The sequence below is a fragment of the Homo sapiens genome, chromosome 10, assembly GCF_000001405.40.
Source record: "Homo sapiens chromosome 10, GRCh38.p14 Primary Assembly".
NCBI classification, from domain to species: domain Eukaryota; kingdom Metazoa; phylum Chordata; class Mammalia; order Primates; family Hominidae; genus Homo; species Homo sapiens.
The window spans coordinates 72,999,157-73,974,331 of record NC_000010.11 but is presented as its reverse complement, the minus strand read 5'-3'; the positions used below and the strand labels follow the sequence as shown (position 1 = coordinate 73,974,331).

General features: G+C 43.1%; 21 protein-coding genes, 11 long non-coding RNA genes, 2 other non-coding genes and 11 pseudogenes across 269 annotated transcripts, besides 112 other annotated features; 28 read left to right on the top strand and 17 right to left on the bottom strand.

Moving 5' to 3' along the window:
- Window positions 5,747-6,041: a silencer, noted in NCBI's record as "tiled region #295; HepG2 Repressive non-DNase unmatched - State 23:Low, and K562 Repressive DNase unmatched - State 5:Enh". NCBI's record gives its function as "represses a minimal TATA promoter and a strong SV40 promoter by Sharpr-MPRA in HepG2 and K562 cells {active_cell/tissue: HepG2 | K562}" and the evidence as "EXISTENCE:reporter gene assay evidence [ECO:0000049][PMID:27701403]".
- Window positions 6,363-10,233: an enhancer, noted in NCBI's record as "VISTA enhancer hs2142". NCBI's record gives its function as "enhancer in: hindbrain (rhombencephalon)[7/8] | somite[8/8] | midbrain (mesencephalon)[7/8] | forebrain[6/8] | heart[7/8]" and the evidence as "EXISTENCE:transgenic organism evidence [ECO:0001131][PMID:17130149]".
- Window positions 6,586-7,170: an enhancer, noted in NCBI's record as "OCT4-NANOG-H3K27ac-H3K4me1 hESC enhancer chr10:75726920-75727504 (GRCh37/hg19 assembly coordinates)". NCBI's record gives its function as "activates a minimal SCP1, AML or CMV promoter by ChIP-STARR-seq in primed H9 embryonic stem cells {active_cell/tissue: H9 hESC(primed)}" and the evidence as "EXISTENCE:reporter gene assay evidence [ECO:0000049][PMID:30033119]".
- Window positions 7,171-7,756: an enhancer, noted in NCBI's record as "OCT4-NANOG-H3K27ac-H3K4me1 hESC enhancer chr10:75726334-75726919 (GRCh37/hg19 assembly coordinates)". NCBI's record gives its function as "activates a minimal SCP1, AML or CMV promoter by ChIP-STARR-seq in primed H9 embryonic stem cells {active_cell/tissue: H9 hESC(primed)}" and the evidence as "EXISTENCE:reporter gene assay evidence [ECO:0000049][PMID:30033119]".
- Window positions 7,757-8,341: an enhancer, noted in NCBI's record as "OCT4-NANOG-H3K27ac-H3K4me1 hESC enhancer chr10:75725749-75726333 (GRCh37/hg19 assembly coordinates)". NCBI's record gives its function as "activates a minimal SCP1, AML or CMV promoter by ChIP-STARR-seq in naive and primed H9 embryonic stem cells {active_cell/tissue: H9 hESC(naive and primed)}" and the evidence as "EXISTENCE:reporter gene assay evidence [ECO:0000049][PMID:30033119]".
- Window positions 7,927-8,221: a silencer, noted in NCBI's record as "tiled region #8411; K562 Repressive DNase unmatched - State 5:Enh". NCBI's record gives its function as "represses a minimal TATA promoter and a strong SV40 promoter by Sharpr-MPRA in K562 cells {active_cell/tissue: K562}" and the evidence as "EXISTENCE:reporter gene assay evidence [ECO:0000049][PMID:27701403]".
- Window positions 14,147-14,441: a silencer, noted in NCBI's record as "tiled region #4338; HepG2 Repressive non-DNase unmatched - State 3:PromF, and K562 Repressive DNase matched - State 5:Enh". NCBI's record gives its function as "represses a minimal TATA promoter and a strong SV40 promoter by Sharpr-MPRA in HepG2 and K562 cells {active_cell/tissue: HepG2 | K562}" and the evidence as "EXISTENCE:reporter gene assay evidence [ECO:0000049][PMID:27701403]".
- Window positions 15,217-15,366: an enhancer, noted in NCBI's record as "active region_3586". NCBI's record gives its function as "activates an Ori minimal core promoter by ATAC-STARR-seq in GM12878 lymphoblastoid cells {active_cell/tissue: GM12878}" and the evidence as "EXISTENCE:reporter gene assay evidence [ECO:0000049][PMID:35858748]".
- Window positions 16,917-17,424: an enhancer, noted in NCBI's record as "H3K27ac-H3K4me1 hESC enhancer chr10:75716666-75717173 (GRCh37/hg19 assembly coordinates)". NCBI's record gives its function as "activates a minimal SCP1, AML or CMV promoter by ChIP-STARR-seq in naive H9 embryonic stem cells {active_cell/tissue: H9 hESC(naive)}" and the evidence as "EXISTENCE:reporter gene assay evidence [ECO:0000049][PMID:30033119]".
- Window positions 17,612-17,711: an enhancer, noted in NCBI's record as "active region_3585". NCBI's record gives its function as "activates an Ori minimal core promoter by ATAC-STARR-seq in GM12878 lymphoblastoid cells {active_cell/tissue: GM12878}" and the evidence as "EXISTENCE:reporter gene assay evidence [ECO:0000049][PMID:35858748]".
- Window positions 33,468-33,627: an enhancer, noted in NCBI's record as "active region_3584". NCBI's record gives its function as "activates an Ori minimal core promoter by ATAC-STARR-seq in GM12878 lymphoblastoid cells {active_cell/tissue: GM12878}" and the evidence as "EXISTENCE:reporter gene assay evidence [ECO:0000049][PMID:35858748]".
- Window positions 41,182-42,381: an enhancer, noted in NCBI's record as "P300/CBP strongly-dependent group 1 enhancer chr10:75691709-75692908 (GRCh37/hg19 assembly coordinates)". NCBI's record gives its function as "activates an origin of replication core promoter dependent on BRD2, BRD4, P300/CBP, MED14 and CDK7 cofactors, with strong dependence on P300/CBP, by STARR-seq in HCT116 cells {active_cell/tissue: HCT116}" and the evidence as "EXISTENCE:reporter gene assay evidence [ECO:0000049][PMID:35650434]".
- Window positions 41,898-41,947: an enhancer, noted in NCBI's record as "active region_3583". NCBI's record gives its function as "activates an Ori minimal core promoter by ATAC-STARR-seq in GM12878 lymphoblastoid cells {active_cell/tissue: GM12878}" and the evidence as "EXISTENCE:reporter gene assay evidence [ECO:0000049][PMID:35858748]".
- Window positions 42,088-42,137: a silencer, noted in NCBI's record as "silent region_2497". NCBI's record gives its function as "represses an Ori minimal core promoter by ATAC-STARR-seq in GM12878 lymphoblastoid cells {active_cell/tissue: GM12878}" and the evidence as "EXISTENCE:reporter gene assay evidence [ECO:0000049][PMID:35858748]".
- Window positions 42,258-42,317: a silencer, noted in NCBI's record as "silent region_2496". NCBI's record gives its function as "represses an Ori minimal core promoter by ATAC-STARR-seq in GM12878 lymphoblastoid cells {active_cell/tissue: GM12878}" and the evidence as "EXISTENCE:reporter gene assay evidence [ECO:0000049][PMID:35858748]".
- C10orf55 (chromosome 10 putative open reading frame 55) lies at window positions 51,555-64,363 on the top strand. Of its 2 annotated transcripts, NR_160937.1 has the most exons (6): window positions 51,555-51,699; window positions 57,691-57,813; window positions 58,711-58,761; window positions 61,257-61,367; window positions 62,048-62,132; window positions 62,237-64,363. It is a non-coding gene; the product is annotated as a chromosome 10 putative open reading frame 55 (long non-coding RNA). The 2 variants fall into 2 exon arrangements; NR_160938.1 differs by lacking the exon at window positions 58,711-58,761 and having other exon boundaries at window positions 61,257-61,289.
- Window positions 52,865-53,511: an enhancer, noted in NCBI's record as "H3K4me1 hESC enhancer chr10:75680579-75681225 (GRCh37/hg19 assembly coordinates)". NCBI's record gives its function as "activates a minimal SCP1, AML or CMV promoter by ChIP-STARR-seq in primed H9 embryonic stem cells {active_cell/tissue: H9 hESC(primed)}" and the evidence as "EXISTENCE:reporter gene assay evidence [ECO:0000049][PMID:30033119]".
- Window positions 53,512-54,160: an enhancer, noted in NCBI's record as "H3K4me1 hESC enhancer chr10:75679930-75680578 (GRCh37/hg19 assembly coordinates)". NCBI's record gives its function as "activates a minimal SCP1, AML or CMV promoter by ChIP-STARR-seq in primed H9 embryonic stem cells {active_cell/tissue: H9 hESC(primed)}" and the evidence as "EXISTENCE:reporter gene assay evidence [ECO:0000049][PMID:30033119]".
- Window positions 56,838-65,500, bottom strand: PLAU (plasminogen activator, urokinase). Of its 11 annotated transcripts, NM_001441154.1 has the most exons (12): window positions 65,265-65,500; window positions 65,038-65,179; window positions 62,720-62,807; window positions 62,264-62,291; window positions 62,010-62,117; window positions 61,234-61,408; window positions 60,951-61,042; window positions 60,574-60,793; window positions 60,204-60,352; window positions 59,416-59,556; window positions 58,933-59,081; window positions 56,838-57,943 (listed from the first exon to the last, which is right to left on the bottom strand). In NM_001441154.1, exons 3-12 carry the CDS (start codon window positions 62,774-62,776, stop codon window positions 57,767-57,769), a joined length of 1,296 nt encoding a protein of 431 aa, NP_001428083.1. In that variant the 5' UTR covers window positions 62,777-62,807; window positions 65,038-65,179; window positions 65,265-65,500; the 3' UTR covers window positions 56,838-57,766. The 11 variants fall into 11 exon arrangements, with proteins under 11 accessions (NP_001428083.1, NP_001428086.1, NP_001428084.1 ...); NM_001441157.1 differs by lacking the exons at window positions 65,038-65,179; window positions 65,265-65,500 and adding an exon at window positions 63,330-63,722; NM_001441155.1 differs by lacking the exons at window positions 65,038-65,179; window positions 65,265-65,500 and adding an exon at window positions 63,507-63,722.
- Window positions 59,938-60,491: an enhancer, noted in NCBI's record as "H3K4me1 hESC enhancer chr10:75673599-75674152 (GRCh37/hg19 assembly coordinates)". NCBI's record gives its function as "activates a minimal SCP1, AML or CMV promoter by ChIP-STARR-seq in naive H9 embryonic stem cells {active_cell/tissue: H9 hESC(naive)}" and the evidence as "EXISTENCE:reporter gene assay evidence [ECO:0000049][PMID:30033119]".
- Window positions 59,938-61,301: a biological region, named in NCBI's record as "BRD4-independent group 4 enhancer GRCh37_chr10:75672789-75673988".
- Window positions 60,102-61,301: an enhancer, noted in NCBI's record as "BRD4-independent group 4 enhancer chr10:75672789-75673988 (GRCh37/hg19 assembly coordinates)". NCBI's record gives its function as "activates an origin of replication core promoter dependent on BRD2, P300/CBP, MED14 and CDK7 cofactors, and independent of BRD4, by STARR-seq in HCT116 cells {active_cell/tissue: HCT116}" and the evidence as "EXISTENCE:reporter gene assay evidence [ECO:0000049][PMID:35650434]".
- Window positions 62,654-63,253: a silencer, noted in NCBI's record as "silent region_2495". NCBI's record gives its function as "represses an Ori minimal core promoter by ATAC-STARR-seq in GM12878 lymphoblastoid cells {active_cell/tissue: GM12878}" and the evidence as "EXISTENCE:reporter gene assay evidence [ECO:0000049][PMID:35858748]".
- Window positions 64,219-65,169: an enhancer, noted in NCBI's record as "H3K27ac-H3K4me1 hESC enhancer chr10:75668921-75669871 (GRCh37/hg19 assembly coordinates)". NCBI's record gives its function as "activates a minimal SCP1, AML or CMV promoter by ChIP-STARR-seq in naive H9 embryonic stem cells {active_cell/tissue: H9 hESC(naive)}" and the evidence as "EXISTENCE:reporter gene assay evidence [ECO:0000049][PMID:30033119]".
- Window positions 64,219-65,724: a biological region, named in NCBI's record as "CDK7 strongly-dependent group 2 enhancer GRCh37_chr10:75668366-75669565".
- Window positions 64,525-65,724: an enhancer, noted in NCBI's record as "CDK7 strongly-dependent group 2 enhancer chr10:75668366-75669565 (GRCh37/hg19 assembly coordinates)". NCBI's record gives its function as "activates an origin of replication core promoter dependent on BRD2, BRD4, P300/CBP, MED14 and CDK7 cofactors, with strong dependence on CDK7, by STARR-seq in HCT116 cells {active_cell/tissue: HCT116}" and the evidence as "EXISTENCE:reporter gene assay evidence [ECO:0000049][PMID:35650434]".
- Window positions 64,920-64,969: an enhancer, noted in NCBI's record as "active region_3582". NCBI's record gives its function as "activates an Ori minimal core promoter by ATAC-STARR-seq in GM12878 lymphoblastoid cells {active_cell/tissue: GM12878}" and the evidence as "EXISTENCE:reporter gene assay evidence [ECO:0000049][PMID:35858748]".
- LOC124902454 (uncharacterized) lies at window positions 84,869-85,870 on the top strand. The gene is made up of 2 exons (XR_007062196.1): window positions 84,869-85,105; window positions 85,663-85,870. It is a non-coding gene; the product is annotated as an uncharacterized LOC124902454 (long non-coding RNA).
- Window positions 84,960-85,918: an enhancer, noted in NCBI's record as "H3K27ac-H3K4me1 hESC enhancer chr10:75648172-75649130 (GRCh37/hg19 assembly coordinates)". NCBI's record gives its function as "activates a minimal SCP1, AML or CMV promoter by ChIP-STARR-seq in primed H9 embryonic stem cells {active_cell/tissue: H9 hESC(primed)}" and the evidence as "EXISTENCE:reporter gene assay evidence [ECO:0000049][PMID:30033119]".
- Window positions 85,424-85,503: an enhancer, noted in NCBI's record as "active region_3581". NCBI's record gives its function as "activates an Ori minimal core promoter by ATAC-STARR-seq in GM12878 lymphoblastoid cells {active_cell/tissue: GM12878}" and the evidence as "EXISTENCE:reporter gene assay evidence [ECO:0000049][PMID:35858748]".
- Window positions 85,947-87,146: an enhancer, noted in NCBI's record as "CDK7 strongly-dependent group 2 enhancer chr10:75646944-75648143 (GRCh37/hg19 assembly coordinates)". NCBI's record gives its function as "activates an origin of replication core promoter dependent on BRD2, BRD4, P300/CBP, MED14 and CDK7 cofactors, with strong dependence on CDK7, by STARR-seq in HCT116 cells {active_cell/tissue: HCT116}" and the evidence as "EXISTENCE:reporter gene assay evidence [ECO:0000049][PMID:35650434]".
- Window positions 86,065-86,783: an enhancer, noted in NCBI's record as "H3K27ac-H3K4me1 hESC enhancer chr10:75647307-75648025 (GRCh37/hg19 assembly coordinates)". NCBI's record gives its function as "activates a minimal SCP1, AML or CMV promoter by ChIP-STARR-seq in naive H9 embryonic stem cells {active_cell/tissue: H9 hESC(naive)}" and the evidence as "EXISTENCE:reporter gene assay evidence [ECO:0000049][PMID:30033119]".
- Window positions 88,078-88,187: an enhancer, noted in NCBI's record as "active region_3580". NCBI's record gives its function as "activates an Ori minimal core promoter by ATAC-STARR-seq in GM12878 lymphoblastoid cells {active_cell/tissue: GM12878}" and the evidence as "EXISTENCE:reporter gene assay evidence [ECO:0000049][PMID:35858748]".
- Window positions 94,600-94,649: an enhancer, noted in NCBI's record as "active region_3579". NCBI's record gives its function as "activates an Ori minimal core promoter by ATAC-STARR-seq in GM12878 lymphoblastoid cells {active_cell/tissue: GM12878}" and the evidence as "EXISTENCE:reporter gene assay evidence [ECO:0000049][PMID:35858748]".
- Window positions 99,055-99,164: an enhancer, noted in NCBI's record as "active region_3578". NCBI's record gives its function as "activates an Ori minimal core promoter by ATAC-STARR-seq in GM12878 lymphoblastoid cells {active_cell/tissue: GM12878}" and the evidence as "EXISTENCE:reporter gene assay evidence [ECO:0000049][PMID:35858748]".
- Window positions 99,385-99,664: a silencer, noted in NCBI's record as "silent region_2494". NCBI's record gives its function as "represses an Ori minimal core promoter by ATAC-STARR-seq in GM12878 lymphoblastoid cells {active_cell/tissue: GM12878}" and the evidence as "EXISTENCE:reporter gene assay evidence [ECO:0000049][PMID:35858748]".
- Window positions 99,675-99,834: a silencer, noted in NCBI's record as "silent region_2493". NCBI's record gives its function as "represses an Ori minimal core promoter by ATAC-STARR-seq in GM12878 lymphoblastoid cells {active_cell/tissue: GM12878}" and the evidence as "EXISTENCE:reporter gene assay evidence [ECO:0000049][PMID:35858748]".
- CAMK2G (calcium/calmodulin dependent protein kinase II gamma) lies at window positions 99,777-161,831 on the top strand. Of its 78 annotated transcripts, none has more exons than XR_945821.2 (23): window positions 99,777-99,935; window positions 101,249-101,343; window positions 113,443-113,502; window positions 121,086-121,140; window positions 122,013-122,078; window positions 124,999-125,071; window positions 125,217-125,319; window positions 125,723-125,806; window positions 126,250-126,344; window positions 126,985-127,107; window positions 131,791-131,874; window positions 132,121-132,163; window positions 134,731-134,793; window positions 136,821-136,864; window positions 146,211-146,243; window positions 148,985-149,053; window positions 150,248-150,292; window positions 152,602-152,650; window positions 154,687-154,800; window positions 156,778-156,853; window positions 157,215-157,317; window positions 159,085-159,329; window positions 159,827-161,831. XR_945821.2 is itself a non-coding variant. In XM_047425797.1 (23 exons), exons 1-22 carry the CDS (start codon window positions 99,871-99,873, stop codon window positions 159,315-159,317), a joined length of 1,743 nt encoding a protein of 580 aa, XP_047281753.1. In that variant the 5' UTR covers window positions 99,777-99,870; the 3' UTR covers window positions 159,318-159,329; window positions 159,827-161,831. The 78 variants fall into 78 exon arrangements, 56 of the variants coding, with proteins under 56 accessions (XP_047281753.1, NP_001354477.1, NP_001354463.1 ...); XM_047425797.1 differs by having other exon boundaries at window positions 101,273-101,343; window positions 157,215-157,309; NM_001367548.1 differs by having other exon boundaries at window positions 148,985-149,011; window positions 157,215-157,309.
- Window positions 99,895-100,064: a silencer, noted in NCBI's record as "silent region_2492". NCBI's record gives its function as "represses an Ori minimal core promoter by ATAC-STARR-seq in GM12878 lymphoblastoid cells {active_cell/tissue: GM12878}" and the evidence as "EXISTENCE:reporter gene assay evidence [ECO:0000049][PMID:35858748]".
- Window positions 100,325-100,384: a silencer, noted in NCBI's record as "silent region_2491". NCBI's record gives its function as "represses an Ori minimal core promoter by ATAC-STARR-seq in GM12878 lymphoblastoid cells {active_cell/tissue: GM12878}" and the evidence as "EXISTENCE:reporter gene assay evidence [ECO:0000049][PMID:35858748]".
- Window positions 114,810-114,859: an enhancer, noted in NCBI's record as "active region_3577". NCBI's record gives its function as "activates an Ori minimal core promoter by ATAC-STARR-seq in GM12878 lymphoblastoid cells {active_cell/tissue: GM12878}" and the evidence as "EXISTENCE:reporter gene assay evidence [ECO:0000049][PMID:35858748]".
- Window positions 115,271-115,771: an enhancer, noted in NCBI's record as "H3K27ac hESC enhancer chr10:75618319-75618819 (GRCh37/hg19 assembly coordinates)". NCBI's record gives its function as "activates a minimal SCP1, AML or CMV promoter by ChIP-STARR-seq in primed H9 embryonic stem cells {active_cell/tissue: H9 hESC(primed)}" and the evidence as "EXISTENCE:reporter gene assay evidence [ECO:0000049][PMID:30033119]".
- Window positions 115,772-116,272: an enhancer, noted in NCBI's record as "H3K27ac hESC enhancer chr10:75617818-75618318 (GRCh37/hg19 assembly coordinates)". NCBI's record gives its function as "activates a minimal SCP1, AML or CMV promoter by ChIP-STARR-seq in primed H9 embryonic stem cells {active_cell/tissue: H9 hESC(primed)}" and the evidence as "EXISTENCE:reporter gene assay evidence [ECO:0000049][PMID:30033119]".
- Window positions 144,255-144,455: a silencer, noted in NCBI's record as "peak1013 fragment used in MPRA reporter construct". NCBI's record gives its function as "represses an SCP1 promoter by STARR-seq MPRAs in K562 erythroleukemia cells {active_cell/tissue: K562}" and the evidence as "EXISTENCE:reporter gene assay evidence [ECO:0000049][PMID:32103011]".
- Window positions 153,987-154,487: an enhancer, noted in NCBI's record as "H3K4me1 hESC enhancer chr10:75579603-75580103 (GRCh37/hg19 assembly coordinates)". NCBI's record gives its function as "activates a minimal SCP1, AML or CMV promoter by ChIP-STARR-seq in naive H9 embryonic stem cells {active_cell/tissue: H9 hESC(naive)}" and the evidence as "EXISTENCE:reporter gene assay evidence [ECO:0000049][PMID:30033119]".
- Window positions 154,488-154,988: an enhancer, noted in NCBI's record as "H3K4me1 hESC enhancer chr10:75579102-75579602 (GRCh37/hg19 assembly coordinates)". NCBI's record gives its function as "activates a minimal SCP1, AML or CMV promoter by ChIP-STARR-seq in naive H9 embryonic stem cells {active_cell/tissue: H9 hESC(naive)}" and the evidence as "EXISTENCE:reporter gene assay evidence [ECO:0000049][PMID:30033119]".
- Window positions 159,388-159,641: a silencer, noted in NCBI's record as "fragment chr10:75574449-75574702 (GRCh37/hg19 assembly coordinates)". NCBI's record gives its function as "represses an EF-1alpha promoter that drives an FKBP-Casp9 reporter gene in an ReSE screen in HepG2 liver carcinoma cells {active_cell/tissue: HepG2}" and the evidence as "EXISTENCE:reporter gene assay evidence [ECO:0000049][PMID:32094911]".
- Window positions 162,220-162,929: a silencer, noted in NCBI's record as "silent region_2490". NCBI's record gives its function as "represses an Ori minimal core promoter by ATAC-STARR-seq in GM12878 lymphoblastoid cells {active_cell/tissue: GM12878}" and the evidence as "EXISTENCE:reporter gene assay evidence [ECO:0000049][PMID:35858748]".
- On the top strand, window positions 162,512-172,416 carry NDST2 (N-deacetylase and N-sulfotransferase 2). Of its 5 annotated transcripts, none has more exons than NR_160744.1 (15): window positions 162,512-162,858; window positions 163,429-163,533; window positions 165,603-166,948; window positions 167,137-167,224; window positions 167,521-167,675; window positions 167,829-168,043; window positions 168,304-168,432; window positions 168,563-168,745; window positions 169,463-169,559; window positions 170,316-170,439; window positions 170,584-170,758; window positions 170,973-171,143; window positions 171,251-171,323; window positions 171,556-171,658; window positions 171,756-172,416. NR_160744.1 is itself a non-coding variant. In NM_001330107.2 (15 exons), the coding sequence occupies exons 3-14, from the start codon at window positions 165,944-165,946 to the stop codon at window positions 171,615-171,617; spliced, it is 2,448 nt and encodes an 815-aa protein (NP_001317036.1). In that variant the 5' UTR covers window positions 162,734-162,858; window positions 163,429-163,533; window positions 165,603-165,943; the 3' UTR covers window positions 171,618-171,658; window positions 171,756-172,416. The 5 variants fall into 5 exon arrangements, 2 of the variants coding, with proteins under 2 accessions (NP_001317036.1, NP_003626.1); NR_160743.1 differs by having other exon boundaries at window positions 171,251-171,360; NM_001330107.2 differs by having other exon boundaries at window positions 162,734-162,858; window positions 167,858-168,043.
- Window positions 162,512-177,818, top strand: NDST2-ZSWIM8-AS1 (NDST2-ZSWIM8-AS1 readthrough). Of its 3 annotated transcripts, NR_182658.1 has the most exons (18): window positions 162,512-162,858; window positions 163,429-163,533; window positions 165,603-166,948; window positions 167,137-167,224; window positions 167,521-167,675; window positions 167,858-168,043; window positions 168,304-168,432; window positions 168,563-168,745; window positions 169,463-169,559; window positions 170,316-170,439; window positions 170,584-170,758; window positions 170,973-171,143; window positions 171,251-171,360; window positions 171,556-171,658; window positions 171,756-172,992; window positions 173,773-173,829; window positions 176,273-176,510; window positions 176,743-177,818. It is a non-coding gene; the product is annotated as an NDST2-ZSWIM8-AS1 readthrough (long non-coding RNA). The 3 variants fall into 3 exon arrangements; NR_182656.1 differs by lacking the exons at window positions 171,756-172,992; window positions 173,773-173,829; NR_182657.1 differs by having other exon boundaries at window positions 171,556-176,510.
- Window positions 163,230-163,299: a silencer, noted in NCBI's record as "silent region_2489". NCBI's record gives its function as "represses an Ori minimal core promoter by ATAC-STARR-seq in GM12878 lymphoblastoid cells {active_cell/tissue: GM12878}" and the evidence as "EXISTENCE:reporter gene assay evidence [ECO:0000049][PMID:35858748]".
- ZSWIM8 (zinc finger SWIM-type containing 8) lies at window positions 172,539-188,726 on the bottom strand. 25 transcript variants are annotated; one of them, NR_160292.1, is made up of 27 exons: window positions 188,246-188,726; window positions 185,509-185,662; window positions 185,142-185,236; window positions 184,793-184,965; window positions 184,508-184,615; window positions 184,295-184,376; window positions 184,040-184,160; window positions 183,156-183,357; window positions 182,833-183,008; window positions 181,480-182,473; window positions 180,613-180,744; window positions 180,288-180,467; window positions 180,002-180,185; window positions 179,693-179,791; window positions 178,669-178,793; window positions 177,929-178,011; window positions 177,318-177,558; window positions 177,061-177,219; window positions 176,727-176,955; window positions 176,262-176,551; window positions 175,879-176,102; window positions 174,842-175,330; window positions 174,162-174,321; window positions 173,860-174,036; window positions 173,573-173,692; window positions 173,137-173,315; window positions 172,539-173,016 (listed from the first exon to the last, which is right to left on the bottom strand). NR_160292.1 is itself a non-coding variant. In XM_047424870.1 (27 exons), the coding sequence occupies exons 1-27, from the start codon at window positions 188,451-188,453 to the stop codon at window positions 172,813-172,815; spliced, it is 5,427 nt and encodes a 1,808-aa protein (XP_047280826.1). In that variant the 5' UTR covers window positions 188,454-188,726; the 3' UTR covers window positions 172,539-172,812. The 25 variants fall into 25 exon arrangements, 24 of the variants coding, with proteins under 24 accessions (XP_047280826.1, XP_047280818.1, XP_005269712.1 ...); XM_047424870.1 differs by lacking the exon at window positions 177,929-178,011 and having other exon boundaries at window positions 174,138-174,321; window positions 181,480-181,676; window positions 181,779-182,473; XM_047424862.1 differs by lacking the exon at window positions 177,929-178,011 and having other exon boundaries at window positions 173,137-173,247; window positions 174,138-174,321; window positions 181,480-181,676; window positions 181,779-182,473.
- ZSWIM8-AS1 (ZSWIM8 antisense RNA 1) lies at window positions 172,933-177,818 on the top strand. Its single transcript, NR_038357.1, has 4 exons — window positions 172,933-172,992; window positions 173,773-173,829; window positions 176,244-176,510; window positions 176,743-177,818. It is a non-coding gene; the product is annotated as a ZSWIM8 antisense RNA 1 (long non-coding RNA).
- Window positions 184,575-185,774: an enhancer, noted in NCBI's record as "CDK7 strongly-dependent group 2 enhancer chr10:75548316-75549515 (GRCh37/hg19 assembly coordinates)". NCBI's record gives its function as "activates an origin of replication core promoter dependent on BRD2, BRD4, P300/CBP, MED14 and CDK7 cofactors, with strong dependence on CDK7, by STARR-seq in HCT116 cells {active_cell/tissue: HCT116}" and the evidence as "EXISTENCE:reporter gene assay evidence [ECO:0000049][PMID:35650434]".
- Window positions 188,407-188,626: a silencer, noted in NCBI's record as "silent region_2488". NCBI's record gives its function as "represses an Ori minimal core promoter by ATAC-STARR-seq in GM12878 lymphoblastoid cells {active_cell/tissue: GM12878}" and the evidence as "EXISTENCE:reporter gene assay evidence [ECO:0000049][PMID:35858748]".
- Window positions 188,747-188,966: an enhancer, noted in NCBI's record as "active region_3576". NCBI's record gives its function as "activates an Ori minimal core promoter by ATAC-STARR-seq in GM12878 lymphoblastoid cells {active_cell/tissue: GM12878}" and the evidence as "EXISTENCE:reporter gene assay evidence [ECO:0000049][PMID:35858748]".
- Window positions 190,210-190,384: a silencer, noted in NCBI's record as "fragment chr10:75543706-75543880 (GRCh37/hg19 assembly coordinates)". NCBI's record gives its function as "represses an EF-1alpha promoter that drives an FKBP-Casp9 reporter gene in an ReSE screen in K562 erythroleukemia cells {active_cell/tissue: K562}" and the evidence as "EXISTENCE:reporter gene assay evidence [ECO:0000049][PMID:32094911]".
- On the bottom strand, window positions 190,680-192,284 carry CHCHD1 (coiled-coil-helix-coiled-coil-helix domain containing 1). The gene is made up of 3 exons (NM_203298.3): window positions 192,133-192,284; window positions 191,891-192,009; window positions 190,680-191,258 (listed from the first exon to the last, which is right to left on the bottom strand). The coding sequence occupies exons 1-3, from the start codon at window positions 192,254-192,256 to the stop codon at window positions 191,145-191,147; spliced, it is 357 nt and encodes a 118-aa protein (NP_976043.1). The 5' UTR covers window positions 192,257-192,284; the 3' UTR covers window positions 190,680-191,144.
- Window positions 192,074-192,213: an enhancer, noted in NCBI's record as "active region_3575". NCBI's record gives its function as "activates an Ori minimal core promoter by ATAC-STARR-seq in GM12878 lymphoblastoid cells {active_cell/tissue: GM12878}" and the evidence as "EXISTENCE:reporter gene assay evidence [ECO:0000049][PMID:35858748]".
- Window positions 192,334-192,643: an enhancer, noted in NCBI's record as "active region_3574". NCBI's record gives its function as "activates an Ori minimal core promoter by ATAC-STARR-seq in GM12878 lymphoblastoid cells {active_cell/tissue: GM12878}" and the evidence as "EXISTENCE:reporter gene assay evidence [ECO:0000049][PMID:35858748]".
- On the top strand, window positions 192,379-193,703 carry LOC107984243 (uncharacterized). The gene is made up of 2 exons (XR_001747500.3): window positions 192,379-192,555; window positions 192,730-193,703. It is a non-coding gene; the product is annotated as an uncharacterized LOC107984243 (long non-coding RNA).
- Window positions 193,704-194,077: 374 nt separating this feature from the next.
- Window positions 194,078-202,056, bottom strand: POFUT4 (protein O-fucosyltransferase 4). 5 transcript variants are annotated; one of them, XM_006717656.5, is made up of 3 exons: window positions 201,291-202,056; window positions 200,517-201,142; window positions 194,078-195,504 (listed from the first exon to the last, which is right to left on the bottom strand). In XM_006717656.5, exons 1-3 carry the CDS (start codon window positions 201,996-201,998, stop codon window positions 195,408-195,410), a joined length of 1,431 nt encoding a protein of 476 aa, XP_006717719.1. In that variant the 5' UTR covers window positions 201,999-202,056; the 3' UTR covers window positions 194,078-195,407. The 5 variants fall into 5 exon arrangements, with proteins under 5 accessions (XP_006717719.1, NP_001271123.1, NP_775811.2 ...); NM_001284194.2 differs by lacking the exon at window positions 194,078-195,504 and adding an exon at window positions 198,113-198,913; NM_173540.3 differs by lacking the exon at window positions 194,078-195,504 and adding an exon at window positions 198,113-198,791.
- Window positions 200,639-201,169: an enhancer, noted in NCBI's record as "H3K4me1 hESC enhancer chr10:75532921-75533451 (GRCh37/hg19 assembly coordinates)". NCBI's record gives its function as "activates a minimal SCP1, AML or CMV promoter by ChIP-STARR-seq in primed H9 embryonic stem cells {active_cell/tissue: H9 hESC(primed)}" and the evidence as "EXISTENCE:reporter gene assay evidence [ECO:0000049][PMID:30033119]".
- Window positions 200,745-200,794: an enhancer, noted in NCBI's record as "active region_3573". NCBI's record gives its function as "activates an Ori minimal core promoter by ATAC-STARR-seq in GM12878 lymphoblastoid cells {active_cell/tissue: GM12878}" and the evidence as "EXISTENCE:reporter gene assay evidence [ECO:0000049][PMID:35858748]".
- Window positions 201,455-201,564: an enhancer, noted in NCBI's record as "active region_3572". NCBI's record gives its function as "activates an Ori minimal core promoter by ATAC-STARR-seq in GM12878 lymphoblastoid cells {active_cell/tissue: GM12878}" and the evidence as "EXISTENCE:reporter gene assay evidence [ECO:0000049][PMID:35858748]".
- Window positions 201,775-201,824: a silencer, noted in NCBI's record as "silent region_2487". NCBI's record gives its function as "represses an Ori minimal core promoter by ATAC-STARR-seq in GM12878 lymphoblastoid cells {active_cell/tissue: GM12878}" and the evidence as "EXISTENCE:reporter gene assay evidence [ECO:0000049][PMID:35858748]".
- Window positions 202,155-202,334: an enhancer, noted in NCBI's record as "active region_3571". NCBI's record gives its function as "activates an Ori minimal core promoter by ATAC-STARR-seq in GM12878 lymphoblastoid cells {active_cell/tissue: GM12878}" and the evidence as "EXISTENCE:reporter gene assay evidence [ECO:0000049][PMID:35858748]".
- Window positions 202,171-229,960, bottom strand: SEC24C (SEC24 homolog C, COPII component). Of its 9 annotated transcripts, XM_047426032.1 has the most exons (26): window positions 229,867-229,960; window positions 228,925-229,151; window positions 227,616-227,702; window positions 227,328-227,527; window positions 223,089-223,224; window positions 214,538-214,710; window positions 213,946-214,314; window positions 213,483-213,619; window positions 212,166-212,234; window positions 210,731-210,842; window positions 210,349-210,476; window positions 208,743-208,881; window positions 208,417-208,532; window positions 208,122-208,246; window positions 207,791-207,982; window positions 207,479-207,572; window positions 207,162-207,278; window positions 206,325-206,495; window positions 205,426-205,522; window positions 205,180-205,325; window positions 204,847-204,985; window positions 204,599-204,717; window positions 204,317-204,496; window positions 203,861-204,052; window positions 203,534-203,623; window positions 202,171-203,377 (listed from the first exon to the last, which is right to left on the bottom strand). In XM_047426032.1, exons 4-26 carry the CDS (start codon window positions 227,497-227,499, stop codon window positions 203,237-203,239), a joined length of 3,354 nt encoding a protein of 1,117 aa, XP_047281988.1. In that variant the 5' UTR covers window positions 227,500-227,527; window positions 227,616-227,702; window positions 228,925-229,151; window positions 229,867-229,960; the 3' UTR covers window positions 202,171-203,236. The 9 variants fall into 9 exon arrangements, with proteins under 9 accessions (XP_047281988.1, XP_047281989.1, XP_047281987.1 ...); XM_047426033.1 differs by lacking the exon at window positions 212,166-212,234; XM_047426031.1 differs by lacking the exon at window positions 228,925-229,151.
- Window positions 214,458-214,557: an enhancer, noted in NCBI's record as "active region_3570". NCBI's record gives its function as "activates an Ori minimal core promoter by ATAC-STARR-seq in GM12878 lymphoblastoid cells {active_cell/tissue: GM12878}" and the evidence as "EXISTENCE:reporter gene assay evidence [ECO:0000049][PMID:35858748]".
- Window positions 229,419-230,618: an enhancer, noted in NCBI's record as "MED14-independent group 3 enhancer chr10:75503472-75504671 (GRCh37/hg19 assembly coordinates)". NCBI's record gives its function as "activates an origin of replication core promoter dependent on BRD2, BRD4, P300/CBP and CDK7 cofactors, and independent of MED14, by STARR-seq in HCT116 cells {active_cell/tissue: HCT116}" and the evidence as "EXISTENCE:reporter gene assay evidence [ECO:0000049][PMID:35650434]".
- Window positions 229,445-230,011: an enhancer, noted in NCBI's record as "H3K27ac hESC enhancer chr10:75504079-75504645 (GRCh37/hg19 assembly coordinates)". NCBI's record gives its function as "activates a minimal SCP1, AML or CMV promoter by ChIP-STARR-seq in primed H9 embryonic stem cells {active_cell/tissue: H9 hESC(primed)}" and the evidence as "EXISTENCE:reporter gene assay evidence [ECO:0000049][PMID:30033119]".
- Window positions 229,912-230,341: an enhancer, noted in NCBI's record as "active region_3569". NCBI's record gives its function as "activates an Ori minimal core promoter by ATAC-STARR-seq in GM12878 lymphoblastoid cells {active_cell/tissue: GM12878}" and the evidence as "EXISTENCE:reporter gene assay evidence [ECO:0000049][PMID:35858748]".
- Window positions 230,012-230,579: an enhancer, noted in NCBI's record as "H3K27ac hESC enhancer chr10:75503511-75504078 (GRCh37/hg19 assembly coordinates)". NCBI's record gives its function as "activates a minimal SCP1, AML or CMV promoter by ChIP-STARR-seq in primed H9 embryonic stem cells {active_cell/tissue: H9 hESC(primed)}" and the evidence as "EXISTENCE:reporter gene assay evidence [ECO:0000049][PMID:30033119]".
- LOC124902453 (uncharacterized) lies at window positions 230,067-231,368 on the top strand. The gene is made up of 2 exons (XR_007062195.1): window positions 230,067-230,115; window positions 231,121-231,368. It is a non-coding gene; the product is annotated as an uncharacterized LOC124902453 (long non-coding RNA).
- Window positions 232,284-232,851: an enhancer, noted in NCBI's record as "NANOG-H3K27ac hESC enhancer chr10:75501239-75501806 (GRCh37/hg19 assembly coordinates)". NCBI's record gives its function as "activates a minimal SCP1, AML or CMV promoter by ChIP-STARR-seq in primed H9 embryonic stem cells {active_cell/tissue: H9 hESC(primed)}" and the evidence as "EXISTENCE:reporter gene assay evidence [ECO:0000049][PMID:30033119]".
- Window positions 232,852-233,419: an enhancer, noted in NCBI's record as "H3K27ac-H3K4me1 hESC enhancer chr10:75500671-75501238 (GRCh37/hg19 assembly coordinates)". NCBI's record gives its function as "activates a minimal SCP1, AML or CMV promoter by ChIP-STARR-seq in primed H9 embryonic stem cells {active_cell/tissue: H9 hESC(primed)}" and the evidence as "EXISTENCE:reporter gene assay evidence [ECO:0000049][PMID:30033119]".
- Window positions 238,992-242,732, bottom strand: DUSP8P5 (dual specificity phosphatase 8 pseudogene 5; annotated as a pseudogene).
- Window positions 241,679-242,399: an enhancer, noted in NCBI's record as "H3K4me1 hESC enhancer chr10:75491691-75492411 (GRCh37/hg19 assembly coordinates)". NCBI's record gives its function as "activates a minimal SCP1, AML or CMV promoter by ChIP-STARR-seq in naive H9 embryonic stem cells {active_cell/tissue: H9 hESC(naive)}" and the evidence as "EXISTENCE:reporter gene assay evidence [ECO:0000049][PMID:30033119]".
- On the bottom strand, window positions 242,561-243,770 carry GLUD1P3 (glutamate dehydrogenase 1 pseudogene 3; annotated as a pseudogene). Its single transcript, NR_048575.2, has 2 exons — window positions 243,459-243,770; window positions 242,561-243,144 (listed from the first exon to the last, which is right to left on the bottom strand). The product of NR_048575.2 is annotated as a glutamate dehydrogenase 1 pseudogene 3 (transcript).
- Window positions 243,780-244,029: an enhancer, noted in NCBI's record as "active region_3568". NCBI's record gives its function as "activates an Ori minimal core promoter by ATAC-STARR-seq in GM12878 lymphoblastoid cells {active_cell/tissue: GM12878}" and the evidence as "EXISTENCE:reporter gene assay evidence [ECO:0000049][PMID:35858748]".
- On the top strand, window positions 243,818-275,181 carry BMS1P4 (BMS1 pseudogene 4; annotated as a pseudogene). Its single transcript, NR_026592.2, has 12 exons — window positions 243,818-243,893; window positions 245,745-245,953; window positions 246,850-247,039; window positions 248,292-248,371; window positions 251,755-251,943; window positions 252,828-252,970; window positions 253,673-253,794; window positions 255,033-255,172; window positions 256,167-256,317; window positions 261,000-261,128; window positions 269,254-269,346; window positions 274,744-275,181. The product of NR_026592.2 is annotated as a BMS1 pseudogene 4 (transcript).
- On the top strand, window positions 243,826-300,057 carry BMS1P4-AGAP5 (BMS1P4-AGAP5 readthrough; annotated as a pseudogene). 3 transcript variants are annotated; one of them, NR_160426.1, is made up of 20 exons: window positions 243,826-243,873; window positions 245,745-245,953; window positions 246,850-247,039; window positions 248,292-248,371; window positions 251,755-251,943; window positions 252,828-252,970; window positions 253,673-253,794; window positions 255,033-255,172; window positions 256,167-256,317; window positions 261,000-261,128; window positions 269,254-269,346; window positions 269,668-270,475; window positions 276,612-276,799; window positions 277,169-277,237; window positions 279,528-279,596; window positions 282,255-282,289; window positions 291,538-291,638; window positions 294,226-294,261; window positions 297,562-297,613; window positions 298,258-300,057. The product of NR_160426.1 is annotated as a BMS1P4-AGAP5 readthrough, transcript variant 2 (transcript). The 3 variants fall into 3 exon arrangements; NR_160425.1 differs by lacking the exon at window positions 269,668-270,475 and having other exon boundaries at window positions 243,826-243,893; NR_160427.1 differs by lacking the exons at window positions 251,755-251,943; window positions 269,668-270,475 and having other exon boundaries at window positions 243,826-244,014.
- Window positions 265,817-266,070: a silencer, noted in NCBI's record as "fragment chr10:75468020-75468273 (GRCh37/hg19 assembly coordinates)". NCBI's record gives its function as "represses an EF-1alpha promoter that drives an FKBP-Casp9 reporter gene in an ReSE screen in phorbol 12-myristate 13-acetate-treated (for megakaryocytic differentiation) K562 erythroleukemia cells {active_cell/tissue: K562(+PMA)}" and the evidence as "EXISTENCE:reporter gene assay evidence [ECO:0000049][PMID:32094911]".
- On the bottom strand, window positions 267,719-267,842 carry RNA5SP320 (RNA, 5S ribosomal pseudogene 320; annotated as a pseudogene).
- AGAP5 (ArfGAP with GTPase domain, ankyrin repeat and PH domain 5) lies at window positions 276,223-300,037 on the top strand. The gene is made up of 8 exons (NM_001144000.4): window positions 276,223-276,799; window positions 277,169-277,237; window positions 279,528-279,596; window positions 282,255-282,289; window positions 291,538-291,638; window positions 294,226-294,261; window positions 297,562-297,613; window positions 298,258-300,037. Exons 1-8 carry the CDS (start codon window positions 276,577-276,579, stop codon window positions 299,731-299,733), a joined length of 2,061 nt encoding a protein of 686 aa, NP_001137472.1. The 5' UTR covers window positions 276,223-276,576; the 3' UTR covers window positions 299,734-300,037.
- Window positions 298,884-320,293, bottom strand: SYNPO2L-AS1 (SYNPO2L antisense RNA 1). 2 transcript variants are annotated; one of them, NR_187519.1, is made up of 3 exons: window positions 320,026-320,293; window positions 305,971-306,606; window positions 298,884-299,759 (listed from the first exon to the last, which is right to left on the bottom strand). It is a non-coding gene; the product is annotated as an SYNPO2L antisense RNA 1 (long non-coding RNA). The 2 variants fall into 2 exon arrangements; NR_187518.1 differs by having other exon boundaries at window positions 305,971-306,057.
- Window positions 318,067-318,361: a silencer, noted in NCBI's record as "tiled region #4994; HepG2 Repressive non-DNase unmatched - State 23:Low". NCBI's record gives its function as "represses a minimal TATA promoter and a strong SV40 promoter by Sharpr-MPRA in HepG2 cells {active_cell/tissue: HepG2}" and the evidence as "EXISTENCE:reporter gene assay evidence [ECO:0000049][PMID:27701403]".
- Window positions 318,303-329,446, top strand: SYNPO2L (synaptopodin 2 like). Of its 2 annotated transcripts, NM_001114133.3 has the most exons (4): window positions 318,303-318,514; window positions 320,052-320,203; window positions 320,679-321,193; window positions 325,453-329,446. In NM_001114133.3, the coding sequence occupies exons 1-4, from the start codon at window positions 318,410-318,412 to the stop codon at window positions 327,612-327,614; spliced, it is 2,934 nt and encodes a 977-aa protein (NP_001107605.1). In that variant the 5' UTR covers window positions 318,303-318,409; the 3' UTR covers window positions 327,615-329,446. The 2 variants fall into 2 exon arrangements, with proteins under 2 accessions (NP_001107605.1, NP_079151.2); NM_024875.5 differs by lacking the exons at window positions 318,303-318,514; window positions 320,052-320,203; window positions 320,679-321,193 and adding an exon at window positions 323,292-323,424.
- Window positions 323,716-323,785: an enhancer, noted in NCBI's record as "active region_3567". NCBI's record gives its function as "activates an Ori minimal core promoter by ATAC-STARR-seq in GM12878 lymphoblastoid cells {active_cell/tissue: GM12878}" and the evidence as "EXISTENCE:reporter gene assay evidence [ECO:0000049][PMID:35858748]".
- Window positions 325,918-326,621: an enhancer, noted in NCBI's record as "H3K4me1 hESC enhancer chr10:75407469-75408172 (GRCh37/hg19 assembly coordinates)". NCBI's record gives its function as "activates a minimal SCP1, AML or CMV promoter by ChIP-STARR-seq in naive H9 embryonic stem cells {active_cell/tissue: H9 hESC(naive)}" and the evidence as "EXISTENCE:reporter gene assay evidence [ECO:0000049][PMID:30033119]".
- Window positions 330,185-330,234: an enhancer, noted in NCBI's record as "active region_3566". NCBI's record gives its function as "activates an Ori minimal core promoter by ATAC-STARR-seq in GM12878 lymphoblastoid cells {active_cell/tissue: GM12878}" and the evidence as "EXISTENCE:reporter gene assay evidence [ECO:0000049][PMID:35858748]".
- MYOZ1 (myozenin 1) lies at window positions 332,858-342,720 on the top strand. The gene is made up of 6 exons (NM_021245.4): window positions 332,858-332,921; window positions 334,297-334,387; window positions 336,410-336,588; window positions 339,599-339,848; window positions 340,267-340,432; window positions 342,171-342,720. Exons 2-6 carry the CDS (start codon window positions 334,315-334,317, stop codon window positions 342,400-342,402), a joined length of 900 nt encoding a protein of 299 aa, NP_067068.1. The 5' UTR covers window positions 332,858-332,921; window positions 334,297-334,314; the 3' UTR covers window positions 342,403-342,720.
- Window positions 348,114-348,223: an enhancer, noted in NCBI's record as "active region_3565". NCBI's record gives its function as "activates an Ori minimal core promoter by ATAC-STARR-seq in GM12878 lymphoblastoid cells {active_cell/tissue: GM12878}" and the evidence as "EXISTENCE:reporter gene assay evidence [ECO:0000049][PMID:35858748]".
- Window positions 348,351-476,794, top strand: USP54 (ubiquitin specific peptidase 54). Of its 27 annotated transcripts, none has more exons than NM_001391941.1 (24): window positions 348,351-348,395; window positions 397,971-398,820; window positions 402,819-402,911; window positions 428,660-428,794; window positions 431,201-431,314; window positions 431,447-431,529; window positions 432,363-432,428; window positions 432,594-432,699; window positions 432,811-432,957; window positions 434,739-434,888; window positions 437,895-438,063; window positions 439,562-439,732; window positions 443,497-443,628; window positions 443,809-444,189; window positions 444,421-444,652; window positions 447,552-447,685; window positions 450,582-450,749; window positions 453,305-453,424; window positions 454,340-454,535; window positions 456,585-457,957; window positions 468,906-469,024; window positions 469,342-469,482; window positions 473,494-473,677; window positions 475,144-476,794. In NM_001391941.1, exons 2-24 carry the CDS (start codon window positions 398,674-398,676, stop codon window positions 475,701-475,703), a joined length of 5,121 nt encoding a protein of 1,706 aa, NP_001378870.1. In that variant the 5' UTR covers window positions 348,351-348,395; window positions 397,971-398,673; the 3' UTR covers window positions 475,704-476,794. The 27 variants fall into 27 exon arrangements, 21 of the variants coding, with proteins under 21 accessions (NP_001378870.1, NP_689799.3, NP_001378875.1 ...); NM_001391953.1 differs by lacking the exons at window positions 348,351-348,395; window positions 432,363-432,428 and adding an exon at window positions 348,691-348,765 and having other exon boundaries at window positions 397,971-398,196; window positions 398,657-398,820; NM_001391956.1 differs by lacking the exons at window positions 348,351-348,395; window positions 432,363-432,428 and adding an exon at window positions 382,990-383,054 and having other exon boundaries at window positions 397,971-398,534; window positions 398,657-398,820.
- Window positions 348,394-348,643: a silencer, noted in NCBI's record as "silent region_2486". NCBI's record gives its function as "represses an Ori minimal core promoter by ATAC-STARR-seq in GM12878 lymphoblastoid cells {active_cell/tissue: GM12878}" and the evidence as "EXISTENCE:reporter gene assay evidence [ECO:0000049][PMID:35858748]".
- Window positions 381,957-382,707: an enhancer, noted in NCBI's record as "NANOG-H3K27ac hESC enhancer chr10:75351383-75352133 (GRCh37/hg19 assembly coordinates)". NCBI's record gives its function as "activates a minimal SCP1, AML or CMV promoter by ChIP-STARR-seq in primed H9 embryonic stem cells {active_cell/tissue: H9 hESC(primed)}" and the evidence as "EXISTENCE:reporter gene assay evidence [ECO:0000049][PMID:30033119]".
- Window positions 425,094-425,294: a silencer, noted in NCBI's record as "peak1012 fragment used in MPRA reporter construct". NCBI's record gives its function as "represses an SCP1 promoter by STARR-seq MPRAs in K562 erythroleukemia cells {active_cell/tissue: K562}" and the evidence as "EXISTENCE:reporter gene assay evidence [ECO:0000049][PMID:32103011]".
- Window positions 430,564-430,772: a silencer, noted in NCBI's record as "fragment chr10:75303318-75303526 (GRCh37/hg19 assembly coordinates)". NCBI's record gives its function as "represses an EF-1alpha promoter that drives an FKBP-Casp9 reporter gene in an ReSE screen in phorbol 12-myristate 13-acetate-treated (for megakaryocytic differentiation) K562 erythroleukemia cells {active_cell/tissue: K562(+PMA)}" and the evidence as "EXISTENCE:reporter gene assay evidence [ECO:0000049][PMID:32094911]".
- RPS26P41 (ribosomal protein S26 pseudogene 41) lies at window positions 435,879-436,139 on the bottom strand (annotated as a pseudogene).
- Window positions 444,607-444,901: an enhancer, noted in NCBI's record as "tiled region #13746; K562 Activating DNase matched - State 25:Art". NCBI's record gives its function as "activates a minimal TATA promoter and a strong SV40 promoter by Sharpr-MPRA in K562 cells {active_cell/tissue: K562}" and the evidence as "EXISTENCE:reporter gene assay evidence [ECO:0000049][PMID:27701403]".
- Window positions 444,651-444,750: a silencer, noted in NCBI's record as "silent region_2485". NCBI's record gives its function as "represses an Ori minimal core promoter by ATAC-STARR-seq in GM12878 lymphoblastoid cells {active_cell/tissue: GM12878}" and the evidence as "EXISTENCE:reporter gene assay evidence [ECO:0000049][PMID:35858748]".
- RNU6-883P (RNA, U6 small nuclear 883, pseudogene) lies at window positions 445,175-445,281 on the top strand (annotated as a pseudogene).
- PPP3CB-AS1 (PPP3CB antisense RNA 1) lies at window positions 467,023-478,580 on the bottom strand. Of its 2 annotated transcripts, none has more exons than NR_132103.1 (5): window positions 478,515-478,580; window positions 477,849-478,190; window positions 474,645-474,737; window positions 470,060-470,148; window positions 467,023-469,527 (listed from the first exon to the last, which is right to left on the bottom strand). It is a non-coding gene; the product is annotated as a PPP3CB antisense RNA 1 (long non-coding RNA). The 2 variants fall into 2 exon arrangements; NR_132104.1 differs by having other exon boundaries at window positions 467,023-469,054.
- Window positions 478,102-478,291: an enhancer, noted in NCBI's record as "active region_3564". NCBI's record gives its function as "activates an Ori minimal core promoter by ATAC-STARR-seq in GM12878 lymphoblastoid cells {active_cell/tissue: GM12878}" and the evidence as "EXISTENCE:reporter gene assay evidence [ECO:0000049][PMID:35858748]".
- PPP3CB (protein phosphatase 3 catalytic subunit beta) lies at window positions 478,308-537,899 on the top strand. Of its 15 annotated transcripts, XM_047425430.1 has the most exons (16): window positions 478,308-478,527; window positions 494,364-494,482; window positions 494,815-495,015; window positions 495,709-495,833; window positions 499,302-499,413; window positions 502,719-502,864; window positions 503,123-503,262; window positions 503,368-503,445; window positions 503,551-503,645; window positions 506,654-506,779; window positions 519,843-519,920; window positions 525,642-525,668; window positions 527,756-527,840; window positions 529,510-529,607; window positions 534,431-534,460; window positions 535,912-537,899. In XM_047425430.1, exons 3-16 carry the CDS (start codon window positions 494,988-494,990, stop codon window positions 536,088-536,090), a joined length of 1,347 nt encoding a protein of 448 aa, XP_047281386.1. In that variant the 5' UTR covers window positions 478,308-478,527; window positions 494,364-494,482; window positions 494,815-494,987; the 3' UTR covers window positions 536,091-537,899. The 15 variants fall into 15 exon arrangements, with proteins under 15 accessions (XP_047281386.1, XP_047281382.1, NP_066955.1 ...); XM_047425426.1 differs by lacking the exon at window positions 494,364-494,482; XM_047425428.1 differs by lacking the exons at window positions 478,308-478,527; window positions 494,364-494,482 and adding an exon at window positions 478,690-478,774.
- Window positions 478,372-478,721: a silencer, noted in NCBI's record as "silent region_2484". NCBI's record gives its function as "represses an Ori minimal core promoter by ATAC-STARR-seq in GM12878 lymphoblastoid cells {active_cell/tissue: GM12878}" and the evidence as "EXISTENCE:reporter gene assay evidence [ECO:0000049][PMID:35858748]".
- Window positions 478,782-479,241: an enhancer, noted in NCBI's record as "active region_3563". NCBI's record gives its function as "activates an Ori minimal core promoter by ATAC-STARR-seq in GM12878 lymphoblastoid cells {active_cell/tissue: GM12878}" and the evidence as "EXISTENCE:reporter gene assay evidence [ECO:0000049][PMID:35858748]".
- Window positions 493,915-494,115: a silencer, noted in NCBI's record as "peak1011 fragment used in MPRA reporter construct". NCBI's record gives its function as "represses an SCP1 promoter by STARR-seq MPRAs in K562 erythroleukemia cells {active_cell/tissue: K562}" and the evidence as "EXISTENCE:reporter gene assay evidence [ECO:0000049][PMID:32103011]".
- Window positions 495,475-495,675: a silencer, noted in NCBI's record as "peak1010 fragment used in MPRA reporter construct". NCBI's record gives its function as "represses an SCP1 promoter by STARR-seq MPRAs in K562 erythroleukemia cells {active_cell/tissue: K562}" and the evidence as "EXISTENCE:reporter gene assay evidence [ECO:0000049][PMID:32103011]".
- A 2,871-nt stretch (window positions 537,900-540,770) lies between the features above and the next one.
- On the top strand, window positions 540,771-550,753 carry MSS51 (MSS51 mitochondrial translational activator). 2 transcript variants are annotated; one of them, NM_001024593.2, is made up of 7 exons: window positions 540,771-540,819; window positions 546,031-546,268; window positions 546,564-546,719; window positions 547,601-547,725; window positions 547,955-548,521; window positions 549,141-549,234; window positions 549,560-550,753. In NM_001024593.2, the coding sequence occupies exons 2-7, from the start codon at window positions 546,048-546,050 to the stop codon at window positions 549,777-549,779; spliced, it is 1,383 nt and encodes a 460-aa protein (NP_001019764.1). In that variant the 5' UTR covers window positions 540,771-540,819; window positions 546,031-546,047; the 3' UTR covers window positions 549,780-550,753. The 2 variants fall into 2 exon arrangements, with proteins under 2 accessions (NP_001019764.1, XP_047280506.1); XM_047424550.1 differs by having other exon boundaries at window positions 540,771-546,268.
- Window positions 551,594-552,116, top strand: RPL26P6 (ribosomal protein L26 pseudogene 6; annotated as a pseudogene).
- Window positions 560,091-560,650: a silencer, noted in NCBI's record as "silent region_2483". NCBI's record gives its function as "represses an Ori minimal core promoter by ATAC-STARR-seq in GM12878 lymphoblastoid cells {active_cell/tissue: GM12878}" and the evidence as "EXISTENCE:reporter gene assay evidence [ECO:0000049][PMID:35858748]".
- On the top strand, window positions 560,274-599,231 carry ANXA7 (annexin A7). Of its 5 annotated transcripts, none has more exons than NM_004034.4 (14): window positions 560,274-560,320; window positions 573,475-573,529; window positions 575,947-576,151; window positions 577,058-577,168; window positions 577,749-577,813; window positions 578,223-578,288; window positions 585,918-586,020; window positions 586,549-586,643; window positions 590,642-590,755; window positions 590,987-591,157; window positions 594,131-594,301; window positions 594,378-594,453; window positions 595,309-595,421; window positions 598,115-599,231. In NM_004034.4, the coding sequence occupies exons 2-14, from the start codon at window positions 573,476-573,478 to the stop codon at window positions 598,235-598,237; spliced, it is 1,467 nt and encodes a 488-aa protein (NP_004025.1). In that variant the 5' UTR covers window positions 560,274-560,320; window position 573,475; the 3' UTR covers window positions 598,238-599,231. The 5 variants fall into 5 exon arrangements, with proteins under 5 accessions (NP_004025.1, NP_001307809.1, NP_001147.1 ...); XM_017016162.3 differs by lacking the exon at window positions 560,274-560,320 and adding an exon at window positions 566,014-566,156; NM_001320880.2 differs by lacking the exon at window positions 573,475-573,529.
- Window positions 561,051-561,130: an enhancer, noted in NCBI's record as "active region_3562". NCBI's record gives its function as "activates an Ori minimal core promoter by ATAC-STARR-seq in GM12878 lymphoblastoid cells {active_cell/tissue: GM12878}" and the evidence as "EXISTENCE:reporter gene assay evidence [ECO:0000049][PMID:35858748]".
- Window positions 561,141-561,260: an enhancer, noted in NCBI's record as "active region_3561". NCBI's record gives its function as "activates an Ori minimal core promoter by ATAC-STARR-seq in GM12878 lymphoblastoid cells {active_cell/tissue: GM12878}" and the evidence as "EXISTENCE:reporter gene assay evidence [ECO:0000049][PMID:35858748]".
- Window positions 563,594-563,801: a silencer, noted in NCBI's record as "fragment chr10:75170289-75170496 (GRCh37/hg19 assembly coordinates)". NCBI's record gives its function as "represses an EF-1alpha promoter that drives an FKBP-Casp9 reporter gene in an ReSE screen in K562 erythroleukemia cells {active_cell/tissue: K562}" and the evidence as "EXISTENCE:reporter gene assay evidence [ECO:0000049][PMID:32094911]".
- Window positions 568,116-568,616: an enhancer, noted in NCBI's record as "H3K4me1 hESC enhancer chr10:75165474-75165974 (GRCh37/hg19 assembly coordinates)". NCBI's record gives its function as "activates a minimal SCP1, AML or CMV promoter by ChIP-STARR-seq in primed H9 embryonic stem cells {active_cell/tissue: H9 hESC(primed)}" and the evidence as "EXISTENCE:reporter gene assay evidence [ECO:0000049][PMID:30033119]".
- A 12,121-nt stretch (window positions 599,232-611,352) lies between the features above and the next one.
- CFAP70 (cilia and flagella associated protein 70) lies at window positions 611,353-720,570 on the top strand. Of its 22 annotated transcripts, none has more exons than XM_047424551.1 (29): window positions 611,353-614,387; window positions 615,322-615,400; window positions 619,497-619,598; window positions 620,590-620,776; window positions 625,811-625,909; window positions 626,097-626,176; window positions 629,088-629,267; window positions 632,751-632,933; window positions 638,808-638,902; window positions 643,056-643,155; window positions 651,235-651,369; window positions 661,689-661,859; window positions 662,418-662,498; window positions 664,083-664,174; window positions 674,667-674,727; window positions 675,231-675,425; window positions 677,159-677,290; window positions 680,944-681,069; window positions 682,318-682,451; window positions 682,577-682,692; window positions 682,888-683,106; window positions 695,995-696,153; window positions 696,971-697,092; window positions 698,734-698,886; window positions 699,738-699,899; window positions 701,315-701,404; window positions 704,617-704,718; window positions 717,916-717,963; window positions 720,277-720,570. In XM_047424551.1, exons 2-29 carry the CDS (start codon window positions 615,374-615,376, stop codon window positions 720,355-720,357), a joined length of 3,432 nt encoding a protein of 1,143 aa, XP_047280507.1. In that variant the 5' UTR covers window positions 611,353-614,387; window positions 615,322-615,373; the 3' UTR covers window positions 720,358-720,570. The 22 variants fall into 22 exon arrangements, with proteins under 22 accessions (XP_047280507.1, XP_016871110.1, XP_016871111.1 ...); XM_017015621.2 differs by having other exon boundaries at window positions 611,353-614,677; window positions 629,091-629,267; XM_017015622.2 differs by having other exon boundaries at window positions 611,353-614,677; window positions 662,421-662,498.
- Window positions 615,274-615,799: an enhancer, noted in NCBI's record as "H3K27ac hESC enhancer chr10:75118291-75118816 (GRCh37/hg19 assembly coordinates)". NCBI's record gives its function as "activates a minimal SCP1, AML or CMV promoter by ChIP-STARR-seq in primed H9 embryonic stem cells {active_cell/tissue: H9 hESC(primed)}" and the evidence as "EXISTENCE:reporter gene assay evidence [ECO:0000049][PMID:30033119]".
- Window positions 615,274-615,863: a biological region, named in NCBI's record as "H3K27ac hESC enhancer GRCh37_chr10:75118291-75118816".
- Window positions 615,644-615,863: an enhancer, noted in NCBI's record as "active region_3560". NCBI's record gives its function as "activates an Ori minimal core promoter by ATAC-STARR-seq in GM12878 lymphoblastoid cells {active_cell/tissue: GM12878}" and the evidence as "EXISTENCE:reporter gene assay evidence [ECO:0000049][PMID:35858748]".
- Window positions 615,800-616,325: an enhancer, noted in NCBI's record as "H3K27ac hESC enhancer chr10:75117765-75118290 (GRCh37/hg19 assembly coordinates)". NCBI's record gives its function as "activates a minimal SCP1, AML or CMV promoter by ChIP-STARR-seq in primed H9 embryonic stem cells {active_cell/tissue: H9 hESC(primed)}" and the evidence as "EXISTENCE:reporter gene assay evidence [ECO:0000049][PMID:30033119]".
- Window positions 634,527-634,821: a silencer, noted in NCBI's record as "tiled region #9775; K562 Repressive non-DNase unmatched - State 16:ElonW". NCBI's record gives its function as "represses a minimal TATA promoter and a strong SV40 promoter by Sharpr-MPRA in K562 cells {active_cell/tissue: K562}" and the evidence as "EXISTENCE:reporter gene assay evidence [ECO:0000049][PMID:27701403]".
- LOC124902577 (small nucleolar RNA U13) lies at window positions 672,448-672,551 on the top strand. The gene has a single exon (XR_007062410.1). It is a non-coding gene; the product is annotated as a small nucleolar RNA U13 (small nucleolar RNA).
- RNU6-833P (RNA, U6 small nuclear 833, pseudogene) lies at window positions 695,164-695,270 on the bottom strand (annotated as a pseudogene).
- On the bottom strand, window positions 697,348-726,965 carry DNAJC9-AS1 (DNAJC9 and MRPS16 antisense RNA 1). 4 transcript variants are annotated; one of them, NR_038373.1, is made up of 4 exons: window positions 726,949-726,965; window positions 725,882-726,039; window positions 701,374-701,519; window positions 697,348-699,884 (listed from the first exon to the last, which is right to left on the bottom strand). It is a non-coding gene; the product is annotated as a DNAJC9 and MRPS16 antisense RNA 1 (long non-coding RNA). The 4 variants fall into 4 exon arrangements; NR_134458.1 differs by lacking the exons at window positions 725,882-726,039; window positions 726,949-726,965 and adding an exon at window positions 721,237-721,591; NR_134460.1 differs by lacking the exons at window positions 697,348-699,884; window positions 701,374-701,519; window positions 725,882-726,039; window positions 726,949-726,965 and adding exons at window positions 719,983-720,439; window positions 721,078-721,141; window positions 721,269-721,591.
- Window positions 718,431-718,606: a silencer, noted in NCBI's record as "fragment chr10:75015484-75015659 (GRCh37/hg19 assembly coordinates)". NCBI's record gives its function as "represses an EF-1alpha promoter that drives an FKBP-Casp9 reporter gene in an ReSE screen in phorbol 12-myristate 13-acetate-treated (for megakaryocytic differentiation) K562 erythroleukemia cells {active_cell/tissue: K562(+PMA)}" and the evidence as "EXISTENCE:reporter gene assay evidence [ECO:0000049][PMID:32094911]".
- Window positions 721,293-721,552: an enhancer, noted in NCBI's record as "active region_3559". NCBI's record gives its function as "activates an Ori minimal core promoter by ATAC-STARR-seq in GM12878 lymphoblastoid cells {active_cell/tissue: GM12878}" and the evidence as "EXISTENCE:reporter gene assay evidence [ECO:0000049][PMID:35858748]".
- Window positions 721,293-721,969: a biological region, named in NCBI's record as "OCT4-NANOG-H3K27ac hESC enhancer GRCh37_chr10:75012121-75012688".
- Window positions 721,402-721,969: an enhancer, noted in NCBI's record as "OCT4-NANOG-H3K27ac hESC enhancer chr10:75012121-75012688 (GRCh37/hg19 assembly coordinates)". NCBI's record gives its function as "activates a minimal SCP1, AML or CMV promoter by ChIP-STARR-seq in naive H9 embryonic stem cells {active_cell/tissue: H9 hESC(naive)}" and the evidence as "EXISTENCE:reporter gene assay evidence [ECO:0000049][PMID:30033119]".
- Window positions 721,673-721,962: an enhancer, noted in NCBI's record as "active region_3558". NCBI's record gives its function as "activates an Ori minimal core promoter by ATAC-STARR-seq in GM12878 lymphoblastoid cells {active_cell/tissue: GM12878}" and the evidence as "EXISTENCE:reporter gene assay evidence [ECO:0000049][PMID:35858748]".
- On the top strand, window positions 721,688-725,483 carry MRPS16 (mitochondrial ribosomal protein S16). 3 transcript variants are annotated; one of them, NM_001410935.1, is made up of 3 exons: window positions 721,688-721,862; window positions 722,309-722,569; window positions 725,014-725,483. In NM_001410935.1, exons 1-3 carry the CDS (start codon window positions 721,850-721,852, stop codon window positions 725,037-725,039), a joined length of 300 nt encoding a protein of 99 aa, NP_001397864.1. In that variant the 5' UTR covers window positions 721,688-721,849; the 3' UTR covers window positions 725,040-725,483. The 3 variants fall into 3 exon arrangements, with proteins under 3 accessions (NP_001397864.1, NP_057149.1, XP_047281219.1); NM_016065.4 differs by having other exon boundaries at window positions 723,341-725,483; XM_047425263.1 differs by having other exon boundaries at window positions 721,688-722,108; window positions 723,341-725,483.
- Window positions 726,436-727,635: an enhancer, noted in NCBI's record as "CDK7 strongly-dependent group 2 enhancer chr10:75006455-75007654 (GRCh37/hg19 assembly coordinates)". NCBI's record gives its function as "activates an origin of replication core promoter dependent on BRD2, BRD4, P300/CBP, MED14 and CDK7 cofactors, with strong dependence on CDK7, by STARR-seq in HCT116 cells {active_cell/tissue: HCT116}" and the evidence as "EXISTENCE:reporter gene assay evidence [ECO:0000049][PMID:35650434]".
- Window positions 726,831-727,170: an enhancer, noted in NCBI's record as "active region_3557". NCBI's record gives its function as "activates an Ori minimal core promoter by ATAC-STARR-seq in GM12878 lymphoblastoid cells {active_cell/tissue: GM12878}" and the evidence as "EXISTENCE:reporter gene assay evidence [ECO:0000049][PMID:35858748]".
- On the top strand, window positions 727,077-742,060 carry DNAJC9 (DnaJ heat shock protein family (Hsp40) member C9). Of its 4 annotated transcripts, XR_007061950.1 has the most exons (7): window positions 727,077-727,322; window positions 727,504-727,644; window positions 728,156-728,410; window positions 730,403-730,489; window positions 732,572-732,670; window positions 739,415-739,542; window positions 739,717-739,789. XR_007061950.1 is itself a non-coding variant. In XM_047424909.1 (6 exons), the coding sequence occupies exons 1-5, from the start codon at window positions 727,143-727,145 to the stop codon at window positions 732,623-732,625; spliced, it is 717 nt and encodes a 238-aa protein (XP_047280865.1). In that variant the 5' UTR covers window positions 727,077-727,142; the 3' UTR covers window positions 732,626-732,670; window positions 739,415-742,060. The 4 variants fall into 4 exon arrangements, 3 of the variants coding, with proteins under 3 accessions (XP_047280865.1, XP_047280864.1, NP_056005.1); XM_047424909.1 differs by having other exon boundaries at window positions 739,415-742,060; XM_047424908.1 differs by having other exon boundaries at window positions 732,572-739,789.
- Window positions 727,371-727,520: a silencer, noted in NCBI's record as "silent region_2482". NCBI's record gives its function as "represses an Ori minimal core promoter by ATAC-STARR-seq in GM12878 lymphoblastoid cells {active_cell/tissue: GM12878}" and the evidence as "EXISTENCE:reporter gene assay evidence [ECO:0000049][PMID:35858748]".
- Window positions 729,828-806,213, bottom strand: FAM149B1 (family with sequence similarity 149 member B1). Of its 8 annotated transcripts, NM_173348.2 has the most exons (14): window positions 805,946-806,213; window positions 799,541-799,645; window positions 796,357-796,486; window positions 781,634-781,776; window positions 780,739-780,855; window positions 765,546-765,713; window positions 763,894-764,081; window positions 746,148-746,272; window positions 743,807-743,910; window positions 741,169-741,393; window positions 739,392-739,515; window positions 739,014-739,139; window positions 734,948-735,020; window positions 729,828-733,386 (listed from the first exon to the last, which is right to left on the bottom strand). In NM_173348.2, exons 1-14 carry the CDS (start codon window positions 805,990-805,992, stop codon window positions 733,313-733,315), a joined length of 1,749 nt encoding a protein of 582 aa, NP_775483.1. In that variant the 5' UTR covers window positions 805,993-806,213; the 3' UTR covers window positions 729,828-733,312. The 8 variants fall into 8 exon arrangements, with proteins under 8 accessions (NP_775483.1, XP_005269801.2, XP_047281098.1 ...); XM_005269744.3 differs by lacking the exons at window positions 729,828-733,386; window positions 734,948-735,020 and having other exon boundaries at window positions 738,880-739,139; window positions 746,172-746,272; XM_047425142.1 differs by lacking the exons at window positions 729,828-733,386; window positions 734,948-735,020; window positions 805,946-806,213 and having other exon boundaries at window positions 738,880-739,139; window positions 746,172-746,272; window positions 796,359-796,486.
- Window positions 767,588-768,123: an enhancer, noted in NCBI's record as "NANOG hESC enhancer chr10:74965967-74966502 (GRCh37/hg19 assembly coordinates)". NCBI's record gives its function as "activates a minimal SCP1, AML or CMV promoter by ChIP-STARR-seq in primed H9 embryonic stem cells {active_cell/tissue: H9 hESC(primed)}" and the evidence as "EXISTENCE:reporter gene assay evidence [ECO:0000049][PMID:30033119]".
- Window positions 772,907-773,977, bottom strand: EIF4A2P2 (eukaryotic translation initiation factor 4A2 pseudogene 2; annotated as a pseudogene).
- On the top strand, window positions 787,578-791,882 carry LOC105378358 (uncharacterized). Of its 2 annotated transcripts, XR_007062193.1 has the most exons (4): window positions 787,578-787,923; window positions 788,179-788,252; window positions 790,756-790,897; window positions 791,231-791,882. It is a non-coding gene; the product is annotated as an uncharacterized LOC105378358 (long non-coding RNA). The 2 variants fall into 2 exon arrangements; XR_001747499.3 differs by having other exon boundaries at window positions 787,578-788,252.
- Window positions 804,707-805,305: an enhancer, noted in NCBI's record as "H3K27ac-H3K4me1 hESC enhancer chr10:74928785-74929383 (GRCh37/hg19 assembly coordinates)". NCBI's record gives its function as "activates a minimal SCP1, AML or CMV promoter by ChIP-STARR-seq in primed H9 embryonic stem cells {active_cell/tissue: H9 hESC(primed)}" and the evidence as "EXISTENCE:reporter gene assay evidence [ECO:0000049][PMID:30033119]".
- Window positions 805,906-806,505: an enhancer, noted in NCBI's record as "NANOG-H3K27ac-H3K4me1 hESC enhancer chr10:74927585-74928184 (GRCh37/hg19 assembly coordinates)". NCBI's record gives its function as "activates a minimal SCP1, AML or CMV promoter by ChIP-STARR-seq in primed H9 embryonic stem cells {active_cell/tissue: H9 hESC(primed)}" and the evidence as "EXISTENCE:reporter gene assay evidence [ECO:0000049][PMID:30033119]".
- Window positions 805,960-806,149: a silencer, noted in NCBI's record as "silent region_2481". NCBI's record gives its function as "represses an Ori minimal core promoter by ATAC-STARR-seq in GM12878 lymphoblastoid cells {active_cell/tissue: GM12878}" and the evidence as "EXISTENCE:reporter gene assay evidence [ECO:0000049][PMID:35858748]".
- Window positions 806,200-806,399: an enhancer, noted in NCBI's record as "active region_3556". NCBI's record gives its function as "activates an Ori minimal core promoter by ATAC-STARR-seq in GM12878 lymphoblastoid cells {active_cell/tissue: GM12878}" and the evidence as "EXISTENCE:reporter gene assay evidence [ECO:0000049][PMID:35858748]".
- Window positions 806,237-840,664, top strand: ECD (ecdysoneless cell cycle regulator). 4 transcript variants are annotated; one of them, NM_001135752.1, is made up of 15 exons: window positions 806,237-806,466; window positions 810,382-810,599; window positions 813,781-813,898; window positions 817,677-817,764; window positions 817,879-818,057; window positions 819,884-820,076; window positions 821,911-822,039; window positions 825,928-826,056; window positions 827,971-828,056; window positions 832,847-832,945; window positions 834,595-834,701; window positions 834,837-835,023; window positions 836,262-836,329; window positions 837,414-837,628; window positions 839,519-839,808. In NM_001135752.1, the coding sequence occupies exons 2-15, from the start codon at window positions 810,395-810,397 to the stop codon at window positions 839,747-839,749; spliced, it is 2,034 nt and encodes a 677-aa protein (NP_001129224.1). In that variant the 5' UTR covers window positions 806,237-806,466; window positions 810,382-810,394; the 3' UTR covers window positions 839,750-839,808. The 4 variants fall into 4 exon arrangements, 3 of the variants coding, with proteins under 3 accessions (NP_001129224.1, NP_001129225.1, NP_009196.1); NM_007265.3 differs by lacking the exon at window positions 832,847-832,945 and having other exon boundaries at window positions 806,324-806,466; window positions 839,519-840,664; NM_001135753.1 differs by lacking the exons at window positions 821,911-822,039; window positions 832,847-832,945.
- LOC124902452 (uncharacterized) lies at window positions 822,627-825,862 on the bottom strand. Its single transcript, XR_007062194.1, has 2 exons — window positions 824,721-825,862; window positions 822,627-824,613 (listed from the first exon to the last, which is right to left on the bottom strand). It is a non-coding gene; the product is annotated as an uncharacterized LOC124902452 (long non-coding RNA).
- A 1,844-nt stretch (window positions 840,665-842,508) lies between the features above and the next one.
- NUDT13 (nudix hydrolase 13) lies at window positions 842,509-863,877 on the bottom strand. Of its 10 annotated transcripts, NM_001283016.2 has the most exons (10): window positions 863,765-863,877; window positions 859,884-859,975; window positions 854,810-854,881; window positions 854,175-854,314; window positions 852,023-852,157; window positions 850,012-850,118; window positions 849,089-849,214; window positions 848,823-848,934; window positions 847,505-847,659; window positions 842,509-843,629 (listed from the first exon to the last, which is right to left on the bottom strand). In NM_001283016.2, the coding sequence occupies exons 6-10, from the start codon at window positions 850,096-850,098 to the stop codon at window positions 843,429-843,431; spliced, it is 681 nt and encodes a 226-aa protein (NP_001269945.1). In that variant the 5' UTR covers window positions 850,099-850,118; window positions 852,023-852,157; window positions 854,175-854,314; window positions 854,810-854,881; window positions 859,884-859,975; window positions 863,765-863,877; the 3' UTR covers window positions 842,509-843,428. The 10 variants fall into 10 exon arrangements, 9 of the variants coding, with proteins under 9 accessions (NP_001269945.1, NP_001269946.1, NP_056985.3 ...); NR_104264.2 differs by lacking the exon at window positions 854,810-854,881 and having other exon boundaries at window positions 847,505-847,697; NM_001283017.2 differs by lacking the exon at window positions 850,012-850,118.
- On the top strand, window positions 848,125-848,252 carry SNORA11F (small nucleolar RNA, H/ACA box 11F). Its single transcript, NR_145776.1, has one exon. It is a non-coding gene; the product is annotated as a small nucleolar RNA, H/ACA box 11F (small nucleolar RNA).
- Window positions 866,905-867,145: a silencer, noted in NCBI's record as "fragment chr10:74866945-74867185 (GRCh37/hg19 assembly coordinates)". NCBI's record gives its function as "represses an EF-1alpha promoter that drives an FKBP-Casp9 reporter gene in an ReSE screen in K562 erythroleukemia cells {active_cell/tissue: K562}" and the evidence as "EXISTENCE:reporter gene assay evidence [ECO:0000049][PMID:32094911]".
- Window positions 877,016-877,085: an enhancer, noted in NCBI's record as "active region_3555". NCBI's record gives its function as "activates an Ori minimal core promoter by ATAC-STARR-seq in GM12878 lymphoblastoid cells {active_cell/tissue: GM12878}" and the evidence as "EXISTENCE:reporter gene assay evidence [ECO:0000049][PMID:35858748]".
- Window positions 877,116-877,445: a silencer, noted in NCBI's record as "silent region_2480". NCBI's record gives its function as "represses an Ori minimal core promoter by ATAC-STARR-seq in GM12878 lymphoblastoid cells {active_cell/tissue: GM12878}" and the evidence as "EXISTENCE:reporter gene assay evidence [ECO:0000049][PMID:35858748]".
- Window positions 877,116-878,085: a biological region, named in NCBI's record as "H3K27ac hESC enhancer GRCh37_chr10:74856005-74856760".
- Window positions 877,330-878,085: an enhancer, noted in NCBI's record as "H3K27ac hESC enhancer chr10:74856005-74856760 (GRCh37/hg19 assembly coordinates)". NCBI's record gives its function as "activates a minimal SCP1, AML or CMV promoter by ChIP-STARR-seq in naive H9 embryonic stem cells {active_cell/tissue: H9 hESC(naive)}" and the evidence as "EXISTENCE:reporter gene assay evidence [ECO:0000049][PMID:30033119]".
- P4HA1 (prolyl 4-hydroxylase subunit alpha 1) lies at window positions 877,466-967,115 on the top strand. Of its 4 annotated transcripts, NM_001142595.2 has the most exons (16): window positions 877,466-877,566; window positions 896,519-896,611; window positions 899,417-899,524; window positions 900,505-900,601; window positions 902,152-902,303; window positions 905,349-905,486; window positions 920,742-920,981; window positions 923,083-923,279; window positions 927,231-927,407; window positions 929,281-929,351; window positions 943,962-944,061; window positions 957,433-957,486; window positions 960,043-960,108; window positions 963,295-963,363; window positions 964,429-964,525; window positions 966,040-967,115. In NM_001142595.2, exons 3-16 carry the CDS (start codon window positions 899,449-899,451, stop codon window positions 966,108-966,110), a joined length of 1,605 nt encoding a protein of 534 aa, NP_001136067.1. In that variant the 5' UTR covers window positions 877,466-877,566; window positions 896,519-896,611; window positions 899,417-899,448; the 3' UTR covers window positions 966,111-967,115. The 4 variants fall into 4 exon arrangements, with proteins under 4 accessions (NP_001136067.1, NP_000908.2, NP_001017962.1 ...); NM_000917.4 differs by lacking the exons at window positions 896,519-896,611; window positions 929,281-929,351 and adding an exon at window positions 930,375-930,445; NM_001017962.3 differs by lacking the exon at window positions 896,519-896,611.
- Window positions 897,191-897,260: an enhancer, noted in NCBI's record as "active region_3554". NCBI's record gives its function as "activates an Ori minimal core promoter by ATAC-STARR-seq in GM12878 lymphoblastoid cells {active_cell/tissue: GM12878}" and the evidence as "EXISTENCE:reporter gene assay evidence [ECO:0000049][PMID:35858748]".
- Window positions 955,454-956,013: an enhancer, noted in NCBI's record as "H3K27ac-H3K4me1 hESC enhancer chr10:74778077-74778636 (GRCh37/hg19 assembly coordinates)". NCBI's record gives its function as "activates a minimal SCP1, AML or CMV promoter by ChIP-STARR-seq in naive H9 embryonic stem cells {active_cell/tissue: H9 hESC(naive)}" and the evidence as "EXISTENCE:reporter gene assay evidence [ECO:0000049][PMID:30033119]".
- On the top strand, window positions 967,719-968,539 carry RPL17P50 (ribosomal protein L17 pseudogene 50; annotated as a pseudogene).

The following is a 975,175-nucleotide window of genomic DNA, read 5'->3' as shown; positions in this document are numbered from 1 at the left end:
ATTGAGATATAATTTATACACTATAAAATGTATACATTTAAAGTATAAGATTCAGTGATTTTTAGTATGTTTACAGAGTTTTGCAACCATCACCACAATCAATTTGGGAATTTTTTTTTTTTTTTTTGAGACAGGGTCTCACTCTGTTAGACAGGCTGGAGTGCAGTGGTGCAATCATGGCTCACTGCAACCTCTGCATCCTGGGCTCAAGCAATCCTCCTACCTCAGCCTCCTGAGTAGCTGGGACTACAGGACTGCGTCACCACACCACAGTAATTTTTTGTATTTTTTCTAGAGTTGGGGTTTCACCATGTTATCCAGGCTGGCCTTGAATGCCTGGCTTCAAGCAATCTGCCCACCTCAGCCTCCCAAAGTGCTGGGATTACAGGCATGAGTCACCTGTAATGCCCAGCCAATTTTGGAATATTTTTATCACCCCAAAAGAAACCTCCTACTCATTTGCAGTCCTCCTACTCATTTGCACCATCCCTACCCCTTGTCCTAGGTACCACTAATCTACTTTCTGTGACAATAGATTTGCATACTCTGGACATTTCATATAAATGGAATCATGCACTATGTGGTCCTTTGTGACCAGCTTCTTTCACTTAGCAAAATGTTTTCAAGGTTATTAATGTTGTAGCATGTATCAGTACTTCATTCCTTTTTATGACCAAATAATATTCCATATCTGACTATATTGCATTTTGCTGATTCATCACCAGTTAATGGGGCATTTGGATGGTTTCTACTTTTTGGCTATTATGAAAAATGTTATCATGAAAATTCATGTTTTTTGTTTGTTTTTTGAGACAGACTCTCACTCTGTGGCCCAGGCTGGAGTGCATGGCTCGATCTCGGCTCACTGCAACCTCCACTTCCCAGGTTCAAGCAATTCATGTGCCTCAGCCTCCTGAGTAACTGGGATTACAGGCATGTGCCATCACACCCAGCTAATTTTTGTATTTTTAGTAGAGATGGGGTTTCACCGTGTTGGCCAGGATGGTCTCAATCTCCTGACTTTGTGATCCACCCACCTCGCCCTCCCAAAGTGCTGGGATTACAGGCGTGAGCCACCACACCTGGCCATTCATGTACACGTTTTTGTATGGACATGTGTTTTCATTCCTCTTGGGTATGTACATAGGTCCATGAATTGATTTTTTTTTTTTTTTTTTGAGACGGAATTTCATTCTTGTTGCCCAGGCTGGAGTGCAATGGCGCGATCTCGGCTCACCGCAACCTCCACCTCCCGGGTTCAAGAGATTATCCTGCCTCAGCTTCCTGGGTAGCTGGGATTACGGGCATGTGCCACCACGCCCTGCTAATTTTGTATTTTTAGTAGAGATGGGGTTCCTCCATATTGGACAGGCTAGTCTCCAACTTCTGACCTCAGGTGATCTGCCTGCCTAGGCCTCCCAAAGTGCTGGGATTACAGGCGTAAGCCACTGCGACCAGCCAAATTGATATTTTTATGAGAAAGTCAATGATTATTTTCCAATCATTAAACTTTTATCTTTCTGATATATGGAGAACAGTAAGTGATAGTTAATGTGGGGCGAGGAAAGTGGAGAAGAAGTTAATAGGAACTTTCACTCAAGGTATAAAGGAATTTAAGAGCTTAGATGGTGAAGTGAAACTGCATAGTTTAAAATCCTGATTCTACTTTGGGAGGCCGAGGCGGGTGGATCACAAGGTCAGGAGTTCAAGACCAGCCTGGCCAATATGGTGAAACCCCGTCTCTACTAAAAATACAAAAATTTGCCGGTGTGGTGGCACGCACCTGTAGTCCCAGCTACTTGGGAGGCAGAGACAGGAGAATCGCTTGAACCCGGGAGGCAGAGGTTGCAGTGAGCTGAGATTGTGCCACTGCACTACAGCCTGGGTGACAGAGTAAGACTCTGTCTCAAACAAAACAAAACAAAACAAAACAAATCCTGATTCTACCTCTTACAAGATGTTTGCCTTAGGCAATTTATTTAACTCTCTGAGCTTCAGTTTCTTTGTCTATAAAATGGAGAAAAATATAACTACCTCATAAGATTGTTGTGAGGATTGAATCAGATAGCACTAAACCCAGTGACCAGCACATTGTAATGTTCACTAATAGTAATTATTGGCCAGCCACAGTGGCTCATGCCTGTAATCCCAACACTGAGAGGCTGAGGTGGGAGAACTGCTTGAGTCCAAGAGTTCAAGGCTGCCGTGAGACATGATTGCACCACTGCACTTCAGCATGGGCAACAGAGCAAGACCTTGTCTCAAAAAAAAAAAGTAATTATTATTAATAATTTACACACTGCTGCATTTTTATAATGAGCATGCATTGCTTTTGTAATTTAAAAAATAATTTTAAGATGCATGAAATCAACCTTAATTCTGTGTATTTACTAATGTAAATGCATTCTTACGTTACCAAATTGTGCTTTAAGCTGGAAAATAGTGCTTTGACCCTGTTTCCTTGCTGTCTGTGTTTTAGATTTACTGAGGAAATGGAGACTGCTTACTTAAAGCCTGTATCATGCTTTAGTTATTCTTTTCCATTTTACAAATCAGGAGGGAGAATTTCCTGGGCAAAAAATAATTCATGAAGTAGTGGTGCCATTTTTCACAAAAATTGATCCTGAGATGAATATTAATTGTGTAGTCTACAAAGAGTTAATTTTATTTCTCCATTGATAGTTTGGACCTTTGAAGTGAAGAAATTCTAACCGAACTCCTTTCTGACCCTTAAGCCTTTTTGTTTCCATGCAAAAGAAATCTGTTAATAATCTAGCATCTTGCCAAAGATTCTGTCTCATTTCTCTATAGCTGATTTGAGTATTCCATTTTAATTCACTGCCTGTGGAATTAGTAATTATATGATTTTTGTAGTGACTCCAATCTTAAATAATGATATCCTTCTAATAAGGCTTGTTCTATTTATAGGGCTTAAAGAGAAATTAGATTGTTAAGAAGAAACAACAGAAATACTAGAAATAACTATTAAAATATACTCAAATCTATTTTGTGGCCTGTTTTCTCATGCTTTATTTATATTTCTGGCCAAAAGAACAGGAGTACAAATGATGAGCATGTGAGGCCCTTGCCCTGGCTCCTCCCACCCATGCTTAGCCCCAGCAGTGGCCACTCACCAGGAGCTCCAAACGGGGTACCAGGGCCATTTTCCATTCCTAGGGAGACCTGCAGCCTTTTAACCAATCAACTTGTAAGTACCTACAAGGTAATAAGTACTATGTTCCAGATTTTCTTTGTGTGTTATATGTGTGTGTAACAGCTTTATTGAGATATAGTTTATATGCCCTACAATTCATTCATTTAAAGTATACAGTTTAATGATTTTTAGTATATTCACAGAGTTGTGCAACCAACATCACAATTTTAAAATATTTTCACTACCCAGCAACGGAAATTTCATACTCATTAGCAATAATTCCCCTTTTCTTCCCAGCCCCTACAGTCACTAATCTATTTTCTGTGTCTTTGAATTTACCTATTCTGGACATTTCGTATACATGGCATTATATGCTAAGTGGCTTTTTGTGCCAGACTTCTTTCACTTAGCATGAAGTTTTCAAGGATTGTCCATGTTGTAGCATGTAATCAGTACTCATCCATCTTAAGACTGAATAAAGGCTAGGCGTAGTGGCTCACGCCTGTAATCCCAGCACTTTGGGAGGCCAAAGTGGGCAGATCATGAGGTCAGGAGTTCGAGACCAGCCTAACCAACATGGTGAAACCCCATCTCTACTAAAAATACAAAAATTAGCCGGGCATGGTGGCACGTGCCTGTAATCCCAACTACTCAGGAGGCTCAGGCAGGAGAATCACTTGAACCCAGGAGGCGGAGGTTGCAATGAGCCAAGATCGCACCATTGCACCTAGGCAACAGAGTGAGACTCCATCTCAAAAAGAAAAAAAAAAAGACTGAATAATATTCCATTGTAGGGATGGATCACATTTTGTTTATCTGTTCATCAGTTGATGGGCATTTAGTTGGATGTTTCCATTTTTTGGCTATTGTTAATAAGGCTGGTATAAACATTTGTGTGAAAATTTTCGTGTGGACATGTTTTCATTTCCTTTGGGTATATATGTAGGAGTAGAATTGTTGAGTTACATGGTAACTCTACATTTAACCTTTTGAAGAACTGTCAGACTGTTTTCAAAAATGGCTGCACCATTTTACATCAAGGCTACTTATAACATTTACTTGGTCTGGGGTTAATTGATGTTCCATTTGGCTATGGACTTGGGAACAGGCTTTTGCTGTTCAGGTAAGAAACTTCTGTCAAAGTCAAAGTTTCTCTCTATATCACAATCCAAATTTAGCAATCTAAAAGAGTATGTGTTTTTCCACAGTTTTAAAAAATAAGACTATTAGTATTCTGTCTAGAAAGAAAAAGAGTAATTCTGCTTATCAAGTTTCCAGATTCCTTTAGCCTCTTATGGCACACTTGCCTCTTCTCACCGTAAGTGACTGTGTAGGCCTCAGGGGTAGATGGACTTAGGCACAGTGGTATAAATGAAAGGAGACTGCAATATGTCCTCTCGTCGTAGACCTATGCAGTCCCTGGCTGCCTGCCATAACACAATACCAAAGACTGGGTGGCTTAAGCAATAGGAACTTATTTATCATACTTCTAGAGGTGGGGAACTCCACCATCAAGGTGTTGGCTAATTCAGTTCCCCGGTGAGGGCTCTCTTCCTTGCCTCTTACAGACATCCACCTTCTCGATGTATCCTCACATGTTGTGGGCTGGAGGGAGCGACTGCCAGGGAGCAAGCTCTGTTCTCTGTTCCTCTTCTTATAAGGACACTAATCTCATCATGGGAGCCCTATCTTCATGACCTCATCTAAACCTAATTACCACCAAAAAGCCTCATCTCCAACCAAATACCATCACAATGGGGGTTAGGGCTTTGACAGATGAATTGTGAGGAAACATAAACATTTAGTCCATTACCCCTCCATGTTGCAACAAAGTTTTCCATTTCACTTGAAACAGCATCCCTGTTCACAGCAGTTACAAGTGCAGATGGGCCAATAAATGTCTTATTTTAGTCACTCACACCTAAGCATAAATTAGTTTTCTTTTCTTTTTTTTTTTTCTTTTTTTGAGATGGAGTTTCACTCTTGTTGCCCAGGCTAGAGTGCAACGGCTTGATCTTGGTTCACTGCAACCTCCGCCTCCCAGGTTCAAGTGATTCTCCTGCTTCAGCCTCCCAAGTAGCTGGGATTACAGGCACCCGCCACCACGACCAGCTAATTTTTTGTATTTTTAGTAAAGACGGGGTTTCACCATGTTGGCCCGGCTGGTCTTGAACTCTTGACCTCAGGTGATCCGCCCGCCTCAGCCTCCCAAAGTGCTGGAATTACAGGCGTGGGCCACTGCACCTGGCCTCTGAGCATAAATTAATACAAGCTTTCCTGTTCCTCTTAATCTCTGTTTAAGTACAATCAGCACAAACTAAGGGGTTCTGATAGTGGAGAAGGTACTGAAAAAGGATAGGAAAGGAGTAATTTTAGGGTCAATCTAGAATGTGCTACATGCATTACTTTGATTAGGTTATTTACTCCTCATAACAACTACATGAGCTAAGCACTATTATTTTTACTCAGAAAGAAAGGAAAAGGCTCAAAAAGTAACTTACTGAAGGCCATTTAGCAGATTGTATGTGTAGTGCTGGGATTTTACCCTAAATTTACTTAATTCTAGAGAATCAGAGCATCCTCCTTCTATCCTGAGTTGAGAGCCAACTCGGGCTGGGAAGGAGGTAGAGAGGGTAGGGGTGTATGCAAAAGCCAAACTTTGTCTTTTCTACACATTTTTTTCATGTCCCTGGTTGTCACAACCACTTGCTGGCAGCACCCCCGCCCCTCAGTGGTTTGGCTGTGCAGAAGTGCTAATAAGTCCCTAAATGCTTTCCAGCTTAGTGGAGCTACTGTACTCCCCTAAGTGAGGACGGCGGCAACAGTTGCTAACTGGGCCACACACACTCTGGCAAAACTTCCTTATTTGGAAAAGTCTTTTCCATCCTATTTGGGCAGAAAGAATACAATCTCACATTTAAGATAAACAAAATGCCTTGACCTACATCAGAAGGGGCACTCGAAAACACTAAAACCCAGCCAAACACCAAAAAGATCCGGTATATTCCTAGCTACTTCCCTTCAAGTGGAAGGTGGTGGGGGCAGGGCAATGCTCAGAGAGTTAAAAGAACATTCACGAATTCCTTTTTCTTTAACCCCAGAAGCTGTTCTAGTTAGCAATAAGCTTTGAATCTCAGTTATATGGAATTTAGCACACTTTTTACTAGAGTTAAGAAAATACACATTTTTAGATTGTTCATATCATTGAAGTTGGAAGAGGCCTGAGTGGCAGGACAGTATACTTCCTTGGGTATGATTTAGCATTGCTTTTAATACCCTGAGGAGAGGTTACATTTGAAAATACAAGACCAAGTAGGTATTTGCAGGGTGGGCCAGTGGGATCGACCTGAGTGTCCGCTCCTGTCACTCTTGGAAACTGTGACCAGCAGCAGCTTGTTAGAAAGATGAAAAGAGAAAACTTAAGTCTCAACTCTCCCCTTGCAGGGTGAACTTGGGCAAATGACTTAACCTCTCTGGGCCTCAGTGTGCTGGTGTCTGAAGAGGAGTTGACTAAATGACCTCCAACGGCCTTCCCTGTATTGGGGCATTCTTTTTATTTTTGAAACGGAGTCTCACCCAGGCTGGAGTGTAGTGGTGCAATCTCGGCTTACTCCAACCTCTGCCTCCTAGGTTCATGCGATTCTCCTGCCTCAGCCTCCGAGGAGCTGGGATTCAAGCGTGCACCACCATACTTGCCTAATTTTTGTATTTTTTTTTTTTTTTTTAGTAGAGATGGGGTTTCACCATGTTGCCCAGGCTGGTCTCAAACCCTGAGCTCAGGCAACCCGCCTGCCTTGGCCTCCCAAAATGCTGGGATTACAGGTATGAGTCACCACGCCTGGCCCCTTCCCAGTATGGGCATTCTATTTTGTGATTTCCATGATTGTGGAAAGGGCTTCTCTAGGCTTGGGTATGCAAAAGAACACATGGGTTTCCAGTGCCCTCTAGACCCACCCTGACTTCCCTCTTGGTCCTTTTGCTCCCTCAGCCCTTCCAGAGCTCAGCCCTTCCTGGGTCCTGGAGCGAACCCCTAAAAGCCCCATTGGTATGCAAAGCATAAGAAGCCTAATACCCTCCATACCTGAAGTCTGCTGTCACCACCTGGCCCCGGGTGATGATGATGAATTAAATCAGATAAAATAACTCTTATTGATATTAGCTAACATGTAACCCCCTTCCCCACAAAAATACCTTAAGAATAATTTGAATATATGTGCTTCCCCGTGAAAGGTCCTAAAATCTGCATTCCTCATTTCTTTTTTCTTTTTTTTTGAGATGGGGTCTCCCTCTGTCACCCAGGCTGGAGTGTAGTGGTGCGATCTCGGCTCACTGAAACGTATGCCTCCTGGGTTCAAACGATTCTCCCACCTCAGCCTCCTGAGTACCACCACAGCCCAGCGAATTTTTGTATTTTTAGTAGAGATGGGATTTCACCATATTGGTCAGGCTGATCTCGAACTCCCGACCTCAGGAGATCCACCCGCCTCGGCTTCCCAAAGTGCTGGGATTACAGGCATGAGCTACTGCGCCCGGCCTGCATTCTTCATTTCTGTGGGAAGGAGAGTGTTGATTGAATGGGCTTCCTGTGCCCCTCAAATTGCTTGAAAGTTAGGCTGCTTTCTCTGATCAGGGAAACTTGGAGAAGTTGTGTTATCTTGGCAGGAATATTGCAAAATCAAGATGGATATTTTGTTTTCTTCTGCATTAATCTGCAGCTAATGCCAGTGAACATTATCTGTGTTTAATTACATTCGCTAACCAACTGACACAACTTCCCCTGGGAAGAAGCTTATCCGACTCTGACTCATGCTTTACAACATGTTGGATTTGAGGAAATGGATAATATACGCCCTGCTGGCTTTGGAATTTTAAACAGAAACCCACATGCCGCCGAGTCTCCGGCTTACTCCCAAATATGGGAGAATCTGTGCCCCAGCAAGGGTGCAGGAGGCATGCTCAGTGTGACAAAAGGCAAAACCTGTGGTGTGTGCGGGGAGGGCCAGAGCCAGCAGCCACTTAAAGGAGAAGGAACAACTGCAGGGAAGGGAAGGGAGGCCAACATCCCAAGGCACTTTTCTAGAGTTAGCTTGATTATGTCATGGTAGTGAATGTCTGATTGAAAGTAAAACGTATCCCCAGCATCAGGGGCCAAAGAGGGACTGACCTTTAGAGGCGTTTAGAGCAGTACTCACAGGCACAGCACTTCTGAATTGGACGAGATGATACAAGCCTTGTGCTGGGCTAGCTGGGTCACCCTGAACCAGGTGAGAAACCTCCTGGTAGCCAGGGTGCCCCAGGATTCTCTAAGAAATAGAGCTGTCCCAGAACACAGCGATTGGGGTCATTTTTCTTGTGTCTGAACCAGGAGGGAGGGGGCAGTATTCCACCTCCCCCTCCTGCTATGGCTGAGCCCCTCCACCCCCGCAAACTCTCTTCCCTTCTGTGCCGTCCTTGTGCTTCTTCTCCTTAAAAAACCTTTATTGGGGCTGGGCACAGTGGCTCATGTCTGTAATCCCAGCACTTTGGGAGGCTGAGGCCGGTGGATCACCTGAGGTCAGGAGTTCGAGACTAGCCTGGCCAACATGGTGAAACCCCGTGTCTACTAAAAATAAAAAAATTAGCTGGGCATGGTGGTGCAGTTGCCTATAATCCCAGCTACTCTGGAGGGTGGGGCAGGAAGAACTGCTTGAACCCAGGAGGCAGAGGTTGCAGTGAGTCACGATTGTCCCACTGCACTCCAGCCTGGGCCACAGAGTGAGACTCTGTCTCAAATAAAAATAAAAAAAAAAGGCTGGGCTCAGTGGCTCATGCCTGTAATCCCAGCACTTTAGGAGGCCAAGGCGGCGGATCACCTGAGTTCGGGAGTTCGAGACCAGCCTGACCAACATGGAGAAACCCCGTCCCTACTAAAAATACAAAATTAGCAGGGCGTGATGGCGCATGTCCGTAATCCCAGCTACTTGGGAGGCAAGGCAGGAGAATCACTTGAATCCCAGAGGTGGAGGTTGCGTTGAGCCGAGATTGCTCCATTGCACTCCAGCCTGAGCAACAAGAACAAAACTCCATCTCAAAAAGAAAAGAAAAGAAAAACAACCCAATGATATAAAAATATAATAATAATCATTCCCATTTAAAGCATTTTCTTTGCATCAGACACCATACTAAAGCACTTAATGTGCATCATTTTGGCCAGGGGCCATGGCATATGTCTATAATCCCAAAGCTTTGGCAGGCCAAGGCAAGAGGATGGCTTTAGGCTAGAAGGTTGAGACAAGTCTGGGCGACATAGTGAGACCCCATCCCTACAAAAAGCAGAAAAAATTTGCCAGGCATAGTGGCACATGTCTATAGTCCCAGCTACTGAAGAGGATGAAGCAGGAGGATTGCTTGAACCCAGGAATTCAAGACTGCAGTGAGCTATGACGGGGCACACCACTCAAGCCTGGGTGACAGAGCCAGACCCTAACTCTTAAAAAAAAATGCATAGTTTAATTCAAACTTCTCAATATCCCTATGAAGTAAGTATATTATCATCCTTATTTACAGGTAAGAACATTAAAATTCATACAAGTGAAGTAAGTTGCCCAAGACCACACAGCTAGTACATGCAAAGCTGAGATTTAAACCCAGGTGGTAGGCTGGGCGCCGTGGCTCACGCCTGTAATCCCAGCACTTTGGGAGGCCAAGGCGGGCAGATCACTCGAGGTCAGGAGTTTAAGACCAACCTGGCCAACATGGTGAAACCCTGTCTCTACTAAAAATACAAAAAAATTAGCCAGGCGGGTCGTGGGCGCCTGTAATCTCCGCTACTCAGGAGGCTGAGGTGGGAGAGTTGCTTGAACCCAGGAGGTGGAGGTTGCAGTGAGCTGAAATCATGCCACTGTACTCCAGCCTGGGTGACAGAGCAAGACTGCATCTCAATAAAAAATAAAAATAAAAAATAAACCCAGGTGGTTGCTCTCCAAAGGTTGTGTGCGTCAGCTACATGTGCTGCCTTGAGAGGTACAAGAAATAGAAAAATATCAACTGCAACCCACTACTTAAAGATAATCATTGTTATCATGCTTCCAGACCTCTCTTTATACACATATGCCTGGTTTTATCCTGATTTCAGTAGAATAAAATCTAGGGTTGGTTAAACCTCCAGAAAGAGAGTGAATGAATTGTCCAGTGCAATTTATCCGATTTCTCCTCTCCTTTAAAAGCTCTAGCTCAAGGAATCTGCACTTGGGACTGAGTCCACTCTCCTGGTCTCCAAGAGGCTCAGGTGTTTTGCTGGATGCACCATCCCAAGCACACAGTAAGCACTCAATAAATTCTCTCCAATTGCATTGTGAGGGACAGGTTCTTCTGTCAGGGAGCATAGCTTCTGCTCCCACGAGCATATTTAAGAGTTGCAAGGCTGGACACGATGGCTCACAGTACTCTGGGAGTATTGTGGGAGGCCAAGGTGGGCGGATCACCTGAGGTCGGGAATTCGAAACCAGCCTGGCCAACATGGCGAAACCCCAACTCTACTAAAAATACAAAAATTGGTTGGGCGCAGTGGCTCACACCTGTAATCCCATCACTTTGGGAGGCCGAGGCGGGCGGATCGCCTGAGGTCGGGAATTCCAGACCAGCCTGACCAACATGGAGAAACCCTGTCTCTACTAAAAATACAAAATTAGCAGGGCGTGGTGGCACATGCCTGTAATCCCAGCTACTTGGCAGATCGAGGCAGGAGAATCGCTTGAACCTGGGAGGCGGAGGTTGCAGTGAGCCAAGATCGCACCATTGCACTCCAGCCTGGGCGACAAGAGTGAAACACCATCTCAAAAAAGCAAAACAAAACAAAACAAACAAACAAAAAACAAAAATTAGCCAGGTGTGGTGGCACATGCCTGTAATCCCAGCTACTTGGGAGGCTGAGGCATGAGAATCGCTTGAACCCGGGAGGTGGAGGTTGCAATGAGCCCAAATGGTGTCACTGCACTCCAGCCTGGGCAACAAAGTGAGACTCTGTCTCAAAAAAAAAAAAAAAAAAAAAAAAAAAAAAAGCCGGGCGCGGTGGCTCATGCCTGTAATCCCAGCACTTTGGGAGGCCGAGGCGGGCGGATCACGAGGTCAGGAGATCGAGACCATCCTGGTTAACACGGTGAAACCCCGTCTCTACTAAAAATACAAAAAATTAGCCGGGCGAGGTGGTGGGCGCCTGTAGTCCCAGCTACTTGGGAGGCTGAGGCAGGAGAATGGCGTGAACCCGGGAGGCGGAGCTTGCAGTGAGCCGAGATCACGCCACTGCACTCTGGCCTGGGCGAAAGAGCGAGACTCCGTCTCAAAAAAAAAAAAATAAAAAAAAGCGTTGTGGGTTCTTTTGCCCCTCCAGATGGTGCTGGTGCTGGAGCCAAGTAAAGAACCACTTGCCCCAGTGAGCCTAGAAGACACAGGCATGCCATCACTCAGAGAGCAAAACTGATCCTACTACTGTAGTCCCATTTAAAGCCCTTGGTGCATTTATAATCCTGTCTTTCTCATGGCTGCTGATGAGGAGGGAAGCTTTGGGGACAAAGATGGACACAGGCCAGGTTGTATATGTGTATTCTGGGAGTTGGGGGAGCGAAGTTACTGTAGCAAAACCTGGATTCAATGGCACTTCTGGACCTCACAGGAGCTCCTGTCATCTGGGCCAGCCTAGCTTCAGGGGGATGGAGAACCACCCTTAGCTAATGGAGGGGCTCACTTTAAAGGGCAGTGGCATTTCCCTGCCTGGTCATGAAACCTTAGCTGAGCAAGCAGAGCGAATGCTTGTCACATCAAGGCAGGCCATGACAGAAGCTAGTTAGGGACTCAGGGAAACCCATCTTTCCTTCCCACTTCCCACTAACCAGCACTTCCCTGCCACACACACACAAGCACATACTTTCTCTGGAAAAAAAAAAAGATATCACAAAATGCTAAATTTTGTTATGTGTATTTTACTACAATTTGTAAAAACCAGGTTCAAGGTAGGCTGCAGTGGCTCACGCCTGTAATCACAGCACTTTGGGAGGCCGAGGTGGGCAGACCATGAGGTCAGGAGTTCGAGACCAGCCTGGGCAATGTGGTGAAACCCTGTCTGTACTAAAAAATACAAAAAAATTAGCCAGGCATGGTGGCACACGCCTGTAGTCCCAGCTACTCAGGAGGCTGAGGCAGGAGAATTACTTGAACCCAGGAGGCGGAAGTTGCAGTGAGCTGAGATCATGCCACGGCACTCCAGCCTAGGCGACAGAGCAAGACTCTGTCTCAAAAAAAAAAAAAACTCAAAAAACCAGGTTCAATACCAAACCAGGTTCAACATTCTATTCTCTTTCCTTGTCCCTACATCTATGTATTCCCCAGTTGTTTCTCCAAACACTGTAATACACATTTTTGTATTTGATCCCCTCAACTTGTGGTATAATGAGTAGTTATTGTTAGTTACCAGAACCAGGGACTACTAATTTTTTCTTTTAATTAACTTTTTGTTGGTATAACATATATACAGAAAAGTGCACAAACCATATACAAATTACATAAATATCTATAAATTTGCAAAAGGCAAAACACTCCCGAGTGACTAATACCTAAAGGAAGGAACAGAACATCGCGAGCACCCCAAAAGCCCCCTCTTGACACCTTCTAGTCACTAATCTCCCAAGGGTAATTCTTATCCATGGGTGAACAGCATAGATTAATTTTACCTATTTTTGAACTTGACATAAATGGAACCATCAGTATATGCTCTTCTGTGTCTGATATCTTCCATGTAATATTATGGTTGTGATAGTCATCCATGTGGTTGTGCTTAGTGATACATTATTTATTCCCGTTGCTGTGTAGCACTCCATTGTATGAATTCACCATGATTTATTTATCCATTCTATTGTTGGTGGACATTTGAATTGTTTCTGTTCTTAGCTTTTACATATAGTGCCACTATGAACATTGTTTTTTCGTGTTTTTTTTGGTGACAGAATCCCGCTCTGTCGCCCAGGCTGGAGTGCAGTGGCGCGATCTCGGCTCGGCTCACTGCAAGCCCTGCCTCCTGGGTTCACGCCATTCTCTCGCCTCAGCCTCCTGAGTAGCTGGGACTACAGGCGTCTGCAACCACGCCTGGCTAATTTTTTGTATTTTTAGTAGAGACAGGGTTTCACCATGTTAGCCAGGATGGTCTCGATCTCCTGACCTCGTGATCCACCCGCCTCGGCCTCCCAAAGTGCTTGGATTACAGGCGTGAGCCACCACACCCAGCCAAACATTCGTATAGATGTTTTTATGTATATGAACATGCATTTTTTTAGAAACGTAATTGCTTATCACACCTTTTGCATATGTTCCACTTTGATAGTTGTCAAATGGTTTTCTAAACTGGCAATTTACATTCTCACTAGCCACATGTGAAAGTTCCAGTTGCTCTATGTCCTCACCAATACTGTGTTGTCTGTCTTTTTCATTTTAGCCATTCTGGTGAATGTACAAGGATATCTTATTGTATTTTAACTTGCATTTTCTTGCCAATTAATGAATTGGTGTCTTTTTGTATATTTATTAGCCATTTGGGTATTTTGAGATGTTTTAAAGGGTGTTCTTTCTCCTGGTTATGAAAATAATACATGCTGAGGTGGGTGAATCACTTGAGGTCAGGAGTTTGAGACGAGCCTGGCCCACATGGTGAAACCCTATCTCTACTAAAAAATACAAAAATTAGCCAGGTGTGGTGGCATGCACCTGTAATCCCAGATACCCAGGAGACTGAGGCAGGAGAATCACTGGAACCCGGGAGGTGGAGGTTGCAGGGAGCCCAGATAGTGCCACTGCACTCCAGCCTGGGTGACAGAGTGAGATTCTGTCTCAAACAAACAAACAAACAAAACCATGCTAATTGAAGAAGGTTTGGCAAATACATAGTGGCTTTGTACTATGTCAGTTTAGCTAAACTGAAACTATGTTTTTCAGAATTTCTTTCTCTGTATGGTTCTGGGCTAGGGTTGGCCACAGAAAATTTGCACAAGATTGGAGGGCAGAGGTGAAGCAAACATGCTTATGCTCAGAAGGTCAGTGTAGAGGCAGGTGCCGTTCTAACTTATGGTATCTCAGATCTGCTAGCTCACCCTGTGGCCATGGGATAGACTTGAGCCTACATCTCCTTCAGCTCCCATGACAGATCTTCCTTCAGCATTTTCAGTCCCTGAGTCAGGTCTGTGTTCAGCTTTATGATGAAGGTTCAGCAATTCCTGCAGGTCGCCCACATAATTGAAGTAGGAAGTTTTAGAGGCAGTGAGACATTGATACAGGCTCTATTTCATCCTGTGGGTGCCCTCTGGTTCTTTTGGACTCCCACTGGTCCTTACTGTCCCATACTTCATGTCTACCTGTTATTTCTGACTTCAGTCCCAGCACCAGAAACAGAAGCAACTGTTGTATACAAACTGCTTAACCAGTTCCCACATTGCATAACACCAAAACCCCACAAGAAACATCTTACTCTATGCCGTGCCTGATAATTCTGCTTCTCTAATTAAGCCTTGACCAATAATAGGCATTAAGAAGTAAACCATGGCCAAGCACAGTGACTCACGGCTGGAATCCCAGCACTTTGGGAGACCAAGGCGGGTGGATCGCCTGAGGTCAGGAGTTTGAGACCAGCCTGACCAACATGGTGAAACCCCATCTCTACTAAAAATACAAAAATTAGCCAGGTGTGATGGTACACGCCTGTAGTCCCAGCTACTCAAGAGGCTGAGGCAGGAGAATGGCTTGAACCCAGGAGGCAGAGGCTGCAGTGAGCTGAGATCACACCACTGCACTCCCGTCTGGGGTGACAGAGTCAGGATCCGTCTCAAAAAAAAAGGAAACCAGGCCAGGCACAGTGGCTCACATCTGTAATCCCAGCACTCTGGGAGGCCGAGGAGGGAGGATAACCTGAGCCTATGAGTTCAAGACCAGCCTGGGCAATATAGCAAGACCCTATCTCTACAAAAAGTTAAAAAATTAGCCAGGCATAGTGGCATATGCCTATAGTCCCAGCCACTTGGAAGGCTGAGGTGGAAGGATCACTTGAGCCCAGGAGATCAAGGCTGCAGTGAGCTGTGATCACGCCGCTGCACTCCAGCCTGGACAACAGAGCAAGACCCTGTCTCCCACTCCAAAAAAAGTAAACCAAACTCGCCTGTAATTCTATACCCAGAGAGGACCACTATCGACATCTTAGTGTGATTCTTCCTGCCTGCGGTATTTTAAGTGAAGAGAATGAGCCTGAGACAGGTTAGATGACTGCTCAGCTTTCAACTAGCTGGTGGCAGAGCTGTGCCTTCAGAAGTCTGGTTTCATCTCTGCTCAACTAGCATCACTTCCACTGTGCCTCAGAATCCCTAAGTGACCCTTTACTCCTCTGACCTTCCTGGGAGGCCTTCTTGCTCTGAGCACAAGCTCTGGGGCATGTGAAAGCAGCCATTATCCGTATCTTCCCGAGCTCTGCAGCCACCTGCTTTGACAGCTTCCCCATTTTGTTCTAACCAAACTGCAGGAGTTTCACCTTCCTGTTCCTCTTCAGAAAACAAACAAAAAACTATCTCTTTTTTTTTTTTTTTTTGAGACAGAGTCTCACTCTGTTGCCCAGGCTGAAGGTGCAGTGGCACAATGGCTCACTGCAGCCTCCGTGCCCCACCCCGGGTTCAAGCTAGTCTCCTGCCTCAGCCTCCTGAGTAGCTGGGATTACAGGCGCCCACCGCCACGCTCAGCTAAATTTTGTATTTTTAGTAGAGATGGGGTTTCACCATATTGGCTAGGCTGGTCTCGAACTCCTGACCTCAGGTGATCCACCCACCTTGGCCTCCCAAAGTGCTGGGATTACAGGTATGAGCCACCGCTCCCAGACACAAAAAAAAAGATCTTTACAAGATCTTTTAGGTGGGCGCAGTGGCTCACATCTGTAATCCCAGCATTTTGGGAGGCTGAGATAGGCAAATTGCTTGAGCCCAGGAGTTCAAGACCAGCCTAGGCAACATACGGAGACCCTGTCTCTACAAAACATACAAAAAAAAAATCAGCCAGTGTGTGTGTGTGCCTGTAGTCCCAGCTACTTGGGAGGCTGAGGCAGGAGGATCACCTGAGCCCTAGAGGTTGAGGCTGCAGTGAGCCGTGATGGTGCTACTGCACTCGAGCCTGGCCAATAGAGTAAGAGTGAGATCTTGTCTCAAAAAAACAAAAAGGAAATTAAAAAAAAAAAACTCTAGCCAGCCATGGTGGCTCATGCCTGTAATCCCAGCACTTTGGGAGGCCGAGGTGAGCAGATCACGAGGTCAGGAGTTCGAGACCAGCCTGGCCAACATGGAGAAACCTCGTCTCTACTAAAAATACAAAAATCAGCCAGGCATGGTGGTGTACCTGTAGTCCCAGCTACTGGGGAGGCTGAGGCGGGAGAATCACTTGAACCCGGTAGGTGGAGGTTGCAGTGAGCCAAGATCACACCACTGTACTCCAGCCTGGGCAACAGAGCGAGACTCCGTCTCAGAAAAAAAAAAAAAAAAGAAAAATATATATATATATTTTAAAAGTCATGCCATGTCATCCGCATATCTCCATCTGGAGCACTAACAGAGAAGTGGTGGCCACCAGGGGGCCAGAGAGAGCCCAAAGCCCTCCCCTCCCTACCAAACACAGGTGTCAGAGACATGGTCCTCTAAGTAAGCATTACTATCTCAAGGTTTCTCTTAACATATAAGTACTCCTGAGAGGGGGAACACAAGAAATCCTGAATTCTTCAGAATGAATAATTCAGAAGATGTAGTGATAAGTGATACGGTGTCATCAAAGCTTTGGTAGACAACAGTGAGCAGGGCTTGGCTGGGGAAGAGAAGGCAAAAACAAACTTTGCCTACTTTGCCTATTGTCTGGGAGCCTCTTGGACTCTGGGTTTTACAATAACAAGAGGTAACGGCTTTTCTGCCAAACCTGTGTCCTGGGCCTGGGCTCAGCTCCTCATTTGGAGGTGGAGGAACTAGGAGGGCAGATTTGCTTTCCTGAGAACAGAACCAGAGAGAAGCAATTGGGAATGGAGCGTAATTTAGAAACCAGTGATGGTGAGAAGCAGCTGGTGGCTCACTCCCGGCATGTCAGTCCTGCCTGGCTGGTTTCTTGAAGAGGAACAAGAATGCTGTATTTAAGGTTTCTTGCTTTTCCCCCCCACTTCCAATGGCTGCAGATACTGGCGGCCTCTTTCCTGGTCTGCTCCTGTCACTGCCCTCTGAGTGGAAGGGACGGTTGCCCCACAGATTGGCTGAAGAGCTGGAGCCTCAGGCTGGCAGGGAGGCCACAGCCCAAAGCACAGGGGCACCCAGGGGTAACATTATCCTGCCAAAGCCAAACAAGGAACTGAGTGTTTAGAATAACTTTAAGAAAGTTGTGGGCGTTTTCTCTGTCAGGGAAACCAGAAACCACAGTGAGATAATGGATAGCTATATTCAGGTCACAGATTATCAGCTGCCACTGCTGCTTCCTGTTCAAATTTGATGAAACTTCTTTCTAGTCACTGGAGCCTCCTGGATTCTGCGGGCATGTCAGCATTTAGTGATGTGGGACTCAGAGTTCCACCTAAGGACCTGACATAACCCGGGGGCAGAAACCGTTCTTTTGGGGTGAGGCTTCAGGGGCCAGCTCCTGGTGGAGGAGATGGTAGGTAAGGGGCCAACAGTAAGAATACAGTTTCCCGAACTTTTAGGGTGCTTCAGGCTCTTGGGCTAGGAGATTTTTGTGCATTATCTCATTTGACTCTCAAACCACCCTATGAGAGAGGTACTATTAGGATCCCTTATTTATTTATTTTATTTTATTTTAGAGACAGGGACTTGCTCTGTTGCCCAGACTGGGGTCCAACGAGGCAATCAGGGCTCACTGCAGCCTCCACCTCCTGGGCTTAAGGGATCCTCCCACCCCAGCCTCCTGAGTAGCTAGGACTATAGGCTCATGCCACCACACCTGGCTAATTTAAAAATTTTTTTATTTTGTTGAGACAGGCCTCACTTTGTTGCCCAGGCTGGTCTCAAACTCCTGGCTTTGAGCAATCCTCCCGCCTTGGCCTCCCAAATTGCTGAGATTATAGGTGTGAGCCACCTAGCCTGGCCTGTGATCCTCATTTTATGGGTGAGGAAAGGGGCTCAGAAATGTTGTCAATTGTCCAAGGGTCACAGGGGCAGAACTGGAAACCAAAATCAAAATCAGGATTTTTTTTTTACTTTCTTTCTTTCCCTCTCTTTCTTTCTTCCTTTCTTTCTTTTCTTTCTTTCTCCTCTTCCTCCTCCTCCTTTCTCTCTCACATAGTACTTTATTGAACTATAACTTACATATACCTACTATGTAATATATTAGGCCATGTCCACATAATTGTCCACATAATATGTGGTATACACTTATACCATTATGTCCATGTAGCCACCACCCGGATCAAAATGAGACTATTTCTATCACACTCCAGAGTTCCTTCATGCCCCTTTCCAGCAAATACTCACTCCCCCTAGCCTCCAATGTAACCAATATTCTGACCTCTATTCTCATAGATTAATTTTACCTATTCTCGAACTTCGTGTAAATAGAATCATATTCTTGTCCAGGAGTGATGGCTCACACCTGTAATCCTAACACTTTGGGAAGCCGAGGCAGGCAGATTGCCTGAGGTCAGGAGTTCGAGACCAGCCTGGCCAACATGGTGAAACCCCATCTCTACCAAAAATACAAAAAGTTAGCTGGGCATGGTGGCACACACCTGTAGTGCCAGCTACTCAGGAGGCTAAGGCATGAGAATCACTTGAACCCAGGAGACAGAGGTTGCAGTGAGCTGAGATTGCACCACTGCACTCCAGCCTGGGCAACAGAGCTAGACTCTGTCTCCCAAAAAAAAGAAAAAGAAAAAATAGAATCATATTCTTGTATGTGGTTTCTTCTGTTCCATATAGTATGTCTGTGGATTTTCCCACATTGCTGTACCAGCAGTATGTTCCTTTTTTATGCTGAATTGTATTCCGTTTTATGAATCTACCACCCAATTTATTTATCCATCCTCCTGTTGAATACTTAGATTTTTCTTTCCAGTTTCAGGCTATTTTGAATAACACTGCCATGAACATTCTTATTAGGGGGAAATATGTTTAACTTTATTAAGTACACCAAACAATTTTCCAAAGAGATTGGGCCATTTTATATTCCCAACAGCCCTGTACGAGAGTTCTAGTTGTTCTACATCCTTGTTAACACATGGAATTGTCAGTCTTTTCATTTTAGCCATTAGAGTGAGGGTGAGAAATCAGGTCTTTCTTATTCCAAAGCCTATGCAGCATCATAAAACACTCAATCTGGCTGGGCATGGTGGCTCATGTCCGTAATCCCAGTACTTTGTGAGGCCAAGTGGGGGTGAATCACCTGAGGTCAGGAGTTCAAGACCAGCCTGGCCAACATGGTGAAGCCCTGTCTCTACTAAAAATACCAAAAAAAAAAAAAAAAAAGCCATGCATGGTGGTGCACACCTGCAATCCCCACTGAGGCAGAAGAATCGCTTGAACCTGGGAGGTGAGGTTGCAGTAAGCCAAGATTGCACCACTGCACTCCAGCCTGGGCAACAGAGCGAGACTCTGTCTCAAACAAGTAAATAAGGCTGGACGTAGTGGCTCATGCTTGTAATCCCAACACTTTGGGAGGCTGAGGTGGGTGGATCACCTGAGGTCAGGAGTGACCAGCCCGGCCAACATGGTGAAACCTCGTCTCTATTAAAAATACAAAAATTAATCGGGCGTGGTGGCAGGCGCCTGTAATCCCAGCTACTCAGGAGGCTGAGATAGGAGAAATGCCTGAACCCAGGAGGCGAAGGTTGCAGTGAGCCGAGATCGAGCCACGGCACTGCAGCCTGGGTGACAGAGCAAGACTCTGTCTCAATAAATAAATAAATAAATAAAATAATAAATAAATCACTCAATCTGAGCTCCTGCCACATCCATGACTCCCTGTCCTGAGGAATAACAGGCCTAAATGCCACTTAATCCTGGCAGCAAGGATGGGAAGCAGCTCCCCAGCACGGCAGGATGCCGTGGAAATCCACCTCCTTCATCATTTCTGAAGGGTACCCACCAACTTCAAGGTTGGATGTGTACATGCCATTTTCTGGGAAAGACTCTCAGAAAATGCTCTCTTGTGGCTTTGGATACAAGGGTGCTCCAAGTGTGTGGCCAGTGTGGTCAGAGCCTAGTGGCGTAAGCCTTCTTCTTCTTTCCTAACAGCTTTGAAGTGGTTCAAGCCAGAACATCAGAGGGATCTTGAGGACAGGGCCTGGCCCAGCACTGTGGTTGGAAGCATAAAAACCCTCAAGTTACATTCCAGCTTGGCCTCATCTCCTAACATGACCTTAGGCAAGTCATTTAACCTGTGACTCAGTTTTCTCAACTCTTAAATGGGGCAACAATGCCTGCACTCCATTCCATACAAGGTCTCTCAAAGGCTCCTTACTGTTTCTAGAGTGTCTGTTTCTCAGCTCATCTTCCCCCCATGTCCACTGTGCTTCTGCCTCATTGACCAACTGAATGTTCATGAAAAGGATGTCCTCTTTCACTCCTCTGTATTGTTATAAAAGGTACTTTATGCAAGATGGTCTCTTTTTTCTGCAATGCCCTTTCTCACCCAGTCCAACTGGCAAACTCCTCCTCATTCCTCAAAACTCAGCTTAAGCAGCACCTCCTCTGTGAAGCCTTCCCTGGTCATCCCTGGACCCTCCTGGCAGATGGATGACCCCATAGTATTTGGTATTATACATCCTCACAAACTACATTATTTTCTTGTGAGTCTTCCCACCAGACTATGAGCTTAAGAAGAAGCACCATCTCAGGCACATAGCAGATGCTCAATGAACATTTATTGAAGCATGAGTGAATATTAAATAAAAAGAAATATGGAAATAGTCAAAAAGGAAAATTAAACCATCATTATTGTCTCTGATAATTAAAGAAATGTATACATATTGTAGGGCCGGGCGTGGTAGCTCACACTTGTAATCCCAGCATTTTGGGAGGCCAAGATGGGCGGATCACTTGAGGCTAGGAGTTCGAGACCAGCCTGGCTAGTATGGTGAAACACTATTTCTGCTAAAAACACAAAAATTAGCCAGGCGTGATGTGGCGTGCCTGTAGTATCAGCTACTTGGGAGGCTGAGGCAGGTGAATTGCTCGAACACGGGAGGTGGAGGTTGCAGTGAGCCAAGCCAAGATCCTGCCACTGTACTCCAGCCTGAGCAATAGAGTGAAACTCTATCTCAAAAAAAAGTGTGTGTGTGTGTATGTGTGTGTGTGTATATATATATATGTATATATATATATACACACACACATATTTTTCCCCAAAATAAAAATATGTATACATTTTTCCCATAACTGGGGTTATACTGTTCTGAATCTATTTTTTTATTATATCATAAACATCTTTTCAAAAATAAATTGAGGTCTGGCATGGTGGATTATTCCTATAATCCCAGTACTTTGGGAGGCCAAGGCAGGAAGATTGCTTGAGATCAGGTATTCTAGACTAGCCTGGGCAACATAGCAAGACCCCGTCTCTACAAAAATAAAAAAATTAGCTGGGCATGGTGGTGCATGCCTGTAATTCTAACTACTTGGGAGGCTGAGAAAGGAGGATTGCTTGAGCCCAAGAATTCAAGGCTGCAGTGAGCTCTGATTGCACCACTGCACTCCAGCCTGGGTGACAGAGCAAGACCCTGTCTCAAAATAAAATAAAATATGACCAGCCTGGGCAACACAACAAAACCCCATCTTTACTAAAAATATAAAAATTAACAGCATGTGGTGGCATGTGCCTGTAGTCCCAGCTACTTGGGGGACTGAGGCAGGAACATTGCTTGAACCTGGGAGGTAGAGGCTGCAGTGAGCCGAGATGGTGCCACTGCACTCCAGCCTGGGCAACAGAGGGAGACCCTGTCTCAAAAAGAAAAATAAAATAAAAAGTTGAAAGAACAGGTCCAAAACTTGGTAAATAGGTTGGAGTGAAAAACTTAAGGACTGAATTTTCTTTTCAATTCACCATTCTGAGAAACCTAAAAAAAAATCCCCTTATTTATTTATTAATTCATTCACTCATTTATTCTTTTTAATTACAGAGGTTATGCCTGTGTACTGTGACAAATTCAAATACCACAGAAATGTGTAAATAAAAAAGTAGATGTCTCTCATATATGCATATGCGTGTGTGTGTGTGTATATTTTATATATATATATATATATACATACATACTTTTTTGTTTTTTGAGATGGAGTCTTGCCCTGTTGCCCAGGCTGGAGTTCAATGGTGTGATCTCGGCTCACTGCAACCTCTGCCTCCCAGGTTCAAGCGATTCTCCTGCCTCAGCCTCCCGAGTAGCTGGGATTACAGGCACCCACCACCACACCCGGTTAATTTTTTTTTGTATCTTTAGTAGAGATGGGGTTTTACCATGTTGGCCAGGCTGGTCTTGAACACCTGACCTTGTGATCCGCCCACCTTAGCCTCCCAAAGTGCTGGGATTACAAGCGTGAGCCACCGTGCCTGGCCATATACATACTTTTAAAAAAGAAAAATAATACTGTACTATATATGTTCTATAACTTTCTTTTTTTACTTAATAGCTCATGGACATTTTTCTTTCTTTTTTAGAGTTGGAGTCTCACTCTGTCGCCCAGGCTGGAGTGCAGTGGCATCATCATAGCTCACTGCATCCTCGAACTCTTGGGTTCAAACAACCCTCCCACCTCAGCCTTCTGAGTATCTAGGACAACAGGCATGCACCACCAGGCCTGGCTGATTTTTTTATTTTTTACTTTTTGTAGAGACGGAGTCTCACTATATTGCTCAGACTGGTCTCAAATTCCTGGGCTCAAGCAATCCTCCTATTTCAGCCTCCCGAAGGGCTGGAATTACAGGCATGAGCCACCATGCCTGGCCCTCATGGGCATCTTTCTATATCTGCAAATATTTATCAATTATAATTATATATCAAATATATATCAAAAGAACAATATACATTGTTCTTTTTATGGTTGCCTAGTATTTCACTGAATAATGTACTATAATTTAGATGTCATCTAACCCTGTGCTAATACAATATATCCATTAAATAAGTACTTATTGAGCATCAATAGGAGAAATCAAATGACACTATGGGGCTTGCAATAACAGGTTTACCCCAGGATGCTATGGGAGCCCAGAGGAGACACAGACTGGGGGGCCTGTGTTTGGCAGCATCTGCAGCACTGCAAACAGAACTGGGAAGCATGGCTGGAAAGACCAGCTGCCCAGCCCAGCGCTCTGCCTCCCACCAGGACTTGCATTTCATTGGCCAGAACAAGGCAGGATCCAGGACCCCCAGAGGGAGCATCCAGGAACGCAAGCTGAACAGAGCAAGCACAGTTTGCTTTACAAGAACAAACTAGTTTTGCAGAAGCAGGAAATTTCTCTCATACTTTAGGTCCTAAAATAGAAGAAATATGCTGGGATGCACAGGGATCTGGGGAATTTGGTTAACATCGTAAAGTAAATTTGATGTGCATTTCGAATCTGATCATCTTAATGTGAGTTGTTACACTCTTCTCAAAAAAGGCTTTCATCGAAAATCAAGGAGTGTTCACACAGTGATAAAATGGAACAAAGAAAACACCTCTAAATATTGCTGGTCCCAAAGGTGCAGGTCCCTTCGTTCGCTGTTGGGGAAACTAAATCCGCAGCTTACAGGGCTGAGCTTGGCCTGACCCAGCCTTCCTCTTCAGTCTGGCTTCCCAGATTCTCTCCCCGCACACTGGTCCCAATACTCCTCCGCCTCAGCACACTCTGTCCCACCTCAGGGCCTCCACACAGACCTACCCTTTGTCTGGAAGGCTCTCTCCCCCTCAGTCTTCCCCCCAGTCCCCCAGTCTTCCTTGTCTAGACCACGCACGACTAATTTTATTTTGTATTTAGTAGAGACGGGGTTTCACCATGTTGGTCATGCTGGTCTCAAACTCCTGACCTCAAACGATCCATCTGCCTCCCAAAGTGTTGGGATTACAGGTGTGAGCCACCACGCTGGGCCCATTACTTTTGTAATTAAGAAATACTAGGCTGGGGCTGGGCGCAGTGGCTCACACCTGTAATCCCAGCACTTTGGGAGGCCGAGGCAGGTGGATTACCTGAGGTCAGGAGTTCAAGACCAGCCTGGCCAACATGGCGAAACCCTGTCTCTACTAAAAATACAAAAATTAGTCAGGCTTGGTGGCATGCGCCTGTAGTCCCAGCTACTCGGGAGACTGAGGCAGGAGAATCGCTTGAACTCTGGAAGCGGAGGTTGCAGTGAGCCTAGATGGGACCACTGCACTCCAGCCTGGGAGACAGAGTGAGACTCCATCTCAAAAAGAAAAAAAAGGAAATACTAGGCTGGGTGCAGTGGCTTTTACCGGTAATCCCAGCACTTTAGGAGGCTGAGGCAGGTGGATCACATGAGCCCAGGAATTCGAGATCAGCCTGGGTAACATGGTGAAACCTTGTCTCTACAAAAAATACAAAATATTAGCCAGGCATGGTGGTGCGCACCTGTAGTCTCAGCTGCCCAGAATGCTGAAATGCAAGGATCACCTGAGTCTGGGAGGTCGAGGCTACAGTGAGCCATGATTATGCCATTGTACTTCAGCCTGGGTGGCAGAGTGAGACCCTGTCTTAAAATAAATAAATAAATAAATAAATAAATAAATAAATAAATAAATAAATAAAAGGTGCAGTGGTTCACGTCTATAGTCCCAGCTATTCGAGAGGCTGAGGCATGAGAATCGCTTGAACCCGGGAGGCAGAGGTTGCAGTGAGCTGAGATCGTGCCACTGCACTCCACCAGCATGGGCGACAGAGCAAGACTGTCTCAACAACACCAACAACAAAAAAAAAAAAAAAAGAGAGAGAGAAAAATACTAAAGACCGAAAAGAAAGGAAGAATAAATAAGAATAAATACAAATACTGTTGGACCACACATAAAGTTCATACTGTACATCTGAATACATGCACAGTAACAGGCAGACATGTAAACATGTTCATAGCTCTCTGACCAACAATAAGAGCACACACACTCTCCCCTGAACACCCCTACTTTTCCTTTGACTTGTGGATCTTGCCGAAGGAGAAGAAAGTTGCTTGTCTCCAAGAAATTTGCTCAAACCTGACCTTGGGAGAAGGTGAGCCTAGGACCAAGTGGGTGTCAGAATCTTTGCAAGACATCCAGAGAAGTCTCTTCTGAGCATGACACTCTATTTTTTCAGGCAAGCCCAAATGAGTTTTTTCTTTTTTTCTTTTTTCTTTCTTTTTTTTTTTTTTAGATTAAGTCTCGCTCGATGGCCCAGGCTGGAGTGCAGTGGTGGGATCTCGGCTCACTGCAACCTCCGCCTCCTGGGTTCAGGCGATTCTCCTGCCTCAGCCTCCCGAGTAGCTGGGATTATAGGCGCCCGCCACCACGCCTGGCTAATTTTTGTATTTTTACTAGAGACTGGGTTTCACCATGTTGGCCAGGCTGGTCTTGAACCCCTGACCTCAAATGATCCTCCTGCCTCGGCCTTCCAAAGTGCTGGGATTACAGGTGTGAGCCACTGTGCCAGGACAGTTTTTTTTCTTCTAATCAAAAAAATTTACACATTTTTATAGTGAATATTCAAACAACACAGAAAAGCACAAAGAAGAGAATCAATCACCTATAGTTCTATATCCTAGTAATAATATGATCTAGAGATAATAGTACTTTGGTATAAGTTCTTTCAAACTTTAAAATTCACATACATATAAACACATATGTACACACACATCTATGTTAATATATGAGATGCCTGACTGACATATTTGCCTATTTTCATTTATTTTATACACTTTTCAGCTGGAGCTTTTACTTTCTTTTTTTTTCTTTTGAGACGGAGTCTTGCTCTGTCACCAGGCTGGAGTGCAGTGGCATGATCTCGGTTCACTGCAGTCTCCATCTTCCGGGTTCAAGCGAGTCCCCTGCCTCAGCCTCCTGAGTAGCCGGGACTACAGGCCGGCTAATTTTTTGTATTTTAATAGAGACGAGGTTTCACCATGTTGGCCAGTATGGTCTTGATCTCCTAACCTCCTGATCCGCCCTCCTCGCCCTCCCAAAGTGCTAGGATTACAGGCATGAGCCACCACGCTTGGCCTTTTTTTTTTTTTCTTTTGGAATAAGTTTAAGTTTACAGAAAAGTTGCAGAGATAGTAGAGAGAGTTATTGTATACCTTTCACTCAGCTTGCCTTAATATTAACACATGACATACTATAGCACATTTGTCAAAACTAAGAAATTAACGGTGTTACAGTACTATTAACTAAACTACAGACATTATTCAGATTCTACCAGTTTTCCACTTATCTCCTGTTTATTTTTTCTTTTCTTTTTTTTTTTTTTTTTTTGTTTTTTTTTGTTTTTTTTGTTTTTTGGAGACGGAGTCTCATTCTGTCTCCCAGGCTGGAGTGCAGTGGCATGATCTCGGCTCACTGCAACCTCCGCCTCCCAGGTTCAAGCAATTCTCCTGCCTCAGCCTCCCAGGTAGCTGAGATTACAGGCACCCACCAATATGCCTGGCTAACTTTTTGTATTTTTAGTAGAGATGGGTTTTCGCCATGTTGTCCAGGCTGGTCTCAAACTTCTGACCTCAGGTAATCCACCTGCCTTGGCCTCCCAAAGTGCTGGGATTATGGGTGTAAGCCACTGCACCTGGTCTATGTCCTGTTTCTGTTCCAGGATACCACACATTGTGTTTAGACACATACTTTTGTTTTGTTTTGTGTTTTGAGACAGAGTCTCACTCTGTCACCTAGGCTGGAGGGCAGTGGCGTGATCTTGGCTCACTGCAAACTCCGCCTCCCGAGTTCAAGCAATTCTCTGCCTCAGCCTCCCGAGTAGCTGATTACAGGCGCCTGCCACCATGCCCCGCTAATTTTTTTGTATTTTTAGTAGAGACAGGGTTTCACCATCTTGGCCAGGCTGGTCTTGAACTCCTGACCTCAGACGATGCGCCCAACTCGGCCTCCCAAAGTGCTGGCATTACAGGCATGAGCCACCGCGCCCAGCCTAGACACACACATTTTTACAAATTTCAACTGTTTCTTTGTTTCTTTTCTTTCCCCACCACATGCATCAGAGTGCCTTCCTACATTTTTCCATCTCCTTGCCTTCAGGCCAAATGTTTGCTCTCCTGGCATGTTTCTCCATATACTGCTTTTGGGACCCATCAGTGTCAAGTCTCGCTAAAGACTCCTTTGATCAAACGAACCCTGCTCCCAGTCCCCTCTCCGGGTGGGGTCATTCTAGTCAGGAGGTTTGACCATCATGGGACACTTCCCCTAGGACTGGATAGGATCCACTGCATTCTGCTTCCTTTCAGTGTGGGTCTGCCCTGTACTTGCCACTGTAATTCCAGCCCCACAATGCCCGGACCTGTCCTCTGGGAGCCTAAGCCTTTACCTGTTATCTCATCCACATAATTTCCTGTGCCACCTTGAAATTCCCCTAAGTTGCCTGAAGCATCTTTGTGGTCCTTCCTTTGAAATGGCTACCCAAGTTTTATATAGCCACCAACTATTCCAGTCATTAAGGGGACTCTCCTGATGTCCTTATATTGACCATCTGTGTGAAACTTTTCAAGGGCAATTTTCCTTCCCTCCAGTAGAGAGAGCTGGAGAAATATCTTCAGCTCAGGTATACCATTTTTCATCTCTGGTAAAGAAGTATCCTCTTTTATTTTTTTACCCCATTCATGCCCTGTCTATTCATCCTTCTCCTTATCCCATAAGAGACTCACTATAATGTGTTTAATGCATGTCCTTGGGTATATAGACATTACTGAAAGATATACAGTGCTCTTTTATGGGTAGGTGTGACTTTAGTCTACATAAATGGTGTTATACCCTAGATCTTATTGTATTTCTTTTTTATGTGACACCTGTTTTTAAGCTTGTTGTGGGGGTCTAAGCACTTTTAGTTCACTGTGGCTGACTGCTGCACAGTACAGCAAAGTATGCGTTTACATTTTGCTTCCACGTTTCTGTAGTGATGTCCCCCTAGGTTGTCTCCACGTATAATCCTCTGATGAATCTGCTTGTTTATGTTCCTCTGGGGACATGAGATTGCTGGCTCATTGGCTGTATGCATATTTAAATTCATGAAATTGTGTCCAGAATTGGTGAGTTCTCTGTCTCACTGACTTCAAGAATGAAGCCATAGACCCTCGCGGTAAGTGTTACAGTTCTTAAAGGCAGCGTGTCCAGAGTTTTTTCCTTCTGATGTTTGGAGACATCTAGAGTTTCTTCCTTCTGGTGGGCTCGTGGTTTCGCTGGCTCAGGAGTGAAGCTGCAAACCTTCCCTGTGAGCCTTAACAGCTCATAAAAACAGTGCGGACCCAAAGACCGAACACAACAAGATTTATTGCAAACAGCGAAAAAACAAACCTTCCAACAAGGAAATCCAAGCGGGTTGCCACTGCTGGGTCCAGCAGCCTGCTTTTATTCCCTTATCTGGCCCCACCCACATCCTGCTGATTGGTCCATTTTACAAAGAACTGATAGGTCTGTTTTACAGAGAGCTGATTGGTCCGTTTTGACAGGGTGCTGATTGGTGCATTTACAATCCCTGAGCTAGACACAAAAGTTCACCAAGTCCCCACTAGATTAACTAGACACAGAGCACTGATTGGTGCATTTACAAACCTTGAGCTAGATGCAGGGTGCTGATTGGTGTATTTACAATCCCTTAGCTAGACATAAAGGTTCTCCCAGTCCCCACTAGATTAGCTAGACACAGAGCAGTGATTGGTGCATTTACAAACCTTGAGCTAGACACAGGGTGCTGATTGGTGTGTTTACAAACCTTGAGCTAGACACAGGGTGCTGATTGGTGTATTTACAATCCCTTAGCTAGACATAAAGGTTCTCGAAGTCCCTACCAGATTAGCTAGATAGAGTGCTGATTGGTGCATTTACAAACCTTGAGCTAGACACAGAGTGCTGATTGGTGTATCTACAATCCCTTAACTAGACATAAAGTTTCTCCAAGTCTTCACTAGACTCAGGAGCCCACCTGGCTTCACCTAGTGGATCCTGTACGGGTGCCGCTGTCAGAGCTGCCTGCCAGTCCCGCGCCATGGGCCTGTACCCCTCAGCCCTTGGGCGGTCTATGGCACCAGGTGCCGCAGAGCAGGGGGCAGTGCTCATCAGGGAGGCTTGGGCTGCCCAGGAGCCCACGGCCGCGGGGTAAGGCTCGGGCATGGCAGGCTGCAGGTCCCGAGCCCTGCCCCGCGGGGAGACAGCTAAGGCCTGGCGAGAATTCGAGCACAGCACCCGCGGGCCGGCACCACTAGGGGACCCGGTACACCCTCTGCAGCTGCTGGCCCGGGTGCTAAGCCCCTCACTGCCCAGGGCCGGTGGCACCAGCCGGCCACTCAGAGTGCGGGGCCACCGAGCCCACGCCCACTCAGAACTTGTGCTGGCCCCGGTTCCCTCCCACTCTCCCTCCACACCTCACTGCAAGCAGAGGGAGCCGGCTCTGACCTCAGCCAGCCCAGAGAGGGGCTCCCATAGTGCAGCGGCAGGCTGAAGGGCTCCTCAAGCACGGCCAGAGTGGGCGCCAAGGCCGAGGAGGCGCCGAGAGCAAGCGAGGGCTGCCAGCACGCTGTCACCTCTCAAAATAGAGTCAGATGGCTTCCAGAATAGCCCTACAAGTTTATAATCCCACCAACAGTTGTCCCCTTTTCCCCACATCCTTTCCAACACTTGAAAGGCATTATCTGACTTGCCTAACTTTCGACAATTGAGGTGACACCAAGTGATATCATGTTTTAATTTGCATTGCTCAGGGTACTTCTAAGATTGAGCTTTCTTTTTTTGAGATAGGGTCTCACTCTGTCACCCAGGCTGGAGTGCAGCCTTCACCTCCCAGGCTCAAGCAAGCCTCCCACCTCAGCCTTCTGAGTAGCTGAGACTGCATGTGCACATCACCACGCTTGGCTTTATTTATTTATTTATTTATTTATTTTGTAGACACGGGGTCTTGTTATGTAGTTGAGGCTGGTCTGGATGTCCTGGGCTCAAGCAATCCTGCCTCAGCCTCCCAAAATGCTGGGATTACAGGTGTGAGCCACTGTGCCCAGCCAAGGTTGGGCATCTCTTCACACACTTGCCAGCCATTCTAATTTCCCTTCTGTGATTTCTGACTTTATTCTTTGCTCACTTTTCCATTGGATTTCTGGCCTTTTTCTTGTTGATCCCCAGGAGTTTCTTGAGCATTCCAGATATTAATCTTGTGTAGCTTTAGACATTGCAAATCTCTTCTTCTGAATGGAAGAAATCTGCTTGGAGGGGGTTTGAGCTCACTATCAGGAAATTAATATAATTCATTTGCTGAGATCCAGCCTCTCCTGCTAAATCTCTTGAGTCCCAATCACCCTCCCTAATCTAAGAACAATTAAGCTATTCCCCATTTTTCTAACCCATTTATGGAAAGTAGTGTTTGGGGCCAGTGTGGTGGCTCACACCTGTAATCCCAGCACTTTGGGAGGCTGAGGCAGGGAGATCTCCTGAGGTCAGGAATTCGAGACCAGCCTGGCCAACATGGTGAAACCCCATCTCTACTAAAAGTACAAAAATTAGCCAGGCATGGTGGCACACACCTGTAATCCCAGCTACTTTGGCAGGCTGAGGCAGGAGAATTGCTTGAACCCGGGAGATGGAGGTTGCAGTGAGTTGAGATTGGACCACCACACTCCAGCCTGGGTGACAGAATGAGACTCAGTCTAAAAAATAAAATAAAATAAAAGTAGTTAGTTTGGGTTTATATGTCTAAGCTGTCCTCCAAAATATCCATTTTGATTGCTGTATTACTCAGGATAGTGATGGTTTGTGGGAGGAGGGAGGGTTGTGATTTGAACAGTGCACACAGAAGGTTTTCTGGGGAGGCTGGAAAATTTTTTTATTTTTTTCTTCTTTGAGACAGGATCTCACTCCAGTTGCCCAAGCTGGAGTGCAATGGCACAATCTCGGCTCACCACGGCCTCAACCTCCCGAGCTCAGATGATTCTCCTACCTCAGCCTCCTGAGTAGCTGGGACTACAGGTGCACACCACCACGCTTGGCTAGTTTTTTATATTTTTAGTAGAGATGGGGTTTCGCCATGTTTCCCAGGCTGGTCTCAAACTCCTGGACTCAAGTGATCCACCTGCCTCGGCTTCCCAAAGTGCTGGGATTAGAGCCATGAGCCACCACGCCTGGCCTTATTTCTTAATCTGGGTGGTTTTACCTTATAATAATAAATTAAGCTATACATTTGATTTGTGTGGTTTTCTTTTCTATGCCATGTTTTACAATAAAAGATTAAAATATATGTCCCTCAGTTACCTTTCATTTTCCACTGCTCTTCAGTTTGCAAGACTAAAATTCATTTTTCTTTTTGAGACAGAGTCTTGCTGTGTTGCCCAGGCTGGAGTGCAGTGGTGCGATCTCGGCTCACTGCAACCTCTGACTCCCGGGTTCAAGTGATTCTCCTGCCTCAGCCTCCCAAGTACCTGGGATTACAGGCGCGCACCACCACACCCGCCTAATTTTTGTATTTTTAGTAGAGATGGGGTTTCACCATGTTGGTCAGGCTGGTCTTGAACACCTGACCTCGTGAACCACCTACCTCAGCCTCCCAAAGTGCTAGGATTACAGGCGTGAGCCACTGCGCCCGGTCCTAAAATTCATTTTTCAAAACAATCTAGTTTCTCCCCGAGTCAAAGCAAACCTGATTCCCAGACATAGACTGCTCTGAAAATGGGCTTTTTCAATTACTACAAATCGGATATTCCCCTTTATTGTCCACCAGTAAAACTGACCACCCTCTGGTGGCTGAATCCACAGCCATGGCAAGGGTCTGGGCAGTCAACCTGTCAGGCCAATGCCGGGCCTGAGAGTGGAGGAGGGTAGGACTCAGGGACCTCTGAACCTGCTTCGTGAGCCTAAGGGCTTAGCTTGGCCACGGTTCCCTATTAATAGGCTCTGGGTCATGTACAAAACAAGAGAAAGATGACAGAATCTGGGAAGGCTGCTACCACTAGCGACCTAAGGACTCAAAACTTCACACACAAATATGAAGAACCATATATAAAGAAGTGGCTATGGCTGGGAGTGGTGGCTCACACCTATAATCCCAGCACTTTGGGAGGCTGAGGTGGGTAAATCACTTGAGCCCAGGAGTTCAGGACCAGCCTGGGCAACATGGTGAAACTCCACCTCTGCTAAAAGTAGCAAATATTAGCCAGGCGTGGTGGCACACACCTGTAATCCCAGCTACTCGGGAGGCTGAGGTGGGAGGATCACCTGTGCCCAGGAGGCGGAGGTTGAAGTGAGCCGAGATGGTACCACGGCACTCCAGACTGGGTGACAGAGGAAGACCCTGTCTCAAAAAAGAATTTAAAAAAAAGTGGTCATATATAAAAAGCTGCTTTTTCCAGTTTAAAGTTTCCATTTGCAATACATTGGATGAGAATGGGTGAAGGGGCGCCAGCAAGCTGTGGTGGCATAAACTGCTTGACTCACAGTGACTAAAACCTCTGTCTATTTGAAGTGAGCCTTTGCCAGACCCAAAAGGCTCTATTTTCCAAATCACCTGATACCACCTTTGGTCAAGGCACTAGCCATGGCAGCTGCACTAAGCCACAGGCTCCCATAAGCTATTTTTATCTCAAATACTCACTAGGACCCACTGGGTAACCAGTATGCTCAGGGAAAGGTTTGGGGCCCTGAATCCTACCTTCCACCCCAGAGGGATAAAGACCATGAGGACGGTGAGGAAGCATTTTTATTAAATGGTTGATTGAGGCTCCTGTATGCCCTCAGAACAAGGCTTTTCAGTAAAAGCAGGTCAGAGAATTTGACTTCGGCCAGGAGGTCTTAGCAAGAAATCCTGCTCCCTCTTTCTGAATCAGAGTTCATGACCCCAACCAGCTGCACGGAGGAGGATGGCTGCCCTGCTCAGAGAGGCCAGGCCCTTTATGGTCACCACGTGGAGCCGGGAAGGAGAAGAGAAGAAATAGGGTCATGAATTCCCACCCAGCAATCGGACATTTCCCTCCCTGGGCTCAGCAGTCTTGCCCTCAGACCTGGACTTGCCCCCTTCCTCAGCAGCACTTTCAGAACAATCCCTTAGCCCACAGCGTGGCAATAAACAACCGTGCGGTAAACAGAGCTTGTCTTCTTTGAGTCCCCTTGAGCCCAACGTCTTCGTGCTGCCCACCAGGCCACCCCCACGCAGTGTCTCCTACTCCAGCCAGAGCTCGGGGCACCGCCCCATCCCGGGTCGCCTTTCACCGCCAGCCCAGCAGGGGCCGCCAGAGCGATGCAGATGAAGCCAGAACCGCGCCCGGGCCGCGGAAGGAAGACTCCCACGGGCCGCCCTCGGTTCTTGACGCTCAGTCCAAGTGCCCAGTGGGGACAGGCGCTCTCAGGCTCCGGTTTGGAGCTCTCCTTACCCTTCTCAGAGGTGAAGACTGAGCCAGACTCCTTCCGTTTTATTTTTATTTTGTATTTTTTGTAGAGACAAAGTCTCACTTTGTTGCCCAGGCTGGTCTCAAACTCCTGGGCTCAAGCAATCTTCCCGCGTCGGCCTCCCAAAGTGCTGGGATTACAGGCGTGAGCCACCGCACCTGGCCCCGTTTTATTATTTTAAAAAATGTTGGCCGGGCGCAGTGGCTCACGCCTGTAATCCCAGCACTTTGGGAGGCCGAGGCGGGCGGATCACGAGGTCAGAAGATCGAGACCATCCTGGCTAACATGGTGAAACCTCGTATCTACTAAAAAATACAAAGAAAATTAGCCGGGCGTGGTGGCGAGCACCTGTAGTTCCAGCTACTCGGGAGGCTGAGGCAGGAGAATGGCGTGAACCCAGAAGGCGGAGCTTGCAGTGAGCCCAGATCTAGCCACTGCACTCCAGCCTGGGCGACAGAGCAAGACTCTGTCTCAAAAAAAAAAAAAATGTTTATTACTTCCCTTTCAAAGCTCTAGATATAGATAGATACAGATTTTTAATGCCAAAACAAAGTTACTGAAAGTGTGGTATATCTCAAATGTGTATACTTAGCAAGTCAAAGCTGTGACCCCCACACCCAAATAAATAAATAAATGAGTAAAAGAAAGCCAGGCATGGTGGCTCACGCCTATAATCTCAGCACTTGGGGAGGCTGAGGCAGGAGGATCACTTGAGTTCGGGGGTTCGAGACCAACCTGGGCAACAAAATGAGACACCATCTCCACAAAAAATACAAAAATTAGCTGGGCATGGTGGCGCATGCCTGTAGTCTCAGCTACTTGGGAGGCTGAGGTGGGAGGATCACTTCAGCCCAGTAGGTCCAGGCTGCAGTGAGTGGTGATGACCCACTGCACTCCAGCCTGGGTGACAAAGCCAGGCCCTATCTCAAAAAAAGAAAAAATGCCCAAAGCTGTATTTTGTATTTTTTGTAGAGAGAAAGTCTCACTTTGTTGCCTAGGCTGGTCTCGAACTCCTGGGCTTAAGCGATCTTCCTGCGTCCGCCTCCCAAATTGCTGGGATTACAGGCGTGAGCCACCGCGCCTGGCCCCGTTTTATTATTTTATTATTTTTTTTATTTATTATTATTTTTAAAAATGTTGGCCGGGTGTGGTGGCACACACACACACACACACACACACACACACACGCAGAGAGAGAGAGAGAGTTGACGAAAAGAGTCAAACTGTGTAAAATATTTGAAGAGATTTATTCTGAGCCAAATATGGGTGACCATAGCTTGTGATACAGCCCTCAGGAGACCCTGAGAACATGTGCCCAAGGTGGTAGGGGCACAGCTTGGTTTTATACATTTTAGGGAGGCATGAGACATCAGTCAACACATTTAAGATGTACATTGGTTAGATCCAGAAAGGGGGGACAACTCAAAATGGGGAATGGGGTACAGAGCCTTCAAGATTATAGGTAGATTAAAAAATTTTCTAGGCCGGGTGCAGTGGCTCATGCCTGTAATCCCAGCACTTCGGTAGGCTGAGGTGGGCAGATCATCTGAGGTCAGGAGTTTGAGACCAGCCTGGCCAACATGGCAAAACCCTGTCTCTACTAAAAAATACAAAAATTAGCCGGGCGTAGTGGCAGGCACCTGTAATCCTAGCTACTCAGGAGGCTGAGGCAGGAGAATCATTTGAAGCTGGGAGGCGGAGGTTGCAGTGAGCCAAGATTGCACCACTGCATTCCAGCCTGCACTCAAGACTCCATCTCAAACAAACAAACAAAATTCTCATTGGCAATGGTTAAAAGAGTTATCACTAGAATGAAATATCTAGGTTATGATAAGAGGTTATGGAGACCAAAGTTTTATCATGCAAATGAAGCCTCCAGATAGCAGGCTTCAGGAGAGAATAGATTGTAAAGGTTATTTATCAGACTTAAGGTCTATGTTGTTGTTAATGCTGGTCAGCTTTTCCTGAATTCCAAAAGGCAGGAGGGCATTATGAGGCAGGTCCAACCCCCACTTCCCCTCATGGCCTGAAAACAGTTGTTCAGGTTAACTTTGGAGTGGCCTGGCCAAGAGGAGGGAGTCTCTTCAGATGGTGGGGGTAGCCTTAGATTTTTATTTTTGGTTTACAACAAACACACACACAGAGTCCCATACACACATATGTGTATATATACATATATAATGCAACATAACAGAGCAATTCACAAGCCATATGAAGATAATGAGTTTACAGCACACCATAGGGCTGGTAATGGTAGCAAGTTTAGGATGCATGTCTTCACCTGATCCCGCACAGTGAGGCTGAATGTAGCTCTGACAGGTGTGTGACCCCACACATTTAAGGTCTGTATCTGAGGCCCTACATAATCTGAGGCCTTAGCCAAATGCCCCCCCGCAGTCCACTGCCTACTCTCCACCCCCATCCTCATGGTCCAGGCCACCAAGAAATATTATACTCAATGAAAAGTGGAGAAGAAGCCAGGGAGTCCAAAGTTACTGGGCCTCTTCCTCCAGTTCCCAACTTGCCACCACAGTAGAGAAAGACTCTCAGCTGGCTTGGGGAACACAGTTGGACAGCGAGGAGGCAGCTTCTCTGTTCCTGGGCTGCTCTCTGTATCAGCCTCCACCCCAAAAGTCTCCACCTTGGTCCATTATCCCCTCTCCTTAGGCCCCAGAGCCTCTTCCTGTGTTTGTGTTGTTTTTGTCAGAGCAGGAAGTCTTCCTGGAAATCCACCAGAAATCCAACATCCTCCTCCTTCCCCAGGGGACCCTGGCCTTAGGCATACACCCCACCCCACCTCAGCTCTGGCTGAGGCACAAGGCCAGAATCACAGGAATCCATCTTCCCAGGAACCCTGCCTTGCCCTCAGGCTCTGCGTCAGCCCCATCCTACCTCCCCACACTGCAACACTAAGAGCAGCAACTCCCTGCAGTAGAAAACAGCAATAAGGGAGAAAAAGCTCGTCATTTCTAAAGGAAATGTGAAAAACACAGAAGTGTACACAGAAGAAAACCACCATAACCTGGATGTCCACTATGCCGCTCTTTTTGGTATCCCTTTTCCACCAGAAGCTGACAGCTGAACCATGACTCCCCAACCACATCTGCACACATGCACAGGCTCTCCAGCTTCTCCTCCTTGTTTGGCTGTCAGAATCCTCACCTCATCTAGTTGGTGTGGGAGAGGATAAGGCTAAAGTGAGAATGACCGACTGTGTTCACTCTCCTGTGTTATAGACTAACAGCTGAGGGTATCCTTGGAGTCCATGAAATACCTGTCCTGCTAGATGCTCCTGGAAGAGGGAGTTCTGAGATCATCTATGTTGGGAACACCATCTACACGGCCCCATCCTGTATCCATCAGGTTGAAGTCCAAAAAGTGCTAAAAACTAAGTTTTAAAAAATAACAGGCTGGGTGCTATGGCTCATGCCTGTAATCCCAGTACTTTGGGAGGCCGATGTGGATGGATCACTTGAGGTCAGAAGTTTGAGACCAGCCTGGCCAACATAGTGAAATGCCATGTCTACTAAAAATACAAAAATTAGCCCAGTGTGGTGGTGTGTGTCTATAATCCCAGTCACTAGGGGGGCTGAAACAGGAGAATCGCTTGAACCCAGGAGGTGAAGGTTGCAGTGAGCCGAGATCACACCACTGCACTCCAGCCTGGGCAACAGAGCAAGACTCCGTCTCAAAAAACAAAACAAGACTTAGGGGTAAAACCTGACCTAAAATGATGTTGTGGCTTTTCAGATTTTTTACTTAGCCTACTTAGTATGAAGATGCATATGTTTTGCTGCAGAAGTATGTGCTTGATTACAGGGCCTGCCAGCTCTTCTGGGTGCAATGGAATAAATAGTGGAATAAATAGCATATTCACCATTTACCTTATTAAAACCTGAAATATTCTGAAATCCAAATATATCTGGTTCCAAGGGTTTTGGGTACTGGATTGTGAGCTGACTAAGTTCATTGTATGGATGTTTAACCTGTTCAAAGCATATTAAGCCTTGTTGTAGACAAGAAACTAACCTCACATAACATTCTCCAAATTTATTTGGCTACAAACCCCTTTGTTCCACTTGCTACCTATAAATATATCACAAAATTGCCATGTGGACCCTTGGGAAACATGGAATGTTTCGAAGACTTTAACTCTCTAATAGTGAGTTTTCAGATGTAGAAAAAGGGTAGATCTTCCAGAGGGCTCTTAGATCCCAGGCCCTAAGACTGGGCAAGGTGAGAAGCTGGTATAGGGATGACTGAGGCAAGCCTTTGATGGTTTACATGGGCCCGGGACAGGGCCATGACCTGCTGGAAAACCTAATTAAGACAGACACATATGTCAAACCAGAGAATCAAATCAGAAAGCCAAACAAAAATCAGGAGGAAAACAGTTAAAAGTTGAGCTAAAGATCAGAAACTAGAAGATTTTCAGGACTTAAAGCGCTCAGGGCTCTACGTTCCCAACAACAATGAATCTCTGAGACTAAGCCAACTTTCGCCTCACCCTGTGAGCTTTTATAAGCTTCCTGGAAAGATCTGCACCCATTCTGTAGTTTGCAGGTAGAAAGACAAGTGAGAGCTCCTGGTTAGCCTGTTAAATCCCTGAAGAGGCAGCTGGGACCCACCTAATGTCCTCTCTTGATGCAGGAGAAGGTATTATATTCAGGTACAATATTGAGGGACTTGTGAGAAGAGCAGATTCAGGCAACAAGCATTTGAATCCATTCTTTGGGTCTCCAGTTTCTCTGCTGCTGATGTTACAATTCTTTGAAATCATGCATTGACCAAACGTGTTGGACTTGGGTCCCATGTCTCAGCATGATCAGAGCAGGGTGCCCTGGTCTGGCAGAATATGCTGGTGAGGAGTTGGACATCTTGGCTGGTACCCCTTAACAGTCCCGGACCTGAGAGGTGGCAGGAAACCCCTCAGAATTAGTTCTGGGTAACTCTAGGGAAATTCATTAGCAGTTTCCTCTGGGCTCTTAAGGCTGGTGCTTGGAAGCAGCAGGAACGTCAGGAAAGGATGTGCTGTGTCCATCCCAGGCTTTACTGGAGCTGACTCCTGTCTCTTGCTGCTATAAGTACAGTATTTACAAGGCCTTTAAAAAATGTCTCTTCCTGCCCGGGCATGGCAGCTCACACCTGTAATCCCAGCACTCTTTTTGGGAGGCCAAGGTGGGTAGATCACTTGAGCCTAGGAGTTTGAGACCAGCCTGGGCAACATAGTGAGACCCTGTTGTCTCTATTAAAAATATAAAAATTAGCCAGGCATGGTGGCACACACCTGTCAGCTACTCAAGAGGCTGACATGGGATGATTGCTCCAGCCCAGGAGTTCAAGGCTGCAGTGAGCTATGATTGCAGCACTGCACTCCAGCCTGGGCAACAAGCAGGCAAGACCCCATCTCAAAAAAAAAAAGAAAGAAAAAAGAAAAAACTCCCTTCCAAAATTCTCACGCTCACCCCTTGACTACCTCTCTGTGCCTGCCCTCTACAACTTATTCTCTAGGATTTCTCAGTTGTGACGTTGATATTTTGAGCATCCTACATTGTAGGATGTTAGTTACCTATGAGATGCCAGTAGCATCTTCCCAGTTGTGACAACCAAAAATGTTTCCAGACACTTTCAAATGTCTCCTGAGGGCAAAATCACCACCCTTATTGACAACAACCACTGCTCTATCTGAATGGGGAGGTCGCATGGCAGACAGTGCATGTCTGGGTGAGATCCCCACTCTCCCTGGGCTAGCTGTGCCCCTAGACATTTATATTATTCCATTTGTGACCCTGTAAGATTTTCTACTAAATTTAACCTCTTTGAGCCTCAGTTTCCTCACTTACTTACAAAACATTAAATAGAAAAAAATGATAGTAGGCCAAGCACGGTGGCTCACGCCTGTAATCCTAGCACTTTGGGAGGCCGAGGCAGGTGGATTACCTGAGGTCGGGAGTTCAAGACTAGCCTGGCCAACATGGCGAAACCCTGTCTCTACTAAATAAACAAAACATTAGCCGGGTGCAGTGGCACGCACCTATAATCCCAGCTGCTCTGGAGGCTGAGGCAGGAGAATCGCTTGAACCCGGGAGGCAGAGGTTGTTGTGAGCCGAGATAACGCCACTGCACGCCAGCCTGGGCTACAGAGTCAGACTTCGTCTAAACAACAACAACAACAACAAAAACAAAAAACAAAAAGAAAAAAGAAAAGAAAAAAATGATGGTAAAAATCTCAGGCGCTTTTTGGAAGTGTTAAATGAGCTAATGCATAAAAAGATTACAGTGCTTGGCAAAACAGCATTCCAATACAGGTAGATTATTAACCCCTGTCCCCCAGGGCTTCACACCTGTTCAAGGTGACCACTAACTGACCTTACATTAGCTTATAAAATACTCTATGATCTGACCTTACCTCTGTGGCTTCATTCTTCCACACACCCTCTCCAAACTCAATACTCCAGACATGTTGACTGCTTGCAGTTCCAAGGAAGCAGTCAAGTTTTATACGGCTCCTGCAGTCTTTGCGTATGTTGTGCTGTTCCCTGTGCCTGGAGCTCTCTTCCCCTCCGACTAACTCCTGGTCTCAGCTTGGATATCACTGGGTCCAGAAAGGTCTTTTCTCCCCAGGTCTGGGCAGAGGAGCCTCCTTTGCAATTCCCTGGTGTCTGCACTTCTCATCATCACGCTTCTGACACTGCGTGTTCATTGCCTTGCTGTCTGTCTGAATTGCTCTCCCAACTGGGATCGCTGTGAGGCAAGGGATGCTGTTTTGTAGACGCTGAGTCTCCAGAATCCAGCACAGCTCCTGACATCATCCTATAGAGATTCCGTAATTCTTGTCCAGTTAAGGACGAACTGTACGAAGTGCTTAGCACTAATATGGAAAAGGACTCTCTTTTTATCTTCCTTCCCAGGTAACCATGTTTTATTCTTTCCATTTGAGTAGGTAGTACTTGCAAATGGAACACAATTTAAAAGTGATCAAAGGATATGTGGAAAAGAGTAGTAGCAATTTTCCTTCCTGGAGGTCACTACATTTCTGGTTCGCCCGCAACCTTCCAGAGACAGTCCAACTGTGCATTTTATTTTTATTTTTATTTATTTATTTGAGATGGAGTCTCACTCTGTCACCCAGGCCGGAGTGCAGTGGTACGATCTCAGCTCCCTGCAAACTCTGCCTCTTAAGTTCAAGTGATTCTCGTGCCTCAGCCTCCTGAGTAGCTGGGATTACAGGTGCATGCCACCACGCCCAGCTAATTTTTGTGTTTTTAGTAGAGACGGGGTTTTGCCATGTTGGCCAGGCTGGTCTCTAACTCCTGGCCTCAAGGGATCCATCGCCTAGGCCTCCCAGAATCCTGGGATTACAGGCGTGAGCCACCATGCCTAGCCCCAACTATGCATTTTAAATGGAGCTTTCGTGATCTAGCGACTGGACTCTCCTAAGCACTACCCCACTGTCAGGTCTCCAGTCTGGGCAATCAGCAAAAGTCCTCCCTATTGCCCAAATCCCACCTTCGCTAGTCAAAAATAATAATAATTCACTGGGGCAGGAAATAAACTTTCAACTCTCCCTAAAGGGCAGCAGGGTAGGAAGTGGCAGGCAACAGAGATGAAGGCAAGGGGGAAGTCTTGTAGATCCCAGCACGCCCACCCTCAAGTGTCCTAGACTGTCTACACATACACACACACAGAGAGAGAGAGAGTGTGTGTGTAAAAGCAGAAGCTGTAGGAAGAAGATGCTCTAGGGGGACACCCCACCCCAACTTTCTTCTTTTTGAGAGGGAGTCTCACTCTGTCACCCAGGCTGGAGTGGTGCAATGGCACAATCTCGGCTCATTGCAACCTCCACCTCCTGGGTCAAGTGATTCTCCTGCCTCAGCCTCCTGAGTAGCTGGGATTACAGGCGCCCGCCACCACGCCCAGCAAGTGTTTATATTTTTAGTAGAGACAGGGTTTCACCATGTTGGCCAGGCAAAACTCCCCTGCAAAGCTCCCCTTCCCCCGTCACTACCTTGAGAAATCAAAGGGGAGCGTCAGGCCCAGCTTCGGGCTTCCTGCTCCCTCCCCAATGAGGGGAAGAGAACTTCAATGCTGAGTCATTTCCCATCGGGTTGGGCTTTACCTGGGAGTTTGAGTCACCATGCAGGTGTCGGGAGGGAGAGGTGCTGCCCAGCATGACACATCTGCCTGTTCAGGAAGGAGGTTAGCCACTTGGGGTAAGGCACTGAGGGTTCCAGGGACCACTCCATGTCTGACCCTGGGGCTAAGAACCCCTACTGCTCTGTGAGGGGTTTTACAGTCCCAGGCCAAAACCAAGGACTTAGGGGTGAAAATTAAGAGCCAGGGCTCCTTTGCTTGTCTAACACCTCTTCCCTTCGCTCTGCTTTCTCCCCTCCAACCCGCAGGCACCCAGCCATCCTGGGTGCATCTCCCAGCATCTCAGCTGGCGAAAACACAACCTTCCTGACAGGGCTTAGGTAAAGGCCCCACAGCTCCAGACACAATAAACAACGTCATTTCCCTTCTCCCCTCTGAGTTGGGAAGAAAATCCTAGACCTGAGGAGCACCAATGAGAGTCTGATCCCAAGGCAGCTTCAGGGGCTGCCCAAACCTTTTAGCCACACCAGGGGCTTCCTGGAGCTGAACAGCCCAACCCCAGGAGGCTGGACTCTAGATGGGGGATCCCCACCCGACTTTCTTTCTTTTTTTTGAGACAGAGTCTCGCTCTGTCACCCAGGCTGGAGTGGTGCAATGGCACAATCTCTGCTAACTGCAACCTCCACCTCCTGGTTCAAGCGATTCTCTTGCCTCAGCCTCCCAGGTAGCTGGGACTACAGGTGCCTGCCACCACGCCAAGCAAATTTTTGTATTTTTAGTAGAGACGGGGTTTCATCATGTTGGCCAGGCTGATCTCAAACTCCTGAGCTCAAGTGATCTACCCACCTTGGCTGCCCAAAGTGCTGGGATTACAGGTGTGGGCGAAAGATTACCTAGGTGCTGAGGCAAGAGACTGAAGGCACAAACTGTTTCAGTATAATAAAGAAAATAGTTAGAATAAGAATAGTCATAATACAAATTAGATATAGAGATGATCATGGACAATTATCAATCATTATTATAAACATTATTAATCATCAGCTTTTACTATTACTCTTTGTTGCATTACTAATATAACCTAGGAATAACCGGTGGGTATAGGGTCAGGTGCTGAAGGGACATTGTGAGAAGTGGCCTAGAAGGCAAGAGGTGAGCCTTCTGTCACGCCCGCATAAGGGCTGCTTGAGGGCTCGTTGTTCAAGTGGTAACACCAGTGTCTGGGAAGGCACCCGTTACTTAGCAGACTGCAAAAGGGAGTCTCCTTTCCTTGGAGGAGTCAGGGAACACTCTGCTCCACCAGCTTCTTGTGGAAGGCTGGATATTATCCAGGCCTGCCTTCAGTCATCCGGAGGCCTAAACCCCTCCCTGTGGTGCTGTGCTTCAATGGTCACACTCCTTGTCCACTTTCATGCTCCTCCCGTACTCCTGGTTCCTCTTTGAAGTTCCTAGTAGATAGTGGTAGAAGAAATAGTGAAAATCTTAAAGTCTTTGATCTTTCTTATAAGTGCAGAGAAGAAAATGCTGACGTATACTGCCTTCTCTCTCTGCTTCGGCTACCTAAAAGGGAAGGGCCCCCTATCTTGTAATCACGTGACTTGCTTCACCTTGTCAATCACTTAGAAGGTTCACCCTCCTTACCCTGCCCCCTTGTCCTGTATGCAATAAATATCAGCAAGCCCAGCCGTTCGGGGCCACTACCGGTCTCCACGTCTTGATGGTAGTTGTCCCCAGGGCCCAGCTGCTTTCTCTTTATCTCTTTGTCTTGTGTCTTTATTACAATTTTTCGTCTCCGCACATGGGGAGAACACCCTCTAAGCCCCGTAGGGCTGGACCCTACATACAGGCATAAGCCACCTGGCCTTGTAGCTTTATTTTTAATTGACAAAAAATAAATGTATATATTTATGGGGTACAATGTCATATTTCAATAATGCATATGTTGTGGAATGATTATATCAGCCTGATTAGCATACTGTCACCTCACCTCAAATATTTATTATTTCTTTATGGCAATAACATTTAAAATCCTGTTTTAGCTATTTTGAAATATACAATACCTTCTTATGAACTCTAGTCACTGTGCTGTGCAGTAGAACACAAGAGCTTTTCTTCCTATCTAACTGTAACTTTGACCTATTGACTGCCTCCCCTTTATCCTTCCACCCCTACTGCTTGACTTTCATGGTCCCTCCAGCCACTGTTTCCATTCTCATTAGTTAAACCATGCTAACTGTGGAAGGCTAAATAATATCCTCCCAAAGATGTACACATCCTAATCCCTGGGGCCAACGATTCTGCTCCCTTACATGGCAAAGATGACTTTGCAGATGTGATTAAGGACTTTTTTTTTTTTTTTTTGAGACAGAGTCTCTGTCACCCAGGCTGGAGTGCAGTGGCATGATCTCGGCTGACTGCAATCTCCACTTCCCAGTTTCAAGTGATTCTTCTGCCTCAGCCTCCCAAGTAGTTGGGACTACAGGTATGCGCCACCACACCCGGCTAATTTTTTTTGTATTTTTAGTAGAGACGAGGTTTCACCTTGTTGTCCAGGCTGGTTTCAAACTCCTGACCTCACGCCCACCTTGGCCTCCCAAAGTGCTGGGATTACAGGCTTAAGTCACCAGACCTGGCCTAATTTAAGGATCTTGAGATGGGAAGATTATCCTGATGGACCCAATGCAATCCTCAGGGTCCTTCTGAGAGGGAAACAGAGGACCAGAGTGGGTGAAGAGGATGTCATGACGGAAGCAGAGGTCACCGTGATGTGGGGTCATGAGCCAAGAAATGCAGGCAGCCTCTAGACTAGAAAAGCAGGGAAATGGATTCTTCCCTGGAGCCTTCGGAAGGAACCCAGCCCTGCTGACCCATTTTACATTTCTGACCCAGAGAATTGTAAAATAATACATATGTTATTTTAAGCCGTTAAGTTTGTTACAGTAGCAGCAGGAAATTAATACATTAACCTCTTTCTACAGTGAGCTTCACGCCACCCAAGCCACCCTGCCCACTTTCCAACCTGAGGCCCCTTCCACCTTCCCAATCAATCTCCCCTGGATTTCCCACATGGAAACCATAACTAGCCTTGCCCTCAGGCTTCCACCAAATTGTTTCCTTGGCATTCCTTCACCTTCTCCTGTTTCCTGACCCTTCCCAGATCTGCATCTCCCTTTAACCTGATAGGTTTTTTTGTTTTTTTTTATTTTGTTTTGAGACAGAGTCTTGCTCTGTTGCCCAGGCTGGAGTGCAGTGGCGCAATTTCAGCACACTACAACCTCCACTTCCCACATTCAAGTGACTCTCGTGCCTCTACCTCCCGAGTAGCTGGGACTACAGGTGTGCACCACCACGCCCAGCCTAACCTGATAGGTTTTTTTGTTTCATTTTGTTTTTTAAGAGCTCAGGCTGGAGTGGTCACAGCTCACTGCAACCTTGACCTCCTGGCCTCAATAGTCCTCCTACCTTAGCCTCCCAAGTAGCTGGGACTACTGGCGTGCATCACCGTGCTCAGCTAATTTTTAAAACAATTTAATTTTGTAGAAATGGGGGTCTCATTCTGTTGCCCAGGCTGGTCTCGACCTCCTGGGCTCAAGTGATCCTCCCACCTCAGCTTCTCAAAGCCATGGGATTAAGGCATGACCCCCATATCCAACCAAACCTGATAGTCTTTAACTCTATCTATTAAAATAATCCGGTGTGAGACATTTAAAAAACATCAAGGTCCCAGCCCAGACCAATGAAGTCAGACTCTGTGGAGGTGGAGCTCAGGTTATCACATAATTTTATAAAGCTCCTCAGGTGATTCTAATGTGCATCCAGCATTGAGAACACCTGCCAACTTGTTGCTCCTCAGTAATCACACTTTAGTATGCGCAAGAATCACCTGGAGAACTCTGAATGTAGATGCCAGGGCCCCACGCCCAGAAAGTCTGGGTCAATACCTCTGATGGGGGCTCAAGATCCTGCTTTTCTAACAAGCTCTCCAGAGGTTCAGATGCAGGTAGCATTTGGAATATTAAGAGACACTTCCATTGCCCTTCTGTCTGCTCCCTTCCCAGGAGACTCAGCTAATTAGATGAGTTCCTTAGATCAATGATCCTCAATCTTTGATGAATATAAGAATCATCTAGGGAGCTTACTAAAAATACAGTTGCCCAGACACCAGTCCAGTTTGTTTAACCAGATCCTACATAACCAGCTGCCCCAGGTGTTAGGATGCATCCTGAAGTTTGAGAATCAACACCTAGAAGAGTGGTCCTCAAACCTGAGCAGGCAATGTAATCCCCTGGGGAGCTTGTTAAAACACAGATTGCTAGGCCCCACCTCTAGAATTTCTGATTCAGTCTATCTGGGGTGGGGCCTGAGAATTTGCAACTCCTAACAAGTGCCAGGTAATACAGAATTGCTAATTTGGGGACCCTAATTGCTTTAGATTGATGTTCTAGGCCAGGTGCGGTGGCTCACACCTATAATCCCAGCACTTTGGGAGGCCAAGGTGGGCAGATCACTTGAGGTCAGGAGTTCGAGACCAGCCTGGCCAACATGGCAAAACCCCCGTCTGTACTAAAAATACAAAAATTTAGCTGGGCATGGTGGTGCACACCTGTAATCCCAGCTACTTGGGCGGCTAAGGCAGAAGAATCGCTTGAACTAGGAGGCAGAGGTTGCAGCGAACCAAGATCGTGCCACTGCACTCCAGCCTGGGTGACAGAGCAAGACTCTGTCTCAAAAAAACAAAGATTGATGTTCTAAGCAAAGTGTTTATCCCACTCTGTCTCCAGTTCATCATTTCTCCTCATTCCCTCAGCCAGCACAGAATTCAGTTGAGGAGACAGAAAGGGCAGAGGGAAGCACTCAAAGAGGTCTTGACTTGAAGGGACTTTCAGAGAAGGACTTCTGGTGAGCTCACCACTAGGGAAACTGGCAAAATTCTAGTAACTCTCTACAGCCAAAGATGGTGGCCAAATTCCAGTGGGAAATAGAAGTAACCTGATCAATAGCTGTTAACTTCACAGATACGTCCAGTTCCAATGGGACTCAAGAGCTTAGAGCTTCCCTGGCAGAATCTCTCAGCCTGTGGTGGTGAGGAGTGTGTAGGTATAGTGAGAAATCAGAGAAAGTTTGAGGCTGGGGGGCCGGGCACGGTGGCTTATGCCTGTAATCCCAGCACTTTGGGAGGCCGAGGCGGGCAGAACACGAGATCAGGAGTTTGAGACCAGCCTGGCCAATATGGTGAAACCCCGTCTCTACTAAAAATACAAAAATTGTCTGGGCGTGGTGGCGTGCGCCTGTAGTCCCAGCTACTCGGGAGGCTGAGGCAGAAGAATCGCTTGAACCCGGGAGGCGGAGGTTGCGGTGAGCCGAGATCATGCCACTGCACTCTAGCCTGGGTGACACAGCAAGACTCCATCTCAAAAAAGAAAAGAAAAGGAAAAGGGGCTGACACTTGTTACATTCGTTCATTCATTCATTCATTTAGAAATAAGGTCTCACTATGTTGCCCAGGCTGGTCTTGAACTCCTGGCCTCTAGCAATCCTCACCCCTGAGCCTCCCAAGTAGGTGGGATTACAGGCATGCACCACCATGGCTGGCTTCACCAAGACAATTAAATGGAAAAACCAAGCTGGAGCTAGAGAGTCCTCCCTCCAATGGCATTAACCCCAGCTTGTACAATACTCTGGAGAGAGAGCTAAAAAGACAGTAGGGTGAGGATGGGAAGAGCCAGGTGAGGGAGAAAGTCATTTTCTTCCCTTTATATGAAAAGAGAATGAGAAATTAAGGGCAACTGGAGAACCACCAAAAAGAGGGAAGGAGAGACTGGGCTAGGAAGCCCACCAGCTGGAGTCCTTACAAAATCTGCTCCATCTCCACAACCTCGTGCCAGAACTTGGTGATGTGCTAAGGGCATGTGATCTGTTGAAACACCAGAAGTCACATTTTTAGGAAGTCAGAAGGCAGACGGCTAGATCCAGCATCTGCTGATTTCCTTATACATGCCACCGACCTATCCACTAACTCATTGCCAGTGCATCACATGACCAGCAGGTTCAGGAGAAATTCCAGGTGTTAGAACCACAGTCACAGGGCTGAACAGGCCTGGGGTATTTCAGAAACAAGCATCACCCTATGCAGGCTTGGATATCAGCACTGCGTGGTGATTATGGTGATAGGGAAGTTCTCCAGTTGGGTGGACAGAGTTAAGGAGGTAATTAGCAGAACTAGCTGCCCTGAGGTATTGATCCCCAAGGTTCTACAAGTGGTAACTCTAGCTTGGTCAGCTACCTACTATAAATCACTTACAGCCTCAGTTTCTCACCTGTAAAATTATGCTGTTGCCTTATCTACCCGAAGGCAGGAGACTAAACCAAGTGATATCTCCTTTTCTTCCCGCCCCCAGCCAGGCACCAAGTCTATTCTATCCCCACCAATCTCCCATATTTGTATCCTCTGCTCACATCCCATTGCCATAGCCCTGGCTCAGACACTTTTCAGCTCCTACCTCGCTGATTGCAATAGTCTCCAAACTGGTTTTCCCTGCTGGTAGTCTCACCCAGGCCCAAGAATCTTCCTTTGATCAATTTTTCACACTGCTCCAAAATCTTTAACAATTCCACATCACAAGAAAGTTCAAAGTCCTTCATGTGTCAGGCAGAGTCCTCTAGGCCCGTAGGTTCCAGCTCTTGCCAATCCCTCCAGTCAAATCACTTCAATGCCAGCCCCTACCCCAGCGGCTGGAACCACCTGCAGTCCCTCCGGTGCCCTGGGCTTCCTCCCTCCTCTTCACGTTTGCATGTGCTGTTTCCTCTGCTCAGAGAAGCATTTCTTCCTCCTGTATTTGCCCTTCAAGATTCTCCCCAAGGTCACCTCCTCCACCTTGCTGTCTTAGCCATCCCTGCCCATCTTGTAAATCTTCCTCACCCTGTACTCTATTCATTTGCAATGTGTCTCTTCCCCAACTTGACCCTTATCTCACTGGGGTTGAGACTGGGGCTCTCATCTTTATACCCAATACACAGCACAATGCCAGGCCCATGGCCGACTCCCAATAAGTGTTTGCTATATTAATGAGTGAAGGATGAATCAGTGAATAAATGAAACTTTTGGGTTCTCTTCTAGCCCCTAATCCTCACCAACCTGTGCTAAGAATGCCCTTCTTAGGCCAGCCATGGTGGCTTATGCCTATAATCTCAGCACACTGGAAGGCCAAGGCAGGAGGATCACTTGAGCCCAGGAGTTTGAGACCAGCCAGCCTGGGCAACATGGTAAGACCCTGTCTCTACAAAAGAATTAAAAAAAAAAATTAGCCAGGTGTGGTGGCACATACCTGTGGTTCCAGTTACTTGGAAGGCTGAGGCAGGAGGATCATTTAAACCCAGGAGGTCAAGGCTGCAGTGAACTAGGATTGTGCCACTGCACTCCAGCCTGGGCAACAGAGCAAGACCCTGCTTCAAAAAAGAAAAAAAGAGTGCTCTTCTTTTAGTGGTCCTTTGGTCCTTTTTTTTTTTTTTTTTCTGAGACTGAGTTTTGCTCTTGTCGCCCAGGCTGTAGTGCAGTGGCACCAAACTGGGAAGCTATTGTAGGGTAGACTGGGCTCAACTAATGGTGATGGTGGGGAGGGAGAGAAATGGACGACTTCAAGAGATATCAGTCAAATCCCCAGGATTTGGTGATGGAGGGGATGAAGGAAACCAGGAGAGAAGCATCAGGATGGCCCCAGGTTTCTGGCTTTCATAATTGAATGGATGTGGTGCTATCATCTGAGACAGAAAGTGATGGGAGATGTCTCCACACTGGGGCATGAAGACTCGGCCAGTTTGGGGCAGGTTGACTTTGAGGTCCCCTGTGAGTGACAACCAAAAGGGGTGTCAAGTAGACAACAGAAAATAAGAGTCTGGAGTGCAGAAGAGAGGTCTGGCTAGAGATCAGCTTTGTAAGCCATCTGTTTATTGGTGGTCATTTAAGCCTGGGTGCTAACAAGATCCTAAGGGAGAAAGCTTAGGGTGGGAATAGGAAGTTTAAGATCAGGCTTTAGGAATCCTAACATTTAAGACCGAGTAAAAGAGGTTGAGATTACAAAGGAACCCAAGAAGCCAGAGATGTTAACAATGGCTGTGGAATGCTATGAAAGTATTTTACATTTGTAGCTACTTTTACAATTGAATAAAAATGTTTAGTTTAAAAAGCCAATTTTTTTATGGCTTCTAGAACTTAATTCACTTTCTGGATTTTGAAAAATAGTGCCTGAGGGCAAGAGGTGATAGTCAAAATATTTAACTATCAAGATACCCCAGTAGGACACTTTCGCCTGAGCCAGCTGGAGGAGGGAGGATCTCAGAGGCCTTTGCTGTGCCACAGGCATTAACCCTGTGGTTGCTGGATCATGAAGAAGTGGAGAGAGGCTGATGGCAGGGGCCACGCGGAGAGGATCTCAGGACAGCATCTGTTTAGTCACTGAGCAGAACCAGTGCCTGCTGCTGAGAATCAGTCCTGCAGCAGGGTCATCACCAGCTGGATCCCACCAGATCCTTCCCCACCATCTCCACCTACTCATTGCCCCCCAGAGTTCTCCACCACAATGGACTATTCCTCATTTCCTTAGAACACCTCACCTTTTCATGCCTCCATGAACTTCCCTACGCCTACAATGCCTTTCTTCTAGTTTGGCAAATTTCTGTGTGTATTTGAATGTCCAGGTAAAATATCACCTCTTCTGTAAAGTCGTCATTGACTTCACCAGGCAGAATCAATTGCTTCTTCATTATTTTTCCATGCATTTTATGCAGACTTAGTATAGCACTTTGCAAAGTGGTGAGCTCCTTGAGGACTAGGACTGCCTCATTTGTATCTAAAATAATGTCCTGTGTATGGGTACTTTAAAAAAATGACAAAGGGCCGGGCGCAGTGGCTCATGCCTGTAATCCCAGCACTTTGGGAGGCCGAAGCAGGTGGATCATGAGGTCAGGAATTTAAGATCGGCCTGGCCAAGACGGTGAAACCTCGTCTCTACTAAAAATAGAAAAAAATTAGTGGGGCATGGTGGCAGGCACCTGTAATCCCAGCTACTCGGGAGGCTGAGGCAGAGAATTGCTTGAACCTGGGAGGCAGAGATTGCAGTAAGCCGAGATTGCGCCACTGCACTCCAGCCTGGGCGACAGAGCGAGATTCCATCTCAAAAAAAAAAAGAAAGAAAGAAAGAAATGACAAAGATTGTTGAATGAATCTCAATGTGACTGAAACCTCAAAAAGAGACCTAGAACATCCTTTTTTTTTTTTTTTTTTTTTTGAGATGGGGCCTCTTTATGTTGCCCAGGCTGTTCTGGAACTCCTGAACTCAAGGGATCCTCCCACTTTGGTATCCCAAAGTGCTGGAATTTACAGATGTGAGCCACTGCACCTCGCCTAGACCATCTTTTCCCTCAATTTGTTATTAAAACTCAGCAACCTCACTGACACATGCTATGCCATGGATAAAACTTGAAAACATCATGTTAAGAGTGAAAGAGGCCAGTCACAAAGAACCACATATTATAGGATTCTATTGATATGAAATGCCCAGAATTGGCAAACCCACAGAGAGGACAGAAAGTAGTAAATTAGTGATTGCCTAGGGCTGAGGGGGTTGGGGAGAAAAACGGAGTGATTGTGAGTGGGTACAGGATTTCTTTGTGAGGTGATGAAGTGTTCTAAAATTGATTGTGATGTCTCACAATTCTGTGAATCTACTAAAAACCATTGCATTGTACACTTCAAATGGTGCCAGACGTGGTGGTATGAGCCTGTAATTCCAGCCACTCAGGAGGCTGAGGTGGGAGGATCACTCTGGCCTAGGAGTTTGAGATCAGCCTGGGTGACAGAGCAAGACCCTGTCTCTAGAAAAGAGAAAGAATAAATGGGTAAGTTGTATGATATATGAATTATATCTCAATAAAACTGATTTTTTTTCTTTAGAGACAGGGTCTTGCTCTGTCACCCAGGCTGGAGTGCAGTAGTGCAATCATAGCTCACTGCAGCCTCGAGCTCCTGGGCTCAAGCAATCCTCCCGTCTAGGCCTCCCACAGTATTAGGATTACAGGTGTGAGCCATTGCACCTAGCCCAGAATTGATTTTTAAAAAACACCTCAGCAACTCCTCTTACTTCATCTAATTCAAAGGGAGGGCTTAAATGTTTCCTTCTTGGAAGGAAGGTGGACCCAATGGGAGTGAGTATGGAGGGGTATAGGCAGGGGTGCTGCTGTGGTCAGCTTGGGAAAGATAGGGCATACGTGGAAAGCAGGCTGAGTGCTGTTAATATAATGGGCTGAGAATACTTCAGAAAGAGGGGTTCTGGTGAAAACGGAAACCACTTCAATGAAACCAGATTGCAGCAGAAAGGCTGAGGTTACTGTGAGAACAGTGAAGTTTTACTTTGAAACCAATGGCTGAGTGTGGTCTCCTCATCTGGCCTGGGAATCTTCTAGGAGGAAAGAATTGTTATCTAGGAGAGGATTAAAATTCTGATAGATGAGGCTGGGCGCAGTGGCTCACGCCTGTAATCCCAGCACTTTGGGAGGCCGAGGTGGGTGAACCACGAGGTCAGGAGTTTGAGACCAGCCTGGCCAACATGGTGAAACCCCCGTCTCTACTAAAAATACAAAAATTAGCCGGGTGTGGTGGTGCACGCCTGTAATCCCAGCTACTCAGGAGGCTGAGGCAGGATAATAGCTTGAACCTGGGAAGCAGAGGTTGCAGTGAGCCGAGATGGGCCACTGCACTCCAACCTGGGCGACAGAGCAAGACTGTGTATGGAAAAAAAAAAAAAAATTCTGGGCTGGGCGGGTGGCTTACAACTGTAATCCCAGCACTTTGGGAGCCCAAAGCGGGTGGATCACAAGGTCAAGAGACCGAGACCATCCTGGCCAACATGGTGAAACCCCGTCTCTACTAAAAATACAAAAATTAGCCGGGCGTGGTGGCATGTGCCTGTAATCTCAGCTACTCAGGAGGCTGAGGCAGGAGGATCACTTGAACCCGGGAGGCGGAGGTTGCAGTGAGCCAGGATTACGCCACTGCACTCCAGCCTGGCAACAGAGTGAGACTCCGTCTCAAAAAAAAAAAAAAAATTCTGATAGCTGTTGCCTAGAAACCCAGCAACCATAAAGTAGAAAGCTTGAAAGGGGGGCTGCTCTCCTTTTGCCCTAGTTGGACTCTCCTGAGAGGTGATAAATCCTAGTACCGCGCATGAGGACTCTGGAGATGGCTGCCTGGGTTCGAACCCTGACTCTTTGCATTTGGAGCTGCATTGCCTCGTGCAAGTCACTCAATCTGTCTGTGCCTCCATTTTCTCTACTGTTAAATGGGGCTAGTGATACTACCTTCCTCATAGGATTCTTGGGAGGATTAACTCAGACAACACATGAATAATTTAGCACAGTGTTGGTCTGGCATGGTGGCTCATGCTTGTAATCCCAGCACTTTGGGAGGCTGAGGCGGGTTGATCACTTGAGGTTAGGAGTTTGAGACCAACCCGGCCAACATGGTGAAACCCCATCTCTATTGAAAGTACAAAAAATTAGCCAGGCGTAGTGGCGGGCGCCTGTAATCTCAGCTACTCGGGAGGCTGAGGCAGGAGAACTGCTTGAACCCGGGAGGCAAAGGTTGCACAGTGAGCTGAGATTGAGCCACTACACTCCAAACTGGGGGACAGAGCAAGACTCCATCTCAAACAAAAAAAAAAAAGGCCGGGCACGGTGGCTCACGCCTGTAATCCCAACATTCTGGGAGGCCGAGGCAGGCGGATCACGAAGTCAGGAAATCAAGACCATCCTGGCCAACATGGTGAAACCCCATCTCTACTAAAAACAATACAAAAAGTAGCCGGGCGTGGTGGTGGGCGCCTGTAATCCCAGCTACTCGGGAGGCTGAGGCAGGAGAATCGCTTGAACCTGGGAGGCGGAGGTTGCAGTGAGCCGAGATCACACCACTGCACTCCAGCCTGGGCGACAGAGCGATACTCCATCTCAAAAAAAAAAAAAACAAAAGCAAAAACAGAAAAAGCACAGTGCTTGATCGTGGAGGCACTAATAGGAGGCAGTCTCTGGAGTGAGAATCTGGAACTGTGAAACTGGTTGCTGGAGAAGCGGCTGATGCCTGCTAGCCTGGGGTGAGATCTAATATTAGGCAAAGAGACAGCAGCTGGCTGGGGGTCAGGGTGTTGGCTGGGAAATGGCCTGAAAATTGTTAACAGCCTCCTGGCTTAACCCTGCCAGTAGGGCTCATACTTCCTGTTTTCAGTGTCTCTGAGCCCTGATGCTGGAGCTGCTCAAGTTTGAACAAGATCTTTCTTGGCCCCTGAGGGGAAGGCAGAAACTGAACAGCCACTCGGCTTGGGCAGCTTCCTAGCAGGTTTCCACTCCCGCAAAATAGTGCAGTTCTGAGGTGGGAGAGGGCAGAGGGTTCCCATCTGATCTGATGCTACAATAATTTACTTAGCTTTGTAATAATAACCACCGTTTTTATGCTTTTATTAGGTGCCAGTATTATGCTAAAGGACTTATGAACTCATGAATCCTTTCTGTTGTTGTTGTTGTTGTTGAGACGAAGTCTTGCTCTCTGTTGCCCAGGATAGAGTGCAGTGGTGTGATCTCGGCTCACTGCAAATTCCACCTCCCAGTTTCAAGCAATTCTCGTGCCTCAGACTCCCGAGTAGCTGGGATTACAGGCATATGCCACCACGCCTGGCTAATTTTTGTATTTTTTTTTTTTTAGTGGAGACAGGGTTTCACCTTGTTGGTCAGGCTGGTCTCGAATTCCTGGCCTCAGGTGATCCGCCCACCTTGGCCTCCCGAAGCACTGGGATTACAGGCTGAGCCACTGTGTCTGGCCTTCATGAATCCTTATAACAACCCAGGGAGGTAGATTGTATCATCTCTTTTGTACAGATGAGGAAACTGAGGTGCAGAGAGGCTAATAACCTTTCTCAAGTCACACAGCTGGTGTTAGATTCTAGTTCAGGCCACCGGACTCGAAAATCCATGCTCTAAACCACTGCATCAACCTGTGTAAAACAGCACACTAGATGATGGGGATCAAAAGCCGAATACTAATCCCAGTACTTTGGGAGACCAAGGGAGGCAGATCACCTGAGGTCGGGAGTTCGAGACCAGCCTGGCCAACAGGGTGAAACCCCATCTCTACCAAAAACACAAAAATGAGCCGGGTAGTGGTAGTGCATGCTTGTAATCCCAGCTACTTGGGAGGCTGAGGCAGGAGAATCGCTTGAACCTGGGAGGCAGAAGCTGCAGTGAGCTAAGATTGCGCCACTGCACTCCAGCCTGGGTGACAGAGTGAGACCCTGCCTCAAAAAAAAGAAAAAGCCAAATACTTGGAGTTCTTGCCCTCTAGGGAAGCACGGTCCAGAAAGCCTTTAACCAGGAAATCCAGGAGACCTTGTGCCACCAAACCCCACTCAGAAAACTGGCTGTTCATGCAGAGAACTCATGCTGACCATATCTTGAATTTTTCTGGGCACTTCATATATTCTGACCAATTGTCCCCAAAGGCTGTCAATCAGTGGTGCATGTTAGTAACACCGAGGGAGCTTTTCTAAAACCACGAGACCTGGAGCCAGCCCTGACCTGAATCACAATCTCTACAGGTGGAGTGTAGGTGTGCATATTTTAAAAGGTCCTCAGATGACTCGATTAAGAAACACTGCCCCAACCCATTAACACAGCTTGGCAATTCTAATTTTTGATACCCAATTATCTCCCAACCTGCCTTCTACACCCCAGCTTTTCAGAACTTGATGTTTTGTTCAAAATATATAGTCACCCCCATTAGGACATCATCCAGCTTTGAGATTCTGGGCCCCCTAATCATAGGCATAGCAATGGCTGGTCACAAGCTCTGTTAACACACTGAGAAAATTCCAGCATCAGTCCCACACACAGATGATGGGAAATTATGTTTTTTGTTTCCTGAATGCCACAGAGTCAAGCTGGCATTCTGGATAAGCAATTTTCTTTCTTTATTTATTTTTTTATTTATTTGAGGCGAAGTCTTCCCTCTGTCGCCCAGGCTGGAGTGCAGTGGTGCGATCTCGGCTCACTGCAACCTCTGCCTCCCGGGTTCAAATGATTCTCCTGCCTCAGCCTCCCGAGTAGCTGGGATTACAGGCACCCACCCCCACACCCGGCTAATTTTTTTGTATTTTTAGTAGAGATGGGGTTTCACTATGTTGGTCAGGCTGGTCTCAAACTCCTGACCTCAGGTGATCCACACACCTCGGCTTCCCAAAGTGCTGGATTACAGGCGTGAGCCACTGAGCCTGGCCAGCAATTTTCACTTACAGGTCTTCTTCTTCTTTTTTTTTTTTTTTTTTTTTTGAGACAGGGTCTTGCTCTGTCACCTAGGCTGGAGTGCAGTGGCACAATCAGCTGACTGTAAACTTGAACTCCTTGGCTTAGGATCCTCCTGCCTCAGCCTCCCAAGTAGCTAGGACTACAGACATGTGCTACCACACCTGGCTAATTTTTTTATTTTTTGCAGAGACAGGGTCTCACTAAGTTTCCCAGGCTGGTCTCAAACTCCTGGGCTCAAGCGATTCTCCCACCTCAGCCTCTCAAAATGTTAGGATTACAGGCATGAGCCACTACACCTGGCCACAGGTGTTCTTCTTGGTTGAGGTCAGCTCAAGGATTGTTGGGGGCAGAGTGAAGAGACTGTTGTGGAGTTAACCCTAAAGAAGACCACCATGTACAGCTGTACAAGATGTGCACTGCACAAAGGCATCAGGTTAAGGAGGCAATTGGGAGCTGACACTAAGCCTGTACACTACTTACACAGCCATGGGATTGTGGTTTGGGGAAACTTTGTATACATTAAGTGCTGTGGTGGCCCTGCCCTACAGCTCTCCTAACCTCTACCTCCCAAAGCTCCATTAAGTCCAGAGATGCAGTCCCATAAGAAACTCTAGGGTGCAGTCCACCTTTGTTATTTTCTCCTTTTTATGTACTCCAACTCCTTCCCATACAAGCACCAGGGAGATTTGTCATCAGAAAAATCACATTTTATTGATCACTTTTATTTAAAATTACAAAAATATAAATAAAAATAGTGAAATATAAATATTCAGTGTACAGGAGTGGTCCTCACCCCACCCAGTGAGGATTGGATGAACTAGGCTAAAAGGAAGGGATAACTGGCCAAGAAAGGGACATCTATGTGAAAGTGAAACTGAGACAGTGCTGGTCACAGGTCATGCTGCAGAATAATACATTCCCAGGCACTGTCACGTGGGGGACCCAAGAGGCCCCAGGAGTGACCTATAACCTCTCCAGAAAGACCACTCTGTGTGGCATCACAGTCCACACAGTTTAAGGAAATATTTAGACTTAACAATCAGACACCAGCTCTTACTCACACTTACACTCACAGCCCACACACAAGTGTGCAAACATACACACACATATATATTTCCTGATACATTCATGGAATATCAGAGCCCTGCCCTGAAGTCGTTAGTGTCTCTGCTCCCCAAACCGCTGCTCCCACATTGGCTAAGCTCCCTCAAGAGACCTCAGCTGTTACACTTCCTAATTGGGAAATTATTCATTTCTCAACCATGGGCCTCACAAATGCCCACCGTCGGGGGAGCTGGCTCTCCCTTCACCCATGCACAGGAGATGCCCTGCCCTTTTTAACTCCTGCAGGCTTCAGTCCAGAAAAAGACAAGTTGCTGGTCAGTAACATGTTGAGTCAGGACCACCCCTCCATCCTGGCCAGAGGGGTCTGGGCAGCCAGCACCCAGGCCTATGCCTGAGGGTAAAGCTATTGTCGTTCGCCCTGGTGGGTGGCACAGGCAAATCCATCTGTGCAGAGCCTATCTTCCCAGTCTCTTCTTACAGCTGATGGAGATGACTCTACTGCAAAAATGACAACCAGCAAGAAAGCGGGTGGTGCCCGTTTCCTCCCTGGGGACCCTCAGAGGGCCAGGCCATTCTCTTCCTTGGTGTGACTGCGGATCCAGGGTAAGAAGTGTGAGACTCTCGTGTAGACGCCTGGCTTGTCCTTCAGGGCACATCCACGGCCCCAGCTCACAATTCCAGTCAAAGTCATGCGGCCTTGGAGGGAACAGACGAGGGGTCCCCCTGAGTCTCCCTGTGACGCCAAAGATACAAAAGATGAGCCCTAGAGAAGTGAGGAGGGGATTTCTGATCCCATCACCCAACCATACCAGAGAGAGGGAAGAGTTTCCCAGTCAAAGTCCTTAGCGACTTCCCATTTTCTTTCTTTTTTTCGGGGGGAGGACAGAATCTCGCTCTGTCGCCCAGGCTGGCGTGCAATGACGTGATCTCAGCTCACTGCAAACTTGCCTCCTGTGCTCAAGCGATTCCCATGTCTCAGCCTCCTGATTAGCTGGGATTACAGGCAGGCACCACCACACCTGGCTAATTTTTTTTTGCATTTTTAGTAGACACAGGGTTTCACCATGTTGGCCAGGCCGGTCTCAAACTCCTGGCCTCAAGTGATCCATCCACCTCGGCCTCCCAAAGTGCTGGGATTACAGGCATGAGCCACTGTGCCTGACGCAGCCCCATTTTCTACCACATCAAGTTTAAAATCCCCTGCTTGGCTTTAAAAGCCCTGTCATCTGCCACTATTCCATCCACACTCCCAGACCCTAGTTCTCCTCCCCACCCGGAATATGCCAGCCTCCTTCTCAGTTTTGTATCTTTCAACTGAAACACCTTCCTTTCTTCCCTCTGCCTCTTCAAATGCCTATCAAGTCACATTTCCTTTAAAGCCTCCCCTCCCTGACCCTCAGGTTGGCACTCACCTCCCTCTCCTGAACACCTGATCATTTATAGTTCACAACACACCCTGGGCACTGAGTTACATTGTCTTTTACTGTTTCCTCTTTCTAGGATCTCGTGCCCCCAGTCTGAAGTGACTAGCGCAGAGCTGGGATTTTTTTGGTAATGTCTGGCAAACACATAAGGACTGGTTTAAACCCTCAAAGACCTGAGCTCCTGATTCTGGCTACTTAGGGCTTTGGCTAGAGAGAGACACCCTTAAGCTGGCTGGAACAAGCCCAGGAGCTCTGGGGAGATATGGAAGAGGTGGAGAGAGATGCTTGGAACACTCACCTGGCAGGAATCTGTTTTCCACTGTGGGTCAGCAGCACACAGCATTTTGGTGGTGACTTCAGAGCCGTAGTAGTGGGGCTGCTGACACTCCCGGTGGGAAATCAGCTTCACAACAGTCATTTTCAGCTGCTCCGGATAGAGATAGTCGGCTAGGTGGAGAAAACAGGGAGGCGTTTGCATCAAGATTTATCTGTCCACTGGGAGTCTGCCAGAGAGGGGAACCATAAAGTATCTCTACCAGGGAAGGCCCTTATTCTCTTCCATGCAAATCTGAGCCTTTACTCCACCTATAGCCCCTACCATCTATTTACCTTTGCAGCCCATCGCTCCCTAAACAACACTCTTCATCCATCCCTGGACCCATCTGCCACCGCCTCAGTGCTCCCACCTCTAACTCTGCAGTCTTCCCTTGATCACGCTGGGCTCATTTTCAGGTCAAAACACTCCTCAGGACCTTCTAAGTCAGTCGCAATTGTCACTTACTAGAATTCTCTTTTCCAAAGCCAGTGATCTCACAGCTTGTGCCAAACTGGGGATCGTTATACATCGAGGGCAGGCAGATGGTCTGTATAGTCCGGGATGGCTGCGCACACCTGCCCTCCTTGGAACGGATCTTCAGCAAGGCTGGGGGAGGACAGAGGGTCAGAGGAGAAAGATCACTACTGGTTAGGCGGTCCCCATCTGTCCCCTCCAAGTGCCGAGGAAGTAGCTATGCCTATCCCTAGGTCAGTCATCCAGGGAGGTCTGCTGGTCGCTTATCACCTGGAAACCTCCCCTGCCCCATGCCCCAAGGGCTTTGTTCCAGGTGTTGAAAAAGGCTTGGATGGCCAGAGCCACTGCATACAGCTGTACAGGTCGTTTCTGCAAAAACTCCCAGCTGAGGTAGTTAGGCTGGAATCCATCCCAAGGCTCCATTCTCCAAGTTCTATATCCTAGCACAGACAGAGGCTGCATCCCACAAAGGAAGGTGTGTCTTTTTCTAATTCATATAAACAGGGCCTTCCCAGCCCAAGCCATATACCCACAGGGCTGTTTCCACTCGCAAGAGGCTACTTGTTGGGGAAATTCAGGGTCTCTCCAGAGGAGCACCAGGCCCCTCAGACTTCATGGAACTCTTCCCTGCCACTCCCTTTGTCATGTATATCGAGGCTTCAAGGTCCCTCGCCCCACCCCTGCCCCACCGGGCAGCTTCAACCTCAGCTCCAGTCTCTCCCTGGGTCCCACTCTCCCCAAGCCATTATGGCCACAGTAGTCGCGGGGTTCCCCCTCACCAATGTCGTTGTGGTGAGCAAGCGTGTCAGCGCTGTAGTCCTTGTGTAGGATGAGGTTTTCCACCTCAAACTTCATCTCCCCTTGCGTGTTGGAGTTAAGCCTTGAGCGACCCAGGTAGACGATGTAGTCCTCCTTCTTTGGGTAATCACTGTGGGAGAAGATACCCATCAAACAGCTTAGTCCCATGAAATCTGCCACTTCTTCCTTCCCTCCCTAGAGGCCTCAAAGCACGACTTGTCCCCAAGGCCATGGGCTGCATGGACAGGGGCAGATGAGGGAGAAATGAGGCGGAACACTTTGCTGGGAAGGAGAAAGGGATGTGCTTGGGGTGGGGCAGAAGAGTCGAAGAGGAGAAACCCAGGGCCGTACATGAAGCAGTGTGTGGCGCTGATCACCCAGCAAGGGCTGATGAGGCTGCCTCCACACACGTAGGTGACAGAGCCCCCCCGGTGCCTCCTGTAGATGGCCGCAAACCAGGGCTGGTTCTCGATGGTGGTGAATTCTCCCCCAATAATCTTAAAGCGGGGCCTCAGAGTCTTTTGGCCACACTGAAATTTTAATTCTTCTGGAGGAGAGGAGGGCTTTTTTCCTGGAGGACAAACAGAGGGATGTCTTAGGGAGGCAGGTAGGAGAAAGCATCCCTCTCGGGCACCCCCCACCTCCTCAGTCCTCCTGTGATGGAATAAGGGGACATGTAAGTTTGTCCCCTTCCACCCCACTGTCATCAGCAGGTCAGTGATGCTCACCATCTGCGCAGTCATGCACCATGCACTCTTGGACAAGCAGCTTTAGGCCCACCTGCACATAGCACCAGGGTCGCCTCCGGTTGTCTGGGTTCCTGGCAACACAGAAAGATAGGGGATGTCATTCCAACCCAGAGGGCCTTCCCTGCCTCCTCCCCTCAGGGAAGACTCAACCAGAGGCCGCACTTCTCTTGTGCTATGGCCAGCCCTCTGGGAGAAGGGGATGGTAACAAGGTTTCTGGGAAGCTGTAGGGAGGGCTTTTGGTCCTTGTTGCCCCCACCTCACCTGCAGTAATTATGTTTCCCCAGGCCCAGCTGAAGAGCATCAGATCTGTGGGCATGGTACGTTTGCTGAAGGACAGTGGCAGAGTTCCAGGGCAGGCAGGGCCGGCCCATGGTGTCAGTGCTGGCCTTTCCTCGGTAAAAGTGACCATTCCCCTCATAGCAGGTTTTTGACTTATCTACAAGGGGACAGGAGGATGAGAGAATATGAGAAAGAGAAGAACATTCCAACTAACTTTTATTTTTTTTTTTTGAGATGGAGTCTTGCTCTGTCGCCCAGTTGGAGTGCAGTGGTGTGATCTCAGCTCACTGAGATCTCTGCCTCCCAGGTTCAAGCAATTCTCCTGCCTCAGCCTCCCAAGTAGCTGGGACTACAGGCATCCACTACCATGCCAGGCTGATTTTTGCATTTTTAGTAGAGGCAGGGTTACACCATGTTGTCCAGGCTGGTCTTGAACTCCTGACCTCAAATGATCCACTCACCTTGACCTCTCAAAATGCTGGGATTACAAGCGTGAGCCACCATGCCCGGCTGCCAACGGACATTTTAAAGATGTCGTTTCAGACCTGCCAGAAGACTGGACAGGGTCTCCTTCCAACCCCACCTCACATTTGTGTGGCCACTGTTTCGTGAGCGTGTGTGTGTGTTTATGCTTGTCACATAGGGATGAAGATGTCACCCACCCTACCTCCAGCTCCTAACTCCTGCCTGCTCTTGCCTCCCACCCATCCCTCCCTGTCCCCAAATTTCTCTCCCAGTTGCAGTGGAGATCCCCATACCTATTTCACAGTGCTGCCCTCCGAATTTCTTTGGGCAGTTGCACCAGTGAATGTTGGAGAAGTACTTGTTGGACACACATGTTCCTCCATTTAGACAGTCACAGTTCGCTGGAGAGAACAAAGGTGGGGTAAGCGAGGGGGAGTGGAAGTGGTAAGGGGTGGCGCAGCCCTGCAGCAGAGGGCAGGGAGGGGATGTCCCCTGAAGCCTTCCCAACTTGTCTGTGCAGCCAACTGTTGTAGGGGTGGATACTCACATGGAACTTGATGAAGTTCATTGCTGCCCTGGAAGAGATTCGGGAGGAGGCTTCATCAAAGGTCCCATGCTCCAGGGACTCCAGGGTGAGGGTAAACTGGCCCCAATCCCAAAACCCACTCTTCCCTCTCCCTCTCGCCTCACCCTGTTCGTATCTAGTTCTCAAATGGAAGACCATGGGTTTCCAGCCAGGAGAAATGGATTGACCCAAGCAAGCTTCATCTACCAGATGCCCGCAGGCTGGGGCAGTCCCGGCGGCCTCTTCCTCCCTTGCCAGCCAGTGCCAACCCCCGTGGTTCTCAAGCCTCCGCTGCCACCCTGTCCCATTTCCTGGGGAGAGTCTGGCCCTGCTGTGGATGGAATCCGGAGGACCCCAGCTCCCTGAGCAGCCCCTCCTCTCCCCTGGTGCTGATCAGAGGTCCTTGGGCAGCATCAGTCAAAGCAAGAGCGCACTCACTTTGGAGTCGCTCACGACCAGGACGCAGAGAAGCAGGCGCGCCAGCAGGGCTCTCATGGTGGCGAGGTCGGGGCGCTAGACGGCGGCTCTGCAAAGGAAGGAGAAGTCAGGGCAAGAGGCGGAGGAACGGGAAGGCAGGCCAGGCGGGCGACTGCAGCGCAGGGGAGATGCCCGCGGTGACCAGGCTCCCCAGCTGTCTCTCTCCTCTCTGGGCTCCGGACTCCGGGCAGCCTGGATCGGCACCCGCGGGGGACGCCCGGGACGGGGCGCCTTGACTCCGTGCAGCCGCCGGGGAGCCCAGGGAGCCCGGGCAGCCCAGGGCGGGGGAGGCAGACGCTCGGGAGCTGGGGCCGCCGCGCATCCGGCCCGGGGATCTCAGGACCGCGGCACTCACCGGTGGCTGCGGCAGGAGGGCGCGAGCCGGCGCTGCGGGGACAGGTGGACCCTGGCCCGGGCTCCGGGGCTGCGGTCTCCGCACTGTGCTGCGACCCGCGGCGCCTGCTCTATATCAGGGCCCGCCCCGGCGCCGCCCCTCCCTCTCCCGCCCGGCTCCCTCCCCTGTCTTGCAGCGCTCAGCGACCCGGACCCCGCGTGCTTCCGCAACGCTCACAAAGATTTGGGGGAAGCGCGATCTCCAGCGGAGGGGACCCAACAGCGTCTGGACTGAGGAATCGAGAGGCTTGTAAATTCTCCGTGCTTCCTCCCATGCACCTGGCCGGGGGCCTGCCCCAGTGCAAGGAGTCCCCGAATTGCAGAGAGGAGAGAAGGCGCACAGGAGACTCTCTACCTCGCCCAGCTCTGAAGCCTCCTGGGGTCCTCTAATCAGTTCTTCTGCAACTTCTCCCCGCTGGGCCCCAACTTGCCTAAGACTGCCTCAGACCCCCTTGCCCGCAGCTGATGGAGCTGTGAAGTCTTCATCAACGCGACAAATGTACGAGACATACTCTCCCAGAAGCACAGACAGAAAAACCCCTGCCTGTAGGGGCTCCCTCTGTGCGTCTGTTCAGTGGCAGTCCCCAGATATCACCAACACAACCAGTGGATGGAACAAAGCCGGGCTTATTGCTTTCGGCAGTAAGGGGGTTTGTTTGATGGTGCTATCAGAGGGGGAAAGGCAAGGCCAGATTACTGAAAATTTGCAGCTTGGTTTAAAGTCCGTTTTTGACAGGGCTTGATAAGGATTGGGTTAGGTGTCGTGATATGATGTTACAGGATTGTGGGAACAAAGTCCTAGGGCATAAACTGTTGGTGCTTCCTATTGAAGTGTTAACGGGTCTTTTGGGAAGTTTCCATAATGAGCAATTCATTTATTTGTGCAGGCAAGAATAAAAGTAAAGACAATGGAAACATGTAGACAGTTCTAACTGTGGAGGTTCTGGAGGGTGTGGAAGTTCTGTTCTCACCTCTGAGTAGAGGAATTGGGAGACTGGAGGACAAAATAAGAGGAAGATTTATTTTTCACTGTTTGTCCTTTTACACTCTTAACATTTTAAAAAGCACATCTCTGTATAGCCCATTCCAAAAAGATAATTATGCATTTTTTAATGCATGTGTATTTAGTGTTTTACTTCATCATAGAGCCTTGTTTATTCTATTCAGATAGAAACAATTGTTTATCAAATAAAATTGTCCTCCAGAAAAACAGACCATGTGTAAATGACTGCATCCACCCTTCCTGCCTGAGGATAAGCAGACATTTGTGTATACACACACACACACACACGCATCTCTGGGCACACTTGGAGGAACATAGCAGGGATTCTGTGATTCTGTCACCCCCATCTCTTTCCCCTAGTGTCAGGAACCAGGGCTTGGGGTCATTTTGAACCCAGTAGGACTCGCTCTCTTAGTGGGAAGGAGGAGGCTGAGTCCCAGCAATCCACTAGCGGCTTTGGGCCCTTTCCCAGCCTAGGCCTGCAGCATTTTCCTGCCTTGCAAATCTGGACCTTGGGTCTGGGTCCACCTGAGAGTGACAGAAGGAAGGCAGGGAGAGTGCCAGGAAGGTAGGAAGGAGGAAGGCTCCTTTGCTCTGCCCCAGCCGAGGGCTCAGGGTGCCAGCTGCCTGCTGGGGAAAGTACAAGTTAGCCTTTCAGCTTTTGGGAGGCAGGTGACCCACTGTCTTCTGGAGAGACTTCTGTGCTTGCTGAGCTGCCAGCCTTCCAGGGGACAGACTGAGTCAGCGATGCTATAGGCTTCAGAGCCAACCTTGCTACTTCCTCTAGAAGACTGTGGTCAGTTTTGTTTGGATTTGAGAACCCATTAATTGTAAATAAACGTGACCAGAACATAAACAGAGATGCTGCAGCCTGAGGACTTACCCCGAAACTCCCAGGTTAGTTATCAGGAAATTCCCAGGGACCGTCATGATTCATGTTGCTCCCCTAGCAGCTCTCATGACTCCAGATTACTTGGCTGGAGGCTGTCATGCTGATTGCTGAGAGCAGATGACTTCATTTCCTCCTGGACAAAGAGGTTTGGAGACCGTTATGAAGCGTGACACCCTTTCTCCCCTTCCGCCCCCTCCTCCCCCGTGCCACCTCTTCACCTAGCACTTCAACTCTTCACAGAACTTCCTTATCCATGCGCTAATCTTTAGCACTCTCTGAAATCTTTGTGCACAGTTCTTTTTTTTTTTTAAAGACAAGGTTTTGCTGGGCTTCTGGGTTCAAGGGGTCCTCCCACCTCATCCTTCCAAAGTGCTGGGATTACAGGCATGAGCCACCACGCCCAGCCATATTTTTTTTTTTTTTTTTTTGAGACGGAGTCTCGGTCTGTCACCCAGGCTGGAGTGCAGTGGCACAATCTCGGCTCACTGCAAGCTCCGCCTCCCGGGTTCACGCCATTCTCCTGCCTCAGCCTACCGACTAGCTGGGACTACAGGCGCCTGCCACCACACCCGGCTAATTTTTTGTATTTTTAGTAGAGATGGGGTTTCACCGTGTTAGCCAGGATGGTCTCGATCTCCTGACCTTGTGATCCGCCCACCTCGGCCTCCCAAAGTGCTGGGATTACAGGCGTGAGCCACCGTGCCCGGCCCCAGCCATATTTTTTATATTGTATTTCTGTCTTGTGCTTCAAGGCACATTAATGTAAACCATTTCTCTTTAAACTCATAACTGCCTTATGATATAGACTGGTATTGTTGTTCCCATTTTGCAGATATGGAAAATGAAGTGGAGAGAAGATACACAGTTGATGAGCAGCAAAGCCAGCACTAAAACCCAGCGTCTTCTGATCCTTGTTCCTATGCGCTATACCTCACTGTCTCCATAAAAGACAGAACGCTGTGAAGGGAGGGGCCAGTGAGCTAAGATGATCCAGCTCAGGGGAGCCCTCCTCCTGACTTTGGAGACCTCCTTCCAGAAAGACTGCTCGGACTATGGACTCTGAGCTCTTAAGTTGCACCCGCTGTAATACAAATTAGTTGTTTGCCTGAATTCCAAGAACTGTCTCTGTGGTCTAGGCTGTCTGAAATTTCTGTTGAGGGTAAGAGAATAAGGAACTGAATGTGTATGATTTCATTCTTTTCCTGACTCCTAGGGTGAAGCCACCAACCCCTGCCTCTGTGTCTCAAGGGTACAGAGCTCCTGAGTCAGATGTGGCAACACAGACTGCTGGAGAAGCCCTTTCCAGGAGATTCTCATAAAAGGGAAGGCAGATGCCAGATGCGCAGGGAGGGGCAGGGTATCCAAACCTGGCCCTGAGACTAAGTCCAGGAAACTCAGCCCCTAAGGACTATTTTCTGACCCAAAAGGAAGTTCCCATGGAGTCATAGGATGCAATTCTGTGTTGTATATGAAGAATGCTCAGCATGGCACTATAGAAAGACCACAGTGCCTAGCCTTCAGTCTGCTACATCAAAGTTGAATGATCTTAGGCAAGTTGCTTAACTCTTTTTTTTTTTTTTTTTTTTTTTGACGTGGAGTCTCGCTCTTGTCACCCAGGCTGGAGTGCAATGGTACAATCTTGGCTCTCTGCACCCTCCACCTTCTGGGTTCAAGCAATTCTCCTGCCTCAGCCTCCCAAGTAGCTGGGATTACAGGTGTCTGCCACCATGCCGGTCTAATTTTATATTTTTAGTAGAGATGGGGTTTCACCATGTTGTCCAGGCTGGTCTTGAACCCCTGACCTCAGGTGATCCACCTGTCCAGCCTGTGCCTCACTCTGCAGATTGGCTGAGATCATGCTTGCATGTAAAAGTATTCATTCATTCCATATTTATCATGGACCTACTGTGTGCTGGGCGCAGTTCTGGATGCTAGAGATAGGAAGAGGAACTGTGTAAACTGTAATTCCTACATCGAGTGCCTGCCTCCCCTTTTTGACTGTGGCTGGATTGACTCAGAAGACCAAGTCAGGCTGGAGTCCATTCCAGGATTCCAGGCCAATGGGGATGCTGTATCCTTGGCCAGCAGTTCCCAGCAATCAGGCAGCTGGACCCACAGCTGCATGTGCTGTTCACTCCCACATTGCCTATGCTTACTCCCTCTCCCTCTTGTCTGTGTCCCTGTGTGGCCTGAAGCGCCTCTTTCCCTCCTACACATGGGGCAGACGGACTCTTCAACAGTTCTGGGAAGGAGGTACGGAATGCTGGTCACATAGCTTCCTTGAGTCTAAGGACCCCTTCTTCCTGAGTGTCTAGTGTGAAGGGTGAAGCCAGCTGGCAACGGCAGGCACTGAAAGCCGCTTCTGGGCATGTAACATGATAGGGGGATTGCTGGAGCTGCAGGCCCCCAGCAGGCTGTGGAAGGGGTGGAGGGAGGCAGCATTCTTGCTTCCTTACTCATGGAAAGCAAAGAGCCCAGGGGCTGAACCCTGAGGTTACACTGTCGTCAGTAGCACCATGAAAGGGGAACTAAAGCTGGTCCCTCCAGCATCAGGCTATGACCCCCCTAACCTTCCTCACTCTTTTTCTGCCTTACCAGCTCTGGCCTGCTTCCTAGGCCTACCCAGGCCACTCAGCTCAGACTTCTGCATGTATGTCATGAGTCTTGGCCAAATTTTTCTTTGTCCCTCCCTGACCCAAACCCAGTTATTACCTAAGTCAGGAACTTACTGCTTTAAAGTAGTTTGCCAGGTGTGGTGGCTCACGCCTGTAATCCCAGCACTTTGGGATGCTGAGGCGGCTGGATCACTTGAGGTCAGGAGTTCGAGACTGGCCTGGCCAACATGGTGAAACCCCGTCTCTACTAAAAATACAAACATTAGCCAGTGTGGTGTCACACGCCTGTAATCCCAGCTCCTCAGGAGGCTGAGGCAGAAGACTCGCTTGAACCCGGGAGGCAGAGGGTGCAGTGAGCCGAGATCGGGCCACTGCACTCCAGCCTGGGTGACAAAGCGAGACTCCATTAAAAAAAAAAAAAAAGTAGTGTTGGTCATGGCTTACCAGACCTTCTGGATTCTGAGCCCCTCACCAGGAACCAAAGTTAGGCCCTGGTCCTAAAACTTCTGCTCAGAGTTCTGGTTACCATGTTGGGTGGCAATAGATGCTTAACTAGAAGCAAAGGGGCATGCCCAGGAACAAAGGACTGGGATGACTAACCAGCAAATGGTGGGCTTGCTGAAGACTGCCAAAAAATCAATAATATTTAGGGATATATGTTCAGCCAGAAGCTGAAATACTGAAAAAATCCTATTCAGAAGAAAACTAACATAATATTCATAACCCATATGATGTCTAATTCCACATGCTCATGGCTCTCCCAAGCTGGATTCTATGTGCTGGATTCTATATGCATCTCTGTCTTCAAAGCAAGCACTTCCCCTTCCATTACACAGAGAGGAAAATAGAGGCTAATGAAGGGAAGTGAATCATCTGAGTTCATTCACTAAAAATGATGAGATTCAGGATTCACAGATTTTGAGGAACTTCATGACACATTTCCACCCTCTCCTTTCTTATTCTGAATCCTCAGCTCCTCCCTTTTCCCGATCACCATCCATCCCCATCCTCAATCTATCTTGCCCACCCTCCTGCAGAAGGTGCTTCTTTTCTCTGGTTTGCTGAGCCTCTGAGGAGGGTTTGGAGGCAGCCACGTCCTGCAGAGGGGACAGTCTCCTTTGAGAAGGCTGCTAGAGGACTAAATGTATGAATATCTGTGGGAAGAGGGAGCAGGGATCCCTGGAGGCAGGTGTGTGTGCAGAGTGAATGGGAGGAACAGTATGTGGGTAATCTACATGGGCGTTCTTTGTTTACTCTGGAGACAGTGATGGTGGGGAATGTGGCAGGGACTAAAGAAAAGGAAGAGTGCCAGATGCAGTGGCTCACACCTGTAATCCCAACATTTTGGGAGGCCGAGGCAGGAGGATGGCTTGAGCCCAGGAGTATCAGACCAGTTTGGGCAACATAGTGAGACCTCGTCTCTATAATATATTTTTTAAAAATTAGCCAGAAGTGGTGGCACACACCTGTGGTCCCAACTACTCAGGAGGCTGAGGTGGGAGGATTGCTTGAGCTTGGGAGGTTGAGGTGGCGATGAACCTTGATCACACCACTGCACTCCAGCCTGGGCAATGAGACTCTGTCTCAAAAAATAAAAATAAAAAAGAAGTCTGTTGTCTCCAAGGGGACAATACAATCTTACAATTTATCCCTTGTTAAAGATAGATAATAATAATAATAACCAACTTTTATTTGCATTACATTCATTTTCTTTTTACATCTTAACACCTTTAAGGAAGGTACTATTAATGTCACCATTTTATGGATGAGAAAATGAAGGTTCACTGGGCTTAAGCAATTTCCACAAGGTTAAACTCCAGGGAAATGGAAGCACCAAGACTCACATGCAGACCTGGTTGACTCCAGGTTTGGAGAACTATCTCTGAGGCAGTATCAAATTCAATCAGGCTAGTGGAGGTGCTTGTCCTTCTAACTGGGAATCTTCCTACTTCTAACCCATGGTGACATCCCAGGATAGCTCCAGCTGTCCATCCAAGTCATGTCTGCCTTGATTCCTGCCTGCCCACCTTGAACCAGACTGATTAAAGTGTTCTTCCATTTGTCTAATGTAGCCAGCCACAGTTGTGTCTGCTGGGTCTAGTCAGAGAAGTGATCACTGGGCCTTCTGGCTGTGCTTATATATCTGTGTGGACTCCTGGAACCACCCATAGCCAGTCTTCCTTTTCCACAACTATTCACCCATATTTATATGATGGGGATACTCTAGGGTTCTTCTATGGGGAAATAACAATAGCATCTATTTATTGACAATGGCTTTTATTTAGCAGGCACTGGACTAACAGTTCTGTATGCATTATTTCATTTGATCCTCAGTGAAGGAGATGCAATATCATCCCCACTTTATGGATAAAGAAACTGAGGCACTGAGAGGTTAAATAACTTGTCCAAGATCACACAGCCAATACCTGGCAAATCAAACCCAGGTTTCCTGCTCCCAAGCCTGTGTTGATAATCATCACTAAGATGGCATTGTCTCTTTATCCTTCCCTGAAGGGGGAAAAAAAAAAAGACGAAAAAAAGCCCTGTTGAGTAGATGCCCAGGTATCTGAAATAATAAATATTCAGTAATGTTATCTTTGCCACACTTGTCTGATGATAAGAGTCACTTGGCTTGAAAGTTGAAGAAGTACAGATTTTCAGGTTACCCATTTGTAAATTCTGATTCTTTAGATGGGGCCTAGAAATCTGATTTTTTTTAAAGAGAGACAGCGTGTCAGTCTGTTACCCAGACTAGAGTGCAGTGATGCAATCATACCTTACTGCAGCCTTAAACCCCTTGGCTCAAGCAGTCCTCCTACCTCAGCCTCCCTAGTAGCTGGGACCACAGGTATGCACCATTATGCCCTGTTATTTTTTTAATTTTTGTAGAGATGAGGTCTCTCTATGTTGTCCAGGCTGGTCTTGAACTCCTGGCCTCAAGTGAAGGAATCTGATAGGAGGGAATCTGAAGGAACCTTAATAGGTGACCCAGAGGATTCTCATCACCAAACAAGTGGGGAAAATGTCAGCCAATGCATCATATATCTAGGGAGTGTTGTTTTATTTTTTTCACCCAACTAAACTACAAACTATCTATCTACTGGGGCTTCTACTTCAACCCCATCCTTTGAGATGGGGGCCGGAGGAGAACACAGAGGTGGGGATGGCCCGGGACTACAAGGCAGGTCTTTGGGCAGCATTCCCCAGACAGGGATGAATCAAGGAAAGGGATGTATACCTGAGAGCCTTGTGCCAACCAAACCACCTCGAGGCGACTTTTCTAGAGAATCTGTTCTCAGAAAGTTAATTGCTTCAGCACTTTTGTACTTGTTCTTTTTTTAGATTCCTAGTGATAGTTTTATTTTTTAAATGCCAAACAAATGGCTAAGTGGAGGGACTTTTCCATATAGACTAAAAGAGCTTGGAGGCCAGGTGCAGTGGCTCAACTGTAATCCTAGCACTTTGGGAGGCCAAGGCAGGTGGATTGCATGAGCTCAGGAGTTCAAGACCGCCTGGGCAACATGGTGAAACCCTGTCTCTACTAAAATTTAAAAAAAAAAAAAATCAGCTGGACATGGTAGCATGCGTCTGTGGTCCCAGCTACTCAGGAGGCTGAGGCACAAGAATTGCTTGAACCCGGGAGGCAGAGGTTGCAGTGAGCCAAGAGCATGCCACTGCACTCTAGCCTGGGTGACATAGTGAGACTCTGTCTCCAAAAAAAAAAAAAAAAAAGAGCTTGGAGACCCAGAGGAACCCTCAAAGTCATAGCAGTGAATAAAAAATTGGCTCCCCAAGACCTCAGGAAAATGAAGGGAAATTAAGTAGCGGTTAGAACAAAGCAGAGTTGAGAATAGCTGTACCTACTAGTACCTGTCTATCTGTGATGTTTCCTCTCAGTTCCCGTACTGGCCCTCCTCTGAGCTTCTCAAGGTCAGTTTTTGGTTTTGTTTTTATTTCTAAGGTCTTCTGATTCTACCTGCATAGAATTGGGTTTCCAGAGCATTATGCTTTGCAGGGAGAGTAGACCCAGCAGCTTGTGTGATGACCACAATATTGCATCTTCAGTCAAAGAGGAAGCGACAGTGACACTGTCCCCATGCAGACTTTGCTCCACAGTGCAGCAGTGTCCTGAAGATTCATTCAGTCTGTATCATAGCAGTCAGCTTGTTCTGTTTGTAAAGGGAATTCTACCCTAAGTTCTCAAAAGGACTAAGCTCAACTCAAACTGTTCATTTCATCCAATCAACCAAAAAGGACCTTCAGACACCTAAGGACATGCCTCATGCGGTGCTAGGCACTGAGGGTACACAGGAGAACAGGGCAAGATTCCTGCCCTGAAGACACATGAAATCTGTTAGGAAGACAAAATGAATTTACATGAAACAATGAAAAAGTCTTTAAACAGGATGGCAACTATAAAGAAAAAATAAACAGAAAATAACAAGTGTTGGTGATCATGTGGAGAGAGTGGAATCCTTGTGCACTGTTGGTGGGATTGTAAAATTGTGCAGCTGATATATGGCAGTTCCTCAAAAAATCAGAACTACCAGATGATCCAGCAACTCCACTTCTAGATATAGAAGTAAAAGCAGGGTCTTGATGAGAGATTTGCATACCTTTGTTCATAGCAGCACTGTTCACAATAGCCAAGAGGGGGAAGCAACCCAAATGTCCACGCAGATAAATGGATAAACAAAATGCAGCATATCTACACATGGAATATTAGTCTTAAAAAGGAACGAAATCCCATCACATGCTAAAACTTCAATAAACCCTGAAGACAGCATAGTAAGTGAAATAAGCTGGTCACAAAAAGGCAAATACTGTATAATTCCACTTAAATCTACTTATATTTTATATAATAGTCAAATTCATACAAACAGAAAGTAGAATGGTGGTTGCCAGAGGCTGAGGAAGGGGGAAATGATGAGTTATTGTTCAATGGGTGGGTATACAGCTTCAGTTTTACAAAATGTAAAAGTTCTGGACCAGACGCGGTGGCTCATGCCTGTAATCCCAGCACTTTGGGAGGCAGAGTGAGACCCCGTCTTGAAAAAAAAAGGTTCTGGAGATTGGTTGCACAACAAGCGAAATGTACTAAACACTACTGAACTGCACACATAAAAAATTATAAAGATGGTAAATATTATGTAATTTTTACCAAGATTTTTGTAAAAGTTGTTAATCATTAAGCAGCCTATCAGCCACAAACGCAGCAGAAGTTCAGAGACTGGAGACACTAAAGTTAGAGATTTCCCGGACTAATCTTTTTTTTGGGCGGGGAGGGGAACAGGGTCTCACACTGTCACCCAGGTTGGTGTGCAATGGCGCTGTCTTGGCTCATTGCAACCTCTGCCTCCCAGGATCAAGCAATTCTCCTGCTTAGCCTCTTGAGTAGCTGGGACTACAGGCACCCGCCACCACACCTGGCTAGTTTTTCTATTTTTGGTAGAGAACAAGGGGTTTCACCATGTTGCCCAAGCTGGTCTTGAACTCCTGAGCTCAAGCAATCTGCCCACCTTGGCCTCTCAAAGTGCTGGGATTACAGGCATGAACCACCATGCCTGGCTTCCTGAACAAATCTTTTTTTTTTTTTTTTTTTGAGACAGAGTCTTGCTCTGTCACCCAGGCTGGAGTGCAGTAGCATGATCTCAGCTCACTGCAGCCTCCATCTCCAGGTTCAAGCATTTCTCCTGCCTCAGCCTCCATCTCCAGGTTCAAGCATTTCTCCTGCCTCAGCCTCCTGAGTAGCTAGAATTACAGGCTTACACCACCACATCCAGCCACTTTTTGTATTTTTAGTAGAGACGGGATTCACCATGTTGGCCAGGCTGGTCTCAAACTCCTGACCTCAAGTAATCCACCCACCTCAGCCTCCCAAAGTGCTGGGATTACAGGTGTGAGCCACCGCGCTCACCCATGAACAAATCTTAAAAGATGGGTGAGGTTGGGATTGGCAGAGGGCAGGAAACAAGAATTCCAGGTAAGACCCCTGGAAAGAGACAGGAGCTAGGAATAAACATTTTTACGTGTTGTGGAGAATAAACCTGTATGTATTTAAGTCTCTCTCTGTGTGTGTGTGTGTGTGTGTGTAGATGTATGCACAAGCAGTGAGAAGTCTGGCTTGATTAGGGAAGGTTTACATTGCATGAGAGCTAAGTTCAACTAGAGTGAGGTCAGATTATAAAAGATCTTACTGCAGCTAGAAGTGTGCACTTGATTCCATAGACTCCAGAAAGGTACTGCAGGTTCTTGAGCAAGGGTGTGCTTAAGTTTAGTAAAACTGAAAATCTCCATCAATCTCAGTTGAAATATAGGAAGCAAAAGACAGTGATTTGAAATTTGTCTGTGCTTGGGCTGTGGGGAGCATGAACCCCAGAATCTTGGTGCAGTAATGGAATTGGGAATTGAAATGAGAGGACTCCGAGAGAGGAAGTGAGAGTGCAACGGAAGGCATGAGGACTTGTACAGCTGTCATCTTTCCTATCTTTAGGGGCTTTTGATTTTCCAAACTTGGAAAGTCATGTGCTTTGCTTTAGAAAGAGTCTTCGAGGCCTGGCACGGTGGCTCACGCCTATAATCCCAGCACTGTGGGAGGCCAAGGCAGGCAGATCACCTGAGGTCAGGAGCTCGAGACCAGCCTGACCAACATGGTGAAACCCCATCTCTACTAAAAATACAAAAAATTAGCCGGCCGTGGTGGCAGGTGGCTGTATTCCCAGCTACTTGGGAGGCTGAGACATGAGAATCACTTGAAACGGGGAGGCAGAGGTTGCAGTGAGCTGAGATGGTGCCACTGCACTTCAGCCTGGGAAACAGCAAAACTGTGTCTAAAAAAAAAAAAAAAAAAAAAAAAAGGAAGTCTTAGAAAGTTCCTTTAAAGTGCTGTACCATGAAATCCATATTTGAAGGCCAGTAGTCTCCTGGATTGGAGTGGGAAGAACCGGGGGTAGAAAGCCCCACTGCCCAATGCCAGTAGCACCTGTTGAGTCCAAAGGCCATATCTGCGAGCATGAGCTGAAGCTTCCTCTTGAGGAAAGGAGTGACTGCCGTGGTGAAGGCTGTGGTTTCAGAGTCAGAGGATAGAGCTCCATTCCTGGCTTGGTGGCTGACTCCATCCATGAACCTGGCTGAGTCACTTCCCTCCATATGCCTGTTTTCCCTTCTGTGGAATGCAGCAGAACGTCTTTTCCACCTGCTTTCACAGAAGACAGAATCAGCTAAAAGAAAAAGAAATTTTCATCAGGTACTTGTAAGCAAAGGGGGTGAGGCCTGGGCTGAAGCAAAGCCTGGGACGTCTGTAGCCCATAGGGGCCAGCTTTGACATGAACATGGGGGCCAGGTTTGACGTGGCCTGCTCTTGACATCAGAAGGCCATGGAGAGGATGTAACTATTAAACAACATAAACAAATGTTACCCCAGAGAGCCTGGGTTCTGGGAATATGAACAGGGACTCCTGACCAAAATTCCAGGTCTCCAAGTTCCCCTTGAGGAGTCATGAGGATTAGACAGGGTGAATCACCACACCCAGTGTCTGTCTTGGAGACCTAAACCCAGATATGAACTTCAGCAAAGGAAGGGGCTGATTCAAATAGCATGGGGGTTGTAGCCAGAGCAATATAAGATGTTCCCCTGGGTCCTTATGGGACCAAGAAACAGTTTTGCCCAAGACTTTGGATGCTGTTCTAGTTCTGAGGTCAGTGGCAGGTCAAAGCCATAGCTGGCCTCCATGGAGTCAGCACAGTAGCCTCTGGTCTGGAAGACTATGTGGAAAAAGAAGTTCAGAAGAGTGTGGGCTCAGAAATAGAGTCAGTATTCTCCCTAGAGCCTGTATTATTTCTCAGTCCAACCCTACATAAGTGGAAGGCAGAGAGATAGCCAGCTCTTCAGAGCTTGGAAGAAACCAGAGGGTGCAGGAGAAAGAACCATGTTGGCTGCTCAGCTGCAAGGGTGATTTTGCCACCACAGGGAAACACCAGCTCTCAGAGCTGGGAGAGGTGGGGTCTCAGGGGGAGAAGCAGACCCTGGAGCCTGAAACACTCAGGCATCTGGAGTATTGTGTTCAAAAACGATCTCACCTATGACCTCTCACCCATTAGGATGGCTATTATCAAAAGTAAAAAGAAAAGAAAAAGTGTTGGTGGTCGGGCTTAGTGGCTCACACCTGTAATCCCAGTACTTTATTTTCTTTTTGAGATGGAGTCTCGCTGTGTCACCGAGGCTGGAGTGCAGTGACAAAATCTCAGCTAATCGGAACCTCCACCTCCCAGGTTCAATTGATTCTCATGCCTCAGCCTCCCAAGTAGCTGGGATTACAGATGCACACCACCACACCCAGCTAATTTTTGGATTTTTAATAGAGACGGGGTTTCACCATGTTGGCCAGGCTGGTCTTGAGCTCCTGACCTCAAGTGATCCGCCCACCTTGGTCTCCCAAAGTGCTGGGATTACAGGTGTGCGCCACCGTGCCTGGCCTCAATCCCAGTACTTGAGGAGGCCAAGGTGGGAGGATCACTTGAGCCTAGGAGTTTGAAGCTGCGGTGAACTATGATCATGCCACTGCACTCTGGCTTGGGTGACAGAGTAAGACCCCGTCTCAAAAAAAAAAAAAAAAAAAAGGGCACTGGTGGGAATATGGAGAAATTGGAACTCTTGTGCATTGCTGGTGGGAATGTAAAATGATGCAGCCACTGTTGAAAACATTTTGGTAGTTCCTAAAAAAGTTAAACATAGAATTACCATATGATCAAGCAATTCTGCTCCTAGGTATCTACCCAAAAGAATTGAAAGCAGGAACTCAAACAGATATTTTTATACCCATGTTCATAGCAGCATTATTCACAACAGCCAAAAGGTGGAAGCAACCCAAGTGTCCATCAATGGATGAATGGATAAACAAAGCTTGGCATATACATATATGACATATTATTTAGTCTTAAAAAGGAAGGAAATTCTGGGCTGGGCACAGTGCTTCATGCCTGTAATCCCAGCACTTTGGGAAGCCAAGGCAGGCGGATCACTTGAGGTCAGGAATTCAAGACCAGCCTGGCCAACATGGTAAAACCCTGTCTCTACTAAAAATACAAAAATTAGCTGGCCATGGTGGTACACACCTGTAATCCCAGCTACTCAGGAGGCTGAGGCAGGAGAACGGCTTGAACCTGGGAGGCAGAAGTTGCAGTGAGCCAAGATCACGCCACGGCACTTCAGTCTGGGTGACAGAGCAAGACTCTGTCTCAAAAAAAAAAAAAAAAAAAAAAAAAACCAGGAAATTCTGATACCTGCTACAACATGGATGACCCTTGAAAACATTATGCTAAGTGCAATAAGCCAGACACAGAAGGCCACATATTGTATAATTCCACTTACATGAGGTACTTAACATAGGCAAATTTATAGAGACAGAAAATAGAATGGTGGTTAGAGGGGGTGAGGATGAAGGGGAATGGAAGTTATTATTTACAGGTGGAGGTTCTGTCTGGGATAATGAAAAAGTTCTGGAATGTGTATCAGTGATTTTTACACAACAATGTGAATGTATTTAATGTCACTGAAATATACATTTTAAAATAGTTAAAAAGGTAAATTTTGGCTAGGTGTGGTGGCTTACACATGTAATCCCAGCACTTTGGGAGGCTGAGGTGGGAGGATTGCTTGAGGCCAGGAGCTCAAAACCAGCCTGGGCAACATAGTGAGCAAAACCCTGTCTTTACAAAAAATTTAAAAAATTAGCCAGATGTGGAGGATTGTTTGAGCCTGGGAGTTTTCTTTGTTTGTTTGTTTGGTTGGTTTTTGTTTTGTTTTGTTTTGTTTCTGTTTTTGAGACAGAGTCTCATTCTGTAGCCCAAGCTGGACTGCAGTGGCACGATCTCGTCTCACTGCAATGTCCACCTCCTGGGCTCAAGCAATTCTTATGCCTCAGCCTCCCGAGTAGCTGGGACTACAGACGCATGCCACCATGCCCAGCTAATTTTTTGTATTTTAGTAGAGAAATACATGTTTCACCATGTTGCCCAGGGTGGTCTCGAACTCCTGTGCTCAGGCGATCCACCCACCTTGGCCTCCCAAAGTGCTGGGATTACAGGTGTGAGCCACTGTGCCCGGCCAAGCCCAGGAGTTTGAGGCTTGATTGCGCCACTGCATTCCAGCCTAGGCAACAGAGTGAGACTCTGTCTAAAAAATAATAATAATAATAAATAATAATAAATAAATAAAAAGTAGGGCAGGGTAGGTGGCAGGCACGGTGGCTCACCCCTGTAATCCCAGCACTTTGGGAGGCTGAGGTAGGTGGGTTGCTTGAGCCCAGGAGCTCGAGACCAGCCTGGGCAACATAGTGAAACTCCATTTCTACAAAAAATTAGCCAGGCATGGTGGCACATACCTGTGGTCCCAGCTACCCAGGAGACAGAAGTGGGAGGATCACTTGACCCCCAGAGGTTGAGGCTTCAGTGAGCCATGATCATGCCATTGCACTCCAGCCTGGGTGACAGAGTGAGAATCTGTCTCAAAAAAAAGTAAATTTTATGTTATGTATAATTTACCACAATAAAATAAATAATAATTTTTAAAATGGTAAATTTTGGCTGGGTACAGTGGCTCATGCCTGTAATCCCAGCACTTTGGGAGGCCGAGGTGGGTGGATCACCTAAGGTCAGGAGTTCAAGACTAGCCTGGCCAACATGGTGAAAACCCTGTATCTACTAAAAATACAAAAATTAGCCAAGCATGGTGGTGGATGCCTGTAATTCCAGCTACTTGGGAGGCTGAGGCAGGAGAATCTCTTGAACCTGGGAGGCAGACGTTGCAGTGAGTCAAGATGGTGCCACTATGCTCCAGCCTGGGCAACAGTGCCTGAGACTTCATCTCAAAAAATAAAAATAAAATAAAATAAAATAAAATGGTAAATTTTATGTTGATATATTTTGCTACAAAAAAAGTTACCCAAAACAAAAGGATCCCACAACAGAAGGATCTAGCAGACTCTGAGACTGAGACTCAGAGACGTGAGAAGACAGCAGCAACGACATTCAGTGATGTGAACTGAGATGGGGGTGGGGACTGGGATGGAGATAAAGAACCTGCTGGCAAGGGACAAGGATCAAGTGTGAGTGTTAGAGATGAAAGAGAAGTTGACCCAGCTGGGCACTATGGCTCACACCTGTAATCCTAGCACTTTGGGAGGCCAAGGCGGGTGGATCACGAGGTCAGGAGATCGAGACTATCCTGGCTAACACGGTGAAACCCTGTCTCTACTAAAAATGCAAAATATTAGCCGGGCGTGGTGGCGGGCGCCTGTAGTCCCAGCTACTTGGGAGGCTGAGCCAGGAGAATGGCGTGAACCCGGGAGGTGGAGCTTGCAGTGAGCCGAGATTGCACCACTGCATTCCAGTCTGGGGGACAGAGTGAGACTCCGTCTCAAAAAAAAAAAAAAAGAAAGAAAGAGAAGTTGACTCAAATGGAGTTCTGCTACGGATAGGGCTGACAATTTTCACCTTTCTTCATAATTGCCTTCTCTGTCTCCTGCCCCCTCCACACGGGGTGGCCATGTGTATGCACCTCATTTTAATTATTTTTTCTTTAGCAATTTGAAAGCAAGACATTGAGACACTTCACCCCAAACACTTCAGTTTATATCTGTTAAGAACAAAAATTTTCTCATAAATAACCACAATAATATCACATCTAATACAATTTAACATTGAGTATGGAGAAAGAAATGGGGACTGGCAGGTCTAATTTTAAAAATGAACTTTGAGTCTGAGTCTTTTTTTCTTTGGCAGGCACATGGATTTCTGTGTTTATCACCCACAGGGTTTGCGGTAGGATGCTTCTGAGACCTTCTTCCACTGGCCACTGGTCAGTCCGCAGTTGCCCTCTGAGGCTTCCTGTCTCCTTTTAGAGCTGACAGACACCACAGTGAGTCAGTTCTGCCAAGGCTTGACTCATTTTTAACCCAGTTTTGGTGATCAAACACAATACCCTGGAATTTGGCACTACAGCTCAAAAGGTATGGCGGGCCCATGGTTAGAAGACTGGGCTCCAGCTGCTTCCTGTTGCCCCATCTCATTTCTTTATAAAGATTGGAGTGAACTGCAATTAAAGTCAGAGAGACTTGGGTTGAAACTCTGGCTCAAACTCTTGTTAGCTGTGCTACCTTAAACACATAAGCCGTTAACCTCCATAAGCCATGGTTTCCTCTGTGAGATGGGGCTATCAAGCTCCATAGCATTGCTGTGGGGATAAGATAGCTGGTGCATGAAGAGCTTCTTGGCACTCTGCTTGTCATGAGGGAATTCCCCAGTAAGCTAAGGTTATTGTTATCACCACTACTATTAGAACCCCGAGATCCTTTGTTTTGCTCACTCTGTTACCCATGCTGGTTTTGAACTCATGGCTTCACAAGGGCAACGGAGACCTATATGGGGAGCTTCAGCCACCCAGGCTCCTGTAGTGCTGGATTTAAAGCTGGAAGACCTGAATCTGATCTAGTTTCCCCCATTTACTAGCTGTGTGGCCTTAGGCATTTTTCACAAGTCTCAGTTTTCTCGTGTGTAAGATAGGATGATTATGTAAAGTTGTAAATGTCAAATGAAATAATGTGTGCAAAAGCTTTATAAATAGCCAAAACTAATAATAAAAAAAGGCATAGATGCACAGATGTACAAGGTACTCAGGATCAGAAGCAAAGACATACCTGGGCCAAGGTTAGGGTCAAGATGGGAATCAAAGCCAGGCATGGTGGCACATCTGTAGTCCCAGCTACTCAGGAGGTTGAGGCAGGAGGATCACTTGAGGACAGGAGTTTGAAACTGGCCTGGGCAACATAGCAAGATCCAGTCTCCAAACATTTTTTTAAAATATGTATATATGGGAATCAAGGTTGGGATTGCTGGGATCGGCACCAGGGCTGTAAAAGCAATTGTGATCAAGATCAGGGTTGGCACTGGGGTCAAACAAAGCTTTGGGCGAGGACAGGGAAAGTATAAGGAGCAAGGTCACAGCAGGGAGTTGGGTGGGGTTTTTGGGTCAGGATAGGAATCCAAACTGGGAGGTGCCCACTGTCTGAGCCCCGAGGGGGTACAGTAGGACTGTGTAGTGACTCAGCGGCGGCTACACTGCCTTGGTTAAGGCTCTAATCCGATGATCTTAGTTTGGGGGAAAGTAGAGCGTGGGATTTAAAAAATCCTTGGAGATCTGCAAAAGTACAGGCCTTTGGCAAGTCCGTTCCATTGGAGTAGTGCAACCATCTCATTTCCTTCATCCTTCTTCCCCACCCCCAGTAGTTAAGTCGGATCAAGTATTAGCCTATCTCCAGGGACATCCTGCACTGTGCTGGTCCTCATGGCTCTGACCATCCCTCTTCCATCCATCATCCATTATCCGTCATCCACCTAGCATCATTTATCCATCAACCCAAGATGTACTGAGTACTTACTATGTGTCCAGCACTGTGCTAGACTCTGGGGATCCAGCAATGATAAAGGCAAGCCCATAACCTGTCCTCGTGGAGCTTCAATTCAGAGGGGAGCCAGATAATACAATGGATTTCCACCTTCTGCATTTATGGGAATAGTGGCAGATTCTAAAATCAGTCTGGGACATAAAGATAGCCAACTTATTCCTGCAAATCCCTTACATTACCAGGACCTAGGCATTCAGAAGCACAAAAGCCGAGAAATAACATCTATTTCTCTTTGTACTTTGGTTGTGACCCTGGGGCAGTAGCTGTCAAGATCTGGCTTTAACGGTGGCATGTGACTCTAAATAAAGGAATTTCTTTGTTTTGGGCTTTTTCAGCTGAGTGTGTGGTCGGGTTTGAGTAAGTAAACTGCATTCATGATGCAACCACAGTGTAAATACAAATTCAACCAATATGTAAGGAATGATAGTGAATATGCTAAGAAGGAATACAATGGCCTGTGCGAATGTACAGCAGAGGGACATAACCTGGTGAGGGGCGGAGGAGCGGATGAAGTGGAATATCCCACTGAGGAGGTGACATTGACACTGAATCCTGAAGAATGGCCACGAGGGAGCCTGTCGTAAGGGGAAAAAGAACTTCCCAGGCAGAGGAGTTGACATGAGGCAGAAAGGAACTCAGAGCACTGTAGGAACTGAAAGCCAGTCAGGTACAAGACGTCAAAGAGATAACGAAGGGCCTCCTCTCATCAGTCCTCAAAGTGAGGCTCTATTTCACATGCTCTGACACAGTGCACTTAACTGCATAGAGGGAAGGCAGTCTGAGATTCAGGGAGCTAAATAATTCAGTTGCAGGGCTAGAGAAACAAAAATAATCAGTCAACATTTTTTCTTTTTTTCTTTTTTTTTTTTCTGGAGACAGGGTCTCACTGTGTCACCCAGGCTAGAGTATAATCTCAGCTCACTGCAGCCTCGACCTCCCAGACGGGTGATCCTCCCACTTCAGCCTCCAGAGTAGCTGGGACTACAGGAACGCACCACTATGACTGGCTAGTTTTGTACTCTTTTCTTCTTCTTCTTTTTGAAGAGATGGTTTCACCACATTGCGCAGGCTGGTCTTGAACTTCTGGACTCAAGCAATCCTCCGAATTAGCCTCCCAAAGTGCTGGGATTATAGGCATGAGCCACTGTGCCCAGCAAGTCAACATATTTTGGAATCACTGGGCTAGCTGTATCATGTAATGCATAGAAGAATAGGAAACAAACTATTGGAAACAGAGACAGTGGGATTCAGAGCTGTAGTGGAGTAGACTACACACAGACATAAACCAGGAGTCGTGAACGTGAGCACCCACGAAGCTGTACAGGTAATATAAAGAGGGAAGCAGGCTGAGTGCAGTTCTTGACTTTCCTAAAGGAGCAACTGCTGCTCAGCTTTCACTGATTATTGCCACGTGGGAGCTGAAGACCAGTTTTGCTAGGTCTTCTGTATTGTAGCAGATCCTGTCAGTGCCAGCTTCCTCTGGCCTCTGGAGCCCACTCTTCCCTCCTGCACAGTAGGCTGGAAGTTCCCCAGGAGTTACCACTGCCATTACCCTTCCTCCCCTACACCACATCAGCGCCCAACCAGTGACTGATGAGTTTGGTGGATAAATACCCTAATGCCCTTGCCTCTCAGGTGAGAAAACTTTGAGATACATGTTGGACACTTTTCCCAGAGTTCTCCAGGAAAATTAAGCTCCAGCTGCCCATATACTCCTTCCTTGAAACCTCACCCTTATTGACTGTCTCAATTCCTTTCTGTAATTTTTTTTTTCTTCAGACGGAGTCTTGCTCTGTCATCCAGACTGGAGTGCAGTGGCGTGATCTCAGCTCGCTGCCACCTCCGTCTCCCAGATTCGAGCGATTCTCCTGTCTCAGCCTCCGAAGTAGCTGGGATTACAGGTGCCCGTCACCAGGCCTGGCTAATTTTTGTATTTTTTGTAGACACAGTGTTTTGCCATGTTGGCCGGGCTGCTCTCAAACTCCTGACCTCAAATGATCTGCCCACCTTGGTCTCCCAAAGTGCTGGGATTACAGGAGTGAGCCACTGCACTTGGCCTTTTTTTTTTTTTTTTTTTTTTGAGGCACATTCTCACTCTGTTGCCCAGGCTGGAGTGCAGTGGTGCAATCACAGCTCCCAGGCTCAAGCAATTCTCCTACCTCAGCCTCCCAAGTAGCTGGAACTACAAGCATGTGCTACCACGCCCAGCTAATTTTTAAATGTTTTTGTAGAGACAGGGTCTCACTATGTTGCCCAGCTTGTCTCAAACTTCTGGGCTCAAGCGAGCCTCCTGCCTTGGCCTCTCAAAGTGCTCGAATTACAGGCATGAACCTCTGCACCCAGCTCCCACTTTCTTTCTCTGTCTCACTTCCCCACTCCCTTACTGCAGTTTCCTGGAATTAACTCCCAAATAAACTACTTGGTACTGAACCCCCCTCCCAAATAAACTACTTGGTACTGAAGCCTTGTAGCAGGGTCTGCTTCTGAGAAAAATCAACCTAAGGACACCAAATGTTAAGATATTTGAAATCTGGGTTTGTTTTGTTTTGATTTTGGTTTTGTTAGAGACAGGGTCTCATTCTGTCACGAAGGCTGGAGTGTAGTGGCACAATCACAGCTCACTGCAGCCTCGACTTCCTGGCTCAAGGGATGCTCCTCCCAAGTAGCTAGAATTATAGGCACGCACTACTGCACTTGGCTAATTTTTTTTTTTTTGGTAGAGGTGGGGTCTTGCTATGTTGCCCAGGCTGGTCTTGAACTCCTCACCTCAAGCGATATTTCTGCCTCGGCCTCCCAAAGTGCTGGAAGTGCAGGTATGAGCCACTATGCCCAGCTGAAACCTGGATTTTTTAATGTTAAATTTTCCCAATTAAAACAGTACATGTTAACAAAATCAGGTCTGGGGTCTACATTTGACCAACAGACCATCAGTTTGGGATTCTGACATAAGCTAATACTTCATCTGTCTTTCTTATAGTAACCACCCAGCAAAGGAACACACGTACTAAAGAAGGTGTTTTAGAAAAAGCTGGAGGATGGCCAGGTGCGGTGGCTCACACCAGTAATCCCAGCAATTTGGGAGCCCGAGGTGGGTGGATCATCTGAGGTCAGGAGTTCAAGACCAGCCTGGCCGCTTTTACCAAAAAATACAAATATTAGCTGGGTGTGGTGGTAGGCACCTGTAGTCCTAGCTACTCAAGAGGCTGAAGCATGAGAATCGCTTGAGCCTGGGAGAAGGAGATTGCAGTGAGCCAAGATCATCAGGCCACTGCACTCCAGCCTGGGCAACAGAGTGAGACTCTGTCTCAAAAAAAAAAAAAAAAAAAAGAAAGAGCTGGATGAGGCCAGGCGTGGTGGCTCACATCTGTAATCCCAGCACTTTGGGAGGACAAAGCAGGAGGATCATTTGAGGTCAGGAGTTCAAGACCAGCCTGGCCAACATGGTGAAACCCTGTCTCTACTAAAAATACAAAAAATTAGTCAGGCATGGTGGCGTGTGCCTGTAATCCCAGCTCCTCAGGAGGCTGAGGAGAATCACAAGAATCACTTGGGCCTGGGAAGTGGAGGTTGCAGTGAGCCAAGATCACGCCACTGCATTCCAGTTGGGGCGACAGAGGGAGATGATGAGACAAAGAAAAGGGAAGGGAAGGGAAGGGAAGGGAAGGGGAGGAGAAGGGAGGGAAGGGGAGGAGAAGGGAGGGGAGGGGAGGGGAAGGGAAGGGGAGGGAAGGGAAGGGAAGGAAAGGAAAAGAAAAGAAAAAGAGAAAGAAAGAAGGAAAGAAAAGAAAACAAAAGAGCTGGATGAGAAAGTTCTAAAGGTAGAGACTCGTGCCACATGCAAATGGCGACTTAACATCGGGTCAATTAGAGAAGGACTAGGCAATGATGAGTGTTCTGCTAGAGCGGCAAGAAATGCCCGTGGCTCCCTGCTGCAAGCTTCCTCATTTGAATCAGGCCTTGGCAGCCACCACACCCACCAGGGTAAGTCATATGAAGGCCCCATGGGAAATCCCAGAGCCTAGCTAGGCCCAGTGGCCCACAGGCAGGCACTCCAGCAGCTGCACACTAAACTGGTTCTGTAGTCACAATGACAAGCCAGGGCCTGCTCGTCACAGGGTCCTCAGAATCAGGGTTTTCCGGTACCCAGTCCACAACCTTCCCTGGGGCCACAGTTGCAGCTGCTGTTCCCTGTGATATTAGCTCAGCTCACCTGGCCTCTTGGCACGAGGGAAGTTCCCAAGAGCGCAGGGGTGAGGACCTGGTCGAGGGAGCAGTAAGCCCCCTCCTCTGGCACCTCTAGCCAAGCCAGCTTTCTAGGTAGTCATCCAATTCAGCCACACAAAGTGCTGACAGGAGGAACTGTCATCCTGGGGCTGCATAAAGGAAGATAGGCCAGACCCTGGAGGGCAGAGGGCTGCACCTGGCTGGGATGCCCAGACGGGCCCATGGGTGACAGACAGCACCTTATGCCCCAAGCTCAGTTTCTAGCAGTGTTTGCAGAGCCTGTGCTATTTTAGGTTTCTTTGTCATCATTGCAGGCAAACTGGACTGGAGGAGTCTGATTAGAAGAGAAAGAACCGGTTTAACAGAGCTAGGGTGATGGGGGTTGCTTCCCGGAGCTGGCACCATAGCACCAGGCAGAAGAGCGGGTGTCAATGCTTCCGAGGCTCAAGACTGGTTTAAGATTATGGCATTGGGTTTCAGAGCAACTTGTCAGAATAAAGGAGGCAAAGAGGAGGACTTTGAGCTTCAGGAGCCAGAGGCTATAATTTCTGTCTCAGGAATAATGATGACAACAATAATACCCTTATTATAAATGTGCTTTATAATATACAAGATACCTTCATAGACATTATCTCATTTGATCCTTACTGCAGCCCTATGAGGCAAGCAGATATTCTTCATCGCATCTTAAATATAAGGAATCTAAGTCTCACCCAGGTAAGTGACTTGCCCAAGGTCACAGTCTTAAGAAAGTGGCAATGGCAGGGCCTGCATCAATGTAGAAAGGGGTTTGGGGAACCTAGACCTGCATAGCTAGAGGTCTTTGCAGGAAGAAAGGAACTCAGAGAATGAATGGGGAGCCCTGGCCTTCTGCTGATGGCCCCAGGAAATATGGGGCTTCATGGCTCTGTGGCCTGAGAAGTGACCCCATACACAGCCTGCTAGTGGTCTGGGCATGCAGGGCCATCACAGCGGGCCCCCAGGCAGCTTCATCTCCTCTCTTGGCTGGCGGGTGGGAAGGGTTTTTCTGTTCCCCTAATGCCGCCCCCTGAGTCAGCTCTCTGGCATTGCCCTGGCATGTCCTGGGCCCCACGCCCAGGCAGTGAGGAGGTGCTGGCAGATTGCCCAGGGAATGCTGCTGTCTTAACTTAAGCCAAATCCTAATTACGACCCCCTTCCCGGAGGCAACCCAATAATAGCTGCATTGGGGGCTGTAACTTGTAGGCACAGGGTGAGTCTCCCCTGCCCCTTGGGCTTTCTGGCACAGGTGTCACTGGGCACCCACCTTTACCTGACGGCTGCAGCCCTGGAGGGAATGCAGGGAACAAATCCATTTTATAGACTTTGGCTGAGCCAGGCTCCCACCCCAGGGCCCTGCTTGGGTTTCTGGTCACATCCAAATAGCTACGGAGGGAGTTGCTTTTGGACAGAATGGAGGAAAACAGAGCCAAGACTCCAGCCTGAAGCCGCCTCAGCTGTTTCTGGGGCTCTGACTCAGAAGCTGCTTCTCAGGAATGTGGAGCACTGGGGCCTCTGAGACCCTTGTCCAGGCACAGCGGAATGAACAACTGGGTGGAGGGGATGTTTCACTCTTCTCTGTCTTTTCTGAAAACACCCGCACACAGAAACTCACCACTGGGCAGGCTGAGAGCTCCTCCAGGAAGGAAGCCTTCCCGGACTCCCTCAGACCCCAGGGATCTATCCCTGGAAATGGCCACGGGCAGCCACAACTTGCACTTAGAAAAATGCGGCACTGCACGGGAGTCTGTCTCTATCCCTCTGTATCTTATCTCCCCAACTCTGTTGTGACTTCCTTGACCTCATGCTTCTGAGTGAAAAAGAGTGCCCTGAATATCACATTCATTTGACAAACATGTTGACTGACAGATAATCTGAGAAAAAGGAAGAAATAAATAAACAAAAAGAGGCAAAGATAAATCAGTGAGAAAGTAAGCAGGCAGATCACAACCCAAAGTCTGGGGAATCTGCTTCACTTCCCAAGCAAAGCTCCCAGGCCACCTGGAGAAGGAAGAGCAGGAAGGCTGTGTCGAGGTGGCCTGGTACTTCCTTGTCCCCAGCACCCACTCCAGCCCCAGATGCCCTCAGATCTACCAGAAGACACTGGAGATCCTTATACCTCCTGAAAGGAGGGGTTCTGCAGTGATTCTCCAAATGTGGATGATTTTCTTTTCTCTGCTTCTGGCCTTACTTCCTTGCCCTAAAGCAAGTAGGTGTCTCATGGGATAATTCACAGTGAAATGAGACATAGAGAGAACTAACCCTGGAGGAGAAATCATGTCAGCAGTTTATCACACAATGCATTGATTTTAGATTTGTCTGTGTACCTCATTAGATCATAAGAGCTGGGAGAGTAGAGAAGGGAGGTCTTGTTCACCAAACTAGTCCCAGAGTATAGCACCCTGCCTAGTACACAGAAGGTGCTCAGTTGGGTGCCCCATATACATTTGTTGATTTGGCTCATTGAGGGGCACCTGGAACCTGCCAGAACACTCCTGTTATCTAGCTGGCATCAGCAACTTTTATTCTGGAGCTCATTCCATGTCTGAGATCTAGTGATCTACTGGAAGAAACCATAGCTGGAGGCACCAATAATGGACTGTGGGGCCTTGGGTTCTAAGACAGACTTGGTGCTGGAAATGACCCCTGGGGTGGAGTGGGCTGAGTAATCTGGTAGCTCTCCGGCTCTCTAAAACTGGGTCTAAGGCGGCCTCTAGTGGACAAGCAGAATCACTGCCCGTTTGGGGTGGAGACCTAGCCTCCTCACTTCTGTGGCCCGCACCATCTCCAGGTTCTCCATCCTTGGGCCCAGAGTGGAAAGCATTCAAGATGGCACCACCACCAATATAAGCGGCCCATATCAGAACAGGATCCATCCAACGGACAGACCCGTTAAAAAGCACTCACTGTGTATAGCACACAGTGCTTGGCCACAAGATATGAGGAGAAGGAGATATAAGGAGGAGAAGACTAGGGCTCTGCTTTTAAGGGACCTATGATCTAAATGAGAAGTTAAAACCAAAATTTTAAGAAAGCAAACAGCAAGCCCATAATTAGGTGCCAACCATTTCAAGGGGTGAGTTCAGAGAATCAGCGCAATCTCATCTGTAAAATGAGAATACCAAAACTTACCCTTAGGGTTGTTATGATGATTAAAATGAGATAGTAGGGAGAAAATATGGCATTATTGTTGTTGTTGTTCAAGCAATCTATGTTCAACATAAGAAATTTATTATTTGTGGCCGGGCGCAGTGGCTCACGCCTGTAATCCCAGCACTTTGGGAGGCCGAGGTGGGGCGATCAAGAGGTCAGGAGATAGAGACCATTCTGGCTAACACAGTGAAACCCCATCTCTACTAAAAATACAAAAAAATTAGCCGGGCGTGGTGGTGGGCGCCTGCAGTCCCAGCTACTCAGGAGGCTGAGGCAGGAAAATGGCATGAACCCGGGAGGCAGAGCTTGCAGTGAGCCGAGATCACGCCGCTGCACTCCAGCCTGGGCGACAGAGTGAGACTCCGTCTCAAAAAAAAAAAAAAGAAGAAATTTATTATTTGTGTTTGTTTGTTTGTGTTTGTTGTTGTTGTTTTTTGGGACGGAGTCTGGCTCTGTTGCCCAGGCTGGAGTGCATTGTTGCAATCTCGGCTCACTGCAACCTCCGCCTCTCGGGTTCAAGTGATTCTCCTGCCTCAGCCTCCTAAGTAACTGGGATTACAGGCATGCGCTACCATGCCCGGCTAATTTTTGTATTTTTAGTAGAGATGAGGTTTCACCATGTTGGCCAGGATGGTCTCGATCTCTTGGCCTCGTGATCCTTCCACCTTGGCCTCCCAAAGTGCTGGGATTATAGGCGTAAGCCACTGTGCCCAGCTGCTAATTTTCGTATCTTTAGTAGAGATGGGGTTTCACCATGTTGGCAAGGCTGCTCTCAAACTCCTGACCTCAAGTGCTGGGACCTCAAGTGCCTCCCAAAGTGGCTTCCTGAGGGCAGGGACATCACCTCTTTTGTTCACTCCTTTTTTTTTTTGAGACAGAGTATTGCTTTGTCACCCAGGCTGGAGTGCACTGGCGTGATCTCTGCTCACTGCAACCTCCACCTCCTGGGTTCAATCAATTCTCCTGTCTCAGTCAAATAGCTAAGACTGCAGGCGCACGCCACCATACCCGGCTAATTTTTGTATTTTTAATAGAGACGGGGTTTCACCATATTGGTCAGGGTGGTCTCGAACTCCTGACCTCAGGTGATCCACCTGCCTCAGCCTCCTAAAGTGCTGGAATTACAGGCGTGAGCCACCGCGACCAGCCTTGTTCACTACTATATCCCCAGCACTGAGACAATGTCCCATTAATATTTCTTTTTTTTTTTTTAAGACGGAGTTTTGCTCTTCTTGCCCAAGCTGGAATGCAATGGCGCAATCTCGACTCACTGCAACCTCCGCCTCCCGCGTTCAAGCAATTCTCCTGCCTCAGCCTCCTGAGTAACTGGGATTACAGGCATGCACTACCATGCCCGGCTAATTTTGTATTTTTAGTAGACATAGGTTTTCTCCGTGTTGGTCAGGCTGGTCTTGAACTCCCGACCTCAGGTGATCCACCCACCTCGGCCTCTCAAAGTGCTGGGATTACAGGTGTGAGCCACTGCACTTGGCCAATATTTCTTAAAAAGGAAGAAAAAGAGATAGGGAAGGAAGGAAGGGAGGGAAGGAAGGGAAGAAAGGGAAAGAAAGGAAGGAAAGGAAGGAAAGGAGGGAGGGAGGGAGGAAATAAAAAAAAGGTAGAGAAAGAAAGAGAAAAAGAAAGAGGAAAATGAATAAAATGGGTCAGCAAAGTTAGAAGGAGGGCTACTGCAGAAACTCGGGAGGCTGAGGAAGGCCTAGTCCAGGATGGTGGGAGGGAAATAAAAAAGAAGAGATGGATACAAGGACATGTAAAGGGAAAAATATATAGGTGTCAGTTCCTAATGATATACAGGATGATAATGATAACAAGTACCATTTATTTAGCATCAGGCATCGAACCATTCACCTACAAATACTATCATTAAATTATTATAACAACCCTACAGTGAAAGTTACAACATCTTTATTTTACCAATGAGGAACATGAAGCTCAGGGAGCTTAGTTACCTTGCCCAGGTCGCACAAGTATTAATAGTAAGCAGCAGTCCCAGAATTCAAACCCAGCTCTGCCCTCTAAGCGAGATAAGGGATGAGTCAAGATTGACTCCAAGATTCTGAACCTAGGTCATCAGCAACTAGTCACGTCACTGTCAGAGCCAAGGGAACCTGAGAAGAAAACTGGTCAAGGTTGGCAAGGGGTATAGTTACAATGGCTAATATTTATTGAGCCCTGACTATTCCAGGCACTGTTTTGCCCTTCACTTATACTGATAATTTATTCCTCATAAAATCCTATCAATAGATAGGAGGAATAAGTTCAAGAGATCTATCAGGAGATACAGCACAGTGATTGGCTGGGTGCAGTGGCCTGTAATCCCAGCACTTTGGGAGGCTGGGGTGGGTGGATCACTTGAGGTCAGGAGTTTGAGACCAGCCTGGCCAACATGGCAAAACTCTGTCTCCACTAAAATTACAATAAATAAATAAATAAATAAATAAATAAATAAATAAATAAATAAAAATTAGCTGAGTCTGGTGGCACGTACCTGTAATACCAACTTAAGCATGGGAGGCAGAGGTTGCAGTGAGCCAGGATCATGCTGCTGCACCCCAGCCTGGGCGACAGAGCGAGACCTTGTCTCAAAAAAAAATAAGTTAGCATGGTGACTATAGTTAATAACAATGTACTGTATTCTTGAAAATAACTAAGAAAGTCGATTCTAAAGTGTTCTCAATACAAAAAACAGTATGTGAGGTATGCATATGTTAATCAGCTGCATTTAGCCATTCCATAATGTATACATATTTCAAAACAACATGTTGTATATGATAAATATATACATTTTTTTGCCAGTGAAAATAAATTAGATGCTAATTAAAAAAAAAAGTCTATGAAGTGAGTACTACTATTCCTATTTTGCCAGTAAGAAAACTGAGGCGCAGACAAGTCATAAAACACAGGCCAGGCACAGTGGTTCATGCCTGTAATCCCAGCACTTTGGGAGGCCAAGGCGGACAGATCACTGAGGTCAGGAGTTTGAGACCAGCCTGGGCAACATGGTGAAACCCCGTCTCTACAAAAAATACAAAAAGAAAATAGCTGGGTATGGTGGCACACACCTGTAGAACCAGTTACTCAGGAGGCCGAGGTAGGTGGATAGATTGAGCTTGGGAAGTCTAGGCTGCAGTGAGCTGTGATTGCACCACTACACTCCAGCCTGGGCAACAGAACGAGACCATGTCTCAAAAACAAAAAACAAAAGAAATGCTCACAGGCTCCCATGGCTAGTGTGTTCTTAACCACCATGTTATCCAGCTTCTCAATGTGGTTAATTTGGATGGGGATCATGTTGAATTTGGGTGGATAGTGGGACATTCAAGTGGGAATGTCTGGAAGGGGATCATTTGTAGCTCAGGTCTGGGACCTAGCAGCCTCTGGACCTTGCCTGGAGTCCAGAGAGTTGGACATGGGTCTTTCTTTTTTTTTTTTTTTTTTCTTTTGAGATGGAGTCTCGCTCTGTCACCCAGGCTAAAGGGCACTGGCACGATCTTGGCCCACTGCAACCTCCGCCTTCCAGGTTCAAGTGATTCTCCTGTCTCAGCCTCCCAAATAGCTGGGATTACAGGCGAACACCCGCACACCTGGCTAATTTTTGTATTTTTAGTACAGACAGGGTTTCGCCATATTGGCCAGGCTGGTCTCGAACTCCTGACCTCTCAGGTGATCCTCTTGCCTGGGCCTCCCAAAGTGCTGGGATTACAGGCGTGAGCCACCATGCCCGGCCTGACATGGGTCCTTCCTGAGGCAAGTCCCTGCCTGGCCTGTTAGCCCACCCACAGCCAGGCACGATTTCCACATGGCTGGTCCCAGCTTTATGGCCTGTTTCTCCCCTCTTCACCCCCTCCCCTCCATTTCTCCTGACCACCCCATGTCCCAAACACCTGCCAAGCCCTCAGCACCTCAACACTGTGTTTTCCACTGGCATTGCCACCTCAACTCCACCTCTATCCACCAACATCCTTCCTCTCCTTCCTCTCTGTTAAGTCACTTCTGATGGTTCCAACTGATTCCATTACTCCCATTTACATCATACTTTGCTTTTACTTTCCAAGCATTTATTGAGTACCTACTACAGCCGAGGCACTTTAGATCCTGGGGATGCCAGGATGAACATAAACAGGAATAGACCCTACCCTCATTATGCCTGTAGTCATAGAAACACCTGTATACACTTGGGACGAGTGCTTTGAAGAAGTGGCAGGTGGTAGTTTTGGGGCTGTCAAGATACAAATTTGATCTGATCAAGAGGCCAGGGAAAGTTACCCTGAGAAAATGCTGCTTGGGCAGAGACCTGGAGGACAGACAGGCAAAGAGGGAAGGGAAGAGTGAGTCAGGCAGCCACTTGTGCAAAGATCCAGAGGCTGCCTGTGGTATTAATCTTGGGGCTTGTATCCTTGTTTTATTATCATGTTTATCTTCTTGTCCCCAGTGAGTAAAGCTCTTTAAGGCAGGGCCTATTTCTGGCCTGTTGCTGTCCGCTGGAGGGGTTAAGAATAAAGCTTGCCCAGGGCAGGGAGACAGTTGTTTGAATGGACTAAGGGGAAACTGCCTGTTTCTGCAGAGACCCCCAGTGCATCACCCCCAGAGTCCCTGGAGTGCAGACAGGTCATCCTGTGGCCATCTCTACCACCCTTCTTTGTGGTGGCCAGGGGCCAAGGAACAGCATCACTTCTAGCTCCAGACCCAGATTTATGTCTGTCCTTGATGAAGGTGTCTTCTTGCACTGAGCTGGGATTTCAGGTCTCCTTTGTTTGTGAGCATGGAGGTAGCCTGTCCTTGTGGGCTCCCTGCGAGTTACAGAGTTTGGGGCCACAGAAGGAACATCAGGGTGGTTGTACCAGGATGTGGGGTTTATTACGACCTCTGGGCCCTATTCTCCTCCTGCTGCCCCCTGGCCCACTCTGGCCACACCAGTCTTCTTTCCACCCCTCAAATATGCCATGACCTTTTTTTTTTTTTTTTTGAGACAGGGTCTCACTTTGTTGTACAGGCTGGAGTGCAGTGGCATGATCACGGCTTACTGCATCCTCTGCCTCCCAGGCTTAAGTGATCCTCAGGCCTCAGCCTCCCGAGTAGCTGGGACCATGACCATTTTTTATCTCAGGACTTTGTCACTGCCCCTTCCACCAGGAATGCTCTTGTTTGGATCTTCAAACAACTACCTCCTTATCATCATTTCTAAATGTTATTCCTAAATGTCTCCCTTAAAAGTTGCGTTCAGAGAGCCCCCAGGTCTGAGCACCTCGGTTAAAGGCGCCCTCTATGTTCCCTACCCCGTCACTCTCTATCCCCATTACTTGATTTTACTTTCTCTGTAGTAGGACCTAACTCCAGTCCAAAATGACCTCTTTCCAGTTACACTGCCTGCCTACAGGGATGTAAGCTACAAGAGGCAGAGTTTTGCTGGATTCTCCTCTTCTGTTTCCTAAATGACTGTAACAGAGGAGCTACTCAGTAAAATAAATGAATGAATGAATGAATGAACAAATGTCCCCTGTGGGTACATGCCTGGATTCAGGAGGCTGGGACTAGATTGAGATAAATCCACACTGAGTTTAAGATTCCAATCTAGATGGTATTGGTGGTGTCAGCCTATCTGGATTGCTCCCCATACAATTTACTGACCCCCCTATCTCTTTCTATTCACTGCCCTTCAATCATATTCTCGCAGCTCCACCATAAATTGTGTTAGCTATTTGCCCTGGGACATGCTACTTCACCTTTCTAAACTTCAGTTTCCTCCTCTGTAAAACTCCCACACTTGCAGGGTGATGGTGAGGGTTAAATAGAGTAGCTTATTTAGAGTGCTTAGTGCATGTGCCTTGTAAGTAGCAAGCTTTCTCTAGACGTTAGCTACGCTGGTGAGTTTTGTCATCCTCACCACACCTCCCTTTGTCATTTTTTTTTGACGCTCCCCTTCCTGTACCTCCCTGTGCCCCTCACGTTTGCCCACCAGGGGGCCCCACATGCCGCTCTTCCTGCCCAGGTCGTCCACGCTGACGCATGCCGCCCGCCTGTCGTCACATCAGTACCTCCCTTGTGCCTCTGATGACAGCTCTGTCACTGTCTCTGATGACAGATTTGTCCACTGGTTCTGCCTCTTCACTGCAAATATCTCAGCCCCTTGCACCCAATACTTCATTCATTCCATAAATGACAGCACCTACTATGTGCCAGGCTTCAATGGTAGGTGTTGGGGATACAAAGAGAAAGATCAGCAATGCCCTGCCTTCAAGAAGCTCACAGTCTATAGGAGGATGGCAGAGGGGTCAAGAGGCAGAGGGGGCCATGCCCTGGACTTGATGGATGAGAAGGCCAGGATCACATTGCTCTTTGGAACTAACCCGCTGGCTGGAAAATGTAAGGAAGTTCCCCCCTATCAGGCCCTCAGCTCCTCACGTTACATATTTCTACACTTACCTGAATTTCTCAGCTCAGCTCTTCATCCCTAGTGCCTCAAACTCTATTCCAGACACCTCAGTTCCTTACACCAGATGCTGCAGCCCTCGCCCCAAACTCTCATTCCAAAATCTCCTACGTCCCAAACTTTAGGAGCTCAGCCACTCACCTCAAATATCTCAGCCCCTCCTCTAAGAAATACTGCAGTCAGGCCAAGTGCTGTGGCTCATGTCTGTAACCCCAGCACTTAGGGAGGCTGAGGCAGGAGGACTGCTTGAGTTCAGGAGTTCAAGACCAGCCCAGGCAACACAGCAAGACCTCGTCTCTACTAAAAATAAAAAAAGAAATTAGTAGGACATGGTGGCTTGTGCCTGTAGTCCCAGCTACTCAGGAGACTGAGGTGGGAGGATCACTTGAGCCCAGGAGATAGAAGCTGCAGTGAGCTAGGATCATGCCACTGAACAGTCTAGGCGACATGGTGAGACTTTATCTTAAAAAAAAAAAGAAAAGAAAAAAAAAAATGCTGCACTCATTGACATAATCTGTGGTTTCAGTCTTTTTTTTTTTTTTTTTTTCCAGCTTTTAGACTCAGGAAGGATGGGAAAAAGTAGTGATTTGGAGAAGCCCACTGGTAGGCTTTTTCTGATGTACCTTCCAGGGCAAAGAGGGGCATCCTTCACTCCCTCCCAGTGTGAGGATTGCTTATTTAAATACTGTGTTTACAGTGGCTCATGCCTGTAATCACAGCACTTTGAGAGGCCAAAGCAGGAGGACAGCCTGAGGCCAGGAGTTCAAGACCAGCCTGGGCAACATAGCAAGACCCTCATTTCTACCAAAAAAAATTTAATTAAGCTCGGTATAGTGGCATGGACCTATAGTCCCAGCCATTCAGGAGGCTGAGGCAGGAGAATGGCTTGAGCCCAGGAGTTAGAGGCTGCAGTAAGTTAGGATCACACCACTGCACCACAGCCTGGGTGACAGAGTGAGACACTGTCTCAAAACAAAACAAATGTTGTATTTGCTTTCTCACTCTTTCCTATCTCCATGATCACATCTTCTCTCCAGTTTTAAATGCCGCACCATTAATAATTCTCTCAGAGTTCCTTGGAGAGAGGTCATGATCTCATCACTCCTAATTCTCCAAAACTAATCATAGAATCTCAGAGTTGGAAAGGACCCAGAAGTCCAATGGGTTCCAAACTTCTTTTTAGTCAGGGACTCTTAACTGCAACCAAATCTTATGTGGAACGTCAATATATATATGTTGACTAGCTGTTGCGGCCTGGCCTCGTAACCCCATGGATTCTGCTTAGAATATGGATTGAAAACCCCTCATGGACGTGAGACTTTGCAGGCTTCAAAGAGAAAGATGGTCCCACCCAGTGGGGTGCCTCTGGTGCTTATCAGGGTACTGATATCTTTGTCATTCCCTGTTCTCTGAGCTCTGAGCACAGCCTGAGTGCTGGTGCTGCCCAGGGGACTGGCTGCAACCAGAGCAACCCAGCCCAAAGACCCCAGGAGGTTGCCATAGACACTGAAGTGGAGGGAGCTGGTGAGCTTGTTATTATTTGTGTGTATCTTCCCTCTAATTGCTGTAGGGTAGCTGGAGGTTGTGTGGGCGCTACAGCAGTGGGGATAGAGGAGGGTGTATGTGCGAGGGTGTGTGTTTGTGTGTGCACACAGAAGTGTCTATAGGCTCCAAACCACCACCGTGGATGCGTCAGAGGCTGCGCTGTTGAGAGAAGTAGTGAGGGAGGAAGGGAAAAGTGAAGTAGAGATACAAAGGAAAAAGGAGGCTGGACAAGGTGGCTCATGCCTGTAATCCTAGCACTTTTGGAGGCCAAGACAGGATGATTGCTTGAGTCTACGAGTTTGAGACCAGCCTGGTCAAAATTGTGAGACCTCATCTCTATAAAAAAATGTAAAACTAGCTGAGTGTGGTGGCACATGCCTGTAGTCCTAGCTACTTGGGAGGGTGAAGCTGCAGTGAGCCGTGACAGCACCACTGTACTCCAGCCTGGGGGACAGAGCGAGACCCTGTCTGAGGGGTTAAAAAAAAAAGACGATGGATTGAGTTTTCTTCTAATTGTGTGAATTCTAATTTTCTACTTTATTTGAATGTTTCAAAAAGTAAAAGGCAGTGACAAACCTATGGTAGGGAGTCATATTTGTTGAAAGGCAGCTAGCTCCACTTATATAGTACTATGAGTCACCCCTGAGGCTTCACTCCAATATTTTTCTCATCACTCTTCCTTTTACCTAGAGACACAATGCAAAATGCTTTACGTGGTTACCCCAAAACACCTAGTGTTGAACCCTCCCCTCAGTCGGGATGATGTTCCTCTCACAGCAGGCACATGAGACTGGTCAGGGTTGTAGTCCTGTTTTACATTTGCCCCAGGATACTCCTAGGGGACTCCATGGCAGCCCTCCTCTGTGCTTGTTCTGACCTCTCAGGGTCTCCTCCACTCCACCTTCCATTCATGAATAGAAAGTTTCAAGTATCAGCCTGGAGGTCAGGAAGCAAGTTGCCTTGAGCACTTAGGAAGGGCACATTGATGATCAACTGATATTCAAAGTTGCTTCTGCTTTGGAGATGGATGACAGAAACTCAACACTTACTGGCATCCCCATGTATGCAATCTCATTGCCCTACCCCACACTGGGACTTGGGACCTGGCTCTCACCCAGGTGCTTTGAGATAGGAAGTGGCCTTACTCTCCACTTTACCTCCTGTTGCCCTGGGGAGGGGTAGGGCATGGTGCTCTGGCACTGCTACCCTTTCCCTTGGCCCTCTCTACCCTTCTCCCAAGAGAACTGCTAATGCTTTTCCTTTAGGGCTTCATGCCCTCCCATTCCCTAATCACCCCTACTGGGCAGTCTGGTTCCCAAAGCAGCTCTCAGGGCTGTTGGGTCAGGACAGGAGGGGAGCACTCCTGGAGAGCTCTGCCCCACCCACCCCTCAGGGAGGCAGCTTGGGAGGCTGGGACACCTCTCAGCCCCCTCCTCTGGCAGAGCGAGCCTGCTGGCGAGGGAGACCCGACTCCCAGTGGGCGTCCTGCTGTAATCAAGACTGAGTGGCAGCCTCTGGCTGAGCTCCACCCTGCCCAGTTGGGGCTGGCCTCAGCCTCAGGGGACAGCTGCCCAGGCAGGTCAGGAACCTGCCCAGCCTGTTTGTCCCCCATCAAGACAGTTATGTGCCTCTGTCCCACCAACTTGTGATGGTGGGGACAGGAGAAGGGATGGTATCTCCCTCTGCCATCCCACAAATATTTACTGAGGGTCAGGGGCTGAGTGTACAATGGTGAACAAAAGGTGCAGAGGCCCCGCTTTATTGGAGCCTACAATTCAGCGGGAAGCTAGTTTTTGTATTTTTAGTAGAGACAGGATTTCACCATGTTGGCCAGGCTGGTCTCGAACTCCTGACCTCATGATCCACCCGCCTCAGCCTCCCAAAGTGCTGGGATTACAGGTATGAGCCACCACGCCCGGCCCAGCAAATGTAGTTCTAATTAGGCACCAAGTACTATTCTAAGTGCCTTAGACCATTTAATGCTGACAGGCCTATGAGGTAGGTAATATTATTGTTCCCAGCCGGGCGAGGTGGCTCATGAAGCCACCTCTGTACTACATACATACTTCATTACTTCATGTATGTACTACATACATACTTCATTACTACAACATAATGAAGCCCCGTCTGTACTAAAAATACAAAAAAATTAGCCGAGCGTGGTGGCGCGCGCCCATAATCCCAGCTACTCGGGAGGCTGAGGCAGGAGAATCGCTTGAACCCAGGAGGTGGAGGCTGCAGTGAGCCAAGATCGCACCACTGCACTCCAGCCCGGGCAACAGCGCAAGACTCCGTCTCAAAAAAAAGATTCAGTGACTTACCCCAGGTCACAGAGCTGATCAGTGAGTTGCCTAGAAATCCAATCCAGGCAGTTTGATGCAAGTTCACGCTTAGACAGCTATGAGATAGCTCTACTGCCCCTTATACCAGTCAATGCATCACTACAAAATGTGGTAGGTGCCAGAAAATAAAAGTACGAGGGTGCCTTGCAAGAAAATGGGGATTTCCCCTTTCTTCCACTTTCTCTTCTAGCCCCCACTGCACAAAGCCTTTTCAAGTCTTCCTACTTCACCCCTTTCATTTCTGGCCGGATAGAGAATACTCTTTCATCTCTGCAGTTATGGTGCAGGAAGGCAGAGTCCTACCTGTATCCTTGCCCCTGGCCTGGTCTCCCTGATCAACCCGCGCCTGAAGGGTTTCTTTCTAATAATGGCCCTGGTGCTTGCGCAAGTCTAGACTGTCAGCTCCCAGAGGGAAGGCGGCTGGCAGCTGGCTCTGCGCAGGCTGGGGGCGCCTCCCGGGCGTGCAGCCTGGCACAGGCTCCTTGACCTTGGCTCTCTCCCCACGTGCTAGGAGCCCGGTTGGGGGCTCGGGACCCGCGTGTAGGACCCGTCCAGAGAGGTCAGTGGTCCAGACTCCTACACTCCTAACACATGCACCCTCGCATGCACGTTCCCGAGCCCGCGCGGGGTCCGCCCCGGGACAAGCCCATAAGTCGCGAACCTTCCAGCTCCGTCTGCCCAGACAGGTGGCCCGGAGCGGGGACCCCCTCCCCTCGGCTGCCCCGCGCGCCTGGCCCAGCGAGGGCGGCTCCGGGGCGGGGCGGGGCCGGCGGCGGGAGGCCCCTCCCCGGGGGCGGGCCGGGGGCCGGGCGGGGGGGGGGACTGGCGGGGCCTGGGGGCGGGGCGGGGCGGGCGGCGCGGGGGTGTCCCTCCCTCCCTCGCTCTCCCCGGTAAAGTCTCGCGGTGCTGCCGGGCTCAGCCCCGTCTCCTCCTCTTGCTCCCTCGGCCGGGCGGCGGTGACTGTGCACCGACGTCGGCGCGGGCTGCACCGCCGCGTCCGCCCGCCCGCCAGCATGGCCACCACCGCCACCTGCACCCGTTTCACCGACGACTACCAGCTCTTCGAGGAGCTTGGCAAGTACGGCCCGCCCGCCGCGGTCCCCTGCCTGCCCTGCCGCCCGGGAGCTATGCGGCTTCTCGCCCCGCCCCCCGGCCCTGCACCGGCCGCTGCGGCTCCCCCTCGGCCGCCCCACCCCCGCCTTTCCCGCCCGCCGCCTTCGGTCCCCGCGCCCCCCGCGCACTGCCCCGCATCCCCCTCCGCGCCCTGCAGCAACTGGCGGGGCCGCTGCTCCCCACGCGCCGCCGCGGACACCGCAGACCCCGGACCGCTCCCGGGTGCCCTCCAGCCCCGCCCCTCCGCACCCTTCAGGCGCCCCCCTCCCGACCACCTCCCAACGCTGCCCGGTTGCTCACTCCGCACCCTGAACCCAGGTCCCACGCGCCTCGCACTCAGGACCCTCCCCAGCCCTGCAGCCCTAGCTCTGCTGCGGAGCCCGGGCGTGGGGGGGCTGTTTGGCGCCCGGCCCCGCCCCCCGCGGGTGCCGCTCCAGGCTCCCAGCCCCGCGGCTGGGCAGTGCTGCGGCACCCCCGTCCCCTCCCCCCACCCCTGCAGTGGTCCCGGGAGCCGCGCCGCAGCCTCAGCATCCCCCTCCCCTCCGCACTGAGCTGGCCGCTGCAGCAGCCCCGGCCCCCCACCCCCACCCGCGGCGCCGAGCCCGGCCACTGCAGCCCCCGCCCCGCCCGCCCCCCCAGACGTTTCCAGAGCTCAGAGTGCGAGCTCCCGTTTGACGGGGACGTCAAGGAAAATAGCATGGGAAGGGGAGTTCTTGATGTCTGACTGTGTCCTCTCTTCCCTTGCTGTCAGTTGAGCCGGGATGCAGTGAGATGAAACCGGCTGTGGGGGGGTTTGAGCCTCACTTTGCCCCATGGTTGAGGGAGATTTCTCTTTCAGGGGATGATACCCTCTTTTTAATCTTTCCTTCCCCGACCTTCAACTGTTCCTGCTGAGAGAAGGGCAGGGTCTCTCTGCTCCCTTCTGCCCTGGTTCTCTTGGCCGGGACCGCAGGGCTGTCTGAGATGCAGCAGGTGTGTGTTTTCAGCATCGCCCACCCGCTCCTGATGTGCAGCCTGAGGTGGAGGCTGTTGCCTTGCCCAGGGACTGGATGAGGGGGTGGGAGCGCGGCACGCCACCCACATCTGTTCAGTGTCCTGCGGTGGCCGCGTCCTTTTGCCTCATGTTGGATGGTGGTGGTCACAGCGCCGGTGTGTGTGCATGTACGTGAGTGTGACTAGAGGTCTGGTGGTGGGAGCATCATCGTCCCCAGACTTGAAGTGTGTCTGTGTCACTCTGCCCTGCTCCGTGTCCCAGTTCTTTTCCCCTTCTCCCTCCAGGGGTGCTTTCTCTGTGGTCCGCAGGTGTGTGAAGAAAACCTCCACGCAGGAGTACGCAGCAAAAATCATCAATACCAAGAAGTTGTCTGCCCGGGGTGAGTGTTCCCTGTCTTGACCTCTTCCTGAGGGTGCCTCCAGGGGCCATGGTTTCTTTTGAGGAAGCCCCAGGAATTGGGGGTTGTGCGTTTTAGCACTTGGAGAGGAGTTGGAATTTCAGACTGGTTGGACTTTGTGTCAGGCTGAAGCCAGAAAAGGAGTTGCATGGGGGACTGGAAGCGCCCAGGTACAAAAGAATGAAGGAAGAGATGCAAGTAGCTGCAGTGGCCCCCAAAGGCTCAAGGGAGTTCGGTCTTCAGGGAGGTGGAGGATATGGGGGTAGTGGGTGGTACAGAATGGGGAGCTCTTAATTTGGGGCATTTGGAGCCTCTCCCTTTGGGGCAGTGGTGGCTACTGCAGGCCTTTCCTGGTCCCTGTGCCCCAGTGGTGACTTAGGATGGAAATGCAGTAAGTGAGCAGCTCTGACAAAGCCAGCCTCCCCTGCCCACCAGGCGGCAGAACAGACTCCCAAGGGAAGGGAATCTGTAAACATCAGGGGAGGCTGCTACTGGCGAGGGCTTCTCAGGAACAAATTCTGCCAGATGAACTTGATTGCTTTTTTGATCAAATTACAAAGTTGGTGGTGCAGCAGCAGATGTAGTCTGTCCTGGGTGGAGGGTGATGCCTCATGGTCTAGAAATCCCAAAGGCCCGGTTTGGGCAGGAACTGCACTGCCTCCGAGTCTGAGGAGCATAAAGGCCAAGGCCTTGGGGCCTCACTTGCGAGATCCTCCCAAGTACCTGAGGCTTGGAGGGTCAGGGCCTGTCTTTCACACCTTGAACCTACACTCTCTGAACTTCCTATTGGGTACTTGCCAAACTCACCTCATCTGATAGGTGTAGACCCAGCAATGTGTGAAGTGCTCTGGGAACAGGTCTGGTGAGTACAGAGGTCAGATCTCGGAGGGCTGCAGGGTGCAGCTGGGGGACAAAGGTTGTGAAACTCAGAGAAAGGAATTAGGGCTGGGCAGTAGGATGCCATAAATATATTAGGAGCCAGGACACATGCCCTGGGGAAGACATGGGCTTTGGCCAATAATGACACGGGTTTCTCTGGGATAAGAGACATAATAGATGTCCCAAATGCTTAGAGAAGCTCTACAATTCCACGGGCTTCTGTCGTGTTGGCAGTTGTTCTGGGACCTGTTTAGCAGGGCCGTGTCCACTCCCTGACTGGGGACTCTCTCTCCATCCCTCTAGTAGGGCACTAATTGCTGACTCCCATCCAGCTCCATCTCTTGCTGTTCGTGTACATTGCCTATAAAGTTGGACTTGTTTGTTTTCTTTCTCTCTGGGTACCTTGAGTCTGAGGATGGTTGCCATAGAGATATGTGGGCAGTCAGATACCCTGGAGTGGGGGTGGGGGGGACAACAGGGGCTGGGCTCTCTGGCAGACATCCTCTGGCCAAGGATGGAAGGTGCAGGCAGGAACAATGGCTTGAGGCTGGATACCTCTCTTGCCCACACAGCAGAGCCCTGGTGCATCAGAAACAGGGCTGGCATCTGGTGTCTCCAGTTGATGATGCAATGCTTTGCTCTCTTCATCTCACCAGTGTCCTCTGACCCATGGGTAAGAGAAGGAGAGATGGCTGGGAGCCGAATTCTGGGATGTGAGGATAGGTGATGTGGTGACTTCCTGCAGCTGCCTGACTGGGGCTTTCATTTCCTACTCCTTCCCTACCTGCGTAAATTTCCATGACCTGTGTGATAGCCTCCCTTTCCCTTCCTCACCTCCTTTTAACCTTGTCCCATCTTTCCCAATGGATATCTTTCCCTGGCCAAACTGGATGAGACTTGATTTCTCGTTGATTTTTTTTTTTTTCCCCTCAAGAAGAGGATTCTTGTGTAAAAGTATATGCTTCAGACAGCAACTCCCCCTCTCCCAAGATGGATATGCCAAGACTGGGCTCTGTTGTGTGGCCTCATGTGCCAGGTTGACTTTGGGACAGAGGCACAGATGATAGGCACAGATGCCAGCCAGAGGGGTCAGAATGTGTAAGTGCCAGCCAGTACTGTGTGGAGGTGGGAAAGTGGAAAGGGGCTGTCTTGGAGATGGAGGGAACAAGGTGGGGCTGGACTATAGGTGTGGGCATGGGAGATGTGAACTCCTGGAGAGATCTGGGCCAGGGTAGCCATGGGCTGGTTCCCATGGGGTTAGGGAGTGAGGGCCATGGCTTCCCTGCAGACTCTCAGTTTACACTATATATTTTATAAAGGTGCAGCCACTGGAGCTGGGTTTCACTCATCGCTGTCTGCCTAGGTCTCCGCAGGTGTTGGATTTCTGTGTCTGGGAATGTCGTGGGCCCACCAGGGTCATCTGTGAAGGTCTGAAGGGGCTTGCTGTGTTCACTGGGTCTTCCTGCCTCCTGTCTTTCTTGTTTGTGATTCTCTGGGCTACAAACTGAAAAGATAAAAAGAGGGTATAGAGCTGTTTCTCCTTGGCATCCCTGGTGAGGTGGCTAGGAGTCAGGGAGAGGGATCACCTGTTCTTCTGGGGGGGTCCAATCGAGACAGGAAGCCTTCTTTTGGGCTGTTGTGTCTTGTCACTGTGGCCTCAGAGGCCCACATTGGCGGCTAGGTTGCAAGGTGGGGAGTTCATGCGGATATGCGTTGAGCACTGTCTTTGTCTGCGGGCCTGTCTACATAAAGTCACTGAAAGTCACATAACGTCACTCCGTTTGCTTCAGAACCGTGATAGGAGTGGAGCTGGGCTCTTAAGGGAGCCCATGGTTCCAAGCTTAGCTCCACTAGGCCGAAGGAGGCATTTAAAATAGGCTTGGATGCAGGAGCTAGTGGGCCAGGTGATGGCAATGATAAGTCGTTATTTTAAGATTTAAGAGCACCCCCCTCAAGGAGCCTGAGCCCTTATGTCTTTTTTTATTTTTAAATCTTCATATTCCCTTCTTATCTTTATTCATATGCATACAGATTTTCACCTCGTGGAGCATAACATTTTATATCCTGCTCTCTTTGCTTATATCCAAAGCATTTCCCCCATATTACTACAGTTGAAGGGCAAATGGTCCTTTCTTCTACGTCGTTTAGGATTTATCCCTAAAACAATCAGCATCACAAGAAACTTCTGTATATGTACCATTTATCTGGATTCCAGTTGCTTTTACCAAGATAGATACTGGGGTAATGCCCTTGGCCTTACTAAGAGATGCTACCGGAAACAGTGTTTTGAAATCTGTTATAATACTTTAACATATTTATTTAATCTGTACATTCCGTGTGAAGAAATTTCTTTTGAAGCTAAATGTAAGCAAAAGCTTTCCTCTTTGTGAGGACCTGAGAGGTGAGGGAAGGGTCCTTATGTGTTTCTATACTTCTGCATGGGCAGGCCCTAGCGAAGTGCCTGACGTATGCCAGCCACATACACATTAAATGAATGGGTCAAGAGGACTATGTAACCAATCATGGTTGCCTTTTGGCTTTGGCTCCTAGGAAACTCAGAGTCAAGTTGCCAGAGCCCTTGTACCCTGCTACAGACTTGGGTCCTCCCTTTCTGATCCAGGGAGCCAAGCTGCAGACCTGATACGGCTGCTGGAAGAGAGGACAGATGAGGATAAAGACCTGTGCTTGGGGCATAAGGCAGAGTGGGAGATGTAGGCAGACATTTAGCTGATGATTCCTCCTTCCCTGTCACTAAATGGCACTATAGGGCCACTGTTGGGATCTCTTCCAGGTAGTGATTTTCAATTTTAGTGTGCGTAAGGATCACCCTGAGTACTAGTTTAAAAAATACAGACTTCTGGGCTTTAGCCACAGAGATTCTGCTTTAGGAGGTCTAGGGTGGAGCTGCAGAATCTGCATTTTTAACACATGCTCCAGTGAATTTCATGCAGGTGAGGCATGAGCCACTCTTTAAGAGATGCCACCTAAAATCTGCAACAACAGTTGCTCTTGCCATGCCCTCTGGAATTCAACAGACACACCTTGGCCCATCCTTCTCCAGATTGTGTGTCTGCCACTATGTGGCCATCTGTGCACATGGGCTGTTCTGTGATTAGGGGCCTCGTTCTGGGCCTCGGGATTGGGGTGTCTGTGTCTGAGGCTGCGGCAAGCTGGGTGGCTCGGGTTGTGGCATGTTGGCCACCAGAAGGGTAAAGGCTGTCCCTTTCTGGGTCCAGCTGGCCCTGGGGACTGAAATGGGATCCCCTGGATGGTGCCAGCTGAGAGTCCCCGCCCCCTTAGTGTTGGCCTGAGTAGCCCCCATGACATTTGTGTCCCCTGTGGTATCTCCAAGTGAGACTTTCCTGTTAAGGATCTGGGTGAAGTGAGGGAAAGAGAAGGGAGGGGGAAGCAGTAATGCAGGGAGTGGGAGAAGGAAGAGAAATCCACACAGCACTGGAACACAGGCCTCGAGGAAGCATTTAAGGAGGCTGTGTGCGAAACCATGCTTTCCTCCTGAGGATAAAACAGGCCAATTTCTGTAAACAGAGAAATGGGCATCCTGCATATCAGTGATGGAGCGCCTCTACTTTCTCTCCTGAAGGGATGGAAGCCGACTGCAGGTCCCTCTGTGCAAAGGCTTCTGCCAGGCGGCTTTTGTCACGCGGTCACGTTGAGCTGTGGGCCTTAGCACACACAACACTGGCCTGTCCCCCTCCCCTCCCACCTGTCTTCCTAGAGTGACTTGGGGTGCTGCATCATGGTGTGGGGATGGAGGTGGGAAGGTTGCCCTGTCCTGTCAGGGAGGCCCCTGCCTTCTTCCTGCTGCTTCCTCTGGTCCCTTGTCACCATACCCTTGTTCGAAGCTGTGCTGAAACCCTAGAGGTGAGTGGCTGACCCCATTCTCTGCTGAGACTGGAGATAGGGAAGGGGAGGCTGGGTGTGACCATTCCTGCTCCCATCTGTATGCTTGCTGCTCTCTGAACAGCTTTGGCAGACCAACAAGGGCCTGATCCCATGGGTGCCAAAAGGGTGGTGACAGGAGGAGATGGGCACTTTGCACCTCTTGAATGCCTCTCTGCAGAGCCCCTTTGTCACCTACCCATGGCCAGACAGATCTGCCGCAGGACCGCTGGGGAAATCAAAGCACAAAAGCTTTGTCTGGGGTCTTTTTTTTCTTTTTTGGTTTTGTGCTGCAGGTGCCCATGACTTTGCCAGGGCTCAGACCCAGCGTCCTCAGGCCGTGTGGCCTCCACCCACTCCTTGGCGCCTTTCTTTAAAACACAGGTTCTGGATACTTTGTTCCTGTGATGAATCTTGGCATATCACCTCACACCTCTCCATCTAGGCCCCAAGCTCCAAGCCTGGTGGAGCAAATCCCTCCTCGTTGCTGGCTGAGGCCCCATTCCCGTCTGTACCCACCTCTCTGGGCTGTGCGGTGGGGAGATTTCCAGCCACTCCTCCCCAACACCATCTCCGCTTCCTGGGCCCTATCAGCAGCAGCCGCAGCTTCCCATCTGCTCCCCTCTTTTCTCCTCCCTTTCTTTCCCTTCCCCCCTGCTTGCTGCTGCCCTGGGAGGAGCTATTTTTAGGGGCTGCTTCCTGGGATGTTTTACTTGGGGCTGGTTACCATGAAGGAAATGTCACCAAAACAGTGGGCAAAGGCTGCAGGCACCGGGAGCCCTGCCGGGGGGCATGGAGAACAGACGGCTGACCCTTTTCTGGCCCTTGAGAGCAGCCAGAGTGCCCCCAGGCAGAGCCTTGCCTTCTTGGGGCTTGCTAGTGACCCCTTGGGGATTTTCTCTGTCAAAGCTGATTGAGGGCCTTTTCGCTATAGGGCATTTCTTGGAGCCTCTCGCTTCCCTTGCCTTGAGATCCAGAGGCCAAAGTGGGGCTCAGGTCTTTGTGTCACCAAGTTAAAACTGCTTGAGTGAGGGTTGAAGATAAGGGGAGGATGCTGGGTACATGCACAGAGCCTTGGGGGTTCACATGGGACCATTTCAGGCCCCGTCCCTCTGTATCACAGCCCCCAGCTAGTCACCAGGTGTACATGTGTGAGGGCATTAGAAACCATGGTCCTGCTCTTGTGTGTCGGATGGACTTTGCTTTTAATTGGAGACTCTTTGCATCTTTAGAGTGAGATTCAAAGAGGAAGGGATGTGGCATCACAGTGTCAGGGTGAGGTCGGTGGGATCGTGGCTTGGGATTCCCACTGGTCAGTGTCCCAGGCCCAGGGCTGTGCATAAGCAGCTGGGGAAGGTGGATTATGACATCAAATCCCTGCGATGTCCTTGTTTCTGCTCCTCAGAGTGCCAAGGGGACCAGACGGCGGCCTCTGCTGCTTGGGAAGAAGATGAAAGGCACTCAGGAGGGCAGCAAGTGAGGCCGCCTCCCATGGAGCCCTGAAATCAGTGGGGTTGCAGGAAGTTTCTCACATCCATGTTTAGGGTCATAGGCACAGACCTGCAAAATACCCTTTACAAAGTTAAGAATGTCTTTGAGATTGGAACTTGGGAGAGTCCTCAGTCAGAGTAGGAATGTGCATCCTTTCCCACGTACAGAGGATTGTATGTTTACGTGGCAGCAGGATCTTATTTGAAGCTAGTGCTGGCATTTGTGTTTTTTTTTTAGGAAAATGTCACTAAGTCAAGCAGGCCCATCCCTGAGAGGGCCATGGAGAATCTGTGGCCAGCCCTCCCTGGCCCCCTGACCTGGCAGAGGAAGGAAAGGGCATTGGAGTAGGCTTCTGTCTTCAGGCCAGAGGGGGAGGTGGTTCAGGGGCAGGCTTGGTGCACCCCTTGGCTGCAAGCTATCACCTCCCTATCTGCTTCCTCTTTTCTGCCTCCCCTGGTGCATCTGGTCACTTCTTGCTGCCCTTCCTGTGAAATCGTGGCACCTTGGACCAAGTCCTGAAGCACTTGGGCAGAAGGCGGGAGAGGTTGGGTTTCTAGGATCCTTGTTTCCCAGGGCCTGGCTCTGGCCTGGGCTCAGACCACTCTGGTCTAGGCAGGCTGCTGGGGAAAGGCTGGAGCTGCTTCTGCTTTCTGCTCCTGTTGCCACCTCTGCTAATGATGGGGAAAACCTGCAGAGGGCTGTGGTTGGAGCTGGGCTGAAGGCCGGCAGGGGTGGGTCTCTCCATGGCAGTAGCACACAGGCAGGCAGGAAGTGGCCCTGTGCAAAAGCGGGAAGTGGCAGTTGTCAAACAGGAAGGGGGGGGCTGGGCTGTGGGAGGGGCGGGGATGAGCCTGGTAGAAAGGTGCGTGGAGGAGGGTCCACCTTGGAAGGTCTGAGCCTCTCCCTAGTGGTTACTGGAAGGAGGGGTGTCTCAAGGGGAGACACCTTTGCAGCACCTTGAGATGCCGAGCCAGGGCCCTCCCACTGTGGACCAAGCCCATTCAGTGGCCTCGCCCTTTTTGGGGTTGGAGATGCTGCGTCCAGCTGGGATGCCCTTGCTTTTGGGAAAGATGCTCTAGAAACCACTACTCCATCCTGGAACCCCTCTGCTGCCACTGCTGCTGGGATGGACCCTCTGCTTTTTTGCAGCCGTGGGCCAGCCCTGGATGTGACTACAGGACAGGAAGTGTCAGGGGAAGAGACAGGAGACAACAGCTGGAGAGGCTGGGTGGTGGCCGGGCAGTATGTGGCAGCAGGAACGGGGAGAGCGGGGCAGGTAGAAACTGCTCTGTTCATTGAGGAGAGCTTGTGGATGGCAGGGTGCCACGGCTGCGAGGAAGAGGAGGGAAGCGGACAGTGGCACTTCCTGCGGCGTTCCCCTCTCTCTGAGGAGCCCCTGTTGCTGCCCATCACCTGCAGACTGTAGACACAGGTGGGCCCCGCCAAAACAGGGAGGGACACTCCACCTCCAGGACTGCAATGGAGGACCATGTGGGGAGCCCAGAAGCCAGGCAGGAGGGCTTAGTTGCTGTGTTGCAGACCCTGCATCTGCCTGGGCTGAGGGGACAGTGGGTCCCATTCACAGTGTCTCTGGTGATAGCTGTGGCCACAAGCCCAGCCCAGGAGACCCTGTCAAGCTTCTCACTGGGCCCTTGGAAAGGAGCTATATGCCAGACCTTATGCAAAACTCTTGACCTGTACCACCTCAGTTAAACCTCAGATCTTGCTGTCTCTATTTTAGAAGTGAGGAACCTCTTGGCCGGGTGCCGTGGCTCACGCCTGTAATCCCAGCACTTTGGGAGGCCGAGGCAGGCGGATCATAAGGTCAGGAGATCGAGACCATCCTGGCTAACACAGTGAAACCCCGTCTCTACTGAAAAATACAAAAAAATTAGCCGGGCATGGTGATGGGCGCCTGCAGTCCCAGCTACTCGGGAGGCTGAGGCAGGAGAAGGGCGTGAACCTGGGAGGCGGAGCTTGCAGTGAGCCGAGATCATGCCACTGCACTCCAGCCTGGGCAACAGAGTAAGACTCCATCTCAAAAAAAAGCAAAAAAAACAAACAAAAGAAGTGAGGAACCTCTTTCCCAAGATAATGTGCCTGGCTCACTGTCTCACCTACTTTGGGTCCTAATCAAATGTCACCTCCTTACTGAGGCTTTCTTGGACTGCCCTACTCAAATCTGCACTCCCCACTTTCTCTGCTTTTTCTACGCAGCACTTGCCGTGACATCTAACGTGCTGTTGAGTTTTCTTACTGTCCATCCCTCCCCCATACACAACCCACTAGAGTGTCAGCTCCATGAGGGCAGGGATTTTTGTCTGTTTTGTTCGCCACTGTCTTCCTAGCATCTTGAATACTGTCTGTCACATAGTAGGCCTCAGTAAATATTTCTTTTTTTTTTTTGACTTGCTCTGTCACCCCAAGCTGGAGTGTAGTGGCCCAATCTTGGCTCACTGCAGCCTCCACCTCCTGGGTTCTAGTGAGCACATTTGGCTAAATTTTGTATTTTTAGTAGAGATGGGGTTTTGCCATGTTGGCCAGGCTGGTCTTGAACTCCTGACCTCAAGTGATCCACCCACCTTGGCCTCCCAAAGTACTGGACTGGGATTACAGGCGTGACCCACCGCGCCCAGCCACGATAAATATTTCTTGAAGGAATGAATGAAGCTCGGGTGGGTTTAATAGCTTGCTGGATGTGGCAGTGTTGGGCTCAATCCAGGGCTGTCTGACTTCAAAACCGATGTGTTGTTAATTGCCATACTCCACAGCTTAGAATCAGAATGAGGATCAAGGTATAGTCCTGGGGTTCAGAGAAGACCTGGGCCTTGCCGGGAACACAGGGCTCAGCTCCTTGGAGTTAAGGCTGAACTAAGAGGCTAACAAGGACCCTCTGGATGCTGGGCAGCTCCTTTGAGGAGCTGGGAGCCTGAGTCTGTGTATCTTCTCTCCACTCAAAGTCACTGGTAAAGCAGAGTGCCCTTATTTTTAGTGCTGTTGCTGTTGTGGGACTGTAACCATTAGCTAGTAAGAGACTTAAGGAAGGAGATAAACATTAATCTTCTGGGCCTTCCCTCAGCTGCCACCTCCGCATTGCAAGATGCTGTTCTCCTGCACCTGCCCAGGCAACCAAGCCTGAGAGTTATGGGCTGGAGGGTGGTGAGGTTTGTGCCCAGAGAGAGGGCCGTGGGTCTGTAGCTTTGGGGCTGGCTGGCTTGGTACCTCCATCTCAAGTCCAGGGATGGAAGGAAGGTGGGGTCATGTCAACATCCTGCCAGATCTGGAAGAAGCAAGCCCCCCAGCCACCAGGCAAGGCTGTTACAGCCTCCTTGAGTGCCTCGCTTCTGGAGGTCACTGGCCACATCCCTGTGCCTGGGACCAAGGGATGCCAGGTGATCTGGGAGTTGGGAGTTACTTGGGGTTCTCCTGGCTGCATCCTGGTCGGTGGTCATGCTGAACCCAGGCACAGGAAGGAAGGCCTGACCCAGATCTTTGGGCAGCTGGGACGGATTAGCTGGGCAGCAGGAACTAATCTCTGTCTGTCCCCACCTCCTTCCACAAAGTAGAGCTGTTGCTAGAGGGAAAGTTTAGGACAAAGCTGGGTTTGGTTAGTGAAACAATAAATGTGAATTTCTTCTAGTCCATAATCCCTACATTATCTCACACTGACAGTCCTGAGTTTGAATCCCCCTTTTATCCCTTTCCTGCTGTGGGATCTTGGGCAAGTTACTTAACTTCCCTGGGCCTCCGTTTCTTCCATCATCTGGAAATGTGGACAATCATAGCATTTACCTAATGGGATCATTGTGAGGGCTGTGGGAAGATTTACAGAAGCTTTTTGCTGTTTAGGGTAGAGGCAGGGAGACAGGAATAGCTTGGCAGCTATGGATGTGAAGGCCCCTGCCCGGGCCTGGATAATTCAGGGTGAACTGGACTCTCTTCCTTTTGCACCCCCTCCAAAGCCTAGAGTCTTAACTCAACTCTCACCATTCTTTATCTGGCCATAATAGCACAGGGGTGGAGAAAGAGGGCTCTAGGCTCAGACCACCTGCATCACTGCCTGTTCGTGTTACCTTAGGCAGATTACTCTATCTTTTTAAACCTGTTTCCTCGGTAATATAATAGAGCTAATCAGATCCCTACTTCACAGAGTTTCTGTAGGTATGAAATATGGTAATCCATGCCTCTGCCTGACATGTAGTCAGTGCATAGTAAGCGATTGTTATGGCGACTACTGTTATTAGTAAACCCTTATTAAGCCCCTGTTTACAGAAAGAACTCTAGAAAGCACTACCTGGAAAGGTACCCCCGCCCTTCGAAGAGCTTGCAACTGAAAGATAACTGATGTAATATATGATGTGAGAATCGTGAGAAGTGCATTGGGAAATCGGGGGGGGGGGGGGTGGAGTAGGAGGGAGAAGTCACAGTCTACCGAGAGGAGCAGGGAAGACTTCATGAAGGAGGTGACTTTTGGCAGGATTTCAGCAAGTAGAAAGAGGGAAGGACAGTGGGGGAGGGCTGTGAGGCCTCCGTGCTGTGAGTAGCATCCTCTCTTCCCACGTACTGGAGCTCTGCCTTCCTGTGGAAGGAATTGACCCACGCAGCTCACTTGGATCTGGGGACTTGTGGATTTCTGGTTATTCCACCAAAACCAAGTAATCCTGGAGTCTGAATTTGAAGAGGTCAAAGCTTACAGCCATGGTGGCCAAGAGGACTCCGGGGAGAAGCAGGATTTGTGTCCTGGTTTCTCTTTCTATAAAATGGGCATCATACTAATGCCAACCTCCTAGAGTTGTTATGAGGATAAATTAAAAGAGGCAGCTGCCTGGTGTAGAAGTAAGCTCTCAATAAATGTTAGCTATTATTATTTTAAGTCATCATTATCTTGATCATCAACCTCTTTATTATCAGCATCATTATGTTTCAGGCTTGCCATCAGGACTATGTAGAGAATATATGCAAAACCCCTAGCCAGTGCCGAGTATATATTAGGTGCTCAGTATAACTTAGCTATTATTAGTGTTCCTAACAAGAAAGAGATTCTGGGCCAGGCGCGGTGGCTCACGCCTATAATCCCAGCATTTTGGGAGGCCGAGGCGGGTGGATCACCTGAGGTCAGGAGTTCGAGACCAACCTGGCCAACGTGGTGAAACCCCGTCTCTACTAAAAATACAAAAATTAGCCAGGCGTGGTGGTGTGTGCCTGTAATCCCAGCTACTCGGGAGGCTGAGGCAGGAGAATTGCTTGAACCCAGGAGGCGAAGGTTGCAGTGAGCTGAGATCACACCACTGCACCCCAGCCTGGGCAACAGAACGAGACTCCGTCTCAGAAAGAAAAAAAGAGATTCTGGACACCCTGGACCACTGAAACCCTGTTGTGGTGGAAAGAGCACCAGAGTTTTAGTTGAATACCTGGATTCAAATCCCAGCTCTGCTGCTCACTGGCTCGAAGTGTGCAAACCCTCAAGTCATTTCCTCATCTGGAAAAGGTGGTCATAACTATCTATCTGGCCCAGGCCTGGTGGCTGGTGCCTATAGTTCCAGCTATTCAGGAGGCTGAGGTGGGAGGATTGCTTGAGCCCAGGAGTTTGAGGCTGCGATCATGCCACTGCACTCCTGCCTGAGGGACAAAGTGAGACCCTAAAATGAAAGGAAAACAAGTTGTCTCCAGGATTGCCATGACTTGCTGCATTACTTCAGCAAATCATCACAAATGCATAGTTAGTACCTGAACTGAAGGAATATGAATAACAAGGTGACCACAAGGAGAATGGATGGTTGATGGCTTTTGTTTTTTCTCTTCTGCTTTTAGATCACCAGAAACTAGAACGTGAGGCTCGGATATGTCGACTTCTGAAACATCCAAACATCGGTGAGTGCCTGGGCATGGAGCATTTTGTGGGTATTTTGTAGAAGCAGGGATAACAGATATCCACTGCTTTTGTGTGTGGGATCACCTCTGTCTGTGGACCTTCACCTGGTGTCTGTTTTTACATGAGCAGGATAGCAACTGTGTCTCAGAATTCTGGGGCATTCTAGTTTAGAGACCTGAGTATCTGCATCACTGCGGCACCTTCTCAGGGCTGGGGTGTGAGGCATCAGAATAGGTTTCAGATGCTATTTCTTCCCTTTCTCCTTCTGTCTTTGGGCTGAGGTCCAGGGTCCTCAGCGTGTGAGGTTCCGGGCTCCTAGCCTGCCAGCGTCCCTCACCAGGGGCCATCCACAGCCCTCATGCAAGGGTCAGGATTTTGTTTGTGGACCTGAAAGAGTTTTGTTCCTGCTGCGGTGTCCTGCACACTCTGGGGGTTTCCATGGTGCTCCCATTTGTATTCCCCAGAGCCAGGAAAGCAAGCTGCCCCCCTGCCTGGCTCCTCTGGAGAAGGGATGGCAGGAACCACTCAGATGGGGAAGGAGAAAAAAGAGGATTTCTCCCTGCTCCCACCCTGACTGGGGGGACAAGAGCACATTGTTGGTTGTGCTAAAGCCTGAGGAGGTTTGCCTGCCTCAACCCACTCTGGCTCAGTTTTACTTTGTTCAGCTGAAATGGTCTTTGCCAAAAGCGTTGGCCCTGATTTGGTGCTCCTTGCAGAAGGGACAGAAACTGGGCTGGCTGCAGTGTCTGAGCAGAAGCCCCAGTGTTGACTTGAGGCAGAGCAAGGAGCATCTCCTAGGTTTTCCCTGAAAGCCCTGAGTCATCACAAAAGACAACACGTGTTCTGTGCTCCTCAGGCATGGCCTAAATCTCAGGGCTCCCACCGTGCCCCAGAGGTCGCCTGCTCTGCTCTGTTGGCGGCCAGGGCTGTGAGGTGACTTGCTGAAGCCTAATGCTTCCTTCAGAGCTACCCAGCCCCTGGCTTCCCAGGTCTCGGGCTAGAACAGTCAAAGTGAGCTCTGTCATGGAAGGGCTGAGGTCCTGCTCTAGCCCTCTGGGAGAGGAGCAGCTCTGAGGTAGTCAGAACGTCAGCTGTGCAGGGCTTTCTAGATGGCAATCAGCAGCTTGGATTACACCCGAAGCAGATTGGTGTGGCCAGTGGTGATCGGCTTTGCCTGATGCAGTGTGTTCTGCAGAGCCAGCACCTCTCAGCTGGTGGGTTCCTGGCCGCAGAACTACTGGAGCTCCTAGGTGGTTTCTGAGGTTAGGCCTTCACCTGAAAACAGCGCAGTGGGGACTGACATGTTGCCTTTGGTAGGAGAGGGCCCACAGAGGGAAACACCTAGAACAGCAGTCACAGATTAGGCATGTTTTGCTTGGCTGACTCAGTGGTCTAAAAATATTTTTATTATTTGCCAATATTTAAAAATGAGATTTCACATTTTGAAAAAAGAAAAAATCTATTCCCCCGCCTTTCCAGTCAGAAGGCTTGGCTCTGCTGAGCCCCCACCTTGCATGGCCAGAAGGAGCTGTGAGGAGCGGTGGCTGCCCCTGCAGCCCGCTGGCCACTGTCCTTGTCACCCACTATGAGCTCACATTTGCATTACCCACCTGGGCCCCTGTAGGCCTTGCAAGCTTGTGACCTCTAACCTAGAAGTTCCAGAACAGGAAGAAAAAACATGTGCGTGACTAAAGCCACCCATAAGCACAGAAGCATTTTGATGTTCCAGACCCGGGTCTCAATATCTGAGGAGGGTAACTTCCTTTCCTTTATGCTCCTTGTGACCAACTGGTACAGCAGTGATAATTTGTCCTCATGTAGGCAGGAGAACAGCAGCTAGGGGTCAGTGATGCAGGAAGCAGAACCATGTCCACATCACCCGCGATGCGGGCGGGTTGACCATGGGCGGGTTGACCACGGATGGGTTGGCCACGGACGGGTCAGGGTATAATGAAGACAATTGAGAAATGAGCAGGAAGGACAAAAATAGAATTCTAGGTGAAAAAAGCCCTAGGTGTCTTTTTATTTATTTCTAGAATTAAATACATACTTTTTTACCCCATAGACTTCACTCTGTTTGGTAGCCCTTTACTTTTACCATCTGCCCTCGGCTCAGAATGGAGGCAGGCGGAGGGACCATATATCCTGGCCGTCTGCTCAGAGGCCAGGTGGGGCACAGTCACTCTTTTGGCCTCTGATTTCCTAGAACTGTGCTTCCATTTCATGACTGCTCCCAGGTCCTAAGGAGGTTGGTCCGAGGACCGATTCTGGGGTTGAGGGTGGGCAGAGGGAAGGGGGAGTCAAGACTGTGTCCTGGGAGCTCCAGCATCCGGTGGGAACCAGGGCTGTTGGAGATGTGGCGGAGCTGCAGGTCCAGGCGGCTGTGGTTGCCATGGATCTGGACCTGGCTTGTGGCAGGAGAGGAGGCAATTTTGTGCCCCTAATTCACTATTCCTCTTCTCTCTCCACTGCGCTGTCCTTCAGAACTGTGACCCTTTTGGCTCTGGCCTCTTGAACTCCATCCCAAAGGGAAACAAACGGGCCAGCCCAAGAACAGTGCACAGTCGAGGAAGCTAGAGCAAAGAGCATGTGGTCAGCCCTGCCTGTGGTCAGACTCGGAGGCACTGAATTCAGATGGAGCATTTGGTGCTAGGGGCCAGTCATGCCCAGTTTCCCCTTAATAGCTAGATATTCTGTCCCAGGAGTTAAAAGCCTGTTGGAAGAGTGAACCCTGATATAAACTCTGGACTTTGGGTAATGATGATGAGTCAATGTGGGTTCATAGACGGTAACAAATCCACCACTCTAGTGGGAGATGTTGATGGTGGAGGAGACTGTGCATGTGGGGGACGTGGGGTATTTGGGAATGTTCTCGGGTATTTGGGAACACCCTGTACTTTCCGCTCAATTTTGGTGTGAACCTAAAACTGCTCTGAAAATAAAGTTTATTAATTAAAAACAAACAAACAAACAACAAAATGCCTGTTTGGGTGTAAGGCACACTGCCGAACTCCAAACAGCGCTGGGAGTGTGGCCAGTGGTGGGGAGTTGAGAGGAGGAGACGCTGGTGTGAGGTCTGAGGTCTGAATGAAGTCCGTTCTACCTGTGATCTGCCTGCTCCCTGCTCTCAAGTCCTCTAATGAATAGACTCTGTCTTCCTTCGTGCTGAGCTGCCCCAGCAGTTTCGATCATAGTCTAGCATTGTGGTTTAGAGCAGCACTTCTCAAACTTTTATGTGCTTATGACTCACGCAGGGATCATGTTAAAATTCAGATTCTGATTCAGGGGGTCTGGGGTAGGACCTGAGTCTCCAGCTGATGCTCATGCTACTGGTCCGCATGCCTGTCAATACTTGGAGAAGCCAAGTTTTGCGGCTTCGGAGTCGCATCCAGATTTGGGGTTTGAATCTGGGATTTGCTAATTAGTAACTGTGACCTCTGGCAAGTTATTTAACTCCTCTATGCCTGCCTCTGTTTTGTTATCTGGGTCCCTTCGTGGAGTTGTTATGAAAGGGTTCAGCCAGGAAAGGGGGCTAGGAGGGAGATGATGAAAATGGAGATTCCAGCCCCTAGAAGTGATCTCTTCAAGACCCCCAGCCTCGACTCAGTTCACAAGTTATTCAAGCCTGACCATTTACCCTTGAGCCCAGTACCCATTCAGCTAACAGTAAGTGTAGCAAAGAAACGGTTGCAAATAAAAAGAAACATTGAATCATGACTGAGCAGTTCCTACATCCCTGCCCCCATGGTGGGGGTGGGGGGAGCCCTGCCACAGTAAGCTCTTGGGGGGCAGCTCAGTCCCCCACAAGCCCCCATGGCAACAGGACCTCCTTCCCACTGTGTTATTGCTGCAGATATTTTTAACAGCAACACTTTTTCAGTGCTTTTTGGAGAAAGATTTGTTAGTTAAAATGTGGCATATTGTTGGGTGGTTTTTAAAGAATTGGAAATAGCCACAACATTTGGGTTGTGGCTATCTCAGTCCTTGAAGACATGAAATATCAAGTAAAGGTTTGTAGGTGTTTTGGCCTGTTCTGTCTTCCACGGTTTTTAAAGAACAGCAATTAGGTTTGTTGCTGAAATGCAGTAAATGCTTTATACTCCTTTCCCCAGATCTTCCTGTCTATGGACATGGCCTGGCCCTTGTTGGCCTTCATGCCCTGTCTTTACTCTGGAATGGGCTGGGTGTCAGATTATTTTATTCCACGCATCCATAGTCCCTCTGCTCCTGCCTCACAGCATGACACAGTTGTGCTTAGTTAACGCATTTGTGTAATTGCTGGTTTAAAGCCTGTCTTCCCTCTTCGCCTGGCAGCTCCAGGTGGCAGGGCCGGCTCCTCTTCTTCACAGCCACATCCATGGCATGTACAGCCTCGCCTGCTCCGGGGTAGCTGCCCAGTGGACATTGTCGAGCCAGTCAGAATGGCCACAGGTAGTGGGGACAGATTGGAGCTCCTTTGCCTAAGAATTTGAGAAGGTGACTCCCAAGCAACTCTGCAATATCAGGAATCTTGATGTTGGTTTGTCTTGGCTTCAAGTCCCGGTTCTGCCACTTAGTGTGATTTTGGGCAGGTTTCTTATGGAGCCTCAGTTTCCTCTCCTGTCAGATGGGGTTATTTATATGTAAGTAGCTACCCTGCAGAGCTGGTGTGAGGGTTCAATACAGTAATGCACGTGGAGCCCATGGAACGATGCCGGCACACGGACAGCTCAACTAAGTGTTAGTTGTTAGATTTAGATTGTTATTATCAGAATCTGATGGGGTGCGGTGGCTCACAGCTGTGGTCCCAGCCTCTCAGGAGGCTGAGACAGGAGATGGCTCAAGACCAGGATCTCCAGCCCAGCCTGGGCAACATAGTGAGACCCTGTCTCTTAAAAAAAAAAAGAAATAATGAATCTGCTGTTGCTAAATAGGCACTTAGAATGGCACAGTCATTTCTCCTCTTGTCTTCAGTGTCCTGTTAATTTCTTTACAAATTAAAAAAATGTCGATAGCAGTCTTATTCAGATACAGCTTCCTCCATCCCTCCTTGTCTTGGCAGGTGCCTTGCTCTGGGGCACACATCAAAGCTGTTCTCTCTGCTGGGTGGCCTAGAAGGATTAGTCTTCCTTTGCTGCTCCTTTCTTCTAATTCCCTTCCCCGGCTTCCTCCCACCTGGGCTCTGTGTGTGGCCTTCCTGGAGAAGGGCAGACGCCAATGACTCCATGTCTAGGCAGAGGCCTGGGTGCCTGCACTTCTTGCCCTGTTCTTGGCCTTGCTGTGCTGGGCGGGGGCAGGGTGGTGTGGGGCATGGGGTGGTGTTGGGCATGGGGTGGGGTTCTGGCTGAGGCAGGGCTCAGTGCCAGGCCCAGGCAGAGCTGAGTGGCTCCACTTCTCTGAGATGGTTGTCAGCATCATACCTGCTGCTGTCCCGTTAATTCCCCATGCTGCTGCTGTTAGTCACCTCCCTAATGGAGCTGGTCTGTAGCTTCTGGGACAGCTGATTTCCAGGGGATTATTTGTATTACACACTTTAATGCTTTTTAATAGCAAATTTTTAATTAAATGGAAAGTCCTTTTGGAAGCGAGGGAGCAGCAGCTGCAGCAAGACTCAGCGTGAGGCACCGACTTAGACCAGAGGTGCGCAAGTGAGTGGGGCGGAGGCAATGGCAGGACTTCGAGAGGACTTGATTGAGTGTATATGGAGTGTGCCCAGGCTAATTTTTATGGGAGGAAGGCAGGGGCCTGGCGCTGGCTCCTTCCTCCTGTCCTAAAAGCCCCCTCTGTCATCTGCAGGCCTAGGGAAGCATCTTCTTTGCCCAGGAGAGAATGTATATTGGATATATACATTATATCCAATAATGGGAGGGATATTGGAAGTATCACCTGCCTTTGATCCCGTTCCCAGAAATACTGAGATTGGGATGGGATTTTTGGGGTTGAGTCACTAGATTAGATCAAATAGTGTAGGTAATGGGATGCGGAAACAGTCTTGAGGCCCTGGCTCCGGCCCTGGCAGGCTTCGGAGTCCTCAGTCATCAAGGGAGGAGAACAAGGGGGCTATAGTGGTGGTTCAGTGCCTCGGGACTGTGCCGGCTGGGTTGTATACTTTGCTTTCTGAATGATCTTGCTTCGTGGGGAGGGGACATAGGGAAGCACCTCAGCCCTGAGGAAACGTGTGACACTGGAAATGGAAGCAGCCAGGGCCCACCCAGGAAGAGACATGGCCATTTCTTTGTCTCCTAGCACTGAACTGGTTAGTTTGGTGTCAGGCCATTCCTGAAGTGCTCCATGAGGTGCACCTGTAACTGCCAAGGCTTGGAGCAAAGGTCAAACCGAGGGAGGCCTTTGGAACAGAAGTTCCCCATCAAGAGAGTTCACGTGAGGGGAGGGACAGGACAGTCAGCCAAAGCGGAGTCGTTTCTGCATTAGAATGATGCTCAGGGGTTGGCATTTAACCCAGAGGTGGCTTTGTGGGCAGAAACTTGAAGAGGAGACCTCAGAAGACTTCAGGTTGGTTTTTTACCCAAGAGCTTTGGAGGCGGGGAGCAGGGAGGGATTCCGCCTGCCAGCTTTTTCTCGCAGCTGGTGCATCGCCCGAGTCTTCTTCCAGTGGCACCCTCCCGGACCTGTCTGCGATGCTGCTTTAGGGACATTTGTAAGTGGTCTTTCTTTTGGATGCCAGGGCTTTGTTGCCTGAATATGGGGGCTGCCCCACATTTCTTAAGGGAAGCAGTGGTGTAGACCACAGTCTTTGGAGTCAGGTAGCACTGGATTCACATCTTGACCCACCACTTAGAAGCTCTTTGGCCTTTGTTAAGAGACTTTGTGTCCCTGAGCCTCTGGTGCCCTCATCTGTAGAATGGGAATAACATTCATCTCAGGTGGTCGAAAGGAATAATAAACTCCTCAAAGGCAGGCACTCTGTCTGTTCCTCCTGAATCCCGCTGCCTAGCGTGGGGTCCAGCACATAGTAGGTGCTTGATAAATGCTTGCAGAATCAGTAATGTATGCAAGAGCCTAGCACAAGGCCTGGCATAGTAAGCACTTAATAAGCTGTTATTGTTGTCATTGCCTGAATGTGTGCGTGGCCTTCCAGGCTCACCATCCATTATCCTGCACCACGTGCCTTCCTGCTGAGCTCTGCCTTTCCACCTTCTTCCCCACCCCTTAGTTCTGCTCCCATTTACTGCTCTGGAAGAGCTCTCTGGCTTTCCCATCTGGTCATTGTTGTCCCCTGCCGTCAACATTGCTAGGTGCTGCTCACGCTGCATCTCACCATCGTGCATCATATCCCAGGACCACCTTCTCGGAGACCAGCCCTCTGGGAAGGTTCCGGCTTTTCTCCATCTTGACTTCTTAGCCATGAAGCTTTTCTCTCTTGCCTGAGTCTGAGGTGGCAACCAGAGCGCCAGGCTCTGGCTCCCAGGCTGCATAGCCTTGCACTGGGGGGCACTGGGCACGTCGCCACTTCCCCCCACTGCTCCTTCTGGAGAGCCCTGTGAGCCCGACAGGATGGGGCAGGGGTGGGGCTGCTGAGGAGAAGCCTAGGATTTCCAAGTTTTCTCTCTGTTAATCTCTGTCCCCATCTCCTCTCTTGCAGTGCGCCTCCATGACAGTATTTCTGAAGAAGGGTTTCACTACCTCGTGTTTGACCTGTAAGTGCCACTTTCTGAGGGTGTGGGGGCCTTTCCCTCTAGCTGACTCAAAATGAAGGCTCAGGAAGAGGCCTAAACAGGCTCTCCAGCCTCCGCCCAGGGCCCCCTCCTTTGTCCGAGGGAAAGGATTTGACTGGGGCAGATTGCTGCCCCCACCAAGGGGGTCTCCATGTTCCCCCAGCGTCCCCCCAGGGCTCTGAACCCCAGGACAGCATTCCTCTCGCACTTCTGTTCAGCAGCACGCCTTGCACAGATGCCTTTGTCTTGTTTCTCAGTGTGCTGTCCTTAGTGAAGAAATAAAAGACAGCTCTTTGCATGACCTTAAAAATCCTGAGAAATCAGAGGTAGCTTTCATTAGTCGGAAACCAGGCTCCATTGGATTGGGTCTCTCCTCCACGTTGGTTGTGGTTTAATGTCTTAAAAGTGGCTCTTACCTCCTGGACACTCCTCTCCAGGATTCTCAGGGTTGGGTCTCTGTGTCATTGGTCTCATTACTCTTCAACTTCAGTAGTAGCTCTGTCCTTCCTGGGCAGCGATATTTTAGTGTTTATGTTGGTCTCAAAGCTGTGACTTTTGGGGTAGGTTGACTGTTTTCTCTTAGATCCCTGTATCTTCATCTCTGCCTGACTATTAGTGAATCTGTGCATTTTGGAAAAAGAAATGTCCGGAAGGAAGGGACGGCCCATGATACCTCAAGGAGAATCCGGGTGTCACTGAAGGATCGAGTGTGTTCTGAGCTCTCAGATGAAATGCATGGGGAGTTGGGATTTCTCTGAAAGCCATTCTACAGGGTGACCCTGTTTCTTCTTGGACATTGGGGTTGGACAAAGGACCCTTTCTGCCTCTGACCCTCTTCTTCCCGTTGGTTGCAGTGTTACCGGCGGGGAGCTGTTTGAAGACATTGTGGCCAGAGAGTACTACAGTGAAGCAGATGCCAGGTAGGATGAGGGCCCGAGAGTTCAAATGTAGCTCTGGAGTTTAGGACTGAAGGAAGTCTTGGCCACCTTCGGGGTCCAGCATTGTACCTGTTTGAATAGTCTTTGGGGAAGATCAGAATAGCTCTTGTCTGGAGAAAGATTCTGTTGAGCTGGGCTAGGGCTTGCATACTGTGGGTGATATTAGAAGTTAAAAATTCAGCACTTCCTAACCAGGCGCAGTGGCTCATGCCTGTAATCCCAGCACTTTGGGAGGCTGAGGCAGTTGGATCACCTGAGGTCAGAAGTTGGAGCCCAGCCTGGCCAACATAGTGAAACCCTGTCTCTACTAAAAATACAAAAAAATTAGCCGGGTGTGGTGGTGTGTGCCTGTAATCCCAGCTACTTAGGCGGCTGAGGCAGGAGAATCACTTAAACCTGTAAGCGAAGGTTGCAGTGAGCCAAGATCATGCCACTGCACTCCAGCCTGCGTAACAGAGCGAGACTATGTCCCCCTCCCCCCCCCCACAAAAAAAATCACTTCCAAATGAATGTTTTACAAAGCTTTTCCAAGTCTCCTTTACCCTGTGACCCCAGAAATACTTTTTTTTTGCACTACCATGTACTCGCCACCATGCCCAATGTCCCCCTCTGCCCTTTTCTTTCCTTTGACAAATTCTGGTGTGCTCAAGCCACTGTGCTGAGGCTCTGGCATGATCCAGAGGTGCAGAAGACATGGTTTCTGTCCTGAGGGAGTGGAGAGTTCTGGGCTGATAATCCAACCATAGAGCCCCGGGAGCTTTCAGCCTCTGTCACCTTGTCCCTAGACCACCATGACCAGCCTTGCCGTGGGGCTCCTCCAACTTGAGGACCGTTCCCCGGCCACATGCCTCAGCCTCTGCCCTCCCTGGAATCCCTGGTGCCTCCCTCACCCACGCTCTCAGGCGCCTGTTCAGCCTGCCTTTCCCGCCTTGGCTCTTCCCCCAGCCTTGCTTTTCTCGAGGGTGATGTCCCTACAACCTGGTTTTGATCATCCTGCCTGCAGCTTATCTGGCTTATGTGGCAGCTCTGGCTGCTTCTGGAGAGTGGGGGAGTGCAGCTTCCTCACGAATTTCTCAACCTTGAGAGGCCAATGTTTGCTGATCAACTTCAGATGCTTCAGCCTCGGGAAGAATTCTCAAGTGGGGAGATGAATTCCAGTGCCAGCAGGGGAGGACGAGGCTCTGGGACGGAGGAGGCAGTGATGGCTCAGGGAGCCTGCGGGGAGGAGGGAGAGCTATAGGGAGGGGGCCCTGAGGGGGGGTGACTGTACCAGTGGGCTTGGCCTGGCTCTGCTGGGACACTTCGCACTTTTGCCATTTTTGGCCAGAAGGCGCTCCCTGCTAGCCCGGCTCTGTTCTAATTATACATCTCTGTGGAGACTCGCCTCTATAGCTCAGTCTTAAAGTTTCTGTGGCCCACTCTTGGGCTGTGTCCTATGGGGAGGCCCGAGTTTCAGCCCCCAGGGACCCAGTACGACCCCTTGGTTCTTGTGGCATCCCCAGCATCAGATTTTAGGAATAGTAAGTCCAGGCCACCCAGCCCCATACACTGGGATGCTCTGCAGATGTGCTTAATATACCAGATAGTGCCTGATGACGGGGGTCTATATTCTAGGCCAAGTTCCTCAGCCTTGGTGCTACTAACGTTTTAGGCCAGGTACTTCCTTGTTGTGAGGCCTCTCCTGTGCATTGTGGCAGACATTTAGAAGCATCCTTGGCCTCTGCCCACCAAATGCTGGGAGCACCCCTCCTCCAGTTGTGACAACCAGAAATTTCTCTAGGCATTGCCAAATGTCCCCTGCGGTGGGGGGGGGCGGGCGGCAAATTCATTCCCAGTTGAAAACCACTGCTCTAGACTGCCCCCGCTCCCTGTCAGGAGTTTGATGACAGGGATGGCAGGATGGTTTGCTATGTGGACAGTCTGATTTACGTGTGTGACTGTGGCTGGGCGCAGTGGCTCACGCCTGTAATCCCAACACTGAGAGGCCAAGGTGGGTGGATCACTTGAGCTCAGGAGTTCAAGACCAGCCTGGGCAACATGGTGAGACCTTGTCTCCACAAAAAAATACAAAAATTAGCTGGGCACGGTGGCTCATGCTTGTGGTCCCAGCTACTGGGGAGGCTGAAGTGGGAGGATTGCTTGAGCCCAGGAGGTCAAGGCTGCGGTGAGCTGTGTTCACGACATTGCACTCTAACCCAGGCAACAGAGTGAGACCCTGTCTCAAAAATAAAATAATAAAATAACTTTGGGTTTTTTTCTCTACGCAAAATCATCAGAAGTGCTCCTTAAATGCCCTGTTTGGAAGCTCTTAAGTACATTGTTTCTTAAAGGTATCTTTGTACTTGTTTTAGCTGCCTTACTGGATGCCAGACCTCAGGGCAGCTATTGGGTCTTGTCCATCTTCATTATCCTAGGCACTCAATAAACATTTAGGGAAATGAATGAGTGCACCCACCGCCAAAGTAGCTTAGGTTGTTTAGTTGGACTCTCCTTCCTAAGTTGCCAGCACAAGCTTCTTCTCCAAGAACAAAGTTACTGTATGGAGAAAGAGAAAGAAGGAAGGGATTGGATGCTCTCTTCTTCCTCAGGATTCTGGGCTGTCTCCTGATCTCTTGGAAATGAGTTGGTTGTGTTAGACCTTTCCAGTCAAAAGGGGGTGAGAGGAACCCGTTCTAGCGGTGATCCTAGAAAAACCATTGCATCTGCCTGGGCCTCGGTTTCCTCTTTCTTTAAATAGGTTGAACAAGATGATGTGCAGAGTCTAAGGTTCCAGTGGCCGTTAAGTGATTCTCTGTGAATCCGTGGCCCCTTGTCACATGCCTTAGTCTGCAGCATGTGGTTGTGGATGTGGATGAGGTGGTTTAACCCTGCGCTAACATTTCTTTTCCTTCTGCTTTTTTAGCCACTGTATACATCAGATTCTGGAGAGTGTTAACCACATCCACCAGCATGACATCGTCCACAGGGACCTGAAGGTACTACCCAGGCTCCCCTCCGTGCCTCTGCTCATGAAGTGTTGGCGCCACCTGGTGCCAGATAGTGGTACTGCGTAGGCCCAAACTAGGCTTCCTCTGGGCTGCAGGGTGGGTGCTCACAAGGTTCTCTGTGTTTCTTCTGCAGCCTGAGAACCTGCTGCTGGCGAGTAAATGCAAGGGTGCCGCCGTCAAGCTGGCTGATTTTGGCCTAGCCATCGAAGTACAGGGAGAGCAGCAGGCTTGGTTTGGTAAGGGTGATCCTGTCTTCCCGGAATGCAGCCCCCGCCCTTCCTCCTCTTCCTGATCTGCCTTCCTCTATTAGAACTAGAAGCCAGACCCTTAATGGTCCTGGCCTCCGAGATCTCTCTTGGCCGTACGCGACTCAGTACAGTAAGTCTAGCTGTTGTCAGCACTGCTTTCTTGCTGCCTGTGGGAAGGAGCTGGAGTTCCTGGTAGGCATACGGCTTTGCCGTCTGGTTCAGATTCCAGGCGCTACAAGAAGCCCAGCCTGTCAGCTCTTGCTGCCCATGTGCTGAGAGTTTATGTAGCAAAAGCAGCAGGAATAAGATGGGACTTGGGGGAAATGGCTGGTGTGGATTTAACGAGAGAGAAAGTGGGTTCAGTATGCCTCTGCCCTCTCTTTTGCTACAGGTTTTGCTGGCACCCCAGGTTACTTGTCCCCTGAGGTCTTGAGGAAAGATCCCTATGGAAAACCTGTGGATATCTGGGCCTGCGGTAAGCCCATTCCACGCTCTCAGCTTTTCGCTGTTAAGGGCCCTCAACTTCCGATGATGGCAAGAAAGAGGCATCGCTATTCCTTGCAGGTCACACACGTGCCTGGTGTATGTGAAATTATGGTGTTTGCCCCTGGGATGGCTGTTCCCATCACACCCTCCTCCCTGCGTACTTCTGGGATGACATTGTATCCTTCTTGGAGAGGGATTTGCCCACGCCTTAGAGGATGGGTTGTGCCTAAAGAAATCCCTGGTGTGACTTGGTGACGTGAAGTGTGAGGCATAGCAGGAGGGGCTGGTAGCATAGCATTATCGGCTGGCATCCACTTCTGACTCTGGTATGGCCCCTGCCTTTCTAGGTGGCTCTGAGCCCTGCATGGTTTTTCTTGGTTCCTCAGGGAAGTAGGCGACTGACCCCCATGACCTGTGTGTTCTGTCTCGTAGGGGTCATCCTGTATATCCTCCTGGTGGGCTATCCTCCCTTCTGGGATGAGGATCAGCACAAGCTGTATCAGCAGATCAAGGCTGGAGCCTATGATGTAAGGACCAGAGAGCCGGGCAGCCAGGCCAGGAAGGGCAGATGTCCTTGCTCCTCGGGCTCTGTCCAAGGGAGCAGGCTTGTTTAGTGTGTCACGTGATACGGGGGTGTCAGGGGACTTTGAGGACCCAGGAATGGGCATCCAGGGCCCAATTCTTGCCACTCTATGTCCCAGGGAGCAACTTTCTTTTGCACAGCCTTCTTCATAACTAAAATTGAGGAGTCCACTGAAGTCCTTTGATCTTTACTTGCAAAGAATGGAGCGGCCTCATTGGTGTGCTGTGTAACACAGGGACAAAAGGCCTGGAGACTCCCTCCACTGCAGTGGCACCTTGGACACATTGCTGAGCCTCTGTTCCCTCCTAAGTATAGAGCTGGGCTTAAACCAGAGAATGTTGGAGTCCCCTTCCCGCTCTAATCTGATGTTCTGGCATTCTAAACATGACTGTTCTGTCTGTCTTTCCAAGTCTTTAAGTTGACACAGGTTCTGGAATAGCCGCAGGGCTTCTCCAACTCTGCCAGTCACAGCTTTAGGTACCACAGAGTATCCCAATTACAGGAGTTGAGTTGAAGACAGAACCAGTGTTGCAGGGTATGAAGCTCACCAATACCACATTCTTCTCCCTATTCCTGCTCCTTAGTTCCCATCACCAGAATGGGACACGGTAACTCCTGAAGCCAAGAACTTGATCAACCAGATGCTGACCATAAACCCAGCAAAGCGCATCACGGCTGACCAGGCTCTCAAGCACCCGTGGGTCTGTGTAAGTGTCTTTGCTAGTGGCCAAGGAGCTCAGGGGTGTCAGCCTTCTGTGTGCCCTCGGCACCACCCCCTCCTTCTTACCAGCAGAGATTCATTCTGGGCCCCAAGCAATAACTGAGCAGGCGGGCAGAGGACTGTTGAGGGCCAGGGTCAATAAATGTCACCAGGGAGACTCGGGAGGCTGATGGGGCTGGTGGGCCACTGCTCCTCTCTCCCCCACTCATGGCTGTCAGGCTGGGATTGGTTCTGTTCTTGGATGAGGGCTCAGGTTGACCCTTGTGGACTCCAGGTAGCCGGTGATAGAAAGCAGCTGGCAAAACCCAAAGTGAATTCCCAAGCTGGGGTTCATACTCAGATCTCAACTCCACTGGAGTGGTGACCAAGATCCAACAAATCAACAGAAGGGGTTTCTGAGTCATTAAAAGCATAAAAGCTGAGGCATAAAGCTTCTGCGCTAAAGTCCTAGGAGAGTCCTCTAGGCTATCAGTGTGGGTTGACGTACTCTGTTTTTATACACAATTCTTTCAAGCTGAAATATCAACTTTCAGACAAAGAAGAGGATTTGGTAGAGTTAGGCATCTTGACAACCACGAGGCATTATTTATCTGTCCATTCTGTGTTTATTAAATACCTCTTTGGTGCTGGTTACCGTCTGGGTGCTGGAGATACAAAGATGAATGAGGCATGGTCCCTGCCCCAAAAGATCATCTAGGGAGACAGGCACTCAAACAGGCAGTCATGTTACAATGTGACAAGTAGGTACAAGAATCTAATGAGAGTACAGGAGCTCCTACTGTTCCTGGTGGGTGGTGGGGTTACTGAAGGCTGCACGGAGGAGGTGACACCCCTGTGCTTGTTCTTGGCAAATAACGAGGTCCTCAGAACGTTAACCTGCAGACAGAGTTTAGCACAGTGAGAGGTTATGGGAAACTATGGTGAGTTGAAGGAATGTTGAGTTGTTTGGTTGTCGATGAGGCTGCAAATATCAGAATGCAAGAGAATGGGGCAAAAGATTCCCTGACATACAAGTTTCTGCCTCAGGAGTTTGGATTTTATTCTGAAAACATAGGGAATCATTTAAGGGTTTTAAAGAAGAATGAAATTTGCATTTAAGAACACTTTGGAAGTTGTGAGGAAATGAATTGCCAGGCATGGTGGCATGTGCCTGTAGTCTCAGCTGCTGGGGATGCTGAGGCAGGAGGATCATAAGCCCAGGAGTTTGAGGCTGCAGCGAGCTATGATTGCACCTGTGAATAGTCATTGTACTCCAGCCTGGGAAAGATGGTCAGACCCCACCTCTTTAAAAAAAAAAAAAAAAAAAGAAGGGAATTGAAAATTTTTAAAAGAAAAGGGCTGGAGACAGAGAGCTCAGGAAGCTTTTTTAATAGTTGGAATAGTCTAAGCAAGACCAGGTGAGGTCTCAGCAGAGGGTAAGGATGGGGGAATGTGCAGTGTGTTGAAATTCAAGAGATATTTGAGAGAACCTAAAGGATTTAATTCTCTCCAGTTGGATTTGGGGGGAGCAAAGAAGAGAGAGGCCAGGTTTCAAGTTGAGCGGAGAGTTGTACCCTCACTGACCCAGAAGAAAACCAGAGGAGGAGCTTGTTTGTGAGACAAGACGATGGTTTTCTCTTTTTTTTTTTTTTTTTGAGATGGAGTCTCGCTCTGTCGCCCAGGCTGGAGTGCAGTGGCGCGGTCTCACTGCAAGCTCTGCCTCCCGGGTTCATGCCATTCTCCTGCCTCAGCCTCCCGAGTAGCTGGGACTACAGGTGCCCGCCACCACGCCCGGCTAATTTTTTGTATTTTTAGTAGAGATGGGGTTTCACCGTGTTAGTCAGGATGGTTTCGATCTCCTGATCTCATGATCCACCCGCCTCGGCTTCCCAAAGTGCTGAGATTACAGGCATGAGCCACTGCGCCCGGCCAAGATGATGGTTTTCATTTTGTGCCTGCTGAGTCTGGCAACCTCCAGCCAGACACATTCAGTGGGTGGTTAGAAATATGGTCCTAGAGATTAGAAAAGAAGCTAAAAATTGGAAATCCACATTGTAGTCATTTCTGTGTAGTTGGTAGTGAGGCTGTAGAAATAGCCTCTTCCTATGCTGTAGATGGGCCTGTTCCTATGCTGGTTGAGTTCTTACGGTGAGCTTCTATTGGCTGTAGTAGAGAAGAGACGGCCACTACACACCAGCATTTAATGATAGGGAGAGTTAGGGGGCCCAGCAAAGAGCACTGAGAGTGAGACCTTCCAGAAGACCCAGAAGCTAAGAAACAGGGGGTCTCAGTAAGGGAGCGTCAGGAATCAGATGCAGAAGAGTCCCTGATTAAGTTGGGGAAGAATCCCCTGGCTCTGACCATTAGATGCCATTGTTTCATCATTTCACTGAGACAGTGGAGAGAAAGATGAAACCCTGTTTTCAGTGAGACGAAGAGGGAGTGAGGGTGAGGAGGGGCATGGGGAGCTAGGCATTGAGGTGGGAAATAAATGGTGATACTTAGATTAAGATGGGCCAGGGGAGCTTTTAATGTAAGGCTCACACCTGTAATCCCAGCACTTTGGGAGACCAAGGCAGGCGATCACTTGAGGCCACGAGTTCAAGACCAGCCTGGCCAACATAGTGAAACTCCATCTCTACTAAAAATACAAAAAATTAGCTGGGTATGTTGGTACACACCTATAATCCCAGCTACTTGGGAGGCTGAGGCATGAGAATCACTAGAACCCAGGAGGTGGAGGTTGCAGTGAGCCAAGATAATGACACTGCATTCCAGCCTGGGTGACAGAGGGAGACTCTGCCTCTAAAGAAGAAAAAATTTCTTTTTAAAGATTATATTGGTCAGGAGCGGTGGCTCACACCTGTAGTCCCAGCACTTTGGGAGACCAGGGTAGGTAGATCACTTGAGCCCGGAAGTTTGAGACCAGCCTGGGCAACATGGCAAAACCCCATCTCTACAAAAAAAAAAACTTTAAAAATTAGCTGGTTGTGGTAACGTGCCTTAGCTACTTGGGAGGCTGAGATGAGAGGATCACCTGAGCCTAGAGAGGTGGAGGTTGCAGTAAGCCATTATTGTGCTACTGCACTCCAGCCTGGGCAACAGAGTGAGATGCTGTTTCAAAAAAAAAAAAAAATTTTTTTGTTTAAGGAGAGGCTTAACTATAATCTATAGAGAAGAATCTAGTCCAGAGGAAAGAGTTGAAGATCCTTGCTAATTGAGGAAGCAAAGGTTTGGACAGCAGAAAAAGAGAGGGGGCTCCTGAGCCAAGGGCAGGGGGTCCATCCCGGGGATGACCATGATCCCCCTGAGACTTCTATTAGTGTGGAGGCAGGTGAAGATCGGCTTGTGAGTGGAAGTCTGAGCTGAAAGGGGTTCTTGCTGATGACCTCTCATTTTGCTTTTGGAGAAATTTACACCGAGGAGGAGGTAAAATGAGAGACTTGGGGAAGGTAGAGAAGGTGGGGAGAGTTGCCTCCGGACCTGGAAAGAGTGGGCCAAGGGTGAGGGAAAGGATGCGAGGAGGCCCCGTAGTGTTGGTGGGCACCTGGCTGCAGGTGCCAGGATTTGTTTTTCTGACAGGCTGGTGAAGACAGCAACAGCAAGGGGAGAGGGCAAGCAACCTGAAACAGGCACCCAAGAATGGGGGAAATATTCTGTTCTGGGGTCATTTTTGCAGGCCCTACCCTCTGCAGTCCCGTGTGTCTCGAGCCCCTGAGGACATCACTATATTCTGAAATTACATAATGATGCTGGTATTGACAGCTGAGTCATTGAGGAAGTGTAGACTGTGTCCCATGGACTCTGTTTAAGGAGGCCAGGAAGTTAGCAGTAAATACATTGAAGACAAATTTCCATCCAAAAAAGGCGGGGCACAGTGGCTCACACCTGTTATCCCAGGACTCTGGGAGGCCGAAGTGAGCAGATCACTTGAGGTCAGGAGTTCGAGACCACCAGCCTGGCCAACATGGCCAACCCTGTCTCTACTAAAAATACAAAAATTAGCTGGGTGTGGTGGGATGTGCCTGTAGTCCCAGCTACTCGGGAGGCCAAGACAGGAGAACCTGAGAGGCGGAGGCTACGGTGAGCCGAGATTGCACCACTGCACTCCAGCCTGACTGACAAAGCGAGACTCCATTGCAAAAAAAAAAAAAAATTACATCCAGAATGATGAAAAGAATTGATGCTTCAAGGTGACGATCCTTAGCTTCTGGGATCATGGCTTCATTCAGGACCTTGCTGGGGGTGTGTGGAGAGGGGCTCTTGGAAGGAAGGAATGTCCTCTGTAGAGAGCAGGAACCCTGCCGTTCTCTCGCTGCTGAGCATCTGGAACGCAGTAGGTGCTCAGTAAACAGCTGCCTAAGGAGTGACTGAATGAGGATCACAGCCCCCAGGGTACTCTCCTGTTCGGTAGCCTCTGTTTCCCAAGGAAGAATAGGACGGTCTCTCAGCAGCCCGTCTAGCATCCGTTATGGTGTTCTCACGTTCATGTTGTCCTTATGTAACCTTGAGTTTCGGGTAGTGCTTTTATTCTAAAAGCGTTTTCACATCTGTGACCTCATTTCATCTTCAGAGCAACTCTGGGGTGGCTGAGTGCATGACCCTGTCCTGGGCATGGTATCGGTGCCAGGACTGTGGGAGGCGCAGAGGATCTGGGCTGGGGCTCATAGCCTGTCTGTTTGGTTTCTAGCAACGATCCACGGTGGCATCCATGATGCATCGTCAGGAGACTGTGGAGTGTTTGCGCAAGTTCAATGCCCGGAGAAAACTGAAGGTGAGTGTCGTTTCTAGGCTGCCAGCCTCCTTGACATCATGCCTTGCACCAGTGTGGCTCCTGCCCCATTTCAGAAGGAAGCTCCCCTCCTGGCTGGAGCTGGGCTCTGAAGGTTGTACATGTCACAGGGGAGGGGGCCCAGAGGCCTGATGTCTTCAGGCTCTAGCCAGGACCTGCCTTTGCCTGAGACCAGCCTGCCCTTTTCTAGGGTCTCAGTGAATTCACAGGACCTTCCTCTTTCCCCAGGGTGCCATCCTCACGACCATGCTTGTCTCCAGGAACTTCTCAGGTATGTTTTCCCAGCTGTGTACTTTGATTATGCCGAGGTGAGTGGATCAGGAATGGGCTGTTGCCATCCCGGGCACCGCTGGGTTTCCTCGGCGTCCTGGGCCACACCTTGACCAGGGCGAGTGAGGATCCTGTTTTGAGGGGCTGCTGCTGCTGCTGAGTCCTGCTCCTGAGATTCAGGGGGCTGGACTCACATTTGTGAATTGTTTCCTAGAACTTCCCAAGGAGTAGCCTGCCCAACTTGCTATGTACCTTGTTTCTCTGGATTCTTATTTAACTCTCTGAAGACTCTCAGCACTTTACAGATTTTAGCCATTCTAGGATCTTGGAGGATGTGCTGGGGGAAGAAAAGAGAGATGAGGTACAGTGAGTCTTCTCAATTGCCAAATTGCCACCATTCATTTGCCTGCTGGGACGATCTCTTACTTCATTTTGTCCAAGTGGAGATGACTAATAGAAATTATTCCAGATGTTTAAACCTTTTGTGGCGACTTGTGCTTAAAATAGTCCCTGAGATACTAGCTATAACAGTGAAGAAATAAAGACCAGCAGGAGAGAGGGAAAGGAACTTGCTTAAATTTGCATAAAGAATTGGGAGAGGTGGGACCAATAATTTGTAAATCATACTTGACATTTATTTTTAAGATGCAAGACACTCCACTCCCCTCTTGCCCCCACCCTCACCCCAACCCCTATTATTGTTTGCCTTCAATTGGGAAGCACAGTGGCTTTTTTGTGAGGAAAAGATTAATGTCGAGACTGAAGACAGAGAGGGCTCTGCCCAGCTTGCCATCTCCCCCGGTCCTCCCTCCCTCTAACCCCTTGCCTCACTGTTTTGGTTCAAGACCCCCCCTTCTCCTTCCCATAATAAGACTCCCTCCCTTGCTTCCCCTCTGCACCACCATGGAAAGGGGGTTGTGTGGGAGCCTAAGCCACCACTCAGTGGGAGCCACTTCTGAATACCCGTCCTGCTGGGCTCGCCTGCGCTGGCTCCAGGTAACGCCAGGGCCTTGGCTGTGAGGATGCTGCAGGCAGGGAGCCTAGGGCTTCGTGGTGTAGCCTGAGAGCCATGGAGCTCCGGAAGGCCAGGGCTGGATAGTGAGCCCGGGGCTGGTGGTGCCCTGCCCTAGGCCTTCTCCTTTGACCCTGGTTTGGGGCTTGATCTTGTGTCATGGGTACCCACGACGGGCATACTGTGGTGTGGCTCCACCTCTCGCAGATGGGAACAGGGAAGCGTGGCTGGCTGCCTCCGGTGGAGTTGCAACTGTAGTCCCACACTTGCTTCTTGTGCTTTAATGACGCAGCTTCTACTTTTTGGGTCTACGAGCCTTTCCAGAGGACATTGAAGGGCGTTTCGGTGTTGCCCCTAGAGCGAAGCTCTGTCCTCTCTCCCCTCTGAGTTGAAGAAATGTGAAGACAGTCTGCTGCTTCTCTTTTAGCCCAGCCAGTCAATAGCAAGGGCCCTGTCTTGCAGCCCCGGGCCTCCACATCAGCCTCCCCCTCCATTTCAGGAAACTGGCATCCTGGTTTCAGGAAATCGGGTGTTAGGACAAAGCATTTTATTCATCCCTGTAGAGCCTCCTGTTCTTATTGGCCAGACCTAGACTGGCCTTTGAGCTCACTTTGCCTTGGGTCAGAGGAGACAAACAATGTTGCAAGCATTCCAGGATGGCCTCTTCTGCCCTGACTCTGGGACAGGTGAGGACAGAGTCTGTCCGGAAGCTTCTGCAGAAAGAGGTGTCTATGGATGCAATCAAGAAGGAAGGGCACCTGTGTGTTTCTCTAGGGCTGTTTTTTGAGTTGACCTCCAATAGGAGATGTGGCTTATCCTGGACTCTAGCAGTTTGGCTAACAGCGAATCGGGGCCTCCAGAGTGTATTGCTTCAGCAGCCTTTGTTTTCTTTCTCAGGGTTTATTTCTTGGGCACCTTTCACCTCAGCACACTGTGACACACAGACTGAGAATGCTGCCTCTCTCGGCTACCTCCCTTAAGACAGGGACCTGTGTCTCTGAGGGGTTGGGGGGCATGGAGCTGGGGCCCACCAGTAAACTTAGCTGCACAAGGGCCACAGACCCTCCCTGGGACCCCCACGCCAGTCCCTCTAGTGTGTGGGATGTAGAGAGGGGAGAGGGCTGCTCTGCGCCCCCGGCACTCTCATCGTGGGCTCATTTAGCTTCTAGGGAGGGAAGGACTAGAAGGGAGGGCGTTTCATCACAGCCTTAAGCTAGGGCCGGGCTACCTCAGAAGGGGCACCTGCCTCTCACCGGCTCAGGCATTTCGCTGTGGACCCTCCTCCGGAGGGGGTCATGAGACAGGCACTGCAGCCCTCTCCATCTGGTGGGGACGCAGTGTTCCCTATGCCCTGGCCCAGCCCGGTCTTCCCAGGCCCCCAGACTGCTGCAGGGCTGGCTGCGCCTACCTCCTCAGCCTGCCCCTGGCGCTCCGCTCCCCCAGCTCGGCTGGCTTGGCCACGCCGCCTGGGCTGCGCCTCGCGCTGGGGCATGCTCGCTGCTGACGGCCCCGTGGCTTTGCGGGGCTCTGTGCACTGAGAGACTGTATCCCCTCAGTTGGCAGGCAGAGCTCCGCCCCCGCCTCGCCTGCCGCGAGCGCCGCCGGCCTGGCCGGGCAAGGTACGTGGCATGAGTCCTCCCCGACCGCCTGCCTCGGCCCCCTGCCACCCCACCAGGAGGGCCAGCATGCCGGGCCCACTCACCAGGGAGGCGAGTCCCATGCTTGCGGGCTGAGATGGGCATGCCAGACAGACTACCTAACTTGGCATCTGCAAGCGCATCGTTGTTATGGAGCCCCCTAACCAGCCATGCATGCTGGGCGCTTGCCAACTTTCAGGGGGCAGTAGCCTGGGGGCATGGAGCTGGGCAGCGGGAGCCTTGCCAAGAGCCCGATGCCCTGGGAGGGCTGCAGCCAACAGTGGGCCCTCAGAGACAGTGCTGGGCATTGCCCTGAGCTGCCCGGTGCTAGGACTAGATTTCCGCAGCACTGTTTAAGACCCCACAGAGGAGCCGCGCTCCTCAAAATTGTGAAGTCTGGCGCTTGCTGGCCTCCAGGTCTGAAAGGCTCCAGAGTGCAGAAGCCTCAGAGCCAGCTGTTTCTGGGTTCACATCCTAGCCCTGCCACACCCTGAGCGAGTCACACCAGCTCTCCCAGCCTTAATTCCTCACCTCTCCAATGGGGATGATAAATAACATGGTGGTGCTTAAGATCACCCTGTCGAAGGCTCTCAGCCCTGCCTGTGCAGTACAGCTGTTACCTGGGAGCTCGTAAGAAGTCCTAATGCCAGGACCCCACCCCAGACAATAAAATCAGACCCTTAGGGATAAGATAGGTAGTACGCTTTTTTTAAGCTCCCAGGTGATCCTAGTGGGCAACCAGCGTTGAGAGCTGGCTGGTGAATGGAAAGCACTTAGACAGTAGGCGGTCAGGCACAGGAGTCAGCACATTTAAAAAACAACATTCAAACCCAGCACGACAAGATAAGATCAAAGGTCTTTTTCTGGAGTCAGAATTCTCGTAATGGAAGGACCCCTGTTCTCACTGGAGAGAGATGGAACACAGCTTGGGGAGGAATGGCTACCCAAAGGGCAGGAGGGTGGCAGCAATAGTGACAACGATGGTGGACACTTACTCAGTACTTGCTATATGCCAGGCACTCTAAGTGCTTTTCATGCATAATCCCACTGGATTCCCACCACTGTTTTGTGATGTCAGCCCTACTTTATCCCATTTTATAGATAAAGAAATTGAGGCTCAGAGAGGTTAAGTAACTCACCAAAGGTCACACAGCTGGCAAGTGGTGGAACCAAGATACAGACCCAGGGCAGGCAGTCCAGGTGTATCAGACAGTTGGGCTGATTCCATCTCCCTGTGCCTCCCAGACTCTCCTCCCCACTGTCTGCTACCTTCCTGTGGCCTTTTGTGGCCAGCTGGTGTCACCAGCCTTCTGGCACAGAGCTCATCAGCCTGGAGCGTCACCCTATGCCTGGCTAGAATCTGTTTGACAGCTCATTATTCTGCCGAGTCCTTCCTGCTCACAGGTCCAGAGAGTGGACACTGGGGAAAGGGTGGCAGCTAGGACCCAGTGAACCTGGTGAGGACCTGCTCAGTGAAGGCTTCAACCCCCTGGCAAAACCCTCCTGTAGGTGGTCCTGGTTTCTGTGTCTGTGTCTGTCTGTCCTCTGGTCTCCTGTGTGAACTGTGACACTCTGCTTCTTGAGAACACTCAGGAGATGTCTTGCATCCTTGCAGTTTGGCCATCCAGAGAACTTCCATGGCACCTAGGGATGGAGCCCTCACTCTTTCACCCTGGCACTCTGCTTCCAGGCCTGGGTGGAAGCTGTCAAAGGCAGAGTCCCCAGTGCCCCAGGCGGCTCCAGTACTGAGCATGGTTTCTCCTCTAAGTGTCGTGCATCCATGCCCTCCTCCACGCAGAGGAGATCCTGAGGTGCCACCCTGAGGGCTCTGACGCCACTCAAGATCCCCTTCTTGCTGAGAGGCTATAGGAAGTGCCTCTTTTGGGGGTTTCGGGAGACCCTTGGCCCCCTTGTCAGACACAGCACTCTCTTGTGGATCTGGCTGCCGGACTTCAGGTTGGGGAGAGGGTACAATGCAGGAGACTTGATATTCCTCTTTGTTTTCACAGCTGCCAAAAGCCTATTGAACAAGAAGTCGGATGGCGGTGTCAAGGTAAGTGTCTCCAGCCTCTGAACAGACTGGCCTCTTTCTCCCCGCAGTCACTATGGGAATTCTTGGCACCTGGTTCCCCCTTTCCCAGGGAATCTTCCTATCCTTGCTAGTCTGCTTTAAACCAGATGCCTTTGTGCTCAGAACAGAAGGTTCTGCTGGCCTGAGAGGGAAGTAGGGAGGTATTTTTCCTGGCCCTAGCTGGATGGGAATGACTCAGGGGAAGTGATCCAAATCATAGTTTATACCAGAGCTGAATCCGGAACCTGACTTCTACACGGATGCTTCATCTCCAGGGCTTGACTCTGGGTTTTTTAGGTCATTTGGTTATCTTTCTTTTTTTCCTTTTTAGAGCACAAATCCTTTTAATCAAATGAAAGCCAAATTTGCCTGAGTGATTCAGGCAGGGTATAGGGCTTGGAACCTGAAACCACTCTCCTTTTGGTCTTTTTCCTTCTCTCTACAACACTTTCAGATCCCACTGAGTGCAACAGCCTCGAGCTTTCTTGACGCATAGGCTCCTCAGAAAAAGGCAAAGGCCATGGTGGATCACGGCTTGTTCCCACTGGGTGAGGGAGCTTTTCCCATGGGACTGGGGCAAGAGGAGGGACCTGGGACCCACCAGGAGCCCTGCTGGGAATGGCTGCTTGGCCAAGGTAGAGGAGAGGTGACTGGGGCTACCCACAGGGCCCAAGACATTCTGTAGATGCTTTGGGGGCAGAAAGGATCCTGGGGCTAGGGCATTGGGTAGGAGCTCATGCTATCTTGAAGCCTCCCAGCTTACACTCTAGACTAGATTTTCACTGGGCCTTTTCCCAAGATCTTGTGTCAACAGCTGAGATACACACACAAGCCCCGTTCCCTCCCCGTTCCCTCCCCACTCCCTCCTCTTTCCCTCATTCTCTGCATGCCTGCTTCTGTGTTCTTCCGCCCCTCGCAGGGGAGCCTGGGCTCCGCGCACACCCTCTGACATGGAGCTGGGGGCATCGTGCGGTCCCCAAGCTCTGCCCCTGAGCTACATGGATGGAGCCAGGTGAGGAAAAGGGGCAGGTTTAGTTGGAGAGAGTGTTTAATAAGTACCTGTCAGTCAGATGTCCACGCAGCATTCTGTTCTGAGGGGTACACAACAGAGGTGTAAGAGGGGGTGTGGCTTTCAGTCGCCATAGGAAGGGGGCCGCACCTGGAGTCAGCTGAGCGCTGCTAGTGGACCCACGCGAGATGGTTTAGTCCAGGAAGCTCATAGGAGAGAGCGTACTGGAGAAAGCTGCAGGGACATAGGTGAGACTCACTTTGCAGTTTTACTTTCTGCTATATGTTTTCTTTAAATTGAAAATATGGGTCAGGCTTGGTGGCTCACTCCTGTAATCCCAGCACTTTGGGAGGCTAAGGCGGGTGGATCACCTGGGGTCAGGAATTCAAGACCAGCCTGGCCAACCTGGTGAAACTCCGTCTCTACAAAAATACAAAAATTAGCCAGTCATAATGACCGGTGCCTGTAATCCCAGCCACTCGGGAGTCTGAGGCAGGAGAATGGCTTGAACCTGGGAGGCGGAGGTTGCAGTGAGCCAAGATTGCGCCATTGCACTCCAGCCTGGGCGACAGAGCAAGACTCCGTCTGAAAATAAAGAAAAGAGAAAAGAAAACAACATGACATTTCTATAACTTAAAAACAACAAATTATATTTGTATGGGTTCTCTTATACATATTGATGTTCTCTGCCCAGTGAGAACACAGGGTGTGTGGTAGATTGATGTCAAAAATATGGTTGGATCAGTCTTATCAGGCAGAATTGGAAGTTTCTGTGTCAGACCATGGGAAATACCATAGGCCATTGAGCAGGGAAGCTATGGTGAGAGTGCTGATAGAAATGATTTGGCAAGCCGGGTGCGGTGGCTTCACTCCTGTAATCCCAGCATTTTGGGATGCTGAGGCAAGAAGATTGCTTGAGTCCAGGAGTTTGAGACCAGCCTGGGCAAAACCTTGTCTGTGAAAAAAAAAAAAAAAAATTAACTGGGCATAGTGGTGTGCATCTGTAGTCACAGCTACTTGGGAGGCTGAGGTAAGAGAATTGCCTAAGCCCAGGGAGTTTGAGCCTGAGGTGAGCCAAGATCAAGCCACTGCACTCTCCAGCCTGGGTGACAGTGAAACCCTGCCTCAAAAAAAAAAAAAAGATACCTGCTGTGCCCCTAGAAGTTGGGAAGGCAAAACTTAATCTACCTTTTAAGGTGTTTACAGTGGGAGAGACACAAGGCAGCTACTGTTTCTATGGAGTCTGCTAAGGTCTCAGGGAGGTGTGCACCTGGCAGGTGCTGGGGGAGCAGACAGATAAACATCCAAACCAGGACAGGAATCTTCTGGAAGGAGATGGCCAGGAATTGAGCTTGAGGGAGTAGCTGGATTTTGCTGGGTTAAGGAGGAGACAGGAGGGGAGGGATATTCCAGGCAGAGGGAAGAGCGCATGTGAAGATACACGAGGTTGAAACAGCATGATGATTCTGGGAACTTCAGTATCTTCTTTATGGCTGAAGGGAAGAGCAATTGCATAAAATGAGACCTGAAATAAAGCAGTGACTGTTGAGGTGGAGGGGAGAGGATGGAAAAGGCACCATTACAGAACAGGTTTCTAGCCAAACTTTCTAGATACTACTGGTGTCAAAGATGAAGGTCATGTGCAGCCATGTAAGATTAGCCCAAGGAGCCAGCTCAAACCATGCACATCCAGGGCCCAGCTTGGAATTCATGTTCTGGAGGCCTTGGCTGGGAGGCAGAATCTGTGAATTTTAAAAACACTTTCATGAATCCAAAGCACATGAAGGTTTAAGAGTCTGGTAAAGGCAAAATTTTGGGGTTATGTGTTAAGAAAGGGCTGGAACAAGAGTCGGCAAAGGAAACAGAGGAAGGACAGAGAGGTAGGGGGAAAAGAGAAATGTGCAGCAGCTGCAGCTCTTCCAGGAACCCTGAGGATGAGGGCTGGGCAGACACATCATTAGGTAAAGGCTTTAAATGAGGACGTGCGTGGGGAACCTAGCCCTGCAATGTGTTGTGTGTCTGACCCTGATATGTGCTCAGTAAATGAGTTTTATGCCACATTCTTTTGAGAAAAGAGCTTCAATATCATGGTGGGAACCAGAGGCCAATGATCACCCAAAATTAAAAGGCCAACCGCGTATTCGCAGCCGTTGTGATGGGAGGGGTTAATATTTTTATTGAAAGAGTTTCTGTGACAAATAATCCCTCTTAAAACCCAGTAGAAGCTGGGCGTGGTGGCTCACGCCTGTAATCCCAGCACTTTGGGAGGCCGAGGCGGGTGGATCACGAGGTCAGGAGATCGAGACCATCCTGGCTAACACGGTGAAACCCCATCTCTACTGAAAATACAAAAAATTAGCCGGGCGTGGTGGCAGGCGCCTGTAGTCCCAGCTACTTGGGAGGTTGAGGCAGGAGAATGGCGTGAACCCGGGAGGCGGAGCTTGCAGTGAGCTGAGATTGTGCCACTGCACTCCATCCTGGGTGACAGAGCAAGACTCCGTCTCAAAAAAAAAAAAAAAAAAAAAAAAAAACCCAGTAGATAGGCTAGGTGTGGTGGCTCACATCTGTAATCCCAGCACTTTGGGATGCTGAGGTGGGCTGATCACTTGAGGCCAGGAGTTCGAGACCAGCCTGGCCAACATGGTGAAACCCCCTCTCTACTAAAAATACAAAAAGTAGCCAGTAGTGGTGGTGCACGCCTGTAGTCCCAGCTACTCGGGAGGCTGAGATAGGAGAATCACTTGAACCTTGCGGGGGGCAGAGGTTGCCGTGAGCTGGGATTACACCACTGCACTCCAGCCTGGGGGACAGAGCAAGACTCTGTCTCAAAAAAAAAAAAAGGAAGATAGATGATCAAAGAAAATAAACTGACAACCTGAAAACAAGGAAGTAGAACTGGATAACAAATGTGGAAAAATTTCTAGCCTCACTAGTATCAGAGAAATGCAAATTGAAACAAGGTGCCATTTTTGGACTCTAGTTAGTGATGGTAGTGAAAACCAGAATGGTCCTTTCTAAAACAGCCTGTGTGTCAAAACCATAAAAATGCTTCTACCTCTTTTTACCCTGTTAATTCTACTTCTGAGAGTTTTTCCTAAAGAAATAATTCAAAATAGGAAAAAGCTAAAAGCAGAAAAATGTTGAACATGACATTATTTATAGCTGTGGAAAGATTGGAGGCTGGGCACAGTGGCTTATGCTTGTAATCTCAGCACTTTGTGAGGCCAAGTTGGGAGGATTGCTTGAACCCAAGAGCTTGAGACCAGCCTGGGAAACGTAGTGAGACCCCATCTCTTAAAAAAAAAAAAAAAAATTAGCTGAGTGTGGTGGAACGTGCCTGTAGTCCCAGCTACTTGGGAGGCTGAGGTGGGAGGATTGCTTGAGCCCAGGAGGCTGAGGTTACAGCCAGGATCACACCACTGCGCTCCAGCCTGGGTGACAGAGTGAGGCTCTGTTTAAAAAAAAAAAAAAAAGAGAGAGAAGAAAAAAAAGATTGGAGACAATTTGAAAAGCCAGTAAGGAGCCAGACACAGTGGTGCGTACCTATAGTCCCAGCTACTCAGGAGGCTGTCGCAGGACAGAATTGCTTGAGCCCAGGAATTCGAGGCCAGCTGGGCAACATAGTGAGACCCCCAACTCTTAAAAATGTTTTTAAATTTAAAAATAAAAAGATTTTTTAAAAGCCAGTAAATGACTAAATAATTATGGGAAATCTACTTAATAAACTATTCAAAAGTTATTAATTTTCATGACCGTAGGGATATTTTAAGTGAAAAATAAAGTGCAGAAATGTTTTATATTAAGTGAAGGAAGTGGTATATAAAGGAGTACAGACAAGCCAGGCACGGTGGCTCACGCCTGTAATCCCAGCACTTTGGGAGCCCGAGGCAGACAGATCACGAGGTCAGGAGATCGAGACCAGCCTGGCCAACATGGTGAAACCCCGTCTTTACTAAAAATACAAAAATTAGCTGGGCGTGGTGGTGCGTGCCTGTAATCCCAGCCACTTGGAAGGCTGAGGCAGGAGAATCGTTTGAACTAGGGAGTCGGAGGTTGCGGTGAGCCAAGTGCGCCACTGCACTCCAGCCTGGTGACAGAGCAAGATTCTGTCTCAAAAAATAAAAAAAAAAAGGAGTACATACACTATCATTCTAAATTTGGTTTGAAGAAACGTGTTTGTAGATATTTATTCAGTATATAATATGTGGATAAAAAAGGGACTGGAAGAAAGCCCACTGAAGTGTCAACAGTAACTTCACCAGGTGATGGGAATTTGAGAAACTTTTTTTCTTACACATTTTTCTGTATTCTATATTTTTCATCTAGATTGTGCACTACTGTTATCAGAATTTTTTTTAAATACTATTTTTTTTTTAAAGTAAAGCATAATACCAGGTGTGGCAACTCATGCCTGGTAATCCCAGCTACTTGGGAGGCTGAGGTGGGAGGATTGCTTGAGCCCAGGAGGTTCAGCCTGGGCAACATAAGCAAGACTCCATCTCAATTAAAAAAAAAAGAAAAGAGGTAAGACATGTGCTTGTATTATTATATCTTATAATGATATCTTTTTTTTTGTTTTTTGAGACAGGGTCTCACTCTGTCCCCCTGGCTGGAGTGTAGTGGTGTGATCTTGGCTCACTGCAACCTCCGCCTCCCGGGCTCAAGTGATTCTTCCACCTCAGCCTCCTGAGTAGCTGGGAATACGGGCATGTGCCACCACGCCCGGCTGATTTTTGTATTTTTAGTAGAGACGGGGTTGCCCAGGCTAGTCTTGAACTCCTGAGCTCAGGTGATCTGCCCGCCTCAACCTCCTGAAGTGCGGGGGTTACAGGCATGAGCCACCACGCCTGGCCTATAATGATATCTTAAAAGATTGCTTTCTTTTTTTTTTTTTTTTTTTTTTTTTAGACGGAGTCTCACTCTCACCCAGGCTGGAGTGCAATGGCATGGTCTTGGCTCACTGCAACCTCCGCCTCCCGGGTTCAAACAATTCTCCAACCTCAGCCTCCCAAGTAGCTGGGACTACAGGCGCGTGCCACCACACCCAGCTAATTTTTATATTTTTAGTAGAGACGGGGTTTTGCTATGTTGGCCAGGCTGGTCTCGATCTCCTGACCTTGTGATCCACCCGCCTCAGCCTCCCAAAGTGCTGGGATTACAGGCATGAACCACCGTGCCCGGCCAATTGCATTTTTTAAAAAGACTGGAAGATTGCTAGGAGTATTAGTGGTTTTCCCATGCCCCTTCTCTGTTTTCCAAATTGCTTGTATTGTGGCTGCAGTCCTTTTATAATATGAAACAGGTAAATAACAACTTATGTTGTGGCTGCATCAAAGGGGTGAGAAACGAAAAGGAGAGGACAAAGCAAGATGTGCAGAGTTCGACCTTTCCAGGCTCTCTCAAAGTCAAGGTTTTGATCAATGTTATGAGGGAGGCCTGTGAAGTAGCTCAGATGGTCTTGAGCTTTCAGCATCATGGATTCTTCTTTTAGATCCCATCTTCCCTTCCCAACTCCCCCTTCCTCAATTCCTACTGCTTAAGTGTCCATAGGGCGATTTCTTTTTCACTGTTCAGAAGCTTTCTGCAAGATGTTCAAAATACTAGCATTGGTTTGAGCAGCTAGTCTGTCTTGTGTTCTTGATTTGGGGGACTTAGCTTCTATTTAGATTTCTTTGAAGCTGGATGCCAGTGACCCAGGGTCTATGGAAGAGTAAGAGCCACTTGTGAGGATGACTGAAGAGGCCACAAACTCTCAGATCCTGAGAGTGTAGGACAACTTGTGCCTTCTGCTAGTCCCAGGCCAGAATGGCCATCCTATCTTTAAAAAAGAAAGCAAGCAAGAAAAACGAAAGGTTATAGTTATTTCCCTAAGTACTATTTGAATTATTTTGTTAAATTAAGTATGAGAAAGAGGTTTGAACGCTTTTCCAGCTTAAAATTTAAAATAAATATACAGTTTTTAAGTAAAAGTGAGATATGATTCTTTAGAAATCATCTGGCATTTAGCCAGGCATGGTGGTGTGCACCTGTAGTCCTAGCTACTCAGGTGGCTGAGGCAGGAAGATCCCTTGAGCCCAGGAGGTTGAGGCTGCAGTGAGCCATGATCATGCCAGTACTTCAGCCCGGGCAATAGAGCAAGACCTTATCTCTAAAAAAATAATAAAAAGACCTCACATTTAGACAATGTGGTAGTGTGCTGGTTCAGAAGGAGCCCAGCTATGCATGGCTAAGGGCAAATCCCTGAATGGAGAAGGAAATTGAAAAATGTTGACTAACCTGAGAAACAGTCTTTGGAAAAGGGTGATCTCAGGTTCTCATGCAGGACAATTTAGGAAAAAGAGAGCAAGCCAGGAGAAGGCTGAGAACTTATTCCCCATTAGTCAAAAATCTGCTTTAAGTCAAGATCCTGCAATGGCCTTTCACAACAAGCCCCTGAAAATCAGCAGAACAAAGACTGGGCCTGGTGAGTGAGTGCCTACGCAGAGTTCTTGCTGCCGTGATTCAGTGCAAGTTAGAAACCTGTGCTCTTCTTTAGCCTGGGGAAAAACCAAAGTCAGCAAACCCAGCTCAACTCAGCAAACTTTCGTCGCCTGTATGCTAACTATAAGGCATGTTGCTAGGTACTGTGGAAATTGTAAAGACACATAAGATAGGAACCTTCCTGAAAGCAGTAACACTTTAGTTGGGTAAAGGGATAAGGAGATATACACACACACACACACACACACACACACACACACCCCACTACTTATATATATGAATATAAGGGAACTCCTTCTTTTTGAGGGATGATTTTCGAAGTAAAATATCATATTTGAGCATATTTAAAAGGCCACTGTAAGGCTGTGTGCGGTGGCTCACGCTTGTAATCCCAGCACTTTGGGAGGCCGAGGTAGGTGGATCACCTGAGGTCAGGAATTCGAGACCAGCCTGGCCAACATGGCGAAACCAGTCTCTCTACTAAAAATACAAAAAAAAATCAGTGGGGCGTGGTGGCGGGCGCCTGTAATCCCAGCCACTCAGGAGGCTAAGGCAGGAGAATTGCTTGAACCAGGGAGGCGGAGGTTGCAGTGAGCCGAGATGGTGCCACTGCACTCCAGCCTGGGCAACAGAGTGAGACTCCCTAAAAATAAATAAATAAATAAATAAATAAATAAATAAATAAATAAATAAAAGGCCAATGTAAAAGAGGCCTAACTATATTTAGGTTTTTCTTTTCCTTTAAATCTAATTCTAAATTATGGACCATTGTCAATATTTGTAGCCTCTTTCGTTGATTATAATAATAATCCCTGAAAATGCCTTCTAAAGAATGCTGGCCGCTTGAGGGCAGGAGCAGTTTATCAGCTGTGTTTACCTGAAACAGCCCTCAGTGTTTGCTGGGCATTGTTAAATGAATGTGCAAAAGTTGAACGACAGACGGACATATTACAGGGGGACCTTACCCCCAGTGAGCTAATGATGACATTGATAATTACCCTTCATTTTTTAGACACAGTCTTCTGGGATATATTTTCAGTGTTCCACGTGGTCTTCATCTTGATGCGTCTGTTTCACATGTGAACGTAAAGTTCGTGAGCATCTAGTTGAGGCTGAGGAATCACTGCTTTCAACATTCCCTGTGGCTTACATCCCTGCATTTTTATGATCACTGTAGTTTTAATCACTGGCACTCCTGTGTTTCTATTTTCCACGAATTGCAAAATGCAATAAAAAATTCAAATATTGTAAACAAGCATGGCTATACTGACAAAGGAAGGCCAACATTTAACTGCTAGGTGATTTTCAAAAGCTCAGCATCTTTATGTAAAAAGCATAGTAGGGATGCAGCGAAGTCAGAAGTCAAATTTTATTAGAGCTGAGGAGAGCCTGTAGTAGCTTTTGCTTTTTCCCTGGTGGCTGCTCACTTGAATTTCAGACAGTTCTAGTAATGAGAGAAAATAAATAACATTACAGGGTGAGCTAACCCTATGAACCCAGACCTGTAAATTTGTAGCAAAATGATACTTAACCTCACAGACTTGTGTCTTAATCTCCTTAAGAGGCTTTTTTTGAGCAAGGCTGAGACATCTCAGAAGATACTAAATCTGTGTCTATGAACCTGACCACAAAAGAGTTCTTCCCTCCCAGGGTCTGGAGGGTGTGAGTGCCTGTCGGTCCGTGTGCTGTTTAACCCTCTGGTGCTGGACTCCGGGTCTCCCTCCGCTCTTTTCTCCCTGATGCAGAGCCCACACTGGTGCGCTAACCTGCAGCGTCTCTGTGCTTCTCTTCTTACCTCCTCTTTCCCCTTCTCTTTCCCTCTTGCTGTGGTGTGTCCAGAAAAGGAAGTCGAGTTCCAGCGTGCACCTAATGGTGAGCCTTGCCTGCCCACCCATCGCCCACTCCATGCTGCCTGTGCCCGCCTGCCAGCCACGCAAACCTGTTCTGCCACGTGCGTGTGCCTCACTCATCCTCACTGCATGTCTGTGCTGTGTGGGCAGGTGTGGCCTGTCCTGCCAGGCGGGGGCCATTGCCCAAGGTCACCCAGTAGCCTAAAAAGTGGACATTGGAAGGGGTGGTACGGCACCCCCTGCTGTGGAGCTTGGACAGACCCCAGCGACCCAGGGTAGGATGTGAAGCTGGTAGGGACTTGGGGCAAGCAAGGGAGAGACCCTCACTCTCTTGTCACCCAGAAGGAGAGGCCCTGCTTCCCAGGCATGAGGAGCTGCTTCCTACAGACTGGCAGCTGGAGGGCAACTGTGTGGTGGGCAGAGGAGCTGGTTGCAGGCTCCCACTTGTGAGTCTCGCTCTCCTGGCTCTGCCCCCGTGCAAATCCCATTCTCTCTAGCTGTGCCCAGTGGTTTATTCTGCCCACCCAGCCCTCGGGGGACAGCTAACTCATCTTTCTCACGGGACACTGGGCACCAAGGGCAACACAGCAGCCTGAGTCATTATGAAACCATCCATTAAAACCAGAGGTGGGGGCCGGGCGCGATGGCTCACGCCTGTAATCCTAGCACTTTGGGAGGCCGAGGCGGGTGGATCACAAGGTCAGGAGATCAAGACCATAACACGGTGAAACCCTGTCTCTACTAAAAATGCAAAAAATTAGCCAGGTGTGGTGGTGGGCGCCTGTAGTCCCAGCTACTCAGGAGGCTGAGGCAGGAGAATGGCGTGAACCCAGGAGGCGGAGCTTGCAGTGAGCCGAGATCGCGCCACTGCGCTCCAGCCTGGGCGACAGAGCTAGACTCCGTCTCAAAAAATAAATAAACCAGAGGTGGGGCCACTTGGGTGACATCCCAGCCCTCTGCAGGTTTTGTGGGCACCCTGGAGTCCTTGCCCCCTGTGAGGGTCTTGGCCTCAGCTGGGATTTACAGGTAGGGCAGCCCTCTCTAACCAACCCCGAACAGGTCAGCATCATTCACTGAGCTAGGTGGGCTTTGCTTCTTGGTGGGAATGAGAGACAGCAGAGCTCCCGTGAGTTTAGACCCACCGTCTCACTACTCCTGGGCCCCCTCTTCTCTAGCCTGTCGCAGTCTGTGGAGTCTTGTTCAGTGGAGTCACTTGGTGCCTGGCTTGAGGTTCCATGCCTAGCCCTGGGTTTGGGGATGTCTGAGCCATTGACAGCAAGCTGGCGGTGGACGGCTTCAGGTCTGGTCCAAGAGGCCTCCAGGCAAGAAGTAGGACAGTCAGGATGCTTTCTGTGTATGTCCTAGGAGAGAAGACACACATTCTAGCTGTCGATGTATCATCTGTGCCCTGTGCAGGGATGGTAGCCACACATTTGTCTCACTGCCTATTGAAGAACTTGCAGGCATCAGGCTGCTCCTCAGTGGCCCCCAACCCCACTGGAACTCAGTGAGATGGAGTACGCTGGTTAGGGAACTATCAGAGGCAAAGAACATCACATGGATATGGCTCCCTGCCCTGGAGATCAGCCTTCTTCCTTTCTTCCATCTTCCCCTTGCCCCTCCCTTGCTGTGCCCCTCCGTGTAATGTTTTTGTTTGTTCGTTTGCTTTTGGTTTTTTGAGATGGAGTCTTGCTCTGTTGCCCAGGCTGGAGTGCAGTGGTGCAATCTTGGCTCACTGCAATCTCTGCCTCCCAGGTTCAAGCAATTCTCTTGTCTCAGCCTCCCGAGTAGCTGGGATTACAGGCATGTGCCACCATGCCCGGCTAATTTTTGTATTTTTAGTAGAGACGGGGTTTCACCATGTTGGCCAGGCTGGTCTTGAACTCCTGACCTCAGGTGATCCACCCGCCTTGGCCTCCCAAAGTGCTGAGATTACAGGTGTGAGCCACCGTGCCCACCCACCACCATGTAGTTTTGAAAGGCAAGGAGATATCCCTGGTGGTCATGGTGCTGTTGGGAATGTTGGCCTGTGTGTGGCCTACTCTGTCCTGGGGGCTGGATTCTGGGACTACAGCTACAGCCCCGCTGGGTTTCACCTGCCCCTCCCCGGAACACTGCCCTTCTAGCTGATCAGGCCTAAGATTTGTCAGACAAAAAGGTGAACAGCACAGTCCTGACTCTGCTCCCTGAGGTCAGTGAATGCATTTTGTGTCTGAAAGGGACTTCCACCCCCATCCTCTGGACACCATCTCTTAGGCCAGGCATACTTTTCTTTTCTCCTTCCTCTTTGTTTCAGGCTTCGAGCTGGTGTTGTAAGAAGGAAATACAGGTGCTGGGTTGAAAGTGCAGCAGGAGACTGCCCACAGATAGGGGACCAGAGTTTCTGAATTTTGTTCTGCTTTCTTATAAACTACCCCCCTTTTTCCTGTACAGTGGGAAGAAGATCTTGAACTTCTTTGGGTCAGGTGTGGATTTTGCAATGACCTGGCACCTGGCATAAGCAGAGATTTCTGGAGGGATGCTTTAAAACAAGGCTTTGGGCTGGTCCCACCTTGAGGGTGCCCCCAGAGCTAGGTCTCTGGGCCCCACAAATACTTCCTCTGATCATCTCTCTAGCCATCGCTCCCATCTACACAGCGTTATGGAGGCCACCTCAGGCCTACCTCCTCCAGGCCAGACCAGGGGGCAAGGGAGGTCTGGGAGTTGAACCTGAGTGGCCTTGGGGACTCTGGAGGAACTAAACCATCTGTTTTCTTGTCTCAGCCACAGAGCAACAACAAAAACAGTCTCGTAAGCCCAGCCCAAGAGCCCGCGCCCTTGCAGACGGCCATGGTACCTCCTGACTACAGCTTCTCCGCCTCTGACCCTGGCTGCCTCCTGCCCCTTCCCTCTTCCTCCTCTTGTGCCCCCTCCCTGGCCTCCTGGCCTGTTCCTTTCTTGGTCCCCATAGAACTGACTGCTTTGTGTGCCGCCCTGTATGCCCCTTCCCCTTCATTGTCCCGCCTGGCCGCGCTCCATCCCGCATGGCAGAAGTGCTGCTCCTGCTCCTGCTCCTTTCGCTGGTGGGGGGAAGAGTGATCAGGGCTCTCAGCTGAACCTCCCAGGCCCAGCCCAGGACCCCTAGTGGGTCTGCTGTGGGGGCTGGGAAGGTGAGTTGCTTAGGAAAGGAGAGGGTAGGAGCTTTCTTGGGACCTGAACATCAGTTCTTGGAGGCCCCCTTGTAAAACCTGCCTCAGCCTCTCCTTTGCAAAGCCAGAAACAGGAAAGAGGGCTGGGGTCCCCACCTCTGGATGGTGCTGAGGTCTCCAGGCTCCTGGAGTGCCTCATGCTGGCTAAGTTCTCTCTGGGCTCCTCCAGGGGTTCTGTGTGCTCTTGGAGGTCCCTCTGCTAGTGGTGGCTAACTAGAGAGTCAGCAGGGGGGTGACTGGGAAAGAGGGAGAGGTGATGTTGCCTGCTACTCCCCTCCTTGCGGACCCTCATACCACATGACGTGGCGGCGTGGGGCCAGGAACTAGGGAAGGCAGAAGGCGGGCGCAGTGGGCAGCTCTCTGGGCTCAGCTTGCTGAGGGGGCCTCCTGTCCTGGCTCTTTCTGGGAGACCTCATTCTTCTGCCCATGTTCCTGCCTCACACATTCCCCGTGATGAACGCTGTGGGCGGGGCCCGGCCTGTGCCCTCAGTCCCACAGCTCCTCTAGTGTACCTGCCCCGTGGGAACCCCATGTGGAAAGAGCCCTCAGAACTGACAGGAATCAGGGACAGAGGCCCTTGCTGTCAGCCTCCTGGGCACCTGCACCTGCCAGGCCTCTCTTTCTTACCAGCCCAGTGCTGCTGCCAAAATCCAGGGCTATCCCAGCTGCCCGGGACCCCAGTTGAGCCGGGATATTTTGTCTTCTGGAGATGGCTGGTGGGCAGGCCTCAGTGGTCATCATAGGGTCTGCGGGGGTCCTGGGGTGCAGGTGGGGCTCCTCAGGGAAGAGCCATAGTCTGTCCCCAAGTCGGAAGGGTAATCTTCATCTTCTCTCACAGGAGCCACAAACCACTGTGGTACACAACGCTACAGATGGGATCAAGGTGAGTGGCTCCTGAGCCTGCCTCCTGCTTTCCAGGTCAGCAGGAGACAGGTGGGCTGGGTCCCAGGGGTCTACAGGCTGCACCCTGAGGCCAAGGTGTTTGCAGAGGCTCAGCTGAAGGTAGCCTGTGCCCACAGTTGCTCCATGCTGAGGAAGGGCATTATACCTTACAGAGCTCAGGCTTTGCAGTCAGACAGACCTGGTCTGAATCCTGGCCCTGCACCTTAGTATCCTTTATCTGCAAATTGGGGATGATAATAATAGAATCTTCCTCCATATGTCGGAAGTTTAAATGAGAGTAAACGTTCACTGAAAAAATAGGCAAGAGTATCTCCAGACCCTGGAGCGTTCTCCATGGCCTGACCCCTTTGTGCCCTTGATGTTTTCACCAGCATTCCTGAACATCTGTTAAGCCCAGATACCATCCATGGCTCTGGCTTACAGAGGTGACAAGACAAATTATCTGTTCAAACGGTGGGTGGGATGGGAGGCAGATAAAAAACCAATAAGCAAACAGATAAGATAAGCTGGGCACCGTGGCTCACACCTGTAATCCTCACACTTTGGGAGGCCAAGGTGCGCAGATCGCCTGAGCTCAGGAGTTAGAGACCACCTTGGGCAACATGGTGAAACCCTGTCTCTACTAAAATACAAAAAAGTAGGCAGGTGTGGTGGCGCGTGCCTGTAGTCCCAGCTACTTGGGAGGCTGAGGCACGATAATTGCTTGAGCCTGGGAGGTGGAGGTTGCAGTGAGCTGAGATCACGCCACTGCACTCCAGCTTGGGCTACGCAGTGAGACTTAATCTCTCAAAAAAAATAAATAAGATAAAATCTAATGTCAATAGGTAATCTGAAGAAAATGGCAGAAAGTAGAGAGAGGGCCAGGTGCGGTGGCTCATGCCTGTAATCCTAGCACTTTGGGAGGCCAAGGCGGGCGGATCACTTGAGGTCAGGAGTTCAAAACCAGCCTGGCCAACATGGCAAAACCCCATCTCTACTAAAGATACAGAAATTACCTGGGGATGGTGGCACATGCCTGTAATCCCAGCTACCTGGGAGGCTGAGGCAGGAGAATCGCTTGAACCTGGGAGGCGGAGGTTGCAGTGAGCTGAAATCGTGCCACTGCACTTCAGCCTGGGCGACAGAGCAAGACTCCATCTAAAAAATGAAAAACAGAAAAACCTCACCAAACTAGACAGAGAGAACAGGGCCTTGAATTAAGTAGTCAGGAGAGGGCTTCTTTCAGGAGGTGATATCTGAGCTAGAAACTGAATGGTGGGTGGGAAGGAGGCAGCCAGGCCAGCTCTGAGGCTGAGTGCCCTAAGCAGAAGGAACTGAAGCTCAGATGTGGCCTTTGTAATCAAGCAGAGGGAAGAGCAAAGTGAGACGGGGAGAACCATAGGAGAGTGATGAGGTTGGAGAAGCAGCAGGGCCTGCTACAGAGGCCCTTGTAGGAGTTTGCATTTTCTTCCAGCAGCAAGGAGAAGCTATTGGGAGTTCTTAGCAGGAGTAACAGAATCTAGTTGACACTTTAAAACACCACTCTGGCCTCATGATCAAGAACTCTAGGGAGGCCCGGGCGTGGTGGCTCACGCCCGTAATCCCTGCACTTTGGAAGGCCGAGGCGAGTGGATCAGCAAAGGTCAGGAGCTCGAGACCAGCCTGGCCAACATGATGAAACCCCATCTCTAATAAAAATACAAAAATTAGCCAGGCATGGTGGCAGGCACCTGTAATCCCAGCTACTCAGGAGGCTGAGACAGGAGAATCACTTGAACCCGGGAGGCAGAGGTTGCAGTGAGCCGAGATCATGCCATTGCACTCCAGCCTGTGCAACAAGAGCAAAACTCTGTTTCAAAAAAGAAAAACTCTAGGGAGGAGGTAAGTGTGGAAGTTAGGGAGACCATGAAGCTGTTATCATGGTTCAGGTGTGAGATGCTGGTGGCCTGGAGTCAGGTTGTAGCTGTGCATTGGAAGTGAAGAGGTAAGACATGGGGTTTACTTTGGAGGCAGAACCAGAAGATTTTATTTTAGATTGGGCGATCTGAATATAAGGGAAAAAGAGAAAGAGAAGGATTGAGGATGACTCCAGGTTTTAGCCTGAGTAACTGGGTAGATGGTGGCATTTACCAACTGGGGGAAGACTAGGGAGGGGATTTGGGAAGAGTCAGACAGCCAGGGTGGAAGCAGAACCTTCCACAATTCCTCCTTGCACCTCTTGTAGGAGCAGAAACTCTGCTTTTGTTCTGCTTTGCTCCTCTGGCTTCCAAGGGATGGAGCATATAGAAACATGTTCTTTTTGGCCTACAGGGCTCCACAGAGAGCTGCAACACCACCACAGAAGATGAGGACCTCAAAGGTAGGTGCTGGCCCTTGGAGGGGGAAGGACTCCAGCAGTGACCCAGGTACCTGGGCTCCAATGGGGCACCTGCCTTTTCTGTCCCCAGAACTGGGAATGCTGGCTCCTATGCCCCTAGGAGAGGGCTTGGTATAAAAGCTACTTTCCACGAGCCAAGATATGAGGCCCCTGTCTGGTGTTGCTGAGTTGGGCAAGAGGCTTCTCTTCTTTGACCCCAAGTCTAAAATAGCTAAGCTAGAGATTCTCCAGGGGCCAGGGCTCAGAGAACTGTTCCTGTTGCTGATAATGATGTGCCATCCAAGAACAGGGGTACCCCAAGTCCCTGCCGAAGTAGCCTGTAAGTGCTATGAGTCATAAATAGAGTGACCAATCACTCCTGGTTTTCCTCGGACACAGAACTTTTGGTTTTAAGACTGTGATGGGCCAGGAGTGCTGGCTCACACCTGTAATACCCAGAACTTTGGGAGGGCCAGGGCAGAAGGATTGCTTGAGACCAGGAGTTTGAGACAAGCTTGGGCAACATAGCAAGACCTTGTCTCTATTAAAAAAAAAAAATTAGGAACAAATAAATAGGCCAGGTGCGGTGACTCACACCTGTAATCCCCACACTTTGGGAGGCCGAGGCAAGTGGATCACTTGAGGTCAGGAGTTCAAAACCAGCCTGGCCAACATGATGAAACCCCGTCTCTACTAAAAATACAAAAAAAGGCCGGGCGTAGTGGCTCACGCCTGTAATCCCAACACTTTGGGAGGCCAAGGTGGGTGGATCACCTGAAGGTCAGAAGTTCAAGACCAGCCTGGCCAACATGGTGAAACTCCATCTCTACTAAAAATATAAAAAATTAGCCAGGTGTGGTGGCAGGTGCCTGTAATCGTAGCTACTCGGGAGGCGGAGGTGGGAGAATCGCTTGAACCTGGGAGGTGGAGGTTGCAGTGAGCCGAGATCACCCCATTGCACTCCAGCCTGGGCAACAAGAGCGAAACTTCTTCTCAAAAAAAAAAAAAAAAAAAAAAAAAATTAGCCGGGTGTGGTGGCGGGGTCCTGTAATCCCAGCTACTCGGGAGACTGAGGCATGAAAATGGCTTGAACCCGGGAGGTGGAGGTTGCAGTGAGCTGAGATTGCACCACTGCACTCCAGCCTGGGTGACAGAGCGAGACTCTGTCTCAAGAAAAAAAAAAAAAAAAAAATATATATATATATATATATATATATATAAATATAAAACCCAGATAGTCCTGGGAACACTGGGATGAGTTGGTCACTCTAGTCCTAAGATTTTGGCCTGAATGATGGAGTTGGAACTAATCTGACAACCGTGAGGCCACATTTGGTCATGTCCTGGTGGGCCCGTAAGGACCACTAGCCTAAGCTTGGGCCTGGCTAGAGTGCCAGGGCGGTGGGAGGGCATGGCAGGCTGGACCCCCGGGAATCTCTGTCCTGCTCTTTGATTGGGCCTCCTGGAATTGCTCCCTTTGCCTGAATTCAGTAAGTGACCTTGGGCCAGGACATCAGAAAAGACAGAGGAACACTCTAGGACAGAGCTGGGAGAGCATGCCCTGGGTGGCAAGGGGGCACCAAACCTTTTGGAACCAAAAAAAATAGCAGAAAGCTGCGAGGAAGTGAATCATAGTAGCTCCAGGCCCCTGTGAGTGAGGTCAGATCAGTTTTGATTCCGGCACTGCTGGCAACATAGGAGGCGCTGTCACTGCTGGGCTCTGGACCCTGTGGCCTGGCCCCCTGGAACATCTTCCCCGGGATCAGGGGTCCTTGGACAGGCTGTTGTAAGGCTCGTCTGGAAGCCACAGCCCAGGTCTGGGCACCTGCCTGGTGCCCTCAGCTGGGAGGCCTCTCTGGCAGAGGCGGCGGCGTGGGATGTCGTCCAGTGTCCACAGCAGCCTGAGGCGAGGCGTCCCCTTGCCCCGGCTCTGCAGCGCCATGGGCTCGGGGCCTGTCTGGCTTGCTCGCTCACCTGCCTTGTTCTGTTTGTTTTGGCTGCTCTGCCTTGCCCTGCCCTGCCCTGCCCTGGCTGGCTAGCTGCCCCGCTCCGCACTGGGAATGGCAGCTCGGTGCCTGAAGGACGGAGCTCCCGGGACAGAACAGCCCCCTCTGCAGGCATGCAGCCCCAGCCTTCTCTCTGCTCCTCAGCCAGTAAGTGTGAGGGAGGCACATTCTGGCTTCCGTCTCCCTGGCTCGTCCTGAAGCCCCTCAGGGACCCCCACCACAGCTGTCAGTCCCACCCACCTGCCCGTGGTAGTAAGCTCTGGGAGCATGGCCTCTGCTGGGGGTGGGGGGTAGACTGGAGGTGCTGTTGAGACCAGGCAGGGGCCCCTGAGTCTGGGGCCCAAAGAAATATGAGAAGTGTGGGTGGAAAAACATGGCCTGGGATGAGGGGAGTAGAAAGCCCCCAGGATGTGCAGTGGGCCTTGCCTCAGCGCTGAGCCAGGAAGAAGGGCAGAGTCGGAAGTCAGGTCTGTGGGGGTGGGAGTGGGATGATGGGGAAATCGTGACAGCGAGGAACTGTGTTGGGGATGTAGTGCTTCCTGAGTCTCAGCATAACAGTATTAAGAGCATGGGGTCAGAGGCAAGATAGATCTGAGTTTAAATCCCAGCTACACTGCCTTCAAGAGTGTGAAGTTTAACCTCCCAGAGCTGCAGGTTCCTTATCTGTAATGTGGAAATAAAATGGCACGCACCTCAGAGCCTTGTTAGATAAAAGACAAGGCAGTAGGAAGTCTTGATACGGTGCCTCGATGGGTTATCAGTAGCTCATCCTCATATTTCTAGTTACGTCTGTGCTGGAGGATGCCTTTGTCTGCTGCTTTTCCTCCCACCATCTATCCTTGCAGAGTTTCTAAGCACAACCCTCTTCGCCCGTGGGGCCCCAGTCAGGTCATCCAGATGGGTCTGGTGGGGTTGGAGAGGGTGTGTGTGTTGTGGGTGCACACCTGCCTGCTGCTTTTGGAAGCCGATCGAACTCCTTGCTTCCCTTAACCTGCTGCTTGCTCACCTGGAGCTGTGGCCTAGCGGGGCTGACGGCTGTGGGGCCCCCTCCTGGATGTGCCTTTGGCTGCGCTGCCCTGTCCCAACTGTGCTGCTTGGCTGTGCTGGCCCGGCTGGGCCGTGGTGGTGCTGTTCTAACGCTTGCAGTTGTCTTGCAGCCTTTTGCTCCTGTGAGGAAAGGGTTGTGGCCTGGCCCCGCCCAGGGCTCGGGTTAGGATGAGCCCAAGCTCAACCCAAGCTCTCCCTTACCCTGGTGGCAGCCCCTGCTGGTAGTGGCATTCCCTATAAGAGAAGCCCATGCCGGCAGGACATCACCAGCTGTCCCTTGGCTTTGGATGGGTTGGGGAGGAGGCCTCTGGAGGGCACCACCTCTGCCTGCCTGTCAGTCTGAGCCCTGTCTGGTTTTCCTGAGGAACACGTCCTGGCAATGAGAGCTGGTGTGAAATGTGCAGCTTTCCCAAGCCTCGAGAGGTAAATGGAGCAGCCTCTCTGGTACAGGCTGTCCCAAGTTTTTACAGTTCTGGGATCATTTCTCCCAGAAAAGCCCTGTGGAGTTGAGCAGTGGGAAGCATCCATCCTAGGGTTCTGATGGTCCTTTGGCACCCCAGCCCTAGCTGGATTCTGCTGTCAGGCTACCTGTCACCCAGGGCTGGGTCCTGGCCACTGAATGAGGGCTACGAGTGGGGGTGGTGATTGAGACCTGACTGAGCCCCTTCAGGTGAGAGAAGTAAATTGGGGGTGGAAGCGGCCTTATTGGGAGATGCTTGTGAGAGAGGCTGCTCATACAGGGGAGGGGCTCACAGCATTCACGATGTACCAGGCTCCTCACCTGTTAAAGGCAAGCGTGTTTTCTGCAACCTGGTTGTTGATGGAAAGGGAGGCAAAGGCCAAAGAACCATAACTAATGGCTGGGCTTCAGGAGAAAGTGGTCATTGTCTCTGCAGACTGCAGAGAGGGAGACGGGAGGGAAGGTGTGTTCGCTCTTCCTGCCAAGGGCCCTAGAGACAGAGAAGAGGGATGTCTTTGTCATAAGCGATCACAGGGGACTCCTGAGGACTGGGGAGGGCTCTCTGTAACTTGGGAGGTTCCCCAGTAGGTAAATTGATGGATTTTTCTCCCCCACAGTGCGAAAACAGGAGATCATTAAGATTACAGAACAGCTGATTGAAGCCATCAACAATGGGGACTTTGAGGCCTACACGTAAGTAGAGACCCATTTTTTTTTGTGACCTAAGTCATCTCCCAAGGCCTTCCCTGCTTCCAGACAACAATTAGGACCCTGGGGAAAGGGAGGTTGGACCTTGGGCAAAGTATCTGAGTTAAGCCCTCTCCTAAACTGGGAGCCCTTCCAGGTAGATTCCCTGAGCTCACCCATGGTATCCTGGCAGTGGGCCGAAAGCACAGGGCTGAGTGGCTCAGCAGGCAGGCCTGGAAGATCTTTGCTGTCTTGTCTGGCATGGCCACAGGTAGCCTGCTGCTACTGGATAGACACCGCTGATAAGGAAGGAAGACAAGTCACTCCATAGAAGCCTGATAGGCTGCTTTTTTTTTTCTCCCTGTAGGAAGATTTGTGATCCAGGCCTCACTTCCTTTGAGCCTGAGGCCCTTGGTAACCTCGTGGAGGGGATGGATTTCCATAAGTTTTACTTTGAGAATCGTGAGTGGGTTCGTGCTGCTGATATACTCCTGCCTGCCCCTTTACCCCTTTGTCTCTGTCTCCTGCTCACCTTCTCATCCCAGTTGCCCACTTTTCCCTTATTTGACCTTCGTGCTGCACTCCTACTCTGTATGCTTGTCCCCTTGTGCCCCGATGGTTGTAGACAGGCACCTTTGAAGGCCCTGCTCCTGAGCTCCAAGTGCCATTCATTCTGCAGCTGCTTTGTGGCAGTGCCAGTCACCACAATCAAGCTCACTTATTTCTTGCCGGGCGCGGTGGCTTACGCCTGTAATCCCAACACTTTGGGAGGCTGAGGCTGGCGGATCACGAGGTCAGGAGATCGAGGCCATCCTGGCTAACACGGTGAAACCCCATCTCTACTAAAAATACAAAAAATTAGCCGGGCGTGGTGGCGGTGCCTGTAGTCCCAGCTACTCGGGTGGCTGAGGCAGGAGAATGATGTGAACCTGGGAGGCAGAGCTTGCAGTGAGCCAAGATCAGGCCACTGCACTCCAGCCTGGGCAACAGAGCAAGACTCCATCTCAAAAAAAAAGAAAAAATTATTTAAGCCTCACCTCTTTCCAAGACGGATTGGAAGGAAACCCTTTGAGATTAGGTTGAGATGATCTCAGCACATAAGAACTAAGCTCTGTGTCTGCAGGTTTCACAATAGAGGAAATTAAAACCAGGATAAGAATGTGCAAACCAGGGCACTGTTGGTGATTTGCGAGATCGGAAGTTGTGGCTAGAATCTTCCTGACTATGGAGGAAGGCAGACGTCTTGTATAGGGGGTGGGGTGTACATTCTGGACAGTTCATGGAAAATAAGGGGATAAGAAGCTGAATCATCACCCCCTCCCATCTTTCTCTCTGCTCTATGAGACCCTCCCCTTCCTTATTTTTATCTCTTCCCACTTTATGCTGGGCCTTCCCTATCCTGCCCTGAGTTATAGTTAGTCACTAACTTCTCCGCTGGCTCCCACCCTTATCACATCTCAGCTACATATATAAACTCTCTGTTATCTAAGTAATTCTATTAGCCAGAAGCAATTCCAGAGTTTATATTAGTACTAGGAAGGTGTCATGTAGCCCCTGTCTAACATTTGAATTGAACTAAAATGTGAATCTCAATAAAAGCAACACAGTTTTCACAGCATATGCTGATAATGGCAATCCAACTTCTTTTGCCTTTTCCCCAGAGAATCCTGGGAATATCCTGAGCTTGGTGCTTTGATGATTCTATTTCAGCTTTGGTGCCTTAAAAAAAATTACAAATCAATTTTGAATGGTTTAAGTTCATGATTTTGTTCTGCAGCCCTAGCTAGGGGTGAGCCAAGCCTTATGAAATCTAAACTCAGCCTAACAGAATAGAAAATCTATAGGCTTTAGTTAAGAGTCACATGGTCCTGAGTTCAGGTGTGTGATTTGAGCAAATTATTCCTTGAGCCTATTTCCTCATCTTATAATGAAGAAAATATTATCCACCAAGAAATACAGCTCGGGCATGTAAAACCCCAGCACAATGCCTGATTAAAAGCGCAGCAGGTACTGTCACTGTTACCCATCTTTCTGTTCCTTTTGGATAAAGGAGACTAATGTAATGTGGCATCCTGGCCTCTGGAGGGCGTTCAGGGGTTCGGGGGTGGGGGGGGGCGGTACTTGGAGATTCTGGGAGTGGTTGCTTGGGAGATGGTAAGACTTGGAAGTGCAGGCTGGGAGGAAAATGCAGGTGCCCAGGCCTGATGTCCTCTTACCTACCCCACCCTGCCCTGCAGTCCTGTCCAAGAACAGCAAGCCTATCCATACCACCATCCTAAACCCACACGTCCACGTGATTGGGGAGGACGCAGCGTGCATCGCCTACATCCGCCTCACCCAGTACATCGACGGGCAGGGTCGGCCTCGCACCAGCCAGTCAGAAGAGACCCGGGTCTGGCACCGTCGGGATGGCAAGTGGCTCAATGTCCACTATCACTGCTCAGGGGCCCCTGCCGCACCGCTGCAGTGAGCTCAGCCACAGGTGCACCTGGTTGACGGGGGAGAGGGGCTGGAAGGGCCTGGGATAGGTGGGGTCAGAGGAAGAAGAGAAGGCTGGGAGGTGGTCCTGGGAGAGGAGGTGTGGGCCGTCCCAGAGGACTGGCAAAGCCTGGCAGAATGGTTGCAATAAGTTATGCTTGGAAATCAGACAGACTAGGGTCTGGCTCCGTGACTCCAAATTGGATGACCTCAGACAGGTTACTTCCCCTCCCTAAACTGTTTCCTTAGCTGTCAAAGAAAGGCAGAGAGTGGTGCCTACCTCATTTAATCATTGTGAGGATTAAGTAAGATACTATAAGTAAAGCACTTAGTTAGTGCTTAGCAAATGGGAGGCAGTTTTGTATTTAAGCATTAGCTTCACCCACTTTCCCCACCTTCTCAGGCCGACTTGGCCATGTGTTTAGCGTGCTAAAGTCGCTGGAACTCATCTGTGTGCTCATTGTCCTCTGTTCTGTTACCACATTCTGTCCTGTTTGACAGGGGCTTTAGGAGATTCCAGCCGGAGGTCCAACCTTCGCAGCCAGTGGCTCTGGAGGGCCTGAGTGACAGCGGCAGTCCTGTTTGTTTGAGGTTTAAAACAATTCAATTACAAAAGCGGCAGCAGCCAATGCACGCCCCTGCATGCAGCCCTCCCGCCCGCCCTTCGTGTCTGTCTCTGCTGTACCGAGGTGTTTTTTACATTTAAGAAAAAAAAAAAAGAAAAAAAGATTGTTTAAAAAAAAAAGGAATCCATACCATGATGCGTTTTAAAACCACCGACAGCCCTTGGGTTGGCAAGAAGGCAGGAGTATGTATGAGGTCCATCCTGGCATGAGCAGTGGCTCACCCACCGGCCTTGAAGAGGTGAGCTTGGCCTCTCTGGTCCCCATGGACTTAGGGGGACCAGGCAAGAACTCTGACAGAGCTTTGGGGGCCGTGATGTGATTGCAGCTCCTGAGGTGGCCTGCTTACCCCAGGTCTAGGAATGAACTTCTTTGGAACTTGCATAGGCGCCTAGAATGGGGCTGATGAGAACATCGTGACCATCAGACCTACTTGGGAGAGAACGCAGAGCTCCCAGCCTGCTGTGGAGGCAGCTGAGAAGTGGTGGCCTCAGGACTGAGAGCCCGGACGTTGCTGTACTGTCTTGTTTAGTGTAGAAGGGAAGAGAATTGGTGCTGCAGAAGTGTACCCGCCATGAAGCCGATGAGAAACCTCGTGTTAGTCTGACATGCACTCACTCATCCATTTCTATAGGATGCACAATGCATGTGGGCCCTAATATTGAGGCCTTATCCCTGCAGCTAGGAGGGGGAGGGGTTGTTGCTGCTTTGCTTCGTGTTTTCTTCTAACCTGGCAAGGAGAGAGCCAGGCCCTGGTCAGGGCTCCCGTGCCGCCTTTGGCGGTTCTGTTTCTGTGCTGATCTGGACCATCTTTGTCTTGCCTTTTCACGGTAGTGGTCCCCATGCTGACCCTCATCTGGGCCTGGGCCCTCTGCCAAGTGCCCCTGTGGGATGGGAGGAGTGAGGCAGTGGGAGAAGAGGTGGTGGTCGTTTCTATGCATTCAGGCTGCCTTTGGGGCTGCCTCCCTTCTTATTCTTCCTTGCTGCACGTCCATCTCTTTTCCTGTCTTTGAGATTGACCTGACTGCTCTGGCAAGAAGAAGAGGTGTCCTTACAGAGGCCTCTTTACTGACCAACTGAAGTATAGACTTACTGCTGGACAATCTGCATGGGCATCACCCCTCCCCGCATGTAACCCAAAAGAGGTGTCCAGAGCCAAGGCTTCTACCTTCATTGTCCCTCTCTGTGCTCAAGGAGTTCCATTCCAGGAGGAAGAGATCTATACCCTAAGCAGATAGCAAAGAAGATAATGGAGGAGCAATTGGTCATGGCCTTGGTTTCCCTCAAAACAACGCTGCAGATTTATCTGCACAAACATCTCCACTTTTGGGGGAAAGGTGGGTAGATTCCAGTTCCCTGGACTACCTTCAGGAGGCACGAGAGCTGGGAGAAGAGGCAAAGCTACAGGTTTACTTGGGAGCCAGCTGAGAAGAGAGCAGACTCACAGGTGCTGGTGCTTGGATTTAGCCAGGCTCCTCCGAGCACCTCATGCATGTCCCAGCCCCTGGGCCCTAGCCCTTTCCTGCCCTGCAGTCTGCAGTGCCAGCACGCAAATCCCTTCACCACAGGGTTTCGTTTTGCTGGCTTGAAGACAAATGGTCTTAGAATTCATTGAGACCCATAGCTTCATATGGCTGCTCCAGCCCCACTTCTTAGCATTCTTACTCCTCTTCTGGGGCTAATGTCAGCATCTATAGACAATAGACTATTAAAAAATCACCTTTTAAACAAGAAACGGAAGGCATTTGATGCAGAATTTTTGCATGACAACATAGAAATAATTTAAAAATAGTGTTTGTTCTGAATGTTGGTAGACCCTTCATAGCTTTGTTACAATGAAACCTTGAACTGAAAATATTTAATAAAATAACCTTTAAACAGTCCATTGTGTTACTGCTGTTGGAGGTTTACGGCCAGAGGCGTAGATTTTAGCAGCCTGGCTTACCAGGTTGGAGAGAGTACCTCCTCCTACTCCCTTTGGGTACTTTTGAGAATAAAACTTCCTCATGCCTGTAATCCCAGTACTTTGGGAGGCCGACGCGGGCGAATCACGAGGTCAGGAGTTCGAGACCAGCCTGGCTAATATGGTGAAACCCCGTCTCTACTAAAAAATACAAAAAATTTAGCTGGGCATAGTGGCGGGCGCCTGTAATCCCAGCTGCTCGGAAGGCTGAGGCAGGAGAATCGCTTGAACCTGGGAGGGGGAGGTTGCAGTGAGCCGAGGTCGCGCCACTGCACTCCAGCCCAGGCGACAGAGTGAGACTCCGTCTCAAAAAAAAAAAAAAAAAAAAAAAAAAAAAAAAAAAACTTCTCATAAACAGCCTCCAAACAGCGCTCGGTGCTGCGCAGGCGACGCGGGGCGGGGAGGGAGGGTGAGTGCCCTGGGAGCCGGCTGAGGGCCTCGCCCCGCCCCTGGTCCCGCCTCCGGTTAGGCCGCTCCGCCTCTTACTCCTCCCCTCCCCCGAGTGGGCCGGCCCGGCTCCCCCTCCGCGGGGCTGAGTGGATGAGCCCAGGCCTGAGCCCGCCCCTGCTCCGAAGTCGTGGTCCCCGACGCTCGGCCGGCAGTGCCATCGCGCGGAGAGGAGGGGGTGCGCTTCCGCGGGCGGGGCGCGGAGCCCGCCGTCTCGGAGGCCGCGGCTCGGCCCGGCACTGCGGAGGGCCGCTTGATTTCCCGGAACCCAGGTCGCGCGGCTGCTAGGGCCGGAGCCGGTGGATCCGAGCGGGTGCCACCAGCGGCGGCGCGCCGCCTCCCCCGGTGGGAGCGGTGGTTGGGCCAGGCTGCGGCAGAGCGTTCGCTCGGAGATGGCGGAGCAGCCGCGACGCGGCCCGTGGCCCCGAAAGCAGGGAAGCCGGGCAGCCCCGGGACGCGGCGGAGCCCGGGGACAGCGGGGACGCCGCCCAGTCCTCCGGGTGAGCCGCCCCTGAGGAGACCCCCCCGCCCACGGTCGCGCTCAGGCCCCCCCAACAGACTCCCTTGGATGTTGCCACCATCACCACCCGCAGGGTCGTCCCGGGCGGCCCAGCGTGCGCCGCGCCCCGGGTCCTTTCCGCCGGCCTCCCTCAGAACCGCCTCGCTCCCCTCCGGACCGGGCGGGCTCCCTTCTTCCCGCAGGGCTCTCCCAGCCCAGAGGCTGTCTCGATGTCACCCCGGAGTCGCCGCCGCGCGCCTGTGGCCCCTTCCCCTTTGGTGTCCCACATCCGGTGCGCTCTTCGCATCCACCTGTGCCCCCGTCTCCTCTCGGCGGGGCCCCTCCACCCGCCAGCCCCGGGCCCCCTCGGCGCCCGCAGCCTCCGCGCCGCTGCTCCGGCCGTCCCGGCCTCCCCAAGCCCGGGCCCGGCCCCGGCCCCCGTCTGGCTTCGCCGTCCTCAGAGATCTCCCGCACACACCCACCCCGCCCAGCCCTGCTGGCCCTCAGTGTTCACTGGCCCGGCCTGCGGCGCTCCCGGCGCCCCTTCCCTAAACCTTGCTGCTTCTTCCAGGTATGAAGCTAAAATGCAGCGGCTAAGAACGCGGCTCTGGAGCTTGACAGGCCTGACGTCGAATCCCAGCCCTCCCACCAACTGAGCTGTGTGATCCTGGGCAAGGTTCTAAGCTTCTCTGAGTTACTCATATGTGAAATGGGGATAATGGAGCATGTACCTTTTCCCTACCTCTTAGGGCTGGTGTGAAGATTAAATATATGTGAAGCTCTTAGAAGAATGGCTGGCAAGTTGTAATTTCTCAAATACGGGATGATACACCCTGAGTATCAACTTCCCGTCAGTGACCTCCTCACTACAATGTTTTCTCTAAAGTTGCATCACATTCTTAGCATTCACCCCTTCCCGTCACCATTTTGATCCTCTCCCCCAGCTGTCTTCTCGTGTCGTTTTACCTAGGCCAAAGCTGAACTGTTTTATTTTTATTTTTATTTTTATTTTTTTTTGAGCTGGAGTCTAGCTCTGTCACCCAGGCTGGAGTACAGTGGCACAATCTCAGCTCACTGCAATTTCCGCCTCCCACGTTCAAGTGATTCTCCTGCCTCAGCCTCCTGAGTAGCTGGGACTACAGGCGCCCACCACCATGCCCATCTAATTTTTGTATTTTTAGTAGAGACGGGGCTTCACCATGTTGGCCAGGCTGGTCTCGAACTCCTGACCTCAAGTGATCACCCGCTTCGGCCTTTCACAGTGCTGGAATTACAGGCGTGAGGCACCACGCCTGTCCTGAACTGTTTTTAAATCATCTCTGTCAATTCTGAAGGACCTCAGCTCTGCCTTATCACCCCTGAGATGTGTGTTTGGGGGTGGGTGGTAGAGAGGGATTGCCAGCCTTACAAGGAGGCTGAGTGGGGATAGTGACAATAAAGCTTACAGAAGCAGTCGATTTAAGAAAAAGAACAGACTCAGGAGGCTGAGGCCGGAGGATTGTCTGTCTGACCCCAGGAGTTCAAGACCAGCCTGGGCAACGTAACAAGACCCCCATCTCTAAAAAAAATTAAAAATTAGTAGGGTGTGGTGGTGCAAAGCTGTAGTCCCAGCTACATGGGAGGCTGAGGTGGGAGGATCACTTGAGCCCAGGAGTTTGAAGCTGCAGTAGGCTATGATCACACTAGCACACTGTATCCTGGGTGACAGAGCAAGACTCCATCTAAAAATAATAAAAGAGATCCCCAAAATTAGACCTCCTTAAAACTGTTTTCTGATCACACTGTCCTTTTTCCTTCTGTCATTGGTTGGATGTGACTTAAGCTCCTGTTGCTCTCTGTCATCCAGTCCTTACTCAAGTTGTTCTGTTTGTGTAACTGGACTCAATACCTCATGTCTCTCCAGACTAGCTCAGGGACTCTTCTGAGCTGTTTAGGAATAGGGTTGTAGAACTACTTAGGCTAAGTTAGGAAGGAGAAGTAGAGTGGACTCAGCTGTATGGCTTTTCTCAGCACCCAGTGTGTGGCCTGCTCAGGGGTTACATTTTTATCTCCTGACTGGCAAAGTTGAGGTGAAGGTCAGGGGCAGGTAATGTTTCACAAGCAACGGGTAAGGGAGTCCCTAATTTCTGGGTTTGGAAACTGGTAGAATGATTACCTATCATGAGGATTGCTCTTTCCTTTTGAACTCCCCCACCATAGTGTCCACCTGACTGCAAGTTCGTTAAAGCTGTTGGCTGTGATATTGGGTTTGATTGATGAGAAGATTAACAGACTCATGAGTTCCTTATCTGATATTTTGTTGGAGCATGGGACTTCTGAAGACTTCCGGGGCTTTCCGTCCCTTCCTCACAGAAAGATCAGAGCTGTTGCTGGCTGCCAGCTGCTCGGTCATGGGCTAGGAACTCCTTTCAGAGCAGGCCTGTTTTTAGCCTTCTAGGATATTTAGCCTCTTGTTGATGGGAGATTTGTTCCTATCATTTGCATATACTGCTCCATCTCTGAGCTTTGCTTAGAGAGGAGAATTTGGACATTCATTTGGGTATTCTAAGAAAGGGAAAGGGAACAAGCTGTGAAGCTAAGGTATAGGACTCAGCTTGTAGATTCTCCTAGAGGAAACTTTTTTTTTTTTTTTTTTGAGAACAGATTATCCAGTAAGCAGGAGGTAAGAGAGATGGGATGGGGAGGAGAATGGATTAATGACAATTTCAGAGGGAGGAGTAACCCACTGATTTCTCTGTCTTACAGGTAGAGGGGAAGAGATTGAACTTTGCTGACCTTTGATGTGAGGCGCTCAGCCAGGGCCAAGGGGAGAGCCTGGCAAGATTTGCAGCCTGAAGCCATGGGCCAGGGGGCCATGGTGACCTGAGACAAGTGGACTCTGTATAGTTGCCCCCTGCTTCCCCTTCTACCTCCCCTACCCTATGCTAAGGGGACTCGTCTCCACCTCGTAAAGGAAACTCCCCAAGGGAATCCCTGTCCCCTATTTTCCTATCCTTCTACCCTTCCAAGACAGTCCTAGCCTATAGAACTCCTACCTCCCATCCCCTGAGGTGGTCCCCATTCCTCCCTCCCTTCCTCCCCCCGCCATGCTCCAGTTGTGGAAGGTGGTACGCCCAGCTCGGCAGCTGGAACTGCACCGCCTCATACTGCTGCTGATCGCTTTCAGCCTGGGCTCCATGGGCTTCCTGGCTTATTATGTGTCCACCAGCCCTAAGGCCAAGGAACCCTTGCCCCTGCCCTTGGGAGACTGCAGCAGCGGTGGGGCAGCTGGTCCTGGCCCTGCACGGCCTCCAGTTCCACCTCGGCCCCCCAGGCCTCCAGAGACAGCTCGAACTGAACCCGTGGTCCTTGTGTTTGTGGAGAGTGCATACTCACAGCTGGGGCAGGAAATTGTGGCCATCCTGGAGTCTAGTCGTTTTCGTTATAGCACTGAGTTGGCACCTGGCCGAGGGGACATGCCCACATTGACTGATAATACCCATGGCCGCTATGTCTTGGTCATTTATGAGAACCTGCTCAAGTATGTCAACCTGGATGCCTGGAGTCGGGAACTGCTAGACCGGTACTGCGTGGAGTATGGTGTGGGCATCATTGGCTTTTTCCGAGCCCACGAGCACAGCCTACTGAGCGCCCAGCTCAAGGGCTTTCCCCTTTTTTTACACTCAAACTTGGGGCTCCGGGACTACCAAGTGAATCCTTCTGCCCCGCTACTGCATCTCACACGCCCCAGCCGCCTAGAACCAGGGCCACTGCCTGGTGATGACTGGACCATCTTCCAATCCAATCATAGTACATATGAACCAGTGCTTCTTGCCAGCCTTCGGCCAGCTGAGCCCGCAGTGCCAGGACCAGTTCTTCGTCGGGCCCGGCTTCCCACTGTGGTACAGGACCTGGGGCTTCATGATGGCATCCAGCGGGTGCTCTTTGGACATGGCCTTTCCTTCTGGCTCCACAAACTTATCTTCGTTGATGCTGTTGCATACCTCACTGGCAAGCGCCTCTGCCTGGACCTTGACCGCTACATCTTGGTAGACATCGATGACATCTTTGTGGGCAAGGAAGGGACCCGCATGAAGGTGGCTGATGTTGAGGTCAGTCTTGTTACTTAAATTTTTTTCTTAGAAGCTATTCACACTCTGGCCTGTCAGACTCCCTTCCTTGATTCTGAGCTTGTCATAGGTACACTCCCTGCCTTTCCAGGCAGGAAGAATGCTACTTCTCATGTATTTCCTGTTCAGTCTGCTCTCCTGATTTCTCTTGTCCCTGCTACTCTTCCCAGGCTCTGTTGACCACCCAGAACAAACTCAGGACCTTAGTTCCCAACTTCACCTTCAACTTGGGCTTCTCGGGCAAGTTCTATCATACTGGTGAGCTTATACCCCTACTCCTTTGGCATATCATAGTTTGACCTGTCCCTTCACTGTCCACCTCCCTGGGCAGACAAGTTGAAGAAAAGGGTCAAGGTTTGGGGTCAGACTGCTGTGAGGAGCTAGTGGTGGGCATGAATTTAGGTTCGCATGGGTGGCTGGATGGCAAGTTGGCAGTGGGGCAAATAGAAAGTCTTAGGCAAGGATCAGGGATGGAAGGTGGTCAGTGTTGTTACAAAATAAAGGAGGGAACAGGGGCTGACTGGCTGTGGTCAGTGGTCAGCGTGTGGTCATAGGGACAGAGGAGGAGGATGCAGGGGACGACATGCTGCTGAAGCACCGCAAAGAGTTCTGGTGGTTCCCCCACATGTGGAGCCACATGCAGCCACACCTGTTCCACAATCGCTCCGTGCTGGCTGACCAGATGAGGCTCAACAAACAGTTTGCTCTGGTGAGACCCTTGGATCTCTTCCCCATAATTTCTCCCAGCCATGCTTCCTTTTCTACCTTCCCCTAATGGGCTACCCTTTTCCTATCCTTTGCGTTTTTCTTTATTTGGAGGCTTCCCCACCCTCTTTACCCTCTACTCCCCAAACCTCACCAGGTCCTGGTGAGAGTCTATGCCATTCCCAGGAGCATGGGATTCCCACGGACCTGGGGTATGCTGTGGCCCCCCACCACTCGGGTGTGTACCCCATCCACACGCAGCTCTATGAGGCCTGGAAATCCGTGTGGGGCATCCAGGTGACCAGCACTGAGGAGTATCCCCATCTCCGCCCTGCCCGCTACCGCCGTGGCTTCATTCACAATGGCATTATGGTGAGGGACTCCCAATACAGGCTTGAATCAAACTCTAACATTTAGACAGCTTTCAACATGCATTGACCTATGTTCTCTATCAACTGCCAGTCCAAGTATGGGGGTACATAATTGGGGGTAGAAAGGTGAAAAAATTTTAACACCCTCAGTAAGAGCTTTATTGCTATAACTTCAGACTCAGTCCTCTATAAATCCCAGTGTCCTCCATCTACTTCTCATTCTATCTTTCAAATCTCATCTGTTTTTTCTTTTCCCTCCAGGTGCTGCCCCGGCAGACATGTGGCCTCTTCACTCACACAATCTTCTATAATGAGTATCCTGGAGGCTCTCGTGAACTAGACCGGAGCATCCGAGGTGGAGAGCTCTTTCTGACAGTGCTGCTTAATCCGGTAAGGTGCTGAGAGGAACGGCTAGAAGATTGGAGAGCCAAGGTGTTTGCAGGCTGGGACCTTTATTCACCAAGGCTAATTCAGAGGTGGGGTAGGCTCTCCAAATCTGACATGCAGGTACCCCTTACAGATCAGCATCTTTATGACCCATCTGTCCAATTATGGAAATGACCGGCTGGGCCTATACACCTTTGAGAGCTTGGTGCGCTTCCTCCAGTGTTGGACACGGCTGCGCCTACAGACCCTTCCTCCTGTCCCACTTGCACAGAAGTACTTTGAACTTTTCCCTCAGGAGCGAAGCCCCCTTTGGCAGGTAAAGGTGGAGCTCAGTCTGATGAGAGACATGATAGGGGTGGGGTGTTTTTTGTTGTTGTTGTTGTTGTTTTGAGACAGAATCTCGCTCTGTCACCCAGGCTAGAGTACAATGGCACAATCTCTGCTCATTGCAACCTCCACCTCCCAGGTTCAAGCGATTCTCCTGCCTCAGCCTCCCTAGTAGCTGGGATTACACGCACCCGCCACCACGCCCGGCTAATTTTTTGTATTTTTAGTAGAGACGGGGTTTCACCATGTTGGTCAGGCTGGTCTCGAACTCCTGACTGCAGGTGATCCGCCCGCCTCAGCCTCCCAAAGTGCTGGGATTACATATGTAAGCCACTGCGCCCAGCCGGGGTGGGGGTTTAAGAGAAGACTAGGCCAGGCCGGGCACGGTGGCTCATGCCTGTAATCCCAGCACTTTGGGAGGCCGAGGCAGGCAGATCACCTGAGGTCAGGAGTCTGAGACTAACCTGACCAACTTGGAGAAACCCTGTCTCTACTAAAAACACAAAATTAGCCGGACATGGTGGCACATTGCCTATAATCCCAGCTACTCAGAAGGCTGAGGCAAGAGAATTGCTTGAACCCAGGAGGCGGAGGTTGCAGTGAGCCGAGATCATGCATTGCACTCCAGCCTGGGCAACAAGAACGAAACTCCGTCTCAAAAAAAAAAAAAAAATAGGCCTTATCTGATTATTGGCCCTGGCTTCAGAATCCCTGTGATGACAAGAGGCACAAAGATATCTGGTCCAAGGAGAAAACCTGTGATCGTCTCCCGAAGTTCCTCATTGTGGGACCCCAGAAAACAGGTGAAGTATCCTTAGCTAACTTCTCTTGCCCTGCCTTAAACCCAAAGGATCCTTTTGTCAAGGAACTCTCTTCTCTCTCCAGGTAATCACAGGAGTGAAAAAAGTATTTTTAATTTTAATAATTTTTTTTTTTTTGAGATAAGAGTCTCACTTCTTTGCCCAGGCTGGAGCGCAGTGGCACGATCTCAGCTCACTACAACCTCCACCTCCCAGGTTCAGGCAATTCTGCTCAGCTTCCCTAGTAGCTGGGATTACAGGCAGGTGCCACCACACCTGGCTAATTTTTGTATTTTTAGTAGAGACGGGGTTTCACCATGTTGGCCAGGCTGGTCTCGAACTCTTGACCTCAAGTGATCCGCCTGCCTTGGCCTCCCAAAGTGCTGGGATTACAGGCATGAGCCACCGCACCCGGCCTTAATTTGAATTTTTAAGAGAGAAAAAAAGGAACTCCTTTTATACCCACCCCTCATTGATCCAGTCTCTTGAGGCAGTGATTCCTAACCCTGGTTGTATATCAGAATCATCTGTGGTGTTTTTACAAGATCACAAGTCATTCTGGTGCACAGTTAAAGCAGAGAACCACTGTTTTAGCCCTTCCCTGGGCCTCTCTCAGACTTGCCTCCTATCATTGTAGTTTGGCCATAGGGGATTTTCCTACCCAGAGTGGTTATTTTTTCACTTCCTTCAAGCTTATGCTGTTGAGCTGGCTTCCCTCCCACAATGGCTGCCTGAAGCTGGTCTTTCTCTCCCATTTAGGGACTACAGCTATTCACTTCTTCCTGAGCCTGCACCCAGCTGTAACTAGCAGCTTCCCTAGCCCCAGCACATTTGAGGAGATTCAGTTCTTCAACAGCCCTAATTACCACAAGGGTATTGACTGGTGAGACTGGGCCCCATTTGAATGTTTCTCAGAGGAACACTCCCTTCCCCCAAAATACCCCATTCCAGCTTCCCTCAGCACAGACTTCTGGCCACTTCACTCTGCATATTTTTCTGCTTCTCTCTCTTCTGTGCTACTTCCTAGGTACATGGATTTCTTCCCTGTTCCTTCCAATGCCAGCACTGATTTCCTATTTGAAAAAAGTGCCACCTACTTTGACTCTGAAGTTGTACCACGGCGGGGGGCTGCCCTCCTGCCACGAGCCAAGATCATCACAGTGCTCACCAACCCTGCTGACAGGGCCTACTCCTGGTACCAGGTCTGCCTGAAGCTAGGGACACACAGGCTAAAGGTTGGGGGGAGGGGGGAGGGGACAGTGACTGCTAGAGAGGGAGAAAGGAGTGAGGTTTGAGAAACTTAACTAGTGCCTTGGGGACGGGTACCCGTGCTGTGCTGTCTGTCTCCAGACCAAGCGTAAGGGCAGAATACTGTCAAATCACCAGTCCTTCACCTTCCTTCTCTTTGTCCTTCAGCATCAGCGAGCCCATGGAGACCCAGTTGCTCTGAACTATACCTTCTATCAGGTGATTTCAGCCTCCTCCCAGACCCCTCTGGCACTACGCTCCCTGCAGAACCGCTGTCTTGTCCCTGGCTACTATTCTACCCATCTACAACGCTGGCTGACTTACTACCCCTCTGGACAGGTATAATCCCCACAAGAGCCCTCAGTGGGGTTCCCCTTCCCCTCTTCTTCCCTTCAGCCCAGAGGCTTCTTAGGAATATAGAGGGAACCACATCCCTGTCCTTTTAGTTGCTGATTGTGGATGGGCAAGAGCTGCGTACCAACCCAGCAGCCTCAATGGAGAGCATCCAGAAGTTCCTGGGTATCACACCCTTTCTGAACTACACACGGACCCTCAGGTGGGAGAGCATGACCCAGGGGAGGAGTACTGTATGGGAAATGGGGAAGCAGGTTGACCATGTCTGTTAGAGACATAGATTTACTCTGTCTCACAAGGAGAGACATGTCCCTGTGGGCAGGGAAGGGCATTGTGCATTTATGGAACTTGAGTTTCTCTTTTCCCTGCCACCTCATGGCCTCTTCCTGTTGAGCAGGTTTGATGATGATAAGGGATTTTGGTGCCAGGGACTTGAAGGTGGTAAGACTCGCTGTCTAGGCCGGAGCAAAGGCCGGAGGTATCCAGATATGGACACTGAGGTAAGTAAAGCCAGGGGCAGGGGAATCCCTCTCCACTTCCAGGATCTGATTCTGTGTCCCACTTCTTACCATTTCTGCCTTCATTTTCTCCTGTCAGTCCCGTCTTTTCCTTACGGATTTTTTCCGGAACCATAATTTGGAGTTGTCGAAGCTGCTGAGCCGGCTTGGACAGCCAGTGCCCTCGTGGCTTCGGGAAGAACTGCAGCATTCCAGTCTGGGCTGATGTCCCAGCCTCCCATACCAGCAAAATGCCCCCTGCTTCCCTAAGGGGCAGGTCCAGAGCAGGGCCCACAAGGGGGATTAGAGTGGCCTGGCCCCTCCCCCTCTACCTCAGTAGCCCCCAGGCCTGAGATGGCTGAGAAGGGAAGGGTATCCTTTTCCCACAGTTCTGGGACAAATAAAGGGGCTTCCTTTGGTACCCCACATAATAGTGCTAGGTACCTTTGACCCATCATCTTGGGAGGTGGGGAGGAATGAGAGGGTCCAGGCAGGGTGTAGGGGAATGTATTAGTCCAATGAGATTTCCCTCTTCATCCGCAGCAGTGTATCTATTCTATACCTGGCTATGGGAGAGACCCCTTGCATGGGAGGGACCCCTTGCTATGGCCCCTTTAGCCAGGCAGTGGGATCTACCTGTGGCCCGGCCTCCCTAATGTCATTCACATTGAATGGGGATGAGGTCGGACAGTGGCTCATAGAGCCGAGTATGAGCCCTAGCTGTGGGCTAGAAATGTCCTTAATAAACATCCTTATTTTTCTGTTTTGTCTGCCTCCCTGGAGTGGGAAAAACCTAGACTAAAGCAAGTGTCAGAAGTTTCCTCCCCAGTTGAAGGTTCATCTGCACATGGAATTTGGAAAGAAGGGAAAGGCCCAGGTCGACTAGAGTAAAAAAGGAGTTTATATATTTATAAATGCCAAATAAATACCAGAGGCCACCCAACGCCCCCTCCCAGACAGGGCTGTCTCCCCCAGCCCTAGGCTTCTAGGGTGTGAGACATCTTGGCCCCAAGCTATAGCCCAAGAGCAGCTGTCAGTCTGTGCTACCAGGGAACTGAGTGAGGATGATCTGTCCAGCCAAGTTTCACTCCCCCTGTGTGAGGGGCCCCCATAGCCACAGGCCTGGGTCCCTGTATAGGACCCTAAGGGTGAAAGACTCAGGGGGAGAAGGTGGCCATCTCGAGTGAGACCCGCTGCCACAGCTCCTTGGTCTGTTTGCTGCGCTTGAGGTTCTGTAGGATGTCGTTGAACTGCATCATGCCCATGGGCGTCAGGCAGAAGGCGCTGCGGGCACTCCGGATCGCATTCACAAAGTCGTCGTAGTCCGCAGGAGTCAGGTGAATCAAGCGGTGGTGGATGTACTGGAGGAGGATGTGTGCAGGATGAGCCTTAGTACAAAGCACAGAAACAGGCCCTGCCTCCCTCTGGTCCAAGACCACCCAGGAAGTGCTCCACCCTGCTCCATAATTCTAGGTTGTCACCTGCATGTATGCCTGCTGGCAGCGCTGCACCAGTTGGTGGAAGGCCGGGGCACGCAGGTGGTTGTGGGCATGAGCGGGACTCAGCCGCTGCAGCGTCTCCATGACGATCTCCTGCAGCACAAACGGGCTCAGCACCCCCTTGGCTGCCCCCACACAGAACTGGTGCACGTAGTTCACTCCTGGGGGGCAGGGGGAGGGGCATGAGACGGGGGTGGCCACCTCTGCCCTAGGGACCCAACTTACAGATCTCAGCTCTGGCCTGGCAGAGAGCCTCCCTCCACCCCAGGAGCTGAGGTAACCCTCCGCCCCCCGCGCACGCACACATACCCGACCAAGGCCTCAACTCTGAGCAAGAGCTAGGAAGGAGGTCTGGGATAAGGAAGGTGGGGAGAGCAGGTGGGGGGGGGGCAATGGTCCTAGGGAGGGGAGGTGTTACCCAGCTTTGCTGCCAGCCCCAGCAACCATTTGACATCATCAGTGTAGGGGGGGGAGCGGGAGAAGTTGTTGGGGTGATCGTTGTGTGCCCGGCGACCCAGCATCTCCAGTGCCAGCATTCCTGGGAGATAGATAAGGGTGGGCACATGGTACGGTGTATCCTCTTCACCCTTTACCCCAACCTGTCACCTGACCCCACAGTAAACAAATGAAGAGCTAGAGGAAGGGTCCTCTGAAGAGCCACTGGCACAACTGCAGGTAGGAGCACAGAAAGGGATGTCCTCTCACCGACACGGTAGGCAGCATGCAGGTGGTGCAGGCTGTGGGGATTGACTGGCTGACTGTGTGTCTCCTCCTCGGGCGGTGGAAAACCTCCGCTCACCAGAGGGCTGGGCTGTGTGGTCAGGGCAGGCAGTGAGGCACCTTGGATGGCTGGAAACGTGGATGCTGGATGGACACTGCTCACTAAGTGGGGTGAGAGCCATGTGAGGAACTCAGAGCCCAAAGAGAGACAAAGAACATTCCCTCCCCACCTCCCCTGCCCAGTGTGCCTCCCCTCCATTCACCTGTTCCCTGGCCCCACAACTCACAGGCCACACTGGTGGGCAGTGGAAGCCCTGGCTCTGTGTGGTAGGGATGTACTGTGATGGGTGCCATGGAAGGAACGGGGAAAGACACAGCAGTGGCAGCAAGTGAGGGAGGAGTCACTGAATAAGGGTACTGAGCCCCTAGGAATGCAGGATGCACACCCTAGGGGCAGGGAGAAGAAAGGGGAAGATGCCAAACTTGATTAGGATGTTGCTGTCGTGCTTCACCCCCACAAGCTGCTATCCTGACATGTTTTTTTTGAGATAGAGTCTCGCTCTGTCCTCCAGGCTGGAGTGCAGTGGCACGATATCGGCTCACTGCAACCTCTGCCTCCCAGGTTCAAGTGATTCCCATCTCAGCCTCCCAAGAAGCTGGGATTACAGGCGTGCACTCAGCTAATTTTTAGTAGAGACGGGGTTTCCCCATGTTGGCCAGGCTGGTCTCGAACTCCTGACCTCAAGTGATCCACCCACATCGGCCTCTCAAAGTGCTGGGATTACAGGCATGAGCCACCATGCCCGGCCGTCATTTCTTATTTTAGTTGGGCTGGGTCCCCCAGACTCCCACCACCTCACCAGGACTCTCCGACTGACCAATTATACTCCCAGAGTACCCACTCCAACCCCCTATGAATTCCCAGTATTTTCCCATGCCTTACCCCCCAGCAGAACACTGGTCTCACCTGTGGGTATGCAGAGCTGGGCACAGGGAAGACGGCAGGCCGGGGCATGTGAGGCATGGGGTGGGCAGGGTGAGCTGGGTGAGTGAGATACTGAGGGCTACAGGGCAGGTGGGGCTGTAGAGCAGTGTAGGGGTGCAGGCCAGGGGAGTGGCCATGCCCCAGTCCTGGACCCGGGTATAAACTAGACCCCACCGATATGACGGGCACCACTGTGGCTGCTGCTGTCACTGCTGCCGCTGCCACTGTAACCGGCTCAGTCCCTGGGCCCCCTCTACCCTCAGGCATACCCCGCCCAGCTTCCCCACCTGCCCTGATCCCACTGGCACTACAGCTTGTAGCCCCTTCACGGGCTGTGGATGAGCCACCTGCAGTTTGCTCATACAGCCAGAACCACTGGTGAGCAACCTCAAACAACACTTCAGGGTACACGCCCCCACCCTTAGCTGCCTCTTCCACTGCCATGCAGGCCTTCTCCAACATCAGGTTGTCCTGGAAGAGAGGGGCACAGAGTGTTAAGGGGGAAAGGCCTTTACCACATGGAAGGTGTTAGATGAGATTCCAATGTCTCCCTCAGAGCTGTCTCATTCCCAGGGAATCATCAGAGGTCAGTGTCAATGCTTAGAGTCCATTATCAGAGCAGTGAGTGCTTCACACACTGAGTAAATACTGACCAAAATGAGTCAAGACCCAGGTTATAGTCCCAGTTCCAAACTAATTTAACAGCCCCCTCCCATTCAAGTCTTAGATGTATGAGGCCTTCCCTAAGTTTTCTATCCTGAGTGATCATCTTGGTCCCTAAACCGTAGGCCTCCATTTCCTTATCTGTAAAATAGAAATAAACCTAACCTTTGAGTTGTAAGGTAAAGGAAAGATGGGTGTGAAAGCACATTAATGGGTAAAATGTTGCCATGAGAGGACCAACAATCATCTGTAAACTCCAGGATACGGGAATCAAGAGCTGGGCCCTTAGCTTTCCCATGCCCAACCTCCCTGCCCAGATGCCCCAGAAGAGGTTCCCAGATTGCCCGTAGAAATACCTGTTCCTTGCACTGCACCAGGGCCCGCTGGATCTCATTAGGGTTCAATGCATGGGCGTGAGGCAGGCAGCTCAGGGCCAGCTCTGCTGCCGCCCTCACCATATTGGAGTCTCTTGCCCGTGATGCCCTGTCAGCCAGGGATGCAACCTCAGGGGGTGTCAGGTGCCCATCCCAGCATTCTACCAGTATAGTCAGGGCTGCGCTGCCTATCTCCATGGCCTGGCCTTAGGGGAAAGGAGAGAAGGGCAGAGTTGGGTTAGTGTGGGCACCACTGGGGTGTGAGAATAATGTCTTTTTATCAGATCAGTAACCCCACAAAGATAAGGGTCTTATCCCCACCAATTAATCCCCCTCCCATACCCAAGTCAGGTCAAATGATTTACCTGTAATCCAGGAAACGTGGGAAGAATAAGTACGTGAGAGCCAGTTGGGAGAAACAAAGTTGTGCAGGCCAAGGGCATAAAGCCCAATCTCGAAGGCGCAAAGGTGCAGGTTGCGGTGAGGACCCTGGTGGCCCCCTGAGGAAGATGGATGTGTGAAAATGGAAGTGCTGCTGTTGCCCCCTGCCTTGATCAGCACTGTCTTCGCCAGCTCGAAGTAGAAGTGTGCAGCTGCCTCTGATGGCTGATTGGGTACATGAGGGGCATGACTCTCGGGGCGGCGGCCCTTGTACCTGAAGGGGCAATGGGGTAGGGACGGGGGTTGGGGTTTCTTTGAAATGGGCATCCGGGTAGGTTGGGAAGGACCAGGGAAAGTGAGGATGCTGGGAGACAATGGTTGGATTGCACTAGGGGTGTGGCTCTGAGGGTGGGCCAGATCAGGGAAGATGGGGAGTTCTTCCCACTGACCTGCCAACTTCAACAGTCTTCGCCCGGGCTCCTCCACTGGCACTGGCCCGGCGACTTCCACTGGAGGATGAGGAGCCCAGGGAGTCCGAAGAAGAGCTGCTAATGCTGTCACTGTCCTGACCTCGACCCCAGGAGGTGGGGGCCCAGCCCCCTCGAAGTGGTCTCCGGCTTAAGGTGGGGGAACTATCCGATGTTGTTTCAGGGGCACTGCTGTCAATGCTGGCCATGCCTAACCCCCAAGAGAAGTCAGTCTCAGAAGTCAGGAGTCCCAGATGTTAAGACTCCAACCTTCAGGATTATCCTTCCCTCTATGCTAGCCCACAGGCTATCCTACCTGTGTGCTTCTTCTTAGGCCGTCCTGGGGACCCCCATCCCCGTCCATTATAGCCTCCACGACTGCCAAGTGCCAAGCGGCTAGGAACCTTCCCTTCTGGCCTTGGGGTCAAAGCTGCCTCAGATGGAAGACCCTCACAGGGGGAATGTGGGGAACTCTCTAGGTGAGGAAAACAGGACGCTGGGATGAGCCCAGGAAAGGGGACCTCAACATAGGTCCACACCATTCATCCCCCCTGCCCAGTGCCCCCACCTCACCAGGCACATTCTTCTCTGTGAAGCCCTCAGTGGGGCCTGGCCCAGCCCCTGCCACACTCCCTGGTTGAGCAGGCCCTGCAGAGCCTGAGGTCAGTGGTTGCAGGGCCCCTGGGGCAGATGGGCCCCCGTGCTTTGAAGGAGACCTCTGGCTGGCTGTGGTTGGGCGGCTAGATGAGTAGAAAGAACTCAGCGTCTGTGGCTTATGTGTCTGGCTCTCTCGGTCCAAGAGTTTGTCTAAGATCTGGAAGACAGAAGCAGTGACCTCCAGAGAAGCAGTGACAGGATGCCCTTTAGCTCCTGACTTCTATTACCTTCCTTTCTCCTTGAAACAGCCAATTGCTACATCCTCAGGGAGCCTTCCCCACTTACAACCACAGGATGACCTCCTGGTTTACATGTCTTTTTGTAACTTATTTAACCCCAACATATCTTGGTATCCTCCATTAACACCACAGGGCAGAATATACTGATAGTCAATAAATACTGAAATAAGTGAATGAATGACTTTATGCCCTCTGCTTCTCTTCTTCCACCCCATGCCCAAGCACTCCTATAAGAACCATTGGTCTTCTCTTATTCTTTATGAGATGTCCCCAAGATTCCCTACTTACCTCCTATGGGCAGAAGAGCACTTTTCTTTTTTTCTTCTTCTTCTTTTTTTTTTAAGAGACAGGGTCTCGCTCTGTTGCCCAGGCTGGAGTGCAGTGGTATGATTATAGCTCACTGTAGCCTCAAACTCCTGGGCTCAAGCAATTCTCCCACCTCAGCCTCCCGAGTAGCTGGGACTACAGGCGCGCGCCACCATGCCCGGCTAATTTTCTAATTTTTTGTAGAGACAGGGTCTCACTATGTTGGCCAGGTTGGTCTCAAACGATCCTCCCGCCTCTGCTTCCCAAAGTGCTGAGATTACAGGCATGAGCCACTGCACCCAGCCTAAAATAGCACTTTTCTCATTGTACTGGAAACTCCCTGAGAAAGGTAGTAAAATGTGCTCTCTTTCTCTGCCTGTCAAAGGCCCCAGTACCTTGCCTTTTTTTTTTTTTTTTTTTTTTGAAACAGGGTCTTGCTCTGTCACCCAGGCTGGAGTGCAGTGGCGTGAACCCAGCTCATTGCAACCTCTGCCTACTGGGTTCAAGCAATCCTCCCACCTCAGCCTCCCGAGTAGCTGGGACTACAGGCATGTGCCACCACACCCAGCTGCTAATTTTTTGTATTTTTTGGTAGAGACGGGGTTTCGCCATGTTGCCCAGGCTTGTCTCAAACTCCTGGGCTCAAGCCATCTGCCCGCCTCTGCCTCCCAAACTGCTGGGATTACAGGCATGAGCCACCGCACCCAGCCCCAGTCTCTTACCTTCTTAAGCTTGGCCTGGTCGTCCTTGTAAGTGATCATTAGTGCTAATGCCAGGTCACCCTTCTCCCGACGTGTGCCTTCACATAAGAGGGGATGTTCTGCCTCGCTCACTGTTGTCTTCATGCCTGCGAGAAAGAGGACCTTATGGGGATTGAGAGTAGTCATAATTCCCAAGACAGCAAAGGTAAGAGGCCAGGGTTCCCAAGCCATCAGCATATGAAGTAAGGGGTTCCCTTGGTCCAACCCACATCACCTATAGAAGTCTTCGTTGACTATTATATCCAGCCTAAGCTCTGGTGTGCTTTTCAAAACCTTCATAACCAGGTCCAATCTGCTTACCCAGCATGTACTTATCATTTTAGGGAAGCTGGCCTCCTCATTCTCATGAAAACTTGATTGCGTTGTGTATTTACTCATGGTGTTCGCTGGTTTAGGACCTACTGATCTTTTAACCCACATTCCATATTCTACCACTTCCCTTAGGCCTTTCTCTAGATTTTTGTTTTGCTGCCCTTACAATACCCAATACCCATAGCACACAATTTTTTTTTTCTTTGTTTGAGACAAGGTTTCACTCTGTTGCCCAGGCTAGAGGGCAGTGGTGCAATCACAGTTCACTGCAGCCTCAATCTCCAGGCTAAAGCAATTCTCCCACTTCAGCCTCTGGAGTAGCTGGCAGCACAAGGCATGTGCCACCACACCTGGCTAATTTTTTTTTTTTTTTTTTTTTTTTTTTTAAGTAGAGATGAGGTCTTGCTAGGTTGCCCAGGCTGGTCATGAACTCCTGAGCTCAAACAATCCTCCTGCTTCAGCCTCCCAAAGCGCTGCGATTACAAGCATGGGCCACCACGCCCAGCCATATAGCACACATTTTTGCCCTGAATTCCTGTCTTACAGGCACTAGTTGGCTCACACATGTCATCCTGACCTTCCCATTACCATACAGCCCTTCACAACAAGGCACAGGTCTCATGTCCTTCAAGACCTGAACCAGGCTTAGCTCGTTGATATGCTCAAGACTCACCCAAGGCAGCAACTGCTGCTTCAAATCCAAGCTCCTCATCCCCAGGTGTCTCGCTGTTCCAGTTGCGACTTGGGGGCCGGGAACCTGTGGGAGAAACCACTGTATAAAAGTTGGGGTAAGTCAGGCAGACAGAAGTATCATGCATGGGAAAAAATACAGGGGAACCCAAAATCCTCATCATCACAGACCTACCCATGAAGCTGCCTGATGGGTCCTAAAGGTGATTCAGAAACTTGGGGCTCTTGGTCTTTCTTAGAGAAAGCTACCCCTACCCCAGTTCCCCACTTACTGTAGGGTCAGGCATCATACCTGGAGCACAGAGAACGTCAAAGATGAAACTGGCCAGCATGAGAGGCAACACAGGCCGATAGTCACAGAGTGTCCCCTCCCGAAGTTCCTCTGCCCGGCACCGCATGGTACTCATCTCACTTGGACCCAGAGGGATCTTCTTGAGCAGGGCAGCCACCTCAGACTCCTGGTATGCCAGCTTCACCTGAGGGCACAGGAAGGAGCTCAGACCTCTGGTGTGTCAATAGAGATCAAGGTGCAAGGCTCTAAAGAGACTGAAATACAAGGCTGAGATGGAGCCTCTGACCTCCAAGGCCTTGGTAGAAGCTGGAGGCCTCTGTAGCTCCAAGGCAAACATGCCAACTCGGAAGGCCAGGTTGTGGTGCTCTGGACGCTCACTTAGCACTGTCAACAGGAAGGCCGCCTTGCTCAGGGTGTTGGTAGCCACCCAGGTCTGACGGCTCGTGGATACCTTGTTCTTCTTGCCCTAGAAAGGGAAGAAACACAGGAGACAGGCAGATGATTCTGACTTACCTTGGTGGAGGTAGAAGGATGCTCTCACTTGGGGTGGGGCATGGGAGCAGGTTGGGGGTAAGTGGGGGAGGGGAAGGTAGAGGAAGGGGGTCTCTCACCTTGGCAGGGGGCGGCTCTACCTTGAGGTCGGGTGGGTTGGCTAGCAGATCCTGGGCAAGCTCCACAGTGAGACGGGAGGCCTCACTGCTATAGCCATGCGCATGCAGGGCCTCAGCACAGGCAAACAGTACCTGGAAGGAGGACATGGGACCAGACAGGTTAAAGTCCCAACTTCCAGGAGCAGGACATCATGCTCACTCATGCAGCCAACATTCCTTGAACACTTGCTACATGCCAGGCCCTGTGCCGCTCCATAGGAGCTCTGGTTAGAAAGACAGACACATAAACACACATGCCACCGTGATGCCAGCTATTACAGGGAAAGGTCAAGGGGAAGCAGGTGGGATATCTTGGGGCACAGGGACAGTATCAGAGAGACTCCCTAGAGGAAGTGATCTTTAAGATCCCTGAGACCTGAAGGAGAAACACGGGCTAATGGGGAAGAGCATTCCAGGCAGAAAGGTCAATCTGTCCAAAATCCTGGAGGCAAGAGAGAGAGCATGGCAGATACATGAGTGATTCAGCTGACTGGAGTGCAAAGGACAGAGCAGCCAAGTGAGGCTGGCAAAGCAGGCAAAGACCAGATCAAGTGGACCCTCACAGGTCATGCCAACCACTTTCATTTTATCATAAGGGCAACAGGAACCCATTGAAGGGTTTTAAGCAGCAGAGTGACACCATCACATTTCAGGAAAATCTCGTGGAAGCAGAAAAGTGAGTAGACTGAAAGCAGGGAGACCAGTTCGGCGCCTGCAACAGGGTTCTCACAATCCTGCTGATGGTCCTGACACTCCCAACTAGAGCTAGATAGCCCCTCCCAGTTGTGGCTAAGGAGCACCCAGCCCTCCCTCCTTCCATCCCCTCACCTCCATGCGACTCTCCTGTTCCAGTGGCTTCAGCCCAGCAAACAGGTCGTGCTCCTCCCCAGCCCCGCCCTCGGCCTTCTCTTCCTCGCCCCCAGCCCCATCCTGGGCATTCAGATAGTACGCCTGGTAGTCATCATCCTCCTCTCCAACTGCAGGGGCTGCCTCTTTGGTTTTGGGAAGCCCATTGCCACTCTCATCTGTAGAAGGGAGGTCGTCCTGGGTACAGACATCCCCAGGCAGTAGGCCAGGGGGGCCAACAGAGGCTGTGGGAGGCTCAGGCCCTTCCGAGAAGTACACACCACCATCTTCTTCATAAGTATCTGGGGGCTCAGGAAGGAAAGTGGAAGGGCCTCGGGAGCCACCGTGGAGAGGACAGGGTGGAGGGCTCTCAGGGAATCCCCCGAAGGTGCTGGCCTCTGCGCCCAGGGCCAGGCTGCTGTCATCCAGGCTCATCTCGGCCAGGTCTGGCTCCAGGGAGCTGTCTTCGCTGCTCAGCCGTCGCTTGCTTCCGCCACCTGCTGAGCCCTTGCTCCCACTGCCAGCCCCACCCAGTGCCTTGGCTTTGCCCCCACCTGGACCCATCTTATGTAGAGCTTTATCTCCCCCTTCAGCTGAGAGGCGGCGGGGACCCCGCTGTGATGAGGGGACCCCCTCACCCAAGCCCTTTCGCTTGGTCCCAGGCTCCTTGGGCCGCACAGCTGGCTCAGTAGGAAGGGGTCGGGGCCGGTCCCGGGATTCCTCCAGGCCCCCAGAGCGGGAGGCACCTGGCCGAGAGGGCAGGGCCCGGGCCCAGCACAGTGCCAGCTTCCTGTCAGTGCCGCTGTAGGTGACACCAGGAAGTGGGTAGGCCTCTTCCCAGTTGAAGTAGCAGGCCTCCACCGCTGGCCGGAAGCCGGGGAAGAGCCGCTCCAGCGTCTTCTTGTGTTGGCCCCGCTTGACGTTCTCAATCACCTTCAGTTGCCACTGCCGCAGCTGCGTACACAGTTCCCGGCGCCTGTGGGAACAAGGGGCAGGAGGCTGCTGAGGGGCTACTGGGAAAGGATGGGCATGGAGTAGGTGTACACCCCAAAGAGAGGCATGGGGAAAGGATACAGGAAAGTACTTCTTGACCCAGCCCCATAAGCATCACTGAAACACTGGAGAATTTTGAAAAGTGGGTGTTATTTAGGGGAAGGAAGGATGAAAGCCTCTCAGAAAAAGGACTCGTAAATCACTGCTAACACCAGTGCTCAGCACCTCCCGTTTCCCGAGGACTAAAATCATGGTATGTCTCTGCAAACAAGGAGATGAAGGCTCAGTCTGTCCTGAGCTGGCCCAGGCTCAGTTCTGTGGTGAGCCTCAGGGGAGACTCACCGCTGGGGGCTGAGTGCAGGGTCCAGCACGGCCAGCCTCCACAGTGTGACCATCTCGTCACACATGCTGGCACAGGCATGGGCTGCCACCTCTGACTGCCCGTTGCTACGGCCCGTGTGCCCACTGGCACTGCTGTGTGAGGCTGAGGTACGTACGCTATACCACCAACCTGTTATCTGGAGACAAAGAAGGCTGTGAGCTGCACCTGAGAGCTCAGAGAAAGGCAGAGTAGCCCTCCCAGAGTCCATTTCAGCAAGAGGAGGATGAGGCAGGGGGAGGGAAAGAATGAGCTACCACGGGGCTCCCCAACGCTGAGTGATTACCTGTTCATAGGTGAGGCACTGGTCAGTGAGGATTTCCAACAAGGGGGCAGCATTGCTGTCCCTCCGCTTGAACATCTCCCGCACAATGCTTAGCAGGTTCCAGACGCCCTCTGGCTCACGGCCCCTCAGAGGGCGCAGCAGACATGCCCATTCAGCAGCGGCTGGCGGCTCCGTGGAAGACAGATACATGGAGTTCACATCACTGTAAAAGCAGAGGAACAGAAAACCATGACAGTAAGACGGGGCTGAATGAAACCTAAAAGGGCTTCCGGCCCCAAAATACAGAAGATAGAGGGAAAAAGACATCTGTAACAAAATTTTTTTTTTTGAGACCAAGTCTTGCTCTGTCGCCCAGGCTTGAGTGCAATGGCGCGATCTCACCTCACTGCAACCTCCACCTCCCGGGTTCAAGCAATTCTCCTGCCTCAGCCTCCCAAGTAGCTGAGATTACAGGCGCCCGCCACCACGCCTGGCTAATTTTTGTTTTTTTAGTAGAGATGGAGATTCGCCATGTTGGCCAGGCTGGTCTCGAACTCCTGATCTCAGGTGATCTGCCCACGTCAGCCTCCCAAAATGCTGGGATTATAGGTATGAGCCACCGCCCCCAGCCACAAAAACTCTTTAAAAAATCTTTCTCTGTTTCCATTTCCTGATCTATCAAAAGAAGAAAAGGAACTCTTGCTAGGTAAGAGCAGACCACTCTGTGACTGTACAAGGTCATCATCTTCCATCAATTCGTTAGTGACAACTGTGTGCCAGGCACTGTGCCAGTTCAGGGAATAAAAGGTAGGGGTCACAGGCATGAATAGAAGAAAGGATCTGTCATCAGCCTGAGGGACGCTCCCCCTCCACCACAGACACAGGTATGCAGAGATCCGATTTACCTGAAGACCACAGGGGAGGGGCCACAGAACTTGTGCAGTGTCTTTTTGATGTTGTCAGTGAGTGTCGATTCATCCAGATACCAAGTACTCTGGTCCGATGCTGAGGGCCCTGCTGTGGGGTCTGAGGATGACAGGCAGTCAGTCATCTAGAGATAGGGGCCTGGATTTGCCTGACAACAGCAAGCCTTGAGTAAATGGCGCTCTGTACTACAAGCTGGCTTTCTTCCTACTGCCAATCTTTCTCACCACACTCACCCGGAGCTCCACACACTGTATTGATGGCTGTTGACTGGGAAGACAGGAGTTCGTCCAGGAGACGCTGAGCTGTGGGGAGGATCTGAGGGAGAAAGAGACGGAGGCAGGCAGAACACGGCCTAGGTGAACCCATGGAGGCCTGGGCCTAACAGGAAGGCTGTTATGCGGCCTGGCCCGGAGCTAATTGCAGGAGGGGGTGCCGACCTCACCCACCTGCTGAGGGAGCTCACTGATGAGGTACTGAGCAAACTTTTGCAGCTGGTCCCTCTGTAGCCGGGACAGGGACTCTGAGACTGGGGCTCGCAGGCAGACTGCAGAAGCCTGAAGGGGACACAGAGAAAAATGGAACAATCTGAGAACAGGTTTGCTGGAGCTGGAGCTGGGGGACAGAGAGGCAGAGTAGGCGAGGCGAGGGGGCTCACATTGTAGCCAGGCATGCAGCAGAGAAGGGGGGGATGGAGTGTAGGATAGGGCCGGGATAAATTGGGAGGGCCTCACGTTGTGGATGCGGAAGAGACAGAGTGCCACGACGTGGGTGCACCATTTGGCCCCAGCCCCACAGGTACAGCTGCAGGAAGTGACCCGGCAGCGGTCAAACATCACAGCCACGTTGTAGGCCCCTTTAGGAGGGACCATCTGAGGTGGCACCACTGTAGCACTCAGGTGGAACCCTGGGGAGAAATGGGGGCATGGTCAGGGAGTGCTGTCAGGACCTGGGTCTCTGCCCTTGACCCTGGCCCTGCAGTTATTCAGACAACATGCTCCAGCTTCTTGCGGTGTGTTCTTACTTCATAAGCCAGGGGATGGGAGGAGCAGGATGTGCCACATGGCATGATGGCCCACTCACCTATCTGCAATGGGTCCTTCACAGCCCGCATGCGGAAGAGCTGATCCCCTCGCTGAAACTCATCCGCACTGCCATTGGCCAGGCACGAATACAGCCTGGGGGTGAAGAAGAGGACACAGCCACAACTCAGCAAATAACCTTTGGCAGACCCTGTCAGAGACCACAATGCCCTAGGCACTCTCTCCCTAGCCTCATTCCTTCCCCAGGGCGGGGGGTGGGGGGGAGGGAGTGGAATCCCAGGCAATCCCTCCCTTGTCTTCCTCTTACCACTGCCCCAAATACAATGTCTCCTTTGTTCTATGGGAAACCCAGCAGACAGTGTGGAGTATCAGGACCCCGCTCCCCACCATCAGTCCTTTGGCCTCACCGAATGTCCTCTTCATTCTCAGGGAAGCTCCAAAAAGCAATTCGGAGCTGTAGCTGCTCAGGCACTGGTGGGTAAACTTTCTCCACCACTTCAAATGGGATATGAAATGCCACCTGCTTTGCTGACAGCTCCACCAATGGGATCACCAGTCCATCTTTGCAAACAATGGTTGGGATCAGGGGAAAGAGAATAGGAAATGAAAAGGGCCATGGTCTCTTGGCACTCATGCCAGTACAACATCCTGGGCCTCATCTTCACTATGAAAGAAAGAAGAGACCTGGATGAAAGTCCTAGGGATCCCCCTATCAGGATACACTAACCCTTAAGGCTCCATATGGGAAAGGGGAGCTGGATAATCCCCAGCCCACAGCCGGCTACACCTAAGGTCTAGAACAGAAGATACCAGAGATATCTTAAGAAACTCCTGGCCAGACAGGTGCGTTCCAGGACCCTAGCAAGTAACCCTGCTCACATGGCTCAGCACTGAATTTCCCATATTCCATGAGCATTTTAAATTCAAATTACATGGTTAATGTCTCTCCTCTGGCATTCTTGTCTCCGATTGCCTTTTTTTTTTTTTTTTAACCATCCCTTTTACTCTAGATGACTGTAGGCCCCCAGCTAAGGAGACAAGATAGACCAGAGCCCGGAAGGGATCTCAAGAAGCACGAGAGGCCAGACCACTTTTGGCGCGCCTAAATGACAACTTCCCACACTGGAAACCCTCAAGGGGAGAGAGTTATCGCAGGGCACCTAGCTACTGCTGCAACTGGAATCACCTGGACTAAGATAAAGTTACCACTCAAGGTTTTCCACAGTGTTTTAACCAAAAAGTAGTGATAACATGACAAACTACATCTCACAAAATTGCTAGTCACATTAATAGATCAGAAAATCATAGAATTAAAAAGAACCTTTTTAGAAGAGTTAACCCCTTTATTTTATTTTTTTGATTTTTATTTATTTATTTTGAGATGAAGTCTCACTCTGTCACCCAGGCTGGAGTGCAATGGTGCCATCTTGGCTCACCACAACCTCTCCCTCCTGGGTTCAAACTTACCTCCCACCTCAGCCTCCCAAGTAGCTGAGATTACAAGCGGGTGCCAACACACCCAGCGAATCTTTTGTATTTTTAGTAGAGATGGGGTTTCACCATGTTGGCCAAGCTGGTCTCAAACTCCTGACCACAAGTGATCCACCCGACTCGGCCTCCCAAAGTACTGGGATTACAGGCACGAGCCACCGCACCTGGCCAACCCCTTTATTTTACAAGTCAGTGACTGAAGTCGGGGGACTGGGGTAATATGGCATGTTTTCCCAGATTTTAACCTGACCAGGAAGATACCAATATGTTAACAATCTTCATCGCTATGACTTCAGTTACTTCCCTCAAAGTGAGGGAGCACTAAGCCCCAAGACCACCCACATACTCAAATATGAAAGAAGCCAGAAGGCCACAGAAGACCCACGGTAAAACTGCCTATGATCTGTGTGTGTTTGTGTGTGTGTACACAGGCCATATCCTCTCTCCAACTGAAGCTGAATGCCACCAGTCCGCCACTCCTAAAAAGTGATATATATGCCGGGAGCGGTGGCTCACGCCTGTAATCCCAGCACTTCGGGAGGCCGAGGCGCGCAGATCACCTAAGGTCGGGAGTTCAAGACCAGCCTGACCAACATGGAGAAACCCGGTCTCCACTAAAAATACAAAAATTAGCCGGGCATGGTGACACATGCCTGTAATCCCAGCTACTCAGGAGGCTGAGGCAGGAGAATCGCTTGAACTGGGGAGGCGGAGGTTGCGGTGAGCCGAGATCGTGCCATTGCACTCCAGCCTGGGCAACAAGAGCAAAACTCCGTCTCAAAAAAAAAAAAAAAAAGTGATATATGTAAATTTCTCTCTGTCCCAAAGGAGCACCAGAAATCTCCACAAGCCAGTTTGGAAAACAGGACTCTTGGAAAGGCCTGAGTAGAATCACACAAATTAAACATCTCAACTGCTGAAAAAAGCCAGCTTCCACTGAGGACCAGGACAAAAACTGTGCCATGAGGAAGGCACAGCAGGCAAGTCCCAGCCTTGGCTTCTGACAGATATTTGACATGGCCAGAAGCAAAGTCTATGATCTAAACCTATGAACTATGGACTCTCTGGCAGGCCAGTTCACCTCTATTTTCCTCTGGGTAGGATCCCTTCTTGGTGCTTCTGGGATCAGAGATCATCACCCCGAAGCAAGAAGCTCCCAATGCACTTTGCAATGCGGTGACAAGCCACAAGTGGTCACTTCTTCACAATCAGCCCCCTACCCACATTCTCTTCCTCTACTTTCCGGTATGCCTCAGACTGAACTCACTTAAGTATTCCCAAGTCAAAGACAAGATTCTTCTCCCTTATCCCCTCTCTAAGGCAAAGGAGTGACGAAAGATTTACTTTCTGTCCACAGGATCTCCCTGTCACAGCGCGCGCACGCGCGCGCGCGCACACACACACACACACACCCACACACACACAGGTGTGGAGAAGCCAGCCCACCCCAGGAAGGCCGGAAAAGCGAGTTCTGAAGTCTGTTCTAAGCTTGGGACAGCTCCCAGTCGGGGACAGCTCCCGGCCGGGGACAGCTCCCCTTTCTTCCCCTGGTTGAAGAGAGCTCTTGGTCGGGGACAGCTCCTGGTCCCGGACAGCTCCCGAGCGAGGCCCAAGCAGGGCCTGCCGCTCCTCTTCCCCCCAGCTCACTCTCACCTCGCATTCTGGTACCGCCACTGCCACCTCCGCCACCGCCGCCAGTGGGGGAATTGGGCCCCGCTGACTGTTTGCGCCATCCCCGCCAGTTCTGGCAGAGGCTCTCGGCCTCGGAGATGAAGGAACAGAGTGAATCCTCCTCAAAACGGTCCGAATCCTCGAATGAGAAGCGCTCTCCGTCCTCCCACTCTGCAAACATCAGCTCCATGGGGCCCGCACCCCCCGGGGCCGGGTCCCCCCCCGCGGATCCGGGGCCTGGGCCGCCGGCCGGGGGTTGAGGGGAGGCCCGGGGCCTGAGGGGCGAGCCGGGGCTGGGGGTGGCCGGGGCGCTCAGGGCGGCCGTGCCGGGCGAGAATCTCAGGCCTGGGAAAGAGACGGGACCGGGCCTCGCCCAACAGCGCGGTGCAAGCGGTGATCTTGGCCAGTCTCCGAGACTTAGGGCCGGGACGAAGCGCTCGGCGGCTGGGGCCTCTAGGCGGCTGCGGAGCCGCCTCCCCCATCAGCTGATCTGGACTTCCGGCCGCGCGGGCCACCACCACTTCCGCCCTCGCGCGCTCGGGATCCGGATCGGGTACGGGCGGATGTAGGGGACATTTTTATTTAATGGCTGCATTTGCTTTTTTTCCCTCGAGCCCACCCTCAGACATCATAAGAGGAAGCCAACTCCCAACGTTATACGAAGCAACTACAGATCCCAGCAACAACTCGGAGTCCATAATGTCCCCAAGGCATAAACAGCCGCCATGCATGTTGGGAATTGTAGGCTGTCAGGAGAGGACAGCAACTATTGGATGGAGTTATTGTCTTAACTCTGGATAGGCCCCAGGGCCGCACCACCTTCTGGGAATCGTAGTCCAGAAGTCTGCAATCCAGCCGACCTTTTTATAGGGTCTAACTGGGGAAACATCAGAAAAGAATGCATTTGATTTCAGGAAATGGTTGTACTGTTTGTCCATACGGCCTTTGGATCTAGTAACTCAACCTTTTTTTGTGCCATGGACCCTTTAGCAGTCTAGGTAGGTTTCTGGACCCCCTTCTCAGATCGTTTACAAATGCACAAAATACCAAGAATTACAAAGGAAACCAGTTGTTTAAATACAATTATTAAACTATTAATAGAACAAATCTGTAACGTAATAGTGCTCCTTTATTTACACATTAAATGACAAGATCTAGGAGGAAGCGTAGTAACTATCATAATTTTGAAGCTAGTGATGAGTATAAATGCTTTTTGAGATATTTGTAACCAACTGTAACATGGTATGAAAATACCATGATTTCATATAGGTTTTGATAATGTTACTGTGGTTTGTTTTCCATAGCCCTGACTGAAATGCTAAATTTCAGTTGGAGTTAAAAATATAAATTATCCCCCAAGTTCACAGACGTCTTAACTGGAGTCTATTGACCTAGGTTAAGAACTCCTAAGGCCAGGCGCGGTGGCTTACGCCTGTAATCCTAGCACTTTGGGAGGCTGAGGCGGGCAAATCACGAGGTCAGGAGATCGAGACCATCCTGGCTAACACGGTGAAACCCCGTCTCTACTGAAAATGCAAAGAATTAGCCAGGCGTGGTGGTGGGCGCCTGTAGTCCCAGCTACTCGGGAGGCTGAGGCAGGAGAATGGCGTGAACCCGGGAAACGGAGCTTGCAGTGAGCCAAGATCGTGCCACTGCACTAGCGCGGGCGACAGAGCGAGACTCCATCTCAAAAAAAAAAAAAAAGCTAACTGAATTATGCCTGAAAGGGCAGAGTATACATAAAATGCTATGCAATTTTTCCTAGTATCAGGGGAATCACAAAAGCGAATGCCTTCAGCAACTAGGCAGCTAACTTGAGAGAAGGAAACAGGTAATAAACAAAGTAGACATTTGTTAATTCTGTTTCACCATTTTGTAGAGTCCAGTGGTGAGGTCACTGGAGAATGCAGACAAATGATAATCAGCTCTACCTAATTACTGCCAGGTGGAAATAAGAAAATAAGGCTGCCAGAGCTTTTAATTTTTTTTATTAAAAAAAATAAGTGGCTGGGCACAGTGGCTCATGCCTGTAATCCCAGCACTTTGGGAGGCCAAGGCGGGTGGTCCACTTGAGGTCAGGAGTTCGAGACCAGCCTGGCCAACATGGTGAAACCCCGTCTCTACTGAAAATAGAAAAATTAGCCCGTCATGATGGTGGGTGCCTGTAATCCCAGCTACTCAGAAAGCTGAGGCAGGAGAATCACTTGAACCTTGGAGGCGGAGGTTGCAGTGAGCTGAGATAGTGCCATTGCACTCCAGCCTGGGCAACAGAGCGAGACTGCGTCTTAAACAAATAAATAAATACAGCTAAAATGTGAAATTTTAATGACTTTTTTTCCTATTTTTGAACGTGACCAGCTAATTTTAAAACTTTTTTTAACTGCGTGGATCAAATAAAACATATCTGCAGAACCTCTAGGTCACCAGTTTGTTAACTTTATTATTCAGAGAGCACCTTGCAGGGACTACGCACAAAATAGGCAATCACTAAGTATTTACAGACGAAGGCAACTTCAACTTCCTTATTGCATCCAAAAGCAAGGGCACTAAATGGTGTAAAAGACTTCAAATGCAGGGAAAGACAATACAACGGTATTTGTCCTGCTCCTAGGGCAAATCAGGAAGGAAAGAATTTCCAGGGTCTAGGGGAGGCTCAAGAATGAAGAGAGTACCTAATTCACAACAAAAGGCCAAGTTCTGTTCAGAGGATTTTATTTCAAGATAAATCATAACTTCTACCCATACTATGATTCCAAAGGGTGAAAAAAGTGTTTTGCCTCTTCTACCCTCCAAAGAGGGCATGGCAATGCCAATGTCTCTAAAATGCCTCTGCATAGTTGTCAGAAGCTATATTTCAGTCATTGAAAATACTTGTCCATTTTCAGCTGAGGTAAGGTTTGTTAGGAAACCTCTGTAACAACTTATTCAATTTATTTGGAAGTAAACTCCCAGACTCTCCCAGGGTTTCCTGTATTGATCTCATCTTTCGGGCTTCCTGAAAACACAAAACAAATACAAGAATGACAGCTCTACAGTTTGTCTAGTCCAGACTTTTAAGATCTGACCCAAAAAACCAATCAATCAATCAAGTTTGTCCTGATGTAGGCCCATAGTTCTCACAATGCCCTAAAGCACATGAAGATGTTAACCAGCCTGGAGAGATCTATGTCAGCCTCTTTTCAACAAAAGGGCGTTGGGACCTACAAATGAGACTATGTTCAGAAGCTACTATCTCAGCTAACAATTAAGCCTAGACAGGAAACCAAACTATTGTCATTATTTAGTTTTAGTCTCTTTAGTTCTATTTCACACAATAATGTCTACTTGAGCAGCAATTTACATTTTTCAAAATGATTTTCCCATTCATTACTTCATCTGACACTCACAACATTCTTTAAGGTGGTATTGGTTAGCCTCATTTTACGTACAGTAACTCGAAAGTTCAGAGCAATGAATAAATCCGTCAAGATCACACAGCCTTCAAAACTGTAACCTTTCCCACTTTGGCGTGAATAATATACCTCCCAAATGAATGAAAGGGCCTTTCCTAGCAAAAGGCAGGGAGAATCATTACTTCTATCTCCCCCATTCTTTTCCTGAGAAAGCACCCCAGGAGCCATCGGTCACCTGAGCCCTCGCGGCACAATCGAGGAAGCCCTGGATCTCTTTTCTGCACGCATCGTCGCGGAATTCATTCTGCTTCCAGCAAGCCATCATCACCGACATCTCCGTGATGCAAGTCGCCTCTGGAGGGGCAGATCCGGGGGACCTTCAGTCACAAGAAGACCCACCTTCCTGCCCTCCTACCCACCCGCCCCTGCTCATGCTCCGGCTTCCGCTCCGGGGCCGTCCTGACTCCGACTGCTCACCGCCCTTCTCCCGGCGCCGCTCCCCGACGCGGTTAGCTAGAATGAGAGGTTTATTGGGCTTCAGCACAGGCTTCCGCGGGTTCCCAAACCGCGCCAGACGACCCCGCAGGCTGGGTGTCGCCATAGCGCACCAAGCTCCCGGCAGGCTTTGCGGTTCCGTGCGTGACCTCGCGTGACCCCTACGGGCTGGACGAATCGGCGCGGAGCTCGGGGAAGGCTCGTTGGCTTGCTGGCAGCCACCTCTTTCTTTTACTTGGCCGGGGCTGCGGCGACGCTGGGTTCGAACAGCGGCGGGTTCATACTTGTCAGCAGATTAGGAGGAGACTCTGGGTTCGTACGCCGACTGAGGCTTCTCCTTGATGGGCTCCGGGCCCCGAAGTCTGGGGGCAGTACGGGGCCGGGGACATGCAGGAAAGGGCCCTGGTAAGTGGACACTGTTCTGGTGGTAGCCGGCTTGGTCTAGGGGCGATTGGCATAGGGCGGGGTTGGGGGGGGGGGTGGCGAATCAAAATTTGAGACTTTAAGATGTTGGGTTGGGAAAGATTCGTGTTTTACTTTAATAAACCTGAAAGAACTGTCGTTTTTCACTGCCTATAGGACCACTACAAAGCCGCAAAGAAAAATTAGACTTGTTTCATTTTATAACAACAACAACTGCTACTACTGCTACTAGTTAGATACCGTTTGCTCATTTATAACAATCTCAGTTGGTAGGATGAAGCTTAAACACTTGGCATTCATCGTCTTTTTCAGTCCTCTCGCCAGTCTTACAGACTTGGACCTTCAGTTGTGATGCTTAATCAGAATTTTTTTTGAGATAGGGTCTCTCTTGGTTGCCCAGACTGGAGTGCAAGTGGCACGTTCATAGCTCACTGCAGCTTTAAACTCCTGAACTCAAACGATCCTCCCGCCTCTGCCTCCTGAGTAGCTGAGAACACAGGTGCAAGACACCACGCCCAGCTAATTATTTTTTGTAGAGACGGGGTTTTGTCATGTTGCCCGGGCTGGTCTCGAACTCCTGGGTTCAAGCGATCTTCCTGCCTCGCCCTCCCAAAGTGCTTTACATGACTGAGCCTCCGCGCCCAGCCAGACTTGTTTCTCAAGTGACTTCTTCTGGCCATTTTCACAACTCATTCCAAAGATGTGCAGCATATTCTCAAAGCATTTCCAAATAAGCTCCAAGAAATGTTTTTGGTAATGGAAGCAGAAAACAAGCCTGTAGCTCATGACTACTTTGGAGGAAGAACATTTGGATTTGTAAATTTAGTGTGTTAAAAAAATCACTTATCACAGATGTTTGGAATCTTCCCACTGATTTCTGCATGGCTGCTTATTTTTCTTCCCTTAAGTCTCAGTTCATGTCACAGAGGGCTTCCCTGACCTCTCACACCTCACCACCATCAACCTGTTTTCTCCATAGCACCTATCACAGTCTGAATTGTCTTATTATGGCCTTACCTATCCCTAACACCCATTTAAAAATGTAAGCATGAAAGAAGGAACGTTGTCTATCTTGTTCATTGCTGAATCCCCAGTGCCTAGAATAGTACCAATAAATACTTGTTAAATGAGCAAATGTTTTATTTATTTATTTATTTTTGGATTTGGGGTCTTGTTCTGTCACCCAGGTTGGAGTGCAGTGGAATATTAGCTCACTGCAGCCTTGGCCTCACTCCAGTGATCCTCCTGCCTCAGCTGCTGGAGTAGCTGCGACCACAGGCTCACACCACCAAACCCGGCTGGCTTGGTTTTATTTTTTGTAGAGATGGGGTCTCAGTATGTTGCGCAGACTACTCTTGAACTCCTGGGCTCACGTGAGCTTCCCTCCTTGGCCTCCCAAAGTGCAGGGATTACAGGCATGAGCCACCACACCCAACCTGAAACTTTTTTACAAATCTCCAACTTTATTACACCCACCCCCAAAAAAATAATGAAGCAGAAGACATTGTTTAACAAGAAGCAGTTTATTACACAAAACGAAACCTGAGATAATAGAAAATAACACTTGCAGTAATAAAGGAAGCAGCCTTGCACTCCACCTCCACACTCCAGAGTATAATTAAAAGACTCCTATCAGACATTTCTATCACCAATAATGCCAACCTCTGTATACAGCAGCAGGCTGGGCCCCAAATCAGAAGATTCATGTTGCTTGCTTTCTCTATAGGGAAAGTGAAGCTTTCGGTAAGTATCATGTGGCTATTCCTGGTTCTACTTTCCCTTGTGGAAATGTAATACCTGGTTTACACTGCTCTTTTGTGAGTACGTATATGGTGATAGGAATAAAGGAGAAAGTCTGGAAAGCACCAAGCACAAAGCAGGCCTGAGGCTCCAGCAACAGTCATTCAGAAACAACTGCCCACTTTATACGTAAAAGTATGAAAGGAATGCCAATGTGAGCCCATGTCATTAGGAGAGGTAAGGATAATCTACACCTTGCTTAACCATCACTTAACCTTTTTATTGCACATAATGAAATTTAAGCCCTAACCTAGGTCTGTACTTGTGTAATAATTATGCACTCTAAATTAGCATCTGCATTTAGATAGATTGCAAGCTTAGAAATCAGTCCTGCATTTGACCTCTTTTGTCAGTGCCTACTATATCAAATTTTAACAGATTTTTTTTTTTTTTTTGAAATGGAGTTTTGCTCTTGTTGTCCAGGCTGGAGTGCAATGGCGTGATCTTGGTTCACCACCACCTCCGCCTCCTGGGTTCAAGCGATTCTTCTGCCTCAGCCTCCTGAGTAGCTGGGATTATAGTCATGCGCCACCACGCCCAGCTAATTTTGTATTTTTAGTAGAGATGAGGTTTCTCCATGTTGGTCAGGCTGGTCTTGAACTCCCGACTTCAGGTGGTCTGCCTGCCTTGGCCTCCCAGAGTGCTGGGATTACAGGCGTGAGCCAGCTCACCCAGCCCAACAGATTTTTTTTTTTTTTTTAGACAGAGGTCTCACTGTGTTGCCCAGTTGGCACTCATAGGCGCACTCACAGCATACTACAGCCTCAAACTCTTGGGCTCAAGCGATCTTCCTGCCTTAGCCTTCTGAGTAGCTGGGACTGCAGACCCATGCCATCACATCTGGCTTAGATATATTTTTGAAGGTTTTTTTTTTTTTTTTTTTTAGTTTCTGGAGTGCAGTGGCGATCCTCCCACTTCAGCCTCCCAAGTAGCTGGATCTACAAGGCACACACACCATGCCCAGCTAATTTTTTCTGTTTTTTGTAGAGATGGGGTTTTACCATGTTACCCAAGCTGGTCTTGAATCCCTGGGCTCAAGCGATCCTCCTACCTTGGCCTCCCAAAGTGCTGGGATCACAGGCATGAGCCACTGCACCCAGCCTGAAGGTCTGTCTTCCCTCTTGTTCTTTTCTGCAAAAGGTCAAACAGGGTAAGCAAACTTTCTGTAATTTATGAAGATCATCTTTTATTAAAGGACTAAATGAAAAAAGAACAACTTTGGCAATAAAATTCAGCCTAATTACAGCTTTTCTTGGCCGCATCCTTAGATGTCAGTATATTAAGTGTAGACCCTAGTTGTTGAAGCATCTAACATATATCTATCTATATAGGTAGATATATAGATATAGGTATAGATAATATTAAACTGTGGAACTTCTCTAGTGATAACTCACTAATACATTACAACTAGAGTAGCCCTAAGGTCCAAGGTATTCTTTCCTGTCCCACTGCCCCAGAAAGAGCTAATGGTCTCCCTGCTCATTAGACTGTATGTTCAAACCACAGCAACAGAAGGGTTTGGCTGCATCCCCAAATCTGACTAAGCTTTTTTTTTTTTTTTTTTTTTGGGATGGAGTTTCGCTCGTCACCCAGGCTGGAGTGCAATGGTGCGATCTCAGCTCACTGCAACCTCTGCCTCCCAGGTTCAAGCAATTCTCCTGCCTCAGCCTCCCAAGTAGCTGGGATTACAGGTGTGAGCCACCGTGCCCAGCTCTGACTAAGCTTTTATTTAGCCAGCCACTTGTGGCTTAAACCTCCTCATCCCCTTGAGTGGGCTCCATCAAAAAGTAGTCTCAGGCTGGGCACGGGGCTCACTCCTGTAATCCCAGCACTTTGGGAGGCCGAGGCGGGTGGGTCACTTGAGGTCAGGAGTCCGAGACCAGCCTGGCCAACATGGCAAAACCCTGTTTCTACTAAAACAAATACAAAAAAATTAGCCAGGCATGGTAGTGCGTGCCTGTAATCCCACCACTCTGGAGGCTGAGACACGAGAATTGCTTGAACCTGGGAGGCAGAGGCTGCAGTGAGCCAAAATCACGCCACTGCACTCTAGCCTTGGTGATGGAGTGAGACTCTGCCTCAAAAAAAAAAAAAAGGTGGGGGCACCTGGGCACGGTGGCTCACGCCTGTAATCCCAGGACTTTGGGAGGCCAAGGCAAGTGAATCACCTGAGCTCAGGAGTTCGACACCAGACTGGCCAACATGGTGAAACCCCATCTCTACTAAAAATACAAAAATTAGCTAGATGTGGTGACGGGCGCCTGTAATCCCCACTACTAGGGAGGCTGAGGCAGGAGAATCACTTGAACTGGGAATGCAGAGATTCTAGTAAGCTGAGATCGCGCCACTGCACTCCAGCCTGGGCAACAAGAGCGAAACTCCATCTCAAAAAAAAAAAAAAAGTCATAGGGAAGCGTATTAGTAATACAGTGAATGAAGCTGGACTATTCATTGCACTTAAAGTGAAAAGTGCTACAGATTATGAAATAATTACTAAAACATACAGCCACACTGTTTCCATAACTGCAGAAGATGGGACTTTGTAGCATATAAAAACAATAAAATAGAGGGAACACTTCATTAGGCAAACAAAAGAATTAGGACCTATAAAAATTTGCACTTTTTTTCCTGGATTTTTTTTTTTTTTTGTCAACCTACTCACCAAAAAATTTGCACTTTGACTCATATTGGCCTATTTTAACATTTCAAAATCATTTAAAGAAAAATATGACTTTTTCTGTCATAATTCCCAGTCTTAGTCTCTATCTTTGATCAAAAAGAGGATAGGGCAATACATTAAATTGACAAGGCATATAACAGCCACTGAATCTTTCTGTTCATGAGAAGAAATCCCAGATACACCATAAATGAGATGCAAACCAGCAGTAAGAATGATGGCAAGGTTTCTGTATTTCCATCAGAAATTGTGGAAAAGGGCCTAAAACCAGGAAAGACAAGGCCATTAAAAAAATGTATTTGAGGCCGGGTGCGGTGGCTGACACCTGTAATCCCAGCACTTTGGGAGGCCAAGGCGGGCGGATCACGAAGTCAAGAAATCGAGACTATCCTTGCCAACATGGCGAAACCCTGTCTCTACTAGAAATACAAAAAATTAGCTGGGCGTGGTGGTGCATGCCTGTAGTCCCAGCTACTCAGGAGGCTGAGGCAGGAGAATCGCTTGAACCAGGGAGGTGGAGGTTGCAGTGACCCGAGATCATGCCACTGCACTCCAGCTGGTGACAAAGCAAGACTCCATCTTAATATATATATATAATTTGAGACGGTGTCTCGCTCTGTCACCCAGGCTGGAGTGCAGTGATCATGATCATAGCTCATTGCAGCCTTAAATTCCTGGACTCAAGTGATCCTCCTGCCTCAACCTCCCAAGTATCTAGGGCTACAGGTGTGCACCACCATGCCCTGCTAATTCTTTTATTTTTTAGAGACAAGGTCTTGCTAGGATGGTCTCAAACTCCTGGCTTCAAGCAGTCGCCTCTCCTCGGCCTCCCAAAGTGTTGGGATTACAGGCATAAGCCACTACGCCTGGCCAGAAAAAGCCAAAAAAAAAAAAAAAATTAGGGCTGGGTGAGGTGGCTGATGCCTGTAAACCCAGCACTCTGGGAGGTCAAGGCGGATGGATTGCTTGATCCAGGAGTTGGAGACCAACCTGGGCAATGTGGCAAAACCTCATCTCTACAAAAAATATTTTAAAAAAATAAATAAATAAGTAAAATAGAAGTTTGACATGAAAGTATATAATATAAAAAAATCCAACTCCGGAAAACCAGAATACAACTCACCAAATGTTTTGCTTCTCCACCAACGTAACAATTTATAAAGCAAGAGATGAGAAAAAGAGATTATTGGGAAATGTACTGAATAATGAGGAGTCTGGGGAATAGAACAAAAGTTGTAAGTCGTAACCTGACCCATCTTACTTCACTGGTAATCAAGTACAGTCGAAAGGATGAAATAAAGAAGTGAGTAGTTTAAAAACTCTGTTGGACCAGCACCTTGAATCAAATGGATGTTTTAGGGTTCTGTTTCCCACTGAACCAAGAATTGTATCCCTCCATCTCTCCTTGAGGAGAGGCCCTATGTTAGACCTTGGCTACTCATCATTAAGATAAAATCTTAATAGATAAAACTGGAATTCCTTGAATCCATGAAAAGACAGTGTTCATTAAGGGTTTGTGCAGTGGATGCTCCTTATGTCCCATGGTAGAATAAGATCTCCTTAGCTCCGCCAAGTTAAAGGCTCTTGCAAGGGCACTTAGAGATGTTGCCTCTTCATGAAGATTTCATGTAGGTAATCCCAAAATTTCGTCTGCTCTGTTTCATTGTTGTGGATCATGGCAGTGAGAGCTTCCCCCTGGTCCAGACCTTGCCAATAATCTTGCAGCCACATCTCTTTCCAACTGAAATATCAAAATGGGGGTTGGATTATGGAACTGCAGCATAGTTATGAGTCCTGCCTTTTTCCGAGTGGGGCCAAAGAAATCTTAAGCAGATACAGTGGTCTCTAACTTGGACAAGACTGCTGTGAAAGGAAGACAAAGTGAAGTAAATCCAATATAAGCCCAAGCGACAGGCAGTAAGTCACAAACACAAAGACATCACACAGACTACCCAATCAATTACGATTCCTGACTTGCCTGCTTCTGGCTCCCAAATGTGGAGGGGGTTCAGAGGCAGGCAAAGCAGAGGCCAGACTGGAAGTGGCAGTCTCCATAAGGAAAGCAAGGGGGCAGGGGTCTTTAGATGATTATCTTTTAAGTTTCACCTTTATGCCAATAATCAAAATGAAGGTGCATCAAAATGAAGTAGCATCCAGTATCTAGAAAAGACATAACCTGAATATTTATTTTCTTAATGTTTCATATTTTTTCATACTTTTCCTCTAGTAAATCATATTATGTTCAGATACAAACAATTTGTAATTAGATACAAATTACTTGGTGAAGGATTCCAACCATCAGGACAAAACTGCCAGCAGCATCTGTTAATAAATGGCCTTCTGCTGCCATCCACTGTCCAAGTCGGTTTCTATAGGCCATTCTAGCAGCCTTACTTCAGCTTAATAATCTTATCACCTCTCCCCCAATAGGTGTGGCTTGCTACAAGTGGTTTCAACATTTTCCCACCCCACACCACACGCTGGCCTTGTTTCCCAGTACCACCACCTTTTGCCACCTACTACAGTAGCCTATTCGCTTCCCTTCTGATGCGCATTGTGCATTGTTTTGTGTGTGTGTGTGTGTGTGACAGGGTCTTACTCCAACCCAGGCTGGAATGCAGTGGCACGATCCTAGCTCACTACAGCATTGAACTCCTAGGTTCAAGCAATCCACCTGCCACAGCCTCCCAAGTAGCCAGGACTACAGGTATGTGCCACCACCCCAGGCTTTTAGTTTTTAAATTGTACAGAGAGGCTCTTATTATATTGTCCAGGCTGGTCAATATATTATATTATATATTATATTGTCTCTGGCCTCAAGTGTTCCTCCCCCCTTGACCTCCCAAAGTGCTGGGATTACAGGTGTGAGCCACCGTGCCCGGCCATGCCTAGTTTTTCTAGTTACACAGGCAGTGTGTCCCCACCTGCACCAACTACATGGGGCTCATCCTCAGCACAGCCGCTTAAAAAAAAAAATTATGGCTGGTTAACAGGTGTAACCCCTGACTACTGCAGAAAAGCCTCTCTAAAAGTGCTCTTCTCTACTGCCCAACCCCATTTCCACTCTATAAAAGGTGCTCAAATAGCTGAGTTGATTTTTAGTGCAGTGCAAACTCCTGAACCTGGTATTAATGATATTTATAGCCTTGTCCCTATTTATTTGCCCCATTTTCTCTCTCCCCTGTCTGCACAGGCCCTGTACTCTGGTTCAATCTTTTTGAACCACTACTGGAAACATTGTTCACATAAGCTGATTTTCATACGTTGCCTTGAATTATATTTTACATCTATTCAGCTTTTTCAGCTTGTCTTATCCCCCCAACTAGACTGTTGACACCTTAAATACAGAATGAGCCCATGTGATAATTTCCTCCTGCACCTGCTCAGCACCTAGTGCTACTTAATTGCCCACAGTAAGCAAGTAAGTAAATGATTTGATAGCTGCAGGGGACCCCAGCACTCTTACCTGTCATTCTCAGGAATCTCTTCCACATTGCCAAAGCCAGGTGTGGGCACTGGGCAGTCCATGTGTGAGGGCTGGGCAATGTGGGGCTCAAAGACGGGGCTGTCCCCGGGAGAGGCCGCGTGGGCTTTCTCGGCATCCAGCCGAGCCAGTTCGTAGTCACAGACGAAACACTCGAAGCCGTTGAGGTAGTTAGGCAGCAAAGGATCATTCACTCCCCACTCCCGATGCTTCAGACTATCCAGAAGAAATTGGTTGGTGATGCCCCCAGGTTGCTTGTATGCCAGGTATTTCATATACTCCTCATCATTCTTGTCCAGAAAGTCAATAAACTCTGCCAGCTTCTGAGGAGACTCAAAATCATCAATCAGGATGACGGAGTGATTGTTCGGCATCCAGTCCCTCACAGAGGGAGAACCGCGGTACACGGGCACAGCGCCCAGGTGCATGGGACGCCACAGTTTTTCTGTCATGTAGTCGTTACAGATGGCATTTTCCAGGGCCAAGTGGAACTTATAGCGGGACAAGAAAGCCAAGAGCTCTGGATCCTCGGTGGTGGCCGTGGCTGTGTCCTGTAGCCGCGCGGTAGGCAGCTCCCGATTCTGCAGGCATTTCCCGTAGGAGTCTACCTAGACCGGGTACAGTAAGGCTGTCATGAGGGTGCGGCCCTGGAGGCCTGGACACCTGGAGTCCTGGACACCTGGAGTCCTGGACACCTGGAGTCCTGGCCTCAACCCGCCCTCTCCTTTTCCTTCCCTCCGGCCCGCCCTCACTCACCGGGATGTGGCGCATGAGCTCGCGCACGTAGCGGTCCCGGTCCGCTGGCACGTCGCAGTGTGACTGCAGATAGAGCAGCGGCGCGTAGCCGCGGCGGCGCCACTCCGCGCGTTCCATGGGCGGAGGCACCGGGCGGCGCAGATAGGCGGTCCCGGGCAGCCACTGCAGCGACAGCGGGTAATCCGAGTGGCGACTGAAGGTGGAGGTAAGATTGAAGAGGCGGATGCCCGGGCCGTGGCTCAGCAAGAAGTTGTTGAGGGGCGACTCCTCGTGGAGGAGCGCCCAGCTCTGGTGCGCCAGGCGCGGCAGCGGGGCGGCCGACGCGCGGAAGTCTGTGCCGTAGAAGAGCAGCGCGCGCGTCCGCGAGTCCCTCAGCGCTCGGCGGTTCCGGGACGCCACGCACGCGCCGCGCGCACACTCGATGCGCTCCGAGTCTCCCGGGAAGTGGGGGAATAGCCCTGGGCTCCACCACAGCAGTACCGGCAAGTCCCCCGCCTCCTCCCTCCCTGGCCGCGGCGTCCCAGAGCTGCGCGTCACCCCCACTGCGCCCAGCGCCGAGGGCGGCCGGAAAACCGCGCCATCCCACGGTTCCGCCCACTCCGCCTCCCCGCCGGCCTCCCTCTCCGCTACGGACCCATGGCCGCTGGCTGCACAGACACTGAGCACCCCTAGAAGGACCAACACCACCCTAATGGGGCCGGCCGCCATGTCCACTCCGGCAGCCGGCGCCCCCTCGGCCAGCACCGACCCCGCCCAGCGGATAGTCGTGACCGGACGAGGCCCTACGCCACGGGGGCACGTGGCGCATGCGCAGCTCGCTCAGCCGACGGCCAGGACTAAAAGCAAAGTGAGCTTTCGGGAGTAAAGATGAGGCTAATGGTTACATCTTAATTTATTTTATTTCTTTACAAATTAAAGATGCATTGAAAAATAAACCAATGAAGAGAAATGAGAGGTCCAGAGCAGGGGCATCCCAGGTGGGGAGCAGGCAAGCCTGGCCACCATCAAGCCTAGCCCTTGTCCTGCCCCCAAGCCAGTTGGGGTTGGAAGATAACTGTCAGCCACTCAGTCAATACCAAAGCCCAAGCGGTGTCCCAGCAGGAGAGAACGGCGCTCCAGCTGCCTCTGCCTCTCTCCCCAACAACCCCGGGCCTGGAGAAGCAGTGTTTCTCGTGGGAGCTCAGAGTGGGATGTGAACTGGCTCTGTGAGGTATTGCAAGTTGATGACCAGGCTCCCTAGGCTCCCTACAGAACCATCCAGTGTTGGGGCCTCTCCAGCTGGAAAGGAAGCTGGTACCTCTACCAGATCTTAATATATTTTGCAACTCAGTTCTCCGGTCACCTCTGACAGTGTGCCTCTCTATCCACGGAGTGATCATCAATCATTGCAGGAGAGAGCGAGCGAGCAGTGAAAGCAGAGAAACTTGACTGCTAACCTCCAGGCCCAAGAAGGACTGACCACTTTTCTCTCCACCACCTATGGGCTATACCCCAGCTCTTGTGCACCTATATGTTTTATCCCTAATATAGGAAGTTGTGGATGACACTGAGCCCCCTGTAGTAACCTTAGGATCCCCACTCTTTCCTGCCTGCCCCTCTCCTCTTGGGAGACTGGTCCAAAGGGACACATAATATTGCCAGGGTCTGGGTGCCTCCAAACCCCCAATACCGAATCATATACAGTGAACTGAGAAGCTACATTCATTATGACAGGATTAGCAGGAAAAAGAGGGTAGAATGAGGGAACAGGGGCACCTTCCATCAGCAGGACATGACAGAGTGGCAGGATACTTGAGCCCAGAAAGAAGGTGTCTCCTTATATCTCCCCCTCCCCCCAGAGAGACTGAGGTCAGCTTACATAAGATATGTTACTGTCCCAATTTCTCTGACATCCTGGGGTGCTTTCTGGAAGCTAGCCTGGGCCCTATGCCATTTACCCACTTGCTTTAGCTCAGTAGCTGCCGAATCTCCTTGTGCATATGACAGAGAAAGTCCACATAAGATGCTCCCCCACTCAGACTCTTGTCTTCCACCAGGAAGTGCTTGAACAGCATCTCCATCTTGTCTTCCTGTTTCACCACGGTAAGCTACGGCCAGAATTCAGGGTTCATAAGGCAAGGCCAAAGGAAATTAAACATGCCCAGAAATCTCATTAGGCAGTCACTTACTCATTCCCCACCCAACCCCCACTTCTAGGTGAGGACTTGACAAGGTAAGAAATCCAGGGTTCAGATCAGTGTTACCTTCATGTACCGGGATCTCTGTGCCCGTAAGCTATCAATGAGGCCTCGAACCTTCTTGGACAGTGGATTATCCAGAACTGGCAGAACACTCTAGAACACAAAATTCATTTATCCTTATGGTAAGGCACTCTGAGTTCAGTCAAGGTGGGGCAGCATACATGTATGCATCATCTGAAACAGGCAAACCTGGGAAGAATGACAGCAACTGCCCTTGTCCCCAAGTGTTCCCTGATATTTGAGGGTACTAGCACACTAACTATATTGGCTCCCAATTGTTTCACAAAGTATACTTCCACACCCATATTCTCCTTGACTCCCTGCCCTCACCAAACCACTGGTGATCTGACTGAAGGAGGAGACGCTGAAAAGGCTCTGGACAACACCCTGTTGGACGCTTGCTCCCACCCAGAGGAAGAGGTTGAGCCCATTCTCCAGTAAATATATATCCCCATTGCTTAGACGCTCTTCAGAGGCTCGAACTGCTGGTGGTTCGGTAGTACTCTCAACGGGAGACTTTGTCTAGACAAAAGGAAGGGAGCAAAAGGTTACCAAGGACCATAAGACAAGTCTGCCCCCCCGCACCACACACAAAATTTTGAAAGCTAAGTCCTCAGACACCACCCCTTCTGGGGTCTCAGTAACTCTCTCAGTGTGAAAATTACATCAGCTAAAATACATAAAAACAAATTCCACTAGTGTCTGACTGATACTAGCCTATCCTTTCCTCCTCCTAAGAGGCCCTTTGCTCCGTGCAAGATCTCATACTCCAACCCTCAATCGCACCAAAGGTAAGAGCCGAGGGTAGAAGAAGACATTGGTCTCAGTCACATCCATGGAGGTAACTAGCTGTCGGACATAGGCACGGTCATCAGTAGTGACTTCAGCTCCAGGCTGCAGGACATCACTCTTCAACACACAGTTCAGGTAAACTGGGAGTAGCTTCATGCACTCAGGAAGGATCAACTGAGGGGATTATCAAAATAAAGTCAATGATCATGAGAAATCCCTCCCAAATGCAAACATTTGTCCCAACAACCCCACCTCCCACTAATATACTTGCCCCACCTGTCCTGCAGAGGAGGGGCTAGCACAGTTCTTTCTGTAACAGGCCAGGATCTGGGCACACTGGGTGATGAGCGTGTCACGAACAGCCTTCACAGGGCTATTCAGGACTCCCCGATATGCTGGATGGGAAAGCAAAGATAGTCACTGGTCAGCTGCCCATCATGTGTGCATTCCCACCATCACAACTACCCACTCACCATCCTGGACCTCTCAGCCCCAATCCCACCCTGCCCTGCTTCTACCCTCACCAAACTTGGCCATGTAGTTGATGAGCGTGTCAGTCTCACAGTTTCGATATAGATCAGCCAGCTGGGTGCAGCAGTTCAGGGCCAGATTATGGATGCGGAGCCGACGCTGCCCTGCACAGCTGGTGTAAAGCAGGGCACACTAGGGGAAAGGAGAAAGGGGGAACTCACACCCCTCCCTCACAAAGGCCCTTTGCTACACTATTAAACTGGAAGAGAGAAATGAGCCACTCCCGTGCCCTGTCTCTTCTTTTAGTGCTCTCTACCCATTCCTCACCCTCTTCTATACCAAGCGAATGAAACACTTCCTGCCCAGCCCCGCCTCCCGCCTGCCACCTGCAGGAGAGCTCCGCTCTCTTCATTGAGCCGATCGTCATGCTTGAACTCCACAGTCACTGTTTTGTCCCCATCTAGCCCAGCCAGCTCCACATCTGTCGTGTTGCTCATGTAGAAAGCTCCAAAGAAATCTACAGCACGGATACCTGAGGCCACATGGACAGGGTCAGGGCAAAAAGTATGACAAGTGCCACATGCCTCCCTTCCATATTTAGCCCCCCAACCTGCTCTTCAATCAGGACTGACCAGTGCTTGTCCGGACCCGCATCACAGCATCAAAGCCAACAACCTTCTGGACATCACGACGCAGGTCACTCAGGAACCGCTCCTGGTCGTTCTCCACCTGCAGGCCCCCAGGTCCAGAGTCATGTCACTGACTAGACATAGCTCATCGTGCAGACAATCTCCCTGTACCCCTTCCACTCTACAAGGCCACCTAATTATCATCATCATAACAGTGAGGATGATAATGATGATGACAATAATAGCTTTTAAACACTTAGACTGCATGCCAGGTACCACACAGAGTGCTTTACATATAATTATTTAATTCTGTTGACAAATCCTACTTAAGTATTTTAACACCATTTTGCAGATGAAGGAACAAAAGAGGAAGTACTTAAGAAATTTATCCTAGGTCATGTAGCTAGTAAGTGGTGGGGCCAGAATATCAATGCAGGACTGATTCCAAGGCCCATGTTCCTAACTGCCACATTCTCGGGCTCACTTCTTCAGACTATGCAGTCTTCTCTTCCAACACTATTTCTTCTTTTTTGGAGACGGAGTCTTACTCTGTCGCTCTGGCTGGAGTGCAGTGGCGCAATCTCGGCTCACCACAACCTCCACCTCCCGGGTTCAAGGGATTCTTAGCTTCCTGAGTAGCTGGGATTACAGGCGCCCGCCACCACACCCGACTAATTTTTGTATTTTTCGTAGAGATGGGGTTTTGCCATGTTGGCCAGGCTGGTCTTGAACTCCTGACCTCAGGTGATCTGCCTGCCTCAGCCTCCCAAAGTGCTAGGATTACAGGTGTGAGGCACCGTGCCTGGCCCCAACACTATTTCTATTAATGAGTCAGCCACTGCATATATAAGCAGATATTCCCAGCCCTGCTGCCACCTGCTGCCCCAAATCCCACACCATACCTGAAAGGAAGCATATTTGTAGACAGAGCCACCAGTGAGCTGGGGCACAACAGAGAGTGTGGCCACATCCACATACTGGTTAGGGAAGAGAAAGAGATCTACACAGCAGCCTTGGGCCACACACTCTTTGGCCAGGGTCTGATAGGCACCTGTCTGAGGCTGGAACAGAGTCTAGGGGGAAAGAAAATGGGGAGAAGAAAATGTTCAAATATCTCAGCTCCGCCCTATTTGAAAACTGTATATCTAGCATGGGATATTCAAATTCATGGAAGACTTCAGATCTACTTCCAAGGATTTTCCAATAGTAAAAAATTTTCTTTTATATTATTTTTATTTTTTTGAGACAGGGTCTCACTCTGTCACCCAGGCTGGCATAGAGTGGCATGATCTCAGCTCACTGCAACCTCTGCCTCCCAGGTTCAAGCGATTCTCCTGCCTCAGACTCCCAAGTAGCTGGGATTACAGGTGTGTGCCACCACACCTGGCTAATTTTTGTATTTTTAGTAGAGACGGGGTTTTGCCATGTTAGTCAGGCTGGTCTCAAACTTCTGGCCTCAAAAATCTGCCCGCCTTGGCCTCCCAAAGCGCTCGGATTACAGGCATGAGCCATCATGCCCGGCCAAAAGTTCTTCTTTAAAAAATAAATAAATACAAGAGTCTACCAACAGCTTTGGCATCAGATGGAGTAGAGAAGTATGGCAGCAGTGGAGGTTGGCAGTCACAGATATGGTATTTGAAAGGGTGGAGTGTCTGGTCCTAGCCACCATCAAGAAAGTAGAGTCCCCACTTCCTCTGTAATGAAAAATCCTTCCCCTCCCCCATTTTCCAGTCCCACACCTTCTCCTTGTCTGTATTGATCAGCTTCCTGTCATCTCTGTTCTTCAGTTTCCCTGGGGCCTCTGCAATGGGCAGGGATGTATGGAATAGAAAGAGCTTCCCTGCACACTCAGCAGCCTAGGAAAAAAGAGAGGACTACTTGTTTATTCTTTATTCATCCATCTCTTCCCTTGTCATTTATTAAGCACCAGCTATGTCAGACAGTCTAACACACTGGACAGTCACCCACTACTGAAGAAAGAGAGGTTGTATCCCAGGGGATAAGATGGTCAGAGGAAAATGGAGTTAGAGGAGGTTGCCCGATACTCCAGCCTTACCTTCAGAGCCTCCATTCCAGCCTGGATAACTGGTACAAATACTGTCTCTGTTTCCCTTGTGTCTGCAAACATTTCTGGAATCTGATCCAATAAGCTAAAGAGATAGGTGACGGAAAACAACCAAAATTGCTATACAGATTCCAGATACCTCAGTTCTCGATTCCCTGAAGAGTCATCAAGCCTCTAGAATCTGACAACTCCTGGGCCACAACCCCTTTCCATCTACTGTCCAATACCTCTGTTCAACTCCATGACCTTCTATGGTGGTACCCATGCCACCCCCAACCTTTACCTCCACAATCTGGCTCTTACCTGGTGATAACTGCCCGAGACTCATTGACGTTGACCAGGAAGCCATCCAGCAGTGGCACAAACATGTCAGCCACATCAGACACAACCATCATCTGTGGCTGGGCCAATGAGCTCTTCACATTATAGAAGTGGAGCACCTTATTGTAGGTGACAAAGCCAACGCGGATTGCTGACTCTTCTGCCCCACCCTCCCTGTAGAAGGTGACATTGTTACCTAGACTTGCCACCTTTTCCACCACCCACAACTTCATGACACCAAGCTACATTTCTTCAGTCAACCCAGACACCCTATCATTAACCTCAGGAAACACCTCAGTTCTGTAACTCTCACCTAGGTAGAAAGTCTAACAGTGACTTGAGCTCCTCACAGAGGAGCCTAACAAGACCAGTCCTGATGGCATTGTAGGAGACGTCAATCATGAAGATAAAGGCAGGAGGGCTGGGGAACTTATTGTTCTGCAGAGGAAGAAAATGTTGGGGAGAGGGGGAATGGTAAGCAGGCCAGTTGACTATAGAGAAGTCAGCATCAAAAAGGGACAAAAAAGGGGTGAGGGAAATGATAACAGCCATTCTCAGCTGTCTCATTATCCTCCACTCACTGCTCCTCCCATGCTACCTTCCCTCACCTTGCAGTAATCTACAGTGGCCAAGAATTCATAAGAGCCCAGGGATAGCTCAGGGCGGTCATAAGCATCCACACGTTTGCCGGTATGATCCAGGTGCTGAAAATACTGGGGGGGAACTGTGGGAAGCATGGCAGTGTGTTACTCGAAGATCCAGTTTCAATCTTAGTATTCTGGCCCTAGCTGAGCTCACACCACTATCCCTCATTCCCATGTGCCCTACTTCCCCAGCTCCTGAAAGATGGACCCTCATCTCTCTAACTATTTAATAGAGAACAAGGAAGATACAATCAAGACCTTCCCCCAAATCCCAGCTTCCATGAACATACCATCATTGATACAGCTGCAAAAACAGCACTGGAAACGCCTCCCTCCTTCAATGAACTGCATGAAGGGACACATGTATGCTTTGCAGCGGTTGCAGCGCAAAGGGCCAGATTCCCCATGGTCCACAACATACGGTGAAGCCTAAGGCGCAAAGGGGAAGGGATCAGACATAAAGGAAAACCACAGTAGGTTCAGCCAGGAGATGAGGAAGAACAACCGGAGGAAGAAGGCGCATGGCGCAGATATTCTGTCTGCAGAGGGAGTAGGGAGCACAATGATGAAAGGGAGTAAAGACAAATCACAGGAAAATGTCCCTATGAGTAAAAATTATATAGTTCCCTCTTCCTACATCCCACCCCCAGAGCTGCATTTCTCACTGAAAGAGAAGAGGAAATGCAAAACCGGCCATATCAGACTAGGGGCTGCCATGGGCATATGAGGGAGAAAGCCAAGATTATCTAGGATTCTCCTTTCTGGCCCCATCTCTAATGCCCTTCACTCTTGCTCTAAGAATCTTGATTCCAGCTCCTTCCCTAACCAAATATCTGTAACACCTCCTCCCGTATCCCTGGGATTCTGTGCCAGTTACTGATGCCCCAGGCAAATGTCACCCTACACATAAGAGACCAGTGCCCAACTATCCCCAATGGGACCCAGATAGAAATAGACAAACACACAGAGAAAGACGGAGAGATAAGCAGAATATAAACTGAGCCTTTGGCTTCTAGTAACAGAGAACCCTATCGTAAGATAAGCAAGGCTGAATATGAGTATCCTACCAAGGCCTGGTGGAGCAGCTGCCTGGCTCGCTCTCTTCATGCTGGTATCAGGTACTGGGGTGACAGATCAGGTCCCAAAACAGGTGACAGAAGGATCACTGGATCCTAATCTACCTTTTCTCTTATATGCTGTTCTAACAGCACTAACCTGGGATGACAGGACAGTCAGGAAAACATGGAATGATGTCCTTCTCATCATCTGGAGATGACCATGATACGAGAGGTTCCTACATTCAGCTGTCTTCTCCCCTACAATTTGGCCCTACCTCTTGTTTTTTTTTTTTTTTTTGAGACAGAGTCTCGCTCTGTTGCCCAGGCTGGAGTGCAGTGGTGCAATCTCGCCTCACTGCAAGCTCTGCCTCCCGGGTTCACGCCATTCTCCTGCCTCAGTCTCCCAAGTAGCTGGGACTACAGGCGCCCGCCACCACGCCCGGCTAATTTTTTGTATTTTTCATAGAGACGGGGTTTCACCGTGTTAGCCAGGATGGTCTTGATCTCCTGTCCTCGTGATCCACCCGCCTCAGCCTCCCAAAGTGCTGGGATTACAGGCGTGAGCCACTGCGCCTGGCCTGGCCCTACCTCTTTTCATCCTGCTTGTTTCCTCTAGAGACTCTGTTCCTTCTCAGCAATGTCTTGGGCTTTTGCTCTCATCCCTACCATCCCCTCTCCAGGCATGGGCCCTGGGATAGAAAGCCACTAAAGACAGTCTCCTCTCCTGCCTAACTAAAATATCTTCCATTGTGAAGCTGGAATCACATCCAGGAAGACGCTTTAGACCCCTCTCTACCTCCCTCCCTTTCATTACACTCTAGCCCCTTCCCTGACTCACCTCCTCTGGGGGCAGCCTTGCCAGCGGTTTGATGACTGCTGCCAGGGGCACCTGAGCCTGCTTAGCCATGTCAGATGTGCAAGGGATATTATAGGATGTACATCGGATGTATCGGGGACTTGCATTCCCTGAAGAAGGAGGCAGAAGACCCGAGTCAGATCACAGAATCCTTCCAGACACCAGCTCTCCATTGGTGATCCACACCATCAACTCCACAAAGCTAGAGGTGATGGTGGCTTTTTCCCCCAGAGGGACTAGAGGGAACTTGTCTCTGGTTAAAAACTAAAAAAAAAAAAAAAAAAAAAAAAAAAAAAAAGCCCCAACCATAAGCTGATAATCTTGAAGAAAAAGCCCCTGTGGGAGGAGCTAATTCCATTCTCACCTTGGTCTTTCACCAGGAAGTTGGTAGTGACTAAGGGTGGCACCTGGCCCCGTACTCCAGTAACAAATGGCTCTGTACCCCGGTTGTTCCTGTCATCTTCAATGACCTGAATCTGCAGAGAAGTGCAATGAATGAGGTGACAGAAGAAAAAGGAAGTGTGAGGTCCCAGAGTGCCAAGAGTGAAAAAGGCTAGAGCTGTAACACAAAAACTAAAAATTTGCCAAGGAACACCTCATACACCAGGCCTGTTCTCCTTCTGGAGATCATATAAAATGCTGTAATGCCAATCTTACACTCTACAGCAGCCAATCTTTCACTCCCAGCAGCCTGCTGGGCAGGCAACATGAGAATGGGCTTCTTTATGAATTGCCCCCTACCCCCCATCAATGGTGAACACCCTCTCATTCCTCCCATTCCAGGAAAAGCCCCAGCTCTGATCACAAACCTTCAAACATGATTAGATTCCATTCCCCTCCCCCATCATGCCTTCCCCGATCCTCTCCCCAAGACACATTCTGAGTCAGAGCAGGAAAACAGACAACAGTAACCACGTAAAAATGAATCTACCTGGAATGACTCTACACTCAATGAAATTACAAGGGACAGGGTGAGGAGAGATTTAAACAGCCAGAAATGATCAAGTAAGGTGAGGAAGCAGATGCTGCCTTACTTTCAGGTAAGCATCAATGTGTATATATAGGAGGAGAGGAGAAGTACCCAATCCTTATAGCTCAATCCTCAGTCCTCCACATTTTGACAGACTCAGCAAAGGAAAATAAAGGACCTGCAAAGCTGGTATTCAGACCTTTATGCAGGCTAATGACCTTTGGTCAGTTACTTCAAGATGGGTTTGGAAAACCAGAAAAAGCAAAGGGCAAATAAGACTCTATCCCATAGCAGAAAGGTTGAAGCTTAGAAATATATCAGAGTCAAAAAGACTCTTCAGATGAGAAAGCACCCACACTTTCCCAAACCAGCAGTCCCTTCTCCTGTAAGAAATGCCAGTTTGGGATACTATGAATCTGTACATTCCTACTCCAATATTTCTCCACAACAGGCTACAGACAAATCAAATCCAAAGTGGAATGATCTACCGTTCAACTTTGTCCTCTTCCATCATACATCACCTGCAGGCTCCTGGAGGTGCCAGCAGAACTAAAGCCAAAGCTTGACATGCCACCTGACCCCACCCTTAGAGCCTGACCTTCCACCACCCCATACTCAAGGCAAACAGCTTGCTACCTCTTCATTACCTGGTGACTTGAGGCATGCATATCCTTTTATCTTGTATAAGTGAGTATCTAGAAGGGCTAGGCTAAAGGAAGAGAATGGGGAGGAATGGACATGGTAGATGAGGTGAAGATGAGGTCACAGGCATGCATGGATGGCACTAACACAGGAATGACATGCACAAACACCCACCCCCTGCACTTACTGGACTAGGAATGGCATCGGGGTCTATTCTGTGCCTGGTTTTCTGCTGAGGAGGCAGCTCACTGAGTTGCTTTTAGTGTTTTAATAATAAATGCAGCAGGGGAATACAAGGAGGGAGACAAAAGAACAAGAGGCAGATGTTACTTCTCTCAACCCTGTTGAGTTAGACATGAACAGCTGGAGCCCAGCTCATATTGCTGAAATCAAGCCCCCTCTAGATATGAAATTCCAAGTCTTTCTGGCCCAACACAGAGGCTTTAATGGCTCAGACTATGATGTAGAAAGATAAGGAAAGGGGCAAACAGGAGGCAAGCAGGAGTTACACAGGGAGGGGCTGAGGCTGAATGGAAGAAACCTTAAGGAAGAAGAAGAGGAGTGTTCCCCCTAAAAGGCCAAACCTCCCATTCTAAGGACTATCTTATGCTGAAAGAAGCCTCCCTTCATGTCCAACCAGACTCTCCTTCTCACTGAAGGAGGGGGAAGGAAGGAGAGGCTGCTTAATCCTCTTGAGTTCTCCTTGGCCAACAGGCTCCCTCACTGTGTTGGTTACCCAAAGGAGGAAGAGGGACGAGAACAGAATGGAATATGACAATGGCTAAGCATGGCAAGGTAACTGACATAGCAAATGTTACAGGTGGAACTATAAAGTGGCCCCTACTTGGCAGTACAGTCCTAGTCTCTATTCTGAGTCTGATAAGGAGGGCCTGAGGATTCTGATGGCTCCAAGGGTGCAATTCACCCTCTTCCTGAAAAAAGCAGCTCTCCAGTGGGACTTTACATACACACTGCCCTCATAAACTGTCGTTCACTCTTCCCCATCCACACAGCAGAAGCCTACCAAACAAAAGTACTGGGGACTTCCTCCTAAAACTGTCCAAGTAAGAGCAGAGAAACCAGTGAGGCTTTCCTTCTCTTAACATCTAACATCAGAGAATTCCCACCTGCTCTACCCATTAGGAAGAATGCCATCCTTCTAGATCTAAGGGGACAAGACCCAGTCACTGCTCCACAGAAGGACAAAGGCTACTATACTATGTATGTACAGTAGTGACAGAGTGCAGCCCTCAGACATCTACTGGTGCTGCTGCTCACTCTTGGTTTCCCTTCCTTCTCTGCCCAGCTATAGAGTAAAACAGCCCCCCAAAAGACTCCTAGAACCTCAAGTTCCAGTTCAGAATCAAATTATATGTAAGTTCTCCAAGAAGATGAACAAAAAGGGAAAATTATCAGAAAATGCTAGGCAAACATTTCATCTAGATTGACCTGCCTATCTGGCAGACACAAACCCTTCCTCAGGACCATGAAAGTTTCTACTTACAGGGCTTGGGATGGCATCAGGGTCCAGGCGCTTAGGAGGCAGTGGCTGAGGAGGCCCAGGCTGACTGCCAAAGGTGGGTGCTGCTGGGTAGGGGCCTCCATAATTAGACTGAGGGCCCCGGGCTGGTCCGAAGGAACCTGAGACAAGGACACAAGGTTGATGAACTCAAAATCCCATCCCTATCTCTTCTTAAGGCCTCAGGAAAATGACTAGACTCCTAAAAACATAGAATTATGAGGCACACTAATGCCTGGCAAAGACATTCAGAAAAATACCATGTTATCAGAACGACAAGAAAAAATAATGTCTTACAAACCCCATATCCTAGGAATAATACCCTGAAGCTACCCATCTAATTCACCACTTAGCAAGTAATACTAAAAACAAACAAATAAAAAACATCAAAAACCACCTGAGTAGCTGAAGCCTCTAGCTTCTAAGACAGACCTTGGGAAAGACTCACCATTTTGTTGGGGCTGATAGCCTGGCTGCTGCGGGGAGTGCATAGGTGGCAGTGGTCCCAGGGGCCCAGTCATCTGGGTGCCAGGGGGCAGAGCTTGAGGAGGTGAAGACACATGGTTGGGCTGGCTCACTGAGGGCCCTCCAAAACTCTGTCCAGGCAGGAGTGGACCAGTCATCGAAGGCAGCCGAGGACCCCCTGAAGCTGGGGGTGTGAAGCTGGAGGCCTGTGATGGGGCAGATCGCTGGGGAGTCTGGATCCCAGGATGACCTTGGGCCTGGCTAAGGGGAGGAGCCTGGCCCTGAGGATAGGAGCCATACAGACCAGAGTTAGGGAAACTTCCTGAGGCTGAAGCCAGCGATGTTGGTGGGCCTGAGAAGTAGAATAAAGGTAGAGTCAAAAGCCCAGTCATTCTGCCTCCTTGTTCGGTATATCACTTCCCTTTCCACACAAGAGGGGCAAATATGACTGTCCCATCTTCTGAGGCTCAGAGGCACAGGAAATACAAGGGAAATAAAAGAGATTCAGGTATAACCCCAGAGTCTGATGCCTCTGAACAGGGGACAGTAACATTCCTGTGTTCACAGCCACTCACCAAAGCCCAGCCCTGAAGAAGGAGGGGCTGGGGCCACAGCACCGCTGATCTGCATTCCAGACAGCTGCGTAGCCACCTGTGCACTTGTCGGGGGAGGGCCATAGGGCTGAAGCACAGGTGGCTGGTTGCCCACAGGGGCCAATGGGGACCCAAATGGCTGAGACCCAGGCAGCCTGTGAAAAGAAAGCAAGCAGAGGTGACTAGTGGGGCCAGGACACCCTTTGAAGTCTACAGAAGTGTCACATCATACAGGAAGCTACATTGTTTTGTGACATCTTACTCTCACACCCTGAGTTCTTTTATGGCTTCATACTTTTGTATATTTGTGGGTAAATTATATTCCTGATTATTCATGGCAAATCTTGTTTTCCATTAAGCTCACTCCACAAACATAAACCAAGCACCTTCAGGTCAAGTACTATTTACTCTGCTAACTAAATTACTGCTTCCTCTGCTTCAATTCTTTGACAAACCTCTTCAGTTTTGTAATCTGAAGCCCTGAAAGCACTGAAAGGGAAGGCACGCATAAGCATGCATGAACCTTAATAAATATGAAATCAAACAAATGCAGATTGATTGTCCAGCTTTTTTTTTTTTTTGAGACAGGGTCTCACTCTGCCACCCAGGCTGAAGTGCAGTGGTGTGATCACAGCTCATTGCAGCCTCAACTTTCCAGGCTCAGCTGATCTTCCCACCTCAGCCTCTCAAGTAGCTGAAACGAAAGTCACACGCCACCATGCGTGGCTAGTTTTCGCATTTTTTATAGATACGGAGTCTCGCCATGTTGCCTAGGCTGGTCTCAAACTCCTGAGCTCAACGAATCTGCCCGCCTCAGTCTACCACAGTGTCTTTCCAATATACTTTCCATTCAGTGTCTCCCTCTCTGATTATTCCCATCAGCACAAAAACATACAAACATCTCACACACACACACACACACACAAAAACCAACTATAGTGGAAACATCCCAAATGTCTATCAGCAGAAGAATGGATAAACAAAATGTGGCATGTAGCTACACAATGAAAAACCACTTAACCACAAAAAGGAATGGAGTACTAATATACACTACAACATAGTTGAACTTTGAAAATATTATGCTAAATTAAAGAAGTCAGTTATAAAATATCACATAGTATATGATTCTATTCTAATGAAAAGTCCAGAATAGGGAAATCTTTAGAGACAGAAAGTAGATCAGGAGTTGCTTAAGGTTGGAAGAATAGGGGAATGGGGGAATAGCTAAACAGGGGTAGTTAAAGAATGCAGTATTTCTTCTTCAGATGATGAAAATGTTCTAAAACTGACTGTAGTGATATCTGTCAATATACTAAATTGTGACAGCACATATCTGTCAATATATTAAAAACCACTAAATATACAAAAACACTTTAAACAGACGAATTGCACAGTATATGAATTATATCTCAAAAAACTTTTTAAAAATCCAACCAAATTACCTCACAGCCCCCTCAAACTTTTGCTCCCCTTTTAGCTAAACATTACAAAAGAATAGGTCTATACTCTGTCTCTACTTTTTTTTTTCTTTTCTTTTCTTTTGAGACAGAGTCTCACTCTGTCGCCCAGGCTGGAGTGCAGTGGTGCGATCTTGGCCCATCACAACCTCCACCTCCTGGGTTCAAGCAATTCTCCTGCCTTAGCCTCCCGAGTAGCTGGGACTACAGGTGCCCACCATCATGCCTGGCTAATTTTTGTATTTTTAGTAGAGACGGGGTTTCACTATGTTGGCCGGGCTGGTCTCGGAACTCCTGACCTCGTGATTCGCCCGCCTCAACCTCCCAAAGTGCTGGGATTACAGGCGTGAGCCACCGTGCCCAGCCTTACGTTTTTTTTTTTTTTTTTTTTTTTTTTTTGAGACAGGGTCTCGCTCTGTCACCCAGGCTGGAGTACAATGGCACTCACTATCTGTGGCTCACTGCAGCCTTGACCTCCTGGGCTCAAGCAATCCTCCCCCTAAGCCTCCCCTCCCAAGTATCTGAGACCACAGGCACACACCACCACACCTAGCTAATTTTTTTTATTTTTTGTAGAGACAGGGTCTTGCTATGCTGCCCAGGATAGTCTTGAACTCCTACCCCGGCTTCACAAAGTGCTGGGATTACAAACATGAGCACTGTGCCTGGCCCAACTCTAATCAAAGTGCCTTTCTCCGATAATCCCTTCCAGCCCGGACTGAGGTGTGGTTGTTCTACATTTGTTTCCAGAAGGTACTCCAATAATGACAGTGTCACCCTAGATTGATTTTTTTTTTTTTTTAGTTTTTGAGACAGGGTCTCACTCTGGCACCCAGGCCACAGTGCAGCGAAGCCATCATGGCTCACTGTAGCCTCAACCTCCAGGGCTCTAGCAATCCTCCTGCCTCCACCTCTGCTTCCCAGGCACACCAACAATGCTCAGCTATTTTTTTTTTTTTATAGCGACAGGATCTCCCTATGTTGCCCAGGCTGGTCTAAAACTTCTGGCCTCAAGTGATCCTCCTGTCTCAGCCTCCCAAGGTGTTGAGATTACTACAGGCATGAGCCACTGCACCTGGCCTCTAATTTAAAAAAAAAAAAAATTAGGCCAGGTGCAGTGGCTCATGCCTGTAATCCCAGTACTTTGGGAGGCCGAGACAGATGGATCATTTGAGGTCAGGAGTTCAAGACCAGCCTGACCAACATGGTGAAACTCCATCTCTACTAAAAAAATACAAAAATTAGCCCAGGCGTGGTAGTGCACACCTGTAATCCCAGCTACTCAAGAGGTTCAGACAGGAGATTCACTTGAACCTGGGAGGTGGAGGTTGCAGTGAGCCAAGGTCACACCACTTCACTCCAGCCTGGGTGACAGAGCGAGACTTCATCTCAAAAAAAAAAAAAAAAAAAAAAAAAAAAATTGGCCAGGAACAGTGACTCACACCTGTAATCCCAGAACTTTGGGAGGCCAACACAGGTGAATCACTTGAGGTCAGTTCAAGACCAGCCTGGCCAACATGGTGAAACCCTGTCTCTACTAAAAATACAAAAAATTAGCCTGGCATGGTGGTCATGCCTGGAATCCCAGCTACTTGGGAGGCTGAGGCAGGAGAATCACTTGAACCCAGGAGGCAGAGGCTGCAGTGAGCTGAGATCGTGCTATTGCACTCCAACCTGGGCAATAAGACCAAAACTCTGTCTCAAAAAAAAAAAAATATTACTGAGATGTAATTTCCATACCATTAAATTCACTTCAAGTGAACAATTCAATGATTTTTAGTAAATTTAGTTATGCAACCATCACCAGAATCAAATTTTAAAACATTTTCATCATTCCAAAAAGATGTCATGTCCATTTGCAGTCCCAAGAACTTTTTTTTTCACCCATCCACAGCCAGCCTGAGAGAAACAGCACTCCTTATCTCCCCTTTCCAGCGTGCAGACTTTTTTCCCCTAGTCAGCTTGTTCAATGAAGGTGCAGCCCAGGTCCAGACTTTATAAACAATGTCTCAGTTCCAAAACTACTCTCAGGAAAGCCCAAGGACTCATCTGCCTTCCCCAGTACCTGCTTAAATTTAAGGCCCTGGCTTCTCAAGATGATGAATCCACCCAATCTACAGGCAGCTCCAGAGTCAATTTACCACTCTGATTTTCAGTCCTCACTTGATGGCCAGGCACAGTGGCCCATGCCTGTAATCCCACCACTTTGGGAGGCCAAGGTGGGCGGTTCACCTGAGGCGAGGAGTTTGAGACCAGCCTGGCCAACACGGTGAAACCTCATCTCTACTAAAAATACAAAAATTAGCCGGGCATGGTGGCCCACATCTGTAGTCCCAGCTACTTGGGAGGCTGAGGCAGGGGAATCGCTTGAACCTGGGAGGTAGAGGTTGCAGTGAGCAGAGATCGTGCCACTGCACTCCAGCCTGGGCGACAGAGCAAGACTCTGTATTTAAAAAAAAAAAAAGATTTTCAGTCCTCACTTGGTCTCTAAAACTTAAGAATTTCACATTTTCTTTCAAGCTTAACTTTGCACTTAAAAATTTTTTTTGTTTCTATTTTCTCTCTCCTTTCTAGACTTTGGTAGCAGAGGGTTTTCAGATTATGTCAATCTACCACCCGGTTGAAACTTTTTTTTTTTCCTGAGACGGAGTCTCGCTGTCTGTCGCCCAGGCTGGAGTGCAGTGGCAAGATCTCGGCTCACTGCAAGCTCTGCCTCCTGGGTTCACGCCATTCTCCTGCCTCAGCCCCCCAAGTAGCTGTGACTATAGGAGCCTGCCACCGCGCCCAGCTAATTTTTTGTATTTTTAGTAGAGACGGGGTTTCACCGTGTTAGCCAGGATGGTCTCGATCTCCTGACCTTGTAATCCACCCGCCTCGGCCTCCCAAAGTGCTGGAATTACAGGCATGAGCCACCGCGCCTGGCCTGAAACTCTGACTCACTCCAACTGGGTAGTTTTCTTTATCTCTACACTGAAACTGCCTTTACCAATGACGCCAACCTTGCCAAATTCAATGGTCAATTCTCCATCTTCATCTTACAATTTGGCAGCATCTGACACAACTGATTACTCTCTCACCTTCTTGAAATACTCTCTTCACCTGACTTCAGGACACCACACTCTCCCGGCTTATCTCCCACCTCACTACTGCTCTTTCTCATTGTCTTTTGTTTTTTTTTTGTTTGTTTGAGATGGGGTCTTACTCTGTCATTCAGGTTGGAGTGCAGCGGTGCGATTTCGGCTCACTGCAACCTCCGCCTCTTGGTTTCAAGCCATCCTCCCACCTCAGCCTCCCAAGAAGCTGGGACCACAGGCATGTGCCACCACACCCGGCTAATTTTAGTATTTTGGTAGAGACAGGGTTTCACCATGTTGCCCAGGCTTGTCTCGAACTCCTGAGCTCAAGCAATCTGCCTGCCTCAGCCTCCCAAAGTGCTGGGATTACAGGAGTGAGGCACTGCACCTGGCCCCTCATTGTCTTTTAATGGCGGCTCCTCTTTACTTTTAAATGTTGCTAAGCTCCAAGTCTCAGTCCTCAATTCCATTCTTTAATCTCAATACTCACTTTTTAAATGATTTCATCTAGTCCCACGGCTTTAAATATCTATAGACTGAGGACTCCCAAATTTTTATCTCCAGTCCTAGCATCAGTCTTGAGCTGCAGATTTGTATATGCACCTGCCTACCTAACATCTCTACTTGAATAGAGTTTATATGAGGGACTTGAGCCTTTGTGGATTTTGGTATCTGTTGGTCAGGGGAGGTCCTGGAACCATTCCCCCATGGATACTGAGGAATGACTGTAGTGAGATTTGGGATACATCTTGAAGGTGGAATCAATAGAATTGGATGTGGGTTATACGGCATCATATTTGCATATAACCTCCCATATACTTTTTTTTTCCTGAGACGAAGTCTCACTCTGTCGCCCAGGATGGAGTGCAGTGGCACAATCTTGGCTCACTGCAACCTCTGCCTCCTGGGTTCAAGCGATTCTCCTGCCTCAGCCTCCCAAGTAGCTGAGATTATAGGTGCCCGCCACCACACCCAGCTAATTTTTGTATTTTTAGTAGAGATGGGGTTTCACCATGTTAGCCAGGCTGGTCTCAAACTCCTTACCTCAGGTGATCCACCCACCTTGGCCTCCCAAAGTGCTGGAATTACAGGTATAAGCCACCACACCCAGCCTCCTCCCATGTACTTTAAATCATCTCTAGATTACTTATAATACCTAATACAATGTAAATCAGGGGTGTCCAATCTTTTGGCTTCCCTGGGCTATACTGGAAGAAGTGTCTTGGGCCACACATAAAATACACTAACACTACACTAATGACAGGTAATGAACTTAAAAAAAAAAACCTCATAATGTTTTAAGGAAGTTTATGAATTTGTGTTGGACCACATTCAAAGCCGTCCTGGGGCACGCAGACTGTGGGCCACAAGTTGGACAAGTGTGATGTAAATGTTATGTAAAGAGTCCAAACTGTGGGAAATTCTTTGGGTTAACTGTTTTCTTCAACAGATAAATACTAAGAAAAAGAAGACAGAGGTGGAGCTTATAGACTTAAGACACACCAAGTGTTTTTCCTGTGGGTAAAACTAAATTGTGGTACGTGGGGTTGTACATTTGAGTGTAAACTTTTTCTTTGTGAGACACAGTCTCGCTGTTTCTCAAGCTCTGGAGTGCAGTGGCGAGATCACACTCAGTGTAGCCTCGACCTTTTGGGCCCAAACGATACCTCCACTTCAGCCTCCCAAAGTAGCTAGGACAACAAGCTTGCCACCATGCCCAGCTAACATTTTATTTTTTGTAGAGATTGGGGTCTCCCTATATTGCACAGGCTGGTCTCAAAAATCTGGGCTGAAGCAATCTTCTCACCTTGGCCTCCCAAAGTGCTGGGATTATAGGCATGAGCCACCTCACCCAGCCAAGTGTAAACTATTTTTAAAAAACCACAAGAAAGTCAGCTGGGCGTGGTGGCTCACACCTGTAATCCCAGCACTTTGGAAGGCTGAGGCGGGTGGATCACTTGAGGTCAGGAGTTCGAGACCAGCCTGTCCAACATGGCGAAACCCTGTCTCTACTAAAAATATAAAAAAATTAGCCATGCCTGATGGCAGGCGCCTGCAATCCCAGCTACTCGGGAGGCTGAGGCTGGAGAATCGCCTGAACCCAGGAGCTGGAGAGTGTAGTGAACCGAGATCACACCACTGCATTCTAGCATGGGCAACAGGGCAGGACTCTGTCTCAAAAAAAAAGAAAAAGAAAGTAATTACTGTAAGAGTCAGGATAATGCAGGATAGTTGTTATTTATGAGGGGAGGGAGAGAATAATGTTTGAATTGGGGCACATGGAAAAGGCTTTTGGGGTGAGTGGCAAAGTTCTATTTCTTCATCTGGGTCGTAGTTGTAGTTACAAAGGAGTTTGCTATATAATAATTTACTAAGGCATATGCTTGTTTCGTATGGGTTTTTTGTTTTGTTTTGTTTTTTTGTGACAGGGTCTTGCTTTGTCACCTAGACTGGAGTGCAGCAGTACAATCATGGCTCACTGCAGCCTTCAACTTGTGAGCTCAAGCAATCCTCCCACCTCAGCCTCCCCAAGTGCTGGTATTAAAGGAGTCAGCCACTGCACCCAGCACGGACCAATGTATTTAAAACAGCTCCCTACCCCCTCACTATATCCTCACCCTGTTTTATAACTTTATGTACATTTGTGTACTTGTTATCTTCTATGTACCCCACTTGTTTGACTTACCCAGGCTTACATTCAATGCTTAAAATGTGTGTTCTGGACACCCAGTTAAAGTGTCAGAAAGTGACTTTTCTATTATCATACCCCTTTCCCACAGTTATATTTTACTCTTTATTTACCAAACACAAACAACACTCCTGACCAGGTGCAGTGGCTCACTCCTGTAATCCTAGCACTTTGGGAGGCCAAGGTGGGCAGATTGCTTGAGCTCAGGAGTTTTGAGATCAGCCTGGGCAACACAGCGAAACCCCATCTCTACTAAAAATACAAAAAATTAGCTGGGTGTGGTGGCGCATGCCTGTAGTCCCAGCTACCTGGGAAACTGAGGTGGGAGGGTCACCTGAGCCTGAGACATCCAGGCTCCAGGGAGTTGTGATCCTGCCACTGCACTCTAGCTTGGGCCACGGAGTGAGACCCTGTCTCAAAAAAAAAAATTAAAAAATTTTAAAAAGCACTCTAATAGAGATGACTGCCCTCCTTTAATGGACTTTCATGCTAAGATGGGTTTATTGGGTCACTGTACCACTGAAGTTTTCACCATTTATGTGGTTTCCCTTTTAGTATCTTTCAGTTCATAACTGGCCATGCCCAAACTTAACCAATCAGTCCTACTAAGTGCCTGTTCTAGAGGAAAGGGGCAAGTCAAAAGAGATGCAAATAATCCTGAAGTTTCCTCTTCCCATTTCTCCCTTAGGGTAGTCTCAACAGGACTGCAACCATTATTGAAGATGTATGTCTAGTAAAGCAAGAAACTCAAGTTCACAGAAAATGAAGAATATGCAAAGGAACCCAGGTACTAAGATGGGTCAATAATCCACAGGGCTGGACGTCAGCAGTACCTGTAACCTGGAAAAAAGAAGACAAAGTACAAAAGGGTAGAGGGAAGAGAAAAAGTGATCTACAAGAAAGGCAAAGGAGAGAAAAAAAACAAAACAAAACACAAACCCCCATACATTCCTAACCTTTCTACTTTCATCAGATCAATTTTATTTATTTATTTATTTATTTATTTATGAGACGGAGTCTCACTCTATCGCCCAGGCTGGAGTGCAATGGCACGATCTCGGCTCACGGCAACCTCTGCCTCATGATTCTTCTGCCTCAGCCTCCCAAGTCTGGGATTTCAAGTGCACACCACCACACCTGGCTAATTTTTTATTTGAGAAAAGAGATGGGGTTTTGCCATGTTGGCCAGGCTGGTCTCAAACTCCTGACCTCAGGTGATCCACCCACCTCAGCCTCCCAAAGTGCTGGGATTACAGGCATGAGCCACTGCACTCAGCCTCATCAGACCAATTTTAGATTGACCAAGTACCTACCTTTGCATCTGAACAGTGGAGCTTGGCCCATTCTGTACATCTCCTTGGCCAAACTGGCCATATGCAGCCTGGCCACAAGGAGCCTGTGCTGTTGAGGCTGGAGGTGCCCCCGAGGAAGGTGGGGCTCTTGACATACCTGAGGGTAAAGGACAGAAACTAAGTGATTGGGAAATAACTTTCTCCTCCACCCTGAGCCAGGAATGCAAAGCAAGGATCAATAAACTCAGACCTTCACTGGCCCAATACCACAGTTTAGGCAGTGAAAAGGACACTACCAGCATACAACTGTAGCTACAGCAGTATTCTAAACACAGATTCCCAACAAGGGGCCTACACTCCCCTAGACAAGCATACTAGGGGTGAAGCTGTAGCCAGAGGCACAAGAATGTAGGGCCTTCCTTTGATCACCATACTCTCAGTCAATCCAAGACTGCCTGATATTCTTACCCTAGACAACAAGCCAACCCTTTTAAGGAAAAGATCTTACTCCAGAACTCAGAAACTTGGAGCATATATGAAAAAGGAGACTCAGAAGATGACCAAGTAATATACGGAACTAGGCTGCAAAGAAAGGCATCTCTTGGGGAGATTATTCTGCCACCTTCTTCTTCATTCATTCTGCTTACACTAACTATATCCTTTCATCCACTTCTAAGTGTGAAAACATGAAACAGCACGATTCAGGAACGTGTTCCTATAGATCGGAGACCTTGTTTCTGCCCAACAGTTCAGTAAGGACAGCTGGCCTGTCCTCCCATCAGCATTGCCACCTATGTCCTCACAAAAGCTGTACTCCATCCTTCCTATTCCTTAGAACCACCACCAAAGCTACTTACACTACCCTTAGCCATTCTTCACATATGAAGTTCAGGGAGAAAGCAATTAGTTACTTGGCACATCACTTTTGAAATGTGGATGACCTCTGTTCAAAGAATGCTTTTCTTTTGCTCTGCCCTCAGTAGAGATTAGACATTATAGAACCTGCCTACAGGAACATGATTAGCCTAAACTTGCTCACCAACCATGACAGAATCAGATATGTTTTCCTCTAACAAAGCTTTCTCATGAGAGAATGCCAAACTCGAGCACTTGACAAAGCAGAGGTGGACTCTGTCCAGCCAAAGTCTCAGCTTAGAATTAAGGTTCTTCCAAAGACCTGGGGCCTAATCTCATCACAATATTTTTTCCCCACAGTTAAAATCATCATACTTCATTATTTCCCAAATCTTACCAGTACCTCCTTGATGCCTTCTTTTTTCCATATCTCTTTATGAAAGCATAGAGTTTGGCATACCCTAAATCATCGGCTAGCCTAAGCAAAGATCTACTGTTAACTATTTCCAAAAAGCCCCTCTGGAGAATCGGTAGAGTACTAGCTGCTCTTCTTGAGAAAGTAAGGTAAGGCTGGACGTGGTGGCTCACGCCTGTAATCCCAGCACTTTGGGAGGCCAAGGCAGGTGGATCACGAAGTCAGGAGTTCGAGACCAGCCTGGCCAACATGGTGAAACCCTGTCTCTACTAAAAATATAAAAATTAGCCGGGCGTGGTGGCATGTGCCTGTAATCCCAGCTATTCGGGAGGCTGAGACAGGAGAACTGCTTGAACCCGGGAGACAGAGGTTACAATGAGCCAAGATCGTGCCACTGCACTCCAGCCTGGGTGACAGAGTAAGACTCTGTCTCCAAAAAGAAAAAAAAAAAAAAAGAAAAAGAAAAGGTAAGGTTAAAAGCCAAACACTGAACCTAGAACAGCATCAGATTAGTATTATCTTATTACCATGACATTACAGAGCATCTAAGAAGCAGAGGAAACTCAAGCAAAGGAAAAGGATGGATATCAGAAGACATGAGACGCACCAAAAGTCAGGCACACAAATATCACACTTTTCACCCCCATAAACTACACTGTCCCAGGGTCATTCATACATAAGAATCATCAGTCCAACAAGAGGCTTTCTCAACATATATGACGAATAAATTATTTCAAGGAGACTACAAGTCAACAGGAAATATTCGGTCCTGGTCACAGGATCTAGAGGGGTGTGGACCACAACCCTTCCATTTAGCTCTGAACAATGTGACCAGGTAAGGCTGCACAAGGTGATACCCACAGGAAGTGAACAGTCAGTGAACCTGGGAGATGTGTTCCCACTAGATGGCTTAAGGCAGAAACACAGTACCTTATCTAAAAACAGGGAAGACAGCTGGGCGTGGTGGCTTACGTTTGTAATCCTAGCACTTTGAGAGGCCGAGGCAAGTGGATCACCTGAGGTCAGGAGTTCGAGACCAGCCTGGCCAACATGGCAAAATCCCATCTCTACTAAAAATACAAAAAATTAGCCAGGTGTGGTGGTGGGTGCCTGTATCCCAGCTACTCAGGAGGCTGAGGCACGAGAATCACTTGAACCTGGGAGGCAGAGGTTGCAGTGAGCTGAGATTGTGCCATTGCACTCCAGCCTGGGTAACAAGAGCCAAACTCCAGCTCAAAAATAAAAAAGAAAAAAAATAAGGCCAGGTACGGTGGCTCACACCTGTAATCCCAGCATTTGGGAGGCTGAGGCGGGTGGATCACCTGAGGCCAGGAGTTTGAGACCAGCCTGGCCAACATGGTGAAACCCCATCTCTAATAAAAATACAAAACATTAGCCGGGTGTGGTGGCACATGCCTGTAATCCCAGCTACTTGGGAGGCTGAGGCAGGAGAATCACTTGAACCTGGGAGGCGGAGGTTACAGTAAGCTGAGATTGTGCCATTGCACTCCAGCCTGGGTAACAAGAGCAAAATTCCATCTCAAAAAATATTAAAAATAAGGCCAGAGGTGGTGGCTCATGCCTGTAATGTCAGCACTTTGGGAAGCCGAGATGGGTGAATCATTTGAGGTCAGGAGTTCGAGACCAGCCTGGCCAACATGGTGTAACACTGTCTCTACTAAAAATACAAAAAATGCCGGGCATGGTGGCGGGAGCCTGTAATCACAGCTACTCTGGAGGCTGAGGCAGGAGAATTGCTTGAATCTGGGAGGCGGAGGTTGCAGTGAGCCGAGATTGTGCCACTGCACTCCAGCCTGGGCAACAGAGCGAGACTGTCTCAAAAAATAAATAAATAAATAAATAATAAAATAAGTAAAATAAAATAAAAAAACAGGGAAGGGGCCGGGCGTGGTGGCTGAAGCCTGTAATCCCAGCATTTTGGGAGGCCAAGGCTGGTGGATCATTTGAGGTCAGCAGTTCTTCAAGACCTTCCTGGCCACTGGTAAAACCCCATCTCTACTAAAAATACAAACAGTGGCCAGGTGTGGTGGCTCACGCCTGTAATCTCAGCATTTTGGGAGTCCGAGGTGGGTGGATCACTTGAGGTTGGGAGTTCAAGACCAGCCTGACCAACATGGAGAAACCCCATCTCTACTAAAGATACAAAATTAGCAGGGTATGGTGGTGCATGCCTGTAATCCCAGTTATTCGGGAGGCTGAGGCAGGAGAATCACTTGAACCCAGGAGATGGAGGTTGTGGTGAGCCGAGATCGTGCCACTGCACTACAGCCTGGGCAACAAGAGTAAAACTCTGTCTCAAAAAAAAAAAAAAAAAAAAATACAGGCCAGGCACGGTAGCTCACGCCTATAATCCCAGCACTTTGGGAGGCTGAGGCGGGCAGATCACAAGGTCAGGAGTTCAAGACCAGCCTGGCCAAGATGGTGAAACCCCCATCTCTACTAAAAAGACAAAAAAATTAGCTGGTGTGGTGGTGGATGCCTGTAATCCTAGCTACTCAGGAGGCTGAGGCAGAGAACTGCTTGAACCTGGAAGGTGGAGGTTGCAGCCAAGAGGGTGCCACTGCACTCCAGCCTGGGCGACAGAGAGAGACTCTATCTCAAAATAAATTAAAAAAATACAAAAATTAGCTGGACGTGGTGGTGCATGCCTGTAATCCCAGCTACTGGGGAGGCTGAGGCAGGAGAAGTGCTTAAGCCCAGGAGGCAGAGGTTGCAATGAGTTGAGATCATGCCACTGTAATCCAGCATGAGTGACAGAGCAAAACTGTCTCAAAAAAAAATTAAAATAATAATAAAAAAAGGGAAGGGAAGGGCGCCCACGGGGCTCTCAGCTACACAGGGCCAGATTTATGTTCCTCAATCCCAGTTATCCAAACTTCTCAGGTAGCTTAGCTAGAGCAATACAACCCAACCTGAAGACTCTGCTGATTTCCCTCCCTAGCTCAAAGGAAACAGAAACAGAAACATACCTTGGGGAGGTGTTTGCTGATAGCCTGGTACTGGGCCATTGTAGGCTCCATAGGGAATGGCGGGGGCTGTGGACCCTGATTGCCCACCATAGCTGGACTGATGATACCCTGGGTAGATGGGCTGGGGCTGCCCAAATGGTGGCACAGGTGGAACTGACTGGTTGACGTTCATTATGAAAGCATTCCCAATTTGATCTCACCTGTGAGAGAGAGGAGAAATTAGTCAAAATGAACTTTCTAAAGAGAGCAACTATTCAGGGCAGGAAGTAGAGATAAAAAGAAATTGACCTTATCAGACAGTGATCAGTTTAATAATCCTCACACTTCCACAGGATCTTAGTAATTTTCTGCCCCAGCCAGCATTCAGATTATCTCCTAAAAGCAAGGATTTTGTTATTCTGACCATCCACCCTTTGTCACTGTCTAAATAGTATAAATTTCAACTTCAGACAGATCCACTGAAATGGAGCAGCAGCCTCCATTCCCCAGTGGTATGATTTCTAGTGTCTAGTCACACAGTCTTGTGGCTGATGAACTACCTTGATGTTACAGGTGAAAGAAACAATGTTCCCACTTTCCATTCATTCACTCTAGCATCCATTCATTCAGCAAACATCGAGTACCCTCTAGTGTGCTGAACAATTGATTTAAAATCAATCAGGCTAAAAATCTAAAACAGATCTGCTAAAATCCTTCCCCCTCAATGACAAAATTTAGGCTGAGTTACAGAAATGACATTCTTTAGCTAAACTGCCATAATACAAATGATACTCCAACCCAAGTCTTTCCACCAAAAGAGTGTATGGACCTTAAAACTGAAGGTTTTTTTTTTTTTTTTTTTTTTTTGAGACGGAGTCTCACTCTGTTGCCAGGCTGGAGTGCAGTGGCGCGATCTCGGCTCACTGCAACCTTCACCTCCTGGGTTCAAACGATTCTCCTGCCTCAGCCTCCCGAGTAGCTGGGATTACAGGCGCGTGCCACCACACCCAGCTAGTTTTTGTATTTTTAGTAGAGACAGGTTTTCACCCTGTTAGCCAGGCTGGTCTCGATCTCCTGACCTCGTGATCCACCCACCTTGGCCTCCCAAAGTGCTGGGATCACAGGTGTGAGCCACCACGCCCGGCCAAAACCGAAGCATTAAAATCAATAAAAGTTGGCCAGGCACAGTGGCTCATGCCTGTAATCCCAGCACTTTGGAAGGCCAAGTCGGGCAGATCACTTGAGGTCAGGAGTTCATGACCAGCCTGGCCAACACGGTGAAACCCAGTCTCTACTAAAAATACAAAAACTAGCCGGGCATGGTGGCACACGCCTGTAATCCCAGCTACTTGGGAGGCTGAGGCAGGAGAAATCGCTTGAACCCGGGAGGCGGAGATTGCAATAAGCCGAGATCGTGCCACTGCACTCCAGCCTGAGCAATAGAGCAAGACGCCCTTTCAAAAAAATAAAAAATAAAGGACACCTGAAAACTCTAGCAAGGTAACAGATTAAAACCAAGTGCAGAACAGGCACCAAAACTTCTTCACATAATCTGAGGAAACAGTTCAAGAATCAGGGGCAAAGTTAGAGTTAGATTTCATGGAAAAAAATCATTCACCTCATCCCTCAAGCAGAAGACTATGAATATTCTAAATTCCAATGCACTTCTCCAACTCTCCTGTTTCTGCTCCCCTTACGATTGTTATGAATCTCAGCCACCATCAAAATTATTACAATCTTGCTCATCAACACAGGGATGAATTAGAGGGCCTTTTCTAAACAGGGTCCTTCCAAGAAAACTATCTCATCACATCTACTTTCAACAGCTGTATCATTCCAATTATCCTGTAGACAGAAGGGGCCCAGAAAGCAGGAGCACTCAGAGTTGCTGCAAAGGGAACAATGGACCTCTCCCCCTTTGCTAGAAGGGCCACCTTGACTATAGAAAAGGAGCTGATCCTGGTCTAAAACTCTTTAAACTCAAAGTTATCTCAATAGCTGTTCTTCCAAACCCTAAACCTTACAGAGGTAGGTCACTGACACTAAGTTTAAAATATGTCCTCTCCCTTTATGTTTCCAAAGCCGGGGGGAGGGGTAAAGAAAGGAGCTTCTTCTCCAGAAAATAATCCCCTCAAACACATTCAAGAGCTTGGAGTCAGACTGAAGTCTCGACTCCATTCTGGGTGGATAGTCGAGGGTGACAACCCAAGGGGGCGGGGCAAGCTTCCTAGAACTCTGAAAGTAGTCAAGCCATGGAGCCTCGGAGAGCCGAGGATCAAAACCGAGAAGCCAAGTCGGCTTCTAGGGCCACGTTAAGAGAGGGGGCTGCTCTGTTAAGCACAGAGACCAAACGTCTTGCACCTTTTAACAGGCTCGGGGCAGGAAGCAGGAGCCGGAATCTGGGCCGGGAGACGAAGGGATGGTCTAGGACCTGCTCCTGGATGGTGGATGCGTGAGGTGAGGGTCTCTACCCAGGCCCCGCCCCCAGGCTCCTCCCTTCTTTCTGAAACCGGACCCCAATCTGGCCAGTAATACCCTGACCTCTCCTTTGCTTTCCTACCCGCCAACCTCCCGATGCCACTCCTCACCCGGCTCCAGATCCAGGTTAGACTTCGTTCCTAACGTCAAGGCTCCCAGGCTCCACTTCCGGTTCCGAGGGGGCCGTCCCGTCACCCCCGGAAGTTCCTCCTCCACGCTTTAGGGCCGGGCCACTTCTTCTGCCACGTCTGCATTTCGGGGACCCGGATGCCGCGCATGCGCCTCTTTCATCTTCCCATCATGGCCGCCGCCTGTGCGCCTCTGCTGAGTCGTATGTATTTCCCTCCTGACATTTTTTTTCAGATGTTCCAGTCACTTTATGGCCTCACCAACAGAAATGAGATTAAAAAGAATTTGTCAAACTATCTTTAATAATGCCCCTTCACTCTGCCTGTGACGTATTAGTGACCTCTGAGCTAGAGTCTTGTAGTCACTTCCTGGTGACCCCTGACCCCGTTGATTTCCGTCCGCTAGGTTGCTCTCACCCATGGCGTTTGCTGGTTATGAGATTTGCGGAACGTGTGGTGGTGGTAAAGGGCACCAACTGTTGTCAACCTGCATGTGGGGGTCTGAGGTCTGGCTCTACAGCTTGTAAAATGGAAATAATAATGCCCAGAGGATGAAATTAGGCCACATAGGCCGCTTGGCATCATAGTAAGCACTCAGTAAAGGTCAATTGTTATTAACCATTTTTATACAGCGCCTTTGTTTAGGTGCAGAGCTTTATCAGAGCCAAAAGATCTCTGCGCTCTGTTGGAAAAGATAGTTCCTGCAGTAATTATTAGTACCCCATTTAATGGCTAAGTAATTATAGCTAACAGTGCTAGGATTTCTTTTTCATATATGACTTCATTTGAACTTTTCAGTACTATTTGTTGATTTCATAATTTTTCGAGCACTGCTGTTGAAACTGCCTTTGCAAAATTACAACTGAGGAAATTATGATAGTGGAAGAAATCAGACTTAACCGACTCCATCTTGCTTCTAACCTTTAAGCTGTCCTTATTCATTCCTGGGTGTAGGTGGAACTAACTTTGGGGAGGAATTCAGTTTATGGTTTGAAACAAAATTGATAATAGCCCCTTCCCGAAAAGACCCCCTTCTTGCCTGGGGACCAGTCTGTCTTTACAGGACTAACAAATTAGCTACAAGATTACAAATTACAGTTTAGGGGACATGCAGCCTCTCGCTCCAAGAGTCTGAACCTCCCCAAATTGCTTTTAGGAATAACATAACTATTGTAAAACCTAAGATTAGTGCTTGAGATGTTTTGCAGACCCTGCACTCATTGGATCAGCTGACTACCTAGACCAGTAACCTGGCTCAATCAGTTCTGCCATTCCACCCAGGAACAGAAAACAGCAAGAAAACCTCACTTTGACTCCCTGTGATTCCGTCTTCAACCTGACCAATCAGCACTCCCCGCTTCCCAAGCTCCTACTCGCCAAATTATCTTTAAGAACTCTGATCCTCAAATGCTCAGGGAGACTAATTTGTGTAATAATAAAACTCTGGTCTCCCACACAGCTGGCTCTGCGTGAATTACTCTTTCTCCATTGCAATTCCCTGGTCTTGATAAATCAGCTTTGTCAAGGCAGCAGGCAGGGTGAACCCACTGAGCGCTGACATTGTGTGCCAAGCCATGTTCTTGGGTCTGGAAATAGAGCAGTGAACAAAAGTGTTTGTTCTCATATTATTGACAGTAAATATCAGTTATTCTGAGGCACAGAGTGGTTTATTCACTGAAAAATTTGCACTTTAGGCTGTGCTGGAAACTATATATTAGGCATTGAGCATGCTTTACTAAACAAGCAGATTGTTCTTGTCCTCTGTTTTGTTTTGTGACAGTCTTGCTCTGTCTCCAGGCCGGAGTGCAGTGGCCCAATCTTGGCTCACTGCAACTTCCGCCTCCTGGTTTCAAGCGATTCTTATGCCTCAGACTCCCGAGTAGCTGGGATTACAGGCATGCGCCACCACCCCAGCTAATCTTTGTATGTTTGGTATAGACAGGGTTTCACTATATTGGCCAGGATGGTCTTGATCTCCTGACGTTGTGATCCGCCCCCCTTGGCCTCCCAAAGTGCTGGGATTACAGGTGTGAGCCACTGCGCCCAGCCTGTTTTGTTTTAGAGACGATTTTGCTATGTTGCTCAGGCTGGGCTCAAGTGGTCCTCCTACCTCAGTAGGAGTAGCTGGGTAGTTGAGTAGCTAGGGCTACAGGTATGTGCCCCCACATCTGGCTAATTTTTTGTAGAGGTGAGGTCTCCCTGTGTTGCCCAGGGTGGTCTCAAATTCCTCCCACCTTAGCCTTCCAAATTGCTGAGATTACAGGTGTGAAGCCACCACACCTGACCTATCAGTTTATAGTCAGTGGTTAAGTGTGATCCTCAGATCAGCAGTATCAGTAACACCTGGAAACTTGCTTGAAATGCAAATTTCAGACCCGCTTTACATAGATAAGAGCCAGAAATTCTGGAGGTGGGGCCCAGCAAGCTATGGTTTAAGGCCCTCCAGGTGATTCCATTGCTGATTGAGAACCACTAGTCTAGATGAATAATTTGCCAAATTCAACTAAGATATGTTGAGCACCTGACCTAAACTGGTCCTCTGCTAAGCATTTTCACATGATTCATCCCACTTGACTCATATCGATATAGGAAAGTAAATATCCTCTGTCTTGCTTAAGGTTGCACCCACTAGGGCCGGGCATGGTGGCTCATGCCTGTAATCCTAGCACTTTGGGAGGCCGAGACAGGCGGATCACCTGAAGTCAGGAGTTTGAGAGCAGCCTGGCCAACCCTGTCTCTGCTAAAAATACAAAAATTAGCTGGATGTCGTGGCACATGCCTGTAATCCCAACTACTCAGGAGGCTGAGGAAGGAGAATCGCTTGAACCCAGGGGACGGAGGTTGCAGTGAACCAAGATTGCACCACTGCACTCCAGCCTGGGACACAGGGCAACACTCCATCTTAAAAAAAAGGTTGCACCCCTGATAAGTGGTAGATCCTAGATTCAGTTTCTTTCTTCCCCCTCCCCCCACCTTTTTTTTTTTCTATTTGAGACAAGGTCTCTGTCACCCAGGCTGGAGTGCAGTAGCATGATCTTGGCTCACTTCACCCTCTGCCTCCCAGGCTCAAGTGATCCTCCCCACTCAGCCTCCCTAGTAGCTGGGACTACAGGCATGTGCCACCACTCTTAGCTAACTAAGTTTTGTATTTTTGTAGAGATGGGGTTTCACCATGTTACCCAGGCTGGTCTCAAACTCCTGGGCTCAAGCAATCTGCCCGCCTTGGCCTTCCAAAGTGCTGGGATTACAGGCATAAGCCACCATGCCCGGACCATAGTTCATAGTTTCTTTCTTTTTTTTGTTTTTTGAGAGTCTCACTCTCAAAAGGGGTATGGGGCGGCTCCAGGGCCAGGGATGGGACGGCCACAGTTGCGGCAGCTCCAGGACGAGCAAGTGGATCCCGGGAAGCGCTGTGAGCTCCCGAGCCAGCCGGGAGGACGCTTACTACAGCTGCTCAGAAGCACTGCTGGAAGCTCAGATGTGGGCGCCCCAGCCAGAAACCTAGAGGGGTACAGGGAAACTACCGAGAAGCCCCTCCTGATGCCCCAGGGAGCAAGCCAACTCCTTCCAGGCTCCAGGAACACCACAAAGCAATATGAAACCTGTTCATGAGAGGAGTCAGGAATGCCTTCCACCAAAGAAACGAGACCTCCCCACAACCAGCTGCTCCACTAACCACACACCCTCCAGTGATGCCTCTGAATGGTCCCCAGGGGTTGTGGTGGCTGGGCAGAGCCAGAGTCCGCCTCGGGGTGATGGAGCTGTGGCCATCACCGGTCTGACAGTGGACCAGTATGGCATGCTGTATAAGGTGGCTGTGCCGCCTGCCACCTTCTCACCAACTGGACTCCCATCTGTGTGAATATGAGCCCCTTGCCCCCAGAAAAAAAAATTTCATGTACAGTTGATTAAAGGGAATGCTCCATGGCTACTAGGAATGATGAAAATGGGTTGGGCACGGTGGCTCACGCCTGTAATCCCAGCACTTTGGTAGGCCGAGGTGGGCAGATAACCTGAGGTCGGGAGTTTGAGACCAGCCTGACCAACATGGAGAAACCCCATGTCTTCTAAAAATACAAAATTAGCCGAGCGTGGTGGCTCATGCCTGTAATCCCAGCTACTCAGGAGGCTGAGGCAGGAGAGTCACGTGAACCTGGGAGGCGGATGTTGCAGTGAGCCGGGATCGTGACGTAACACCCTAGCCTGGGCAACAAGTGCAAAACTCCATCTCAAAAAGAAAGAATGATGAAAATGTCTGGGCATAGTGCCTCACACCTGTAATCCCAGCACTTTGGGAACTGAGATGGGAGGATTGCTTGAGTCCAGGAGTTCAAAAACATAATGAGACTTGTTTCTCCAAAAAAGAAAAAAAAAAGTTATAGTTATTATTTATTTATTTTTGAGTCAGGGTCTTGCTCTGTCACCCAGGCTGGATTTCAGTGGCATGATCTTGACTCACTGCACCCTCCACCTCTTGGGCTCAAGTGATTCTCCTGCCTCAGCCTCTCAAGTAACTGGGATTACAGGCACCTGCCATCATGCCCAGCTAATTTTTGTATTTTTAGTAGAGACGGAGTTTTACCATGTTGGCCAGGATGGTCTCAAACTCCTGACCCCAAGTGATCTGCCTGCCTTGGCCTTCCAAAGTGCTGAGATTATAGGTGTGAGCTGCTGCGCCAGGCCAAAAAAAAAAATTTTTTTTAAACTTAGCTGGGTTAGTCAGGAGGCCAAGATGGGAGGATCCCTTGAACCGAGGAGCTTGAGGCTGCAGTGACCTGTCATTAGGCCACTGCACTCCCGTCTGGGCAACAGAGTGAGATGCTGTCTCAGGAAAAAAATATTTTAAAAAAGTGATGAAAATGTAATATGTCATTAGGGAACATGTCCTAATAATGTAATAACATATATATGTAGAATAAGTTCATTTTTATAAAGCAAGTATATAATTGTATAAGAGTACAAAAAAATGGCCAGGCATAGTGGCTCATGCTTTTAATCCCAGCATTTTTGGAGGCCAAGGTGGGTGAATCACCAGAGGTCAGGAGTTCGAGACCAACTTGGTCAACTTAGTGAAACTTCGTCTCTACTGAAAATACAAAAAAATTTAGCTGGGTGGGCATGGTGGCAGGTGCCTGTAATTCCAGGTACTTGGGAGGCTGAGGTGGGAGAATTGTTTGAACCCGGGAGGCAGAGGATACAATGAGCCAAGTTCGTGCCACTGGATGTTAGCCTGGGTGACAGAAAAAAAAAAAAAGACAAAAAAAAAAAAAAGAATAAACCTGGTATCATATATGTAGCACACATATTACCAGTGATCATCTTTGTGATTCTATGGGAATATGGGAAATCCTCATTTTCTACATTACATATTTACATGATGCTTGAATTGAAGAGAAAACCAATACGGATATTTTTTAAATTGTGGTTGTGGAGGGCAATACTAACTTATTCAAGATTATTCCTAGTAAAGGGCTACTCAAAATTTACTGGTTTGAAAACTTTGTTATCACCTGATAATTGAGAGCATTTGGGAACTCTTACAGCAAGTTGATATTGCCCAGACTTCCAGAAGTGTCATCAGTAGATGGTTCTTGTTGAACAGGGTATAGACCGCCTTGGGTTACTGAACTTGCATGGCTAGTTGCATGTAAACTAGTCACATGCAGTAAAACCACATACCACACCAGGCGCAGTGGCTCAAACTTGTAATCCCAGCACTTTAGAAGGTGGAAGCAGGTGGATCACCTGAGGTCAGAAGTTCAAAACCAGCCTGGCCAACATGGTGAAAACCCTTTTCTACTAAAAATACAAAAGTTAGCCAGGTGTGGTGGCACATGTCTGTAATTCTGGCTATTTGGGAGGCTGAGGTGAGAGAATTGCTTGAACCTGGGAGGCAGAGGTTTCAGTGAGCCGAGATTGTGCCACTGCACTCCAGGCTGAGTGACAGAGTGTGTCTCCATCTCAAAAAAAAAAAAAAAAACACAAAAAAAAGGATGCCAAATCAAACATAACATTTTAGAAATCTATCATAGGATAGCCAGGCACGGTGGCTCATGCCTGTAATCCCAAATCCCAGCACTTTGAGAGGCTGAGGCAGGCAGATTATGAGGTCAGGAGATCAAGACCATCCTGCCCAACATGGTGAAACCCCGTCTCTACTAAAAATACAAAAATTAGCCTGGTGCAGTGGTGGGTGCCTGTAGTCCTAGCTACTCAGGAGACTAAGGCAGGAGAATCACTTGAACCCGGGAGGTGCAGGTTGCAGTGAGCCAAGATCACCCAGCCTGGGCAGCAAGAGCGAAAACTCTGTCTCCAAAAAAAAAAAAAAAAAAAAATCTATCATAGGATTATATGAGGAGACCAATTTTATTTATATAGGAACTATCTGTCTTTTTACTAGATCTCTGAGCTCTGGGCAGAGCCCACACTGATTCCTGGGATCTCCAAAAAGGGAGCATTATTACGAGGCTAGAATATGTGATGCTTTTTCAGTGCACTTAAAAAATTTTTTTAAATGAAGACACTTCTGTGTCCGGAATTGGTGGGTTCTTCGTCTCACTGACTTCAAGAATGAAGCTGCAGACCTTCGCGATGAGTGTTAGAGCTCATAAAGGCAGTGCGGACCCAAAGAGTGAGCAGCAGCAAGATTTATTGCAAAGCGCAAAAAAACAAAGCCTCCACAGTGTGGAAGGGGACCTGAGCTGGTTGCTGCCCCTGGCTGGGGCAGCCTGCTTTTATTCCCTTATCTGACCCTATCTCCTATTACAAATAGTAGGAGGCCGGGCATAGTGGCTCACGCCTGTAATCCCAGCACTTTGGGATTCTGAGATGGGTGGATCACCTGAGGTCAAGAGTTCAAGACCAGCCTGATCAACATGGCAAAACCCCATCTCTATAAAAATACGAAAATTAGCTGGGCATGGTGGCACATGCCTATAGTCTCAGCTACTCGGGAGGCTTAGACAAGAGAATTGCTTGAACCCGGGAGGTGGAGGAGATCGCACCACTACACTCCAATCTTGGCGACAGAGCAAGACTCTGTCTCAAAAAAAAAAAAAAAAGATTTTTTTAGATGTTCCCACTTTATACCAAAATCTATGTGGCCACACAATAAAGCCCTTCTTTGCTAGCTCCATGGTGAACCTCCTTGTGATCTTTTCCAATTCATTATCCTGTAAAATAAGAAAACAATAAAAATAAGATATAAAAATCGCTTGAGATTATAGCTAGCATCTTATTTTCTATTTATAGTACATTCTCATATGTCTTCTCTTGTAATCCTTAGAACAACTCATAAAGTAGGCATTGCCATTTTAAAGGTGAGGAAATAAGGGATCAAAAAAGTAGATTATAAAAACAGGATAGTAGAACTAGGACTCAAATTCCCATTCTATTAATTCCCCACTGAAAAATATACTAAGTCTTTTTTTTTTTTTTTTTTTTTGAGATGGAGTCTTGCTCTCTCGCCCAGGCTGGAGTGCAGTGGCGCGATCTCGGCTCACTGCAAGCTCCGCCTCCCGGGTTCACGCCATTCTCTTGCCTCAGCCTCCCGAGCAGCTGGGACTACAGGTGCCCGCCACCACACCCAGGTACTTTTTTTTTTTTGTATTTTTTAGTACAGACGGGGTTTCACCATGTTAGCCAGGATGGTCTCGATCTCCTGACCTCGTGATCTGCCCGCCTTGGCCTCCCAAAGTGCTGGGATTACAGGCGTGAGCCACCACGCCTGGCCTACTAAATCTTAATTAAGATTAATTGAAATATAATTATATTCCATGTAAATGGTGAATTTTAAAGAGAATAAAAATCATACGCGTTTATGTTTGTATACAGATAATTTAGTATTATGTAAAGCATTGTGACAACCAGTTTGAATTTGCTTGGAACTGACAGGATAAAAAGTAAGGTTTTTATAGGCTTAGTTAAGATATTTGTCTAGAATGAAATCCTGACTTAAAAACTTCAGATCACAGTAATACTTTTTTTCTTTTTGAGACAGAGTCTTTCTCTGTTGCCGAGGGTGGAGTACAGCAGTGAAATCTCGGCTCACTGCAACCTCTGCCTCCTGAGTTCAAGCAATTCTCATGCCTGAGCCTCCCAAGTAGCTGGGATTACAGGTGCGCACCACTACGCCTGATTAATTAGATCACAGTAATTCTTAAATATGGGTTTAAGTGTCTAACAATATGAAAATATTAATTACCTTTTTAATAAGTAAGAACATAATAATACAAAAAGCAAAAAAATAATACAAGACTCATAAAAACAAAACCAAACAAAACAAAATGATAAAGGATATAGATATTAAGTAGGTGACCTTTATATGGCAAAACACTCAATGAGTTAATTCTTTACTTTTTTCATTCCATTTGAAAAGCAATGGGGACCATTGATCTCACTGATATGGGGGATACAGAGAAGCCCAGTAATTTCAAGTCCTTCATAAATGCACTGTGTGCACAAATATCACTTTGAGGCCGGGTGCGGTGGCTCATGCCTGTAATCCCAGCACTCTGGGAGGCCAAGGCGGGCAGATCACCTGAGGTCAGGAGTTCAAGACCAGCCTGGCCAACATGCTGATACCGCCTCCCCTACTAAAAATACAAAAATTAGTTGGGCATGGTGGCATGCACCTGTAATCCTAGTTACTGAATCAAGGAGAATCGCTTGAATCCGGGAGACGGAAGTTGCAGTGAGCCGAGATTGCACCATTGCACTCCAGCCTGGGCGACAGAGCAAGACTCTGTCTCAGAAAAACAAAAACAACAACAAAAAAAAACAAGTATCACTCTCATATTTACAGTATAGTTCTTGGGATTGATCTTAACACCAGCTTTAGCACCCCCAAATGGCACATCTGAAAGACAAGGCTGATGGTTGTTATTCCATATAAAGGTTAAAAAAGTAAAATGACAGAAAATGCCACACAATATTAGAAAAACGTGTGATGCTTTAAGCTTGAATTTCTGAAAGTTCAAGAAATAAACCTACCATAGTTTTCTAAACTGTACTTTAAACAACATTTTATTGAACAGAAATTGTTCAATAAAATTGGCTAGCCAAGTTCTAATATATATATTTTATATAATTAATAATAATTAACCAATAATAATAAATACTTCAACCTCTAATCCATAGATTGCAAATACAATGATAGCTTATTTTCTTGGGGAACAGCAGTTGGTGGGGACAGAGGGAATGGGAAAAGGACTTTTGCTGAAAGGAGGGATGACAGGAACACAAGGCTATGGGTGAAAAGAAGAACAAATAGAACAAACAGCAGAGAGGGCAGCTGGCCGGGGTGGGGTGGGCGCCTCCCTGGCCTTGCTCCAGGACTCAGGACTGGGTCCTGCCTGGGCCACCCCTCCTGCCAAGGCCCTGGCCTCTTCCCAGGGTGACTGGTCCACTCCTAGACCCTAGAACATCTGAAGGGCAGGGGTCCCAATGGCCTGAGAGGGTATGGGCCAGGGGCAGCAGGCTGACCCACCTGGGCCCAAAAGCCACCTGTGTTTGGGGGCCGGCATGCTGTCTAGAGAGAGTGCCCTGGGAAAGGGGCACACGGGAGTTTCTCTCCTGAGAAGCCCCCATGCAGGTCGGGGCAAAGGAGAGGGCTTTATCTGCCTTGAGGGCAGCGCTCCCTAAGTGAAGCAGGCCTACCCCAGAAGCACAGGGACTTGGCTGGCGCCTGAACTTCCTGTGCGAAGCAGCACCTGCTCTTGGAGCCCCTTAGCCTGCTGGTGCACACCTGGTTTCCAAGTCCTGCCTGGGGACTTGCTAGGTGGGGGACGGACCTGGAACAGGACCCTAAGCCCACCCCCTCCGCATACCTGGCGGTCCAGGGCTCCCCGCCCAGTGGAGCCAGCACAGGCTAGCCAGGCCCCACTCCTGCGTCACCCCCGGAGGCCAAGCTCCTCTCCTGCACTGGTGCCGTCCTGCCTGGCAGGTAGTTCTGGGGGCAGGGTCAAAGGAGAAGGGAGGGCCGCAGCCCTCTGGGAATGGCCTTTCTGAGCCACCAGTGGCTGGACTGGGGCTCTGGCAGGAGTTGGGGACATTAACAACACCCCCATCCTCCCCTGGGCTCCACCTCATCTGACGCTCCAGAACCCCCTGCCCCAAGCCCCTACACACTCTGTTCTATTCCTCAGCCCCTCTCAACGTCCTGGCACCATGGGGCCCAATGCCTGTCCTCCCTTGAGAAGGAACAGCTCTGGGGCAACGGGCAGCGGGGTGCCCTCCCTGCCACCAAGATTTGGTGCCTGGAGCTGGTGGAGGGCTGGCCGCATCTCTCTGGCACACCAGCTCCTGCTCCCCCAACCTATGGCTTTGGGGCAGAGCCTGAAGGGAGGAAGAAGGTGGGGGGGGGGGTCCGCGGCTGTTTGTGGCAAATAAGCTTTTTTTTTTTCCTTTTTTAATCCTTTTTCTTATGTAAAAAGTGCACAAAAGCTCGGCAGCCTTTGCAAGTGTCAGCAGTGTTTCCTGGGGTGGGGGAACTGGGAGGGGCACCAGGCCTGGCACCCACCTTGCGACTGAAGGTGGCCTCGTATTGCTTAGAAAGGTATGTTTCAGTTTAAATACCAGACAGTAAAAATAGAGCTCGAGGACCACCTGCACTGTTGCCAAATCATTGCCAGAATGAATAGCTTAAATAAATAAAAAATAGAAATATTTACTTCTCAATAAAAATAAAAGTAAAACCATTTACCTTTCTTTGCATTATATATAATATATATTTATAACGGGTCTGGCTGTGGGCAGCGGAGCTAAGGGCAGCGGAGGGGTCAGGACATCTCGATGACCTCCACGCTGCCCGAGAAGCTCGCCTGCTTGCCCATGGCGGCCAGCTCCTCGCCGCGAGTGCGCCCCTCCAGGATGCCCTCCTCGAACTCCATCTGGCAGCTGCAGCGCTTGATCTGCGTCTCCGTCTCCGGGGCGGCTCGTCGGGCCAGTTGGTCCGCGCGTCCCGGGGCTCAGCCCTTGCTGCCTCCGGCCGCCGCAGGTCGCTGCCGCCGCCCCGTCTCGGGGCGCCCGCCTGGCCAAAGGGCGCGAACAGCACCCCGCCCGCCCCCTGCGCGCCCTCGGGGCTGAAGCACTAGGGCCCGTCGGGCGACGGCGTGCCCGGGGAGTCAAGCGGTGGCGCCCAGACTCCGGGGCCGGCTGGCCAGGGCCGGGCAGCCTGGGCGCCGACAGGGCCGAGAGGCCGAGGCTGTGCGCGGGGGAGCGGGGAGCCGGCTGGGGGCCTGGGCCGCCCGCAGGGCCGTGGGCGCGCGGCATCCGGGCTGTCGGGGCTGGGCGAAGGTAGGCTCAGCGTGGCTCCGACGGGCCGTGCAGCTTGCAGAGCTTTGGGACCTCGCCGGGGTCGGGTGACCCGGGGCCGTTGGGCCGCCGGCCGGGGGTGTTCGCTGATTTGATGTACAGCGAGAAGGAGCGCTTGAGGCGGTTGGTGTCCTGCAGGCGGTCAGAGGAGAGTACAGGCCGCGCAGCCCTGCTGCAGCGCGCAGGTGTCTGGGGGCGTGGGGGGCAGTGGGGGCTCCCCGCCCGCGCTCAGGCCGCCCTCCCTGGCAGCTGCACTCCCGGTGGCAGCGCTTTCTGAGGTAGGTGGTGGCAGCCATGGCAGCCGGGCCCCAGCCGCAGGGCTGGGCGGAGGCTCCGGCGTCCCTGAGGGGGTGCCCGCATCCCCCTGCACGGTGGCCAGCAGCTTCAGGCTGCGCTCCTACTCCAGCAGCTGGCCCAGGAAGTTGAAGTTGGGCGAGATGGACTGGCGCCTATCCTTCATGAACCTGTAGGTGTCGTCGGAGGATATGCCCATGGTCTTCATGATGTAGGCGATGGCGATGGTGGCAGAGTGGGAGATACCGACCAGACAGTGGACGATGACTTGGCAGCTGGACAGCTTGCCTTTACAGATGAACTCCATAGACTTGTCCAGCCAGGGCAGCAGCTTTTCACAGTAGTTGTCGTTGATGGGGACCCGCATGAAGCGGCTCTCGCAGATGAAGTCAGGCTTGGGGCAGGAGTTGCTGGCATTGAGGACGTAGCTTATTCCATTCTGTGTCGTCAGATCCTTGTTCAGAACGTCTTTCTGCGAGCCCAGGTAGAGGTGAGGCAGGATGAGGGTCAGGCTCACGCTAGGCACGGGCAGGCAGGGCTGGGAGAGGCTCATGGGTAGCAGGGCAGCAGGCTTGCCCTGGCAGAGGCTGGGGAAGCAGGAGGAGAAGGTGGCGAAGCCCCCCGTGAGGATGGCCACGCTGTCGAAGCAGCTGTCCAGCTTGCTCAGCAGGATGGAGAGGAAGCGGTCTGCGGCCAGCACACTGGCGTCCCGTGTGCTCTGGTCATAGACCACCATATCCTGTGGCTCAGTGGCCTCCATTTGGCTGCGTGTGGCCAGCCAGATGAACTCTGCAATGGTCACCTTGCCCTTCTGCAGCCGGCACTTCACCAGCTTGGAGCAGCAGATGTTGACGGAGCTGAGCACATGCCAGCTGTTGTACTCCAGGAAGGAGCGGCTGTAGATGACCAGGCACCCTAGGCCCGCCCCGCAGCAGGCTGGCCAGCTTCTTGGCGTCCATCATCTTCCTCGGGAGCCGGTCTCCGGCCATGGTGGGGCAATGGGTGGTGGGGAGGGTGACCCCTGACGTGAGGAGGGGTTGCTCGGATGGCCCAAGTGTGGCCTTGCACTGGGAGTGACCTAGCACATGGTGCCGGACCTCGTTAGCGCTCGCCTCGGGGGGCGTTCCGGGGGACCCGCGCTGCCCTCGCCAGCTCGGCTGCGCCGACCATGGGCCCTTTGGCGGGGGCCCGCGCAGCCAAGGCAGGGGCGGGGTCTCTAATATAGAGTTAATCAGTGCTCTTTACAACTTCTAAAAGATAATAGCTTATTTACTATCCTTCTACTATAATTTGGTCTTATTTATAGAATATGTTGAGGAATTGAAAACAAAGATCTAGACTTAAAATTCAATAAGCTCCTATAAAAAAAATCCCTCACATAAAAAAAGGCTATATATTAATTTAGACTAATTGAAAAATGATGCAGGTCTTAAAGAGGACAACTTAAAAAAAATCAGTTCTGATAAGGTATATTTCTATAGCATCTTAACAGTAACCATGTGAGTAAACATATTTCCCCAGAGTTCTCATTAGGTAGCAAGAAAGGCGATCACTTACCAACCACTGCACACTTGTATGTCATCAGGGAAGCCAAAGTTTTTACTTCATCTACACTCACATCAATGCTGTAATGGATATTTGGTGGTGTTTTTTTTAAAAATGTGTTGGGGTAGGTGAGAAAGAAGGGGATATATTTAGAACAAACTTCAGTAAGTTTCAAAAAAGAAAGCTACAAATTGAAAATATCCACTTTTTACATTTTACACCCAAGCTATGTCCAAAAACACTTGAAGCAGCTCATATGTCAGAACACCATAAAAAATGAATATAAAACGTTTAAAAAACTGCTAATAACAGTAACTATGATTTCACAAGACAAAAATCACTGTGCAATGAATTTTTTTACACTTTCCAGAAGGCTTTTTTATGTTCCTTTTACCTTTTGGTTTGGGTGACTCCGGGGTGGCCAGGACCAAATGTGTCTCCTTCTGGCTTTTTGCACCACACCAAGTAACCCGCGCCAGGCCGCACAGCTGCCCTGGCCTTGGGGAGGACTAAGGCAAGGGCGGTGTACGCTGCTCCGGAGTCCCACCGCAGGAGTTGAGGCAGCGAGTTCCGAGGGCGGGGTGGGGCGGAATCGGGAGGGATACGGACCCGGTGGAACGCACTGCGTAGACGGCGCCGGCGCCCGCACTCAGCTGTTGACAGTCTTTCTTCCAGCTCTCCCCTGAAAGTCGTCCAGGCGCCGGTCTCTTTTTTCTGCCTTTTTGTTTCCCTCCGGAGAGTCGGCGCGACGGTGAATTTCCGTTTCCGGTGGTGTCCAATCCGACCTGAGGAGTCACAGTTGTGAGCAAGTTCGGTGCCGCGGGCTGGGGTAGGCGGCAGTGGGGTCCCTGGCTTTGGGGCACTGGGAAGATCGCGAGTGGGAAGGTCCTCCCGCGGTCCTCCGGGTCATCTTTCCTCCTGAGGAGCAGCATATTTCGCATCTGCCGGAGGTGTGCCCGGGGTCGTTGGGAGAGTGACGGGATGAATTGCTGCAGAGAGCCCGGACGGGGAGGGAAGGTGTCGGGGAGACGTCGTTTCCTGGCGACGTGGTCCCGGCCGGCGACTTAGACCTGAGCCGAATCTGTTGACCCCAAATTGTGCTTTTCCCACCAAGAAGAAAAGGGAGAGAAACATTAGTACAAGTTCGGAACTAAAATATAGTAGAGAAGCAACATAACCTCGGAAATCACACAGCTGTTCGGTTTCAAAGCGTTCCTAGTGCCCAGCTCTCCTAACTCCCGGCCAGTGTTCCTTGACATATGGTGATATATAAAGACTTTCTGTTTCCGCTCGTGTGTGTGTCTGTGGGAAGCCTCTGACTCACTTCTGTGCCCCAGTAGCACCCTGTGCAGCCTTGCAATGTAGCCCTTATTGCATGGCACGGAAGATACTAGTTTGGATTTCCTCTGCAAGTCAGATCATAGCTATATCCATTTACTGGCACAGTGGCTAGCACATCATAGACAGACACAAACATTTACTAAACGGAATGAATACAGGACCTTAATTGAATGAAATGGCACCCTGCCCCGCTTTTTTCCAATCAAGCTGTCAGATTTTATGCAGCTGGATATCCTTAAAAAACTCACTAATTCAGTGATTACCAATTTATTGGCCACAGATTCCCAGGTACCTCAGAAATCACTGGAAGGGTCTCTGTAAGTCCATGGGGTCTCCAGGCATCATCTAGAACTAGTCATGTCTCACACATACAGATATTGCTATTTTTCTTTCTTTTTTTTTTTTTTTTTTTTTTTTTTTTTTTTTTTTTTTTTGAGACGGAGTCTCGCTCTGTCGCCCAGGCTGGAATGCAGTGGCGCAATCTTGGCTCGCTGCAAGCTCCGCCTCCGGGGTTCACGCCAGTCTCCTGCCTCAGCCTCCCGAGTAGCTGGGACTACAGGCGCCCGCCACTACGCCCAGCTAATTTTTTTTTTATATTTTTAGTAGAGACGGGGTTTCACCGTGTTAGCCAGGATGGTCTCGATCTCCTGACCTCGTGATCCACCCGCCTCGGCCTCCCAAAGTGCTGGGATTACAGGCGTGAGCCACCGTGCCCGGCCTCTAGATATTGCTATTTTTCAAATGTATGTAGAAGAGTTGTAATTTAGGAGTTTTGCAGAGTCAACAGGTACTAAAAGTAATACTGTGATCATGTTGGAAGTTCATAAAAGCATTTTAAATTTTTTATTAAAATTTAAGTTTTAGTTTAAGTTAGGAAACCACTTCATTAGTCCAGTTGATATCTAGGTCTGAGCTGTCCAGTATGGTAGCCACATGTGACTATTTAGAGTTGGAATAAAATTAATTAAAAATTCATTTTTTCAGTTTCTCTAAGTACATTTTAAGTAACCACATGTGGCTAATGGCTAAATGGCTGAAAAGTACAGATATAGAATGTTTCCATCCTTGCAGAAATGGATACTGCTGATGTTGACACTTAAGATGAATAAAAAGTAACTTAACCATAAAATGTACCCTTAGCAGAGGTAACTCATCTAATTTATAGCATAACAGAGATAAATGAAATTGGGGAGGGTTAAGCAGTTTCTACCCTTGTTCAGTGAACAAATATATCATCTCTTCATAAAGAAATAAATAAAATTTAATGTTTTTGCCCTGGGTATTGCCTGGATTGTAAAATGCTTCTCCCACCTCCTTACCCCAACCTTCTTCCTTGTAGATTAGAATTACTTGTTATTGGTAAATAGCCACTATGGAGACTAAGGACCAGAAGAAACAAAGAAAGAAAAATAGTGGACCCAAAGCTGCAAAGAAAAAGAAGCGGCATCTGCAGGATCTCCAGCTAGGAGACGAAGAAGATGCCTGGAAGAGAAATCCCAAAGCTTTTGCATTTCAGTCTGCTGTGTGGATGGCTCGATCCTTTCACAGGTATGTTTAGCTACAGTCTGATGCTTCTTCCATTGATTCTTTTTAAATAGTAGGAGCCTCTCACAGGTGACATTTGGATTCACAAGTCTAGTCCAGCTCCAAAGGACATGGAGATGCATGCTGTGTGGCTTTTACCAAAACATGAGAGGCTTTGCTATAGAAGCTGCCTTGCCTCCAGCATCTGCACACTGGTTGGTGTTTCTTGCCCAAGATACAAGAATTTATAGAATTTGTTTCCTCCTAAACTTTAAACTGTTTCTATGGTGATAAGTGTGCTTTTTCCCTCTGGATACGTTTTACAAAGTTGTAATATAAAATACAAAAATTACAATATTTATTACTAACATAGCTTTATTTAGTGAGTCCTTGTGATATTCTTAGCAGTGTACTTTAAACGTTATTCAACTAAATCCTTCCAGCAGCCTTACCAGAGTAGGAATCATTCTTGCCCTCATTTTATGGACAAGAAAACTGAGGTCAAGAAAACAAGTTACCTCCAATAATATAACCAGTAAGTAGGAGAGCCAAATTTAACTCCAGAGCCTCTGCTCTTATCCATTATGATGCACTGCCTTGGTATTTACCTTTTGGTTTTTAAAAAACTATTCAAATCACCCATAAAACAGTCAGATTTAAGGTGTGTTCAGTTTTCAACTCTATATACTATTGAAGTCGTCTTGTTACATCTTTATCCAACAGCAATTATTTGGATGGGGGTGAGAAGTTAAGTTAATAATTGACAAGTTCATTATATTTATATATTGTCTGTTGTACTCTATAAAATATACTAAAGTACTCATATCTATAAGTATACTAAGAAAATTCTACTTATAAGGTTGATACCTTTTTCTCTATTTTGAAAGTGAGTTTACTTTTTTCTTTTTTTTAATGAATAGGACTCAGGATTTGAAGACAAAAAAGCATCATATTCCAGTGGTTGATCGAACTCCACTAGAGCCCCCACCAATAGTGGTAGTGGTGATGGGGCCTCCAAAGTTGGAAAGAGCACTTTGATACAATGCCTCATTCGGAACTTCACCCGGCAGAAGTTGACCGAGATCAGAGGCCCTGTGATGATCGTGTCAGGTAGGAGATGCTGCCACAGACACAGAGTTGGCGTGGCTATTGTCATCTGAGGGACATGCATGTGTTTGTTGCTTTCTTGAGTGGAACATGTTAAATTTTGTCATATCATGTTACCTCTCTTATACTTTACTAAGTTAGCTATAACTTCAGAAAAGGGTAAGTTCCCAGAGATAAGGATGTGATACATATCTTATCCTGAGTGCTCTATGGCTTTGCCAAGCATGTTCCTTGGAAGAGGGTAGCAGGCCTGGTCACTGTGAACATATCATTTAACAGACAGCACGTACCTCCTATGTGCCAGGTGCATGCACATCCTTGCCCTTATGAAGCCACATGCTAGTGGAAGTGCGCGTTTTCTCTTTTTCCTGTGAGAATTTGTCTGCTTTGGGAGATGGTGACCTTTCCAAGTTTGAGGAAAGATGAAACAAACTTCCAGTGGTAGAATGCCAATGTACACTCAAGTCTCTTGTTATTGCAATAATATAGTTGGATTGAGGCTTTTCTTTATCTTTGGAGCATCCATATTTTCTTTTTTGAGACAGTCTTACTCTGTGGCACAGGCTGGAATGCACTGGCGTGATTACAGCTCACTGTAGCCTCAACCACCCAGGCTCAAGCAATCCGCCTACTTTAGCCTCCTGAGTAGTGGATGCCACCACGCCTGGCTAATTTTTCTTTTTTTTTTCCTTTCTTTTTTGTTTTTGTAGAGATGGGGTTTCCCCATGTGGCCAGGCTGGTCTCAAAACTCCTGGGCTCAAGGGATCCACCTGCCTTGGCCTCCCAAGGTGCTGGGACTACAGGCGTGAGCCACTGTGCCCTGCCCATATTTTCTTGACTGTTTTCTTTTTACCTTAATTTAGAAATGATTATCGTTATGAATATTCTGTTGGATAATGTTTGAGGATGTTTTTAGTGATAGTGGGAATATGGGAAGTTTTGATAGAGGCAAAGACATTGGCCTACAGCTGAACAGCAGGATCATGGTTATCATGGAGCCTGTCCAGTCAGAATTTTCCCTGTTTAAGCACTTGTATTCATCTGGGTAGACTTTGGATATTATTTAAATTTAGAACACAGCAAGAAAAACAGGATGGAATTTATTTTATTTTACCGGTAAATGTGAACTTCTCGTACACTCCTGTAAACGTATATGGTGTTTTACTGGATACAGGTAAAAAATGAAAGTTAGAGTTGATGCTTAGAGTTTTTTCAGGGTCTTTTTAAAGTAAAATTTTCATCTTTTCACTTATAGGTAAAAAGCTCCGACTCACCATTATTGAATGTGGGTGTGACATTAACATGATGATTGATCTGGCTGAAGTAGCAGATCTGGTAAGTGAGCAGGGGCAGCCTGGGGTGCTGATGGAGACTTACAGCATTGTGATAGGTTATTTACCCCGTGATGAAGGGAATAGAGTTTTATGATTATTAAAGGAATCATGGTCATCATCAAGGATACAATAGATGTGATTGAATTGATGATAATAATAATAGTAATAAATGTTGTTATATTAATAATACAAATGGAATGTGTACAATAAAATGTATTCCAAAATCTAAAAGCAAATCACAGGATAGAGAAAACCTTTAATGAACACAGCTAATAAGAACTCATTAACATGCATACATATATACCTACAAATATATCATAGTAAGTACCATTTCTTCTTGGACCCTTCCTGGCACTGTGCTAACTGCTTTCTACAAATTTAGCTTACATAAACCCTTGATACACCCTTGAGGTGAGTAGGTATTATCTGTAGTTTACATAAGATGAAATAGAGCCTCCCAGCAGTTAAGTAACTTGTGTGAAGATGGGACCCTTGTTCCTAATGGTTCTAGAACCTTTATCCTTAGTGATAATAAGTAAGTACATGAATTGCCTGAAGAAGTGGTCAGAGTTTATCATAGAAAATCTAGATAGTACTCAGTGTGTGGAAAAATGTACACGCTCTTGCATTTATGGAAATGATAATGTTCACTATTTCTGATATTCTATTAACTATCTTTTTTTTAAACTATCTTTTAAATTAACTAAAATAAAATACAAATTACCAAAAAAAAAAAAGAAAGAAAGAAAAAGGCCAGACGCAGTGGCTCATGCCTGTAATCCCAGCACTTTAGGAGGCTGAAGTGGGCAGATCACCTGAGGTTGGGAGTTTGAGACCAGCCTGACCAACATGCAGAAACCCCGTCTCTACTAAAAATGCAAAATTAGCTGGGTGAGGTGGCTCATGCCTATAACCTCAGCTACTTAGGAGGCTGAGACAGGAGAATTGCTTCAACCCGGGAGGCGGAGGTTGTGGTGAGTCGAGATCCCGCCATTGCACTCCAGCCTGGGCAACAAGAGCGAAATTCCATCTCAAAAAAAAAAAAAAAAAAAAGCAAAAAATAAGCCATATTGATTAGGAAGTGTGGGATGACAGATACCTTGGTTTTTTCATTTTTATTTAGTTTTTTCTAGAGCTACAGATTTCATACTTTGGCCCAGGAAGACTCCTAAAATATAAAGTAAAAGGTAATACAGATTTTAAAGTCGTGCCATTGTAATGTCTGTAATGTCAGAAAACTAAATAACATTCAAATTTTGAACATGTAATGCTACTATTAGTAAAAATAAGTGTTATTAATGTAAAGTTGTGTAAGGATTACTAAATCTTGTATACTTGAAATGATTGAATAGTTCATAGAAGTCATTTGTTTCTCTTTTATTTAAGATGTAGCAAGTTTCTAATTTTAAAGACATATTAAGAGATGCCTTTACTTTTTTTTATTTTTAGTTATTATGGATACATAATAGTTGTACATATTTATGGGGTACATGTAGTATTTTGATAGAAGCATACAATGTGTGATGATCAAATCAAGGTAATTCAGATGTCCGTCACTTCAAACATTTATCATTTTTTTGTGTTGGGAACATTTCAATTTCATTCTTTTAGTTCTGAATTATATAATAAATTATAGTCACCCTATTGTGCTGTTGGACACTAGAATTTATTCTAACTGTATTTTTGTACCTGTTAACCTTTCCCTCTTTTTCCCTCCCTCCCTGCTCCCCTTCCCAGTCTCTTAACCATCATTGAGAGAGATGCCTATGTAAATCTTTTTAAGATTTTCAAAAGGAGCACACACATTTGGTAAAGCACTCTAACTGTAATGCAGGGTATACACAATGCACATTTTCTTTTTCCTTGCTCTAAGGCTGGTCTCTCAGGTCCCTGCAGAGCAGTATCCTTCCAGATACATATAAACACACATGCCACCCTTTAAAAACACAAATGGTAGCTTATTTTACACGCTGTTCTATGCTTTGCTTTTTTCATGTAATATATCTTGGAGGTATATAATCAGTAAGTACTGTAGCTCTGCCTCCTTCTTTTTAATATAATATTCCATTCTGTGGACGCACCATAATTTATTTAGCTTAGCTTATGTTGATTGCTCTGCTCTGGGTTTTCAAAGCCTCCTGAGTACAGCAAAGGCACAAACGATATGTGGATTTGGGTGTGTACGTGTGTGTGTGTGTGGATTATGGGAGTAACACTGGCTTAGATGACAAAGATTGGCAGCTGAGGGACTGTTTGCTCCCTGTTCTTCCTGATCCTACAACCAGCTGCTTGCCCCTTGGCACTCTGTGGCATCAGATGTGGTGTGAGGATATTCCACTTATTCTTTGAGCTGGTCCACTGTTGCTGGAGAGCTCTGCTTGCTGCCTCGGTTTCCAGAGGCATCTGTGCTTTCCTACAAGCCCAACTTCATATATTCTGTGGTTTCGGGTTTTGAATGTTTCCTAGTTTAATCAAAGATGGGCATTTCTGTTTCCATTTTTTGTTAGTTTTAGTTATCCATGGAAAGATAAAAACAGAACTATCTTTAATATTAAAACTAGAAGTTTCCAGGAATCAATTCTGAAATTTGCATCTTTGAAGTGTCTTAATTTTAAAAATTGGTCTTATCTGCTTATATTTTCTTATAGACTACCATTCATCGTAATCTTACTGTTTTTTGACTTAATTCTAAACTGGTAGCTATTTAAAGAAATTCCTGAGCAATTGAGTTATACAAATTAACATACAAGATAGAGGTATACACTGCATACTTCCCAGCAAAAAAAGTTTTTTTTTTGTGAGGACATTGAAAGAAGAGGTTGGTTTTCTGTACATATTAAATATATTTCATTGATTATCACTTTCTTCCCATTCTTTGGATGTCAGAGACCTGTTATTTGGCTTAAAAATACATTATAGAAAACTTCATTTCTTTAAATTAGGATTTCTTAGGTACGGGCCTGGTTAGATCCAGCCTTTTCTGAGTTACTTCTCATGCATTAGAATTCTTAAAATGGATGTTTATATCCTAGTGGCCTTGTCTTATGGTTGCCTTTTAGAGCAAGTCAGAGGGTGGTGGTTTCTCTGGGTGATGCCTGTGTAGTCATTTGATTTAGTCTGGAGTGGGACTTTTCTGTCGAGGGCCAGATAGTAGATATTTTCAGCTTTGTGGATCATATCTTTTGCAGCTACTTAGCTCTGCAGTTGTAGTGCACAGGCGGCCATAGACGATATGTAAATGAATTAATGTGGCTATGTTCCAATAAAACTTTAGTTACAAACACAGGTGATGGGCTGGATTGGGTCGATGGGCCAGTTGCCAACCCCTAGTGTAGGTGGTCTGTTTTGGTAGTTTCTTTGAGAAATAATGTGTTCTGCTTGTAGGTACTGATGCTTATAGATGCCAGCTTTGGGTTTGAAATGGAAACGTTTGAGTTTCTAAACATCTGTCAAGTACATGGCTTTCCTAAAATTATGGGAGTTCTCACCCACCTCGACTTCTTCAAACACAATAAGCAACTGAAGAAGACAAAGAAGCGATTAAAACACAGGTTCTGGACAGAAGTTTACCTGGTAGGAAGAGAAATAATTGTTAGATGCTAACAGTATAATCCTTTTAAAATAGACTGAAGAGGCTGGGCACAGTGGCTCATGCCTGTAATCCCAGCACTTTGGGAGGTAGAGGTGGGTGGATCGCTTGAGGCCAGGAGTTTCGAGCTCAGGGCAATGTGGCTAAACCCCGTCTCTACTAAAGATGCAAAAATTAGTCATATGTGGTGGCGCGCACCTGTAATCCCAGCTACTCTGGAGGCTGAGACGTGAGAATTGCTTGAAGCTGGGAGGCAGAGGGTGCAGTGAGCTGAGATTGCACCACTGCACTTCAGCCTGGGTGACAGAGTGAGACTCCGTCTCAAACAAACAAACAAACAGACTGAAGAGACATTACTAAACGTCTGTCTAGGATTTGCCTCCTGAATTCCCTTTGCGTATGTGTTCCCAGTCTCTGGAAGGTTTCCCTCAAGAGTGGTTATTCTGGGCCTCTTGGTGTATCTCATTTGTCTCTGTACCTGCTGCACCAGGCAGTGTCTGGGTGTTTGGGGGTTGGGACTTAATGGAGTACGTCAGAAGTTTCTCCCAGTTACAGGACCAGGCACTGCCCCTTCCTTTCCATACTGCTCTGGTCCATCAGCCACAGAATCGTTTCTGTGCTCAGAGGCCTCACCTCCCTCTCCTCACCATACTTAGATGGATGCCCCTGCTCGGCTGCAGAGCAGTCTGCCTCTGTGTGGTTCTAATAAGTCCTGAAAGAAGCCAGCAAGGCTCTGCAAGCCTCAGGACAGTGGCTTTGCTGGAAGTCTCCCTTCTTAGGATTGCTTCTTGTTTAGAGCTTTTATTTTGTTGCAGTATTGACAAGAATTTAGTTGAAATTTAATTTTTAATTTTCCTTTAATGTTTAGGTTGCCAAGCTGTTCTGCCTTTCTGGAATGGTGCATGGAGAATATCAAAACCAAGAAATGCACAATCTGGGCCATTTTATTACAGTTATGAAGTTTAGGCCTCTCACATGGCAGACTTCTCATCCTTATATCCTGGCAGACAGGTAAAAAGTGATTGTAAACTTTTAATTCCTGGACCATATATTTCAAAGCTAAAAAGGCTAGAAAAAGAACAGTGACAGGATTTATTTTGTGCCTATTTGAATAGTGGGGGTAGAAGTGTAGTGGATGGAAAATGTCTACTGATATCATTGCTCAAAGATGCTGTGCCTTTGGGAGTAAATTAACTATGAGATGTTTAGGAAAGTGGGAGGACTTGGAAGCATTTAAGGCCACAGGATGTGGCCCCATCCTATGTTCAGCCTCAGATTTCAGTGATGCTGCCTTCGTGCCTGGGTGCTTGAGTCCTTTGTGTGTGCCTTCAGTTTCCTTCCTTTGTGCTGTGGTTTTCTCAGCCTGGAATACCCTTTTTCCACCTGCCAGAATCCAAGCCACAGTACAAATCCCAGAGCACAGGCTCACCCTCTTCCAGAAAGGGATTTTCTGAATATGTTCTTTACTCTTCTCTGACCCCAGGTGGACGTCATCTCCCTGTCTGGTGTCTTACGGAATGAATGTCACTTTCAGCCTAGAGACACAGTTGTGTGCCTGCCCCTTTTCCTCTGGTGCTTCCTTATTTCTGTATTTTCTAGTTTTCTAAACAATGTGCTTAGTGGACAAGAGTGTGATGAGTCACTGACACATGAAAGGAGGTATAGGAACTTTTGGCATTCATTTCTGCTGTATGATTGAGTTTATTTTTCTAGGGTGGAAGATTTGACAAACCCAGAGGATATCCAAACAAACATCAGATGTGACCAGCAGATGTTACTTTACGGTTATTTAAGAGGAGCGCACTTGAAAAATAAAAGCCAAATTCACATGCCAGGTATTCTCTTGTTGTAGAACATACTAGAATCACACATAGGATTCTTGGGATGGCTTCATTTCTCAGGAAAACTGAAAAATGACCAAACAAGGGAAGATGGCCTTGGTGGAGGTTTTAAAAGTAAGCCAGCTATGTGTAGGCCTGCAAAGGTGTTACCGAATGCCTCTTCTCTGACCTCTTGTCTTGTAGCTAGAGGGCCACTGTTCCAGTGTGGCACAATGCCCTTCTTTAGGGTCATGGTTTAAGCCCTTGGAGTGTGCATCGTTTTTAACCCCCCAGTCAACAGTAGATACTTACTGACTTCTTGTCAGTTGAAGCTGGCTTTTTGGGTCCTGTCTTCCAGGGGTAGAAGATTTTGCCATGAGTGACATCAGTTTCTTCCCAGACCCTTGTGCTCTTACTGAACAACAAAAGAAGTGCTGTTTAAATAAGAAGGAGCAGCTGGTTTATGCGCCTGTTTTTGGAGTTGGGGGTGTGCTGTATGACAAAGACGCTGTCTATGTTGACCTTGGTGGCAGCCACGGTTTTCAGGCATCAGTGAGGCAGGAGTCATTGCTCTGAACTCTCATTATTCTTTCCGAATCTATTTTTTAATTAAAAAAAGTAATATACTCAGCTTTTATTTATTGAAGATTTTTCTCTCGTACTTATAATAGAGGCCCAAATGCATATTGTCAATATGTAGAATAAAAAGAATACCATTTTTTCATTGTACCAAGCAGAAGAGTCCTGTCCTCCATGCCTCCTTGATCCATGGCCCCAGCATGGGCACTGCTGCCAGTGTGGCACCTGCCCGGCTTATCTCCGTTTCTACAAAATCAGTGTGCTTTCCAGCTCTCATTGGTCTTTTTCTTTTTCTCATTCACAATGGTCTCCTCATTCTTTATTTTAAAGTGGATTTCCAGTATTTTTAGTTCTGAAGTGGAATTTTATTGGGTTAAAATCAGGGTTATTTTAAAATGTTAGAAAAGCTAGCATTGTTGTAGGATTGGAACTGAGATTTTTCTAGCGAGGTGTTTAGGTTATCAGGTTGTATACTCACTGAGGTTTGGAAAAGTTTAATGGAGATGGGGATCCATTTCAAGCTTTGTTATAAGGATTTTCTTCTCTGGTTTTTGAGGCATTAAGAAAGGTTCTCAGGAAATGTGTCTAAGATAATTTTGAGAACTGAGTGAAACCAGTGTCTCTCCAGGATCTTTGTGCTTTCCTCACGTGCCCTTTCTTGGTGGTCTTGACAGGACGAGGTGGGGCCCACCCATGAGCTGGTCCAGAGTCTCATCTCCACCCACTCCACCATTGATGCCAAGATGGCTTCAAGTCGAGTGATGTTGTTTTCTGATTCCAAGCCACTTGGGTCAGAGGCTATAGATAATCAAGGGTAAGTCTGCTTTTTTTCTATTTTTAATAAAAATATATATTACAGAAGATCATATCACCCATAATTCTGCCATCATAACACATTTTGGTGGGATTCATTCTATGTTGTTTTGTTTTTCTTTGTGTGTGCATGTGTCTCTGAGGGCTCTTCACTTACCTGACATTATGAGGGAGTCTTTTCTTGAAATAAAATACAGGATGCATTTTTCAAGAGACCCCAAATATTCCTCAAATACCACGCCATCTTCCATAGGTTGCTTTTTTGTTTTTTAAGAGACCTGAGGCCACTTGGCTTTCTTTTGGTGGCCAAAACACTAGAGCAGAAACAGGGAGTTTGTGGCTGTCCAGAAGCCACATGCCTTGTCTCTGAAAGTTTTATTTAGATTATGTTGTATTATCTCCTATGGGTAGGTTTCCACTGATGTGTGGCTTATGTGAATTATTTTTCAGCCTTTCTTGGGAATTTGTATACCTTTATGCTTAGTGGATGTTTGCAAAACATTGGTTTTGTTGTATTAGTTTATGACTCCCAGTAAAATTTATCTGAAAATTTTGAGATAATCTAGTATGTAATTTGTTACAATGTGCACAAACTACGTACTAAAGTTCCTGACATAATGAGTGTTATTAGCTATTTTCATTTTTGCATATCCTTCTGGTCATCCTTGTCTACAAGAATACTCTCTTCTAATATAGTTACAGGTAAAATACATAATTTATTTCTATATTCTGAGCGTTTTGTTTTCTATACAGTCTTTATGTAGTTGTCATTTTGTTGTTCCTGGTGTTTTTTTTTGTTACTGTGGTTTTTTTGTTTTGTTTTGAGATAAGATCTCACTTTGTCTCCCAGGCTGGAGTGCAGTGGCGTGATCTTGGCTCACTGCAGCCTTGAACTCCCAGGCTCAAGTGGATCCTCCCTCTTCAGCCCCGCAAGTAGCTGGGACTACAGGAGTGCACCACCACCCCCATCTAATATTTTTTTGTTGTTATTCTAGGGACGAGTTCTCACTATGTTGCCCAGGCTGGCCTCGAACTCCTGGGCTCAAGCAATCCTCCTGCGTTGGCCTCCCAAAGTCCTGGGATTACAGGTGTAAGCCACTACGGCTGGCCTATTATTGCTGTATTCTAACTTATTCATCTCCTATGGTACGATTTTTCATTTTTTCTAATTTATGTTTTCATACTTTTATATATCGTGCTATGTTAAATAGCTTCATATAGTTTTCTTTTATGCAGTGATTTTAGCCTCTTGATGATCTTCTTTATCAGTTATGGCACTGGTGACTTAAAATGGATGTTCTTCCTCTGTCATTCCTCCGACGTTTGTTAGCTGGCATTTTTAACAAAGAGCTTTCACTTCTCCTTTTTATTTCGGTATCTCTGCTGACTAATGCACTTGCATTTTATTCCATGGGTTATTTTCCATCACTGTCATTGTTCTTTCTGATGCCTATGCTGTCCCAGATTCGACCGTGGGAGCCTTCAGCCTGTGTCCTGTGTCCTTTCAACTGTCTCTATTAATCTTTGAGCATTTCTTACTTTCTCACAGAACAAAAGTATCCAGGCTTATGTTGCCCTCTTTCTGCCTTGGGCCTGGACTCAGCCATTTCTCTTAAGGATTATCTTAAGCATCATTTAGCTTAGAAATTAATCAGCTTTCCAAAAGATGTACAAAATGCTAACTTTCCTTTTGAGCAATTTTTTTCTAAAATTAGATTTTTTTTAGAGGATTATTCCTTTATTCTTTCTATAAGTTCATTTGAAGTGTGGTGTTAGGAAACCATGCCTGAGTTTAACTCTTCCAGTGTTTATCAGATCATTTTTTCCCTGTGCTGTATCATCTTAAACATCTTAAACAATTCCTTGACATTTTTATATTTCTTTGTATTTTCATTGACTGTATTGCCATTTCTAGATTAGCTGGTTAATGTACAAATTGGATTATTTTGCATTTCCTTGGTAATATAGGCTGTTGATGCTAAAGGAGGAAAAACAAATGGACTTGAAAACTGGTCGAATGCATCGGAAAGCCATTTTTGGAGATGATTCTATGCTAACATCCTCTCTCCTTTCTTGATCTCTTAATTTTTTTTTTCTTACCCAAGTATATACAGGTTGATTTTGTCTTTCTGGAAGATCCAAGATCTTTGGTTTAGAGATATATTCTCTTAATGTTAACTGGTATTAGAATACTCTTTTCTGTATTTTATTTCAATACACTTGAGAATAGAAATGATTGTATTTTCTTTTAACTTGTGCAGTAGAGTGTGGCATACAAATGTTGTATTCTCAGTATTTCAAAAAATTACCTTCTTACTGTACAAGTTGTATTCAGCATATAAAGTCTATTCCAGCTTTGTTGTAGATGCAGTGTGATTATTACATGCCGATAAGGTATGAATTGGAGATGGGATCCAAAATTACTGTACTTAGTGTAATTTTTAAGCTAATTACAGGGTTGGTGGTGAATATTTTACTTCTGCAAAATGAAAACAGCATTTCATCAGAAGTTGTTTTATGGTCTTTCAGACATTTTATTGTATATCTTTGGTGCTTTTTGCCCATGAAGTATCTCTTTTGTGTGTTTGTGTGTATGTGTATTGATCTGCTGTAAATTTCACAGCACTCATTGTCAGGGATCAGCAGAATCAGGCCTAGGCAGAGAGCTGAGCAGTACTCTCAGTACGTCTCTGTGTCCTTGTTGCCACATTATCTCTGTTGTTTATTTATAAGTTGGAGAACTCTCTGACCTGTAACAAAGGTTGGATAGGTCAGAGACAATTGGGAGAGGAATCCTCTGCTCTATTGTCACCTGTGCCTCACTCCAAAATATGCTCTGAAATCAATATTTAAATATTAAATTTGTATGGTGAATGTATTCTTTTTTAATGTTAATTAAATGATTGGTCAGCCCACTTAATATTTACAATGCAGGACTTACTTTGCGTATTCTCTGTCTTGTATTTTTGCTTTATTTAAGCTAGGCTAGCCTCCAAGCTGGAAGCTGAATTGACAGTTGAAAAATAATGACATGTATACAAGGTATGTTTGAAGGATTGCAGATGCAGGGGCACCATATGCTAAAGGAGTGTTGGAAGCTCACTGCAGAAGATGACAAAAGCAGACTGATATGTATTATTTGCTGAAATATAAGCTGGAGGCACAGGTGAAGATTGCCAAACCTAATGAACAGTTTGGCAAATAAGACAGGCTGTCAGGCCATGGCAGTTCAGCAGTGGGCGTGCTGCCTGTGAACCAAGTCATTTGTTCCAGAGGACTACACTTAAATACCACAAATAAAATCTTCCTTGTCACTGATATCACAGTGAAATAGATGTTGTCTTTCAGATTTCTGGTTGAATTACCAGCCATTAACATCTGGTGATTTGGGTTGTAAAATTATTTTTAGTTTTGCCTGTTCATATTTCATCCAGAAAGCCCAAACAAGATATATTTTCCCACATAAGAATGTAAGCAGTATAATGCCCCGTCCGGGAGGGAGGCGGGGGGCAGCCCCCACCTGGCCAGCCGCCCCTTCCAGGAGGGAGGTGGGGGGCGCCTCTGCCCGGCTGCCCCGTCTGGGATGTGGGGGGGGCCCCTCTGCCCGGCCGCCACCCCGTCTGGGAGGTGTACCCAGCAGCTCATTGAGAACGGGCCATGATGACGATGGCGGTTTTGTCGAGTGGAAGGAGGGGAAGTGTGGGGAAAGGAAAAAGAAATCAGATTGTTGCTGTGTCTGTGTAGAAAGAAGTAGACATGGGAGACTCCATTTTGTTCTGTACTAAGAAAAATTCTTCTGCCTTGGGATGCTGTTAATCTATGGCCTTACCCCCAACCCCTTGCTCTCTGAAACGTGCTGTGTCCACTCAGGGTTAAGTGGATTAAGGGCGGTGCAAGATGTGCTTTGTTAAACAGATGCTTGAAGGCAGCATGCTCCTTGAGAGTCATCACCACTCCCTAATCTCAAATACCCAGGGACACAAAAACTGCGGAAGGCCGCAGGGTCCTCTGCCTAGGAAAACCAGAGACCCTTGTTCACATGTTTATCTGCTGACCTTCCCTCCACTATTGTCCTATGACCCTGCCAAATCCCCCTCTCCGAGAAACACCCAAGAATGATCAATAAATACTAAAAAAAAAAAAAAAAAAAAAAAAAGAACACTGCAAGAACATCTGCCCCAGAACTGCCTGTCCAACCTGGACTGACATCATCCTTGTTATTGATCTTTGTAGCCAAATATAATTATTTTAAAACAAACAAAAAAGAAGAATGTAAGCAGTATAAGACTTTAAAACACACAAATGAAAAATATACATGACTACATGCTTCAGTGAACTAAAACTTTCATCTGTGATCTTTATTTTGCAACGTTCTGAAGTAACATTACAGTCTTTTCAGTGTGCTGTGTCATTTATATCCCTTACTTTATCCTGGGAATCCTGTATTGCCATTGAGCATATGCAAATTGAGACATGTGCATAGCTTCTCCCCGTTGAGCCCATCAGTGGGGAGGAGCTATGTACCGGGGACATTTGGCAAAGATTTTCATGAGTCTGTTGGATGTAACAGCTCCTTAAGAAAACCTCAGTTTACCTTCCCTATTTTTTACCATTTGTAAAACTAAGGCTCAGTGATGTAAAATATAACACATTCTGTGCTGTGGCATAACTGCAGCTTAGGTTTTTATATTCAAGACAAGCAGAGGTATAGTTGAAAAGGTATGAACACTTATTATGCTTCAAGATCCCTTTGTTGGTTTAGTTGTGGCATTTTAGAACAGCGGACTTGGGACTAAAGCATCTTTCTATCTGGGATCAGTATTTCTAAGTTGCCTTTAAGCTGAATAAACATTTGGTTTTTATATTTAATTGCTTCGATGTGAAACACTGCAATTTAAAAAATTACACATATGTAATACAGTATTTTACACTAAATAATAGTGACTGGCAGTCCATTGGCCGAAGAAGTATTATTTTTCAGATATTCTGCTCTGTCATCAGCTGTAGACACTGACCTGGTATTTATCTGGAAAGGCTTGCTGTCAGGGGTTCACAGTGCTGCTTGTGGGTTATCTCCAGACCCTTTACATACAGCACTTTAGGACAGCGTGAGTCACAGGTTGCACTAGAATTTGCCTTTGAAATTAGACCTAAACTATGTGGAACTGGAACCCTTGTACACAAAGCTCTCTATCATCCAAATCCTGCTGAACTCTCTTAGGAAAGAACAGTTTTACAGATTCATTCTTTCCACACACAAGATTTCCCCACTGCCCAGTTACTCTCACCTTTTTATTTTCTTGACTGTTATGTTTTACTTGACGCTGGAATCTTACCTTGTACTCTCACATTTACATGGAAGTATAGCTTATTTCACCAATTATACTGTCTATCAAAAGCAGAAGTAGTTACTTACACCTGAAAATTTGTACTGAGAATGTAACTGTGAATATGTTTAAGAAAGTATACTTAAAGCAGAAATCCAAGGAAGTATATTTAAATCAAAGCAAGAAATCCCATTTCCAAATGGCAATAAAGCATGTGTTACATAGAATCAGTGCATGAAAGTGTTTTAGTAGCCCAGATTAGATTGTACCCTGGCAAATAAGCAAGAGTTCTTTTTCATTTTCATCTTGCAATTCAACTGGGTATTTGGGTTCTTTTTCTATTCACTCATGTCAGATAGAGACATACATGTTGTAAATTATTTTGTCAGAATGAAAGCCTGGCAGATTAAATGCTTTCTTCTCTTCTTGCTTTACTTGATATCAATCTCTTGTTCATTTCTTGATAATATGTTTGGTTATTTTTGTTTTCATTGCTTTTAGTGTCAGAGATGGCTTTGGATTCCCCGTTCTGTGTGCTGCTGTCTGGCTCCTGAACCCAGCTGTAGAGGTGTGTCAATCCCAACTGGTGAAGTACTGAGAGGAAGCTACACAAAAGGCAGCAAAGTATTAGTAAGTGTACCTCTGACATTTTAACCACCTCTGACTTTTCCATGGAATGGACAAGTAGTAGTCTCTGTCAGAGCTACATTTTAAAGGAGAAAAAGAAACGTGAAGTCATGAACTGTTAATTTATGCTGTTATTTTTGTGTTTACTCACCTCATTTATATTGACTTGTAAATTAGTAATTTGTGAACTATTATTTATCAATTCATTGCCTACATGTCAGGAAACAAATTTTCTTCTTAATAAAGAATCCGGTTGCTGGGCACAATGGTTCACACCTGTAATCTCAGCACGTTTGGAGGGCAAGGCAGGAGGATTCCTTGAGGCCAGGAGTTCAAGACCAGTCTGGGCAATATAGCAAGATTTCATCTCTACAAAAAAATGAAAACATTGGCTGGGCATGGTGGCTCATTCCTATAGTTCAGGCTACTGAGGAGCCTGATGTAGGAGGATCATGTGACCCCAGTAGTTTGAGGCTGCAGTGAGCTATGATCCTAACACTGCTCTCCAGCCTGGGTGACACACCAAGTTGCCCTCTCTTCAAAAAAGGAATCTAGAGACATCAGTGTGTGCACAAGCATGGTTTGTGAATTTGGAAGTGCGTATGTGCATAGTTGTGCTCAAGAATGTGTTGATGATTATACCTTCTCAGAATGAAGGTAATTTTTTTTCTTTTTTTTTTTTTGAGATGGAGTCTTGCTCTGTTGCCAGGCTGGAGTGCAGTGGTGCTCTCAGCTCACTGCAACCTCTGCCTCCCGGGTTCAAGCAATTCTCCTGCCTCAGCCTCCCAAGTAGCTGGGACTACAGGCACACACCACCACTCCCGGCTAATTTTTTGTGTTTTAGTAGAGATGGGGTTTTACCATGTTGGCCAGGATGGTCTCGATCCCCCGACCTTGTGATCCATCCACCTTGGCCTCCCAAAGTGTTGGGATTACAGGTGTGAGCCACCGTGCCTGGCCTGAAGGTCATTTTTATAAAGATCTCTCCATGTCTTAGATTTGATTCTTCCTTTGAATATTTTTCTCATTGACATTTGAAAGCACCTGACCTTATATAAAATGAACAATTTTCATAACTCCATAAAAGGAGAATTATGGCATCATCTACTATTTCTTTCTCTTGTCTCATAAATCTAAACCATCAACCTGCTTATTTTTGTATACTGTCACACTGTGTATTCCCTGCATTGAATGCCTTTCTATTGACATTGTCTATAAAAATTGTGGGAAGTTTTCTGCACCCTGAAATTTCTGTTATGCGGATTAAATATCCACTATCCGTGTTTTTCCGAGTCTTACAGCAGAAAGGGTAAATGCAGCCCTCACAGCAGCCTGTTGTTCGTCCTGCAATTGTGTTTCCATCACATTACACAAAGCCTCTTTGTCTTCGTGGTTCTACCCTACTAATAAGTTTTTTAAAAAATTATGTAATGTGTGTATATACAAATACCTATATGTTTGTGTGTACACATACAGCTAATATCTGCTGAGATTATGTATGCATGAACTATAGAATTAACTTGTAATTTTAAGAAAATAAATTATTTTGTAAAGATAAATCTCATGTTTAAGAAGAGGAATTACAATTGAATCATTTAGGGATGCCTCAGCCTAAACATAATATGGAAAAAGCCATAACCAAAAGTCATTTTAGAGTACTGCTAGGTTACTCAACCTATCATCACATTTAATTAAAATGTCAGTTTGAACCATGGCCAGTCTATTTTGGTTAATATGTTATTTAAATCAACTTGTGAAGTCTTCATTTTAAATATAGAATTTGTGTTAATGAACTGGAAAATAACATTCTATTCTTGGAAGATGTGTTAAAGTCTAAAGATTTATGACTTTGTAAAAGAAGAAAACCAGCTGGTGATCAGTTGGCATTAGTATATGAGGATGTACTCATATTTGGTAATAGCCATTTTTTTCTAACTAGAGTAAGGGAGTTGGGAATGGGAGGCAGAAACAAGGACACAGACATGTAAAAAATCATAGAACAAAACTGTATTGAGTTCTGCGTATGGGTCTGTGATCCATGGTTCAGTTTGAGAGGTTCATGTGTCCCTTATGAGAAGGGACAGGAAAGCCAGGAGGACAGGAGTATGTTTGGGCCTGTGCCTCTGCTTCCACCACAGAAGTCAGCAGCTCTACCTTTCTCTTTTCTCCTCTTTATCTAATAATTGTCTCCTCTTCAAATTTGGGAAATGAACTTAATCAAAGATTTGTTGTGTTTTTTTGTTTGTTTGTTTTCGAAATGTGGCCTCAGTGTGTTTGCCCAGGCTGATCTTAAACTCCTGGGCTCACATGATCCTCCCTCTCAGCCTCCTGAGTAGCTGGGACTACAGGCATGTGCCACTACACCCAGCTAAGTTAATGCTAATGTGTAGTTTATCTGCTTCAATTTTGAAGGGTAGGATATATATAGTTATGTGTGTGTGTGTGTGTGTGTGTGTGTGTGGTGGGGGGGTAGTGTTTGTGTGTGTGTGTATATATATTTATATATTCCTAGTCCATTGCTGCTACAACAAACTACCACTATGTCAGGGCATAAAACAAATTTATTACACTCCTGTAGGTCAGAGTATGATGTGGATCTCACTGGGCTAAAATCTAGGTGGTGGAAAGGCTACCTTCATCTCTAGAGGTTCTAGGGGATCTTTTTTCTCGCCTTTTCCACATTCTGGAGTCTGCCTGCATTTTTTGGCTTTGGGCTCTTCTCCACTGTCACCATTAGCAACCTTGCATCCCATGGACCTGTCTTCTATGGCCACATGTCTCTGTGGCTCTTTCCTTCCCCCTTCTCTTCCACTGTTAAGGACTCATGTGCTTACTTAGTCCTGAATGGAGACACCGTCATCATCCACATAGCCCACTGTCGTAATCCATACAGGCTGCTACAAGGAAATGCATTAGACCAGGTAGCTTATAAACAATAGAACTTTGTTTCTCACAGTCCTGGAGGCTGAGAAGTGCAAGATCAAGGTGCCGGCAGTCTTGGTGTCTGGTGAAGGCCTGCTTTCTCATAGAGGCTTCCTTCTTGCTGTGTCTTCACATGGGGAGAGGAACAAACAAGCTCCCTTGTGCCTTTAATAAGGTGCTAATCCCAGTCATGAGGGCAGAGTCTCATGTAAGGCTTAACCTCCTAATACATCACCTTGAGGGTTAGGATTTTAACACATGAACATTGACGGAACACAACGTTCATTCCATAGCACCAGGGTAGTCTCCTCATGTGAAGGTCTTTACCTGAGTCACATGCATGATGTACCATTTTCATGTAAGGTTCTAGGAATCTGTGGACATCTTTGGGGGGGGCCGTTATTTTGCTGATCACATATTACATATATTTTAATATTCTAGACTAGTATGAAAACAATGCCACTTCCATTGCTTTATATATGTATATATATATATACACATTGTCTAATGCTATAATTAAAAAAAAGTTGTAGACACAAATATACCCATTTAAAAAAAAACCCATTTTTTGCTATTTTACTTTATACTGCCAACTCCTTTTTCCTGAAACTGCTTCAACTCTGGAATTCTTTTTTGCTGTTAGTTTTATTTTATTGAAATATTCATGAACGAGCATACACTTGTATATGGATTTAAAATTCACAGTAAAGTTCTCATGAATTCATCTGTGAATAACATTTTATAGACAAAATGTCTGCACTAGGACAAGAGAAAGATGTATAATTCCCTTGTTCTAAGGTACCGCCATTCATTGTTATTATTTTAAAATACGAGTGTTGACTGATGTTAAAACACAAAATGGGGCCGGGAGTGGTGGCTCCCGCCTGTAATCCCAACACTTTGGGAGATCGAGGTGGGTGGATCACCTGAGGTCAGGAGTTTGAGACCAGCTTGGCCAACATGGTGAAACCCCGTCTCTACTAAAAATACAAAAATTAGCTGGGCATGTGTTGCACGCCCGTAATCTTAGCTACCCGGGAAACTGAGTCAGGAGAATTGCTGGAACCTGGGAGGCGGAGGCTGCAGTGAGCCGAGATCACACCAGTGCACTCCAGCCTGGGTGACAGAGCGAGACTCTGTTCTTCCCCCCACCCCCAAAAAAAAAAAAAAAACACAGAAAGGGATAATTGGCCGGGCACAGTGGCTCACGCCTGTAATCCCAGCACTTTGGGAGGCCAAGGTGGACAGATCACCTGAGACCAGGAGTTCAAGACCAGCCTGACCAACATGGAGAAACCCTGCCTCTACTAAAAATGCAAAAATTAGCCTGGCATGGTGGCACATGCCTGTAATCCCAGCTTCTCAGGAGGCTGAGGCAGGAGAATTGCTTGACTCTGGGAGGTGGAGGTTGCTGTGAACCAAGATTGCACCATTGCACTCCAGCCTGGGCAACAACAGCAAAACTCTGTCTCAAAAAAAAAAAAAAAAAAAAAAAGATTTATAACTGGGCAGTGGAATTGAAAATCATTTTTAAAAATATCCAAAATACCTAAGGAACTTGTATAAATAAATAGGAAAAAAAAAAGAGAAAAACGTCAAGAAGCCCACAAAAAAGCAGATTTGTAAATGGGCAATGGATTTGAATAGACATTTAGCCAAAGAAGACATCCAGTTGGTGAAAAGGCATATGGAAAGGTGCTCAGCATCACTGATTATCAGGAAAATGAAAATCAAAACCACCACAAGTGCTTTAGACCATAGCGGCATGCATGAAAGTTTTCAGGCCTCCAGTTGTTGGGAGTGGCTGAGGAGATTGGGGAGCTTCTGTCTGAGCTGGAAGAGTGGAGTCTCAACAAGAACCAGTGTATTCTGGACATGTGTGGGCCCTGGAGTGTGCATGGCTGGATGCCTTGTCTACCTGTGCCTTACAGAGTGACACCATTGTGGTGTGGTCGATCAGAGGGCCAAGTGGCTTTCAGAGGGAGTGGGAAGTGGTGGGGGTTGGTTTGTTTGCCCATGGATGAAAGCAAAAGTGAGTTGGCTTCCCAAGAACTTTTCCCAGTAGCCTGTTTTGCTACAATTCTAGACCCAGACTGGGGTCCCAAGGCATGATAGCCCACAGCTTCTTAGCAAGTGCATGTTCAGTTGGATCCCCCAGCTCAGCCTGGGTCATCCCCACCTTCTGCCTCTTGGGCCATAGCTCAGCTCTGCACACTGAGCCATCATCCTATGGTGAGCAAGACCCCATTCTTGGGCTTCAGTCTCTTTCCTTGCAGCAGGCAATCAAGGTGGTGGCTGGAAAGGGCCAAGGAGCCACATCTCACAGTGCCCTGCTGCCTGAACAAGGACCAGAGGCCTGTGGAACACATGGCTCTCAGATTTCTCCCATTTGATGACTCATCAGCTGCCCCCACATGGCTTTCTAGCTCACAGCAGATCTAGCCTTCTCTGAGCAGTGAAGATGGGATGTTTTGTGGTCCTTTTCCCTGGTGTGCAGAGCCCAAGTGGAGTTCTTCAGCACACCCTAGTCCATCCCCTCACTAACACACCCACCTGTCCAGTCTTACCTGCCTTCATATCAAAAGCACACAGTTAACCCAGAGGGCTTCTGCCCTGCCCTGCCTGACTTTCTGGGAAACCCCCCTCTCCACCCACCCTAATCAGGACACTGTCTGAAGGTTCCCCCTCATCATTTTAAAAGGAAGAGAAATTTTCTGCCACAGAGGTTCTGGTGAAGTGGCCTGCTCCCACATCACAGGGTGATGGCGGTTTGGGCTGGACCAGGATCAGACAGTGCTGTCCTGAGGCTGGCCGTCTGATAAGGGGCTCCAGAAAGGGCAGTGGTGGAGCCCTGGGAGGCTTTCTGCTCTCCTGATCGCAGGTTTTTGGTGAGAGGACCTATTGGCCACTAGGGTGTCTGTGTGTGTGTGTGTGTGTGTGTGTGTGTGTGTGATGTGTGTTTACTTGGATTGACTTCTTTCAGCATGAAGCCCACTGTTTTGCTGAATGTATCTCACTGTTTCCTGAAACTCAGTACATTCAGCTGGCTTAAGGGTCCTGGGGCCTCGCTGCGTCATATTTGCACAAGCCTAGTGTCTGTGCAGACTGTACACTGGAGTTCAGTTGTAAGACCCTTTTGATCCCTTATTCTGTTCCTGTAATAGAAAAGCCATTTCACTCAATGGAATAGAAACCCAGATCCGATGGAGAGATGTTCTAATCTGCCATACACTGGGGCAGTGGCCAGTGATTTGGACTTTGTGGCATAGATGGAAATTTCCAGGTTGTCTAGGTGGTAGACAGAGGCCTCACTTCTTAACAAACTCCCCCACTCCACCCCTGCCAATGAGGATGTTGCTTAGAGGTATTTCTATCAGTGTTGAGTAGAAGAGATCATTTCTTGATGTTGAACTTCAGGTAAGGATGCCAGCTTCTGCATATCAGGGTGGTGATGCTTGGGCTGAGACAGGTCTAGACAGCACTGTCTGAAAGGGGGCTCAAGGAAGTAGCTGTGAAAGGCCCCTGGGATGTTTTCTGCTCCCCTTTCTGCAAATTCCCTGGAGGGAGATCCTGTTAGTCACTACAGGGTGTGTGTGTGGGTGTGTGTGTGTGTGTGTGTGTGTGTGTGTGTGTTCATCACTTGTTGCTTGGGGGTGGGAAGAGACAACAAAAGCCTACAGAATCTATAGTTCTCAGTTCATCTCCCATCCTAGTCCAATCATGGCCTAACATCCTTAGCTACTGATCGCAGAGGAGACTCTGCGCATTTGTGTTCATGTGGCCTTGGATGTTGGCAGATTCAGATTGGTGCCCCAGGCATCTGTGCCTGTAACTGCAGTTTCAGCGGGCTCAGGACCAGGCTGAAGGGCCTCCAAGCTTCCTCCAGTTTCCTGGTGCATGCATGTGCAATATACTCCCCTGGCCTTGGTCTTTCCTAACGCTTCTTGCCAGTTGGGTCAGAACTAGCTTATTAACCAGTTTTTTCTGAGCTTTAATCGAACTGGCTCCAACCAGTTGGAGACTTGAAAAGGGCTACGTGATAGTTATAGATTTTTAAAGATATATTATTATTTTAGAGTAGTTTTGAGTGCACAGCAAAATGGAGTGCAGAGTCCAGAGATCTCATATGGCCTCGATTCCTGTACACTCTCAGGTCACTCCACCAACAACCTCCTACACCAGAGCCACTTTGAAACATTAGAAAATATATTTGAGCATTCAGAAATGTATAAACTAGGCAGCTCCAGACTGCAAGCAGCTCAGAGTTCCAACAGAGAGGCTTAGGGAGGGTGGGGGAAGAATTTTATATGGTGAATGTGGAAGAAAAAATACTTGATTGGGTAAAGTGGAGCAGTGGCCTCATTTGGAACATTACAGTGGAAAGTCTCTAGTTAGATATTAGTTGGTGGTTTCTGACTGGTTAAGCTTAAGTTTCCTTTTATTATTTACACTGAGTCAAGTTTTGGTTTATTTAAGGAGGAATTGAGTGCACTGCAGCCACCTCAGCCTCATGGCCACCTGTTTATTTGATTATTTTTAAAAGAGAAGAGCCTTTTAAAAATATCTGTTGCCCTGGCTGGAGTGCAGTGACGTGATCATGGCTCACTGCAGCCACAACCTTCCAGCTCAGGTGATCCTCCCACCTCAGTGCTCCCCACCCTGAGTAGCTGGGACTACAAGCATGTGCCAGCACACCACCATGCTAGGCTAATGGTTTGTATTTTTTTGAGAGATGCAGTTTCCCTAAGTTGCTTAGGCTTCTTTTGAACTCTTAGACTCAAATAATCTGCCTGCATTGGCCTCCCCAAGTGCTGGAATTACAGGCCATCTAAATCTTTTATCTCAGATTTGCCTTGTGACAAATGGAGGGGTACTTTTTCTGACATGATGAGGCAGAGAAAGGTGAGGTGGGCGCATCCTGTGCATATGATTTTCTCAGGTGATGGGAATATGGTCGGCTCTTGCCTAATGGGATATATTTTCTCTTTGAATGATTTGGCAAGATATCAGATGAGAGAAGTTGAATAAATGTTAGAAGAACATAGAAAAAATAGGTTATACACGTTGGGTTTCTGAAGAAATGATGTCTTTGGAGAAACAAAACTTTTATTGATTTCTGGAAACATTTAGGGCCAATTTTTTATGTAAATAATTTGAATTTATGATGATATCTCTGACCACTTTTTGATATTTTTTTCTGGTTCAGGTGAGTGGTGTCATTGAGCAAACACGAAGTCGGGCTCATCCAAGGATGAGATTTTGCCAGAGAAAGGACGAGCAGCAAGTCAGGGAGCTTAAGGTAATTATGGGAAAGTGACTATCTACAATTGCTTAGGTAGAAGGAGACAGATTGGATTTTTGTGTGTTTGGTATTTGGGATAAGAGGGATGTGGGTGTGTACTTGACATGGGTTGTTCTCTCTCTCTCTTTTTTTTTTTTTTTTTTTTGAGAGGGAGTCTCACTCTGTCACCCAGGCTGGAGTTCTGTGGCACAGTCTTGGCTCACTGCAACCTCCGCCTGCCGGGTTCAAGGGATTCTCCTGCCTCAGCCTCCCAAGTAGCTGGGGTTACAGGTGCCTGCCACCACGCCCTGCTAATTTTTGTGATTTTTTTTTTAGTAGAGACGAGGTTTCACTATGTAGGCAAAGCTGGTCTCGAACTCCTGACCTCAGATGATCCACCCGCCTCAGCCTCCCAAAGTGCTGGGATTACAGGCGTGAGCCACCGCACCTGGCCTGTTTATTCTCTTAAGAGAGAAAATGAGGGGATTAATGGACTGTAGTTCTGGACAAGGTGGAAAACTCTTAAAGTGGAAGTATTGGGGCAAGTGCTCTGACAGGCTAGGATGGTGCAGTCAGTCCCTTCACCCAGAAATCAGTAGAATGTTAACAGTTCAGACTCAAACCTTGTGAAAAACAGGTGGTGGAAAGGAAATCCCTCACAGCAACTGGCACCATAATCAAGACAGAATGTTTGCAGAATAAATGGAGTTACCTGCTTTCAGCCCCAGGTTGTAGCTATTGTCTGCCCTGATGATATGTGATAATAATTTGTGATCCTATTGTCTTAAAATGGGGTCACTCATCTCCAGTAGAATTAAGTCCACAGTGAAGTTGTCCCCCCATCCCCAAAGAGATAAACATATATGAATGAACTCACATGATAACAACTACTGCTGCCTGGGATCATGAGAGACCTGAACTGAACTGATAGGAAGTGAAAGGTGGCTGAGATAATGAGAATAGACCCATCTGCAGAGGATCATAAAACCAGCAAAGACAAGATCTTGTCTAAGATGCCTTCACAAACTTTGTCCATGAGAACTCTAAGGACTTCTCCAGACCTGTTGGCTGCTGCTGTGATCTCTGCCCAAGAGGAGCCTCTGACCAACATCCAAAGGGCTTCTGGACCCACTGGACTCCTCTGGAGGTACCTTGGTCTCCCGATCCATGGCTGTGGTTTTTTACTCCGTTTATCACTCCTGTGTGTAGAATGATAATTGCACAATTGATAGTGTGAACACCTCTTGATAAATGGTAAATCTGAGCATATGTATTTGGCTGACATGTCATTGTGAAACCTCACAGCTTCAGTCAGTGTCAGCACAGCTAGGGAGCATGTACCTAATGCACATATCACTGGGCATAGTCTACAGGCACCTAATAACTCAGGTACCTTAACAGTCACTAATGAGTGTCTCTCCAAGGTCAAAACAATGGAAGACTGTAGAAGATGCTATTCATTAAGATATCTCAAGAATGTGGAAGACTATTATTCGCTTCTCATGGGACAGGACTTTATAGGGCACCTGAAAAAACTCCCATGAAAAATCACTTTTACAAAATGTCAAGTTATGATATCCAAGATGAAACCAATGAGTCACAACATTCACATAATACACTGTACAACCCTGATCTCTTGACTGTCATCAAATGTTTCTTACCTCTAAACCAAAGTTTCATTTTATAATTTAATTTTTCTCATTTTTTCTGTTCTCTTAGCTTAAGAAAAGATCATTACAAACTTTTTGTATGTTTTTCATATATGCTTGCAAAGGGTTGTAAAACTTTATTGTGATTATTCTTGCTTTAAGCTGAAACTTCCCTAATCTTTCTTTAGAGATTGTGGCATAGCATGTTAGTTTCTTTTCCATATCCAATTGTTTTCTGTAATGAATACAGAAATATGGGCACTATTTTGTAACTTTAAATAGACATCATCTCAAGTCTACAAGAATTATCCAAAATGGTATTTAATGACATTTCTAGGTCTTCAGACACTATTAATGTAGATTGTAGCCTCTAGGTCCTGAGGATTTTTACTGGATACTGGTTACTGAAACTGAGCTTTCTTGAATTCTTTTTCCTTCCACTGTGGTTTCCCGCATTTCAACACATCACCTATTTTTGTCCTCAAACGTTACTTAAATTTTTTCCACAGAATTAAATTAAATATGAATCATCCCTCCTCTGATTTTTGAAATGACCCTTTGCTTCCTATGATAATGATTCTTCTGGTCCGTTTTGTAGTTATATGTTAGAGTTTGTAAATATTCACACATTTTGCAACTGCATATAATTTTCTCATTTTTTCCTCTTCCTCTAAAGCTGCTGTTATTTCTTTTAACTTTTTGTGGGAAAAATTAAACCCATCTTTCACTTTGTTGATATTTATAATTGAACTCCTTGATTTTTGCTTGAATTGCTTTTCAAGTTACCCACTTTTAGGGAAGACATTATTTGGGTTTTGTTTAGTGTATCAGGCTTTTTTTAGTTAGTTGTATCAAGAAGTGTAGACTTTTCTATACATAATATCCTTTTTCCCACAGTAGTTTTTTTTTTTTTAAAGTCTAGCCGGGTGCAGTGGCTCACGCCTGTAATCCCAGACTTTGGGAGGCCGAGGTGGGCAGATCACGAAGTCAAGAGACCGAGAACATCCTGGCTAACACAGTGAAACCCCGTCTCTACTAAAAATACAAAAAATTAGCCGGACATGGTAACGGGTGCCTGTAGTCCCAGCTAATCAGGAGGCTGAGGCAGGAGAATGACATGAACTCAGGAGGCAGAGGTTGCAGTGAGCCGAGATCGTGCCACTGCACTCCAGCCTGGGTGACAGAGCAAGACTCCATCTCAAAAAAAAAAAAAAAAAAAAAGTCTGTTAAAATAAAGGTCATCAAAAGATCTTTTCCTAAACCTTTCCTTTACCAGAAATATCTCTAGAGTCACATGGTCCTTTCTCCCTTCTTGCTTTTGTAGGAGTCCAAAGCTAATCTGTCCCTGATCCGGATTGCATGCACCTGTGCCTTTTGGGGCCCTTCTGCATTAGTTCTTCCTTCTCTTCTAACCTCAAAAATGTGTTTTCTCTGTTGGCTCTTTCCCTTTAACATAGAAGTATACTCACGCTTTTGTTGAATCTTGGAATAAAAGTCTTCCTTTACCACATATCTCCCTTTAATACTACATCTCTCTTCTCAGCCAAATACTTGGGAAGACAAGCCCTGAGTTTGTGTGATTGTTTTCTCACCTCCAGTTCACTACTTTGAACAGGCACTGTGCTAGGTGCTGCTGTTATAGATATGAAAAGAAGGCATCATCTCCTTTCTAACAACTCATAGGAGCAGCCATTCCTGATTCATACGCAGGTCTCTTGATTCTCAGTGCTCACTTTTGCAAGCTTCACTTAATGCCGTGTAAATCACCCTATTCTCCAGGTCTTCTTTCTTCCCAGTTCTCCTTACTATACACAACTTCTCAAGGCAGTCACCTCCACGCCCATGGCTTCAATTGCTTTCTCCATTCTCTGAGAACAATAGAATTTTAAATGTTTTTTTTTCATGTATTAGTTTTATTTTATACAAGGTGTCTCACTTGCTGTAACCATAGATTCAAAGTTGCTCCATGAAACTAATAAATGAAAAATGGTGATTTTTTAGCATGTAAATTTTAGGAAATTTCCCCAGTTACACTTAATGGCTTGATTTAGTATGTTATTTTTGAAAACATATGTTGGGATGTCACAAATGGACTTAGCCTACAGAGATTTATATTCAACTTTTGACCAGAGAGTTCCATTTTAATGTGACACTGAGAGTAAAAAACTATCTTTTCCTCCTTACCTATTTCTCTTCCTACATTCTCGGCCAGGAGGAAGGCACTGCTACATACCCAGTCTTCCCCAGCAGAGCCTGAGCAGCTCTGTTTTCCTTCTACTTCCCCTCTTCTTTCACATCTCATGACCAAGCACTTCCTATTCTGTCTCCCAAATGATCACAGATTTTTTCCTCCACTTTTGTCACTGCCACTGCCCTTAGCATTACTCTGCCTTTAGAGAAAGTCTCTTAATTGGTTTGGTTGCTTCCTTCAGTCCTTATTATACAGACCACTACACACACATCTGACAGAGACTTTTCACCTTTTTATGGTTCAATGACTGAAATTCCCAGAATAAAATTAAAACCACCCCAGCATCAAATTTGAGGTCAAATAGAGGTGGATTTGTATCCCAGGTTCATATACTATCCAGCAGTATGGTCTCAGAAAACTGACCTCCTTAAGCCTTTGTTTGTGTATCTGCCTACACTCATTGAGAGTTGGGACTATTTCACACATACAGTGCCTGGCATGTAGAAGGGACTTAATCAATGTTGAAAGAAGGGGAGGCATTTTAAAATCCACATCAAAAAAATGTTGTTCTGTTCGGGAGTGGTGGCTCATGCCTGCAATCCCAGCACTTTGGGAGGCCAAGGCAGGTGGATCACCTGAGGTCAGGAGTTCGAGATCAACCTGAGCAACATGGTGAAACCCCATCTCTACTAAAAATACAAACATTAGCTGAGCATGGGGGCGGGATCCTGTAATCTCAGCTACTTGGGAGGCTTAGGCACTTGAATGAGAATCACTTGGACCCAGGAGGTGGAGGTTGCAGTGGGCAATGATTGTGCCACTGCCTGGGCAACAGAGTGAGACTCTGTCTCAAAAAAAAAAAAAAAAAAGTAAAAAAAATTCTTTTAAAAATATACGAATCTGGCTGGGCACGGTGGCTCATGCCTGTAGTCCTAGCACTTTGGGAGGCTGAGGCAGGCCATGACCAACATGGAGAAACCCCGTCTCTACTAAAAATACAAAATTAGCCGGGCATGGTGACGCATGCCTGCAATCCCAGCTACTTGGGAGGCTGACGCAGGAGAATCGCTTGAGCCCGGGAGGCGGAGGTTGCAGTGAGCCAAGATCACGCCATTGCACTCCAGCCTGGGCAACAGGAGCGAAACTCCGTCTCAAAAAAAAAAAAAAAAAAAATAGTGTTCAGCAAGGTTGAAGCATAAAACGTTAATAGCCAGAATCATTTATCAATTGTATTTCTATACATCTACAAGACACAATCTGAAAATGAAATTAGAGAAACAATTTCACTGGGCAACAAGAGCAAAACTTCATCTCAAAATAATAATAATAATAATAATAATCTACAATGTCATTTCCCATCCAAGCTTGACTTCTACCTTTACTTTCTGATGTGGTTTTGCCATGTCCCCACCCAAATCTCATCATGAATTATAATCCCCATAATCCTGATGTGTTGAGGGAGGGGCCTAGGGGGAGGTGATCAGATCACGGGGGCAGTTATCCTCATGCTGTTCTTGTGATATTCAGTAAGTCCTCATGAGATCTTATAGGGTTTTGTTTTGTTTTGTTTTTTAGGATGGAGTCTTGCTCTGTTGTCCAGGCAGGAGTGCCATGGCACGATCTTGGCTCACTGCAGTCTCTGCCTCTTGAGTTCCAGTAATTCTCCTGCCTCAGCCTCCTGAGTAGCTGGGATTACAGGCATGCACCACCACACCCAGCTAATTTTTGTATTTTTAGTAGAGACAGGATTTCACTACATTAGCTAGGCTGGTCTCAAACTCCTGACCTCAGTTGATCCACCTGCCTTGGCCTCCCAAAGTACTAGGGTTACAAGTGTGAGCCACCATGCCCAGCTGAGATCTGATGGTTTTATACATGTTTGACAGTTGCTCCTTCACATGTTGCCACTCTCTGTGCGGCCACCATGTAAGTCGGACCTGCCCTTCTGCCATGATTGTAAGTTTCCTGAGGCCTCCCCAGCCATGTGAAACTGAGTCAATTAAACCTCTTCCCTTTAAAAATTACCCAACCTCAGGTATTTCTTTATATCAGTGTGAAAACAGATTGCTATACTTTCTGATAATCATGCTTAAGCAATTGGGGAATTCAGACTACCTGGGATCAAACCAGGGCCCCACCCTTAGCAGTCATGTGACCTTGGGGAGGTTACTTACCTTCTCCGTCTCAACAACTTCTGTAAAATCTGTAACATGAGATTGTTTCTGAGGGTTAAATGAGCATAGCACAGTGGGGACACTGTCAGGCACACACTACTTGCCAGATGTCAAGTATTCATCTTTATTGAAATAGGACTGTGGTAAGCCACTTTATGGCTCTCGATTCTGTATGAGAAAATCATGCTTAGTGCCTTGTTAGTAAAAGAAAGAAAATCTGAAAGTCCCTGCCATGGAAGGAAGAAATAGCGGGGAGAAAAGGGAGTTGGTAAGTTTCAGCATTTCAGAGCTTGGAGGGACAAGTTAGGTTTCTATTTTATGGAGAAGGAGGTGGAGGCAGGATGGGTCCTAAGGTGTCATTCAAAACACACAGCCATAACTCTTTATTGAGAGTAGAGCTAGGGCCGCAGGGATTGCTGTGGTCACGTTGCGGACAAAAATGACCACTCGTTGGAAGACAGGAGAGGAGTGTTTAGTTACAAAAGCAGTCAACAATTCAGGTGTATCTATATTCAGTCAGCAAATAAAAGTTGTTCAACTTGGTTGCTAATGGGACCCACTCTACTGAGGCTTTGTATAGAACTCATAGAGGAAGATGGCTTCAAGCAATGAACTACCCTGTGCTTTTCTTAGGACTAAAATCTCAGGAAGTTGGTGATGAATGAAAACCTTAGTCCCACTGGCACTGCACGAGGGGCCAGGAGAGCAGCAGCATCATAAGCCACAGGGTGGGGCAGCCAAGGCAGGGGCATTCTGAGCTGTTGGGGAGGGGTGGCAGGCAGGGTGGGGCACTGTGAGGTGTCGGGGAGGGCATTGTGAAGTGTGGGGTGGGGCATTCTGTGCCACATGCCTGGGCTCCCACCTGGGGCCAGTGGGCTTCAGTCTGTAGGTGACTACAGAAGGAGGAGGAGCTCCGTCTGTTCTCTCTTCAGGCAGTTGTTGTGTCTCTCAGCGCTTGTTGGGTTCACAACCTATTAAATAAGCCAGCTGGTCTTCACCCTCCCAGACAAGTCAACTCAGGGGAGGCAGCAGGGTGTGGGCCTTGACCCGCAGCCCTAGCCGGGGCCGGGGCCGGGGCCAGGGATGGTGCCCGGGGCCGCGCTGTGAGGTGGGCAGGCGAGGAGCGGGAAGACCATCTCTGCAAGTGCAGCATAGCCTCGGCCTAGGACAGTGGGAGTGTGTGGCCAAAGCTGTGAGCAGAGGCACAGGTGGTGGCAGACAGTAGAGGCGCCCCATGGGGAACATACTGACCTGTTGTGTGCACCCTAGCGTCAGCCTCGAGTTTGACCAGCAACAGGGGTCGGTGTGTCCCTCTGAATCTGAGATCTATGAGGCAGGAGCTGGGGACAGGATGGCAGGAGCGCCCATGGCTGCTGCTGTGCAGCCTGCTGAGGTGACCGTTGAAGTTGGTGAGGACCTCCACATGCACCACATTCGTGACCAGGAGATGCCTGAAGGTAAGGAGGTGATAGGTGCCATCTACCCTCGGTTTGCCTCTGGCTGCTGCTGTCCCCAAGGTTCCCTTTACGGCATCCCCCACTTTGAGCTCCTTTCTGCTTGTAGCCAGCTTTCCCGGGGGCTGGCCAGGAACAAAAGCTGGCTCTGCCTTGAATTCCCACCCCTTAGTCTTTCCTCACCGAGTCCAGTCAGTTTCTTTTCGCCTCCCCTCCCAATCGCCCAGTTCTTGCTCTCTCATCTCATTCTCCCAGGCTGGCATGGGACCATTTATTTATGGCTCTTGTCAAATAAGCAGCAGTTGAATAAATGAGTTGATAAATTTTTATAAATGATTACATCTTTTTTCTTTTCTCCCTCTATACATATAGCTTTGGAGTTTAGCCTTTCTGCCAATCCAGAGGCAAGCACAATATTCCAGAGGAACTCTCAAACAGATGGTGAGACAACAGTGTCTGTAGCTCTGTTTATTATCCTGTGGGACTTTGTTTAGGCTTCTTTGAGCTATTCTCTTCCTTTTCTCAATAAAAACTCAAATATCCCAACTTTTCAGTACCCATCTTATTTTTTCTTTGTACCTATCCAGATGGTACCTAAGTGAAGGAACCAGGTAAGTGCCTAATTGTTTCCTTTGTTAAAGTAGCCAAATCTCAGGACAGTTCCTATTCAAATATTTGGGGGTTTCTTATTTAAAATCAGAATGGAGGTTGCCACGGGAGAGGCTATATGGTATTCTTAATGGGCTGCTTTAAGTCACCTTGATAGAAGCTGCTTAGTTTCTTCTAACTGTAATTTGAACACAGAAGGAAAAAGAAAAAAGAGTGCTTAAAATAATTGTGAAAGGTGTGAAATGTCACAGCCGGGGCTGCAGAAAAATGGTTGTGTGTGTGTGTTTGGGGTTTCTCAAAGGAGTTTACCTATGAGGCTCTGATTACTTTAAAATTCTTACTTTAACAGAAAATGTGTCTCCAGATTTATGCTGGTGACTTAACAGACTTTATTTACCTCCTTGTTCTAAAAGAGAGGTGGGGATTGGTTCATGGTCAACACTTTCAAAAGACATGAAATGTCAATGTAGACTTTTAATATGTAATATAAAGATTGCAGGTTAAAATGTCAGACCTTCCCTGTAAGAGTGTTTGTTGCCGTGGCTCCCCCTTTGTCCCTTCCCCTCCTGACAATAGCATCTTGTTCAAAGATAAGAAAGTTACAGTTTTGGCTGGGCTTGGTGGCTCACGCCTGTAATCCCAGCACTTTGGGAGGCCGTGGCAGGCAGATCACCTGAGGTCAGGAGTTCGAGACCAGCCTGGCCAACATGGTGAAACGCTGTCTCTACTAAAAAAAAAATACAAAAATTAGCTGGGTGTAGTGGCGCATGACTGTAGTTCCACCTACTCACAAGGCTGAGGCAGGAGAATTGCCTGGACCTGGGAGGTGGAGGTTGCAGTGAGCAGAGATCACGCCAATGCACTCCAGCCTGGGTGACAGAGCGAGACTCCGTCTCACAAAAAAAAAAAAGGAAAGAAAGTTGGAGTTTTTTAGTCTCTACACTGCTGGCAGAGGCAGGGGATGGGAGCTGGTAGAAAAGAGAAAACAATTAGTTGGTTTGCCTCTAAAATTTTGCAAAGAGATGAATCTAAGTAAAAGTAATTCTGGGTAATAATATGGTTCTTGAATAAAAACTGAAATTTTCAAAATAGAAAACATTGCATCATAAACATATTAAATCCAGTTGGCTTATTGGTTTCATTTAAATGCCAGAGATTTCATTACTGTAGAGGAAATGTCTTATAGCTCTTCTATTTAAACTTTGGTTGGGCTCTTAATTTTTAAAGAGGTAGGATAATTAAGACTCATTATGAGTGTGACTTTGTAACTTGGAAGTACTATCTTCACATTTCAAGATATTTAAGGATTGCTTTAGAATAAACAAATGTATTATGTGAATTAATTGATTGTACCTTTATACACAAAGCACATAAGTACTTGTGTAAACTTATACTCTGCTTGGTGATGTTAGGAAAGCCTGATGGATGTTACACACCAGTTAGTAGATGGGTAGTGTTGGATGAGAGCCCAAAAATGGCTCTTTATTGTCATTCTTTAGGATTACAACACAGTTTATGTAGTCTCACTTGGCCCTTTCCAATACAAATAAGGCCTGTGTATGTTCTCCCTATGTATTGCTAATGAAGAAATGAAAACTTAGAGATATCACATGACTATGGAAGACAGCTACTCAAGAGAACTAAGGTTCTGTGTCCTCAGAATGAAATGGAAGTGACAGATATGATGAATTTACTTTTTAAAAATTTTAAAAACTCTAGAATACATCTTATATTTTGCCTGTAAAATAGACCTGTCTTTTAAAACTTACTGCCATCTTGATTTATTTTATGCAAAGTTGATTTTACACAACTCAAAGCCAAAATTTACCTCTTCATTTTTTTTTTTTTTTTAAATAAAGGAGGGTGTCATTGTGTTACTCGTGCTGGCCTCAACTTCCTGACCTGGGTTCAAGTGATTTTCCCATCTCAGCCTCCTGAGTAGCTGGGACTACAAGCATGTGCCATCTTGCCTGGCTCTATCTTATGTCTATACATTCATTTCAATGTATAAGAATCAAAGTAGAGATAGTGAAATAGCCTAAATGCAGCAGTTGAATAAACGAGTTGATAAATTTTTATCAATGATTACATCTTTTTTTCTTTTCTTCCTCTATGCATATAGCTTTGGAGTTTAACCCTTCTGCCAATCCAGAGGCAAGCACAATATTCCAGAGGAACTCTCAAACAGATGGTGAGACAACATTGTTTTTTCCGCCAAGAGAAAGAATAAAAGCTCTTGTTTGATCAGGTTATAGAAAGTATTTAGAAAAACTCATATTGGTTTAAATTTTTCACCCTTTCACATGTTCACTTGTCTTATTTTAATATGTGATATACTTTCCTTTAGTTGTTATGATGTTAGTGAAAACGTGTAACCTTTTTGTTTATACATTTTGCCATCTTTTTATCAACACAATTAATTTGTCATGTGATGGAGGAGTCATGGATTTCTCTTTATAATTTTTGGATTTATCTTTATTTATAATTAATGGATTTATCTTTATTTATAATCCCTTTTCCCTTGCTCCAAAAAGTACACTTTAAAGATGAATGATAGAACTTAGGCTTCAGCTTGGTTTTCATTTAAACAAATTAAAAAACATAGTTGTTTATCATCAGGGATTGAATCTGTGATTTGGGCCTCCTCTTACGCAGACCTCTGACCACATTCATTTACCACATCCAAGTTTATGCTACTCAAAAGTTTTAGGTTATTAACTTTTTCATTTGATGTAATGTAAATTTAAACATGCCCTACTCCTGCTTATTTCCCTTAATGTTATGTTAAATCCTCATTTATTTGCCAACAAGCCATACACAGCCAAGTTTTCCAGTTGACTTAAACAGCAAGAATACAAGTGAGGGTTCTATAATAATATGCGAAGTAATGCAGCACAGTAAAACACGGGAGTTTGTAACCTTTGTTTTTATAGTTTGAGTAGACTTTGCCCATCTTGAGTCAGTTATTTCTGGTTAGAATTTGTCTTCATTTTTTACATTACTATAAAGAGATACCTAAGGCTGGGTAATTTATAACAAAAAGAGGTTTAATTGGCTCAAAGATTTTCAGGCTGTACAAACATGGCTTTAACACCTACTTCTGGTGAGGGCCTCAGCAAACTTACAATCATGATAAAAGGCAAAGGGGAAGCAGGTGGTTCCACACAGTGAAAGAGGGAGGAGAGAGGGGAAGGGGGAAGGTACCACACTCTTTTTTTTTTTTTTTTTGAAATGGAGTCTCACTCTGTTGCCCAGGCTGGAGTGCAGTGGCATGATCTTGGCTCACTACAACCTCCATCTCCCAGGTTCAAGCAATTCTCCTGCCTCAGCCTCCCGAGTAGTTGGGACTATAGGTGGGCACAATAACACCTGGCTAATTTCTGTATTTTTGGTAGAGACAGGGTTTCACCCATGTTGGCCAGGCTGGTCTGAAACTCCTGACCTCAAGTGATCTACCCGCTTCAGCCTCCCAAAGTGCTAGCATTACAGGCTTCAGCCACCGCACCTGGCCAGTACCACAGTCTTTTAAATTACCATAATAAGAATTTGCTTTTTACCATGGGGATGGGACCAAGCCATTCATAAGGAATCCACTGCCATTACCCAAACACCTCCCACTAGGCCCTATCTCCAACATTAAGGGTCACATGTTAACATGAGACTTGGAGGGGCAACATATCCAAAACATATGAGAATTGTATTTCCCAGTTCCTTCCGGAGCCATGGGCTTCTCACACCTAGAGAGCATGGAAGCAGTAAAAGAAAAGCTATTCCATGTCCCTCACTCTTCAGTGGTAGGAACTTTTGCCTACAAGGCCCTTCCAGCATCAAAGGCAGAGGCAGTGTGGGAAACAAAGCATGGCCCAAGTCCCTCTTGGGGCTTTTATTATTCTGGCCTCTTTTTAGGGAAAAAAAATGATTTTTTGTGCTGCAGACACCATGTCCAATTAGGTTTGTATACTCATTTTAACATCAAAATTTAGGCCAGGCTCTGTGGCTTACACCTGTAATCCCAGCTCTTTGGGAGGCTGAGGTGGGTGGATCACGAGGTTAGGAGATCAAGACCATCCTGGCTAACACAGTGTAACCCTGTCTCTACTAAAAATACAAAAAAAAATTAGCTAGGCATGGTGGCACGTGCCTGTAGTCCCAGCTAGTCAGGAGGCTAAGGCTGAAGAATTGCTTGAACCTAGGAGGCAGAGGTTGCAGTGAGCTGAGATCCCGCCACTGCACTCGAGCCTAGGTGACAGAGTGAGACTCTATCTCAAAAAAAAAAAAAAAAAAAAAAAAAAATTTAAGATAGGTTACTTTCCAGTTGTGTAAAGACCGTTTTTTAATTTTGTTTTGTTTTTAGTGACATATTAGTAGATAACCACTAAGTGTGGTTCAAGATGCTTACAGGGATTATGTTGCATCTAGAGATAGGTGTCTGGTCAGGAAGTAGTTGTTAGAGTTGTTAGCTCTTAGAGTCTGATAATTAAAGTAAGCTATGTGTAAATGCAGAATTAGAGAATACTAATGGATCATGGCTCATATATGCAACAGTTAAACTTTTTATTAGCTAAATTTTTCATCTGGCCTAATTTTTTTGCCCTTTTCTTTTGTACATGAGGATTCTTTCATTTGTATGTAATAGAAACAAAAAGTAAACTAAATGAAAAACTAAGTTTTTAGATTTGACTTATGAAATTAATCATGCCAGATAATTTAAATTATAAATTATTGAAAATTATTTTTTTAAATGGAATTTTGTCTCATTTTACATAGGAGTAATCAGTAAGATGTTAACAACTACTTTTATTTTATGGTATTTGTATCAGAAGTGACCAGTTTTTTTTTTTATTCTTAGTTGTAGAAATAAGAAGAAGCAACTGTACAAACCATGTAAGTAAACACTCAAATAGTTAAGAAATTGATAGTTTGACATAAAAGGATGTCTCTCTTGATTTCTTTAAATTACAATGTGGACCTGGTGGTGGTAGCATGGACCTCTTTTTGTGGATTTTCTAAATCTCTTCTATTTTCCTGAGTATTAAATTTATCCAGAAAAGTGTTTAGCTTAGCGTGTCCACCTTTTAAAGATTTCTGACATTTAAGTTAAATTTCAATAGTCTGGTTCAAAAGATCTGCCTTAAGGCTGGGCATGGTGGCTAACGTCTATAATCACAGCACTTTAGGAGGCCGAGGCAGGCTGATCATCTGAGGTCAGGAGTTTGAGACGACCCTGACCAACATGGTGAAATTCTGTATCTACTAAAAATACAAAAGTAGCCGGGCGTGGTGGTGCATGCCTGTAATCTCAGCTGTTCAGGAGGCTGAGGCAGGAGAATCACTTGAACCCAGGAGGCGGAGGTTGCAGTGAGCCAAGATCGCGCCATTGCACTCCAGCCTGGGCAACAGAGCGAAACTCCGTCTCAAAAAAAAAAAAAAAAAAGTGCCTTAAATATTTAATCTTATTTTTAATGAAAGAACAAAAATAGAATAGCTAAGTTAATTGCCAGCACTGTCTATTGACTTTCTATCACAGCAGGTAAAAGCATACCTTCCCCGCTACACCATGATCTTATGTTTCTCCCTGTGTTTCTTCCAATTGTAGCACACTTTTTAATTAAATCAGTAATATTTACATGATTATGACTCTGCAAATATTATTCACTGCTAAGTCATATGGTGTTTTCACTGTGCCTCTGCATTACATGTCCTTCATCCTGTCTCTGAAACAGTTCTGAAATCTGAGCACTTCTGCAATTCTTCTGGATCTTCTTTTTTCCTAGCCTACGTTAGTTTATCTATCCAAATATCGTTAAGTAGCCTCTGGGTGCTCTGTTTGCTTTCACATCCATTATTTTTTAGCATGAAGCTAATTTTCTGACTATATTCATTTGCCTGTTTTCTAACAGCTGTTTTTCCCCCAAGTATTGTAGCATTTATCACATGCCTTTCAAAGATATTTTCCATCTGCGAAAACACACCTGTTGCTTTTTATGTTTGTTTGGGGGGCAACTTTCTTTGGCCTTTTGTCATCCTAGTTCAATATAGCGTGGGTTTCCCTAGATATGCTTGATGTCTGCTTTTCTGGGCTAACTCCTTAAAGTCTTTTGGGATCTCACGTAACTGCTGTCTTGTGTGGGATCGCCTGTGTCCTAGATTCTGTGTTTCCTTCTGTCCTGTTATGGTCTCTAGTTGTACTTGAACACATTTTCCTGGGTGGAGATGTTAAAATCCCTCCTCTTTGATAGAGAGTACACCTCTAGGTTGAATCTAAATTTTATGGTTCTGAAGACATTTTGCAGTTGTGCTCTTTTTTTTTTTTTTTTTTTAATTGATCATTCTTGGGTGTTTCTCGCAGAGGGGGATTTGGCAGGGTCACAGGACAATAGTGGAGGGAAGGTCAGCAGATAAACAAGTGAACAAAGGTCTCTGGTTTTCCTAGGCAGAGGACCCTGCGGCCTTCCGCAGTGTTTGTGTCCCTGGGTACTTCAGATTAGGGAGTGGTGATGACTCTTAAGGAGCATGCTGCCTTCAAGCATCTGTTTAACAAAGCACATCTTGGCACCGCCCTTAATCCATTCAACCCTGAGTGGATACAGCACATGTTTCAGAGAGCACAGGGTTGGGGGTAAGGTCACAGATCAACAGGATCCCAAGGCAGAAGAACTTTTCTTAGTACAGAACAAAATGAAAAGTCTCCCATGTCTACCTCTTTCTACACAGACACGGCAACCATCCGATTTCTCAATCTTTTCCCTACCTTTCCCCACTTTCTATTCCACAAAACCGCCATTGTCATCATGGCCCGTTCTCAATGAGCTGATGGGTACACCTCCCAGACGGGGTGGTGGCCGGGAAGAGGGGCTCCTCACTTCCCAGTAGGGGCGGCCAGGCAGAGGGGCCCCTCACCTCCCGGACAGGGCGGCTGGCCAGGCGGGGGGCTGACCCCCCACCTCCCTCCCAGACGGGGCGGCTGGCCGGGCAGAGGGGCTCCTCACTTCCCAGTAGGGGCGGCCGGGCAGAGGCGCCCCTCACCTCCCGGACGGGGCGGCTGGCCGGGCGGGGGGCTGACCCCCCCCACCTCCCTCCTGGATGGGGTGGCTGCCAGGCGGAGACGCTCCTCACTTCCCAGACAGGGTGGCTGCCGGGCGGAGGGGCTCCTCACTTCTCAGACGGGGGCGCTGCCAGGCGGAGGGGCTCCTCACTTCTCAGACGGGGCGGTTGCCAGGCAGAGGGTCTCCTCACTTCTCAGACGGGGCGGCCGGGCAGAGACGCTCCTCACATCCTGGACGGGGCGGCAGGGCAGAGGCGCTCCCCACATCTCAGATGATGGGTGGCCGGGCAGAGACTCTCCTCACTTCCTAGATGGGATGGCGGCCGGGAAGAGGCGCTCCTCACTTCCTAGTTGGGATGGCGGCCGGGCAGAGACGCTCCTCACTTTCCAGACTGGGCAGCCAGGCAGAGGGGCTCCTCACATCCCAGACGATGGGGCGGCCAGGCAGAGACGCTCCTCACTTCCCAGACGGGGTGGCGGCTGGGCAGAGGCTGCAATCTCAGCACTTTGGGAGGCCAAGGCAGGCTGCTGGAAGGTGGAGGTTGTAGCGAGCCGAGATCACGCCACTGCACTCCAGCCTGGGCACCATTGAGCACTGAGTGAACGAGACTCCGTCTGCAATCCCGGCACCTCGGGAGGCCGAGGCTGGCGGATCACTCTCAGTTAGGAGCTGGAGACCAGCCCGGCCAACAGAGCGAAACCCCGTCTCCACCAAAAAAATACGAACACCAGTCAGGCGTGGCGGCGCGCGCCTGCAATCGCAGGCACTCGGCAGGCTGAAGCAGGAGAATCAGGCAGGGAGGTTGCAGTGAGCCGAGATGGCAGCAGTACGGTCCAGCTTCGGCTGGGCATCAGAGGGAGACTGTGGGGAGAGGCGGAGGCGGAGGCGGAGGCGGCAGAGGCAGAGGCAGCAGAGGCAGAGGAGACAGAGGAGGCAGAGGAGGCAGAGGCAGAGGCAGTTGTGCTCTTATTACAGTGTTGTTCTTGAATCTATTGCCAGTGTGTGATACGTTATTTACAACCAGGTTTTAGTTATCTGCGGAAGCTTTTTAGAATCTCTCTCTCTAAGGTTCTGAAATTTTATAACAGCTTGTTGGGGATCTTTTCATTTTATTGAGGCTACTAAACCTGCAGACTATCTCTTCTTGAGAATTTTTTTTTATTTTCTCTGTTACTTTTTTACTGATAGTCTTGTTATTCAGATGCTAGGCTGCTTAGACCAGTACACCTGCATTGATTTTTAATTTTTCCCCTTCTATTTTTTTCAGTTTGTCTTTTTATTCTAGTTCTGGGATATTCTGTGACTTTATCCTCTACTATTTCTATTGAATTTTATATTTTTTGAGAGTGTTTTAAGGTTTTTTTTTTAAGTTTTGCTCCTGATTTTGACTGGTCCTATCAATTCCTTTTTTCTATTGTTTTGATCTCTTTTCTTGGAGGCTTCCCTCCAATGTGTGGTGGTCCCTGGCCTGCTTTATTTGGAAGCAGGATTTCTGTTAACTGATAGCACTCAGTGTGAGGCCTTAGAAGCCTGACTAGCTTTTCATTTGGGAGACCTCAGTGTATTATTTGGGGATCTTTATTGAAGACATTTCAGTTTCTTCTGAGAAGGATCTCCCAATTTTCTGCCTGGAAAGTAAAAGCAGGCCTGGAAAGTAAAAGCAGAGTTAGCGCAGAAAGTTGGAGTTCCATTTTTGGTGTACAGTTTTCTTTATATCTCAGGTTTAAGCCATGGTGTCTCTGAGCCAGAAATTCTCAGGTTTGATATATCCAGAGAACACACATCTAAGTTTCTTGTCAGATGGAAGGACAGGTGGACTTGAGGCTCTAGTTAGAGATTTGCAACTGACCTTGCTGGCTTTTTTTTTTTACATTTTACCCTGCTTTCCAAAGTGCCATTTGCCTGTAAGTTCACAACCTGCCTTTAGTTCTGCAAGACAAACTGGCTTGCTTCTGTTCCAGTCACTTTCTGTAGGCACCAAAGTTGTGTTTCTGTGTTATTTACCACTCCTTTATCTACTTTTATGTCTCAGCATTTATTAAAAATTATCTCTGTCAACCTTCTGTGCTGGTCATGGGTGTAACCTTTATTTTATGACTAATGAGGTTTCCGGAGGGAGATGAAATAAATTTGTGGTCAATCTATTATATTTAATCCAAATTTAGGACCTATGTTTAAATCAAAGTCTAATTTGAGTATAATTAATGATATTAAGGCAGAGAACTTTTTAAATTAATGTATGTATAATAAGCATATTACACTTTTCTCCTAAGGCCTTGTTTAATATTTTCATTCAAAGTTTATCCACTGCCATATACTTCCCATTACTTCACAACATATATGGAGCTGTTTTCCTGAATGCCCAAAGTGTTAGAAATATTTAAGTTAATTAAGATTTGTTCATTTTTAGCCTGGTCAACATAGCAAGACCTCATGTCTACAAAAAGGTTAAATAACAAATTAGCCAGGCCTGGTGGTATGCGCCTTTCATATTACCTACTCAGGAGGCTGAGGCAGAGGATCGCTTGAGCTCAGGAGTTTGAGGCTGCAGTTAACTATAATTGCACCACTGCACTCCAGCCTGGGCAACAAAGGGAGACCCTGTCTCGGAAAAAGGAAAAAAGTTACTAATTCTTTAAAAACATATATAAAATTTGTCCTGCCCAAAAGGAGAGTGAAAAATATAAACTTTAGTCTTTGTTTTATTTTATGTTTGCTGAGAAAAATGCTGTACTTTATTTATTTATTTATTATTTCCATAGGTTTCTGGGGGAACAGGTGGCATTTGGTGACATGACTAAGTTCTTTAGTGATGATTTGTGAGATTTAGGTGCACCCATCACCTGAGCAGTATCCGCTGAACCCAATTTGTAGTCTTTTATCCCTCACCCTCCTCCCAGCCTTTCCCCCAAGTCCCCAAAGTCCATTGTATCATTCTTATGGCTTTGCATCCTCATAGCTTAGCTCCCACATCTGAAAGAGAACATGATATTTGGTTTTCCATGCCGAGTTATTTCACTTAGAATAATAGTCTTACTTCCATCGAGGTTGCTGGGAATGCCATTAATTTATTCCTTATTATGGCTGAGGTGGTATTCCTCATATATATATATGTATGTATATCACAGTTTCTTTATCCGCTCATTGATTGATGGGCATTTGGGCTGGTTCCATATTTTTGTAATTGTAATTTGTTTGAGTTCCTCATAGATTCTGGATAATAGCCCTTTGTCAGATGTATAGACTGTGAAGATTTCCTCCCACTCTGTGGTTGTCTGTATACTCTGCTGATTGTTCCTCTTCCTGTGCAGAAGCTCTTTAGTTGAGTCTCACCTATTTGTTTCTGTTGCATTTGCTTTTGTGTTCTTGGTCATGAAGTCTTTGCCTAAGCCAGTGTCTAGACGGGTTTTTCCAATGTTATCTTCTAGAACTTTTATGGTTTCAGGTCATAGATTTATGTCCTTGATCCATCTTGAGTTGATTTTTGTGTAAGATGAGAGTTGAGGATCCAGTTTCATTCTCCCGCATGTGGCTTGCCAATTATCCCAGCACCATTTGTTGAATAGGGTTTACTTTCTTCACTTTATGTTTTAGGTGGCTTTGTTGAAAATCAGTTGGCTATAGGTATTTGAGTTTATTTCTAGGTTCTCTATTCTGTTCCATTGGTGTATGTGCCTATTTTTATATCAGTACCGTGCTATTTTGGCGACTATGGCCTTATAGTATAGTTTGAAATCAGGTAATGTCATGCCTCCAGATTTGTTGTTTTTGCTTAGTTTTGTTTTGGCTATGCCAGTTCTTGTTTGGTCCATATAAATTTCAGGATTGTTTTTTCTAGTTCTGTGAAGAAGGATGGTGGTATTTTGATGGGAGTTGCATTGAATTTATAGATTGCTTTTGGCAGTATGGTCATTTTCACAATATTCATTCTACCCATTCATGAGCATGGGGTGTCTTTCCATTTGTTTGTGTCCATGACTTCATTCAGCAATGTTTTGTAGTTCCCAACGGCATATCAAAAAGATAATCTGGCCAGGCACGGTGGCTCACACCTGTAATCCCAGCACTTTGGGAGGCTAAGGCGGACGGATCATGAGGTCAGGAGTTCGAGACCAGCCAGGCCAACATGGTGAAACCCCATCTCTACTAAAAATACAAAAGTTAGCCGGGCGTGGTGGTGCTCACCTGTAATCCCATCTACTCTGGTGGCTGAGGCAGGAGAATCGCTTGAACCTCGGAGGCAGAGGTTGCAGTGAGCCAAGATCACCACACTGCATACTCCAGCCTGGGCAACAGAGCGAGACTCCATCTCAAAAAAAAAAAAAAAGATAATCCACCATGATCAAATGGGTTTCATACCAGGGATGCAGGGATGGATTAACATACACAAGTCAATAAATGTGATACACCACATAAACAGAATTAAAAACAAAAAATCACATGATCATCTTAACAGATGCAGAGAAAGCATTTGACAAAATGCAGCATCCTTTTATGATTAAAACCCTCAGCAAAATCAGCATACAAGGGTCATAGCTCAATGTAATAAAAGCCATCTATGACAAACCCACAACCAACATAATACTGAAAGGGGGAAAAGTTGAAAGCATTCCCCCCGAGAACTGGAACAAGACAAGGATGCCCACTCTCACCACTTGTATTCAACATACTACTGGAAGGCCTAGCCAGAGCAATCACACAAGAGAAAACAATAAAAGGCATGCAGATCAGTAAAGAGGAAGTCAAACTGTTGCTGTTTGATGATGATATGATCATATACCTAGGAAACCCTAAAGACTCCTCCAAAAAGCTCCTAGAACCGATAAATGAATTCAGCAAAGTTTCAGGAGACAAAATTAATGTACACAAATCAGTAGCTCTGTTATACCCCAGAAGCGACCAAGCTTAGAATCAAACCAAGAACTCAACCCCTTTTCTGATAGCTGCAAAAATAAACTAAAATAAAATAAAATACTTCGGAATAGACCTAACCAAGGAGGTGAAAGATGTCTACAAGGAAAACAACTTTAGTATTTTTAATGGGTTAAAATGAGAGGCAGCAGGTACAGCAGAAGTCAGTGCGTGGGCATCCGCATCCAATGGGTACTGCACCTTTGATGGTAAGGCTTTGGTTTTGACTTACTAAATTACTAGGTACGATTATTTTCTAGTTTTTGTCATTAAACCTTAAAACTACTAAGTAACCCCTTCCATTTCTTGTTAAATATTGTAAAATTTCATACTCTCATTTATGCTGACTGACGTTAGATTATTTGTTTCTATTTTGTGACTACCTTAAATAATACCTATAAAGAGTAAACTGTTAGTAGTGTTTTTGCTGTAATTAAATGTAGTAAGACTTACCTTCCAAATGATAACTGAATTGTCAAACACTTGTCGAAGTTTTGGATTTACTCAAAATTCTATGCTCAGCAGCTGGAGGTAGGAAGAGTAAGGGCCCTCCCTTACTCTTATGGAGAGGCATACTTTCTCATGAGGGGAATACTCTGCAGGAATTAGCATCTTGTAAGCAGTGGTGAATTCAACTAATTAGTGTATAAAAATACATTTTTTGGTGTGGCTGCCGACAAAGAGATCCAAGAGGGTAGATGGAGTCGAGCTTGCTGAAGCAAGGAAAGAGAAAAGCAGTATTCTAGGCAGAGAGCAGGGGTAGAGCAGGAAAATGGCTAGGTGCAGGTCAGATGATTTATAGAATGCAATTGATCAAGTTTTGAAGTGAATGCAAAGTATTCTCCGAGAGTCTCATTTGAGTCATGTCTTGGCAGTCTTATTTAAACATGAAGTGAAAGTTAGATTTTTTAAGTTGTCATTTGTTTTTAGGGTGTGAGAGAATATTTAAGTGATACTCTTTTTATCCTCCACATAAGAAAATAGGACTAGAGAAACCTATGGCTTCCTCACTTGTTGGTGGCCTAGCAGCCCTGGCACACAGAGCCCCTGAATCTGAAGCACTTCTTTTGTAACAATATCACCTGAAATAATACATTTAGGATTAGTAATTTAGTAAATGCATTAGTCTTGTATTCACTGCAATAAAATGCTCTTGTAGCAGGATTATTTAATACACTACATTTTATCGTAGTAAATAAATAATAGAAGGGCTGGGCGCCGTGGCTCACGCCTGTAATCCCAGTACTTTGGGAGGCTGAGGCAGGCAGATCGCGAGGTGAGGAGATCGAGGCCATCCTGGCTAACACGGTGAAACCCCGTCTCTACTAAAAATACAAAAAGTTAGCCGGGCATGGTGGCGGGCGCCTGTAGTCCCAGCTACTCAGGAGGCTGAGTCAGGAGAATGGCGTGAACCCGGGAGGCGGAGCTTGCAGTGAGCCGAGATCGCGCCACTGCACTCCAGCCTGGGCTACAGAGCGAGACTCCGTCTCAAAAATAAATAAATAAATAAATAAATTAATTAATTAATTAATAGAAATTCTTGGCTGCTTTTTATTGCTGTAGAAAAAAATATGAAATCTCATTTTAAACTTTTCTTTCTTTTTTTTTTTTTTTTTTGAGACGGAGTCTCACTTTGTCTCCCGGCCTGGAGTGCAGTGGCGCGAACTCGGCTCACTGTAAGCTCTGCCTCCTGGGTTCACCCCATTCTCCTGTTTCAGCCTCTCGAGTAGCTGGGACTACAGGGGCCTGCTACCACGCCCGGCTAATTTTTTGTATTTTTAGTAGAGACGGGGTTTCACCATGTTAGCCAGGATGGTCTCGATCTCTTGACCTCGTGATCTGCCCGCCTCCACCTCCCAAAGTGCTAGGATTACAGGTGTGAGCCACCGCGCCCGGCGAAGCCGACTTTTCCCATTATTTTTAACGGTAATTCATAAAATCCTTGTTAGGTTTGATGACAGGTACCATATTAAGGGCAGCATTTTATAACCCATATCTTAAACATCATCTCTGGAAGTTGAGAGCCTCCAATGGGTTTTCTATAGAGTGCACATGATACCACACTCAGGCAGTTCATGGAGTGTAAGACATATCTTAGTGCTTTGTCATTTGACATTTTAACTGAGAAAAAAATACACTTTGATAAATTTGACTTACACTTCCCTTCCCCTTCAGGTATCTACTGAGCGTTTCAGTCAACAATACAGCTCGTGTTCGACAATATTCCTTGATGACAGCACAGCCAGCCAGCATTATCTTACAATGACAATAATATCGTGAGTACAACTATGCTGCCGAGGGACAGATTCCTTTATTCGGAAATTATTTCAGCCATTTGGTTGTCCTCTTCAGCAATCAGCTTAAGAAATTGGAGTCAACCATATATTGATATCCAGATTCTCAATATTAAGTATCAGTTTCTCTTTTAATCTTAGACGTCGTGGTGGAAGGAAAAATCAGTTAGCAAAGAAGCAAACCCAGAAACAGTGTATCTTTTTGATGCCTTTATGCCTTTAGACAATGTTGAACACAGTGAGAAGGATAGGTTCCCTTTATTGAATGTTTTTTGTGGAAACTTAGTTTTTCAATGCATCATAGGCCCAAATCAGTGTGCACTACTTTGGACATTATCCTTGGAAGAAGGAACAGCTTTTCTTCTTCTGGCACCACAGTGTATCTGCATTTGAATTTCTCCCATTGTGCATGAGCACCTCGTGGGCCACAAAGATGCGCTTTGAGAGCACCCTGAGATGAAGTTTATTTTAAAAGGAACAACAACCAACACCACCACCAGCTCCACAGGGGCCGTCCAGTGTACATTATTCTCATCTCCTTGGGTTATTAGTCTTGATTTTTAGAACACAGTTTGGAAAGTCCTAATTTAGAATATTAATGTCTTTATCTTTAATTTAACTTTTCATTCTGTAAACATAACTAGCTTATAAACAATTTTGTTTCAGATGCACTAGCCTTTTTAGCTAATTCAATTGTCAATAACTTTTACTTCAATTAAAAGTGGCAAGTTTACACTCATAATAATGTCACTTTCCTCCCTCCCTTTTAACAATAGTTGAGAGGAAATTGTGTTTCGAACAAAAACTGGACTCAAACTCTGTCTCAAGTCCTGAGCTTTGGGACCTATTGAGTAATCACTAAATGTCTGTAGTCAGCCAAGTCTCTTAAATCTTTGAGCACACATACACAAAAATTACTTTGACTAGAGTCCCTGGCTTCTTCTGAGTTCCAAAGATTTTGATAAGTTAGCATATAATTCAAAAGCAGCTTTGAAGATTAATTTTGCTGAAACTAATTTCGTGCTTTTTTCCTCATTATTCTACTTTTTAGAAGTCTACTTTTGAGAGTATAGTAAGTTTTAATTTGCCACCAGCAAGTTTGAGAAATAATCATTTGGTGTATTCACTATTGGTGAAATAAAGTTATTGAACAAATTAATAGGGCAAATTGGCTTCAAGAAGATATTTTGAAAAATGTTTTATCATGAATCAGTAGTGCACTGTTGTCAGTGGGATAGGTGGCACTCGCTGAGATCACTTATGCAAGGTTTTTTTCAAAATGCAAGTCTGCAAATACATGTATCTTCCCATCTCCACTTTCCCTCTATCTGTAGGCACTGAGAAGCCTTTTAGGAAAATCAGGATGGATGTGAGGCATCTTTCTGTGAAGAAAAGCATCCCAGAAGATTCTGATTTTCACCCCAGCTCAATCATTCCAAACTTTGCTGCTGATTGAAATCACCTGGGAAACGTTTACCAAGAACCTTGATGCCCAAAGCCATACCCAATACTAATTAAATTAAAATGTCTCATGTGGAAGATGAGGCAGATATTAAAGCTTCTCAGGCGATTTTAATGTGCAGCAAAGTTTGAGAGCCACTGCTTAATTTGAGTTTAGGACGAGAAACTGCTCCTATTTGGTGGGACCTTGGGCAAGTCAGTTTTAAGGTTTGTTTCCCTGATCTGTAAAACGAGTGTTGAATTAAATGTCACATAAGGTCATTGGTCCTTTCCAGCATGTAACTTTAAATTCTGTGATTTTAAAATTATTTCAGAGATGAAAACTACTTGAAGCACTATAGACATATCCATCTCACATGCTAATGTTACAGGCTTTTTAAAAAGTGCTAATATTGTGTAGACCTATTAGTAGAATTGAGATTTACCTTCCCTCAGTTGTTTTGAGCCTCACTCTACAAAATTAGCTGGGCGTGGTGGTACATGCCTGTAATCCCAGCCACTTGGGAGGCTGAGGCAGGAGAATCTCTTGAACCCGGGAGGCAGAGGTTGTGGTGAGCCGAGATCACACCATTGCACTCCAGCCTGGGCAACAAGAGCGAAACTCCACCCACCCACCCCCCCCAAAAAAAATTATCTGGGCATAGTGGCGCAAACTTGTAGTCCCAGCTTCTTGGGAGGCTGAGGCGTGAGAATCGCTTGAACCTGGGTGGTGGAGGTTGTGAGGAGTCAAGATGGCACCACTGCAGTCCAGTCTGAGCAAGAGAGACAGACTCTGGGTCAAAAAATAAATAAATACATAAAATAAATCGCATGGGACGAAAGGTTTCATCGGTAGAAAAGCATATAACAGGGAAATCTGTTATTATTTATATATTGTAATCACCAACAGAAACGCGTCTTCTAACGGCATATTTCCTTGCATTTTGGTTCTCATATTTTTGTAAAAAACAAAGAAATGAAAACAAAGTGCCCTTATGGTACTGTTCTGAACTAGAAGATTTGAATTTCAGGGCCGCTAGGAGAGTTTCCTCTGCCCCCCTTTTAAAAAATGTCTTCAGGCCTAACAAATGATAACATCTATTGTTATGAATTTTTTTTCCTTCCACAGTGTGACCTTGGAGATACCTCATCATATCACACAAAGGTGAGCTTTTTAGAAACCTGTCTTGTTATTCTAGCTAATTACTTTGCAAGATATCAAGCTCAGTGTTAGGTCACAGCTCTAGACATCATAAGCTGTATTGTGCCTACTAAAATATCGAAGCAAATTATTTGTATTTTCTTTGTTCCTTAAGACTCTCATAATTCTTAAATGATTGAGAATCTCAAAGAGTATATGCTTATATTGATTATATTGATATTTAGTGTGGTAGAATTATACAATTGAAATTTTTTCAAAATCTATTTTTAGTTTAGATTTCACAGCCTTACCACTGTTGATATTATGGGCTAGATAATGCTTTGTTGTAAGGACTGTCTTGTGCATTGCAGAGAGTTTAGCAGTATTCATGGCCTCTACCAACTAGATGTCAGTAGTAACCCATGACCCAGGTTATAAAAACAGAAAATATTCCTTGAGAACAGTATTGTTAACAGAAGTTTTTCATTGAAAAAAAACTTTTCTACAACAAAAAGTTGAGTAAAAAGTGTGTCATTTGTTTATATTATTTAAAGTCTCTCATGTTGAGCTTAATAGGAGACAAATGGATTCTCTAGAGCTTTCTTTGCAATTTGCTTCAAAGAAGCAATATGAGGCTGGGCACAGTGGCTCACGCCTGTAATCCCAGCACTTTGGGAGGCTGAGGCGGGCGGATCACAAGGTCAGGAGATCGAGACCATTCTGGCTAACACGGCGAAACCCCGTCTCTACTAAAAATACAAAAACTTAGCTGGGCATGGTGGCACGCACCTGTAGTCCCACCTATTCTGGAGGCTGAGGCAGGAGAACCGCTTGAACTTGGGAGGCGGAGGTTGCAGAGAGCTGAGATTGTGCCATTGCACTGCAGCCTGGGTGACAGAGCAAGACTCTGTCTAAACAAACAAACAAAAAAAGCAATAAGCTGGTGGGGCGCAGTGGTTCACACCTGTAATCCCAGCATTTTGGGAGGCTGAGGTGGGTGGATCACTTGAGGTCAGGAGTTTGAGACCAGCCCGACCAACATGGTAAAACCCGCCTCTACTGAAAGTACAAAAAGTGGCTGGGCATGGTAGTGCATGCCTGTAGTCCCAGTTACTTGGGAGGCTGAGGCAGGAGAATCGCTTGAGCCTGGGAGGTGGAGGTTGCAGTGAGCCGAGATCTCGCCATTGCACCCCAGCCTGGGTGACAGAGAGAGACTCTGTCTCAAAAAAAGAGAAAAAGAAGCAATAAGATGACCTAACCTCATGCAAATATGTAGTTGGTAGAAGGTGTATTTTTAAAGTTTTCAGACAGTTGTGGGTATTTGTTAAAACACTAAATCAAAACTTCACAAGTGGTGGTTTCTTAAATTAGTTACGGTGGCATTTTACATATTAATAAATTTATTCCATCAGTACTCATTGATCTTTCTTGCACAGTAAATGGATCTTTTGCTCCATACTTGCATTTATAATATCATGCATTAGTTACTTGGAATATATTGGCTTATGTTTTATTGTGTCAAAAATCACTTTTAGTTTAACCACCAATCTTACTTTAACACGCCTTTAAGTATTGAAAAGCTGCCAAGCCTACAGTAGAAGGAACAAGTTTTTCAAAGTCCACAGGAAAGCTTAAATTTTATCATTGGGAACAAATACGTATTTCCCTTGAAGTGACAACCTCTCACTTCATTTATTTTTGAGAATGATAGTTGAACTGGTTTTTTAGACCGAGTTTCACTCTGTCACTTGGCTGGAGTGCATTGGCATGATCTCAGCTCAAGCAATCCTCTCACCTCAGGCTCCTGTGTAGCTGGGACCACAGATGTGTGGCACCACGCCAGGCTAATTTTCTTATATGTTTGATAGAGACACAGTTTCGTTACGTTGCCTAGGCTGGTCCCGAACTCCTGAAGGAGCTCAGGCCATCTGCCTGCTTTGGCCTCTCAAAGTGCTGGGATTTTACAGGCGTGAGCCACTGCGCTGGCCCAGTTGTACTTTTAAATAAAAATGATGTTCTGTGAAAAAAGTGATTTTTCAGTTCACAGTTAAATCACGGATTCTTTAAAAACAAAAAAAAAAGCACTTCTCATTAACTTTCCACTTATTCAGAATATTAGAGACATGTCAAGATTTAACAACATTAATTTTTATTGCTTCATCAAAGACGTTCTTAAGAAATTCAGGCTATGTTTTTTACCTGTAGGGGACAGTGAAAGGGACTACTAATGTAATTGGTACCACTGCCTTGATTTATGCTGAGAAACCAGCCATTGTACCTACTTTTGCTTTTATACAATCATGGCAAGTGTCAACGAAAAAGCAGGCAATGACTTTGTATTACTTTCACAAATTTTTAAAATTTTTCATCAGCTTTCTCAGGTTTAATTAGTATGATTCAGAACAGTGTTGGCCAGGCACAGTAGCTCAGGCCTGTAATCCCAGCACTTTGGAGGCCGAGGCAAGTGGATCGCCTGAGGTTAGGAGTTCAAGACCAGCCTGGCCAACATGGTGAAACCACATCTCTACTAAAAATACAAAACTTAGCCAGGAGTGGTGGCAGGTGCCTGTAATCCCTGCTACTTGGGAGGCTGGGGTAGGAGAATCACTTGAACCTGGGAGGCGAAGGTTGCCATGAGCCGAGATCACACCATTGCACTCCAGCCTGGGCAACAAGAGTAAAACTTGGTCTCAAAAAAAAAAAAAAAAAAAAAAAAAAGAACAGTTATGACCTCTTAGGCCTTCTGGAAGGGGTCTTCGGGATCCCGAGAGGTCCACAGAGCACATTTGGAGAACCACTGGTTTATACACAGGCACAATGCATTAGTTTTACAAAGTTTAAAGTTCCTCAAAGACTGGCCTCTTAAAAAGGCAGATGAGTTTGTCATTCAGACAACAGAAAATACATAAAAACATCATGAGAGTATACTACAGAGAACTAAAGAGAAAGGAAGCTAGGAAATCTGAATCACATTTACATTTATTAAAGTTTACTACTACTGCTTTGTAGAACATTCTTGTGTTTCAATGTGTGGTTAGAAGAGTGAAAATATGTTTGGTTTATTGCCATGGCCTGTTAGGGAGAGTCAATATTCATGGGCATTTCTGACTGGTTATCATATAAAAGGCTTCACGGTACAGGCCATGATGTGCTGAGAAAGAAGAAGTCAGGAAACCCTCTGCAAGTCAGGATCCAGGAGAAGAATTTGTAAAAACTGCTTTGGTAAAGTAAACACCAAAGCACACAGGAGGAAGTATTTTACTCAACAAATATTATACTAAGATATTAACAGTTTTTGAAGTAATGCACTTTCTTATTTTATAGAGATGCAGATAGATCTTTGAGCATACCTGATGAACAGTTACACTCATTTGCGGTAAGTGGCACTTTTATTGAGGTTCTATTTTCATCGTACACTTGTATCTGTTTCATGCTGAAGTCAAAGCCATCTTTTTTTAAATCTTCCCCATTTCATGTTGCATTTAGTCATCTTAAGTGTTGTAAAAAGAATGTGCTGGAGTAAGAACTGATCTGCAGCTCTGTTTAGTTAGTGAGCTAGTATGAGTAAATATACTATCCAAACAACAGAAAATGTATCTTTTTTTTTTTTTGATGGACTCTCTTTCTGTAGCCCAGGCTGGAGTGCAATCGCGCGATCTTGGCTCACTGCAGGCTCTGCCTCCCAGGTCCCTGTTCAAGCAATTCTCCTGCCTCAGCCTCCCGAGTAACTGGAATTACAGGCATGTGACACCATGCCCAGCTAATTTTTTTTTCTTTTTTCTTTTCTTTTTTTTTTTTTTTTTGTAAAGACAGGGTTTCACCATGTTGGCCAGGATGGTCTTGAACTCCTGACCTCGTGATCCACCCACCTTGGCCTCCCAAAGTGCTGTGATTACAGGTGTGAGCCACCATGCCTGGCCCAGAAAATGTATCTTTTTAAAAGGTAATTGTAAGCTGTCTATAGGACCCTGCAAGCCACTACCCAATTTTTGAAGCCATTCCTCCTTCTGTTCCACACAGGTTTCCACCGTGCACATTACGAAGAACAGAAATGGAGGTGGGAGTTTAAATAACTATTCCTCCTCCATTCCATCGACTCCCAGCACCAGCCAGGAGGACCCTCAGTTCAGTGTTCCTCCCACTGCCAACACACCCACCCCCGTTTGCAAGCGGTCCATGCGCTGGTCCAACCTGTTTACATCTGAGAAAGGGAGTCACCCAGACAAAGAGAGGAAAGCCCCGGAGAATCATGCTGACACCATCGGGAGCGGCAGAGCCATCCCCATTAAACAGGGCATGCTCTTAAAGCGAAGTGGGAAATGGCTGAAGACATGGAAAAAGAAATACGTCACCCTGTGTTCCAATGGCGTGCTCACCTATTATTCAAGCTTAGGTGATTATATGAAGAATATTCATAAAAAAGAGATTGACCTTCGGACATCTACCATCAAAGTCCCAGGAAAGTGGCCATCCCTAGCCACATCGGCCTGTGCACCCATCTCCAGCTCTAAAAGCAATGGCCTATCCAAGGACATGGACACCGGGCTGGGTGACTCCATATGCTTCAGCCCCAGTATCTCCAGCACCACCAGCCCCAAGCTCAACCCGCCCCCCTCTCCTCATGCCAATAAAAAGAAACACCTAAAGAAGAAAAGCACCAACAACTTTATGATTGTGTCTGCCACTGGCCAAACATGGCACTTTGAAGCCACGACGTATGAGGAGCGGGATGCCTGGGTCCAAGCCATCCAGAGCCAGATCCTGGCCAGCCTGCAGTCATGCGAGAGCAGTAAAAGCAAGTCCCAGCTGACCAGCCAGAGCGAGGCCATGGCCCTGCAGTCGATCCAAAACATGCGTGGGAACGCCCACTGTGTGGACTATGAGACCCAGAATCCTAAGTGGGCCAGTTTGAACTTGGGAGTCCTCATGTGTATTGAATGCTCAGGAATCCACCGCAGTCTTGGCACCCGCCTTTCCCGTGTGCGATCTCTGGAGCTGGATGACTGGCCAGTTGAGCTCAGGAAGGTTATGTCATCTATTGGCAATGACCTAGCCAACAGCATCTGGGAAGGGAGCAGCCAGGGGCAGACAAAACCCTCAGTAAAGTCCACGAGGGAAGAGAAGGAACGGTGGATCCGTTCCAAATATGAGGAGAAGCTCTTTCTGGCCCCACTACCCTGCACTGAGCTGTCCCTGGGCCAGCACCTGCTGCGGGCCACCGCTGATGAGGACCTGCAGACAGCCATCCTGCTGCTGGCACATGGCTCCCGTGAGGAGGTGAACGAGACCTGTGGGGAGGGAGACGGCTGCACGGCGCTCCATCTGGCCTGCCGCAAGGGGAATGTGGTCCTGGCACAGCTCCTGATCTGGTACGGGGTGGACGTCATGGCCCGAGATGCCCACGGGAACACAGCGCTGACCTACGCCCGGCAGGCCTCCAGCCAGGAGTGCATCAACGTGCTTCTGCAGTACGGCTGCCCCGACGAGTGCGTGTAGTATCTGTTTTATTTGACTGCAGTCTCCTTGGTGCAAAAACAAAATGGGAAAAATAAGGATAACTCAGAATTTCAAAAGGAAATCACAAATTCAGCTAGTAATAGCATTTTCAGTACTTTTCATAAACTAAGTAAATACACAAAATGTTGATTTTTCTGACCATAAGACATATTTTATGTCCTTTTGCCAAGGTGGATGTGTTAGTCTCAGGCCCTCCTGGCCACATTGCCCAAGTCACACAGGCTTCTGTATTATGTATTTAGATAAAATGTGTGAAAATATATTTGAAAAAAAAGTTCATAAATATGCATTGATTTTTGTACACATGGCACCTCTTTTTCATTTTTATTTTTATTTTTTTTTTGGACGATGTTTTGCTCTGTTGCCCCAGCTGGAGTGCAGTGGCATGATATCTGCTCACTGCAAGCTCTGCCTCCCGGATTCACACCATTCTCCTGCCTCAGCCTCTCAGGTAGCTGGGACTACAGGTGCCTGCCACCACACCTGGCTAATTTTTTGTATTTTTAGTAGAGACGTGGTTTCACCATGTTAGCCAGGATGGTCTCGAACTCCTGACCTCGTGATCCACCTGCCTCGGCCTCCCAAAGTGTTGGGATTACGGGCGTGAGCCACCGTACCCGGCCCATGGCACCTCTCTTAATTTATAAATTGAACTGGATGTGAAGTAATAATGTCAGCTAGTTGAGATAAGAGGGTTACAGTTCGGCTGGGCGCAGTGGCTCACACCTGTAATCCTAGCACTTTGGGAGGCTTAGGCGGACTGATCACCAGGTCAGGAGATTGAGACCATCCTGGCTAACATCATGAAACCCCATCTCTACTAAAAAATACAAAAAATTAGCTGGGCATGGCCGGGCGTGGTGGCTCACACCTGTAATCCCAGCACTTTGGGAGGCCGAGGCAGGCGGATCACGAGGTCAGGAGATCAAGACCATCCTGGCTAACATGGTGAAACCCCGTCTCTACTAAAAATACAAAAAAAAAAAAAAAAATTAGCCAGGTGTGGTGGCAGGCACCTGTAGTCCCAGCTACTCGGGAGGCTGAGGCAGGAGAATGGTGTGAACCCAGGAGGCGGAGCTTGCAATGAGCTGAGATTGCACCACTGCACTCCAGCCTGGGCAACCAAGCGAGACTCCATCTCAAAAAAAAAAAAAAAATTAGCTGGGCATGGTGGCGGGCACCTGTAGTCCCAGCTACTTGGGAGGCTGAGGCAGGAGAATGGCATGAACTCAGGAGGCAAAGCTTGCAGTGAGCAGAGACTGTGCCACTGCACTCCAGCCTGGGCAACAGAGCGAGACTCTGTCTCAAAAAAAAAAAAGAAAAGAAAAAGAGGGTTACAGATCATTGCACATGGAAAATATTCCCAGCAGTAAACACTTCCATTAATGTGATCTACAGCTTTTAAAAAGGAGCATCTCAGAATAAGATGGTGGTACAATTTGCTTATTGAGAAAGGAAAAAAAAAACACACGAGTATATTACAAAGGGAAAAGAAGGAATGTGATTTCTCATGATTGAAAGCTTGATTTAGATTGCATACAGCTTTTGCTACCCAAGACCAAGCGGCTCTGGCAAGACAGGGTGGTTTTCCGAATGCCAGACCGAGGTGCCTTATGAAGGCAGCTGCCGATGGTTCCAGATGTAGAGAGATAGGTGATGCAGGAGGGAAAGCTGGATTGGAAAAGGGAGAGTTTTGTAGACCGGCTACACTCATTGTGCCTTTGAAAGAGCAGAGCCGGCAGCCTCTAGTCATCATTTGGATATACAGGACTGGAGCATGAATCTGATGTAGAGCTACAGAATGAAGAGCAACAGCAGCTGTTTAAATACCGAGAAAGTGTGTAGAATGAAATTGGACAAGCCAAGCATGGTGGTTTCATGCCTTTAGTCCTAGCTACTTCGGAGGCTGAGGTGGGGGAATTACTTGAGCTCAGCAGTTTGAGTCCAGCCTGGGCCAGATGTTGAGACCCTGTATCTTAAGAAAAGAAAAAAATAAGACCAGGTACAGTATCTCATGCCTGTAATCCCAGCACTTTGGGAGGCCAAGTTGAGAGGACTGCTCGAGTGTAGGAGTTCAAGACCAGACTGGGCAATAAAGTGAGACCCATTTCTTTTTTTTTTTTTTTTAACTTCTTAAATGCACAAATTTATTTTTTCTCAACAAACACACATCTTAATGCCTTTACAACTTTTATCTCCCCAAATATATCTTGCTTTTCTTTATATGTGCTGTATACAGAGTTGTTTTCCTTATATTTAGTAGTTATTGCTTTTTTGTGCCCTTTTGCGTCCTGAATTTACACATCAGGCATAGATCTTGGGACAGGAAAGAGCTGTGAAGCAAATTCCTGGAAAATCAAACCCCTTCCAGCATGGCCAGGTAGCACAGCTGAGCCAGGGATGATGGGGCCATATTGGGTTTGGCTCTGCCTTGCAGCTGGCAGTCCAAACACTGAGGACATGCATATTTCTGCAGGCCAGTGAGACCCATTTCTACCAAAAAAAAAAAAAAAAAATCAAGAAATTAGCTGGACATGGTGGCACATGCCTGTGGCCCCAGTTACATGGCATGGCAGGCTGAGGCAGGAAGATCACTTGAGCCCAGGAGGTGGAGGCTGCAGTGACCCATATACATGCCACTGCACTCCAGCCTGGGCAACAGAGTGAGACCCTCTCTCAAAAACAGATAAAGTGGACAGAAAATAGGTTGGTAAGGACTAATCATTTAAGGGACAAGCCCCCAGAAGAGTGGCTACTAGAGTGGGAGGAGGAAAAGCAGAAGGAGAAAGAGTTGAAGACAGGCGAGGCTGTGGTCCCAGTGCTGAATTCTGCCAAGCAGTGACTTGATTCATGAACACTCACTGGATGCTGACTCTGTTGCTCTTCTGAGTGCTGGGGTAGAGGAGAGGAGAGGTGGAGCCCAGTTCTTGCTTTTAGGAGCTTATGTTCTAGGAAGTTCAAGTATTTTTTCAGGTAGTATGAAATAGCAGGAAGAGGAAGCAGGCTAAAGGGACACAGAGTGATTGGGGGCTATTTTAAGTAGAATGATAAGGAAGAGCCTGTCTAGAGAGCTATTTGAACAATGACCTGACTGAAGGGACAACAGAAAGCAGTGCTGACATTACAGGTAGCAGGATGACTGCCAAGACAGAAACGCATTTCATATGTGTTTGAGGAACAAACAGCAAGGTGACCAGCATGGGGAGAGTGAAGAATGAGGGAAACCTTGAATGAGAGTAAAGCAATTCCATCTTGGAGGCTAATCTGCCATATTCTGATTAATCCCAGTTCCAAGAATTCATCTACAATTTCTATTTTATCTTTTTAAAAATATTATTTTTTATTTTTTATTTTTTGAGACAGTCTCACTCTGTCTCCCAGGTTGGACTGCAGTGGCACAATCTCAGCTCACTGCAAACTTCACCTCCTGGGTTCAAGCGATTCTCCTGCCTCAGCTTCCCGAGTAACTGGGATTACAGGCGCCTGCCACCATGCCTGGCTAATTTTTGTATTTTTAGTACAGATGAGGTTTTACCATGTTGGCCAGGCTGGTCTGGAACTCCTGACCTCAGGTGATCCGCCCACCTTGGCCTCCCAAAGAGCTGGGATTACAGGCGTGAGCCACCGTGTCTGGCCATACACATCCCTGCCGAAGCCCGCATTACCCTTCCCCTATGCTATAGAAGCCCTGGGTCGGGGGGGTGGGGGTAATGGCACAGGGATCCACCATCTTATCTTGGTGCCATCCCTGACTTGGCTTCTGTTCATAAACGCCTATTAAATGTTTCTTTCTGAGAAACTGGATTTGTCAGCCTCTTTCTTTGGTATCTCAGGTTCCTTGGCCTTTGCGGGTAGGTTTATATAGACCTGCTCAGCACAGGACAGGCAGTTTCTCAAAAAATTAAAAATAGAATTACCAAATGATCCAGCAATATCACTTCTGGGTATATAGCCAAAATAATTGAAAGCAAGGTCTCATAGAAATATTTGTACACTGATATTTATAGCAGTGGTATTCACACTCATCAAAAGATGGATGCAGCCTAATTGTCCATAGGCAGATGAATTGATAAAATGTGGTATATACATACAATAAAATATTCTTCAGCCTTAAAAAGGAAGGAAATTCTAACACATGCTACAACATGGATGAACATTGAGGACATTATGCTAAGTGAAATAAGCCAGTTAGAAAAAGACAAATACTGTGTTCTTTCACTTATGTGAAGCATCCAGACTGAGTAAGCAAACTAATAGAAACAGAAAGTAGAACGGGGGTTGCCAGGGACATGGGGAAGGGAGAAAATGGGAAGTTGCTTAGTGGATATAGAGTTTTGGTTTTGTCAGATGAAAAAGTTCTGGAGATTGGTTGCATGGCAATGTGAATATACTCTACATTACCCAACCCAAGGGCTCTCCTTAACCCCTGTTCCGACTGCCACTTAGAAGTGGTTAAGGTAGTAAATTTTATGCATATTTTACCACAATTCAAAATAGAATTATTATTTTTTTATTATAATTTTTTGAGATCCCTCACTCTGCTGCCCAGGCTGGAGTGCAATGGCACCGTCTCGGCTCACTGCAACCTCTGCCTTCTGGGTTCAAGCGATTCTCCTGCCTCAGCCTCTCAAGTAGCTGGAACTTACAGGCACATGCCACCATGCCCAACTAATTTTTGTAAGTTTAGTAGAGACGGGGTTTCACCATGTTCGCCAGGCTGGTCTTGAACTCCTGACTTCAGGTGATCCACCTGCCTTGGCCTCCCAAAGTGCTGGGATTACAGGTGTGAGCCACCATGCCCGGCTGTCAAATAGGTGTTTTGTTTTTTTGTTTTTTTTTTTTTTTTGAGATGGAGGTTTGCTTTTGTTGGCCAGGCTGGAGTGCAATGGCAGGATCTCGGCTCACGGCAACCTCCACCTCCCGTGTTCAAGCAATTCTACTGCCTCAGCCTCCCGAGTAGCTGGGATTACAGGCATGCACCACCATGCCCAGCTAATTTTGTATTTTATTTTAGTATAGATGGGGTTTCTCCATGTTGGTCAGGCTGGTCTCCAACTCCTGACCTCAGGTGATCCACCCACCTTGGCCTCCCAAAGTGCTGGGATTACAGGTATGAGCCATTGCGCCTGGCCTTTTTTTTTTTTTTTTTTTTTTGTGATGGACTTTTGCTCTTCTTATCCAGGCTGGAGCGCAATGGCACGATCTCAGCTCACTGCAGCCTCTCCTCCCAGGTTCAAGTGATTCTCTTTCCTCAGCCTCCTGAGTAGCTGGGATTACAGGCATGCACCACCATGCCTGGCTAATTTTGTATTTTTAGTACGTATGGGGTTTCTCCATGTTGATCAAGCTGGTTTTCAACTCCTGACCTCAGGTGATCCACCCGCCTCGGCTTCCCAAAGTGCTAGGATTACAGGCGTGAGCCACTGCGCCTGGCCTGAAAAAAATTTTAAAGTTTGAGAAAATACAAAATTTTCATAGTCTCCAAGTATTTCTCCTAAGATCTTTCCCCCTATGAGGGGGAAAGATAGTAACTTTACAATGGAGAAACCCAGCAGAAACCTGAACCAAATGAACAAGTTCAACATCATCAGTAAGAAGAACTATCAATGCCATAACTCTGATGGAATGCACTGGGAAGGATTCCACATCATTTTTGTGCTGTAATTGCCAAAAGTGTGTAACTTCAGTCCAATCATGGAAATACATCAGACAAACCCAAATCGAGGAACATTTGACAAATAGTGATCAGTACTGGTTCAAGATGTCACGGTTATGAAAGATAAGGAAAGATTGAGGAACTGTTATTGCAGTCCTACAAAATGGCGAGAGACTAAGAAATAACTAAATGCAGCGTGATCCTGGGTGGAATTTGGGAACAGAAAAAGGACATTAGTGGAAAAAGTGGTGAAACTCCAATAAGGTCTTTTGTTTAGCGAATATGTTCATTTTAAATTAGTTAAATTATTTAAATATATTTAAACATTATTTAAATATATTTAAACATTATTTAAATATATTTAAACATTATTTAAATGTATTTAATTAAATTAATAAAATTGGTTATTTTGTGAAATAATTTTAATATAGTTAAATATGAGAATGTGGACTTCCTGGTTCTGATCACCGTACTGTGGCTATCTAAGAGGTGAATGTTCAGGGAGGCTGGGGGAGGAATAAATGGAAATTATACTATTAAGTTGGAAGAGAGAAACCTACCCCATCAGTCACGAAACCCTCACATTCATGGCAGTGTGTCGGAGGTTCCAGTATGAATGGCATTTCCCAGATGTCAGCGCGAGGTCCCTGTGGAGGGAGTGGGGCTCCCTGGGAATCTAGTGGAGAGCATTCGGGGCTCCCTTCCTCAGGAGCCTGCCCTTCCTGCACAGAAGTGTCAGCCTCACCTCTGTACCACTGCCCCTCTGCCTCTCAGAACCCACTCGGCTTCAGGAAGATTCTACTGCCATCCTCCTTTCCCGGATACAGCCTCCAGGGACTCAGCCCTGCCTTCCCAAGTGTTCCTTCCTCTCTTGGGAAGGGGTGCTCTCAGATCCCACACCCCTGGACTTCCCCGGGCACCACCTGCTCCTTCTTCACTTCTCCAGCTCTGCGTTCTCACTCTGAGGGTCCTCTCCTGCTGGGAGTGTGTGTTGCTGGCAACAGTGAAGATTCCCCCCTGGGTTGCCCCCTGCCCTGTTCTTCTGCACTTCCCTGGCTTCCTGCGTTGGTTCTGCTGGTGTCTCCTGCTTTTGGTTTACATGGCTTCCCAGCTTCCTAATTTCTCTGAAGTTGAGTTTGATGTGTGTGTTGATGATGGGCTTTTTCCTCCTCCTCCTCCTTCTCCTCCTCCTCAGTCTTGTTGTTGTTCCATATAGTTTCCAGAAGGAGAAAAGAGACACTGTAAAATTTAGCTGCTGCAGGCTGGGCACAGTGGCTCATGCCTGTAATCCCAGCCCTTTGGGAGGCCGAGGCAGGCGGATCACCTGAGGTGAGGAGTTCAAGACCAGCCTGGTCAACATGGTGAAACCTCACCTCTACCAAAAATACAAAATTTAGCAAGGCGTGGTGGCATGTGCCGGTAATCCCAGCTACTTGGGAGGCTGAGGCAGGAGGATCTCTTGAACGCGGGAGGCAGAAGTTGCAGTGAGCCGAGATCATGCTACTGCACTTCAGCCTGGGTAACAAGAGCAAAACTCCATCTCAAAATAATAATAATAATAATAATAATAATAATAATAATAATGCCATGTTTCTATCAGACCCAGAAATCCCACAGAGTGAGCTGGAATTCTGTTTCTCTGTTTCCCCTCCATACCCACTGGCTCCTCTCTGCCCACTCCCTCTTGGACTGCATCACCAGGGTGCCTCACTGTCTGGCCCTAGTGGAATTCAAACAGTGGAGGATGTCATAGGAGGTGGGAGAGAGAGAGGAGAGGTGGTTATTTGCTCAGATTCTTCCTTGCTGGTTTGGCAGTGGCCACATCTTTCTACTGATGGCTGCAGCTCCTGATGATCCTCCTCTACAGCCACAGCTCTCTTTGGGATCTGTGGACACCTTTCCTAGACCCAGGGAGATAACAGCTCCCACTCTTGCTGGTCCAGGACATTCCTCATCTCTTACTGGTTCTCTTAACTCTGTCCACACTTCTGTGAACAGCCCCTTTCCTCAAATACCCATTCGAATATGTCCTCTGGCTTCCACCAGGAGCCTGACTGATACCCACAGGTGGGTGAATGCTGGCATGCTGCTGGGCCCCTCTTCCTCTGGTGACTGGCCAGCCAAGTCTCCAGGAGTCTCGTTAGGGTGGGCAGGTGGTGGGCACAGCACAAACTGTGAGCTCAAATCCACAGAGCAAAAGTGGGAGAAGACACTGGCAGGATGGACCGCCACAAAAGTCTTGGCATTCATGACGTCTGTCCTTTAAAGCATGCAAGGCATCATCATGCTTCAGACATGAGACAGCCTAAGTATTTAAGTATTTCAAATAAACAAGTTGTTTTCCAGAATTGGTCATTTCTAAGTTGGCAAATTACTATTGGAAACGTTGGCTGTCCTTGACTCAATGATTCAGCCAGCTAGTCCCTTGCCAAACTAGTTTGTTGGGCAAATTCCACCTTGAGAATTTATCTGCTCCTGTCAAAGCCAGATTCTCCCTGCCTGAGGGGAGGCTGGACTTGACCTTCTGACTCAGGATATGCTGACTTGGGTCCCTAGGTCCAAGGGCGGCCCTCTTGGGCCTACTGTGGGCTGGACCTCTTCCATGATGGGGTGGTGGAGGGCAGGCCCCACCTGATTCACACTTGACCTCATCCAGGCAGGTGAAGTTCCCTGCAGGAGTCACCTGAGCCCAGCCCCTCAGACCAGGATCCATCATGTTTAGGAGGATTTGGGGCTATCTCATGTTCTTTGGCTAGAAAGGGGTCCCACTCTTAGGGGTCTGCCCTCTGTGGGGCACAGATGGCTTGCTGGGGCCCATGGACTGGGCTGGGTGGACGGGAATCTGGTCACAGCAGCAGCAGCTGGAAGGCCAAGAGGGAGGGCACCAGGGCCTGGGACCCATGTCTGGTCCTGGGCCTCCCCGGGCCTCTTGCCTTCTCCCCAGCAGGCATTTGGGATCTGTGTCTGGACCCAGCCTTGCCCAGAAGGCCATGGTATGTTGTCATTAGAATCAGTGCTCACACCAAGGCAGTGCATTAAATTAGCAGGGCAGGGTCTCATGGGCAGGGGACCATGTGGAGGGGGTGGGGGGAAGGGCAGTTGTCCCCAGAGGCTGTGGTGGGCCTGGCTCTGGGCTGGGCAGTGGGCCAGGGTCCTGCTGTGTGGCTGAGCTCTGACAACAGGCTGTCTGAGTCTGGTGAGCTCCTGAAAGCGGGGACTGGTGGAGAGTACCCTAGGGTGGGAGCTCATGAGGAGGGGGTCTGTGGGGTCTGGAAGCCATTCTAGAGCAGGCAGATGACATTTATCAGCGGAACAGGCATAGAAAGGACCCTTGTGCGAGTGGGGAACACACAGCCTCAGAAGAAACAGGGAAGGGGCTTTGACAGGTCCAGGGAGAATCCCTGAGGTTTCCTAAAACAATTCCCACCAGCCATGTCCCAGGTGTCCCCCCATCCCCCAGGCCTCTGCAGTGCCAGCCCAATGCCCTGGGCAAAACATCCTGGACTCTGGCTGTTACAAAAGTAGGACAGGGTCACCTGGACCCGCCTGAGCTCCAGGCCCCCGACTTTCACAGCCCCTTCTGGGTCCAGAAGTTCATACGTATATAAATGAAAAATGTGCAAGAATCATATTATTGTATTCTTTTTCATAAAGAGGGCCCCTCTAAATTGTTTAAGCCCCAATTCACCCCTGCCCAAAGGAGATAGCAATGGCATGTGTGGGGCCGTAGTCTTGAGACCCAGAGGTCCTGCTGCCCACGATACCCACTGTCCACCCTAGGGGGACTGGCCATAGCCCTGGAGCCCGCAAACACCATGCAGGAATGCAAGAGGGTCTCAGCTCCCGAGTCCCAGGCTGGGAGGGCCCACAGTCCAGTAAACTAATCAGGCCCCAACACACCCAGGAGAGCAGCTCCAGGAGCCTGCATTGGGGAGAGAGCCTCAGACCCCTGCCACAGGCCTGCACCCCAGAAGTAGGAGCATGGGAAGACCTCTCCTTGGCTCCTGGCCAGTGGAAGTAACATTCCCCAGCCCTCTGGCTCCAAGGCAGCCTCAAGTCCCAGTCACTCCTTGGCACACCCTACCGGTTGGTCAGAGCTCACTGCCAAAGGGCACCTCAGTGATGAGTGGAGGGAACAGGTGTTTATCAGGAGCTTGCATGCTTTGTCTCAGGGACGATTAGTGACACAGCCAGGAAGGCAGGCTATCCCCATTTTACAGATGAGGAAACGGAGGCTCAGGTTGGGCTGGTGACTAAGGGAAGCAGCATGTGGCAGGGGGCTTGAGGCACGTCTGTCCATCATGAGTAACTAGGGAGCAGCCCTGCCACTCCTCATGCGATGCACCAGGAGCCGGGGAAGCTGCTTTCTAGGGGATTCTAGCTAAGGCCAGAAGCATCTCCCTGAGTGGTGGTGGAGGCCTCTGTCTACTCCTCCAGGACTGCCAGGGGATAGGAGGGCACCGCTGACCTCACAGACACTCTTGGGTGAGTGAGCATCAGCTGAGCGACGCCTGGTGACTACGCTTCTGCCCAGTGCTGTGCCCCCCTCTGACTCGGGCAAGGCACCACCCTGAACACCCCACGCTGTCCCATGGAGGCCGCAAACTGCTCTGCAGAGCCAGGGTCTCCAGGAATGGGGAGGGCAGTCACCCTCACTCCACTTGTGTTCATGACCCAAAGGACTGCCTAGGTCTCCAGGCCCATAGAACCCCCAAACCTCTTACTAGGCCACACTGGGGACCTTGAGCAGCAGGCTTGGAATCCTAGGCCTTGTCTCCAGGTACATATCAGTACCCAGGCTTGGGAAGCTTTGGTCTCAGGGGGGCTGGCACTCAGGCCCTCTGCCTCAAGGAAGAGGCATGTCCAGATCTCTCCTGTCCAGCCCTGCTCCCTGCCCCTATCCTTCACGGGGTCCCTAGGACAGGGTTATAGAAGCTTCATGCTGTCAGGGGATGCTGCCACCCCAGTGCCAGGGTGGCTCCGCCCAGCCCCTTCCTGCTGCCGCCCTCGCTGACTCACCTGTCCAGCCTCCTACTGGGCTGGGGCGAGGGCTTGTTGCCCCAGAGCCTAGATAGGCACCAGAGGCAGCTATAAAAGCATGTTGGGCCAGTCCTCAGCCTCCTAGTTCACCACTGTCTGCTGCCACACGATGTTGGGAGGCCTGGGAAAGCTGGCTGCCGAGGGCCTGGCCCACCGCACCGAGAAGGCCACCGAGGGAGCCAGTGAGGACCTGGGGCTCCTTTCTACCTGGGCTGGGGGGATCTGGGGCAGACTGGGTCCATTGGAGGTGGATGTTACTAGGCAGGCGAGGACCTGCGGGGAGGCCTTGGCCCCTCAGGAACCCTGGTCTCCTGCTCTACCAAGTCAGCACGGAGTTGAGGGGTGCAGACCTGGGGAGGTCTCCTGGGGGCAGGGCATGAGTCCTGGTGCTGGGTGAACACTGGCAGCTTGGACCCTTCCCTCTGGAAATCTGGGGAGCCTTTCTTGTCAAAACAGCCTATTCTGAATAACTTATGCAGGAAAAGGAAGATGGATTTTTATTTTTACCATAACTTTAAAGCTTCAAAGATTTCTTAACAAGTCACCAAGTCTGTTCAAAGTCAAAAAGGGCATTTTCAATTTCATCCGAGTCCCCTAAAGCATTTTTATTTTTATTTTTATTTTTATTTGAAATGGAGTCTTGCTCTGGCACCCAGGCTGGAGTGTAGTGGTGCGATCTCGGCTCACTGTAACCTCTGCCTCCTCGGTTCAAGTGATTCTCATGCCTCAGCCTCCTGAGTGGCTGGGATTACAGGCACCCACCACCACGCCCGACTAATTTTTGTATTTTTAGCAGAGACGGGGTTTCGCCATGTTGGCCAGGCTGGTCTCAAACTCCTGACCTCAAGTGATTCATTCCTCTTGGCCTCCCAAAGTGCTGGGATTACAGGCGTGAACCACTGCACCTGGTCCCGAAGTGTATGTTGTATTCAGAGGTCAGCAGCTATGTGTGGGGAGGCCCAGCCAGGCGCCACTCATGGGTCATCGTGTGAAAAACAGTCTTGCCTGAGTTTGTGTCCTCTTTCTAAATGGCAGCAGACACGTATTTTGTTTGTGACTCTGCAGCTGGTGTGGACCACCTGCTTTAACATTTCACTAGCCTCTGAGTTTTGTATGATTCCTGTTGGGAGAAAAGCTGAGTGTTGGGAGAGAAGCTGAGGCAGGGCTTGCTAGACTTGCTGGCTCCTTGCTTCTAGCACTCCCATTCTCTCAAGTAGCCATATGTTTCTCATTCACTTGATACACCGTTTCCTTTCAACCGCCACATCCTCACCACCTGTTTCTTTGTTAGATCACCAATAACTAGCGTGGGCTCCCAGAACTCGGGGCCTTCGCAGCCTCCACACTCGCGATGGCGCCCCGCTCCCATTTTCTCTCTCAAACTGTCTCTTTCTCATTCCTTTGACTCCACTGGACTTGCCGCCCCCGCGACCTGGTGTTGGGTCTCATCACCCCAACAGATTCCCATTCTAAAGATGAGGGAACCAAGAGGTGGAAGGTACAGTTAGAATAAGAACCGTTTCTTCTGACTCTGAAATCTTTCAGTTCTAGCATGCTACCACCCACACTTTAAAAAACTCTGAAGTAGGCAGAGAATTCCCTTTTGTTGGAGGAATTGCTTTGAGAGACCTGGTTTTACTGGATGAGGCTTTGGAAACCAACCTGAGGCAGGCGCTAGCACATCCTGAGAGGGGTGTGACCTGGCACAGAGGCCCAGCCTGGGCTTCATGTCTCAGCTGGCAAGATGGCCTGCTCATTGCCATTCCAGGCCAGGCAGGGCCAAGGGGCTTCAGGGACCCATGCCCTCATGGGTGAAATGTGTACATCAAGCCCTGGATTTATTCCCATTTGGATGGAAACACTAGGCAAGGTATTTTCTTGTTGATATAAAACATTTTACATATTTATGGAGTACATTTGAGCATTTCTTACATGCACAGAATGTGTGGTGATCAATCAGGGTGTTTGTGGTGTCCATCACCTTGAATATTCGGTATTACTATGTGTTGGGTACATTTCAAGTCCCCTCTTCTAGCTACTTTGTTTTTTCTTTTTGTTTCTGTTTTGAGAGAGAGTCTTGCCCTGTCACCCAGGCTGGAGGGCAGTGGCGTGATCTCAGTTCACTGCAACCTCTGCCTTCCATGTTCAAGCAATTCTCCTGCCTCAGCCTCCCAAGTAGCTTGGACTACAAGCGCAGGCCACCACACCTGGCTAATTTTTTATTTTTTATTTTTCGTATTTTTAGTACAGACGGAGTTTCACCAAGTTATCTAGGCTGGTCTCGAACTCCTGACCTCAAGTAATCTATCTGCCTGCCTGGGCCTCCCAAAATGCTGAGATTATAGGCATGGGATACTGCCCCTAGCCTTCTAGCTACTTTGAAATATACAATACATTGCTGCTAACTATAGTCACCCTAGGTGAAGTATTTCGCAACAGAAACACTTTGCATTTCCCCCGCGTCTCCTCTGCTGAGGTGGACACTGGCACTGGGGTCTCTGCTGCTGGTTGGATAGGTCCCCATGATGAATCAGATGCTTCTCTCTCACACTAAGATCTTTCACGTCAGGAAGGGGCTCTTCTGGAAGAATAGTTAGTATCTGTGCTACATTTCCTAAAAAACTGTTTCCCCAGAAACTATATATAACTTTCAGGCACCTCAGTGCTTCAAGAACACACTAAAGAAGGACCCTCATTTGTCTTGCATGTTTTTGGTATTTTTCTTGAGATGTTCTTGCAGGACTCAGGGCAGATAACAGACCAGCTTGATGAAGAATTTAGCAAGGAAGGCCCCCACTGAGCTGCTTCCTGTTCTCACAGAGATCAGATAAGCATTTCTGCTGGACAGTTACAGAATCTGGTCAAGGAGAGACTGAGTCACTGCTCAATCATCCTAGAAGCCGCTGTTGATTTTTTTTTTTTTTTTTTTTGAGATGGAGTCTCGCTCTGTTGCCCAGGCTGGAGTGCAGTGGCATGATCTCAGGTCACTGCAAGCTCTGCCTCCCAGGTTTACGCCATTCTCCTGCCTCAGCCTTCCGAGTAGATGGGACTACAGGTGCCCACCACCACACCTGGCTAATTTTTTTTATTTTTTTTGTATTTTTAGTAGAGACGGGGTTTAACTGTGTTAGCCAGAAAGGTCTTGATCTCCTGACCTCGTGATCTGCCTGCCTCAGCCTCCCAAAGTACTGGGATTACAGGCGTGAGCCACCACACCCGGCCTTTTTTTTTTTTTTTTTTAAGACGGAGTCTCACTCTGTTGCCCAGGCAGGAGAGCAGTGGCATGGTCTCGGTTCACTGCAACCTCCACCTCCTGGGTTCAAACAATTCTCCTGCCTCAGCCTCCTGAGTAGCTGGGACTACAGGCACCTGCCACCACACCCAGCTAATTTTTTGTATTTTTAGTAGAGAGGGGGTTTCACCAGGATGGTCTCGATCTCCAGATCTCGTGATCCACCCGCCTCAGCCTCCCAAAGTGCTGGGATTACAGACGTGAGCCACCGCACCTGGCCCAGAATATTAATTGAGAGACTGATGTCAGGCCTAAGTGTTGATAGTGGGTAGTAGTGGGCAAGATGCCTGGCCCTCTCTCTTTCTTCTCATGAGCAAGTCAGTATCAGAGAGGTTAAACATATCTTTAGCATTTAACTTAAAATTTTTTTAATAAAAAAAGAAATAATTTGTAAAAATGTTGCATCCCCTTTTTCTCTTGCTGGAAGCCATTTGTTCTTAGAAGAAATGAGAAGAAAATGTGTTTTGCTTAAAAAATAAGTGAGCTGCTCACCCTTTCTCTGGATCTCATCTGGAATTGGCCTCACAGTTTGTGAACAGCCCAGAAATAGCCAATGTCTTAGCTTTGGAACGTTTGCCACTTTCCAGCTACAGCTGGACCTTGTATCCTGGTTTGGTTCCTGATGACTTTCAAATTCTCCTGATCCAAACGCAAGCTCAGAGGCACGAGCACATTGTTGGTGGCAGTACAGACTGAAACACCCTCTTTGGATGGCGGTTCCTCTCACAGGACTTTATTCTCCAGGTGTGCACAGGCACACACAGGTGCCCAAAGGATAAACACACAGATCTATTGTAGCATATTTGTATTATTGAGAGATTAGAAACATCCTAAAATGTTAATCAAATCACTTGGATGAAAAGTTTTGCTCTGCTTATTAGGTTTGGCATACAATATGGAGGTGACATCTATTACTTCCAGTGTATTATAGATACTTTAGCTCGAAAAATGAGACCTGTACCTAGATGGGCACCAAAAGGGACTGGTTAACAAATATTGCATATACAGGGGTTGCCCAGGCTGGAGTGCTGTGGCACTATCTTTGCTCACTGCAGCCTCCGTCTCCTGGGTTCAAGCGATTCACCTGCCTCAGCCACCCAAGTAGCTGGGATTACAAATGTGTGCCACCACACCTGACTAATTTTTGTATTTTTAGTAGAGACAGGGTCTTACCATGTTGGCCAGGCTGGTCTCAAACTCCTGGCCTCAAGTGATACGCCTGCCTTGGCTTCCCAAAGTGCTGGGATTACAGGCCTGAGCCACCATGCCCAGCTCGGTACCATAGTTTCTTGAGGATAGAGACTAATGTGTTGCAATTTATTGGTTTCTGTATCTGCACTCAGTGGTTCTCAACCTCGGTTGCATATTAGAATCATCTGTGGCGCTTTTTATTTTTATTTTTGAGACAGAGTTTTGCTCTTGTTGCCCAGGCTGGAGTGCAGTGGTGTGATCTCGGCTCACTGCAACCTCTCCCTCACGCGTTCAAGCGATTCTCCCAAGTAGCTGGGATTACAGGCATGCGCCACCACGCCTGGCTAATTTTTGTATTTTGAGTAGAGATGGAGTTTCACCATGTTGGCCAGGTTGGTCTCAAACTCCTGACCTAAGGTGATCCACCTGCCTTAGCCTCCCAAAGTGCTAGGATTACAGGCGTGAGCCACTGCACTCGGCCTTGTGGTGCTTTTTAAAATGCCACTACCAGGTACCAGACCAATAAAATCTGTCCCTAAGGATGAGATCTGGGTGTGTGTGTGTGTGTGTGTGTGTGTGTGTGTGTGTGTAAAACTTCATTGCATCATCATTTAATCCTATATGCTGATATGCTGTCTTTTTTTAGGGACTCAGTAGCTGTAAACGTTTTCTAGGTGATTTTAATATGTACTGAGGGTTAATTGAAATCCATTGGTATAGCACAATGGCTGACATGTAGCTAACACTCAATAAATGTTTGAATAGTGAATGAATAGATATTTAGATCCTCTTTTTTTTTTTTTTTTTTTTTGAGACAGAGTTTCGCTCTTGTTGCCCAGGCTGGAGTGCAATGGCGTGATCTCAGCTTACTGCTACCTCCACCTCCCAGGTTCAAGCGATTCTCCCGTCTCAGCCTCCCAAGTAGCTGACACTACAGGCACCCGCCACCATGCCCGGCTAATTTTTGTATTTTTAATAGAGACGGGGTTTCTCCATGTTGATCAGGCTGGTCTTGAACTCCTGACCTCAGGTGATCCACCCACCTTGGCCTCCCAATGTGCTGGGATTACAGGCGTGAGCCACCGAGCCTGGCCTAAATCCTCTTTTTACTGGTGAGGCCAAGTGACTGCCCTGCCTGAGGTCACACAGCTAGTAAGTTATTGAGGAACCCAAATTCAAGCTGGGTACGGTGGCTCATGCCTGTAATCCCAGCATTTTGGGAGGCCGAGGTGGGCGGATCACCTGAGGTCAGGAGTTCGAGACCAGCCTGGCCAAAATGGTGAAACCCCGTCTCTACTAAAAATACAAAAATTAGCCGGGCATGGTGGCGGGTGCCTGTAGTGTCAGCTACTTGGGAGGCTGAGACGGGAGAATCGCTTGAACCTGGGAGGTGGAGGTAGCAGTAAGCTGAGACCATGCCATTGCACTCCAGCCTGGGCAACAAGAGCGAAACTCGGTCTAAAAAAAAAAAAGGGGGTGGCCGGGTGCAGTGGCTTTCACCTGTAATCCCAGCACTTTGGGAAGCTGAGATGGGCGGATCACGAGGTCAGGAGTTTGAGACCAGCCTGGCCAACATGGCGAAACCCCGTCTCTACTAAAAATACAAAAAGCTAACTAAGTGTGGTGGCACATGCCTGTAGCCCCAGCTACTCAGGGGGCTGAGGCAGGAGAATTGTTTGAACCTGGGAAGCAGAGGTGGCAGTGAGCCAAGATCTCCATTGCACTCCAGCCTGGGCGACAGGGCGAGACTCCATCTCAAAAAAAAGAACCCAAGTTCAATTCTTCTGACCCCAAAATCCCAACTATTTTCTTCTTGGAGATCAGGTCTCCCTCTGTTGCCTCCAATGTTTTCTCCCCTTTTTCTTTTTTTTTTTTGGAGACAGGGTCTCACTATGTCACCCAGGCTACAGTGCAGTGGCAGGATCACGACTCACTGCAGCTTCGACCTCCAGGGCTCAAGCAACCCTCCCACGTCAATATCCCAAGTAGCTGGGACTATAGGAGCATGTGACCAGGCAGGCCTGGCTAAATTTTTTTGTATTTTTTTGTAGAAACAGGGTCTCACCATGTTATCCAGGCTGGTCTTGAACTCCTGGGCTCAAGCAATCCACCTGCCTCAGCCTCTCAAAGTGCTGGGATTATAGGCATGAGCCACTGCACCCAGCCCAAGTGTTTCTAGGACATAGAGGCATATGCCAAGGCAAACGGTATTTAGCATACACTAGGTGGGCAGCTATTTTATGAAACTCTGTAGCCTTTGATAATCACAGTTATAGCACCATAATGTTATGCCTTGTAACAGAGACATTCTCGTAATGGAAACCTAGAGACAAGTAGAGATTGTATTAACATGGGTTGGTATGTTTATGCACACCTACACACCTTTCCATGACCACGTATGTATTGCAATAGGTAATTTGTTTTTTTATAGTTTTTTGTTTGTTTGTTTGTTTTTTTTTTTTTTTTGAGACGGAGTCTCGCTCTGTCACCCAGGCTGGAGTGCAGTGGCACGACCTCGGCTCACCACAAGCTCTGCCTCGCGGGTTCACGCCATTCTCCTGCCTCAGCCTCCAGAGTAGCTGGGACTACAGGCGTCTGCCACCAAGCCCAGCTAATTTTTTGTATTTGTAGTAGAGACGGGGTTTCCTCGTGTTAGCCAGGATGGTCTCAATCTCCTGACCTCGTGATCCGCCCACCTTGGTCCCAAAGTGCTGGGTTTACAGGTGTGAGCCACCGTGCCCAGCCTATAGTTTTTTGGTTTTTTTTTTTAACTTTTTTTAATAATAAGAAAATAGAGATGGGGGGCCATCTCACGATGTTGCCCAGGCTGGTCTCAAATTCCTGGACTCAAGCAATCCACCCACCTTGGCCTCCCAAAGTGCTAGGATTACAGGCGTGAGCCACCATGCCTGGCCCACCATTTATTAATTAACAGATAAATTTATATAGCGAGAGTGCATTCTTTCCTGGGATCTTGGAGCAAGCCCAGCCATTCTTTGCCAGCTATGGAATTGAAGCCCCTGCTGCTGCCACTTTGAAAGGGTCTTTGGAGGAAAGCAGTTGAGATTAGCCCATGGTCCTATTAGAGAAGGCACAGTTCCTGAAAGGGTGTACATTGGTTATAGAGCCCAGAGAGTTTGTATTCTGAGTCCTGAATAAAAGGCCCATGCAGGAGAATTGGGAACATGGAGGGCAGAAGTTTGTACTATAATTAGCTCTAGGAGTAACACAGAAGGGGGAGGGAGGGGAGTACAAGCGGCATCTATTTTGAGCACATCTGCGATTGACGGGACATGTGTGCTGGACTGTAATGATCCCAGGGCCAAGTTGCCTGCCTGTGGTGTGTGGTGTGGGGGGGAGGCCTGGGGCAGCAGGAGCAGGACAGCCGGACAGGAAGCCCAGACGGGGTTCGAGCACCTCAACTTCTCTCCTGGGGACACTGTTCAAACTCCGGGGGCCATAGGCCAAGCTGAGCGATGGGTGCTGAGGAGGAGGTGCTGGTCACACTATCAGGGGGAGCCCCCTGGGGCTTCCGACTTCATGGGGGGGCCGAGCAGAGGAAACCGTTACAGGTGTCTAAGGTAAGGGAGAGCCCCTGAAATGAGGCTTCAGGGAAAGGGAACCCAAGGGATCCTGGGAAGAGATGTGTGGTGGCATATGGCGGGGGTTGGGGGGGTGGGAGGCTGTGAAGATGGGGTGGGTGGTGGGCAGGGAAGTATGCTCAAGTCTCATAGTGGGAGTAGCGTCTGACCACAGGCTTCCTGTGGGGGTCTATTAGAAAAGAGAATTCGCGGTTTCCAGGGAGCAGAGGAAAAGGAAAGGCTCTGCTTCAGTTCCCTGCAGCACTGTGGTATCAGAGGCCCAGCTCTGGTCATCCAGTGTTTGTTCTCTTGGGTATGTGCCTCTACTCCAAACTCCAGAAATACGGGGAAGGTTCTAATTTCTCTCTGACTAAACTGATATGTGATGAACTGAAACTGCCTCGAACAGCCTAGCCCAGCCCAGCCCTACCCTGCCTCACCCTGCCCTGCCCATGCCTTCAGTGCTCTTTCCCTAGGTCAGATCCTTTCTCTCACTAGGCAAGACTTTTTTAGGTGCTAGGAGGGTTATGGCAAGATCTGGCCTCACAGATGAAGTCATTATCCTTTTGGTTTCACCCTACAGGCTTAGTTTTCCGAACTGTAAAATGTGGGTAATAATAGTACCTGTACCTACTTCATGGAACCATTCTAAGGATTAAATGCAATAATACATGTAGCACAGTGCCCAACACTTAGTAAGAACTCAATAAATGGTAGCCACTACTACTATTATTACTTTGGCATATATACATTTGTGTGTATACATGGCACACATATACCCAAATAATCACAATCTCCCAGAATACCGCTGGACTCCCTCCAACCTGGAGTACTGTTCTAAAATCTTGACTGTGTAATGGCGCCTGGGGTTACAAGGCCTAGTAGAGAATTACCAGCCAATATAGATATTGCCCTTGGAGAAAAAGCTTGTGGAGATAATCACCATTTCTTTCCGTTTTTTTTCTTTTCTTTTTTTTTGCGACAGAGTCTTACTCTGTTGCCCAGGCTGGAGTGCAGTGACATGATGGCTCACTGCAACCTCTGCTTCCTGGGTTCAAGCAATTCTCCTGCCTCAGCCTCCCAAGTATCTGGGATTACAGGCGCACACCACCACGGCCAGCTGATTTTTGTACTTTTAGTAGAGACAGCGTTTCACCCATTGGCCAGGCTGGTCTCAAACTCCTGATCTCAAGTGATCCACCCACCTAGGCCTCCCAAAGCACTGGGCTTACAGGCGTGAGCCACTGCACCCAGCCAATAACCACCATTTCTAGTTACCTACCCCATGCAGTTCTTCCCAAGCCTCTTTCATTCAATGGTTACCCTATTTCCCACCATATGATGTATTTCTTTCTCCAGTCTGTATACTTTCTTCCCTCTAGACAGGCCACTTCAACTGCAGCCACTTCCATGCATCTCCCCACCCTTCTTACCCTGCAAAGTAAAATCCCCTCCTGTGGGTCCTTCCCATCTTTTCCTTTCATTCTATTCCCTTTGGAGCCCCCTCTTACCTACAGTGTCTCCTTCAACATCTCAGATTCGAAGACGGAGCCAGGCTGGCAGAGCAGGACTCCGAGAGAGGGACCAGCTCTTGGCAATCAATGGGGTCTCTTGCACCAACCTCTCCCATGCCAGTGCCATGAGCCTCATCGATGCCTCAGGAAATCAGCTTGTCCTCACTGTGCAGCGGTATGGACCTCTCTCCTCTTCTCTTCCCCTAATCCAGGGCTCCCATTGCCTGTCTCAGCTCTATGTCTCACTGGCCTGGCTTTAGCAACTAACAGGTACCTATTTCTGCTCGTGCGTTTCTGCTGGAGTGCAGATGGTTTGTGTCTGCCTCCCAGAGGGCTTGAATGTATCTGCAATTAAGGGATGGGGATGTCAGTGGGTATTTGACTGATGAGCCTACTTCAACCCCTGGCCTGTTTCCTCCTCATTACATCTTCCTCTAAGCCTATTTCCACTCACAGCCCTTCAAGCACATTTGCCTCCCAGTTTGTCTTCATATCTCCACTCTTCCCGGCCCACCCATTCCAACTGTATGACAGCCTTCTCTCTCCCTTACCTCTTCCCTCCCCCTTACCTCTTCCCTCCATCCCTTCCAGATCTCTCTAGCTGTCAGTACCCAGCCCATCTCTCAAGCTCTGTCATCTTTCCTATCCAGGTTAGCAGACGAGGGTCCTGTGCAATCTCCATCTCCCCATGAGCTTCAGGTGCTGTCACCCTTATCTCCACTAAGTCCTGAGCCCCCTGGTGCTCCAGTTCCTCAGCCTCTTCAGCCTGGGAGCCTTCGTTCACCTCCTGATAGTGAGGCTTACTACGGAGAGACTGACAGTGATGCTGATGGCCCTGCCACCCAGGAGAAGCCCCGTCGACCTCGCCGCCGAGGCCCCACAAGGCCCACCCCTCCGGGTGCCCCACCTGATGAGGTCTACCTGTCTGACAGCCCTGCAGAGCCAGCACCTACTATCCCTGGCCCTCCCAGCCAGGGTGACAGCCGTGTGAGCTCCCCGTCTTGGGAGGATGGGGCAGCCCTTCAGCCACCCCCAGCTGAGGCTCTGCTGTTACCCCATGGCCCCCTCCGACCTGGTCCTCATCTCATCCCTATGGTGGGGCCTGTTCCCCACCCAGTGGCAGAAGATCTTACTACCACCTACACCCAGAAGGCCAAGCAAGCCAGTGAGTGCCTGAACCCCTTTTCCCCAGCCAGGATCCTTCAATCTGAGCCTTAAATCCAGCCTTCTATAGCCGTACATTCTCCCTACCTTGGGACCCTTGGATACAGTCTTGGGGACAGGAGGGGTAATGAGTAGAAGGGGAGCATAATTATTCTCATGGCCACCATTATTTTTGCTGTTTGAACCAATGTGGCAAAAGGGTAAGGTGATTCAGTTCAACCCAGGAACAGGGTAAGTAGGGAAATTGGAAAGGGACACAAATAGATGAAGGGTTTGGTGGTGGTGATAATTGTTATTGTGTGTCATGATTGGGTGAAAGCAGAGTACAGACACAGGACAGGGGAGTATTTAAAAGCAGGTTGAAGGCGGGGCAAGGTGGCTCATACCTGTAATCCAAGCACTTTGGGAGGCTGAGGTGGGAGGATAGCATGAACGCAGGATTTTTGTTTTGTTTTGTTTTTTGTTTTTTTGAGATGGAGTTTGGCTCTTGTGCCTAGGCTGGAATGCAATGGCGTGATCTTGGCTCATTGCAACCTCCGCCTCCCGGGTTCAAGCGATTCTCCAGCCTCTGCCTCCCGAGTAGCTGGGATTATAGGCACCCGCCACCACACCTGGCTAATTTTTTGTATTTTTAGTAGAGATGGGGTTTCACCATACTGGTCAGGCTGGTCTCGAACTCCTGACCTCAGGTGATATGCCTACCTCGGCCTCCCAAAGTGCTGGGATTACAGGCGTGAGCCACCATGCCCGGCAGAAGCCAGGAGTTTGAGACCAGCCTGGACAACATCGTGAGACTTCGTCTCCAGTAAAAATTTTAAAATTAGCCAAACACTGTGGCACATGTCTATGGTCCCAGCTACTTGGGAGGCTGAGGCAAGAGGATTGCTTGAGCCTGAGAGGTTTGGGCTGCAGTGAGCCATGTTTGCGCCACTGCACTCCAGCGTGAGCAACAGACCAAGACCCTGTCTTAAAAATAAATAAATAAATAAATAATAAAAATTAATAAATAAAAGTGGGTCAAAGCTACAGGGGTTCTTTTTTTTTTCTGGTTTTTTTTTTTTTTTTTTTTTTTTGAGATAGAGTCTTGCACTGTCACCCGGGCTGGAGTGCAATCTTGGTTCACTGCACCCTCCACCTCCTGGGTTCAAGCAATTCTCCTGCCTCAGCCTCCCGAGTAGCTGGGATTACAGGTGCCCGCCACTACACCTGGCTAATTTTTTGTATTTTTAGTAGAGACGGCGTTTCACTATGTTGGCCAGGCTGGTCTCGAACTCCTGACCTTGTGATCCACCCGCCTCGGCCTCCCAAAGTGCTGGGATTGCAGGCGTGAGCCATTGGCCAAAGGATTCTTTATAGTATTAATAGCAGGCACCTTTGACATTTGCAAGTTCAGTTCGGATTCCTGGGGACTGAGAGGCTATGGGATGATCATGAGATCCCGAGGAAGTGGCAGAGGGAGGGAGCTTTGGCTCCTTATCTCAGGCAAGAATGTTGGCCTGGGCAGAAAAAGCCCATTCCACTTATCTCAGGCTTTGCTATTTTTGATGTGAGCTACAGAACAAGGTCTAAGGGTAAACGTTCTCCCTGCTCTATGCCTCCCGTGCTTTCCCACAGAGACCGTTCTTGTTACCTCCAAAATCTCATGATTCCCCCTCTAGTTATATTTCTTCCCTCTCCTCCACCATTTTGATTCCTGATCTATAGAACTTTGTGTCTCTCAGTTTGGAGTGGAGGCTAAGGACATGAGAGTTGAGAGTCTGACATCCCTGAGTGTCCAATATCCCAGGAATTCCAGATGCGTGCCTAGGATCCTATGCTTTCCTCAATTCTCCACTTATCTCCCCCTCCCTTCCCATAATGCTGGATGAGACTGTAGCTACTGGCTCAGAGATATTTTTAGTCAAGCAGACCTCATTGTCTACTGGGGTGGGGTTGGGGGAAGGGAAGGCAGGTGCCCACATCCATCACACCGGCACTTGTGGGGCAGCCCAGAGAAGGGAGAGGGCCAGGCTCCAAAAATAGCACAGTGAGCTCATTCAGCTGCCAGCTCTGGGGACAAGACAAAGGGGCTTTAAAAGGCGTGGGGGGTGGCTCAAGCTGGTCCTGCTCCAGCCAACACCGCCTTTCTCAGCATGGAGACCTTTGAGCCCATCAGCCAAGAGCCCCTCAGCCAAGCCAGCTATGACAAAGCCCCAGACCCAGTTCCTGAGCTCCAAGACTCGTTCTATGCAGGTACTACCCTCCCATATCTATGAGAGTCTGGGGTCTAGAATGGAGGGGAAGATGTCAATAGTTTAGGAAGGGTAGTCTTTGGGAAAGGTCTTACTCTCTTGTTCCTTTTTGCTGTCCTCTTCCTCCTTTTCTCAGGAGAGTTTCACTGCCCCTTTCTCAGTGATGCTGTGGTCACATGTCAAAGGGGTTTCTGACCACAAGAGCTGTAGAAAACTCATGGGAACAGAGCGTGTGTGAGTACATTATGAATACATGAAGGCATGTATGTGTGAGTCATGGGAGAAGATATGTGTGAACAAGAAAGTATCCATATATATCAAGAAAGTATAGTGTCAAGAAGACTTCAATAGTAATGGTTATAGTGGGCCTTCACACTGTGTTAAGTGCTAAATTTACTATATTATCTCAGTTAATCCTTATAGCAATCCTATGAGGTAGCCATTGTCTACCCTCATTTACAGATGAGGAAACCGAACTTTAATGAGGTGAGGTAACTATCCCAGAAACCAAAAACCTGAACTGAACTCTGACTCTAGGGCCTGTTGTCTCATCCATACCACTATTCTGTGGTATAAACACTGGGATGAGAGGAATGACAAAAATGAAAAAGTTCCATCTACTTTCCACTCAAGATACCACGCTCATTACAAAGGAGCTCATTACAAAGCTCATTACAAAGGAGCTCATTACAAAGGAGCATGGTACCTTGAGTGGAAAGTAGATGGAATCTCAATAATTTTTCAGGAGGAACTGGGGACCATGGACCAGAGAGTATCCATGTGCAAGGCGGGGTCCTCGCAGCAGGGTAGCCCTCCCATTTCCTGGCCCCACCTACCCAGGCCCCACATGGCATGGAAAGCCCTGCCCTGGTTCCCTTTAGCACATAGTCTTTGTGTGCCTGGCTGGCAGTGGCTGCCTGAGCTCTCTACGTAGAGACAGTTCTGACCCCTGAAGAAGCCCACCCCACTACCATCCCCAGCTTGGGGTAAATAATATATTTAGCTGGCGACCTTGAGGTATCCTAAAGATTTGGAGTGTTGCCTTGGAGAACAACACTCTAACTTTTCCTGCATCTTGGATGGAGACTACCCCTGACTGTGAGTAGCAGGGGTGTGAAGCCCAGAGGACTGCCCTGGCAGTTGGAAGGCCGAGATCAACTTTAACTTCTGTCTAAACTGTTAGTAACAGGGTCTCTGCAGGGAGGTCTCTGGGAAGAAGGGCCACCTAGAGCATGTAGGTGTGTGAATGTATTTGAGTGATGGTGTTTTGATGTGCACACATGTGTATTTACATAAGTGTATGTGAATGGAGCTGTATGTAAGCTGGGGTATATGTGAATGAGAGAGAAAAGTAAATAGGAGAAAGTACGCCTACAGTTGGCTTTCACTAGATGGATATTCTTGTTGAAGTGCTGTGTGGTGGGAGTTATTTCTGTGAATGTGTATGATGTGGATTGCATGAGGAGGGTGGAATTGTGAATGAAGATCCTCATTGCTAAGGGTTCTTTGTGCTCATATCATAGGGGTAAGGGGTAGTGGAGAGGATGAGTCCTAAGCTTCATGAGAAGCCTCCTAACATGGTCCCTATGATGGGTGGAAAGTGTTCCTTCTCATCTTTCCTCTCCCTGGGACCTGCTTATCTCCCTGTCTGCCACGGAGAGTGACACATCCTTCTCCTCCCCCTCCCATTGCCAGTCAGGAATGGGAGGCAGGTGAGGAATGTGTGTGGGGTGGATAAGAGCACATCTCTTGGAAGATAGGAGCAGAATAGCAGTAAAATGGGATGGAAGAGCTGTGGTCAGAGCAGTGTCAGGGCAGCCAACTGGACTCTGCCTTATCTTTAACTGTCCTTGGTTTCACCTTTCACCCTCCACTCTGCCCCTAAGTCAGAGGACTTTGTCACAGGGGACATTGTGGGTCGGGTCAGTGCAAGAGGGAGCTTGCTGGGATGGGGGGTGAAAGCCTTGGGGAACAGGACTAAAAGAGGCTGGGAAGCCCCCCTGACCATTTTACCTCTTGGCCTCCCCAGAACTGCAACGTGCAGAGAGCCTCCAAGAGAAGAGCATAAAAGAGGCCAAGACCAAATGCAGGACAATTGCATCCCTGCTCACTGCAGCCCCCAACCCCCACTCCAAAGGGGTACTTATGTTTAAGAAACGGCGGCAGAGAGCCAAGAAGTACACCCTGGTGAGCTTCGGGGCTGCTGCTGGGACAGGCGCTGAGGAGGAGGACGGCGTTCCCCCCACGAGTGAGTCCGAGCTGGACGAAGAAGCCTTCTCTGACGCCCGCAGCCTCACCAATCAATCTGACTGGGACAGTCCCTATCTGGACATGGAGCTTGCCAGGGCGGGCTCAAGAGCATCAGAGGGCCAGGGCTCTGGGCTGGGAGGGCAGCTGAGTGAGGTCTCTGGGCGAGGGGTGCAGCTCTTTGAACAGCAGCGCCAGCGCGCAGACTCCAGCACCCAGGAACTGGCACGGGTCGAACCAGCAGCCATGCTCAACGGGGAAGGCCTGCAGTCACCACCTCGGGCCCAGAGTGCTCCCCCAGAGGCAGCTGTGCTCCCACCCAGCCCCTTGCCGGCGCCTGTAGCCAGCCCCAGACCCTTCCAACCAGGTGGTGGAGCCCCGACCCCAGCTCCAAGCATCTTTAACCGGTCAGCCAGGCCCTTTACCCCGGGCCTACAAGGGCAGCGGCCAACTACCACCTCGGTTATTTTCCGGCCTTTAGCCCCCAAAAGGGCGAACGACAGCCTGGGGGGCCTCAGCCCCGCCCCACCCCCCTTCTTGTCTTCGCAGGGGCCCACCCCTCTGCCCAGCTTCACTTCAGGGGTTCCCAGCCACGCGCCAGTCTCTGGTTCCCCCAGCACCCCACGCTCCTCGGGCCCTGTGACAGCCACCAGCTCCCTGTACATCCCAGCCCCTAGTCGGCCTGTCACCCCAGGTGGAGCTCCAGAGCCCCCCGCTCCTCCTAGCGCAGCTGCCATGACCTCCACCGCTTCTATCTTCCTATCTGCGCCTTTGCGACCCTCTGCGCGCCCAGAGGCGCCTGCCCCAGGCCCAGGGGCTCCTGAGCCCCCCAGCGCTCGCGAGCAGCGCATCTCTGTGCCAGCTGCCCGCACGGGTATCCTGCAGGAGGCCCGGCGCCGGGGGACCCGGAAGCAGATGTTCCGGCCGGGAAAGGAGGAGACGAAGAACTCGCCCAACCCCGAGCTGCTATCGCTGGTACAGAACCTGGATGAAAAGCCTCGGGCCGGGGGTGCAGAATCTGGTCCTGAAGAAGATGCTCTGAGCCTCGGGGCTGAAGCCTGCAACTTCATGCAGCCAGTAGGGGCCAGGAGTTACAAGACCCTGCCTCACGTGACACCTAAGACCCCCCCTCCAATGGCTCCCAAGACCCCGCCCCCTATGACTCCTAAGACTCCACCCCCAGTGGCTCCTAAGCCCCCATCTCGAGGGCTCCTTGATGGGCTCGTGAATGGGGCAGCCTCTTCGGCTGGAATCCCTGAGCCACCAAGGCTGCAGGGCAGGGGTGGGGAGCTGTTTGCTAAGCGGCAGAGCCGTGCGGACAGGTATGTGGTGGAAGGTACACCTGGTCCTGGTCTTGGCCCTCGGCCTAGAAGTCCTTCTCCTACCCCGTCTCTGCCCCCTTCCTGGAAATATTCACCCAACATCCGTGCCCCGCCTCCTATTGCTTACAACCCACTGCTCTCTCCCTTTTTCCCCCAGGCGGCCCGAACTCTCCCTAAGGCCCAATCCCAGGGGCCTCGGGCAACACCCAAGCAGGGCATCAAGGCTCTAGATTTTATGCGGCATCAGCCCTATCAACTTAAAACTGCCATGTTCTGTTTTGATGAGGTTCCCCCGACTCCTGGCCCTATCGCCTCAGGGTCCCCCAAAACTGCCCGAGTCCAGGAGATTCGCCGGTTTTCCACTCCGGCACCCCAGCCCACTGCAGAACCCCTGGCTCCCACTGTGCTTGCCCCCCGAGCAGCCACTACACTGGATGAGCCCATCTGGAGAACAGAACTGGCCTCAGCCCCTGTTCCTAGCCCAGCCCCTCCTCCAGAGGCTCCCAGGGGCCTTGGGGCTTCTCCCAGCTCCTGCGGTTTCCAGGTAGCCAGGCCCCGATTTTCAGCCACCAGAACAGGATTGCAAGCTCATGTGTGGAGGCCTGGGGCAGGGCACCAGTGAACAGGCACAGGTCCCAGGACCAAGGAGAGGTGGAACATCCAGTTCCTAAAGTTGCTTCTCCTACCCTATCCCATCCCCTGTCACGCATCTGGAAGCTAAATTGCCTCCTGCCAGAGATGGTTTCCAAGTTGATGTCCCCTTCCCCCACCTTCCTCCTCACTCTCTACCTCCCTGCCGCTTTCCAACCAAGTATGTCTGCTTTGGTATCTTTGCCTCTCTTTGTCTCTGCATTTCCTTTCCTGGATCTCTGTCTTTATTTCCAGGCTTCTCCACCCATATTCCTCCACAGATCTCTCTTCCTTGACATTTGTGCTTTTCTCCCTGGGCCTCATTTTAATGTTCAGTGAGAAGTAAACAGAGCAGAAGTGACCACTGGGACTTCAGGCAAGAAGCTCACCACCAGGCACACAGCAAAGGGACTGAACTGACCCCTGTTTGCACTAAGCCACCCCCACCCCCCACTCTGCTTTCCCAAGCTTGACTGGCATATACCTAGGCCTGTGTGTGTGTGTGTGTGTGTGTGTGTGTGTGTGTGTGTGCTCTTCCGTCTAAGGCATGAATAAGAGGGGAGGTCAAAATAAAGACCCAATCTGAGGCCGGGCACGGTGGCTCACGCCGGTAATCCCAGCACTTTGGGAGGCCGAGGCGGGCGGATCACGAGGTCAGGAGATCGAGACCATCCTGGCTAACACGGTGAAACCCCATTTCCACTAAAAATACAAAAAATTAGCTGGGCGTGGTGGCGAGCGCCTGTAGTCCCAGCTACTCGGGAGGCTGAGGCAGGAGAATGGCATGAACCTGGAAGGCGGAGCTTGCAGTGAGCTGAGATTGCGCCACTGCACTCCAGCCTGGGCGACGGAGCGAGACTCTGTCTCAAAACAAACAAACAAACAAAAGACCCAATCTGAGTCTTATCGTTGTACTGATAGAAGGGTCAGATATCCCCACATGGAGTTGAGTGGGAGAAAGAGATTCACTAGAGAATAACTCCTTAGAGACCAATGTCTGTAGCAGGTGTACAGCATCTTGTGAAAGTTATGGAGCATGAAAAGACTGAAGGGCCAGGACAGTTTGCATGGGCTGAGTTATACCAGCTAGACCAGGAATAGAACAAAGAATTCTATACCTCAGGATTTCAAAAAGTTAGCAACTTGAGAGGCCAGTGCTGAGCAACCCAGTACCCAGGAAATGAAAAAAAGAAAGAAAATTCCCTCCGAGAATGAACAAATCATTGGCTTCATTGCCTCATGAGCTTGAGAGAAAGGAGAAGAGAGCCAGAGTGTGGCAAGTGAGGCCAAAATCAGAAGCATGGCAGAAATGAGTGTAAGTGATTGAGCCACAGACAGAAGTGTGGCGAGGGACAATGCCATATTGGGAGAAGGTAAAGTTGAGTAACAAGAAACCAACCGTGTGTGAGAGGGGGATTGGAAAAAAATTTGAGGGAGAAGAATGTTAGAATGGAAGGGAATGATGGTGGAAGGGAGGTGTGAGGGTGTGTGCTGAGTGTTGAAAGAACGGTTGGTGTCTGTGTGATTTTCCTTGAGTCTGTTCTTCAGTGTGTCTTCTGCAGCTTGCCATGACTGCCTGGGAAAGAGTAGGGAAATACCCAGAGCCAAAACCTCCTTTCAGTCCCACCCCATCCCTCAAAACCCCAGCTATTGCTTCTTTTCAGCTTCAGGTCCTGATCTCCAATCTTAGTATGGACTCCCTTCTCACCAAGACCACCACCAGCTACGTTTGCTGTGTAATCTGGAAAGTGATAATTTCCTTTGCTTGTTGGGTGTGAGTCACAATACTTTGGTTTGTGCACAAGAATAAATTTATGCCCCATACCTTCTGTTGCTGTTATCTTCTAGTTTTATTCCTAAATCCTGATCTCTCCTTAATCTTCTTTAACCCATTCCCCTGATCTGATTTCTGATCTGTCTCTTTTCCTGCCCTCCCATTTTTCATCCTTTTGCCCTTTGTTCCCAGGTCTTTTGCTCTTTTATACAAATTCTGTCCTGCTTTGATTTAGCCACCTCCATCACTCTTCTTGGTTCCCTCTCCCCACAGTCTTCATCCAAGTTCTCCCCTTTCCCTCCCTTGCCTCATACTTTCTAGGTAAGGCTTCAGTTCACAGAACTCAGAGAAGTTGGAAAGGCCCTCTGAGCCCTTTGCTATCAACATTTCCTCGCTCCTTAGAGGAAGCAACCATATTAAACAGTCTCTGGGAAGTAAATGAAGAGAAAGCAATGGCTGGAGGGCTGGAGGGGAAGGTGGGATGGGAGAGGGAAGAATAAAGCTGAATTGAGACTACTAAAGAAGGGAGGGCGTTGGAGGTAGGTGAGAATTAGACTTCAGAGAAGGAAAGTGCCATTGCTCTGATTCTGCCAGCAGAGGGCACATTTGTGCCAATAATCAGACCCAGGCCGCAGACTCTTCCAAGTGCACTGTCTTAGAATTCCAAAAAAAGATCTCAGAGACCATAGGTTAAATAGCCTGTCTTCACCCACTCAGTCGTTTTGGGTACTCAGTTGAAGGAGATCAAACTTTCAGTTTGTTTTTGTTTTTGAGGGTGAGGGTGGTAGTGATGATGAAGTCACCTTTAGCTATTTATAGTTCTTCTTTTTTTTTGAGATGGAGTCTCCCTCTGTGGCTCAGGCTGGAGTGCAGTGGTGCGATCTCAGCTCACTGCAACCTCTGCCTCCTGGGTTCAAGTGATTCTCCTGCCTCAGCCTCCCAAGTAGCTGGGATTACAGGCACGCACCGCCATGCCTGACTAGTTTTTGTATTTTTAGTAGAGACTGGGTTTCACCATGTTGGCCAGGCTGGTCTTGAACTCCTGACCTCAAGTGATCCACCCACCTCGGCCTCCCAAAGTGCTGTGATTACAGGCATGAGCCACCACGCCCGGCCTATTTTATCTTCTAATTGCTTCCTTGGGTTGGGAGGGGATGGAGGAGGACAAAAGATGAGGGGTCTGGAGGCATAACTAGCCTGGGCAGAAGCCAACTGTGAGGGGATACCTTTTAGGGTCTCCACAGGATGGAAAAAGGACATGGTCAGGAAGAGTAAAGAGCTCAGAAGGGGACAAAGGAAGTTACAAAAGCCACTTCCTGGTGCGTGCCTGTAGTCCCAGCTACTCAGAGGCTGAGGTAGGAGGATCACTTGTGCCCAGGTGTTCAAGTCCAGCCTGGGCAACATAGTGAGACCCCCATCTCTAAAATAAAGAAAGAAATAATTTTTTAAAAAGCCAGCTAGGCACAGTGGCTCACGCCTATAATCCTAGCACTTTGGGAGGCTAAGACAGGAGGATTGCTTGAGCCCAGGTGTTTGAGACCAGCCTGGGAAACATAGTGAAACCCTGTCTCTACAAAACATATGAAAATTAGCTGGGCGTGGTGGCATGTACCAGCAGCCCTAGCTACCTGGGAGGCTGAGGTCGAAGGATTACCTGAGCCTGGGGAGGCTGAGGTTGCAGTGAGCCAAAATTGTGCCACTGCACTTCAGCACAGGCAACAGAGTGAGACCCTGTCTCAAATAAATAAATAAATAAATAAAGCCACTTCCTCAGGTAGCAGCAACAGGGTTGTGGTGGCTGCAGCAGAAGTGCTGCAGCAACTGGTTCCAGAATCTAAGCAGAAGGTGGAGGAAGATCATGCAGCTACTGAAGAAGGGCCTGGGGAAATGATAGGCTTTCCCCAAAGGGGCTTTCAAGCCTGTGGCCCTGCCCAGAGACTCCGCTGGAACAGTACAAATGGCACAGTCCAGATCCTATGTGGTATGTGCTCCCTTTGCAGGAAATCTCAAGTAGAAACCTCAGAGAGCCTGTAATCCCAGCACTTCGGGAGGCTGAGATGGATGGATCACGAGGTCAGGAGATCGAGACTATCCTGGCTAACACGGTGAAACCCCATCTCTACTAAAAATACAAAAAAAAATTTAGCCGGGCGTGTTGGTGGGCGCCTGTAGTCCCAGCTACTCGGGAGGCTGAGGCAGGAGAATGGCGTGAACCTGGGAGGTGGAGCTTGCAGTGAGCCGAGATTGCGCCACTGCACTCCAGCCTGGGCAACAGAGCGAGACTCCGTCTCAAAAAAAAAAAAAAAAAAGAAGAAGAAAAGAAACCTCAGAGAGCCTATATGTGCTTCTCAGGGAGACATCGATGTCTATCCCGCACAGCAGGTTGAACTGAGCATCTCAACAGCAAATGGAGGTTAAAAGGCAGATCCTGGCTGGGCGTGGTGGCTAGAGAATAACTCCTTAGAGACCAGATCCTGGCGGTGGCTCACGCCTGTAATTCCAACATTTTGCGAGGCCAATGTGGGTGGATCACCTGAGGTCAGGAGTTTGAGACCAGCCTGGCCAACGTGGTGAAACCCCGTCTCTACTAAAAATACAACAATTAGCCGGGCATGGTGGTGGACACCTGTAATCCCAGCTACTCAGTAGGCTGAGGCAGGAGAATTGCTTGAACCCAGGAGGTGGAGGTTGCAGTGAGCCGAGATCGCACCACTGCACTCCAGCCTGGGCAAAAAGAGCGAAACTCCATCTCAAAAAAAAAAAAAAAAAAATGCAGATCCAAGTGTTTGTCTTTTATTAAAACTGCCAGAGCTCAAGAGGAAAGAATAGGGAGTGAGGCAGACAGAATAATTGTCAAGTCTTCCCCACATCATTCCTTTGTAGGAGGTACTGGGTTTAGTTAATTTGGTCCCTTAACCTGCCAAGATCTAGCCCTTACCGAGAAAAGACCAACCTATCCAGGAACTTTAAAAGAGCAGTTCCACTGTGAAGACTTCCCTTTTTGTCCCCAAATATAGCACTTTAAGCCCTCCCTGCTCCAAATACACCCACAGGTCTCTCCACTCTGCCCTGGATTGGCTCTGTGTGGCCCTCAGGGCATGTTCCCCAGACTCTCTCTCTCTGACTGAATTCCTATCCAATACTTGCTGTCTACTTCCTGTCTCCCTCTCAGTCTTCAGTTTCTCCCTAAGTGCTTCTTTGGATCTCAGGCTCTAGGTGCAATGTGAAGGGGAGTCCCTGGGCAGACTGATCCCTGGCTCAGACAGTTCAGTGGGAGAATCCCAAAGGCCTTTTCCCTCCTTCCTGAGCCTCCGGGCAAGGAGGGAGGGATCTTGGTTCCAGGGTCTCAGTACCCCCTGTGCCATTTGAGCTGCTTGCGCTCATCATCTCTATTAATAACCAACTTCCCTCCCCCACTGCCAGTGCTGCCCCCACGCCTGCCCAGCTCGTGTTCTCCGGTCACAGCAGCTCAGTCCTCCAAAGCTGCTGGACCCCAGGGAGAGCTGACCACTGCCCGAGCAGCCGGTAAGTCTCCAGCTCTATCGTTAGAAAGGCTGGAGCCCACTGTGTTGACTTCTGTGTCTGTGTCTACAATTGTGATTCTTGATCCTGGGGGAGTCTCCCCTCTCCTCATCTATGCTCAGCTCCCAGCTGTCCAGTTGGAAGGAGAGGGGAAGGAGAGTTGGAAGGAGAGGGGCCCAGGAGGTTGGGGGGAATGGAGATGTCGGGGGAGGCACTGGAAGAATGGGAAGGGAGACCCCACTAAGTCAGTAGAGTTGCAGATGTATTTTTTGAGACAGGACTTAGAAGAGGACAGCATTTCACTGAGTGCCAACTTCTCTTAAGAAGGGATTGGAGTCCATCTTATCCCAGTTTGTCCCTTTCCATTGCCAGATCCTATTACTATGTTTCTGCCCCACCTCAATTCCCCACTGCTATGATATTGCTGAATTGACGTGTCGGGATTTGAATGCTCCCTACCCTTCCCAGTTCCACACCTGCCTCCACTCTGGGGTCTGTGGCGGGAGTGATTGCAGGAGCAGGGCCATGACTTCCCAGGCCATGTTCCAGCTGGCCTGATGAAGGAGCAACAACCTCTCCTTCCTATGGAGAGTGTTTTTGGCTGAATCTCCTCAACCCTGGCAGAATATTTCTCTGTCCTCCTGGGGACTGGGGGAAGACTGAGGAGAGACCAGAGCCTGGAATCACAGCCCCAGTCTGATATCCCAGTGCAAATAAAAACTTCAAATCATGCCAAGCCAATGAAACCTGGGTGCATTGCCCTGCTTGTGTTATTGTTTTTTAAACACTCCCCACACCTAGCTATGTTCCTAATTCCTGCACTGACTCTATGAAAAACAGCTCACAACAGGTTGGTAGACAACAGGGGCTGGTGTGCATCTATACTTCCTGTCCTGTATCCCAAGAAAAGAGAAGCCCTAAAGCGCAAGTTTTCACCTTTTGGGGAAATACATGCTTCTTTGAAAATCTGGGTCAGGTGAAGTGGCTCACCCCTGTAATCTCAGCACTTTGGGAGGCAGGAGGACTGCTTGAGCCCAGGAGTTTGAGACCAGCCTGGGCAACATGGCAAAACCACATTTCTACAAAAAATACAAAAATTAGCCAGGCACGGTGGTGCGCACCTATAGTCCCAGCTACTTGGGAGGCTGAAGTTGGAGGATCACCTGAGCCCAGGGAGGTTGAGGCTGCAGTGAGGCATGATTGTGCCATTGCACTCCAGCCTGGGCGACAGAGTGAGATCCTGTCTCTAAAAAAGAAAAAAAAATTTTTTTGTCCCCTCAAGCCCTTAAACCCAGGTTAAGAAGTGCTGCTCTCCTACAGACACTCACTCTTCCCAGTCCCTGTCCATCCACCAACTCCTCCTTCCCACCCTGTCCAGGCTGAATCCACCTCCACAATGCCGCTCTCAGGAACCCCGGCCCCTAATAAGAAGAGGAAATCCAGCAAGCTGATCATGGAACTCACTGGAGGTAGGACATGTTTGCATCTCCCTAGTGTGGGACTTCTTAAGAGCATCCCTAAACCAAGAGTCCCAGAAATATATATCTTAGGGTGAACAAACAAGAGAAATTAAGTGGTGGGAAGGCGGGTGATGGGGAGTGGGAGAGGGAAGATTAAGAAGGGTAAGGAGAAAGAGAGAAAAGATTCAACACCTTCTACCCTTTTCACTTCATAATCTGAGACAATACCCTGCCATGTTACCTGCACAGGTCCAGGACCACAGGACCCATGAGTCAGTGAGGTATATTTGAGGAAGAAAATATAATGGAGACTGGCACAGACTCAGGTCTCAATAAGTGGTTAATTTCCCTTACTTCTTTCCCCAGAGCTAGGGAGCTTGTGTAAGTACTTAAAATGGAAAACTGCACAGGCATGTTTCCTGGGGGTGGGCAGGGGTGCATGCATGTGAAGAGCTCTTCAATACCTAGAGACTCTTTGGAGCCAGAGCTCACTGAGGGAAAGAAAAGGGAAAGTAGTTAAGACAGAAGTCTGGGCCAGGTGCAGTGGCTCACGCCTGTAATCCCAGAACTTTGGGAGGCCAAGGCTGGTGGATCGCTTGAACTCAGGGGTTTGAGACTGGCCTAGGCACATGGTAAAACCTCGTCTCTACAAAAAGTACAAAAATTAGCCAGGTGTAGTGGCATGTGCCTAGAGTCCCAGCTACTCCAGAGGCTGAGGTGGGACGATCGCTTGAACCCGGGAGGTGGAGGCTGCCGTGAGCCATGATTGCGACGCTACCCTCCAGCCTGGGTGACAGAGTTCATCCTAAGATATATTTATTTTGTCTCAAAATAAATAATACAAATAGGGCTGGGGCTGTGTCTCATACCTGTAATCGCAGCACTTTGGGAGGCTGAGGTGAGAGGACCACTTGAGCCCAGGAGTTCAAGACCAGCCTGGACAACATAATGAGACCTCATTTCCATTAAAAAAAAAAAAAAAAAAAAAGTCCAGGCGTGGTGGCTCATGCCTGTAATCCCAGCACTTTGGGAGGCTGAGGTGGGCCAATCATCTGAGGTCAGAAGTTCAAGACCAGCCCGGCCAACATGGTGAAACCCTGTCTCTACAAAAATAGAAAAATTAACTGGGCATGGTGCCGGGTGCCTGTAATCCCGGCTACTTGGGAGACTGAGGGAGGAGAATCACTTGAACCCAGGAGATGGAGGTTGCAGTGAGCTGCAATCGCGCCATTGCACTTCAGCCTGGGAGACAGAGCAAGTCTCTGACTCAATAAATAAATAAATAAATAAATAAATAAATAAATAAATAAATAAAATGTAGGCTGGGCGCCACGGCTCACGCCTGTCATCCCAGCATTTTGGGAGGCCGTGGCTGGTAGGTCAGTTGAGCTCAGGAGTTTGCGACCAGCCTGGCCAACATGGTGAAACCCCATCCCTACCAAAAAATATAAAAATCAGCCAGGGATGGTGGTGCAGGCCTGCAATCCCAGCGACCTGGGAGGCTGAGGCAGGAGAATTGCTTGAACCTGGGAGGCGGAGGCTGCAGTGAGCTGAGATCGCGCCATTCCACTCCAGCCTGGATGATAGAGCAGGACTCTGTCTCAAAAAAATGAAAAAAAAGAATAAAAAATAAAAACAAATATATATATATATATATATATGGCATCTGTATTTGGACTCCACACAAGATTGGCCTCTGGGTTTTTCCTGATGCCATGGTTTCTCCAATGGCCTCCATCTATGATGTTCCTTTACTCCTTTTGCTCTGTACCCCATGCCCGTACCTCTTTTACCCCATTGGCCTCTCCACTCTAGTATTCCCATTATCTCCACAGTGCACCCCAGTTCCCATGCATTCTCTCCAAGTCCCAGGAAATCAAAATCCCTCACAAACTAGACAGCATTTGTTCCCCTAAATGACCTCTGCCAGGACACACATACACACTTAGTTGTGGATGAGGTCTGCATTCTGAGCCCAGAAAACCCTACTTTCCTCTTTCCCTTGATTCTTCTTCTTTGCCTCCCTGAAAGGTGGACAGGAGAGCTCAGGCTTGAACCTGGGCAAAAAGATCAGTGTCCCAAGGGATGTGATGTTGGAGGAACTGTCGCTGCTTACCAACCGGGGCTCCAAGATGTTCAAACTGCGGCAGATGAGGGTGGAGAAGTTTATTTATGAGAACCACCCTGATGTTTTCTCTGACAGCTCAATGGTGAGTCTGGAACTTTATCACTATCTCAAAGCCTGGTGCCTGTTCTGACAGCTTGTTAGTAGGCCCTGAACCTCCAAAATGCAGTCAACATCCCCTCCCTGAAAATTTATAAATTTGTTAAACCCCCAGATATATTGAGCCCGCAACAGCTCCAGGGTGAGTTACAGCCCACCTCTGAAACCCAGTTTTCATCATAGAGCCACTGAAGGGTTGGAGAATACCACACCCTTAGGGAGAAAATTCCTTCCCAGTAAAGGTAAGTGTTAAAGATAGATTGCCAGATAAAACACAGGATGCCCAGTGGGGCAGTCCAGTCTTGTATTTTGAAGTTGAGATACACAATGAATAATTTTTTAGTGAAGTATGCTCCATGCAATATTTGGGACATAAAGATAAAAATTTAAAAAAATTTTAGAAAGAAGATAAGGCAGCCAGGCATGGTGGCTCACACCTGTAATCCCAGCACTTTGGGAGGCCGAGGCAGGTGGGTCACCTGAGGTCAGGAGTTTGAGACCAGCCTGGCCAACATGGTGAAACCCCCATCTCTACTAAAAATACAAAAAATTAGCTGGGCGTGGTCGTGGGTTCCTGTGATCCCAGGTACTCAGGAGGCTGAGGCAGGAGAATCACTTGAACCCAGGAGGTGGAGTTGCAGTGAGCCCAGATTGTGCCACTGCACTCCAGCCTGGGCAACAAGAGTGAAACTCTGTCTCAAAAAAAAAAAAAAAAGAAAGAAAAAAGAAAAAAGGAAGAAGATAAGGCAAAGAATAAAATTGAAATTTTAAAATACAGAATATACAATTAAATTTGAGTTTCAGATGCACAATGAATTCTTTTTTAAATATGTCCCATGCAATATTTGGGACATTAAAATAAAAATACAGGATGTCCACTTAAATTTGAATTTCAGATGCAAATGAATAATTTTTTTAGTATAAGTAAGTCCCAAGCAATATTTGGAGGCATATCTATACTAAAAAAGTATTTGGGTCAAGTGTGGTAGCTCACACCTGTAATCCCAGCACTTTGGGATGCCAAGGCAAGAGGACTGCTTGAGTCCAGGAGTTGGAGACCAGCCTGGGCAACATGGCAAGACTCTGTTTCTACAAAAAATTAAAAAGTTAGCTGGGTCTGGTGGCGCACACCTGTAATCCCAGCTACTCTGGAGGGTGAGGTGGGAGGATGGCTTGAGCCTGGAAGGTAGAGGATGCATGAACATGAGCCATGTTCACACCACTGCACTCCAGCCTGGGTGACAGAGAACCCATCTAAAAAAAAAAAATAAAAATTTGTTGTGCATCTGAAATTCAAATTTAAGTGGTATCCTATATTTGATTTGCTAAATCTGGCAACCCTAGAAAGAGTTAATTGAGTTTTTACAGCCACCTCCCATTTGAGCCATTCTTCCATTTAAAGGGTCAGTCTATTCCCTAAGAAGCCCCAGGTGTGGAGACTGAAACGGTCCTTCAAGATATATTCTAGTCAGGCTCCTTCTCCAAAGAAAGAGGAGACTGGAGAGGGGCCAGGCACAGGATGGTATAGCTGAGGAAGAAGGGCCTTCTCCATTTCCTTTCTTCCTCCTCCACCCTCTCTGAGTGGCTGGGGGAGAGTGGAAATAGATGCCTGCATGGGGCCGGGGGCAGAAGTGTCTGTCATTGGTCCTCATATAGGAGCAGAGTAAAAGTGCTGAGCTGCTCATATCTAACTTTAGGAGGCCAAAAGCACTCTTCTCTGCCTGGGTCTGGTTACACTGGGTGGAGCATTGGGGTGTACATGGTGGGATGGCCAGGAGAGCCTCCTGAAGAAGTTGGTGGGGTTATTTTTAGGCTTTGGGTTTGCATCTAATGTTGCCCTTTTGGCCACACTTCCCCCCACCTGCTACAGTGTCACTGTCACCAGTGAGGTCCAACAGGCACCAAGAGGAGAGAGGAAGAGAAAGAAGGAGAGAGAAGAGAGTTCTGACTGTTGGACAAGCTGAGGAAGGGAGGGGGCAGAATTTCTCTAGTCCTTGTAATTAAGACTGGGTGCTCCATGGCAACCCCATCCTCCCAAATTTTAGTTGGGGCTGGACACAGCTCATGCCTGTTATCTCAGCACTTTGGGAGGCTGAGGCAGATGGATCACTTGAGCCCAGGAGTTTGAGACCAGCCTGGGCACATGGCAAACCCTGTCTCTAGGAAAAAAAAAAATACAAAATTTAGCTGGGTGTGGTAGCATGCCAGTAGTCCCAGCTACTTGAGAGGCTGAGGTGGGAGGATTGCCTGAGCCAGGGAGGTGGAGGTTGCAGTGAGCCGAGATTGTGTCACTGCACTCCAACCTGGGTGACAGAGCCAGATTCTGTCTCAAAAAGCAAAAGAATTTTTTTTCATTTTTTTTTTTTAAAGCTGGGCAGGCGTGTTGGTCTTTTTTGACTTGTTAAGGATGAGAAAGGGGAGTGTGGAGAACACGCTGCCCTTACCCTAGGTATAACTGGAGGAAACGAGCCAAGGGAGTCCTACCTCTTAAGAAGAGTTTAATTCGGGCTGGGTGCGGTGGCTAACGCCTGTAATCCCGGCACTTTGGGAGGCCGAGGTGGGTGGATCATCTGAGGTCGGAGTTTGAGACCAGCCGGACCAACGTGCAGAAACCCCACCTCTACTAAAAATATATCAAATTAGCCGGGTGTGATGGTGCATGCCTGTAATCCCAGCTACTCGGGAGGCTGAGGCTGGGAATTGCTTGAACCTGGAAGGCTGAGGTTGCGGTGAGCCGAGATCGTGCCATCACACTCCAGCCTGGGCAACAAGGGCGAAACTCTGTCTAAAAAAAACCACAAAAAATCAAACAAACAAAAAGAAGAGTTTAATTCTCTTAGTCAGCCCATGTACTACCCATCAACTGGAGGGGGAAATATCAGAAAATTCAGGGTCTTCTGGTTAGCCACTATTTCTGCCTTTGCTAAACATACCTCTGTTTTTGTATATTTTCCATACCCATTGCTAACCTTCCCCTCACTTTGTCTTCTTTTCAGGATCACTTCCAGAAGTTCCTTCCAACAGTGGGGGGACAGCTGGGCACAGCTGGTCAGGGATTCTCATACAGCAAGAGCAACGGCAGAGGCGGCAGCCAGGCAGGGGGCAGTGGCTCTGCCGGACAGTATGGCTCTGATCAGCAGCACCATCTGGGCTCTGGGTCTGGAGCTGGGGGTACAGGTGGTCCCGCGGGCCAGGCTGGCAGAGGAGGAGCTGCTGGCACAGCAGGGGTTGGTGAGACAGGATCAGGCAAGTACACTCACCCAAGAGTAATGTGTTTGGTCCCTAGAGCAGAGTTGTCCCAGGAATGATGTCTACGCTGAGTGTGGGGAGCAGAGGAGGTCAGTTTAAATATCTTAATATTAAATATAATAATATCAGTTTAAATATCATAAATATCTTGGTGAATTACCTGGGTCCAGGAGTATATAGAGATGTGTCTATTCTACCCAGAAGCCTTGTTTTTCAGTTACTTTCCTGGCTTTTCGGATTCAGTCACAGATCTGCCCACAGACTATCATTATGCCACAAACCTTATACAATTACCAGGATATTATATCTTTAGTCCCTGGCTCTTGCAATTTCCCTAGTGTAGGGGCGTGGGATTACCTTTCATTGGCTACTAAATGCTATTATTTGACTGAATTTTCTCTCCCATGGCTACCAGGAGACCAGGCAGGCGGAGAAGGAAAACATATCACTGTGTTCAAGACCTATATTTCCCCATGGGAGCGAGCCATGGGGGTTGACCCCCAGCAAAAAATGGAACTTGGCATTGACCTGCTGGCCTATGGGGCCAAAGCTGAACTTCCCAAATATAAGTCCTTCAACAGGTAGGGGTGGTGAGGAAGGAACCAGATGCATTCTAGTGTGAGGCACTGTGTCTTTAGTTAGGATGGAGACTAATTCAAATGTTTCAGAAGGAGGCTAAGGAGAGATGGCAGGGATATGGGGGTCCTAATCAAAGGCCCTGCTCTTTTCACTCTATCTCAGCTTCATCATAGCAGTGTGATGAAGGAAAAAATTTGCTGGGAGGCAGGATTTGAATTCTAGCTCAATGGTCATTTATTAGCTGTGTAGGCATGGGAAAATCACTCTACCTCTGAGCCTGGGTTGCTTTGAACGTTACACTTATTTATTTTTTGTCTTTTTTTTGCTTCCTTTTTGTGGAGAATGGGGTCTCGCTATATCGCCCAGGCAGGTCTCGAACTCCTGGGCTCAAGCTATCCTCCCGCCTCTGCCTACCTGAGACCTGGGATTACAGGGGTGAGCCACCGTGCCCGGCCTGCTTTGAATGTTAAATGCGAATAACATTTTACATGTCTGAAGGCCTCTTGAGGCTCTCTTCCATTCAAGGTTAGGATGCCATTATTCTCCCTGTAATATGATTCTATTTCCTTATACTTTTTTCTTTTCTTTCTTTCCTTCTTTTTCTTTGACTCAGTTTTGCTCTTGTTGCCCAGGCTGGAGTGCAGTGGCATGATCTCAGCTCACTGCAACCTCCGCCTCCTGGGTTCAAGTGATTTTCCTGCCTCAGCCTCCCTAGTAGCTGGCATTATAGGCACCCGCCACCACGCCCAGCTAATTTTTGTATTTTTAGTAGAGATGGGGTTTCACCATGTTGACCAGGCTGGTCTCAAACTCCTGACCTCAGGTGATCTGCCCGCCTCGGGCTCCCAAAGTGCTGGGATTACAGGCGTGAGCCACCATGCCTGGCCACCCTGCTTTAGATGGCTCTAAGTCTCTGTTCTTTTGGAATTAGGCTTCTCTAGCCCATGGAGAGGAGGTCTGTGTGAAAGGATAGGGAAGAGCTAGAAAGGTACTCTTGTATTTGGTCCTAAGGAGCCTGGATTTTCCAGGCAACAATAATTACTCTTAGCCAGGCTATCCACTGTCCACTAGGGTTGGAGAGAGGGGGTCTCTATATTGCAATTTTTTTTTTTTTTTTTGAGACAGAGTCTTGCTCTGTTGCCCAGGCTGAAGTGCAGTGGTGCAGTCTCGGCTCACTGCAACCTCCACCTCCTGGGTTCAAGCAATTCCTATACCTCAGCCACCTGAGTAGCTGGGATGACAGGGGTGCGCCACCATGCCCAGCTAATTTTTTTTTGGGGGGGGGGTGTTTGTATTTTTAGTAGAGATGGCGTTTCACCACGTTGACCAGGCTAGTCTCAAACTCCTGGTCTCAAGTGATCCACCCACCTTGGCCTCCCAAAATGCTGGGATTACAGGCGTGAGCCACCGCACCGCACCTGGCCTTTCTACATTGTCATGTAAGGTGACCTCAGGCCCTTGGGTCTATAGTATTTGGGGTCACTTTCTCTGAAATGCTGGTCTGGGTCACAGCTATCCAAGAGTCTCTAGTACACACTAGACTCCTTTTCTCATTATTAGCTTTGGGGAAACAAGCTAACCAGGAAGGCAAAATGGGATGCTAAGGAAGAAGAAGGAGTACAGATGCAATCCCAAACTAGAATTCACAGACTTCCCTATTCTCAAAGAGGGTAGCATCTCATGATAAGGCTCTGTTTCTTTTATTCTGATTCTTAATTAAATAATGTGTCCCCTTCTCAGGACGGCAATGCCCTATGGTGGATATGAGAAGGCCTCCAAACGCATGACCTTCCAGATGCCCAAGTTTGACCTGGGGCCCTTGCTGAGTGAACCCCTGGTCCTCTACAACCAAAACCTCTCCAACAGGCCTTCTTTCAATCGAACCCCTATTCCCTGGCTGAGCTCTGGGGAGCCTGTAGACTACAACGTGGATATTGGCATCCCCTTGGATGGAGAAACAGAGGAGCTGTGAGGTGTTTCCTCCTCTGATTTGCATCATTTCCCCTCTCTGGCTCCAATTTGGAGAGGGAATGCTGAGCAGATAGCCCCCATTGTTAATCCAGTATCCTTATGGGAATGGAGGGAAAAAGGAGAGATCTACCTTTCCATCCTTTACTCCAAGTCCCCACTCCACGCATCCTTCCTCACCAACTCAGAGCTCCCCTTCTACTTGCTCCATATGGAACCTGCTCGTTTATGGAATTTGCTCTGCCACCAGTAACAGTCAATAAACTTCAAGGAAAATGAACTCATTCTTCCTTTGATATTTGAGAGCAGATGAAAGCCGAGGCTAACAATGCACAGAGACTAATTAAAGCCAAATACTAAACATTAATTATGCAAACTTTAAGACAGATCTGAGCTCCAGTTGCTTACACACCTACACCCATACGCACAAAACCACATTCATAGTTACTTACAAAGACGTTTATTCAATAGTACATGAGACAAATAATCACGCACAAACACATGTGCCGGCCCAAATGTTGGCAAAGCTAAAAAGCTGCTGTGCACCGCAGTTGGGAAATGGGTGTTGGTGACCCTGGTGTTCACCCGCTTTATGTAGTTGATTAGAAGCTGGTATAATCAGGGTTATCCTGATTGTCACAGACTAGAGCATGCCATAAAGTTTCCAGATTATACCAAAGTGGGTTTAGGAATATAAGTGTCAAAGATTACACATTCCCAAAAGGATGAAATAGAATAGGGGGCCATGTGGAATCCAGAAGGAAATGGGAGAAACCAGCTACAGTTATAGTATGCCAGGCTCTGTGTTGAACACAGCAAGAAAAGATCTAAGGGTTACAAGGGCACTACAGTGGTACCTAGAAAGCAGTATGGTTGGGAAGAAATCTTAAGAGCCCGATAGGAATGCGCAACAATATTCTTTTTGCTCATTACAAGGATGGGGACTCTCTAAGAGTCCCAGGCCTACTGCCATGTTCCACAAAGTAAGACTAATGCAGATCAGAAAGAATGAAAAGATGGCAATAAGATCTGAGAAAATAACTTCTAAGGAGAGCTGGCTGAATTCAGTCAACTCCATGAGCTGCTAATGGTTAGATTAAGTTTGCCAGAATCTGCATTAGATGGATCATATTTTAGTGCACCTTGGGTCAAATGGCATTTACCCTGGTCATCTTCACTTATAATCTAATGAGCAAATTCCAGAGAATTCATACCCCCTCTAAGCATTTTTTTTTTTTTTTGAGATAGGGTCTCACTCTGTCGCCCAGACTGGAGTGCAGTGAAGTGGTGCAATCTTAGCTCACTGCGGTCTCCACCTCTCAGGTGCAAGTGATCCTCCCACTTCAGACCCCCAAGTAGGTGGCACTACAGGAGCTCGCCACCACGCCTGGCTAATTTTCTGTATTTTTTTGTAGAGATGGGGTTTTGCCATGTTGCCCAGGCTGGTCCTGAACTCCTGAGCTCAAGCAATCTGCCTGCCTCGGCCTCTCAAAGTGCTAGGATTACAGGCGGAGCCACCGTGCCTGGCCTACCTCCTTTAAACGTGTATACAAAACTTTGTACCTTTTCCTTTTTTTTTTTTTTTTAAATGGAGTCTCGCTCTGTCACCCAGGCTGGAGTGCAGTGGCGCGTCTCGGCTTACTGCAGTCTCTGCCTCCTGGGTTCAAGCGATTCTCCTGCTCCAGCCTCCCGAGTAGCTGGGATTGCAGGCACCCATCACCATGCCCATCTAATTTTTTGTATTTTTAGTAGAGACGGGGTTTCACCATGTTGGCCAGGCTGGTCTTGACCTCTTGACCTTGTGATCCACCCACCTCAGCCTCCTAAAAGCGCTGGGCTTACAAGCGTGAGCCACCACACCTGCCCCTCTGTACTTTTTCCTAAGGAGAGGGTTGTCATAGTTTGTATTCTCCCACCCACCCTAAACAGACCCTGAAAGAAAGATTTGGATGCAAGACCAGTTCATTTGGGATATGATCCCAAGAAATCCAAACAGTATAAGGGAGTGAGAGGAAAGCCAAAAGTCCCTTTGAGCTATTGGGGCTGAATCCCACTGGGGAGTCTTAGAAACAATGCTACTCAAAACGTGGTCTAGGCTGGGTGCGGTGGCTCACGCCTGTAATCCCAGAACTTTGGGAGGCTGAGGTGGGCGGATCGCCTGAGGTCAGGAGTTCGAGACCAGCCTGACCAGCATGGCGAAACCCCATCTCTACGAAAAGTACAAAATTAGCCGGGTGTGGTGGCACATGCCTATAATCCCACCTACTTGTACTTGGGAGGCTGAGGCAGGAGAATCACTTGAACCCGGGAGGTGGAGGTTGCAGTGACCCGAGATCGCGCCATTGCAATCCAGCCTGAGCAAGAAGAGTGAAACTCCATCTCAAAAAAACAAAAAAACAAAAAAAAAAAAACAAAAAAACAAAATGTGGTCCATGGATTGGCAGCAGCATCAGTATTCCTAGGAGCTTGGTTAGAATGCAAACTCTTGGGCCCAAGAATCTCTATCGTTTTTCTTTTTTTTTTTGGAGACAGACTCTTCCTCTGTCACTCAGGCTGATGCACAGTGACGCAATCTTGGCTCACTGTAGCCTCAACCTCCCAAGCTCAAGTGATCCTCCCACCTCAGCCTCTGAGGTAGCTGGGACCACAGATGTGTGCCACCATGCTCACAAAGTCTCACCATATTGCCCAGGCTGGTCTCGAACTCCTGGGCTCAAGTGATCCTTCCGCCTCAACCTTCCAAAGTGCTGCGATTACAGGTGTAAGCCACTGAGCCTGGCTGGAATCTGTGTCATATTCATCTCTCCAGGTGATTATCATATGCTAGAAAATTTTGAGAAACATTACAGTAGAATATGCTTCAGAATGGCTCCACTAAGGGGATGAGGAACTGGAATATTTAGCTACCAAATCCCATCTCTCATTGATTGTAGATTGTCTCTCATAATGTTAACTCTGCTAGCACTTCCAGATAGAGTTACTCAGGTGTTTGAGGTAAGAAGTTCTGGGCCTGTACAAGATCTGTCTACCAAAGTTGAGGTGAACTCTGGGGTAGTTTGAGGGAATATGGATAGGGCACAGTTAAGATCTGAATAAGCCTTAGCCTTCATCAGATTCTCGGGTTTTAAGTCTGTGAGCCCCTCAAAAGTTTTAAGGACTATATTCCTTTAACAAATGTTTATTATGTGCCTTCTGTATACCAGGTACTGTATCAGGCAAAAGCAGTACAAAGACAAATAACTTTCCTGTGACAAAGAGCTTTCACAGTCAACCATAAAATAATTAAATGCCTTCTTGTAGGCCAGGTGTGCTGGCTCACACTCCTAATCCCAGCACTTTGGAAGGCCAACGTGGGCGGGTCACTTGAAGCCAGAAATTCGAGACCAGCCTGGCCAACATGTCGAAACCGTGTCTCTACTAAAAATGCAAAAAAATTAGTCGGGCACAGTGGCACGTGACTGTAATCCCAGCTACTTTGGAGGCTGAGGCAAAAGAATCACTTGAAACTGAGAGGTGGAGGTTGTATTGAGCCGAGATCATGCCACCGAACTCCAGCCTGGGTGTGAGTGAGACCTTGTCTCAAAAAAACAAAAAACAAAAAACAGAAAAAAAACAAAACAAAACAAAAAAATATATATATGTGTGTATATATATATGTGTGTGTGTGTGTGTATATATATATATATATATATGTATATGCCTTCTCTTAAATTTGGAGAAAAAAATGTCTGGAGTCTGCTAGTGAACAGCTTTGAAAACCTGGAAATAATTTTTTCAAGCTCAGAATGTCTAAAATTTTAACTATAATAAAAATCATGATATCAGCTTATTAATTTATAGGGAGCCCAGGTTGGCTGTAAAATTATCTCCTCAGTAGGAAACTCTACTTAGAAGTCAAATTATAATCCTAAATTGCAATGATGGCTTAAAGTGCACACACTTGTACAGGACCCAGAAAGAAATGTGGTCAGGTTTTCAAGGTTTGCCATCCCTTTGCCTAGTTACTATTCTTCTGTTAAAATACCCTTTCTACAAGAATTAGCCAGGTGTAGTGGTAGGTGTCTGCAGTCCCTGCTACTTGGGAGGTGAGGTGGGAGGATCGCTTGAGTGGGAGAGGTGGAAGTTGTAGTGAGCCGAGATCATGGATGACTAGAGAGACCCTGTCTCAAAAAAAATAAAAAACAACAAAAAATCCTTGTGTTTCATACATTTGAATACCACGGTTCACTGAGGCAGTATATTGGCCGCAGAGTTAGCTGTGTGTCCTACTCACAGACATCTTGTTTGGCATCACTGTGTTTTAAAACTCAGGAAAAGTGGCTCTTTTAGATAGGAGTTTGTAGTCTCCAGTGGGTCCTAGTCCCTATGTCAGGTCATCTTTTATTGTTACTTGCCTAGCCTCTGCAGCCATTTGAGTTAGCAATTTCAAGAGTTTCTTTTACATACACCACACACCCATGATACCACCCCCCGGACATCTAGAGAGCTCATTCATTACTCTAGAGTCTAGGACTGCGCTGTCCGATACTCTCGTCACTAGTTGCATGTGGCTCTTGAGCTCTTTAAATGCTCCCAGTCCTTAATGAGATGTGCTCCAAGTATAAACACCAAATTTTGAAAACTTAGTACGAAAGAAAGAATGTAAGTTATCTTGTTAATAACATTGGTTATATGTTGAAATGATATTTTGATCTCTCTCACACTCTTTCTTGAGGCAGAGTCTGGCTCTGTTTGATGGAGTGCAGTGGTGTGATCATAGCTCACTGCAACCTCCACCTCCCAGCTCAAGGGATTCTCCCACTTTATCCTCCCGAGTTGCTGGGACTACAGACGCGTGCCACTATGCCCGGCTCATTTTTTTTTTTTCTTTTTTGAGACGAAGTCTCGCTCTGTCGCCAGGCTGGAGTGCAGTGGTGTGATCTTGGCTCACTGCAGCCTCCAACTCCCTGGTTCAAGCAATTCTCCTGCCTCAGCCTCCCGAGTAGCTGGGATTACAGGCACACGCCACCACGCCCAGCTAATTTTTGTATTTTTAGTAGAGACGGGGTTTCACAATGTTGGTCAGGATGGTCTCGATCTCCTGACCTCGTGATCTGCCCGCCTCGGCCTCTCAAGTGCTGGGATTACAGGCGTGAGCCACAGCGCCCGGCCGACCAATGTTCTTTACATCCACCTTCTGTTCTAGATGCTGTTCAATTAGTCTGCTTTTATAGTTGTCTGAGAGCAGAGAGAAAAAGCCCCACAACTAAGTGCTGAGAGTCACCAAGTAAGGGGGACGTGGCCACAAGGCAGGAAACAAGAAGTCCAAAATTCAAATCACACACCAACGCGGTTCCTTTCTGCATCCAAGGTCAATAAAAAAAAATTTTTTTTTTGGTAACTTCCTATATTGCTGGAGCGAACTGATGGAGCAGGGCACCTGTGGACAAACGTTTTTATGAAGCCAAATACCATTTACAAACCAGGGTGGGGAAAGAACGATGAAAAGTTCTTGATGGAAGGGAATGAGGAGATGGGAAGGTCAGTTTCTGGCTTGCCCTCTGTCTCCAACTACTCCGCCTGGAGAAGGAAAATGCTGGGAAAATGAATCTTCGGCTAAAGACGACGCTGCTCTAAGTTTGAGGCAACTGGGAAAAGAAGGCCATATCCCTAAAGTTATCCCAGTTTAGGGTCTGCCACGCTAAGTTTCCTCAGCCCCGACGGACGCGGTCCCGCCTGCAATCGTTTTCCGACTCCTGGCCAACTCAAGCTTCATCCTCGCCTGCGCCCCACCTCCACGCCTGTCCGGGACACCCGTGAAACGCCTTGAAGCCGCCATTTTAAACAGTGCTATCGCGAGATATACTTCGCTGTTTCCAGCCTGACTCATTTACTTTCTTGCGAGAGTCTCTTCTCGTGTGCTCTCGCCATGGCCAAGGAAAGTGTCGCGAGAGCTGGTTGCCTTGGCTCCCTGTAGCTATAGCAGCCGCGGCGGTTAAGTATGCGGCGCCAGGAGCTGTGAGTGCGACACCCTCAGGGGGGCGGGGCCGGGGGTAACGGGGTGCAGGGGGTAGCGCCTGGGGAGGGGGTGCGGGGAAGGTTAGGTCGCGGGAGGAATGGACCTGAGTGTGACGTGTGGGGCAGGACCTGGGTCCTGTGGGTACAGGGACGCGGCGCCGGTCTGCTCTAGGGCACGCGGGGAGGACTAGAGCTGCTGGGAGGTCCAGGGGGAGGGACCCGGGTGTAATGGGGTTCAGGGGGCGCGGGCTGGAGCGTGGAGGGGTGTGTGTGTTGGGAGCAGGGTGTTTACGGAGACTCGGAACTGGATAAAGGGACCAGGCTACATTGGGAAAGAAGTGGGAAGAAATGGGGTACAGCGACGAGGAGGGTATGTTGAATGAGAGCACAGACGCTGGGCCCAGTTTGCTTTTCACTGGTTAGAGGGGTGGAGGGAGGAGAAGGGATCAGACCTTTACAGATCCCCCGGCTCTGCCTGAGGCTAGTCGGGGACCGCGCGCCGGGACCTGGGTCCTAAATGGCCGTGGCGGGAATGGTGGCGTCCCAGATCGTCGCCGCCTCCTTTCCCTCTTTCCGGAGAGATACCCCACGGACACTCTTGAGATGCGAACGGAGAGTCCTGGTGAACTAGTATTAGTTGGGAAGGTTCTTTTCGCTGAGAAACTACGAGTAGGATAATGAATGATTGCTACTCTAAAATAAAGCGCAGGGTAGGGGGGCGGGAGAGAGCGATTCTTGAGAAGAAAAAAACACTAAGGTTGCTTCCTCTGAAGCGTATTGAGTTGGAAGAAGGGGGTGTGTGCTAAGCTTACGTTTCTTCCCAGACTCATTCAAGTGTACAATTTCTTTACGGTGTGCTTATGAAATACCTGGAAGGTAGTCAGGTTAGATGGTATGGTGAAAAAATGTGCAATACGACACTTAAACCTTCCGCAAATGTAACTTAAAAAACAATTTTTTTTTAATTGCAGCAGCAGGCTGAACACTAAATCTAGGGATAGTTTTAGTTATTTGGATGTAAAACCTGGTGTTCCTAAAGTGTGCTTATCAAGCTATTTGCCTTTTAAGAAATGAATGAGATTTTATTTTAGGAGACAGAACATGTTTTGAATGTCTCAATGTTGAAATAAAAGATGTCTCTCAGGAGTTAAAAATCACAGAGGGGAAAACATCTAGTCTTTGAGTCTTAAGGACTGTTTTCTGGAAACAGGTGTGGACCACTTTGCTGGTTAACTGTTATTTGTAGTGAAAACAATGGCTTCAAGTCAGGCATAAAAATAATTTATTTCAATCGACAGATACAAGTTTTCTGATCATTTTTCTATCTTTTGTAGGTATACATTTGAAAGGGATAACTCTCTTGTGATTATATAACTGGATTTTTTTATGTTGAGGTTCACAAATGCATTAATTAGAATAATGGCTTTTTGGCTGGGCGCGGTGACTCACGCCTGTAATTCCAGCACTTTGGGAGACCGAGGCGGGCAGACTGCTTGAGGTGAGGAGTTCGAGACCAGCCTGGCTAACATGGTGAAACCCCCCCCCCCCGTCTCTACTAAAAAAATATAAAAATTAGCCGGGCCTGGTGGCGCGCGCCTGCAATCCCAGCTACTCGGAAAGCTGAGGCAGGAGAATCGCTTGAACCCCGGAGGGGAAGGTTGCAGTAAGCCGAGATCGCACCATTGCACTCCAGTCTGGGCGACAGAGCGAGACTCCGTCTCAAAAAAAAAAAAAAAAATACATATATATATATATATATATATATATATATATATATGGCTTTTAAAAATCCTTCTTCAGCTGGTCTTAATGTGGTTAGTCACTGAACCCATTTATTTGATATATGTTAGAGTAAAACCTAATTTGTAATGTCAGCAGCTAAACATTAAAGTAGAAGTGCTTTTCTGATGCAAGATAAAGCTTTGTGTGGTGGTTGAGTCCAAAAGATTTCTGCATGAATCCAATAACAAGCTCTACTGAACTCCTGTTATGTGTAAAGTACTGTGTAAGGCATTGCAGTGAAAAAAGATTAATTCATTTAGCCACTTAATATTTATTGAGACCTATTTTGTGTCTGATTGCTAAGCCTTCAGGATACAAATACAGGTAGAACTCGATCTTTGCCTTGGAATTGCTCAGACCCTGTGAGGGCAGACTGATAGAGAAAAAAATACTTACAATGTAATAAGCACAATATATGAACATGAAAGTATGAGACAAGGTTCTGCCCCTGAAGAGTTTATATAGTAGTTGACAGGACAAAGAATTTGTTTGTTTGTTTGTTTTGCAACAGGGTCTCACTGTGTTACTTAGGCTGGAGTGCAGTGGCAAGATCATGGCTCACTGCAACTTCAACCTCCTGGGCTCCAGCCATCCTTGTACCTCTGTCTCCTGAACAGAGCTGAGACTACAGGTGAGGGCCACCATGCCCAGCTGATTTATTTTTAGAGATGGGGTCTTGCTATGTTGCCAGGCTGGTCTCAAACTCCTGGGCTCAAGTGATACTCCTGCCTCAGCCTCCCAAAGTAAGAATTTTCTTTTCTCTTTTTTTGAGACAGGGTTTTGCTCTGTTGCCCAGGCTGGAATGCAGTGGTGTCATCACAGCTCACTGCCACCTCAACCTCCTGGGCCCAAGCTTTCCTCCCACCTCAGCCTCCTGAGTAGATAGGACCACAGGTGCATGCAACCACGCGCAGTTAATTATTAAAATTTTTTTTGTAGAGACGAGGTCTTGCTATGTTGCCTAAGCTGGTCTGGCTATGTTACCCAGCAATCCTCCTGCCTTGGCAGCTTGGCTTCCCAAAGCGCTGGGATTACAGGCTTGAGCCACCATGCCCAGCCTAAGAGTTTTCAAAATTACAAAGTGTTAACCAAACTAAACTGTGCTGCCTTAGTGAAACACATAGTAAGTTTCTCAGAAGAGATAAAAGAATGGAAGTTTGAGGAGAAAATTCACTGGTCAGTTCATAATTTAAGCCCTTTTTTTTTTTTTTCTTTAAAGACGAGTTGTCTGTTGCCCAGGCTGGAGTGCAGTGGAGTAATCACGGCTCACTGCAGCCTCAGTCTCCTGGGTTTAAGGAATCCTCTTGCTTTTCAGCCTCTCCAGGAGCTGGGACTACAGGTGCTTGGCTAATTTTTGTACTTTTTCTAGAGACAGGATCTCCCTATGTTGCCCATGCTGATCTCAAGCACCTGGGCTCAAGTGATCCTCCCACCTCAGCCTCCCAAAATGCTGGGATTATAGGCGTGAGCCACCTCGCTGGTCCTATTAGTCTTTTTTAGTACTCCTTTACTGTAGATGTAAATAAATACGGACCAGGCACGGTAGCTCAGGCCTGTCATCACAGCACTTTGGGAGGCTGAGGTGGGCGGATCAGTTGAGGTCAGGAGTTTGAGATCAGCCTGGCCAACATGGTGAAACCCCATCTCTACTAAAAATACAAAAATTAGCTGGGCATGGTGATGCCTGCCAGTAATTCCAGCCACTCGGGAGGCTGAGGCAGGAGAATCGCTTGAACCCAGGAAGCGGAGGTTACAGTGAACCGAAATCATGCCACTATACTCCAACCTAGGCAACAGGCAAGATTCTGTCTCAAAATAAATAAATAAATAAATAAATAAATAAATAAATAAATATTACAACAGTCTTAAGGCAATAATAATAATAGATAACATTCATTGAGTGATTATTAATGTGCCAGGCACATTATCTCATTTTATCTTATAACAACACTCTGCTCTGCAGCTGGTACTAGTTACTTTAAAGAAAACCAAGGCTTAAAAAGTTCAGGAAGTTACCAAAGATTATTGAGCTAGTAGATGGTAGAATAGAGATTGGTGTGGGAAATTTATGTGATTCTAATATACTAAGAAAGATTTCTTTCTTTTGTAGGGAAGGAGGGAGTCTTGGTATGGAGGAAGTGGGGAGAGGTTGCAGGTGGAACTGGCCAGGACACCAGAATTCTGGGTGGGACTTGGAAGGTATAAATGGATAGGGGTATCTGTTTTTTTACTCATACATTTTCTCCCTCAGATATTTACACTACCTATGGGGAACTAATGTGAATGTTAGCATGGTGCTAAATACAAAATTTGTATTGTTATATAGAGAATTGAGTAAATTACCAAATTTCTGCTGTGTATAATTGTATAGGGAGCTATGCTTGGGAAAATAGTTGTAGCAAGCAATTATATATTTGTAAGCTTCCAGCAAGTGATCATTTTAGTAGTGGAAATGGTTATCTGTATTCATATATAGGGGAAATGTTATTACAACAGACTTTAAGGCATTTAGTCAAACATATTTTCATACAGTAGTTTTTTTTTTTTTTTTTTTTGAGACGGAGTGTCCCTGTGTCGCCCAGGCTGGAGTACAGTGGCGCAATCTTGGCTCACTGCAAGCTCCGCCTCCTGGGTTCATGCCATTCTTCTGCCTCAGCCTCCTGAGTAGCTGGGATTACAGGTGCCCGCCACCATGCCCGGCTATTTTTTGTATTTTTAGTAGAGACAGGGTTTCATTATATTAGCCAGGATGGTCTTGATCTCCTGACCTTGTGATCTTCCCGTCTCGGCCTCCCAACGTGCTGGGATTACAGGCGTGAGCCACTGTGCCCCGCCTTCATACTGTAGTTTTTTTATATTGAGAAAAATGTATGTATGTGTCACATGTTTTTATATATTTGCTTTCAGGTTTTTTTTTTCACTCTATATTCCAAAGTCCAAAGTACGGTTTTCTGGTTGAAATTCAAATTTTACATCTTTGTATTATTTGTTTGTTTTTTGAGACAGAGTCTTGCTCTGTCACCCAGGCCGGAGTGCAGTGGCACAATCTTGGCTCATTGCAACCTCTGCTTACCAGGTTCAAGCGATTCTCCTGCCTCAGCCTCCTGAGTAGCTGGGATTACAGGCACGTGCCACCGAGCTCAGCTAATTTTTGTATTTTTAGTAGAGACGGGGTTTCGCCATGTTGGCCAGGGTGGTCTCCAACTCCTGACCTTGGGCGATCCACCCGCCTCAGCCTCCCAAAGTGCTGGGATTACAGTGGTGAGCCACCGCATCCGACCTGTTTGTTTGAGACAGAGTTTTGCTCTTGGCCTCAGCCTCCGGAGTAGCTGGGATTACAGGTGCCCGCCACCACACCCAGATAATTTTTTGTATTTTTGGTAGAGACAGGGTTTCACCATGTTGGGCAGGCTGGTCTTGAAGTCCTGACCTCAGATGATTGACCCGCTTTGGCCTCCCAAAGTGCTGGGATTACAGGCGTGAGCCACCACTCCCGGCCCCCAAATTTTATATCTTTGTAAATGGCTTCTTTAAAAATCTACGTGAGATTATGTCTGTAATCCCAGCACTTTGGGAGGCTAAGGCAGGAGGATTGCTTGAGGCCAGGAGTTCAAGACCAGCCTGGCCAACAGAGTGAGACCCTATTTCTACTGAGAAAAAAAAAAAAAAAAAGAATCCCCAGAAACCTAAGTGAGAATGATAAATACCATTAATGAAGTATTGATAATCAGTTCTAGACTTACTAGAATGCTTAGCGGTCAACCAGTCCATTCTATTCATTTTATATTGAGGAAACTAAAGCCTAGAGAACTTTCTTTTTTCTTTCTTTCTTTTTTTTTTTTGAGATGGAGTCTCGCTCTGTCGCCCAGGCTAGAGTGCAGTGGCACAATCTCGGCTCACTACAACCTCCGCCTCCCAGGTTCAAGCAATTCTCCTGTCTCAGCCTCCTGAGTAGCTGGGACTACAGGCGCCCGCCACCACGCCCAGCTAATTATTGTATTTTCAGTAGAGACAGAGTTTCACCATATTGGTCAGGCTCGTCTGGAACTCCTGACCTCAAGTGATCTGCCCACCTTGGCCTCCCAAAGTGCTGGGATTACAGGTGTGACCCACTGTGCCCGGCAAGCCTAGAGAACTTTTAAATGACTTACCCAAAGTCACACAGCTGCAATGTCCCAGATGTCCTGGTTTCCAGTTAACTGTTCCTTGTACTCTACCACATTGCCAAGTTATATTTAATAATTACTGTAGAGTTATAGATGCCCTCAGCTAATTTTGGGAAACCAGTTTTGTCAAGAGGCTATTTACTGATAGATGACAGAATACAAACTGATTACTTGTTTACCTTAAACTGTACTTATACTTCCTACTTGTACTAAGGATAAGTAATTCAGGTGTTTTATTTAGGTGCTTCCTATTTTTGGTTTGCTATATTACTGTTTAATTTTTTTGTCTTCAGTTGCACTGCTGGGCCATTTAATAAACGCTTCTCTGATTTAGAAAAAAGTGGAGGAATACAACTGCGTTATAATACATATTAGGCTGGGTGTGGTGGCTCACGCCTATAATCCCAGCAGTTCTCCCTAGAGAACTTTCTTTTTTCTTTCTTTTTTTTTTTTTTTGAGATGGAGTCTCGCTCTGTCGCCCAGGCTAGAGTGGAAGGCTCAAGGTGGGTGGATTGCTTGAGCCCACAAGTTCAAGACCATCCTGGGTATGGCAAAATGTAGAAACCCTGTCTCTACAAAAAAAAGTGAAAAATTTAGCCAGGATTTGGTGGCATGCACCTGTAACCCCAGCTACGTAGGAGGCTGAGGCAAGAGGATCACTTGAGCCTGGGAAGTTGAGGCTGTAGTGAGCCATGATTCCACTACTGCGCTCCAGGCTGAGTAACTAACAGACACTCTGTCTCAAAAAAAAGAAAAAAGAAATACATGCAGTTTTGTTGTTTGTTTTGTTTTGCTTTTTTTGAGACAAGTCTTGCTCCATCGCCCAGGCTGGAATGCAACCTTCACCTCCTGGGTTCAAGTGATTCCCATGCTTCAGCCTCCCGAGTAGCTGGGACTACAGGCACGCCCCACCATACTTAGCTAATTTTTGTATTTTTAGTAGAGACAGGGTTTCACCACGTTGGCTAGGCTGGTCTCGAACTCCTGACCTCAGGTGATCTGCCTGCCTCGGTCTCCCAAAGTGCAGGGATTACAGGTGTAAGCCACCTGCCTGGCCTCTACCAAAAAAATTTTTTTTGAGATGGAGTCTCGCTCTGTTGCCCAGGCTAGAGTGCAGTGGCATAATCTCAGTTCACTGCAACCTGTGCTCCCAGGTTCAAGCAATTCTCCTGCCTCAGCCTCCTGAGTAGCTGAGATTACAGGCACCAGCTACCACGCCCGGCTAATTTTTTTTTTTTTTTTTTTTTGAGATGGAGTCTCGCTCTGTGACCCAGGCTGGAGTGCAGTGGCGCAATCGCAGCTCACTGCAACCTCTGCCTCCTGGGTCAAGCGATTCTCCTTCCTCAGCCTCCCAAGTAGTTGGGATTGCAGGCGTGAGCCCCATGCCCAGCTAATTTTTGTACTTTTAGTAGAGAGGGGGTTTCACCATGTTGGCCAGGCTGGTCTTGAACTCCTGACCTTAGGTGATCCACCCCGCCTCATCCTCCCAAAGTGCTGGGATTACAGGCGTGAGCCCCTGTGCCCGGCCCCAGCTAATTTTTTACCAAAAATTTTAAAAAATTAGCTGGGTCTGGCAGCATGCGCCTATAGTCCTGGCTACTTGGGAGGCTGAGGCAGGAAGATCCCTTGAGCCCAGGTGTTTGAGGTTGCAGTCAGCTAAATCATGCCACTACACTCCAGCCTCAGTCTGACTACACGTCAGAGTGAGAGTGAGACCCTGCTGCTAAAAAGAGAAGACAAGTGATCTCATTTTATTTATTTTTATTTATTAATGTTTTGAGATGGAGTCTTGCTGTGTCACCCAGGCTGGAGTGCAGTGGCGCAATCTCGGTTCACTGCAACCTCCGCCTCCCGGGTTCAAGCAATTTTCCTGCCTCAGCCTCTCGAGTAGCTGGGATTACAGGCACCTGCCACCAAGCTCGGCTAATTTTTGTATTTTTAGTAGAGATGGGGTTTCACCATGTCGGCCAGGCTGGTCTCGAACTCCTGACCTCAGATGATCCGTCAACCTTGCACTCCCAGAATGCTGAGATTACAGGTGTGAACCACTGCCTTATTTTTATTTTTATTTTTATTTTTATTTCTTAAGACAGGGTCTTTGTTGCCTAGGCTGGAGTGCAGTGCAATCACGGCTTACTGCAGCTTTTGCCTCCTGGACTCAAACAATCCTCTCACCTCAGCCTCCCAAGTAGCTGGAACTACAGATGTGCACCACCATGCCCAGCTAATTTTAAAAAAGTTTTTTTCACCCCGCCCTCTCAACAAAGCTTTTCCTGACTCTGCTAGGAACCAGGAAGAGAAAGTCTAATTTTTAATTTTTTTGAAGAGATGAGGTCTCACTATATTGCCCAGGCTGATCTTGAACTCCTGAACTCAAGGAATTTTTCCACCTCAGCCCTCCAAAGTGCTGGGATTACACGTATGAGCCACTGCACCTGGCCAAGTGATCTCATTTTAAATTTCCATTTATTTGAGATGAAGTTGAATATTTTCCATATTTATTATTATTTTTTATTTTTATTATTATTATTTTTAGACAGAGTCTCTCTCTGTTGCCCAGGCTGGAGTGCAATGGCATGATCTCAGCCCACTGCAACCTCCGCCTCCTGGGTTCAAGTGATTCTCCCACCTCAGCCTCCCACGTAACTGGGATTACAGGCATGCGCCACCGCCTGGCTAATTTTTTTTTTTTGAGACAGGGTTTCGCTCTTGTTGCCCAGGCTGCAGTGCAATGGTGCGATCTCAGCTCACCGCAACCTCCACCTCCTGGTTTCAAGCGATTCTCCTGCCTCAGCCACCTGAGTAGCTGGGATTACAGGCATGTGCCACCATGCCCAGCTAATTTTGTATTTTTAGTAGAGACGGGTTTCTCCGTGTTGGTCAGGCTGGTCTCGAACTCCCGACCTTAGGTGATCTGCCCGCCTTGGCCTCCCAAAGTGCTGGGATTACAGGTGTGAGCCACTGTGCCCAGCCTAACATCTTTTTATTTCTTTATTGGCTGTATTTCTTTCAGTGGAATTGCTTATTCTTTGCTTATTTTGTAACTGGGCTTTTTTCTTCTCATTCTACCCCTCCCATCCCATTTTAGTTTTTCTTTTGTATCAAAGCTACATTTATTCTCTGAAAACATTTTTTTAAGTTTTGTTTTGTTTTGTTTTGTTTTTGAGACAGAGTCTCTCTCTGTTGTTAAGGTTGAAGTGCAGTGGTGTGAGCTCAGCTCACTGTAGTCTCCACCTCCCAGGTTTAAATGGTTCTTGTGCCTCAGCCTCCTGAGGAGGCAAGATTACAGGCACCTGCCACCACGCCCAGATAATTTTTGTATTTTTTTTAGAATTTAATTTAATTTTAAGTTCCTGGATACACATGCAGGATGTGCAGGCGTGTTACATAAATGTGTGCCATGGTGGTTTGCTGTACCTATTAACTCATCACCTAGGTATTAAGCCCTGCATACATTAGCTGTTTATCCTGATGCTCTTCCCACCCCCGCACAGGCCCTAGTGTGTGTTGTTCCCCTCCCTGTGTCCATGTGTTTTCATTGTTCAGCTGCCACTTATAAGTGAAAACGTGGCATTTGGTTTTCTGTTCCTGTGTTAGTTTGCTGAGGATACATGAATGGAACTTGATTTTTTTTTTTTTTTTTTTTTTTTTTTGAGATGGAGTCTTGCTGTCGCCTAGGCTGGAGTGCAGTGGCGCAATCTCGGCTCACTGCAGCCTCTGCCTCCTGGGCTCAAGCAGTTCTCCTGCCTCAGCCTCCCAAGTAGCTAGCATTACAGGCACTTGCCACCATCCCTGGCTAATTTTGTATTTTTAGAAGAGACAGGGTTTCACCATGTTCGCCAGGCTAGTCTTGAACTCCTGATCTCAAGTGATCTGCCCACCTCGGCCTCCCAAAGATTACAGGCGTGAGCCACCTTGCCTGGCTTAAGTAATTTCTGTATTTTTAGTAGAGACGAGTTTTGCCATGTTGGCCAGGCTGGTCTTGAACTCCTGGCCTCAAGTAATCCTCTCACCTTGGCCTCCCAAAGTGCTGGGATTACAGGTGTGAGCCACTGTGCTGGGCCTTTTTTTTTTTTTTTTTTTGAGACTGATCTCTTCGTTGCCCAGGCTGGAGTGATTTCGCTCACTACAGCCTCAATTTCCCAAGCTCAGGTGATCGTCCCACCTCAACCTCCCGAGTAGCTGGGACCACAGTGTGAGCCATCATGACCAGCTAATTTTTGTATTTTTTATAGAAAAAGGGTTTTGCTATGTTGCCCAGGCTATTCTAGAATTCCTGACCTCAAGCGATCTGCCTGCCTCAGCTTCGCAGAGTGCTGGGATTACAGGTGTGAGCCACTATGCCCAGCTTTATTTTTAAAAAAATATTTTATTTTTTTGTGGATACATAGTAGGTGTGTATATTTATTGGGTACATGAGATGTTTTGATATGGGCATGCATTGCATAATAATCAAATCATGTAAAATGGGGAATTCATCCTCTCAGCATTCATTATTTGTGTTATAAACAATTATACTTGTAGTTATTTAAAAATGTACAATTAAATTATTGACTGTAATTATCCATTTGTGCTATCAAATATTCCCTCTTACTCATTCTTTCTATTTTTGTTTTTGTTTTTGTTTTTGAGACAAGAGTCTCGCTCTGTTGCCCAGGCTGGAGTGCAGTGGTGTGATCTCGGCTCACTGCAACTTCTGCCTCCCGGGTTCAAGCGATTCTTGTCCCTCAGCCTCCTGAGTATACTCAGTTGGGATTACAGGTGGATGCCACCATGCCTGGCTAATTTTTGTATTTTTTAGTAGAGACAGGGTTTCACCATATTGGCCAGGCTAGTTTTAAAGTCCTGGCCTCAACTGATCTGCTGCCTTGGCCTCCTAAAGTGACGGGATTACAGATGTGAGCCACCACAGATGTGAGCCACCACGCCCAGCCTTTCTATTTGTTTTTGTACCCATTAACTATCCACACCTCTCCCCACTTTTCTCTTTAGACTAATAGGAACTCTCTCTGTGTATCCCTGTATTTTAAACATATATTGCACATATTTTCTACAATCTGTTGCATCATCTGTAGTGTCCGTTGATGTGCTAAAATTTCATATCTGTCTTTTTTCTTAATGGTTTCTGGGTTTTGAGGCTTGCTTAAGTAGGCTCTCTCCATCCCAAAATTATAAAAATATTTTATATTTATCCTAACTCTTTACTAGCTTATTTAACTCTTTAACTGATTTGGAATTTATCTTTATATGTTTTTGGAGGTACTCTTTTTCTCCACAAATATGCAACTGACCCAAGCCTATTTGTTGAATATCGTGTCTTTAATGATATGAAATCTTATCTTCATCATGTTCTCAATTGCCATATATCCACCATTTGTGTATGTATGTATGTACGCCTGTGTTTCCTTTTTTTTTTTTTTTTTTTTTGGAGACGGAGTCTCACTTTTGTTGCCTAGGCTGGAGTGCCGTGGCGTGATCTCGGCTCACTGCAACATCCGCCACTGGGGTTCAAGCGATTCTCTGCCTCAACCTCTGGAGTAGCTGGGACTACAGGTGCATACCACTACGCCTGGCTAATTTACTGTAATTTTAGTAGAGACGGGGTTTCACTATGTTGGCCATGCTGGTCTCGAACTCCTGACCTCAAGTGATCCATCCGCCTTGGCCTCCCAAAGTGCTGGGATTACAGGTACCAGCTATTGCGCCTAGCCTGCATGTGTTTATTTTTGAATATTTCTGTTCTTTTCAGTTGTTTATTCTTGGGCCAGTACCATACAGTTTTTTTGTTTGTTTTTTGAGACAGGTATCACCCAGGCTGGAGTGCAGTGGTGCGATACTGGGTCACTGCAGCTTTGACCTCCCGGGCTCAAATGATCCTTCCACTTTAGCCTCCCCAGTAGCTGTAACTACATGTGTATGGCACCACGTGTGACTAATTTTTGTATTTTTAGTAGAGATGAGGTTTCTCCATGGCCTAGCTGGTCTCGAACTCCTGGCCTCAAGTGACCTGTCCTCCTCGGCCTTCCAAAGTGCTAGGATTACAGGTGTGAGCCACTAAATCCTTTTGCTAACTATAATTTTTTCTTCTGTGTTTTTTTTTTTTCTTTTCAAGACAGAGTCTTGCTCTGTCACCTAGGCTGGAGTGCAGTGGCACAATCTCGGCTCAACTGTAACCTCCGCCTTCTGGGTTCAAGTGATTCTTCCCTCTCAGCCTTCTGAGTAGCTGGGATTACAGGCACGCGCCACCACGCCCAGCTAATTTTTTGTATTTTTAGTAGAGACGGGGTTTCACCATGTTGACCAGGGTGGTCTTAAACTCCTGGCCTCAGGTGGTCGGCCTGCCTCAGCCTCCCAAAGTTTTGGTGTGAGCCACCACGCCCAGCCCTTTTGGGTTTTCAAGATAGTCATATTTCTAACTGTTCACGTCTTTGCCTATCTCTGTTTTGGCATATGCAATTTTTTTCTTATTTTGACGTTTTGAATCTCTTTATAGTAAAAATATTCTTTTTTTTGGTGGGGGTGACAGGGTCTCAAAAAAAAAAATGGTGGTAGGCCGGGTGCGGTGGCTCACGCCTGTAACCCCAGCACTTTGGGAGGGGGAGGCCGAGGCAGGTGGATCACCTGAGGTCCGGAGTTCGAGACCAGCCTGGCCAACATGGTGAAACCCCATCTTGACTAAAAATACAAAAATTAGCTGGGCATGGTGGCATGCACCTGTAGTCCCAGCTACTCCGGATGCTGAGGCAGGATTGCTTGAACCCGGGAGGTGGAGGTTGCAGTGAGCCAAGATCACGCCACTGTACCCCAGCCTACGTAACAGAGTGAGACTCCATCTCCAAAAAAAAAAAAAAAAAAAGAGGCTGGAATGCAGTAGCACGGTCACCACTCACTACAGCCTTGACCTCCTGGGCTTAAGCAATCCTCCCACCTCAGCCTCCTGAGTAGCTGGGACCAGAGGCACGCACCACCATGCTTGGCTAATTTTTTGTGTTTCTTGGAGAGACGGGGCCTCACCATGTTGCCAAGGCTGGTCTCAAACTCTTGAGCTCAAGTGATTCTGCTATCTTGGTCTCCCAAAGTGCTGAGATAACAGGTGTGTGCCACCACGCCCAGCCAAATATATTCTTTTTTTTTTTTTTTTTTTTTTTTGAGACAATGTCTCACTCTGTCTCCCAGGCTGGAGTGCTTTGGCAAGATCTCTGCTCATTGCAACCTCCACCTCGTGGGTTCAAGGATTTTCCTGCGTCAGCTTCCTGAGTAAGTGGGGTACAGGCATGCACCACCACGCTCAGCTTATTTTTGCATTTTTAGTAGAGACTGGGTTTTGCTATGTTGGCCAGGCTAGTCTTGATCTCCTGATCTCAGGTGATGTGCCAGCCTTGGCCTCCCTAAGTGCTGGGATTACAGCCATGAGCCACCTCACCCGGCCATCAAGTATATTCTTTATCATATAGCTGGCAATGTTTTTTCTAGTTTGCTGTTTACTTTTAGGGGAAATCTCTTGACCATCAGTGAGTAAAACACTAGAATAGGCTGTTATAATGCTTGTAATATCTTGACATGAGGAAAATTCTAGGATGGCTGGAATTTGTAAAATCAAGTCTGTTGAATAAATTTATGAATTAAAACAAGGGGGAAAAAGCCTACTTTTGGGTACAAATGTGATTTGACTATAAAATTCTGGTATTCATTTAATGTTTTTTACAGTTATGTGCCATCTGAGTTAGAGGGGTTGCATTTAAAATTGGGGAGAAGCTAGCTCAATAAAATTGATCAGATTAAAAATCCTCAATAGTATATGTAAATAATAACTATCTGATATTTAATTATACATATAGGATAAATTAGGTTTTCTGTCTATCTATTTTATTTTATTTTTGAGACAGGGTCGAACTCTTTCCCAGGTGGGAGTGCAGTGGCGGGATCTCAACTCACTGCAGCTTCAACCTCCCTGGGCTCAGGTGATCCTCCTGCCTCAGCCTCCCGAGTAGCTGGGACTATAGGGGCATACCACCGTGCCTGGCTAGTTTTTTTGTATTTTTCGTAGAGATGAGTTGTCACTGTGTTGTGCAGCCTGGTCTGGAACTCATGAGGTCAAGTGATCTGCCTGCCTCGTCTCCCAAATTGCTGGGATTTACAGGTGTGAGCCACTGCACCTGGCCTATTTTATTTCATTTTTATTACTATTTTTTTGAGATGGAGTCCCGCTCTGTTGCCCAGACGGAGTGCAGTGGCGTGATCTCTACTCACTGCAACCTCCGCCTCCCAGGTTCAAGCGATTCTCCTGCCTCAGCCTCCTGAGTAGCTGGGATTATAGGTGCCTGCCACCATGCCCAACTAATTTTTTTTTTTTTTTTTTTAGTAGAGACGGGGTTTCACCATGTCGACCAGGCTGGTCTCGAACTCCTGATGTCAAGGGATGCACCTGCCTTGGCCTCCCAAAGTGCTGGGATTACAGGTGTGAGCTACTGCGCCCAGCCTATTTTTTATTTATTTATTTTTTCTAGATCTGGGTTCTCACTATGTTGCCCAGGCTGGCCTGGAACTCCTTCACTCAAGCCATCCTCCCACCTTAGCCTTCCAAGTAGCTGAGCTTATAGATAGGAGCTACCATACCTTGTACTTCACTAAGGTTTTTAATTTAGTTTATCAATATTAAAAAATATGGACACATTTTTAATATTTAATGAGAAGTAGTAGAAAAATGGAATTCACTTTAAGGCTCACTTTTCTGTCTTTTTCTCCCAGAGAGTATATTGGTAGAAAAGCTTATCCAAATTTTACTTATTTTAGTTTCAGGGATACTTTCATATAATAAATTTGTGAATTATTTTATTTTTATGGCTTATATCAGGCACATATATGAATATTTGTATATTAAGGAGGTATGATGGTAGAATGTACAAAAATGTTTTTTAAAAAACTCACTGTTGCTTTTCTAGAATTTTTCTTATTTCAGTTTGTCTGTATAAATATTCTCTATAGATAAGTGACTTTTAAGGAAAAGCTGTTATATTCATTACATAGCTTGTTGCAAATAGGAAATCTAGCCCTATTATTGTTGGTATGAAACTAACAAGCTTTTCTGAAAGCCATATTTTAGTGTTTTGGCACTGTGTGGTAGCATTACCTTCCCGTGCCATGTTGAAAGCAAGAAACATGTTCTACAAAGCACATTTTTTTCAAATAGCATTTGAGTTTTTAAATGAAAACAGAAGCTGAGGTAAGGCTATATTGTATTCTTGCAAAATACATTTTTGTTTTATTGTGACCTGTGTGTAGGTTCATTTTTTCTAGGATGTTTGAAAAGTTTCTTTCTTTTTTTTTTCTTTTTCCTGAGACAGAACTGTCTCAGAAAAGTGATAGATGTCAGTTCTTGCTCAGTGGTCCAGGCTGCAGTGCAGTGGTGCGAACTCGGCTCACTGCAACCTCTGCCTCCTGGGTTCAAGCGATTCTCCCACTTCAGCCTCCCAGATAGCTGGGACTACAGGTGTGTGTGCCACCATGTCCGGCTAATTTTTGTAATTTTAGTAGAGTTGGGGTTTCACCATGTTGGCCAGGCTGGTCTCAAACTCCTGACCTCGAGTGATCCGCCCACCTTGGCCTCCCAAAATGCTGGGATTACAGTACAGGTGTGAGCCGCTGTGCCTGGCCAAAAGTTTCTGATATAAAGCTGGCAGGAAGTCAGTGACAATTATTAAGTCTTGGAAGAAAAATTTCTAAGTTTCTCCTGAGAAGAAATTTCTGAAGAAACATCTTGTAGATAATGTAGTTTCACAGTAAAGTTTTTTTATTTTTATTTTTTTAATTTGAGGCAGAGCCTTGTTCTGTCACCCAGGCTGGAGTGCAGTGGTGTGATCTCAGCTCACTGCAGCCTCCGCCTCCCAGGTTCAAGTGATTCTCATGCCTCAGCCTCCCAAGTAGCTGGGATTACGGGCATGTGCCACCACACTTGGCTAATTTTTTTTTTTTTTTTTTGGAGACAGAGTCTTGCTCTATCACCAAGGCTGGAGTGCAGTGGCGTGATTTTGGCTCACTGCAACCTCCGCCTCCCAGGTTTAAGCAGTTCTCCTGCCTCAGCCTCCTGAGTAGCTGGGATTACAGGCGCACGCCACCACACCCAGCTAATTTTTTTTTTTTTTTTTTGTGACGGAATCTCGCTCTGTAGCCAGGCTGGAGTGCAGTGGCATGATCTTGGCTCACTGCAACCTCCGCTTCCCAGGCTCAAGCGCTTCTCCTTCCTCAGCCTCCTGAGTAGCTGGGATTATAGGTGCCTGCCACCATGCCCAGCTAATTTTTGTATTTTTAGTAGAGATGGGGTTTCACCATGTTGGCCAGCATGGTCTCGATCTCCTGACTTCATGAGCCGCCCACCTCTGCCTCCCAAAGTGCTGGGATTACAGGCAGGAGCCACCATGCCCGGCAATTTTTGTATTTTAAGTAAAGACAGGGTTTCACCATGTTGGCCAGGTTGGTCTTGAACTCCTGACCTCAAGTGATTCGCCCACCTCGGCCTCCCAAAGTGCTGGGATTACAGGCGAGAGCCACAGCACCCAGCCTCATGGTAAAGTTTATATAGAAAAATGTATTCTCTGTGGAAACAAAACTTATTTGTGTGCCATTGTTTCATTTCTGACCCGGGCTGAGCTTTTATTTCTCTGTGCAGATCCATTTCCTTTGATGGTACATCCTGTCTTGGATGTTGACCCCAGTCAGAGCTGTATAGTGCCAAAACAAGATAGTTCTTTGGTTCTTTTTTGCCATTTCTTTCAACTCCTTGTTTATCTTTACTCATGGTCATTGAAGATCAGAAGGGTATTTAGGAACAAATGGGAATTCTATGTGTTCCTTCAGTGTTAGGGGAACACCAGGGAGACGCAATATCATTTTAATATTGGGTTTTCACCTTTCCTGATGCCCACTAGGTCTAAGGAAACATCAAGCTTATTTTACAGCTTGATATAAGAAACTTTGTAATTACCAAATTAAGCTTTAGACACCTCAGTGTTTTGGAGTACTTACTGATATCTATAATACATATTCCTAGGGCCTATGCCTTTCCATATAAATTTTACTTATTTTTTGAGACAAAGTCTCACTCTGTCCCCCTGGCTGGAGTGCAGTGCTGTGATCTTGGGATCTTGGCTCACTGCAACCTCCACCTCCCAGGTTCAAGTGATCCTTCCACCTCAGCCTCCTGTGTAGCTGGGACTACAGACACGCGCTAGCATGCCCTGCTAATTTTTTATATTTTTAGTAGAGACTGGGTTTCATCATGTTGGCTAGGCTGGTCTCGAACTCCTGGGCTCAAATGATCTGCCCACCTCGGCCTTCCAAAATGTTGGAATTACAGGCATGAGCCACCAAGCCTGGCCAAATTATTAAATGTTTTTGAACCTCACTTCCCTTATCTGTGAGATTAGGATAATAATAACCTACCTGAGCAAATTAAATGAAGTGATAGATGTCAGTTCTTAGCACAGTAGCCATAATGTTATAGGGACTCTAAATTTCAGTTTTCTTTTTCCCTTCCTTGAGCTGATTTAAGTTTTAAAAGATAGTGATTGTAAAATTACTCGTAAATGTATACAGTTATTTCAAATATTGTTCATGTTTGTGTTAAAAACAGTCAAACTCATTTTGGTTATGTTGGTATAAGAGGGAAACGTAGGGAAATGAGACAATAGAGAAAGTCTGAATAACTGTTTTTTTTTGTTTTTTTTGTTTTTGAGATGGAATCTCGCTCTGTTGCCCAGGCTGGAGTGCGGTGTCATGAACTCGGCTCACTGCAACCTCCGCCTCCCGGGTTCAAGCAATTCTTTTGTCTCATCCCCTGAAGTAGCTGGGACCACAGGCACGCGCTACCATGCCCGGCTAATTTTTGTATTTTTGTTAGGGACAGGGTTTCACCATATTGCCCAGGCTGGTCTTGGACTCCTGACTTCGTGATCCACCCGCCTTGGCCTCCCAAATTGCTGGGATTATAGGCATGAGCCACCGTGCCCGGCCAAATCTGAATAACTTGTTGAGTAATATCGTGTGGCAGGAGCTAGGCTTAACACTTCGCACACTGCAACTCATTTAATCCTTACTACTCAATTAAGCACATTTCTTCCTCTGAAGGATTACTTCTTAGTTTTCTTTTTTTTTTTTTTTTTGAGACGGAGTCTTGCTCTGTCTCCCAGGCTGGGGTGCAGTGGCGTGATCTTGGCTTACTGCAACCTCCGCTTCCCGGGTTCAAGCAATTCTCGTGTCTCAGCCTCTCAAGCAGCTGGAATTACAGTGCATGCCACCATCCCTGGGAAATTTTTTGCGTTTTTAGTAGATACAGGGTTTTACCATGTTGGTCAGGGTGATCTTGAACTCCTGAGCTCAGGCTCTCCATCCTCCTCCGGCTCCCAAAATGTTGGGATTACAGGCGCGAGCCACCGTACCCGGCCTACTTCTTAGTTTTTAAAATTAAAGTTTTCGTATTTCCACCCTTTTGAATAATAAGCCTCAGGAATGGGGCTCTTAATAACTTAATGCAGACTTCAAACTTTGTATAGAATATGACAAATAATTAAAGACTTTTATTTCTAAGCTACCATCCTTTGTATTTGGAGACTATGTTCTTTAGGCTAAGTCTTCTTTCTGTTTATTTTTTTTTTTCTTTTTTTTTTTTTTTTAAGCAAACTCTAGGAATGATTTTGTGGAAACCAGGTCTCACTGTCCTGCAAGATGGAGTGCAATGGCAGGATTATGGCTCACTGCAGCCTCCACCTCCTGGACTCAAGTGATCCTCCTGAGTAGTTGGGACTACAGGTGCATGCCACCACACCTGGCTAATTTTTGTATTTTTTGTAGTGATGGGGTTTCACCATGTTGCCCAGGCTGGTCTCAAACTCCTGGGCTCAAGCTATCCTCCTACCTTGGCCTCCCAAAGTGCTGGGATTACAGGCATGAGCCTCTGTGCCTGGTCAATATTTACTTTCTAATTCCTGCCTCTAGAAATATATTAGCTGCCCTGAACATATTAGGTTTTTCAGTTGTATGAAACTGTTCAGTTAGGTAGTTGGGAGTAATGAATTTGATGCCTATTGGTCCATTTCTTTTTTTTTTTTTTTTTTTGAGATATTGTCTCGCTCTGTCACCCAGGCTGGAGTGCAGTGGCACGATCTTGGCTCACTGCAACCTCCACCTCCCAGGTTCACACCATTCTCCTGCCTCAGCCTCCCAAGTAGCTGAGACTGCAGGTGCCCGCCACCACACCTGGCTAATTTTTTTGTATTTTTAGTAGAGACAGGGTTTCACCGTGTTAGCCAGGATGGTCTCGATCTCCTGACCTTGTGATCTGCCCACCTCGGCCTCCCAAAGTGCTGGGATTACAGGCGTGAGCCACTGCGCCCGGCGCCTATTAGTCCTTTTCAACAAATATCACTAGTAAGGCTTGAATTGTTTTTTGAAATGAGAAAAGCAGCAGATTGTTTATTTGAATTTGAATTTAGAGTGTTTCTCTCTCAACATCTTATACTGATCAGGCTAAGAGATGGGCTCTCCTGTGTTGCCCAGGCTGTACTCGAACTCCTAGGCTCAAGTAATTCCTTCCCACCTCAGCCTCCTGATTGGCTGGGACTACAGGTGAGCAGCATCACACCCCACTTTGTGTTTTGATTAGTTCTCTTTATTTTTTAAAAAATTGTGGTAAAATACACATAATATTTATCATCTTAACCATTTTAAGTGTACAGTTCAGTAGTGTTGCATACATTCACATTGTTGTGCAGCCAATCTTCAGCACTCTCATTTTTTTTTTTTTTTTTTTTTTTTTTTTGAGACAGCCTCACTCTGTCGCCCAGGCTGGAGTGCAGTGGGGTGATCTCAGCTCACTGCAACCTCTGCCTCCTGGGTTCAAGTGATTCTCCTACTTCAGCCTCCCGAGTGGCTGGGATTACAGGACTGTACCACCACGCCTGGCTAATTTTTGTATTTTTAGTAAAGACAGGGTTTCACCATGTTGGCCAGGCTGGTCTTGAACTCCTGACATTGGGTGATCCACCCGCCTTGGCCTCCACAAGTGCTGGGATTACAGGTGTGCGCTACCACACCTGCCCACCCTGTTTCATCTCATAAAACTGAGACTCCAAATCCATTAAACACCCCCCGATTCCTCCTTCCCCAAAGTGCCTAGCCACCACCATCCAACTTTCTGTTTCAATGAATTTGACTATTCTTCATGCCTCATATAATGGAGTCATTGGTATTTGTCCTGTTGTGACTGGCTTATTTCACGTAGTATAATGTCCTCAAGTTCATCTGTGTTGTAGCATGTATCAGATTTTCCTTCCTTTTTAAGGCTGAATCAGTTCTATGTATGTACCACATTTTGCTTACCTGTTCTCTTAGGTGGCTCCTACCTGTTGTCTATTGTCAATAATGTTGCTATGAACATGGGTATACAATTATCTCTTTATTTATTTTTTGAGACAGAGTCTTGCTCTGTTGCCCAGGCTGGAATGCAGTGGCACAATCATGGCTCACTGCAGTATCGATATTCTGGGCTCAAGTGATCCTTTCACCTCAGCTTCCCAAGTAGCTGAGACTACAGGCACACACCACCACATCCAACTAATTAAAAAAAAAATTGGCTAGGTGCAGTGGCTCACACCTGTAATCCCAGCACTTTGGGAGGCCAAGGTGGGCGGATCATGAGGTCAGGAGATGGAGACCATCCTGCCTAACATGGTAAAACCCCGTCTCTACTAAAAATACAAAAAATTAGCCAGGCATGGTGGCGGGGGCCTGTAGTCCCAGTGAGAGGTGAAGCCAGCTGGACCTCCTGGGTCGAGTGGGGACTTGGAGAACTTTTCTGTCTAGCTAGAGGATTGTAAACACAGCAATCAGTGCTCTGTGTCTAGCTAAAGGATTGTAAATGCACCAATCAGCACTCCGTGTCTAGCTAAAGGATTGTAAATGCATCATTCAGCACTCTGTAAAAATGGACCAATCAGTACTCTGTAAAATGGACCGATCAGCAGGACGTGGGTGGGGACAAATATGGGAATAAAAGCTGTCCACCCCAGCTAGCAGCGGCAACCCGCTTGGGTCACCTTCCACACTGTGGAAGCTTTGTTCTTTTGCTCTTCAAAATAAATCTTGCTGCTGCTCACTCTTTGGGTCTGTGCCACCTTTAAGAGCTGTAACACTCATCGTGAAGATCTGCGGCTTCGTTCTTGAAGTCAGCGAGACCAAGAACCCACTGGAAGGAACCAACTCTGGACACACCAGCTGCTTGGGAGGCTGAGGCAGGAGAATGGCGTGAATCAGGGAGGCGGAGCTTGCAGTGAGCCAAGATTGCACCACTGCACTCCAGCCTCGGCAACAATGCGAGACTCTGTCTCAAAAAAAAAAAAAAAATTTGTGGAGATGGAGTCTCACTATGTTGCCCAGCCTTGTCTCAAACTCATGAGATCAAGCAATCCTGCCTCAGCCTCCCAAAATACTGGGATTACGTGTGTGAGCCAATGTGCCTGGCAAGTTATCTCTTTGAGAGCATACTTTCAGTTCTTTTGGATATGTAACCAAAAGTAGAATTGCTGGATCATATGTCATTTTATTTTAATTTTGAAGAACTATCATACTAATTTTCATACTGGCTATACCATTTGACATTCTTACCAATGTGCACAAGGATACCAATTTCTCCACGTTCTTGCCAACACTGTTTTTTTTGTTTTGTGTGTGGTTTTGTTTTGTTTTTTTGAGATGGACTCTCGCTCTGTCGCCCAGGCTGGAGTCAGTGGTGCGATCTCGGCTCACTGCAACCTCTGCCTCCTGGGTTCAAGCGATTCTCCTGCCTCAGCCTCCTGAGTAGCTGGGACTACAGGTGTGCACCACCACACACGGCTAATTTTTGTATTTTTAGTACAGACAGGGTTTCACCACATTGGCCAGGCTGGTCTCGAACTCCTGACCTCATGATCTGCCCCCTTCGTCCTTCCAAAGTGCTGGGATTACAGGTGTGAGCCACTGTGCCTGGCCACCTTTTTTTTTAATAGTAGCCATCCTAATAAGTGTGAGGTGATATCTCACTGTGGTTTTGATTTATTTTCCCTAATGATTAGTGAACTTGAGTGTCTTTTCCTGTGTTCATTGGCCATTGGTGTATCTTCTTTGGAGAAATGTCTGTTCAAGTTCTTTATTTTTTAATTGTATTTTGTTGTTGTTGACTTGTAGTTTTTTTTTTTGTTGTTTTTGTTTTTGAGACAGGGTCTCACTCTGTCACCCAGGCTGGAGTTGAGTGGTGTGATCTCGGCTCACTGCCACCTCTGCCTCCCGGGTTAAAGTGCTTCTCCTGCCTCAGCTTCCCAAGCAGCTGGCATTACAGGTGTGCGCCACCACGCCTGATTAACTTTTTTGCATTTTTAGTAGAGACAGGGCTTAATAGAGACAGGTTTAGTAGAGATGGGGTTTCGCCATGTTGGCCAAGCTGGTCTCAAACTCCTGGCCTCAAATGATCTGCCCGCCTTGGCCACCCAAAGTGCTGGCATTACAGATGTGAGCCACTGCACATGGCAGGAGGTCTTTATATATTGTGGATATTAGCCCCTTATCAGAATAATGATTTACAAATATTTTCTCCCATCTCATGGGTTGTCCTTTCTCTTTTCCTTTGATTCACAGTTCTGTTTTTTAAAAATTTTATTATATATTTTCTAAGACATTTAAAAGAATAACACAGTAAACATCTTTATAATCGCCATCCAGCAAATTAAATATTAGTAAATTGGTTTGCTCCCGAGTTTCCCCTTATTGATTACAAGTCCCTCACCAAAGGTAACCACTAATGAATTTGATTTTTCTCTGACATAGTTTATACTCCTTAGACAGCCTGTTAGCGTATTAGAAGCTTGTGATGACTGAAGTAAAAATACTGCAAAGGTCCTGGGGAAGGCTAATTAGGGTGGGATGAGTTCTTTCTTAGATTTTTGTGATGCTGTTTTCAAAAGCCCAGTTCAGCACCCTATCAGAGATACTTGCACATAATAGGTGTATAGAAATGTTTGTTGAATAACTATTTGGAACCCATGTACTTCTGATTGAAGATATTTTGTACCACTATTATACTATTTTTTTTTTTTTTTTTTTTTTTTTGAGACAGAGTCTTGCTCTGTCGCCCAGGCTGGAGTGCAGTGGTGCGATCTCAGCTCACTGCAACCTCCACCTCCTGAGTTCAAGCAGTTCTCCTGTCTCAGTCTCCCAAGTAGCTGGGACTACAGGCGCACACCACCACGCCTGGCTAATTTTTGTATTTTTATTAGAGACAGGTTTTCACCTTGGTCAGGCTGGCCTTGAACTCCTGACCTCAGGTGATCCACCCGCCTTGGCCTCCCAAAGTTCTGGGATTATAGGCATGAGCCACAGTGCCTGGCCACTATTATACTATTTTTTTTTTTTGAATCAGAGTCTTGCTCTGTTACCCAGGCTGGAGTGCAGTAGCATGATCTCAGCTTACTGCAAGCTCTGCCTCCTGGGTTCACGCCATTCTCCTGCCTCAGCCTCCTGAGTAGCTGGGACTACAGATGCCCGCCACCACGCCCGGCTAATTTTTTTATAATTTTAGTAGAGATGGGGTTTCACAGTGTTAGCCAGAATGGTCTTGATCTCCTGACCTCGTGATCTGCCCACCTCGGCCTCCCAAAGTGCTGGGATTACAGGCATGAGCCACCGTGCCCGGCTATTATACTATTTTTTCATGAAGTGAAGTTTACATATCTCTGTATTAGGATTACTGTATACTTTACCAATAAATAGACTGCTATGGCAGAATAAAGGTTTTCTTAGAGGTAGTAAAACTGAGGGCAAACCTGAGTTGGGAACATTTTAGCTCTAAATACATACAGTACATTTAGCTGCCTTGGCTAATTTAACTTTTAGACAGGGCAAATGGAATAAGGCAGATGTTGAGGTGCTACATTGTTGGTTCAGAAAAATGGTTGTGAGTTTTGAAAGAAGGCATGATTCTGGTAAGATCTGACTGTGGGCAAGGGGCTGTTGAAACAAACAGTGCAGTGTTTCCAGGGCAGTGGTGAAGGACTTGACCTCCGTTGTAGCTGAAAATGAAGTCCTTCTCTAACAAAGCCATAGTAGCAGCAGCAGCAGCTGTTGCCACTGCCACCTGCGTTCAGTGGCTGTGTGAGGTGGCTAGACCAGGAAATGATTCCATGGCACTAGGCATGTATAAGGAAAGACTTACTTTGGCTCTGGCAAAGTGGTTGTACAGGTTGTGGGTGTCACTTTAAACATACAAAGATCTGCTTGCTGGAGGAGGGGCAGCTTCTTGAGGATCAGGTGTGCATCTGAAAGGGATGAGCTCATCCTTCTAACCAGACCTGCTCTAGACGCTGACTGAATGTTTTCCTAGTTCCAAGTCCTGCAGCTGGGAGAAGCAGGAAATGATTGACACTTCAGGCACTTGGTGAGTAGCAAAAAGGAAAAAAAAAAAAGGCATTTTTGGGGAAGCTTTTGAAATGTGTGTGTGAGTATCAGGTTGAAGGTGACATACACATTCAGTCTTTCTCTAAGTTGAGGATTGCAGTAAAGTGTATGGTGGTATTGAGGAAAGCAAAGCTTAGGTGGTTCTAACTTTATTCTACTGCTTCTTTTTGAGGTGACTTTCCATGACTTAACAATTTTGTTTCCTACACTGTCTTGACTGGTTTCATTTCTCTAGGAAATAAGAATCCCAGGAGCTCCTTTTTTATTTTCAAGGATCTTCATGACTTGTTTTGGAGCTTTTATTGATGGAACTTACCCCACATTAGAAGACTTCTGTGTTGGATTTCAGAGCTCCTATACATGATCCTGTTTTGTTTTAATTTACCCAAACTTTCCTATTCACTTTAAGTAAGGTTCTTAAACATGAAATTGGTTTAGAAAAGAAATATCATTTATTATTTATTTGTAACCTTTATTTTAGGTTCCAGGGTACATGCGCAGGTTTGCTATATAGGTAAACTGCATGTTACAGGGGTTTGATGTACAAATTATTTCATCATCCAGGTAATAAGCATAGTACCTGATAGGTAGTTTTTTGAGATAGAGTTTCACTCTTGTCACCCAGGCTGGAGTGCAGTGGCGCGATCCCGGCTCACTGCAACCTCCGCCCCCCGGGTTCAAGCGATTCTCCTGCCTCGGCCTCCTGAGTAGCTGGGATTACAGGTGACCGCCACCACACCCAGCTAATTTTTGTATTTTTGGTAGAGATGGGGTTTCACCATGTTGGCCAGGCTGGTCTCGAACTCTTAACCTCAGGTGATCCGCCTGCCTCAGCCTCCCGAAGTGCTGGCATTATAGGCGCGAGCCCCTGCGCCTGGCCCCTGATAGGTAGTTTTTTGACTCTCACCCTCCTTCCACCTTCTATCCTCAAGTAGGCCCCAATTGTTTATTATTTTGAATGGAACTTTTTATCTTGAGATAATTCTAGATTTATACAGAGTTAAAATAAATAATAATATTGACCTGATGTACCATTTACCTCATTTCCTCCAATGGCAATATCTTCCAAAATTATAGTACAATTTTACAACTGGGGTATTGATGTTGATACAGTCAAGGTACCAAATATTTTCATCACCACAGGATCTACCATGTCCTTTTATAGCTACCCCCACTTCCCTTCCACCCCTACACCTTTCTTAACTCCTGTCAACCGCTAATTAAAAAATCAATTTTTAGCAGAGAAAATTTTATGTGCAATCCTGAGAAGTTCTGTATTAAAGATCCACATGGCCTTATGAAAAGAGCCCTTGGGCCGGGCGCGGTTGCTCACAAGTGTAATCCCAGCACTTGGGAGGCCAAGGCGGGCAGATCACCTGAAGTCAGGAGTTCGAGGCAGCCTGACAAACATGGAGAAACCCCGTCTCTACTAAAAATACAAAATTAGCTGAGCGTGGTGGTGCATGCCTGTAATCCCAGCAACTCGGGAGGTTGAGACAGGAGAATCGCTTGAACCCAGGAGGCAGAGGTTGCAGTGAGCCAAGATCACGCCATTGCACTCCAGCCTGGGCAAAAAGAGCGAAACTCTATCTCAAAAAAAAAAAAAAAAAAAGCCCAAAGTGCAATCGATTTTGGTTCATTGTAGCTCTTTACCTTGGGCAAATAATTTTAATTTCTCTGTGCTTCAGTTTCCTTATCTGTAAAATGGGATAGTGGTATATTAACCTGTTTTGCAGGATTTTTGAGAAATTGTAAAACTCTTACAAAAAATAAATATATAGATTATTATTAGCAGCAGAGATAATTGTTTTCAAACTGGAAAGTATATAGCAAGTTAAAAACTGGAAACTGTAGCCTAAGATGGTAAGAGTGAACATTTTTAAATGAATTTAAGTCTTAAGGCTGAAATGAATTACATTTCGGGGTGCTGAATTAACTGGCTGATGATCTCAGAGCCACTGTCTTTGAGAAACCATAAAGACTAGAGAGAGACAAATGTCTTTATATCCAAAAAGAGGAAAGGAAAGTAGTTGGAAAACCATAGACATGTAAAATTGTTAAATCTTGGGAAAATTCAATTATAAAGGACTAAACATGATATGCAGTATTAAGGAGAAAAAAGAGTATGGGTTGATTGATCATAACAAATTACTTCTGTTTCTATTTTTGAATTTCATTACTTCTATTTAGGATTAAGAGGTTTGTGGATCAGGGGATTGTTCTACATATAGTGAGTCAAAATCCCGTCAGTTTCACCGTCTTTCATGTGGCTGATAATGTAGTGATACAAATTTCATTGATTGGTTAAGTGAATGTGTCAGACATCGAATAACTGTATCCACTGATCATCTTGATTTTACCAGGAAGATCCTGGTAGGTTATTCTTATTTTTTCCATGGGCAGTCAGTCTGCATGGGTTATTTTATTTTTTTTGAGACGGAGTCTTGCTCTGTTGCCCAGGCTGGAATGCAGTGGCGTGATCTCGGCTCACTGCAACCTCCCCTTCCTGGGTTCCAACGATTCTCCTGCCTCAGCCTCCCAAGTAGCTGGGACTACAGGCATGCGCCACCAAACCCAGCTAATTTGTTTGTTTGAGACAGAGTCTCTCTCTGTCGCCAGGCTGGAGTGCAGTGGCGCTCTGTTGGCTCACTGCAACCTCCATCTCCTGGGTTCAAGCGATTCTCCTGCCTCAGCCTCCCAAGTAGCTGGGACTACAGATGCACGCTGCCACGCCCAGCTAATTTTTATTTTTATTTTTATTTTTAGTAGAGATGCGGTTTCACCATGTTGGCCAGGCTGGTCTCAATCTCCTGACCTCGTGATCCACCCGCCTCGGCCTCCCAAAGTGCTGGGATTACAGGTGTGAGCCGCTGTGCCTGACCAATTTTTGTATTTTTAGTAGAGATTGGGTTTCACCATATTGGCCAGGCTGGTCTTCAACTCCTGACCTTGTTGTGATCGGCCTTCTCGGCCTCCCAAAATGCTGGGAGTACAGGCGTGAGCCACTGTGCCCGGTCAAAAGTTTTAATTTTGATGAAGTCCAATTTATGTATTTTTTTCTTTTGTTACTTGTGTGGTGTCTTTGCCTAACCCAGGGTCATGAAGATTTATGTCTATGTTTTCTTCTAAAAGTTTTATAGTTTGAGCTCATTCATTTAAGTTTTTGATCCATTTTGAATTAATTTTTGCATATGGTGTGAGATAGGAGTCCAACTTTTTCTCTTGCATATGGGGGATATTCAATTATTCCAGCACTATTTATTAAAAGACTACAGTAGTTTCTCCTTATCCATGAAGGATATGTTGCAAGACCTCCAGTGGATGCCTGGAACCATGAATAGTACTGAACCTGACAGCTGTTAATTGGAACATAATTCTGTTCATTTCTTCCACCCACAAATTTAGTGCCTTTTCCAACCTTTTTTTTGAGATGGAGTCTTGCTCTGTTGCCCAGGCTGGAGTGCAGTGGCGTGATCTCGGCTCACTGCAACCTCTGCCTCCGGGGATTCAGGTGATTCTCCTGCCTCAGCCTCCCGAGTAGCTGGGATTACGGGTCCCCACCACCATGCCCAGCTAATTTTATATATTTAGTAGAGACAGGGTTTCACCAAGTTGGCCAGGCTGCTCTTGAACTCCTAACCTCAGGTGATCCACCCGCTTTGGCCTCCCAAAGTGTTGGGATTACAGGAGTGAGCCACCACACCTGGCCGCCTTTTCCATCTTAACTAAGCACTTATATAACCACTGAATGGGTTCATTCTGCCCATTGCCCCAATACAGCTGATTTATCAAGACAGGAGAATAGCAATGGAGAAAGAGTTTAATTCACATAGAGCTGGCCGCACAGGAGACCAGAGTTTAATTATTACTCAAATCAGTCTCCCAGAATATTCCAGGATTGGGGTTTTTAAGGCTACTTTGGTGGTTAGAGGGCCAGAGAGTGGGGAGTGTTGATTGCTTAGGTCAGCAATGAAATCACAGGGAGTCAAAGCTGTCCTTTTACACTGAGTCAGTTCCTGGGTAGGACCACAAGACCAGATGAGACAGTTTATTAATCTGGATGGTGCCAGGTGATCCATTGAGTTCAGGGTTTGAAAAATATCTTGAGCACCAATCTTAGGTTTTACATTAGTGATGTTATCCCTAGGAGCAGTTAGGGAGGTGTAGAACCTTGGGGCCTTTAGCTGCATGATTCCTAAAGCATAATTTCTAATCTTGTAGCAATTTGTTAGTCCTGCAAAGGCAGTCTAGTCCCCAGGCAAGAAGAGGGTTTGTTCTGGGAAAGGGCTGTGTTTTTGTCTTTGTTTCAAAGTTAAACTATAAGTTCCTCCCAAAGTTAGTTCGCTTTATGTCCAGGAATGAACAAGGACAGCTTGGAAGTTAGAAGCAACAGGGAGTCAAGTAAGTCAGATCTCTTTCACTGTAATAATTTTCTCAGTTATAATTTTTGCAAAGGTGGTTTCACTTACCATGAACTATGGCCATGACTTTTTGCAGTTTGAGGTGTGACAGTAAAACTAGCATGAATTTCCTTTCCTTCTTCACAATGTCATGCATGGATTTGTTCTTATGGTAGACCTTAGCAGCTTTAGTGTATGATTCTTTTTCTTTCCTTATTAAGTCGATAACTTTCACTTTTTCACTTAAAGGAAGCACCTTATGGCTTCTCTATGGCCTGTTAAATTGCCAGTATCACTACTCTTGCATTTGGGAATATTATTAAGTAAAATAAAGTTACTTGAACATAAACACTGAGAAACCCTTTATTCCTTTTTTTTTTTTTTTTTTTTTGAGACAGGATCTCACTCTGTCCAACTCAGACTGGAGTGCGATGGCCTGATCTCAGCTCACTGCAACCTCCACCTCCCAGGCTCAAGTGATTCTCCTGCCCCAGCCTCCTGAGTAGCTGGGATTACAGGCGCGTACCACTACTGCCTGGCTGATTTTTTTTTTGAGACAGAGTCTCACTCTGTCACCCAGGCTGGAGTGCAGTGGTGCGATCTCGGCTCACTGCAAGCTCCGCCTCTCGGGTTCACACCATTCTCCTGCCTCAGCCTCCCGAGTAGCTGGGACTACAGGCGCCCGCCACTACGCCTGGCTAATTTTTTTTGTATTTTTAGTAGAGACAGGGTTTCACTATGTTAGCCAGGATGGTCTTGATCTCCTGACCTTGTGATCTGCCCGCCTCGGCCTCCCAAACTGCTGGGATTACAGGTGTGAGCCACCGTGCCCAGCCTAATTTTTGTATTTTTAGTAGAGATGGGGTTTCACCATGTTGGTCAGGCTGGTCTTGAACTCCTGACCTCAAATGATCTGTCCACCTTGGCCTCCCAAAGTGATGGGATTATAGGCGTGAGCCACTGCACCCGGCCTGTTTTTTTTGTTTTGTTTTTTTTTTTTGAGATGGAGTCTTGGCTCTGTTGCCCAGGCTGGAGTGCGGTGGCACCATCTCAGCTCACTGCAACCTCCGCCTCCTGGGTTCAAGCGATTCTCCTGCCTCAACCTCCTGAGTAGCTGGGATTACAGGCACACGCCACCATGCCCAGCTAATTGTTGTATTTTTAGTCAAGACGGGTTTTTCACCATGTTGGCCAGGCTGGTCTCAAAATCCTAACCTCAAGAGATCCGCCTGCCTTGGCCTCTCAAAGTGTTGGGATTACAGGCGTGAGCCACCGCGCCCGGCTGATTACTTTCTGTAAGACTAGCATTTAGGTAATTCTTTGGTGTGCTTGAGAGGGATTTTCATACTCTTCTTGCTTTCTAGGAGCTTTAAGTCCAGTCCAAGACTTTTAAAAACCCTTGTTCTATAGACAGGGTGGTTAATGTTCATAATGACATAATGCTATTTGATATACTTTTTAGAATTATGCAAGATATAGTTAAATAAATGAATTTAAACAATAATGATGCTATAATTAGAAGCCCAAATGTGTGGCCCCTATCTCCCTCTCTTCTTTAGAGTCCATTTATATGAGAAATATAGAGATTTCTTGTATGATTTTGCTGCTCAGGTCTGTGATTAACAGCCAAAGTTTCTCCAAAATGTATTCTTTGGATCAGTTTTTTTCTCTTCCCTCTACCCTTTCTGCAATATTCCTCTTCTCAGTAATGCATACTTGAGTGAAACAACCAGCTCTTTAAGGTACACATGCTCTGCCAACATTGTGAATAAATCTCAGAATAAAAACTAGAGTCACCTCTGATTGCACAGGGATTGCACCTGTGACTAGCCACTGCACTCCAGCCTGGGCAACATAGTGAGACTCTGTCTTTAAAAGAAAACACCAGTGGGGCTTGGTGGCTCACGCCTGTAATCCCAGCACTTTGGGAGGCTGAGGTGGGTGGATCACCTGAGGTCAGGAGTTTGAGACCAGCCTCGCCAACATGGTGAAACTCCATCTCTACTCAAAATACAAAAATTAGCCAGGTGTGGTGGTGTGCACCTGTAATCCCAGCTACTCTGGAGGCTGAGGTAGGAGAATCACTTGAACCCGGGAGGCAGAGATTGCAGTGAGCTGAGATTATGGCACTATACTCCAGCCTGGGTGACAGAGTGAGACTCTGTCTTCAAACAAAACCAAGATTAAAAAAAAAAAGTTAAAAAAAAACCCACTAGACTCAAATTAGTTATGTAGTTTTCCCTGTTTTTCATCTACTTCATGGTATATTCTTCCTTACAACCTAGAGTCAAAGGCTAGAATATTTTCTCTTAGGTTCCTTATTAGCTAAGATCAAGTCCGTCTCTAATTTTTGTTTGCTAGAACTCCAGTTTAACAGCTCTGAATTAAGCTTCCCCTCTCCCCAGGATCAAATGATAAAGGCTTTCATTTGATATAAAGCAGTCTCTTCCCCACCCCTCCCCACCCCAATCCTCCAGTTTATTTAAAAGTCTCAGCCTAGGTAACATACTAAGACCCTGTCTCCAAAAATCTTTAAAAAATTAGCTGGGTCTGGTTGTACACACCTGTAGTCCCAGCTACTCGGGAGGCTGAGGGTAGAAGATTGCATGAACCCAGGAATTTGAGGGTTCAGTGAGCTGTGATCACACCACTGCATCCAGCCTGGGCAACAGAGGAAGAACCTGTCTCTTAAAAAGTTCCCAAATTTTGTCACTACATTCTAAAATCTAGAGTCTTTTATTGGCTGGGCACAGTGGCTCACACCTGTAATCCCAGCACTTTGAGAGGCTGAGTCAGGTGGATCACTTGAGGTCAGGAGTTCGAGACCAGTCTGGCCAACATGGTGAAGCCCCATCTCTACTAAAAATACAAAAACTAGCTGGGTGTAGTGGCACCTACCTGTAATCCCAGCTACTGAAGAGGCTGAAGCAGGAGAATCACTTGAACCTGGGAAGTGGAGGTTGCAGTGAACCGAGATCGTGTCACTGCACTCCAGCCTGGGTGACAGAGCAAGACTTGGACTCAAAAAAAAAAAGAGTCTTTTATTTTCCAATCTCGTGTTCCTACTGCGGAGCCACTCAGTTCCTGCCTTTACTGCCGACATCAGCATTATCATTAGCATCTCAGAAATAAAAGACAATGATGGTTTGACTTTGGGGTTACTCCAGAGGGAGTTATTTTGGTTTTTCTTAGAGAAATCCTCTGTTTCTCTTTTATGACTTTTAAGAGAAGCAAAATGTTCTTTCAATGCATTGAACATTCTGTTGTACCTTACTCTATTTGCTAGTAGAAACCAATAATGAAAAGCTACGGAATGTGACCAAATAGGACTTTTCAGCCTGTGCTTTTCCATTACCCTCCCCACTACCCTCCAAGGATTTTTCTTGATTGATTTACTCAAATCCTAAATATTGTTTCTCCTTGCTAATAATATTTATATTTTTTCAGAGACCTTTGTCTATTCTGGTCTAAGGTGGACCTATTGTGGTGTTACATATTCCCTGCAAAGTACTTGAAAAATATGACTTGTTAAGTTTTGTTGAAGCACAGTTTTACAAAGTACTGTTGTAACTAGTCATCCAACTTTAGAATACCTGAACATTTAAACTAAAACCCTATTTTAAAAAATAATAATCTGAAACACTATGTATCACTCTCCCTCTTGACGTAGTTAGCAATCATGTACCCAAAACCTTTTCTTTCTATTTTTATTTTTCCTTTTTTTTTTTTTTTTTTGAGACAGGGTCTTGCTCTGTGGCCCAGACTGGAGTGCAGCGACACAATCACTGCTCACTGGGGCCTTGACCTCCTGGGCTCAAGGGATCCTCCCACCTCAGCCTGGAGTAACTGGGACCAGAGAGGTGCGTGCCACCACACCAGGCTAATTAAAAACTTTCTTTCTTTCTTTTTTTTTTTTGTAGAGAAGGGGCCTCCCTGTGTTGCCCAGGCTGGTCTTGAACTCCTGGGCTCAAATGATCCTCCCGCAATGGCCTCCCAAAATGCTGGGATTACAGGCGTGAGCCCCTGCACCCGGCCTATAAAACCTTTTCTACAGGCAGTTTGACACTCACCTAACAAAAACTTGTAGTTACCCAATTTATTTTGAATGGCGAAGCCCAGTGGTTGATACAGGGTTCTCTTTCTATTTGGCACAGAACCTCTTGTGCAGTCTTGAAGAGGGAATAAGAAATGTCTGAAAATAACTTATGCAAGGCAGAATGTGAGTATCATAGCAGAGTTTTATGGGAGGTGTTTTCTGAGGGGCCTCTGGAGAGATTACAATCTATTAGAGTGAGATTTCCCTGTGGATCACTTCCCTTACCTGGATGAGACATGAAAAGTAATGTTGTCTAGTTGTAATCAGGGTTGAAGCTCTGTAACTCTGTCCCAGTACTCTAGTTTTATTTGATTAGTTTCACAATGAATATATACCTATATTTTAATGACTTGATTGAAGAGCTTGGTCTTGATGTTTGTATGTCTTTATTTGCAGTCAGCACTTATCAGTAGAAATTTTGTGTTTCACACTTTGAAATGGCATTACTACCTCCTCCTCCACCTAGCACCACTAGGAGACCTGAGTTAGAATGCTAATGGTTAACAAGAAAAGCAACAGTATCTTTTTTTTTTTTTTTTTTTTTGTGGCACTTTCCTTGTGGCCAAAGGACTACTTCAATTTAATATACTGTATTGTTAAAATGTAAGAGCTTAATTAGTTTTGGACATTGCCCATGTTTGTTAAATTTTACCAATAAATCTTAATTACATCTTTTTTTTAGTCAACTCGTATATTTTCTCTCAACCTATAGAAACACAACAGACCTTCATATTTGGCAAGGATTCTGCTGATGAGTTTTTTTCATCAGTATGCTTATAAAACAACTTCTTTCAATAAAACTGTTTTATAACCTCAGGTAATACATAGAAGGGTGTGTGTTGGTCCTCTGGGGCCTTTGTGCCCTGCCTGCAAATGCAAGTTCTCGGTTGACTGATCACATGTTTGGGGGTGGGACTCTGCCTGCTGTTTGTTCTTGGTGATGTAACTAGGTCTCTTCCCCGAGAGAGGGGTGGAGATCTTTCCCTGTTGTGGACTTTGGGGTTGAGAACCCTTAGATCCCAAGCATTTTAAAATTGACTCAGTAGATTCCAATGGCTCAGTTTAAATAATAATTTTCTTTAATAGTGTGGCTCGTTTAAGACAGTTGGAGGAGTTTTGCCTATTAAAATGATTTGATTTAATTTAAGCCCAGTCTTGGAATTCTGAATTAGGGATTCCAACAATAACATTGTTTTGATTATTCTGTAAACAACTACAAAAATGTTGTCTTCTCGTGCTCCTTTTGACTGCAGTGCAAAGGAATTTTTTTGTGGGGGACTGGCCCTTCTTTGGAAGCAGCAGCCACCCTGCAAACCTTATTGTTTAATGACCTTTGTCATCAGGAATGCCCCAGGAAACAGCTTCATAATTGTTTTTCTTAAGCCTCAGGTGAAGTTTGTGATAACGTCCTTTCAAGTTACTTTTGGTTAGTTTCTTAAGTTTACTTTGTTTTTAATTGGAAGCTCCACCTTTTTAACTTTGTCATGAATTGTCAGTGCTGAGTTCCTGGTAGTTGGTAAAAAGAATTGCCTTCTCTCTGATATCCTGTTCTGCGGGAAGTCCTTGTGGTTTAGATTCACAGTTTCTCATTGTTGCTAGCTACAGTCGTCTCCTCCCTCCTAGCCTTCCCTCCCCACAGCTCTAGCTATTCCCATATCCCTCCCCATTCTTGTATCACTTGCCCCACAGATACCCTCGTGATTAGAGGTCTTTTGCTGGAGGTTGACTGTGCTGTCTGGTAAGTATTGTAGTTGTTGTGGTAAAAACAGATAGATAGAAGATTCAGGAACCGGTTAGTTTTTGTGAAGTTTTCTTTCTTTTAAAAAAAATATTCCCAAGCACTGATTAATAAGCTATTTCTTTTAATAGCAGTAGATTAAACTTTGAAATTGAGATTTTAGGACTCTCAACTTTCAAGAGGCATCTTTCAAGCTGTTGTTTGTGCTCTTTCCCCCTCCTCTCTGTTACAATTATTAGATTTTGGAGATTTCATATTTTTTCCAAAAAAAAAAAATTCATAGATTTTCTTGAGTTCCTTAGAATTAAAGGCAAGAATTGTGGATTTAGTATTTTAAATTTCCTTCAAACAGAAGAAGGTTATTTGTGATTTCTTTATACCTATTTTCAGTATTAACATACTGGTTAAAGTAGTAATGAAGAAAAAAGAGCCTATTTTGTGGCTAAATTGGAAAGTAGCTGAATGATTCTTTTTTCCTATCAGCAGAATAGTGTTGGCAAAATCCACTAAGATTTTGGCAATATGTTGTCAATTCTAAGAGATGGTTTGCCAAGTACTTCAGGTTAACAGATGCTTCTGGGAATGATTTTTGGGAAGTTAGATAAATTTGTTCATTAGCACCTGCTTCCTTGAGGCATGAGGCCTATGATCCTTTTGAAAGTAAAATATTTAATATTTGATATTTAGATTGAGTCAAATATCACTTTCATAATGGGCTATTTCCTTGCGTTTTGTGTTTTGAGCTTCTAAGAATATTTGTGTGTGTATTAAAAAAAAATTTTTTTTTGGATACTGGATGGTTGATACTTTGGTATTTCAAGCAGTTATAAGTGATGAGCTTTGGATTCTCCCAAACTACTGCTAGTTAGAAGTCATCTTTATGGTAGATGATGTGAGAGGAAACTTGTTTCTGGGATTTCATTGCTGTTCAGTTGAGGCACTTATTCAAATGATGGTTGTATTCGTACAGTAATGATTTCTTGAGCTCCTAATATGAGGTAAGTGCTGGGTCCTTGCTAAGTGCTTTGCATTTACTTCTAATTCCCAGTACAACCTGGCCAGGTAGTAGTATTGTCCCTCTACAAAGCGGCTATACATAGGTAGAAAGAACATGGGTTTTCTTTCCTGCAAAGTGAGAAAAATAATCACTATTTGGCAGGTTAATTGTGAGAATTAGAGGATATACCATGTGTCCAGTGCCTAGCGCAGTGCCAAACATGTAGTTTGTATTCACTAAGTGGGCTACCATTATTATAATTTTACACCTGATGAAAGAGGATAAGTAATCTGCTGAAGGTCACTCAATTGTAAGTGGTAGAGCTAGGATGTGAACTGGCTCAAAGTGTGAAGTCTGGTAGCATGTTTTCATTTGAGTATTGTAAAGGCTGTTAGAGTAGATTTCATTCCTTCTCATCCCTTCACCTCCTGCCCCTACAGAGGAAATCTTCTTTATAGATATTCTCCTTTCTTTGGTATCCTCTGTCGCCCTCCCAGTCAGTCATGTGCTTGCTCTCTCACACTGGAGTTGCTTGTGCCATTCAGTACCAGTGTTCTCCCAACAGAAATGAGTCAAGCCAGTGCTGTCAGTTTGCTTCCCCTCCTTTTTTCCTCTTGTTGATAGCACTGTCATACTTTCATTATTGTTTGTACTGAAATAATTTGAGTACGGGTATATTTATAATGATTAATAAATAATGCATTGATGGAATCAAGTGTTTAAAAAGTCTTAGTGATTCATAAAATTCGGGATAAAAATCTCTGGTTCTAAATGATTAAATCAGAAGGTTATTATATAGGGTAACTTTCTGGAACTCATTGTTTTGCTATCCAGGGGCCTAATAAATTGCTATTGATTTTTGTTCCTTTAACCACTGCTATTACTAGTTTGCTACTATTGGCAGTAGGGTTTAGAAAGAACATTTCGTTTGTCCTACTGACCATAAAATAGAGTATCTTTCTTCTGTAGACCTTTTGGAAGCGCAAGGTATGATTTAGATGCGATATGATTTTGGCAGGAGATTCAGGGACAAGCTAAAGAGCTGTTTGGTTATGCCTGTAACTGAGTTATCTCTAAACGGAAAAATGTGAGTTTGATTGGTCTCATGAAACTTAGTTCTTCATTTATTTGTTTAACAAGGAATGAGCATTTGTTGAGTGTAAGGCAATGTAACTTTCTACCTTGTATTCTAATAAAGTATTGATATACTGGTTAAATATTGATTCATGATGTTCCTGGGAGGGAGAGAGAAGTCCCAGTTGGTGTGGAGAGGTATTTAAAAAGACAATCATTTGGGAAATGAATTAATGTAAATGACTGCTCCTTCCTGCTGATGTATGACTATTAGTAGTTCCTATCACTGTAAGTAGCCAGTGGTATGACTTCTTCAAATAGGTTTGCTCAGTGGAAAAGATTGCTAGTATTAGGTAGGACTGGGAAGATGGGAGGAGCATTCGTTGATTGAGAAATACAAAAAACAAAGTAACTGGGCATGTGCACAGAACAAATCTTTTTGTATGTTTTAAGGGTAGATGAGGTTGGAAATGTGCAGGGGATAAGATTGTGGAAGGCCATTCAAAGCCAGAGTTTTGGCTGTATTTTGTCACTGAAGTTTTCTAAGCTAATTGTGATTCATCAGTTTGCTTTTGCAATATTGTATAGATGGGATTAGAGAGGAAAGAATAGTTAGAAAGTTTCTGCAATAGTCTGGGTGAATTGTATTGAGAATGCACTGGTTTTAGAATACATTTTTCCCAGGCTGGGCGCGGTGGCTCACGCCTGTAATCGCAGCACTTTGGGAGGCTGAGGTGGGCGGATCGCTTGAGGTCAGGAGTTTGAGACCAGCCTGGCCAACATGGTGAAACCCCATCTTTACTAAAAATACAAAAATTAGCTGGGCGTGGTGGCACACACCTGTAATCCCAGCCACTATGGATGGAGGCTGAGACAGGAGAATTGCTTGAGTCTGCGAGGCGGAGGTTGCGGTGAGCCAAGATCACGCCACTGTACTCCAGCCTGGGTGACTGCGAGACTCCGTCTCAAAAAACAAAAACAAAAACAAAAAACAACAACAACAAAGGATACATTTAAGAAAAAAAAAAGGATACACTTTTCCCCATTTTTTATATGGCCTTGGGATTTATGCTATCAATTATAGTTTAATCTCCTGAAATTTTTATAGTAGTTATATGTGTGTGTGTGTTTGCCTGTAAGAGAAAGAGAGATGGGGGAGAGATAATGCATATAGAGGATGGTCAGTCATCATAATCACAGTTACTCTTTATGGAATTCCTGTTTTGTACCTGGCCCTAAGTATTCTGCGTACATTATTTTGTTGCATCCTTTCAGCAGATCACATTTATTATAGGTAGTAAATGGCCTGAATGTGATGGAGCTAGGATTGGAATGTAGATTCATCTTATTCTTCATCATCATTATCCTCACCATAATCATCATCAAAACATTTATTCCACACTTACCACATATTAGGCACTGGGCTAATTATACGTATCTACATTATTTTATTTAATTCTTATAACAATCCTATGAGATAGATGTTATTATTAGTCACATTTTTTCTGATGAAGTACCTAAGAGTTAGTTCAATAACTTGGTCAATATGCCACAGCTGTTAGATGGTGGAGCTGAGACCTGTTCTATTCCACTAACTCTGTGTCCCCAAGTTGTATAATTCACATAATGTTCTCTAGGAATGGGACCCTTTGGATCTCCACTAAAAGCATGTTACCTCCCGAGGTTCTGCAATATTGTTGGCCCTGCAGAGGGTGCACTTTTTGTTTTTTTTGAGATGGAGTCTCGCTCTGTTGCCCAGGCTGGAGTGCAGTGGCGCAGTCTCGGCTCACTGCAAGCTCCGCCTCCCAGGTTCACGCCATTCTCCTGCCTCATCCTCCCGAGTAGCTGGGACCACAGGTGCTCGCCACCACACCCGGCTAATTTTTTTGTGTTTTTTAGTAGAGACGGGGTTTCACCGTGTTAGCCAGGATGGTCTCGATCTCCTGACCTTGTGATCTACTTGCCTCAGCCTCCCAAAGTGCTGGGATTACAGGAGTGAGCCACTGCACCCGGCCTGCAGAGGGTATACTTTTAACCACTATGTTCTTTCTACTACCATGCTGCTTCCTTTAGAAGTCAGTAAATTATACAACTTTAGATCTTTATAAGGAAGGGCTAAGTAGCCTGCAGCTGTCATTTCTTAGTTCTTATAATTTGTCAATTATAACAAAGTGAAACGTGCCTTTTTGTTTTCTTTCCAACTACTTTTTAACAAATTTTAGACAAATTTGTTATACATGACAGTTATCTAAGTTCTTGTGCAGGAAAAATAAGACTTTTTGTCCTTTATCAGCATACAATTCTTCTGTTGTACATGATGTAATAGTTTGAAGCTGCCAAAGTCCAGCCCTCAGGAAATTGTTTGAGTTGAGTAACTATTCGCTGGAGAGTTTAAGATAACCAGCTCATAAATCAACAAATAGCTTGGCCCTTTTTATGGTTGTAGATGCTTATCTCTTTCTATTTTCAAGCTTGAATCAGAAGCAAATATTGTTTCCATTTATATAGTCACTATTAGAAAAAGTTGTCAGCAGTATCTCAAGCTAGATAAGGCCATTTTGTGAGTTCTTTTCTTTAAGGAGAGTCAGAATTTATCAGGATGTTAGAATTGGTTGTTCTAGGCTAGGTACCTTCAAACAAAAAGTTTTCTCTTTCAATGAAACTGTCAGTGATTCAATGCCTATTATATTCAACCTCTGTGTGGAATTAGAAAGATGCCCTTAAGACAAAATGTAGTCCACGTACCCAAATAACTGTAACATGAGGGAGAATGTGAGTATTGTAATCCAAACCCCACCATGCACTGAGAGCACAGAGGAGGATGAAATAAATTGGGAGATTGGAAAGGTGAGAGGGTGAGAGAATGATCTGGGAAGGCTTTTCCTTGTAGGATAGTTAAGATTTTCAGCAAGAATAAATGGAGAGGAAAGGCATTCCAGAGAGAGGCAATATTAGAGTCAAGACAATGAGAAAGTAAAGGACAGGGTATATTTGTTATAAAGAAAGGAGTCTAGTGTACTTGGAGTGGAGGATGAGTGAGAGGCACATAATGGATGATCAATGAAATGTTTGATCAGTGAGTGAATGAGTAGATGAAGCTGGAAATGGTGGTAAGGTCCGGTGATTCTCAAACTTTACGCTGGTGCCAGACATATTTAATTCTATCTTATAATTAGGAATTAATTTTTTTTTTCTTTGAGCTGGAGTCTTGCTCTGTCACCAGGCTAGAGTGCAGTGGTGCGATCTTGGCTCACTGCAACCTCTGCCTCCCGGGTTCAAGATTCTCCTGCCTCAGCCTCCTGGGACTACAGGCACGCGCCACCACGCCCAGCTAATTTTTGTATTTTTAGTAGAGACGGGGTTTCACCATGTTGGCCAGGATGATCTTGATCTCTTGACCTCGTGATCTGCCCACCTCAGCCTCCTAAAATGCTGGGATTACAGGTGTGAGCCACTGTGCCTGGCCAGGAATTAATTTTATTGGCAGAATATGTGAATATCAAAAATATGCAGCATAAAAATCACAATCATGAACATGATTCAGTGATATGATTTGGATGTTTGTTCCCTCAAATCTAATGCTGAAATGTGATCCCCAATGTTGGGGCCTAGTGGAAGGTATTAGATCATGGGGGTGGATCCCTCATGAATAGCTCAGTGATGAGTGAGTTCTCACTCAGTTAATTCACACAAGATCTGGTTGTTTAAGAGAGCCTGAGACCTCTCCCTTGTCTCTCTCGCCATGTGACACCTGGGCTTCCCTTTGCGGTCTGTCATGATCGTAAGCTCCCTGAGGCCTTGCCAGAAGCTGAGCAGATGCTGGTGCCATGCTTCCCATACACAGTGCAGAACCATTAGCTGATTAACTTCTTTTCTTTATAAATTACCCAGCCTTGGGTATTTCTTTATAGCAGTGCAAACATGGCTTAACACTGTCAGTTAGGAAAAAAGGTGTTAAAATAGTTCCAATTGACTGCTTTGATTTTTTTCCCTCTTAATTTTGCTACTATTTGTTCAAGTTTCTGTAGTGCTAGCAGTAGACTAAGTAGGTAAGAAAAAATTATGGTAGAGAAACTTATGAAAAATCCATCTATTAATTTTCTTTCCTGTGAATTAGAAAAATACCATTGTTCTTTTCCAGCCAAAAGAATATCTCCCTCTAGGAGCCATTAAATATTTTGAAAAGGAGTGACATGGTGTGGAATGTGTTTTAGGAGTCAGGTGGTAGTGACATGTAGGATTAGAGGACTGGCAATGAGTCAGTAATGTGGTGCAGTGGTCCAGATGTGGTGAGGATCTGAACCTTAGTAGCAGCAGCAGTGAAAATAGAATGAAAGGAAATAGAGATCCACACCAGGCCCTCTGTTTCTAAATAGGAAATAGTTACCAATTATTAACCAGCTTTCATATTGTTAGGATATTACGGGTCTCAATGGTCGGTTATCTCTGGTCTCAAGTCCTTTCACTCTATTTTTAGGGAAAATGTGTTTAAACCCCTATTTTAAGGAAATGATAGTTTATAGATTATTTATAAATTATAGTTAATTTAGAAAATAGAAAAAAGGAAAAAAATCCATAATTTCATCATCCTAACAAGACCGCTATCATTTTACATTTACTTACCCCGATGTTGCTGAGTTTTAAACTTCTCTGTTAATTCATTCTGCGCACATTTAGCTCTGAGAAACAGGTTTCTGAACTAATAAAACACCCAATAATTGCCATACTGTGATATTAAACAGTAAACCAAGAGGTTTCACATATAACCCTCAGTGGATTGTAGGATCACAAACTACGTCAACGTCTCTTCTTTTTTTTTTGAGACAAAGTCTCACTCCATTGCCAGGCTGGAGTGCAGTGGCGTGATCTTGGCTCACTGCAACCTCCGACTCCCTGGTTCAAGCAATTCTCCTGCCTCAGCCTCCCGAGTAGCTGGGATTACAGGCACATGCCACCACGCCCGGCTAATTTTTGTATTTTTAGTACAGATGGGGTTTCACTATGTTGGCCAGACTGGTCTCGAGCTCCTGACCTCGTGATCTGTCCGCCTCGGCCTCCCAAAGTGTTGGCATTACAGGCGTGAGCCACTGTGCCCGTTCACATCTCTTCTTTTCCTATAAATCAATCTTGGTCCATCTACCTTTAGACATATAAATATTTATTTCCCAAATGCCTCAATCCCTTTTGGGCCCAAAGTTCCATCTTCTTCAGTGAATTATTTGCATAATTTAAAATGTTTTTTATTTTGAATTTATAGAAAAGTTGGAAAAATAGTTACCTCTAATGATACCATCTTATATAACCATAATACATTTATCAGAACCAGGAATTAATAGTATTGGTATAACACTATTAACTAAAGAGCTTTCCTGAATTTCACCAGTTTGCCTACCATTATTATTTTTCCTTTTTTATTTTCAGTTTTTTTAAATTGTAATTTATTTTTTTTTTATTTTTAAAGACAGGGTCTTGCTTTGTCACCCTGGCTGGAGTGCAGTGGCACAGTCATAGCTCACTACAGGCTTGAATTTCCAGGCTCAAAAAGTCCTCCTGCCTCACCCTTCTGAGTAGCTGGGACTACAGGCAAGCATTAGCCTGGCTAATTAAAAAAAATTTTTTTTGGCCAGGTGCAGTGGCTCACGCCTGTAATCCCAGCACTTTGGGAGGCTGAGGCGGGCGGATCACCCGAGGTCAGCAGTTTGAGACCAGCCTGGCCAACATAGTGAAACCCCATCTTTACTGAAAATACAAAAATTAGCTGGGCGTGGTGGCAGGCGCCTGTAATCCCAGCTACTCCAGAGGCTGAGGCAGGAGGATTGCTTGAACCCAGGTGACTGAGGTTGCAGTAAGCCAAGATCGCGCCATTTTACTCCAGCCTGGGTGACAAGTGAGAAACTTTGTTTCAAAAAAAAATTTTCTTTGTTTTGTAGAGACAGGGTTTCGCCATCTTGCACAAGCTGCATTGTTCTTTTTCTGTTCCAGGATCCTATCTGGAATCTCACATTGCATTTTAGGTGTTTTTCTTCCTTACTCTTCTGTATTCTGTAAAAGTTTCTTAGTCTTTCTTTGTCTTTTATAACCTTGACATTTTTGTAGAGTATTGATCAATATCAGTTTGAGGGCTATTTGTCAAATATTCCTTAATTTGGATTTGTCTGATATTTTTCTGATGATTGGACTGAGATTATGGTTTAGGCAAGAATACCACAGAAATAATTGTGTCCTTTTCAGTGCATCATATCATGGCATTCATGATGTCAATATGTATTATTACTGGTTATTTTGACCTTGATCACTTGGTTAAGGTAGTTTCTGCTGGGTTTCTCCATTGTGAAACTACTATATTTTCCTTTGTAGTTAATAAATGCCTTAGTGGAGATACTTTGATACTGTCATTTTTATTAATGTCATGGAGTTCTCTACACATGCAATTAATAGTGTCTCCTTAAAGACTTTATTGAACTTTAGTTACTGTGAAGTCAATTAGCTTAAAGAGTCCATCTCCTTGGATGGGCGCAGTGGTTCACGCCTGTGCCACCGCATGGTTCACAACTTTGGGAGGCCGAGGTGGGTGGATCACTTGAGGCCAGGAGTTCAAGACCAGCCTGGCCAACATGGCGAAACTCTGTCTCTACTAAAAGTACAAAAATAGCCAGGCATGGTGGCGCATGCCTGTAATCCCAGCTACTCGGGAGGCTGAGGTAGGAGAATTGCTTGAACCCGGGAGGTGGAGGTGGCTGTTGCAGTGAGCCAAGATCGCATCACTGCACTCCAGCCTGGGTGACAGAGCGAGACTCTGTCTCAAAAAAAAAAAAAAGTCCTTCTCCTTAGAAACTTCCCACACTTTACACCTGGTTTTATCAAAGGGTTCCCAGGCTTTGCACGAACAAATTCTATCTAGTCTTCATTGATTTCAGTTCCATTCTAGCTCTGCTCATAATGAATCTCTTATGCTAATAACCTGTAGCTCTCTGGGCCTCATTTACCCCTCTGTCTCTTAGGGCGCCAGGCTCCTCCTGGCCCAGTGTCCTTCCAGGCCTCATCTCCCTTTATGCACAAGCCAGTTCCTTTGAATGACTGCTTTGGGTTTTTTCCGAAACAGGCTGAGAGAAGCTGACTTTGTTGGTGAAGAATACAGTGGGGGATAATTAGGGTGGCTGCAGCTGGAGCCTGGTTTATTACTTTGGCCTGAGAAAAATGGTAGCACATTAAGCTGTACTGTGTATACTTGTGAAAGAATCATTCTCTGTATTTCACTAATACAGAGAAAGTGTTTTTTTCTAAAGGTCACCAGCTTCTAGAGGTATGTCTTTAATTCTGGCAACCTTAATCTGTAATGATCTTTTCAATTTAGCCCTGTTGACTGTGGAGTTACTTGCTGTGAGCACAAGAATCCAAAATCCAAATGTGGACCAAATATTATATTTAGATCTATTTAGTTCAAACAAATTTTATACAGTGAATAACATTAGATGTTTCTTTGATTAATAAAATACAAATTTATTAGTATTACTGAATTCAAAGTAGCTTTTTGAATTATGTATTTTCTCAAGTGACATATACTATAAAAGCCCCATTTATGTAATGTGGATGGGGCAGACTTAGATTCTCTGACACTTGAAGCTTATGCAATTCAGAGGGCCTCCTTTAAGGAAAATATTTTTTGAAACAGAAAATGAGATATTGGGCCTTGAGAATCTGTGCAAGAGAAAGAGTCCTGAAGCTTAAGTTTCAGTGGCTTGGTAAATCTGCCTCTGGATGTGAGGCACTGCAAAAAGGTTGAGACCCACTGTTTTCCATCATTTCATACATGGAAAGGTTTTTGGCTTACCCACAGGAGGCTAGTGTTTTCAGATTGGGAACAGTGGGACATATAACTTAGTAACTGTGTTACACAAGGAAATACGTAATAAGATGACATGCTTCCATCCCAATTTTGGCTTTTACTTTCCTAGAAGTTTACCATGTTGCCCACGCTCACCTCGAACTCCAGGCCTCAAGTGATCCACCAGCCTTGTCCTCCCATTCTGGGATTTTAGGCATGAGCTACCATGCCCAGCCCAATTTTTTATTTCTTTATGGTAAAATACCTAGGAGTAGGATTGGTAGGTAAAAGTATGGCAAAAGTGCAGCCATGTTTTGCTTAACAACAGGGATGTGTTCTGAGAAATGTGGTGTTAGGTGGTTTTGTCATTGTGTGAATATCATTTAAGTGTATTTGCATAAACCTAGATGGTATAGCCTACTACACACCTAGACTATACGATATAGCCTACTGCTGCTATGCTACAAACCTGTATAGGATGTTACTGTACTAAATATAATAGATGCCAGGCACGGTGGCTCACACCTGTAATCCCAGCACTTTGGGAGGCTGAGGCGGGAGGATCACCTGAAGTCAGGAGTTGGAGACCAGCATGGTCAACATGGTGAAACACCATCTCTACTAAATACAAAAATACAAAAAATAGCTGAGCGTGATGGTGCGTGCCTGTAATCCCAGCTACTCGGGAGGCTGAGGCAGGAAAATCGCTTGAGCCCGGGAGGCAGAGGTTGCAGTGAGCCAAGATCACACCATTGCGCTCCAGCCTGGGCAAGAAGAGCGAAACTCCATCTCAAAAATAAATAAATAAATAAATAAAATAAGCAATTGTAACACAATAGTAATAGATGTGCACCTAAACATATCTAAACATAGAAAAGTTACAGTAAAAATAAGGTAAGTCCCATAATCCCATAATTTTATGGGACTACCATTGTATATGCGGTCTCTTCTTGACTGAAACATTGTTATACAGCTCATGACTATATATTTAAGTTTAGAAGTAACTGCCAAGTGTGTCATTTTGCATTTCTTTTTCTTTTTCTTTCTTTTTTTTTTTTTTTTTGAAATGGGGTCTTTCTCTGTTGCCTAGGTTGGAGTGCAGTGGCTTGATCTCGGCTCACTGCAATGTCCACCTCCTGGTTTCAAGCAATTCTCCTGCCTCAATGCCCCCTAGGAGCTGGGATTATAGGTGCCTGCCATTGGCTAATTTTTGTATTTTTAGTAGAGACAGGGTTTCACCATGTTGGCCAGGCTGGTCTTGAACTCCTGATCCAAGGTGATCCACCCGCCTCAGCCTCCCAAAGTGCTGGGATTACAGGCGTGAACTACTGCACCTGGCCTGTTTTGCATTTCCATAAACAATGTAGGAGAGTTCCAGTTGCTCTGATTCCTCATCGGCACTTGTTATTGTCAGGTTTAAAAAGTTTTTTTGTTTTTGTTTTTAACTATTCTAATAGGTGTATAGTGTAGTTTTAATTTCCATTTCCCTCATGGCTAATAATGTTGAACATCTTTCCATGTGCTTATTTACCATTTGTATATCTTGTTTGGTGAAATGTTCAAATCTTTTGCCCATTAAACAAAATTGGGTAGTTTTTTTTTGTTGTTGTTGTTGTTGTTTTTTTGAGATGGAGTCTTGCCGTGTCATCCAGGCTGGAGTGCAGTGGTGCAATCCCAGCTTACTGCAACCTCCACCTCCCGGGTTCAAGCGATTCTCCTGCCTCAGCCTCCCAAGTAGCTGAGATTACAGATGTCTGCCACCACACCCAGCTAATTTTTTTGTAATTTTAATAGAGATGGGGTTTCACCATGTTGGCCAGGTTGGTTTTGAACTCCTGACCTCAAGTGATCCACCTGCTTCAGCTTCCAAAAGTGCTGGGATTACAGGCATGAGCCACTGCGCCTGGCCAAAATTGGATAGTTTTTCTTATTAAGTTTTGAGGATTCTATATATTTTAGATCTAAGTCATTTATCTATTATGTGACTTGCAAATATTTTCTTTTAATCTTTGACTAATCTTTTCATTCTCTTAACAGTGTCTTCCAAAGAGCAGACATTCTTATGATGAAGTTCAATTCTATAATTTTTTCCTTTTATACATTATGCTTTTGTTGTATCTAAGGAATCTTTGTCCGGGTGCAGTGGCTCACACCTGTAATCCCAGCGCTGTGGGAGGCCGAGGATGGTGGATCATTTGAGGTCAGGAGTTCAAGTCCAGCCTGGCCAACATGGTGAAACCCCATCTGTACTAAAAATACATGGTGGTGCATGCCTGTAATGCCAGCTACTGGGGGAAGGGGGTGGGGGTGAGGGTGATGGGGCTGAGGAAGGAGAATCACTTGAACCGGGGAGGTGGAGGTTACAGTGAGCTGAGACCACGCCACTACACTCCAACCTGGGCGACAGAGGGAGACTGTCTCAAAAAAAAAAAAAAAAAAGGAATCTTTGCCCAACCAAAGGTTATAAAATTTTCTCCTGTCTTCTCCTAGAATTTATAGTTTTAGGTTTTTTGTTTAGGACTGTGATGTATTGAATTATTTTTGTATAAGATGTAAGGTATGACTCAATGTTCAGTTTTTTGCATATGGGTGTCCCAATTGTTCCAACATCATTTGTTGAAAAGACTGTCATTTCTCAATTAAATGGCCTTGGTACTTTCATCAAAAATCAATTGACTGGCTGGGTGCGGTGGCTCATGCCTGTAATCCCAGCATTTGGGAAGTCAAGGCAGGTGGATCACCTGAAGTCAGGGGTTTGAGACCAGCCCCTGGTGAAATCCCGTCTCTACTAAAAATACAAAAATTAGCCAGGCATAGTGGCACATGCCTGTAATCCCAGCTACTCGGGAGGCTGAGGCAGGAGGATTGCTTGAACCTAAGAGGCGGAGGCTGCAGTGAGCCAATATTGCGCGACTGCACTCCAGCCTGGGTGACAGTGAGATTCTGCCTCAGAAACAAAACAAAACAAAACAAAACAAAACCCAAAAAACAAAACTAGGTAGTGAGAGCCATACAGATAAAACTATAATTCCCCTCCTCACATATCTTCAGTAAATGGTATTGGAGAAGGATTACATTGTTTAATGCTATATCTACAATTTAAGTGAAATGTTTTTGGTGTTAGTATTTCTCTGGACCACTTGTTACTGCCTCTCTTGTCTGGTCCTTTATGCTCTCACTTCTAGTTGGTGACACATCTAGAACAGGTCTGAGAACTTACTGCTTTACCCTACATAATACTGCCATTCAGAGCCTGAGAATCTTTTCTCTGCTACTGCGTTTTTCTCCTTTTGCTCCCTGTACTCAGGAGTGTGTGTCATAGGGCAGGCTGAGTTTCAGTTAGCTCCTAATGTGGATATTGGAAACCCCACCTGCCTGCCAAGTCCTTTTGGCTGTGAGCAAAGTGGAGGCTTGGTACTTGTCATTCCTTTGCAGCAGTTGAGCTGAAGGAATGCTGCATGGCTTGTTGGAAGTTGCTTAGTGGCCTTGAGTGGGGTGTGTATGAGGGTGTGTGTAGAAAGGTGAGGGTCTTATAGTCTGTGTGGGAGATATGGGTTCTTTTCTAGTGTCATGTTAATCATCAGGCAGTATTTATTGACTGCCTTCTTATGACTGGCACTGTAATAGGAGCTTTTGGAATAGAATAATAAAATATATAATTAAGTCATTGTTTAATAGTCAAACATTTCTAGATCTGCCACTTACCAGTGTTGAATTGGGCAAGTTAATGTCTTTAAGCCTCTCTTTACTTTTCTGTAAAATGGAACTATTAATAGCTATCTGATAGGACTGTTGTGAATATTAAATAAAGGACATAAGTATCGTGTTTAGCACATACCTGACTGTAGCTACTATTTCATTTCATGTAGTCATATTATGACGGATACGATATAAAACAGAGAGTAATAAAAATAGAGAATAATGTGACAGTAGGCTGTATAATCAAATACTTTAATTGGGACATGTAGATTATAAATAGTCTGGGAATTTACAGAAGGGAAAGAACAGTCTTATGCAACCATTTAATATTCCTGTACCTCAGTTTTTCCATTGGACATGCTGTAGACAATGCTAGGTGATCTCCCAGAGAATGATTAAGATGTTAAAGCATTTTTGTGTTTTTAGATGGTGCATATGATGGTGAGAAGGAAGGGAGAATGAGGAATTGTTGATGTTGGCAAATTTAACACTTAACATTTAAAAATTTTTCCTTATGTAGATGGACATGGCAGCCTTATAGGAAAACTTAAAGCTGGAGATGTGGTGATTTCCTTCCAGGGAACATACTTGCTTTGGTATTACTCTCTGTTGCCTCACTGGCATTTTAATTAGTTGAAAACTAAAGTTGGTCAATGGATTGCCTCTGATTGTGAGCCCTTGGATATAATCTGGAGATTAAATGATTTGTAACCCAAATTATCTCTCTGATCCTCTGGCAAAAATGAAACAAACAAACAAACAGGGCAGGAGAAGATTTAGTTCTCTTGGACTGCATGTTAAGGACATGTGGTTTACTCGCCATCAGTGTTTCTCTGGATGGAACATCTTTACTCAGAACAGATCTTAGACTGCTAACATGGCCTTCCCACCTTTAAGCACGTTTTCATAAGCATATTCATGGAAAACACCTTTTAAAAAGTGCTTTATTCACAATGTCCAAAAGGAACTTTCAGTTCCTAGTTTGTGTGTGCTTACTTGGTGATTTGTTTTGTGTTAGCCTGATACTGGAAAGTTTGTATTTTGTTTTTATTTCTATCCAGATCAACTTTCTTCTGCTTCAAGAAAATTTCAGAGAATTTTCCCCTGAAAGTAAAGCTGTTCATACCTTTTTTTCCTTCTCTTTAGTTTGGGTGTCTCTCTCTTTTTTTTTTTTTTCTTTTTTTCTTTTTTTTTGGCATTGTTTGCCAAGGTTTCAAGTTTATAGTGAGAAGTGAGGCAACGTTGATCTTGGCAGAACAGTCCAAAGCCAGTAGAGTCATTAAGTGACGCAAGCTTTTGATTTTTTTTATTTCTGTTAAAGCTCTCTGACACAGCTGGCTATTCTAGTCCCAGAAGAAAGAGGAGAGACTTGCTGAAGATCTGGATGGGACAATAGAAGTTTGGGGCACATTAAAAAGAAGCAGCAAGAACATCAACAAAAACCTCAGATGATTCAAACAGGCTTCTTCTTGGCTTTGTGGAACCTTTTGCAGTTGCTCAGAATTTGAGTTTTTGCTTCAGAGGATGATGAGACAAGGCAATAGAGGGTGAGGAGGATCATGTTGGATTCTTGCTTCTCTGTCTGCCTCTCCTTCCAGTTGGAAAAATCTTCAGTCCATAAGAAGCATTATCAACAAGCCTGAAGAACACATCTTACCCTGATCCTGGATGCTGTTGGAGTTGAGAATTACATCCACTTCACCAGGACTTTATGGAGGCTGTTCAAGAAAAATAGAAGGAAGCAATACTTAAGGATTTCTCTGTTTGCATTAGTCCTGTGCCATGTTACATTTTGGAGATTGTTTGGAACAAGTGAGGGAGGGCTCTGTCATCTTGATCTAGGAGGATACCTGAGTCCCTTGACTACACAGATGATATTTGGAAGGTGGTAAAGTCAAAATCTTCCAAAATAAATTCACTAAATTCTGGATTCCCTTTCCTTTTAGAACTTTAGCAGACAGAAATTCCTGCCAAAAAGGCACAAATCCTTCTCCATTTTTTTTTCAGGCTAAATGTGAACAATAATGTCTTGGAAGAGAAATTATTTTTCAGGGGGTCGTGGTAGTGTACAAGGGATGTTTGCACCTCGAAGCTCAACCTCCATAGCCCCCAGCAAAGGCCTCAGCAATGAGCCAGGGCAAAACAGCTGCTTCCTCAACAGTGCCCTGCAGGTAAGGGTCATTTCTTTATTTTTGGTGAACTTTGACTTTTAATTGCTGATGCTGTATTTCTGATAACTCTTTTTAAATAAAATGTTTGATAGTCTCTGTTTGAGGTTAGTAACCTGAGATAATTTTTACATTTATCTGTGTGATCTTTGGCAAGTCACTTTATCTCTTTGAATCTCAATTACCTCATTTGTAAAAAAGAGGGATTAATAATGATAAGAGAAATAATAATAACTGTAACTACTATTATTTACATGCCTAAAGGGAGGTAAATGGACCAGGTGATCTTTCAGACAGAGTCTTGCTCTGTCGCCCAGGCTGGAGTGCAGTGGCGCAATCTCGGCTCACTGCAACCTCCGCCTCCCAGGTTCAAGTGATTCTCTTGCCTCAGCCTCCCGAGTAGCTGGGACTACAGGCGCCCACCACCATGCCCAGCTAATTTGTGTGTTTTTAGTAGAGACGGGGTTTCACCATATTGGCCAGGCTGGTCTCGAACTCCTGACCTTGTGATCCACCTGCCTTGGCCTCCCAAAGTGCTGGGATTACAGGCATGAACCACCGTGCCTGGCCTATCTTTCTATTTATCAACTTTTTTTCCTGAACAGTCTCTACAGGTTCCTATTTTTCTTTTCTTTTCTTTTCTTTCTTTTTTTTTTTTTTGGACAGTCTCACTCTATTGCCCAGGCTGGAGTATAGTGGCCCAATCACAGCTCCTGCAGCCTTGACCTCCAGGGCTCAGGTGATCCTACTGCCTCAGTCTCCTGAGTAGCTGGGACCATGAGCGATCTCGGCTCACTGCAACCTCTGCCTCTTGGGTTCAAGCAATTCTCATGCCTCAGCCACCCAAGTAGGTGGAATTATAGGTGTGCATCACCACACCCGGCTAATTTTTGTATTTTTAGTGGAGACAGGGTTTTACTATGTTGGGCAGGCTGGTCTTGAACTCCTAGCCTCAAGTGATCCGCCTGCCTCAGCCTCCCAAGGTGCTGGGATTACAGGTGTCTGGCCTGTTTTCTGTTTCTCCTTTCGGGAGTAAGGTGTGTTATCCTAGTTGCTTTTCTCTAGTATAGAAGCAAAATTCTTTCCACAAGTCAAAGACTTTCAGGTATGTTAATCTCGTCTCTTAATATTCAGGCTTTTGGCCCACATATTGAATGGAGTCTAGTCTTTGTCCAACTTATCTCCTCTCTTTGAGCTCTCCTGTTTTGGCTCATAACTGGTGTCTAGTCAGATACACTTGAACAGAGCTAGGGGAAAGTGAATTCCCTTAAGTTGATTATCTACCCTACATTTTCCCTTTCACTGTTGCTTGCCACTTGAGTGATCTTAGAATCCCAAAGCTTTCTGTCTGTCTGCTCTGCCCAGTCACGCCCATAGCATGTTAAGTTCATCCCCCTTGGCCTAACTTTCAAGTAATTACTTTCTCTTCTTTTCTGCTCTTCAGTGTAAAAGTAAATGAAATTTGCCACCCAAGATAATTATACTTGGGTAAAATATTAGCTTCACTCCTCAGATGTTATGAGAAAATGGGTTGCTATGAGAGAAGACAAGATATTTAGTATAAAGAACAATGGTCCTGGGCATTAGGAGGAGACCTGGGTTGTAGTTTTAGCCATTCTGTAGACTAGTCTTGTGACTTTGTACAGGTAATAGTGTCTGAGTTTCCTCATTCATAATACAAGAATGTTGCCAAGCTTATCTAGGTAATAAAAGTTTCATGCTCTTTCTCAGTTTTTATTTATTTATTTTTCAGACAGAGTCTCACTCTGTCGCCCAGGCTGGAGTGCAGTGGTGGGATCTCAGCTCACTGCCACCTCCGCCTCTTGGGTTCAAGCGATTCTCCTGCCTTAGCCTCCTGAGTAGCTGGGATTACAGGCTGTGCACCACCACGCTGGGCTAATTTTTGTACTTTTAGTAGAGACGGGGTTTCGCCATGTTGGCTGGGCTGGTCTTGAACCCCTCACCTCAGGTAATCTGCCCACCTCGGCCTCCCAAAGTGCTGGGCTTACAGGCGTGAGCCACTGTGCCCAGCCTCTTTCTCAGTTTTTAAGTTTTTATTCGAAAACAATAAAAAAAAATTATGTGCTGGCAAGCCTATAGAAAAAATTTAAGTGCTTTCCCTAATTATTACCCAAATTTCATGTAGTTAGGTGGAGTTGGTTAGGTTTTTGTCCTGGATGATGCATATTAGTTTTCTTTCTTTATTTCTTTCTCTTTTTTTTGGAGCCAGAGGTCTCACTCTGTTGCCAAGGCTAGAGTACACTGGTGTAATCATAGCTCACTGCAGCCTTAACGTCCTGGGCTCAAGCGGTCCTCCCACCTCAGCCTCCCTAGGTAGCTAGGACAACAGACACATGCTACCACACGCAGCTAATTTTTTTTTTTAATTGTTTGTGGAGAGAGGGTCTCACTATAATTGCTTAGGCTGGTCTTGAACTCCTGGGCTCAAATGATCATCCTGCGTTGTCCTCCCAAAGTGCTGGGATTATAGGCATAAGCCACCACACCTGGCCACATATTAGTTTTTTTAGTTACTTTGTATCCTGATAATACTTTTGTGATTTAGAAGCAGGCAAAATAAGGCATTGATATAAATGTGTTTGTTTACCCGTGTCTTGGCCATAGTCCCATTTTTGTAATTGTTTTTTTCTATGTGGTCTATTTATATTGTCAGTTGAAACAATACTATTTATGATTTCCCATTCTAATTTCCAGTGCCATATACAATACATAATATATATACACATACATATTTCTGTATCCATACTTAATGATTGAGGCATTGATGGTTTTGGAGTCCCTATAATAATCATGTTACATGTTGAAAATAATTGTTGTTATGAGCTAATATTCTAACTTTTGGTTTCAAAGCTGTGTTTACCACAGATGAGTTGAACCTATTACATTTGTTATAAAAAGGTGTTATTTACTTGGGAGCATAGCCAGTTTCAAAGAACTTTTAGAGTGTGTATCTTGAGACATATAAGTAAGAAGAAGCTCCGGAGGTGTGCTGTCATCTGGGGCTCCAGAAATTATGCTTTTTCATGTATTATGACATTAAATGTTTTCCTAGCAAGGGGGAGCTTCCTAAGGCATTATGCTATATACTACATCATTTCTTTTTTAACTAAAAATTGCAATTTATTCAGATTTCCTTAGTTTTTACCTGGTGTCCTTTCCTGGCCCAAGATTTCATCCAGGATACCACATTTAGATTTACTTGTCATGTCTTCTTAGGCTCCTGTTAGCTGTGACATTTTCTCAGAATGTTTATGTTTTTGATAAACTTTGACAGTTTTGAGGAGTACTGATCAAGTATTTTTTTGGATATCCCCCTTCCCCTATTGGAATTTGTCTAATGCTTTTCTCATGATTAGACTAGGGTCATAGGTTTTAGGGAGGAAGACCACAAAAGTATAGTGCCATTCTCAACACATTGCATCAAGGGTATATACTATAACATGATTTACCACTGTTAATATCATATTTTTTTCCCATTTCAACAAAAGTATAAAAATCATTATTTTTTACCCTATTGACTTAAGGAGATCACACTTCTCTTAGAAATGTCTGAAAATTGAGAGTCCTAACAAAGATAAAATTCCACACTACAGCTCACATTTCTACAGTTCACATTTCTAATATAAGTTTTAAAATATTTTTGCTTTTCTTGTGTGGATAATGAATATAAATCCTTATTCTTCAGCTTTAACCCGTAAATTTCCTCTTCCGGATCACATTTGATGTATATCATGTCATATTTTAACTGTATTACCTTCACTTTATGTTCAAATTAATATCTTTCCCAGAATATGACCATTTATTTTTCTTGTTAGATACCTCACCTTTTTTCACATTTGTTTTAATATACTAGAATGAAGTTTTCTTTTGGGAATAAAGACATCTTCTGCAGTCATTACCTATGTTTGTTTGAACTCTTTACTTTAAAATTAAATGGTAGCTTTTTATAGAGTAATGAAATATTTTCCTTTTCTCATCAGGTTTTGTGGCACTTGGATATCTTCCGACGTAGCTTTAGGCAGCTTACAACTCACAAGTGCATGGGAGATTCCTGCATCTTTTGCGCTCTCAAGGTAAGTACTTCCAATTAGTTTCTTCTCACTACCATTGGGTGGCCAAATGGTCAATATCAAGGTGGTTTGGTTAATCAGGATGATGCCAAAGAATTTGTTACTGAATTATCTACCTGTGGTTTAGTGCAAAAATGGATATGATTTGTTTGCTTGCTTCAAAGAATTAGTACTTGGCTTGGGTAGTCTCTTTTACTGAACCTTTTTTGCTTATGCAGCTCTGTTTGATGTGATAGAATACTATGCAAGTATGCTTCTCCTTTTTTTTTTTTTTTTTTTTTTTTTTGGGATGAAGTCTCACTCTGTCACCCAGTCTGGAGTGCACTGGTGCGACCTCAGCTCACTGCAGCCTCCGCCTCCTGGGTTCCAGCAATTCTCCTGTCTCAGCCTCCCGAGTAGCTGGGATTATAGGCGTGTGCCACCATGCTCGGTTAATTTTTGTATTTTTAGTAGAGACGGGGTTTCGCCATGTTGGCCAGGCTGGTCTCAAACTCCTGACTTCAGGTGATCTGCCTGCCTCGGCCTCCCAAAGCACTGGGATTACAGGCGTGAGCCATTGTGCCCAGCCTGCTTCTACTTTGAGTGTTTATTTGAAAAGCTAATTCTAAATTTTCATTTTGAAAGAAGATGCAACTAGGTGTTTTTAACGTAATTAATTTTGTTTGTTAAAGCTAAATTTAGCAATAAACTCTTCCTATTGATAAATGCCAGTACAACGGGTGAGGTGGCACATGCCTGTAATCCCAGCCTTTGGGAGGTCAAGGTGGGAGGATTGCTTGAGCTTAGAAGTTAAAAGCTGCAGTTCTGATCATACCACTGCACTCCAGCCTGGGCAACAGAGTGAGACCCTGGCTCAAAAAAAAAAAAAAAAAAGAAAAAGGAAAAGAGAGTAATGCCAGTACTAAAATTTTTCTATTCCCTAGTTTCCCATTACCACACTTAAAAGATTCTTTTATACCAGTTCTCTACCCCATGTATTGTTTAGTTTTAAGTTTTTCATTTCTGTTTTTTTTTTTACTTCCCCACCTGTTTCCAAGTTTTTCATTTCTGAATAAAATGAAACCAGAGATTTCTTTAGAGCAAAGAAAATGGCCTAAAGTGAGAGATTTCTGACTTAGAGATTTTAGGTATGTTGCTAAAGAGAAAGAGCTATGATGTGTAAGGGCCAATTCTGTTGCTTTCTCTGTTTCTCCAACATGTAGTTTCCCTACAGTTTCTTAGTCCAGATATATAATGGATTATATGGATGAGTCTGTCTGATTTCTGAGTAAGCTTCCACAGTCATTTTTGGTCTCATAAAGTCTGAATTCTTGGTTTGTTACAGGGATGTTTGGATGTGATCGTTATATGTTTAATTTATAATAGTTGCTTTTACATCCTGAAATAGGAACTGTAACCAAAAACTTTAGATTTTCCCAGTTATATTAGTTATTTGCAATAACTGACTCAAAATTTTTTTTGACCAGTATTACTATGGAGGGTGTTTTTTTTTTTTTTTTTTTTTTTTTTTTTTTTTTTTTTGGAGATGAAATCTTGCTCTGTTGCCCAGGCTAGTCTTGAACTCCTGGGCTCAAGAGTAGGCTGGGATTACAGGCTCATGCCACCACACCCAACTCACTTTGGAGTTTTAAGCCCATGATAGGCAGATTTTTTTTTTTCTTTTTTTTTTTTGAGACGGATTTTCACTCTTGTTGCCCAGGCTGGAGTGCAATGGCGTGGTCTTGGCTCACCGCAACCTCTGCCTCCCTGGTTCAAGCAATTCTTCTCCTCAACCTCCCGAGTAGCTGGGATTACAGGCACCTGCCACCACGCCCTAGCTAATTTTTGTATTTTTAGTAGAGACAGGGTCTCACTGACTTCAGGTGACGCCCGCCTCGGCCTCCCAAAGTGCTGGGATTACAGGCGTGAGCCATCACGCCCAGCTGGAACCATTATAACTTGTAACAAAATATAGAATATAAATTATTGGTTTATTGGGGAGTTCAAATATGAATTTTAATAAAACCAAATCTTTTACAAGTTGAATATAACATTTCTTACTGTGCCCATTTAGACAGGGGTCCATCCAAAGGGCATTTTATCTGATTTTCTGAAAGATACATTAAGTATCTAATTTTAGATAAACAAGAAATACAGTAGTCCCATGGTAAGTCCAGAGGAAGTCTGATTCATGGCATTAGAGCCATGCTAGGGAGAAAAAAACAACAACAAAAAAAGTCATTCAGAAAGGGAGAAAAAAACAAAAAAACGTGTTTGGGGATACTTACTAGGGAAATGTGCATCCTGGAGAAGTCCCTATAGAAGAACTGTCTGACACTGGAAACTCTTGTCTGTACCAAGAAGGGATGAGAGCACTTACATGACCTCTGATAGTCCTTTGACTAGTCGGGACTGTGCTATACTCTTCATTGATCTGGGTGGGACTCTGGAGAACTGGCTGCCACATTCTTGTTATATTTCATTTTCCTGAGGGACAAATTGTTACTTAGTATAAATCAGTATCATTATATAAGCCAGAAAGATGAAGAAAGTCAACCGCTAGACTTACCCTCTGAGACACACAAGTACAGAAGGGAAATTGTCAATTTGTTGGGCTGAGGAAATATTTTGGGACTCTTTCAGAGAGACAGTTGCTTGTGGTGGATAGATAAATGGGCTTGGGGATGTATTTATCAAAGGCTATATTTTGGGTCTTCATAACTCTGGGGATGTGTTAGAATTCTGGTACTTTCCTCATTACATCACTGCCTGATCTAACCAAGAGATTTATTTTCCTTCACTGCTTCATTTGTTGTGTTGGGAGTGTATTAAAATTTGATTTTTTTTTCCCCTAAGGGCTTTTCAGTTCCTCAGTGCTATATAGATGTTAAATAATTAGGCTCTAGTTTGAACACACTTCACGTTTTAGATGGCGTTGTTTCTATTCTTTTAATTATTGTATACTTGATTTGAAAATTATAGACTTGTAATGCAGATAGACTAATTTGGAAGTGTGGATGAGCTGAACTTGATTTTAATAGTTAAGAAGTTTAAATTGTTAGAATAGCCAGTTTTCAAGAGCTATTCCCTCATCCAGGATGGAGAGCTTCATTTTCTGAGAGAAGGGAAAGGATGATAAACATATGAAGGAGTAAACTTGAAATGAGCCATCAGCACCTGGGTCCTCCTGTACGATGTCTCTTTTGTTCCCCACTTTAAAACTACTTTTATAGGGCTGGGAGCAGTGGCTATGCCTGTAATCCCAGTGCTTTGGGATGCTAAGATGGGAGGATCACTTGAAGCCAGCAGTGTGAGACCAGCCTAGGCAACATAGCAAGACCCCATCTCTACAAAGAAAAAAAAATTAGTGGGACATGGTCGCACATACCTGTAGACTCAGCTACTCTGGAGGCTGAAGTGGGAGGATCACTTGAGCCCAGGAGTTCAACACTGAAGTGAGCTATGATTGTGCCACTACACTCCAGCCAGGGTGATAGAACAAGATCCTGTCTCTAAAAAAATAAAAAATAAAAATACTTTTATTGAAAATAATACAATTCATCACTGAACTAGATTCTAGTCATTGTAAATAAGACAAAACCAAAGGAAAGATATAAAGATTATAAAGGATCAAACAAAGTTGCCATTATTTGCAGATGATATGACTGTTACAAAAAAACTCAATCTACTGATAAGTCAGAAGCAGCAATGAGAGAGTATAGTGGGTTGTTGCATCAAGGCATAACATTCAGTTCTGTTTCTTTTTTTCTTTGAGATGGAGTTTCACTCTTGTTGCACAGACTGGAGTGCAATGGCGCGACCTCAGCTCACTGCAACCTCTGCCTCCCAGGTTCAAGTGATTCTCCTGCCTCAGCCTCCCGAGTAGCTGGGATTACAGGCACCCACTACCACGCCCAGCTAATTTTTTGTATTTTTAGTAGAGCTAGAGTTTCACCATGTTGGCCAGGCTGGTCCCGAACTCCTGACCTCAGGTGATCCACCCTCCTTGGCCTCCCAAAGTGCTGGGATTACAGGTGTGAGCCACTGCACCCAGCCCAGTACGGTTTCTATAGCTGGCAACAAACAGAAAATGCAATTTAAAAAGCATTTTATAATAGCAACAAAGTATATGCAGTAAATATGAATAAATCTTACAAAAATGGTATAAGACATTTGTGTAAAACCACAGAAATCCAGTATAACGAGTAATCAAAGTCAACACCCTTGCAGTAACTCTTCAAGTCAAAATAGAAAATTGCCAGTACCGGCAGGATGTGGTGGCTCACGCCTGTAATCTCAGCACTTTGGGAGGCTGAGGCGGGTGGATCACCTGAGGTAAGGAGTTCAAGACCAGCCTGGCCAAGATGGCGAAACCCTATCTCTACTAAAAATACAAAAAAATTAGCTGGGTGTGGTGGCGCATGCTTGTAATCCCAGCTACTCAGGAGGCTGAGGTATGAGAATCACTTGAACCCGGGAAGCGGAGGTTGCAGTGAGCCAGGATCGTGCCACTGCACTCCAGCCTGGGTGACAGAGCAAAACTCTGTCTCAAAACAAAACAAAACAAAAAAACAAAAGAAAGTTGCCAGTACCATGTACATTCTCCTCCCTTTTTTCTCAATCAGATCTCTTTTCTCCCAGGGACTTCCTAATGTTTGTGGTAGTCATTTCCTTGTTGTTGTTTTTTTTGTTTTGTTTTTTTGTTTGTTTTTTTGAGACAGAGTCTCACTGTGTCGCCCAGGCTGGAATGCAGTGGCATGATCTCAGCTCACTGCAACCTCTGCCTCCTGGGTTCAAGTGATTCTCCTGCCTCAGCCTCCCAAGTAGGTGGGATTACAGGTGCACGTCACCATGCCCGGCTAATTTTTGTATTTTTAGTAGAGATGGGGTTTCACCATGTTGGCCAGGCTGGTCTCAAACTCTTGACCTTGTGATCCACCCGCCTCGGCCCCCAAAGTGCTGGGATTACAGGCGTGAGCCACTGCGCCTGGCCCATTTCCTTGTTTTATCTGGTGTTTTACTACCTATATATTTATTCTTAATCTAATTTTAAAATTATCTGTTTTTGAGACTTCATTGTAAATGGAATCATTGTATGCAAATTTTGTGTGTGTTTCTTAGCTCAGCAATGTGTTTATAAGAGCATCTACATTGTTGTGTGTAGGTCTAGTTCATTTTCATTACTGTATGGTATTTCTTTTTCTTTTCTTTTTTGAGACGGAGTTTCACTCTTGTTGCCCAGGCTGGAGTGCAATGGTGCGATCTCAGCTCACTGCAACCTCCGCCTCCCGGGTTCAAGTGATTCTTCTGCCTCATCCTCCCGAGTAGCTGGGATTACAGGCATGCGCCACCACGCCCGGCTAATTTTGTATTTTTAGTAGAGACAGGGTTTCTCAATGTTGGCCAGGCTGGTCTCGAACTCCTGACCTCAGGTGATCTGCCCTCCTTGGCCTCCCAAAATGCTAGGATTACAGGCATGAGCCACTGTGCCTGGCCTTGGTATTTCTTTGTGTAAATAAATCACTGTTGGTGATCTCTTCTACCAGATGACTACCAACATGACTACCAACTACCAAATGTTGGTAGTCATTTGGATTGTTTCCAGTTTTTTATTTTTATGAAGAGTATTACTAAGAACATTTTTGTACATGTTTACCTATGTGTACATATTTCTTTTGTACACATGCCCAGGACTGGAATTGCTAGATCATAGAATATGTATGTCTTCAACTTTTTTAGATAATGCCATTTCTTTTCCAGTGTGGTGGTACTCATGTATACTCTGATCAGTAGGCTTATTTTGGAAGTTGAGAAAAGACAGTTCTGAAATTTACGTAACAAACGGAAAAATATGACACTGCTGAAAAGTAACAACAGAGTGAGTGACCTCAGAGTAGGTAGGCTAAGTTATTTATTTATTTATTTATTTGAAATAGGATCTTGTTCTGTTGCCCAGGCTGGGGTGTAGTGGGGCTATTATGGTTCACTGCAGCCTCAACCTCCTGGGCTCAAGGAATCCTCTTGCCTCTGCCTCCCGAGTAGCTGGGACCACAGGCAGGTGCTACCATGTCTGGCGATTTTTAAATTTTTGGTAGAGATGGGTTCTCACTATGTTGCCTAGGCTGGTTTTGAACTCCTGGGCTCAAGCAGTCCTTTCACTTCGGCTTCCAAAAGTGCTGGGATTACAGGCATGAACTACCATTCCTGGCCCAGAGTATGCTAAATTATATTGTGGTAACAAACAACCATAAAATCCCTGTGATTAATATACCAAAGATTTATTTCTCATTCACTAAAGATAAGTAGGGATACTACTGATTATATCACTTAGGTACCAAAGCTACAATCATATTGAGTATTATTATTTTTTAGAGATAGGATCTTGCTCTGTCACCCAGCCTGGAGTACACTGGTACCAGTCATAGCTCACTGCAGCCTCAGTTTCCTGGGGTCAAGCAATTCTGTGCCTCAGCCTCCCAAGTAGCTAGGACTATAGATGTGTGCCACCATGCCCAACTCCTTTTTTTTTTTTTTTTTTTTTTTGGTAGAGATGAGGACTTGCTATGTTACCCAAGGCTGGTCTTGAATTCCTGGCCTCAAGTCATCTTCCCACCTTGGCCTCTCAAGGTGCTGGCATGAGCCACTATGCTTGACCACCATATAAAATATTAGTTGCTAAGCCAGAGGGAAAAAAGAGCTCTGGAGGATTTTGCACAGGCAGTTAAATGCTCAGCAGGTCATTTCACTTTTGCTCACAGCTCATTGAAACAGAATTAATCTTGTCCCATTGACCCACAAGGGAACCTGGAACTGTAGTCCTATGGTGATCCTTGAGAGGGGTAAGACCAGAGATATTTGCCAAACAGTATTAATGACTAGCATACTTTACCAGATATCAAGAATTATAAAACTAATAATTAAGATAATGTGGTATCTACACAGTATGGCAAATAAATCAATGGAACAAAATTTGTAGTTCAGAAATAGTCATATAGGAAACTTGCTACTTGCCCTGTGAATCTAAGGAGAAAATGGATTTTTCAATAAATGGTGTTTAGACAATTAGTTCTCCCTATAGGGAAAAGAAAAAAGGAAATTAGTTTCCTATTTCATACCGTACCAAAAGTAAGAATTTCAGATATTAAGGACTAAAATGTGACTCACACCTCTAACCTCAGCACTCTGGGAGGCCAAGGTGGGAGGATCGCTTGAGCCTAAGAGTTTGAGACTAGCCTAGGCAACAAAATGAGATCCTGTCTCTACAACAAGTCAAAAATTAGCCAGGCATGGTGATGCGCACCTGTCGGCCCAGCTACTTGGGAGGCTGAGGCAGGAGGTTCACTTGAGCCCAGGAGGTCGAGGCTGCAGTGAGCTGTGTTTGTGCCACTATACTCCAGCCTGGGTGACAGAGTGAGACTCTGTCTCAGTGTTTTTTTTTTGTTTTTTTTAAGTTTTAGAAGAACATATGAGAGAGTATCATGACCTCAGGGATAGGGAAGTACTTATTAAATAAGACATGAAAAAAAAGTTAGGAAATTGATAAATTTTACTACAAAAATTCAAAAACTTTCATTCATCTAAAGACTCCATAAAGAATGCAAAGAGACAAGGCTACAAACCTGGAGAAAATATCTTCAACATATATATGTAACAAAAGATTAGTATCCAGCATAGAACTCCAGAAAATTCCTATAAAAAATAAATAAAAGGCTGGGTGCGGTGGCTCACGCCTGTAATCCCAGCACTTTGGGAGGCCGAGGCGGGCAGATCTCCTGAGGTCGGGAGTTTGAAACTAGCCTGACCAACATAGAGAAACCCTGTCTCTACTAAAAATACAAAATTAGCTGGGCGTGGTGGTGCATGCCTGTAATCTCAGCTATTTGGGAGGCTGAGGCAGGAGAATCACTTGAACCCGGAGGGTGGAGGTTGTGGTGAGCTGAGATCGTGCCATTACACTCCAGCCTGGGCAACAAGAGCGAAACTCCATATCAATAAGTAAATAAATAAATAAAAGATAAATGAGTCAAGAGAAAAATGGACAAAGCTACAAACAGGCCTTTCTCAGGATAGGAAACCCAAATAACCCCTGAGCATATGAAAAATGCTTGCCCCCATTAGTAATCTAAGAAATGTAAATTGAGCCATACCCTTCAGGTTGGTGGACATTTAAAAATCTGATAAAATTGTTACTGCCAGGCTGTGGTGGCTCACATCTGTAATCCCAGCACTTTGGGAGGCTGAGGCAGGAGGATCGCTGAGCTCAGGAGTTTGAGACCACCATGGACAACAAAGTGAGATCCTGTCTCTACGAAAACATTTTTAAAAATTATCTGGGCATGTCGGTGTGTGCCTGTGGTCCCAGCTACTTGGGAGGCTGAGGTGGAAAGATCACTTGAGCCCAAGAGATTGAGGCTGCAGTGAGCCTTGATCATGCTGCTGCACTCCAGCATGAGTGACAGATAGGGTCTATCTCTAAAAGAAAAAAAAATTGAGTGTTACCAAAAATGTGGAATAATGAGAACTTTACATACATTGCTAGCTAGAATATAAATTGATATCACTACTTAGGAAAACAGTTTATCATTACTTAGTAGAATTGAACTTGTACCATGTAACCACCTCGCAGTTCCACCCCTAGCAATACATTGTAGAAAACTTCTTGATACATAATGTGCCAGAAGATATATTTGAGAATGTTCAAAGTAGTATATTTTGAGATTGTAGAAAAATGGAAATAACACATTCCAACTACACTAGAGTGGATTTAAAAATTATGGTTTATTCCAATAGTAAAACACTATATAGTAATGAAAATGAATTCTGCAGCTGCATGCAGCAACTTGGGCTAATCTCATAAAACATCACATTGATTGAAAAAAGCAAGTCATAGAAGACTATATGAATCATGATTCCATTTATATATAAATCAAAACCAGGCAAAACTGAAGAACATATTGTTCAGGGGTACATGCATGTGATAAGTCTGTAGAGAAAAAGGAAGTGCTTTTCACAAAATTCAGGATAGTTGTGTTCTGTAGAAGGTGGAGGGTAGATTTCATGTAAGTATGTAATCAGTTGGAGAGGTTTAAACTCGTGGTTTATTTTTCTATTTCTTAAATTGGGTGGTGAGCACATGGGTGTGTGGGTGTTTATTATTCTTTGGCTATGTATGTGTATATGTTATGTTTATTCTCTTTTTATGTGACTATTTTAATTATAAAATATAGAAAAGCACTGCAACCATTCTAGGAAGCACACTAAAGTGTAAAGAGGAAAGCTGAAAATTGCCTGAATTCTAGCATGGAGATTGTAATTTTTTTCTCTCTCTCTCTCTTTTTTTTAATGAGACAGAGTTTTGCTCTATCACCCAGGCTGGAGTGCAGTGGCATGATCTCGGCTCACTGCAACCTCTACCTCCTAGGTTCAAACAATTCTCGTGCCTCAGCCTCCCGAATAGCTGGGATTACAGGTGTGTGCCACCACGCCCAGCTAACAGATTGTCATTTCTTTTTATGCTTCCCGTCTGGTCTGTATTTCTGGTAGTAAGTCTTTTTGCCCACTGTTTTTGTAAAAAGATTACTTTTTTCCAGATCCCTAAATTGCCCCTCTATCTGTAGTATCTTCCTACTTCATTTGTTTTTAAACCTAAGAATACCCTGGAATGCTATATTGAAGTTAGTATCTTCTCATAATCCTGAAGTGGCTCCCACTTGTTTCTTAAATCACTTAAAAATGCATGATTACAAACATTTTAAAACTTAATTTTATATTTCTTTCCTTTCCTTCCCTGGGCATTCTGCATTTCAACTGTGATAACAATGCACTTGCTATGTCTACCTCTTAGACATTTCAGATGCCATTCACTTTGCGTGGAGTGTTTTGCCTCCCTTTTGCCAAACCACATTCACTTTTCAGAACTCTGCTTCAGAAGTTAGCTTCTTCATGAAGTTTTATTTAAATTTTAAATTTTTTAATTAAAAAAAATGGAGACAGGATCTTGCTATGTTGTCCAGGCTGGCCTTAAACTCCTGGCCTCAAGTGATCCTCCTGCCTTGGCCTCCCAAGCTGCTAGGATTACAGATGTGAGTCACTGTGCCCTGCCCTTCATGAAGTTTTAGAAATGCTATCTATCTAGAACTATGATTGTTTGACTTAATAGTATTTAGCATGGCTGAATGAATTTTTGGGAAAATAGCTCAACTCTTCTCTCTTGTTATTTCTCACAGTGCCTAGTACAGTGCTTGGACCATACTATAAACACTCTACTTTTCTGTGTTTTCTGGGTTGATAGAATCTTTTGGTAGTTCTTGGATTTCTTTTTTTTTTTTTTTTTTTTTTTTGAGATGGAGTCTCGCTGTGTCGCCCAGGCTGGAGTGCAATAGCATGATCTCGGCTCACTGCAACCTCTGCCTCCCGGGTTCAAGCGATTATCCTGCTTCAGACTCCTGAGTAGCTGGGATTACAGGCACCTGCCACCACGCCCGGCTAATTTTTGTATTTTTTTAGTAGAGACAGGGTTTCACCATATTGGCCAGGCTGGTCTCGAACTCCTGACCTTGTGATCTGCCCACCTCGGCCTTCCAAAGTGCTAGGATTACAGGTGTGAGCCACCGTACCCGGGCTTCTTGGATTTTATTAAATAGTTACGGAGTTTTTGGTAGTTGCCTTCCATTTTTCTTCCTGTCTTTTATGACCTTTCTCACTCTTGTCCTATTTGATGGAAAGAGGTTTTCATCCTGTGACTTTTGGTCTCACTTTTTTTTTTTTTTTTTTTTTTTTTTGAGACGGAGTTTTGCACTGTCACCCAGGCTGGAGTGCAGTGGCGCGATCTCAGCTCACTGCAAGCTCTGCCTCCCGGGTTCACGCCATTCTCCTGCCTCAGCCTCCTGAGTAGCTGGGACTACAGGCACCCGCCACCATGCCCGGCTAATTTTTTTTTTTTTTTGTATTTTTAGTAGAGACGGGGTTTCACCATGTTAGCCAGGATGGTCTTTGATCTCCTGACCTTGTGATCCGCCCGCCTCGACCTCCCAAAGTGCTGGGATTACAGGCGTGAGCCACCATGCCCGGCCTGGTCTCACTTTTTTTAGTAGGCCTTTCTCATTTGGTAAGGGAAGGGTGAAATATGTGTGTATTGTGGGTGAGGCTAGAGTGATGATGGAAAAGACCTGCTGAAAGAAGAAAGCAGGCCTGGGATTCTGTCAGCAAAGCATTTATCTGGTATTCTGTGGTTAAGTTACATGTTATCTTGTGGTGTTTCCAGTGTGGGTATAATTTTATATACTTAAATCCCATTTTTTCACTGCTTCCTATTTAAAAATTAGAGGGATGTTTGATGAGGCTAATAAGAATTCCTTTTTGCTGAATCCTTAAGATCTGTTTGCATTCCCTCTTTTTTTTTTGAAATGGGGTCGCTTTGTCACCCAGGCTGGAGTGCAGTGGCACTATCTCAGCTAACTGCAACCTCTGCCTCCCAGGTTCAAGTGATTCTCCTGCCTCTGTCTCCCCAGTAGGTGGTGGCTAATTTTTGTATATATTTTTAGTAGAGATGTGATTTCACGATGTTGGCCAAGCTGGTCTCGAACTCCTAACCTCAAGCTATCTGCCCTCCTTGGCCTCCCAAACTCTGCTGGGATTCCAGGCATGAGTCACCATGCCCGGCCCTGTTTGCATTCTCTAATGTGAAGCTGATATGTAAAATACTTTTTTTTTTTTTTGAGATGGAGTCTGGCTCTGTCACCCAGGCTGTAGTGCAGTGGTGCGATCTGGACTCACTGCAACCTCCGCCTCCCAGGTTCAAGTGATTCTCTTGCCTCCACCTCCAGAGTAACTGGGATTACAGGCGCCTTCCACCACGCCCGTCTAATTTTTTTTTTTTTTTTTTTAGGTGGAGTTTTGCTCTTATTGCCCAGGCTGGAGTGCAATGGCGCAATCTAGGCTCATCGCAACCTCCACCTCCCAGGTTCAAGTGATTCTCCTGCCTCAGCCTCCCTAGTAGCTGGGATTACAGGCATGTGTCACCATGCCTGGCTAATTTTGTATTTTTAGTAGAGACAGGGTTTCTCCATGTTGATCAGGCTAGTCTCGAACTCCCGACCTCAGGTTATCTGCCTGCCTTGGCCTCCCAAGGTGCTGGGATTACAGGTGTGAGCCACCGCGCCCAGCCTACTAATTTTTTGTATTTTTAGTAGAGACAGGGTTTCACCGTGTTGGCCGGGCTGGTCTTGAGCTCCCAACTTCAGGTGATCCACCTGTCTTGGCCTCCCAAGGTGCTGGGATTATAGGCATGAGCAACTATGCCTGGTTGTAAAATTCTTGTTTTGTAGTTTTGTTTTTCAAAACAGGAAACTCCAAACTTTCTCAATTTGAAATACAGTTAACCGTTGAACAACACGGGTTTGAACTGTGTGGGTCCATTTATATGTATTTTTTTCAATAGATATATTATAAAATTTTTTGAGATTTGTGACAATTTGAAAAAACAAACCATGTAGCCTAGAAATATCAAAAAAATTAAGAAAAAGTTATGTCACAAATGCATAACATATGTAGATAGTAGTCTATGTATTAATATTGATCAAGTATTTATATTATTGGTAAGGCTTCCAGTAGACTATTAGTAGTTAAGTTTTTGGGGTGTCAAAAGTTATACACAAATTTACAACTGTATGGGGTCAGTTCCCCTAACCACTGAGTTGTTCAAGAGTCAGCTTTATAAGGACTTGCCAATTCTGTAAAGTCAGATTTCTTTTATTTGGAGCATAATTATTCACTCTAGGAACCACTGGTAAGGACAAAAGGAAACACTAACATGTTTCTAGATGAATCAGAGGCTGGCCAACTTTCCCTTAGTCTGATGTTTAGATGAGGGACTTGCCTTTCCATGTCTGGCTTAAAGATATATATTCCTGAGGCCAGGTGCGGTGGTTCATGCCTGTATACAATTTTATACATTTGTATAGTATTGTATACTATAATGTATACTATAATACAATCCCATGCCTGTATGCAATTGTATAGTATTGTATCCAGTACTTATAATCACTTTGATTTGTACATAGAATTTATGATCCCTTTCCTTTGGTTCTGTAAAATGTACTGGGTTTTTTCTGTGTTACTTGATACTAAGTCCCTACAGCAAATTCAGCCTCAAAATCTTGCATGCAAGTTACTAATTATGCCTTTCATTGAAAATAGTTTGTGTCAGTATGTCATTCTGCTTACTTTGAACCATGATGCCTGTCAATTCTGACTTAAAAATTGAAGATTGGGCGTGGTGGCTCATGCCTGTAATTCCAGCACTTTGTGGGGCCGAAGTGGGCGGATCATGAGGTCAAGAGATCGAGACCATCCTGGCCAACATGGTGAAACCCCGTCTCTACTAAAATACAAAAATCAACTGGGTGTGGTGGTGTGCACCTGTAGTTCCAGCTACTCAGGAGGCTGAGACAGGAGAATCACTTGAACCCTGGAGGCGAGGTTGCAAGTGAGCCGAGATCGAGCCACTGCACTCCAGCCTGGGCAACAGAGCAAGACTCCATCTCAAAAAAAAAAAAAAAAAAAAAAGAATAATAGCTCTTTAAATCCTTCTTGAGCTGGTCTTGATGTGGTTAGTCACTGAACCCATTTATTTGATAAATAACCCATTTATTCTCCTTTTGAGAATAAAACTTCCTCAGGCCTGTAATCCCAGCACTTTGGGAGGCCAAGGTGGGTGGATCACCTGAGGTCAGGAGTTTGAGACCAGCCTGGCCAACATGGTGAAACCTTGTCTCGACTAAAAATACAAAAATTAGCTGGGTGTGGTGGCATGCGCCTGTAGTCCCAGCTACTCGGGAGGCTGAGGCAGGAGAATCGCTTGAACCCGGGAGGTGGAAGTTGCAGTGAGCTGAGATCGCGCCACTGCACTGCAGCCTGGCGACAGAGTGAGACTCCGTCTCAAAAAAAAAAAAAAAAATTAGCCAGGTGTGGTGGGCGGCACCTATAGTCCCAGCTACTTGGGAGGCTGAGGCAGGAGAATCACTTGAACCTGGGAGGTGGTGGTTGCAGTGAGCGAGATTGCGCCACTGCGCTTCTGCCTGGGTGACAGAGCAAGACTCCATCTCAAAAAAAAAAAAAATTGAAGAAGTTTGTGTGCTAATTACCCTGTCCCCTCAAAAGCCCCAAATTTATTCTATCTCATATCACTAAAATATTTTTTCTGACCTAAGTTACTGTTATGCCTGTAGCCCAGTGGTCTTATTTATTATTCACAATGAATCTACTCTTACACCCCTGGCCCCCAGGGTATGACTTGACTTTGGTGTTGGCTTATTTATTTATCTCTGTTCAGGATAGGAAATCCGTCCTCTGTATTTAGTGTGCCACAAAGATTTTGTTCTTCCAGGGATTGTACTAGAGGCTTTGCAGTGCCAGGATGTAGGACAGAGTGTTTTTTGTTATAGGCAAAGCAGAATGTGCATTGATTGATTAAATTAAACAAATCTTCTCAATTAGTGATTTTTCTTTTAAGAATGCTAGTATAAGGCATAAAAGCCTGGGAATGGTGCTGGTAGAGGGTGGGTGGGGAGGAAACAGAATTTCGTATATAAGGTATCCTGTAATATCTATATGTGGAGAGCGGTTAGACTGTTCTAATGGGGCAGGAAGGTATGTGTTTTACTCGTAGTCCACTTGTTAATTGGGGGAAATGTGAGAATTCAAGGAATCTCTAGTATTTTTCAAGTTATACCTTATGCCTGTTTCTCTGTTGTGTACTGAAGCATAAGCACAGAGAATAAAATGATATAAGAAATTACTCAGCCCGGGCGCGGTGGCTCATGCCTGTAATCCCAGCACTTTGGGAGGCCGAGACGGGTGGATCACGAGGTCAGGAGTTGAGGACTAGCCTGGCCAAGATGGTGAAACCCTGTCTCTACTAAAAATACAAAAATTAGCCGGGCGTGGTGGCAGGTGCCTGTAATCCCAGCTACTTGGGAGGCTGAGGCAGAGAATTGCTTCAACCTGGGAGGTGGAGGTTGCAGTGAACCGAAATGGTGCCACTGCATGATTGTTGCCTGGGTGACAGAGGGAGACTCTGTCTCAAAAAAAAAAAAAAAAGAAAAAAAAAGAAATTACCCATTGTTCATTATTAATCCATTCCTTTCTTTTGCAGATTGTAGAAATGGAAGGTTCTTCATTGTTCTTTAGTCACAGCCACTATCAGAGAAGAGAAAACTCATTATTCTGAACTGATTCTTGAAACCAGGAAATTAGATTTCTAGTATATTCCCTAGAAATTTTAGCTGGTAATAAACAGCTCTCACATAAGGAAGTATGTCCTTATGTCTAATCCAAATATCATCTACTTGAGTTAACTTCATTGTTTTGATCACCTATGTATGAATATGAGCATATTTATATGGTCCTTTGATCATCCTTCCCTTAGTTTTAAGTTCCTATTAGACTGTGACTGGTTTAAATATTCTCAACTAATTTATCCATTGGCAAAACTTGAATAGTATAAAATGAATGCTTCAGCTTTTTTTTAAAATTTGGAGTTCAGAATTGTATATGATATTCAAATAGAAGGGGTACGACTGCAAGGAAACATGTAGTGAATCATCATGATTCTTTCCTTGCCAGAATTTATGGCAGATCCTACAGTTTAGACAATCTCAAAACCTTGTGCATATCCAGAAGGGTGTCCCCTTTCAGTTTTTCCTGTGGGGTAAGTGGTTATGTATTCTCAAAATTTGATTTGAATACTGTTGGTAATTTATAAGAGTCTTGCAGTTTTGATCTTGGCAAAAATTAGTAAATTGACTACTGTATTTTATAAAACCTCAACATTAGCTTATTATTTCTCATTAAAAGCAATACCTTTCTGTGGCGAATTTGGCCCATCTCTGTCTCTGTCCATTGTCTTGAAGTCTTGGTGTTACTGTTTATCTGTGTCTCTTGTCTTTGTGCATATGTGAGTTGCCTCTATTTTGCATAGCTGGTAGCAGGAATGAGTGTGATATGTAGCTTATGATTGTCTTTAACCTCACCATTGCAAGTCCAAAATATTGTTATGAACAGAATGCAAATAAAGTCTTAAAGTTATGAGGTGATATGGTATTGATAATTGACTTTAATTTAAAGAGACTGGTAAAGGATAGGTATGTGCTTTTCTAATTGAGAGTCCAGAAGGTAGATATATGGTTAGAGAATCTCAAGGGAGAAACTAGCCAGCTCTTCTCTGCCTTCCCCAAAGTTAGATCAAGAGTTCGTATTAAATTACATATGTGATGATATTAAGACATTAATAACTTTTGGGGTGTGTGTGATAATGATATTATTATTTATTTAGTTATTTATTGAGACAGGGTCTTGCTCTGTCACCCAGGCTGAAGTGCAGTGGTGCAATTATAGCTCACTGTAGCCTGGAACTCTTGGGCTTAAATGATCTTCCCACCTCAGCCAACTGTGTAGCTGAAACTACAGGCATATGCCACTGTACCCAGTTAATTTTTTTTTGTAGAGACAAGGTCTTGCCTTGTTGCCCAGGCTGGTCTCAAACTCCTGGCTTTAAGCCATCCTCCCAAAGTGCTGGGATTATAGGCATGAGCCACAGTGCCCAGCCTTATGGTCATGTTTCAGAGAAAAAGTTATTATTTTTTAGAGATATATTTTGAAATATTTACAAATGAAAAATGTTTGGCACTTGTTTCAAAATGATCTGAGAGTAAGTTAAGTGGATGGGTGGTATAGATGAAATAAGATTGGCCACAGGTTGATAATTGTTGAAGTTGAATGATAAATAAAGGGAGTTGATTTAGCTCTTCTGTCTACTCTTGTATGTTTGAAATTTTTTACAATAAAATGTTAAAATCCTATGTTATTATTTTTGAGTGCCAAAAGGGTAAAATGTTTTTCCCCTCTTAAAAGACAACTTTCAACATTCTTTTGAATACAGAAAACCAAGTGAACGTCTCTTTTCCAGTAGTCAGTGATCCTCAAGGACTAGCTCCTTTAACTTACTTACAGAGGGTAGTGTTTACAAAGAAGCCAGACTGGCCAATTAAGTTCTATGATTCCCAGGAGATGTAGCGAAAGCAGTGATTATGAGAGCCAAAATTGGGAAGTCCAGGTTGAGAAGAGAAACCCTAAGAATTGAGTTAATGGCAGGGTGTAAAGTTTGTCACACCTTTGCAGAAGGTATTGCAGGGATGAAGTGGGCTGCCCACTGGAGCACTTTCCAAAGACCTTGAGCTCAAAAAGCACCAAAATTAGTGACAACCTTTCTCCTTAATCCTCACCTTCTCTACTCATGACTTCTTTTAGATATAAGACTGGGAAATCCTGAGAGAGAAAAAAACAGCTGTTCCCCACTTAAAGACAAGAGTCTGTTTTAGGGGAAAAATACTTAAGCAACAGCTGCATTTGTAGATGTCGAAGCATAAAGACTTTCTGTTTTTATGGCACTTCTATCTTATTTACATGGTTTTTACTAATCCAAATAATTATGTGCTCATGTGGATAGAATTGTTTGCTGCTTAATCAAGAGAGATGGGTGGGGAAGCACCTGCTTTTAGTCGTTAAAATCTTGTTGCTTTTGTACTGCATCCAAGAAACTAGTTAACAGACAAAAAGTGATTTGCCTTTTCCTGAGAATGAAAAGGAAGACCTCTTTGGTTTCACCCTGTGAAGAAGAGCAGAGAGAAACTCCAAGGTGGATTTTCTCTACTTGTTGAAATGGAACCATCAGGGACCTCACAGGAAAAGTGATTCTTGGGTTTTGGTTCTTCCTGCCCTTTCTCTCTGCCTGTCATAGAACTCAGCAATTGGAAGAATACCAGTTTTTGTTCCTTATTGGTGCTGCCACCTGTTCTTACTGCTGAACTAAATGTTCTTGGCTTTCTTTGGTGTGAACAGGATCTCCCTCTGGGAAAGGTGGGAGGAGGGTGAAAAAGAGAATGGGAGGAGGCCCATTCCAGTCCCTGTGCTCATGTGAGAGGGACACACAGAGGTTAGTGTGCTGCTCTAACAGAGGGGCTTTGTGCTACAGCTTCTTCCAGAGCTCCACAGATGCATGCTGGGCGGGCTCAGTCAGCTTTACCCCTAATACACTTGCTTCTTCCTAACAATAGCAGAGCAAGACTGACAACAATAATTAAAATAAGAGAATAAAGAAGATGTAGTCAGAGGCCATTCTGAATGCATTCAGATTCTCAGTGTGTATGAGGAAGGCTGCCTGTAATTAAGAGGTGAGAAAAGATTATATTGTGGAGACGTTGATACCACTGAACTGGGGAGCCAGATCTATTGTTACAGACCCACTCTGGGTGCAGTCAGAGCTCTGACCTTAAGACCTTTCCCTTTCTCTACTGAAACCCTTGTTATCTAGGTCATGGGAAATATGCCTCCTTTGAGTGGGAGAAACAGAATGGAGAAGAGAAAAAACTGTAGTTCTTCCTACTCAGATCTCAGAGACTGAGGAAGTAGCTCAAGGTAGAAGCACCTGACTCAGATCCCTTCTTTCATCATAGGACAGTGACAGACAGGCTCTTTAGCAACGTGAAATGACTCCCAAATACAATAATAGTAATAATACCTAACATTTAGCACTTATCACACTGACAGAGATTAGTCTAGGATATATACATTTATATTTTTGTTTGTTTTTTTCCTGAGACAGAGTCTCACTCTGTCGTCCAGGCTGGAGTACAGTGGTGTGATCTCAGCTTACTGCAGCCTCCACCTCCCGGGTTCAAGCAATTCTCCTGCTTCAGCCTCCTGAGTAGCTGGGATTACAGGTGATTGCCACCACACCTGGCTAATTTTTGTAATTTTAGTAGAGATGGGGTTTCACAATGTTGGCCAGGCTGGTCTCGAATTCCTGACCTTAGGTAATCCTCCCGACTCAGCCTCCCAAAGTGCTGGGATCACAGGCGTGGGCCACCACGCCCGGCTGATGTATATCTTATATATATATGTGTGTGTGTGTGTGTGTGTACTCATTTAATCCTCAAATAACCCTGGGTAGTAAATACTTTTTTTTTTTTTTTTGAGATGGAGCCTCACTCTATCACCCAGGCTGGAATGCAGTGGTACGATCTCAGCTCACTGCAACCTCCGCCTCCTAGGTTCAAGCAATTCTCCTGTGTCAGCCTCCCGAGTAGCTGGGACTATAGGCGCTCACCGCAACGCCCGGCTACTTTTTGTATTTTTAGTAGAGACGGGATTTCACCATATTGGTCAGGCTGGTGTAAATGCTATTATTAAACTCTCTTTTAAAAGAGAAACTGAAGCCTTAAGAAGTTAAATAATTTACCCGAGATCATATAGCTGAAGTGTCAGCCTTGGGATTTTGAACCCATTTTAGCTCCAGAATCCAGTCTCTTAACCATTACACCATACCGTCTCTGAGTGGAGCCCTGTCTTTCTCTAACAGGGTCATCTGAACCACACAGAACACAAAGTGATTAGAGTGACTATTTTCTTAATTCTCTCCAAGATGCCATATAGCTAGTGCTATGCATAGGAGAGTTGCTATTTCATTAGGAACAGTTGAGGCCCTAGAGTATTAGGGCTTAATTCTTGAGGAAATCCAGTTGAAGAAGACTAAAGGGGCCAGAGTTTATAAATTTCAGATTTGTATAGAACTATCCTGGAAATAATTTCCTATTGGTTTGTTTTGGAACCAATTTTGGATTTTGAACAAAGGACCAAACCTCATCCATCCTTTGTTCTGTAATAGAGCCTATGTCAGCAGTAATTTCTTACCAGTAACAATTGAGAAGAGCAACAGGCTGGGATGTAATAGTGGTCACTAAATTTTGCCAAGCTGGGTTGACCTTCTTTCAACAAATCATCATGTCGTCAGGCCACTATGCAATTTGTAAAAGCAGTCACTGCTTTTTCCCCCTTCCTTTTCCTTTGTTTCTCCTTATTTCTCCAAAGGTTCAAAATCCCATAGGTCACTGGACACATATCCAATTATTTAACTGTGGACCTAGATCATTCCTTTTGGTCTAGTTTAAGAGGTTACTGATAGACATTCTTCCCCTTCCAGTAACAAATTATGGAAGGCCTGCCCTGCCTTTCCTTGACCTTATAGTGGACTTGTGTATAAATTTCTAGGTTAAGCCAAAATAATGTGGAGTAATTATAACAGATTTCCCTCACAGCTTATTAAATAATACTAAATATGTATTGCTGGCACTGCCTCTCCCACATCATATGGAGACATTTGTAGGAACATAATAGCAGGTTACACAGTAATCTGTTCTTGAGCTGCTGCAGTAGATATTCAGTGTGTATGAGGAGGAAAGGTGCTAGTGAGAGGGCAGAATGGGAAAAACAATTTATTTTTTTTGAGACAGAGTCTTGCTCTGTCGCCCAGGCTGGAGTGCAGTATGCAATCTCGGCTCACTGCAAGCTCTGCCTTCTGGGTTCACGCCATTCTCCTGCCTCAGCCTCCGCAGTAGCTGGGACTATGGGCACCTGCCACCATGCCTGGATAATTTTTGTATTTTTAGTAGAGACGGGGTTTCACCTTGTTAGCCAGGATGGTCTCGATCTCCTGACCTCGTGATCCGCCCACCTCGGCCTCCCAAAGTGCTGGGATTGCAGGCGTGAGCCACCACGCCTGGCCGGAAAAACAATTTTGACCTGAAATTAGCAGAACTAAATTTAGTCTTATTTTGTCCTAACCAGTAATATTACCTTAAGAAAGTTTTTCTGCTTTTTAAGGTGATTCCTTACTTATTTAAAAAAAAACAGATTTTAATAATATCTCCCCCTTAGATCTACCTGCATCACATAATGATTAATTGATTCATTTAAAAATAGTTATCGGTTACACTTTGTATGCCAGTACTGTCCTAGTTGCTGGGAATATACACAGAATAAAAGGATAAAGATTTATGTCTTATATTCTCAATATTGGAATCAGACAAGTAAAATATATAGTATGACAGATAGTAATAATTGCTATAGAGAAAAAATATGTAAGAGTGGGGAGTTTGGGGAAGGGAGGGTGGAGCTTACAATTTTAAAGAGGGTGATCAGGAAGTACTCTATTATAGAGAAGGTAGTATTTGGATAAAAAATCCACAGGAAATGAGTGATTGAGCCATACATATCTAGAGGAAGAATGATCCAGGCATAGAACTCAAGTGCAGAGATATACATGGTAGGTTTGGGGCATAGTGAGGGGCCAGCTGGTGTAGGGTGAACCAGAAGTAGAATAGTATGGCTGGGCGTGGTGGCCCACGCCTGTTATCCCAGCACTTTGGGAGGCTGAGGCAGGTGGATCATCTGAGATCAGGGATTCAAGACCAACCTGGCCAACATAGCAAAACCCGGCCTCTACTAAAAATGCAAAACTTAGCCGGGTGTAGTGGCACATACCTGTAATCCCAGCTACTTGGGAGGCTGAGGCAGCAGAATCGCTTGAACCTGGGAGGTGGAGGTTACAGTGAGCCGAGATCACACCATTGCACTCCAGCATGGGTGACAGAGTGAGACTCCATCTCAAAAACAAAACAAAACAAAGAGAAGTGGAATCGTAGGCCAGATTACGTAAGGACTTAGCAGTTTGGCTTTTACTGTGTATGCCATGGGAAGCCTTTAGAGAGTTTTGAGCAGAAGAATGATATGATCTGATTTATATTTTTAAAAAATCATATGATTGCTGTATTTGTCTGCTGTGTGTTTCTGCAGGGAGACAAGGGGATCAGTCAGGAAACTTGCAATTATCCAGTGAAGAGGTGAGATGACTTGGACTAGGCTGATAGCAGATGAGGTGGTGAACAGTGTAGGGTCTAGATATATTTGAGAGTGGAATAGGGTCTAGATATATTTGAGAGTGGAAATAGGGGATTTGCCTGTAGATTGGATGGGAGTTGTGAAAGCAAGGGAAGGGTCACAGGTGGTTTCCAAGGTTTTCGACCTAAACAACTGCAAGGATGGTGGCGGTGTTTACTGAGATGGGACAAGAAGGCAAAATGTGGATGTTGGGAGGAAACATAAAACATTTAGTTTGGGGAATGTTAAATTTGAAATGCCCATTGATATTCAAATGTAGACGTCCAATATATAGTTAGATACATTAGGTTGGTACAAAAGCAGTTGTAGTTTTTGCCAACTACAAATTTGGAATTCAGGAGGGAGATTTGGGCTGTTAGTGTAATTTTGGGAATTGTCAATGTATGTGTATGTAAAACCATGTTAGATGAGACCACTAAGAATGTGAGTGACTTTAGGGAAGTCAAGAGGTCCAAGGCCTGAGTTTTGGAATTGAAAAGGAACCAGCAAAGGAGACTGATAAGGAGTGACCATTGACCACTGAGGTAGGAAGAAAACCTGAAGGGGTGCCCTGGAACCAGGGGAAGGAAGTATTTTAAAGATTAGCTGAGTTAAATGCTGCTGATAGGTCAAGTAAGAGGAAAACCAAGAATTGACCACTCAAGGTTGGTGGGGCCTCCTATTCTTAGATCACATAGGTAGGTTTATAAAATGGTCTTATTTCTGGTCTTGTTAGTAATATGTCTGAAAAATAAAACTTGGATATTTTAATATGAATAAATTACTTTTTTAATAAAATTATACTTTAAGTTCTAGGGTACATGTGCACAACGTGCAGGTTTGTTACATAGGTATACATGTGTTGGTTTGCTGCACCCATCAGTTCGTCATTTATATTAGATATTTCTCCTAATGCTATCCCTCCCTCAGCCCCCCACCTCCCGACAGGCCCCGGTGTATGATGTTCCCTGCCCTGTGTCCAAGTGTTCTCATTCTTCAATTCCCACCTATGAGTGAGAACATACGGTGTTTGGTTTTCTGTCCTTGTGATAGTTTGCTGAGAATGATGGCTTCCAGCTTCATCCATGTCCCTGCAAAGGACATGAACTCATTTTTTTTAAGGCTGCATAGTATTCCATGGTGTATATGTGCCACATTTTCTTAATCCAGTCTGTCATTGATGGACATTTGGTTTGGTTCCAAGTCTTTGCTATTGTGAATAGTGCTGCAATAAACATACGTGTGCATGTGTCTTTATAGTAGCATGATTTATAATCCTTTGGGTATATACCCAGTAAAGGGATTGCTGGGTCAAATGGTATTTCTAGTTCTAGATCCTTGAGGAATTGCCACGCTGTCTTCCACAGTGTTGAACTAATTTACACTCCCACCAACAGTGTAAAAGTGTTCCTATTTCTCCACATCCTCTCCAGCATCTGTTGTTTCCTGACTTTTTAATGATCACCATTCTAACTGGCATGAGATGGTATCTCATTGTGGTTTTGATTTGCATTTCTCTGATGACCAGTGACGATGAGCATTTTTTCATGTGTCTGTTGGCTGCATAAATGTCTTCTTTTGAGAAGTGTCTGTTCATATCTTTTGCCCGCCTTTTGATGGGGTTATTTTTTTTTTCTTGTAAATTTGTTTAAGTTCTTTGTAGATTCTGGATATTAACCCTTTGTCACATGGATAGATTGCAAAAATGTTCTACCGTTCTGTAGGTTGCCTGTTCACTCTGATGGTAGTTTCTTTTGCTGTGCAGAAGCTCTTTAGTTTAATTAGATCCCATTTGTGTATTTTGGCTTTTATTGCCATTGCTTTTGGTGTTTTAGTCATGAAGTCCTTGCCCATGCCTATGTCCTGAATGGTATTGCCTAGGTTTTCTTCTAGGGTTTTTATGGTTTTAGTCTGATATTTAAGTCTTTAATCCATCTTGAATTAATTGTTGTATAAGTTGTAAGGAAGGGATCCAGTTTCAGCTTTCTACATATGGCTAGCCAGTTTTCCCAGCACCATTTATTAAATAGGAAATCCTTTCCCATTTCTTGATTTTGTCAGGTTTGTCAAAGATCAGATTGTTGTAGATGTGTGGCATTATTTCTGAGGCCTCTGTTCTGTTCCATTGGTCTATATCTCTGTTTTGGTACCAGTACCATGCTGTTTTGGTTACTGTAGTCTTGTAGTATAGTTTGAAGTCAGATAGCGTGATGCCTCCAGCTTTGTTCTTTTTGCTTAGGATTGTCTTGGCAATGCAGGCTCTTTTTTGGTTCCATATGAACTTTAAAGTAGTTCGGGCTGGAGTGCAGTGGCATGATCTCAGCTCACTGCAGCCTCAGCCTCCCGGGTTCAAGTGATTCTCTTGCCTCAGCCTCCCGAGTAGCAGGACTACAGGCATGCACCACCATGCTGGGCTAAGTTTTGTATTTTTAGTAGAGACGGGGTTTCACCATGTTGCCCAGGCTGGTCTTGTTCTCCTGAGCTCAAGTGATTACAAGTATTGGCATTATAGGCGTGTGCCACTGCACCTGGCTGATTCTACTCTTTGGACATGATATTCATCAGGGTTCAGATGTAGGTAAAGATGGAAAAGATACATTTAATTACACCAAAATTAAAAAGTGATGTGCATTCAAATACACCAAGGTCAGTAGATTGGGAGAATATATTTGCCACAAGTAATACAAAGGACCCAGAAAGACGAAATTAAAGACTAAATTAAAACTAAATGGTCTCACAGTATTAATTTTTGACAAGAATATGGGGAAATTTTTACTATATATTGGTAGAAGTATAAGTTGGCATTGTGTCTTTGTAATAGCAAAAAATTGGAGACAGCCAAAATGTCTGTCAGTAAAGAAATGGATAAATAGATGTGGGTTAGTGACCCGATAAAAATGCTATACAGCAGAGAAAAGGTGTACCAGGTCTATATCTATATCATCATGGATAGATCTCAAAAACGATGCTAAATAAAAAACAAAAAACAACAAGTAAAATTCAGTGTGATACTTTTTACATGAAAAATACTAATAAGGCTGGGCGCAGTGATTCACGTCTGTAATCCCAGCAATTTTAGAGGCCAAGGTGAGAGGACTGCATGAGCCCAGGAGTTTGAGACCAGCCTGGACAACATGGTGAGACCCCATCTCTTACAAAACAATTAAAAAGTTAGCGGTGTGTGGTGGTGCATGCCTGTAGTCCCATTTACTCAGGATGCTGAGGCAGGAGGTTGAGGCTACAGTGAGCCACGTTCATGCCACTGCACTCCAGCCTGGGTGACAAAGCAAGACCCTGTTCAAAAAAACAACAACAAGAACACACACAAAAAAACAAAAAACCCACAAATATACACAAAAGTATCCTATGTATTATTTAGGGATATATATGTAAAACTATTAAAAACAGATTATACAACAAATTTATGATATGAGTGGCTGGTAGAGAGTGGGGCAGTCTTAAACAAGACTTTAGCATTATCTGTAGATGAAAGTAAACATGATAGAATGTTTATTTCTGGGTATTAGACTCACAGATTTTTGTTATATTAGTCTTTGTACTTTTTGGTAATTTTATATTAGCTGGAAATTTTAAAAGAAAGGGGGTCAAGATTCATAGGATGAACCCCCAGAAAATAATTTGTTGATAACGTTTACGTGTAATTTTTCTTTTTTTACCTAACCCATTTACTTCTGTCTGTATTAGAGGAAGAGGAAATGAGGTAACTGCATTACATTAATTCATGACAGTGGTTTCTCCTAATGTGTCCTTGGCATCACACTCAGATGAAGGAGTGAGGATCTTTATTAGCACAGATCATGCCCTTCATTCTGACTCTTGATTTTATTTTTAATTACTAACTGCAAGCATGTCAACCCATGGGAAGCACATTTGGTTTCATAGCTATCATCATGGAGATGCTAGCATGACAGACTAGGATGTATAGAAGTTTAATAACAGCATTGTACTTTTTCTCTTGTCTAACCTCTTCCCTATAGGGAATCTTTAACCAGTTTCAGTGTAGTAGTGAAAAAGTGCTTCCATCTGACACTCTCCGCAGTGCTCTGGCAAAGACTTTCCAGGATGAACAACGTTTCCAGCTGGGAATTATGGATGATGCTGCAGAGTGCTTTGTAAGTGCTGGCCTCTGGCCCTCTTTGATATGGGGTGGGACTGCTGATGGTCTCCATCAGGGACTGGCTACTTTATGGTGGAATTTGCTGTGCCCTTATCTCTACAGTTAGAACTAGGAGTTTTCTCTGATTTTTCAGGGATCTAAAATGTCTCTGTTATAGCAGTGTGTTATTATTTTTCCTTTAGGCTGGTGGTTTTGTGCTTGTCATTGCATAAAACATCAGCTCTCACCTTCAGAGGATCCAAGGCTCATTAAAATACAGATTGTACCCCCAGAGCTTCTGATACAGTAGGCCCGGCAGAGGAGTCCCGGAATATCTGTATCTAACAGGTTCCTAAGTGATGCTAATACTGATGCTGCTCCTCCATTTCTAAAGATAATTAATCAGGGAATAACTGAGTCCCTAGCATAAGTGTGATGTGCTATATGGCTACATTGCCTCCAGTGCCCCTCGCTCTTCTGAACTCTGTGTTCTATACATCAACCTTCGAAAGACTCTCTGTAAATCCATTTAGAAAATTTGAGGCCGGGCATGGTGGCTCATGCCTGTAATCTCAGCACTTTGGGAGGCCAAGGCAGGCAGATCACAAGGTCAGGAGTTCAAGACTAGCCTGGCCAACGTAGCGAAACCCCATCTCTACTAAAAATACAAAAATTAGCCAGGCATGGTGGCGGGCGCCTATAGTCCCAGCTACTTGGGAGGCTGAGGCAAGAGAATCACTTGAACTTGGGAGGAGGAGGTTGTAGTGAGCCTAGATAGCACCACTGTACTCCAGCCTGGGTGACACAGTGAGACTCTGTCTCAAAAGAAAAAAAGAAAAAAAAAAGAAAATTTGAGAGTGATACATATCTCATCACAGGGTAAAATGTGGCCCCAAATCAGAGGTGCTCCTGAGGAACTGGATCACTGATATATTGCTGGTGGGAATGTAAAATGGTATAGCTACTCTGGAAAACAGTTTGGCAGTTTCTTAAAAAGCTAGACATGTAAACTACCGTATGATCTAGCAATTACATTCCTGGACATGTATCCCACAGAAATGAAAACTTATATTAAAACAAAACCTGTTTATGAATGTTCATAGAAGTGTTATTCATAATAGTAAAAAACTGGAAACAACCCAAATGTCCTTCAGTGAGTAGACGGTTAAACAAATGATGATACTTCTGTACCGTGAAGAACTATGCAGCAATACAAAGCATTAAGTATTTTTATAAAAATAAAAAGAAACTATTGATTTACACAACTTGGACAGACCTCAAGGGAAAGTGAAAAATGCAATATCAAAAGGTTATATGCTGGCCGGGCTCACTCCTGTAATCCCAGCACTTTGGGAAGCCAAGGTGGGCGGATCACTTGAGGTCAGGAGTTCGAGAGCAGCCTGGTCAACGTGGTGAAACGCCGTCTCTATTAAAAACACAAAACTTAGCCAGGCGTGGTGGCACATACCTGTAATCCCAGCTACTTGGGAGGCTGAGGCAGGAGAATCTCTTGAACCCGGGAGGTAGAGGTTGCAGTGAGCCGAGATCGCTCTACTGTACTCCTGCCTGGGCGACAGAGACAGAGTGTGTCTCAAAAAAAAAAAAAAGGTTATGTGGTATGTGATCCCATTTATATAACATTCTTGAAATAAAATGATGGAGATGAGAGAAGACATTAGTGATTACCACAGGTTAGGGTTAGGTTTGGACGGGTAAGGCTCTAAATGGTTAGCATGAGGGAGCCTTGTGATGGAACTGGTCTATATCTTGATAAAATGGCATAGAGCTATACATACACACACACAAATGAATGCATGTAAAACTGGTGAAATCTGAATAAAGTCTGGATCCTATCAATGTCCATTTCCTGATACAGTTATCAAAGTTGTGCCGGGTGCGGTGGCTCACGCCTGTAATCCCAGCACTTTGGGAGCCTGGGGCGGGCGGATCACGAGGTCAGGAGATCGAGACCATCCTGGCTAACACGGTGAAACCTCGTCTCTACTAAAAATACAAAAAATTAGCCGGGCGTGGTGGCGGGCGCCTGTAGTCCCAGCTACTCGGGAGGCTGAGGCAGGAGAATGGCGTGAACCCGGGAGGTGGAGCTTGCAGTGAGCCAAGATTGAGCCACTGCACTCCAGCCTGGGTGACAGAGCGAGACTCCATCTCAAAAAACAAAAAAACAAACAAAAAAAACACAGATGTTACTGTTGGAGGAAGCTGGGTGAAGGGTACAGGGGATCTCCTATACATTTTTGAAACTTGCTATGAATTTATAATTTTTTTAAACTAAAAATTTTTAAAAATCAAAATATTCCTACCTTCCAGAAGGGTTGCTGTTTCTATGGGTAAGCTGCTTACCAATTTATGTATTTGTCTATTAAATATTGTTGGTATACTGCTTTTGTTCTTTCCCTGTCAGGAAAACCTCCTGATGAGAATTCACTTCCACATTGCTGATGAAACCAAAGAGGATATATGTACTGCCCAACACTGCATTTCCCATCAGAAATTTGCAATGACATTGTTTGAGCAGGTGAACTCTAGCTCCATCTTTTTTTAGACATTTCTTCCAGAACACTTTATCCTGGGATGTGGGGTGTTAAATGGGTGCCAAAACAGTTCCTGATTATGGTTGCTTGGTTTTGCCTTTTTCTCTTTTGCCCAGTGTGTATGTACTAGCTGTGGTGCCACTTCTGATCCGCTGCCTTTCATCCAGATGGTACATTATATCTCCACCACTTCCCTTTGGTGAGTCTTACAAGATTTTCTGTTGTGCGTTTAGGCATTCCTCCAGTTGATTGGACTTTTTTTTTTTTTTTTGAGACAGAGTCTCGCTCTGTTGCCCAGGCTGCAGTGCAGTGGCACAATCTCGGCTTACTGCAACCTCCGCCTCCTGGGTTCAAGCGATTCTCCTGCCTCCATCTCCCAAGTAGCTGAGACTTCCAGCTACTTACAAATAGTACACACTGCGCTAATTTTTTTGTGTTTTTAGCAGGACGGTGTTTCATCATGTTGGTCAGGCTGGTCTTGAACTCGTGACCTCAAATGATCTACCTGCCTTGGCCTCCCAAAGTGCTGGGATTACAGGCGTGAGCCACAGTGCCTGGCCTATTGGACTTTAATTGGAGACATTCAAATAGTTTTATATCTTGGCCGGGCATGGTGGCTCATGCCTATAATCCTAGCACTTTGGGAGGCCCAGGTGGGCGGATCACTTGAGGCTAAGAGTTCGAGACCAGCCTGGCCAACATGACAAAACCCTGTCTCTACTAAAAATGTCAAGAATTAGCCAGGCATGGTTGCGCGTGCCTGTAATCCCAGCTATTCTGAAGGCTGAGGCATGAGAATTGCTTGAACCCAGGAGGCGGAGGTTTCTGTGAGCTGAGATTGAGCCCCTGCACTCCAGCCAGGTAACAGAGCGAGACCCTGTCTCAAAAAAACCACCACCAACAACAATAAAAACACAAATAGTTTTATATCCTTATTGCTGAATCTGTGCTATATTGTAGGAATGCAGAACAGTAATTTAAAAATAATTTTTGTTCTCCTTCTTTCCTCTCCCATCCCTCCCCTTTTCTTAGGCTCAGTACTGGCCAGCAAAGTGGGAGGAGGAGTGGGGATTCTATGAGCTTTGGATCTGGGGACAGGTAGAGGTACTTACTGTGTTTATGGGACACTGAGCCTGGTCAGGGGCTTTGGTATAGGGGGCAGAGGAAGAAAGTCAAATGTGTGAGTTAGGAATGTACATTAATGTTTGATTTAGCAGTAACTAAATACAAACCATCATCCCCCTTCTATTCCCCATCTTGAAGCAATCAGGCTATTTGTATGCTGGAAAGACGAGAGAAACCTTCACCAAGCATGTTTGGTGAGCTGCTGCAGAATGCCAGCACCATGGGGGATCTGCGGAACTGTCCAGTGAGTTAAATCAGGGGTGGGGTTTGGAGTGGGAAAGGGAACCATCGATCAGTGGAATTGATGCAAAGCCAGTGGGAAACATGTTGAACTAGCCTTATATATGTATTTCAGAGCAACTGTGGAGAGAGGATCAGGATTCGCCGTGTGTTGATGAATGCTCCACAGATTATCACGATTGGGCTGGTATGGGACTCAGACCACTCAGACTTAGCAGAAGATGTTATCCACAGCCTGGGAACCTGCCTTAAGCTGGGTGATGTGCGTGTTAGTTACCTTTATCTCTCACTTTGAGTTCTTGCGTCTTAGTATTGCTTAGGAGCAGTGAGCACTAGACAAACAGGTATGTCCTAGATGACAAGTATTATAATGTTTTGGACAGATAAACTTATTTGTGTACAGATACCCGTGCTTGCAGGTATGTGCTCATATACCTCCTTTTATAGGTGGCAAAGAGTTTTTAAGAAGAAATGGGATGACTTGACCTTGAAAGACAGGATAGGCAGAGCTTAGCTACTGATAAAAATAAATCAGTAATTCAAAGAGTTATTATATGTTCTATTCATTGTTAGTTTATACGAGTATAAAGTAGGGAAGGGTGTTCAACCATGGGAGGTAGTAAGGTCCAAAGAGGGGCATTCCTGACTAGAACTGCTATAGTAGGTGAAGAAGTTAAAAGTTGGTGACCTGAGCCCAAAAATATGAAATTCACAGTGTGGAACTAATGTCTGGGATAATACTGGGACTAAAGAAAACCTTTGTTATTGTTTTTTAATGTCATTAAGCCATGACTGAGAATAAATGAACTTTCTGGGATCTTATTTTAGGTTTTCTTCCTAAGGAATCTTACCTGAGTAGGCTGTGAGCAATAAAATCTCCATTTTTCACCAGTGCCTACCTGTAGTCCCAGCTACTCAGGAGGCTGAGGTGGGAGGATTGCTTAAGGAGTTCAAGGCTGTAGTGTGCAATGATTCTGCCTGTGAATAGCCACTACATTCTAGCCTAGGCAGCATAGCAAGACCCTGTCTCTTAAAAACAAAAGCAATTGTTTCTTTTTTGTTTTTTTGAGATGGAGTCTTGCTCTGTCGCCCAGGCTGGAGTGCAGTAGTGTGATCTCCCTTCACTGCAAGCTCCGCTTCCTGGGTTCATGCCATTCTCCTGCCTCAGCCTCCCCAGTAGATGGGACTACAGGTGCCTGCCACCATGCCCGGCTAATTTTTTGTATTTTTAGTAGACACGGAGTTTCACCATGTTAGCCAGGATGGTCTCGATCTCCTGACCTCGTGATCTGCCTGCCTCCCCCTCCAAAAGTGCTGGGATTACAGGCGTGAGCCACCGCGCCCAGCTGGTTTTTTTTTTTTTTTAATCCAACTTTCCTGGCTCCTCTTATGATAGGCCCTGGTAAGAAAATTATTGAAAGGTATGAAGAAAGATCATCACCATACCAGTTTACTGGCCACTATCTGTCTTGCTTTTCCTTACTTTTTGTCTTTTTGGGTTAATTTCTTTCTTTCTTTCTTTCTTTTTTTGAGATGGGGTCTTGCTCTGTCGCCCAGGCTGGAGTGCAGTGTCATGATCTCGGTTCACTGCAATCTCTGCCTCCTGCCTCAACGTCTCAAGTAGCTGGGATTACAGACATGCACCACCACACCCAGCTGATTTTTGTATTTTTAGTAGAGATGGGGTTTCACTATGTTGGCCAGGCTGGTCTCGAATACCTGACCTCAAGAGATCTGTTCACCTCACCCTCCCAAAGTGTAGGAATTACAGGCGTGAGCCACCACACTGGGCCTAAAGATAGGGTCTTGCTATCTAGTCTAGGTTGTTCTCGAACTCTTGTCCTCAAGTAATTCTCTTACCTTGGCCTCACAAAGTGCTGAAGTTAAATTCTGATGATTAATCTAAACTAACAAAAATCTTAAACTGAAGGGAAGAGAAGCAAGTCAGTACCTTACTTAAGAAATGCTGGTGGAGTCTGCTGAGAGATGATGTGGAATGGTTGAATATGTGACTGTGCTTTCTTTTCTCTTCTTTCCCCTCAGCTGTTTTTCAGAGTGACGGATGACCGGGCCAAGCAATCTGAACTGTACTTAGTTGGAATGATCTGTTACTATGGCAAACATTATTCTACATTCTTTTTTCAAACAAAGATTCGCAAATGGATGTATTTTGATGATGCTCATGTCAAGGAGGTAGGAGTAGTCAAGTCCTTTTTGAAGTGTTTGGTGACTACAAAAAAAAAGAATAATCATTTGTCTTTAGTGTTTCATTTTCATAATTTTGAATGGGACCTCCCCACATTTCTATAAAACATATATATATATATATTTTTTTTTTTTTTAATTTTTTTTTTTTTTGAGATGGAGTCTCACTCTGTCACCCAGGTTGGAGTGCAGTGGCTTGGTCTTGGCTCACTGCAATCTCTGCCTCCTGGGTTCAAGTGATTCTCCCACCTCAGCCTCCTGAGTAGCTGGGAGTACATGCGCATGCTACCACACCTGGCTAATTTTTGTATTTTTAGTAGAGACAGAGTTTCACTATGTTTGCCAGGCTGGTCTCGAACTCCTGACCTTGTGATCCGCCTACCTCAGCCTCCCAAAGTGCTGGAATTATAGGCATGAGCCACTGTGCCCGGCGTATTTTATATTTTTATGTCTGTCTGCCTACTGAATTCATGAAGGTATCATTTTGTCTTCCCCTGAAGATGGCTAGTTCTTCGAGGATAGGAACAATGTATCTTCTATTATATCCTCTGAATCCCCTCACCAGGCATTCAGCAGTTTTGTATTTATAGGTGACAAAGCATTTTACTTTATTTTTTGAGATAGGGTTTCCTCACTCTATTGCCCAGGCTGGAGTGCAGGGGCGTGATAATGGCTCACTGCAGCCTTTATTTTCCAGGTTTAAGCAATTCTCTCACCTTAGTCTTTTGAGTAGCTGTGACTATAGGTGTGTGGCCACCACACCCAGCTAGTTAAAATTTTTTGTTTTTTTGTTTTAGAGATGTTACCCAGGCTGGTCTGGAACTCCTGGGCTCAAGTGATCCTCCCTCCTCAGCCTGCCAAAGTGTTGGGATTACAGGCGTGAGCCACAGTGCCTGGCCCAAAGTGTTTTTTTAAACTATAATCTCCTTTTTTTTTTTCTAGAAAATAGTTTTTCTTCAGTCCTGAGAAGTCAGCTCCTTACGTGGGCTTTGGTGGAGCTCATGGGTCAGCACTCGAAGGTCTAAATCTGGGTGGGGATGTTATCACCTTTTGGGCTCGGGGAGATTGATTACTGACTACCTTGCTATGAATGGCACAATTCATGTAGTAACGTAGCTTTACCTACAGCTTAGGAAGCACATAGGCATCAAAGAAATTTACTTCAGAAATGTCCTTGACAGCTGCAGCCTTTACTATGTTTTGAATGAGAAACTTTTTTTTTTTTTTGACATAGGGTCTTGCTCTGTCACCCAGGTTGGGGTGTAGGGGCGCGATCTCAGCTCACTGCAACCTCTGCCTCCCGGGCCCAAGTGATTCTCGTGCCTCAGCCTCCCGAGTAGCTGGGATTACGGGCGCGTACCATCATGCCTGGCTGATTTTTGTATTTTTAGGAGAGATGGAGTTTCTCCATGTTGGCCAGGCTGGTCTCAAACTCCTGACATTAAGTGATCCACCCGCCTTGGCCTCCCAAAGTGCTGGGATTACAGATGTGAGCCACCACGCCCGGCCTTGAATGAGAAACTTCTTAATAGCCTTGTCCTTGGGCATGCCTCAGGCACAGTTCATGCAGTGAGTGAGCTGCACATAGCCACAGCCCTTTTTGGCATGCCATGTTCTTTCCTTTCTTTGTCTTCTTGGAAGCTAGGACCCCAGAGAGGAATTTTTTTTTTTTTTTTTTTAATGTGTGTGTTGATTGATTTGAGTAGGAACACTCTAATGCCTCAAATGAGGTTATAAGGTTAATACAAAGTTCAGAATTTCAGATCTTGGAGTTATCAGTGGGTACTACTTTGTCTCGGGGCTGCTGTAAATTATTCTTTGTTGTCTCCCTGAAGTGCCCCATCACAGAGTAACATGTGTTTTGGGATAGTTATAAGGCATGTAGGGTTATAATGACAAAGCAGGAAAGTTGGTACTGTCTAAACCACAGAGTTTGTGGTTGAAGTGGCTTATGTGATCTGCATGAGTTAGGAAGCTGCTTGTGATAAGGTTAGCAGATAAGGAGATAAGGTGTGACTATAATCTACACCAATCCACAGACTTTAAGCAGTGTCTTCCACAAATAGTAAAGTATTTGTCAAATTCCCTTATTCTTTTCTTTGTCTCTTTTGCGTTGTTGTAATTTGGGGCAATTTATTTAAGTTCTTTTAGATTTAGGGTTTTTATTTGAAAATACCCTTACAAAGTAGTAAATATGATTATATTAATATGTGAAGAGCATATAAATGTTTTAATTAATAACTCAGTTTTAAGTTTACTGGACATCTGTTGTGAACATATCACTATGCTAGTTGTCTAACCCCAAGAGCAGCACATTATCTAAGAAATGTGACTGGTTCAAGCTTAAGATGGTGTGAGTTTGAGGATTGGGTTGAATTGATTCTGTGGCTGTTCTCTCTTTTCCACTATGGTAACAGAGCTGAATCCAGCACAGGGCTAAGGCCGAGAGGTTCAATTGTCTATTCTAAGCAGTTTGACATTTTATATCCTACCATTTGCGAACTCTGAAACTGAATGTCATTTGTTCTAAGGCAGTCTGTGAAAGAGTTTCTGTCTGCTCTTCAGCTTCATGAAAGTGATTTTAATATTTGGGAGAAAACTAAGGAAATGCAGATTTCTAGTGAGGGCTTAATTTGATGTCTGTGAAAAGAAATTGGTCACCAAGGCAGCTGAAGTTCCCTCACGTAGCATATCCACCTTTGAGGACTTTTATTCCTATTTTACAACTGAGTTGATGGTTCACAGAAATAAAATTAATTTTATTCATTCTTTTATTCTCCTATAGGATTTTAGTGCTTTCTAAAAGGACTTAGCAAAGAAAAAAAAGATTTAATTAAAAAAGTGTTAGGTCTGAGATCTTTTTTGCTGCCTTTTTACCCAATTCTTATCTTTTCATCTCTTTTATTTTCTTTAGAAATACAGAACAGAAAGATATGTTGTGAATTGTGGGTATAAAGTATAATTGTCATGTTCTTCTGGTTGTTTCTGGTTCAGATTGGGCCCAAATGGAAGGATGTGGTGACCAAATGCATCAAGGGGCATTATCAGCCCCTGCTGCTGCTTTATGCAGATCCCCAGGGTACCCCAGTTTCCACCCAGGACCTGCCTCCCCAAGCTGAGTTCCAGTCATACAGCAGGACATGCTACGACAGTGAAGATTCAGGTGAGCAGCCAGGCTCTTTACCTCTCCTCTCTCCTCACCCCATGCGATCAAACAGTTGGGACTCATAGTTAATTATGTGCTTAGCTCGTAACCTAGCTTGGAGAAAGAGGATCCATTAGAGGTAAGAAAGAAGTGCCAATTTGTGCTGAAGCCTAACTTGGGCCAGCCTTTATTTCCTTCAGTTGTCAAAACAGTGTTGCCTAAATCACTTGGCCTCAACTCAGAAGTGAAAAGGAAATTATGTTTATTTAGACTGAGATATTAAGTTTGCAAGGCTCAATATTTAACCTTCTAATATTGGTGAGGATGGCTGATTTTTATTAGCAATTTACCAGTGACTTAATTGAGTTGTTTTATTTGAGCCACTACAAGGCTAGTTATTTTGTTTGGCATGAGATATTTTTGTTTTAAAATTGCAAATGTGTAGCTGGGCAGGGTGATGCATGCCTGTTATCCTAGCTATTTGGGAGGCTGAGGTGGGAGGATCACTTGAGCCCTGGAGTTCGAGCCTAGCCTGGGCAAAATAGCAAGACTCTGTCTTGGAGGGGGGAAAAATTCCTTGTCCAGTAGTAATATTCCTCTGCTTATGAATCAGTTGTTCACTTCTAAGTTAATTTTTCAGAACTTAAGTAACGACTTTCTGTAAAAACAATTTTCAGCTTGATGGCTAAAGTTCTAGGGTAGCTCACAGAATCTTATAATATATTTGAGGTATAACCTAATAGTTTTGGCTTGATTACTGAAAAGGAGGAAGAAATATTATTTTACCCTTCTGGATCTGGTACTGGCCCTTGATATAATTTTGAAAGAGAAGATACTTGACTTTGACGTCTTTCTTTCTCCCCTTTGTACCTCCCTCCTGCTTGGTACCTGGTGCTTTCTTCCACCTTTCATACCCCACCCAGACCTGTTCTACCTCTTCTCCCTTCAGTCAAATACCCATTTGTCCTATTATGCTTATCTCAGCTAGGTATTCAGAGGGAAGCAGTCTGATTGAACTAATTTATACTAATGTATGTCATATAACAGCCCCAATAATTTCTCAGAGTCATTAAAAATGCATCTGGTATCAATTCAAAAATTTAAGTGACATTCTTGGCAGTATAGGAGAAAGATTATGGGATAGGAGAACAACTGACTATGTATGACAGGTTGTCCTGGGACTTTCCATCTAAATAGATCTTACTTTTCACAACTTTTTCATCACTTCTGCTTTTCCCCCGATAGGTTTTATAAAACCCTCACAGTTTTTCACAGTGGCAGGCAAAGTGAGGGCTTCAGCAGGGTAGGGAAAGGGATGGGAGGAATTTTACATGTGTCTGGGTGATCTGGAAGTTGGGTGTTGGGAAGAATGGCTTGATGGTATAGCATATCCTTCTCACACTTGTGTCTAGGAAGTTCTTGCCTTATGGAGCTTTGTTGTGTCCATCTCTTTTCCTTCTCTTTGCTACTGTTCTGTTTCCTCACTTTTTGCATATGTGTTTCCTCCTCCTCTCAGGGAGGGAGCCCTCCATCTCAAGTGACACTCGAACAGATTCCTCAACGGAGAGCTATCCCTACAAACATTCCCACCATGAGTCTGTGGTCAGTCACTTCTCTTCTGATTCTCAGGGGACAGTCATCTATAATGTGGAAAATGATTCCATGTCTCAGAGCAGTCGGGACACAGGTAGGGACTTATACAGAGGGTCCTGCTTGCCTGAATCAATTCCTGCATAGATCTCCTAAGAAAAAGAAACTGTGAGGCCAGGCGCAGTGGCTCACACCTGTAATCCCAGCACTTTGGGAGGCCGAGGCGGGCGGCCAAGGTGGGTGGATCATGAGGTAAGGAGATGGAGACCATCCTGGCTAACACACGGTGAAACTCCGTCTCTACTAAAAATACAAAAAAAAAATTAGTTGGGCATGGTGGCAGGCACCTGTAGTCCTACCTACTCGGGAGGCTGAGGCAGGAGAATGGCATGAACCCAGGAGGCGAAGCTTTCAGTGAGCTGGGATCGTGCCACTGCACTCCAGCCTGGGCAACAGAGCGAGACTCCGTCTCAAAAAAAAAAAAAAGGAGAAAGAAACTGGGGGAAGTCAGAAATGTTCGTTACGCAAAGGCACAATGGCACAGAATTTGGGCAATTCAATGGGATACAAAGAAGCAACACAGTTTTGAATGAACCGTGATGCTCCATTGCACATACTCCTGTCAATAGCAGCATGTCAATAAAGACGATTGTAATGTGATTATTGATGTGATTATTCTGAAGTGTGCTTTTCTTCTCCTATACTCTTGATTCCCGTAGTATCCCATTAAGCCCCTGTGATCTTGCACATCATCATGTTCTCATGCCAGGCTTTGTCCTAAGTGAAGAGCTTTGATAGAAGGGGCCTATTTATGGGATTGGTGAGGGACAACTGCATGTCAGCTTGCTAAGCTTCCTGAAGGATAGAGAAGCAAAAGAATGAAAGATACCTATTTGTTATTGTGAGTTCCATGCAGAGAATATTCTTGCATTGTTTTGTTTATCTGTAGGAGAGTATGCCCATGTCAGAGGAAGAAATCAATACAGGGAAGAACAGTGAATGACTGCTGAGATGGAAAGTTTATTCTGGGAGATAGAATGCCTAAGGCATAGAACAGTGTCCATATTCTTAGGGACTGTGAGAATTTGTGAGCTCATTGTTTGAGATTGGTGGTTTATAAGCTGTGGGGGCTTTTTTTTTTTTTAAATATCAAGAATTTCAAAGATATTCAAAACTGTATAGAATAGTGTACTGCCCATTCATGTACCCATCACCTAGTTTCAGTAATTATAACTCATGGCCAGTCTAGTTTTACCTGTACCTTTACCCACTCCTGGATTATTTTGAAGCACATCCCAGGCATTATATCACATTTTCCATAAATATATCTTATGTTTGCTCAAACATAAGAAATCACTTTTTAAACATAGCATTATAACACCTTTTTTTTTTTGAGTTGGAGTCGCTCTGTCGCCCAGGCTGGAGTGCAGTGGCACGATCTTGGCTCACTGCAATCTCCACCTCCCAGGTTCATGCCATTCTCCTGCCTCAGCCTCCCGAGTAGCTGGGACCACAGGCGCCCGCCACCACGCCTGGCTAATTTTTTGTATTTTTAGTAGAGACGGGGTTTCACCGTGTTAGCCAGGATGGTCTCGATCTCCTGACCTCGTGATCCACCCACCTCGGCCTCCCAAAGTGCTGGGATTACAGGCGTGAGCCACCGTGCCCAGCCCAGCATTGTAACACTTAAAAATAATAATGATGATTCCTTAAAACTGATAGGTAACCAATGAGTGTTCACATATCCACTTATAAGTATCATAATATTTTCATGGTTTATGTGTTTGACTCAGCATCTAAATGAGGTCTATGCATTCTGATGAGTTGATAAGTCCTTTGCATTTCTTTTAATCTACTGTTTTTTCCTCTATTTTTTTTCCTTGCAATTTATTGCTAGAACTAGGTATTTTGTCCTGTAGATTTCCCACATTCTGAATTTTGCTGATTTTATTCCTATGGTATACTTTAACACGTTTCTGTGTCCTATATTTCTTGTAAATTGGTAGTTGGACCTAGAGGTTTTGTCAGACTTGTGCTGGCTTTCTTTTGATGACTACTGCATTGATTGTGTCAGGTGTGAGTTTTTTAGACCCACTTTTTGAAGCTGTGAACCAGAGAGAAGCCAAGCCACAGGATAAACTAAGCATATTTTCCAGTAGAGGCAGATTTGTGTTAATGGTTTGAACATGCCCATTGGTTTAACATTTGTAAGACTTAGTTGCGGCCGGGCACAGTGGCTCACGCCTGTAATCCCAGCACTTTGGGAGGCCGAGGTGGGTGGATCACGAGGTCAGGAGATCGAGACCATCCTGGCTAACATGGTGAAACCCCGTCTCTACTAAAAAAAATACAAAAAGTTAGCTGGGTGTGGTGGCAGGCGTCTGTAGTCCCAGCTACTCAGGAGGCTGAGGCAGGAGAATGGCGTGAACCCGGAAGGCGGAGCTTGCAGTGAGTTGAGATCGCACCACTGCACTCCAGCCTGGGTGACAGAGCGAGACTCCGTCTCAAAAAAAAAAAAAGACTTAGTTGTTCCAAGTTATTTCCTCCTCTCTTAAATCTTTCTTGTGGGCACAGAGGTAGCAAACGACCAAATAAAAGCAATACAAGATTCCAAGGGGCAACTGATTGAAAATATGTATCCATATCACTACACTGGTGATACTTGAATATGCATAAGGATTCTCATATGCTATCATGTGAAAACAAATTTTTGTTAGCTCTCCATGCATTTGACCTAGGTTTTTTTTTTCTAAGCATATCTTCAAACTTAATTTACCTGCTTAATTCATCTCTGGCTTCTAGCAATTTAGTTGCTTATATCCTTTAGAATCTGACTTTTGCTGTCATCAAATCATGCTCATGTATTTGCATACTATGGGCATGAAGCAGGGCAAGTTACATAAAAGAGCCCAGCTCTCCTGGTTTTCCCAGTGATTAGTATTAAGGAACTATGAAGTGTAATCTCTGGATGGAGCCAAGTTTCGTGAAGATGGGTTGGGGATAGGAATGAGAATCAAAGTTGAAATGCCCTTTAAATGATCCACAATTAAGGAAAGCTTGGAACTGGGTCTTAAAGCCATATAAAATCAGACCTCTTGTGGGCAAAGTCTGGAGTATCCAGGATAATACCAGATGTACTGAAAATCAGACTTTATTTGATATGTGTTGCTAAATAAATAAAAGGAAAACTCTGTCTTCAATTTATGAGAGTGAAAGTATATGGCTACCTGACATTTTTATATAATCTTTAAAACTTTTGCCTTTAAAAAGTTACCTAGAAACATGTCATTAGTCCTTCTGGGTCACTGGGGAAGATTAGGAGTGGGATTGAGATTGGTCATTGCTCAGGAGACATTGTAAATTTGGATGCTCCCAGCTTCTCTGCATTTATCTTTTTTTTTTTTTTTTGAGACAGTCTTGCTCTGTCGTCCAGGCTGGAGTGCAGTGGCGTGATCTCGGCTCACTGCAACCTCCTGGGTTCAAGTGATTCTAATGCCTTAGCCTCTCAGTAGCTGGGACTACAGGCACATGCCACCATGCCGGACTAATTTTTGTATTTTTAGTAGAGACAGGGTTTTGCCATGTTGGTCAGTCTGGTCTCGAACTCCTGGCCTCAAGTGATCTGCCCGCCTTAGCCTCCCAAAGTGCTGCAATTATAGGTGTGAGTCACTGCACCTGGCCCTTCTCTGCATTTATCTACTGGGAGGTTCCTACACTGAAATCAGATAGCCTATGCCCTACAGCTTCTGTTCCATGGGTACTCTAAATTTGTGGCACTCCCAAAGGGAGATTAGGTAGGTTCTCAGGAGGGTGGAGGTTAGTCTCAGATACCAGCTTACCCCAATTTCCTTGTTTTTTCAGGACACCTGACTGATAGTGAATGTAATCAGAAACACACATCCAAGAAAGGGTCACTGATAGAGCGCAAGAGGAGCTCTGGTCGGGTTAGGAGGAAAGGCGATGAGCCCCAGGCCTCGGGATACCACAGTGAAGGCAAGCCCTTCTGCACTGCTTCTCTTTCTCCTTCATTCACTCTATCAAACTTCTGTCATGCTCCAGACTGTTGGCTTCTCCTTTCTGTTCAGAGGGCTTTTCTTTGCTTTTTCGACATTGGGGTCTAGTATCCATGATCACTTTAAACATCTATATTTCTTTCATTCTTTGTGTTTTTAGGAGAAACACTGAAAGAGAAGCAGGCTCCTAGAAATGCCTCCAAACCATCCAGCAGCACCAACAGGCTGAGAGATTTTAAAGAGACAGTCAGCAATATGATCCATAACAGACCATCCCTGGCTTCTCAGACCAATGTAGGCTCTCACTGCAGGGGCAGAGGAGGAGACCAGCCTGACAAAAAACCTCCTAGGACCCTGCCTTTACACTCTCGTGACTGGGAAATAGAGAGTACCAGCAGTGAGTCAAAATCCAGTTCTTCCAGCAAGTATCGTCCCACATGGAGACCCAAACGAGAATCTCTGAATATTGACAGTATCTTTAGTAAGGACAAAAGGAAGCACTGTGGCTATACCCAGCTTAGCCCCTTTTCTGAGGATTCAGGTGAGGAGATAATTAGGGAAGAATTGGGCTTTTGAATAAAGTTGATTTATGTCTTTTTAAAACCTGGGTTTTTTGGTACATCTGGCAAGGGGCACTTTTACTCTGATGTCGGGTGTTTTAGGGATATGAGTTCAGTGAATAAGTAGCTAGAGGGAGGAGCTAGTTAGGTCTTGATTTTAGGCAAATGCTAAATCTACCTCATTTTCCATACCTGTCTTTTGATTGGGATAGCTAAAGAATTTATACCAGATGAACCAAGCAAGCCACCTTCTTACGACATTAAATTTGGTGGACCAAGCCCCCAGTACAAGCGCTGGGGCCCAGCACGGCCAGGCTCTCACCTTTTAGAGCAGCACCCCCGACTAATCCAGCGAATGGAATCTGGCTATGAAAGCAGTGAGAGGAACAGCAGCAGCCCTGTCAGCCTGGATGCAGCCCTGCCTGAGAGCTCAAATGTCTACAGGTATTGTTTGGCCTTTGAACAGCAACATTGTCTCTTGCAGCAATGTGAGCCACCTACTTGGGGCTTTCAGGCATGGCTGAGACAAGTGGAGGGATGGCCTTTGCTATTATCTCTATGTGCTCTTTCAACTTCCTATAACAACAGCACCCTCTGCTGGAAGAACAGAGGCACTTGAGAAAGGAGAGAGAACTTTCTATTTGAAATACAGTTATCATGTATAAAATAATTTTAAAAAATTAGGTTCAGGGGGCATATGTGCAGGTTTGTTAGGATAAACTTGTGTCATAGGAGTTCATTGTACAGATTATTTTGTTACCCACATATTAAGCTAGTACTCACTAATTATTTTTCCTGATCCTTTCTTTCCTCCCACCCTCCACCCTCCGATAGGCCTGTGTCTGTTGTTCCCCTCTGTGTGTTCATGTGTCCTCACCATGTAGCTCCCACTTATAAGTGACAATATGCTGTATTTGGTTTTCTGTTCCTGTCTTAGTTTGCTAAGGATAATGAAATAATTGTTTAGTGCTTGCTTTGGTAGCACATATACTAAAATTGGAACAATACAGAGAAGATTAGCATGGCTCCTGCTCAAAGGTGGCACAAAAATTTGTGAAGATTTCTGTATTTTTCAGATATGTAGGATAAACAAGTCTAGGGATCTAATGTAAAACATGACTACAATTAATAAAATTGTACTGCATATGAGATTCATGGTAAATGAGTAGATTTTAACTCCTCTTGCCACAAAAACAAAAAAAATGGGTAACTATATGAGATGATGGGTATATTAATTTCCTTCAATTATAGTAACCATTTTACTGTCTCTATGTATCTCATAACATCATGTTGTATACCTTAAATATACACAGTAAAAAAATGTATTAAAGAACAGATTAGGTCAGGCATGTTGGCTCACGCCTGTAATCCCAGGCTAGCACAAAAATTAGTGAGGCATGGTGGTGGGCGTCTGTAATCCCAATTACTTGGGAGGCTAAGGCAGGAGAATCGCTGGAATCCAGGAGGTGGAGGTGGTAATGAGCCGAGCTCGTGCCATGGCAACTCCAGCCTAGGCGACAGAGCAAGGCTCCATCTCAAAAAAAAAAAAAAGAAACAAAAACGGACTAGGCCTGCCGCAGTAGCTCACGCTTGTAATCCCAGCACTTTGGGAGGCCGAGGCGGGTGGATCACGACGTCAGAAGTTCGTGACCAGCCTGGCCAACATGGTGAAACCCCGTCTCTACTAAAGATACAAAAACAAAAATTAGCCGGGCGTGGTGGTGGGAGCCTGTAATCCCAGCTACTTGGGAGGCTGAGGCAGGAGAATTACTTGAACCCAGGAGGTGGACGTTGCAGTGAGCCAAGATCGTGCCATTGCACTCCAGTCTGGGCAACAGAGTGAAACTCCATCTCAAAAAAACAAACAAACAAAAAAAGAATGTATTAGTGGGCCAGGCGCGGTGGCTCATGCCTGTAATCCTAGCACTTTGGGAGGCCGAGCTGGGTGGATCACAAGGTCAGGAGATCGAGAACATCTTGGCCAACATGGTGAAACCCCGTCTCTACTAAAAACACAAAAATTAGCTGGGCATGGTGGCGCGCACCTCTAGTCCCAGCTACTCTGGAGGCTGAGGCAGGAGAATCACTTGAACCCGGGAGGCGGAGTTTGCAGTGAGCCAAGATCACGTCACTGCACTCCAGCCTGGGTGACAAGAGCGAAACTCCATCTCAAAAAGAATGGATTAGTGAATTAAAACTTATGTAATACTAAAATCAGAGAAGAAGCCCAAATGTTATTTTGGGACAGTGTTTTGTTGTCGTTGCTTTTTTTTTTTTTTTTTTTTTGGTATCGATGGGGTTTCATCATTTTGCCCAGGCTTGTCTTGAACTCCTGGGCTCAAGTGATTTACCCACCTCAGCCTCCCAGAGTACTGAGATTATAGGTGTGAGTCACCACACCCAGTATGGTGGGATAGTTTTTATTTTGATTTGTTTTAGGGTCACTGGGACTTTGTGTTTTATAATGCTAATAATATTCATAATAATGATGACAGTTTATTAGCACTCATTGTACCCTGCCCATAGGGCTCAGTTTGCTTTATAACTTTCAAATCTCCATACATTATTTTTACTGAGTTGCCACAGAGGCAATTTTTCTGTTTTCTTTTTTTTTTTTTTTTTTTTGAGATGGAGTGTCTCGCTCTGTCACCAGGCTGGAGTGCAATGGCACGATCTCGGCTCACTGCAACCTCTGCCTCCTGGGTTCAAGCGATTCTCCTGCCTCAGCCTCCCTAGTAGCTGGCACTACAGGCGCCCACCACCACACCCAGCTAATTTTTGTAATTTTAGTAGAGATGGGGTTTCACCATGTTGGCCAGGATGGTCTTGATCTCTTGATCTCATGATCCGCCTGCCTCAGCCTCCCAAAGTGCTGGGATTACAGGCATGAGCCACTGTACCTGGCCAAGGCAATTTTTCTAATAGTAGAGCTGCTTTGAAAAGCATGATTATATCTTCTACAAAGGTGATAACCACATGTTCATACTCTGTCAATGTTCTTCCCTGTCCACAGGATCCTGTTGAGTTTTACTTATGAGAAGATGCTACAAAGGTTTAGTAAGAAAGAAGGAAATAAATATGAAACCAATATGTTCATTAGTACATTCAACAGATTTTGAATATGTATTATGTACCAGATACTGTGCTAGATGCACAAGTTGTGAATGAGGTGAGATGAGGTTAGATAGGAGAATGAGTGGATATTTCAATTCTTCAGAAGTAGTTTAGCAGAAGCTCTAATTGTGTAGTTTGATTTTTTTTTTTTGAGAGAGAGATTTAGTCCTAGGAATGTTGCTATAACCTGCTTTCATGCTTTCACTAGACTCTGAGTTCTCTTTTGAAGGGATCCAAGTGCTAAGAGATCAGCTGGGTTGGTTCCTTCCTGGCGTCATATCCCAAAGTCGCACAGCAGTAGCATCCTGGAGGTAGACTCCACAGCATCCATGGGTGGCTGGACAAAGAGTCAGCCTTTCTCTGGTAAGCAGAATGACACTGAATTTGAGGACTGGATTTGACCGGCAGTTTTGTCTGGGGACCAGACTTACCTGAGCACATTTGAAATTAGAGGACAGTTACAGGCCGGGCGCGGTGGCTCACACCTGTAATCCCAGCACTTTGGGAGGCCGAGGCAGGCAGATTGCCTGAGCTCAGGAGTTCGTGACCAGCCTGGGCAACATGGTGAAACCCCGTCTCTACTAAAATACAAAAAATTAACCAGCGTAGCGGCGTGCACCTGTAGTCCCAGCTGCTCGGGAGGCTGAGGCAGGAGAATTGCTTGAACCTGGGAGGCGGAGGTTGCAGTGAGCCAAGATCGTGCCACTGCACTCCAGCCTGGGCGACAGAGTGAGACTCCATTTCAAAAAAAAAGAGGACAGTTACAGTTTGAGTATTCCATCAGAATGTAAATGTAGAGTCATTTCAGTTGCTCCATCTTTGGATTTATCTATTTTTTGTTCTCCATCACAGCCTGCATGAATATTTCTTTCTACCTGGAGGGAGCCCTTGTGGGAGCAAGAAGGGACAGAAATATGGTGAACAGTGTTACTAACATCCCCATTCTTCAGAAGAATAAATCCTAGGGCTTTCCTTGGATTAGGGACAGCCTCTTGGGAAATGGATTTCTTATTGTTTAGTATTATGAATTGACATACCAAAGGGGTACATGTGGCTATTTGCAAAACTTGGAAATAAGCAATTCAAATTTATCCTTACCCCTGGCTAAATATCTTAGTCTTACTACCAATTCTCTTGATAGTTACTGACAATTCTTAGAGGTAGCAGGAAGAAAGGCCTGCAGCAGCAGTAGTAAAAAGGCATGAACCCTTTTAGGTATGTATACTAAAGGTTGTGGACATCTGGCAGAGCAGAACAATGCCTATAGAGGCAGATATCTCTGGAATCCTGGGCTCTAGTAAGTTATAGTTAGAGACACGTGGAAGACATTTGGGCTTCCCATTGTAATTATACATTTGATTTATTCCCCACATTTTAATTTATTTCATGTTGAATAACATTGTTTCAAGAAACTTGTGAATCGTGCATGAGACTATTCTCCCTTCTCTTCAGATAGCCAGCATTTTTTTAATTACACTAATGACTGAGTCTCATGATCTCCTGAATAGTCCTCAATTCTGGACCAGTTGGATAGAATTCACCAACAGCGTTCTTCAACTGGTAAAAGATAATTAGCAAGGAGTTATGACAAGATTCTTCACACACCATATCACCCCACCATCCTGTTTGTATAATAAGCCCTATTTATGCGCCACAATTTGATCTAACCATTTTATTAAGACACAGAACAAACATTCTTATATGGTAACTTTGCATACTCCTTTAAAAAACTACAGGGGTAAATCAAGTCCAGTAATTCAATAATCTGCCCTTTGCCTCCTGAAATTGAAGGAGCCAGTGTTACCATTGCGGTATATATCTTTCTGTCTTTTTCTATGCTTACACAAGTACATAGATAAGTTTATGTACATATATATATAGGTAAGCACCATTTTTAAAAAGATGAAGTCATACTATGCATGTTATTCTCTCAATTTTTCACTTAATTTATTATGGACATCCTTCTGGATCTATTTAGATCCATCTAGAAAGGTTTATAAAATTGGACTTATACTGCTGTGGACATTTTACAAATTCAAAGAGGTGGTGGAAATTAAGGGTGAGAAAATGACATTCTTGAAGCTCCCCAGTCAGTCAGTGACAGCACCTGGTAGAAAGTGTTCTCTAATGATTAGAGCATGATTATGAATTTAACCTACTTGACTTTAATTTAGCTCCATTATTTCCCATTTGGTTTACCTTGGGCAAATTATTTATCCTCCTGTGACTCAGTTTCCTCATTCCTAAAATGGGGGTAATAGTATCTACCTCATAAGTTGTTGTTATGATTAAATGAAATAATACATGTAAACATGCTTAAAACTGTTTCTGGCACATAGTAAGTGCTGAACAAATGTTCAGCGTAATACTATTGTTGTGAAGCACTCCATAAATGTTGTTGTTGTTGTTGTTATTATTATTATTATTTTGAGACGAAGTCTTGCTCTTGTCTCCCAGGCTGGAGTGCAATGGCGCGATCTTGGCTCACTGCAACCTCCACCTCCCGGGTTAAAGTGATTCTCCTGCCTCAGCCTCCCGAGTAGCTGGGATAACAGGCGCCTGCCACCAAACCTGGCTAATTTTTGTATTTTTAGTAGAGACGGGGTTTCACCATGTTGGCCAGGCTGGTCTCAAACTCCTGACCTCAGGTGATCCTCCCGCCTTGGCCTCCCAGAGTGCTGGGATTACAGGCGTGAGTCACCATGCCCGGCCTGTTGTTATTATTATTATTATTCCTGGCCCAAGTGCCATCCGGAATCTAATTATGGAAAGCATTATCCAAAATATAAGCTCCAAATTGGGCCAGGCGCAGTGGCTCACACCTGTATGTAATCCCAGCACTTTGGGAGGCCAAGGTGGGTGGATCACGAGGTCAGGAGTTCGAGACCAGCCTGACCAACATGGTGAAACCCCGTCTCTACTAAAAACACAAAAATTAGCTGGGCTTGGTGGCATGTGCCTGTAGTCCCAGCTACTCAGGAAGCTGAGGCAGAAGAATCGCTTGAACCCGGGAGGCGGAGGTTGCAGTGAGCCAAGATTGCGCCATTGCACTCCAGCCTGGGAACACAGTGAGACTCCGTCTCAAAATAATAATAATAATAATAATAATAATAATAATAATAATAATAAATAATAAATAAATAAACTCCAAATTGAAAGCAAGAATTCCAAAAGGAAAGTATTGCAGTGGTCATAAATTCATCAAGTACTTAGTCTTGGTAATGGAAATGTGGTGACTTCTCCCTTGCTTATATTACAGGTGAGGAGATATCTTCTAAAAGTGAACTGGATGAATTGCAGGAAGAGGTGGCCAGGAGGGCGCAGGAACAGGAACTTCGAAGAAAACGGGAGAAGGAGTTAGAGGCAGCGAAAGGGTTTAACCCTCATCCTAGCCGCTTCATGGACTTGGATGAACTGCAGAATCAGGGTAATTGTTGTGAGCATTAGGTTGTGGGTGATGGGGACAGACAGAAAGGGTAGAAAAAAACATCTAAGCTTGTAAGTTCCCTGTCTTCTCTTTAGCAAAATAATTTTTTAAGTCTTAATTCACCCATTCCAGTGAGAACAAGTTAGAGTAGGATGTGACAAGACTATTGACTGGAGATAGGCACTGATTTGGGGCACATCTATTAAAAGCCTATAGATTAGAGATAGTATATCGTTCATGAATAATGTTTCCCATGAACATCTGTTGAAGGTGTAAATAAAACTAGCCTTGAGTCAGAAATAGCTGAAAATGGCAGTGAGCCACACTGACAGTGAGGGGAATTCTACTTGCTGGGAAGAAACATACCCATGAAATATTCCACCTGGAGCATCAGGGAAGTGGATCTGCCAAACAGGAGCAAGAACAAAGCCAGTTTACTTTTGATACCATGACAATTGATTCTGTAACCTCAAACAATTTGCATGGACTTTACTTCCACAACTGCCCCATGTTAGACTTTTTTTCTTCCTAGAATTTTTTTAGGATGTCACTTTGTACCAAAAGAGACTAGCCTTCAAAATAGTTCAGCCAAGCTGAAGTATCTACCTTAAATAGGCCATATATCTTAGTTTTTTTCCTATAAAATGACTTTATTGTTTTTATAATTCGGAAACCCCACTTACAACAAATTGTGCTAAAGCAGTATGAAGGTCCCAGTTTGTAAGTGCAAGCTTTTAACTTTGCTGGCTGTTTTCTGTTGACCACTTTTCTCTTTTTATATACACTTAGAGAATCTTCTTGGGCCAAGTAATCCTGTTTGGGGGCAGCTTTTTTCCTTTAATACTACTCTCTTTTGATTCAAGGTAATTGTTGCCTTATATTTCCCAAGACATTGTATTAGTTTCCAAATTAGTTTTAAATTCCTAATACTTAGCTGTCTCTATATTTGGATAGTCTTTTTTCCCTTTTTGACCTCAAGCTGTATCACATTGGTGTCCCAGGTTTATTTTGCTTCTGAAAAAAGGGGTCTTGTCATTTCTCTCCTTTTTTTCTCTCTCTGCCAGTTGGGCAATAGATTAAAGTTAGGAGGAGATCCCACTGGCAATATTTCATTGTCAGTTCTCTATACACTGTGGTTCAGCATTTCCTGCATGAGCAAGGAATGGAATGCTAAGATTCTGAAGGATAAGAATTAAAATTTAGTACAGTGATTGATCAACTATAGCTTGTCTAGATCTCCATAGAGTAGAGAACTTAAAAAAAATGGCTCTACGCCCTACCTCTGATTATAAAGGTTGTATACATTTAGTTGATTACAAATATTATGAGAGAACTTCAGGTCTGGGGAGTAAGGGAAACCACACCTCTAGAGATAGAGTGGATCCTGAGTGCCAAGTTCTTCAGAACCAACCTGCTGTTTCCATTGTCTTCCCATTGCTCTCAAAAAGTCATGATGAATTAGGAAGTGAATGTTAGGGATGTGGAAGAGCCTTTCTTACCATGTCCTGCTGGAGGTAAGTGGAGGATGAGGGACATTATGGGAGAAGTGACTCAGACATTTTTTTTTCCCTGCAACCTTGTGAAGGCTCACTGGCAATCCCATTTGTAGGTGAAATTACATTACAGCTTGCTGCCAATGTATGATTATGAGTAAGTAGAGGGCAAGGGATACATAAACATGAGAGTTCTTTTACAAAAATTTTTCTGCCTGTACTTCCTAGCCTTTTCATCCGGTATTGTTTTTAGACTCTTCTGCACCTGCTTTGGCACACATTCACTTTGAGAGGAGGATGGAATATTCCCTGCTTGCTGTATGGGAAGGTGACTTCTTTGGGGGTAGTTTTGGTGAGGAATAGCATGATGAAAGTAAATACTTAGCAACGCTTATGACAAGTATGTATATGCAAACCAGGAATGAAGGCAGTTCAACTGCCCTGGCAGATACATTGGATTAGGAAGTGTAGACCATCTGTGACCAAGAAGTGCACTGATTTTCCAGTTTAGGGTGGTGCATAGAGGACTGTGAATTGGTGAAGTAAATAAGTGGTATGAATGGCTGTCCACAGAATAATGAAGCTACCTTTGCCATAACATAGCAGTGAACGTCTTAGTTGACATCTAGGGTGTTCTGACACTAGTTGGCAAGAATTGCACTGGGAAAGAGCAGTTCAATTCCGGGCATAAGAACCTAACCTTCTGCTATTACTTTGTTCTTTCCTTGAGGGACTTCCTCCGCTCGCACTGTCATATAAGTACCGCGCGCTAACCGATTGCACCACTGGAGCTCCTTCCTTGAGGGACTTCCTAAGGGTCTTGGTGTTAGAATATGTGGCCATTAATGGCATGCCTCTCTTTCATGGCCTTGGTAACATCTTGGTTAAGGCAAAATGGATGTCCTGCTTGTTTTCAGATAATTCTTAATAGGAATAGACAGTTGGAATAAGGGTAGACCAGTGGCTCAGCAGCAAGGATCTCTGTGTACTGAAGGGAAACAACAGTACACAGGAAAATTTGGAATGAATTGTAATGAAAATGAAAAGTGCTGGCCCTTTCAGGGAGGAGTGACGGCTTTGAGAGGTCCCTGCAAGAGGCAGAGTCAGTGTTTGAAGAGTCACTACATCTGGAACAGAAAGGAGACTGTGCTGCAGCTTTGGCTCTCTGTAATGAAGCTATCTGTAAGTAACTCTAACTGCTATGGCTGTGGCACTTTTGACTAACTTCACAATAGGTATTATTAGTGTTGTCACTCAGACAGGATAAAAACAGTTTTTGTGTCTCCTCACTCTTGCTCTCCCAAACTGAGTCGCGTTAGCTGTTTTTGCCCTTTGATTTCTAAGTGTACCTGGCACTGGCACTGTGGCCTATGGATATTTACCAGAATAACCTCAGCAAGGAATCCATAGATGATTTCTCCAGTCATGCCTACCTTCTTATTTCAGGATAAAGTTAGACCTCAGATGTGAAATTAGTCTGCTCTTTTGCTAGTCACTGGCTAGTGGGTTGGAGCTTATAGAAGGAAAACTGAATAAATTGGCTATGACTTCCCAGGCCTGTGACTTTTTAATTCAGTATTTGATTCTTTCTGATTCTCCCCTACCTTCATAGTATGCAGCACCATAAACTTACAGCAAGAGACTAAGGCTTAGAATTGGTATCAGCTTCTTGTATGTGACCCACAAGAAGCTGTGGTCTATAAAGACAGATGCAGGTTTGGATCTTATTTCTGCTGTTGGCCATTGGGAAGAGAGGGGTGAGAGTAGAGTGTGGAGACCAGAGTCAGACAGGTCAGATGCAAAGGACAAGAGTGGCAATCTCTAAGATGGAGGCACTGGTTTATCTTCTTGATTTATTTTAGTTTTGTTTTTTTAATTTGGATTAACCTGTTTGGCCTCCATGGCTTCCATCAATGTTCCTTATAGCCAGAGGCAGCTGTGTGCCCTGGACAGCATATGCATGGTCCATGCCTTGCGTTCCTGCTACATATTTTGAGTTTTACTGCATATCTTTGCTCATTTTTTTTCAATTTTATTCTTTTTATTTTTATTTGTGTTTTGTGTTCTGTTTCTGCTATATTTTCTTTTGCATTTTAGCTAAACTAAGACTTGCCCTGCATGGTGCCAGCTGTAGCACGCACAGCAGAGCCCTAGTCGATAAGAAGTTGCAAATCAGTATTCGAAAAGCACGGAGCCTGCAGGATCGCATGCAGCAGCAGCAATCACCACAGCAGCCGTCGCAGCCCTCAGCCTGCCTCCCAACACAGGCGGGGACTCTCTCTCAGCCAACAAGGTAGTGCTTGGGAACCATGTTAGTTTATGAATGCCAGGGGAAGAAATGACCATGAGTATTCTGTAGCAAGAGCTCTCATTGTCTTGGCGACTGAAGGGGAGAGAGGAGTCCTCTGAAAAGATTTTCTTCTTTCAGGTCAGACATACAGTGAAAAGCTCATTGTACTGCTGGTCCTTATCTTAATAATTCCTAGGATGCAAAAAGTACAGCATAATAAGACCATTTGTCCACATTTCCCATGGGTAACTTTAGCCCTGGACTTGTGTAATAACGCGATTATTATATTTGTATATATTATGTTCTTAGACATGGCAATCCAGGCTACATTTCATGTTGTAGTAGCTACCATGTGATTTATTTTGGGATTTCAGTGCTTCCTATCCTTATGGAAGCAGAGAAAGCAGTCTTTCTTGCTCTGATTGCACCATAGAGAAGAGACACAAAGATTCCCTTTGCTTTGCTTCTTTATGGTCAGGACTAGGAAAGAAGTTCCAGTAGTCATTGTTGTAGTTCTCACATCTTAGCCCTGGAATTTGGCTTTTACTTAGAATAGATGAATTTAAATAAACATTAATTTGGACCGTTAATAATTCTGAGTAGTTTTCAAAATATAAATTAGTAAAAGCAGTTAACATTTTTTTTTTTTTTTTTTTTTTGGAGACAGGATCTTGCTTTTTCACCCAGGCTGGAGTGCAGTGGCACGATCACAGCTTACTGCAGCCTCAACCTCCTGGGTTCAATGTTCAAAAGGCAAATGTTCAAAAATAGTTAACTGCTAGGCATGGTAGCTCACGCCTGTAATCCCAGAATTTTGGGAGGCCGAGGAGGGCAGATTATTTGAGTCAAGGAGTTTGAGACCAGCCTGGGCAACACGGTAAAACCCTGTCTCTACAAAAAACACAAAAAATTTAGCTGGGCATGGTGGTGCATACCTGTGGTCCCAGCTACTTAGGAGGCTTGGGTGGAAGAATCGGTTAGCCCGGCAGGTCAAGGCTGCAGTGAGCCGTGATGGCACTGCCACACTCCAGCCTGGGTGACAGAGCAAGACCTTGTCTCAAAAAAAAAAAAAAAAAAAAAATTGCAGGTCTATTTGATGCTAAAGCACATGTCCTTAACCATTATGTAATATTGCCTTGTATGATTGGGCTTCCCATATTAGTAAATCATATTCTCCATAATGTTATAAGGGTGACTGGGTGACTATATCCTCAAAAGTTGATAGTATATTTTCATTCAAATTTAGGGGCTTGTTTTGAATATAAGCAATTTAGATAGGTAAACCGTTTCCAGAAAACGTATACATCCTGATGTATGTGAGTGATCGAGGCTTTATTTAAGTCCTTGTAACATTAAGTTTTTAAAGTCAGAAATACAAAACAATTAGTGAGAAACCAACTAAATACAGTTAATCCCTACTCCTACTCCTAAATCTCAAGAGAGTCATATTGCTTTGGGGAAACATCTCAGTGACTAATAGAACAAAATCCAGATTATAAAAACATATTTGAAATGGTTAATTTCTGTGTATTCCCATGAGCCCAAATCACCCTGTATTTTGTAAATGTGGCCTCATAGTTCCTTTGGCCGGGCTGCCTCTCAGGACCCCAGGTAGGACTTGCCTCCCTGTATAGCATCCTGGATTTTTGCTGTTTGGTATGAGTGATTTTCAGGCTTTGCTTACCTTCCATGTCATCTGCATGTGAGACTAGCTGATTTTGTTTCCTAATTTGCAAGTAGAATGTGATTGGAATGCGACTTCACAGGTAGTGAAGAATATTGGCAAGGGCTCCACTTAATGTTACTGTGCAACTTTGGTGAGGGTGTTTAATAAAGAGGATTAACGTTACCTATTTACCTGAGTGTGAGCTGACCATGTGCCTTTTCTTTTGTGATCCTCTGAACTACTGACTCTACTTGTGCTTGTCTTTCTGTTTATTTTTACCATTCCCTGTGTGAATAGCTAGAAATGGGAATGGAATGTTGAGTTCTTTCTGTAAGTGTTCCTGTCAGTCAAGGCAGCTTATGACTAGCTCTCTCCATTTGTTTCAGTGAACAGCCTATCCCGCTCCAAGTATTGTTAAGCCAAGAGGCCCAACTGGAATCCGGCATGGATACAGAGTTTGGGGCCAGTTCTTTCTTCCATTCACCTGCTTCCTGCCATGAGTCACACTCATCACTATCTCCAGAGTCATCTGCCCCACAGCACAGCTCCCCCAGTAGATCTGCCTTGAAGCTTCTGACTTCGGTTGAAGTAGACAACATTGAACCCTCTGCATTCCACAGGCAAGGTTTACCTAAAGCACCAGGGTGGACTGAGAAGAATTCTCATCATAGTTGGGAGCCATTGGATGCCCCAGAGGGTAAGCTGCAAGGCTCTAGGTGTGACAACAGCAGTTGCAGCAAGCTCCCTCCACAAGAAGGAAGAGGCATTGCTCAAGAACAGCTGTTCCAAGAAAAGAAGGATCCTGCTAACCCCTCCCCGGTGATGCCTGGAATAGCCACCTCTGAGAGGGGTGATGAACACAGCCTAGGCTGTAGTCCTTCAAATTCATCAGCTCAGCCCAGCCTTCCCCTGTATAGAACCTGCCACCCCATAATGCCTGTTGCTTCTTCATTTGTGCTTCACTGTCCTGATCCTGTGCAGAAAACTAACCAATGCCTCCAAGGCCAAAGCCTCAAAACTTCATTGACTTTAAAAGTGGACAGAGGCAGTGAGGAGACCTATAGGCCAGAGTTTCCCAGCACAAAGGGGCTTGTCCGTTCTCTGGCTGAGCAGTTCCAGAGGATGCAGGGTGTCTCCATGAGGGATAGTACAGGTTTCAAGGATAGAAGTTTGTCAGGTAGTCTAAGGAAGAACTCTTCCCCTTCTGATTCTAAGCCTCCTTTCTCACAGGGTCAAGAGAAAGGCCACTGGCCATGGGCAAAGCAACAATCCTCTCTGGAGGGTGGGGATAGACCACTTTCCTGGGAAGAGTCCACTGAACATTCTTCTCTTGCCTTAAACTCTGGGCTGCCTAATGGTGAAACTTCTAGCGGAGGACAGCCCAGGTTGGCAGAGCCAGACATATACCAAGAGAAGCTGTCCCAAGTGAGAGATGTTAGGTCTAAGGATCTGGGCAGCAGTACTGACTTGGGGACTTCCTTGCCTTTGGATTCCTGGGTGAATATCACAAGGTTCTGTGATTCTCAGCTTAAGCATGGGGCACCTAGGCCAGGAATGAAGTCCTCCCCTCATGATTCCCATACGTGTGTAACCTATCCAGAGAGAAATCACATCCTTTTGCATCCACATTGGAACCAAGACACAGAGCAGGAGACCTCAGAATTGGAGTCTCTGTATCAGGCCAGTCTTCAGGCTTCTCAAGCTGGCTGTTCTGGATGGGGGCAGCAGGATACCGCCTGGCACCCACTTAGCCAAACAGGTAAGAATGCAACCAGGGGTTGGGGGGAGGGGGGAGGATCATATAAAAGCTGAAAGCAGGGAAAGATCAGAAGGGAGTGTTCTATACAGATACTATCCCCAGCTTAGTAGGAGGTAATAGAACTTTTGACTTTACTCAGAAAGCCTTCAGGACAAGACCTAGACATTTTTCTGGCTAGAGTGGAGGAAGGGGCAGAATTACCACTCATAGGCAACTTCCCTCCTTCTAAAGTAAGAGATTACTAAGTATTTGCCCATGGCTTCTCCAGTATGCTGTGCTAAAGAATGGTTCAGGGCCGGGCACGGTGGCTCACTCCTGTAATCCCAGCACTTTGGGAGGTCGAGGCGGGCAGATCACAAGGTCAGGAGATCGAGACCATCCTGGCCAACATAGTGAAACCCCTTCTCTACTAAAAATACAGAAAATTAGCCGGGCGTGGTGGTACTTGCCTGTAGTCCCAGCTACTCGGGAGGCTGAGGCAGGGAAATCACTTGAATTCGGGAGGCAGAGGTTACAGTGAGCTGAGATCGCACCACTGCACTCCAACCTGGGTAACAGAATGAGACTCCGTTTCAAAAAAAAAAAAAAAAAAAGAATGGTTCATAGGTGTTTGAGAGTGATTCAGCATGACAGCATGAAATGGAGGGAGGCTGAGAGGAAAATATATTCTTCTATGGCTTAGAATCCCAAGATTCAGCCTCCAGGTCTGCTTTGCAGTAGGATGTCCATATGCTCAGTGTGGACATTTCCAGATCATACTGAACCAGCAATATCAAGACCTTCCTGATCCCTTTAGGAAAAGTCAAGTTTGGTGTTCAAGGAATTTTTAATGTACTATATGCCTACAGGGTAGCCACTGACTGAGATAATACAGAGTGAAGAGTAGAGCCTGCACCTGAAGTGCACATCATAGTCAGTTCTGGAAATTGAAGACATGAAGAATGTTTGTAACTTACATTGATGCACTTAACTCCAAAGCCTGAACTATTTTCCTGATTCCAACATTAACTCTCAGTATAAATTTGGACAAGTCACTTAATATCCCAGGGCCAAGGTTTTACCTGTAAAATGAGAGAACTGGCTTTTTTTTTAAAAAAAGATATGTTCTAACTCTAAAATGGCATGTATGATTCTGTGAAATTGAACTTGGAGAACTTTTCCTTAGCTTGGCTGTGACAGTTTCTGTAATGGTGCAGGTTCCTTGCATGCTGACAACCAACATATAATTACAGTTGAGTAAGTGTTTATTGAGTACTTACTGTGTTCTCCAGAGCCTTTGAGGGGAATACCACATAAATATAAGATTTGATTTTTTATTCATTTTTTTTTTTTTCTGAGAAGAGTTGCACTCCTGTTGCCCAGGCTGGAGTGCAATGGCGTGATCTCAGCTCACTGCAACCTCCGCCTCCCGGGTTCAAGTGATTCTCCTGCCTCAGCCTCCCAAGTAGCTGAGATTACAGGCGTCCACCACCACACCTGGCTAACTCTTGTATTTTTAGTAGAGACAGGGTTTCACCACGTTGGCCAGGCTGGTCTTGAACTCCTGACCTCAGGTGATCCCCCCGCCTCAGCCTCCCAAAGTGCTGGGATTAAAGGTGTGAGCCACCGTGCCTGTCCTAAGACTTGATATTAAGATACATTTCTGAGGATCCGTATCCTAATGTAGATTTTACAATAACATTTACTAAGGTGGTCTTTGATAGGACTGGTTGATATGGGAAGAATCTAAAGAATAAGGGAAAGCTGGAGTCTGCCTCAGTGAGCTTTCTATCTAAGGAAGCAAGAATACACAAATAATTTTTTTTTTTTTTTGAGACAGAGTCTCGCTCTGTTGCCCAGGCTGGAGTGCAGTGACGTGATCTCAGCTCACTGCAACCTCTGCCTCCTGGGTTCAGGCCACTTCTCCTGCCTCAGCCTCCCGAGTAGCTGGGATTACAGGTGTGTGCCACCACGCCCAGCTAATTTTTATATTTTTAGTAGAGATGGGGTTCACCATGTTGGCCAGGCTCATCTCGAAGCCCTAACCTCAAGTGATCCACTCGCCTTGGCCTCCCAAAGTGCAGGGATTATACACGTGAGCCACCGTGCCAGGCCACAAGTAATTATTTTAAGAATAATAAGGCCAGGCATGGTGGCTCATGCCTGTAATCCCAGCACTTGGGAGGCGGAGGTGGGCGGATCATGAGGTCAGGAGATTGAGACCATCCTGGCTAACATGATGAAACCCCGTCTCTACTAAAAATACACACAAAAAAATTAGCTGGGCACGGTGGCCCACACCTGTGATCCCAGCATTTTGGGAGGCCGAGGCAGGTGGATCACCCAAGGTCAGGAGTTCAAGACCAGCCTGGCCAACATGGTGAGACCCTGTCTCTATTATAAATACAAAAAATTAGCTGGGCATGGTGGCGGGCACCTGTAATCCCAGCTATTTGGGGGGCTGATGGCAGGAGAATTGCTTGAACCCAGGAGGTGGAGGTTGCAGTGAACTGAGATTGTGCCACTGCATTCTAACCTGGGCGACAGACCAAGACTCTATCTCAAAACCAAAAACAAAAAAAAATTTGTATTACCCAAAATAGCAACATTTTTCATTGCAGGTAGTTTGAAAATACATAAAGTATCAAAAATCACTGATAATCTCACTCTTAATGTTTTCATAAGCTTACCTTTGGTTTTCATTTTTATACACATGTACTATATAGTTTTGTTTTTGCAAAAAGCAGTATCCTTTACACTATATGTATACAGTTTAGTATCATGACTTTCTCATGTTATATCTGTGAGCATTTGCTGTAAAAACTACCTTTAATGGTTATAAAGTGTTTCATATGAATGTACTGTAATTTATTTCTTCAACCATCCTACTATTGTTGAATATTTAGGTTACTTACAATTTTTTTTTTTTTTTTGAGGCAGTCTCGCTCTGTCATCCAGGCTGGAGTACAGTTGCACAACCTTGGCTCACTGCAACCTCCGCCTCCCGGGTTCAAGCAATTCTTCTGCCTCAGCCTCCCGAGTAGCTGGAACCATAGGCGTGTGCCACCAAGCCTGGCTAATTTTTTGTATTTTTAGTAGAGAAGGGGTTTCACCATGTTGGCCAGGCTGGTCTCGAACTCCTGGCCTCAAGTAATCCGCCTGCGTCAGCCTCCCAAAGTGCTGGGACTATAAAGTGAGAAGTGACTATAAGGTGAGCCACCGCTCCTGGCTTACTTGTAATTTTTAATAACATAGTACTGTGTTGAATATCTTTGCACTTAAGTGGTCACGTTTCTCATGAGCTCCTTAGAATAACCTTTTAGAAGACTAATAACTAGTTGAATGTTATAAACTTTTTTTTTTTCATTTTTGAGACAGGGTCTCATGTTGTTGTCTTGGCTGGAGTGCAGTGACATGATCACAGCTCACTGTAGCCTTGACCTTCTTGGCTCAAGAGATCCTCCCACCTCAGCCCCTTGAGTAGTTGGGACTACAGGCATGCACTACCATACCTGACTAATTTGAATGTTATAAACTTAAAAAAAATATTGATACATACTGGCCAGTTAGCTTTGAAGAAGACTATACTTCTGAAAACAGTATGAAAGAGTACTTACTGACCATTAATTTTTTTGTCTAGTAGTGTAAAGAAACAAATTTTTAAAAATCTATCTAGTAGTCAATCTATTCTCAATATATTTATCAAATCAAGCGGAGCATGATGACTCATGCCTGTAACCCCAGCTACTTGGGAGACTGAGGCAGGAAAATCACTTGAGGCCAGGAGCTTCAGGCTGTAGTGTGCTATGAGCACATGCCTGTGAACAGCCACTCTCCTCCAGCCTGGGCAACACAGTGAGACCCTATCTCTTAAAAAAAAAAAGTAAAATCAAACTAGTCTTTATTTTTGTTAGAGTCCTTGGTTTAAAAACTGAGTCCTTAAGAAGTGACATGACAGGCTGGGTGCAGTGGCTCACACCTGTAATACCAGCACTTTGAGAAGCCAAGGTGTGAGGATCACTTGAGCCCAGGAGTTCAAGACCAGCTGGGCAACACAGTAAGATCCCCATCTCTACAAAGACTGAGAAAATTAGCTGGGTGTGGTGGTGCGGGTCAGTAGTCCAGCTACTTGGGAGGCTGAAGCAGGAGGATCAACTGAGACTGGGAGGTTGAGGCTGCGGCGAGCTGTGGTCATGCTACTGCGCTCCAGCCTGAGCAACAGAACAAGACCCTGTCTCAAAAAAAAGAGGAGTGATATGACATAGAATAAAGAAGTGATCAGATAGAATTAATTGGGAAGTAGATGAAGGAAAATGCCAATTAGGATTCACATATGAAAAAATATAATTTGGCCAGGTGCGGTGGCTCACGCCTGTAATCCCAGCACTTTGGGAGGCTGAGTCGGGTGGATCACCTGAGGTCAGGAGTTCGAGACCAGCCTGACCAACGTGGTGAAACCCCATCTCTACTAAAAATACAAAAAAAATTAGCCGGGTATTGTGGCACGTGCCTGTAATCCCAGCTACTCGGGAGGCTGAGGCAGGAGAATTGCTTGAACCCAGGAGATGGAGGTTGCAGTGAGCCGAGATCACGCCACTGCACTCCAGCCTGGGTGACAAGAGTGAAACTGTCTCAAAAAAAAAAAAGAAAAAATATAATTTGAGAGTTCTTTATCTTATTGTAAAACATTTATTAAGCACCAAATTACATTACTTTTTAAAATTTATTTATTTTTTGAGACAGAGTCTCGCTCTGTTGCCCAGGCTGGAGTGCAGTGGCACAACCTCAGCTCACTGCAACCTCCGTCTCCCAGGTTCAAGCGATTCTCGTGCTTCAGCCTCCCAAGTAGCTGGGATTACAGGCATGTGCCACCACACCTGACTAATTTTTGTATATTTTGTAGAGACGGGGTTTCACCATGTTGCCCAGGCTGGTCTCAAACTCTGAGCTCAAGCAATCCACCTGCCTCAGCTTCCCAAAGTGCTGGGATTACAGGTGTGAGCCACCACGCCCGGCCACCAAATTAGTTTTTCAAAAAATGCTAAAAAAAAAAAAATGCTTTATTGATATGTAATTTACATGCCATACATTTCACCTATTTAAAGTGTACAATACAATGGGTTTTATTATATCAGAGTTCTCCATCCATCACCACAATCAGTTTTAAAGTGTTTTCATTTGAGGTGGGAGAATCGTTTGAACCCAGGAGGCAGAGGTTGCAGTGAGCTGAGATTGTGCCGCTGCACTTCAGCCTGGGCAACAGAGGGAGACCCTGTCTCAAAAAAAAAAAAAAAAAAAAGGTGTTTTCATCAGAAACTTTGTACCCGTTGGCAAATCACTCTTTATCTCCTCCTTTTCTTCCCCCAACCCCAGGCAACCACTAATCTATTTTCTTTCTCTAGAGATTTGCCTGTTCTGGACATTTCATATAAATGGAATCATGCAGTATGTGGTCTTTTGTAACCAGATTAATTTTGACATAATCGTAGTTCCTAAAGTGTTATATAAACACTGCTCTTGACCTATATTCTGAATTTCATTGTACTTTGAACTTGGGCAGACATCATCTTATAGATATCTAAAAAATAAAAAATTAACTTTTGTTATGGGAAATTTCAAATATATTCAAAAGTAAAGAATAAGAGTAGGCCGGGCACAGTGACTCACACCTGTAATCCCAGCACTTTGGGAGGCCAAAGTGGATGGATCACTTGAGGTCAGGAGTTTGAGACCAGCCTGGCCAACATGGTGAAACCCAGTCTCTACCGAAAATACAAAAAATTAGCTGGGCATGGTGGTGGTGGATGCCTGTAAACCTAGCTACTCAGGAGGCTGAGGCAGGAGAATCACCTGAACCCAGGAGATGGAGGTTGCAGTGAGCTGCCCATTGCACTACAGCCTGGGCAACAAGAGCAAAACTGCCATCTCAAAAAAAAAAAAAAAAGAATAAATGTTATAATAACCCTCCAGGTACTTATAACCAGCTTCCATAGTGATTATCTTGCACAGTTATCAACATATGGCCAGTTTTTGTTTTATTTTATTTTATTTATTTATTTTTTAGACGAGGTCTCGTTCTATCTCCCAGGCTGGAGTGCAGTGGTGCAGTCTCGGCTCACTGCAACCTCCGCCTCCCGGGTTCAAGTGATTCTCCTGCCTCAGCCTCCCAAGTAGCTGGGACTACAGGCACGTGCCACCATGCCAGGCTAATTTTTGTATTTTTAGTAGAGACGGGGTTTCACCATATTATCCAGGATGGTCTCCATCTCCTGACCACGTGATCCGCCCGCCTTGGCCTCCCAAAGTGCTGGGATTACAGGCGTGAGCCACCACACATATGGCCAGTTTTGATTTAGCTATACCTCCCCCACTTTCCTTTCCCCTCTACATTATTTTATTTTATTTTTTGAGACAAGGTCTTGCTTTGTTGCCCAGACTGGAATGCAGTGGTGTCATCAGGGCCACTGCTGAGGTCCTCCCACTGCAGCTTCCTGAGTAGCTGGGACCACAGGCACACACCACCACATCCGACCAATTTTTGTGTGTGGTTTGGAGCGACAGGGTTTTGCCATGTTGCCCAGGTTGGTCTCTACCTCCTGAGCTCAAGTAGTTTACCCGCCTCAACCACCCAAAGTGCTAGGATTACAGGCATGAGCTACGATGCCCAGCCTCCTCTAGATTATTTTAAAACAAATCTCTGAATCTCTGATATTATATTATTTCATTCATAAATAATTTGGCATGTATCTCTCAGAAATAAAGATTTTTTTTTTTTTTTAATGAGACGGAGTCTCGCTCTGTCACCCAGGCTGGAATACAATGGCGTGATCTCAACTCACTGCAGCCTCTGCCTCCCAGGTTAATGCGATTCTCCTGCCTCAGCCTCCTGAGTAGCTGGGATTACAGGCACGCGCCACCACGCCTGGCTAATTTTTGTTGTTTTTTTTTTTTTTTTTGGTAGAGACAGGGTTTCACTATGTTGGCCAGGCTGGTCTTGAACTCCTGACCTCAGGTGATCCACCTGCCTTGGCCTCCCAAAGTGCTGGGATTACAGGCATGAGCCACTGCACCTGGCCAGATTCTTTTTTAAAAGACAAACCAATAATATTATTATACCTAAAAAATTAACAATAATCTCTTAATATAATACCTAGCCAATATTCCAGTTTTCTCAGTGGTCCCATAAATGTCTTTATACAGTTGTTTTATTTCAAGTCAGGATTCAAACAAGACACACATATTGCATTTTGATGATAAGGCTCTTAAGTCTTTTTTTTTTTTTTTTTTTTTGCCAGTATGATACCCTATGTTTTTTCCCCCTCCATTTATTTGTTGAGGAAATTTGGTCATTGTCTTTTAACATTTCACACATTGTAGATTTTGCTGATTATAGTCTAAGTCCTTAAGAAAAAAAAAAAAAAAACATGTTCTGGCCGGGTGCACTGGCTCACACCTGTAATCCCACACTTTGGGAGGCCAAGGTGGGCAGATCACGAGGTCAGGAATTCAAGACCAGCCTGGCCAACATGGTGAAACCCCGTCTCCACTAAAAATATAAAAATTAGTCGGGCATGGTGGCATGCACCTGTAGTCCCAGCTACTCGGGAGGCTGAGGCAGGAGAATCCCTTGAACCTGGGAGGTGGAGGTTGTGGTGAGCTGAGATCACACCACTACACTCCAGCCTGGGCAACAGAGGGAGACTCTGTCTCAAAAAAAAAAAAAAACATGTTCTTCTAGCCCACATTTTTCCTGTAACTTAGTACTTAGAGCTAGAGGCTCAATTAAAATCAGATACAAATTTTAAAAATAGGAATATTTAATAGGAAGTTCTTTGTATTTCTTACATCATATCAGCGAATACATAATGTCTGGTAGTCTTTCTATTGATGAGAGGGTAGACATCATCTTAACCCTTTCTTCTATTGAATCTAGAAATTCCCTTACAAATGGCCACCTCTACCTCTGCTTAAATTCTTTTTTTTTTTTTTTTTCTGGATTCTCACTCTATCGCCCAGTCTGGAGTGCAGTGGTACAATATCAGCTCATTGCAACCTCTGCCTCCCATGTTTAAGTGATTCTCCTGCCTCAGCCTCCCGAGTAGCTGGGACTACAGGCGCACACCACCGCACCCAGCTGATTTCTGTATTTTTAATAGAGACAGGGTTTCGCCATGTTGGCCAGGGTGGTCTTGAACTCCTGACCTCAGGTTATCCACCCGCCTCGCCTCCCAAAGTGTTGGGATTACAGGCATGAGCCATCGCACCCTGCCTTCTTTTAAAGGAATCAGATTCTACTCCCTTCAGGAGGTTCCAGTGGCTACCTTCTTGTCCAGGAGTCACATTTGGCTTGATTAGAGGAACACCCAATTCTAAACATTACTCTGTAAATCTTTTTTCTTTTTTTTGAGACAAAGTCTTACTCTGTCACCCAGGCTGGAGTACGGTGGCACAATCACGGCTCACTGCAGCTTCCACCTTCCAGGTTCACGTGACCCTCCTGCCTCAGCCTTCCGAGTGCAGGTGTGCACCACCATACCTGGCTAATTTTTTTAATGCTTTTTTTCTCTTTTTTTAGAGATGGGGTCTCACTATGTTGCCTAGGCTGGTCTTGAATTCCTAGGCTCAAGTGATCCTACTGCCTCAGTCTCCCAAAGTGCTAGGATTACAGGCATGAGCTACCACGGCCAGCCATAGCTGTAATTTTTTTTTTTTTTTTTTTTTTTTTTGCGACGGAGTCTCTGTTGCCCAGGTTGGAGTTCAGTGGCGTGATGTTGACTCACTGCAGCCTCTGCCTCCCGGGTTCAAGCGATTCTCCTGCCTCAGCCTCCTGAGTAGCTGGGATTACAGGCGGCCGCCACCACGCCTGGCTAATTTTTGTATTTTTAGTAGAGATGGGGTTTTCACCATGTTGGACAGGCTGGTCTCGAACTCCTGACCTCGTGATCCACCGGCCTTGGCCTCCCAAAGTGCTGGGACTACAGGCGTAAGCCACCGCACCCAGCCTTAGCTGTAATCCTTAAACCTGGCTACCTATAGTCATCTGAGGAGTGGCTCAGAAAACCCCAAAAAACACATAAATACAGAAATAATTTTATAGAAATAAGAACATAACACACATGCTGTTTTTATTATAGACAATTTTCCTGTCTCTTCTCTCACAGCCAGTCCCTACTTCCCCAGGTAATTATCTAGTGTGCATACACTGTATTTTCTGTTTATACAATCCTATGTAGACCTACATATACATAAACAAATGCTTGTCTATCATTTTACAGATTTTTTTCCTTTTAATGCAACAATGTTTCATTAAAATTTCTTCAAATCATCTAGTTTAACTCAGTTCAATCTTTTTAAGTGGCTGGACAATATCTGGTATTAAACCATAATGTATTTATTCTTCTATAGGTGGGCATTACTTTATTTCTAGTTCTTGGCTACTATAAATTATGTCAGTAGAAAATATTCTCATATATATGTTGTTATGAACTGGTATTTTTTTCTTCTTCTTCTCAGGATTAGAATCGTTGGGCAACAGGATAAATATATTTTTTATTTTATTGGAGATTACCAGGTTGTTTTTTAGGAAGACTGTAACATTTCCCATTTCCCCCAATAATGTTCAAGGATATTTTCTTAGACTTTTTGGGAACCTTTCAAAAATGAAAATTCCCAGGCACCAACCACAAACCTTCTGATTCAGCTCTGTGGTAACATCCAGGAAGCTATATTTTTAAAAGTTCCCAGATGAATCTGAGGTGGTATTGAAAGCACTGCATTTAAGTACCCAGGAATACTGAAAATAACTGGTCTTACAATACTTACATGAATAATATCAGCTTCAGCCAGATATATATATATATATTAGAATCAAATCATCAAATCAAGACATGAATTGGCCATGGACATATGTATCAAATGTAGGTCAGGGGCATATACAGTTTTGGAATGGAAAACTTAATTAGTTGGATTGGGGATAGCCCCTTGGGAGTCACCAATCCAGTTTAGAGCAACTGAACAATCTAGAAAGATTTTGAAAAGAGGTAAGCATTTAGTGGTTGTTTAGAAATTTAAATGATTTGAGAGAAGCTAAGGGGAAAAGAGCATTACATATGTAAAACATTCCTGAGGAGCTCCTGCTCTCAGAGTAAAAGAGGTCACCAGGTGAGATGGTAAGAGTACTGTACTGAAAATCAAGAGGATTTAATTTTAATCCTGGTTAAACTACTAAACTCTCAGACCCTGGAACTCATTTTCCTGTTATATAAAATGAGGAGGTTTGATAGATGATTATTATGATCATTTCTATTCTGAACTAGACTGGAGATAATTTCCTTTGTCACCACAGATACTTTAGAAAATCACTGTGTTAGAAAACAAAACTCACTGTGTTAGATACTTTCCTCTGTCTATAAGTCTTGAGCCTAAGTCTGACAGAAGCTGATTATGTTTACAAAAATGAAATGAAGCAAGATGGGGACACTCAGTAAACTATCTATATTCTAAAATTCTTGTTTCTTTTTTTTTTTGAGACGGAGTCTCGCTCTGTCACCCGGGCTGGAGTGCAGTGGCGTGATCTCCGCTCACTGCAAGCTACGCCTCCCGGGTTCACGCCATTCTCCTGCCTCAGCCTCCCGAGTAGCTGGGATTACAGGTGCCTGCCACCACGCCCGGCTAATTTTTTGTATTTTTAGTAGAGACAGGGTTTTACCATGTTAGCCAGGGTGGTCTCGATCTCCTGACCTCGTGATCTGCCCGTGTTGGCCTCCCAAAGTGCTGGGATTACAGGTGTGAGCCACCGCGCCCAGCCCCTCTTGCTTCTAAATTCCAGGAGCATGTTCCTCCGTTGAATTCAAGGATGCATATTTATTATTAAATGAAACAACAGCTCCTGAGTTTGTGCTGCTAGGCTTAGAGGTTAGGCCCTAGGGGAAGAGATGGCCTCAACTTGTATTTGTGTTTTCCTCTTCAGGCTCTGCAGATGGCATGGGGAGGAGGTTGCACTCAGCCCATGATCCTGGTCTCTCAAAGACTTCAACAGCAGAAATGGAGCATGGTCTCCATGAAGCCAGAACAGTGCGTACTTCTCAGGTAGCAGCCTCAGGTGCTAAGGTGCTGGGCCTGGGGTGGTGTGTTGGGGAAGGAATTATGGAGAGATGTGACAGGGATGATGATAAGGCAGAGGCATGGTGATATGGGGCTATCAGAAGAAAATAAGGTCTATGATTGGGCTTCTTTTGAATTAGAGGAGATTGTTACATGGCCACTATCTTACCAATACATCTAATTCAGGTGTCTATTACTACTGAGTCTTCCCCTACTCTTTCCCATACCCTGAGGATACTGTCTGTGGGAAAACCATAAGTCTGGTATTATGTGTCTGCCTGTATGTGTCTGTGTGTTTGAAGGCTACACCTTGCCGAGGCCTCAGCAGGGAGTGTGGGGAGGATGAGCAGTACAGTGCAGAGAATTTACGTCGCATCTCACGCAGTCTCAGTGGCACCGTTGTCTCAGAGAGGGAGGAAGCTCCGGTTTCTTCCCACAGTTTTGTAAGTAGAATCAGGGTCCATCTATTCAGAGCACCCTCCTCCTTGCTAAGCAAAAATACAGTGCAGGTGAAGAAGCAGGGAGAAAGTGAAGGTTGTAATGTGAGGAAAGGCCCTGTGTACTCAGCAAAAATAAGGACACGCAGTCATTATTTTATTTACAAACATTCAGCTGGAGCCCAGAGGAATGTCCATTCCATGTAGCAGTTCTGAAAGGCCGTGCGTGTTGTAGGGTTTCCTGGGGTGAGAAGAGTCATAAAGCCTTGAGAGGAATCTGAGAAGCAAAGGCTGCTGATTGGGTCAGAACCCACTGCACTAATCAAAGAAAGAAGGAAAGAAATGGGATGGAGTATTGGTTTGCTTTTTCCTCTCACCCCCAGTATGTGATTGAATAGAATTCAGTGTGTTTTCAATCTAAAGTGATGCATGTGTATCAGCAAGAAGAGGAAAAAAGCCTTCTTGAGAATTTTCATATGGTACTAGTGCAGTAATGTGTAAGTAGAAGAGGCAGGAAAGCCCAAGCCATTAGAGATCAACAAACTTAAATAATATCAGTGGCTAGGTTTGTAGGTAATCATACCTTTGGAGAATTTCACTTCCTTGCCCAAGTTGAGTGTTCATCACAGTAGAGGTCAGGGTACAAAGTACCAGTGCATTGAAGGTTGTCCACTAGGTCAGTTCAGGAAAAATGTAAAAACAGATTTTAAATACATGGTACAAAAATAAAAAGGTATAAAAGCATATATGGTGAAAACCAAGTCTGTCTTCTACCAGCCCTTCAGATTCAGTTTCCCTCCTAAGAGGTACTCATTTTTCCAATTTTTAAAAATCAGCCGAGGCCAGGCGTGGTGGCTCATGCCTGTAATCCCAGCACTTTGGGAGGCCAAGGATGGTGGATCACCTGAGGTCAGGAGTTCGAGACCAGCCTGGCCAACATGGCAAAAATATAAAAATTAGCCAGGCATGGTGGGGGGTGCTTGTAGTCCTAGCTACTCGGGAGGCTGAGGCAGGAGAATCGCTTGAATCCGGGTGGCAGAGGTTGCAGTGAGCTGAGATTGAGCCACTGCACTCCAGCCTGGGTAACAGAGCAAGACTCTGTCTCAAAAACAAAACAAAACAAACAAAAAAACCCAGCCGAATTTATAGTAAGTTTCATTCAATTTATCGTTCATAAATTCCTAAGCAATTCTGATCAGGCTGCCATTCTTTTTTGGAAAAGGTGGACTCTCCTGCCTAGCATTTGTTCTCATGTACTTTCAATTCATTTAATGGCAAATTGTTCTTTTCCTAGGAGAGTTGGCTTCCTTTCTTCTGACTTCTGTATCATTCATTGATTCATTCTTTTAAATAAATGCTTATTGATTCTGTACAAGATTCCTAGCACAAAAATAAACAAATAAATAAGTGCTTATTGAGTGTGTTCTAGGTATTGTGCTAGGTGCTGGAGCTACAATGGTGAGTTAGATATAGTCCCTGCTTTTATGGAGCTTACAGTCTACAGTGAGGGACGGATAAATAAACAAACAGTTATAATGTGTTAAGGATTTGATCCTATGGGAACATAATAGAAGGGATATTTAAATCAGGCTTGAGGTATCATGGAAGGCTTCCTGGAGGAAGCAAAAAGAATATAGCAAGTAAAAGGGACCTGAGCAAATATTAACTGAATTAAAAGAAGCTTATTTAGTATGGCAGGATTAGAAAGTCTGGCAAGGGGAGATGATGGAGAGTGTTGACAAGAGAGGATACAAAGAATATTATGGACCACAGACAGCCCTGTATGTCACAGTAAGTAGTTTGGAAGGATAGAGATAAGTCGATGTATTTGAGACCCAGTTAGGAAGTAAACATCAGTGGGAGTTGGTGCCTGCCTGGATGTTGGGAGTGGGGATAAAGGATGATACTCAAGTTTTATGGGTAGATAATGATATATTTGAGGGAAGATATGCATTCAGTTTTACATATATTAAGCTTGAGTGGAGGTATCTGGCAGGCTTTTGGAATGAGATATATAAGCTGCAAATTGAAATCTGGGAATCATAGCCATTGAAAAAGAGGAAAAGACTTGCAGAAAGAGAAGAGGAGCCAGGACATATCCCTAAAGAGCATCAGATTTAAGGTGGTTCTTCTGAAGAACCCTAAAAGGAGACTGAGAAAAAAAGATTAGAGAGACTGAAGGGAAACCAAGGATGTGTGGTACCATAGTCACCAAGGGGAGAGTGTTTCAAGAAGAAAGGAATAGCCGGGCGCGGTGGCTCACGCCTGTAATCCCAGCACTTTGGGAGGCTGAGGCGGGCAGATCATAAGGTCAGGAGATTGAGACCATCCTGGCTAACACAGTGAAATGCCGTCTCTACTAAAAATACAAAAAAATTAGCTGGGCGCGGTGGCGGGTGCCTGTAGTCCCAGCTACTTGGGAAGCTGAGGCAGGAGAATGGTGTGAACCCAGGAGGCAGAGCTTGCAGTGAGTGAGCCGAGATTGCGCCACTGCACTCCAGCCTGGGTGACAGAGCGAGACTCCGTCTCAAAAAAAAAAAGAAGAAAGGAATAATTAGCTGTGTCACATGCTGAGAGGACTGGCACCTGGTCCTTAGGCAGTATGATAAATGCTTACTTTGTGCCATTTTGTAGTAGGTGCTGTGAGCATACACTGATGAAACAACACAAATTCTGCCCTTGAGTAGCTTGCAGTCTCGTAAAGGAAATTAGACATACTGGCATATAGATTATTTTATTTAATGTATTATTACTAAGTGCCCACATTGTTCTAGGCACTGTTCAAGGTGCTGCGGATACAGAAGTAAAAAGAAATAGGGGAGAAGACAATAAACAAATAAATGACATAATGCCAGACAATGATAAGTATGATAAAGAATAATAAGGCAAGAGAATAAAGAGTAAAGAGGTAATAGTGGTTTTTTTGAGGGCTATTCCTGATAGTAGGGTAGTGAGGGAAATCAGCTCTAAGGAAGTAACTTTTGATTAGAGATCTCAGTGATATGAAAGTATGAGCCATCAGAAGAATATTCTTGGTAACAGAAACAGGAAGTATAAAGACTCTGAGGTAGCAATGAGCTTGGTGTGTTTGAGGAATATTAAAGTTAGAGTGTAAAAGCTCCAGGAATGATAGGAAATAAAGTGAGGAGCAGCAGGGCCATATCACACAGGACCTTGTAGGCCACAGTAAGGAGGAGTGGATGGGAGATAGGAAAAGCAGATTGAAGGCTGTTGCAGTAGTCCAGGTGAATTTAAATATAAAACCCATAGGTAGAAATGATAGTCCTTGGCAAGTAATGGAATTGTGGATGGGAAGTGGGAAATCAAGGTCATTGCCAATGTTTGAATATGGGTGATTTAGGAAAATGAGGTGCCAGGAGGAGGAGTTTGGAAGGATTTTGGTTCAATTTTGGATATGTTAGTGTTTCAGATGTTAAAGGGGAATATTTCTGGGTATTTATCATAAAAGTAGATAACTAATAGGGAGTAGAGCAGGACATTAGCATCAGTAAATACAAACTTGACAGGCAAAAGAGGAAGCTGTGGAATGTGTAGCAGTGACAGGAGAGAAGATGGGGTAGAGTTCTTGATTCTACATTTAAACATATATAGTTTCATTCCCAGTACTTAGAATAAGTGAAGGATTTTTTTTTCTCATTCTCTCAGGCTTTCTGAATTTCTCATATTTCGTTTTTATTTTTAAATTTCTATCTCAATCTCTCTAATTCTACTGTTAGCATTAAGGAGTTTGCTAAAGACCTGAATGATAGGGTTGGGAAGGTGAGGGATATGAGGAAGACTGGTTAAGGGATAAGGATCTGAAGTTTGCAGTTTCTTAGAGGGCTAGCAGGGAGAGCAACTGAGTAAATTGGGTCCTGTTCCAGAACAAGGCATGTAGGCATGTTTGTGCTCTGGTTCCCTCCATTTCCCTTTGCTTGCCTCACTGTGTTTACCCAACTACATCCTGCTTTGTGTTAATCCTCATCTCTATGTTTTTTTGTCTTGTCTCATTATAAGGATTCATCAAACGTGAGGAAGCCTTTGGAAACCGGGCACCGTTGTTCCAGCTCCTCTTCCCTCCCTGTCATCCATGACCCTTCTGTGTTTCTCCTCGGTCCCCAACTCTACCTTCCCCAACCACAGTTCCTGTCCCCAGATGTCCTGATGCCCACCATGGCAGGGGAGCCCAATAGACTCCCAGGTAACTCCCCCAAATCTAATATTATATGCCAGAATTTGGTACCTTTTCAGGGGCCTCCAAGGGTCAAATCAGTATACCTATGGGGAGGGGGGTATCCCAAGGTGGAGTGGTGTGAAGATATGAATTACTGCTTCAAAGTCGTGCATTTATCTAGATAAATATTAAATCATTTGTTGGGCACCATGATTCTTAGACCAAGGGTTTAGACCAGCACCCCTAGAGTCTGTCTACTTACGAAAATGACCTGCTTCAGTCATGACAGAATAAGCTTTTAACTGACAAAGGGGAGTTAATACCCAGTCTTTGGGACATCCCCAGAACAGAAATGGTCATCTCTCCTTCTATCCTCTGAGCTAGTTTTCTCCCCTTCTATCCTCTGAGTCTCAGCTGAGGGATGGTCTAGGAAGATAAGGAATGAGTGGGAGAATTGGAAAGACCCTTTACATGGAGTACCCACACCATGTGTACAGACCCAGACAATTGTGGGGAAGGTGGGCAATATCATTTTGGCTTTCTTTGACCTTCCGAGTGAGATGTTCTCTTTTTTCCCCTCATGCACTGGATGTACAAGCTTGAGGCAGTGGTTCTCAATGGATAAAGGGGATGTACCACCGGTATCTAGTGGGTAGAGGCCAGGGATGTCCTCAACAGCACAGCCATTATTGTCACTTGCTCAGTTGTTGTTGTAAACCCTCAGAGTCAGCTGAACTATTTTAGGCCAAACATACTGTTTTTGCAAAGTATTTTTCATTAATAAATCACACAATGCACAGGGCAGTCTCTCCCCAACCCCAACAAAGAATTATCAGCCCAAGATACCAAGAGTGCCAAAGTTGAATAAATGTATAAGAAAAGGCATTCCACATTAGATCTCAGAGATCAAACAAAGGCAGCTTAACTGAAGTGAAGGTAACATTTTAAGAAAAGTTGGAGAAACAAAAAAAAAGCAAGGCACAGCGTCTCACACCTGTAATTCCAGCACTTTGGGAGGCCAAGATGGGAGGATGACTTGAGTCCAGCAGTTCGAGACCAGCCTGGGCAACACAGTGAGATCCCGTCTCTATTTTTTTTAAAAAGAAAAGCTGCGTGAGGTTTTGGTATGGTGGCTCTAGGAGTATAGTCATCACAAAGGGAGTATACGTTTGCCATATATTGCTATATATTAGGGAGCCCTTCTTTTGTAGGTGTGTGTATAGTGGATGAGAGATTATAGTGGAGGGAGGTAGAGGTATGGCAACATCCATGAGACTGTTTCATTTGCCCAGGTTGGAGGTATGAGATTTGATTTTGATGTATATTAAGAATTTTAAGAAATGGAATCAAAAGCACAGCTTGATTCATTCTTTCCCTTGTATGTATGCTCTTGGAGGAGTAGGGAATTGGGCTACACAGCTAGGCATGGCTCTCTGGGAAGGAGAATGGTTTTCTGAAGATGCTCAGTCTTTGGGTTTCTTTTCTTTCCCCAGGAACTTCAAGGAGTGTCCAGCAGTTTCTGGCTATGTGTGACAGGGGTGAAACTTCCCAAGGGGCCAAGTACACAGGAAGGACTTTGAACTACCAGAGCCTCCCCCATCGCTCCAGAACAGACAACTCCTGGGCACCCTGGTCAGAGACCAACCAGCATATTGGGACCAGATTCCTGACTACTCCAGGGTGCAATCCTCAACTAACCTACACTGCCACACTACCAGAAAGAAGCAAGGGCCTTCAGGTTCCTCACACTCAGTCCTGGAGTGATCTTTTCCATTCACCCTCCCACCCTCCCATTGTTCATCCTGTGTACCCACCATCTAGCAGTCTTCATGTACCCCTGAGGTCAGCTTGGAATTCAGATCCTGTTCCAGGGTCCCGAACCCCTGGTCCTCGAAGAGTAGATATGCCCCCAGATGATGACTGGAGGCAAAGCAGTTATGCCTCCCACTCTGGACACAGGAGAACAGTGGGAGAGGGGTTTCTGTTTGTTCTATCAGATGCTCCCAGAAGAGAGCAGATCAGGGCTAGAGTCCTGCAGCACAGTCAATGGTAAAGGTTATTCCTTTCCTTTCCTGGAGCTACACCTTTCTTTGTAAAACTGTACTGTGGGCCGGGCGCGGTGGCTCACACCTGTAATCCCAGCACTTTGGGAGGCTGAGGCGGGTGGATCACGAGGTCAGGAGATTGAGACCATCCTGGCCAACATGGTGAAACCCCGTCTCTACCAAAATACAAAAAATTAGCCAGGCGTGACGGTGCGTGCCTGTAGTCCCAACTACTCGGAAGGCTGAGGCAGGAGAATTGCTTGAACCCGGGAGGCAGAGGTTGCAGTGAGCCGAGATCGCACCACTGCACTCCAGCTTGGCAATAGAGTGAGACTCCATCTCAAAAAACAAAACAAAACAACAACAAAATAAACTACTGTGGCAGCGTTGGTACCCTGCATCACTGCCATGGTTGTGCTATTCTCATCTCAACATAGAATTGGTGGGTTCTCCTAAGGGTGTCAGGAACCTCTAAAAAGATGTGATTCTTTGGGAGGGGATATTTGAAATTCCAACTTCCATTCCCCCTAGCAAAAGGAAGCAGCTGCTGTTTAAGGGTTTTATCTGAGCCACTTTAAAGATGAATCCATGGTATTACTCTGGATACTAGCCATTCCTTAGGATTTTAAGGTCACATTTTATTCCTGGATGCTTTATGTCCCCACCTCCACCTGAGCCCTCATCCTCTGTTCCCTACTATACTCCCAACTTCTACTCTTTGTTTTATCCACCTATCCCTATTACCTGACCCTTTGTCTTCCCTGTCTCCCATCCTTGGGGGGACATGTAGCCCTGTGGTCATGGTTCTGATGACATCATCAGGGCAGCCCCCCTGCCCAGGTATTATGGCCTGTCAGCATTCCCTGTGCCCTCCAAACCTTAGGCCTAGAATGCGGAGCTGCCAACATAACATTCACCCTTTTGAACAGATGGAGTCAGGCACACTAACACAGCCTTCTGTCCTCAATAACACAGCCATTATTGCCACTTGCTCAGTCGTCAATGTAAACCCTCAGAGTCAGCTGAACTATTTTAGGCCAAACATACTGTTTTTGTAAAGTATTTTTCATTAATAAATCTATAAGACAGTTCTATTTAATTCCTTGTCATTCTTCCCTTTGTATGCTCTTGCTTTCTTTGTATTGGGGCTGGAAGTCTGGATAAATATATGAAGTGGCTTTTGACTGAGTGGAAGTGAGGAGCCAGAGACGAGTTGAAGGATATACAATCAAGGTGGGAATCAATGGGTCCTAAAATAGGGTGCCTTTCCTTTCTAGTATTGCTGCTAGGATGTTTCCCATCCCTTTCCTGACAGAGCATTCAGTACTCAGTACATTATACACTTCCTTCCTCCCCTCCTTAGGAAGATTTTCTGGGGATTCAAGCTCTTCTTACAGACTCACTCCTGATCAATGTACTCCAGGTGCCTTCCCTCTATCTTATAAGTTTGTGACGTGCCTCCTGTCCCTTCCTTCCTCTCCTTCCGTGGGGGCCTCTCCCTTTCCCTTCCCCTGTGGTGTTATGGCCCTTCCATGCCAGAAAGATCCATTTTCACCTGTGCCTCACTCCCGAGACTCTTCCCTCTAAAAAATAGCTTGTGGGTTCCCTTTTTGGAAAAAATCCATTGTTGGGTCTTTCCCTTCCTCTTTTCCTGGGGTCTCAGGATAGAAATTGACACAAAGAAGAGGTAGAAAGGTACTCCTTGGACCTTCGGACTACTACTTACTTACCACCATGCATTATGAACAGATTCTGAGCACATGTATTATTGAGCAGGAGGATGGGCAGGAATTGGTTGTTCCATCCCACTTGGATCCTGCACCATCAAGATATATAGAGCTTAGTGGATATGCTGGTCCCTGTCCATGATTCAACATATCTCCTGGTGTCGTGGACACACTCATCTAATAATTTTTGATGAACAGTCAGTTCTTGCCCCTCTACCCCCTTTCCCATGAGTGTCAGTCACCGTGGTCTCTATAAAGGTTCCATAAGTCACCTGGGCCCAGATTCTGTGCATGTGCAGAAATAAGGAATTAATTTCCAATTCCCTATTTACTCCTCTGCCTTCCAGGAGGAGGTTGTATCCTTTTCAGGTGAATTCTTCAGATTCTTTGCACATCTCTTGGTGTCATCCCCTTTATTCCCCTTACCTGTTTTGACAAACTATGGCGCCTAAATTGCTCTAGCTGCAGTCTTATTCTGTGCTTTCAGACTCTTGACAATTCCAGACTCTAAACACAAAGGCCAGAATTCTCTTTCAAACTCCATTTTGGATGGTCCCTTCTCCACTCTAGAACCTACAATGCTTCCTCTATTCTCTGGTCCCCTACCAACCCTTCAGTATTCAGATCTGGTAGCTAAATCGTTATACATTTCTCTATTAGTAGGAGATCCTGAGGTTTAATCACGTCTTCTCAGTTTACTGGGAATGCCATGAGAGCGGGTGTGTTTCCTCGCAGTCGTTCGATCGCAGCACCTCCTCATTCTTCATTCTGCATGCAAAGAATTTTAACCTGATCCCTTGGCCTCGTCCTGTTTCTCTCCTAGCTTCAGTAATTTTGCCCAAGTCCCTAGAGCCTACCCCGCCCCCACCCCCGCACGCGCAGTGCATGCCGGTCTTAGCCCCTCTGTAGGGAAAGAGGGTCCGCCATGTTCCCCGGCGGCGCCGCCGCTTGGCTCTGGTAGCCGCCGCCCCCGCCCCCAACCCCGCCCGGCCCAGAGCCTAGCCGAGCCCCGGGCCCAGCATGGCCGCCCCGGAGCCGGCCCGGGCTGCACCGCCCCCACCCCCGCCCCCGCCGCCCCCTCCCGGGGCTGACCGCGTCGTCAAAGGTGAGAGGTGGACGAAACCCTGGGGGCCTGGCCTGAAGAGCTAGCTGTGTGTGAGGGCGGGCGGGAGACCGTCCCCTCGGGAGTGGGCCCGGAAGGGCGGGCGAGTGACTGGCTGCCTCCCTTGGGGAGTGGCCCCTGGGCGGGCCCCTGCTGGGCAGGGCTGAGTCGGTGGCAGTGGTTCCGCGGTCTCCCGGTTGCTTTCAGGCCGGGGCGGAGGTTTTGCTTCCGTGGCTTCCTAGCCCAAGGGGTGAGGCTGTTAGCTGCAGTGAGCCCGTTTTCTCTTCACTCGGCCTGTCAAAGCGGCGCAGGGGCCGCGATTAGCTTCCTGCCCCGCGACAGCTGCACTTCTGGCTTGCCGGGGCGAACCGAGGGGCTCGGAGACCTTCAGCCACGCGAGGCCCGCCAGTGAGCAGTCAGAAATCACCTCGGCTTTGGCCCACGCCTGCTCCCCGGTGACAGTCGTCCGCCCTATCCGCGTCTAGCTGGCGACAACCGCAGGGGTTCACTTTTGGCCGTCAGGTGCCACCCGGAGCAGAAATTAGGGGAACCTTGTGGGATTGGATCACGGTGAAGGGTCGGGGCAGGAATTGGAAGGCCAGCCTTTATAGTGCAGAAAGGGAGAAAAAGCAGCATAAACGAAAAAAAAAATTCTTGTGGATAGCAAGTATTTACTTAGAAAACCATCAACACTTTGGTCAAAAGGAGTTACCCCTCCCTTACAAACACACACCCACACATTCATCCTAGACGAAAAAGTTAAATGTTTCTCAGCCAGGGCAGAATTTATGGATGTTTACCCACAACAGGTCAGCAGATTAATTTAAAATAGAGAAATTGAGGGCTAATTGAGAGTTGCTTAAGATTCCAAGCTTCCTGGGAGAGCCTACCAACCTCAAACACTGCTGTGGAGGTGAAAAACAATTGAAATGATTCTCTTTACCATGTAGCTTGATTGATAAATTGAAATCGTAGAATGAACTTTTCCTTATTTGTATTGTATTTATTTTTAAAATATAGGTACTTTTGTTTTCATTCAGCTTCTCAAATACACTGGCACAGTATTTAAACACCGTTAGCCTACTTTTTGAAATCTGACTCATATGTTTCCATTAAAATATTTAAAAACAAGGAAACCTTTTTTCTTTTTTTTTTTTAATTAAAAATTTTCAACCTGAGCCTTCTTCGGTTCTTAAAAGAATAATACTAATTTGGCCTGGCGTGGTGGCTCACATCTGTAATCCCAGCACTTTCGGATGCTGAGGCAGGCGGATCGCTTGAACTCAGGAGTTGGAGACCAGCCTGGGCAACATGGCGAAACCTTTTCTCTACCAAAAATACAAAAAATAAAAATTAGCCGGGCATGGTGGCGCGCCCCTGTAGTCCCAGCGGATCGGGAGGCTGAGGCACGAGAATCACTGGAGCCCGAGAGGCAGAAGTTGCAGTGAGCCGAGATTTGCGCCAGTGTGCTCCAACCTGGACGACAGAGCCAGACCCTGTCTCCAAAAACAAAAACAAAAACAAAAACAAAACACTGATTTGCACCTAGGCTTAAGTTAGTAGTATATCCAGTTGGGCCAGGCATTGGAATGAGCTGAATAACGAGTTTATGGAATCCTTAATACAGAGAAATCTTAAAAAAAAAATAGTAATGCAGACATTCATTCTATCAAGAAATCCTGGAGTTTTGTGGGGGTGGGAACGGGACATTGGCTACCTCTTCATTTTCTGACTGTATTTCTGTGTTGTGTGTTCATTTCCCTGGGCACTTTTCACCAGACTGTTAGATGGGGTAACCAATCACATTCCTGAACAATGAGTTTATGCTATCCTTACGTTTGTGAATCTTCTTATTCCTTGTCATATATATGGTAATGTTTTTTCTGTACTGCTTTAATGCAGTGAAAATAAGATTCCAAACATAAGGCAGATTCCTTAGGGGTGAGTTGTGAGTCCAAGGCAGTCATATTTGCAGGTTATTGGTGTGGAATAAAAGCCATTTGATTTAGATAAATAGGAAAGGAGCTTGTTAATATAGAAAATTATAGTTAAATAAAGCTTATGGTTATCATATTTCTGGTGCTTCATTGTGCCCTCTTCATAGAGACAACTTTCATTTCTTTATGGAATTTGTTAACCAGTTGGAATTCCTGTATGGATTATATGTTTTAAAATGGTGTGTAACAGACTAATTTGCACTGCTCATGGAGTCTCCTGCATTTACTGGGAAATTCACCTTTCTTACAGATCCAGAAATTCACTTTTAAATTTCATCTTCAGGATTCTTCCTTGTCTTTTATTCAGTAATTATACTATAATGTGATACCTGATATTAGAGAATACTGGTTGCCTGATGATAAATGATGTGAGTTCAGCTTAAGTTTAACTTGTTAAAATCCAAATTTCTTTTAAGTCCACAATGTGGTGGTAGTTTTGTATCGATACATTTTCATAGTAGTGATATTATGGAGACTGTCTGTTGGCATTGAATGCAAGTAGTCTTTTTCTCCCTGGAATTTTTTTTTTTTTTTTGAGACGGAGTTTCACTCTTGTTGCCCAAGTGGAGTGCAGTGGCGCGATCTCTACTCACTGCAACCTCTGCCTCCTGGGTTCAAGCGATTCTCCTGCCTCAGCCTCCCGAGTAGCTGGGATTATAGGTGCGCGCCACCATGCCCGGTTAATTTTTTGTATTTTTTAGCAGAGACGGGGTTTCACCATGTTGGCCAGGCTGGTCTCAAACTCCTGACCTCATGATCCTCCCACCGTGGCCTCCCAAAGTGTTGGGATTACAGGCGTGAGCCACCGCGCCCGGCCTGCCTCCCTGGAACTTCTTAGTGTCAAAATTTTATACTCCATGCTTGTAGTCATAAGGCCTACATTTTATGGTCATGTAGGTTTTTAAGGGTGTATAGGTCTTTCTGTGTTTAAGATCAGATACCTGAAATTCACTTTTTGTGAAGTTTGGGAGCTTGGAATACTGTAGGTGATTCATGAGTAAATGTGATGAGCTTGTCACTAAAATTATTAGTGGTAATTCCATGTCATTGATTATGGGTCATTAGGTTTTTGGTTGATTAAATTCAGTTCTGAGCCTACTCCAGCTGCTGGCTCAAGTCAAATTCTTCCCCTGTTTGAAAGTTGATCTAACCCACCTGATTAAGCAAGATGGTATATACCCTTTTAATTATATTCTATTAAGCATTCTTTAGCTATGTAGGAAATAAGAAAGTGGAAAAAAATTAGGAAAAATATCTAACCGTATCTGCATGTGTGCTTTCTTACCACATCAGCAAAGCTGGTATAGGTAATTGAAGCACAAAATCCTGAATTTATATATATTGCTTTCCCTCCTCCCCACAAAGTTTACTTGACCTGAATTGCCCAGATACCTCCTTTTTTCCCCAGATACTTAAAAAATGTACGTTTTGCTTTGTATACCAGGTTCTAGATTTGTAAAGCTGGATTGTCTCTTGAGATTATCAAGACTGTTAGTATTAATAAAAAATTCACCTTTTTACTTAGAGAGCATTGTCAGTATTGGGCATATGTTCATTTTAGCACCTACAATGTGAGTCATTTTCTTAACATTATTTTATTTCATGGGTTATAGTAACCTCAAATTATCAGACTTTCAGATTGAACCAAAATGCTGAATTTATGTGTTTTAATTTTTTTTAAGCTAAAGTATTTCTGATTGACAACGTTAGAATTCATTTGGATTCTGTTGCCAGTTGCCCTGCTTATAAATCTGAAGTCATTTGGCTAAAGTGTTTTCTAGTAGCTTTCCTTTAGGAGGATTACTTTTTGTTTATTTATTTATTTATTTATTTATTTATTTTTGAGATGGAGTTTCGCTCTTCTTGCCTAGACTGGAGTGCAATGGCGCAATCTCGGCTCACTGCAACCTCCACCTCCCGGGTTCAAACGATTCTCCTGCCTCAACCTCCCAAGTAGCTGGGATTACAGGCATGTGCCACCACGCCCGGCTAATTTTGTATTTTTAGTAGAGACGACATTTCTCCATGTTGGTCAGGCTGGTCTCGATCTCCTGACCTCAGGTGATCCACCCACCCTGGCCTCCCAAAATGCTGGGATTATAGGCATGAGCCACCGTGCCTAGCCAGATTACTTATTTTCAGATAACCCATATAGCCTTGGTGTGACATAGCTACTTCAGTGTTTCTTGCTAGTTCTATTTCATTATATTTTAAAGCAGCTTGAATTTTAATTTTTGTTTACAAAGTCTATTTTGTGGACTTATCTGTGTAAAAAGAACTAGAAATTATTTTTCTTTTACTTTCCACTCTCATTACTGTTAACCATACTAAAATAAATCTTCAGGCCAGGCGCAGCAGTGGTTCATGCCTGTAATCCCAGCACTTTGGGAGGCCGAGGCGGGGGGATCACTTGAGGTCAGGAGTTTGAGACTAGCCTGGCCAACATGGTGAAACCCCATCTCTACTAAAAATACAAAAATTTGGCTGGGCACAGTGGCTCACGCCTGTAATCCCAGCACTTTGGGAGGCTGAGGCAGGTGGATCACGAGATCAGGAGTTCGAGACCAGCCTGACCAACATGGTGAAACCCCGTCTCTACTAAAAATACAAAAATTAGCCTGGTGTGGTGGTACACGCCTGTAATCCCAGCTACTCGGGAGGCTGAGGCAGGAGAATCGCTTGAACCTGCGAGGCGGAGATTGCAGTGAGCCGAGTTCATGCCACTGCACTCCAGCCTGGGCGACAGAGCAAGACTGTCAAAAAAAAAAAAAAAAAAAAAAAAAAAAAACAATAAAAACAAACAAACAAAAATTAGCAGGGTGTGGTGGCACGCACCTGTAATCCTAACTACTTGGGAGGCTGAGGCAGGAGAATCACTTGAACCTGAGAAGTGGAGGCTGCAGTGAGCCGAGATTGTGCCACTGCACCCTGCCTGGGTGACAGAGCGATATTCCGTCTCAAATAAATAAAAATAAATAAATAAAATAAATCTTCAGTACCATGTGTCCTAGTGAAAGCAAAGGAACAGAAAGAGAGAGAGAAAAAGAGTGTGAGGGGATGGGGTGAGAGGGAGAGGGAGAGGGAACACTATGGTAACAAGTTACCTTAAAAGGAAAATGCCAAGTTGGAAATACAGCTTAGTAGTGAGGCAAAAGCTTCAGGTTCCAGAGCTATTGAATGAATTGGCAAGAGTTGTAAGGAAAAGTTTGGTAAAAGGACCTTGATTTATTAAACAAAGCGTGCCAATCATATGACCTCATTTCACCATAAAAAATGTTTTTTATACACAGAGATGAAATAAGCTGAAGCTAATTGGGCATCGTCTGTGTATGGTATGTAAAATTTATTTTGGAACATCACAGTCGTGAAATAGCAAATATTTATTAAATGTCTGCTGTATCACAAAACTGTAGGAGAACAACAAAAGTACAAAATATAAAATACAGACTTGGTTCATGAATAAATATTCATGAAAAATTAACAATATATGACATAAGGACAGGTATAGTTAATAATTGCCAGGTAAGTTGCTGAGCCCGCAAGTTGTCAGTTCAAAGGAGGTAGTGATGACTCTGGACTGGAATGGTCTAGGAAGGGCTTGTGTAGAAGCAAAGGGGCCTTGAAGGATGGTTAGGATTAAAATAGAGGATTGGGACCATTTATTTGTGCAGTGTTTATTGAGTACCAGCTTTGTACCAGGCATTGTGCTAGGCATTGATGATACAGAAGTGAATAGGATATTAAGTAAGATAGATTCTCTTGTAGTGCCGGCATTCTAGTGGGGGAGACACTATTATAAATAAATAATGTAATGAATTTGGTACAAAGCGCTACTGGAGCTGTAAAGAAGGGATTGGCTATCTTACTTTGAGGGAAAGCGTCACTGAGAGGATAATGTTTCGAGGTAGTCCTTGAAGGATGAGTAGAATTTCACCAGAAAGTGGGGCTAGAGTAGGTGTAACAGAAGCAGAAAGGCATGGAGTTTGAAAAAAGCATGAAATGTATGGCAAAAGTATGTGAAGTGCTTGGCAAGGAGTGACAGGAATGAAGTTAGAAAAGATCTTTTGTATTACAAGTTGAGGAGCTAAAACTTAAGCTGTTAAGCAGTATAGCAGTATATAGTACCTGGATGATTAAAAGCACAAGCTCTGGAGTCAGACTGCCTGGGTTTGAATCCTAGCTCTACTACTTAATAACCTTCTTGCCATGGACAAGATACTTAACATCTCCAAGCCTTAATTTTCTTATCTGTAAAGTAGAGCTAATAAAATCTTATTATAGGGTTTTTGGAGAATTAATAGAGACCGTGCATATAAAGTAGGTACCACAGTTCCTGGCCTGGCACATGGTAAGTACTCAACCAATGGTAACCATCACCATTATTATTATTATTATTATTATTGAAGGTTTTAAAGTAGAATAGTGACCCAGTATCTTGTTTTTTGATGGCTAATTCTGGCCATATTGTGTGCAACAAATTATTGGAGGGCAAGAAGCTTAAAGCAGGTTGTCTAATTAGAAGATTAATGGAGTAGTCCAAGTGAGGGATGACCAAGGCATGAAAAACTAGATACGACACAAATTCCTACTAATATTAGAAGGTAAGTATATTGGATGAGTGATTGAGTATGGAAGTGAAATAGGTGAGCAACAGTTTTTTAGGAAACAATAATCAGAATAATTTTGCTTTAGGGCTAGATTAAATTGGGCAATTGTAGTTAGATGCAAAGATTGGAATGATATGTAAAAGACTGAGAATGGTTAAATTGAGAAGAACCTTGAAAATAAGATCCAAAGTTTTCTTTTTCTTTATTCTTTAGTCATTAAGAAACTACCCCAAGTTTTTGAGTAGGTTAATTTACTACTTTGTTCAGTCAAAGAGGAAGAAGAGATTTTTCTAGTAAATGATAAGAACTTGAACTAGTATTGCAACAGTGGAGATTTAAGAAAATTGAATTTGAAGAATCAATAGGACTTAGAGTTCAGAAAGAGAACAATGACATTAAGTGTGAGTGATAGAGAATGGTGATACCTTAACAGGTGTAAGCCAGGAAGGGGAGCCAATTTTGAGGGAAAGGTATATTTAAAAACCACCACAAATTAAAAGAGACCCAATGGATACCTTGAAATTTTGAAGACAATGCTGTTGGATTTATTGAATCTTTCCTTAAAGCATGTGGCCAATCCATACTTCTACTCCTGGCAAGCAAATGGTTATATCATTCTTCATGATGAGGCTTTTTTTTTTTTTTTTTTTTAACCCTCAAGACAGGATCTTGCTCTGTCACCCAGGCTGTAGTGCAGCGCCATGATCATAGCTCACTGCAGGTTCAAACTTCTGGGCTCAAGCGATCCCCCAACTCAGCCTCCCAAGTAGCTGGGACTACAGGCACACACCACCATGCCTGGCTAATTTTGTTTATTTTTTATGGAGACAGAGGTCTCACTATGTTGCCCAGATTGGTCTCAAATTCCTGGGCTCCAGTGACTGTCCTGCCTTGGCCTCCCAAAGTGCTGCAGTTACAGGTGTGAGCCACCACGCCCAGCCATGATCAGCCTTTTGATGTCTCCTTTTGTCAAAAGAAAATTGTCCTTGTGTTGGTATAAAGACATATGCTACAGGAGCAGCATTCTGAAGACTTCAATTTCAACTATGGCTCTACTTCTTACTAGTGAAACCCCTGGAGAAGCAACTTAATGTCTCTGAACCTGTTATCTATCATTTGTGAAATGGGAGATAAAACTTGCCTGACCCTAACCCCAGCACTTTGGGAGGTGGAGGCGGGCGGATCACTTGAGGTCATATGTTCGAGACCAGCCTGGCCAACATGGTGAAACCCCGTCTCTATTAAAAATATACTAATTAGCCGGGTGTGATGGTGGGCGCCTGTAATCCCAGCTACTCGAGAGGCTGAGGTAGGGAGAATCGCTTGAACCTGGGAGGCAGGGGTTGCCATGAGCTGAGATCTCACCATTGCACTCCAACTGGGGCAACAGAGCGAGACTCTGTGGAAAAAAAAAAAACAAAAACTTGCCTGACCAAACTCAAAGGATGTCCCTGGGAATCATGTAGGATTATGTATGTGAAAGTACTTGGTCAACTATGAATAAAACACTATAAATATATTGTCATTGCTACATAAATTAGTGTCGTTAAACAAGTATTTTGGAAACTATAATCATTAATTCTGTAAACATTTCTTAATACCTATGTTTTTCCTGTTTGTTTTTTTTTTTTTTTTTTTTGGTTTTGGTTTTTTTTTGAGATGGAGTCTCACTCTGTTGCCCTGGCTGGAGTACAGTGGCATGATCTCGGCTCACTGCAACCTCTGCCTCCCAGGTTCAAGCAACTCTCCTGCCTCAGCCTCCCAAGTAGCTGGGATTATAGGCATCTGCCACCACGCCCCGCTAATTTTTGTATTTTTAGTAGAGACGGGATTTCGCCATGTTGGCCAGGCTGTTCTCAAACTCCTGACCTCAAGCGATATACCCACCTTGACCTCCCAAAGTACTGGGATTACAGGCATGAGCCACTGCACCTGGCCAGTTCTTAAGTTTTAGATAGGTTTTGATAATGGTGGAACTTAGAATGGATAAGACTTGTGGGCCAGAAACTTGAGCCTATGATGACTAGTTTTCTTTTGAGAGAAAGTCTCACTCTCGCCCAGGCGGGAGTACAGTGGCCCAATCCCGGCTTACTACAACCTCTGCTTCCAAGGTTCAAGCAATTCTCGTGCCTCAGCCTCCCCAGTAGTTAGGATTATAGGAGCCCGACACCATGCCCAGCTAATTTTTGTATTTTTAGTACAGATGGGTTTCACCATGTTGGCCAGGCTGGTCTGAAACTCCTGACCTCAGGTAATCCACCCGCCTTGGCCTCCCAAAATGCTAGGATTACAGATTTAAGCCACGGCACCCAGCCTATGATTAGTTTAATAGATAGCAGGGACAAGGGTAAACTAGCCAGAAGGCATGAATCTCAAAGGAGGAGGCATTTTTTTTCCCTTAGTGGAGAGATGATGTTGGAAGTGCTAATGCGGAGCTAAGAGAATGCTGAAGCCTCCACTGAGATTAGTGGAATGCGGAAAAATGAGCACCATCCACTTTGAAAAAAGAATTTGATAAGTGTTGTCCTTCAGGAGACCCAAGATGTAATTAAACTAGAGAGATGAAGACAGTATTCTGTGTAGAGCTAAAGAAGAGAGAGGCCAAGCGCGGTGGCTCACGCCTGTAATCCCAGCACTTTGGGAGGCTGAGGTGGGTGGATCACCTGAGGTCAGGAGTTCAAGACCAGCCTGACCAACATGGAGAAACCCAGTCTCTACTAAAAATACAAAATTAGCCAGGCGTGGTGGTGCATGCCTGTAATCCCAGCTACTTGGGAGGCTGAGGCAGGAGAATCACTTGAACCTGGGAGGCAGACGTTGCGGTGAGCTGAGATTGCACCATCGCACGCCAGCCTGGGCAACAAGAGCAAAACTCCGTCTCAGAAGAAAAAAAAAAAAAAAAAAAAAACCAGTCTGGCCAACATAGTGAAACCCCATCTCTACTAAAACTACAAAAAATTGGCTGGGCGTGGTGGCTCACGCCTGTAATCCCAGCACTTTGGAAGGCCGAGGCAGGCGGATCACGAGGTTAAGGGTTCGAGTCCAGCCTGGCCAACATGGTGAAACCCCGTCTCTACTAAAAATACAAAGATTAGCCGGGCATGGTGGTGCACGCCTGTAATCCCAGCTGCTCAGGAGGCTGAGGCAGGAGAATCGCTTGAACCTGGGAGGCAGAGGTTGCAGTGAGCTCATGTTGCGCCACTGCATTCTAGCCTGGGCAACAGAGCAAGACTGCATCTGAAAAAAAAAAATACACACACACACACACACACACACACACACACACACACACACAATTAGCCAGGTGTGGTGGTGTGTGCCTGTAGTCTCAGCTACTTGGGAGGCTGAGGCAGGAGAATTGCTTGAACCTGGGAGGTGGGGGTTTCAGTGAGCTGAGATCCTGCCACTGCATTCCAGCCCCGGCGACGATGCGAGACTCTGCCAAGAAAACAACAAAAAAAGAGATTGTGTGTAGGGTTTGTGGGATAGATTAAAACAAAATCTTATAATAGGAATTCTGAAGGCCTCAATGAAAAGGATGGAGGGAGAACAGCAAGAAGGAAATTGTATGAGGGAAAGAAATACAGAGAAAAATTTAGAAGTATAGATGTAGAGACTGTATTTTGGATAGTTGCCAAGGATGGCAATGATGGGAAGCATGATGAGATTAACTGACCTTAGGCATCTGAATGATACTTTGGAGTCAAGTTATTCACTTGGCACAGACTGTACCCCCGTTGAAGTCAGAGGCCTCATAGGGCTAAGAGGGCAGTCCTTGCTTAGAATTGGGGAACAGGATCAGTTAATTCTCAGGTTTCCTTGCCCAGTGGTAGAAACAGTAAGAAGATCTCTGTACCACCACCCCCTTTTTCCCAATTCCTGATCAGTCTGTGTTCTTGGTTTCTTTTTCCAACTTCCTAAATTAAAATGTTTTTCAGTCCTTGTTTTTTTAGCCACCATACATTAAATGTGAGTGAAAATACCTTGCGAATATTATTGGTTACTATATAGAGATGCCCTTCATGTCAAAATTTGGATAAAAGGAAGATTTTCAACAGAACAGTTTGGTCAAAATGAATGTTACCAAATCAAGATTTTTAGGTTTTGAGGAGATTTTGTAGCTCTCTTTTTTGTTTGATTGGTTTATTTTTTTGAGATGGAGTTTTGTTGTCACCCAGGCTGGAGTGCAGTGGTGTGATCTCGGCTCACTGCAACCTCTGCCCCCCAGGTTCAAGCAATTCTCCTGCCTCAGCCTCCTGAGTAGCTGGGATTACAGGTGTGCACCACCATGCCCGGGCTAATTTTGGGGTTTTTAGTAGAGACAAGGTTTCACCATGTTGGCCAGGCTGGTCTTGACCTCCTGACCTCAGGTGATCCACCTGCCTCGACCTCCCAAAGTGTTGGGATTACAGGCGTGAGCCACCACGCCCAGCCGATTTTGTAGCTCTTTAGGTTGTTCCAACAAATATTATTAGCCATTTCAGTTGTTGACTATTTATATTGCATTTATATACATTTGTTTTCTGGTTTTTCCCTGTCGCAAATATAGAAAAGTAAGGAAACATAGTCTGAAAATTAGGAGAAAAAAGTATATATGGAGGCAAAAAAAAAAACTCTGGAAAAGTAGAAATAGGCCTTGCGCAGTGGCTCCACGCCTGTAATCCCAGCACTTTGGGAGGCCGAGGCGGGCAGAACACGAGGTCAGGAGATCGAGACCATCCTGGCGAACACTGTGAAACCCCATCTCTACTAAAAATACAAAAACATTAGCTGGGCGTGGTGGCAGGTGCCTGTAGTCCCAGCTACTCGGGAGGCTGAGGCAGGAGAATGGCATGAACCCCGGGGGGCGGAGCTTGCAGTGAGCAGAGATTGCGCCACTGCACTCCAGCCTGGGCAACAGAGCGAGACTCCGTCTCAAAAAAAAAAAGTAGAAATAGTTGGCTGAAGATGAATTAGAAATAAAAAAAGCAAAACCTTTAAAAAGCCTGAAAACTATATGGAAATGCTTTAAAATGCTTTAGGAGTTGCAAAACAAAGTAGTAGTTGAGAATTAATTTTTTTTTTTGAGATAGAGTCTCTATTGCCCAGGCTAGAGTTCAGTGGCACGATCTCAGCTCACTACAACCTCCACCCCACCAGGTTCAAGCGATTCTTGTGCCTCAGCCTCCAAAGTAGCTGGGACTACAGGCGCGACACCACACCTGGCTAATTTTTGTGTTTTTAGTAGCGATGGGGTTTCACTATGTTGGCCAGGATGGTCTTGAACTCCTGACCACAAGTGATCTGCCTGCCTTGGCCTCCCAAAGTGCTGGGACTGCAGACATGAACCACCGCACCTGGCCAGAGAATTAGTTTTTGATGAAAAAAAAATTTTAACTCTCTATTGAGCAACTTATTTTAGGCCAAATTCTATTTGGACAGTTATCTTTTGCCCCGTCAGGTCTCCTGCTGAAGCTCCGTTCTCCACTTGCAAAACAACACTATACGTGCCTTTTTTCTCTTATTTGCTGATAAATTAAAATTTATTTTATTTTTATTTTTTATCTTTAGACGGAGTCTTGCTCTGTCTCCCAGGCTGGAATGCACTGGCATGATCTCGGCCCACTGCAACCTTCACCTCTTCGGTTCAAGCGATTCTCCTGCCTCAGCCTCCTGAGTAGCTGGGACAACAGGCATGCGGCCACCATGCCTGGCTAATTTTTTGTGTTTTTAGTAGAGACGGGGTTTCACCATGTTGGCCGGGCTGGTCTTGAATTCCTGACCTCAAGTGATCCACCTGCCTCAGCCTCCCAAAGTGTTGGGATTATAGGGGTGAGCCTCTGCGCCCAGCCAAAACATATTCATTTGAAACTGCCTATTTTTATTTTCAGTGTTATGGTAACATTGATTCCCTATAGCTTTCATCTACCTCTACTCATGAGTAGGTGACGTTTTTCTACCACTCAACCTGTACACATTTTAAAAAAGCTGTCCCAGCTGGTTTTGAAATGTAGAAGTGTGCCTTGAGTTGAAAAATAAGTAGGAAAGTACAGGTCTTTAGATAACTAACTGTGGCATGGAGTCAGTTTATACTTTCTTTTTCAGGTGAATACATTATAGTTCTTCAGTGTGACTTGAAGTAGAGCATTCACAGTGTGCGTGAAAACATGCAGTACCACTTGTGTCTGGCTGAGGGGGAAGTAGGGAGTGGTCTCATAGGTGGATTTTTAGGAAGTTCTATGTTTTGAACAGAATTCAGCAATTAGTGGAATTATGTTGTTGGTTGTTAGGAAGTATATATCATCTAGGCCAGGCACAGTGGCTGACGCTTGTAATCCCAACACTTAGGGAGGCCAAGGCAGGCGGATCACCTGAGGTTAGGAGTTTGAGACCAGCCTGGCCAACATGGTGAAACCCTATCTCTACTAAAAATACAAAGATTAGCCGGGTGTGGTGGCGGGTGCCTGTAATCCGAGCTACTTGGGAGGCTGAGGCAGGAGGATCGCTTGAACCCAGGAGGTGGATGTTGTAGTGAGCCGAGATCTCGCCACTGCATTCCAGCCTGGGAGACAAGAATGAGACTCTGTCTCAAAATAAATAAATAAATAGGAAATATTCATCATGTAGAACACAGCTTTTTTTTTAGAGACTGAGTCTCTTTTTTTTTTTTTTTTTTTTTTTTGAGACGGAGTCTCGCTCTGTCGCCCAGGCTGGAGTGCAGTGGCGCGATCTCGGCTCACTGCAAGCTCCGCCTTCCGGGTTCACGCCATTCTCCTGCCTCAGCCTCCCGAGTAGCTAGGACTACAGGTGTGCACCACCACACCCAGCTAATTTTTGTATTTTTAGTAGAGACGGGGTTTCACCGTGTTGACCAGGGTGGTCTTAAAATCTTGACCTCATGATCTGCCCGTCTTGGCCTTCCAAAGTGCTGGGATTACAGGCGTGAGCCACTGCATCCAGCCAGTACGTAGCATTTTAAATAGTGTTTCTTTTCCCAAGTAGAGTGCTAAAAAAAAAAAAAATTCTCTGACCTGATGAAAAAACTGATTCTATCTTGATCTCAGAAATTTGTGTTTATTAGTAAGAGATATTTAACCTTCTCATTTTTGTAATGTCCCAAAAGTAACACTTGATTTATTTAGTAATCAATTCATTAAAAATGTTTATTTTTTAAACAATTACTCTACCATGAGGGCAAATTTGGTTATAGCATATATAATGGTTTGTTTAATCTTTGATTGGTAAAAACATTCTTTGAGGCTTTTATTTTATTAGAATCTTGACATGCTATATTTGGGGGTAAAATATACTTTAATGCCTTATTCTAGATGAGTAAAAAGTAATGGTAATACATGTTTCTTGTGAAGGGAAAATAAACAAGGTCCAGTTTTATTTTACTAGATAGCAAATAAAAAAAAAAAGAGGGATTAGTGATTTCAGTCTTTTAGAAATGGTTGGCATCTCTCTGCCTTAGTTCTTACCTCACTTGTAAAGGATTGAGTTCTTCCTTAATGTTTTCTCCTGGTATGAGAATGTGGTTATATTCTTTCTTAGGTAATTGATAGGAATCTAACCTAGTTTTTTTTTTTGTTTTTTTTTAGTTACTTTAAGTTGAAATGTAAAGGAGCAGTTGGTTCTGTACATTTCCAAGCTTCTCTGTAATAATTGATCATTACAATGATGACCCTAAAGCATCAGGAAAATACTGTATACTATATGCTCAGAGATATATATATGTATATATATATATATATTTGATGGAGTCTCACTGTCGACCAGGCTGGAGTGCAGTGGTGTAGTCTAGGCTCACTGCAACTTCTGCCTCCCCGGGTTTAAGTGATTCTCCTGCGTCACCCTCTTGAGTAGCTGGGACTACAGGTGTGCACCACCACACCCAGCTAATTTTTGTGTTTTTAGTAGAGATGGGGTTTCACCATGTTGGCCAGGCTGGTCTTGAACTCCTGACTTCAAGTGATCCACTGGCCTTGGCCTCCCAAGTCTGGGATTTCAGGTGTGAGTCACTGCACCCGGCCTATTTTTCTAAAAAAAAAAAAAAAAAGAAAAAAAAATCTGGAAAGAGGGAGCTGCCTTACATTTCAGTCTATATTTATTAGACTCCTAATGTACATTTCTCTCTCACTTTCTTTATTTTGAAAAACAAAGTACTATTCAGTAAAGAGCCTGAAACTGCTTCAGTCCAAGCTGATTTTGAATGCATAAAGATTTACTTGTTGGATTCAGTAAAAAAGGAATAAGAAAAACTTACTATATAGTAATTTTTCCTAGGTATATGACCTCAAAATTGTGCTTAGATGCCATTGAAATAGATGTTCATGTTTTCCATTCCACTCAACAAATATCACTTAAAAACAGTACAGTTGGTGATTTCTTACAGAAATCATAAATATGTACTGCGGAGTGAAAAAACCAACTACTTAACTATGATGAAATGGGAACTTTTGGTTAAATTTGTAGGGATAGGCCAGGTGCAGTGGCTCATGCGTGTAATCCCAGAACTTTGGGAAGCCAAGGCGGGCAGATCACCTGAGGTCAGGAGTTCGACACCAGCCTGGCCAACATGGTGAAACCCGGTCTCTACTAAAAATACAAAAATAAGCTGGGCATGATGGCGGATGCCTGTAATCCCAGCTACTCGGGAGGCTGAGGCAGGAGAATCCCTTGAACCCGGGAGGCGAAGGTTGCAGTGAGCCGAGTTCACGCCACTGCATTCCAGCCTGGGCGACAGAACAAGACTCCATCTCAAAAAAAAAAAAAAAAAAAAAATTACAGGGATAAATTTGCAGTGGTAACATTTTACACATATGCAAAAAGTGCTGTATCTCAAACAGTTTAGGTGGAAATGAGTATGATTTGCTTTCAGAATGTGTGTTAGGTGACTCAGAAAGTGACTTCAATGATAAGGAATGCACTGGTTTCGAATATATGCATAAAGATTTTGAATGAAGGTGTTTTGTGAAACGTTAAGTAAGGTAGGAGAAAAATCAGTATTTTGAAATTATGATTTATTATTTTAAGCCTCCTAAATTAATTTGCATTTCAGAAGTAAACATCTGGTGTTTGGTCTATATCTCTAAAAGTGTATAGTCAAGTTGGTCAGAAAACATTGTTTTTATGTTCTTATTAGAAAGGAACATGGTAAATCACCTTGTATTTGGGTTTTCTTTCTAGTTAGGCTTATTTGGTATTAAAGTGTTGTGGGGTTTTTTTTGAGATGGTGTCTCGCTGTGTTGCCCAGGCTGGTCTCCAATTTCTGGCCTCAAGTGATCCTCCTGCCCCAGCCTACGAAGTAGTCGTGATTACAGACATGCTTCACTACTCCCAGCATTAAATTATATTTATTGTACTTCATTTAAGGTAAAGAATATCTAATACTATAATACAATATTTTGAGAGTTCTGCCTAAAAATGTTTTGGCTTAAACAAAAAAGTTTTGGTTATCCTGAAAGAACTTAATTTTGTGAGACAACTCATTTCTCTAATAATTCTCAACAAAGAACATGTTAGTATAAATAGCTTTAAAAGTGGTATAATTTGCTTACTATTTAGAAAAACACTTCTACCCAATAAATGAAGAAGAAAGAAAAATCCCTGCTTTACAGTTTTTAGTCTTATCTAGATCCAATTATTAGTTTTTAAGTTAATGTATTTTTGGTGACTTATCTTTTATTAATTAAAAACATTTGCAGCTGTCCCTTTCCCCCCAACACATCGCTTGACATCTGAAGAAGTATTTGATTTGGATGGGATACCCAGGGTTGATGTTCTGAAGAACCACTTGGTGAAAGAAGGTCGAGTAGATGAAGAAATTGCGCTTAGAATTATCAATGAGGGTGCTGCCATCCTTCGGAGAGAGAAAACCATGATAGAAGTAGAAGCTCCAATCACAGGTAAGCTTATTCATGTTTTGGGTATTATTTTTATTATGTCATTATTTAGTTGCCTGGATTTACAACTTACTGTTTTCAATGATACTGTATGCTAAATCAATATTACTTGGACATTATCTTGAATTTCAAATTATTTTCCATACTTAAAAATGATTGCCTGTTTTCAGTGAATAGACATGATTCTAAATAATCTGAGTGTAGAAGTTAGTCTAATATGCTTTTGTGAAGGTTTCATCAATTGTGTTGACCATACTTCAATTTGATCAATACTTACTTTGCTTTCAATTGTTAGGGTCAAATACCTTGATGTCATATCAGATACCAAAAGTGACCATTTAGAGAGCAACAGAAAGTATTGAGTTAGAATGGATATTTTAACTGCCACCATTGTAATTTTGTCATCTTGAAACTTAAAACACATCCTTGGAGTCCTAGAGACGATCTTTATAAATGTAGATTTCAGTTTGTCACTGACCACAAATTTCGTTATTTCTGTTACATCTTTTTCTAGATCTTGAGCACATGAACACTTGGTTACACATCATCCTAATCATGACTGTTCATAGACTACTTCCTTCTCAGACATTTCTTGATAGCATTTGTACTATGTCTTATGTAAAATACGTTTTAACTTAAGTAAAATTTGTTGTTTTAGAGATTTTTTTCCCTTATCTAATAATCTTCTTGTTTCAGTGTGTGGTGACATCCATGGCCAATTTTTTGATCTGATGAAACTTTTTGAAGTAGGAGGATCACCTGCTAATACACGATACCTTTTTCTTGGCGATTATGTGGACAGAGGTTATTTTAGTATAGAGGTAATAATCATAAACTGTCATTTGATTTGCTGTTAAGTGTTAACACAGATGCTTTCACTTAATCCTAGTTTTCACAAGTACCTGTGTTAGGTTTTTTTAATAACTCTGCATATTCTGAAGTTTTTATGAAAAGCTACTATTTATTCCTGTTCTGTCTTTCAAACAATTCAAATAAATTTCTTTGTATAACTCTGTTTATATAATTATAATTGCCATTTTTTTCCCAGTGGAATTTATGAGCTGACTGAGGGGTCTTTATTGCCCTGTTAACTAGTGGCCTTAAAAATTTAGTGCTATTTATCTCTCTTGCCCCTAAAGGCATTAAACCATGTGAAAAAAGATTACTTGAATTCTGTCTGATTAAATAAAGTATATTGTGATTTTTTTATTGCTTGAGCCCTAGTGCTTCTGTTTCTCCTTGTGTAGCTATTAAGACTCAAGTATATCCTATGGAATCTTTGTGTATTTGGAAAGTATTAATTTGTTTTTAAAAACTTGAGGCATTAAAATGACCTTTTGATTATCACTTAACAGTAGATGGTTCCTTTTCTTCCTTTTTCTCTTTTCTTTTTCTTTTTTTTTGAGACAGGGTCTTACTCTGTGGCCCATGCTGGAGTACAGTGGCACCAGCATGGCTCAATGTAGCCTTGACCTCTTGAGCTTAAGGGATCCTTCTGTCCCAGTCTCTCAAATAGCTGGGACCACAGGTACACACCACCATGCCTAGACTAATTTTTAATTTTTTTGTAGCAATGGAGTTTCCTATGTTGCCCAGGCTGGTCTTGAACTCCTGGGCTCAAGTGATCCTCCTGCCTTGGACTCCCAAAGTGTTGAGATTACAGATGTGAGCCACATTGCCCTGCCATCTTTTTAAATTATATAAACAAAATGCAGCAAATGTAGAACAATATGTATTTTCCAATATATACATTTTTTCTTTTTTTAATGAAAAGGGGATCATATTATAATATTGTCTGTAACTTGCTTTTTCATACATGCCTACACCAAATATCCTTCCAAGTCAGTAAATATAAACTCGTAGCATCATTTTAATATCTACATTGTTTTCCATCTAATAAACAAACCATAATTAATTAATTCCTTGTGTTAGACACTGAAGATGTTCCCAGTTTTTTTCTTTACAAATGATGCTTTAATGAGTCATATTATTCATACATCTTTACATACTTGCCTGATTATTTTTGTAGGACAAATTCCTAGAGGTAGAATTGTGGGGTCAAATTTCTACCAATAGATACCTGTGTTGCACATTTAATATGTTCTAAGCATGTTCTAGGCACTGAAGACATATCGATTAATCCTCACAATAATATTAATGAGGTAAGTACTGTTGTTTTATTCATTTTATAGATGAGGAACCTGAGGCTTAGAGAGGTTAAGTAACTTGCCCAAGGTATTATTAGTAAACAGCATAGCCAGGCAATGTGACTCCCAGCATATGCTTTTAACCACCTTCCCTAGTAGATACTGAAACCTTACCTGGTGAATTTATGTTGGTTACTGTTGTTTATATCTCCTTCTCCAGTGTTTCCAATATACCTTTTTTTCTGAGGTGTGCTAGGATTCTCAGAGTGGAAGGAAGTTCTAGACTCTGTCTGTCCTGCTTCCCTTAGGAATTTTGCTATTTTGAGTTCTTCTTCCTCCTGCTGATAGTTGATTATTAGCCTCGTCAACTTTTCCCAAATTGTCACAGGGCTTCAGGCAAATCAGAAAATGGCCCATTTTAACAAAAAAATTTCAGGCATTTGACCAAAACAATAAAATAAACAGTTTTATGAAGCTTATTTGGTAACTAAGTTGGTGTGCATGTCCTTGTGTAAGATTGTTTTGCAGCTGACTCTTTTTTTTTTTTTTTTTAATTGAGATGGACTCTCACTCTGTCGCCCAGGCTGGAGTGTAGTGGCGTGATCTCGGCTCACTGCAACCTCTGCCTCCCAGGTTCAAGAGATTCTCCTGCCTCAGCCTCCCAAGTAGTTGGGATTACAGGTGCCCACCACCACTCCCGGCTAGTTTTTGTATTTTTAATAGAGATGGAGTTTCGCCATGTTGGTCAAGCTGATCTCGAACTCCTGGCCTCAGGTGATCTGCCTGCCTCGGCCTCCCGAAGTGCTGGGATTACAGGCGTGAGCCACTGCGCCTGGATGTAGCTGACTCCTTTAATACATTTTGTTGTTATAAAAGGAAAATAACAAAGAATCAAAATAAGCATCGAGAACAGATTATTTCCCTGATTTTATTACTTTTTTCCCTTTTGAATAAAATGAAGGATATGAATAGTTACATGTTTAGATATACCTTAATTTATTAACAATAAAGTTTTGTTGGGTGTGGTGGCTCACACCTGTAATCGCAGCACAGGTTGGCCAAGTCAGGCAGATTGCTTGAACCTGGGAGTTCGAGACCAGCCAGGGAAACATGGTGAAACCCTGTCTCCACAAAAAAAAAAAAAAAAACTTAGCTGGGCCTGGTGGCATGTGCCTGTAGTCCCAGCTGCTCAAGAGACTGAGGTAGGAGGATTTCTTGAGCCCAGAAGGTCGAGGCTGCAGTGAGCAGTAATTGTGCCATTGCACTCCAACCTGGGTGACAGTGAGACCTTGTCTCTAAAAATAAAAAAGTTTGTTTTTTCTTTTTGCATATGATTATATAAACCATGCTTATTTCCATATCAAATATTTCTTCCTTTTTTAAGCAAATAAGTAAAATGTGAGTCTCTTTCTTATGTTAAATCTATTTAGAGAATAGCATCTGCTATAATGTTTAATAATATTTTTATTTGAAAAATTACATTTGCATTGAATTAGTTCAGATAATAAGCACTTACCATATGTAAGGCAATATTCATAATCAATGAAACAAACATAAAACATGGACCTTCCCTTCATGGGCAGCATGGCATAATGCTTAAGATCAGAGGATCAGAATCCTATCTCCATCACTTAGAAGTTTTGTGGTTTTGGACAAGTTACTTGAGATCTTTGCTTCAGTTTCTCATTTGTAAAATAAAGATGATATTACATACTTCATAGTGTTGTTTGAGGAATAAATTAGGGGAATTATATAGTGCTTCACATATTGTAAGTACTTAATAAATGTTAGCTGCTGTTATTTTGACAGTATTATTTACTAATACGCATCTGTAGACCAGTGTGCTAATTGTTTTTATATTGGGCAGTCTGTAAATCCAAAGTAATTAAATAGATTGTTTGACTCATTCATTCAACAAATATTTATTGCTCTTCTCCTATTTGCTAGGTACTCTTCTGGGAGTGGAGAATCAAAAGTGAATAAGATGACAAAATCTGTGATTTTGTGGTGCTTATATTTTAGTAAGGGACAAAGAAAGATAATAGAGGATGGTAAGGGTAGTAGAGGAAAAGGAGCAAAGATCAAGCAGCTTCATTAAACAAAAGTACAAGATAAATTCACTAGAAAAATTTTCTTTTGCAGTGTGTCTTATATTTATGGGTTCTGAAGATTCTATACCCAAGCACATTATTTCTTCTGAGAGGCAACCATGAATGCAGACACCTTACTGAATATTTTACCTTTAAGCAGGAATGTGAGTACTGCCAGAAGAAATGTTTTCACTTCCTCAGTATTCTTTTGGACTTAAGTGGGTAGTAAGAGTTTTGAAGACTTTACAGTGCAACATGTAAGGACAGATTTCATGTCCACACATAAAGCTTTGAGGAAAGTTGTCGAGCACTCTCTGGTGTTTAATGGTATTAAGAAGTTTTTGGTGGGGCATGGTGGTTCACGCCTGTAATCCCAGCACTTTGGGAGGCCCAGGCAGGGGGATTGCCTGAGCTCAGGAGTTGGAGACCAGCCTGGCCAACATGGTGAAACCCCATCTCCACCAAAAATACAAAAAAAAAAAATTAGCTGGGTGTGGCGGCACACTCTTGTAGTCCCAGCTGCTCAGGAGGCTGAGGTGGGAGGATCGCTTGAGCCTGGGAATCGGAGGTCATAGTGAGCTGAGATCATGCCACTGCACGGACAATTGCCTGGGCAATAGAGTCAGACCCTGTCTCAAAAAAAAAAATTTTTTTTCATTTCAGAATTTCTTATTATGTTTAACTTTTACAAACATACTTAGAGTTTTATATATAAGTTTTAATGTTACAATTAATTTTTCTAAGCCAGGCACGGTAGCTCACGCTTGTAATCCCAGCACTTTGGGAGGCCGAGGCGGGTGGATCACCTGAGGTCAGGAGTTCAAGACCAGCCTGGCCAACACGGCAAAACCCCATCTCCTAAAAATACAAAAATTAGCCAGGCGTGGTGACATGTGCCTGTAATCCCAGGTACTCAGGAGGCTGAGGCAGGAGAATCACTTGAACCTGGGAGGCGGAGGTTGCAGTGAGCCGAGATCGCGCCATTGTACTCCAGCCTGGGCAACAAGAGCGAAACTCTGTCTCAGGAAAAAAAAATGTATATATTTTTTCTAACAGGAAAAAATAAAAACCAAAAGAAAAAAATGTTATTTTGCATTGGAGATTTTTGTCCTTCAATCTTGAGGCATTCCTGTGAGGAATCCTAACAAATTGTTTATCCTGTTACCATTGCAGATCATTTCAATCATGCTATTAATGATTGAAATTCTTCTTAAAATTTTTTTGTTTTTTTAAATATCATTGTTTTAAGACTAGTCAGGTACAGTTGGTGAAATTCTTAACCTGCAATGTTTATCCCTTTTCTCTCTCAAATTATTATAGCAATGGTAATCTAATACCTGTAAGTAACCATATGTTACAGAACAAGATTAGGCCTTTTTCACACCTCAAACCTTTGTGCTTTTTTATTATTTTTGTTATTTTTATTTTTTTTTTGAGACAGTCTCGCTCTGTCGCCCTGGCTGGAGTGCAGTGGTACAATCTCGGCTCACAGCAACCTCCTCCCGGGTTCAAGTATTCTCCTGCCTTAGCCTCCCAAGTAGCTGAAATTACAGGCATGCGCCACCACGTCCTGCTAATTTTTGTATTTTTGGTAGAGGCGGTGTTTCACCATGTTGGCCAGGCTGGTCTCTTAACTCCTGACCTCAAGTAATCCACCTGCCTCGTCCTCCCAAAGTGCTGGGATTACAGGTGTGAACCACCGCATCTGGCCTGCCTTTGTGCTTTTTAAGTTAATATTTATGACTGTATTAAGTAGAGTTAAATTCTAAAAGCAGAAATAATTTCAACGTTTTGAGACTCAAAACATGATCCAATAAAGGTCATACTAAGTAGAGACTTGCAGCAACAGGAGAAAAATACAGTGATGGGTAGTGGCAGAAGTGGCATACTCTTATAACTTCAAGGATCAGGCAGTTAACCTAAATGAGTAAGATAAGACCTGGAAAGTGCATGCTTGACCTAAAAGCAGTCAAATTAGAATTTTTATTAAACCACAGTGCTAGAAAACAGAGTCGTTAGCAGACTGCCAGTGTAGAATCTCTGGTTGCTGGATATATATATAGTTTTTTTAATATTTGAATATTACAGTATTAAAACAGGAAATAGGAACTAAGTTCTTTTTCTTTGCCTAGATAAATAACAAACCACCTACCAAAATCTCATCAAAACCAAAATAGGAATTTAAAGTTGTAAAGGAGCAAATGAAAGTGCATGATATCTCTCTAAAAGTAAATGATAGTTTGATTTGGTAGAGTTTTGTCTTTCTTGTGTTTCTATATTGGCTTCCTGCTTCACTGCCCATTTTAAAGTATTCATTGTAGGCAAGAGGAACCCCTCAGCTTTTCTGACATGAGCATGCTATTATCTTTTATTTTTCAGAAAAAATGGATGAACCTTGAATTTTGTTGTGATGATGTAGTCATCTTGCCTGTAATAAGAATAAAGTAGTCATTGACTCTTAGAATAAAATAAAGCAAGTATTAAAATGATTTTAACCTCAAGTACAGTTCTAATTTTGCCTTATTTGGCCGATAAAGGTGAAGGGTTGAGCTGTTTTTAAGAGATTTCTTTCTTTTTTTTTTTTTTTTGAGACAGAGTCTTGCTCTGTCGCCCAGGCTGGAGTGCAAGTGGCACGATCTCGGCCCACTGCAGCCTCCACCTCCTGGGTTCAAGTGATTCTTGTTCCTCACCCATTGAGTCTCTGGGATTACAGGTGCACACCAGCATGCCTGGCTAATTTTTGTATTTTTAGTAGAGACAGTGTTCTGCCATGTTGGCCAGACTGGTCTCAAACTCCTGGCCTCAAGCGATCTGCCTGCTTTGGCCTGTCAAAGTGCTGGGATTACAGGCGTGAGCCACCGTGCCTGGCCTGTTTTTAGAGATTTGACTGACTTATTTTTAACAATACGTGATGACTTTTCTGTCATCCAAAATAATTTTAGAGAGCAAATATTTTGCTTCATAAGACATAACATCATCGAGAATAATTTTAGAGAGAGCAAATATTTTGTCTTCATAAGACAGATAACTTTGCATATTTTTGTTGATTCTTATAGGGGAAGATGCTTTCCTTAAAAAAATTGTGTGCAGTAAGATTTATTCTCTGTGGTATTTACTTCTGTGACTTTTGACACTGCATAGAGTTGCCCACTACCACTATCATGATACAGAAAAGTTTTATCATGCCATAAGTTCTCTCTTGCTACCTTTTTATAGTCACCCCTTCACTCACTCTGAAGCCCTGGCCACCACTTTGCTGTTTACTGTCTATAATTTTCTTGCCATCTGTCTGTCTGTCTGTCTGGGCTATTACTACAGTTGAAACTGTAACTATCTCAATTTCATTATAAATAGCTATAAGATATAAAGGAGGGGAGAGAACAAGAAATAAAAATCTAATATATATGTTTTTAAAATGGTCACACCACCACCAGTAATGTAATTTTCAATTAGTTTTTTGTTTTTCTAGGTAAAATTAAGTATTCGGAAAGAGTCTATGAAGCTTGTATGGAAGCTTTTGATAGTTTGCCTCTTGCTGCACTTTTAAACCAACAGTTTCTTTGTGTTCATGGTGGACTTTCACCAGAAATACACACACTGGATGATATTAGGAGAGTAAGTATATATTTTACTTCCGAGATTGATTTCTATTTATAGTACATTGTTGAGTAGAGCAGAAGTTTCAAACTTCACTTCACTGCCAAGATTAGGTAATAGTAAAAATTAGTATACTGATATCTTAAGGAAATAACTTCTGTTTATTCACAATAATATAGTATGAACTGTATTCAAAGTTGGTATCGTTTTCCTATGCACATTTTATCCTTACTTTTTGATGAGTTACTTCTGTTCTTTCTTTTCTTTCTTTCACAGTTAGATAGATTCAAAGAGCCACCTGCATTTGGACCAATGTGTGACTTGTTATGGTCCGATCCTTCTGAAGATTTTGGAAATGAAAAATCACAGGAACATTTTAGTCACAATACAGTTCGAGGATGTTCTTATTTTTATAAGTAAGGAAAAATATCCAAGATTAATCACATTTTAGTTGTTAACATAGCATATGCTTCATACAGAAAAGCCATTATTTTACTTAATTTACTCTTTTTCCCCCACAGCTATCCAGCAGTGTGTGAATTTTTGCAAAACAATAATTTGTTATCGATTATTAGAGCTCATGAAGCTCAAGATGCAGGGTAAGAATTCTGTTTCCCTGACCCAAATTAACACCTAAAATATAAATCAAACTTAGTAACCATGATTGATGCTTTACGATGCATATTAAGCTATTTGTTTTGCAGCTATAGAATGTACAGAAAAAGTCAAACTACAGGGTTCCCTTCATTAATAACAATTTTTTCGGCACCTAATTACTTAGATGTCTACAATAATAAAGGTAAGATATTGTTGATAAAAAAAATTGTTAAACAACTTAGTATTTTAATTGACTTTTTTTAATATAATAAAAAAGGGGTGTTGTTTGAAACTATTAGTATCCAGATTTCTTTATAAATAACTGTAAGATGGAGGGGAGAGAACAATAAATAAAAATCCAAAATGTGAAACTAAGTAATATGTAACCCCATTCCACAACTTGTCTCTTGGAAAAGCCATTTTGTAAAACGTGCTCTGAGTTAAGTGCATCAAGCAAAACCAAACATGATTTTCTCAAACTCCCCTTTCTTAAATCTTTTCCCTTATTGAGGATGTTTTCTTATTTGTATAAAGCTGCTGCTGCTTTGATGATTTTATTTGCACTGTCTACTTGTTTAGTTTATCATGTTTCTTGTTTTATGTTCACTGATCTAGGTTCTCTTTCCCTTTCTTATTTCCTTCTTTTACCTCCACAGTCTTATCACTGCCCCATGAAGATTTGTATTTGAGCTTTTTTTTAATTAATTCAGTTTCATCTCATTTGAGGGATACATTCTTCTCTTTATTTTTACTGCTTTTTTCCTTTGCCTTCCGTTCCAGAGATTTTCATTTCCCCACCTTCCCTGAAAATTTGACCTGTCTATAGTAATTGGATTTCATTTTATTTTGAATACAGTTTATTGACAGAAAGTGCCAAAGGGTCTTAATCTAGTTAAGTGTGTGCCAAGGACATTGAAGATGAGATTGGGTATGTTTATGTAGTTTACATCTTTGGAAGATGATATTAAGAGGCCAGCTTCTCTTCTGTCTTGACATGTCTGGAATTCAGTTGACTATGCCATAGCTTCAGGATCAGACTGGAGTGGATGTGCCAAGAGGAAAGAACAGAAGGTTAAAGACTTTAAAAAGGACATTTAGAGAGAGAATGAGGTCATTGCTAAATAAGGGTCATGGTGTAAGTTCAAAAGAGGAACAGAGGAAGTTTTTTTGGATGATGAGAGGTGATGGTTAAAAGATTAAAACACTTGCCTGAGACCAAACAGTAGCATGCTGGATAACTTGGGTACAGAATATGCTACAAGAACTTACACTATAGATATCTTATGAAATATGACTTCATTTTTGAGAAGAAACATATCTAAGTTTTGATTCCATTCTTTCTCTCTCTAGACAGGGTCTCGCTCTGTTGCCCAGGCTGGAATGCAGTGGTGCAGTCTCGGCCGACTGCTACATCTGCATCCTGGGTTCAAGCAATTCTCTTGCCTCAGCCCTCCCTAATAGCTGGGATCATAGGCACCCGCCACCTCGCCCAGCTAATTTTTATATTTTTATAGAATGAGGTTTCACCATGTTCACCAGGCTTGTCTTGAACTCCTGACTTCAAGTGATCTGCCTGCCTCAGCCTCCCAAAGTGCTGCGATTATAGGCCTGAGCCACTGCGCCCCTGCCCTGATTCCATTCTCAAAAACAGAACCAAGTGTTAAATTTAACTTTCTACCAGTGCTCTAATTCCTCAACTGTGACTTCCTCTTGTTAATATTAAGGGAGCTAGTGTTCAGTGTCCAGTTGAGTACTGCCTTACTGATTGTCCTTTGTTGGTTTGACTCAGGAGGTTAAGGGATGGATTTTTTTTAGCACTTAGAAAAGAGGCTCAAACCATTGACTGTCTTATCAAAAATCAGATGTCTCTTTGTAGTCCTGAGTCTGTACATAAATAGTGTTAATGGTTTGAGTGTTTACGTTGTATGGGTATGTTTGTAATTTTTCATTCTATCCATAAGGCAATTTTCTAGATTTTTCTCTCTTTTATCCCTTACAAAAGATCTGAAAGCTTGGTATCAGCTCATAATTTTTGAGACTAATTTAAAATACTCTTTTTTCCCACTTTGAACTGATTGTCAAAACATATAATTTAAAATACTTTTATTTCAGATGGGAATTTCATATGGGAAACAAACATATACTTATTAAGTTAGTAAACAGTAACATGTAGCAGGATTACTTTTGATTCTCTATTAGCCACAATCACAAATGTTGGAATTTAACATCTGCATTTCAGTGCTTTTCATTAAAATGAAAAAAAAGTAACCATAAAATTATATCTACAAGACATTTTATACTTTTATGTATTTTCATGTGAAATGCATTGTCTGATCTTAAACTTCTGTGGTAGGCAGGGTAGACATATTAGTCCTGTTTTATAAATGAGAAACACATTAGTTGAATAATTTACCAAGCATTGCACAGCTAGTATGTGCTATAGTTTAGATGAGAATCCAGCCCTTCTAACCCAGTGTTCTATACAGTAATATAACCAGTAACTGAAATCTATGTAGGTCATTTAAGATTTTAATTATATCAACATATTGAAACATTAGATACCTGCATTTGAGATGAAAATGTTATCTCTGGATTGTTTGGTTATAATATTCTCTTTTGGTGTTTTAGTAGGATTTTTTTTCTAAACAAAGTAAAATATTTCTTTGTAGTAATTTTGTCTGATTTTCCATATTAAATGAAACAAATACATTCATACATTTATAAGTAAAATGTTCCAAATGGGTGGGATTTTTTTGTTTGCTTTATTACCATTCAGCTATCCTTTTCAGGTTGCCTGAAGCTAGAAAGATCTTAAATTCTCAATTTGTTTGAACTTTAAAAACCTAGAAAATTGCTCATTGCCATTCTGTGTTTCCTCTAAAAACTGAGTTTTCACAATTTTGGATTTAGTAAAAATGTATGTTCATCATTGGATTATAAAGTAAAACAAACATTCTGGAAAGAATCTGGAAATTTCATTAGTAATGTGAAGACCTGACTATAGTTATAGTTCTACATAACAGTGTTAAAAACAAAACCTATGTTATTATTAAAAATTAGTTCCTTCCTCCCTCTACCAGCCCTGATTCCACTCACCCCCGATCTCCCTTCCTCTTAATATTTTTCTGCTTTTATGTATTTTATATTTTTAAGGCTAATGACAAATAGTTACTTATCTATTAAGTTATTGATGTTCAACTTATCTTGCAGCTGCTGTATTAAAGTATGAAAATAATGTGATGAATATTCGACAGTTTAACTGTTCTCCACATCCTTACTGGTTGCCTAATTTTATGGATGTCTTCACGTGGTCTTTACCGTTTGTTGGAGAAAAAGGTATAATTTTTATTTTTAAAAAAAATTTGTTTTATTACTGTTACATTTACTCCAGTTTACTATCATAGGCACATACTTGCTAAAGGAAACCAAAGTCTAGTTTCACTGTGGTTACAGCTCTCCTTGTGTCAGTGGGTGTGGACATAAGAGTCTCAAAGATATTTTAGTTAGCTGTTTACAGCCCCCATGTGAGGCTGTCTGGGGGACTGGGAGAAGATTTATAAATAGCCCAATGTCTTCAGCTGTTGGATTTTCTTTTTTTTTTTTTCTTTAGCTTAAATCTTTTATGAAGGGGTGGAGAGATTGCTTTGCTTGAAATGGGCCCTTCTGCATATCTTAACACCATTTTTGGGCATTCCACCGAAATTCTTGGGGAAATTTAGTAGCCTTCATTTTAGCAATATTAGTCATTTTAATAGCTGTTCTATACTTTAAGAGAAATCATAAAGAGAAATTCAGATTGTAACCCAATATTCCTTCTCTTATATAAAAAATATGTATAAAATTTTAGTAGTGATGCCTTTCTAATTTAGAGGAACACTTGTTAGTACATAATAGGCTTTTTGAGAGAAAATAAATGCTATTTAAGAAATTCTGTTTCTGTGTTTCATTTGTAGTTCTATAGAATTCTTAGGATTTTGTTACCTATCATGTTCTTTTCCATTTTAAGTTAATTTTTTTCATAAGAAAATGCCTCAGTTTCCATATGTGGAAAATGACATTATGAGAGTACAGACATGATTATAAAACATTTTGTTCAGTATCCCCCTCTATTTTTTCTCACCTCTTCCATATTACAAAATGTTCCTTTCTGTATGAGATACGTCACTTCTGCCAAGGCAATTTGTAGTTCTGAAATTCAGAATTAATACTTAAACTGTGTATGTTAAACAGGTTTTCTGCAGATTGCATTTGGTGTTCTTCATTTACTCAGTAGGTCCAATGTTAATACGGAGATAGAATTACCCTTTAGCATTTGAGAAGGGGGCCAGTTAAGGGCTTAGGTGCAAGGGATGCATTACACTTACAACCTTCTATCTTTGGTGTATGAGAAATAGTTCAATCATAGCATCATCAGATGAATTAAATAATTCATCCTGCTCACTCTCCTGCCTTCAGGCTAGACTGCAACTCAACTGTTTTAATGTAATATGGGAAGGATGGAGGGGCCAGGAAGATAAGGTAGGAGGAAAATGGACATTTCATAGATTCTAATTTGATTCTCTGATAGTCCCACATAAGGAAATATTTCGTTATATCTAATCTAAATATTTATGCTATGAGTATTTAAACAAGGAAAGAAATAGAGATAATAGGTTTTTCTCAACTAATGCACCTGTCAAAAACCAGGGCATCATAGGGTTTTAGAGCTCATAAGTGGATATAACAGTCATTTAGCCCAACTCCTTTTGAGAGATGAGATAATTTAAGATGAATTCTGTGGATCCCTTACAAGTGAAGATGGAGAACAGTAGGCTTTTATCAGTATTCCTGTATTTGAGGTCTGGTACTAAGTGATCTTTAGTTTTTCCATTGCCACTCTAAATCATCTTTTATAAACAAAGAAATATTCAAACTTTTTGACCATTTTTGTTGTTTTTCTTTAGATCTTCTCTAAATTATTCACATCTCTCTAAAAATGTAAAGCTCAGATTTTAACATTACATGCAAATAGAATTCTAGCCAGTGTTGAGCACAGTAAGAAAATCTTCTCAAACTCTTTGCATATTTTGCTATTTTAATACATGATGGCTGTTTAGATAGCCTGACTACTTCTTGATGGTAATGAGCATTTTCTTTTGGTGTGAAAAGCAGCAAGTGACATTTGTTTTACTTCGAAGAAGCCAGCTGGACTCTGGGTCTAGTTCCTGAGAAGCAGGAACTAACCTAAGCCAGAGGCTTCCTGAAAGGCTGATTTAATCCCAAAATTAGGCGAAAGCAGTGTTTCCTTACCCTTTTGGGAGCTAAAACCCCCACTATTTTTTTTTATAGAGACAGAGTCTCGCTCTGTCACACAGACTAGAGTGCAGTGGTGCCATCATAGCCCACAGCAGCCTTGAACTCCTGGGCTTATGTAATCCTCCTGCCTTGGGCTTGTAAAGCACTGAGATTATAGGTGTGAGCCACTGCACCTAGCCAAGAACCCCTTTTCTGTTTCACTAAAAATATTCCTACATTGGCCTGTAGTCCCAGCTGCTAGGGAGGCTAAGGCAGGAGGATCACTTGAGCCCAGGAGTTTGAGAATACACTGTACAACAATCAAACATCTGAATAGCCACTGCACCCCAGCCTAGACAATATAGCAAAACCCTGTCTCTAAAGAAGTAAAATAACTTACATTGGGAAATTTTCAACATACACCAAGGTAGAGTGAATAATATGAATTTCCTATATACCAATTATTCATCTTCAACAATTATCAAATCATAGCCAATCTTGTATCATTTATGTCCCCATCCAGTACTCCCCACCTCATACCTCAATTATTTTGAAACAAATCTCAACTCTTTTCTATCTATAAATACTTTAGAATATATTTCTAAAAGATAAAGAGTCACATTTTAAAAGTACAAATAAAAACATTTATTAATTTTTTTTTTTTTTTTGAGGCACAGTCTCATTCAGTTGCCCAGGCTGGAATGCAGTCTCATTCTATTGCCCAGGCACAATCTCAGCTCACTGCAACGTCCATCCCCCGGGTTTAAGTGATTCTCATGCCTCAGCCTCCTGAGTAGTGGGATTACAGGCATGCTGTACCACACCTGGCTAATTTTTGTATATTTAGTAGAGACGGGGTTTCACCATGTTGGCCAGGCTGGTCTCAAACTCCTGGCCTCAAGGGCTCTGTTTGCCTCAACTTCCTAAAGTGCTGGGATTACAGGTGTGAGCCACTGCCAAAAACGTTTATTAATTTCTTAATATAGAATCCCTTTGAGAATCTGATAAAAGTTATGGACTTTTGCTTCAGAAAAATTCATGTATAAATGTATGTACTCACAACATTTTCAGGATGGTCATAGTTCTGAAATGAATTTGCAACCTTCACACTTATTGGCCCTCCTTTAAGAACCTCTGTTCTAGAGGATCTAATATTATATGATCTTCCATAGAAGGTCATACATGTAAGATTTATTTATTGACTAGATTTTTTTTAAGTGTTTTATTCAAGGTACCAAGGAAATACAGATACAAGTAAGATGGGTCTTTGCAGATTAATGTGGGACCTGTGATATATATAAATAATGATAATAAGATGTAATATGGTAAGTGCTCCAAGACAAGCGTAGTTTTATAGGAATTGAGATGGCTGGGCGTGGTGGCTTGGGGCCAGGCGTGGTGGCTCATGCCTGTAATCCCAGCACTTTGGGAGGCTGAGGTGGGTGGATCATCAGGTTAGGAGTTCAAGACCCACCTGGCCACGATGGTGAAACCCTGTCTCCACTAAAAATACAAAAATTAGCTGGGTGTGGTGGCGGGCGCCTGTAATCCCAGCTACTCGGGAGGCTCAGGCAGAGAATTGCTTGAACCCAGGAGGTGGAGGTTGCAGTGAGCTGAGATTGCACCACTGCACTCCAGCCTGGGCAACAGAGCGAGACTCTGTCTCAAAAAAAGAGGAGAGGCCGGGCGCAGTGGCTTACGCCTGTAATCTCAGCACTTTGGGAGGCCGAGGCAGGCAGATCGCGAGGTCAGGAGATCGAGACCATCCTGGCTAACGCAGTGAAACCCTGTCTCTACTAAAAATACAAAAAATTACAGGTGGCGGGCACCTGTAATCCCAGCTACTCAGGAGGCTGAGGCAGGAGAATGGCGTGAACCCAGGAGGCAGAGCTTGCAGTGAGCCAAGATCGAGCCACTGCACTCCAGCCTGGGTGACAGAGTGAGACTCCGTCTCAAAAGAGAAAGGAGGTTATTTCTGTCAGAGGGATTAAAGTAGCTTTTGAACAGGGGCTTGAAGAATGGTGGAATTGTGCTGGTGGATATGAGCAACAGAATTCTAGATAAGAGAACTTCCTGAGCCTGAGTCTGAAAGCAAGAAATCATAGGTCTCTTTGAGGGTTTAATTTGATTAGTGAGTAGGATCTATGAAGGACAGTAGTAGAAAAAGAATGAAAAGTTAGGTTAGGGCTAGATCATGAGGATATTGATCACCACACAGAGAAGTTGGAACTTTGATAAATGGTGAGCAAGCCATTGAGATGGAATTTGACTGTGGTCGTCATTTAGAAAAATTACTGTGGTGAAGTAGACTGGAAGGAAGACTTGACGTTGAGAGACCTGTTATGAAGTTACACCAGAAGTCAGGTAGAGACATAATGAAGGCCTGGTAGCATTAGGAACGGAGAGTGGGGAGAACCAAAAGAATGGTAGAAGTAGAATCAGTGAGACTTAACAAGATTACATATTTAAGGGTAGGGAATGGTTGGAGATGACTTGGATATTTTGAGTCTGGTGAAGATAGTGCCATTAACACACTCCAATGAGAAAACTCTTGTTACAACAACCCTTTACTCAGGTTACTGCTGTTCTTCATGTTCATTGGAATCTCTAGGCCTTTCAGTATGTCATTTTCTTCCTTTTTTTTTTTTTTTTTTTTTTTTTTTTTGAGACAGAGTCTTGCTCTGTCACCCAGGCTGGAGTGCAGTGGTGTGATCTCAGCTCACTGCAATCTCCATTTCCCAGGTTCAAGCAGTTCTCATGCTTCTGCCTCCCAAGTCTCTGGGATTACAGGTGCATGTCACCACACCTAGCTAATTTTTGTGTTTGTCGCAGAGACAGGGTTTCGCCATGTTGGCCAGGCTGCTCTTGAACCCCTGACCTCAAGTGATCCGCCCACCTCAACCTCCCAAAGTGCTGGGATTACAGGTGTGAGCCACTGTACCCAGCCTAACTAAGTCATTTTCTTACTAGTCAAATCCCTTTTTACCTCTCTTCCTTATTAACATACCCTCAAACTCCTTTCTTTTCTGTTTTTCTACTTCATTTGTCCTATAAATCTTAGGTCTAGTCAAATCCAGCCATCCATTTTCTCCATTCCTACAGCCACAGTACAGAGTGCTGCTGGAGATTTTTACGGACTTGTGAATTGGCACCACCCCTTGATTTATAACATTAGCTGAGCTCCCAGTAGGACCCTCATACCGTTTATATCCCTAGTCTGCTTTTTTCTCCCATTTTGCTTAGGATAGAGTCCAAATTTTCCTTTTTTAAAAAATTGTATAAAGAAAAGAGGGCCAGGCACAGTGGCACATGCCTGTAATCCCAGCACTTTGGGAGGCTAAGGTGAAAGGATTGCTTGAGCCTAGGAGTTCAAGGCTGCAGGCTGCAGTTAGCTGATCACTCCACTCTACTGCACTCCAACCTGGGTGATAGAATGGGACTCTATCTGAAAAAAAAAAAAAAAAAAAAAAAAAAGAAGGAGTTTAATTGGCTCGTGGTTCTGCAGGCTGTACAAGCATAGCACCTGCATCTCCTCGGCTTTTGGGGAGGCCTCAGGGAACTTCTCATGGTGGAAGGTAAAGTGGGAGCAGGCACTTCACGTGGTGAGAGCAGGAGCAAGAGAGCGAGGGGGAAGATGCCAGATACTTAAAAAACAGCCAAATTTCACAAGAATTTACTCACTATCGTGAGGACAGCACCAAAGGGATGGTGCTAAACTATTCATGAGAAATCCACCCCCATGATCCAGTCACCTTTCACCAGGCTCCACCTCCAACACTGGGGATTACAATTCAACATGAGATTTATAGGTGACAACATCCAAACTATATCATTCTGCCCATGGTCCCTATAATATCATGTCCTTCTGATATATCAAAATATAATCATCTCCTGCCAATGGTTCCCCAAAGTCTTAACTCATTCTAGAATTTAACCGAAAAGTGCCAACTCCAAAGTCTCATCTGAGACTCAAGCCTAGTTCCTTCTACCTATGAACCTGTAAAATCAAAGACAAATTATTTCCAAGACCTAATGAGGATATAGGCATTGGATAAAATAAACATTCCTGCTCCAAAAGGGAGAAATCTGCTAAAAGAAAAGGGGTTCAGACACTATGCAAGTCTGAAACCCAGCAGGCAGTCATTAAATTTTTTTTTTTTCTTTTTGAGACAGAATCTTGCTCTGTTGCGCCCAGGCTGGAATGCAGTGGTGTGTTCTTTGCTCACTGCACCCTCCGCCTCCTGGGTTAAAGTGATTACCCTGCCTCAGACCCCCAAATAGCTGGGACTACAGGCATGCCCCACCATGCCTGGCTAATTTTTGTATTTTTAGTAGAGACAGGGTTTCACTATGTTGGCCAGGTTGGTTTTGAACACCTGAGCTCAAGTGATCCATGCACCTCGACCTCCCAAAGTGCTGGGATTAAGGTGTGAGCCATCACGCCAGTCATTAAATCTTAAAGCTCCAAAATAATCATTGACTCCATGTCCTACATCCTGGGCACACTGTTTCGATGAGTGGGCAGTTCTGTCCCTGTGGTTTTTCCACACTGAGGTTGCAAGCTGCCGGTGGCTCTGCCATTCTGGAGGGCAGCAGCCCTTTCTCACAGCCCCACTAGGCAGTGCCTCAGTGGGGAGTCTGTGTGGGGCCTCCAGCCCTGCATTTTCCCTTGGCACTGCCCTAGTAGTGTCTCTCTGTGAGGGCTCTGCCCCTGGGCACCTAGGCTTTCTCATACACCTTCTGAAATCTAAGTGGAAACCACCAAGCTTCATTCACTCTTACACTTGCCTAGGGGTTTAACACCAGGTGGTGGCTGGTGCTGGAGCAGTCCCTGGCTGTGGGGAGCAGTGTCCTGAGGCTGTTCTGGTCAATGGGCTCCTCCCTGACCCCCAAAACTATTCTTTCCTCCTAGGCCTCTAGGCCTATGATGGGATGGGCTGCTTCCTTTTTTCCATTGTCTTGGCTATTAGCACTTGGTTCCTTTCATATTTTTTTCTTAAACATTTTCTTCTATCCATTTCCCTCACTAGTGAAAACACATTAGTAGTTGGAGTGTTCTCTACTTACTGTTTTCTTCCTTTATACAGTACCCTTATCTTGAATTCTTCCCTTGTTGAAGAGGTGACCCTTCCATTCAAGCCAGTCTAACTTGTCTCTAGATTCTATTACCTTTCTGCTTTTTCAGGAAACTTGCTTTATCGTTTATGTCCTCTATATCTTCACATTCTCAGTACTAGTTCTTTTATAAATTATTCAAATCTATCTGATCTTTAAATAAATAACATTTCTCTCATCTGATGTCATTTTCTAACTACTGTGCTGTGACTTTTTTTTTTTTTTTTTTTTTTTGCTATTACTTTCTTGCCTTTCTTTCAGAAGCCAAGTTTCTGGATGAAAATGTATACTTTAAAGCTACGATTTAATATCCGTTAAATGGCTCCATGTAGCTTTCGAGATAAACCTTAACCTGTCAACACAAAGTCCTTGGACCTTCCCTACTTTCTCTTCAGCCTCATTTCCTGCCTTTCTCTTTCACGTTATCTTCGTTCTAGCCATAACACAGCAAAGCCAGTTTTCTGAACGTGTTATGCTCTTTAAGTTTTATACCCTCATACTTTTCTTTATTTTTTATAACTGCTTTATTGACATGTAATTCACATACCATAAAGTTGACCTATTTAAATTGTACAATTCCATGTTTTTTATATACTACAGAGTTGTGCAATCATTACCACAGTTTTGGAACATTTTCATCATCCCCTCCAAAGAAACCCTGTGCCCATTAGCAGTCACTCTTCATTTTCCCCTAACCCCCCTTGCTAACCCTAGGTAACCACCAATCTGCTGTCCCCATAGATTCACCTATTCTGGACAGTTCATATAAATGGAATCACACAGTGTGTGCTCTTTTGTGACTGGATTCTTTCCATGGTCTCAAGGTTTATCTGTGGTGTAGCATGAAGCAGTACAACATTCCTTTTTATGATGGAATAGTAGTCTATTGTATGGATATAGCACATTTTGTTTGTTTTATTCATCAGCTGATAGACATTTATTTCTACTCTTGGACTTACTAATAATGCTGCGAAGAATATGCATGTGCAAGTTTTATGTTTTCATTTTCTTTTTGAGACAGAATCTTGCTCTGTCGCCCAGGCTGGAGCGCAGTGGCGCGATCTTGGCTCACTGCAAGCTCCGTCTCCTGGGTTCACGCCATTCTCCTGCCTCAGCCTCCTGAGTAGCTGGGACTACAGGTGCCCGCCACCATGCCCAGCTAATTTTTATATTTTTAGTAGAGACAGGGTTTCACTGTGTAGCCAGGATGATCTCAATCTCCTGACCTCCTGATCCACCCGCCTCGGCCTCCCAAAGTGCTGGGATTACAGGCGTGAGCCACCATGCCCGGCCTATGTTTTCATTTTCTTGAGTATAGACCTGGGAGTGAAATTGCTGGGTCATATTGTAACTCTATGATTAACCTTTTAAGGATCTGCCAAACTGTTTTCCAAAACAGCTGTACCATTTTATTGTTGTTGTTGTTTTTGAGACAGAGTTTTGCTCTTGTTGCCCATGCTAGGGTGCAATGGTGCGATCTCGGCTCACCGCAACCTCTGCCTCCTGGGTTCAAGTGATTCTCCTGCCTCAGCCTCCTGAGTAGCTGGGATTACAGGCACGCACCACCACGCCCGGCTAATTTTGTATTTTTTAGTAGTGACGGGGTTTCTCCATGTTGGTCAGGCTGGTCTCAAACTCTTGACCTCAGGTGATTGTCCCACTTCATCCTCCCAAAGTGCTGGGATTACAGGCATGAGCCACTGCGCCCGGCCTTAGCTGTACCATTTTACAGTTTCATCAGCAGTGTATATATTCTTTGGATGAAAAAATATATATATTTTAATAAATATACATTTTAATATATAAACATATACTTTACATATGTAAAATATATTTTAATATAGAAAATACATGTATATTTTAATATAGAGACAGGGTTTCGCCATGTTGCCCAGGCTGGTAACTCCTGAGCTCAAGCAGTCTACCCGCTTTGGCCTCCCAGGGTGCTAGGGTGACAGGCATGAGCTACCACACCCAGCCGAGGATGAATATATTTTCAAATCCTTTGCTTATTTTATAATTGGGTTATTTGTCTTAAAATTTTCTTTATTAAAAAATTTTTTTGCCAGGTGCGGTGGCTCACACCTGTAATCCCAGCATTTTGGGAGGCCGGGGCGGGTGGATTACCTGAGGTCAGGAATTCAAGACCAGCCTGGCCAACATGGTGAAACCCTGTCTCTACTAAAAATACAAAAATTAGCTGAGTGTGGTGGTGCGTGCCTGTAATCCCAGCTACTCAGGAGGCTGAAGCAGGAGAATTGCTTGAACCTGGGAGACAGAGGTTGCAATGAGCCAAGATCACACCACTGCACTCCAGCCTGGACAACAGAGTGAGACTCCGTCTCTAAAAAATAAAACAAAACATTTTTTTGTTGTCTATATAAATTTATGAAGTATAAGTGTAATTTTGTTACATAGATATATTGCATAGTGGTGAAGTCAAGGCTTTTAGTGTATCTATCACCAGACTAGCATACATTGTACTTATTAAGTAATTTCATCTTCCACACCTCTCCCACCTCTCTACCCTTCCAAGTCTCCTTTGTCTATCATTCCACACTCTACCTCCATGTACATATATTATTTAGCTTCCACTTATGAGAACATGCAGTATTTTTCTGTCTCAGTTGTTTCATGGGAGATAATTATTGAGTTGTGTTTTTTAGATATTCTATATGCAAGTCCCTTACGTATATGATTTACAAATAATTTTCTCCCATTCCACTTTCACTTTCTTTCTTTCTTTCTTTTTTTTTTTTTTTGAGACAGGGTCTTGCTGTGTCACCCAGACTGGAGTGCAGTGGTACCATCTTGGCTCACTGCAACCTCCACCTCCCAGATTCAAGCGATTCTCCTGCTTCACCCTCCCAAGTAGCTGGGATTACAGGCATGTGCCACCATGCCCGGCTAATTTTTGTATTTTTAGTAGAGACAGGGTTTCACCATGTTGGTAAGGCTGATCTCAAACTTCTGGTCTCAAGTGATCCACCTGCTCAGCCTCCTGAAATGCTGGGATTACAGGCATGACCCCCGGCCTAGCTGACTTTCACTTTCTTGATAATGTCCTTTAGGCTTTCACTCCATCATCTAGGCTAGAATGTTGGAGTGCAATCGTAACTCACTGCAATCTCAAACTCCTGGACTCAGGCAGTCTTACCGCATGGCCTTCCAAGTAGGTAGGACTACAGGCATGTCCTACCATGACTAGCTTTTTTTTTTTTTTTTTTTTTTTTTTTTTTCTTTTTTAGAGATGGGATCTTTGTGTTGCCTAGGCTGGTCTCACACAAATTACTAGGCTCAAGTGATCCTCCTTCTTCATTCTCCCAGGTAGCTGGGATTACAGGCACATGCTTCCATGCCTGATTTTTTTTGTCCTTTGAAGCACAAAAGTTTTCTAATTTTTTAAAAAAATACATTTTATTGTGTATATTTAAGGTATACATCGTAACAGCTTTATTGAAATATATATACTATGCAATTCATCTATTTAAAGCATACAATTCAGTTGGTTTTAGTATATTTCTAGAGTTGTGTAACCATCAGAAAGACTAATCTTTCTGTCTCTATAGATTTGCCTTTGCTAGACATTTTATATAAATAAGGTCATATGGTATATGGTATTTTGTGACTGGCTTCTTTCAAAAAGTTTTTTAATTTTGGTGAAGTCATATTTATCTGTTTTTTCCTTTGTTGCTTGTGTTTTTGTTGTTATACCTAAGAAATCATTGCCTAATCCAAGCTCATAAAGATTTGCCCGTTTTTTTCTGAGAGTTTTAGTTCTTACATTAGGTGTTTGATCCATTTTGAATTAATTTTTGCATGTGATGTGCAGTAGGGGGAGTGCAGTTTATTCTTTCGCATGTGACCATTTGCAGCTTTATTCTTTTGTAGTTGACCATTGTTGAAATGACTGTTCTTTAGCCACTGAATTGTTTTGGCACCCTTGTCAAAAATCAATTGACCTTAAATATCAGGTTTTCTTTCTGGACTCTCTGTTCTGTTGTGATAAATGACTACTACATCACTTTTTTAACTTCTGTTTAGAATGCCTTATCTGCCCTCTCCACTTGGCAAACTCCTAGTTCATGATTCCTCTCAAATGTTATCTAGCAAAAGCCTTGCCTTCCCCAGCAGGTCTTCCCCAGCAGGTCTTTTGCATATCTTTGAACACTTACAGCATGTTTTCCATCAACCTTTTGCAGTTGATATTTAATGTCTCCTTCAGTAGTTAGTAAGCTTGTTGAAGGTAGAGACTGTGCCTTTCATATCTGAATCCTAGAGCTTTAATGTAGTACTTGACATGTGGGGTGCTTTTAGTATATTTATTAGCAGGAAAAAGTGGTTTGTAGAAGTATTGAATTTTGTTTTGGATATGTTCATTTCTAGGTGCCTTCAGGACATCTAGGTGCTAATATTCAATAGACATTTTTATTTATTAATTGAAATTTGCTTTTATCTTTCTTATTTTGTGTACTTATTTGTTAGATATTTATTGAGTACCTGTCATGTGCCAGGGCACAGTGCCAGGCTCTGAAGTTATAATAGTGAATTAAACAACATCCTACACTCATGAAGTTTTCATTCTAGTAGGGGAAACATACAGTATACAAATGGTTTAAGACAGTTGACAGGCTGGGCGCGGTGGCTCACGCCTGTAATCCCAGCACTTTGGGAGGCCAAGGTGGGCGGATCACGAGGTCAGGAGATCGAGACCATCCTGGCTAACACGGTGAAACCCCATCTCTACTAAAAAAATACAAAAAATTAGCCGGGCGAGGTGGCGGGCACCTGTAGTCCCAGCTACTCAAAAGGCTGAGGCAGGAGAATGGCGTGAACCCGGGAGGCGGAGCCTGCAGTGAGCCGAGATCGCGCCACTGCACTCCAACCTGGGCGACAGCGAGACTCCATCTCAAAAAAAAAGACAGTTGACAATAAAACTAGCCAAGGACATCTAGAGCCTGAAGGAGAGGTCAACACTGGAGATACAGACTTTGGAGTCATCTTCAACGAGGTGATAATTGAAACTGTAAATATGATAATAGACAGAAATTCCAAGTGATTGAACATATAGGAGGAATAATAATGCAGAGAGAATCTTGAGGATATCCAAAGTTTTGGGGAAAAATGATCCAAATGTGGGAAAACCAGAAGAGCAGAATCTTGGGAACCAAGGGAAAAGAGAAGGAAAAAAATATACAGAATAGTCAAAGAGGATTAAGCCTATGAAAGAGCCAAGGGTTCAGATTGTTAGATAGTCATTAGTAATCTTTAGAAGTAAATTTCAAGAGAGTTGCTGAGCCAGTTTTTAAAAGATTAAGGCCAGGCGCAGTGGCCTACGCCTGTAATCCCAGCACTTTGGGAGGCCAAGGCGGGTGGATCATGAGGTTAGGAGTTCGAGACCAGCCTGACCAACATGGTGAAACCCCATCTCTACTAAAAGAAAAAAAAAAAATACAAAAATTAGCTGGGCATGACGATGGGTGTCTGTAATCCCAGCTCCTTGGGAGGCTGAGGCAGGAGAATCTCTTGAACCTGGGAGGCAGAGGTTGCAGTGAGCCGAGATCACGCCACTGCACTGCAGCCTGGGCAACAGAGCAAGACTCCATCTCCAAAAAAAAAAAAAGATTAAATCCTGAGACTTTTTGGAACCACTAAAACTCTGCCATGATTTTTTTTCTTATTATGCTATATCCATGAATGAAGATTTGAAATGTATACATTCAGTTGTTATTCATCTCTGTTCTTATCTCTATGGGGCTTCATTTTTTTTTTTTTTTGAGAGGCCTGAAAATTTGTTCCATAAAGAATCTCTTTCTCTCAGAGTTGTTATCCACTGAATTTCTTTCATTTTGAAAGCCTTTGCATTTTTAAATTCCATCGATCTTGGTATAAGAATGTGTTTGCTTTCTTGGGCTAAACATTATTTGACCATTTGTAAAAATAGTTGCTATGTGTATGTATAGACAGTTATATATGGTCAGCTAACATGTAACTTTTTTTTCCCAAATAGTGACAGAAATGTTGGTAAATGTTCTGAGTATTTGCTCTGATGATGAACTAATGACTGAAGGTGAAGACCAGTTTGATGGTATGATTATTCATCTTACTATTTTTTTTTTTACTGTGAAATGGTATTTCTTTACTGCCTAGCCTCAGTACACACTATTTTGCAAAAAATAGTCATTGCTTTCAGAGACTATGCTATTTGATAAGTAACAAGTTACTTTTTTTGGATATTAAGATTTGAAAATAATTTCAGTGATTTCATTTTTTTATTGTAATATGGGGAAGAAGATGAACTTTGGGAAAGGAGAAATTTGGAAGAAAGAAGATAAGGAAAGGAAAATTGAAGTGTTAAAAGGATGTAGTTCTTGGCAAATATGGACACTGGTTAGAGAAAAGAGGATAAAAATACTATTTGTTTTATTAGAACAATATTCTTAGTGCATCAGAAGCATACCTGAACTCCCAATTTTGCTTTTCCTGCCTTTTAGACACTAAAATAGACTGCTTCTAAATTAGTGTGATTGTGTTCTAAAAGACCACTTGCTAATTTAGTTTCAGATTCTGAAAGCATTTTTTTCCACAGAAACAAAGTTATACATGGTTGTTGTTACGTAAGCCAACAAGCCTATGTACCTAATGCATGTTTATAGTAAAAAGTAATACTATAGAAACAATTCATTTTATTTTGTTTTGAAATTTTTATTTAAAACTTTATTATTTAAATGTTTAATTAAAACCTGAGTACATAAAAAGGTAAACAATATATAAACTGAAAACGATTCCCTTCCATATTCCCCTCATATCTTTGTTGTAGTATACTTTTTATAGTTGTAATCAATATTTCAATGTTTCCGTGTATTAAACATGGTCTGTATATTGGTAAGATTTAATAGCTACGTATTTCTAAGTCCATTGATAAACTATAATGTTTGGCTAGATGTGGTGGCTCACGCCTGTAATCCCACCACTTTGGGAGGCCAAGGCAGGAGGATCCCTTGAGCCCAGGAGTTGGAGACCAGCCTGGGCAATATGGAAAGATTTCCTTGTCTGTATTAAAAAAATATATATATACACACACACACACACGAAAATTTAATTTTCATAATCTCATTGTTTGGCAACTGGGTTCTAAATTATCCTTATGAATAGCAGTAAAATAAACATATTTGTATAATAGCTTTTATTTTCCTCCTTGGAATAAATTTATTGGAGAGAATTATAGAGTTACAGAATTAACTCTGTAATTCTTTTAGCTTCATCGTTTTAGCTGTGAACTACCAGATTGCTTTGCAGAAGGATTGGACCACTATGAAGTGCCTCCAGCAAGGAATCCATAAACATATTTCTCCACAGGACTACCTCATTGGATTTTGGTCATTTTTACTTATTTTCTTCATGGCTATATAGTAGTAAATTATAGTTGCTTAAGTTTACATTTCTTTGATTTCTAATGATGCTAAGAAGAAAATTACTGTTTTTCCAACTGTGTAAACTATCCATTTCATTTGATCACTTTTCGAGTAAAATCTGAATGAAGCCTATTTAGAAATTTCTTTACTTACAAACAGGTTTGATTCTTAAACATTTGAAAGCCCATTTGTTGAAAGTACAAGGTAACTGTACAAGCGCTACCATTGCCATCTGTTAGTGGTAGGCAGAGATGTGCTTTTATTCTTACACATTTGTTAATAACTGACATAGTATATTTATTATCAGTTATTTTTTAGTTTGGATAGTAAACTTTAGTGAATAATAATTACTCTTCCTTATTTTAATTCTCTTTCCTTTTTTTTTTTTTGAGACAGAGTCTTGCTCTGTCACCCAGGCTAGAGTGCAGTGGCGTGATCTCAGCTCACTGCAAGCTCCACCTCCCTGGTTCAAGCAATTCTCCTGCCTCAGCCTCCCAAGTAGCTGGGATTACAGGTGCCCACCATCACGCCCAGCTAATTTTTGTATTTTTAGTAGAGATGGGGTTTCACCATCTTGGCCAAACTTGTCTCGAACTCCTGACCTCAGATGATCGGCCCGCCTCTGCCTCCCAAAGTGTTAGGATTACAGGCGTGAGCCACCATGCCCAGCCATTGAATAGTTTCAAATAGATATTTTGTTTCCCTGTTCTGCTGTCACTGTTTTAAGAATAGACCTGGGCTCAGATTCTAGTTCCTTCTAATGGCTCTGTGGCATCAGACGACTTACTTAACCTTTCTGAGTCTCAGTTTCTCTCATGTTCAAAGAAGTGACAGTAATACCTACTTCATAATGTTGTAGGTATTGAGATAATGAATAATTGAAGTAATTATTGCCACATAGCCTACTTTTTTTTAGAAAGTTTTCTATTTTTCAAAATCTGTGAAATATTTAGTGAGAGTTTTAATTGATATTATGTTAATTCTATATCTGAATCTAGGGAGGTTTTTTAAATTTTTTTTTTTAAGAGATGAGGCTTCCAGCCGGGTGTGGTGGCTCACGCCTGTAATCCCAGCACTTTGGGAGGCTGAGGCGGGTGGATCATGAGGTCAGGAGATCAAGACCATCCTGGCTTAACATGGTGAAACCCTGTCTCTACCAAAAATACAAAAAATTAGCCGGTCGTTGTGGTGGGTGCTTGTAGTCCTAGCTACTTGGGAGGCTGGGGCAGGAGAATACAGTGAACCCAGGAGGCGGAGGTTACAGTGAGTCGAGATCGCACCACTGCACTCCAGCCTGGGCGACAGATGGAGACTCCGTCTCAAAAAAAAAAAAAAAAAAAAAGAGATGAGTGAGGTTTCCCTATGTTACCAAGGCTGGTCTTGAACTCCTGGCCTCAAGCAGTCCTCCCACCTCAGCCTCTCAAAAAGCGCTGGGATTACAGGCATGAGCTACCAGGCCTGGCCAAGTCTTTTGTTTTTCCTTCCTTCCTTCCTTCTTCCTTTCTCTTTCTTTCTTTTTTAAAAAATAGTATTTAGTTTTCCAAACTAAGACCAAGAACTCTTGCTCTATATAATTATTTACTATTTCCTCCATTTAAGGTTATATAGTTTTTCTTTGAAAAAATTTTGTCATTATCAAGTTAAATTAATACATCTGTATTTTATGTTCTTATTACTATTACAACTGGTGTCTCTTATTTTCTATCTGTGTAAAAGAATATACTATATATTTGTGGGTTTATCTTATATCTAACAAACTTGAATCAGCAGAATTATTTTCTATGATAATTTTAAGTTTGTTTTCTATTACTTTTAAAAATATGTCATTTATAGGGGATTGATATTGTTATTTATTTTCTGTATTTTTACCTTTCTTTTATTCTTTAAAAGTTATTATGAGTATTGCAATAGTATGTTAAATAGGCATGATGGTAGATAATGCTTTAGTCCTCTTCTTATAATAATAAGAAAAAAAGGTTCCTTGTTAAGTCTAATTATAGTACTTGGTTTTAGGTACCTATGATTTATATGAATAAAGATACTGAGTCATATTTTGAGATGGAACCAGAAATAAATATAAAATTTTATTATATTCTAATGAGAAGATTTTATATATCATCAGTATTTTTCCTATTAGTATGATAATTTATCCACTTGTTATTATCATTCTTGCATTCCAGGGATGAATTGAATTTGATCATTAAAGAGGCAGTGTAGTTTAATGAAAAGGATCAGTGGTTTAGGTGTCTTGTCACTACCGTTCACTAGCTGTGTAATCTTAGAAAAGGCACCTAATTTCTCAGGTTTTCTTATTCAGAAACTGAGGGAATAGAGAGGATGAAAATTCTTTCCCACTCTTAAATAATTTTAAAAATTGTTAAGCACCATTTATGACAATGTTTCTATGGGAAAATACACTGAGTTCCAGCTTTGAATATTAGAAATAGATCTCCCTTTACTGCTAACAGGGCAGGTACAATTACTCTTCATTGTTTTCACTCTTCCAGTACCACGTATTAGGAGTAGGGACTCTAAGAAAGTTTTAGGAATATGAGTCTGGGAGTTTGCATGGAGAAATGGGAATGGTTTGAAAGAGAAAAGAATGTTGAGGAAATGGAGGACAGAGGAGGAGATTCGGATAGATACTAAGGTTTAAAGTGGGGTAGGGAAAGAGCTACTGGAAATAGGTTTATTTCCCTTCCTTATTTGTACTCCCTGATTTCTTCCCTCTAACTCCCTCCATCTTTTCTCCTTTCCTTTCACTGTAATGGCGTGCCTTCTGTTCTCTCCTTCCTCTTTTCCTACACAACGGTGAACCATTCTATGGAACTGGTCTGGGGAGATATCTGACTTTAGAAAGAAAACTTGATGGGATGGCTGTGGAATCAGAGTAAGGGTTTAGTTTTTCTTTGGGGAAAGAGAGCGGGATTGGAGATTTCTGAGTGTCAGGAAGGAAGAAGTAATTTTTGTATATTTAAAGCTAAGATGGCCGGGCGCGGTGGCTCAGGCCTGTAATCCCAGCACTTTGGGAGGCTAAGGCGGGTGGATCACCTGAGGTCAGGAGTTCGAGACCAACCTGGCCAACATGGCAAAACCCCCTCTTTACTTAAAAAACACAAAAATTAGCCAGGCATGGTGGTGCGCACCTGTAGTCCCAGCTATTTTGAAGGCAGAGGCAGGAGAATTGCTTCAACTCGGGAGGCAGAGGTTGCAGTGAGCCGAGATCACCCCATTGCACTCCAGCCTGGTTGACAGAGCGAGACTCGGTCTCAAAAAAAAAAAAGCTAAGATTAGGTAAAGGCATAAGACTGTTGTTAAGTGGTAAATCTTTGGTGCTCTGTATTGTTTAATGTATGTGTGGGGTCATTTTTAAGACAAAAATTTGCATTAACACTAATGTATAAACCCACATAGCATCCGTTTTAGAAGTGTTAATCATAAAAGAGAATTTTTGAAAACTGATTTCTGTGATATTTAGGTTGCATGCAGTTTTTTCCAGGTGTTTATCTTTTGTCTTCAGTTTGGTAAAGGGAAGTACATAATCCATATGTGTTGCAGTTTCACTAAAATAAATACATTTCCTATAAAGGAATAATATATCTCAGCATTAGAATGGAAGATATGGAAAGCTCAAATGAAACCACCCCAGCTGCCTACTCTTAGAACTGTTACTTGATTTGAAACAATCTGTTGCTATTTTTGCAAAAAGATGTCCCCCAAATTTCCCAGATTGGACTGGGGACAGAAAGCACATACTGTTGCTCCTGAGTATATGCAAAAGTTCTGCAATTCAGATTTAGGAAATCATGTGCTCTTGTTAGGGAATATGGGAGGTTTAGCTTTTCCTTCGTTGGGAGGGGGTGAGGTTTTCTACTGAGGCAGTTTATAAAGTTACCTACATTTCTCTGAATGTACTACAGATTTTGCAGATGTTGGTGTCCTTGAAGAACCACACAAGTTTGTATTTCATTTGTGTCATTACCTTTTACTTAACATACTTCCACAGGTGACACATTTCCTTAGGGGTATGACTATAAATGTGCAATATTTGTTAGCAGTCTTTTTTCAGTCTTATGTGTTTTCACATGTTTTTTTCTGTCCCTAATTATGTCTGCTTCCATCAGATATGATAGTTATTCTGTCCATAATTTCTTCCATGCACATGTCTTTTAAGAAATCTTTACTTTAGAGTTCTACCTAGTTGCATCCCTCTTTATTCACCAGATTCTACAGTACTACATTTTTCAAATTTCCAAATATGAGGGCCTTCATTTTTCTCTCTTTCTACATTCATTCTTCAGTACCACTGCCAAGTTAAATCTCTATCTTTTTATTTGTCCCAACCACCTTTTCTCCATCATTCACTTCCTTTTTTCTGGACTCTCCATCTGAAGAACGGCTCATATATGGCAATAAAAAAGGTACAGACCAGACAGAGTAACATTGTTTTGAAATATGACTTCATAAGTTATCTTCATGTCCATGTAAGTTAGCACATTCATTGAGTAATGTCTATGCAGAGTCCTCTTGGGCCTTGTGCAAATTTAGCTTAAGTTTTATCTGTGTTAGTGTTTGGTATTTTTAGAAGTCATATTCCAAGATATCTGTCTTTCTGTGCATGGAAATATTTTCCCTCCTTTTCATTCCTGTTTTAAAATTTCATTCTTTTGCTTATTTGTAATGTTTTGTACTTTTCCCTGCATGATTAGGGTTGTTTGATTGTCTATTATTTCCCAAAGAAATGTTACTGTGACCATTTACTTTAATATGATGCATGATGTGTTTGTAGACTGATTTAAAATCCTGATTTGTACAGTGTTTTTATATTCCTGTGAATTTTTCATTTGATATCAGTATAGTTTACATGTCATTTGGTTTTATAGATATAGAAATTAAATCTGAAAATATGAATGTACTTATTACAGCCATCCTCCCCAACACCCTACTGCTTATCCCCAGTCTAGCTACTTTAAAATTCTGTCAATTTTAAAACAAAATGTTTATAATCATTTATTAGAAGAGAATCAGACTTACCTTCTATCCTTGAACAAGTCACTTAATAACCTCAGTTTCTTTGTCTATAAAATGAGGAGATTGCACTTTATAGTATCTCCATTGTCTCTTCAAATTCTAATATTCTATGATTCTTATATTTTTAGTTTTTGGGGGTTTTTTTGTGGTTTTTTTTTTTGGTATTTTAAAAATACCTGTTTAGAGTGCTGTGGTACCCAGGTACCCACACAGTTTTGGACTTGTAAAAGCTGTAGCTTCAGTGCTCATAATATTTACCCTTTAGAAGATCATAAACATGTCATGGAGCCTATTTTTTTCCCCTAAAATATGTCTTTTGTTTCTGTCTTTCAAGTTGGATTTCTTTTTCTCTTTTCTTGCAGTCAGATCCAGTCATTATCTTAGTTTTTAATTATATGTAATTGTGGACTGCTTGAATTTTAAATGAGATGTTCTCTCCCAGAAGACTTACAGTTGTTCAGACCTCTGTATACCTAAGGCCCCTTTTGAATTAGTGTCTTTAGCCTTTCCTTAACCTTCTCCTCAACCATGGTGCTTCCATGTGTGTTTTCATTGTGTTGAAGCACGGCTCTAAGGAACCACACTTTTGGGTCCAGAGTGATTCTAGTTGCTATATATGAAATAACAGGACTGAGATTGATGTTGTTCTTTCTGGAGGCCAAGGGAAGGAAGATAAAACCTTTGAGTCATTCTTCAGCCAAGGATTTAGTTATTTTGGTTTATTCTCTTCTACATCAGTTGTAGACAGCACAGCTAACCCTTTAGAGATGAAGCAGTAGTGATCCTTTAGCCATGTTTTTCTTGTTGCTTATGTCATACTCACCTAGAGATGTAAAAGATTGTATATATTTGCATGACCTTAGGAGCACCTGGTACATTAGGCACCTGGTGCATTGTTGAAATGCTGGTATGGCCCTTAGTTCAGGATTACCTGCACAGTAGCTCCTTCATGCCATTCATTTTAGACCAACTCAAAGCAAAGAAGCTTATTCTGTCATAGTCTGATGGGATATTGTCAGCCTGCATGTCAAATACTTTGTGATAGTTAAATAAGACTACAGGACTGTTAGAAATTCTTGTCTGTTAGTCTGCATGCCATAGGCTGTCATGAAAATTAAACAGAGACTATAGGATTATTATCAGTTTTTGCCCTCTGGTTTGTAATGCAAGTTGGGCTCAAGTTTGTTTGTTTTTTTTTCCCCATTGCTGTTTTACTGATTAGCCAGTAGAGTGAAATATTAAAGTTTGTGGATTACTTTTTATTTCTATATTTATCAGACCCCAGTATTAGACCAATGCTGAGCTAAACATTGAGAGAGCAAGACATTTTTTAGCATGAGTTCATCTAGTCCCCTCCATGTAAGCTGGTGGCAGGGGTCTTGGTACTGGTTTAGATGAGTGTGGAACAGGCTAATAGAATATTGTAAGCATGCATGCCCTAAACTTGAGCCTTTCTCTCTATTTATTCCATTGAAAGTAGGTTCAGCTGCAGCCCGGAAAGAAATCATAAGAAACAAAATTCGAGCAATTGGCAAGATGGCAAGAGTCTTCTCTGTTCTCAGGTAATGATATATTTTCTTGATTATTTGTTTTGCAGAAATTACGTTTATTGTACCTTGTTACAAGCATTGTCCCGCATCTAAAAGCAAAATGGGGCCGGGTATGGTGGCACACTCCTGTAATCTCAGCATTTTGGGATGCCAAGGCGGGCGGATCACCTGAGGTCAGGAGTTTGAAACCAGCCTGGCCAACATAGTGAATCCCCATCTCTACTAAATATACAAAAATTAGCCGGGCGTGGTGGCATGCACCTGTAATCCCAGCTACTCGGGAAGCTGAGGCACAAGAATTGCTTGAACCCAGGAGGCAGAAGTTGCGGTGAGCCGAGACTGCGCCACTCCAGACTGGGCGACTGAGCAAGGCTCTGTCTAAAAAAAAAAAAAAAGAAAGAAAAAAAGCAACAAGCAACAGGGTATCATTCTTCCTATAAAGAAGTTACTTAGGCCTGGCCAGGCGTGGTGGCTCACGCCTGTAATCCCAGCACTTTGGGAGGCCAAGGCAGGTGGATCACGAGGTCAAGAGATTGAGACCATCCTGGCCAACATGGTGAAACCCTGTCTCTACTAAAAATAGAAAAATTAACTGGATGTGGTGGTGCATGCCTGTAGTCCCAGCTACTCGGGAGGCTGAGGCAGGAGAATCACTTGAACTCGGGAGGTGGAGGTTGCAGTGATCTGAGATGACGCCACTGCACTCCAGCCTGGGTGACAGAGTGAGACTCTGTCTCAGAAAAAAAAAAAAAAAGGGTACTTAGGCCCTTAGGCTGGGTGCAGTGGCTCACGCCTGTAATCCCAACACTTTGGGAGGCCAAAGCGGGCGGAGTTCAAGACCAGGCTAGGAAACATGGCGAAACCCCATCTCCACAAAAAAGAATACAAAAATTAGCCGGGCCTGGTGGCATGCACCTGTGGTCCCAGCTACTCGGGAGGCTGAGATGGGAGGATCACCTGAGCCCCAGGAAGTTGTGAGTAGTGAGCCGTGATTGTGCCGCTGCACTCCAGCCTGGGTGACGGAGTGAGACCTTGTCTCAAAAAGAAAAAGAAGTTTATATATTTGTATACTGAAGATGGGAACACAAGTCCCTTTGAAGCTAAGATTTTTGACTCTGGTGATTGTTATTGCTCATCTTTGGTATCTCTTTTCCGTTTGTGATAACACTAAATTCACACCTTGAAAATTAGAGCAGGATAAGAAGGAGGGGATACTTTTTAGAGTATTCTTGATGAACTTGTTCATCCATATAGGAAGTCCCTTGTGCTGGAGCCATAAATTGCCTTCCCTGGGGTTAATTCAGGAAGACCAGGTTAAAGGGTACAAATGAATAGGTCAGTCTTTAAAAATTTGTTTGCACAACTGACTACATCAGACATTTGAACTTCAGAGCATATGAAATACCATATTTTCTCAATAGTATGATGCCCCTTGATGAATCTTACCACATATTTAATAAAGCTTTTCAGGAAAAACAATATATGCCTCAATGGTAAGGCACACCCTCATACCTGAAACACTTAAAATATAGAAAAATTAATGTCTTGAAATTGAGGAAAATATGGTAATAGCAATGAATGTCATGAATTTTATATATGGCCTATATCTAGACCCTATGTCTTCTTTTAAATTAAGTACTTGTTGGAAGTATCTGATATTTGTTATATCTCTCTGCTATAGGGAGGAGAGTGAAAGTGTGCTGACACTCAAGGGCCTGACTCCCACAGGGATGTTGCCTAGTGGAGTGTTAGCTGGAGGACGGCAGACCCTGCAAAGTGGTAATGATGTTATGCAACTTGCTGTGCCTCAGATGGACTGGGGCACACCTCACTCTTTTGCTAACAATTCACATAATGCATGCAGGGAATTCCTTCTGTTTTTTAGTTCCTGTCTCAGCAGCTGACCTAGACAGGGTACTGTATTAGCTAGTGTCTCATTAATACCTGATCAGGGCAGAAAACTGATAGAATGGGTATTCCTTTCAATTGAAAATAATGGTCAGTTCCTCAGCTTTTCATGAAATGATATGGGAGCAGCTCATATCATAATGTCTGAAATATTTATTTATTCATCTGTCTAATTCACCCTTTTCTTTTAAAAGCCCCAGTTTCAGAATGTGAATCAGGGATATTCCTGTTACTAAAATGGAAATGTAATTCCAAGTTTCTTTTTTAATTTTTTAAATTTATGTCATTGTATTGGACTATGCTTATATTTAAAACTACTTAATTTAGAGTTAACTACCTGCTTAGGCCCCAGAACATTACTTATGCCCTTCAGTTACCAAAAGATTTGTGCAAGGTTTTGTACCCTGGTAAATGATGCCAAAGTTTGTTTTCTGTGGTGTTTGTCAAATGTTCTATGTATAATTAACTGTCTGTAACATGCTGTTTCCTTCCTCTGCAGATGTAGCTGCTTTCCTAAATCTGTCTGTCTTTCTTTAGGTTAGCTGTATGTCTGTAAAAGTATGTTCAATTAAATTACTCCATCAGACACTTGTCTGTCTTGCAATGTAGAAGCAGCTTTGTAGCACCTTGTTTTGAGGTTTGCTGCATTTGTTGCTGCACTTTGTGCATTCTGAACATGAATGTAACATTAGATATTAAGTCATTGTTATAAGGGGTTGAATTTAAATCCTGTAAGTCAAAATTGAAAGGGTGTTATTAAGTGTGCCTTTATTTTGCATGAAAATAAAAAGAATTATACGTAAAGCATTCCTGTAATCTGGCTCATTGAATATTTTATACTTAAAAAACTTTTTTTGGCGTAAATATTTGTGTAAATACTGGGTTAACTTTTTAAAAGCCCATTACAGATTAAATAGAAGAGAGTGATGTGAGTATTAGTGACCATACACAGTAATTCAGTCTAGATTTCTTTTCCTGTGGTTGGAAAGCAAAAATACATGATGTGGAAAAGCCTGAATTTCTTGTAGTCACTTTTGACAGCCCTCTAAGGGTCATTGTCTATTAAAATAGCAACAGATCTGATGTTTTCCTTAGTCATAATTAGGTTTCTTTTTGGTGTTGTAATTAGTGACTTTTTTAGAGGGAAAAAAATAGGCAATTTTAACGTTTTGAATGAATTTACATTTGACTTCACAATTTCATTTCACTTGGTTCCATAATAAGTGCTCTTTTTTTTTCTTTTCTCTCTTCTCTTCTCTTTCTTTTTCTTTCTTTCTTTCTTTCTTTCTTTCTTTCTTTCTTTCTTTCTGTCTTTCTTTCTTTCTTTCTCTCTCTCTCTCTCTCTTTCTCTCTCTCTCTCTGTCTTTCTTTTTTTGTGTGCATGTGTACATGTGTGTGTGTGAGAGAGACAGACAGGGTCTGGTTTCTTGCTGTGTCACCCAGGCTGGAGTGCAGTGCAGCCTCAACCTCCTGGGCTCAAGCAGTCCTCCATTTCAGCCACCCAAGTAGCTAAGACCATAGGCACATGCCACCACAGCCAGCTAATTTTTTTTATTTTTTTTATTTTTTATTTTTTTATATTTTTGTATTGCCCAGGCTGGTCTCAAACTCCTGGGCTCAAGCAATCTTCTGACCTCAGCCTCCCAAAGTGCTGGGATTATAGGCATGAGCCACTATGCCTGGCCAATGATTGCTTTTCAATAAAAAAAATTTTTTTCCTGTAAACAATTTTTACTTGTAGCCTATACATGTTCTATTTTAAATGTCATTGTATTGTTCACTACCACCACTGGTATATCTGAAAAGTACACTGTGTTTTGAAATTATAAATTTTCATTCTGAATGAGGTTTCTTTTTTTGATTTTCTTTAAAAAAAAAAAACAACCTGCTTTGATTTGCTTTACATTCCTTGCCCTCCATTTTTCTTATTATATTGTAAACATTAGAAAAATGAACTAAAAAGAATTTCATGAATGTACATTAAAACAAGATCTTAAACATTTGATAAAACTAGTAAAAATGTTAATAGAAAAGGATGAACTTTAATAGCTTCAAAAATATTATACTCTTCTTTGTTCAGAAAAGAAAAATAAAACCAAAAGGGTATCATACTTAAATAAATCTACAGTATAGTCATCTCTCAGTTATCCTTGGATATAACATTACTTTTATATTGTATCCGCAGCAAACCTTGCTTTCAGATTTCACGATTAGCCCCTGCTAATTACATGCTTTGTTGACTTCTGTTTATTCTTAATTTGTACACGGCTTGAAGCTCATTCCTTCAACTTTGAAACCACCCTCAACTGCAGGGGAGGTTTGAAAGACAGCAGCTTTGCTGGAGGGACTCTCTATTCTCAGCATGGACTAAGTTACTGGAAGGAATTGAGTTTAAGGGGTCTAATTTGGGACCCCTTAAACTAGATAGCTTCTAGTTTTGCTAGCTCTTGATAGTGTGGTTTGGGCATTTGGTCAAAATTATTTTCCTAGCATAAGATAAATCCACTTTGAAACAAATAACAAAGGTCATACAAAAGCTGCATGTTTGTGATTATTTTTTAAAAAGTTATCCTACATTTTAAATTTTAGTAGATAATGTTCCCTGATGTTAGTGTGTATAACTGAGAGTTAGGTATTGCAAAAGGAAAAAATTTTAATTCTAAGACCTCGTGCCTATTTGTCAGAAAATAAAAATTGTCGTTTCAAGAACTTTAAAAGTTAATTTACATGATGTTTCTTGAGTGTTTTTACAAACTGCACAACTCTATTGGAGGTGGATTTTCTGTTCATCTTTATTTTATGTATGTTTTCTTTCTGGGAAATTTGATTGGGAGCTAGCACTGTAATGCTACCCTCACCAGGATCTATATGGGAAATATATGTGGCCAATTCTATGTTAGTAATACCAAATTCCTCTTGGTCATTTATCTTGCATAGTACTGAGGAACACAGTTTGAGATAGCACTATGCTCAAACTTATTAAGGCCATGACAAGATGCCCTATATAACTGAAAACAAATAGAGGAGAAATAGTGCCTTTCAGATAGAGTGTTGCAATTAGCAATCTGGGCTCAAGTGATCTTCCTGCTTCAGCTTCCCGAGTAGCTGGGATTACATATGCACACCACCATGCCCGGCTAATTTTTTAAACTTTTTTTGGGGGGAGATGAGGTCTCTCTATGTGTTGCCCAGGCTGGGCTCAAACGCTCAAGGGATCCTTCCACCTCAGCCATCCGAGAGTGCTGGGGTTATAGGCATGATCTTCCATGTCCTGCCCGATTTGTAATGTAGTTTAACAGTTAAGGAAAATTAACTCTTCCTTTATTCAGTGTTCGTCCTAATTCTTTTGGGTCCCCAATTCACTTTACTGTCTGGTTAAGATCAACATTTTCTAACTTAGTTCACTTTAATACCTTAGATTCATCAGTTTCTTTTACATTAATAATTGCTTTGGATAAAATTATTTCTAAATCATGTTAATTGCTAAAAGATCACTTCAGGAATAATTATTCTAATTGGCCTTATTGCAGAAGAAGCAAAATAGGAGAGACCAGGGCATTACTTTTACAAATATTCTGAGTAATAAGGGGAATGGACAATATTGTAAACCAGTATTGTTGTGTGCTATCTTGAGTCCTGGTCCTCAGTGTGAGCTCTTTATACAGTTCAAACCCAGAAATGAGCGAAAAAAAGAATCTTTGACTATAAAATGTTTGACTAATTATGGTGAAATTCTCTAAATGGACCAGTGACACACTATACCAATAATGTATTTCTTATTTATAATATGACCTATGTGTCTATATCATGAAATAATTAGAATTTATGCCTGTAAGACCTCACTTCTCTTCCTTAATGTCTCTTTAATTGGTAGATGAGTTTGAAAAGATGCTCAGTAGTCTTTTTCTGAGGCAAATTTGAGTTCATGATAAACTCTGTCAGTATAAATGGAATTTTTTAAGGCTATAGATGTTAGTATCTGTAGGTATTTGGAACATCAGTACTAGAATAGAAAGGAAGTTACTGGTAGACAGGAGAAGTCCTTTCAGGTCCCCCACAAAGAACAGAGCCACAGAACTGTTCTACTTATAGTAATTCATCAAGTTTACTGCCCTTAAATTTCACTGTAGTCATATCAGCTCTTGCAGCTTATGTTTTGCCTTATAAATTACAAGTAACAGGTAAAGCATTGCTGACCCCTTCTAGTTTATGTCTTAGGGAACCAACTGGTAATGAGTATTGTTCTCACTGACATGAAAGAAAAGACTTTTCTGTTTGCTTTTCTGCTACAATTCTATTATAATTTTACCCTAGAGCATTTTCCTGTGATTGTGATGGATGTGATATAATAAACATAATGGAAAATTCTAAGGCCATCAAATTACTGATTCAAGATGGGTAATTAATACTGGAGTGCATTTGCATGGGTGCTGAGGTGTCTGTGTTTACAGTAGGTTTATGTGTTCTGTGCTCTGAGTGATGTTGTCATAGTGCTGTGTGTAAACTGTGCTGTGTCAGGAATTGGGGGTTTGGATGGGGCTCTCTAATTTGGGTACTATTTATGTTAAATTTTAAATGATGATGTAGTATGGGATACTGTGATATTTTAAGTGATCATTGCCTTTTCTGCTGTACAATATGACCCTTCTCATCTCTCTCATTCATTTTGCATGCCTCTGCTCACTTCTGTACAGCCACAGTTGAGGCTATTGAGGCTGAAAAAGGTATGATCAGAGTCCTTGTGCTGGGCAGAGATCTGTGGTGTGTGGGTGGGCATCAGAGAATGTCCTGTGGGTGTGTTTTACTCCTAGCTTTTACAGCCCAAGATGAATCAGACTCACTGATTCATCAAGTTTAGAAGCCTTGCAGCCCTCTTTTTTTAATTTTTCATTTTTAAATCAGAAGGGCTGATGTCTATGGTGACAGTCTTTTTCTTCTTTCCGGTGTAATATGCAATCAGAAAGTAATGTTTCTGATTTCTTTAGAGTATAGCATGTTATGCTATACAGTATAGCTTTATAAAGTTGCCTGTTTTAATGGAAATTGCCAAACTGACCTGCAAATAGAGATCTGTTCCATATTTTGCATGATTCTATGCTACTCAGATTTTTTTTCCCTAAGTGAATCCTCCTCTAGGTATAGGTGTGAGTTTGTTTTTACAAACTAGTGTGCCTGACTGAGAATACAGGAACTGTCACTATAATGATTTTCTTTTTTCTTTTTTGGCCGCAGTTTGGGCTATAGTTTATGGATAAGATTATGTTCATATATATATGTGTTGGCTTGGTATTTCACATTCCTCAGTGTTTGTAGCCCCAGCCATTTGTTTGGTTCATGTGCCAGACTAAGACCTAAGGATTGCAGATATTAAGCAACCAGATTATAACCAGTGGTTTGAAAATATTTCCTATGAACACTTTAATAATGGAGGATGCATCATTCTAGATGAAGTGAATGAGAAACCATACAATTGGTGGAGAATTGCCATTTATTTTGATTTGAGTTTCCAAAGACTGTGCAGTATGGCCAATGAATTAAGGAGAACATCTTCTAAATTACGAGATTATAAATACTTTTTTGCTATCAGCCATACACAGATCTAACTCTTGGAGGCACTTCCACCTTTTTAATGTTATATTGGTGGCGATGGGCTGACCTTGACCTCCAAGATAGTTCTGATCTACTGTATTTTAACCTTTCTTTAACTCTTTCTCCTCCCAAGCTCTTGGTACAGATTTGTATATTGAGGATTAACCTTGTTTAGCCTCCTCACTTGCCCCTACTCTCATTGCTGCCTTACTGTGATAGTCACTGGTGATCTTAGGGACTGATGTAGGAGATAATTGGTATAGTAGAAGTCAGACTGAGACCCTGAGACCATTGCCTGGAGGTTGATTTTGGGGGCAGGAGAGGGTTAACATTTTTTTTGTATTTTTATTTTTTGGAAGGCTTTGCTAACACTTGTCACCTATAAAGCTATGATGTTTATATTTAGGTTTAAACATTTCACATTTTAAGGAAAGACTGAAATGAGGATAGGATTCAGTTAAAGTAAGATTTATGTGTTGCTACTTACAGCTACTAATTTCTTTCTTCTTAAAAATCATTAATTATGTTTTTGAAATCTCAGAAATGTTTTTCAATTACTGACTTATCAAATTTGCATTTTATTAAGCAATACGAGGATTCTCTCCACCACATAGAATCTGCAGTTTTGAAGAGGCAAAGGGTTTGGATAGGATCAATGAGAGAATGCCACCTCGGAAAGATGCTGTACAGCAAGATGGTTTCAATTCTCTGAACACCGCACATGCCACTGAGAACCACGGGACGGGCAACCATACTGCCCAGTGACCCACTACTTCCCAGGGACTCTCACATCTCGGGCCCCAAATGGACAGATCACCCGAGGAGCTGGAGGGGTCGGCCAAGCTGACTGTAAATTTCACAGTCTCTCTGAAGAAACCATTGTGCTTCTGAGACCCTAGCCCCCTTCCTGGATGGAGGCTTGAGGGCCCTGGGACATGTGCTATCTGATAAGATTGGGTCATCGCTGCCAAGGTGGAGAGCAGTGAGCAAGGGGCTTGGGGCAATTTCCAGTGGAGGGCATCCACACCTCCATTTTATGCTTGTGGTTCACACATTTAAGTTTACAAATCAGATTTCTTTTCCCCTTCAGTAGAATTAGATTTTGTTTTTCAATCATGATTTCAAATGCAATCCTAAGAGCTAATGTGGACTTTTCTTTTTCCATGAAATGTCTTTAAAGGATGAATTAGCATGGTCTTAAAATACATTTCTGAGGTTACTAGCTGTATTTTGAATTGTGAGCAAAATGCCGAGAAACCCAGTTGGCATTTATACAAAATGTTGACCTCAGGTCTATAGTTCTTAAATGTGGCTAATTCTGTAACATAGTCTTGGTATTTTTTAATTATGAATGCATATCCTATTTCCAGGCAGGCTCTCTTACTTGAACACAAATCCAAAAACTAATTTAGAGTCTTTTTTGCCCAGATCTTTTAAGACTTACACCCCAGAGATTTAAGAAGAAAACCTCTAAATTTCAAAATTATGAAGAATTACAGAATTACTCATTTAAGGTACTTTAAAAGAAGTTTGTACATTGTCAAAGTAAATTTTAATTCAAATCATGTCTGTAAAACTTGACGTATTTTGTGTATGCATGTTTTCATTTTGCAAATATTTAATATATAGACCTATGATGTACAGGTACGACATGTATAGGTTACCTAGATGTTATGAGAAATTTTAGTTTATTGTGAGTACTCAAGTTGCTTAGAGAGCCACCAGGGTGATTTGCTGCTGGCTTTCTATCATTTTTATGTTTTAATGCAAAGGAAATTTTAAAATGTTCTGGAAGTGTTTTTGATTAAGCAATGCAGCCTAGAAGCAATGGTTCTGTTCAATCATTCAGATGTTAGTGGAAGCATAAAAGTCAAGACTGCATGTTGAAACCTTTCTTTTGATAGTTACTGAACTGCTTGGTTAAACTAAATGGAACCATGTGCTAATTTTTCACAATTATTGACCTGTATTGATTGCCACTGTAGTTTGGTATTTCCCTTTACTTTGGTGGCCTGCTTCCCTCATGCCCTGGAATACAACTCAGAGCTCCAGGCAGCGGAACCATCTATTGTTTTGTTTGCCAGAAAGTGCACCCTGTATGGTCTCCTGTCTAAGTTGGAAATATTATGCATGTGCAGGACTATTCGAGTATTTTATAAACAGTAGCACACAATAAATTCCATGCATGGGCCGCTGCTCCTATCTCTGTGTTGGGTTTTATTTGGAAGATGCAATCTGATTTGTCCTTTTGATGCAAATCAGAAAATCCTGTTACTAGAGCTGGGATGTCCTCCGGAGATTATCTCGTGGATAGTTCATGGTAATTTGATTAATTAAATTCTTTATAAATTTTGCCTTAAAAAAAACTTTTGTTATATACTTGTTTTACATGAGCATTAGTAACTGAGCACTAGAGGACTTTGAATGCCTACTGTAGGCCTCCTAAGTCTAATATTTAAGATCACTGTTTATTGTCTTTTAATTGAAAGAAAATATGTTATTGTCTAGAATTTTGTTATAGTGGTATTGGGAATTTACTGGGTGTTCTAACAATAAGAAAAATATTAGTGATAATTGCATTTTCCTATCATTCCTTTCTTCTTTGTCATAATCACAATAAGTATAGGATTTTGCACATTGAGGGATATTAGGATATTGCTCAAAATTATATAATCATACAATAACTTGAATTATAGTTCTCAACAATAATTACAATGAGATATATTATAAAACACTAAGTCAAAATATAGGCAGGGCACAGTGGCTCATGCCTGTAATCCAAACACTTTGGGAGGCTGAGACAGAGGATTGCTTGAGCCTAGGAGCTCATGGTTGCAGGCTGTGTTGAGCTATGATTGTACCACTGTACTCCAGCCTGGGTGACAGAGTGAGACCCCATCCCTTAAAAACAAACAAAATATATGTAAATATATTAGGCAAGCGCACACACACACACACACACACACACACACACACACACACACACACATGCTTGCCTAATTCCAGGTAACAAACAGAACTTCTCAAATTGTTTCTTTTTTCTTTTTCTTTTGCTTTTTTTTTTTTTTTTTTGAGACGGAATCTCTGTCTGTCACCCAGGCTGGAATGCAGTGGCATGCTCTTGGCTCACTGCAACCTCCGCCTCCTGGGTTCAAGCAATTCTCCTGCCTCGGCCTCCCAAGTACCTGGGACTACAGGTGCCCACCACCACGCCTGGCTAATTTTTGTATTTTTAGTAGAGATGGGGTTTCACCATGTTGGCCAGGCTGGTCTCAAACTCCTGACCTCGTGATCCGCCCACCTCAGCCTCCCAAAGTGCTGGGATTTCAGGCGTCAGCCACTGCACCCGGCCACAAATTGTTAATTATTATAACTCTCTGCTTGCCAAAATATTAACTTACAAAGCAGTCCATGAGTTGGCTCTAAAGTTATTATGCATTGCATACCTTAAAGATTGTTGTCTATGTTGTTTATGAAAGTTGCATACCTTAAAGATTGTTGTCGATGTTGTTTTATGAAAGCTATTCAGTAAAGAGTTTATCTGGCTAAAATAGACCCAATAGAAAAATTAAAAAGTAAGTAAGAGTTTAACTAGTATATTAGGTGCCAGGAACTTTCCTAGCCCTTAGGTACATAACTAGCATTATATAGTGTTTGTGGGAATCATGGGTGAGCATTAAGTAGTATTAGCAAAAAAACTATGGATTGATGGTAAAAATTAAGAGGAAAATAAGAGAAAGGAACCAAACTCAGGAAAAGCAAAATACCTGAAGAGTGATAAAGTATCACATAGTGCCTCACAGACCACTTCCTACATGTTGAATAGGAACCTCTTTCTAGTCTTTCTTCATAATTCATTTCACAGCATACCATTTATTAAGATTTTTTAAATGCAACTCATGATGAATACAAATTGTGAAAAGTTCAGACTTCGTAACTTTAAATGTTTACCAGAGCAAGTCATAGTGATAGTAAAATATAAGTATTCAACATCAAAGTTTTTCTATATTACTATTCTCCTTTATATTCATTGACAACTTCTGAATTAGAAAAGTCAATCTCTGATGTCTTGTATCTTCTGCAGTTCAGCCATTATTAACAGAACTCAAAACATTTGAGGTTCTCAGATAAATTTTGAAGCCTGTTAAATTTGAAGTTGGCCTGAAACTTTTGCACAAAGTGAATTACCCCTATTTTATTTAGGGTTTTTGCCTATTGCAACTGATTTTCCTTTATCCACAGCTATTCTACATAATGTTATGCAGTGTTTGGTTGAATCCTTAACACTTTTCTTCCACCTTCCCTGCATGTAGTTTGTACTTTTTACAGTTTGGGGTTCCTGTGTGGATTTGATTTGCCACATTCCGGGACCTCATTGCGAGTGATTCTGTTCCCCAGTTTGATGATGTTCAAAGAAGCAGGTAAGTGAGAGCTGGGGTCAGATATAAGCAGAAAGTCAGAACTTTTTTATTTAAAAATTTTAAAAAAATTTTTTGAGGGTAAGAAAGATCTTGCAGTCTTTTAGGACCACTGCCCTAACAACTTCAGATAGGCTAGCTGTAAGTAGAAAGAAGCTAGGACTGTGGAATTGAATTTCCTGGATCAGCTGCAATTACAAGGAGGATAAGAGAATGGTTGAGCTGATTCTTTTCTATTTTCTTTTCCTAGAAATAGTATGTATTTTTAGTCATTAACTAGTATTTTGGTTTTGTTTAATATCCCAGAAGCATTTATTCCTCTCTTAATACAGGTAAAGTGCTCCTGATGACTCTCTCACTCAGAGAGTTATCTTACCCTTCTTTCAGGGAAAGTGAATTTTACAAGTTAATTCTGCATGTTTCCCCTACAACTGATTTCATTCTGTACCATTAAATGGCCATTTATTTTCTCCCTTCTACTTAATCCAAGATTGGACATTGTTGAGTTTTGTTTGAACAATGTTTGTTATGCTGAAAAAGGACACCAGGCCTGGGGGAACTCATCCTGTGTCTAGATCAACAAACAGAACTCCAGAGGGTCCTCTGGTTCCTCCCACTTGGTTGGAAAGGTGCTTACCCTTTCCAATCAAATATTGACTTCTGCACTAATCCAAAGGGTTTTCTTCTGAAGCTGTAAACTGAGAACAGAAATATTGCCTTGAGTGAGAGAAGTCTAGGAAGCAGCAGGTTTCATTTTTTGTCAGCCTGCCTGGCCTTTACTTGGCTAACACTTGGGAGTGTTGACAGTCCTGAGCCCCCTTGGCAGAGAACAAAGGTTAGAGAGAAGCCCTCAGGCAGGGGGACAGATCCCTCTTTGCCTCATTAGGGAGAATTCAGCCTTGTCTGTCTGGTTGGCAGGGCACACTTAATCACTGAGACTCAGCATTTCAGCAGTTTGCAAAGGAAAGTGATATGAAGGGACAGCTGCAAGTAAGCCACAACCTAGATCTGAAGAGATCAAGCACTCATTTCACTTGGAGGAAAGAGAGAAGGAAGGAAGCTGAGGACTTAGCAGGGTAAGTTTTTTTTTCCGTCAACCTGTCTGCTTGCTTAGTTTATAATTGAGTAAAGTATTTATCACCCCAGGCAGTGTTAATCACTGATTAAACAGCTGAATGTGGCCATAATTACAGTGTCCTTAATGTATTTCTCCTTCTCTTTTCCTACCCCCTTATAAGGATCTCCAATGACCAGTTTCAGTCTTCCTTCTCCCTACCTCTCCAAAGACGTTTTGCATTTTTTGGTGACTTACAGAAAATTAGATGAGCACTCCTTATCTGGAGATAGTGAAAATATGACTGTAGTTTAGGTGAAACTTGGGACTCTTGGTGGTAAAGAAGAAGATGGGAAACCTAGGTCTAGGAATAGATTAATATTTTGTCTTGAATTTGGACATGAAGGATAAAAGTTTTTCTAGGCAATCAAGATCATGTCTCCTCTCCAGTTCTTGGTGTTGGTGTTCTCTCTCTTATACTGGGACTAAATTAGAGCCTAAGTCACTGGGGATGGCTAGAAAAAAATGAAAGGGATTCCCTTTCTAAGTGGAGAGCATTCTAGACTCTGGAAAGTTCAAAGAGCTTACTGCAATTCTTTCCAGCTTCTCCTGTGAGTCCCCTGTTTTTTCCTTTGTTTCTCTCAGTTTATAACCTGTGAACAGGGAGTAGCCTGGGGCTCTTTACAGGAGATTTAGAACCAGGGAAGCTGTGTCTGGGCCTGGGGTATATAAACTCAAACATGAACCTGATGATGTATATAGATGCAGATCAAAGACCTGGCTTCTCACCCACCTTCTTTCTTTTCTGCCAGAAAGCTAACTCATTTGTATCATGAACATTGTGCTCTAGACACAGAGGAGACTGTGACATTAGGGATTTTTACCACCACTCCTCTTCCTCAAACTGTGTGATCCTTTTGCTTTCTGACCAGTTCAGCCAACTCCCAGATTGCCAAGAGCTAATCTTCCTTTAGAGGAAGACCTCACCTTGGAAATGCGGAAAAGTAAAGCAGTACCTTTCTGACCTTAAGTGGCTTGCTTCCATTGCAGCAAAAAGGCTTATGTTTTAACTTCAGGGAGATATCTATTATAAATTCTGGGATTTAAGACCCTAGAGTTGTCTCAAATCACACTTTCCTTCCATACCTATTTAAAAAAAAAAAAGTCATTCTTTCAAGGTTTAAGAAAGTGGTGTCTTGGCCGGGCGCCGTGGCTCATGCCTGTAATCCCAGCACTTTGGGAGGTCGAGGTGGGTGGATCACGAGGTCAGGAGTTCGAGACCAGCCTGACCAACATGGTGAAACCCCATCTCTACTAAAAATACAAAAATTAGCTGGGCATGGTGGCGCGAGCCTGTAATCCCAGCTACTCAGGAGGCTGAGGCAGGAGAATCACTTGAACCCGGGAGGTGGAGGTTGCAGTGAGCCAAGATCGCACCACTGCACTCCAGCCTGGGTGACAGAGTGAGACTCTGTCTCAAAGAAAGAAAGAAAAAGAAAATGTTATCTTGCCTGAGGCAGGTGGGTAGAGTAGATAAATGCTTTTTGTAGAATGGCAGTGATTCTGAAAATGCAATGAGAATGTGAGGTGATTAAAAGTGGAGGACAGAATGAGGTTAGTTGTTGGAAATTGGGCCCTAAAGTGTGAAGGGCAATTCCATTTACTCTTTTGGTAAAAGGACATGACCCTTAAACCCTAAGATAATCTAATATCATTAGGTCCAATTTCTTCATTGAAGGTAATATATAGGATATGGTATACAGATGAGCTTGACTATTTCTGTTCTGTGGACTGAAACCATCCATTCACCCATGGGATAAGGGGAGACATTAAGAGGGTGGATGGAAACATAAGGATGAGGAGATAGAAAGTACAAAGGAAAATACAAATTTGTTCCTCCATTAACCTGAGGACAGGTTTTTAAGAGTCATGTTGTAAGATATGGATATGAGCTGGATAATTCTGGGAGCTTTTTGTTTATTTTTGCCACCTGCATACACCTCAGCTGCATGATGATTCTGAGGTTTTTCCTAACAGATCTGATCTAGAAGGATCAAATGTCAGATCATTTTTGTAACAAAACATGATCCCTGGTTTGAACTTTAACAGTTTCCTCATTCACACTGCCAGCGTTTTTAATCCTCTGTTATTTCTCTGTACCTGAAGACAATCTGGGGATTAATAACTTTTTAGCCTCTCAATCTCTATGAATACCTTCCTTCCTTTCTTTTTTAATCGAAGTGAAAATCATATAACATAAAATTAATAATTTTAAAGTGAGCAATTAAATGGCATTTAGTGTATTCACGGTATTGTTCAACCATCAATTTTGTCTTGTTCCAAAACATTTTTATCACCCCAAAAGAAGACCCCATAACCATTAAGCAGTTACTCCCCATTTTCCCTTCCACCCAGCCCTTAGCAACTACCAATCTGCTTTCTGTCTCTGGGTTTACCTATTCTGGATATTTCATAGAAATGGCATCATACAACATGTATACAACATTTTGTGTCTGGCTTTCTTCACTTAGTATAATGTTTTTTGAAGTTCCTCTACATTGTAGCGTGTATCAGTATTTCATTTCTTTTTATAGCTGAATAATATACATCTTCATATGTATATTTATATCCCAATTTGTTTATCCATTTATCCATTGATGGACCTTTGGGTTGTTTCTACCTTTTAGCTGTTGCGAATAGTGCTGCTATGAACATTCACATATAAGTATTTGTTTGAGTATCTGTTTTTAAATATTTTGGGCACATACCTAAGAATGAAATTTCTGGTTATATAGTAATATTATGTTAACTTTTTGGGGAACTGCCGTACTGTTTTCTATGGTGGTGGCACCATTTTACATTCTCACCTGCAGTGTACGAGGGTTCAAATTACTCCATATCCTCATCAACACTTGTCATTTTCTGTTTTTTTTTTTTATAATAGCCATACTAGTGGGTATGAAGTAATATCTCACTGTGGTTCTGATTTGCATTTTCCTAATGACTATTGAGCATATTTTCTTGTGTTTATTGTCCATTTGCATATATTCTTTGGGAAAATGCCTATTCACATGTTATGCCCAATTTTTTAGTTGGGTTGTTTGGTGGTTTTTTTGTTTGTTATTGAGTTGTGGGAATTCTTTATATATTTTGAATACTAACCCCTTATCAGATATATGGTGTGCAAATATTTTCTTCCATTCTTGGGGTGTCATTTGACTCTGTTGTTAGTTTAGCATCCTTTGATGCACAAAAGTTTTTAATTTTGCTGTCCAATTTATCTATTTTGGTGGTGGTGGTGTTGCCTGTGCTTTTGGTGTCATATCCTAGAAATTATTGCCAAACCTATGTCATGAACCTTTCCCCATAGACTTTTATAGTTTTACTTCTTAAGTTTAGGTCTTTATACTTTAAACATTCAAACTCGAGTCATTCTATTTCATTAATTTGCAGAATGTTTCTGTCTATATTTCTGTGTTTATTCTCTCCTCTGTGCTTAGAATTTATTTTTTCCCTATTTCCAAGTATTCAAAGTATTCCCATCTTTCAAGGTCTATTCCAACTGCCACCTGCTTCATGAAGAAAGCCACTGAAGAGATTCTCGCCCACTGAAGAGATTTTCTTCTTCTGATCTCCCATTAGTGCTTTAGTTGCACTTTTCTGGTTGGATTTATATAGTACCTTATAGTCTACATCTAATCTCCCTGCAAGACATTTAGATATATATTTCTCATATTTGCTTCTATATATAGTGTTTCGCAAATGATTTCATCTGTTTATCAGTAAATATATATTACATGAATGGACATTTTAATTTTTCTCATATGGTCCTTTCTGTTTACTCAGCTCTTATGGAAGGCATGGCAGAAGATGAGACAGGGAAAGAGGACAGCACAGAGTCACAGCCAGATCGTGACTGAGTGTAGGCTTACTTCTACCTCAAAACTTACCACTTTAGGAAATTTTTCTGACTTGCTTGACTACATAACTCTTAGTGCACGTTTTGTATTACATTTAATTTTTACTTCTTGGCTTATTGCTTATACATGTGATAATAGGTCTTTCAAAATAAATGTTTTATCTCTCTATATTAAACTGTCTAACTCTCCAATTGGATGGTCACTTTGGAGAATTAAAACTTCTATTGCTTTTTCTTCTTTTAAATTGAGTTTTAAAATACATTAAAGCTATATTAATATTTTCTCCTTATTAAAAAAGTCAAACATTACAGGTAAGTATACAGTTCCATTTGATCAGCCCAGTTCCTATTTAACTGCCTTCTTAAACTATTCAGAGTTAATCACTGTTACCAGTTTTCTTTTTTTTTTGAGACAGAGTTTTGCTCTTGTTGCCCAGGCTGGAGTGCAATGGTGCGATCTCGGCTCACCGCAACCTCCGCCTCCTGGGTTCAAGCAGTTCTCCTGCCTCAGCCTCCCAAGTAGCTGGGATTATAGGCACCCACCACCACGTCCAGCTAATTTTTTGTATTTTTAGTACAGATGGGGTTTCACCATGTTGGCCAGGCTGGTCTTGAACTCCTGACCTCAGGTGATCCGCCCGCCTCAGCCTCCCAAAGTGCTGGGATTACAGGCGTGAGCCACCACGCCCAGCTGTTACCAGTTTTCTATGGGCCCTGCCAAATCTTTTTTGATGCATTTACTTATATATATATATGTGTGTGTATATATATATATAATGTATAGGACTTACTATGTGTAAATTATATTCATATAAAATTACTTCTTCTTGGCTGGGTGCGGTGGCTCAAGCCTGTAATCCTGGCATTTTGGGAGGCCAAGGTGGGTGGATCACCTGAGGTCAGGAGTTTGAGACCAGCCTGACCAACATGGTGAAACCCCATCTCTACTAAAAAATACAAAAATTAGCCGGGCCTGGTGGCGCCTGCCCGTAGTCCCAGCTACTCGGGAGGCTGAGGCAGGAGAATCGCTTGAACCTAGGAGGTGGAGTGAGCTGAGATTATGCTGCTGTACTCCAGCCTGGGCGGCAGAGCAAGACTCTGTCTCAAAAAACAACAACAACAACAAATTACTTCTTCCCTATTTTCCACAGCTGCCTATGGTGATCAATAACCAGTAAATACTGAATAAATCTTACTGATAACCTGGGTCTGAGAGACTGGAATGAGAAATGAAAGGTCAAGCATATGAAAATACTTCACAAGTGTCCAGCTTGTAAAATTCCATTCCATGTCTATTCTGCATATAATCTCCAGGTATCACTGGACAGGCCATGGCTCCACGGTCCCGGCGACGAAGGCACAAGAAACCTCCCTCATCAGTGGCTCCCATCATCATGGCCCCAACCACAATTGTGACCCCTGTGCCTCTGACCCCCTCAAAACCTGGCCCTAGCATTGACACACTTGGCTTCTTCTCCTTGGATGATAATGTTCCTGGCCTATCGCAGCTGATCCTTCAAAAGCTGAACATGAAAAGCTATGAAGAATATAAGTGAGTGACCAGCTCTATGGAAAAGGGATATATTGTCTCTGGTAGAAGTAAATTTCAGAAGGTGGAGAGGGAGTACAGTTTGGTGAATATGGAGTATTTGCAATAAGAGATTTTCTCATCCTTTTGCCAGTTACTATATTACTATAAAAGAAGAAACATTCACTTAAGTGAAAAATGATGGCAGTGGGAGACATAGGAGTAAGTGGAAATGTGTAGGAGACAAGATGGGGGGCATGAGAGATTTTGGAGATATTCCTTTCCCCATTGTCATTCCTTCTCCATGCTGTCTCTGCAGGTTGGTGGTAGATGGGGGTACCCCCGTATCAGGCTTTGGATTTCGATGTCCTCAAGAAATGTTCCAGAGGATGGAAGACACATTTCGATTCTGTGCTCACTGTAGAGCACTCCCTAGTGGGCTTTCAGACTCCAAGGTTCTCCGGCACTGTAAGAGGTGACTTGTTGGGGGCTAATAGGGAGACATTCAGAAATGATCCTGTATTAGCCGGGCATGATGACTCATGCCTGTAATTCCAGCACCTTGGGAGGCCGAGGCAGGTGGATCACATGAGGCCAACCTGGCCAACACAGCAAAACCCTGTCTCTACTAAAAATACAAAAATTAGCCTGGTGTGGTGGCACACACCTGTAGTCTCAGCTACTCGAGAGGCTGAGGTGGGAGAATTGCTTGAACCCAGGAGGCAGAGGTTGCAGTGAGCCAAGATTGCACACTGCACTCCAGCCTGGATGACAGAGCGAGACTCTGTCTCAAAAAAAAAAAAAAAAAAAAAAAAGCAATGACCTTCTACTACAACCTCATTCCAAGAGGAAAGATCTGAAAGTTTTCAAAATAACCTAAGACTTAGGTCCTCATTTTTTGTCACCCAGGCTACAGAGATTAGAACAGTGTTCTAATCCTGCTTATTTTTGGTGTTATTGGGAAGTGAGACAAGAAACCACAATACAATCCTCTCTGTCTCTCTCTTGAGTACTCAAGGAGTAAGACTACATTTGTTCTGGGGAGGTGGAGGTTGAACCATACCTGTTATGAGAGGACAGCTGCAAACTCGTGGTGTTTTTTCTAAAAGTGATATAAAAAGTGAGTTGTTCCAGATAGAGAGTAAGGTATCACTCTGTCTGGCAGAATAATTATATTCCCAATCCCTCCTGCCTTGTCTGCCAAATGTAGTCCCCAAAATTGGTGCATCAGCTCTCATTCCTCTCCCTACCTTCCTTACCCATTCACCATCCTAGGTGCAGGAATATCAGTTCCTTTCCTCCGATAACCCCAATCATATTTATAGTATAAGAACTATTTCTCTCTCATTCTCTCAGGTGCAGAAATGTCTATTACTGTGGTCCAGAGTGCCAGAAGTCAGACTGGCCCGCACACAGGAGGGTTTGTCAAGAGCTTCGTCTTGTGGCTGTGGACCGTCTCATGGAATGGCTTCTGGTCACAGGTGGAGTGGTGGTGTTGAGGATCTCTGCCATAATGGTCATAGTTGATTGCATTTAAAGGAAGATACAAAATCATATTGTTATGAAAAAATGAGGAAGTGGGGCAAAGGATGGGGCACGCCTGCTCACAGGTTGGCAGAGTGAACATGGAGGGAATATTGATCATTAGTGAGGGGGAAATTTTGAAGCCAGGAAAGCATTAGGTTACTTCTTATTTCTTCTTTCCTACAGGTGATTTTGTTCTACCCTCAGGACCTTGGCCATGGCCACCTGAAGCTGTACAGGACTGGGACTCCTGGTTTTCTATGAAGGGGTTACACCTAGATGCTACATTGGATGCTGTGCTAGTTAGTCATGCTGTGACCACCTTATGGGCCAGTGTAGGACGGCCAAGGCCAGACCCGGATGTCCTGCAGGGATCTTTGAAGCGGCTGCTGACAGATGTCCTGTCACGGCCCTTGACTCTAGGCCTAGGACTTAGGGCCTTGGGGATAGATGTTAGGAGGACTGGGGGAAGCACAGTGCATGTGGTTGGTGCTTCCCATGTGGAGACATTTCTTACTCGCCCAGGGGACTATGATGAGCTTGGTTACATGTTTCCTGGGCACCTTGGACTCCGTGTGGTCATGGTGGGTGTAGATGTAGCTACTGGCTTTTCACAGAGCACCTCAACTTCACCCCTGGAACCTGGCACAATTCAGCTTAGTGCCCACAGGGGCCTCTACCATGACTTCTGGGAGGAGCAAGTAGAGACCGGGCAGACACACCATCCAGATTTGGTGGCGGCATTCCATCCAGGTAAGAGTCATTGGTTCAGGGGAATAGAGGGTGGCTCCCCTGAGAATTTTCCATCCTGAATCTTCTGTCTTTGGAACCCCATTCATTTGGTCTCATTAAACACAATATGATGACAACTTTTCTTTTTTTTTTTTTCTTTTTTTTTTTTTGAGACGGAGTCTCGCTCTGTCGCCCAGGCTGGAGTGCAGTGGCGCGATCTCGGCTCACTGCAAGCTCCACCTCCCGGGTTCACGCCATTCTCCTGCCTCAGCCTCCCGAGTAGCTGGGACTACAGGCGCCTGGCTAATTTTTTGTATTTTTAGTAGAGGCGGGGTTTCACTGTGTTAGCCACGATGATCTCGATCTCCTGACCTTATGATCCGCCCGCCTCTGCCTCCCAAAGTGCTGGGATTACAGGCGTGAGCCACCGCGCCCAGCCTGATGACAACTTTTCTTGATAATTTGCCATATGTACTACACTTGGGTTCAGAATTTTTCATTGAAGAGTGGATGATGATGATGATGATAATGACTGGGGATAAGCAAGGTGAGGGGTGGGGTGCTCACAGTCAAAGAAATATCTTGCTCTTAGGGTCTGCTTTAGTCTTTCCCTATTCCCATTTTCATTTTTGTTCCACAGGTTTTCATTCCTCCCCAGACTTGATGGAGGCTTGGCTGCCCACCCTGCTGCTACTTCGTGACTATAAGATTCCTACATTGATTACTGTTTACAGGTTTTGACCTCATCCTATTTGTGATACTTCCCTGACTTTACATCTCTCTTTATATAGATGAGCTCATTTTTGCCCCCCTCTTGCTCATCTACCTTCTGGTGAGGATGTTCTTTTCCGCATATGGCTTTTTTATCCCCTTGGAACAGTCCTTTGCTAGTTAATGGAATATTTAATGAGACATTTGGGAGGGAAAGATAGCCCTTGCCTAGTCCAGCCTTAGGCAATTTGGGGGATGGGTGATTACAGAAATGTCAGGCTCTTGGGCAGTTTTTCCTTTATCTCTGTCACAATCAGTAGAGTAATTTTTCTTCTCTCTCTTCTACAGCCATCAGGAGTTGGTATCCTCTTTGCAGATTCTGGTGGAACTGGATACACACATCACTGCCTTTGGGTCTAATCCTTTCATGTCCCTCAAACCTGAACAGGTCTATTCCAGTCCCAACAAGCAGCCAGTATACTGCAGTGCATACTATATCATGTTTCTTGGAAGCTCCTGTCAGCTGGATAATAGGCAATTAGAAGAGAAAGTGGACGGCGGGATTTAAATAGATCATAACTGGACATCTGGAAAACGGGGAGTTTGTGATGAAATTACCCTGCTAATGCCAGGTTCTTGCAAACTTTGAAAAACATTATATTCTAAACCTCATTTACTGTTTGGGTAAAAATTCTAAGCTGAATGAGAGTTTCTGTATAACATAACTGGTTTCTTTCTTTTTTTGAGATGGAGTCTTGCTCTGTTGCCCAGGCTGGAGTGCAGCGGCATGATCTCGACTCACTGCAGCCTCCGCCTCCTGGGTTCAAGTGGTTCTCCTGCCTCAGCCTCCCTAGTAGCTGGGATTACAGGTGCACACCACCACACCTGGCTAATTTTTGTATTTTTAGCAGACAGGGTTTCACCATGTTGGCCAGGCTCGTATCAAACCCTTGACCCCAGGTGATCTGCCTGCCTCAGCCTCCCAAAGTTCTGGGATTACAGGCATGAGCCACCATGCCCAGCCAATGTAACTGGTTTCTAAGAGTTTAGCCACAGTAGCTTCTAGAGATAGGAAATTAGATTTAGTGGGTGGGAAGAGGCCCTGATGCTGGTCTTTCCAGAGCTTATAGTTGCTAACACTTTTCTTTGTAAAGAAGTTTACCTTTTGACTGGAACCAGATGGCACTGAGAAAAAGAATGAGAACCACCTTATTCTTCTGAAAAAGACTTTCTTCTCATCCAGTAATTTGGGCTAAAAAATGGAAAGATGTTGATGACTTGAAGTGATGCAAGAATGGACAAGTCAGGGAAGTCATTGGGAACATGGATGAGGTTGTAAGCATTGGTACAGTGTCCTGTTTCCTGACTTTTTTGAGAGAAATGTCTACTTTTCCTGTTTTCTCTTGGGGACTTTTGACCCTAGAGTAGCCCTGGTGTTATATTTTAGATATCCCAAGCTATATCAGACTTTACCTGAATATACTGGAGTTACTTATTATCCCCCATTCTATACCCCAATAAACTCAGTTTGGGGCTTCTTAAGTCACTTGTTTTATTTCCTATTCACTGGCAAGTATTACTCATCTGCACATAACACCTCAAGACTGGAAGTTTCTCTCTTGCCAACAGAGTAATTAGCATCAGTTCTCTGGGTCTGCCACTCTGTCACACATTTGCCTCATGTCATCCTTTTCTTTTTTATTTCTTTTTCTTTTTTCTTTTTGGAGACAGAGTCTTGCTCTGTTGCCAAGGCTGGAGTGCAGTGGCATTATCATAGCTCTTTGCAGCCTCAGACTCCTGGGCTCAAGTGATCCTTCCATCTCATCCTCTCAAGTAGTTGGGACTTACAGGTACATACCACCACGCCCAGCTAACTTTTTTTTTTTTTTTTTTCTAGAGACAGGGCCTCCTTGTGTTGCCCAGGCTGGTCTCAAACTCCTGGGCTCAAGCAATCCTCCCACCTCAGCCTGCCAGAGTGTTAGGATTACAGGCATGAGACACTGTGCCCAGCCAATGTCATCCTTTTCTCATCATACTCTCAGGATTAGGACATTTCCTGGGTATTCATTCCTACAATCTTGCCATGACTGTCTCTCACACACATATTACAGCCCATCACCCAACACATACATACACATTCTATTGCCCACTCTAATAGGGATAATTTTAGAATTTCATATATTCATTGAAAACAGTACCTGTCATACTACAGGTACTGTATTTTGGCTTTGGGGAGATTGAAAGGTGAATAAGACATGGTGTTTATTCTTAGGAAGGGAAATAATATTTATGTATTTGGAGATACCTTTATTGCAAGGTATAATATGGAGTAAGAAACACGAGAGAGGCTTCTGGTGCTAAGGAAATAGAGTGAAAAGAGCTCTCTTCCCTCTTGCGGCCATCACTGAAGCAGGAGCGGCCAAAATGAAGTTTAATCCCTTTGTGACTTCTGACTGAAGCAAGAATTGCAAAAGGCATTTCAATGCACCTTCCCACATTCACAGGAAAATTATGTCTTCCCCTCTTGCCAAAGAGCTGAGACAGAAGTACAACGTGCGATGCATGCCCATCCAAAAGGATGATGAAGTTCAGGTTGTATGAGGACACTATAAAGATCAGCAAATTGGCAAAGTAGTCCAGGTTTACAGGAAGAAATATGTTATCTACAATGAATGGGTGCAGTGGGAAAAAGCTAATGGCACAACTGTCCACATAGGCATTCACCCTAGCAAGGTGGTCATCACTAGGCTAAAACTGGACAAAGACCGCAAAAAGATCCTTGAACGGAAAGCCAAATCTCGCCAAGTAGGAAAGGAAAAGGGCAAATACAAGGAAGAAACAATTGTGAAGATGCAGGAATAAAGTAATCTTATATACAAGCTTTGATTAAAACTTGAAACAAAGAAAAAAAATAGAGTGGAAAGAGATCATTTTGCTAAACGATAGTGAAAATATTCTGAGTGAGAATTTTTTGAAACAGAGCACAAGGCACTCAAGACGGAAGGAACAACAGGACCAGAAGTTTGGAGGCAGAAAAGCATATGGGATATTTGAAGGTACCTTTAGGGATTAGTATAAATTAAGTCTGGAAGGTAGATTGAGATAAGATGATAGGAGTATTGTGGATTTTTGTAGATCTGAGTATGAATCCTGGAACAGCCATCAAATTTTATATTGCAAGGGAAGCTAAACTTCTCTAAGCCTTAGTTTCTTCATCTGTAAAATGGAGATAATACCAAGTATCCCAAATTAATATTGAAGTTAAACGAAAATGTTTGCAAAGTTGGAGGACTCGCACATCCCAATTTCTTTTTTTTGTTGTTTGAGACAGAGTCTCGGGCTCAAGTGATCCTCCCACCTCAGCCTCCCTAGTAGCTGGGACCACAAGTGCAAGCCACCATGCCCAGCCAATTTTTGTATTTTTTGTAGAGACAGGGTTTTGCCATGTTGCCCAGGCTGGTCTTGAACTCCTGAGCTCAAGAGATCCACCCTCCTCAGCCTCCCAAAGTGCTGAGATTATGAGCCACTGTGCCCGGCCCCCAGTTCCAAAACCTATAATCAATTGTATACTTAGCAGTTCAATATCCCTAATCTGAAAACCCAAAATGCTCCTGTGAGCGTATCCTTTGAGTGCTATGTCGGCACTCCAAAAGTTTCAGGTTTTGGACCATTTTGGATCTCGGTACTCAAAAAGCTTTGGATTTTGGAGCATTTTGAATTTCAAATTTTTGGATTAGGGATGCTCAACCTGTACAAAATAGTAGTAGTCAAGACAATGTGATACTGGCATAGAATAGACATAAGGTCAGTGCAGTAGAATTGAGAATTGTCTTAGTCTGCTTGGGCTGCTGTAACAAAATACTGTAAACTGTGTGGCTTGTAAACATCAAATTTATTTTCCACATTTCTGGAAGCTGGAAAGTCCAAGATCAAGGCACTAGCAGATTTCGTGTCTGAGAAGGGCATGTTCTTACTGTGGAAGGGGCGACTGAGCTCACTCTTTCCTCTTTTACAAGGACACTAATCCCACTCATGAGGGCTCTGCCCTCATGACCTAATAATTTCCCAAAGATCCCACCTCCTAAAGCCGGAGGTTAGGATTTCAGCACGTGAATTTGTGTATGTGTGGTGTATGTATGTGTATGTGTATGTATTGGGGTGGAGGAGGCTCACAAAACATTCAGACTGTAACAAGAATAGCAGGGCATGGTGGTTCATGCCTGTAATCCCAGCACTTTGGGAGGCCAAGGCAAGCAGATCGTTTGAGCCCAGGAGCTTGAGACCAGTGTGGGAAACATCCCAAAACCCCGTCTCTAAAAAAAATACAAAAAAAATTAGCTGGGCATGGTGACACATACCTGTAGTCCTAGCTACTTGAGGGGCTGAGGTGAGAGGATCGCTTGAGCGCAGGAGGTTGAGGCTGCAGTGAGCCAAGATTGTGCCACTGCACTTCAGCCTGGGTGAAAAGTGAGAATCTGTCTCAAAAAAAAAAAAAGAAAAAAAAAACCTTAACATTTATGGTCAATTGATTTTTCACAAGGGTACATAAACAATTAATTGGGAAAAGAACAGACTTTTCAACAAATAGTGCTGGGACAACTGGATATCCAGATGCAGAAGAATAAAGCTATACCCCCACCTCACACAATATACATAGATTAACTCAAAATGGTTCAAATACCCAAAACTAAAACTCTTCAAAGAAAAAAAAGGGGAAAATCTTTGTGAACTTATCTGGCAATGTTTTCTTAGGTATGACACCAAAAACACAAGCAACCAAAATAAAAATAAATAAATTAGACTATCAAAATTTAAAATTTTAGGCCAGGTGTGGTGGCTCACACCTGTAATCCCAACATTTTAGGAGGCAAAGACAGGAGGACTGCTTAAGCCCAGAAGTTCAAGATGAGCCTAAGCAACATAGACCTATCTCTACAAAAAAAAAAAAATTAGTGGGCATGGTGGCGCATGCCTGTAGTCACACTACCTGGGAGGCTGAGGTGGAAAGATCGCTTGAGCCCAGGAGGCTGCAGTGAGCCATGATCGCACTCCAGCCTGGGTGACAGAGCGAGATCCTGTCTCAAAAAAAAAAAAAAAGAATGAGAGAAAATATTAATAAATTATATATCTGATAAGGGACCTACAACTTAAAAGGACAGATAACCCAATTAAAAATGGGCAAAGGATCTGAACAGACATTTCTCCAAAAAAGATGTATAAAGGGCCAATAAGTACATGAAAAGATGCTCAACATCATCAATCATTAAGGTATACAAATTAAAATTATAATGAGATACCACTTCATACCCACTACGATGGCTATGATGAAAAAAAGAGGTAGTAACAAATGTTGATGAGGATGTGAAGAAATTGTAACCTTCATACACTGCTGGTGGGAATGTAAAATGATGCAGCCAATTTGGAAAACAGTCTGGCAGTTCCTCAAACAGTTAAACATTGAGGGCCAGGTAATGATGACTCACGCCTGTAATCCCAGCACTTTGGGAGGCTGAGCTAGGAGTACTGCTTAAAGCAAGGAGTTTAAGACCAGCCTGGGCAACGAATCAAGACCCTGTCTCTTTAAAAAAAAAAAAAAAGTTAAAAATTGACTTACCATTTGACCCAGAAGTTTTGCTCATAGGTTTGTACCCATGAGAAATGAAATCATATGTATATAAATATTCATAGCAGCATTATTCATGACAGCCAAAAGATGAAAACAACCAAAATATCCATCAGCTTATGAATGGATAAGCAAAATGTGGTAAATCCTTACAAGGAAATAGTATTTGACCATAAAAGTAATGAAATACTGATTCATGTTACAATATGAAAGCCAGTTACAAAAGACTACATATTGTACAAGTGCATTTATATGAAATGTTCAGAATAGGCAAGTCTATGGAGACAAAGTAGATTAGTGGCTACATGTGGAGGGGAAGGATGGGGGTATTGGGGGCGACGGGTAAAGGATATGGGATATAACCATTCTAAAATTGATTGTGGTGGTAGATGCACAACTCTGAATGTACTAAAAATCATTGAATTGTACACATTATATGGGTGAATTATATTTCAATAAAGCTATTACCAAATTTTTCTAATCTTAGAGAATGTAAAAAATAAGGATATTTAAATCCTTAACACAGTACCTAGCAAATAGTATGTCCTTAGTAGCTATTATTTGATAAATATCATTTTGAATTTTGCTCAGTAACACAGATTGAACTAGCAGTAGTGTGTAAGATGGTTTGGTAATGGAAAATCCAGTTAGGACACTATTGTCATGGTTCAGACGAGATAATGTAGGTGTCAGCTAAGATTATATCAGTAGGTATGGAGAGCAAGAGGTAATTTTTAACTACAAGTAAAGTAAATAGTGACATTTTGCAGGTAGAACATGAAAGTAAAATCTAGGATTTGTTTGCTGATTGTGATGGATGAAGGGTGATGTATCTGTCAGCCAGAATATAATTAGAAACTACACAGTAACAGGTGGCGCAAAAACATCCAATTTAGTAGAATGGTGGTGATAGTACACAAAAGTCCAAATGCCTAGCTTATTGTCAAATGCTGAGGATTCTAAGATGGCTTCTGCCCTTATAGGAGACTGACATAAGCAAGGACAATATAATGGAGTTATGTTTTCTAAAGTCAGCATATGAAATGAAAAAAAATTTTCAAAACTACCTTTGAAAATCCTTTAGGGTAGCACATGGGTTCTCTCAGTAGGTCTATCAGAGCCAGTTTTTCCCAGTGCTGGAAATAAATCTGTATTTGGCTGATCACCAGACGAAGTAGTTGGCTTGGGTTTTGGGGGCCCTATTGTAGTCAATCAGACAATCAATTATTTATCAAACACTCACTACTAGGCTCTAAAGATATCCCTGTTCTCAAGGAGCTTACATTCTAGATGGGGACAGAAACAGTAAACACACAGAATTTCAGATGCTTTTTTTTTTTTTTTTTTTTTTTTTTTTTTTTTTTTTGAGACGGAGTCTCGCTCTGTCGCCCAGGCTGGAGTGCAGTGGCGGGATCTCGGCTCATTGCAAGCTCCGCCTCCCGGGTTCACGCCATTCTCCTGCCTCAGCCTCCCAAGTAGCTGGGACTACAGGCGCCCGCCACTACGCCCGGCTAATTTTTTGTATTTTTAGTAGAGACGGGGTTTCACCGTTTTTAGCCGGGATGGTCTCGATCTCCTGACCTCGTGATCCGCCCGCCTCGGCCTCCCAAAGTGCTGGGATTACAGGCGTGAGCCACCGCGCCCGGCCAGAATTTCAGATGCTTTTAAGTGGTATAAGGAAAATTAAATAATGAGCATAGCTGCTAGTGGTGGTTGTGCTGGTGGCAGCTACTAATGTTCAGGAAATACCTTGAGGAGATGACATTTTTTGTTTGTTTTTTTGAGATAGGGTCAGGCTCTGTCACCCAGGCTGGAGTGCAGTAGTGAGATCTTGGCTTACTACAGCCTCTGCCTCCCAGGTTCAAGTGATTCTCCCCTGTGAGCCTCCTAAGTAGATGGATTACAAGTGCACACTACTATGCCTGACTAATTTTTGTGTTTTTTGTAGAGATGGGGTCTCGCCATGTTGCCCAGGCTGGTCTCCAACTCCTGGGTTTCAGTGATCTGCCTGCCTTGGGCCTCCCAAAGTGCTAGGATTATAGGTGTGAGCCAACTCACCCAGCCAGGAGACCACATTTGAGATGACACCATGGAGAACATTCCCAGTAGAAGCAATAGCAAGTGCCAAGGTCCTGAGAATCTGGTGCATTTGGTCACAAGCTTGGTATGTTTGGACCGAAGGCCACTGTGTTCAGAGGTTAGTGATTAAGGAAAGTGAAGGCCAGGCGCCGTGGCTCACGCCTGTAATCCCAGCACTTTGGGAGGCCGAGGCAGGTGGATCACGAGGTCAGGAGATCAAGACCATCCTGGCTAACATGGTGAAACCCCGTCTCTACTAAAAATACAAAAAAATTAGCTGGGCGTGGTGGCAGTCACCTTTAGTCCCAGCTACTTGGGAGGTTCAGCCAGGAGAATGGTGTGAACCTGGGAGGCGAAGCTTGCAGTGAGCTGAGATTGCACCACCGCACTCCAGCCTGGGCGACAGAGCAAGACTCCGTCTCAAAAAAAAAAAAAAAAAAGTGAAAAGGGATTAGATGAGCGATGTAGGCAGGGACCAGATTATCTAGGGCTTAATAGACCATCAGGAGTTTGGATTTTATTTTATTCTGGTTCCAGTGGGAAGCTATTAAAAAAGTTTAATCACGGGAATTACATGACCCAATTTATTCTTTAGAAAGATCACTCTGACTCAGGGTTTCTTAACCTCAGCACTATTGACTTTTTGGGCTGAATAATTCTTTGTGTAGGGACTGTAGGCATTGTAGGATACGTACCTTGTTTAGAATCCTTGGCTTTCACCCACTAGATGCTAGTAACCCCACCACCTCCCCTCAGTTGTGACAAACAAAGATGTCTCCACACATTGTCAGGTGTCCCTGAGGGACAAAATTACTATTCTAATGGAACAAAAAGGATATGAACTTAAATACCAGACTCTGGGCCAGGCGTGGTGGCTCACACCTGTAATAATCCCAGCACTTTGGGAGGCCGAGGTGGGTGGATCACCTGAGGTCAGGAGTTCGCCTGGGCAACATGGCAAATCACCGTCTGTATTAAAAATATAAAAATTTAGGCCGGACGTGGTGGCTCATGCCTGTAATCCTAGCACTTTGGGAGGCTGAGGCGGGTGGGTCATGAGGTCAGGAGATCGAGACCATCCTGGCTAACACAGTGAAACCCTGTCTCTACTAAAAATACAAAAAATTAGCCAGGCGTGGTGGTAGACACCTGTAGTCCCAGCTACTCGGGAGGCTGAGGCAGGAGAATGGCGTGAACCCAGGAGGCAGAGCTTGCAGTGAGCCGAGATCGTGCCACTGCATTCCATCCAGCCTGGGCAACAGAGTGAGACTCTGTCTCAAAAAAAAAAAAAAAAAAAAAAAAAAAAAAAGCTGGGCGTGGTGGCGGATGCCTGTAATCCCAGCTACTTGGGAGGCTGAGGCAGGAGAATTCGTTGAACCTGGGAAGCAGAGGTTGCAATGAGCTGAGATTGTGCCATTGCACTCCAGCCTGGGCAACAGAATGAGACCCTGTCTCAAAACTACAAAAACAAACAAAAAAAAACCAGACTCTGATACAGTGGGATGTTCACATTAGAAGCATGATGGCTCTTATTTCACATGAACTCTGGAACATACCATGGCCTTCAGAGATGTTGACCAGGTATGGTGGCTCATGCCTGTAATACATCCAGCACTTTGGGAGGCTGAGGCAGGTGGATCGCTTGAGGCCAGGAGTTCGAGACCAGCCTGGCCAACATGGCGAAACCCCATCTGTACTAAAAATACAAAAAAATTAGCTGGGCGTGGTGACATGCCTCCCAGCTACACGGGAGGCTGAGGCATGAGAATCGCTTGAACCCCGGAGGCAGAGGTTGCAGTGAGCCTAGATCGCACCACAGCACTCCAGCCTGGGTGACAGAGCAAGACTCTGTCTCCAAAAAAATTAAAAAATTAAAATGGTCCAGTTGAGTACAAAAAAGAAGATCAGGAAGAGTTTATTGGAGCAAGACGGAGATGAGCAACCTTGAAAACAAGTCTAATTAAGATGAGTAATTGTTAAAAGATGAGCAGTGCTTTCTAAGCAGAGGTAGCAGGAGGAAAGGGTCTCCGATCCTGTAACGCCTTTTATGCCAGGAAGAAAGGATGAATTGAAAGGATGAAATGGCAAATGTCGTAGTAGACTATTGGACTATTCCTGCAGCTCAGGAAAGTGGGCTGGAAATAAGAGGTTTGGCAAATACCCTGTTATGGTGGTATTTAAGGCAGAGGGAGGGTTTGGAACGAGCTCACAAAGGGAACTCTAGAATGAACAGAGTAGGCTTCTCAGGGAAGGCTTAAATCCTGGAGGTCTCTGGGGTAGGTAGGACAGAAAGTCCTGTTATTTTCCAGGTAGACAGACTGTTGGGCGCCGGGGAATTAATGCTGGTCACCTAGAGAGTTGTGCATTTTGTCTACCATTGTTAAATGAGGCAATGACCTGCCTCAAATACTTTTCACTCCACACACCTATTTGGAAGCCACGTATATTTTGCTTGCTCTTCCCATTTAAAATCGTAATCCACTCTATTCCACCCCCATGAGGAAGCTTTTGGGTAGAAAAGTGTGTAGAGGAATAAGTAAGTTGATGTGCATCAGATGTGCAAACTTTAGTGTGCATCAGAACCACCTGGAAGGCTTGTTAAAACAGGTTGCTGGGCACCACCCGGGGAGTTTGATTCAGTAGGTCTAAGGTGGAGTTCAATAATCTGCGTTACTAACACGTTTCCAGGTGATGCTGCTGTTCGGGGGACCACACCCAGAAGCTACCTTTTACCACTCTAAAAGGTAGCTGATTGGTTTTCTCTGTAATATAAATTCCTTAACGAGTTTAAAATATTGATCTGAGCCCTCGTAATTGCCTCAAATGTTTAATGCTAATGTGTGTTCAATGCTGTAGCCACGAGGGGAGCCTAAAATCACCTAACAACTCCTTTCGGGAGTGATTTTGATTAGTTCATCTACAGTTCCAACTAAGATTTCCCACAAATATTACTTTCACAGGAGGCTAACAAAAAACGCCGTCTTTGTCCCCAGAAAATACCTGGAGGACGGTATTTCAGAGGCGGGGAGGCTGCACCAGCCTCCCAGTCTCAGCCCTTCTCTACCGCCCGCCACTGAAGGGGCCCCGGATACCCCCAGGACTGCTGCAACTTCCTAGGTGACTTGAGGCAGCCTTAAAAGGGATTGGTGCAGGGTCCTTGCGACAGATAAATGTGATTAAAAATCCGCTGGGCCACCCGAAGGGAGAGTCTTTTTCCCTCAGGTGGCGCCTAGGGGCGGGACTGAGGGACAGCCCGCTCCCCGCAGCGCCCTCTCCGGCTCCGGGGGTGTTCCCGGCTGCAGCCGCGATCCTAACGGGCTCGCGAGACGCCCCGCCCACCCTGGGCCCGCCCCCGGCTCCATCTTGCGGGAGACCGGGTTGGGCTGTGACGCTGCTGCTGGGGTCAGGTGAGGAGCGGCGCCCCCCTCCCTTTCCCACCTCGTCTGCCTCGGTGGTCTTGCCCTCGGCCAGCTCTGGGCGCTGCTGTCCCGGTGCTAGTGGGGCGCGGCTGGAGGGCAGTGTGGGCCTCCCGGATGGCGGCGACTCGGTTTGCGCGTCTCGTAGCCGGGCTGCCGGCCGGGGTGTGTTGGGGTGGCGTGGGTGAGGCGGCCGGCCTGGCTTACGGGAAGCCCTTCCGTCCGTTTGGAAATCCCAGGGACCAGTGGCGCCCCGCCCTCGGGCAGGTGGAGGGGCTGAGGCCGGAGCGTGGCCCAGCTGCCTCGCGGGAGGCTGAGTAGGGAAACGCACGGGCAGTGCTGAAAGCCGTCTGGCTGGTAGTGGCTGTACTTTCCGGTGACACAGCGAATTTAGGGAAACTTGGGGAAATTTTTACTGTGTTTAGTGAACCGTAGGACAGAATGCGCCAGGCCAAGGTCGTACACTGGTTCTCGTTTACAGTTCTTGGAAGCTATTCTAGAATAGCATTCCAGATTTGATTGCTGTTCCCCGACCAGCAGCAAATCTGTGTTGAAATTAGCTCATCCTGTGCAAACACTGCGCAAGGAAACCAAGGTGCAGAGGTAGATGGCTGATGTCCACCGTAAAGTGACAGACATGACGCTGTTGTCTTCCGACTGCCGTAAACGCCCTGATTTTTGCCAGCTGATGGCCAGCTAATCTGCTAAATGTGTCCGAATTAGATGATGAGTGTAATGAGTTACCTTCCAGGCAAGGAAAGAGTTTCAAGCACTGAATAGGTAAAAGAGATAATTTTGGCCACTGCAAACTTTCAGTCCTTTTCAGTGAGGACTGTCTTTCAGTCCTCACTGGTGGTTGGCTACCTACCTGTCCGTGCAGAGGACTAGCCATGCCTCCATGTTCTTTCTCCACATCACTGACGGATTTAAATGATCCTACCATACCTAGAAGCCGGTTTTGCAAAATTGTATTCGCTGTTGCGCGTATCTTCAGTCACCCTTCCTGTTTCGTGTATTTTTTCCCCCATAAATTTGCAACAGCTGCCTCTTGGGTTCCTGGGCTTCATGCCATCAATGAGAAACGGTGAGACCCAGCCCTTTTACTAACTGACTCACTGGGTGGAGGTGGTTTGGAAAACCAAAAATGATTTTCTAGTCTTTTAAAAGTGATTGCTAACAGAGAATGTTTAAAAAAAAAAAAAAAAAAGCCCGAGCGCGGTGGCTCACTCCTGTAATCCTAGCACTTTGGGAGGCCGAGGCGAGAGATTCACGAGGTCAGGAGGAGTTTGAGACCAGCTTGACCAACACGGTGAAACCCCGTCTCTACTTAAAAATACAAAAATTAGCTGGGCGTGGTGGCGCGCGCCTGTAATCCCAGCTACTCTGGAGGCTGAGGCAGGAGAGTCGCTTGAACCCGGGAGGCAGAGGTTGCAGTGAGCCAAGATCGCCACTGCACTCCAGCCTGGGCGGCAGAGAGAAACTCTGTCACAAAAAAAAAAAAAACCCAAAAAACTCTAGACTTACTATTCACTTGGGCAAAGTTGAGAAATTTTTTGAGTCACTCTGGGTGTTATTTAGCTTTTTACAAAAACGTTTAAAATCTGCCTCTTGAATAAATGATATATGTACAATTCTAAAAGGGCTAAAGTACATTGAAAAGTAAGTCTCGGCCGGGCGCAGTGGCTGTCGCCTGTAATCCCAGCACTTTGGGAGGCCTAGGCGGGAGGATCACGAGGTCAGGAGATCGAGACCATCCTGACTAACACGGTGAAACCCCGTCTCTACTAAAAATACAAAAATTAGCCGGGCGTGGTGGCAGGCGCCTGTAGTCCCAGCTACTCAGGAGGTTGAGGCACAAGAATCTCTTGAACCCCGGAGGCGGAGGTTGCAGTAAGCTGAGATCGTGCCACTGCACTCCAGCCTGGCAACAGAGCGAGACTCCATCTCAAAAAAAGAAAAAAGAAAGGTAAATAGTCTTCTCCATTGTGTCCCAGCTCTTCATCCAGGAAGCAGTCACTGTTTTCTACTTCCTTGAGTGTCCTTTCAGGGATATTCTATAAGTCAAAATCAGTGCATTTTTTACACATAATGGCAGCACACTATGCAGTTTTTCACTTTGCCTTTTTTTTTTTTCATTAATACGTGTTATAGATGGTTTCATATATGGGTAAAAGAAAAAGCTGCCTCATTTTTAATAACCACATAACACCTCCTTGTATGGCTATCCATAATCTGTTTCACCTGTCCCTCCTTTTTAAAAATTTAAGCAATGGCCCCGCACAGTGGCTCACGCCTGTAATCCCAGCACTTTGGGAGGCCGAGGTGGGTGGATCACCTGAGGTCAGGAGTTCGAGACTAGCCTGGCCAACATGATGAAACCCTGTCTGTACTAAAAATACAAAATTTAGCCGGGTGCGGTGGCACGTCCCAGCTACACGGGAGGCTGAGACAGGAGAATCGCTTGAACCTGGGAGGTGGAGGTTGCAATGAGTGGAGATCACACCACTGCACTCCAGCCTGGATGATAGAGCAAGACTCCATCTCCAAAAAAAAAGATAAAATTTCAACAGCTTTTGGAGTACAAGTGGTTTTTTGTTACATGGATGAATTATATGGTGGTGAATTCTGAGATTTTAGTCACCCAAGTAATGTACATTGTACCTAATGTGTAGTTTTTGATTCCTAGCCCCCTTTCACCCTCCCCTTTCTGAGTCTCTAAAGTCCATTATATCACTTCATACCTATGTCTTTGCATACTCATAGCTTAGCTTCCACTTACACAGTGAGAACATACGGCTTTTGGTTTTCCACCCCTGTATTACTTCACTTAGAAAAATGGCCTCCAGCTTCATCCAAGTTGCTGCAAAAGACATTATTTTGTTCCTTTTAATGGCTGAGTAGTATTCCATGGTTTATATATACCACATTTTCTTTATCCACTCAGTTGATGGGCACTTAGATTGGTTCCACATCTTTGCAGTTGTGAGTTGTGCTGCTATAAATATACATGTGCAAAAGTCTTTTTCATATAATGACTTTCTTTCCTTTGGGTAGATACCCAGCAGTGGAATTTCTGGATTGAATGGTAGATCTTTTTTAGCTCTTCAAGGAGTCTCCATACTGTTTTCTGTAGAGGCTGTATAGTAGTGTAATAAGCGGTCTCTTTTCCCCACATCCACACCAACATCTATTGTTTTTTGACTTTTTTTTTTTTTTTTTTTGAGATGGAGTCTCGCTCTCGTTGCCAGGCTGGAGTGCAATGGCGTGATCTCAGCTCACCCCAACCTCCGCCTCCCGGATTCAAGCAATTCTCCTGACTCAGCCTCCCAAGTAGCTGGGATTACAGTCACACGCCACCATGCCCAGCTAATTTTGTTATTTTTGGTAGAGACGGGTTTCTCCATGTTGGTCAGGCTGGTTTCAAACTCCCAACCTCAGGTGATCGCCCGTCTGGGCCTCCCAAAGTGCTGGGATTACAGATGGGGGCTACCGCGCCCGGCCCATTTTTTGACTTTTTAAGAATAACCATTCCTGTAGGAGCACGGTGGTATCTCATTGTGGTTAATTTGCATTTCCCTGATGATTAATGATGTTGAATTATTAATGATTATTTCATGTTTTTTGGCCATTTGTGTATCTTTTGAGAAATGTCTATTCATGTCCTTTGCTCAGTTTTTAATGCAATTGTTTTTTTTTCTTTGTGATTTGAGTTCCTTGTAGATTCTGGATACTAGTCCTTTGTTGGATGCATAGTTTGCAAATATTTTCTCCCATTCTGTGGGTGGTCTGTTTACTCTGTTGATTATTTGTTTTGCTGTGCCGAAGCTTTTTAGTTTAATTAGGTCCCATCTATTTATTTTTGTTTTTGTTGCGTTTGTTTTTGGGGTCTTAGTCATGAATTTTTTGCCTAGGCCAGTGTTTAGAAGACTGTTTCCAATGTTCTAGAATTTTTATAGTTTCAGGTCTTATATTTAAATCTTTTATCAACTTGAGTTGATTTTTGCATTGGATGATAGTTAGGGATCCAGTTTCATTCTTCATGTGGCTTGCCAGTTTTCCCAGCATCATTTATTGAATAGGATGTCCATTCCCCAATTTTTGTTTTTGTGTGCTTTGTCAAAGAGCAGTTGGCTGTATGTATTTGGCTTTATTTCTGAGTTCTCTATTTTGTTCCATTGGTCTATGTGCCTACTTTTAAACCAGTACCATGCTGTTGTGGTAGCTATAGGCTTGTAGTGTATTTGAAGTCTGGTAATGTGATGTCTCCAGATTTGTCTTTTTGCTTAGAATTGCTTTGGCTATTCAGGCTGTTTTTTGTTCCATATTAATTTTAGGATTGTTTTTTCTAATTCTGTGAAAAATGATCTTGGTATTTTGATGGGAATCGCATTGAATCTGTAGATTGCTTTGGGCAGTATGGTCATTTTCACAATATTGATTCTTTCAATCCATGAGCATGGGATGAGTTTCCATTTATGTCATCTGTGATTTCTTTCAGCAGTATTTTGTAGTTCTCCTTGTAGAGATCTGTCATCTCCTTGGTGAAGCATATTCCTAGGTATTCTATTTATTTTTTATTTTTGCAGCTATTATAAAAGGGATTGAGCTCTTGATTTGATTCTCAGCTTGGACGTTTTTGGTATATAGCAGTGCTACTGATTTGTGTACATTGATTTTGTAACCTGAGACTTTACCGATTTCATTTATCAAATCTAAGAGTCTGTTGGAGTCTTTAGGATTTCCTTGGTATATAGTCATAATATCTGCAAACAGTGATAGTTTGACTTCCTCTTTTCCAATTTGGATACACTTTATTGCTTTCCCCTACTTTCCCTCTGGCTAATACTTCCAGAACTATGTCGAATAGGAGTGGTGAAAGTGGATGTCCTTGTCTTGTTCCTGTTCTCAGGGGGAATGCTTTCAACTTTTCCCCATTCAGTATGATGTTGGCTTTGTCGTCATATATGGCTTTTATTATTTTGAGTTAGGTCCTTTCTATGCCTCATTTGTTGAGTTCTTTATTGTAAAGGATGCTGGATTTTGTTGAATGCTTTTTCTGCATCTGTTGAGATCATATGGTTTTTGTTTTTAATTCTGTTTATGTGATACATCACATTTATTGACTTGCATATGTTAAATCATTCCAGCATCCCTGGGATGACACCTGTCCCTTATTGATGGACATTCACATGGTTTTTAACCTTTTCCTATTACAAAAATGCTGCAGTGAATAGCCTTGTACATATATAATTTTGTCCTTGTGCAAGTATTTCTATAAGGTACATTCCTGGAAATGGAATTGCATTCTAGTCTTTTATATAATTATTTTTCAAAATGTACCAAAATTCACTTTCTTAAAATAGCTTTAATTTTTATTATATACAGATAATCTTTGCCTTATTTTCATTTTTGTTGACATAATTCCTCCAGGCTCTTAAAGGTAAGATTTAAGATAGTAGCTAAAGAATTTAGATATAGGTCTTGTCACTGGAACAATTTCTTGAAACTTAGAAATTTAAATTGCTTATGATGTCTTTGGTACTGTAACTGCATATTGCCTTTCAAATTACTATTAATTTATCTCATAAATTATTTTCAGATTTTTTTTTCCTTTATTTTGACCCTGACCCTTTTGCCCTTGGTCTATCTACTTTTCTTTTTCTTTCTTTTTTTTTTTCTTTTTCCTTGTCTTGTCTTGTCTTTTCTTTCAACTGGAGTGCAATGATGCAAACACGACTCACTGCCGCCTTGACCTCCTGGCCTCAAGCAATTCTCCCACCTCAGCTTCCTGAATAGTTTGGACTACAGGTGGGCGCCGCTGCACTGGGTAATTTTTAAAATATTTTTGTAGGGACGAGGTCTTACTATGTTGCCCAGCATGGTCTTTAACTCCTTGGCTCAAGCAGTCCTCCCACCTTGGCCTCCCAGAGTTTTGGGATTATAGGTGTGAGCCACTGCGCCTGGCCTATCTGACCATTCTTTAGAGCTTTTGCCCCTCCTTTACTCTTTATACAAACCCAGGCTTAGAAAAGAAAAAAGCAAAAAAATTCAGCCTGTCCCTGTTTTTATATCCAGCCCTTTGGGATCCCAAATGATTATTTTATAATTGACTGGGTCAGTTTTCATATCATTTTATGTTTCTTATTGACTTATAGCCTTGATTCAATCTATGTCCGTTTATTCTCAATTCAGCACATTTTTAGCTTCTATCCTGTGTTCCTGTCATAAGGGACACTATATTATCTCATTTTCCTATACTGTGTACTCAAATGGCTGAATACTTAATCTTTCTATCAGCACCTAGGACAGTGCTCATTACACAGTGGACTTTCATAAATGTTGACTTGAGTTGGGTTTATTTGGCATCTGATATAAAAGAAATATGAATCATTTACAGCTGTATTGATGAAAAGTGCCAAAACATATATTTACAAATTTAGAAAATTAGGTGTAGATCCAGAAATCCCAAAGTATTCTGGTATCAGAGTGTGAATCACAGACCTGCAGAATCCATATCACCTGAAAGCTTTAGAAATGCAGAATCTCAGGCCCCATCCTGGAGCTACTGAATTAAAATCTCTATTTTAACACGATCCCTAGGGATTCATATACACATTAAAGTTTGAGGCCAGGTACAGTGGCTCACGCCTGTAATCCCAGCACTTTGGGAGGCTGAGGCAGGCAGATCACTTGGGGTCAGGAGTTTGTGACCAGCCTGGCCAACATGGTGAAACTCCGTCTCCATTAAAAATGCAAAAATTAAGCAGGTGTGGTAGTGCGCACCTGTAGTCTCAGCTACTTGGAATGCTAAAGGAGGAGAATCGCTTGAACCCAGGAGGTGGAGGCTGCAGTGACCCGAGATTGTGCCACTGCATTCCAGCCTGAGCAACAGAGCAAGACTGTCTCAAAAAGAAAACATTGAGAAACACTATTTTAGTCAACTACGTTGTTCAAAGAAGGAAGAGAGGAGACTTGAGCTAGATAGGAGGGGTGAGTAAGCCCAGGCTTGAGGGCCAAGTCAGTTAATGATAAGAATGGCTTAAGCAAAGGAATGCTGGGAATGGTTCAAGTGATAGAGATTTCACGTTGAGGGTTAGGTGTTGGTAAGAAATGAGTTAAATAGATAAATAGAGGGTGGGTGTGGTGGCTCATGCCTGTAATCCTAGCACTTTGGGAGGCTGAGGCGGGTGGATCTCTTGAACCCAGGAGTTCAAGACCAGCCTGGGCAGCATGGCGAAACCCCGTCTTTACTAAAAATACAAAAAATTAGCCAGGTATGGTTGTGTGCACCTGTAGTCTTAGCTCTTCAGGAGACTGAGATGAGAGGATCATCTGAGCCCAGGAATTCGAGGCTACAGTGAGCTGATGTCACACTACTGCACTCCAGCCTGGGCGATAGAGCAAGAAACCATCTCAAAAATATATGTATAATAATAATAATTGGAGCCAGTACTAAGGAGACCTGTATATCAGGCCAATTAATTTTCATTTGATACTCCAGCAGTAGTCATTGATGATTTTTGAGCTGAAGAGCAATTTGCTGAAAGAGCAGCATTTTAGGAAAGTTTAGCTAGTGACAGTGTCTGAGAAAATTGGGAGGGTGACAGAGTATAAGCAAGAATATAAACAGAGGAGGAGTTTTAGTAAGACAGGCATCAAGTGATGAAACTTGGTCTAAGTATATGACCATGAGAACAGAAATTACAGAAGAGGCATTTCAAAGGATGGATAGAAAAACACTGGTTTTGGCCGGGCGCAGTGGCTCATGCCTGCGATCCCAGCACCTTGGGAGGCCGAGGCGGCCAGATCACCTGAGGTCAGGAGTTCGAGACCAGCCTGGCCAACATGACGAAACCCTGTCTCTACTAAAATACAATAAATTAGCCGGGTGTGGTGGTGGGCGCCTGTAATCCCAGTTACTCAGGAGGCTGAGGCAGGAGAATTGCTTGAACCCAGGAGGTGGAAGCTGCAGTGAGCCGAGATTGCACCACTGCACTCCAGCTGGGGTGACAAGAGCGAAACTCTGTCTCAAAAAAAAAAAAGAAGAGAAAAATACTGGGTTTCTTACTATACTGGAGTATTAGGTAATTTAAGTAGTGGTGCTATTGACAGATAAAGGATGTTAAGAGTGGTGTGGTGGAGAATGACGAGTATTTTATTATACACATACAGAAAGCCTCCTGATTGACTTCTGTCTTAATCTGCTCCTTAGTCTATTTTGGTGATCATCCGTCTCACAGTTACGTCTCACCTTTTGCCTTGCAAATAACATTGTTCTACTTTCTTGCCTATCTGTGTCTAGCACCTTTAAAAGCCTGGTTTAAACCTTTGATCATTCACTCTCCACTTGTAGCAATGTTTTCTTGTAGATGCCAAAAAAGTGATTACTGACTTTATATAGATGTATTTGCCAGGTATATTATATCTGATCACTAATAGTATTTTAGATTTTTTTGTTGTTGTTGAAATGGAGTTTTGCCCTATCACCCAGGCTGGAGTGCAGTGGTGTGATCTTGGCTCACTGCAACCTCTGCCTCCTGGGTTCAAGCAATTCTGCCTCAGCCTCCTGAGTAGCTGGGCTTACAGGCACATGCCACCACGCCTGGCTAATTTTTGTATTTTTAGTAGAGACAGGGTTTCACCATGTTGGCCAGGCTGGTCTCGAACTCCTGACCTCAGTTGATCCGCCCACCTCAGCCTCCCAAAGTGCTGGGTGTATTACAGGCCTGGGCCACTGCACCCAGCCTTTTTTTTTTTTTTTTGAGACAGTATTGCTCTGTGGCCCAGGCTGGAGTGCAGTGGTGCAATCTTGGCTCACTGCAACCTCCACCTCCTGGGTTCAAGGGGTTCTCCTGCCTCAGCCTTCCAAGTAGCTGGGACTACAGGCACATGCCACCACACCCGGCTAATTTTTTGGATTTTTTATAGAGATGGGGTTTCATTGTGTTAGCGTGGATGGCCTCAATGTCCTGACCTTGTGATCTCCTCAGCCTCCCAAAGTGTTGGGATTACAGGCGTGAGCCACCGCGCCCGGCCCTAATTTTTGTATTTTTAATAGAGACAGGGTTTCACCATGTTGGTCAGGCTGGTCTCTGACCTCAAGTGATCCACCTGCGTTGGCTTCCAAAGTGCTCAGATTACAGGCGTGAACTACTGCGCCTGGCCGTGTTTTAGATTTGATCAGGCTAAGAGGGTATTCTTTTGAATGTTTGTTTTTTTCTCTGTTTATTTACATTTGCTTTAGGTTAATAGTGTTTTCTTCAAATGCAAAAGATATATATATATATATATATAGGGATATTTGTCTTTATCCACACTAGCTCCATTTATTTTACATGAGCCATCTTTTCAACAATGGACAGGAGAGTGTAATGAATCCCCATGTACTCATCACCCAGCGTGAGCAGTTATCAACTCCTGACTGCTTATTATGTCTAAATTCCTGCACTATATTATATAGAATATTCCTGCATATTATTTTGGCATAATCCCTGACATCGTATCGTTTTGTTTGTAAATACTTAATGTGTATCTCTAAAAGATCAGAATACTTGATGAAAATCATAGTACCATTATCACACCAAAAAAATAGTAATGTCTTAACATCACTTGATGTGCAGGTTATTGTTTACTTTTCCAAATGGAAATGAGCACCTTTTGAAGAACATAACTTTCAAACTTTCTGGTACAGACTGCAGTTTTTAAAAGATATTTCCAGTGTTATGTTTGCTGATCAGAAGACTATCAACTTTTGATCACCATTATTATCACAGAATAGATAATATATGAATGCCTCCTTAATCTCAGACTAACCACACTCTACCACCCTACTTTCTTTTTCCATCAGAAAGCATTCTAATTTTAAAATTATTCTAAGTCTAATAAAATTGAGAAAGTAAATGTACTGAAAGTGTTATAATGAATTAATAAAAGCCAAACTTCATGCTAATTATTTTTTTAATATTCTTGTATTATCTATCACAGTTCTCTATGATCATAGCAGTTAACACTTACTGAGGACTTACTTTATTGCAGGCACTGCTAAATGCTTTGCCTTTGTTCTTTTACTTAATTCTTACAACAACATCCTTAAGTAGGTACGTTCACGTCCCATTTTATAGATGAAGAAATGAAGGCCTAAAAAGGCTAAGTAACTTCCTTTGAGAAGCTAAGTAACTGCCCATATTCACACAGCTGGAAATCCAGGATGTTAGATGGAAAATTCTGTTGGCAGTGCTGGTGAAAATGCAAATTGGTACAGCCCCTCTGGAGGGGAATTGGGCAGTATCACATTCACCTTTACCCCTTCTCAGCAATGCCATTTCTAGGAATCTTCCCCGAAGATAGTATTGGCAAAATATACAGAGAGGTACTTGTACATGGCTGTTCATTGCAAGACTGTAATAGTTAAAAGACTAGAAATAACTCAGATGTCTGCCATTGAATAAGCCATGATACATCCACACACTGAAGTACTATGTGGTTTTTTGTTGTTGTTGTTTTGTTTTTTTTTAAGAGACACGGTCTCACTCTGTTGCCCAGGCTGGAGTACAGTGGTGCGATCCTAGCTCACTGCAGCCTTGAAGTCTTGGGCTCAAGTGATCCTCCTGCCCAGGCTTCTGAATAACTGGCACTACAGGTGCACACCACCATGCCTGGCTAATTATTTTACTTTTTGTAGAGATGAGGTCTTTCTTTGTTGCCCAGGCTGATCTCAAACTTCTGGCTGCAAGAGATTCTACTGCCTCAGCCTTCCAAAGTGCTGGGATTTACAGGCATGAGCCGCTGTGCCTGGCCTATGTTGTTGTTTTTAAAAAGGAATGAAGAGTGTGGGTGTTGGCCATAATAAAAGAAAAAAGCCAGTAAAGAAACAGAGTATGTGCCGGGAGCAGTGGCTCACGCCTATAATCCCAGCACTTTGGGAGGCCAAGGTGGGTGGATCACCAGGTCAGTAGTTCAAGACCAGCCTGGCCAAGATGGTGAAACCCCATCTCTACTAAAAATACAAAAATTAGCCAGGCACGGTGGCAGGCACCTGTAATCCCAGCTACTTGGGAGGCTGAGGCAGGAGAATCACTTGAACCCAAGGGGCAGAGGTTGCAATGAGTTGAGATTATGCCACTGTACTCCAGCCTGGGCGACAGAGTCAGACTCCGACTCAAAAAAAAAAAAAGAAACAGAGTTTTTATGTAAGAATGGAATGGGGGAATGGGGATACAAATATAGACATATCAGCTTATGTACTTAAAGATAGGTAGATAAACTGTAAAAGTAATCATATGTAGGAGATAGTAAGGGACAGGGTTAGAAGTTAACAGGTTTCTGAACATATCTTGTTTTGTAGATTTGACTTTAGAATCCAGAGAATGTTTTACATAATTACAAAACTAAATCAAAAACTTTTTAAACCTTAAAAGTCAAAAGCAAAATGAAACAAATGGACCTAACGTGTGTCAAATTGGTAGCATAACTACACAGGAATTATTTTCAAAATGTCGTTAAAACAGTAATTTGAGGCTAGGCCTGTAATCCCAGCACTTTGAGAGGCTGAAGCAGGCAGATCGCTTGAGCCCAGGAGTTCAAGACCAGCCTGGGCAATACGGTGAAACCCCATCTCTACAAAAAAAATACAAAAATTCACCAGGCATGGTGGTACGCACCTGTGGTCCCAGCTACGGGGTGGGGAGGGGGGGTGTTGAGGTGGGAGGATCACCTGAGCCCAGGAGGTCAAGGCTGCAGCAAGCTGTGATTGTGCCACTATACTCCAGCCTGGGTGACAGAGCAAGACCTTGTCTCAAAAATAAAAAGTTTATAAAAAAGAAAGCTAGGGTTTAATCCACGTATATGTGACTCCAGAATGTTAACTCTTAACCATTGTACCATTGTTTCCCATAATGTGGTTATATCACCATATGAGGGGATTTCTGTGGCACCTAGAAAGGACTTTTTATTGTAATAGCTAAGTATTTATTTTAATATTACCTTCTATTTGTGGTAAGAAAACTACTGGAAGTTTTCCATTTAAAAGTATGCTGATATTTAAAAGTATGCTGATGATAAGCATACTTTTAACATAAATGGAATTAAAAATTGGCTTAAAGAAAAATAGATCAGCCAGGTGTGGTTCTGGAGGCTGGGAAGTCCAAGAGCAAGGTGCTGGCATCTGGTGAGGACTGCCCTCTGCTTCCAAGATGAAGCCTTGGCCGGGTGAGGTGGCTTACGCCTGTAATCCCAGCACTTTGGGAGGCCAAGGTGGGTGGTTCACCTGAGGTTAGGCGTTCAAGACCGGCCTGGCCAACATGGTGAAACCCCATCTCTACTAAAAATAACAAAAAATTAGCCGAGCATGGTGGCAGACGCCTGTAATCCCAGCTACTCGGGAGGCTGAGGCAGGAGAATCACTTGGACCCGGGAGGCGGAGGTTGCAATGAGCTGAGATTGTGCCACTACACTCCAGCCTGGGCAACAGGGTGAGACTCCGTCTCCAAAAAAAAAAGAGAAAAGAAGAATAGTTCAGTATTGGTATAGTAGTGGTAGAATTGAGATGTGACAAAAATTGTATGGCATGACAAAGTTGGAACCTTTCTAGGCTGTACTGACTCCATTGGTGTGAATGATGAAATAAGCATTTAATAAGCTTTGCTTATACCCCTAATATCCACATTTTAATTTTATGCCAGACTCTTTTGAAAAGAGAAATATTTTGCATAAAACCTTGTGTGTGTGTGTGTGTGTGTGTTGTGTATGTGTGTGTATATCTGTATGTTTTCAAAGGCCTTAACCATTATAAGAAATTACAGGCTGGGCGCGGTGGCTCACACCTGTAATCCCAGCACTTTGGGAGGCTGAGGCAGGTGGATCACCAGGTTAAGAGATTGAGACAATCCTGGCCAACATGGTGAAACTCCATCTCTACAAAAAATATAAAAATTAGCTGGGCATGGTGGCGTGCACCTGTAGTCCCAGCTACTTGGGAGGCTGAGGCAGGAGAATCGCTTGAACCCGGAGGCAGAGGTTGCAGTGAGCCAAAATCACGCCACTGCACTCCAACCTGGTGACAGAGTGAGACTCCGTCTCAAAAAACAAAACAAAACAAAACAAAACAACAAAAAACTTACAGAGGACATTTTTTATTGTTGTTACAGAATGTCATACCCAGGCTATCCCCCAACAGGCTACCCACCTTTCCCTGGATATCCTGTAAGTATTGCCACTTAATACCTCACATCCTTAAAACAGGTGTTGTTTGGGACTGGCCCATGTCAGATCTTACAGATATGCTTGAGCAGGGGTCATAAATTCAGATGCTCAGAGGTACTACGTAGAAGTGAGGAAAGGCAATTGTGTGGGGGACTAGAGAGGTCTTGCTTTGTCTATTGAAAGCTGGCAGGTGCTTAGCACCAGCCCTGTGTAGCCATGGAGGGAGGCACACTCAGCGTTGCTAGATACTCCAGCCCTTCAAGTAAAGCCAGAAACTTGGGTTCTATGTGAAATTGCCCAAAGGTTCAAAATTTAGGAGTTAGTTTTAAAAAATGTTAACTGCTGTATGAGCCAGTAAAACATGGATGTAAGCAAAATCCATCCCATGAATCACTGGTTCTTTTTCTTTTTTTTAATGCCCTTGAGTCATAATATCACTGCATCTTAACCTTTGTGTTAGAATGTTTAAAATAATTAACGGCTTGGCTAGACCCAGAGATAAATTGCAGTGGATTTGTAGTTCTTAGACTTGGAGTACGTTTTATAAATGTGCTACTAAGTTCCACCTTGTTGATAGCTATACTACTCTGAGGACTAAGAGCTGAGCCATAAGTAAGAATTGTGCGTTTCAGTTTTTGTTTGTTTGTTTGTTTGTGTTTTTGAGATGGAGTCTCGCTGTGCGCCCAGGCTGGAGTGCAGTGGTGTGATCTCAGCTCACTGCAACTTATGCCTCCTGGGTTCAAGTGATTCTCCTGCCTCAGCCTCCCGAGTAGCTAGGATTTCAGGTGCCCGCCACTGTGCCTGGCTGATTTTTTGTATTTTTAGTAGAGACGGAATTTCACCATGTTGGCCAGGCTTGTCTCAAACTCCTGACCTCAAATGATCTGCCCTCCTTGGCCTCCCAAAGTGCTGGGATTATAGGCATGAGCCATTGCGCCTGGCCACATTTCAGTTTTTTGTTTTTGTTTTTGTTTTTGTTTTTGAGATGGAGTCTCGCTCTGTCACCAGGCTAGAGTGCAGTGGTGTGATCTCGACTCACTGCAACCTCCGTCTCCTGGGGTTCAAGCGATTCTCCTGCCTCAGCCTCCTGAGTAGCTGGGATTACAGGTACGTGCCACCACGCCCAGCTAGGTTTTGTATTTTTAGTAGAGATGGGGTTTCACAATGTTGGCCAGGATGGCCTCAATCTCCTGACCTCGTGATCCGCCCACCTCGGCCTCCCAAAGCGCTGGGATTACAGGCATGAGCCACTTAGCCCAGCCCACATTTTGGTTTTATACTCATAACTGTGGGGCTGCTATCTAACCCTGGGAGAATAGGAAGAGGGGTCTATACAAGTTTATGATAATATGTATCCTTATGCAAAGTGATTATATAGCTCTCGTGAATTTATCATAGGAGAGATGAGAATTATGGATATGTTCCCAAGTCCCTATGTATTAAACAGGACTGTAGTAACTATTTCAGTCAGTGTAGGCTAATTGCTAAAACAGACAACTCCCAAATCTCAGTGACTTAACACGATGAAAAAACAAATGTATTTCTTTCTTCAGTTTCCTGGACGTCAGTGGAGGATAGGGGGTGGGTGGGACGAGGCTTTGTTTCATGCAGTGTTTTGGGTTTCCAGGCTCCTTCCTTATTCTGATCCTACCATCCTTTAGCACTTTGGAGTCCTCCACTGGATCCTCTGCTTATGGGTGGCAGATGAAGGAAGAGAGAGAGCATGGAGGATTTGCCAGAGGTTTTTAGGGGACAGGTTTAGAAAGTGGTGTATCTCACTTTTGTCTATGTTCATTTACTGATATTCATTCATGTGGTTCGACCTAACTGCAAGGGGGTCTGGGAAGTGTAGTCTGTATAGCTTTGTGGCCTGGGGAGAAAGAGTTCAGTGAACATGCAACAATCTCTGCCACTCTGCATATTGCTGCTCTGAACCATGAAGTCCAAAATGTCACATCCGGTGTGTGATGTGATATACAGGTTACCTTTTTTATTTTTAAATATTATGTAACAGATCCAGATGTGTTGCAAGAAAGCCTCAAATTCCTCTGTTTAGGATATAGAGGAGGATCTTTCTCATATTTGTAGATGCTGGGAAAATGAAGGAACTGATGAGTTTTTTTTTTTTCTTAAAACCTTGAGGTTTGTAAAGAATCCTGTTCTGACTCCCAAATAGAGAAGCAGACCCCTCTTGCCTGACTCAAGTAGAATTAAATTTAACTGAATTCTGACAAACAAGTGTCCTTACAAACTGGTATACTGATAAACTAGTATAAGATACCAGGATTTCTAATGGGACTTTTAAAAAGTAAAAGAATGAGGTAGACCTTAATAATAACCTCTGTTTGTTCCTTATTTTTAGATGGGTCATATTTCTCTATGATCGTATTTGTTTAAAAATTATTCTGATTTTTCAGCCTGCAGGTCAGGAGTCATCTTTTCCCCCTTCTGGTCAGTATCCTTATCCTAGTGGCTTTCCTCCAATGGGAGGAGGTGCCTACCCACAAGTGCCAAGTAGTGGCTACCCAGGAGCTGGAGGCTACCCTGCGCCTGGAGGTTATCCAGCCCCTGGAGGCTATCCTGGTGCCCCACAGCCAGGGGGAGCTCCATCCTATCCCGGAGGTGAGTTACGGGTTGCGGAATTAGTAATGATTGGGATTGCTGTAGCACTTTTTCCTTCTCCCTTTATCCTCTTCATTCCTGCTTGTTTTGTATAAGGTCAAGTCGCTCTTAGGTAACCTTAGGTAGTAAGGACCTAGCTGGCAAGATGGAGGGATGAAGATTCTCTGGGGACATGAAAGCTGGGAGCAGTTTCAAAAATTCCACTGTGAAGGGACTTGGAATAAATTTCATGGCAATAAAGGACCAATATGTAACACTTTGCTTGTTTGTAGTCTTAAGACCTGATTAAGACATTTCAATTAGCAAGACTGTGACCTTTAGGTCAGCTTTATTCAAAGGTAAAAAAGACCCCAAAAAACAACAAAAAAACCTTAGCCCTTTTGTATTTTAAGTTAGTAGGGAAGAGTAATAAAGTAATATTTTGGCTGGGTGTGGTGTCTCACACCTGTAATCCCGACACTTTGGGAGGTTGAGGTGGGTGGATCACTTGAAGCAAGGAGTTCGAGACCAGCTTGGCCAACATGGTGAAACCCTGTCTCTACTAAAAATATGAAAATTAGCTGGGTGTGGTGGTGCATGCCTGTAATCCCACCTACCTGGGAGGCTGAGGCAGGAAAATCACTTGAACGTGGTAGGTAGAGTTTGCAGTGAGCCAAGATTGTGCCACTAAACTCCAGCCTAGGCAACAGAGTGAGACTGTCTCAAAAAATAAATAAATATATAAGGTAAAAATTTAAAAACTTATTTTTTACTGGAGAATTTGAAGTTTTGAATCTAGATAAACAGGGACTGCTATTATAGCATTAATAGCATATTTTTCCACTGTTAACAATAGATATTTTTCTAAAGTTTTTTCTGCAATCATGAGAACTGTACTATAGTTTATTGACATGTTCTTTTCTCTAGTTCCTCCAGGCCAAGGATTTGGAGTCCCACCAGGTGGAGCAGGCTTTTCTGGGTATCCACAGCCACCTTCACAGTCTTATGGAGGTGGTCCAGCACAGGTTCCACTACCTGGTAGGTACCAGCTGTCCAGAAAAAAACAGTATCATGATATTTTGAGTTTTTAAATCACCATTGAGGGAACTTAGTTTATATTTGAGATAATCTGCAATAAATGTTTATATTTCCATAAATAATTTTAAACATAATGGTTTTATGAAATATATTAAATTGATGGAAAAGTTTAATCAGTAAAATAGAGATAAAGTCACACTTTTTCTATTAAAAAAATCTGTCCCAAAGCCAAAAGGAAGCCTTCAGGAACTTCTCTGCCCACTCCTGTACCAATAGTAAAACCACCCCCAGAACTGTATTCTGACAACCATTCCAGGTGGACTCAGAATTTAATCTGATTCAAGTGTGAAAAAAGTATTATTTATGAGGATCTTATGTAGAACATGGAATATTAAAAAGGTTCTTATGACCAAAGTTGGTTTTAGATTCAGTAAATTATATTTTTAAAAACTATCCTCATAAGTATCATAGTGTGAATGTTCTTGTATGTTTCCATATTCATAGTCATCAATGCTGTTTTGAAAAATTAAAACATGTAAGACCTGTTGCCGTATTATTATTATTTTTTTTAACATTATAGGTGGCTTTCCTGGAGGACAGATGCCTTCTCAGTATCCTGGAGGACAACCTACTTACCCTAGTCAGGTATTTTGTTCCTACCTTTTAAGCTCACTCTAGGTAGCTAGATAAAGAAGGAACCTATCCTTTGCTGAGGTTTCCATGGGTCGGAGGAAATGGCCCATTATAGTAATGGAAGACTAAAGTCTTTACTTCTGATAGACTCCATACTTTCTTTGGTCCATCTGCTTTAATAGTGTCCTGATGACTTTGAGAAGACAAGCATAGGTCTATTCTCATAGGTAATGATTCTCACAACTTTATCCTGGAGATTAACCTGGGGTCTTGGTTTTAGTTCTTTTTCCTCTTCCTTGCCCTTACCAGCAGTTACACCTATGAATTTGGGTGGCTGGGTGATTGGTATTTCTGACAGTGATTTATGTAGGGTGGTTTTGTTTCCCATTTTTACCTTTATAACTTTTCACTCTTTTTTCAGATCAATACAGATTCTTTTTCTTCCTATCCTGTTTTCTCTCCTGTTTCTTTGGATTATAGCAGTGAAGTGAGTAAGGTTTTCTAATGTTTACTAATCACTAGGTCCTTTATATGTGCCTTTGTTTCTGATTCTCATGTACTTGTCTCTCACTACTTCTTAAGGGCTCACCTGTATCTATTTTATCTTTGTGTTCCTGTAATAATAGGTAGGGCTTTAGACATAGTAGCCAGTTAGTCTGTTGACTGGATTTTCTCATTAGCTGCAGAGTTTCCTATATGTCAAATATTTGCCCTACTCCGTATGGCTTCTTTTTTTTTTTTTTTGAGATGGAGTTTCACTGTTGGCACCCAGGCTAGAGTGCAGTGGCACGACCTCGGCTCACTGCACCCTCCACCTTCCGGGTTCAAGCGATTTTCCTGCCTCAGCCTCCGGAGTAACTGGGATTACAGGCGCACGCCACTACACCTGTCACATTTTTTTGTATTTTTAGTAGAGACAGGGTTTCACCATGTTGGCCAGGCTGGTCTCGAACTCTTGACCTCAGGTGATCCACCTGCCTCGGCCTCCCAAAGAGCTGGGATTACAGGCATGAGCCACCACGCACGGCCTGGCTTCTTATTTTAATCCCAAATTTTATTCTTAAATTACCTTGTTAATTTTTTTATAGCCTATGCAAGTTACTAGGAACAAAATAAGCAGTATACTTGATGCTTACTTTTATTTTGATTTTCTTATTGATTTCTATATTGGATATTCATGAATGTCTAGCATTTTCAAGCTTGTTTTAGGCTGGGGTAGGAGAAGGATTCTAGTATTGGAAGAGAAACATCTTAGTGATTTTTTTAGCTCACTTTCCTGATTTGAGGTATGTGAGCTCCAGAGAGGTTGAGAAACTTGTCTAGGGCAACACAACTAGTGAAGGACAAAGCTGAGAAGATTCTAGTCTATATCTTCTGCCTTCTAGACCAGCGGTCTCTCTCTTATACAAAGTTGCTTTGCTGATACAGTAAATGATACTCCTCCCAAGCATGTAGTAAGTTGCTTTCAGTCCTTTTTTTCATTGTTGAAGTTGTTTGCCAATCATATTATAAACCTGTAATCACTTTTGTTATGAAAATTTTGATTTTAGTTTAAGCATGCATATAATTTTAGAGAAATCATTTTACGACTGAATATGAATGACTTTTAAACATGAAACACTAAAAGTAAATCACATGTACTTATGCAACTTATTTTTATTTTTATTTTTTATTACACTTTAAGTTCTAGGGTACATGTGCACAACGTGCAAGTTTGTTACATATGTATACATGTGCCATGTTGGTGTGCTGCACCCGTTAACTCGTCATTTATATTAGGTGTATCTCCTAATGCTATCCCTCCCCACCACCCCAACCCCACGACAGTCCCTGGTGTGTGATGTTCCCCATCCTGTGTCCAAGTGTTCTCATTGTTCAGTTCCCACCTATGAGTGAGACCATGCGGTGTCTGGTTTTCTGTCCTTACGATAGTTTGCTCAGAATGATGGTTTCCAGCTTCATCCATGTCCCTACAAAGGACATGAACTCATCCTTTTTATGGCTGCATAGTATTCCATGGTGTATATGTGCCACATTTTCTTAATCCAGTCTATCATTGATGGACATTTGGGTTGGTTCCAAGTCTTTGCTATTGTGAATAGTGCTGCAATAAACATACGTGTGCATGTGTCTTTATAGCAGCATGATTTATAATCCTTTGGGTATATACCTAGTAATGGGATGGCTGGGTCAAATGGTGTTTCTAGTTCTAGATCCTTGAGGAATCGCCACACTGTCTTCCACAGTGGTTGAACTAGTTTACAGTCCCACCAACAGTGTAAAAGTGTTCCTATTTCTCCACATCCTCTCCAGCACGTGTTGTTTGCTGACTTTTTAATGATCGCCATTCTAACTGGTGTGAGATGATATCTCATTGTGGTTTTGATTTGCATTTCTCTGATGGCCAGTGATGATGAGCATTTTTTCATGTGTCTGTTGGCTGCATAAATGTCTTCTTTTGAGAAGTGTCTGTTCATATCCTTTGCCCACTTTTTGATGGGGTTGTTTGATTTTTTTCTTGTAAATTTGTTTAAGTTCTTTGTAGATTTTGGATATTAGCCGTTTGTCAGATGGGTAGATTGCAAAAATGTTCTCCCATTCTGTAGGTTGCCTGTTCACTCTGATGGTAGTTTCTTTTGCCGTGCAGAAGCTCTTTGGTTTAATTAGATCCCATTTCTTAATTTTGGCTTTTGTTGCCATTGCTTTTGGTGTTTTAGACATGAAGTCCTTGCCGATGCTTATGTCCTGAATGGTATTGCCTAGGTTTTCTTCTAGGGTTTTTATGGTTTTAGATCTAACATTTAAGTCTTTAATCCATCTTGAATTAATTGTTGTATAAGGTGTAAGGAAGGGATCCAGTTTCAGCTTTCTACATATGGCTAGCCAGTTTTCCCAGCACCATTTATTAAATAGGGAATCCTTTCCCCATTTCTTGTTTTTGTCAGGTTTGTCAAAGATCAGATGGTTGTAGATGTGTGGTATTACTTCTGAGGGCTCTGTTCTGTTCCATTGGTCTATATCTCTGTTTTGGTACCAGTACCATGCTGTTTTGGTTACTGTAGCCTTGTAGTATAGTTTAAAGTCAGGTAGCGTGATGCCTCCAGCTTTGTTCTTTTGGCTTAGGATTGTCTTGGCAATGTGGGCTCTTTTTTGGTTCCATATGAACTTTAAAGTAGTTTTTTCCAATTCTGTGAAGAAAGTCATTGGTAGCTTGATGGGGATGGCATTGAATCTGTAAATTACCTTGGGCAGTATGGCCATTTTCACGATATTGATTCTTCCTATCCATGAGCATGGAATGTTCTTGTTCTTCCATTTGTTTGTGTCCTTTTTTATTTCGTTGAGCAGTGGTTTGTAATTCTCCTTGAAGAGGTCCTTCACATCCCTTGTAAGTTGGCTTCCTATGTATTTTATTCTCTTTGAAGCGATTGTGAGTGGGAGTTCACTCATGATTTGGCTCTCTGTTTGTCTGTTATTGGTGTATAGGAATGCTTGTGATTTTTGCACATTGATTTTGTATCCTGAGACTTTGCTGAAGTTGCTTATCAGCTTAAGGAGATTTTGGGCTGAGACAATGGGGTTTTCTAAATATACAATCATGTCATCTGCAAACAGGAACAATTTGACTTCCTCTTTTCCTAATTGAATACCCTTTATTTCTTTCTCCTGCCTGATTGCCCTGGCCAGAACTTCCAACACTATGTTGAATAGGAGTGGTGAGAGAGGGCATCCCTGTCTTGTGCCAGTTTTCAAAGGGAATGCTTCCAGTTTTTGCCCATTCAGTATGATATTGGCTGTGGATTTGTCATAAATAGCTCTTATTATTTTGAGATACGTCCCATCAATACCTAATTTATTGAGGGTTTTCAGCATGAAGTGCTGTTAAATTTTGTCAAAGGCCTTTTCTGCATCTATTGAGATAGTCATGTGGTTTTTGTCTTTGGTTCTGTTTATATGCTGGATTACATTTACTGATTTGCATATGTTGAACCAGCCTTGCATCCCAGGGATGAAGCCAACTTGATCGTGATGGATAAGCTTTTTGATGTGCTACTGGATTCGGTTTGCCAGTATTTTATTGAGGATTTTTGCATCGATGTTCATCAGGGATATTGGTCTAAAATTCTCTTTTTTTTGTTGTGTCTCTGCCAGGCTTTGTTATCATGATGATGTTGGCCTTATAAAATGAGTTACTGAGGATTCCGCCTCTTTCTATTGATTGGAATAGTTTCAGAAGGAATGGTACTAACTCCTCTTTGTACCTCTGGTAGAATTCGGCTGTGAATCTGTCTGGTCCTGGACTTTTTTTGGTTGGTAGGCTCTTAATTATTGCCTCAATTTCAGAGCCTGTTATTGGTCTATTCAGGGATTCAACTTCTTCCTGGTTTAGTCTTGGGAGGGTGTATGTGTCCAGGAATTTATCCATCTCTTCTAGATTTTCTAGTTTATTTGCATAGAGGTGTTCATCCTATTCTCTGATGGTAGTTTGTATCTCTGTGGGATCGGTGGTGATATCCCCTTTATCATTTTTTATTGCGTCTATTTAATTCTTCTCTTTTTCCTTTTTTATTAGTCTCATATGCAACTTATTTTATGCAACAATTACCACCTTAAGCTGGAACTAAAACCAGTAGGTAGAAGTTAACAGAATGCAGAGTGTTAGATTTTGGAAGAGCTTTTAGATGGAAGTGAAATAGGCTACCCTGTGAGGGGTGAGCTTCTTGTCACTGAAAGTCCACAGGCAGATTTTGGTTGATGTTGAGTATGGATGTGTCTGTGTGTATCAAGGAAGGTGTAAAAAAAATTTTTGTCTTAGATGGGAAGTTGGGCCAGTTTATCCCTCCTGATTGATCCAGTTCTCTAATTCTGTTATAGTCTTGTTGTTGTTGTTGTTTCATTTGTTTGTTCAATTTTGAGTCAGGGCCTCACTCTGCTGCTCGGGTCAGGCTGGAGTACAGTGGCGTGATCAAAGCTCACTGCAGCCTCGAAATGCTGGGCTCAAGCGATCCTCCTGCATCAGCCTCCTGAGTAACTGGGACTATAGTTGTGCACCAGCATGCCCACCTAATTTTTTAATTTTTGGTAAAGATGAAGGTTTTGCTGTGTTGCCCAGGCTGGTCTTGAACTCCTGGGCTCAAGCGATCCTCCTGCCTCAGCCTCCCAAAATGCTGGAGTTGCAGATGTGAGCCACTGTGCCCAGCTCTATGATAGTTTTTCAGCAAGAAGGTTGGAATCAAATGGGCATTAAAGAAGAATAGCAAAGGTTGGAACTTCTGGTAGCAGATTTTGCTGAGAACTCTCCCCTAGAATTTAACCTCAAGAACACAGATCCTGATTTCTCTCTTTTTTTTTTTTTTTTTAAGAGACAGAGTCTCACTCTGTTGCCAGGCTAGAGTGTGCAGTGGCGCGATCTGGGGTCACTGCAACCTCCGCCTCCCGGGTTCAAGTGATTCTCCTGCCTCAGCCTCCTGAGTAGCTGGGACTACAGGTGCGCACCACCACGCCCAGCATTTTTGTATTTGTAGTAGAGACAGGGTTTCACCATGTTGGCCAGGATGGTCTCAATCTCTTGACCTCGTGATCCACCTGCCTCGACCTCCCGAAGTGCTGGGATTACAGGCATGAGCCACTGTGCCCAGCCCAGATCCTGATTTCTTTGAATTCAGTTTAATGCCTGGAAGATGACAGTATTCTTGAAAATTTACTTCAAACTTAGACTTTCGGCAGAGAATACATCAAAAAAATTTTTCCCTACAGATGAAATATGAAATCAATATATATATATGTGTGTGTGTGTATATATATATTTTTATATATATATATATATATATATATATTTTACAAAAGAGAATCACAGAAAATGAGAATCATCAAATGGTACACAGTGAGGGTTAGTTTATCTATTCCAGTGTATTAGAAACAATGGCTTCTGTCCTATTTAGGATTTTAGTGACAGCGGTTACATCAAAGGAAACTTAGTTTCTTGAGACATGAAGGCTTATAAAATTTTTTTATACTCGACTATTTGCTACAAGTAGAATAATTTTGGCTTTCTATTAAAACCACTATAGGTATATTTGTTAGTTCTCTGCTTACAGCCCTAGCTTGGAAACTAGTAGAGGATGGATGCTAAGGCTTACTGGTAGAAGAAAATGTTGGAGTAAAAATATATATGAGTGGGAGGAGCTATTGACCCATAAAAGTGTTATCTTGAAAAGCTGCTGAAAGATGGGGCTTGTTCTCATCTCCTCAGTTGCTTTGCCCCCACAAATGCTGGTGTACTGCTGTATTCAATGTGTATAACTTTAAATACAGTTTCTGTTGTCTAAAAAGCATTGAATCATCTTTTATTTTGAAATGGTATTGATTGCATGTTTAAATGATAATACTTTGGAGGTATTGGATTAAATAAACTGTGTGTGTGTATATGTGTGTTTTCTGCAGTGAAAACACTTATTTTACAACAGTAATCTTTATTTTAGGTCAACATTCAAACATACAAGAAATGTGTTGTTACAATTAAAATTTTTTTAAAAAGTAGTGGAGCATCATCTTCATCCCATCCCTCTTAAGCCCTGACTTGAACACCCTAAGAAACTTCTTGAATTATTCTGGGCTGGCCGCACACCTGTAATTCCAGCACTTTGGGAGGCCAAGGCAGGGGGATCACTTGAGGCCAAGAATTCGATACCAGCCTGGGCAACATAGCAAGACCCCCGTCTCTACAAAAGTAAGAAATTAGCTGGGCATGGTGGCACATGGCTGTAGTGCTAGCTACTCAGGAGGCTGAGGCAGGAGGATTGCTTGGGCTCAGGAATTCAAGGTTACTGTGAGCTATGTTTGTGCCACTGCACTCCAGCCTGAACAACAGAGTGAGAGCCTATCTCTAAAAAATAAAAAATTGGGGGAAACTATTGAATTATTTCATAGCTTTGTATTTTAAATTGTTTTATCTTTTAATTTTGACATAATTTTAGACTTGCAAAATAGTACAAATAATTTGTATATACCCTTTACTCAGATTCTCCAAATGTTAACTTCCTACATAAACACAATGCAATGATCAAAATCAGGAAATAACATCGATATAGTACTGTTACCCAACCTACAGACCTTATTTCAGTTTCACCAGTTGTCTCAATGATGTCCTTTTTCTGGTTCAGGATCAAATCCAGAATGCAATGTTGTATTTATTGTCATGTCTCTTAAGTCTCCTTTAATCTGAAATAGTTCCTCAGTCTTTGTTGTTCATGCCCTTGATGCTTTTGAAGAACACTGTCAGTTATTTTATAAAATATTTCTTAATTTGGGTTTGTCTGATATTTTCTCATGGTTAAATCCAGGTCATGCCTTTTTGGCAAGAGTACCACAGAAATGATTTTGTGCCCCCAGTGCATCATATCAGGAGACACTTATTATTGACTTATTCCATTACTGGTGATAATTAATTTTGATCATTTAAGTTGGTGCCTGCAAGGTTTCTCTGCTATAATGTTATAGGTTATACAAATATCCTGTTTCTTTATACTTTTGCCACCTAATTTTAGCACCCACTGTTGATTCTTGCCTGAAACAGTTACTACCATAGTATTTGCTAAATGGCAATTTTTAATTTTCATATAGATTTATTTCATGTATAATAATCAGGGTCCATATAGGAAATTAAGAGAGATTACTAAAATTATATTGCTGGTTTGAAATCTCACTGGGCATTCATGTGCTACTTCACTAAAGCCATTTTATATTCTTCTGTTTTTAAATCAAACATTGTCGCTCATCTCACACCATTCAGGGATCAGTCTTCTTTTTTCTTCCTATTCTACCAAAAAGGAAACTATAGTAAGATTGTGACTTTAATTTCACAAGTTTGGCCATCTTGTCTCCTGGAAGTTTGGTGTCTGGCTATCTGTTGGCAGGAGAAAAATCTGTCCTGAAGGGGGATAGGTCTTTCCTGTCTGTTCCATAATGAGCTCTGGTAATAAAATGCTCATATCCTTGCCTTAAAACCCAAACATTGGCCTTCTTACTTAAGATTGATGTCTGGGGAAGTCTTTAAGTTTCCTCATTAGAAACTTACTGGAAATGCTGACACGGATTTTATGCCTTTTATTTTCAGCCTGCCACAGTGACTCAGGTCACTCAAGGAACTATCCGACCAGCTGCCAACTTCGATGCTATAAGAGATGCAGAAATTCTTCGTAAGGCAATGAAGGGTTTTGGTAAGGAAAACAAATTTTTGTCTTTTTTAATAAGTTAAAGTAATCAGTTCTAAAGTAAAAATAAACCTTATCTCATAAACCCAAGTTTATGTGTCAGCCTGGGTGCGCATACCTGGATTTAATCTGATGTCTAGTGCCTTGTAAGCATTCTAAGAGATGACCTCAGGCTGGGTGTGGTGGCTTACACCTGTAGTCCCAGCACTTTAGGAGGCCGAGGTGGGCAGATCACCTGAGTTCAAGACCAGCCTGGCCAACATGGCGAAACTCCATCTGTACTAAAAATAAAAAGTAAAATAGTTGGGCATGGTGATGCATGCCTGTAATCCCAGCTTCACGGGAAGCTGAGGCAGGAGAATTGCTTGAACCTGGGAGGTGGAGATTGCAGTCAGCCTAGATCACACCATTGCACTTGCACCCCCAGTCTGGGTGACAAACTCCGTCTCAAAAAAAAAAAAAAAAAAAAAAGATGACCTCAAGCAGCACCTAGCATGTACTTTGTCCTTACTTAAACATGTGTGGTTCTTCCAGGGACAGATGAGCAGGCAATTGTGGATGTGGTGGCCAACCGTTCCAATGATCAGAGGCAAAAAATTAAAGCAGCATTTAAGACCTCCTATGGCAAGGTATGTTTTTCTTTCCTGGAATGAGCACCAGCAGTGGCTGGTAGACTCTGCATTCATGTCAGATTGGATACTATATTTTGATTAGTACCTGTGGTGCAAAAGAGGGACAACTAGACTTTAGAGACCTCAAGGGTACTGTATTCCCTATTTCTGTTTTTTGTTTTGTTTTGTTTTGAGATGAAGTCTCGCACCAACATCCAGGCTGGAGTGCAATGGTGCGATCTCAGCTCACTGCCGTCTTTGCTTCCCGAGTTCAAGCAATTCTCCTGCCTCAGCCTCCTGAGTAGCTGGGACTACAGGTGCACAGCATCATGCCTGGCTAATTTTTGTATTTTTAGTAGAGACAGAGTTTCACCATGTTGGCCAGGCTGGTCTCTAACTCCTGACCTCAAGTGATCCGCCTGCCTCAGCCTCCCAAAGTGCTGGGATTACAGGCGTGAGCCACCATGCCTGGCCTATTTCTCTTAAAAGGCTTTTTCATTCTAGAGTAGTCCTTGATCTCATAATCATACCTTACCCCAGTCACATATGTGATAGACATTCAGTAGAAAGTAGATCACAACTACAATCATGATCAAGAGGATGGTTCTCAGTCTTCTGCCTGTTACAGTGGGATTCAAGGCTTATTACATAGCCCTTGTTTATTCTTGGTCCTGGGCATCGCCTTCTGCTTCTCTCCCTTTCTCTAAACGTGTCCTATGTTAAAATTATATGGACTGAGCGTGGTGGCTTACGCCTGTAATCCCAGCACTTTGGGAGGCCAAAGCAGGAGAATTTCTTGAGGCCAGGAGTTCAGGACCAGCCTGGGCAACATAGGGAGACTTCATTTCCAACAACGATGACAACAAATTATATTAGCTGGGCGTGGTGGCGTGTGTCCATAGTCCCAGCTGCTTGGGAGGCTGAGGTAGAAAGATTGCTTGAGCCCAGGAAGTCAGGCTGTTAGTGAGCTGTGATTGTGTTACTGCACTGTAGCCTAGGTGACAGAACAAGACGCTGTCTCAAAAAAAAATAATATGGAAATGCTTGCCATTCTCTGTACACGCCATGATCTTTTATGCTTCTGTGTTGTGTACATGCCATTCTCCTGGCCTTGAATACCTTTTCTTTTTTTCATGGCAAACTTCTTTAAGATTTGGCTTAAATATCAGCTACTCTGAAGTTTCTTTCATTAGTCTGGACAGAATTTAGCTGCTTCTTAATACTGTAGTCCCATAGCACTTTGTAAAACCTCTGTTATTACTAATCTCACGGCCCACCCCCAAAAACTGAGCTCCCATAGGACAAACCATGGTCATAGTCATCTTTGTATTACAGTACCAAGTATATAATGGCAAGTAGCCACTTAGTACTTGTTGAATGGATGATCAGTTTCTAAATCCAACAAGATTCTATGGCTAAAAAATGCCATTGTTCCTCAGATGTAATGGGAAAACATGGATAGCACTGCTTTGCTTTTTTTTTTTTTTTTTTTACTTTTTTTTGAGACAGAGTCTCAAAAGGCTGGAGTGCAGTGGCATGATCTCCGCTCACTGCAGCCTCCACTTTCCAGGCAAGAGCGATTTTCGTGCCTCAGCCTCTCGAGTAGCTGGAATTATAGGTGTCTGCCACCACACCCAGCTAATTTTTGTACTTTTAGTAGAGACGGGATTTTGCCATGTTAGCAAGTGTGGTCTCAAACTCTTGGCCTCATGTGATCTGCCTGCCTTGGCCTCCCAAAGTGCTGGGATTACAGGCATGAGCCACCACGCCTGACCTGCTTTGCCATTTAGATAGGAATCCTAAAAATATCCTAATGTTCTCTGCATCTAGTTTATATTTCTCAGAATGGGGTAGTGGTCCATTGATTGGTCCCACCTTGCTTATTCTATTTTGCCTTTCCCTGTCTGCCCAGCCCAGTGACTGATTATGCAACACAAACCCTAGATCTCCTTAAGCTTCAACATCAGACTCACTATTCTCACAAAGATATTTTCCATGTTATGAATTTTTTATCTAGTCTGCACAATGCTGTCTCAAGTTTTTTTATATATTGCTTTAGAATTAAAACTAACAATCTAATTTCCGTACCACTAGCCACCTCTTTTCTTAACTTCCTAATTAGTAAAACACTGTTTTTCTAGCCTGCTATAGTCATCTTTGAGTCCATGTTTTTCTTTTATCATAGGGAGTATTCTGTATGCTTTGTCCTAGCAGTTGGTTATTTACTAGTTTTTATTGATCTAATCTATAAAATGGCCCTTTAAAATGTTTCTTTTGTCTACTTTGTTCCTTCTCATTTCCATTGTTACCATTCAAGTCCAAGACTTTATTACCTCTTAACTAAATATTCCAGTAGCCTAAATGTTTTCATCTATAGCTTCTTTGTCACCATCATCCATTCTGAATATTGTTGCTACATCAGTGCCATTTTCTTGCATGAAAAGTTTCCAGTGGTTCCTCCCAGCAAACAGAATCAAGTCCATATTCTTTAGCTTGGCATTCAGTGTAATAATCCAAGATTTAGTTACAACTTTGTTTTAACTCATCTATTATGAAAACCTTCCTCTGTAGCAAAACCGGTTGTCTTATTGTTCCATTGAACAAGCTTTGCTCATTCTTGGCTCTATACGAGTAATTCTCAACCTTAACTGAACATCGTAATTTCCTTTAAAACTTAAAAATACACAGAATCTCTGAGTCTTAGTCCTGGACATCAATGTTTTTCTTTTTTTTTTTAAAGCTCCACAATGAATGTAATGAAGAGTCAAGGCTGGGAACCCCTTCTCTGTTCCTTGGTGGTGTTCCTTCTTACCTGAAATACCTTTCTCCTTCGTCTTTGCATGCTAATTTTTACATTTTTCTCTGAGCTCTCCAGCTGACTTTGAACTTTTTCTGTTTCAACTTTCTCTATTACTTATTTCTATGCTACTTACCCAGTGCTAGAGTACAGGTTACCTTACATTATTTTTTTTTTAGATGTGTATCTTTCCAAATAAGAACAATATCGGCTGGGCACAGTGGTTCATGTGTGTAATGCCAGCACTTCGGGAGGCCAAGGCGGGTGTATCACTTGGGGTCAGGCATTCAAGACCAGCCTGGCCAACATGTGAAACCCCATCTCTACTAAAAATACAAAAATTAGCCTGGCGTGGTGGGATGTGCCTGTAGTCCCAGCTACTCAGGGGGCTGAGGAAGGAGAAGCGCTTGAACCCAGGAGGCAGAGGTTGCAGTTAGCCGAGATCACACCACTGCATTCCAGCCTGGGCCACAGAGCGAGACTCTGTCTCAAAAAAAATAACAACAAAAAACAAATAAGAACAAGATGATAATGGTTTCTACTTCCTCATAGAACCAAGAACAGTTCCTTTTACTAAGTAAATATCTGTTTATCATTTTGTCAGTTTGAATAATTCTTTGTTTCATATATCCCTTGTTTTTGTACCTGGTAGAGTGGAATAAGATTTTATTAAATGTTTATTGATAGAATGAATAAAATAGATCTGCTTGAGTGTAATAAATGTGTAAGTGTAACAGACTTTAAATTTATTTACTTCTTTTTTATTTCTATTTATTTATTTTTTTTTTTGAGACGGAGTCTTGCTCTGTCGCCCAGGCTGGAGTGCAGTGGTGCGATCTCAGCTCACTGCAAGCTCTGCCTCCCAGGTTCACGCTGTTCTCTTGTGTCAGCCTCCCGAGGACCTGGGACTACAGGTGCCTGCCACCACTCCCGGTTAATTTTTTGTGTTTTTAGTAGAGACAGGGTTTCACCGTGTTAACCAGGATGGTCTTGATCTCCTGACCTCATGATCCTCCTGCCTTGACCTCCCAAAGTGCTGGGATTACAGGCATGAGCCACCGCGCCTGGCCTTTATTTACTTCTTAGTATATTAACATTCAGCTTTCAAATTTAGGTTTTTATAAAGCAATTCCATTTCTTTTTTTGTATTTTCCTTAAAAGATTTAAGTGACAAAATTTGGAGAACACATATACTTAGCTTGTATTTGTGATTAAATAGGATTTAATCAAAGATCTCAAATCAGAGTTAAGTGGAAATATGGAAGAACTGATCCTGGCCCTCTTCATGCCTCCTACGTATTACGATGCCTGGAGCTTACGGAAAGCAATGCAGGTACTACTATATGTCATTTATTATGAATATTTTGTCCTATTTCATATGTAAAACCGTACAAATTATGACAGTTCTGAATTTACAGTGGTAATTAAAGCAATTCTTTATTTCACATCATCCATCTGAATATATAGTTTTTAGTTCTACAGAACAAAGAAATATTTGACGAAGATTTAATTACTTGCAGAAATTTCATTTTTCTTTGTATAATCTTCCCTTCATTTCATGTAGGGAGCAGGAACTCAGGAACGTGTATTGATTGAGATTTTGTGCACAAGAACAAATCAGGAAATCCGAGAAATTGTCAGATGTTATCAGTCAGAATTTGGACGAGACCTTGAAAAGGACATTAGGTCAGATACATCAGGACATTTTGAACGTTTACTTGTGTCCATGTGCCAGGTGAGTATAGTATGAATGCTTGTGCGTTGATAGAGGGAACATACTTTAAAAGCCTTTTGCCAGTGAGCATTCTTTATTCCTTTTAATATTTAGCCACCTTGCAATATTGCCATCTTTAAGAGGGACAACACAGAAACCAGTGTACAGATTTCTTTGTAGTTACTATTGAGATTTATTCCTGTAAATCTGGCTTTTGTAAGGAATTAGAGATTTAACCTCTAAGGTTGTATGGAATCAGAAACCAATTCGAGGCTCTGTGGCTGGGATGGGGATGAAACTGTACATTTGAGCTTATCACTATCCTGCCCATTATGCCCCACCATCAAGTGAAGATGTGCAGGACTGCCATAGAGGTGCTACAGGAAGTGAGGACTATGTGAGGAGACCCAGAAATGCAGAAAAATGTTTTAGGGTTCCCAGTAATAACTGTGATTAGCACCTTCTTTATTTTGATTCCCCAGGTGTGCTGGAGAATTGACAGAAAATACTCCAAATAGGGTATTTGGAATGGCATTAGAAACACACTTAGGGCCAGACATTGTGCCTCACACCTGTAATTCCAGCACTTTTGGAGGCCAAGGCAGGAGGATTGCTTGAGGCCAGGAGTTTGAAGCCAGCTTGGGTACCATAGCAAGAAACCATCTCTATAAAAAATATTTTTAAAAATTAGCCGAACATGGTGGTATGTGCCTGTAGTGCCAGCTATTCAGGAAGTTCAGTGGGAGGATCACTTGAGCCCAGGAGATTGAGGCTGCAGTGAACTGTGATCGCACCACTGCATTCCAGCCTGGGCAATAGAGTGAGATCCTGTCCTTAAAAAAAAGAAAAGAAAAAAAGAAAAGAAGCACACTTAGATGATGAAGGTGTATTTGAAAGAGATTATGTAAATGACTAGCATGCTGATTCAATATCAAGAGTTATTGCCTATTGTGCTAGTGCACAAGATTGGACCATCTGGAGGGATCTAAAGGAGAGGAGGGGCTCTTAAGAGCCAAGGGAGGGGCTGGGTGTGGTGGTTCATGTCTGTAATCCCAGTACTTTGGGAGGCTGAGGCGGGTGGATCACCTGAGGTCAGGAGTTTGAGACCAGCCTGACCAACATGGTGAAACTCCATCTCTACTAAATACAAAAAATTAGCCAGGAGTGGTGGCACCTGTAATCCCAGCTACCTGGGAGGCTGAGGCAGCAGAATCGCTTGAACCCGGGAGGCAGAGGTTGCAGTGAGCTGAGATTGTGCCATTGCACTCCAGCCTGGGTAACAAGAGCAAAACTCCATCTAAAAAAAAAAAAAGGGAGGTAGCTGTGGAAAGGATAGTGGATATGGAAATGAGAAAGCAAAGTAAATGGGTTGAAGGAAATTGAATTTACCTAAATCAGAGTAACAGGAGGGCAGTAGGTTAGGATTTAAAAGAAACAAGAAGGAAAACAGACAATGCTAAAAAATGGCTATTAAGATTTTACATGAGGTGCTGAGTCTCTCTTTATGCAGAGTTCAAGGCCCAGCCCTACCTTTTCCAGGGCATGAGTAGAGGAGTAACTTCCTGAGAAAGTGTGTGTGAATCCAAAGGCAATAATCTGGGAAATTTTTTGTGAGTACCTTTTCCTGTGTTATATTCAGTCGCCCATGTAGAATGTGCCTCTACGTATTCCTTGTGCCAGTTGCTCAGAAGACAGTTCTTCAGCTTCAAGGAGGATTTTTCCATCTTATTCCAAAGATGGTCCCTGAGACTCTAAAAGGCAGCCTTTTCTTGTTTGGGTTTGTCTTTCTGTTTTTGAGAGAAACCAACTGCTCATTAAGCTTAAACTCTTCCTTCCTCCTTCCTTTCTTCCTATTCCAGGGAAGAGTGTGGTATACAAATAGGCACAGTCTAACAGAACATGAGTTATTTGTAGCTGCTTCTGTAAAGCTTATGTGTCATTTTTATGCGTGTATTTATGGTAAATACTTACATATTAAGATTATAATTCGATGGCTGAGTGTGGTGGTGTGAGCTTATAGTCCCAGCTACTCTGGAGGCTGAGGTAGGAGGATCACTTGAACCCAGGAGTTTGAGGCTATGATCATGTCTGCAAATAGCCATTGCACCCCAGCCTGGGCAACATAGTGAAATCGTGTCTCTTAAAAAAAAATATTATACTCAGATGAAGAAAAGAAAGTTTATGAAGCCTCCATATTATATCCTCCCTCCCTCCTGCCCTAGAGTTAAATTTCTTGAGGGCAGAGACCCTGTCTCTCCTGTGTCCCTACCGCTTAACACAGTGCCTGACACAAAGAAAGTGCTTAATGTCTCTTAGTCGCATGAATGAATAAAAAGTAGAACTCAGTACAGTGCATATTGATCTTAAATTCCAGCTAAGAGAGCTGTTTCTTCATTTGAGTGGTAGTTAATATCTCCTAGTAGAGATATTTTTGTTTAAACATTTTGGGTTTAATTTAGCTCCCAAAAGCCCTCATTTTTAACATAACCTCATTAAACCGTGATCTTATATTATAAAATCCAGTTGACAGTATAATAAATTACTAGTTATATTTCCATGCATAGAAATGAAGCATATGCATGACAGACATTATGGATTAATCTTTAATAAATTATCTCTTTAGGCCAGGCCCAGTGGCTTACATCTATAATCCCAGCACTTTAGGAGGCTAAGGCAGGAGGATCACTTAAGCCCAGGAGTTAGAGACCAGCACCTGGGCAACATAGTGAGACATGCTGTCTCTACAAAAAATAAAAAAATTAACCAGGCATGGTCGTTTGTGCCTGTAGTCCCAGCTATCTGGGAGGCTGAGGTGGAAGGATCACTTGAGCCTAGGAGGTTGATACTGCACTCCAGCCTGAGTGACAGAGCAAGACCCTATCTCAAAAAAAAAAGAAATAGTCTCTTTAAATCCAAAAGTGAACTAGATTGGAAAAAAAAAATTTAGTAGAACTATTATTTATTTCTTCCAATTCCTGCCTTTCTCTTTTGCAGGGAAATCGTGATGAGAACCAGAGTATAAACCACCAAATGGCTCAGGAAGATGCTCAGCGTCTCTATCAAGCTGGTGAGGGGAGACTAGGGACCGATGAATCTTGCTTTAACATGATCCTTGCCACAAGAAGCTTTCCTCAGCTGAGAGCTACCATGGAGGCTTATTCTAGGGTATGAGCTTTTCTTTTGAAGATTTGGCTTCTGCTGTAAGATACAAAAATATTTAACCCTTTAATTTTGTTTGCAGATGGCTAATCGAGACTTGTTAAGCAGTGTGAGCCGTGAGTTTTCCGGATATGTAGAAAGTGGTTTGAAGACCATCTGTAAGATATTTTTGTGCTTTGCTTTATTTTCTTTTTAAATGAGTGGGAGCTTTGAATAGTTGTTCCCATTAAATGTTGATAATATAGTCCACGTGGAATCTGCTTAGGCAGTAGCTGATCTAATCCTTTGGGGTTTGTTTTTTGTTGTTTGTTTTCTTTATTGGATAAGCCCCCAGAAACAGTCCTGTGTTTTTACATACAATTTCCTATGAATGGTAGTTCTGTGATCAAACAGGGCTGTTTGGGGATTATTTGGCCTTCATCTGTAGGCCTGTCTTGATAACTGTGCCAGAATACCTGATAGTTGTAGCACTTCCTTTAAAGAGAAAGGGAAAGTCCTGAGGAACTCACAGTGTCACCACGAAGCAGTTTGAGTCCTCAAAACAGATATTTCAGGTACTCAGCCCAGTGAGACTCATTTCCTTTTTGAAGTTAACCAGTTTCTGGTGGTCTAATACACAGATGTCTAACAAAGTGAAAGTTTCATTCTCATGGATATTAGGACTAAGGGGAGTATTAGTAACACTTTGGTATTAACAATGGAATGTTGGGCCAGGGGCAGTAGCTCACACTTGTAGTCCCAGCTACTCAGAAGGCTGAGGTGGGAGGATCACCTGAGTCTGGGAGGCTACAGTCAGCCATGATTGCACCACTGCACTCTAGGCTGGATGACAGAGTGAGAACCTGTCTCAAAAAAAATCAAGGAGAGCATCTGAACACTCTTAACTCACCCCATGTTTCTGTGATGATTACAGAGAAAATAATCAAAGGCAGGCTATAAGTGATAAATGAAGCTGGAGGGGTACACTTCTTGTGAGATCATGATTCCATGTCTCAACCATCTCTAACTTGCAGTGCAGTGTGCCCTGAACCGCCCTGCCTTCTTTGCTGAGAGGCTCTACTATGCTATGAAAGGTGCTGGCACAGATGACTCCACCCTGGTCCGGATTGTGGTCACTCGAAGTGAGGTGAGGCAGGCCTCTCTCTTTTTGTCGGGTCTTACTTGATGTTCAATGTTGATTTCTTAAAAGTTCCCCAGTTGGTTGTCAGTCCCTCAAAAATGATAAGAAAGAGCTCTCTTTGCCACCTAAAAGAGGTGGTATAAAGAACAGAAAATTCACTTTCCTCATGCTGTGGGAGAAGCTTGCATTAGTGAAATAGGCCACTCTACCCTAATGAAGATAATACTAACAGATTTTACAACTTGAGAACGTCAATGGAGAATACAAATTTATGGGAAGTTAGACATTTGTCTTTCGATTTTCATTTTGCTTATATAAAAATTAGATGAAAGGCCTATGTAGATTAATCCTAGTGGATATCAACATTATTTAAATTTAGCATCCTTTATTAATAATAAAACAATTTTTAAAATATTCATAATTGTCTCAAGTATAGCCTCATTTTTAAAAATTGTACTTTATATATTTACTCCACTTACAAAAAATTTTTTTTCTCAGAAGAAATGACATTTGAATTTTTTTTTTTTTTTTTTTTTTTTGAGACATGGTCTCACTCTGTCACCCAGACTGGAGTGCAGTGGCACGATCTCAGCTCACTGCAACCTCCACTTCCTGGGTTCAAGCAATTCTGTCACCTCAGCCTCTCGAGTAGCTGGGACTACAGGTGTGCGCCACCATGCCCAGCTAAGTTTTTGTATTTTTTTGGTAGAGATGGGGTTTCACCATGTTGGCCAGGCTGGTCTCGAACTCCTGACCTCAAGTGATCCACCTGCCTCGGCCTCCCAAAGTGCTGGGATCACAGGCGTGAGCCACCACGCCTGGCCTGAACTTTTAATTGAAAGAAAACATGGCGGGGTGTCGTGGCTTACTCCTGTAATCTCAGCAGTTTGGGAGGCCAAGGCGGGAGGATTGCTTGAGCCCAGGAGTTTGAGACCAGCCTGGGCAACATGGTGAAACCTATTTCTACAAAAAACACACGCGCGCGCACACACACACACACACACACACACACGCCGGGGCGTGGTAGCCTGGGCAACATGGTGAAACCTATTTATACAAAAAATACACACACACACACACACACACACACGGTGAAACCTATTTATACAAAAAATACACACACACACACACACACACACACACCCACACCCACCCCCCGGCATGGTAGTCCCAGCTACCCAGAATGTTGAGGTGGAAGGATCACCTGAGCCTGGAAGGTCAAGGCTGCAGTGAGCCGTGATCGCACCACTACACTCCAGCCTTGGTGACAGAGACCCTGTGTCAAAAAAATACCCTAAATTATTATTATTATTGCGTGTTTTTTTTTTTTTTTTTTTTTTTTTTTTTGAGATGGAGTCTCGCTCTGTCACCCAGGCTGAAATACAGTGGCATAATCTCGGCTTACTGCAACCTCTGCCTCCCGGGTTCAAGTGATTCTCCTGCCTCAGCCTCCTGAGTAGCTGGGATTACAGGTGCGTGCCACCATGCCTGGCTAATTTTTTTGTGTTTTTAGTAGAGACTGGGTTTCACCATGTTGGTCAGGCTGGTCTCGAACTCCTGACCTGATGATCCGTCTGCCTCGGCCTCCCAAAGTGCTGGGATTATAGGCATGAGCCACCACACCCGGCCAAAAACCCTAAATTATACTAAAGAAGGTAGATTATTTTTAAAGAAAACAACCAGAATATGGTATTTTGAAAAAAACTTTGTTCTTTAACTTAAATTTTCAAAGCAGGATGTTTTAAGTTGTGATAAAATATACATAACATAAAAATTTACCATTTTTAAGTAGCAGTAAGTACATTCACATTGTTATGCAACCATCATTACCATTCACCTTCAGATGTTTTTTCAACTTGCAAAACTGAAAATCCATACTCCTTAAACAGTAACTCCCCATTCTCCTTTCTCCCAACTGCTGGCAACAAACCATGTGACTTTCTGTGCCTGTGTTTGACTACTCTAGGTACGTCATATTGGTGGAATCATACAATATTTGTCTTTTTGTGAGTGTTGTCTTTTACTTAGCATAGCGTCCTCAAGGTTTATTCATGTTATAGCATGTCAGAATTTCCTTCCTTTTGAGACTGAGTAATTAAATAGTCTATTGTACGTGTATCCCACCTTTTGGTTTTTTTTTTAATTCATCTGTGACACTTGGTTTGTTTCTGCCTGAATAATGCTGCTATGAACATGGATGTACAAATATCTGTTCAAGTCTACTTTCACTTATTTTGAATATACCCAGAAGTGGAATTTCTAGGTCATATTGTAATTCTTTGGAAGTGTTTTTGTTTTGCTTTGAGGAATTAACCATATTAGTTTCCACAGCAGCTGCACCCTTTTACTTTTCCATCAACCTGTGTACAAGTGTTCCCATTTCATGGCATCCTTGCCAATACTTACTATTTTTTTGGTTTTGATAATAGCCATCCTATCAAATGTTTTTAAATGACTAATATCTTTGGAATAATAGATGAAACTAGTACTACCCTGACCAAGTATTTTACAGAGCTGTGAATCAGACCTTCATTGGGTAGTGCTAGCATTGGTATGAGTGCCAGCCATAAAATGTCAGTCACTTGGTGTTTTCCCCCCCAAGTTTTGATTATTATTAAGATCTTATTATTTAAAAAGAATTTTAAGAAATGTCAGTTGTCACAGATGTTTTTCTGACAGAAATATTATTTCTTATGCAGATTGACCTTGTACAAATAAAACAGATGTTCGCTCAGATGTATCAGAAGACTCTGGGCACAATGATTGCAGGTGACACGAGTGGAGATTACCGAAGACTTCTTCTGGCTATTGTGGGCCAGTAGGAGGGATTTTTTTTTTTTTAATGAAAAAAAATTTCTATTCATAGCTTATCCTTCAGAGCAATGACCTGCATGCAGCAATATCAAACATCAGCTAACCGAAAGAGCTTTCTGTCAAGGACCGTATCAGGGTAATGTGCTTGGTTTGCACATGTTGTTATTGCCTTAATTCTAATTTTATTTTGTTCTCTACATACAATCAATGTAAAGCCATATCACAATGATACAGTAATATTGCAATGTTTGTAAACCTTCATTCTTACTAGTTTCATTCTAATCAAGATGTCAAATTGAATAAAAATCACAGCAATCTCTGATTCTGTGTAATAATATTGAATAATTTTTTAGAAGGTTACTGAAAGCTCTGCCTTCCGGAATCCCTCTAAGTCTGCTTGATAGAGTGGATAGTGTGTTAAAACTGTGTACTTTAAAAAAAAATTCAACCTTTACATCTAGAATAATTTGCATCTCATTTTGCCTAAATTGGTTCTGTATTCATAAACACTTTCCACATAGAAAATAGATTAGTATTACCTGTGGCACCTTTTAAGAAAGGGTCAAATGTTTATATGCTTAAGATACATAGCCTACTTTTTTTTCGCAGTTGTTTTCTTTTTTTAAATTGAGTTATGACAAATAAAAAATTGCATATATTTAAGGTGTACAATATGGTGTTTTGATATCAGCATTCCTTGTGTAATGATTCCACAATTAAGGTCAGGCTAATTACGTATCTGTCACCTTGACATAGTTACCATTTTTTCATGTGTGGTGAAAACACTTAAGATCTACTACCTTAGCAAATTTTAAGTGTTCAGTACATTATTAACTATAGATACTGTGCTCTACATTAAACCTCTAGCATTTATTCGTTTTATAACTGAAAGTTTATACCCTTTGACCAACATCTCCCCATTTTCCCCACCTCTCACCTGGACAACCACCACTGTGTTTAAGTTCAGCTATTTTAGATTCCACGTATAAATGGTATACAATATTCTCTTTCTGTGTCTGGCTTATTTCACTTAGCATAATGATCTCTAAGTTTATAATTCACATTGTCACAAATGGCAGAATTTCCTCCTTTTTTTTTTTTTTTTTTTTTTGAGATGGAGTTTCGCTCTTGTTCCCCAGGCTGGAGTTCAGTGGCACAATCTCAGCTCACTGCAACCTCCGCCTTCCGGGCTCAAGCGATTCTCTTGCCTCAGCCTCCCGAGTAGCTGGGATTATAGGCATCTGCCACCACTCCTGGCTAATTTTTTGTTTAGTAGAGATGGGGTTTCACCAGATTGGCCAGGCTGGTCTTGAACTCGTGACCTCAGGTGATCCACACGCCTTGGCCTCCCAAAGTGCTTGGATTACAGGCAAGAGCCACCACACCCGGCCAGAGTTTCCTCCTTTAAGGCTGAATAATATTCCATTGTGTATATATACTATAATTCCTTTATCCATTCATCCATCAATGGACACTTGAGTAGTTTCCATATCTTGGTTATTGTGAATAATGCTGCAGTGAACATGGGAGTAAAGATACCTCTTTACTGATTTCATTTCCTTCAGATACATACCCAGAGGTGGTATTGCTGGGTCATATTATTTTTAATTTTTTGAGAAACCTCCATACTGTTTTCTATAATGGCTATACCAATTTACCTTCCCACCAACAGTGTACAGTGGTTCCCTTTGCTCCACATTCTTGCCAACACTTGCTATGTCTTACCTTTTTGATAATACCCAACCTAATAGGTGAAAATTCCATGTGTACTTGAGAAGAATGTATATGCTGCCATTGTTAGGTATAGAGTGTTCCGTATGTGTCCATTAGATCTAGTTTATTGTTCTATTTAAGTCCTCTTTTTCCTTACATCTGATTCTTCTATCCATTATTGAGAATGGGGTATTGAAGTCCCCAGTTACTGTTGTAAAACTGTTTCTCCCTTTAATTCTATCAGTTTTTGCTTCATATATTTAGGTGGTCTGTTATTAGGTGTGTAGATGTTCATAATTGTCATATCTTCTTGCAGTATTGGATTTTTTATTATATAATGTTCTTTGTCCCCTGTAACTTTTTTTTTTTTTTTTTTTTTTTTTTTTTTTTTTTTTGAGAATGGAGTCTTGCTCTGCTGCCCAGGCTGGAGTGCAGTGGCCTGATCTCAGCTCACTGCAACCTCCGCCTCTCGGGTTCAAGCAATTCTCCTGCCTCAACCTCCCGAGTAGTGGGGATTACAGGTGTCCGCCAGTCAGCACGCCTGGCTAATTTTTGTATTTTTAGTAGAGACAGGTTTTTGCCATGTTGGCCAGGTTGGTCTTGAACTCCTGACCTCAGGTGATCTGCCCGCCTCAGCTTCCCAAAGTGCTGGGATTACAGGCCTGAGCCACCATGCCCGGCCCCTATAACCTTTTTTGATTTAAAGTCTATCTCGTCTGATATTACTGTAGCCTCCCCTGCTCTCTTTTGGTTACTGTTTGCATGGAGTATCTTTTTCCATCTTTTAACTTTTAATCTGTTTGTGTCTTTGGATCAAATGTGAGTGTTTGGTAGACAGCATAAAGTTGGATTTTTGTTTGTTTGTTTGTTTGTTTTGAGATGGAGTCTCACTCTGTTGCCAGGCTAGAGTGCAGTAGAGTGATCTCGGCTCACTGCAACCTCCACCTCCCGGGTTCAAGTGATTCTCCTGCCTCAGCCTCCCTAGTAACTGGGACTACAGGTGTGCGCCACCACACCCACTTAATTTTTTGTATTTTTAGTTGAGATGGGGTTTTACCATGTTGGCCAGGATGGTCTCGATCTCTTGACCTTGTGATCCGCCCACCTCAGCCTCCCAAGGATTTTTAAAAATCCATTTTGCTGGCCGGGCACGGTGGCTCAGTCTGTAATCCCAGCACTTTGGGAGGCCGAGGCGGGTGGATCATAAGGTCAGGAGATCGAGACCATCCTGTGGATGGTGAAACCCCATCTCTACTAAAAATACAAAAAAAAAAAAAATTAACCGGGCGTGGTGGCAGGTGCCTGTGGTCCCAGCTACTGGGGAGGCTGAGGCAGGAGAATGCTGTCAACCCAGGAGGTGGGACTTGCAGTGAGCTGAGATTGTGCCACTGCACTCCAGCCTGGGTGACAGAGTGAGACTCCGTCTCAAAAAAAAAAAAAATCCATTTTGCCAGTCTTTGTCTTTTGTTTTTGTTTTTGTTTTTGTTTTCAGATGGATCTCGCGCTGTCGCCCAGGCTGGAGTGCAGTGGTGCAATCTTGGCTCACTGCAAGCTCCGCCTCCCGTGTTCACGCCGTTCTCCTGCCTCAGCCTCCGAAGTAGAGCTGGGACCACAGGTGCCCGCCACCACGCCTGGCTAATTTTTTGTATTTTTAGTAGAGACGGGGTTTCACCGTGTTAGCCAGGATGGTCTCGATCTCCTGCCCTCGTGATCCACCCGCCTCAGCCTCCCAAAGTGCTGGGATTACAGGCGTGAGCCACCGCGCCCAGCCCAGTCTTTGTCTTTTGATTAGAACGTTTAATCCTGGCTGGGCGTGGTAGCTCACACCTGTAATTCCAGCACTTTGGGAGGCTGAGGCCAGCGGATCACTTGAGATCAGGAGTTCAAGACCAGCCTAGCCAACATGGTGAGACCCCGTCTCTACAAAAAATACAAAAATTAGCCGGGTGTGGTGGCATGCGCCTATAATCCCAGCTACTCGGGAGGCTGAGGTAGGAGAATTGCTTGAACCCAGGAGGTGGAGGTTGTAGGGAGCTGAGATCATGCCACTACAATCCAGCCTGGGCTACAGAGCGAGACTCCATCTCAAAAATAAAAATTAAAAAAAAGAAAATGTAATCTATTTACATTTAAAGTAATTACTGATAAGAACTTCTGTTGTATTGCTATTTGTTCTCCATATGGCTTACTGCTTTTTTGTCCCTCATTTCCTGCATTACTGTCTTTTGTGTTTAGTTGTTTTGTAGTGAAACATTTAAATTCATTTCCCTTTGTTTTGTGTATATTCTATAGCTATTTTCTCTGTGGTTACCATGGGGATAACATTTAACATCCTAAAGTTATAACACTAAATTTATGCCAGCTTCAGTGACATATACAAACTCTTCTAACAGCTGTGTCCTCACCCCTTTTGGTTGATGTCACAAAATTACATCTTTTTACATTGTGTGACCCAAAACATAAACTAATTCTTTTAAATACATTAGTTTCTTAAATTACGTAGAATACAAAATTTGGAGTTACAAACCAAAATTACAGTTATGCTAGTGTTTAGTTTTTTTTAATGTGTTCATCTCAAATCATGTAGAAAACCAAAAGTATCGTCACAGACTATTATTACAATAACATTAGCTTTTATAATTGCCCATGTATTTACCCTTTATTGAGATCTTTATTTCTTCATGTGGCTTCAAGTTACTGTCTAGTCTCCTTTCATTTCATCCTGCAGGACTAGGACTTCTTTGAGCATTTCTTGTAGGGCAGGTCTAGTGGTAATGAACTTTCCCAGCTTTTATCTAGGAATGTCTAAATTTCTTCCTCACTTTTTAAGGACAGTTTTGCCAGATATAGGATTCTTGGGTCGACAATTTTTTTTTTAGCACTTTAACTATATCATCCAATTCTTTCTGATGAGAAATCTGCTGATAATCTTATTAAAAATATCTTGTATGTGGCAAATCACTTCTCTCTTGCTGATTTCAGGATTCTCTCTTTGGATTTAGAAAGTTTGATTAAAGGCTGGGCACGGTGGCTCACGTCTGTAATCCCAGCACTTTGGGAGGCTGAGGCAGGCGGATCACGAGGTCAGGAGATCAAGACCATCCTGGCTAACACTGTGAAACCCTGTCTCGACTGAAAATACAAAAAATTAGCTGGGCGTGGTGGTGGGCGCCTGTAGTCCCAGCTACTCGGGAGGCTGAGGCAGGAGAATGGCATGAACCCGGGAGACAGAGCTTGCAGTGAGCCGAGATCGTGCCACTGCACTCCAGCCTGCGTGACAGAGCGAGACTCCATCTTAAAAAAAAAAAAAAAAGAAACTTCGATTGATTAAAATGTGTCTTAATGTGGCTCTCTTTAAGTTCATCTACTTGGAGTTCATTGAGCTGCTTGGGTGTTTATATTCATGTCTCATAGAACTTGGGAAGCTTTTAAGCCATTATTTCTTCAAATATTTTCTCTTCCTATTTCTTGCCCATTAGAATTCCCACAATGTGTATGATGGTCCACTTGATGGTGTTTCACAGGTCCGTTAGGCTCTGTTCACTTTTCCTCAATCTTTTTTCTTTCTGTTTTTCAGACTCAGTTTCCATTGTCCTGTCTCCAATTTGACTTACTCTTTTTTTTGCTTGTTTAAATCTGCCTTTGAATCCTGCTAGTGAATTTTTGCATTTCAGTTATTGTATTTTTCAGCTCCAGAATTTGTTTGGTTTCTTTTTAGGTTTTCTATCTCTTTATTGATATTTCCATTTTCTTTATACATCATTTTCTTGGCTTTTTCCATATCTTCCTTTAGTTTTTTGATCATCTCTTTTATTTTATTTTATTTTTTTGAGACAGGGCCTCACTCCTGTCGCACAGGCTAGAGTGCAGTGGCGCAATCACAGCTTAACTGCAGCCTCGACTTACCTGGCTCAGTTGATCTCCCATGTCAGACTCCAAGTAGCTGGGACTACAGGTGTGTGCCACCACATCCAGCTAATTTTTTGTATTTTTTAGTAGAGATGGAGTTTCACTGTGTTGCCCAGGCTGGTTTCAAACTCCTGGGCTCAAGTGATCTGCCCACCTTGGCTTCCCAAAGTGTTGGGATTACAGGCATGAGCCACCACCACACCTGGCCTTATATCTTTAAGACAGTTTTTTGTTTTTGTGTTTTGAGACAAGGGTCTCGCTCTGTCACCCAGGCTGGAGTGCAGTGGCACAATCCAAGCTCACTGCAGCCTCAAACTCCAGGGCTCAAAGTGAGCCTTCTGCCTCAACATCCCAAGTAGCTAGTTAGGACTATAGACACAGGCCACTGCACCTGGCTGGCTTATTTTTTAATTCTTCTTCTTCTTTTTTTTTTTTTTTTCTCTAAGAGACAGGGTCTCACTGTGTTACCCAGGCTGCTCTTGAACTCCCAGCCTCAAGTGATCCTCTTGCCTTGGCCTCCCAAAGTGCTGGAATTATAGGCATGAACCACCACACCCAGCCTTTAAGACAGGTTTTAAAATTTTTTTGTGTAATAGATCTGTCACCAGGTCTTTTTTTAGAGACAGTTTCTGTTTATTTTTGCTTTTGATTGGGGATAGTTTCCTGTTTCTTTGTATGCCTTGTGATTTTTTTCATTGAAAATTATACATTTGGGTTTGATAATGTGGTAACTCTGGAAATTGGATTCTCCCCTTTCCCCAGGGTTTGCTATTTTTTGTTACTGTATTTGTTTATTGTTTTTTGTTTTTGTTTTTTAATTGTTGTAGGCTGTCTCTGGGCCAAGGACCATACTGAGGTATAAACTTAAGGTCTTCTCAGGTCTTTTTGAGCCTGTGCCTTTCTCTGGGTGTGGGTGGCCACTTTCTAATTTTCCCCATATATGTAGTTGCTTTTGAATGTCCTTGTCTTTAATGTCTGCCCCCCAAAGGGAGAAAAAGAGAAAAATGAAGGGTTGGGATAAAGACACACGTACCAGACCTTTCAGTCCCCTGGACGTCACTTCACCTGGAGAGGGAGAGACTTGCAACAATTGGGGGAGATGCAACAATGGCCCCTGCTTCTTTGTCTATACCCCTGTGATCAGAAGCAGTGTTCAGTAATCAGCACAGATATCTCATATTTGGAGGATAGGATACTTTTTTTGCCTATCCTGGCTCCCACAGGCTATGTGCAGGCTCCTACAGGAACAAATGCACACTCGCCTCCCACAGGATGGGTAGCTACTACTGTGCTAAGAGCGAAAATTGAAAAAGTCCAAATTGCCATCCAAGTTTTCCTCTGGAAGTTGCAAACCTTCAATAGACTCCAGAATTCCAAAATAGTTACCTCAGACAGCCTGGGTGGGGAGGCAGATTTCTGGTGCTTCCTACTCTGTCTGCCATCTTCCCAGAGTCCTTTCCCAAGCAACATATTTTTAAACTTTTAAAAATACGAGCTATAATTCATATATACAATTCACCCTTTTAAAGTGTACAATTCAGCTGTGCATAATCCCAGCACTTTGGGAAGCCAAAGCGGGAGGATTGCTTGAGCCCAGGAATTTGAGACCAACCTGGGCAAGATGGCAAGACCCCGTTGCTACAAGAAAATAATTTAAAAAATTAGCTGTGTGTGGTGGTGCATACCTGTGGTTCTAGCTGCTTGGGAGGCCAAGGCAGGAGGATGGATCATTTGAGCACAGGAGTTCGAGGTGACAGTGAGCTATGATTGTGCCATTACACTCCAGCCTAGGTGACAAAGTGAGACCCCGTCTCTCAAAAATAATGTGTACAATTCAATGGTTCTCACCATACTCACAAATTTGTGCGACCGTCACCACAATCAATTATCGAACATTCTCATCACCCCAAAAAAGAAACCCCGTACCCAATCAGTAGTCATTGCTCATTCCTCACCCTCCTACCCAGCCCCTGGCAACCACTAATCTAGTTTCTGTCTCTATGGGATTTGTCTATTCTGGACTTTCCAAATGACTGGAATCATACAATGTGTAGCCCTTTGTGTCTGACTTCTTTCATTTAGCATACTGTTTCTAAGGTTCATCTGTGGTATAGCATGAATCAGTACTTCATTCTGTTCTGTGGCTGAATAGTCCATTGTATAGTTATATTGCTTTTTTTTCTTCAGACAGAGTCTTGCTATGTTGCTCAGGCTGGGGTGCAGTGGCACAATCTTGGCTCACTGAAACCTCTGCCTCCCGGGTTCAAGCAATTCCCCTGCCTCAGCCTCCTGAGTAGGTGGGGTTACAGGTACGTGCCACCACGCCTGGCTAATCTTTTGTATTTTTAGTAGAGATGGGGTTTCACCATGTTGGCCAGGCTGGTCTCGAACTCCTGGTCTCAAGTGATCTGCCTGCCTTGGCCTCCCAAAGTGCTGGGATTATAGGCATAAGTCACCACACCTGGCCATTTATATCACATTTTTAAAAATTCATTCATCAGTTGATGGGCATCTGGATGGTTTTCACCTTTTGGCTATTATGAATAATGCTACTGTGAACATTCATGTTTAAGTTTTTGTGTGGACCTTTGTTCCCAACTATCTTGGCTATACACCTAGGAGTAGAATTGCTGAATCATCACCTGAGGTCAGGAGTTCAAGACCAGCCTGGCCAACATGGTGAAACCCCGTCTCTATTAAAAATACAAAAATTAGGCCGGGCACAGGGGCTCACATCTGTAATCCCAGCACTTTGGGAGGCCTAGGCAGGTGAAACACAAGGTCAACAGTTCAAGACCGGCCTGGCCAACACAGTGGGACAACTCTGTCTCAAATGAAAAGAATTGCTGGATCGTATGGTATATCTATGTTTAACTTTTTTTTTAAGAGACGGAGTCTCACTCTGTCTCCCAAGCTGGAGTGTAGTGGCGCCATCTTGGCTCACTGCAACCTCCATCTCCCAGGTTCAAGCAGTTCTCCTGCCTCAGCCTCCCAAGTACCTGGGATTACAGGCACACGCCGCCACACCTGGCTAATTTTTTTTTTTTTTTTTGTATTTTAGTAGAGATGGGGGTTTCACTGTGTTGCCCAGGCTGGTCTCGAACTCCTGAGCTGAGGCAATCCACCCACCTTGGCCTCCCAAAGTGCTAGGATTACAAGCGTGGGCCACCGCACTTGGCCTATGTTTAACTTTTTGAGGATCTGCCAAACTGTTTACTCAGGTGGCTGTACAATATTATAATCCCATCAGCAATAAAGTTTTGAAACTGGGGGGTTAATCTGATTAGATCCACAAAACAGCCTGCCCTGCAATTTGGTCATTTGCATTTTGTTTTTTTCTATGTAGCTGAAGACCACAGCATTTAACCTTTGCTGGCTTCCTGTATAATCTATAGATAACATATGTCACCATGGTAACGGTCACTTAAGTTGGTTTTCAGGAACTTGGGGCAGCTCCTCTCCTGTTCAAACTGGTTGTGACCACTGACCCTTCAACCAGGCCTGAGCAAATGCCCAAGAGGTAGCCTTTTGACATCACAGGCTAAACACTCCACCCTCAAATGATGCTAATGTCACCATTTTCTGAACAGTCATCCTATGAAGTGCCATGAATCCTGACTACACTTGCGCAGATCAGTGGATGATTCATTTTCCCCCACTGCCAATCACCTTTCCCCATGCCTTAGACCACCCTGCTTCTCTAACCCATAAACATCTCTATGCCTTATTTTCGGGAGGCAGATATGAGAGCTATTTACCTGCCCCCTTGCTGGGCTGCCTTGTGGATAAATCTTTTCTCTTTTGCAAAATGTGCCATCACAGTGATTGGTTTACCCAGCACGGGCAGAACAAACCTGGTTGATAATTTTTCTCATCCTCGCCAACACTTACTGTCATTGTCTGTGTTTTTCACTATAGCCATGCTGGTGGATATGAAGTGGCATCTGATTGTGGTTTTCATTTCATTTCCCTTGTGACTAATGAGCCTATTTTTTGTGCTTATTGATTATTTGCATATCTTCTTTAAAAAATATGTGTTCGAATACTTTGCCCATTTTTAATTTGGGTAATTTGTATTTCTGTTGAGTTGTAAAAGTTGTTTATATATTTTGGATAGTAGACTCTTACCTGATACACAATTCACAAAATACTTTCTCCCATTTCATAGGTTGGCTTTTGTTTTCTTGATGGTGTCTTTTGATGTACAAAATTTTTAAATTATTTTTTCTTCAAGACTTAAAACATTTTGGCTGGGCATGGTGGCTCACGCCTGTAATCCCAGCACTTTGGGAGGCTGAGGCAGGCAGATCACGAGGTCAGGAGATCGAGACCATCCTGGCTAACACAGTGAAACCCCATCTCTACTAAAAATACAAAAAATTAGCTGGGCATGGTGGCACGCGCCTGTACTCCCAGCTACTCGGGAGGCTGAGACAGGAGAATGGCGTGAACCCAGGAGGTGGATCTTGCAGTGAGCTGAGATCGCGCCACTGCACTCCAGCCTGGGTGACAGAGCGAGACTCCATCTCAGAAAAAAAAAAAAAAAAAAAGACTTAAAACATTTTAATTGATACAGTTGTACATATTTACGGGGACAGTGTAATGTTGTGATACATATACACAATATGTAATAAATTAGGGTAATTAACATATCCATCATCTCAGACATCTTTTTATGTGATGAGAAGATTCAAAATCCTCTCTTCTAGCTATTTTGAAATATGCAGTATATTACCATGAACCATAATCACCATTCAGAGCAATGGAACACCAGAACTTATTCTTCCTATCTAACTGTAACTTTGTATCCATTGACTGGCCTCTCCCTGTCCTCCCTCTTCCCTCCTCTTCCCAGCCTCTGGTAACCACTATTTATTCTCTACTTCTATTAGATCAACATTTAAGGCCAGGTGCAGTGGCTCACATCTGTAATCCATCCCAGCACTTCAGGAGGCCGACGTGGGTGGATCACTTGAAGACAGGAGTTAGAAACCAGCCTGGCTAACATGGTGAAACCCCATCTCTACTAAAAACACAAAAATTAGCCGGGTGTGATGGCTCGCGCCTGTAATCCCAGCTACTCAGGAGGCTGAGGCATGAGGATTGCTTGAACCCGGAAGGTGAAGGTTGCAGTGAGCCAAGACCTTGCCACTGCACTCCAGCCTGGATGACAGAGCGAGACTGCCTCAAAAAAAAAAAAAAATTTAGGATTCCACATATGAATAGGATCATGCAGTATTTGTCTTTCTGTGCCTGGCTTATTTCACATAACATAATGACCTCTAGGCTCATTCAAGTTGTTCCAAATGAGAGGATTTCATTCTTTTTTATGGCTGAATAGTATTCCATTGTGTAAATTTACCACATATTCATTCATCTGTTGACGGACACTTAGGTTGATTCCATATTCTGGCCATCGTGAATAGTGCTGCAATAAACATGGGTGTGCAGACATCTTTTTGACATACTGATATATCCTTTGGATATATGGGATTGTTAGATCATATGGTAGTTCTGTTTTTAATTTTTTTAGGAACCATCTACTATTTTCCACAGTGGCTGTACCAATTTACATTCTCACCAACAATGCACTGCATGATGAAGGTTCAGTCAACAACAGACTACATATATGACAGTAGTTCCATAAGATTATAACACAGCTGAAAAATTCCTATCACTTAGTACTTACTAATGCTAGATTTTTTTATCATTATTTTATACTCCATCTACTTATTGAAAAGAAGTTAACTATAAAAAGCCTAAGATAGGACCTTCAGAAGGTATTCCAGAAGGCATTGTTATAGGAGATGACAGCTCCATGTGTGTTATGCCCCTGAAGACCTTCCAGTGGGATGAGATGTGCAGGTGGAAGATAGTCATGTTGATTATCCTGAGCCTGTGTAGACTTAGGCTAATGTGTGTGTTTGTGCCTTTGTTTTTTTTAGTTTTGGAGGCAGGGTCTTGCTCTGTCACCCAGGTTGGAGTGCAGTGGTGGAATCATTGCTCACTGCAGCCTTGAACTCCTGGCCTCAAGCAATCCTCCTGCCTCAGCGTCCCAAGTAGCTGGGACTACAGGCTTTTGCCACCACACCATGCTAATTTTTAAGATTTTTGAAGAGACATGGTCTCACCATGTTACCCCAGGCTGGTAACTCCTGGACTCAAGCAGTCCTCTTACCTCAGCCTCCCAAAGTGCTGGGATTGCAGGCCAGAGCCACCACACCTGACCTGTGTCTTAGTTTTTAACAAAAAAAGGTAAAAAGTAAATAATTTATTTTATTTATTTATTTATTTATTTATTTTTTGAGACAGAGTCTTGCTCTGTCACCCAGGCTAGAGTGCAGCGGCGTGATCTCCGCTCACTGCAAGCTCCTCCTCCCAGGTTCACGCCATTCTCCTGCCTCAGCCTCCCTAGTAGCTGGGGCTACAGGTGCCCGCCACCACACCTGGCTAATTTTTTGTATTTTTAGTAGAGACGGGGTTTCACCATGTTAGCCAGATGGTCTTGATCTCCTGACCTTGTGATCCACCCACTTCAGCCTCCCAAAGTTCTGGGATTACAGGCATGAGTACACCTGTAGAAGGCCTGTAAAAAATAATTTTTTAATAAAAAGCTTATAAGGACATACAGAAAATATTTTTGTATAGCTGTAAGAGTCAAAAAGTTAAGAAGTTTAGGCTGAGTGCAGTGGCTCACGCGTGTAGTCTCAGCACTTAGGGAGGCCGAGGCAGGTGCATCACTTGAGCCCAAGAATTCAAGACCAGCCTGAGCAACATGGTGAAACCCCATCTCTACAAAAAATACAAAAAGGCAGGAGGTTTGCTTGAGCCCAAGGAGACTGAGAATGCAGTGAGCCATGATCATGCCACTGCACTCCAGCATGGGTGACAGAATGAGACCGTGTCTCCAAGGGAAAAAAAAATGTTTAGGAAGCAAAAACGTTACAGTAAGCTAAATTAAATTTATTATTAAAAAGTTTTAAAATAAATTTAGTGTAGCCTAATTATATAGTGTTTGTTAAGTCTGCAGTAGTATACAGTAATGTCCTAGGCCTTCACAATTCACTCACTACTCATTCCTTCACTCACCCAGAGCAACTTCTAGGCCAGCAAGTGCCATTCATTGTGAGTGCCTTCTACAGGTGTACTATTTATCTTTTATGCCATATTTTTACTGTACTTTTTCTATGTTTAGATACACAAGTACTTACCATTGTGTTACAATTGCCTACAGTATTCGGTATGATAACATGCCATACCTGTTTGTTGCCTAGAAGCAATAGGATATACTCTATATGACTTAGGTATGTGGCAGGCTACGCTATCTAGGTTTGTGTAGATACACTATTTGCATTTCCATCACATTTAGTGATGTTGAGCATTTTTTCATATATCTGTTGGCCATTTGTATACTTTCAAGAAATGTCTATTTAGATCTTTTGTCCATTTTAAAATCAGATTATTTGTGGGGTTTTTTTTTTGGATTTTTTTTTTTTTTTTGGTGTTGAGTTTCTTATATACTCTGGACATTAACCCCTTGTCAGATGCATAGTTTGTAAATAAAGACCATGTATGACAGACACACAGCTAACATACTGAATGAGGACACGTTGAAAGCTTTTTCTCTAAAATCTGGAACAAGACAAGGATAGCCACTTTCACTACTTCTAGTCAACATAGTACTGGAAGTCCTAGCCACAGTAATTATGCAAGAGAAAGAAACAAAGGGCATCTAAATTGGAAAGAAAGAAGTCAAACTTCCTGTCTGCAGATGACATGAATTTATACACACAAAACCCTAAAGATTCCACCAAAAAACTGCTAGAAGTAATAAATTCAGTAAAGTTGCAGGATACAAAAGCAACATACAAAAATCAGTAGCATTTCTATATGCCAATAGTGAACTATCTGAAAAAGAAAACAGCAATCCCATTCACAATTGCTACAAAAAACAAAACAAAAACCCTAGGAAGTTTTAACCAAGTAGGCAAAAGATCTCTACAATGAAAACTACAAAACATTGATGAAAGAAACTGAAGACACAAATAGTATCCTATGTTCATGGATTAGAATAATTAACATTATTAAAATGTTCATACTTCCCAAAGTGCTCCACAGATTCAACACAATCTCTATCAATATTGCAATGACATTCTTCACAGAAATAGAAAACCCTCAAATTTATAGTTTTAGTTCTTACATTTAGGTCTTTGGTCCATTTTGAGTTATTTTTTGTATATGGTGTGAGGTAAGGGTCCAACTTCATTCTTTGCATGTGGACATTGTTTTTCCTTGTACCATTTGTTTAAAAGACTATATTACCCCCTCCCTCCCACATCCCAGTAGATCATCTTGGCACTCTTGTTAAAAATCAGTTGACCGTAAATGTAAGAGTTTATTTCTGAACTCTCAATTCAATTGATTATTTTGATCTATATGGCTATCTTTATGTCTTTATTACTGTCTTCGTTACTTGATTACTGCAGCTTTGTAGAAAGTTTTGAAATTGGGAAGTGTGAGTTTTCCAACTGTTCTTCTGTTTCAGGATTGTTTTGGCTACTCTGGGTCCCTTGCATTTCCATATGAATTTTAAGATCAGCTTGTTAATTTCTGAAAGAAAAAAAAAACAGTTGGGGTTTTCATAGTGATTGCTTTCAATCTGTAGATCAATTTGGGGATGAGCAATACATTTGATTGTATTATTGTCAGAAATATGTTGACTTTGGAAGTAACAAATTAGCTAATTAGAAACAAGTCTTTTGGAGTAATGAGAAAGGAATTTGTTGAGCTAGTGCATCATTTAATGGAGGCCTTTGAAACTCAGACTAAGGCATTCAAATTTTATTAGAAAGATATTTTTATAGTTTTTTTCCCTGAAATTGGTTTGCATATGTAGATGATTTTATTATGATTCCAGTACTATTATATTTTCCATACCACTAAAGAGGGCTTTTTCCATACACAAGTGGATGTTTTAAATCAGTCAAAAAGAATGCCTTTCAAACAGAGTGGCCACTGCTAAGCACTGTAGGAGAATAAAAGAACTGTAACACACACACACACGGGAGGCTGAGGTGGGAGGGTCACTTGAACCCGGGAGGCAGAGGTTGCAGTGAGCCGAGATCATATCATGCCACTGAACTCCAGAGCAAGACTGTCTCAATAAAGAAAAAAAAAAAAAAAAAAAGGCCGGGCATGGTGGTTCATGCCTGTAATCCCAGCACTTTAGGCGGCTGAGACAGGTGGATCACCTGAGGTTAGGAGTTCAAGACCAGCCTGGCCAACATGGCCCTGTCTCTACTAAAAATACAAAAATTAGCCGGGCGTGGTGATGGGTGCCTGTAATCACATCTACTCCAGTGGCTGAGGCACAAGAATCACTTGACCACAGGAGGTGGAGGTTGCAGTGAACCCAGATTGCGCCACGGCACTCCAGCCTGGGCTACAGAGTGAGACTCCATCTTAAAAAAAAAAAAAAAGAAAATTGTAACATACAGCCCTTGCTCTCAGGTACCCTAAAGTTGAATGGAGATTAATTATGTTTAAGGAGGTGACATCTGTTATTTATCCTTGCTTGCCTAAGACCTTGAAGCAAAGTACTAAGTAGACCAAGATCATGAGCGATTTCTGGAAGAACAGCTCCCTATTAAAGACTTGGCCTAACCCAGCTTATTATGTAGAAAGAGTCTGTCATTTGCAAGTGGGATAGCTGTCTCAGTGCAAATTCACCCAAAACTCTCACTTGGGAAAAAAAATCCAGAGAGAAATCCTTACTCAGTAGTGCCACAGTAGTTTTATTTTGAGAACCTTTATTACCTGTAACACTGCAACTTTCAAAAAATATTTCTCAATATTTATAATGTTTCTTTATTCATATAAATAAAAATTTTAAAATTTGACTCTGGTAACTATTTCCTAAGCAAAGGGCTTCCCAGGGAGAGTGGTTATGCGTGTGTATATATTTTAATTGTTTTGAAATGATCTCGAATGTATAGAAAAGTTGCCCAAATCGTGTAAGGAAGTCCCATGTCCCCTGCACTCAGATTCCCAAATAGTTAACACTTTATTGCACTTGTTCCATTGCTCACTGTGTGTGTATGTGTGCAGGTGTGCATGCATGTGCATATGTGTGTGTACATGTGTATGTATCCCTTGTTAGTCTTTTTCTGGACCTTTTGAAAGTCAAGAGAGCAAATTGAAGAGATGGTGTCTCATCACTCCTAAACACACTAGTGTTTATTTTCCCCTAAACAGGGACACTCTCCTACCTAACAACAAACAAACTTCCACATCAGGAAATCAATATTGGTACAACACTACCATCCAATTCAGATGAGATTGGGCATGTTCGGGGTGGTATGCGATTCACAGAGCTAATTCACATTTTTCCCACCGTCCTAACAATGTTGTTTTCCTTTCTGGTCCAGAATGCTATACAGAGATACATATTGAATTTAGTTGTCATATAACCTCAGTCAGAGACAGTTCCCAGTCTTTCTTGTCCTTGGATGGTCTACAACCTGAGTTCCTTTCATGGTAGGAAAACCAAAAAGGATGCTTTGTGTGTGTGTGTGTGTTTTTTTTTAGTGTGTTTCACCAGGAGGCTCACAATGTAGACTCCTCCCAACACTGGTGATGTTAACCATGATCACCTGATCATGTTGGTTGCGTCCATTCACTGTTTCCCCCTCTGTAATCAAGTAGTATTCCATGGAAGCATTCCAAAATCACGCCAGTATTCTATGCCTCATAGAACATCTACCCACCAGCCTTAGCGTCCATTGAAGACTCCTGCCTGAGTCATCCTCCTCAGTAGTTGTCAAATGGTAGTTCTCTATTTCCATCCTTCTCGCTACACTTCTGGGTTGGCATCCTACTTTGAAAGAGTTTTCCTTTTTCTCTGTATCAACACGGACTTGCATATTCCTATTTTATTCAATGGGTTGTAATCCGTTATCGTCGTTGTTTACTTCATGCTCAAATTGTCCCTTATTTGGCCCATGGGAGTCCCTTCAAGCTGGCTCTTAACACTGCAACAATTTAAAGTATATATACTGCTAAAATTCATCCGTGTTGTGTGTATGGCTGCAGTTCATTAACTTTGACTGCTTGTAATATGCCATTTTGTGAATATGCCACAGTTTATTGGTCCACTCATCCACTATTCCTTCGACGGGCACTTGGGTTGTTTCCAGGTTATTGCTATTGTGTTTTGCTATTCTAGCTCTTTAATGTTAAATTTTGAATATTAAAAATTTGTATTAACATCATAAACTTCAGGTCTGTTTATTGTACAAATATTGAGCACCTAGAAGCAGGGTCATTTTGCACTCTCATCAACAGGGCGTGACGGGCTCATTTAAAAAATATTGCATATTTCACGGAGAAATATTTAAATGATGTTTTCAAATCAGTTTAATAAAGGCCTTTTTCTTTAAACTTCCTTTTGCTTTTTTCCCTCCTATTATAGAGAAATATTGAAATCAAAGAGTCGAGAAAGCAAAATGTAAAGGTGGAAACCTATGCACTTAAACCCAACTCTTGGCAAGGTAAAGCATCCGCGGAAACAGCAGGCTCTCGAAGTGAGGAGGCTGCAGCCGGCGCTAGGGCGCAGGCGCAGAAGCTCAGCGTCTCGCTCCCTGCTCCCGGCCCCAGAGGGTTATCGCGAGTCTTGGAATAAACTTGCTCGTGCGATGGCCAAAAGTAAGTTCTCGCGAGAGGTAGTTGGTTGCTATAGTTGTCAAAAACATAACTGAGGCTGCTGCAGGTAAGACAGTGATCCCTCCTGAAGAAACTCTCTCTTCCCGGCCTCCCCACCTCAGCCCTGCGGCCACACCACAGCCGTCACCCCGATCTTCTGCTCCCTTAGCTAAGGCCAGGCTGAAAACCCCGATATTTAGACCGAAAAGCCGCTGGCCCGGCCAGGTGCGGACTCTGCCGCCAACCCCAGCCCGGCGACCTCCACAGGAGCGCGGACGTAGACCTTCCTTTACCGCTTCTCGTCGGAGGCCTCCTCATTCTGCGCTGACTGCGCTTGTCCCCAGACCAGACTCAGTCACATCGCCTCCTTCGTCTAACCTTTTTCTCACTGGACTCTCCCCTTGCAGCTTCTTCCGAGCAGATGACAAGAAATGCGTGCCTTGCCGGGGGCAACAAGAGTCCCCACCCTAGCTGCCCTGACTATAACTTTAGTCCTATATCTTGCATTCATAATTCAAACACGACGCGAACGCCTGTTGTGTACAAGACATGGTGCCAGGCACTCTGGGCCCGTAAATATGCGTGAGACAGGTTACATGCCTTCAAGGGTGTAAATGAGCTCTCAGGACAAACGCTGCATATTAATAATACCATTTGTGCAGTGCTTCATACTTAAAAAGCTTTAATATCTTAGGGGATATTCACAATAAATGTGAAACAGGTTGGAAGTTATCCATTTTACAGAAGGTGAAACTGAGGCTTAGAGAAGTTAGGCATTTGCCTAGGGGCACATAGTTGTTAAGTAGGAAAGGTCTTTTGAATACCCAGTCTTCATAAACAGGACAGCTTGTGGTAATGCCACAAAAGACGTGTAAAGTGCTAAATGAATTCAGAGGAAAGGCAAGTTTTTCCGACTGGGAAGCTTCATGGACTAGGAAGCATTTGAGCTGGATTTTAAAGGATGAGTAGGATTTGCTGTAGAGACGGAGTGAGGAGAAAGGGAGAGATAATTCCAGGGGGAAGGAAAAATGCAAAGGTTCAAAAGCGACTAAATGCAGGTAATCTTTGAAAAATACTAAGCAAGAGCATAAGCTAGAAGAGGGGAGTTGACTGGCACTGCAAGATCCTAGAAAGCCCTGAATGTAGTACTACATTTAACTACAGTTAAACTGTAGTGTTACAGTTTATTTGGTAGGTGAGAGGGAACAAGACAGTGATACGATCAGATCTGTACTTTAATAAGGTATTTATCTGCTTGTCTCTTCTCATTTTCTCCCTATTTCTTCTTACTCCACCACTGCAAGCTACTTGCTACTTGCTATGTGTGTTGTTTTGCCTCTGAACGTTTTAAAATCTGTTCCCTTTCTTGGAATATCCTTCCCTTTATTAAGACATAGTTCCAGCGTACTTCCTCCAAGATTTTCCTGGCATGCATATGTATTCTCAAATCCAGCTAGGTCCCAGCTTCATTCAGCACTTCCTTGCTGTATGACTGCTGGTAAGATAACAAACTTCTCTGAAGCTCAATTTTTTTCAATCAAATAGAGATTTAAGAATCTCTTAGAAGGGAGGCTACATTTAAGATAATAAATGCGAAGCACACTTGGCACACTGGCTATAATCAGTTAATTTCCTTGCTTCTCTCATTCTTTTTATTTGTAAAAGAAAAAATAAATTTCCACCCCCCTTTTCCTCCCTGTGTGTTTCACTCCTCCCTTCTTTCCTCTGTCAGAGCACCTGTCTCACAGATTATGACTCCTGGTCTAGTTACACGTCTCTCGTCCTCACTAGATTTTAAATTTCTTGAGGTTAGAGAGTTCACATCTTATCTCTTGTATCCTCAGCACCCATCACAGTGCCAAGCTTAACAAGTTTTTTCAATGAGCAATTCTGACAAAAGCAGGATGAATTAGAGTGAGAAACTGGAGTCAGAGACACCAGTTAGGAGGCTTTTGTTACAGTCTAGCAGAAGGGTAATGAAGGCCTAATGCCATATTATTGAAAAGGAAAGAAGACTGATACAAAAGGGCATTTCAAATGTACATTTGACAAAGAAGTTGTCAGTGCCACTAAAGCCCTTAAAGAGCCCAGAAATATGTTGTTGAACAAATGATTTGACACTTTTAGGTGACTGGAAAAATGCTGGAGTAGCTGAGAAGAGGCAGGATAATTATAAAGTCTGAAGGCTGTAAGATGTTGTTTTCTCTTTTGTATCACCAAGTACACTTAGCATAGTATGTCCTCAGTAAATGTTTGAATTGAGTTAGAAAATAAGGCCTTTTCAACAGGCACAGTGGCTCATGCCTTTTAATCCCAGCACTTTGGGAGGCTGAGGTGAGTGGATTGCTTGAGCCTAGCCGTCGAGACCAGCCTAGACAGCATGGTGAAACCCTGTCTCTACAAAAAATACAAAAATTAGCTGGGCGTGGTGGCGCATGCCTGTAGTCCCAGCTACTCAGGAGGCTGAGGTGGGACAATCACTTGAGCCTGGGAGGTTGAAGCTGCAGTGAGCTGTGATCACACCACTGCACTCCAGCCTGGGTGACAGAATGAGAGCCTGAAAAAAAAAAAAAGGAAGGAAGGAGAGATAAAAGACCTTTTCCAAAAAACAAATATCCAATTTATTATCGAAATTGTTTGTGCCCTTAGTATTGTAAAATTGACAGTATATCTGACTAAATAAGAAATACATTAAGACCTTTTCCAGTGGACTACCATTTTGTGTGGCTGCTTCTTTCCTGCTCTCAAAATATATTTTTGTAAAACTGAGAAGTTAAATAATGTTTGAAGGGAGCTTTGCAGATTAAAAAAAACGGTTACCAGAGAACACTGTGAACAGTGTATGGCAGCAGTCCCCAACCTTTTTGGCACCAGGGACCAGTTTCGTGGAAGACAATTTTTCCACAGACTGGGGGCAGCGGGGATGATTCAACCACATTACATTTACTGTGCACTTTATTTCTATTAGTATTACACGGTAATATATAATGAAATTTTTTTGTTTTGAGACGGAGTCACTCTTTTGCCCAGGCTGGAGTTCAGTGGTGTGATCTCAGCTCACTGCAACCTCTGCCTGCCGTGTTCAAGCGATTCTCCTGCCTCAGCCTCCCAAGTAGCTGGGACTTACAGGCATGTGCCATCACACCTGGCTAATTTTTGAATTTTTTAGTAGAGATGGGGTTTCACCGTATTGGACAGGCTGATCTCGAACTCCTGACTTGGTGATCCGCCCGCCTCGCCTTCCAAAGTGTTGGGATTACAGGCGTGAGCCACCGTGCCTAGCCTATATAATGAAATATTATACAACTCACCATAATGTAGAATCAGTGGGAGCCCTGAGCTTGTTTTCCTGCAGCTAGACAGTCCTATCTGGGGGTGATGGGAGACAGTGACAAATCAGGCATTCGATTCTTATAAGGAGTGCACAACCTAGATCCTTTGCATGCATCAGTTACAATAGGGTTCGCACTCCTGTGAGAATATAATGCTGCCACTGATCTGACAGGAGAGAGAGCTTAGGTGGTAATGCAGGTGATGCAGAGTGGCTGTAAATAGAGATGAAGCTTTGCTTGCTCGCCTGCTGCTTACCTCCTGCTGTACAGCCCAGTTCCTGACAGGCCACGGGCTGGTACTGGTTCATGGTTCGGGGTGGGGACCCCTGATGTAGGGTATGGGAGGTCAAGGTGTTCCTACTTTGTCTTGTGATACTTTGTGCTTAATGGGTTAGTTACCTGTATAAACATCTTTAGCGCTACCAGTGAAATCATCCTTGTGACCAGCTCCCTAAAGCACTGCCTGTCCAACAGCAAAGGTTGGATATGGGGAATAAAACAGTGCTGGACTATGGCATTTCCTTAGGTTTTCCCTGGTATTGGTTATGATGGAATATGGGTACTTGTGCAGCTGTGGTACATGAGGGGACAGGTTGATTCATTCTGTTTACAGAGACCAAAGAAAACAGAGGGACTTTTCCCAGTTGGTGATATGGAGCAAGTGCCATCAGCAGGCAGACTCGTGCAGATCACCGTGACAGAGGGATATGATTTGGTAAAGTTACTTTTGGAAATTTACAAAAATCCTTAGTTTGGGAGTACCTGCAGGAGGAATGGAATTTTGCTTCATTCTCTACCTCCAAACCTCCTGGCTTTATGTAGCAGTGGCATTCCGCCTCAGTGTTCCTTATTGTTAGTCTTAATCTCCAAGTCACATTACTGTGTGTCTCAAATACCCGGCAATTTGAATACTAAATTTAACAGGATGAAAGAAACAGTGGTTTTAGTTTCCCTAGACAGCAGTTCACGTATAATTTTTTTCCCTTTCTCCTGAGAAGGATCTGAATTCTTCCAGAGTTTCCCTTGTGATTAATTCTATTTGATTAATTAAAAAAACAACAACAATGTGATGTACTAAAAATTAGGAATATGATGAAATGGGAAAATATTCAGTATATTAAGTTTAAAAAGATCATTCCAAAGAGGATGTAATTAATGAGCTCCACTTTGTTTTAAAATGCATATATAAAAATGTATCTATGTGTGCATGTATGGGTACACACACGTACATCCATATATTCACAGCAGAACACTAGAAAATATATTCTAAAATATTAATAATGCTTGCATGTTACAGTAAGATTGTAGGTAATTAATTTTCTTACTTTTAAAAATGTTCCTCAGTAGCTTGCAGTGAGCTGAGATCGCGCCACTGCACTCCAGCCTGGGTGACAGAGCGAGACTCCGTCTCAAAACAAACAAACAAACAGAAAAAAAAATGTTCCACAGTATACTTTTATTATTAGGTGAAACACAATAAATGTTATTTTCAAGACTCCAACATAACAGCACTTCAATGGAATGTTGCATTTAAGTAAAACTAGATTTGTTTAATGATTTTTCTACCTATTCCTTTTGTATTTGTGATGTTGCTCGTTAGGAAAAAATGAAAAATGCTATTTAGCCCAAATCAAAATGGGTTACCAGATGTGTGGGAAAATTCTCTATTTGAATATAATTGTAAAGTGGTGTGTTTCTGCCAACAGAAAGGTTTTAAAGGAGATACTCCAGTTACCTTTATTCGAGCAGAATTCAATCAAGTGGTTCTGGGAGACTCTGCAAAAATTACTGTTTCTCCAGAAGGAAGTGCAAAATACAACTTCACTAGCAGTTTTGAGTTTAATCCTGAAGGAGGAATCACTTCAGATGACCTCGCTCACAAACCTGTGTTCTGTAAGTCCTTGTGGTTCTAAAAATCAATGTCCCGATTGCCTTCTTCCCTATCATGTTGGATGGGAAAAGCACAACCAAAACATTCTTTTAAACATGTAACTAAAATCATGAGAAAGAAAGGACAGTTCCTTTGTTCCCAGAAGCAAGGCAGGAACTGAAACGTGAAAATCTTGAACAGCTGCCATTGGTGTGTATGTGTTAGTGGAAGTGTGCAGGGAGAAGGCAGTACTCCAAAACCTAGGGGCTTGGGTTTTAATGCTCTCACAAGGACAGAAAACCTTTGGCTGTTGTTGATGGGGGAATAGAGACTGAGATCACCTCCCCATCACAAGTTAAGACTCTCAGAAAGTATGGACCAGGAAAATAAAATCTGCTTATCAGCATCTCTGTCTAGATCCTGGGTAGAGAAAAAAGTCTTCCCTAGGAATAATCATAGGCTTGTACTAACCATTAAAGAATATATATATTTTTAAAACACAGGAGGAGCATTTTTATGATAGCAATTGGCCACATTCTAAGCGATAAAGCAAGTCCTACCATAGATCAAAGGATCAACAGCATACAGACCACCTTTTCTGCCAAAATGTAACAATCAACAAAATTAGAAATCAATAACAAAAAGCCAAAAAGCTATTTGGAAATTTAAAAACATACTTATGAATCATTCATGGGACAAATAAAAAAGTCATAATAAAAATTGCAAAGCATTTGGAAGAGATCAACAGTAAAACACCAAATATCAGAATTTGTGGGATATAGTTAAAGGTGTACTTAGAGGTACATTTATAATCTTAAGCGCATTAATTAGAAATAAAAAGGATTAAAAGCAGAACTTTTGAGAAGATGGAATAGATGTACTTTTCTCTATTCCTCCCACTGAGTACAACTACAAACCCTGGACATTATATATAAAACAAACATAAGAGACTCTGAAAGGTGGAGAGAAGGAAACTTGGGACCTGGGGAATGACACAGTGGTGAGTTCTTTGGGTTTTCTTTTTGCCTTATATATCCCATACTTCTTGCTGAAGAAGGTGGCAACCTGGAGACACCAATGGGCACAGACCAAAAAAAAGAAAAAAGAAAGAAAGCCTGATAAAAGTCTGCTCTGTTTAGCCAAAAGACTATGAAAGCGGCAGCCTAATAAGACAGAAAAGTTTTAGACAGTAATTCCCGTACTCCAGCCAAACACCGTAGGAAAAAAACCCCCACCCTCAATCAAGCTGAGTGGAGAGCCTAGACTTCCACTCTCACAAAGCTCAAAAATGAGGTTCTCCATTACCCTAGTGATGTCAGAGAAGACCAAGTAGGGAACCAGGGCTTTTATCCCCTCTAGTAATGAGTCCCCTTCCCACCCCTCATAATGTTAGTGGAGACCACATGGATCTTGGACTTCTATCCCAAACTGTCAGCAGCAAGGTGTCCCTTCACTTCCCACTGGAGTGGTGTCAGAGGAGGCCTAGTTTAGAGTCAGAACTTTCACCATCACCCAAGGGTAATGAGTCCACACCCACTGTGGTATCAGTGGAAACCAAGTAAGGAATCAGGACTCCAATTCCCCTGCTCAGCAGTAATGAGGAGCTGCCTCCATCAGGTGTCAGAGGAGGCTGAGTAGGGAACCTAGACTTCCACCCCAACTTGTCAGTAATGAGGCAGCATCTCCTTCCTTCCCCTTTTGGGGTGGTGTTGGAAAAAGCCAGCTGAAAACAGAAGGTGTAAGTAAGATCCAGAGATTCATAACAATAGGAAAAGTCCAGGTTTCAACTTAAAACCATAAGTCATTCCAAAAACTGGAAGATCTCAAATTGAATTAAAAAACATAATGGGCTGGGCACAGTGGCTCAAGCCTGTAATCCCAGAACTTTGGGAGGCTGAGATGCGTGGATCACAAGGTCAGGAGTTCAAGACCAGCCTGGTCAAGATGGCAAAACCCCGTCTCTACTAAAAATACAAATATTAGCCAGGCGTGGTGGAGCCTGCCTGTAGTCCCAGTTACTCAGGAGACTGAGGCAGGAGAATCACTTAACCTGAGAGGTGGAGGTTACAGTGAGCCGAGATCATACCACTGCACTCCAGCCTGAGTGACACAGTGAGACTTTCTCTCAAAAAACAAAAACAAAAACAAACAAAAAAACAATGACTGGGTGCAGTGGCTCACGCCTGTAATCCCAGCACTTTGGGAGGCCAAGGCGGGCAGATCACGAGGTCAGGAGATCGAGACCATCCTGGCTAACACGGTGAAACCCCGTCTCAAGTAAAAATACAAAAAATTAGCTGGGTGTGGTGGCGGGCACCTGTAGTCCCAGCTACTCAGGAGGCTGAGGCAGGAGAATGGCGAGAACCCAGGAGGCGGAGCTTGCAGTGAGCTGAGACTGCGCCACTGCACTCCAGCCTGGGTGACAAAGCAAGACTCCGTCTCACAAAAAAAAAAAACAAAACATACATATATATATATATATATATATATATATATATATATATATACACACACACACACACACACACACACATATATACACACATATACACATATATATACACACACATACACACATATACACACATATATATACACACACACATACATATACACACACATACACACACACACACATATATACACACAAATTAGCTGGGTATGGTGGTGAGCACTTGTAGCCCTAGCTACTCCAGAGGCTGAGGTGGGAGAATCACTTGAGCCCTCGAGGCAGGGGTTGCAGTGAGCTGAGAGCGCACCACTGCCTTCCAGCCCAGGTGACAGAGTGAGACCTGGTCTTGAAAAACAAACAAACAAACCAAAATAAATACCACCTGGATAAAATGTGTGTAAAAAATTAAATCATGTAAGTACCATAAGAAATCATGGAATTAAAATAATCAGAGAGAGGAAGCCTTTATAAGTATTTCACAACTGTAGAAACCACAGAAAAAAAATATATATATATTCATTAGCAACTGTAAAAGACAAGCCACAAACTGGAATACAATTTGCAATTCATTTCTAGACAGAAGGCAAATTTACCTTTAAAGAGCACTTGCATATTAATAAGAGCAAGAATCTAATGGAAAAGTATACAAAACATATGAAAGGAATATGAAAAGTTCATGGAAAAGAAACTGTAACTGGTCCTTAAGTATATGGAAAAAATTTCAACCTCATTCTAATACAAAAAATAAAATTATGTTTAGATGCTATTTTCATCTGTCAGGTTACAAAGGTCACAGAGTTTGATAACATATCAAACCCTGTTATCCTTGCTGAAAATGCTGAAGCTGAACCCAAGTAGGAACACAGGAATTGAGAAACAAATTAAATACTATGAGGAATAAAACAAGAGACAAATCTAGAAGGTGTGACATTCTATGTAACTATTGGCCTGGTGTCTTCAACAAAAGAGAGAAGTGTTTGAGAGAAGTATGTGGAAAGGGGGGACTGTTCTAAATGAAAAGAAACATGACAACCAAATGCAATATGTGGTCTTTGAACAGACCAGCTACAAAATAAATTTGGGGATAATTGGGAAATGTTAAATATAAACTGGACACTAGGTGAATTAAGGAATTATTTAATGCTATTATCACACACTTGCTAGATGTGGTAAACTGATTGTGGTTTTCTAGGAAAATGTCTTACTTGGGATTTGTATACTTTGGTATTTAGGAGTAAAATGTCATGATGTCTGTAATTTATTTGAAAAGTACTTCAGCAAACAAAGCAAATATGATAAAAGTATTTGAGCAAACAAAGCTACACATGATGAAGCAAAAAAATTGTTAAATTTAGATTATGGTTATATGGATAGTTGTTATACTATTCTACTTTGTGTATTTGAAATTTTGAAATTGTTATAATAAGTGTTAAGCACACAGAGTAATGCTGCAGTGAAAAACCTTGTACATACTCTGCATGCTACAGGATTACTCCAAAATGTGTCAAGCCTTATGGTAGGCAATATAGGGGGATCTAGAGCAGTGCTTTTCTTTGCTTTTTTCTTTTTCTTTTTTTTTTTTTTGAGACGGAGTCTCGCTCTGTCGCCCAGGCTGTAATGCAGTGGCACAGTCTCGGCTCACTGCAAGCTCCACCTCCTGGGTTCACGCCATTCTCCTGCCTCAGCCTCTTGAGTAGTTGGGACTACAGGTGCCCGCCACCACGCCTGGCTAATTTTGTTGTTGTATTTTTAGTAGAGATGGGGTTTCATTGTGTTAGCCAGGATGGTCTCGATCTCCTGACCTCGTGATCTGCCCGCCTCAGCTTCCCAAAGTGCTGGGATTACAGGCATAAGCCACCTCGCCCACCCTAGAGCAGTGTTTTTCAAACTTCAGATTGTGACTTTTTAGCCATTCTTAAGATCAATTGATGGGCATTATGACCAGTAAGTTCTTCTGTATGAAATAGAATAGAAAATACCTAAGGATTTTGACCTAGTAAAGATTAATATTATATGAAGCTTTGTTATATAATCATATGTATCAGTTACTTTTTTTTTTTTTTTTGAGACGGAGTTTCCCTCTTGTTGCCCAGGCTGGGTGCAATGGCTTGATCTCAGCTCACTGCAACCTCTGCCTCCCAGGTTCAAGCGATTCTCCTGCCTCGGTCTCCCGAGTAGCTGGGATTACAGGCATGGGCCACTATGCCTGGCTAATTTTGTATTTTTAGTAGAGGCAGGTTTTCTCCGTGTTTGTCAGGGTGGTCTCGAACTCCCAACCTCAGGTGATCTGCCCGCCTTGGCCTCCCAAAGTACTGGGATTACAGGTGTGAGCCACCACGCCCAGCCTCAGTTACTTTTATACACATGCATGTACATGATGATGATCTAAAACCCATTTCTTATTATAACTTGCAGGCAAAAAGTTCAAAAGTCACTGAAGTGGTCCAGTATTTTCCACCAGAAGTCAGTGATGTTGGTGCCTTCTGTACTTTCAAGTTTATTTTTTTTTAACTTACATATCTTTGACAATGCTTTGTTTGTTGCAGCTTGGTTATCGGATAGATGTGTTTTAAATGTCTCATTTTCTTTGTTTTGATTTTTCTAGTAACTGTGACTGAAGTTTTACCAAAGGAAAAGAAACAGAAAGAAGAGAAGACCTTAATTCTTGGTCAGGCTGTGGTGGACCTTCTTCCCTTACTGGAAGGTCAGATGTGTGCTTTGCCCAAAAGCAGAAATGGAAAAGCTCATAAAACTTAGCCCCAGAGAGATATAGAAATTAGCCTCAATGAATTTGAGGGATTTGAGGGGAAAAGTAGGCACATTTATCTCTGCCTGCAGTCATCCCAACTTAACCCTTTCTTCTTTGGCTCAACTTGGGCTTCTTTTTGCAGGACAGAGTTCATTTCAAACAACAGTTCCATTGCACCCTGTGCAAGGCTCACCCTTAGAAACTCCTAGATCAAGTGCTAAGGTAATCAGAGTTTTAGCTCTCAACATTTCAGCCTGCCATTCAATGTAACAATTCTGTCTGCTATTAAGGTTCAATTCAGTTGAGTGTAATGCATTGGGCATTTTCTTTTCACAGCACACTTAGTGTTAGATTCTGGGAAACAAAGATAATAAGGCAGAGTCCTACTTTGAAAAGCCCACAGTCTACATATCATAGACTATAACCCAGTGTGATTAAATGGTGGAGTGAGGCACATGGGCATAGAGCAGGTATCAGTTACTTTGTCCGCAGGTAGAGGCAAGGAAGGCTTAACCATGGAAATAACTCTTGAGCTATGTCCTGATGGCTCAAGTAGTATATGAAAGCACCTCATATACTTTAGGGCATGGTAGCATGCCTCTCACTGAAAATTTCTAATCCAGCAGTTCTAGCCCAGACCCCTTTCTGGAGTTCTAGAATATCAGACTTTATAAGCACCTACTGTATACCTCTATAATGTTATCCCATAGGCACCTAAAACTCAACATTCCAAAACTGAACTCAGTATCTTCCCTGAAACCTATTCTTCCTTTTATCTTAGTTTTTTGACTAGTGGCATCACCCATCCATGAAATCATGGAACATAGAACCTAAATTATATCCATGACATATATATATTCCTTCAGACCCTAACTACAACCAGTCCTCAAATCTGCCTTTCACCAAATCCCACCTTTTCTATCTTCTAAGTGTCTTTAGGTTTTCTTTTTGGCTTCATTCCTACTCTTTATTGCCTTATTACCTCTCACTTGGATAGTTACAAATAGCCTCGTACCTACCTTTACCTCCCTCTAGTTCAACCTTCCCATGGCTTGCACAGTGATTTAAAAGTGAATCTGATCTTATCTCTTCCCCTACTTAGTACTCTGTAGTTCATGGATTCACCCACTGCTTACAAGTTAAGGTCCAGATTGCTTAGCAGGCATATAGCATCCTTTATAATGGAGGCCTCCCCCTTCAACCTCATCTCCCATTACTCCTTTCCTTATATTAATACTTCAAGTTCCAGAATCCTGACTTACTTACATATACCTAAATGGAAGATACCATACTGTTCCAATCCCTCTTTACATAGACTGTTTTTCCCCTCTAAGACTAGTTAAGCACAGTAGTGAGAAGTGGGGAAAGAATAGAACAAAGAATTTGATCTGTAACTGACTGTGAACAGTCAGTTGAGATAACTCACTGCCTTTGGACCAGCCCACAAAAACTGTTCTTATCCAGAATTATTTTTTCTTTCCTTCCTCTGCTAATCCAGGTTGTAAATGCCTATTTATCCTATAAATGTCAACCCCCAGCCAAATAATTAGTTATTCACTGCCTCCTTGGTGTCCTTGACTGCAGCATTTTGTACAGGTCTCTAGTATAGATTTTGCATAAATCTTGACACTATGACATGAGTTCTATGTTGAAAGGAACTATGTCTTCTTTGTCTTTATATCCCTAGTGATATAGCAAAGTGCCTAGCATTCAATACACATTCTTTTTTTTTTTGAGATGGAGTTTTGCCCTTGTTGCCCAGCCTGGTTTGCAATTGTGTGATCTCGGCTCACTGCAACCTCCACTTCATGAGTTCAAGCGATTCTCCTGCCTCAGCCTATCAAGTACCTGAGATTACAGGCACCACCACCATGCCCGGCTAATTTTTATACATTTTCTCTTTTAGTAGAGATGGGGTTTCACCATGTTGGCCAGGCTGATCTCAAACTCCTGACCTCAGGTAATATGCCTGCCCCGGCCTCCCAAAGTGCTGGGATTACAGGCGAGATCCTACCTTGCCCAGCCTCAATACACATTTAAAACCTACTTTGTATGTATCCTGAGTGAAAATGTCAGAGGTATACACATATATGTCTATACCTATGTATGTGGAATATATACATATCTATTTGAAAAAAATATTTTCTTATTACAAAGCATTACATTTAAATTACAAAAATAGGCTGGGTGCAGTGGCTCACGCCTGTAATCCCAGCACTTTGGGAGGCCAAGGCGGCTGGATCACGAGGTCAGGAGTTTGAGACCAGCCTGGCCAATATGTTGAAACCCCGTCTCTACTAAAACTACAAAAATTAGCTGGGCATGGTGGCATGCGCCTGTACTCCCAGCTACTCAGGAGGCTGAGGCAGAAGAATCGCTTGAACCCAGGAGGCGGGGTTGCAGTGAGCCGAGATCATGCCACTACACACCAGCCTGGGTGACAGAGGGAGACTCTGTCTCAAAAAAAAAAATAAAATTAAAAAAATGACAAAAATAATCATAAAATATAGACTAGCAAAAAAAGCACCCAATCTCACTTACTCATGTGCAACTTCTATCGACATTTCTTTTGTTTTTTTTGAGATGGAGTTTTGCTCTTGTTGACCAGGCTAGAGTGCAATGGCACAATCTCAGCTCACTGCCTCCCTGGGTTCAAGCGATTCTCCTGCCTCAGCCTCCCCAGCAGCTGGGACTACAGGCGCGCACCACCATGCCTGGCTAATTTTGGTATTTTTAGTAGAGATGGGTTTTCACTGTGTTGGCCAGGCTGGTCTTGAACCCCTGATATCAGGTGATCCACCTGCCTTGGCTCCCAAAGTGCTGGGATTACAGGAGTGAGCCATCATGCCTGGCCAACATTTCAACAGAATCTTACAATTCCTGTTTTATATGTATTTATATATATACTTTACCTCAGTATGATAGAGTGGGAAGGGATCTAGTTTAGGGTTAAGATTCTCTTCTTGGCTCTATCTCCAACTCATGGGACTTAGAGAACATGGTTTCAACTTATGGAAATAATTAAGCTTTACCTTCTTATCTTGAACAGTAATATGAGATTCAAATGAGATAATGCAAAAAAGGAAGATCTCTGGCAATTTTCAAAATGCTGCATAATTTTATTCTTTTACAGCAGTGCAGTCTTGAAGTTAAAGTATTAGTGGCAGAGCCTTTACTGACCACAGCCCAGATCTCAGGGGGCAATCTACTGAAGGTCACGTTGGAGGCTGCTTACTCTGTGCCTGAATCCTTCATTCCAACAGGTCCTGGGCAGAACTACATGGTCGGTCTGCAAGTTCCATCACTTGGAGAGGTAAAGCCCTACTGCCAGATATTTATAGAGATTCAAACATGTCTGTACTCATATGGCCATCTCTTCCTCACCTCTAAGATTTCATTCAAAGCATTGCACTGCTAATAGCTGAGATTTATTTTAGGCTTGAAAAATACAGTTTATTTCTATTTTATATACAGATCTTAATGTTTATAATTTACATATTATATATTATGCATTAAATATAATTTATATAAATATATGGTGGAAAATATGTAAGATTTAAAATGGCCAATTTTGGTGTATTTCTATACAGATTATTTTTATGTGTACATTTTGCAGATTTTGTGCAACGTGCTTTATTAAACAAAACTTTCTCTTAATTCCAGATTATTTTCTTAGGCCAAATTTCTAGGTATAGGAATGATTGGATATGGAGTTTCTTAGGCTCTTGATGGAGATTTCTAACTTGCTTGCTAAAAGGCTTCTTCTATTCAGTTAACACTTCCACTTATCTTATTTCCAGGGCCATGTATGTGGATGACCCACTAAAGTTGTGTAGCAACTGTTCAGTTTGCTGAGGACTTAGGAGGTTCCTGGGACATGGGACTTTCAGCACCACAACTGGGACAGTCCTAGGCAAATGAGATGGCTGATCACCCTTCCGGGGAACAGCCCACATAGTTATATGAGGCAGATCTGTGCATTGCCCTCTCTCCAACTTTGAGATTGTATTGAAAATTTTCTCTTTGTTTTTGCTAATTTTGATAATTAAAAGTGTCTTTTATTTTTTTTCTCCTGGAGGGCTTAGTATTTTTCTTGCTGATGTATTAAATTCTGGCTGGGGTGCAGTGGCTCACGCCTGTAATCCCAGCACTTTGGGAGGCTGAGGCAGGTAGATCAACTGAGGTTAGGAGTTCGAGACCAGCCTGGCCAACATGGTGAAACCCTGTCTCTACTAAAAATACAAAAAATTAGCTGGGTATGGTGGTGGGTGCCTGTAATCCCAGCTACTGGGGAGGCTGAGGCAGGAGAACCACTTAAACCTGGGAGGCAGAGGTTGCAGTGAGCCAAGATTGCGCCAAGATTGTACTCCAGCCTGGGCAACGAGTGAAACGCCATCTCAAAAAAAAAAAAAATTCTTCATATGTAGAGAAAAATAATATTTTCTTTCAAGTTTGTCAATTTATAGTTTATCATATTTATTTCTGGTTTATTATTTATTTTTAATTTGGGTCATTGCTTTGGTACACAAAAGTTTTTTAATAGTTAAATCTTTTTCTTTTAGGTTTCTTACATCATTTTAAACTTGAAAAGGGCTCCTTTATTCTGATGTTTTATGAAAGGTTGCCCTACCAGGTCCTAGAATTCTTTTTTGCTTTGCTTTTGGAGATGGAGATGGAGTCTCACTCTGTCGCCCAGGCTAGAGTGCAGTGGCATGATCTCAGCTCACTCCACCCTGTGCCTCCCGGGTTCAAGCAATTCTCCTGACTCAGCCTCCTGAGTAGCTGGAACTACAGGTGCCCACTACCACGCCCAGCTAATTTTTTGTATTTTAGTAGAGAGGGGGTTTCACCATGTTGGCCAGGCTGGTCTTGAACTCCTGACCTCAGGTGATCCGCATGTCTCAGCCTCCCAAAGTGCTGGGATTACAGGTGTGAGCCACCACACCCAGCCCCAGGTCCTAGTTTTATGCAGTAGTCTTAGTTCCAGCTTCCCGTCCTGCCTGAGCATGGGGCCATGATTGCTTCTCTATAATAGTGTCTGGGTCTGACATTTCCTGGGTTGGCGCAGCATCAGCTCATGAGCTTATCCCTTGGGTACTGAGTTGCTGCTGCTGCCAGTTCTGGCACTTTTAGACTTTCTTTTTCTTTCTCTTTTTTTTTTTTTTTTTGAGACGGAATCTCGCTCTGTCACCCAGGCTGGAGTGCAGTGGTGCGATCTCGGCACACTGCACCCTCTGCCTTCTGGGTTCAAGTGATTCTCCTGCCTCAGCCTCCCGAGTAGCTGGGACTACAGGCACCCGCCACCAGGCCCGGCTAATTTTTTGTATTTTTAGTAGAGATGGGGTTTCACCGTATTAGCCAGGATGGTCTCGATCTCCTGACCTTGTGATCCGCCCACCTCGGCCTCCCAAAGTGCTGGGATTACAGGCGTGAGCCACTGCGCCCGGCTTAATTTTTGTATTTTTAGTAGAGATGGGGTTTCACCATATTGGCCAGGATGGTCTCGAACTCCTGACCTTGTGATCCGCCCGCCTCGGCCTCCCACAGTGCTGGGATTACAGGTGTGAGCCACCGTGACTGGACTAGACTTTCATTTACTTCTTTTGACCTTGGCTATGTGATAAAATATAACTCTTTTTTTGTTGTTGCTATTCTACTTTATCTAGTTTGTTGTGTTTGTTGCTGATGAAGGCTCTGTTGTACTTTAGTTTGCTATAGTGTTGGAAATAGAACTTCCTTTTAATTTAAGGGCCATTTATTTATCTTTTCCAGTAAACTTCTTGTTCCTGTTCTTTATCTATCTATATATCTCTCTATCTATCTATCTATTAATAAGAGACAGGGTCTCACTCCATCACCTAGGCTGGAGTGCAGTGGCACAATCATAGATTACAGTAACCTTGAACTTCTGGACTCAAGCAATCCTCTCACCTCAGCCTCCCACGTAGCTGGGATTACAGGTGCATGCCATTGCATCTAGCTAATTTTTAATTTTTTTTTTTTGTAGAGATGGGGGTCTCACTATGTTGCCCAGGCTGGTTTCAAGCTCCTGGCTTCAAGTGATCCTCCTGGCTCTATCTCCCAAAGTGGGATTATAGGCATTAAGCCACCTTGCCTGGCTGATATCTCATTGTTTTAATGTGCACTTTACTGATTATTAATGAAACATAGCATGTTTTTGTTTAAATGTTGGATGTTCTAATTTCCCCTTCTATAAATTGCCTACTTATATATTTTACCAATTTTCTACTGCAAGTATACTTTGGATAAGTTATAAGACATGAAAATGCCTATATTTTTAGCCCCTTGCCAGATTTTAGTTCGTTTTCTAAAGGATAATTTTTAAACAGGTATAAGCACAACTCTCATATAAATATAAATAACACAGAATTTGGTCCAAGATTTTATTTAACTAATTAATGAGGGAATCAGTAAAATGTGACAATGAGTTCAAAGGAGTATATAGGCATCAGGAATGCTGAAATGAATTTGCCAATAATTCAAAATTTGTCATTAGCTTCAGGGAAATAATCAGTTACATTGCCACTGGACAAACTGTATCTGCATATTTATGAACAAGAATAATTTGCATTATTATCAAATGTCTATAAGTTACAGAGTTGTAAAATAGCACAAAGGGAATGAAGGGCACAGGCCCCTCTCTAGAATCAGATTAATCGTAGAGGGGTATGTTTGATAACACTCAGCATTCCATTGAAAAGACACTTGAATAATCTTCTTGTCCATTTCAAAGTCCTTTACAAATTTTCCTGACATATGGTATCTATTTCTGTAGAAGGACTATCCCATTTTATTTAAGAATGGAACTCTGAAGCTTGGAGGGGAAAGGGAACCTGTTCCCCGGCCCAAAAAGTGGCCAATTGCCAACATTCTGGCTCCAGGAGCTAATAACATTCCTGATGCATTCATTGTTGGTGGTCCCTATGAAGAAGAAGAAGGAGAACTCAACCATCCTGAGGTGAGAGCCTGATATACAGGTTTTTGTGATAAACTTAGTGTACTGACAGATGATAAAACATTTTGTGAATTACTGTAATTTATATACATTTGTCACCTGTCGAAATACTTACATGCCAAAATAAAACACATATCTAATTCTGATTCAAATATCTTCTGGCTTCTTAAGTCCAGAAAACAAAATAATTTATATCACATGTACTCTTTATTTTATTTTAAATTTACTGATTTATGAATAGGTAATTATCAGTTACTGTCAAAATTAAAAATGAAGATGTATGCAGTGAAAGTGTCCCTCTAGTCATGTCTCTTCCTTCTAATTCCTCCCCATCTCATTACCCTAGTAGTGATGGCAGCAGTGGCCAGTCTGGAGCAGCTCCTGCCATGATGCTGGCTGCAGTGGGGGAGTCCTGACTGGGCCTACACGCTCCATGGAGCTGGTGGGAGCTGGGAACAAGTGCCCTCCCATGTGCAGCTGCAGCTGCCCAACCACAGCTGCATACCCAGGCATCTCTGCACTCTTGGAAGCTGGGAAGCCCTCCTGCCCCCACAGGCTTGGAAGTGCCTGCTCCTGCTGCCTGGCCTCTGCCTACTCCTGGTGCCTGCTCCAATTTTGGAGCAAAGCTGTGGCCAAGCCTGGTGCTGTCACAACCTGGCCAGGTGCGCATGTGCTCAGGGAAGTGCTGACACACCAACCCCCTGCCACCTTGATCCCCCTCCAGACTTTGGGCACCCACGAGCATGGGAGAAAGTCCGAGGGGCCACTGAGGGCAGCTTGGCATGGGCTTGCAGGCACCCCTCAGCATGAACAGCCAGGGCACTGTGGATGGCAGCAGGAGGCAGACAGGCTCCTGGGCAAAAAGGGGCAGGTGCCCAATGAAACCCCACCTTCAGGCCAGGGACCGCCTTAGGTCTGGGGGCCAGGCTGCTAGTTCCATGGACTGGAGTGAGAACTTATGGTACTTTTCTGGCCCCACCCATGGCCTCCCATGGATCAGTCAGCATCTACTTCCTCCCCTCTGGAGCCTATAAAAACCCATGACTCAGCCAGACTCAGGCAAAGGATGGGATGACCTGCCGGTGGAGAGAAGCTACCCACTGTGGGTCTCCTCTCTGCTGAGAGCTGAACAGTCATTGGGATGCCCTGCCTGTAGAGAGGAGCTACCCACTGTGGGTATCCTGTCTGCTGAGAGCTGAACACTCATCAGGACGCCCTGCCTGTGGAGAGGAGCTACCCACTGTGGGTCTCCTCTCTTCTGAGAGCTGGGCACTTGTCAGGACAACCTGCCTGCAGAGAGGAGCTACCACTACTCAGTGAGTCTCCTCTGAGTTGTTCTGTTGCTCAGTAAAGCACCTCTTTGCTTTGCTCACCCTCCGCTTGTCTGTGTACCTCATTCTTCCTGGATGCGAAACAAGAACTCAGGACCTGCGGAATGGTGGGGCTGAAAGAGCTGTAACACAAACAGGGCTGAAACATGTCCCTTGCTCATCACATTGTGGGTGACAAAAAGGGGAGAAGAGAGAAGAGTTATGGTGCTTCGGGAAGCCCAGACCTAGGAGCTCCCTGAGCCAGGTCTGACACCTGGGGCTCTTCAGTTTCTGGTGTCTCCAAGCTTCTGAGCACCACCACATTCCCTGGTGCCGGCCATGGAAGCCGTTTGCAATATGCCTGGTTCAGCCACAGCCTCGCAGGGAGCTGGCACCTGTGCTGACGCCTGGAGCTGCCGGCTCTGCTGCAGCCAGCATGCCTGGCTGTGCACAATGGCCAGACCCCATGATCGCTTACTCACACACCCCTCAATGATCCATGCCTAGCTCACCCTTGGCAGGCGTGGGATCCAGGCCAGTAGTGCAAGCCTAGCATAGCCTGCCAGGCCAAGTGGGTGAAATGAGCCTAGCAGGCCCAAGCAAAATTTGGGCAAAGGTGTGACCAGCCACAGAGGTTTTCTGCTGGAAAAGCAACAGACCAAGGATTCTGTGACAGTCGTCACCTTTGTTACAGTTTCTTGTGTTTCCTTCTAGATACTTTCTTATGTATATAAAAGCAAATATGTAAGTCAAAGGAAGACCCAGAGACAGAAGCATTTAGAAAAGTAAAGAAAAGGTTTCCTTGGAAATTGTGAAAGGGAGTCAGACTTCAGAAGGACTGGCTCACCAAATAAAAAATCAGTGTAGTCATCTCGGCTGGGCGGAGTAGCTGATGCCTGTAATCCTAGCACTTTGGGAGGCCGAGACAGGTGGATCACTGAGGTCAGGAGTTCGAGATTAGCCTGGCCAACATGATGAAACTCTGTCTCTACTAAAAATACAAAACTTAGCTGGGCACGTTGGCACACACCTGTAATTCCAGCTGCTTGGGAGGCTGAAGCACAAGAATCACTTGAACCTGGAGGTGGAGGTTGAAGTGAGTCAGGATTGTGTCACTGCACTCCAGCCTGAGTGTCAGAGCGAGACCGTGTCTCAAAAAAAAAAAAAAAGTATAGTGATCCCTTGGTGTACATGGGGGTTGTTGCCAGGACCCCTGCAAATACCAAAATTCGTGCATACTCAAGTCCTGCAGTCAGCCCTGTAGAAACTATGTATAGGACAAATTGGCCCTCCATATTTGTGGGTTTTACATCCCACAAATACTGTATTTTTGATTCATATTTGGTTTAAAAAAGATCCACATGGCCAGACATGGTGGCTCACACCTGTAATGCTAGCACTTTGGGAGGCCAAGGCGGGTGGATCACAAGGTTAGGAGTTCGAGACCAGCCTGGACAATATGGTGAAACCCCATCTCTACTAAAAATACAAGAATTGGCTGGGTGTAGTGGCACACATCTGTAATCTCAGCTACTCGGGAGGCTGAGGTAGGAGAACCACTTGAACCTGGGAGGTGGAGGTTGCAGTGAGCTGAGATCATGCCACTGCACTCCAGCCTGGGCAACAGAGTGAGACTGTCTAAAAAAAAAAAAAAAAAAAGAGATTCACATATGAGCCAGGTACGGTGGCTGTAATCCCAGCACTTTGGGAGGCCAAGGCGGGCAGATCACTTGAGACCAGGAGTTTGAGACCAGCCTGGTCCTAAAAACACAAAAATTCGCCAGTATAGTGGTGTGCGCCTGAATCCCAGCTCCTTGGGAAGCTGAGGCAAGAGAATCGCTTGAACCCGGGACACGGAGGCGGAGGCTGCAGTGAGCCGAGACTGTACCACTGCACTCCAGCCTGGGTGACAGAGCAAGATTCTGTCTCAAAAAAAAAAAAAAAAAAATCCGCATATATATAAGTGGACCCATGCAATTCAAATTGTGTTGTTCAAGGGTCAAATGTTTTTAGAAGAAAACAACACAAAATTACCAACGTTACCCCATTTACATTAGTCTATTCATGATGGCAAAACTGCAGGTTTCTTCACTTGATTTTCAGATATACAAAGGTTATAAAATATCTTCAGACATCAGCATAATAAACATCAGGGATAAAAGTACTTTTCTTTTTTTGTTTTTTTGAGATGGAGTTTCCTTCCTGTTGCCCAGGCTGGAGTGCAATGGCCCGATCTTGGCTCACTGCAACCTGCGCTTCCTGGGTTCAAGTGATTCTCCTGCCTCAGCCTCCCAAGTAACTGGGATTACAGGCACCCGCCACCACACCCGGCTAATTTTTGTATTTTTGGTGGAGATGGGGTTTCACCACATTTGGCCAGGCTGGTCTTGAACTCCTGACCTCAGGTGATCTGCCTGCCTCGGCCTCCCAAAGTGCTGGGATTACAGGCGTGAACCACTGCACCCAGCAGATAAAAGTTCTTTTCTTTAGGAAGTCCAGATTTTCAGGAAATGTTCAAAGTCTTGTTATTTTCAGAACTAGTATCTGTTGGGAAAACACTGCTATTTTTCCTTTATCTCAAGGTATTAATGTTTTTGTTTGTTTGTTTGAGACAGAGTCTCACTCTGTCACCCAGGCTGGAGTGCAATGGCGCTATCTCAGCTCACTGCAACCTCTGCCTCTTGGGTTCAAGCTATTCTCATGCCTCAGCCACCTGAATAGCTGAGATTACAGGCACACGCCACCATGCCCTGCTGGTTTCTGTATTTACTTTAGTAGAGACAGGGCTTCACCATATTGGCCAGGCTGGTTTCAAACTCCTGACCTCAAGTGATCCACCCACCTCTGCCTCCCAAAGTGCTGGGATTACAGGCCCAAGCCACCATGCCCTGCCTGTTTTTCATTTTTTAAAACTGAGTGTATAAGGTGTTTAATCATATATATATGCACACACTAATACATACATGTATTCGTTCCCCATCATTTTTATTACACAAATGTAAAGAGTACATACTTACACACACTATATGCAACTTGCTTTGTTTTACTTTGTGGTGTATTTTTGAGATTTTTCCACATTATATAAAAAGCAGTCTCACTCTTTTTCTTTATTTGTACTTGCTGTATAATGTGACATTGTATGGACATACTTTAATATACTTATTAATTATATAAATTACCAGAAATTTGTCAAGGGCATAGAAAATAGTATAACGCGGCCGGGCGCGGTGGCTCATGCTTGTAATCCCAGCACTTTGGGAGGCTGAGGCAGGCTGAGCACGAGGTCAGGAGATCGAGACCACGGTGAAACCCTGTCTCTACTAAAAAAAATACAAAAAATTAGCCGGGCGTGGTGGCGTGCGCCTGTAGTCCCAGCTACTCCACAGAGGCTGAGGCAGGAGAATGGCGTGAACCCAGGAGGCAGAGCTTGCAGTGAGCCGAGATCGCGCCACTGCACTCCAGCCTGGGCGACAGAGCGAGACTCTGTCTCAAAAAAAAAAAAAAAAAAAAAGGAAAATAGTATAACACACTTGCAAATGTTTCTCGAATGAGCTGATAATCCACTGATGGAAACATTTAATAAAATAATTTGTAAAATGAGGATGGTTGAATTATTTTTCATTGTCTGACTAAATATTTAAAATAGTAGACCTGAGGCTAGGAATATTGGAAAAACACTGTGCATTATCTTTTCTCATCATTGTGATTAGTGAAAATTCATACTTTTCTTAGATTTATATTTTAATTTAGATCAGACATTTTATTTTAGACATTCAAATTATATTTTATGTTTCAGTTTAGATTGTTAATTCTCAACCCTGGCTGCACATTACAGTCACCAGGAAAGCGTTTAAAACAATGACAATGGCCAAGTCTTAACCCAGGTAAACTATGTAAGAATTTACTTTTAAAATAGTACCAATGCCAGGTGTTTTTTCCTTTTTTTTTTTTTGAGACAGGGTCTCTGTCACCCAGGCTGGAATGCAATGGTGCGATTATTGAGGCTCATTGTAGCCTCAACCTCCTAGGCTCAAGCAATCCTCCTGCCTCAGCCTCGTGAGTAGCTGGGACCACAGGCTCATGCCACCACACTTAGCTAATTTTTAAATTATTTTTAGAGATGGAGGTCTCACTTTGTTGCCAGCCTGGTCTTGAACTCCTGGCCTCAAGCAGTACTCCTGCCTTGGCCTCCTAAAGTGTTGGGATTACAGGTGTGAGCCACTGCACCGGGTCCAGGTGTTTAAAAAAAAAAAAACAAAAACTCCAGATGATTTTAATATGCATCTAGAGTTGAGAATCATTGATTGAGGTTGTTAGTCAGTATTTGGATCTTAGTACTGGATCAATGTAACTATTATATATGTAATTTATCTTATCTTATATACTTTATTAATAAAGTACTCATAATTTTAAGGTGGTGGTAGTAGTTGCAATAGTAGTCATACTTATAGTAGTAATAATACTAAGAAAAGTATTGTGAACAAATCCATTAAAAGAATGCCCTATAGATGGAGCAGAATGAAGTCATGGCACACATACCGAGAACAGAAGTATTTATATTTTACAGGACAGCGAATTTAGGAATCAAGCAGAGTGCATAAAGAAAAGGATTATTTGGGACTTGGAAAGTCGCTGCTACCTTGATCCTTCTGCAGTGGTCAGGTAAGAAGAAGAGGAAGGACATATGTCTAACCCACAAAGGCTTGTAGGTGGGAAGAAATGTTACTTTTGTTAATTTTATTTATATTTGAGTTAAGGTGATTTTAGATTGAGACTTTCTCATTTATCACATCTATATATTAGAGTGATGTTGTGTTCATCTGCTAATAACAGAAACAGCTAGTGATGGTGGTTTAACCAAGGTGAATGCTTATTCCTCTTTTATATAAAAGAAGTCTGAGCTGGGCCTGGTGGCTCATGCCTATAATGCCAGCACTTTGGGAGGCAGGAGGATCTCTGGAAGCCAAGAGTTCAAGACCAGCCTGGGCAACAAAGTAAGACCCTGGCTCACAAAAAAAAAAAAAAAAAAAAGAAGAAGAAGAAATTAGTTTGGTGCAGATACGTACCTGTAGTCTTACTACTTGTGAGGCTGACATGATAGGATTGCTTGAGCCCAGGAGGTTGAGGCTGCAGTGAGCTGTGATTGCGTCACTGCACTCTAGCCTGGGCAATGGAGTGACACCTTGTCTCTTAAAAAAAAAAAAAAAAAAACTCGGCCAGGTGCAATGGCTCACAACTGTAATCCCAGCTCTTTGAAAGGCCGAGGCGGGTGGATCATGAGGTCAAGAGATTGAGACCATCCTGGCCAACATGGTGAAACCCCGTCTCTACTAAAAATACAAAAATTAGCTGGGCATGGTGGTGCTCACCTGTAGTCCCAGCTACTCGAGAGGCTGAGGCAGGAGAATCGCTTGAACCCAGGAGGTGGAGGTTGTAGTGAGCCGAGATCACGCCACTGCATTCCAGCCTGGCGACAGAGTGAGACTCCATCTCAAAAAAAAAAAAAAGAGTCCAGAATTGGTATGTATGATGGTTACACAGTGTTATTAGGTATCCAGGCTCCGTCTTTCCTTTTGTTCTACCTTCTTAACTATGTGACTTCCATCCACAAGGTTGTATCATGGTGCAAAGGTGGCTGCTGGAGCTCCAGCTTGCACGCTCACATTTCTGGCAGAAATTTGGAAGAGGAGAATGGTTATGGATTAAAAAGGACACATGCTGCCTGTCTTAACCCCTCTTCTGGAACCTTCCTGGAATCTGGCAACTTCTGTTTATGTCTCATTAGCCAACCTCTAGATGCAAGAAGGCTAGACAATAAAGTGTTTTAGTTGAACACATTGTCACCCAGGCTAAATCAAGATTTAATTACTAAAGAACAGGTACACTGATATTGTGTAGGTAACTATCAGTCTTCATCACAGTGACCTGGTTGTTAGAGATAGATGAGAATTGAGGGATTACCAATATATATACAATATGAATGAACAACTCTGACTTTAAAAAAATGAATATCTGTTTTTTTAGGACAGCTTTAGATTTACAGAAAAATCGAGCAGAAAAATTGAGCAGATATTTTAGAGAGTTTTTATATACCCCTGGTCACCCACTTGGTCATGGTGTATAATTCTTTTTTATACATTGTTAGCTTTGATTTGCTAATATTTTATTGAGGATACATTGTTGCCATTATTACCTTGAACAAATAGTTATCAGATCAATTAAGAATAAAAAACATTAACAAATTTATTTTACCTTCATTTATGATATTTCCTGATGCTCTTTCTTATGTTGATACAAGTTTTTTGACCCATGTCATTTTCCTTCTCTCTAAAGAACTTTTAGCATTTCTTGTAAGGCATGTCTACTGGCCAGAAACTCCTCTCATTTTTGTTTGTTTGAGAAAGGGTTTATTTCTCCTTTAGGTTTGAAGGATAATTTTATTAGGTACGGAATTCTAAGTTGGCGGGTTTTTCTTTCACAACTTTAAATAGTTTGCGCTACTGTCTTCTTGCTTGCATGGTTTCTGAAGAGAAGTCCAATGTATTTCTAATCCTTGTTCTTCTGTAGGTAAAGTGTTTTTCCTCTGGTTTTTTCAAGATTTTTTTTTTTGCAGTTTGAAAATGATATGCCTAGATATAGTTGTTTGTTTGTTTTTGTCCTTATTCTGCTTGGTATTCTCTGAGATTCCTGGATCTGTGGTTTGGTGTCTGTCAGTTAATTTTGGAAAATTCTTAGCTATTATTACTTCAAATATTTCTTCTGCTCTTTTCTTTCTTCTTCTGTTATGCCTAATTACACCTTTTGTAATTGTTCCACAAGTCTTGGATATTCTGTTATGATTTTTTGTTTTCATTTTTCTTCCTTTGCATTTCAGTTTGGGGAATTTCTATTCACATATACTCACATTCACTGATTTTATTTTCCTCAGCCATGTCCAGTCAACTGATAAGCCCATCAAATGAATTATTCATTTTTGTTTGTGTTTTTGATATCTAGCATTTCCTTTTGATTCTTTCTTAGAGTTTCCATCTCTGCTTACATTACCCATCTGTTCTTGCATGTTGCCTACTTTTTCTGTAAGAGTCTTTAACATAATTATAGTTACTTTACATTTCCTATCTGATAATTCCAAAATCTATGTCATATCTTAGTCTAGGTCTTATAGTAGCTTTGTCTATTTGGACTATATTTTTTCTTGCCTTTTAGCATTCTTTATAGCCCTTTAATTTGGAAGCTAGCCATTATATATTGGGTAATAGGAATTGGGGTAACTAGTATTTTTAGTGTGAGGTTTTATGTTAATCTGGTTAGGAGCTGGGTTGTGTTTCTTGTTTGCTATAGTTGTAAGTGCCAGAGGCTTCAGTTTCCTTTTTCCCCCACCTCCCCTGTTGTCTTTGGATTTGCCCAAGAACTTCTCTAATAGAGGGGTTTGTAGCCCTCTCAGTTGTAATTCATTGTTATTATATTGAAACTCTGTTGATGTGGTGGCAAATTGTCGGGGAGAAGTATTCTATAACCTGTGATTACGTCTCAGTAAATAGGTTTGGGTAACCTGGGCTGTGACTTTCAGAAGTGTTTGATAATCTTTTTTTCCTCCTATCCCTGTGGAAGCTAGACAGGTTGGAGTTGTCTAAATGCCCTTCCCTGAGATCAGATAAGGATCTGGTAAAGTAGTTTCCCTTAAAGATCAACCCTTTGATAGGGAGAACACTGTGGCCATATTTCAAAATGGTTACTTTTCTTCTCTCCCTGCCTGAAATATGAGGGTATTTTTCTTCTATCTTCACTGTGAGAACTTGGTGGGGCTCCTGGATTTAAAACTTATGTAAGTGTGGGGACCCTTAACAGTGGGCCCCCTGGAGTTTTTCACTCCCAGCTAGTCCACATTTAGCCTCCAGCAATTTGTCAAAATTATCATTAAACTATTTCTACCAGTTGCTGGCACCATTGACTTCTGCTGTCTTTAAGCTGACTGCAGCTGTGATCCTCTGTGTTTTCCTTGTCTCTCTCAATTTCAGGATGGCAGTTTTTGCCTTGTGACCTCAATTCTATGATGGATCTAAGAAATGTTATTTATTTCAATTCGATCAACTTTTTTCTTGTTGCAAGTACAGGTGGGATTACTTCAAAGCTGTATTGGAGCTGAAACTGGATACTATTTTCACAATAGAAATAACCAATTTTATACCATTTGTAAACTTGTCTGATTATTTCTTTAGAATAAATCACTAGAAGTAGAATTTGTAGTCAATGATTATGGATATTTTTAAGGTTTTTGATTCATATTGTTAAATTGCTCTAACAATGTTCAGTTTGCCTCACTAGAAGTTGAGCAGAATTATTTTTGGAATGTTATAGATTTGGGAAAGTTTTAAAAACCACCAACCCAGTAAGAAAAAAAATTTTTTTTTTGAGACAGGGTCTCACGGTGGCCCAGGTGAGAGTGCAATAGCACCATCACGGCTCACTATAGCCTTGACCTCCTGAGCTCAAGCCATCCTCCCACCTCAGCCTCCTCAAATAGCTGGGACCACAGGTATTCACTGCCATGCCCAGCTAATTTTTTGTATTTTTCATAGAGATGGAATTTTGGCATGTTGCTCAGACCATCTCAAACACCTGGGTTCAAGCCATCTACCTGCCTTGGCCTCTCAAAGTGCTGGCATTTACAGGCATGAGCCACTGAGCCGAGCCCCCCAATTTTTATATATGTATATTCTATATTACTTTCTAAAAGAGAATATTTCCCTTTAACCTAAATTATACTGACTTTATTTTTGCATATAATGCTAATGGACTGATTCTTGATTTGCAGTTTTCAGAAGCGAATTGCCGATTGCCGGCTTTGGCCTGTAGAGATCACAAGAGTTCCTCTGGTCACTATACCCAAAGGGAAAGCTGGCAAAACTGAAAAGGTAAATATGCCCCCTCAAAAATATTTATATAAGAAATGTAGAATCAGACCCGACCTGTTATTCTGCTTCAATTCTGATACCAAAAGAAAATGTGAACATAGCTGTTCTCCTAAGGGTGACTAGCTCATTCTGATTTGCCTTGAATGTCACTTGTTTTAGCACTGAAAGTCTCATGTCCCAGGAAAATCCTCTGTCGTGGGAAAAACCAGGATTATTGACCACCCTAGTTCCCCGTTGTTCACTAAAGACTCTCTAGGCTTTATTACCAGATATCCTATTTCTCTTTGGCCCTTCACAATAGTTTTACCATAGGTTAAACTTGCCTTCTTAAAATGTTTTAGCCTGCTAATTAGTGTAATAGGGATCTTAGATATACTACTGTTTTTAAAAGGTATAGCTTTGATGAGCCTAGTACATATTATCTATTGTTTTACCTGTGCATGTCTGGTCTTTTCTGCTTGTTCATAAACTCCCTGAGAGTAGGGGTCATGTAGTAAGCTGATTTGCATCCTCCATGGTACCTAGCATGATGTACGGCAAATAGCAGACCATTTAATAAGTATCTAAATTGTTTGGCTGACTTTAAACATAGGCTTTTTGCATAATAAAAATACTATCACTAGGTAACCATTTCTCCCTTTGTAGTATGTAAGTATTGGCTAACTTTCCTTAGATTTCAAAACTACATATTATCTCATGAACATAGGACTTTTTTTTTTTTTTTTTTGTGATGGAGTCTTACTCTGTCGCCTAGGCTGGAGTACAGTGGCACAATCTTGGCTCACTGCAACCTCTGCCTCCTGGGTTCAAACGATTCTCCTGCCTCAGCCTCCTGAGTAGCTGGGATTATAGGCACACACCACCACGCCCGGCTAATTTTTGTATTTTTAGCAGAGACAGGGCTTCACCATGTTGGTCAGGCTGGTCTCGAACTCCTGACCTCATGATCCACCCGCCTCAGCCTCCCAAAGTGCTGGGATTATAGGTGTGAGCCACTGCACCCAGCCAAGTGTAGGACTTTTAAGTCTAGTTGCCAATTATTATTATAATAGATGAAATCAAAGAGATTATTTTTATGCTTGGAATTAAATTTATTTTCTTTCACAAAATTGATCTTTTTCTCTATAAAAATTTTCTGTGGCAAACCATACAACCATTTAAAACGCTGTTAAAATATATTTATTAACATGTTCTTCATCTTTGCAATGAAAGTTTAGATGAGATCAAGTATGGTAAATACATGACAGGAGACTGTCATTCGTCCGCCTTCATCCATGGTAGATAGTGCTAATCAATCAAAGCACTCTTTCCTTTTGAACCAAGATAAATACAGAGAATTTTTCTCAGCCAACTATGCTAAAACACCTCCACCATTAATGAGAATTTAGACATAAGTTAAAGCCTTTTTGTCATCACTGGTCCACATAATTTGTAAGGTCCCTTTTATTTGTATGAGTCTGTGAACTAAAGGTAAAAGCCATAGCTTCTGATTCCTTTTAAGTTTTTTGTTATTGTTATTGTTGTTTTTTATAAAGCTTCACTTTCTGCTAAGAAGCCGCATGGTGAAATTGACTTTTTGGTTGAATATATATATCAATTAATTTGAGTATGTATTGATTCAACTACTGCCTTTACTATTAACACTGTTTTTTTGTTTGTTTGTTTGTTTATGTTTATTTTATTATTATTATACTTTAAGTTTTAGGGTACATGTACACAATGTGCAGGTTAGTTACATATGTATGCATGTGCCGTGCTGGTGTGCTGCACCCATTAACTCGTCATTTAGCATTAGGTATATCTCTTAATGCTATCCCTCCCCGCTCCCCCGACCCCACAACCGTCCCCAAAGTGTGATGTTCCCCTTCCTGTGTCCATGTGTTCTCATTGTTCAGTTCCCACCTATGAGTGAGAACATGCGGTGTTTGGTTTTTTGTCCTTGCAATAGTTTGCTGAGAGTGATGGTTTCCAATTTCATCCATGTCCCTACAAAGGACATGAACTCATCATTTTTTATGGCTACATAGTATTCCACGGTGTATATGTGCCACATTTTCTTAATCCAGTCTATCATTGTTGGACATTTGGGTTGGTTCCAAGTCTTTGCTATTGTGAATAGTGCCGCAATAAACATATGTGTGCATGTGTCTTTATAGCAGCATGATTTATAGTCCTTTGGGTATATACCCAGTAATGGGATGGCTGGGTCAAATGGTATTTCTAGTTCTAGATCCCTGAGGAATCGCCACACTGACTTCCACAATGGTTGAACTAGTTTACAGTCCCACCAACAGTGTAAAAGTGTTCCTATTTCTCCACATCCTCTCCAGTACCTGTTGTTTCCTGACTTTTTAATGATTGCCATTCTAACTGGTGTGAGATGGTATCTCATTGTGGTTTTAGTTTGCATTTCTCTGATGGCCAGTGATGGTGAGCATTTTTTCATGTGTTTTTTGGCTGCATAAATGTCTTCTTTTGAGAAGTGTCTGTTCATGTCCTTCGCCCACTTTTTGATGGGGTTGTTTGTTTTTTTCTTGTAAATTTGTTTGAGTTCATTGTAGATTCTGGATATTAGCCCTTTGTCAGATGAGTAGGTTGAGAAAATTTTCTCCCATTTTGTAGGTTGCCTGTTCACTCTGATGGTAGTTTCTTTTGCTGTGCAGAAGCTCTTGAGTTTAATTAGATCCCATTTGTCAATTTTGGCTTTTGTTGCCATTGCTTTTGGTGTTTTAGACATGAAGTCCTTGCCCATGCCTATGTCCTGAATGGTAATGCCTAGGTTTTCTTCTAGAGTTTTTATGGTTTTAGGTCTAACGTTTAAGTCTTTAATCCATCTTGAATTAATTTTTGTATAAGGTGTAAGGAAGGGATCCAGTTTCAGCTTTCTCCATATGGCTAGCCAGTTTTCCCAGCACCATTTATTAAATAGGGAATCCTTTCCCCATTGCTTGTTTTTCTCAGGTTTGTCAAAGATCAGATAGTTGTAGATATGCGGTGTTATTTCTCAGGGCTCTGTTCTGTTCCATTGATCTATATCTCTGTTTTGGTACCAGTACCATGCTGTTTTGGTTACCGTAGACTTGTAGTATAGTTTGAAGTCAGGTAGCATGATGCCTCCAGCTTTGTTCTTTTGGCTTAGGATTGACTTGGCGATGCGAGCTCTTTTTTGGTTCCATAACAACTTTAAAGTAGTTTTTTCCAATTCTGTGAAGAAAGTCATTGGTAGCTTGATGGGGATGGCATTGAATCTGTAAATTACCTTGGGCAGTATGGCCATTTTCACGATATTGATTCTTCCTACCCATGAGCATGGAATGTTCTTCCATTTCTTTGTATCCTCTTTTATTTTGTTGAGCAGTGGTTTGTAGTTCTCCTTGAAGAGGTCCTTCACATCCCTTGTAAGTTGGATTCCTAGGTATTTTATTCTCTTTGAAGCAATTGTGAATGGGAATTCACTCATGATTTGGCTGTCTGTTTGTCTGTTATTGGTGTATAAGAATGCTTGTGATTTTTGCATATTGATTTTGTATCCTGAGACTTTGCTGAAGTTGCTTATCAGCTTAAGGAGATTTTGGGCTGAGACAATGGGGTTTTCTAGATATACAATCATGTCATCTGCAAACAGGGACAATTTGACTTCCTCTTTTCCTAATTGAATACCCTTTATTTCCTTCTCCTGCCTAATTGCCCTGGCCAGAAATTCCAACACTATGTTGAAGAGGAGTGGTGAGAGAGGGCATCCCTGTCTTGTGCCAGTTTTCAAAGGGAAGGCTTCCAGTTTTTGCCCATTCAGTATGATACTGGCTGTGGGTTTGTCATAGATAGCTCTTATTATTTTGAGATACGTCCCATCAATACCTAATTTATTGAGAGTTTTTAGCATGAAGGGTTGTTGAATTTTGTCAAAGGCCTTTTCTGCATCTTTTGAGATAATCATGTGGTTTTTGTCTTTGGTTCTGTTTATATGCTGGATTACATTTATTGATTTGCGTATATTGAACCAGCCTTGCATCCCAGGGATGAAGCCCACTTGATCATGGTGGATAAGCTTTTTGATGTGCTGCTGGATTCGGTTTGCCAGTATTTTATTGAGGATTTTTGCATCAATGTTCATCAAGGATATTGGTCTAAAATTATCTTTTTTGGTTGTGTCTCTGCCAGGCTTTGGTATCAGGATGATGCTGGCCTCATAAAATGAGTTAGGGAGGATTCCCTCTTTTTCTATTGATTGGAATAGTTTCAGAAGGAATGGTACCAGTTCCTCCTTGTACCTCTGGTAGAATTTGGCTGTGAATCCATCTGGTCCTGGACTCTTTTTGGTTGGTAAGCTATTGATTATTGCCACAATTTCAGAGCCTGTTATTGGTCTATTCAGAGATTCAAGTTCTTCCTGGTTTAGTCTTGGGAGGGTGTATGTGTCGAGGAATTTATCCATTTCTTCTAGATTTTCTAGTTTGTTTGTGTAGAGGTGTTCATCCTATTCTCTGATGGTAGTTTGTATCTCTGTGGGATCGGTGGTGATATCCCCTTTATCATTTTTTATTGCATCTATTTGATTCTTCTCTCTTTTCTTCTTTATTAGTCTTGCTAGCAGTCTATCAATTTTGTTGATCCTTTCAAAAAACCAGCTCCTGGATTCATTAATTTTTTGAAGGGTTTTTTGTGTCTCTATTTCCTTCAGTTCTGCTCTGATTTTAGTTATTTCTTGCCTTCTGCTAGCTTTTGAATGTGTTTGCTCTTGCTTTTCTAGTTCTTTTAATTGTGATGTTAGGGTGTCAATTTTGGATCTTTCCTGCTTTCTCTTGTGGGCATTTAGTGCTATAAATTTCCCTCTACACACTGCTTTGAATGTGTCCCAGAGATTCTGGTATGTTGTGTCTTTGTTCTCGTTGGTTTCAAAGAACATCTTTATTTCTGCCTTCATTTTGTTACGTACCCAATAGTCATTCAGGAGCAGGTTGTTCAGTTTCCATGTAGTTGAGCAGTTTTGAGTGAGTTTCTTAATCCTGAGTTCTAGTTTGATTGCACTGTGGTCTGAGAGACGGTTGTTATAATTTCTGTTCTTTTACATTTGCTGAGAAGAGCTTTACTTCCAACTATGTGGTCAATTTTGGAATAGGTGTGGTGTGGTGCTGAAAAAAATGTATATTCTGTTGATTTGGGGTGGAGAGTTCTGTAGATGTCTATTAGGTCTACTTGGTGCAGAGCTGAGTTCAATTCCTGGGTATCCTTGTTAACTTTCTGTCTCGTTGATCTGTCTAATGTTGACAGTGGGGTGTTAAAGTCTCTCATTATTATTGTGTGGGAGTCTAAGTCTCTTTGTAGGTCACTCAGGACTTGCTTTATGAATGTGGGTGCTCCTGTATTGGGTGCATATATATTTAGGATAGTTAGCTCTTCTTGTTGAATTGATCCCTTTACCATTATGTAATGGCCTTCTTTGTCTCTTTTGATCTTTGTTGGTTTAAAGTCTGTTTTATCAGAGACTAGGATTGCAACCCTTGCCTTTTTTTGTTTTCCATTTGCTTGGTAGATCTTCCTCCATCCTTTTATTTTGAGCCTATGTGTGTCCCTGCACGTGAGATGGGTTTCCTGAATACAGCACACTGATGGGTCTTGACTCTTTATCCAATTTGCCAGTCTGTGTCTTTTAATTGGAGCATTTAGCCCATTTACATTTAAGGTTAATATTGTTATGTGTGAACTTGATCCCGTCATTATGATGTTAGCTGGTTATTTTGCTCATTAGTTGATGCAGTTTCTTCCTAGCCTCAATGGTCTTTACAATTTGGCATGATTTTGCAGCGGCTGGTACCGGTTGTTCCTTTCCATGTTTAGTGCTTCCTTCAGGAGCTCTTTTAGGGCAGGCCTGGTGGTGACAAAATCTCTCAGCATTTGCTTGTCTGTAAAGTATTTTATTTCTCCTTCACTTATGAAGCTTAGTTTGGCTGGATATGAAATTCTGTGTTGAAAATTCTTTTCTTTAAGAATGTTGAATATTGGCCCCCACTCTCTTCTGGCTTGTAGAGTTTCTGCCAACAGATCCGCTGTTAGTCTGATGGGCTTCCCTTTGTGGGTAACCTGACCTTTCTCTGTGGCTGCCCTTAACATTTTTTCCTTCATTTCAACTTTGGTGAATCTGACAATTATGTGTCTTGGAGCTGCTCTTCTCAAGGAGTATCTTTGTGGCATTCTCTGTATTTCCTGAATCTGAATGTTAGCCTGCCTTGCTAGATTGGGGAAGTTCTCCTGGATGATATCCTGCAGAGTGTTTTCCAACTTGGTTCCATTCTCCCTGTCACTTTCAGGTACACCAATCAGACGTAGATTTGGTCTTTTCACATAGTCCCATATTTCTTGGAGGCTTTGTTTGTTTCTTTTTATTCTTTTTTCTCTAAACTTCCCTTCTCACTTCATTTTGTTCATTTCATCTTCCATCACTGATACTCCTTCTTCCAGTTGATCACATCGGCTCCTGAGGCTTCTGCATTCTTCACGTAGTTCTCGAGCCTTGGCTTTCAGCTCCATCAGCTCCTTTAAGCACTTCTCTGTATTGGTTATTCTAGTTATATATTCGTCTAAATTTTTTTCAAAGTTTTTAACTTCTTTGCCTTTGGTTTGAATTTCCTCCTGTAGCTCGGAGTAGTTTGATCGTCTGAAGCCTTCTTCTCTCAACTCGTCAAAGTCATTCTCCGTCCAGCTTTGTTCCATTGCTGGTGAGGAACTGCGTTCCTTTGGAGTAGGAGAGGCACTCTGCTTTTTAGAGTTTCCAGTTTTTCTGCTCTGTTTTTTCCCCATCTTTGTGGTTTTATCTACTTTTGGTCTTTGACGATGGTGATGTACAGATGGGTTTCTGGTGTGGATGTCCTTTCTGTTTGTTAGTTTTCCTTCTAACAGACAGGACCCTCAGCTGCAGATCTGTTGAAGTTTGCTAGAGGTCCACTCCAGACCCTGTTTGCCTGGGTATCAGCAGCGGTGGCTGCAGAACAGCGGATTTTCATGAACCACGAATGCTGCTGTCTGATCGTTCCTCTGGAAGTTTTGTCTCAGAGGAGTACCCGGCAGTGTGAGGTGTCAGTCTGCCCCTACTAGGGGGTGCCTCCCAGTTAGGCTGCTCGGGGGTCAGGGGTCAGGGACCCACTTGAAGAGGCAGTGTGCCCGTTCTCAGATCTCCAGCTGCGTGCTGGGAGAACCACTGCTCTCTTCAAAGCTGTCAGACAGGGACATTTAAGTCTGCAGAGGTTACTGCTGTCTTTTTGTTTGTCTGTGACCTGCCCCCTGCCCCCAGAGGTGGAGCCTACAGAGGCAGGCAGGCCTCCTTGAGCTGTGGTGGGCTCCACCCAGTTGGAGCTTCCTGGCTGCTTTGTTTACCTAAGCAAGCCTGGGCAATGGGGGGCACCCCTCCCCCAGCCTTGCTGCTGCCTTGCAGTTTGATCTCAGACTGCTGTGCTAGCAATGAGTGAGACTCCATGGGCATAGGACCCTCCAAGCCAGGTGCGGGATATAATCTCTTGGTGTGCCATTTTTTAAGCCCGTCGGCAAAAGCGCAGTATTAGGGTGGGAGTGACCCAATTTTCCAGGTGCCGTCTGTCACCCCTTTCTTTGACTAGGAAAGGGAACTCCCTGACCCCTTGCGCTTCCCGAGTGAGGCAGTGCCTCGCCCTGCTTCAGCTCGCACACGGTGCGCTGCACCCACTGACCTGTGCCCACTGTCTGGCACCCCCTAGTGAGATGAACCCGGTACCTCAGATGGAAATGCAGAAATCACCCATCTTCTGCGTCGCTCACGCTGGGAGCTATAGACCGGAGCTGTTCCTATTCGGCCATCTTGGCTGCCCCCCCCCCGCCCCCGCCATTAACACTGTTTATATGCATTTTCTCAGTGATCATGGTATTATTAAACCCATTTTGAAGATAAAGAAGGCCCAAAATGTCTTATGTAACTGGCCCAAAGTCACATAACTGGCTAAGTAGTTGAGTTAGTTTCTAAAACCAGGCCTTTGAACTGCTGAGTCAGAGCTCCATACCTTATATTACATTGCTTATAGCACTAACAACTCTCTGGTTTTATTCCTTTAGACTGATGAAGAAGCTCAGCTTTCGTTTCATGGTGTGGCTTATGTTAATATGGTCCCATTGTTGTATCCAGGTGTGAAGAGAATTCGGGGAGCTTTTCATGTTTACCCTTACCTAGACAGTGTAGTCCATGAAAAGGTAAGAAAAAATTGCATAAAAATCATCATGGTAATTTATCCTTTATATATCTGTTTACTTACATCTTTAGCATATACATCTTTGCAACTGATATTTAGAACCAGTTGGTATACTAGGATATTAAATATATAGCCTTACAGTCATTCTGCATTGGACCTTTAAAAATTTAGGATAATGAAAGGACAAAAACTGAAAACCTAAATCTCTATCAACAGGTGAACAGAGAACACAGAAAAACAAATTGTGTGGTACCTCTGTATGATGGAATACTACTCAACAATAAAAAGAAATGAGCTAATGATACATGCAACAGCACAGACTAAAATGCATTATGCTAAATGAAAGAAGCCAGACAAAAGAGAGAAAAGAGAGTACTTTTTTTTTTTTTTTTTTTTTAGAGATGTGGGTCTCACTTTGGAGTGCAGTGGCACAATCATAGCTCACTACTGCCTCAAATTCCTGGGCTCAAGGGATCCTCCTGCCTCAGCCTTTTGAATAGCTGGGACTACAGATGTGCACCACTGTGCCTGGCTATTTAAAAACATTTTTTAAAATAGAGACAGGGTCTTGAAAAGTACATTTTATATAATTACATTTATATGCAATTCTGGGAAAATAATTTATCTATATTGATAAAAAGCAGATTAATGGTTACCTGGGAACAGGGATAGAAGGAGGGATGTATTACAAAGGAATGAGAGGAAAATATTAGGGATGATGGAAATGATGGTTATCTTGATTGTGATGATGGTTTCATACATATACACATATGTCAAAATTGATGAAATGATATACTTTAAATATGTATGGTTTATTTTTTATTGTACTTTAATTTTACCTCAATAAATTTGGATACAAAACTTTCAGCATTTTAAGTGTGACTGGGTGTGGTGGCTCACACCTGTAATCCCAGCACTGTGGGAGGCAGAGGCAGGCAGATTGCCTGAGGCCAAGAGTTGGAAACCAGCCTGGCCAACATGGCAAAAACCCGTCTCTACTAAAAATACAAAAATTTGCCGAGTGTGGTGGCAGGCATCTGTAATCCCAGCCACTCAGGAGGCTGAGGCAAGAGAATTGCTTGAACCTGGGAGGCGGAGGTTACAGTGAGCTGAAATTGCACAACTTCATTACAGCCTGGGCAACAGAGCAAGACTCTGTCTTAAAAATATATATATAAGAAAAAGAAAAAAAAAGTCTGTTGTTGTTAAATATGGAAAAACTGAAATCCATGTGGTAATTAATGAACTAGAATATGAACTATAATTTTTTTTTTCCATTTTTAGGTGTAAAAATGTTAAAATCATATATTCGAGCAAAAAATCAGTTTCATCATGTTGCTTCCTAGGAGAAAATGAGGCTTTGTAAAACACACAACAATAACAAAAATCTATTATTATGTCACTGTTATTAGGACAGCTATTTTTCAGTAATAAATTTATGAAAACCCCATCATCTAGTTGTACACTAACTGAGTAGTAAACTGTTTCTACATCAGTATCTTTTGAACTAGAAGCCACATTTATAGGAATTCATTTATTTGTTTTTGAGATGGAGTCTCGCTGTGTTGCCCAAGCTGGAGTGCAATGGCGTGATCTCGGCTTACTGCAACCTCTTTCTCCCGGGTTCAAGCAATTCTCCTGCCTCAGCTTCCCAAGTAGCTGGGATTACAGGTGCATGCTACCACGCCCGGCTATTTTTTTGTATCTTTAGTAGAAACTAGGTTTCACCATGTTAGACAGGCTGGTCTTAAACTCCTGACCTCAGATGATCCACCCACCTTGGCCTCCCAAAGTGCTGGGATTACAGGCATGAGCCACTGCGCCCGGCCAGGAATTTATTTTAAGGACATAATTTAATAGGTTCAAAAATCTCATATTCATGAAAACTTTTTGAAACCTATAATAGCAAAAACTAAAAATGAGGTTAAATGTTTACTAATAGAGGAAGGCTTAGTAAATCATAGTAAGTAAAAATGATGAAATATGTAGCCATTAAAAATAATACTTTATAGGCCACGCCTATAATCCCAGCACTCTAGGAGGCCGAGGCGGGCGGATCACCTGAGGTCAAGAGCTTGAGACCATCCTGGCCAACATGGTGAAACCCTGTCTTTACTAAAAATACAAAAATTTGCTGGGCGTGATGTTGTGTGCCTGTAGTTCCAGCTATCAGGAGGCTGAGGCAGGAGAATTGCTCGAACCTGGGAAGCAGAGGTTTCAGTGAGCCGAGATTGTGCCACTGCACTCCAGCCTGGAGACAGAGCGAGACTCCCTCTCAAGAAAAAAAAAAAAAGGATAATTATTAATGTTTTATAGATAGTTAAATGGGAAAGAAGGCTGGGCATGGTGGCTCACACCTGTAATCCCAGCATTTCAGGAGGCTGAGGTGGGAGGATCACTTGAGCCCAGGAGTTCAAGACCACCCAGGGCAAAATAGCAGGACCCTATCTCTACAAAAAAAATTTTTTTTTAATTAGCAGAGCATGGTGGCACATTCCTGTAGTCCCAGCTACTCCAGAGGCTGAGGTAGGAGGATGGATGGAGCCAAGGAGGTCAAGGCTGCAGTGAGCTGTGATTGTTCTACTGTACTCCGCCTGAGTGACAGAGTGAGACCTTGTCTCAAAAAAAATTAAAAATAAAAAAAATGAGAGAAAAGAATGCAAATGTTACATATAATATAGATCAAAATAAATTTCAAATGAATTTATTAAAATAAGTTAAATGTGAAGACTATAAAAATGAATATTAAAGATATGAATTAAGAGAAAACTTCCTAGGCTTGAAAGCAGTGAAAAGTATGAAAGAAAGTATTTCGTTTACCAAAAACATCAAGTTTCTATATATAAAATAAACCTTCATAAACAAAATTAAAATGTAACTGAAGAACTAGGGAAAATATTTGAATACATATCAGAAAGATAGCTACTATTTCTGAAATACAGTAGTTTCCTGAGAGATAGCTACTATTCCTGAAATATAGTAGTTTTTTCAATCTAGAAGAATAACAAACTTTTTCTTAATGGGCAAGGTATGTGAAATAGCAGTTCACAAAAGAAGTGTCAATGGCCAACAGATATAAGAAGAGACATCTGGCCTTATTTATTAATCAAGGAATTATAAATTTAAATAACGGTAGTTATCATTTTACTTGAGAAGTTCAACAATTCTTTAAAATATGATAATGCCCATTGGTGGTAAAGGTGTGATAATGTTATAGAACCAAACTGATGTTTGCTCACCTGGTACAGTAAAACCACATATATGCACCAAGGTTTGCAGTGATAGAAAGAAAGGCTTTCATTGCAGGGTGTCAAGCAAGGAAGACCAGGCGCTAAATTATCAAATCCTGACCTCCCTGATGGCTTGCAGGCAATGATTTTTAAAGGCAGAGGTAAATTTCAGGAAAGCAGAAGCTACAGGCAAAATCATAAATCAATATATGCAAGTTACACATTGGTTTAAGCTTAAAAGGGCAGGATATGTTGAGGTGGGGGTAGGGGGGCTTGCAAGTGGTAGGTAGATTCAAAGATTTTCTGATTTGCAATTGTTAAGGAAGAGAGGCTTTGTTTAAAAATTTGGGGTCGTAGAAAAATGTTAACTGGCTAGGGGGAGTGACTTTCTCCAAGCACCCCAGGAAGAAGTTTAGAACAAAGGACCATATAGTTGAGTCTTCACTTCCTCCTTAGCTGGAGGCTGATCCATTCAGCTGATCTGAGTGCCGGCTGATCCTTTCAGTGGTTTCTCAGTGGGGTCTGAAGCTCAGAAAGAAACTCAAGGACATATATTAAGACGTTATGTTTAGTTTCTATAAAGCAAACATCTCTTGAACTTTAACTTCCTTGGTTATTGTTTTAGGCTACTATTACCTTCTTGTTTAAGTTACTTATTTATTTCTGGGGCTAGCTAGGTGCCTAGAATTTCTCTTGAAGGAACTTCAGAATTTTCTATTATTTCCATGTCTGGGGAGCACAGGCCTCTAAAAAGAGGATCCTTGCTCCATCTCAGTAAAACAACTTTCATTCACTGCTCGTAGAAGCGTAATTGGTAAAAACTTTTTGCAAAAAATGTATTGTCCATATGTATTCAAAAGCTTGAAATACTTATATCCTTTCCAATAGGACTTCTACTTCTAGGAAACTATTTCAAGGGAATAATTGGAAATGTATCCAAACCTTTCTATATGAAGATACTCTTGTTGAATCTGAGGGAAACAGTGTATCATAATAGAAAAGTTATGAGGTTTGATAACCCATTCAGGCAGCCTGGAGTTTGAATTCTGAAACTGCCATTTACTAGCTGGATGACTTCAGGCAAGTGACTAAATTTGTCTCACCTTTACTGTATTCATCAGTAAAATGGAGGCAATGCTTGTTTCCTAGAATTGTTTTACCTATTAAATGAGATGAAATATATAAAGCACTAGGAATGTAGTTGGCACACAGAAAATTTTAACTGTCCCTTTTATTATACACATATGATAGGGGAATATTGTTCATATATTAAAAATTATCCTCATGAAAAATTTTAAAACATGAAAGAATGCAAATGATAGTCTGTTAAATGAAAGTCAAAATATAAATATGATAACATTTTTTCACAATAATTTAAAAAATATATAGAAAACATTGGAAAGGAAATATCTCTGGCTATGGCCAAGTGAGGAGGTTGACAAATCATCTCCCCACAAAAGCAACCATAAAGCTGGACAAATGGACAAAAAGTCATTTCACCATCCTCAAAATTGCCCAAAAGCATCAACAAGCTGAGAACTACTAATGCATGAAAAGCTAAGGAGTTTGAGGCCTTCGTGTCTGGGGCTGCTCTGCCTTCCCCACCCTCACCTTTAGCTCAAGAATGCATGAAAGATGATCCAGTGGGGGTGAGCTGAATGCCAAGCCCCATCGCTACTCTGTCTCATTACAATCATGATGGAAGGCAAAGGGGAAGCAGGCATGTCACATGGTGAGAGAAAGAGCATAAAAGAGAGGAGAGCGGTGCCAGATTACTTTTTAACAAGCAGATCTCTTTGTAACTAACAGTGAGAACTCATTACTTCAAGGATAGCACCAAGCCATTTATGAGAGATCTACCCCGTGACCCTAACACCTCCCACCAGGCCCTACCTACAACACGGGATCACATTTCTTTTTTCTTTCTTCCTTTTTTTTGAGACGTGGTCTTCTCACTCTGTCACCCACTGGAGGGGGCTCACATTTTAACATGAGATTTCTAGAGGATAAAGAGCCAAACTACATCAAAATGGCAATCTTGGTGGAAGGCAACCAACAATATGTAGTAAGAGTCCCAAGAGGGAAGAGTATAAAGATATAATGTCTGAAAATATCCCACATTTGATGAAGACATGAATTTACAGATCCAAGGAGTTCAGAAAATCCCAGTTAGGATCAGCACACAGAGACCCAAAATATACACATTATATATAGTCAAATGAAAGAGAGAGACAAAGAGAACATCACGAATGCAACAGGAGAAAAACAACTCATCACTTACAGGGGAGAATCAATATGGTTAACCACTGATTTTTCATCTGAAACAATGGAAGCCAGAAGGCAGTGGAATAACATATGCAAAATTCTGAAAGAAAAACACACATACACAAAAACTACCAACCAAAAACAAAGGCAGGGCTGGGTGCGGTGGCTCATGCCTGTAATCCCAGCACTTTGGGAGGTAGAGGTGGGTGGATCACCTAAGGTCAGGAGTTTGAGACCAGCCTGGCCAACATGATGCAACCCTGTATCTACTAAAAATACAAAAGTTACCTGGGCATGGTGGCGTGCACCTGTAATCCCAGCTGCTCAAGAGGCTGAGGCAGGAGAATTCCTGAGGCAGGAGGTTATAGTGAGCCAAGATCGTGCCACTGCACTCCAGCCTAGATGACAGAGTGAGACTCTCTCTCAATAAAAGAAACAAAAACAACAAAGGTAAAATAAAGACATCCCCAGATAAATGCTGAAAGAATTTGTTGCTAGGAAACATGCCTTGCAAGAAATACTAAAGGAGGTCTTTCAGCTTGAAAGGAAATGGCATCAGTTGCTAACTTGAATCCATAAGAAGAAATGAGGAATACTTGAAATGGTTATAAGTTAATACAAAGGAGTTTAGAAATAGATCTTTTTCATTTTTACTCTTCTTTAGAAGACATGATTGGATAAAGTATTAGTTATACTGTTGGGTTAACATATAGATTTAATTTATATGATAATAGCATAAAGGAAGGAGGATAGAATGGAGCTATAGCAGAGCAAAATTTCTGTATTTTACCAGAATTAAGTTAGTATTGATGTGAAATAGATTGTTATTAGTTAGGATGTATATTGTAATCCTAAGTAACCACTAAGAAAATTGTGCGTGTATACATACACATATGCACATATATGTGTGTATGTCCATACATATTATATATACATATATATTTATGTGTACGTCATATATATATATATATATATATATATCTATATCTATATATATATATATATCTCAACAAAGGAATTAAATGGGATATCACAAATATTTATTTAACATAAGGTAGTTAAAGGAAGAACAGAACAACAAAAAACAGATGATATATAGAAAACAAATAGCATGGAAAATAAAAATCTAAGTATTTCAACAATAATATTATATGTAAGTGATCTAAAAACACTGATAAAAGGATAGAAATTATTAAATTGGATTTACAAAAAAATCAAGATTCAACTATATACTGTTTATAGTAGACACACCTTAGGTTCAAATACACAGAAGTTTGAAGTAAAAAGGTACAAAAGATATACTATGGAAACAGAAAATGTAATAGCTGAGTAACTACAATAATACCAGACAAAATAGTTTTTAAGACTAGAAATACATATTACTGAAGACAGAATGGCCTGTCACAATGATTAAAGCATCAATTCATCAGGAAGACAGGACAATTATAAGTGTATACACACTTAACAGTACAACACAATCACCTCATAATACTTGAAGCAAAACCCAACAGAATTGAAAGGAGAAATAGGCAATTTGGCAATAATATTTAGAAATTTCAGTATCCTACTCTCAATACTTGAAAAGACAACTGTATGGAAAATCTGGCCAGGTACAGTGGCTCAAGCCTGTAATCCCAGGACTTTAGAAGGCTGAAATGAGAGGATTGCTTGAGCTCAGAAGTTGGAGACCAGCCTGGCAAAATGGCAAAACTCTGTCTCTACAAAAAATAAAAAAGTTGTCTGGGTGTGTTGTTTGTGCATGCCTGTGGTCCCACCACTTGGGAGGCTGAGGTAGGTGGATCACTTGAGCCCAGCAGGCAATCAAGGCTGCAATGAGCTGTGATCATGCCACTGCACTCCAGCTTGGGTGACAAGAGTGAGACCCTGTCTCAAAACAACAACAACAAAAAAGAATATCTATGGTAAGTATAAACTTACCATACAACCCAACAAATCATTTCTAGGAATTTCTAAGAGAAAAGAAAACCTGTATTTACACGAAGACATATATGTGAATGTTTATTGCAGCATTATTTGTAATAGCTAAAAGCTCACAATAATACAAATGTCTGCAGATAGTGAATAGATAAACAAAATGTGGTATATGTATACAAGGGAATACTATTTTGCAGTGAAAAGAAATTAACTACTAATGATGTAAAATCTCCAAATCACTGAATCATGCTCTTTAAATGTGTACATTGTATATATGTGAATATCTCAATAAAGCTGTTTTTTTTTTTTTTTTTTTTGAGATGGGGTCTCACTCTGTCACCCAGGCTAGAGTGCAGTGGTACTATCATAGCTCACTGCAGCCTTGAACTACTGGGCTCAAGTGATCCTTTGCCTTAGCCTCCTGAGTAACTGGACTATAGGCATATGCCACCACATCCAGCTAATTAAAACAAAAAATTTTTTTTGTAGAGACAGTCTCACTGTGTTGCCCAGGCTGGTATCAAACTCCTGGGCTCAAACGATCCTCCTGCCTTGGCCTCCCAAAGTGCTGGGATTACAGGTGTGAGTAACCGTGCCCAGCCTGTTTTTTAAAAAAAGTAGTGAACTTGGGCCAGGTGTGGTGGCTCACACCTGTAATCCCAGCACTTTGGGAGGCCGAGGTGGGCAGATCATTGAGGCCAGGAGTTTGAGACAAGCCTGGGCAACATGGTGAGACCCTATCTTTACAAAAAATACAAAAATTAGCTGGGGTGGTGGCATGTGCCTGTGTCCCAGCTACTCAGGAGGCTGAGGTGAGCTGATGGCTTGAGCCCAGAAGGTAGAGGTTGCAGTGAGCTGTGATTGTGCCACTGCATTCCAGTCTAGGTGACAGAGTGAGACTCTGTCTCAAATAAATAAATAACTAAAATAAAAAATAAAAAAGTAATGAACCAACTGACACATGCTATAGCATGGACGAACCTCAAAAACATGCTAAGTGAAAGAAGGCAGATGCAAAAGACTATGTATTGTATGATACCACTTATATGAAATACTCTTATTATAGAACATACCCCAGAGATGTTAAAATTTGAGAAAGCTTGTGTCTTTGAATCTATGAAATACAGTATTTATCACAGAGGTGGTAGGATTGTGAGTGATTTTTAGTATTTACAATTAATATTGTTGGATTGTTTTCAAACAGCTTTATTGAGGTATAATTGATAAACTGCATTTATTTAAATTGTACAATATTAAAGTTTTGACATATCTGTACATCTGTGAAACTGTCACCACAATCAAGATAATGAACATACACACATTACCCCCCAAAGTTTTTTGTGTCTTCTATTATTCCTTTGCCCACCTCTGTCCACCCCTCCCCTCTCGCCTGGCCTCCTTTGGTCTGGTTCTTTTCATTCAACATAAATTATTTTGAGAATCATCCATGTTCTTTAATTAAAAAATTGTTTATTTCAAAAAAGAATTTTTAGGGAAAAATTGTTGTAAAATCCTTTTCTGGTGGTTTATCTATAGTTTGAATTTTTCCATACAAAGGTTTTTCTTTGAACTTTAAACTTGCTTTATCCTTCCAATTATAACTGATAGGTCAGTGGTAACTAAATAGATACTATTTCTTGTATAGAAGTGAATTCAGCCTGTTAATTTAATTTTAATTTTTTTTCCTTTTTTGAGACGGAGTCTCACTCTATTGCCCAGGCTGCTGTGCAGTGCACCATCTCAGGTCACTGCAACCTCCGCCTCCCAGGTTCAAGTGATTCTCCTGCCTCAGCCTTCCCAATAGCTAGGATTACAGCTGCATGCAACCACACCCGGCTAATTTTTGTATTTTTAGTAGAGACAGGGTTTCACCATGTTGGGTAGGCTGGCCTTAAACTTCTGGTCTCAAATGATCCGCCTGCCTCGGCCCCCTAAAGTGCTGGGATTACAGGTGTGAGCCACCGCACCTGGCCTTTTTTTTTTTTTTTTTTGAGACAGAGTCTTGCTGTGTAGCCCAGGCTGGAATGCAGTGGTGTAGTCATGGCTCACTGTAGCCTTGACTGCTTGGGTTCAAGTGATTCTCCCACCTCAGCCTCCCCAGTAACTAGGACCACAGTCATGTGCCACCATACCTCGCTGATTTTTTTTTTTTTTTTTTTTTTGAGACAGAGTCTCGCTCTATCGCCCAAGCTGGAGAGCAGTGGCATGATCTTGGCTCACTGCAAGCTCCGCCTCCCAGGTTCACACCATTCTCCTGCCTCAGCCTCCCGAGTAGCTGGCACTACAGGCACCCGCCACCACGCCTGGCTAATTTTTTGTATTTTTAGTAGAGACGTGGTTTCACCGTGTTAGCCAGGATAATCTCAATCTCCTGACCTCGTGATCCACATGCCTCGGCCTCCCAAAGTGCTGGGATTACAGGCATGAGCCACCACGCCCGGCCCACCTCGCTGATCTTTTTGTTTTGTTTTTAGTAGAGATGAAGTCTCACTATTTTACCCAGGCTGGTCTTGAACTGCTGAGCTCACACAATCCTCCTGCCAAAGTTCTGGGATTACAGGTGTGAGCCACCATGTCTAGCCTAATTCGAAATTCTGTGTCAAAGATTAAAAGCATTCTGATTACAAGAGTTATGAGATCCCAGAATCAAGCCAGGTTGTAAGGTCTCCTTTAAATCCTTTAAATGGTAGAGTAGGCAACTAACTTTCTGTGGTGGTTTTACCTGTTCTAGAAGGAGGGAAATACAATGAAGTCTTTCAAGTCCCTTCTCTCTCTCTGATATTAAATGTCGAAATTGTTTGGAAGACTAAATGGTAAAAAAAAATAATGTGTATTTCTTTCAAGTTTGTCTCATGTATTGCTTTTTTTTGTTTGTTTTTTTGTTTTTCAGACCAAATGTTTATTGAGCTTGTTCCGGGATATTGGCCATCACTTGATTCATAATAATAAAATAGGAGGAATTAATTCTCTGCTGTCCAAACAAGCTGTTTCTAAGAATCTGAAAGAAGATAAACCAGTGAAAGAAAAGGATATAGATGGAAGGCCTAGGCCTGGGGATGTGGTAGGTTGTTGAGAAGGTGATGATTTTGCCTCTTAGATTACATTCCAGAGGCTTCACTGATTTCTCACTTGGTGACTGGTATCAATGTTAGTTTGCATTTTTTTTTAATTTTACTTTAAGTTCTGGGATACATGTGCAGAATGTGCAGGTTTGTTACATAGGTACACATGTGCCATGGTGGTTTGCTGCACCTGTCAACCCGCCATCTAGGTTTTAAGCCCCACATGCATTAGGTATTTGTCCTTAATGCTCTTCCTTCCCCTTGGCCCTTACCCCCGACAGGCCCCAGTTTGTGATGTTCCCCTCCCTGTGTCCATGTGTTTTCATGGTTCAACTCCCACTTATGAGTGAGAACATGCGGTATTTGGTTTTCTGTTCCTGTGTTAGTTGCTGAGAATGATGGTTTCCAGCTTCATCCATCCCTGCAAAGGACACAAACTCATTCTTTTTTATGGCTGCAGTTAGTTTGCATTTTGATGCAGTGTAGAGAACATTGTTCTTGTCACTATGAAGACTGTGTAGGAATTCAATTTTTGAGGTGTGTTCATTTTCTTTCAGCAGGCACCTAGTATAAAATCTCAGAGCTCAGATACTCCTTTGGAAGGTGAACCCCCTCTAAGTCACAATCCTGAAGGACAGGTAATTGTGCATGAAGTTTGGAAAATTAAGTTTAAGTTAACCAGACCTTTATTAAGCAAGGCATTTTCAATGGAAAATGCTCAGGCAGGATGTTAGTTATCATTCCATATTTGCCCATGACTAGTTGTCTATGACTTTGGGCAAATTTCTTTGTCTTGTTGAAACTCTGTAAAGTGAACTGGTGCCAGGTTAATTTTAAGGTCCTTTCCAGCATTAAAATATTATATCTTTTGTTAATTCTACTATGTTAAACATTATAAGGGATGTAAAGATGCATCATCTGCAGCATTTATTCATCTGCTTTCAGGAAACTCAGCATCTGGTAGGAGAAACAGACTGGTATATAACTAATCATAGTATATAATTTTGATGAGTGCTGTAATAGAGGTACAAATAAAAGTTCTGTGTGGGCTCTGAGGAGACAAATATTAGGATGGGGAAGTCTAAGGGAAGGCTTCATGGAGGAGGTGATATCCATACTAAGTAGTGAAAGATGAAGAGACCTGTTTGCCATAAGAAGATGGAGGGAGAGGCATTTCAGAGCCAGGGAACAGCTTGAGAGAGAATAACAGAGAATTTGCAAGAGCAGAATTTAGGCTGTCTCAGTTAATTGCAGTGTATGGTATATAGAGAAATTAAAGGAGAGATTCTATAAAGAGTTAGGAAAGAAGAAAGAGGCTGAATCAGGTAATGGAAAGACTTGAAAGGCTTATTTAAAAGTTTGGACTTCATTGTATAGCTGATGACAGATTCTTGAACCTCTTCTTGGAGATTCACATCAAAGGTTTCAAAGTCATAGAAATAAGACCTCATGTGTGTTTCAGGTCGGAATTCTTGCAAGGGTATGAAAAAAAGAGATTGAAGGTGGGGTAGGGCTGCAGGCTTTTCTTGTAGTATAGATGAGTGTTGATGACAGTTTTATTTAGGACAGGGGTTGTAGTAAAGAAAGTCAGAAACCTGGAGAGGCAAGGAGTTTGCAATTGGGAAGCTTTGGGGGTATTGATGAGAAAAGTTAAGGATAACTCAGGTTGCAAGCCTCACTTTCTGGAAGGATGACAACACCATTAAGAGAAAAATCAAGAGAGATTGACATTGGGGAAATAATAAATTCAATTTTGGACATGTATTTAGGATGCTGGCAAAAATCTGGGTAGAGCTGTCCAGCACTTGGAGTTGGTAGATGGTAGTGAGGAGACTGTGAGTGGGAATGTAAGAAGGTTATGAAGAGAATTTTTCTGCAGGACCACCTGAAAGAAGGTTGCTGGAAGAAAGAAAGGCATTCACTTAAAACAGTTCCTGGGAAAGTATTGAGAACAAGTTAAACAGGGCTTCAGCCTTGTTACACTGTAGAAGCTTCCAAGAATAAAACTGAAAATCCTTTCCTCTAAGAGATAACCACTGTTGCTATATTTCTTTCCAGTTATTTTTCTATGTGAAAAGTATTTTAACAGTTGAGATCACACTGTATATGTAGTTATATATGCAGTTTTCTCACTTATTATATTGTGAGCATCATCTTATGTTACTAAATTTTTCATAAATATATTTTTTTCTGGAAATAATAAGAAAACAATGTCTTTACAGCAATATGTAGAAGCAGGGACATACATTGTGTTGGAAATTCAGCTGGACAAAGCCTTGGTTCCAAAGCGAATGCCAGAGGAGCTAGCCAGAAGGTTTGTAGCTATGGTGCTTATACTAGTTTTGTACAATTTGGGTATAAATAAGAGGAAGTCAGATTGTCCCCACGATTGTAATTTCCCTTGGGCTAAGCAGGAGTTATCTGGTTTTTTTCTAGATGAAGTTTTTGTTGTTGTTGTTATTTTTGTTACCTTATCACAAAAGCATTGCATGCTCACTATAAAAATTTTTAGGAAGCTGGGTGCGGTGGCTCATGCCTGTAATCCTAGCAGTTTGGGAGGCCAAGGTGGGGGGGATTGCCTGAGCTCAGGAGTTTGAGACCAGCCTGGGCAACACGGTGAAACCCCGTCTCTACTAAAATACAAAAAATTAGCCGGGCATGGCGGCATGCACCTGTAACCTCAGCTACTCGGGAGGCTGAGGCAGGAGAATTGCTTGAACCTGGGAGGCGGAGGTTGCAGTGAGCCGAGATCGCACCACTGCACTCCGGCCTGAGAGACAGAGAAAGACTCTATCTCTAAAAAAAAAAAAAAATTCTTAGGAAATACGGATGAACAAGAAAGTATATAAAAATACCCAAGGTCAGGTGTGGTAGCTCATTCCAGCACTTTGAATCCCAGCACTTTGAAAGGCCAAGGCGAGAGGATCACTTGAGCCCAGAGGTTTGAGACCAGCTTGGGCAACATAGTGAGACCCCATCTCTATAAAAAATTAAAAAATAAAAACATCCAGATCTCTACTCACCTAGTGATAACTGCTTTTAACACCTTGGTGTTGTTATCCTTCTGGAGTTATTTTAAAGCCCCCTATATTACACATACACACATAAACACACACACGCATGTTACATATACATATATGTAATTTAAAAAAACTGTTTATATTGTACCATAGTGCTTTGCTTGTGTGCTACTAGGAAACTGTGCATTCATCTGGGTTATTCAACTTGTTCGCATACAATTGTTCATAGTATTCTAATACTCCTTTTTATCCCTCTAAAATTGGTAGTAATGTTTCCACTTTCATGTCTTCTCTCTTTTTTCAGTCAGTCTTGCTAAAAGTTTGTCAATCTTGTTGATCTTTTTGAAAAACCAACTTTTAAAGCTTATTGATTTTCTCCATTATTTTTCTATTCTCTAATTTGTTTTTACTCTAATCTTCATTCTTTCTTTTATTATGTCTTCTGCTAGCTTTGGGCATAGTGTGCCCCCCTTTTGCTAGTTCCTTAAAGAATACAGTTATGTTATTGATTTTGAGTTTTCTTCTTCTTTAGTGTATGTGTAGAGAACTATATATTTCCCTCTGAGCACTGCTTTCACTGCATTTCATAATTTTTTATTTGGTTTTTGTTTTCATTTGTCTAAAGGTTTTTTTTTTTTTTTCATTTCTCTTGTGATTTCTTCTTTGAACCATTGGTTGAATGTGTTGCTTAAATTTTCTTATTTCAGTTATTTAATATTCTTATTTTCTTAATTTTAAGTCTTCTGTTACTGGGTTTTAGTTCTATTTCCTTGTGATCAGAAAATATGCTTCATATGATTTCAATCTTTTTTTTTTTTTTTTTGAGACGGAGTTTCACTCTTGTTGCCCAAGCTGGAGTGCAATGGTGTGATCTCAGCTCATGGCAACCTCTGCCTCCTGGGTTCAAGTGATTCTCCTGCCTCAGCCTCCTGAGTAGCTAGGATTACAGGCATGTGCCATCACACCTGGCTAATTTTGTATTTTTAATAGAGACGGGGTTTCTCCATGTTGCTCAGGCTGGTCTCGAACTCCTGACCTCAGGTGATCTGCCCGCTTCGGCCTCCCAAATTGCTGGGATTACAGGCATGAGCCATCATGCTCAGCCATGATTTCAATCTTTTAAAGTTTATTGATCCTTGTTTTGTGGCCTGACATACGGTATACCCTGCAGAATGTTCTATGTGCACTTGAGAAGAATGTGTTATCTGTTGTTATTGGGTGGAATGTTCTATATATGTCTGTTAGGTCTAATTGGTTTATAGGGTTGTTCAAATCCTTTCTTTCTTTCTTTCTTTTTTAGATAGAGTCTCGCTCTGTCACCCAGGCTGGAGTGCAGTGGCATGATCTTGGCTCACCGCAACCTCTGCCTCCCGGGTTCAAGCAATTCTCCTGCCTCAGCCTCCCAAGTAGCTGGGACTATAGGAGCACATCGCTGCACCCAGCATTTTTTTTTTTTTTTTTTGTATTTTAGTAGAGATGGAGTTTCACTGTGTTGCCCAGGCTGGTCTTGAACTCCTGAGCTCAGGCAATCTGCCCGCCTCAGCCTCCCAAAGTGCTAGGATTACAGGCATGAACCACCATGCCCGGCCCAAATCCTTTATTTTTTTACTAATTTCCTGTCTGGTTGTTTTATCCATTATTGAAAGTAGAGTATTGAAGTCTCTATTATTGTAGGACTATCAGTTTCTCCCTTCAATTCTATCAGTTTTTGCTTTATAAATTTTGGGGTTCTGTTGTATATGTTTATAAATGTTGTATGGGGTTCTGTTGTATATGTTTATAAATGTTGTATTTTATTGCTGTATTTAACCTTTTATCAATATTTAATGTCCTTATTTGTCTCTTGTACCCTCTTTTTATTTGAAGTTTATTTTGTCTGACAGTAATATAGCCATCTCAGCTCTTTTTTACTATTTGTATGGAATATCTGATTTTATCCTACCTTTGACTTCCTCCTGTCCTTACATCTAAAGGGAGTATCTTGTAGACAGCAGATAGATGGATTCTGTGTGAGTTTTTCTAATCTAATCTGCCAGTGTCTGCTTTTTAATAGGAAAGTTTAATCCATTTACATTTAATGTGATTACTGATAGAGAAGGATTTACTTCTGCCATTTATCTGTTTGTTGTCTTCATGTCTTATTTTTTTTTGTTCTTCAGTTCCTTTATTGCTGCCTTTTTATATTTAGCTGATTTTTTGCAGTATGCCATTTGGATTTCCCTCTTCTTTCCTTTTCTGTGTATTTTTTTAGTTGTTGTCTTAGTAATTAACTTGGAGACAACAATTAGCACCTTAAACCTGTAACAGCTTAGTTTGAATACAAACTTAATTTCAGTACTATACACTCTGCTCCTATACATCTCCATCCCTCCCGTTACATTGTTATTGTCACAGATTACATATTTATCTATTGTGTGCCTACTAACATAGACTTATCATTATTATTTTATGCATTTGTCATCAAAAAAAAGAGGAGAGAAAGAGGAGTTACAAGTTGAAAGTGCAATAATACTGGCTTTCATATTTACCTTTACTAGTGTTCTTTATTCCTTCATCTGACTTCAAGTTACTGACTAGTGTCCTGTCATTTCAGCCTGAAGGACTCCCTTTAGCGTTCCTTATGAGGTAGGTCCTGTTATCAAACTGTCTTAATTTTGTTTATCTGGGATTGTCTTAATGTCTTCTTCACTTTTGAAGGATAATTTACTAGATATAGAATTCTTTTACCTTTTTTTTCTGTAATTTTTGTAGAGACATAGTCCCACTATGTTTCCCAGGCTGGTCTCAATCTCTTGGCCTCAAGTGGTCATCCCTCCTCAGCCTCCCAAAGTGCTGGGATTATAGGCATGAGACACCTGGATATAGAATTCTTAGTTGTCAATTTTTTTTTCTTTCAGACTTTAAATATGTCATCTCAGTGACTTCTGGCCTCCATGGTTTTGATAAGAAATCAGCTGTTAATCTTATTGAGGATCACTTGTATGTGACAAGTCACACCTCTGTTGCTGTTTTTGATATTTTTTCTTTGTCTTTGTGTTTTGACAATTTGACTATGGTGTGTTTTAGTGTGGACATATGAGTTTTTCCTGCTTGGAGTTTATTAAGTTTCTTGGATGTGTCAATTCATATCTTTCACCAAATTTGGGAAGTTTTGGGCCATTATTTCTTAAAAATTCTTTCTTCCCCCTTTCTTCTCTAGAAAGGGGGAAGTTTCTTCCAGAACTTCCATAATGTGTATGCTGGTCAGCTTGATGGCATCCTATAGGTCTTAAATTCTGTTCACTTTTCTTCATTCTTTTTCTTTCTGTTCCTCAGACTGAATTATTTTAATTGTTCCATCTTCAGTTTTGCCGATTCTTTCTTCTGCCTGATCAAATCTGCTGTTGAACCCTTTAGTGAATTTTTTATTCCAAATATTGTACTTTTAAGCTCCAGACTTCTTGTTTTTTTAAAAAATAATTTCTGTTTCTACTGATACTCTAATTTTGTTCATACATTGCTTTCCTTTTTTCTCTTTGTTTTGTCCGTGGCTTCCTTGAGCTTTTTGAGTGTGTATAGTAAAGTTGATTTAATGTATTTGTGTAGTAAGTTTGATGCCTGGGCTTCTTTAGGGAGAATTTCTATATTTTTTTCTTTGAAAGAGTCATACTTTTATTTATTTGTACTATTTGTATTTTATCATCGTTGAAAACTGGACATGTGGATACTATCATGTGGGAATTTTGGAAATCAAACTTTTCCCTTCGCTACGTTTGGCTGCTTTTTATTGTTGAAGGTGTAACTTGTGTTCAGCCAGTGTTTTGACAGATTTCCTTGAATGCCAGGATCTAAATACAAACAAAAACAAAACAAAAAATCTTTTCTGCCAATCTTTACAGATGGCTCTGTGCTGAGGCATTCTTTTAACATTTAACCAGGCCATTTATATTTCTGCCTCAGCCTTTTCTTCCTGCTTATACTGAACCTGTAGATCAATCAGTGGTGAAAGCATAGGGTTTTCTCTGGTCAACTTTAAGCATACATCCTGTCCTGGGCATACATGTGGCTTTCTGAATTTCCCAGTACACACAAGTACTTTTGAATGCTCTAATTTCCAAAGAAACTCTCCAGCTTTTCTTCTCAGGCTTTAGGTGGTCTATTATATGTCTCAACCATAATGCTTTGCCCCAAACAGCTTTGGGGATTTGATAACCTTACAATGTTTTTGAACAATACTTTTCCACCCTGTGTAGGTTTCAGTGCTTTTCCGCACTGAGTTAGGAGAAACAGAGATGAGTGCCTTGCACCAGTCTCTCAGGCAGTCCCAGACAAGCTAGAACAAACACAGTAATTTGAGAATAAGGTCTGCTCTGCTTCCTCCAGAATCAGGGACCAGTGTGCCACACTAGAAATCCAGGCTGCCACCTTTGAGACTGCTGCTGAGCTGGGGATGCGGTGTGCAGCGGAGCAAGAGCAAGTAAAAATGCCAGAAAGCTTTCCTGCTGATTTAGAATTGCCTTCTTCTGGATTCAGATTCTCTTTGTTACTGTAAACCCTTTTTTCCCAACATTCTAACAAGTTGGTTCTGACAGTTTCAGTTTCTGGTGTGTGTGTTTTTTTTTTTTAAGTTTATCTGGAGGGATGGGAGTTTAGAGTTACCTGCCCGGTCGTTTTGCTGACATCTAGACTTTACCTCTTGATGTGAGGAGCATTATACTCAAAGAAAGATGAAAGAAAATAGCAGCTTCTACCTTGGAGACTATTTATTACATGTATTTTTAAGACTTTAGATAAATATCCCCAAATTGCCTTCCAAAAAATTTACAGTTCTATAAATGATATATGAGACTACTGTTTCTTCACATATTCACCAACACAATACTTTTTTATTTTTGCTATTTTGATGGGGAGAAAAGTTTCTCATTTTAATTTTAATCCACATTGTAAATTGTGTAGTGAAACATTTTTACACATAATTATTAATAATTTGGAAGTTTCTTTTGAGAATTACCTGCTTATAATGGCACATTCATCTTTTATACCTGAGAGTTCTTGAGTTTTTAAAAACTTTGCATTTAGTCCCCTTCCAAAAATAATCTAATAATATTTACCATAAATGGGCCGGGTGCAGTGGCTCACGCCTGTAATCCCAGCCCTTTGAGAGGCCGAGGCAGGTGAATCACCTGAGGTCAGGAGTTCGACACCAGCCTGGCCAATGTGGGGAAACCCTGCCTCTACTAAAAATATAAAAATTAGCCGGGCGTGATGGTGGGTGCCTGTAGTCCCAGCTACTTGGGAGGCTGAGGCAGAATTGCTTGAACCCAGGAGGTGGAGGTTGCAGTGAGCTGAGATCATGCCATTGCACTCCAGCCTGGATGACAAGAGCAAAAAACTCTGTCTCAAAAAAAAAAAATTTACCATAAATGACATACAAAATAAAAGTAATAATCTAGAAATAGTCAAAAACTCAAAACGATGGAAAAGGAAGGCCGCATTAAATAGAGCTCTCATAAATAAGCATCAAATCTGAGCTGTCCAACAAAAAGGGAAGCCCTGTAAGTTATATAATTTTAATCATAAAGGAAGAAGCACATTAGTCACAAAAGAGACCACATTTATTCCTGGCATTAAATTCTAAAACAGATTTCTCATTTGGGCTCTTACATAGGGGAATACAGAGTGACAGTATAACAGTATCCTTAATGACAGTTTTACAACAAATACAGAAGCAATTTTTATGACTTTTATATCTTGAAACTTTTTATCCACTTATAGTACATAAAGTACTCTATATAGTACTTTAAAAACTGTGGTTTATCAATGTTTAAATGTTTTTGGACTTTTTTGTGAGAAACAGTTATTAGCAATAAGTTTTTTTTTTCAAAGGCATTTCTTCTCCAAGCTAGGCCAAGTGATAAAATTATAGAGCAAAAGCTAATTAGAATGGCAACAATAGGCCGGGTGTGGTGGCTCACACCTGTAATCCCAGCACTTTGGGAGGCCAAGGCAGGTGGATCACGAGGTCAAAAGATCGAGACCATCCTGGCTAACACAGTGAAACACTGTCTCTACTAAAAATACAAAAAAATTAGCCGGGCGTGGTGGCGGGCGTCTGTAGTCCCAGCTACTCAGGAGGCTGAGGCAGGAGAATGGTGTGAACCCAGGAGGCAGAGCTTGCAGTGAGCCAAGGTTGTGCCACTGCACTCCAGCCTGGGCAACAGAGTGAGACTCCATCTCAAAACAAAAAAGAATGGCAACAATAGAAAATTGTACTTAGGCTGGGTATGGTGGTTCACACCTGTAATCCTAGCACTTTGGGAGGCTGAGGCAGGAAGATTGCTTGACCTCAGAAGTTTGAGACTAGCCTGGGCAACATAGCAAGACCTCATCTCTATTAAAAATAAAAAAATTAGTTGGGTGTGGTAGTGCATACCTGTAGTCCGAGCTACCCGGTGGTGGGGGGCGGTGGGGTTGCTGAGGCAGGAGGATTGCTTGAGCCTGGAGATCCAGGCTGCAGTGAGCTATGATCATGCCACTGTACTCCAGCCTGGCAACAGAGCGAGACCCTCTCTCAAAAAAAAAAAAAAAAGAAAAGAAAAGAAAAAAGAAAATTATAGTCAATACTTGTAAAAGATTATTTGCCTTTCGTTGCAGGCTGAGCCTGAGGCATGGGTATACCAAACTGCTAAATCTATGTCACTGTATAAGAATATACCTAAATTTAAAGCAGTCTTCAACATATGAAAAGAAACTAAACTATTTCCGTAATAAAATAAATGCACATTAAAACTATGCTGAAGTACCTTGTTTTTTAATTGCTGAAATAAAAAAAGCTTGATAATTTATTGTGTTGTTGAGGATGTTTGGAAACAGGTCCTCTCATATAAGCTGGTGCGAGTATAAACTGGGTAAAATTCCAGTGGAGGGCAATTTGGTAATGCTATCTAAATACAAATTCATGGATCTTTTAACTCTTTGATCAGGTAACTCACTTCCAATAACTTGTCTTCAGATAAATATTGTTATCAAGCTCATCAATGACCACCACACTGTTAAATCCAGTGGTGTGTTCTTGGGGTCATTTTGACCTGTCATCAGCATTTAACTACTCAACCCTCCTTGAGGAACTTTCTTCACTTGGTTGTAAGGACACTATACTCTCCTGGCTTTACTCCTCCCTCCCTGGCCTTCTTTATCTCTCCAGCATCTAAATGTTGGAGTCCCCCAGAGCTCAGTGCTTGAACACCTTTTCTATCTATACTTATTTCCTTGGTTTCTATCTAGTCTCGTGGCTCTAAATACCATCTATACACTGATGGCTCCCACATTTATATTTCAAGCTGAACCTCTCCTAATTCTCACATACTCTTTGGTCAGAGCCATAGTAGTCCCTCATCTGGGACTTACATGTAAGATGTAAGATATACTTAGATGTAAGTTTCCTTACATCTACCATTCTACCCTTCAATTTCTTCTTTTTTATTTTCTAATGATAGCTTTTTCGAGATATTATTCACATACCATATACTTCTCTACCACCATCACCTTTTCTTTCATTTTGTTCACCCATTTAAAGTATCCAGTTCTGATCCCTTTGTAGTTCATAAGCGTGATGATTGGGTGTTCATGCTCATACATGAGCTGTGCCTCCCTCAAGCTTTGTTGTGACATCATCATATTACCTGTCCGATGTGAACTTAGAAAAATAAAAATAAAATAAAGTGTACAATTCAGTGGCTTTTAGTATACTCACAGAATTGTGTAGCCATTCCATAGTCAACTTTATATATACTATCATTACCCCAAAAGTTGAAATCCCATGTACATTAGCAGTCATTCTCCTTTTCCTCTCAACCATCATGCCACCTCTTCCACCCTGAACCCCCAAGTCTAAGCAGCCGTTTATCTACTTTTTTTCTCTATAGATTTGCCAACTCTGGAATCATACAATATGTGGTGACTGGCTTCTTTCATTTAATCTAATGTTGTTAAGGTTTATTCATATTGTGGCATATATCAATACTTAATTTCTTTATTACCAAATAATATTTCATTGTCAAAACAGGAGCAAAAGACAGAGAGAGCAGGGAGGGAGTTGGGGGAGGTGCCACACATTTTTAAATGACCAGATCTTGCAAGCACTTACTCACTATCATGAAGACAGCACCAAGCCATGAGGCATCCACCTCCATGACCCAGACACTTCCCACCAGGCCCCACTTCCAACACTGGGGATTATAATTCAACATGAGATTTGGATGGGGACAAATATCCAAACTATGTCAGTTGCTTCCTCACTTCCCTCAGGTCTTTACTCAAACGTTAACATCTCAGCGAGGCCTTCCTGGTGAAATATGCTCCTGCATTCCACTACCCTCAACCCCCAATAGAGTCTGTCTGCCTTCCTGCATTATTTTTCTCTATGGGACATATTACTAGCATATTTATCTTGTTTGTTTATCTTATTTATTGTCTTTCTTTCCCTACTAGAATGTAAGCTCCATGAGGGTAAGAATTTTTGTCTATTTTGTTTAATGCTCTATTCCCAAACCTAGAAAACTACCTGATGGAAAATAAGCACTCAGTATCTATTTTTATTTTTTTATTTTTTGGGAGACAGAGTCTTGCCCTGTGGCCCAGGCTGGAATGCAGTGGTGCGATCTCAGCTCACTGCACCTCTGCCTCCCAGGTTCAAGAAATTCATGTCTCAGCCTCCTGAGTAGCTGGAACTATAGGCACACACCACTACACCCAGCTAATTTTTTTCATTTTAGTAGAGACAGGATTTCACTATGTTTCTCAGGCTGGTCTCGAACTCCTAAGCTCAGGCAATCCACCCGCCTCGGCCTCTCGAAGTGCTAGGATTACAGGCATGAGCCACCATGGCTGGCCTCTCAGTATCTATTTTGAATGAATGAATAACATTGTCTCTGGAGAGGAAACTAGGAGGCTGGGCAATAAGGTTGGAAGGAGATATTTTGCTATACAGTTTCGTACCTTCTAAATTTTGAATAATATAAATAGATTACCTATTTAAATAAATAGAATTAAAATTAGTAATTATGAACAGAGGTATATCATTACATAGGATCTAGTAAGAAAAATAGATTTTGTGAGTTTGATTGTGGACTTCAAGGTAGTATAATATATTTAGCAAGAACCTGAAACTAAAAGGGAGAAGAGCTATAACTTAATTCCTTCTAGGTTCTTGTAAGGGCTTCTGAAAATAGAAGGTAGAGGTTTTGACATAAGTAGTTTGACATTGACAAAATGTGGTTTTTTACTCACATTTTGGATTAAGTTTTGATAGCATTATTGTAATTTAATGCAGCCCTATAAATTATGCCAAGAGTACACTTTTATTGTAGACGGGGAGGAAAGAAGAGGTTTTGCTTGCCTATTCCACTCAGATTTCCAAATCATTCTGCTTTCAGAGATGTTACTGAGTGCCTCTAAAATGTTGACACCCATTTCTTTCCAAAACCCCAGTCAAACAGCCCTTGTATACCACAAGTTTTTAAATACGTAAGGGTAAAGCCAGGGCTCAAATTAACCAAAAATACAACTTAGATACTCCCTGAGTAGCTGCTTCCTCACCTCCCTTCTGTATGGTCCGTAGCCATATACTTTGCTGTGGTTCACATCTAGGGTTTTACATGAGAGAACAGCACAGTGCTCAAGTGCAGTGGGGGAACAGACCTCAGATCTCCCCCACCCAGACACTTTGAGGATAAGATAAAAGAAAATATACATCTGTAGATAATAAATTTTTTTTTGTTTTTTTATTTTTTTTCTTTCCTGATACAGGGTCAAGGAAATGATTCCTCCAAGGCCTCCTCTTACCCGTCGGACAGGAGGAGCTCAGAAGGCAAGTGCCAAAGCCAAGTTGAAATGATAAGTAATAAGATATTGAGTGCATGCACTTGTTAATTGCATGGACTCTTTAATATGTCTTCCAGAAGGGGTGAAAACTTGTTTGAAGCTTTACGTATTTTCATTGCTGGTTCCATTTGTGATCAATGGCATATAGCATACAGTGTTTAATCTTTGGCTGGTGGTCTCTCAGCTGGGAAGAAAAGGGCATTTTACATTTAAAGTATTACTGGGTGTGGTGGCACACACCTGTAGTCTCAGCTACTAGGGAGGCTGAGGCAGGAGGGTTGCTTGAGGCCAGGAGTTCAAGGGAGAAGTGAGCCATGATCATACCACTGTACTCCAGCCTGGGCGAGAGAGACCTTGTCTCTAAAACAAACAAACAAACAAACAAACTAATAAAGTATCATGGAACATAAAACCAAATCCAGTTTTAGACTTCCAATCCATGCTCTTGACCTCTCTGAGGCGTCTACCAGATGTTTTGTATTTTCTTAGGCAGTGAGTGACTACCACATACAGATCAAGAATATTTCTAGAGCCATTCTAGATGAATACTACAGAATGTTTGGAAAACAGGTGGCCAAACTGGAGAGTGATATGGATAGTGAAACCTTGGAGGAGCAGAAGTGCCAGCTCAGCTATGAACTTAATTGCTCTGGAAAATACTTTGCTTTCAAAGAACAACTCAAGGTAAAACATTCACTTGTTTAATTACTCCATGGGTGTTTATGGAGCAAGTTCTCCACATACCCACATCACATTTTCTCCTCTGATTATGTTCAGCTATACTCTTACCTTTCTTGGTGGGGCAAAGAGCTAAGTTCTCTATGATAGAGTGTCAGGAGAAGCTCCATTCTTTCAGTCTTGGAATAAATTATTACATATATTCTGAACGGGAGCTTTTAAGAAACTAATTATTCACTTGAGGCTGGGCCAGATTTTGTACCAGATTTCATTGTCACTGTAGGAGGCAGAAACTCTGTCTGGTACTGACTCCATAATTAATTCTTCTTGCCTCTCATTCAAATCTCTCTAAAAGAATTAATTTTAGTTTTAAAATTGAAGACGAAACAGTTATCAGAAAGGAGGCCTTAATCATTAGGACTAGAGTAGCATGTCTTGAGTTAGGATACATTTAATTACTGGCATTACATTTTACTTTTTAAAATTCAGAATGTATAAACAAAAACAAAAAACTCCAAATCTTTCCCTAATCTATAGAATCACTAAAATTTGAGAAATAGTTAACTTAATAATCATTTCTTGAATAATAATGGCTAACATTTATTACATGTTTGCTGTTTTCCAGGCCAATTTATCAATGCTTCATATTTTACTAATTTAATCCTTATAACAATCCTATAAAGTAGGTGTTGCTCATTTTATAGATGGGAAAATGCAATATTAGTTGGCTAAGGAATTTGTCCAAAGTCACAGAGATAGTAAAGATCAATGTTGGGATTTAAATTCAGGCAGTCTGGATCCAGAACTCACATTCTTAACTGCTACACTACACTGCCTTTGTACACACATTTACTATGTGTCCTGTACTGTACTAAACAGATATAAAGAAAGAACATGGAAGTCATAGAGTGAAAAACAACAAATGTCCATGGAAGCAAGAGGGTATTCTCAGCAGGTGGTGTCGTCATGTCTCAGTTTGACTCTTGGTTCCACATTTACTAGTTGGGTGACCTTGAAACGTGACTTTATCTCTCTGTGCCTCAGTTTCTTTACCTAACAACAGGGATGAGGTTAATATTATCACATAAGGTCATATGAGAATTAAATAATATAATGCATGGATTATAAAACCTGGCAATAATGTTACCTTAGTGGGGAAAAAAGGAGAAGCTGTCCTGGCTATAGCAACATGCTGTGTTTATATTTGTACAGCATTTTAAGCTTCTATACTTGTCTCTCTTTGGCTTCTCAATCATCTTCTAAAGTAAAATAATAATACCAGAACTACATATCCTCTTAACAAATGAGGAAGCTGAGGTACCAAAGTGTAAAATAATTTATGAAGTTGTACAGTGGCAGCATTAGAACCAGAATTCCATTCTCTGGATTCTCAGCCCAGCCCTTTCTCCCTTTCCCCTTTGAACCATATGGCCACCATGAGAGACATAATGCCTAAACCTAATGCTCAGATTTTCTTCAGCTTTATGATTCTCTTCATATAGTATGAGCTCTGCATTGCTTCAATTAGTAATGATGGTGATGTTAAGGAAAGAAGAAATCATACAGAGTATGTTGATTGGGGGAAATTTGGAGAGCTGATAGTCTACCACCCACCAAGGGAGAAATCAATCGCTTTCTGAAATTTTGATCAGCTTTAGACCAGAAAGCCCTAGAGAGACCCGTGCTCTCAGCATGGTGCTGGACTGTATTATCAGATGGGTGATCTGTGTGTCTTGCAGCATGCTGTGGTAAAGATTGTGAGAGATAAATACTTGAAGACAACATCATTTGAAAGCCAGGAGGAACTTCAGACATTTATCAGTGAGCTCTATGTGTTCTTAGTAGATCAGATGCATGTAGCCCTAAACCAGGTAAGTGTCAAGAACTGAGAGCACTTTCTTTTCTCTGTAGAGCATCAGAGTCTTCTATGAATAATTCCTTCCTTTGTTTATTCAACGAATATTTATTGAAGTGTCTGCTCTGTGCTAGGCACTGAAAACACAAAGATGAGTAAGAAACTGCCTAAGCCTAATCAGTTTAAGACTAATTTTGGAAAAAAACAAGGAGATATGCTCTTTCAATTTCCTAGAAAAATAAATTTCACAACTTTAAAAAATGTGATGGAATTGTCAAAAATAGATTAAATATGTTGCATAAATTGTGAAATGAAAATTATCATTCTATTTATTCTGTGAACAGGTACAATTCTTAATTTTTTATTGAATATCATAAAAGCAGAGAAAAACTTTGAGTTTTCAGATATTATACCCAAATGACAGTGACACTTCAAACATGCCTTTTCTGTTTGACTGGTGGTCTGCTGTCCCACCCACTTTTCTGTTTATATTTGTAAGTCTTCCATCTTGCCTTCATTTGCTTATTTTTATTTGTATTCAGGGGTAGTTTATTTGAAACCAGTGACAAAGTCACAGTCTTTTTGTCCCCTGGTAGTGTCTAACCATCTGTGCCTCCTCAAATTCTTTATTCTATTTGCTTTTCCCTTCCTTGTTTTTCTTCTCTACCACCATCACCTCTTGTTTCACTTTGTTCTGTCTTTCTGGAGAAGGTAGGACAGGAGTGTCCAGCATCAAAGGATTAAGAGAACAGTCCTGCCTTGGGCATGGATGATTTGATTTGAAAAGCAATTGAGAGTGGAGCATGAGAAAAAGAAGTTTTGACTTTTTCCTCACTAGTAGCTGGGAGCAATACATTGAATTATTTTACACTGAGGTATAATATGATCAGGTTTACATTTGCTAAAACACTCTGATAGCACTATGGAGGATGAGTTAGAGGTGACAAAACTGTGATGTTAGTTGATTATTGCATAATAAGGAGGAAAAAGTTTAAGTTAAGTTTAAGTTTCAATGGGTAATTGATGCCATTCAGTACTTCTTGGTTGATACTAAAAAGAAAAGAAAAACATTAACCAGGACATGGAATGCAATTATGAGTAAATTTGGTGGGAGGCAGATGGTACTGAATTCGCTTTTGAACATAGGCTCTAGTGGGGTTTTGCCCAAGACAGAGATCTGAGCTAGAGATGAGATTTGGGGAGCTATGAAATATGGATGCTATGGTCATAGATGAACTGCCTGAGAAAAACATAAGAGAGAAGAGAGCTGGCAGTAGAACTCTAGGAAATACCAACATTTAAGGAATGAATGAAAAATTGAAAGAGACAAGTGGGATTGTTAAAGAGGCAAAGAGCCAGAGACAATGGTGTCACAGAAGCCAAAGGAAAAGAATTTTAAGGAAAAGTGGTCAACATTGTTAAATACTCCTAGGAATTCAAGAAAAACAAATCTAAAGTCTTCACTGGATTTGACAATAAGGAAGTTATTGTTAACCTTTACATAGCAATATTATTGGGCTAATGGGGGGATTCAAATTATGATGAATTGAGTAAATGAGCAATCAAGAAACAGATGAATATAAATTCAAGTTGGATGACGAAGGAAAAAACTGGAAAAGTAGTAGCTAGAAGTTATAGGGATTTTCTTCCCTCCCTCCCTCCCTCCCTTCCTCCCTTCCTCCCTTCCTCCCTTCCTTCCTTCCTTCATTTCTTTCTTTCTCTTTCTCTCTCTCTCTCTTTCTCCCTTTCTCTCTTTCTTTCTCGCCCAGGCTGGAGTGCAGCAGTGCAATCATGGCTCACTATAGCTTCAACTTCCCAGGCTCAAGCAATCCTGCCACCTCAGCCTCTCAAGTAGCTGGGACTACAGGTGCACACCACGCCTAACTAATTTTTGTATTTTTTTGTAGAGATGGGGTTTCACCATGTTGCCCAGGCTGGTCTCGAACTCTTGGACTCAAGCGATCCACCAGCCATGGCCTTCCAAAGTGCTGGGATTACAGGCATGAGCCACCCGCTCCTGGCCTGGGATTTTCTTTTTAAGATGAAAAAGACTTGAGCACATCCACAGGTTTGGGAAAAAGTCAGCAGAGTGGGAGAAGCTGAAAATTGAGGAAAGAGAGGGGATAATTGATGGCAGGCTCAGGGTATACACCTGGGAAAGGACCAAGAATTTAAATGGAAGGATTAACTTTGGAACAGTGCAGGCTGCAATACCTCTTTCTCTGAGACTGAAAAGAAAGCGATACAATAGATCCAGAAATAAATAATTTAGCTAGGGAGTATAATAGTTGAGGGATTTCTTACTTAATGATTTCTATTATCTCTGTGAAGTAAGGTCTTTACTGAAAGTGAAGGAGATGAGGATTGAATGAAAAACTTGAAGAAAGAGAAGAAAACTTAGATACTGCAAAGCATTATGGAATATGCTGCTAAGCAAAGACAAATACATAGATTACTAAGGGTATTAAAGGTCTCCAGCTAAGACTGAATGCCACAAGAGCTTGTGGCAGCTTAGATACCAATCTCTGTGTCTATGCAGTTTTCCTTAGGACCAGTTAGCTGCTCTTGTCTTGGAATGAAGAAGTCAGATTGTGCTATTGTTTTAAGTTGAGAATTTTCAGGACAAATGCAGGAGAAGGACAAGGATGCCTGAGATGAAAGTATGCTGGTGAGAAAGTAGCCTGAGTGGGTTATCATGAGGTTCAGACTGATCCATCTGGGAAGTGATGGGCTTATTGGAACTGAAGGAAATAAAGTCAGCAGTTTTCAGTGGGCTAAGTAACAAAAAGGTGGAAGACAAGACATGGAGTGTTGGTTCTGGGAGTGGGATATTAGAGTATTCTGTTTTGGGTGTAGAAGTGCATCGCTGCAGGGATTTGGGGGTCAAGATAATCAAAACTAAAAAGAACAGGACAAAAGTATTAATCAATGATCAGAAACTCTCTTTGGCCTATCTCAAATTTGGCTTTACTGTCCACATTTCTTAGCAATTATCCTTATTAAAATCACTGATATTATTTTGACTTCTAATTAAAGAATTTTGTGGACTCTTTCTTGACCATAGCTTCTGACTCAGGAGATTCCTAATTACACCAGACCTGCTCTCCCAATCTTTGTGTATAGGATATATTCTTTTTCTGGTTTTCCTCCTACCTTTTTGTTTCCTTTGAAGGATCTATCAGTCTATATTTCCTACTAAAACTATAGATTTGGCTTCTAAAGGTTTACCCTTAATCTCCTGTTTTCTTCACATTTAAAGACCCTAGCGAGGGCTTGCCAACCTTTTTCATGTCATGACACAAAAAAATGATAGTATTTGTCATATACACTACAGAAAATGAAGGAAGCTGTTTGAGGTCAGAGGTGACCTGCATAGGGACTATGAATGCCCTGAGGGTTGAGGCAGTTATTTCTGCCCTAAGCAATTTTTACTTACTTCCATGAGCTCAGACTGTTGGTATTCAGATACCTGAGCTTCTCCTTCACCCTTGACATTTCTCTCCTGGTTCACTCTTATTCTTTTACTTTTTTGGCAAGACTGTCATTATAGACATCAATCAGTAACATTTTAGACGTCATAACTGGATCTCACATCGGATTTATGCTTATGAAACCTCTCTACTTGTAATTGTTTCATTTTTGTCTACCTAACATCTTGACATTGACAAGACCATGCCAGATGATGTCCAAGGCACTGTTGCAACCATTTATACAAGCAGTGAACAGCTTCAACTCTTTGCATTTGAAGCAGAAGTCAATGAGAACTTTGAGATGGCAGCAGCATATTATAAAGAGGTAATTAAACATCTTCCCAGTGATTGTTACTATTATTTGTGAAATATGGGCATAATAGTAATTTTTGATTGTTTAAAATCCAACTTGATTGGTGAAAGGGTAGACACATAGAACAATAAAGTCCAAAAATAGGTTCCCACCAATAAGGTCATTCAATTTTTGACAAACCTAAAAGAAATTTAATGGAGAAAGGATAGTCTTTTCAGTAAATAGTGTTAGAACAATTGCAAAAAATAAAATAAACCTCAACCTTAAACATTTTACAAAACTCAACTCCAAATGGAACATATATCTAAATGTAAGATGTAAAACTACAACACTTTTAGAAGAAACATAGGACAGAATCTTGACCTGGAATCAGGTAGAGTTCTTAGACGTGACACCGAAGCATGATCGATCAAAGAAAAATGTGATAAATGGATAACTTTGCTCCATAGAGCAAAGTTAAAAACATTTGCTCTATGGAGGTCATAAGAGAAAGAAAAGGAAAAGTACAGATTAGGAGAAAATATTTATAAAACATATGTATGACAAAGGATTTGTATCCAGAATATAAAGCACTCTCAAAACTAAAAAATATTTGCACATAAGCATTCATATGAGTACCTATTTTTAATTATTTTGGCTATATACTTACAAATGAAATTGCTGAGACATACGGTAATTCTGTGTTTAACTTTTTGAGAATTTTGAGGCATTTCACTGGGATTTTGATAGGGATTGCCTTGTATCTGTAGCTTGCTTTGGATAGTATTGACATCTTAACAATATTAAGTCATCCAATCCATGAACATGAAATGTCTTTCCATTTATTTATGTCTTTCTAAATTTATTTAAGCAATTTTTATAGTTTTCACTCATCATGAAGTGCATTTTTCAGATTTGTAGATAAACTTATATTTGCCATCTGAAGATTACTGCAGAAATTATTATATATGGTTGATATACAATACAATGAATCTTTAGGCTCCCAAGGTATTAGATGAGTTTAAAGTGACCAGAATACTGACACTAGGAACAAATAGCTTGATGATTCAAATTTTTAATTATATTAATACTTTTTTCAACCACCTACTAAAGGCCAGAACAGTGATTGCACTAGGCATTTGAGATTCAGTGATAAGCAAAAAAGAAGTCACAATCTGTGCTTTCATAGAACTTACAGTATTTACAGTGTTTACCATGTGATGTCGTATGCATAAAAATAGGACATAGTATCACAATAACCTTGGCTCTCCTGATGCTTAGAGATTGGTCCGTGAGCCCCAGAATCTGGATCACTGGTTGGACTATGGTGCCTTCTGCCTCCTAACTGAAGACAACATCAAAGCACAAGAGTGTTTTCAGAAAGCCCTTTCCCTCAACCAGAGTCATATCCACAGGTATAGGTGGAAGGGAGATGAGGAATCAGTGGGAAGGAACAGATAAGTTTCTACGTGAAATTGTCTTGGTTCCATAAATGTGACATGGGACCGTGTTGTTAATCATGTTGGTGATCTTTTCTCAGCTTGTTGCTGTGTGGTGTCCTGGCTGTCCTGTTGGAGAACTATGAGCAAGCAGAAATTTTCTTTGAGGATGCTACTTGCTTGGAACCAACTAATGTTGTAGCCTGGACTTTACTTGGTAGATATTTTCTTGTAATCTGAATGTGTTTTCTCCCCATTATAAGATTTTCCCTTTTTCCTTTCTCTTCTTCAATGGCTCATCATGTAGTTCTTAAACTTTGGTAAAATATGGGAAAAATAAGTGAAATACAATTCTTTAGTATATGATAGTGGGAAAATAGTCATATGTATTTCAACATTTTTCTTTCCCCAGGTTTGTACTATGAAATTCAAAACAATGATATTCGAATGGAAATGGCATTTCATGAGGCCTCCAAACAGCTTCAGGCACGGATGCTTCAGGCACAAGTAACAAAGCAAAAGAGCACTGGTGTAGAAGACACTGAGGAAAGAGGGAAGAGAGAATCTAGTTTAGGCCCTTGGGGAATCACAAATGGTTCTGCAACAGCAATCAAGGTGGAAGCCCCAGCAGGTAGAGCCAGGGAATAGAGGTGAAGAGTGGCTATTAGAAAAATTACTGCCAGGTGTGGTGGCTCACACCTGTAGTCCTAGCAACCTGGGAGGCTGAGATGGGAGGATCACTTGAGCCCAGGAGTTCAAGGTTGCAGTGAGCTGTGATCATGCCACTGCACTCCAGCTTGAGTGACCATAATCCTATCTCTAAAACAAAATTTAAAAAATAAAAAGAAAAGTACTGGCCCTAAGAACAGAAGCTGGCACATGGTAGGCACTCAGTAAATATTTGTTAAATGAATGAATACATTGAGTTTGAGTTATTTCAGGGATACCAGGAAAAACTCTGAACTTCTAAATATTTCCTCATTCATATGATTAGTGGTCTGAAACTTCTACTGTTGAGATTCAATTGTTTTAATCTTAGAGAATTTACTGTCTTTAAAAGGGGCACCATTCTAACAGAGTAAATTTCATTTTTCCCCCCTCACTTTTCTCTCTACCACATAGAGTCCCTCTCTTATGATTCTCAAATGTATTTATTTATGTACTCCCTTTCCCCTGCTGTTCTGTGATTCTCTTTTCCTCCAGTCATTCTGTGTGGTATGTGTGTTTTTGTTTGTGTGTTCCTTGCATGTGTGTATTATTATTTTGTGTGCCTACATTTTTTAACAGTTTGAGGTGTAATTGACATTTCAAAAACTGCACATATTTAATATGTACAATTTGATAAATTTTGACATATGTACACAATCAAGAAAACATCACCACAATCAACATAATGAACATATTCATTGTCCCTAAAATTTTCCTCATGCCCAGTTGTGGGCATCTCTTTCTCTTGCTCCCATTTCCAGACAACTACTAGTCTACTTTCTATCATCATAGATAAGTTTGCATTTTCTAGAATTTTTGAATTCTAGAAAACACCTGGAATTTTCTAGAATTTCCAGAATTAAATAGAATCACACAGTATGTACTCTTTTTTATCTATGCATAATTACTTTGAGATTTAAACATGTTGTTGCTTATATCAATATTTCATCCCTTTTTATCGCTAAGTAGTATTCCATTGTATGGATATACCACAATTAGTTCATCCATTCACCTGTTGATAGATACCTGTGTTGTTTTTAGTTTGGAACTATTAAAATAAAACTACTATGGACATTCATCTACAAGTCTTTTTTTTTTTTTTTTGAGATGGAGTCTTGCTCTGTCACCCAGGCTGGAGTGCAGTGGTGAGATCTTGGCTCACTGCAACCTCTGCCTCCCAGGTTCAAGCAATCCTCCTGCCTCAGCCTTCCAAGTAGCTGGAGCTACAGATATGTGCCACCACACCTGGCTAATTTTGTATTTTTAGTAGAGATGGGGTTTCACCATGTTGCCCAGGCTGGCCTCGAATGCCTGACCTCAGGCAATCTGCCTGCCTCGGCCTCCCAAAGTGCTGGGATTACAGGCATAAGCCACCACGACCAGCCTCTTGTTATTTTTAATATGGATTTTGTTAGTAATTACCCCATTCAACTTGCATTTTGTTTATTTGCATCCTTTGCCTTTTTCTCTTGATAAGTCTTGACAAAGGCCTAACATAATCTTTTCAAAGAACCAGGTTTTGGTTTTGTTACTCTTCTCTATATATGTTATTTAAATCATTGATTTGCCGGGCACGGTGGCTCATGCCTGTAATCCCAGCACTCTGGGAGGCCGAGGCAGGCGGATCACAAGGTCAGGAGATCGAGACCATCCTGGCTAACATGGTGAAACCCTGTCTCTACCAAAAATACAAAAAATTAGCTGGACCCGTGGCACAGGCCTGTAGTCCCAGCTACTCAGGAGGCTGAGGCAGGAGAATCGCTTGAACCCAGGAGGCAGAGGTTGCAGTGAGCCAAAACCGCACCACTGCACTCCAGCCTGGGCAACAGAGTGAGACTCCATCTCAAAAAAAAATAATAATAATAAATAAATTAATTAATTATTGATTTATGCTTCTAAAGTTTAAGTATGTCTCTTTTTTTGAGTTTGAAATGTTGCTCTTTTTCAGTTGATGTTCATCATCTTTATGTAATCATAACAATTTTTTGTTGTAAAATCAATTCTATTAGCCTGGATTTAATATAAAATAGAGCCTGAGTCAAGAATTTAATGCTAATACTTTAATTAGAAGAGTTAATTTCAGAACAGGCAGAGTGAGGAAAAAACAGTAAGAGAGGCAACAAAGGATATGAACCAATGTAAGGTGACACCTTATGTCTACATTGGCCATTTCATTATGATAAACTGCAAAGAATGCAGCTGGTTGCTTTGCAGGTAAACTTGCTTAGTCTTGTGGGACATCTCCAAGCATTCAGGCTATATAGGGAAACCATGACTGAATAATATGGGAAGGAAGAAGGAAAGAGAATCTGTTATTTTGTCTCTTCTCTTCCGCTGGTCAAAATTAATCACCTGTGGAGTTAATTGGACCCATACTTCCAAGTTCTATAGTCTGGTCCATTTGGTACCTGCTTGAGAAGTCATATGCCATACCCTAAAGTGTAGAATTCTGTCCAATCCAGAAGTGGTGGGAAGAGCCAGGAACTCAGATTATGTGGCTGGTTGAACTAACTGTCCTACCAAGGGGTCAGGGAGGGCCTGGCTCTCTTTGGTGAAGAAATAAGTAGTTCCTAGGTAGTAGGACTCCATGAACCCAAGTGCTGGCAGTCAGCCTTAGCAGCAGGACTGTGACTGGGCCTCTCATAGAGAAGTAGTTGCCAAAGTGCCTGATACAGAGCATGCACCTGAGGGTCTATGGCATTGACAGAACCTGAGATATATTAGACAGGTAAGACACATCAATATCAATGTTTATATTATTATTTCTATAAACATACTATTCTCTGCTGAGCCACTTTCTGTATTTTTTTGTTCTTTTATAGCTTTATTTTTCCAAGAACTAAAAATTGCCTAATTTATTCAGAAAACTTAGTATTCTGTGTTCCTTTTGCCTTTTTCCCCCGCATGCTTCAAAAGTATTGTCAAGTGCCCATCAATGTTTTTGATATGTTTGGCCGGGCACGGTGGCTCACACCTGTAATCCCAGCACTTTGGGAGGCCAAGGCGGGTGGATCACCTGAGGTCAGGGGTTCCAGACCAGCTTGGCAAATATGGCGAAACCCGTCTCTACTAAAAAAACAAAAATTAGCTGGGTGTAGTGGTGGGCACCTGTAGTCCCAGCAGCTCAGGAGGCTGAGGCAGGAGAATCACTTGAACCTGGGAGGCAGAGGTTGCAGTGAGATCAGATTGCGCCACTGCACTCCAGCCTGGGTGACAGAGCCAGACTCCATCTCAAAAAAATAGTTAGATGATAGATAGATAGATAGATAGATAGATAGATAGATAGATAGATAGATGTTAAAATGCATCAGTCCATTTTTCCCCCCTAGAGATATTTCTTCCTCCAAAGCCTTCTATCTTCCTTCTTCAGTTCTCAGTGCTTACCCTCTAGGCCTGATGGGTAACTCTTCTCCTGGGATGTTCCTTTGCTGTGATTCTGAAAATCTCCTTTAACTTCAAGATGCATCATTTCTTGGATTCTGTGCCTTCCTCTTTCATACTTTGCTTCCTCATTTTGGTGGAGCACATCCTCCAGAAGCTTCCTAAGAAAAGTATGAGTAATAAACATATTGAGGCCATGCATGCATAAAATAAGTTTATTCTACAATACACATTAATAAATAATAAAATAGAAAAAATATATTTGCATATATCACCTAGGATTAAGAATATTTTCCTACATAATCAAAGCATCGTTTTTTCATACACATAAAAATGTGGTCATGTACCACATAACGTTTCAGTCAATGATGAATCACATATGTGACAGTGGTCCCGTGATATTATAATACTGTATTTTTACTGTACCTTTTCTATGTTTAGATACACAAATACTTACCATTGTATTATAGTTGCCTCCAGTATTCAGTACAGTAACAGCCTGTACACATTTGTAGTGTAGGAGCAATAGGCTCTGAAATTCCCATTTCATCACTTTTATTATAGTTTACTGTTCTCTGATTAAATTCTTAATCTGACCTTTATCTTCTTGATCACAGTGACTACTGTTGGGAACAGGCCCCCAAATCTGGCCATAAACTGGCCCCCAAACTAGCCATAAACACAATCTCTGCAGCACTGTGAAATGTTGTGATGGCCACAACGCCCATGCTGAAGGTTGTGAGTTTACTGGAATGAGGGCGAGGAAACACCTGGCCCACCCAAGGGGGAAAACTGCTTAAGGCGTTCTTAAACCACAAACAATAGCATGAGTGATCTGTGCCTTAAGGACATGTTTCTGCTGCAGATAACTAGCCAGAGCCCATCCCTTTGTTTCGGCCCATCCCCTTGTTTCCCATAAGGCATACTTTTAGCTAATCCATAATCTATAGAAACAATGCTTATCACTGGCTTGCTGTCAACAAATATGTGGGTAATACTCTGTTTATGGCTCTCAGCTCTGAAGGCTGTCAGCCCCAATTTTCCACTCCACACTCTATATTTCTGTGTGTGTGTCTTTAATTCCTCTAGCGCCACTGGGTTAGGGTCTCCATGACCGAGCTGGCCTTGGCAACTATAAAGTTTGTGTCCCAACCTCCTGTGGCACTATTTATATTTTCTCTCCTTTTTATTTGTTTTGGTTCATATTGTCAGGTATCCTTGTGTGTCTGGTTATTTTTAAATCATATATAGGACACTCTGTTGGTAAACTAATTTAGTTTGAGGGATCAAGAGGATTTTTTTGTTTGTTTGTTTGTTTGTTTTTGAGACGGTGTCTCACTCTGTTACCCAGGCTGGAGTGCAGTGGTGCGATCTCGGCTCACTGCAAGCTCCGCCTCCCGGGTTCACGCCATTCTCCTGCCTCAGCCTCCTGAGTAGCTGGGACTACAGGCACCCGCCACCACGCCCGGCTAATTTTTTGTATTTTTAGTAGAGACGGGGTTTCACCATGTTCGCCAGGCTGGTCTTGATCTCCTGACATCATGATCCGCCCGCCTCGGCCTCCCAAAGTGCTGGGATTACAGGCGTGAGCCACCGCGCCAGGCCAAGGATTTGAAGATGACTTATAATTCCTGTGAAGGCCTATTTCAGTTTCATCCTTTACTCTTAGAGTGTAGCTCTTTGGTATCTCAACTCAAATTCCTTCTGGTGGTCATTGTCTACCAGTGTCTGCCATACACATCCTTGAGAGTCAATCAAAAGTAAAGTTGAGCCTGCCAGACTCTCAGTCTCACCCTTGAAACTCATATACCCATGCAAGAAAATATAGTTTCAGGCCTGGAATGGTGGCTCATGTCTGTAATCCCAGCACTTTCGGAGGCTGAGATGGGTGGATCACCTGAGGTCAGGAGTTCAAGACCAGACTGGCCAACAGGGTGAAACCCCATCTCTACTAAAAATATAAAAACTAGCCAGGTGTGGTGGTGGGCGCCTGTAATCCCAGCTACTCAGCAGCCTGAGGCAGGAGAATTGCTTGAACCCAGGAGACAAAGGTTGCAGTGAGCCGACACGGTGCCACTGCACTCCAGCCTCAGCGACAGAGTGAGACTCCGTCTCAAAAAAAAAAAAAAAAAGAAAATATAGTTTCAAATGATGAACTGAAACCCTGGGTTTCTGCATTTCCTAGATGTGAGCTTAGAGAGTCTATCTGGTTAGCTCTCTGGTATATTCAAGCATGTTTTAAAAATATATATTTTGTTCACCTTTTCTGGTTGCCCTCAGTGGGAAATTGGTCTGAATGACCCAGTCAATAATTGCCAGAAGCAGAAGTCCTTCCCATCTACTTTTCTGTCCTTCAAAGGTTTTTTGATATTTCTTGTAGTTTACTTTTCCTCTTCTGTTTTCTTCATCTTTGTAGGTTTATACATTTTAAATTCTCATTTTAGTGAGATTTTCGAAATAAGAATAAGGAAATATATATACATAGCCTATCTACTCTGTTTAACTGGAAGTCTCCATCTTCTTCATCTAGACTCATAGCCCATGTCCAACACATTCTTCTGTTGGTAATTCAAAATAGCCCAATCTCTTGCCTGCCTTAATTTAACCTAGTATTGTATTTCTCTACTTCCATATATCACTAATGGAGCAATGTACATGTGTTCCATTTAATTTGTCTCAGTTTCTTATATATCTAATTTGCCTACCTCTTGTAATTTAGTTTCCATTCTATCAGCTGAAATCACATTTATAAGACTAATGTTCAATTTACAGTAATGGAAGCAGCATGAAGTGGTGTGGCAAACCCTCTTACAAGTTGCAAGTATAAAATATTTTTTAAAACAGTAATTTGAAAGTGGGCCATCTGGTCTCTGTCATAAATAATCAACTCTGCTAATGTAATGTGAAAGCAGTCATAGATGATGCATTTAAAAATGGATGTGACTGTGTCCCAAAACAACTTTTATATATATATATATATATATATATATATATATATATATATATATATATATATATATATATATATGTGGCAGGTCATATATGGCCCATAGGCTATAGTTTGCAGCTCTGTCTTAACAGCAACCATTAAAAAAAAACCACAATTACATATACTCTAATACACTATAGATAAGTCAAAATGGGATACTAAAAAATGTTCGCATAATTCACAGGAAGGCAGAAAAAGGAAAATAGTAGAATAAAAAGCAGAGAGAACAAATAGAAAACAAATACTAAAATGGCAAACTTAAATCCTAACATAAATAAATACTATGGTAGGCTAAACAATGGCTCCTCCAAAGATGTTCATGTCCTAATCCCTGGGACCTGGAACTGTTGCCTTATATAGCAAAAGAGACTTTGCAAATGTGGTCAAGAATCTTGAAATGGGGAGATTATCTTGGATTGTCTGGGTAGGTCCAATGTAACCACAAGGGTCCTTATATGAGAGATGCAGGAGAAGTCACAGACAAAAAAAAAGACAATGTGATAACGGAATCAGAGGGCTAGAGAAAGATATTTGAAGATGTTATGCTTCTGGCTTTGAAGTTGGAGGAAAGGGGCTACAAACCAAGGTATATAGGTAGCCTCCACAAGCTGAAAAGGCAAGGAAATAAATTCTCCCTTAGAGCCTCCAGAAGGAGCTAGCCCTGTCAAATCTTGACCTTAATCCAGTGAAACTGATTTCAGACTTTTGGCCTTGAGAACTATGAGATAATATGTTTGTGTTGTTTTAAGCCACTAAGCTTGTAGTAATTTGTTACAGCAGCAATAGGAAACTAACATAATTACATTCAATGCAAATGGTCTAAACATACAAATTAAAAGACATAGACTGACTTTAAATAATAATTTTTAAAACCTCAACTATATGTTGTGTACAGGAACCTCATTTCAAATATAATGATATAGGCTGAGTGTAGTGGCTCATGCTTGTAATCCCAGTGCTTTGGGAGGCTGAGGTGGGAGGATCGCTTGAGGCCAGGAGTTTGAGACCACTCTGGACAACATAGTGAGAACCTGTCCCCCAAAATCCACAAACAAATATAGTGATATAGATAAATTAAGCATAAAAGGATAAACAATAAGAGCTTATGAACCAATAATAGTAAGCTGGAGTAGCTGTGTTAATAATGGACAAAGAAGACTCCAGAGCAAAGAAAATCAATTGAGACAAAGAGAAACATTAAAGAACAATAACAGGGTTAATTCACCAAGAAGACATACCAGTTCTAAGTGTGTTTGCACTAAACAACACAGCTTTTTAAGATAATGAAGCAAAAACTAACAGGGCCGAAGGGAGATGCAGACAAATTCATACTTAGAGTTGGGTGTGTCTCACCCCTATCTCCGTATTTGATAGAACCACTAGACAGAGAATTAACAGAATATAGAAAAATTGAACAGCACCATTAACCAGTGGGATCCAATTGATATTATAGATCACCCAACAACAGCAAGGTACACATTCTTTCAAGTGCACATGGAACATCACCAAGACAAACTATATCCTAGGCAATAAAACTGACCTTAACACACTTAAATGAATTGAAATCATACAATGTATGATCTCAGACCATGACAGAACCAAACTAGTTATCAGTAATAGAAAGATAACAGGAAAATCTGGCCAGGTGTGGTGGCTCTTGGCTCACGCCTGTAATCCCAGCACTTTGGGAAGCCAAGGCTGACAGCTCACTTGAAGTCAGTAGTTTGAGACCAGCCTGGCCAACATGGGGAAACCCTGTCTCTACTAAAAATACAAAAATTAGCTGGGTGTGGTGGTGCACGACTGTAATCCTAGCTACTTGGGAGGCTGAAACAGGACAATCACTTTAACTCCGGAGGCAGAGTTTGCAGTGAGCTGAGATTGGGCCACTGCACTACAGCCTGGGCAACAGAACAAGACTCTATCTCAAAAAAAAAAAAAAAAAAAAAAAAGATAACAGGAAAATTTCTAAACACTTAGAAATGATCAACGCATATCTAAATATTCCTCTAATGAAAGATGAAGTCACAGGGAAATTTGAAAATTTGAACTGAATGAAAATAAAAATATAACTTATTAGCTGGGCATGGTGGCTCATACCTGTAATCCCAGCACTTTGGGAGGCCGAGGGAGGCAGATCATCCTAGGTCAGGAGTTCAAGACCAGCCTGGTCAACATGGTAAAACCCCTGTCTCTACTGAAAATACAAAAATTAGGCGGGTGTGGTGGTGCACACCTGTAATCCCAGTTACAGGGAGCCCCATGCAGACCCTGTTTTAATGTCCTTTTGGCAGCAGACTGTTGTTTTGTACCATACATTCAGATCTCTAAGCCAGTGTAGAATCCATCATGGTTTGGTGTGGCCCGCCTGGGACTATGATATTGGCATAGTTTTTTTTTTTGTGTGTGTGACATTCATGTTTTGTGATGTTCATTCCTTTCTCTGAATCCTGTCATTGTGTTCTTGCAGCTGTGTGACATGAGTGGTGCAGTTTTGGATATGTGTGAGGGGGATTTTCAGGGTAAGCTGGCCCTGGCCTTGCCCCTCCACCCCGATAGCTAGCCAGGCCAGCTGCCCAATCCTCCCCTCCGCTCCTCCTCTCTGCATGTGGCTCAGGCCATCCGCATGGCTGCTTCGTTCTCCAGCCTTCCCCAGCCTTCCCCAGCCTTCCCCAGCCTCAATATGGATGAGTTGATCCATGAGCTTATTTGGCTTTGGGGGATCCCTGGCTTCTTTTTATTTCTTTTCATTAGGAGGAGCTGGGGGAGAACCCAGTCAGCCCCTTTTCCCCACCTTCTCTTTCACTAGAATCACGTCGGTATGTCCACAAGTACCCAGTGTTTAGCTTCCATTTATAAGTGAGAACTTGCAGTATTTGGTTTTCTGTTCCTGCATTAATTCACTTAGGATAATGGCCTCCAGCTGCATCCGTGTTGCTGCAAAAGACATGATTTTGTTCTTTTTTGTGCTGCGCAGTACTCCTTGGTGTATATGTACTGCATTTTCTTTATCCAGACCACCATTGATGGGCACCTTAGCTAGATTCCATGTCTTTACTACTGTGAATATTGCAATCACATGTGTCCTTTTGGTAGAAAGATTTGTTTTATTTTGGATATATACCCAGTAATGGGATTGAAACTCTATATTCAATGACATAACATCGGTAGTTTGAAATTGGCCATGGTAGGAGAATTTACGTCATGGAAATCAGCAAACCAGGCTCCACCCACACCCCTGACAGCCAGCAGTTAAACATTTACCATCTCATCACTAGATATATAGGAAAACTTCAAGTATTTGGAAATATACACTTCTAAATAACTCACAGGTCTCCAAGGCAGGCAGATCACTTGAGGCCAGGAGTTTGAGACCAGCCTGCACAAAATGGCAAAACTCTATCTCTACAAAAATTAAAAAAAAAAAAAATAGCCAGGTGTGGTGGCATGTCTGTAGTCCCGGCTACTAGGGAGGCTCACGTGGGAGGATCACGTGAGCCTGGGAGGTTGAGGCTGCAGTGAGCCATGATTGTGCCACTGCACTCCAGCCTGGGTGACAGTGAGAGTCTGTCTCAATAAATAAATACATACAGATCTAAATAAATAAATAATCAACCCACAGGTCAAAGAAGAAATCACAAAGGATATTAGAAAATAGTTTGAACTTAATGATAATGATAGCAAAACAAAGCAAAATGTGTGGAATTAGCTAAATTATTTTCTAGAGAGAAGTTTATAGCTGTAAATGCTTATATTGGAAAATAAGAGAAGTCTAAAATCAATGATCTAAGATTCTACCTTAAGAAGCTAGAACAAGAAAATCAAATTAAACCCAAAATAAGTAAAAGGAAGGAAATAATAGCCCAGAATAGAAATCAGTGAAATAGAAAACAGACAAAAATAGAGACAATCAATGAAACCAATAGCTGTTTCTTTCAGAAGATCAATGAAACAGATAAATCTGATCAGGGAAAAAAAGAAGTCACATTACCAATATCACAAATGAGAGAGAGGACATCACTGAAAATCTTATAAATATTAAAAAGTTAATAAGGAGAAGTTATTAACAACTTAATGCCAACAAATTTAACAACTTAAATGAAATGTATGAATACCTTGACAGACATAAACTAACAAAATGTACTCAGGAAGAAACAATCTGAATAGCCCTATATCTCCTAAGGAGGTTAAATGGGTAATAAAAACCTCTCACAAAGAAAACTTCAGGCCCAAAAGGCTTTATTAGTGTATTCTATTAAATATTTAAGGAAGAAATAATTCCAATCATACCACATGTTCAAAAAATAGAGAAAAAGAGAACACTTACAAACTCATAATTTGAGAACAGTAATCACCCTGGTATCAAAACCAGACAAAGCCATCCCAAAGAAAGAAGAGTACATACAAATAACTTTCATAAGCCTAGACACAATACTTATTTATTTATTTAATTTTATTATTATTATTCTTTTTTAAGAGACAAGGTTTTGTTATGTTGCCCAGGCTGGTCTCAAACTCCTAGCCTCAAGTGATCCTCCCACCTCAGCTTCCCAAATAGCTGGGATTATAGGCATGAGGCCCCACACCTGGTTAGACACAATAATTCTTAACAAATATTAGCCAATCAATTTCAGCAACATATAGAAAAGATATATTTAAGCAGGGTTGTAAGATCAGTTTCACATTTGAAAATCAGTGTAATTTATCACCGGGATAGCTAAAATTAAAAAGATTGATAAGACAAATTTATAACAAGGATGTGGAGTAGCTGGAACTCTCAAACATTCCTGGTGAGAATGCAAAATGGTGTAACCACTTGAGAAAACTGGTAAGTTTTTTCTTTTTTTTTTCATATACTTACATGGCTTTCCAATAAACGGCAATTTTTAAAGGTTATTTTTCTTTTCTTTTCTCTTTTTTTAAGACAGAGTCTCGCTGTGTTACCCAGGCCAGAGTGCAGTGGCAAAATCATGGCTCACTGCAACTTCTACCTCCAAGGCTCAAGCAGTCCTCCCACCTCAGTCCCTCAAGAGTAGCTGGGACTACAAGTGTGCAACACCATGCCTGGCTAATTTTTGTTTTAGTAGAGATGAGGTCTCACTGTGTTTCTCAGGCTGGTCTTGAACTCCTGAGCTTAAGCAGTCCTCTTGCCTCAGCCTCCCAAAGTGCTGGGCTCACAGGCGTGAGTCACCTCGCCCAACTTCTTATATTTATTTATTTATTTATTTATTTATTTATTTATTTATTTATTTATTGAGACAGAGTCTTGCTCTGTCGCCCAGGCTGGAGTGCAGTGGCACCATCTGGGCTCACTGCAAGCTCTGCCTCCCGGGTTCACGCCATTCTCCTGCCTCAGCTTCCCGAGTAGCTGGGACTACAGGCGCCCGCCACCAGGCCCGGCTAATTTTTTGTATTTTTAGTAGAGATGGGGTTTCACCGTGTTAGCTAGAATGGTCTTGATCTCCTGACCTCATGATCTGCCCACCTTGGTCTCCCAAAGTGCTGGGATTACAGCTGTGAGCCACCACGCCCGGCCCCAACCTCTTATTTTTTTAATTGATATATAGTATTTGTACGTATTTATGGAGTGATATTTTGTTACATGCCATTTAAAATGTGGAATGCTTCAGGAATCTGTGAGTCATCCTTGTGCAGGGGCCATGCTAATCTTCTCTGTGCTGTTCCAATTTTAGTATGTGTGCTACTAAAGTGAGGACGAAACTGACAAGTTTTGAAATAAGCTTAAACATACATACACATGCCAGCAGTTTCACTCCTATTTTTTTTTTTTTTTTTTTTGAGACGGAGTCTCGCTCTATGCCGAGGCTGGAGTGCAGTGACGTGATCTCGGCTCACTGCAAACTTCGCCTCCTGGGTTCACGCCATTCTCCTGCCTCAGCCTCCCGAGTAGCTGGGACTACAGGTGCCTGCCACCGTGCCCGGCTAACTTTTTGTATTTTTAGTAGAGATGGGGTTTCACTGCGTTAGCCAGGATGGTACTGGATCTCCTGACCTCGTGATCCACCTGCCTCGGCCTCCCAAAGTGCTGGGATTACAGGCATGAGCCACCGCGCCCGGCCTCACTCCTAGATCTTAACCCAACTGAAACAAACGTATCCTTGCAAAGATCTGTATGTAAATGTTTAAATAAAAAGATTTATTTATTTTTTTAATAACTTAAAATAGGGATCTGTTTGATATTATGACTTGGACTAGCAGCATGGTTGTACTGGGGAGTCACAGTGACAGAAACTGTTTTGTCAGTTTAGCTTATACTCTTTAAATTATTAAAAAATATAAACAAGTCTACCAAACAAGTCTGTCCTTCATGAAATATTTAGGGAATATGTTTCTTATGCTTTGCAAAATGTATCTCTTACAATAACCTTTAAACACCCAATGTAAGAAGTTTTATTTTTCATTAAAATGTAATCTATTTAGGACCAGGAGCTGCATTATCTATTCTAGACAAATTTCTTGAAGAATCCTCCAAACTGCAGTCTGATTCACAAGAACCCATTTTGACTACACAAACTTGGGATCCAAGTATAAGCCAAAAACCATCTAACACATTTATCAAGGAGATACCAACAAAGAAAGGTAACTAGAAATAAAGATTTCCACTTGGAAGAGGGGCATAAGCTAGACAAGGATGAAGACTCTTACGATGATGAAATGGCAATCCTGACTTGTTTGAAGTTGATAACCAGGCTCTGAAATCCAAACTCAATGGTGTAACTCTCTCAGTAAGCAAGGATTTTATATTTAGCTCACAGAAGTAGCCAACTACAGATCTATGATTTCCTAACAGTTCTTCGTTTTTAAAAAACATCTACAAACTGTGTTTCACATTCAAGAAGATCTGAATACCTTTTTAAACCTTTTTATTTGGTTGTACTTGCATTTGGAACCACAAGTAGATTTACCTTGAGAACCTTTGAGTGCTCCTTTTTGGGGACCATTGCTAGAGAGCAGTCAATTGCTTTCTAGATTATGATCCCTCTCATGTATTAGATAAGAAGACTCTCCCTGCCAAGTGAATAGTGTCTGAATTTTTTTTTTTTTTTGAGATGGAGTCTTGCTCTGTTGCCAGGCTGGAGTGCAGTGGCGCAATCTCGGCTCACTGCAACCTCTGACTCCTTGGTTCAAGTGATTCTCCTGCCTCAGCCTCCCAAGTAGCTGGGATTACAGGCACGTTCCACCATGCCCAGATAATTTTTGTATTTTTAGTGCAGACGGGGTTTCACTATGTTGGCCAGGATGGTCTCGAACTCCTGACCTCGTGATCTGCCTGCCTCGGCCTCCCAAAGTGCTGGGATTACAGGCGTGAGCCACCGCACCCACCCGAATGTGTCTGAATTTCTGACACTTTTTCTGTTATATCCAATCTTCAATCCTTTTAATGTAATATTTTCAGAAGCATCAAAATGTCAAGATTCATCAGCTCTTCTGCATCCCGGCCTTCATTATGGTGTTTCTCAAACTACCACCATCTTCATGGAGACCATACATTTCTTGATGAAAGTCAAGGCTGTGCAGGTCAGAGTATTTGGAAAAGGGCAAGTAGATGGAAAGATTTTAGCAAACTCTTTATTCTATCCATAATGGTATCTTTCAAGCTTCCATATTTGTGAAACAGAAATCAAATATGCTTTTGAGAGCATACTTTAAGCCCAATGGAAAGAACATCCAAACATGAACCACTCTTTGCACATGGCAGCAGAAGACCTCGCTGCAAGTTCTGCTCCCTGTAGAATACCAACAGAGCTAAATCAGACTCTAAAGGCATATGTTGCCTGATATCACTTTATTATGGGAATTCATTTTGTGAGTGTTGGGGGTTCACAGGAGCCAAATCATTCCCTTCTTCCCTTCTAGGTTAGATCCAACTAGAAACATACACAGTACTATGTGGGGGAATAAAAATATTAGCTTATTTTTATTGGTAAAACTTGGCTGGACAACATAACTAGCCCCACATTTGACTTACCCATGCAGTCACAGGTAGAGCAGCTGAAGAATTGAAGCCTCCTCTCAGAGAAGAAGAGCATTCTAGGAAGTCTGCCTATTACATGGGAAGAAAGAAGCATATTCATGAGCAAGCAGTAGGAGAGATCAAGACTCAGGAGCCAGGAGTGTTTGGTTTTGATCCTGCCAAGTGCATGCCCTACTCAAGGGCAGGCAAGCTCAAGAAAGGGCAAGAATTATTAACTGGGTGGGATTGAGCCACATTAAGCAGGAGGCTTTAACACATTAACCCTCCGCAAAATAGAAACAGACTCTCTTCTTCCACAGCTAAATAAGTCATTAGCTCCCCCAGGTCAGAGACCCAGAAGGCAGGTGGAAAAAATAGCTGCAGCTGTTCCCTCTAGTATTCTCCTAAAAAGGTGTAAGTATAATGTAGAATTTTCTACATTATAGGCTGAGATGGGAACAGTGGGAGATGAAAAGAAGGATTTACCCTCGACTTAAGAAGTATATCTAACTTTGTTAATTTTGTAGGTCTTATAAAGTGTAAAAAGCAAAGATTTGGCCAGGCATGGGGCTCACCCCTATAATTCCAGCACTTTTGGGAAGCCAAGGCAGGAGGATTGCTTGAGGCCAGAAGGCTGCAGTAAGCAGCCCTGGGTGACAGAGTAAGACCCTGTCTCTAAAAAAAGAAAAAAAAAAAAACAAAATACAAAAATTGACCCAAACTACAAAACTGGTAAACATAACCAATGTTTGGAGGTGGATCCAAAACAGACATTTATGTTTCTAAGATTTCAAGTCTAGATTGTTAGAAAGGCAGTTTTACCTCACTTAAGTTTCCTTACAATGTCAGCTGCCTGAAAATGTTACCTCCTTTGTAAATGGGGTGGTTGATGATGTGCCTTTGTCTGCTGCATAATACATGCAGTCTAACACTCACCTAGTATGATGACCAGCAAGACCAGAATTGTACAATATTGCAAGTTATTCACTTGGTAATGTCTTCATTTGGTGACTAGGTGAATAGCTGGTAATGGAACTATGAAGTGCAGAATGTTTGTAATTCACCCTTTACCTTTTGAAGTTGAGGATAATTATTTCATTCTGTAATACATTTCGTATTATTTATTATCAGAGACAGAATCCTTCAACCGAAAAAGACGCAATGCAGCCATTTATATGTTGCTTATAATCTGATTATCCTTGCAGTATGTGCACAGAGTGCTTGCACATGAGCTGTTATGCCCTCAAGGAGGCCCCAGCTGTGAATATTACTTGGTGCTGGCCCAAACACACATTCTTAAGAAGAACTTTGCCAAGGCAGAGGAATACCTTCAACAAGCAGCCCAGATGGACTACCTGGTAATGACTTTTGCTAAAGCCTCTTGAGTCTGGAGAAGGGGCTTTATTTAAAGGTGGTGATGCCATATCACACGTAGATTTCTGGTGAACAGAAGGGTGGTCATCAGCTGTCAGTAAACTCATCTCTCTATACCCTTCCATTTGCTTTTCTTAAGTAATCATGAGTTGGCTGGGCGCGGTGGCTCACAACTGTAATCGCAGCACTTTGGGAGGCCGAGGCAGGCAGATCACGAGGTCAGGAGTTCAAGACCAGCCTGGCCAACATAGTGAAACCCCATCTCTACTAAAAATACAAAAAATTAGATGGGCGTGGTGGCAGGTGCCTGTAATCCCAGCTACTCAGGAGGGTGAGGCAGGAGACTCGCCTGAACCTGGGAGGCGGAGGTTGCAGTGAGCGGAGATTGAGCCATTGCACTCTCCAGCCTGGGCGACAGTGCAAGACTCCATCTCAAAAAATAATAATAATAAAGTAATCATGAGTTTTGCAAAGAGCAGAGAAAAGGATATCTTTAGCTGATAGTGTTTATTTCAATTTTTCTAGATTTCTTATATTTTCTCATGTGAACAGTATTGGGGTTATGCTTGAATGTTTTTCTTAATATTTACTCCACACCCAAAATGGCTTTGAAGAATGCAAGAAAGAAATCTGAGGGCAGAGCTAGAAAAATGTCTCCTTGTACAATTAAATGGTTATGTTTCTGAGTGCTCTTAGAAAAAGAAAACGGTTGATCTGAAAAAGAAAAGAGAAAGGAAATGGACAATCTATCTAAATTTAAATGTTAAACAAAGATCATCAAGGTACTTTTAAATACTACCTTATCCCATATACTACTTGCTTTTCACTTTCCCAGAACCCCAATGTCTGGGGCCTGAAGGGCCATCTCTATTTTCTGAGTGGAAATCATTCTGAGGCCAAGGCATGCTATGAACGAACCATTAGCTTTGTAGTGGATGCTTCTGAGATGCACTTCATCTTCCTGAGACTGGGGCTCATCTATCTGGAAGAGAAAGAGGTGAGGGGTAGAGAATGGGGAATAACCCCGTGGTCTGGGAACTAATTGTAATTCAAGCATTAACATCTATCTGTGTGGACTAAAACTAGTAATATAATAATGACACTTTTACATCCAAAGGTAAAGTGACTTGCCCAACATCAGACAACCAGTAATTAGTGGAAGCAGCATTCAAACTCAGGCAGGCTGAAACGAGAGTCTGTGATTTTAACCATTATGCTACTAAACAGTTCTTAAGAACTCAGTAAATGTTATGCTAGCTAAAATTGTATTCACAGTAGTAGAAACATCCTTAGCTTGACTTACTTAACAGAAGGTATCATGGGCTTCAAAAGGACTTCTCTCCAAACTTTCTCCTAAACACAAAGGGTTATATTTAATCTGGTTGAGGCTAACCCCATTCCATAGGGCGCTCTGACCTGACCATGGAAGCAGTCCCTCCCCATATTTTGGGAAATATTCCGAGTTCTTTGGAAAAACAAAACCTTTCTTTTATGGAAAATTTCAGTACATACAAAGCAAACAGAATAGTAGAATGAAACACCATGGACCCATCATCTCACTATAACAATTATCAACATTCTGCCAAAGGCCTTTTGACTCCCCTGCTTTTGTTTTGACTTTATTCTATTTTTCCCGTCAGAACACCCAGTTGTCTTTTTATTTAATATAAAACAGCAACAGCAACAAGAAATTACGATGCTGTATGATGTTAAGTGGAAAGCTCACATAGGCTTGAGAGAAATCCCTATCCCACTGTAGTGAAGTATATAAGGAGAAGTTTTCTTTCTGATGTCATTGAAAGCTGCATCTTCAGAGCACTGCTGACTTAGGCAGACCCCGGGCAAGCAGGTCTTAGGCTGTTTGCTGAGGCTCAGCTATAGATGTATCTCATGTTGGAGATACAGGACAAGAAATTGTCCCTTCAGGGCTATGTCCTTTGAAAGTTTGTCTTCTGAGTTTTTCTAAAATTCTAAGATCTTTTACAACAAAGGTGTAAAATGATGAGGCTGTATCAAGTATACCTTTTAGTCCAGAGATTGTATGTTTGTCATGCCACCACATGATGTTGCATTTAAGTGAAAGGGAGTAATCCATGAAGTGGAGGTGGAATTCAGATAATCATGATGGTTGCCCCCACTTTCAGTGTAACTCCTTGCCTCAACTCTTACAGAGACTATAAATGTCTTTGGAACTACTTCCAAGTGAAAGTCTGCTCTTTCATGTGATCTATCCATCTCCTCTCACCAATCTTCTTGCGATAACTCCCTTAAGGTAGACGTCAAAGTACAATTAAAGGACTTGCTTAACTTAGATTGTTCTGGAGAGCAATTATCAGAGATCCCATGATCATCCCAGCAATATGGGGTTTGAAGCTTCTAGAACAGTAGCTTAGTGGTGCTTTCTTTCTACAGTATGAAAAGGCAAAGAAAACCTATATGCAAGCCTGTAAGAGATCACCTTCATGCCTTACCTGGCTAGGACTGGGAATCGCCTGCTATCGGGTAAGAGGATGAAGGCTTGAGACTAGGGCTGTGGATACAGCTGACCTTGATTCCTTGGCCTTCCAAGCATCCTGGGGGTTTGTGATGACATTGGAATAGCAATCAGGGCTGTCTGCTGTAATGAAAAGTTGTTCTTCAAAGGTGTTCAGTGAACTGAAGGTCACTTAACTAGCTAGAAAAATAAAAGATCTTTTTAAAAAATCCCAGAAAAACCTGAACCAAGAAGCTACATAATAAAAAAAATTCATGTTATTTGGTATAGACACTCCTTTGTGATATTATCTGTAAGAAAAAGGTGATATGGGAGATGAAGAATCTATTCAAGTCAATTAAAGAAATTGATTGACACTTACTAAGCACTGTGACCCTTTGATATGCAGGAGGAGTTGCTGTAACTTCTGGCAGAAGCTTTTGCTCTGCTTCTCCTAAAAACTCTTTACTTAACCTTCCCTCATTTCCTCCAGTCTTCAAAGAGGCAAACATCCTCTTGTTCCTGCCTAATTTCTTCAGGCATATTATTGACTCCATGTCTCTCCCTTTCTTTGAATAGCTTACTCACTTATTTATTTATTTATTTATTTATTTGAGATGGAGTCTCGCTCTGTCTCCCAGGCTAGAGTGCAGTGGTGCAGTGGTGTCACCTCAGCTCACTGCAACCTCTGCCTCCTGGGTTCAAGTGATCCTCCTGCCTCAGCCTCCTGAGTAGCTGGGATTACAGGTGCCCACCACCATGCCAGGCTAATTTTTGTATTTTTAGTAGAGATGGGGTTTCACCATATTGACCAGGCTGGTTTTGAACTCCTGACCTCAAGTGATCCACCCCAAAGTGCAGGGATTACAGGTGTGAGCCACCTCACTTAGCCCCTCATTGCTGTTTTTCAGCCATAAAGATAATATGTGTTCATTATAGAAACTTTAGAAGAAGCCAGGAGCAGTGGCTCACACCTGTAATTCCAGCACTTTGGGAGGCTGAGGCTGAAGGATCTCTTGAACCTAGGAGTTTGAGAGAAACCAACCTGGGCAACAGAGCAAGACCCCCATCTCTACAAAAACATTAAAAATTAACCAGGCATGGTGGCATGTGCCTGTAGTCCCAGATACTTGGAAGGCTAAGGTGGGAGGATTGCTTGGTGGGAACACAGAAGTTAGAGGCTGCAGTGAGCCATGATTGTGCCACTGCACTCCAGGCTGGGTGACAGAGCAAAACCTCACCTCTAAAAATAAATAGACAAATAGATACAAAATATGAAGAAAACATTAAAGTATCCGTAACTCCACAAGTTGGTGATAACCACTGTTAACATTTGAATGTACTTTCCTCCCGTCTTTTTTCATATATATGAAAGCAATTTTAATGTATAAAATGTAAATATTTACTGCTTTGTAACCTTTTTTCGACTTAACAGTATAGTATTGGTATCTTCTTATAGCTCTGTCACCCAAGCTGGAGTGCAGTGGCGCCATCTTGGCTCACTGCAACCTCTGCCTCCTGGGTTCAAGTGATTCTCCTGCCTCAGCCTCCTGAATAGCTGGGATTACAGGCATGTGCCACCACACCCAGCTAATTTTTGTGTTTTTAGTAGTCACAGGATTTCGCCATGTTGGCCAGGCTGGTCTCAAACTCCTGTCCTCAGGTGATCCTCCCACCTCGGCCTCCCAAAGTGCTGGGATTACAGGCGTGAGCCACCGCACCCGGCCTGTGTTTTGTTTTTCACACATCTGTCAGTGAGCCCTTTGAGGGCAGATATTGTATTTTATTTATTTACTTGAGACAGGATCTTGCTCTGTCACCCAGGCTGGTGTACAGTGGCTCAATCTCAGCTCATTGCAATCCCTGCCTCCGGGGCTCGGTTGATCCTCCTGCGTCAGCCTCCTGAGTACCTGGGACTACGGGATTTTATTTTTTTACTCCCAGCATCTAGCATACTGCCTGACACAGAGCAAATCCTTGGCAAATGTAGGTTGATTAAATAATGAATCAATGTCTCAGAGACTTCAAAGTGTGGGCCAAAGTATGGGTGTGGGTGAAAGGCCATCTCTTGTCTTTGGCCTAGAAACCCATTATTTAATTATTTTAAAGCAGAAAAAGTAGGCTGGACACAGGTGGTTCATGCCTGTAATCCCAGCACTTTGGGAGGCCAAGGTGGGCAGATCACTTGAGGCCAGGAGTTTGAGACCAGTCTGGCCAATGTGGTGAAACCCCGTCTGTACTAAAAATACAAAAATTAGCTGGGTGTGGTGGTGGGCACCTGTAATTCTAGCTACTTGGGAGGCTGAGGCAAGAGAATCGATTAAACCTGGGAGGCGGAGGTTGCAGTGAGCTGAAATCATGCCATTGCACTCCAGCCTGGGCAGTACAGCGAGACTCTGTCGAAGAGAAGGGAAGGGGAGGGGAGGGGAGGGGGAGGGGAGGGGAGGGGAAGGGAAGGGAAGGAAAAGAAAAGGAAAAGAAAAGAGAAAAGAAAAGGGTGGCTGGGGAGGGGAGGGGAGAGGAGAGAGGAGAGGAGAGGAAAGAAAAGAGAAAAGAAAAGAAAAAAGAAAGGAAAAAAAGAGCTACTTTACTGGGGAAGGGAGAGCCTTTTGGAATGTTTTACAAAGCAACAAAGCAAACTCACAGTTTTAGGAAGCAGCAACAATTTCCACGTGCCCAGAGCCCAGAGTGCACCCTAGAGTTTCTGAATACTGCATTGATTGCTCGGGATTGGGCTGTTAATAACTGATACTAGGGGAAAGAAAGCTTTCTGGACAATAGTATTTCAACAGGCAAATCAGATTTTTACCTCAAGAAAAGGATGCACAATGTAAAGAAAAAAAACTATAAATGTATCTGACAGCCCACTGTGTGTGGAGAAATCACTGAATGATGCACACATGAGAGTGAGTTCCTGTGGATTTCCAACCTTGCACCTGAAACTCCATGGTTTATAGATGTCCTGATGGGACCGCTGTAGAGGGAAGGAAGAAAGGGGTATAAGTTAAGAGCTTACTAGGCAGGGCTTCAGAATCCCCGACCTGGCTTTTTAATCAGAGCTCTTCTACTTTTAATTGGTTCATATATTGAACCACCACATAAGATTTCCTTTGAAGAAAAGAGTTCTGATGCTAAAAATATTAAAAAGTTGAAAACCATTGGTATAGGTCATATACACCAGTATTATTGGGACATAGTGGTTTCAGCTAAGCTAACTCACATGTCTCATTTTTCTGTCAAGCTGGAGGAGCTCACAGAGGCTGAGGATGCTCTTTCTGAAGCCAATGCATTGAACAACTACAATGCTGAAGTATGGGCATATCTGGCTCTGGTCTGCCTGAAAGTGAGTGTTTATTATCCTTACACAATGCCCTTTTAGGGCACAGAGGTGAGGGGTCAAGTAAGCAAGGGGCAGCAGATGGCCATTAATGCATGGTAGCTGAAATCTGATAAGCTCTAGGTGTAATCATTATGCTGATGACAAAGGAAGGGCCAAGTCTGGGCAGGCTGTACTTGGAACATGCTTAAAAATAATATATTTAGGTGTGTTTCTCTGGAAAGGAAGTTCTAAAAATAGGAGCAATATTGTATCACAACATAAACTAGGTCACAGATTGATGAAGGAGATGTTCTACTAGTGTTTCTGAATCATTTCTTCCCATTGAAATGCTGGCTGAGGGTGCTTGTCCTTGATTTAGATGGGATATTGGGTGGAGGGTAATGTGGGAGTTCATGATAGGTGCTTTACCTATTAAAAATAACTCTCCCATAGTTAGACTTAAATAACTTGCGTATCAGTCTAAGATCACATTGGGAATAACGACAGTAGCCCTCAGTTTTCCACTGGACAGTATGACACCAAATTGGCAGGGAGTATTATTATAAGAGAAATGAACCAAACAAAAATTACTAGATTTTCTCTTTAGTGTAAATATCCCAAATATCAACATTTTAAAAATACCTGAGGTCTGGCTGGGTGTAGTGGCTCACGTTTGTAACCCCAGCAATTTGGGAGGCTGAGGCAGGTGGATCACTTGAGCCCAGGAGTTCAAGACCAGCCTGGGGAACATGGCAAAACCCTGCCTCTACAAAAAATTAGCCAGGAATGGTGGGGAGCGCCTGTGGTCCCAGCTACTTTCGAGGGTTGGGGTGGGAGGATCACTTGAACCTGGGAGGCAGAAGTTGCAGGGTGCTGAGATTGTGCCACTGCACTCCAACCTGGGTGACAGAGTGAGACCTCGTCTCAAAAAAAAAGAAAAAAAAGAAGAAAAACAAATAAAAAGAGTTCTTACCCCAGCTCTCCCCTAACTAGCTCTAGGATCTGAGGCAAGTCACCTAACTTTATTGGGCCTCAATTTCCTCATCTTTAAACTAAAAGGGCCAGTATGGAAGACCATAATATACTTCTCTTAGAAATTGATAAGTCAAATAGGAAAAAAAATAGGATATATATACAGATGTATAACCCATTCAACAGGTTTGAGTTCAAACACCAATGTAGAACTCTTCACTTAACAATGAGAGGACACATATTCTTTTCAAGTACAAATGAGTTATGTATAAAGGTTGACCACATGCAAAACCAGAAAGAGGGGTTCAACAAATACATACAGATCACATGGCAGTAAAATTATAAATCAACAACCAAAATAAAGCCCAAAAGACTCATATACCTTTGGAAACTGAAAACATGCTTGTAATTAATTAATAAGTCAATGAAGAAACCTTGTGACACTTCAAATATGAAATCTTTTGTGCTAGGTAGAATTCTAAAGATGGCCCCCTCCCCTAAGATTAATCTATTAAACACTAATGTAGGTACTGCTGTAAAATGATTTTGCAGATGTAAATAAAATACCAAATCAGTTGACATTAAAATACAGAGATTATCTGGGTGGACCTGACCCAGTCAGGTAAGTCTTCTAAAAGCAGAGAGTTTTCTCTGGTGGTGGGGGCAGAAAGGATGTCAGATTTGAAACATAAGAATCATTCAGTATAGCATCTCTGGCTTGAATATGGAGAAGGACCACATGTCAAGGAATGTGGGTGGCATCTAGAAGCTAACAGCAGCCCCTGCTGAGAGCCAGCAAGGAAACAGGGACCTTATAGGAACCTATAAACACAAAGAACTGAATTCTACCAACAAACTGAATAAGCTTGGGAGTACATTCTTCTCCAGAGCCTGCAAATAAGAACTCAGCATAGATGACACCTTGATTTTGGCCTTGTGAGACCCTAAGCAAAGAACTAGTTGAATAATGTCAGGCTTCTGATCTATGGAAAATGTGATATGATAAATGGGTGTTATACACAGCAGTAGAAAATTAGGCCTTATAGTAGATTTTTATAATAATGATCCCCATTTAATTATGCTGTCATGTCCACATCCTTTGCAATGTTATGTTGCCACTCACTCCCATCAAGAGACGGAGTCTCTTTCTCATTTCTCCACCCCCTTGAATCTAAGCTAAACTTGTGACTTTCCCTGACCAGTAGAATATGGTGCAAGTGACATTGTGTGAATTCTCAGAGGTTAGGCTTTTAGAAGCCTTCAGCTACCACTCTTGAAACTCTGGGACCACTGTGCTGTGAAGAAGCCCAGTTTAGCCTATAGAAGGCTATAGTAGTCCACATGGAAGAGAACTGAACCACTCCAGCCAACAGCCAACATTAACTGCTATTTGAGTAAGGTTTTCTTGGATCCTTCAGTCCTAGCCAAATTGTCATATGACCTCAGCTGCATGAGTGATCTCAGGGAAAACCAGCAAAACAGCCCAAATTACCTGTAGAATTTTGAGAAATAACATATTATGTTTTAAGCCATTAAGTTTTGGGTTGGTTTGTTATACTTCAGTACATAACTGAAATGAGGCTGAATAAAAACAAAGCCAATATATATTAGAATTATGGGATAAAATTAAAGCAATAAATAGAGGGTAATTTATAGCCTTAAATACATATGTTAGAAACAAAGATTGAAAATCAATGAATTAATTTTTAAATAAATAAAGTAGTAAAGGGAAAGCAAGGAAACTCAAAGAAATGATAATTGAGAAAATGATAAGGAGTAGAAATAAATGAAAATTTCAACAAGGACATAATAGGATTAACAAAATTATGAGCTGTTTTTTGCAGAGACTAGTGAACAGACAAACCTCTTGCATGACTAAGAATTTTGTTTAAAATGGAAAGACACAAATAATATTAGCAGCAAAATGGAGACTAAATTAAAATCATAGGCTATTCTTATTCTATTAATTATTTTAAAAACTAAATCATTGGCTAAAATTAACACCCATTCATGACTTTTTAAAAAAGCAAACTAGCTTTTTTAAAATCTGAAACTACATGTCCCAAAATCTAAACTATTATATGAAATGGTGAAAAGTTAGAAGCATTCCTTTTGAAGTCAGGAACAAGATAAGGAAAATGTTATCGTCACTTCTACTTGAAACTATACTGGAGGTTCCATTAAGGCAATAACACATATACATACACACATAAAAGAAACTGAAGGTAAAAGGATTAGGTAGGAACCCAAGAAAATCTACAAGCAAACTGAAATATGTAATAAAAGAGTTCACTACTGAAATGGTAGATAAAAAACTAACAATGATGGTTACTAGTCAGGGCAGTCATTGGGGAACAGGGTGTATAGGGAGACGGGTGGAAGCAAAACTCATTGTATGCTTTATTATATCCTTTTGACTTTTGAATAATATAAATTTAGTCAATGAAGATTAACGCAAAGAAGTGGATGGACAAAGTTGCTGGATAAAAATCAATATAAAAATCAATGTCATCAAAATCAGGAACAATCAATTTGAAAGTCTGATTTTTAAAATCCCATTCAAGACCTGTGTGGGGAAAATCATAAAACTTTATTGTAAAAGAAAATCTAATAGAAAGATATACCATGTCCATGGGCAGGAAGTTCTGATGACATAAAGATGAAAGTTTTCCCTAAGTTAATATCTAAGTTTAAGGCAATTCCAATAAAAATAATAACATAATATTTTCAAGGAACTTGATGAGATAAATCCTAAAATTCACTTGGTTGAATAAAGACCAAAAAAAAAAAAATAGCTATGACAGTATGAAAGAAAGAGTAAGAGTGGCTTTCCTATTAAATATCAAGCCTTATTATGAAGCTGCAACAATTAACACTGAGTGCTATTAGTGTAAGAGTAGGTAAGTGAAACAATTGGCAGACAGAAATAGACTGACATATATATGGAAACTTAGGTTTTGAGTAGATGGTATTTAAAAGTAATTGGAGTTTTCTAGAAATTTACCATGATGCGCTTCCTCTAGCAATTTGAAAATGAGCGTGCGCAAGTTATTAATTACAGCATTATTGCAATTGCAAAATAATGGAAACAACCTAAATGGAGTTCATTTATTAAACATGGGAGAATGTCTAAATAAACTATAGTATATTCACATAATGGAATACTATGCCCCTGAATAAAAATAATGAGGAAGATCTCTATGAACTGATGTGGAATGATTTTCAGTTTATATTATTAAGTAAAAAAAGTGAAGTGCAAGATTATACCACCTTTTGTATAAGAGAGAAGGAAAAAGAAGAAAATATACATGAATCTCTTCTTCTTCTTCTTTTTTTTTTTTTTTTGAGATGGAGTCTCTCTGTTGCCCAGACTGGAGTGCAGTGGCGCGATCTGGGCTCACTGCAAGCTCCGCCTCCCAGGTTCACCATTCTCCTGCCTCAGCCTCCCCAGTAGCTGGAACTACAGGCGCCGGCCACCACGCCCGGCTAATTTTTTGTATTTTTAGTAGAGACACGGTTTCACCGTGTTAGCCAGGATGGTCTCGATCTCCTGACCTCGTGATCCGCCCATCTCGGCCTCCCAAAGTGCTGGGATTACAGGCGTGAGCCACCGCACCCGGCCGAATCTCTTCTTTAGTGCAAAAAGAAGCAGAGGAAGGATAAACCGAGATTAATGAGAGTAGATTCTACAGGACATGAGTGGGCATGGGTAGAGGAGGGAGGAAATGAGAGGGATGACACTGTGATGTCCCTTTTTGTAGAGTTCTGACTTTTGGGACAATGCTAATGTTTCGTATATTTTTTAAAAAAGAAAATCAGCAAGAAATGGGGAGACCACATAATTACGTACAAACAAAACCAAATAAAATTGTATTTCAAATGAATAACGTAATTAGACTGACAATGCAGAAAAATAATTAACTCATGGTACTTTTGAAAACATTCTTTGCAATGTAGACTAATACATACTATATATCAGGCTAAAGAGAAAAAACCTTTATACACATTTTAGAGTATAGTTTTAGGCTTCATTTTTGCAAAGTCATGAGTTAGCAGTTCTGAAATTACTAGGTATTCTATGATTTAACAAATAATTATGTTGTGGATAATGGGAGTCACATTTTTCACTGTGCTTCAAAGGAAGTTACAAATGTGGAAACAAGAAGGATAGAATGACCTTGTAGTGGTGGATTAGAATGGGAGATACTGATAAGAGCTCATTGTTTGATAGATTAAATAGATACAGGTATAAATAGGTATATAGAAATATATGTGTATTTATAGAAATATATTCATATGTGTCTAAATACCTGTGTCTCAAAAATAAATAGTGGTGGCAGGGGGCATAAGCACATCTAATGCTCAGGTCTTGGTTTCTAAATCCATTTAAGAAACTAGGGCATTTGTCCAGTTTAGAAGGAAAGGGTTTGTGGGGGGACCAGAGGCTTCTTGGAAGATGGCCAAAATTCCAGAACTAGTGCATGGAAAGTAAAAGATGAGTCTGAGATCTTGTTGAGTCAGAAAGTAAAAAATGTTCAAAGAAAGACTGGCACATATCAAAACAGCATAGGGAAAAAATAAAACAAACAGAAACTAGCTTGAAGTGGGGACACCTGCTGGCTAAAACAAGGATAATTTGAGCATCCAAATAAATAATTTGTAGAAAAGGATTACAAATAAGAATCTATGAGCCCACAGTGATATAATTAAACAAATAAGTGGTAGAGAAAGGAAAGCTTACAGTCAAAGGCCAACTGCTAAATGTATGAAGAATGATGGAATTGGAAAATCGCAATTTGGAAACCATCATAATAGATTCAGTGGACAATCATCAATGTATGCTAAAATTATGGTTGAAAAGTTCAAGGAGTAAGAAAATATTTCATAGTCTCAAAGTATCTCCCCACAAGATACTTATTAATTACAAAGGGGAAAATAGTAACATTAGAGTAGAAAAACCTGGCAGATAGCAATGTAATAAATGATCAAAGTTAACATCACAAGTATTGAGATAAGCAGCTTGTGCTTCCTGATATGGTGCACTGAGAACAGAACATTTTTATGGTATTCCTGTTAAAAGTTCATAACCTGATATGATTATGAGGGAACATTAGACAAATATGAATTGGGGAATAGTTTACAAAATAGTGCTCTATTTTTAAAAAATGCCAGTGTTACGAAACACAAAGACTCAAGAACTATTCCAGATTAAAAGAAACTGGAGACATAAATAATAAATACAATGCATGATCTTGGATTTATTTTCTCATAAAGACATTATTGGGCTGGGCGTGGTGGCTCATGCCTGTAATCCCGGCACTTTGGGAGGCCAATTGAGCCCTGGAATTTAAGAACAGCCTGGGCGACATAGTGAGACTTTATCTCTACAAAACATTAAAAAAATTAGCTGGGCATGATGGCACTTGTAGTCCCAGCTACTTGGGAGGCTGAGGTGGGAGGATTGCTTGAGCCCAGGAGGTCGAGGCAGCAGTGACCTGTTCACACCACTACACTCCAGTCTGGGTGATACAGCAAGATCCTGTCTCAAATAAATGAATGAGTGAATGAAGAAATGAATGAATGATATTATTGGAACAATTGGAAAAATCTTGATAAGGTCTATAGATTAGATAATAGTATTCTATCTATACTAACTTCCTGATTGTGATAATTGTACTGTGGTTATAGAGGAGAATATCCTTGATTTTAGAAAACACACTCTGAAGTATTAAAATTGAATCATATCTCTAATTTACTTGCAAATGTTCAGGAAGAGTTAGGTGTGTGTTTATGTAGATAAACACACACATATATACTTTAACTTTTCTACATATTTTTAACTTTTCTATATTTTTCTAACTTTTATACACACACACATACAGTAATCCCTCCTTGTTCCCCAGGGATATGTTCCAAGACCCCCCAGTGGATACCTGTAACAAAGGATAGTACTGAATCCTATATATACCATGCACGAATTTCTTTTTTAAAATAATTATTAAAAATTTTTTTCTAATAGCCCACAGGTGCTACTAAATATGCACAATTTCTTTTTCCTTCTTCACATTTTCATGGATAAAAGATAAGTTCATTATACAGATCTTAGCAACCTCAGCATACATTTTTTTTCTTTCCTGATTAAGTCAAGAGCTTTCACCTTTTCATGAAAAGGAAGCACTTTATGGCTTCTCTTTTGCATATCCAAATTGCCAGCATCACTACTTTTGTGCTATGAGTCCATTATTAAGTAAAATAAGGGTGGCTTGAATACAAGCACTGTGAGACCATGACAGCTGATCTGATAACGGAGAGGGCTATGAAGTGACTAACTGGCAGGTAGCGTCTACAGTGGGTATATGCTGGACAAAGGGATGACTCACATCCTGGGAGGGATGGCACAAGATTTCATCAGGCTCTTCATAATAGCAGTGTGCAATTTAAAACTTATGAATTGTTTATTTCTGGAATTTTCTATGTAATATTTTCAGATCTTGGTGGGCCGAGGTTGATCTTGGGTAAGTGAAGGTGTGGAAAGCAAAACCTCAGATAAGGGAGACTACTGTATATGTATTATATATATACATATATAATATATACATATATACATATATAATATATAATATATACATATATACATATATAATATATACATATATACATATGTATACATATATACATATGTATACATATATATAATATGTATACAGTACATGTATTCTTTCCTGAGAGAAGAGAGAACTGATTTTGTAACTTTTATTTAATCTGAAATTATGTCCAAAAAATTTTAAAATACCCCTTAAAATAATGCAGATTGACACCGCACTACACACCCACTAGAATAGCTTAAATCAAAAAGATAGGCCAGGCATGGTGGCTCATGCCTGTAATCTCAGCACTTTGGGAGGCTCGAGCAGGCAAATCGCTTGAGCCTGGGAGTTTGAGACCAGCTCGGACAGCATGGTGAAACCCCATCTGATATATTTTGGCTGTGTCCCTACCCAAATCTCATCTCGAATTGTAACTCCCACAATTCCCACTTGTTGTGGAAGGAACCAGGTGGGAGCTGATTGAATTATGGGGGTGGCTCTTTTCTGCACTGTTCTCCTGGTAGTGAATGAGTCTCACAAGATCTGATGGTTTTAAAAATGGGAGTTTCCCTACACAAGCTTCTTTTTGCCTGCTACCATCCACGTAAGACGTGACTTACTCCTCTTTGCCTTCCACCATGATTGTGAGGCCTCGCGAGCCACTTGGAATTGTGAGTCCAATTAAACCTCTTTCCTTTGTAAATTGCCCAGTCTCTGGTATGTCTTTATCAGCAGCATGAAAACTGACTAATACAGTAAATAAAAAATACAAAAAAATACAAAGATTAGCCAGGGGTGGTGGCATGTGCCTGTAGTCCCATGTACTTGGGAGGCTGAGATGAGAGAATCACCTTTTCCTGGAAGGTTGAGGCTGCAGTGAGCCCCTGTGATGGCACCACTGCACTCCAGCCTGGGTGACAGAATGAGATCTTGTCTCAAAAAAAAAAAAAAAAGATAGACAATGCCAAGTATTAACAAAGATGTGGATAAACTGGAATCCTCGTACATTACTGGTAGGGTTGTAAATTGGTACAACCACTTTGGAAAACAGTTTGTCAGATTCTTAAAAAGTTACACATATTTACCATATGTGCCAGCAATTCTACTTCTCTATATCTAGCTAAGAGAAATGAAGACATATGTCCACACAAAAATTTGTATATGAACTTTTATCACAGCATTTAATAATAGCACAAAACTGGGAACATTTTACATGTCCATCAGTGAATGGGTAAATAAAATGAGGAATATTTATACAATGGAGTACTACTCAGCAGTTAAAATGAAATTCTGATTCATGTAACAATATGGATAAATGTCAAAAATATTATGGCAAGTGAAAAAAGCAAAGCACAGAAGACTATATATTATTTGATTCTATTTATTTGAAATAAGGAAAATAGATCAATGGTTGCCTGGAGCTAAAGGTGAGGATGGAGAGTAACTGCAAACAGGCATGAAAGAACTTTTTGGAGTAACAGGAGTCTTCTAACACTGGATTGTGCTGATGCTTGCACAACATAACGTTAAAATTAGTGAATTTTATGGTATGTAAGTTATGCCTTAATATAGCTATTTTTTTATAAAGACACTATATAGCACCTGCAAAATGAGAAACAAATGGATTCTTCACTAAATGGTGATGGGACAACTGGCTACTATCCATATTAAAAAAAAAATTAGTTCCTTACCTCACACATCACACACAATTCCAACTGGTTTAAAGACCTAAGTTTTTTTCTTAAGAGACAGGGTCTTGCTCTGTTGCTGAGGTTGGAGTGCAGTGCAGTGGGACGATCCTGGGCTCAAGGGATCCTCCTGTTTCAGCCTCCTGAGTAGCTGGGACTACAGGCATGCACCACCACTCCTGGATAATTTATTTTATTATGTGTAGAGCAGAGTCTCACTATGTTGCCCAGGCTAGTCTTGAACTCCTGGCCTCAAGTAATCCTCATGCCTCAGCTTTCCAAAGAGCTGCAATTATAGGCATGAGCCTCTGTGCCCAGCCCTAACAATCTAAGATCTAAGTCCTTTTTTTTTCTTTTTTTTTTGAGACAGGGTCTTGCTCTGGTACCCAGGCTGGAATGCAGTGGCAGGAACACAGCTTACTTGCTGCCTCGACCTTCTAGGCTCAAATGATCCTACTGCCTCAGCCCCCCAAGTAGCTGGGACAACAGATGTGTGCCACCATGCCTAATTTTTTCATTTTTTGTAGAGACAGAGTCTCACCATGTTGCCCAGGCTGGTCTTAAACACATGGGCTCGAGCGATCTTTCCCCCTCAGCCTTGCAAAGTGCGGGGATTACAGGCATGAACTGCTGCACCCAGCCCTGTGCCCATTTTAAAATCAGATTGTAGAGTTTTTTCCTTATTGTAGCAGCTACTTATATAACCTGGATGCTAATCCTCTATTAGTTATAAATTCTGCCAATATTTATAATAAGTCCTTAAACTTTATTTTAGTGTCATTTGTTATACATGAGTTTCCAACTTTAAAGTTGTGGGAAAAATCACTGGAGCCTGGAAGGTTGAGGCTGCAGTGAGCTGTGATTGTGCCACTGCACTCCAGCCTGAATGACAGAGCCAGACCCTGTCTCAAAAAAGAAAAAACAAAGGAGGGGGAGGGGCATGGGGAACAATATAGGAATATGCAGTTTGCTAATGTGGAGATTGTAAAAGTTAATACATGTATGAGAAGAAGCTCTGTGTCACTAGTAAGCATAAGAATGCAACTTAGAATAATGATGTGGCAGAAATTCACAACCATCAGATTGGCAAAAATTAAAGTATGGTATTAGCACTTATTGGGGTAACCAGCCCCCAATATTTCAATGTAGGTTTTTTTCTATTTTCCCTAAGTGTCAGCAGGTCTGAGAAATAAAGGGAAAGAGTACAAAAAGGAGAAATTTTAAATCTGGGTGTCCAGGGGAGACATCACACATCGGCAGGTTCCGTGATGCCCCAAGCCACAAAACCAGCAAGTTTTTATTATGGATTTCAAAAGGGGAGGGGTGTACGAATAGGGTGTGGGTCACAGAGATCACATGCTTCAAGGGCAATAAAATATCACAAGGCAAATGGGGGCAGAGCGAGATCACAGGACGAGGGCGAAATTAGAATTGCTGATGAAGTTTCATGTCCCACTGGGCACGCATTATCAATGATGACATCTTATCAGGAGACAGGGTTTGAGAGCAGACAACTGGTCTGACTAAAATTTACTAGGCAAGAATTTCCTAATCCTAATAAGCCTGGGGGCGCTACAGGAAACCGGGGCTTTTTTCATCCCTTATATACAACCATATAAGAGAGAGACACTCCCAGAGCGGCCATTTTAGAGACCTACCCCTGGGAATGCATTCTCTTTCTCAGGGCTGTTCCTTGCTGAGAAAAAGAATTCAGCGATATTTCTCCTATTCGCTTTTGTAAGAAGAGAAATGTGACTCTGTTCTGTCCGGCCCTGCAGGCAGTCAGGCCCAATAGTTATTTCCCTTGTTCCCTGAAAATCACAGCCATCCTGTTCCTTTTGGATGCCCAGATTTCATATTGTTCAAACACACGTGCTCTACAAACAATTTGTGCAGATAACGTAATCATCACAGGATCCTGAGGCAACATACATCCTCAGTTTACAAAGATGATGGGATTAAGAGATTAAAGTAAAGACAGGCATAGGAAATTATAAGAGTATTGATTGGGGAAGTGATAAATGTCCATGAAATCTTCACAATTTATGTTCAGAGATTGCAGTAAAGACAGGCATAAGAAATTATAAAAGTATTAATTTGGGGAACTAATAAATGTCCAAGAAATCTTCACAATTTATGTTCTTCTGCCATGGCTTCAGCCGGTCCCTCCGTTCAGTGTCCCTGACTTCCCACAACAAGCACTGATGAAGACTCTCATAATTGTAATTGGATGTAAATTGGCATAACCACTTTTAAGTACAATGTGGCATTATTTAGTTACATTCATATCTACAATTTGGCAATGTCATATCTAGATATAATCCTAAGAAAAATACAAGAAGACACATACAACATCTGTAATCCTAGCTACTCAGGAGGCTGAGGCAGGAGAATCGCTTGAACCCAGGGGGTGGAGGTTGCAGTGCTGAGACTGTGAGAGTGCTGAGATCGTGCCATTGCACTCCAGCCTGGGTGACAGAGCAAGACTCCGTCTCAAAAAAAAAAAAAAAAAAAGAAGGAAAAGGAGAAGAAGAAGAAATGTACAAGGATGTTTACTGCAGCAATGTTCATGATAGCAGAAAAATTATTTTTCAAAATTGTTTTGGCTATTCTGGATCCTGACATCATTTGGGCCTCTGCCTCCCTGTGGCAGGAGGGAAACAAAGTAATAGTGGTAGGAAAGGCAGGTGTGCTGGAAAATGCTGCTGGCAATTCAGTGAACTTCAGTTGGGAACATTTCAAAGTGTAGATTTGGAGGAAGTAAGGGTTTAGGGTGTGAAAGTTTTGTGAACCAGTAAAACTTTCATATGGACTAGCATTAATCAGAAAATTGGACTAGATATTCCCCAGGTCCCCTTCAGACACGAATATTCTGTGGTTCTTACATATTTAAGCTTTACCAAGTGACTTTGCATACTCTAAGTAACTATGTAGCAAACTCAAGAAGTAGAATAGTGGATTCATATTATCTCATTTAACTTCTGGAGGAGTGCTTCATGCAAAGAATAATATAAACTGGTGGGGAGTAGTTAATGTTCTTATCTCATATCCAGATCTTCATAGAAGTAATTCTGATACCTACTTTTTCTAATTCCTAGAGACAGAGTAATGTAGTAGTTAAAAACTTGGACTCTGGAGTCAAACTGCATTGTTTTAAACCTGGCTCCTCTACTTACTAGCTTCATAACCCTGGCAAGTTACTTATCCTCTCTGTAAATTGGGAATAATAAATAACAGTAGTTATCTCCTAGGTCTTGAGGATTAAGAATGAACTTAAATAAAGCACTAAAAACAACATCAATAATGAAAACAATGTAAATCACATAGTACGGAGTGGTAAGTGTTAATTATTATTAACAGAATGGCTTCAGTCCTAAGAGGAACAAATGACTCATGGTGCTTTCAAAAAGGTGAGAGGCCAAGTTATCTTTAAGCTTTTCAAAAGGAAGGAGGAATTTTTTTTCCTTTTTTTTTTTTTTTTTTTTTTTGAGATGGAGTCTCACTCTGTTGCCCAGGATGGAGTGCAGTGGCATGATGTCGGCTCACTGCAACCTCTGCCTCCTGGGTTCAAGCGATTCTCCTGCCTCAGCTCCCCTAGTAGCTGGGACTACAGGCGCATGCCACCACACCCGGCTAATTTTGTGTATTTTTATTAGAGACGGGGTTTCACCGTGTTAGCCAGGATGATCTCGATCTCCTGACCTTGTGATCCACCCACCTCGGTCTCCCAAAGTGCTGGGATTATGGGCATGAGCCACCACGCCTGGCCAGGAGGAATTTTTTAAAAAAAAAACCTTTTTCTCCCTACCACCTTTCATTTGCTAGTTTTTCCTCTCAATTCAGAAGTTCTTAACTGGAAGGTGTAGAAGCCTCTGCCTTAGGTGTAGGTGCCTCTGCCTTAGCTGAGGCAATGTATTTTCCTTACCATAATGTTTATGACCTGTCATCATCACCAACTGCTGCACTTTTTTCAGGTTGGACGGCAATTAGAAGCTGAGCAGGCCTACAAGTACATGATCAAGGTATGACACAGATGCCTCTGTCATTTGCCTGCCCCATGTTAAGGGTGGGAAATTAGGAGGGAGGTACTGGCTTAATTCAGGACTTTCATAATGTGAATATTTTTCTAGAGGCTTTTCTTACCATCTTTGCCATTATCGTGGGGCTGCTGGGTTTGTAATAACAACCTACATATTACCATAGGTGATCTTTCTTCCAGCTCTTTAGAGAGAATATATAATAGTTAATAGAAAGATAGCCTGGGAGTCAGTCAACCTGAATTATGATTCTGGTTTTGCCATTAACTTACTGTGTTAATAATATTGTGGGCTTCATTTTCCTCGTGTAATATGTAGGGGTTGGTCTAGTCTAGGGATCAGCAAACATTTTCTGTAAAGGGCAAAATAGGAAATTTTGGGGGATTTGTAGGCCAAACAGTCTGTTGCAACTACTAAACTCTGCACTTGTAGTACACAAGCAGCTATAGGTGATACATAAGTGAATGGCTGTGTTCCAATACAATTTTACTTACAAAAAAACAGGTAGTGGCCAGGCATGGTGGCTCACGCCTGTAATCCCAGCACTTTGGGAGGCTGAGGTGGGTAGATCACAAGGTCAAGAGATGGAGACCATCCTGGCTAACATGGTGAAACCCCGTCTCTACTAAAAATACAAAAAAATTAGCCGAGCGTCTTGGTGGGCACCTGTGGTCCCAGCTACTCTGGAGGCTGAGGCTCCGTCTCAAAAACAAACAAACAAACAAAAACAGGTAGTGAGCTGGATTGGCTCATGAACAACCCCTGGTCTGTTCTATCAGTTACATATACATATATATTTTGAGACAGAGTCTTGCACTGTTGCCCAGGCTGGAGTGCAGTAGCACGATCTCAGCTCACTGCAACCTCCACCTCCCGGTTCAAGTGATTCTTGTGCCTCAGCCTCCCAAGTAGCTGGGATTACAGGTATGTGCTACCATGCCCAGCTGAATTTTTTTTTTGAGATGGAGTCTTGCTCTGTCTCCCAGGCTGGAGTGCAGTGGCGCAATCTCCACTCACTGCAAGCTCCGCCTCCCGGGTTCAGGCCATTCTCCGCTTCAGCCTCCTGAGTAGCTGGGACTACAGCCGCCCGCCACTGCCCCCAGCTAATTTTTTGTATTTTTAGTAGATAGGGTATCACCGTGTTAGCCAGGATGGTCTTGATCTCCTGACCTTGTGATCCCCCCGCCTCGGCCTCCCAAAGTACTGGGATTATAAGCGTGAGCCACCACGCCTGGCCAAATTTTTGTATTTTTCATAGAGACAGGGTTTTGCTATGTTGGCCAGGCTGGTCTCAAACTCCTGGTCTCAAGTGATCCGCCCACTTCAGCCTCCCAAACTGTTGGAATTACAGGTGGGGGCCAACATGCCTGGCCTGTTCTATTAGTTATGAATTGCAAGTAACTTGACTTGAAAGACAGTGGTTTAAACAAATTAGTTTTTTCTCATCTAATGAAAAGTCCAGGGCTCGTACCGCAGCTCCACAATGTCATCAGGGACCCAAAATCTATCTTTGTGCTCCACCAATTGTAGCCTGCAGTTTCTATCCCTCATAGTTGCAAGACAGCCAGCGTAGCTTACTATCATATTCATGTTTCAGGCAAGATAAAGAACAATAAGGGGAAAAGGAAAAAGGGGCCATGCTACTTCAGTTCCCTTTAAAGGACTTTCCCTAAATAAAGGGCTTCTCCAGGTGTCCTACCCAATGACTTTAGTTTACATTTCATTGGGTGGCAATTGGTCATGACTACCTCTAGCTGCATGGGAAGCAGGAAAATGTGGCTTTTTAGCTGACTGCATTACTGCCTTGAAAAGAAATTAAGATTTTGTTAGTAAGAAAAAATAGGTATTCTGTAGGCTCCTAGATGTCTCTACTACATATCTAGATTCTAAAACTAAAACCAGATCTAATATAAGCCTATGATTTCTGTCTCTGATTCCCTGATATCACTTGCCAGATGGGAATACTATGCATTAGCCAAGAGATGCTGGTAATAATGTGAACACTTTTTAAAAATAAAAAAAGTAAATTTTAATGAAGTTATCTTACAAAAAAATGTACAAATCATGACCGTGCATAGTGCTTGATGAATTTTCACAAAGTAAACATATCCATGTAACCAGGACAAGGTTCTAAGGTCTTCTACTGGAGTTTTCATGAAGTAGGGAAATAGGAAGAGCCAATTCCATCCCAGGGAACTATGTTCTTTAGCCGTAGCCCCACAAAAGAGGGGTCTTCAAAGCCACATAAAGTATATCACGTATGACATATATCTTTCCCTTTCTTCCTCTTTCATGTAGCTGAAATTGAAAGATGAGGCTCTGCTTGCAGAGATCCACACACTACAGGAAACAGTTGGCTTTGGAAATCCATCTTTCTGATACCCCTCCAGCTGAACAATTTTCTGCATGGGACTCTGAGTTCCTTTCCTTCCCAGAGAGTTTTACCGTATGAAGCCTGGAGCTGGAGAACGAAAGAATCTTCACTATAAACAGAGACCCATTCATTTATTTCCATTGGCTGTGTTACTGGATGTTTTACTGGTTGACGAGAAACTGGGTCACAATAAAAAAATGGAGATATGAAACTCAAAATTCATCAGCATGGTTCTGGAGTTAACGTATACTGAGTTACATGTAGGTATTTAGTTATATAAATAACTATAGTGTAATTGCTATAATAATTATATGGCATATATATACATACAATAAAATTAAGGTATAGTGGGGTCATTATTAGGGTTTCTGATGAAAGCTTATTGGATCACTCCTGGAGGAAGTCAGGTGCTAAGGTTTCTGGACAGGTTCAGTTAACTGAAATACAGGAATTAAGGCATCATTTTCAAAGGTGGCCCTGGAGGAAGACTGCTATGCTGGGTCACTGTATTAGGGCAAAGAGCATGCTAGCCCTTTGGAACTAACAGTAAACGAAAAAGCTGAACAGAGAGGTCTTTGCTGAAGGTGGAGCTATTGACACCTTCTCACCAAACACAGGCATCTTCATGGATCTAAACCACTAGGGCTCCAAGGAGACACCGTTACCCTCATCACCGAGGTCATATTCTAGGGCTACAGATAAAAAAAAAAAAAATCATACTTCACCTCTGCCCTGGATCACAGCACGGCAAAAGCAGGAATAACCCCTCCTTTTTTTTTTAAGGTGTGACTGCCTCGATAGGGGTGGGACGACAACAGGAGAAAAGGTGAGAGGTAAATTAATTTTGGTTAACGAGAAGGATAAAGTAAAATCTAGTCACTTACAATCCTTCTCCTAGTCTCGGCCCTGACACTACCTCCTCTGTGAAGTCTTCCTTAGCAAGCACTAGGTTTGCCTTCTCTGCTCGCTGTCCTTGCGCTGAGTACTACTGATCGCGCTAGTTTCTCTGCTGTCATCTCACGGTCTCCCCAGCGGACTGTGAGCTCCACGAGGAAAGAACAGCGCCCTTTAGTATTTGCGTTCTCAGCGTTGCGCCTCGGCACCAACGCTTGCAAGATGGATGGCTTTTGTAGCACTTTCCTTGGCGCGCCTGGGATTCGCCTAAAACTTCTGACTCCAGCAGGGACTCACAAGTCTGAGAGGGATCGCACCGCCACTCCCACAAGACACCACGAGAAACGCCTCTTTTGCAGCAGTTTAAGGTACGTTAGGGGTCACCGTGTTGCATTGTGGGAAGTATAGGGCGGCAAGCGGAGGAGGCGTGGCGAGCGGATCATCCGCTTCCGGAGTCGAGGTTTTCGGGCTTGTACCGCTTGGCGGTGCGGCCTGGTGTCGGCTTGCAGGTTCTTTCTGTGTTTGTTCTCTGCCCTGCCAAGGCCGTAGAGCTGGTGCGTGCGGGTAGCGGGGCTCTCCGAGGAGCCGCACGCCGGCGGCACCATGGTCCACCTCAGTGAGTCATCGGGCCACCGCGAGACGTTCCGGGCGGTCACGGGGCTCGGGAGTTCGGGGCCGGGTGGGGAGAGCTCTCCCAGGCGCGATGGAGGCAACCCGAACCTGAAGCAGCCACACTGCCTTACATTTGATCCTTCTCTCAGTTTTTTCCCCACTTAATCACCGCTGAAAAATTTCCACCCCATTGAAGCAGCTAAGGCTCCGACAAGGTCACAGAGCCTAGTGAATGGCAAGCCCATGCGGGGTGGGTTTGGGTATGAGGAGGAGGTCATTGCTGGCTGGACTGGCCAAGAGGGGTTTCACAAAGAAGAGTAGCATCTAAACTGGATTGACAGGAATGGATTGGAAGTGAGACATTTCAGTGGGAAAAGGGAATTGTGCCGTCTGTGTCATTTTGTCCTTTTTGTGCTGTTTTTTGTGTCCTAACCAGCTGCTTTTCTACAGCTACTCTCCTCTGCAAGGCCTACCGTGGGGGCCACTTAACCATCCGCCTTGCCCTGGGTGGCTGCACCAATCGGCCGTTCTACCGCATTGTGGCTGCTCACAACAAGTGTCCCAGGGATGGCCGTTTCGTAGAGCAGCTGGGCTCCTATGATCCATTGCCCAACAGTCATGGAGAAAAACTCGTTGCCCTCAACCTAGACAGGATCCGTCATTGGATTGGCTGCGGGGCCCACCTCTCTAAGCCTATGGAAAAGCTTCTGGGTAACTCAGCTCTGGTCTTACCTTATTGAGGGGATTTTAAACTGAAGTCAGCTCCAGGACAGTAGGTGTAAGAATGATTTTCGGCTGGGCACGGTGGCTCACGCCTGTAATCTCAGCGCTTTGGGAGGCCGAGGCGGGCGGATCACCTGAGGTCAAGAGTTTGAGACCAGAGTGGCCAACATGGTGAAACGCTGTCTCTACTAAAAATAAAAAAAAAAAATTAGTTGGGCGTGGTGACACGCACCTGTAGTCTCAGCTACTGGGGAGGCTGAGGCAGGAGAATCGCTTGAACCCAGGAGGCGGAGGTTGCAGTGAGCCAAGATCGCGTCACTGCACTCCAGTCTGGGCAACAGAGGGCGATTCCATCTCAAAGAAAAAAAAAAAAGAGTTATTTCATTCCCTCTAGGCTGTTCAGGACTGAAGTGGGAGCTGAAGTTGTGATCTAATTGGCATTTTGAATCTGGAGGCCCCTTTTGTGGACTCCTTTGTAAGACTTTGGGTGACTGGTATTTTATGCTAAAAATAGGAATAGTATGTTTTGAATGGCCATCTGTCAGTTTACGTTTTTTAAAGTAAGGGGAATATTGTTAGGGAAGTAGACATCCACTGTCTCCTTGCCGGGGAGAAGTAGTACAGAGTTTGGCAAGTGAGGAGCATGGTTTGCATCCATGCACTGGGTCAGATCTCAGACCTCAGTTCTGTGAGACAGAGTTCCTAGGGAAGCATTGGCTTATACTGTGTTATAATAAGTGAAAAATCTGTTACTTTTAGGTCTTGCTGGCTTTTTCCCTCTGCATCCTATGATGATCACAAATGCTGAGAGACTGCGAAGGAAACGGGCACGTGAAGTCCTGTTAGCTTCTCAGAAAACAGATGCAGAAGCTACAGATACAGAGGCTACAGAAACATAAATGAGCTGACTTTAGTGAGCATAGCAGTGGGAACAAGGTCAAGGTCCTTTTGAAACACTGCAGCGATCTTAATTTTGTTAGATTTGGAGTTCAATAAATGGAGTATCCTGAGTTGCCCTTGCTCTTCTGGCCTGGCCTGCACAGGGCCCAGGGAGAGATTTGTTCTTGTGTGACTTAGAGCTGGGTGTGGGTACTAATTAGCTTTTTTCGACTTTGTCTTGGGATAGACAGTGGCTATGGGAGGATTGGACTTTTGAGTTGGGCTCTGGGTCTCTTGGACAACTTTACAATTTACTGGCTTCCAAGACTTCCTGCTTCAAAACCCCCAGCCAGACTATTCATGGCCCATTCAGATCTTCATGTTCATCCCACAAGTGCAAGAACAGTTAACCTTTCTTAATTGATTTTTGTAATTGGAGGTTTATATTGTCTTGCCTAATGCATATTCTCTTTTTTTTTTTTTTTTTGAGACGGAGTCTTGTTCTGTTGCCAGGCTGGAGTGCGGTGGTGCAATCTCAGCTCACTGCAATCTCCACCTCCTGGGTTCAAGAGGTTCTCCTGCCTCAGCCTCCTGAGTAGCCGGGGAGCTACAAGCATGCACCACCACACCCAGCTAATTTTTTTTTTTTTTTTGAGAGGAGTCTCGCTCTGTCGCCCAGGCTTGAGTGCAGTGGCGCGATCTCGGCTCACTGCAAGCTCTGTCTCCTGGGTTCATGCCATTCTCCTGCTTCAGCCTCCCGAGTAGTCCCAGGAGTAGCTGGGACTACAGGTGCCCACCACCACACCCAGCTAATTTTTTTGTATTTTTAGTAGAGATGGGGTTTCACCATGTTATCCAGGATGGTTTTGATCTCCTGACCTCGTGATCCGCCCGCCTTGGCCTCCCAAAAGTGCTGGGATTATAGGCGTGAGCCACCGCCCGGGCAAATTTTTGTATTTTTAGTAGAGATGGGGTTTCACCGTGTTGGCCAGGATGGTCTCAATCTGACCTTGTGATCTGCCCACCTCGGCCTCCCAAAGTGCTAGGATTACTGGCGTGAGCCACCACTCCTAGCCTTAATGCATATTCTTAAATATACAAAGGTAGATTTGTTATGAAAATTGCTTTGGGGCTCTAATAACCTACCTTTTAAGAATGAGAAACTGCTGGGCTTAAGGGAGTTCAGTATGAATCAAGATTGAACCATTCAAATGTGGCTGTGATTTCTGCATATATCATAGATGGGATCCTTCTGAGAATACTGGAATAGGGAATTAGGACACCAAGCCAATTCAGCTGTGAACCTTATTCTTGTACTTTTCTTTCTTGCTGGTAATTTTATGGAGCAGGTTAAGAAGGCTGCTCTGTGTTAGGATAAACTGTATACCAATAATGTTGACAACCTGTAATGAGTGTTGCATTTTACTTCTTGTATCTTTTCCTTCCTACCTTGATGCCAGTAATCTATAAGGGATCTTTATAGTTTGAATGTATTTGAATAACTTCAGTATACTTTAGTTCTACTTTTTTATTTGACTCACAACCATTCTTAGGTCTCAAGTATTCCCATGTGTTTTAAAAGCCTGAAGTCAGTGAGATGAAATTCAACATCAAGAATTTGAAGTAACTTGTAAGGAAAAATAATATAAAGATACCATTGGGGCAGTGGCTCACACCTGTAATCTCAGCACTTTGGGAGGCTGAGGTGGAAGGATCACTTGAAGCCAGAGTTTGAGACCAGCCTGTGCAACACAGCAAGACCCCGTCTCTACAAAAACTTAAAAAATTAGCTGGCTGTGGTGTTGCTCACCCATAGTTCCAGCTACTCGGGAAGCTGAGGCAGTAAGATCACTTGAGCCCAGGAGGCCGATGCTGCAGTGAACTGTGATTGTTCCACTACAGTCCAGCCTGGGTGACAGAGAAAAGAAAAAGAAAACATTACATAATTTGGCTAGAGCATAATAATTTGATTTTCTGGTTTTTGAAAATTTGAGTTGCAATAAAAGGATATTTCAGTGTGCGATTTCAATTTTCCGTAGCAAATGTATATATAGAAAAATGTTAAAATAGATGTATTTGAATACCTTAAAAAATACAAGAAACTGGAAGAAAGATAATATTGCAAAGCATCTACATATATCCTAGGCCTTTTGTGTACAAGGTTATTTGTGACAATTGTAAGGTATTATGAAGGCAGGTAGGATTATCTCCGTTTTACAGATAGGGAAGCTGAGGCCTAGAGGTGGAAACTTGCCCAGTGATGTAAGATTCATCTCCCGGTTATGCCCTCCTGGAAAGCCCTTCCCAACATATTATGTTGTCCATAGAGGGAAAAATGAGCAAAGACAGATGGCTTAACTCTGGTGTGTGACTAAGATATAGGAAATTTATAGAGGAGGTTCTATCAATGTGCCGACTTACTTTGTGTTTTATGTTCTGAGAACGATTACCAGCCATCTCAAATTCTGTGGTTGTCAAAGCTCCCCTGGGGTTGTTGCTGGTTGGCCCCCACTTGCTTTGAGACTTTGATGCCAGGGCAGGTTGAGAGGAACTGACTTCAGCTGAGTTTGATCTTGGATCTGGGAAAGAGAAATGCTTTGAAAATCACGGCAACTCTGGGAAGTTTAAAAGATATTAATGTATCCTGGAGAGTTTGAGGCTTTGCAGAAACTTATTGGCAGAGCAGAATGATTCTGAAAAATGCTACATCAGTGAGGGGATATTTGATAAGGTATTTTCTGCCAACTCGGGTATTCACTTAGCATTGTTTATCCTTTAAGATATGTATACACATACTTCCTCTGTGAGTTTACCCTACTAACAAAGTTTTATCCCCAGCCTCAACCTTGCTTTGGGTCTCCAGGCCCAAGTTTCTCACCATCTCTTGGATGATTGCTCCAGCCCACTCTGCTGCCACCTGGGATCCAACATGTTCAAACCCAGCTGTGAACTTCACAGAGTATTAAAAGAAAGAGCCTTTGCTTCAGCAGTTTATGTTATTAAGACGGAGGCTTGGGTCATGTTATCTCTCTCCACCAATGTGTAAGGTGAAAGTCCTATTAGGTAAGAGTTTTTGGAAGACCCGTGTTTTGTGCTTTTTGGGTTTCAGTATAGGGTTTTTTCCTACAGGGCTAGAGGGAAAGTACCCCAGCATTTCCAACCAGTGGGGTGCAAAATTATTTGGGTCTACAGCTTTACCTATTCCTTTCAAGAACATTTTTGAAAAAACACATCTGTTAAGTTGAACCATGTGTAACTGCTGAATGCTGATGTTTGGCCGTTTTCTACTTAAAAAAATAGGCCAGCAGTTTGTAAATTCAAGCTAATATATGAACTTTTTGAAAAAGTTGTTCTTGGACACTAAAAGGTAAGACGGACGCCAGATTTCCAGAGCAAGGGGAGGAGAGACCCGAGCAACATCACTTCCCTGAAGACCTAGCTCCTGCGCGCGGCCGGGGACTGTGACTCCACATGCCGGCGTTACTTACCCGGGCCCGCGCCTGACTCGCCACACCTCATTTTGCGGCCGCCGTAAAGCGCGGATGCGCGGCGTGGCCACGCCCCTTCAGTGCTTGTGACGCAGGCGCCCTGGGCTTTTTGGGCGCGAAAAAGAAGCAGTCCTGGGTTGTACCCGGCGCAGCTGGGAGCGGCTGCTTCCTCCGGGGTCGTATCTCCGCCCGGCATGGGGCTGCTGGACCTTTGCGAGGAAGTGTTCGGCACCGCCGACCTTTACCGGGTGCTGGGCGTGCGACGCGAGGCCTCCGACGGCGAGGTCCGACGAGGCTACCACAAGGTGTCCCTGCAGGTACACCCGGACCGGGTGGGTGAGGGCGACAAGGAGGACGCCACCCGCCGCTTCCAGGTATGCAGGGTCCCGCCCCGAAGCCGACCGGCTGCGCGGGCCTCCCCCTAGCCTTTTGGCTACCGGGCCCCGCCCCGGGGGAGCGCGCTGAGCTCCGCTTGGCGCCTTCTGATCTTTATTTCTCGCGCCGCCGTTTCGGTGGGAGGAGCAGGGGTGATTTACGGATACTCTTTGCCCTCAGATCCTGGGAAAAGTCTATTCCGTTCTCAGTGACAGAGAACAGAGAGCAGTGTACGATGAGCAGGGAACAGTGGACGAGGACTCTCCTGTGCTCACCCAAGACCGAGACTGGGAGGCGTATTGGCGGCTACTCTTTAAAAAGGTAAAGGACTCTGGAGGTTTCTTTGTGACTGTTACCATCATTCAATCAACAAACCTTTATTGACTGCCTCTAAGATCTTGTATTTTGTGTTAATTTTGTAGGAATTAGGAATTTTGAGTTTGGCCTTGAAATACAGATACACGCACGCTTACTGAAACGGGCTTTAAATTTCCTGTTAATGTGATTGTTGCACTGAAAAGGGCCGATTTATTTTTTTTGCCGGATGCGCTTTATTTTACATATCCAAATGTAAGTCCTGATTCCGGATCACCTCTCACTCTTGGAAATTTCACTTAAATTTCCCTTCCCTGGTCCCTAGTTAGCAGTTAATGAAGATTGGATTTAAAAAGGAGGACTCCGGAGAAGCTTAGGCATAGAAAATCTGGTTCAATAATTTCAACTCAAGCAACTGTTGTATTGCAGCAATTCAACACCCAACTCTAGTTTTACTAACGTACGTTTTATTTAAAGTAAAATTCCCAAAGTTAAAGCAAATCTCCTTTATCATCAGATATCTTTAGAGGACATTCAAGCTTTTGAAAAGACATACAAAGGTTCGGAAGAAGAGCTGGCTGATATTAAGCAGGCCTATCTGGACTTCAAGGGTGACATGGATCAGATCATGGAGTCTGTGCTTTGCGTGCAGTACACAGAGGAACCCAGGATAAGGAATATCATTCAGCAAGCTATTGACGCCGGAGAGGTCCCATCCTATAATGCCTTTGTCAAAGAATCGAAACAAAAGATGAATGCAAGGAAAAGGAGGGTAAGATTTTGAATACTGTGGATTTATATTTTGACTGCTTCCAAAAAGGATTTGAGAGTATTTACAGCAGTAGAAGTAAACATAAAACTCCAGAAATAAGGACTAGGGTTAACTTGGTCTATAGTTTCGATCTAATAAAATGGGCATACCAGTTCATCAAGAGAAACTTTTTCTAGCATGTTGTGCTCAAGATGATTTTTATTGCATAGATTGTTTAAATATTACCATAGTAAAGTAGCACTGAAATATTTTTTCATGTAGGCCAATTCTTGTAGCATTCCTGAGGCATTCCTCAGGAGATAAAGTTAGTGGAACCCGGGTACACAGGATGGGCAGTGATCCTTACTCGGTTGAGGGGGTAAGAAGAGAATGGCAGACACCGTCTTGTTAAAAGTGCAGATGTTTGGGCCTTTGCCCCGAATTTGATTCTTGAGTTGGATACAGAATTTTTCTTTTCTTTTTTTTTTTTTTAAAGAAAAACTTTAGCTTAGCGGTCCCCAGCCTTTTTGATACCAGGTACCTGTTTTGTGGAAGACAGTTTTTCCAGTGACAGTGGGGGTGAGGAGAGTTGGGGGGGTGGTTCAGGATGAAACCTTAGATCATCGGGCGTTAGATTCTCTTAAGGAGCACACAACTTTTAGGACCACTGCTGCCTTCCTGAGTGCCCTCAGGAACTTTTCTGCAGCTTTTACATAAGAGACGCTGGCAGAGAGAAAGCTGACCTTTTTGTTTCCGGTGAAAATTTGAAGGGCCTGTTTTGCCTAGATAAGAGGCTGCACCCTTTCTGGTGAGCTTGAGGGGAACGGTGGAGTGTATATCAAGACCATTTTGGTTCATAGGCTACATCTGCTAAGACTCAAGCTGACAATTATCTTAAGTCGTTCATCATTTCCTGAGATGAAACTGAGCACAGCTGCATTCACAGTAGACTGTTAGCTTGAGAAACTTCCCTAGAATTTGAGGAGAAAATGGCATAGTTTTGATAGACTGTTCAACAAACCTTAGGGGGATGCTGAATTTAAAGAGAGAATTTGAATACAAGGAAACGGTGTCTTATTGGGATAGGGGGTCCTAATGTATCATCATCCTCAGTATTAATAGCATTAATTGCTACTTAGAAAATTCACAAGGGGTGTTGGGGCCTCTTATAGTTGTTGCCCTAAGGTGTTCTTGTGATATTTTGTAAACAATGCTCTAGGAACACTTGGCAAAGGAAGGCTGCTTTGAAATTAGGTAAATAGATGTTAAAACTGAGTTTATTGATGTTGGTTCTTCTGACTACTGGGGAGAAGTCATTTTAAACTGGGGTTGTTCACAAGGCACCACCAGTCCCATGGAGTAAATTGGGTTTCCAGGAGAGAAATTGGAAATACCTGTATCCTGGCAATTGCATCATTTGCCTTTTTTTTTTTTTTTTCTCTTTTTTCTAAGAGATGGCATCTCCATCACCCAGGCTGGAGTGCAGAGGCATGATCACAGCTTATTGCAGCCTGAACTCTCAGACTGAAGCCATCTTCCCACCTCAGCCTCCCTAGTAGCTGGGACTACAAGCACATGCCACCACACCAGGCTCATTTCTTTTCTTTTTTATAGAACTGAGGTCTCACTATGTTACCCAGGCAGGTCTTGAACTCCTGAGTTCAAGTGATCCTCCCACCTTGGCCTCCCAAGGTATGGGGATTACAGTTGTGAGCCACCATACCCGGCCTCATGTTCCTTTTTATCATCATGTGATTTATGAGTGCCAGAGTACTTACTACCTCTAGCAAATAGAATTGGGTAAAAAACAAATGGTAATTGGAATCAGAGGATCTACTGCTTGCTGTCAGCATTGTTGCCATTTAATGAATGACATAGTTATGTAATTCGATTCATTTTGTCTATTCATATATTCATAAAATTGAAACAGAATTATAGATTTGCTTTTGGGAAAGAGTATGTATTTTAAGCATTTCCTGGTGGCCCTGAGTCTCATGTGAGTTCCTGTTTCAGGCTCAGGAAGAGGCCAAAGAAGCAGAAATGAGCAGAAAGGAGTTGGGGCTTGATGAAGGCGTGGATAGCCTGAAGGCAGCCATTCAGGTAAACTTGGCAGTTTGTTGCCACATCTTTAATGATCTGATTCCTACTGCTAATATTTTCTTTGGAATGTTGTATTTTGTTTTCTTCTTTTAAGACATAACCGCATACCTTCTATTTGTCCTTTTAAAGTGTACAATTTGGTGGTTTTAAGTGTATTTACAAAGTTTTACAATTATTAACACCAATTGTAGGACATTTTCACCATTCCAAAAAAACTCCATACCCATTAGTAGTTATTCCACTTTTCCAGCCCCTGGCAACCACTAGGTACTTTCTGTCTATGGATAATGTTGTGAAAGCTTGTGTTTTAACTTCTCAAACAGAGCAGACAAAAGGATCGGCAAAAGGAAATGGACAATTTTCTGGCTCAGATGGAAGCAAAGTACTGCAAATCTTCCAAAGGAGGAGGGAAAAAATCTGCTCTCAAGAAAGAAAAGAAATAATGGAATTTTTCTCTTCAAAGGTCCTTAGGTGTAAATTGATGCCATCGTAGGCAAGGTGCAGGCAGGATTTGAAGGCAAAAGTCAATTCAGCTCTTGAGAAAAGGTGTCTTTCCAGCCTGAATTTTTCAGATTGACTAGACCAAGCAGAATCTCTCAACCTGATCTTAGTATTTCCTAGAAAGCACTTGACATTGTGTGAGGTCTCACCTGAAGGAACTTGGTGGTGACATTTGGGAGGGTGGAGGGAGGCAGTGTCCTTCCTGACAGCACTTGCCTCCATGGATCTTCTGTACACAGAACTCTTATCTAGGATGTGGTTCTGTTCATGCTGCTTTCTGCGATGTGCGTGTCTGTTAGAATAGGCTCTCTACCCAGCTAGAACACCTTCCAGACACTTGCTGGACAGCTATCTTCCACATACTTCCCAGTTTACATTTGGTCTTAATGATCTTGAATAGATCCTCTCTTCATTTTACTCAGCCAGGTTTTGTACTGATGTACAGGTGTTAAATTACTTCAAGCATTTTTGTAAGAGGTGTATATAATTCAATAAAAAAGGTAAAACATGATGATTAAGTTCTGGGGGCTTTGTAAATGATCCCACTAAAATGTGACCTAGGAAAAATATGAATGGTGTTTAGGATGAGAGAAAAGGGGAAAACAATAGCCCTGGTCAGCTTTATAATAGAGAGCCTGGTTTCCCTAGCATGAAGAGATGTATGTTGTAGTCCTGCCACTGATTACTGAAGTCCTGCCATTAATTGCTGAATGTCTTCAGTTGGGCCACTGAGCTTGTCTGAATCTGTTCCCTTTTATAAAAGAGTTACTACATCAAAACAAAGAGTGAAATCCAAATTTGTCAAACTGTATGTATTAAACATGTCCAGTTTTTTGGTTAAAAAAAAATTGCACTGGCTTTGAGGGAAAACACACAGGGTGAGGGAATTGGGCTAAATGACTTCTTACAGGCCCCTTTCTGATTCTTTAACTTTGAAAGGCAAGCCATATTGATCCAGTTGTTATAGTGAACTCATGGTAATGGTTTGTGAGAACAATAGAGATTTTCATTTCTATGTAGATGAGTTGGTATGAGAATATATGGAATTTTTAAGGGACTGTTTAAATCTTTGATTTGTAGACTATTAAATATACCGTATGCATAAAGTAAGCCTTTAGCTCTAAGGTAAAGACGACACGTTTTCGGTTTGTGACTACAAATAGGTTAAAAATAGATTTTAATTTTATTAAAAATATAATTTAATGCAGGTTGTTTGAAGCATCTGTCTTCATATGATGGCATTAGAACACCTTGGTATAATAAAAAGTTACCGTAATTTATGATTATTTGAATTTATCCATTCTGAAAATTAATAAGATCTAAAACTGGCATGACAATCAAGATTTGTATTTAGTGAAATTTAAAATAAATGTAAGCCATAGTTAAAACTGTTGCTGCATTCATGAATGCCCTTAGGAAAAGGTCCACAGTAAAATCAGAAAGCTGAACCTCTCCTGCTGTTTATAGGATATGTTTATGCTGAATTAATTGCCAGGGTTTCTTAAACTTTTAGGGAATTATACTTTGGTGGCTCAATAGTAGATTCTACAAATTATTTTTAAATTGATTTCCTTTCCTTAGAGCTGCAGGAGAATATCTGGCAAGGTGCATTTAATATTTGGAAAAAAGATATGACCAGTAACCTACTTTAGGAAGAAAATAAGCATCACCTGGCATCAGGTAGGCATCGTAAGGTTGAGCTGTCCTATCTGAAAAAATATGCGATATAATTTATTACAGAAGTTACTTTATACTAATGCTTAACATTTATGTTTTTAGTTACACACCCCTTCCATTTTAATCTGCTGATAGGGTAGGACATCTAAAGAGAGTTTTAGGAATGACATCTATTTGATGAGGTCAGATTTTCAACAGCAAAATGACTTAAAACTGAGTACAACTCTCCAGAAATGAACACAGGCTGAAGTATTCTGAAGCCAGTGATATTGTCACTGATGATTTGCTGCTTTTTGTGTATGTGTGAGCTCATCAAATCCTATATGATTGAACTGATCATTGTTAAGAGATAACATGAGCAGTGATTTGGGTATTATTCACTGTTGCATCTTTGGGTACAAACTTGCCTTTCCAATGGGATAGGTTAATTTCTGCTGAAAGAGACAGTAACTGGAGATAGAAACAACACTCATGTCATTTTTGGCTGCTATGGTGTTTTGTTCTTCGGTCACTTGTGCCAAAATCACTCTTCATGAAGATGATTTCTAGTCGATCTTCTATACAAGCTCTGCATCACTTGATGACTGAATACTGCTTCATGAAATCTCGTGTTTCCTGCAGCCTGATAGATTCTTCTCATTTGCCTTATGGTCCCTGCCTGGTTCGAGAGACTGGTCTGCCTCCGCTTTGAGATTTTGTAGACCCATGTAACTGAGGACCTGTCAGATGACATAGAGTAACATTAGTAGACAGTCTAGGTTTGATAATCACTCTCAAGTTTATAGCTAAGGGCTTTTTTGCTCCAATTATGAATTGGACTTTCTTAAGGTATGAAAGCAGTAAACTAGTTTTGTAGAAGAGCCCACTAATTAAAAAGAAGCAAGATGTCTGATTTACTCACTTCCACTTCAGTGTTACATAAGTTATACCTGAGGTTTTTTTTTTTTTTTGGAGGTGGAGTCTCACTCTGTCCCCCCAGGCTGGAGGTGCAGTGGCATGATCTCGGCTCACTGCAAGCTCTGCCTCCCAGGTTCACCTCATTCTCCTGCCTCAGTCCCCCGAGTAGCTGGGACTACAGGCATCTGCCACCACACCCGGCTAATTTTTTGTATTTTTAGTAGAGATGGGGTTTCACCATGTTAGCCAGGATGGTCTCAATATGCTGACCTCGTGATCCGCCCGCCTTGGCCTCCGAAAGTGCTGGGATTACAGGCATGAGCCACCACGCCCAGCCAGTTATACCTGACTTTCAATGTGGCTGAAATTGTAGCTCAAATGCAGATCTGAAAGCATAATCTGACAAAAGCATTCAAAGACTACCAGACAATGCTGCGGGGAACTGAGCTGAGAAATCACTTGGACTACAAAGATGGTTTGAGGCAGACTAGTTTTTTACCATAGTTGCTGATTATTTTGATCATTAACAGGAAACATCTCAGCTGTCCATTACTTCTAAATTTACCTTCAGCATAATAAGAATGACCCTGATGGTGGTGAGAAGACTGTCACAGGAAGAATTAAGACATCCTGCAGCCTGGGCAACATAGCAAGACCCTGTCTCTACAAAAAATAAATTACCTGGGCATGGTGGCACTGCTTGTAGCCCTAGCTATGTGGGAGGCTTAGGTGGGAGGATCCCTTGAGCCCCGGAGTTCGAGGCTACAGTGAGCCATGATCATGCCACTGCATTCTGGCCTGATCAGCAGAGTGAGACTGTCTCAAAAAAGACATCCCTCAATTTTCTCCCATCACTTCTTTGTTAGTACATCTACAGAGTATAATTTAAAGATAAAAAGAGTTAATGCGATAGAATCAGACTCAGCATATCCTGATGGTTTAGAATTTCTTTTCTTACCTTGGCCTAACAGATTAACTGATCAAAGCAGTTTAATCCATAGGAATATGGATTTTGCCTGCATAATAAAATCCATGCTATGTTCTTAAAGAATATTTTGAACATTACAACAAGGACTAATTTGGGTTGAACTTTTTAGATTTAAAAAAAAAAAAAAGGCAGTTTACCAAAGTAGTGAGAAGTTAATTTACATGGTATGAAGAAAATAGGAATCTGAAACTTTTTGGCTCTGAGCAATAGAACTCTCCTAGCTTTTTATTATACCCCATGTTCCAAAATGAATTTTAGGTGATTTACAAAGATGTGGGAAAACATTAAATCCAAGAAAATCTGAAAGAAGGGGAAATAGGTGTAGGAAAAAAGACAAAGGCTGGGTCTTAACACAACCACACAGTAGTAAATAAGGGCCATGGCCCCACCTTTACCTGCAGATCCCCTGCCAGGTCGGGCCTGATGAGGATACTCAACTGCACATGAGCGACGATACTGTGTATCCAGCTACAAGACAAAAGAGGAGACACTTCTTATGATGCATCTTCTCACAAAGGATAATATTTTAGCAGGTTCACAGGAACACCTTGAAATCAACAGTGGTAAAAGGCATAGACTACCAACTTGAGGGAAAAGTCAGCTGAGTGCACTGGGTTGAATTTCAAGTAGAAAATCCCAAGCCAGATGCCCACAAAGCCATTTATTGTAAAAATTGCAGATTCTTCAATATTATTACTATGCCGTTAAGGAAATCAGGAGTTATAAATAATCCATATGGTTTAATATTTCAGTTAGTTCTAAGGGGGTTCGTCTCATTTCTTTTTGTTGGCTGCTGCATATATTTTAAATGAATGCTTTCATTTAAAACAACCAGCCTTTTCAGCAACATTGAAATACTTATGACTTTACCACCATATCGAAATTTAACTTTACATTTACTTTTTAGCATTATGAAATGCAAATATTTCACAGTTACCTCAAGGAATTAAAAAATGTAGAGATACGACTACAATATTAAAATGCAAATATCAAATAAAGCTATATATGACATCCTGCTGGGGCTTCTGGAATAAAAACATCCCCCAGTAGTTCCCTTGAGAGAGCACTGAAATCAAGAGATTTCAGGAAGCTTTTTCTGGTGAAGCCCCTATATTTTAGAGATCAGGGGTCAGCAAACTTATTTTTTGCAAAGGGCCAGATAGTTATTATATTAGGCTTTGTGGACCATAGGGTGGTTGTTGCAATTACTCAGCTTCGCTGTTATGGTATGAAGGCAGCCATAGATAGCACATAAATGAGCTTGGTGGCACTGCTCCAATAAAAGTTTATTTACAAAACAAGGCGGTAGGCCAAGTGAGTAGCCCAGGAACTGTAGTTTACTGGCCCCTATTCTAGATGAAAACAGCAAGGAGCAAAGTGCTAGTCTGTAGTGCCAGGCCCAGGACAGCTAGCATTCTTTTTTTTGTGGGGGGACAGAGTCTTCTCGCTCTGTCGCCCAGGTTGGAGTGCAATGGCACGATCTCGGCTCACTGCAACCTCTGCCTCCTGGGCTCAAGCAATTCTCCTGCCTTAGCCTCCCGAGTAGCTGGGATTACAGGCATGCACCACCATGCCTGGCTAATTTTCTTGTATTTTTAATAGAAACGGGTTTCACCATGTTAACCAGGCTGGTCTCAAACTCCTGACTTCAGGTGATCTGCCCACCTCAGCCTCCCAAAATGCTGGGATTACAGGTGTAAGCCACTGCAGCCGGCTCACAGCTAGCATTCCTAATAAACTAAACAACTAGCTATCTCCCTTTTTATGACAGCAAATGGGGAGAGAAATGGTAAGTAATTTTTACTTTTTTTTTAATAAACTTAAAGAGAAGACTGAAACATTTTCATCTGTTCAGTTTTATTCCTAAGGCAATCAAAAATTAAATGTTTTTAGCCAGGTGCAGAGGTGCACACCTGTAATCCCAGCTACTTGGGAGGCTGCGGTGGGAGGATCACTTGAGCCCAGGAGTTTGAGGCTGCAGTGTGCTGATTGCACCACTACACTCCAGCCTGGGTGATGTAGCGAGATACTTTGTCTCTTAAAAAAAATGAAATGTTTGGCTGAGAGCGGTGGCTCACGCCTGTAATCCCAGCACTTTGGGAGGCCAAGGTAGGTGGATCACTTGGGGTCAGAAGTTCAAGACCAGCCTGGGCAACTTGGAGAAACACTGTCTTTACTAAAAGAATACAAAAATTAGCTGGGCATGGTGGCAGGTGCCTGTAGTCCCAGCTACTCAGGAGGCTGAGGCAGGAGAATCGATTGAACCCAGGAGGAGGTGGAGGCTGCAGTGAGCTGAGATTGCACCACAGCACTCTAGCCTGGGCGACAGAGTAAGACTCCGTCTCAAAAAAAAAAAAAGTTTCAGAGAATCTAGCTGTGTAATATAATCATCAAGTACTACTTAATAAATGTCCTGTGTCAGATTATAAGAAGGCAAATTCAGTAGAAGTTCTCAAACTTTCTGGGGTTCACACTGAACCCCAAGAATCAGAAATGCTCATGTTTCCTTTTCTTGTTTTTGGTGAGTTTCTCCCTAAGTCAGCCTCGTGGGGTCTACTAGAATGAACAGTGTTCCCTCAAAATTTATGTCCACCTGGAACTTGTGAATGTGACCAAGTTTGGAAATAGGGTCTTTGCAGATAAATCAAGTTAAGGTAAAGTCGCACTAGATTAGGGTGGGCCCTAAATTCAGCGACTGGTATCTTATAAGAAGAGGGAACCCTGGACACAGACACACAGGGAGGAAAGCCATGTAAAGACAGAGGCAGGCTGGGCATGTGGCTCATGCCTGTAGTCCCAGCACTTTGGGAGGCTGAGGTGGGAGGATCACTTGAACCTCGGAGTTTGAGACCAGTCTGGCCAACATAGTGACACCCTATCTCTACAAAATAAAAAAATTAGCAGGGCATGGTGGCATGTGCCTGTAGTCCCAGCTACTCAGGAGGCTGAGGTGAGATGATCACTTAAGCCCAGGAGGTTGAGGCTGCAGTGAGCTGTGCTCTGCACTCCAGCCTGGGCAACAGAGTGAGACCCTGTCTTAAAAAAAAAAAAAAAGAAAAGAAAAAAAAGGCCGGGTACAGTGGCTCACACCTATAATCACAGCACTTTGGGAGGCTGAGGTGGGCAGATAATGAGGTCAGGAGTTCGAGACCAGCCTGGCCAAGATGGCAAAACCCCATCTCTAGTAAAATTACAAAAATTAGCTGGGCGTGGTGGCAGGCACCTGTAGTCCCAGCTATTCGGGAGGCTGAGGCAGGAGAATCACATGAACCCAGTAGGCAGAGGTTGCAGTGAGCTGAGATTGCGCCATTACACTCCACCCTAGGTGACAGAGCGAGACTCCGTCTCAAAAAAAAAAAAAAAAAAGGCAGAAATTGGGAGTGATGCAGCTGCAAGCCAAGGAACACCAGGGATCACAGGTGGCCACCAGAATCCAGGAAGAGACAAAAAGATTCTTCCCTAGACCTTGCAAAGGGAGCATAGCTCTGTTGACACCTTGATTTTGAACTTCTCGCCTCTGGAACTGTGAGGAAAAAATTTCTGCTGTTTTAAGGCACCCAGTTGTTTGGTCATTTCTTAAGCCCTAGGAAACTAATACAGAGGTCTGATATTGATTATCCTTACCACTCTTCTCATAGAAGAAAAACTTTGCAGTGCTTTAGCCTGCTGTGGTTCAAGGGTCATGAGTTGGGACAAGTGTGCTGCAAACACTACCATCCTGAAAACTGTCAGGATGTGGGGTCCCTGGTTACTTCCCCAGGCTCTCCAAGTGCTCTTGCCACAAAGCAGATTATGTGGGGTCGAGCTCCCAGCCTACAAATGGGGAGGGTCAGTGCATGACCCCATTGCTGATCAGGTTTTTTCTATTACTTAAAAGGGCTAGTAAATGCCTAATAAATGGTAGGCAGTGTCAGCATTTAAAACACCAGTAGAAAGAAAAAGTCCTAAGCTGGGTACAGTGGTGTGCACCTGTAGTCCCAGCTACTCGGGAGGCTAAGGCAGGATTGCTTGAGCCCAGGAGTTCCAGGTCTAGTCTGGGCAACATGGCAAGAGCCTGCTTCTGAAAAAAATTTTTTATTAAAGTCCCAACTCACTCATCCACCAGGACTCATCATAATCTGAGACCACTTTTGATGTAATTCCAGAAGAACAGGATTACATAATAAAGTTATGCTTATCTGATGTGTACTGGGATTTAATATTCTTGCTTGTGGTCAGACATATCTTAAGTGTTAAATTGCTTAGAATATTTGTGATTTCTGTATAAGGCATTAAAGAATAGGCATCAGGGACTAGTTAGAATTTGAACAAAATGTATTTATAACACTTTTTATTGTTGGAAACTCAACTTTTATTCTGGGTTAAGCCTCTAGATAAAATCTTAAGTCTGCCAAACTATTATTCCCCCCACCTTTTCTTTCCCCAACTATCAAGACCATTCTAGGAAGTACGTCACTCTACCAAAAATGATTGAGTTGTGTTGGGCCTGGGGAAAAAGTCGGGCAAAAGGAGCCTTTCTTGTGGCTGCTGATAGTTAGGTTCATCCACCACCGCACTTTGAGCTCGACTAGAGTCGCCATGGGGTTTCTGCAGAGGAGACAAAAGTTACAGAAACAGTGAAAACTATCTGTAATGTGGTATGTAGTTAAAACCCTATCGACCATGGCAGATATGGTAAGTGCAGGCCAAACAGCTCCAATTCCACGTCATAAATTAGCACTGTGTTTGTACTTTTGACAAAACACAGTATAAATCAAGATCAGGGCACAGATCCTGCAGAATTACTGCCCATTAGGTTGTATGGTAAGTACATGGAGAGGCAATATGAAAGAAACATACCATCTGTCTTTGTGGCCCCACAGTGCTCACATGTTCCACTTCAGCTGTGCCAATAGGTGGTAGCAGATTATTTCGACTCAGGGGCGTCGGTGAGGGAGAGGAGAGCGAGTCGGGTGCCACTGGGCTGCAGATCCCACCAACAAACACGAAGGTATGAAAGCATGAAGTTATAACAATACCAGCAAATTGATTAGAAATCAGATAAATGAAGCAGATGAGTTTAATGTGCACAGAAAGCTTTAGGCTACCTATGTTTTCAAGTAGAGATCTCAGGATTTTTGGAAAATTAGTTTTTAAAATAGTGTTTTCTGATTTTGTTTTGAAGCTCTATACTCTGGGTACACAACAGAAGCTGGCCTTTTCTCTCCCACAGAACTGGAATAAAACATTTGTCCCTATCTGGTATTGCACTTCTCTGCTGATTTGGATTTGTAAATTCCCAGCTGATGATGGAATTCTTGACAGTTCTGGACCTTCTGGTTATCGTTTTCCCTAATAACTATAGTTCTCGGGTAAAGTTCCTAAACCTTCATTCCCTTCAGTAGGATCTGGAGCAGCTTGCAGTATTCCTTATCCTTAAGACAGTAATTGAAACTGAATGATACTTTCATGTCCCAGAAGTAACAAAGCAACTTACTTTTCAACTTTGAAAAAAAGTACTGTCAGAAGGAATGAGAGATTAATTATACATCAAGACTACTCATCCCCAAATGAATGCATTTATAGCTCTGTTGGTATAGATATAGCTACATCCACATAATAATGCTTAACTTGGAAGCCGCATTGAAAACACTGCTGTGGCCTTATTATCTCATACCTTTGAGGATATTTTTAGAAATTAATCATCCTAAGACATTTTGTGAATCAACAGCTAAAAGAATTCTATGTTTAAAATTGGCTCCTAGGTATTTTTGCATGATGAGGCTCAGAGTGTGTAGTGAATGAAGGGTGGGAAAGGCGATTACTTTTAGTGTCACTTCCTAGGAAGTGCTAAGGGATATTTTTGCTGGTATGTAAGCAACTACTTATCTGAGGTTTATGAAGTTTTCATTGTCAATGGAATAAGCAGATCCCAATGGTACAGAAGAACCTTAAAGGGGAATTAACTATTATTTTGGAGTGAATTTCACTGAATATGTTCCCAGCACGGAAAATGTTTGATTAAATAAATAGGTTCTTTATTCCTTTTGTAACCCCAATATAGTATTCTAGCCAACATTTTATTTTTACAAATAGAACTCTTTAGCTAGATCAACAGAAAGATTCAATATCTATTTCATTAAAATTATTTAACCCCTGCTGGGTGCGGTGGTTCACACCTGTAATCTCAGCACTTTAGGAGACTGAGGCAGGCAGATTGCTTGAGCTCAGGAATTTGAAACCAGCCTGGGCAACATGACAAGACCCCTGTCTCTACTAAAAACACAAAAAGTTAACCTGGCATGGTGGCACCACCCGCCTGTGGTCCCGGCTACTTGAGAGGCTGGGGTGGGAGAACCACTTGAGCCCAGAAGTTGAGGCTGCAGTGAGCCATGATCATCCACTGCACTCCAGCCTGGGCGACAGGAGTGAGACTGTATCTAAAAAAATAAAATAAAATAAAATTTAACCACATTAAAAAATTTTGTGTTGGATCTAAACCCATGGGCAATCTGTCATAAGACTACTTAATGATTAGTTTCTAGGCATAGATTTCAGTCTTATATTTAAATTAATTCTGTATGTAAAATGTGTTAGTTTTACCACGGTTTCCAGAAGTTCTGCTTTTGAAACCTACACTCGGGCTCCTCTGAGGATTTCTTCCACAGATCTTGGTGTTTCAGCACATGAATGGCTCGTGCTGATCGGATGAAGAGTTCGTGGTGGTGGATTGCGTCTCCTGGTGGACTGCACTGTGTATGACAGAGATGATGTACTAAACTCCACAGCTCGATTTGGCCAATTTCGAGTTGAAAGGATGGTACTGGACCCAGGCCTCATAAGTAGCTTGTCATCAAGATCTCTAGTAGCCAAATCAGAAACCCACAATGAAGTAAAGATCAGTATGTCAAGGAAGACAAGACTAACGGGGTAAAAAGCCTTAGACTAGAAACTACATTTAGGGGGAAATAAAGCAAAAATAAAAACCTTTCAATAAGTAACACTAGTTTCCAGATGGTACTCTAGCTCAGGCATGAGAATCTGTTCTTAAAAGTGGGACATTATTTCAATCATAAACATAATTTACTAGAATGGACATTTGGCAAAGCAAGTCCATTATCCACCTGCCATCACAGTCACTTTTTTAGTCACCAGTGAAGGCAAGCCTGAAGGACACCTACTCCAAAGTGCTTCCCAAAAATTTGCCACAGGGGCTGATTCCTACTCTGTTTGAGGCATTCTTTTGTGCTGAAAGATTGTCACCAGAAAGACAACTGAAAGACAAATATTGCTGCTTGGGAGCAGTTGTGGCACCAGTGTGGCTCCCACTGTAGCAATTAAAGTGCTGAGCAAGTTGGAGCTGGCAGGGATTTGGGTTTGGGTTCTTTGGAAAGCTGGGAGTGGGCAAAGGGTCTTGTGCTGCCCAGAGCCAGAGCTGTTGGGACCACAGTAGCCCTATTTGCATAAATAACTGAAATACAACCCTTTTCTGTAAGTCGTCCAATAAATAAAATAATACCACACCTAAACAGTTCAGTAGCTTAAATACTGCCCTACAGATTCAGGTGTGTATTTTTTTTTCTTTTAAAGCAAGTGAGAGGACATTTGACTATTTTAAGACATCTAAGAGTATCCGCACAATTAAATGGAAGAGAAGTGAAAGAATAACGCAGCTAAGCTCTGCCATTTGCTCCTATAGCTTTCAGCAAGTTCCTCAACCTTTCAGGCCACTTTGGTGTCCTCTAGTGCAAAACATGGCACCGTGCTTGGAGGACTTTGAAGGGATGCTGCCCATCAAGGAACAGGGCTAAACCTGGAGACTGTTCTGGTCTTCCTGCCTCTCTAGCAATTCACTTATGCCTTTTTTTTTTTTTTAACACACCCTAACTGCTTTCTAATTACAAAATGTTTAGGCTTTAGCTGCCCTATGTTCACCTTTATTTTGTTCTATGAACTTCTGGATTTGATTGTCTTCTCTAGCCAGGTGACTTTTAGATTGGTCTCTAGATCCGACCTCTTCCACATTGCCAGTGAGATGGCCCCTCACTGTAAACACACCCCAGAAGAAACCCATCTTTTCCGCCAACAGAGGCTTCCCTCAAGCTTGAAATCGAGATAACTTTGATTCCTCTATTTCTATAGAATTTCACTTAAATTTCACTCCCAAAATAGCTCATTCGTTTCTCACCCTGTGTGGCCGCTTGAGTGCAGACCCTTAGTAGCTCATGCGTGGACTCCTGCATTGACCCCTTACCTTCAGTTCCTTCCACTCCATCCATTTACACTATGGTGAAATCGATCTTTCAGATTCCTGATTTAAATATATGTGCTCCCAAACCAAAATTCATACATTGCTGGAAGGAGTGTAAAATGGTACAACTCCTTTGGGAAATCGTATGGCAGTTTCCTATGAAACTAAACATATACCTGTGCTATGACCCTTTCATTTCTAGGTATCAACTCAAGAGAAATGAGACCGTAAAACCACAAAAAAGACCTATACAAGAATATTTAGAGTAACTTTATTATGTGTAATACCTCTAACCTGGAAATGACCCTTGTTAATTAATTAACAGGAGAGCAGATGGATAAATTGTGTGTATTACAATAGAATACTCCTCAGCAAGGGAGGAGGTCATACACAACAACGTGGATGAATCCCAAAAACCTGACACTCAAAACTCTCCACAATCTGGTCCTAACATTCATTAGTTCCATAGTCACTTCTTTCCCGCTAATCACACCATGGTCTATTTTAATTCTAGAAGATTGTCAATTATCTTTGATCAGAAGCATTAAAGTTCTGACCTATTTTCCGTTCTTCTATGTCAAAAGTGATCTGCTATCTTTCCTAAATATTTTGTATTTTCTTATCCCCAAACCTTTCCCCATATCATTCCTCCTACCTAGAATGCCCTTGCTGCTCTCCTTTGCTTATCCAAAGCCCCATCTTTCAAGGACAAGTTCAAAACCTACACTTACCCACCAGAATGCTTTGGGGCTGTCATAGCACTCATTCTGGACAGCACGCACATGGCACTCAGTTACAAAAATGCCACATATGGTTAGGTCTTTTTTTACCCACGTATGTCTTCTCTTTCCAGTTACATTATCAGCCCCCTGATGGTGGAGACCATGTCCCTTGGATGTTTTACTCCCCAGGAGTTTTTGTGGTTGCTTGGTTGGCACTCAATACATGCATACTGATAAACTGATTTTGCTTTCCCTCTGTTTCCCTTTTACACTGTATAGTCTGAAAATGTTGAACTTCTTACAGGAGCTTGTCCATTAGGGAGAGATTTCTTGGCTGTAGAGGCATTCCATGAACCAAGAGATCATTCACATTTGGCTGATGTCTGCTTGCTTGACAGAGACTCATCTACGTGTTGAAAGAAGACAGTACTCTTGATCGGTTGGAGAAGATACCTGTTTGGTTTTCCAACTTTGCCAAAAGTTAATATTTCCAATTTGGTTATTTATACTTTTTCCCCATGCTTTAATTTTTATAACATCTTGGGGCCCGTAGCTGGGGCCCCAAGTCAACTGTCCATGTGATAGGGTCCCTCCTTTCCTCTCCATTCCTAAATGACAGCAGGTAGGGGAAGCCTGATCAATCTGGATGAAAACAATTAACAGCCCTCTTACAGGGAGTGAGGACCTTTATTATTATTGTTTACATTAAAATAGAAGAGAAAACTCACAGACAAAATATGGAACAATAATAGAAAATAGTAAGGGGAAACTGTAACTTAATCTCTTTCATCATCACACAATCCTGCACTCTGTACAAACTAATCCTTCTCTTTCACTACCTGTGGAGCAGGTCAGCCCTCAATGATAACCTAAATCCTGAAGACTCTGTACTAGGAGGTAAGCTTATCTGTTCTAATTTTAGCAGGATGTAATGTTTCTTGGACTGGCATTGCCCCCCTAGAGCCCTGCTTGTTTTCTCAGGTCATCAGCTCATTGGCTTTTCTGGCAGTCTCCGCTGCCACAGAATGTATTTTCCTTCCTCTTTCTCTTCAGAATGTTTGAATTAACTCTTCTCCTTTCTTAGGTCATCAGCGACCAGAACGTCTAACTATTCAGGGCTTAGGTCACTAAACCACGGCCACACCAGTTCAACATGCAGCAGTGCTTTACTACCACAAAAGGAACATTAATTTACCTGGTTCATCCCTGGTGTGGTGACTTACGAGCCTTCATAATTTTCTCTTATTTTTTCTGAGACGGAGTCTTGCTCTGTCACCCAGGTTGGAGTGCAGTGGCGTAATCTCAGCCCACTGCTACCTCTGCCTCCCAGGTTCAAGTGATTCTCCTGCCTCAGCCTCCAGAGTAGCTGGCACTACAGGTGCCTGCCACCATGCCCAGCTAGTTTTTGTATTTTTAGTATAGATGAGGTTTCACCAAATTGGCCAGGCTGGTCTTGAACTCCTGGCCTCAAATGACCCACCCACCTTGGCCTAATTTTCTTTTTAAATACCTGTTTTGTAAATCCAGCTGTATAACATCTGGCCAATATGCCAACACCTTTCTCTGGTTTTTTTTTTCCACCTTAAAAGTAACACCAGGAAACTATTGTGTAGGAACTGAGACTACATAAATCATTACACAGGGATAAGACCAATCTCATCTGCCTCCTGCAAGAAATACCATCTTTGTGCTTGTTCAGACTCACTTGAAATAGCTTTTCTCTTTGTTTTTGTTTGATTTTTATACCTGGTTTATGAGTACTAAACATCCAAAAGGCAAAAAAGTTAACAGATTTAAATATTAAAAAACAAAAACAGCCTGGGTATGGTGGCGACTCAGGAGGCTGAGGTGGGAAGGTGGCTTGAGCCCAGGAGTTTGAGACCAGCCTGGGCAACATAGTGAGACTCCTCTCTCTAAAAAACAAACAGGGACCAGGTGCGGTGGTGGCTCATGCCTGTAATTCCAGCACTTTGGGAGCCTGAGGCAGGTGGATCACATGAGGCCAGGAGTTCGAGACGGGCCTGGCCAACATGGTGAAACTCTGTCTCTACCAAAAATACAGAAATCAGCCGAGTGGTGGTGCACATCTGTAATCCCAGGTACTCAGGGGGCTGAGGCACAAGAACTGGTTGAACCTGGGAGGCGGAGGTTGCAGTGAGCCGAGATCATGCCACTGCGCTCCAGCCTGGGTGACAGAGCGAGACTGTCTCAAAAAAAATGAAAAAATAAAAAATAAACAGGGTGGGCCAAGTTGAGAGAAAAAGGAAGGAAAAACTCAAAAGGAAGGAGGCGTTCAAAGGACAATGTCAAGGCCATAGAGAATCTAAGATGAGTCATTTTTATCATAAGGGTATCCTCCATTCTTCCCAAAACAGACTTAGGCTGACCACATGGTTGATTCTAGGTTGCACAACTTACAGATGCCTCCTTAGAAGAGCTGACTGAGAAATATTTATCAACTCTAATTTGCTATTAATATTTTAAACAAACCAATGCGAAGAGTCACTGGATTATTATGATAAACACATAACTGTACTAAAACATATTGAGTCAGAAATCATACAAGTAAGGCAAACAACTCTGAGCAAATTTCCTCTGGTGAGAGTAGCCCTGGGGTCTCCAACTGATCCCTCTGGGGCTTACCGGATTTGAGGTAATGTACAGCACCTTAGACTGTGGCACTCGCGGTAACACCAAAGGATGTAGTTCACTCAGCACACAGGAACTTTCTGAATCGGGTCTGGTAACTGCAACATTACTCTCATCATCTGGGCAAAGGAACAGGATATATTATCCATGGATAATCTTCTGGCCCACAGCAACAGTATTGTGAAAAAAGATCTCTCCTGAGAATTCATAATCTCAAACAAGGCTTCACTTATCTTTGCAGTACAATTTTATGCCACCTGCATGGTTCAAAAAAACCCCTCAAACCAAGACTAGTTGAAAGTGGTTTCCCAGGCTGATGATGCCTACTGGTACCTGGCAGAAAGAGAAAAAGATCTCTAGGGCACAGTTGTCCTACATACCTTTGGAGTTGACAGAAATATTTTACAACTGTGCTGTCCAGTGTGGTAGTAGCCACCACCCTCCTATAGCTATAGAGCACTCAGAATGTGGCTAGGGAGTGAGGAGCTGAATTTTAAATTTAATTTTAACTTATGGCCAAACGTGGCTGGTGCCTACTCTATTGGACAGTATAGCTCTAGGGAAACCTTCATTAATCCAGACCTCAATTCCCACAGGTAAAGTTATGAGATTAGAAATCACTTTTAAGAATCACATCCACGAAGAAACAAGGCATCTTGAAAAAGAGCAGGCAGAAACAGCATAGTCGGATCAGCAAGGACTTCAGAAATTGGAATTGACAGATGTAGAATGTAAAACAAAAGCAGAAATAGAAAATATGACTAAGAGCAAGACACCATACAAATGACCAAGCAGGCTGGGCATGGTGGCTGACATCTGTAATCCCGGCACTGTGGGAGGCTGAGGCAGATTGCTTGAGGCCAGTAGTTCAAGACCAGCTTGGGCAACATAAGGAGACCGCCATCTCTACAAAAAAAATTAAAATTAGCTGGGCATGGTGGCACGTGCCCTTGGTCCCAGCTACTTGGGAGGCTGAGGTGGGAGGACAGCTTCAGCCCAGGTAGTTGAGGCTGTAGTGAGCTGTGATGGCCCCACTGCACTCCAGCCTGGGCAACAGAGTGAAACCCTGTTTCAATAAATAAAAATAAAAAATAAATATTTTTCTTCATTAATTTAGACTTTAAAACTGTCTTGATTAAAAGTTAAAATCATTATAAAAACAAGTTATAAATAGGTGATTACATTTCACCAGAGTTTTATATACTTTGAGGTTACAGTTCACAGACCATGTAGCCCTACTGCATATACTGCAAACCTGCATGCAGTTTGGCTTTTCTCTTCACATAGAGGTTGGGAAAGTTGCTCTAATAATAGAGATAGGTTTGTACCAGCACCTGTCAGTTTGTTCTAACAACAATGAACCAACTGGTCCATGACAAAGCCAAAACTGCAAGTGTTCTCTTTCTGTACTTCCAGGTATTATAATAAAAAGTAATGACAATAGCTAACATTTATTGAGCTCTTAAATATTACAGGAACTACTCTATATACTTTCATGTAACTGGTTTATTTCTTAAACAATACTATGAAATAGATATTAGTATTTATACTCATTTTATAGATAAACTGAGGCTCAAAGAAGTTAAGCAACTAGCCAAGAATCTAAATAAAGTTAGTGTCAGACCCAGTGGTCAAACCCAGGTCGTGTGGCAACAAAGTCTGTATCTTTTTTTTGAGACAGAGTCTCGCTCTGTTGCCCAGGCTGGAACGTGGTGGTGCAAGCTCCGCTCACTGCAAGCTCTGCCTCCCACGTTCATGCCATTCTCCTGCCTCAGCCTCCCAAGTAGCTGGGACTACAGGTGCCCGCCACCACACCCGCTTAATTTTTGTATTTTTAGTAGAGATGGGGTTTCACCATGTTAGCCAGGATGGTCTTGATCTCCTGACCTCATGATCCACCCGCCTCGGCCTTCCAAAATGCTGGGATTATAGGTGTGAACCACTGTGCCCGGCCCAAAGTCTGTACTTTTAATCATTATATGCCACTGCTTCTCATGGGGATCACATTGTAGAGCAGGGTTGGCAAACTATAGCCCATGGGTCAAATCTGGCCTGCTACTTAAAAAAAAAAAAAAAAAATTATTGTGGTAAAATACACATGACTTACCATTTTACACTCATGTTACTTAACAACAGGGATACCTTCTGAGAATGGCATTATTAGGTGATTCTGTTGTGTGAAGTCTGAGTGTATTTACACAAACCTAGGTGATACAGCCTATTACACACCTTAGCTAAATGGTACAGCCTGTTGCTCCTAGGCACAGGCCTGTACAGCATGTTACTGTACTGAATACTGGGGGCAACTATAACACAATGGTTAGCATTTGTATATTTAAACAAGCCTGAACATAGGAAAGGTACAATAAAATTATGGTACAAAAGATAAAAATGGTACAGGTACCTTGTATAGGGTACTTATCATGAATGGAGCTTACAGGAATGAAAGTTGCTCTGAGTGAGTCACTGAGTGAGTGGTGAGTGAATGTGAAGGCCTAGGTCATTACTGGACTGTCTATAAACACTGTACATTTAGGTTACACTACATTTTTAAAAATTTCTTCAAAAAATTACCCTTAGTTATACTTTTTGACTTTATAAATTTTTTATTTTTTTAACTTTTTGATCCTTTTGAAATAACAGCTTAAGGCACAAACACTGTACAACTGTACAAAAATATTTTTTCTTTATTTCCTTATTCTATGAGGTTTGCCTATTTTTTAATTAATTTTTACTGTTTAATCTTTTTGTTAAAATCTAAGACACAAACACACACATTAGCCTAGGCCTACATAGGATGAGGATCATCAATATCACTGTTTTCCACCTACACTTCCTGTCCCACCGGAAGGTCTTCAAAGGTTGTGTAACACACATGGAGCTGTCATCTCCTGTGGTAACAATGCCTTCTTCTGGAATACCTCCTGAAGGACCTACCTGAGGCTATTTTACAGTTAACTTTAAAAGACATGGTAGGAGAACACTCTAATGATAAAAATATAGTATATACATAAACCAGTAACATAATCGTTTATTATGAAGTATATGTACTGTACATAATTGTTTATGCTGTATTTTTATATGACTGGCAGTGCAGTAGGTTTGTTTATACCAGCATCACCACAAACACATCAGTAATGAGTTGTGCTTTGACTTTACGACAACTACAATGGCATTAGGTGATAGGAGTTTTTCAGCTCCATTATAATCTTATGAGACCATCATATATGTGGTCCAACATTGACCAAAGTGTCATTATGCCACACAGGACTGTATACAATTCAGCAGCATTAGTTACATTCATGATGTTGTGCAACCCTTACCTCTATCTAGTTCAATAACTTTTTATCACCCCAAAAAGAAACCCCATACCTGTTACTACTGCCTGTTTTTCAAAATAACGGTGTGGCTGGGTGTGGTGGCTCACACCTGTGATCCCAGCACTTTGGGAGGCCGAGGTGGGCAGATCACCTGAGGTCAGGAGTTCGAGACCAGCCTGGCCAACATAGTGAAACCCCATCTCTACTAAAAATACAAAAAATAGCTGGGTGTGGTGGCAGGCACTTGTAATCCCAGCTACTCGGGAGGCTGAGGCAGGAGAATCACTTAAACCCAGGAGGCGGAGCTTGCAGTGAGCCGAGATCACACCACTGCACTCCAGCCTGGGCCACGGAGCGAGACTGTCTCAAAAAAAAAAAAAAAAAAAAGTTGTAATAATCATTTGTTTATTCTCATAGTGGTATAGTATTCCATTGTATGAATATATCACATTCTACTGTTGATGGACATGTGGGTAGTTTCTGATGTATGTTTTCTAGTTATTTATGAACATTCTTGCACCTATCTTTTGGTGAACATATGTACTGAGTATGTACTAGTGTACACAGCCAAGCTCATTCATTTACATCTTATTTATGGCTGCTTTCATGCTACAAGGGCAGAGTTGAGTAGTTGCAACAGAGACTGGATGGTTGTCAAAGACTGAAATCTTTACCACCAGCCTCTGCATAGACAGTTGTTTCCTGACCCCTGTTTTAAGGTATTTCAGTCAACCTACTAAATGCCAATTAGAGATCCTCCAGCTCCATTTCATGATGTCTTGTTTTTAGACTTTAGTCTCAAAATTACAGTTACAATACAATAAAATAATCTTAATTTATGAATGCACAGAAAAATAAAAATATTAATTCACAGCCCAACACTGGTAAATTGTGAAAGGTGAAATAAGATTTTATCTGGTACGTGGTGGTTGATACACTGAAACTGGAAGGAGTTCCTTTGTTTATTACCAGGGTTTATTATTATGGGAGTCTGGGTATGACTCTGGACTTTTAATTACCACCTGTCCTGTGTCTCAAAAAAATTAACCTCATATAATATAAACTAGTTCATTTTAAAGAGAGTGCTAGTCCTATTCTCTAATACAAGCTTAAAAAAAAAAAAACCTAACACACATACAACATAGTGGCTTAAAAATAAAACAAACCCACAAAGACCACACATCAAGTGTGGCAAATGTGGAGCAACTGGAACTCTCACACAATACTGGAGAGGCTGTAAGTAGGTATAACCACTTTGAAAATTTTTTTGGCCATATCCACTGAAGTTAGAATAGCATATCCTCTGACCTAGCAATTCTACCCTTATGCGTCTAGTACTTAAGTTCATCAAAAGACATATACAAAAATATTCATAATAGTATTATATTCTAGACAAACCACCCACATATCCATCAACAGTAGGGTGTGATATAGTCATACAATGGAACACTATAAGCAATGGGAATAAACTTGTTGCGAGCAAAACATAACTGAATTTAACAAATATAATATTGAATAAAAGAAGCCAGATGCATAAGGGTATATACTATATGAATCCATTCTTACAAAATTTTAAAACAGGCAAAATTAATCTGTGCTGTTGGAAGTCAGGATGGGGTTATCTTGTGGGGGTACGGATTAAGTAGCTGACTGAAAGAAAGCATGAGAAAGGCTTCTGGAGTACTGGCAATATTCTTGATCTGGGTGCTGGTCATAAAAGCATACTGTTTTTCTTTTTAGAGACAGGGTCTTGCACGGTCATCCAGGCTGAAGTATATTAGCACAGTCATAGCTCACTGCAGTCTCAAACTCCTGGGATTAAGGGATCCTCCTGCTTTAGTCCCCTGAGTAGCTAGGACTACAGGCATGCACCACCACGCCCTGGCTAATTATTTTTACTTTTTGTAGAGACAAAAAATCCTCAAGCTTACTTGATGTAAATTTACTTTGTAATTTTCTATGTGTATATTACACTTCAATAAAAACTTTTTTTTCCCTTTTACTCTTGGCAAGCTGTGATTCAATAAAAAGTTTAAAAATGTTGGACTTCTGCTTCCAGCCAAGATGGAGTAACATGAACTGGGTTTACTCTCCTAAAACAATGAAACAATGGCTTTCAAGACCACTGTATATCAGATAATGAAAGTCAGTAAACCCTGAGATGATAAACAAATGAGACTGGACCTGCAATTGCCTTGAAAAAGTTTCCAAGATATGGCATAAAGAGTGGGAACTGAGGCACAGCCTGGTGGACTCCCTGAGTTGAGAGTCCAGAGACCAAGGCAGCTCGGATTCATAGAACAGAGTATCTTAAAGAAGAGAAATAGGAAGAGAACCCATGATATCTGCAGAGGGTGGGGCATCATTTGAGCATTCAAAATGTACTATCAGTGCACATATGAGAAGAAGCCACCTGAGGCTAGGAAAAAAAAAAGTGAAAGAAGGGAACAGTACTTGCTGCTCACGTGGAACAAGGAATACTGCCTGTTCCCACTCTCCAGACCAGAAAAACTCAATTCATGGAGCACTGGGCAGAATAAGATCTTGCCTCCATAGGTGGGTAATAATTAGCTCTAGACTGAACATTGCTCCAGACCTAACAAATCATAAAAGAAAGACCAGAATGGATCAAACTGTTTGCAAGTAACTTAATTGCATTTCAGAACAAAGCTCAAGAAAATATGCAGTAATAAAAAGAAATTCATCCCTTAGTAAGGTAAAATGCACAATGTATGAAATCTAATCAAAGATCACCAGGCAGGAAAATACAAGCCATAATGAAGGAAGTATCAACTGAAACCAACCTAGAATTAACACAGATATTCAAATTATTCCACATTTTCAAAATATCAAATAGAGACATGGAAAATATATATGTCTCTCTCAAATCATACTTTGAGATGAAAATGACAATATCTCACATGAAATACACTAAATGAGCAGATTCAACGTTGTAGAAGAAAAGATAATGAACACTGATGGCATAACAATAGCAATTGCCCAGAATGAAATACACACAGAAAAAAAAGAATACAAAAAAAATTTTTTTAAAGCATGAGTTACCTGAGGGATCAATGATCAAATGGACTAATTTATGAGTGACCAAAGTCCTGACGGATGATGGGGGACAGAAAAAAAAATCTGAAGAAATAATGGCTGAAAGCTTTCCAAACAATGAAAACAAACCTACAAATCTATGAAGTTAAACAAACTCCAGGCAGAAGAAACATGGGGAAAACTACATTAAGGCACATCATAGTCAAATTGTTCAAAACCAGTGATAAAGAGAAAATCTTAGCAGCCAGGAAAAAAAAATACATGCACCAAGGAACAAAGATAAGGATGACAACAAATTTCTTTTCAGAAACAATGCAAGCGAGAAGAAATGGACAGCATTTTAAAAGTACTAGAAGGCAAACTATTCACATAGTTCATAAAATTATCTTGCAAAAATGAAAGCAAAATAAAGGAATTTTCATATCTACAAAAGAAACAGTTAATCACTAGCAGACCCACATACAAGAAATATTAATGGACATTTTTCAGGCTGAAAGAATTTTAAAAATTTTTTTAAAAATAAGATTCATATAACATAAAATTCATCATTTTAACCATTTTAAAGTATGCAGTTCAGTGGTTTCTAATATAGTCACAATGTTGTGCAATCATTACCACTATGTAATTTCAAAAAATTTCTATCACTCCGAAAAGAAACATGGTACCTCTCAATTTCCCTCTTCATCCATCCCCCAGCAACCACTAAACTCTGTCTCTATGGCTCTGCCTATTCTGGACATTTCATATGAATGGAATCATACCATATACATGGTGCTTTGTGATTGGCTTCTTTCATTTAGCATATTTTCAAGGTTCATCCATGTTGTAACATGTATCAGTACTTAATTCCTCTTTGTGGCTGAATAATATTCCATTGCATGGTGTACTAGTCTGCTAGGGCTGCCATAACAAAATAGCACTGATTGGGTGGATTACACAATGGACATTTATTTTCTCACAGTTCTGGAGGCCAGAAGTCCAAGATCAAGGTGCTGTCCTGGCTTTCCGGTGGCCACCTTCTTTCTCTGTCCTCACATGGCCTTTTCTCCACGTGTAAATAGAAAGAGATCTCCGCTGTCCCTTCCTCTTCTTACAAGGACACCAGCCCTATTGGATTAGGAGCCCACTCTTATTACCTCAGAACCTGAATTACCTCCCTAAAAGCCTGTCTCCAAATACAGTCACTTTGGGGGTTAGGGTTTCAACATATGAATTTTAGGGGGGAAACAATTCATCCCACAACACATGGATAAACCCAATTTTGTTCATTCATCAGCTGATGGACATTTGGGTTGTTTCCAGCTATTATGAATAATGCTGCTATGAGCATTCATGTTCAAGTTTTTGTATGGATATATGTTTTCAGTTCTCTTTTTTATATACCTAGGAGTGGAATTTTCTTGGTCTTTTGACAATTTTGTGTTTAACATTCTGAGGAGCTGCCAAATTGTTTCCACAATAGCTGCAGCATTTTATATTTCCACTGCCATGTATGAGGGTTCCAATTTCTCTGTATCTTTACTAACACTTGTTATTTTTCTTTTAAGAAATAAAATGTAATTAAAAATATATATACACATAGCCATCCTAGTGGGCATGAGGTGGTATCTCGTTGTGGTTTTTATTTGCACTTCCCTAATGACTAACGATGTACAGCGTCTTTCATGTGCTTATTGACCATTGGTGTATCTTCTTTGGAGAAATATCTATCCAAATTATTTGCCCATTTTAAAATTGGGTTGTTTGAGCTTTTATTATTGAGTTATAGTTCTTTACCCTGGATACTAGATGCTTATCAGTTATATGATTTCTAAATATTTTCTCCCATTTCACAGGTTGTCTTTCGCTTCCTTGATAATGTCTTTTATAGCACAAAGTTTTACATTTTGATGAAGTCCAAATTATTTTTTCTTTTGCTGCTCATGCTTTTGGTGTCATATCTAAAGAATGTAATGTCAAATCCAAGGTCATGAAGAGTTACTCCTTTGTTTTCTTCTGAGAGTTTTATGATTTTGGCTCTCAAATTTAGGTCCTTGATCCATTGTGAGTTGATTTTTGTATATGGTATGAAGTCAGGATCCAACTTCATTCTTTTACAGGTGAATATACAGTTGTTCCAGTATCATCTGTTAAAGAGACTATTCTTCTCCCATTGAATGATCTTGGCACCCTTGAAAACTAATTGGCCACATATGTGTGGGTGTATTTCTGAACTTTTGATTCTATTCCATTGATCTATTTGTCTGTCCTTATGCCAGTTTCACACAACCAGTTTTGATTACTGCAGTTTTGTAGTAACTTTTTAAATCAGGAAGTGTGAATCCTCTAACTTTATTCTTTAGAAATATTGTTTTGACTATTCAAGGCCTCTCACATTTCCATGTGAACTTCAGGATCAGCTTGCCCATTTCTACAAAAAAAGGCAGCTGGAATTTTGATAGGGATTGTACTGAAACTGTAGATCTATTTGGGGAGTGTTAACATCTTAACAATATTAAGCCTTCAACTCCGTAAACATGGGATGTCTTTCCATTTCATTAGGTCTCCTCTAATTTCTTTCTATAATATTACATAGTTTTCAGTGTGGAAGTCTTGTACTTCCTTGGTTACATTTATTTATTTTATTCTTCTTGATACTATTGTAAATGAATTCATTTCTTAATTTCCTTTTTGACTATTCATTGATACAGGTTGGAAGAATTTTGAGAAGCATGATAAAAAATGCATAAATTGCCCTGAACAGACTGAGAGCAGAAATCTAGACCTGGAACATGTTATTGGCCACTGGAGGGAGACACTTGTTATTTAGTGGCAAAAAGCTTAGTGAAATGGTCTCCTGTAGTCTCGTAGAAAGCACAACTTGTAAGTGATGACCCAATCCATGTGTTGAAAGTGAGGCCTAAGTTTTTTCTTGCTGCTTATAATAAAATGTAAGATGAGAGAGATAAATTGAGGGGAAAACTGTTCAACAAAAAGTAACCAGGACTTGATGATTTTGAAAATTCTCGGTCTCTCTAGAGGATGAAAGATGCTAACATTGGACAGAGTGATCTAGAGAAAAAAAGGTGTGAGTAGACAACCTTTTACTAATATCTCAGAAAGATCAAAAGATTAGAGTATTCACTCACACAAAGGGTTCTCTCAAGAGATTAAGGGTTTATCTCAAAGATCCTCTTAACCAAACCACAGAGTCTTTATGAAACTTAAGGGCTTTGTCTCTCAGCCAGCCATTCAAGCAGGACCCTAAGATAGAGAAGAAATTATCTGAAAAGATACAGATATGGCTTTTGTCTAATTTGGTAAACCCCACTGATACCATGAAGAGCCAAAAAGTTTTTAAGAAAATTATTTCAACAGAAAAACTGCCAATTTGGACTAAAGGGACAGAGTCACTACAAAATGGAAGAAGGTTGTCAGACCCCCAAAGTTCTACTGGCAAGAAGCAGCCTGATAGAACTACTTAGCTACAAACACATGCTACCTTTCATGAAAAAATGAAAGATGATTCAGAGGGTGAAACCAGGCACCCAGAGAATGGAGCAAAGAACTGCAGAGGATTAGTCCCAGGTCTCGAAACTTAGTCATGGAACTCCCAATATTTACCCAGCTGGATTTCAGAATTGCTATGAACCCTTTTTTTAACCTTCCATTCCCCACTCCTTTTAACTGTGCTATCTATAACTATTATCCTTTGCCTGTCCCACTCTTGTATGTTGGGTGTGTTGGGGTCAGACAACTTGTCTCTTTAGTTTCACAGATCTACAGATGGAGAGAAATTGTGTATAGAACCTGTACTGAATAGATTACATCTAGGAACATCATCCACACCAGGACCTGATTTAGATGATAAGATTCTGGACCTTTGAGCTGATGCTACAATGGGATGGGACTCTTGAAAACCACGTGAGTGAGGTGAATGTATTTTGCATGTGGGAGAACATGAATCATTGGGGCATGTAGTAGACAGACTCTAAGGTGGCCCATGCATGATTCCTACCTCTTGGTGTTCATGCCTATGTGTAATTCCCCCACTCTGAGTGTGGGCAAGACTTGTGACTTGCTTCAGACCAATAGATAATGGTAAAGGTAATGGGATGTCATTCCCATGATCACGTTATATTATATAGGCTTTTGTCTTGTTAGTCCACTAGCTCTCAGTCTTTCTTACTGGCTTTGAAGAATAAAGCTGACATAAATACTACAGCTATAAGGAACTGTATTCTTCTAAGAATACACAAAAGTGTAAATGGCTTCTTCTCTAGTTGAGTCTCCACATGAGAGCCCAGCCCTGGCCAACACCTTAAACGCAGCCAGGTGAAACCCTAAACAGAGAACTAGCTAAGCTGTTCCTGGACTTCAGACTCACAAATATGTGAGGTATGTTGTTTGAAGCCACTGTTTGTGACAGTTTGTTAAGCAGCACAGAAAACCTACATAAACAATTCTTAAGAAGTGAAATGTGTATCTAACTATAAGCCAGCCATTCTACTATGAAGAATTTACCCAACAGAAAAAAATATGTATGCCTCCAATTTCTTGTACAATAGTGCTCATAACACCTTTACATGTAATGGCTCAAAGCTGAAAAGAATCAAACTGGCCATCAACAGATAAACAAATTGTGATGCAATGGAATACTACTCAGCAATAAAAAGGAATAAATTATTGATACACATAATGACAGCGATGAATCTCAAAATCATTATCCTGAGTGAAAGAAGCCAGACAAAGAGTGCATACGATTCCACTCACATGAAACTCTACAAAATGCAAACTAATCTACAGTGGCAGAAAGCAGATCACTCTTTTTGTGATAATCACTTTGGAGATGCAGAGATAGGCAAGGGCAGGAGGCAGGGATTATGAAAGGCATAAACTTTTGGGGGTGATGGTTATGTTCACTATATTGATTGTGGTGATGGTTTCATGGGTGTATACATATGTCAGAACTTATAACACACTTTAAATATGTAGTTTGAGGGGCTCTACCCTCCCTGGTGGCAGGCCCAAGTGCATTTTCAGAATTTAATACTGGGGTGCACCCTGTCCTTGGGCCAAGTTTGAGTTGATGTTGCTGCAGCTGCCACCTGGTAGAGGAGGGACAGGGAAGCCAAGCTCTTCTATGCATACCTAGGACAATACCTAATTCCCTGGTATAGGCTGCTGTGAGACCAAGACTTGAATGGACTGTACTCCTCACATCTTCTTGCTCATACTGCTCACCTAAGAGAGGTCCCATCCTCTGTGGTCACAAGGTCATAGCTGGCACCATTTTGATAGTTTAATGCTGCAATTTCATTAAACCACAAAGACAAAAGACAGAGAAAAAGAAACATAATTTATAAAACAACTCAAAAACAATCATCAATATGACAGAAACAAAGTCTCACATATCAATGTTAACCTGAATGTAAATGCATTAAATGGTCCACTTAAAAGACACAGATTAGCAGCATGGATTGAAAAAAAATAATCCAACTATATGCTGCCTACAAGAAACTCATCTTACCCATAAAGACACAAAAACTAAAGTAAACAAGTGGAAAAAAATATTCCACAGAAATGGAAATCAACAGTGAGCAGGAGTAGCTACACTTATAGCAGATGAAACAGACTTTAAATCAAAAACATAAAAATAAGACCAAGAAGGTCATTATATAATGACAAAGGGATCAATTCAACAAGATGTAACAATCCTAAATATATATGTACCCAACATCAGAGCACCTCAATTCACAAAACAAATATTATTAGACCTAAAGAAAGAGCAGACAACAATACAATAATAGTGGGGATTTTAACACCCCATTCACAGCACTAGACAGAGCAAAGAGACAGAAAACAAAGAAATATTGGACATACATTGGACTTTAGACCAAAATGGACTTAACATTTACAGAACGGTCTACTCAAAAACTACAGAATATACATTCTTTCATCAGCACATGGAAAATTCTCCAAGACAGACCAAATATTAGGCCATAAAACAAATCTTAACAAATGTTTTAAAAGTGAAATCATATCAAGTATCTTCTCAGACCACAGTGGAATAAAGTCGGAAATCAACACCACAAAGAACTCTGGAAACCATACAAATATGTGGAAATTAAACAGCATGCTCCTGAACAATCACTGGGTCAATGAAAAAATTGACAGAAATTTAAAAACTGAAACAAATGAAAATAAAAATACAATCTATTAAAACCTGTAGGATACAGCAAAAGCAGTATTAAGAGGAAAGTTATAGCAATAAATGCTTATATCAAAAAAGTAGAAAGATGGCTGGGCATGGTGTCTCACACCTGTAATCCTGGCACTTTGGCAGGCCAAGGCAGGAGAATCGCTTGAGGCCAGGAGTTTGAGACCAGTCTGGGCAACATAGCAAAACCCAATCTCTAAAAAAAAATTTTTTTAATTAAAAAAAAGTAAAAAGATCACAACTACCTAACATTACACCTCAAGGAACTAAAAAAACAAAGCCGAGCATGGTAGCTCATGCCTGTCATCTCAGTACTTTGGGAGGGAGGCCAAGGTGGGCAGATCACTTGAGGTGAGGAGTTCAAGACCAGCCTCGCCAACATGACAAAACCCTATCTCTACTAAAAATACAAAAATACGCTGGTTATGGTGGTGTGCACCCATAATCCCAGCTACTTGGGAGGCTGAGGCAGGAGAATGGCTTGAACCTGGGAGGCAGAGGCGCAGAGGCTGCAGTGAGCCGAGATCATGCCACTGCACTCCAGCCTGGGTGACAGAGTGAGACTCTGTTCCAAAAAAACCAAAAACTGAAAAACAAACAACAACAACAACAAAAACCAGATAGATTCACAGCCAACAACAACAAAAGCCTAAAAATCAGATGGATTAAAACAAACAAACAAACAGATGGATTCACAGTCAAATTATACCAAATATACAAATAATTAATACCAATCCTCCTGAAACTACTCCAAAAAAATTAAAAAGGAGGGAATTCTCCTTAACTTATTCTATGAGGCCAGTATAACTCTGATACCAAAATCAGACAAGGACACAATGAAAAAAGAAAAGCCCAATATCCCTGATGAACATATGGACAAGAACCCTCAACAAAATACTAGCAAACTGAATCCAACAGCACATCAAAAAGATAATACAACATGATCAAGTGGGATTTATCCCAGAGTTGAAAGGATGATTCAACATATGCAAATCAATAAATGTGATACATCATATAAACAGAATTAAGGACAAAAAACAAATGATCATCTCAATAGATGCACAAAAGGCACTGGATAAAATTCAACATTACTTCATGATAAAGGTCCTCAACACACTAGGCATAGAAGAAACATACCTCAACATAATAAAGGCCATAAACAACAAACCCATAGCTAGCATTATACTTAACAGAGAAAAACTGAAAGCATTCCCTAAAGCTAGAACAAGACAAGGATGCCCACTTTCACCACTCTTATTCAACAAGTCCTTGTCACAGCAATCAGGCAAAAGAAAATAACAAAAGGCATCCAAATTGGAAAAGAGGAAGGCAAATTGCCCTGTTTGCTGATGGTATGATCTTATATCTGGAAAACCTGAAAGATTCTACCAAAAAACTTAGATTCGATAAATAAATTTAGTAGTTTCAGGATACAAAATTAAGATCCAAAAATCAGTAGGGTTTCAATACCCCATTAATGATCTAGCCAAGGACCAAATCAAGAAGGCAACTCAATTTACAATAGCTATAAGAAAGTAAACTATCCAGGATTATATTTAAGCATGGAGGTGAAAGATCTCTATAAGGAGAACTACAAAACACTGACTAAAGAATTCATAGATGATACAAACACATGGAAAAACATCCCATGCTCATGGATTGAAAGAATCCATATTGTTAAAATGACCATACAGATCAATCAGTCTACAGATTCCACACAATCCCTATCAAATTACCAATGCCATTTTTCACAGAATTAGAAAAAAAATCCTAAAATTCATATGGAACCAAAAAAGAGCTCAAATAGCTAAAATAATCCTAAGTAAAAAGGACAAAGCTGGAGGACTCACATTACCTGACTTCAAATTATACAAGGGTATAGTAATCCAAACAGCATGGTACTGGTATAAAAATAGACACACAGACCAACGGAATGGAATAGAAAACCAAGAAATAAAGCCAATCAACTGATCTTTGACAAAGTCAACAAAAATATACACTGGGGAAAGGACTCTATTAAATAAGTGGTGCTGGGAAAACTGGCTAGCCATATGCAGAAAAATACCTCTCACCATATACAAAAATTAAGAGAACCCATACCTCTCACCGTATACAAAAATGGATTAAAGACTTAAACCCAAGACCTGAAACTGTAACAATCCTAGAAGAAAACCTAGGAAAAAGTCTTCTGGACATTGTCCAGGCAAAGAATTTAAGACCAAGTCTTCAAAAGCAAAAGCAACAAAAACAAAAATAGACAAATGGGATTCAATTAAACTAAAAAGCTTCTGCATAGCAAAAGAAATAACAGAATAAGCAGACTACTTACAGAATGGCAAAAAATATTTGCAAACTATGCATCTGACAAAGGACTAATATCCAGAATCTACAAGGATTTCAACCCAATAAGAAAACAATAAATAACCCTATTTAAAAGGGGAAAAAGAATATGAACAGGCTGGGCATGGTGGCTCATGCCTGTAATCCCAGCACTTTGGGAGGCCAAGACGGGCAGATCGCTTGAGCCCAGGAGTTTGAGACCAGCCCAGGCAACATGGTTAAACCCTGCCTCTACAAAAAAAATACCAAAAGATTAGCCAGTCGTGGTGGTGCATGCCTGTGGTCCCAGCTACTCAGGAGGCTGAGGTAGCAGGATCACTTGAGCCCAGAAGGTCAAGGCCGCAGTGAGCTGTGATTGTGCCACTGCACTCCAGCCTGGGTGACAGAGAGAGAGAGAAACACAGAGAGAGAGAGAGAGTGAGAGAGAGAAACAGGACATGAACAGACATTTTTCAAAAGAAGACATACAAGCATCCAACAAACATGAAAAACGACTGATGTTGGCAAGGATGTGAAGAAAAGGGAACACTGTATAAACTGTTTGTGGGAAAGTAAATTAGTACAGCCTTTATGGAAAAAAGCATGGAGATTTCTCAAAGAACTAAAAATAGAACTGCCATTTGATCCAGCAGTCCCACTCTTGAGTATATACACAAAAAGAAATCATTATATCAAAAAAATATTTACAGCCAGGCGCAGTGGCTCATGCCTATAATCCCAGCACTTTGGGAGGCTGAGGCAGGCGGATCACCTGAGGTGAGGAGTTCAAGACCAACAACATGGCAAAACCCCATCTCTACTAAAAATACAAAAAATTAGCTGGGCGTGATGGTGCACACCTGTAATCCCAGCTACTCGGGAGGCTGAAGCAGGAGAATCGCTTGAACCTAGGCGGCAGAGGTTGCAGTGGGCCAAGATCACACCACTGCACTCCAGCCTGGGTGACAAGAGTGAAACTCTGTCTCAAAAAATATATATTTATTCACACTCATATGTTTATCGCTCCATTATTCACGGTAGCAAAGATATGGAATCAGCCTAAGTGTCCATCAACAGAGGACTGGATAAATAAAATGGACTACTACTTGGCCATACAAAATAATGAAATCTGAGAAATATCCATGCTTTTTTCCATAAAGGCTGTCTTTTGCAGCAACATAGATGGAACTGGAGGCCATTATCCTAGCGAAATAACTCAGAAACAGAAAGTCAAATACCACATGTTCTCACTTATAAGTGAAAGCTAAACAATGGGTTCACATGGACATACAGAGTGTAATAAGAAACACTGGAGACTCCGAAAGGTGGGAAGGTGGGAGGGAGGCAAGGTTTGAAAAATTACCTATTGAGCACAATATTCACTATTTGAGTGAATATTTTAGTGTACCACCTGAGGTCACTAAAAACCCAGATTTCACCACTAAGAAATACATGCACATAAGAAACCCGCACTTGGACCCTTCAAATACATAAAAATAAAAAATAAAATGAAAAGAAAAAATAGTGCAGTTTATTATATATCTATTATGCTTTAATAAAGCAGTTTAAAAAAGTGCTACTTGCACATGATTTTTCTTCATAAATCATTATATTCAAAGAGAAAGTACAAGCTCTGTCTAATCATCACAGACTAGGCCTTTTTATCGATCTACTCATTCTCAAATATTTACTAAATACCTGTTAGTTTTTGTGGGAAATACAAACATAAGTCAGACCCACTATGATCTGAAATCAGGGGCAGAGACTAAATATATGGGTCATTCCATATCATATCATGAGATGATAATAAACAGATATTTGGTCTCTGCCCCTGGTTGAGGCACATAGCTCCTAAAACTCTTATAATACCCAAAGTGGTGTTTTTTTTTGTATGCTAATGATATGACCGGTGGTTAGGGGCTCTTGGATAGTCTGAGGATTGGGTAGGGAGATAGTGGTTGGCAGGGGAACCAACCATGTAATTAGAAGGTTGGAACTTTTTCACTTTTTCAGCCCCACCCCTTAACCTCTAGGGAGAAGACAGGGGCTGAAGGTCGAGTTAATCAGCGATGGCCAACAATTGAATCATGCCTACAAAATGAAACCTCCATAAAAATCCTAAAGGACTAGGTTCAGAGAGACCTAGTCTCTCTGGTAGACTTCTGGTAGGTCAGAAGTACAGGTCACAACTTGGAGCTTGCAACTAGCATCTGAAGTTGGGGGTAGTCTTGTGGGACTGGGCCCTTAATTTGTGGGATCTGACAATATCTCCTGGTAGACTGTGTCAGAACTGAACTGAATTATAGGATGTGGTGTCAGAATTGCTTGGGTTGTGGGGGAAAAAACCCTACCTACTGGTGTCAGACATGTTGTGGTATGTGAGAGTAGGAAAAAACATTTAGGGAAAAACATTTGGGTTTTTCCTCTCTCTCATACCCACTTTTTTTTTTCTTCTTTTTTGAGACAGAGTCTCTCATCTTATGCCCAGGCTAGAGTGCAGTGGTGCAGTCATAGCTCACTGCAGACTTGACCTCCTGGGCTCAAGTGATGCTCCCACCTCAGTCTCTTGCGTAGCTGGAACTATAGGTGAATGCCACCATGCCTGGCTAATTTTTAATTTTTTTAGAGAGATGGGATCTCACTACATTGCCCAGGCTGGTCTCAAACTCCTGGGCTCAAGAGATCCTTCCCCTTGGCCTCCCAAAGTGTTTGGATTATAGGCATAAGCCACTGTGCCTGGCCCATACGCACCTTTTGCACTAAGAAGCATATCATCTAATAGACTGGTTAGGGTTTAGAAATCATAAACAATTGATTTTTACATTATTTTCACAAAGATCCTTACCAGAGGCAAATCCTTCCCAGTGACTACGTGTCAACTGCTCCATACAGCTCACAACCTTGCACCATACACTGTCAAACACATAAGCAAGGACATCTTCTTTCATGCAGTAAAATGGAGCAATGGGAGGATACCCTAATTTCTGTTTCTCTGTAGCTGCTTCTGATTTCTTCCCATGAAATCCCTCTTCTCTGTAACAGAAGCAAGAAGGAAAGACTTCATGATGCTGAAGGGAAGGCTGCCTTTCTAAAATTGTCTGTGTATTACCTGAAAATTCACTTTGATTTGAGGAAAAATGGAAAATAGAATTAATTTGACAAAGGCCAAATAGAAGTAATAAATAGAAAATAGAAGTAATTTGACACAGGAGAAGTGAAAGGGAAGGAGGCAATCTTTGGAAAACCAAAAGAATCTGCTTCCAGTTCTAGCTCAGTGGTATTATGTATAGAAGCCTGGCTTATATTTAGCTGGCCCTAGGGCTGTGTGCACATGAGTGATACGTGAGTGAACATGGCTCAGCAGGAAATACAATGGGAAAAAAATGCAATGGGAAAAAAAAAATGCATCCAGAATCATGTGACACAATACTAACTACTAGACCTAACCACAGCTGCACAGCCTAAAAAGAAATTCTCACTTATTTTCAAATATGCTGCTGTGACTATCAAATCTGGAACTTTTAAAGGCTTAGAGGAATAGTTTAACAGGTTAATGTCACAGAAAGGTAGCAAGGAATAGTGAAGAGAAGACTGGATTGAGAATCAGATGAATAAGGTTTTGGTTTTAGCTTTACTTGAGACAAATCATTAACTACTCTGATTCTCACCTATCCAGTAAAGAAGATAAATCATATCTATGTGATAGGTCTACTGTTAGAATATAGTTAGAATAGATATAAATAGACATTATTAATTATAAAATCTGTGCCAACCATAAGGTTTTAAACAAACTGTTTATACCTTTTTCTTTTCTTTTTTGTTTTGTTTTGTTTTTGGAGATGGAGTCTTGCTCTGTTGCCCAGGCTGGTATGCAGTGGCGTGATCTCGGCTCACTGCAACCTCCGCCTCCCGGGTTCAAGCGATTCTCTGGCCTCAGCCTCCCAAGTAGCTGACATTAGAGGCACGCATCACCATGCCCAGCTAATTTTGTATTTTTAGTAGAGATGGGGTTTCACCATGTTGGCCAGGCTAGTCTCAAACTCCTGACCCAAAGTGATCTGCCTGCCTCGGCCTCCCAATGTGCTGGGATTACAAGTGTGAGCCACCGCGCCCAGCCTGTATATACATTTTTCAAACAGAATTTATGTAAACAAAGTCCATATCTCTTCAACTGCTCTTTTAAAAGGTTTCAAAGTTCCCACTGGTGGTAATTTGCAAAAGGGTAAAATCAAACTATGTGGGGAAAAAATAAACTTATTTTAAAATCTCTAATCTCAGGAACAGGCAAATGATGTGTGAAGTTATAAAATACACAAGGAAGTCTAGTACATGGAGGCAATAAGAACATAAATTCTGGATACCTGAGAAATAACATAAAATAAATAACAGAAACTGGCATATATTTAATAATATACATTGGTAGCATCATTTAGAAAAAATAGGTATTAATACACAAAATAAGAGGGGAGTAAAAAGCTTAAAAGGCATAATACTCACATATCTATGTGATCGAATGCTAGGTATTCCTCAATTATTCCTTCTGAGACGATTATAGAGTCTTCCTCATCTCTTTCCATAGAACAAAAGCTGGAGGATTTGGCAATGGAAGATGCTTTATGAGCATAAGAAGATGAAAAATGTAACTTCTTTCCCCTTATACCAAATCTTGGAGTGGAAAAAAGAAGTAAATATTAATTATGTAAACATAAACAGTTCTTATGGCAACACAGTTACATGAGTTTTGGCTCAAACTCCCCTTGCCCTGGCAATACCTTCGTGGACTATTCTAAGCCTCAATAACCTACCATTTCTCAGAACAGGAAGATTAAATTCTGGTCACAGAACTATTCTGCCTACATGTACTATGGACTATCTGGTACTGCTTGCTGTCTTTTCAGATGCAAACAGCTATAGCTATGTATTAGGTCATCCTTGCCTTGCTATAAAGAAATATCTGAGACCACGTAATTTATAAGAAAAGAGATTTAATAGGCTCACAGTTCTGGAGGCTGTAGAAGCATAGTGCTGGCATCTGCTTCTGCAGAGGACTTACAAAGCTTTTACTCATGGGGGAATGTTAAGTGGGAGCAGGAGCAAGAGAGGTGCCACACACTTTTAAATGACCAGATGTCATGGGAACTCACTATCGCAAAGACAGTACAAAGCCATAAGGGATCCTCCCCCATGACCCAAACACCTCCCACCAGGCCCCACCTCTAGCATTGGGGATTACAATTCAGCATGAGATTTGGGCATCCTGCCCTTGGCTCCTCCCAAATCTCATATCCTTCTCACATTGCAAAATACAATTATGGTTTCCAAAAAGTCTCAAAAGTCTTGACTCATTCCAGTGTTAATTCAAAAGTCCAAAGTCCCACGTCTCCTCTGAGACAAGGCACATCCCTTCCAGCTATGAGCCTGTAAATCAAAAACAAGTTATTTACTTCCAAGATACAATGGGAGTATAGGCGTTAGATAAACATTTCTGTTCCAAAAGAGAGGGGCTACAGATCCCATGCAAGTTCAAAACCCAGTAGGGGAGTCATTAACTCTTAGAACCCCTTGATGTCCCATGACAAGGTGCAAGCGGTAGGCTTCCAAGACCCTGGGCAGCTCTACCCCTGTGGCTTTGCAGGGTTCAGCTCCCAAGGTTGCTCTCATGGGTGGAGTTGAATGCCTGCAGCTTTCTTTTTTCTTTTTTTCTTTTTTTTCTTTTTTGAGAGACAGAGTCTCGTTCTGTCGCCCAGGCTGGAGTGTAGTGGTGGGGTCTCGGCCCACTGCAACCTCTGCCTCCCGGGTTCAAGCAGTTCTCCTGCCTCAGCCTCCTGAATAGCTGGGATTACAGGCGAGCACCACTACACTCAGCTAATTTTTGTATTTTTAGTAGAGATGGGGTTTCACCATGTTGGCCAGGCTGGTCTCGAACTCCTGGTCTCTAGTGATCTGCCCATCTTGGCCTCCCAAAGTGCTGGGATTACAGGCATGAGCCACTGCACCTGGCCTGAATGCCTGCAGCTTTCTAGGTACAGGGTGCAAGGTGAATCTATCATTCTGGGGTCTGGAAGATGGTGACCCCCTTCCCACAGCTCCACTAGGCAGTGCCCCAGTGGGAATTGTGTGTGGGGCCTCCAACCCCCTATTTCTTCTCTGCACTGCCCAATAGAGATTCTCTGTGAGGACTCCACCCCTGCATCAGGCTTCTGCCTGGGCACCCAGGCTTTCTCTTACATCCTCTGAAATCTACACAGATAGTGCCAAGCCTTCACTCTTTGCCCTCTGTGTGCCCACAAGCTTAACACCACATGGAAGCTGCCAAGGCTTACAGCTTGCTTGCAACATTTGTTTGTTTGTTTGTTTGTTTGTTTTTTTGAGACAGAGTCTTGCTGTATCACCCAAGCTGGACTGCAGTGGCGTGATCTCAGCTCACCGCAACCTCCACCTCCCAAGCTCAAGGGATTCTCATGCCTCAGCCTCCCAAGTAGCTGGGATTATAGGCGTCCGCCACCACACCTGGCTAATTTTCGTATTTTTAGTAGAGACAAGGTTTCACCATGGATCACTTGAGATCAGGACATCTTAGATTCTCTAAAGCGGCAAGTCAAGCTGTAACTGGGCCCCGCTGAGCCCCAGCAAAAAGCAGTGTCCCAAGGCTGCTCAAGGCAACAAGGTCCTGGGTCTGCCCCACAGAACCATTCTTCCCTCCTAGGCCTCTGGGCCTGTGATGGGAGGGGCTGCTGTGAAGGTCTCCGAAATGCCTTTTTCCCATTGTCTTGGCTATTAGCACTTGGCTGCTTTTTAGTTATGCAAATATCTCTATCAAGTGGTTGCTCCACAGCCTGCTTGAGTTCCTCTTCCCAAAAAGCTTTTTCTTTCTTTGTCATGTGGCTAGGCTGCAAATTTTCCAAGCTTTTATGCTCTGCTCCCCTTTTAAATATAAATTCCAACTTTAAGTCATTTCTTTGCTCCCACATCTGAGCATAGGTGTTAGAAGCAGGCATGTTACTTCTTGAACACTCTGCTACTTAGAAATTTCTGCTACCCAATACCCTACGTCATGACTCTCAAGATCAAAATTCCATAGATCTCTAGGGCATGGACATAATACAGCCAAGTTCCTTGCTAAGGCATAACACACATGCCCTTTCTTCCAGTTCCCAGTAAGTTCCTCATTTCCTTCTGAGACCTTGTCAGCCTGGACTTTATTGTCCATTTCACTATTAGCATTTTGGTCACAACCATTTAACTGGTCTCTAAGAAATTCTAAACTTTCCCTCTTCCTGTTGTCTTCTGAGCCCTCCAGTCTTTCAACATCTGCCCATTACCCAGTTTCAAAGTCACTTCCACATTGTCAGGTATCCTTATAGCAATACCCCATTCCTTGGTACCAGTGTTCTGTATGAAGTCATTCTTGCATTGCTATAAAGAAATACCTAGCCAGGTGCGGTGGCTCACACCTATAATCCCAGCACTTTGGGAGGCTGAGGCAGGCGGATCACGAGGTCAGGAGTTCAAGACCAGCCTGGCCAACACAGTGAACCCTCATCTCTACTAAAAATACAAAAATTAGCCAGGCACAGTGGTGCACACCTGTAGTCCCAGCTACTCAGGAGGCTAAGGCAGGAGAATTGCTTGAATCCGGGAGGCGGAGGTTGTGGTGAGTCTAGATCACACCACTGCACTCCAGCCTGGGCAACAGAGTGAGACTCTGTCTCAAAAAAACCCAAAAAAACAAAAACAAAAAACAAAAATACCTGAGACTGGGTAATTTATAGGAAAAGAGGTTTAATTGGCTTATGGCTCTGCAGGTTGTACAGGAAGCATAGTGCTAATAGTGCTAACATCTGCTTTGAGGGAGGCTGCAGGAAGCTTTAACTTATGGTAAAAAGTGAAGGAGGAGTAGGCATATCACACGACCAGAGCAGAAGAAAGACAGAGTGTGTGTGTGTGTGGAGAGGTGCCGCACACTTCTAAATGACTAGATCTCATGAGAACTCATTCACTATTGCAAAGATCATACCAAGTCATGAGGGATTTGTCCCCATGACTCAGACACCTCCCACCAGGCCCCACCTCCAGCACTAGGGATTATAATTCTACATGAGATTTAGGCAAGGACAAATATCTAAACTATAACAAGCTATACAACAAGTTTTTTAAAAACTAAGAATAATTGGCCAGGCGGGTGGCTCACACCTGTAATCCCAGCACTTTGAGAGGCTGAGGCAGGCGGATCACAAGGTCAGGAGATTGAGACCATCCTGGCTAACAGGGTGAAACTGTCTCTACTAAAAAAAAAAAAAAAAAAAAAAAAAAAAAAAAAAAAAAAAAAAAAAAAAAAATTAGCCAGGCATGGTGGCGGGTGCCTGTAGTCCCAGCACTTTGGGAGGCTGAGGCAGGAAAATGGCGTGAACCCAGGAGGCACAGCTTGCAGTGAGCTGAGATTGCACCACTGCACTCCAGCCTGGGCGTCAGAGCGAGACTCCGTCTCAAAAAAAAAAAAAAAAAAAAAAAAGAATAATCACATTTATAATTACATCTTAAGATATCTCACGAGGTTATATCCTTATTTCAGTAACTCCATCATTGCCCAAAATATATGCTCCTTATGGGCAGGGATCTTATCTTATTAATATTCAAATTTCTCTTCCTTCCTAGGCATTCAGTAAATATGTGATGACTCATTTGTTTCAGTGGGTTTACTCTGGAGAAAGTCAATCCAATCTGAGAAATAAAATTTTAAAAAATGGAACTCAGTTTAACCAAATGTTAAATATAACCAATTTACACTTTGTATTGCTCTTTACATTTTTTTGTGCCTTAAGTATTTTTTTTTATTAGGAAAATAGAATAAACCCATGGCAGCTGGGCCCATGGCTCATGCCTGTAATCCCAGCACTTTGGGAGGCTGAGGCAGGCAGATCACTTGAGGTCAGGAGTTTGAGACCAGCCTGGCCAACATGGTAAAACCCCGTCTCTACTAAAAATACAAAAATTAGCCAGGCGTGATGGCATGTGCCTGTAATCCCAGCTACCTGGGAGGCTGAGACAGGAGAATTGCTTGAACCTGTGGGGTGGAGGTTGCAGTGAGCTGAGATTACACCACTGCACTCCAGCCTGGGCAACAGAGCAAGACTCTGTCACACACACAAAAAAATAATAATAGTTAAAAAAACAAACCCATGGCACTTTTAAACAAGGCTGGTGGGAAAATCTTACTGGAAGACATTTTGGGAATATGTATTAGGAGCTTTAAAATAAACATTTTCTTTGATTCAGTGGTTTCATTTGTAGGGATTTCCTTTAAGGATATGACCTGTAAGATTTAGCTATAAGAATTATGATTGGTGGGGCACGGTGGTTCATTCCTGTAATCTCTGCACTTTGGGAGGCTGAGGCAAGTGGATTGCTTGAGCCCAGGAGTTTAACACCAGCCTGTGCAACATGGTGAAACTTGGTTTCTGCAAAAAAGTACAAAAATTAGCCAGGTATGGTGGCATGCACCTATAGTCCCAGCTACTCAGGAGGCTGAAGTGGAAGAATCACTTGAGCCCTGGAGGCAGAAGTTGCAGTGAGCCATGACTGTGCCACTGCACTTCAGCCTGGGCAACAGAGTGAGACCCTATCTCAAAAAAAAAAAAAATTATGATCACAGAATTGTTTATAATTGCCAAAAATAGAAACTAGCCCAACTGTTTCAAAATAGAGGATTTGGGGATGAGTTCCTTAAATAGTGATATATTCATGCAATGGAATAAAGTCCTTAAGTTAATATTGGGAAAAATAGAAGATGTCCACAATAAAAGATTAAGTATAAAGAGATTACAAAATGTATAATTTCATAAAAACCATATACATACATGGTAGAGAATGCTAGATGCCCCTCAATATCCATTCTCTCCTTCTTTTCTAGTAAAATCATCCCAATTTTATTCATGAAAACAACATATCCACCTCAAAGACTGCATCTCCCAGTTACCTTGCAGCCAAAGATAGTCAATGCAATATGAGCAGAATTATTCTGTGGGACTCTGGGAAGGCTGTTTAAAGGGAACTGGTGTGACTGCAAGGGATACCATTTAGCCCTTCTGTCTTTCCTCCTTTCTGCTACGTGGAAAGCGAATATCATGTTTGGAGCTCTATCAGCTATCTTGAACCATGAAGAAAACTTCAGAAAAAACACCGTGGGCTAACATGATATGGCAGAAGGATGAAGTGTCTCAGTCCCTGAAAACACCATGCCGCCACTCTACATTGCCTTCCTCCAGACTTCTTTTACATAAAAAGAAGTAAACTTCTCTTATGCAAGAGTTGGTAAACAGATAAGATCCTTAACCATGGCAGGTGGCACTGGGATGGAGATGGTAAGAGATGAGAGAAGCTCAGCCTGGGCAAAAGGCGAAATCCTGTCTCTACAAAAAATACAAAATTAGCCAGATGAGGTGGTGCACACCAGTAGTCCCAGCTACTCGGGAGGCTGAGGTGGGAGGATCACCTGAGCCCAGGAGATCAAGGCTGTAATGAGCTGAGATTGCACCACTGTACTCCAGTCTGGGTGACAAAGCGAGGCCCTGTCTCAAACAAACAAACAAACAAAACAAAAAAAGGAAGAGGGAAGGGATGAAGGGCGGTTGGGAGGGAGGGAGGGAGGGAGGGAATCGGTTTGGAGATCCAATATGTCTAAAAATTAGCCAGGCGTGGTGGCTCACACCTGTAATCCCAGCTACTTGGGAGGCTGAGGAAGGAGAATCCCTTGAACCTGGGAGGCAGAGGTTGCAGTGAGCAGAGATCACGCCATTGCACTGCAGCCTGGGTAACAAAAAAAAAAAAGCTATCAAACATATGGAATGTATACCCAACATTCCATTACGTTATTCTGCTATCGTATTATTCCACTTATAACCAATTATATTTTTAGTCAGTGGTAACTAATGGAATTCTTTGTGTTGAAAAATAAATAGGAATTTCTAACAACTATAGGCCTTTATAACTATTAAAAGAAATTTTAGCTAGATAAGAAGAAAAAATATTCCCATTTCCCCTAAAGCTGCAGCAAAAAATAAGATAGTATTCTACACCATAAAGTTGTCTTTGTAAATGTTATTTCTTTCTTTTTGTTTTTGAGACAGAGTCTCGCTCTGTCGCCCAGGCTGGAGTGCAGTAGCGTGATCTTGGCTCACTGCAATCTCTACCTCCAGGGTTCAAGTGACTCTCCTGTCTCAGCCTCCCCAGTAGCTGGGATTACAGGTGTGTGCCACCACGCCTGGCTAATTTTTGTATTTTTAGTAGAGACGGGGTTTCACCATGTTGGCCAGACTGGTCTAAAACTCCTGACCTCAGGTTATCTGCCCATCTCACCCTCCCAAAGTGCTGGGATTACAGGTGTGAGCCATCGCTCCTGGCTGCTATTTCCTTTTTTTTTTCTTAAGTGAATATACAGTTTATTTAACACTAAAACTTCATTAAGACATGTGCAATATGGCAATTTTACTGGGAATTTAACCCTATTTAGGATATGATTGCTTGCTGGGGCTTAGCCATAGGGTCCAGTTCACACTTAGCACTAATTAAATATTTGATTGCATAAATACAATACCAAATAAAATGCATTCGAATGCCTTCTAAAAAATCAATTTTAAAGGCCTTCCTACTCAGGCTAATGACAAACACAATAAGGGCAGGTATGCTACTTTAATGTAATTGGCTGATTTTATACAGCACTTATATCTTTTAGTCCCCAGATACATTATTAAATAATACAAAACATCTAATACTACCATTTCTACAGAACTAGGAAATAAATTTCTAAGAAAGAAAAATTTTAGAACTCATCTTTTATACCTATCCTAACAGTTTAACTCTAAAGAGGATAAAGCCAATGATTTTCCTCACAAGAGCTCACGACTAATGTTGCTTTGGTATCAAAATCTGTATTTCTGATCTGTTATGAGAATTGAGACAAGATTCAAATATTCCCAAAGAAAGAAGCACAATGCACATTGTAATTGTCTGTTCAACAACAGGGAGCACTGCATCCAAAACTCTGTCATCCCAGGAATTAAATACGGTCAGCTACATTTATGGGCATTTCCTTCACTGTAGTATTGCATACAAATCTCAGTGTCACGAAGAATCCTCTTGCCTTCCTCAGTAACAAAGTTTTTAGCCACACCTTTTCTACCAAATTGACCCCTCTGCCAATTCTGCGAATACAGTTTTCATGACTGCTAGGTAGATCATAGTTTATAACCGAAGACACTTGTTGGACATCAGTCCCACGTGCCAACAAGTAAATAGTGATCAGAACAGGGCTTGACCCTGATCAGAATTCCCTCATGATAGTATCTCTCTCCTTCTGGTCCATGTCGCCATGCAGAGCAAAAACTGTGACGTCCCTGGCATGTATTTTCTCAGTCAGCCAGTCCACCTTGCACCTTGTATTGAGAAAAATAACAGCCTGTTTAATGGTGCCTTGTACAAGTCACAAAGTATATCCAACTTCCATTCCTCCTGCTCAACACTGATATAAAACTGTTCGATTCCTTCAAGGTTCAAGTCTTCCTTTTTCACCAGAATTTGAATAGGATCTTTAGTGAATTTTTTGGTCACTTCCAACACATCAGTTGGCATCATGGCAGAAAGCAACACAACCTAAATACTTGTATTTAATTTTTGGAAAATCTCATAGATTTGATCCTTAAACCCTTGGCTGAACATTTCATCTGCTTCATCCAAAACAAACATTTTGATCCATTTTGGAAAAAAGGTATCTTCTGTTTAACATATCACACATTCTCCCTGGTGTACCAACAATATGTGGTACTTCAGCCTGCAGTTTTTGCATTCATTTTGAACATTTGTTCCACCAATGCAGGCATGACAGGTTGCTCCCATATAATCTCCAAGTGCCAGAATCACCTTTTGGGTATTTTTTGTTTTGTTTTGTTTTTGCGATGTAGTTTCGCTCTTGTCACCCAGGCTGGATGGAGTGCAATGGTGCAATCTCGGCTCACTGCAACCTCCGCCTCCCAGGTTCAAGCGATGATTCTCCTGCCTCAGCCTCCCGAGTAGCTGGGATTACAGGTATGCGCCAACATGCCCAGCTAATTTTTGTATTTTTAGTAGAGACAGGGTTTCACCATGTTGGCCAGGCTGGTCTCGAACTCCTGACCTCAGGTAATCTACCCGCCTCGGCCTCCCAAAGTGCTGGGATTACAGGCATGAGCCACTGCGCCTGGCCACCTTTTGGATCTTTAATACAGGGAATAATAGTTCTCTGCTGAATAGCGGAAGGCTTCTGAAATCATAAGCATAGATACCCCAAAGAAGAGACTTTTTAAAGTTTGTATCATCAAAGTTATCAACAACCTCCTTCCAGTTGCTCTCGATGACACCATCAGGGTCCATTCTCTCTGGGTCTCCATGTTCTCTGCTGTTATAATCCACGGAGCCACCAGACATGATGTGAAAAACGACTTAGCACCCGACTGAAAAGCTGCCTATGTTATTTTTAACAAAGGAATCTTTTAAATCATTGGACTTTGGATATTACTATATCTGGAAAATAACCTTTAATTTATATAATGTCTGTAATTCATTTATTTAACAAAGGAATAGGCTGGGTACAGTGGCATGTGCCTATAGTCCCAGCTATTTGGGAGGCTGAGGCAGGAGGATCTCTTGAGCTCAGGAGTTTGAGGACAGCCTGGGCAACATAGTGAGACCCTGTCTCCTAAAACAAACAACCAAATAAAAAGAATAACAGTTATTGGCCAGGCACAGTGGCTCACGCCTGTAATCTCAGCACTTTGGGAGGCTGAGGAGGGTGGACCATGAGGTCAGGAGATCGAGACCATCCTGGCAAACACAGTGAAACCCCGTCTCTACTAAAAATACAAAAAATTAGCCGGGCGTGGTGGTGGGCGCCTGTAGTCCCAGCTACTCGGGAGGCTGAGGCAGGAGAATGGCATGAACCTGGGGGGCGGAGCTTGCAGTGAGCGGAGATTGTGCCACTGCACTCCAGCCTGGGCGACAGAGCGAGACTCCATCTCAACAACAACAACAACAACAACAACAACAACAACAACAAAAAAGGATAACAGTTATCTTACCTAATACTGTGTTGCCCTGGTAGTTATAGTTATATTTAAATAGAGATGTGTTTTCTTGTGTGACAGAACTTTATTCTTCTCCCACATGCATGGAGGATAAAATGACTTTGCTAGGTTTCTTATTTATACAAAGAGTTTATATTTGGAACCAGTCCTTCCAGGTGTAGGCATTAGGAAGTAGAGTTCCGCATCTCTAATGAAAGTGATTACTGCAAGGCCCTCCAGGATGATTGGAAGGAACAAGTGGCCAAGAGCTACCCTTCCTGCCTAACATCTTTTCAGGCACTTGTTGGCCATTTGCATATCTGTGTAGAATCGTCTATTCAAGTCCTTTGTCCATTTTTCAATTGAATTATTATTATTATTTTTTGAGATGGAGTTTCACTCTTGCCGCCCAGGCTGGAGTGCAATGGTGCGAACTCGACTCACTGCAACCTCCGCCTCCTGGGTTCAAGCAATTCTCCTGCCTCAGCCTCCTGAGTAGCTGGAATTACAGGTGCACACTGCCACGCCAAGCTAATTTTTGTATTTTTAGTGGAGATGGGGTTTCACCATGTTAGCCAGGCTGGTCTTGAATACTTGACCTCAGGTGATCCACCAGCCTCGGCCTCTCAAAGTGTTGGGATTACAGGCATGAGCCACCACGCCCAGCCTGAATTACTATTTTTTGTTGTTGTTAGGTTATAGATTATTCTTATATATTCTGGATATAAACTCCTCATCAGATATGATTTGCAAATATTTTCTCCCATTCCACATATTGCCTTTTCATTCTTTTGCTTCTTTTGATGTTCAGAAGTGTTTACCTTTGATATAGTACCATTTGTCTGTTCTTGCTTTTGTTGCCTGTGCTTTTAGTGTTATATCCAAGAAATCAATGCCAAATCCAATGGCCTGAAGCTTTACCCTATGTTTTATTCTAGGAGTTTTACAGTTTTACATCTTACATTTAGGTCTTTGATCTATTTTGAGTTAATTTTTGTATATGGTATAAGTAAGGGTCCAACTTCGTTGTTCTGCATGTGGGTGTCCAGTTTCCCTAACACCATCTGTTAAAGAGACTGTCCTTTACCCAGGTAGTCTTGGCACTCTTGTTGAAAATCATTTGGCCATAATTGCAAGGGTTTATTTTTGAGCTCTCCATTCTTTTAATGATTTTTAAAGGGTTATAATTCAGCATGTAGTCATGTACTTTAGCCACTCATTAGATATTATAGTTAGTTATTTTTGTTGGGATATATATCTAAGTACAGATAAGCCCCTTAGCTAACTTGAAGTAGCAGAATGCATAGTTTTTCTCAGGTGGAAATGTCTTCAAACTCATCTCTTCAGGATCCTTTTCTGGCCTGTGTTTCCCCTGTATGCTGCCACCATCTTTTGTTAAATTCCTGGAATTTCTTTTTTTTTTTGAGACAGTCTCGCTCTGTCACCAGGCTGGAGTGCAGTGACGTGATCTCAGCTTACTGCAACCTCTGCCTCCTGAGTTCAAGGGATTCTCCTGCCTCAGCCTCCCAAGCAGCTGGGATTACAGGCGTGCGCCACCACACCTGGCTAATTTTTATATTTTTAGTAGAGACGGGGTTTCACTATGTTGGCCAGGCTGGTCTCAAACTCCTGACCTTAAGTGATCCACCCGCCTCAGCCTCCTAGAGTGCTAGGATTACAGGCGTGAGCCACCGTGCCTGGCTGGAATTTCTTCTTTTTGTGTGTTTGTTTTTCTCACCGTCTTCAGTGCTGAGGAATTTCATTTTGACCTAGACACTAATCAGTCTCTTTTGCAACCATAATTTCAATGCATACATTAATTCATTTTTGTGTCGTTTTTTAAAAAATGTAAATATGATCTGCTTTTATTTAGTTAAGAAAAAAGAGTGGCCAGGCATGGCAGATCATGCCTGTAATCCCAGCACTTTGGGAAGCCAAGGTGGGCAAATCACTTGAGCCCAGGAGTTCAAGACCAGCCTGGGCAACATGGTGAAACCCATCTCTGCTGAAAATACAAAAATTAGCCAGATGTGGTGGAGCACGCCTGTGGTCCCAGCTACTCAGGAGGCTGAGGCGGGAGGATTGCTTGAGCCCAGGAGGTCAAGGCTGCAGTCCCCCGTGATTGCACCACTGCACTCCAGCCTGTACAACAGAGTAAGACCCTGTCTCAAAAAACAAAAAACAAAACCAAAAAGAAAAGGAAGCAGCAAGTTGACTGCTAACCATGTTACAGGCACTGTCCTAGGTGTTACAGATACAAAGAGGAAGATGCTGTATTACTATGTTGTTTACTCTAGCACTTTCTTCTGGCCCAAGAACTCCTAGAGAACTGAACCAAATACCTAGTTTCATGCATTTGAGGTCTGAAAGAAAGCCAGTGTTGGAAGGATTAATGAATGAGAGAGAGACTGATAGATGTCTTAGAGAAGTAGGCAGGGGCCAGCTGATAATATAATTTTAGACTTTTATCTTAAATTCAGTGGAAAGCTACTGAAAGTTTTTAAGTGGGAGACAGGAAGGATCAACCCTGAATTAAAAAAAAATCTGATTTAATGTGGAGAATATATTGGAGAGGGCAAGAATGGATATAATTTGAAATGTTATTTTTATAGAAAGTCTTAGCGGTTGATAAATCTTATATTTTATGACAACCTGATTTGTTAAACTGTAAGATCAAAATGAATTAATGACACATTTTCTTCATACGTCTCACAACAAAAAGTGGCAAAATAGCCTAGCTACTCAGAAGGCTGAAGTGGGAGGATTGCTTGAGGCCAGGAGCTCAAGGCTGCTGTGAGCTCTGATTGTGCCACTGCACTCCAGCCTGGGTGACAGAGCAAGACCCCATCTCTTCAAAAAAAAAAAAGGGTGGGGGGCAAAATAGCAGTAGCACAACTTACATACCCTCACCACCCAACTTGGTTCTTTAATACTACTGTATTAGCCTCTCAAAGGAGTCTCCTTAAAGTAAGGAGCCTCTCAAAGTAAGTCTCCTTAAAGTTCAGCTGATTCCATATGTTAAAGGAAGAAAAAGTTAAGGATGGGCCTGGCACATCCTACTGTACCAGAAAACAAAGAAACAGTCAAAACAAAACCAAAGGTACTAGCTTGAAGTGGCTAAGTTGTAATAATTAGAGCATCAATACTAATTATTGCTAAGTAAATATATAAATATTTTGAAATGCTATGAGTTCATAATGGTACTCGAGTGAAAATATAAAGTATGAACAAAGTAGTTGTTACATTAAAGAAGTAAATATCATAGATTTTGTTTAATTTTTATGGCTTCCAATAAGTAGTGGTGTGCTAATATACCTGGATAATTTGTTTCTTCTAAGTATATGTCTGTGTATAAAGTATAAATAGGTATTTGTTTTACTTGTGTAAGTAAAGAAAATTATTGAGAACTGTAAGTCAAATATCCCAGGAAAAGTAGCACCAAAAATAGGAAGACTAATCAACAGTGGTGGTAGCAAGTAAAAAGGAAAGAAAGGGTATTAGCAGTATGTTGCAGAATGGTGATATAGTCAGATGTCCTAAAAAGGATGAACTAACTGCTCAGACTTGATTTCTTATTTCCTTGAAGATTAAATTTCTAAATGGGCCTACCATTGATAGTTGTAAAATAAGGCACATATAAAGTTTACACTAACAGATTAGGTCGATATATCCTAATAACAGAATATGAGTTATGTAATTTTGATCAGAGAGAATGAAAGAATACATCATTTCTGTGGGTGACATTAGGTTGTAAAATTTTTTATATTATATAAAAGGAGTAAACTTATCGATATAATACATGAGATTTAAATTTAAAAAGAATGCCTAATGACCAGCAGCTTGAGTTTAAATCACTTCAGGAATAGCAAACAAATATCATTATCTGACCAAAAATCAGTTGATAACCCAAATCTCATAACCCTAACAGTAATGTTTCACTTTGTGGTCTGGTGAGACTACCACAAGCCCAAGGAGGCACCAAAAGTAAGTATTACTACAACTATTGGAAGGTATCAAATAAGTAAAACTGGAGCCCTGGGAAAAAGTATAGGAATAATTTTTTAAATGAATTAAAACTATGATATTATATTTTACAGTAGATTTAAGTATAGGCATAGGTTTCAAAGTAATCCTATTTGGGTTTATTTTGCTACTATTTAAAAAGTCTGAGGTGTTCAAAAGATTTTGCCATTTAAAAACTACTTTGGGCTGGGCGTGGTGGCTCACACCTGTAATCCCAGCACTTTGGAAGGCCGAGGCGGGCAGATCACCTGAGGTCAGGAGTTCAAGACCAGCCTGGCCAACATGGTGAAACCCTGTTTCTACTAAAAATACAAAAATTAGCCGGGCATGGTGCTGGGCGCCTGTAATCCCAGCTAATCAGGAGGCTGGGGCAGGAGAATTGCTTGAACCTGGGAGGCGGAGGTTACAGTGAGCTGAGATTGCACCATTGCACACTGCACTCCAGCCTTGGTGACAGAGCAAGATTCTGTCTCAAGAGAAAAAAAAAGAAAAAAGAAAAAAAAAAGTCTGGGTGCGGTGGTTCATGCCTGTAACCCCAGCACTTTGGGAGGCTGAGGCGGGTGGATCATGAGGTCAGGAGTTCGAAACCAGCCTGGCCAGTATGGTGAAATCCCGGGCATGGTGGCACACACCTGCAGTCCCAGCTACTCGGGAGGCTGAGGCAGAAGAATCACTTGAACCCAGGAGGCAGAGGTTGCAGTGAGCCAAGACTGCGCCACTGCACTCCAGCCTGGGCGAGACAGCAAGACTCCGTCTCAAAAAAAATAAATAAATAAAAAATAAATCACTTTTTCAACTTTTTTTTCAAAAAAGTTTTAAAGTCTTTTTCTTAGACTTCGACATTTTAAAAAACCATTCTATTTACACATTTATGCCAAGAAGGAAGTGTCCATATTTTTGGATATATGTAAATATATATAGATATATAGACCTGAATAATAAGAATATCCTTAAGCACTATTATATGGTTTGAATATTTGTCCCCTCCAAAATTCACGCTGAAATTTAGTACCTAATTTGGCAGTGTTGAGAGGTGGAGCCTTTAAGGGGTAATTGGATCACGGGAGTTCTGTCCTCATGAATGGTTTAATCCATGTATGGATTAATGGGTTATCATGGAAGGGGAACTGGTAGCTTTATAATAAGAGAAAGAGAAACCTGAGTTGGCATATTAGCATGTACAGCCCCCTTGCCATGTGAGTCCCTGTACTGCCTTGGGACCCTGCAGAGAATCCCCACCAGCAAGAAGGTCCTGCCCCTTGACCTTGGACTTCTCAGCCTCCAGAACTGTAAGAAATAACTTCCTTTTCCTTATAAATTACCCAGTTTCAGGTATTCTGTTACAAGCAACAGAAAACAGACTAATCCACTACAGGAAAGGTCTAACTTTTTGAACAAAATTACATAATGAAATTTTAATATACACAAAGACTATGGACAATCTTACAGAATTTGCTATGCTTTACTAAATACTAATAAGTAGGAAGAAGTATTTTAATCCCTTAATACAACTGGTAGGACATAATACTTGCATATTAGGGCACATTGAAGTACTTACATAATGGAATACTCACATAGTAGAATCTCTTTCTTGAGACAAGGTTGTTTCATATGAAGCGGAAACAGCAGAAGGGGATCTAGGATACAATCTATAACCTTCACTTGGAGTGATTATCTGCCTACCTAGAATCCTTCAAAATGAAGAAACACAGACACAATTAAGTACCTTCACTGGCATACATACAAAATCTAGATATATTTTGGACACATTTGATGGCTCAACATAAAAGTCCAGTATACAGTCTGATACTGATTAAGAATGAGAAAATGTGAATCCAGAGCCTTACTACAGGTATATCTCTTCCATAGAATGGAGATGGAAAAGATAAACCTATAGCCCAGCTGTTAAAAAAAAAAATACAAGAAATCTAAGCAAACATCTGTAATCTGCCCTTCATGCTCTATAATAGTCCTCATTAAATCAGTCAAAATGGGATGGAGGCCCAGCCAAATTAGTAAAAACTACGAATTATATTCTTAAAAACGTGAAGCTTTGTAAATTTTGAGTATGTGCAATAAGTGGTACTACTGCAGTTTCTGAAGGAAGCTCTTGAATAGCCTATGTCTGGTTTCAAGTATACATAAGAATTTAATTGTATACAACAGTGTACATTTTCTGACCATCTTGTTCAAAAGAAGGGCTTTTTGATACTCAGATACTCAGACCTCAGCTGCTGTTGTAGAAATAGTTTTTACTTGATTAGGATCACATATTGTTAGTTAAGGAAACTCTAAGAAACTTCTACCAACTTAAGTTTTCTCTTAGCCAAGGCTTTATACCACATGGCCTTATTTACATTCATTAAAGTCATGCTCATAAAGATTTCAGAATACAAGCTTTTTTTTTAAATCTACTTTTTAAATTTTAGTATTAGCCATGAATACAAGTCAACTGGAGGGCTTCAGTACCTGAGGTGAGGAAAGCTAGCTGTCCACTGTTGGCACTCTTCTTGTAGACTCTTGGTATGCACACTCAACTTCTGCTCATACAAGAGTTCATCAATGGCTGTGAACATTGTCTGGACTTTTTCAGTGGCATTTTGATCGAGTTCCTAGAAGAAAATATTCCCCCCAAATATTTAGGTGAGCTGATTCACTCTCTGTTAAAAATTATAAAGATTAAAAGCAGTAAGACTTGTTTTGTTTACATATTTAGTCTACTTGAAATACTGCTGTGTTTCCACGAAAGAAAAGTTAAATTAGTGAGTTTTCAGATCTCGGAATTTTCAGGTATCTTCTCCATTCATATTTAAAGAAAATTTAGATAAATGTCTGTTTTTTAGGCTGGTCCAAGTACAGTGGTGTTTACAGCTAATTGATCACAACCACTTTATGGATTTCTTTGTTTCCTCTCCACTCCTACTGCTTCACTTGATTAGCCTAAAAAAAAAAAAAAAAAAAAAAAAAAGGCCAGGCGTGGTAGCTCACGCCTGTAAACCCAGCACTTTGGGAGACCAAGGTGGGTGGATCACTTGAGGCCAGGAGTTCAAGACCAGCCTGGCCAACATAGTGAAACTCCATCTGTACTAAAAACACAAAAATTAGCCAGGCGTGGTAGTACACACCAGTAATCCTAGCTACTTGGGAGGCTAAGGCACAAGAATTGCTTGACCTGGGAGGCACAGGTTGTAGCAAGCCAAGATTGTGCCATTGCACTCTATTCTAGCCTGGGTGACAGAGCTAGACTGTGTCTCAAAAAAAAAAAGTCTATATTTTTAAAAGTAACATATTCTTATATACAGTATTAATTGTAAACACTTTGAAAAATACAGAAAAGTATAAAGAAAAAATAAAAATTACCTGTAATTCCACCGTTCAAAGATAGATTGCTAATTTTAGTACAGTTGCTTGGTTTCACTATTTTTTAGATGGAAAACCCTGTGTATATTACTTTTTATACTGCATCTTTCACTTGACAATTGACAACTTATGTCCTTGACCTCTGTAATCCAGCCTTTAAGAATAGTCAGGCCAGGCACAGTGGCTCACACCTGTAATCCCAGCACTTTGCGAGGCCAAGGTGGGGTGGATCACCTGAGGTCAGGAGTTCCAGACCAGCCTGGCCTACATGATGAAACCCTGTCTCTACTAAAAATAAAAAAAATTAGCTGGGTGTGATGGCGGGTGCCTGTAATCCCAGTTACTTGAGAGGCTGAGGCAGGAGAATCGCCTGAACCTGGGAGGCGGAGGTTGCGGTGAGCCGAGATTGTGCTATTGCACTCCTGCCTGGGCAACAAGAATGAAACTCCGTCTCAAAAAAAAAAAAAAAAAGGCCAAGGCGGGTGACTCATGCCTGTAATCCCAGCAATTTGGGAGGCCGAGGCGGGAGATCCTGAAGTCAGGAGTTCGAGACCAGCCTGACCGACATGGAGAAACCCTGCCTGTACTAAAAATACAAAATTAGCTGGGCGTCACGGCTCACGCCAGTAATCCCAGCTACTTGGGAGGCTGAGGCAGGAGAATCTCTTGAACCCGGGAGGCGGAGGTTGTGGTGAGCCAAGATCGTGCCATTGCACTCCAGCCTGGGCAACAAAAGCAAAACTCCGTCTCAAAAAAGAAAACAAAAGCCAAAAACCAGAATAGTCAGAGGGCTGGGCATGGAGGTTCACACCTGTAATCTCAGCAACTCAGGAGGCTGAGTGGGGAGGATCACTTGAGGCCAGAAGTTTGAGACCAGCCTGGGCAACATCACAAGACTGCCATCTCTAAAAAAAATAAAAAATTAGCCAGGCATGGTGGTCTGTGCCTATAGTCCCAGCTACTCAGGAGGCTGAGGTGGGAGGACTACTTGAGCCCTAGAGTTCGAGGCTGTAGTGAGCTATGATTGTGCTACTGCTAGCCTGGGTAACCAAGTGAGACCTCATCTCTTAAAAAAAAAAAAAAAAAGCAGTCAGAGGGATGGTTACAAAATGCAAATCTGATCATTTTCTTCAGATTCCTTGCTTATCCTCTACTACATCTAAATTTACACATCCTTTTACATTCCAGTGTTCCAGTGGGAGAAAAGTCATATCTATGTTTGAAAATAATGTATTTTCACCCTAAAAATGAAAGTCAACCCCTACCCAATAAAAATTATATCTATCTGTCTGGGAGTGGGTTTTTTTTTTGTTTTTTGTTTTTTAATTTGTCCAAAGCTGGCGATGGTGGCCGACACCTGTAGTCGCAGTGAATCAATCAGGAAGCAGAGTTAGGAGGACTGCTTGAGCCCGAGAGTTTGAGGCTATACTGGACCATGGTGGCACTTGTGGCTAGCCATTGTGTTCCAACCTGGACAATATAGCAAGACCCCTCTCTAAAAAAATTGTCTTTCACCTGATAGACTTTTCAAACATGTCTTTCTTCGGGTCTAAAAAAAAAAAAAAATCAGTGACTACTTCTTTGAACATTGCCTCTTTCTTATTCTCTAAAATTTCTGTTAGAAATATATTGCAGTTTCTTAATCCATCCTCCATGTCTCCTAACTACTCTTCAAATTCTGTCTTTAGTTCCCTGGTTCTAGGTGATTTTCTTAGTTCTAGCATTCAATTAGCTACTATCTGTTTCACTGGGTCCAGCTTACCTTGTATATTGAGATATTTCAAATGCTATTCATTTTGAAGATGTTTAACTGGTTCTTCATATTTGCCTGTTCTTAAGTTAATATCTTTACCTGCTTTGTTTTAAAACCTCTAATAATTTAAATAGATGTTATCTTGTCCTTTAACTCTTTGAGGACTTTAAAATTTTAATCAACTTTACTGAGGAATAACTTACATTCAACAAAATGCACATTTAAGTGTACAGCAAATGAGATTTGACAAAATATTCACCCTAGTAACTAACATTCCTTTCCAGATATAAAACATTTCTCCTCACACTCCTTTGCAGCTTTTCCAAAATGTTGACTTATTTTTATCACTGTAAGTTACTTTTGTCTGGTCTAGAACTTCATATAATTGGGATTGTGCAGGATGCACTTTTTGTGTTTGGCTTCCTTCATTCAGGAGAATCTTTTTGAGGTTCATTCATGTTATTGCATGTATTAATTATTCATTACATTCTATTGCTGAAAAGTATTTTGTTTTAAGACTATGCTGCAATTTGTTTATCCATTCCCCTGTTAAGGGACGTTTATGTTATTTTCAGTATTTGTTTATATTGTTTGTTATGAATAAAGCTGATATAAACATTCATGTACAAGTCTTTTTCTACACATATGTTTTCATTTTTCTTGGATAATAGCTAGCAGTGAAATTGCTGTCACATAATAAATGTATGTTTAAAGAAATTACTAAACTATTTTATAGGATGGATGTACAATTTAGCACTCCTACCAGAAATGTGTGAGCATTAAACCTGCTCCACATCCATTCCAGTACTAGGTATTGTCAGTCTTTTTAATTTTAGCAATTTTTGTAAATGTGGAGTGGTGTTATCTTCCCAGTTTTCAATTTGCATTTTCTCTATAATTCATCATATGGAGCATCTTTCTACATGCTACGTGGCCATTTATGTCTTTTTCTTTCATGGAATGTCTTTTCAAGTCTTTTGCCCATTATTTCACCTTTTAATTAATTAATTAATTAATTATTTTTTAGAGATGGGGGTCTCACTTTGTTGCTTAGGCTGGTCTCAAATACTTGGGATCAAATGATCTGGTGGCCTCAGCCTCTCAAAGTGTTGGGGTTACAGGCACAAGCCACTGTGTCTAGCCTTTTTTTTTCTTTTTAATATGGAGTTTTAAGAGCTCTTTATATACTTTGGATACAAGTCAGATATTGGAAATATTCTCTCCCAATCTGTGATCTGTCCTTTCCTTCCTTCCTTCCTTCCTTCCTTCCTTCCTTCCTTCCTTCCTTCCTTCCTTCCCTCCTTCCTTCCTTTTTTTTTTTCTTTTTTCTGAGACAGAGTCTCTCTCTGTCGCCCAGGCTGGAGTGCAGTGGCACGACCTCCTGCACCTCACTGCAACCTCCACCTCCCAGGTTCAAGCAATTCTCTGCCTCAGCCTCCAGAGTAGCTGGGATTACAGGTGCCTGCCACCACGCCTGGCTAATTTTTTGTATTTTTAAGAGAGACGGGGCTTCACCATCTTGGCCAGGCTGGTGTCCTTTCATTTCTTAATGAGGTATGTAAAAGTAAAAAAGATGTAAATTTTGAAGGAGTTAAATTTATCCATTTTCGTAGCTTATGCTTTTGGTGTGTCCTATTTATGAACTTGTTGCCTAATCCAAGGTCTTGATTTGATTATACATTTTCTTCTAAGGGATTTATAGTTTTTGCTCTTATATTTAAGTTTATAATTCATTTTGAGCAAATTTTTTATATGATGTGAATTCATCTTTTTGCACATGGATATCCAATTGTCCCAGCAACATTTGTTAAGGAAAAAAAATCCTTTTTCTATTGAATTGCCTTTGTACCTTTGTCAAAAATCAATGGATCCTAAATGTAAGAGTTTATTTCTGGACTCTCAATTCTGTTCTATTGACTACACGTCCATCTTTTTGTCAGTACCACACTGTTTTTGTTGTTGTTGTTGTTTTGAGTCGGAGTCATGCTCTGTCACTCAGGCTGGAGTGCAGTGGCACAATCTTGGCTCACTGCAACCTCTGCCTCCTGGGTTCAAGTGATTCTCCTGCCTCAGCCTCCTGAGCAGCTGGGACTACAGGCCTGCACCACCGTGCCCAGCTAATTTTTGTATTTTTAATAGAGACAGGGTTTCACCATGTTGGCCAGGCTGGTCTCGAACTCCTGACCTCAGGTGATTCACCCGCCTTGGCTTTCCAAAGTGCTGGGATTACAGGCATGAGCTACCATGCCCTGCCCACACTGTTCTGACTAATGTTTTGATATTAAGTTTTGAGATGTGGTAGTATATGTCCTCTAATTTTTTTTTGAGACAGAGTTTCACTCTTGTTGCCCAGGCTGGAGTGCAATGGTGCGATCTCGGCTCACAGCAACCTCCACCTCCTGGGTTCAAGCCATTCTCCTGCCTCAGCCTCCGGAATAGCTGGGATTACAGGCCTGCGCCACCACACCCGGCTAATTTTGTAATTTTAGTAGAGACGGGGTTTCTCCATGTTGGTCAGGCTGGTCTCGAACTCCAGACCTCAGGTGATCCGCCCACCTCGGCCTCCCAAAGTGCTGGGATTACAGGCGTGAGCCACCTCGCCTGGCCATATGTCCTCTAATTTTCTATTTCTGTTTCAATTTTTTTTTTTTTTTTTTTTTTTTACTAATCTGGATCCTTTGCAATTGCATATACATTTTAGGATGAGCTTATCAATTTCTATAAAAATGTCTCCTAGGATTTTGATAGAGAGTGCACTGATATATAGATTAATTTGGGGAGAAATGCCATATTATTAATATTTTGTCTTCCAATTCATGAACAAGGAATTTTCTTCATTTATTTAGATCTTCTTTAATTTCTCTCAGCAATGTTTTGAAATTTCCAATGTACAAGTCTTGTGTTGCTTCTGTTAAATTTATTGCTAAGAACTTTTTTTATTCTATTGTGATTTTTAAATTTTCATTTTCAGATTGTTCACTGCCAATGTATAGAAATACAAATTTTTAAATTTAGATATAATTCACACACCATGAAATTCACCCTTTTAAATTGTCAAATTCAGTGTTTTTAGTATATTCGCAGTTGTACAACTATCACCAGTATCTTAATTCTAGAATATTTTATCACCCTTAAAAGAAACTGTTTCCATTAGCAGTCATCCCCCATTCCTCTCTCTGCCCAGCCCCTGGCCACCAATAATCTACTTTCTGTCTCTATGGAATTGCTCTTCTGGGCAATTCATATAAATGGAATCAAACAATATGTGATGTGTCATGTCTGGCTTCTTTCACTTAGCATGTTTTGAAGGTTCATCCAAGTTGTAACATGTATCGGAACTTCTTTCATTTTTATGGCTGAATAATAATCGCATTGTATGAAAACCATATTTTTGTAAATTGTTCTTGTATACTGTGACCTAACTGAACTAATTTATTAGTCCTATTAGATTTGGGGGGTGGTAATGCAGGGAATGTAAATTTTCTGGATTTTCTTTACATCATGGTATCTGTGAATAAAGACATTTTTATTTCTTCCTCTTCAATTTGAATGCCTCTCTTTGTCTTGTTGCACTAGCTCCAATACAATGCTGAATAGAAGTGGCAAGAGTGGACATCCTTACCTTGTTCTAAATCTTAAGGGGAAGGTATCCAGTCTTTTCTTGTTACATATAATAACGTTAGTTCTAACTTTTTTGTAGATGCCCAACCTTTCAGGTTGATTAAATTCCCTTTTATTTCTTGTATGTTGAGTGTTTTTTTAATTATGAATGGGTGTTAGATTTTGTCAAATGTTTTTTCTATGTTACTGTTAAGATGATCATGTCATTTTTGTCCTTTATTCTATTAATATAATGTATTAAATTAGTTGTTTTTCTTTTTTTCACCATCCGTCTACCCAGATGAAGAGTTGTTTTTCTAATGTTGAACCAGCCGTGCAATCCTGGGATAAATCCTATTTACTCACTTGGTCAGGGTAAATAATCCTTTTATGTGACTAGATTTGGTTTGTTAATGAAGTTTTTGTGTCTAATTTCAAGAGGCATACTGGTTTGTAGTTTTCTTGTGATGACTAACTTTGGTATCAAGGTCATACTGGCTTCATAGAATGAGTTAGGTAGGAACTGTTCTTTCTTTTCTGAAAGAGTTTGTGAGGGATTGGTATTATTTCTTCTTTAAATATTTAAGTGTATATAGAAATAAGTTGATTTTTACATATTGATCTTGCACCTTGTGGCATTGTTAAATTCATATATCAGTTCTAATTTTTTTCTTTTCTTTTCCTTCTATTCCTTAGAATCTCTTATATGAAGAATTCTTGTCTTTGGTTTTGGTATCAGTGTAATACTGGTCTCATAGAATGAATTGGAAAGTGTTCTTTGATTTTCTGAGTCTGATTTCTTCTTTAAATATTTGATAAAGTTTACTAGAATTTAAATATTTGATAGAGTTTACTAGCGCATCTGTGCCTGGACTTCTTTGTGGGAAGATTTTGTATTTGTTTATTTGTTGAGACAGAGTCACTCTGTTGCCCAGTGGAATGCAGTAGTGTGATCATGGCTCACTGCAGCCTTGACCTCCCAGGCTCAAGCGATTCTCCCACCTCAGCCTCCCAAGTACCTGGGACTAAAGGCACGTGCCACCATACCTGGCTAATTGTTTTAGTTTTCATAGAGATGGGGTCTCACTATGTTGCTCAGGCTGGTCTCAAACTACTGGGTTCAAGTGATCCTCCCTCCTTACCTCCCAAAGTGCTGAGATTATGGGCATGAGCCACTGTGATCAGCTGAAAGATTTTTAATTATTAATTTAGTTTATTTAAATAGAAATTACATAGATAGAAATAACCCAATTAGATTGGTATGGAGCTGTTTAAATTTTTAATTTTTCTTTAAGTCAATTTGTTAATTTATGTCTTTCTAGGGATTTGTCCATTACATCTAAGTTATCTAATTTGTTGCCATTGTTTACTGAATTCTCAGAGTACTTTCTGTAGGGTTGAGTTATGCCCTCTCTTTCATTCCTGATCATGTCAATCTCTCTTCTTTCTTGATCAAACCAACTAATGATTTGTCAATTTACTGACTTCTTTTCAAAGAAACAGCTTTTGACTTTATTTTCTCTATTGTTTTTCTGTTTTATTAATTTCTATCTTATCTGTATTATTTCCTTCTTTCTGCTTTGCTTTGGATTTAGTTTGTTCTTCTTTAGTTTCTTAAGGTGGAAACAAATTATTGAGACATCCCTGTTTTTCTGTAGACATTTAAAGCTATTCATTTCCTCCTAGCTGCATCCCATAAATGTTTATATTTTGCTTTTCCCTTTTCTTTCAGTTCAAAATATTTTCTACTTTCCCTTATAGATTCCTTTTTCAACCCATGGGTTATTTAGAAGAGTGATGTTTAATTGCCAAATATTTGAGGATATCCCAACTGTATGTTGTTGATTTATAATTTAATTCCAAGGTGGCTGGAGAACATACCTTGTATAATTTAAATCTTTTTATAGTTAAAAAACTTGCTTTATGTGTGCTTGAAGAGTATCTACACTGCTGTCACTGGGTGGGATGTCAGTTAGGTCAGGTTGGTTGATAGTACTGTTCAGGTGTTTAATATCCTTGCTGATTTTCTGTCTAGGTGGTCTACAAGTATTGAGAGTGGGGTATTAAAGTTTCCAGCTATAATTGCTACAATATTTCTCCTTTCCATTCAGTCATTTTTTGCTTCACCAACTTTAAGACTTGGTTATTAGATGTTACATTTATAACTACTATATTTTCCTGATGAATTGACCCTTTTATCATTATAAAATGTCCCTCTTTGTTTCTAGTAGTATTTTTTCTTTTAAAGTTTATTTTGTCTTAGTTCAAATTCAAGCAGTTTTTGCATCTGATTTTAATTTCTGGATGCCCTCTTGTATCTTCTCTGCATTTGCAAGCTGACTCACGGTCAGCCAGGGATGTGTAGATAGCTTAGTCAGTCCTGTGTGGATGTGTGGAAAGCTTATCAAGGCCTCCTGTGACCGTCTTATTTCCCAGATATCCTTAATAAATTCCTGGATAGTTTGCCAATCCATTGTTTGTCCCAGCCAGGACTAAAACCTCAAGCTATCTGAGCAACTGTTTTTCCTACCAAGTTTACTACTGTTACTTACATGCTGTTGGGCATAGGGTCTCTCCAGGTTCACTCCAAACCTACTGAGCCTTCTCCAACAGTGAGGCTGCTAGTTTTCACAGCGTGTCCCTCTGTAGTAGAATAGTCTCTCACTGTTCTTAACCCAAAGTTCTATTGATTTTCATGAATAATTGCTTCTTTATTTGTTATATGCTTTTTGTCAATTTGCAAAGCCTTTAAACAGTTGCACCTCACCATTTTGTCCAGTTTCATTGTTGCTTTTGGGGAGGAGGATTTGCCGAGCTATTTATTCTGATACTAAAAGTCCCACCTCATAATTTTTTGTTATTACATTGTCTTTCTCAGGTTTTAGCATCAAGACTCTGCTGACCTTATTATGAACTGAATTGAGAAGTATTCCTTATACTTTTTGGAAAAAAGTTTGCATCATTGTTATTTCTTCCACAAATGGATGAGAGAATTCACCTGGGCCTAGAGCTTTCTCTGTGTGAGAACTGTTTCATTTAATTTCTTGAATAATTTTACAATAATCCACAAATATAATAACCTTATAAAAGTATAATTCCACTTATAGTCACCCATTATTTGAGCTATATTTACTTCTACAAGTATAAACTCCCTCTTTATACATTTTAGACACATTTCAGACACACACTTTATATATCATATACATATTAAATACAAGCATATATTTTGCTTTAATCAGTCAGTTGTCCTTTAAAGAAATCAGATAAAAAATATAGACTTTTATATTCACCCATTAATTAATTTCTGGTTCTCTTCTCTTCCTCTACCCTGAACTCTCGTCTCTGCTCCTCAGCACAGTGGGACCACCATTGCTTTGCTTGGACTCTAGTTCACTCTTACACAGTCAGAAAATTGTCCCCAGGCAGGGAGACAGAGACAACAGGAGGGGATCTGTACAGGAGGAAGGCCTGGTGTGCGATAGGAGCCCAAGAAAGGTAAGAGAGTGCCTAAGCAGTTTTTATGACCTTAAGCAGCAAGAGAGGAGTGCTTCAGTTACTCTGGCAGTGTAACAAATTACTGCAAAACTTAATAGCTTAAAACAACAATAATCATGTATTATCTCTCCGGGTTTATGTGGGTCAGGAATTTATATAGAGGCACAGCAGGAATGGCTTATCTCTGCTCCACAATATCTGAGGCCTTAGTCAGAAGACTCAAAGGCTGGGAGCTGAAAACATCTTAATGCTCATTTACTCACATGTCTGGCAGCTGATGCTGGCTTTCAACTGGGGCTTTAATTCCTCTCTACATGAGCCTTTTCATGTGGTCTGAACTTCCTCGCAATATGATGGCTGGATTCTGAGGTCCACCATTCAGATGAGAGAGATGGAAAGAGCCAGCCAGAAGCTGTGTTGCTTTCTAACCTAGAAAGTCATGCAGCAAGGCTGGGTGCAGTGGCGCATGCCTGTAATCCTAACACTTTGGGAGGCCAAGGTGGGCAGATCACTTGAGGTCAGGAGTTCGAGACCAGCCTGGCCAACAAGGCAGAACCCCGTCTCTACTAAAAATACAATTAGCCAGGCATGGTGGTGCAAAACTGCAATCCCAGCTACTCAGGAGGCTGAGGCAGGAGAATCACTTGAATCTAGGAGGCAGAGGTTGCAGTGAGCCGAGATTGTGCCACTGCACTCTAGCCTGGGCTACAAGAGCTAAACTCCATTTAAAAAAAAAAAAAAAAAAAAAGACACAGACTGGGTGAATGGATGAAAAAACAAGACCCATTGATCTGTTGCCTACAAGAAACACACTTCACCTATAAAGACACATACAGACTGAAAATAAAGGGATGGAAAAAGATATTCCATACCCATGGTAACCAAAAAAGAGCACAAGTAGCTATACTTGTATCAGACAAAACAGATTTCAAGACAGAAACTATAAGAAGAGATAAAGAAGGTCACTATATAATGATAAAGGGAGATCAATTCAGCAAGAACATATAACAAATTTAAACATATATGAACCCAACACTGGAGCACCCAGATATATAAAGGAAATATTATGAGAGCTAAAGAGAGATATAGGTCCCAATACAATAAGAGTTGGAGACTTCAACACCCAACTTTCAGCATTGCACAGATTTTCCAGACAAAATCAACAAAGAAACATCAGACTTAATCTGCACTACACGCCAAATGGATCTAACATATTTACAGAAGATTTCGCCTAACAGCTGCAGAATACACATTCTTTTCCTCAGCACATTGATCATTCTCAAGGATGGACCATATGTTAGGTCACAACACAAGTCTTAAGACCAAAAAAACTGAAATAATATCAAGCATCTTCTCTGACCACAATGGAACAAAACTAGAAATTAATAACAAGAGGAATTTTGAAAGCTATATAAACACATGGAAATTACACAAGTTCCCCCTGAATGACCAGTGGGTCAATGAAGAAATTAAGGAGACTGAAAAATTTCTTGAAACAAATGATACTAGAAACACAACATATCCAAACCTATGGGAAACAGCAAAAGCAATACTAGGAGGGAAGTTTACAGCTGTAAGTGCCTACAACAAAAAAGAGAAAAAACTTCACATGAACAATCTAATGATACATCTTAAAAGAAACTAGAAAAGCAGCTGGGTGTGGTGGCTCACGCCTATAATCCCAGCACTTTGGGAGGCCAAGGCAGGCGGATCATGAGGTCAGGAGATCGAGACCATCCTGGATAACGTGGTGAAACCCTGTCTCTACTAAAAAAAATACAAAAAATTAGCTGGGTGTGGTAGCAGGCACCTGTAGTCCCACCTACTTGGGAGGCTGAGGCAGGAGAATGGTGTGAACCCGGGAGGCGGAGCTTGCAGTGAGCCGAGATCGTGCCACTGCACTCTAGCCTGGGTGACAATGCGACACTCCGTCTCAAAAAAAAAAAAAAAGAACTAGAAAAGCAAGAGCAAACCAAACCCAAAATAAATAATAAAGATCAGGGTAGAAATTAATGAAATTTATGATTACTAGAGGCTGGGAAGGGTAGTGGGGGGGTGAGGATTGGGGAGATGGGGTGGTTATTGGGTACAAAAAAAACAGAAAGAATGAATAAGACCTACTATTTCATAGCACAAAGGGTGAGTATAGTCAATAATAACTTAATTGTACATTTTAAAATAACTAAAAGAGTGTAATTGGATTGTTTGTAATTCAAAGGATAAACACCTGAAGGAATGGATTTTGTTTTAAGCCATGAAAAAGAATATTATAACATTCAATTTTTCTAAAGATAAAATCCTGACTAGTGAAGAAATGAAGGTCAAAAGTAAGATGGCTATATGTGAATATATTTTAAAAACCTGTTAGACTATAAATGCCAAAAGGAAAGCAAGGACATGGGAAACATCTGTATGACGTTTATAAGTTATAAAGAGATACAAATCATAATATAGAGAGAACTAATGGAAATATTTAGTCAGTATACTAAATCTTCCTGATGAGGCATCTAATTATTAGAATACAATTTAAATTCTTTGGCCTGCAGGGCCCTAATGATCTAGTCCCACCTACCTCTCTAATCTCATTTGTGCTTTTCTCCCCCTGGTTTTCCATCATCCAACCACCCTGACCTTTTATCAGTTGCAAGAATACACCAAACACTTTCCCTTGGAAACATGAAGCTCTTCTCCTCCTTGGGCTTTTGCATATGCTGCTGGTTACCTGTCTGGAAAACTCTTTTCCTCACTCTTCACATGGCTAGCTCTTCTGTCTTCAAGTCTCAGATCTACCTTACCAGAGATCCCTGATAATGAATCCCCCTGATAATGTTCTATTTCAGCACCCTGTCATCTTTCTTAGAGCACTTATCACCTTTTGTATTTACTTTTGTCAATCTCCCTCATTAGACTATTGAATCATGTAAGTCTCACTCACCCCATATTCCCAAGGCCAAGTACAGGGAAAACAACCATGCTCAATAAATATTTGTGGAATGAACGAAAAAAACGTGAAAACCCAAGTATCAGATAATAAGGGAAAGATCCAATTATGATATATTAAGACAGGAAAATATTATATAACATTCAGATTGACCAGTGTGGAGTAGTAAATGTCTATATAAAATGATGGTAAATGAAAAAAATAGGCCACAAAATAGTATGTACATGTATCATACAACTATATATAAGGAAAGTATATGTACATTCAAAATGATTAGAAAATAGGTTTTAACAATTAGCAGGCTTTTTGTTAAAAAAAAAGCAGGTTTCTGGCTGGGTGCAGTGGCTCATGCCTATAACCTCAGCACATTGGGAGGCTGAGGTGGGAGAATTGCTTGAGGCCAGGAGTTCCAGATCCTACCTCTTAAAAAAAAAAAAAATAGCAGGGTGTGGTGGCATGCACCTGTGGTCCCAGCTACTCAGGAGGCTGAGGCAGGAGGATGGCTTGAGCCCAGGAGTTTGAGGCTGCAGTGAGCTATGATTGCCACAGCACTCCAGCCTGCGTGACAGAGAAAGAAGAAAGAAAGAAAAGACAGAAAGAAAGAGCCTAACAATAATATTATATAAAGTCAATATTGTGGAGAAGTGTTTATAAAATATTAGGTGAAGAAATGCAGCATAATATTATGTGTACATCATGATTATAACTAAGCCAAATTAAATACAGATTGAAAAAAGATATAGAAATAAAAATGTTGGCCGGGCATGGTGGCTCATGCCTGTAATCCCAGCACTTTGAGAGGCTGAGGCGGGCAGATTACAAGGTCAAGAGATCGAGACCATCCTGGCCAACATGGTGAAACCCTGTCTCTACTGAAAATACAAAAATTAGCTGGCCATGGTGGTGCACGCTTATAGTCCTAGCTACTCAGGAGGGTGAGGCAGGAGAATAGCTTGAACCCGGGAGGCAGAGGTTGCAGTGAGCCAAGATCGTGCCACTGCACTCCAGCCTGGCAACAGAGCGAGACTCCGTTCCAAAAAAAACAAAAAACAAGAAATAAAAATGTCTATTGCATCTTGCATCAAGATGATAAAATTATGCATAAAAATTGTCTTTAAAAAATTTTTAGAGTTGTTGGTCTTTTAAAAATAATATTTTATAATGGGAAATAGCCAAAAATAAGTAAAGAAGTAAAAATCACTCATCTCATCACCTAATTAATAACAACTGAACAATATTTTGAGTAAATATTTTGGTCCTTTTCACTAATATAGGCAGAATTTATATAAAACAAAATTAGAGTGACACTACACATATGATTTATAACCTGTTTGTTTTCATTACCAATATATCACAAATATTTTCCCAGGCTATAATGGCTTAATAATAAACTTTCAAAAACATTTTAAACAACAAGGTAACATTAGTGGTAAAGACATACATTACTGGACTGGGCATGGCAAAAGGAATAGACCCAGAGCCCAAATCCATATTAACCTGCAACTGTTTGTTGTTGTTTTTTTTTTTTTGAGACAGTTTCGTTCTTGTTGCCCAGACTAGAGCGCAATGGCGTGATCTCGGCTCACAGCAACCTCCACCTCCCGCGTTCAAGCCATTCTCCTGCCTCAGCCTCTGGAGTAGCTGGGATTACAGGCATGCACCACCACACCCGGCTAATTTTGTATTTTTAGTAGAGACAGGGTTTCTCCATGTTGGTCAGTCTGGTCTAGAACTCCCAACCTCAGGTGATCCGCCCGCCTCGGCCTCCCAAAGTGCTGGGATTGCAGGCGTGAGCCACCGTGCCCGGCCAACATGCAGCTGTTTAAATTGAACACTAAGCATGTCTAAGGCTCAACTACTATATCAATAAAACAAAGCCAATACTGAAAGAAGATGAGGACTGATACTTCTTTACAGTTATTATGAAGTATGATAAATGTAAAGAAACAATGCAGGAGAGTGAAGGAATGAAATATACTGACAAATCCTAATTCCCAGAATCATCTCCCAAGCACTCTATCAGACTGATAACATATAACTCACACCATATCCCCAGGAGAAGTCCGAGCTTCCTTCAGTAGATATCCCTGCGCCTGTATAACTTGGAAAAGCAGACAGTGAATTCCCAGTGTCGGCTGATGTAAAAGATGATTCTCTTGTGATGTCAGACTTGCTAAAGGCACAATTTGGGAGGAGGAGAGAAAAAAGAAAATTTTTCATATGTCCTCAAGTTTCTGTGGCATTAACTACTCAGCAACTTACTAGGTGATTAACATGTGTACAAATATATCCACATAGGCAAAAATAAATGAAGAACTTGAAATTTGAGCATTATGGAAAAGTCCTAATTCCTACAGAATTGATGGCAGTCATTCCAAATAATTCTAGTCATAGTTTACAATGAATACTTCAACATCTCACCTATGACATACTCTTTTTTTTTTGGAGACAGAATCTCATGCTGTCGCCCAGGCTACAGTGCAGTGGCACGATATTGACTCATTGCAACCTCGGCCTCCTGGATTCAAATGATTCTCTTGCCTTAGTCTCCCAAGTAGCTGGGACTACAGGTGTGCACCACCACACCCAGCTCATTTTTGCATTTTAGTAGAGAAGGGGTTTCACCATGTTGCCCAGGCTGGTCTTGAACTCCTGAGCTCAGGCAATCTGCCCACCTCAGCCTCCCAAAGTGCTAGGATTTACAGGCATAAGCCACCGCACCCAGCCTATAACATACTCTTGACAACTAAAGACATTTCAGAAATGCTAATAGTAGTATCTGATCTTGTATGGCACTTTTTATTTTTTATTTTTTGAGATGGGGTCTCGCTCTGTCACCCAGGCTGGAATGCAGTGGTGCGAAATCAGCTCACTGCAACCTCCGCCTCCTGGGTTCAAGTGATTCTCCCACTTTAGCTTCCCAAGTAGCTGGGACTACAGGTGTGTGCCACCATGACTGGCTAATTTTGTTTGTACTTTTGTTTTGTTTTTTTGAGATGGAGTCTCGCTCTGTTGCCCAGACTGAGTGCAGTGGCGTGATCTCGGCTCACTGCAACCTCCTCCTCTCGGGTTCAAGTGATTCTCCTGCCTCAGCCTCCTTGGTAGCTGGGACTACAGGTGTGCGCCACCACCCCCAGCCAATTTTTGTATTTTTAGTAGAGACGGGGTTTTGCCATGTTGGCCAGGCTGGTCTTGAACTCCTGACCTCAAGTGATCCGCCTACATCGGCCTCCCAAAGTGCTGGGACTACAGGCATGAGCCACCGTGCCCAGCCTTTTCTTTTTTTTGTATTTTTGGTAGAGACAGAGTTTTGCCATATTGCCCAGGCTGGTCTTGAACTCCTGAGCTCAAGTGATCCACCTGTCTTGGGCTCCCAAAGTGCTGAGACTACAGATGTGAGCCATCACGCCCGGCCTATGATTATACAATATTTTTTTTAATCACACATTGCATCTCAGACACTAATAGAAGTTCTGAGAGACTGAAGAACCATCTTCCCTGTTCTATTACTTAAAATAACTACAGCTAATATTTACTCAGCATTTACTACATGCCAAGCATCGTGCCAAGTTTTACATACATTATCTCATTAATATTTGCAACATCCTATGAGACAGGGGTCCCGAACCCCGGGGTCACAGACCGGTGCTGGTCTGTGGCCTGTTAGGAACTGGGCTGCAGAGCAGGAGGTAAGTGGCAGGTGAGTGCATGAAGCTTCATCTGTATTTACAGCAGCTCCCCATGGCTCGCATTACCACCTGAGCTCTGCCTTCTGTCAGATCAGTGGTGGCATCAGATTCTCACAGGAGCACAAACTGCGCATGCAAGGGATCTAGGTTGTGCATTCCTTATGGGAATCTAATGCCTGATCATCTGTCACTGTCTCCCATCATCCCCGGATGGAACCATCTAGTTGCAGGAAAACAAGCTCAAGGCTCCCACTGATTCTACATTATGGTGAGTTGTATAATTATTTCATCATATATTACAATGTAAAAATAATAGAAATAAAGTGTATAATAAATGTAATGCACTTGAATCATCCTGAAACCATCCCTCACCCCACTGCACAGTCCATGGAAAAACTGTCTTCCACAAAACTGGTCCCTGGTGCCAAAAAGGTTGGGGACTGCTGCTATAAGATACACTATTATCAGTTAAGTAATTTTCCCAATGTTACTCAGCTAATAAGTTGTAGGACCAGGATTAAAAATCAGATGTTGAACTCCTCCTGAGTCCATGTTCTTTTTTATTTATGTTATGTTATTTTATTGTTTGTTTTTTATAATCTTGCTCTTTCTGATATTTATTTAATTTATGTTTTTTCTTTTCTTTTTTTTTTTTTTTTTGAGAAGGAGTCTCGCTCTGTTGCCCAGGCTGGAGTGCAGTGGTGTGATCTTGGCTCACTGCAAGCTCCGCCTCCCGGGTTCATGCCATTCTCCTGCCTCAGCCTCCTGAGTAGCTGGGACTACGGGCCCCCACCACCATGCCTGGCTAATTTTTTTGTATTTTTAGTAGAGACGGGGTTTCACCGTGTTAGCCAGGATGGTTTCGATCTCCTGACCTCGTGATCCGTGCACCTCGGCCTCCCAAAGTGTTGGGATTACAGGCGTGAGCCACCGCGCCCGGCCCTATTTATGTTTTTTCTTGAAACAACGTCTTGCTCTTTCACCCAGGCTGGAGTATCGTGGTGTAAACACAGCTTACTGCAGCCTTGACCTTCTGGGCTCAAGCAATCTTCCCATGTCAGCTTCTGTAGTAGCTGGGACCACAAGTGCACATCCCCACACTTGGCTATGTTATTTTATTTATTTATTTTTTTGTAGAGATGGGGTTTGCCATGTTGCCCATGCTGGTCTTAAACTCCTGGGCTTAAATGATCCTCCCACCTTTTGGCCTCCTATAGTGCTGGGATTGTAAGTACCAAGCTCCATGTTCTGTTTTTTTGTTTGTTTGTGTGTTTGTTTGTTTGTTTTTTCATTCTAATCCCATGGCAGATTATCCGTGTTCTTAACTACTTTATAATACTACTTCTCAAAGGTTATGAAAATATGTATGATGTTGTCATTAGCTGTTTCAGAATGAAAACTAAATGGTACTGAGAACATGACAAAAATTCTTGCTTTGTTTTCATTAGCACAAGGCTTGACACCAATCTTAAGCCAAAAAACAAAACCTCTGCCATGAGCAAGTGCAATAAGTAAACAAGTACACTTTGTGTTATTACCTTTGGGAACTTGTGTCTTTCTCATGACTGTCACTGGTGGGGGAAATTTCCTCCAGCTTCTCTGGAGGGGGATGATGGTTAAGAGCATGTTTTGTTATTCCTTTCCTGTGAAAGACAAAACAAAGTTATATTTCCTGTATAAAAAAATACATACAATTCAATAATTTAATCTAGAAGTTAGTCACCTACTTCCTCTGCTCTGGAACTGCACTGTCTGATATGGTAGCCACCAGTGATTAAAATCTGGCTAGTCAGAATTGTGTTTTAAGTGTAAAACACATTGGATTTCAAGAAGAATTTGCAATACTTCATTTATTATCTTGATTACATATTAAAATGATAATATTTTGGATATATTGGGTTGTTAAAATATATTCTTAAAATTAATGTCACTACAAGTTGAAAATATAGTAGATATCACCACACACCAATTAGAACAGCTAAAATTAAAAATAATGATAACACAAAATGCAGGCATGGATGTGGAGAAACCGGATGTCTCATACATTGCTGGCAGGAATGTCAAATGGTATAGCCATTCTGGAATAGTTTGACAGTTTCTAATAAAACTAAACATATGCATTTACCCAGAGCCCTAGCAGTTGCACTCTTGGGCATTATGCCTAGAGAAATGAAAACTTACATTCATACAAAAATCTGTATACAAATGTTCACAGCAGCTTTATTTACAGTTGAAAAAAATAACTGAAAACAACTCAAATGTCCTTTAACATTGATATTTCCACATAATGAAATATTATTCAGCAATAAAGAGAAATAAACTATTGATACATGCAACAACTTGGATGGATCTCAAAAGCACCATGCTTTTTAGTGCAAAAAGCCAAAGCCAATAGAAAAACCATTAACTACTACAGTTGACCTTGAACAACACAGGTTTAAACTGTGTGAGCCCATTTATATGCAGATTTTTTTCAATAAATATATTGGAAAATTTTTTGGAGATTTGCAACAATTTGAAGAAACTCAACAGATGAACCATGTAGCCTAGAAATATCGAAAAAATTTAAGAAAAAGGTATGTCATGAATGTGTAAAATATATGTAACTACCAGTCTATTTTTGTGTTGACTATGTTATTGGTAAGGCTTCCAGTCAACAGTAGGCTATTAGTGGTTAAGTTCTGGGGAGTCAAAAGTTGAACATGGATGTTTTACTGTACAGGGGGTCAATACCCCTAACCCCTGCATTGTTTAAGGGCCATTTATATAATGGTACATTGGACAAAACTATAGTGGTAGAGAACAGATTAATGGTTGCCAGGGATGGAGACAAGAGTGGATATAACTATAAAGGGATAGGGATACCCAGTGAAGTTCCTTGGTGGGGATGAAACAGCTATCTTGATTTATAGTCGTATTTGCAGTAATCTGTAAATGGGACCAAATTGCATAGAAAGAACTATATACACACATACACACACACAGGAGTGGATGTAAAAACTGGATAAGGTCTGTAGGTCTAGTTAACAGTATTGTACCAACGTCATTTTCCTGGCTTTTAAATTATACCACAGTTACATAAGATGTCATCATTGGGGGAAGCTGAGTGAAAAGTTCATGGGATTCTTGGTACTATTTTTACAACTTCCTGTGAGTCTATAATTATTTCAAAATAAAAAGGTAAAAAAATTTCACTTTTATTTTATTTTTTGAGATGGGGTCTTGCTGTGTTGTCCAAGCTGGAGTACAGTGGTGTGGTCATAGCTCACTGCAGCCTTGACCTCCTGGGCTCAAGGGATTCTTCTGTCTCAGCCTCCTGTGTATCTGAGACTACAGGTACTCACCACCACACTTGGCTAATTATTTAATCTTTAATTTTTTTTTTTTTTGTAGAGATTGGGATCTTGTTATGTTGCTCAGGCTGTCTCTAACTCCTGGCCTCAAATGATCCTCCTACCTCAGCCTCCCAAAGTACTGGGATTCAAGACATGAGCCACTGCACTCGGCCAATTTCACCTTTCTTTTTTAATGTGACCACCTGAAAATTTTAAATTACATATGTGGCTTATATCATATTTGTATTGAATATTGCTGCTCTAGAGACTCCAATGTATGCACTGGATTAAGCTATGGGGTCAATCATTATATGTTCCAGTAATCTATGGGGTCAATCAATATATGTTCCTAGTAATCTGCGGTAGACTTTCCTCACAAAACTCTGTAGTCAAATACATTCAGGAACTGTAATAGGTTGAACAAAGTTACACAGATTTCTTTACAAGAGATCTTCCAGGTCTTTAATATGCAAATGTTTATCATAAATCTCAAATACTCTCATTTCAAAGGAAACTAAGGCACAGAGGGATTAAGTAACCTGCTTAAGGTCATTTGGTTAGTAAGCGATGAAGCCAAGATTCAAATCCTAGTAATCTGGCTCTCAGAGGAAGGCCTCTAGAAGGAAATGAAGAGTTTGAGATTTTAGTGAATTGTACCATTGTTCTATATAAAGATAAAGCTAAGAGCCCAGTCAGTGGAGCTTGCACTTTAAATTATTTCTCAAATTGTGGAGATCAATTTGTGCAGACTTACCTGTATGTCTCTCATTCAGTGGTCCTACAACCAAGAGCTTGTCTTTGAAAAAGTGGAAAGGATAAGAAATACAAATTCAAGCTATGAAATAGAGACTTAAGACATTTTTTAGTCTGCCAGGGAAATCTATGAATTGACAATTAGATAACAAAAAATATCATTAAATTTAATAATGGCACTATGACTACATACAAAAATGTCCATAATTTTTAGAGATGCATAATGACATATATAGGGGTGAAATGGCAGTATCTGCAGTTTTGCTTTCGTTATTTCACAGAGAGGTGCAGAGAAGTTAATAAAAGGATAAGGAGGCCAGGTGCGGTGGCTCACGCCTGTAATCCCAGCACTTTGGGAGGCTGAGGCAGGCAGATCACGAGGTCAGGAGATCGAGACCATCCTGGTTAACACGGTGAAACCCCGTCTCTACTAAAAATACAAAAAATTAGCTGGGCATGGTGGCGGGCACCTGTAGTCCCAGCTACTCGGGAGGCTGAGGCAGAAGAATGGCGTGAACCTGGGAGGCGGAGCTTGCAGTGAGCCGAGATGGCACTACTACACTCCAGCCTGGGCGACAGAGTGAGACTCTGTCTCAAAAAAAAAAAAAAAAGAAAGAAAAGGATAAGGAAGATAGATGAAGCAAATATATTAACTTTGTTAACTGTTGAATGTGGGGTGACAGGTAGTGCATGATACTATTCTCTATATGTTTATGTTTGAAATTTTTCATTAAAAAATGTTAAGCTGTATGTTGAAAATCATTCCTTTCCCATACTCTTTTCAACAATTATAATTTTTAATGGCTAGGTAGAAAACTAAAGTTACGGCTTCAAAGCAGGTTATCATTATTATAACATCTAAAGTAAAAATTGCTTTGAATTTGCTCCCATTAAGATACATTTTATCTTCATTATCTTCATTATTCACTTCATCCTGACTCCAGCTACAGAATCATCTTTTGGGCCTTATAGGGAGTATCAAATCAACAATCAAGAACAAGTAGGCCAGGCGCGGTGGCTCACATCTATAATCCCAGCACTTTGGGAGACCGAGGCAGACAGAGTCCAGGAGTTCAAGACCAGCCTGGGGTGAAACCCCATCTCTACTAAAAATACAAAAATTAGCTGGGCATGTAGTCCTGTGACTTGGGAAGCTGAGGTGGAAGAATCACTTGAACCTAGGAGGTGGAGGTTGCAACTGAGCCAAGATGGCACCACTGCACTCCAACCTGTGCAACAGAGACTCCGTCTCAAAAAAAAAAAAAATAGAAAGAAAACTGATACAACTATACTAGTTAATAATAATTCTGGCCCAACAAGTGCCTATCATTTTTTTCCATACAAGATTTTTTTTAACTTTCAGAATGGTTGGAATTAATCATAAAAGCAGATTTTTAGCTAAACCTCAGTCACTTTATTGGGAAAAGACAGTTTCCTCACAATTTTTTTTTTAAGTAGGAACAACACATCCCAAATCTAAGAGATGACTGTTTCTTCTTCCTAGTTCCCAAAGAGTTTACTAGGAACTAAACTGCTACCATGTAGATATCTTATTCCTTAATAAATAATAAGCTTCTAAAAGGCAAAGAGAGGTTTTAGACTTATTTTCTTTGTATGCCTATTGTATCCCAAGTAAAAGTGCGAAGGGACAAGGAAAATACCATTTATTGAGGATGTATATGTGTCAAGCTCCACACCATCACTTTATTCTTATTTTTATTTATTTATTTATTTATTTGAGACAGAGTCTTCCTCTGTCACCCAGGCTGGAGTACAGTGGTGTGATCTCGGCTCACGGCAACCTCCGCCTCCCAGGTTCAAGCAATTCTCATGCCTCGGCCTCCCAAGTAGCTGAGATTACAGGCATGTGCCACCATGCCCAGCTAATTTTTTGCATTTTTAGTAGAGACAGGGTTTCACCATGTTGCCCAGGCTGGTTTTGAACTCCTGAGCTCAGGCAATCGCCCACCTTGGCCTCCCAAAGTGCTAGGATTACAGGTGTGGGGGTCCACACCATCATTTTAAATAAGCTTTTGGATAAGGTGTTACTCCTATATTGCAGAAACGAAGGCTCAGTGATGTAGTAATTTGCCTAAAAGTCACGTGGCTAGAAGACAGCCTAGCCAGAAACCCAAGAATGATTCAAAATAGCATGCTTGCAATTATCATGTATGTGCATAATTAATATTTAATAAATTAAATAGTTAATAATTAATATTAATAGTTAATATATTTATGGTTGCTAAAATTACATAGCTAAATGAAAGGAAAAGTTAATATTTAATTAATAAATTTATGGTTGCTAAAATTATATAGCTCCATGAAGGAAAAAAAATTGGAATTTGGGGTTAAAGCCCAAGCTCAACTCCTGACTTTTTGGCTATATAATCTTAAAATATGTAACATTTCTGATATAATTTCATCTTCTGAAAGACTGAAGATAATCATACCCACTTTACAGAGTTGTTAAGATCAAAAAGTGAAGTGAGCTGGGCATGGTGGCTCACGCCAACACTTTGGGAGGCCAAAGTGGGAGAACCGCTTGAGTCCAGGAGTTTGAGACCAGCCTGGGCAACATAGTGGGACCCTGTCTCTACCAAAAAAAAATTTTTTTTTAATTAGCCAGTTGTGGTGGTGTGCACCTGTAGTCTCAGCTACTCAAGAGGCTACATTGTGAGGATCACCTGAGCCCATAGGTGGAGGCTGCAGTGAGCAAGGATTGCACTACTGCCCTCCAGCCTGGACAACTGAGCAAGACCCTGTCTCCAAAAAAAAAAAAAAAGTGAAGGCCCTTTTGGAAGTGTAAAGCATTAATAAATGTATGACACTATTATTACTTTCTAAATTATTATACACCACTTCGGTCAGGGTAGGGGGCAGCTCTTTTTATTTTTTTATTATTTATTTATTTATTTTGAGACGGAGTTTCACTCTTGTCACCCAGACTGGAGTGCGATGGCGTGACCTCTGCTCACTGCAACCTCTGCCTCCCGGGTTCAAGTGATTCTCCTGCCTCATCCTCCCAAGTAGCTGGGTTTACAGGCCCCCGCCTCCATGCCCGGCCATTTTTTTTTTTTTTTTTGCATTTTTAGTAGAGATGGGGTTTCGCCATGTTGGCCAGGCTGGTCTCGAACTCCTGGCCTCAAGTGATCCGCCCGCCTCAGCCTCCCAAAGTGCTGGGATTACAAGCGTGAGCCACCACGGCCGGCCGTGAGGGTGGATCTTTTTAAAGCCAGAAATATTTGCTCTTTAAAGTCTCAAAAGCAAAACTGATCTTTATGGATTCTGGTGCTTAATTGCAGAGGTGGGGAGGCAGTATGTGTGATGGTTATGACCACAGGCTTCGGAATCAGATCGACATCAGGTTTGTACCTCTCAGCTCTACCACCTTCAAGCTGTGTGATCTTTGGCATGCTACAATCTTTAATTCTGGGATCTTTATCTGTAGAATGTGCAAAATAATGTTCCCAATCTGATATCATTGATAGGAATGAGCAAATGTATGTAAATAGCTTTGCACAGTGTCAAGTGAGCACTTTCCTGGAGCCCTCAGTTAGCTATTAATAACTTCTCGAGCTACCATGGCCATTAACAATGGGACCTGAAGCACTGCGGATGCTACAAATGCTTCAGCAGACCCAGTGCTTGATTTCAGGAATTTCAGACGAAGGGCGACACGCCCTCAGCTGGAGATGGAGGAAGAAGGGGCAGGGTCCAGCAGGGCTGAGAGGAGAGAATTCCGAAGAAAAATCTCTCCCCAGCCCTGGGAAAGGAAAGGAACGAAGGACTGGTCAAGGAGGGTCCCCAGAGCGCCCGCCGCCCGCCCCGGCTGGGGTGGCTGAGCAGTCCACTCACAGCTCCAAGCTCTGTGGCACCGCCTTCCGAGTGTATCTGGAGATCATCCTCCTCCTCCTCCTCCTCCTCCTCCTCCTCAGCCGCGGCCGGGGCAGGCACGCCAGGGTGGGGGCCTCCGGGCCTGGCCCTCCCGCCGGCTCCGGCCCGGCCCCTCCCGCCACCTACCGGCCCCGTCTCGCCCCGTCACCTAGACTCCGAGCAGCCACCTCCCCAGGGTCCCCACCTCTCCAGTCCTCCGACCTCCCTGCTTTGCCGCGGGGGCGGAAGTGACGAAGGCCCCCGGACACTCGCAAAATGCTCCCGCCGACGCACAGCAGTGACGACACACAAGGTTTCGGGGACTGAGTGGGTTTCAGACTTTCTCTCAGGATTTCCGCTGGCTTCAGGTTCCGGTCAGGCGTCGGGACAGAGCCTGATCCAGGCTTCGGCGGCCGGTGGCAGCTCTCGATCAGCTCTCGCAGTCGGAGAGGCGGCTAAGGAAAGGTGCCACAGCAGAGACGCGAAGGAGAGGCCCTAGAACCGTAAGAGAAATTGGCTTCATTTTGTTAGATGGCAGGAGGGAGCCTAGACTGGGGAAAGAGCACTAGACTCCAAGTCAAGCCCCTGCTGCTTGGTCGCTTCTTTTTCTGTACTCTGGGTTTTCTCATATGTACAGTGAGGTATTAGCCTGAGTGATCATAGAGTCCCTTCCAGTTCTGACACCAAATTCTGCATGATGACGTGTGTTTGGCGTTATGGGGTGGATGGGTAAAATTACTGTCTGTCCCTCTGGGTTGAAAGGCAAAATGATGATTTGGTTAGACTGTGGTGAGTGGGTGTCTGGATAAGAAGAAGCAGGTTCCTTACGAGTCTCTTAGAAAGCTGAGTAAGATTGGAATCATGGAGTTAGGGTGGTCCATCCACCGCCATTTCTTTCTTTACCAAGCATCACCTGGCAGCAAGAATAAACTAGTACTCTTATTTAGGAAAACCCTTAGAAAATTAAGAGATAAGGAAAACCCTTAGAAAATTAAGAGGTATCAATGCAACCTCCATCAAAATACCAGTGACATTCTTCACAGTCATAGAAAAAAGATCCTAAAATTTATATGGAACCACAAAAGAGCCAGAATAGCCAAAGCTATCCTGAGCAAAAAGAACAAAACTGGAAGCATCACATTACCCGACTTCAGATTATACAACAGAGTTATAGTAACCAAAACAGCATGGCACTGGCATAAAAACAGGAACAGAATAGAGAACCCAGAAACAAATCCATATGTCTGCAGTGAATTCATTTTCAGCAAAGGTACCAAAAACATACATTGGGGAAAAGACAGTCTCTTCAATAAATGATACTGGGAAAACTGATACCCGTATGCAGAAGAATGAAACCAGACCCACTACCTCCCACCATATACAAAAATCAAGTCAAAATGGATTAGAGACTTAAATCTAAGCCCTCAAACTATGAAACTACTAAAAGGAAATATTGGGGAAACTCTCTAGGACATTAGAGTGGGCAAAGATTTCCTGAGTAATACCTCACAAACAGAGGCAGCCAAAACAAAAATGGACAAATGGGAGCACATCAAGTTAAAAAGCTTCTGCACAGCAAAGGAAACAATCAACAAAGTGGAGAGAGAACCCACAGAATGGGAGAAAATATTTGCAAACTACCCATCTGACAAGGGATTAATAACCAAAATATATAAGGAGTTCAAACAACTCTCTAGGAAGCAGTCTAATAATTGATTAAGAATTGGATAAAAACTCTGAATAGACATTTCTCAAAGAAGACATAAAAATGGCAAACAGGTTTATGAAAAGGTGCTCAATATCATTGATTATCAGAGAAATGCAAATCAAAACTACAATAAGATAGCATCTCACCCCAGTTAAAATGGCTGTTATCCATAAGACAGGCAATAACAAATGCTGGCAAGGATTTGGATAAAACACTGTTGGTGAGAATGTAAATTAGTGCAGTCACTATGGAGAACAGTTTTGGAGATTCCTCAAGAAACTAAAAATAGAGCTACTATATGATCCAGCAGTCCCACTGTTGGGTATTTACCCAAAAGAAAGGAAATCAGTATATCAAAGAGATATCTGCACTCCCATGTTTATCGCAGCACTATTCTCAGTAGCCAAGATTTGGAAGCAACCTAAGTGTCCATCAACAGATAATGAAGAAAATGTGGCACATACACACAATGGAGTGCTTTTCAGCCATAAAAAAAAAAATGAGATTCTGTTATTTGTAACAACATGGATGGAACTGAAGATCAAGTGGAACTGGATGGAAGTGAAATAAGGATGGCACAGAAAGATAAACTTCAAATGTTCTCACTAATTTGTAGGAGCTAAAAATTAAAACAGTTGAACTCATGGAGATAGCAAGTAGAAGGATGGTTTACCAGAAGCTGGGAAGGGTTGCAGAGGGTTTGTGGGGGAGTATGGTTAAAGGGTACAAAAAAAATAGAGTGAATGAAAACTAGTATTTGGTAGCACAACAGGGTGACTATAGTAAATAATAATTTAATTGTACATTTAAAAATAACGAAGTTCAGATGAGAGCATGTCCTGGCTATAAAAATTTTTTTAATAAAAATAACTAAAAGAGTATAATTAGAGTGTTTGTAACACAAAGGATAAATGCTTAAGGCAATGGATATCTCATTTACCCTGAGGTGCTTATTATGCATTGTATACCTGTATCAAAATATCTCATGTACCCCATAAATATATACACCTACTATTTACCCTTAAAAATTAAAAAAAAAAAACAGCACTTTGGGAGGCCGAGGCAGGTGGATCATGAGGTCAGGAGTTTGAGACCAGCCTGGCCAATATGGTAAAACCCCGTCTCTACTAAAAATACAAAAATTAGCCAGGTGTGGTGGCGTGCGCCTATAGTCCCAGCTACTCGGGAGGCTGAGGCAAAAGAATCGCTTGAACCTGGGAGGCAGAGGTTGCAGTGAGCTGCGATCACTCCACTGCACTCCAGCCTGGGCGACAGAGCGAGACTCCATCTCAAAAAAAAAAGAAAAGAAAAAGAAAAGAAAAAAAGAAAAGAAAGATATACCTACCATCCCATGAGACTTGAAAAAGGGGCAAATTTAGGACAGAGGTAAAATGACAGGACATGAATGTTTTGTAGTTCTGAATTCCTCTACGCCATACAATGTTCATAAAAGAGAGAGATGTACATTCTGTAGAGCAAGACAGATTGTACTTTAGAGTTTAAATAACAAAATTTTAAAGCAGGGAGAGATTTTAGAGATGGTAGATAACTTATCCTAAATTAAAGAAAAAAACCCAGAAAGAGAAAGTGAAATGTCCATAGTGGCACAACTAATTAGTGGCAGAACTGGGGTTTTTGATAGTATGTAAACAGTAGGTGTTAGTGCAGTGTTTCTCGAAATATATTACACATACCACTGCTAGTACAAGGGCAAACATTAAAAATTTCATTCTTCACTTCCAAAATAGGAAAAATATAAAAAGTAAAGATTTTATTCTTACATACTTACTAATTGGGGAATGTGATACTAGATTTCTATTCACTGTATTATATCAAGGTTTCCTTTTAACGTAATTTTAAAGATAAAGTTTTAAGTGTAAAGGGTCATTAAAAATAATATTAGGCCAGATGCCTATAACCCCAGCACTTTGGGAGACCAAGGTGGAAGAACTGCTTGAGCTCAGAAGTTCTAGGCCAGCCTGGGCAATATGGCAAAACCTTGCCTCTACTAAAAATACAAAAAAAGTTAGCTGGGCATGGTGGCATGCACCTGTGGTCCCAGCTACTTGGGAGGCTGAGGTGGGAGGATGGCTTGAGCCCAAGAGGTGGAGGTTGCAATGAGCTGTGATCATGCCGCTGCACTCCAGCCTGGGCAACAAGAGTGAAACTCCATCTCAAATAAATAAATAAAGTTTAAAAAAATTAAATAAATATTACTGTAGGTGGTGTATGGTTAAGGCCAAAACCATGGTGATGGTATGTGACTAAATTTTATTTTTTTATTTTTTATTTTTATTTATTTTTTTTTTTAGTTGGAGTCTTGCTCTGTCACCCAAGCTGGAGTGCAGTGGCATGATCTCGGCTCATTGCAACCTCTGCCTCCTAGGTTCAAGTGATTCTCCTGCTTTAGCCTCCCAAGTAGCTAGGATCACAGGTGCATGCCACCACACCCAGCTAATTTTTGTATTTTTAGTATTTTGTATTTTTAGTAGAGACGGGGTTTCACCATGTTGGCCAGGCTGGTCTCAAACTCCTGACCTCCAGTGATCTGCCTGTCTCGGCCTCCCAAAGTGATAGGATTACATGCATGAACCACTGTGCCCGGCCTAACTAAATTTTAGAAAACAGTGTTCATAGAACCATCTAAAAGAGTTCAGATGTTACTTCTGCATTGTTCTATGTGGTTTATATTTTGGAACTTTAAACATAGTTTTCAAAGAAGAATGGAAGAAACCATGAAGCTTGCTACGATGGAAGACACAGTGGAGTACTGCCTGTTCCTGATACCAGATGAGTCAAGGGACTCAGATAAACATAAAGAGATTCTTCAGAAGTACATTGAGAGAATAATCACTCGGTTTGCACCTATGCTGGTCCCCTACATCTGGCAGAATCAGCCTTTCAATCTTAAATATAAACCTGGGAAAGGTAAGGCTCTTTTACTTGTTTGGATTAGTGTGACTTTTAATGTTATCCTGACAACAGTGATGTGTAATAGTCCACGCTTCATTCAGTGTTGCCAGGAAGAGATTAATACACTAAACTTTTTAGATGAGTAATACTTGTCTATATTCAGTTAGCCTTAAAGCTTTTTTTTAAAAAAAATCATATTAATGAAAACTTTCTAAATTTGCCTTAGGAATTAGCATATACTAAACATTATTAAACTCATGGCTATTCTTTTGAACTTTAGTTACTACACTATGCCATAATGTATCTAAGTATCTATACTAAATAGTTTCAGGCATCTGGCTTTAATCATGGTTCCTTTTGCTGTTACTCAGGATTCCTTATTTTGGTGATGTGTTTGGTAGGCTGCCTTGTTTCATATAGCCATTTTGGTGAGGATCTGAGTGGCTCTGCCCAGCTTATAAAGATAAATAATTGGGCTTTATGACTAATATTTGCCACTTACAAGCATTTTGAGGTTTCTTCATTGCTTCCCTGTGTTGTTGGTGCTTGAGATCTGACCTCTGGCAAAATATGGCACTCTGTCCTGTTATGAGAAAAACCCAGGATTAAACTAGGAGGGAGCGGAGAGACCAAAGAATGACTCGGACAGGTCTATCTTGGCAAGTAGATGAGTTTATTAGGACTTACAGACAAGACACTCCTGGGCAGCATCAGGACAGCTCTAGAAATCCACCCCACCTCCCATATTTAAGTTGCTAGTAAGCTAATTTTTTGGCTCTTTGCCTACTGCGTATATGCAATGACACTGTTTTCCTTGGTATGTTCCCAGCTATGCCCTGCAATGTTTGGGTTCTCAGGACCTGCTCCTCTGCTAGGCATGATGGCTTTGGCTTGCCAGCTGGCCTTTGAAGTTTAAGCAGCAGACATATACCCTTAAGTAGTCTGGTGGGGAACTGGTCACATTACAGTTCTATCATTTCTTATAGTTTTATGAAAATAAATCATGGGTAGGTGACCAAGTCTCTCCTTACACAGTGACTTATGTGAGGTCTTATTTGGGATCAGGAGCCTGGCATCTTGTGATACCATCACAAGATATACCCCCCATGTATACATCACAAGTATACATCACTGTGATACTCTCAGTTTAGTGCGTATCTGTTATCTTTTGGCAACAATTGCTACATATCTTACTGTTAATTTTATTGAACTCTTATTCATTGAAATACATATGATATTTATTGGCAAGAACACTGTCACATTGGTGTAGCACATCTAAAACCAACCCTTTATCCATCCTCTAGAAAACCATTTTTACTGTTTTCTTATCTTGTTTAATGGCATTGCCATCCACCCAGTTATCCAAGCTAGTCAGTAATTCAAAATCATAATCAGTTCCTCACTTCACCATGTTCAGTCAGATGCTAAATCCTGAATGCTTCTAAAATATGACCCCTTCTCTACATCTATTTGGCTTCAGTGTAGACCCTCTTTATCTCTACATCTGGAAAACAACAACAGCCTCCTAACTTACCTCTCTGGTTCCTGTCTTTCTAGTTCCTAACACTGTTGCTGGTTATGTTTGTAAAACACAAATTTGATTGTGTCACTCTCCTGCTTAATATCCTTCAGTAGTTCCCATTGCTTCAAGATGAAATTTAAATCAAAGTCTAATATAGACAAAAATAGTTACTTTAATTGGAGTTCTCTAGTTGAAGAAACTTGAGATCTGGGGTGGGGAGAAGAAGAGTTGGTTGGGCTGTTCTTCTACCTATTGTTTGCCATGGCAGCTCTTGAGACACTCTGTAATGCACTTGTTTGACCTTCATTCTGTTAATGTGGGATATTAACTGTACATTGATTTTCGTGTGTTGAACCATCCTTGCATCCCAGGAATAAATCTCGCTTGGTCGTGGTGAATAATCTATTTAATGTGTTGTTGAATTCAGATTGCTGATATTTTGTTAAGGATTTCTGCATTGATACTCATCAGGGATATTGATCTACAGCTTTCTCATATTGTCTTTGTCTGGCTTTGGTATTAGGGTAATGCTGGCCTCAGAAGGAATTTGGGAATTCCCTCCCTTTTATTTTTTTGGAAGATTTTGAGGAGGATTGGTGTCAAATTCTTTAAATGTTTGGAAGAATTCCCCGGTGAAGCCAGCTTTTCTTTGTTAGGAGCTTTTGGATTATTGATTCAATCTCCTTACTAGTTATAGATCTGTTCAGATTTTTGTATTTCTCATGATCCAGTCTTGACAGGTTGTGTTTCTAGGAATTTGTCAATTTCTTATAGGTTATCCAACTTACTGGTATACCATTGTTCATAGAATTCTCTTATCCTTCTTATTTCTATGACATAAGTTGTACTGTCCCCTCTTTCATTTCCGATTTTAGTTATTTGAGTATTTGCTCTTATTCCTGGTTAATCAAGTTAATAGTTTGTCAATCTTTTAAAAAAAACCCAACTCAGCTGTTTTGTTTTTCTATTATTTTTTCTGGTCTCTATATTTCTCTCTGCTGTAATGTTTATTATTTCCTTCCTTATGCTAGGTTTGGGTTTAGTTTTTGTTTTTTTTTTTTGAGGTATAGGTTGTTGATTTGAGATCTTTCACAACTACAAACTTCCTTTTTAGCACTGCTTTCACTGAATTCCTTAAGTTTTGGTATGATGTGCATTCATTTTCATTTGTCCCAAGATATTTTCTAATTTCCCTGTGATTTATTCCAAGAGTGTGTTGTTGTTTAGTTTCCATGTGTTTGTGAATAGTGCACATGTTTGAAAACTTCTGCTCCATCCAAATCTAGCGTCCTGGTATTCCCAGAATACTCTATACATACATACTCTATACATCATGCCTCTGTGCCTTTGCACATACTTTTCCATTTTTCTGGAAAGCTCACCTCTTGTCATTCCTCCAGGCAAGCATAGCACAGATATCCCCTCCTTTATACTCACATAGCCGTTACTGCACACTCCTGTTCTAGAGTTCATTATCTTGTTTTGAGATCATTTGGTTGTCTTGTTTTACCCTGAGCTCCTCAGGAGTAGGCTTCTTCTTCAGGATTGCAACCCCTGCTCCCCAGTACTTAGAGCAATCAGTCAATGAATGTGTATTCAGTTGAATGATTATGTGCATTTTATTTGCAGTAACAAATTTATCTGGTTACATGGTTGCTTTTCTCTTGTTTTTAGGAGGTGTTCCTGCTCATATGTTTGGCGTGACAAAGTTTGGGGATAACATTGAGGATGAATGGTTTATTGTTTATGTAATAAAGCAGATCACAAAGGAATTTCCAGAGTTAGTAGCAAGGTATTGTAGTTATTTTAATTATTCTAAAGGAATTCTATTACTGAAACAAAGTGACTACATTTTTATCTATTTAGTAATTTATTTTTCTCCTGTAGTCTGCTGGAAATTGTACAGATTTTAATAGTATCTGTGCTCTTTTTTTTTTTTTTTGAGACAGTCTTGCTTTGTCACCCAGGCTGGAGTGCAGTGGTGTGATCTTGGCTCACTGCAATCTTCACCTTCCGGGTTCAAGCGATTCTCCTGCCTCAGCCTCCCAAGTAGCTGGGATTACAGGCGTGCACCACCACGCCTGGCTAATTTTGTATTTTTAGTAGAGACAAGGGTTCACCATGTTGGCTAGGCTAGTCTCTGGAGCTCCTGACCTCAGGTGATCCACCCACCTTGGCCTCCCAAAGTGCTGGGAATACAGGCGTAAGCCACCGCGCCCAGCCATATCTGTGTTTTCTTTCTCTTCTCTTGTGGCTTCCTTTTCTTGAGAAAGAATTAAAGTACACGGCCAGGCGCGGTGGCTCACACCTGTAATCCCAGCACTTTGGGAGGCCGAGGCAGGCGGATCATTTGAGGTCAGGAGTTCGAGACCAGCCTCAACATGGAGAAACCCTGTCTCTACTAAAAATACAAAATTAGCCAGGCATGGTGGTACATGCCTGTAATCACAGCTACTCGGGAGGCTGAGGCAGGAGAATTGCTTGAACCTGGGAGGCGGAGGTTGCGGTGAGCCGAGATCGCGCCATTGCACTCCAGCCTGGGCAACAAGAGTGAAACTGTCTCAAAAAAAAAAAAAAAAAAAATTAAAGTACTGTCAAAGAGTTCAACTTCCAAAAGATTTCAAATAAAACCTACTTATTTTAGGTTTTCTTTTTAAAGTTCTAATTATGAAAAAACAAATACATGTGGTAAACAAAATTCAAAAGATACAAAGGTTTCTACTGCTCTTGCTTCCCAGAAGTAATCACCATTAAATTCCTTGTGGATCTTTGAAAAATAAAATTCCATTCATACACATACACACATATTTCACGTATTTTTAAATATGTATTCCTGTACTAGACCATAGCTATATTTTTTGAGAAATCATACACAGAAACAATTTAAAGAGAAGTCAGTGAACACAATTGTATAGGAAGCAAAGTAGGTAACATTACGTTAAAAATGGGACCTGGGTTTTCTGTAATTAACCACGTATTGCCAGCAGAGGGCGTTCCGCCCACTTATATTTTGTCCTAGTTTTCCTAGTCAGCACCCAAATTCTGATCTTTTTTTACCCACTCAACCTCTTTCCCAACAGAACAAAATAGAAGGGAGAAAAAAACCTTTGAAAACTTATTATTTAAATTTTAAACATACATTAAAGTAGAAAGAATGAACCCACATGTTCCCATTATCCAGCTTCAACAATTACCAACTCATGGTCATTATTATTTCATCTGTAGCTGTCATTTGATCCTTAAATATTTCAGGATGTAAATCTAAGCGATAACTCATTTTATTTTTATCTTTAAATAAATTTATTTAAAATTTTTAAATGTTTTAAATTTATTTATTATTTATTTAGTTTTTTAAAGACGGGGTCTTACTATTTTGCCCAGGCGGGACTTGAACTCCTGGGCTCAAGCCATCCTCCTGCCTCAGTCTCCCAAGCAGCTGGTACTACAGGCACATGCCACTGTGCTCTATTTTATTTTATTTTATTTTTTTGAGACAGGCTCTCACTCTCTTGCCCAGACTGGACTGCAGTGGAACAATCTCGGCTCACTGCAACCTCTGCCTCCCGGGCTCAAGCAATTCTCTTACCTCATCCTCCTGAGTAGCTGGGGCTATGGGCGTGCACCACCACACCTGGCTAATTTTTGTATTTTTTGTAGAGACAAGGTTTCACCATGTTGGCCAGGCTGGTCTCAAACTCCTGACCTCAAGTGATCCACCTGCCTCAGCCTCCCAAAGTGCTGGGATTACAGGTGTGAGCCACTGCGCCCAGCCTATTTTTAAAATTGATAAATAAAAATTTTATATATTTATTATGTATAACATGTTGTCTTGAAATACATATATATTGTAGGATGGCTGAATTGAGCTCATAACGTACATTACTTCACATACTTATTTTTTTGTGTGTGGTGCGAACATTTAAAATCTACTGCCTTAGCAAGTTTCAAGAACACAATACATTGTAGGCCTGGGGCGGTGGCTCACATCTGTAATCCCAACGCTTTGGGAAGTCGAAGCGGAAGCATCACATGAGGTCAGAAGTTCGAGACGAGCCTGGCCAACATGGTGAAACCCCATCTCTACTAAAAATACAAAAATTAGCCATGTGTGGTGGCCCATGCCTGTGGTCCCAGCTACTCGGGAGGCTGAGGCAGGAGAATCACTTGAGCCCAGGAGGTAGAGGTTGCAGTGAGTGTGATTGCACCACTACATTCCAGCCTGTGCGACAGAGTGAGACTCTGTCTCAAAAATAAAATAAAATAAAATAAAATAAAATAATAAAAATAGAAGTATAGAGCTAGAACGATATATAACAGTATATAAAATATGCCATGTCTTGTGTAAAAAAGGGAGAAAATACAAGTATATATTTCTATAGTTAGATTATGTGTAAGCAAACTCTAGAAGGATATACAAGAAACAGCAGTGATGCATGTAGGGTTGAGCAGATAGGGACAAAAGTAGGAGGGAGACTTTTTTATTTTGTAACTTTTTTTTTTTTTGAGATGGAGTTTCGCTCTTGTTGCCCAGGCTGGAATGCAATGGTGCGATCTCGGCTCACCGCAACCTCTGCCTCCCAGGTTCAAGCAATTCTCCTACCTCAGCCTCCCGAGTAGCTGGGATTACAGGCATGGGCCACCACGCCTGGCTGATTTTTTTTGTATTTTTAGTAGAGACGGGGTTTCTCCATGTTGGTCAGGCTGGTCTTGAGCTCCTGACCTCAGGTGATCCGCCCACCTCGGCCTCCCAAAGTGCTGGGATTACAGGCGTGAGCCACTGCACCTGGCCATGTAACTTTTAATACATTTTTTTAAAAAATGTAACCATGTGAATGTATAACCTATTTTAAAAAATTAAATTTAAAAAAGTGATACGGGCCGGGCGTGGTGGCTCACACCTGTAATCCTAGCACTTTGGGAGGCTGAGGTGAGCGGATCACTTGAGGTCAGGAGTTCGAGACCAGCCTGGGCAACATGGCGAAACCCTGTCTCTACTAAAAATACAAAAATTAGCTGGGCATGATGGCGGGCACTTGTAATCCCAACTACTCAGGAGGCTGAGGCAGGATAATTGCCTGAAAACAAGAGGTGGAGGTTGCAGTGAGCCGAGATCATACCACTGCACTCTAGCCTGAGTGACAGAGCGAGACTCCGTCTCCAAAATAAAAAAAAAAAAAGTGATGCAAATGAGGCAGAAATAATTATCTTTTCAGGCCCAAATAACACCTCCTACATGAAGGCTTTTCTAATCTCAGCTATGTGTTTCTTTTTTTTCTTTTGGAACCCTATAGTACTTTCGTATATTTTCATATTTTTGTCTAATATTTCTTTATGTAAATTGCTTATCTTCTCTCCTTATCATATCTACCTTCAACTCCTCCTTACAATCTTACAGTCTCCTTCAGTGCTTAATGTTATCTTAAATATTTTGCTTTCTTATAGCCATCTGCACATAGTACATACTCAAATATTTACTAAGATGAAGAGGAAAATGTATTAGAATGAAACTGTTTTGGTTACTAGCAGATATATGCTTTTTGAATGCAAAATTGGAAATTTTCTTGCATTAGGATTGAAGACAATGATGGTGAATTCTTGTTAATAGAAGCTGCTGACTTTCTCCCTAAATGGCTGGATCCTGAAAATAGCACCAATAGGGTAAGTATACCCAAGTTTAGAAAATTTATAGAGATGAAATCATGCTGCATTACATTCATATGTACCTGCAGTTTGCCAGTGCCCACTGTGAAAATTGAAATGTACCGTTTGCAGGTATTTTTCTGCCATGGGGAATTGTGTATTATCCCTGCACCAAGAAAATCTGGAGCAGAATCTTGGTTACCCACCACACCCCCAACAATTCCACAAGCATTGAATATAATCACAGCACATTCAGAAAAAATACTTGCTTCAGAATCTATACGAGCTGCTGTGAATAGGCGCATCAGAGGGTAAGAAAAATATCACTTTCATTGCTAATTAAGGAACCTTTTGGTTTCGTGTAGTTCAGTCTTTCTTTGATTTTTGTTTGTTTTCCTTAAAGCTCTGTTGGAGTTGATCAGTCTTTCTTTGACTATAAAATACCTTTCACCTAGATTAATGCTAATTTTCATTTTGTCTTCATTCCTCTTTATGAAATAGACTAGTAAATTAAACTTACAGATTTTAAAATCAGGAAACAGATACATCTTTAAATTCCCATTCAGAAGTGTTACAATCTTGTCCCAATATTTTTGCATTTATTTACCTTAGATATTGTGGCTAAGTATTAGCTATATCCATGGGTAAAAAATTTGAGACCTTTAAAAATAGAAACTTCATGGGCCTGGAGCGATGGCTCACACCTGTAATCCCAGCACTTTGGGAGGCTGAGCAGGGGGCGGATCATGAGGTCAGGAGTTCAAGACCAGCCTGGCCAACATAGTGAAATCCCATCTCTACTAAAAATACAAAAACAAAATAGCAGGGCGTGGTGGCAGGTGCCTGTAATCTCAGCTACTTTGGAGGCTGAGGCAAGGAGAATCGCTTGAACCCGGGAGGCGGAGGTTGCAGTGAGCTGAGATCACGCCACTGCACTCCAGCCTGGGCGACAGTAGGAAACTCCATCTCAAAAAAAAAAAAAAAAAAAAAAGTAGAAACCTAATGGAGCACAAACAAGGTGCTCAGGTTTTTTCTGTTGTTCTGGGTCTGTATATGGGATTCTTTGACCTATGTCAGAATTCAGTTTCTGAATAAAACTTTAGCTTTTATTCAGAAAAGAAAGGTCTTAGCCTAATTACATATTCGTTCATCCATTCAAATTTGGGTGCCTATTAAATATTAAGCACCATTCAGGTATTAACAATATTAAAAATATTTTTGGCCGGGCGCGGTGGCTCACGCCTGTAATCCCAGCACTTTGGGAGGCCAGGGCGGGTGGATCACAAGGTCAAGAGATCGAGACCATCCTGACCAACATGGTGAAACCCCGTCTCTACTGAAAATACAAAAAATTAGCCGGGCGTGGTGGCAGGCCCCTGTAGTCCCAGCTGCTTGGGAGACTGAGCGCAGGAAAATCACTTGAACCTGGGAGGTGGAGGTTGCAGGGAGGTGGAGGTTACAGTGAGCCGAGGTTGCACCACTGCACTCCAGCCTGGCGACAGAGCGAGACTCCGTCTCAAAAATAATAATAAATAAAAAATAAAAATCTCTTTTAGCTTCAGCATACTTTGTACCATTCTTTTAGAAGAATAAACTCTGATTTTATCTTTATTCCAAAGTATAATAGGTATTTTTGTTTTGTTTTGTTTTTGAGATGGAGTTTTGCTCTTGTCGCCCAGGCTGGAGTGCAGTGGCGTGATCTCGGCTCACTGCAACCTCTGCCTCCCGGGTTCAAGCGATTCTCCTATGTCAGCCTCCCGAGTAGCTGGGACTACAGGCGTATGCCACCACGCCCAGCTAATTTTTTGTATTTTTAGTAGAGATGGGGTTTTACCGTGTTAGCCAGGATGGCCTCAATCTCCTGACCTCGTGATCCACCCGCCTCAGCCTCCCAAAGTTGTTTTGTTTTTATAGAGCTACAATAATCCCTTTTCTTTATTTTCCATTTCTTCCTACTTTTTTCTTTCCCTCTCTCGTATATTCTTAAGTGTATATACAGTATCTTTTTTCATCTCTCTTGTCACTCTCTACGTACTGCTCTTGATGAACAAAGAGATGTCAAAAAGAATGTGAATGGTATAAGAATTATAGGTATTTATATACTGTAAAATGAAAGTAATTATGTTACCTGTCCCAGGTACCCAGAAAAAATTCAGGCCTCACTTCATCGAGCACACTGCTTCCTTCCAGCTGGCATTGTGGCAGTGCTAAAGCAGCGCCCCAGATTGGTGGCTGCAGCAGTCCAGGCATTTTACCTACGAGACCCTATTGACCTGCGAGCTTGTCGTGTTTTCAAGACATTCTTGCCTGAAACACGAATAATGACATCGGTGAGATTTCTATCTTGGTCATTTAGTTTCTCTTACTGGAAACCGAGTTGAAACATTATTATTTTTTTCTTTTTACATTTCTCAGTGCTCAGTGAATGAAACATTATTTTAATTGTTCTCTAGAAAAAAAAGGAAATATTCTGTTTCTTCATAGCATGTTAATATAGATTGAATATTCCTTATCTGAAATGCTTGGGACTAGAAGTATTTCAGATTTCAGATTTATTTGGATTTTGGAATATTTGCATTAAACTTACTACTTGAGCATCCCAAATCTGAAAATTCTGAAATCTCAAAACTTTGAGCATATCGTTGGGACTCAAAAAGTTTTGGATTTTGGAACATTTTAGATTTCAGATATTTACATTTGGGATGCTCAAACTATACACGTTTTTTCTTTTCTTGCACCCAGTGAAGGAAATTTTCAAGAGACCTGCCTCCCCATTTTATACTCAATGTTTTATAGCTATTTTTGACCATATGTTTCTATTTCTATAATTATTTCCTTTTTTTTTTTTTTTTTTTTTTTTGAGACAGAGTCTCACTCTCTCACCCAGGCTGGAGTGTAGTGGAGCCATCTCAGCTCACTGCAACCTCTGCTTCCTGGGCTCAAGCGATTCTCCTGCCTCCCGAGTAGCTGGGATTACAGTCACCTCCCAACACGCCCAGCTGATTTTTTTATTTTTAGATGGTGTTTCGCCATGTTGGCCAGACTGGTCTCGAACTCCTGACCTCAAGTGATTCACCCACCTCAGCCTCCCAAAGTGCTGGGATTACAGGTGTGAGCCACCGCACCCAGCCTAATTATTTCCTTCTTAACAATAAAACATTTCATCTCTTCCAGAGAATTAAGAATTATTCTTGGCCGGGCATGGTGGCTCACACCTGTAATCCCAGCACTTTGGGTGGCCAAGGCAGGTGGATCACTTGAACCCACGTGTTTGAGACCAGACTGGGCAACATGGTGAACCCCATCGCTACAAAAAATAAAAAAATTAGCTAGGTGTGGTGGTGGGCGCCTGTAATCCCCGCTACTTCGGAGGCTGAGGTAGGAGGATTGCTTGACCCCAGGAGGTTTGGGAGGCCAAGGTGGGCAGATCACCTGAGGTCAGGAGTTTGAGACCAGCCTGGCCAGCATGGTGAAACCCTATCCCTGAGGCTTCAGTGAGCCATGATTGCTCACTGCACTCCAGTCTCTGCAACAGAGCAAGACCCTGTCTCAGAAATAGAAAAAATGAATTATCTTTATCTTCCAGCCATTTAATTGCTGTATAATGTAACTAATGATAAGAATTTTACTAGCGATTACTAAAAAGTAGGCAGTAGGGTAAAATTTTTTTTGCAACAGTGTCTTGCTCTGTTGCCCAGGCCGGAGTGCAGTGGAGCAATCTCAGCTCACTGCAACTTCCTCCACCTCCCGGGTTCAAGCAATTCTCCTGCTTCAGCCTCCCGAGTAGCTGGGATTAGAGGCGTGCGCCACCATGCCTGGCTTATTTTTGTATTTTTAGTAGAGATGGGGTTTCACCATGTTGGCCAGGCTGGTCTCAAACTCCTGACCTCAGATGATCTGCCCACCTTGGCCTCCCAAAGTGTTGGGATTACAGGCATGAACCACCATGCCTGGCCAGCAGTAGGGTAAATTTTATGGTATGTGAGTTGTATCTCAATAAAGCTGTTACTAAAAACAAGTAGGCAATGAATAGGTTGAATCTTCTTTGCATTTCATATGAATATGAAGCTTATAAATGGACTTCTCATTATATTTAACTGTGAAGTGTTATTCACAATCTTAATTTCAGGAAAAGACTCATGTATTTTGTGTCTTGATGCCCAGGTCACATTCACTAAATGTCTATATGCACAATTGGTGCAACAAAGGTTTGTGCCAGACCGGCGGAGTGGATACAGGCTGCCTCCTCCATCTGATCCCCAGTACCGAGCCCATGAATTGGGCATGAAATTGGTAATGTTGAACCAGAAAATGTTGTTTCCTTTCTTTATGTAAATGGACTCTTAATAGAATAGTGGCACAATATACAAAGTCCAGAAATACACCCTGTTTATGTAAGAATGCAGTAAAATGTGGCATTTCAAATTAGAATGAAAAAAATGGATTACTTAGTAAGTGATGATGGGACAAGTCTGAAGTCATCTGAAAAATTGAAGTTGATTCCCTAATACCTATACCAAAATAAATTCCAATTGGATCAAATATTTGAACATAAAAATTGAAACTATACAATTTGAAAAAAAACCAAGAACCTTTTATAATTTGAATAGGAAAGGCCTTTCTATGCATGACTTGAAACCAGAAGCTATAAAGGGAAGACTGATGAATTTGATTATGCAAAAATTAAGCATTTCTGCACGGGAAAGAAAAACTCCATAAATAAAGTCAAAAGCAAATCTGGAAAAAGTGTTATATTTGCAATCTAAATGAAAAAGAGCTGACTTCTCTAATACATAAAGTGTTCCTTTAAGTCAATATGAAAATGATAATACTAGCCAATTAATTTTAAAATGTTCAGAACTATGAACATAGTCCACAGAAAAGGAAATACAGGTGACCTTTAATTTAAACATATGAAAAATATTGAATCTTAACTCATAATAAAAGAAATGCACTTTAAAGCTACAAAATAGTGTTTTTCTTTTTTTTTTGTTTGCTTTCAAAAATGTTACAATCTAGACATTGATAGGAATGTCTAGATTTTCTTTTTTTTTTTATTATTATGCTTTAAGTTTTAGGGTACATGTGCACAACGTGCAGGTTTGTTACATACGTATACACGCGCCATGTTGGTGTGCTGCACCCATTAACTCGTCATTTATATTAGATATATCTCCTAATGCTGTCCCTCCCCCCTCCCCCCACCCCACAACAGGCCCCGGTGTGTGATGTTCGCCTTCCTGTGTCCGTGTGTTCTCATTGTTCAATTCCCCACCTATGAGTGAGAACATGCGGTGTTTGGTTTTTTGTCCTTGCAATAGTTTGCTGAGAGTGATGGTTTCCAGCTTCATCCATGTCCCTACAAAGGACATGAACTCATCATTTTTTATGGCTGCATAGTATTCCATGGTGTATATGTGCCACATTTTCTTAATCCAGTCTATCATTGTTGGACATTTGGGTTGGTTCCAAGTCTTTGCTATTGTGAATAGTGCCACAGTGAACATACGTGTGCATGTGTCTTTATAGCAGCATGATTTATAATCCTTTGGGCATATACCCAGTAATGGGATGGCTGGGTCAAATGGTATTTCTAGTTCTAGATCCCTGAGGAATCGCCACACTGACTTCCACAATGGTTGAACTAGTTTACAGTCCCACCAACAGTGTAAAAGTGTTCCTATTTCTCCACATCCTCTCCAGCACCTGTTGTTCTCTGACTTTTTAATGATCGCCATTCTAACTGGTGTGAGATTACCATCTCATTGTGGTTTTGATTTGCATTTCTCTGATGGCGAGTGATGATGAGCATTTTTTCATGTGTCTTTTGGCTGCATAAATGTCTTCTTTTGAGAAGTGTCTGTTCATGTCCTTTGCCCACTTGTTGATGGGGTTGTTTGTTTTTTTCTTGTAAATTTGTTTAAGTTCTTTGTAGATTCTGGATATTAGCCCTTTGTTAGATAAGTAGATTGCAAAAATTTTCTCCCATTCTGTAGGTTGCCTGTTCACCCTGATGGTAGTTTCTTTTGCTGTGCAGAAGCTCTTGAGTTTAATTAGATCCCATTTGTCAATTTTGGCTTTTGTTGCCATTGCTTTTGGTGTTTTAGACATGAAGTCCTTGCCCATGCCTATGTCCTGAATGGTACTGCCTAGGTTTTCTTCTAGGGTTTTTATGGTTTTAGGTCTAACATTTAAGTCTTCAATCCATCTTGAATTAATTTTTGTATAAGGTATAAGGAAGGGATCCAGTTTCAGCTTTCTACATATGGCTAGCCAGTTTTCCCAGCACCATTTATTAAATAGGGAATCGTTTCCCCATTTCTTGTTTTTGTCAGGTTTGTCAAAGACCAGATAGTTGTAGATATGTGGCATTATTTCTGAGGGCTCTGTTCTGTTCCATTAGTCTATATCTCTGTTTTGGTACCAGTACCTTGCTGTTTTGGTTACTGTAGCCTTGCAGTATAGTTTGAAGTCAGGTAGCATGATGCCTCCAGCTTTGTTCTTTTGGCTTAGGATTGACTTGGCAATGCAGGCTCTTTTTTTGTTCTATATGAACTTTAAAGTAGTTTTTTTCCAATTCTGTGAAGAAAGTCATTGGTAGCTTGATGGGGATGGCATTGAATCTATAAATTACCTTGGGCAGAATGGCCATTTTTACGATATTGATTCTTCCTCAAAATAGTGTTTTTCATCATTTATTAGCAAGTATCAAACGGCTTGATAATACATACTGGGTTGTTGAGAATATATACAGAAAAACATTCTCAGACATTGTTGATAGGAATATAAATTGATTGTATCCCTTAGGAGAACATTTTGGCAAAACAGATGTTCCTTGACTTACAGTGGGGTAACTTCCTGATAAACCTGTCAAAAATTGAAAATATCATAAGTCAAAAATATATTTAATACAGCTAACCAACCAAACATCATAGCTTAGCCTAGCCTACCTTAAATGGGCTCAGAATACTTACATTAGCATACAGTTGGGCAAAATCATCTAACACAAAGGCTATTTTATAATAAACTGTTGAATATGTCATGTAATTTATTGAATACAGTATACTATAGAGTACAGTATTGGTTGATTGCCTTTGTGATCACATTGCCAACTGCAGCTTGCTGCCACTGTGTATCCAGCATCATGAGACAGTATGCATATTGCTAGCCTGCAAAAAGATAAAAATTGTAAGTAAGGTTTCTACTGAATGCATATTGCTTTCACACCATCATAAAGTCAAAAAATGTTAAGTCAAACCATCATAAGTTGGGGACCATCTGTATTCATCAACATTTAAAATGCACAAACCTTTTTAGTCAGCATTTTCACTTCTAGAAAATGATTCTTTATGTATTTTACCTATATACAAGGACATATATGGAGCATAGTCATGACAGCATTGTTCATAGTAGCAGGAGACTGGAAACTACTTAAATGTCCATTAGTAGGGGAATAGTTAGATAAATTGTGCTCTAGCCATGAAGTAAGATGGATGAATTTGTGTGTGCTCATGTAAGTGATCTCCAAGGTATATGGTTAAGTGTAAAAAGCAAGGTGTAGAGTAGTGTGTATGCGTCCATTGAGCAACAAAAGGGGTGGAGTAGAAAGCTATGCATACAGAGAGGCACACACATAATACTTCAGTGTGTAGGTTACTTCTGAAAGGATGTGCAAGAAGTTGGTAATGGTGTTCTCTAGCTTGATCAGGGAAGCTCCCTGTTTGAATTATTTAGCCATGTGCATCTATTATTTTTTTTAATCAAAGGACTTTTAAAATGAAGTGATTTCCTCTCTTTACTATGTCTGAGATCATGTTCAATATATGTATAATTTCTGTTGGACAAGAAACCTTTTGTAACCCTGTTCATAATCAAACAAAAAATAAATGTAAATTTCTGGTTTTGTAATCAGCAGGAAAAGGAATCTCTTTGAAGAGAACAGGAATCTTTATTGTATATTATTTTCTTTCCTTTTATGTTTTTAGTAATCTATAATGATTGAGAAACTTGGGAATAAGTTTATATTTTTCATAAAATTCAAAAAGTGTTATAATTGTCCAAATGCCCATGTATCCAGTCATCTAGTTCTAGAGTGTGGCTCAATGGAAAAAAAGTAATGTGTTATAATAAGATACGGGAAAAAAGGAACTTAGTAACAAAAATTCTACCTATCTCATCTAGGCTCATGGATTTGAGATCTTATGCTCCAAATGTAGCCCACATTTTTCTGACTGCAAGAAATCCCTTGTGACTGCCTCACCACTCTGGGCCAGTTTCCTTGAAAGTCTGAAAAAGAATGATTACTTTAAGGTAGGACTTGCAATATATTTGCTTTTAAGTATTCAATCCAGGGAAAATCAAGCCAGCGACTTAAAGTCCTATAGTCCATATTTAAATGTATGACATAATTATGGAAGCTAGACTTAAAGGAGACCTTTCTAGTTCAGTGGTACTCAGGTGCTAATGAAGGAGGTATCTATGAACTGTTTCCAGTATTAGAGAAAAACTAACACTGTTGGTATTAAATGATGAAAGTGATTATCTGTACCAGATAAAACAACTTGCAAAAACTTGATAATGCAAACATGAAAACACCAGATAGGAAAATTAGCAAAGATGTGGATTTTAAAAATTATTAAAAGATACCTAGTAAATTTCTCTTAAAATATTCAACTTCACAAGTAGTAAAGATATATATATATATATATGAACACAGTAATGAAGAATGTCTTTCATGTATGTACAAAAGGATATGAATGATATTCTGTGCTGTCGAGAGTATGGTAAAAATAACACTCCTATACCTTGCTGGTAACATTGCAAACTGGTAGAATCTTAACTGGAAAGTAATTTGGTAGTGTCTTCCAAGAGGTATAGAAAGGTTCAAACTTGGAACCTTCACTTTGAATAATCTTTTTAAAGGAAATATCCAAGAAGTGGAAAAGTCCCGAAGAATATGATGATGATAAAGATGGCACAGCAATACGAAAAGTACTAATGATATTATAGTATATATATGGTATTTTTTTTTTTTTGAGATGGAGTTTTGCTCTTGTCGCCTAGGCTGGAGTGCAATGGCACAATCTTGGCTCACTACAACCTCTACCTCCTAGGTTCAAGCGATTCTCCTCAGCCTCAGCCTCCTGAGTAACTGGGATTACAGGCCCACACTACCACACCCAGCCGATTTTTGTATTTTTAGTAGAAATGGGGTTTCACCATGTTGGCCAGGCTGGTCTCGGACTCCTGACCTCAGGTGATCCATCCGCCTTGGCCTCCCAAAGTGCTGGGATTACAGGCGTGAGCCACCGTGCCCAGCTATTACTGTTGTTGTTATTGTTGTTGTATAGGGTCTTGCTTTGTCACGCAAGCCAGTGTTGTGGTAGGATCATAGCTCACTGCAGCCTCGATCTCCTAGGCTCAAGTGATCCTCCTGCCTCAGCCTTTCAAATAGCTGAGACTAGGCATGTGCCACCATTGCCTGGCTAAAGATTGTTTTTTTTTCTTTTTAGTAGAGTCGAAGTCTTGCTATGTTGCCCAGGCTGGTCTCAAACTCATGTCCTCAAGTGACCCTCCCACCTCTGCTTCCCAAAGTACTGAGATTATAGGCATGAGCCACAGTGCCCAGCTAGTATATTCTTAAAAAATGTAAAATACTAAGTATGACTATCACTATAAATATGCATTTAGAAAACACAAATGATAGTAATGGTGGGATTTTGCCATTTTTTATTCTACTTGGCAAACTTTCTGTACTTTGTTTTGTGAATTACTAGTTAATCAGCTATATCTTTAATTTAATTTTTTTTTTCATAGAGGCAGGGTCTCACCATGTTGCCCAGGCTGGTCCTGAACTCCTGAGCTCAAGCAGTCTGCCCATCTCATCCTCCCAAAGTGTTGGGATTATAGGCGTGAGCCATCGCACCCAGCCAATTATATCTTAATAAGTAATTAAGTAAAAGAAAATGGTGGAAAACTTTCCAAACTGGAAATAGGCCCTTAATGGTGGAAAAGATTAGGAATCACTACATCTAGCCGCGTCCCCTCATTTGAAGAAACTGGAGCTCAAACAGGCCCATTAATGATAAAACAGGGCCTAGGACTTGGGGCACGTGATTCCTGAGTAGTAGATTATTTGCTGCCTCCCTGAAAGTTGCTGGTGAACACATTTTTTTCATGACAACTTGTGAGTAATGTTCTGATAGACCTTTTTTTTTTTTTAAGGGACTGATAGAAGGTTCTGCTCAGTACCGGGAAAGGCTAGAAATGGCAGAGAATTACTTCCAGCTCTCAGTAGACTGGCCAGAAAGGTGAGTTATTGTTAAGACTCCTACTACAAAGATTGGTATTTAGGTAGTTCTTTTTATTTTTTATTTATTATTTATTATTCTTATTTATTTATTTTTTTGAGACGGAGTCTCACTCTGTCACCCAGGCTGGCAACCTCCGCCTCCTGGGCTCAAGCGATCACACCACTGCACTCCAGCCTGGATGACAGAGTGAGACTCTGCCTCAAAAAAGAAAAAAAAAACAACGAAAGAAATTTTGCATCCTCCTCTATGTAATTTTACTCATCATGATATCACATTTTCCATGGCATTATGAAGTCTTTATAAACATAATTTTTAAAAGCTGCACAATATGGCCAGGCGCGGTGGCTCACGCCTGTAATCCCAGCACTTTGGGAGGCCGAGGCAGGCGGATCACGAGGTCAAAAGATCAAGACCATCCTGGTCAACATGGTGAAACCCCGTATCTACTAAAAATACAAAAATTAGCTGGGCATGATGGTGCGTGCCTGTAGTCCCAGCTACTAGGGAGGCTGAGGCAGGAGAATCGCTTGAACTCAGGAGGCGGAGGTTGCCGTGAGCTGAGATTGCACCTGGGGACAGAGCGAGACTCCATCTCAAAAAAAAAAAAAAAAAAAAGCTGCACAATATTTCAGCAAATGGATGTACCCCCATAATTTACTCAACTATTTTTTACTGTTGGGGAAAAAATTACAAGTAGCTTAAATGTCCAACATTTTAATTTATGTTGCAGGAGAGGCTCCCATTCTGCACACCAGGATAATTTTTAAACAGTTTAAAACCAAACTTCCATCTCCCTCCAGACCTGTTGTTGAATTCCCAAAGTTTGTGGTTTTTTTAAAATAGCTGAATTAATATCGTAGACTTTTATTTTAGATTTACCTTTCATTTTCACTTTTTTTCATTTATTGTTATTATTATTTATTTATTTATTTTAGACAGAGACTCGCTTAGTCACCCAGGCTGGAGTGCAGTGCTCTGCCTCCCGGGTTCAAGTGATTCTTCTGCCTCAGCCTCCCAAGTAGCTAGGACTATAGGCATGCACCACCAGGTCTGGCTAATTTTTGTATTTTTAGTAGAGATGGGGTTTCACCATGTTGGCCAGACTGGTCTCAAACTCCTGACCTCAGGTGATCCACCCACCTTGGCCTCCCAAAGTGCTGAGATTACAGGCGTGAGCCAATGCACCCAGCCATTAATTTTTTATTTTTAATTATTGTGGATACATACTAGTTGTACATATTTATGGGGTACATGTGATTACATGTATAATGTCCATGTGGCATACAATGTATAATGATCAAATCAGGGTAATTAAGCTTTCCATCACCTCAAGCATTTATCATTTCTTTGTGTTGGGAATATTTTTAGTTATTCCATTTTTTTAAGGTATTTGGAACTATATAATAAATTATTATTAACTGTAGTCACCCTGTTGTGCTACCAAACACTAGCTCTTTTTAATTTTTTAAAAAATATTTTTTGGGATTTGCCAGGAAGATGTTACTAAAAAGCATTCCAGATCCAGACCCCAAGAGAGGGGTCTTGGATCTCATGCAAGAAAGAATTTTGGGCAAGTCCATAGAGTAAAGTGAAAGTATGTTTATTAAGAAAGTAAAGGAATAAAGAATGGCTACTCCATAGGCAGAGCAGCAAACACTAGCTCTTATTCCTTCTATTTAACTAATTTTTGTAACCATTAACTATCCCCTCTTTTCCCCCCGCTCTCTGCTACCCTTCCCAGCCTCTGGTAACCATCATTCTACTTTTATTATTATTATTATTTGAGATAGAGTCTCACTCTGTTGCCTAGACTGGAGTGCAGTGGTACAGTCATAGCTCATTGCAATCTTGACCTCCTGGGTTTAAGAGATCCCCCTACCTTGGCTTCTCAAAGTTCTGGGATTACAAGTGTGAGCCACTGCACCCAGCCAGCCATTATTCTGCTCTCTGTCTCTCAGTTTAGAATTGTTTTTAGCTCCTACGTATAATATCATAGACTTTCCCCTAATTTATCAGAGATTGTAATAGTGAAAAATTATAAGCAACCAAAGTATCCATCAATAATGGATAAATGAATTGCAGTGTACTTATATGATAGCCTGCTATCTAGTAGTTAACCAGAGATGAACTATATTTACATATATCTGATTTAGGATTTTTCAACCTCAGTGCTACTGACATTTTGGATCTGATAATTTATTGTGAGGGACTGGCTTGCACTTCATAGGACATTTAACAGCATCCCTGGCCTCTATCCAGTAAATATCAATAGCACTTCTCCCTCATCCCCCAATCATGACAACCAAAAATGTCTCCAGACATTGCCAGAGGTACCTGGGCGGCAAAATCGTCCCTGGTTGGGAACCACTGATCTAAATGGGAACCACTGATCTAAATGAATAGATTTCAAAAACATAATGCAGTGAAAAAAAAAAAAAAAGCAAGTTATAAATACGTACAGTAATGGGTACCAAAAAAAAAAAAAAATAGAACGAATGAGTAAGACCTACTATTTGATAGTACAACAGGGTGACTATAGTCAATGATAACTTAATTATACATTTAACATAGAGTGTAATTGGATTGTTTGTAACTCGAAGGATAAATGCTTGAGAGGATGGATACCCCATTCTCCATGATGTACTTATTTCACATTACATGCCTGTATCAAAACATCTCATATACCCTATAAATATATACACCTACTATGTACCCACAAAAATTAAAAATGAAAATGAAAAAGAATAAAATATATACCGTGTGGATGTTACACATATAAAAATTTTAAATATACAAAATACTATACAGGCTGGGCGCAGTGGCTCACACCTGTAATGCCAGCATTTTGGGAGGCCAAGGCGGGTGGATCACGAGGTCAGGAGTTCAAGACCAGCCTGGCCAATATGGGAAACCCTGTCTCTACTAAAAATTCAAAAATTAGCTGGGCGTGTTGGCACGCCCCTGTAATCCCAGCTGCTCGGGAGGCTGAGGCAGGAGAATCGCATGAACCCTGGAGGTGGAGGTTGCAGTGAGCCGACATCGCACCACTGCACTCCAGCCTAGGTGACAGAGCAAGACTCCGTCTCAAAACAAAACAATACATTATTTATAGATACATATATATTCATTTATTCAACAAATATTTATTGAATGCCTCCTATGTGCCAGGCCCTATTCCAGGTACTGGGGATATAATAAATGAACCCAAAGTGTCCTTGTCCTTATAGAGCTTACATGCTAATGTAGGAGAAAGACCGCAAGCCATTATGTAATATTAGGGGGTGGTAAGTGCTATGAAGAAAAAGCAGTGTGTGGGGTAGAGGGGTAGAGACTGCTCTTCTAGATAGATTAGTCAAGGAAGGCCTTTCTAAGGAAGTTTTCTTTGAAAAGAGACCTGAATGAAGTGAAGGAGTGAGACATTCAGTTATTTAGGGGAATAACATTCCAGCAAAAGGACAGACAGCAAATACAAGAAATAGAAACAGAAATATATATACATACAGAGAGAGAGAAAAGTGCCGAAGTATACTTGAGAAAGCAGTCACCTCTGGGGAGCAAGACAATGGATTGGGATGGGTGGCAGTGGTCATCAAAGGAAACATTAGCTTTCTCTACAATTTTTTTTTTTTTTTTTTTTTTTGAGATGGAGTCTCTCTCTGTCACCAGGCTGGAGTGTAGTGGCACGATCTCAGCTCACCGCAGCCTCCACCTCCCGGGTTCAAGCGATGCCCCTGCCTCAGCCTCCTGAGTAGCTGGGACTACAGGCGCGTGCCATCATACCTGGCTAATCTTTTCGTATTTTAGCACAGACAGGGTTTCACCATGTTGGCCAGGATGGTCTCGATCTCCTGACCTGTGATCTGCCCTCCTCAGCCTCCCAAAGTGCTGGGATTACATCTCTACAATATTTTTAAGGTACATGATAAACCTATACACTTTTTTGTCAATTAAAAATAAACAAATAGGCCGGGCACAGTGGCTCACACCTGTAATCCCAGCACTTTGGGAGACCGAGATGGGTGAATCACCTGAGGTCAGGAGTTTGAGACCAACCTGGCCAACATGGTGAAACCCCATCTCTACTACAAATACAAAAAATTAGCCGGATGAGGTGGTGGGCACCTGTAATCCCAGCTACTCAAATTAAAAATAAATAAATAGCCAGGCACAGTGGCTAATGCCTGTAATCCCAGCTACTTGCTGAGATAGGAAGATTGCTTGATCCCAAGAGTCAAGGCTGCAGTGAGCTGTGATCATGCCACGCACTCTAGCCTAGGCGACAGAGTGAGACCCTGTCTTAGAAAAAGAAAAAAAAGAAACTATGCACAGAGATACTTATGTGTTGAGTGAGTGACATAATGGTGACATGATTTGTTACATAAATTGATGGCACCCTGTCTGAACTATTAAGAATGGATCAAATCAAGTTGTATAAAGGACTTGCTTTAATTGGATAAACATTTGCATACCTTGCAAAATCACGTAGGTGATGGGGAACTGTCTCTACTCTGTATTATTAATATGTAAACGTTACTAGGAGAGAGAATAAACCAAATAATCATAACAAAAGGCAAAATAAAAATCATTCTGGAATATCAAATGCTAAAGAGAGTCATAGTGAGAAGGTAATAAACTTTCACTAAGGTTGAAGCAGAGATGTTAAAAAAAGAAAGATAATGGAAGGCTTCAGGGAGGAGGTATTTGAGTTAAGTCTTAAAGAATGAGGATTTTTTTTCTTTTTATGGAGTCTCTTTTTTTTTTGAGACGGAGTCTTGCTCTGTGCCCAGGTTGGAGGTGCAGTGGCGCGATCCTGGCTTACTGCAAGCTCCACCTCCTGGGTTCACGCCATTCATCTGCCTCAGCCTCCTGAGTACCTGGGACAACAGGTACCCACCACCACGCCCAGCTAATTTTTTTTTTTTTTTTTTTTTTTAGTAGAGACGGGGTTTCACTGTGTTAGCCAGGATGGTCTCGATCTCCTGACCTCGTGATCCGCCCGCCTTGGCCTCCCAAAGTGCTGGGATTACAGGCGTGAGCCACCGCACCCGGCCAACGGAGTCTCGCTCTTGTCGCCCAGCCTGGAGTGCAATGGCACAATCCTGGCTCACTGCAACCTCCGCCTCCTGGGTAATACAGACTTTGCAAAAGTTAAAGAACTTCCCTGGGTTCTGGTTTTCTCATCTGTAAAACAGGATTATTACCTTCTATAATAGTAACAAAAGGACTCAATAAGAAAATGTATTTAAAGTGTTAGCATAGCATTTAATACATGCTAGATAAATTTTAATTGATGCTTTCCTTCTGGATCTTCTTTTCCTCGTATATAAAATATATATTATATGTATATTTTTATGTATTTTTAGTACGTGTTTTATATGTATATGTACTATTAACATAATACAACTGTATGTACATATATATACATATATAGAGAGAGACCCTGTCTCTGCATGTATGTATAGAAAGAATTATACGAGATCAGTGGCTTCATAATGATGTTCCATGGAGCCTGCTTCAGAGCCAAAAAGGAAGGCCAATTGTGTAGATCTCTGAGCTTCTATCCTCCAATTTATTTATTTTTATTTTATTTTATTTTATTTATTTATTGAGATGGAGTCTTGCTCAGTCGCCCATGCTGGGGCAGCTCACTGCAACCTCCACCTCCCGGGTTCAAGCAATTCTCCTGCCTCAGCCTCCCGAGTAGCTGGGATTACAGGCACGTGCCACAATGCCCAGCTAATTTTTGTATTTTTAGTAGAGACGGGGTTTCACCATGTTGGCCAAGTGAACTCCTGACCTCAAGTGATCTCCCCGCCTTGGCCTCCCAAAGTGCTGGGATTACAGGCATGAGCCACTGTGCCTGGCCTATCCTCCACTTTAATGAAGGCCATTTTTCTTTGACCCCTTCTGTATTTTAGAGTTCCTGGTAAAAGTTTTGTTTGAGAAAAAGGGATCTGCAACCTAAAAATATGCTTAAAAACAAATTAGAAGGCTGGGTGCGGTGGCTCATGTCTGTAATCCCAGCACTTTGGGAGGCCAAGGCAGGGGGATTATGAGGTCAGGAGTTCGAGACCAACCTGGCCAATATGGTGAAACCCCATCTTTACTAAAAATACAAAAATTAGCTGGGTGTGGTGGCGCATGCCTGTAGTCTCAGCTACTTGGGAGGTTGAGGCAGGAGAATCTCTTCAACCTGGGAGGCGGAGGTTGTGGTGAGCCGAGGTCGCGCCACTGCACACCAGCCTGGGCGACAGAGTGAAACTCTGTTAAAAACAAACAAACAAATTAGAGCCAGGTGTTTTGGCATGTACTTGTAGTGCTGGCTACTTGGGAGGATGAAGTGGGAGGATCATTTGAACCCAGGAGTTCGAGTCCATTCTGGGCAACAATGAAACCCCATCTCTTAAAAAAAAAAAAAAAAAACACTCCCCAAATTAGACTAGCTAATCCCTTCCAACCTTAAAATACTATGTATTTATGATTACTATTCTATGTTCTCTTATGAAGAAATACTCATGTTTTTTATTTTTCATAGTTCTCTTGCTATGAGCCCTGGTGAAGAAATCTTAACCTTATTACAGACAATACCATTTGATATAGAAGACCTTAAGAAAGAAGCAGCTAATCTTCCCCCAGAGGATGGTAAGTGATGGACCAGGATACAGTGGAAGGGTTAAAAAAAAAAAATTAAAATGTTCTACTCAGTCTCACAGGATCCTCTCCTAAGAGGACTTATGTGAATGTAGAATGGCAGTATTATGCTTTCTTCTTTTTCAGATGACCAGTGGTTAGATCTCTCACCAGATCAGCTGGACCAGCTGCTGCAGGAAGCTGTTGGCAAAAAAGAATCCGAGTCTGTTTCCAAGGAGGAGAAGGAGCAGAACTATGACTTAACTGAAGTCTCAGAGAGCATGAAAGCTTTCATATCCAAAGTCTCAACCCACAAGGGAGCAGAGCTGCCTCGGTAATTTGTGTTAAAGTATAAATATATAAATAGCTAGAACCCAAATGTTGAAGTCATAGTCATTGCCATTTCCACTTTTTTTTTTTTTTTTTGAGTAAATGAGTTGTACTGCTTGCTTTCTTTTTTGTGCCTAGTATAGTGATAACTTACTTATTTGAAGTCAGATTTCTAGAAGCCTCATCCTTTGCAATCCTTGAAATAAGCCAGAAAGATCACCCTAAAAACCATCATCCAGAACCACACAGGGAAACCATATACTTTACTCTTTAGTAGCTTTATGGGCTCAACATTTAACTTTCAACAAGTTCAGACCTCTGATCTCCCACCCTGCAAGCAGATTGGATACTGAAAAAGGAATTCATCAGAGGCAGAAATAATAACAGAAATATGAAACTACATTTGGCAAATAACAGGAAAAACAGGTAGATAGAATTATTACTTGTAGGCTGGGCGCGGTGGCTCATGCCTGTAATCCCAGTACTTTGGGAGACCGAGGCAGGCAGATCACGAAGTCAGGAGTTCAAAACCAGCCTGGCCAGCATGGTGAAACCCTATCTCTACTAAAAATACAAAAATTAGCCGGGTATGGTGGCGCACGCCTATAATCCCAGCTACTTGAAAGGCTGAGGCAGGAGAATCGCTTGACCCCGGAAGGCAGAGGTTGCAGTGAGCTGGGATCGTGCCACTGCACCGCAGCCTGGGTGACAGAGCAAGACTCCGTCTCAAAAAAAAAACAAAACAAAAAAAACTGTTACTTGTGTATCAAATATATCATTATTAGTGTTGATGCTCTTGAACCTGATGAAAGATATAAATTTATATTTGGTATTCTCTCTTTAAGAAAGCAGGGATAAGGGAAGATATGTTCTTGTTTATTTTTTAAGCTTTAGTTCTTAAAAGAACAGGCTTTATTTAAATTAACTCAAATAAATAATGGTTTTGCTAATGCTAGATATCTTATTGGGGCTAGAGAGTGGGTAGGTCCCTAAATCAGCATAAGCTAAATGTACATAAACAAGATGCAATTTTTACTTTTCATTTATCAGACTTTCCCATTTCTGTTGTCCTGCAAGGCCAGTAAACTCAAGGATTTTTAAAACTTAAACTACAACTTTTCTTGCTGTGCCTCCTTAGAAATTCTATCTTTGGTAGCTTTCCTAAGAATGGCACCACTTTAGAAAAGTTTCAAAGAGTTGTATTTAGAATAAATTAATTGTCTTTGTCCTTTAATATTGCAGAGAACCTTCTGAGGCTCCAATCACTTTTGATGCAGATTCTTTTCTTAATTATTTTGATAAGATTTTAGGTAAGTAGTGGTGTGATGTTGACTTTCATTTTGAAACTGTTAGTAGTATGGCTGTTGCTAGAGCATTGGTTTATGAGATATCTCAGAAGCCAAAATGTTTGCTTTCTCTTCCTGGTTTGAGTTGCTTTCAACCATGAATTACTACCCATGAATAATTTTGTAGAGGCTGCCTAGCTTAGTGTTTGACATATATAGTAGCTGCTCATTAATTTTTTTTTTTTTTTTTTGAGACAGTGTCTCGCTCTGTTGCCCAGGCTGGAGTGCAGTGGCACGATCTCGGCTCACTGCAAGCTCCGCCTCCTGGGTTCATGCCATTCTTCTGCCTCAGCCTCCTGAGTAACTGGGACTACAGGCGCCTGCCACCACACCCAGCTAATTTTTTTGTATTTTTAGTAGAGACGGGGTTTCACCGTGTTAGCCAGGATGGTCTCGATCTCCTGACCTCATGATCCGCCCATCTCAGCCTACCAAAGTGCTGGGATTACAGGCGTGAGCCACCGTGCCCGGCCTCATTAAATATTTGAGAGTGACTGAATGCTGTGTGTTTAAATAGGGTTTTACCTTGGCTCCCATATTATATTGTTCTTTTTTGGAATTACTGTACTTACAAATCAGTAATAAAAAGATAACTCAAAAAATAATTATAATATGTATATATGTACAGAACTGCAGAGAGAAAGATTGGGATACCCGGAAACTGCTAAAAGATGCTTACCTCTGGGGAGAGAGTGAGATTGGAGACAATACTTGTATGGCTTGAATGTTTACATCAAAATGTATTCATTTATTAGGTATTTTTAAAAATTTTTTAAGAAAAATATTTTAATTAATTGAATTCACTTTTTTTTAAGCTAAATCTTTTGATTCAGCTTGTACGCTTTTCCACAACATTAAATGCACACATATCTGCCAGCATTACCATTTGTAGAAGGGATTTTTGTGAAGTAGACTGACTGTGTGTATTAGTCTTTTTCTGTGGGTAACATTCTAATTATTTTGAGATGTGTAGTAACTAAATAATAATAATAATAATAATAATAATAATAATTACTAAGTGGCTCTTTCTTTCTTGGGATCTGTGTAGGGCCAAGGCCTAATGAGTCAGATTCTGATGATCTGGATGATGAAGACTTTGAATGTTTAGATAGTGATGATGACTTGGACTTTGAAACACACGAACCTGGCGAAGAGGCTTCCCTGAAAGGAACACTTGATAATCTCAAGTCATACATGGCCCAGATGGACCAGGAACTAGCACACACCTGCATCAGCAAAAGTTTCACCACTAGGAACCAAGTGGTATGTGTGTTTTTAACCTCTTTCTCTTTCTGAGTCTAGTATGTCAGATAGCTAAAACCATATTTTATCATAGTTTTTCTTTTTTTGGTGTGTGAGATTTGAAATAAATAAGAATGTTAATTGTTTTCCTAACTCTGGTAGGATAAAGGATCATAGACTTAATTTTCCAAAACATAAGCTTCATTATATTACTTATTCTACGTTATCTATCAGGATTTAAAATAAAAAGTCATATAATATGCTCAAATTAGAATGCGATTGTACACTACTACTTCTTAAATACATTTTTTTTCAAAAGTAGTTTAAAAAAACTACAGCTTAAATGGATTTTAAAAAAGAGAGGGCACATGTTCTCAAGACCTTTTGAGACTATGCCTTGGGCCACAGTGGATTAAAACAAAATAACATAAGTAAATAAACAGGATCTTAAACATTCAAATAACTTTCCAGTTTTAACAGTTTATTTTGTATTTTTCCCTAATTTAGAGCCAAATTTAGGATTCACCTTCCGTTTATGTTTTCATCCTAGTTTTTAATGCCACCACTGTCTAATCCTAAACAGAGGTATTATGGAAAGAGCAAGAACCCTGGAGTCTTATGGGTTAGGGTTTGAAGTCTAGCTCAGCTGTCCACTGTGAATGTATCTATAAACCAGTAATCCTCATATCATAAAATTAACATGAGAACCAAATTAGACAGCAGTAAAACCTACAATAGGCCTTTAATTAATGTTAATTCTCCTTGCTTTGATCATCTAAACCACTTTTAAAACTATAGTCACTTCCAGAATTGTCAAAATCTAGTAGAAACCATACATTAGATTTATCTAAAGCAGTATTTCTTAAATTTTAATGCGAATATAAACCAAAAGATCATGTTACAACATAGATTCTGATTAAGTAGGCCTGGGATGAAGCTTGAGATTTTCCTTTTTTTTATTATTATTTTGTTTTATTTTATTATTATTATTATTATTTTATTTGAGATGGAAGTCTCCCTCTGTCACCCAGGCTGGAGTACAGTGGCACGATCTTGGCTCACTGCACCCTCTGCCTCCTGGGTTTAAGCAATTCTCCTGCCTCAGCCTCCCAAGTAGCTGGGACTACAGGTGCGCACCACCGTGCCTGGCTAATTTTTGTATATTTAGTAGAGACAGGGTTTCACCATGTTGGCCAGGCTAGTCTCTGGAGCTCCTGACCTCAAGTGATCCACCCACCTCAGCCTCCCAAAGTGCTGGGATTACAGGCATGAGCGACCACTCCCAGCTGAGTTTTTCCATTTCTAATAAGCCCCAAGCGATGGAGACTCTGCTGCTCCATGGACAATGCTTTGGGTAGCAAGGACATAAAAGTCTATCGAGCTGTAATCTTTCAAATCCTTTCCCCAGCTTGTGGAATCAGAGGCCCAACTAACAATTTAGAATCTTTGTGGTTGGAACCACAAAGCCTTGTGTTTTTACTTTTAAGCTTTTTCACTGGGGGGAAAGAAAGGAACACTCGCTTCTTTCATTTTGAAGAAAATTTACATTATTATTTCATTTAATATTCACTTTTATGTTTGTTTCTTTTAAGACTCTTAGACAAGTTATAAATGTACCTTCTTAATTCTATTAGCCCTTGAGCTATTTCAAAATAGACATGCAATTTATTCGATTTGCAGGAATCTTTCCTGGAGAGAAATGTGTTATAACCTTTAGAACCAAGTTTTATTATGTGTGCTAGGCCATATAACTTGTAGACTTCATTTTCAGTTTATATCACCAAGGATAAGAAGTTTCCTTTTTAATTTGGAATGCAAATTTACATTGTGGCTTAGTTATCTTTTTATTGTAACCACCATGCAACCTAATGATACATTAGCCCATAATTTTCTTTTCCCTCTATGAATAAGGAACCTGTATCCCAGACTACCGATAACAATTCAGATGAGGAAGATTCTGGTACGGGAGAATCTGTTATGGCACCAGTAGATGTAGACCTGAACCTGGTTTCAAATATATTGGAATCCTATAGCTCCCAAGCTGGACTGGCAGGACCTGCTTCCAATCTTTTACAAAGCATGGGAGTGCAGCTGCCTGACAACACCGATCACAGACCAACAAGTAAGCCAACAAAAAATTAACCAGCACATTTAGCTTCTCTTTTTTCTTTTTAAATAAATATTGAATATGATTCTGTTCATTTCTAGTTTAGATTACTCATTTAGTAAAAATGTTTCTTCATTACAAGTTTTACAGATTGACTTCTCCATGAGCCCCAAATGTGGCCCTCTTGGCACAAGTCTTTGTGATCTCAGCTGTGGGTTATACACAGGTTTTGAACTCGGCAGGGTAGAATCTAGCCCCTAGACAACCTTGAGATGAAATTCACACACTTCATGCTAAAGACATACCCTACCACAATATACCCTTGGAGTAATTCTAAATATTTAAATTTCTCCCTTACTGCTATTCATCCTCAGATCAAAATTTCAAGTTGACAAATTTGGATTTGAAAACTCATTCACTTTTTCAATTTTTTTAATGAGGCATAACATGCATATGGTTAAGTGCACAAATCTTAAGTGTACAGTCAGTGAATTTTTGCATGTATGTATGTACCTGAAGCAAGATATAGAACTTATTTACTTGTAAATAACAGCTATATTGATATGTCACATACCAAAAAATTTACCCTTTAAATTATACAATTCAGTGGTTTTTAGTATATTTACAAAATTGTGCAACCATCCCTACCATCTAATTCTAGAATATTAGAAACCCCATACTCACTAATAGTCTCTCATTCCCTTCTACTCCCAGCCCCTAGAAACCACTAGTCTACTTTCTGTCTCTATGGATTTGCCTATTTTGGATATTTCATACCTGATACTGTACTTAATTGTTTTAATTAATTAATTGGTTTGATATTTAATATAACTGATATATCTTTTGCTAAGATGAAATGTTTATTTCTTAAAATGATGCTCATATTCCTCCTAAAATAAATCAAGTATTATCTATATATCATAAAATTCACCATTAAAAGCAAAAAAAAAGTCTTCTTTACAGACAGCTCCATATACTGACCATGTTTTTATAATCTAGGTCTCTGGATTCTTCTTTATTATTGTATGCAGCAGAGAGATGCCTTTACTATATCTTACCCTATCCAAGTAAAAACAATGGAAATAGTTTCATACTGTTCCCTCTCCAGTGACCAAGGGAGGAATTAGGAGAATGGTGTAGTAGAGTTCTCATCTGAGAACTTACTATCACGAACTAATAAAAACTGAATATGGCCGGGCATGGTGGTGGGCGCCTATAATCCCAGCTACTTGGGAGGCTGAGGCAGGAGAATAGCTTGAACCCGGGAGCCGGAGGTTGCAGTGAGCCAAGATTGCGCCATTGCGCTCCAGCCTGAGCGACAAGAGCGAAACTCCGTCTCAAAAATAAATAAATAAAAACTAAATATACCATATCCCACTCCAATCCTTTGTCTTCCTAGTGTTCACTGAAATGAACTAAGGAAGAGGATAAGTGTTACACATTGACTAAAGTAACACATCAGATGATATTGTGCAACATTTTAACATTTTAAATAATAATTATTTTAAATATATTTTTATTGTTTGTTTTGAAGCTACATTTCTCATGTTAAAAATGGGGCCAGAATGCCGTCCCAGCTCAACTGTGAGAAAAAGGTTTCCCCCCATCGCACTTGTGGTACATTAGGTTTATCTTCATTGAGGATTAAATATTGGGTAGAGAAAGGGTGATAGGCAAAAATATAAATGAAATTTTTTTTTATTCTGGTTGCCACGGCTGACTGACTTTCAGCCAGGCTCACAAGATTTTACCTGTTTTTCTATTCTGCATCATGGACCCAGATGGGTTCTATTTATCCTTAGCACCTTCATAATTTATTGCCCATGTATATATTCTCAGGTCAGGTAGGTCCTGTACCAAAGTTTCTTTTATTTATCTGCCATTTTCAGTATTCCAGGCCTGCTCTCTTCTGCCTCAGCTTTCAGATATCCTTGGGGTTCTACAGCAAAGCTCTTTTCCCACTCACTACTGAGAAGCAAAGTTCAATGTTGCAGCTCCTGCTGTTAGCCACTCTCATCTTTTCTTTTCCAAAAACACATTAATCAAAAAACAAACAGTTACTCCATGGTAAGTTTGGGAAACTCATAACCAGGAATTCCGCACACTCCCCTTTCTATCAGTATTTTCAGATTGGGGATGTGTACACATGCGCTCACAAACACACCCACATAGAGATAGAAAAGATTGGGAGATGGTAATACACATGGACCCTGAACTGTTTTCTTCTAACTGCAAGATATGAAGAAATCTCAGGACCTCTCTTTTGTGAGTGCTTTTCCCTTCTGCATGCTGGGTTCAGCCCAGGTAAAGGCAAGCTGCCAATCTAACAAGACAATCAAGTCCCATCACATATTATCCCTCAACATTTCCTGATGAAGGCACTTTGATTTCCCCAAAGCAATGATGGTTTGCTGGCAGTGGAGAGAGCAATGACCTTTTGAGATCAAAAGGAAATTCAGTGCTTTAACTTTTCTAGTTTTAGAATCTCTTTAGTGCTATGGGACTTTGGGACTTAGTCCTATGGGACTTTGACATGTAAATAACCTTAGGGTCTCTGGAGCTTTTGTCTTTAATCACAAATAAGTCCCTAGAATCTTCTGAAGATATGATTATTTCCTCTTTTCAGCAAGACCTCTAACATTCCTCCTGCACATTGCTTCAGTTGTTACACTGACTTGAAACCTGGACTTAAATGTTTAATTGTCACCAATAGGGATCCTTTCCCCTACCCCCAAATTCTCACCTTGTAAAATTTTCTCAATTCACAGGACAGAAAAAGACATCAGAACAAAGGTGTGGAAATTTCTTTTATTTTCCCCAAATAAACTCTTCTCCCTTATGGCATCATATATGAATGATGAGAAATCCTAAATTTAGTTTATTCCATAAAGTTTAAGAAATAGGTCAGGTTTGGCATCTGTTTATCTCCACCAATCCCTTTGTTAATCAACACGTTGTGGATGTGCAAATGCCAGCAACTGTTTTATTTAGGAAAACAGGCATGGCAAAGCAATAGTCTTTTCCCTGGGTCACAAACTGAGCATGTGACAGAGCTGAAAACAGCGAAAAAGATTTACTGTCTGGAGTCCCATTGGGATTCTACTTCCTCAACAGAGCCTCAGGGCATCTGATTTATTATAAAGTACTCTGAGTCATAATGACTTAATTGTGACTTTTATTTAACTAGCATGTTCATGTAACTAGAATGCACCTGTACATGAATTTTAAAATGTCATACTGTGCTATTTTTCTTAATTCTGTAAGGGTAACAAGTAACTCAGTAATGACTTAAAACTTGCTATATATTTTCAATACTAAGATAAAAGTTTTAACCAAACTTACAACAGGCACATTTTGGCAGTTAGTGTAAACACAACATTAACAAGCCATATGCCAGAAGATGTTTGCTTCCAAGGCCTTAGAGAAAATGACTGAACAAGGGCCTACATCCAAACTAATGCTTCCCCCTTCCCCCTGATTTTTGACAGTTGACAGCTCATCAGTTTTCTTCTCACACTGGCTTTTTTGATTGCCCATTGGTAGGAATTTCTTCCATTAACACTGCTGATAGAAGTGTCTTACTGTAGGCTCACCCTTTGCTCTGCCCTTCTGAGGTCCTTCTGCAGCTTATCTTTTGTCACTTCTCCTTTGTCAACTGATCTCTAGTTTGTCCCTCAGGAATACCAAGGAGCGATCTAAGTGACTTGATCCGGGCTAAGCAGGCAGGGAAGAACAGGTCTGTTTTTCCACCCACTCCTTAATCAGTTGGTGGGAGATGGCTAACTTAGGGGGCAGCCAGAATGGGAAAGTCCCATTCTGTTGCTGAGTATAGGGGCCCTTTCTCTTCAGGGCTGTGGCTACCTCATCATGACTGAACCAGGCAGCTGTCTCTAATTCTCTCAAGTTCACCTGGATCTGAAAGACATAAGGAAGAAAAGGATGTAAGGTCAGGAGCTACAAAATTTAGAATACTATGGCCAAAGGTCAGAAAATGATTCTAGAACTAAGCAATCTTAGAAGATAATACCTGGGATCTTCAGGTTAGGTGAAAGTCAGTTCTAGATACTGCCCAGAAGCAAAAGAGGCATAATTAAGAAATGAGAGTTTTATATGTGTGTGTGTGTGTGTGTATATATATATATATTTTTTTTTTTTTAGACGGAGTCTCTCTCTGTTGCCCAGGCTGGAGTGCAGTGGCGCTATCTTGGCTCAATGCAAGCTCCACCTCCCAGGTTCACGCCATTCTCCTGCCTCAGCCTCCTGAGTAGCTGGGACTACAGGCGCCCGCCACCATGCCCGGCTAATTTTTTGTATTTTTTAGTAGAGACAGGGTTTCACCGTGTCAGCCAGGATGGTCTCGATCTCCTGATCTTGTGATCCACCCGCCTTGGCCCCCCAAAGTGCTGGGATTACAGGTGTGAGCCACTGTGCCCGGCCGAGTTAAATATATTTCTAACATAGTAAAAAAAAAAAGATAAGATACATTAAATAAATCCTGGAAGTACAAATACTAAAATGTTAAGAGTGGTTAACATTGAGAATAAATTATGAATAATACCTATTTTTCCTTGTGTCTCTATTGATTGTATAAATTTTTCAATTAAAAAAGAACATACAAATATTACTTTTTTTTTTTTTGAGATGGAGTTTTGCTCTTTTTACCCAGGCTAGAGGGCAATGGTGTGATCTTGGCTCACTGCAACCTCCCCTCCCAGGTTCAAATGATTCTCCTGCCTCAGCCTCCCGAGTAGCTGGGATTACAGGCACCCGCCACCACACCTGGCTAATTTCTTTGTATTTTTAGTAGAGACGGGGTTTCACCATGTTGGACAGGATGTTTTTGAACTCCTGACCTCAGGTGATCCACCTGCCTCGGCCTCCCAAAGTGTTGAGATTACAGGCGTGAGCCACTGTGCCCAGCCACTCTTTTTTTTTTTTTTTTAAAGGGTAAGGGTTAATGATAGTCAAAAGCATAGTCTCATCTTTGCAAGAAGCAAAGTAATGCAAACTTCATCCCAAGGAAGCTGAAATAGATTAGATATTCTATAAAAACCAAAACATACAATAGGCAAACTTTGGCAGGCAGAGACCATCAGTCAGTGATGCTAGAGAAGTGCAAGATGAGATTGGATAAAACAATGTCTAGCCGGGCATGGTGGCTCATGCCCATAATCCCAACACTTTGGGAGGCCAAGGTGGGAGGATCACCTGAGGTCAGGAGTTCGAGACCAGCCTGGCCAACATGGTGGAACCCCCATCTCTAATAAAAATACAAAAATTAGCCGGGCATGCTGGCAGGCACCTGTAATCCCAGCCACTCGGGAGGCTGAGGCAGGAGAATTGCTTGAACCTGGGAGGCGAAGGTTGCAGTGAGCTGAGATTGTGCCACTGCACTCCAGCCTGGGCGACAAGAATGAGACTCCATCTCAAAAAAAAAAAAAAAAAAAAAAGACAACGTCTTAAGTTTCTTTCAACTACAAGTACCTATAGTTTTATATTTTTAGTTCCCAGCATCCTGACTGACTTGAGCAATAAGACCAATCCTGCAGTCAGTCATTAAATGATGCCTGATTGTGCGCCTACTATATGTAAGACACTCTTAACTCCTGACAATAAAAGGTAAATTGTCTTATATAAACAGTGTTGGGAAAATTGGATATCCACATGCAAAAGAATGAAATCGGACCGTTATCTTACATCATATGCAAAAACCAACTTAAAATGGATTAAAGACTTAAATATAAAACCTGAAACAATAAAATTCTTAGGAGAAAACATAAAGGAATAAATTTCTAGACATTAGACTGGGCAGTGGTCTCTTAGATATGATACCAAAGCACAGGCAAGAAAAGCAAAGATAGACAAGTAGGGATTCTATCAAACTAAAGCTTCTGCAGAGTCAGGGAATCAATCAACAGAGTGAAGAGACAACCTGCAGAATGGGAGAAAATATTTGCAGACCCTCTATCTTATAAGGAGTTAATATCCAAAATATATAAGGAACTTCTACAACTTAATACCAAAAAATAAATAAGCCAATTTAAAAATGGGCAAAGAATCTGAATAGACATTTCTCCAAAGAAGGTATTCAAATGGCCAACAGGTATGTGAAAAGGTGCTCAACATCACTAATCATCAGGGAAATGCAAATGAAAACCTCATACCTTCTTTGATGGCTACTATTAACTCATACCTTCTTTAATGGCTACCATTAAAAAAGTACAACGGACAGCAAGTATTGGTAAGGATGTAGAGAAAAGGGAACCCATGTACACTGTTGTGGGGAATGTAAGTTGGTGCACCTACTATGGAAAAAAATATGGAGGTTCCTCAAAAAATTAAAAATAGAATTACCCTTTGATCTAGCATCCCACTTCTGGATTGAAATCTAGATCTTGAAGAGATATCTGCACTCCCATGTTCACTGCAGTATTCACAATGGATGAATGGATAAAGAAAATGTGGTATATACTATAATAGAATATTATTCAGCCTTAAAAAGGAAGGAAATCCTGCAGTTGCAACAAGATAGATAGGCCCAAAGGACATGCTAAGTGAAATAAGCCAGACACAGAAAGACAAATATTGCATGATCTCACTTATATGTGGAATCTAAAATAGTCAAACTTACAGAAGCAGAGAGTAGAATGGTGGTTGCCAGGGGCTGAAGGGAGGGGAAAATGGAAAAAGTTGCATGCCAGGGGCTGAAGGGAGGGTGGCCACTGGTCAAAGGGTACCAGGTTTCAGTCATGCAAAATAAGTTTTGAAGATCTGTACACCATAAGGTCTACAATTAATAATACTATATTATACACATAAAAATTTGCTAAGAGAATAGATCTCACATCAAGTGCTCTTACCACAAAATTAAAAAAAAAAAAAAGTGGGGTGGGAGAAAAATAAAAGGGGTGGGAGGAAACTTTTGTAAGTGATGAATAAGTTTATGGCATTGATAGTGATGACGGTTTGATAATTTCAAGGGTATATACTTCTCTGCTGAAGCAGGAGAATCACTTGAACCCAGGAGGCGGAGGTTGCAGTGAGCCGAGATCGCGCCACTGCACTCCAGGCTGGGCGACAGAGTAAGACTCCGTCTCAAAAAAAATAAAATAAAATAAATTGTCTCGTGATTGACATATATGCAAGGGAGAATGGAGATTATTTGCTTCCTTTACTAGGTTGCAAATTCCTTGAGGGCATAAATCATATTTAATTAAATTAATTAATTAATTTACTTTCAAGATGCATTCTCACCCTGTTGCCCAGGCTGGAGTGCAGTAGCGCGACCTCAGCTCACTGCAACCTCCACCTCCCAGGTTCAAGCGATTCTCCTGCCTCAGCCTCCCAAATAGCTGGGACTACAGGCACCTGCCACCATGCCGAGCCAATTTTTGTATTTTTAGTTGAAATGAGGTTTCACTATCTTGGCCAGGCTGGTCTTGAACTCCTGACCTCGTGATCCGCCCACCTCAGCCTCCCAAAGTGCTGGGATTACAGGCATGAGCCATCGCACCCGGCCTTAATTTTTGTATTTTTAGTAGAGATGGAGTTTTGCCATGTTGGCCAGGCTGGTCTTGAACTCCTGACCTCAAGTGATCCGCCCACATCAGCCTCCCAAAGTGTTGGGATTACAGGCATGAGCCACCGTGCTCAGCCCTAAATCATATTTTACACATGTTTATGTAATCTAGATGATGCTGGACTAGACAAGTGCTTAATAAGTACTTGCTGATGAGCAGGTTGGATGAAGCAAAAGAAATATCACAGTATAAGGGAAGATGAGAACTTACTTCTGTCTGCCCTGGTTTCACAGTTGCATGGCAAGCAATCATGAGTGAGCCACTAGGGAAGGGCCAATGCTGGGATGCATAGTACTGCAGGCTTTCCACCTCCAATCCCACCTCTTCTGCAACTTCTCGGCGGATGGTCTCTTCCACACTTTCACCTACAAGCACTCAGATTAATTCAGGACAGCCCTGTAGGCTAGAAGGGTGATACAGACAGCCCATTTGAGAAAGGTGCACAACACTGGCTCCAAAGTTTCAATGAAATGCTCTTGGGAGTGTCCTAAAACTCTGAGTCATTCCAACAATAAGAATCAGGTCCAGAGCTGTGTGTTGAACCACAGTGCTTAAGTCTGCTAGGTCTAAAGTAAGTGTGACAGTAGGAGGGACTACTGCACTCAGCTTTCATAAAATTCCACTTTTCACCATTTGCAAATTTGACCCCAATAGACTAGAGAAAAAAACCAACCTGTAAATAAATACTGAATTCTAGCAAATGTTACGCATGCTGAAATAGGAAGAAGTGTACTAATATCTTCAATCTATGCATCAAAAAATAAGATAGATTAATGGATAGATGGACAGCTTTGTGATAAAGTAAGTGTAGTAAAAATTCATGGAATCTAGGGGTGTGCTCAGAGCAGGGGGCCTAAAGAATGGCTCCTCTGTTTATAACACACCCAACAGGAATCTGGGGTCAATGTGATGAGAGGCACAAAGCTTGTGGCCTCCCTACAAACAAATGCCTACATGTGAAGAGGAAAAAAAATTATAGAATCTGGGTAGTGGGTGTATGGGTGTTCACTGTATAATTCTTTCAACAATCTCCTATGTTTGAAAATTTGCTTAAAAAAATAGTGTGGCTCACACCTGTAATCCCAACACTTTGGGAGGTCAAGGCAGGTAGGTCACTTGAAGCCAGGAGTTCAGGACTGGCCTAGGCAACACGGCGAGACCCTGTCTCTACAAAAAATTTTAAAAATTAGCCGGGCATGGTAGCCTGTGCCTGTAGTCCTAGCTATTCAGGAGGCTGAGGTGGGAGGATTGCTTGAACCCAGAAGGTTGAGGCTGTAATGAGCCATGATTGCACCACTGCACTCCAGCCTGAGCAACAGGGTGAGACTCCCATCTCAAAAAAAAGGAAAGGAAAAAATTTTATATATATATATATATATATATATAAAATGCCAGAAAGCAGTTTTCTTGACATGATAGAAAAGAATGTGCTTGGGAATTCAAGCTCTATAGCAACAAGACAGAGAAGATTGTATTAGTAAGATTGTATATCTTCCAGTGTCACCTGTATATCCCCTAAACTCCTCACCTATATCACAAAAACCTGCCAAGGCAGAATACATTCCCTTGGGAAAGGAGCTTTGGCGGGCAAGCAGGCATCGGGTCCCATCTGACACCAGCGTGATCGCCACAGGAGCCATCTAGGAAAGGGGAATGGAAACTGAGATGCTGGCACTTTGGGCCCTGCCAATGAGCTAAAGCAGTGTATAATTAAGGAATTGCACAGGCTTCCTTCCCCAGGACAAAGCAGCGCACAGTCTTCTTGGATTACTGTCCTCTTACAGCAATAATTACCTGTGGATAATAGATTATATTATTGGAAGGGCACACACGCTTGCTGCCAGCCACGTTCTTCTTGGTGGGCTGCCCACTTCTGCTGCAGAACTGATGAGCATCATGCCAGCGGAGAAGAGCTTGAGCCTAGGAACACAATGATGGGCCTGGTGTCATTTGGAGAGAATGCGGGGCTCATCTTTAACAGCACTGGGCCTAGTGTCTGGAACAACTCACAGAAAAATGCCAATCTCTTTACAGCTCACGTAATTTAAATGGTTACTGTTTAAATTTCAGGACAAGTAAACTAACTGAACATATTCCTCTAGCATCAGAAATCTGAATAAAAGAAAGCATATTTTTAAATGTATTATTATTTAAAACATATGAAGTATATGAGGTAATAAAATGAACACCCATGTATTCACTAACCAGCTTAAAAATAAAACATTCCCAGTACAGTTGAACACCCCAAAATGTTCTTCTCCCTGGTAAAGTTGGAATTTTTTGCAACTAAAAAAATGTTTAGAGGTTTCTTTTTAAATTAAATGCACAATCAAAATACTTTAGCAAGTGAAATCTAAAGCTGTGAGGGCAAGTCATTAAAGCAATGTAAAGTAATTTCTCTTAGGGAAAACATGATACTGTATATGTCATGCTATGTGGGTCATTAAAAATGTTTATGAGGCTGACAGATCCTATTGCCATAGATCTGCATGTCTTTAGGAGACAATGATCTTGACAGTGGTTCTGCCAAAAACAAGGGCAGAAGAAGGAAGAATAAGCAATCTCCCTACAGCACATTGTCCTGCCAGTGTTTGTAGAAAGGACTATAATCTGCAAAAGAAGAAATCAAACGTCACTCTAGCCTTGTGTGTACACATGGATTTGCCCACACTTACTGCTCTACTAAATTTCCTACAGAATGAGAAATCAGAATCTACCGTGGACAGCAAGGAGGCATCCCTTGCATTGAGTTGAAAGAGTGCCTTTCTCAGCTCAATGAAAGACCCCTTGAGCTCTGTCTCCATTTCAGGTTTGTGTAAGGAGGCTAGAAAATTAGAAAAGATAATGAAATTAAACAATGACAAACTTTGCCTCAGGGCCTCTCTCCAGTCTATCCTGTTAAAATAGTGTTTCCCAAACTTGCCTCGTAAGATTCAGCTAGGTGTGGGGGGCGTGTGCCTGTAGTCCCAGCTACTCAGGAGACTGAGGCAGGAGGATGGCTTGAGGCCATTAGGAGTTCCAGGCTACATACAGTGCGCTATGATCTTACCTGTGAATAGCCACTGCACTCCAGTGAGACCCCATCTCTAAAATTTAAAAAAGGCCAGGTACGGCACTTTGGGAGGCCGAGGCGGGTGAATCACTTGAGGTCAGGAGTTCGAGACCAGCCTGGCCAACATGGTGAAACCCTGTCTGTATTAAAAACACAAAAATTAGCTGGGCTTGGTGGTGGGCGCCTGTAATCCCAGCTACTCAGGAGGCTGAGGCAGGAGAATCGCCTGAACCCAGGAGGCAGAGGTTGCAGTGAACCGATCGCACCATTGCACTCCAGCCTGGGTGACAGCAAAACTCCATCTCAAAATAAATAAATATATACATAAAATTTTTTTAAAAAGCAAGATTCTCAAGCCCCTACCTGGAGATTCTAAAGCAGCTGGCATGGAGTGAGGCCCAGCAATCTCTATTTTTGTTTTAACAAGCACCAGGTGATTCTTACATTCAGGCCAGTTTGGGAAACATTAGCACATAGTATTTCTCAAGATCTTCTTCGGGGCAAGAACATTTGCATTAGCTTATCCGTGGAAAAGAGATGAAGTGGGACCTCATGGCTCCTATGTGAACCTCATCCCAGCATCACTACATTTACACCTAGACCATTAAAGACAGAAGGAAAGCCTGACAGGAGCCATGAGCCAATAGCAAAGTGGTTCCCAATGGCAGGTCTGTGGACCCAGAGCTATATGGAAACATTTTTATTCACCTGTATTCAAAAAAGAAATTAGAATGATGTTATAAGTTTTTTAACATTTCTTATGAAATACTGAAATATACAAAATGTGACCGGGCTTGGTGGCTCATGCCTGTAATCCCAGCACTTTGGGAGGCTGAGGCAGGCGGATCACCTGAGGTCAGGAGTTCGAGACCAGCCTGACCAACATGGAGAAACCCCGTCTCTACTAAAAATACAAAACTAGCCGGGCATGGTGGCACGTGCCTGTAATCCCAGCTAATAGGGAGGCTGAGGCAGGAGAATCGCTTGAACCTGGGAGGCGAAGGTTGTGGCGAGCCGAGATCGCGCCATTGCACTCCAGCCTGGGCAACAAGAGTGAAACTCTGCCTCAAAAAAAAAAAAAAAAAGAAATATACAAAATGTATAGGCCAGGTGTGGTGGCTCATACCTATAATCTTAGCACTTTGGGAGGCCAAGGAGGGAGGATTGCTTGTGCCCAGGAGTTTGAGACCAGCCTGGGCAACATAAGGAGACCCCCATCTCTATTAAAAAAAAAAAAAAATTAAAAATTAGCTGGGCATGGTAGTACATGCCCATGGTCCCAGCTACTCAGGAGGCTGAGGTGGGAGGGTCACTTGAGCCCAGGAGGTCAAGGCTGCAGTGAGCTGTGATTGTACCACTGCACTCCAGCCTGGGTGACAGCAAGACATTGTCTCAATAAAATAAGATAAAATAAATAAATAAAATGTATAATGGTACAGAGACTAATACCATAAATATTCATGTACCCATCACCTAACTTAGAAGGCATTAAAATGTCCTTTATTGTCATTTAAATGATGATGATAGCAGATGACACTTTTTAATGTCCTTTTTTAAAAAATAGAAAGTTGATAACCTTTTGTATTCCCCAAATTTTCCTTTAAATTTTACCATTATGTGAAATCCCAAATTCTGAAGACCACTGGGAAGTACCCGTTAGGAATAATGTCATGTACCACTTATGGAAAAGGAGCTATCCAGACCTAGATCCAGAGCAAACCATGCTTCCTGCTGCTCAGAGCATCCAATCAGCACAGAATCTTCTATTCTTTGTGCATCCTGTCCAAATTTACCCAGGAGCCTTTCCAACTCTAAGAAACAGAAAGGGGAAGGGAGAAAAGCAAAACACAAGGGTTTCTATTAAATCACTACAGCCATATTAGACTCACAGAAAATCATCTACTTCAGCTTAAAGTGGGTATACTTGGCTTCCAACTGCAGCTAATTAGCTATGTAACCTTGGTCTAACCATTTAACCTCTCCAGGCCTGTTTTCTCATTAGCAGTCTGAGGACTTTAGACCAAAGAAGGAATTCTTGTATAACATTGTATTACTCTATGACTGTATCATGAAAGGAAAATATCCCCTAGTTAGTAAGATGCATGATAGTTAACTTATTAAGTCATTGAAAAAAAAATAAGTATCACACTTAAAATGGTACAGACCAAGGCTGGGGGGCAGGGAGGATCACTTGAGGCCAGGAGTTTGGGACCAGCCTGGGCAACACAGCAAAGACCCTGTCTCTACAAAAAATAAAATCAGCTGGGTGCAGTGAAGTGCACACCTGTAGTCCCAAAAACTTGGGAGGCAGAGATGGGAGGATCTCTTGAGCCAAGGAGTTCAAGGCTGCAGGTAAAGACCAATCCAGTTCTATAATTAACCTCCAGAATGTGCTACTTTTGTGGACGAGAGTAAAATACTCATCTGAGATGCCAATCTCTAAGAGATGAGTGATGTGTAGGGAGAAATCCTATACACTTGTTCATGAAGGACTCATATTTATTTGTTCATAATACAACATAACACACACAAAAACCGTAATACAACATAAACATTGCTAAATCTCTAAATAATGTTTAGTGCCTTCTGATGGAGTCCTCAGATTCTTCTGCAGTGCTAGAAACTACTTATCCAAGTACTCCAACTTCTGACCTATGGGAGAAATTCACTGGCAATACGGAAGTTAGTATATAGTGACTCATATAAAACTGAAAGTTCACATTTTGTTTTCTGTCTTTGAGACACCACAAGGCTCGACTAATTTTTTGTTCTTGGGTAGAGACGGGGTCTCACTATGTTGCCCAGGCTGGTTTTGAACTCCTGGGCTCAAGCAATCCACCCACCTCAGCCTCCCAAAGTGCTGGGATTACAGGCATGAGCCACCCAACCCAGCCAAAGTTTGCATTTTGAATGACAAACCCCAATGGCTTAGATATCTTTAGTTAAATATGCTAAAAGGGTTCTAAAAGCAAATTCATTTTAATTCACTTTTAATCTTGACCCTTCTAGTAAAAATGAAGTTATGATGGAACTTTTTTTTTTTTTTTTGAGATGGAGTCTCGCTCTGTCACCCACACTGGGGTGCAGTGCCGTGATCTCGGCTCACTGCAAGCTCCGCCTCCCGGGTTGACGCCATTCTCCTACCTCAGCCTCCCGAGTAGCTGGGACTACAGGCACCCGCCACCACGCCCGGCTAATTTTTTTGTATTTTTAGTAGAGACGGGTTTCACCGTGTTAGCCAGGTTGGTCTTGATCTCTTGACCTCGTGATCTGCCCTCCTCGGCCTCCCAAAGTGCTGGGATTACAGGCGTGAGCCACCGCGCCTGGCCATGATGGAACTCTGAATTAGCATAACTGTGTACCTCTGTGGAGGCTGGAATTCACTGCTCTAAGGCAAAGAATGGCAAACTTTTTCTGGAAAGAGATACTAAATATTTTAGGCTTTGTGAGTCATACAGTCTCTGTCACAACTCTGCATTGTAGTGCAAAAGTAGCCATAGACAATATGTCAATGAATGAGTACGTCTATGTTCCAATAAAAATTAATTTACAAAACAGGTAGCAGATACAATTTGGACAGCAGTTTTACCAACCCCTGGTTTAAGGCATTAGTGGTTCATTTCATCACCAAATAATATTTGACTGGACAACTAGAGTTCATACAATAAATTATTAGTTGGCAGAAGCAGTTATACAAGCATGAGACTCAAAAGCTTTCTGAAAAATCTAGACTCCAAAGTTCAAGGATCTTTCTTAGAATTCATTATGGGCTGAATTCTGCGTAGTGGCCACAGGCTGGTCAACGCCACTGGTCCACTCTGGACTTACCTAACAGGCTGTGCCGGGGGGCCAGGTATTGATGTGCTGAAGTCTGAAGCAGAGGAGCCAGACTATGAAAGAGGTAAAACGCTCCTGTTTGCTGGGCTTTTTTACATGCATCATCATCTTCCTTCAGTTCAAATAAATACCTGTATTTGGGAAATAATCAAACCATTACAAAACCACCCTTAGTTACCTGTATAGCATTCATCTTTGAGAATGCTGTCGCTGCATCCCTCTCTTACCATGGTTATTTCCCTTTATTTATTTACAACCTAATTTGCTCCAAAAAGGGTTTGAGGTGGCTATAGATAATCATTCATTCCCTCCTTTGTCTTACTGTGTACCTCACCCATACTTCTGTGGTTGCACTATTGGTTTATTTGTTCATTTGTCTGTCTCCTCTGAGAGACTATGATCTCCTTAAGGGGAAGGTATGCTTTACTCAGCTCTGTATCTCTGTAGTTAGCATATTGAATGGCTCGATTCAATAAATATTTATTGAATTGAACTTCAAGGGTAATAAATATTTACTGAATTGAACTTCAAGTTACTCTGCCAATATTACACTGTGAGGCAAGAATTTACATGCAGTGGAGTGAAAGGAAAACAAGTACAGTGATAAAACATCAACCACAAAATACCTAGAGATGGGAACAGACTTTTTCACAGCAGACAAAGAGTAAACACTGTATCTTCAGTGACCCTCATTCAATCTAGGGAAGATAAAGAACAAATTTTACCTTCAATGTACCCTTACTTCAGACATCTAGATCCCAAAGTAGATACCATTAACTCCTTATCTCTAGCAAAGGGAGCACCTGGCCGGGCGTGGTAGCTCACGCCTGTAATCCCAGCACTTTGGGAGGCTGAGGCAGGTGGATCACGAGGTCAGGAGTTCGAGACCAGCCTGGCCAATATGGTGAAACCCTGTCTCTACTAAAAATACAAAAATTAGCTGGGCATGGTGGCACGCACCTGTAGTCCCAGCTACTCAGGAGGCTGAGGCCGAAGAATCGCTTGAACCTGGGAGGCGAAGGTTGCAGTAAGCAGAGATCACGCCACTGCACTCCAGCCTGGATGACAGAGCGAGACTCCATCTCAAAAAAAAAGAAAACAAAGGGAGCATTGATGAAACCTATACTTAACCTATTTAATAAGGATAGTATTTTCATTTTCCTTCTTTTTTTGTTTTGAGACAGAGTCTCACTCTGTCACCCAGGCTGGAGTGCAGTGGCACGATCTCAGCTGACTGCAGCTTCTGCCTCCCAGGTTCAGGCAATTCTCGTGCCTCAGCCTCCCGAGTACCTGGGATTACAGGCATGCCCCACCATGCCCAGCTAATTTCTGTATTTTAGTAGAGACGGGGTTTCATCATGTTGGCCAGGCTGGTTTCGAACTCCTGACCTCAAGTGATCTGCCCTCGGCCTCCCAAAGTGCTGGGATTACAGGTGTGTGCCACCACACCCAGCCATAGTATTTTCAGTAGCCAAAATGAAAATGTGGAAAAAGGGAACATCCTCCTATTCTTGGTTTCTCAAAAACAGGCAATAGTAATGGGGTAAGTACCAGGCTTTTCCAGTACCTTCATTAAGGGTGGGCTGAGTCTCTCCCTTCAAATCCTTGTGATCAGCAGGGACAGAATGCAGACTCCCCTGGGGCCTTGGGATTAGCCATTTTTGCCTGTCAAAAGCCCTAAAACAGACGCTCAGGTAAAAACTGGCTTCTTTTGTCAAGTGGGAAAAATAGTTTGCAGATATTTCCTGTGGGATCTGAGAACTCATGTAATACCAGTAGGCAGAGTTTGCTCAACATGAAAATAAAAAGCAAAAAGACAAATGCACCCCAGTGCTATCTTTCAGAACCTACTCTTGACTGTGATAAAAGGGGTTACGATGAGCTCTTTATAAATAGAAGACAAAAGAAACCTGATCTTTTAAGAATTGTGATATTTTTAAACTTATGAGTCACTGTAGCCTCCTGGGGCAAAGACTCAATGCATGTCAAAGGAGAGACGTGTCACTCAGAAGTTACCAAATATAAACAATAGAACAAACACTGCTGCCTTCGTAAAAGAACAGAAAGAGTGGTACAACCTGTACTTGCCCTAATGACCCTAAAAAGCAAAACACCTACAAAAACACCCAGGTTAAGGTCTTAGACCCAGGGCCTCACTGGAACTGGAATTGAGATCCAAAAGTTCCTTACACTCCTCTGGATTGGGAACTCTTATTTTTAAAAATGTATTTTCCCTTTTCAGTTATAATAGCATAGAAATTGCTATGATTATCAAAGTTGAAAATATTTAGATTATTTTAAAACAAACTTTTTCCTTATTTTAACAGTAAAAAATAGTCAATCTTTAATAATCAGAATATACAATTGTCAATTTTTTGAAAAGAAAATCATCAAAATCCCACCACTCAGGGATAATCACTGTTTACACTTTGGAATTCTCTAAGCGATTACTATTATACATCAATACATATATAAGTATATTTAGAATCCATCAAACCTACTAATTTGTAGCCTTTTTTCTTAAACATATGTAAACATTTTCACATCATATTCTTTATTGATAGACTTTTATTCTTTTTTTTTTTTTTTTTGAGACTGAGTTTCACTCTTGTTTTCCAGGCTGGAGTGCAGTGGCACGATCTTGGCTCACTGTAACCTCTGCCTCCCGGGTCCAAGTGATTCTCTTGCCTCAGCCTCCCAAGTAGCTGGGATTACAGGTGCCCGCCACCACACCTGGCTAATTTTTGTATTTTTAATAGAGATGGGGTTTTGCCATGTTGGCCAGGCTGGTCTCGAACTCCTGACCTCAGGTGATCCACCCGTCTCAGCCTCCCAAAGTGCTGGGATTACAGGTGTGAGCTACCGTGCCTGACCTCATTATTTTTATTCATTCTTAAATAGATTTATTTAATCACTTTAACATACTTAAATTTTAGACTCTATTTAATAATTATGTTAATATTCTTGGCCAGGCGTGGTGGCGTACTCCTGTAATCCCAGCACTTTGGGAGGTCGAGGTGGGTGGATCACAAGGTCAAGAGATCCAGACCATCCTGGCCAACATGGTGAAACCCCATATCAACTAAAAATACAAAAATTAGCTGGGCGTGGTGGCGTGTGCCTTAGTCCCAGCTACTCAGGAGGCTGAGGCAGGAGAATCACTTGAACCCATGAGGTGGAGGTTGCAGTGAGCTGAGATCACACCACTGCAGTCCAGCCTGGCAACAGAGCAAGACTCCATCTCAAAAAAAAAAAAAAAAAAAAAAAAAAAATTCTTGTAGTCTGTTAAAGGAGTACACGCAATCTAAATGTCCAACAATATCTGAAACAAGTATCACAATTTTGTTGTTTGTTCACTCTTGTTCATGTAGGATTATATGCTTATGTGCTTCTAATTTTTTTTCTTTGAGACAGGGTCTCACTCTATCATGCAGGCTAGAGTGCAATGACACGATCTCGGCTTATTGCAACTTCCACCTCCCAGGTTCAAGCGACTCTCCCACCTCAGCCTCCTGAGTAGCTGTGACTACAGGTGCACGCCACCATTCCTGGCTAATTTTTGTATTTTTAGTAGAGACGGCTTCACCATGCCGGCCAAGCTGGTCTCGAACTCCTGACCTCGAGTGATCTGCCCGCCTTGGCTTCCCAAAGTGCTGGGATTACAGGCATGAGCCACTGCACCCAGCCTTTATATGCCTCTAAATTTTGGAGCTTGATAGGGCTTTATATATTGGAATCACTGGTTGTGAGTGTGTACTTCCTAAGGAGTTTTATATTTGTATTCACATGGTGCCCCAGGGGTATTTTCAGTCCAAGATTACTACTTAAATTCATTTCTTAGGCTGGGCATGGTGGCTCATGCCTATAATCCCAGCACTTTGGGAGGTAAAGGCAGGAGGATTGCTTGAGCCCAGGAGTTTGAGACCAGCCTGGGCAACATAGCAAGACCCTACCTTACAAACAATAAAAAAAAATTAGCCAGGCATGGTGGTGTACAAGTAGCTACGCATGTGATCCTAGCTACTTGGTGGGAGAATTGATTCAGCCTGGGAGGTTGAGGCTGCAGTGAGCTATGATCATAGCACTGCACTCCAGCCTGTGTGACAGAGCAAGATCCTGTCTCAAAAAGAAAAAAAAGAAAAAAAAATTATTTCTTAGGTTAAGGGTTCTAGAACCACACCACATAGATGGTATAAATTTAACCCCCAAAACTGTATGAAAGCAGGCTAGTGATTTCAAATTCACAGATTTCTAATTTCCCTAGGCTAAGACAAAAAAGTCTTTATCATCTTCATGTGCTATTGTAGATTTTGTTTTCCTACTCTACCTTTCACTGAAGTTTAGTTCTTGGGGGAAGGGGGTGGGGTTATCTACTTTATTTATAGGAAACTTCATGAAATATTATTCAATACAGTTTTTTTCATCTGAAGTGACAGGAATAGAACAATATAATTTTAACATGTTTATTATTCTATTATAGTACCTTAATTTACTTAATTTCTCCCTTACTGTTCATTCATTCAACAGTACTTTAGTGCCTACCATGTGCCAGGCACTGTTTTATGAAGTAGGGGTACCACAGTGGAAAGACAAAGTCTGATCTTAATAGAACTTATATTCAAGTGTGTGAGATATTTTAGATATTATTGGATATTTAGTTTGTTTAAAATTTTTCGGCCAGGTTTGGTGACTTACGCCTGTAATCCCAACACTTTGGGAGGTCAAGGCAGGTGGATTGCCAGAGCTCAGTTCAGACCAGCATGGACAACATGGCAAAACCCTGTCTCTACACAAAAATATAAAAATTAGCCAGGCATGGTGGCATATGCCTGTAGTCCCAGCTACTTGGGGGTTTGAGGTGGGAGGATCGCTTGACCCCAGGAGATCAAGGCTTCAGTGAGCCAAGATTGTACCACTGCACTTCAGCCTGAGTGACAGAGTGAGACTCCATCTCTAAAAAAGTAAAAATATATATTTTTTGATGTTTACTGGTTTATTATATAGGATATTACGAAGGATACAAATGAAGAGATGCATTTAGGTCAGGTATGTGGGGGGAGGGTGCAGAGCTTCCATGACTCCCTGGGTGCACCACCCTCCAGGAACTTCCATGTGTTCAGCTATCCAGAGGCTCTCTGAACCCTGTCCTTTTGGGTTTTTATGGTGGCTTCATTACATAGGCATGATTGACAACCATGTAGAAATCTGATTGGACAAAATGGTTATGATTTCATAATAATAGACTGACCGGAAACCCAGCAATGCCTGTCTGTTCAGGTTCTCCTTGGCCTCTCTGTGCAGCCTTCCTTCCTCCGGAGTATGGGGCACAACCCTCTCTGGAATGAGGGTCTTTGGACCCGCAATCAGATTAGAGTCCTGCCATGGGCAGGTAAAAGGAGGACAGGAGAAGGTAAAAGAGATTTTGTTTCCTGAGGCCTGCCCCTGAGGTCTAAAGTGCCCCACATTATAACAAAAGACTGTAATAAGGGCCATAGGAGTTATGAGCCAGAAACCATGGATGAATATATATATATATGAATATATATATATACACACACACACATATACACACACACAAATATAGTAATATATAATGTATATATAATAATCATAAACCTAAATATATATATAAAATCATAATATCACAATAGTTTAATGGGCCAAACAGAATAATCAAAGCTCAGGTTGGCTAAAACTCACCGTGTCTTAGTAACATAGGTTGACAGCAGCCTATAGCACCAAAAAAATTTTCTCCTGCAAGCTATTCCACAATACAGGGACATTGTCAGGTCCTTAAAAAAAAAAAAAAGGAGTTTTAAAAAAAGTCATAATATGAAATTTAAAGTAATGAATTGCCAAGAGGGTTATACTTTAAGCCAGAATGGGATCACTCTGTAATATTAAGGAAAGACAAACTCAATAGGAGTCAGGTGATCTTGTTTCTAAATTGCATTTCTACCCCTAAGTAGCTATGGGATCTCAACATTTCAGTACTTCTTTCATGATCTAGAAAACTGAAACCTGTTCTACCCACTTAGAGTAAGAATGAAGTAGAAGGAATCCTGTAGATAAGAATATATAAAGTCACAACATTAGGAAATTTTTTCAGAAGGCAGCTATGCAAATTCACATGGATCCAAGATATTTTCTATTTTTTTGTTGCTCATTGGGAAAGAAAAAAAATCTGTAACTAAATAATCCATTCTGGCCAAGATGGTCCCTTTAAATTGTATATCAGTATTTTATTCCCCATGAAAAGTACCTCTCACATTGGCAGTAAAAAAAGTCAAGAATTCATTACAGTTAAATAACCAACCACCCTTTTCACTGTGTCTGAGGAAAGCCAGCTTTGACACTAAATGACCGAGGAACATCTAAAATTTAGTCCTACTTCTTGGTTGCATAATTATGAATCACTGATGATGAATTCTTGGACAGTTTTGGCTACAATCTATGTCCTAGCCATGGGTAAAATATATTTAGCAAATGACATTCAACAAAGTATTTATTGAGTACTGACTTTATTCAGGGTCCCTTAAAGAACACAAAAATGTAAAAGATGAAAATCCCTGCCCTCAAGGAACTCTAGCAGGAGAGAGAAAACAAATATATAGCCAGCTTTCACAGAAGGCAGTATGCAATATGTGGGTTGCAAAGCACTCTAGGAGATTATTAAAAGTATTATTCCTACTTTAATAACCCCAAAACTAGTGTGATATACTATAAAAAATGTATTTAAAGTCATTATTTCTGGCTCATACACCACTCAGAATGTAAACTGGTATGATATTTTTACAGGTTGATTTGGAAATATCTATTAAAGTGTCAAATAATAAGCCTCTCTTTTTCCTCAGCAATTCCATGTTTAGGAATTTACCCTAGGAAGGAAAGGATATGTACAAGAACGTTAACTGAAAATTATGATAAAATGGATTAATACGCGACTTAAGAACAAATAGAAGGGCTGGGTGCGGTGGCTCACGCCTGTAATCCCAGCACTTTGGGAGGCCGAGGCGGGCGGATCACCCGAGGTCAGGAGTTCGAGACCAGCCTCACCAACATGGAGAAACCCCATCTCTACTAAAAATACAAAATTAGCTGGGCGTGGTGGCACACGCTTGTAATCCTGCCTACTTGGGAGGCTGAGGCAGGAGAATCGCTTGAACCTAGGAGGCAGAGGTTGCAGTGAGCAGAGATCGTGCCATTGCACTCCAGCCTGGGCAACAAGAGCAAAACGTCGTCTTAAAAAAAAGAAAAAGAACAAATAGAAAATAATATAACAGTGAAAAAAATATATATATATAGTAACAGGGAGAGAGACTTAGAACACATTATTAAGTAAACAAAAAAAGCAAGGAGGAATTGGAGGTGATACTAGTCAAAGTGTACAAAGTTTCAGTTAGGATGAATAAATTCTGGATATCTATTGTGTTGTATGGTAACTATAGTTCATAATATATTATATACTTGGAAATTACTAAGAAAGTAGATATTAAATATTCTCAACACACACAAAAAATGTGAGGTGATGAATATATTAATTTGCTAGATTTAATCATTTCACAATGTATACCTGTATCAAAACATCACATTGTAAACTATAAATATATACTTTTTTTGTCAAAAAGTATATATTATACTTTAATACCTTAATATTATACCTTAATAAAGCTGGAGAAAAAAACAGGTAACAGTTGGTTAACATGACCTAATTATTTATAAAAAAAAGGACACAGACATACCAATATACATAAATTATATGTATTTAATTATATTTTTCTTTCTATTTTTTTTTGAGACGGAGTTTCGCTCTTGTTGCCCGGGCTGGAGTGCAATGGCGCAATCTCGGCTCACCGCAACCTCCACCTCCCGGGTTCAAGCGATTCTCCTGCCTCAGCCTCTCGAGTAGTTGGGATTACAGGCATACGCCACCACGCCTAGCTAATTTTGTATTTTTTTTAGTAGAGATGGGGTTTCTCCATGTTGGTCAGGCTGGTCTCGAACTCCTGTTCTCAGGTGATCTGCCTGCCTGGGTCTCCCAAAGTGCTGGGATTACAGGCAAGAGCCACTGCCCCCGGCCTTATTTATATTTTTCAAATGACTAGAAGTATACATACCAAACTATTAAAGAGTGACTAATTTGGGGGAGTGGGATGAAGACAAATATTGAAAAAGGTGCCTGTAATTTTTATTTTGTTCATTTTTCTGTACTGAAAAAAAAATTAGCCATGTGTACTTATTCCTTTTAAGACAAAAGAAAAGCCTAATAAAATAGTAGTTCCTGAGACTAACTGGTTAATGAGGCTACCTCCATGCCACTGTTCCCCAAAACACCTCACCATATTCCATGAGCCAAAGGGAATTCATTTGGTGAGTTTCTTGGACCTTGGGAACTGCTGCCTGATGTTTTGCCTAGTTTCTGCTACTAAATTAACCTTAGCCAGTTGTAGATTATCATGGCTGCTGACTCATGAGCTGATGGTCACAGAGCTATTTATGTTTTTAAAAGTACAATGTTTGATAGAGATGAAAGGTAATAGCAGTCTTACCCAACTACTAAATGATGAGGCAAGGTGCTTTAACATTAAGAGTTTCTTTGAACTCCCCAACACAAATGATTCACACGTTTCTTATCCTGTTCATCTTTCCAGAAGAAAGATTATAAAGTACTACAGCGTGACAAAAAAGCCCATCTTGTAGTGAGCCGAGATCGCGCCACTGCACTCCAGCCTGGGCGACAGAGCGAGACTCCGTCTCAAAACAAAAAAACAAAACAAAACAAGACAAAACAAAAAAAGCCCATCTTGAATCTAGTGGTTACTTCCACCGTGAAGAGGCCAGGTTCCCTAGTATTTAAGAGACCTTTTTTTAGGCCGGGCGCGGTGGCTCACGTCTGTAATCCCAGCACTTTGGGAGGCCGAGGTGGGCGGATCACGAGGTCAGGAGATCGAGACCATCCTGGCTAACACGGTGAAACCCCGTCTCTGTTAAAAATACAAAAAAAAGTGGCTGGGCGTGGTGGCGGGCGCCTGTAGTCCCAGCTACTAGGGAGTATGAGGCAGGAGAATGGCATGAACCCAGGAGGCGGAGCTTGCAGTGAGTGGAGATCGTGTCACTGCACTCCAGCCTGGGCGACCAAGTGATACTTCGCCTGTGTTTAGAGTCCGTTTCTCCACGACTGTGGACCTCCATGGGACAGGGAAATATGGAAAACTGAGGAACCACGGGAATACAGCTTTGAAGGTCTCACTGACCTGCTTTATAGTTTGCTTTCTAAAAAATAATTTTCCCTCCTTTAAAAAAAAATAAAAATTAAGGCACAATGTGAGAGGTTGGCAAGTTCCATTTTTAAATGACTCTCCAAAAAAGTATCAGAAAATGATGAGCTGTGGTTACTGATGTAGCTCCACAGTTATGAGGCAAAACTATGGTTATATCCCTGGTTTCTGCAAAAAGGAAGAGATTAAGCTAAAATGTTAAAATGCTGTGACCACGACCTTTTTTCAAGTTCTGATCATGCCTCCCTGTGAAGTCCTTCCTGCACTTAGAAGCTGAGCAGGTTTCTGTTTCACTGTACTCACTCTGAATTCTTTTCGGGGCACCTTCCTAGTCCTCAGGAATCAGCACAAAAGAGGAAACTCCAAATGTTCACGTTCAACGGCTTCCGTTCCCTGGAGGGACCATTGCTGCTTCTGCCACACTTCCCAGAATCCTCCTAGAGATGCACTCTGGGAATTGTAGTTCAGTTCCCAGGCATGCTGCTGTGTTCTCCAGCTGCAAGTTAACCATGATTGTCAAAAGCATGAACATCTAAGATCTTATTACCAAGAGAACTACTGTATCCTTGGAGAAAGTAGGTTAGTATTAGATCCATTTTTTAATTAAAAAAAGATAAAGTCATTAAGTCCACCCTCATACACAGAAGGCATATATTATGAGGCTGGGGAGAGGATGAAGCAGGGGTGGGAATCAAATACCTTTTAACCTTAGTATATCTCTAGTTCTCTCTCTGCACACTTTAGAACTAGCTCTAAAATTTCATGAAGTTCTTCCAATTTAAAAGGATGGGACTCTGTATAGGTATGTATAGATATGTTTGAACTTATGGTAGGATTCATTTCTTGATCAGAGGAAGCGCATTCCATTTGACTGGAAGTAGTCTCCTAGAAGTGTGTCCGGAGTTGGTTCCTTCCAGTGGGTTCTTGGTCTTGCTGACTTCAAGAATGAAGCCGTGGAGCTTTCGGTGAGTGTTATAGCTCTTAAAGGTGGCACGAACCCAAAGAGTGAGCAGCAGCAAGATTTATTGTGAAGAGCGAGAGAACAAAGCTTCCACAGCGTGGAAGGGGACCCGAGTAGGTTGCCGCTGCTGTTGGGGGTGCCAGCTTTTATTCCCTTATTTGTCCCTGCCCACATCCTGCTGAATGGTCCATTTTACAGAGCACTGATTGGTCCATTTTATGGAGTGCTGATTGGTCCATTTGACAGAGTGCTGATTTGTGCATTTACAATCCTTTAGCTAGACACAGAGTGCTGATTGGTGCGTTTTTACAGAGTGCTGATTGGTGCGTTTACAATCCTTTAGCTAGACACAGTGCTGATTGGTGCATTTACAATCCTTTAGCTAGACACAGAGTGCTGATTGGTGTGTTTACAATCCTTTAGCTAGACACAGAGCACTGATTGGTGCATTTTTACAGAGTGCTGATTGGTGTGTTTACAATCCTTTAGCTGGAAACAGAGTGCTGATTGGTGCGTTTACAATCCTTTACCTAGACACAGAGCGCTGATTGGTGCATTTTTACAGAGTGCTGATTGGTGTGTTTACAATCCTTTAGCTGGACACAGAGTGCTGATTGGTGCATTTTTACAGTGTGCTGATTGGTGCATTTACAATTCTCTAACTAGACAGAAAAGTTCACCAAGTCCCCACTCCACCCAGGAAGTCCAGCTGGCTTCACCTCTCAGCAGAGCTACTTTGGTGCTGCTCTCTTCTCGTTTTACTACTGAAGTTACTTGCCTATGAGAGAAGACACTTTTTTTTTTTTTGAGATGGAGTTGCTCTGTCGCTCAGGTTGGAGAGCAGTGGTACGTACAATCTTGGCTTACTGAAACCTCCTCCTCCGGAGTCAAGTGATTCTCCTGCTTCAGCCTCCCGAGCAGCTGGGATAACAGGTGCACACCACCATGCCTGGCTAATTTTTGTATTTTTAGTAAAGCCAGGGTTTCGCCATGTTGACCAGGCTGTCTTAAACTTCTGACCTCAAGTGATCCACTCGCCTCAGCCTTCCAAAGTGCTGGGATTACAGGCGTGAGCCACCGCACCCAGCCAAGAGAAGAAGTCCACTCATTCAACATGTATTTAATGAGTACCCAATGTGCCTAGGACTGTTATAGGGATAGGATACAGCAGGGAACAAAACATGAAAATCTCTGTCCTCATGTAACTTACATTCTAGAAGGGGAAACAAACGAGTAAATATACAATGTGTCGTGGTTATAAAGCTTAAGAAGAAAAATAAAGCAAGATAAGTAGAGGGATTATTTTGCTATTTTATATAGGATGGTCAGCCTCATTGTTAAGATAATATTTAAACAAAGACCCTGAAGAAGGTGATGAAGAAACCAAATTTATATCTATGGAAAGAGATTTGTAGACAGAGCAAAATAAGCATATGCAAAGGCCCTGGGGTGGGAGTGTGCCGTTTGAGGAAAGGCTAGGAAAGAGCATGGTGATCAGAGATGAGATCAGAGTAGGCCGGGCATGGTGGCTCATGCCTGTAATCCCAGCACTTTGGGAGCCCGAGGTGGGCACATCATTTGAGGTCAGGAGTTTTAGACCAGCCTGGCCAACATGGTGAAACCCTACTAAAAATACAAAATTAAGCCAGGTCTGGTGTCACATACCTGTAGTCCCAGCTACTTGGGAGGCTAAGGCACAAGAATCGCTTGAACCCGAGAGGCAGAGGTTGCAGTGAGCTGAGATTGCGCCACTGCACTCCAGCCTGGGTGACAGAGCGAGACATTGTCTGAAAAAAAAAAAAAAAAAATCAGATTGGTTCATTATCCTTAAGGAAGACACAGAAAATTGTAGGGAAACAAGATATAAAGTCAATGGATTCTAAGGATGCTTAGGGGGAAATTGGGGCTCTAATAATTTAAAAAGTCAAAATAACTTTTTGTAGTAATTGTTAAGTGCTATAATAATAAAAATAGCTCAGACTGAGCATTTGCTGTGTTCCAGGCACTATGCTAAGTGTCCCACATATTTGTCATTAATCCTCACATCCTATGAAATCTGTATTAAAATTTGTACTTTAGGCTACGTGTGGTGGCACACGCCTGTAATCCCAGCACTTTGGGGACTGAGGTGGGAAGATTGCTTGAGTTCAGGAGTTCAAGAAACCAGCCTGAGCAACATGACAAAACACCATCTCTACAAAAAATACGAAAATTAGCTGGGCATGGTGGCATGCACCTGCGGTCCCAGCTACTCAGGAGGCTGAGATAGGAGGACTGCTTGAGCCCAGGAGTGAGCCGAGATCATGATGCTGCACTCCATCCAGCTTGGTGACAGAGACACCCTGTCTAAAAAAAAAAAAATTGCACGTTACAGATGAGAAAACATAGGCTTAGAAAAATTAAGTAGGGGAGGCGCGGTGGCTCACACCTGTAATCCCAGCACTTTGGGAGGCCAAGGCGGGTGGATCACAAGGTCAGGAGTTTGAGACCAGCCTGGCCAATATCGTGAAACCCCGTCTCTACTAAAAATACAAAAATGAGCCAAGTGTGGTGGCGTGCTCTTGTAGCCCCAGCTACTCGGGAGGCTGAGACAAGAGAATCGCTTGAACCCAGGAGGTGGAGGTTGCAGTGAGCCAAGATTGAGCGACTACATTCCAGCCTGGGCAACAGAGTGAAACTCCATCTCAAAAAAAAAAAAAAGAAAAGTAATTTGTCCATATTTACACAGCTAATCAGTAGAAGTGTTGGGATATTAAACTAAATCTGTCTTAAGAAAGAATCTGTACTTTTGACCACCATACTATAGACCTGGATTGTATCTCTGACTGGGTGTGAGGTAGAGAAGTTGAACATAAATATTGGAAAATATTGGAAGGATTGAAAGAATCCCATGTTCATAAATTGGAAGGCCTAATTTGGTTAAAATGGCATATTCCCCAAATTGATCTACAGATTCAATGCAATTTCTATTAAAATCTCATCTGGCTTTTTTTGCATAAGCAACAAAGGAAAAAATAAGACATCAAAATTTTAAGAACTTTTGTGCTACAAACAATATCATGAAGAATATAGAAAGATAACTCACAGAATTGGGAAAAATTATTGCAAGACATGTATCTGATAAGGGACTTCTATCTGGAATATATAAAGAACACTTAAATAACACAGTAATAAAAAGATAAACAACCAAATTTTAAAATGAGCAAAGAATCTGAATAGATACGTCTTCAAGGAAGATAGAAAAATGACCCATAAGCACATGAAAAGATTTGCATGGGAAATGCAAATCAAAATCATAATGAGATATCATTTTATACCCAATAGGATAGCTACAATCAAAATGCAGATAATGACAAGGAGTGGTGAGGATGTGGTGGAATTGGAATCCTCATACACAGCTGGTAAAATTGTAAATGGTGCTGCCGCTTTTGAAAACAGTTTGGTGGTTCCTCGTAAAGTTAAATATAGAGTTACCAAATGACCCAGCAATTTAACTCCTGGATTTATATTCCCAAGAGAATTGAAAACAAATGTCCACAAAAACTTGTAAATTAATTTTTGTGAAGCATTATTCACAATATTCAAAAAAAGTACAAACAACCCAAGTGACTATCAACTGATAAATGGAGAAGCAAAATGTGGCATATCCAACCATGCAATGACATATTTCTGGCAACAAAGAGGAATTATATATACTACAATATGGATAAAGCTTGAAAACATTATGCTAAGTGAAATAATCCAGTCACAAAAGAGTACATATTGTATTCCTACGAAATGTTCATAACAGGCAAATCTATAGAGACAGAAAGCAGATTAGTGGCTGCCTAGGAATGGGGGCAATTTATATGAAATATACCTAGGGTTGTGATTGCACTTATGTGAAATATTCAGAATAGGCAAATCTGTAAGACAAAAAGTGCCTAGGGATGGGGATGAGGATAGTGTTCAAAGATAATGAGGAGTAACTGCTCATGGAAACAGGATTTTGTTTTTTGTGGGATTTTTTTTTTTTTAAGACAGGATCTTGGCCGGGCGCGGTGGCTCACGACCGTAATCCTAGCACTTTGGGAGGTCGAGGCGGGTGGATCACGAGGTCAGGAGTTCAAGACCAGCCTGGCCAATATGGAGAAACCCTGTCTCTACTAAAAATACAAAAATTAGCTAGGTATGGTGGCGCGTGCCTGTAATCCCAGCTACTCCGGAGGCTGAGGAAGAATTGCTTGAACTGGGACCCGGGAAGCAGAGGTATCAGTGAGCCGAGATCGCGCCACTTGCACTCCATCCTGGGCGATAGAGGGAGACTCTGTCTCAAACAAACAAACAAAAAAAGACAAAGTCTCCCTCTGTCGCCCAGGCTGGAGTGCAATGGCGCAGTCACGGCTTACTGCAGCCTCAACCTCCCAGGCTCAAGTGATCCAGCCTCAGCCTCCCCAGGAGCTGGGAACACAGGCACCCGCCACCAAACCCGGCTAATTTTTTTTTTTTTTCTGAGACGGAGTCTCGCTCTGTCGCCCAGGCTGGAGAGCAGTGGCGCGATCTCAGCTCACTGCAAGCTCCGCCTCCCGGGTTCACGCCATTCTCCTGCCTCAGCCTCCCGAGTAGCGAGTAGCTGGGACTACAGGCGCCTGCCACCGCGCCCGGCTAATTTTTTGTATTTTTAGTATAGACGGTGTTTCACCATGTTAGCCAGGATAGTCTCGATCTCTTGACCTCGTGATCCACCCGCCTCGGCCTCCCAAAGTGCTGGGATTACAGGCGTGAGCCACCGCGCCCTGCCAATTTTTGTATTTTTAGTAGAGACAGGGTTTCGCCATGTTGCCCAGGCTGGTCTCAAACTCCTGCCCTCAAGTGATCCACCAGCCTCGGCCTCCCAAAGTGCTAGGATTACAGGCATGAGCCACCATGCCTGGCCAGATATCTCTTTGATGTACTGATTTGTTTTCTTTTGGGTTAATACCCAGCAGTAGGATTGCTGGATTATATTAAGATGATAGTCCTATTTTTAGTTTTTTGGGGAACCTTCATCCTGTTCTCCATAGTGGCTGTACTAATTTACATTCCTACCAACGGTGTATGAGAATTCTCCTTTCTCCATATCTTCGCCAGCATTCATTATTGACTGCATTTTGGATAAAAGCTATTTTAACTGGGGTGAGTTGATATCTCGTAGTTTTGATGTGCATTTCTCTGATGATAATGATGTTGAGCATATTTTTATATACCTGTTGGGGCAAGGTTTATTTTTTACTACACAGACATGAATACAGAAAGTGGAGAAGAATTGGATCTATTAATGCAACCAATCTGCCACAGTAGTTCCATTAAAAGTATTCCTCAAATTGGCCAGGCTCGGTAGCTCATGCCTATAATCCCAGCATTCTGGGAGGCCTAGGCAGGTGGATCATTTGAGGTCAGGAGTTTGAGAGCAGCCTGGCCAACATGGTGAAACTATCTCTACTAAAATTACAAGGAAAATCGCTTGAACCTGGGAGGCAGAGGTTGTAGTGAACCAAGATGGTGCCACTGCACTCCAGCCTGTGTGACAAAGGGAGACTCTGTCTCAACAACAACAACAAAGTATTCCTTAAATTATATAGGATATGAAGCAGTGATGTTTCACTTCTGGATTGACTTAAGAACTAACATTAACCTTAGACTAATTATAGATACCACAAGTATATATCCCTCTTCTTTACTTTTTGTCTGCATTAAGATTAGTTATAATTATTTTTTCATTTCATAATTTTCTCAAAGTCATTGAAACAGGTCTAAAACTTATCAGCTTTGGCTCTATGATTAACAAACAACAACAAAATAAAATACCACACAATTGCATATCATACAGCATCCAATAATGATTACTCATATTAATCTAGTACTTCATACTTTTCGAAGAAATTTCAAAATAACATCAATTGACTTTTATAATGTCTTTCTGTGGATGGTAGGGCAAATATTATTATGGCCATTTGGTGAATGAAGAAACTTTTGCATAAAAGTTAAAATAATTCACTCAGATACCGTTAATGGTGGACTAGAATCTGGGTTCACTGATTCTACTACTGTTTCTTCCAAATAAGAAGTTATACTTTCTACCAATTTCCGTAATTTTGAGATTTTCCTGCCTCAGCCTCCCAAGTAGCTGGGATTACAGGCTCGTGCCACCAGGCCCAGCTAATTTTTGTAATTTTAGTAGAGATAGTTTCACCATGTTGGCCAGGCTGCTCTCAAACTCCTGACCTCAAGTGATCCACCTGCCTAGGCCTCCCAGAATGCTGGGATTATAGGCATGAGCTACCGAGCCTGGCCAATTTGAGGAATACTTTTAATGGAACTACTGTGGCAGATTTGGTTGCATTAATAGACTCAGCTCAATTTCCCAATTTTTATTTTAATTTTTTTGAGACAGGATCTCACTCTGTTGCCCAGGCTGGAGTGCAGTGGTGCAATCACAGCTAACTGCAGCCTTCACCTCCCAGCCTCAGGCAATTCTCCCACCTCAACCTCCCCAGTAGCTGAGACAGCAGGTGGGCGCCACCATGCCTAGATAATTTTTCTTTTTTTTTTTTAGAGACAGAGTCTTGCCACGTTGCTAAGGCTGGTCTCAAATTCCTAGGCTCAAGTGATCCTCCTACCTTGGTCTCCCAAACCGCTGGTGTTACAGGCATGAGCCACTGTGCTTAGCCCCAGTATTCTTATTTTGGTTGTTGATACCATTATTTTGCCAGTTTTAATTACATCTGCAAAGTTCTTTTGCCGTGTACGGTAACATATTCACAGGTTTTCGAAATTAGGATGTGGACCTTTTTGAGGGGCCATTATTCTGCCTACCACAGTGAGCATCCCCGTTGAGGCTACTTGACGCAGGTGGTCTGACTACCTCACTGCAGCCATTTCCCACAATGCCAAAGTGCCAGCATGTTAGTGACTAGAGTCATTTCCAGTTTCAGCTACATTCTAGAATCCCTTATGTCTTGATTGTCATGTCCCTATTCATAAGCAAGGAAGAAGTCTCTATCACTTCTACTCCCAAGGCCCGTCCACATGTCTGCTGACTTGGCATTCACAGGTAAACCCATCCTCTTACACTGAGTTTTTCCTCTGTTAAAGGTAAATAACATAAGGTTACTCCATTGCTTAAAATACTTCAATGCTTTCCCATTACTTGTTACAGTACTTAACAGGTCGGCATGACCTAGCTTTTGCGTACCTCTCCAATCTCCTCTCATATGGGTTCCTTCCTTCCTTACTGCATTGTAGCCACATTGAATTTCTTTTTTTTTTTCTTTTTCTTTTTCAGACGGAGTCTCGCTCTGTCACCCAGGCTGGAGTGCAGTGGCGCGATCTGGGCTCACTGCAAGCTCTGCCTCCCGGGTTCACGCCATTCTCCTACCTCAGCCTCCTGAGTAGCTGGGACTACAGGCGCCCGCCACCACGCCCGGCTAATTTTTTGTATTTTTAGTAGAGATGGGGTTTCACCGTGTTAGCCAGGATGGTCTCAATCTCCTGACCTCATGATCCACCTGCCTCAGCCTCCCAAAGTGCTGGGATTACAGGCGTGAGCCACTGCGCCCGGCCCCACATTGAATTTCTTTAGCTCCTCAAATGCACCAAGTTGTGTGTGTGTGTGTGTGTGTGTGTGTGTGTGTGTGTGTGTGTGTGTGTTGCTACATGGACCTCACATATAAAGACACACAGTAATATTCTCTCTCTCTAAATGTTCTTATTCACACACTTCATCTAGCTAACTCAGTTCTCAGTTTAAATGTCATTTCTATAGTGATACTTTTCTTGTGATATCAATCTAAGCCATGTCCCTCGCCTTCTTCTTTCCCAGAGCACCCTGATGATTTCATTTTTTTTTTTTTTTGAGACGGAGTTTTGCTCTTGTTGCCCAGGCTGGAGTGCAATGGCACAATCTTGGCTCACTGCAACCTCCGCATCTGGGGTTCAAGCAATTCTCCTGCCTCAGCCTCCCAAGTAGCTGGGACTACAGGCGTGCACCACTACACCCAGCTAATTTTTTTTTTTGTATTTTTAGTAGAGACCGGGTTCCACCATGTTGGATAGGTTGGTCTCGAACTCCTGACCTCAGGTGATCTGCCCGCCTTGGCCTCCCAAAGTGCTGAGATTACAGGTATGAGCCACTGTGCCCCGCCAAACATGTTTATTGGCCATATATATATATATATATATATATATATTTTTTTTTTTTTTTTTGAGATGGAGTCTCATTCTGTTGCCAGGCTGGAGTGCCATGGCACAACCTTGGCTCACTGCAACCTCTGCCTCCTGGGTTCAAGCAATTCTCCTGCCTCATCCTCCCGAGTACCTGGGACTGCAGGCGCGCACCACCACACCCAGCTAATTTTTGTATTTTTAGTAGAGACGGGGTTACACCATGTTGGCCAGGCTGGTCTCAATCTCTTGACGTTGTGATCCGCCTGCCTCCACCTCCCAAAGTTCTGGGATTACAGTTGTGAGCCACCGCACCAAGCCTTTTTTTTTTTTTTTTTTTTTTAGATGGAATCTCACTCTGTTATCCAGGCTGGAGGGCAGTTGCATGATCTCAGCTCACTGCAACCTCCACCTCCCGGTTTTAAGTGATTCTTGTGCCTTAGCCTCCCGAGTAGCTGGAACTACAGACATGCGCCATGATGTCCATCTAATTTTCATATATATATATATGTATTTTTTTTTTAACAGACATGGGGGTTTCACCATGTTGGCCAGGCTGGTCTCGAACTTCTGACCTCAGGTGATCCACCCAGCTCGGCCACCCAAAGTACTGGGATTACAGGTGTGAGCCACACCTGGTTTCCTTATTATTTTCACTTGTCAAATGTGTATGTACGTATATTTGTGTGTGTATGTTTTTTAATGTTGTACATACATACTTTTTTTTTTTCTTTTTCACTCTGTTGTCCAGGCTGGAGTGCAGTGGTGTGATCTCAGCTTACTGCAACCTCTGCCTCCCAGGTTCAAGCAATTCTCCTGTCTCAGCCTCCAGAGTAGCTGGGATTACAGGTGCACGCCACCATGCCTGGCTAGTTTTTATATTTTTAGTAGAGGTGCGGTTTCAACATATTGGTCAGGCTGGTCTCGAACTCCTGACCTCAGGTGATCCACCCACCTCAGCCTCCCAAAGTGCTTGGATTACAGGTGTGAGCCACCATGCCCAGCTGAAACATACATTTTTATGTTGTAGGTTTTCTTCAAAGGACTCCAAATTCTACAACAGCAGGAATCATATACCCAGCACTTACCATAGTCTGGCTTATATGGGCAGGCAATTATTTATGGATGAATGAATTTCTATTGCCACAGTGCAGGTTTTAATTCTTTTCAACAAAGATTATAAGCTCCTTAAAAGCAGAGATTGTCTAATTAAAGTTTGATCTTCCACAGCTCAGTAGGCAGTGTCTTGGACACAGAAGGTAGGTGTTCTATAAATATTTATTCTATGAATCTTGAATTACTAACCTAGACTCTCTTTCTCTTCTAATTCACATAGCATATGTGATTGATTAAAGTTCACAACTCATTGTTGGTAATGTCATATAAATTATTAGGCTTGTTGTCCAGTTTTGAAAAATCTCCAATAAGCTATTTATTTATTTAGACACAGGATCTCTTTCTGTTGCCCAGGCTGGAGTGCAGTAGTGAGACCACAGCTTGCTGCATCCTATATCCTGATCCTCTAGCCTCAGCCTCCTGAATAGCTGGGACTACAGACACATATCACCACACCCAGCTAATTAAAAAAACTTTTTTTGTAGAGGTAAGGTCTCACCATCTTGCCCTGGCTGGTCTCAAACTTCTGGCCTTAATAGATCCTCCCACCTGGGCCTCCCAAAGTTCTGCAATTACCTGGGAGAGCCACCACATCCGGCTTCCAAAAGATTATTTAATATATGACTTAAAAAGAGTTCAGGACCCATCAGATTTCTTTAAACTAATGACACTCTTTAGTTTGTTGTGGATGTCCTCATCAAGTTCTGAGAAAAAAATATAAATTTCTTTTTTGGGCAGGGCCCCACAGCTCATGACTGTTATTGCAGCACTTTGGGAGGCCTAGGTGGGAGGATTGCTTGAACCCAGGAGTTCAAGACCAGCCTGGACACATGGTGAGACCTGTCTCTGCAAACAAAACAAAATCCTACAGAAAACCCGGACATGGTCGTGCAGGCCTGTAGTCCCAGCTACTTGGGAGGTGGGAGGATCGCTGGAGCGCAGTAGTTGGAGGTTACGGTGAGCTATGATCATGCAACTCCACTCCAGCCTGGGTGACAGAGTGAAACCCTGTCTCTAAGAAAAAAACAACACTTTTTTGGCTAGGTATTGATGAATGCTAAATCTTTACAATTTTACACATCCAATAATTGGAATAATTTCCCACAGATTAGCTTCAGGTTCCCAAAATTTCAACCCTGCTTCTCTTCTACTATTCACATAGTTTTTGATGCTAGAACATTGGACACATTAAAATAACTTCAAGAGTTCTGGCCCTGCACCTTTGTTTTGCAATGCTGGGTGGATCAGCACAACGGGCAATTGGAGTATTCTTGGAAGCCACTGGGACAGCTGGCAATATCTTAACTACACATGGAAGTGACTGTGGGTTATAAAAATATATCCCAGTAAATTCAAACCAAATGTATTCCTAACTCAACTTCCCTTTAGCTAAATTTCAAAAATGTTTGCTTGCCACTCCAACACTAGACAAAGGGAAACATGGTGGAGGGAAGTCACTAAGGACTAAAGATTGCAGTTTAAAATACATTACTTTTATAAATTTTACAGAAGCATAGGACAGTGTGAACATATTACTAGGGACCCTTCCAGGGACTTGGAAAGGGCTAGTGTAAATGAGGGCACCTGAAGCTGAAGCCTCCTTAGCTTCACAGTAAATCTGCTTCAGAGTCTACGGCCATTTTAATTACTGAGTAAACTGTCAACTTTCAGAGTCAGCTCTATGTAGGGCTAGTGAATATGTTGATTACAGCTCCATTTGAGGAAGTTTTTTTTTTTTTTTTTGAGATGGAGTCTGACTCTGTCCCCAGGCTGGAGTGCAATGGTGTGATCTCAGCTCACTGCAACCTCTGCCTCCTGGGTCCAAATGATTCTCATGCCTCCGCCTCCTGAGTAGCTGGGATTACAGGTGTTTGCCACCATGCCCAGCTAATTTTTGCATTTTTAGTAGAGACAGGGTTTCACCATGTTGGCCAGGATGGTCTTGATCTCCTGACCTTGTGATCCGTCTGCCTTGGCCTCGCAAAGTGCAGGGATTACAGGTGTGAGCCACCGCACGCCCTGCCTCTTTGGTCTTATAATTACTTTATACTCCTAAAAAGTATTGAGGACTCCAAAAAGCTTTTATGTGGATCATATTTATCAACATTTACTATATTAGGAATTAAAACAAACATATAAAATATTTATTCATTTAAAACAACAATAATAAACCTGTTACATGTTAACATAACATAAATAACTTTTTTTTTGAGAGAGGGTCTGGCCATGTTGCCCAGGCTGATTTCGAACTCCTGGGCTCAGGTGATCTTCCCGCCTCGGCCTCCCAAAGTGCTGGGATTACAGGTGTGAGCCACTTCATTTGGCCTAATAACATATTTTTAATGAAAAATAACTATTTTCCAAAGCAAAATAATTTAGTGAGAAGAGTGGCATTATTTTACATTTCTGCAAATCTCTTCAGTGTCTGGGCTAATAGAAGATTCTCATATCTGTGTCTGCGTTCCATCTGTATCACAGGCATGTAGTCTCTGGAAGACCTCACTGTATTGTTATTAGAGTGAAAAAGGCAGTAAGTCTTAGTATGAAAATAAAGTCTTAGTATGAAAATAATTTTGACCTTATGGATTCCCTGACTACGCTTTCAGAACCATTGATTTAGACATCATTATATCTACTTTTTAGTTGCCTAGTGCTCCCAGAGTACCCTCTCTCTCTTTCTGTAGCTATATAATCACTCACCTCCTGCGTAAGTCAAATGTTAATTATTGCTATACTTTTTAGCATACATGGAAAACTTTAGAAACCACAATTCTTAATGAATAACAAGTCTTAGCAACTCATTTTTCTCTTTAACTGACAAGGAAAAAATTATCTTCTTCATTGTATTCTCCCTCATAGTACAGGGAGATATAAAGAAACCCTTGGTTTGGGGTTACTTTATAACTAAGGCAAATGTTAGACTAAGATCAAACGCAACATTGGGTGCCTTATATAAATTAATGTTACTGGAGAATCTAATATTTACTAAGTCATTTCTGTGTGTGAGGCATGTGTTAAGTGCTTTACATACATTATCTCATTTTATTCTCACAAGAATCTTACAAGATGGGTAGTACCGTCATTTCTATTTTACAGATGAGTAAACGGATACGGAGAGGTTGTTAATGCCTAGTGTTACACACAGGATTGAGGCAGGATTTGAATTGAGATAACCTGACCCTGGAGCTCTTAGTCTATTATCTACTGATAAGGTATAAAGGTAGGAGATAGAGCACGATTAGTATAAAATGAGTGCTGAGATGTGAGAGGAACAAGACAGCTGAGATACCAAGACTGAATCTCTATTATTTTCCACCCTAGAAAAATTCTGCTTTATTTTCTACACTCCCACGTTCCTCTTCTCATTTTTAAGATACTTTATTGCCGGCGGCCTCGTCGCTTAGGCCTGACGCGGACCCTGAAATCAAGGAGGCAAACTGAACAGGAGCGGGGGAAACCCCGTGGTAACCACGGTAACGGTGGCGGGGCGAGAACCCTGCGCAGGCGCGTTACATCCCACTCCCGCTTACCCACACCACGGCGGCCGGTCCCAGCCACTCCTCTCGGCCTCAGACTCCACGGGCCGGCCACGGGTGGGGGCAGCAGGGAGGCACGGGCTTGGCGCCTGCGCAGTCGCCGGGGCGCTGGTGTGATCGAGCTCACGTAGCGAGGGCTGCAGTCGCCTCCTCCCTGGCGCTGCCATCGCGGCCTAGAGGTTATAAAAGGGCTAACGGGCTCCCTCTGCTGCCCAGTCGCGCCGCCAGCGGGCTGAGGGTAGGAAGTAGCCGCTCCGAGTGGAGGCGACTGGGGGCTGAAGAGCGCGCCGCCCTCTCGTCCCACTTTCCAGGTGAGACGCTCCCTCGATCCCGGAGACTGAGGCCACTGGGCAGCCGTGGACCTTCTCGGACGGCTGCGGCGATCCATTCCTTCCCGCTGTGGTGGTACTTCTGGGGCGGGGGTTCCCCAGGTTACCACAGCAGCCTCGGTTCCTTCCCCTCGGGAGACTCGGCCCCTCTCCCTGCGCCACGCGACTCCCGGCGCCCGCGCTCCTTCGTGCCCCCCTTCCCACCTCTGTCCCTAGTGCGCCTCGGACCGCTGGGGCTGCTGCAGCCTCAGTCCCCGCCCTAGGGACCAGGACTTTCTTGAATTTTCCTTCCCGGGGAGGAATCACTCTGTTGCTTTTTTTTTTTTCCAAGTTCCCCTGCACCTGGTCCTCCCTAACGAGGCTAAGGGGAACGCAAGCGCGGGGCGTGGGCTTTTGGCCGCCACAGCCGCAGATGGTTCGCATGTGGCGGTGGAGAGCGGATTTTAAGGCTTGGAGCTGGATCCGCAGCGCGCCAGGCATTTTTGCCCTATCGAAAGTCGCCGGGAGCTGGGGGGACCTCCCCAGAAAGTTCCGGCTGAACTCATCTGTTGCGCGCAGCGGTGCAGCATTAGCTGCCAGACGTAGCCCGGGGCGCCGAGCTTTCTGCTCGTAGCGCCGAGGAAGTAGGCTCTCAGGTCACCTCGTCGTCAGGGAAGCTTCCTTCCCTCTTCTTCCCCATAACTTTTTTTAAAAAGAGACAAGAGCTCTTCTCTCAATCTCTGTCTCTCTGTCTCTCTCTGCCGAGAATTTGCAGCTTTTAAAAGTCCACATCAGTCCAACAAATTCCATGGTTGTGTGAGGATTTTGAGTTGGATTACATGGCTGGCCCCCGGATGTATGTTTCAATGGGGAGGAAGGATGGTATGATAACTGTGAGACTCTTTCTCCTAAATAATCGACTCTGTTACATACAAATTCAATGTTTAGACACTAACATCTTACGCGTTCCGGATAGAGTGAAGACTCTTGGAATTTTGCACTGTTTTCTTTAAGAAAGGGTTGAAGAAGCAGCTAGATCCTCTTTTAGGAATTGATCTAAAAGGCCAAAGAGACTTGCCAATTTCCACTTAACTGTTTCTGGTTTCTCCGAGAGCAGTGGTTCTCGGACTTTCGCTTGGAATGCACTCGGAGGGGATGAAATAGCCACTACGTGAAGGGGGGAGGGGCAAAGACGTGGCAGCAGCGTTCTTTCATCAATTTTTTACTCTTTTTTTTTTTTTTTTTTAAAGTTCTGGTTAGAAACGTATTTCCCCTTTTAGGTTTAGACGTAGCTTATGAATGAGGCTAGTCTTTTCCTAAAATAATCAGATGAAGAATTCAGTCTGCATAGCAGGAACGTTGGAAGTTAATTTAAAAAACATTTTAAAGGGATTTTTAGAATCAAGTTTCTATGGAGAAAATCGGTATCCTAAGACGATATATTCAAGAAGCTGAAAGTGAACAACCTCAACTATATTTTGTCTTCATGTGAAATGTGAATACACACCCCGTGATTTTTTTTTTTTTTTTTTTTTTTTTTTAGCTTGTGAGCGTAATTTAAGAATCTGAAATGTGAACTTCAAATTTTACTTTTTTCTTTATGTGGGAAAAGAGACTTTATCACTTACCTTTAATAAAATTCATAGTCAGTTTTGGTTTTGGGACATTGTGCCTTAAGTCCTGCCATTGTTTTTGATAGCTGATGACAAATGTTTCTTAGATTTACATAGACTAACTAGGAAAAGGACTATTTCTGTCTCTTTTAAATGGGTAGTGCTGTTTTTATTGACATTTTGAAATGAGTTTTATTTTGAAGTACTGAAAATCAGGACTTTGGTAGGCGGATAATTACATTGGCCATTTTGTGTTTTGGTAACTTAGATGGTAAAACAGTTGAAAAATGTGTACAACTTTTAATTATGCCAAAAAAATTAGTGCAAAAGACTATTGAAAAAAAGTTTTATATTGCCTTGTAGTCTGGGTTGTTGCAGATGAATCTTGGCTTTTTGGCAAGGAGCTGTTAACCTTTTCTATTAGTGCAGAATAAGTTGTATACTGAAAAGCAGTGTTTTTCAGTAGGGCAATTAAGTTCAAACGGCATTTATTCCAGAGATGCAGCAAGAGCTGGGACAGCCATAAAGCTTGTGAGCCTTCCTTTCTGTGGAAGGAATGCTTTATTTTACTTAGCAACCAGTTATCAACTAGGATATAATTATTGCTCTTGAATTGACCTGTGAGATACATAATAGTGGTTCTCAAACTATTTTAAGGTCATGAAATCCTTTGAGAATCTGATGAAAGGTGTGGTCCTATGTCAGAAAATGCAAATACACCCTACATGGAATTTTGTATGTCACTTCCTGCCCCCCCACTCAAGTCCATTCATGAACTTTATTATAAGAACCCCTAAAAAGTAAGAGATGTGAAGTTACTCTCTAAGGGTATCTAGGTGTCTTGAGGCAGTATTGAATGTTTCTGAAAATCGAGCTGGGCATGTAAGTCTGACTGGACTTGTATATGTGGGTGACCCTAATACATTTTTGCCAAAAGGGTTTTAACAAAAGTTAATAGGTTGTTAGAATTGTTGAAATGCTAAATTGTCTAGTCTGTGAAAGTATATCACATTGCATGCCCTCTCCTATATATGGTAACTTAACTTTGGTTTTCCATTCTGAAAGTGGAACAGGCTTGGAAGTAAACAAAAATAAATTGCATAGGCTCTTGGCATTAAACTTTATTGCTTTTCTTGCAGTGAGATCTTGAATCTTGTAATTAAACCATAATGTGTTGTGTGTGTATAAATATATGAATATATATAAAAAATCCAAATAAAATGAGTATGTGTGTGTGTGTGTGTGTGTATATATATATATATATATATATATATATATATATTTTTTTTTTTTTTTTTTTTTTTTTTTTTTTTGAGATGGAGTTTCACTCTGCCACCCAGGCTGGAGTGCAGTGGTGCAATCTCGGCCCACTGCAAGCTCCACCTCCCGGGTTCACGCCATTCTCCTGCCTAAGCCTCCCGAGTAGCTGGGACTACAGCCGCCCACCATCACGCCCAGCTAATTTTTTGTATTTTTAGTAGAGACGGGGTTACACCGTGTTAACCAGGATGGTCTCGATCTCTTTACCTCGTGATCTGCCCGCCTTGGCCTCCCAAAGTGCTGGGATTACAGGTGTGATCACGCCACCGTGCCCGGCCAAAGCTTTGTGTTTCTATTCAAGAAAATTTATTTGTATAAATTGAAGCTGTCCTGTCATTAGGACAGCTTCAGTTTCTCTAGTTGAATAAGTATTGTACCTAAAGAAAAGCTTTGGCAATTCAAAAGGACTCTCATTTAGGTTACTCCAGCAGTTTTTAAACTCGGTGTGGTGAAAAACATTCTTTTTCCTGGTCTTCCTTTGGATGATCAGTATGACTGTTAGTATATTTGATTTGACATTTGCTAAAAATACATTATAGAGATTCAGACTTCTTACCTAGTTGTCATCAGTGAATGAGTTCTATATTGGGCCTTTCTCTTCCTCATGTTTAGTGTTTCATAAAAATGTGTCCATATTACTCATTTCTTTCTTAAATAGTAATATTATGTGGAATTAGTACACTCAGCCTTACTCTCTCTTTTTTTTTTTTTTTTAAGAGATAGGATCTTGCTCTGTTGCCCAGGATGGAGTGCAGTGGTGTGACCATAGCTCACTGCAGCCTTGAACTCCTGGGCTCAAGCAATCCTTCTGCCTCAGCCTCCGGGTGTAGCTCGGGGTACAGATGCATGCCACCATGTCTAGCTAATTTTTTAATTTTTTGTAGAGATGGGATCTTGCTCTGTTGACCAGGCTAGTCTCGAACTCCTGGCCTCAAGTGATTCTCCCATCTGCCCCACAAAGTGTTGGGATTATAGGTGTGAGCCACCATGCCTGGTCATCCTTACTCTCTTGTTGGACACTTGAGCTGTTTCTCCATTATAAGTAGTGCAAAGAGAGGACTGTAATTTAGTGGTTTATTTTATCAACCTGTATAATTACAGTAAACTTTAACCAATTTTTTAATTTTTAAATTTATATTTAAATTTTTTTTTTTTTAGAGACAGGGCCTTACTATGTTGCCCAGGCATGGTGGCTCACACCTGTAATCACAGCACTTTGGAAGGCCGAGGCAGGAGGATCACTTGAGGCCAGGAGTTCAAGACCAGCCTGGTCAGCATAGTGAGACCCCATCTCTCTACAAAAAAAATTTTTTTTTAATTAAGGGGGCATGAGGTTGCATGCATCTGTAGTCTAACTACTTGGGAGGCTGAGGTGGGAGGGTCGCTTGAGCCCAAGAGTTGGAAGCTGCAGTGAGCTATGATAGCACCATTGCACTCTAGCCTGGGTGAGAGTGCAAGACCCTGTCTCTAAAAAAAAAAAAAAAAAAAAGAAAAGAAAAAAAAATTATTTACAATATGGCCAGTAGACTGTAGGAAAATCAAGAATGATGAGAAATGTTTCATAGGAGAAGTAGGACATAAAAATTACATGATATAGCACCATGTGGCTAACATTTTACTAGATATTAAATCTGTAGCACTGAATGGAAATGCATATCTAGATTCACATCCTCTACAACCATGAATTCATTTTTCCCTGTTCTAGTATACATGGTCTTATTTTGTCTCTCTTTACCTCAACTTGAGAAATTTGGATCTGGCATTAGAGTAAACAGATAATTGAAGACTAGAAAGAGGTAGACTGGGTGGAAATAAAAGTGGAATTTTGACAGAATAGCCTTGGGAGGGATGAAGCTGAGTATACCTGGGCCTCAGAGCAATAATCCATTTTTTAGGAGGAAAGGGACTGCTAAAGCCAGCTTTTGAGTATTCTACTCTGACCTGAGTGGCCTTGGTCTGAATAGCTCATGTTCAGAGATAAGAGTATATTTAACTTTTTTGTACTAAGAATAGTATTTGAGTAATGTTATAGGTACATATGAGAATTTGGCCTTCATCTCTGCCGAGTCAGTTAAACACAAGTTTCTCTAGATATTTCCATTACAAGAATCAAAGCTCTTTGATTTTTGGAACTTCAGTAAAACCCAAGAATGAATAGCCGAGAACTATCATACAAGTCATAAAATTAAAAGGCATTGAACAGTGTATGAAGCATCAGATATCCTGTTACATGTGTCTGCAACAATAAATTAAATATTGATTAACTGATTTTAAGTAGGCTCAAGACTTCTCTTACAGTTCTAATCTTATATTAACTAGATTTGCATATCTAATTTCTCCAAAAATATGATCAAGAAATGTTTATTTTAGTCTAGGCGTGGTGGCTCACATCTGTAATCCCAGTGCTTTGGGAGGCTGAGGTGGGAAGATCTCTGGAGCCCAGGAGTTCAAGGCTGCTGTGAGCTCTGATTGTTCCACTCCACTCCAGCCTGGGTGACAGAGCCAGACCCTGTCTCAAAAAAACAAAAAAAGTTGGTATTTCTAAAACCTACTGGTTGAATTTAGGACCTCAAAATGTTACTTGTGTGTGTGACCTTTGTTCTTGCCCTATGGTTCTGACAACCTTCCTCCTTTTTATTTATTTATTTATTTATTTATTTATTTTTTTGGTAAACTCAGGCAACATATTCATAGTCAAAGGTTACATGAAGACATTCTCAAATTTACATGATTTCAAAATTTAGTTACTTCTTTTTTTTTTTTTTTTTTTTTTTTGAGATGGACTCTCACTCTGTCACCCAGGCTGGAGTGCAGTGGCGCAATCTCGGTTCACGGCAACCTCTGCCTCCTGGGTTCAAGCAATTCTCTGCCTCAGCCTCCCGAGTAGCTGGGATTACAGGCACCCGCCACCACGCCCGACTACTTTTTTGTATTTTTAGTAGAGACAGGGTGTCACCATCTTGGCCGGGCGGGTCTCGAACTCCTGACCGGGGGTGATCCATCAGCCTCGGCCTCCCAAAGTGCTGGGATTACAGGCATGAGCCACCGCACCTGGCCTGCAGTTACTTCCTTTAACCTCAAAGATATTTTGAAAATAGACCTCAATTTACTATGCCTGAATTTAAAAAACCTTAATATTGTATTTGAAAATAGTGAATAGTGACCATTGCCACCAAGTAGAGTGATAGTAATAAGTAAAACACTAATCTTTGATATAAGGGTGATTACTAATAAATTGAATAAACTGATATATTTTAACGACTTTATTGAGCAAAATTGACAGGACAAATTGCATATATTTACAGTGTACAATTTGATAAATTTGACAAAAATATCTACTTAAAAAAATATCAGTACAATCAAGATAAGGAACATATCCATCACCTTCAAGAGTATCCTCAAGGTCAGGCACAGTGGCTTAGGCCTGTAATCCCAACCCTTTGGGTGGCCGAGGCAGGAGGACTGCTTGAGCCCAGGAGTTCCAGACCAGCCTGGGCGACATAGAAAGACTTCATCTCTACACAAAATAAAATAACATTAGCTGGGTGTGATGGTGCCTGCCTGTAATCCTAGCTACTTGGGAGGCCGAGGCAGGAGGATTGCTTGAGCTGGGGAGGTTGAGTCTTCAATGAACTGTGATTGTGCTACTGTACTCCAGCCTGGTGACCGAAATGAGTCTCTGTCTCAAAAAAGAGTATACTTGGCCAGGCGCAGTGGCTCACACCTGTAATCCCAACACTCTGGGGGGCCGAGGCAGGAGGACTGCTTGAGCCCAGAAGTTCAAGACCAGCCTGCGCAACATGGTAAAACCCTGTCTCTACAAAAAAATTAAAAAGCCAGGTGTGGTGTTGTGTGCCTGCAGTCCCCGCTACTTGGGAGACTGAGGTGGGAGACTCACCCAAAGCCTGGAGATTAAGGCTGCGGTGAGCCAAGATCACGCTACTGCACTCTAGCCGGGGCATCGGCAGTATCCTTATGACTTTTTGTAATCCCTTCTTTTGCTCCTTACTACCCTCTCTGTATCCCTAGGAAACCATTGTTTCCTTTCTGTTGCTTAAGATTAGTTTTTATTTTCTAGAATTTTATAAAAATGGAATTGTATATACGCTTTTTTTTTTTTTTTTTAGCACGGGGAATCTCCTTACACTCAGCATAATTTGAGATTCATCCATGTTGTTATGTGTTCATAGTTTTTTATTGTTGAATAGTATTTTATTTTATGAATATACCATGATTTTTTTTAACCCATTTACCCTTTGATGGACATTTGGATTGTTTTCACTTTTTGACTATTATGAATAAAGCTGCTATGAGCATTCATGTACAAGTTGTTGGAGAGAGATATGCTTTCTTTTCTCTTATATTAATGCCTAGGAGTGCAATAGCTAGATGTGATAGGGAAATATTTTTTCCCAGTTGTTGGCTTGTCTTCATTCTTTAAACAGTGTGCTTCAAAGAGCAGTTTCTATTCACAGACAACATGTCTGTGACTCTTCAAAAAAGCTCTAGTGAATAGGTTAATTCAGCAGAGTTGTAGCTTAGAAGGTCAATATACAACAGTAAATTGTATTTCTATATACTAATAATGAACAATTAGAAACTAAAGTGAAAAATTCCCATCTCATTAGCACTAAAAACCATGAAATACTTAAGTATTAACTTTTCAAATGGTGTGTAATATTTGTATGTTGAAAATTATGAAACACTGATTATATCATGTTCATGGATTAGAAGACTCAGTATTAAGATACCTACTCTTCTCAAACTGATTTATAGATTCAGCACATTTCTAGTCCAAATCTCAGAGGATTTCTTATAGAAATTAATGAGCCGATTCTAAAATTAATATGGAAAACCAAAGGAACTAGAAAAGCTAAAACAATTTTGAAAAAGAATAACAAAGTTGGAAGATTCATACTACCTGATTTCAACTTAGTTTAAAGCTGCAATAACCAAGACTGTGGTATTGGAGAAAAGATAGACATACAGATCAATTGAACAAAATAGAGAATTTAGTCACACAAAAATTGTCAATTCATTTTGAAAAAGTTTAAGGGCAGTTCAACAGAGGATAGTCTGGAACAGTTGAATATTCATATGCAAAGAAAAAACAATCTTTGTTTTATTTGGGCACCAAGTATCCACTGTTGGACACTGGGCAGTCCCTTGCCCAGGAATTTATGTGAATATTGGGACAAGTGACATGAATCCACCAGTGGATATGAAATAAAGTTTAATCACACAGTAAACAGCAAAAGGACTCCTCAAGGTCAAGGACTTAGGTTTAGTCCAGGATGAAGCAAGAGTGAAACAGGGTGGGTGGCTTTGGTTTTTATTGACCAGAAGGTGGAACTTGTTTGATGGTCCCCATGTGTGGTATTTACATGGTTTCAACTTCACACCAGTACCAAGGGAGGGAATACTGGTCCCCAAGTGTGGTATTTATATGGTTTCAACTTTACACCAATACCAAGGGAGGGAGTACCTGGGCTTTCTTACAGACTTACCCAGATGTGGGACAAAAGGGAGAGAGGTGTGGGACCTGAAGGCAATCTGCACTCAAACATCAAAATGAAATCTTTTTATTAGAGCCTCAATCTGTACTTGACACTGTATGCAAAAATTAGTTCAAAATGGTTCGTAGGCCGGGTCTGGTCGCACACGTTTGTAATCCCAGCATTTTGGGAGGTTGAGGCAGGAGGATTGCTTGAGCCCAGGAGTTTGAGACTAGCCTTGGCAAGAGTGAGACCCGTTTCTATTTTAAAAAATGTTCATAGATTGTGAAGTAAAATGTACAGCTATAAAATATTTGAAAGAAAACATAGGACAAAAATATTTTTGACCATGGGTCAGGCAGAGATTTCTTGGACATGATGCCAAGAACATGATTCATAAATGAACAAACTGATAAATTAGACTTCATCAAAATTAAGAAATTCTGCTCTTCCAAACACACTGTTGAGAGAATAAAAAGACTTCACAGACTGGGAGAAAATATTCCCCATCACATATCTGACAAAAAATAGACTGTATAAGGAACTCAAAGCTGGGCATGGTGGCTCACGTCTGTAATCCCAGCACTTTGGGAGGCCAAGACTGGAGGATTGCTTGAAAATCCAGGAGTTTGAGACCAGCTTGGGCAACATAGCAAGACCCCATCTCTATTAAAAAAAGTAAACAACCTAATTAAAAAGAGCAAAAGATTTGAGTAGACACTATGCAGGAAGGTGTATGAACAGCAGATAAACACCCCAAAAGGTGTTAAACATAGGCCAGGCATGGTGGGTCATGCCTGTAATCCCAGCACTTTGGGAAGCTGAGGTGGGTGGACCATCTGAGGTCAGGAGTTCAAGACTAGCCCGGCCAACATAGCGAAACCGTCTCTACTAAAAATACAAAATTGGTCAGGTGTGGTGGCACGTGCCTGTAATCCCAGCTACCTAGGAGGCTGAGACACGAGAATCACTTGAACCCAGGAGGTGGAGGTTGCAGTGAGACAAGATTGTGCCACTGCATTCCAGCCTGGGCGACAGAGTGAGACTCTGTCTCAAAAAAAAAAAAAAAAAATAAAGGCATTAAACATCATTAGTAATTATGGAATTGCAAATTAAACCCATAATGAGATAGTACTATATGTCTATTGTGAAAATTAAGATATTAAGAGAAACTAAGGAAAAAACGGCAATACAAAATGCTGGTAAGAATGGGAGCAATGGAAACTTTCATCCTTTGCTGTTGGAAGGGCAAATAGTGTAGCTACTTTGGAGAAACGTTTGGCAGTTTTTTATGAAGGTAAATATATACTTGTCATATGACCCAACATTCCCGCTCCTAGGTATTTACCCAAGTGAAATGAGAACTTAGGTTGATTTCCTCTTTTTTTTTTTTTTTTTTTTTTTTTTGAGATGCACTCTCACTCTTTTACCCAGGCTGGAGTGCAGTGACACAATCTCGGCTCACTGCAACCTCCACCTCCTGGGTTCAAGCAATTCTCCTGCCTCAGCCTCCCAAGTAGCTGGGATTTACAGGCATGTGCCACCACGCCTGGCTAATTTTTGTATTTTTAGTAGAGATGGGGTTTCACCATGTTGGCCAGGTTGGTCTTGAACTCCTGACCTCAAGTGATCTGCCTGCCTCAGCCTCCCAAAGTGCCGGGATTACAGGCGTGAGCCACCGCTCCCAGCCTGTTTTCTTTTTAATTTTTTTAAAACAGTTTTATTGAGTAATAATTCACGTACCATGCAATTTTCCCTTTAAAGTATACATTTCAGTGGCTTTTAATATATTCACAGTTGTGTTACCACAACAATCAATTTTAAAACATTTATATCACTCCAAAAAGAAACCCCAGAGCCAGTAGCAGTCACTCCCATTGTCCCTTGCCTAACCCTGGGCAACCACTAATCTACTTTTTGTTTCTAGAGATTATTTTACTTAATGTTTTCAAGGTTCATTTGTGTTATAACATATATCAGTACTTCATTTCTGTTTATAGCCAAATAATATTCCATTGTACGGATAGACCACACTTTGTTTACCCACTAATGGATATTTGGGTTATTTCCACCCTTTTGGCTATTATGAATAATGCTGCTGCCGTGAACATTCATGCAAAAGTTTTTGCCTGGGCATGTGTTCTCATTTCTTTTGGGTATAGACCTATGAGTGAAATATCTGGGCCATATGGTTATTCTGTTCAGCTTTTTTGAGGAACTAAACTGTTTTCCAGACCAACTGCCTCATTTTACGTTTTTACCAGCAATGTATCAGAGTTCCAGTTTCTCTGTGTCCTTGTCAATACTTGTAATTGTGTGTCACTTTTTGTTTTAAAGAGATGAAGTCTTACTATGTTGCCCATGTTGGAGTACAGTGGCCATTCACAGGTGCAATCATAGTGCAGTTATATGCTCAAACTCCTAGACTCCAGTGATCCTCCTGCCTCAGTCTCCCAAGTAGATAGAACTACAGGCGTATGCCACTGTACCCAGCTAGTCATTTTTTACTGTAGCCATCAAAGTGGCAGTGAAGTGGTATCTCATTGTGGAATTGATTTGCATTTTCATAGTGATGAATGATGTTGAACATCTTTTCATGTACTTGCCTCTTTGGAGAAATGTCTATTCAAATCCTTTGCCCATTAAAAAAAAATCACTGGCCGGGTGCGGTGGGTCACTCCTGTAATCCCAGCACTTTGGGAGGCTGAGGTGGGCAGATCACCTGAGGTTGGGAGTTCAAGACCAGCCTGACCAACATGGAGAAACTCCGTCTCTGCTAAAAATACAAAATTAGCCAGGCGTGGTGGCACATGGCTGTAATCCCAGCTACTCGGGAGGCTGAGGCAGGAGAATCGCTTGAACCCAGGAGGTGGAGGTTGCAGTGAGCTGAGATTGTGCCATTGCACTCCAGCCTGGGCAACAAGAGCAAAACTCTGTCTCAAAAAAAAAAAAAATTATTGAGTTCTAAGTTCTTTATATATTTGGATACTAAACCTGATGCTATCGGAAATGTGATTCGCAAATACTTTTTTACATTGTCTTCGCTTTCTTGAAGCACAGCAGTTTTAGATTTTGGCAAAGTTCAATTTATTTATTTCTTTGGCTTCTTGGTGCTTTAGGCGTCATATCTAAGAAACTATTGCCTAGGCGTTATGATTAATTGCCTAATCCAAGGTTATGAAAATAATTTTTTTTTTTAAATGAGATGGACTCACTCTGTCACCCAGGCTAGAGTGCAGTGGCACAATCATGGCTTATAGTACCCTCTGCCTCCTGGGTTCAAGCAATCCTTCCACCTCAGCCTCCTGAGTTGCTGGGACTATAGGAGCATGCCACCATGCCCGGCTAATTTTTTTATTTTTTTGTAAAGACTGGGTTTCACCATGTTGCCAAGGCTGGTCTCGAACTCTTGAGCTCAAGTGATCCTTCCATCTTGGCCTCCCAAAGTGCTGGGATTGCACCTTGGTGGCATGAGCCACCAAGCCTGGCCAGTTTATTGTCTTAAACTTCAAAATGGTCTTAATGTGTTAATTTTAGGGTAAATTTACAGTTATCTTGTTTATTCCCAGGTAATTAAGTGTTGCTGTTGCAAATGAGCTTTTTAAAATTGTTTCCTGTGATTGGTTATTCTTTGTATATAACGGTCATTTTCTAAAGAGAATGCCAGTTTTTTTCCCCAAATGGTCATTTTTCAAGTAGTATAACTGCTATATAAAATTCAATCTTGGTCTGGGCACGGTGGCTCACATCTGTAATCCCAGCACATTGGGAGGCTCAGGCGGGAAGACTGCTTGAGACTAGCCTGGAGGTGGAGTTGGAGACTAGCCTGGGCAACATAAGGAGATCCCAACTCTACAACAAATAAAAGAAATTTAAAAAATTGGCCGGTCGTGGTGGCACAAGCCCTGTAGTCCAAGCTACTCAGGAAGCTGAGGTGGAAGGATCACTTGAGCCCTGGAGGTCGAGGCTGTAGTCAGCTGTGATTGCTCCACTGCACTCCAGACTGGGCAACAAAGCCAGACCCCCAAACAATACAATTAGTCTTGAATGAAGTTTCATGAAAACTTCTGAATTTGGAATTGTTTGCCTTACTTAACTTCATAATTTATATTTAAGTTTAAGAAATCTAAAGTGCATATTGTACAAAACTTTTAAACTTTTTACTTGTATCCTTAGGGTGGTGAAAAAACCAAAGCTGTCTTATCAGAACTTCTTGTTTAAATCAAAAATAGGTGAAATTTGTTTGGGAACAAAAGGGATTGATGGTGGTATTATGCCAGCTAGAAGCAGAGCTGTGGAATTCATCATTTGGGATTTTGCTAACTCTATGATTTATCTATTTACTTAAACTTTGTTTTTTTGTTAGCTTGTTTATTTACAGAAATAGAATTTTTTTAAATTAAAAATGTTTATCAAAGAAGTGTAGATGTTGAGGGAAGAGAAAAACAACTGTGATTCCACCTCTCATTTAACATTTTTTTGAGTTCTTTTAATTATTGTATTAAATTTAAAAAACCTGTTACATATGTAGGCAAATATATTCTTTTTTTTGAGACCAAGTTCCACTCTGTCACTTGAACTTTATGTAGTTCAGGCATTCAGAACTACTAGAACTTTGAATAGCCATTTGGTTAGGGATAAGCATCATGCTGTATGGGGATGAATTAAAGGTAGAATAGAGTGCCAGAAAAAGGTAAAAGGGGTCAGTTTCTTGAAGAAAGAGAAAAGGGGTGGAGGAGGTGTCATAAGCAAAACATAAGTGTGTGTTTTTGAAATGATCTCATCTTAACGTTCTTTCTGACAGGAAAGACTTAGGACTTTGGAAGAACTTCCAAAAGACAGCCTGTGTAGCACTTTCAGTTAAGGGCAATATCTTAACTTAGAGCTGACTTCTAATATGAATCTTGAAATGCTTTTCATTTGGAATTATGCCAATAAGTGCTACAATACTGCTCAGTACAGTTCACTACCCTAGTACAGAAAGTGAGGGAAAGAAGCTAGCGTGATTTCTGAATTTGTGATAGAAAAGTTGGTCATAGCATTAAAGTATTTGTCCATCAGATTGTAAGTACTAGACATGTAGCTCACTCTTCTTTTAAGAACAGAAGTATGACTGGAATTCATGGAGTTAAGTAAAAACAATGGCAATTTGCAGAGGGATTATAGGGAAGAACAGAAATATAACTAATTCTATTAGTAATTACTCTTACTTGTCTTGGAAGATACATCCTGTTAAGATGGAAAAGACATGCCAAGTTTTGACATAATCTGAGATTAGTCTTTCTTTTAAAGGAGATTGCATCCATTTTGACCCATTAATTTCTTTTTCAAGCTTGTTTGAATATTTAGAACAGGAGGCATTTATATTTTATAATTTTTGATAAAGTCATAATGTCTTTTGGGATACTTGACTCTTAAATGTTCTATAATGATTCTCTTTGCAAGCTGCTTTCTGAATGAAGGTAGAATAAATAGAAGTGAGACACCATAAGCACATTATAATGGCCTGATTTAGGAGCCTGAATTTGTGGTGTTCTTTTGTGTTGACCATGAAAACTGTCAGAAACATTAAAAGTCTGAAACAGATTTCAGGAGGACCAACAGTTGAATAAGGGATCTGTATGAGGAAAAATAAAGTTGGAGCCTTCTAAAAGAAGGTTTGGAACAAGTGTCGAAGGTTAAAAGAACCCCTGTGGAAAATTTTAAGTGTCAGAGAAAGTTTAGTTTAGAATATCAAGCATTCTTGGCTGGACCAAGTGCAATGGTGTTTACAACTAATTGATCACAATGAGTTACAGGTTTCTTTGTTTTTTCTGCACTCCCATTGCTTTACTTGACTAGCTTAAAAAAAGAGAATATCAAGCACTCTTTAGTCTGCCTTATTAATTTTTGAATGATTTGTCTGGGAGATATAAACTTTTGAAAATTTTACAACTTTTTCTTGGAAGAAAAATATTTGACCAAAACGCTAATAGAATTATTTACCAGATGCCCTGTCCTAGTAATTCACTGGATAACTTGTACTTAAAATTCAATGACTCCTCATAACTCAATGTAAATATAGATGCTCCTTGACTTATGGGGCTGTGTCCTGATAAACCAACTGTAAGTTGAAAATACTGTAAGATGAACATCATAGCTTAGCCTAGCACACCTTAAACATGCTCAAAACAGAACACTTAAATTAGCCTACAGTTGGGCAAAATCATCTAACAAAGCCTATTTTATAATAAAGTGTTGAATAGCTCATGTAATTTATTGAATATTGTACCGAAAGTGAACCACAGAATGGTTGTGGGGTCAAAGTATGTTTTGTTTTTGTTTTGAGACGGAGTCTCGCTCTGTTGCCCAGGCTAGAGTGTGGTGGTGCCATCTTGGCTCACTGTAAACTCCACCTCCCAGGTTCAGGCGATTCTTCTGCCTCAGCCTCCTGAGTTACTGGAATTGGAGGCACACGCTACCACGCCCATAGTAGAGACAGGGTTTCACCCTGTTTGTCAGGCTGGTCTCGAACTCCTGACCTCGTGATCCGCCAGCCTCCGCCTCCCAAAGTGCTGGGATTACAGGCGTGAGCCACTGTGCCTGGCCCAAAGTATGTTTTTTATTGAATGGCATATCACTTTTGCACCATCATAAAGTTGAAAAATCCTAAGTCAAACTGTCCTATGTTGGGGATCATTTGTATTTACTATATGGTAGAACTTTTAAGATCTGTTCCCAGGTTTGATTGACCTGTTGAGTCTGTGGGACTGGACTTCCCTGGAATAAGAACTGTAGGAAAGTTTTGTGTTTGGATGAATGTAAACTTCACATTTATTTTTATCCAGGCCTACCTGAAAATGTTTTCTGGTAGGATTTCTTCCATACTGCTTTTTTTCTTATAGTTTAAAAAATGTAATATGCTACCAAACATTATAAGTAATATACATGTATGTTACAAAAATTATATAATAAACACTTTTGAACCTATCTAACCAATAACCTAAATATTATCAATAACTTATTCATACTGTTGCAACACCAAGTTTTATTCCAGTGTAAGTTTATCTTTGGATCTTTGACTCTTCTTGGGTTTTCTTTTCTTTCTTCCTCCTATTCCTCCTCCCTCCCTCCTCTTTGTCTTTTTAAAAATTAAGACAAGTCTTTTCAGGGATGCTATCTGAGATTAGTCTTTCTTTTAAAGGAGATTGCATCCATTTTGACCCATTAATTTCTTTTTCAAGCTTGTTTGAATATTTAGAACAGGAGGCATTTATATTTTATAATTTTTGATAAAGTCATAATGTCTTTTGGGATACTTGACTCTTAAATGTTCTATAATGATTCTCTTTGCAAGCTGCTTTCTGAATGAAGGTAGAATAAATAGAAGTGAGACACCATAAGGAAACCATTGTTTGTTTTGTTTTTGTTTTTGAGATGGAGTCTCGCTCTGTTGCCCAGGCTGGAGTGCAGTGGCGCAATCTCAGCTCACTGCAACCTCCACCTCCCGGGTTCAAGTGATTCTCCTGCCTCAGCCTCCCGAGTAGCTGGGACTACAGGTGTGTGCCAACATGCCTGGCTAATTTTTTGTATTTTTAGTAGAGACGGGGTTTCACTGTGTTAGCCAGGCTGGTCTCAAACTCCTGACCTCAAGCAATCTGCCTGCCCGCTTCTGCCTCCCAAAGTACTGGGATTACAGGTGTGAGCCACCATGCCCGGCTAGAAACCATTGTTAAAAAAACCTGTGATTGATACGTTTGGCTATTAACATGTCACTTAAAGTTTCTGAATGAATGTGGATGAATGAGACATAGTGCTAAAACAGATTAGAGAACCATTCTCTAGAGTAATTAGACATTCAGTTGTACTTTTACATAAGATAAATTGAAGTAAAATCTATTTTAAATGCAGAGGTGATTTCATAGGGTTGTTTGCTGTATCCAGTGGTTCTCAGACTGTGATCCCCCAGCCAGCACTATCAGCATTGCCTGGAAACTTGTGCAAATTATCTCGACTTTTCAGACCTTTAGGTGATTCTGATAGAGCTAAAGTTTGAGAAGCACTGCCATATAGGTCTATCTTCATTTTTATTATCTAGCTTGGGTAGGCATGTTAGTTTGGAATAATGTTGTATGGGTCTGAACTTCCTATTGTAAGTGACAGAAATCCAACTTGAATTAGCTTAAGCAAAAAGGAATTTAAAGGCTTTCTTAGGTGGGCTGGGAGATTATTGTAGTAGCTTACAGATTCAAAGCAATAGTTGCAAAGAATCAGGGCCCTGGGGGTTGAAACTGTTTGTCTCTGTATGACTTTGTCCTGTTTATAGATCCTAGACAAGTGAGAAAGATGGTCACAGGAGAGCCCCAAGTTCACATCCTCTGAGCTTAGCAACTCCAGAAAGAGCTGCTTTCTACCATTCACAAGGCCATCCCTCAACCGTTATGTTAATGAGAATGAAAGTCAATGATTGACCTAGTCTGGGTCTTATATCTAAGTGTAGGAGGAAATAGAATGGGAAAGTGTGCTACTTTGGCAGCCTAGTTCACTGCTAGATAATAGGGTTGCTTTCAAAGTATCGTTATTTTTATTTTTATTGTTATTTATTTATTTATTTATTTTGAGACAAAGTCTCACTCTTGTCTCCCAGGCTGGAGTGCAATGGCGAGATCTCAGCCCACAGGAACCTCCGCCTCCTGGGTTCAAGCGATTCTCCTGCCCCAGCCTCCTGAGTAGCTGGGATTATAGGCGCCTGCCACCACGCCCGGCTAATTTTTGTATTTTTGGTAGAGACGGGGTTTCACCATGTTGGCCAGGCTGGTTTCGAACTCCTCACCTCAGGTGATCCATCCACCTTGGCCTCCCAAAGTGCTGGGATTACAGGCGTGAGCCACCGCTCCTGGCCTTACTGTTGTTTTTACGGGTATAGAGTCTCTGTCACCCAGGCTAGAGTGCGGTAGCACATTCATGGCCCGCTGCAGCCTCTACCTCCCAGGCTCAAGTGATCTTCCAGCCTCAACCTACTGAGTAGCTGGGACTACTACCACACCTGGCTATTTTTAAAAATTTTTTATAGAGTTGGGGTCTCCTTGTGTTGCCTGGGCTGGTTTCGAACTCCTGGCCTACAGTGATCCTCCCACCTTAGCCTCCCAAAGTGTTGGGATTATAGGCATGAGCCACTGCACCCAGTTTAGGCTTAAGTATCTTTGAAAAAGAGAAAGTGAAATGTAGAGGCTTATAGAACTACAAGATGGAACATGCTCAAAACCTTATATTATTTGTTAGCTACTCTTTTGTTAGAGAGTAATTAACTACTTCTTTAAAAGTTTAGGGTATCTTAATATGAGAGTTAATGCTTTAGGTTTATTATTTTGTACGAAGTTAATTTTTTTGTCACTATAAAAATATATTATAGGAGGTCTGGAAAATACAGAGATATAAAAGAAAATTACCAGCCGGGCGCGGTGGCTCACGCCTGTAATCCCAGCACTTTAGGAGGCCGAGGCAGGCAGATCACCTGAGGTCAGGAGTTTGAGACCAGCCTGGCCAATGTGGCAAAACCCCGTCTCTACTAAAAATACAAAAATTAGCTGGGCGTGTTGGCAGGTGCCTATAATCCCAGCTACTTGGGAGGCTGAAGCAGGAGAATCGCTTGAACCCGGGAGGCGGAGGTTGCAGTGAGCTGAGATTGCGCTACTACACTCCAGCCTGGGCAACAGAATGAGACTCTGTCTCCAAAAAAAAAAAAAAAAAAAAAAAAAAAATTACCTACTGCTTTGCTAACCAGAGACAATTACACTTTGGTGAATTTCCTCTGCATATGTTCTTGCATAGTTATGACTGTATTATGATGTTAATTTTTCTTCGTTTTGACCAGTGTTAATTTATTTATAACTTTGTGTTGGGGTAATGAAAACATAATCTTAGTCAATATAGATTCCACCAAGGTTGTATGATAATTTTTAAATCTTGTTTTTTCATTTAACTCTACAAGTTAAAGGATGTGTTCATTTTAAGTTTCTTGGCATATAACAACATTAAATAATTTTGCTTGTTAATTGTTCACTTGATGGGCAAAAATGGTTTCTTATTTTGTGTCATTAATTACTAATAAGTTTGAGCATTTTTTGTTGAGCTAACTACTTTTCCTTTTTGTGAGTTCCAAGTTCTATATCTACTTGTCTATTAACATCTTAGTGGTTTTCTTATTGATTTGTATGAACTCCTTAAAAGTGCTCTATTTTCTTTAAATGGTTTTCTAGTTTGAGTTTTAAAGGTTTTTTTTTTTTTTTTTTTGACACATAAGCTTATTTTGTGTATTCAGATTCCATCTGGCTTTTGATAGGTTGTTTTCTTTCTCTCTTTTTTTTTTTTTTGAGATGGGGTCTCACTTTATTGCCCAGACTGGAGAGCAGTGACAAGATCATGGCTCACTGTAGCCTCAACTTCCTGGTCTCAAGTGATCCTCCTACGTTAGCCTCCCAAGTAGCTGGGACCACAGGTGTATGCCACCGTACCCAGCTAATTTTTTGATTTTTTTTTTTTTTGTAGAGATGAAGTCTTGCTATGTTGCCCGGCCTGGTCTCAAACTCCTGAGCTCAAGTGATCCTCTTTCCTTGGCCTCCCAAAGTACTGGGATTACAGGTGTGAACCACTGTGCCCAGGCATTTTCTTATTTTTAAGTTTAGAAATTCTCTGCTTTTAGAGATCTGATAACTATTCTGTTGTTGCTATTTGTTTTACTTTGTTTTGTTGATTATAACTATTTAATCCATCCTAGAATTCATTTTGAAACATTATGTAAGGTAAAGATATTTATTCTTTTTACGATTGTTTTGAATTTTTATGTAGGCTCTGTCATTCTTAAAATATTTTCAAGCTATTCGAAGAAAAATACCATCTTAAGCTGCTTTTTAGTTATTTCTGTAGGCTAATGGTTTTTAATTCCTTGTGAGATTTAAGGACAATGAAAGATGACAAAAAAACTTTAGTGACAATATATTTTAGCAATGGCAAAATAACCTCTTTTCTGACAAATCTAAACTCTCTTATCAGAGTTAAAAGTTTAGACAACATTTGTGATTAGCCTTCTGTTAACAGTGAAAACATTTGTATTTTCTGCAAATAGCATTTATCCATGAAGAAAATTAGAATAGAAGTATGTTTAAACAGAAAATTCTAGACTCTTCTTCAGACAGCTCAGGCTTTTCAAAAAGCCTTGTGCTTTGGCAGGAGCCCAGGAGAGGAAGTGTCTACATCTGCTACATTCTAGAAGCCTTCCCCAAATCACTGTAAGGTAGCCAAAAGAGCAGTGTATTTCCTTACTGTGTGGTTCTGGAAGTAACTGGAAGTTTGCAGCAAACTCGAGGGAGGAGACTAGGGAGTACTTCCAGTTTTTGTGGTGATCTGTTTTTATTGAGATTCAAGTTAGGGGGCAGTGGGGTTATTTTTTAGCTCTTGTAGAACGGGGAGCTTTCAATTTGAACCTGAGCCTTTTGGTTTAGCTCACGTCACATAGGAAGACGAGTCAGAGGGGCCTGCACAAAGAGAAACAGGTTGACAAGTCAGGGTAACTAATGGGAGCCTGTTACTGGGGCAAACTATACTGTAATGTAACTTATTCTCCTGTAAGGTAATAAGAAAGACAAAGTTCATGTTTGTAGGGGAGAAGGAGCAAGAGAAGAGTGCTAGCAGGGCATCTGGGAAAGTGAGGTAAAGCCTTTCTGTTGGTTAGTTTATATCCTCATCTGCCATGAAGAATCCTCACTAGAAAAGACGGTGCTATCATGGATATAGAGGAAAAACACTAATGGGCTTTGCTGCCAGGTTTAAAAAAAGAAAAGAGGCCATAGACATGTCTTAGGCTAAGTTTTTTTTTACATAGAACACAGTTGATAAGAGAAACAAAACTGAAGTCTGGGTCCTTTGAGAGAAAATACTAGTTTAAATGGACATGGCTGTTTATTCGTTTTGGATTCTCTACAACTTAAAAAAAAAAAAAAAACAGGCACAGTGGTACAGACCTGTATTTCCAGCTACTCAGGAGGCTGAGGTGGGAGGATGATTTGAGCCCAGGAGTTTGAGTTCAACTTGGACAACATAACAAGACCCCTGTCTCTTAAAAAAACAAACTAAGTCAAACCAAGAGAACAGTGTCATTGCAATATAATTCATATACCTTATAATTCACCCATTTAGTATTCATGATTCAATGGTTTTTAGTACTTTCACAGAGTCATTCCACCATCAGTCACCACAGTCAATTTTATTTTATTTATTCATGTTTTTTAGAGATGGGGTCTTGCTGTATTGCCCAAGCTGGCTTTGAACTCCTGGGTTCAAGTGATCCTCCTGCCTCAGCCTCCCAAGTAGCTGGGACTCCAGGCACCTGCCACTGTGCCTGGCCAGTCAATTTTAGAACATTTTATTGACCCCAAATCTACAACTTTTGATTGAATTTATTTTAAAAAGTTAAGCTATATAGGAAAAAGATGGGCCGGGTGCCGTGGCTCACGCCTGTAACCCTAGAACTTTGGGAGGATGAGGTGGGCGGATCACCTGAGGTCAGGAGTTTTGAGACTGTCACACACACACATACACACATACACACACACACACACACTATATATATATATAAAATATATATGAAAAAGATGGAACAAATTAGGAATTTTAAGGATTAACAGAAAGCTCTGAAATATTTTTCCTTTAAAATGTATTCTAACATTTTGAAAATGTATTGGTAATATTTAATATTTAAATTGATAAGTTGGTACATTTTTATGAGAAAGTCATAGGATAGGTCTAAATCACAGAGAAAACTTATTTTTCAGGCTATATGAAAAAGCCACCTACTATTCAATTACTCTAATTGTAATAGTGACTAAGGAGAACAAACTCAGCTTGAATTTTTAAGCATAAATTATCAGGTGATAACAAACATACATTTTTATCTAATATGGGTGCGTTGGCTCACACTTATAATCCCAGCACTTTGGGAGGCTGAGGCGGGTGGATAACTTGAGGCCAGGAGTTCGAGACCAGCCTGGCCAACATAGCAAAACCTTGTCTCTGCTAAAAAGACAAAAAGTTAGCTGGGTGTGGTGGCACACACCTTTGGTCCCAACTACTTAGGAGGCTGAGGCATGAGAATCGCTTGAACCCGGGAGGTGGAGGTTGCCGTGAGCCAAGATCACACCATGGCACTCCAGCCTGGGCGACAGAGACTCTGTTTCAAAAGAGAAAAACACAAAAAAGAAATGTCATGGTAGTACTCTCATTATATGAAAAACAAGATAGTAGCTATTATTAAACAATTGATAATAACTAACATCAATTTTATGGGCAACCTTGGAATCTTTTACTTTTTCATAGAAATAATAGATAAGGAACTTTTCCTTCTCTTTGTATTTTTTAAGTAATGGCTGCATTTCTCTCTTTCTTTTGTAGGTGTGTGATCCTGTAAAATTAAATCTTCCAAGATGATCTGGTATATATTAATTATAGGAATTCTGCTTCCCCAGTCTTTGGCTCATCCAGGCTTTTTTACTTCAATTGGTAAGTCTTACTACTTGTTGTTTTTTGTTGGTTTTGCATTTTTTAATTTCCATTTTTTAGTGTTTTAAAATCAGCAAAAACAAATACAGTGTATTCCTAGAGTATAGGTTTATTCCCTGCCCCCTAAAAGGTCCTTTTTTAATAATTTGACATTTTCTTTATTTTTTATTACAAAAATGATACATATTGAAGTTAAAATAATTTAATGCATATACTTAGTCTTTTTCAGTGCACAGATATACAAGTAATATACTGCATATATATCTAATCTGCTTTTTCCACTTAATCTACTGTGAACACAAGTTTTTTTTTGTATTTATAACTTAAAAAATATTTTATCATTATTATTTTGAATAGAGACAGGGTCTCACCATGTTGACCAGGCTGGTCTTCAACTCCTGGCCTCAAGGGATTCTCCTGGCTGGGCCTCCAAAGTGCTGGGATTACGACAGGCATGAGCTGCCACGCCTGGCCCATAAGTATTATATACTTATGACTCTTGATTCCAGTATATAAAATGATGGGTTCTCGCATCCTGTTATAAATAACAGATTATTTGAAACTTTTTTAGTGTGGCTTTTATTAATTAAATAAAAATTTAATTCTAATTAGTCTCAAAAACAAAGGTAAGGTAAAGGGGAACTAAAGAAGTAAAGGTAAAGGTGAAGAAACATTAATCTTTGGAAAGTAGTGTTGATTTGCAATTTAAAAATACATTTGTAGATATAAAGACAATTTGCTAGCACAGTCTAAAGCTTGCAAAATCAAGTGGCTTAAAAATTAGAACTGGAACAGTTGATTAGAAAAGTTTTTGGCTTTATTTTGGTTTATCTGGTAAAAAGGAAGAAAAGATAGTCTCCAGCATATCTGATTCATGCCAGTTAAATTGTCTCATAGAATGAAACAGTCTCAATCATTCTTATTCTTAACATACTTGTGTTGAAGGATATGAGTATTTGATAACCTTCTTCCCCTTCTAGGTCAGATGACTGATTTGATCCATACTGAGAAAGATCTGGTGACTTCTCTGAAAGATTATATTAAGGCAGAAGAGGACAAGTTAGAACAAATAAAAAAGTAAGCAAAATGTTTGCTTATTATGACTCTGACTCAACCTGGATGTTTTCTTTCTCAAGCTAAAATATTCTTTAAGTAGAAATGAAACCCATTTTTGAGTCTTACAAAGCCAGTTGCAATGGCTAAAATAGGAGTATAGAGAACAAGTTAGGCTTGGGCCAACTTTCACATGGAAGAATATGGGTTGGGATAAGAATATGGATAGATACCAGCCGGATGCGGTGGCTCATGCCTGTAATCCCAGCACTTTGGGAGGCCGAGGAGGGTGGATCACTTGAGGCCAGGAGTTCAAGACCAGCCTGGCCAATGTGGTGAAACCCTGTCTCTACTAAAAACACAAAACTAGTCGGGTGTGGTAGCATGTGCCTGTAATCCCAGCTGCTTGGGAGGCTAAGGTGGGAGAATCACTTGAACCCGGGAGGTGGAGGCTGCAGTGAGCCAAGATTGTGCCACTGCACTCCAGCCTAGGCTACAGAGCCAGACTCTATCTCAAAAAAAAAAAAAAAAAAAGAATATGGATGGATACAGGAAGCTGACTGATACATTTTTTTTTTTTTTTTTGTGACAGAGTCTTGCTCTGTTGCCCAGGCTGGAGTGCAGTGGCATGATCGTGGCTCACTGCAACCTCCACCTTCCAGGTTCAAGTGATTCTCTTGCCTCAGCCTCCCAAGTAGCTGGGATTACAGGTGTGCGCCACCATGCCCGGGTAATTTTTGTATTTTTAGTAGAGACGGGGTTTTGCCATGTTGGCCAGGCTGGTCTCGAACTCCTGACCTCAGGTGATCTGCCCTCCTCAGCCTCCCAGAGTGCTGGGATTACAGGCGTGAGCCACCGCACCCAGCCTGACTGATAAATTTTAAAAGTATTGCTAATATCTTCTATCCTCTTCTAACCTCTTAGTCAAGCCACCTGCTGCAGCAATTTTCCAATTCTACTTATCCTTTACTCCCATGGTTCCATTGTAGAGATTATAGTGATGGTAGCGTTAGTGTTATTTAATTGATACAGTTTTTCTCAAATATGAATTTATTTTTAATTGACTCATGTTCATAGTTAATCCTGACCTGAGAATTCCTGTCTTTTATTTAATGAGTAGCTAAGTGTTCAGTTTTTCATTTTAAGATACAGTTTCTAGAAACTGGATGTAAAAATTTAGTATAAGTTGATTTAAATGAACATGTAATTGAATTTGGGTTGGGCTAATTTGTAGTTTGTAATAATCAGTTATTTGGCCCTGGGACCTAAGTCTAAAATTTTTAGACTTTTACTGGAGGGATTCATTCACAACTTTTACTAAGACAGGGAGGTTCCATTTACTGTAACCATTTGGGAGAAACAAAATTAAAACAAAAAGTCCTATAGTTGTATTGATTCTGCCAAGAGGATGTCGCTTTTTAAAGAGACCGAGACCGTATACTTTTACTTTAAAAAGAAACTACAGATATAGTTGAACTCAAAAACTTCTAGTCATTTTTTTTCTGAGCGTTTCATTAAATTGTGTTTTTCCCTATGAAATATAAATATTCAGTTTTTATGTTTTACATCTGTAGATGGGCAGAGAAGTTAGATCGGCTAACTAGTACAGCGACAAAAGATCCAGAAGGATTTGTTGGGCATCCAGTAAATGCATTCAAATTAATGAAACGTCTGAATACTGAGTGGAGTGAGTTGGAGAATCTGGTCCTTAAGGATATGTCAGATGGTAAGTCTGAAGAGATTCCTGAGTAAGGTAATATTGCCACCATATGTAGAAATAATAAAATTAATGATAAATTCAGTTCCCAGGAAACCAGTTCAGTTCAGTGTTGTAACTGGATTATGCCTGGGTGCATTTGGTTTGAATAGAGTTAATTTAGTCAAAATCCTGAATTCTTTGATTAAAAAAGAAGTAATTTCTTTTTTTGTTGACTTGTTTTGAAATCTGCAAAAGTGAATAGATTATTTGGCATATAGCTTCATTTCTGAGGGTAATCATTTTTATTTTAGGATTACCTTCAAACTTTAAAAATTTATGTCTTTATCTGCAATCAATTTAAAAAAATGTTGGGAGTGTTACTATAAAGAGAAGTATTAGCTGTGTTCTATCTAGTATTTTGAAGTTTAGAATTAGTTTGCTCAATGTGGACAATCAAACTGAGGCTGCAAACAGTAAAAATGAGTAAGTGATACAATACAATTTGTAGTTGGAGCATTGAAATGTTTTAGATACTTTAATAACAGATGTAGAAGACTAAATCTGGACTTTATTAAGGAGGTAAAGGGATTATGCCTCGCCCCCCGCCGCCCCTGCCCTGCCCCGCCAAGAAAAGAAGAAGAGAGAGACGGAAAAGAGCTGAGCTAGTTGTGTAGATAAAATACTCCAAGGGTACTTACCAGTGTTTGTAAGCAGTGAAGTAAACTTATTATGCACAGGGATCAGGAAGCCTTGAAAAGAAAAATATGGCAAGTACTTGTGAATACTTCTTTACTGTGAGAGGGAAATGCCTGTGATTATTTTCTGTACTGTATAACACCTTGGGAACTTTTTTTTTTTTTTTTGGAGACAGGGTCTCACTGTCTAACTGTTGCCCAGGCTGGAGTACAGTGGCACAATGGTGGCTCACTGCAGCTTTGAACTCCTGGGCTCAAGCAATCCTCCCACCTCAGCCTCCTCAGTAGCTAGCACTACAAGCATAGACCACCACGCCAGGCCAATTTAAAAATTTTTCTTTCTTAGAAACAAGGTCTTGCTATGTTGCCCAGGCTGATCTCAAATTCTTGGCCTCATGTGATCCTTCCACCTCAGCCTCCCACAGCGCTAGGGATTACACGCGTGAGCCATGGTTCCTGGCCCCTGAACCATTTTTTAAAGGAAATCGATATATTTATTCTCAAGTAATGAACTAAGTTGTTTTATAATGTGAACCTTGGCACTTTGTTGTTTTAATCTGTAGTAGTCATTCTATAATGCTATGAGAGAGTATATATATTTTAATTTTTCTTAGAATTTTGTTTGTAGCATAAGAGATATTATAGCCTTCTATAAAACTTATAAAACTTGCTTGTAAAATTCCATATAGAGATTGCAACTGAGAGTTGGTCGTAAAACTAAAAATATTGTTGGGAACAGAGCAGGTCAAAACTCCCATGATTGATCTAATAATGGAATTATACTGGTAAAAAGCCACTGCACTTCAGCCTGGGCAACATGGCAAGACTCTGTCTCTAAAAAGAGACAAAACAGCATAAAAATATGCTTGATATAAACTCTAGCCCTCTTCTAGTTATTTGTTCATTTGTACATTTTCATTTCACGCCTGTAATCCTAGTAGTTTGGGAGGCTGAGGCTGGCAGATCACTTGAGGTCAGGAGTTCGAGAGGAGCTTAGTCAACATGGTGAAAACCCGTCTCTACTAAAAATATAAAAGTTAGCCGGGCCTGGTGGTGGGCACCTTTAATCCCAGCTAGTCGGGAGGCTGAGGCAGGAGAATTGCTTGAACCGGGAGTTGGAGGTTGCCATGAGCCAAGATTGCACTGCTGCATTCCAGCCTGGGTGACAGAGCGAGACTCCATCTCAAAAAAAAAAAAAAAAAAAAAAAAAAAAAAAAAGGCCTGGTCTCTTGCTGTTCAAAATACGTAGCTGGCTGGACACAGTTGCTCATGCCTGTAATCCCAGCACTTTGGGAGACCAAGGCAGGTGGATCGTTTGAGACCAGGAGTTGGAGACCAGCCTGGGCAACACGGTGAAACCCCGTCTCTACTAGAAATACAAAAATTAGCCAGGTGTGGTGGCACATGCCTGTAATCCCAGCTACTGGGAGGCTGAGGCAAGATAATTGCTTGAACCTGGGAGGTGGAGGTTGCAGTAAGCTGAGATCATGCCACTGCCACTGCTCTCCAGCCTGGATGACAGAGTGAGACTGTCTCAAAAAAAAAAAAACAAAACAGTTGATTATAAGTTAATGAGAAGAGAGGGAAGTCTCATACCTAACTTTTATTCACAAGTAATGATACTGATATTAAAATTTTAAACCAATTTTTTATTTCTTAAGGAGTGTTTAGCATTCATTCTTCTTGGGGTTATATAGTTATCAGTAATTGGTTTGTTTGATTTTTGCATACTTTATATAAATCCTCTAAGATTAGGTTTATATATTGTAAATTTTGGTTGATCAACGTCATGTTTGATAATTAAACTGATTTAAATATATTTTAGTAAACTAGCTTTGCTGTTGATCTTAAATATATAGTTAATATCTCTTCCTTCTCCTTGAAGAATTCCACCAAACTTTATATATTTACATATTTATATAATGTGTAATACATGGAAGAAAAAAACAACTTTAAGAGCACATATTTTACTTACCATCTGTTATCTGGAAGTATAATTGATTGTCAATGAATGTCATTTCAGACCCATAAATGTGTTCATTTCTCAAACTTAGTGGATGCACTTTGTTTTCTTGCTGTGTTATATAACTAAAAACTCATAACTATTATGTTAGGTGATCTTTACCTGCTAATACAGATACAATTTATATAACAGCGTCACAGTCCTTAAGCAACACTAGGCTTTTGGAAGATTGAACAAGTTAGAAGTATGCCAAGTCTTATTCAGTGTATTTAATTTTTTCTTGTTGAGTATGTAGAACTTTTCATGGTGTGGTAGAAAATAATAAAATAGATTTTGAACAATCCTTATTAAGTCTCTTTATGGGAAGTTTATGAGGTTCTACAGTTTTTTTTTCTTTGATTTATCTATTTCAAGGCTTTATCTCTAACCTAACCATTCAGAGACAGTACTTTCCTAATGATGAAGATCAGGTTGGGGCAGCCAAAGCTCTGTTACGTCTCCAGGATACCTACAATTTGGATACAGATACCATCTCAAAGGGTAATCTTCCAGGTAAGATCATTCTTCCATTCTATAAAATACCTATCACCTAGCTTCTCTGTTGAGTCCATTAACACAATGTTAGTATAAAAAAGACTTGCATTTTAAGATTTTAAATTGTAGTTTGTTTCATAGCCTTCGAAGACTAAAGAATCACCTTCCCTTTCTCTTAGGGCTTAATAGTTACGGGTATGCTTCTAGCTTCTAGCTTGTTACTCTGAAAGCTTGTATTGATAGAGACTAACTTAAGTAGGGAATTTTAGTGTGTAAGGAAAAGAAACTATCATTTCACCAAATGTTTTTATTCAGAACACCTAATACTATTTGAAAGCTTTGTATGTAAAGCTATAAGGGATTGATAGTCAAAGTTTATATGTTAAATAATTAAAAGCCAAGATGTTTTGGGTATCCACATATGTTTAAAGTGTTCCATAGTATGGAACATCCTACTTTCTGACCTATTTTTGGCAAAGTCCTCTTTTTAAGTTACAGTTGCTTTCATGATAATTTACTTTTGCCGTCCCTCACTTTTTCAAAGTTTGTGACTCATTACCACTACTATCTCCTGTTATTGTCAGCTGCAGAAATAAAATATGTTGTCTGTGTCTTCACATTGAAATTGATTTTCTCCGTAAGAAAAAATCACTGGGATGAGTTGTTAATCAAAATGTTTTCTTGCTCATCTCCCTTTATTTGAGGTGAAGGTATCCGTTGGTAAAAACTAAACATGGTATAATAGTAAATAAAATTTCTGTTAAGCTGGAATATAATTCCATTAATTTGAACTTCCAAAAATGTACAAATTTGCAAATTTTCAGTTTCTACTAATATTATACATTATAACGCTTTTGATAAGATTATAACCTTATTTTTAAAATTGGTTTCAGGTTTTCATAGATATTAAATACTTAATATGTGCCAGCTATTATGTTAGGTACTGGGGACACATAATGAACAAGACATACACTACCCTCGCCATTAGGGTATTTAACATTCTTACAGTATAGTAAGATGAGTGCTTGGATGGGAGAAATTCAGGATACCATATGAGCACATCAAAAGAAACCTATTGCTGGACCTCATAAGGGATGTAAAGGAAGAATTCCTGGAAGATACACATTAAAAAAATTGAGATCTAATGGACCAGGAATTAGCCAGAAAAATGGGGGAGAGGGAGACAGGAGTGGGTGTGGGAAAAGTGTTTCAGACAGAGGGAACATGTAGAAAGGTCAAAAGGAGAGAGCATATCATATTCAGATAACTAACATGTAGTTTGTATGGCTTAATGTAGAGTTCAAGAGGTGAACGCACCAGGTGGATATGGGGGTTTGGCTTTGTGAGAGTAGTGAGAGCTGAGACTAGAGAGGTAAGCAGAAGCCATCTCTTGGAGAGCTTTGTAAGCCATGTGGAAGAGATTGAACTGTCCTGAGTGCAGTGCGGAGCTATTAAAAAGTTTGTAAGGGAAATTTATGATTTTTCCTTTTAGAAAACCATTCTGGCTGCCGAATGGAGATTGGGTTGGGGCCAAGGGACGAAGAACCAGGGAGGAGGCTGTTGCAAATATTTAAGTAAGAGGTGGTAGTGGATAGATTATCAAGCTACTTATTAGAGTAGAATAGTAGAATTTGATGATGTACTTGATAGGAATTTCTGGCTTCATCAACTGGATAGATTCCATTTAACAAAATAGGGCTGGCATGGTGGCTCATGCCTGTAATCCCAGCACTTTGGGAGGCTAAGGTGGAAAGGATCCCTTGAGGGTAGGAGTTCAAGACCAGCCTGGGCAGCATAGCAATTCCCTGACTCTACAAAAAAATGAAAACTTAGCTGGGTGTTGTGGTGCTTGCTTGTAGTCCTAGCTATTTGGGAGGCTGAGGTGGGATGTATTCACACTGCTATGAAGAAATACCCAAGACTGGGTAAGTTATTTTAAAAAAGAGGTTTAATTGACTCACAGTTCCGCATGGCTACGGATGTCTTAGGAAACTCACAATCATGGCAGAAGGCACTTCTTCACAGGGTGGCAGGAAAGAGAATGAGGGCCAGCAGGGGAAATGCCAGGTGCTTATAAAACCATCCTATCTCATGAGAACTCACTGTCACAAGAACAGCATGGGGGAACTGCCCCCATGATGCAGTTATCTCCACCTTGTCCCGCCCTTGATAGGTGGGGATTATTAAAATTCAAGGTGATATTTGGGTGTGAACACAGAGCCAAACCATATCACGGGAGGATCACTTGAGCCCAGGAGTTCAAGGCTGCAGTGAGCTGTGATCACGCCACTACACTCCAACCTGGGCAACAGAGTGAGACCCCTATCTCAAAAAACAAAAAGCAAAAAAGAAAACATCCCACCTCAGCCTCCCAAATGTGTGGTGGTGGGTAATAAATGTTATTTAGATTACTATATGTGTTTTGTTTAAAAAATGATTATATTCCCATCAAAATGGTCCTGAATATTATTTAACCCTGATTTCACTGTGTTTAGTCTTAGGGGCAATATTCATTCTTTCTCAGGTGCTTTTTATCTCCTTGTTGACTTTTTTCCTCTTTTATCACAGTTTTGGGCTAGTTCTTATTGACTTTTCTTTCAGGCAAATTCCTTATAAGTAGAATAACTGAAATTTCCTAATCACATTATACCCTATAAGTGGTAAAAATAATAGCATGAATACTAGCATAAGAGTTTTTAGGCTCCCCCAACCCAGATTATTTTCTGTTGTTAATAGTCAAATATCACAAATGTGTTCGAAGGCTTCTTGTGCACCTTCCCTTGTTTAGAGGTAATGACTATTCTGAACTTGGTGCGTATCCTGTCATCTTTTTATACTTTATCATATATATTTTCCATTGTATTGTGTTTTTAAATTTTATGTCAATAGTACATCATACTCTATGTATCTTTCTACAACCTTTTTTTAACCTAATATTTTCAGTAAATTTATCTGTGTTGATCAGATTCATCTAACTGCTAATGTGGTATTGTATAACATTATTTATTCATTCTTCTGTGGATGGATGTACATTTAGATTTTGTCCAATTTTTTGCTTTATCAAATGAAGTTTGATACATCTTTGTTGATTTCTTTTTGTGGCCATGTACTCACGTGCAAGGCTTTCTCTTAGGGTATAAGAAATCATAGGGTATTTGGTTTTTCATCATACTTACCAGATGTGGCCAGATTGCTTTCCAGAGCATGTATTTATACTGTCACCAGCATTGTATGAGAGTTCCCATTTCTTCATATCCTTGCCAGCTCTTGGTTTTGTCAGACTTTAAAAATTTTAGCAATCTGGGTGTGAAATGGTGGGGGTGAGGGAGGAAGGATGCATGTATTTTAAATTTTCTTCAAACAAAAAAGTCAGAGAAATGCTTAGTGAATTTATATTGATGCCACATCACTCCTTGATTAGTTTCATCTGTTTCTTTTGCCTCTTTGGGCCTATCTTTTGAAATGCTTTGTTGGTATTTTAATGAAAAATCTGATAGGTTACATGCATTTTGACATCAGTGTTGTCCTTATAGTTCTTAAGGACTTCCTTCAGTTTTCAGATTGTTTGTTCCCAACCCTGATTTGTTGAATAGATCCATATCTGCCAAAGATATCATGCTTTTTTTTAAGCTGTGATTTTTTTTAGGGGGTGGGGGTCAGTAATAGAAAATGTCATATGTACAAAATTCAATTTGCTTCATGTGGAAGTTGAATGTTCACCCTTCTGGTCACTTGCATCACTGTCTTGGTAAGTTAATAAGGTAACTATAGCAAACAGTAGATTCTCCAGACATCTCTGGAGCTCACTCAGCTATCAGTGTACCACACTGCCTCAGAGGTGGGACATTAACTTCTAAGTGTGTGCATTTTAAACATAATTATCCCTTACAAATTAAGTTTTGATCCATTAAGTGTTCTTGTGAAGTGCAAGAATTTTTGGATTACGTGTCTCTCTCAGTTTAACGGATGATGTCTCTCTCAGTTTAACGGATGAACCATAAAAATCGATTTCTTTTTCTTTTTTGACATGGAGTCTCACTCTGTTACCCAGGCTGGAGTGCAGTGGCGCAGCTCGGCTCACTGCAACCTCTGCCTCCTGGGTTCAAGCGATTCTCTTGCCTCAGCCTCCCAAGTAGCTGGGATTACAGGTGCCCACCACCATGTCCAGCTAATTTTGTTATTTTTAGTAGAGATGAGGTTTCACCGTGTCAGCCAGGCTGGTTTTCAGCTCTTGACCTCAAGTGTTCCGTCCACCTCAGCCTCCCGAACTGCTGGAATTAAAGGCATGAGCCACTATGTCTAGCTAAAAATGTATTTCTAAATAATGTTTTTCCTATAGTGCCTATGATATTATAGTTTATTTTCTTTATTTTCTTTATTTTTTTGAGACAGGATCTCACTCTGCTATCAACCCAGGCTGGAGTGCAGTGGCACAATCACAGCTCACTACAGCCTCAACCTCCCAAGCTAAGGTGATCCTCCTACCTCAGTCTCCCAAGTAGCCAGGACTACAGGCATGTGCCACCACAAGCAGCTAATTTTTGTATTTTTTGTAGAGACAGGGTTTTGCCATGTTATCCAGGCTGGTTTCGAACTCCTGAGCTCAAGCAATCCACCCCCCCGCACCCCGCAGCCTCCCAAAGTGGTGGGGTTACAGGCAAGAGCCACTGTACCTGGCCTGATATTATAGTTTCTATTGTGACAATAAATTAAAAGACTCTTTAGTGTTAGTTTACTTTCAATTTGGTTTATTATATTCAATTTGGTATGTTCATGTCAGTCATCCATGCCTCTTCCTTTGAACCAAAGGAATTTACAACTTATTCTTGTTTCTCATCAAACTCGGTTTGCTTTTTATATGAAGCTTTTTACAGTCTTTTTCTGCCCATACCACTTTCCTTATTTCATTTTCTTCTTTGTTTTCTTGCCTACTTTTTCTTCTCATGTTCTCTACTTTGGAAACAGCCTTCCTTTTCAAATGCTGCATTACTTTTGATTTATTTTAAAATCAGATTCCCAGGCAGTCTGCCTTTAATATTGTTAATAGATCAGTAAGTAAGACAAGCAGAAATACTTTACCAAAGCAGAATAGCTAAAAATCTTCTACTATCTCTGCCATGCATGTTCAAATAATGTTGCCAGAATATCAAGTCATGTAAAAAAAATTATTGGTGCTATCTGCGTGGATTAATGGCATACTGTCATCTTATGTGTTTTGCATGTCCCTAAGAGAAACATTTATAATTGCTGCATTATGAGCTCATCTTCTCAGTTTACTAGTTCTCGTAACCGAAAAAATAATAGCATTGTCAAAATTTAATATGCATCTTTAGTTTCTGGAACTAACTCATGTTAAACTATTAAGAAGTTAGTTTCTTAGCATCTGCTGTTGTTGGACTATGTCCATCCAAAATTTAGGTGGTGAAACTTCATGGCCAGTGTGATGGTATTAAGAGGTGGGGCCTACAGGAATGGGATTTAAGGCCCTTATGAAAGAGGCTTTATGCAGCCACTAGCTCTCTTGCCCTTCAGCCTTCACCATGTGAGGACATAGCATTCTTCCCCTCTGGAGGATGCAGCAACAAGGTGCCATCTTGGAAGTGGAGAGCAGCCCTCACTAGACAATTGAACCCGCTGGTGCTTTGAATCTTGGACTACCCAGCCTCTAGAACTGTGAGAAAATAAATTTGTTTTTTTATAAATTATCCAGTCCTTGGTATTTTGTTATGGGAGCATAAATGCACTAAGATAGTATCCTTTCCTAGAGTGGAAGGCGGGATAGAGAATTATTTAAGGGAAAAACATCAAAACGTGGGTCTTCATCTTCATTTTAGGAGTATACTGATAATCAGTTACTGCCTGTAAGTGACTAATGGGGCCAGAAAAAAAAAGTGAATGGAGATGATTGTATGATTTGAATATTTGATTATATTGGGTCATGTGATCCTCCAGTGCATACACCTCCAAGCTTGGACTCTGTTTGATACTGGAATTCAACAGCTCATTGTCAGACCAGGGCATGCTTTTCTGTAGTCTGCAAATGTCTGATCACTAGCAAAACGTGCCCATAACTTTACTTCCTTTTGATTTATTTCTCATAAATGCCTTTTCTGTTAGCATCTTTTTAAAAACATATGTGACCACCATTGGATAGGTTATAGCTAAGTCCGGTTCTGGGCATTTTAGTGACTCTTTGAAGTGTATTCAATCAAAATTTATTAAAGAAACCACTGTTGTGTTTGTTTCTCTACCAGTTTTCTTTGTGATGTTATCGGACACTTAATAAATATATACAGTTTTATGTGTTTTATCAGAGAAAATGTAGGCTAGTCTGTCTTTGACCAGTAGTTTCTGGTCAAATACAATATTATACTAGTATAATATTGACTTAGTCTCAGAACTGTATATTCTGAGAGAAATGTTGTTGGAGAAGTCATATTTTCTTGTGTAGGCTTGTTGTTGTTTTTTCACATACCTGTCATTTTTTTTTTATAGTGTCAGAAAGGGAACTATGTGATTTTCTGTGTAACAGCATAAAAAGAGCCCTGTAGGACATGACTTTCTCCTTTTTCCATTATTTATAAAATTTCTTTTATTATGGAAAATATCAAATGTCACACATACACAAAAATAAAGGTAATAACATAATGAACCTATGCCATCACCAAGCTCCAGACGTTTTAAACATTTTGTCATTCTTGGTTTATCTACTCCTTCCACCCTTTCTTTCTGTCATTTTTGTTGGAGTATTTTAAGAGCAAATCCTAGACATCATGTCATTTTATCCATAAATAATTCAACATGCATATCTAACTGATCAGGTCTTTATTAAAATTTATTTTTTTGAGGCAAGATTTCACTCTATCAGCCAGGCTGGAGTGCATTGGCATGATCATAGCTCACTGCAGCCTTGAACTTTTGGACTCAAGCCATCCTGCTGCCTTAGCCTCCTGAACAGCTGGGACTATAGGTGCGTGCCACCACACCTGGCTGATTTTTAAATTTTTTGCAGAGATGTGCTATTGCTGTGTTGCCCAGTCTGGTCTTGAATTCCTGGCCTCAAGTAGGTCTTTGTAATTTATTTTTAATTTTTTTTTAGAGACAGGGTCTCACTTTATTGCTCAGGCTAGAGTGCAGTGGTACCATTATAGCTCACTGCAGCCTTGAACTCTTGGGCTCAAGTGTTCCTCCTGCCTTAGCCTCCCAAGTAGCTGGGACTATAGGTATAAGTCACCTGCGCCCAGCTGGTCTTTTTAAAAAAGTAACATAACCACTTACTATCTCCCTGCTTAACAAATCGACAGTATTTCCTTAATATAATTTAATACCCAGTCAATATTATTTCTCTGGTGATCTCAAAGTTGTTGTTTTACAGTTGTATTTTTTTAAATTATGTCTGTTAAGTCCCTTTTATTCCCTTTTCCTTTTTTTTCTTTCTCTTTATGACATTGGTTAGCTGGGGAAACCTAGTCATATGTTATGTGGAATGTTCCACATTCTGGAGTTGACTACTTTGGTGGTTAACATGTTCCTTTAATGCCTATGTTTCCTACACACTGGTTAGAGCTTGTGGCTTGATTAGATTCGAGTTAAATTTTAAAATTAACTCCATAGGTGGCGCTATGAACTTTCTTTTGAACTGCGTGAACCAACACCTAATGTCCTGTCCCACTTTTTATGATGCTGATTGATGAGTGAGGTTCAGGTGATGAGAGCCTGATCCCTCCATATAAAGTTCTCCTTAAGTTTTATCTACTGGTTTTGGCAGCCTTTGATGATCATTGCCTAGAACCACTATTTCATTAGGGGTTACAAAATGATGATTTTTTTCATTCCATTATTCCTTTTACTTTTATTAACTGGAATTCTATAAACAGGAACATCCTTCATGAACCATTTGGTTACCCTGAACTATATATAGGAAAGGCAGGGTAAGTCTATAATTAGTCTTCTTTATCAGTTTTCAGAGTAATGAGTTGGTGTCCTAACCATTTTTAGTAGTGATCTGTAATTTTCATGACATATCATGAATATGGATATTATTATTTTTTTTTTGTATTTCAGCCTATTCAGTATTACTTTGATCTCAGATTATCCCATTTTAGGCCAGTGGGGAGCATCTTTAGATAGGCTTGTTTTTTTGAATTGACTGTGTTATTATTCTTTGATAGAGAGGAAACTTCCTTGCTTTCTGGCACAGTTTTTTTTCCAGGTTTCTATTCCAGAGTAGGAACTAGGCATTTCTTCAATGAGCCTTGGCCCTTCTTTTTCCCCCCTTAAGAGATAGGTTCTTGCCATGTTGCTCAGGCTGGAGTGCAGTGGCTATTCACAGATGCGATCATGGTGCACTACAGCCTGGAACTCCTGGGCTCAAGTGATCTTCCTGCTTCAGCCTTCTGAGTAGCTGGGACTACAGGTTTTCCACTCCTTGCCTGGCAAGGCTTGATTGCTTTGAACAGGGATGACATTTAAGCAGCAGAGTCTAGCTAGGTTCTAGGGGTGATTATTGCTATATAGTTTGTCATAAACAGAGACAGGAAATATGTAAGTTCATATTGTTCAAATTGAAAACCACAGGGTTTATATTTATATCTCTTTTCTTCTGAAAATTTGGTTCCTAAGGATATTAACATGATTATTCTTTTATTCATACTATTAACTCATACTATTTTATTCATACTATTAATAACATTAAGACTACTGAATACAGGTTTTTTTGTACTTTATATCCTTAAAATATATCACTCTAGATATGATCAGTCAAAATCTTGTTTTAAAGACATCTGAGGTAATTCATTTCTCTTTGTGGCTATGCCCTTAACATGTTATACAGTTGAGTTCATTTATTTCATTTCCTCAGATTTTTAGGGATTGTCCTCGTTTTTTCTTTTGATTCATTGTTTTCATTTGTTTGTTTTAGAAACAATATCTTGTTCTGTTGCCCGGCCTGGAGTGCAGTGGCATGATCATAGCTCAGTGCAGCCTTGAACTCCTGGGCTCAAGGGATCCTCCTGTCACAGCCTCCCAAATAGTTAGGCCTACAGGCATGCAAGTACCACCATACCTGGCTATTTTTTTTTATTTTTTATTTTATTTATTTTTATTTTATTATTATTTTTTTCAGATGGAGTCTTGCTCTGTCGCCCAGGCTGGAGTGCAGTGGCGTGATCTCAGCTCACTGCAAGCTCTGCCTCCCGGGTTCACGCCATTCTCCTGTCTCAGCCTCCTGAGTAGCTGGCACTATAGGCGCCCGCCACCATGCCCGGCTAATTTTTTGTATTTTTAGTAGAGATGGGGTTTCACCATGTTAGCCAGGTTGGTCTCGATCTCCTGACCTCATGATCCACCTGCCTTGGCCTCCCAAAGTGCTGGGATTACAGGCGTGAGCCACTGCGCCCAGCCTTTTTTTTTTTTTTTTTTTTTTTTTTTTTTTTTTTTTAAATATATTGTCTCATTATTTTGCCCGGGGTTGTCTTGAACTCCCTGGCTCAGGAGATCTTCCTGCCTTGGCCTCCCGAAGTGTCAGGATTACAGGCTCTAGCCGCCATGCCCAGCCAATTTATTGTTTTTAATTATGTAAAACTTTTAAATTCTTTGACAGTCCAAACTAGACTAATAAGGTACATTAATAGAAGTCTCACTTTCATTCTTATACTTTTCAACCTATTCCCTTCCTTTTTCTATGTGACCATTTTGTTAGTTTTACTATTTCCAGTTTTTTAAAATACAAGCAAATATATATCTACTCCTATATTCTCTCAACATAAACACAAAAGATAGCGTACTGGCTGGGCGTGGTGGCTCACACCTGTAATCCCAGCACTCTGAGAGGCCAAGGTGGGTGGATCACCTGAGGTCAGGAGTTTGAGACCAGCCTGGCCAATATGGTGAAACACCATCCCTACTAAAAATACAAAAATTAGCTGAGCGTGGTGGTGGGCACCTGTAATCCCAGCTACTCAGGAGGGTGAGGCACGAGAATTTCTTGAACCCGGCGGGGCACGGAGGTTGCAGTGAGCCATCGCACCACTGCATTTTTAGCCTGGGCAACAGAGTGAGACTTCGTCTCAAAAAAAAAAAAAAAAAAAAGCATACTATAAATACTGTTATGTACTTTGGTGCTTTAATTTATTGATATACCCCAGTCATTACTTCATGTATAGAAATCCTCATTTCTTTTTATAGCTACGTGTTATTACTCTATTTTGTGGAGGTTCTACAGTTTTTTTTACTTATTGTCAGTAGAGGATGATTTATTGGGAAACTTAGAGATGGAAGCATGGTCTTGGGCAGTAGCAAGACAGGTAGATCTCTGCACCGTTAGTCCCCAGACCCATGACTTAAGTGTCATAGGGAAAGGATGTACATGCTCTGTAGGGACAAAGGCAAGCTCCAGAACAGGCAAGAATGCTATGCGTGTCATAGCCTGTAATTTTTGTGATAACATCAAGGTTGCTTTGCTCTAAAGGCAGGATTTATAGTGGGTACATGTTCCTACACTAAGGACAGCAAGTAAAGTAGAAATCAGCAGGCATTCGTGGGACTGAGGTTAATCAAAAGTGAACATGGTAGATTAGCATGCAAGATGGAGTCACTGTTGTCTTCACACCCATCAGTTTCTACTTTTTTCATCCCATTTCTTAATAACCATCTAAAGATTGCCACCCTGCTAGAGCGCGTCCCATGACCATCCCCTTTCTTTTTTCCCTTAGTTTCACCCCTATCAATGTTGTCTTTATTCACCTTTTTTTTTTTTTTTTTTTTTTTTTTTTTCTGGACGGAGTCTTGCTCTGTCACCCAGACTGGAGTGCAGTGGTGCAATCTTGGCCCACTGCAACCTCGCTTCCCGGGTTCAAGCGATTCTCGTGCCTCAGCCTCCCCAGTAGTTGGAATTACAGGCGTGTGCTACCATGCCCGGCTAATTTTTTGTATTTTTAGTAAAGACGGCCTTTCGCCATGTTGCCCAGGCTGGTCTCGATCTCCTGAGCTCAAGTAGTCCGTCTGCCTCCCAAAGTGCTCAAATTACCGGTGTGAGCCACTGTGCCCAGCCCTTTTCTTTAATTTAGACTGGCATTTATGTATACCATTTTCATTTTTCATCATTCTTTATTGTACCTCAGACTTTCCTTTTGGAATTTTCCTCCTTGAAACACATTGTTAAGAAGCCCTCAAATGTGCTTTGTTTGGCTTGGAATTCTTTGTTTCCTGAATCTGAACTTCCATGCATTTTAATTTTGGAAATTTTTCTACCATTATCTCTTTAAATACTATCTTATCTATATTCTTTCTGTTCTCTTCTTCTAGAATTCCAAGTAGACAGACTTTAGTTTTTTTGTCTTTGTGTGTGTTTTGTTTTTGTTTTTGTTTTTTTTAAGAGATGGAGTCTCGCTCCGTCGCCCAGGCTGGAGTGCAGTAGCGCCATCTTGGCTTACTGTAAGCTCTACCTCCCAGGTTCATGCCATTCTCCTGCCTCAGCTTCCCAAGTAGCTGGGACTACAAGCACCCACCACCACGCCCGGCTAATTTTTTGTATTTTTAGTAGAGACGGGGTTTCACCATGTTAGCCAGGATGATCGCGATCTCCTGACCTCATGATCTGCCTGCTTCGGCCTCCCAAAGTGCTGGGATTACAGGCGTGAGCCACCGCGCCCGGCCTTGTCTTTGTGTTTTAACTAGCATTTCATGTTTTTATCTCTCTCTACTGCATTCTGGGTAGTTTATGCCATGATAATTTATTCAGCTCTCTCTGCTGGATTTATTATTTTCTTTTTAGTTGTGTTTAATCTATTTTTTTTTTTTTTTTCGAGACAGCGTCTTGCTCTGTCACTCAGGCTGGAGTGCAGTGGCGTGATCTTGGCTCACTGCAAGCTCTGTCTCCTGGGTTCACACCATTCTCCTGCCACAGCCTCCTGAGTAGCTGGGACTACAGGCATCCGCCACCACGCCCGGCGAAGTTTTTGTATTTTTAGTAGAGACAGGCTTTCACCGTGTTAGCCAGGATGGTCTCAATCTCCTGACCTCATGATCCGCCTGCCTCAGCCTCCCAAACTGCTGGGATTACAGGCGTGAGCCACGCACTCGGCCTTAATCTACATTTTAACCAGCCTAATGAGTTTTGAACTGTCGTTGGTTATCTTTATGATTTTTGGAAGGTCTTTTGTTTTTCCCATTCCAATATGCCTGCTCTTTGTTGGGGTATTTTTTATTTTTATTTATTAATTTATTTATTTTTTGATGGAGTTTCATTGTTGTTGCCCAGGCTGGACCGCAATGGCGTGATCTTGGCTCACTGCTACCTCTGCCTCTCAGGTTCAAGTGATTCTCCTGCCTCAGCCTCCTGAGTAGCTGGGATTACAGGCACCCGCCACCATGCCTGGCTGATTTTTATATTTTTAGTAGAGACAGGGTTTCACCATGTTGGCCAGGCTGGTCTCGAATTTCCGACCTCAGGTGATCCGCCTGCCTCGGCCTCCCAAAGTGCTGGGATTGCAGGCGTGAGCCACCACGCCTGGCCTAGGATATCTTATTTGTTCATATTTTCTATTTTTAAATTTATTATAATTTTCTCTATAGCATTGAAATTATCTTTCTTAATGAAAAATGCTATTCCATTAAATTGATATATCTGCCTATATATTCCTTATTTCCTCGCTTTTAGCTTATTACAGTTTTTAGCTATAATATGTTTCAGCCACAAAAATCTTTTATACAGGAAGGTCCCCAACCCCTAGTACTAAATCTCAATGAAATAACTGAAAAATAGTAGTATTAAGTCATAGAGTTTAAATTCTTCTTTTCTCTTATTGCTGAATTTCTTAAAAGCAAAGTTACCAGTTTACATTGCTGCTTCCTCCCACTATTAGGTTTTGCCATTTAATGTTATAACATCAGGAGCACAAACTTCTGGAGGTGTATGGAACAGATTCCATTTCTTACTTTTAAACATGTGACCTTGGACATATTAGTTAACCTCTATTTTAGTTCCTCATCTGTAATAAGATGGCTTTGAGGATTAAATAAGTGACAAATACTTGGCAGATAGTAAGACCTCAATAAATCTAGGCCATTATTTTAAAATATTTTTATTTGTGGTGGTTTTAATTTCTTCAGTGATGAATGAGACTAAGTATTTTCTGAAGTGTTTTCTATTTATATTTTATCTCATGTGAACTATCAAATACCTCCTTTTCTTAAAATAGAAGTTTCACTGCAGAAGCGAGTTGACATAATAACACCAAAAGCACAAGTGCTGAAAGATTAATAAGTTGGACTTCATCACAGTTTCAAAAGTGCACCATCAAGAGAGTGAAAAGACAACACACAGAATGGGAAAAATATTTTAAAATCATGTAGCCGAGCCAGGCACCTGCAGTGGCTCACACCTGTAATCCCAGCAGTTTGGGAGGCTGAAGTGGGTGGATCACGTGAGGTCAGGAGTTCAAGACCAGCCTGGCCAACATGGTGAAACCCCGTCTTGACTAAAAATACAAAAATTAGCCAGCATGGTAGCACACGCCTGTAATCCCAGCTACGTGGGAGGCTGAGGCAGGAGAATCGCTTGAACCTGGGAGATGGAGATTGCAGTGAGCTGAGATCGTGTCACTGCACTCTAGCCTGGGTGACAGAGTGAGACTCTGTCTCAATAAAGAACTCTAACAGAGTGCAAGCAGTGGTGCAGTCATAGCTCACTGTAACCTTGAACTCTTGGGCTTAAGCATTCTTCTTGCCTTAGCCTCTCAGCTAGCCAGGACTACAGGTATGCACCACAATGTCTGGCTAATTTCTAAAAATTTTTTTTTTGTTAGATATGAGGGTCTCATTACGTTGTCCAGGTTCGTCTCAAACTCCTGGCCTTAAGCAGTTCTCCTTCCTTGGCCTCCCAAACACTGGATTACAGGTGTGAAACCACCGTGCCTAGCCACCAAATTTTTTAAATGGGCAAAAGCTTTGAAAAGGTATTTTTTCCAAAGAAGATACACAAATGGAAATAAGCACACGATAATAGGCCCAACATAACTAGTCACCAGGGAAATGCAAATCAAAACCACAATGAAATGCCTCTTCATACTCACCAGAATGTCTACAATAAAAAAGGACAATAACAAGCATTAGCAAGGATGTGGAGAAATTGGAATTTCATACCTTGTTGGTGGGAATGTAAAATGATGTAGCCACTTTGGAAAACAGTTTGGCAGTTCCTCAAAACGTTAAGCGTAGAGTTGCTATAGGACCAGTCAGTTCCATTCATATGTATATACTCAAGAAATGAAAACATGTTCACATAGAAACTTACACACAAATGTTCACAGTAGCATTATGTCCAGAATAGGCAAATTTGTAGAGACAGAAAGTAGATTAGTGGTTGTCTAGGGCTGGGGCAAGGTGGGGAAGTTAATGGGTAGTGACTGTTAATGGTTACAGGGTTTCTTTTTGGAGTGATGAAAATGTTCTAAAATTAGATTGTGGTGATGGTTGCTCTACTCTGTAAATATACTAAGAACTACTGTAATCTTTCAATGAGTGAATTTATGGTATTTAAATGACATATTAATGCTGTTTAAAAGAAAGAATCCAGTTGACGTATTTACCTCTCCTCCTGTACATTCATCTCTTGCCCAGATTGTTGGTTAGGGATGAGATAGATATATCTCATATGGTGGCCGGGCGCGGTGGCTTATGCCTGTAATCCCAGCACCTTGGGAGGCCAAGGCGGGTGGATCACCTGAGATCAGGAGTTCGAGACCAGCCTGATCAACTCCATCTCTACTAAAAATACAAAATTAGCTGGGCATGGTGGCACATGCCTATAATCCCAGCTACTCAGGAGGCTGAGACAGGAGAATCACTTGAACCTGGGAGGCGGAGGTTGTGGTGAGCTGAGATTGTGCCATTGCATTCCAGCCTGGGCAACAGAGCAAGACTCTGTCTCAAAAGAAAAAAAAAAAAAGAGATGTATCTCATATGGTAATTCCTACTGTTAGGAAATAGTATATTTCAACTTAATGGATGTTTCATTTTGGTATGATGGCTGATAATTTCAGTCTTGGGTTCTCTAGGTTCTGTGTCCCCTAATACCAGCTGTGTGATTCTTGTTTATCTACATTATATTATAGATTGTTCCATTGTTTATAAAATTAGGGTAATTTTTGCTCATCCAGAGGATTATTGTGAACTTCAAATAGAAGTGAGACAGCATTTTGAAAGCTGTGTAGTCCTAAATAAATACACAGTAGTGTTAAGATTCCTAAAGTTCTCTGTATTTTCTTTTCATAGGAGTGAAACACAAATCTTTTCTAACGGCTGAGGACTGCTTTGAGTTGGGCAAAGTGGCCTATACAGAAGCAGATTATTACCATACGGAACTGTGGATGGAACAAGCCCTAAGGCAACTGGATGAAGGCGAGATTTCTACCATAGATAAAGTCTCTGTTCTAGATTATTTGAGCTATGCGGTATATCAGCAGGGAGACCTGGATAAGGCACTTTTGCTCACAAAGAAGCTTCTTGAACTAGGTATGTTATCTGGGCCTAATTTAAGGTTATAGTTATATTGAGGGATATATATTCTCTATTTTTCTGTCTTTCCCTCATTTATATATGGTATTTTCTTACTTTTTAGAAGTCAGGAGCTTTACTTGTTAAATATACATTATTCTCTTCTTTATTCTCAAAGTAAATGATGGCTGATTTTTCTCACCTAATAGTGCTATAACAGTGGTTGTGTTTCTTTGCTCTATATTCTCCAGGAATTTCAAAATTGAAGCTAACGTAACTAAGTCAAAAATGTTTGTTTACCATGTTGCCATTTTAATCAGTTTCCTTTGAAGGGTGTTATGTTTTATTGCATTTCATATTTTAAAATAAAGTGATTTAAAATAGATGGGCTGAAAATATATTTATCATATTCAAATGTTGGAAAAATACACCTTAGGAGAATTTTATCAGTAGTACTTTGAACAGAGATGTAGTGTTTCTTCAAGTATGGCCCAAGCACCACGTGCATCAGAATTACTTGGATACTTGTTAGAAATGAAAATTTCTTGATCTCTACCCTAGATCTGCTAAATTGTAATCTCTGGAGATGGAGTCCAGAATTTGTATGATAATAAGTTTAGGTGGCCTTTGGTATATAACGAAGCTTTAAAACTTTAAAAATTATTTTTACAAAATAGGAAAATATGTGCATGTTAGAATCAAACAGCTCAAAAGGATTGATCTGCTGAAAATGAACTTTGGATAATTGGGTTATTTCTTAGTTGGGTAATAATAAATCAAGATATTGGTTCAAGTAATCTTTTTTCCTTTCAGTATTTTCCAGTGGTATTTCCTCTTGACTTAAAATATACTTTGTACTCATTATAGAAAATTTATTAAAACAGAGAAAGATACAGAAGAGTCATCTATAAGCCAGTCACTCAAAGACACCTACACATTTGTTTCCTTTTAGTGTATACGCCTCTTCCCTGCACACACTTTTCCTTTGCTTTTACAAAATTAGGTTAATATTGGATATCGTAACATTTATTGTGAGCAGTTTCTGAAGGACAAGAAATATTTTACAATCTAAGCCTAGGTATCCTAAACACTTAGTTACTGTCACAAGTGAAGTCTCTATATATTCTTCTGCCTTTTTATTTTTATGTGTGTGTGGTTCTTTAGTTTTTTTTTTTTTTCCTCTCAGATGGGTAGCGTAGTCATCTTTTCTTCTACTAAAAGGTAGTTCAAAATTATGACTAGCAATTCTGAGGCAGTTAGTGGATTCCAGCTTATTCGAAAATTATATCTTTAGTTTCCCTTTTCCTTCTTACTTAGAAATTTGGGACTGAACTTCACTCAGCCCTTAGAAGTAGGCTACATTTATAATGTATCTGTGGTAAAGGTTGCTTTTGAATTGCTTATCCCCTGTCTTCCTCATGTGATTGTTTTTCTGTCTTGGAAAAATCTTTTTCATTTCTTAAAATAAGTAGGATGAGTAAGATTTTAAACTTCATTTGACATCAAATTGAACTTAGTTCCTTTAGCTGATTAGTAAATTCTCAAAGTAAAAGCACCAGTTGCCACCTTTAAATAAATAGCTGTTTCTGTCTCCAGAACTGTCTTTTTTGAGACAGGGTTTCACTCCTTTTGCCCAGGCTGGAGTGCAATGGCATGATCTCGGCTCACTGCAACCCCCGCCTCCCGGGTTCAAGTGATTCTCCTGCCTCAGCCTCCTGAGTAGCTGGGATTGCAAGCACCCACCACCACGCCCAGCTAATTTTGTATTTTTAGTAGAGACGAGGTTTCACTATGTTGGTCAGGCTGGTCTCGAACTCCTGACCTGAGGTGATCCACCCACCTCAGTCTCCCAAAATGCTGGGATTACAGGTGTGAGCCACCAGGCCTGGCCCAGAACTGTTTTTATATAGGTGACTATATGTCCTGATTTACTTGGGGGCAGTAGTAACTTATACCTATTATTTTGGTATAATAATTTTTATTAGTGCCTCCTTTCACTCACAACAGCAACCTGGTTTGGAAGATAAATTATAATGTCTCCTATTTTTATATTACTATATTCTGATGCTTGAACAAGCATGAACTTACCCATGGACATGCTTTGTTTCTCTTCTAATAGATCCTGAACATCAGAGAGCTAATGGTAACTTAAAATATTTTGAGTATATAATGGCTAAAGAAAAAGATGTCAATAAGTCTGCTTCAGATGACCAATCTGATCAGAAAACTACACCAAAGAAAAAAGGGGTTGCTGTGGATTACCTGCCAGAGAGACAGAAGTACGAAATGCTGTGCCGTGGGGAGGGTATCAAAATGGTAAAGTGGAAAAGCCAATTGTGTGTATGTGAATGTGTGTGTGTATGTGTTTGTACACAGTTCTGGAGAGAATCAGTTATTTTATATTTAAGCCTATGTGATAAAAATCAGAATGACTGCATAAAATATTACAGTATGTCAGCTTAGGCAACATAGACCCCATTACAAAAAAATTTAAAAATTAGCTGGGCATGCTGGTGTACACTTGTAGTCTTAGCTACTCAGGAGTCTGAGGTGGGAGGATCACTTGAACCAGGAGTTCAGGGGCACAGTGAGTTATGATTACACCACTGCACTCCAGCCTGGGCTACAGAATAAGACCCTGTCTCTAAAAAACTTTTTTTTTTTTTTTTGAGATGGAGTCTCACCCTGCCACCCAGGCTAGAGTGCAGTGGCATGATCTCGGCTCACTGCAAATTCCGCCTCTTGGGTTCAAGCGATTCACCTGCCTCAGCCTCCTGAGTAGCTGGGATTACAGGTGCCCGCCACCATACCCGGCTAATTTTTGTATTTTTAGTAGAGATGGGGTTTCACCATGTTGGCCAGGCTGGTCTCAAACTCCTGACCTTGTGATCCACCTGCCTTGGTCTCCCAAAGTGGTGGGATTACAGGCGTGAGCTGCTGTGCCCAGCCTAAAAAACTTTAAAAAAAAAATTACAGTATACCATTCTCTCTCTGTGGGTGCCACATTTAATATGTTCCAATTATTAGTAAAATAGCTTTAAAATAAAGCTTGTGAATCATATACTATTACATATGTTTGGGGCAATATTACCTTTTTCATTTGATCCTTCCAGGGTGAAGGATCAAATAAGTTTAAAGGAAGTGATAGTTTTTTTTATATTTAATGCAAGAGAGATTTCAGCAGTATTTTTTTTTTTTTTTTTGAGACAGAAACCCACCCTATCACCCAGGCTGGAATGCGGTAGCGCAGTCTCGGCTCACTGCAACCTCCGCCTCCTGGGTTCAAGCAATTCTTGTGCTTCAGCCTCCCAAGTAGCTGGGACTACAGGCATTCGCCACCATGCCCGGCTAACTTTTTTGTATTTTTAGTAAAGACGGGGTTTCCTTATGTTGGCCAGGCTGGTCTCAAACTCCTGACCTCAGGTGATCCTCCCGCCTCGGCCTCCTAAAGTGCTGGGATTACAGGCGTCAGCCACCACACTCATCTGTTCAGCAGCCTTAATTAGAGACAATAACACTACTCTGTGCATCTTATGAGATACAACAGATTCATCTATACAATAATCCCTTGTAGTTTTGCTCCTAGTTAATCTTCACAAGATTGCTTAGTGAAATGCTTTAGTCTGTTTAATACTGAAAATGCAGAAAGTTTTCAACAGATTTTGTCTTTAATATTTCTTTAAAATATATCTATAAATATTACTTTGTTTATTGTATATGTATTTATAACTCAGAATTCCAGTTCTATAGATGTTAATAGATACTAGGCCAAAAGCAAAAAGAACAAAGTCTGGGGAACATTTGTTAAACAAAGTTGAACATAGGTTTTTGTTTAGCCTCAAAACTTCTCAGAACCTTTTTATGATAATGTGCATTGTGATATGATATACATTCTTTCTCAATATTAATTGATTATGGAACCTTTTGAAAAGGAATTTCATGTGGTATTAGTTTTCAGTTGAACACAGGCTTGCATAGAAGGAGTTAGTGAATTTTTGGAGTAAGTACTTTTAGGTGTAAACATTTGAAAAGTGTTTAACATTTTCTTTACTACTGGTAAACTCAAGCTGGGCTTTGCATTTCGATATTGATGACTGTTGACAGCTTAACCACTAACAGCAAAGTATACAATACGTATGGTGACACTTTCAATAGATAGGTTCATGGAGTCCTAGGAGGACATGCTTGAGCTAATGAGTAAATACAAAGATGGTGACACTGTTAGACTCATTATTTTCTTTTTTTTTTCTCTGAGACGGAGTCTCGCTCTGTTGCTCAGGCTAGAGTGCAGTGGCGCCATTTCGGCCCCTGGGTTCACGCCATTCTCCTGCCTCAGCCTCCTGAGTAGCTGGGACTACGGGCGCCTGCCACCACGCCCAGCTAATTTTTTGTATTTTTAGTAGAGATGGGGTTTCACCTTGTTAGCCAGGATGGTCTTGATCTCCTGACCTCGTGATCCGCCTGCCTCGGCCTCCCAAAGTGCTGGGATTACAGGCGTGAGCCACTGCACCTGTTCCCTCATTAAACATTTTCTTTTCTGTTTCATTACTAAATATTTTAGTATGTATCTTTTAAAGATACAAATTCAAAATAACTACAATACCATTATCACCTAAAAATTCACAAGTTTTGTAATATCAAATATCTAGTGTTCAAATTTCCGCAGTAAGCAGAAATTTTTATTGCTCTTAATAACTCTTAAGGAACAAAATAAAACTGTAGATATAAAACAAAGAGTCTGCTAATTTCCCGGTTTGTTAATGTAACACATACTCAACTTTGCCTAAGATCAAAAGAACATTCTTGCCAGGCACGATGGCTCATGCCTGTAATCTCAGCACTTTGGGAGGCCAAGGTGGGTGGATCACCTGAGGTCAGGAGTTCAAGACCAGCCTGGCCAACATGGTGAAACCCCATCTCTACTAAAAATACAAAAAGTTAGCCGAGCATGGTGGCAGGGGCCTGTAATCTCAGCTACTTGGGAGGCTGAGGCAGGAGAATTGCTTGAACCCAGGAGGCAGAGGCTGCAGTGAGCCGAGATCAAGGCATTGCAGTGCAGCCTGGGTAACAGAGCAAGACTTTGTCTAAACAAAAACAAAAACAAAAAATTCTTTTTCTCAGAATAGCTACATTCATCTCATCATTATATAAAAGACTTACTAAAAATTAAAGCCTTGGATTTGACTCTAGGTAAAGTGCATGGAGAATAAACATGAATCATTATTTGTTTTAGTATACTATTAGTATAATAATTGAAACAGACTACTCATATTCCTGCTTATGTGACATACTTGTTTTTGTTTTGTTTTGTTTTTTTGAGACAGCTTCTTGCTCTGTCACCCAGGCTGGAGTGTAGTGGCATGATCATGGCTCACTGCAACCTCTACCTCCTGGGCTTAAGCAGTCCTCCCATTTCAGCCCCTCAAGTATGTGGGACTACAGGCAAGTGCCCTCATGTCCGGCTAATTTTTTAAATTTTTTGTAGAGACGAGATTTCGCTGTGTGACCTAGGCTGATCTTGGTCTCCTTGGGCTCAAGTGATCCTCCTACCTCAGCATCCCAAAGTGCTGGGGTTATAGGCATGAGCCACCATGCCAGGCCTGACATACTTGTTTAATTAAGAGAAGTAGGCAACAAAATAACTTATTAATATAATACATAGATGATTGAAGGGAATTTGTTTTGTTGACTGCTCTATTTTTATACTGCCTAATAAAAGCATCTGGGATCTTTGTTTAATAACTTATTTTTTCTTTTTCAGAGCTATCCATTTTTTATTTTGCCCTTAAAAAAATTCCTTTTTTTTTTTTTTTTTTTTTGCCACAAGCATTTAACTGTGAGGTATTTAGGAAAACCTAGTTTTTTTTTTCTTCTAGAAACTTTTTGTCTCTGGGTGCTTTCCAGTTACTTTGTGCCATTTAGAGCAATGCCAGGCATTCATTTAATATTTTCATAAACATGGCTTTTTTTTCATATTTAAACATTTGAACTTTATTTTGATGAGTGAAGGGTTAAAAGAGATACACTACCTTTCTCCTTATTTAAGACCTCGCCTCTCTCACCCAGAAAATAATCATTAATACTGTATTTAAAATTCTGAACATCCTGTTTGAGGCAAAATATTTGCAGAGTACTGCTTCTTTTGTATGTTTTTCCAGAGATACTCTGTATATGCAAGCATGATTATTGTCTCTTATCTGCATAGGAATAGATATTAAAAGTATTATTACTGTAATATATTCATCATATTCTTAACTTTATGTTTAGACCCCTCGGAGACAGAAAAAACTCTTTTGCCGCTACCATGATGGAAACCGTAATCCTAAATTTATTCTGGCTCCAGCTAAACAGGAGGATGAATGGGACAAGCCTCGTATTATTCGCTTCCATGATATTATTTCTGATGCAGAAATTGAAATCGTCAAAGACCTAGCAAAACCAAGGGTAAATAATGTTTTCTTTCTTTCTCCTCAATTTACTGTACCTTTGTATCAATTTTTCTTTGTAAAAAAATAGGATAATTGATATACGAATAATGCCACAGATTTTTTAAAGATATTTTGCCTCAGCATAATGGAGTTACTAATGATGCTGTGTTTATGCCAGTTTTTCCATTTGTTATCAACACAAGTAATGTACCCTTAACTGGGTTTTAAGCACTGAATTATGAAAATTATTGTGAGATTTTTATTCACCATTAACAAATTTGTGTTTCACTGTCTTCCTGATAAACTTTTCTCTGTATTTTGGAGTCTTTTAATCTCAGAGGCTACTCAAAGCCCAGCTTTTTCACTTCTGTATTTTTACTGAAAGAATACCGTGGAAGTATTTTTATTCCCTTTTAGGCACATTGTTACTATTATAAAAAGATATAATTGGGCACAAGTATTATGTTAATTTGAAATGGTGATAGTTTTCTGACTTTAACCCACAGAATTTATCTTAAAAAGAAAAAGAATCTAACGTAAACCCAATCTATAAGCTTAGTGTTGAGCATAAAAACTCTTTAGTGAGAATGTGGAAAAGACTACCCTTTATGCTCTTGCCTTTTCCCCCATCAGCTTGTTCTTAAAACATATTTGGTCTTCTTGATAGTAAAATACAAGCTGCCATCACTTTCATAAAGAGATTGTTGAATAAATTCTAGGCATGCTTTGCTGTCTTACACAGGAGTTGGCAGATTTTTTCCATAAAGGTCAATATTAGATATTTTTTAGGCTTTGGAGGCCATATGATCTCTGTCATGACTATTTAGTTCTGCCATTATAGTGCAAAAGCAGCCAAAGAAAATATGTAAATGAAAGAGTGTGGCTATATTACAGTAAAATTTTATTTCCAGTGGCAGGTAGCAGGCTGAATTTGGTCTGTGGCCATAGTTTGTTGACCCTTATTATATCAAAGGTTTGAATTATCTGGATATCTATACTACAAAATGAAGTTAGAATTTCTTTTAGAGTTTTTCTGCTTCTCCAAATTGGTGGTTTTTTTTTTTTTTGGCCAAAGATTACATTATAAATGCAAAAGACTGGTCTAACATTAATATATATTATTGGTGCCATCCAAGGTAATTAATTCATTTCAACTTGGAGATCAAGTTATATTCTGGAGATTCCTCAATTTGGATTGTTTTTGATCAATAAATTTAATGGCAATAAAATTTCATGCTCTCACAACCTCAGAATCATCGTTCCATTAAAAAAAATTGAAATTATTATCTAGGCGGTCACCTCTTTCTTGCTGTTTTTAACATTTATGAGCTCTTTTCCTCTGCCTTTGTTCTCAGTCCAAGATTATTTCACTGTATATGTTAATGAGAGTGGCTATCTTGAAGGGACAAAAGATTGACCTTAAAATGAATTTTAAACATTAACCTGTGCAAACAGTTCCATCACTAAAAAAAATTAAAGTCAAAGGTTTTGGAATGGATCATTAATTGCAAATAGGCATTCTTCTTTTTTTCCCCTTCTCTCCCCACCCCCAGATGGCTATTTTAACTGTAAATTAGACTTCAAATTTTAGATATGTCTCTTTTTCTTACTGTCATGTCCTTTCACCATTGAAAGAAATTTAATTTCCAATCTCTTTTGTTTGTATGTCCTCCATCTATGCAAAACAAAAAATTGAAGAAAAAAAAAAAACCCCAAAAACCTAAAAAACTAACTGGCTTTCAAGGCTCAGCACAAGGTGACTGGAAGTGTATGGAGTTATTTTCTCTTTTTAGCCTCCTTTGTAAAAACCCTGGAATTCTGACTGGTTGGGTAAATGTGATTCAGTTTTTTGTTTTGTAATGCAACTATTTTGATGGTTGGCTTCACAGCTGAGGCGAGCCACCATTTCAAACCCAATAACAGGAGACTTGGAGACGGTACATTACAGAATTAGCAAAAGGTAAGAGATGTGTATGCTGCATATTTTGCCCTCTAATGAGTGTTTTATACATCTTACAGGAATTATTCATTTAAGGAAAGTGGGTCATTTTCAGTCACCAGCTCAAGTCACCACCCTGTATATAAACAGGATAACGCATGGATAAACTGCTTTGTGTTTCACAGGTCTTTCTCCTTCACTAGAAGTTCTGTTTTTAACCTTTAATTGGTATGTTATTTTTAGGGAATTAATATGCTTTTTATCTTTCTTCAGATCAGGTGTCAAATATCCAGGAAGTGGCCTGATACTTGTTTTCTTTTTCCCTTTTGTTGCCAAAGGGGGAAATAAAGCAGCAGCCTCCTGAATCTGGGAGTAGTAGTCTTCACCTATGCAGTTTTCTCATATTCATAAATGCTGCGGTGATTCATATCCTCCTTCATGGTGATTACGTTGGCATTTGTTCATACATCTTGTAAAATAACATTGTCATTATGTAGTAATCTGTATTCCTCCTGTTTGAGTTTTTTATTTAAAAAAATTCGCTGACTCAAAAGTTGGCAGTAGGAAGAACAGAGTTACGCTTCTGAGCTCTGTCTTCCAAAAATTAGTTGTAAACTTAGTTGCCTTTTACTTTGCCAGAGAGATTTAAAAACAGTTTTATCTCAGTGAGAGGTTTGAAAAATGAATTTAAGGAGTCTACTATTTTTTTTCAAAATATTTAAATAACTTCTAGATCTGAGAAAGTTTCTGTGAAACCCAGTGCTATAAATCATTTACATACAGCTTCAAATGATTTTTTGTTTAAAAAAAGTGAAAGGACAATAAATCTACAACAAAAATCTGTCAACTCATTTTCTCTTGATTTGGAAGTGGCTGTTCTTACTGCCACTTTTCTAAATGTTTTTGTGGATTCGAGACCATTACCCACCATCCAGACCAATCTGAACCCTTCCAATCACCTGTGGCTTGGCAAAACAAAACAAACAAAAAGCCCAAAATTGCCTGCTACTGGAGTAAGTCCTTGTCCTTTCTCTTTTTTTGTAGCTGAGCCGAGCTACAGTACATGACCCTGAGACTGGAAAATTGACCACAGCACAGTACAGAGTATCTAAGAGGTAAGGGAGTAATGGAGAGAACTTTAGTCATATTTGGACCATTTCTTTCTTGGGAATCTAATTTTCTGAAAACTCATGATATAGTTTCTAAGACCTAGGTGGTTAGGCATAGATGTTTGATAATATCTGTGCTGGAGTTTTCATGACGGACTAATAAACATGGTTATGGGGCAGTTAATAGGGGTTTTCCAAAGTAACATTAACTTACATAATGTCTGTTGAGGCTCCCCAAACTTTGATAAGTGAAATGTGTTCTCATATTGAACTAAGAGAAGTTCCCAAATTCCCTTCATTAAACAAGGCCTCTTTTGGACTCTGCAGTAAAGCAGGGGTTTAAAAATCTCAGGGTCACCTAGTAGCTGCAGGTATTGCGTAAGTAAGTGCCTTTATAACAAAGCCTTTGCAAGTTCCTTGCTTTTAACAGTGTTTAAAGATAATCTTATTAGGTTATTAGTTGATTGATCACTAAAATGTTTTTTAAAAAGAGCTCACTGTGTAACTTAGAGCTCACAGAATTGGGTGACAGTATTACAATAGAACTCCTTTTCCATCTACTTGTGAAGGTTTCTCGGCTCTCATGAAAATAGAAATATCTTTGTGCTGAATTTTTATTCTAACAAGTAGAATATTTATCCACAGACACAATAACTAATGAAATATAACAAACATAAGCCCCATCCATCTCATTAGGAACATCTTAATACATTTTCACTTGTTTATACTTGATAATGATTGTTTAGTCATGTTATTTAGATTAACAAATGTGAATAATAATTATAGTAACAATCCAGAAGATACTATCTTTAACACAGCCTTTTTATAGGTCTTTAACACAGGCTTTTTGTTTTAGGAAATTCATATTTTTGTTAATTGTATAAATATTTTTAATATAGATAAGTATAATGTGATAAATAAAAGATTTTCAGGCATAAAAATGTGTCACTGTAGGACAAGGTTTCTTAACCTTATCAATAGCACTATTGACATTTTGAGTCAGATAATTCTTGTTCTTGGGGGCTATCTTCAGCTTTGTAGGATGTTTAATAGCATCTGTGGTTCACTGGATGCCAGTAGCACCCTTCCTTAAGTTGTGACAATCAAAAATGTCTCCAGACATTGTCAAATGTCCCCTGATAGGTAAAATCCCCACCACTACCTCTAGTGACTCCACCCCTGTTGAGAATTAACTGTTCTAGGATAAGAATGGAATGAAACTATAACATCAAGAAAAAAAAAAAAGATGTAAAATGTCCAAGTATTAAAAAATATTTTGTTCACATATTTTAAGTGGATGATGGTGGATATCAAATCATTATGGTATTTAGATTCCAGTGGATACATTTAAAGTAATCATTTTTTAGAAATTACCAACGTTTTCAATATGACAATTCAATCATTCGAAACTAAATTATGAAAAAATTTAGTTGTCAACTAAAAAATTTATGCAAAGGCAAACATAGATTTTAACAGGCATTTTAGGAGGTACTCAGAGAAATTTTGAAGATTACTGCTGTCTTCAAAAAGAAAAAGATTAGGCTGGACCGAATGTGTTGATTCAGCATTTCCTTTTTCTTTTTTGGGCAGGACCATATGCCTTTTATATATTAACCTTAAACGTTACTATACACGTCTTGGTTTCTTGTCTCTGCTGTATAACACCACCTGCCCTTTTGCCCCAGTAAGAGAGAAAAATTTTTTTTCTTGCCTATCACTAGCTTCATAGCTGAGACCCCTATAACAAAAGACAGATTAACAAGAGAAAATCATACAAATTTATTTAATACAAAATTTACTTGACAAGAAGCCTTTAGAAATGAAGACCGCAGCCTGAGCAACATGTTAAAACCCCAACTCTACAAAAAATACAAAAAAAATTAGCCAGGTGTGGTGGCATGTACCTGTAGACCCAGTTACTTGGGAGGCTGAGGTGGGAGGATCACCTGAGCCTGAGGAGGTTGAGGCTACAGAGAGCCACAGTGAGCCATGAGCATGCCACTGCACTCCAGCCAGGGTGACAGAGTAAGATCCTGTCTCAAAAAAAAAAAGAGAAAAGAAATAGAAAAAAATGAGAACCCAAAGAAACAGGGAAACCTGTGTATTTTTATGCTAGGTTTGATGAGTGGATAGTCATACAGAAGTATGATGAACAAAGGGGATATGATCTAATGGTAATAAACTGGGGGAAACTTAGCAAAGCCTGTTTGTTCACATACCTCTTGGTATCTCTGTGTCTCAGGATAAGGATGTTCATTTCTTCCAGGTAGAGAGAGGATACTTCTGGATTGAAAGTCTTATACTACTTTAGAGGAAGGTCAGAGAATTCTTTTTTTTTTTTTTTGGGGGGGGGATGGAGTCTTGCTCTGTCGCCCCCAGGCTGGAGTGCAGTGGCGCAATCTTGGCTCACTGCAAGCTCCGCCTCCTGGGTTCATGCCATTCTTCTGCCTCAGCCTCCTGAGTACCTGGGACTACAGGCGCCCGCTGCTGCCCGGCTAATTTTTTGTATTTTTAGTAGAGATGGGTTTCACCGTGTTAGCCAGGATGGTCTCGATCTCCTGACCTCGTGACCCGCCTGCCTCGGCCTCCCAAAGTGCTGGGATTACAAGCATGAGCCCGTGCCTGGCCTAGACAATTCTTTTATAGCCTGCTTAAGGGGAAAAGAGTGGGAGAAGGTCAGAGAGACCTGCTTCTGCTCAAATGCTACAGTGCCATATTTTGGGGTTGAGTGTCCTGAACCCCATTAGAAGACATGAAGAAAATTTAAATTTGCCATAATATGATTTTCATTTTAATCACAGGAGCAATTATCCTTAAGGAACACTAATAGATAGTAAGGATTTGCAGAAACTAATTTGCATAGACATGTTTTGAGATATGATTTACAGTGCTTCTGAACATTGCAATTAACCCGATTTTTACATTAAGCTAATTTTCCATTCTATTACAGAACCTAATTCATATCTACAAAAAACCCCTTCTTTAAAAAAAATAAAAATTAAACTGTTAACAGATTTTATCAGATTATTGCATGGTTTTACACATTTTTTGTCATAAAGTTTGTAAATAGCTAAATCCTCTAGATTTGCATGCTTCTAGGAAGCATATAAAACAAAATTACGGCCAGGAGTGGTGGCTCACGCCTGTAATCCCAGCACTTTGGGAGGCCAAGGTGGGTGGATCACAAGGTCAGGAGATCAAGACCATCCTCACAAACATGGTAAAACCCCATCTCTACTAAAAATACAAAAATTAGCTGGGTGTGGTGGCGCGCCTGTAATCCCAGCTACTCGGGAGGCTGAGGCAGGAGAATGGCTTGAACCCGGGAGGTAGAGATTGCAGTGAGCCGAGATCATGCCACTGCACTCCAGCCTGGCGACAGAGAGAGATCCATCTCAAAAAAAAAAAAAAAAAAATTCATGAATTCGATGTTTTGGAAGACTGTTTGTTTTTGGAAATTTTCTATGTATGCAATGACCCTTTTGAAGAAATATCCAGCCCACAGTCAATGGACTGTTGCCAATAAATCAAAATAAATCACTGTAGGAAAGTGATCTATACACTTAAAAAAAAAAACTAAATATTGCTAAACATTTCAAACCTATTTTTTAAATATTCTAACTTTGTAGCTCTTAAGCAGTTTTATTGGATTTTTGAGAAAGGTACAACCATACTTACATATTATAAATGATAGCAGAAGGTATTTAGCTACTAGCATTAGAAGGCCGGGCATGGTGGCTCATGCCTGTAATATCAGCACTTTGGGAGGCTGAGGTGAGAGGATGGTTTGAGCCCAGGAGCTTGAGACCAGCCTGGATAGTATAGCTAGACCTTGTCTCTATTTACAAAAAATTAAGAAAAAAATTAGCTGAGAGTGATGGTGCACGTCTGTAGTCCCAGCTACCCAGGAGGCTTAGGTGGGTAGATCACTTGAGCCTGGGAAGCAGAGATTGCAGTGAGCTGAGATTGCACCACTGCACTCCAGGCTGGGTGACAGAGCAAAAACTCTGTCTCAAAAAAAAAAAAAAAAAAAAAAAAGGCCATCTCAGTTGCCAAATGGAAGAAAATTCGTGTTCTGATGTCAGTTAATTTAATCCCTTGTAGCCTGGGAACATCTGTATTTTGAATGATTTAGAAAGGAATTTCAAATATCTGTATTTAGAGAACTGTCTAAGCGATGACATCACTTTCAGTGGAAGTAATAATTTGTTCCAGCATTTCAGCAAATAGAATTTTTTTGGCAAAATATTTTTGGAACTCCTTTAGTATTTAAAAAACATAAAACAGGCGGGGCATGGTGGCTCACGCCTGTAATCCTAGCACTTTGGGAGGCCCAGGCGGGCAGATCCCGAGGTCAGGAGATCGAGACCGTTCTGGCTAACACAGTGAAACCCCATCTCTACTAAAAATACAAAAAAATTAGCCGGGCATGGTGGCGGGTGCCTGTGGTCCCAACTACTGGGGAGGCTGAGGCAGGAGAACGGCAGGAACCCAGGAGGCAGAGCTTGCAGTGAGCTGAAATTGCGCCACTGCACTCCAGCCTGGGCAACAGAGCGAGACTCAAAAAACAAACAAACCCATAAAACAAAAAAGGCTTTTTTTTTTTTAAGAGGCAGGGTCTTGCTCTGTCATCTAGGCCTAAGTCCAGTGGCATGATCATAGCTCACTGCTCCTTCCAACTCCTGGGCAGAAGTGATCTTCCTACCTCAGTCTCCCGAGTAGCTGGGAATACAGGTGCTCACCACCATGCTTGGATAATTTTTAATTTTTTATTTTGTAGAGACAGGGTTTCACTATATTGCCTAGGCTGGTCTCAAACTCCCGGGCTCAAGTGATCCTCCCAGAGTATTGGTATTACAGGCGCGAGCCATTGCATCCAGCCAAAAAAGGCTTTACTTATGTTACTGACAATCTGTTAACTTTTGGCAAGTCATCTCTGTCTTTTCCACTATTAAAAAGCAAATAAAGGCCGGGCACGGTGGCTCACGCCTGTAATCCCAGCACTTTGGGAGGCCGAGGCGGGCGGATCACGAGGTCAGGAGATCGAGACCATCCCGGCTAAAACGGTGAAACCTCGTCTCTACTAAAAATACAAAAAATTAGCCGGGCGTAGTGGCGGGCGCCTGTAGTCCCAGCTACTTGGGAGGCTGAGGCAGGAGAATGGCGTGAACCCGGGAGGCGGAGCTTGCAGTGAGCCGAGATCCCGCCACTGCACTCCAGCCTGGGCGACAGAGCGAGACTCCGTCTCAAAAAAAAAAAAAAAAAAAAAAGCAAATAAAAACCCTAAGAATTTACTACAGCTTGTAAATGAAAAAGCTAATAATTTTGGGTAGATCAGAGAAATGGAATTTGAAGTTTTTGAAATGTAAACATTCAGTTTTGTGCTCTGAAAAGATAGTTAAGTGAACTCATAAAGTCTAGTTAAAGTAATATAAATAATGACCTATGCAAATAAACAATAATCTGTTTAGAGTGGTAGAAAAGCTTTTTTGATTCTGGTGGGAAAGTGATTTTCATTTTTTTACTCTGAAGTGATGATTTCCTACAATACGGTATTTATGATATCATGAATGTAACATGATATATATGTATATGTGTGTATTTATTTATTTATTTTATTTTACTTTATTTTCTTTCGGAGACAGGGTCTCACTCTGTCGCCCAGGCTGGAGTGCAGTGGCACAGTCATGGCTCACTACAGCCTCCACCTCCCAGGCTCAAGCAATCCTCCCACCTCAGCCTCCTGAGTAACTGGGGCTACGGGTGCACACCACCATGCCCAGCTAAGTTTTGTATTTTTGTAGAGATGCGGTTTTGCTTTGTTGCCCAGGCTGGTCTTGAACTCCTGGGCTCAAGTGATCATCTCACCTTGGCCTCCCAAAGTGCTGGGATTACAGGCATGAGCCACCATGTCTGGCCTTAAATATATCATAAATATGTTATTTAGGCTTAAGATTTTGTTTACCCTTGTTACTAAGGAGCAAATTAGTATTAAAGTATAATATATATAAACAAATACAAAAAGTTTTGAGTGGTTCAGCTTTTTTATTTTTTTTAATGGCATAACTTTTAACAACACTGCTCTGTAATGGGTTGAACTGTGGTACTCAGACTGAGATAACTGAAATGAGTGGATGTATAGTGTTATTGCATAATTATCCCACTATGAAGCAAAGGGACTGGATAAATTCCCAGTCTAGATTATTAGCCTTTGTTAACCATCAAGCACCTAGAGAAGAATTATTGGAAATTTTGTCCTCTGTAACTGGCACTTTGGGGTGTGACTTATCTTTTGCCTTTGTAAAAAAAAAAAAAAAAAAATATATATATATATATATATATATATATATATATATATATATATATAGTGGTTTTCGATTAGCTAATCATAGAATATTCTTATGTGTGTGTCGGGTTAGAAGAAGGTAGTGATCATGTTCAAATTACATTACTGACATTTTTCTTTGGAGCTTTCCTTACTCACATATTAGAAGTGTAGTTTTGCAGTGTGAGAATGTTGCTCCCTTACTCTGCGCATTCTAGTGGTATTTTACAAAATCATGAAGTTTTTTTTTTTTTTTTTTAACAGCGGAAACTCAGTAGAAAGGAAAAAAGCATAGAAATGTTACTCTAATTGAATGCACAGCTTTGGCTTCAGGTCCTGTCATTAAGGCCAAAAGGAACATACTTTGGGCTATTTAATTTTTAATGGAAAAAAAAGGACACATATAAAGTTATCTGAAGAAATAGTTCTTTTTTCTCCTGGCACTAAATTGTGTTTTATGGGGAAAAACACTGTATAATTAGTTGACATTTTCAATTACAGTTATACAAAAGATAAATGATCTTCAAATGATTTTTCCTATTAAATGCTATAACATTAAAAAAAAATCCCAACTCAGTTAAAGCACTGGGTACTAGAAAGCAAAACCTCTGGATTTCTTATGATTTAATCTAACACAGGAATAAGACTTCCAGGTCCTAGAAGAATGGACAGTTAACATACATTACAGTATAATGGTCTCCACTGAATTTTAGTAATGTTACAATGTAAATTCAGAGCTGAGTTTTTAGATAACCTATTATGTCTATAATAATGTCACTGAAGACAGATTAGCAGTAATTGTTAAGGATGGGATCCAGATGAGTAACTTGAAGATAGTTCTTAAACTAAGGAAAGTCTTAATGTATTTTGGGCCAGGTGTGACGGCTCACACCTGTAATTCCAGCACTTTGGGAGGTCAAGGCAGGTAGATTGCTTGAGCTCAGGAGTTTGAGACCAGCCTGGGCAACATGGTGAAACCTCATCTCTACAAAAAAATACAAAAATTAGCCGGGCGTGGTGGTGCATGCTTGTAGTTCCAGTTACTCCGGAGGCTGAGGTGGGAGGATTGCTTGAGCCCGGGAGGTAGAAGTTGCAGTGAGTCGAGATAGCGTCATTGCACTCTAGCCTGGGTGACAGAACCAGACTCCATCTCAAAAAAAAAGGGAGTGTTACTATATTTTGGAGGGGATTTTACATGAAAGTCAAATTAAATGAAATAACTTCCCATGCATCAGTAGAATTCATTTTCCTCTGTAGTGACTACAACAGAACTACAATTAAGATGACAGTTTGACAGTTATTTTTTTTTTAACCTACAATCAACATTGGTTTTAACTGCTAAGCCTCAAACCCTTCATCAAGATTTTTTTTTTTTTTTTTGAGACGGAGTTTTGCTCTTGTTGCCCAGACTCGAGTGCAATGGCGTGATCTCGGCTCACTGCAACCTCTGCCTCCTGGTTCAAGAGATTCTTCTGCCTCAGCCTCCCAAGTAGCTGAAGTTACAGGTGTGCACCTTCACACCTGGCTAATTTTGTATTTTTAGTGGAGGCGGGGTTTCACCACGTTGGTCAGGCTGGTCTCGAACTCCTGACCTCAAGAGATCCACCCGCCTCAGTCTCCCAAAGTGCTGGGATTACAGGCGTGAGCCACTGCGCCTGGCCGAGATATGTTATGATATAACAAGAAATGCAAATAAAAACTTAAAAAATTTAAACCATTAAAATATTTTTGCCTTGCTAAGATTGACAAAGAATAAAAGGATTGAAACTGGCAAGGGTTTTATGAAATGGGTAGGTGTAAATCATTGCAACTGTTTTGGAGGGAAATTTGACATTTATCAAAATGTAAAAGTCATTTAGCAATTCCACATCTAGGAATTTATCGTACAGAGATACTCCCACAAGTGTGCAAAGATATAGCATTTTGTTACAATATTGTTTATAACAGAGAAAAATTAGAAATAACCTATTATTTAACCAGTACTTAATTGGTAGACTTTCATGGCCATTCCTGGAATTAAAAGTTTGTGGTGGTGTTCTGTTGTTTTTTTAAGAGATGAGGTCTCATTCTGTTGCCAAGGCTGGAGTGTAGTGGTGTGGGCATAGCAACCTCGAACTCCTGGGCTCAAGCAATCCTCCTGCCTCAGCCTCTAAGTAGCTGAAACTATAAACCTGTGCCACCACACCTTGCTCATTAATTTATTTTAATTTTTTTTGTAAAGACGGGGTCTTGCTATGTTTCCCAGACTGGTCTTCAACTCCTATCCCCAAACGATCCTCCCACCTTGGCTTCCCAAAGTGCTGGGAGGTTATTAGATTTTTTTTTTTTTTCTAAAAGCAGTAGTTTAAAAGGCAGTGAGGGATGGGAATATAAAGTGGTGTCACTGCTGTGGAATATAGTCTGCCAGCTCCTCAAAAAGTTTAGGGTTACCATGTGATCTAGCAATTCTACTTCTAGGTACATACCCAAAATAATTTAAAGCAAGGAGTCATATACTTGCACACCTATGTTCATAACAGCATTTATTCACTATAGCCCAAGGTTAGAAGCAACCCAAATGTCCATCAACAAATGAATGGATAAACATGTGGTATATATAGATAATAGAATATTATTCAGCCTTAAAAAAGGAAATGAATTTCTGATACCCTGCTTATAACATGGATGAACCTTGAAAACATTATTTTGGCTGGGTGTGGTGGCTCACACCTGTAATCTCAGCACTTTGGGAGGCTGAGGCAGGCAGATTGCCTGAGTCCAGGAGTTTGACACCAGCCTGGTCACCATGATGAAACCCCGTCTCTACTAAAAATACAAAAAACTATGGTGGTGCATGCCTGTAGTCCCAGCTACTTGGGAGGCTGAGGTGGAAGAGTCACCTGAGCCCGGAAGGTTGAGGCTGCAGTGAGCCAAGATTGCATCACTGCACTCCAGCCTGGGCAACTGGAGTTGAGACCCTGTCTCCAAAAAAAAAAAAAAAAACCACACACACATGTTAAGTGAAATAAGCTAGAATTGACAAATATTATATGATTCTTCTTACAGGAGATACCTAGAATAGGCAAATCCATACAGACAGAACGTAGAATAGAGGATTACCAGGGGTTGTGAGGAGGGAGAGATGGGAGTTGTTGTTCAGTGGGTACAGTTTTCTGTTTGGTTTTGATGAAAAAGTTCTGGAAATGGATAGTGCTGATGGTTGTAAGGTATTGTAAATGTACTTAACACCAGTGAATTGTACACTTAATTAAAATGGTAAAATTGCTGTTATATATATTTTACCATAATTTAAAAAATAGTCTAAATGGCTAATTTTATGTTACATGTATTTTACCACAAATTTTTATTTTTTTAGAGATAGGTTCTCATTCTGGGGCCCAGGCTGGAGTGCAGTGGTGTGATTGTAGCTCCCTGCATCCTTGAACTCCTGGGCTTAAGTAATCCTTCCGCTTCAGCCTTATGAGTAGCTAGGACTACACAGGCACACGCTACCATGCCTGGCTAATTTTTAAACTTTTTTTGTGGAGACAGGGTCTTGCTAGGTTGCCGAGACTGGTCTTGAACTCAAGTGATTTTCCTGCCTTGGCTTCCCAAAGTGCTGGGATTACAGATTTGAGACACTGTGCCCATCCTGTTTAACTTTCCTGATGTTATTCTTTGAAGCATAAAAGGTTTTTATTTGGATAATGTCCCATTTATTTATTCCTTTTGTTGCCTGTACTTTTGATGTCATAGCTAAACCATTGCTTCGTCCAACGTCACAAAGATTTGCTCCTGTGTTTTCTTCCCACAGTTTTTATAATTTTAGCTTTTACATTTAGGTCTTTGATCCATCTTGAGTAATTCGTTTTAATATAATGTGAAGCAGAGGTCCAGCTTCTTTCTTTGCATGTAGATAACCAGTGTCCCATGACCATTTGTGGAATGTAACAAGCATTTCTTACTTTTGCAGTTTTAAAGGAGTAAAGTGAAAGACTGGAGTGGTAATTTGCTAGAATGGCTAAAGTGAAGGTATTTTTCTTGGTAGCAGGAGACTTCAATAAGCAAGCATTGACAAGGAGGAGATTAAAGATAAAAGGGAGGCAATAACTGCTGGAGTAAGGCATCTAGAGTTAGAAAGCATAGAATCAAAAGCATAGATAGAAAGTCTGCCTCTATAAGGCTGAAGGACGATGATTCTACCAAAGTACAAGAGGAAAAGATAAGACTAGATATTTAAAAGTTGTTGGTAGCAGGGAGGGAAGTTGAAGATATCAGAAGACACGTTCTCTGTGGGTGATAGGTTCCAGGATGGAATAGGAACAGTTTGTTCATGAGGCATTTAGTTCGAAGCTTTATTAGAATGCTTTCCAATTTAGCATTGCAATTACCTGTAAAAATCAAGTCAGTAGTTGGTTGGTTGCTTATAAAGTTCAGACATCCATCAAATTGTGCTAGGCAGGAAAGACAGGTACATTGACATATACCAGATTAGTTCTACCAGGAACTTGGGCAGAATTAGAAGAAAAAAATTCTTAATATACTTAATCAGCTATATTCTTTACAACAATAACACTTTGATTCTTCCCATTTTTGCTACACTGAGGAATTCTGTAATACTCAGCCAGTCCCAAAAAATTTGCAAGATATCACCAAGCAAATAATTTTAGTAATATAGGATAAATCTAAGAATCCACCCTGTTTGTCATGTTAGTTTCATGTTGGTAATGATTAGTAAAAACTTCTTTCTTCTCCATGTCTTTCTCTTGTTAAAGAAAAACCCACACACTCTCTCTTGCTCTCTCTCTTACGCTTGCTCGCTTCCTTTGTCTGTCTGTGGAAGCTTTGGCTTCGTCTGGCAGCGGGAGAGGTAAAGGAAAGCTTCTCTAAAGAAGTGGTAACTAAGGTGATATCCAGAGTCTTAATTTTGCAAAGTGAAAAAGAATATTCTGGGCAGAGAGAAGAGCATACGCACTAGCCTTAGGCCTAGAGGAAATACGTTCTTGAGGAAATGTTGCTGCTGTCCTGAGAGGGAGGCAGAATATAGTGTTGGAGGCTGTAAATTAGGAGACCAAGAAAAAGCAGCCTGAGATACTAGAGGAATTCCTGGAGAATGAGTGTTTGAGAGAGTTTCCAAAAGGATGAGTATTGTCACAAATGTTACCAAAGGAACAAATACAATGAGAATTGAAAAATGTCATTAGATTTAGAAGCACAATAGGGCTGTGGGTAAGATTAGCAAGAGCAATTTTGAGGGAGTGATATAAGTGACTAAAGCTAGATTACAGTGGGTTCAGAGATTAGGAATCTGACAAAGTTAGCTTGAAGAGGGAAAAGAAAGATTGGTAACTGGAGGGATGTACAGATTTGGGGAAATCATTTTTAATTGTAAAGGCGTTTATTTGCTCTATGAAGTAGGAAATACATTATCTACTGAGTGAAGGGAGAGGCTGAAGTGAGTTAGGGTACAGAGTGGAAGAGGAAGTAAAGTGAAGAGCCCATTTGAAGTTGGTATTCATGAATTTTTAGTGGAACATATCTGCCCTATTTCATGACTTTCTCCAGTAGGGTTTGGTGACAGAGATATACGCTTAGATAAAAGAGATTGATCCAGGATTGTTTTTGCCAGACAGTTGAGTTTAGGCGTTTAGAAAGAATGTTAAAATGATGAACTATGGAATCAAAGCTCAGTGAGAGGAGAAGTGAAGAAAGCGAAGGACTGATTGACTGCTTAAAAGCATATGTGAAAAAGGGATATAGCTGAATTTGGGAGTACCATTTAAAATTGAGATATAGTTCCCGTATCATAAAATTCACGCTTTTAAAGTATGCATTTCAGTGGTTTTTAGCCTTGTGCAACTATAACCAATGTCTAGTTCCAGAACATTTTTGTCACTCAAAAAAAATCCTGTACCCATTAGGAGTCATTTCCCATTCCCCCCAGCCCCATCCCCATCCCCTGGCAACCACTAATCTATTTTCTATTATCTATTGATTTGTCTATTCTGTATATTTCATAGAAGTGGCATTATATAACATGTGGCCTTTGTATCTGGCTTCTTTGACTTAATATGATGTTCCATCCATGTTGTAGCATGTATGTAGAGACAGGGTCTCACTCTGTCACCCAGGTTGGAGTGCAGTGGTGTGATCATAATTCACTGCAGCCTCAAACTCCCATGCTCAAGCGGCTCTCTTGCTTCAGCTGCCAGAGTAGCTGGAATTACAGGTGCATGCCACCATGCCCAGCTAATTTTTTAAATGTTTTGTAGAGTTGGGGTCTCACTGTATTGCCCAGGCTGGTCTCAAACTCCTGGCCTCAAGAGACCTTTCCACCTCAGCCTCCCAAAGTGCTGGGATTACAGGCATGAGCCACTGTGCCTGGCCAGTACTTTATTCCTTTTTGTGACACAATAATATTCCAGTTTATAGATCTATCACGTTTTATGTATCCATTGATAAATTGATGGATATTTGGGTAGTTTCTACTTTTTGGCTATTATATGTAATGATGCCATAAAAAATTCTGTACAAGTTATTGTATGGACATAAGATTTAATTTCTCTTGGATATATACCTAGAAGTAAATTGCTGGGTCATTTGATAACTGTGTTTAGCATTTTGAGCAACTACCAAACTGTTTTCCAAAGTGGCTGCCCCTTTTACATTCCCATTAGCAATGTATGAGGGCTCCAGTTTCTTCACATCCTTACCAACACCTGTTATTGTCCATCCTTCAGTAGGTGTGTTTGGGTAACTTTTCAAAACTTAAGCAGTAAGCAGAATTTTTTTCTTATAAAATATTAGCATTATGTAGCTCAGACTAAAGACCCCATGACTTCCACCATAGTCAGTTCCTATACCTTACCTGGAAAGAACGTTGTTTTGTTTGGTATGGTTTTTTAAAGAATTTTTTGAAGTTCTCAATGTAGGTGGCTTTCAATATAGCCTCCTTACATTAATCCAACTGTTTTCATATAAGCATTATAATAAATTTGATTAGTTTTTTCCTTCCCAACCTCTAACAGTAGAATGTGACATTTAAAAAAAATTACAATATCCATTAATAAAGATGATACTAAGCAAGAAAATGAACTAAATGCCTTCAGTAAAGGTTTATTGTCCTATATATTAAATATTATGGCTTTAAAAATAACAGCTATTAGTCTCCATGTAATGAAACATTATCAATAAAACTAATATTCCTCTTATTCTTAGTGCCTGGCTCTCTGGCTATGAAAATCCTGTGGTGTCTCGAATTAATATGAGAATACAAGATCTAACAGGACTAGATGTTTCCACAGCAGAGGAATTACAGGTAGGTAATCACATTATCCTTAAGTCATTTTTACACTTCAGGAGATGCTTGAGAGGAGATTTCCTGACACTGAACAGGCAGTCCTCAATTTGCATGATAGTTTGGGACCTTAAAAAGTGACCCTGTAAGCTGCAACCATGCAAAGTGATTTTAATAATGGGAAAAATTGTGATTGTTCTGTGACTTTTAAATTTCTTGTCAAAACATGAAAACTCTTATCTAGGGAAATGAAAAATATAGATCACTAATACTTACTAAGTACACTGTAATTTTTTTTCTATCCCCCAGGCCTCACTTTGCCTGTCAAGTGGCCAGGGTGGGTTTTAAAAAATAGTGGGTTTTTTTCCTTTTTATTTATTTATTTTTAAGCAAACAGTTTTCCTTTATTTGTAATAGTGAAACATAGGACTTTTTTCATCACTTCTCTTTTTCTGTTACTTTTATGTCTATAAATCATTTGTCATCAAAAGTAGCTGTCCCAAAATAATTCTTCTTCACTCCGTCATAATCACAACTTGACTCAAAATATCTGTAGTAAACAGGTATATATAGGAATGTTAGTTATAGGGAATAAACATAAAATCCATGTATAATAATCTCACTTGGTTTCAATAGTAAAAAAAAAAAACTAAGCATAGGCCTATAAACCAGAGAAAAGAAACAGCTTAGTCTTCCCCTTTGTCAGCGTTATTTACTATTCCTTAGTCTTTTCCTGTAGAAAAATACTTTTTAAAATATTTGAGTTCCCTTTTCTGTATTAGATTTTTTTTTTGAAGTTATCAAAATGTGCACTAAAAAAACCAATGCCTTTATTTTAGCCTTTCTGGTTGCAATTTTTTTTTTTTTTTTTTTTTTGAGATGGAGTCTGAGTCTGGCTCTGTGGCCCAAGCTGGAGTGCAGTGACATGATCTCGACTCACTACAACCCCTGTCTCCTGGTTCAAGCGATTCTCCTGCCTCAGCCTCCCAAGTAGCTGGGATTACAGGCATGCGCCACCACACTGAGCTAATTTTGTATTTTTAGTAGAGACGGGGTTTCACCATGTTGGCCAGGCTGCTCTTGAACTCCTGACCTCAAGTGATCCACCTGCCTTGGCCTCCCAAAGTGCTGGGATTACACAGGCGTGAGGCACTGTGCCTGGCCTGGTTGCAAAATTCTAAGACAGATGCAGTCAATATGCAGCTCATAAATTCATTAGAAAGGTGATACTTTTGCTTCTTTTCAACCTTTCTTTTTCTTTTTGAGACAGTCTCACTGGAGTGCAGTGGTGCAATCTTGGATCAGTGCGACCTCTGCTTCCTGGGCTCAAGTGATTCTCCTGCCTCAGCCTCCCAGGTAGCTGGGACCACAGGCACATGCCGCCACGGCTAGCTAATTTTTGTATTTTTAGTAGAGATGGGGTTTCACCATGTTGGCCAGGCTGGTCTTGAACTCCTGGCCTCAAGTGATCTGCCTGCCTTGGCCTCCCAAAGTGTTGGGATTACAGGCATGAGCCACTGTGTCTGGCCTCTTTTCAACTTTAAATAATAAACTGTTGTCCGGGTCTGGTGGCTCATGCCTGTAATCCCAGCATTTTGGGAGGCCGAGCCAGGTGGATCACCTGAAGTCAGGAGTTCGAGACCAGCCTGACCAACATGGAGAAACCCCGTCTCTACTAAAAAATACAAAAAAATTAGCTGGGCGTGGTGGCACATGACTGTAATTCCAGCTACTCGGCAGGCTGAGGTAGGAGAATTGCTTGAACCCAGGAGGTGGAGGTTGCGGTGAGCTGAGATTGCGCCATTGCACTCCAGCCTGGGCAACGAGAGCAAAACTCTGTTTCAGAAATAAATAAATAAATAAACTGTTAATTTATCAGAAGACCAAAATGTATTCTTAAAGACAGTTAATTCCCTTTTTCTAATTAAGTTTTAAAAATGTATTTTGTGTGTGTGTGTGTGTGTGTGTGTGTGTGTGTGTGTGTTTTACAGTGACACGGTTTGATGCCATCCTACTCCGTCTTTGTCAGAACACGTGGTCTTTTCTTCTGTTTTTTTTTCCTATCTCAAAATTATGAAAGCTTTTATTTATAACGCTTGCAGTTTTTTAAAAGTGAGATTCATAAAACTGTGTTCACCCAACACACTGAATCCTATCATGACTTGGCATGAAAAACAGCAACCCACTCAGAGTCCAGTAACACTGTGCCCTCCCCTGTGATGCACACCTGCCAGGTTTATTCAGTGTTTGACTGTTGTTCAGTATTCATCCAACAACATTTTTGATACATGTGGTGCTAAATGTTGGGAATGCAAACCTGAATAAGGTATCGTCCTGATTCCTGCCTAATGGTTTTCCTGGGTTTCACTGGCTATGATTTCTGATTCTTCCCTCCCTCCCTCTGTCCCTCCCTCCCTCCCTCTCTCCCTCCCTCCCCTCCTCTCTCCCTCCCTTCCTTCCTCTCTCTCTCCCTTCCTTCCTTCCATATTTCCTTCCTTCCATGTTTGCTTGCTTCCTTCCTTCCTTCCTTCCCTTCCCTCCCTCCCTGCATCCATCCTTCCCTCCTTTCCTTTCTTTCTTCTCTCTCTTCCTCCCTCCCACCCTCTTTATTTCTTTACTTCCTTCCTTCCTCTCTCCCTCCCCCCTCCCCCTCCCTGACTCCCTTCTTTCCTTCCTTCCTTCCCTTTTTTTTTTTTTATACTTTAAGTTCTAGGGTACATGTGCACAACGTGCAGGTTTGTTACATAGGTATACATGTGCCATGTTGGTTTGCTGCACCCATCAACTCATCATTTACATTAGGTATTTCTCCTAATGCTATTCCTCCCCCAGCCCCCCACCCTCCGACAGGCCCCGGTGTGTGATGTTCCCTGCCCTGTGTCCAAGTGTTCTCATTGTTCAATTTCCACCTATGAGTGAGAACATGTGGTGTTTGGTTTTCTGTCCTTGTGAGAGTTTGCTGAGAATGATGGTTTCCAGCTTCATCCATGTCCCTGCAAAGGACATGAACTCATCCTTTTTTATGGCTGCATGGTATTCCATGGTGTACATGTGCCACATTTTCTTAATCCAGTCTATTATTGATGGACATTTGGGTTGGTTCCAAGTCTTTGCTATTGTGAATAGTGCCACAGTAAACATACGTGTATATGTGTCTTTATAGTAGCATGATTTATAATCCTTTGGGTATTTACCCAGTAATGGGATTGCTGGGTCAAATGGTATTTCTACTTCTGGATCCTTGAGAAATCACCACACTGTCTTCCACAATGGCTGAACTAATTTACACTCCCACCAACAGTGTAAAAGCATTCCTATTTCTCCACATCCTCTCCAGCATCTGTTGTTTCCTCACTTTTTAATGATTGCCATTCTAACTGGCATGAGATGGTATCTCATTGTGGTTTTGCTTCGCATTTCTCTTATGACCAGTGATGATGAGCATTTTTTCATGTGCCTGTTGGCTGCATAAATGTCTTCTTTTGAGAAGTGTCTGTTCATATCCTTTGCCCACTTTTTGATGGGGTTGTTTTTTTCTTGTAAATTTAAGTTCTTTGTAGATCTGGATATCAGCCATTTGTCAGATGGGTAGATTGCAAAAATTTTCTCCCATTCTGTAGGTTGCCTGTTCACTCTGATGGTAGTTTCTTTTGCCATGCAGAAGCTCTTTAGTTTAATTAGATCCCACTTGTATATTTTGGCTTTTGTAGCCATTGCTTTTGGTGTTTTAGTCATGAAGTCCTTGCCCATGCCTATGTCCTGAATGGTATTGCCTAGGTTTTCTTCTAGGGTTTTTATGGTTTTAGGTCTAACATTTAAGTCTTTAATCCATCTTGAATTAATTGTTATATAAAGTGTAAGGAAGGGATCCAGTTTCAGCTTTCTACATATGGCTAGCCAGTTTTCCCAGCACCGTTTATTAAATAGGGAATCCTTTCCCCATTTCTTGTTTTTGTCAGGTTCGTCAAAGATCAGATGGTTGTAGATGTGTGTTGTTATTTCTGAGGCCTCTGTTCTGTTCTATTGGTCTATGTCTCTGTTTTGGTACCAGTACTATGCTATTTTGGTTACTGTAGCCTTGTAGTATAGTTTGAAGTCAGGTAGCATGATGCCTCCAGCTTTGTTCTTTTGGCTTAGGATTGTCTTGGCTATGTGGGCTCTTTTTTGGTTCCATATGAACTTTAAAGTAGATTTTTCCAATTCTGTGAAGAAAGTCATTGGTAGCTTGATGGGGATGGCATTGAATCTGTAAATTACCTTGGGCAGTATGGCCATTTTCACGATATTGATTCTTCCTATCCATGAGCATGGAATGTTCTTCCATTTGTGTCCTCTTTTATTTCGTTGAGCAGTGGTTTGTAGTTCTCCTTGAAGAGGTTCTTCACATCCCTTGTAAGTTGGATTCCTAGGTATTTTATTCTCTTTGTAGCAATTGTGAATGGGAGTTCACTCATGATTTGGCTCTCTGTCTGTTATTGGTATATAGGAATGCTTGTGATTTTTGCACATTGATTTTGTATCCTGAGACTTTGCTGAAGTTGCTTATCAGCTTAAGGAGATTTTGGGCTGAGACAATGGGGTTTTCTAAATATACAATCATGTCATCTGCAAACAGGGACAATTTGACTTCCTGTTTTCCTAATTGAATACCCTTTATTTCTTTCTCTTGCCTTATTGCCCTGGCCAGAACTTCCAACACTATGTTGAATAGGAGTGGTGAGGGAGGGTATCCTTGTCTTGTGCCGGATTTCAAACAGTGCTTCCAGTTTTTGCCCATTCAGTATGATATTGGCTGTGGGTTTGTCATAAATAGCTCTTATTATTTTGAGATATGTTCCATCAATACCTAGTTTACCGCATTTTCAGCATGAAGGGCTGTTGAATTTTGTCAAAGGCCTTTTCTGCATCTATTGAGATAATCATGTGGTTTTTGTCATTGGTTCTGTTTATGTGATGGATTACGTTTATTGATTTGTGTATGTTGAACCAGCCTTGCATCCCAGGGATGAAGCTGACTTGATTGTGGTGGATAAGCTTTTTGATGTGCTGCTGGATTCGGTTGGATTTTTGCGTCGATGTTCATCAGCGATATTGGCCTAAAATTCTCTTTTTTTGTTGTGTCTCTGCCAGGCTTTGGTATCAGGATGATACTGGCCTCATAAAATGAGTTAGGGAGGATTCCCTCTTTTTCTGTTGATTGGAATAGTTTCAGAAGGAATGGTACCAGCTCCTCTTAGTACCTCTGATAGAATTCGGCTGTGAATCCATCTGGTCCTGAACTTTTTTTAGTTGGTAGGCTGTTATTGCCTCAATTTCAGAGTCTGTTATTTTTCTATTCAGAGATTCAACTTCTTCCTGGTTTGGTCTTGGGTGTATGTGTCCAGGAATTTATCCATTTCTTCTAGATTTTCTAGTTTATTTGCATAGAGGTGTTTATAGTATTCTCTGATGGTAGTTTGTATTTCTGTGGGATCTGTGGTGATATCCCCTTTATCATTTTTTACTGTGTCTATTTGATTATTCTCTCTTTTCTTCTTTATTAGTCTTGCTAGCTGTCTATCAATTTTGTTGATCTTTTCAAAAAACCAGCTCCTGGATTCATTGATTTTTTGAAGGGTTTTTTATGTCTGTATCTCTTTCAGTTCTGCTTTGATCTGAGTTATTTCTTGCCTTCTGCTAGCTTTTGAATTTGTTTGCTCTTGCTTCTCTTGTTCTTTTAATTGTGATGTTAGGGTGTCGATTTTAGGTCTTTCTTGCTTTCTCTTGTGGGCATTTAGTGCTATAAATTTTCCTCTACACTGCTTTAAATGTGTCCCAGAGATTCTGGTACGTTGTGTCTTTGTTCTCATTGGTTTCAAAGAACATGTTTATTTCTGCCTTCATTTCGTTATTTACCCAGTAGTCATTCAGGAGCAGGTTGTTCAGTTTCCATGTAGTTGTGTGGTTTTGAGTGAGTTTCTTAATCCTGAGTTCTAATTTGATTGCACTGTGGTCTGAGAGACAGTTTGTTGTGATTTCTGTTCTTTTACATTTGCTGAGGAGTGCTTTACTTCCAATTATGTGGTCAGTTTTAGAATAAGTGTGATGTGGTGCTGAGAAGAATGTATATTCTGTTGATTTGGGGTGGACAGAGTTCTGTAGATGTCTATTATAATGGTCTGCTTAGTGCAGAGCTGAGTTCCAGTCCTGGATATTCTTGTTAACCTTCTGTCTTGTTGATCTCATATTGACAGTGGAGTGTTAAAGTCTCTCATTATTATTGTGTGAGAGTCTAAGTCTCTTTTTAGGACTCTAAGGACTTGCCTTATGAATCTGGGTGCCCCTGTATTGGGTGCATATATATTTAGAATAGTTAGCACTTCTTGTTGAATTGATCCCTATACCATTACGTAATGGCCTTCTTTGTCTCTTTTGATCTGTGTTGGTTTAAAGTCTGTTTGATCAGAGACTAGGATTGCAGCCGCTGCTTTTTTTTTTTTTTTTCTTTCCATTTGCTTCGTAGATCTTCCTCCATCCCTTTATTTTGAGCCTATGTGTGTCTCTGCACATGAGATGTGTCTCCTGATGGGTCTTGACTCTTTATCCAATTTGCCAGTCTGTGCCTTTTCATTGGGACATTTAGCCCATTTACATTTAAGGCTAATATTGTTATATGTGAATTTGATCCTGTCATTATGATGTTCGCTGGTTATTTTGCTCGTTAATTGATGCGGTTTCTTCATAGCATCGATGGTCTTTATAATTTGGCATGTTTTTGCAGTGGCTGGTACCAGTTGTTCCTTTCCATGTTTAGTGCTTCCTTCAGGAGCTCTTGTAAGACAGGCCTGGTGGTGACAAAATCTCTCAGCATTTGCTTGTCTGCAAAGGATTTTATTTCTCCTTTATTTAGAAAGCTTAGTTTGGCTGGATATGAAATTCTGGGTTGAAAATTCTTTTTTTTAAGAATGTTGAATATTGGCCCCCACTCTCTTCTTGCTTGTAGGGTTTCTGCAGAGAGATCCACTGTTAGTCTGATGGGCCTCCCTTTGTGGGTAACCCGACCTTTCTCTCTGGCTGCCCTTAAGATTTTTTCCTTCATTTCAGCCTTGGTGAATCTGACAATTACGTGTCTTGTGGTTGCTCTTCTCGAGAAGTATCTTTGTGGTGTTCTCTGTATTTCTGAATTTGACTGTTGGCCTGCCTTGCTAGGTTGGGGAAATTCTCCTGGATAATTTCCTGAATAGTGTTTTTCAGCCTGTTTCCATTCTCCCCGTCACTTTCAGGTGTACACCAATCAAACATAGATTTGGTCTTTTTAGATAGTCCCATATTTCTTGGAGGCTTTATTTGTTTCTTTCTACTCATTTTTCTCTAAACTTGTCTTCTTGCTTTATTTCATTAATTCCATCTTCAATCACTGATACCCTTTGTTCCACTTGATCAAATCGGCTACCGAAGCTTGTGCATGCACCATGACGTTCTTATGCCATGGTTTTCAGCTCCATCAGGTCATTCAAGGTCTTCTCTACACTGTTTGTTCTAGTTAGCCATTCGTCTAACCTTTTTTCAAGGGTTTTAGCTTCCTTGCGATGGCTTAGAACATGCTTCTTTAGCTGGGAGGTTTGTTATTACCGACCTTCTGAAGCCTACTTCTGTCAGCTCATCAAAGTCATTCTCTGTCCAGCTTTGTTCTGTTGCTTGTGAGGAGCTGCAGTCCTTTGGAGGAGAGGAGGTGCTCTGATCTTTAGAAGTTTCAGCTTTTCTGCTCTGGTTTCTCCCCATCTTTGTGGTTTTGTCTACCTTTGGCCTTCGATGTTGGTGACCTACAGATGGGGTTTTGGTGTAGATGACCTTTTTGTTGATGTTGATGCTATTCCTTTCTGTTAGTTTTCCTTCTAACAGTCAGGTCCCTCAGCTGCAGGTCTGTTGGAGTTTGCTGGAGGTCCATTCCAGACGCTGTTTGCCTGGGTATCACCAGCAGAGGATGCAGAACAGCAAATATTGCTGCCTGATCCTTCCTCTGGAAGCTTCATCCCAGAGGGGCACCCGCCTGTATGAGGTGTCTGTCGGCCCCTACTGGGAGGTTTCCCCCAGTTAGGCTACACGGGGGTCAGGGACCCTCTTGAGGAGGCAGTCTTTGGTTCTCAGAGCTCAAATGCCATCCTGGGAGAACCACTGCTCTCTTCAGAGCTGTCAGACAGGGACGTTTAAGTCTGCAGAAGTTGTCTGCTGGCTTTTGTTCAGCTATGCCCTGCCCACAGAGGTGGAGTCTACAGAGGCAGTAGGCCTTGCTGAGCTGTGGTGGGCTCCGCCCAGTTTGAGCTTTCTGGCCATTTTGTTTACCTAATCAAGCCTCAGCAATGGTGGACACCCCTCCTCCAGCCAGGCTGCAACCTCTCAGGTCCATCTCAGACTGCTGCACTAGCAGTGAGCAAGGCTCCATGGGCATGGGACCCACTGAGCCAGGCACAGGAAAGAATCTCCTGGTCTGCCAGTTGCTAAGACTGTGGGAAAAGCGCAGTATGTGGGCAGGATTGTCCGGTTTTTCCAGGTACAGTCTGTCATGGCTTCCCTTTGCTAGGAAAGGGAAATTCCCTGACTCCTTGTGCTTCCTGGGTGAGGCGATGCCCCGCCCTGCTTTGGCTCATTCTCTATGGTCTGCACCCACTGTCCAACCAGTCCCAATGAGATGAACCAGGTACCTCAGTTGGAAATGCAGAAATCCCACATGTGAGTGAGAACATGTGATATTTGTCTATGCTGGGCTTATTTTACTAATATAATGAACTCCAGTTCCATCCATGTGATAAGATTACATTCTTCTTATGGCTGAATAGTGTTTCATTATATATAAGCACCACATTTTCTTTATCCATTCATCTGTTGATGGACACTTAGGTTGATTCCATATGTTAGCTGTTGTGAATAGTCCTGCAATAAACATGGGAATGCGGATATCTCTTCATCATGCTAATTTCCTTTCTTTTGGATATATACTTGGCACTGGGATTGCTGGATCATATGGTAGATCTATTTTTAGTTTTTAAGGGAACCTCTGTACTGTTCTCCATAGTGATTGTACTAATTTACATTCCCACCAGCAGTGTATGAGCATGCCCCTTTCTCTTCATCCTTGCCAGTGTCTGTTATTTTTGGGTTTTTTTGTTTGTTTTTTCTTGAGATGTAGTCTTACTCTCTTGCCCAGGCTGGAGTGCAGTGGTGTGATCTTGGCTCACTGCAACCTCCACCTCCTGGGTTAATGCAGTTCTCCTGCCTCAGCCTCCTGTGTAACTGGGATTACAGGCCCCTGCCACCATGCCCAGCTAATTTTTATATTTTTAGTAGAGACAGGGTTTTACCATGTTGGCCAGGCTGGTCTCGTACTCCTGACCTCAGGTGATCCATCCACTTTGGCCTCCCAAAGTGCTGGAATTACAGGTGTGAGCCACTGTGCCTGGCCAGGATGCTGAATTTTTTTGAAAGCTTTTTCTGCATTTGCAGAGATGATCATATGGTTTTTAATTCTGTTTATGTGGTGAATTACATTTATTGAACCAACCTTGCACCCCACAAATAAAGCCTAATTGATTATAGTAAATTAACTTTTTGATGTGCTGCTAGGTTTTGTTTTCTAGTATTTTTTTGAGTATTTTGTGTCTGTGTTCATCAGGAATATCAGCCTGAAGTTTTCTTTTTTCATTATGTCTGTGATGAGTTTTGGTATCAGAATGATGATGCTGGCTTCATAAAATGAGTTAAGGAAAGATTCGTTCTCAATCTTTTGGAATAATTTCAGTAGGATTGATACTAGCTCTTTGTATGTCTGGTAAAATTCAGCTGTGAATCCATCCAGTCCAGAGCTTTTTTTGGTTAGTAGGTTGTTTTTTTGTTTTTTTGTTTTTAATTAAAATTGAATTTCAATTTCAGAATTCCTTATTGGTCTGTTCAGGGTTTCAGTTTTTTTCTGTTTCAGTCTTGGGAGGTTGTGTGTTTCCAGGAATTTATCCATTTCTTCTAGGTTTTTTATAAAAGTTTGTGTGCATAGAGGTGTTCATAATAATCTCTGAGGACTTTTTATATTTCTTTGGGGTCAGTTGTAATGTCACCTTTGTTATTTCTGATTGTGCTTATTTGGATCTTTTTTCTTTGTTAATCTAGCTATCTTGCTGTTTCTAGAATTCTTTATTTGTCTTTGATGTTTGACAATCTGACTGAAATGTGCTTCAGAGGGGACTTTTTTTGGTTGAATCTATTTGGGGACTTTTGAACTTCCTGGAGTTGGATACCCTTATCTCTTCCCCAGACTTGGGTAGTTTTCAGCTATTATTAAATAGGTTTTCTGTGCCTTTTACCTTTCTTCTCCTTTTGGAACTCCTGTAATACAAATGTTTAATGGTGTCCCAGAAGTCTTGTAGGCTCTCTTTATCCTTTTTCATTATTGTTTCCTTTTTTTTTCCCCTCTGAGTAATATTAAATAATGTATCTTCAGGTTCAGAGATTGTTTTGCTTAATCAAGTGTGCTGGTGCAGCTTTGTATTGTATTTTTAATTTCATTCATTGAATTCTTTTTTTTTTTTTTTTTCTGAGACAGAGTCTCGCTCTGTCGCCACGCTGGAGTGCAGTGGCAAGATCTTGGCTCACTGCAACCTCCGCCTCCCAGGTTCAAGCGATTCTCCTGCCTCAGCCTCCTGCATTCATTGAATTCTTCAGCTGCAAGTGTTTTGTTTGGTTCTTTTTTATGATATCTTTCTTTGTTGAAATTCTGATTCATATCATGAATTGTTTTCCTGATTTCATTGAATTATCTATCTGTATTTTCTTTTATCTGTTTGAGTTTCCTTAAGATCATTATTTGAATTTTTTTCTAGCTAGGTGTTGATTTCCTTTACATTTGGGCCTGTAACTAGAGAGTTACATTCTCAGCAGTGTCATATTTCATTGCTTTTTAATGTTTCTTGTTTCCTGCATTGATGTCTGTGCATCTAGTGGAACAATTGGCTCTTTTAAACTTTCCGCTTCTGTTGGGCTGTTTGGGAAGGGTGTGGTGACTCTGTTTCCAGGTAGGTTCAGTACTGTAGTCTCTTATAGCCTATTCAGCTGCATTCATTGTCAGAATAACTGTGGGTGCCTCAACAGCCTAGGCTGGAGAAGTTTGCAGTGGTGGTAGCTGTGGAGTAGATTGTTAATATCTTCAGTGGCAAGAGCTTTTGGAATCCTTCCATTCTTGTTTTCCCCACAATAGGGAGTTTTAGCCAGTGGGAGTCTTCTTGGTGGCAGGTCTTACATATCCTACAAGCAGCTGCCATGGTGCTGCAATCCAGGTGCAAGCGTTTGGAGTGGCTATGGGGCTAGGATCCTGGGCTCAGGGTCTTGCATACTATTGTAACACCTGGGTGTTAGGGTACAGGGTCACTATTGGCAGGGTTGGATGTAGGTTGCCTATAGTGCCAGGATCTGTGACTCTGAGGCACCCTCTAGCTGCTTGGGAAAAGAGTGTCAGGTTGTAGCTGTGAGTCTACCCCTGGTGGACAGGGCACAGCCCTGGCCCAACTCCAGGGAAGAGAGGATGCTCTGGAGGTTTGAGTCTGGGATGCAGGGTTTGGCTCTATTAGGAGCCTGAGCCAATAGGGCTTAGTGGCAACTCCTATCCCTGGGGATGAGGCACCATGATGAGGTGCCCTGGATGAGGCACCAGGTTCTAGTAGTCACTCTAGAACCTGGATTGGTGGAGCTCAGATGGATCCCAGACTCTGAGGCCAGGTACAGCAGGAACAGGCACCCCTGAATGGCCAAGCATGCCTGTTGTTTGGGCCCTGTGGGGCAGAGAGCAGCACAGCAATGACTTCACTCCCTAGAAAGAGAAGTGTCTCAGCAGCGCAGACTCTCCAGGGAAGCAGGGTACTAGAGTTATTTGCCCTGCAGGGCACATTTCTCAGCTTAGCCACTGCTCTGTTTCCCTGGGTCTCTGGGTACTACTTCAGCCCTGGGATGTGCAGCTGCTCAGCTTGGCCAGTGCAACAATTCCCCAAGGGTGATGTGCTGTTTCAGCTCAGGCTCAGGGGACGTGACTGTTCTGGGTGGCCCAGACATCTCATGGGATGCAGGGTTCTGCCAAAGTACTATTTTCTTGGGAGGGAGTACATGGCTGCAGCTCCTGCCTCAGGGAGTTGGGGGAGGGGTGGGTAGAGCAGTTCCACCTCTCTTGACCCCACCAGGAAGGGTGTAACAGCTGCTGGCAGCTCTGCTTGGGAATGTCAGGCCTTCAAGTAGGCCTTCATTCCTGGCTTAGCTTCAGGGATGAAGGGGTGCTGTGGCTACTGGCCCCAGAGCAAGACACACTCCAGCAGTTCCAGTTCCACCAGTATTCTCCTTCTGGTTTCATCAGCAGCACTCTTAATTATGTTCTCCTTTGATTTTGTCAGCATTTTATTGTGTTGTGTGATTGAGGGAAAGAGTTAAGTATCATTCTCTTCACTTTAACAAATAAGAAAACTGAGATGATATCCAAAGTTACATTGTAATTAAGAGAGCTGGAACTTGAACTCAGACCAAATATTTTTCTTAAATTTTGGTGCGTCACACTGGGACATTGTCGTAAGCAACTGAAGTTGTTAGGGCCCTTCGACAGGAATAATTAAATTGGTGTTAATTTCTTTCCTTTTTTAGCAGGGAAAAAATATGTAAGAAAAGATATTTTATTAAAGTGGATTGCGAGTTCAGCATTTGGGGCTTTGGAAAACATTTTTTGATTTAAGTTCCAAAGGAAAGTGTTTAGTGAAACAAAATAATAGAAATCTCAAATTTTAGCTTATGTATTAAATTTTTAAAAATTAGCTGGGTGTGGTAGCATGCACCTGTAGTCCCAGCTACTCAGGAGGCTGAAGTGGGAGGATCACTTGTGCCCCAAAGGTTGAGGCTGCAGTGTGCTCTGATTGCATCACTGCACTCCAGCCTGTCTCTGGTGGGGGGTGGGGAGGGGTACATATGTAGATATAGATCTATATATATAGATATCTATATATGTAGATCTGTATAGAGATATAGATATCTATATATACATCTGTAGATATAGATATCTATATATACATCTGTAGATATAGATATCTATATATACATCTGTAGATATAGATATCTATATATACATCTGTAGATATAGATATCTATATATACATCTGTAGATATAGATATCTATATATACATCTGTAGATATAGATCTGTACATAGATATATAGTAGCTGTCCTTTGTTTTTCATCCCTGTTTTCATAGGAACTCTTGTTGATTTTAAATATTTTTCATTTCTCTGTAAATACCTGACCATGATCTATAAAAGTCCAAAAAATGAGGTTCATAGATTTTTTTTGAATAGTAATCTTTATAGTTCTTTTCTTTCATGCTTTGTGTCTTTCCTTCAGGTAGCAAATTATGGAGTTGGAGGACAGTATGAACCCCATTTTGACTTTGCACGGGTAAGTGAAAAAGAAATGGAGAAATTCACTGAGGCTTATGCATTACATTGTTTGTCTCAAAACAAAACAAAAAAACAGTCTCACTCTGTCACCCAGGCTGGAGTGCAGTAGCACGATCTTGGCTCACTGCAACCTCTGCCTCCTGGGTTGGAGCAATTCTCCTACCTCAGCCTCCCGAGTAGCTGGGATCACAGGCATGCGCCACCATGCCCAGCTAATTTTTGTATTTTTAGTAGCGACAGGGTTTCGCCATTTTGGCCAGGCTGGTCTTGAACTTCTGACCTCAGGTGATCCACCCACCTCAGCCTCCCAGAGTGCTGGGATTACAGGCGTGAGCCACTGTGCCCGGCCGCATTACATTGTTAAAGAAAAAGTTATTCTTGACACTTGTTAAAGATGGTAAGGCAGACTTCATTCAAGGGGGGACCATTGCGATAGGTATAGGGACCACTGCAAATGCAGTGGGATTTTGCAGTAAGGGAGAGAGGTTAAGCCCAATTCCAAATACAACAAGGAAAAGTGGGAATTTATAGCCAATGAGCAAGGGTGGGTGTTAGTAGATGGAAAATTACTAAGAGGTAAGGGAAGATTCTGGCTAAACTGACCTAACAGGATTCTTGCTGAAGTCAGGGAAGAGTGATCATCATCCAGGGGATAGTGGAAGATGAAGAACCCAGTTAGGTTTTGAGGGTGATCACATGGCAAGGACGGGGAATTCTGGCTAACCTGACTTAGCAGGGTTCTTGCTTAAATTGGACAATGCAGAGGTAAATACCAGAAGCCCAAAGTCAGGGCCTACTTGAGAAGAAAGTTCAGAGGAGCCTGAGTAGTTGGGTCAAGGAGAGATTCTTTGTCAACATGTTAATTCTGTTATTTTAACATTAAAAATTCATAGCCTATTTGGAATTTATGGAAATACGGTGTGGCAGATATTCTGTGAAACCTTTTTACCAGTTAAAAAAAAAAAACCAAACACCTAGATACCCAATAAAATCACTTAAGATACTTTAAATGCATTGGCAAGCCTGGAAGAAAGTAAAGGGTGTTCCAAAAGGCAAACTGAACAATGATCCCAAACTTAGAGAATTAAAGAGGGGACAAAACACAGAGGCTGGAGGTATGTGCCTCCAGGAACTAGAGCTTTGGGAATAACAGCTCTGTAAGAGGAGGATCTGCCACAGTGTAGGCTGCTGAATTTGAGACCCTGGCATAAACTCTAAATCTCCACAAGGATTACACCTTCAGTAAAGAAAGAATGGGTTTGAAAATAAATCTCTTGTGATACAGGAGCCTTATGGGGAACTGTCTGTTTCCATCCTGGCTGGGGCATAGTGTGTATGATAGGGGAGCTACTTCAGGGAGTACTATGTATGGAATTTTCCACTTGTGTCATGTTAGCACTAAAAGTTTTGAACTTCAGAGCATTTTGCATTTTGGACTTTTGGTATGCTCAACCTGTATTCCATGTTACGGATATACCACAGTTTAGCCATTCACCCATCGAAGGACATTTGGATAGTTTTTAGTTTTTGGCTATTACAAATAAAGATGTGTTTACATTTCTATGTGAAAAATGCATTTTCATTTTTCTGGGAGAAATGCCAAGAGGTTGTATTGTATTTTAATTTAGATATAAATATTTAGATATTAATTCTTTAGCTTGATTATAGTGCTGAAAGTCACTTTACTAGCATTATTAGAAAAATAATACTAGGGGCCAGGCGTGGTGGCTCATGCCTGTAATCCCAGCACTTTGGGAGGCCAAGGTGGGTGGATCACTTGAGGTCAGGAGTTCAAGACCAGTCTGGCCAACATGGTGAAACTCCATCTCTACTAAAAATACAAAAAAATTAGCCAGGCATGGTGGTACACGCCTGTAGCCCCAGCCACTTGGGAGGCTGAGGCAGAAGAATTGCTTAAACCCGGGAGGTGGAGGTTGCAATGAGCTGAGATCATGGCACTGCACTCCAGCCTGGGCGACAGGGCAAGACTCTGTCTCAAAAAAAAAAAAAAAGAAAAAAGAAAATAATACTAGGAAATATTTCAGTAGGTCGTGAGTTCAAAGTAAGTCTCAAGGTAAATTAAGCTTCAGGAGTATAGCTAAGAGATGGCTGTCAAGTCATATTTTTTAGAAGCTAAAATTGTGGGTATTTGTTTTTAAAATAATATGTAGCTTGCAGATAATGGCTGTCGTTTAGGCTAATAAGTCTGCTTTTTATCCAGTAATCTTGTCTAAAGTATCCAGTATACAAGTTCAGTCATCACGTATTTGAGGCCAGGTACAGTGGCTCACACCTGTGATCCTAGCATTTTGGGAGGCTAAGGCAGGAGGATCGCTTGAGGCCAGGAGTTCAAGATCACCCTGGTCCACATAGCAAGACTCCATCTTACAAAAAGATTGCCTGATGTTTATAGTGCACTGGACATTACAAGGGAAACTTTTGCGGTTGTTGTTGGCATATTCTTCAGGATATTACTACTGATGTTTAGTTGCCACTAGAGTATTTGTATTACTGAATTTTTACACCATTGAATTTACTGTGTTTTTATTCACAGAAAGATGAGCCAGATGCTTTCAAAGAGCTGGGGACAGGAAATAGAATTGCTACATGGCTGTTTTATGTAAGTCGTCACTAAAATTTTTAGATTAAGTTGGGATTTGATGACAAGATTCATTTTAATGTTTTAAGTTTGTTCTGTGTAGCTCTGATTCAGCATCCTAGTTTAACATTTTTACAACTGAATAAAGTGAGTTAAGAATTATTTTGCACTTGCAACTTTTTCAGGCTATAAGATAGATGTTCATTATAGAAACTTCTGGACAAACTTAGAATTTATAGTGCCACTACCTGCAGATAATCATTAATATTTTAACATATAGTCTCTCTGTTTAGTAATATATAATATGTGTATATAAAAATCTCTATATATTTGAATTTCTATACATACACATACACATTATTTCAGTAAACTTCTGAATTACATTTTTTTATTGAAGTATATCAGAAGAGTGCGCAAATTAAGTATTATAACTTAATTTTCACAAAGTGAACACTTCTGGTGTATTCAGTACTAAGATGAAGAAATAGCATATTACAACCCCCAGAAACCCTATCTCAGAGTTTTAAAACAGTATGATCATAATTCAATTTTTAAAATTGTTTATATATTTTTATATATGGAAAAAAGTTTTGATTGTAGTGTTTGTTCTAGTTACCCCAAATAAAGCACTCCAAAACTCTCCTTTCTGAGTGGTTTAAAATAACAACGATTTTCTTAATGTATCTCTAACAGTTATGAGGTTGACTGGGCTCAACTCATGGTTCCTGCTCCAAATCTGACATGTATTTGCCGTCAAATGCCTGGCACTGGGGTATCTTGAAGGCTAAGGTTGAGGCTGGCTGTCAGCCAGAATGCCTAAAGTCTGGCCAATACATGTGGCTGAGCTTCTTCACAGCATAGTGACTGGATTGCAAGAGGAAGCATCCCAAAAGAACAATGCAAAAGTACATGGTATTGTTATGACCTACCCTCAGAAGTCACAGATGTTAATTTTGCTGTATTCTGTTACAGCAATTACAAAGGTCTGCCCAGCTTCAAGGAGAGGGCACACAGACCCTACCACTGCAGACGAATGTCAGCGTCACATAAAAAGAGCATGTAGGATGGGACATATTGGGATGTATTATATTTGGAAAATGCAATCTGCCATAATGTCATAACCTTTGTTAACTTAAAAAAGATATTTTAGGCCAGGCACAGTGACACACGCCTGTAATCCCAACACTTTGAGAGGCCGAGGCGGGCAGATCACTTGAGGTCAGGAGTTCGAGACCAGCCTGGCCAACGTGGTGAAACCCCTTCTCCACTATAAATACAAAAATTAGCTGGGTGTGGTGGCACACACCTGTAGTACCAGCTACTCAGGAGGCTGAGGCACGAGAATCACTTGAACCTGGGAGGCAGAGGTTGCAGTGAGCCGAGATCGCGCCACTGCACTCTCCAGCCTGGATAACGGAGCGTGGCTCCATCTCAAAAAATAAAAATAAAAAAAATATATATATTTTATATGTAGACTTAATTTTGGTTATTTCATCACTTTTTCCATTCCTTAGCCCTATTTGAATTACATCTTTTTGTTGTCTGTAGTATCTCACTCCCTACCAAAATCTGTCTGTTCAGTCTATTTCCTTTTTCTCTTCCTGCTACCTTCCCTGTTTGTTTTCTTTCCCTTCTTCCCTATCTCCTTCCTCTCCGTATGCCTCCTTTTCTCCCCAATTCCCAATTTGTATTTCTCTCACAACTCCATCTTGTTTCCAAAAGGAGGTAAGGTACATTACAAAGATTCATATAAAAAAAGAGAAATACCACAAAGGGAAAACCAGGAGAGGGTTAGTACGGTATACAAATTCATGCTGCAAAGGCTTGCATATTTTCTAGAGGTGAGTCTTAGAGGTTGTACCAGTTTATATCCCAATTTTAAGTGGGATATGTTTGTGAAGTATGTTTGTCAGACTTTTTGATCTATGTATATTTCACTTATTAAATTAGCAGTTATTGTGGCTTTAATTTGCATTTCTCTTATTAGAGAGGTTGAGCATCTTTTCAGATGTTTAAAAGCCATTAGTGTTTATGTGTTCCTGGTTCTGCTTATATTTCTTTGTTTTATGAATATTGATGCTGTATTATTTGGCCCACTATCTGTTTCTCCCTCTTAATGTAAACACCCTTCCTGTTTTTCTAAAATAGTTGTATAGCATTTTAATTGATTATCATTTTTTCCGTTATTTAAATACCATTCCCAGAGGGGCACATAGAATATCTCAAATTACTTTTCCTCTCATGCACAACTTTTTAATTTCCTCAGAGTTTAATTTTTTCATTGGTTAAGTGTTCTTAGTTCTTTACTATTAGTTATGTATTTATCATTGTAAAATACCTTCTATCTCATTTAATGCTTTTTACCTTGATTTAAACTGTATCTCATACTAAGATCATATCCTGTTTTCCTTGGATAGCATTTGCCCAAAATCTTACATTTTTGTGTTCTGTGTTTGTAAGTCACTTGTTTTAGATGCAGCTCTGATATAATATGTAGCTGGGTTTTGCTCTGTGATCTAATCAGTCTATACATTCTACTTATGTTGCTTTAAAAAAATCTTTATGATCCATGTTTCCTTTGCCTTGTTTTTTGTGATTCTTTGGTTAATTTAAAAGGTTTCCATTTTTATTCTAGGTTATCTTTATGACTATAACTTTATATAATCCTTTAACTTTCTCACTTTTATTTAATATGTTTGATTCCCTTCCATGAGAAATGGCAAAACTGAGTATTTTTATTTTACATTTATTTAAATATTTCTTGAGCACCTACTGTTCTTGAGGTACTATTGTTCTAGACATTAATGATCAGCAATGAACAAAACAGATGAAAATTCCTGCCTCCATGGAGATTACATTCTAATACAATAAAATACATATTTATATCTGTGTATTGACTCATTAGTTTTAAGTCATTACTTTTTCCCTCTGGCTATAAATAAGTTCCTATCTCAAATTATATCCCCAGTCTTCCATCCTGATAGTTTTTTGTTATTCATTCCTTTGCTTTTTGTAGTTTTTTTACTTATGTATATAAACCTAAATGGCATTTTATTTTTGAAAAACTGAGTAGCATGTACCAACCATGCTATATAAGAACAAGTCCATATGTTCCCAATATTCTAGTATCCAATATCAAGTCTATATAATGGCATGTTTTACTTTATTCTACCAGCACTTTTGATAACACCCTCTTGTTTCTTATAGATGAGTGATGTGTCTGCAGGAGGAGCCACTGTTTTTCCTGAAGTTGGAGCTAGTGTTTGGCCCAAAAAAGTAAGCCTGTTTGTTTTGTTTTTGGTTTATTAATTTTTTCCCTAAGGAAGAGATGCACTTGTATTCATGGTCTAATTAATGAATTACATTTTTTTTTCTTTTTCATTTTTTGAGACCTGTTCTCGCTCTGTTGCCCAGGCTGGAGCCCAGCAGTATAAACATGGCTCACTGCAGCTTTGACCTCCTGGGTTCAAGCCTCAGCCTCCCAAATAGTGGGGACTACAGGTGCATGTCACCATGCCCAGCTAATGTTTAAATTTTTTGTAGAGACAGTGTCTCCCTGTATTGCCCAGGCTGGTCTTGAACTCTTGGGCTCAAGTGATCCTCCCACCTCAGCTTCCCAAAATGTTGGGATTACAGGCATGAACCCCTGTGCCTGACCAAATTACATTTTTAAAGGTATTTTTATGGTCCTTGCCACGAGTACTTAGAGGTAATGAATGACCAGGAATTAGTATTTAAAATTTTTCATTTCTAAAATGGGTTCTGCATTGTGTTTTCCCCTCCATCTTGCTATGTAAGATATGTTAGCTTTCTTTTGGCAAATACTTTTGTTGTCAAACATTTTTATGGTATTTTTCATATGATCAAAAACGGTTCTTAAAGTGATATAACCATATTTTCAGAATTATATTAGAGGAAAATAAAATACTGCTATAGAGTTCTTCCGCAGGAACAAAGGGAAAATTACTGCTGAAAACGGCCGGGCACGGTGGCTCACGTCTGTAATCCCAGCACTTTGGGAGGCCAAGATGGGCGGATCATCTGAGGTTAGGAGTTCGAGACCAGCCTGACCAACATGGTGAAAGCCCGTCTCTACTAAAAATACAAAATTAGCCAGGCCTGGTGTTGCACGCCTGTAATCCCAGCTATTTGAGACGCTGAGGCAGGAGAATCACTTCAACCTGGGAGGTGGAGGTTGCAGTGAGCTGAGATCGTGCCATTGCACTCCAGCCTGGGCGATAGAGCAAGACTCTGTCTCAAAAAAAAAAAAAAAGTAATAACTACCGAAAGCAATTACCTGGCATTGTATACTTGGGGATAATTGTGAATTGTTCTCCATAGGGAACTGCTGTTTTCTGGTATAATCTGTTTGCCAGTGGAGAAGGAGATTATAGTACACGGCATGCAGCCTGTCCAGTGCTAGTTGGCAACAAATGGGGTAAATATTTCATATATTCTGCGAAGATAATGTAATTTTTGTTTCTTATTTTGGAACTATTATCTGTGTCTTAAAAACAAAAGCCCCCATGTTTGCTTAATATGATTTTAACATTGTACAGGATTCAGCCAAACAAGTGCCTAATCATAATACAAATTTGAAATCAGAATTTTGATGACAGATTTTATTTTTAACTATTTTTACTTATTCCAAGAAACAATGACTGACTCAAAATTGAATAAGACAATATCTTCCCCTCAAAGGGTTAATAATCTGATTGAGACATACTAATGGATTATAATGTAGTACATATTAATACAAAAATGTAAACAGAAGATGGTGACTGCCTAAGTTTGGGGAGTCTTCTTCAAAGCTTTTTCTTTAAATTTGGTCCTGAAGATAGAACAGCAGTTTTCCAAACATGTTAGATACCAGGTTCTAATGTGAGGCTCGAGTAGCACCTAATGTGCAAAATTTAAAGAGGCACTCACTCTCAGTCAGGGACATGCAAGTGCAGGACCACATTTTTAAAAAGTAAAAAGAAACAGGTAAAATTAGTTTTAATATCTATTAATTAGCCCCATGTATCCATTTCAATCTGTGTTACTAGCCACATGTTGAGTGGTTACATACAGGACATTACAAGGTTAAGGAGTGAGGCCTGATCAGGATTTTAAAATCTCCCCTTATGATTATAGTGTTTAAGAACCACTGGACTAGAATGAGGAGAGGCTAGTTGGTGAGAGAGAGTTTAGAAAGCTGTTTTCTGTTGTCTAAGTGGGAGATGATAATGGCCTGGATTAAAGCATCAGTGAAAGGGTTGGAGAGCAAATAGATTTGAGAGAGATGTAAGGAAAATTGTCAGGGTTTGATGAATAAAGTGTAGATACAAGGGTTGAAGAAGGAAAAAGAGTTAAGAATTAAGGTTCCTGCTTTAGATATTTTGACTGGGTTCTATGGTACCAGAGACAAAAAAAAAATAGAAAATTAACTGCTTTTGGGATACATTTTTACATGGTATACATTTTTTAAAGGTATTTTGGAAACTTGATGAGCATACAATAGCAATGGTTGATAAGAGAGTTGTTCCTTTAGAGTGCAAAGTTTGTGTTCATTATTGTCTTTGTATTTTGGAGGCTGTACTTTGAAAACAATACATAAAGCAATATTCTACTCTTACCTGTACCTGTATCTTAGGTCCATTTGTGTCTCATTTCAAGCCTCACATTGAACATTGGAAACTGTAAGAAATGCACATAGACTGGCAAATATACATGTGTATACATACATGTATGTACATACACGCACACAAGTGTGTACACATATGTATATAGGTATATAAAATCTGTGTTTTCAGCATTTAGCCAAGTTTTTAAGTAGCATCTGCCTTTATCCGGTTTTGGTGTTGAACTTTTATCCCATGATGAAACTTTGTTATAGACCTAGCTTTTAGAAACTAATTAAATACTGATTAGATTAAGGGGGAAAATTAATATATTACTTTTCTCTCACAGTATCCAATAAATGGCTCCATGAACGTGGACAAGAATTTCGAAGACCTTGTACGTTGTCAGAATTGGAATGACAAACAGGCTTCCCTTTTTCTCCTATTGTTGTACTCTTATGTGTCTGATATACACATTTCCTAGTCTTAACTTTCAGGAGTTTACAATTGACTAACACTCCATGATTGATTCAGTCATGAACCTCATCCCATGTTTCATCTGTGGACAATTGCTTACTTTGTGGGTTCTTTTAAAAGTAACACGAAATCATCATATTGCATAAAACCTTAAAGTTCTGTTGGTATCACAGAAGACAAGGCAGAGTTTAAAGTGAGGAATTTTATATTTAAAGAACTTTTTGGTTGGATAAAAACATAATTTGAGCATCCAGTTTTAGTATTTCACTACATCTCAGTTGGTGGGTGTTAAGCTAGAATGGGCTGTGTGATAGGAAACAAATGCCTTACAGATGTGCCTAGGTGTTCTGTTTACCTAGTGTCTTACTCTGTTTTCTGGATCTGAAGACTAGTAATAAACTAGGACACTAACTGGGTTCCATGTGATTGCCCTTTCATATGATCTTCTAAGTTGATTTTTTTCCTCCCAAGTCTTTTTTAAAGAAAGTATACTGTATTTTACCAACCCCCTCTCTTTTCTTTTAGCTCCTCTGTGGTGAATTAAACGTACTTGAGTTAAAATATTTCGATTTTTTTTTTTTTTTTAATGGAAAGTCCTGCATAACAACACTGGGCCTTCTTAACTAAAATGCTCACCACTTAGCCTGTTTTTTTATCCCTTTTTTAAAATGACAGATGATTTTGTTCAGGAATTTTGCTGTTTTTCTTAGTGCTAATACCTTGCCTCTTATTCCTGCTACAGCAGGGTGGTAATATTGGCATTCTGATTAAATACTGTGCCTTAGGAGACTGGAAGTTTAAAAATGTACAAGTCCTTTCAGTGATGAGGGAATTGATTTTTTTTAAAAGTCTTTTTCTTAGAAAGCCAAAATGTTTGTTTTTTTAAGATTCTGAAATGTGTTGTGACAACAATGACCTATTTATGATCTTAAATCTTTTTTAAAAAAATGTTTGTTTTCTGTGTGGTGTTTTTCGTATTTAAATCCGAATGTATGATGTGGCAGTAACAGGTTAACTTATGTAATTTCTTTAGTACATAGGGCTTAGGTTTATACTCTTGGTTTCCACTCACACTAATGTCACATGGTTAAGAAAAACTTAGGCTCTCTGAAGTTTCAGATATTTCATGAATCAAGATGTGCTTCCTTCAAAGAGAGCTCTAAAATACTTTACTGTGGTTATGAAGTTATTATGGGCCAGGCATGGTGGCTCACGCCTTCAATCCCAGCACTTTGGGAGGCCGAGGCAGGCGGATCACCTGAGGCTAGGAGTTCGAGACCAGCCTGGCCAACATGGTGAAACCCCATCCCTACTAAAATTACCAAAATTAGCCGGGTGTGGTGGTGCATGCCTGTAGTCCCAGCTACTTGGGAGGCTGAGGCAGGAAAATCGCTTGAACCTGGGAGGCAGAGGTTGCAGTGAGCTGAGATTGCACCACTGCACTCTAGCTTGAGTGACAGAGTGACTCTGTCTCAAAAAAGAAAAAAATTATTACAATAGTGGTACTTAAGACTTTCTCCTATTAAGAAATATGATGCTCTTTCCTAAGTGGCCTGAGGTAATCTGAAAATGGTTCGCTATTCACTTGACCCGGAGAACCCCACAAAATCATGCAAATCAAGAGGTTCCAATCTTCGTGTTCACTTTAAGAACACTCGTGAAACTGCTCAGGCCATCAAGGGTATGTATATACAAAAAGGCACGAAGTATCTGAAAGATGTCACTTTACAGAAACAGTGCATACCATTCCGACATTACAATGGTGGAGTTGGCAGGTGTGCGCAGGCAAAGCAGTGGGGCTGGATCTTCTAAGTTGATTTTTTTCCTCCCAAGTCCTTTTTAAAGAAAGTATACTGTATTTTACCAACCCCCTCTTTTCTCTTAGCTCTTCTGTGGTGAATTAAACCTACTTGAGTTAAAATATTTCGGTTTTTTTTTTTTTTTTTTTTTTTTTTTTTTAACAAAGTCCTGCATAACAACACTGGGCCTTCTTAACTAAAATGCTCACCACTTAGCCTGTTTGGGCCACAAGGTCGGTGGCCCAAAAAGAGTGCTGAATTTTTGCTGCACGTGCTTAAAAACACAGAGAGTAATGCTGAACTTAAGGGTAGATTCTCTGGTCATTGAGCATATCCAAGTGAACAAAGCACCTAAGATGCACCAACGGACTTACAGAGCTCATGGATTAACCCATACATGAGCTCTTCCTGCCACATTGAGATGATCTTTACTGAAAAGGAACAGATTGTTCCTAAACCAGAAGAGGAGGTTGCCCAGAAGAAAAAGATATCCCAGAAGAAACTGAAGAAACAAAAACTTATGGCACGGGAATAAATTCAGCATTAAAATAAATGTAATTAAAAGGAAAAAAAAAGAAATATGGTGTGGTAATAGCTGTGAGCTTAATGAAGTAAGTTAATTGATGCTTTAGACTATTTACATTACTTATGGTGAATCCTAGTTCACACAAGAGTTCTTTATACTTTATGCAGTATTTAAATACTGAAGGAAGAATTTGGTTTGATTCTCTGGGAAAGTAGGTATTTTTACCCACTTTTAAGTGAACTCTGAAGCTCCTTTCTTCTGACTAGCCTTTGTTCCAATATAAGTGTTTTAGAAATATGGAGAATTAAGTTCAGCACTTTGATCCACTCAGATTTTGTGACCATTGATGATTTTTAAAAAAATTTTTTAGTAAAGTGGATGGAAGCAGAAAATTCAAAAATGTAGACATAATATAGGGGTTCAAAGAATGGAAAATACTGTTTATTGCCATGTGTGTTATAGAAAGTAGAATACAAGTGTCTTTCAGAAGGAAATTACGTATTCCATAATCTTACAAATTTCATTATATTCAACTTGGAACCCCACGTGGGAATTATTAAACTCTTTCAGAATTAGATCATACAGAACCCTTTAAAGTTTTATAATTACCAATGATTTTTCTTTCCAAATGAAAAGAGGGAAAAATCCAATATGAAGCTTTTAGTTCCATTACTGCAATTCTGTTATTTCTTTTAATGCTGAACTTTCACATAAAGGAGGGCTGGAACTACCCTGGAAAATGTGGAAACTGTTGTTTCCTCACCAACCCTAAGCCTTTCCTTCCATATTGGAAGTTTCATCATTCATTAACTAACTTTTATTCTTATTAACTTTAAATAGGGAGTTATCACCAACATGGAGTTAACGGAAGTATCCACCAGAACATCTTAACAGTGGGGTAAGCAAATGTGATAACTAGATGGTAATAACCTAGTAATATTATAAAAAGAGCAGTGAACTGACTTTACGATTCTTTGGAAAGCTGAATGGTAAATGCAGTAATAAAAGAAGCAATCATCTACCTCAGTGAAATTATAATAAAATGGTTATTGGGCAGGCATGGTGGCTCATGCCTGTAATCCCAGCACTTTGGGAGGCCGAGGCAGGTGGATCATCTGAGATCAGGAGTTTGAGACCAGCCTGGCCAACATGTTGAAACCCCGTCTTTACTAAAAATACAAAAAATTAGCCAGGCATGGTGGCAGGTGCCCATAATCCCAGCTACTCAGGAGGCTGAGGTGAGAGAATCACTTGAACCTGGGAGGCAGAGGTTGCCGTGAGCTGAGATCGCACCAGTGCACTCCAGCCTGGGCAACAGAGCAAGACTCCGTCTCAAAAAAAAATAAAATGGTTATTACAGTGTGAGAGTGTGGAGAAGTTACAAATAGTAAATCAACACATATATATAATTTATAAACTAATATATGTGTGTGTGTATATAAATGAAATCTTATTGCTGCTTAAAAGAATCTAAGTATCTTTACGTAGCCATGTGTTGACTGCTATATGTAACTTCCATACCACTTAAGTCCATATAACTGAAAAATGAACAGCTTCTATGCAGAGCCCAATGGACTAAACTATTGAATGACTGGATTGCTGTTAAGAAATTTATAGGCTGGGCACAGTGGTGTATGCCTGTAATCCCAGCACACTGGGAGGCCAAGGTGGGAGGATCTCTTGAACCCAGGAATTTGAGACCTGCCTGAGCAACATAGCAAGACCCTATCTCTGCTAAAAATAAAAAAGTTACCCAGGTGTAGTGGCATATGCCTGTGGTCCCAGCTACTTGAGCAGGCTGAGGTGGGAGGATCCCTTGAGCCTGGGGGTCAAGGCTGCAGTGAGCTGTGCTTGTGCCACTGTACTCAAGCCTGGGCAACAGAGCAAGACCCTGTCTCAAAAAAAAAAAAAAAAAAAAACTGTGATTCTAAAACACATACACCAAATTATGATTAATTATAAATCACTTGAACAGACAGAATTATGAAATGAAGATTGCTGGGAGAAAGCAGAATGGGAAAAATGACATCTTAATCCAGATGGCCAGCAACACAAGGACCAATCTCTTGGCGGTGGTTATTTTTACTATAGTAAAAGTTAGTGTTTTAGAGGGAACAATATTGGGTAACTTAGACAAAAAGGAATGAGTTAATAGAGTACCATAAATTACCAGATTTATCAGAATAAAATTTCAAAATCCTGTGCTCCTAATGTCCTTGGATATTATTCAACCACTTTAATGATATTTTGCAAAATTAACTGTAGTAGACCAGTAAAGGTCTTTGGCTGCCTACTTTCTGAAATTTGAGGACTATGAAGTTTACTTTCTGTGTAAATGTAGCCTTAAGTTAAATATAAATTTCTACTCAGGAAAACTGATGAGAATGCCTTACTGTAAATAACATATACAAGCAGATGTTAAGTAAAAGGAGCAACCAAAAGGAGTGGAAGTCCTCCATCGTCTGCTTTTGAGGTCTTGTTGAACTTTCATTGTAGCACTGTTCTGTTGAAATTAGTTATGTGTTGCTTAATGAGAGGAAAATGCATCATCATTAGAAGATTGTTGTTGTGGGAACATCACAGAGTGTACTTACACAAACTTAGATGGTATAGTCTGCTACATACCTAGGCTATATGATACAGCCTATTGCTCCCAGGCTACAAACCTATACAGCATGTTATTGTACTGAATACTGTAACCAGTTATAACACAAAGCTAACAATGTATGTATCTAAACATAGAAAAAGGTACAGTATAGAGTATTTTAATCTACAGGACCACCACCAGATAAGCAGTCTGTCACTGACTGAAATGTTAGGTGGCACATGACTGTAGTGTTATATACAAAGCAGGATAATCACATAAGAAATAAACTCTAAAATCTGAAAAAGGAAAACTTCTCAAATTTTGTCAGTTGGTCTTTTCAATTCATAATAGGCTTATTTCTAAAAGAAATCTGTTTTAGGCTAAGCACTTCAAATTTGGAATAGAACATTTTAAATATAGATTGATGTACACTTTTACATTTCAGTGCTTTTTAGGGAGAAGGATTGTGTTTCAAGTTAGAAAAGGCATTCACGTAAGTCCAACAAAGAGTCAGAATTATCATAATATCTACTTTAAGTATAGTTGAACTCCATTCCAATGTGGGTTTTACCCAGGTTTTGATATATCATGAGTCATATATAAAATAACTACGTATGGTTAACTTATAATAAAAATCTCATCTTTTGATACATGCATGATAAATCATTAAGTCTGAGAAGACAAAATAACTTACATAACAGTTGAATTTAGTTATGTTCTATTTTTACTTTGCTTTTAAAAAGCAAAAAAGTGAGGTTCTGTTACATGAAACACCTTTTGACTTATGAGATAGATAGAAAAAAAGTAGTCCTTACTAAAAATAATCAGTGCTATCTTTCCCACGTTCTTTTCTTATTTCTGCAACTATGGAGAAAATAGTCCATGAAAAGTTCAAGTAAGGTAATATTAAAAGTGCTCTGAAACAGTGCTAGTCAGTGTGGCTTATAGATGAGCTGCCGTGGGGTTTCTTGTCCACAAAGGCATTTACATCAAAATAAAAATAAACTACATCAGTAAGTACCTCCTTCATTTAATTCAGTTGACTTTTTGTAGCAAGTCTTTCTAGATGAAGAAAGCAGTGTTATTTACATTATAGTATAAACTTCTAATCTCAGTGTAAACCAGAACTTTTCAGTAGTGTTGCTCATTTCCCTCCCTTGAACGGGAGGGAATAGAGCAGAACTTATTTCCAGCATTCTAACTCATCTGGGGGCTTCTTGAAAGAGTGTGTTTCACTTAACAGAGGGCTCACATGGGGAAAGGCAGCATGTCTGGGAAAAGCTGCACAACTTGAAGCTGTCACCCCAGGCTGCTCCCAAGGCTCAGAACACGCCTGCTAATTAGTGAAGGAAGGTTGTCCTCATCATGAAACCAGTCTGCAAAAACTGGGAGAGATGATTTTTTTTTTTAATTCCCATTTTTCCAGCAGAAAACCACAAGGCAAAAACAGGAAAACACCCATTCAAAGGGAGAAAAGGTGACAGAAACTGTCTCTGAAGAAACACAGTTATTAAATACTTAGAACACCTGTCTTAAGTATGCTGAACAAGCTAAAAGAAAACATGGACATAGAACCAGAAGTAGTCAGGAAAATATATGAACAAAATGAGAATATCAACAAAGAGATAGAAAAGGAGCAAAACGAATTCTGGAGCTGAAATGTACAATACCTGAGTTGAAAAATTCACTTCAACATCAGGCTAGAATTCAGATTGTTCCAACATTAAGATGTAATCCTCATAACTGCAAAGAAAATATGTATAGAATATAGACAAAAGGAAAAGGGTATCAAAAATACGTTACTAAAAAAAAAAAAAAAGGGGGTAGGGGGAGCCAGTAATGAGGCCAAAAAAAAAAAAAAAAAAGAAGCTGCCAGGGGCAGCAGCTTACACCTGATATCAACACTTTGGGAAGCTGAGGCAGGAAGATTGCTTGAGACCAGGAATTCGAGACTAGCCTGGGCAACATAGATGCCATCTTTTCAAAAAAATTAGCCAGGCGTGGTGGTACATGCCTAGTCATAGCTAGTCTGGAGGCTGATGCGGGAGAATTGCTTGAGCCTGGGAGGTCAAGGCTGCAGTGAGTTGTGCTTGTGCCACTGCATGCCAGCCTGGGCAAGAGAGCAAGATCCTGTCTGAAAAAAAAAAATCTTAAGACATGAAAACAAAAAGGCAAAGAAGTTCTTCCCCATCAGTGACTAAATGGATTAAACCCTGTGATCAAAAGATACACATTGGCATAATGCATCAAAAAAAAAAGGAGCTAACTAGATGCTGTCAATAAGAGACTCACTTTAGATCTAGAGACACAGGTTCAATGTAAAGGGATGGAAAAACATATTCCCTGTGGAAATCCCAATGAGGGTGCTATGGTTTTGCATGTGGTTTGTCCCCACCAAAACTCATGTTTAAATTTAATTGCCAATGTAATGGTTCTGGGAGCCTGGGCCTTAAGAGATAATTAAGATGGATTAATGTCTTTCCCATGAGACTGGGTTAGTCGAGACTCTTGCAAAAGCATGTTGTCGTTAAGTGGGTCATCCTCCTTTGTCCTGTCTCTTTTATATACACTTCTTTCCCCTTCTACTTTTCCACCCTATTATGAAGCACCGTGAAGCCCTCACCAGATGCCACCACCATGCCCTTGTAATTCCCAGCTTCCAGAACTGTAAGCCCAGTAAATTTCCTTATAAATTACCCAGTCTTAGGTATTCTGTTACAGCTACAGAAAAGACTAAGATTTTTGCAGAAATAGGAAAATCCATCCTAAAATAAGGAATCTCAAGGGATTCTGAATAGCCAACAATCTTGGTAAAGAATAATATTGGAGGTCTCACATGTCCTGATTTCAAAACTTAAACTACAAAGCTACAGTAATCAAAACTGGTACTGGCATAAAGACACATAGACAGATTAGAGAGCCCAGAAATCCTTGTAATTCAATAGCAAAACAATTAAAAATGGGCAAAGGACTTGAATAGGCATTTCTCCAAAGAAGATACACAAACATCCAATAAACACATGACAAGATGCTCAATATCACTAGTCATTAGGGAAATGAAAATCAAAACTATAATACCATGTCGGGATTACTATTATTAAAAAATAGATAATAAGTGTTGGCTAGAATGTGGAAAAATCGGAACCTTTTCATTACTAGGGGGAATGTAAAATGGTGCAGGCACTGTGGAAAGTGGCATGACAGCTTTTCAAAAAATTATACAGTTAACATATGATCCAGCATTTCCACCTCTGGAATTGTATACCCCAAAGAAATGAAAACAGGGACTCAAAGAAGTATTTGTACATCATGTTCATAGTAGCATTATTCACAGTAACTGTAAGTGGATGCAGTTAAGTTGTACATAGACAGGTGAATGGATAATTGTTGTGTATACACATACATAATACAGACAATGTTCAGCTAAAAGAGGAAGGAAATTCTAACGTTTCTTTAACATGCATGAACCTTAAAGACATGCTAAGTGAAATAAGCCAAACACAAAAGGACAAATATTGTATGATTCCACTTACATGATGTGCCCAGAGTAATTGAATTCATAGAAACAGAAAGGAGAATGATGTTTACCTCGGGGGAGGGGGATTGTGAGTATTTAATGAGTACAGAGTTTCAGTTGGGGAAAATGAAAAAGTTCTGAAGATGGATGATTGGTGATGGTTGCATAACAATGTAAATGTACTAAAAGCCAAAAAACTGTACACTTTAAAATGGTTAAATTGATAAATTTTATGTTACACATTTTATTGTGATTATAATATGTACATAAATTCTGATTTTTTATTGTGATTATGTATAATTTTATTGTGATTATGTATGGATACATATAATCCCAATAAAATATGTATCCAAACATAGTCACAATAAAAATATTATACATACATAATCACAATAAAAAATTAATCAGAATTACAGTGTGGTCCTGCAATTCTGCTTTTCTATGTATACCCTACATAATTGAAAGCATGGACTTGAAAATATATTTGTACATCCATGTTTATAGCAGCATTATTCACAATAGCCAAAAAGTGGAAGCCACCCAAGTGTCCATCTACAGATGAAGAGATTAGCAAAAATC

Bases quoted from the DNA above. Each gene is read 5' to 3' on its own strand.
- PLAU (NM_001441154.1), bottom strand. From the start codon at position 62,776: ATGAGAGCCCTGCTGGCGCGCCTGCTTCTCTGCGTCCTGGTCGTGAGC. The intron at 62,292-62,719 runs GTGAGTGCGCTC...AATCTCTTCCAG, and splicing joins TGGTCGTGAGCGACTCCAAA to GGCAGCAATGAACTTCATCA. The intron at 60,353-60,573 runs GTACGGCCCTGG...CTTCTCCCACAG, and splicing joins AGCGCCACACACTGCTTCAT to TGATTACCCAAAGAAGGAGG.
- CAMK2G (NM_001320898.2), top strand. From the start codon at position 99,871: ATGGCCACCACCGCCACCTGCACCCGTTTCACCGACGACTACCAGCTC. The intron at 152,651-154,686 runs GTAGGTGCTGGC...CTGGCTGGCTAG, and splicing joins AGAAGATGAGGACCTCAAAG to CTGCCCCGCTCCGCACTGGG. The intron at 156,854-157,214 runs GTAAGTAGAGAC...TTCTCCCTGTAG, and splicing joins GGGGACTTTGAGGCCTACAC to GAAGATTTGTGATCCAGGCC.
- NDST2 (NM_003635.4), top strand. From the start codon at position 165,944: ATGCTCCAGTTGTGGAAGGTGGTACGCCCAGCTCGGCAGCTGGAACTG. The intron at 168,044-168,303 runs GTGAGGGACTCC...TTTTCCCTCCAG, and splicing joins TCATTCACAATGGCATTATG to GTGCTGCCCCGGCAGACATG. The intron at 171,144-171,250 runs GTATAATCCCCA...CTGTCCTTTTAG, and splicing joins CTTACTACCCCTCTGGACAG to TTGCTGATTGTGGATGGGCA.
- ZSWIM8 (XM_005269648.3), bottom strand. From the start codon at position 188,453: ATGGAGCTGATGTTTGCAGAGTGGGAGGACGGAGAGCGCTTCTCATTC. The intron at 185,237-185,508 runs GTGAGGCCAAAG...CTTCACCCCCAG, and splicing joins GAGAATGAAGAGGACATTCG to GCTGTATTCGTGCCTGGCCA. The intron at 174,322-174,841 runs GTGAGACCAGTG...CCCTGCCCCTAG, and splicing joins CCAGCTCTGCATACCCACAG to GGTGTGCATCCTGCATTCCT.
- CHCHD1 (NM_203298.3), bottom strand. From the start codon at position 192,256: ATGGCGACACCCAGCCTGCGGGGTCGTCTGGCGCGGTTTGGGAACCCG. The intron at 192,010-192,132 runs GTGAGCAGTCGG...CTGCCCCTCCAG, and splicing joins GCGGCGCCGGGAGAAGGGCG to AGGCGACTTGCATCACGGAG. The intron at 191,259-191,890 runs GTGACCGATGGC...TTGTGTTTTCAG, and splicing joins ATTGTGCCGCGAGGGCTCAG to GAAGCCCGAAAGATGAGATC.
- POFUT4 (NM_173540.3), bottom strand. From the start codon at position 201,998: ATGGCGGCCGGCCCCATTAGGGTGGTGTTGGTCCTTCTAGGGGTGCTC. The intron at 201,143-201,290 runs GTGAGTGAGGGC...TACCCGGTCTAG, and splicing joins AGCTCATGCGCCACATCCCG to GTAGACTCCTACGGGAAATG. The intron at 198,792-200,516 runs GTAAGAGTGCTG...TTGATATTTCAG, and splicing joins GAGATTCCTGAGAATGACAG to TTGGAAAGAGATGTGGCTGC.
- SEC24C (XM_047426032.1), bottom strand. From the start codon at position 227,499: ATGAACGTCAACCAGTCAGTTCCACCTGTGCCACCATTTGGGCAGCCC. The intron at 208,247-208,416 runs GTGAGGGAAGGT...CTTCCTCTGCAG, and splicing joins CCACTGTAGATTACTGCAAG to AACAATAAGTTCCCCAGCCC. The intron at 204,053-204,316 runs GTGCGATTGAGG...CCTTTTGTCTAG, and splicing joins ACCCTCGGCTCTTACCTTTG to ACAAAGTCTCCCGTTGAGAG.
- AGAP5 (NM_001144000.4), top strand. From the start codon at position 276,577: ATGGGGAACATACTGACCTGTTGTGTGCACCCTAGCGTCAGCCTCGAG. The intron at 276,800-277,168 runs GTAAGGAGGTGA...CTATACATATAG, and splicing joins TGACCAGGAGATGCCTGAAG to CTTTGGAGTTTAGCCTTTCT. The intron at 291,639-294,225 runs GTGAGTACAACT...TTCCTTCCACAG, and splicing joins CTTACAATGACAATAATATC to TGTGACCTTGGAGATACCTC.
- SYNPO2L (NM_001114133.3), top strand. From the start codon at position 318,410: ATGGGTGCTGAGGAGGAGGTGCTGGTCACACTATCAGGGGGAGCCCCC. The intron at 320,204-320,678 runs GTATGGACCTCT...TTTCCTATCCAG, and splicing joins CTTGTCCTCACTGTGCAGCG to GTTAGCAGACGAGGGTCCTG. The intron at 321,194-325,452 runs GTGAGTGCCTGA...TGGCCTCCCCAG, and splicing joins CCAGAAGGCCAAGCAAGCCA to AACTGCAACGTGCAGAGAGC.
- MYOZ1 (NM_021245.4), top strand. From the start codon at position 334,315: ATGCCGCTCTCAGGAACCCCGGCCCCTAATAAGAAGAGGAAATCCAGC. The intron at 339,849-340,266 runs GCAAGTACACTC...CATGGCTACCAG, and splicing joins GGTTGGTGAGACAGGATCAG to GAGACCAGGCAGGCGGAGAA. The intron at 340,433-342,170 runs GTAGGGGTGGTG...TCCCCTTCTCAG, and splicing joins AAATATAAGTCCTTCAACAG to GACGGCAATGCCCTATGGTG.
- USP54 (NM_001391941.1), top strand. From the start codon at position 398,674: ATGTCTTGGAAGAGAAATTATTTTTCAGGGGGTCGTGGTAGTGTACAA. The intron at 398,821-402,818 runs GTAAGGGTCATT...TTTTCTCATCAG, and splicing joins TCCTCAACAGTGCCCTGCAG to GTTTTGTGGCACTTGGATAT. The intron at 439,733-443,496 runs GTAGGGACTTAT...TTGTTTTTTCAG, and splicing joins TCAGAGCAGTCGGGACACAG to GACACCTGACTGATAGTGAA.
- PPP3CB (XM_047425426.1), top strand. From the start codon at position 478,443: ATGGCCGCCCCGGAGCCGGCCCGGGCTGCACCGCCCCCACCCCCGCCC. The intron at 495,834-499,301 runs GTAATAATCATA...TTTCTTTTGCAG, and splicing joins GAGGTTATTTTAGTATAGAG to TGTGTCTTATATTTATGGGT. The intron at 527,841-529,509 runs GTAATGATATAT...TCTCTGCTATAG, and splicing joins AGAGTCTTCTCTGTTCTCAG to GGAGGAGAGTGAAAGTGTGC.
- MSS51 (NM_001024593.2), top strand. From the start codon at position 546,048: ATGGCTCCACGGTCCCGGCGACGAAGGCACAAGAAACCTCCCTCATCA. The intron at 548,522-549,140 runs GTAAGAGTCATT...TTTGTTCCACAG, and splicing joins GGTGGCGGCATTCCATCCAG to GTTTTCATTCCTCCCCAGAC. The intron at 549,235-549,559 runs GTTTTGACCTCA...TCTCTTCTACAG, and splicing joins ACATTGATTACTGTTTACAG to CCATCAGGAGTTGGTATCCT.
- ANXA7 (NM_004034.4), top strand. From the start codon at position 573,476: ATGTCATACCCAGGCTATCCCCCAACAGGCTACCCACCTTTCCCTGGA. The intron at 573,530-575,946 runs GTAAGTATTGCC...CTGATTTTTCAG, and splicing joins CACCTTTCCCTGGATATCCT to CCTGCAGGTCAGGAGTCATC. The intron at 590,756-590,986 runs GTACTACTATAT...CATTTCATGTAG, and splicing joins GCTTACGGAAAGCAATGCAG to GGAGCAGGAACTCAGGAACG.
- CFAP70 (XM_047424551.1), top strand. From the start codon at position 615,374: ATGCACTTAAACCCAACTCTTGGCAAG. The intron at 664,175-674,666 runs GTTTGTAGCTAT...TTCCTGATACAG, and splicing joins CCAGAGGAGCTAGCCAGAAG to GGTCAAGGAAATGATTCCTC. The intron at 681,070-682,317 runs GTAATTAAACAT...CCTGATGCTTAG, and splicing joins CAGCAGCATATTATAAAGAG to AGATTGGTCCGTGAGCCCCA.
- MRPS16 (NM_016065.4), top strand. The intron at 722,570-723,340 runs GTAACTCAGCTC...TGTTACTTTTAG, and splicing joins GCCTATGGAAAAGCTTCTGG to GTCTTGCTGGCTTTTTCCCT.
- DNAJC9 (NM_015190.5), top strand. From the start codon at position 727,143: ATGGGGCTGCTGGACCTTTGCGAGGAAGTGTTCGGCACCGCCGACCTT. The intron at 727,323-727,503 runs GTATGCAGGGTC...CTTTGCCCTCAG, and splicing joins ACGCCACCCGCCGCTTCCAG to ATCCTGGGAAAAGTCTATTC. The intron at 727,645-728,155 runs GTAAAGGACTCT...CTTTATCATCAG, and splicing joins GGCGGCTACTCTTTAAAAAG to ATATCTTTAGAGGACATTCA.
- FAM149B1 (NM_173348.2), bottom strand. From the start codon at position 805,992: ATGATCTCCAGATACACTCGGAAGGCGGTGCCACAGAGCTTGGAGCT. The intron at 743,911-746,147 runs GTAAGCCCCAGA...TTCAACACGTAG, and splicing joins TGTACATTACCTCAAATCCG to ATGAGTCTCTGTCAAGCAAG. The intron at 739,516-741,168 runs GTAGGTTTCAAA...TGGGATCTGCAG, and splicing joins ATCCTCAGAGGAGCCCGAGT to CCCAGTGGCACCCGACTCGC.
- ECD (NM_001135752.1), top strand. From the start codon at position 810,395: ATGGAAGAAACCATGAAGCTTGCTACGATGGAAGACACAGTGGAGTAC. The intron at 817,765-817,878 runs GTAAGTATACCC...TACCGTTTGCAG, and splicing joins CTGAAAATAGCACCAATAGG to GTATTTTTCTGCCATGGGGA. The intron at 826,057-827,970 runs GTAGGACTTGCA...TTTTTTTTTAAG, and splicing joins AAAAGAATGATTACTTTAAG to GGACTGATAGAAGGTTCTGC.
- NUDT13 (NM_015901.6), bottom strand. From the start codon at position 859,966: ATGTCCCTGTATTGTGGAATAGCTTGCAGGAGAAAATTTTTTTGGTGC. The intron at 850,119-852,022 runs GTACATGACATT...CTAATTTTCTAG, and splicing joins TAGCTCCTTTTCCATAAGTG to CCTCCTTACACAAACCTGAA. The intron at 849,215-850,011 runs GTAGATTCTGAT...TTGTGTTCCTAG, and splicing joins ATGCCTCCTTGCTGTCCACG to GCTCAAGCTCTTCTCCGCTG.
- P4HA1 (NM_000917.4), top strand. From the start codon at position 899,449: ATGATCTGGTATATATTAATTATAGGAATTCTGCTTCCCCAGTCTTTG. The intron at 960,109-963,294 runs GTAAGTCGTCAC...TGTTTCTTATAG, and splicing joins TTGCTACATGGCTGTTTTAT to ATGAGTGATGTGTCTGCAGG. The intron at 963,364-964,428 runs GTAAGCCTGTTT...TGTTCTCCATAG, and splicing joins CTAGTGTTTGGCCCAAAAAA to GGAACTGCTGTTTTCTGGTA.